Here is a 982,499-nt window from a genome sequence, read left to right as displayed (position 1 = left end):
TACCTACACTGCATACAACAAGAAACTGGTTTTTAGGTCTCGCCTAGACGAAAGCAAAGCGAAGCTTTGCTGTCTAGGGCGAGACAACTAATGTTGTTACTTTTGGGGGAATGTGGACAGCAAAGTGCCACGCGCTTTTTCAGGCCGAGATTTGACCTCGTGAGCGCGCACGCCCAGCCGGCGCCGTGCACATCCCCTGCCTGGTGCGCGCTCTTCAATGAATGAAAGTGAAACTGGCTGCAGTGCCTCGCATCCATGCCGCGTTAGTGTCTTTCCCGTTTATTTCCTCCGCTTCTCTCGTGTCCCCTTCCCTCCGCCTCTCTCGTGTCCCCTTCCCTCAGCGTCTCTCTTGCCTGCATCCTTCCCTCGGCGTCTCTCGCCTCCCCTTCTGTAGTTTACTGTCCTCCCTCTGCCTAAGGCTCTCTCCAGGTCCTTTCCCTACCTGCCTCTCCATGCTCCGCTCTCTGTCTCGTGGGCCACGGTGCTCCTCTATCTCTTCGGTGTCGTTTCCCGTTCTAGCTGCTAACTTTCCTCTGCAGGAAGTCGCCGCTGCCCGTCCTCGGCTCCAGCAGTGCCCCACCCTCTTAACTTCACGTCCCTCCCTTAGCTCCTCCCTGCGGTCTCCTCCCCTCTCCCTATCTCTCCCACCCCTTGGCGTCCCGGCTCCCAGGCTCTCCAGCAGTGTCTCCACGGCTCTGCGACATGGGGCAGTAGCTGCTGGTTGAAGCAGATCCCGGAGAGTCCCCCTGCTTCCTGGTGCAATGACCCCCCCGACCCGCCCCCGAGGCTCCCAGCCGGCGAAGGACGGCTGCTGCTGGGCTTGCTGGCGCTATCTCTGGCGCTGCAACCTCGTCACCCTCGGGGGCTACCTCCAGCTGCGGGCAGAGCTGCGACGGGAGCTGAGCAGCGGGGCCCGCACACAGCAGCCCCCCAGCAGCGGGACCCCGGTGACAGCGAGCGGCGCCGCCGTCAGGTGAGTCCTCTGAAGTCCTGCCCGGAGCAGTGCAGGGCTGGTTGTTATTGTGAAATGCAGTTACATTTCGGGCATGTATGTTCAAAAACAATGTTGTTCGTTTTAGTGTAGGCATTAACACCCAAAAAGCCTGTCTGGTACCCTCCTGCAACTCACATCCTACAGAAAATGCGGTAGTGCAAGGTCAGCTGAAGGACAACCTTGCGTTGGTCTTTTGGATATATTGATGTGTATTACAGGATCGTAAGTCCGTGCTGCTTCATAATAATAATTGGCATCTGTAAAGCGCGAACATATCAGCTCTCAAGGCGCTAGGGCCCGCCAGGGAGATTAAGTGAGCTATTGCCCACAGTCACATGTTGCCGAGCTGGGGTCGAACCGGGAGCCCGGCGTTCCGGGATCAGCCGCTCTGGTGCTGCGCCACACGCTGCCATAGAACGTGATCGGTGTAAGATGTTATCAGGTCACTAGGTGATGCTCCAGCAGGTAACAAAGAGTTAATAGCGACTTAGGTTGCATGGCAGCATATGACGTTAGGGGAATGCTTTTCAATACGTTTGGAGGGGACAGGAGGCTGCTCAGGTCGCTGCGCCATACACGCTGCCTTAGAATTGTCCGGTGTAAGAAGTTGTCAGGTTCCTAGGTGAAGCTCCAGTTGGTAAGAAATAGGGAATAGCCACTCGAGGTTGCACTGCAGCACATGAAGTTAGGGGAATGCTTTTCAATACGTTTTGCGGGTACCGGAGGCGGGGGGGGGGGCAGCCTGCAATGGTTATAGCTTTGATTACTTCAATTATTTTCTTTGGCTGCAACAATTCCAAAGAACAGATTTTAGGCTGTGTGGTCGAAGTGGCACAGTAGGGTGACGATGACAAGAGAATGACTTCATTGCCTTCGTTCTAGAGACTGCCTAAGTCCAAATTAATAGCTTTTCTGATGAAATGTTCTGGGAAGGAGTTGTGGTGTTTCCAAGGCAGGTTGGTGCATTTCGAGACAATTTTGAGAGTTCTTTTGATGTTCTGCGTTTAAGATGTGGTGAGAATTGAGATCTTTTAGCTGCCCTGATGACTACTTTGTAAATTGTATACTGTTCTAAAGTCTATTTTCTCACTGATTTGGTGATCCCCCCCCCCCAATCTCTGTTGAGGTAAGTAGCTTCTGTTTTTCTTAGCCATACATCCATTTTGAAGCAGTCGGTCTTTAGTTGATAGCATCTTTCTTAAGAGGCTTTGAGGAGAGCCATTATGCTGAATGAAATAAATATGCTAATGAATGAAGGGAAAGAGAAGTAAAGTTAAAATTCTGGTTTATTCACCTTAAAGACAATCCATACACCATAAAGAAAACCAGGAGTGAGGAAGGAGTCAATTTTTCTGTGAGAGATTCCTTATTGTATTTCAGGAGGCTTCTTCGAGCCATCAATAGTTCCTGCCACTTTCAGTAACAAGCATTTTCAATGCAATAGAACTCGCAGTTGTGAGTTTGAGGTATTGGCATTGTAAATGGCAATGCCTTCTATTTACGTGTTGGTTTTTAAAACATAAATAAAAGGCATTGTCATTTACAATGCCAATAGCTTAAACTCTCGCAAATGCGAGACCTATTGCATTGCAAATGCTTGTTCTAGGTGTGACTATCTATATTGAAGACAACACGATCAAGACCAGGACATTCTTTAAACGGACATCTAAGAACAGCTTACTCTCATATAAGAGTTTCCACCCTCGCCCACTCAGAGACAACCTCCCATATAGTAAATTCCTGCGCCTAAAACGCAACTGTAGTGACCTGAGGAATACAAAGCTCAAGCAAAAGATCTATGTGGAAAACTGACGAAACAAGACTACCCAGAGAAGACGATAAACAAATGTCAGAAGAGGGCAAGGAATCAACCCAGAAAAAGTCTACTAGATACCACACCAAAAAGACCACAACAAGACATTGTGACCTGTGTCACTACATACAGCACAGCCACCAATGAAGTCAAGAAGATCATAAATAGAAATTGGAGAATCTTGACATCAGGTTCCCTTAACAGGCCTAAACCAAGGTTTGCTAATAAGAGAACAAAGAACTTTAAAGACATCCTTGTCCACACAAGACCACCACAACGGCCTACAAGAGAATTGACGACCACATTATGGAATATGCCACCAATAACTGGGCATTATCCTTGTGGTTCATGTTCAGTATGCAAATTGACTACAACAAAAACAATCCAACTCATGCCAGAACTGAAATGGACTATCAGACACCAAACCAACTGCAATTCCACACACGTTATCTACATGACCACGTGTCGATGTTCCTTAAGGTACATTGGAATGACGTGCTGGAAAGTAAAGCAAAGAATATGTGAGCACAGAAGCAATGTCAAATGCAAGAGGGGTACGACCAAGATGAGTACACACTACATCGAACTACAACACAGTGTGGATGACCTGAAATGGGTGCTTCTGGAGATCCTAGAAATAAAAAACCAAGATGCTGAGCGAATACTCTTTGAGAAGGAACAAAGATGGCTACATCGCCTCAGAACGAACATTATAGGTCTGAATGACATTCCCTGGTTGAGTTTAGTACATAGGGAATAAAAAGCAGGACACTGGGGACATGTCAGTACTACTCACATCTATCCTTATAGATGGACTGCTTGGTGGAATAAGCTGTATCAGAACAAATCTCCACACAGTAAGTACACCAGAAAAAATTGAAACTTTCCCCTTATGCCAGAGATAACACAATGACACACTGCAAACTATGGTAACATCACCAGAGTGACATACTAGAATTTCTAAGTCATCGCAAATATCTGTTTTTGTGATGCTCTCTGTATATTTATTATTTTGATTACTTTTTCGTTACCTTTTCATCATTCCTTTCTTCCTTTTTATTTGTTGGTATTCTCATAATACGCAAATTAGAACCGATTAATAATCAAAATGACAGTATTCTATGACTGATATTGGCAAAAATGGCCGCAACATCACAAAGACTATTATTAAGACCACCACCTTCCTTTCATGAACAATAACTCTTTTTCATGAACAATATCTTTTGACACATGGGTGGCTCATTAAGTCTTTTTAAAGTGGCCACTCTCCCAATAGTATATCATGACACCTCCTAATGTGCCTGCGTCAACAGGGGCACCGAAAGCAGAGCGACCACAAGTTGTGCATTGCATCCGTACAAGGTACGATCCGAGGAGAATGCGTACGGCCTTCAACACCATCAGAAGGACACGTATCGTATGAATTTTACCTATTTACTATGCCTAATGTTAACTTGTTTCCAGCAGGCAAAAACGCCTGCCGGTCCCCTGAGGAAGTAAATTAATAGAGACTAAAACGTATGCCGCCTTAATGCACTTGTGTTAATTGACCTCTCCTCACACGGAACGTCTATATATTTTTTTAAAGAACCAAGAAGCGCATATAAATTCTTTAAACATGCTGAATCACTGTCTGCACAAAAATACAAAATTACTTCACTTCACCCAATACGATCTGGGGCACAGAGAGCAGAACCGTATGATCCCCACAGATATTTGATAGACATCCAGTATTGTTATGCGTGCACAATTAAACTGTGACGCGAGCGCCTTCCATCCATAGGCTGCATAAACCATGATGCACACGTATCCCGTTCACTTTTGGCATTTCATTACGTGTATTCCTCGCATGACAATTAAACAGTACTATTCTAAGGACAGGCACGCCACAACCAGCCTGTACATCACAAGTTTGAGTTATTTTACATACATGACTTCTTTAAACAGGGTCGTTAACCTTGTGGCACCCCTGACATGATTAATACCAACGGGGGTAGAGAGTTGCCATTTCTTTAGTTGCTTATCGTTTTAATTGCATAACCCTACTAGAATTACTCTTCTTTGTAGACCTTTCTCTTTGAAAGATAATTCAAGCGTAGATGGCACACATTACCGTGAAAGTATCTTTTATAGCAAAGCTAGACTTTCTGTATGTTTGTTGTTTCTTTTTTCACTTTTACAGGTGCTTATTGACCTCAACTACTTCGGTGATCGAAATAGCGTACTCACCTTGGCTGCAACAATTTTGCGAAAACCCACCACCTCTCTTTTTTTTTCAAGGTCCTGAAGAAGGCCCCCTGACCGTTCTGGGCACTCTATGGAGCTGAAACATGTCGGCCCTTCACATAAACACTCCAGGGCGTTAGACCAGTAAGTTGTCCTTCCACGCACAACACTAGTTTTAGCTACCCACATTCCGCACTGAATAAAGGTAAAGTTTAGCGAATGTGGCACCTTTTTTAACATAACTCACATCACTTGCGCACTCTCACCTTTTTATAACTGATCACTACTGCAATGACCAGTAGTTACTCCTCCTGGTGAAGGCTACCATACGACAAAAAAGAAACCCAATGATGATGCTGTCACATTTTTAACAAGGCGGAGAACCAAGATATACCGCCTCACGGCCTGTGTACATGAATGAGGGTTTCATTGACAGACAGCAAGAATACTGAACCCTGGTTAATCAGATACAAGTGATCTATTCCCCTATGATATTTTTTATATACCCATATCAACACTCAGGTAGGACTCACCTGGGTTTATTTTGGTTATTAAGATATGTAACTCTGCGATTAGGCCGCGTGAGTAAGTTAGGGATCCACAGCCATGAAGAATGCCCCAGACCTCTTAAGGCTAAACATTAGGGCAGAAACAAGTTGGCTTAGAGAGACGGTTTAAGCCATAGTCCTCAAAAATACCACCTCGACTCGGTTTTTCAGATATACCTTAGGTCATCAGAATTGAAGGTGATATACAGGGGAACCACAAGGTTTTTTTTTTTTTAAATTTTATATTGATTTTCGCTGTGCAAACAAAAGAACCACAAGGTATTTTTAATTAATCTAGATCTGCCTTTGTCCAGTAGTTTTTATGTAAGAACTCCCTCCTTTCAGGAGGTAGAGCCTGTTGCTGTCCTACCAGAGTGGAGAAAGGTTGCCGATGATGAAGCATGACATAAATATGTGTGTGACACCTCCTCTTCCATAAGAATAATCTTCCCTTAGGTTCTGGTAGTAGTTCTGTGACTGCCCTACTTTGGACACAGACTTGTTTACCCAAATATGAAAACAGTCGACTGACTTTGCTCAGATGCTATTGTATCTGTTGTGACTGAGTGTATTTGACTAGGGAGGACATACAGTGGCTACAACTCCCCCTCTTCCTCGTGAGTTGAAAGTAATCTGCGGTATCACCTCTGCCCATGATCATCCGGATGTCATCTGTGGTGGTGATGAGGACTCACCTATGTGCTGTGGTTGGGACTGACTCCGGATTGAGTGGTGTTGAGGTGGTGGATGTCAATGAGGTGGGTGGCTAGGTGTTTGTTTGTCATCTCTTCCATTACTTTTGCTCGTTAGGGCAGCGTGAAGATAGGCCAGTAGTTTGCTTGCATATTCGGGTCTAATTAGGGTTTTTCTTTAGGAGGGTGAGTACTGTGGATTTTTTCAAGGTGTCCAAGTAGGTGGCGGTGATAACTGAGTCATTCAGGATTGTGATCAAGACTGCACTGATGGGGTCCAGTCCTTGATGAAGACTTGGGGAGGGCAGGGTCAGAGGATACTCCTGAGTGTATGGACTGCAAGGTTGTAGTTATTTCTTGAGCGGCGGTGCTGGGCCCAGTGGTTAGGATGATACACTGGGTAGAGATGGGCTGGAGGGCTTCCTGGGTTGAAGGGTCCAGTTGGGGTTCAATGTTTTTAGAGATGCTGGTGATCTTGTTGCTGAAGAATAGGGACAGCTGGGTGCAGAGGTCCAGAGATGGGGTTACGCTGTTGGAGTTTGCTTCCAGAAAGGTGAAGTCTTTCACTATGGCAAAGATTTCCTTAGTGCTGTTTGTGCTGCATTCGTTGCGGTAAGTGAATGCCGAACGTTTGATGGATCAGATTTGATGACAGTAGCATCTGAAGACAGATTTGTAGGTTCTCTTGTCTGTGACTGTTCTGACTTTGTCTACATCTGCATTCAGATATATACACCAAACGGTGAACCAAGTTACCCTGTAAGCCAGGGGAAGAAAGGTAGGTAAACATAGTGAAGTATTAACCCCATTGTTGTAAAGTCATTTGAAGAATGGTTGTACATCTAAGTCCTTTAAATGTGCTATTTTTGACAGTCCTAGTATGAACTTAAGAAATCTGAAAGTTTTTCACATTATAAGTCTCCTGCAGTATTTAACAGAAGAGGGTCCACAACTGTGATATCAATAAATACATTGCTTTGTACTGATAAATACTCTGCAAATAAATCTTGCAATTAAAATGGTGGCACACCATTGCAACAACTGATTTTGAAATTATCATTTTTTTAAAATTATCTATACGCAGCTCCCAAGTGATATAAATGTATTAGTATGTGCTTTGTTGTCTCTGAATAACTTATGTGGATGGTACTCTTTTGAAGTTTTTTTTGTAAGCCATTTGCTCACCATAGGTTTTTCATTTCTCATTGTTTGTCTTTATGTTTTCATTTTTTTGGTTTCTCATCGCAGCTCAACTTTATTTGTGTGCTAAACCTAATTCTAAGTTTGGCTTACAAATTGCTGAAATGTATATTTTGTAATAAATAGATTTAGTGCAAACAATGTTAAATCTTCTTCAACTTTAACATATTAGTCTCTGCCCACTTTTTTTTTTTATGCTTATGGGTCTGTCTGGTTTCTAGAAAAGGGAAACATTTTTAAATGAACAGAGTCTTCTGTGGTACGCAGCACCATTATATTAAATGTCCACAGGATTTTTTAAAGTATTTTATTTGAAATGCTTCTAAATATGTTTAACACTGTTAGGCCACAATACACATGTCAATCAAAACCATACAATTCTTCTTCCACACACAGTGAACATACTTCAACCTTCAGAAAATTTAAATTACTAGTTGTATCAACAATTTCAAGGTTTTCAGTTTATCACGATGATCTGCCACCCTTTGCTCTTAAAAACTCATAGTTATTTTTTATTTTTTTCTCCATTTCTAGACATGGTCTTGATGCTCCACCTAGCACAGCAGAAAACATATAAGAAGCAAACTTCAATAAATCACAAATTGTTTGCAGAAGACAAATCACCATTTTCAAAAATTATAAATACGAAAAAAATCTGAATTGTAAAACGAACCATGTTTAAAAAAATAATCAAAGAATACACCTTATTTTTCGTAATCTTTTCTCATCCTTTCACACTGATTCTTTAATGCAACTGACAAATGTACAAGGTAGAATTATGACATTCTATGTCTCTTTGAAAAACTGTAAACCACGTTAAATGCAAAATGTTTTGGCAATATCTGAGCAATTCTATGTGTGCTGGGGTGTACAGCACATTTCAATTATTTACAATTTATTACAACAGATAATTCACCAAGACACCTTCTAATAGTAATCCATGTTGCCGGCATCAAAGATGTGAGCCAGTTTACAAAATGACAAATGATAGGTACTCTAAACTTGTATTTAATATTAATGGTAAGAAACCACAGAGGCTTTTGTGAGATGCCAGATTTTGAAATATATTTTTGCAGAATGTAAAGCCACATGTATAGCTATTGTGACTCATACAATTGAACCTAGCTGACCTTTACACAAATATTTAACTCAAGTTAATAAATGTCATCTGCTGCAAAGAAAAAATCAAATTCTCTTTACATAAGTCTCCATCACCAACAATAGTGATTCCAAGCTATCCATTAGTGGATAATTTCTTCCTGCGTTTGGAGACCTATTGTGACATCAGTGACTAGATGGCCCCTTTAATGTAGAATGTACTGTACATATACATCTGCGAACTGTACAGGTCATGGAATTTGCCATTGCAGTTTTTCCCTAAGGACATATATGCCTAAAAAATACAACAAATAGTATCTCTTTGTGGAATGCCTATGAAACATCCAAAGAACACATTTTCATCCATTCGATAATGTGTAATATAATTAAAACATTTGCTGATCTGCCTCCCAGTAGTGGATTTAGCCAATTATGAACTGATGAAAATCTTTTACTGGGCGCCTCATTGGAGCCCTGAATCCATGAATTGACTTGGAGTCTTTAAAGGGTTACCCTATCTATTGAACAAATAGGCCAAGTATTAAAAAAATATATTCTAAAGGAAATCCAATCCCTTATTAACTTCAGTTTTCTCTACTCCTTCCCATGGGGCACTGTAGATCATCTTTGCATTTAATGATTTGTCTTAAAAAGACTACAAGCATAAAAGAGTTAACTAACTGTACAAATTCTCCTTGGATGATATCGCTTCAGTGAACTGGTGCTCAGCAAATAAAGAGTTATTTTGGTTAACGGAGTGCAAAATTATAATCTGGGCATACTCATCATCACAGTGCTTATTTTTGGCCCTTTGGACAGGCATGCAGAGTTAAAAAATGATGAACAAGAAAGGTAAAGCTGTCATGTATATATCTAAAAACCCCAACCATGCTTCTGATGCCCTAACTTAACATTGAGGCGCCATTGCACAAGAAATGTAATGTCATTTATCAAATCGAATGACAATTATTTTTTATTGTATTATTACTACACATTTACAATGGCATGTGACGTATCATTGAAGCACCATAATCGTTTTGAAAAATCTATTTTTGGTGGTTATTAAAAAAAATCCCAGGGTACATTTTTGGATTGTGTTAGTGTTTAAAACAGTCCCGAAAAAGTCTAAGTCAATTTTCCCTTGATAAAGCCCATCAATTTGATCTACAGCTATAATTACTTTTGATTGGCCTCAGCTAACTGAGCATTAAACCACCATCCACTCTCCTTCGATCCAGATAGCCATGGTTTAAAAAAGGATTGCCACATTCAGAATGCTTTTTTTTTACATTCCACAATGAAAGATGGGTGTATGTGATTTCATAGAAAAACAAATTAAAGGTTCACCTAACTATTTCTTCGACCTTTTTAAGATCAATGGCATTTACCATTTGGTTCAAACCAATTCCTGGAGTGTCATTTTTACAAAGTAGCATTTTCTGTTTTTCAAGTTAAATGTATTAATATTTATAATTGGTTCTCTTTGTTGTTTTTTGCATAGTTATTTTTGACTTCATCCCCATTTTCTTCCCCCATCATGTCATTGGGTGGCCTTTACATTTGTTTTATTTCTGTTCTGGGGGTTAACCCCAAACTCCTGTCCCATTTCCACTCTTTAGTCCCCTTCCATGGTCCTTCTCTTTCCCACCTTTGAGTTGTTGGAAAATTCTGTTCTTGGGGTTAACCCCTAACTCTTGTCCCATTTCCACTGTATTGTCCCCTTCTGTGGTCCTTTTCTTTCCCGCCTTTAAATTTTTGAGAATATCTGTTCTGGGGGTTAACCCCTAACTCCAACACATTTACACTGCTTTGTCCCCTTCCATGGTCCTTTTCTTTCCTTCCTCCTTACACTTATTTTTTACATTAATTTATTTCCAATCTTTCCCCTGTACCTCCTTTTTCACTTTTTTGTGGGTTTACTCTCCATGCCCTCATCTCTTCGGATTAACTCTTTCCCTGCTCAGCCCAATCTACCCTAGCTTCTTTACCTATTTTACCACTTTAATAATGAAACAATGTTTTAACCTTTAATTACAGAGTCAACCATTTATTTTATATTTAAAGCAGTTTATTCTTTTTACTAAATTAATATCTTTTTAACTGTTCTTGGATTATGTTCCAATATTTTCAACCGAATTGTAACTCTGCTGATTTGTTTTAAACTTAACGGGTTTTCAATTATGTGGGTTCTCGAAAATGTGTTTCTAATATTTTGCTTTTCCAGTGATTTACCTACCTGAATGAAGAAATTGTATGATGTCTCACTGGATGGCAGATTGCACATCAAGTCTGATATTAACAATACCTGCTCCAGTTCCTTTCAGGGGTGCTTTCAGTAGTTGTTCCTGTATCAGGGACTGTATTTAAATCATGAATAAATGACACATTAGTATTCACATATTAGTCTAAGTACTATATTATAGACCAGGAGTGAATAACTCTAAATTCTAGGGAAGCTCAATAGACAATTTGGAATAAGGATGCCAAAAAGTAGATGAGCTTCCTATCATGGGCTTCTTGAGGAATTTTGGTCTTACTAATGTGCAGCATAGAGCTTCAGCTTTACTTGTATCAAAAGTCCTTGGTGGGTTAACAATACTCCAGTTATAGTAAGCTGATTGTCAGACATATAAAATTGAGTTGAAATTCTGGAGCTAAATCAGTGGTTTTTGCAGTGTCTTTGCTTCATTTCTTTGTACCTCTACATTTATGCAGGATCAATTACTGGGTCCCAATTACAGCAGCCCTGTTTTAATATTATTGTTGTACTATGCTACAAAGAGCATCAACCAAGGGCCTTTACTTTTCCCCCACTTCTAGTTCTTTCCAGATACTCAAGCAGAATCTTCTATTGTTAGTGCCCTATTTGGCAATCTGTAACATTGACAATAACCAACTCTGGAGTGTTTAGATTCCTGGATTATATAGCACTTCAATGAACGTTTGGATTACAATATAACTCCAACCATGTTATTGATATTAACAAACTGCTTTCTACATTTCTTTTGTCACCATATTATCTGTAACACTCTTTTCCAATTACTTACAACTTTAGAAGATGAAGAACAATGGCTTTATGTCTTAAGCATATATTTACTTTTAATGCTGAAGATAGTCCAATTGACCTAAAACACCAATATGTGTGCCTGCTAGAGGTAGCAACAAGCACTACTATGAACGGATTGAGTCATCATATCACACACGCACGTATATAAATGGTTCTGAAAGAGGTTTTTTCTCCAGCAGGACTACGAAAATGACAGGTCATGTGCGATCATCCATCAAAACGCTTACAGAGTGTATCAGAGGAAAGCAATGGCATCAAAATCCAGCTTACACAGACATGAATTGCATTTACAGTACTACAGTATATGGTACAGAAACAAAAAAGGACTGGGCCAACACCACCACGAAAATGTTCAAAAAGTGCTTCTTCACACCGCTCCATTTATGGAATGCAAATACTGTACAGGTAAGACACAGGGTTACGTCCGCACGTTGCATGTGCTTCTCTCAAACGTTACTTTCAATCTGTTCTTCAGTTTCACAACAGTTTGTTTGCTCCATTTGCTCGCAGTCCACGCTGATTTCACTGATATCCATGCTACAGTCTGACATACTGTCTGAATGGTCCATTTGCTCTGACTTTGTTCCAAGTTGTGGTTCACTATCAGTGTGTGAAGCTATCAGTAAACTCACTTCAGAGTCAAGAACAGTGTCTTCACCTGATGAACATACTGCTGCTTCTTTGGCTTGTCGGATACAGTTGAGCCACTGCTGCTTGTTGAAGGAATCGTTGGCTTGAAGGGAGTGGGACTGGCTTTGAGATCCACTTTTGAAGCTTACTCTAAAGAAGTTTTTAACTGAAGAAGAAAAAAAACAAATTAAGTAAATTATATGTATACACATACTGAAACATACACAACTCATTTGGAATATAGAATATAGGTTTAGAATGAAATAGAATAGTGTACATAAATATCTTAATCTAAATATCTTAATTTACCATCACAGTTAAAAGTTCTCTTTAATAAAGTGGTAATATAAAGTAGCATGTATACTGGAACTGACAGTAACATTCTACTTACAGCCATTCAGAATCATCAGCCTGTGAGAACATTTCTTGATATCTCAATTTGGTTGGTCAACCTCTGGGTTTGATGTAAAAAGCAGTGAAATGGCAGCAAGATCACAAAGAACATCCAGGCATTACCCAAGCCATCAATGCAATGGATGTGACAGTCTATTGCATCAGACATTCAGGGGCATCAGCAGGGTAAGCTCTTTTTGACGCTATAGCTTTTGAAAAAAATTATCAGGAGGTCAACTTAGCTATACACCACTGCATGTATTGCTCTATGATTTATACTACTATCATTCAGAGGAAGATGGGGCACATTATGCTGTGAGGTGTGGAATGAAAGCAAAGATGTCAGCCGCAGAGCAATAATCTTACATCAACCCTGGAAACAAAACACAAAAACGCACAAGAATAGGCAAATTTAATAAGAAAATCCAAGCACACACACACACACAGTCCATGATTGAAGTATACATTCTATATAATAATCTTGTTTCAGATTTGTAGTGTGTAGTTAAAGATGCTTTATTCTCTGCACAGACGTGGTGGTTCAGTAGAAGTACATTCTTCATTACAGATAGGCTAACTGACGTGTTTCGTGCGAACTTCCTCAAGGCTGCAAAACAATATTATTAGATGGTTTTTGTACATTTGTACAGATGTAAGGGACACCAAGTAGATGTGGTGTCCATTTTCAAAGGTATTCTATGTCACACCATAGTGCATAGGTGCTTAAACGGCGGGAGTCCAAGAGTCCATGGCATTGCATATGGAAAAGAAATAGGTTTGTGAATGATCAGTAGAGAAATACCACTAGTTAAGAATAGGTTTGGAAAGAATCTTATACCAAGTCAGCATGCGGTGAAGCATTGAATACGTGCATGCCAAGTAAAGAAACAACCCAGGTGCCTCCAATCTAAAAGTGCCGGGTGAGAATAGAGCTGGTGCGCACGGACAATGAAATCTGTGACCTAAGTAATACGCATATGTGTATAGAAGAGATTATATCAGGCCAATAAAGTGTCAATTTCAGCAAAATCTGGAAGAGTTTCACAGTTAAAAACAGAAGGGGCATGTTTTTCTAGAATCCACCTATATAAGAGTACTCAAGTAGACGGAAGAGGAAAAGCAGAAAACCTGGGGAAAGAAAGATGAGTAAAAGTATAGTCTACAGTAAGCTGATGTCACTCAGATAAAGTAATTTAAAAAGGTTGAGTATTCCATCCACGGTCAATTAGGACAAACACAGAGAAGTTAGGGTAGAATGGCCCTAAAGGACAAGAGGTATAACAAAATAAGAGAATAGAGTGAATCTAATGGTATTCCAGAGCAAAGAAAGATACATATTTGGGGGGGGGGGGAGGGAGTAAAGCTCTAAAATTTCACATCAGGGGTCCTATTACATTTATGGCGCATTTTCCTTGTTTGCGCAATGGTGCATCTTCAAACAGGTATGCCATGCGCAAACAGGGAAAGTGCATGCCGTGCCCTCAGGGCAGCCACAAACTTGTGCTGCTCTAAGGGCAGCGCATTGAAGTGAAATATGGAGTGGCCGCTTCAAAGCCGCTCCGTGTGTCACTATGCAGACGGAAACCTGCATGCACTTTTAAGAGGGAAGAAAGATCCCCTTGCAGGTGGGTGCAGCGACCAACTGCACCCGCTCGCAAGGGAATGTCTGAGGGAGGTCAATAGGACTTCCTCCAGAGGGATGCAATTAGGGTACACACTGACAGAGTCCTAGCTTTTTGTGGCGCACTGTCAGTGTGCCTTCTGACGACTTCTTTGCCTTTCTCCCACATCCATAACATGTGGATTCCCATGCAAATTAAATTAAATGAAAAAAACGTATATAGCGCACTTCACCCACCAGTATCAAGGCTCTGAATCCAAAGGTCTCCAAAGCCCTATCAGGAAGAACCCGATCCAGAAGAAAAGTAAAGAGCAGTGTCATGGCCTAGAAGAAGGATATGAAAGAATAGAGCATCTGATAAATAAGGATGAGGAAACTGATCTAAGCGGAAAAAACATGTTTTTAAGTATTTTCTAATTGAGGAGAAGGAACTAATGTCTGCAATGTGGATTGGAAGAGTGGTCCATAGGTTGGCAGCAGCGACAGAGAAGGAGCGTACGCCCTATCTCGCCTTTCGGGACCAGTGACTTTCCTGTTAGAAGATTTTCTTAAGTGCTTGATTGGTCTGTACCAATGAAAGGAAGACTTAACGGCCAGTAAGTCCTTGAGTTGTAGACCTAGGTGGCCACACTAACAGCCTTGAAAAATCACCAGTTTCCTGACAGGAAGCCAGCTAGGATTTCGGAGGCCTTCTCTCACTGACATTTTTGGAATATTCAGTATGAGATGAACAACCACGTTTTGAACCATCTGACGTTTATTCAGGGAAGTGCTGTTGATATTAAAATAAAGAGCATTACAGTAGTCTAATTGCGAAGTGTTCAATGTGATAGCTACTGATTTGCGAAGTTCCTCAAGGATGAAAGGGAAGATCCTCCTAAGAGATCTTATATTAAAAAAGCAGGTGCTCGTGATATGGTTTACCTGCAAATGAAAGTTGAGGGAGTGCCGCCACAGTTCTGACCAGATGAAATGCTGGGCTCCGAAGACCATGACTTCGGTCTTATCAGCGTTTAGCTTGAGGACGTTATCCTCCATCCAGCTACTAACGTCAACCATGCAACATTGGAATTTTTCAGCCATCTCAGATAGATTTTCAGTGATGGACACAATGATTTGTGTTGTTGGCATACTGTAGTACCTGGAATCCAAAGGATCTCACTAAGGCTTCCAAGAGTGAGATATACAGGTTAATAGGTGTGGGGCTAATTGAGGAGCTCTGCGACACCCACATAGTAAGTTGAAGGCCTTGGCCCTAACCTGATCACAGCGTAATATTTGAAACTTCTCAAATGAGGGAACGCCCTCTTAAGATCGCAATGGCTCTGCATGTGCAACAGAGCTTTCTCTATTACAGAAGGAGCCACACCAGCATCTGCAGCCCCTTCTGTAATAACAAGGAGCCAAGGGATGCCCAGAGAGGGCACACATGCATGTTGCGTCCCCAGGGCACTTTCTATAATACGGCCCCAGAGAACGCAAGTCTGCTAACAAACTTGAGCTTTGTGCCATTGGGGGCACTGCCTTCTCATTCATGACTGCAGTAAAAATGCTGAGGCAAAGAATAGGTCCTTAAACCAAGGCAAACACACCCAGGAGAACAGCCATTACCCAATTATGAAATGACCATCTTCTGTGAAAATTTCGAAAACTTTCAGAGGTCCCGAAATGTGGCAGAAAAAGAAATTGGTCAACTAATTTATTAGGATTTCAGTTCAGTTTATAAGCTACTATTTTTCTTTGCCAGGCAACAGTACCATAATAGAGGACGTATTTGAATTAAGAAAGGTCCCTACATCTCATTTCGCCCCTTCGTAAGTGAAATCAGCTTGGCTGTCTGGTCAGCTGGAGTGGCTGAATCAGGAGTTATGAGTACAAAGTCATAAAATCCGACTTGTAGCACTGTATAGAATAATAATAAAGAGAGGCAAAAGCTGTACTTCTCTCATTGTTGCTGAAGGCACCGCGTATGGATCCTCCCACTCTCACTTCTCCATCCTGCAAGTCTTCCAGCACGAGGTCTTTCACTGGAATGGGCTGCCGATATAGCTGGTAGTACAGCTGTTCATTTTGGGTCAATATTCTTGTAATAACCAGTACTTCTTGGAATAGGAAGACATGTAGTTTCTGGAAAATATAAATCATGTGTTTTCATGCAAGTTGGCAAAGTGTAACATGTTAAACAGTACTGCCATTATTGAGTGTGTGTGAAGGGCCATGATTCATAAGAAGCCTCAAGCTTAGAAAAGTAAAGAGCAGTGTCATGGCTTACATTCAAAATTATAAATTTCACTAAAAACACAAAGGTGGGCTACAGTTAACACAGAAGACACATTTAAGTTAAAAAACAGAGATTATTACATAACAGAATCATCATGTGTGACATCACAAATTACATCATTGATAACATCACATAATGCAAAAGTTATTTGTCTGCTTTGTACTTAACCATAATGTACCTTTAACATCGTATTTTCAGTGAATTTTGTGGGTTTAGTAATAATATAGTATGGCCCCTTGTCAAAACACCAAACCACTGTACAAGGCCTTTGGGCATAAGCCTTGTGCTGTAGGTGAATGGTGTACCATCTGGTGGGTATATTGCCTAGTGCAGGCAATAGCTAAAGCATGCCTTGTAATCAGAATACACAGCACAATTCTGAAAGCCATGTTTTATGTACAGAAGTGCTGGACATTACAAATGGTCTTCAGCTGTGCGCTGATTCCAGTGTTCATACCAACTGAAGAATTTGGGCCCGTAGGTAGAAGTGAGAACGTGACCCCAGAAAGCTTCGCATCTATTGATTCCCGCAGGTAGATGAGAGAACGCGACTGAACATACTGAATAATCAGAAGGTAGGGAGGAGGAATAAATGTCCATTTACTTCCCCAAGTTTAGTAGACAGTTTATCAAATATAAAAATGGACACTAGTTACAATCCTAAACCATTGGTAAAAAGTACTGTGGTCCCCTCAAAAAACTCAATGTTATTTCGGTTTTGCGGTGTATATTGTTTCTCCGCCCCACATTGTAGTTTTTGGCAGTTATCATTGGGTACCACAGTTAGTGATTTGTGCCCGCCTCATCCAGAGGCTCCTCTGGTCTAGCTTGCAGTGTCCAGAGATGGTCATAAAGGTACCCCCACCAAAAATAAGGGTAAAAAGTGAAAAAGTAATATTAAAAATAATAGAACTCTTCCCCGAAATACTTTAATAATAGGTAAGAGTCTATTCTACTCATAAGGGATCAAGTTACTGGATCTCTAAGTATTAACAAGGTTTCGTCGACATGTTTCAGCCCCCTTTGGCTCAAACGAGTCTATGGGGCTTTCGTCAGGACTTACACATACACAGACAAACATGCAGTGGTAGCATGTACTCACACAATTTGTGTAGTAACTGGTTTTGTTCACTGCCTTATTGTAGGCTTTTATTGCCCAATCACCCTCAGTTGCGCTTGTAGTGATAGGGATTTCACAACGTCAGGGGGTTCCAGCTTTCATGAAGCTCAGAGCCGCGTGGGTTCCGTTTTCGCCGCTTGTGCTGACTCTGCCCCTTATGAGTATCCGTTTGTTTTAATCAAATAGACTCTTACCTATTATTAAAGTATTTCGGGGAAGAGTTCTATTATTTTTAATATTACTTTTTCACTTTTTACCCTTATTTTTGGTGGGGGTACCTTTATAACCATCTCTGGACACTGCAAGCTAGACCAGAGGAGCCTCTGGATGAGGCGGGCACAAATCACTAACTGTGGTACCCAATGATAACTGCCAAAAACTACAATGTGGGGCGGAGAAATAATATACACCGCAAAACCGAAATAACATTGAGTTTTTTGAGGGGACCACAGTACTTTTTACCAATGGTTTAGGATCGCGACTGAACATAGCCAGGTGTGAAGAGCATAGTTTACTAATTTATCACATAAAAGTGATTGGTAATCAGCGTTGTATTACAACAGGATTATTATTTCTACAGCTCCCGGTTAACATACACCGTAAACTGTTCCATAATCGTAAAGGACACGGTAACGAACGATAAGGTAAACTTTTAATAACACTACAGTGCGATAACTAATTTCTCTACGCACTGTGTCGCTAAAGCAATTAAAAATTAGTCCAGCGTCTCATATAGGTAGTTTAGTTCTTTAAACTACCAGATAGCTTTAAAACATCTCCAAACCACATAGAGCATTGAACCAGTAACACAGTAAAAAACTTTTTAATAACAGAATAGAATGTAGAAAGATTTTGTAATGCAGCAAACGTCGAATAGCTGTGAATAAGTTTGAAGTGTGAACTAGCATCAGGCTAGCTGTCCCACAGCTAGAACATTTTGTACTTGAACAGATAAATAGATTAATCTCGAAATATTTACAGGATAACGACTAGTTACCACTATAATGTGAGATTGCAACTCCAGAACTATGATAAATATGCTAGTAATTGTAGCAGTGGTGGTCGATTTGAAACTTACAGTGAACCTTGATTATATGTAAAAATGCAACAATGTAAAAATCAAGAAGCTAAGCTTAAAACCCAACAAAGTGACATATATGCATTTCATTTACAGGAAGGCCCCCGAAGAAGGGACTGGGTCCCGAAATACATCGGGCCAACTATTCATCAATCGTCGAAAACAATTGTTTTGGGTTGTGTTAATGTGTGACTAGTATCATACCAAAGAATAATTGTATAGGAAATGAATAATATATCATGTGTCATTAACATGTAATGAAAAGACAAAGTACGAAAGAATAATCACTTTATCAGAATGACAATATGGTGAATAAAACCAAGAGAAGTTTATGAAAAAATTGAGTAAGAATTGTTGTTCTATTCAAGAATAGTAGTCTAATGAATTCTAGCTGTGCATCAGGTTAGGGAGTAACAGTGGTTTACTACCCGTTCTATTAAGGTTCTATGTACATAGGGGATAGGCAGCCCCATGACACCTGATAGCACGCAGTAGGTTGAATATATTTTTCTTAAGAAAGAATAAAATTAAAAATCTAGAGAAAACAAGGTGTGCCAAGTGCCTACCTCAACTCAAAGAATAGCTAAAGCATGCCTTGTAATCAGAATACACAGCACAATGCTGAAAGCCATGTTTTATGTACAGAAGTGCTGGACATTACAAATGGTCTTCAGCTGTGCGCTGATTCCAGTGTTCATACCAACTGAAGAATTTGTGCTTGCCATTTGGCAGATTCTGGGTGCAAGTCCTTTGGCCAAGACGTGCACCAAGTCCCATGTTCACAAAATATACTATGCCGGCTGCGTATGACCATGGTCATGAGCACTGGACGCTGAGTTCAGGGTATGTACATATTTTTTAGAAAAAATATGAGTGAATGCAGTTTAACATTTCTTTTTTTTAAAATCTTACTTGTTGACTTCAAAGTGACATTGTTACATTTTTAATATGTTGTATTACAGCAGCCTTCTTCTAGGCTACACAGGGACCTCTAGAAAAAGCCAGTGATAATACGATCAGCAATTAAACAGCACTGTAACACTGGCTGTTCTAGAGGTTGCCATTGTGTAAATCATCAAAGCTGAAGTACCTAAGTTTATCACTAGAGGGCACTTTAGCAGAAATGCATTACTTTGCATATTCACCAAATAAGCCTGTTATTTTAAGAACAATTATGGGTGCTGTAACTCTAGAGTGCATGCGACCAGGCTGTTAACTTTCCTTGGACATCTTTTAACAAAGTGCAGTACCTCAAGTTCTCACATTCCTGACGGATCCTTAGTTAATGGCTTCTTTTACTGCAGCCAGGAGTAAAAGGGCATCGTTAACACCATCTTTCACTGGCGGTCACAGCTGAGTCAGTATCAAGGCTGCAGTACTTTGGCTACCACTAGAGGTCCCTTTGCAGTTCCATGAGGACTGCCAGCAAGAAAGGCGCAACCGCAGATCTTTATTTTGTTCTTTGCATTGTAAGGCTTTAGCCTGCATGCTTGCTATTCTGCTCGCCCTTTTTCTCTGTCTTGCCTTTGAAGGAGGCTAGGCGACGCGGCATTGTTTTGGTTGCAGGTTGTGCCTTTTTTCATGCTCCATGAGGGGGACAGCCTCGAAGAGAGTTTTTGCCCACATTTGGGAGCAGAACGGACAATCACAAGCCTCGAACGCACATATATACAACAATGACACAGGTAGTAAACAATATTAATGTCTATGCAATAATGAACATTAATGATCCAATACAGTAATGTGCATCAATGTCCCCAGGCACGGATGAAAATCAGTAGCACCATGCAGAGGATCTAGGCAGTACTGAACATCAATAGCCCTGGCAGTATTGAACATCTACAGTGCCTTGGAAATTCACTGAAAAAAATCAAACATTACAGGGATATTATAGTTAGGCTCAGATTTCACCCGTACAACACCATAGAAATTCAGCAGTTATAGTTACCTGAGCTAACTATAACTTACACCCCTGCAAAGCACTGCTTATGACCTCATATATTATGTCACTTATGACAGGGGCAGTGACATCACTGATGTAATCTCAAATGAAATCACTGTTGACATCATCCACAGAACGACTCACACATCCACAAACTCTCATACACCCATTGACACACCCATACAAACGCTCATACACCCACCTACTTATCCACAGCGCCACTCACACCCATTCATTCACACGCACAGCCACTCACCCATACACCTACTCATACAGCCACTCACACACCCATACGGCCACTCACACATCCACTCACTCACAAATACAGCTGCTAACATACCCAGTTACTCACACATACCGCCTAACAGTACCACTCACACACCCACTCACCCATACACCTACTCACACAGCCACTCACTCACCCATACAGTCACTCACACGTCCACTCACCTATACAGCCACTCACACAGACACTCTCTGCAATATAGCCACTCACACACCCACTCAATTAACTAAACAGCCACTCACTCACCCATGCAGCCACTTACACACCCAGCCACTCACCCATACAGTTACTCACTTACCCATACAATCACTCACCCACCCATACATCTACTCATATACCCACTCACCCATACAGCCTCTCACATACCCACTCATCAACACAGCCACTCACCAAACAGCTAGTCACACAGCCACTCACACACCCATACAGCACTCAGATACCAACTCACACAAGGATACACACAGTCACATTGCCACTCACATAATATATGTTAGAAATAGTTTCACTCATTACTAGTACACAAAGTATACTGATTTAAGTTATGTAGTAGCTTACTATATATATGTTTAACACTCAAACTTTTAGAAAACACTCACACTTACTGACACTGACCATTTCATGAGTGACGTAATATGCGAAGTCTTAAGCGGTGCATTGCGGGCGCGTAAGTTATAGTTAGCTCAGGTAACTATAACTGCTGAATTTCACTGGTTTGTACGAGTGAAATTTGAGCCTAACTATGTTATCCCTATAACCTTTGGGTTTTTCAGTGAAATTCTAGGTTTTCTAAAATGATATGTCCTAACTATAACGTCCCTGTAACCTTTGTTTTTTTAAGTGAATTTCTAAGGTTTTAAAATGTTTTATTTCCTAACTGTAACCAGTAACCTTTGTCAATGAGTGTGTGAGTGAGTGCATGAGTGTCTCAGTAGGTCTGTGAGTGTCTGAGTGGTTTTGAGAGTGGCTGCGTAAGTGTCTCACTGGGTGTGTGAGAGTCTGAGTTGGTCTATGTGGGTGTCAGAGTGGGTTTTTCGAGTTCCTCCATAAGTGTGAGCCAGTGTGTGAGTGAGTGAATGAATGAGAGTGGTTTCAAGGGGGTGCATGAGTCTCTGAGTGAGTCAGTGAGCGAGTGGGTTTGTGAGTGAGTACGAGTCTCTGAGTGGGTCTGTGAGTGGGTGCATGAGTCTCTGAGTGGGTCTGTGAGTGGATGCGTTGGTCTGTGAGTGGATACGTTAGTCTCTGAGTGGGTCTAGTGGCTTTGTGAGTAGGTGCATGAGTGTCTGAGTGGGTCTGTGAGTAGGTGCTTGAGTCACTGAGTGGGTCTGTGAGTTGATGTGTGTCTCAGTGGGTCTGTGAGTGGGTGTGTGAGTAGGTACATGAGTCTATGAGTGGGAGTTTGAGAGGCTCTGTCACTGGGTGCGTAACTCTCTTTTAGTGGGTCTATGAGTGGATGCATGAGTCTCTGAGTGAGAGTGCGCTGGCAGTAAGCACACTGATGTGCAGCAAACCATAAATAGACATCATAAATCATGAAATCTAGGTGCTCAGAGTTGGAAAACATTACAATCAACTCCCACAGTGCTATTGTGGCACACAAGAATCAAGCCATGCCCAGCACTACCAGCACATTAAGTCTTAGACTGTGGCACATCACCGGTGTCTGCCATGGCCATAAAAACTGGCTTCCAGATGTAAGGAACTCTTGCTCTCCTCTTTGGTCCTGGTACAGCACAGAAGAATCCCATTAATAACCAAAGTGTTTTGATCCGGGGGACGGCGGTATGCCACTTATTATTTTACGGCAAGGCGTCTGTCCTCTGTGACTACACAGTGGACAGGCCTGCAGATACTCAGATGGTGGGCAGCAGCTGAAAGCTTTTGTTTTTGCTGTTGGACGCAGCCACAATCAAGTGGCTCCCTTCTGCTGTGCAACAGACCTGTTGCACTCTTTGGCACAATCTTAGTGAAAGAGATGTACAGTCCTGGGGGCCACATCCACCCGCAGACACTGTCTGGCAGACAATGTAGTGATTGGCATTGGATTAAAAACCCTGGAGGACCACCTTTGTGCCATGAATTGACACCTATGAACAGCACAGTGTCACCAGGACAACACAGTAACAGTGAAATCCGAGATGCTACCCAGTGCAAGGAAACAGCCTGCTACAGTGAAAGGATCACCGCCCAATGGAAAGAGCAGGCCTCCTGGCAGATGCCTCAGTGACTGCGATCTGCCTGGCATAAGTCAGTCTGCATCCCTGTGGTTGCCAGCACAGCCAGGCCCCAGTTCGTAGAGACTCTCTGCTGGCTCAGCTAGGATGGGCAGTCACCTCTGTTTGGCGTAGGTGAGTCACTCAGGCAGCAGAGCACTGAACAGAGTGCAACTATTTTTATTGGTCCTTCAAATTTAGAAACTGCTTATAAAATGATGGTGCACACACACCTGTAATATCTGATATTTATGTTTACCTTCGTCCTCATTGCTTGATTTTGCTCACTAGAAATTGTCACTCATAGTCTTTAAAATGTCACTCATAATTACACTGAAATTATGAAAATGTCACACATAGCAATTTGAAACCTTGGCAGCTATGCACCCTCCCCGGGCTGATTTCAGCCCCAGGGACTCCATGCCCTGGGGCTAGTGTTAACTGAATTTGGGGAAGGGGAGCTGTGCAGCCCCCCTCCCCGCTGATTTCGGCCCCGGGGACCTCATCCCCTGCCCATGTTTCCCTGGGTGTTCTGGAGCCTACCGAGTGTGCTCTGGGACCACTGGGAAAGTTACAGGTTACCCGCGTCCCCAGCTATCTCCCCGCCTCCTACGGGAGCCGGCAGTGCTATTGCACACAGGAAGCTGATGGAAATGCAACTCCTTGTATGCAAGAGCAATAGCTTAATTTATTTCCTTGCCTGCATGTCTTCGGTCAGGGAAAGAGATGAAACCTCCACTTCCAGCGGGCGAGAGCACTTTGACAGCCCCCGCCTGCAGGAACCAGAGTATTTTCTTTTGCTTGGCTGGAGCTGTCATTTCTCACTAAGCAAAAGCATACAGCTATATCCCAGGGGTATGCACCCCGGGACATAGCAGCAGCCGGCTTGGTAGTTGGATGGCAGGGAGGGGTGGTCCCCATGGCTATATATGTTTACCAGAGGAAGGCCACGTTGACCCCTCCTTTATTTTACACTGGCCTGCCTCGGGGCTGAGAACTGCTTGAGAGTTGGGAAACGCGGACCCACTCCTTCTGGAAAAAAGGAAGTCCTGGGAGGTGTGGGGTCCCTGGGGCAGAGGGAGGTCTGCGCTCCCCCCACATATTTGCACAATATAGCCCCGGGTACGTGGTGGTCCCCAAGGCCCTGCATATTTGTCAAATGTAGCCCCTAGGGATAACCACCTCCCCGTTTATGCCCCATGCAGCTGCCTCTATAATTTTTAGAGACAACATGCCCCTGGGACCTGGCCCACCCGAGGGCAATATTAAAGACAAGCGTGGGAGACCGTGCTTGATTTGTTTTAAATTCACAGCGAAATTTGCTAATTTTTGGCAAAAAAACCCGTGAATTTTAATAAAAATTATTGTTTCCCCTACTGAAGTCCCCCCACCAGTATATTTTAATAGTAGTCCCAGGGAGGTGGTGGTCCCGAGGGCATAGGGGGGTCTGCGCTCCCCCCACATATTTGCACAATATAGCCCCGGGTAAGTGGTGGTCCCCAAGGCCCTGCATATTTGTCAAATGTAGCCCCTGGGGATCACCACCTCCCCGTTTAAGCCCCATGCAGCCGCCTCTGTAATTTTTAGAGACAACATGCCCCTGGGACCTGGCCCACCCGAGGGCAATATTAAAGCCAAGCGCGGGAGACCGTGCTTGATTTGTTTTAAATTCACAGCGAAATTTGCTAATATTTGGCAAAAATCGCCGTGACTTTTATAAAACATTATTGTTTCCCCTACCGAAGTCCCTCTGGGACCTCAACACCAAGGCTTGGGGATCAGGGTATTCCTACCCTACCCCTTTTCTTTTTTTAATGTTTTTTTTTAGGAGTCCCAAGATGGCTGTCAAAACTTTCTGGTTGAAGTGTTTTTCTATAGTTTTATATAGCACAAACTTGACCCGAAGGTATAAGAGTGCTTTACATGAGCACCAGCTGCATTACAACCAGACAAATTCATTTACTTAGGCAGGGGGAGATTAAGTGATTTGCCCAGAATCACAGGTTTCACAGGAGCGTCCCTGCGAAGACTCGAACCCGGTTCCCCAGCTTCAAAGTTGACCTCTCTAGCCGCAGCCAATCAGAACTCTGCCGATCTCTGCACAAGCTCGTCATTATTCGGCAAGTTTTCACAAACAGAGACATACAAATTTGGATTTTCTTTAATGTCTCTAAAACTACTGTCTGGATTTATACCAAATAACTGAAAACGTGATGAGCGTAAGCAAATCTACCTTTCTGCCAAATTCGGTGTAATTCTGTCTAGCGCTTCGCACTTTTTTCAACCCCCCACCCCATTTCTTGGCCCTTGTTTGATGTTTGCCCAAAACTTTCCATTTGCAACAAGAGCTAACTTGACACTTTTTGGGGGTGGAAATTTTGTAAAGATTCATCAAACGGCGGCATATATATAAGCAGTTAAAAATGCTTTACCTATGGCAACCGCCTGTTCGTAATCTATCTATCTGTCGTTCTATCTATCTATATATAGATATATCTATCTATCTAGTGATAGATAGGACAATGGATGTCTATCTGTCTATCTATCTATAGATAGATAGATATCTATCGTTCTGTCTAGATGGATAGATAGATAGATAGATATTGCTACAGCCTCAGTAGGAATGTAGGGCAGAAAACCCTGTATCTAGCTGAAAACATTTCAGCAAATAGAATCACAGTGCTCTTTAACAGTACCACTAAAAAGAGCATCGTGGGTGACGATAACTGCTATCTTCAATGAATTTACAATTTTCTTAAAATATTATCAACAGGCTGTCTCCTTTTTATATATTTATTATATTTGCAAAAGTCAATATCTCAAAAACATTTGTAGAACAAAATGTCACAATATAAATACTTTTGTAATCTGCTTTGAACAAAGTACATTTGGGTATTATTCTGTAAATGTGTGCATTTCAAAATGGCTAATAGATAATGAACTGAAACAATGGTGGTCCTTGAAGTGGGCGCAAGGTTTTGCTCTTATGTGACAAGTAATCAAAATCTACCCCCCAGGACGGTTTGTTAACTGTTTAAATGGAACAGGATTATATTTTCACCACAACATAGTGCAAGCAGAGCAAAGTGCAACATTCACAAAGACACAAGATCAAAGTCTCGTGCTCCCAGCGGATGTTTGCATCAACCCTCGGTTCTGTAAAGGTCACGGCGAGGTGACCTTGCAGGGATGGGGGAGGTTGACGACTAATGTGTGTGATGTGGCCAACAGAAATGGTGGTCGGTTCTAAAGCTGCCACATGAAAGCACGTCTGAAAGGACAGGCCCCTTGTGACCTCCACATCACTCTTCCACATGCCTCAGCTAAACAGACAGAATCCCTCTGCACCACAAGCAGACACTAGGAGACTTGGAGAAAAGAATGACTTCCTTCTTCTGCCTTCAAGGCACACAGATCAATTCACATCGCTCATGTTCACTTTATTTACTGCTGGGATATTTTACTCAAAACTGGCCAATTTTACACACTGAACCCCCAATAAACTAAGGTTCATAAGTTAAAGGAAAGCAGTGCCCTGCCGTGTAACCATTGAACCATTGTGTCCGAGTCACGTTTGTCATGCTTTCATTTGAATGCTTGGCATCTTTAAATCATGAGAATGGTTTCAAGGGCTGAACAGACACCATCATTTTCATTGAAACGCAATAAGCCACTTTTGGCGAAAAAAGCATTGGCATGGCCATTAGGTCTTGCCTTTTGACCCACTGGTTTTATCAGTTATTTTTGCAGATGCTGTGCGGCATCAGAAAATAAAAACAAATTGAAAAAGAGAGAGAGGGCGTATATGCACTTTGGTACAGAATTCTGACGCTATGGTGGTTGTTGAAATGGTGATGTCCAAAGCTAGGTCAATGAGTTGTACCTTTGCACTGAGTGGCAGATTGTTTGTTAAACTGGTATCCTGACTTTTTATTTTGACCCTTGAATGACAAAAATCCAGTGTGTGCCCATAGGCTTAGGCTGGTCCCTACTAATGTGAAGTTCAGAACCTCTTCTGTTACCTGAAGGACTGCACGAAATGTGCCCTCATAGTAGGCACTGGACTCCTATCCCTGCTTTGGGTGAGCACGAAGTGATGACCTAGCGCATTGCGAATCTTTATTATAACCAGGCCTTTTTCTCTGTGTTTTAGAGATTTACTGACTACTCTGGTGTAAAGTTCTGCTATGTGAACCCCGGAACCTTGCGCTGACAATCCATGTGCGTGACAAGTGTGCATGTGCAGTGAGTTTGTAGAACTAGAACACATATGGTAGAAGGACACTGTGTGCTGTAGGAGTCTGAGTACTGGGACGGGGGGGCATTTTGTTTATTTGTTCTTAGGGATAACTGTCAATTGGTAGATAGTAGGGGTGGGTTGTGGGACTGTAGATCCTTGTGTTCAAGGTGAGGAAGTTTTTAGGCAGGGCTAGACCTTTTGCTTGTCCCTTATTACTGCTTCACAAAGGGTAAAGGAAGACAGGTGCAGAGATCTCACACTTCAGTGTAGACTTGTTTTGTATGCTCCTACTTAAAGATAGCAAGATTGCTACCTGCAGTGAAAGCCTCCACCTTGCACAAAGGCTGTGTCTGAAGAGCAGTCAGAAAATTACATCAGAGAGGGAACCAATCCAAATGGTTTCAGAAACTCTGTGTAAGTATGTTGTTCATAATGAATTGTGAGATAGTTATGTATGATCCAGCTTTTTTATTTCCTGTTTGCAGTGGTCCTGGTCTCTTAAAAAAGAGAATTGCTCCAAACACAGGACCACTGCAAGGAGGAAATAAAAAAGCGAGGTGTTCTAAGCTTTCTCCCTTCAGGATCATACTGAACTATCTGGACAAAATGCCTATGCAGACACCCACTGCTCTTAGACAAGGATGACAGACAAGGAACTTGTTAATGATCGTGGACTCAAAAACAATATTGATGAATATAACAATTGTCATACTAATTTGCTGCATTGTATTAATGTTTAATCTATGCTTCATGTTTGCTTGCCACAGAATGACATTGTGTTGTTAGAATTATTTTGATTACATTACTCTTTCCAATGATACATTATAATATTGTCGTTGAAGATTGATACAATTATAACAAGCCATGTTCTGCAGCAGGAACAGTGACTGTTACCTATTGGATCCATTTTATTTAGGTCTGAAATACTGAACTGTGAGTTACTCCATGAGAGTAAAGCCCTAGTAAACTGCACCTCTGTCTATGATCATGTTACAGTAAAATATATTTAGACATAATAACCGCTCTTAGTCCAAGAAGATGCTGCTATTTAGGATGGGTTACTGTGCTGTGTTACATTTGGCTATGATTGTAAAGCGCTTTCTTTTTGGTACGTTTAGCACTAGGCTGGACAATGCATTTATTTGGTCTTTTGTTTGACTGTTGAGTTCTGAGCTTGGGCCTCCCTTCGTAGCCTTTGACTGCACGCCCTAATGCAAGCGCGAAGTGCAGATAGTGTAACTGGCCCAGTTTGCAGAGCCACAGACAGAAGGACACAAGAACACTCAGGGCAAACAACCTCAACCACTATGAATGGTACACAGCAGCCCCTGTGTGTCCAATGGCCTTCTGAACGGGGTCTGACAATGGCCCAGCATTATGATTTATGCACACGCATGATTCATCACCCATCCGTGTGTATATGGATTGTCCCTTTTTGGCCATTTTGTTTATGTTTTAATTTAACATTCCAAAATGGCAGACGTAGCTTTGAGTTGTAAATAAAAATAAATAATATAAAAGTATTTTATATACAGCTTTTTAAAAACAGAGCAGCCAGGAAGCACATGACAGATACTGGGCCATCCAAAAATATCAAATCCTTCCCTTTTTTGTTTTAAAGGACTGCAAAAGAATGGGTGAGGAGCTACTTAGGAGCTTGATGCAAGGAATGCAAGGAAGGATGGGGGAATGCAATAGAAAGCAAGGGTGGAGGAAGTAATGGATTAACTGGGTGAAGAAAGAGCAAACACAGTGTGTGGGGGGACTGGTATTTGAGGGGTGTAACAGCACGCAAGAGCCAAAGCAAGAAATGGCATGCACTTTAATGGAATAATTCTCACTGGAAAAGGAAGCATATAAGTAATCCAATCAAAATGATGGTGAAGAGGCTATGCTCCAGGGAAGGGTAAAATACAAGAATAGGAAAGAAAGCCATTGAATACGCAAGTTAGTGAGACTGACAAAGCCAAGCAGTGGTACGCAGTAGGCTGGTCCTAAGCACAGTGCAAATTTGGTATTGACCACAATAAGTCCTTACAACATCAGATTTTTAAAAGCACTCTTCAGATAAGACTGCAAAAAAGGACATTTGTCATTAGCTAGAAAACATAGAAAGGTGAACAGCCCGTTATTTGTGAAACACTAAAATGTATCATGAAATTGAGTTAATAAGAGAAAGGATTTAGTATGGAATGTCCTCCGGTCACTTCTTTGCGTGCTTGAATATCTACACAATTATGTATTATAAAAGTGTGTTCTGAAGACCATGTAGCTGCCTTGTAGATGTTATCAAGCGATACATTAACCATGAATGCATGTGTAGCTCCTTTTATCTGGGTGGAATGAGCTCTAGGTTTCATATCCCTCGTTTTGTTGGGGATTTCCGAGCAATCTTTGTTTTTCCTATCTATTTTGCAATGATGTTTTTGTCTTTGCAGTGCCCAGAGCTTAAGGTGAATGTGCCACAAAGAACTGTGTGTTCTTCCTGATTATTTTGGGTGTCCCGTATGTAGTATACCACTGCTTTCCTCGCATATAAGATGTATAGTCCCCTTTGTGCTGTGTTTGGTTTCTGAATGAAAACCAGGAGAGGTATGTGTGAATGATATGGAATGGTGACACTAGCTTAGGTAAAAACTTTAGATGTGTTGTAATAATAACCTTATCCTTGCTCCTTAACCGTGTGTGCTTGTAACTCACTTACTTTTCTAAGAGTTGTTATCTATACCAGGAACGCAGTCTTCGTTGTAAGGAACTTAAGTGATGATTTGTGCATTGATTTGAATGGAGAATTCATAAAACCTGCTAGTATTAAATTTAAGTTTCACTGTGGTCCCGGAGCTGCAAGTGAAAGGAAAAGTCTTTTAACTCCTTCGATTAATCTTTTCATGACTGGAATAGGGAAAACCTGCTTTATGTGAATCCCTTTAATGTATGCTGCAGTCACTGACAAATGTACACTCAAGGAGGTGTAGGATAGTTTGAAGTACACTAAATGTGTGATATATCTAACTATCGATGTTTCCTCAGACATACAACGGTAGAAATTATTTTTCTTGCACCATACAAGGTGCCTTTTTGTAATTTAACACATAGCAGGTCCTCAAGAAGGGTCTAGGCGCCTCCCTAATGATATCTAGTTTTCTTGGAGGTAGTGCCAGGTGTCTAAACTCATCTATCTCAAGAACCGGGCCCTCAGTTGTAGTTCTCCCAGTTTTAGGTGAAACACTTTCCCACCTTTTCATTTTCTTTGTGAGTTGGGACCTTTGCAGACATGCCCCGTGTTCGTTGTAGTATGTAAGGGAACCAAGGCGGATGTGGCCCTGTGGGAGCCACTAGAATTGGAGTCATGTTGGATGTACTGAACTTCTTCAATACTAGGGGAATCAATGGCACTGGGGAAAAAGTGTAAACGAGCATTCTGTTCCAACTTATCAACAGGGCATTCCCCAGAGTTCTGGGATAGTATTGCGTGGATTAGAAAGACTGCCATTTAGCATTTTCTGCTGTTGCAAACAGGTCTACTAGTAGTTTTCCCACTGTTGGAATATTGTGTCTACTAAAGCTTGTTTTAGAGTCCATTTGTGGGAAGTGTTGGTAGGCAAGCTTAGCTCATCTGCATGAGAGTTTAATATTCCTGGGATGTGGTTTACTACCAAGTGTATGTTTCGTGTAACTGTTCCCTTGCAGATAGACTGTACTAGTCTTAAGAGGGACAGAACATAGCAGTTGTGTTGTCTGTTAGACTTTGTACTCTTTTACACTGAATTTAGCTTTCAAACACTGAGTGTCAAGAGGATTTTTTCAGCTCAATTCCTAGTAATTGATGTGCATTGTTGCCTCGTGTGCGAACCAGAGACATCTCACCTTTAGCTGTCCCATGTATGCTCCCCAGCCTACCGGTGAGGCACCTGTTGTTTTAAAGGTCGAAGGAAGAGGTGTAGTGAATGTCTTTCCATTCAACATGTTATATCTTTTCAACTTCATCGCCTTGCTGACCCTTTCTGTAACAACCACTATAGCCTCCAATTTTCCCAACAATTGCTGTTTAGAATGACTGTTTAGCCACTCCTCAACATGCCTTATATATAATCTCATGTTTCGATCAAACGAATACATGAGGCCAACATAACCAAATGTTTCATCACTATCCTTACCGCAGAGACTGAGAAACATGGTAAAGACATCCTGTTTCCGCAACGGATTGTACCCTCTTTAAAGTAGTGTACACCTTTGCTCTGTTACAAAAAATGTTTTGCCTTGTGTTTGCTTCCACTGTGTTGATTAGGTAAACTGACTTCCTGTAGGATATCTTTGTGGTTGAACAGCATAAGGTATCCTCACCTGACCTCTTCTATCTGTCACTTTTTAGTGTAGGTTTAAAAATCTGCTGACCACCCCCTCATGTCTTTAGCAGTCTCTTTAGCCTTCCTCATCAACACCAGTGTCTGATCGTTAACTCCTCACAAATGGCTTTTGATTCATTAGGATGGGAAGTCTCTAAGGCGCCTTTGATTGCATTTGTTTGGAATCAAGAGCCTGTATTTTTGTTGCTGTTCCTTCTTCGCTTCACATGTAGTTTGGATGATTTGTTTTTTGACAGCTCCAACAGTTTGTTTTTGCTTTGTAGTACTGGAGACATAGGGTCTATTTCATGTGACAATCCATTGACGTCTCCTTCATCAACATAGCGTTTTTCTGCCTCTCTATCTCAGATAGTCCTGCAATGTTAGTCTTTGCGCAATGGGCAAGTAAAACCTTCTTCCAGTAAATGAGGTTTTTTGATTTGTTATTAGTGAATAGAAATAACAATCTTCAGACATATGGTTTATAGGAAAGCAGAACAGGTGTACTGGATGTCAGTTATTAAGGTAGAACTTCATATGCCAGTTGGATTAGAATTTAAAGACCATGTAAATACTACAGAATGCAGTTGAGGATTTTCAGGAGCCCAACTTCATCATTTATCATTCTACGACTGCGTAGAAGTACCCTCTGAAAATATTTCCGAAAACCTCAATCCAATGCGGAGCAAAGAAAAAACCTCAATCTAGTGTTGAGCATTTAGCTCCCATGTTCTCTCAAGCTTTTCAGTATCTATTTAAGATCTAGTGAAAACCTTCAGCGCCTTGCTGTGGAGCTCCCTTGGTCCAAAGGTAGAAAAAAGAGTCTACAATGGGACAATGTCACACTCAGGCTCCGCATAGGCTGATGCCTACCAAGAGTGGGAAAACGTTTTGTAAACTAACACTTCCAGGCCTAACCACTAAATGTTAAATTATGCACAGCATGTATAGAAGACACTTCAAGCTGCAAAACCTCTTCCAAAGGTATGTCATCAAAAACAGGCTTTCACCTTCTATTTAACCACTTGAATGATTTCTTGAGATTTTAGAGGCAGTGAAGAAATCTCTATGATCGATGTCTCTGTTGGTGTCTACGGCAGCACCATTAACAATGGGTGACAGCACCATTACATCCTTCGACTTCTTTTAGGAAAGCTGTGGAGGTGTGGAATTGGGGTTTGCCAACCAAGCAGGATGGGTTATCCTTTGGGGAGTGGCACATAGGGTACCAGAGCTGTCCCAAACAAGTCCAGCATCATGAGATGGAAGGCCTCGACCTGTGCAGGGTCAGTCTATGGAGCTAAAAAATCCGGTCCTATCTTTTCCAACATCAGGATTCTCCCTGCCGATGAAGCGTCTGGCATCAGGGAACGGCATTGAGACTTCAAAAAAGAAAGACTTCTCCTTCTTATGGTGCTTTTTAACAGATTATATTTTGGGAGTTAATTCCATGTCAGGAGACTTATTTGAAAGTGAAGGTAAAAGCGTCTGCATGGGCCTGTGGGCCTTGTCCAAAATAGCCTGTCCTCCCACTCCAGATGGCTTTCAGGCTCATCAATGAACAGACTGCAGCGCTGTGTTCCGAGCATAAATACCACATGGAGTTATTATGTGGATTCTACATGGACATCTTCTTGCAGAATCTGCAACTGGGTTGAAACCATCAAACCTTAGAGGTAAGTATTTGATCTAGATACTGCAGAAATGGTGAGGGATTTTATCAGGGACGCACCTAATGAGCTCTAGACCTGGATCAATGAGTTAGAAAAAAACTGAAACTGATGCCAGTGTACTGGCTGGCACCTAACATACTCTGATGTTATCACATCTGATGAGTGGTGCCATGACTCAAGTTGTATGGTACCACCAGGCAATGCTGGAGACTAATTGCTAGAGACAGGTTTCCAGACCATCCTGGAGCCTGGAGAGGTTTTCATGAGGTTAGGAATCTGCAGGAAGATATATTCATCAGCACTGCTTAATTTGAGCCAGTGGTTTCTGGTGCTCGGCCCCAGCAAATAATTATTAGCACCAGCTCTAGTGACAGTAGACCACATAGTGGCACTGGCTGTCTAATTTTTAGATGAGAAAACAAGTTTTTAATAAGCCAATTACCAATAAAAAAAGAACAATACCTGCCACTCACACCTTCATTATATACCTTAGGGTGGCCTAGAATTGTCTGAATTGTCACACTGGTACAAGTGTGGCAGTAGCTGGGTTAGGTCAGTCATTGGCAGAGCTAACCGGGGCAATAAGTGGTGTCACAGAAATATTTGTAACCCATTCGTCTTTGGGGGGACTCGGTTTGTATTCTAAGACTTTCTGTGGTGGTGCTCATTTGCAGAACATTTTCAAATCAGTACACTGTTCAAGAGATGACACTTTCAGAACAGTTTGTTGAAGCAGGTGACACAGAGGAATCTATTACTTAGGTAAATATTGTTTAAATAGTCATAATAGGAACCTCTGGTCTTGGTATAAAATGTGGAATCCCTAGATAGGGTAAAGGAATGCACTGGCTATATTAAAGTCACAAATGTGAATATTATCCATCCTCTGTCTCTGTCCCTTTACGCTTGGAATTGAAAATGGAATCTCTTCCTCTTTGTTTTGTAGTCATTTGCAGCTACTTCTCTTACAGCTACATTATCCAGGTTTCAGACCAAGCTAAACATGTAGTAGATCTGATCAGATCTTGGGCAGCACTGTTAATCCTGGGAGTGGCATTATTGATGTTTTTACATTATCTTCATAGTACTTTCTAGTCTGGTCATAATGAGAGAAGAAGACTCAACAGCTACAGTCCTGGGTTTGATAGGCTGCGCTAAGCCTGACAGACCATTGCATGATTCCTGGTTAATCTTTTTCCTAGGTCTCCAAGGAGAGGTAGATCTTGTCTATTAATGACTGCCATCTACAAGCTTAAGCTTAATACTTACCTCAGTTTTTTTTCACAGAATCTTGCTTTTCCTTTCCTTTAGCCAAGAAAATCGACATTCTATTACTTTAATTGTTTCTAAACTATGGGGACCAATATCAGTGAAATATACCACCCCTAACTGGCAAAAGGTTCTTGGCCAAAGTCTTGGGAAAGTAAGCCTCTGAGTATATCATCTCTTGTGATCAATGTAGCTTGTGTTCCAAAGAACTGTAAGTGTCTGTAATCAATTATATTTTATTAGACCCGTAAAATAAATTTTAAGATGGAATATTCCATTGGATTACAAGACCAAACAGGTTCCTTCACGAGATATCACAGATTTTCCAGGGTAGTGGACAATGAGCCTGACTCCCGTTATAGTGCCAATGGCTCAGTTTAAAGAGAAATATTCTGATGCTACTTCCAGCACCATTATATTTCAAAACCTAGATTTGCAATGACCAGTTGTTATGGATTTTGGACTGTGGAAGGAGGTGTGAAGTTCCTCAAGCGGTATTGGGGCTCACAAATACAAACTACGGGGACATGATACTATGTGCTCCACCCGACCTCTGTGGTACATTTTTAACACTGGTTCTGGCCCTGGGAATAGGAATTCCAACTTTCTAGTTTGAGTTTCTCTGCTTCATGTCACCCCTTTCCATTTCCACTCACAGCCTACTTACTTATGGGTGCTGTGAAAGAATTGTCCCAGCAGTCATTAACTGCCCACATTAGGTGAATACAAGAGGAATGTGGTTAGGGGGACATAGTGAATGACACACTACTGACTGCGCCTTTGCTATCAGAGTGCAGGTAAAAGTTGTAGGGCATTGTGGAGACTACTACATAGTTAGGCACCTGGAAGAATAGGGGCCTGCAGGAGAACCATTATGGTAGCAGTGATGAACAGATTGCTGCCAACTTGGATCGTTTGTTTCTCCTTTGTGGGGTGAACAGAATTTACAAAACTTCCTTTAAAGGCTGTGTGGAGTGTAGCGGTGAGGAAAGAGTGGGGGCCTTGTCATGGTGTGAAAAAGCACCATACGACTGTCCACTTAAGAGAAACAAAGAGTCAGTTATATCGTGTAAATATATATTTATATACATTTTAGCAATTACAGAATTAGACAGCTAGTATTCTTACCGCCCCTCTGTTGTTCTTCAGTTCACCGTGGCAACACAATACTCGCGAATTGTCAATCAACGGATCATTTTGACCCTCCAGATAAATAAGCCTTTCTTTGTAATATTGGCATTCTGATTCTCCAGTCTTGATGTTGATTTCGGCCACTATCCCCTGAATAATGTTTATCTGTGTTAAAAGGAAAGTAAAAAGTCATAGTATGAAAGATTTCTGCAAAATACTGAGCCACATTATGCGCAACTGACCAAAAGATATCCACATTTTGCTCTTTTGTATGAGACAGATAGGAACAATAACTGATAAAGGGGCTACATACAGCAATATTGAATTAGCAGAAACCATATGCAAGTTCAATAGGACGGGTCATGCAGCCTGCATTTTCCAAACAAACATGATTAAAACCATAATGTTTTGCCATTGCAGAACGACCACATTAGCAGCAAAACAGCTTGTAATTGTATATCATGGGAAGATTTCACTTCTCACATGCGTGACAGAAAATCCCACCCTCTGTTCTCCCCAGGCAGAAGGACATTTAATATGGTTAGCTTTATTTCCTGTGCTCTTCCTTCCCTGAACATCTTAAGTTAATGTGGGGGTCATCGTGTGCATAAAACAACCTTCATTTGGGCCACGATTGTGCCTCTGGCTTTCATACAACAGAAATTGCTATCAGTTTCCGTACAGGATTGCTTTCCAGGGGAGACGAAATAATATTACAGGGCATTTTTGTACATCTATTTAGCAACTCGTCATCAAAGATAAACTGTCCTCTCTGCTCATATTTTTTGCACAGCACACCACACCAATGGCAAACGAGAACGTAAGCGCCCTCGCTTCTCCACAAAAAATATATCCATATTATCATGAAGCTTTAGAACACACAACTAAAATGCGTGCAACTGCAAAGCGCAGGTCACTTAGCACAGTATCAGGTGAACCATGAAAGCTGTCTGGCACTCTCGGGCCCCTATTTTTCAGACATTAGTGAAACTGTATCTTCACTTACAAAGGCAATCTGTCTGATGAAAGCTCCTTTGCAGGCCCAACATTTTAGCTTTCATCAAAGCTGGATTGCAGAGCCTTTACAAAGAGTTTAGGTCTGGCTATGCCCTCATAACTACTGCCTTATAATCCTTACACGCCTTTTGCAACTATGAAAGGATCTTGTGAACGCATTTGCTGCTGTCCTTATTATAAATGTACAGGATTTCAAGCCACTTAAAGGCTTAATAGGCGAGCAAAGGCGAACGACAGTGCACTGAAACTCAAAGCTTTTTTGTGTCTGTGCATGGCGTGAAATTGTATTATTCGGGTAACAGGTGAACCTTTTTTGATGTATTCCTTGCGGTAAAGTCCTGTGTGTCTGTCTGTGTTCAAAACAAAACAAGCATAGGCAAAGCCAATAGATCTCGCCTTTAAAAGTTGTTGATGCTGAACACTTTTGGCTAAAAATATATGTGTATATATATATATATTCACTGAAAAAACCATAGGTTATAGACCATATATAGTTAGGAATTAGCATTTACAAAACCTTGAAAATTCACTGAAAAAACCATAGGTTATAGACCATATATAGTTAGGAATTAGCATTTAAAAAACCTTATTTTACTCACACAAAACCATTGAAATTCCATATATAGTTAGTTGCACTAACTATATATCGCGCACCTGCAATCCACTGCTGATCATGTCACATATTACATCATTCATGACATGGTCAGTGACATCACTGATGGCATCACTGATGACATCTCAAATGACATCACTGATGACATCACTGATGACATCTCATTTGACATCATTCTTGTGCTAATACGATAAACCTCTTCAGACTCTAATATAACCTTAGATACACTCAGTGTATACAGACACTCACACACTGCCACTCATCCATGGAGTTACTCACACACCCAGTCAGTCATGCAAAGAAACAATCTCACCTCCATTTCTTCAACTATACAGTTAAACACACCTTACTTATTGAAACATATACTAACACATATTTACTCTCTTATACAATCCCTGATACAAGTTCACAATGATCGATACAACTACTCACTCATTCAGTGGCTCTCATGCACAGTTATTTATATATGCCAACTCTCACATGTACTGTGTTTTACATATGTACTTACTATGACATGTAGCATTGAGATATCCATTCACTCATCAATACACTCATGCACACAGTCAACTGCCCATGTAGCTGTTTCCACATGCACTCTTGAACTCATACACCTAGTGAATAAACTGCTCACACATCTATGCATAGAGTCACACACCTTCCAGCCACCCCTACACAAACTCAATCTCCCATAGAAATACTTGGGCAACCAATTAATAACACATATAGCCTCTCGTATAGCTAATGATCAACACATGCAGCAGTTTACAGAACAACAGACATAATGATGCACAAATTAAGACAGTTTAGTCACTAACCCATGCATTCAGTGAGACACATTTAATCACTCACTCATACAGTCAGTCACGCACCTACTAAATCCTTCATCCAGACACTTATACATCCACTCATTCTTCAATATGTAAAACATATTTAAACTTTACAAAAACACACAGACACTAGATGATGTCATCAGTGATGTCATGTGAGATGTCATCAGTGATGTCATTTGAGATGTCATCAGTGATGTCATCAGTGATGTCACTGACCATGTCATGAATGATGTAATATGTGACATGATCAGCAGTGGATTGCGGGTGCGCGATATATAGTTAGTGCAACTAACTATATATGGAATTTCAATGGTTTTGTGTGAGTAAAATAAGGTTTTTTAAATGCTAATTCCTAACTATATATGGTCTATAACCTATGGTTTTTTCAGTGAATTTTCAAGGTTTTGTAAATGCTAATTCCTAACTATATATGGTCTATAACCTATGGTTTTTTCAGTGAATTTCAATGTTTTTTTAATAGCAAATATCATAAGCTGTCGAATGTCAAGTACGTGGTAAGTGAAAACATTTTCGTGTTTATGCACACTGATCTGCTTTGAATGGTGCCCCCCCCCCCTCATTTCTATTAGGAGTACTCTCTCTTTGCAGATAGTGAAAGGTAGTTAACGCAGGTCTTTGCCCCCATTGTAATCCGTCGTGCCTGCTTCTCTCTCCATTTGATTGATTGTTATCCAAGTATTTACTGTTTTAGAATTAGTTCTCTTTGGTTCATTCTCTATTTACAAACAAACACAGAGTCGCAATACTCTGTTTAGTCTTTGCAGATAACGAAAAATCGTGTAAAAAAAAAAGAAAAGGAATCGAGCAAAATCAGTAGGCCACTAATGGGATCTCTTTTTGACCTCGCTAAAATAGAAACATTAGGAACAACCCCTCATGACAAATACAAAACTAGTGAGATGAACTGAACTCCACACAATGATGGCTTCAAAACAGCTCGGCTCCGCCACCCACCCCGCCCAAAATAACGATAAAGAACGGCTGCCATGATTGGTTGCGGAATGACCACGACGGAGCTACGAAATGGTGCTGCTCTCATGCTAACCCCAGCTTCAGTCTGAAACATCCAGAAACACTGTAGACTACCAATTCGATCAGTTCCGGTAGCGCCCCAATGTAACCCGGTAGAGAAGAACTAGCTCTCCCCTCTTTGACTGATGGTTCTTGTTGCCTGTCCCTTCTGTTGTCATTTAACAGAACTATTTAGCCTGCTGAAAGGGGTTGTGTTCCGACCGCTGGTTGGTGGAGACATTTTGACTATATTCTGTACCTGCGTTGTCGCGTAATGCGTCATATGACGCGCCGCGTTAGCGCATCCGGAAGTCATCCGGGGCGCGCAGCGCGTAACGTAAGCATAACAAGTCATGTGACTTGTTAATAAAACTTTTCATTGGTTCATTTTACTTTTCTTATTGTAATGATGAAAGGCTTGGTCATATGACCTAAAAATTACGCTTTTCATTACTTCCGAACATTATTTTTTCTTAAATATATGTTATAATGTTCCAGGCTAATGTACTTTCCCGGAAATTTTACAACTGTCCTGCAAGTAAAATATATTCTTTTTTCGAGAAAAAGAGCGTTTCTTCGTCCCATGACGGAGCCGTTGAGCAAAAGAGGGTCGACCTGCTGTCTTAGTCGCCGATATGCCTGAATATGAGATTCTTATCGATCACTTTATGTTGCAGGAATAGAAAACACAACAGCCCTTGACCATTTATCTTTACTGCGTTCCTTCGTATTATACCTTTTACCCTTCATGTAATTGGTCTGCTTTATTTCACTTGCCTTTTAATGATTCTAAAACAGTCACTATTATTAAAAACTTTACCAATGTATATACTACTACCATGTTTTCTTTTAAAAACCTTTATTGTGAAAATTTCATTATACAAATACGAGCCTATAACCACGTGGGCCTGCCACAGAGCAAACTGTAATCGTATATGATGAATAGACATTTACACTGTAGAGGAACGTAACGGGCGGGCCATTAGGTTGCAAGAACTAAGGTGTCTAACAGTTACGGAATCGGTGGACGTACATTTTATAATTAAAATACGACAGGGCCAGTTACAATAAAATTATCTAGATATACATTTGCGGGCAAGTACCATGGGTGACGTTAATTCGAACTTTCAACAGTACAGTAATCAATAACACATCAGAACTTAATATCAATAGGGATGTCGAAATATTCAATCAATTCTCGTCCCCGCCCGCCATGTGCTTCAAAACTGCATACGTATCTCGTGATTTCAAGGTTCTGCAACCAGTACACAACAAGGAGTTACGAGTCCCATTTATTCCGGCGCCATTTTGGGCGAGGACGGGCAGGTCCAGGATATAGTCAAAATGTCTCTACCAACCATCGACTATGATGATGTTCATATGCTGTATTTATTAGAGTAACACTCATCTGTCCACATGAAATTAATTTGCCACAATCTAAACATGTCATTTTAATCTTTCCAAAGTTCTTCTAAATATTTGGGACCGTTTCCCTTGCCTCTGAAGCTCTCAGTGCCACTTCTTTGATGAATGTACTAGCAGGTCAGGGGTTCTCCTCCAAATCTCTCTTTTATGCAGCACTATAATTAATTGGTGCCACCTCTCCATATGACGATGCATGGTATAGTTACCACAACTATATTTTTTTTCGGTTCCTCTGGAGAGTTCATCGTGGCAGATGAAGCGTGTAACGTACCGGGCATTAACCTTTTTTTGCATGTACAGGAAAGGAAAAGAAAATCGAGCGTCCGAGTTCTAAGGTGTCCCAGGGCCATTTTAGTGGACCAGGCCCAAATCCAAAGAACAGGCCGCCATTTTGAGAGTCCTCTTGCAGCCGCCTGTCGCTGTAGCATCAAGAGCAGCCGAAACTCAGCTGAATGGCAACTGAAACGGTAAAGGGGCGCCCCACTACAGCAGACGAGCCTCCACCTAGGAAGGCCCATTCACGCCGGCTCCCCCCCCCTTCGGGCACCCCACGCCGTTATTCGGAGCAGTATTGTAGGATGGCCACACCAGTGCGGCAACTTGCTAGACATCACCTCGGTGGTAACCGAATCTCAACGCCTTGTGGTGTCTCCTATTCAGAAAACATTGTTATGCTGCCTTCGACCTATTCGCCGCAAGTGCGCACACAACTCAACTGCATAGCTTGCTAGACACCACCTCGGTGCCATCCGGATCTTGGAATGTCAGCACCTTTTGGTGTCTTCTCTTCAGAAAATATTGTTGCGCTGCCTTTGGCCCCATTCGCACATCGGTCCGCTACTGACGCCATCTCACAGGCTAATGGGGCGCCCCACGCCGAGTTTCAGCATTGTAGAATAACCACACCAGTACAGCAACTTGCTAGACATCACCTCGGTGCCATCCGGATCTCGGCGCCCCACTGCAGATGAAGTGCCTCTCAACTATGAAACCACCACGGTGACATCCGGATCTTGGCGCGTTGTGCTGCCTTCGGCCTATTCGCACATCGGTCCGCTACTGACGCCATCTCACAGGCTAATGGGGCGACCCACGCCGAGTTTCAGCATTGTAGGATGACCACACCAGTACAGCAACTTGCTAGACATCACCTCGGTGCCATCCGGATCTCGGCGCCCCACTGCAGATGAAGTGCCTCTCAACTATGAAACCACCACGGTGACATCCGGATCTTGGCGCGTTGTGCTGCCTTCGGCCTATTCGCACATCGGTCCGCTACTGACGCCATCTCACAGGCTAATGGGGCGACCCACGCCGAGTTTCAGCATTGTAGGATGACCACACCAACTTGCTAGACATCACCTCAGTGCCATCCGAATCTTGGCATCTCAACGCCTAGTGGTATCTTCCATACAAAAAATATTGTTACGCTGCCTTTGGCCCCATTCGCACATCAGTCCGCAACTTAGACATCACCTCGGTGCCATCCGGATCTTGGCATCTCAGCGCCTTGTGGTGTCAGTCAGAAAATATTGTTGCGCTGCCTTTGGCCCCATTCGCACATCGGTCCGCTACTGACGCCATCTCACAGGCCAACGGGGCGCCCCACGCCGACTTTCAACATTGTAGGATGGCCACAGAAGTGCGACAACTTACTAGACACCACCTCGGTGCCATCCGGATCTTGGCGCGTTGTGCTGCCTTCGGCCTATTCGCACATCGGTCCGCTACTGACGCAAACTCACAGGCCAACGGGGCGCCCCACGCCGACTTTCAGCATTGTAGGATGGCCACACCAGTGCTGCAACTTGCTGGACACCACCTCGGTGCCATCCGGATCTTGGCGCGTTGTATTGCCTTCGGCCTATTCGCACATCGGTCCGCTACTGACGCCGCCTCACGTGCCAACGTATTTTCTCCGCATTTTATACCCTATGCCGCATAACAGGTCATGTGACTTGTTTATAAAACTTTTCATTGGTTCATTTTACTTTTGGTTTCCGAATGATGGAAGGCTTGATCATATGACCTAAAAACAACACTTTTCATTGGATGAAAACTTTTTTTTTCCCCCAAACGATGAAAGCCCCACCTTGTTTCTGGATGTTTCAGACTAAACTGGCGTCAGCATGAGAGCACCACCATCTCGTAGCTCCGTCGTGGTCATTCCGCGAGCAATCATGGCAGCCGCTCCCCACCAGAAGCCTGCAGGAGTCGGGGCCCCCAAAACTTTTGATGAATTCTCAAGGCGGAGGGGACGCTTTCGAGAATGGGGTCCAAGACCTAGCAGACAAGCGTCCGATTTCCAAGGTGTCCCAGGGCCATTTCAGTGGACCACGCCCAAAAAGGAAAGAGCCTGCCGCCATTTTGAGAGTCCTGTGGCAGCCGCCTATCGCTGCACCGCAAGAGTGGGCGCAACTCAGCTGAATCGCGGATTTTGACACAGTGGACCAAAAGCGGACGGAATGGCAACTGAAACGGTAAAGGGGCGCCCCACTAAAACAGATGAGACTCCACCTGGAGAGGCCCGTTCACGCCGCCTCCCCCGGGGCGCCCCACGCCGTTATTCGGAGCAGCATTGTAGGATACCAAAACCAGTGCGGCAACTTACTGGACATCACCTTGGTGCCATCGTTCTGCTGCCTTGGAACTATTCGCACAACAGTTTGCTACTGATGACCCACCCCCCGCGACGCCCCACGCCGTTATTTGCTGGGTGGCAACTTACTAGACATCACTTTCGTGTCATCTAGATTTCGGCGCGTTCTGCTGCCTTGGAACTATTCGCACAACAGTTTGCTACTGATGACCCACCCCCCGCGACGCCCCACGCCGGAAATCTGGACGTTGTGCTGCGTTGGGACTATTCGCACAGCCGACCGCTACTTCGTTGTTTTTCCCTAAAAATGTTTATATGTTATTACTATTTTTGTTTTCTTGTATATATTTATAAATTATTAAAGTTTTATAATCTTACTACTTTGTCGGAGTGCTATATATTTTTAATGTGACACATAATTGTAAAAACTTTGATGTACAAAGAGTCATCCCTGGAATCTTCCGCTTCACGCTCGGTCCCCTCCCCAATCACAATACAGGATGGTTTTCAGATAATAGCAACGCTTCTGCTGTGACGGATCTCATCGAGTGTGGGCCTTGATCTACTATAACTCCTTTGAAGAGGGGTGATTCTTTACAGCTGTGGCCATAAACTACATCTGCAGGGCTAGCTGATAGCCTAGGACCGGCCTGGACAATCGGACACAGAGGAAAAGGAGTGTCAGAGGGTGCGGTAGTGAATAGGGCGAAAGGGAGGTGTCGGGCGGGCACAGGGTGTGATTCTCAGGGAAGAGCAGCGCAGATGGGGGGAGGTTTATTACCCATGCATAAGACAGAGAGCGGGGGTGACCACTGCCTGGGTGAGATGCTTGCGAGGGTGGGGAGCCATGCTAAGGATCGACAGCGTGCACAGAGTGGGTCTGGTCAAGGCATCTAAAATGGCTGCCGTGCACGACAAAAGTGTGGCATTTGAAAAAAGACAAGATGGCGCACACAATGTTTTTCAACAATTCCTGATTTCCTTCGAATCGAACGTTAACAGACGTTGGGGCATATTACCAAAGTTAAGCGATATTTATCCCTAACGATGCATTGCAAAGATTTTTTTACCGTCAGAAATTATCGCAGATAAACCTTGCTATTATCAAGGTTTATCGCAAATACGATAAAAAACGAGCGCCATGCATTAATATCGCTGAAAACTCCGCGATATTCATGCATTACCGAGCTAATGCTCTTAGCCATGTTATCCACCTCCCATTGGATAACATGGCTAAGAACTGCTCAGGGCAGCTGTTACTTTTTGGAGATATTTGCGCTTATCTCGAATATTTCCAAAAGTTGATAATAGGAGATAGCGATGTTAGCGACTGTTTCCAGTCGCTAACATCTTGGCATGCCCACTTTGCATGTCATTAGTGATAAATATCACTCACATGCAAAGTGGGACCCAAGATGGTCGCTATCTCCTACTAGCCGTCGCTAACTGGTGTTAGCAACAGCTAGGTAATACAGATATAATTTAATCTCCGCGAAGCGGAGCGCTGTTACAGATATATATCTTGTTTTTGAACGTTAATTTCTCAAAATGCACTGAAGCACATATATTGAGACATAGCAAAGGCACATCGGGCTACCAGTCCCTAGGAGATAGCGATGTTAGCGACTGTTTCCAGTCGCTAACATCTTGGCATGCCCACTTTGCATGTCATTAGTGATAAATATCACTCACATGCAAAGTGGGACCCAAGATGGTCGCTATCTCCTACTAGCCGTCGCTAACTGGTGTTAGCAACAGCTAGGTAATACAGATATAATTTTATCTCCGCGAAGCGGAGCGCTGTTACAGATATATATCTTGTTTTTGAACGTTAATTTCTCAAAATGCACTGAAGCACATATATTGAGACATAGCAAAGGCACATCGGGCTACCAGTCCCTAATATTTTACCAAGTTTCGTGCAAATCCATTCAGCCGTTCGATTATTATTATTATTTTTTTTTTTTGCCCCGCGGGGCCCTTTTAAAACTTCCACATCAAACCTAGGGGGTCAGCGAGGATCTACTATGCCCCCTTATGGTCATTTGCCCCTTCGCTTTGGCCTCCTCTTGTCTCTCGATCCTACCGAGAGACAAGATGGCGGCCGCTACGTACTGTTTGGAATGTTTACAGACACCGGAGAGCCAATCAGCTTCGCTTCGCAAAGCTCCGTAACGCGAAAAGTACGCGAAGCGGTGCGCTGTTACAGATATATATCTTTTTTTGAACGTTAATTTCTCAAAATCCACTGAAGCACATATATTGAGACCTAGCAAAGGCACATCGGGCTACCAGTCCCTACAATTTTGCCAAGTTTCGTGCAAATCCATTCAGCCGTTCGATTATTATTATTATTTTTTTTTTTTGCCCCGCGGGGCCCTTTTAAAACCTCCACATCAAACCTAGGGGGTCAGCGAGGATCTACTATTCCCCCTTATGGTCATTTGCCCCTTCGCTTTGGCCTCCTCTTGTCTCTCGATCCTACCGAGAGACAAGATGGCGGCCGCTACGGACTGTTTGGAATGTTGACAGACGCCAGAGAACCAATCAGCTTCGCTTCACAAAGCTCCGTTGCGCGAAAAGTACGCGTCCTGGGCCGCTGCCCGGTCCGCTGTTACAGATATATATCTTTTTTTAAACGTTAATTTCTCAAAATCCACTGGAGCACATATATTGAGACCTAAAAAAGGCACATCGGGCTACCAGTCCCTACAATTTTGCCAAGTTTCGTGCAAATCCATTCAGCCGTTCGGGCTAAAAGTGAGGCCAACCGCCCTATGGAAAACTCAATGTTAAAAACACGTTTTGGGACCCCCCTTTTTTCTCGGCCCCCACTGGACGAACCCCCCCCAAATTTTCAAGGGCTGCTCAGAAACAAAATGTGCCATTTTCCTGAAAATTTCAGCCAATTCCGTCCACAAACGCCAAAGTTATTAGACATAGAATTTTCAAAAAACCCATAGAGAAAAAATCCTAACTATATATACCTACTGGCGACCGCCAGTAGGTAATATATATATGTGTGTATATATACATATATATATATATATATATATATAAAAAATCTCCCCCCCCCCCCGAAACGGAGCAAAATCAATGCTTCCGAACGTCGGGAGAAGGGAGGGGTAGGGAAGCGAGAGAGGATACTAGGAATGAGGAGGTAATTAAAAAAAAGAAGGCAGAGTTGGATAGAGAGAAGGAAGAAATAGATGAGCTTGGGGCGACAACAGAGAGCATGGGGGCAAGAATGTGTGAAGAGAAAGCAGCACATGGGTGCTCGATCACGCAAACCACAAGCAATGCCATGGAGTGCTTAAATACAAAGGGAAAAGTAGATACCTGATGTCAGTTATGGAAAGATACAACTCATCTAAAAAAGGAATGGGAAAGAAGCTATACTACAAGGGAGGGCCAAACACAAGAAGAGGAAGATAAACCATTGAATGAGAAGTAATCAAATGAGATTGACTAGAAAGCCAACTAATGATAAAAGCATTAGGCTGACCGAAAGCACACTCTGGGGACTATTCACAAAGGTAAATTACACTTGTGAGTAAGTTACACTTGCAATTTACTCTTATACCTTTGAGTAACTTTACTACTTTGGGCTATTCACACAATCTGACAGTAAAGTTACTCAGATGTGCAGACTTGCATGTCTCCAACCCCTGAAAAAAGGGGCTGGAGCTAAATGTATGACTTTAGGTTACTTCTGCCAAAAAGAATGAGTATTAAGTACAGCACCAGATTTGGCCAATCACCGATACTGCAACACCCTCCCATAGAAAATAATGTATTTAGGGACTTAAAATAATACCCCATAGGAAATAATGTTAAAGTAAATGAAATAATTAAGAAAAGTTCAAATGTAAATATTTTAAATAAATCTAAAAAGAATACATATTTAGCATTGATTTATGAAATATTTTAACAACCTTTTTTAATTTCAAAATTAATGTTACATTAACTGTTAACCCCTTCCATGCATCGGACGGCCAGCGGCCGTCCGACGTCACGGTGGGCGTGTGTGGAGGACGGCCGGGGGCCGTCCGAACCACGGCCACGCCATAAATCACCCGCACCGCGGTGGAATTTTCGCCGCGGTCAAGTGGTTAATAAAGTTAGTTACTTTAAATTAATTCTATACGTCACTGCAAGTAATCATTAATGTATGGTGAAACAAATATTTTTTTTTGTAGGTGGGAATTCTTTTTTTAATTTTAACTATTTTAATAACTTTTACAAGTTAAGTAAACGTTTTAACTTTTCCCCATACTTTACCTTCTGGCGAACTTTAAACAAACTGCCTTGTCAAACTTTGATGCACTCAGAAGTATGTTTTTTTATCTTATTATTTCTTCCAACCAAACTCAAATCTGCATTTTCCCAGACAAATTCTCACTTCATTCACTAATAGGGCAACAATGAGCTAAAATGTTGCCCATTCAATAAAAAACAGGTTCAATTACAAAACATACACTTTCGATACATCTGACCGTGTACACACTTGGAAAAAACACAATACTGAAGTTGTCTAATTGATTGGATATTTCAAATATTTCGGCCCTCTTGCCAGCCATTGAGTGTTAATATAACTTAGGGTAAAATTGCTGCTCAACATATAGGGGCATATTACCAAGGGTGGCGATAGGCAATTATCGCCGATTTAGCAGCGATAATTCTATCGCTCTATTAGCAAGCTGTCGCTAACTGTTGTTAGCGACAGCTTTTAGGCGATAGCGAGCGGTTTGGGGCCCGCTTTGCATGTCAGCGATATTTATCGCTAATGACATGCAAAGTGGGCGTACCCAACCTGTTAGCGACTGAAAGCAGTCGCTAACGTCGCTATCGCCTATTAGCAAGGCAGGCGTAGTGATGGAAATATTCCTGCTATCACCAAAAACTAACGCCTGCTCAGACCAGTTCTTAGCCATGTTATCCAATGGGAGGTGGATAACATGGCTAAGAGCATTTTGTCGCTAATGCGTGAATATCGCTGTATTCTCAGCGATATTCACGCATTTCGGCGCTATCGCTGGATATTTTAGCACAATGGAGAAAAACGTTGCTAATAGCATGTTTTCTCAGCTAACATATCCAGCGATAGGCAGTGATAAAAAAAATCTCCGCTAAGCCTATTTAGCGATAATTATTGCTACTTGTTGGTAATATGCCCCATAGTATGTAAAACAGAGGAAACACCGAAAAAACGAAATGGCCGTTTGTACTGCTATGAAATGATTTTTTTTTAATGGAAGATCGAGTTGCACAGAAACAACAGGTGGTCGGGATTATGCACATGTCAGTTTAACACTGGCTGATCTTTAGTAAAGAAACAGCAGTGAGGCCGCATGACCGAGACAAGCCATTACAGCCGAATCCCACCACCGTGCAGACCCATGCAGTTAAATACGCTTCTATGGCTCACTTATTTATTTTTTATTTTACTTTGTGGATTTTTGGGACGGACGTCAGTTTTCCTATCACAAGAATGTCTGGTCAGCAGTAACAACAGCCTGATTAAAGACTTGACAGCTCACTTGATTCCTTGATCTCTGGGCATTAGTCTAAACTTCGGAGTTCCGCCAGGATGTTTAAACAGTGGGGGTGCCTTTGATCCTGGAATGCATCATCCTATGTCTAATCCAGTGGTAGGATGTCAGCTTCACTTCCTCAACCTACATGGCCAACGCCAAGATGAAGACCTCAAGAGCAGGGAAGACTGGCTAAGTACCATAGAGGCATACTGTGAAGTTTTATTCAATACTTTCGTCTTCATTGCCTCCATCTTTGCTCCATAAGCAAGTTGTGCTTGGGCCTAGAGAACACAATAGCTATTGCCAAATCAACCTGCTCCCCACTCACATGATGCCCAGGTGGCTGCTCCCAGGTGTCTGCTCCTACACAAGCTGTGTTACTGTTTCTTGTAGCAGAATCCTAAGGGTGCAGAGTTAGAGGGAAGAATACATTTAAAGTATCCCATTAACCGTGTTACTCCTTGCATCTACCAGATCTAATCAAAATATCTTTCTTATATGTGTCTGCTTATATATAGATGGCAGCTGGGATTGCGCAATTCTGCCATGTTTTCCTGTATTGTTTTGGATTCACTGCACTTGTGACATTATTTACCATCTGCTGCATAAGTGGTACATTTCTACAACAAATATTTCTGGCTAAGACTGATTAAAGTAACTGAAAAAAAGTGTTACTCGGGGTGCTGTGAAGGACAAAGGGTACTTACCTTTGAGTCGCTGACTGCTGTATTCAGTTGCTAAACTGATACCAAAGCAGTGAAACCTTTGCCCAAATAGTAGCAATGTGTTACCCTAGCGAAATAATACTTGCACAGAATGCCACATTATGGACCATAACATGCCCTTTCTGGCCATATAATTCAGTGAGATGATTACTGTACAATTCCAATGGCCCTAAATGTAATATACCCGCCCCCTAGCTCTATAATGAACCACCCTTTATACTCGGCAGGTCAAAGACAGGGGTATAATCATGTATTTATATGTTTATTTAAGAAATGGTGTATCTGTTTAAAATGTGCATCTCTGATAGAATTGTACACTAAATGAACATAAATAAAACAAATCTATTTGAAATACAGTGCTTCACAATTTACTCGAACTCAACTTCCAGTTAGATGGGGTCAGACAGTCTTAATGCACTTCCTTGCTGCGTGAAATAAAGGGCTATTATTAAGACGATTTCTGGCACAAGTTTAGCTCCCATCCCAGACTTGGGTTCTCGAGTCATATTTTTAAATGTAATGGGGGGGGGGGGTCATGTCATCACCTCCTAGGCTCGGTGCTCTGTGGTGGTCCCCTCTCTCGCTCAGCTGTGGTAGAATGGAGCACATTTGCCCTTATTTCGTCATTTGGACCTTTTCTTGCCCCAGAGCTCTAGCCCTCGGGCTCTCCCACCAATGTTTGGGGAAAAACAACAAATTGCTCCTGCTGATATTTTGGATTTGATTGTTCTAGTTTTTAACTGAAACAATTTTGACTTTAGTGAGTCACAATTTCTGTTTTGATTTTATCTTTTGATGTGCAGACCACACAGGAGGTTTGGAATGACAAGGAATAGCCAGGCACTCCACCCCTCCCAAGTGTGATAACTGGTGTAATTAACAGACAGAAGCACCCTTCGACCCACCGCTCCCACAGAGACATTCAAGAAATCTATGACTGCAACATGCGCTCTGGAGTTGAAAAAAATGCCTAGCATCCAAAAATAACTGATTGTAGTGATACAGAAGAGGTAATACTTGGGAAATAATCCACATGCCTATCTTCAATATGTTGACTGAAGAACAGTGTTACAGGCAGTCAGTGTAAAAACATTCTGCTTCGCTGAAATACATGTGGTTTGTAAGGCTGACAAATCAAGGATGAGGGATTTAGATTAAATATGTCCACCAACAACTTTCTAAATGTAAAAAAAAATAAACATCTACATCAGCTGTGAATAGTGCCTCTATTTCTCAGCCAATTCTTTTTTAATTACCCGCAGTTCTCCAGTAGAAATGTCCAACATGTGTGCAAAAATGCAGCTTGCACTGCACTATTAATAAAACAGGCGAAAGATATTCCAAGGCCAGTCAGTGTTCCAGAAAACTCTGCCCAAGCCTGTTTCATACTCCACAGTCACTTATTTTCATTTATTGAATTGTTTTGTAAAGCGGTAGCTTGCAATGCGAGTCTTGATTCACACACAGTAAGGAACTGTTTCTACTATGTTTGAGGATCACATGGATGTCCAGATCCAAGAATCTCAATGTTTGTGGGACTTGGAAGTAGCACATTACATCACCCTCCATGACCTTGATAATAAAGGGTGGGTTCAAAATTGGTCTAGATTTTTCAGGTTCTATTGGGGTGGCCGCAGGTTTCTTTAGACTGGCATAATGATTACTCTATAATTGTACACTGTGGTTTTCATTTCACCCAAGTCACTTTGGTAACAGAAGTGCCTTCACATAAAGTTGAATGCCGAGGATAAACCATGGAGCATTTTTGATGATAGTTAGTTCTTTTTTTCAGATTGAAGTGAGCACAGCAGCTTCTTCAACAAAAACGTTTTTTCAAAACCGTATCAAAAAACAAGCACAGGCGATGCCAAAAGGCAGGCAGCCAATGCCAACCCTACTGGCTTTGTCAATGCTTGTTGCCATCAGTATATAAAACATGATACTGTGATGTGTTATAAATTAGTGATGGGCAGTAGGCATAAACAACCATGTATTAAAAGTAACTATATCTAATAACATCATTTTAAAACAAATCTACACCGATTGGAAGACCAGGCAACAGGGATGCAAGCAGCGACGTGTGATTAGAAAGTACTACTCATAGCTACGCTTAAATGATGTTAAGCAAAGTACTTTTGTAGCCTTTATAAATATATCCCAGCAAGCCCATAAGCACGAGAAATGTCAGTGCAGCAAACAGCCCAAGGCATCTTTTGTGTGAGTGGCCCTGCAATTGTCTCAATAGCCGTGGGTTTAAGCAGATAACAAGCTGCTTTGGAGATAACGTGTTGTGATGCCCCAGGGCTCTGACCCTGGTTTTATAAAGGGTAAACAGGGCGTGGACAGGCTTTTAGAGTGGGATCCACTGATATTTAAACCATGTTGGTCTATCACTCCTGGCTTGATAATAAATTGAGAGCGTCCACTGAATGAAAAACATATATCACCATTCAATAATAGATGGCTATTGAAGTATTGGGGCTCTGATCTTAACAAATATTTTTTGTAATTAATGTCCTTGCTTTCGGTATGGGCCCATGGCATCTTTGCCACACCACAGGGAGGGTGAAGCACAGAACAGACAGCAGACGGAAATACTAAGAAGCAAAATTGAGAAATAATAACAGGAAACAAGCTTTCTGAAGTTATGTACCAAGGCTAAAGCCATATATCCATTATTTCTGCATTTAAGGTAGGAGGGGAGAATGCACCTTTTCAAGGAGTGCTTTATCCACCTTCGATAAATATCAAATTATTTCGGGCTCTTTGACCACCCTAAAAAGCAAAGCCTTCCTCTGTACTTAATACAAAACTTCATTGTCCCTTCTCTTTTTTCTTATGTAAAGTACTCTGAGGATACTGCCACATATTAGGCACCCTCTGTTACTTCTCCATTTTGGGAAGGACGTGAAAACGCCCCTCTTCAAGGAACACCTGTTACAACTTTGATGAATGAGTATCAAGCTCCTTTAAGCTTCTACGCCAACCGTAGGCAAATAAGGTATACAATCCTAATTTGTCCTTTCCCTTCCACTATGCACAGTGCTCTGTTGCTTTCAAGTTATTTTTTAGGATTTGAGATACAAAGATCCACATACATACAACTCACCGCTTCCTCGAGGTGCTGCTGATCAGGATGGTCGTTCGCCGTGTGTCTCAGGATCTCCCTCAGCAGAAGCGGGTATTTCACTAGCCGGCTTCGTGGGATATCCAGAAAATTCCACAGGTCCAACTTGCGGCTAAACGGAGATTCTAGGCAGCGCTGTAGGAAGTCTTGTACCCGGTGATCCTGCTTCTTGTGATCCAGCAAGGCCTTGGCTGCCACCTGGTTACTGCAGTAGGTGTTGTAGGAGTTCAGACAAGGCAACTAGTAGAAATAAGAAGATGCAAGTTGTCTAAATGTCAACCAATCCACACCCACTCACACTCTTTATATTGCTTCACACCTGCAGCATTACATCTCATGCTATCAATCTTTAGCTGGGGTATTCTATAAATAAATGTATCAGATGGTCTTATTTTGGACAAAACAGAATCAGGCAAGCTAGATGGGTTGAACACAATCTGAGAAACTGTGATAAAGAACCCCCATTCCAACCCAGAAACCCCTGTTCCATAAACAATGCGTACAACAATCATTCGACCAGGCTCCATTTACAGCGCGGTTTAGCATGACATAAAGGTACAGAGGATTTAGTGAACATTTATTGACGCTTTTCGTGCGTCTTCTTTTCTCTTTGTAGATAGCCAAGGCATTCACAAACGGCCCTTTTCCCACAGTCTTCAAACACCTCGAGTCAGAGGCAACGTTAATTAGAAGCAGGTTTACCCTCCACAGAAGTTGGTCTTTCAATCTGTGCTTTTGTTTGAAGACCGAAAAAGCGGATAAACCAGTTTTTCCCCATGCCCTGATCTTCCCAAGCCCCGGGGCTACACTCCTGATGTTTCCAAGAGGCATGCTTTTTATGTCGTGCTGGCAGCCAGGTAGAACACATTATTTTGCAAAAGCAAATAGAATGTTCTGCAGTTTTCAATTTCTTTAAAATCAACCTATCGACTAAGTGATTGAAACTATGCTTTCTCTCAGCCCCTCCTGAACTTCATTAACTGTAACTGAGGCAGGCATAATTAAAGGTTCATCGCACTTAATGTTTGGGTCTAACTAGGGCAATGCTTGTGGGGCACAACATTAAAACAGCAAGGCATACAAAGCACAGTTTTAAGTATTACAGGGGCGATACCGAAATACATCAGAGACATGCATCTTTCTAAAGAACAATCATTTAGCTGTTAGGGAGAAATATGATTATGAATGTAGGTTGGTTTCTTGCAATGCATGCAGTATTAACTGAATCCTCTTTGTGATATTGAGTGGAAGCCGTGGGGTGGGAAAGAGAGAAGTAATCTGAGGGAAAGCTAACAGAGAAATACAGAGATTGAGACAGACAGACCAAGACCAAGAGAGAGAGGCAAGGGCTTGAGCAAGAGCCAAAAGCAAAGAAACAAGACATCCTTAGGAGGAGATTGAAAGGGGCGAGAGAGAGAGAGAGAGAGAGAGAGAGAGAGAGAGAGAGAGAGAGAGAGAGATAAGAAGATGGAGAATGGAGAGGAAATCAGGGTGAGAAAGAGAAAGGCACAGACAGCAAGAGAAAAAGAAAGAAAACTAGGCAGAGAGGGAGAGTGGTAGAAAGAAGGAATAGGCTTGTGAGAAGTTGCGCTGATAGAAAGAGAAAAAAAAGAGAGAGACAGAGAGTGAAAGAGAGAGATCAGAATTAGTGTGGCATTGAGAAAGCCTGGAAAATAACAGGATCCCAACATAACCGTGAATTTCCATTGTTACAGATTTACATATATCTAAAATTAACGAATTAAACCAAAACTGCCAGAACGAATGCTGCCTCATATTTACCACATACACTTTAGAGAAATAAATGTGTATTTTTTCAACACAAATTAACCAAAATGAGTTTAAAATGTCGATGTTTCCAGTTAAACTATTCAGGCATAAAGTACAGAATGTTTCAGACAGGAAATAGAGAACAGTAAAGAGCTAACAGGGGGAATAGTTTATGGAGCAGTCAGTATGCAAAGGCTTATTACTGGAGGATAAAGTCGGAGAGTGGTACGCCACCCAAAAGAAAGATCCCCTTTCCTGGGAGTCCAGACCCATAATGGGTCGTAGAACCAAGACTGAAGGAGTGGCAGCTTCCATTACATTCCCTAGAAGACAACACCGGAAGTAGTGGTAAGGAGGGAACTTCTCTTACCCGCAGATACATTTCTGTTGTTTGGGTGGAAACGGAGGTCGGGTGTTGCTAAGAAAACTCCTGCTACTTATCCAGTAGGATAGGGCAGTTCACACTGCGGCAAATGACTATGTTGGTCCGGCTTCTCCACATGGCCATCATGAAGTTCAACTCATACCTCTAGGCGAAGGTGGCGTATTGACTGTTACTAAGGGCCCAGCATCCTCTTCCTGTTGTTGGAAATAGCCAGTTTTTTGTGGGTGTTCACTCCAATGGGGTTTTAGGTTTAGACCATTAATGCCCCCATTAAACTTGAATTGAAAACGAAGTAGGTGTGTCTTCCCTTTCAATAAAAAATCACGATAGCATCCATTTTTGTTTGACATTCACTTTTTCTTTGAAGGTGAGTAATTACATATTCAGAAGTAGAGTATACTATTTAGTGTGTCATTTAGAGTTTGAGAACAGCCAACACGTGTTTCGCACCCTCGGGCTCATATGCCGGAGGCTTTTTCAAGGCTGTAAGGGTTGGAAAAATCAAAAGACTACAAGGTAGTTTAAATTTAAAACCACTATTCCAAAGTGACCATGTCTAACAAAAGTGGATGCTATCGTGATTATTATTCAAAGGGAAGACACTCCTACTTTGTGGCGTGCCGTACAATGGCAAGGTAGGAAAACATCTTCCTATTGCCATTGCAAATGTACGTCTTCTTCTTCACCACTACGACTGGGGCAGGTTTACACGCAATGTTAACTGCTAGAAAGATTCTTCTAAATAGAGTTGTGTAAAGGCTATCTGCTTCGCATCAGGGCCATCTGACTCTCACCTGTGAGTAATTACTACTGTTGAGTGCCTTCTATCTAGGTCAACAATGCTTATCGTAAATAATGTGATTGGTTTGACAGATGGAAGTTTTCCTGAAATTCATTAGTTGACATTTTAAAATGTATCCCCCATAGACAGACACCAGGTGGGACCAAGTGTTGGGAGCTAGCCAGATCACATGACAACTGAGTTCTGCAGTGCCAGTTCTGCATTCCAAACCATCCAGTCCATACACAGTAAACAGCCGTTAATCATAAATGAGTTGCCAACTGTCCTTGCCAGTTGATGCCTGCAGATTAATAAATAGATTAAATAACAGTGGTTCCTTCTGCACGTTCTATATGATTTCATTATGTGTAGATTAATCAATAGTTACCTGCAGGAAAACAGATGTCATAAGTGTAACAGGAAAAAGTAAATTGGGAACAATAACGTACAGAGTAATGTTAAATACCTCATTCTCTGTGTAAATTGATAGTTTCATAGAAATGTACATCAACAGATCAATTACTCTATACATTGTTCTATGCAGTTTGTTCCCAGTGAATTTATGACCAGTAGGTACTCGCTGATATATATGGACTCAGGTAGGGTGCCGTCTGAGGCGCCGTTACGCTGCATGTGAGCATGACATTTTAAAAAATACTTTCTTGTGCAGAGGCTGAATTCTATGTTTGGGGGCACCTGGGGCCTTAATATAATTTTTTGTTTACTTTTGGTGAAGCGCGGAGCATGTGTTCAAGCACACACTTCATTATACCTTTTGGTGGCCATCTTGGTGGTGCCGTGCGCTTGCTTGAGTTAGCGGTGCAGCTTTTCTGACAATCGGCCCTTCATAGACATTAGTGGCTTGGATGCAGCGGACTCAGGTAGGGTGTTGTCTGAGGCACATCTATGCTGCACCTGAGCGCAGCATTTTTAGAAATACTTTCTTGTGCTGAGGCTGAATTCTATGTTCAGGAAGGGACCATGGGCCTTTTAATAAAAAAAAATACTTCTGGTGAAGCGCAGAGTTTTTGTACAAGCGCCCGCTTCACTATACCTTTGGTGGTCATCTTGGTGGTGCTGTGTGCCCGCTCGAGTTAGCGGTGCAGCTTTTTGATCTTTGGCCTTTCATAGAGAGGGTGAGAAAGTGCCACTGGCGTGCCGAAAGTGTGCCTAAGGCAAGTCCATCTGTGACCGTTCATGTCCGGATGGAGCCAGAGGCCAGGAACCCTGCATCTCACCAGCAAGAAAGGCTTGTGTTCTCCCCCAAACAACTCCTAGCACTTCGGTTGACCTGTGGGACAACCTGTATGGTTTCTCTGGAGCCGCAGGGATACCCACTTAGCTGTACTAACTGTAATTTTTCTGCCAATTCTCAGGGCAATGGGTGCATGGTCTGCTTGGGAAGCACCACTTGTGTTTCATAACTTGCTTAGTAACAAATTAAGCACAACAAAGAGAACACCAACTGCACATATTTAATTTTTTTGTGGGAAAACGATCCAGACGCCATGTTTCTAACAAACATGGCTTCACAAGGCATCCTTACCAAACGTTATCGCTGCACTTCCCCCCAACTATGCCATTACCAAAAGGGATCGGCAAGGTAGGGCAGGAGTCACGATCACCACCATTTTTAAGAATAAATATCTGTGTAAAAAGCAGAAGCTCTCTATCCCAGAGAGCGAAACCTTGTTCTTTTCTTTAGGCCTGACCCATAAACTTACTGTATCAGGTGCGTTAATTTATTGGCTGTCAGGATACACGGGAAACTGGGGCTCACTGGTTCCGAACCTATTTGCCCCCTATATTTTGAAATGTGCGAACTTTACTCTTATAGAGGACTTGAACATTCATCTTGGATCTCCTTTCAGTAATCTGTCCATGAACTTTCAAGAATATCTGAGGGTGATAAATCTAGAAGATCTTATTAATTCTGCACCTACCCATGAGGCTGGCCACCTCCTCAACCCCATTTTGTTCAATCTCGAGGCCCTTACTACAGACCCCCCTGTGCCGTTATTGTGGTCAGACCATTTGGCTGTGCTTTTCTGCCTTAAGAACCAGACCACCCATCTTATTAATCCAGCCTCTGCTCTGGACAAATTCAGGAATGAGATTAGACATCTCCGATTCGGATCCCCAATTGTGCTGCACTGTACCTGATTTTAATCACACAGTGCACCTAGATCGACCTTTGGTTGATCAGTGGATTACGAATGCTCTGGAGGCTACTTTGCCAGCGACTGGGAGATGATCTCAGAGATTTCATCCCCGCCCCATGGTTCAGCGAAGCCTAGCGGCTGGAGAAAAAACACTGCAAGGGCTTAGAAAGAGAGTGGAGGAGGCCCTACTGCGAGGATCAGAAGGCTGTGTATAAAGTAGACATTAAAAAATACCATGGGCTTTGAAAGGCCGCTTGAGCGACGTTCTACTCGACAAAATCGCTAATGCCCAAACCATTGTTTAACGTGGTTAAGGAACTTTCGGAACCTAACAAAGTATCTCCTGTACCCTTGCTGTCTAAAAAGCTTTACAAAGAATTGGCCAACATCTTTGTTCAGAAGGTGGACGATATTCAGACTCTTTTCGCAAAGACTCTGCTAGCTGATGTTCAGGCTTTCGGGACCATCCCAGTATTGGTATTGGGAAAGGTAGCCCAGGAAGGGAGGAAAACCTGCCAACTGTGCTCCTGGATGCCCAGAAAATGGAGCAGATGTCCTTGCTGGATACTTTTTAATACCTGACCATACTGAGGTCAAGTAAATCAAACTCTCCACTCGATCTGCTCCATCCATCTAAATGCAGCCTGTAAGACCCGGAGATACTTAAAAAAGTAGTTGAAGTGCCCAACTACTCATTGAGAGAGGGTCGTATCCCAGAAGCCTGGAAACATGGGATGGTTCTACCGCTTTTAATAAAAGCCAAGCCTTGACCCCATTAATTGGTCAAGTTTTAGAACATCCTAGCAAAGATTCTGGAGAGGCATGCTAATTCACAGCTTACTATTTTTGTGGAAGATCACAATGGTCTGCACCCATCACAGCCAGGTTTACGGGTGGGACACAGTACCAAATCCACTCTCCCATGGGTCATGGAACATCTTAGACGGCTCCTGGATGAGGGTGACACAGGTGCACGGATTTTATTAGACCTCAGTGTGGCTTTCAAAACTGTGCCCTATTCCATCCTCCTGGAAAGGCTAACGTCATTGGCTCTGCAAGCTACTGCACTAGCCTAGATGTCCTTGTTTATTGAAGACCACTCATTTCAGGTCGTCTCAGGCAGTGCTTGATCAGATTTGCGTGCACTTGCTTGTGACGTTACCTAGGCCTCGGCGTTAAGTCCGATGCGCTTTAACATTATTGCATGCCCCTCGCGGAGGTGGATGAGAGCTGTGGCTTAGTTTTGTTGTCGTATGCAAACGACACATAGATCATCTTTGCTTTGTTGTCTGCACAAGGTAACAGCACCGGAACCCTGAATCTATGCCTATGCAGGATTTCCACATGGATGGGCGTAAACTCACTCAAGGTCAATGGCGAGAAGACTGAAGTTATGGTGCTGGGGAAAATCACCAATTATGGGGCCCTTAGAATTAGCCGGAGGCACTGGGTAGACTTCCAGACCTGTCATCCAAGGTAAATAACCTCAGCTTTTGGTTGGATGAGAAGCTTACTATGAAGCCGCAGGTCACCAAGGTAGCCTCTACCTGTTTCGTAGTTCTGAGGTGGGTAAAACGGATCATAGGCACGGTTTTCTGGATACTTTCTGCCCAGAAAACCGTGATTCATCCATTAATCCTGTCCAGATAGGGGCCGAGAAGGCAGTCATCTGACGCTAACAAGAAGTTCAAAATGCAGCAGCCAGGCCTCTTTTTCACCTTCCTAAGTATGCATCGGCATTGCATCCTCTTTGCAAGCTTCACTGGGTAAATGTAGACAGACGCTAATATTACATTCAAAATCTGGTGGCGCCTTACCAGTCCCTATGCATCCTTCGGTCATCTGTGTAAAGTGCCGAGAATTCGTCTAGCATGCATGGGGGGTGGGGGGGGAATCATTTTTGTACTTTGGCCTAAAAGCTTTGGAACGACCTTACGGAATCTCTGCAAAGCTGTTCTTCTCTCACGGTGTTTCGCATTGGATTGAAGACTTGGTTTTTAAAAACTAGGGTTTGCACTCACTCTATCTGGGTCGCTAACCGGGAAACCCCAAGGGGTAGCCATGCGCTTTATAAGACGCAATAATAATAATATCATGGATAAAGTAATATAAACATTTAAAAGGTGGTTGCTTAGCTTATATATTGGCATAGGTTCCATGGGAAACAAGACTGCCCCTTTATTGATTGCAGAGTAATAAGAGAAGTAAAATAGCGTCTCATTATTAGTTGAATGTATCTGGTGGTGACTAATCAGCATTCCATAATCCCTAGTCAAATCAATTTTAGACTAGCATTGGCAATGCCAATAGGTCTAGCTTATAAATGCACTGTCAAGCCAAGCCTAAATCTCCATGTATGTTAAAGACTGCCCTACTCCCATTTGTGCTACTGCCAGAGAAAAACACCGTAAATTATCGAGTGATCCTTAACACTTTAACGGCATTACAATGCAATGTGTGTACACCTGAACATTGAAACTCAGACAGCTGGATAAATAAACAAAATTATCATTTGTAGAGGGCAAACACTTTTTTGTGGAACCACACACTGTCTGCCCAATCAAAACATGTACTCCTGGCTCCCAACATGGGGGAGGAGCCAAAGCCCCTCTCTAGTGATGCTCACATAACTGTCTGGCGACAGCTGTGCTGTCAAGACAAACTATAAAAACCCACCACTATTAAGCTAGTTTTCTGTGTCAGATACCAGATCTTGTGTAATAGTCATTCAGTCAAAATACTTTGCATGGAATTATAAATGTTATCTTCACACCCAGACAATTGGAATAATCAAAAGAACGAGAGAAGGCCTAGCCACATGCTTGCGACTTAAATAGTCTGAAGAGAGCTGATAATGAGATGCAGACTCACAAAAACACGACCCTGTTGATCAATTCTGTTTTCTAGATGGTTGCACGGATAAACAGAAATTTACAGAGGTGATATCATTAATGTAAGTAAGACTTGTTTTTCTAAAGGCTACTAGTGGATACTGTATCTCGCTATTTTCGCTGTGTGCTTCCCGCTTTCCTTTACAGGTTATGTTCCCAATTCAACTTTTCCAGCTTCCACTTCCTGAGAGGGTCAGAGAGATCATACGATCTCATGGGACATGGCTATCTACAGCATCTCCACTTTTGGGTAAACCCCATAGTTCCATGTAACAATAGTATTGCTGGTTTAGTAGCCAGCCTTGGCACCTCTCCTCCGCGTTGAAACAATGGACCCATAGAAGAAGAAAAAAAGATGTCCCCTGGTACCACAAGTCACTCAGATTAGGGTACTGTGCCCTCCTTCCTCACCAAACACAATTGCAAGGATATATCCCCATAAACTCAAAGTTTGAAAAATTGTAATAATGATGTTAAGAATGGTAAAGTAAGTCTGATAAATACATGCAAATGAGACTCTCAGACATCTTTCTGCTTCACCACATAACTAAGCGTTGCCTCAGGTTTGCTGCATCAAGTCGGGACTACATTTCCATCTATAGTGTATTACTTTATGAACATAAAACAGCAGGTGCTCTGTTAGGCTCTGAACACTGACTGAAGACAAGGGTGATAGATTGTAGGCTGCTCACTTTGAGCCGATCCACAAATAACTCTTTCTAGACTCTTCTCTCCTCTATCCCACCTTGGATTACCCCAAACCTCATTTTAATTCGATAATCTCCCAAAACAATCCTTCTTAATTCTTCCCTCGCCTATTCCTCCTTTGACTCATCCCAAGCCTCATCGTACTACTATGATCTCCCCATAAATACTTTCTAGACTCTTCCCTCTTCTATCCCCCATTATCATTTTCAATACAACTAACAGTCACATGTCCACCACTCAAATGTCACTATACTAATCCAACACTAATTCTTTATGGGTTCCGGAGTAGTGTGCTACTTGCCAAAAAGCGCTTCGACGCCTCGTCAGAGGGTAGTAATCGCTATATAAATACAATTACAATACAATACAAGGCTTTCTTCCACGAGCAGGTGTAATTTGCCCCTAGAAGTTACGGTGTAAGTTATACCTACTCACAAAATCCTTGTGTATCAATCAAAAAGTTATTCAATTTTTCTTCCAGTTGCATCACCCGAGGGCTAAGTGAACCTTTCAGTCCCAGTACATGCCGCTGTCCGTCACTCCTGTTTAAAGGCAACAGCAGAGATTCAACACGCAAATCCTTAAATATACTGCCGGCCTTTTATGAAATATATGTGATGTATAAACGTAAACATGAAGCCACTTAACCACGCGCCACTTAATGGGCTCCCCTCTTCCTTTTGCCTTCATCCCCTGCCGGTAAAACTGCGTGGGCAACAGAAAAGGGCAGAGGGCCACAACAAATAAATGAATTATCAGTTATGGTTTGCAGCAGCTGGACAGGTTTCCCTTAAAGGCCAATGTTTGCCAGGTGGTCTACATGTCTGAGGCCGGGGTCGGCGGGGGTTAAAGTAAAAGAAACAGCTCTATTTCTTCTGTAAAAATGGCTGACAGTTCCAAATCCTCTGCATTCAACCAAACGCTAATGCGACCGGACTCCTTGTATCAGCAGCACTGTGTAAACACAGAGTCAAAAGGAAGACATGAAAGGCCTTCCTGCCCTGGCCAGTGTAACCTCCACTCACAACCCCTGCTGATGGCATCACTAAGACCTAAACAAACAAAAGGACGCTGACAGCTTCTGAGCCAGCAAAGACACGAAGAGGACAAAGGGCCTTCCAAAGATTCGATGTGAGCATTACTTTTAGCAACCAGCACCTCTTTATTTTTCTGACCCCCTTAGAAGATCTACTGTTTACGCTTCGCTGTCAGGTGTCGCTCACACGTGAAGGACCATTCAGTTTGCTGCCAAGTGCTAAAAGTGCGAAATCCTTGTTGCCCTATACCTTAGTACATCTTATTATGGCGTTTTATTTTAGGCATTTTATATCGTGAAAACATAGATCCTAAAAGCAGCGAAATACTTTAAAAAGACCATTTTATTGCATCAGTAACATCTCAACACTTAAAGTGATTTACATAGAACAGTACTGTAGGATTCAGTTGAAACCACATTGCAGAAACCTGGACATAATAAGGGTGTTATGAACATATACAGAGTAGGTGTGGCTTAACGGCTAGAGTGGCCGACTTTGAAGCTAGGGAACCAGGTTCCAGTCGGGCGGGAGGCTGTAATGCAACTTGTGCTCATGTAAAGCGCTGCAATACCTTTGGGTGTAGTTTGCACTATATAAAACTGCAAAAAACAAAAATGCTAAAACTGCACTCTCATGTACATGTGACATCGCTCATATTTACAGTGTGATGCACACAGTGATAAAGTGTTTTTTTCTTGTCATGTAATTGAATTGATGTCATAAGTAAACAAGTCCAAGTTTTTTGAGCTAACATTTTTAAGGTAGGCAAATTTAGTTTCTGAATATAAGTGTTATATGTGAAAAAGTTACTCTACACTGTTAATATGATGATTAATGCTAAACAAGTGTTTTTTCAGATGTCAAGATATTTTCTAGCCAAGTATTGAAGCTCTGCTAATACAAAGGTCTGCAGGTTCCAATGGTATTAACTTAGAAGCGAGACAACATTTTTCCCATCTCCATCAACTCCTCCTTGACAGACACATAAAATGGTAGAACGTGGCATCAAGTAATGAAAAAAACTACTTTACTCTTGCAGAGCCATGGTGTAATCGAACCTAAACACTTGTCAACAGTTAGTAAAACAAAGGGATCATTCCAGGGATCTCTGAAGTCCATCTGTCTATGACTTTCAAGATTACAAGTTAGGTGGCAAAAACCTAGTCAGAAATCTGCATGCAGGATTCAATTAGACAGCATCGCAAATGCAGTCCAGGTACGTTAACACCACACCAGTATGGCTTTTCACCCATGGAATGGGATGCAATGCAGGGATTGGTGTTTGTGTACCAAAAGCCTGAGGTTATTACCATACTTCAGCCAATTTACTCAGATAAACTACCCTCCCTCTTGTTGTGAAGTAAACTGTCACTAGGAAAAAACTAAACATCCTTGAATTGTTAATCACATCTCAATCACAGGAGTGTTTGTCCCTGTAGGGATATAAGGCACTTATAATGAGAGTCTATGCATTAAAAAAATCTCAATTAGACTCTGAGTCCTGCTTGACTCATTTCAGCACCAAAAACTGTCACTATAATGCTCAGTTTGAGAACTGTCGGCTCCGCGGATCCTCCGCGGAATGATATATACCATTTTTTTTAACCTTAATTTCTCCAAAATTACTGAACAGATTTACACTTTCTGGACCAAGATCTATTATTCTGCTAAATTTGGTGCAAATTCGTTCTGCACTTTGGGCAGTAGGTGTGTCTAAAGTTCATATGGAAAAATGAATGGGGAAAACTCGTTTTGGAACCCCTCCTTTTTCACGGCTCTTGCTTGACAGACCACCACGAGACGTTCCATGAGCAAACTAGTCAAAAAGTATCACTTTTTGGTAAAGTTTCAAGGATGTTTCGTAATAGCAGCAAAATATCAGGCCTGTAGCCAGGGTTCAGGTGGACTCTGATTTGCAGACATTCTGCATCTCATGAGACCGAAAGAAGGCAAGATTATGGAAGTCTATGGTCTGCTGTCTTTCCCGCCTCTCTCAGACCTCCACCGACCCAAGAGATGCAGGAGAATGCAAAATACCTTTATGCATGGGTCTACACAGATACGCGCTGATAGGGAATTCTAGGCTATGTTGACCAGTGACAGTTACAAAGCTACTGTCATCGTAGTGCCGGTTCTCTGCTCTCAGACTCACAACAGAGAGAGCTGCAGTTGCGGTTGTGGAAGAGACACTGCAGAAGGTAGTGGGATTTGCCATTTAAATAGCTATTCCATATTTGAAACATAAGTAAAGGTGGAGGAGGAAAATATCAAGGGAAGTTGGACAGAGTGGCAGGTCACCATGCATTGGGTTTGCTTTTAAATTATCAGAGTGGGCTGAGGGTGGCTCTTCGCGAGGGTGCTGCGGGAGTGTGGCAGGATACCAAATTAATTATGTGCTTTTGGAAATGTAGAGGGCAATAACAAGGGTGTTGAGGTGGGTGGTGGAATACCAGATAAATGCTATCTACAATTAAGATTCCCAGGTATCCTATTTTTTTTTACATTTTTTACTAATTGTTATGGGTAAATACAGACAGAAAACCATTTCCCTGTATGCATTCTTTTAAAATATAGATAAAGGTAAATTCTACATTTTTAATGGATTATCGAACTGTCAGTCATCACTACTGGGCCGATAGCTCATATTGACTGTTTAGGGAGTTATAAAAGGTAGAATGTTCGCTAGAGGAGGGTAAACTGCGGCAGATGTGCACATGAGCGTGCTAAAATGAGTGTACTTATATTTCATATATGGGTACTTAAAGGATTAAAAATCATCAGGCATTCATCTATCAGGATATTTTATCAATTAAATAGCTTCCAATGGAGAAGTGAATATGGGAAAGGGCATAAACCTGCAACTCTGATTTTCCATCTTGTGGTTGATTTAAAGCATTTTTGAGGTCGCAAACGGCCTGATTTGCATAATTGGGTCATTTGTGGCAGCAAAAATGCTTTTTCTATGCACAAAGCACAAATTGAGATTCGGTAACATTATTGAATCACCATTTGTGTTCAACGATTTTGTATTTGAAAGGGACGTGTTCAGGGTGTTCCTTTGAAATGCAGAATTGCATTAGTATGTACGAATGTTCTGTGACCGAATTACAGTCGCAAAACATTCATATTTTACTGACACCTCAAAGGAGGTGGTAACCATTCGCATATGAGAAATGGACCCCAATGGGCCCCTTTTCCTTTGTGAATGCTGAAACAAATATTACTTAAACGTTTCATTTATTTTTTAAAAAGCATCCCATTGTCCTTTAAGGAAAACAGGATGTCCCCCCTTCACCCCCCAAATAAAGATTGCTTTATTAAAAAGCAATCACAGACATAATGATCTGTCGATCCCAACGAACCTGTCGATCCCAACAGAGACCATCCCTGTGATTGCTGCATTTCCTAATAGGTCGCACTGCAACCTACCTAATCAATATTCATGAGGTAGGTCGATTTGCAACCCACTAGGAGTCGCTATTTGAACCTTGTACATTTTGTACATTAGGAATTGCGTTTTCCTAATTGTGATTCGGTAAGATTTGCAATTACAAGATCGCAATCCGTAAATTCTGGAAATATGTCCCCAAGTGACAACTTAAGCATCACTCTCATCTCTGATGTCACCTCGAACCCCGTGACGTTTCACTGGAATTTCTGTACATTTTACCTTATTTCCCAGCTGAAATGTGCAAAAAGTTTAACAGATTTTCACACATTCCCCTGCACTTTTGGACTGCCTCTGGCCATAATGTAAATATACCTTCTTGTGGATGAAACAATGCCGTTCTGTTGGACCAGGGCAGGAAATGTACTTCCCCCTCCACTCCGACTCTCAATTGAATGAATCCTTGAAGTACGACTGATTTGCCTTCCTGTTTTCCAAGATTCTATGAACAGGCGTGCTTTTTTTATGTCAAGAAAACAAATTAGTAGTTACTGGCGGATGCACACATCCCAAATCCAGGCCACAGCCCTGCCTGTCCCCCACTCTGCGTCCCTTTAATCTCCCATTATCCTGCGGGCGGAGTGCTATGGTAACCGTCCAGGCCTATAATCCAGCTTTCACACTTGATTTGCTTTTCTTGTTTCCTTGCAAGGCCTGAGTAACTTTTTCTCTGTTCTCCTTTCATGAACCGAGCTGGGCGGAGACATCAAAGCGAAGGAACACAACTGCTGCCACATGAATGTAAACATGGCTTCGTTTATAGACTTGACATGTGGGCTCAGGGGGGCACAGGCTGTCGGCGCTTCATCTCGCACCAGAAGCCGGTCCAAGACAGAAGGGTTTGTTTTATGGGTTTCAAGGCACTGCATTTACGTCTAGATGGCTGTTGAAAACCGGAAACACGCTAAACACAGCTCCTTAGTATGTGACCCCTTCCTCGTAGCCAACAGCACCATTGCATTCTGGTACTTAGAGTATCACCAGTAAAGTCAAAGTGTCAGCATCCAAACTGCTGTTGGCTAAAAGGCCTGAACTGGGTTGTCACATAGGATACGGGACGAAATGGAAACAAATAATTAATTGGGAGATATTGTTCCATGGACGAAGCCGCATTTCATAACGCCATTCCTGCATTTATTGTGGAAATGTTTTGTTTTCGGTCATATGCATTAGTCAGGTTAGTTCAATCGGGCATATTTACAAGCCCCTAACGCCACTGGAGTGTCACTTTTTTCTGACGCTCCAGTGGTGTTGCAACAGACCCTATATTTACAAGGTGGGGTTAAGCTTAGTGCCACCATGCAAATATGCCCCTTTCCACAGCTGTCTGCTGTGGCAAAGGGGCGGGCAATGGGTGTTGCTATGGGCGTTCCACTGCAACGCCCATTGCTTTTTGGCGCTGCCCCAGATTTACAAGGGTGGGGCAGCGCCAAAAACTAAAGCCAGGTAAAACCTGGTCTTAGGTTTACGAGGAGAGATTATGAATTTGTCCTCGTATTTTACTCTTTTTATGTGTGCTGCACAATGCAGCACACATAGAATAAGCAAATCGCCATAATTGATCGTTTATGTGCAGGAAGGTCTGCCTTCCTGCACATAAACAATGGCCACTGCAGCGCAAGCACCCTTGCAACATGGTGCAAGGGTGTCTGCGGTGGTGCTAGGCAGCTTTTTTAGCGTCAGGGGAAATGCAGGGGTGCACTGTATTTTTGTAAATACGGCGCATCCATGCATTTGGAAAATGTCAGAGCGCGCCATTGCCAAATTTGGCTTTACACTGTGCTCCGACATTTTCTTGTACATATCTTCACCCCCCATCCCCCCTCCCCAATAACCCCAGGACAGCACTGAGCTGTCAAATGAAAACCCAGGAAAGACAGAATTTTATGACCAGGGAATGGTCTAGCAACCCTATTCAAGAACAGCAGGCTTCTGCATCATGTAAAAAGATGGGCAAACATTGGCTCAGCTCTGCTGTTTCGTTTCATTTTTTTCATAAGTGAAAAGAGAGGCCTAGAAAAGATTATATATGCGTGCCTTCTTTTTAGTAATATTTTACAAAAGATAACCATAATGAAAAAAAAAATATGAATGTTTGGGAGTGTGTGGGTGAACTCATGGTATGACCCTCTTGAAGAAAGGATATCACAGTTTGCTTTCTAACAGATTTTTTAATGTTAGATGCGTGATCACTATTGACAGAAGAACAAAGGAAAAGGCATGACAAACAGTTAACAAAACACAGGCCTGACAGCTGGGAACACATAGTTATTTACATACTGACATTAAGGGGTCATGGGAAGACATAGGAGTATAAGAGTGAGCATGTCGGAAGTAGCAATAACCACTTTCAAACATACGACGAAAGCCTTTGAAGCAATGTTTTGAAATTAGGAAGTGAGAATATGGAGCACAGTTCGCGTGGGGGTCTGATCCAATAGTTTGGTCGGAGTACATTGAATTAGTGGAATCACGAGACAGCACAGGGAGGTTTGGGGAGGATAAGAACAGGTTAGTCTCGCAATCGTTGCAAGTGTGTACATATCTTGTTAGCATTCAAGGTAGGTAGCTGGGGGATAGATATTTTACAGCTTTAAAAAATGCACCAATAGTTGGTGGTATCCTTGATTCTACGGATAACTAGTCGATTTGATGATGGTAGCTGAATGAAGTAGTGAGATTAGGGAAAATAAAAAGGCTTCTTATAGCAACGTTTAGTACTTAGTTCATCTAAAGGAACCAGTAATAATGAAGGGCATCAGAAGTTCCAGTTATCCAACTTGCTTAAAGCGTGCAAAGAGTACCGCTTTGGCTGTATGAGAGACATTGTGGGAAAACTCTGTTAAGATATTCAGCCCTTTGCGCCTGGCATACATGGCTTTGTGCGTGATGTGGGATTTCAGGGCTACACGTGAAAAACAAACCAGGGTTTATGGCTGAAGGTGCAAGGATGAGAGCATTAAGAGGAAACAGAAATAAAATCAACAGATTTGAGAACTCTGATTTAGGTGGTATATCAATAATTTCTGTCTTAAATAGTTTTATCAAGGAGCAAATAGCTATCCAGTCACAAATGGCTGTAAGGCAATAAAGGACGTTGGCTTAGAGCTCAGGAGTGAATATTGGGAAGGAGAAGAATATTTACTTGTCAGCGTGTGCATGATATGAGAATCCGAATGACAAGATGATGTCCTCAAAAAATGTACTGTGGAGAAAGAAAAATAAAGTATCCGCAACCGAGCCTCATGGAATGCGACTGGCACAGAGTAGGGTGAGAAAGTTATGAACTTAATGACACATAAAAAGATCAATTGGAAAGACAGGAGGAAAACAAATTGTGTACTCGGTTAGTTATGCCTAGAGTGGCGAGTGCATACAGGAGATTAGTAGGGCTTACAGGTCAAAAAGGTTTAGTGTGGATGACAGTTTTTTACAGGGTCCCTGTGCAGTTTCAGTCAAAGGCAGCTTCTGCTGTAGGAACAAATTCACTGAACATTAGCATACCCTCCTGCCACTTCTGCGGGTCCATTGCAGCCTGTATTGGTATTCTTGTACCCTAGCTAACCACTGTGAGCATTGCAGGTCCTAGTGTGGTTTTAATGGTGCTTGAACTTTAGAGGAAACAGGTTCCAATTGTCACTGAAATACTTCCATTTGAACTCTAGCTGCCTGAATCACTTATGGAATTGTGACCATTCGCATTGGGCCTTCAATGCCATGAGAACAGTCCTTGTATAAGGATCTTGCTGCCTAATGCGAAATTGCATTATACCTTCCTCAACGTGGTCCTGTTATGAAAGGGGGTAACAATTGATGCTATTGGAGTAATCTAGAGCCACTAGCTTGTGCCTTCCATCGAACCGGTCCTGGCTTATTGCGGACTAGAGAAGACAGCAAGCAGATGGCAAGGCTATTCGTACCCAACTAGAAATCTCATTGGCCCATGATGGGGGGGGGGTTTGGGGGGCAATTGTCCATGGGGCTGTGGATGAATCGCATTGTGGTCTCCTTAGTATAATAAAGTTAAGTCTGAGTACCTTGTTCTTAAAATTGTGGCAGACTTACATAGGTTACACATATATTTACATATTAAAATGCAACATGTTAGCTGTTTTGTTAAATGGATAGACAAACTGTCCTAAAAATACAAGCCTTTTTATAGAATCACTCATAAGTGCATCCAAAGAACACCTAAAGAAAATATTAAAATATTAAAAGAAAAGAATTCACTGCCAGGCTGAAATCTGTATGTTTAAAAATGGTCAATCAGCAATGCTGCCAACGCCCTTAGATGCAGTGGCGCTGTAAAACAATTTTTTAAGGCAAGGCCTTTTTAGTCAAAGTAGAAACATGTCGGTTTCTTGGCCTTTGTTACTGACAGTACGCTTACACGCTTTAAAGGAGGTTCTAAAGTGTAGTGGAAAGTAGTAATACCTTTGGTTGTAGTTCTATTCAACACTGCAGCAAAAGAGTGTATTACTGAGCCCTATAGAGTTCCAATCAAGTAGACTTTGCATTAACCATCAGCAGACACTTCAGGATACTCTTAGGATAACTTTGCATAGTTATTGACCCTGTAGACTGTGGAAGGTATGTCATAGTTTATGCTTCTAGTTTGTCCTGGGTCTATCCGACGCAGACGAGACTCAGTGTAGAAGAGGATTTTTGACAACAAAATTACAAGTATAAAAAGAACGAATTTCACCAAAACAATTAAATAAGGGGATGAAATTCTGTGAGGGAGAGAAGCTGCCTACTTTTTTCCTTTCAGCAATTACGACTCAGAAATCAAGTTTAAATCAGTTTGTGTTTCTCATCAGGGCAGAAACTGGTACTGCAGACTAAACAAGGGTATGCTTTTTATGCCTAAGGCAGCCATAGATCAACACACCCATCTCTTGCGTTCACTGTCCTAGGCTTGAGCATTACAGGTTTTCATCAATTGAAGCTGAAGCTTTGAATAGTATACTCAATATTCATATTGTAATGGAATAGAATGTGGGAACATATTCTAATCTGATCAGCAGGAGTAATAAAATGTGTTAACATTTTTACAATGGTGCTCTACGCAGCAGCAAGTTAAACAGTTACTGATGAAATACGCATCTATTAACATGCCAAATTGCAAATGAAATAAACCCTGCAGTATAAATAAGATTAGCTTAGGATTGAACTCATAGAATTTCATTTAATCAAAGGCTACATATCTATGGGTCTGCATATACCCCAGTGCACAAGTGTATACAAAGGAATCTATTTGCCTGTGAAATCCTGTTTATCTTCCTTTTTTGGACATATGTGATATAATTCACAAACATAGTGACCATGGTTAGAGTAGGCTTGCCACTGCTGCTTTACCAATGCTTATTTTTAAGAAAAAGATCTAGTTTGGGTTAAGTACACATTCAGCCAAATACATATTACAATATGACATAAAAGTGAACATCAGCTCATCAAAAACACCAAATTGCTACCTATCAAGGGGCGCGGTGTGCTGTTCAAAATGATCTAATTACGCCGGATTCTGTACAAGCTGCGGAGCTTACCATTTTCTCTGCTGCCTCAATTTTGTCAGAGCCTGCAATCTCTATTAAGTAATTTTTTATTGAATGGTGCTTTGTCGCGTGTCTCTTTCTTGAAATAAACACTGCTGAAATATTCTTGGATTTATATTACTGGGCATGTCACCTAGTGCCACTCCAGGTTTGGCTTTTTGACGATAAAGATGACCCAGGGATCAGGTTAGATTTGGAACTACTAGAGCCAGTCAACGCGCATGTACTATTATTAGGGTCGTCGGCTCCCCACTCACTTTATTATATTACATAGTTGCCACTGCAGTGCTGGCACCATGCTTTGAGACGCATCAAATGGCTGAGAACCCTAACCAATGACCCCCATCGTCCAAGGTGTGGCTCCTCTCTACCTCATGTCATATGCATGGGTCTATATATCCGATGACCTAGAAGAGGAAGAAGAGATGGAATCTTGGGTGCCCTTCAGCACCTTGGCTATATATGCACAACTGGTTAATATTGTTTAATGTTTCCATAGAGTCAATTTCCACCCAACCAGATTATGGCAGACAAATAAAGTTCCTAATCTCTGTTGTTTCCTTCGTAATCATACGAAAGGAACTTTCATACAAGTCATATGGGAGTGTCCGGTTAACACTCGGTATCGGAAATTAATGGGACTGTAATCAGACAGTCTATTGTTCTTGACTCTAAGATGGTCCTGTTGGGTATCATAAATAGCTGAGAAGGATCCACAGGTGCTCACACTCTGATAGGAGCAGAATTTGTTGTGGCCAAAAGGAATATCGCTCAAAGGTGGAAGCATAAAGAGGCTCCAAAACTGGGTGAGTGCCTCAGGGAAATGGACCATTGCTCAGTAGCTGAGAAAACAATATATGGTTCTAATGTCTTCGCCAAAAAGTATGTAACAATCTGGGGGCCATTGAGATGTTACTATCACTAAAATGTATCACATTGGTTGCCTAGACATGTCTTCACATTTATAACCAATGAATTTCACTGCCACTTGACCGACTGCGACGCATGTTGATATTGATTCTGTATTGTTGTACATACGACTTCTTATGAATTGCTGTATGAATTAGATTACTGATGAATTGCATTATGTATATGTTCTGTTTTTTATTGGTAAAATGCACAGTAAAAAGAGGGGTAGAAATTACATGCCCCAAATGTAAAACAAACCAAAAGCTGGTTTTGCAGTTTGTGTTCTGTTATTCCTATAACTTTACAGTCACGTGCTTAAATATATAACCAAAGGTTGTGATATCAGTGCAAGACTGCAGGCATAGACTACCTCTGTGTTTTGCACACAAGTGAAATAAGTGAAGAAGGCGAACGGTGTACCTGTATGTTATTTATCACGTGTTTCACTTTGTCATATACTACCACGTGCTGCTTGTATCTGGCATAAGTTATGTTATTTATGTTATGTTATTTATATTTTTATAGCGCACAGCTGCCCCAGCAAAGGGGCGTCCTGGCGCTTTGACAGGCACTATAACATAACACACAATAAAAGAGAGGGACAGCTATTCGGAAACGGGAAACAAGAAGGTTTTAATCGCCTGCCTAAAGGCGAGCAAGTCCTCAAGAGCTCGGATGCGCACCGGAAGCGAGTTCCATAGCCCTGCAGCAAGCACCCGAAAGGAGCGGCCACCCATTCTGCTCAGTTTGAAACGGGGGCAGACTGCCAGGTGGAGCGCCTCAGATCTCAAGGATCTCAGAGGGATATAAGGAGTGAGTAGGTTGGTAAGTGCCGGCGGCGAGGAGGATTTCAAAATTTTAAAGGCCAGACACAGCGCTTTAAACTTAATTCGCTGTCTGACCGGGAGCCAATGTAGGGCCATGATAGTACCAGACACTGAACAATGTCTGGGAAGGCCCACAATGGCCCGTGCCGCGGCGTTTTGCACCCTTTGGAGCCTAGAGGCCTCCGCTTGATTCATTCCTAACATCAGCGAGCTGCCGTAGTCCAGCCGCGATAGAATTGTTGCCTGGACCACAAGCTGTCTGGTAGGGGGATCAAAATACTTTAAAACCGGCCTTATACCCCGCAGGATGCCATAACACGTGGCAGCCACCTTCTTGGTATGATCCATAAAAGTGAGCGCAGGGTCCAGCCATATGCCTAAATTTCTCACTCCAGAGGCTGGGATCGGAGTGACGCCCAACTCTGGTGGCCACCACTGATTTCCCCATAGCTCAGCGTGCTTCCCTAATACCAACACCTCAGTTTTGGTGGCATTCAACTGAAGGCAGTTGGTGCGAAGCCAGCTTGCTACTGCCACAAGACCCGCTCGGAATCTGGGGGCCTCCACCTCAGGGTCTCCACTAAGTGTCACCGCCAGCTGTGTGTCGTCAGCATATGAGGTCATCGTCAAACCCCACTGTTTGACGACTACAGCTAACGGTTTCACATAGAGGTTGAACATTGTAGGGCTCAACGAGGAGCCCTGTGGGACTCCCAGCTCTAAGGAATGGATGGCGGATTGGCCCGGTGGTATAGCCACTTTAAAGGTTCGATCTGATAGAAAAGATCGAAACCACTGGAGAGCGATGTCAGTAACTCCAGCTTCCTGTAAGCGTTGGATCAGTATATGGTGGGACACAGTATCGAAAGCAGCGCTTAGGTCCAATAACAAAAGCGCTGCTGTTCGTCCAGAGTCAAGTACCTGGCGGAGATGTTCCGTGATGTAAAGTAATGCCGTCTCGGTACTGTGTCCAGGCCGGAAGCCATTCTGACTGGGATCCAATATCTGGTTACGAGCCAGATGCTCAGATAGAACAGAATTGACGTGGGCTTCCGTTACTTTAGCTATCGAAGGCAATAGGGATATAGGTCGGTAATTTTCTGGCAGCCGAGGATCAGTGTTGGGCTTTTTTAAGATAGGAGTGACCACTGCCTGTTTCCATGCAGTGGGTACCATTCCGTTGGACAATGACAAATTGATAAGGTTCAATATGGGAGCTCGGCACAGCGGTGAAAGTGTGCCGATAACGGCTGGCTTCAACGGATCTAGAGGAGAGCCTGACTTAACCCTAAGGCTAAGCCTGTCAAAGGTCTCGATGGACAGGTCTGGTAGAATAGCCAGGGTCTCATATCCCACCGCATCGAGGTCGATTACCTCTGGGTTCGAGCGGCATGTGTCAAATCCTTGGTAAATTTTTTCCACTTTCTCCAAGAAAAAAGTGGCCAGATTTTCACAGTGGGAGTCTGTGCAAATCACCTCCGAGGTGGCTCTTTTTTTCATGAGGTCCTTCAGGACCTTGAAGATCAGTTTAGATGGATTAGAACTGGTTGCAAATTCCTGAGCATAGAATGCGGCCCGTGTTCTGCAAATAGCCCTGTGATAGACCTTCAGATCAGCGAAATACCGAATTTTCAGAGCAGGATCATAAGATCTTCTCCATTCCCTCTCTGTTTTTCGGCAAGATTTTTTCAGCTCTGCAAGGGACTCATTATACCAAGGGCTAGGTGTTTTTGTCCGGCCTTTCGACCACCGCAGAGGTATAAGGGAGTCAAGAGCATCGGTGATCCAAGTGCAGAACTGATGGTAACCTTGGTCCACATTAACAAAGGTGCTCAAAGGTTTCTGTTCCAGTAAATTGTACAACTCTTCAAGTTTGAGCTTATGCCAAAGCCTTTTTAAAATAGGTCTGTACACCGGTATGAAAGGCCTATCGTGGACCGGACAAAAGGCTTCCACTAGCAAATGATCCGTCCATCCCATCAGCATTGGATCTGACATCTTCAACCCCTCAAGCATGGTAAAAAAGGGGTCCAAAATATGGCCTCCTGAATGGGTAGGGAGGGTGACAAGCTGGATGAGTTGAAGGGCTTCAAGATCCGCCAGCAGAGTGTTCACGGTTGTGGATGACCCATTATCAAAATGGATATTGAGGTCCCCCAAGATGTTAAAATTGGCACAACCGAGCGCTATAGGGCTGACCCTATCGGCCAGCGCGGACTTGAAGACAGAATCATTGCCGGGAGGGCGGTAGATGAGCATACCGCTGACCGTAAAATGATGGCTAAAGGCAACTTTGAAGATAGCACTTTCACATGCGGGCAGTCCCGAAGGTTTCCATTCACCCGGGAAACAGGATTTAACTGCCATGGCGATACCACCTCCTCTTGTGGCCCTGTTGGACGTAAAGACCGTATAGTTCTGAGGAAAAGCTAGATTCAGTATCGCAGAATCTGAATCCTGAAGCCAGGTTTCGGTCAGTAGAAAGAGATCAGGATCATCTTTCTCAATCAGTTCACGAATGGACTGATGGTGTTTGACCAGAGACCTGACATTTAAGCACCAGATCCGAAGATCCCGGGACGCAGCACACTTACGTATGATGGGAGTAGCGTCTTCCAGGGAGCGGATCTTAGTGGGGTTCGTGAGTGACCAGCCCTTGCAGGCACAGCTATAAGGGCCAGCTAAAGGGTCCACAGGCTTGCATACACATACCTTGGACCTTTGCCCTATAGCCAACAGCTCTGACCGTGTATAACACAGCATACCGCCAGGGACTACAGAGCTCCACAACAGAGGGTAACAGGACCTGCCCCGCCTCGCGCTACCTCAGCGCGGACGAGCGCAGATGGGCAGGACTCTGGCACGACTCCGGCTAAGCGACGGCGTCCCACCCTGCGCGGGAAAGGGAAGCTATAAGTAGGGCCACCAATACCAGCGCGAGCGCGAGGACGCTCCGAGATGGCGCCCGATTCTCTGACCTTAGCCCTACCCAAAATGGCGCCCACAGTGGACCACCCCCGGGACCCAGGCCCGCCAAACGGCGGTGAAGGAGCCAATATAAATGCAGAATGAGGAGGGGGCGAGACCCTGCTAAAAACAGGGAAAAAGTGCAGCAAATCAATGTCCAAAGCAAATACAAAATGAAGGGATTGTTAAAAAGCGAAAGCGCCAGCAGCAGCGCCAGCAGTAGCGTATGCGCGGTAATTCTAGCGCCTGTCAAGGCGGCCTAGAGGCAGAGATCCGCCTTAAGTAGTTGTCTCGTGCAGTGTTCACTTTGTGTTATGTTTCATGTGCTGCTTTGTTTTCTTCAGGAGGGTTCACTTGCTGACAATTACAGTTCTACAATTGGCGAGAGGCTGTCCTGGTGGAAGCATTGCAGCACGTGGGGTTCTTCATTTGTTAGACTAAAACTCAATTTGAATCTTGATGAGGTTTCGCTTGCACTTCTTTTCCATTCTCGTTGTTCCTGCACTGGCCATTCAAGGTTAATCCATCTCCTGAAAGAGTCATCTTTTCCACCAGGTAAAGCAAAAGGCCTGTAATGTGAAGTGATGGTTGATGATGTCACTTTGAACATGATGGCTGATTCTGGTGCTCCAATTACTATTTTGTTGAATTAGTTATTTCATCAGAACTGGGACAGTAATTTTCTTTTGAGGCTCCTGATGTACATCCCAACGCTTTTGGGGAACAGGACATAGTTCTGTTGGGATACTTCATTGAGTACATAACTTGTCTGGGAAGATCAACACAAAAGTATATTGCACTTAAAAGGAGAAACTTGGTGGACTGGCAAGAGTTGGCTAAGTTTGGTTCAATGTTGGTTCCTGGTTCCGAAACACCTCTTATGGTTGCCAATGTCCCCGTTTCCTTACTTGACACTGATGCAGATAATGACGTCAATTTAGTTCTCAGGACATATTCTGAAGTTTTTAGAAATTAATTTGGAACCATTACAAATTTTGGCAACAAAATAAAGCTTAAGTCCAATTCCAAACCTATTGTGCATGAAGTCAGACCTGTTCTGCTAAGCGTAAGAGATGATCTCAATGAGTTATTACAAAGGTTTAATGCTGAAGGTGTTATACAGGCAACTCCCATGTACTGTCTCACTGAAGCCCGCGTATATTTGTTTTGTTTTTGTTCTTGAAAAGGGGAATAGGATGTACCGGTATGTCATTTATCGCTTGTGTTTTAATTTGTCATATATTACCTCGTGCTTCTTGTATCTGTTGTAAGTTATCTCGTGCAGTGTTTACCTTTGAGTTATGTTCCAGGTCCTGCTTTATTTTCAGGATGGTTCCCTTGCCAACAGTTCACACAAACAATTCTACAGTTGGTGAGAGGCTATCCTGGAGGAAGCATTGCGGGACGTCGGCTTCTTTATTTGTTAGTGTAAAACTCCATTTGAATCTTGATGAGATCTCACTTGCACATCTTGACAGTTCTCAAAATACATGTAGGTGAAAGATAGAAATGATATGCCCCAAAATGTAAAACAAACGAAAAGTTGGTTTTCCAGTTAGTGTCCTATTTTTATATTACTCCATAGTTCAAGTGTTTAAATATAAATCACCAGGTAGTGATATCAGTGAAGGAATGGAAAACAGGCTTAGACTACCTTTGTGAAAATCCTTACCAGAACGTTTTGCACACAGGTGAAATTAACAAAGAAGGAGAACTGTATATGCAAAGAGAATCTTGATTCTGAGAGATTTCTGTACCTCTAGATCATTTAGTATTGTAATAAGTAAAAACTAACACTGTCTTAAAATTGTGAGCATTCACAAACTTCTCCCACACTCATTCCAGTTTCAAACCTACACCTACTTAAGTAGCTGTAAGTGTTGTAACAAATGCTGTCATCTCTCTTACAGACCACAAAGCTTTCAGCTTTGTGAAAGCTGAATTTAATAAGGAGAAATTTGCATATGCGCCCTGTCTCAACTTCTGAGATTTTTTGTACTCGTCAGACAATTCCAAGACATAGGGAATGGCTGCCAGACAATCTAGGAAAACTATGAAAATATTTTGTTTTGGAGTATGAACGGGGCAGGGTGGATGGATGAATTAAAAAAATGCTCAAAATTCGCAGTGTACACTTATGCCAGTGAGACTTCACCATTTTTGTGAATCAGCTGCAAGTTATCCCATTCCTTCCGACTTTACTCAACCCTCTTTCTCTACTAATAAGCTCTCTTACACTGAATTAGTCTATAGGTCATTTTGATACGTTAGTAAAATATCCTACTCTACGCAACAAGTTTTGTTTTTCTCTGTTATGATAATCCCCTACATCAAGCATACTCGAGATGTGGTTTATCACAGCAAAGTTTCCTACATTTTCCCTATAGGCATTTCCTAAACCTAGTTTACACTACATGAGGTTTTCCTGCTTTATGTACACTGTATAGGCTACCTTTCACTGTTAGTAACATTTACTTAAGTGTGTTTACGCTGAACAGTGTTTTACTTGTTTTTGTTTTTCCGTACAAGAGGTTTTGTCTTGTTAGTAAAATCTCTGACACAGAACTTAGTCTACTGGTGCTTCTTCTTTGTTAGTAAAATCTCTTACACCAAGTTAATTCTGTTCATTGTTTTGCTATGCTAGAAACTTCTCCTTCATTGAACCTGTGATTTGTTTTTGTTTTGTAGCATTTCCAATATGGATTTTGACCTACTGGTGGTTATGTGTTGCTAGTAAAACTGCCTACACTGGCTTTCCTCGACAGATCGTTTTCCTGTGTTAATAAGATGTTATTTGCCAAGTTTACTCGGGTCTTCCAGTGGTTTGGCTTCGTTAGTATTATTTATGATATTGACAGCAATAACCGAAATCTTTACTAGGTTTACTCAACAGGTGGATTTTATTCCATTAACATTTTCAACATTGTAAACGTTTTCTTTCTATGGTAATACAATTGTTTACAGGATATTATTCTATGCAAATTTTCTTTTGTGTTAAAACCTCCTCTGTTGATTTATTCAAAAAGTGATTTTTGCTGAGTTAGTAACTTCTCCTACACATAGTCTAGCTTACTCTAAATTGAGTATGCCAATTATTAAAATCTCCCAAGTTCTTTTAATATTAATAACATTTTCAACGTCAGATTTTACACAAGTGAGTTTTCTGTGTTACTAAAATCTCTTACCTAACATTTAATCAAGGGTGGCTTTTGTTGTGCTAGTAAAATCATCTGCATCATATTTACTCTATATATTTTATTGGTATTGGTATCTCTTACAAATAATTTATTGTACTTCTTATGAGGTCTACTGTGCCATTAAAATGTCACAGTTATCTCCTAGACTGAAATTACTCTAAATGTTGCTTTCTGCATGACAATGAATTAATTGTAATGGTGTTTTTCTTTATCAATAAAATCTCCTACTTTCAGATTATGCTTTTCTTTGTTAAACCCGGTCTCTGTAACAAATTTTTCTTACACATTCTGAGTTTTCTTTAGAGATGATTTTAATATCAGGGCTCGAAAAATGTACTCGCCCACTCGCAAATGCGAGTCAATTTCTTTCAGGGCGAGACCGTTTTCAGGCCTACTTGACCTGCCTGGCGAGTGAGCTTTGTCGCTGTGCTAAAGTGCAGTTCTGGTAGAAGGCTTTAGAGGGCAGCTGGGTGAAATGTTCAGGAACTGCCGTAACAAAATGCGGGAAAAGCAAAGGTGTTGATTGGCTGATTGCAACGCGGGCTCGGTCTGCTGAGGCCTAGTTGCAATCAGCCAATCAGATGGTAGCTAATCCCCTCACAGTAAAGCTTACACGCTTCTCATTGGCTGATTACAATGAGCCACCGCAGGATATACTGCCTGAGAAGCGTGTTAACTGCCTTTGCCAACCCCTGTGCCCAATTCACTTGACCGGAGGCAGGCCATGGACGACACTGGTGCCCTAGCGAAGCATAAGTTCTCCTCTTGCACCTGGGTGTTTAACCATGATCCTGGGAGCCCTGCGAGTGGAGCTCTGCCCGTGCCTGCTGAGGACGGCTCGATCTCTCTGCGGGGGACCCTAAGGTAGGTGCAATTGGATGGGAACACCACCGCGGGTCAGGGGCTCTTGCCTTGATTGTTGGGGAGGGTGGCTTTGAAGGGTATTGACGCCCAGTGGGGGCTATTGTTAGGCTTGTTATTGTTTCAGACTTCTGTCTTCTATCCTGGAAAAGCACAAACCTAGTTGACTAGAAATTAGGCATTAGACATAATTATAACAGGTGCGATCACATTAGCACTGCAAACTGTCTATGATTAGAAAGTTGATAGTGCTCAGAGCACCACAGTTAGATGAGGCACATGAGAAAGGTTTGAGATTTCGAAACTGCAAAGAGGGCGGCATAGGCGGCCAGAGGGCACTTACCGCACGTGCCTCGTCAATGGTAGCAAGGCGCTAACAAGCTGCCTGCGGTGCCCATCAAGGCGCCAGATGTTAGCGAGGGAAATTCTGTGTTTGCTCACAGCTTAGAAGTTGGATTACCCAGCTCTACAAGGAGGGTGCAGTCAGGGGTGCCCCGGCGGGATGCAGAGGGTAAACAGTGCCCCACGATTCCCTTCATTCTTTTAATTACAAAAATATTTAACTGCATAATACGATCTAGTAAGGAAGGAGTGAATGGGTGGGTTGGCAAAGATAAAAGTGGTATGAATGTAAGGAGGCTGGAGAAAAGTTCACAAGAACGAAAATATATGTCCACTCCAAATTGTACAACCAATCACGTTAAACGCATATCTTTTTATTTCCCTGGGTAATTTGCAATTAACTGTATATGAAGCACGGCCGTAAACAAGGAGGATCTGGCTGGCGCCGACTTCATTAAATTGAAAGGCCAGGCCGAGGAGCCCACCAGGAAGTAAAACAGATGTATGGACAGATTGTAATCATAATCTATGGTGTGAAATCGCACTGAAAGGCTTCACTGTCGCTTGACAGACAGGTCCCCACGTCAGGGACCTGGAAAGGAGAGTGATGGAAAATAACGATATCATGTCATGAGCAAGCAGGGTGGTATTGTTTATGTGGCCCTAGTTGTGCTTACACAGCGTGCCTGATCTGATAGCTGGGACATAAAATACAAATGCAAGACCCCGTAAAAACGTTCCAGTCATACATTTACTTCTGTCCCAAGCCATGGTGCGATCTGCCCTTTCCTAGGCTGTGCTATAATATGTTTAAGGTACAGCCGTGTACCAAATACTGGGAAGAGTGTTTTGTCCGGGGCCGTACTCTAATATGTTTAAGGTACCAGAGTACTGCTAAGAGTTTTTTTTTTTGTAGATTCATATAGGGCTTACTCGACCTGAAGGTATTGGAGTGCTTTAAATGAGCACCAGTTACCCTACACAAGGACACACTCATTGTTGTTAGGCATAGGGAGATAAAGTGATTAGCCCAGAATCACAGGATACTGAGCCACCAGAGCCATACTCTAGTATGTTTAAGGTACAGTGGTGGACCTGAGTTCTGCTAAGAGTATTCTTCCAGGACCAAGCTCTAGTGTGTGGAATGTACAGTAGTGTACCCGAGTACTGCTAAGAGTGTTTATGCAAGGCCGTGCTCGTAACTTTCAAAACATTGCAGTGAGAATAGTAATGAGGCAAAAGAATTTGATCATGTCTTACTGGTCATAGATCAACTGTGCTGCAAATGTTTTGAAGAAAATTTGTATGCAACCGTTTTGTGGGTCGAGTGCATTGATGTTAGGCCGAGTAGAAAATTCTAGTCACTAGACCTGCAGGTCAAGTACAATTTTTAAGATTTGTCGAGCCCTGAATATGCTTGTTAATTGAGTTCATTCGATTGTCTGACATCATTCCTTGTCTGAAAGAGCGCAGGTCTGTATCTTATTCAAATCAAACATTATGTTCTTGCTGTGTTTATGAACATGTTTTCTTATACTTGGTATACTTGGTATTAATATCATTTTGGTTGTAAGTAAAATCTTCTCCACAGTGTTTACTCTTCAGTTGTTTTGCTCTGTTAGTGGAATCTTTACCTTTATAGTGGGTTTGCTCTGGTTATGTACTCATATGCTCCTAGTTCCAGGTACAAGTATTTAGCTGTGTTAATATCATTTTCTAAATTGAGTTTACTCTAGGGGCCTGATTACGATGTCGTGCAGAATCACGTCCTCCCGACATCGCCGCAGTCTGGTCGATGGTCCTGACACTGTAACCGCATGTAGCACAAGCTCCTATGGAGAAATTGGAGCCTGAGTAAATCCCTGCACTGCGTGGCAGGCACCTCACAGTGCCTGGCACACGGTGCAGGGATTTACAGGGAGACACCATCGGTGGCCCCAAACCAGAGCCTGCGGAGACATAGGGGCCTGGTTAGGGGTCCCCAAAGTCACTTTCCGACAGGCTTTTCATGTCAGAAAGCCCGACATGAAAAGCCTGTCGAAAAGCGACATCATAATCCCCACGGCGTAAACACCATACATAGGGGATTATGAGTGGCCTCTGACTGGCTGACAGGTTCCGACCGGCCAGTTTCAAATACGACAGCCTTTATTATAATAAGGCTGTTGGATCTGAAATTTAAGATGTGAGTCGGAAAGCCTCCAACCTGTGGTGTGTCGTAATAGGCACCTAAGACTAGTTTGTCTGTGCCAGTATTCTGTATTTAGTAGGTAGTTTAGTACCCACTCTTTGAAATGAAGCTGCACAGCAGGACTGTTCTTTTTCTATATAAAAAATATTTAAGTGACATTTAAGAATAATTGTGCTTTAAAATCTTCATATGCCTACATGTCAATATTGTGGGTGTATCCATGTTTATAATGCAGGTTTTGTTTCACTTCTATCCATAGGGAACCATGAAAAAAACATATAATTGAATGGGAGAGATAAGATTGCCATTTGTGCTATTATTGTTTACAATAAAGAATTACTAAAGAGCATCTTTACTAGCCGACATCTATTGTCCTTAAGAATGCAAGCAACTTTTTGTCTGTACTGTTTTCATAACAGGAACCATCCAGATTAGATCAACATGAAAGGAGAAGACTAATACATTCAAATGGCTTCTTCCTGTTCCTAAATTCTTATCTTCAGATTTCAATTTCACTGTAGGTGCTCTTAATTTTTGGACACAGTTTATCTTTTATTCCTGTTTTATGTAAACTAAAATAACATTCTTCAAAGCAATTTTGGCTCTGCTTGAGAAGGCATATACTTTGTTACAACAGTTATTCGTCAAATTAAAATGAGCATTGTTGTCCAAATGCCAGTATGTCAACAACCTAGCCTGGTGGCCAAACATGTCTCACTGCTTCCCTAGTCCGCCGGGTGGGGGTTCTTGGCACCCCCTCAGATTGCCTTCTGTAGAAGCTGCTGAGCCTTCCTGTTAGGTCTACTGCACTCTTCCCATGCCTTAGTTCTTCCCAGTCTCCGAGGATCACATGTTTATATTTAAGAGAACACAGTGTTTTCGAGCAAGTCTTTAGAATATGCATTATGATATCATTCAGAAATGTAATGGGTTTCAACAAACCGTATGCAGCCATAACCAGTAACCTGCGTCCTGCCCACATAAACAATGCCTTTAAAATCCAAGTGAGAGTTACTTTTACATGCTCACACATACCCACACATAATTCATTTATGCCCTCAATTCCCAAAAAAAGGCAGATAGAATTAATTTATGCCTTTTTGAGTCAAATTGATGAATTGTCTTTTTTCAAATCAGGATTGGGTCCATGGTAGTGTTTATGCACTTGATAAACTGTTGTGCAGCTTGCGATATGTGTATATATATATGTGATGTATATAGCGTAAAAAATATTTTTTCAATTGTCATACATTTTTTATATATGTTGGAGAATAATCATTTATGTATGTGGAGTTATTCATGTTGTACAGTGTCTGAATATATTGATGTCTAAATATGGAATGTTAAATTGTACAGCGTGCTTCTCTGAAAAAAGAGATCATCCACAGAATAATTTTGCTGGAAAAGAAAAAATTAATTGATGGGTAAAATAAATAACCTAAACCACCAAAAGTATATAGTGTGGTGTCTCAAAAATGTAATTAGTAGGATTCCAGGTATATCTAGCTTACTTATCACACATACCCACACAGCATAGACATACAAAAAAGCACATATCTCCAAGCAGAAGCTCACACGTGTACACATATAAAGAGAAACACACATATATGAATGTTTGCACACACACACACACAGTGAGACACACAGACAAACATCTATCTAGAAAATAGAAAAACACAAGGGTAACTGGAGTTGCAAAAGTTAGTTCTAAAACCAATCCAGGCTGGCACTTGGGTGCCTGTTGGGGCTTGTAGATGCACAAGTACAAGCTCTTGTCAGCATAATAGAGCCGCCTCCGGCAATCTGGCCTGTGTAGAGAATGGGTGTTCACCTGCACAGAATGTTAACATTGCAGCCTCACAGGTGGCTAAATGTTAATGCTAAGCTCTGGCATTTCACTGTGAAACAGTTTTCAAACCTGTTTTTTAGCATCTAAAATGTACTCGGTTGTCTTTCTTGTGGAAAGGAAACATGTTTAGACTATGTCAGAAACTGCTGCTCTGGATGCATAACTACAAACTTGCACACAACCCGAACAATCTCCCTGCTAAACTCCACTTAAAGATAAAATACAATACAGTGACATTTGAGAAAACTGGTATGTGCCTGAAGCATCTGGTTGTAACACCGCACACGGTGTTTCTGTTATGTTTCCAACATTGACTGTACCAGGGAGTAAGCATGCTCATCGCATGTATGGGATCTATGAATCCGAGAGAAGTGACCTCTCACAGCTCTTTCTTTTTGTCCCCCGTGGACACTTTTCTTCTGTACCCCTGTCTCCCATCTTTTTTTAGTCTTTGTATCTACATCTCTCACCGATGCTAGCTGTTCTTCTTACACATTTCCATCTACCAGTGCTCTCCGCAGATCTCTCTATCTACTTATTTCCTTCTAGCTTTCTTGCCTCCTTGCTAACTTGCCCCCTTTCATTCTTTGCTCTCACAGTGAAAACTGTGAAAACAAAGACTGAGAATAGCACTGTATCTTCTACACGGAGGAGGAGGATGAGGCTTATATCTTGGACGTCTTGTGATTTCTCTATTTCATCTGTGGCTGCAACCCTCCCTAAGGCCACAGGTCCTAGGATTATATCAAGGAAAATATCAGAAAAATTCCACGAGTGACTGGCTGTAGCAATTAAAAACAAACACTGGCAAACCAATTCGTTTTCTACCTTAAAAATGATTGCCCGAGTCATTGCTTTGTTATACTTTTGTTAAGCTGCAAAAATGGTGGGAAAGAAAGGGCGGAGCTTGTAGGTGATTTGGAACCCAATATTATTCTGAGATAATTACTAGTTAGAACTCTTGGTTATGAACTCAGAACAGGAGAACAGTTGAGAATACAGGCTTGATGTTGCACTGATAGTCAGACCAGAAGTGATGAACAAGTTACTTGTGTTTATTTTATGTTTATTTTCATAGAGCACATGGTTACCATCGTTGTCCTGGTGCTGTACCAGAGAAATACAAGAAGAAAATTACATTAGGAACAGAGGAGTTTTCAGTGCGTTATGAAAGGGCAAGTGGTTGGGCTCTACACAAATAGTAAAAGGCAGAGTATTCCAGTGCTAAGCAGCGACAACTGAGCATGCCCGACCTCCAGTTCGCTTTCTACGGAATCTTAATTCATTAACAAGCAAAGCCTTTGAAGAATTGAGGTGTTTAGTCGGTCAGTATTTGGTAGAGCTTTATGCAGTAAAATAGTACCTTTTAAATGGCCAGAGGAAGCCGGAACAAGTCAGCCGTATGTCGAGACATCCTAGCTGTCTCCGTCAAACCTAGGATAACCCTGCCCACAGCATTCTGTATCAATTGGAAAAAACAGGAAGGTCCAGAAAGAGTGTGTTACAGTAATCTAAACTGCTGGTAATAAGTGCATTACCAAGGTTCTCAATAAGTAGCTGGGAAAAAAAGGGGTGATTTCTCTCAACATCTTCAAAAGGGCAAAGCATGCTGGCTACGTTTGTTGATCTGGAAGTCAAATGATCACTTAGCACCGAAGATTACCCCCAAATTAAGTGCACTTGGCTTAGGTGCCTGGCGGGGTCCCAGGGATTGAGGCCACCAACAAGAGGACCAGATTGAGGATACCCAAACACCAGGACCTGTCTTGCCTTTGTTCAGCCTCAAGGAATTGATATCCCTCCAATGGGCCACCAACGTGTGGCAAGATTTAAATTTGTCTGGAGCCCTATTTGACATCATAGCTTAGCTGTTGGACAGCTGACTGGAATGGATGAAGATGTACAGATTCAGTAACGCTCTCTCTGGTGCATAATCTATATATCTCAAAAAAAGAGAGAGGGACCCACCAACCAAAGGAGAGGGGTACCAACAGAGACCTCAGTCATAAAAAGAATCCCCTTTGGGTAAATTCACACTTACCACACTACTTTTACACATGCATTCTCACACCAGTAGGATGGCAATGGACAAAAAGTATGTGATCAAAAAAACAAATCTAAAAAGGATGCAAATGTATTCACAAAATCATAGGTACCATATACATCACAATACACAATACATTTCTTAAAAGTCTAACAGTCCCAACCTGAACTGTACAGAATTATTTAAAAACATCAGCAAAAGAGCAAAAAAGTGAAATCAAAACACATTTGTACAAAAAAAATTGTACACAGAATTGGGAACATAAAAAGGAAAAATAATTCCTATTTCCAGAGAGGAAACCACTAAATCAAACATAGATCAATTGTAACAACTGTAGATATTTATCCAAGTGCATTTATCCGATAGTGAGAAAAATAAAATGACAATAACTTGGAGTTATTGTCATTTTATGTTTCGTGTCCTGCTGCTTCCATCGGGCAGGTGGGCGGGGCTGCTCTGCTCTCCGAGCAGGGCAGGGGAGGAGTGATTTGCCCACTCCTAAAGCGCGCAATGACTGTTTGATGTAATGTTCACTCCTAAAGGAAGAGACTGATTCAACATTCTACTGGAAGGCTGGGTGCCACTGAGGGTGCACTAAAGAGGTTGATGGAGGGATGGAGATTGGGGCATGTGGTATCCTGATGGTTTGCTTGCCGTCTGTTATGCCCATGGCCCAAACCTCGAAAGGGCTGGCAAGCCTGCTGTGTGGGCATTAGGGCATGAACCTGATGCTACGCCAAACCCCTACAACATCCACTAAAAGGGCAAAACTGCTGGTAGGATTGCTGGACTGGTCCCGAAAGACCAAAACAGAAAGGCATGGTTCAGCTCTTTTTATAACACCCCAAGGCCAAGTCCACCTTTTCCCCAAACAGGTAGAAAATGTCGAAAGGCATGTCCTTTAGGGACACCCGGATGGTCCCGGAGAATCCTCTGGATTTCATCAATGCAAGGAGCCGGAGCAAAAGGCTTGTCCCAAAAGCCCTTCCCAGACAATAAAGGCCTGAACAGATGGCAAACTGACGCCTCCCAGCCATCCTAATAGTTTTGGGCCAAGGAAGCCTGCACATCTTCAGGGATTGCTGGTAAGATCTCTCCAGCCAAGTCCCAAAGTGTGGGTACACCGTCCAAGGAGGCAGCTGGTGTTGACCAGCTTCAAGGCAAGGCTGATCTCCATAAACATGTGTTTTTCAAAGGTTTCTATGCCTTTGGAGTCTCTGCCAGGAGGAGTAGATGAAAAGGCTTTAGGGTTCACCCTGTTGTTGGGCGACTGCACCATCTAACTCTCAGGAGTTGGATGGTTGGTTAAAATCGGGGTCGCCTCGAGCTGGTCTATGGCAGTGGGCAACATGGTAATGGGCCAAAACATAGTCAAGTCCAAATGCCAAATAGGTTATCAGTGTGGGCCTTATTGAAGGACAGATGAAGTTCTGTTGGTGGCTGTTCAGGCTGAAGGACATTAGTGAGCACTTATGTTCTTACTTCTGTAGTAGGGAAGTTTGAGGTCAAGGATTTCACCAGCCCTCTTAATGACAGTCACAAAAGACGTACTTGCCTCCGTTGCTCATCTATGAGGGGAAAACCTACCCAGTATTGGGCAAGGTATTCAACCCACCGGCATCCTGTTGATCCATATACCATTTGCCTTTGTAATAAGGTGGGGCAAACTCTTCCCCACCTCCACCACAGTCTTTAGCTGGCTCTCTTAGGAGTCTGAGCCATAAAGTTGTAGTGTCTGCGTGCTACTGCATAATAATTGGATAGTGTCTGAATTAGTATGGGCTGTGTATGGCTTCGGTTGAGACGAATTAGGCTCGGAGTTGGAGAGTATGATAGATTTTGGTTCTGCCTCCGGTACCATTGGTGCTAGTGTCAAGGGACCGGCACTGATTTCGGCACCTGAACCACAGTCCGCATCGATACAAGTGCAGAACCTGAAGTGAGTTCAAAGAGCACAGACGGTGCCGAGGACAGATCCTCCGGTGGTAACTTGACATAATGCCCCTTGCAGACTCTTGGGGCCCGCAGGAATGCAAGAGGGAACCAGAAGCCTACCAAAGATGCACAGCATGGTCTCTTTAAAGGGTTTGCAGACCAAAGTTGGAATCAGCTTTTCGTTCTAATGGAAGTGAGGCCTGGAGGCAAAGTCTAGAGAGCAAGCGGTGAGGAGGGGCAGAGTCCCACATGGTCTTCTTATGGTTTTTCTTCGACTTACCCAGAGACTTTGACCGCTGAGATCTGGCCTGGAATAACTTTGGGTGCAGGAGTGGGTCCATACTCGCAACTTTGACCTGGAGTTGGAGCTATGTGGAGACTTGTAGGGTTTCACTAGTACAGCTTCACTTTCTCTGATGTCTTTTAGATTTATTTTGGCAAAGACGTTGCAGGCCTTAGATCGTGCACCAAACCTAAACAGCAGGGGCACACTCAGAGGTCTTCAATATTTTTTCTCTAAGACCCCCAAATAAAATGTATTGAAGTCTCGGGCCCCCTCGGTACCTTTATGACAAGGATTGGGGAGGGTAAGGGCTGAGCACAGGGGCGAAGCTTATGAGATCATTTCAGGGAGCCGCATTCTATGGCGTATAATCCACAATAAATGTGAGACTTATGAAAGATCAAATTCATCAAACAAAAACATACATTTACTAAAAAAACTCTGCTCCCCATAACTGGGGTGTTGCACCCCTAGGCCCTAACATAACTACAACTGCTGCAGTAATGACAGCCATGACCCTGACTACCAAGCAATCTCCTCTGCCTCTTTCCCCTTCTTCCCCACCATGACTGATCATTCCAATCTTGAAACAGGCTTGCTATGTTTTATTTCTGAAGTTTTATATACTGCAAACTCAGCCCAAGGGCACTGGACCACTCTAAATGATCACTAGTTACATTACACAAGATCAGATTTATTTTTAAGGCTCAGGGAGATTAAGTGATTTACCCAGAATCATAGGATGAGAGCCAATGCTGGGACTTGAACCTGATTCGCCAGTTCCACAGTCAGCAGCTCTCACAAATAAGCCACATCTTCTCCATTTCAGAAAAAAAATGAGCACCTCTCTTTTTTGCCATGAAGGTGTCCAATACCTTTTTTGTTTTTTAAGAAATACATAATTGTGAGTGATACAGTGGGCCCCTTAGACCCCCAAGATTCCAGAGCTACAGCACCTGCTTCACTGATGATAGCTACTGCCTCGCAAAGTGGGATGTCTCCTCTGCCATTTCTTAAAAACATGGGCTCCCATCTTACTCCATCCACCCTCACTGCCCTCTCTCTGATACCCAAATTAAGGTGTCTCCTCTGCTTCAATTTTCCCCAACCCAGGACCATTACTCAGAGGCCTAAAGCAACACTAGCAGAACAAGTGTCTATTAGGCCCTAATGCAAGTTAGGAAGAATAGTCAAGCAGACATAGAAGTTAGGTGGAACCTGGTGCCACTCACCAGGAGCACCAATTATACCTACAGCTACGCAAAGCAGGCTGTGTACTTCGTGTACTCCATCACACTAAGGCCTGAGACACAAAAAAGACTTTTGGCCCCTTTATGTTAAAAAAACATGCAATGTGCAATTGGTGTATAAAGGCTGGCTCTCTATACAGTGTACCAAAACGAGGTACATTGTGCAGAGAGTCCAGGCAACCCTTATTGGTTTACAGAGGCAAAACATGATAACACTGAATGCTCTCTTTTATGGTTGTGTTGGCGACCAGTTTAGGCTGATCAGAAAGTAATGCTAAGCATTTGTTGTACTCACAGGGGCAATAAATGAGACACACACTCAAGAAAAAATCTGATACCAATTTAGAAAAATAAGTTGCATTTTTCTGTAAATTTCGAAACCAAGAACTTCATTATGAAGTACTTTTTAAAATATTGATTTTTACAGGTAAGTTAAATGTTCACTTAAACGCGTCTTTATGCAGAAACGTTTTCTTATGGGAAAAAAGGCATATGCTGCTTACAGTTACTATGGTTGGTTTCTGGTCCTTCTAAGAGTCATAGTTGGTTAATGTCCAAAGTACCACCAGCAGTTACTCGTTACCTGCCCTGTGGCGTCCGGGTGCAGAGGTGCTGGTCGGGTTGGTAGCTTTGCAAGCCACATCGGTGGAAAGAAGGGATGGCCACCTAAAAACAGGCGACAGAGAGGGACTTGGGGACAAGTCTGGAAGCTCCCAACGGGGGGCTCTGGACACAAGGGTCCTGGGAGCAAGGGGACACAGCCGGTTTTTGAGTATGTGGCTGGGACGGGATGTACGTTGTTACAACGCTTACTTTTACTACGCATGCCTTTACAACGCAGGTTTTTCAACGCAAGTCGTTACAACGACTTGTGTTGGGGGGTGCTGGATAGTGAATAGTTTAATTTACTATTCCAACTCCAGTCCCCGTGGATAGTAGGGAAGGTGTTGGATAGTAAATTAAACTATTACCTATCCTAGAGCACCCCCCAGCGCAATTCGTTGTAATGACTTGCGTTGAAAAACCTGCGTTGTAAAGGCACTGCGTGGTAAAAGTTGCGTCGTAAAGGATGTTTCCCGCTGGGACGCTCAGGTGCAGAGTAGATAGGTCGGCTGGGCCCTGTGCATCCAAGGCCTTCGTGGTTGTTGGTCTCGCTGGTTGAGGGTGCAGAAAGCAGGGCAGCTGGTGTATTCTGAAAGTGGGTATCTGCGGTGCTGACGTCCCTCGAAGGCTGCTCTGTCTAGGTGCTTGTAGAGCCCCAAATGGACTTAAGCAAGCCTTGGTTGCTGCAAGGGATCCAGAAACCTGGGTACTGTTGCTGTGTGGCTCCGGTCGGTCCTGATGTCCTCTCAATCGGTGAGGGGACAGATCGGACCTTCAGGAGCACATGCACCTCTTCCTGAGGTGCAGTTGCATCGGGCTAGCCAGGGAGTGGCAACATGGTAAACCGGATGCTGCTTTTTCGGTAGTTCCTCTACTCCAAAGGAGATTGCTGCCAATTTGTGAAGGAATGGCAGTCTACTGGGTTTCTTGGCAGATGCTCAGCTGCAGGATGAGTCACCTGGTCACGACTGTTGAGACTGGTGCCAAAAGTCAACAGCAGTCTTCAGTTTTCGTTTTCCCGCAGCTCTTCTTTGTCCTCTTCTTCTGGATCTGTCAAATCTAAGTTTCTGGCATCAGAGGTGCCCCTAAATACTCAATGTAGGTGCGTTTTGGGGAGTGACAGGTAGCCAATGGGCTACTTACATTTAGGGACTACACCCCCTATATGATCACTTCCTGTGGGTGGGAAGTGGGCATAGCCCGGACCCAGTGAGCCTAATTCCACTGAAAACCAAGATAGTGGAATTCTAGTTTTTTTGTTCACATGAGGTAGCCCACCTTAGGGGTGGATCTAGCCTGAATGGAAACACCTCCTGATTAGCTAATTTTTCCTCCAGTCCGGGTGCCAAATGGGCCTCAGGGCAGGAGGTGGCATCTCCCAAGTCTTGGGAAGCCGGGGTCACATATCAAAGGCAGCAGAGGCCTTTGGAGTCTCCTGCCTTGATATTCTGATTACTTAGCCATCCTGCTTGGAGGAGGTGACAACACCTCTGGCGGAGCAGGCATTGTTTCTGCCCTCAGGGAGTGTCGGCTCTCACCTGGAGGGTGTTGTAAACCTGTCTGTGGTGACAGGCTGGTCTACACCAGTCAGCCAGTACACTAGAGCTTGGATGGTGTTCAGGGGGCACTTCTTAAGTGCCTGTATTATTAAATCAATTACTGGAATCAGTGTGGGCTTATTAATACACAATTGCTTGATACTAAAAACTCCTTTAAGTTCAGTGAAGCCATCATGTAGCTGGAGAACTCAGCAGTGCCCAGTACATATACTCAAGATAGTGTCCCTGTTCATTGGCATTGTCCAAGATCGACATGGACATCACAGGGGCATATCTGCTCATGTAGATAGGTCCTCACATGTAATATAACGAACCCTGCCTTAGGGCTGTAAGGTATGCTGTAGAGGTGACTTACTTATATTACATGCAGTGTCTTTAGCATGTAATGTCTTCCCTTTTCTCAGCACCATGTCAGGCAGCTTGCAATGGCAGTTTGCATGAGTGTGGTGACGGGTCCCCCTAGGGTGGCACAATACATGCTGCAGCCCTTAGGTACCCTCTTTAGTCTCCCTGCCCTAGGTCCCAGGGGTGCCATTTACTAGGAGGTGCAAAAGATTTTGCCAACTGGGGAACAATTGTACCATTTTAAGGAAAGAGATCTGGCACTAGAGACCTGATTAGAAGGAATCTAATGCACTTCTGTTAAAACTGCATCAATTACCAGGCAAACATTTGGGATGACCATGTCAAAAAGGGGCACTTTCCTACACACACACAAACCCCTAAACGAAACAGAATGAGACTAACCTTTCCCAAGAAAGTCTTTATCATGTATGTGGAAAAACCTCAAAAGGCCTCTGCATTGGCATGGTCAGTCCCATGTCTGTGCTCCACTTTAAAGTCCATACCCCGTAGGGAGATGGACCACCTCAACAGTTTGGGGTTTTCACCTTTCATTTGCACCATCCACCTGAGAAGCCTATGGCCGCTTTGGACAAGGAAGTGAGTGCCAAACAGATATGGTCTCATCTTTTTCAGAGACGAAAATACAGCAAAGGCTTCCGTCGCAATGGCACTCGAACACTGATCTCTTGGGAGTAATCTCTTGCTAATGAAAGCATTAGGCTGGTCATGGCCATCATCATTAATATGGGATAGGACCACTCTAATCCCGGGTTCAGAGGCATCGATCTGCAATATAAACGGCTTTGAATAATTTGGAGCTTTAAGAATGGGGGCTGAACACATTGCTTCTTTCAAAGTGTCAAAAGCCTTTTGACAGCTCATTGTCCTGTTTATCGTTTTTAGCATGCCTTTACAGCGCAGGCTTCACCACAACCGTGTCATTCCCACGCATTCCTTTATAAAGAATTTTGTTGTAATGTCATGATCGGTAAAGGCATATGCGTGGTAAAGGTTACACCCCAGCCCCCTGCCCTGAGCTCTAAAACCTGGCCCCCTGCCCTGAAGACAGTCACGACCCCATCCCTAAAAACACCTCAGCCCCCCGCCCAAAGCCCTAAAACCAGCCCACAGCTCTAAAAACGACCCAGACCGCAGCCTGAAAAACACTGCAGCCACCAGCCCTAAAATCTGGGCCCCAGCCCTGAAAACGACTCCGACCCCCGATAGAACATGTTATTCCAATTGATCTAAATTAAACATGGATGTTTAGTAGAAATTGATTTATATGCTAATTATTGAAACATTCAATTTGATGGTATAGTTCATAACGTTATGCCGAAGTTATGTTTTTGCTCATGTGCATTGAATAGTTTTCAGACAGGGGGGAGGGAGCAGATCAGGGTACGGGCTCAGAGGTGGAGAAAGAAACGAAAGGATGAGACACAAAAATGATAAAGAATAGAGTACAAAATACACTATATACAGGCTGGCATTGGTAAAGAAAAGAGGATGAAAACAAATCAAAACACAAAAGATGCTGCAGCACAGAGCCAGCAGGGTAAGAGAGGGGCCATAGTTAGAAATAGAGGAGAGAGGGCAATAGAGAAAGTCAAAAGAGCACTAAAGCAATATTAAACATAACCTAATGATTTTATGTAGGTTTGGGACGAAAAAAGGCCATAGGTACAGAGACTGTACATCGAAGAAAAAAGTAAGGGTAAGCAAATAGGCATGGCCATGTGTAAGATAACAGATACATCAATGACCAAAGAGGACTGACAAAAGCAAGAGATGGCAAATTTGATTGGTGAGGTTAAGGAATATACAATGTTAGGCAAGGAACAATCTTTGAACATTACTTGACTTCATGAAAAGGCTCAATCTCCACCATGTAAAAAGTCCAGAAGGGTGTCTTTTGTTGCTAAAATTAACATTCCAAGAATGCAGGCTGGAGCGAAAGATTCCTACTTGCTGCTCCTGTGGGATCACCGAATTGTCCATACGGTCCCAAAATAATATTTCACTTTCAACATTTTCCAAGGTGAGAAATTGTAAGTTGCTGATTGCTTTCATTTCGGACAGGAGCAGAGAGAGACACACACACACATATGTGTGGATGGGTAAGAGGGTGCTTTTTATGGGCTTTGAACTACTACACATATTTGTTTACTCTTTCATTTAAAAAATATTCTATCCGTATTTGTCAGAAAAAATACAGCTCACCAGCGCAGCCTTGTCTGCAGTGTACAGTATCAGACATCTATTTCTAACAAATTACAGTCATGGAAAGTTTAACAATTCATGCTACACAATCCAGGGTGTTTTCATGCATTCTGTATAAACCAGTGCCCTAATTGATCACGGGCATACCATGTACATATTTATAAGTATCTAAATGAATATCCATATGTATAGTTATCTAGTGTCAACAGTATTTCAGCTAATCTTTATGTTTTTTAAGAACCTTAATTGGCCCAAACATAAATCATATAGATGCACGAATATGTTCACCTCCATTTAAGCTGCTTAATTTTTTATGCCAGTCTCCAATATTATAATACCGTTATGACAGAATATGATAATACATACCTAAATTACAAATTAGGCTAAACACTTATGAATCACTGAGAATGGAACCTAGATAATAAAACATCTTGCATTTCCAATAGCTTGGGTATTTCTGGATCATGTTCCTAGCATTGTACTAGTTCTAGAAGCCGTCAGAGACAACTTTACTGAATTCTCAAGCACTCCGGATACGCAACAAGGTTGCCCTTTACTCAAGCACTACTATGCCTCTCCTTATGGCATACATACTGGATATCATAAATATGTCTTTGCAAACCATATGCTGTGAAGTTATTAAGATAAGCCGTCTTACCCAGCCCACTAGGATATGGCCCACATGTTCTGTAGATCCATCTGTTTTCCGGACTTCTCGAAGCCGACAAAGAAGATCTGAGCAAAGCAAAAGTAGAAATAAAAATTATGTGCTGCAAAGCGCCAACAAGTACTACACAACATCAAGTATGAGTGACAAACTAATGAAGAGGTCTGCAAGAAGCAACATAGTTATGGCCTGATTTAGAGTTTGGCATATGGGATACTGTTTCAAAAACGTGATGGTTATCTTGTCCTCCATATTACATGTGCCGGAGGATATAATGTACTTATTATACTGTTGATGAGATACCTCTCACATTTGTAACAGAGAATCCCATCTGACAACTCTAAATCAGGTCCTTGATCTGCTAATGTTCTTACCTTCATGTAGAGGGATGAGGGAGTCCAGTGTTCCAAATATCTGAGTTAGCTCATGCTCAGTCATTATACACAGTTTAAGCATTGGGTCGTGGTAGGCCTGGAATAAAAAAAAAGGGACACATCAATATTTGTGAGGAAAAATATTGATCTTTTAAAAGTAATGCTTGTCTTTCACACTAATAATGAAGCAGTTTGGTTGAAGTCAGTGAATGATCAACAGTGTAGAGAAAAATTAACTCCGCGCACAATTCTCTTCTCTTATTTATTTTTAAACAACTAAATGATAACCCAAACTTACTGAAAAGTGTATGCAATCATCAATCATATAGTCAATTTCCAAAGTATGTCAATACTTTTCTGAGCCCAGTTCATGATGTAAAGAACTTAAGTTGCACAACTTCAATGTCTGAGACCAACAGATCACCTGGATAGCTAACTTGGATCGATGAAAAGTAGTACACTGACCGTGAGCATGAGCTTACCTTTTTTGCTAACTTCAAATCTTCGATCAAGTCTTCTTCTCCCTGGGAAAGTTCAAAGATTGCCTACGAGAAGGATCACAGCTGTTACAACAAATTGAAAACGTGAAAAATGGGAAACTATTGTGATCCACTGACATGATGTTATTTTCAACAAGTTTATGTAAATACACTTATCGTCTTTTTCTTTGCCATTTAAATCAGATTAAATGATATCAGTTGCTGTTAAATGGGGAGTCTCGTTCAGTGACATGTTTATTTCAGGATTGAGTAACTAAGCTTCAGGGTTTTTCATAACCAGCACAAATGCAGAGATTTCTTTTTAGGTCTCGCCTGTCGATGCGCATGCGCATCGAGCTTGCGAGACTATTGGGGCTTAAACAGTCTTTAACCAACTTGCAAGGAATCGTGGCGATTCCTTGCAGTGCCCGTGAAATTCAAGCTTAATGCGCATGTGCATTGAGCTTAAAAGCGCGTGCACATGCCCCCAGCCGCCTGCTTGCATGTATTTTCCCTCAGCCGCACTCCTCCCACACCCCCGCTCCGCCCCCTCCCCTGCCTGCCGTGTCGCGTTTCTTCAGTTCCCTTAGCCGCACTCCAGGCCCCTGCTGCTTTCACACCCTCATGCCGCTCTCCCCGCTCCGCCTCCTCCCCTGCCCGCCGTGTCGCATTTCTCCTCCCCCCTCCCCACAGCAATGCCCTCCGTCTTGTTTTACCCGTTTCTTCTTTTCTCTATCTGTCCCGCATCCCTTTCTCTCTTTGCCTCGCAGCGTCTTTTTTTTTGCTTCTGATGCCCGTATGTTTCTTTACAGTATCTCAAGCATGCCAAAAGTTCTTTTGATTTAAACATAAAAAACGACCATGTCTAGAACTTAAAGAGCAAGAGATTAGTGCCTTTCGTTTTTAAACTCTGACTTCCTCAAACAAACATGAGCCCGCGTCCCTTTCTCTCTTTGCCTCGCAGCGTCTTTTTTTTGCTTCTGATGCCCGTATTTTTGTGCAGGCAACCGAGGGGTTCATTCATGGCTGGACGGTGGCCGGCCGTACTTTCAGTTTCCTGCTTCTCCAGCTCCTTCCTCTCTGCTGGAAACAGACAAAAGGCGCCAGTGGTGCACAACATAGACGGAGCCATCCGGCTTAATGATTGCTTTGGAATTCCATGTGTTAACAGTAAACAGACCAGAGGCGCCAGGAGAGCACAAGCCACACAGAGTTGCACCCCCACCTCCCCCTCTCGCCTTAGTCAAATGAGGTGTTTGTAACCAAGGCTGCGTCTTCTTTGGTGCGTTTATAATGTACATGGGATGTTTGGGTTCATGCTGGGTAGCGCTGCAGCCATTGACTCTCCCCCAGCCCTACCCTCCTTTGGCTTCTATAACGCACTGTTGTAGTACTGTTAAGGTGGGCTAAAATACAGGCACTTTCTTCTAAACTAAACATATGTTTGTCGTAATCTCTTTGTTTTAAAGTGCAAACAATGTTTTAAAATGCTGCCGCTGTTAGTTACACGAGGTGTTTGTAACCGAGGACGCTTCTCCACATGATCGCCTGCCTCTCGCACACATGTGAGTGCGTTTCAACTATGTTTTATTAGTACCGTGCTGTGTGTTGGCTTTTTCATATGTTGTCATGGGTCTATATTTTTATAATAATGGCAGCGCTTTAGGCAACGCCACCTGCAGATAATTACCCGGACGTCTGCTGAGGCAATCAGCAGCGCTGCTCTCGAAGAATAACACGGGGGTCCATAGCAGTGCCACGCGACCGGTCCGGCGCGCTCTCCTCCCTGCTACCGGGGGCCAAGACAGGCAGGGATATCCTTAAATTGCACAGCCAACGAAACTCCAGGGCAAATGTGGTAAGGGGATAAACAAGGGCACGGCGAAAACATGGCAACAGTCACCGCATGCAAAACTCGATTGCTGTTTAATTTCCTACCCCACCACCATACACGCATACAACCACTCACACATACAACCACTCACACATACAACCACTCACACATACAACCACTCACACATACAACCACTCACACATACAACCACTCACACATACAACCACCCACACATACAACCACCCACACATACAACCACCCACACAACCACCCACACAACAACCACTCACACATACAACCACTCAAACAACTACACACACAACCGCACACACAAACACACACATCTGTCGCACACACATCTCACACATGCAACGCCACTCACACACGCAACGCCACTCACACACGCAACGCCACTCACACACGCAATGCCACTCACACACGCAACGCCACTCACACACGCAACGCCACTCACACACGCAACGCCACTCACACACGCCACTCATCCACGCAACGCCACTCATCCACGCAACGCCACTCATCCACGCAACGCCACTCATCCACGCAACGCCACTCATCCACGCAACGCCACTCATCCACGCAACGCCACTCATCCATTTGAAAAACGAAAAATGTCAAACTCTTCTATTGCGAGACCTATTGCATTTTCAATGCTTGTTTTAAGTGCTGCAAAACGTGTCTTTTTAGCCAATGACTAAAGTGGTACAGTGTTGTGTTGATAAATTCGCTTAGTGAAATAAGTACTGTGTACAGCGCTTTAGAAAACTCTCTACATTAAATTTATAAAAATAAAATGCGAGTTGAAAGCAGTCTTTCTAAATCCGATGCCATACTAAAGTCGCTATTGAGTTTGTACCCCAACAACCCACGGTCCTGTTCATTCATGTTTTGCAGTGCCCATTCTCCTGCAACTTTTTAAAAAACCTTTACAGACAAAAAGAAAAAGACGGTATGTGTACTTACAATACTTGTTAAAATCCTTGTATGGTAATGGGGATTGATATGCAAGTTACAATGACATTTATGCATTTCAACAACTTTTTGGGAATAGAGTTGTGTAGACCTAGTAGGATCTGTAAGCACTTACACTTATTGACTTATAGAGCGAAAGTGCCTCGCAGGTATATTAAGAATTACCGTATTCAATGTTTGCTCCACGTGCGCGTATAAAATAGGCATTAGCACAAAGGTGTCTTCAGTTCTAAAAGCAACCTGTCACCTTACTGCATGCAAATAAACAATGAATGACTTGCCTTTTTTTGTGACCTAATTAGTTAAGATGACAAAGATAAGACGCTACTTTAGGACGCTGAAATATACATTGCATTTCATGGCAGTCATTAAGGGTTTGTCAGAGGTATCCTGTGCTAATCCCTGGTTTTCCATTTATTACACCTGGACTCCAAACCTCCGACTCTAAATTAGGTGTTAATTAGCATAATTTTTTTTTTTTTTTCCTTTGCCAAGTCTGTTTGGGGTTGGCCACCTACAGTGGGGTTGGCCACTTACAACGGGGGTGGCAGAGGGTTTGGCCACAAGCGTATCATAAGATATTACTGTACCTTTTAAAAACATAGAAATTCACTGATAAAAACAGAGATTAAAGAGGAGTTATATTTAAGTAAGATAGTTGGATTTTAACTTACATTAAAAAACCTTTGATATTCACAGAAAAACCAAAGGTTAAAATGGAAATATACATAGGTCTTCTGATAACAAAAATCTAACATTTAAAAGCCAAAAACAAAAATAAAACACTGAAATCCACTAGTTATACTTAACTGACATAAGTATAACGTGCACCGATATGATGCATTGCTTATGACCATGCATATTCCATCATTCATGCCATCTGAAATCTACAGTGGTGCAAGTTATACTTATGTTGGTCTATAAAACAAACAAACAATTGGAAGAGAGACAAAACAACTACTTCATGGCAAAAATACCTTTAAGACACTTAAGCTTCAAAACCATAGCATTTTTGTAAACAAGCATTGTAAACACTTGAAATATTTTTTAATATTTCCGTCTACATTAGTACAGAAAAAATACATATCATAGGAAATGTAAGGCAACCACACCATTCACCATAAGTTTAGGAAATTCATATATACATTTTTTTGTGGTGGAAACCAGCCATACTGATGTGGATAGAGTACTCTCTCCTGTTCCCTCTTTCCTTCCTTCATCTTTGAGTTTCACTTAAAAGGTACTTCTGTTTCATGTTCACATTTGTGCATTTGGTTCCGCTGCAACTGGCTTTATTATTTTCAAAACGTAGCGTGTACATGTGTTTTATTCATGTACAGTAAGCTTTCAGAAACCCGTTTGTGTATAGAACGATCGATATGAACTGGACAAAAATAGCTACTCCTTCCTCAACTCAATGAATTTTCTAAGTATTTGCGATGTGAGCCGGTGCACGACAAAGGAGATAAGATTTTTGGTGGCAAAAATCATCAGAAAATTGTATTTACTGGTAGGAACTTTCATATCCAAAATAGGCCTTACTCTATGCTCACACTGTCATGTAGGATGGTGGGGCAGCTCCAATCGGCAGTGAGACGGAGAGATGTAAACTACACCGTTATCATTTTAGAGGAAGACAATTTTTACTGAATATACTTGAACATCTCATTCCAGATCCCCAAATTATAGCTTCCACCATTAGCCACAAAGTATAAGAACAAGCAGGTGATAAGGCTACCTCTTGACGCTTGATTTCCTTCGATGTGAGCACCTGGTTGATGGACACATCAAACGTTTCGCTCCAAAGCTTGCTGTCTCTCCGCTTCGTGATTGCAGGGGGTGCATTTCTGGACCACGGTCGTGGGCTGAATAAATCAGGACGACTGTCACTTCGGAAACTGATTGAACGCTGGATAATAAGGAAAAAGTTTTAAAGAAATTGATTACTTATATATCAAATAAATTGATTACTTATATATTTCACACCCGACTGAGCTCTCAAAATTGGCGGAACCAGGGTGGGGGGACAGTGTTGACCATGTAAGCTATTTGTTTTCCATCATACAGGCGTTTGGATTGATAAAAGAGTCTGTGGGACTTGAAGAGTTTACACGTTTACTGTCATAGGCAAAACTATATTATGTTCTGATAGAGGAGCTATCAAAGTCAAAATAATATTTCCCTTTGCAGGCTCCAGCTCTCACTGCTAACTGAGGTTGAAATTGGGGTGTAGCCAATGCAGAGACTTATTTCTGAAGTAGGAGGAGACTCTTAGCAACAGACAAAGCGCCAAAGAGCGCAGGAGGGTTGGGGGGGGGGTGTCAAAGACTTCTTTTAAGGACTTCGAAGCATTGACCCCACCTTAGGTGAGGGAGGTACGGATTCGAAAGCGCATTATACTCTTCCTCACAAGATAAAGTGGCCGGAAACTATTACTTGCATGTTACATTTCCTCTACCAGCATATCTATCCACCGTAATACCGTTTTTGATATAAAGCCAACGTTTCACAGTGGGGAAACAGCTGGTGAATTCGGTCTTCATACTTTTTAAATACGGCATATAGAAAGCTTGAGCTATCTTGGCAGTCTCATGCAAAAAACAAAACAAATTTTAAATAAAAAATATATATACATAGAGGCGCATTAAGTCAATCTTCTGCATTCATTGGTCTGTTAAACTGTGATTCACATTTTTGCTTCTGCCCGCCACAGCATACAGCATGTAGTGGGTCAGTCCAATCCATCCATTGGCTTTCTTGCACTGTGAGTGAGGGCATTTTGCTTGATCATTTATGCGCCTCACAAGAAGTCCACTTGATTGTGAGGGTGGGTGAGCTGGTAGGGCAATACTTTGCTTTGTGAATGCTTGTTTCCTGACTGTCTGTATCAGTTTTTTGTCATAATTGTGTGTTTGGCTTAGGGGAAGGAATGCTTTCTTCCTTTTTTCTTTTTATTTATGACTGATATTCTTGCATTAATAAAATGTAAAAAGCAAACCATTCCACCACCCTTCCATGATATTCTTTTGGTTGTAATGTTATAGTTTGAACATACTGCCCACTGTTGACCACTGTTTTTGTCTATCTTACTCTGGTGATACTGTTGAGGTAGACTTTGTTATACCTGTTACTGCCTTGGTTACCCTTTTAGGTGCCTACAAGCAATTCAGTTTATATGTGCCATACCAGTGGTCAATGTTATTATTGTCTGTGTTATACAGTTGACAGTTTGAGCTACTATAGTGACTGCTTACTTGACACCATGACCACCTAAGCTATTTGTTTGAGTGTGTGTACCATGTCGTTGATTGTGTTGCTCTGTTGCTACCACGTGCACACCTTTGCACCCCATGGAGTGGCCATATTCTAAGGTTTTATGTGCATTTTAATTATGCACATTAAGCAGTATCAACTTCCTTAGCTGAAAAGATTAACCAGACATAAGGCGCTTTCGAAGTATATTAGATCACTGGAATGATGGGAGTTTAATTGAAAACAATGGAGTGCTTCGGGCTTCTAATGGCCAGTAGAATCCCTGAATGCCTACATTCCAATGTTGTCGTTCACTGCTGTTGCTGTGAAAAAGACCTTACGAAGCCCGAGGGGGTTGAGGGATTTCAATCCCCTCAGGCTCCATGAGGCCTTTGTTTTACAAATTAGAATATTCTGCCCTCTAAGGGCGGAATGTTCTAATAGCCTTAGAGCCCCCCCCGGAGTGGAGTCTACCGGCCATTTAAGGTCCGCTCTCTTGTTAAAGGCCATCGCCTTATGCTCAGGCCTTTAGCACTGGAGCGGGCCTTCTATGGCAGATATAGCCCGCTACAGAGATGAGGGTTGGAGAGTGTCATGGAGTGGAGTGAAGGAGTGGCGTAAACTGGAGGTGCACAGAGTGGTGAGTCCTGGATTGTAGAAGAATGTCATAAAGTGGAGTGCCGCAGAGTGGAGGGGCATAGAGAGATGTAGCATGGAATGGAGTAAAGTGCCATAGAGAGGAGTAGTATAGCACATAATTGAGTAAAGTGTCATAGAGTGGAGTGCGTAGTGTCATAGAGAGTCATGGAGTGGCATAGATGCTGTGTTGTAAATTAGACTGTTGTAGTGTGTCATGGAGGGTTATAGAGTACAGTAACCTGGTATGTAGGGGCATAGAGTGGCATAGACTGGATTAGAGTGTCGTAGAGTGGAATGTAGTAGAGTTGAATGGAGTGGAATGACAGAGTGGAGAGTAGAGTGTTTTAGAGTGGAGTGTTGTGGATTATAGTGAAGAGGTGTGGAGTGGCGTGGAGGGGCATAAAATGGAGGAACGTACAGTGAAGAGGTGTAGAATGGAGGGGCGTAGAGTGGAGCGAAGTAGAGTGGAGGGCAGTAGAGTAAAACAGAGGGCCATATAATATTGTGGAATAGAGTGGAGTAGAGTGCCACAGAGTGGAAGTGGTCTAGAATGGAAGTAATCTAGAGTGGCATAGAGTTGAGTGGTGCAGAAAGGAGTACAGTGGTGTGGAGAAGAGTGGAGTTGAAAGGCGTGAAGTGGAGTAGCGCAGAGGGGAGTGGATATTTACAATGTGTCGTGGAGTAGAGTGTTGTAGAGTGGACAGGATTAGAGTGGAGCTGCGTAGAGTGAAATCTGCATGGAGTGGTAGCGCATTGCCATTACAGACAACACATTTTCAATTGAAATTACTATTGCATTTGCACAGACATACAGTTTTACTGGTAAGACTACACAGCGCACAAATGATAATGTGTGGAAATGGCATCACCAAGTGTATTGATTTGTTTTGATCCTATTAAAATATTTGTTTCCTCCACACTTCAGAATTATAAAATATTTGCTTCATTTGTGCTTTAGTAATTCTGAAATATTTGCACAGTTCATTTACAGACATTTAAAATGTGTTGTGTGCTAGAAAAATTGACACCCTACAGCCTCTCCTCACACATGGGTCCCCTAAAGGATGGTCCCATAAATTCTCTCACTTTGACATCAGAGAAACAAAAGTAAACTCCAACCTCCCTCAGACGACAGAGCCTGCATTTGACTCTGTCTTTGAATGCACAGCAAATGTGACAAGAAAGCGAGTCGTGGAAGAATACATCAATTAATACTAGCTTCACTGGAGGGACGAACTCAAGCTGAGCAGCCAAAAACAAGTAAATGTGAGTTGCAAAAGACAAAGCTAATGGTTAGCAATGGATTCAATGTATTTCCTGGGAAGCTTTCAGAATGTCTGCAAGTTGTGGTTAGCAAACGAGACTGCTGCGAAGTGTGGTAGGCCTCGACCTAAAAAGAAGTACCTCTTTATTGCAAAAAATCTGTACATGTTGGTGGCTACCATTTTATTTGCTGGCTGTTCAATGTGTAAAATTCCTTCCTAGGAATCTATGAATGTTCAAAAGAATCACTATCTAAGTGTGACAAACTGTCAGCTACATCCTAGTATGCCACTTGTATTGCATTTACTTGCATACTATGCAGTGTAACTTGCGTTTTCTGCATCAGAAAGCTCAACCAATTGGATTGCAGAATTTGGCCCTATATTGCTCCATATTCCGGGGGCCTAAGCATAAGAAACCCCGTTATAAACAGTTTAAAAACGTCTCTATAAACAGTTTAGACAACCTGCACAAACGGTGGCAAACTTGGCAAGGATCCCCTATATATAAACAGTGTAAGGAACCAAATGCAAACAATGTATTTCCTTTCAATATGCAGCATAGGGAGGACTTTACAAATAGAATACGAACTTTACATATAAACAATGCAAGGAGAACTACAAAACAACGAATGAGTCAATGTACAGAGGGAACAATTGATTATCAAAGAGCACAATACAAACAGTGCAAGGCTTCCTACAGAAGTAAAGTAGGGACTTTTACCAAAACATTCAAAGAACCCTAGGAGACATTTGCAAGTAGTGTGTGGTCTCCTCAACAAACAATGCGAGACACAGTATAGAGTCAACAAAATCCTACCCATACAATATATGGAGCCCTGTACATAAAGAGTATAGTCTTACCCAGTGTAAGAATATAGAACTAGTGTAAGAAGGACAAACAAATGTATTATACATAGGGTTTAAAGTGGTGTAGAGAAATACAATATAGTATAAAGAAAACAACAGAAATAAATACTATTAAAAAGGAACAATGGCCTTTTATCCAACATAAGCACGTCAATGACAACTCAAAATGCATGAGTCCCTTACACACTGCATAATAAGCAAAACAAATAGTATAGGTAACCTATTATATACATTCTAGGAGGCATTGCATCAGCCATGCAAAGATTGTTTTGTTTTTTACTGAAGGAGGATGATACAAACATTGTAAGGAATTGTATACAACTGTTTAATCAACATTACAAAGGTGTCCATCGAACAGAGCAGACAGCAGTAGCCATGAAGTGTAAGAAGCCCCATACAAACAAGTTTAGCAACAATGCACAAAGATAGCCCATAAATAAAATATAAAATCATTGCTTAGCACTGCAAGAAGATTGTACGAAGTAGCAGAGCTCTGGCCAGGCCAGTGCTTAATTTGCACCAATGATTGCACTCACTTTTGGGGACCTGCACTTACTTTTCCTCATCAGACTTTGACCCAAAGTAAGAGAGAGGATGAAAGGAGGATGTGGCGAAAGATGGAAAAACAGAAACAAAGCGAGGGAGCAGAGATTAAAAAGAACCAACAAGAGTGCTATAAAGAGGTAAGAGAGTGTATGGTGGTACAAGAAACAGACATGAGGTGGAGTCAAGGCTAAGCAGCTTTGGTATTTGGTATTCCGACATTCGTCAGCACAGGCTGTGTATTTCTGAGTCAAACTTTGCGCACTGGCACGTATTATTTTACAAATTAAGCTGTCTGAAATCAGCATAAAACCCTCTGCAGAAACAATGTTAAGTAAGGAGTCTTTTAGAAACAAGAAACAGTAGGGTTCATTCTACAAGCAATGCATGGTACGGATTTTTTTTTAAATATATATTTTTTTATTTTATAAAAAATGTAAATATGACATAGCATATATCAACAGGCATTTGCAGTTATACAGGATGCAGTGAATACATGCATTGAGAATGCGTCTTTATCTACCCCCAACAACTATACCCCCCACCCCAAATAGGGTACTGATTTTGAAGCAAAGGCGGCAAGTCGTATACTACACACAGGGGCGGCTCTAGGCTCATGGCGGCCCTGGGCAGGGAACGTAGGTATGGGGCCCCCGGAGGAACGCAGGCGCGGAGGCCAGTGAAGAGGGGGCGGTCAGGGTGTTTGGAAGTGGAACAGAGCCGGAGGCCGCCAAATCCCTGCCAGGGGCCGCCACGCAAATATGTATCCATCCTCAGAGGATTATTATATTAAGGATATATATTGGTGTGGCGGCCACTGTGGTTTGGCGGCCCTGTGCAGGTGCACAGCTTGCACATGCCTAAGGCAGCCCCTGCTACACACCAATTACAGATCTCTATAAGAACAGCGTATGACGCATTTTAGACGGCCTTGGTGGTGTAGCGTGTAATGTAATTGCTTTCACTGCTCACACCACCAGACAGATCTAGATTGACCCTACAGTGAGCACTCTATGAACCATAATGAACACAATGAGAGCAGTATAAGGAGGGCTACACACGCACCCCCCGGCCCACAAATACCCAGCATGGAGCTTTATATGCACTATAAAATGTTCTGCCCAAAGAAAATTAAAATGTCCTGCCCAAAGAAAATTAAAATGTCCCTGTAAATGTACTTATCCGAAGCATTTTTTATAAGGTGCTACAAACCACTAGCTGGACGAGTAATTCTACCCAAAGAGTGTCAACAGCTCTACTTAAAAAGAATGTTCAACTTTTCAAAAACAACATAAAGGGCACTACTCTCTGCATCTATACAAGGACTTCTCCAGAAACAATATACATATCTGTATACATAATGTTTAGGCGGGGGAGGGACGGGGGTTGATAAAAACCAACCTAAAAAAACACTTACCTCGTCGGCCGTCCGTAATTCTCCCCTCCTTCCCTTCAGAAGAGCCCCATAACGGAACCAGGAAGTGCACAGGCTCTCCTAAACCATTCACAACACTGCACTGTTGCGCAATGCAATGCACTGGAAGCTTGTGCATATTTCCCACCAGGTTGTGTATTCCAGCCTGGTGGGGAACATGCAATGTGCGCATGACTGTTTCGCCGGCCCAAGTCGGCAGGCCAAACAGTCATGCGCACTTAGAGTTTGCCCACCACACCTCCCCATGTGACCCCAGCCCGCCCTAACCCAGCCCCATAGCTCACAAAAATCAAATGATAATAACAAAGTTATTTTCATTTTATTTTTTCCTTTTTTCACTGCTTTGAGAGCAGAGGGGTGACGCTCCGTCTTAGCGGAACCACCCCTGCAGAAACAATCTGGAGCAACAGAAACAAAATAGGGAACCCTACACAACACGTTCAAAGAGCAATACAAAATAGTATTACATGTTAAACACAAATAACACTGTATAAGGGGCTCTTCAAACAGAAGGAGGAGCTCTATAAGCGAATAATGAGCCCCTCACAAAGGGGCTGATTCACAGGAATTTAGCGGTACGGGAAGTAGTATTACAGTGGCACTCTTTTACAGACTTTTACATGCCTTTTTGAACAGTCTCCGAAACGTTCAACTTCCTATTAGTAAAAGTGCAGAAAAGGTGCAGTCCTTTCTTTTTGTACTAATTGTACATGAACATTCTCTAAATATTCCCATATTACTCCTTTTAGACGTCTGGTCCCATTTCTCCTATGAGAAGCTGAGGACAACTCTCAGGTGCCATGCAGGACAAGTCTTAATCAAAGACCTAAGCCAAAAAAAATGGAGCCATGCAGGACAACTCCCAGGCACAGGTCTCAGCAAAGAATCTGATAAATGCAGAATAACTCTCAGGCACAGGTCTCAGCAAAGAACAAGAGAAATGCAGGATAACTCTCAGGCAAATGTCTGGGCGAAGAATCGGTACCAGCGAAGAAATGGAGCAAAACATGGCAACTCCTAGGTGGTGTATGAGACTTTTCTGAGCCCTGGGGCAGTCCATGGTTAATTCCAGCCCAACCTCCTCCATACATTTGCATAGTGCCAAAACCTAACAGCAAACTTGATGCAGAATGCTAGCACAGTTAGACAAATGAAACAGCCACAATGTTATCCTCTATTTAAAACAGGCATTATTTTTTGTTTGTTTATCGCTTGAGTCCCTGGGGCCCGCTATTATTAATCACTTATATGACAACCGGATTAATCCATTTATTCACTTGATTTCCAAGCGCTAGAGAGCACTTAAGACTTTCTCCTGGAAGTGGAAGACAGTTTGAAACGCAGAAAGGAAGGACAATTAAAACAAAAAATACAAGAGGTCCTATTACCTCCTCTGACCAAAACAAGCTACCAGGCTCAAAGTTATAACTACATCATGTGTTAAACAATCCCAGTCAGGGGCCAAGGTGCCAGCAATTTTGTTACAATGTTATCATATTTTCCTGTCCTCTAATTTAGTTTCTCATCAAACGGGTGCATAAGGAAATATAGCTGAGTTGGTATGAGCCCAGGTGGCTGAGAATCTGAAAAAATATCCTAAACATGTGGTCTCCTAAAAATCAGGTCAATCAAAAACAAAAAAGCCACTTACAATTATTAGAGGATCTCCTTCAAGTTAAAAGAGATGGCATTTGGTACTCAGAGACTAGCTGCCCAAAGCTGCAGTGGTTTGCAGCTGGGACACTGGATACAGTACAGAAGAAACAAGTTAGAGTTTCACTTGGCCTTGTCAGTCAATGTCTTGGAAGGTGGCTGGGAGTTTAGATTGGCAGTATCACCCAAGGGGATCCGAGGGACCCAAGTGAACCCATCAATTGGAACTGGGGAAATGGAATTTAGGTAAGGGTTAAAATTGCATTATATCTGGAGCAGTAAAGGCCACATAGGAGATAGAGCCTATCAGGGGGAATATATAAGCACATATAGCCTAATTTCAAAAACTGTTATGTGTTTAAATCTCCTTGTGTAAACTACACAAGCCATAGAAAAATCTGACGTTATTCGATGTAGTAGAAACAGTGCCCTTCTTTTAAGATCTGTATCATATCTCTGTTGAACCTGAGCTTATAGAAGCCAGGTTTGCGATATCGGAATCAGTAATAGAATTAAAATGTTCATATGTTTCGAGAATAAGAAAACCTTCAAAAAAACAGCAACAGTTAAACAAGCCAGTACAGTTGTTTTTACTTCAGGCAGATTGTTTGCAATTTTTGTACGTGTTTCACTACAAAAACTATATTTTCTGAGCTTTGCCACAAAGATGTACATGATTTAAAGAGGATTTTTTAAACTTTTTTTGCAACAACATGGTGCCTTGAAGAAGACTCATTGCCGAAACAGCCATATCTTGCGAGACATTCGCAAGTGTAACGCATATTTCCATATATATATCTATAGGTTTGATTAATCATAATTATAAATGAACGTACCTTCAGAGGTATGCTCCCCGAAAACCTGAAATAGTTTGCAGCTCTATAAAACCAGGTTGACCAGGAGTAAATCGGTGAAGGTTCCACACATTTGTGATACGGATGGGCATTGTTGCTTTATTTAAATTTTCACTTAGCACGCATAATTCTTGCAACAAAAAATGCGTTTCACATGCACTAAATGAGAGGAGCAGTCCCCGTGCAAATAAGGACTGAGCAATGCTTGTCAATATGAAATCCCCATTTTCATTATCAGGGAACAAGTATCAATTATCTTGTGGTCTTTTTTCTTGTGACTGTTTATTGTTGGATGGTATTTCTGCCATAAAGCATAATGTGGCCCTAAAGTGACCTAATTATCTGGATAGATACAGAATTACACTTGTGAAATAAAACATGATAGTTTGCATTGCTCCTGCCTGGACTGTTACTCTTCAATGTGTGCGAGGGAAGCTTGCACTCCTGCTGCCCACATGCTGCAAACCTGATGTCTGTGCACGCGAGTGTGTGCACGAGACATGTTCCTGAGGATCTGCTTACCCAAGTGTTTTCTGGATTGGGATTTTAGGACATAACATGACCCCAAACGTTTATGTTTTACCAGAAAAGTGATATTCTAAAGAGTGAGTTTTCACTGAAACCAGTAAGGCAAGCTTGACAGGCCAAGAGTGAGAATGTGTTGGAAAGTGTGAGACTTACTAGTGTCGTAACGTGATCTGCCTGACTCTGTCTGCGACAGGCCAGGCGGTAGAGGAAGGGGCGTGGGGAAGCAGGAAGGGGAAACGAGTCAGTCCGAGAGTGAACACGAAAGAATAAAGACGTGTTTGACCACTCTCCCGGCTCCTGTGTCTCATTGGGCAATCGCGACACTGGCGACGAGGATGGGATATCAAAATCCCTATCCCACACACCGCGCAAAGCCCTGCCCCACGTGAGCGGCCGAGACGACATAGAGCCTGCAGCCTTCGACGGGACAGCGCGAGAGCGCGAAGCAAACCGGCGCCCGGCACCCCGTCGCTGCCAGACTCTGCCACCACGCATCAACAGCTGCTGAGGGGCACACACAAGTACTAACGACCAGCGCGAGGCGCAGTGGGGGACCAACAAGCCAGAAATAAATTAATCCCCAAGAAACAAAAAAGGAAGCAAAAATGGCGCGAAAACACGGAGCGCCCAGCAGCTGATCTGCAGCAACCGCCGACGAAAGGGGTGAGTCCCTAGAGCCAATAACGCGCTACTCACTTGTTGGGTACTTGCAATACTGCGCAACAAGAAACCTCGAAGAAATACACAGGCCCCCAACCGAGGCCACGTGTCCTGAGCGGCGGCCATCTTGAGGTCAGGCAGCACCCATAGACTCAGCATAACAAAAATCTTGTCGGCCATTTTGAGGTCAGGCATTTCTCAAGAATAATAGATAATTTACAAGTGGAGCCGGTTTGCACCAGCCTGCAAGCCAAATGTCAGTCATCAGCTCAACCAGTGGCACGGGAGATGCGGCAGCACCCCCAGAAAATCCACCTGCTCCAAGAAATCCACCAGTAGCGGCCCTGCCACATGCCACAGTCATGGGAGTGCCATATCTGAGACCTCCAGAACCCCTTGATTTGACATCAGGCAGCAGCATGGGGCCCAAATGGAAAAGTTGGTCCGAAGATTTTGAAGACTACATGGCTGGACTGCAAATACAAGACCCCAAACAAAAGCTGATAGCCCTACGCAATCTAGTAGGGAAAGACATTGCGCAAATCATCAAGGAACTGCCCGACGCGGCAACCGCACCATATGAGGACGTCAAAGGAGCCCTCGACCGGAGATTTCTGCACAAGCACAACCTCGATTACGAGCGCTACACATTCGGCCTAGCCACCCAAGAGAAGGACGAGAAAATGTGTGACTTCATTGTGCGCATCAGACGACTGGCTCGTCACTGCAACTTCGACGATTTCAATACAGAAGACGCACTGCGACTCCGCATAATTGAGGGGTGTCACTCCCAATCGCTACGGCGACGGCTACTGAAGAAACACTTCACCCTGGAAGAAATTGAGGAAATGACGCGCATAAACGACCAAGCAGAAGACCATGCAAAGAAAATGGAAGCCAACAGAACCGACAAGAAAGAACAGGCATTCAGGATGCAAACGCATCATGAAAAAAGACATCAGACTGATCGCCACAGATCCAACAAGTCCGCACACTCCACCTCCTCGCGGCGGAAACCAACAACCTGGTATGACTCGCGTGAATCGCGACACGCCAAGCACGCCAAGGCAGCACCCGCATGCTACAGATGCGGTCAAGACTACCCACACTCAGGACAATGCCCTGCCATCGGACAACGGTGCCATCGCTGTGGCAGGGACAATCATTTTGAGACTGTCTGCCAAACTCAACGTTCGGGACGCAGACCATCCAAAACCCGACCCTCCAAACAACATCACGCCCGTGCTGTGACAGGGCGTGAAAGACACTCATCCAGCTCATCTAGATCGAGCACTCGATCTTTCAGCTCGCATCGATCAAGAAAATCCACATCCAGCGAATCCCCGTCACGCACACCGGTGTCACAAGATAGTGATGAGTACATTTGCATGGTCTCTGACCCAGATCGTCTAAAGAAATATCCAAAGCTGGACATCCGGATCGGAGAACACCCAGCGAAATTTGTCCTAGACTCTGGAGCCTCCCTAAATTACATTTGTGCATTAGAGTACCAGAGCATGAGACCACGCCCTAAACTGGAACCAGCTGCGGTGAGGATATTCACATGGATGTCCAGAAAACCTCTGCCATGTTTAGGTCGTTTCAGCACGACATTGTCGTACAAAGACCGCCAAATTCCTGCATACATTCACGTTGTTGAAGGTCCGGATGTAGCTGTCTCTTGAGCATACCAACTGCTGAAAGACTGAAGCTTGTAGAACTCCTCTACATGACTGAAGACGCCCCAGACATCATTGAAAAATTCCCAAATCTTTTCAAGGGTCTTGGGAAGCTAAACCACTTCAAGGTCAAACTACACATAGACGAGCGCGTCTCCCCGGTGGCGCAACATCATAGGAAGGTACCATTTCACCTGCAGCAAGCTGTCGATGATGAACTCCAAGAGCTGCTCCGCACCGACATCATCGAGCGCACGTCTGGCCCAACCCCATGGGTGTCGCCTGTGGTGGTCGTACCGAAAAAGGGACTAAACAACAAGGTGCGCCTATGCGTCGACATGCGCGCACCCAATGTAGCAATCGAAAGGGAGCGACACCCTGGACCACACATTAGCGACATGATCGCTCGTCTCAACGGCACGACAGTTCTCTCGAAACTCGACCTTAACAAAGGTTACCACCAGCTTGAGCTTCATGAAAAATCCCGATATATCACCACCTTCACGACCCACCAAGGACTTTTCCGGCATAAGCGTCTAAATTTCGGCATATCATCTGCAGCTGAAATTTTTCAAGAAGCTATCAGACGGATAATCCAAGGCATCCCGAACGCATTTAATTACAGCGACGACCTGCTGGTGTTCGGGAAAGATCAAACCGAGCACGACACGGCCCTTGACAGAGTCTGCCACGCCCTGATAAATGCCAACCTGACTCTAAATGCAGAAAAATGTGAGTTTCACAGATCAACATTAAAATTCTACGGTCACATCTTCTCGAAGGACGGCATGATGCCTGACCCCGACAAAGTCTCTGCCCTCGCTGACACTCCAACGCCGCAAGATGTGAGTGACCTCCGCTCCTTCCTCGGCATGGCGAGCTACTGTGCCCGTTACATTCAAGACTTTGCCACGATCAGTCATCCGCTTCGAGAACTAACTCGTCAAGGTCAACCATTTGTATGGACTGAGGCCTGCGACCGCTCTTTCCGCAAGATCAAACATGCTGTCAGCTCTGCCATCAACCTGTCATACTTTGATGCCACCAAACGCACAGAAATCACTGTTGACGCCAGCCCTGTAGGTCTTGGCGCCATCCTGGCTCAATACCGGGAGGACTCGGATCAGCGCCACATCATCGCGTATGCCAGTCGCAGTCTCACCGATACCGAGTCGCGGTACTCGCAGCCTGAGAAGGAGAGCCTGGCCGTGGTCTGGGCCTGCGAACATTTTCACCTGTTTGTGTACGGGAAACATTTCACCATCATCACCGACCACCAGGCACTCATCACGATCTTTGGCAATCCCAAGGCCAAGATGCCCCCGCGTATTGAACGCTGGGGCCTCCGCCTCCAGGACTATATATACACTATCGTCCACAAACCGGGGAAATCGGAAAATCCAGCCGACTATATGTCACGACATCCCAAGACATCCACCAAAGAACTGCACTCGGTGGCTGAAGACTACCTACACTTTGTCATTGACTCTGCATGTCCTCCCACGGTACCCCTGGACGCCATCCAAGAAGCATCTATGCAAGATCAAGTCCTCCAGAACGTCACAGAACGAATCCGCACCAACTCCTGGCGGCACGTGACAGACGACTCCCACCCGAATTTTCCGGAACTCATGACATTCAAGCATGTTCATGACGAACTGTCCATCAGCAAAGACGGCCTCATCCTGAGAGGGGGGAGGATCGTTATTCCTACAAGGCTGAGACAAGGAGTGATCAACCTCGCTCACGAGGGACATCGAGGCATAAGCGCCACCAAGAAAGCGCTTCGAGAACGTGTGTGGTTCCCGACACTGGACCACATGGTTGAGACCACCCTCAAAGACTGCATCTCCTGCCAACTAGTGAGCCGCGATGAACCACCAGCTCCACTACAGATGTCGGAACTACCTGATGGCGTGTGGAAACAAGTTGCCATTGACTTCTTCGGACCCCTAAAGTCAAGCCAATACATCGTCGTTCTTATGGACGAATACTCCCGTTTCCCTTTTGCTCATCTAATACCATCTACCAAAGCAACGGCAGTGATTCCAATACTTGACGAGATCTTCGCGGCCTGGGGCATCCCGCTACGAGTCAAGTCAGACAACGGACCCCCATTCAATGGCCATGAATTCACAGACTTCGCCAAACATCTTAATTTTAAACACCAAAAGATCACTCCACTATGGCCTCAGGCCAATGGTATGGAGGAACGATTTATGGGGACTCTAAAGAAAGCAGTGCAGCAAGCAGAATTGGCCCGCCGAGACATCCAACAGGCTTTGAACGAAGTCTTAAGGGCCTATCGCACCACTCCACACAACACGACAAATCAATGTCCGGCTACTCTGATGCTAGGAAGAATCCCGCGCACTCGACTGCCTGCTCTGAGCGACACAATCCAAGCTAGAGCTCCGAACGTCGACCATGAGACACTAGTAAACATAGATCAGGACAAGAAATTGAAGATGAAGGCGTACGCTGACCAGAAGAGACACGCAAAGCCCACGGACATCCGAGAAGGAGACTGGGTAATGGTCCGACGCGACCGACGTACGAAAGCGGACAGCCGCTACCTCGCACAACCCCTAAAGGTCAGCCGACGGAAAAGGAACCATGATTACAGCAAAAGGTGATCACAAGCGAATCACCCGAAACATCTCACACTTCAAAAGATGTAAACCCCACGGAGAACACGACAGTCAATATCGAGAATCCTCCACCGACTCGGGAGACCGAGACAGGAGCAGTGACCACAGTCAACACAGTCCAACGAGACAAAATGACCCTGCGCCGTCTCGAAGTGACACGCCAGGCCGAGCTGATCGACCCCGGCGAACAACCCGACGACCCGAGCGTCTCATCAAGATAATTTGAGGCCACGTGCAAGTAAGACTTTATACAAAGGGGGGAGATGTCGTAACGTGATCTGCCTGACTCTGTCTGCGACAGGCCAGGCGGTAGAGGAAGGGGCGTGGGGAAGCAGGAAGGGGAAACAAGTCAGTCCGAGAGTGAACACGAAAGAATAAAGACGTGTTTGACCACTCTCCCGGCTCCTGTGTCTCATTGGGCAATCGCGACAACTAGGAAGGAGACAGACATGGCACACTGGTCCAAGGTGTTAAGTGAAGTGGGAAACTAGCAAGTGGAATACACAACCCCTGCATTTTTAGGTCGAGCCTAGCGCAGCGCGCATGTGCTGCTCTATGGGAGGCTTCTTGCAACTACTCTAAACTACTTTGCGCCGAGATTTCTCATTCGCTTGCAATCTGGTCTTTTACTGCCAGCGCCTACGTAGTTTTATCTTTCTTTTTGACATTACTCCGATACTTTTCACTTCCGATTTTCTTTCTTGTTTTATTTTAGGTTCCTTTGGGCACACTCTTTTATTTATTGTTTTCCTGAGCTTGTGTATCAGCCTGGCGCTCATGTTTCCAACAGTATCTGCATTTTGTTAAAGTTGTTTTTTTTTTGTTTGTGTACACGCGACACCTAGCACTTCCATCACGGCACGCCTTGCTGTTGAGGTTCTTGCTGTGCCCATTTCACAAGTACCGTGCTTGCACCACAAATCTGCGTGGCAAAAATGTAGGAACATACCAAGTGCACCACAAATCTTCACAGCAGAAATGTAGGAACATAACACATACAATACTACTGTGCACAGTAGAAATGAATGGAACATACCACATGCACCACATAATTACATGGCAGAAATATAGGAACATGACACATGCACCACAAATCTGCACAGCAGGAAGGAAGGAATATCAAACAATGTAGCATAATAGCACAAATCTATACAGAAGGCTGTAACGTACCACTCATTGACCACTAATCCACACAGGACAAAGGAAGGAACACACCTCAGTGTTCCAAGAATCAGTGCAGCGGCAGCAGGGAACATTCAACAACTGAACCACTAATCTGCACAGCAGTCAGGAAGAAAAATACTGCTCACTGACAACTGGTATGCACATCAGAAAGAAAAGAACATACCACATCAGTATCACCAGTCTGCAGTGAAGAAAGGAACACTCAAAACTTGTGTCAATAAAAATTGCACAGCAGAAAGGGAGGAACATACCACACATTCATCACTGAACTGCACAGCAGAAAGAAAGGAAGGAAAATGCCCCAATGCCCCTCTAACCTGCGCAGAGGAAAGACAGGAACATACAAAACACGTACCACTAATCTGCACAGCAGAAATGGAGAAACATACCACTAATGCGCCACTATTCTGCTCGCATAAACAAAGGAAAATGACAAAACTGTTCCAATACCTAATCTGCATTGCAGACAGGAAGAAACACACCTCACAAATATACCTAAACTGCACAGCAGAACGGAACTAGCACAGCACACGGGCACTAGCACTAATATACCATGCAAAAAGGGAGGAACACACCACACATGCATCACTAATCTGCACAACAGCAAAGCAGGAAGGATAACACCCCAAAGTACCACAAAACTACACAGAAGAAAGAGAGGACCAAGCCACACATTTACCACTAATCCATACAGGAGAAAGAAAGGAACATACAAGTACCACAATATGAGTTAATACAAGAAGAATCCAAGTGTGTATCTCTTAACATATCTCGAACCTAAACCATGCTTTCAAAACTGTGTGAAAGGCATGTTTTTAAACACATTTCACACAGAAAACTCTAAACTACATTTTTAAAAAGCCTACTTCACGCGATCCGTCTTAACCATAACACAGGGGAGTGGTTGCAAGTACTTAAAAGAACACAACAGCTGTCTGAAGCAGTGAGTAAAGGAAGTGCTAGCATTTAAAGGAAAGCGTTTGGGCAGACCTAATTTACTTTCTACAGGACTCAGACTGGAACTGATGCGGCCATATTCTTTCAGTCATGCCAGCTGGTGCTCTGCAGCAGCCCAGGAGAAGATTTATGAGCCTCTGGGAGAACAGGCATCTCTTTTCCAGTCACGCTAAATGCACCTTTTACCTCAAAAGTCGACTGGTAAAAATATTCCTTTTCTTGTGCCGCCACCGCTGCTGTTCATACTCCGCTGTTTTATTATGTGTTGTGAAATGAGTAGAACAGATATACAGTAAGAAAGAAACAAAGAATACTTGTTTAAATGCACACCTAAATTAAAACGTGTGGGTAGACAGGATTTGTTCACCTTACCAATGCCATAAAGCAGGAGGTTTATAGTGCAGTTGTGTTTGCAGTACAGGCAATTGATCATTTTCAATGACAGGGTTAATCCAAAGCCTACAGCAAGCAATCTCTAACACTAACAAGTGAGGGAAAGCACAGCATTGGAAATATTTGTGGCGGGGGCAACAAATTATAGTTTTCTCAAGAAAGAAGAGGGATACTTCTATTAAATATAATATATATATTAAATTTGACATACTCGTTTTTAAGTATTCCAGTTAAAAATGTTTAGCAACAGACCTCACTCTTATGGAAAAATCCAATCAAATGTATTAGGGGATCCGCAACAGTGACTCCATATTTATACTTCAATAAGAACCTCCATATAAATTGACATTATTTATAGGACAAAGCGTTGACCATTCTTAGTCAGTCAGCACCAAATGTTCACATTTTGGAAAGGTACTAAAAGTTGATGCAAAGGCAGATAATTTAAGAATGTTCAAGATGAGTTTAGGAAAACTTGGCTAAGGGTTACATAAGTCTAGGAGGTTATATATGAAGTTTTTTTAATTCATTCATCCAAAGACATTGACTGAGGCTTATTTATGAATGATATTTTCTTGTGTCTGGCGAATTTTATTTGGTATAAGTTGTATTTCTCACATTATAGATCTATAATGGATGCATATGATTTACCACTCCAGCTAAAAGACAAACATGTCCACCGCTCAAATTAGTTTCATATTTCCCTTTACTAATTCCCCACTAATCCTGTTTGGGTTCCGGAGTAGCGTGATACCCGCCGAAAAGCACTTCGACACCTCATCAGGGGTAGCAAGTGCTATATAAATGCAATCCCTACCCTCTTATAACCCTCCAATATCCTTTTTTAATCCAAATAACAAACTCACATGTCCAACGTTCAAATGAATGCAATTTCTTCCTATACTAATTCACCACTTATCCTTTTTGGGTTCCGGAGTAGCATGCTATTTGCCTAAAAAAGTGCTTTGACACCTCATCAGTTGCAGTAAACACTATATAAATGCAATTAAATTACAATAGAGCACTTTTAAGATGATGCCGCTATTACGTTTTTTGGGTCAATACGAAACTTTTTATGTCAGTGTTCAACTTCTTTACCTATACTTGTGACACAAAGATGGATTCCAATCTGAAAATACATACATTCACGATTATGGTGTGTCCTTGTGCCACATAAGCAGTTTCTTTGGACTCACATCCTCCTACATTTCTTAACAATCTGGCCTCCATATCTCTGTTGAAATTTTACCTGACCTACAGCTACCTTGGGAAAATACTCCATGGAGCAGAGGTTTCTCAAAAAGTCTGCCCTCTCAGATATGATACACAAAGAACAATGACCATACACTTAATAAGTAGTATGTCTTCTGTCCGTCCGGACAGGATTTTTATTTTTCATTAATTGCAAGTAAAAGTGTTTCTTAGAAAAGATGTCAAGCGGGCACAGCCGTGACCCTCAACATACAAGACACAACAACAAAGAAGCAGTGTAAACAAGGCAAAAGAATCAGTCTGCGCACTTGTACCTCAGTAAAGCAGACTTAAAGTGTACAAAAAACCACACCATTGCATTATTAAGTTTTACATAAATACTTTGCATATGGGGTTAAAAGTCGACGACGTTTCGATGCCTATTAGGATAGAGGCATCATCATCAGGACAAGAGTTGGCATTATTGTTGTCTTGGACACGAGTAGTAATTTTAAGCCTTTTTGTTACATTTACTTTATATACATATTTACATTTTTTCTGAAATCACTGCGCAAGAGTATCTGACTTTTCTTCGAGAAGAAAGAACACACAGGGATCGGAATATACAATCTGATCGTATAGAAAGCTTAAAACAAGTAGCTCTTATTACAAAGAAATAACTGAGCTTTCCTTTTGAATAGTATGAGTTAATTTTTGAAATGATGTATCAAGGGGGAGTGGCTGGGGGAAACTCCCCTGGGGGGGTGCGGCTGTCACATATAGGTCAGGATTGACCTATTTGCCAGTAAGGGAAGGGGGGGGAGGGAAAAGGGGGTGTGGGGTGGGTCTTAGGGGGGGAACAGGGCACGGCAGGACATACTATAGAGAGACGGAGTTTAAAAAGGGTATTTTTAAGAAAGGGGGAAAAGGAGGAGTTGCAAAAATTTAAAGGAGGCAATATAAGAAAGAACGTCAATAGAGTATTGATAATATGTTGGATAATTAAATGGGTGGTATACAGAAGAGATTCTAGGAGGGAAAAGATATGTGACAATGTGTACAATGAGCATTAGGGTTGCAACATGGAATGTATGTGGACTAAATGATGCCCAAAAAAGAGCAAAAATTGCCTTACTTCTGAAACAAATGAATCTGGATTTTGTATTTATACAGGAAACTCATATTATGATAACACAAGCACACCTCATGACACAGTTAGGATTTCATCTCCTAGTACACTCAAGCCAAGGGGTTAAAAAAAGAGGGGTAGCTATTTTAGCTAGGAATAACAATATTTTGACCAGGAAGAAAGCACAGGATAAATGGGGAAGATGGGCAATGATCGAGTGCTTTATTGATGGGGAGTGGATTACGCTTGTAACTGTTTATGGCTCAACACAGGATGATCCTGAGATTTTTCAATTTTTAGATGTTGAGCTAGCAACATGGGCACCAAAAATTATATTGGGAGGTGATTTTAATATTAATGGAGCAGATGGATTAGGATTGGGTTCCTTTGGAAAATATAAAGGCAGGAAAAAGAAAGTAAACCAGGCAATACATAGCTTAGTTTTAAATAATGCTCTTTCAGATGTTTGGGGGAAAAAGAGAATGGATAATAAAGGCTTCACATATTACTCTGCTCCACACCGAATATGTGTAAGATTAGATTATTTTTTCATTTCAAGCACCATTATAGCAAATTCAAAGATCGAAAGGTTGCCTCGGATCCTTAGTGATCACAACCCCTTAGTACTCACTATGACAATAAGAACAAATACCAGACAATACACAAATTGGACTTTTGAAAGAGAACTATTGAAAGACGAACAATATATAGAATGTATGAACAAATGGATTAGGGATTTTTTTTATTTTCAATAGGGACACAGCAGAAGTGGGAATAGTCTGGGATACATTTAAAGCTGGAGTACGAGGGGAAACAAAGAGCTATAATTCAGCTCAGTTGAGGAATTTAGAGCTAGCTGAGAAGGTCCTTAAGGCAGAGGAGAATCTAGAAAATAGCGTCTTGACGGGGAGGGATTTGGAAAAGGCTTTGATAGAACTAGTGAAAGCAAAAGGTGAGGCAGAGGGTGAAATTGCTAGTAAGGCAGCAAAAATCTATAATACTAAGCGAGAGAAGTGTTATGAGTTAAGTGAGTCAGTAGGTAGAATTTTGGCTAGTCGAACAAGGCAACAAGAAGCTGTCGGTATAGTTAGAGAAATTAGGGATACATCGGGCATGGTTCATTCAGAGTCGAATGAAATAAGGGAAGTATTTAGGACCTTTTATGAGAACTTGTATGACGATGAACTAGAGGGTCGAGACTCTCAAAGAGGTAATGAGGAAATGAAGGAGTATCTCCGAGAGATTCCTTTAGATATAATCGAGGAGGAGGAAGCAGATGGATTAGAGGGAGTGTTGCAGACAGAAGAAATTAAGGAGGCAATATGGAATCTGCCCTCTGGCAAAGCGGCAGGCCCCGATCAGATTCCTATAGAATTTTATAAAGTATTTTGGGACCTCCTGAAAGAAGAAATAATGAAGGTTATGCAACTGGCACAGCTGGGCAAATCAGTACCTAAGTCATGGGGGAGTGCTGAGGTGGTTGTCATATTAAAAAAAGGGAAAAATCTGGAAGACCCAGGTTCATACAGGCCCATTACCTTACTCAATGCGGACGTAAAAGTTTTCTCCAAGGCACTGGCATCAAGGCTTGCAAGAGTTATTGATAAAATAGTCAGTAGCTGCCAACACGGCTTTATACCAGGGAGAGGAACTACCCACCATATACGAAAAGTGATAACGTTACTCGATGTTACTTCAGTCACAGGAGACCCGATTGCAGTGATGTTACTTGACGCAGAAAAAGCATTCGATCGGGTCTCCTGGGGCTACCTTTGGCACGTTTTAGAAAGAACAGGTATTAAGCACGGTTTTATTAAAGCCCTGAAAACTCTTTATTTAAAACCGGTGGCAACTTTACGAGTGAATGGTGGAAATACGGGCCAATTCCAAATAAAAAGAGGTACTAGACAAGGGTGTCCTTGCTCACCGCTATTGTTTGCCATATATATGGACCCATTAATACGGAGTATAGAGGCATCCGAGAGGATCGCACCTTTAACAACACTAATCGGGCAATGTAAAATTTTAGCTTATGCAGACGATATCGCTGTAATTTCTCCAAAACCCTCTGAATCTATAGAGCACCTTGAACTTGAGGCGATGAAATTTGGAAAGATATCAGGGTACAAATTAAATACATCTAAAACGCAGATAATAAAAAATTCCTTTACTCAATGTGCAGACAATCGGGTGGTGCAGGAAGGTACGTATTTAGGGGTTATTATAATGTCGGATTTGGATATTTTAGTAGAAAGGAATATTAGACCTTTGATTAAGAAAGTAGAAAAAGACTTGGATAGATGGGACAATTTGCATATGTCGTTAGTGGGGCGGACAAATATAGTAAAAATGTTGATACTCCCAACATTTTTATATTTATTTAGAGCAATCCCTTTATTATTTGATGTTAAAATATTTAAAAAACTAGAGTGTATATTAAATAGATTCATCTGGGCAAAGGGGAAAACAAGAAGGGCCCTTAGATTCATGACACTGCCGAAAGAAAGGGGAGGCTGGGGAGTTCCAGATTTAAAATCTTATTACTGGGCGGCGGCTTTACAAAACATGATTGGTCTGTTTGGCGGGGAAGAATCAGAAGAGTGGAGCAAATTTGGTTCACTAGCAATTTATGGATTAACTCTGGGAATGGAAGCGAAGGATGTCCTATTGAAATTCACAGAGGCTAGCTATTATAAGAGGACAAAATTTAAGACGCTCATAGCAGCATTTGACATTCTAAAAAAATAGGTTTGGGGAAATATAACATGTATACTAGACTCACACATAACCAAAATCTTCCACAAGAGATTTTTTCGGGACCGATATTTGCGGAGTGGGAAAACAAGGGAATTAAAATTATAGGGGATGTAATGGGGGACCAGGCGATTCTTCAATTCTCAGATTTACAAACTAGATTTAACTTAGAAACCAGGCAATTCTTCAAATACTTACAAGTTAGGAGTTTCCTGTTGAACAAAAAAGGAGGAGCTTTGGGATTCAGGCGTAATTCAATTATGGGGATAATCCAAGGCGGGGAAGACTGTACAATTAAAAGGCTTTATGCTGAATTGATAAAATTAAAATGGGATGACTGCCAAAACTGGAGCGAAAAGTGGAAGGACAAGCTTAACATCAGTTGCGAAAGTTTTGGTATCTCTCTAGAAAAGGGCTACTCTCTGCTATGCTCAGCACCATTGCAGGCGCAACATTATAAAACGATACATCACTTATACTACACACCCGCTAAAATAGCACAATGGGGAAGTACAGTGGGTATTAAGTGCTATAGGTGTGGAAGCCTGGATGCCAATTTACAACATGTATTCGCTACGTGTCCTCATCTAGATTTACTAAAAAAAGAAATTGAATGTTTTATAAACAATGTTCTAGGAATTGAAATTGTGCTAACTCCCGGAACTATATTATTAGGAGTCAATCTTGAGGATGCAAGACCATATTGTGGGAGGGAATTTCTATTTGTTGCAGTATCTGTTTTGAGATTATGCATAGCTTCTGCATGGATTGACCCTATACCGCCTACTTTCCATAAATGGCTGGCTAAGCTATTATTAACATATAACGTGGAGAAAGAAATTTATGCAAGGAAGGGAAAAAAGGGGAGGAAGCTGGGTAAGATAATATGGGATCCAATAACGCGCTGGAAAGATAATTTAACAGTTTAAAACTGAGTTTTGCTTGAAATAGGGTTAAATAAGGTCCAGATAGGAGATATAAATTTGTATACTGGTTATAATCGGAGAGAGTTACTTTACTGTGGGGAAATCTTAGGAAAAGGTAATCTTGCTTGATTACACTTACGCTATACAATCTGGAATAATATTTAGAATCAAAGTATTTGACCCTTTTCTCTTCTTTTTTTTTTTTTTTTTTTTTTTTCTATGTAACTGGAACCTGCTTCCTTTATTTATGCCTGCTGATGCTTTATTGGTTGTTTTTCTTGATGCAATGTTATGCATTATTTTTCTTTCTGTTATGAATATCACCGTGCCCTGTACATAGGTGTAAAATATTTCAATAAAAAAATTTTAAAAATAAAGAAAAGATGTCAAGCGGGCACAGCCGTGACCCTCAACATACAAGACACAACAACAAAGAAGCAGTGTAAACAAGGCAAAAGAATCAGTCTGCGCACTTGTACCTCAGTAAAGCAGACTTAAAGTGTACAAAAAACCACACCATTGCATTATTAAGTTTTACATAAATACTTTGCATATGGGGTTAAAAGTCGACGACGTTTCGATGCCTATTAGGATAGAGGCATCATCATCAGGACAAGAGTTGGCATTATTGTTGTCTTGGACACGAGTAGTAATTTTAAACCTTTTTGTTACATTTACTTTATATACATATTTACATTGGAAGGAAAAAAGGGGGGGGAAAAACAGAAATATATATCATGAGTAACAGGCATGTGTAAAAGATCCTTTTGTTGCAACCTGTGGGGTGATTGCTAGTGATGCATACAGTCTTCGGTCCGTGATGGGTGAAAGGAGTTTAAAACATTTGTGAATCCAAATGCGCCGACATTTGGGGAGGGCAGCTGAATGTTTAAAATAATATTTGTTTCACATTTTTTCTCTCCTCATAGAAAACACATATTACACAGGAGAAAGCACTCCCCTTACACCACTAGCAATTCTGGGGATGACTTATTTACTCTTCCTATGCTGGATGGGAATTACTTCAGTCCTTGGATAAAGTATCTTTCTGACAGTATGTAGGGTGAGAAGAGGTAGAATACATGTTTGTTGGCGCGGGCATAAACTCACAAGGCAATCCATGCCCTGGAGCAACCACTTCCAACATCTTCCATGGATGTACTATTTTGGATGTCTCTGCACTTGTGGCGAAGGAATATGCAGTAGTAAATCCATTTACGCTTGCCAGGAATTCCTTTCTGAATTTCTGGGAGGAGTAACTAAGATTTTTTTGGCTGAAAACTTATGTTTACTGCTATGGAAATGCACCCAAAAGTACTCTGAAAGAGCAGACTGTAGCGATTTACAACAAGCATTTGCAATGCAATAGGTCTTGCATTTGTGAGAGTTTGAGCTATTGGCATTGCAAATGACAATGCCTTTTATTTATTTGTTGATTTGCAAAACAGTTAAATAAAAGGCATTGTCATTTATAATGCCAATCACTTAAAGTCCCGCAAATGTGAGACCTATTGCAAATGCTTGTAATATTAATACATCTAAGTCATGTAAATACAACTCATATTGCATTACAAATGCTATAGGTGTCACGTTTGCAAAAGTTAACACTATTGGCATTGTAAATGACAAAGTTATTAATTTCGCTATTTTCAAAACAAAAACATAATTAAAAATGTTGTCATTTACAATACTAATACCTCTAACTTTACTAATGCGAGACCTATTGCATTGCAGTAGTTGGCGAACAATTCTTATTCCCTATGTGCTTGGTAAATTTGATGGCTGAATTTGCATTGGTGAAGTGGTGCGATTTTCCCTCACCACCATCACCATCACATCCACCATCACCACCATCACCACCACCACATCCACCACCACCATATCCCCCAGATCCACCACCACATCTATGTGTGTGTGTGTGTGTGTGTGTGTGTGTGTGTGGCTCTGTGGCTCTGTGTGTGTGTAGGTGCAAATGCAATGTTCTTGGATTTTCGTCACAATAAAATACACTGAACATAATCTTCACAAAGGTTATTTACAAACGTTTAAGCTATTGCCATTATAAATTACAATAAATTTTATTTAAGTATTAATTATTTACAAAATTAAAAGCCATTGTTATTTGTAATATCAATACATCTAAGTCACGTAAATACAACACACATTGCATTACAAATGCTATAGGTGTCACATTTGCGAAAGTTAAAACCATTGACATTGTAACTGACAAAGCTATTAATTTTGCTATTTTCAAAACCAACACATAAATAAAAAGTGTCATTTACAATACCAATCGCTCAAACTTTCCTAATGCGAGACCTATTGCATTTCCAATGCTTGTTGTAATATGTAATGGCCAAGGTCCCTATGCTATACCTTAAGGGTTCCCTTGTTCTGTTGAAACGCTCTCAGATATGAGGCTAAGATCATATACATTGATTTACAAAATAGGCTTCATTCTCATTGTTTTTGTAAAAAAAGCATTTTGTTAGTTTTGCTTGCATTTAGAGAAGGATTTCAGTCTGATAAATTGTTCTGTGGACCAGTGGCACTACCCTAAAAGGCTTTTAAAGGGAAATCTGTTGCAGATTTATCATCAGACAGAGAAAGCAAACAAAGCCCCTCCCAGAGAGTGGTGACAAAAACATGAAAAAGTAGTTCCCCGAATGTGAGCAGTGGAAGAAGATTAGTCATCCAATCAAATGGATGGTATTAAAGCTATGCTCTAGTGGAAAGAGAAATACAAGAGGAAGGAAGGAAATCCATTGAACATGAAGCAATCTAAGGAGGCTGACAAGAAAGCCATCAATGGGCTGACCCAAAGCCCACTGCAGGTTTTGGGGCTGTCCCAAATATGGCTTCCACAACAGAATATCATTATCAAGGATGTTGTACCTGTAATTGGGGATTCTTTTCCAGGGGTGGCTCCTCCATTTGTGCGCAGGAGCATTGCCCCACAAACAAACGCCCTAGGCCAGAGCTGAAAAATAAAATGCTAATAAAGTTTATTTATTACCATTTCATTTTTCAGCAACTGACCCGTCTCAAACTGAGCATCATGATGGGGTTGGGCCATTGCTACTGAGTGGCAGTAGTAAGCTGTGTGCTCTTGAGTTTAAAATGCGCATGTCTCTTTGGACGGTCGTCTTGCGACGGCCAGCCAGGCATGCGCATTTTAAGCCTCTGTAACCCCGCTCTCAGCTGGGTTAGAGAAAGCAAAGGCCTCCAGTGCTCTTGTGTGCGCCGATGTAGGCCGCTCCCACCAATCCTAGAGCTGCTTTAATGCTGCATGAGTGTACCGCTAGGATTGTGTTGGGAGATACCACCCTCAGGACATGCCAGCCGCCACTGTGGCTTCCAAATGTTGCAAGGAAATACACCTACAATATTATAAGTATGCATTTTCGTGCTGTTCAACATCACAGTAAAACATGTGCATAACGTCCTTGGTGTTTACCTGGAGTGTTTGGCTGAAGCGCTTCAGTGGTGTCGCCCTCACAGGAGGGATGAGGTTTGCTAGCGATGTGACTCGGGATAGTGGCTTGACCCGCTTGGTACTAGGTTCCTGCAGTTAGAATAATAAAAAGCACACTGTGAGATGCAAAATATCAATCCTTGGGTTTGTCAGAAATAAAGTCTGCAAATGATTACCTACAGCAACTTGGCCATTAATACCCATCGGTGAAAAATGCGACCTTTGTGGTCCTTGCAGAATATTACATTTTAATGCAATAGCTGTGTATTAATCAAATGAGTAACCGATCTAAAACAGTTTGAAACAAGTTTTTAAAAAATGTACGATTTGGCACTGTTGTCAATACATTTATAAAACTTAGGATAATTATTACGAGAAAAAAAACACTAAGCACATTGAAGATCTTGCAGATTAATAAAGCACCTGCATATTCTTCAACAAAGATGTACACAATCTGCAGCCTAAAGAAATAACGTTGATTAATACTAAGCAATTTTTATAGCCCTTGATACGGCACTTCGGCCATTTCCAATAACCGGGGAATTATACGTCACTATTACCGAATTTAATGGTAGTCAGTTCACTGACATCAGAAGGAAGCAAGGTTGAGCTGGTCATTCCAGGATTTAAACTTATGGCCGGAAGATCACGCCAGATATTAACATGGAGCGTGAAATCACTTGTTTTGTCATAAGTTATAGGTGGAAAGTTAGTGATGCATAGCTAAAATGCAGCTCAATGCGGTAGAGAAGTCTGTCAAGTGTGATCAGTCTCATGTAAATCAGTATTCTTAGGTTAGAACTGACAGGGCAGACTGCTTCACAAGAGATGCACCCAAGTTAAAGAAACTAAGGGGCATATTTACAAGCCTTCACCACCATCAGAGCATTACTTTTTTTGACCCTACAGGGCACAATGCCATTTTCCATATTTACAAGTTGGCGCTAAGCCACTTTGCGTGACTTAACGCCACCTTCTATATATGCCCCTTTTCGCCTCATTCCTCTGCGACAAGGGGGCGTGCAATGGGTGTTGCTGTGGGCGTTCTACTGCAACATCCATTTCTTTTTGACACTGTCCCAGATTTACAAAGCTGAGGCAGCGCTAAAAACCAGTGCCATGGAATACCAGGCGTTAGAATGGTGCAAAGAGGATAAATTATTAATTTCTCCTCATTGTTTGCTATTTCCTCATGTGCTGCATTCTACAGCACACATAGAAGGTATAAATCGCCATTACTGATTGTTTTTGAGCAGGAAGGTGTCCCTTTCTGCACATAAGCAACTGTCCCTTCATCGAAGGCACCCTTGCAATATGATGGCAGGGTGCCTGCACTGTCGCTAGGCAGCATTTTTTACGCCATCACTAGGGGAAGCACAAGGGTGTGCCATGTTCCTGTGAATACAGCACATTACTGAGTTTTGGATATGTCAGAGAGGGTGTGCTGCCAAATTTGGTGCACTTAAGCGCTCTGATATTTTATTGTAAATATGCCACTAACTTGCAATTTAATAACGCAGCTTGCAAAAGGCACGCTCAATCTCGAGAGGCCAGGCTTCAGAGCAGGACTGAGGCACACTGGTTAATCAGTGGAGAGTGGCGTACACAGCCACATCCTGAGCTGTCCACAAGCTATTAATTAAAAGGCGAGCTGGAGTCAAATGGCTCTCAACCCAGAGCAGCTCTAAAAGAGACTCTATTGTGTATAGAACAATCCATACACAATAGAATATTTTTACACTCAGAGGAAAGTGCAAACAACAGAATCCTGCTATCTGCAGTGACCAGTCACCCGCTACACACAGACTATTTCCTGAGGCCTCCCCATCAGCTGCTCTTTCTGTGGACCGGTTAGGGGCCACGTTTATCTGCAGATACTGCTTTTCCAGGCGCAGGTCGCTTTTACATACTTATGCACAAGTAATGTGTGTAAAACGCTCAGACAACCTAGTAAACCACACGCATTCCATTTCCCCTGAATAGCAGGGCCGGACTGGCCGTAGCGGGCACCAGACGTTTTCCCGGTGGGCCGCCAGGGTGGGGGCCGTTTTTGTTACCGGGGGCCGGCAATATCTGCACCCTGTAACAAAATCGGCTGAAACCGGCCATAGCAAGCAGTTTGCCCTCACCCCCTTCCTAGCCCCCAGGGGGGGCCTGCTGAGCAGTTTGCCAGGGCCAGTTTCGGTTCCCAGTCTGGCCCGAGTATAGTTTTGCATTTGGGTCACTGCACCATTTCAAGAGTTGTTTACCTCCTACTCTATGGGTTGCTTAACTGACTCTAAGATGTCCAGTCGATTCTTTTCTTAATTTGTACAAAAACATAAAATGATCATGGGTGCAGAGTTTTTCTTAGTAGCTCTGTTGCCGGGCCTGTCGATTAAAAATGGCTGCTCAGTCTTGATTCCACCTCTTGCCTCTTTCTTCTATCACTCTACATAACTCCACATTTCCTGTCTCTTTAGGTCACTCTTGCAGGTTCTTTTTCATACCTTCTTTCTCCCTTTGTCACTGTCTTCCTAGCTTCCCTTTCCTCCTCCTTTCTCCAGTTCTGCATCACTCTCTTCCTCTGAGTTAAAGTCAAATGATGAAAAATAAGTCCCAGTCCCCACAAATGAGTGCTGGTGCCCAATAACTGCAAGCACTTGAGCAAATTAAGCACTGATTTTAACCCTTACTGTGATAACTGGCACAAGTTATCAGCTATATGGATTAAGATTTCACCTTTAATTCATTAACCGCATGCGCGCTAGCGGTTTTCCCGCTGTGCGCTGCGTTTTTCTAAAACCCGCGGGTCATGACGAGCTGAGCTCGTCATGAGCGTACGAGAGGTGTAACTCATGACGAGCTCAGCTCGTCATGAGCGTCGAAGGGGTTAAATGAAATGTCCCTCCCTAGATGCGGATTTCCCTTGTTCGACAGCAGAGGTTTGGTATTTGTGTAAATGACAAGGTTGAATACACTTCTAGATGTATGGAGTGGCAACACCAACCATCTGCTACCAGCTGGAAGCTTACCCTTTTTAACTACAGCCTTTTATGGACTTTGGCAAACACAACAAGATGATGGACGGAGTGCTGAAACTTTTCAAGCACTCACCTACAGTCAAGGGATCTGGGTTAAATCCATCGTTCTTTAGCTTATGATGCCACCCCGGTTTAGATCCGGCCATAGGCAACTCACTCTTGACCCTGCTCCTTATGGGAACAGTCCACCCCGAACTGCCAAGCCAGGTCCTACCCTGGACCGGAAACAAGTGTCCAAATTGGGGTGATGTGGCACGCAAAATAACAATGGATTAAACCCAGATATGTGACTGGGGGAAAAGTTTCAACACTGTCCATCATTTTATTTTGTGATTTCGTTTTTGGGTTATTCTTTAGCATTGCAGAATTAGTGTTGAAGACCAAATATCATTGAATAAATAAACCAAAGAAGATGGTGTTATGTCTGAACAAATCGTCCATGTTAGCAATGTCTACCACACCATAGGAACTGCGCAACTCAAGTGCCAGAGAGCACTTGCTGCTTTCTTAACATGTTTCTATATGAAAAATAATTTCTGTAAAATGATCAGTAAGTCTCAGTTCGATTTTTTTCACACTTATTATTCAAATCTTTGTGAACTAGTTTTGTGTGATTTTTTGTTTCTTGGCACTCTTTTCTGGGAATGTGACAGGAAACCTCTCCCTGGGCATATTCTTCCATCCATGCTCCCCTTCCAGTGTTGTTTTTCTTATTCACCTTTGACTTTATGGTTTTTCTTTTAACTCACTGTTAATGCTTTTCCAAAAAAGCCAAAATTATCAATCAGTAAATGACCTTGTGCACAGGGTTGGGTAAAATACCGGTCATCTGCTTCTTCATTTCTTACAAAGATTCCCCAAGTTATGAACTCCTTTCCTTTCTAATCCTTGGCCTTCTGTTTGCTCTCCCAACATTAGAGCTTTTTCACATCTGGGCCTTTGTCCCTGCATCAGTGTTCTAATGTTTCGCACTTTACCGCCTTGCTCACCTCTCCTGTTATACCGCAGCTAAATAAATGCTATTTTGAGTTTCACCAACTAAATTACAGGAATTTTTCACCAAAATAAATCAAATATTCAAACGCAAAAATGCTGACGTTTTTGCTTTTGATGCCTTCTCAATTATTATTTTATATCTGATGTTGGACCTAGATATCTTTAAAGATGCTAAGATAATAAAACAAAGCCTTCCCAACAGAACAAGAGGAGCAGTCTGGAAACTATTTCCAGTTTGATCTGATTGAAGATCCTCCCACTGACAGGTAACTTACGCAGCCATGAGTGTTCTGCAGCAACGGGTGAAATGCAACCTTTGACTGCATCTCTGTTTGTGGAGTACAGTAGGATGGGAAACATCCTTTACAACGCAACTTTTACCACGCAGTGCAATTACAACGCAGGTTTTACAACGAAAACCATTACAACGCATTGCGCTGGGGGGGCGCTCTAGGATAGGGAATAGATTTAATTTACTATCCAACACCTTCCCTAGTGTCCACGGGGACTGGAGTTGGAATGGTGGCTGCTTACTTTAATGCTAGTGCTGACCACTGTGGAGACTTAGAAGAGTCCAAGAATTATGGACTGCTCAATGTGACCTTACTGGCACACCAGAACACTAAAACTGATGGGGTGTGTAGGCTTCTGCCCATCATCCCATCACAGCTCTCCTCTAATCCCTAGGTAGTATTCACTTTGAATATAAATAGTCTCAATAATTTGCGAACAGCAGCAGCCGTCATTTCAAAAGAGCTGAAATGCTTGGAGTGAAGATTCAGAGGGCTTATTTTCGCCTGCGTCTCCTCCGCTAAGGCGGAGCAGCGTCGACCAACGGCTCTGCGAGGAATGTAAAAAGGCAAGCTAAAACAATAACAACTAACGTTATTATCGTTTTAGTTTTCCTACCTGCTCGGGTGCAGGGCGTGTGGGCCGGGCTAGCAAGTGCAGGGGGAGGAGTGTAAAGCCCACTCTAAAGTGGGCATAATGGTTTGACCGGCCCAAAAGGGCTGGTCAAACCGACATGTGTCACTTTGCATCTTCCCCACCAGGCTGCATTACACAGCCTGGTGAGGAACATGGAAAGCCTCCAAGCCCCTGTCTGAGCGCCGATCCACGGTGCTCAGACCAATCACAACGTTTCTTAAGGCAGCGTTGTGATTGGACAGGGGATTCTGAGAGGCTGGGAGCTTCCTATTGCGGCACGGAGGAGACTGAGCAGAGGCGGCAGCACCCTGCGGCACCCAGGTAAGTCTGTTGAATTTTATTTTTTGCATTCCCCCGATCCGCTCTCCCCCCCTTACCCGGTACCACCCTCCCGTCTCACCACCCACGCTTAGTAGCGGCCGCTACTGCTTAATTTATACAGGTGGTTGCAGCTGCTGGAAACTGGCATTTATTTTTGGGGACCTAGACTTTGCTTTCATCATCAGGCCTTCATCCAGAGCAAAACAGTTCATGGCAGAAATGGGAGAAAGGAGGAGGAAAAGAAAAATACAAAAGGAGAAAGCAGGGATGAAAATGTTGCTGGAAGAGTGAGACGAAGAGGCAGGAAATCTAGAGTGGTAAAAGAAGAAGACATGAGTTGAAATCGAGACTCGACAGCCTTAGTAATTGGCAACCACATCATTTGCTCAGCCGCGTCGAGCTCCTAAAAAAGACTTTGGATCACTACCCATTATTGTTATTATTATTACTGCTACTACCATTAATAATAATTGGGAACCACTGCACCTCTCCCATCCCTGACAAGATGAACACTGCCCAGTGGTTAATTTGTAAAAAAAACATAAGTGCCTGGGCTCTCTTCATGAAGCAGTTTGCACCATCCCAATTCTCCTGCTGGCAACCGCCTAAAACGGAACCAACCACTAATCATGAAAGTGGGGAGAGGATGTGGCGTAAAGACTAGAGCTGCCAACTTTGGCGCTGGAGAACCAGGTTTGAGTCTCAGCGTTGGCTCAACATCCTGTGATTCTGGGCAAATCACTTAATCGCCCCGTGCCTTCCATAAATGAATGTGTCCTTAACTGGTGCTCATGAAAAGTGCCGGTGTTGATAATTAAGTACCGGAGCTGAGGACGGGAAACCACAGGCTTAAATTAGGCCCTGACACTGCCGCAAACCCACTGAATTTCCAAAAATGTCATACATGTGACTGTATTCTGAAAAAGAGGCATTTTATATTATTCACTAACCTTACTAAACACTTCCAGACTGTTATTTGTTATCGGATGCACCTTCACACAACAAGCAATGATACATGCATCATCCCTGCCAGACCTCTTCTGCCCCTGCAGTTTGCAATGCCCCAGGCAAGCACAACCGCCTGCTCAGCGGCACAATTTCAGTCACAAATGCAGCTTAAACAGCAATTACATTCGGTACATTAGTCTTTGCCTGCAAACAGGCTACATGAAATATTACTTTCCACTTTTGTTTAGTTAAGGCACAGGAGTAATCAAATCCAAAGCACATTGTGCCACCTATTATTTTAAACAAAATTACGGCAGAAAAATGAACAGTTATCAAAGGGCTACGAATGCAGAAGCCATTATTCTTAAAATAATGTACATATAGAATTGTGTTTTTGCAGAAGAATACAAATCCTTTTTTTTGATCTGTTGTGATCTGATCCTCAAATTTGCCAAGCTTTGTTCTTCACTGAAATAGAATTGGCACCAATAAGGTAAAAATGTTGACTTTTGCGAGTATTTAACAGCATTTCAGAACAGCTGAGAAACATCTGAAAATGAAAGGGGTTCTTTTTGTGCTGGAGGATTCAAGTAGTCAAAATAAGTTAGCATCAGTAGAAACTCCCACTCGCAGTGCAGAATTTATTTTCCCTTTTCCAGACAAAGGGGTGATTGTAAATGTGCCTATGCTGTCAAGGATGGATTCTTGCAACCGCATGTATCTTAATGAGCTAAAGTTCAAACGTTGCTGTTGTACAAACCTAGCTTTGTCAACTGGCCCCAAGGCATGAGAGGTTACAGTGAGCCAGGTCTATTTTTCAGTCAAAAGTATTAAAAAGAACACTTTTCGCCGCGAACAAAAACACGTCAAATTCAGGAATAATGCAAAAATAGGACAAACAAGACACCTCATTGTGCAAAACGTGGAAAAAATATTCAGGCACTCCACGAAATAATGCAAAATTATTCATGACATAAAAACTCAAGCATACAATGGGCAAAAAACACAATCAGAAAAACCTCTTAAAAGGAGAAAAGTAGAGAAGGGCACATAAAGGTGTAATGGCAATATGAAAACAATTTTACTGCATAACATTTCACATCACTGGTCAGGAAGAGAACCCATGGTAGACAGCTGCAGTTTAGCAGCTGTGCTGAGAATGTATCACTGTGAAATCATTCAGCAGCGACATATTACCCCAGGGCTCCTTTCATATCTCAGAGATTCATGGCTGGAGTAAGTCGCGACTTCCTGTGTGATGTATTTTCAGATACAGGACTACGCATCTCGGCTCTCCACAGTGAGGTCAAAGCTTTCTGCCATGCAGCGGCGTGGCGTGGGCTGCCAGCGCCTGGGGCAAGGCAAGTATCATGCCACTTTTCTCTTAAAATGTGCGCCCCCTATGAATGCCCCAGCGCCCCCTAAGAATGTTGCGCCCTGGACAACCGCACCTGTGGCCCTGCCCACGCTTAGCCACTGTTGCCTTGTACCATTCCTGCAAGCTCAAGGTCTATCCCCCAGATTCATCAAAGTCCTGTTATGCGAGTCCTCAATAGCGATTTTTAAGGAATCGCTATTAAAGACTCGCAAAACGGGATGCATGTAGAAATTGCAATATTTTTTGTGATTTCTACTGCTTCCTTATTTGCGATTCGCTAATTGCTAATCGCAAATAAGGAATGACTTTCCCATTCATTCCTATGGGCCTAAAGGCCCATAGGAATGAATGGGGAGTCATTCCTTATTTGCGATTAGCAATTAGCGAATGGCAAATAAGGAAGCGATTTCAAGGGTGCCAGGGTGTCCAAAGTACACCCTGTAGCACCCCTGAAATGGTAATGTACACTGGTGTTGCGCACACACATGTCCAAAGGACATGTGTGTGTGTAACATACAACTTAGAAAAATGCACTAAAGTGCATTTTTCTAAGTTTTTGCTATTTACCACGTAGTTAGACTTCGTGGTAAATAGCGGCCCCAGATTGCGAATTCGCAATTTTAAAATGGTTCATGAATTGCATTTAAGGAATCTCAAATTGAGATTCCTTAAATGCAATTATTCGCAATTTAGCGATTTGTAGAATTGCGATTTTTGCATTTGGGATGATGAATCCCAAATGCAAAAATAGCGCTCGCAAAGGGCCAGATTCTCAGAATTTGGACCTTTGCGGGACGATTTGGGGTTGATGAATCTGGCTGTATGTTTCAAAATCTGAGCGAGGTGGCCAATTTTGGAGAACAACTCTGCACCAAAACCACTGGAACACAGTTTAAACTCACTAGTCTAGTGATATTGAATCATTCTTGTCCTACCTACACAGACTGTGGGATATGGAGGAATGTGGGAAAGTGACCCAGCACAGAGGGTAATGAAAATGGAGGTGATGTGCACTAGCTGGAGAAAGCCATTTATTCGCATTCCACATGAACACAGAAAGGTTTACGGTAAAAAGCAAACACCATGAAATATTCACATCACTGTACGCGGACGCCCTGCTCTGCCCTTGCAAACCTGCTTTCTGGTGTCTGGGAGCCAGGAGCAAGAACACAAAGTAAAGAGGATTTTATGAGCTCTAAGTGCTTCGAGTACTTTAACTCCTTGCTGTTCTCATAGCTCCTTGGCAGCTAGGAAGTGGTTGAAGCGATGCGAAGGTTGAGACAAACTAGTAAACCCTTGATGTCATCAGATACTTTTTGCGTTACGTCTGGCATTATCGTTATTTTTTGGTCTTGTTATTATGCAACTGTATGTAAAATACAAGAGCTTAACTGCTCAGTGAAAAAAAAAAAAAATTAACGTGAAACACAATAGCTGAATTTTAACTTATGCGTGCATAAGCCTCCAGACCTTTAGAAAAAAATTGATAACTATAATTTGTTTTGTAGACTATGCTCTGCTAGCCTCATGGTAGAACTTTAAAGGCATTTGTCATTATTAACGAAGAAATTAGCCTTGGACATATTCAGGTAACACACAATTCCACCAAGAGATATCAAGTAACACAAGATTTGCCCCGGGAAACATTCAGGTAACACACAATTTGACCATGAGATATTCAAGTAACACAAGATTTGCCCCGGGAAACATTCAGGTAACACACAATTTGACCGAGACGCATTAAGGTAGCACACGATTCGACCAAGAGACATTCATGTAGAATACAATTCTATCCAAAGATATTCATCTAACCTATGATTCGTCTGAGACACATTCATGCAACACAAGATTTGACCAAGAGATATTCAGGAGATAAAAATACCTCATTGGCCCACTAAACTGTGCCTCATCTTCCTTATAGTCCATGTTCTATTTGTCTCCTGTATATAGGGAGTCTCCTCTCTCTGAAAGTTTTAGTTACCACAAGATGGATATTATTCGTGCACCAGTGGCCAACTGTGCCCCCACATTGACTGTAGCGATGATTTGTTCGATGATGACTTCTCCCTCCTCACTCCTAGCCCCTGTACATCAAAGCCTCCTCCTTAGTGCTTGGATTCCGCAAGAAACTGAAGACCTGGCTCTTCACCTGGATTAGACAATAATGCGGCCAATACAGCTTCTGCCCTTTTGTATCGCTTTGTTCGCCCTAAGTGTGGCAGGGTATGCTCAGACGTGAGTCCCTTGCTCACTTGGCCACTGGATTCAAGATAGCCTGGCTGATGAGGATTATGAATCCGAAACAGGTCCCAGGATGCTTGTTTCCGGTCCATGGAAGACATGGCTTGGCAGTTCGGGCTGGACGGTTCCCATGAGGCACAGGGTCAGACTGATTTGCATATGGCCATGTCTGAAATGGGGTTGGCTGAGTGGGCTAAAGAATGGTGATGGATTAAACCCAGATCAGTTGACTGGGGGTGAGTGTTTGATTTGCTCAAACGCTCCGTCCATCATCCCCTTTTGTATCAATACAGCTTCTGTGTCAGTGCCAGGATACCCTCCCAGGGGAGTTGTGCACTATACAAATACACATAGCATGAGATATCATCGTTCTGTGGGGCAGGCTCAGGCCAGCGGTCTTCACCGAACCAGTTATAAAGATGCTGCCAAAAGCTTAATCCTATTTGCTGTTTGGAAAAAAACGAGTATGCAGAAGCCGGCCACGCGTGTGTGGCTGAAAATGAACTGAACCTTAATTAACTCCAAGCATTGCAAGGTATGGTTCACAGTCACTTGGTCTGATGTTGTTGACTCTGCAGGGGGCATACTAGGGTCACAAAAGTGAAGAGCAGCCAAAAAGCAAACACAAGCTACAGTCCTGGTGATACCCTAACCAGCTGCACAAACAACATGTGGAAACAATATTTGCGAAAAAGGAGCCACACTCTTCCATGGAGAGTGGAGAAGCCCAACATGTGCAGCACAGCTGGAAAACCACAAAAAAGGCACACAGATAGAAAATGAATTTCCCTGTGTGGTCCATTACCTCAGTGATGACCCCTCGATCAGACATATTATCTAATTTTATCCAGCCTCTCTGACCCCAGGAAATGTGAGCTTACAGACCTGGGAAAGGGCTGGTCTGCCTCAATATCTGTCTACTATGAACCATTTCTGCAAGGACGACTGTCAGAGCTTACAAAATGGATAGACTGCCTCCAGCATGCTAATGAGAACAAGTTACTAAAGTAGCATGTACTGTTCAGTTTACATCATATACATCAACTGTGATACACAACCCCTGTGCGTCAGCATCACCCTCCTTATCTTTCCATTAAAAGCTGCTTTAAACCAGGCAGGGCACGCGCAGAGCCCACGGCAGCCCTCTGGGAGAGATACATGGCTGCACTCACTGGACAGACATGAAGCGATAAGCTGCAAGGTGTGCCTAGACCATGCACAATGACGAGAACAGATACACAAGGAGAAGGAATTACCCTTGGCAGGCTCTCCTCCATCTGACATTGCCTGCTGGGTCCTTGACAGCACAAGCAGGGCACAGAGCATAAGCCTTCCCCTAGGAGTCAACAAGTGCCTCAGACACCATAGTTCAAGGAAGGTCTCCAGCCAATGGGAACCAGTCTTTCTTTTTCAGCCATGCTTGGTGGAGTTTGTGTCTGCATCAGATCCTTGTCTACCGCTGGTGTCCTGGGATTAGGGATGTGGACATGTCACGCCCATACGAAAGGTGAAATCCATTCCTTTTAGCAATCCGCAAGCTCTCCTTGCCACAGGAAACATCCATGTGAAACAGACTGCCACAGATGTGTATTTTCAGCCTGCCAAACCAGCCAGCTTGTCTCCAAAAACACCGCAGCGTTGGCATCCAAAAAACACAACATGCCCACACCTGTGGTCCTGCTGCCTCTCCTCTTTCCAACGAGAATTAGAAGCGATTTGTCTCTGCTGAATCCTGCTGGCTGATGCTAAGACCACCTCTGTGCTCTGGCTGGTGAATGATGATTTTTTTTCATATCAATAAAGCATAATTGAAAGAACATCTTGCAGTAGAAGCTCTCCTCTAGATGCCTGCCAGATGTCCGCGCCTGCTAGGCATGCCGGGGCTGTGCCACCGAGCACCGTGGCAGGGACTGGCTGTCATCAATCAGCCTGCACTGCAGATAGCAGGCACAGAGGTGCACCGGGAGGAAGGTCACAGACGAGCTACGGGAAACCTCTCTTGAAGAAAACGTTCACCGCAGAAACCAAGCCGCCGCTCCCTTCTTCTGTCTCGCTGCTTTTCCCGCTTTGCATGGCCGGTTTTCTCTATTTTCCCATGGCTTTTATCTCTTCCTGCTTTTTCATTTCAGGTGCTATTGATTTACCCACGCTGCTCTTCTTTCTCCACTGATTTGCATGTTTTCACGTCCGCTTTTTCGATCCTCTGGTTTGCATTGTCTTCCTGCTTTTTCATTTCACGTTTCAATTTTGTCTCTGCTTCCTTATCTTTATTTACATTCTAGTTTTTCCTCTTTGCTTTTCCATCTTGACGCGTTTCCGTTCTCCTCTTTTCCTTGCGCTCGTTTATGTTTGTTGCTCTCTGCTTTTCTATGTCTTCCGGGTTCTGTTTCTTCCTTCTCTGCCTTTCAATCTTCACTTATTTCTTTGCCCTTCATGCTCATCATCGCACATGCTGGCTGTTATTTAAACTATTTTATGTTGGGCTGGAAGTGTGGTGCAGCTGCTAGAGGAAGATAACACAAGCCATGGGGGTAGGATGTTCTGTCCCAAGACATCGCACGCTGCTCCCTTGCCATTTCTAAGCAGAATCCCAGCTGAATCTGTGCCTTGATGTCGCCTCTTATCTTGTGCACGGTGCTGGGCGATTCAAACCTGGCACAGAGAGAAATCAATCCTGCCTGTACAATTTGTATTCTGACCGTGTTCTCGACGGAGGGAAAAAATCATAATTTTCAGTCACGATTTTGGTTTTCAGGCTTTTTTGTACATTGCACCTTTGTGCATACAAAGCTCCAACATTCAAGCTTCAGTCAAGATTTTGACGTCACTTCTAATAAAACGCCTGTTAGCTCCTTCATGCGAGCCTAGTCTGTTTGTCCCATTAGGGTGATCTGGCCAGACCAACATCTCCTTGTTACCTTTGATTGTCCTTACAGTATTTAGGCTCCAAACGTGCATGGTTTATTGGGGAGATCATTTTAAAGGCACCCAGAAGCTGCTTAAGAAAACTGGTGGCCTGCACCTCACAGTGTTGCATAGGGCTATGGCCAGGCAGTATGGACTGCCCGGTATACAACGACTGCTACAAATGTTAAATTGGCATTACAAAGTTGTAGGCTACAGATTACAAAAAAAAACAGGATTAAACCCATCTTTTGCTGGCCCAATTTTGTGGGGAGGCATTCACTGGTCTCCCTGAGACATATGGGTGTGTGTGTGTGTGCCTGTGGGCGCGACTGGGGATTCCATTCACCCCAAAGATAAGCCCATTGAGTCAATTCCAAGAGGTGGGACACCTCAGGTCCACCCTCCACAAAGCAGAGATATCTCTCAGAGGAATAAAAGACACTCACTGCCTTTTCTTGATGTGATGAACATGTTTGGCATCCTATAAACACTGCAAATGGCATTGTTCTGGCTTTATATATGTTATGTTTCATATAGAGTAGACATATCTCAAAGGAGTGACAAAGTGCTCCCCAAATAAAAAAAAATTGTGCCAGGATGTTTAAAAATGAGGTCCTGTACAAAGGACAGTACTGCGAACGGGGTCCAATGGCGTCACTTTATAGAAACCATGTCTACCACATTTTTGGTAGATGTCCCAGATCCACCAAACTCTAGGGCTGACTTTAAATTGAGCTACTCTCAGAACTAAGAGATAGCAGGAATCCTATTCTCATAAAATGAAGTATTAGACAACATACTGAACAGTTGTATTTTGCTTAACACATTGCCAGTGTCAGAAATGTTGCCACCAGGCCACATCTTCGTCTAAATGATTCCTAGCTTTCTCATAAATCCTGTAAGATATCAGTATCAATATCGTCTTCCGTACAAGAAACAAAGCAGCGCCAATGGCGTATTCTTTAGATGTAACTTTTTATCACGCACATGCCACTGTATTACTCTCGCCACAAAGAGATTATCAGAACACTTATGACAGGTTGTGCATTATTCCACCTAACTGCTGCAGCTACCTCCTCCTTTCAGATTTCACATTCTTTTTGCTCAAAGGTTATTTTTGTAATATATACCTAAAAAAATCCTCCTGTTCACTGATTCAGTGGCCCATGTACATGGACATCATAGCAGCCAAATAAAGAACACACCATGGCAATCTGCTTGTATTGGTTTTACCAGGCTTCTTGGACATTTTAAGTCACTTTGGTAAATAATCATCATTGCCAAAAGCAGCATTTTAATTGAACTTGTTGTCAAGTAACAGGACAGCATTTAAGGCCTTTAGTCCTAAGAAGGGCCAAGGGAGGGTATGATACTGAACACTTTAGGACAGTGGATCTCCAAACAGTGTTTCTGTTTAATGTAGGGCACTCAAGACTGAAGAGGGGGCCATCCGATTCATTGTTGATCAAACTTTGAAAATAGAAGACACTCAAATCATCTAACTGTTGCAAACTCAATATAACACACACAAACAGTAGGTTTGTTTGCATATCTTGGCAGATGAGAGAGGCTATGTCACACTCCAGTATGGTTGCAATGACGTCAGTGGGTGGAGACAACTACACAGAGGTAAGATATTTTGCTTAGATACAACTCTTTTCCTTAACCCCAGTGCCCCACGTTTGTCACCCACTGTGGATCTGTGAAAGGCAAACTGCCTTAAGGTTATATGTAACACATAACCCATTGCCGGTGTTCAAGGTAACCACTTTTGCCAAGGGCAAAAATTCCTTTCCTGCACATATCAAGCACGTCTTCCAGTTGTATGATAGATAAAAAAAAACACCTAATGGACTTACTTATTGGCCCACTCCCCTGAAAAATAAGAATACCTTGGCCTGCCAAACTTAAGCCCAGGCTGTAACACAGAAAGCAGATTGTTCTCCGTTTAGAATTGAAAAAGCTAATCTTTCACGGAGTACTAACCCATTACCCACCCACAGAGTGGGCTCGACTCTCTTGTAATAAATACTGTTGCAGTTTTTCATGACAAGCACTTTTTAAAGTTAATTCCGCAAAACAATTTCCAGGTATTGCCTACTCAGCCCACTCCACATGAATTACGTGGAAAGGTTTTGAAAAAATACATATCAATGTCCAAATTTTATCATGCAACTTGTTGTTGCAGACAACTCATATGTCTTTAAAAGACTGTGTTAAAAGTAATGGGTAGTCTGTTTTAAATCTATATCCTATGATGTGGGAAGTATGCTCTGATGGCCACACTGCAGACATTGAAGCCAGATTTTGGTTTCACATTCCGGTTTCAGCACATGACCACAAAATAGTGGCGTTCTGGGCAACTCGCTCAATCACTGATGCTAAGAATTGTAAATATATGCAATGTGCAAATCTAACTTCATAATTTTATTTATTTATTTTATTTATTTTATATATTTATAAAGCGCCCGAATCACCCCATCAGGGGTATCTCCGCGCTATGACTGCCATTACTAACCAAGGAGAGACGAATCAGAACAGTGTGGTTTTCAGCAGTTTTCTAAAAACCAGGAAGTTAGTGCATTGGCGTAAATGAATTTGGAGTTGGGTCCAGTAGAGTGGAGCTAGGTGGGTGAAGGATTTGCTCCCATGCAAGCTTTTTTAAAACGTGGGATATGGAAAAGAGCTTTGGACCCTGACCGGAGGGGACTAGATGGCATATATCTGGTCAACTTATCTGTCAGATAGCTAGGACCCAGATTGTTCAAAGATTTGTAAACAATTCAACAGATCTTAAATGTAATCTTCCGCACCGGAAGCCAGTTACAGTTTTTGGAGTAGAGGAAGAGAAGCTTTTCTGGGAGGGGCATTGGTCACCAAGCGGGCCGCCGTGTTCTGGACTACCTGTAGTATTTTTAAGGAGGTTTCCTTAGCTGAAATCAGCAAAGCATCGCAGTAGTCCAGGCGGCTTAAGACTAATGCCTGGATCAGGGTTTTCCACGTAGCGAGTGGCAGGAGAGGAAAGACTCCTTGAAGGAGCCTGAGTGTTTGAAAGCATGCACCAGCAGTAGTGGTGGCATGCTCACCCAGTGTTCATTTTTGATCTATACGGACTCCTGTTTAGGAGTTGGGGCAGGGTCTAGTTCCTCATGCCACCATCTATGGGACCACCTCACCTCTGCTTCTCCAAACAACATTATTTCTGATTTTACTGCATTAAACTGAAGAGAGTTCTCTCTCATCCAGTCCGCGATGACTTTCATACCCTCCGAAAAGGTGGTCTGAATGTTGGAGTTGGCTTTGTCAAAGGAGAGTAGAAGTTGGGTGTCATCGGCGTAGGAGATAGGAATGAATCCTAAATTCCTCAGTAATCCTGCGAAGGGAGTAACATAGATGTTAAATAGAGTAGGGCTCAAACAGTAGCCCTGAGGTACTCCCTTGTTTACTCTTGTGGTCTGCGAGCGAAAAGGGTCCATGTTAATAGGCTGGGTTCTTCTATCAGACAGGAAATTAGACATCCATTTCAAAGCATTCCCTTGGAGGCCTAGATCTCTAAGTCAGCTGAGTAGGGTCTGATGGTAGATGGTATCGAATGCTGCAGACAGGTCAAGCAGCACCAAAAGTACTGCTTGACCATTATCCGCCATCATTCTGATGCCATCAGTAACTGCCCATCATAAACTGAAGAACTCCCTCAGGACCTATATTTCTTTTCTATTAAAGCAAACCTGTATACAATTTGGGCTTGACAAAGATATAATCATGTAAACAAGACTTACAAGATAAACGTTATCATTGTTATTTATTTGCTTTTTAGTACATTTTTATATGAATATCAAATAAAAAATTCATTTCTTTTTTCTTATTTCTCTTTAAAACTTTTTTTAACATATACACTTTTTTGTAACAATACTGTCACAAAAGGTTCAAGAATACAAAATACTATACTATCAAATAGCCCCCAAAAGACAACATTTAACATATACCAAGATCACACAATACACAACTCATACAAACTCATACGGACTCATACATCATTCAAAAAAACACATCTGAAAAAAGGGGAGACTAAAGAATATACAATATCCATGAACAAGTATGTTCAACAGGGTCTGAACATTGGGTCAACGCGCGTTTCGGTGGCAAAAAAAAGGAATGGAACGGCCACCTTCTTCAGGACCTTTTCAGATACCCACAAGAGTCACAAAACGCAAGGGGGGAACAACTAATAAGGATGGACAGTAAACTGTTGGGAGCATGTAATATCACGTCTTATTATAATTATCTGTAAGTCTAGACCAATATGATATAGTATCCAGTGAAAGAGGACACCGTGTTAACGTAGGGACAAAGTCCCAATACAGCTCAGATTTCTATTTCCTTGGAGTTTGCATGTGCAAATTAGTTTTGTTTTTGAAGTATAAGTAACTGCCGGTTACACCGGGTCCAACAACTTCCAACTAGGTGGAGTATCAGTAATTCACTCCTACCAGTGCATTGCAGAAATTAATCAGAAAGGTCTGATGTCTGTTAATATGTAGTCTGCAGATCTCTAGCCCGGGTCAGAAAAACTGCCACCAACACAGACTCTGTACTATGTCTGGGTCGAAATCCTGATTGAGAGAGATGGAGACAGTTTGAAGATTCGACAAATTCAGACAAGTGCTTGTTAATACGCACTGTTACTATCCCCTGCCTTCTCGTCATCATACCATGGTTTCTGTAACTGGGTTAGAAGCAGACTCCATACAATGCATACTGTTTCTTTGTATTGTACCAATTTTTGAGATATGTTTTACACCAAATTGTTCTAGGCAAAGTGTTCAACTGCTCTTCATAAATTAATTAAGTTTAACATAAAATACATTTAATAAAAACAAGATAAAAAAAACTCTTTCATAATAGCTACGATCCCTGTGGGACACTGTTGTGGAGTCGTCGTCACATGATTGAAATAGAATTATATAATACTAACAAAAGTCAGAGTTTGTAAACACAACTCAGAGGAGTAAAATTGTCTAAAGGTCATCCTGATGAACAGCCAAGATGACGTTTAATAAAACATCATATGTGCACATAACACACCATCATATTTCCACACTACCAATATCATATGCCACCATTATATCTTAACACGAGCAACAACGTACTGCGACGCGCACAGCATCATAACCCAGTATACCGAATAGTATACAAGATCCAAACAAAAAAATCATAATGAAATTCCATAAAAAAGCTTAAGATGAAAAGAAGATAGGGTTAACTAATATGCTAACAGTTGCTTCACTATGAAAACACAAAAAGTCACAAAATTCATGAATAAACGTGCTACCTTCACCTCGTTCACACCCGTGCCAAACTAAGTAACCCTTAATGTCCACTTTATGTCTGGCACTGACTCCCAACAAAGTGGGTACAGGTGATTCAACTTGAGGTGACACACTATTCAAAACTAAAAGCACAAGTATAATTTATTAAATGGGCACTTAATTTTTCGAGCGACTTTTAAAATATGTAATACTTAGACAGCCTGGAATTTCCAGGATCCTCAAGTTTGAGCATATCAAGATCTGCTTGGTAAAGTTGGGATGTGAACACCTGTGGACTAATCTGGGAGCTATGACCAGTGTGTCAAAGGCTGCACTTAAGAAAATTTACTGGAGGAATATAGAAGAAGAATTGAGCAGGAACAGGAGTTTGGGCACCTTGACACTGGTCTTCCTTTTATTTAACACCTTGAATGCTACAGCAATTCTCCCTTGGTGCTGAACTCCCTTAAATCCCTTTGTTCATGACGAGCTCAGCTTGCCATGAGCACACGAGCAGTGTACTGCATGACGAGCTGAGCTCGTCATGAGCATGAAAGGGTTAAAGATATCTTCCTTATGGAAGAATACATGGACTCCATTGAACTCCCACTGGCAAAAAACCTGGAAATTAAATTTCGTTTCAGGACCCTACCATTGCACACGTTCACTGCTAAATGGGGCAACATGACATTGACCCAGACTGGACCTGCCCTTTCTGTCCCCAGACGAAGGAATGTATCGATCACATATTATTTTTCTGTCAGCCTTATCATATCTACAGGAAGAAGTAGATACTACCACTCTGTTGGGGTACGGGGATTGGGGACTTCAGGGTTGTTTCTAGAATCCTCAGATCCAACACACAACATCCTTGATAGTGTTTGCTCTGTCCCACTTTTTAATAGGGGTATGGCGAATGAGACAGGGCAGTGTGGGGCCCTGAGAACTGTCCTGCACTGTCCATTGTTGTTGGCAACATGACCTATGCACATTTTTTACCTCCACCCTCTAATATATTGGCATTCCCTAATGAGGCTCCAGCCTGTTTTGTGAAACTTTATGATTAGCAATGTTTATTGATTAAGCTGCTACTTGATACAGTGATAAAATTGAGGGAAAAGTACAAAGCTAAAGCTACAAAATTAAAGAAACAAAAATTAAGAGATCCTGAATAAGCTGTAATGTGGAATAATTAAATATAATAGGGTTAATTTAAGTAAGGAAGGCTCACTTGTTTCATAATATTTACAAACTGGTTAATATTACCACAATCGGTATTCTTTGCATAGTATAAGTAATCCATTAAGGCATCATTACCTGTTATTTGTTGTCTTTATTATCCTTCAGATTTTTAGGTTTCAGCTACTCACATCTATAACTTTAGACCTCATATTCCCAACACGCAGAATGAACTTTGCGTCAGCCCCTTGCTCATGACTGGATGCTTTGTTGTCTAACTCACTTCCCTGCTTCCTATGCAGTGGGTTTCCTCCAATGGAGCATTTCAGTCTCACATTGTTCTGAATGGATCAATTGTATCTTTCTACTTCGTCGTGTGCCCAGCAGCTGCAATGTGTTGCTGGCCACTGCTTTCTTAAATGCAATTTTGCACACATTTAATTCTTTTTTTTTTAATTGACTTTTCCAAGGACGGGCATTCATCATGGAGGCTGTGTCATGACTCATTCCTTGAAAAGTTGCCTTAGTGTGTTTCAGAGTAGCCATCATTGGAGTTCCATGAACAACATCTTTCCTCTCAAGGGGCCCTTAAACCAGCATAAGGACGAGTTCTTAGCACTCCACTGTCACACTTGAGAAAGAAACATCTTTTAAAGGTAATTTTCTTCTCCTATTCTATGAATCGGAACAAAATATGTGCTTTACTTAATTAAGCGAGCTATACCTTGACTCTCAACAGGGTTCCAAGCAAATAGCACTTGTTACAACACATATGTTTACAACGCACGCCATTACAACGGAAGTCGTTACAACAATGCGTTCTTACATCGCATGCCATTACAACGCAAGTCATTACAGCGACTTGCTGTAGGGGGGGTGCTGGAGTTTGGAATAGTATAATTTACTAATTCAACACCAGTGTGTGCAACAATAGGGATGGTGTTGGATTGAAAATCCAACAAATTCAACACCTTCTGCCCCCTACAGCAAGTGGTTGTAACAACTTGCGTTGTAAAGGCACTAGGATATAATGCCTACCTTGTAATGGATGTTTTCCTTCCAAGCCCACGAGTATAACTGCTTCACCAATTATCGTTTTTCAAACTATGATGCAGACCTGCACTTGCACTTTCAGACAAAAATGTTTGTACCAGGTTCTTTTAACACAATGCTTACTTTGTTTTGATAAACATGGCTCTTAAGGTCCTGTAGAGTCCCTAGAAGAAATAAGGGTTGATTCACATCAACACCACACTACGTGGACAAGGCTAACTAGGACTAATCGAATAGAGGTCATTTATCACCTAAGAACTTGTTTTGCTCTTGATGATTAAATGTTTGTGTATACCCCAGGACAACATATAGAACACTGGAACATTAGAACTACAAACCCACCGCAATTTCATAGGAGAGTTTTTCCATAATATCTTCTCAAATTGTGATTTGCGCACACATAAGCATATTGTTGCTCTTCAAGTTTTCACTGTGGCAAAACAGACAGGGAAGGTATGTTTATACACATCCATGGCAGGAATTACACCTCTCCTGCATTTTAAGGACCCTATCCCTTTTGTTAGAGTTATTAGGGGGGTGATCAGGCATCACCTGTGCCACCCTGCATGTAGACGTTGATTGTGAAGCATGCGCGAGCATGCCTCATGTCACGGAGCGATCGTCTTGGAATGAGTTTCTTTTAAAGGAAAACCATATCAAGATTTCACTATATGCATGTAGTGCGTCTTCATGCATGTTTTTGTGTCCCATTCCAAATAAGCATGAGCTTTGCTATTTAAATCAGAGACCTATTATTTTTGCCAATGCTTGTATTCATTAACCTTTTTATTGCAGTTTGTTTTTGTGAAACAAAAAAAGTGACAGCTGGCGGCATTTTGAATTTTTATCTTGCATATATGTAGGGCTCCCAGTTTTCCGTTTTCACTTTTTTTTACAGATAAATACAGACAGAGAACTACTTCTTTTCATGTGTATTTATTTTTAACTGCAGAAAAATACAGAAAATAGGCCTTCTTTGGTTGATTTTTTCTACTGTCAATCATGAGTGCCAGGTCAGTACGTGTACAGACTGAGAGTCAGAAGAAATTAAAAAAGACATTAGATTAACTAATTAACTGTAATTTAGTGTTATCTACAGTTGTTTGTGCTATTCTACAATGCAAGGGTTTTCAGATAATGCTATTGCACTGTATACAGCTGAAACCTTTTGGACATTCAAATGCGAGTATACATTTATCAATTAAATAAATGTGGAAAAATACCCATTGCAGCTTCATTTCACAGAAAACACAAATAAAAATGGATAAATACAGAAAAAATGAGCTACAAATAAATATGGGTAAATACAGACAGAAATGTCAAAAAAATAAATACCATAAAACCGGTAACCCTAAATATAGGATACAGGTGCTTGATGAGAATACAAATGCTCGTGTTGGCTTACCACACATTCAGTTTTCCTTTTAGACCCTTCCTCCATCTAGGTGGGCCCAATAATGCGTCTACATCCATCATATCAGTTGCTGTTTCAGGGACATTCACTGACTCAATTGACCAGTAGCTACAGAAGCATACAAATGTGTAGGGCTTCTTTCCACTAGGTGACACCCGGACTTCCTTTCAGAGCTTTAAGCTCTGGCTTTTGAGACAGCTTTAGTTGTTGCTCCAGACTATTTTTTTTTTCAAAACTTCATACATAATATACATAAATAACTGGCCTTTTGCCTAGTGGGCTTCATCCACTGGTCTGTTACATTGTCATTCACAATTTGCTTCCCCCCCACCACAACATGAAGCATGGGGCAGAGGGTCAGCCCACTTTACTGATTGGCTTACTTCACTTTGACTGCCCAAAGCCTGTGCACATTGTTGACTTATGCCTTAAAACAGCTTCCTTCTCTTCAGTGACAAAGCTGGTTCAAGTTATGCTTGCCTTATTTTTTTTGTTTTTTATAGTAACTTTAAATACTGACTATTTCTTTTGCTACACTTCAGGTAGCCTGCTAGACAGTTATTTATTTTCCCGTCTCCATTTCGAAGTTGGTGTTAATAAGTGTTTAAATTACTGGCTACCAGTTTGTTTTTTGGTATCTTATCTGTACATGACTGCTATCCTAATATGCTTCTGATTATTATATTGTTCCCATTAGTCTGTTTAGTCACCCTCCTGTTGCCCCTACCTCTGTGAAGCGCTCTGATATCTGTAAAGATCTTGTTCGCGCGATATAAAACTTTGAATAAATAACATTATAGCTTTGTGTTATGTGTAACATTGTAGATCCCTGCAATTTGAGTGCTGGGTTAGGAGGCACTTTACTATTGTCTACTTCACAAATAATAATGAAACATATAGCACCAATCGAAAAGCTGGTTAGTTAAAAACATCACTAATATAACAGCCATACAAGTGAATGATTTTAAAAGTAATATTTATATTGCGAGCATAAGGTAGGTGGCAGCACTTTCTTTTTTTAAACTTTTTTTTATGACTTAAGCATACAATAAAATAATTTCTTTAAACACTTCAGCTTTCCCAATTTGAACATACTGGCTATACTAATGCTCGTTTAAAAAACAGGGCATGGGGTTATACTTATACCCCATTATTATTTTACTGTTGTTTGTATAACACGTATCTACCATTGGTATGGTCTTGTAGTTCTGAGCATTTTATTTCATTCCGAGAAATATACACCGAGGAAGACAGGGCATTTCACCTTTTTGTAATCAACGGGTTTCTTTATATCTGCTCGTTCTGTTATATTTTTTCAGTGTCCCACTACAACGAAAAGGAACTCTCACAACAGGACCCTACAGAACATGCTTTGCTTTTCTTCTGTGTAATGTAACCTCAGGTCATGCTAAGGCCTGTCTTCCTTTCCAATGTTTTGTATTCGTGCCCAGATGCAATCCTATAGAACCATCTCCTTCTGAAACTGTCTCTGGTACAAAGTGTTGGTAAAATTCCCATTATTGAAGTTAAACAATAGAGGCTTTCCCACTCCAGTATAGTGGTGTTAGGAGAAGTTTTGTTGGTACCACTGCTGAAGTGAAACGAGTCAGTATAGGAAGAAAACACCTCTCTCCTGCATCTTTTTATTTCTCAGTGGCAGCGCAGGGTCAATAAAAGGCAGGTCAAGCAAAGGGGATTTTTGTTTTTTAGATTTTGCTGGCGCTCTTGTAAAAATCACCACATTTTTATAAAATTCCCAACATTGAAATATTTTTGCAAATCATATAATTTTAAAATCATGGTGAGTCTATAATGGAATAAGACATGATAAGAGTCATGTGTCTAAAATTCACCACTCAGCGCAACCTCTGTAAAGAATTTAGTTAAAGGTCAGCCTCAGTACCTCAGGTTTCAACAGTATCCTGAACCACATTTGGCACACCTAATAAAAACACAATGGTAAAATTAACTCCGGAACAAATGTATATGCAACCAGGTGGTCCCTAAAAACACCATACCCATCAGTAGGCACTGATTTGGACAGTCGAAGAGACATTTAACCCACGTATCCTGCTAATGATTGAATCGGATTTAGCTGTCAGCACCCCACAACAGTTGTGTAGTGGGACACCTTTTCCAAAACCAACCCTTATCTGCATTTTCACATCAAAGTATAGATATCAACGCAGCATCAAACTGAGATAAATTAAAGGTTTCTTCAGCTTATTATCTTTTAGTACATTTAGCTTTGTAGAGTGCCTCCTATCCAAGAGTTGGTATTTAGGTCTGCCCAGGTCTTTCCAGTTATATTTATTTCAGACAGACTCCTGCTCCACTCCAACCATCACATGACCCGTAGATTTCAAAGAGTTCACAACTTCACTGTCCAAAGCCCTAAACGCCTCCTCTCTTCTGTGACACCATACAATTCAGGTGCTCGACAACTAAGCTACAGGTCTGTAGTTGTAGTATTGGACGGGTTCTGGCCAAGTCTTCTTTAGGAGGGGATATAAGAACTTCCCTTTCCAGAGAGGCTTGCACACACCAATTGCATGACAGAGACACGCATGGCTGAACCATGCATGCCTCTACAACGCGGACCCAACCACAAATGCGTCTTAACCGTGATTTGTTTACCACACATGCCTATGCCTTGAACATGCAATTTACTTTGAAAGACTTGATTGGTATAGGGATATGCATGTTAAAGATCACAACTACCAGATCCCCCCTCCACACCTTATAATCTTATCCTCCTACCTTGCCCTCCTGCCCTGAGGTCTAAAACCTACCCCGACCTTAAAACGACCCCTTCCCCTCCACCTGCCCTGAGGCCTAAAACCCTGCCCCTACCGAAAAAACTACCCCAGCCCCTCCGCCCTGAGCCCTAAAACATATCCCCACACTGCCCTTAAAACTACCCCTACCCCTTCTTCTGCCCTAAGGTTTAAAACCTTGCCCCAAACACCACAGCCCTGAGCCCTAAATCCGCCCCACCCCTAAAACCTCCCCCCTAAACTCAGCCACAGTCCTTAAAACGACCCCTCTCCCCGCCCGAGCTCTAAAACCCTGCCCCCATTTAAAAAGACTGTGCCTACCCCCGCCCTAAACCCTAAAACCAACCCCCACCCCTAAAAACTATCCCCCAAATCTGGCCCCAGCCCTTAAAACAATCCTGATCTTCACCCCACCCTGAGCCCCAAAACTCTGCCCCTTCCAAGAACTACCCAGACCTCCTCCTGTCCTGAGCCCTAAAATCTGACCCCCACCCTTAAAAACTGCCCCTAACCCAGCCCGAGCCCTACTTACCTGTCTGAGTCCGGAGCTTTCTGTTCCAATGCTTCCTCACCCCACCCATCCGGACACTAGAGCGCTATCTGCCTTAACCACGCATATGCGTGGTTTAGGCAAGTGTGGTTACGTTTGCGGGGAAACGGCACGCGTGGCTCAGCCCGCGGTGTAAAGGTCGTTTTCCGCACCAACATCTTGATAAAGAAAGATTATTGCATTAAGAAAGCAAATCACCATCTATGACAGGCCAGTTTTTTTTAAAGATTTGAACTGGACAGACGTCTTTTAGGGTTGATATTTTGCTGTTCAGCAAAATGTCAAAAAATGTATATTAAGTTATGGAAGTGATTGTGTTATTCTTATTTGCAGCAATAACTCCACACACAGTATCAGAGAGTTACTTTAAAGTTGACCCATAATGGACACATAGCTTCTACCATGGAGGAAGGGACTGTTTGGTGGAGTTCAACTTCCTAATCTCACCAGTGATCAACCAAATATCTTTCTTTGGAGAGGAGGATTCAATGACTCATGAAGTAAAATGCCTTCTTTTATGCTTGCAAATAATACTCAAAAGGAATTTTGGCAGGTATGAACAGATTTAATACAGCACATTTCTCAGAATGTCAAAGAAATGCACAGCAGTAACTCCTAGACAAGGGGTCGGAAACAGGCAGAACAGCAGCTTAATCCAACTGTGCAGGTGGTTTTTGCCAATAATAATTTTAAATGTAGTTCCTCGTGTGGACAGCATTTGTTTTTCCAAGTCATAATGCCATGTGTGATGTCAATTACATCTTTGATGTCTATTGTACAGCACATAGAAGTAATTCATAATGTCATCAACAGAATCAATGAAGGTACTTAATCTTATTTTATAATCTTTTCTATGGGGAATCTCAAAGGTTAATTTAAACCGTAGCTCATGAGGCATTTTAGATCTTTTGTGAATTCACATTAAATCTTACGATAACTAATGTATACTTAATCATGTCTTTTAAATTTTCCTCAGTTAATTTGCCTTTTTTCCTCTTTTGTCCTCTCCCCCTTGTAAGCGTATGGGGTTTCCTTTGCTGTATTGTTTGGAATGGTTATGCTAATGATTATTTCTCAGTTTTTATTACTTTATAAATCACTGTCATATTCCATATGCATGCTTTCTTTTTCATTGTGTAAGGATTATGAATAGACATTTAACTAATCATTTCCTTTGGAAAACGCAAAATAATTGATAAGTGAAAAAAAACAATTGAACTATTTTTCGCGTAAAGATCTTAAACAATTTGAATTTGCGTTTGGTTTATATAGATGGTCATGAAAAAAGCCTTATTTAAAAGTGAAACCCAAAAAAATATTTTTCGAGCAGTTTCAGTGACTAAAAGTGGTGCATTTTCGTATCTGTCAAACAAATAGCAAATCTCCCTTTTGGTTGAAATATTGCTGCAGCAAAGACACAAAACAATGTCACCAGCAATCATTTACATAAAAACAGAAAAATCTGCTCATATAATTGGATTACCTGTAGTATTACGTTGACATTTAGGGGCACAGCAATGGTTTTGTCATGGGATGGTACATAAATTGCATGCAAGACCCACAAAATTGTGAGTTTGAGTATTCAACCATTTTGAGTAACATGCCCCACTGTGAAAACACACGCTACACCAGACAGGTGTAGTACATGTGTTTCACAAATAGAAAGAAAAATAACTCCCCAACAACATCCCTGGCAGGGAACAGTAGGAGCGAAGAAAACAGTTTCCTGTACAAATGCTGTAGAATTCAACTTCAAATATGTGTGTGCATTATTCACCCAGAGAGCAATTTATGATTACTTGCAAAGGAGGAATGTATACATAAACCTAAGATTTGCACGTTTCCATGTGTAGACTGGGGTATTTTTGTGCCTCTAGAGTCAAATTGATGTTTGTGAATTAGGCCCAGGAAATTAATTAGTAATAACAGATTAAATTACACATTGTAATTACATTGCTTCTCCAAACCAACAGGTAATCCAGAAACACCTTTAGCTGCAATCCTCTGCTCCTTAAATGATATTCCGTTAGCATTGTTTTGTATGAGTTATCGTCTAGCTTGGTTGTAGGTGTTGAGTTAATGCTACAGTTGGATTATAAAGAGAAAAGTACAATGTACTTACTTCACCAAGTATAAGATTACATCCTGAGATGTCCATGTATTTATGGACAAATACAGAAGTGATTACCTGGGGTTGACTCTAGATTAGTCAAAATACCCTATCTATTGAAAGACGAGATGATTTTTCATTTATAAATTAACTGACAATTCGATATAAATTAATATATAATTAAGTATGTGTTGCTGTATATGTATCTTATTATTGTGAAAGTGCACAAACTATACAATAAAAAAAAGGATTGCATATACTGATGTGTTGCACTCGTATCCCACACCTGAACACAAGCCCCCTGCTTCATACAAGAGAATTTCCATGTTTCGGTCTAAAACAGGCTGTCAGCTCAAGTTAAATCTATTTCACAACATTGATTAGCTCTCTGCTCATTTAACAAGGCCACCCACAGCCTTAATTACCACACTGCTGGCTCATGGAAAGCCAAGTTCGATTTGCTTGCAGAAGTGAAAACAAAGCAACAGTGACTCTCTCTTCCTTGTTCTGGTGGCAGAACCAGTGACCTGGATAACAGACTTCAGAAATGAAGGCCTGCTCCAGGTGCCACACACCAGGCCTCCCTTTACCTCTGCCCTTCGTCCAGAGGCCTCCACAGCTCTGTCACTGTGGCCACAGCATTGTTGTACTGAACACAAAAAAACACAAAGCCATGGCTGGGCCAGAGGCAGGCTTACATAATTACTTTCCCACTCTTTCTAAACTAGCAATTCCTGGAAAAACTCACATCCCCACTTGACGGTTGCATCTGCACAGTTCTGGGAGAGCACAATAGACACCGAAATCTAGGAAAAACAGCCAGAAATAGTTAACCGAGGCACTGCCTTCTGTGCAGCCAGGCAGCACCATTAGAGTATAGCAGCCGCGGCACGTGCAGGTAAGAGCGGTAAGGCAGTGGGGGCAGTTGGGGGAGAATTCGACAGATGACCACGAGGGAAAATTAAATAAAGAATTAATTTCCCTCGAGGTCGTATGTCGAAATCCCCCCCACCCGGCCCCACCGCTCACACAAGCTCGGACCGCGGATCCAGTATAGCGGTGGGAGTACTTAATTTGTAAAAAAAAAATAAGTGACATGGCTCACGTCAGGAGGCCGCTGTGGCTTGCACCACACTTTGCCCCTGCCGTGCTGCCAATGGTAGTAACAACACAACTACTAAACATCTCAGTCCTACAACTGTGACAATTCGTACTATTTCAGGCCCCCAAAGCTATAAGAATGGTTTGAGCGGTAGGTAATAGTCATTTTTTATGTATATTGAATACATTCTCAACTGTTGTTGTAGTCATTCATATATTAGCCAGGTAGCGCCAACTTGCGGCAGACTGTCACAGGAGTCGGAGTTGACAATTAAGTGCCGGTGTCGCACCGGAAGCCACTGGCTTAAATTAAGCACTGCTACCCGGTCATCCACCCCCAAGTTGAAGGCTGCATTATATTGGCTGCTTTCACTTATAAGCTATCCATCATATTTTGCTTTGTGCTCTACATTCAAAGTAACAGTTTTGATAGCGTTTGCCCATCTGGTTTTTGTTTACTGGTACTACCTTCAGATAATCATGCACAACGAGTGCCCTGTCCCCTCTTTACTTCATCCCATGCCGGGACACCCTCTGGGGTAGCCGAGCGCGCTACAGATGCATATAACAACAACAATAACAACAATCCTACATGAAGGGGCTTTGAAAGCCTAGGGCTGCCCCAAGGAAGGTTAGCATTTCCAACAGACCCATCATTACTATTAAGACTGTACATGCTCGCCTTTGTTAGGGACTAGCTGGGATAATATGGGAAGAAATCGGTAGTTAAACCTTAGAGATGGAAAATACTATAATAAAGTGCATATATTAAGGTGCTCCTGAACAATAAGGGTAACTTAACAATTTTTTGTAACCTGTATTGATTTTTAGGGTTAAAAAAAATCCAATGGCTATGGATTGAAATGCATTAAATGGCAGCTTCCATGTAATGTCTAGTTCTAACAGGGCAGATTTTCCTCTGATGAAAAGTCTGCTAGTTTATGGAGTTAATGTGCTGCACCTTTACTTTTTTCCCTCTCCCTGGAAAATACTTTCCAAATGGAGAAAACATATCAATTTCACATTAGAAAGTGTAGAAGTTAAGTGTGAAAGGTAGGTGTAAAAATCATTGAGAATATTGATATAATAGCCACAGTTACAACTTTGTGGCTATTTCCAGCATCGCTAATGGCCGACATCTGGAACCCTCCCATGGCAACATCCATGTTCCATGTGGCTGCAGAAGATCCACCATATTTGTGGAATATCCAAGGACACTGGTTCTATCCGCAGGTGTACACTTTGGGCACATCTAAATTATGTGAATCCAGATCTCTCTTTTGAAACTAATTGCGCAGAATATCATCAATTACCGCTTTCAAACTTGAAGCCAAAAGTTTCCTAATGAACACATTTTTACCTTAATTTGGCACTACCACTGATCCTACAACAGGTGTTGAATGACCCTACATCCTGGTTACCATCCTGTGTTGTTTTTTTTTGCTCTCTGCACCTCTCAGACGTAAGGTGTGCCCCCTTCAGCAGCCTGTTATTGACCTGTTAATCACATTACTCGCTGTTTGGTATTCTTATCCGATATCGTACTGGAGTTTTATTCTCCCTCTCTTCTCGCTGTGTATCATTTGTCTATGATTGTTGTGACTACAACTGTTTGGCATTCTTATACTTGATATTGTTATTGGAGTATTACTCTCCCTTTCATCCTTCTGTAAAGCGCTCTGATATCACTCGGGATCTGGTTAACGCTATATAAAACTTTATAAAATAAAAAAAATAAAAAAAGATAACCGCCATTTTTCGACAAATACGGAAAATTTAGGTGCACAAGAAGTGTTGCGAGTGAGGGCCATTTAGAACAACATTTCATCCTTCACATTTTAATTTGGGGTACACATATGATTGAAGACTTGTGGAACAATCTCGCTCCTAACTTGCCTTTACCCACAGTAGGACTATTTAGTCAAGCTATTAATAGAGTACAAGGGAAACATTTGAGCTTACATCTGCCACAGTGCCAACCAAATCAAGCTGAATGCTAGGCTTTACACGCCATTTTCTTGGCACTGATTCAAGCTCGATTTGACTTGGAAGTTATTATGTTTTAGCGAACGTTTTAAGAGTAAGAAAACATTGTTAGTGGCAACATTCCCACTATTTTTTCTTCCATTAGTGTGCCACATGCTACATTGACCCCCAAATGTACGAGTTAATTCAAAGCCAAATTCACATGTTATTTTAATGGCTGCTATTAGTTCTTCATTTTGAGTCAAAGGAAAAATTATATAAATTTTACAGGAGAAAAAGATATCCAACAGATGCAGTGCTTAACTGAATATTATTTCAGGCCTTGTGTGCTGAAGTACAGAGAGCGCACAAACTGCTATAAAACAAAATAAAAATGCATTTTTCCCCAGACAGGATTTGCAAAGATGCCAATTTTTCCTTTCGCTATCCCAATTTTTGTCTTTCGCTATGTTTCCCGGTTTAATTTTACATTCATTCTAGTTGAAACCAGTCAACATGGAAAACATATGCAACTTTTCTGTGCGCAATTAACTTTTGCAGCATAGCTTACTGCAAAAAAAATGATTTTTTGGGAAACGAGGCAAAGAATAATACTTCTTGAAGGTGCAACGTTTTCACCATCACTTTGCGAAGGTGGCCAAAGTAAAAAAAAAAGTTTGGAAACTTTACTTAACGTTGTGAAGGCCTTTTTTTGTCTTAAGTTCACATTACACATCCAAGAATTCCTATGACCCGAAAATACCTAGCTACATTTTGGGCGAAGGTCTACCTACTATGTACTAGGACAGTCAAAGATCAAGCTGTTGTCCCAGAATCAAATGAACAAAGGTGCTTGAGTGAACTATTCCATTCTCCTCCTTGCAATGACTTGACTTTCTGAGCATCAGTCATTAATAAAATGTAGGTCTACTGCAACCAGTGCCCCAAGATATACCAACAGTGGTTTTACCATTCAAGCACACACCACTTACAAGTCATGCCACAGAATGGAAGTGTGTAAATCTCCTATGCAGGGTGTGACATCAGTGCTTTTGGGGGAAAAAAGGGGCCTTATCTGTAGAAAATTGCTAAAAATTAACCAGTTAATTTCCCTTCAAAATGTAAGGCTTCAGCCTTAAAATAGAGTTCTGGCACCAACTAAAGCACAGAGAAAGCCCCTCCCGCCACCATCAACCCTGGCAGATCATTAGCAAAATGAATTACAAAACAATAATTTCTTCTATAAGAAGAAGGACGCAGGAACTCTGAACCCTACATAAAAGCCCATGAATTTTCATTATGTTTAATCTGCGTTACACTTGTGAGTCCTTCATCACCACCACCCCCCATTCCCTTTCTCCACCTTCACCCGCCGACGTTTATTAACCTTGCCCACCTTCACCGGCAGGCTGGACATATCAGGCAGGTTGTGAGTGACGTCAGTGGATCTGCATACCCTCAGAAAGTTCTCTGGCCATAGCAGAATGTCTACATTAAAGCTGCTAGTGAGCTGAGGTGCAAGTGTCACTGAAGTCTACAAAGGGTATGGCAATATATCAGAATGTTTGTCTTGTCAGATGTTTTTATTAATTCTGATCTAATATGTACACTGCGTGTATTCGTTTTCAAACCTACTGGATACAGTAGTGATTGAAAAAGTGTTGCTTGTAACGTAAATTTTGTGTGCAATTTGGGTCAGAAGTAATAAAAACTGCTTCAAGATCCATTTGACCAGAACAGTAGCACTATAGCACCGGAAGAGCATTTCTTGATATTAAAAGAAAGATGTACATGGTTGACTAATGTAGTTTCAAATGTTAATGAAGCTGAGTGACCTGGGAAGGGTGAAAGAGAAATGTGCCAGTTCAGTTGACAGCCAGGAGTAGGGGAGAGCAAGAGTGTACATGATGAAATTAACAGTGATTTTTAGATCACAGGAAATAATGTATAGATAGCTCCAGAGATCATATTTAACATCCAAGATACTACAAAATAAAAGACACCATTGCACCAGGGCAGAATGGTCAGGTTAGTGGACTGAGCCCATTTCAGCACTTGCTGGGTGTGTACATTCATGTTTTTCTCATCACAATGTCTGACCACTCTGCCTTCTTTGGGTCATTTCACAATGGCCCACTCACTATTCTGGACCTCAATGTAGCACCAAGAAGATGTTGAGAAGCCTAAGCACAGGGACTTAATCGGATGAAAAGCGACCAATCAGATTGGATTAAAAATTGATGCTTCAACCATTTCAGATGACCATCGTTTGACCAAATCAGAATTACTCCATTGGTTTATACCATTCTAACTAATTTGGCGGAGAATCTAAACGCCTTGGCTCCCCACTACTTCATGAAAACGTTGAGCTCCAAAAAGTAATTGATTTACTAGAGAGAGCAGAGTGGGATAGTGGAGTAGCAGACCACCAGACACCCAGCAGTGCACCGCGGTCAACATTGGAACACCACCTGCCATTTTCTTGATGCACCTTCAGATCCTAAAAACAGTGATTTCATTGGGTAATCCACATCACGGATCACTTCAAAGATGCCCTCAAGCAATACCACCACCTCCTGAAGACCACCAACAACCGCCTTAGCCACCCGTATCAACGACAGCTCCAACAAAAACCAAGGAACTCTTCAACATAGTCTAGGAGTTCACCAACCCCATGTCAATAAAAAACAACGTCACACCCTTGCAAGCTCTATGTGACACCCTCGCTGGCTTTTTTCACAACAAAATCAACACCATCTACTAAGACTTTACACCCCAACCCCTTGCTGAGGACAACACCAACACCAACATGCCGGCCAACGTACACCCACACCACCTCACCTCAAGGAGCATACTCTCTCCGAGAAGGAAACCGCGTACATCATCATGAGATCCATCCACTCCAGAGCCCCAGCAGACCCCTGCCCACACCATACTTTCAACCTCAGCTATCAACCAATCGGCAAAGAAATCACCAAGGTACTCAACTCCTCAATCACCACAGCCCACTTCCCCCAAAAATGGAAAAATGTCAATATGAAACCACTGCTGAAGAAGCCATCTTCAGACCCAGTGGAACCTAAGAACTACCGACCTATCTCCCTGCTTCCTTTCCCTGCTAAGGCCATCGAGAAAGCCATCACCATCCAGCTCACTAGATATCTGGAGAAGCACAACCTTCTGGATCCCTCCCAATCAGGCTTTAGCAATAGCACAGAGACAGCCCTAATCGCAGCCATGTACGACATCAGAATGCTGTTGGACCCTTGGGAAACTGCAGCCCTCATCCTCCCGACCTCTCAGCAGCCTTCAACACCGCTGCCCCCCAAACACTGCTAAACAGACACCACCAGATCAGCATCCGAGGAGCAGACCTCTCTCTGCCTTAAGACCCAACGACCACCAAGGACAAGTTCCAAAGATGCATGAAAGACGAAGCTGCCTGGATCAACAACTAAACACTGACATGGCAGAAGTACTCATCTTCAGGAAAGGCAAGGACACCCTCTGGAACAACGAATGGTGGTCACCTGAGCTAGGCCCAACCCCCAAACCCACCTAATACGCCCGCAACCTAGGCATCATCCTCTTCAGCCAGCTCTCCATGAAGAAGCAGGTCCGCGCAGTCTCCTCCAATTGTGTCCTCACCCCCCCGATTGCTCAGGAAGGTCTTCAGAAGGCTCCCACCCAACATCTGGTGAACAGTCACACAAGCTCTCATCACCAGTAGACTAGACTACGGCAACTCCGCCCAACTGATGACAAAACGCCAGACTATCCATAACACTGCAGCCAGGCTCATCCTTAACCTTCCCAGGCGGACCCACATCACCCCTCACTTGAGGAAACTCCACTGGCAACCAGTCACAAAGAGATGCCAGTTCAAGCTGCTCAACCACGCTTATAAGGCACTACATAACGAAGGACCAGCGTACCGCAACACTCAAATGAACTTCCACCAACCTACCAGGAAACTCTGCAGCGAATCCTTCTTCCTAGGAGCCACACCTCGCATCCGCTGCACAAACTGTGGAGGTCGCTCCTTCCCCCACCTGGCGGCTAAGACCTGGAATAACCTCCCCCTGCACCTCAGAGACTCAACTTCGCTCCAGTAGTTCAGAAAGGCCCTCAAGACCTGGATGTCCAACCAAAAGGAGAACTGGCAGATAGTCCAGCTTCTCGAGACCCTCACGGGTGACGCAGTCTACAAATCCGACTCATTAAAGGAAAAAAGCAGGATGACAAAAAAAATAATCTCAAGTTGCATATTCTTTAAGACAAAAGGTGTCTGAATTCACATCACTACTCTTGTGGTAGCAAAAATAACATCTTGAAGACGTTGACTGATTTTTCAAGAATGTGTACTACCTCTTCTCAAATCTAAAGAATGAGGGCACGGTTGGACTGGCCTAAAGGCCAATCAGGCAGTGCCCGATGCGCTGGACTGAGGGATTAGTGCATGGGACGGTTTTTTGTCTGTTGGTGGGTCTATTTTATGGTCTGCTGGGCCAGTTTTTACTGTTGATTTCCCTGACGTTAAAACAAACATTGCCTGCATCAAGCTCAAATCTAAGCCAACTTGCAAAGCACAAGTTCAAAACTACTCTAATGGGCCTGTTTTTTTTAGCTACCTTATTCTCTATTAAGGGACACTTTTATTTTGCTGCTCGACCTATTTTCTACCACAGTCCAGTCCATCCCTGGACGAAGATAATTATTGTTTTTGAAACTGGACTTCACAACCAGGAGGAAGAAACACTGGTGCATGCCTGCATCAATGAACGGAATCCGTTTTTAGGCTCCCATTTGGGAAAAAAAAAACATTATCTCAGCAAACATTTCCTCAACCCCAAGCATGGCAGGATGAACACTGCTTTCAGCTTTTTATATTTACCTTAGGGCAAAAGATATCATGAAATATCGGCAAATGGAGCAATGTTTCGGATCCCTTTAGCAAGCTTGCAATAATAGACGTTTCGGTAGCCTACTCTGCAACAGTGCAGCTCAGACGGACATGGCCGCGTCTGCGACTGCTGTTGCTTCCAAGGCTGACAGTGAGCGCGTGAGAACCGGTCAAAGTTCGCCGAGCTCTCCAGACTACGGACTTAACTCCAGTCCGAAAACTCTCAGAAAAGGGCGCTAAAACCATAGAAACGAGCAGACAAAAATGCAGTTTTCTGTTAAACATAAAAACATATTTGGTACGTTCTCCAAGTGATGACTGTTCCCACGCTGCGCTCCAGATGAAACTTTTTTGCAGATGAACCTAGCTGAGGCACAAACCAGCCCCATTCGTAGCAATACCATAATGTGGAATGTAAAGCGCAGGTTCACCGCGACGGTCATCTTGGCGCTGAATAACATGTTTATTGTTACCAAACAGCAGGGCTTTAAGTGGGATGAAAAAACATGGAGGGGGTCTCTCAAAGGGGCGTGGTTAATGTAATTAAGGGCGTGGCTTAAAACACGTAAGCTAAACATCTGTGTTTAGCACCCGACTTGTATTTTGCTGTTCCTGTCATTGCGTCCAGATATATGATACAAGTCACATCATACCAACAAGTCAGAACTATTGGCTTTGTCAATGGTTGTTCGTTGCATAAGATAATAATAATAATAATAATCCACATTTGTAAAGCGCACAATCACCCGTAAGGGTCTCTAGGCGCTGGGGGCCGTCGGGAAGATTAAGCAAGCTATTGCCCAGAGTCACATGGTGCTAGGCTAATCTGCCGCCGGTGCCGGGGATCGAACCGTGATCCCCAGATTCCAGCGTCAGTCGCCCTGGCCGCGGCGCCACACCTCTCCCACCCGAATAAGCGGCAACTATGGCTTGTATATAATATTTAAAAAATCCCATTAAAACCCTGGTGACACCAAACATGTTGCTGCTCCTGAGTTTCAAAAAGAGGAGGGAAATCCAGAGAGAAAATTACTCTTTAAAGGGTTTCTCTTCCTCTACAACGCTCACCATGCGCACAATAATGTGCCTGCTGTCACTGCAGTCCGAAAAAAAAACCAGACCGCCTGTGCCAAGGCACAGAGCAGAGCCCAAGAGAGACCTGTTTCGAGGCCCCCTTAAAAAAACTGCCGGTGCTCAGACCCTGTCCACTGAAAGCCCTGCCCAACAGTACTCATTTTACCAACCTCAGGAGGATGAAAGACTGAGTGTGCCTGCTGGGTTTCGAACCTGTGACCATGAGGTCAAATACAGGCTCATACAGTGGATGCATTAGTCAACTAAACCACCAGACCCAGATATGAGGTAACATCGGTTGAGGTTAAAGGCCGCAGCATTCATTACATGAATGGAGCAGACCTTTAAAGACACAACTTTGCAAATGTTTAAAAATAACATCAGCACCTCCTAACTCCACATAAAAGCAGCTGATTCCCTGTTGTGGGCAAGTGTAGGGGCTGAGACCACATCAGCCACCACTAGGTATCTTCCCTTCCATGCTTGCTTCTGTTACACTGGGTTTACAGGCACCCACCATTACAACACTGGCTTGTACTGAGAGTGATTCCTGAGCTGATATCAGCTGACTTCAGGCAATACTGCTAGTGACAGTATCTCTAATGGAGTACATCTGAACAACATTAGAGTGGGAGTAAAAAATATCACAGGTGCTCTCAGGGCACTGACTCACACGTGCCCAAACAATAAGCAGGGACACTGGATTTATGCAGCATAGGAAGGCCAAATTATGAGGCAGGGTTGAGAAAATGATGCTGCAAGAAATGGCAATTTATGCAGCACCATGTGGCACAATTTTGTGATGATATTATATCATATTTTTGGCTTTTTTCCACACGTTAACACTGTCTGTTTAATGATTTCACCTTATTAGGAGGTCTGGGTGGTGATCTCCGCTCCGTTCACGGAGTGTGCTGAGTTTTCTGCACTCGACGAAGCACGCAGAGTTCCGAACAACTTCCTGACTCGCAATCATTACGATAGAGAGCGCGAGTGAGGAAAATCCAATGCTAGAGCACCTCCCAGCGAGGTTTCTCAACGCAGACGGTCGCGGATGGTCGCGACCGCTCGCGTTAAGAAACTTTCTGTTCACGATAAGACAGTTGCCTCATGACTAGAAAATCTACCTACTCGAGAGACAGAAAGAAGCAGCACCCTCTTGCGCTGCGCATGGTGCCATTCACGCTGATTTTCCAGTGCAGGACAAACACCCTGTGCAAAACATCTGTGCAAAAGGCATAACCTAACGCACTCCACTGCTTGTTATGATCAATTTAACACCCAAATACAACAATAAGTAACTTAAAGATGACCAGTCAACAGGTCACAATGTTTTCAGTAACTTTTGATTTGTTTAAGCTAGAAACTGATTTTTGTTCAACCCTGCAGATCACGCAGCAGATGATGGATTAAGTGGCAAATGCTGCAAATCCATGATTATGCAAAAATCTACAGAATTGCATAATTCCAGTGGCCCTGACAATAGGTCTTTTCCATTGAACGGGCTGATGTCACCATCCTCTGTTGTGTGTACAAGGTATCAGGACTGGTACACCAAACACACAATGCACATCCCATGAACCATATCCAAACAACACTGGAGATGTTGTAGCCTAGGGTCTGACATACCGTGGAGCATTGACCAGAGCTATTACAGGTAGAGATATTCAGCAAAAACCCTGTGGAGCAGGAGGTCACAGTGAGTGAGCAGCAGGTCTTCGAGATTTGTGGCACCTAAGAGTTAAACAAGAAGGTTTATGTGCCCTTACTAGTAGAAAGGGGTTGCTAAGGTCATACAATGGATGTAATACATTCCCAGTGAGAATGGTTAGTAATCCCAGCAAGAGGGGCAGTGTTCAAGAGACCTTCAGGATGGCTAGCTGTATTATGGATTGCACACGTCATACTAAATGACTCCGCCCTGCGAAATGGCTTCTGTCACAAGCCCGCGCTTTTGTCAAATCTGTTTATTGGCATTTGCATTTATAGACATTACATTTCACGTGAATTTCCATACAGTACATCCCTGAGGGTATGACCAACGTTTTGTCACATAGAGCACATTGTGCCCCTTTGGCACCGTAATGCAGTGTATAAGTGTACCCGGAGGTAGCATATGCGTCAGTGTGCATCCTTAAACTAGAAGTGCCTGTGCGGCCCAGCCCCGTGCACAGAAATGATTCATATTTCAAAACAGTAAAACTCCCAATGTCACAAGCCCGCGTTTTACAAAATATTTAAATAAATAAGATGGGACGTAGAGGTGGGGTTGGCCTTGTCTTAAAAATGCAGTCAACCTGACCACAGAAGAGCAACCCGCCACCAGGTGGGGAACTCAGTAATGATGGGATTGCAGTGGTGAACAGCGTAACATATGGAGCCTGCTTGTTATCAGACTATGTTTAACCACTGTTAGAAGAAAAAGTGGCCAACATGGTCTCCAGAGAAGAACCAACGAAAAAAGGGCAGCTAGGACAACTTGACTCCTGAATCAGAAAAATAGGCTGCACCAGTCCCCTCTGTATGTTTTAACACTGGTAAACACAGAGCTGCCATCATGAGGCCTCCTGTAGAGGCCAAGGAGAGCCTGGTGGATCAGGGTGCAGCCACTCAATCACAGAGTGGGTGGCCTCCAGCCATGACTGTGGGCATGGCAATCTGCAGAAAAAACTGGAGGACAGAGGGGGGAATGTTTATGTCTGGAGGGGGCGAGCACACATTTTGGGGAAAAACAGCCTCTGAATAGCCAATTACTTCACCATAGCTCCTTACATTCCTACTCACAAATCCCCAAGACAGTTCTTAACAACCAATGGGCACTTGGGCACCCAAGCCCATTCCATTGTGCAAGTTGTCAATTTTAAATTGGCTCCCCTCAATGCAGAAGACATGGCGCGTCTCCTGTCACCCCAGATCTCCACATGGGCGGGACCGTGCAACATGTGTGTTCACACTGCACTGTCAGACAAACACAGACCCTACACAAGTAGAACTAACAAGCAATGGGGCAGCTTGGGGCCCAGCCTGGCGCGGTTCAGGCAATCCAGCGTGGAAGGCCCTATTCTGTTTTCGCGGAGTCCTGCTGAACAAGCAACATTCTCCAGCTGTGCGAGGCCGCAACAAGCTGGTACACATTACTGGAGGCCTCTCCAAACAGGCCTGGCTGGAAGTGTTTGCATCTAGCACACGGTAACCAGCTGAGCGTCAAAAAAGGGCTGTCCCAGACACCAGCTGGTCGAAATCCAAACTCAGAAAGGCAGACACCTCTTGGACACCAGATGTGCTTTCCTAGCTCTTCAAAACAAGCTGTGTTTCAGCCGCTGCTTGTGTATGTTCTGTCTCTGCTGGTTTGTATAAACTAGGACAGCCAGCAGTCTGCAAACCTGCCACGGTGCACTACAGCGTGTGAACTGGTGAAGGGAGACCATGTATGAAGCAACAAACTAGATGCGACTACAAATCGTACAGCATCTTCCAAACATTTTAGATTTAAGATGATATCCTGTTTCCAACAGTGAATAGCAGATGTGGTTCCCTTGCCCACAAGATGATAAATTACACCCTTGAAAAGATGATTAACGTTTGGGAAGCATCGGGTTTTAGTACAAAGACACAGACAAATCGTTAATTTCTATTATAATGATTATTATTGATAACAGAAGGTAGCAATAATAGTAACAACCTTTTTTATATAGCGCTTTAAAACCCATTTTGCCGATTCTAAGCACAATAAATGCCAGGTTTTACTATTACCCTATTCAAAAGTGGTCATTTTTTGGCCCTTGGCAGGATGAGATGCAGAGATGGCCTCGCCTCGATTTAAGCACACGTGACCGACACAGATGACAGCAACAAGCCATTAAACTTACTAAAAATTAAAGTCTTCGTCTTTTCTACGAACTTTCAAGAAATTACCACAGGCCTCAGTTTTGCAATAAAGGAGGATGTACAGTTAAACATATTAGTGGAACTATAAAAGTATGTATGAATGTATTGACCAGAGGACAAACAATAAAAAAATGATCAGCACATACTAGGAAACATGGTATTTTCTAATTAGCCACTTAACTTCCTTGGTATGAAAGTTCCTGTCTGCATCCCTAAATGGACGAGTGCAGCCATTTATTTAAGGGGCCAGGGACATAAGGGTTTCAAAACCTAAAGGAGCAGCCATTTATTTACAGGGTCAGCTGCATAAGAGTCTCCAAACCCTAGCCATGTGTCACCAAACAAAGGGACTCTGGAATCCTTCATCTTGGTGACCGTAGATGAGACATGATTGGATAAATAGATTTTTTTTCAGTGGATGATCCCTCTTTAGGCATGGATCGCATGGTCCTAATCAGGATGCTTGCCTCCGCCAGGGTCTGCATGTGCGAAAAGATCCACCTGAGTTCCCCACTGAATAAGGAACTAGTGGCAGAAAGTGATCACCATTTAATGACATAAAACACTACGAAAAGGATAACCTTATTTTTAAAAGTCCGAGACAGTGGTGGTATTTTGCAAATGTCCTTTCACCCACTCTTGCATCAGATCAAGGAACGCAGCCATTTCTGCTCACCGTAAGCGAGGCCAGCGGCAGCATGGGGAGGTGGCAATGTTTATCTGCGTTAGGGGTTTACTTCTGGAAAGCTACACCTTGCTATCCAATGCATGCATCCCTTTCGAGTTTTTGACTAGTAGGAAAAATTCAAAGGCAGCCAATGTGTTGCCCTGGCTGGCGGCGGATACTACAAAAGACTGACTGATCTGTGGGAGAAAGGCATAGTATAGTGACCTTTGGGGACATCATACTTACAAATCATCCTTTTACGAGATGGAGGGGTTGAATAAGGAAGTGGACATACTGAACAGAGCTCAACAGCATCCTCACCCATCAGTCAGGTGATGTTGTCAAAAGGATTGCTCCCAGAAGGATTTCAACTCATTTCACAAACTGTGGGGGGCTGTCCAAAAGCACCTTCGGCTTGTTACTTGGACGGGAATCAATGAAGACCCTAGAAGGCAGCCTCAGAAAAGAGGACCTATGGTTAGCATGAACAATGGGTGCACAGGTCGCACGCAGAAGAAGCATCAAGAAAAGATGATGATGAAAGCTTCACTTCTTACACCATTGTTAGAGTTTTCTCACCTAAACAGAACTACTTCTGCACATGTGTTGGACACTTTCAGAGGATCATGAGAGCGGCGTGCCTCAGGGCTGGACCTTGACATAGATTGGCATGACTGAGGGTTAAAGGCGGGTCTCGACCATGGAAAGTGAAGTACCAAACTTCTTCTCAAATTCCCAACAAAGTAAAGGATCAAGAAAAAGTTGAGCATGACAAAGATTGGAATGTAGCACCTTTGGTACCATAATGGTGTCAGGGATTTCCTCTGCCTTAAATACCCTCACAGGAATATTTTATTCTGAATGAGAGCAGGCTGGACTAAAAAGTCCTACCGCATTGAGGATCAAAGAGAACCCATCATAACAGTGACATCGATGGCTCATCATAAAACCATGAACACGCTTGAAATGCAATGGAATGGGCAGGTCATGATGGGTATGTTATGTTAGCAGGACGATTGCCCCAAGGCGTACCCCGTATGGGGCCGGCTGAAGGATACGTGGGGCTACAACGGTAGCAGGTGCCATTTCCAGCATGAAGGCCACAAGGAGATTTCCCAAGTGCAAGGGGAATGGCCCTCCACCCTGTGTTATCACAGGCCCAGAGATATCATGGGCCTTGGAATTGTGGTGCTATGATGGGAAGTATTGTCATTGCCTTTTTTGTATTGTGGCAGTGGGAGATCATGGTTGACAGGGATTTTCAGGTCACCCTTGCAAGTCACTCAGTAATACACACACAGGAACAGTGTCAGCGGGACCTCAAAAGGGGGTGCTTGCAGCATTCTGTGGAGAAGTTGGGATGGCCACTTCCGCAGCCACAGCCTAGCTCAATGCATGTGTGGTGGTGCTTTTGGGACACTGGGCCTTTGGGAGATAGAGAGGGCCGTCCATGCCAAGGGACCAAGGGATGGCCTGGTTACACAAGCTGGCTCTCCGATGAGTGCATGAGGTGCCCGAGGCGCAAGCGTTCTGGTACAAGCCGGTGTTCCACATTGAGTTAAGATCCTCTACCTCAGAGGAGCAGTATTTACGAGAGGCACAGTAATTTTCCACACAAGAGTGAAAACGCCGAAATGGGCACTGGTGATCCACGGACAGGTCAACCATAACCTCACAAAAACTAGTTGCTGGGGTGGTGGAAATGTTAGGTGACTCGATGTATAGGTGACTCTGTTGAAACATATGAAAGAATGTAAAGTCATGTAAAAATGATGGATTGTGCCGTGACTAAATGTTTTCTTAAGTTTGTATATAAAGTATAAATAAAATATGGCCTGAAATGTTTGCAGTCTCTAACCAGAACAAAAGTTGGGTCTCAGGCTCTCTCATTGGGGCAGGAGTGACAGGTGAGGGGGGACGTGAGGACACATTTGGTCTGATTGACTGTGTGAGAAGGGACTTGATGTGTCCCCTCATATGTCTTTTCTCTATTAGTCCGAATGGGCTCTGAATGGGCTTCCTTGTGTAGAGGCATGAAACCTAGAAACAGTGTGGAGCAGAGGCATGTGCAGAAGAAGAGCTGACATCATCTACCCTAGTCCACCACAAGGACCCATGCTCTGCCTCTTGGGCCTTCACAGGAGCCGTCCCTGGCGGTTTTACGTGAGCCTGTCCTAACATGGCTGCCGGAGTTGGTCACTATCTTGGCATGAGAACCACCCTGACCATTAATGATATGTCAGATGGAGTGTCACAACCCCGGGCCCCTCTGCCACTTGGTTTGATCAGGAGGCAGAAATGCTCTGGACAATAACCATCCCCAACAGCTGAAGGCCCAAGGGACCAGCCAATCCTGCTGCCCGTGCTGTGGTTGACACAAACAGGGCACAAACCCCACTAACACGACGACCCAATTGTAATCACAAATCCTTGCTGTGTATTCAGCCCAGGGGGGTCAGAGCCAGCAGTACACAGGTGGGAAGACGCTTATTGCGTGCCTTAGAGAAACTGCAACAAAACATCAGAATGGAGAACCTTGTATACACCTTGTGAAAAAGAAAGTTGAAGTCTTCATAGCCACATGCCTAATATCACACATGTCCGCAAGTAAACTATACAGAAGACCATGGTTGGTTTAGAGGTACAAGAAAAGTAGGAAAAGCAGCCAGGGGCATCGTCATGTCTTGACATGCACGTTTACATTTACCATGAAGGTGGCAATCTGCCGTCAGTTTTTTTTTTTTTTTGCATTACCATTGTACTTTCAAGAACCATCGAAAACTACTAATGGGTATTATGCCCTCTCTTCCCGTCACAGCGTGAACTCTCACCTACCAGCAGCGTCAAACACTTCCAACCCCCAGACACCCACGCAAACTGCGGTGCAAGTATTCTCTTCGCTCGCATTCTTACATTCACAATTTCTTCGGACACATACATACAAGAATATACACACCGTATACAATGCATGTGTGACTTAAAAAGGCATGTTCACGACAAAGCCCTACTGAGGATGGAACAATTTTGCAATCTGGAAGGCATTGAAGCCGTATTAGGGCCCTACACAGCTGCAGGTGGTCTCAAAGACTCCCGTGAAACCCAACCACATCACGATCACGTTTGCCGACACGCCGGTCCTGTCGAATCAAATGGAGTTTCCGGGACTGGCAAACTCCACATGCCAGACCGCGCTCTAAAATCCGGAGGGCATGTATGAAAATCTAACCAACGTCTTTGAAAAACTTGGAATGAATGTTGGAAGTGAAACTTGCACGTATTTAAATGCATCGTGCTGGCACTGAACAAGCAACCCTCGTCCACATGCAGCGCTATATTAGACACATTTCTAACACAAGAGTAATAAAACGAATTCTTGGCTCTCAAACACAATCAAACGTAGAATAAAACCCAAAGACTAACACATAGTCGTGAAACAGATAAAACCGGAGCGCAGCCGTCAGAATAGGAAATAGTCGCACTCAACAAGCTACTGCCCAGCGCACACCCGTTCTGGCCGTCTCTGTTCAGGTTTTGTTCCTCCACAGATCAGGGATCGGGTTACATGTACACGTGCACGACTCCAGGGCAATTTTGTACAGATCAATAAAAACATTAAATGTCGTTTTTAGCGCTGGTAGGTGCAAATAATGTCTTGCATGGGTCAGTGATGGCAAAAGATATATGCAACTGTTGATGCAAATGTGGCGGTAACTGTTTTAATATGACGTTTAATTCCGCAAACCAGACATTTCCAAGTGTTGTAAATTACTACTGCCCATTCTAACGATGCTCCGTTTACCGGCCCGGGAAGCATGGAGGCTAAACGTGCGGGTGCACTCATTTTCAGTAAAAAAAATAAATACTCTGCCCTGTCCAGTGCATGTGAAGAAAAGTTTGGGGTTGGATCTCATGACCAAGGCCACTTGTGAACATTTTGAACGATGAATAGGCACATTACACTCCCCACTCGCGCGTCTCCACAATGGACTAGATTAACAGGTCGCACTGCAGGCGTAAAGTCAACAAAGTCTACTAAAGTTCGGGGAAGGGCCCGCACACCTTGTCAGAGATAAGACACAGCTTTACTGCCTCCTACATTGCATGTGTCAACAGCACCCGTCCCGGGAGCAGGAGGCGGCCGGGCAGCGGGCACGCGCGGGGGCTTACCTCGGTCTCTCTCGGGGGGCTGATGACCGTCTGCACCTCCAGTGGCAGGGCACAGTTGGCTCTCTTCACCGTGAGGTAGAAGGGGTAATCCTTGGCCACCATCGCGGCTCCCTCCGCGGAGGCCTCGGAGGTCACAGTGGACTCTGTTCAGGCGCAAAGCTCCAGGGTAAACGTGCGCCCCTCCGGCGGCAGGCAGAGAGCAGCAGCCCTAGCTCCTGTCTGGACGCATTGCCGCGGCGAGGCGCTGTGTCAGCCAGGCAGGAAGCGGGCGGCCGCCGAGCCCAGCCAGTGAAACACAACACTGCGGCTCCCAGCCTGCGCGCCCGCCCACCGCCGGCGCAGGGAGCGGGAGCGAGGGGCGAGCTGCCAGGACTGAGGTCTGTGTGTGTGAGGGGGAGGGAGGGCAGGAGCGCCGAGGAGGGGCGCTCTGCCAGCACCGGTGAGTGTGGGAATAAAAGAAGGGGCAGGAGGGCTGGAGTACAGTGGCAGAACTGTGTGCGTGTGTGTGCAGAGGGGCAGGCAGCGGTGGAGCTGAAGAGTAACAGGGTGTGTGTTTGAAGAGCGAGGGGCGAGCTGCCAGGACTGAGGGCTGTGTGTGTGAGGGGGAGGGAGGGCAGGAGCGCTGAGGAGGGGCGCTCTGCCAGCACCGGTGTGTGTGGGAATAAAAGAAGGGGCAGGAGGGCTGGAGTACAGTGGCAGAACTGTGTGCGTGTCGTGTGTGTGCAGAGGAGGGCAGGCAGCGGCGGGGGAGCTGAAGAGGGACAGGGTGTGTGTGTGTGAAGAAAGAGGGGCGAGCTGCCAGGAGTGAGGTCTGTGTGGGGGAGGGGGAGGGCAGGAGCTCTGCCAGCACCGGTGTGTGGGGAAGAAAGGAAGGCACAGGGGGTGCTGGAAGTACAGTGGCAGAACCGGTGTGTGAGTGGAGTGGGACAGCAGCGGTGGAGCGTGTGTGCGAAGAGAGAGGGGTGAGCTGCCAGGACTGATGTCTGTGTGTGCGTGAGGGGGGGGGGCAAGGGGAAGGGCAGGAGTGCTGGATAGGGGCGATCTGCCAGCACCGGTGTGTGTGGGGAAGAAAGGAAGGGGCTGCGAGGGCTGGAGTACAGTGGAAGAACTGGTGTGTGTGTGGAGTGGGGCAGCAGCGGTGGAGCGTGTGTGAAGAGAGAGGGGTGAGCTGCCAGGACTGATGCCTGTGTGTGCGTGAGGGGGGGGGGCAAGGGGAAGGGCAGGAGTGCTGGATAGAGGCGATCTGCCAGCACCGGTGTGTGTGGGGAAGAAAGGAAGGGGCTGCGAGGGCTGGAGTACAGTGGAAGAACTGGTGTGTGTGTGGAGTGGGGCAGGCTGCGGTGGAGCTGAACAGGGACGGGGTGTGCGTGTGAAGAGAGTGCTGCTGAAGTGCATTACAGAGCGGGGTGCGTGCTGGAGAAGAGTGTCACACTTCGTGTGTAGAGTGCAAAGTGAGACAAAAGCGAGCTGAAGAGGAACACGCTTCCAGGACAGGTGTCTGGAGGGATGAAGAGGCACACGGAGTGCAGGGTTATAATGCCCCAAAAAGTGTGTGTGTGTGTGTGCGCGCGTGTGAGTGGGAAGGGAGTGAGGGGAAAGAAGATGGACACTCTGCCAGGGCTAGTGTGCGTGCGTGTGTGGAGGTATGAAGGGGCAGGTCGTACAGCAGTGCAAAATAATGACTTTTCGCCAGAACTTGTGCCTGTGTATGCTTGTGTGGCACACTTTAATAACTCGTGTGTGGTAAGGGGCACACTGCCAGAACACGGGTGTAACTGCCAGGGCTGCCGGCTTTGGAACTGGAGAGCCAGATGCGAGTCTCGGCGTCAGCTCAACATCCTGTGATTCTGGGCAAATCACTTAATCTCCCCGTGCCTGCAAAGCATGAATGTGCCCTTGTGTACTTTAGCTGGTGCTCATGTGACGCGCTCCAATCAATGCCTTTGAGTCGAGTTCGTGCTATATAAAACTGCAGAAAGCAGAACGTGTGTGCGTGGAGGGGACTGAGAACTTTAAAAGTAAGGAGCACATACATGGCCACAACTCATGTGTGGGAATGAAGGCGGGACAGGAAGCTGTTTAGCACAACAGAGGGGCGCGCTGCCAGAACACCCGGACTATGAGATGAGAGAAGTGTATTATGAGTAAAAGGGGCACCACACTCCCCCAGAACTCATGTGTGAGAAGAGGACTCTGGGCCAGGTGTAAGCAAGTCAAATACCACTAAAGGATGCTCTGCCATAAGGTGTGAGGGCTGTGGGCCTTGTTGTCAAGGAGTCCAGGAAAGTCTAAGCGGGCCACACTGCTAGAATTCACGAGATGGGCACACTGCTTGTACTTGTGTGTGCGTGTGTGTGTTAATGGGGGCAGGGGGGCGAAGTCAGAAAACGAAAGAGGGGCAAACTGGATACATTCGAGTGTGTGTGGGCGGGGGGTATTAGGGAGTCGAAGAGGTGCGCACTAGGGAAACATGGGAGAATGTGAAGGGGTACAACTGGTGCCTGTGTGGTGAGGTGGCCAAGAACGTCTAAGTGGGCCGCACTGTTAGCATTTACCAGATGGGCACAGGGCTTGTACTTGTGGGTATGTGTTAATGGGGACAGGGGGTCGAAGTCAGAAAACGAAAGAGGGGCAAACCGAATGAATGCGAGTGTGTGTGGGTGGGGGGAGCGCCAAGGTTTCTAAGAGGTGCGCGCTGCTGAAACACGGGAGAATGTGGAGAGGTAGAACTGGTGCCTGTGTGGTGAGGTGGGCAGGAGATCCGGGCGCCCGGGTTTGGGAGGGGGCGGGGAGGACTACGCTGAACGGGAAAGAGAGATCAGCTGCAGTGATAAGGGGCACGCCCTTAAAACCTGTGGGTGTGTGGGTGTTGTTGAGGGACGTACGACCCAGAGCACAAAAGAGGGGCACTTTCCTAGAACTTTTATTAGAGGTGGGCACGAAGCCCAGACAGGTTACATAAATACAATTACAATAAGAGGCAGCTTATGGCAGAGGAAGGCATTGCGCCAGCAGGGAGAGATTGCAGGTAGTTTTTGATAGGTTTTTATTTCATGTATTTATTTTTGTTATTTTGGTTTACTAGGGTTTTTTTTGTTGCATAACGCTATTACCCGAAGAGATCCTAAAGTGCTTTACACATGACATGTCTGGAAAGAGGATAAGTATATTTACATCAAGAAACAAGTTACAAGAGTTGTCTAGAACAGATTCATTGCATTTGTTTGACAAGCAGGAATTAATTACCATAAAATTTATACAAAGAGTTTTACAGTGTGGGCCCTGCATACAAAGAGAGAGCTAGGGAAAACAGATTTACATTTAGGTTGTGTATATCTGGACTAGCAGCAGAAGAATTTTTATCCGGCTTTCAAAAGATGTAAAGGGTAGTGCTTGTAATGGGAAAATAGAAGTGCATGTACTCCGTACCAGAGTACCTGCTTGTTTCTGAGAAGTACCCGTACTCTGCAATTAAAAGTATTACGTCTGTCTTGAAAAGTGCCGGTACTCTACCTCTCAAAATTAAAAAAGTGCTGGTACTCCGTACCGGACAGTACCGGCCCATTAAAAGCACTGGTAAAGGGAGCATCTTGCCCTACATAAATGGGTCAAGTGGTCCAGGTCGTAGGCAGAAAACCTAAGAAAGGAGCAATGTAAGGTGGATGTCTTGTTCCATCTTTTAAATTGTAGGTGGAGCATGCCCTGAAGGTGCCTTAGACTGCCTGGCAATGTAAACTTCCCCACTGAGACGGAGGCAGCTGCGGTCCGTCAGGTAATAGCAGTGGGGCCGACTGAGTGGGGATTTTGAGGGACGATGCACAGGGAAAAGTAATTATTTATTACATTTTTCTCGGCATCGCTCCCTCGAAATTCCCGTCTCACTACTGTTACCTGCACGGACCGCGGCTGGACGGAGGGAACCCCGACCTCAGGAGGTAACAGGGCGACAGATTGGTCCAGCCCCCGAGATTTCCACACAGGTTTGGAGGGTCCGGGTGAGTCCTCGGGGGTTGAAAGTCTACACCCGCTGGCGGCCGAGATGTCAGCATTAGAACGTGAAGCAGAGACTGATCATCGTAGAAAAAGAGAGAGGTGGCTCACTATGTCCCAAGGGACTGAGCTTAATCTAAGGAAAGCAAGGAGGTTTCCCTGGATTTCTATTGCTGGACAGCCACTGCTGTTCTTCACTCACCACTGATTCTAATACACACACTCATTCATCCTTCAGATTCACAAATTTTCCCCCTGTTAATAATCTCTGTCCAAACTGAAAAGTAGTGCTAATACATGTTTATTTTTCATTTGCATGAGAAGTGAAGGTACTTGCCTCAAATAGTCAATTATCTTAAAAAAAATCCAAATCCTAAACAATTTGCACATAGAAAACACTAATACATTAAAAAAACAATACTTCGTTAAAAGATGAATTTTATATAAAAAACGGGTACATTTCATCAAAAACACAAAATCATAGTAAGTTCTAAATAGTTCATTGCATCAAAATAACAAGACCCTAGGGCCAACCACCAACTCGATGTTAACCTAAAGCGGTGACCAGACTATTGATCCCAAGCTGATATATAGTACCAGGTAGTTTCGGCAAACAATTTATCCTTATTTTTGTCCTGAAAACAACCCTTCAGCAGTCGATTCTTTACATATGCGTCGACGCGTTTCGGCGGTGTTACTATTTATTGTCCAACCACCTTCTTCAGGACTAGCATTATATACAGGGTCTAATTTCCAATATTCCAATTCATTAATCATTAAAAACAATATTTTGGTTCTCTGATTGTTCTATTCATGTCTTGTTGTTCCTCTATGATGTGAGGAGTTCTTCCCACTAATTGGAACTTTATTGTGAGATCTGGTTATTCCTCTTACAGTGTTCTTTATGCCGGCTTGATTGACACCATTTGTTCATGGGTGACTGCCTTAATGACCACCTGGTTGTATATTCTTTTTAATATTGTCTTGTGATCAATACACCAAACTTCCCTCGGCTATTCTTGCCTTTAATTGCTGATTGTATCTAAGGGTCCCCCCGCACTTGTTTCACAATGGAATCTGGTAGTCAGCCGGAGTATCAGCGTGTTCCAAAGAGACTGATCAACCATCGCTACAGGGGTACCTGTCAGACCCGATACACATGAACGTTTGAACTGGCTTCAACGTGCCGGCCAAAGGAGTTGTATCTGTATAGACCAACACCCATAACTCCTACAGCCTGTTCACCCAGACTTGTGTCCAGAGATCTAATCAGAGCCCATAGGGACCTGACCTTGTTTCTCTAGTTTGGTTTCATGTAGTGTGTGACTATGTGCATCGCACTTTGATAACAGGGCGGGGAGGGCAACAGACCTCTCCTTCTAGTTTTGCGCACTATTGTTTTATGGTAATGGGTTCATGTGCTGTGAGAAGGTTTTGGGGGGTAGGGTGTGGGTTTTTCATGGTATTGTTGGTCGCATAGGATCCAGTGGGCAGGTCCAGCAGAGACGGAGAGAGGGCCTGACAAAGCTGGTCCACAAGGCAGTGGCATCCTTTAGGATCACGACAGGCCCATGTCAACCCCAGTAAAAAATTGGGACCTTTGGTCCTGACAAGGAACGTTAACTGCCTTAGAGATAGGATCAAAAGGGGACTGGTCACACGGTACATAAAACGCCTACACCGGATGTGGTGATGCTCCAGGAGACACAACTACAGGGAACCCAGTATGGATTTCTTGGGAGGGTGTATACGTAGTGTTGGCGCATGCAGGTTTCACCTCTGGGTCATGAGGTGTAGCGACCTTAAAAAAAAGTTACCTCCCTTTGAAATTACTCGTAAATGGACAGATCCCTATGGCAGTTATGTAGGAGTGACAGGCAACTGGGGTTGACGTTAGCACACGCTTATATGTGTCTACGCACCACCCAGACTACAATCCTCGACGCTGACCAAAGTGACATATATCCTTCTAGAGACCCCCACATCCTTTCATGTGATTGCGGATTATTTCAACAACATCATGCAAACTTCTCTAGAACGTTCGGAGAGCCATGAAATGTAGTTAAGCACTACCCCATTGGCACGCTTTTCTGAAACACTTGGACTAACAGATGCATGGAGGTACCAAAATCCACATGATAGGCAATACTCCTATTTTTCGGGGGCACATGAAGTCTACTCTAGGTTGGACTATATCTTTGTACCATCATGCAAACTGGGTGAGTTAAGTCGGACTGACTACCTTGTTCAGAAAATACAGCAGCCACAAAATCTCATAATTCTAGTGGCTTTGAGTATGTGCACATGATTCAAACACACATTTACAATAAACAATGGTCAAAGAAATAAGAAAAAGCTCTGTAAGGCAATGTTTCAAGACAGTAGCCCATTAAACATGGAGGACAACATAAAGTTCAATGTGCAGCCTTAAGAGTAGAGGGGTTTTGGTAGCTAGCCAACTGTTGGAACCAGCACTTTCTGGTTGACTGAAGGGATCCCCCCAGCCAGACAGAACCTACCACTCCCATCAAGTGCGGGTGATTACACTTGCTGTATAACCTGTGCTCACCCTTGGGTAGCTTGGCACTGAGCAATCAGGCTTATCTCAGAGGCAATGTGTAAAGCAAAAATGCAGCAGTCACCCATGATAAATACACTGAGCATCACAAAAGAGACTTCACGCAGGATGTATGTAAACATTTGTATTCAACACACATATTCAATCATTCCAACACAAACATCAGGAACTTTTGGGCATAAAGCCTATTTAGAAAAATTGCTTGTATTGTTATCATATCAATAGTATGCACACTGCGGGCAATTATGATAGGTGCCGGCGATGGAACCTGTTTCAGAACATTGGGTCAGGAGAGGCAAGGCGTGTGCACTTTCAATCTGTATTGACAGTGGAAAAGTGTCCAAAGCCCGGAGGCCACACAAGAAAATCAGCTAAGCCCAAGCGGAAAAAGCAAAACGTTTTAACGAAATGCTACCTGACGAGTATCAGGTCCAACACACGGATGCAGCAATGCTATGCATATAGTCAAGGTGAGTAGTAGTGATTTGTGTTGGGAGAGTGGGCAAAAGTCTGCCGGAAGGTGGTCAGTGATTTCAACATTAGGTGGTTTTTCAGAAAATTTCTGAAAGGCGTGAAAGATGGGTCATGTCTAATACTTAGCAGATGAAGCAGGGAGCTCAAGTGCACTAAAAAGAAGAACATTGTTGAAACTGGTACGTATAATGGGTAGGGACTGCAGGTTCTTATCAGAAGCAAAGTAAAGCACCCCAAATTGAAAGAGAAGAGTGGAGCTATGATATTGATTATTTAATGGAGTTAGGGTTTTGGAGGGGAGGGCAGGGTTAGTGTTCATACTGTTTGACAGCCATTACCAAATACTATTTTTAACAGGACCTGAGAGCTCTGCCTTGTGTAATCTTATGAGAAACTTACAGAAACCCATTATCGTATTATATTACGCTAACCAATGCTTTCAATGTATTTTTTACCTTTATTCAAGTTTTCTTTTCAAATATGCACCAATAAGCATAAAAGAAACAAGACATATTTCAAGCACATTGTATATCTCCATTCGGAATTAATGCATTTGAGTTAATCAATGGCAATTTGCATGCATGTTTTTATGGTGTCATAATTCTTTAGTGTCACTGATTGTATAAATGATTTAAATCTTGTGCCTTTTAGGCACTTCATCCCACCACTAACCATTTCAGCTCACATTCACCCATGGGAAAAAGCTTCCTGTGAGGTAATTCCTACTGTAAGTGCAATTGCACCTATCTTAGCCTTTAAATCATTACAATAAAGGGCTCCTCGCATTCCTAGTAACAAGTTCTGCAGTTATCATCTATTTTGTGCAGCATGGCTAAACAAAACAAACAAAATAAAAGTGTTAAGACACAATAGCTGCTTCAATTAGTGGGTGTGCACAACACTTACACAAGCCTACAAAATGAGAGAAGAAGTGATTTTTTGAGTGGTAAAAAAAGTCGTGCAAAATCGTTTTTTTTAAAGTGCTGGTGGGGAAGAGCAACATTGAGGGCATAGGTGGGCAAAAGCATCGCAAAGGATGAAAGTGAGGAAAACATCACAAGGAATGCATGTGGGAGAAGCACTGCAAAGGACAGGTGAAGGGAAACACATACGGGGCATGGGTGGCCGGCAGCAACATGGAGGGCGAAGATGGGGGAAGTAACACAGAGAGCGGAGGGATGGAAACAACACAGAGGGTGGGGGTAGGGGGGAAGCTGTAGGCGAGAGGTGGAGTTGACTGGGAAGAAGCAAAGGGGTGAAAAAACAATGGGTAAGGGAGAAGTACACATGGATGAGTGAACATGGAGGGGGTAGGGAGGAGAAGTACACTGTGACACAGAGCAACACTCTTATGGATAGCTTAAGCCAAAAGAAAAAAGTAGTGACGGAATAGGAAGCAGTGGAAGGACCCAAGTAAAGCGTCCATGCACCAAGGTGAGGGACAAACACAAGAAAAGGAAGGAAAGCCAACACAAGTTGGCAAATGAAAAGTAAGCAAATGAGAGTGACAGTAAAGTCACCCAATAGTCCTGATCCTTACTGAAACTTGGCTCAATGACTCCTCCTCCTAGTTCTCGACATCTTAATCCCTCATGATTATGACAAATTTCAGATGCGATGGGCCTGTTAAAACTGGGAGGGAGGCATTGCTTGCATCCGTCGCTCCAGCCTCATGTTGAAACAGACTCAAAATGCTTTGAAGTCCTCCTATGAGCAACTAGTCACCGAAATCTGGAACAGTGGCAAGATTGTCCATGTGCTCCACAGGTTATTATTATCTACCAGGTGATAATCTGTTCTTCATCAAGCAAATTATGGAGTCCATTACCTGATGCTCGTATCAACACCCCAGCCATATCTTCCTCAGAGACTTTAACCTTCATTGGAATGACACAAATGATCCTTTAGTATGCTCTTTCAAGACTTTCCTCTCCGACCTCAAACTCACCCAGGTCTGCAGGGGACCCACCCACAACAAGGGTGCTACCCTTGACCTTATCATAGCTAAGGACATCATACATCCTGATGGCAATTTACCTTGTGACTGGTCGGATCATCACCAAATATCCTTCCCCATCTGGAAAAGGTCCTGCGCAGAGAGGGCCAACTGCATAAAACCAAACAACTGACTCGTAATGTGATCTAACATCCATTAGTAAGAATCGTCTTTAGCCACCCCCTAACATGTCAAAACTGAACGACCTTACTGATCACTACATTAACTCTGTGACTAGTATTTTTGACACTATTGCCCTGAAGCAACTCAAAAGGATTCTGATCAAACAATCCAAACCCTGGTTTAATGGCTCCCTAAATGATGAATGGCAAAAACGTAGGCTTTCAGAGAGACTATGGAGTAGGTCTCCCTTTACTACAAGCCTCAAACAGTTAAGGATAATAAGAAGCACTTATAACAAACATATTTGCAATGCTAAAACCGATCATTTCAGGGCTCAGCATGACAGCGCTAAAAACAGACCCAAGAAACTGTTTGAAATCATCAAGCAACAAGCTAACCACTCTACCAACCATATCTCGGCACCCATTACCTCCTGTCCTAGTGGGGAGGACTTCTCAGCACACTTCTCCTATAAGGCAAGAAAAATTGAACTTGAGCTTCAACCTGCCACTCCAAATTTGCGGCCGTTGAACTTACATCAGCAGAGGAACCTTCGGTAGTGAGTTCCTAAGTCCTGCCCCACAATTTGCGCTCACAAAAACAACACATCTTGGAATTCTTTTCTTCTTCCGGATCACACAGAGCTGCTCCAATCTATGGCGTCCTTAAAACCTTCGAATCACTTCAGCAATCCACTACCAGCTACGTTTTTTAAAGACCTCAATTTGGCCATTCTCTCACTTTGGTCCTGTATCATTCAAAAATCTCTCTTACATGGAAGGATTCTAGATTGCCTCAGGATGGGTCAAGTCACTCTCATCCCAAAGAAGCCTAATGCTGACTTAGCTGATCTTAACAAATTCCGTCCGATCACCAGCATCATGACTTTAGCTAAATTGCTCGAGAAATGCGTCCACACACTGCTCTGCAACCACATAGAGAAATGTTAGCTCCTTGACCTATACCAGTTGGGTTTCAGAGCAGGGCACAGTACTGAAACAGCACTAACTCAAATTGTTGATGACACCTTGAGATATCTTGATCAAAATGTTCCTTGTCTTCTGATCCTTCTTGATTTGTCCTCAGCATTTAACACCATCAAACATGAAAACCTGATTACTCTTCTTCAATTTATGGTGGGTTTATCGGGCCCTGTCTGAAATTGGTTTGCTTCTTACTTACATAACTGCACTGAAAGAATCAAAGTTAACCAATCTCTTGCAACTAGTACCCCAAGCACTATTGGAGTACCTCAAAGCTCTGCACTTTCGCCCACACTCTTCAATTTTTTCATGGAACATCTCTCTGATTTTCTGAACCGCTCTAACATTCACTACCATATGTATGCTGATAACATTCAACCGTATTTGAAGATCTCTCCAGATGACATAAAAACTCTAAATGATGCACTCCTAAAAACGCAACAATGGCTAACTCATAATAATCTATTGTTAAATACTCTCATAACAGAATTCCTTCTGATTGCCCCCCGCAACCACTCTGCACCTACCCATGACTGGCTCAAACAATTTACTGCTCTTAACTGCACCCCTCACGTTGTGGACTCTGCTAGAACTTTAGGCATAACCCTGGACAAATACCTAAATATGCAAAATCACATCTGTGCAACTATTAGGGGAGCCAATCTTCAGCTCAACACTCTAAGGAATATCAAGCCATTCTTTTCGCCCGAGGACATCCAGTTAGCAGTCCAATCTCTAGTTATCTCACGCTTGGAATATGGGTTAGTGACCCTTGCTGGGCTACCTAAAACTAGCTTCGCTCCGCTTAGAGCCACTCTGAACTCTTCGGCCAGACTCATCACAGGCTCCAGAAAACATGACCACGTCACGCCAGACCTAATTCAACTAAACAGGCTGTCCATTGAAGCTAGGATCCTGTTCAAGATAGCTTACCTAACACAAAAAGCTATTCATTACAACACCCTCATTTACCTGGCAAAAAAACTTGAGCTATCTAGCTCGAGTTGGAACTTAAGAAGCTCTAACACCCTACTATTGAAACCTCCCAAATTCAATAAGAAAAAAAGAACTTACAATGCTTTCTCTGGTCTTGCTCAAAGAATATGGAACACTCTTCCTCCCAAGATCAGATCCAACCCATTCACTGCCTCTTTTGAAAAATATGTCAAATGGCTACTACTGAATGACCATCAACAGCATTATCCCTGATATCATCTTTATCTACTTCTGTACTCTCTACTGTTTGATACTCTTGTATACCTTTTGTTCAAAGTGTATTATGTTTCTTCTCATGTGTCCTGTTGATTTATTACTCTGCTGAAACTTTACAGGTCCCACTTGATTGACTGACTACCATGGGTTACCTTTATCTTTTTCTTTTCCCCGTGCCCCCCATGACCTTGTTGTTATTAAGGTACCTCATTTTTACCATTTTGTTGTAGTACCCAAGGTTTTTTCCTCTCCTTTGTACAGTGCTCTGATATCCGTATGGTTCATGTTCGCGCTTTACAACACTTTTCAAATAAAATAAAACAAATAAATAAATGTTAACCAATCGGTAAGCTCTAAGCCCACCGTAAGTGGACGATAGGTATTTTTGCCAAAAACAGCTCAACCAGTCTGGTAAGGTGAGAACTAAAAATGACTGACTATGATAACAACCATGTCATTGTGCTTGAGCGCCCATACTGTGCTCAGCACTTTTAAGAGCCTGAGGCTGGTTGTCACATCAATGATGGTGTCTGTCAGGTGCTGGATGCATCCGAAAAGCAGGCAATGAGAGTGACCATCCAAGGCCGCCTGGAAATTATAGCTCCTCCCATGCCCCCAGGACCACAATGATGCGCCCCTGATGAGATCCTTCCGGATCTATCTGCTCCAATTCAAAGTGCTGAGGGGAAAAACACATTACATAGTGCTAGAGCAGGGAAAGCCAGTGGGTCAAACAGTGCAAAGACTGCATTGCACTTAAGGTGAAGTATGGCACTCTTTGCCTGCCTAGCCTAAATGCTCCATGCCCCCATTATTTGGGATTTGTGGTCTTGCTGCACTGTCATACTCTCAGCTCTGTTTCCTCCTAATATTAAAAAGCTATTAATTCAGTCCAACTTTCTTTTCCTCCTGTGTCTACCAGTTGAGGAGGAAGTCACAATGAATTCAAGAGCAGGCAAATTAAACGTGTTAAAGTTCAAAGTCTTTTATTTCGATAGAGTTATTTTTCATTAAACAAAAAGATTTCACAATTCCACTTTTCTTGTGTCTTCCACGGGTCTGTTAATCCTTCAGTTCTCGTTAGCTCGAGGTCTCCCAAGAAACAACCAGGTAAGTATTAGTTAAGAAAATAAAGAAAAAGGAACAATGACAGTCCCTGAGTTTCCTCCTTCACCTTTTCCTGCATAATTATTACCCTGTGGGTTCTTCTGTCTGCCTCTCTTCTATTTTCCCTTGTTCTTTGCTATTTTTTTTTTTTTTTATTGTTTTATCCTTTATACAAACAATACCAGCAATTAGTTCCAGTACATGGAATACATCCGAGAATGATCATACACAGTATATAGAAGTATGTCCCAGATGATAATAGCATTAGAGGCATATAAACGTGGCAAAGAACATCAGCATTAAATCATATCACACCCACGTTCCCTCCCCCATACATGAGGGCACATAAAAAATCACAAATAGCACGTTTGTTACATAACATAGCAATAACCAGAGTACATTTTTCCCCTAATGTGTTTCAGAGAGTGGTCACCTTACTGAGGCTGCAAGCTTGAGTCTACCGCGGATGTAAGTGGATGTTCGATGAGGTACATAGTGAGGGAGTCCCATGAGTCTCGGGACGGAAAGGCAAGGGGAGTAGTTCAGAGTAGGTATGTATTTGCTCCTGCTACAGGATCCTATCGTCCAGCTAGTCCTTAAATTTCGGCGCCCTGCCCCTGCCCCACCTCCAAGCCACCCTCCGCCTGGCCAGTAGTATACTAAATGTGACAAATTTACGCTTTGTCGCTGGTATTGCCTTAGCGTATCCCAGTAGTGCCAGCAACGGGGAACTTGGTATTTCTAGGATGGTCATGAGCTACAGTGCCTCAAATACCTATTGCCAATATGGATGCACTGCGCTACAGTCCCATGCCAGATGGAGAAAGTTAGCGTTGTCTGTCCTGCACCTGTCGCATCGAGCACTGTCACGCAGCCCATACAGATATAACCGGGCGGGGGTGTAATAGACACGGTGTAAGATTCTTTACTATTTCTTCTTTGAGTCTATAATTCTGTTTTCTTGGATTTTCACATTTAACTATTCCCTGTCTTTTCTATTTAATAGTTAAGGTTCTTCTTTATATGCTATTTGAGAGACGTTTACAGGGGCTAAGGAAGCTTGACTCCTAGCAATCGTTTTGTTACAGTAGCAGTTAGAGAAATCTAGTTCCCATTTGCTCCTCTCAAAAGCCTTTACATTTTTTCAAGTTCTAATTTTTTTAATTAAAGAATGTAAGGTCACAGTCAAGCTATAGAACATTCGCAAAGTGCTCTCAATTTGAGTGGAATCGTGTGTCTTCTCTTTTCGGAGCCCTCTCTCTGTTTATGCGAACGTCCCCATTAGGGCCACCATCTGATTTTGCCACACTCCGTCCTTGGATTGTGGTGGGAGTAGAAAGTTATTTTGTGGGAGGGCAGATACTACCCCTCTTCACTCTAGGTGTCCTCAGTTTCCCATTCCCCGTCCGGGAATTATCTGTGTGGCAGTCCATCTATTGTCGAGGTCTTAGGTTGGAAAACTCTTTTCCCGTTCCTTTTTGGTCTTCTGGCGAGTCTTCTGGCATTTTACTTCAGCTGCAACGTACAATATCTATGTCTTCATCAGCATTATTCTTGGTCCTTTCTCCAGTTGACATCCAATTAGTCCTTTCTCTCTCTTTATGTCTGTGTGTTCATATTTCCCTTCTCTATTTAGTCTGTCTTCTATGTCCATTCTTAACTTGTTTAGTCATCCCTCTCTTTTATCACACTATAACCTAGTCTTTCCTATTTTTCTACAGTGGTTTATGCTTTGTGTCAGGAGTTTGGATCCATGGAGCACAAATTGAATCCTACAGATGAATCCTCTCTTTTACGCTACCATCATTAAAAGCTGTGGGTATTGACTGCAAAACAAAATGTTGGACCTCAAAACTTGGCCAAAGAGCCTGGCCATGATGAAACGACATCATTTGTTTTGCCCATCTGCTAGATTCTTCACAGTGATCCAAAATCTGCACGAGTATAAACCTGCTTCATCAACTGTCTCTAAGGCATTCAGAGCAAGTCTGTCACTCTATGAAGTGTTGTTAAGGCAATCTTCAACCCATCCATAGTGATATTTTGAAGCAAACTAGAGGTAGTTAACCAGAACTCTAAATCATGCTGCAATGTAGTATAGAATATAGCCTCACTTCTCGAAGAAACTGAGCATTCTCCTTACTATTTGTATAACCAGTATACTGTGCGTAATTTAAGGTGTTTTCAAACATTAAATATGAACTCTACCTATTTACAGAATGCCTTGGAGACCTCTACTGAATAGATAGTAATGGAAACAGGTTTGATTCATTTTAATGGAGGCAATCTTTGAAGCCATTTCAGGAAGAGGAAATCTCATTGGCTCATACCCTATTTGGTTTTATATAGAAGTGTGTGAAATTACATAGATAGTGTTTCCCCAAGTGTTTAAATATATCCCTATGTATTGTATTTTCATTTACAAACTCAACTGGTACGTTGAATTGTGATCAGTCCGTTTCAATACAAAAAGCATGGTAGAACGTCCCTTTTTCCTCATAAAAGTTAACCGAATGTACTGATGCTGTATACTCAGAAATAAAAACAAGTTAAAAAAATAATAAACGCTAAACGTAACCAACACATATTGACAGATTGTCACACTTAAAGAAAGCACCACCGTGACTGAGGAAAATACAGCAAAATATGGTCTGCAAACAATAGCTTTTAGTAATGCTCTTCACAAGAAATGATCATAAAACTTTCGTTTCATCAAATAGCATTGACCGAAAGTTCTTTCGCAAGGGCAAAAAGTGGATGCAACAGAAAGGACGTGTGCCTCATGCCCATGTGAATGTCAAATCTCTCGGAGACCTTCTATATGCCCAGTGTAGATTTTTATCATTTAGAGCTCAAACCCATGGTGAAAATGGGTGCCAGTCAAAAACCCAGCAGCCTCCGAGCAGTTCCATTCCGCTCTGTTAAGAGCCTTTTTGTCATTGAGTGAGGGTAGGATGGAAGATGTCATTGTCAACTGGACCAGATTCATTAGGTTCAGTGCATGCCACACATTGTTTGCACGAATCTCCATTGCACTTGTGGGAATAGCTTTTGTGAAAACAAAATGATGTTAAGTCTAATCACATAACTTCTAAAGGTCATCTTTTACTAAACCTTGCTAAAAGTACTAAACAGAAGCCTTCGCATCTCAGCGAGATGCGGGTTGTACTTTGCATCTGGGATGTGAATTCTCAAAACTGCTGTATATTTAGAATGAGGAGCCAAGACCACTTTGTAGATAACATTAAAAGGCACTTTCTCATGTTCTCATCCGAAACACTTGCCTCTTAGAAAATCGAAAGTTATAACCATGGAATACTATTCTAAATGTTTATGAGGTTTGCTAAAAATGCGTGTCCTGCTTTGCCTCAAAACACAACTTTCTGGCAGTTGTTGGGGATACCCCTTCCCATGTTTCGCTAATCCCACTTTTTTTAATAAATACAGGGGCATATTACCAAGCAATAGCGATAATTATCGCTATGGCTTGGTTAGAGACAAAAATTTACCGCTGAGCTGCGGCGATTTTTATCGCAGATAAACCTTGGTATTACCAAGGTTTATCGCAAATGCGATAAAAAACGGCCGCAATGCATGAATATCGCTGAAAAGTCAGCGATATTCATGCATTACCGAGCTAATGCTCTTAGCCATGTTATCCACCTCCCATTGGATAACATGGCTAAGAACTGCTCAGGGCAGGTGTTAGCTTTTGGAGATAATCGCGCTTAGCGCGAATATCTCTAGAAGTTGGTAATAGGAGATAGCGATGTTAGCGACTGTTTCCAGTCGCTAACATCTTGGCACGCCCACTTTGCATGTCATTAGTGATAAATATCACTGACATGCAAAGTGGGGCACAAGATGGTCGCTATCTCCTACTAGCTGTCGCTAACTGGTGTTAGCGACAGCTAGGTAATAGGGAGATAAGTTTATCTCCGCTTTCTTGGCTTTTAAAGCCAAAAAAGCGGAGATAAACCACCTTGATAATATGCCCCACAGTTTTCAGGGCCATTTCAAATGCAGAGTAATTACGTTTTCTATTACTCTTTTCAATTTTGAAGGCTTGGACTTCGACCAGTGGGTGCGTTGGCATATGTATTAAAGAAACTGGGCAGTACCATAGCAATCTTAAGGTATCATTCTCTACTTCAGAATGCATGCCATCATGGTCCTTATGATGGATCACAGCAATCTATGCCACTTCAGCACTTCACTGAAGGACGTTATCATGGCTGCTGCCTGGGTTCCCCCATGAAATCCTTTTAAACATAACCTTGTAGCTTCATAGGAAGAATGGCCAACTGAAAAAACCTAACAGCTTTTTAATTGTTCCTCCTGTAATTTTCAAATACTTTACCAATCTATAATCAATGAAGAACTTGATGAATGAATGGTCTACCAGACTATCTCCTTTCTCATCCACATGTGTATTTTAGCTGAGGACCACATTAATGTTCTTAAGCTATTTTTTTAACTATTTCTGTGTGGTGTATGATTTCTTATCCTTCTGTGGTAATGAACATATTCAACAATGTATATAATTGTTCTTCCAGTTTTATAGTTGGATGTTTGTCTGTCTTGCAGTATAAGGAGTACTTTCCCTTTTGCATCATAGTCTAGGAGTCATTATATCTCTGACTTATAATTACGGTCATCCCACAGTCAGCCTGTGCTAGGAGCATCCTTTCAGTTTGGTTTTCTTTTCAGCACTACCTCTTCCCTCGTGGTGCTTTCTCCAGAAGTTTCCAGGCCTTCTTTATTCTATGTCCCTTCTCAGTCCGGCAAACCCCAAACATTTGCCTTCTAGGCTTCCAATACAATATCCTATAATAACTCCCCGAGTTCAGTTAAAAAAAAACTATTTATTTGTCTTATACCAATCAAGGGGTGTAGTAAGGGACATTGTTGATATCTGGGAGAAGTTCTCGCCAGCTGTCCAGTAATCTCAGTCCTACAGTGTTATATAGGGGAAACATCATTTACTACGAAGGCATTACCACGCGTAACGTTTACTACGGCACACTTACCACGCAAACGTCTTTTCAACGCGGGTGCATTCCATGACCGTCATTACCACGCAAATTTAATTACTTCCAGATTTCGTTCCTTCGTCTTGCGTGTCGTGTAAGTAAAAGGTCCAATAAAAAAACGGGGACTGGGGGGGGCGTGGGGAGGAGGACCTCCACCCCATAAAAAAACAAGCGGATATTAAAAAATAAATTAGAAGAAAACTTTAAAAAAAACGCTCTACAATGCATCAAAACGAAAAAGGAAAGAGCCTCACCAACAAGGAGACGTGTACGTCATAATAGAAGTCCTTTATCAGTTTTGATAGACGTGTTTTGACGCTTGTTTCCGTGGTAGGTGGAAGAAAGGGCTGATGGTGAAAAACGTACAGGGGTAAGATAAGAATCTAAACTTTGTTAATAAAGGTATTATATAAGCGCATTATGAAAAATAGAAATATTAAATGTAAGGGAATCTGTTGTTTTTTATTGTTTAAAACATCGATCTTTTCCTTCGTACTGCAGTTTTGAATAATTATGTAGCCTATCAGTATCATTATGTAAATTACAATGGGACGTGAGATGTTTCGTAACGTTATTATTGCGGTGTAAAAACATGCGTTGTAAAATGCTGCGTGGTAAAGACACATGCGAAGTAAAATTCGCGTAGTAATGCCATGTGTGGTACTTGTTAGCGTTGTAAGATCATATATTCGTTATATAGACATTCTAGTACTGCAGTTTCAGTCTTTTCTCTGCCCAGGCACCTGCACCCAACCTGTCCTTACCCGGATATATTGTCTGATGGGTGTTGCACTGCCACCCACCGGCTCACCCAACATAGAATCGTCTTTCATAATGAGTGGCAGACCGCTGACCATTCGTCCAATAAAGCAATCTAGCCTTGTTAGAATGGCAGAGCTCAAAATCAAAGCTGCAGCAAAGCATCCCAGGATACACCATGTTCTCTATGCTGTGGAGGCCCACCCAAGCTAGCAACAGCTATGCTACTCGGCATGCCCAGAAATCAAGATCACACAGGCGTGTTCTGTTCATCGGTGCGTGCTCTGCAGTTTCTCATCACAGAAAGGGTGCATTTTCAGGGTGGAATGTGCGAAAGATTTGCCATATTACAGCCTTGCAGGCCAGTGGGGCCTCATAATCATAGTACATTCCCGCACACTCCGGGTGATCAGTTTCAACTTTTATATAGTTTTTTAAACTTTATCTTTATTGGGATTAGTTCAAAACTTGGCAAGACAAAAACATTTGCACAATTAGCTGTTAGTGTGTCCCTTGCTAGTAGAACGTACCACCGGATATATTTATATAAATGAACACTGCTTGAGTAAACATTTCAAAAGTGGAAATAAGGTGAAAAAGTCAGATGGGAACGGAAAAGCGAGAGGAAACCTGTGCACAATACCTCTGATTACTCCATAAAGTCTGTAAGAGACGTCATAGTGTGCCAGCTTCTCGCCAGTGTTAATCGCATTGTGCTTTGCCTCCTTCCAGTTGGCTCACTCCCTCGAAATATGATGTCCAGTCACGAATCCTCCCGGCTTAGCAGGAAAGGCAGGTATGCTTGCTTCACTTCCCTCTATCTCTTCGCCCACCAGGCAAACAGCATTCCCTGCTGTGCCAATAGAACCTCCAGTATTTTCCTCTCCTTGCATCAGTCTATTTTTGTGGCTTGACTCCTCCTGTCTTTTTTGCAACAACACCCAGACAAGAAGGGATCTACTCAGGGTTGCAGTGTCACCCTTCTGTGCCTATGATCGCCGAAAAACACCAATGCGACCCCTGTGAATTCTCAGGCTGTAAGTGTGCAGATGTTTCTGCATTTTTTATTCAATTCTACTTTAAAAGGTCGCACCTTTTCTGTCCCCCCATCTTTTTTTTTTTTAAGAACAAACTTTATTGGTGTTTTTCTTGCCAACATTAAATTAAAAATGTAATATCATTGGATACATAAAGTAAGATACAGTATTGGCCTGCATAAGTAATGTTGTACAGCTAATGTTGAACCAGTGAAGTAAAACAAGAAGAAGAAAGAAACAAATATATATATAACAAAAAAACGGCTGCGATGACGAAAGCAGGAGTATTGTCTTCATAAAATGTCCAGGTCTCCACCCACTGTTCGGATAGAAGCATCCCATCTTTAGTTTGGCAGCAATGTGTATAAAAGCATTTTAGTTGTGGGGCAGAGCTTCTATATCTAATGGTGTGGGCTGTAATAAATGTGTCAAAATAATTATTCTGTAATCGGATGTTTCCCATCTTTTGTAGGGTTCTCAATTTGCTGCTTTCTCAACAGGGGGTATTTGTATTGTAAAGTCCAGTGTATCTCCCTCTCCCACAGTCATAACACCTGTGGCTGGGAAGGACTGATGGCATGCCTCTACCGCCATAACTCTTCACTCGATCAGTGTTACATCACCAGCGTCTTCCATATGCTTCATGTGGCACCCTCCCCCCACAAGCTTTGCCAGACATTACCTATATGCTACTGTCACTTTAGCTCTTACTCCATGCAGCAGCCACCTTTACCTCACCCAGGGGCACATTACCAAGCAATAGCTTGTTTTTCTTTTCTTCTCCATTTTCTTATCATTTATTTTTATTGTTGGTGATGTGTGAGAGTCAATTACACACATTTTGCAGAGAAACATTGTGTTTAGTTTCATGCAACATCCTTAAAAAAGACCTCACGTATGAGAAATGGGAGGGAGTCACAGAGATTATTTTAGGTACTATGAGTGAGCTGCGGCTGTGTTACAATGTTGAAAACAACACGTGTCACTATTCCTGAATATTAGATGTAAACACATTTAGAATGTGGACCAGTGTGCCCGTGAATGACCTGGCTTAAGAGAGAATAAAAAATATGAAATTATATCACAAATTCAAAGCTGCTCTGAACAGTAGCCCCCAAAATATGTTTGGCCCAGGGCCCCCAAAATGTATAAGAGTTCGCCTGCACAATGGTTCTTTAAATGAAAAACGGAATGGAGACTGCTGGCAGATTTCCTGACGTCATCCCTGCCCCGCCCCCTATTGAGATGTAATTTGTAATTGGACATTGTGTGGTAAGTCCACGTGGTACTCGGTGCTCCAGCATTCCCTCACTTCTCACAGCACATATCTCACTAAACATTCGCTCCTCCATAAATGAGCGGCTGTTCTTTAGAAGGTGACGTTTGATCTGTGTTGTTTTATCTTTTGGTATACTGTGTGTGTACAGGCGTAAGAATGGGAGGGGGCTGGCGGCCCCCGGAAGGGTAAAGAGGTCACGGGCTCCGCGAGCCTCTCGCGGCAGCTATTTTCACAGTTTTGTTATGCTGATGGGTGGAGGGGTGGGAGTGTCTGCCTGCAGCACTTGTTAACTCATTATGGGGCTTATGGGGGAAGTGGAGCAGAGCAGAAAGCTTCTCCCCGGGATGTGTTAGCACAGCAGAGCGGCCTTTTTGAAGGCTCGTTTTCTTTTTGATGTTCGCTATTGCACAAAAGAGATGCAAACTGATGCCCCGGGAGCCCAGCCTCCCCCCCCCCCATCTTGAAGAGGAGTAGCCCAGCTCCTTTTGAAAAGAAATGCCAGATAAAACAGCTGAGAATGGTGAAGAGAACTGCCCTTCTGGGGCAGAGTAGTGTGATGGATGAAAGGGGCATGTTCAAAGTCTGCTCCAGCAAAGGAGGGGCATGTGTAAAAGGCTGTCTTCTGTGCATGCCCCCTCACCCACCCACAAAAAAAATTATGTGGCATAGTGCTGGGCAAGAGAGGAAAGTCGGGTCAAATGTTGCCCTGTGGCCTCATGGCATTAGGATCACATTCACCAATCTCAATTTTCACCAGCATTCACTGTGCACATTGTGCCTCTGATGGTGACATCATGAGAACGCGCCACAGAATTCAAAGTGTCTGGCTAAGAACAACACTGGCTAAAGGAGACTCTTTGTTGCCGTCAAATCACACCATGTCCCGAGGTTGCCCCTTTACCAGTCCTTGGTTTTCAGCCAACAGCCCTAAGCATGCTGAGACACATAAGCCTTTAGTTCTAACTGAGCAGCGTAACTACAAGTCCCAGCATGCTTAGTGTTAAAAAACAAGAACCGGATGAAGATCACCCTCGTGCCATGAGATCAGGTTAACAGCTATGTCTGACCCGTGCGTAAACCCTTGCTTATGCCCTGGTTGGAATTACGAGTTTGGTTTTATTTAGTGCATCTGATAATTATTGGATGCTTTAAACAACTCAAGCTTTGTTAAATTTCGGTAGGACAAACGTGCCAAAATTTAATGGGGGAAGCATACAGTATTTACCGTATCATGTGGATTTTGGTGTGTTAAACACCAACATTCTTACGTTATTCCTCGCAAACTTGTAATAGGTGCTATTATTGCACCCGATAAATAACGTGCCCTGTGGTATTGTTATTTATCAGGTGCGATAAAGAGCACCTCTACTTGTAATTGAGGCCCAAGTAGGTTGCTCTCGTCATTGTATTTATATCGCGCTTACTAACCCTGACGAGGTGCCGAAGCGCTTTTCGGCGAGTAGCACGCTACTACAGAACCCAAAAGGATTAGTGGTGCATTAGTATAGGGAAATATGAGTATAGAGTTAGTATAGAGAGGTAAAAGTTCATATGAGCGGAGGACAGTCTGTTAGTTGTGTTGAATAGAGTAATGGACGGATGGAAGAGGGAAGAAAAACAGAAGTGTTAATTGGGAGATCATAGTAATAAGTTGAGGCTTGAAAGCAAAAACCACATACAACAGCACTCAGCACTTGTAGACCACACAGCATCAATCTTTTATTTGACATCTACAAAATTATTACACCACATCCATGCCGTCTGAGAACACTCATAAGCACGAAATACATCAGACCGGAAGTTGATTAGTAGTAAAGTGGTAAAACACAACTATGACTTTGGAACCTGCCCTGCTCCTCACCCAAAAGCGTGAACGATCGTTAAGCAGACCAATGCACCCAACACCTTAGTAGGTAGACTGATGCAAGCTCAGTGCCGAAAATTTTGGAAACAGGCAACCCAGGGATAGAAATTGTGTAGTAAAATGACTCACAATGAAAATATTGGTAACATATTTTAGTGCAATCACAAAAACATTCAGAGAAAAGGAAGACTAATTATATGCTTGAGTAAATCCTCCTCCTGTAACAGCGATGAAGTGGAAAGTTTGTTTCCTGTGAAAAGAGTGGGGGGACGCCGTGTACCTGCGTGTACCGCCAAATCGAGCCCTTGTTTCCCCATTGAGAATGAAAAGTGAACCCTTCCAAAATTTGTAGGGGTGTAGAGGAAGTGGGACCCTCCATGGGAAAGAAATATTTTGCCACTGGAGAAAACTATTAAAAATATAAGTACAACTGCATTAATGCTAAGATCTTTTTGCATGTATTTGTACAATTATGCATTAACAACAAGAGCATTGATGTCAGCAGTGCAGCAGATGCAGTGGCACCAGGACCCAGAAGTCAAAAGGCCTTCTAAAATCCAGTTATGGCTGCAATTTAATACTCCACCAGGAGACGGTGGGTGGCATTTTCCTTGTTTGCAGCAGACTCCATGGCATTGTTCCCTTTGCGTGGATATGGAGATCACAAACATTTTCCACGTGTGCTCCTGAAAACCTGTGAGACTCAATTATAATAATAATAATAATTAGAGAGTAAATCGAGGGGTGTTAATTTGCAATTTTTTTAAAGGTTTTGCCTACCACTATTTGAATGCTTTCCTTGAACAAGGGTGGTACGATGTACAAAGCCATTTTGATGTTGTAAAGGCTGAAATTCACAAATTCAAACCTTAAAAGCACTTTTCGTTATGTATTAAACCTATTTTTTAAAGTCGGATAGAGCATTTACGACTAACAAAATGGGGTTACCGATCCATATTGAATTGCAGTTAGAAAGTGGCGTTCCCTCCTATTTGCGATTTGGTACGGTATGTATCAATGTCACAAATCATTGATCAATTACCGACACCTCAAAGTAAGTGGTAACTGATTCTCAAAGGGAAAGTTATCCCTTGGGACACTTTTCGCTTTGTGAATTGTTTCAGCAGCCATTTGAGAGGGCTGGGGTGGTAGTAGGTAACTTTTTTTTTCTCAAAGCAACCCCAGTTCCTTCAAGAAACATGAGCTGCTTAAATAAAGTTTCCCACCTGTTAATGCAGACACAGGTGTGGTGGTCTGCTGCCACCATCCCAGTGTTTGAAATCAACCACAAGGAGCCCGCAAATAGTGATCTAATTAATATTCACTAGTCAGGCCATTTGGCAACCTCCTTCAACGAGATATTTTTCATACAACCTATTTATACTTAGGTATCCATATAAAAATAAAGGCTAGTGGCAAAACTATGGTCTGCATTTTGTGACCAGTCTTTATTGCATGTGGTTCAAATTGCTGTTCCGATAAACTGGTGTACATGAGCTGTCACTATAAGAAGGACCACTAGAATTATGTGATTCTGCTGCCATGGCCTTTTCTGCATAATTATGGGTTTTGCCACATTTGCCGCACAGCTGCAGTTTGGAACACAGAAAATTGTTTCCTGCTCAAACAGATCAAAAGTTACTAAAAACCTGGCAACACGTCTTCCTGCGCAGTGGAAGGCCCTTACAGAGACTGATTGGTCATCTTTCAATTGCTTTTTTTTCTGTATTTGGGTTTTAAATTTGTACTAATAAGGCGGCATCTTTGCTCAGACAGTGTTACCATGCGTAGAAAGGGCAAAGTAACACTACTGCAAAATGTGCTGCATTACGCTGCATCATTTGCCTTTTGTTGCAGCATAATATAGTCACCCTGGCCTATAATTAGGTCTCCCCCTGCCTCATAATTCCAGTGGCCCGGACTTCAAGGCACACATTGCCAAAGACATCCAGTGGCTGTACACCAAGATAACTTTGGCTGCACTGGCACATGCACATCTGAGGCAAATCATCCGAGTTATGAGAACAGCGAGTCTACAAATTCCAAAGGAAAATGAAAACATAAATGAAGGCTGAATTTCGCCTCAGAGAAAAAAACATTCGAGAACTCCGCGTTTACATGAAAAGCCTCACTTCTTACACGCTGTGTCTGCCAAGGCATTTCAATGGCCTGCAGGCAGACAGGAAGAAACCACGATAAAACAGAAGTATTTTGAACTGTCCACACCCCGAAGGCGGGCTATAGTCTCTCCGAAAGGTATTTTACCTTAAACTGAAAATGTTCGCTTAGGTGCATACGTGATATATAGACGGTACATAAGACCCCAGATATGTGGATACCCTGTCCATTTGCTAGTTTGGTACATGGTCCCTCCAGGAGGCATCTAAAGTGTTGAAAGATAGGGCTGTGAGGCCTGTGCTTCGAGGCGGGAGGAGCAATGAGGTAACATGCTGTAACTTGCTTTTTCCCTGGTTACACGTCTGGCGGCCCAAAGGGCCTTTCAGCAACATCAAATAACTGCTGTCATGCTGTACCCTCTTCCTGGATGGTATCTGCCATCAACTAGAGACACGCCTCCTCCCCCCATTGGGAAAAGCACGGATCTTCAAGACTGCACTAGCCCTGATTCACTGACAATTCAAGGAGAATGTATCAAAGCAATTGGGAGAATATTTATACTTCTTGGGTGTTAGTGCTCGCTGCACGCAGCACGAAAATGCACACATTCTAATGCCTGGATGCAGAGCACATCTTTTTAGAGGTATGTACTATTTAAATATATGCAATACTTATATAGAAATATATGAAAACATTTGTAAACCCATACATACGTGGATACTCTCGAAATTACATTGGCTCCCTATTAGGCAGCGAGCAGTTTTCAAGGGCCTTTGCCTTGCCCATAAGGCCATCTATGGTCAGGCCCCCTCTTACATCAAGGACCGCCTGATGAGTTACATCCCTGCTCGGACTCTCTGTTCCTCGGTAGCCTGCCGCCTGGTCACCCCACGCTTTCATTCTTCTCTTAAAGGGGGCAGAGCTTTTTCCACCTTGATACCACAGCTCTGGAACAACTTACCTGAAAATTTGCGCAAGGAACCAGTCCTCCTTCCGTTTAGGAAAAAACTCAAGACTATCTTGATTGTGGAGGCACGGACTACGAATTAATTCGTTCACACTAGCTTACACGCATCGTCTGTTGTAAAATTACCCCCTAGAAGCGCGAAGAGACCTGATGGTGAACCAGCGCTATACAAAAGCTAATTAACATAACATAACATAACATAACATACACATACAGATATATAATGTCATATACACAAATGTGTTGTCAAACATACTGTACATTCACACGAACAGACAGACATTCACAGACAGAAAAGAAATAAAGATAGGTAGTGTCATTGCAGGGGGGGGCATTGGTGTGGCCGGTACTCCATTTGTGAATGTCCTGGTGGCACCATCACCCTTGTCCCCCACCAACGGCGACAACTGCAGCCAGCAAAAACAGACAACTGTCCTCTCAGCCGTGAAACAGCGATATGGCACGGCTGAGAGCTGTGAAGTTCAGGCCAAAAGCGGATGAATTTCTTAAAGTGCATGTCTCTGGGTCATAAATGGTCTCGGAATGCATGCTCAGCCAATCCTTGGCCTCTCTACAGAGCACAGAGAGCAATGGTCAGGTGTGTCAGTTGTAAGTGTAATTATCTACAAATGTGTGTGCTGGAGGTACACAGCTGTCAAAATATTAACAGGGCGCAAGTTAAAGAAAATGTAGTTCTTACAGGTTGTGTGTGTGGTGGTTAACCGCATGCGTGCGGGCGGAATTCCGCCCGTACGCTGGGTTTTTAAAAATCGCATGTTACGTGACGAGCTGGGCTCGTCATGAGCGTGCGAGGAGGCTACCTCATGACAAGCCCAGCTCGTCATCAGCGTCGAAGGGGTTAAGAGAAGAAGTATGAAAGTATGTGCAGGAGAGAGTGAAAAGGGGGTGCTGAACAGAAACAGAGGTGAGAGAACTGCATATTGAGTGTTTTTAAAAAATATATGGAGAAAGAGTGTAAATGTCTAACAAACAGACAGCGGAAGAGACTGGTTTAAAGAGAACAAACGTGATTGAGATACTCTGAAGACCTTACCTCTTCCACAGACCATTGTTTAATTCACACCCTACTTAAATAGTGAAAAATATATATATATGCACCAAATCTTCAGAATTGCCCATTGTAAATGGCCTGCCAGTGTTATCTGTGGAGCAGCAAGCAAAGAGTATTGTACAGAGTTCCCCAGTGAGAGCTAGTAATATAGCTCAGTCAATTTTCTCTCTCAGTAATGGTGGCGGGACAAGTGCATGGTGTAGACCCTTTTCAGAATTTTAGGATACCTCACACAGGTCACCGACAGGCCAACACCTGTTGTCCCAATCGGTGGCCGTCCAGCGTCATCATTGGTATCCTGCTCCTGCGGCAGGCTGGCGGTGCAATGCCCGTCGGGCAGCCCGAGGGGCCGCACTTTGATGGAGATCTTTTATTCCGAGCCAGCAGGTGTATGTGTGTGAGGGGCCTAGGGGGTGCAATAGTGAGCAAGGGGGTGTGTGTGTAGAATTAAAAGAAGTCAGTCGAGTCCATTAAGAATAACTTTAATGCTCAGGCTCGCTGCTTTGTTAAAATTAAGGGGTATTAAGGAGTGATAGGCAATGAGACCAATCCTTATTCAACCCTTCATGTGAAAATGGTCGACATGTTTCTTGCCGTAAGGGCAATTCGTCAGGACCTTAGTGCTCATATAATTGCTGGGTGTCTGCTAGATTGAGAAGACCCCCATATACGACCTGAATAGTATCGTACTGGAATGGTTCCAGGCGGGAGACCTACTGGAAACTGAAACAATTGAATAAACAGACATACATGATGTTAGAGTACGGTTGTGACAGTTTACATCAGCAGGTGCCTGTGTTTAAGGTGACTTGACCGTGCGTGTCCCGTGAATACAAACGCTATGCCATAGCAAATTCAATGGTACTGTGAGAGAGGTGATTGATAAAACCAGTGCGCGCAGTTGAACACGCTCTGTATGTGAGCAGTCATGCTGTAAGTCTTAAAGCATGCATCTCAGTGCAAAGGGCTTGACTCAAGACTATGCAACTTGCCAAGTCCGGTGTGAACCCAATATGCCGGGCCATTAGTGATGTAACGCCCTAACCCAGTGAGTTGGTAAGGGCGGCCCGTGTATTCATAAAAGAAAAGAAAAGAAAACGCAGATATAAACACAAACTATATATATATGAATTCAGGACGCTCATATCCAGTATGACACTCTGTCATTTGCTCGAGGTCGGTGTTTGCGTGGTGATCGCGGTCACCGGCACAAAGTCAAAACAGCACAACACAAGGACAGTGCCCCGATTGACGTGTGCGCGTGAGTGCGAGCAATGTCAACAATGATGGCGATGCGCTTACCCGCTATTGTTGATCCGGGAACCTCACGAGCTGTCCATGTGGGGCCAACAGCGAGTGAGGGGTTCCTATGGGGAAAGTAAGGCAACCCGCGGGGTTAGCAGGAATAGTAAAAACCTACACGCAGCGCCCCTCGTGAAGGGGATCCGCTGGGTGGTGGCTCACAGGGCGTCTAACAAAGAGCGCGCGGTTCTTTTGAGAGTGGCTCCACACCTTACCTCAAGCGTCGCTGGAGGCAGGCATCTCAGCACCTACCCGTCCCACGGTCGCACGTAGCAGGGACAGCCGGCAAGGTAGCCTGGGAGTCTGCAGTGTAGTTAAGGAGAAATCGAGCGCGCACTAAGCGGGGGGCGTGTCCCTCTGGTTGCTACGCCCCGGCATGAAAGAGTGAAAAGTGAGAAGGGGTTAGCTCGAGGCAGCGAGTAGAATGCACTTCAAAGCGGGGGCCATCTTGGAACGTACAAAAAAGGCTGATTTGTTATCTTAGTATTCATTAAGGAGTGGACAATGAAGTCCAAAATCATGTCTATCTGGCGAGGGCAGTCCAGGGCACCCCATCGTTCAGTCCCCGTTCCTCGCACTGTAATCGATGTACCCATCTTTGTTCAAGTCGGAAGAGGGCTTGTTGATTGGAGTTAGGTACACACTCTAGTACTGCCCACCTGATGTTTTCAGGGCGATGATGGTTTATTTTGCAGTGTTCATACAGTCTAGTGTGTGATTTTTGGCACCGAATGTTGCTGTTGTGCTCCATTATACGCTGTTTCACCGGACGCATAGTCATCCCAATGTATACCAGGTCGCAGGGGCAGATCAGCACATAGATACACTTGGAACTATTGCAGTTGGTATGCTTGTTCATTGTCCATGTGAAGTCGCCCGGGAGTACAATGGTCTTGCCTTGGATGGTCTGGGGGCAGACAACGCAGGACCCACAGCGATAGTGTCCAGTTACTGGGGGAAGGTCCCAAAGAGTATTGGCAATCTGGGTGTTGGTCTTCTTAGGACGGGTGTGGATCAGCGTGTCCTTCAAATTAGCCGTCCTCTTAAAAGCAAAGCGAGGACGTGGTAGTTCCAACCCCACAGAATTGAGAAGGTCCCAATGTGAGGTAATCGTTTTTTTGATGAACGAGGAGTGTTTCGTGAAGGAAGTCACACACACAATCGTGTCCTCTTGTTCCTTGGGGTGTATTTCGAGCAGGGCCTCCCTGTTGTTGTTAAGGGCTCTCTTAGTGGAGGTTTTCAAGAGATGAGTGGGATAACCCCGAGCCTGGAGCTTGGTCTGCAAGGATCGGGCCTGCTGTTTATAATCAGTAGTCGAGCTACAATTCCTCCGGAGGCGGAGAAATTGGCCGAAAGGTAAATTGTCCCTGAGGGATCTGGTATGGTGACTGGTGTAAGACAATAAACTGTTCCTATCAGTATCCTTTTTGTACAGAGTGGTACTGATGGTGGTAGGTTCCAGTGATATAGAGAGGTCTAGGAAAGGTATGGATTGATTGGAGATCGTGCCCGTGAATTTTAAAAAAGGGTTCTGTTGGTTTATCCACGAGCAAAAGGCCTCACAAGTCGAGCGGTCACCCTTCCAGAACACCAGGATGTCGTCGATATACCGGCGCCAACACGTGAGATTTTCACGATACGGGTTCTGTTCAGGGGGGTAGATGCACTTCTCTTCAAACAATGCCATATAGATACATGCCAGGCTCGGCGCAAAGGTCGAACCCATCGATGTTCCACGGATCTGATGGTATAGGTTCGACTCGTATTTGAAGAAGTTCTCAGTTAGTGCAATGTGTGCCAGCTCCATAATGAAGGAGATTGGAGTGGGAGACTGCCACTCTTCTCTTCGGAGTAGGGACTCCACTGCTTCCAGCGTGGCCTGTTGTGGAATATTTGTGTATAATGCTTCCACGTCGAGGGTAAGGAGGAAGTCGATGTCTTCTCTGCCATCCATATCGTCAATGAGACGTAACACATCTCTGGTGTCTTGAAGATAAGACGGGATTGATTTAACCAGAGGCTGAAGGAAAGCATCACAGAACTGGGAGAGGGGTTCTAAAAGGGACCCGATGCCCGACACAATTGGTCTCCCTGGGACCGGACTGGTACCCTTGTGTATTTTTGGTAGTGTATAAAAATACGGTGTTATCGGGTCCGTTGTTACCAGGAATTCTGCCTCATTCTTGCTTATCCATTCGTTAGTCTCTGCTTCAATAACTAGAGACATCACGGTAGTTGTTAGTCGATTGGTGGGATCCTCAGTTAGTAGTCTATAGTGGGTGGTATTGGCTAGTTGGCGTCTACACTCCCGATCATAGTCGTCATGATTCTGTATGACCGTCGCTCCCCCTTTATTAGCCTGCTTGATAACAATTGAGGGGTCCCTGCCAAGGGCGGTAGCTGCCTGTCTCTCAGCATTGGACAAATTATTGAAGGGTTTGGTTGTAGGTATCTTCTGCATGGTTTTCAGAACTGCTCTTTCAAAAGTTAGGACCTCTGGGGGCACCATCCCGTCAGACGGGGTAAAGGTCGAAGGTTTCCTCAGGCCTGTGTCGTCGCTAGGGAGTATTTGTCGGTTATCAAAAAACGCTCGGAGGCGTATCTTTCTGAAAAACTGCTTGAGCTCGATCATTTCCTGGAAGGAGTCAGGGGTTGGGGTAGGGACAAAACCCAGGCCTTTTTCCAGAACACTCGTCTCTGGGGTCGAGAGAATTCTGTTTGATAGATTCACGACTAAACTCGTCTCCCTCTGGTTGTCGCGCTCCTGGTCTCCACTCCGATTGGCTCCGGCGTCTGGTCCTGCCACTGTACTCCCTTGTTTCCTCCTCGCTTTCGCCCTCTTCCTCTGCCCCAACCTCTGCCTTGAAAAGGAGGCTGATTAAGAGGGTAGAATTGCGGGGGGGCTTGTGGATAGAAGGGGTACTGCCACGGTGGTGGTAGATGGGGTGGGCCATGGAACACTGGACCTTGGTGGTATCCCTGTTGCCAGGGCCGTGTAGGTCGTGTATTTCTCGCCTGGTAGCCACCGCTGGAGTCACTGCTTGTGGACCCCCGTCTGGTGTCCGTGCTTGAATTCTCGTCCGAGGAGTAGGTGTTCTTCTTTGCTTTAAAGTCATCTTTAAGGTACGGATATACCTTCTCCTTTGAGAATTTGGCTATGTCCTTCTCCAATTTCGTGGTTTTCTGTTTCATCAAGAAGTCATGGTGGTCGAGCATCTCTTGGTTGATCTCAGAGAGTTTGGTAGTGAATGCTGTTTTGTTGTTTTTTGTAGTAGCATTCTTCATGGTTGCTTCAATGGCAGAAATTTTCTCTTGCAGTGCTTCAGATAGTCGTTTCGCAGTCTGGGAGATCAAAAACAACAAGTCCTTAGTACATTTCCAGGAAACCTGGCACCAGTCAACTTTGAAGCGTTTGTCATCCAGGAACAATCTAGGAATGATATTCACAATTAGGCCCTGCGGCGCTATATTGCTCCGCAGGTACTCAGTCATCATAATCCCGTGGATCGTTATTCTGATCAGTTCTCTCTTCATCTCGCTGAGTGTGGACCACTCATCAGAGGAGGCTCCTGATGTGGCAGCCGGGGGATTATTGAGTAACGACGGTGTGTTCCTTAGTGTTTCTGCTATCGTATCTTCGTCGAAGCTGAGACCCGGGACATCCTCCATATTCAGGTGCGGTATGGGTAGGGTAGGGTGCCCTGTACTGCTTAGAACCAGCGCAGAGTGTCAAACTGGGATGAATTGAGCGCAAGATGTACATATATATATATATATATTCTGCGGTATGGTCCAGGGGGGCGAGGATGTCTTGCCCCTGGTAACCTGTGGTATATATAGTTCCCGTGCGGTCAGCACGCTGAAATTAATATCAAACAAAGGGAATAAAAAGGACGGTTATTTAGTGGGGTCCAATGTACTCGTCCAAAGCAGCAGCAAGCAAAGAGTATTGTACAGAGTTCCCCAGTGAGAGCTAGTAATATAGCTCAGTCAATTTTCTCTCTCAGTAATGGTGGCGGGACAAGTGCATGGTGTAGACCCTTTTCAGAATTTTAGGATACCTCACACAGCGTCATCATTGGTATCCTGCTCCTGCGGCAGGCTGGCGGTGCAATGCCCGTCGGGCAGCCCGAGGGGCCGCACTTTGATGGAGATCTTTTATTCCGAGCCAGCAGGTGTATGTGTGTGAGGGGCCTAGGGGGTGCAATAGTGAGCAAGGGGGTGTGTGTGTAGAATTAAAAGAAGTCAGTCGAGTCCATTAAGAATAACTTTAATGCTCAGGCTCGCTGCTTTGTTAAAATTAAGGGGTATTAAGGAGTGATAGGCAATGAGACCAATCCTTATTCAACCCTTCATGTGAAAATGGTCGACATGTTTCTTGCCGTAAGGGCAATTCGTCAGGACCTTAGTGCTCATATAATTGCTGGGTGTCTGCTAGATTGAGAAGACCCCCATATACGACCTGAATAGTATCGTACTGGAATGGTTCCAGGCGGGAGACCTACTGGAAACTGAAACAATTGAATAAACAGACATACATGATGTTAGAGTACGGTTGTGACAGTTTACATCAGCAGGTGCCTGTGTTTAAGGTGACTTGACCGTGCGTGTCCCGTGAATACAAACGCTATGCCATAGCAAATTCAATGGTACTGTGAGAGAGGTGATTGATAAAACCAGTGCGCGCAGTTGAACACGCTCTGTATGTGAGCAGTCATGCTGTAAGTCTTAAAGCATGCATCTCAGTGCAAAGGGCTTGACTCAAGACTATGCAACTTGCCAAGTCCGGTGTGAACCCAATATGCCGGGCCATTAGTGATGTAACGCCCTAACCCAGTGAGTTGGTAAGGGCGGCCCGTGTATTCATAAAAGAAAAGAAAAGAAAACGCAGATATAAACACAAACTATATATATATGAATTCAGGACGCTCATATCCAGTATGACACTCTATTGGGAGAATATTTATACTTCTTGGGTGTTAGTGCTCGCTGCACGCAGCACGAAAATGCACACATTCTAATGCCTGGATGCAGAGCACATCTTTTTAGAGGTATGTACTATTTAAATATATGCAATACTTATATAGAAATATATGAAAACATTTGTAAACCCATACATACGTGGATACTCTCGAAATTACATTGGCTCCCTATTAGGCAGCGAGCAGTTTTCAAGGGCCTTTGCCTTGCCCATAAGGCCATCTATGGTCAGGCCCCCTCTTACATCAAGGACCGCCTGATGAGTTACATCCCTGCTCGGACTCTCTGTTCCTCGGTAGCCTGCCGCCTGGTCACCCCACGCTTTCATTCTTCTCTTAAAGGGGGCAGAGCTTTTTCCACCTTGATACCACAGCTCTGGAACAACTTACCTGAAAATTTGCGCAAGGAACCAGTCCTCCTTCCGTTTAGGAAAAAACTCAAGACTATCTTGATTGTGGAGGCACGGACTACGAATTAATTCGTTCACACTAGCTTACACGCATCGTCTGTTGTAAAATTACCCCCTAGAAGCGCGAAGAGACCTGATGGTGAACCAGCGCTATACAAAAGCTAATTAACATAACATAACATAACATAACATACACATACAGATATATAATGTCATATACACAAATGTGTTGTCAAACATACTGTACATTCACACGAACAGACAGACATTCACAGACAGAAAAGAAATAAAGATAGGTAGTGTCATTGCAGGGGGGGCATTGGTGTGGCCGGTACTCCATTTGTGAATGTCCTGGTGGCACCATCACCCTTGTCCCCCACCAACGGCGACAACTGCAGCCAGCAAAAACAGACAACTGTCCTCTCAGCCGTGAAACAGCGATATGGCACGGCTGAGAGCTGTGAAGTTCAGGCCAAAAGCGGATGAATTTCTTAAAGTGCATGTCTCTGGGTCATAAATGGTCTCGGAATGCATGCTCAGCCAATCCTTGGCCTCTCTACAGAGCACAGAGAGCAATGGTCAGGTGTGTCAGTTGTAAGTGTAATTATCTACAAATGTGTGTGCTGGAGGTACACAGCTGTCAAAATATTAACAGGGCGCAAGTTAAAGAAAATGTAGTTCTTACAGGTTGTGTGTGTGGTGGTTAACCGCATGCGTGCGGGCGGAATTCCGCCCGTACGCTGGGTTTTTAAAAATCGCATGTTACGTGACGAGCTGGGCTCGTCATGAGCGTGCGAGGAGGCTACCTCATGACAAGCCCAGCTCGTCATCAGCGTCGAAGGGGTTAAGAGAAGAAGTATGAAAGTATGTGCAGGAGAGAGTGAAAAGGGGGTGCTGAACAGAAACAGAGGTGAGAGAACTGCATATTGAGTGTTTTTAAAAAATATATGGAGAAAGAGTGTAAATGTCTAACAAACAGACAGCGGAAGAGACTGGTTTAAAGAGAACAAACGTGATTGAGATACTCTGAAGACCTTACCTCTTCCACAGACCATTGTTTAATTCACACCCTACTTAAATAGTGAAAAATATATATATATGCACCAAATCTTCAGAATTGCCCATTGTAAATGGCCTGCCAGTGTTATCTGTGGACCCTTGTGTGCCCCCTCCTAAAAATCACATCTAGGGATGTCACTATAGCTAGGTGGGCCTATATTGGGAAGCGGCCTTACACACAAGCACGCATGCACACACACACACGTATTCAGAAACACTTAACATACACAAACACACAGAAATACAAAACAGAGTTCTTTAAGGCAATGTCCAGGAGGAATATTACACTAACTCGTGCATACACAGAAAGAAAGTAGAGATGAGTTTGCCTATATTTGGGAGTGGTCTGGCTTATACACTCACACACACAGAGGTATACAGTAACACCCATCATACATACACAAACAGAAATGGGATGGGTGTAGGCAAATGTTAAAGAGAAATCTTTAACATGCATGCATGTGTGTGTGTTCACACGCTCATACAAACAGAAAATAGAGATAAGGCGACCTATATTGAGGTGGTATTACACGCCCACCCACACACAGAGAACACATACCATACACACACCAACTGAAACGAGACAGCTCCGTAGGCCTAAGCTAACGAGAAATCTCACATACATACATGCATATATGTACACACAGAAAGTAAAAATAGATATTGGTATGCCTGTATTGGGGAGTGGTGTTGAGCGTGCACACAAACACAGAAACACATAGCATACACAAGCAGAAAACATGTAGAGATTGGTAGGCCTACAATAAGGAGAAATCTTTTCACACACACACTCAAAAGGAGAAAATTAAGCTGATTAGGTCTACATTGGGAAGTGGTCTTGCACACACATGCACAAAGAGACGGAGGCGAGTAGTAAGTTATGCTAAACACACACACAGAGCGTGCTTTGGTTTCTTTTCAAAGAGAGACAGTTGGTAATCATGGTCGAGCATTTTTCTGGCAGTAGCAGTATATGGCAACCGCCTTTTGCTAGTGCCCTAATGACCCCTGGGCAATTCCTATGGGGCGGCTTTAGGCTCATGGTGGCCCTGGGCAGGGAGCGTAGGTAGGGGGCCCCTGAAGAGGGGGTCCAGGTGCGGCGGAGCCGCCTGGTGCTCAGGAAGGTACCAGCGGGCCAGCAGTGGGTAGGGAAAAATAGAAGCCAATCATGAACCAAGAGGAACGCAGGCGCGGAGGCCAGTGAAGAAGGGGTGGGGGGTCAGGGTGTTTGGAAGTGGAACAGAGCCGGAGGCCGCCAAATCCCTGCCAGGGGCAGCCACGCAAATATGTATCCATCCTCAGAGGATTATTATATTAAGGATATATATTGGCGTGGTGGCCCCTGGGGTTTGGTGGCCCTGTGCAGGTGCACAGCTTGCACATGCCTACGTCCGCCCCTGAATCCCTTATAGGGAGAACGACCAGGCTGTGCCACTTTAAGTAACTACACTTGTCCATATAAATGCCATTTTGCTCTTTTAACCACAAGGTGAGTAAATTCTTGCAGGTGCTAGTTGAAATGATGCCAGGTTAAGGACCATGTGGTTTGCCCATATCAGAGATGAAGTGTGTACACTTTCAAAGGAAACGCCACTGGTAAGATTGAATTTCCTTATTTCGCCTAGGAAGAGTCCACATGTGGTTTTGCCTACTGTTCGCGGTCTCTTTTTTTGTTTCTCTCGAGAGATATTTCTGCGCTGTGTTGTGTTCCTTCTGTCGAGGAGCAGCTGGAACTGGCTCATGACGTGGGCAATTACAGTTGAAACCCCCCCCCCCCGCGCATTATGTGTTTAACCCCAGGCGATTCATTAATTTTGAAGACTAAGCGTGGCACTCTACACAGCGCGCACACTTGTTTACTTTATTAGGGTGAGGGGAAAGGTGTTTGAGAAGCTGCAGCGAACAAGGCGTCACCCCTTCAACACCTCATACAAACAGCGCGTAGATACGCGCGCGGCCTTGACGCATGCGCAAACACGTGCGCCACTGAACCGGGCCATTCGGGGCTTCTGGTTCCTAGCAGACATGGCACATGGCCCAAATTAGAATGCTTATCCACCAAATTACACGACTGTTTTCTAGGAAGTGGGAACAGTACCAGTGCTGCTGAGTCGTGACTGAGATGTCCTCCTCTGTCGTAACGTTTCAAGCACAGTACCTCACGAGGGAACACCATGCAATGTTTCATCAGCTGCTGGAAATACAACGTGGACTGGCAGGAAATACGTGCATGCCGCTTAGAGTAAATTAAATATCATACCGGTCTCCTGTTCAGATAGTTAAATTACATTAGGCCTTCGCGTGAGTAGTAGAGGTAGAAAGAAAGGAAGGTGGGCTGCAGCCACACACGAGTACATTTTACATTTTCCCCGATTAAAAGGTACACGGGCAGAATATAAAAGCAATAAAATAGCATTATTTTATTTTTAGGGCGAATATTTCCCGGACTCTGCATGAACATAGAAGTGGAAATCTTATGCCTTATCTGTGCAGCGAGTGGTTCTTGGATGTATCAGGGGAAAAGTCATTCTGACAAAACAAGCAAACAAGGTACAATCCGTACAAAACGTGGCTTCCAAAAATACCTTTCTGTGCTGGGACTGCTTAATCACAGGGCACATTATCTGAAAACATGTCCACAGCACTAGCAGGGCACACACATTATCAGCCAATGGCAGCTAATGGGGCTGCTTTCCTCTCTGAGCCCAGTGGTTTCTATTTTTTTTGTTACGCACTGCCTTGATACTAAATTTGTTGCATTAATCTTAATGTCCTGTGACACACTTACAATAACTTTGAAAATAAATATTTTCATTGCCTATAATCTGCCATTCTTAGGTGCATGTTTTTAATTTTTATGAAATCATAAAATGTTGTGGAAAGAATGGCCGGACTGGCCTGCTGGGCAAACATGCCATCCCCCGAGATGCTGGTGCCCCAGAAGGCCGGTTTTGACACTTAGAGCGCGGTTTCGGCCTCCAGGAGTGGTTGTGCACCTCTGCATATCCAGCAATTACAGGAGGCTTGGCTTACGATGACGCACGTCTAAATAACGGATCTGCAACTTTGACCATATGGCATAAACCTATACCTGCAAACTATACTCACATCAGGAAACTTATCGTTATCCAGTTAAGAAAACCTATCAAGTTTAAAGCGTAGACGCACAGGCCCCCCGCCCTCTCACCCGTCTCTCGGAATATGATCCCATTTTGTGACATCTATCCACCCACAATAAGACGTAGCTGAATTATCGACCCTTGGGTATCTTTTCCGATCGTATCCTGACCACTGCCCAGATTTATGATTGAAGTCTTCTCCTTTCTCTGCATATCAGCGATCGAGCAAACTGATTTTTATTCAGCCTAATATTACCTACATAAATAATAAACCTGATGAAGTTTCAATAGAAGATTCCATCGTCAAATCTAAATTAAGCTGATACATAATTGTTTCTTTGTCCAGTTAAGTCCATATGCGAATGACGGTCACCTGATGAAGGCAGAATGCCGAAACGCGCGTAGTCAGAACCAACCGCTTTTGCCTACCATAATAGCATATTGACTAATCCATTGTGATTTTATGTTTATGTCTTATGTCATCTTTTTGTGTGTTTTCTGTATATTGTTTAAAATTTAACTGCACTGAATAGTACTATCTGAATGGAATTTGAATATATGGAATGGAAAAAGAAAATAAGTCATTACCTTTTTATAAATTAAAAATCTTTGTACATCATTATATATTGTGCTGGTTCGTTTATCAAAATAGTTGTAAGGTCGTACTACAACCCTCTGTTTATTGTCCTTTCACATGTGTTTTTTTGAGAGTCTTAGGCACTTATTAATTTATAGTTTGCTATAAGTATATATTTTTTCAAAACAGCTGGGCAAACATGCCATCCCCCGAGATGCTGGTGCCCCAGAAGGCCGGTTTTGACACTTAGAGTGCGGTTTCGGCCTCCAGGAGTGGTTGTGCACCTTATGCAATCCCGGCAGCAAATTAAAAGAATTACTCTGGTTCTAGCGCGCATTAACACGTCTGCACATGGGGGCTGAATTTATAATTTTTGCCAGGGATGTTTGAAGTTCCCAGTCCGGCCCTGGTGGAAAGACTCTAGCCAGTTCGTCTTGCACCACCAGGGCTATTAACTTCCATTGATAGACAAGTAACCCTTCAGTCCCTACAGCAGTTTCACTCCACTGAATCTGTTTATATATACTGAAAAGAATGCAGGTTTTGATTACATTAAACAAAGATTATTATACTGACTATATTCAGTTTCAATACGCCCAACATGGCTGTCGTATGGACTAGCCACACCAATGTTTACAATGCACATAATAGGTGGATCAGGATGCACTAAGATTCATTACCAATCTTCCAAAATCTCACTGTAGAATCTGTGGAGCCATTCTACCACAAGAAGCATGGCACAAATCACACTTGTACCAATTTTACATGAAAAGGCTTAGGTATATAGCCGTATCTTTAAAGCACTGTTTGCCTCATTGGAGAATAAGGGCTTCAGCCTTGTTGAACTATTGAACAAATGAGAAATAACCCCACGTTTTGGAAGGAATTACCATAAACACATATTCCAGGATTGGGCACCCGAGGAGCACATCAGAGGATAAATAGCTACACAACCAGGCACACTGGGGCACAAGGGGAGCACCAAATGAGGCACCACATATGTTGGTAATAGTTGAGATTTAACCTACCTAAGATGAGCTAGCTTGCACGTTTATCCTTTATGTACTGACCAGATCTTAAGAACCACATAACTAAAACAGTGTTTGCACTTTCTTTCCAGGCATCTGTATAGGATCTTTCCCACAAGGGGAGCAAACCGAACATCTTCATGGGACCTAAGAGACAACAAAGATTACTTTTTTTTCTAGTTCCTACACTCTTGGGGAATTGGCTCTGGTTATAATTAATCCAACAACAAAACCCTGATCATATCAAATTTTGAGTCATCACTCCTTCAAACACCATTGCAAGAGGTTCTCCCAGACTTTAGTCCTAAATATAAGTGGTCTAAGGTTTTTCCTCAATTGGATGTATACCCATCTATGCCAGCTTTAAATTTTGAGAGGTGTCCCTCAGAAATCTCTTGAATCTCTGCACAAACATGTTTTCTGCTGTGCTTAAGGGACCGTTGTTTCAATAGATGCAATAAGCTGTTTACTCATGTGTATGTGTACTCTTTGAGATTTGTTCTGTCCAGGCCTCTGAGCTGGAAAATGTCACCCCTGAAATATCACGGAATGACACTAAATCCAGGATTCATCCAGTTAAGCAAACTTTAGCATTTTTCTAGCCTCTGTGCCTGCCTGTAAAACCTTAGATTAAGTTATGCTAATGTAAGGAAACAAGCTTTTTGCTGGTTGCCCCACACTTTTTTCTCCAGTGCTGATGTTTTTTGACTCTGAAAGTTCACTGGAGCCAGCTAACCAGACCCCAGTGTCAGTGCCCTACCCCTAAAAATGCAACCCCAATTGGCAAGGACTTTAACTCCCTTTTAAGTCCCCAGTAGGTGGTACCAGTGGTACCAAGGGCATGGAAGTTAAAGGGGTCACCAGGGCCTGAAGAACTGATTTGGCCACCCTGAGTGACCCAAGGAAAAAGATGGCAGCAGTCCTGCCATTGCAGACTGCATGAGCGGTGTAAACTGCTCAAACTCGATTTTGCCCTCACTATAATTGGCAAGGTCACAGCACTATTTGTTATATTTGCCAGTCACCCCTAAGGTAGGCCTCCTGAGCCCAGGAGGCAGGGTGCATTATATTGAAGGTGTGAACTTATAAGTGCAAGCTTATATGTCCCTAGAGTAGCCTCCTTTCATTAGGTGCTACTATAAGTGCTCAGGGGTTTCACAGGATAATATGGGCTGGCACCTGGGCACCCCCATGTTGCCAGCTCTGCTATGGTCCCACTGAAAAGTGTTTTGTTTGGTATCAAAACATTTTTCTCATCAAACCTACATTTTTCCAAAATTGCATTTGATGCCCCATGCACCCAGGTGGCTTCCTTGGAGGTTGCCCACCTGGTTGACCCAGCCTTTCCTGTGTGTGCTTTTCATATATGTGTTGTCTGTGGTTTATCCTCCTTAACCTGTTACCTGCGCTGAACGTTCCGCGCTAGTGCGGAACGTTCTATTGCGTGGGAGGGGCCACGACATCCAACGGACGTGCGCAGCACTACCGAGGTAATGCACGCAACGTCCGTTGGACATCGCCAGCAGCAATGGGGTTAGAGGGTACAGGATCCTGTACACCAAAGGGATGGCAATGGTTACCTGTGTTTATACTTATCACTAGGGTAATACTGCCTCCGACGATCTAGGTACGTTGTTGAGAGTGCCTTGAGGTATTTTGTTTATGATCCTTATGAAATGCCGTGGATCCCTTCAGGGACCAACAGTGGCATAAAACATGTCGACCTTCCCTTGATGTAGCACATTTCTGACACCTTATGTCTTATTTAGTTTACACTTTGTTATTAATCAGACCTACCTCCCCTAAATCTGATTGAAATTGTCCAGGAGTCAGATCATATTTTAATTAATATTGTTTCACTACAATCTGCACTGCATCACACACCACAACCTTTCACTATACGATTAGGCTCTCCTCAGCGGGCTCGCATAGGAAAAAGATCTCTAATAAAGAGCCCCTTCTGGGTGCCCATCAGGCATTGCAGTGCCCTCCCAACGAGGAGCAGGCCCGATGGTGAAGCATTACACTTCGGTGTGTGAGGTTTCCTTAATCCAATGAAGGATACCCCTCGGGCCTGGGGTCTCCTTCCGATACTCCTCTTCAACAGTGAACCAGAGTCTGGAACAAGCACACATTTTGGTTAGTAGCATTCCTTAGCTACAAACTTTCCTGAATGAGTTAATTCTCACCTCAAGTTGCCTCACGCTGTAAGGGAAGGAGGTGCTTCTGTACTGCAGAGGGAGAGGAGGGACAGAAACCTAAGGAAGAAACACGATTTTGCTCCAGCATGCATGCTACTTAAAGAAGAATACATTTGTGTAGATGGTTACTCAGAACACCTAAAGGCTGCTTGGACATCATATAGGTGTTTTAATTCTGTTTCAAAGTACTGTAAGGGTGTTACGAACTACCAAATGCTGTTCACAAACTGGTGTGCAGTGGTTCTGCCTCCACTTCTCCTGTCTTTTGCTGTGGGAAGATCTCTGCCCGACTGCAGAGTCTCTGCACTTGTAAGTACACTTTTTAGTTGTAAATGTAAGAGGGACAGGGAGGAGTGGCTGGAAAATGGGGAATACTTACTACTAAAGGGGAAGGGCTCAGGGAGGAGTGACGAGTGTTTAAATGAGGGTTCAGGAGGGGTAACCCCATTCCTATTCACTAACTGCACTTCTAAGGTTGCTATAGCGACAAAAGACCCAAAATAGTAATAAATGTACTCCAGCTCTAAGCGAATGCATGTCCAGCACCGTGCATGGCCACCCACTGGTAATGCACCACCCTCCCATGTAAAATAATGGAGCTAGAGACTTAAAATAAAACCTCATAGGCAATAATGTTACTTCCCCAGGATTAAAATCTGTGATGCTCCAGTCACACACACACAAACAACTCCAGTAGTCAAATTAACCACAAGTGCTTTCCTAAGCAACAGTGCATTTTCCACAGATTAGTTTAATTTCTTTTTCATTTAAGGTGTACGTTTTATCTGTCATATGTAGTTACTTGTAAGTGGAAGGCTAACAAAACGATTGCATAATATTTTGTTCTTTCCAGCCACATCTCTTGCTCTTCCACATACTCACTGACCCCCTTTGTCATTGCCATCTGGATCATGGTACCCAACTGACTGCTGGTTTAAATTTCACTGTCGTCAAAAGGGCTGTCACAGAACCCTGAGTTGAAAAAGCACAAAAGCCCTTTAAATGGGCAAATGTTCATGCAAGCGCCGGGATAAAAATGGCCACTGCTTACAGCTATGAAATGGTTGTGAACTCTGGGGGCATAAAGCGGCGAGGGATCTGTCTACAGTTGAAAACAGTTTTTTGAGGCGTTTACTGACCCTTCCGCGTGCAACGCCACTTCTGCCCTTGAGAATGGACTTGGGGCTACCCCCTATTGCAGAGGAGCTTGTGTCCAAACCAGTGAAGTTCTGGCACAGGCTTTGGTCCACGAACGAACTGCACCATTATAGGGAGGACCTCACTCACGTCTTGAGTCTTAATTGTGGTGGAAAAATTCCTTGGCTTGTCTCTGTCAAAAATGAACTGATTTCGATGAATCTCCGTGTCCTTTGGGAGGACCCAGTGCGAGGTTGTCAAGCAATCTCGCGTAAAGCACTGTCAAAAATTTTCAAGGACAGGTCACTTGCACTTTTGGTAAATGCGCAACACAGTGGCACCCTTACTCTGCGATTTTTAGAATCCAAAAATTCATATATTTTCGAACCTTTTATGGATTTTATTTTTCCCATCCTGGCCAGAAAACTTTTTGTCCAGTGGAGGCTCGGCACACTGCCTACCAAAACTTTCACATCCAAGTGGTCCAGTACGGCCGACAAATCTTGCCCATGCTGTAAAACCCACTTGGAAGATGATCTTCATATTTTATTTGTGTGCCCCGCCTACCAAAGGCCTAGGAAACGCTGGATAGCACCACTTTGTAAAAACCTAGGGTTTAGAGAGTATGCACAGGCATATAGGATCTTGAAAACTAGCACCCTGGGTCACATCGTGTTTGCTGTCTCAAAATTTCTTATGGCTGTATGGTTGATCAGAAAAAAGAAAGGATCTGCTGAACCCTCTTGAACTTTAGTGTCTTAATTATTCCTACGCTGGGATGGAGTATTTTATAATATGTAATTCTTTTAAACATGATGTGTATTTAAATGTATGTGTGTTTTTTATTGTCTCTTTTATGGTCTATACGACCGAAATAAAGAATTTTTGGATTGGATTGGATTGCTATGAAGTCAAGACGACCTCATCTGCTAATCATAGACAGATTACAAAACCACAGGAGCAACAATTGCTGGTGAATACCCCTTGTACAGAAGGAAGAAAAGGAACTCCAGTTTAATTTTTTGCGATATAATGCAAACATGTTATGAACACACCTAACAATCGATTTTACATTGTGTGCGTGTTTATAGTTGCAGATTTGTAACATATGCATGCGTAACAGAATCGAGATGGATCTGGTGCAAATATTTCTAATACATGGATTAATTTCTGATGAAATTTGTTCTGCTGGTTTTGAAAAAGAAAATTGAGTTATTGTTCACATTTTTCTTCTGCTCCGTTTTTAATGTCTGTTTCTGCCACTGATCTGTTTTTTATATTCAGTTTGACTGCACAGGTGTTGGCCTTACATGATCAACATAAAAAGTGCAGTCAGAGGTACAACAGAGAGAGAGAGAGAGAGAAAGAGAATGAGGCTTAGGCTTCACCCACAATTTTCTCTTACCTTGAGTGCAGCATTGGATTGAGCAAAAGTTGTGTACTTCCACTAAAAAAGAGTTCCTGTGTTTCATGTTTTGCCTTCTAAGAATAGTTATGCTCAATACAGCAGGACTGAGATGGTTACAGTAACAAACCAATGATCAGGGTTATGAGTCTGATCTGTTCATTATGAAAATGATTGTGACAAAATTATGTTAAAGGCAGTAAACATTTAAGGGTGGATTGGTATTACACTTTGTTAAAGCCTTCTGAGAGGCATACATACACAGACTCTCACAGATTACTGTATTATGGAAGGGTTTTGGCTACCCCCCTCTGACAAACTGTGAGGATACAAGAATTGTATTGTGATGATCCTTGTTAGGCTTTCTTACGGGAAATAGCATTTTGTATTACTGGCTGTATTTTTTTTCTTTAAATAACTTTATTGGCATATAGGTATATCACATAAGCAAGGTATAACATAAGGAGTCAGCTCATAAATTTCCCCGGCCTCCCCTGCCCTGCCCTGTGTACATAGATAATCCAGATTTTATTACTGGTTCAGGACTTTTAGAAGGATCAGTGTAAGAGTAAAGGGAAGGACAAATAGTCATACAATTTGTTTCACATGTAGAAATAAGGCACACAGCGATATTCATCATGGTATGTATCTTCCTTCAACCATAGCACAGGAGGAAGGATTGTATGCATCATCTTCTGTGATACCCATGCCGCTATATAACAGTCAACCAAACTGTCCCACCCCACGCAGCCTGCTTTCGTGTTCAGACCAGTACAATGCCAAAAAAGGAGAGAGGAGAAAAAAGAAAGAAGGGGAAACAGAACATTTGAAACGACTCTTGGTCACCCCCACGTTCTGTACCAATCAGATACCTTTAATTGTTCCTGCATTCACAGACCCCGGGCAAGAGGTATTGATTCGTTAGCCGCTCTCACTAGTGTAGGAACTTCCCGCGGCTCTCTCAAGTCGCAAAGCATAGTTGCCTAGGTCAACAGATCATCCTCAAGTTTTTCACCTCTTCTCACATGTCTCATTTGCAGATCCTCCACAGTCGCCAATTCACAGACATCTCCCAACTATGCCCTAAAAACGGGGGGAGGGGTGTTGAACTAAGCCATCTAATGGCTATACACCTCTTTGCCAACCACGAGACCCAACACAACAAACCTTCTGCTTAGTTTCTTTTTCACTGGGTATGGAAGCAATCCAAAGAGCACTTGGTTTGAGGCGTCTGATTGGCAAAAGTATTTCTTCTTTTGTGATCGGGCCATCTGGAACCTCAAGGGTATCCGAGTCAAGGCTCGGATGCTCAGCATCTGCGAGAAAACACTGCATTGCTTCCCAAGAAGTGTGTACAGGTTCCATGAATACCCCACTGAAGTGGACGGCAAACATCCATTAATTGCTCGCTGCATATATACTATTTCACTGGTTGCCTTGTGTAACTATAGGATAGAGGTCTCAGGGGTCTTCCGTCTAATCATACGAGCCAACAAAACACCTGTCCTTCCATATGTAAGTGTTGCCGATAGGCAGTATATCTATGATTCTCCAACCTACGCCAGGCCTCAATAAGATTCTTCTGTATTTCGCACCATTCTGATAGCCAATGAGGGGTCGAAGGCAATGTCGCCTCCACCAGCACAATCTAGACTTCTGAACTTTGATGTCTATCTATAACTGACGACGAGCCCCATAAGAGGTCTTCATACATTCACCCCTGAGGGCAACCTTCATAGCCTCCCAATCAAGCACCCAAGTGGATGCCAACCCCCAATTTTCCTCAAAATAATGGCCTAATGCATCAGTGAGTGCTGGCACAAAGGAAGGGACTCCTAGAGCCTCCATGCGAAAGTGGCACGGGGTATCGCCAGCCAGCCAGGACACTGCCAAAGCTCAACAAGACCAGTGAATGGCCAGAGAGATATCGGGCAAGGTAGGTGACATCTACAACATGGTTATCAAATGGACAGAAATAAAACAGTAATCTAAGTGGCTGAATGTACCTGTTGGGGTATAGCATGAAAACAAACGTTTTCGGGATGCCATACATGCCAAACATCCCCCTAGTGTAGCCATCCAGTAAGTCCTGGAGTACTCCAGTGAGCCGGGTTTAATATGGGCTCGAGGAGGATCCCGGTCCCACATCCCATCCATAAAACAGTTAAAGCCTCCTGCCAATATCACTGCTGCACTTAGGTATGGGGCCGCTACTGACATCAAGGCAGGAAAAAAATCCAGACAATCAACATTGAGGGCATAACCTTTGATAAAACAGAGCTCCTGACCCTCAAGTGTCCCATGTACATCAACAACCCATCCCTCTGGATTTACAACATGATGTAGGTGTTTGAAAGAGACTCCGAGCCACACAAACAAGTGTCCCTCATGCAAACCCAGAATAGGAGGTAGCATATATTTGTCCTCTCCATTGCTTCCTCAGACATGGTATAGAGTCACCCCAGAAATGTGTCTCCTGCCACTCTATAGCACTTTAAATTGGCTAACACTCTTCTATGTTTTCCAAAGGTGGTTATGCCTTGTACATTCCAAGAGATCAATTTATTCATGGTGGCAGCCATTACTCACTCAGCATCGATTCACCTACCCTTATCAGCGCAACCTCAATGCGCGCACAGCACCAGCAAGGGAGCCTATTCAGTATTCCTGGCATGGCACAAAAGTCCATACTCCACCCACAACTCCCCCCACCCCATGGGCAGTACCACCACCCCCCTCAGTCCGCATTTAGACAAGTTGAAAGTCAGCGAATGCTGCCCCATACCACAATGTTAATAGAACAGAAGAGAAATTAGAAAAAATACCAAAAACATATTCCCACCTTCTCCCTCAGTACTAACTTGTGCCTTGCAAGAGGCATAATAACCGAGAAGGGGGCGAGGCTTGCATACTGCAGCTCTCCTCTCATTTTTTCTTTCTTTATGGGCTCCTCTCTGACAGCTCTTAGAGACCGCTTGGTGATAATGCGCTATACAAATGCCCCATAACATAACATAACATAATCACCCCTCTCTAGGGTGTAACCGGCCCTCCCTCCAACATAGATCAGATAGTAATGGGGGGGGGGAATCCCACTCCCCTCCTTCATGTTTTTAATAGTGATGTCTTTAACAAATGCACACCTAGGGAAAGCACAACGCATAACATACATCATATTCACAGGTCTACTGTTGGGTCTGTGTCCATTAAAGCCCGCTCAACCATACTAAAGGTCACCAAAACCCAAGACCGCAGCACAGACCAGATAATTCTCAACATGATCTCTGCCCTCAACTGATCCTGGGAGGTCGCATCCGAATCCAGGACCACATCTGCGGACTGCAAAGTACCATCCGGACATGCGCAGATCCTCTCTGATCCTACATTAGATACCGGATTCTTCCACCGGCTCTGTCGTCTTAAACTTCGTACAGCACTGGCTGTATTTTTATTTACATTTGTAATTGCATAACTGCATTCCTACTTGCTACCTTGTGTCCAAACCTATATTAAGTAGGCCTGAGTTGGTTATGGTGACTAGCCAATGATAAAGGCTTCAGGCCCACTTAGTTCACTTGAAAATGTTATGTCTGATTGGACCCCTTGGAAAGGTTATGCCCAATACCAAAGATCTGATTTGTTTATTATGAAAAGTTAAGACCAAAGGCAGTAGGCCTGGCTTATTTATCGTGAGAAGCATTTGTCAAAGCCAAGAAGCCTTTAACAGTGTATAGTTGTCACACTGTTACAGGCTATAGACAGATATTATGTCATTTGAAATCTAGCTGATTACTGCAGTAAACAAGGATTTTGGCATTAGTTACCTTATTGACAAACCTGGGGGTTGATATGTTTCACTTTGATAACCCTTGTTAACCCCTTTCGAGAGGCGTTGTGTATTGTTGTGCCAACTGTAATTTTGCTTGTAATTTTTTAACTCTAAGCATGGTGGTTGCCAGTGTGTGTGTACTTCAGAGGGCCTGTGTTCATTAAGGTGTCAAGTCAAGTTTGAAAGGCAATAGACCTTATTTGTTCTTTGGGAACAGTTATGCCAGATTCCATAGTATTGATCTTTTGATTACAAACTGTTATGACAAAGCCAATAGGCCTGACTTACATATTGTAAAAAGGTTGTGCTAAGCTAACCTTGTACTAAAGGCCATTGCTTTGAGGGGGAGTGTTATTAATACATTGTGCTATAGCCTGTAAGCAGGTATTTTGTAATATGGAATCTCTAAGAAGGTCTTCAGTTTAGGTATTGGTGACAGACTCTAACTACTGTGAGGATATACAAAGTTGCACTATAGTTCTTATTAGGCCCTCTTTAGCAGGATTTTATTTTGTTTTGACTACTGTAATTTTGAGAATATTTGCAATTATATGATGGTAGACCTAGGTCTTTGCCTTTTTTAAAAGCAAATGTTCAATATTGAGTTGGTTATGGTGACAAGTCAATGATAAAGACTATAGTGGTGTTTTGTTATTTGGGAAAAGGTATTTCAGATGTGATAACTCTGATCTGTTTATTAGGAAAAGTTACAACAAAGGCAGTAGACCTGATTCATTTATTATGAAATGCATATGTTACAACCAATAGGCCTTTGTGGGTGAATTGTTATGACACTATGTTAAAGCTTACATGCATGTATCTTTGTTAGATGTAATCTCACAGCCTACCCTTGTAGGCAAGGGTTTTGTTGCCGATGATTCCCTTTGACAAACCCTACAAGATTAACATTCTAAGAATTTGCTATAATATTTTCAGGAGGCCTGACAGGCTTAGTTGTGTGCCAGGATCTTGGAATCCAAAGAATAATAAATATATACCCTCACTTAACAGTTCACCCTAACATTTTTCAGGAAGAAGCTGAGGTGGATGCCCTTTCTTTTGGAACGTTTTGTGCAGATTCAGCAGACAGTGCCAAAGTTATTAGCAAAACAACAACTCTGATCTGATAGTGCTACTGTGTGTTTGCGTGTGTATGTATATATATATATATATATATATATATATATATATATATATATATATATATATATATATATATACACTTTGAATCAGCTGTTCCCCTTACTTTCTTTCACTGTGCACCTTTTATATTATTTTATTAATAGCATACTGCAGTTCCCCAGAGAGTGCTCCCAGGAAACTTGCTTGTTGCTCATTTTATTTGCATTGTACCACATCATGCATGGTGAATGGCTCTAAATCAAGCGCCCATCATGAGAAGGTATTGCTGAAACCTTTCAATGACTTAGTAGGCACTTGCTTTTACAAGCCAGACCTATTGTCTTTGCCAATGCTAGTTTATATATTTTCTGCTAGTTAGCAATTCCTAACAACAGGTTCCTTTGATGGCCAGCCTAATGATTCCACACATTCGTTTTTTTTTAAACGTAGGTCAGTCCTTTGGAATATTGTTCGCCTTGACCTGACACACACACACACACACACACACACACTTTACAGGCGGAGGTTTTTCAGCTCTTCCCCCTTGAGCCTCAGATGACTGGAAAACAAACGGAAACTCTACATCCGACGGGGGAACCCGCCTATTTACATAAAGGCACGGCCGGCCTCCCTTCGGGTCGTGTCTCGACTTGTAGGCAGGTGCTTCTGAGAGGGCATTGTTCCCTTTCCGAGCCGGCTATTGGCCAACACGTTCATTCCGAGGCACAAAAATGTCTGCCCTTGCATAGCTACAAGGGTAGGACAGTAGCCGCGGGCGAGCGAATGTTCAACAAAATAATTAATACGCCTTATCGCCGACAGCGAAGTCCACTTCACGAGGACTGAGGGCCTCTGTCATGCACTGAGGGCCTCTGGTAATCGGAAATTAACCGCCTGAGAGGAATACATCAATTACTGACAGAGCGCCTCATTTGCATTTTTGTCGTAAAAGGGAGGAAGAACCAGAGTTGTTTCTGTGTTCGAGTCAGAGAAAAATAAAATAGGACACACGCAAACGGCGTCATCTATTCACCCACAGAGCCAGTTGTACATTATTTAAAATCCTAATTATCAGAATTCTCCATATAAAGGGTGACGCGTGGAATTTTTAACACGCAGAATGAGCTTCGATGTTTATATTTCTATATGGTTATGGTGTCCATGCCATATTCCACGCAGGACAGATCAGTTCTAATGACATTACCTAAATTCGAAAGAGGCAGGCCCTGCAAATGGCCACAAACGCGACATTTAAAGCTATTTGTCCATAACAAAACTGTATGTCTCTGTGGACATTTTTGGCTTTATCCATTAATGACTGACATTAATGGGTCTGTATTTGTATTCTATGCGAGCAGGCAGAGATTTCAAACGTTTAGTGCATGACCCACACCTGTCTACTCTCTAGCCATCCACCCTCAATCACATAAGAGGCGTCTTCCAACACCCACTCTAACTGTGGCAGACAGCCAGGGCACTCACACCTCTTTAGATACAGGTGCTATAGCTGCATCCTGGGTTACAGAGCATCATACACAACACAACAGGCACAATTTACCTGTCCAGTCTTCAACCCTTACATAATAACCTACATCTTACAGGGCTATGGAGGTGGGTGAGTGGGGAGGTGTGCAAAGCAGCCTAGTGATGTGGCAGAAAACAGGGGGGTGCTTTAAAATAGGGGCTGTTGGATTTCCTTTCTTCTGTTTGCAGATGGAAGGGAACAAGATATGTTTTGTGGCAGCATTCAGGTGATGATGATGGGGCCTCTGTGACATCCACCGCTTCTCTGTGGTTCCATTACAACCATGGAACTGCCTTAGAAAAAACAGAAATAGAGGAGACAGTATGGTTGAAGGATGGAGCCATCAGAAGGCCAGAGGACCTGACTTCAAACAGACACAATAGGAGGGCTACACAACATATAGGTTCAGGACGTCGCTGACCCCGGAAGCAGAAGTGGTTTGGCACAACACAGGGGCAGAGGCAAAGAAGATGCAAGAGGCACCTCATGGTGGTGTACGTGTGCTTTTAATATACCATTCAGGCAGGGCACAAGTCCTAAAAAAAGAAGTGGGGGGACGCTGTCACCGGAAGTGACGTCACGACAGGAAGTGACGTCACGAAAGGTGGTTTGCACCATCGGGGTCATTGCCTCCCCTCGCTCACCCCTTAGATGCGATTGCATCTGAGAAGTCACCGCGTGAGCCACGCGGGCAACTAGAGCCAAATTTCGGGGGGGCTGAAAAATATTTCAGGGGGAGGGGGGGGGGGCTAATTATTTCAACCAGAGACAGAGTGGCTGTAAGAAGGAGAGGAAACACAACAAAAGCCTAATTTACAAGTAAATGGTCTTTTAAAGACCTGTTAAGTACGCGGGTGCGGCTGCAATTAGATTGTCGCCAGCCCGCAAAGCTGTGTCAGCCCGGGCTGACACACACGACGGGGGATGGGGGGGGGGCTGAAGCCCCGTGAGCCCAATGTGTGTTGCGCGCCTAGCGTGAGCAGCGTGCTATGAGCTCCAAGCTCCTTGTCCCAGAGAGGCCAAAGAGTGAGTCCAGCTGTTTGGCAGGGGGGACGGTGTCCACCCAGTAAAATAAGTGGGGGGGACGCCGTCCACCCGTGTTGTACCCCGACTCGAGCCCTGCATTCAGGTATGTAGAAAGTGTGGCGAGGGCACAGAAGTTCATTATTACATGTTGGCATTTACAGGTATACTCTCATTCTTAGATCAGATGCAACCTGCAATGACCTGATCAGTCTTCAGAAGCAAACCTGGATCAGCATTGAGACTATGCTAGACTGCTCAGAGAGACACAGAGTTATTTGCCCGTGTTTAAAAAAAGCATTGGCAAAGCCAATAGGTCTCATCTGTGGAAGAGCTACTGGCTTTGCCAAAATGTTTTAGCTTTGTTGTACACCAGTGTGGCTGCTGTTCAGTATGTCTAAAAGTTAGTGGGGTAAAGGAGAGTGGCATGGAGTGGAGTGCCGTAAAGTGGAGTACAGTGAAGTGTAATGAAGAGGCAGGGAGTAGTATAGAGTGATGTAGAGTAGAGTTGAGTAGCGTGGAGTGAATTGGAGTGACGTGTTGTTGCATGGAGGGAGTACAGTGTCATAGAGTGGAATGTTGTAGAGTTGAATGGCACAGTGTGGAGCAGAGTGTTGTTGAGTGGAGTGGTATAGAGTGTAGTGGAGTGGTGTAGAGCAGAGTGGAGTGGTGTAGAGGGTACTGTACAGAGTGTTGAAGAGTAGAGTGGCATAGAGCAGAGTAGATTGTCATAGAATGGAGTGACATAGAGTGGAGAAGAGTGTTGTACAGCCGAGTGGCATAGAGTAGACTGGAGTGGCATAGAGTGCCATAGAGTGGAGTGGCGTAGTATGGAATGGAATAGAGGGGAGTAGTGTGTCTTAGAAAAAGAGTGGAGTAAAATGGCATGGAGTGGCATAGAGGGAGTTGCGTAGAGTGTCATAAAGTGGGTTAGTGTTGTAGAGTGGCACAGAGCGGAGTAGAGTGTTGTAGAGTGGTGTGCCATAGAGTGGAGAACAGTATCATAGAGTGGAGTAAATTTAAATAGAGTAGAGCATCATAGAGTGGAGTATCACAGAGTGTAATGTTGTAGAGTGAGGCACAGTGGCCTAGAGTGAAGTAGCGTAAAGTACAGTGGTGGAGAGTAGAGTGGTGTAGAGTGGAGTGACATAGAGTAGAGTGGTGCACAGTAGAGAACAATGGCTTAGAGTAGATTGTTTCAGAGTAGAGTGAAGTGGCATAGAGTGGAGTGGTTCAGGGTAGAGTGGGGAGTTGTAGAGCAGAGTGGCTCAGAGTGCAGTGGCATATAGTAGAGTGGTGTTGAGTGTAGTGGCATAGAGTGCAGTGGCATTGAGTGCAGTGGAGCAGAGTAGTGTGGTGCAGAGAGCAGTGACGTAGAGTACAGTAGTGTACAGGGGAGTGACGTAGAGCGCAATGGTGTAACGGCATAGAGTGCAGTGGTGCTAAGTAGAATGGCATCGAGGTCAGTGGTGAAGCGTGCAGTCTTGCACAGTAGAGTGTTGTGAAGTACAGTGGTGTAGAGTCGAGTGTCATAGAGTAGAGTGGTGCAGAGTAGAGTTGTGCAGAGAGCAGTGGCATACAGTACAGTGGAGCAGAGTAGAATAGAGTAGAATGGAGTGCAGTGACATAGAGCACAATGGTGTAGAGTGGTGTAGTGTGCAGTGGCTTAGAGTGCAGTGGTTCTGAGTAGAGTGGTGGTGAGTTGAGTGGCGGAAAGTGCAGAGTAGATTAGAGTGGTTTTGAGTGGATTGGCATACAGTGCACTGGAGTATAGTGGAGTGGTACAGAGTAGAGTGCATTGGCATATAGTGTAGTATTGCAGAATGAAATGGCATATAGTGGAGTGGCGCAGAGCGGATTGGTGTAGTGTGCAATGGTGCACAGTATAGTAGTGTGGGGCAGAGTGCATTGGCATAGAGTGGTGTAGAGAAGGGAGTGGAGTGGAGTGGAGTGACACAGTATGGCGTGGAGTGGAATGGCGTAATGTGGAGTGGTGCATAGTGGAGTGGTGTAGAGTGGTATATGCATGGTGTGATAGCACACTGCCATTACAGACAACACATCTTCAATTGAAATGATCATTACATTTGCACAGACATACAGTTTTACTGCTAAAAGTGTACAGCACACAAATGATAGTGTGATGTCATCCCTTAGTGTATTGATTTATTTTGATCGTATTAAAATATTTGTTTCCATCACACTTCAGAATTACCCAAAAAATGTGCTTCATTTGTGCTTTTCCAATTCTGTCATATTCTGAAATATTTACACACTTCACTTAAATGTTCTTGTGTGCTAGAAAAAAAATTACATCGCACAGCCTTCCTCAACCACTTTAAGCCAGCATGATGGGTACATAAATCCTCTCACTTTGAAGTCAGAGAAAGAAAAGTAAACACCAAGCTCCCTGGAAGACAGAGCCTGACATTTGATCTCTTTCCTTGAATGGACAGCAAATGTGACAAGACCAAGATTTAAAGGGCTGTTTACAGAAATCCAGTACTGGTGGAAGACTACAGTAAATAGGGTTTGGGCAAGGGAAAGGATGAATCCAAGCTGGACAGCATAAAACAAACAGAACCAGTAAATAGAAAGCATGAAAATGTGAGTTACAAACCACAAAGGCAATGATAAGAAATGGGCGAAATGCATTCCCAGGGAAGTTTTCGAATGTCCCTAAGATGTTGTTAGCACACAAACCAGACAGCTGTGCTGTCTGGTAGGTTTCGACCTAACAAAAGGGAGGCAGACACTACAGAGTGCAGCGGTGGGTGGGTGGGCATTTGCTGTGGTACAAGGAAGTAGCAGAAGAATTTCTAACATCCATAGAGAAAGGCGCTATGCGTTTCTAAACATTTACAGCTAATGCACTCAAACTTCCACTTCTGTGCAATGAACATGCCCGCTATAGGCTTAAGATTTGATTTAGAATTCAGTGCATCTCAATCTCTTCCAATTTCTGCTGGAAACCAAATATGAATTAGAATCCACTGGCACAATTACTCTGTTAGAGGGAAAAGAGTGTGGAGTCAATACAGCTGATAGACTATATGTTCTAATAGAGTTTCCTGTAGACATTGTATGCTTCTCGGTTACCACAACATTTTAAAACAGGTCATTAGTCTGCTTTGGCCTAGACCACAATATAATGATGCAGTGCTCAATTCACATTTTTTTAAGGCAAAGCAAATTCGCTATGTTTGTTGATATTAGTTAATGGACTGAAACATGCCAGAAGTTTATTCCAAATGTGTCTGGCATACACCCTACCAGGACACACAGCTAGAAAACAAGGCATAATTACCAATTAAAATGCTTAAATCTTTGCAAAATCCTAGGTCTGCAGATTCTTAATGGGGAGGTGAAAAGTGAGAAAGACAGTGAAAATCCAGGAAGCCAGCTTCCACACCACACTCATTTTTGTTATAGATCGTTGCAGGCTCCATTCTTATGCAGGATACATTTGCAACCCTCTTGCTCTGACCTCAACTGAAAGTGGTTTATTTTGTGTTTCATAGCTTGGAAAGAATAAAAAATTGGCTAGACAGTAAGCAGGAAACCTATTCATATGCCTGGAGGGCATTCAGCTGACAAGTACGGGGAATCTTTCTCGTTATCTACTACAGATCATTAGTGAGATAATCATATAGTTTTGTTTTTGTTCATTATAATAGTATGCTGCATCCATAACCCAAATGCATGACAATATATAAGGAACTGCATAATGTATTAGGATAATAAGACAAACAAACTGTAACCATTATGCCTAACCACTAACACTTGGTGCCGACGGAGGAGCGTTCCTCCCGTCCCAAAACACTTCAGACCTGGTAGTACGTGCAATATAAATACTCATACCCTGCCATACCATTTATACCTCTATCTCATAAAGCATTCTTCTTTCGCCTCCAAAAGTAAACTCATTCTGAAAAATGGTACCTTTGCACAACTTAAATCCAATTCAGAGATACAGCCTTATTGATTGTGCTGCTACTAACTTAACCTCTTTCAAGATCAATACTTTAATTATCAAAAACTAACCACCATTCTTAGACAATTGCCAAATTAAGTTAGTCTAACATAGTTAGCCAAAGATAACCCCACGAAGAACATCGACAAGAAATTAATTTTAGAAGATCTTTTTGAGCCTCTATGCTCTGTTACCAGGGTCCACAGCAAATCAGATTTGAGATCGACAACACCACAGAGATCATATTAGTGAGGTAAAAATGCATATGGGAAATTAGTGTATGCCATAGGCTGTGACTGTCGCTCAAGGTTTGACCCTAGAGAACATCCTCATAGCTTCAACTAGAGCACTCCTCTGGGTTGCTCCTGAGTAGCCTCCAAGGAGCATTGCTGTAGCTGAGGCTTCCACGTGCATGCCTGTGGGCTCCGTGTCACTCCTGGATTGGCTCTTGGCATCTACCCTGGCCGCCTGAGTACAGCGTATTCCTTCTGGTTGTTCAGCTACTGCTCTGGGGGTAAAATGTAGCCCACCTGCTTGCATCCGTCAATACCGTGGGCTGTTCCTCCATTGCTCGAGGGTGGATTCCATCGAGATCTGCTCATCAAATTAATGTAAAAGGCAAGTATTCTATCTCACACTCCTCTGCCCACCATCACATTTCTAGGCACAGATACCTTTGACAAGTTAAAAGCACCACTCTAGTCACTAGTGAACAATACCAAAATAGTTGCCTCGTAGGCCATATTGAAAGTCAACGCTCTTTAACCCAAGAACTACCCCACGGTGCAGCCTGCTTCCCATCCACTTAAGGCACTTTGGTGTTGGAGTGCTATATAAATGCAATTACAACACCATGCTGGATCCAGTTACTGTGTTAAACTCTCATTGGATATTTTAGGATTTGGAGACCTGTGCACACTGCAAACATGTGTTCCTTAGATGTCTCTTCACTTTTATTAAGGGAATTATGCAAATCGGCACTGAGGCTTGCCGTCTCAGTAGTGTCATGGTTTATGTTTCAGGTTAGAATAGATGCATGTCTCAGTGCTGGCATATCAGTGCATGGTACAGCCAAAAAATGTATGATTACACCTGGGAATATGACTGATGGATTTTGACATATGACGGTCCTGCCTGGATAATTGGAGTCTGTAATTGAACATCTGGTGACCGTAACTGGCATTTGAGGAAGTGCCTGGACATCTAAAAGAAGGCCTGGGCATATGATCATTAAACATGGACTTTCGACCTGGGTTTTTCAGGCTCCAATTAGGCAATGAAAGTTCTAGTTGGCAGATGATGATTGTTTAGCTTATCATGATTGTACCAGGGTGGCTGATGATCTCGACATCTGCGTAGGTCTAGGATAGCGCATGAATGTCAAAGAGTTTGTTGAGCTATATGTGCACGATGATGATGCTGACAAAAGCTGATTTAGAAAAAAAAACAGTAGATAGACCAGAAAAGGACATTGAGACATTCCCATAAAACAGCAAAAAAAATTTCATGGTCTATAATATTAACACATCTGTCATGAGATATTGCAGAGAAGAATTTGGAGGAACTACAACTACATACATCCTAATAAGTACTGAAACACCATAGTTCATATCAAGGTAGAAAATATACCAGTCAATTATTAAAATTCTGCTTCTTGATACTTCCTCTAACGTTAACAAATGCAGGGAGGAAATTAAATCATATATAATGTCTGCACATGGCTTGTAAACCAAAGTAACCTTTACCCTTACTCCAAAATAACATTTAGGTTCATCCTAGACTCGTCTTGTTCAGTTTGGGCAACACGCCCGGTGTCCTCTGCGTTTTATACCCAACAGCAGATGTTGATTAAAAGTCGGTTTTACGTGCAGAATTCACATCCACATCACAAGAACAGCTCTAGCAGCTAAAACAAGAAAACGTAAAAGCCCTTTTGAACACGAGCCCCAGCGATCTCTATGAAACCGGATCACCTGTCTGACATTACATGCGCATATGGCAAATTGAGGCTTTCCAGACACACTGCTGGATGCATTATCCACTGCCTTGAAGCTGACTCGAGAGCAGTCACAGCCTTCAGATTTTATTTCAATATTGACTGTGCGCTAACTGAGCCAGTACAGTGACATGGCTTGGTAAAAGGTCATAATTAGACTCCCGGTTTTATGGTATTTATTTTGTTAACATTTCCATCTGTATTGATCCCTATTTATTTTTTGGCCATCTTATTGGTATTTATCCATATTTATTTTGTAATTTGAGAATAAATGGAGCCATAAAATTGTATATTTCCACATTTATTTAACTCTTGAACATGTACTCATTCATGGATGCCTGTCACAATTGAGCAAATTAACCCTTTCCGTGCTGCGCAAATTTTTGCGCAGTGAAGCCGTTTTATTGCATGGGCGGAGTTCGGACGATCCCCGGACGTATTCCGCACATGCCCACCGTGACGTCAGAAGGCCGGGGGCCGTCCGACGCACACAAGGGGTTAAGCAGCCATGTATAACAAAACATTACGCTCACAAGTACATACTAGTGTAATACTACAAATATATGTTAGCATATGCCTATTTAAGGAAATATAATCTTGGTTTTTAACTCTCCATGCTGTTTGTCTGCTCAGTTGTTGCCTAGAATTCCTGAAAGACGACATGGAGATGCTCTCACAATAAGCACCTGGTTTTCTGTCTGTATTTATCTGGAAAAATCAGTAAAAACGGAAAACCGGAAGCCTTAGTCATAATGTGCTGAGCTGGTTCCCACACAGTGGCCATGATTCAAACAGAAATCAGCCATTTTCAGGTATTTAGGTTTACGCCTACCATTTGTATAAAGTTACTCCTTTGTAAATTCTCACAAAAAAACGTTCCTTGCCCACAAAGAAATGTGCCTGTCAGCTCTGCTTTGGGGTTAGTATTTGCAGCTTAGCTTTGTTGTCTGCCTTTCTACATCAAACCATTTTTCCACTAGGAAAAGTCCCTATGGAGAACGTTGCAATCTGCACATTTACTCCAACCATTGTTTACTACTTTATCTACTCATTAGTGCTGGGTGTGAAAAGCAAATAGGAATGTGTTGCATCCAGCTGGGTCTCAAGCCATGTCTTGTTCCATTGCTTTGCTTTTCCATAGAGGAAGGGAGAGGTGCTGCTCCTTTCTGTGTGTCATTGCTGCTTTACACATGTCTTGCTGATCTCACTGGTTATCTCCTATCTGTGATATCATGAAATTCCAGGCCAACAACTGTTTTATAAATTATAAGAGGGACAGAAAGACCTTGGGGTTTAGCCACAAACAACTTTATAGAGCTCTTGGCTGGGCTCCTACACCTCTCCTTCACTACCAAATATGTACTTAAGATAGTATGATAGATTTGTAAGACAATTTTAGGGATGCAGTATTCCTCAAATCCAGATTCTTGGAATCAGAAATTAGGAATTTCCTTCCCTAAGTCCAAATTATTGCACTTCTAAGTGTACTTTATGGCTGTTAGCAGCTTTGTGGCTCATGCCCTCCATGAGGAAGTTTGTCTAAGAAACAACCTAAAAGCACTGTTCCTTGCTGAGTGCTCCTTGTGAAGAGTACAGGGGGTACATTAGGTATTAGGCTTCTGTTGCGCCAACCAACCAATGAAAGGTGAACAAAAAATCTAAGCGGGAAACATATTGTCAAACGCTTGCCACTCAAACAAGTGATGGATCCATGCCGGCACATTTTACAAATACAGGCGCATATATGCACAGTGGGCATTTGAAAAATCTCAATGGCAAATGGATGTAAATTGAGCATTTGGCATTAGCTGGTACTGCAAACATCTCTTGCAGGAAGACAACTAGCACTGGCATTCCTGATAGGTGGTCTGAAGCATCATCCCTTGCTTAAGTCTTGAAAATGCGAAAGGTTTCACTGCTGGGGGAGTATTACCAGGCGTGGGCAGAATGTGCATACCTTACCCCAAGGGATGTACCATACGTGGGTACTTATGGAGCTATGTAGATAGTATTAGGAGTTGGGGTATGAAACAACAGTTGGGAGTGAGAGATTGTTGAAAGTAAAGAATTCAGGAGTGGGGTATAGATATTTTCTGTCTGATAGAGAATTAAAAAAATCTACAGGGTTAAGAACCTGTGGAAAGCACATAGTCAATGGAAGTGCGTTATTGCAGGGATAGAGTTTTTGTGTGGGATGCTCCTTTTTGGGGTCTGACTTGACAGCGCAGCTGTTGCCAGACCTTATGTGATGACCAGAAAAAGAGCTGTACGAAGCACAACTTTGGCTCCACCTAGATGTTGTCTGACTTGAGTACAGATTTTGATTAGTCAGCAGTCGAGTGCTTCTGCTGAAATAAAATGGTGCTTATATTGCACTTTTTACCTTGTGGGTAAACATATGCTCAAAACAGCAGGACTAAAGTGGTTATGGTGACACGCCAATGATTAACACTAAAGACCTGATCTGTTTAATATAAAATGTTACGAAAAAGGCAGTAGGCCTGACTTACTTATTATGCAAAACACATGTTAAAGCCAATAGGCCATTATGGGTGACAGTCAATACCTTGTGTTAAAGCTTTCAGAAATGTATTTTGATACATGAATCTCAGAATACACTAATAGGCAAGCGTTTTGAAGTTCGGTACTCCTTGTAAAACGCTTAGGGTGGTAGATTTTGGTAGCATAAACAGTGCTGCAGGCCCACTAATAGCATTTCATTTACAAACCCAGGGTACATGTAATAACACTTTAGTAGGGACTTATAAGAAAATTAAATATGGGGATATGCCAATATGACCATGTTTACAGGAGTGAGCACAAGCACTTTAGCACGCTTGTATGATGTAGGCAGGCATGGCTAAATCATGCGTGCCTCTACCAAGCAGCCTAAACCGCATATGCATCTTAACCACACATTCCTTTACTACTCATGCCTATACCACATAATTTCGTGTTCTGGCTGGTTCCCCTTTAACACTGGTTAGCAGTGGTAAAGTGTGCAGAGTCCTAATGCAAGCAAAAACAATATAAGAACAAATTAAGGCGGAAGTCAAACATTTGGGGGGGAAGACCACCCTAAAGCTGACAGTCCTGATAGTGTCACATAGAATCTCCATCTCTCAAAGCAGGAAAGGCTAAAGATGGCTGCACCCATGGTCTCTGGGGTATCCACGACATATATTGCTAAAGTCACCATTGCCAGGTAATGTGCATAATTATTGGTCCCAAGTCGGAGATACTATTGCCAACTGAGAGTAATACACATCCACAGTAATTAGTAAAGCTGAATTAGACAAGGATTCCATCAGATTCATAATTCTTCTAATTAGGAACTGAGAAAGGCAAACAAATCCTTCGTGATCCAAACACAATTAGGACAATTCCTTTGTCATCTCTCTAAAGCTTCCAGGCAGAATGTAATACCCACTGACAAGTTCCCTGACCTAGAGAGAGTCTCCCCCATTGTGTCAAAATATCTTTAATTCTGATTTTGAAGTGTCCCTGGAGTGCATATAATTAACAGTCAGACAGATTAAAAATGACTTTTCTCATTAAAATGTCCAACATACTCACAAACCTTCCAAAAATTAATGCATTTACTAGGAATGGGCAAATCTGGATGCAACTATTGAGAAAGGGCACTCCGGTATGTACCCCTGTATTATGTATTGATGTAGAGCTTTATTACTATTTATTATATCATTATTCAGCGTATATAATAACTGAAGCATCTTGGAGATAGGAACAACCGGATCGCAGACAAGATTCAAGTAATAAAAAAAATAAAAAAATAAATGACACTGTGAATTCATGCCCTTTCTTTCGACATATATCGCATTTTCTGACCCCCCAAGCTGCTTAACTTGCACCCATTTTAATACCTGTGTTAAACCAGGCTGTTTTTGGCCTCTTCACCTCTGACACACACCACGCCTCACTTTCATGCCTGACACAGCAAGACGAGAAGGCTCAATTGAGGTAGCTCAGCGCATAAAAGCACCTTTGTTGTATCTTTTTCAAAGTCTTTTTGCACTCTTCATGTGAGAAAGCCATGCATCTGCTCGCTCCACTATCTAAAGTTTTGATTTCTGTCACGTATATCTTCCTTTGTCTACCTATGTAAAGAAAATGCATAAATGTTGGGCCCCATTGGGGAGGGGTTAGCATTAGAAGCTCAACTGCTTAAGAAGGCCACACACTGTCTCTCTCTTTGTGCTGAGATATTGCTTTTTTGGCATAATAACCACGTTTAGACTTCAAGAAGGCTTGTAGCCATTTTTCTTCCACAACATAATCATTTACATGCAAAGTGGTTCATGCTGAGTACAAAGTTAAGATCTCAATACCTTTTTGTATACAGGAAAGTTCTGAATAGCATGGACCTCTAGATTTAATCTATTCCAAAGCTTGGCCAAGTACAGAGGCTCTTTAAGAAGAAGGGCAGCACTTGATCATACAGGCCTCACTGGGTAGTAGGGAATGACTGTGTCAGAGAGACAGCGAGGGCTACTTTTTGTATTATGTTTTATAGATCAGATATGTTGTTTTGAGCATAATCTGCTTTCATATGGACATTCCGTGTACATTTTTTGCTTGTGAGGCTTGGTCAAATTTTTGTAATCCCCTCATTCCTCTCAAATCCATGTTCTTTAGGTGCTGAAGCTTGTGATAGAATTGTTGGACAGGTCCAAGTAAATGGCCTTACAATAGTCCAGAGGAGAAAGAAGGCAGGAACTGAACAAACTGTCCTACCCCTGAAAAGGCCCGAAAGTGCTTACTCTATTACATTTATGTGTTGGGCAAGAGGTTTGAAAGTGTGCGTTAGTCATGTTATGACAAGCGTGTCGCACGGTATGGCTGAGGTGAAATGTAAAAGAGCATGAAAGACAGGACCACATATGTGCCTTAACAACCAGTACATCTTGTAGCTTGAGACTAGTTGAATTATGTTTTTGGGAACAACCAGCTTTTGAAAGCTTTTCTGAATCCTAGGTGATTACTCAATATCCTAACTTCCTTTGCCAGGATGTCCCAGGGCTTGCATTTTCCTACAGAAATATAGCTCTTGTAAATGTGGGCTCATATAATAGGGGATAGATCATGGGTGCAGTCATTCTGGATATGAGGATTACACACAGTGAGCGACCCAGAATACCCTTGAGGGCTTGGGAGATAATGATAGAAGGGTAGAAGTGCCTTCAAGGGAATTTGTTTACATCAACTTAAGTTATTTCAACCAAACTTGGAGGGATAAGTAAATAAACCCTGTGTGGATTCAATCTTTCTATGAATACTACAACTCACATAACATTAAACAAATCAAAACTACATCAAAACACAAGGACTGACAAGGTGTATAGACAAAAGGTTTTTATCACAAAATAATTGAATCAATATATACAGTAAAACAAAGGTCTGAAGGTCTATAGATAATGAAAAAATATATAACACAACAGAACCTAAGAACACCTATCCAATACAGTACAATAAATGATACAAAAGGAAGAGGTGAAGGTCGACGTTTCGGTCTCTTTAGAAAATATTTTTTGAGACCATCTTCAGGACTGGAGTCAATAAAAACTGTATAATGACCAACCGTAACCTGAAACATAAATGTTCTAAGTTACACACAGTTCATAGATCAGTTAATCTTATCCATAACACCTTGAACATTCAACATTTAATATTCCAAATTAAACACACTAAACATATAACATACTATTCCACATTACGACAAATACTATACAATAATTACAAGAAACACTTAGACATGAATCAAATTATCATTGGATAACATCCTACATGTTTTCGCGGTCATGCCGATCCAGAAAACATACATTCAATGTGCGCGATTAAAAATTAATTCAAAACGTTTTCATATTTCTCTAAAAAATGACTAAACATGTCTAACAGAGTCAGATTCTAACACGGTCTATACATTAATATACCTAAATAAATTCACGTGTTTTCTAGACAATATAAACGTTTCAGAGGGCCAACTGAGTGACTTTACCTTAATTTAGGTCAGGGACAGTTGAATAAATTCAAGAGGACGAACATCAAAGCGATTAAGGATCTCAAAGTCCTAAATGTAAACATGTTGAGATATTAGGCCACTGTAACTAGGATTATAAAAAGGGGTCCGATGTTGTAAATATGTAAAAATACACTTACTTAAGTCGACTAACGGGGCTGAGCAGACTGGGATGTCCTGCATTTATATATTTCTTGATCCAAACCAAAATTGGGATCAATTCTGCACGTATTACGAAGAATTAATCTTCCTGTAGCGCGTGTCAGATCTAAAAAATATTTATATATAATGTCATAAATCTGTACCACAATCTGCATTGGTACTACCAATAAATGATAAAGGGTTTACCTAGCACAGTGTGATTTCGGGCTAGAGAAACAACCGTCTCAGCGTGAGCACAGGTCTCCGTTCTAATGCGTGCCTTAGCGTTTCTCAGTTCTATTTAAAAAAAGAAAGAATCACAGCGTGATTTATTAACAAGAGTCGATCTATCCAGTGACAATTATGTAAGGGTCTAAGCAAAAGCTTACCAAGAGTAAACCTCACTCCAAGCTTGATAGAGATCGAGGCACTGTGGGCAAAAGGCAACATAGACCGCAGGTTAAAATGCTATCGTGCCATAGTTATTAGAAACTAAGGAAGCTACACTAGCGTTTAGCGCTTACCGTTATTTAATTAACGCGGATCCACATCAACGTCCTCTATGGGTCAGCGAAGTAGCAGAGTCCTCTTTCGAGCTCCAAACGAGGTAATTATAAAATGAGGAGTGAAGAGCAACTCTGCTACTTCGCTGACCCATAGAGGACGTTGATGTGGATCCGCGTTAATTAAATAACGGTAAGCGCTAAACGCTAGTGTAGCTTCCTTAGTTTCTAATAACTATGGCACGATAGCATTTTAACCTGCGGTCTATGTTGCCTTTTGCCCACAGTGCCTCGATCTCTATCAAGCTTGGAGTGAGGTTTACTCTTGGTAAGCTTTTGCTTAGACCCTTACATAATTGTCACTGGATAGATCGACTCTTGTTAATAAATCACGCTGTGATTCTTTCTTTTTTTAAATAGAACTGAGAAACGCTAAGGCACGCATTAGAACGGAGACCTGTGCTCACGCTGAGACGGTTGTTTCTCTAGCCCGAAATCACACTGTGCTAGGTAAACCCTTTATCATTTATTGGTAGTACCAATGCAGATTGTGGTACAGATTTATGACATTATATATAAATATTTTTTAGATCTGACACGCGCTACAGGAAGATTAATTCTTCGTAATACGTGCAGAATTGATCCCAATTTTGGTTTGGATCAAGAAATATATAAATGCAGGACATCCCAGTCTGCTCAGCCCCGTTAGTCGACTTAAGTAAGTGTATTTTTACATATTTACAACATCGGACCCCTTTTTATAATCCTAGTTACAGTGGCCTAATATCTCAACATGTTTACATTTAGGACTTTGAGATCCTTAATCGCTTTGATGTTCGTCCTCTTGAATTTATTCAACTGTCCCTGACCTAAATTAAGGTAAAGTCACTCAGTTGGCCCTCTGAAACGTTTATATTGTCTAGAAAACACGTGAATTTATTTAGGTATATTAATGTATAGACCGTGTTAGAATCTGACTCTGTTAGACATGTTTAGTCATTTTTTAGAGAAATATGAAAACGTTTTGAATTAATTTTTAATCGCGCACATTGAATGTATGTTTTCTGGATCGGCATGACCGCGAAAACATGTAGGATGTTATCCAATGATAATTTGATTCATGTCTAAGTGTTTCTTGTAATTATTGTATAGTATTTGTCGGAATGTGGAATAGTATGTTATATGTTTAGTGTGTTTAATTTGGAATATTAAATGTTGAATGTTCAAGGTGTTATGGATAAGATTAACTGATCTATGAACTGTGTGTAACTTAGAACATTTATGTTTCAGGTTACGGTTGGTCATTATACAGTTTTTATTGACTCCAGTCCTGAAGATGGTCTCAAAAAATATTTTCTAAAGAGACCGAAACGTCGACCTTCACCTCTTCCTTTTGTATCATTTATTGTACTGTATTGGATAGGTGTTCTTAGGTTCTGTTGTGTTATATATTTTTTCATTATCTATAGACCTTCAGACCTTTGTTTTACTGTATATATTGATTCAATTATTTTGTGATAAAAACCTTTTGTCTATACACCTTGTCAGTCCTTGTGTTTTGATGTAGTTTTGATTTGTTTAATGTTATGTGAGTTGTAGTATTCATAGAAAGATTGAATCCACACAGGGTTTATTTACTTATCCCTCCAAGTTTGGTTGAAATAACTTAAGTTGATGTAAACAAATTCCCTTGAAGGCACTTCTACCCTTCTATTCTGGATATGAAGCTCCTTCCTTGACTAGAGTTTGAGTTTAGACTATAGGAAGATTGCTACTGTCACATGTATTGTCCCATGAACAATATGACTACTAGACTGTTTAGAATGTATCTGGTTTCGGCGTCCTGGTTTTGCGGTAGTTTGCTGATCGTCTTTCTGAGATGGAATTTTCAAACTTGCACTATCCAACCTAATGATATGCAACCCTGCACTTTTATCCAAACCAGTCTTCAAAAATATTGACTTGATTAGTAATGGCTAAAGATTACATATGGCTCCAACATCTTCCACTTGGTGGGTTCAGCACTCTTTTTATTTTCACGTGAATGGGATTTAGACTGGGCACCTTTTTTGTGCAAATTGAAGACTCAGTTAATTGTCTCTTTGGTGCAATGCAAGGCAAAACACTAATTTATTTAGCAATCTTCATCCCTGCACTCTTTAGGGAAAGGTGACTTCATTTATAATAATCTGATTTCTCCAAGCCAATGACATCAATTTACAGGAGAGGGGAGTTAACGTTTGAGGACATCAATCAAGGCAACTGAAATAATCATACATTCATGGAGTTTATGGAAAGCACGTAATATTAATACCAAAGCAAGGATAGAAGGGAGGTCCTTAGTGTTTGGTGGGATTAATCTACCCCAGATAGGGAGTTTGTGATGTGGAGGGTGGGGTTAAGCGTACAGATAAAGAGCTCAATTAGTTGAAGTTGGGATTTATGCAAGAGGCAAGGTTTTAAGGAAGTGGCAGGTGGGCTTGATTCCATAGTCAGACATCTCTGGAGAGGATGGGGAAGAGTGGTGGAGAGGACCAGGGGGTGTGCCCACCAGAGCAGTTTATGGCCAGGAAGAATTTTGCTGATGTACCAAATAATGTCTAGTGTCTGAGTGATTATTGCTGCAGCATAATCAGTCTGTTTATGGATAAATCAGGGAATAACAAGACAGACAGTGTCTACTAGATGCTGCCTCAGCCCTACCGGCCTTTTTAAAAGCTGAACTTATAATGAAATTGCCCACCTTCCCACTCATTGGGGTGGTTTCAGCCTGCAGAACCCAGTTCTCTGAATATAGCTTCAACAACAATGAGAAATGCAATATCCTGCTATTACTGTGCCATACATGCAGGTGTCAATGTAAGTGCCTGTCTGCTGGCTCTGATGCTGCCACACTCATATTATGCCACAGTCTTCGCCTTCAGAGGCTGTGAATATTACCACAGGTATTTTTAAAGGACAGACAAAACATCTTTGGCTAAGTTAACACCAAAGATCCCAGCATTGCCACACGTTGTGGTAGCCTCGCTGGAAATTGACAGAGTTCTTGCCCCCCAAATTCGTAGTTTACCTGTGTCTTGCAGAAGTGGGGGAAGTGCAAAGTTCTACCTTTGGAGCCTCTGAAGGGTCAGTGATTATAGACCCATGATTGGCAGCGCGTCCACAACAGGGACATCAGTCAAAGTCCATCAGAAAGCTCACTATGTTGAGGGCGGGGGGAGGGAGAGGGGGGCGAGAGGGGGGGAATTCTTTTGATTTTTTCTTTTCAAGACTGCCAGGAAAAGCCTGGTGGTCCAAACAGAAAACAATGCAAATGAGAAAATCCCGAGAGTTTCTGGGCTATTTGTTTTTTTTGTTTTTTCAGGCTTGTTGCTGCAAAACAAAAAAAGTTTGCCAGATGGGTTCAAAAGAGCATGGTGCCCGCTTGGCATACGTCACTGCTTCCTGTGCACCTGTCGCACTGGCGAGAAGGCAGTGAGACCCCTACCAGTAGGCGCCTGCTGATTTATCAGTGTGCAGGCCACTGGCTAAGTCTAATTGACCTCAGTGGTCTTAGGGCTGCTAACTGAAGACACCAGCTCAGTTATTGTGCCGATGCCAGAATCCCACATTCAGGAAGGTTTTCCTATGGCCGCTTGCCAAGATTCATGGATGTTCGTTTTTCTAACTTATTTAGCAATTCCCAAACGTCTGCACCACATTTTGTTTCAGTATTTTATGTTATTTCAGTAAATTATCTTTCCACACTTTTTACTGTTCTAGACATTAAATCAATGCATTTATAGTGGGCACATGCTCTGATAATAGCCACAGCGCATCAGAATCCCTTTTAATCAATTTTATTTTTTCTGTAGTTACCAATATGGAACAAACTCATCACCCATCCAATTAGTTTTTTATTGCATTCTAATAAAAGATCCGATGGTAATATTAATCGCTCGACCCCCCCCTTCCCCACAATGGATCTATAATTTGAAAGTTTTTGCTAATGACTTCATTGATAAGGTGCAGGTATTGGGACTGTAAGCAATACATTAATTCTATGATATAGCTGATGTGTTTGCACTTCAGTTTAAACGTGTAGTGCTTTCCTCCCCCGCAAGCCTGGCTCCCTCACACCTGCATATTTTGAGAACAGTCTATAGCCAAGTGAAAATGCCGAAATTATAAACAATATGTAAACCACTACAATTCTATTTTGTAGTGATGACATCCAATACTACATGCTATATAAACTCACCACCCATCGGGTTATTGAATTATTTAGATTATTATTCAGAAAGTTGATATAATTATTTTATCTTTTTGTAACACTTTTTATCTTTTTTTTCATTTTGTATATACATTTCTGATGCAATTGACTTACAATTCCTAGACATATACATTTTAAAACACATTAACAAACAAACAGTGAGCATTAGACATGACAGATGATGGAGGCAATGCGGCAGGGTAGTTCACACCTGCAACCAGTCTGTTTCTCTTGAAAAAAAACTGTTTAATTTAATGGGGATAATTGATTTTTTTGCAGCACCATACTCCAGGGATGTACAATAGCAATATGAGGCTCATAACCCAGCAGTACAATAGCACCTTACTCCCCAAAGACGTTAGCATGCGGTTTGCTCAACCCTCTCCAGGTAAAAGCATATTATTAACTGCTATCGCTTGGCATCTGTGTGTACACTTCAGCATGTAAAGCTAATGATATGGAGGTGACAGAAATGCCTGGTGATTTCCATTAAAGCGTGGAACAACATGCACTTTCAGAACAACGTGGCCAAGTAAATATTCTGCTAATATTGATTTTCCAAGCAATATTGACAGAGTGAAGCATATAGGAAATCACAGAGAACCAAGAATGTGATTGCTATTCTTGATCTAAGGGGGCTTCACCACTGAGGCACCTTGTGTTCTGCCTTCGGTATATTATTCCATCATTTTTTAGTTTGCTTGGGCCATTAAAGATTATCAATCGATCAATCAATGGCTTGTAAAGCGCGACTACTCACCCGTAAGGGTCTCAAAGCGCTGGGGGTGGGGGAGCTACTGATTCGTCAAAGGCGCTGTGACTAAGCATATGCAAATTTGGGTAACGTGCCCCAAAATGAGCAAGCTTACCAAATTACTCATTTGCTTCTATCACATCCTCAGTTGAGCGGATGCCTCACTTACTACGCCTAGAGGGCACGCTTTAACGCACTGGTAAAAGAGAATGACCTGCTCCGCGGCTCGTCTTGTTTGTTTGTTTGTTTGTTTTGAAAGTTTTATAGAGCGCGAACCAGACCCTTGCAGGTATCAGAGCGCTTTACAGGCAGTGAAGAAAAATTATATATCAAAATACAAAATGAGTCTAAACCAATATACGTGTAAATACTGTGCAAACATACATCAAACAAATGAGGTAGATCAAATATGAATAACACATTGTTCAAAATAAAACAAAGAGAGGGGTGCGGGCCGAGAGAGCATCTGTGCAAGAGGGTTGTCTGTTTGCACCCATAAAAGTCATGGTATCTCTAGGTGATGATCATGTGAATTTTTTCATGAGAATCGCCTTTATTTCCTTTTTGAACAATGAAGTAGATGTGATAAGTCTGGTTTCTGGGGGTAGTGCGCAGCAGGGTAGGGCACTGTTGGGCTATGTAGGGCTGATTTGTGTATGGAAGCACACCATTTGTAATGAGACACAGTAGCTAACTATTGTGGAATGCTGCTCAAGGTTTCCCCAGTCGCTAAGTATCACAGTCACACGTTTCTATCACATTTTCAGAACTGCAAACCTTAAAAATATTTTTACTATGTGAGAAGAGGAGGTGGAGCTTGGGGAGTGAGAGGGGCGTGGCTTTGTGCCCACCACTACCCTTTCAGCAAGTATGGCTTGTGGCTAAGAGGAATGGGTGGAGCTTAGCGCCTAGGGTTACTTATTACCTTGTCTTAAGCTGGGTTGAGAGGTTTAAAGTGCCCATGTCTGGCTGGCCGTCGCAAGAAAGCCAGCCAAAAAGACATGCACACTTTAAACAGTGCACAGGCAGCCCTCTGCCCACTACTCCTTCCTGCTGTCATTCAGCAGGCCCCGCCCCATCTTGACACTCTGTTCTAACAGAATGATGAAAAATAATTTTCATCTCTAGTGTTTGGAGGGCATTTAGGTGGGGCGTCGCTCCTCCGCTCTCATGAAGGAGCCGCCCCTGGTCGGATTCATTTGCATGCAACTGATTCTTTCCTGACAGCTGGCATAGTTAGGTATACCCAGTGCTTCCGAAGCATACACTCAAGCATGTGTAGCACAGTTTTAAAGAAACTGGATACCTTGCTGGAAGTGCTATGGAGCAAACCTGAAGGTCCATGGGACTAGTTGGCAATGGAGGAACAAAGTATGCAGCACTGTTGAGTACATTATGCAAGGAAAGGCAAATTAAGCAGCATTGTATAGCATATACGATGCAGGGGTGAATCGAGAACACATAGCAGCCCTGACAATTTTATTGGACCACCCCCCAGGGGAGGGGAAAGGGGGTGGGTGAGGGCACAAGTGGGGAGCACTGCTGTATAACTAGACCAGCCCCCTCCCCAACCCCCCAGCACTGCTGCTTTTGTTACTGGGGGCATATATTGCAGCACCTCTGCAAATCTGGCCCCCAGTAACAAAACCGGCACCACCGCTCCAAAACCGGCCCCCTCCCGGGGCAACACCCGGTGCCACTACGGCCAGTCCAGCTCTGATTCTATGCAATTATCATCTCATTCTTCTGCCTATCTAAAATATTTCTAAACCTGGTCTTCAGTTTTGTTTATTCTAAGTCCACACACCACACTGTGTCCTCAGGAAGAAACTCTTTACGTTACAAAACAGTCTAACAGAACAATATTGTATATTGCAACTGTGTTATCTGCATCTCTTTCCAGGAGACACTGTAAAATTCAAGACATCCGACCTTAAAAAGTGAAAAAAAGCATTTGGGATCTTGCTACACTTCGAGGACCCTTTGAAATAGCTGCTGTTTTGAGAACAATACCGCTGGTGTTTCATGAATTTGAGTAAATAGTAAAACTATTTCAGGGTAGAGAAAGGATTGTCAATACCTATATGTGGGTCATTATTGTTACCGGAGCAACAGGTCCACTTCTTGGGTGCCTGCTGTATATTATACATGGGCAAAATTTAACTATGCAGGGGAGTAATCGGAGTAAATGATGTGATTTTGCGAGACTCATGCGAACTTATTTTGAAATTGCTGGTCCTTTCAAGTACAGGGTGGCAGGACACATATGCATATTGGTAATCCTCGTGTGTAATGACAAGTGGAAGTTGCTTGCGGTATTCCCAGTGACATAGCAAGGGGGGCAGCGGTATAACCTCGCTCATTTTACCTGCCACCTCAGGGCGGCATTCGCCCCCCCCCCCCACTCTTCAATGCCGCCTTCGTGGGCAGCAATGGCAATCAGAGGGATCGCCAGTATCCCCGCTCTGCTCTTCAATGCGGCCGCGGGGCGGCAAACACAGGGACCGCCATGGGCGGCTAATGGTCTAGCTACCACACTGGATATTCCCAGTGATTTAGAAGCCTACACTTAAGCATCAAACACTAGTAGCACCTTTTTAGTAACTGGTCGGCCACCCCCTGTGAGAGAGGTGTGTTCAGTTGCTGTGTGTAGGGGATGAAGGTGCTCTTCAAGGCAAGTTAGATAAAGGTCTAGGGTGGCTTATAACTCTGTGACTGAAAAGTTTGAGCTGGATTTCTCCTTTTGGGGCCGGGTCAGATTCATTTGTGCATTGTTGAACCTTTCTTGTAGGACACTGGTCGGCTTCACCTGGATATGGTTGGCCCACTCTTGTAGGACCATGTTCAGACTCATTTACATGTCATTAACTCACTCTTGTAATGGCACAGTGCAGATAAAAAGTTTAAAAACTCTATTATCTGTGGTTAAGAAAAATAACAGTCAGATATTTCGAGGAAATTTATAGTACTTTTTTTCACCCTCTGTATGAGAGGTGTGTTCAAAGAAGGTTCCCTTGCATGCTCTGTGATGGGAATGAAACTACACGTCACCAGTAGTGATCAGCAGATCAGAAAGACATCTACCATGTTATCGTAGGCAGGTAGAATCTATCTGAGAAGTTTGAGATGGCTCCTTCAAGTCCTCTTTGGACTCGTTTGTATACAGCTGACCTTTTCTTCCAGGGTCCTGTTTGAACTCATTTGCATATTGTAGACTCCATTTTGAAATGGTGCAGCAGAGCTTAAAATTATGGAAAGGCGCTTACAGTGTACCCCTGTGACATGGAAGTATTCAGTCAAGAATTTGTAGGACATTTTTAATACTTTTTTTTATTTGTTTGCCCTCTGTGAGACATGTGTGGTCTGACATGGATCCCTTGCTGGATGTGTCTAGTGAGTGTAACTACAGCAATTCACAAAGATGTTTTGAGTGGCTGAACATCACGTGCAGATAGAACATGCCCGAGAAGTTTGAGCCAGATCGTTCCATTGGGTGTTTTGAGTGTGATCTGCTGTTCTAGTGGCCTACTTGAACTCACCTGCATATTGTTGATCCTTTCTTGCAGTGCCCAGGTCGAACACACCTGCAAATAGTTGACCATTTTCTGCAGGGGTTGAGTCGGTCTCATTTGGATATTGCTGATACTTTCTTATAGGGGTCTGGTCGGACTCATTTGAAGTTGTTGATCCTTTCTTGCGGGCCCATGTCAAACTCATTTGCATATTGTTGAACGTTGCTTGCAGGGCCCACGTCAAACTCATTTGCATGATCCTTTCTTTGCGAGCCCATGTCTTACTCATTTGAATATTGTTGAACATTTCTTGCTGGGTCCATGTCGAATTCACCTGCACATTGCGGATCCCTTTTTTGTAGGGACCAGTTCGGATTCATTTGCATACTGTAGATCTTTTCCAATGGGGGCCTTGTCTGAATCATTTACATATTGTTGACCCTTTCTTGCAGGGCCCCTGTGGGACTCATTTGCATAGTGTTGAACTTTTCTTGCAGGGCCCATGTCGAATTCACCTGCCCATTGCTGACCTTTCTTTGTAGGGCCTAGGTTGCATATAGTTGATCCATCCTAATAGGGGCCAGGTCGGATTAGTTTGCATGTTGTTGATCTTTTCTAATTGCGGCCTTGTCTAACTCATTAACAGATTGTTGATCCTTTCTTGCAGGGCCAATGTGGAAGTCATTTGCATATTGTTGAACTTTTCTTGCAGGGCCCATGTCAAACTCATTTGCATGTGATCCTTCCTTGCAGGGCCAATGTGGAACTCTTTTGCATGTTGTTGATCTTTTCTAATTGCGGCCTTGTCTAACTCATTAACAGATTGTTGATCCTTTCTTGCAGGGCCAATGTGGAACTCATTTGCAAATTGTTGAAATTTTCTTGCAGGGCCCATGTCAAACTCCTTTGCATATTGTTGATCCTTTCTTAGAGGGCCGATGTCGAATGCACCTGCATATTGCGGACCCTTTTTTGTAGGTGCTATGTTGTATAAATTTGCATGTAGTTGATCCGTCCAATTAGGGACCTTGTTGGACTTGTTTGCATAATGTTGGTTCTTTCTTGCAGGGCCCATATCAAACTCATTTGCATATTGTTGATGCTTTCCTGTAGGTGCCTGGTAGGACTCATTTACATATTCTTGAGAGTCTCTTGTAAGGAGAGGATTGAGCCAAAATTTAGGGAAAAACCCCTGGAGGTATCCCCAGCATTTGAGAAGAACACACACACCTTCACATCCCCATCACGTTCAGAACTGGGCGGCAACCAACAGAACATCTCTGACATAAATCATCACACCTGATGGTTTGCCAGACGAGCATTCACCACCCCAGCGCTCAGTCTGTGTGTGGTATGAATCAGTCCCCGGCTATGCCAATGCCTTGATCTCGAAGTGTGGGAGTTTTACAACATTTCATACAAAGCCAAGTGACATTAATGCAAGTTAAACAAAGAGCTGTAGCACTGAGAATGAAAACACTCGGAGGTCTGCTTGTCGGATAGAAGGGAGGATCAGTCTAAAGCTGGGACTTAGGCAAACTTTTCATGAAGATAATAAAAAACGGACTGCTGTAAAGCTGCTAATAATTAAAAGAAAATACAAAAACGTCAGTTGTAAGTGCACTTCTAATGCACTGCAGGTACTTGCAAGATGAAAGCTATGGGGCAAACCTCATATCTTGGCAAGGAAAAGCAGTTTACAGAACATTGATGTAAAACATTATAAAGTAATGCCAACAAAAACCCTGTCCTTACTGGTAAAGTTTCTTCTTCCAATTACATTTTGTCTTCATTGGTTTACTCCAGCTAAATAACTATCCAAATTGGTAGGGCAAATAGTTCTTATTAAAGAGGCTACGCGACCAGCCGCGGATGCAGTGTGTGCAACGAAATTCGTTTTATTCATTTTTATGTTTACTTACCTTTTAAAGTCCGTAATCCATACATTACTACCCCCCACCCTGCCCCTCCCCCTCCCCACATCACCACCCAGCCGGTACTTCCACTACCGGCCGTGGCTGTACGCGACACTGAGTAGCAGATGCGCAACGCACATTGGGCTCACAGGGCTTCAGCCCCTCCCCCCCCATCGTGTGTGTCAGCCGGGTGAGACAGCTTCCCGGGCAAACACACAGCCGCACCCGAGTACTTCACAGGTCTTTAAAAGATCATTTACTTGCTAACGAGGCGTTGTGGTGTTTTCATCCCTTCTTAGAGCCCCTGTATCTCCACTCTGCATATTGCTGGAAGAATCAGCCCCCCCCGAAATGCTTAGTAGCCCCCCCGCCCCCCCCCCCCGAAATTTGGCTCTAGTTGCACCTCTGCTGAGTAGTATAGTGAGGTATCAAAGGGCTCATTCCTCACCTTGACTTCAAACAAATAGTTCAGCGGATTTTTTTTATATGTATCTAACTTGTATTGTGATGGTTTTTTATTAACTAATAACGATAAACAATAAACTAAAAAAACTAAATTAGTGCTTTTAAGACAGGACGGTGGTAATTCACTACTAGTAGGGATTCCTAAAATTTACCTTGCTTCCCTCCGAGCAGCCCTGTATTCAGCTGTCGGGCTGGCCACACACTCAAGAACGTTTGACCACATCATGCACATTTTGATCTCTCGGAAGCGGCTTTCCTTTGAGACAAGGAGTATTTACAAACTTTCATTAATCATTCATAAGGCACTACACGACATCCTCTTTTTTGAAACTCCAGCTGTGAAGATGCTGGAGCTAGAGGTGTGTATTATATATAAAGGTCAGACAGCTCCACCAAGTTCCTGTGAGTCTACAATAGCTATCACTACCAGACTGATCTCCAGGCTGGTTATAGCCTTGCTAGTGGAAATTTAAATTCCACAGGTTTCAGTTACTTCTTGACGAAATAGCCAAAGCACCAGTTGCAGATTTTCAAGATCATGAATCTTGGTTCACTGTTGCCAACTTGATTTTTTGGACAACACCCAAGCTCAGGCGGTTGTTGTTTAAAATGCACTTAAAGTGAAAGAACTGCAGAACCCTCTATTTTGTTTTGTGTGAACATATCCACAGTATGCCAGGGCCAAAGGAAATTGATAACCTCACTAGCATTTAAGGTGCCATGACATCTGTAAAGGACCTGGCCTCTTTCAGATTTCCCTTTTACACTCTATGCAGAAGGTTAGATTAAATAAATGTAGTTAACCAATTAAAACGTAATAACACCCATTACTAAGAAGTATTCAATATGGCTAAGTTTACTTAAAATGAATCTTAGTGCAACAAATTAGTTGCTGGATTCTAAATAAGTGCAAATAAAACAATGAACAATGCTAAATAGTATTTTCTGCAGCTCATGTGAAGCTGTTCTGTTAAATCACGTACTTGAATGTGACTGCTGTGTTGCCTAGTCTAACCTCTCATAAGGCAGGAAAGCACATTTGTGGACAGGTTGGTTTGCAGTTTACAGTTAACAATGGCACTCTGTTGTTAATCTACCAATTTGTTTTGTATAACAAGGTTAATGATTTATTAATTTAATTGTATTGGTTGTTTATATAATATTACAGTTTCTCATTAACTTAATATTTCATCACAAAATGTGATTATTCGTTCACAGTCTGACAATTTAAACTTATCGTCTGGGGCCTTGTGAACATAACATGACAAACAAATTCAACTCCTCACAATGCAGAGTAGCACCCAAAATGAAGGTACCTCTTGTCAATTTAATGTAGTTTGAAACAAGTGGCAGTAAATGTATCTGACCTTGAGCTTTGTAGATCCTCTTAGGGGTATATTGTGCCACCCCTCGCTCTTACTCTCTGAGCTTTCTTAGCTTCAGAGAGCAGCCACAAAATTTGGCATCGCAAAGATTCTCTCTATAGGGCAGTGTACGACTGCTTAATGTCACCGGATGTCCAGACATGTAAATTATTGTTCATATCCTAGATATTCCTGACGAAACTTTAAAGCCACTTTTACTTTCAATTGTACAATGACTACAAGCAGAAAGGCTACTCTTGTGTCTCTTCTCTTTCTTTGTTCTTCACCTGAACCGCAATGTTCCTCCTGGTTTTCTCTCATCTCTCAGGCCTTTTCTGCACCAACCACTGTACTCCATTTATTCCTGTTCTATCGCCACAACTTCCTCGCTGCTGGCTGCTACCTGTCTTTCTTCCACGCTCCCTTGCATATCATAGAAGTTGTTATGGTTTACCAGCACCTTTTTGTCACCACTGTTCTCTTGCTAAATTGTCTCTGCCCCCTTCCCTGCCTCAGCCTGTCTTATGTCCCTACTTGATTGCTAAATGTGGCCACACTCATCACCTGTTTCTTTAGTCACCCAGTGTGCCTGGTGCCCTTCTTGACCCCACCGGTCACTGTACTCCTTCTGAAGTTCCCTCGCAGGGACCAGATTCATTGCATAGGTATGCAGCAAATATATCACTACAACATATGTTCTGCTTGCTTTCAAAATAATTTAAAATAAAAAAGAAATGCATGTTGTGGACAGGTTTCAAAATTAAACTATGCAGATGTCAATCTGTAGTTAATCTGCCTAATTCATATGTATACATATTTTGATACTTATTTTTTTTTTCGTTTTATTAGCTGTTTATCCAATATTACAAAGTTAGTCCATCTAGAATGCCAAATGTGAGATGTCTAACGCTTCTAATCTTGTCGCAAGGGCTGCCTTGGGTTGGTCCGTTACAGCTTTTAACTTTGATATTTCGTAGATCTGGTATTCTAAAGATAAAGTGGTATTTTCAGTTCATATTAACTGCAATAGCTCAGATGAAGCTAACTTTATGATGTGTGGAGTAGACCATGGAAAGGACCCGAGTAATCTTTCAGGAAACAATTATCACTTATGGAAGAGGGTCTCTTCCTTGAGATTACGCAAGCCTAATACTCAAAATTATCAATGGTGGGAGGAGGAGCCTAGCTCGCTGCCGTGATGGTCGCCCTTTAGCTCGGCTCCCGCAGCCCTCCATCCTGACTGCCTATCCTGTCTTTTATCCTGTCCCGGGACGGCACACTTTTGGGGAACTGGAAACATTGCGGCTTGTTTGTGCTTACCATCTGACCCCGGGGTCTCGACGTGCAGTGGCTCCGGAGTTCTGGCCTCCGAGAGATCGGGGCCTCTGCGAGACTTAGACCGGGACCTGGCTGGTGGGATCCGACGGCTCTCGGCCTCGGCCGAGAGCGAGAACCAGTGTTGGGAGCCGATGTGCGAAGCTCCCGGCGATCCTGAACCGGACCTGCCCTGGTGGTCGCGTGGCCGACGTGGGTGGAAAGCACCGGGACCTGATTCTGAGAGGGGGTCCCCCCGCCGCTGCTTTGTCCAGCGGCCCTGGTCCTCGGGGCCCGGACTCCGCTTGTTTGGGGCACCGGTGCTGGTGCGGCGGAGACCCGTTTTGGGCGGACATCCTTTTGGCATCGAAGCCGCCCTTGCTGGGACCCCCGGCGCTTGTAAAGTCCTACATTTGAGAACTGTTATTTCCGGGGGTCCTCGTGGGCGGCGATTGGGCTGATTCACGAAATGGCGGCCGGCCCTCTGGAACGAGAGTCACCCTGTGGCGGCGGGCCCGAATTGCCTGATTGTGTGGGGATCGGATCTGGTGGGCGTGAGCCGACAGTCAGAGATATCCTGGAAGCCCTCAGATCCCTGCACGCTTCCCTGGCCATGGGCGTCTCGGTGGGTCCGCCACGATCCGCCGCCATTTTGGGCGGCCGTTTCTTCTTGTCGCCCTCTTGTTTCGATGCCTCCATTGCCTCACCCCCCTCGATTGACCTGAGTGTCTCCACCACTGATCGGAGATCGTGTAGTGTGCTGGTGACTTTGGGGCGTCCTGTTTTTCAAGGTTCGGACCCCGGGGACTCGGATGCTGTACTGCGACCCTGTTCGACATTGTTGCCTGGAATTATGGGTGGACTTACTCCTGCGCCTGCTTCGATGACTTTGTCTGTGTTTAAAATTGGGACCACCTCGCCCGCTCCAGTGGCGCAACTGAACTCCTGTTTCTCATGGCTCGTGCTTCGATTGTTGATGCATCGATACTTTCAGTTTGGACTACTGCTCACTTTTCGATTTATCTACCCCCCAAGTAGCTATGCTAGTCACCATTCCACTCGATTATATGCTGATTTCGTATTTGGTATGTGGTTGTACATTGCCCTGTGGTGGGTGGGGTTTGTCGCTCGGAAGGGTTGGGGGTGAAATGTACGACTTCTGCTTGATTCCCGGTATGCGATTTCGTTGCACAATTGTCTGTGATCGTAGAGGGGTGGGAGGTCCCCTTCTTCTAATATTTTGTGGCGCGTGATGGGGTGTCGTCCTGGTCTGTTTTTGATTGTACTTGTCGGGTTGGGCGGAGGGCTGTGGCCTACCGTTTGTATTATAGTTATTCTGCTCCTCCCTCCTGTTTTCTTTCTCCGCTTTTGTGGCCTTTTTGTCTCGTTTTTCTTTCTTTCTTCTTGCTATATTTCGGGTTCTGGTTTAGGGCGACAGGCACGCTGTTTAAAGGGTAGGCCGTAGCCTTCTACAGGGGTGCAGGGTGGGACGGGTGGGTTGGGTTCTACTTTTTGTTTGTCTTCTGGTTCTATGGCCCTTTTGTATCTCTTTTTCGTGAGGCCGCGTCTGTCCCGACCTCCTATGGTGTGTTTCGGGTGGGGGTATGGCATCGTTACTCCTCCTGCTACATTTCGGCTGTCTTTCCATCCGATTGCCATGCCCCACTTGGGCCGCTAATCCTTTTGTCTCTTGTCCTCCCACCACGGGGAGCCGTGTCGGCGTGTCTTTTACCTTTCTTTTTTCATATTTCCTTTTCCCCTTTTTATTGTTTGGTTTTTCTTCCCTCCATTTTCCTTTCCCTTCCTCTTCCCCCCCCCTATCTAGTCCCCCTTCCCTTTTTCCTTCCTGCGTCCCAGAGGGTACTGTGACGGGCGGGTTTTCATGCATTGTCTTCCGATCCCTCTGTTCTGGCTTGGTAGTGTCCCGGGTGGTGGGCGTGTTGCGAGGATAATGCTCAGGGGCTGACTGTATCTCACATATCCTGATTTCTTGACTGCATTGTGTTGTCCCCCTGTTATTTTGCCCCATGCCCCCTTCTTAATGTTGAGGTTGATTACGGGATGTCGGATGCCTCCGTATTGCAAGTGTGCCTGTCATACGTCCTCTCCCCTTATTGTAAAATTAAGCCTTCTTTATTCCTGTGTTTTTGCCCTTTAGTTTCTGTATTTCTTCTCCCCTATTGCGATTGTACGGCCTCTGCTTTGTATTGATTGATTGTGTACTATTTGCCTGATGACTCCTGACTGTTTTGTACACTGCGGCCGGCCGGCTTGGTTGTGGGCCTCGATTTGTCTTTTTTGGATACCAATAAAGGTTTTAAAAAAAAAAAAAAAAAAAAAAATTATCAATGGTTAGGCATGTATCAAAGATGGATGATTACAACTATTTGTTACCATTTTATGAACTTACCCCAACTTACTTGGCAACCAAGATCAAGAGCAACGAAGGAACATGTAAGACATATATCATAAGCAATACCAGACTGGAAATATTGAAATGGAGGAAATATGAGATTCTGAGCCTTCGCCTGCTACGCTACATGGTGTGGAACATCAGACCCCATTGTACCTCACCTTTGGGAAAGAGCAGATACAGACTCTTCTCTTAAAGAAACACCTCGATGCAGTGCAACCACCAGGTTACTGGAGCCCTGTGAAACATATCCTTCTCTTCAACCTACTCATAATGTAGGCCTGCGCCTCCCGTCGTCTGCTTCCTAACCCTCCTTATTCTTAAACTTGTCCTCTTTCTCCTCCAGCACACACTTTTACTCTGCTTAACTCGATCCCTTACTAGGTGAGTTTTGAAAGCGCTGTTGTCAAGCGACCCGTTGCTTAAAATCTACTTAGAGTTGGCTATTGTACCACCCTACTCACCCGTTGACATTCTTCAACTAGTCTCCTTCAACCATTGGCTTGAGACTTTGTCAATCACATTTTGGCCTAACCACGCAGGAAATGTATCTCTCACCTAATGATATTGGCTGCTTCTATGTATCCCACTGCCACCACTCACATTCTTGATTTGAACTGCGAGAAGGACTACTTTAGAACTACAGCTCTGTTTATCTAAAATAATAATGAAAACAGGACAGTATCAAAGGAGTCTTCAATAGCCTTTTGTTTCTTTGTCTGTCTTTAATGACTGTAAGCGGCATGCATTAGCACAATAAACCTGTTTGCTTTGCAATATTTGTTTAGCATTTGCTCTTCCCTCTTCTGTAGTCCGCTTCTCTGGCAAACACCTTTTCATCCCCTTCTCTGTCTGCGCCCTGACCTGATAGCTCCCACATATTTGTTCAGTGGCGACTCCTCCGTTGGAGCGGAAGAGCGTCCCTCACTTAAAATACCCCTAAAGCCCCAGAGATAAAAATTAAAATGGTAATTCATTATCATTTTATTTTCCATCCACCGTCCCGAACAGAGCATCAGGATGGAGGCAGGGCTGCTGCTGAGTGGCAGCAGCTGGTAGAAGGGTGAGCAGTATGTGCACTGTTTAAAGTGTGCATGTCTTTTTGGCCAGCCATCTTGTGGCGGCCAGCCACACATGCGCACTTTAAACATCTCTAAGTCCGTGCAGGCCTCCAGGGTGATGTGGAGCGCCGAGTGAGGCAACTCCCTCCAATTAGGGTGTTGCTCTCACAGCATGAGAGCAGCCCCCTGATTGGTCAAGGGAGTTTGCTGGTGGCCGGGCTGCAGTTCCAGAAGAAGAGATCCGGTCCAGATGCTTGGTAAGTGTTTCCTTAATTTTTTTTATTTATTTTGTGTGTGCAGGCTCGCGCACGCCAGCCTCCCCCTCCCCATAGATGCCAGCGTTTAAAATAAATAAAGTTGTTTGTGCTCCTGCGCGTCCGCCCCTCATCCTCCAGTAGATGCCAGCCGCCACTGCATTTGTTAACTTTTTTCTTGTGCAAATCTGTATTGCTACCTAGAGAGGTTTGCACGTATGAATCCATGAGCACGTGACCTTTGTGTAAAAAATATGTAGGGCCAATTATTTGTAAACTGATTGATTTCTTTTGTAAAGTTATATCTTGTCCAGAAAAGTTTGACAAAGTGAGCCAATAGTTTGCTCCAAAAGTGGACTGGGCTCTTTATAAAACGCCTCACTCTTCACAGACGTTCCAGGCAGCTCATCGAGGTGAATGTTGTTTTGTCTTCAGGTCTGTATTCTCTCTCACACTACTGACAACCAAGCTCCTGTATTTGCGAATTGCGGCTGGTTTCAGGATACCCCTTGTAAATGTATTTGCCAACACAGTCACCCTTTCTGTGTAAAAATGTGGTCCCGATTAATGCCTGAAATCGGTGAACTAGCAACACGTGTATCATCATTCCACTGTGAAATACACCCAATTAATGAATGACCTCGTTGAATAGCAACCTCTTGCTTGTGTTTTCTATCTAAGCGAGGGCTGGATTGATTTTCGGGCCTACTGTTGCCAGCTTCAAGGCAGATGGTGATATCACTGGCAAATAACTGCGTCATTGGCCTGCGGGGCCTAGTCAAGGAGCCGGTAGACGGGTAGGCCGCACTTCGCACGCAATCAGCATAAATCCCGAGCTGACAAACGGCTGCACTGGGATAGTAAACTTTCCCTCAGAACCCTTTAAAACACCGTTTTATGCCGTTTTGGAAAGTTAAAAGTTTTTGGCGACGGTTCAACATGTTCTGCATTTTCCACGCAGTACAACGAGCCTCCTGGGGTTTGTGAGGCCCTGGCCTGCCAGGCCTATGCTTCTTTAAAAGGAAATTACAATTCCACTAATTACTAGGCACTCACTGTCAATGCATATATTTGTATAGCGCTGATGGTACTCCATACGGTGTCTTAGCGCTTCATGGGCTTAAACCTGAGCTTAACCACTTGCATGCTGATGACGGCCCCCGTCCGTCATGCACCGCGATGCTCGTGTGCTGATGACGGCTGGGGGCCGTCATGAACCCGCCCACTTGCGATTTTGCCGCACAGGCGCAGAATCGCGGCCGCATGCAAGGGGTTAAATAGAGGGGATGAACATGTTAATCCAATTTTTCAGAGACTTCTGAAACGGTAGATGAATAGAAAGAGGAGATAGTGACAGGGATCATATTCCAATTTTTAGCGGTCAATAAATCAGCTACGCATTCCTTGGGTGTGTTGGAGCAGGGGTTCCTTTGCTACTTACTCATCCCCATGAACCCCGCGCACAAAGTCGATGGATCTTTGATGTCGACAGAGATGTAAGGCGCTGAAGTTCATCATAAACGTTATCAATTATCATTAATTTTGTTCAGTCAATAAAGAGAGTTAGGTATGAGTTAAAGGTTTTTATTTTCAAAGCGAAACACTAATGAATTTGAGTGTAAGAAATGTAAACACAGTAAGGCCCGGTATATGATTGTACGGGTTCCACCTTGACACATTCATTCCTTGTTAGTTCCGCTGTAGCAATATTATAACAATTTACTCTTATATAGTGGTGCATCATATGACACGTAGTTTCTAAACGCTATAAATAACATGTTACTATTAAACAACTTAATAGTACCCTATTTACTAACATTTGGAAGAATGAGCCCAATTTGTCATGATTAAGACTCGTAACCAGCTGATCACCCATGTTTTAGGAGCAAACACACAACTCACCTAGCAAAGCTACCGGCCTAATGAGGCTTTTAAAAACATTAAATATGTCTCAGGTCAGTGACATTGTGCGCTATGGTTGTAGGACAACTTTTGCTATGCAGACATGAACGATTCATAAAGGGGGTGGTGATGGACAGAGTATCTGAATTAAGCAGAACACTCCTACCCAGTCAAAAGATCAGGGCTTGATCCATCACCGTTTTTTAGCTCACTGCACCATCCCAGCTCAGAACCTGGCTACATGCAAATTAGTTGACCCTGGCCCAGTGCATCATGGGAACAGGGCAGACCAAACTACCAAGCCAATTCTTTACTGGAAAGGAAACAAGCTTCCGGGGACCGGTTTCTGGCATTACAGCCGTCTTCGGCCCGGCTTGCTTGAATCCTGATGGTGCAGTGAGCAAGGGACTCACATCTGAGCATACCCTTCCACACTTGTGGTGGCCAAAACGATTCAAATAACGGTGATGGATCAAGCCCTGATCTTTGGACTGGGTAAGAGTGGTCTGCTTAATTCAGACACTCTGTTCATCACCACCCCCTTTTCTGAATCATTTTGTCCACCAGAAGCGTGGAAGGGTATACTCAGACATGAGTCCCTTGCTCACTGCTCCATCAGGATTCAAGCAAGCTGGGCCGACGACGCCTGAAATGGCAGAAACCGGTCCCCGGAAGCATTTCTCCTTTCTGGTGAAGAATTGGCTTGGTAGTTTGGTCTGCCCTGTTCCCATGATGCACTGGGCCAGGGACAGACTAATTTGCATATAGCCAGGTTCTGAGCTGGGATGGGGCAGTGAGCTAAATAACGGTGATGGATCAAGCCCTGATCTTTGGACTGGGTAAGAGTGGTCTGCTTAATTCAGACACTCTGTTCATCACCACCCCCTTTTCTGAATCATTTTGTCCACCACAAGCGTGGAAGGGTATACTCAGACATGACTCCCTTGCTCACTGCTCCATCAGGATTCAAGCAAGCCGGGCCGACGACGCCTGAAATGGCAGAAACCGGTCCCCGGAAGCTTGTCTCCTTTCTGGTGAAGAATTGGCTTGGTAGTTTGGTCTGCCCTGTTCCCATGATGCACTGGGCCAGGGACAGACTAATTTGCATATAGCCAGGTTCTGAGCTGGGATGGGGCAGTGAGCTAAATAACGGTGATGGATCAAGCCCTGATCTTTGGACTGGGTAAGAGTGGTCTGCTTAATTCAGACACTCTGTTCATCACCACCCCCTTTTCTGAATCATTTTGTCCACCACAAGCATGGAAGGGTATACTCAGACATGAGTCCCTTGCTCACTGCTCCATCAGGATTCAAGCAAGCCGGGCCGACGACGCCTGAAATGGCAGAAACCGGTCCCCGGAAGCTTGTCTCCTTTCTGGTGAAGAATTGGCTTGGTAGTTTGGTCTGCCCTGTTCCCATGATGCACTGGGCCAGGGACAGACTAATTTGCATATAGCCAGGTTCTGAGCTGGGATGGGGCAGTGAGCTAAATAACGGTGATGGATCAAACCCTGATCTTTGGACTGGGTAAGAGTGGTCTGCTTAATTCAGACACTCTGTTCATCACCACCCCCTTTTCTGAATCATTTTGTCCACCACAAGCGTGGAAGGGTATACTCAGACATGAGTCCCTTGCTCACTGCTCCATCAGGATTCAAGCAAGCCGGGCCGACGACGCCTGAAATGGCAGAAACCGGTCCCCGGAAGCTTGTCTCCTTTCTGGTGAAGAATTGGCTTGGTAGTTTGGTCTGCCCTGTTCCCATGATGCACTGGGCCAGGGACAGACTAATTTGCATATAGCCAGGTTCTGAGCTGGGATGGGGCAGTGAGCTAAATAACGGTGATGGATCAAGCCCTGATCTTTGGACTGGGTAAGAGTGGTCTGCTTAATTCAGACACTCTGTTCATCACCACCCCCTTTTCTGAATCATTTTGTCCACCACAAGCGTGGAAGGGTATACTCAGACATGAGTCCCTTGCTCACTGCTCCATCAGGATTCAAGCAAGCCGGGCCGACGACGCCTGAAATGGCAGAAACCGGTCCCCGGAAGCTTGTCTCCTTTCTGGTGAAGAATTGGCTTGGTAGTTTGGTCTGCCCTGTTCCCATGATGCACTGGGCCAGGGACAGACTAATTTGCATATAGCCAGGTTCTGAGCTGGGATGGGGCAGTGAGCTAAATAACGGTGATGGATCAAGCCCTGATCTTTGGACTGGGTAAGAGTGGTCTGCTTAATTCAGACACTCTGTTCATCACCACCCCCTTTTCTGAATCATTTTGTCCACCACAAGCGTGGAAGGGTATACTCAGACATGAGTCCCTTGCTCACTGCTCCATCAGGATTCAAGCAAGCCGGGCCGACGACGCCTGAAATGGCAGAAACCGGTCCCCGGAAGCTTGTCTCCTTTCTGGTGAAGAATTGGCTTGGTAGTTTGGTCTGCCCTGTTCCCATGATGCACTGGGCCAGGGACAGACTAATTTGCATATAGCCAGGTTCTGAGCTGGGATGGGGCAGTGAGCTAAATAACGGTGATGGATCAAGCCCTGATCTTTGGACTGATCTGCTTAATTCAGACACTCTGTTCATCACCACCCCCTTTTCTGAATCATGCAGACATGAAGGCTTCACTCCGCTCCAAACTACATCAGATCACTCTATACCATCACTATTCTTGACCATTGCGTCCTTCAGAAATCCGCGCACTGGTGGAAGCACTTGTCAGTTCAGACGGGGAGTTAGAGTCATGCTAATACTGTTAGAATAAGAAAAATTGACAAAATTGACAACCACTTCAAATTCTGAAAATCATTGAAATCTGTCTTTTCCCACATACATAAATTTCGTTTCCTGCAACACCTCATGCTTATGACCAGCTACTCACTCACACACTCACGCACATATTCCAACCCCACCACGCTTGATGTAAGCCAACCTACAATCAACATCCTATCGACTGTGTACTCAAATAGGGCGCCCAAGACTTGGCATGAATCATCCAATTGTCAGGCGTGTGAGATGCTATATCATTTCTATAATACGAAGCAACCAACCAACAATCAAAGTGGGCTTCATTCACCAGTTAGAGAATTTAACAGGCATCACCAAATTCCTGAGCCAATAAATCCCCAATGTTTGCAACAATTGTAACTCATTTGCAAATAAGTCCATTCTTTTTCCAAATTCATGTTAAAAAAACCATTTAGCCAAGATGCAGTTCCTATTATTTCATTAAAATATCAAGCAAGCAATAACCGTACAAAGTTATATAGTCATAAACTCTCTAACATTTAAAAAAAACATATGGCTAAAAGTGGTAGTTGCATTTGCCCCTTGATGTGGATGATTAGTGGTAATGAATTGAATTTTGCAAGCTTCTCCGAAGTATTGTGTAATTAAAAAATCAGAAAATAATGGAGACTGCAAAAGTCTTTAACAGAATAATACTATGGTGCAATCATTAAGCGCATCAACTCAAAATAAATTTGTATATGTGTGCTCTGTGATCCCTCACATTCTCTATAATTCTACATCACGAGAAATCTGAGCACTATGAGACACTGGATAAAAAAATAACTGGCGCTATCGTATGAACGCTATCATCATGTGGATCAACTTTCAGGCAAATAAATCCAGTCTAGCTTACATAGTCTTGGAATGCAAAGTAATGAAGGAAATTAGCTTTTCAGATGCCACCAGGCTCAAAGGCTCCAGTTAAATGGCTCTTTATCTGCAGTGCGACTGACTGCTGTTTTATACGTCCTTCCATTTAGGAGATGATTTACTAGTAGCCCCGTACTAACTGGACGTCTGGGCAGGCTTTTTTCACCTATTTCATCCAGTACATCGAAGCCCTGGCAGAGGGCTGCAGTAAGTCAGTGCTTAATTTATAAAATAACAAATGTAGGGGCACAATGTTTGGTCAGAAGCATGTGTCCGGCACTATTGAATGTTGTGGGTGTCAAATATTAAGGCAGCATAGTCTTCATTTCACCTCAGGCCCCTTTTATCCACCACCAGGCACCCCCTGCCACTTTTTCCTCAGCCTCACAGGTTAGTTTTGCTCCATATTCTCCCTTTGTCACTCTTTTCCATTTTCTCTTTCCCCTTTTGTTTTATTTATTCTTAGATCTGGCGTTAGCCAAGACCTTTTGATTTTTAAAAAAAAATACGTATAATATATGTATCTTTAGGTCTGGCGTCAGCCAAGATATTTTGGATTTCTGAAAAAAATATATGTATAATGTACTTATTTAAAGGAGCTTTCAGCCACCTTTCTTCATCCATTAGACTGTCGGTGTGTCATTCAAGTCTTGCTTCCACCTACTACGACATACAGCACAGCATACAGCATGGGGCAGGGTAGCAGCCCACTTCAGCCACTGAATAGCTCCACTTTGAGTGACTACATTTTGCTCTTTAACAAGGAGCACATCCACACACAAGCTAGTTCCCTTCTTTGCCAAAGGTTTTTCAAATGTATTTATTACTTTGTTTTTGCCTTTGTGTTTTGAGCCTGATGTGACAGCAGGACGTATACAGGATGTAAACAAAGGTCACATTCTACACTTTATCAGTTCCTGCCTCCAGCCAATTCTGTTGTAAATTCCTTTTGGAGTGTCCTTTGTTTGCTGTCGGACTGCTGGTATTTTACAGCATAACAGATTGCATCCATTTGAAGATGTTCTGTATTAAGTTATCAAACGCTTCAGTATGCTTCAAAATGTTAATTCATAAGCGGACAATTCTTCAGAACACATTTATTCTCAACTCAATTACACCAATGGTTCTTTAATAAACTTTGCCAGGAAGAAAACTAGCCTTTATTGTGTTTAATGTGCAGCACTTGTGACAATTTGTTTACTGCCTGCTTACTTTCTTTCTTTCTTTTTTCTTTCCTTCATTCTTGCTTTCTTTCATTCTTCTTTCCTTTTCTGTTTCATTCTTTCATTCCTTCTTTCATTCCTTTCATTCCATCTTTCCTTTTTTCTTTCTTTCATTCATTCTTTCATTTTCCTTTGTTAAATCTTTCCCCTTTTCCTTCCCTTCCCTTCCCTTCCCTTTCCTTTCCTTTCCTTTCCTTTCCTTTCCTTTCCTTTCCTTTCCTTTCCTTTCCTTTCCTTTCCTTTCCTTTCCTTTCCTTTCCTTCCTTTCCTTTATTCATTCTTTCTTTCAGCCCTTTGTTCCTTCTTTTTCTTTAATTCCTTTTCTTGCATTCACTTTCCTTTAATTCCTTCTTTCCTGCCTTTTTTATCTCTTGCTTTCTTTCTTTCCTGCCTTTTTTTTCTTGCCATCTTTCTTTCTTCCTCCCTTCTTTCTTGCTTTATTTCTTGCCTTCTTTCTTGCTTTCATTCCTTCTTTCTTGGTTTCATTCCTTTTTTTTTCTTGCTTTCATTCTTTCTGTTTCTCTTCCCTTTCTTGCTTTCTCCTTCTTTTCTTTTCCTTTTTCCTGTCTTTCTTTCAACCTGTCAATCGTTCTTTCTTGTTTTCATCCCTTCTGTCTTGCTTTCTGTCTTTCTAACCTTGTTTTCTGCCTTCTGTCTGTCTTTCATTCCTTTCTTCTTCCTTCCCTTCCTTATTTCTTGCCTTATTTCTTACCTTCTTTCTTTCGTTATTGTCTTCTTTCTTTTCTTTTCATTCTTTCTTTCCTTCCTTCTATCTTTCTTTCTTAAAGGAAAAAGGCTGACCGCCAAAGCCACAACGATTGGCTTTTTTTTAGGTCTGTGTTAGCAAATACCTTTTGATTTTACTAAAATTATGTATATGACATGGCTACTTTTAGGGGGTATCTACCACACTTCATCCATTTGTCTGTGGTTGTGTCATTCACATTTTTCTGCAATTCTCTTGAGCCTGTATCAAGGGCCAGCACTTTACACCACTTTAGCCACTGGCTGACTTCACTATGAGTTATGGCATCTTCAGCCAATGTTATTTGTTAGATTAACAAACCCCTGTCACTTTCCTAAGCAATAAAGTTTTGCAAAAGCCATAACAAAACAAACAAAGAACCGCCAAAAGGCTGTCAGACGACACCAGACCTATTGACTTTGCCAATGCTTGTTCTGTCTTGCTCAGGGTCAAACCTCTAATGAGGAAAATAAGTACGACTTCCCACAAATGAGTGGTAGTGGGCTTCACCTCCAACCACTGGTTCAAATTAAATACTGAGTGATGTGAACACTTACACATGTATACACATACAACTGAAGCTCTAATGTATACACCTAGTCCATTTAGGACGATTTCTAATTTGACTTCCTTGGAAATGGATTTAGCAACAAAACAAGCTCGGAAACCAGAAATGGACGACACAGACATTAAAATGAAGTAAAACATAAATACACTTTGAAATATGTAAAATACACTAGATATGACTTGAAGTGAAGGCATTTGCAAGACTATATTGTACCCATCCCATGCTCTACATCATTTCAGGGAGATCTCGTAACTTTCAGACATGTATTCATTTCCACTGTATGATTGTACGGAGAAGGAAGGGATAGGGCCCTGGAGGGGCGGGACTTGGACACTTAAACAGTGAAAGCCAGCCAACTCCCCAACCAGTTCCCTCATCTCCAAAACGAAGTGCCCCAGAGCTGCTTTGCTAGTCCTAAACTGGTTTAATACATATATGGATCTCATGCATGCACAAGCAGAAAACCTACTATGGGCAAGGGTATACAGCTAAACATGCCGTCCAGTGTATGACAGACGCTCGCCACCAGGACACTGTGTGATGAGCACTGAAACTGTGTGAGTTGGTAGGTTTGAGATGCGAAAATGGAGAATACCAGCCTAAAGACCATCTTCAAGAGTGATGTGTTAGTTGGTAGGTTTGAGAAAGCAAAATGGAGAACACCAGCCTAACGACCATATTCAAGAGTGTTGTGTTTGTGTTGCAAAAGGATAATATTGTTGCCTAGAGTTATTTCCCCTGTATCACTGTATGCTGCCTCTTTAGTTCCGGTGGGGCCTAGCGAAGAACAATTGAAATGTTAATAGTAAAAATATCAATTTACAGGGACATAGATTCCCAGGGAGGGGGGTTGGGATGTCACACCCCCTAATAAATGTAAAATTGAAAATCGGGTCCTGGAACTCTGAGTTGGGTTTGGCAGCATCTGTGTTGGGTTTCCCTGGGACTCCTCACATATGAGGCCCGTGTCCCTTTGGAACTAGGAAACACTCATTTAGAGGTGTCCCAAAATGTGCCTTGAGGTGAGACATACACCCACGCACACACACACGTGCATTTGTCTAACAAGTTGTCTTACTTTCTGAATTTCTTTACACACAGATCACTGCAACGGGCATATTACCTTGTGAGTTGTCTTACTGGAACTTGTAAAGAGCAGGTGATAGTTTCCTACAGATTAAGGTTTCCATTTGCCCACTTTACTAGTCTTTTACTGGCTGTAAGCAATCTCTTCCTATACAACATAGAATGAGGAGATAGATTTGAAGGACTTCAAGAATGCTGACTCATTTTCAATACATCACTTTCCTCCACTTACTTTCCCAATCAAAACCTCTACCCTGCGATGCTGGTCATGGAAAAACCCAACCCATGCTTAACAAACATGCTTTCTGAGTGGGACACACTGCGAAGGTGGTTGGAAAATTCCAAGCTAACATCCTCTGAATCTCACTAAGCTAAGTCCCTGTCCCTTTATTGTATGAACTGAAAGTGCACAAGCAGAAAAGGCTCACTTACTGCTTCCAGGGGCCAGATATATGAAGCATTTTTGAGGTCGTAAACAGCCTGATTTGCAAAATCAGGCCATTTGCAATGTCAAAAATGCACTTGGTTAATGCGCAAGCACTAAACTGTGATTCATGCAATTTCAGTTTGCGTATCATTATTTAGAAGGGGCGTGTTTAGAGCATCTCTTCCAAATGCCGAATTGCAGAAGGATGTATCAATGTCTTGCGACCGAATTACGGTAGTAAAACATTCATTTTTTGTTACAGACTATTTAGGGTATTGGAAAAAGCATTTGTAAATTGGAAGAGGTCCCCAACAGACCATTGTCTACACTTAAAAATTTCAACTTAAATGTTTAATTTTCATTTTTTGGAATGCATCGCATTTTCCTTTAGGGAAAAAAGGCTGCATTTGGGAAAATAAATGATAAATATATCGCAAATTGCTACCTACCTCATTAATATTCATGAGGTCGGTTGATTTGTGACCCACTTGGAACTGCTCATTTAAAATTAAAAGTTTCATATATTAGGAAGATTGATTTCCTAATTGCTATTCGGAGAAAATTAAAATGTGGAAATCGTTATTCCCAATGTTAGTACATCTGGCCACAAGTTCCGAGAATTTGGGTTGTCAAAGATCAGTAAACAAACACTAATGCAATGAACTCTTCATTGGCTGAAAGTAAATGTGCACTTACAATTTGTTTTTCTTCTTTTTATTGATTCTAGACAAAAGCATCAGTGATGTTTTAACAGTTGTGTTTTCCCTCTGCCCATTTATACAGTTTGCAATGTTATATGTGTTCAATTCTCGGCTAAAGATTTGCTCCAGCTGCCGCTTCTACTGTGGAGTGTAGGACATAAAGAACCAAAAGATGAAAAGAAAAGGAAACAAATCAAATCATCAGATCATAACAACCCACCATGCTTTGTTGCCTGTCTGGTGCTTGCCCACTCACATCTTGTTCTCTAGTCTGTCTCCCATCAACTTAATATGGTTTCCATGTTGTTGTACCCTCCCCCTTACAACTAGAGTTTCAGAGTAGTGCAGTGGATGAAGCCGTCCAGTGGTTCCAAGGTGTTTGCTTTGGAATGTCATGGTGGCTGCGCCTGACCCACAGTGAATCACTAGATGTGAGTAGATAACAGCGTTGGGTAGAATAATTTATGATGCGCTTTTTGCCATTTCTATGATCACCCTAGGAAACATAGTTATTTTTCAATGTACCTCAACAATCTTTACAGCTACTCAAAAGATAACAGTGGCTGCTTCACCAGTCATTAGATTTTATGGTTTTTTCATTGTATCCTGGTACTTAACCCCTTCGACGCTGATGACGAGCTGGGCTCGTCATGAGGTAGCCTCCTGCTACGCTGATGACGAGCCCAGCTCGTCACGTAAAGTGCGCTTTGAAAAATCTCAGCGTACGAGCGGAATTCCGCCCGCACGCATGCGGTTAAAGTCTGTTTTCTTTTATAGATGCTTATCAACAAACACTGCAATGGAAAGGAAAGAGCCCTGGAAAATGAGTCAAAAACTTATGACAAATCCCTATCTGCATAAATGCGGCACACTGGTTATTTGAAAAGCATGGCAAAACGCAATGTTAGAGTTTCTGAAGAGCTTCACACAAGTCTGGTATGGTATGGTGTGGGTATTTATATGGAGTCTCAGTCTTTGATGTTTTTAAGGTGGTTCTTTATCATTCACTGATCAATGGCTCTTCAAACTTCTAGGTCATTGCTATTTTTCAGTTTAAGGATTTTCTCAGGTTTATCAGTGCAGTTACAGCATTTGAGGTGACATTATTTGAAGCATTCTGGGGGCGGACTGATGCAAACATTAAACAAGCATTAGAAATGCAATCGGGCTCGGATTTATTTGAGTTTGAGCTAATGGCATTGTAAATGCCAATGTATTTACTATGTGTTATGGAGTGTGTTCATGTGGTGTGTACTGCCAGTGATCTCCTTGTGAGTGTGAGAATATTGCACCGTTACTGCCTGTGATGTCCTTCTTGTGAGTGTGAGAAGCTTGCACCTCTGCTGCCTGTGGTTTCCTTGTGAGTGTAAGAAGCTTGCACTGCTGCTGCCTGTGATGTCGTTCTTGTGAGTGGGAGAAGATTGCACCTCAGCTGCCTGTGGTCTCCTTGTGAGTGTAAGAAGCTTGCACAGCTGCTGCCTGTGATGTCCTACTCACTACTCTACTCACTACTCTGCACTCACTACTCACTACTCTGCTACTACTCACTACTCTGCTCACTACTCACTACTCTCCACTCTACTCACTACTCACTACTCTACTCACTACTCTACTCACTACTTTCTACTCACTACTCTACTCACTACTCACTACTCTACTCACTACTCACTTCTCTACTCACTACTCTTCACTCACTACTCACTACTCTACTCACTACTCTACTCACTACTCTACTCACTACTCACTACTCACTACTCTACTCACTACTCTGCACTCACTACTCTGCACTCACTACTCTGCACTCACTACTCTACTCACTACTCTACTCACTACTCTACTCACTACTCTACTCACTATTCACTACTCACTACTCTACTCACTACTCTACTCACTACTCTGCACTCACTACTCTACTCACTACTCACTACTCACTACTCTGCACTCACTACTCTACTCACTACTCACTACTCTACTCACTACTCACTACTCTACTCACTACTCTACTCACTACTCTACTCACTATTCACTACTCTACTCACGACTCTGCACTCACTACTCACTACTCTGCTCACTACTCTACTCACTACTCTACTCACTACTCTGCTCACTACTCTGCTCACTACTCACTACTCTGCTCACTACTCACTACTCTCCACTCTACTCACTACTCTACTTTCTACTCACTACTCTACTCACTTCTCTACTCACTACTCTGCACTCACTACTCACTAATCTGCACTCACTACTCTACTCACTACTCTACTCACTACTCTACTCACTACTCTACTCACTACTCACTACTCTACTCACTACTCTACTCACTACTCACTACTCTACTCACTACTCTGCATTCACTACTCACTAATCTGCACTCACTACTCACTACTCACTACTCTACTCCCTATTCACTACTCACTACTCTACTCACTACTCACTACTCTACTCACTACTCTGCACTCACTACTCTACTCACTACTCTACTCACTACTCTACTCACTACTCTACTCACTACTCACTACTCACTACTCTACTCACTACTCACTACTCTACTCACTACTCTGCACTCACTACTCTACTCACTATTCACTACTCTACTCACTACTCTGCACTCACTACTCACTACTCTGCTCACTACTCTACTCACTACTGTACTCACTACGCTACTCACTACTCTACTCACTACTCTACTCACTACTCACTACTCTACTCACTACTCACTACTCACTACTCTACTCACTACTCTGCACTCACTACTCTACTCACTAAACACTACTCTACTCACTACTCTGCACTCACTACTCACTACTCTGCTCACTACTCTACTCACTACTCTACTCACTACTCACTACTCTACTCACTACTCTGCACTCACTACTCTGCTCACTACTCACTACTCTGCTCACTACTCAATACTCTCCACTCTACTCACTACTCTACTCACTACTTTCTACTCACTACTCTACTCACTACTCACTTCTCTACTCACTACTCTGCACTCACTACTCACTAATCTGCACTCACTACTCTACTCACTACTCTACTCACTACTCTACTCACTACTCTGCACTCACTACTCTGTCCTCACTACTCTGCCCTCAGCACTCTGCCCTCAGCACTCTGCCCTCACTACTCTGCCCTCAGCACTCTGCCCTCAGCACTCTGCCCTCACTACTCTTAATGACAATGACATTTTTTAATTGTTATTATTAATTTTATTAGCACAATGCTGTAATTGTGATAATGAATGAAATGATGATTGGATAAAAATAGCGTTAGAGATATTTCAATGCTAATATTCATAAATGTGCTTTCCCACATTCAATACCGTTCTGAGCAGGGGGCATAACGCCCAATACAGTACAGAGGACCAGATATCACTGCCAATTCGAGTAATTTGGGAAGATCCCGGCACTTCCATTGAAAGGGAGCAATTTTCTTAGTATTTTTTTTGCCATAGAGATGGTGCAAGGATGCAGGCTCTCAGGTCAAATAAAAGGAATGGAATTGAAACTCAGAATATGCTATAGGAAGGGATAGAGTTTAGTGACTCGACTCCTCTTCCGCTGCTGTGTGGATTAAGCACCGACTTTCTGTGCTTGCGTATATTTCTTTTTCTTATCTTGATTAGAAGCACATCACTTGTGCTGGGGCTGCCACACTGAAACACCATTTATTGTTGACAGTTCAAACTTTATTTGATTTATTTGTAAAACTGTGAAGCTGGTACTGTACGACTCTATTTTGGGTAACTAACCTTAGTTGCGTTCTCTTTTGTTCAGTAAGATGCTATCAGGTTAGAGAAATAAAGGAACATACTAAAAATACATAAAAATGTGTAAATCAATGCATTGATAAGCCAGTGGGATATGGCCGCTCCTCCTTTTGTTCTGACTCTGACTTGAATTTCGACCCTTTATCCTGATTTTTTTGTCCTGAAGTTTTACTTTCTGTAAATAATGTGTTACAGTCCCGTCTTGAATTTACCTCCATGCGAGGTGGTCATCCTACATCTGGCCCCTAGCTCGGTATCTTGCAAGCTGTTTAGCGTGTCTGCGTGCTCCTCAGTGTGTGCTCGGTAGTGTGATAAATCTGTGTATCGTCGTCTCGAGACTAACACTGTACGAGGAGAATACAATCTGAGATTAGAACCACGTGACGGCATGGCGCAGGCGCCCTAGTGTACCATATTTTTTTGTGCTTTAGTTCGTGCTTTGTTTACTGCAGACTTCTTCCGGTTCTTCGCGAGTCCCGCTGTCTTCTTTCCATTATCTCCGCCGTGAACGCGGCACCCTGACAGCTCCTAATTAAAATGAATGGACTGCCGTGCGCGAAAGCTAAATGTTAAACGCGCGCATGATACATGCAATGCAATGGTGAACGCGCTCGCACCATCTGGATTGCATTACACGGGCACTCTGACAGCTCCTAATTAAGATTAATCACTCTGCGTGCTCGTTCGCGCACAGAATATGCCATGAAACCAACATCAATGACGGACGAAAACTAAATATAGCCTATCACGTCAAGGCTACTAAATAGACAGCACAGCGAAGACGAATCACTAGGCAGATGCCATAAAACACTAAGGAATGTGTCTGGCCAGAGCCCTAGAGATACCTTTTTTTTTTCTTTAACATTAGGAGCTCGAAGCTCCGCCCACTTCGTGATGCGTAGGCCGAGCCCTAAAAAGGAGTGTGAAATGATTGATCCTTTCAGTACATCTGCCTTGATGCTGAATGGTGAGTAGCTGAACGGAAGTATGGAAATGATGCTTGAGCTGTCCGTAAGGTAGGAGCAGGTTCAGATGTGTTTTTTTTTTTATTTGACTCCAATTTATTTTAATTTATTTAGTAATGTTTCATGATGTACAGGATCTAAGGATGCCAATATGTCGAGGAGTACCTGCTGCTACCCCTGTTCAATCCACTGTCATTTTTCGGTCATCCCAAATGGAACTCAAGGTTATAGCACCCCTCCCTGGGAAAACGCCTTTTTGTTGGTCAGATAGTAGCATGTTCTCTTCCAGGAAGTTTGTGGTCTGGAAGAAATCTGTCCTTTCATGTAGTTTCCAAATGAGTTTATTAGAGATTTGTCTGTAGATGTTAGTGTTAGTTGGATCCTGGTTATTGTTTGTAAAGAATGGTCGTATGTTAGATTTCTTGAGCTCTGCTGAAAACGTGACAACGTTTTTGTTTATAGTCTTTGTTAGAGTTGCAACAAAAGCTGCTAGTAGTATTTTCTTGAACATTTGAGAGAGTCAATGGTTTGATGGTGAGCCAGCAGGACCAGTATCTGGGACCAGCTCATTAAATTAGTGAAAGAGGTAGGAAAAGGATCTTCTCCCACGTGTCTTTTATTCAGATAGTCAGTTTAGTAGCTGGAACTTTTGTTTGGTAGCTATAAATCTAATGTTTTTGCTTTGGAACCGAAGTGACCAGAAATCTTGTGATTGAGGCGATAACACAGTGGTGCATTCTGCATTGGGAAATTCAGATTTCTGTATTTTAGCAAGTTTGTTTGTGGAGCATCAGAAATCGTTTTTGAATATTGGTCGTTTTTTGCTTTATATAGCCTCTTTGGAGCCGATTTTGAATTTGTACCGCTGGCGTTGAAGCCAGCCCATTTATGTTTGTATCTTTGTTCATTTCATCATTCATTCAGGGTATTTTCTGTTTCCTTTCCTGTTGTATGGTGGGTTTTATGGGCATCATTCTCTCGAAATCTTTGTTCACATAATCTTACATTTTTTCTGCTGTAGTTTTGAGCTTTCCATGTTGAGTCCGTTCCATTGACGTTAGGTACTTGTTTACGATGGAGAGTTGTTTATAAGTCTTGCCACAATATAATTCATGAAATAAATAAGGTGATGACTGCTCCAAGTATTGGGTCAAAGCCATTGTTGTTGACTGACTCATGTTGCTGACGATCATGTGTACTGTATGTCCTGCTTCATTAGTAGGTCCTGAGATGAGGTATATGGATTGTGGCTCCCAAGCCAGTTATGAAGCTATTTGGGTATTTTTTATTTGTCAAACTAGATTTTCAAGTTGCCCAAGATGCACAAGATGGGGAATTTGATTGCTATGTCTGATATGGAATCTGGGAGGTGCCTATAAAGGCTGCATTAAAGGGTGGTGTTCGGTACTAAAATAGAATGTACAGGAGGGAGCAGGTCTAGGGTTTTAGTAGTAGTGGCTCACAGTCTAATAGCAGCATTTCTTCAATTTTGCTGGCATGAAGAGATTCCTTGGATATTATTACTAATCTTCCTCTGGTTTTGCCATGACAACTGTGTCTATGATTTTGGTATCTTTGAAGAATTGCCTTTGGTGCTATTCCATCTCCCTGCCTCTGCTAATTAATCACAAACAGATCTAGACATGAGTTAGTTATCAGAAAGAGGATATTTTGTCTATTGTGCACATTTGAGTGATGGATGTGCGTGGTTGGGATCTTTTGTTGTGAAGCATGGGAGAAGAGAAAGATTCAGTTGAGTAAGGTAAGCAGTGCAGTTTCCTTTTTTGGCAGTGGAATATGTGAAGTGGGTGGGAGGGTGTTTGGGTCCACTTTGAGCCCTTTAACGTTGTAATTGAAGTTAATCTAGATGTGATTCTGTGTAGCAGATATGTGTTGCAACAGGTCGGGATGTAGCCTGATTGAGGGAGTCTGATTTAGGGAATATGATGGTTGTAATGTTATGGAGTAAATATTGTTGTGTAATAAAGTGGTTGCACAGGGTTGAGCAATACTGTCAAATGGTATAGGTATAGTTGACTTTGGTGGAGTTAGGTAGGTCGTAGTGGTGTTAATTGGTGATTAGGTGGTTATTGAAATACAGTTAAATTCACCTTGAAGTTAGAGGACTTTACTTACCTATGGTGGGAAGGCTTTTCAGACTTGTTGTCTGAGATGGGTGAGTGTGAATGGATATATATAAGAACGAGATGAGTGATAAGGAGGTGTGGACTGATGGTAAGCCTGGGTCAGTGGATGAGTAGCGGTTGGTGAGGTGGTATTCTGTAACTGGAATATCTTTATGTAGATTAAAGGCAGTGAGAGGAGGAAGGATTAGGGTTACAGAAGAGAAGATATGCATATTGTGTGTTTGTAATTAGTGAAGGAGGTTTGATATTAAGCGGAGCAAGGTCTGTCCCTGCCCAAAATGGCTGAGGAGGCGGAGGAGGTAGATGTGAGGATTAAAGTAGTGTGCAATAAGTAGAAGAACAGTTGCAGTTGGGACTGCAGTAGGAAACAGGGGAGGTTTAAGTAATTAGAGGTGCTAGGTATTGGGTTGGTGTAGGAGGAAATTGTGATCTAGTGAGTCAGGATGTTAGGTGATAGGAAAAGAGGCTCGAGAGATGAGAATTAATTAGCATTAGGGAAATAGTCTCTGGGTATAGTGTGATGCGCTTAGTGTTTGTGGGAGGAGAGGGTGTGGTTGGCAAAGTACTGTATCTTATATGGGGCTGGGTAGTTGTTTAGCAATTGTACAATGAACTTAACAACTTTTGGGTGCTTGGTAAGCAACTAGTACATAATTGGTATGCCATTGTATCTTGGTGTGGGATTAAACTAGAACATGATTGGGCGAGTTATGAGTTTATGGTCTTGTTTGGAGTGCTTATCAGTCTTTTAATGGCTATGAACAGAGGTTGTGTTGGAGCAACTCAGGAAGAGTGGACACCTCTGTAGTGGTTTTATAGGCCATACCATGGGCTGTACTCAGAAGCGGCGATGGAGTACCTCTTCAAAGGACACTATGGCACAGTATTGGTCCCTTTGAGCTGTACCCAAAAGCAGTGTTGTGGGAACTCTGGGAAGAACATGGTAGCACAGTAGTGGTCCCTATAATCTATACCCAGCTGAGGTGTTACATCAACTTCAACAGAGGTACTAAAGTGCTGCAGAGTTGTAAATAGCATACTTGGGGTAAAAGAGAAAGCAGATTCACAGTGGGTTATGTGCAGAACTGTGTAATGAGTGTTTTGTCAGGGGAGCCACAGAGAGAGGCCTAGTAGTAGGTTGTGGGGAGGATCAGTTGAGGTGGGAAGCCCCGAAGCATGAGGGTGCCTGGGTGGGATATAATTGGCTTCGAGTACCAGAAAGAGAAATCCTAAATTACCTGCCTCGAGGAATGCAACAATAGCAACATGTGCTTAGGGACAAAAACGTTCAGTTAGAGGGAAACAAGTGATTGATGTACATTCATAAATCACTGCATAACCAACTTAGCGCTCCTAATTCTTTGGGAGACATTTAAAAAGAAGAATGGTCTACACACAAAGTAAAACTAGTTTTCTCTTTCAAAAATAAAAACATAGTAAACCACTTTTTAAACTCACAATCATAAGTGGAAACCTAACACGTGATGGCTGGTGTTGGCTTGAAAATCATATCTTGGATAGACAGCTTGGACCAAGAGATGTGCCTCATAAAATTGGGTTTCTCTTGGTGTGGAGGGAGAAGGTAGAGCACTAGAGAAAGGGCCCTGTTATTTTCTGATAAACAGTTGGGTGCATACTAGTCGTATTATATAATGTATTTTAACATTATATTCCAGCCTGATTGTCGGAAAATCAGAATCCCTCCAATTTCACTGCTCAAGCTGCTCTCCTGGGCCAGTTCTATGAAGAGAGTGGAACTGGGGGAGAGAAGGGAAGGCCCAGATAACAACAGGGCCTGGGTGAATGTAACTGAGCACACCTGCCTGAGAAGTGAATCCAAAGGAAGGAAACAACCCCGACATGTGTTTCAGGACAAAACATTGTACTTTCTCTGAAATGAAAACAAGTGGTTTGTGCACATTCACAAATGACTGCATTCAAAATTAAATGGCCCGAATTCTTGGTTGGTGGTCAGTGGTGCGCTGTACATATCAATAAGGCTAATATAGGAACTGTGTTGTACAAAGGAACAATGTGATTGGTGAGGCCATATTCATTTGGAGTTGGCAGCACCAGCAGTGGGCGGTGACGGAGGGGACCTAAGAATATCTCGGGCCTTGGCACTTACTGCATTCCAAATTAGGTACTAGAAAACAATATTGCACTAATTACAATGTCTATGATGTAATTTAGTTACAGAATGAGCTCAGACGAGCTGTGATCATTCGGCAGAAACTTAAACAGGAAAAGGTGGAACTTGCCAAACATAATTAAGACATGCTGCACTGTAACCCTCCCAACCCCTGGCCTCTCTTAATTCCTCTTACTTCCTGATCATTCATTGGAAGCCAAATTCAGCTGGGTAAGAACAGGGGCAGGATTAAGCACAAAGGCAAGTTACGTTTGCAAGATTTAGCAGCAAGCTTCCACCACAGAGAGGACCAAAGAAAACATGTCTCCTTCCTATGTTCAAACTCGCGGTTTTCATATAGAATTGCTGAACTTCCAATTCAAATAGGAAATGTTCAAGTAGCAGATATTATCTGTGGGGAGATTGGAACGTTTAATAATTTCCATCCAGCTAAAATCATGATCCATCTGAGCTGTTTAATATTCCTAACAACGGGGTAGAAAAAATAGCAATAATTGGGCTTTGTGAGATAAAGCGTTTTACTTTCTGTTTTTTTGATGACCAGATGGTGCACATATTTTTAAAACAGTGTGTTTAAAACTTCTTTACACAGACTTCACTGAACAGAGAAAGGCCAGATATGTTCTGAAACACAGCCCTTTGCTCTGCACAGGACAGTAGTGTAGCCAGTTCTCTGACAGCTGCCTAAAAACACACATACATCATGATGATCCACAAATTTGGCACAACCTTTCTAGTAAAGGCTGGCAAGGCAGGAAGATATTACTAAAAGCTACCCAAGGACTTCTAACCGGCTGTGAGCCACATACCCGCGTTTTCACTTAATCAAAACTTGCTTTGTTGTGGAAGTAAGACAGAAATCGCAACAAGTATTGGAAAAGACTATGGGCTATATGTATCAACATCTCCATTTGTGATTCTCAATAGCGATTTTTTGCAAATCGCTATTTGAGAATCACAAAATGCTATGTATGTAGGATTTGCAATACATTTTGCGAATCCTACATATTCCTTAATTGCGAATCTCAAATTGCGATTTGCAATTAAGGAATACCTCCCCATTCATTTCTATGGGCCTAGAGACCCATAGGAATCAATGGGATTAGCAAGTAGCGAATCGCAAATTGAGAATGCAATTTCAAGGGTGCAGGGGTGTAAAAAGGACACCCTGTTGCACCCCTGAAATAAGCATGGGTGCACATGTGGCGCACATACATTCCCTAAGGGCATGTATGTGCTTCACATAGCACTTTGAAAAATCAAAAAAGTGCATTTTTCAAAGAAATCGCAAATTACCACCAACTTGAAATTGTTGGTCATTTGCGATTCCTTAAGGCCAAATTGCACTTTTTTGGTGCTTCTTACATCCCTCTGCTCCTTCACTCGTTTTCACTCGTTTTTTTCCCCTTTCTATCTTTCACCTTTCTGCACCTCTGCTCTTTTGTGCCTTATTTTTGCCCATTTTCCCTTTCTCTCCCTCTGCTCCTTCTCTCGTTTTCACTCGTTTTTTTACCCTTTCTATCTTTCACCTTTCTGCTCTTTTCTGCATCTCTGCTCTTTTGTGCCTTATTTCTGCCTATTTTCCCTTTTTTCTTTATCCCTTCTTTCCTCCCTTTACCTTTCCCCGCCGCTGCTGCCCCCGCGGCCCCTCCCCCCCCCAGCACGACCGGCCCAATCCAGCTCCCCTCCCCGCTCCCGCCTCCCAGCTGTCCAGCCCTCCCCGACCCCTACTTAATGGCGGCCACTACGCGGCCGCGCAGCTGGTGCACCGAAGGCGCATCAAAGGCAAGCACGTCTGTGCCCGTCTGCGACCCGTCCGCGACCAGCACCAGGAACCCTGGACCTCCGCCCCGCCAACGCTACGACCCAGCAGCACTCCACGCACTCAACCCAGGCTGCAACAACAACTGCAAGCTAGCATCACCAGCCGACACCCATGGACCCTTCAGCTGTCACCGCTGCCGGCACACCTGCAGCACCGCCAAGAACACGGATCCAGCACATCCCGCCCACAAGAACACAACCGAACTGAAGACCCTGCAATGCATCCTCCTCAACGTCCGATCCCTCCACAAACACGCCACAGAAATCTGGGACCTCCTCGACAGCACAACCCCAGACGTAGCATTCTTCACCGAAACCTGGACCTAACAACACCTCGGGACCGGACATCGCCATCGCCATCCCCCAAGGATACAAGATCTCCAGGAAGGACCGCCCCATCCACCCAGGAGGAGGAATCGCCATCGTCCACAAATCCAGCCTCCGCCTGAGCACACTCCCTGACGAGTCCACAGAACTGATGGAACACCTTCCCTTCAAGATACTGGCCAGCCCCACCGCCGCCCTTCGAGGAACCCTCATCTACCGACCCCCTGGACCCCGCGGATCCTTCGCCAACTCCATCACGGACATTATCTCCCCGCAGGCCATCGCATCCACCAACTACACCCTGCTGGGAGACCTCAACTTCCACCTCGACAATCAACTGGACCCCAACACCACATCCCTCCTGGACAACCTCCACAACATTGGACTCCGCCAGATCGTGACCGAGCCCACGCACTCAGCAGGACACACCCTCGACCCCCTCTTCACTACAGGAAACTCCATCACCTTCAGCCACACCACCGAACTCCCATGGACCGACCATCGTTGCGTCCACTTCACCTTCAGAACACCCACCATCCACAGACACCAGCACCTGCTTCCACAAAGAAACTGGACCAAAATCACCGATGACCAGCTCACCTCCTCACTCAACAACTCCACCCCAACCATCGCGGAAAACGACGACCCCAACACCGCAGCCCGAACCCTGCATAGATGGATCTCGGACAGCACCAACACCATAGCCCCCTCAAGAAAAACAACAATACCCGTGCCAAGAAAGCCAGATGGTTTACCACCGAACTTCGAGAGTCCAGGCGCACATGCCGCCGCCTCGAAAAGGCCTGGAGAAACACCAAATCCACAGAAGCCCACAACAACTTCAGAGCCGCCACCAACGCCCACCATCAACTCATCAGAGAAACGAGGAAAAAAGCGATTGAAGATAGAATCTCCACCCACGCACACAACAGCAAGGAACTCTTCAGCATCATCAAGGAGTTCGCCCAACCCACCAGCGAGTCTACCGACATCCCTCCCTCACAAGACCTCTGCGACAAACTCAGCATCTTTTCCACCACAAAATCAAGAGCATCTACGACAACTTCGACGAAGACAACCAACACACTGAACCCTCACCAACCACCCCCGACACCCGGAAACCAGCGATTGATGACTGGACAGCCCTCACCACGGATGAGGTTTTTGTTTATTCCGGCGTAGAGTGCGTTGCGGAAGACACACTGAAGACAATGAAGTCAATCCACTCAGGGGCCCCCACGGACCCCTGCCCCCACCACATCTTCAACGGAGCCGCCAACACCATCGCACCCATGCTCCGCCAAACCATCAACCGCTCCCTGGCGACCGTCTCATTCCCCGACGACTGGAAACACGCCGAGGTCAACCCCCTCCTAAAGAAACCCTCAGCGGACCCCACCGACCTCAAAAACTACAGACCCATCTCCCTGCTCCCGTTCCCAGCGAAAGTCATCGAGAAAGCCATCAACAGCCAACTCGCCACATTCATTGAAGAACACAACATCCTCGACTCCTCCCAATCCGGCTTCAGAAAAAACCACAGTACGGAAACCGCCCTCCTCGCCGCAACAGACGACATCCGCACCTTACTGGACAAAGGAGAAACAGTAGCCCTCATCCTCCTCGACCTATCAGCGGCGTTCGACACAGTCTCCCACCGCACCCTAATACGCAGACTCTACGATGCAGGAATCCAGGACAAGGCCCTCGACTGGATCTGCTCCTTCCTCTCCAGCAGGACGCAGCGGGTCAGACTCCCCCCTTTCCTCTCGGACCCCACACCTATCACCTGCGGAGTCCCCCAGGGCTCCTCCCTCAGCCCGACGCTCTTCAACGTCTACATGGCTCCACTTGCCCCCATCGTCAGAACCTACGGACTCAACATCGTGTCATATGCAGACGACACCCAGCTCATCCTCTCCCTATCCAACGAGCCCAACACCGCCAGACGCAACTTTCGAGAAGGCATGGAAGCCGTCGCCAAATGGATGAAAAACAGCTGCCTACAACTAAACACCAACAAAACAGAAGTACTCATCATGGGCCCAAACCCCGGCACCTGGAGTGACACCTGGTGGCCCACCGCCCTCGGAAACCCGCCAACCCCCACAGACCACGCACGCAACCTGGGAATCATCCTGGACTCCGAGCTCAAAATGGACCGCCAGATCAACTCTGTCTCATCTTCCTGCTTCCACACCCTCCGCCTCCTTCGTAAGACCTTCAAATGGATCCCCCTCGAACACCGAAAAACAGTCACTCACGCCCTGGTCACCAGCAGACTCGACTACGGCAACGCACTCTACGCCGGAATAAACAAAAACCTCATCCGCAAGCTACAGAACATCCAGAACGCCGCCGCAAGACTGGTCCTCAACCTGCCAAAACACTGCCACATCTCCCAGCACCTGCGCACACTCCACTGGCTCCCCGTCGAGGCGAGAATCACCTTTCAGATGCTCACCCACGCACACAAGGCCCTCCACGGCACCGGACCAGCATACCTGAACAGCCGACTCAAATTCCACGCACCCCAAAGGACCCTACGATCAGCCCAGCTTTCCTACGCTGTGGTCCCCCGCACCAGAAAGACCAGATCGGGAGGCCGCTCCTTCTCCTTCCTCGCAGCCAAAGCATGGAACGCCCTTCCGCTCCACCTCAGACAGACAACATCGCTCCCCATCTTCGCAAGAAACCTCAAAACCTGGCTCTTCGACAGACCCCCTCCTTGATGGAATGGAACCTGCACCCCCCCAACCCCCCCACCCCTAGCGCCTTGAGACCCTTACGGGTGAGTAGTCGCGCTTTAACAAACTCCTGATTGATTGATTGACATTGCATTTAAGGAATCGCGAAATTTGCCATTCCTTAAATGCAATCGCAAAAGAAGGAATTGCCAATTTTGCGATTCCTTAATTTGCACGCAGATTTGCCTCATACATACCATTTGGCAAAATAGCGATCACAAACGCCAAACTTCTGCGAATTTTGGTGTTTGCGAATGCAATTCTGCTTGATACATATGGCCCTATATGTCTGGCTTTTTATTAAGTGGAGTGTACAGTAATAGTTGATTGGCTTTGTGTGTGTTGCCCTGGGCCTCGGCTGTCCTAGAAAGAAAGTCAAATGATGAAGCAACAGTTCTGCCTGCAAATAAGACTTAAAAAATAAGTTAGAAGATGAAGTTTTCTTTGTAAGCGGTGAACTTAAAAGGAATACATAACCAAATATGGCTGTGTACATGCTTATGACAAAGGGGCAGGGTTTCTCTTGCATCTTTAAGAAAACCTATATGTTTGCTTGTCTTTACTTTGTGAACAAAAAAACCTGTATATCCAAATAACATGTTATCATGGTAGCAAAGTAAAAGAAACAAGCACACAAGGGTTATTAGTAAATAGCAATGTGCAGTTATAGCAGGTTAAGGCATCCAAACAGAAAACACTTCTGTCAACTAGCTATTAAAATATGACCATGCCAGGCAGCTCACTTATAGGCTACAAATCATGTTGCATCTGCAATCTAAGAAAATGATTACTTGATGTCCTATCACAAAAACCTAATGACATTGTAGTCATCACCAAAAATGCAGTGGCCTTCCTCGAAACGGCAAATAATAAAATACACATGAATTCCAGTGACTGAAAGAGACTGACCTAAAGCCCCCATACATTGTTATGTTATGTTATGTTAAGTGGGTATTTGTATAGCGCACGTACACCGACAGGTCTCTTGTCGCTGGGGAGTGTAGATGGGGGAACAATTAAGCGAAGTAGCATCTAATTGTAGGCCAAGGTAAACAACCAGGTCTTAAGTTGTTTCCTAAACCGAAGGTAATCGACCTCAAGCCTGAGGGAGATAGGAAGTACATTCCAGAGCTTTGGACCCAAAAAAGAAAATCGGGTCCCACCAATGCGTTTACGTCTGATTCTGGGCACCGTCAAAAGGTATACATAGATCTCAGAGTGTGCTTGGGTAAATGCTTACTGAGTAGCGAGACAATGAACCTGGGGCCGGTTTCTTGGATAGCTTTAAAAAGAATACAGCCAGTTTTAAACATAGCTCACTGCTCCACTGGAAGCCAGTGGAGATCTTTAAGCAAGGGGGTGATATGGTAACGTCTATTCTTAAGGTAGATGATCCTTGCTGCTTGATTCTGAATCATCTGAAGACGATGTCTCTGGAATTGTGGAAGGCCTAAGTAAAGGGCATTCCCATAATCAATTTTGGAAAGAATAAGAGCTTTTGCAATTTGGGTAATAGTCTCTTTACTAAAGAAGCGTCTAATCTTACGCAATTTGCGAAGTTGGACAAAGCAAGCAGATGTGACTGAGCCAATTTGGGCACTCATAGAGAGATCTGCATCAATATGAAGGCCCAGACTCTTTATCACTCGTTTAGGCGTAGGTGCCACACCTAATTCAGGGGGCCAGTAGGAGGGAGTCCAAAGAGCAAATTTGCTACTGGGAACATTTATCTCAGTCTTTTCAGAGTTTAGCTTTAATTGATTGTTGTTCATCCAGGTTTTTATACGCATCATAGAGATCCTGATGAAGTTTTTGGATTCCCTGGAGTTCTCCAGGGCAAAGGTTAGCTGCATGTCATCGGCATAATTGAAGATCTTTACCCCCATCTGCCGAAGACTAGAAATCAAAGGTTGAATATATATATTGAAAAGAATCGGCGAGAGGGAAGAACCCTGTGGGACACCACAACTCAAAGCTACCGTTTTGGATTTAAACAGCGAGAGCCACACCAACTGTTTGCGGTCCTCTAAAAAGGATCTGAACCAGTCAAGTGCCGAACCCCCGAGACCCGCTGCAGCAATGCGGTCCAGCAAAATGTTGTGGTTCACGGTGTCAAATGCCGCAGACAGGTCGAGGAGGATCAGAGCCTGAGTGCAATCAGTGTCAGCCTGTCCTTTGAGATCATCCATAACAGATAGAATCACATATTCAGTGGAATGCGCTGGACGAAAGCCTGCCTGATGGGTGCCCAAGAACTTGGTGGCTTCCAAGAAGGAACTAAGTAGGTGGCTACATGAGTCTCCATCAATTTAGGTGGGAAACGGGGGAAGTGAGATGGGTATATAGTTCTCCAGTTTTTTGGGATCCAAGCCTTGTTTTTTTGATGTGGGATGACCACAAACTCTTTGAAAGCTGGCGGTACAATGCCGTGGGACAGTGAGAGATTAAGAAACTTAAGAAAAGTGTCAGGGAAGGACCGATAGATTACTTTCAGAATGTTGATGGGACAATCCTCCTTGGGGGAGCCTGATTTAACCTTTGCTACAAGATCCAGAAGGCGTTTCTGATCTAGCATAGGGAAGGTGTTGAGGATGAACGAATTGGAATAGACCATACTGTCTATGGTTCTACTGTTATTAGTGTTGATTGACTTTTTAATTTTTTTATTTTTTCCACGAAGAGGAGTTCAGGTCATTACAGAGTTCTTGGCTGAGCGTGAAAGGTGGGGTCACACAACTAGAATTAAAGATTTCTTTAGAACCTTTGTCAGAGTTGAGTATCCTATTAGTGAAGAAGGCTCTCTTAGCCTCCAGAATGGCGGCTTTATATGTATGCTAAATTATGGTATAGATTGTTTTGTCTTCCACTATATAGGTTTTTCGCCATTTCCGCTCGGCTTGGCGTGCATGAAGTTTAAGTATTTTCACGTCCTTATTAAACCATTTCGATGCTTTGTGTTGCCTAGAGCATGACATTTTAGTCTGTAGAGGAGCATGGAGGCTGAAGGCCTTCCTATGCCAATCAGTGATCTTTTTTCCCAATTATCTGAGTCTCCTTCAAGGGCAGGCTGCTCACATGAAAGCGTATCCACTAGTTCTTTCAGGTCAACCCGGTTCCAATTTCTGAAGGTGTTTCTAGAAAGAGAGGGAATTATGAACAGTGGTAGAGCATGCAGATTGAAACTAATGGTATAATGATCTGACCATGCACATTGTTGGACTACCAAGTTATGCAGAGTGACATTGGTGGAGCACACTTGGTCTGGAGTATGGCCTTTTTGCGCGTGGGGGTGTGGATATGTTGAGTAAGATTGAGGCAGGCAAGAGACTCCATGAGTTCCTTGGACAGCTTTCCCCCATCTGTCTCATTAGCCCAGTAGTTCAGGTCTCCTACGACCATCACTTTATCGTAGTCAGTAGTTAATGACACAATATGATTCGCTATGAATTTGGGAAAATCAGGCATCGTTTTAGGAGATCTGTATAATACCACACAAATAAGAGTGCTATTATGCAGGTTTAGTTTGACTACTAAAGAGTCAACTAAGGGAATTTCAAAGTGTGGCAGAGTAGAGGCAGAGAGTTCTTTTTTGATTGCAGCAGCCACTCCTCCCCCTCTTTTTCCTGGTGGTCTGTCGGTGCGTAAAAGGAAGTAATTATCAGGAAGGGCTGCCAGAATATCAGGGGAGGATTCCTCTGTGAGCCAAGTTTCAGTCAGTAAAAGCAAATCTGGTGCCTCAATATCCAATATGTTATATGTTTCTAATTGATGTTTGGCCAGAGAACGTGTGTTTAAATACATCACATTAAGATCTTTTAAGTTTGTCCATCACAGCGGTAGGTGGCGCTAACAGGCTCATATAATGTTCACCTATGTTTGAGGTATCGATGTAGGCCGAGGGATTAGGAATTAAAAGCTCCAAGGATTGCAATTTTTGTGTTAATTGGTTTTCAAGCGGTCGTACATTATTGGCTGCCATGGTTTTCTGCCTGGCTGATGTGCTGTACTTTGTTCTGAATAATTGATGACTTAAGGTCTGCAGACACATCTTCATTGTCTTGCATAGTAGAGTAAATTTCTGAATGTCAAATTAATATATCTTTATCTGTATCCCCTCATGTGCCAGCTGGATGGCTCAGTAAGTTGAGCATTCACCACTGAAATATACAATGATCTGGAGGTCACACATTTGAATACCAAGAAGACTGTTCGGCCCATCATCATTTTGATGTTGTTGAACTGAATAATGTTAAGTTGAATAACTGTAACAGCTGTTATTTTATAATGCTTAAAAATGGCAGAAGTGTGATAGGAAGTACTAATGTTATTAGTCCATGGCTCCTGACCATTTTTTATGGTCTTCCTACCTTTCCGCCTTCTCTGTAACTTTCTGTCCCCAGCCAGACTTACTGGCCACTTTACTTTTTTCTGACTCACGTGCCATTTTTCTCGACCTTAACCAACACATCTTCTAGGAAGCCTGCTCTTTCCCTGGACCACATTGGCTAGCACTCAGAATCCTCTTTGTATGCTTCTAACCAGGGGTGGACTGGGCCACACCCTTGTGTTGACCATGTTGGTACTGTCTGCCTTTTGGGACACATCTGTGAGCAAAGTAAGTTTAAGAGCTACACAGATGGGGTCCACAGGTGAAGAGAAGGGTTCCCCATGGGTCAGCTTAGTGGGCCCTGAGAGTATGGATAGAGGGATCCAACTAGGTTCAGGAAGGCGTAGAACAGGAAGAAAACCCTGCTGTTGCGGGCCAGGTCCCATGTTCTATCGCCCCAAGCAGGGAAGTCCATTGAGCTCTAACCCATGATCACTCTTAATTCGCCTGCTGAATTATAGAGACAGAGATGCAGTGCTGCAGGGAACAGGAAAACTACAGGAGGTGCAAGTGCCTTGCTCCATATTTACAATGCAGCGCCAAGCCACTTTGCACTTGTAAATATTATAGCCTTTCACACAGTTTTCTGCATCCAAGGGGCGTGCACTGGGTGCTGCTGTGAGCGTTCCACCACAATACCCAGTGGTGTGGCTCACTGGTTAGAGGCAGCAGACCCGGAAGCAGAGAATGGCCCGGGACCAGGGTTCAATTCCCGTCGTGGACCAGGGTCAGCGGACTCGACAATTCTCGCCTCGGCGCCTACTCTAACCAGGGATCACACTCGCCAACTCTGAGCATTAAGCTTGCCTCATCTCTACAACGGCCCCCCACAGACGCCGGGCATGCCTGGTTTCACCTTGGAGATACCCAGAAGGGGCCATCTCACAGGGAAAGCCAGGACGGGTTCCCCAGCGGTCTCCAGCGCCGGGACGTTTACGGGCAGCCGCGCGCTTTACAAATCCAACACATTTACATTTGGACCCTGCTCCATATTTACAAGGATCTGTAAATCTGAGGCAGTGCCAAAAACCTACGCCATTGATAAGCAGTTGTTGGGGCGTGGCTTGGGCGCCAATGGCGGAGGTCGCCTAGGAGCTCGGCTCTGCGGTCGAGCCTTTATTAATCCTGTCACCGGGGACTTGCTGGGGGCCCCGACCCCACACAGACATCCCCCACACCTTGTGGACCTCCCTGGCCTGGCCGTGGTTCTGCGGCGGCCTCTGGGACGCGGGGGAGCCGTGGTGGAGGAGCCGAGCGGCGCGAGCTAAGATGGCGCCTGCTCCGCTCTGACCGCGGCGGAGGCGGCCGGGGACCCGGGGACGCCGGAGATCGGGCGAACACGGCGATCCTTCCCTGGGACGCGAACATCGCGGGATCTCCCCCTGACGGCCCCGGAGGCGATCGCGAACGCCCGGCGACCACTGAGGTGAGCCCTGGGGCTCTGCCGCGAAGAGCTGCGAGGAAGTGCCGGCGGGGGAGGGGCGGCCCGGCCTGCCCGCGGTCGGGAGCGGAGCGGAGGCGGGGAGTTGCGAGGAGGGTCCTGGCGCTCGAACTGGCCAGACAAGCGGACCGCACCGCAACACTGAGGAGGAGCCGGAGGCCGCCCGTATCGCTCCCTGCTGTGCAAACACTGAGTGGTGCGGCATGGCGCAGATCAGTGGCACTTCAGCTGGGGGGGCCGAGGGGCAGGCGAGCACCTGGTGCAGGACCGAGGGAGAGGACGCCCCGGATCCGTGCTCTGGGGGCGCTGTGGCGGGACTGAGAGCAGGGGCAGTGGAAGGGCCCTCTCCTCGACGGCGGAGGCTGGGATAGCCCTTGACCTTCGCTGTTGCCCCGCACCACAGGGTTGAACACCGGAGTGGGACTACTGTTGCGACTAGCGGAGGGGGCTCCTCGGCCACACTTAAGGAGCCCGAGCTGTGCCTTCTGAACGGGAGCCCGGATAACGCGCTGGAGTCCTGGAACGGATGGAGTGCGCTCGGCTTCTCGAGCACTATCAGCGCCTCGTCAGGACGTCCCCTGCCTCCCCAACATTGACATTGCGCCCACAAGTGGACAACCATTGCCCTCGTTAAGAACGGTCCTTCCGCCCAAAACGAGCCAACCAGTGGGCACCCGCCTTGACCACCTTGAGGCCCACTCGCCTAGAACCCGGCTGTTGACCGCGAGGGAGGTGCTTTGAGGACTTTAGTGGTCACGCCGTGCAGACTGCACTACCCCCCGTTTCTGAGGAGACCCTCCAGTGGCCTATCCACGACATGGGAAAGCCGAAGGGCCCCAAAGGGGGTGCCCAGACCGCCTCTGACATAGAACCACCCGACGCGGAAGAGCGAGTGCACCAGGAAGAACCGAGTAATCCGCCAATTCAGGAGCGTCTAGACCAAATCCTACGGGCGATCACTGAGACTAGATCAGCCCTCCGAGAGGATATAGCCCAAGTAGCGACGGGCTTGGGCCTACTTAGAGCTGACCATGGTAAGCTCTCGGATAGGGTAAAGGAAGTAGAGGGTTCGGTGCGCCACCTAGAACCGGCGCAGAAAGCAATGGATGCCACGATGAAAGACGCCCTGACCAGAATAGAAGCCCTGGAGAAACGCGCGGAGGATGCGGAAGGACGCAACAGGAGAAATAACATTCGGATAGTGGGCCTTCCGGAGAAAATTGAGGGAGAGGACATGGTGGCGTTCCTGGAGAATTGGCTGCGGACGACGGTGGCGCCGGAAGGGCTGTCACCCTTCTATACGTTGGAACGGGCACACAGGGTGCCGACTAAGCCGCCGTTGCAGGGTCGCCCCCCCAGACCGGTAGTGTCGCGGTTGCTTCATTTCCGCGACAGGGACCTGCTGCTGCAGGCGGCCAGGAAGGGTGGACCCTATCAGGTGGACAATAGCCGTGTGAACATTTTCCCGGACTACACCTACGAGACGCAGAGACGCCGGTCCTCCTTCCTGGCGGTGAAACGAGAACTGCGTGCTGAGGGCATCCAATACTCCTTGCTATTTCCGGCACGACTCCGCATCATAATCGACGACTCCACCAAGTTCTTTGACACCCCGGACGAGGCGTGCAGCTGGCTTGAATTGTACAGAGCTGGCAAGGATGGTTTTGAGGCCTCTTCTCAAGCATCATTGGCAGACAGTCTGCCGCGGAGATCTAAGAGATTCAGACATCGCAGGGGCAAGACCACTCGCCCATCTACGGTGGAGACAGCGGCGGAGAGACGTGGAGTGTTGGAAATGGTCTCTTCCATATCTGGCCCTCAGGGAGACCTGGGGACAGCACAATCAGAGCCTGGTGAAAGCGGGGGCCGCTCGGACACAGAGGGCTCGGAAGTTGATAGCCTGAAACTCCCGGCTGTCACCCCGGAAACGGCAGAGGGCCTGCTGGATGAACAATGAAACTGCTGGGTGAGCCGGTTCTACTTGTGGGGACAGGAGACGGGAGGTGGGGGGGCAATTGCATGAGGGGGGGGATGAGACTCGACTGGGGAACTGTTGATTTACTGATTGAGTGTGGGGTTGCGGGGTTTCCCTATATGGTCCCGGAGGTCATGGGGCTCGACCGCGCGATAGCTTGCAGTGAGGTGACCCCACATTGTTGCTCGGCCCCCCACATCGCCCTTAAGGCATACCTGCGGTGGCTACCGCTGGGTTAGTTGAGGAGGGATTTACTGAGGGTACAGTTTGGATGGGGACTAGATGGTACTATTTGGAACCTGTTCTGGGGGGGAGGGCGAGGGATTCTTGTTTGGAAGTTAATTCATTGTTGTTGAAGGGGGAACTCGTCATTGGTGGGGGAGTGGCTGGGTACTTACCTGTGCCTGTTCTGCACTTAGAGAGACTGGAACGCGAAGTATGGGATAATGGCTGATATCTCAACTCTGAAATGCATCACCTGGAATGTGAGGGGTCTGCACACTATGACCAGGCGACATAAGGTTCATGCTTATCTAGTGCGCAGGGGAATACAGATTGCGCTCCTACAGGAGACGCATCTCACCAAGTCAGAGGGGCTAGCGCTGCAGCGCAGGTGGCGAGGTCAGGTATATAACACCACATACTCAGCTTACGCGAGGGGTGCGCTGATATGGATAAAGGCGGGAGTGCCCTTCCAGGTACATAGTCACACTATAGATCCAGAAGGGAGATTTGTGGCAGTTGCAGGGAGACTAGGGGGTCGGGAAGTGAACATTTGCTGCATTTATGCGCCTAATACAGACCAACTCGCCTTTCTGACTGGACTGTCGGGTTCATTGGCCCGCTACTTATCGGGGCCCATCCTACTGGGGGGCGATTTTAACTCGGTGACCGACGTTACTCTGGATAGGTCCCATCCTCCCCTCCCGGACTCCCCGACTTATCGGGTGGTCAGAGGCAGGATGGACTGGCAGGCCAAATGGGGTCTGGTGGATATTTGGCGAGCGCAACACCCGCACGCCCGAGACTACTCCCATTTCTCCGGCATGCACGAGCTACATGTGTGACTAGATGGTCTGCTGGGTTCGAGAGAGGTGGTATCTTCGATCTTGCGGTCTGAGTACTTGACGAGAACCATCTCAGACCACAATCCGCTACTGGTCGATCTCTGTTGGCTCCGGGGCACCCCTTGCGTACCAACCTGGAAGTTACGACCGGAACTCCTGGAAGACCAGGTGTTCCGTAGTGACTTGGAGAACAAGATTGCGGGATACTTTGAGTCGAACGAGGGCACGACCGCAGAGAGGGCCACGGAATGGGACGCCTTTAAAGTGGTTGTTAGGGGCTATTGCATAACACAGAAGGTTGGAGTGCGTCGTATACTCCCGGAGGACCTAGCGAAAGCTGATCGAGCCCTCCGCGACCTGGAAGTCACCCGCCCTGGCCGTCCGGAACTCCATCAGCAGGTCCTAGCGGCAAAAGAAGCTGTAGCCGTGGAAGTTGAGCGACTGCGAAGCTATGACTATAAAACGTACCTGACTAGGTCGCTAGCTGAGGGCGACAAATCGAGTACGCTACTGGCTTGGCTCGCCAATCCGGCTAGACGTACCTCGCCGATTGTGTCCATGCAGACTGCGGAAGGCAGCGCGGTATATACTCAACCCGAAATACTTAACTGCTTCTGGAATTACTATGAACGGCTCTATAGTAGCCGTTTGGCCCAAGATGTCACTCCGACGGATACCTTCCTGAGAGACCTCCCGATCCCCACTCTGGAACCGGAGCAGGCGAAAGCCCTGGGGCGGGACGTGGAGATTGGGGAGATCAGACGTGCCATAAAAAACATGGCGCGCAATAAAACTCCGGGCCTGGATGGCCTCCCCATCGAGTTTTATGCTGTATACATAGAGCTCCTGGCCCCCAAACTCCTAAAGGTTTACAAGGAAGCGGGGACTCTGGGGAGATTACCGGGCACGATGAGAGAGTCCCTGGTGATACCTTTACTTAAACCTGGCCGCGGGGGTGGGGAGCCGGCGTCTTATAGACCGCTCTCGATGCTCACGGTCGATTATAAGATTTTGAGCAGCATACTGGCCTCACGACTGTTGGAACACATGAGCTCCTTGGTGCATGCGGACCAGGCGGGCTTCATCCCCGGACGTAATACCACGATGAACATCCGGCGCTTGTTTCGACTGTTGGACGGAGATCACACCTATGCCTCAGACCCTATGGTTCTCTCGATAGATCTAGAAAAAGCCTTCGACAGCCTAGAATGGGTTTATCTACACAGGGTCCTAGAGCGGTTTGGCTTGGGCGAAGGATTCCTGAGATGGACCAAGGTATTATATTCCTCGGCGGTGGCTAGGGTGAAATCGGGTCCGCTGATTTCTCAACGTTACCCTGTGGAGAGAGGCACGAGGCAAGGCTGCTCCCTATCTCCATTGCTATTCGCCCTGGCAGTGGAACCACTGGTGATATCTATCCGCACTGGGGCCCATTACAGGGGGTTGCAGTCTCCGACGGGCCACCAGTATATTTCCCTGTACGCGGATGATCTGTTGCTGTTCCTAGAGGACGCTGGGCCGGCCCTGGCTGGAGCGGACTTAGTGCTCACGGCCTTTGGTGCGGTGTCGGGCCTCCGAGTAAACTGGGCAAAGACCTGCCTGTTCCCGATCCGAAGCGATAGTCCCGCACCGGACATTCGCAGGGAGATCCGATGGGAGCCGGTTTGCTTTAAGTACTTAGGGGTGCACGTTTACCATCGCCCTGCTGACACACTTGAAGGTAACGTCTCCAGGGGTATCCGAGCGCTTAAGGGTAGCATGGCCTTTTGGTCCACCCTACCCCTCTCAGTTACGGGAAGGATTGCGCTATTGAAGATGGTCGCACTGCCCCGCCTATTGTACTATTTCAGGACGCTGCCGATCTGGATCCCTAGATCTAATTTTCAGGGCCTGGAGTCCATGATAGTGACGTTCCTATGGGGCGTGGGTCGCCGCAGAGTGGCGCTCAGAACCTTGCAGAGACCTAAGGCGGAAGGGGGGTTGGCAGCGCCTGACTTTGAGAAGTATTATTTGGCTGCACAGCTGCAGACCTACACCCAGGAGATGGCGCGTGAGTTTCGGGGTCCGGAGGAGATCGGGGTACTGGCATTCCCAGACACGTCTTGGCATATATTGCGTTACAACAGAAACTCGATCTGAGAGACCTCACTCTGGAGGAACGCACCATACGCATGTGTTGGAACAGAACGCATCGTACACTGGGAAGCCCGAGACCTTATGCCCCGGAGATCCCGCTGGGAGTGCTCACTGCTCTACCCCACGGTGGAGACTGGTCACGACTAGGTGACTGGGAAGAGATGGGCATACAGACCGTGGGTGATCTTTACGAGGGCGGGACGTTGATGCCCTCCGGGCGCTTCTGGACCGCTATGATGTCCCTAGAGGCGATTTTCTGCTCCATGCAGCGGTCACAAGAGCACTCCAAGCACATTGGAAGATGGGCCAGGAGGAACCGCTAGTATCGAAGGCGTGCCAATACGTCATGATGTCTGCGGGAACGGTAAAAGCAGTCTCATGCTTATATTCCAGAATGGTGGAGGATAGGCTGACCCCCTTGACGAATCTCAAGTCCAGATGGGAAGTGGACATAGGGAAGGAAATCCCAGAGGCCACGTGGGCCCAGCTGGTGCAGCGGGCCTGGAGGGGCACGCGTCATGCCCGTTTCCAACTGGTCCACTTCTACATTCTACATCGCGCCTATTTGACACCGGTGAAACTGCAGAAATACTTCGATCTAGAGACGGCGGCCTGCCCTAGATGCAGGACGGACGGAGCGGACCTACTACACATGCTGTGGTCCTGCTCTATTCTGACTTCCTACTGGTTGTTTGTGGGAGAAACACTAGCTGAAGTGACGGGCAGATCGTTGCAGATAGATGCCGCTGTAGTGATCCTACATTGGTTCCCGCATACCCCCAAACAGAAGATTACTAATAAGTTTATAGATTTAGGGCTGCTTCTGGCCAAACGAGAAATCACCAGACACTGGAAGGCGCGAGTTGGTCCTACAGGAGATAAGTGGCGTAATGAACTTCTCAAGTGGGCGGGGAGTGAAAGCACATTGCGATACCAACAGGCGAGGAGGCGACGAGATGAGAAAGCACTAGAGACGGCGCAGGCATGGGAGACGTTGGTGCAGGCCCTGCGCGACCACAACACACATACTGACTCTGCAAGTACAGACGGGGAGCGGCCTGGATCCCGCTAACGAATCACTAGTGGGGGTGACCCCCGAAGAAGAACCGAGTCTCTTACAATACTCTGCTAAACCACACGATACTCTGCCAATGACGAGAGGGGAGGGGGGAGGGGGACAGAGGAAAGAAGCACTGTCGACTTTCGTGTACACTAGAATGGGATACCGATGAGACTGACGAATTGCTCTTCTGAGGGGATAGGGATGTTTGAGTAAGGGAAGGGGGATGTTTTCGTTGGGTTGTTTAGAAAAGCAGGAGTGTTTCATTCTTTCTACCTACTGAACACTGCCAGACCGGAGAGTTATTACCTGTGTACCATTGGCACACGCCGCCCGACCCCCGGGTTGTGGGCTGAATGGCCGTGTATAGAGTTGGTATTTTTTTTTAATGTCCTAGTAGCTCTTCTTCTGTGTCAGGTGCCAATAATGTACTCACACTTATTTCCTGCAATAAAAACATATTTGACAAAAAAAAAAAAATTTGATAAGCAGTTGTTAGAGTGGCACAAAGAGGAGAAATACTTTTATTTCTCCTCCTTTTTTGCTTTTTCACTGTGTGCTGCATTCTGCAGCACACACAGAAGGAGCAAATCGGCTTTAATTATTGTTTATATGTATATAAACAATCATCCCTGCAACGTAGGCACCCTTGCACCATGGGAGAAGGGTGCCTGCATTGGCGCTAGGCAGCTTTTTTAGCGCCAGCACAAAGGAAAACACGAGGGTGCACCCGATTCTTGTGAATACAGTGCATCCCTGCATTTTTTAAATAACTCTGCACGGCGCTGCTGAATTGCATGAGGCGCTGCCTCATTTCTTTGTAAATATGCACCCCTCCGGTTGTTACTCATCTCGCTGACTTCCCCAGCACCAGAGCAAGGCGGCGTTGGAGACCTGTTTTAAATGAACACGTCGATCAGCTGCTCTCCCAACAGAGGCGTCACATCTCGTGTAATTAAACAAGCAGTGGCGCAGAAGGCCAGGCCCGCCCAAGCCAGTTCCATTACAGTGCACCGTGCTGGAGAAGAGCAGGCTGTCACAGCAGATTAGTTCGGTTCACACACAAGTCACGTACGCTGGTCTCATCAAGGGTAGGAAGCAGAAGTGCGGCCTGAGAACCGCAGCTGGCATTAATTACAAGCATGTTTAACGTCAAGTCTGGGCTCTCCTCCTCAGCAGCTGGCTCAGTGGAGACAGGAAGCTGTCTCTTCGGTGTTCAGAATTGCTGCCTTTATATCTGTGGGCAGTTTATTTGACGCCCTTCCAAAGTGTCTCTCAAAACTGCATCATGCCAGTTCATATGGCTCGTGGGCACCTTCCAGTATTTCCAGATTTTCAACATTCTGTGAAAAGTGCTTCGGTGTGTATCCTGACCGAGAGACTGCTCGGGCTCTTTGAACCAAAGAGAATGTCAAAACTTCAATAGGCCAGAAGAAAATATACCAGGGCAGCAGTTGAAAACAAGTTGGATGGATTTAAATTAGATTTCAGTGTTGGAAAATGAACTATAGATTTACAACACTAAGGGGCAGATGTATGAGGCTGAAATGGGTTCGCAAATGTCGAAATTCGCAGAATTTTGGCGTTTGCGACTCATTTTCGCTAAATGGTATGTATGTAGCAAATTTGAGTGCAACATAAGGAATCGCAAATTTGCGATTCCTTATTTTGCGTAAATGCAATGTATGAAGCACCCAAGTTGTGCGATTTCTCATTAAGAAATCGCAAATTATCACCAACTTGAAGTTGGTGGTAATTTGCGATTTCTTTCACAAAAGCACTTTTTTGCATTTGTGAAGGTGCCATGTGGCGCACATACATGCCCTTAGGCATGTATGTGCGCCATATGCACACACATGTGCATTTCAGGGGTGCATCAGGGTGTCCTTATGACACCCTTGCACCCTTGAAATTATTCTCAATTTGCCATTCTCAAATTGAGAATCGCAAATTGAGAATAACTTCACATTCATTTCTATGGGCCTCCTGGCCCATAGAAATGAATGGGAAATTATTCCTTAATTGCGATTCGCAATTTGCTAATCGCAATTAAGGAATTTTAAGAAATCGCAAAAAAAAGCGATTTTCTACATACATACCAATTTGCAAATCTCAAATAGCGATTTCTAAAAAATCGCTATTTGAGATTCGCAAATCTCGATGTTGATACATCTGCCCCTAATTCTTTTCCTCCAGAAATTGTCAGACATCTCACAATGGCAATCATATATGGGATGTTAATAACAAAGTTCATCCCAGCAGATCTCCCCACCATCTCTCTCCATCCTAGGACTGCTCAGGACCAAAAGATTTAAACTAAAATTCTCACAATGGACAACCCAGTTTGGTAACCGGTTTGGTGGGCTATGATGCTAAGAAATATCCATTTTCAATCGCTTTATTCGACAAAATTTTAGTCATAAAAGCATTTCCAAGAGTACAACTAAAATGAATTAGATAAAACAGCTGTCGATAGAAAGACATACAATTGGTAATTATAAAAAGAGTTTGCTTTAACTTCTCTATTTGTATATTTCATAAAATGAAAGTAGGAATACACACCCCAAAACAAGTCATCTTAAGTGCTCGTGGTCATATATCTAAAAGATAAGATGAGTTCACTTATCATAAAACAATAAAAGCTCCATAATGAGTATCATAAAAACAGTTCAAATATATACAAAACGCGTCACAATCTTGAATACAATTATCAATTTAATCAAGAACCCTATCACCTGGGAAGCTCATTTAAAACTGATAAATGACTCACACTATTATTGTTGTTATAAGTATTAGCCCTCTACTGCATAGTGAAAAGGTGGCTAGTTTGGTCACATCATTTTAAGAAATATCATACCAGTATCAGCAGAGTCGAGTACAGCTGACACCTTAGGGGAACCAAACTGTGCATTATTGAGCTACAATGACTTCCTATTGATAGAACCTGTTCCGTTTGTCACCATGAATTCATCCATAAAGAATTTCCTTTCAGCTTGGAGAACACCACAGAAAGGATACTCAAATTATTATTTTTTGTGTTTTCGCAAAGCATCACATACCGCAGTCAGAGTACTTTGAGTGGGGATAAAAAGCTGAACAATCAAAGGGTCACGTACATTTGGTACATTTGTAAGAAATCCTGTAACAGGATGGAGTCTGCCTGTAAAATTTCTCCTCCATATTTGGTGACGTACGATCACAAATGCGCTAGGATAGGACAAACCACAGAGCATCATACTTGAGATCCAGCAGGGGCGGAGGAGCGTCACCCACTGCTGCTACCGAGCAGGGGCAACAGTGAAAAGAAAATGATAATAAAATAATTTATTATCATTTTCTTTTTTGCCGTTTGCCTTTGCTAGGTAGTCGAGTCACGGGGCAGGGCAAGGCCATCCTCCTGAGCTTCAGGTGGGGGAGTTTTGGTCACTACTAAGTTTGCATGACGGCTGTTTTAGGCTGACCAAAACTTCATGCGCACTTAGCATTTCCCCACCGGGCTGTGTTGTACAGCAGGGTGGAGAAAAGCTACAGGCTCCCAGGCAATGCCTGAGCGGCAAATCAGCTCACTCAGACCAATCCCAGATGCAGAATCAGGTAAGTTGTATTATTTTTTTAATGTATTCATGTCATCTCCCTTGCCATTCCACCACGTTGCATCGCGAGCAGCCGCCACTGACATCAAGTAACATAGTGTTGATCCCAGGTCTCAGGATAATCTGAGAGGAGAATGAGTGTCATTATGGGTAGGATTAGCAGGGCACACAAGAACAGAGTTCCCTTTCACAGCACTAAAACCTGACTCATAATGCCATTAACAATAAGTAAAGCTAAGGAAATAAAACAGCAGCCAAAGAATTGGAATGAACTTTTAGTTTAACATTGCTGTTGCAGCAACACTGATGTTTGTAACGTTGTGGGAGGTGATAGTAATTTTTTTCAAGGTTTACACAAAAATATCAGCCTTATTAACCCCTTCACTGCGGCGGCTATTCCGCTGCAGTGCTAAGGGGGCGGGACTGAAGAGCGGCGGGCGCATGCTGGTGACGGAACCGCTCCGTCACCAGCGTCGGTTGCGCTGTGCTTATGACGGAGCGGTTCCGTCATGGCCCGCCCCGCTCAATAGAACGCTCAGCTCAGGCGCGGAATCCGCGCCGCGCAGGCGTGCCAGGCGGGCCATGACGGAACCGCTCCGTCATCAGCACAGCGCGACCGCGGCTGATGATGGAGGGGTTCCGCCATGAGCAGGGGAGGGGTTAATTGTTTCTACTATGTGTTGTTAACCAGTGCTTGAAATGGAAAAAAAGAAGTGAAGGTACCCTGTACCAGAGTGTCTACCCGCTTCTGAGAAATGCTGGTACTCTCCAATTAAAAGCATTGCACCTCTGTTCAGAAGGGCAGGTACTCTCCCTCTCAAAATAAAGAGGTGCATGTACTCAGTACATGACAGTACCGGCCCGTTTAAAGCACTGTTTGTTATCACCAGAAATACATGGGTATTAGTGTCATTAACAAAAAATACCCACTGTGTTCCTCTCCATAAATTTATGCCTAGCAGTCTTCCAACCTAGATGTCTGTATCTACCTCAACATTAATCACTGCTAAAAAAAGATACATCTTTTACATCGACCACTGTTGCATATAATGATGGGTCGTAATGTAAACCAAGAAGTATTCACACCCAAGCTCTCAGCTTGCACCATGGTAGCTAGATATTACATCAACAACAACCTGTACCTGAAAAATCACATCACAAAGAAACACAGAAGCTTGGTACCAGCTGTCTCTACTCTGCAAAATAAACTATGTATACCATAATGCAACTTCTGAATCGCTGTCCACTTCCTGGACTGATTACATCTAGAACCGAAAGACTCTCCTCACTTGCACCCATAAAAAGCATCCTCATGCTGTAACACAATTCATTCAGAGACAGAAGAACTGTAACCATGCCACTTCTCCATTGGCCAGCGTACAATGGCTACCCCTGCAAGTCTCTATTATCTTTGAGTCCTGTTGCCTCAGCATCATCAAAAGAGCTGTCAGGCCAACTGACCAGCACAATTAGCAAAGTAATAAGCATTCTGAGGGAGTGTTTGTAAGACCAGGAGCCAAAACCAAGCTTTAAAAAAGTAAGAAAACCATCTAGCAGGTCATCTCCATTATGCCTACCTGAAGGAGATTTCGTACAGTTAATTAACTGATGATCTTGAGACCTGGATTATAATCCAGCTTCAAGCCTAGATGACAAGAAATCATGTGATTCTGGAGACATGGCATTCTTCCCCATCTCCAACTGTAAATATGTGCAACTCTAATAGGTAAAGAAAACAAATTAGTGCAGTGGACCCCACCTCCTGCCTCCGGCTCAAGTTATGTACTAATGTCTTCTCTAGCTCTCTCTCTTGGTTAAGTCTGTCTCTATCTTGGCCAGTCGAAGAAAGCTAATTTCTTTGTTCCCGCCCCTTATTGCGCCTGACGCTAACCTGAAATTTACCTTCTTTATCTTTTCTCTTCGATTCTTATGAATGAACTTATTTACTTAGTAAAACACTCTTCTTGGTCTTCTAGTTTGGTTATTTATTGGGCTACCTTGACCAGTAACACAATTATTCAGTGTACATCATCGGATCCACTGTATGTTATCTATTACTGTAATTTACTTAAGCCTATTCTTAATCCACTCACGCACGTTAAATATTGTTTTTTTACCTACTTAATTCGTAGTATATCCATATATTGTTATGAGCATGACTACTTAGCTTCTACACTTGTCCCCCGCTTATTAAAAAGATAGCGTTATTGTATTTCTCAGTACAATAACACTATCTTTTAAATGTTCCACAGTCATACTGTGTCAAGACACAATGTGCAGCCCTCTAAAATACACGGGCACAATGTTCAACAACTAATTTGAGAAGCAATTGCTGAAATAAAATTGTTTTTATTGTGCCTTGGGTTGCTCCTAGAAGCACGTTTTTTCGGCAATAATAAATAGCTGAACATAAATATAAAACATGCTAGCTTAGCCCTAACAACTGCCCTGACACTGCTGCAAACACAGTATTTTCTTTGCAAGATCTCTGCTCGCTCACATTTATTGTACATAGTGTTTAAACAACTTCTTTACCACTCTTCAGCACTTCCCCCATTCCTCCTTAGACTGATTTCTAAGGGCACTCAGCTTCGCATGTTAAGTAGGCATACGTTACATGAATACACCATACAGTTAAACTAGAAACTGCAAATATAGCCATTTTCAAGGAAGACATAAGGCAAACTTTGCTACTCAGAAATTCTCATTCACCCCTTCCCATCAGGCATGGGTTTCTGGATCTTCTGATAGTTCTTCCAAAAAGGATCTCACTCACCTTCCTTGCGAGACACACTAGTGTTCCTCATGGATTTCTCTTTCAAAAGGTCACAATTTCAGTTTCTAAGCATACATCTGCAAAAAACTCCTCTGTTTCTCCAGACACTCCTCTTTGGTATAGAGTATACAAAGTAAGTGAAAAAGTGTTCTTGATTCAAAATATATATGTGCACCGAGCACATCATTCCAACCTCTGGACAAAGGCATTCAAAGTCAATGCCTGCCAACGATGGACAAATTAATAAAACACCTCCCATCATGATCCCACTATTTGCAGGGCGATCCACCAGGTCAATCGTCTATTTCTCCGATACAAGCTTTCAAAGAGATACACCATTTCATAAAAATAATACAAATTCCATTATATGTGAGAGCATGTTTTGGCGCTGCTGGCAGGGGAAACATCTGCTCTATGGACTCTGCTCAAGGGAGACCAGACCAGGAAGAGCCAGAATTAGGCACATCAGGAAGAGCAAGATTGTTTTCTTTTTCTCCTATTGATGACAAAAGAACACCAGTGAACCTAGTGGTAAGAGGGTAATGGTCTATATTTGGTTTAGGGTGAAGCATTGGGTAAGGTTTAGTGTTAAAGCTAGGTGACCCTGTGTATTAAATGATTTTCACCCTTGGAAAGCATGTGAGGTGCAAAGATGCATGCTTGAAAGGGTGAAAAACCAAATGACAGTGTATTAAAATTGCACTGTGAGTCGCAAATTTCAAAAGTGAGATAGTATTAGAATCCCAAGAAGACCGGTATTTCCTCCTTTTTTGCAATTCAGGAAATGTGTCCATGGTTTTCGACTGTCTAGCATTTGCAAGCTGGTGATAGTTTACCGGCTGCCCTTTAAATTGGGTAACCATGTGTGCAATGGAAGATGTCTGGGAGAAAAACCGTCCACTCTGAGAATGACAGCTGGGAGCATTGAGGTGGATATCAATAACTGTCCACTTGTCTGCTGCATGCCCCACTGAGGTCTGTTTCACAAAGTATCTCATTATTTTGATACTACAAGCCTTGTTCCTATAAGGGACCGGTGTTTTCATATTGCACTTTTGGGGATATTGGAGGGCGCGTTATTCCTCAGGTCATGCATGTTTGTAAGCCATTAGAAATGCCACTAGATGACACTGCTGGACTTTGCCAATAGATGAAATGCCCTAGATGACGCTGCTGGACTTGGCCCTTTCTGCAGGGTCATCCCCATACTTTTTCCCTTCACCCTTCTGTCCCCGGAACCCTTTTTTGTTGGTTTTTAGGACTCTGCACATTTCACCACTCCTCTCTCCTTTAAACATGGTAAATTGGCTTACACACAATTAGCATATTCAATTTACTTGCTATACCCTAGTAAAATGGTATTACATGTACCTAGGGCCTTTAAATTAAATGCTACTAGTGGACCTGCAGTACTGATTGTGCCACCCCCTTAAGTAGCCCTCAAAGCATGTTTCAGACCTGCCATTGCTGCCTGTGTTTGTAGTGTTAAACTGCCATTCTGAAGTGGCAAAATAAACATTTTGCCAGGCCTAAACTTTCCTTTTTAATACATGTAAGTCACCCCTAAGGTAGGCCCTAAACAGACCAGAAGGCAGAGTGCAATGTATTAAAAAAACTTGGACATGTCCTTTTAACTTTTTGATGTCCTTGTAGTGAAAAATCCTTAAATTAATTTGTTCCCAACTGCAAGGCCTGTCTCTCCCATAGGATAACATTGGGTTACTTTATTACAGTTAATAAGTGATAACTTTCAATTAGTCGCAGCTAGGAATATTGAGTTTGGTGTCTAAAGAATTGTAATTTAAACCATCTTTAATGGTAACGTTGGATTTTAAGTCACAAATCGAAACATGCCACTTTTAGAAAGTTGGCATTTTCTCGTCCTAACCATTTGGCATCTACAACCTGTTTCCTCGGTCACTTGACTGACTGGGTGTAGCTGGCAGTTGGTCTTTGTGTGATGCTCTCAGACAGTGAAATAAAGGAGCATAGGTGTTTGCAGAATAGGCCATCTCTGATTTGATGAGGGGAAGGAGCTGTCACCTACCACACTTGCACATCACAAAGGCTATGCCTGAGTACACTCACAAAAGGGTTTGGAACTAGTCTATTTTGACCTCAGACAAGCTAGGGCCAGGGCAGGGAGGCAGGAAATTCCAAACACCTTTGGGGGTGGAAACCTCCAGAACCTTCTCCTACTTTAAAGTGGGCACTGGGTATACATATTGGACCCTCAGACCCCCCTGGACCTGTGAAAGACTCAGAAGGACGACTGTGCTGTTCTGCGAGATGGACTGCTACTCTGTTGCCTTGCTGCCCTACTGCCTACCGACCGCTTGCCTAAGTGAAAAGACTGGGCCTGCAACTTGATTCCAGGACCACCAGAGTGACTTTAAAGAGATCACTGACATAATATCGACTAAAAAAATATAGGCATTTAAAATATCGACTCCAAAATATCGACTACAAAAATATCGAAGTCCTATCTACAAACAGGTAAGTACAAAAATATCGAATCAAAAATATCGTTTAAAAATATGTACTTTGTAAAAATATCGAATTTATTAAAATTAATGTAAAATTAAAAAAATATTAAAAATAAATAACTAAAATATACTTAAAAATACTTAAATAACCTTAAAATTATTAAATAATTAATTTATGTTATAAAAAAAATTATAAAATTTTATGTGTTAAAACATATATATATATTAACATAATATTATTAAAAAATATACAATATTATTACCATAGCATAGCAAGAGTGTTAAAATTACTATTCCCACTCCAATGAGTGCAACAGTAGGGAAAGCGCTGGATAGCGTAGCGGTAAAAATTACTATTCCCGACTCCAAAGATTTCAACTGTAGAGAAAGCGTTGGATAGCGTAGGGGTAAAAATTACTATTCCCACTCCAAAGATTGCAACAGTAGGGAAAGCGCTGGATAGCGTAGGGGTAAAAATTACTATTCCCACTCCAAAGAGTGCAACAGTAGGGAAAGCGTTGGATAGCGTAGGGGTTAAAATTACTATTCCGACTCCAAAGAGTGCAACTGTAGGGAAAGCGTTGGATAGCGTAGGGGTAAAAATTACTATTTCCACTCCAGTGGGTGCAACAGTAGGGAAAGCGTTGGATAGCGTAGGGGTAAAAATTACTATTCCCACTCCAGTGAGTGCAACAGTAGGGAAAGCATTGGATAGCGTAGAGGTAAAAATTACTATTCCCACTCCAGTGGGTGCAACAGTAGGGAAAGCATTGGATAGCGTAGGGGCAAAAATTACTATTCCCACTCCAGTGAGTGCAACAGTAGGGAAAGCGTTGGATAGCGTAGGGGTAAAAATTACTATTCCCACTCCAAAGAGTGCAACAGTAGGGAAAGCGTTGGATAGCGTAGGGGTAAAAATTACTATTCACACTCCAGTGAGTGCAACAGTAGGGAAAGCATTGGATAGCGTAGGGGTTAAAATTACTATTCCCACTCCAGTGGGTGCAACAGTAGGGAAAGCGTTGGATAGCGTAGGGGTAAAAATTACTATTCCAACTCCAAAGAGTGCATCAGTAGGGAAAGCGTTGGATGGCGTAGGGGTAAAAATTACTATTCCCACTCCAAAGAGTGCAACAGTAGGGAAAGCGTTTATTGTGTAGGGGTTAAAACTACTATTCCCACTCCAGAGAGTTCAACAGTAGGGAAAGTAAATATTTCATTTATTATTTAAAAAAATATAAATTAATATCTATAAAAATTTATTAAAAGTAATTACCAATTTAATATAATAATGAATCAATTAAAATTACAAATTAAAATTAATTATTACAATTAGTTACCTATTAATACAAATTAATTACAAATTAACAATTAATTAATTAACAATTAAAAATTAATTGACAATTAATTCAAATTAAATACAATTAAATAAATTGAATTATTTAATTAATTATCAATAAATTACTTCCCACCCTATTCCCCTATAAACCCACAACCCGCTACAGAAAATAAATTAGTAAAATTAACATAATTAGCAATTAATCAATTAAATAAAATTAATTGGCAATTACAATTTAATTAATTACCCATAAAAAATGAATCAACAATTAATTCTAAATAAATACCAATAAATAATTTTACATATTTAATTAATTATAAATCAATTACTTCCCACCCAATTCCCCTATAAACCCACAACCCGCTACAGAAAATAAATTAGTAAAATTAACATAATTAGCAATTAATGAATTAATTAAAATTAATTGCCAATTACAATTTAATTAATTACCAAATATAAATGAATTAACAATTAATTAAAAATGAATACCATTAAATAAATTTACTTATTTAATTAATTATAATTAAATTACTTCCCACCCTATTCCCCTATAAACCCACAACCCGCTACAGAATTAAATTACGCAAAAATTAAAAAAACTAAATTCATTAGGTAAAATAAATTATAACATAAATACACACTTTTCACACATATAATAACATTAAAACACTATAAAAAATTCGATATTATAAAAAATTCGATAATTTTAATAACCTATATTATATACTTCGATATTTTAAATTTCTATATTTTTAACATTCGATATTACATTACTTACCTTAAAAACGATATTTTTGATGTCTATATTCTGTCCATTCGATATTTTGTCCTTTCTATATTTTAAACTCAAATTAATTAATAATTTTTACTCGATATTTTGACTGTTTACCCTTTAAAGGGCTAATTGGCTGGCCTCCTGACCAGAGGCTGGGGCAGAAAAGGCTCTAACCACCTTGGACCTGGACTCAGTTTACTATGAGTCTTGCCCCCGAGTAGTGCACACCAGTCCTGCACCCTTGGAAGTGGTGCTGAAGGTACTCTGCTAGCCCAGCTGTGGTCCTGTGAACAGAAACAACGTAGCGTGACACACCTCCTCACAGCTGCTTTGGAACCAAGTCTGTGTGATGCATCCTCAATGCAGCCCTTCGAATCACTGGCCCCTTGTCGAAAGCATCCTCGATGACAACATAGGACTCCACATCGCAGCCCTGCAGCTTCTCTGGAACCACTGGTGCGTGATGCATTTATTGACGCAGGACTTCCCATCACAAGGCCCTATTCAACGACATCCTCGGTGATGATGTAGGACTCCGTATCGCAGCCCTGTAGCTTATCTGCACCCGCCTGTGTGTGACGCATTTTTGACACAGGACTTCTCATCACAAGGCCCTCCTTGACGACAATCTCGAAGACACCACAGGACTTCCCATTGCAGCCCTGCAGCTCCTCAGAACCGTCGCTGTGCTATGCATCCTCAATACTGGATCTCGCAACGCTCCGCAAACCAGGATTTAAGGTACTTTTGTTCAGAGGGCCTAACTTGGTCCTTGTATCCATTGCAGTCAGCCTGAATTTGTGAGTTTTTCCCGGTCTGGCACAAACAGATAACCACAGTTGGCATGTTGTGCTTTTAGGCACTATTTTCAATGTTTAAAATTGCACATTTCCAGTTCTTCTGATTGGATTTTTGTCGTGTTGCTGTCTAATAATATATTACATTTTACACTATTTTATTATTGGTGTGGGATTTTTCTTGTGTTGGGTTTTCACTTTATTACTGGTTGAAGTGCTGCATAAATACTTTACACATTGCCCCTAAGCTAAGCCTGACTGCTACCAGAGGGTTAAAGACAGGTTAATTTAGGGTTTGATTGTGGCTTCACTCTGAAAGAGATTGTAGTTTCTACTTGAGTATTATTATCATTATTATTATTATTAAAGGCTTTTGTAGCGCGCTCAATTACTGAAATAGTATCCTGGCGCGGGATGTGAAATACAAGCAGACTGTTAGGGGAGGAGAAAGATAAAGAAATTAGAGTCAGGTGCCTACTACCAGAGTTTAAACAGATGGGTTTTGAGTCTTTTCTTAAAAATCTCGATTGACTGAACCGATCTAAGTGTGAGAGGAAGGGCGTTCCTGGCCCTTGCCGCCCTAACTGAAATCGATTGGCCCCCTATTCTGGCATATTTGAATTTTGGGACAGCCATAAGGCATTCATTCTCTGACCGAAGGGAGCGGGATGGGATGTATAGGGCAAATCTTTTCCTCAAATAACTGGGGCCTGTCTGATGAATTGCTCTGAACGCAAGTACTAGCGTTTTAAACAGAATTTCACCCCATCTCAACCAGTGAACCAATTTTCAACAGACACAATATATTGCATGAAAATATTTTGTATCAGGTGTTGGACCCCATAACAATGTGTGACGAGCTTGGAATAAGAAGACAGAGGCCTGCTTACATTTGCTTGCCACCATCCTTGCATTCAAAGCTGGTTTCATGACTAGACAGAAGGAATCCAGCCTCATGAAGAATGATAAGGAAGGATTTCTGAGCTTCTGTAATTCCAGCCTCTTTGTGCTATGCTGGACTGACACCTCAGCTCAGTGAAAAGAACTGTTCTGGCTGTATCAGACAGACAAGCAAACACAGTGATACGACCTTGCCAAGACTATATCTGGTTCAACGTTATGGTTAGTGGATGTGGTTAAAGTAAAGATATCATTTGCAGAACAGGTACTACTTAACCAAGAGAGCAGGCGTGTTCTCCTTTAAGGCCTCCTTGACAGTAGTCCTCTGATGCTTAGCAGCATCTATGCCTCTAAAACCAATCAATTAGTAAAGGTAAGTTTTCAAGCAAATACCCATTTACCTACTCTGAAAGCATCCCTTTCAGTTACCTTATCATCGGTTGCACCTTCACCCTGCCAAAAGTAATGATCAATGTGCTCCTACCTCATGGAAGCATCTAACAAGGCTCCAACCTGTAGTAGGTTCTTATATCGGCTCTCTACTCGCTCACATTACGGGCGCATGGAGGGGCGTATTAGGTACACTGTAAGACTTGACCTGCGATAACTAATATGTTTTTCGAGCAAAGGCCACCCTTCCCTCTAATCCCGTGCTGCCCAACGACCCCGAACGAGGAGTCTTATTTTGCCTAGGTTAACCACCATTGGGTTACCTTTTTCTTTACCCTGTAACATAATTTTGTTATTTATGGTAGAAAGGAATGACGGTATGGCAGGGTGTTAGTGTACCCTGACCACCCATTTCTTTCTTTTTTGTTCCTGAAGAAAAACCGGTAAATTCCAAATACGGTTTGAAACATGTAGACCCTCCACTTCACATTTCAGATACACTTGGTCATAATTAAACCTACTATTGTATCTACACATATTTTAACATTGTCCAGTAGTCTTAAGAATAAAGATTTTTTACCTATAAGCCATACCAGGACAATTTTTAACTCACCTACTTTCTTTCTTTTTTTGCACTCATCACTCACATACCAGCTCCACTGTATTTCAGGTGTCGTAGCACACCTTGATGGCACTCGGCTATCAAGGTGGCCCCGATGATGAAGCATGTCACCGACCAGGTCGGTGAGTGAGGGGTTTATTAAAACCAAAGAAGGAATTTCTTCTTTTTTGTCTCATTAGAAAATCATCCCACCTAGATCGCTCTTTTGAGCCCTTTTCAGGTGGTACTCCTCCTTTTTTGTTATATAGATGTCCAACCTGTAGTAGCCATAAAGGTACCGCAGGTAGCAATGTGCCCCATTCCTCTGTCATCAGGAGTGAGATATGATCCGACTCTGTGCATCCTAGTTATTTGACATTGACAATACCTTGGTGATGTCAGCCCCATCAAGAACATGCCCAATCTAGTGTATATTCTTAGAACCACAGAATACATTGAATATTTCCAGATAGAGGTGTTTCTCTTTGAGGTCCAAGTACCAGTCATCAGAAAGTTACCCTTTCTAAGATTTAACACAGAGAAAAGTGTGGTTTTATTTAAAAGCAAAATTATAATAAAATTCAGAAATCAATAGTACATGAACCCAGATGCGGGTCGTTATCAGGTGACAGCAATGTTACTATTAATATTAAATAAGGTGTAAACATGCTTGACAAATCTTACTTTACACAAGCATTGCTGGAACCATTTGGTTCCATTAATTCTAAAAGTAACCTCATAAGCATAGAATTGCTTCCTGGAAATTCTGTTTAGTGGTAGATTTAGCAAAGTGGTTGAAAGGCACAAATGGACACTTCGGAGCACAAAATGATAGTTCCAGCGCTGATCAAGAACATATTTGATTGTGAAAAATTCTATTTCCTAATTCCATTCAAATAATGATTCTTTTTTATGGAACTAGGGAACGGTAATTAAGATGAAAATGCGTACATTACTAACAGCACCTCGATTTTCTATTCCCTATGCACCCTGGTTGAAAAAAAATATTGGGATATAAGGCCGTTTGTACCTGAGATACTGCTCTACTTCATAATAATTGTTGCTGGTCAGGATCACATCTGAATGTTGAGTGTGTTCATGACTGCCAGAGAAGAGGCCTTATCAATGTGTGTTGCTTGCAGTATTCCTAATTGCATTGTTAGTTCCACCTCTCATCACCTTTGCACAAATATAAACTTTGAATTGTGTGTGCCAGCCACAGTTTATTAAAAGAAGGCGACACACATGAGCACGGGAGCGCCACCCTTTGGTGTTTTTTTAAATCCCTCCTCTCTTACTTTCTTGGCTGGTGCTGTGGGTGGCTCAGTCGTACTCCACCCATTCCAGTTCCTCAGCTTTGTGAGGTGAGGGAGTTTCTTCTTTTAGATTCTAATCATTTCCATTGCATAATGAGAGGCAGTTCACTCAAAGTAACGAGGTCAACAGTCATTGCAAGACTTGACCTGATAAAATCAGGTTATCCAAATTGCATCCTTTAAAAGAATCAATCCAGATAACCTCGTGTTCAGATTATGGAACAAAAGGTTTTTGTACTGAGGCTGCGTTTCTAATAATTACAAATTATTAGAAATGTACACTGATTACATTGAAGTGCATATGTATTATTAGTTAATTGAAACTACCTACAAAGTAGCCTACCAAAGGCAATAAAAAAATTATCGAGATTACAGGGCAGTATATTGCAGCACAGTGCATTAAAATGCAATGCATAGCAGTGATCAGATCTCTACTTTCTGCACAGTCACCAATTATAAAAGACATTTGGGACCGATTAAAAATTCCAACATCAATCAATAATCAGGATTTATAAAGCGCTGCTAATCACCTGATAGAGTATCCAAGCACAAAATCTGCCTGCATGACCCACAACACATCAGAGTCCAGACATGATTGTACCAGAGCTATTTTGCAACGTTTCTTGATTACAGGGATTTGCACTGGTGTGATTTTGCACTGACATTTGAGTCAGCTGATCGAGCACTAAGCATCATTCACGATGAATGGCGCGCAGTACGTGCATTTTTACTAATTCACAACTGGGATGCATTGGTGCATCTGTCTTTGCAAAATTGTGCTGATAATGAGTGCAAATTCATGTAGTCCTGGAATTTTGTTGCAATACTTTGCACATGATCTGGCATCAGACATTATATTGAGAACAGCATTATGGCCATATTATATCTATTATTTGTACATATTTATTTGTAAATTGTAAGGAGAAAGTTAAATAGTTACAGTGTATTTACATTTATTCCCAAAGATGACAATGTCAATCATGCCATTGACCAAGAAACTACTATATATGTATTTTTTTAAGTGAAACTTTATTGACATTCACAGTGGCACAGTTTGTAGCAATTCTAAACATGGCGGTATTCTCCACCTGCTTCATATTATTAAGGCAAATACTTTTCCAAATTTGTGAAAGAATAAATCGAAAAAAACAACAAACATTCCAAACATTAAATAAATTCCACACCCACACCTTTCCACCTGGCTATCTTCAGTCAGACCTCAATGAGGCTAATCATGGGTGTCATTTTAATTATGTAGGGGATGAAAGGGGTGTAGAGCCCCCCCTTCATTTCCGTACTGCCATGAAAAGTCCGGAGGTCTGAAAAGTTGTAATATCCTTCGTGGTACCGCAGCAGCACCGCCAGCATTTTGCTGCCCCAGACAGCCGCACCACTGCCAAGAAATGGCAGATTCCCGCTGCACCACCATGAGTTTGGAGGTCCACGGACCGCCAAACTCATAATCAGGCCCATGTTACAGGAACGGAATCAACACTGTCTTCCAAATCAAACTACTCAAAAGTGGGACCTTGACTGGTGCCAAAGGGCCGAAGAAACTGTGTACAAAAGTAGGGGGTGTGCTAAAAAATGTAAGAAAGTGTGGACGTAATGGCGGAAATACAGAGAATCTGGAGGGGTCACGTAGTGGTTGGTCGTCATTGTTCTACATTCTGTCCATCAACTATGTTTTTTGCAATTTTCACCCCGAGTGGGCTGGGTATGCTCAGACGTGAGTCCCAGGCTCTCCACGCCACTGGAGTCAAGCTATCCAGGCTGATGAAGGCTGATAGCCAGAAACCGGTCCTTGGATGCTTGATTCCGGTCTGGGAAAGACATGGCTTGGTAGTTCGGACTGGACTGTTCCCATGAGGCACAGGGTCAGAGCTGATTTGCATATAGCCAGTGTCTAACCCAGGGTGGTGTGGAGTGCAAAAAAACGATGGATTTAGGCCCAGATCTTTGTACTGGGGTGAATGTATGACATTGTTCTACATTCTGTCCATCAACTGTGTTTTTTGCAATTTTCACCCCGAGTGGGCTGGGTATGCTCAGACGTGAGTCCCAGGCTCTCCACACCACTGGAGTCAAGCTATCCAGGCTGATGAAGGCTGATAGCCAGAAACCGGTCCTTGGATGCTTGATTCCGGTCTGGGAAAGACATGGCTTGGTAGTTCGGACTGGACTGTTCCCATGAGGTACAGGGTCAGAGCTGATTTGCATATAGCCAGTGTCTAACCCAGGCTGGTGTGGAGTGCAAAAAAACGATGGATTTAGGCCCAGATCTTTGTACTGGGGTGAATGTATGACATTGTTCTACATTCTGTCCATCAACTGTGTTTTTTGCAATTTTCACCCCGAGTGGGCTGGGTATGCTCAGACGGGAGTCCCAGGCTCTCCACACCACTGGAGTCAAGCTATCCAGGCTGATGAAGGCTGATAGCCAGAAACCGGTCCTTGGATGCTTGATTCCGGTCTGGGAAAGACATGGCTTGGTAGTTCGGACTGGACTTTTCCCATGAGGCACAGGGTCAGAGCTGATTTGCATATAGCCAGTGTCTAACCCAGGGTGGTGTGGAGTGCAAAAAAACGATGGATTTAGGCCCAGATCTTTGTACTGGGGTGAATGTATGACATTGTTCTACATTCTGTCCATCAACTGTGTTTTTTGCAATTTTCACACCGAGTGGGCTGGGTATGCTCAGACGTGAGTCCCAGGCTCTCCACACCACTGGAGTCAAGCTATCCAGGCTGATGAAGGCTGATAGCCAGAAACCGGTCCTTGGATGCTTGATTCCGGTCTGGGAAAGACATGGCTTGGTAGTTCGGACTGGACTGTTCCCATGAGGCACAGGGTCAGAGCTGATTTGCATATAGCCAGTGTCTAACCCAGGGTGGTGTGGAGTGCAAAAAAACGATGGATTTAGGCCCAGATCTTTGTACTGGGGTCAATGTATGACATTGTTCTACATTCTGTCCATCAACTGTGTTTTTTGCTAGATTACTGATGCACAAGTTGGTGCATACACTAACAGCACTGTACAAATCAGTGGCTTCTGCTATCTGCCAAAGATAGAGTGGTCTCCAGTGCCTGTGCACACCGCCAGTGAGTTGGGCACTTGCATAACAGTGCCCAATACATTGTGAAAGAGCAATAGTTTTATTTGATACTTTGCTAGGTTATTCCCAAGACTGCTAGACCCTTGACAGGGACCTGACAGCCACCACAAGCCTTGGTGAAGTGCAGGAATCTCCCTGCAAAGAAAGCTAGCCATTAGTGGTCTGGCATACACCCACATCATTACTATGGATGTAACCCTGAAACTGGAGGCCAAGAGAGTCCCTGGTGTCCTCTGTGCTCCTGAGGAACAGGGCCGGACTGGGAACCACAACCAGCCCAGGCAAAGTGCTGCCCCCCCCCCCCCCCGGGGTTGGGGCTGCCGCCGAGCTCTTTGCCGGGGCCGGTTTTTGGCCGATTTTGGTACAGGACCGATTGTGCGGCTATGCTGCAAAAACGGCCCTGTAACAAAAACGGCCCCCAGGGGCCCAAAACCGGCCCCCACCCGTGCGGCGCACCGGTTGATTGCCCGGTGCCCGCTATGGCCAGTCCGGCCCTGCTGAGGAGGGAGTAATGCCTGCCACACTATGTATGTTGAGCATTCAGGTTTCACTTTGGGGTCCATTTGTACCGGAGTATGCTTCCATACAGGGAGCTTGTGTAGTAGCAAAGGGGATCCTTCTTTTGCATTGTGCGCACTTCATGCCAATGAGAAAATGCCCCCCTAAGAATATGTGGCACTGAATGAATGAACAAGCATTCCTCATTGAAAAGAGAACCGAAAGCTCCTTCTGCAGCTTACGGAGTGTGTACAGCATTCAGTGACCTTTGTGCAGTGAATTCTCGATATAGCGCCCAGAATATCCTCAGGGGCGTAGCTTTGGGGGGCAAGGGGGTTGGGGTGTTACTTCCTCCCCCTAATAAATGTATTTTCGGATGAATAGCTAGGGACAGGTGCTTTCAGTCAGGTATGGTGACGTGTCTGTTGTATTTCACCTGGGATTGTTGCATGCACACACTGGAAAAAAAACACACACACACTCTCTCATATCTGTTTTGAAAGCCCTAAAAATTTTTCTTTCATTTAGTATGCCTATTAATATGTATTTCTCTGTCCACTGCTTCTTAACCTCCCCAGTGCTGCTGTCGGCCAATGGCTGACGCGGCCCCGCTCGTTTTGCGGAAGTGCCGAACTTCCTCAAAATGGCGGCCGCCGTTAAGACGTTAAGCTCCTCTCATGCGCCCTGCTTGTCATATAATGTATTTTAACATTATGTGCCAGCGTGATGGCCGGGAAATCTAATGCTCACCCCCTCCCCAAATCTTACTGACCCAGCTGCGACCCTGAATGTCTTTCTACTTTACTTCGTAAATATAAAAGACCTCCCAAGTTTTAGAAAGCCTTTGGATTTAGTCATTTACAAAACTGCAATGAAACATGGAAAGCAGTTAACCTCACTTCATGTTTCATTTATCTTAAAAAAACTTGTATCTCTGTCCACAAGAAAGACGCTACGGCGTCGTTAACAAAATATTACAATAATAAACACCCACCGTTTTTGTTTGCACAGATAGGGTGTTTGGAACAATTATAGCTAATGGGAAGTCTTGGAAGCTGTTATTAAATCCTAAAGATAATTTGCAAGTTAATCATATCACTCACCATTTACCTCTAAACCTTGAGGAACTTGCAGACACTCCACAGCTCCTAATTATAAATGTAATAAGCACTAAATGCTTGGATATTTATCTTCGCAGTTATATGATTAGGTTCAAGCAATTTCCCATGGGGCATGCTTCTGATTGATGCAAATGTGATAGTAAACTGTGGTTTTCTTTATACATGACTGACTTCTGTGCTGCAGTTTGGTAACCAAACTTTTCATTCAAGATTAACCGCTACCGCGCTCCCGCGTTTTCCCGCTGTACGCGGGAATTTCAAAAATGGCTTGATCGTGACAAAGCCAGCTCGTCATCCGCGCACCGCAGGTAACGTTGATGACGAGCTGGCTTTGTCATCAGCATCGAAGGCGTTAAAGGGGCATCCTCTTTTCACTGGTAAATCGCCAAAGTGCATCTCGTGTCACATGAGTCATGACTTAGTTGAATGAAAGCATGTCAGGATATTACCCTAGTTGTAAAATGTCATCAATATTTAGCCAGTTTCTTACCTCACCCATAAAGACTAGGGGGAAGATGTGCGACTGTTTTTTGTGGTCCCAAATCAGCCCATTTGCGACCGCAAAAAAAGGTGTTGGTATGTACAAACGCTATTTTGAAAGTCAGCGGCTTGCAAAATTGTGTTAGTGAGTCGCTATTAGAAAGGGGTGCATGTTGTTGACTCTATCTTTTTGCAGTGTTTAGGGACTTCTGAATGTTGCAAAGAGATGCTCCTATTGCCCACTCTAGGAGTAGGCAGAGCAGGTCGGGCAGTTATGCTTTTTGCAAGCTCTGCGATGGTTCTGTTGGGAATGAACAATTTCTTCACAAATGGCTGATAAATCATAAAGTATCACATCTATTCAGTATGGTTGGAACACAGAAACACAGGCAAGTATGCGTTCTCAAAAACGATTTTACTTATTGTTGAATAGAGCAATCTTAATATGCATTTATAAGGCTGTCAATATTCAATGCAAAATCGTAGTGTCACTACGATTTTGGAACAGGTCTGCTTGGGAGCAGGAGTTCGTGCCCTAAATCCCTCCTGCCCTGAATGATTTAAAACACTGATCCACCTTTTACTTATGATGAGTAATGGGATAATTTGTAATAAGCCAAAAGGAGAGAGTCCCTGTTAAAGTTGTAGCAGACTGGGATCGCTGATGAAAAACTAAGGGGAGGTAGGTAAGTATATCTTCTATTTCTAGAAATAGAAGATATACTTACCTACCTCCCCTTAGTTTTTCATCAGCGATCCCAGTCTGCTACAACTTTAACAGGGACTCTCTCCTTTTGGCTTAATATCCCCCTCCCTGATATATTTTCTAGGGGAACCTCCCTTTGCTTTGATGGATAATTTGTAATAAAACAGGTTACTGTGCAGAAACTTTACCATTGAGATATGAGGACTTGAACTCCTAACCTTCAGTATAAATGTCTCATACTTACATCGCTGTGTCAACAGAAAACACTCAGAAACAGATGCCAACAAGCCTTACATGCTTACCTTTGCTATTTGCTGGTGCCTCCTCAAAACTCCAGGTAAAACTTCCATTACCCAAGAAGAAGTCCAAGGAACCCACTCTCACACTGGAGGTCACATAGCAGCTTGCAGTGTCAGTCTTCCTGCATTTCGATTCAAATAAGATTCTAGTTCTTCTCCTCTATAACCTGCCTGCCTCAATGCCCACAGCTTTCCTTGAAACCTTTAGCAGAAAAACAATAGAAAAGAAAATGGGACCCCTTTTTTGAACCATCCTTAGTATGGGTCGATCGCAATCGATCCACTCAAAGAAAAGAATGTGGATCCCAGCGTCGCCATTGTTCAACTAGGTCATCAAACCAAGTGAAACTTAACCCCATGGATGCTCAGCATATTCCCCTGCTGTGCTGAGAAATCGGAAATCCCACACAACATGACGAGCTGGGCTCGTCATGAGCGTGCGAGGAGGTTACTTCATGACGAGCCCAGCTCGTCATGAGCGTGGAAGGGGTTAACAACTGTGCAGCCCCATGCACCGCTCACGTCACAAATATCAAAGGGCATTTCTACCAAAACTGCAAAGCATGGGAAACGCCCCTCTAAAACACTTGATCAAGCACATTGCCAAGAATACTCAGATAAGGAGGCCCCTACCAACCAGGTCAGAGAGCACTCACCTCTTCTCAAGTGGTCATAACCAGGACTCTGCACTGGACGTGCTCCTTGAAGCAAAGAGAGCAGCTCACACTGCTCCACCACAGGGCTGGCTTTAGGGCAATGCGATCAGTGCGGCCGCACTGGGTGCTGACCTGGAGGGGGGTACTGACCGCAGGGGGGTGTTGTGTTTAGCAATAACATTCGATTTCAAAGCACCTGCGGCAGAGTTTCTTGTGCGTCCAGCTTTAAGTCACCAATAAAAACGTCATGACAACTCTTGTGATTAATGGTCATGCTAGAGAGCAATATCGAAGTTTTGTCTAGTGGCAGTTTTGACTCGCCATAAGGTAGCGCAGAGGGTTAATGTGTCTGCTGCAAAAAACAGATCTGTATTTAAAGTGGATAGCTGAGTGGATTAATAAAACCTGCCTTTACCAGCGCTTTAAAACAAATTAAATGTATTGGAGAGAGGGGTAATGGAGAGATAAGGGGCACTTTTGCTGGGTGGTAGTGAGTGAATCCGAGGAAGAGGTCATATTGGGAGGGGACGGGGGGCACGCATAAAAAGATTGTTGCACCGGGCGCCACCAGTGCTAAAGATGGCCCTGCTCACCCGGCATCTGTGAGTCTGGTATGGCGAGCTCCTGAACCACCACCTACCTGGCTGAAGGACGTGCCCAGCCATCAATAAATACCTTGCACCACAAGGGGACCCTGAAAGCCGGCACAAAAATGCCCATTCTATAAAAACCCGGCACATCTGCCCAACAGCCGCAGTCCGTGCAGGTAAGAGCGGTGGGGGCAGGGGGATTTCGATATACGACGAGGGAAAATTAAAAAAATAGTTCATTTACCCTCGTCATCGTCTGTCGAAATCCTCCCTCCCCCGCCCGGCCCCACCACTCTTACCTGCACGGCCCACGGCTGCTACCCAATTTGCAAGCCTTTGCTTTGCGTCACTAAAATTAATAAGTGCAGAGAGGCCACTGCATTCTCTTAAAAATGTAAAAAGACACAAACAGTAAATTAACAAAAGTGCCAATGTAGCTTTCGAAAGCCTGGCAGTAGAAACTGAAAAGGGCACTAGAAAAAAGGGGGGGAATCTTTGGAGGAAGTGGAGTTTATAGGAGGATGACACTGACATCCATGAAAGTGATGTCTCTGTCATCCATGAAAGTGGAAAACAGCTTCAGAAGCGATCACCTATTGGGGGGGGGGGGTGGAGAATTAATCCAATGGGTAAGGAATGGGGCGAGGAAAGAGATGAGCCAGTAATTATACTTTTGCTGCGACAGACCTGCTTTTAAGCAGCTCTCTAAACGTGTGTTTTTAAAACTTTTCTATACTACTTCTAGAAGAGACATGATTTGCCTTGAATAGATCAAGGTCTCAAAAATAGATCACTGAGTTCTCATAAAATATTAAACAGTAAATGCCCAATGTTTCACCTTCCTTTTGGTAACAAACGAAGTGTGGCCAACTGTTTGGGCTAAAAAAAATAGACCTCCGAGTTCTAATAAAATAATAAAGGCCCAAGGGTTCACCTTCCTTTCAGTAACAAAGGAAGTGCGGCCAACTGTTAGCAGATTGTTTGGCAGCAAACTAATTTAATATTTGAACTGGGTGTCTCAATGTAAAGATTAGAATCAGCTCCTGAACTTTGTTAGCTATAAAAATATGCAATAAACGTGTTCTTTCAAAGGCAGCTGCTGGGCCATTATAAGCCCAATAAATTATATCTACTTTATAAAATTCTTCATTATTTCAATTGTTTAGAAATCGGGAATACCTGACTTTTGGAGCTAGATTTATTTACGGTTGCATGGGCACTCATGGGGTATTGATCAACTTTGTGCTGTGCCTCTTGGCTTTTTTAATAGTAAGTAAATTGGCATAATGTGCATAATTTTGCGACTTGCAAGAACAAGCGCAAAAGATTAGTTGATAACCTCCAAAGACCCGGTTAAGGCCTATTTTAATTGTTTGGGGGTCGCATCAGTTGGATGATCCTTCTAATTGGAAAACACAAGGGTCAATGGATAAAAAACACAATGCAAAGTATGAAAATGCACAAAATATGTAAGTCTTTGCACATTGTCAAAAATGCTGTAAAAAGATGCAGTTTAGGTTTAAAGTGTGGCACGCAGCGGGGGGCCAATGGGATGACAGAAAGTGAGCTGAAAAAGCTGTACCTTTCAGTAGGTGTGCCTCAGTTGCCTTATTTAATACTAAAGAAAATAATGTCCAACCCTTGACTGATTCAGTTAATGATGCTAAACAGGAGACTTTGCTCACCCCACTAATCATTGTGGCATTCCAAAATCAACAAAGCCTTCCAAAAATAATAAGCAAGTACCGAATGCTGCTTTCCTCTTTTTCCTACCTAACTCTGCCCTCAAATGACCTCCATCGAGTGTTTAACTGAAGCACTGTGGAGGTATCTGCACTAATCCGATAAACTGAGTAAACCTTGTAATGTGACAAGGAATAATAAACATATTCAGCGTCCGCACTGCATGCCCAACCAGAAATCACCCACAGTCATTCTATCTATCTAAATCCAAGCATAGCTTCAGCCAGTATCTTATGTGCTTCAAAAACCATAATAACAAGGTTAAACAGCCACTATGAGGAAAAATAAAACAGTAGTTTAAGGATTTGAAAATGCTTCAGATGCTTTTTTATTCATAACAATTATTCTGTGGCCACAGCCATCCATTAACTCCTTAGTGAAATAAATCACAAGATGTGCAACACACAACTGCATTCTCTCAAAGACATGTTTTCAATAGCGACCAGTCAACAACTGGCATCCCTATATATATATTTACAAATCATAGGGACATATGTTGGACCCATTTTTGCATGTGCAAACGGGTTTGCGACCCGTTTGCGCATCAAAAATACCAATGGGCCACGTACAAACCCTATTTAGTGAGTCACAATTTATTTGCGACTCGCTAAATAGGATTTGCTACTCCCTATTAGGAAGGGGCGTTCTAAGGGTGTCCCTTCCTAACAGCGACTCGCTACCCTATGTAAGAATGTTTTGCAACCGCAATTGCGGTCACAAAACACTTGCAATTTACCGCCCTCTTCAAGAGGGTGGTAAAGCACTTGCAAAAGGGATGGGGTACACACACAAACACACACACACACACACACACACGCACACACACGCACACGCACGCACACACACACACACACACATTCCATGTAATGTTTTATTATGTGGGTTTGGAAATAGTAAATGTGATTTTTTCCAAAGTTTGAACTTTTTGTTCTGCGGCTGAGGTTGGTGTGGGAATAGTAAGTTTGACCTCTTCAAAGTTCTACACTTGCCCAACTTTTTTTTTCCATTGTAGAAGTAATGAAGCAATTACGTAGGCTCCAGATAAGCCACAATGAAGCTGCAAGACCCCTCTTGGGGATTCCCAAATTTCAGTCAGTGGGAAATCATCTCCATAGTCTGCATTGGCTGCCAATTAAAAGTCGGATCAAGTTTAAAACCCTCTGTATCACATACAATGCACTGCACGGGACCGGCCCTCAGTTCCTGAAATGTTCACTCCATTGGTACTCTCCAAATAGATGCCTTAGATCACAAGAGGCAAAAGTGATACTGTCTCAGAGATTTTTTAAATCCAACTGGGGTGGCAGAAGATTTGTGGTGGGAGCTACAAGACTCTGGAACTCCCTCCCTTTTAACATCAGAAATCTTCCCTCCCTGACTTTGTTCAGGAAAGCCATTAAGACTGGCTGTTCATTGAATACTGCTTCTGCTCACTTCTCGGTCTGCTAGCGCCAAGACAGCGTTGGTATTTGTGCGCTGTATGAATTTATAACATAATAATAAATAAGACCGAACGTTCAACACTTTCCTTAATGTTGCTCAATTTAGAGTGTCAATAGTAAACCATAACTCAACAATTAGTTCACTTCCTACTGTTGCTTAGGTTGGAGTTGGAATAGTAAATGTAACCCCTCAAAAGTACAATTTTACTACTATTGCTTAAATTGGAGTGGGATTAGTAAATCTGACCCGAACAAAGTAAAAAAATGCATTCTGTTGCTGCTCAGGTTGACGTGGAAATAGTAAATTTTACACCCCTAAAGTCCATCATATCCTACTGCTGTTTAGGTTGGAGTGGGTATAGTTAAAAAGTTAAATAATGTTCCTACTGTTGCTTAGGTGAGAGTGTGAGGACTAAATTGTATTTTCTTCAGTTTATGTATTTTTATAGCTTTTGTTTGCATGGAGCTATAATGGTGTGCTTGTTTTTTCATTGTATATTAACTTGGAGTTAGTATTATAATTTTGTTTCTGTGGTTTTAAAGTTGTATGTGTTTTATTTATTTTGGCAGGATTTCATTTACACTATAATTTGTTATTATTTTTAAATACTTTTATTTTAATATTTCCAACAATGTTTGTTTGTGTTTTGGTGCTTCTTAGATATGTATTTGTTTAAAGTATTTTTTAATTTAAATTTGTATATATTACTTTATGTTCTATTAGTTTTTTATGTTTTATTCTTTGAGGAATACTACAAGGCACATAAGTATTAAAATATTTTAGTTTTTAGTTTAATTTAAATAAATTGTTTATCTATTACTGTAGAATGCATTTTTGTCTAAATTTGATTTGACATTATATAATTTATTTTTTAATTACATTTATGTTTTTGTATGTATATACATAAATATATATATAATTTTGTTTTAAGTACATCATCTTTTATTCTTTATGTGTTTTATTCTGTCTATCTGTCTATCATCCATCCATCCATCTATCCCAGTAGTGAACATTGGATAATTTGTATTTGTCCAACTTGCTACCTGGATCGAGAGAGGCCTCTGTATTTTGTGGCAAGCCCTTTATGGCTGTGGAGGTCTTCATCCAGAACCTCTATTGGCCCTTGCTGCAGACATTTATGTATTACAGACTACTGACCACACTAATGTTAAACTTCTGTGGCCATTTCAGATGTCATCAGTGATGCAATCAATGTCACTGTAAATATAATTAGCGAAGTAATATATAAGGTCATAAACAGTATAGTTGGGGTGCAAAGGATGGGGCCCATGCAGAATGCGATGAGGGACTCCCCAGTGACCCATATCCCACAGCCATTCATTTGTCTTGGGCTGAAAGGTGCCCCTATTGAAGGATTGGGGATCCCTGTAGGGTGAGGGCCCCTGTCCATTTTGAGGGCTGCATGGGTCTTCATTACGATCCTGCACATGCCACTTTCCAATTTATAAATAAATTAATTAAACACTTGCGTCAGGCCATGGGGAATTTGGTTCCCATGGGCAATAATTGACTTGGGAAGATGGCTGATGCATGTTCCTCTCTCCACTTAAAAGAAAAACACCCTGAGCCTTGGGAGATTTTTTATTTTTATTTTTTTTTATTATATTTTTATTGGGAATATAAGTGCAGTTACAGTTAATAAAAAGAAACATTGTTCATATAAAATCCGGAGGAAAAGCAGCAATTCTTACAAGGTATACTAACCGACAGAACATCACGCAACTAGACAATACAATGAATAAATTATGTGGCAATAAATATATACTCATGTTATCAAATATGGCTAAAACAATTTCAATATAATTACATCCTGTTATTAATTTCATCATCTATCTACACTGATCAATCAAAAGCTAAAAGCAGGCTCTAAAAGACATTTTCACGTTTCGGCTTTTTACATTTTTGATTTCCTCCAATCTGTGATTGGGGCCCAAAGTCTTTTTCCAAAATCTCTAGTTCTAGTTCCTTTCAGTTCATAGAGTGCCGACTCAATATTATGAATTCCCAGCAGTCTAGTAAGACACATTTGAAAGGAGGGGGCCACGCTATCCTTCCAGCCGGCTGAGATCAGTAGTCTAAGCACGGCCACGGATATAAAGATCAGAGCTTCCTCCTCTTTTCCAAGTTTTAATTCAGAATCCGTGCCTAAAATCATTAGGGTAGGGGGTAGGTTGATCTTATGTCCTAGCAGCCCCTCCCAAAATTTTTCGATTTCTTTTTTAACTGGTGTTAGAAGATTACAGTTACAGAACATGTGGAGTAGGTCTGCTTGTCTGTTCCCACATCTTGGACATGTATCGTCCGCCCTGACTCCCCAAGAGAAAAGTTTTGCCGGTGTGTAATAAAGATTAAACACCGTCTTGTAGTGCTGGGCCCTTAAATTTGTAGCTCTGAAGATCTTCTTATTCAAAAATAGGGCTTTGTCAACATCTGCATCAGGATTCCCCAATTTACTTGCCCAGGCTACCTCGGTCTTATCAACATCATCTTTAACCTCTGATATTAAAAGATTATATATAATATTAATTTTGCTGCGCCCTCTGGTAAGCGCTTCCATTAAGGGGCAGACGTCTGGAGGTAGCAATTTAGGTCTCTGGGCCTTCATTATGCGAGTTATTTGTGTATAAACAAACCAATGTGTATCTGGAATACCATATCTACTTTGTATGTCACCGAAGCTTACTACTCCCTCTCCGTCCATCAATTGCCGCAAAGTTTTAATGCCCAGCTCTCTCCATACTTCAAGAGTTCTATCAGCATCAATTGTAGAAAAAAGGCTGGACTTATAAATATGTAAGTATGAGTTATTTTTTGGAATATTACAGTGTTTTCTGCAAGCCGTCCAAACTCTCCAAGCGCCATCTACAATCTTAAATCTTGTCTTCTTGAAGAAATTACGATTTGTTTCACATACCATTAACCCCTGGGCCTTTCTGCCTAACAGTAACTCAAATATGGACGGAGGGGAGCGTTCTACTCCTCCCCTTGGGTCATTGCCATTAGACTCTGCCTGAAAAAGCACTGACATTTGTGTCAACAGGCACGTCCAGTGATAGATCCTTAAATTAGGGAGAGCTAAGCCTCCCCTATCTTTGGGGAGAGACAGCAGGTTGGTGGATCGTCTTATCTTTCCAAATTGCCAGATAAACTTAATAAAGGTTGACTCCAGGTTTGTAATAATTTTTTCCTCTAGAAACAGAGGAATAGCTCGAAATAGGTACAGAATCTTAGGAAACATTGTCATTTTAACTGCGTTTACCCTTCCAATCAGGGACAAATGTAGCCCGTCCCACCTTTTTAGCTCAGATTTAATTGATTTAATAAGTGGGGTATAATTTTCCTCCACGATTTTCTCGACTGACGCGTTGATTGTCACCCCCAGATAAACTGCTGCTTCTACAAATCTGGAATCAGCCTTCACGATCTTTTTCGTACAAATAATCTGGGTCTTGGATTCATTTAGTAAATATCCTGACCTAGCGCCAAATTTTTTTGTTAAGTCGGACAAAACCTCTATTGCCTGCTGTGGTACTGGAGAAAACACCGCAATGTCGTCCGCATACGCTAGAACTTTATTTTCATGCCCATTAAACATTACTGGTCTTAACCTCGGGCTTCCTAATATAGCCTGTATTAACGGATCGATATATAGGGAGAAAAGGATCGGAGAACACGGGCATCCCTGGCGGGTTCCCCTCTTTATAGGAAACAAAGTCGATTTCTCCCCCATAACAGTCACACTGGATCTAGATACATCGCCTTTAGTGCCTTAATGGTTTTCTGTCCGAACCCTCTACCGGCTAAAATATCCCATAAGTAACTCCACACCACCCGGTCAAATGCCTTTTCTGCATCGAGCAGGATCATGGCCATCTCTCCCCCCGTAGCAGCATGAGCATCAAACAGGGCTATAGCTCTGTTGGTATGGTCCGTCGTGCCACGTCCCGGAACAAACCCATGCTGCCAGGGGGAAACAAGACCACCTATGACCCTGCCCAACCTCCCAGCCCATATCTTCGAATAGAGCTTGGTATCCGAGTTAATCAGTGAGATAGGTCTGTAAGACCCCGGATTCTCGGTAGGTTTTCCTTTCTTATGGAAAATTATAATATTCGTCTCTTTCAATGAATCTGGGGTTTGACCTGTGTAAACTATCCCATTAAAGAGATCTACAAGTAAAATGATAATTTCAGCTTCAATACTTTTGTAGACCTCTAAGGGAATGCCGTCGGGTCCTGCTGCCTTCCCCGAGGCCAGCTCATGTAAAGCAGCTATAACCTCCGATTGAGTAATATCTTTATCTAATTCTTCCTGTAATACCTTATCTAGGAGCGGGCCTTGGTCTTCAATACCCTCTTGTTGCTCACAATCTCTACTCTCATCATCATAGAGCTTTTGATAGAATCCTCTGAAGACATGTAAAATATCCCCGGTTTCAGAATATTCAATATCGTTATCCACAATCTTTGAAATAGCATTTTTAGACCTCTCTTGTCTTAAGCGGGGAGCGAGGGCTCTACCTCCATGTTCACCTGACTCATAGCGATTGACCCTAGTTGCTTTATACTCCCCTGCTGCTTTTTGTGTGATCACTCTCTTTAATTCTGCTTTAATAGCGGTCAGAGTATTATAACAATGACTTCCATCACCACCAGAAGCTATAACTTTAACGTGTTCCCCTTCGATCTCTAATAGTCTCTCAGTTATTTTGGATTCTTCTACTCTATCGTCTTTTTTCAATTTGGCTGAGAAGCTAATGGTCTCACCTCTTAAAGCTGCTTTAAAAGATTCCCAAACTGTATTTCGGGAGGCACTAAATCTATTGGCATCAAAGAATGCTTCGGACCACTGCTTTAAGTGGGCTACAAACCTAGAATCTGTCAATAATCTTCTCTCAAAAGTCCACGAGGACTTTGCTCTTCTGAGCCCATTCATTTTATACTGAATTATCAGAGGATTGTGATCGGACAACACCATTGGTAATCTAGTAATGGTGACTCTATTAATTTCTGATAAGGAGATAAATATATAATCCAATTTAGAGTGTTTCTGGGCTGGGTTCGAAAAGTACGTAAAACAAGAATTTAATGGGTTTTTAGTGCCCCAAACATCAACTAGTGCCAATGAGCTCATCAATGCCTTAATCGCCCTAAACACTCTAGGTTTCCGACCTCCATATTTTGAATTATCATGCCAATTGGCCGAAATATTAAGATCACCACAGACTATTAACGGTCCTGGCCATCCCGCTAACTCTATCTCCAGGAAGTCAAAAATCTCCGGGTCATCGCCATTTGAACCGTAAATTGAACATGATGTTAGACCCATCTCTAGTTCCATGATGACCAACCTCCCATGACTATCGACCTTCGTTCTTTTAGCCTTGCCTAGCGATTTCCTAACCAATACAGCAACCCCCCTAATCATTGTGGTTTGTGACGAACATGCAACCAACTCAAAACCGTTTAAGAACATAAGATTCCTCTTCGCCCAAGGGAGATGGGTCTCCTGGAGACAGAGTACATCAATCTTATTAAATTTGACAAAATGAGCCAGCCTTTGCCTCTTTCTCCAGCCGTGGGAGATTTTACTGAAAAATGCTGTCCTGCTTTTTTTTATTATCTTTTTTCTGCTGTTTGGAAATACAAACAATTTTTAAAAACCTTTTGGGCCTGAGGGGATTCCTCTGGAACTCTCCAACAAGATCTATGGAGTTAGGGTATCCTTACCCTGCCCTCCTATATTTTATTTTTTCATTATTTATTTTTAGGACATAGGGAACAATTTGCAGAGTCCTAAAATGGCTGCCCAACTTCTTTGTTGATGTTGACAACAGTAAATCAGTTCTGCTCTGTTTATCTGTCATTCCAGCAGCAACAGATATTTTTTAATTTTGAACCTTAATTTCTCAAAAAACTACTGAACAGATTTAAAACAATATCACAAAACACATACTTTCTGTGTAAAGATCTTGCTATCTGTCAAATTTGGTGTATTTCTGTTCAGCTTGTTTTTGCTGTAGCTTTGTCTAAAGCCCCTATGGGATACTGCATGGGGAAAATGTGTTTTGGGACCCCCTACCTTTTTCTTGGCCCCCACCTGATGGATCACCCTGAAACCTTCCAGGAAGGAGCTCAGGGGATGAATTTTGTTTGGAAAGTTTTGTGATGATACGTCACAAAAGTTTCTGGGGTGGGGAAAATTCGACCCATTACTAGTTATATCGTGGGGGTCCAATAAGAAATTAGGAATACATGAGGAATTAAGTAATTCTGTGTTCATTTTCAGTGGTAGTTCCTCATAGTGGCCAAAAATGTAACCTGGATGGTTCTTTCAGCAGCTGAAATCTCCAGATGAGGGTAAACAGACCAGTAGTGTGTCCCGTATATACTGTTACCAGCTCCATCGAAATAAAATGGCCACTTGTATTTGTGGGCCATAGTTCCTATTTCTTTATGCACACACAACCCTAAACCAATGTTTATTTGGTACTCAACATCTCACAATCACTAAATTTCACTTTCAATAAAATCTTTTAAACTAACCTTTGCCTTCAATATCCTTTTTTGCCTTTTCATCTCTTTTTTTCCTTTCTTAATTTTTCTTTGTAAGTTTCATTATTTCTATTCCTTTCAGCCCTTTGGCTCTCTCCTTTCCTCTCTGACCTTAAAAGCCCAGTTTTCTGCAGTTTTGTGACTCTGCCAGTGGCATACAGATATTACTTGGTTCTTTGCAAATGATCCTGCAAATGCTGTAACACAACCTGCCTATCTTGCAGTCCTCACTTCCCTTCCTGGCGATGTCACTTTCTTCCTAAATAAACTTTTCGGTTCCAATGTAAATGTCTTTGCAGAGCGTGCAAGCCAGCTTCTCTTACATCATATCTGAGTTGGTTAGCCCATGATGGATTTCTGTGGAGACATCCCATTTGATTCTTACAAAATGATTGTGCTACCATTTGATTTCTCAAAGGGATACTTTGTTCCAAAATGATTGTATGCTCAGGGTCCACGTGAACAAGGTGTGCATGTGAAAACTGTTTCGCACATGAAACCAGCATTTAATCACTTGGTTGCACGTGGGCAAAGCAATGTAAGCCATGTAGTTTAGGTACATGTATGATGAAACACGTTACCTCTTCTGAAATTAACTTCACAGAACAAAAAAATAATAGGTTTAAGTTACCCACCTATGGCAATCTAACAATAGTGTTTTTGATTTATTTAAATTTTTTGCAAGGCATAGCTGGCCTCATTTCTGCTGTTTCTGAGTGACCGGGAGAGGAGAACACTGAAGTTTACATATGGAAGACAGGGAAAGCCCCTGCTAGGCTGGAAATATTGAACTGGGACATCCACACCTCTTACAGACCCAAATGCAGCACACTATTTCTTACAGGCACATACATGAATTGCTTATGTGGAGAAATAATGTCCCTAGATACTGTGTAATACCTTGGAGTATGTAAAAGCAGTGACTTTCAGTCAATGTACATTGGAATTGTGCAGCTAAATAAATGGTCCGACTACAATTCATGTACAGCGCAGCAGCGGCTGACACAAATAAAGAGTGGTGAGGCGGGTGGAAGAGGTGTGGGGGAGGATGGGGGAGCTCACGGTGGAAAGTTTAATGTTAAAAAAATAACGTTAAATCCTTACCTGGTGCTGCCGGCTGCCTCGTGCTCCTCTGCTTCCAGTCTCTGGTCCCAGCAGTCCCTGGGACAGCAATACGAACTCCCCATCCAATTCCCGCACTGCTCTCAAGCATGAGAGCAGTTTGGGGATTGGACTGAGCGGGCTGGATTAACGCTCGGTCAGGCACAGAGAGTCTGTGCTGTTTCTCCAACCCGGCTGTGCAATACAGCTGGGTTGGAGAAGCCTCAGTGCGCATGTCAGTTTGGCCTGCCTAAGAAACTCGGCCAGACTGACATGCACACTTAAAAGTGCACCTACCACTATTCCTCCCTCCTCTCCCTTCCCTTGGCCCGACCCCGCCCTTCACTGCACAAACTGGCTAAGCCAGCAGCTGAAAAATAAAACGCTAATAAAATATATATATATATTTTCAACTGCTGACTCTGAGTCATTGGGGCGACGCTCCTCCGCCATTGCAGAAGAGCCACAACTGGTACATGTGTGTCCATGTTGATGAAAAGTCCAGGGGAACCATGGTGATAGGGCCTCACCTCAAACCCAGCCTGTTTGTTCACTGCACTTTCTTGGGATGTTTGCTGGAGCATACAATCCAGTGGTAGTAGCATGCCGCCTTCTTCCAAGTGCAGGTCCCACTTTGCATATTTATATATAATCATACAATAATGCTCAGTCACAACCACGGTAGGGATCAGTTTGTACACAGGGGGTTTGTAGGCGAAAGCAGCAGCCTTGAATGTCATAGCATTCTCGTTTTTATGGTGAAGGCACCAGTAAACATAAGCGCCAACTTTAACTCCTTTCACCCTTGCTTCTTTTAATGCACCACATATTGCAATATAGTCCAATACAGAGCTTATTCTTTAATAGTTTTATGTATATCCCAAGAAAATTTTATATGAAGTCATAGTAATGTTAACAGCATGCCTACATTACATATAAACATACAAATTCTAGTGTAAATACAAGAACGCCTGATTTAGGTTAAATGCTCTCAGAGTTAAACAGCTTGTTTGATGAAGAAGTAGATATGTTAAGATTAACATGTTTAATTTACAACAGGTCGAGCAGAGCTATGTACAAGCCTTTTCAAGAACCAAGACCGTCCAATATCATAATTGTTGTGTAAACGTTCGACATTCTTTTACTGTTTCAAGAAAGACCACTTTAGTGCTGTGAATACAAAAACGTCAGGCGCACTTTCCTCGATCCTTTTTAGGTTTCGCCTGGAGCACGGAGCTTTAGCTCCGCTTCCAGAGAAATCTGTAGTTTTTAGTAAGGGACACTTGAATCCGCCCTCTGTTCCATTGGCTAGCTCCATAAATGGAGACTAGCCATTGGAACAGAGATCTGTCCGTCATTCACGGACCAGATTCGGGGGCGTTCCCGAGATTTTTTCCATGGGCGTTCCCTCTGTGTAGTCATCGGGCGGTGGGCGGGGTTTCTTTTTTTTTGTCGTCCGTGTTTGCTTTTGTCATTCCGAGGCCGACCGCCGCCGGAAGAAGTCTTCCTCTGGTAAGTGCTTGCTGCGTCTCATGTCGTCTGTGCCGTTCCGCCCCCCCCCGCTGTCCGTGCGCCATTCCCAACCCCCTCCCCCCTCCTGTGCCCGTTCCCGCCCCCCTCCCGCTGTCCGTGTGTCATATTTTACCCTGGATCTTGTTTTGCAAGGAATGCGTGCGTACTTGCACCAGTGAACTAAGAAACCGGTGCCTTAATCGGTAGGTTGCCCTCATGCGTTTCAAGCCTCGTTTTATTTATCTAACACGGCCTCCGCTCTCCCCGCCTCCCTCTCCCCTCCCACAGCAGATCCCCGCCTCCCTCATCTCCGGCCGGGCTCCCGGCTGCTGCGCTTGTGCTAATCATTCTTAATGGATTTACAATTAGCAAAGCAGCAATTATTAGCAAAGCAATTAGCAAACAGAAAAATATTTGTGTTAAATGAGTTTTCCGATCAGTATCTGCTCCTCCGCTCTCCCCGCCTCCCTCTCCCCTCCCACAGCAGATCCCTGTCTCCCACAGCAGATCCCCGCCTCCCGAGCCGCAGCCGGTCCCGATGCCGTAAACACTGCAAGCTGAAGATGGCCATATGGTGACGTCTCTGCCTCAATGTCTGCCTGTAATATTAAGGAGCCGTTCTGAGGGCATACCAGGTCGTGTTCATCGTCTCATTTGAATTACACAAGCACTGTTAATATGCGGAGATTCATCACATTTTAAAGATTTAAACATACGGAGTTTAAGGGATTCCCCACGAATAAATCGCATCGTTTTAGCCCAAGTGCGGAGCTGAGATTGGAGCAGACCTAAAGCGGGTAACTTTCGCTCTTAGACCAGATCACCTCCCCTATCACTCTCTGCGTCCACGTTATTCTCGAGCTGTGGAACCCCAGATCCGTGCTGACGTATTCTTGGGCATAAAGAAGATGCTGACCCAGTCTGACCTCTACTTGAGAGCACCCGACAGTCAAAACTGAAAGGTTGTCACTTATGAGCAGGGGACATCCGAGTGAAATCCAGGATTCGGCCCTCCAAATGAGAGACTGTTGAGTTGTAGGGCTTCGGTTGTCGATGTCGTCCATTATGGGCCCCTGGCCTTCCCCCCAGCACGATAGCTCAGGGGGTGCACGTGACTACTGCTGAGGTATGTGTCTAGCTCTCGGTCACGCGCTCAATAACAGCAACACAGCTGAAGTATTGACCAGATGTATGTGCAACCCTCGGGCCACAAGTTCCAATCACTAGAAAATAGCACATAGGGTTGGAGTGCCTACTACTGAGATGTATGAATGTATGTGTGTGTAACACTCAGGTTAACGGTTCCCGACACAGGAAGGTAGCTGAAACTGTCATTGTGCCTGCACCTTACATATGCATTTAACCCTCCGGTCACAGGTTCCAAGCACATAAAAGCCCTCAATGGTCTAGTGCCCTTGCCATAAAGATCTTTATACAACATGCCTATTTCAAGGGCAATTCCGAAATAGCACAGCATAGTATACAGTGCGTTTTGGGAGGGGGGAATAAAGCCAAATAAACTACCCAGCAAGTTTCAGAGCCCCAAATATGAAGGCAGGGTAACCTGTCTCGGAGGTGCTTCTGAGAGGCAGTCCGGCTCGGCCACCTTCTGCAGGAGCTCTCAGCAGAGAGGCCCGTGGTCGGGGGCGCTTAGCTGCAGGTAGAGGAGGAGCAGCTTCCGGTAGTCTCTGGGAGGAGCGGCCACCATAGGACGAAGAGGCACCTGTGAGAGACTGCAGCCTCAGCGCCTGTGAGAGCCCGAGCTCTGCTGGAGGAGACACGTGAAGGAGGGGGGAGGGGGTGCACGCGGGAGCGGAGCAGAGAGATGCTGCAGCCTGGACACTGAGCACCACGGCACCTGACTGGTCCGCTCTTCCCGCTCAATTGACTCATCGCACTTCGCTAGATTCCCTTCACAGTGCCCCCTCAGGGGGGGGGCTCAAACACGAGTGGAGATGTAGGGTTCTCTACAGTGGGTGAGGGTGATAACCAAAAGCAAAGCTGCCATTTGGGTCCACCACAAGGAGAGGTTGTGGGCACCTTTTAGGGACCAGGTTAACAGCACTCATCTTAAAAGGGGGATTGGGGATATTGAAAACACTGTTGTATCTTCCCAAGAATAAATGAGCGCACTGTACACAGCAAAATATAGCGTAATTTATAATTTAATATCTAGCCTCTCCAAAAGATTGTTTCCCTGCCCCCTGGCTGTGATTGCTTCCCTGCCCCCTGGCTGTGCTTGCTTCCCTGCCCCCTGGCTGTGCTTGCTTCCCTGCCCCCTGGCTGTGCTTGCTTCCCTGCCCCCTGGCTGTGCTTGCTTCCCTGACCCTTGGCTGTGCTTGCTTCCCTGCCCGTGCTTGCTTCCCTGCCCCCTGGCTGTGCTTGCTCCCCGCCCCCTGGTTCCCATTCTCCTGGCTGTGCTTGCTCCCCTGCCACCTGGCTGTGCTTGCTTCCCTGCCCCCTCGCTGTGCTTGCTTCCCTGCCCCCTCGCTGTGCTTGCTTCCCTTCCCCCTGGCTGTGCTTGCTTCCCTGCCCCCTGGCTGTGCTTGCTCCCCTGCCCCCTCGCTGTGCTTGCTTACCTGCCCCCTCGCTGTGCTTGCTTCCCTGCCCCTCTCGCTATGCTTGCTTCCCTGCCCCCTCGCTGTGCTTGCTTCCCTGCCCCCTCGCTGTGCTTGCTCTCCTGGGTGTGTGTGGCTTTGGGTGGGTGGGTGTGGCTCGGGGTGGGTGTGTGTGGCTCTGGGTGGGTGTGTGTGGCTCTGGGTGGGTGTGTGTGGCTCTGGGTGGGTGTGTGTGGCTCTGGGTGGGTGTGTGTGGCTCTGTGTGTGTGTGTGTGTGTGTGTGGCTCTGGGTGTGTGTGTGTGTGTGTGTGTGCCTCTGTGTGTGGCTCTGCGTGTGGCTCCGTGTGTGGCTCTCTCTGTGTGTGGCTCTCTCTGTGTGTGGGTCTGTGTGTGTGGGTCTGTGTGTTTGTGTGTGGCTCTGTGTGTGTGTGTGGGTGGCTCTGTTGGTGTGTGTGGGTCTGTGTGTGTCTGTATGTGTGTTTTTGTGTGGCATTTGCCAGAGATTAAACTATTGGCATTGTAAATGACAATGCCATTTATTTATCTGTTTTGAAGACCAACACATAAATACAAATTTTGTCATTTACAGTGCCAATAGCTCAAACTTTTCAAAAGGCGAAACCATTGCATTGTAAATGCTTGTTTATTGGTGAAACCCTTTTAGAAGGGTTAACGGTACATTCCACAGTGTTCTCTGTTATCCCATGTCTTACGTTCTGGAAGATAAAGAGATGCTCCTGAACCCCCTGGGATGTACATCATATGGGGAGCGTGTGCATCTGGCGGCCATGTTGCTAGTACTGTTTTCTTGGTGAATCTTTAAGTCATGATTGCAGAATGACATTGTTGTTATGGGGAACATGCAGGCCTTTGGGCGACGAATCTGGCATGGCTATCTGCTATGCTGAATGTAAATATCTTTCAGCCTTCATTCGTGCATGGCTCCATTGTTATGGGAGACATTTACGTCTTTCTGCAATGTTTCTAGTATTGAGTATTCATCCAGGGCTGGTTTTAGGGCAGTGCAACTGGTGCGGCCGCACTGGGTGCTGAACTGTGGAGGGGGTTCGCTGACCTCAGTGGGGGGAGCCAGTGGCGTAACGATAATTGAGGGGGCCCCCTGCCACGTACATGGAGGGGCCCCCTCCGGACTCTATTATGAGCTCTCAGGCCGAAGTGCAGCGCTGAGGGGGCCCCCTTGAGCTTGAGGGCCCCCCCGCACTGCGGGGGATACGTGGGCCTGTGTTACGCCCCTGGGGGGAGCTGTGTTTAGCAATCACTGATTGGAGAAATGAGGTGCACTTTTGCCAGGTGGTAATGAGAGAATCCGAGGAGGTGGTCATGGGTGTGGGGGCGCAAAAAATATTGTTGCACCAGGCATCACCAGCGCTAAAGCCGGCCCTGTATTCATCTTTAGGACATGACTAGCATGGCTGCATTTTAAAGTTCCAGTGCGTACTCCTTCAAGAACCCATTATAGCATTACTTTGATGTTATGGTGACCAAATACATCCTTAGATATGATTCTAACATTCTAGCATGGCAGTGTCATTGCGGGTGATGTATACCAATCTACACAAGGATTCTGGCGAGGTGTGTATACATCTCTAACCCATGGGCATGTTTCGAACAGAGCTGGCTTCTTATGGGGAGGATCTACACCTTTAAGGCATGCTTCGAGTTTGGTGTATTGTTTAAGGCGTGTACACATAATCTAGCATATCCTTGTTGTTATGGGGAGTCTGTACATTTTTAGTTAATGATTCTAGCATGGCTGTGTGGTTGTAGAAAGTGTTATTTTTAATTGTGGTTATCACTTGTGTATACTTCACAAAACCATGATTTAGCACAGTACTGTTAATGTGCAAGCGTATCCTTAGGAAATGATGCCGCATAGTCTAGAGTTACGTTAAGGAAGAGAGTACAATGTGCAAGTCACTAGGCACTCATTTCTGCATATCCATGTTGCTGTAAAGAAATTAGATCCTGTATTGTGGGAAAGTGTAGATTATGCTATGAAACAATTCTAGCAAGATATAGCACTTATTGGGCAAGTACACGTCTTTAGGAAATTATTTTAGCAAGGCTGGTTTGCTGCGAGCGATTATGTATTATTTTTTACTTCTTTTTTTTTTTTTTTTTTTTTTTTAGATTCAATAGGCTTTATTCGATTTTCACAGTATAAAAATCATAAAAGCAAGTACGTACAAAAATATATCCATACAATCCACCACCAATAAATAACATCTGAATTAAAAAAGTATTAAATCCTTAGAGTGAATCTATCAAATAGTTAGCAGTTCATAGTGAATTCCGTAATCTTAAAACATTTTTTAAAAACATTGTCATAAACATTATGCATGCAGGGTTCCCTGATTGCTGCAAGTTTAGATACTCTGGCCTACATTGCCGCCATGCACCATCTCTCAAGTATTGCTTAATCCATCTACAGCGTTCTTTTTTGTATAGAACATGTCCAGATGGAAAGTGGATTGGGATGACATATTGTCACATGGGCATACGGCCAAGGTTCTATGCCAGTCGTAACTTCTTTTTATTATTTATCATAGTAGGTGTTTCATTATTATCAATATAGCTAAAGTGGTTGCCTTGTCATTCATCAATAGTTCTCGGGAAACCCCTGAAATCCTTAACTTGTTAGCATGGTAAGTAGGCTGAGAGAGAGTAAGGGTCTTGTTGTTTATGCTGATCTTTAGGTGCATCATTGGCAATACCATTCAGGTTCAACCAATAAAGACAATGTTCTCCCTGGGTTGCCAGGCTCTGGGTTAAGCTTGTAGGATTCCCCAGGGAAGTTCCTCCAGAGACTATACATTTGAGGCAGTGAATGTAGTATGGCTGTGCTGTTATTGGGAGCTCACACCTCTCTAGGCAATCCCTGCCTGAGTGCACTATTGTGTGGCACGTATACATCCTTTAGACAACATTCTTCACTTAAAAACAGACTTGTATTTTAATGCACCATACTTTTACAGAATGCAGAGTACCGAATCTATTAAGATCTGACTTCAGGCAAACAGTGAAGCAAGTTAATCTTTGTTCAGTAATAAATACCTCAAATGTATCCTCATTAGGAACTGGCATTAAACTAGCACTAGTCTAGAGGAAAAGTATATTTATTGTGTGCTTACTATATACACACACTTTGCATTATTCAGAGTGAAAGCTTGTTGTTTGTTTTGACTGATGTTCCAAATCCTACTGCCTGAGGTCCCACAAAAAGATGAGAATCCACATCTTCTGCTAAACCATGTCAGGCTTTTATTCAATGTCCAATTACTTCATGATCTAGTTCAACCCAAGGGAGCTGAGGCATGGCAGGAGCCATGAAAACGGCTGATTCATTGTTTGAAGGGACTGAGCTTTAAAAAGTGTAGAGAGACATCTAGTCTTCAACTTCACCATATTAGTGCTTCAGATAATGAACATGCTTCTCAGTTTTTATGCAACACTACTTACCAATGGGATATTGTAGTGTTTAACAAGAGCTTGCAGAGTCATTTCATAAGGTGGGTGCAAGTGCCCGTGTTGAGTGCATGAGATCAGGTAGCACAGATAGTTGTTTAGGGAGGTTCTGTGGGAAACAAGGTTATCTATAATTCAAGACTATAAAGTTAGGTGCTGTTATGCACTTCTGGGTACTGCATAAATTACGGTCTGGGAGGTAGGTTATGCATTGAATAGTATATGGGGGGATGCTATTCATTCAACTTTAATTTTACAAATGTTGATTAGTTCCGTCATTTTTTTTAGCTGTGGGTGGGCATAATATTTTAATGAACTGGAGTGTTGGGGACAACACTCACCCTACTCCATAACTGGTTTCCTTGAGTAGGTATTATTGTATGTTGTATGATTGTAACTTAATAAAGTTAAACAATTTGTGCTTGCTTGAAGGTAGTACGAGCGATGGCACAGAATACATCAAGGTAATACTCAATGGGATTGTAGAAATGTTTCTCTTCCATCAAGGCCGGCCAAAATGGCCACATTAGGATTCATATGATAAAGAGACATTTTTAAGATTGTTCGTCTGCCTCCGAGGTGAAGATCTCCCTATAGCTAATATAGGAATCCTATAAAGTTTATTTTTCTTTGTAATAAAAACAATAAACATATTTTAATACACATTATTTTAAAATATTTATTATGAACATGGAAATTTAAAATAAAAATGCACAACACATTAACTCATCAACTTAAATGTATTTTAAACAGTAAAGTAATAAAAATGTATTAATTTGGTTTATAAATATAAATTTTGTACCCGAAATTTAAAAAATACTCAGCCTTACTAACCCTATTTATATTTAATAAACTTGGTTAAAAGCTATATATTTAATTCATTAAAAAACGTTTTCTGCATTTAGGGGTTCAGGACACTGCGTCTAGTGATGGCTTCTCCATCAAGACAGAGGGGCGTCGGTCCCCCCTGCAGCGAGCACAGCAATTGTGAAAAATTAAACAGCAATATGATGATTTTATTACCGTTTTATTTTTTAATGCTGCCAGCACCCGCTGAGAGTGAGGGCGGGGTTGCTTCTGATTGGCAGCAGAGAGGAGTAATGGTGTACACTCCTATGTAAAGTGTGCATGTCGTTCTGGCCGGCTGTCTTGCGACAGCCAACCCGACATTCGCTCTTGAAACCTTTCCAACTTGAGCTGTGTTAGACAGCCGGGTTGAGAACAGACACAGGTCCGCTCTAACAAATCCTGGTGCTTCTCTCATGCTGGTTAATATTATTAACGACACAAGAGAAGTGTATGGAATGGTTAGGGGGAGTTGGCTCTTGATGAGACCCGGCACTCGGAGGTATGGACCGGAGAAGAACTCAGAGGATGTGCAGCCAGTTGACAAGTAAACATTTTATTTTTAAGTTATATGTATGTGTGTATATAAATATGTATATACAACGGCATAGCTAGACGTACTGCCACCCAGGGCGGCTCCTAAGTGTTTGCTGCTGGATGCAGGTAAGCGTGGAGGAGGGGGCGTCCGACAGACGACTTGTTCTGGGATAGGGGCAGAGGACTTGTTCTCAGGGCCAGGAGGATGGTGCTGGTCAACAGACACAACTCCCACCGCCCCCAAAAACAGTGCCCCCGGTGTGTGTGTGTGTGTGTGTATATATATATATATGTATGTGAGCAAGGGCTTGTTTAGCCCGAAACGCGTAATGCACTTTTTCCAGCTGTACCTGTGATAATAAAGAAACCTGTAACTGATCCAGTGGTCTGTCTCCTGTGTGAACGCCTCGCCGGTCCGTGTGGGATTGGAAGTGGCGTGGAGGAGTTTTCGTGTATATATATATATATATATATATATATATATATATATATATATATATATATATATATATATATATATATATATATATATATATATATATATATATATATATATATATATATATATATATATATATATATATTTTTTTTAAATATATTTAAGCACTTAAAATCAGCAACTAAATTGAAATATAAAAGGTTAACTTTAAAACATTAATGTAATGCATGGCAGTAATTTAGTTACGGTTAAAATTGCATTCTTTTTTAAATCTTGCATTCCCTGAGTCAGCTCGGTGTTTTAACACCTTTTTGACTCAATGACAGTCACTGGAAGAAACTCGCACTGCCTCCAGTGTCAACAACAGAGCTCTCAGTCGTGGTCTGTTATAAACGCCATTTATAACGAACCACGATTGAGAGCTTTGGCATTGAGCCTAAAGGCATTGCTAGTTTCTCACAGTGCCAATTCGCCCGCCTCACCACTTCCAAAAGGCGCCAGGCGCCACTGACTATATCCATCTAATGCTCCCTCTGAGCAAGTGTGCTGTCGGTTTCCTCCAGAAGCAAAGGTGCATTTTGTGATTTATTTTCTGTGTTAACTGAAGTTCATAGTGGATTAGCCTCCTGAGGTTGGTAGACCTGAACTGATTGGACCCGAGAAAGGATACTGATAGGAACAGGTACCATTGCCTTGAAAGGATGGCACGGAAGGAGTGAGGAGCGTTAGGCAGGAGGATTAGTTGAGTAGGGGAAGGATGACACCGTTAGTGGGAAAGAGACTCTCACATGGCTTAATATCCCCACACCTATGCTTCCTCCTCTCATGGCCCACCAGTGCCAGCTTCTAGCTGCAAGTACCTTCATCTCACCATATCAACCAATGCCAGCTCCTCACAATTCGTGTTCGCTCCTCACATTTTCCACAATTATGTGTTCCAGACACCGCATTTTTAAAACCGCCTCCACGTCCCACAACCATTGAAAGTTCTTCCCACTGTCCGTCAGTATAAACTCCTTGCTGTGGACCAGTGCCAGCTTCTCACCCAGCTCATGAGGGTCATCTCCTTATTCTTTCAACCAGTGCAAGAACCTGCCACTGCCTTTTAGTGTCTCCTGCTCCCACTGTTCATCAGTGCCCGCTCTTTACACTTCTCTTGAATGGCAGGTCCTTGCACTGTGCAAAATGCAAGCATCTCTAGCCTGCCAGCACCAGCTCATAATAATGCCCATGAGTTTCTCTTTCTCACCAGAGAAGGCTTCTCTTACTGTCCACAAAAGTCTGCTTTTCACAAGTCTGATCCTCACATTTCCCACCAATACTATCTCCTTGCACAGTCCACCAGTGCCAACTCATTACATTGTCCACTAGTTCCTCACACACATTGCTTACCAGCGCCTGGTACTCATGAAGTCCACTAGTGCCTGTTTCACCCACTACTTACACATGCCTGCAACTCCTGGAATCCACTTAATGCCTGTTCCATGCATCATTTAACAGTGCCTGGAGTTCAAGTTGTCCACAAGAGACTTTTTCTCGTATTCTTTAGCATTGCCTGCTACTCACACTGACCATGAGCGCCTATTTCATAGATTGGTTAAGAGTACCAGCTTCTCACACTTCCCACAAATATAAGAGATTCAGACTCCCTGGTTTCTGAATAATGTACAGAAATAGGAGCCAGGAAGGCGCGACTGACTTTATATTGTGTTCAAATCACCACTTCCTGGTATCCAGCTGTAGAGGATTATTAATATCCCTTGTAGTGAGTTAGAATATCTCCTAGAGTCCTTCTGTCTATTCCTTGTGCACAGACGTGGGGCACTTGGGAATCTAAATGATTGCCCTGAAGTACCTTTCTCCTCCTACTGGAAGTCATGAAGATTCTGCCTACAGTCTTGAAGGTTGCCATACAGATTTATTTTAATCAAATAAGCCATTCACTCTGAAAACCTCAAACGAGAAAAAGATTTAGAAATATGACATTCATTCTTCACAATGCAAGTAGATGATGTGGCTGTGGGTGGTACCCAAACTTACAATATAAATGAAAACTGGACCAGTGCATGACGGCTCTTGGGATGCCAATTAGGCCTGGGCCATGATTGGTTGTCAATGATTCTGTGATCTGGGTAACTTTCTCCTGTGTAAGGTATTTCATGATTGATCTGTCTGGCCTCTGGGGTAGTCTGAGGCGGAGTAGTTCCAGGCCCGTTTAATCTCATAGCCACAAGAAGCCAAACGCCCAGCGACTCCTTGGCGCCAATGACATGCCCCATGCCCAGCTGGGCCAGATTGACTCCTAGGCACTTCTTAAACATATGGAGACTCTTGTATGCCTTTAGCTCAAGCCTACATTTCTTCAAAGCACACTGGGTGCTTCTTCTTAAACCTAGCTGCCCGATAAACTTATTCAAACCAGGGGGTGTCAGGGGAGATACAGCCACATGAAAAAACTATAGTAAGCTTAAGCTAATTCAATATTATTAAATACAATACAATGCACTAAGACGAGCGTCAGCATAACATTCTCCAGGCCTATTGGAAATGTTTCTAGTTCTTTAAAAACATTTGCTCTCCGAAGCAGATTTGACTTTTATTTACTATAATATTTAGGCCCCCCCCCCCATAGGGGCACCTTTTTTAGTGAAACACGGAGCTGCAGACACACATGATGGTGGTCACTATCTGCCCATCATAGAATTTTCAAATCTAATGAGCTGTTAACACAGAATAGAGTAGTGCTAAATTATCAATGGGAAAGCATCCAATCCCTGGATAAATGAACGCTTGTAGTGCTTGCTTAGTGTACACCTAGCTAGGAAGTAGATGACCAGTGAACAGCATTTCAGGCCTAAGAATATGTTTTTAGAATGTTAAAAAGAAGGCAAATAACAAGAGCGACACTATTCCATAGGATAGTAGCGCTCTTTAAACAGATATGTTATTTCTGAATAGCAGGATGGATGATGCAATTCTGAAATTGATGGGGAGAGTTTTCCAGGTGCTGGGCATGTACAAGGAGAAGGCCGGTCCTTTACCTCTTGAAATACTAAAGGCCTGATTCACAAAGGGCCTCCGCATTCATGGTGGAGGCTCCGCAGTTGCGGCGGGGTGCCCGCACTTGTGGCGAGACCTCCGCAATGAGAAACTGCAGTGTGATGATTAATCTTGGGATTGTTGTCTATAAGGATGGATTCTATGGGTTCCACGTAAAAGTTGAAGGTGATGGGGGGACATGGTGAATTTTTGAGGCACTCTGCAGAAGATTACTGGGAGAATCACTGCGTATTACAGACACCCATGCACGATTTGAGTGTGCGGTTCAATGCCTGGAAGTTGAGTGCATCAAAGGCTGCATAGAGGTAGAGCAGGATAAGAAAGCAGGGATCCCCTTTGTCTGAATCGAGTAGGGCTTAGTTGACTACTTGAAGAGTAGCTGTCTCCACGCTGGAGCAAAGTTTGAAGCCGGATCGGTACCAAATCATATTTTGGAACATGCTCCCAACAATTTCCCTAACTATGAATCAACACAAACTGTGCAGACTGAATGACTTTAGGTGTAAATATAGGGTACATAAATACACAATATTTTTGTAGTTACCATTGAGAAATCTCTGCAAATAATACCCCACTGCCCTGCCCCCCCACCCGACTCAGTACGGCAACTCTTACAACATTTTGTCCTATTCACAAAGTAAAGTGTTCTGACATCCTTGGGTCTGGTCCATGTTACATAAAATCACTAAATAAATAAAATAAATAAAATCTACCCAATCACTGGACTCCTTAGAAGGAAGCACACCATATTTCTGCTACACCATGAACATCATTGGGTTTACGGAAGACTCGGTCTTTCAGGTCTGCGTGTTTGCCACTTTAAGAATAGCAGGTAATTACTGATGGACTCTGTGTTTGGTTTTTTCGGAAGTATTACATCAATACTCAGGAAGGACGAAATTAGTAGGCATTTTTTTAAAGTCAGGAGGCTATCACCTAAGAGTCAAAAGAGATAAATTAAGTGCCATTATAATGCACAAAAGAGCCATACGTTACATTCGGGGCTCCTAAATGAGAACAGCTGTGGTGGTTAGGGTTGTATAACACACTACCTATTATTTCAATTATTATCATTAAGACCACCACAGAGCATTCTAAATGTGTTTAATAGGTTCCACTTTGACCTGCCACTGCCGAGGCCTTCAGTGTGTTGAAGGCAGAATAGGCGCCTATTCTTTTCAGAAGCTCTGTAGCTAAGGAAACCTCACTCTGTTGCATAACAGTTGACTCAGCATCCTGAAGCAGATGTTCACTGGGCTGCAATATGCCGGGACCAGGGCTGGAGGAAAGGAAAAAAAAATCCATAAATCCAAAAGCCAGTCCACAATAATATTTAGGCCTCTTTAGTCTAGACGAGGAACTTCTGGTCCAATCGACACTTGCCAACGGCGGAAACTTTCAGACACGTCTACACCAGAGTGACAACATCATTGTAAAACAAAAAAAATACATAAAAGGTAGTATTTTAAATAAATACCATTTTTTTAGAACTATTGTGGGAAAATATTATCACAACGTTTTAGGTTTATCATTAATGATAGTCTCCGTAATAGAAACCTAGTGACAAACAAGCATTGGAAATGCAATAGGTCTCACAATAACGCGAGTCTGAACTATTAGCATTGTAAATGATAATGCCCTTTATTTTTGCGTTCTGGTTTTTGGAACATAAATAAAAGGCTTTGTCATTTACAAGGCCTATAGCTTAAATTTGCGTTAAAACGAGACCTATTGCATTGCAATGGTGGTGGTGCTGCTGAGTTTTCTCTGAATCTGCACTCTGAATCTGCACTCTGAATCTGCACCCACAATCTGCACCCACAATCTGCACCCACAATCTGCACCCACAATCTGCACTCTGAATCTGCACTCTGAATCTGCACTCTGAATCTGCACCCACAATCTGCACCCACAATCTGCACTCTGAATCTGCACTCTGAATCTGCACTCTGAATCTGCACTCTGAATCTGCATCCACAATCTGCACCCACAATCTGCACCCACAATCTGCACCCACAATCTGCACTCTGAATCTGCACTCTGAATCTGCACTCACAATCTGCACCCACAATCTGCACCCACAATCTGCACCCACAATCTGCACCCACAATCTGCACCCACAATCTGCACCCACAATCTGCAACCACAATCTGTACCCACAATCTGCACCCACAATCTGCACCCACAATCTGCACCCTGAATCTGCACCCTGAATCTGCACCCTGAATCTGCACCCACAATCTGCACTCTGAATCTGCACCCACAATCTGCACCCTGAATCTGCACCCACAATCTGCACCCTGAATTTGCACCCTGAATCTGCACCCTGAATCTGCACCCACAATCTGCACCCACAATCTGCACCCACAATCTGCACCCACAATCTGCACCCACAATCTGCACCCACAATCTGCACTCTGAATCTGCACTCTGAATCTGCACTCTGAATCTGCACTCTGAATCTGCACCCACAATCTGCACTCTGAATCTGCACTCTGAATCTGCACCCACAATCTGCACCCACAATCTGCACCCACAATCTGCACCCTGAATCTGCACCCTGAATCTGCACCCACAATCTGCACCCACAATCTGCACCCACAATCTGCACCCACAATCTGCACTCTGAATCTGCACCCACAATCTGCACCCACAATCTGCACCCACAATCTGCACCCACAATCTGCACTCTGAATCTGCACTCTGAATCTGCACCCACAATCTGCACCCACAATCTGCACCCACAATCTGCACCCTGAATCTGCACCCACAATCTGCACCCACAATCTGCACCCACAATCTGCACCCACAATCTGCACCCTGAATCTGCACCCTGAATCTGCACCCTGAATCTGCACCCACAATCTGCACCCACAATCTGCACCCACAATCTGCACCCACAATGTGTGAGTGGCGTTGCGCCTGTGAGTGGCGTTGCGCATGTGAGTGGCGTTGCGCGTGTGAGTGGCGTTACACGTGTGAGTGGCGTTGCGCGTGTGAGTGGCGTTGCGCGTGTGAGTGGCGTTGCGCGTGTGAGTGGCGTTGCGTGTGTGAGTGGCGTTGCGTGTGTGAGTGGCGTTGCGTGTGTGAGTGGCGTTGCGTGGATGATAGTGGGCTTGCGTGGGTGTGAGTGGCGTTGTGTGTCTGTAAGTGTTGCTGTGTGGGTGAAAGTGGCACAGAGCCTTTGATGTGGCCTGGCGCAGGAGAAATGCTGCTGCTGCTAATTAAATACAAGAGCGGCCGGGAAGCGGCCGGGAAACACAAGTACGGCCGGCCACATAATTAGGGGAGGAGAAGCCGCACAACACACGCTGGGAGAAGCCCTTTGATGTGCTGTGCGGCCGCGATGCGCGCTCTGTGCTGGGGGAGGGGGGAGGGCCATTTCGCGGCAAGATCAAACGAAGGGTGGGAGGGACATTGAGGAACAGATGGCCATGAAAGTGTATGGGCCAAAAGCGCGTGCTTGTGGCCACGTGCACTTGAAGAAAACGCCAAGAAAAAATGCGGTGGTTTGACAATCAGTTTGAGCACTTGAATTCTCGCCATTTCCCATTCCTTCGGAATGGTAAAGGACGAGACCTAAAAAACAGAAAAAAAACGGGGACTGTGATGTAGAAGGCGAATGCCTACTTCCAGGTGACATTGTTTCCAGGAGCGGCTCCTCTGCAAGGGCGGAGGAGCATCACCCCACTGGACAGAGCCAGCAGCAAAAAATGTAAAACAATATTTCATTATCATGCTCAGGAAGCGTATGCAGGGACGAGTGGGGCCGGGGCATGACAGGGGAGAGTAGGAGTGCTATGTTCACTCTCTAAGTGGGCATGTGTGTTTGGACAGCCGTCTCTGGCCGACTAAAACACACATGCGCATTTAGGTTTCTCTAACCCAGCTGCACTGAACAGCCGGGCTGTAGAAACCCCACAGGCTCCCAGACCTGAGCGGGCGTCTTTCCAGCCTGCTCAGGCCAATCCCTGCGCTGCTCAGGAGAGCAGAGCAGTGCAGGGATTGGACAGGGAGTCTGTGACGTAGTCCCAGTGTCTGCTGGGACCAGGAAGAACCAGTACGGAGGCGCGATGGAGGAGGCGGCCGGTAGCAGGTAAGTTTAACTTGTAATTATTATGAAATTCCCTCCACTATCCCCCCTGCCCTCCCCCTCCCACGCTCCCCCTGCAACCCATCTCCCAGTCCCACCACTTTTTCTATGTGGCGGCTACCGCTGACTGTTTCCAGTCCTTGATGTTTGTGTGTTAGCCTAATGAATACATTCTGGGGAACTGTAGTCTTGCTTTGCTTCCATTGCCCTAATTAAACTAACACCCCTGAAATCAATGATTTGTAGGTAAAAAGTGCAGGACTGGAGACTAAGACGTGAGGTAGTCAACTTTATTGTAAAACCCAAGCTGTGTGTCGGGGATGATGACAACAAAAGCGGTGGGTCCAGTGCTTAATTTGTAAAATAATAAGTGAGGGGCCCTCTTCTGGAGGCCACAGCAGTTTGCACTACACATTGCCACTGTACTTACACAACTACAAACCATCATACTGCTAAAAGCTGACAATTTAGACTGTTCGAGGCCGCCAACGCTTTAGGAATGGCTTGGGTGGCAGGTGTTAGTTGTTTTTTAATGTATATTGAATTAACAAGCAACAGTTTTTCTGCTCATCTTTAAATTGTACAAACAGCATCACCATGTGGGAGCTGTCATAAGTGTACGTTCTGGCAATTAAGTGCTGGTGCCGGCAATTAAGTGCAGGTACCAGCAATTAAGTGTCAGTGCTGAGCACCAGAAACCACTGGCTCAAATTAAGCACTGGTCCAGCGACAGCTGTGTTGATAAAACAAACCATGAGCCTAACTATTCACCAACTTGACAGCTATAAAAAAAAGTTCTGATAAGCAAAGGTGTTGCACACAGCATGGAAACTTTTGCAACTCATCTTGAACTTGATTGTGAAACAGGCAGTCACCATTAAAATAAAGACACCACATTCTAGGTGGAAATCAAAGGTGATTCAGAGTAGTAGGAAAGATGGTTTCTCAAGGGCAAATGCACAGTTCAAAAAGCTAATAGCCAAGCATTTACACTCATTTGGAACAAAGGCGACATAAGAATCCCATACCTATCACCCCTAGGATAACCTCTGGCACAGATTGTGCCTGCCTAAAAAGACACGGGGTGCTATTTCATATGATTGGTGGTAAGTAGAGCAGTGTTTACTTTAAATACTCGTTACCACTGATTTGATTTGATTTAATTATTTGTATAGCGCTTGAATCACCCCCGGGGAGGTATCTCAGTGCTTGGAAGTGCAGCAATAGTAGTGGAAAGGAGATTAGAATAGGGCAGTTTTCAGGAGTCTTCTGAATTTAAGATGATCCGGGCACAGTCTTAGGGCCAAAGGAAGTTGATTCCATATGAAGGGGGCTTGATACGAGAAGGACCTTCCTCCGGATCTAGCCTTTTTTATGTTGGGGGTTTTGAGGAGAGATTGGGAGCTGGAGCGCAGAGTCCGGGCCGGGTAATAGCGGTGAAGTCTCTCTTCTATATAGGGGGGATAGTATGCAAGTAGGTTTCAGGAGGCAGCAGTTGTGAAGAGCAAGTTTGTTCATCGTTGTAGTGTGGTCTTTTGTTGTGGGTAGCTGATTCATTGTTTTTGTGCTGTTGTGCATTTGTGCAGCTTTATTGGAACGTGATGTTGTTGTCTTCATGTTTGACTTTTTTCTTGTGCCCTGTTATGTTTAAATTGTGTTATGTTGCGTTGTTTACTTTAGAGAGTGCTCTTACATTTCCAGCCAAATGACACACACATCTTTAAAGTTGCCATGACAATCAACCATTTACAAGTGTGAGAGGCATTAACACACAGCTGTTCCATCTTCTCAGCTATTTAAGACATGAGTCAGCCCAAAACTGTGCCAGAGACCTATCTTACATTAGCACTTTCATTGCTCGCCTTATGTGATACGGCTCAAGATTCTCTGTGTCGGCGCTTCTTTTCTGACTGAGCATAGACTTTGCAGTAAATTAACAAGCTGGAGCTGCTCGATTCTGTTGCTATTTGGGAATGCTCATTCTTTTACCATTACCATAATAAGCTTTATTTCGTCAATTGCCATGAACGCAAACACAATAACTTAAAACTATAAACAAAATGCATAAAAGCACTTAAAAACACAACGTATATAACAAAAGAAAGAAAAGAAGCTAAAATATTTATTCTTATACACAAAGTAGAGGAAAGGATTTGCGGTAATAAAAATCACTACGAGAAAGTAATCCCATTATTTCCAGCCCACTTAGAGTGCAGCTTTCACCATGCTTTACCCCTTCTAATTTACATAATATGTGAGAATCCACCTTGATTTTTAGGGCTCGCCTGCTGATGCGCTTGCGCATAGCTGGCAAAGCTCTATAGTGGCTTATTACAGTTTGTAGAGCTCCCCCATCTACTTGTCTACGTAATAGATCAGTAGACATTACTAATTTTCCCTACTTTCTTGTGGCTTCCTTATACACCTCACAATTATATTTGCTTTGGGCAGAACATCATCAGCGATCCCAAAAAGTTGGTAGGGTGCGATAGCAAGCGGACAGGAAAAGACAGAGGGGAAAGTAGTGCAATCCCATGGAGTGTGGAAAGAACTAAAAAGGTAATACCATGACATCAACAGTGGAAGGATACAAGTTTTCCATTCTGAATTGATGAAAAAAGTTAAGCTCCAGGCATGGGGCAAACACAAGCATAGGGAGGACAGCCACTGAAAAGGGAGCAGGGAATTGAGAAGGGAATTGGAGAGGAGAGGGGTTGGCCTAACGGCTAAGGCGCTCGACCTCGGACCTGGGTTCGAGTCTCGGTAACGACGCCAAAAAACCCCTGTGATTCTGGGCAAATCACTTAATCTCCCCGTGCCTAAAAAAATGAAAGTGTGTCCTCATGTAACGTAACTGGTGCTATGTAAAGCGCTCTGATAACTGATTCGGTTCGGTTCTAGTTCGCGCTATATAAAACTCTGCAAAGAAAAAAAAACAAAAAAAAAAACCATTTATGAGCAAGGGGCTGACCCTAAACACACTCTCTGTATTATATTATGGACAGCAGGTTATTAACAACAGACAGCTAAACCTGTTTGTGGGGGACAGCAAAAGAGAAAAGCATCATAATCCCTCTCACACACCACAGCATCGTTATAACAAAGCTAATAACAGAGATGTTAGACCTGGCCTTTTTTGCAGGGTCACCCTTTTTGCAGGGTCACCCCTTTTGCCTTCTGTTGATGAACCCGTTTTCGTTATCATCAGGACTCTGTGCACTTTTTCCCAACCAGTGCTAAAGTGCTTGTGATTTCTCCCTAAAACATGGTTAAAGTAGTCTACACCTGATTGGTTTATTTAATTGACTTGTAAGCCCCTAGCATATAGTACTACATACCCAGGGGCCTGGAAATGAAATGCTACAAATGGGCCTGTGGCACTCATTGTGCCACCCACTAAAGTAGCATTTTAAAACATCTTAGGTCTGCCTCTACAGCCTTTAGTACAGTTTCAAACTGCAAATTAAACCAGGTAGAATAAACCTTTTTGCCAAACCTAAACCTTCTTTTTTAATACTTATAGGTCCCCCTAAGGTGAGCCCTAAATGCTTTTAGGGCAGGGTTCATTGTGTTAAAAAAAATTAGGACATGTGTGTTTAAGTCTTACATATCCTAACAGTGAAAAACACCTAAAGCCATTTTTTCACTCTTGCAAGGCCTATATCTCCCACTGACTGAATCTGTGGTACCTTATTACATTTAATAAGTGAAATGTTTGGATTGGGAGCAGATAGAGATGTGCTATGTACACTAAAATGAATTGTGATTTTAACCCCTATGATGAAGTTGGTTTTTAAGTTACAACTTTGAAAATGCCACTTTTAGAAAGATGGTATTTTCTTGCCTGAACATTTGTGCCCTCAAACAGTGTCCTGGGCTCATGTCTGTGAATGGCTCTCCTGTTGGTATTTGTGTTTTTCTTTCAGAAAGTGACGAAAGGGAGCTTAGGTGTGGACAGGATGGGCCTTCATGGCAGGATGGCTGGGGGAAGAGCAGTATCCAGCCTCCCTTACACTTCAAAGGACTTTGCCTCCTGCACCCAAAAAGGGATCTGACACAAGGCCGGCATGCCTTTTGTCACACCCGGACTATTGAAGCCTTGACAGGGGAAGGGAAAAACTTTACAGAACCAGATGTGGTGGTAGGCGAGGGAGTTCTTTCACACATAACAGTTGGCACTAGACATGAATATTGCATCTCCAGAGTCACTCATCAGCACACTCCTGAATCTGTAGCCATTACAGAAGAAGGATTGTCCTGCTGACAGAGGTCTGCCATGCTGCTTGAGGACTCCCTTGTTGTCTGAGAAGGAAGACTGGACCTGCTTACCTTCATCTCAGGATATCCAAGAGTGACACAAAGGGTCAGTTTGCTGACCTCCTGTTTAAGCTAATGGGACACACTAAGCTCCAGAGGGCCCCCTTCAACTGCACCGCTAACCTACTGCAACTGGACACGGCTGAGCCCCGATGGCCTCTGTTGGAGAAAGATACTGATAACCAAGCGGTGCCCCCCCTGTGGTCCTAGACCCTTGGCTACCATCAGTTTGAGCTCCTCTAAAGACTAACGGTGAAATCCTGATGTCCTTGCTCTAAGCAACTGCAAACGGGCCAGTTCACAGCAAAATTCTGCTGCCTGCGATGACCACCAATGAAAAGCTCAAGTGAAACCTGCTCTTTGCGCTACAGCAACTGCCAGCATGAGAATGGCACTTCGTGCCACAGCAACAACATCCCGCGGTGACTGCCAATGCAAAGCTACAGCATCGACCATCCATAATGCCAGACCTGCTCTTTGCACTAAAGCAACGACTGTCTATGACAACACTTTGCCTGGTTTTCTCTCTATAGCAAAGACCATCCATGATGCTCTCCCTGCTCCCCATGGGACCCTTCACCTCCAACAGAACTCTTCGTGCCGGACCTTTGAAAGTAACTTTTTATTGGGACTAACCTAGTCACTGTACCTGACCCATTCTCCTTAGCAGTCATTTGCACTTGTGACATTCCCCCATCTAGCGTGACAAGATGACTGCGATCGGTGCTTTGAACTTTTCAGAGCTATTTTTACAAAAATAAATTAAAACTGAATATTTTCGTTTCTACAGATTAGATTGTTATCATTATGGTATCATTTTATTTATTAAAATGTACTCCCTTTTTCTAAATTGGTTTGGGATCTTTCGTGTGTTGCATTGTCACTTTATCATCGTTTGTGTGCTGCATAAATATTTTACAGATTGCCTCTAAATTAAGCCCGACTCATTTTGTGGCAAGCTACTAGAGTGTTAAGCACAGGTTAATTTAGTGACTTTTGTGGTTCACCCTGACAAAGATTGTGGTTGTTGCCTGAGTGGGGCTTCCACTCCCCTCAACCAATAACCCAATTTCTTAAAAGAGATGAATATATACATTGATATTTTGCATCCACCACATAATCATGAGTATGAAGTCATATATAAATGCAATTAGAAAACAGTGCAATGCGAAAATGTATATTTTCTTGCATTTTCATAAATATGCGAAAGCTGTGAAGTCATTTAAATATACATCTTAAGCTGTTTAAATTATTCATTTATGAGATTACTGTTTCCAAAACAGAGCAAAAAAACTGCAGGGTATAGTAGTGTGTAATAAAATGGTGTTCAACTTTACAATTGCAACAGAAAAATTGTAATTTTGTTCTCATTAATAACAATTCTACGTTACAAAAAATAGAAACTGATACTACTCCTTAATCTAGAAAGGTTCAGGTATGGGATCAGGTAGGATGGTAGTGGTGGTGACAGGAGACACTGTGGGAAGATTGGATATGGCAAAGGTATGGGGAGATCGTAGGAGGTCATTATGTTGGGGTCATTATACTTTCCAATTGAGCAAATGTTGTGCTTCTGGCTTGAGCAGCCAGGTTCTGAGATCTGAGCTCCAGAGGAGTGAGAAGAGTTTAAAAAAGATGGAAGAATGACAGATGTTTTTGAAGTATTTGGAGCTGTGTTAAAGGCAGGAATTTGCTAGAAGCATTTAATTTCACGAGCTATTCTGTGAGAGGGCACACCTGCAGCCAATGTTGAAGGCTCTGTTGCTCTTACACTTGGTCAGTTTGCTGCAGAAAAATGAGTCTCCCTAGATTGGCACAAAGCCTCTTAATTGCATGCTAGTAGCCACTGATGTATTGAGTGTCTGAAAGCTATCATGAATCATAGCCTAAGAACCATACAAGTCTTCAGACACTCAGCAAATCTGTTATGTCCGAGGTCATGCAAGCATTCAATATTGTTTCACCTTCCTTCCAACACAAGATATACAATTTACTTCAGCCTTGCACACAAGACAACTTCCTGCATGCCCTGCAGACGTATGGCAAATTGGGACACTGGGCCCAAGGCCAATTACCTCTGAAAGGTCTTTTAGCATAAAAGAGTTATTTGACAAGTGAACAGAGCCGGGCGTAAAAGAGTAACAATGACCGAGCAAGAGAAGGAGTGATATTGACTCTTGCACCTCACCTTTCCATGTGCCAAATAAAAAAGATAGCCTCTTACTTTGCATTTGATAGCCACCTGAATGGACTGTTAAGTCATTATCAGTCAATTGCAGGGCACTCTGCCATACATGGGACATGGCACTTCAAACTCAACGATTACAGGTAATAGTGAAATACTCCTTCGCTTTGGGTAGAAGTGGGTTCCCGCTTGTCACTGTCGATTGATTAATTTCTGAAGTATTATCTCACAAACGCACAAGAGCCTTTGTGCATAAACACGAGGAAACTATGAAAAATGGAAGGAAAAGAAAGATATGCAGGATCTCCTTGGCCAGTACCTACACCTTACCCTCTCAGGGCTAATCTAGAGGTAGCTCTTTATGCTCAAAGTTTAAATCTGGCAACTTTCCCTTGGTTAATGACAGCAGAAGTGGATGAAACAGGATGTATGGAAAAGATACTGTCCTTTCTGTATAAGCGGTTTACAACGTCTATTGCACCTTTAATTTGTTTGCCTTTTTACGGACACTTGATTGTAAATTTATAAAAACCCATATCTGTAGCAAAAAGAACTGTGCAGGTAGCAAATTTTTTCTTCACTCAGCTATAACAGTCAGTATTAGTTATCGTCTTCAATCCTTCCTTACTTCTGATACGGTTCAAGTTGTATTTAAAAGTTTGTTATTCCTATTACTTTTGATAAATAATGTTTTATAATGATACTCTATATACCACAACAGTGAAATTCGTCTTAAAATTTGAATTTAGACAGATGTTACCAAGCATTGATTCACCAAGCCATTGCAGCTTCTATCTTTTAAGGGTAACAATTTTTTTTCAGAAATGGTTACATAAATTCACTGTAGTTAGTGTGTGCTTAATTCATCAATAATGGCACGGAAAGTATATCTTTTTGAGAGGCAAGATGACTTAAAAAACTTAAAGAAGCCATGTTTTCTGTATTCAGATCTGTAATATACTTAGGTTTGCAGTGCTTACTTAATTTAGTTTTGCAGTTTTATACTGCACTACTGTGATCAAAGTGTGATGCAAGGTATTCCTAACCATGAACAAAGCAACAGTCCTAATCAATGAACATATTACTTCAACTCAACTTGTGCATTAGAACCAAGTCATCAGTTTACTAGCTACAGTTGAGCATGACGAAGATGTACACTGGTGAATTCAAGGAGTGCAATGCGGGAGGAGCAGTAGAAATAAAGCACGCAAAACTGAGAGAAAGGTATCAGGATGGTGTACAGGATGGAGACAGGGAACAGGATGTAGCCTTACGGCTAGAGCCGTCAACCTCGAAACTGGGGAACCGGGTTTGATTCTTGGCAGCGACACTCAACATCCTGGATTCTGGGCAAATCACTTAATCTCCCTGAGCCTATCAAAAATGAATGTGTCCATCTGTAACGAAACTGGTGCTCATGTAAAGTGCTCTGATACCTGATATCCTCGGGTCTAGTTCGCACTATATAAAACTCCCCCCCAAAAAAAAGAGTAAGCAGGGGAAGAGAAAGATAGCTGTAGAGATACTGGCACAAGAAAGACAACAATGCCCTCTGGGTGAATTAGGCCAAAAGGTAGCAAGTAAAATCAAGGTAAAGCAAAAAACGATGCGTTTTAAGCTTTTTTCAAAGAACACAGATAAGGGCCTTTGCCAAAGACGGCTTTGGTTGCCACATCATGAGTTATGAAAATGTTGGTTCCCAGACTAATGTTATTAAGGTTTGTTAGGTTCAGAGCAAGCTTGATTGGGCTAGAGAGGATACTGGTTTGATGACCAGCGTAGAATTCCCATAGTCTATTCTGGTTAGCACTAAGATCTGTAAAGCATCGCAGAAGTCGCTAGGTTAGACCAATGGTTTGATTTACCCTCTATGTGATGCAGTGTTAAATTGTAATACTGATACTTTGTCAGAAGCAGAAAAGGTCTGCAATGCTAGAGTATCCAGTCGTGATACTGTTTCCATTCAAGGACATGCAATTTTGTGTTGATTATGAGAATATTTAAACTACAGGTTCCAAAGACCATTGAGAGAAAAAAATTATTAGATGAATAACTCAAGACAGACATGGGTCAACTGCACAACTAATGTTGAGGTCTTTAACGGTGGCCTGTATCAGGTTCGAGCATATTCTTTCTTTCAAGGTCAGACATTCATTTCAGTAGAACAGTGAAAATATAAATGTTTCAAGCAAAAGTACACCTTGATATTTTTATAAAAAACATATAATATAGAGAACGCACTCCATGCCAGTTTAGGTTAGCTCCTCCTGATTTATCCCTTGTATTCAGATGTATGTTTAGCTTTTCCCAATGGAAATGAACAACAACAAGTACCAGAATTGCAAAGTAAAATGTAGGTTTGATTATTTCTTTTGACAACAACGGATATCTTGAGTTCTCCATACCTAGGGCCTGTTTTTTAAAATAAATTTGTACACCTTTACTTCTGCAAACCAGTTGAAAATCACAGGCGCAATTTATTGTATTATAGGTGTCCTTTCAGAGACTATCCATAAAGTAAGATTTTCAATTGATCAATTTACATTTCAGTCAATTCATTGATCTTTTTAATCCACTTACAATCAATTTATTGATCTTTTTATATTAAGCCTTGTCGTTATTTGAAAGATGTTCACAGCTGCCAAGTGGCCCCATGCTTTGAGTGACACCTTAATCCAGTCCTACCTTTTCAACCTAAATTATGCTGTACTCTGTGAATGGTAGTTTTGCTTTTCGCATAGTAAATTTGGGCTCAGAAATCTCAGTATGCAGAGTGCTGCTGAGACAAAAAGGCAAGGACTGGCTCGAAGTGATACACGTGTCCTGGTTCCTCTTGGCCACTAAGGATGTAGTTTGGTAGGGAATCTCTTACTTTCCTAATTGAAGTTTTGAAGGTTTTTAAAAAACACCTAAGTATTTAGTGTCCAATGAATATTCTCAGCTCTTCTTAAAGGGTTTTCACAATATGTTACAAGGAGTATGTGAACATTGTCATTTGAGTTTTGACTTTCATTTATATCATTGTGTCCCAAAGCAACTGAAACTTTAAGAAACATTTGCAAGCAATGATTCCTGTGTCCAGGAGGTGCAGTAGCTTGGTCTTGGAGGCTTGGAGGCTTGGTTTTCATTAACTATTAGCTAGCCCTTAACGCACTGAAGCCTTGACTATAGATGTAAAATAACAGGAGAGTGTATGCCAAATGGAACATTTCAGGATCTCTTTATGGCTTCCAACATATTTAAATGTTGACATATGTCCAACTAGAAAGGGCCATACGTAACTAAATGAAAATTGTAAGTGAATGCAGAGATAATTCAAATTTGCTAATGTGAACTTGTGCCACATGCTATGTGCTACCCATGCAAAACATTTATTTGAGCTTGCATTCTCTCTCCTCTCTTCCCTCTAAGACCTGATGTCAGGAAATGTCACAGTTGCCTGTTTGATGCTTTCGTAGATGCAAGCCCAACCTGTGTGGCTCAGTATGAAGACCTGCTAACTTTCACAGGTGTAACATACACATTTCTAAAGACCCATCTGTAAGTGAATGGTTTCCACAAACAAATCATATGCAACTCTTTTCCCAACACTGTGTGCATTTCCTAGCCATTCCATAGCGTGCAAACCTTTGGTTTCCTTAGGTTTTCCATTTTAACAAGCTTCTCCAACATGTCTCTCCTTCCAAAACACCCATCATCTGGCCGGTGTCATTGGTGCAATTTACTATGCTTTCTGCAGCACTTAGACCTTGACCGTTCAGGTGTAACTCAGATGTGTTGATAAACATGATGGATGAATTTACACTCTATATCATCCCTAAGGGTAATATAGGAGTTGTACCACATTTGCATGGAAAGCCCCACGAACATCCTTTGACACACCTCCTGCCCTTACTTTAATTTACAGGGAGTGATTCTTTAATCAGATTAACAAAGTAGGTGAAAAGAAGGGATAGTTCATCAGCTTCAACACTAGAGAGGCATATCTTCAAACGTAACTACTGTCTGGATCACTAGTACTTTAATCCAAAGTAGAGTCTTCAGATGTAACTACTCCTCGCTCACTAAGTGCATTAATCCCAAGTAGTACATTTACTGTGCTTCTCTTTCAAACAATAAACATTATATGCTTTCCCGAAAATGTATGCTTCATACATGTGTGATAGAAATCCAACAATTTTAATGTGAGGATGCTCTTGCGAAGATCCCTACACATTTGAACCATTGGTTTACAATACCGTAATGCCATGCACACGAATAAAGCAGATCCAACATGCCCGAAATTATACAGCAAACGCGTTCAATATTACGATAAGTATAATTGGAGAAGAACATGTACTGAAATATGCAGGAGAGAAGACACAATGGCAGAGTCATCTATCCACCACAACACCCCCACGGTACACCAGCAGAAATTTCACTTACATCACTTGGATCAAGGCTGCAGACACTGATTGCATCCTCGTCATCATCGTTGCGTGAACTCTGCTTTCTCTTCTTCTACAAAATGAAACACAATGTTTGATGAGATGCAGGACATCGAATACATTTGACATTCTACAGATTCATCTGACAGCCGAGGCTTGACACAACAGTAAAATAATGTTCATACAGATTTTATGCTCCTTTGAGTTGCCTTTGATCTCACAATGCTTTGGACCTCGGTCAATATTTACTGATACGTTGCACCTGGTTTGCGTTACTTGTCTAACACAAACATGGCACAAAGTGTGTGGTGGTATTTACTTTCCAAAGCAAATCAGGGTATGTGATGGAAACTTGACCAAAAATAACACAAATTAGTGCTATTCGCTACTTTGCACTCCTTTGCTTCAAATTTGGTGTTCCATGGGTGATATTTGGGCATTCCTATGGACCCATGGGTTTCGATGAAAATCCATATCTTCTAACATTGGTAGACAAGGATGTGCATTAAAAATATTTGCCTCCTTGAGGTAGGCATGCCAGTGGAGCTAGTTTTAAAACTTTCCAAATGTTTCCAACTTTGCATGTGTACTGCCCTGTACAGCACACGTACAAAGTATTAAAGCATGTTTTTTGTACTGGAATGGTCTCCACCCGGTAACAACCTATACTGGACGGCATGCAGAAACCCTTGCACGATGTTACAATCGTGTATTAGTTGCTGCATGGCAGCCTAAAGTGACCCAGTACAAATAGAGAGGGAGAAAGACAGCACCATATCTTAGTAGATATGGGGCAAGATGTACGAACAATTTTAGCATGCACAAACGGGTTAGCGACCCGTTTGTGCATGTTAAAATTGTCATAGCCCTGTACAAACACAATTTTGTGAGTCGCAAATGCATTGCGACTCGCAAAAAAGAGTTTAGAGACTCGCTATTTGGAAGGGGCGTACTCTTCCAAATAGCGAGTCTCAAACCCAAGTACTAATGTTTTGCGACCGCAATTTCGTCGCAAAACACTCGCAATTACCACCTACTTCACGTAGGTGGTAATGCATTTGCAAATGGGAAGGGGTACCCAGGGGACCCCTTCTTCTTTCCAAATGCATGCAAAATAATTTTTTAAGGGCAGGCAGTGGTCCCAGGGACCACAGCCTGCCCTTAAAAAATAATACTAAAACATTTCTTTTTTACATTTTTTTAGATGCATCCCGTTTTCCTTTAAGGAAAACAGACTGCATTTAAAAAAAGAAAAAATGATTTATTAAAAAGTAGTCCCAGACATGTTGGTCTGCTAAGCCCAGCAGGCCACCATCCCTGGGAGGGCCTGTCATTCCCAATGGGCTCGCAAATTGCGAGTGTCTCCTGAATATTAATGAGCCTCGCAATTTGCGACCCCATTGGGAATCGCAAACAGTGTTAAACACACTGTTCTACATTTGATTTTGTACCTCGCAATTTGTTGCAAATTGCGAGGCGCAAAATCAAGAGATGCACCCGTTGATAAAATCTATTGATCTAATACTAAATATAGATACAAATAAAACGGAGGCAGTATCACACCAGCTCCGTTAAATACCTACAGAACTTTTCTTTGCTTTCCAACTAAAAATATGAATATCAGTGAAAACATACGCTCTTTTTGCTCTTACATTCAGGAAGAGGTTTTTTTTCAACAAGCAATAATCCCTATTAAGTGTACGAGTAACAGTTAGACTGAATGTCCTCAAATATTGTAAAATAATACGTAGGTAATCAGATGATATCGCATTTTCTCCTCGTTAAAGTACCGGAGACTGCAGGTAATTATGGAATTACTCATGTGACAATTTCATCCCCAAAGTTTTATGACACATATTAAATGCCTAGTATATGACGTCAATCAAGGGGTATCAAATCTCAAGATCGACTCTGCTCATTTTCAATAGGGATAAAATGAGCAGACATTTCAAATGACTTTTTTCCTGCATTCTTAATTTAATTCTGAAGGGACAGATGCCAAACACAAGCCACATCAACTTTTACTGTGTTTCATGAACTGCCACAGCTGCTGTTCACTTTCATCCGTGGAAAGAAGAGGAAAGCACCCAGATAATATTGGCTATCAAAGAGTAGGGCCCAGAAATAAAGCAGGAGCCAGACACGTTGAGCAAAGTGGATGAGAGACATACCTAGAATAAAATTTTGGGGTACAGTAAAATAAACATGGTCCTTGTCAATGCCCGGTGAGTTACACCCATTCCAAATAGATGAGGGACAAACCTGGTGTAATACATAAATGTACAGTACAATATACACGAGCAATGCTGGCTACAACAGAGGGCACCCACACACATTGAACAAGATGGATAACAGACACATCTGGAATAGAACTATTAGTGTACTGTATAATATACATATTGGCGCCGACACACTCTGAATAAAATGAATGAGGAAGCAACCTGGAGTAGTACTGTTAGTATACAGTAGAATATACACAGATAGTGCTCGTTACTACAGAGTGGTACCCACACACATTGTGGAAGATGGATGCGGACAAATATGGAATACATTTAATAGTGTTTTGTATAGAACACTGGTCAATATTGGATGCAAGTGAGTGGTACCTATAAGCATTGAAGATGGGACACATATGGAGTGATATTTTAGTGGTGGAACTTACACAGACTACCATAGAGTTGCACAAATATACACACTGAACAAATTTGGAATACAACTAGTATTAATATTCTGTAAATTCTGTCTTGACTACCACAGACTAACACCCTCATACATTGAACAAGATGGACGAGATACGTATATGGCGGAATACACACAGAGTGCTAATACCACAGAACAGCACCCAGTCGCAATGAACAAGATAAGCAAGTAACAAAGCAGTTGTGAAAGTATCAGTAAAAAGTAGAATACAGTGCACTGGACAAAACAGAGTGGTTGGGTGAGTGTCAAATCTGGAGTGAAATTATCAGTGTACAGAAGAACATACCCATAGAGTCAAGAGCTGTTGAACACAGAATAGAACAACATCCATGTGTCCATTAGGACTGCCCCAACACTTCTCCTGTCACTCGTTAACTTTATGTTTACCTTTAACTTATACAACGGTCTGCTACCTTTTGGCTAGGTTCATGCTATAGAAAAACTCCATACATACATACAAACATACACACACATAGGTACAAAAACCTTTCGTGACAACTGAATGCTTCAGGCCAATTGCAAAGATGCTACTACTAAAGCATTTTGCTAGTAGCAATGTATTACTGGGTGATTTTGGCCTCCCTAAACTGGTTAATCAAGAGTATATAGTTATGTTTAAGCTTTCCTGGACAATAAGACCATAATGGTATCTGTGTGGTCTACTGACGGTAAGCTGCATTTTACTAGAGGTTGACATTCCTAGACTAAGTTCCTCGCAAGATGAGGTATTACAAATGCAAACACACACTCAAATGTCTCATTTGCAGTCTAAAGGTTCCTGAACACGTTTCTCTCTCCATTTGGTTTGCCCCTGCCTTCATCACGTTCCATAAAGAATTAGCATGTCCACCCTCTCCTCAGCATCAAAGAATCCAGGCTAAAGGAAAACTGGCGAGGTTTAATCAGTACATGGTAGAACGGGAATTAGTGACAAGGTTAATTGTTTGGCTGATGTGTGTAGTTTTAGTTTTTTTATGATAAATGTTGTAAAATCAATCAAATGCCATTTGCCAATCTACTCCCAAAATGCTTGTCTAGCACCCAGGAGGTCAATAATGAAGGGGGAATGCCATTTTAACCGGACAAGAAGTACAAAAAGAGCTCACTGCTCAATCTTGGAGTGATAAAACCGTTATTATGATTCCTTGATAAATCTAACTCAGATTTTAGGTGGGAACTTGCAAGATCACACATGACACTTATTCAGGCAGTTCTTATCAATTGAATTTAGTAGTTGTTATTTGCTTCCCATTTATATGTATTTTACGAGCATTGCAATAAAATGGAATTGATTTTTATTCTGTTTTTTAACGATGTATTTTCATCTATTTTTAACTTTTAATGCTAATTGTTGCAAATGTTGCAAGCAAACACACCCACCTATACACACGTGTTGCACTACATACACAGCGTATTAGTACAATGACGCTTTAGGAATCAACATGTATGTCATCTACAAAAACAACTGAAACTGCAAAAATATAAGTGATGAGGGAAACTAAAAATGCACATTTTATAGGGTTATTGTAGCCAAGAAAATGCAGAACTCAATGAGCAATGTACAGAATTTGCACTTTAGAAAGCTCCAAGCATCCTGTGGCAGAGTGCAGTGCTGGGCGCCCATTATATTGGTTTGTTTGAGTTAAGTCTAAACCTTCTGACCCTAACATATTTTTATATTGTTTGTCTTAACTCTCTTTCTAGTGAGTTTAGGAGTATATTGGTCTTGTTCAGGCTTTAATTTGTTGAACAGTCTTAACATTAAAGTTATAATTCTGGCTATATCATCATATTTACATGTGTCCTCATGTAACGTAACTGGTGCTATGTAAAGCGCTCTGATACCTGATTCGGTTTGGGTCTAGTTCGCGCTATATAAAACTCTGCAAAAAAAAAAAACCAACAATATAAAGATACCTTCTAAACAGAATATAAACATAGATTAAATATAAAAAAGGGAATGTATGCCATAGAGGCCTCCGGGGAAGTGTCTTAATTTGGGATCAAGTTTGCAGACCTTATCTCCCCTTTTCTTCTTAAGACCACACATTTCTTGTTACTGGGAAATTTTAACATTTGGCATGATGTCACTAGTGACGCTGGCCTGCTTTAAAATTGTTTAAATTAGTATCTTCACCCACACACAAAGGAACATACTTTTGACCTAATCTTTTATTCCAATTGTAAAAACTGATGTGCCTATTTGTTTCCTCTAAACAGATCATCAGGGTGTTCCATTCTGTATCATTTTTAGCCCCACTACAGTGCCCCCACTAAAAATCTTTCAAAGATGACTTATCTTTGGCCAATACGTCTGACATTTCCCCAAAGAAATATCAAACTAATTATCTGTGCTTAGCTGGTATCAGCTTAGATATGAACCTCAATGCCATCAACTATGATAATTGCATGACCATAGCCTATTGAACAAAAATTATTAATAGAAGATCACCCTCAGCACCATGGTGTTCATGGTAATTAGCTGAAGCCAAAGACACTACAAACCTTTAGATCAGCAGGGGAGAGCAGAGTACACTCCAATAGTTGAACAGTTTCACCAAGGAGGATTTACAAAGTACAAAAAGCTCAGTAGAAAGGTGCAGTGGTCAATTCATTCAGATTTTATCAGAGCAGGTGATAATTTGCTTGGAGAAGTCCTCAAAATTGTAAACCATCTTTTCTCACCTCCATTGAATGCAACACTCATGCTCAGTTGGAAGAACTATGCAAGTCTTTTCGAAGTAGTTTGAGACGACAATACTGAATATAAAGCAGTCTTTTCACACTGCTGATGCAATGCTGGAAAGGAAGAGGGACTGTCTATCTTTTGTCTGTCTGGCACTTTCCTTTTGCACTTTCACATCTACAAATCCTGAGGCACTTTGAATCCTGACTAAACAAGGATCGCCTCTTGACTATTGTCCTGCCACTAACTTCAACAAGGCAAGTCAGGATCACTCTTTGACCTTTGTCCTGCCACTAACTTCCACAAGGTAATTGAAAGTCTTGTGCTTGGGAATCTCTTCAACACCTTGTTAGATTCAGCTACCATTCCAGTATCCTGGAAGAAAACATTAGTAATTCTGCTGTTAAAAATCCCACAGCGGATCACCAGAAGATGAGCATATATCAACCATTTCTTTACTTCCGCTTCCAGTCAAGGTCCTAGCAAAGGAAGTTAATTCCCAACTTTCTGCCTTTCTTGCGACATAAAATTCTGGTCAAATCGCATGTGGGAATTCACCCCTGAATTGTACTGAGACTGCTCTTCTTGTGTTGTTGGATGAGATTCAAATTCTGTTGGACAAGGGCGGAATTGCTGCACTAATGCTGTTTGATTTAAGCATAGACCTTGACATGGTTGCTCTTATTGTCTTCTGTCAGAGTCTTCGATAAGTTAGCAATTAGGGAAAAGCACTGGAATGGTTGGCCTCATTCTTGAATGACAGAGCACAAACTGTGCTCACTCGCTGTTCCCAGGTTTCTGTCCTTTGTGTTTCCCAGGGATCCGCGCCCAGTCCTACCCTCTTTAACATTTACATTTCGCTCCTGGCTAAATGTATCAGGGATTTGGGCTTTTATTTAATGTCTTAAGCTGACAATACCCAATTTATCACCTCTGTGGGTGTCTTTGACCCAAGGCAGTACAGAGAAACCATGAATGAGAAAAGACAGAGGGTGGAAAAAACAGTGGCAAAGAAACAAAGCAAGGATTATAAAGAATTTCAAAGAGTGAGATAACGGGGCAGTGGGCGTCTGCTGGCAGATGAAAGAGGCATGAAGTGGTATCAAGACTACACAGCCATGGTATTCAGGAGCAAAGCACTGGGCTGATACGTCCTTTGTTGTGTTTTAAGGTCTGCAGACACGTTTCTGTTGAACACCTTTCAGATCTTTCACACCTGAAAGGAAGGCAAGGCATTTTCCTACCTTGCCACTAAACAATGGAATTCCCTCCTTTATGTCTTCACAATGAAGCAAGCAATGGGAAATTTGTAAAGGTTTATAAACTTGGCTTTTCAAACAAGCCTTATTTTCTAGTTTAAGCACAAGAACAACCTCTCTGGGTATCCGTTCATGCCCTACATATATTTATCTATCGCCATCCTCAAAATATAGCCTGCACAATATGATTTCGTATATTTAGACTGAGTTATTATAACATTTATGTCCTGTAAGGGAGCAAATTACAAATAAGTAGAGCAGTGCTGCTATAAGATTCTCAATAACACTGCAAACTCATCTGAAATCTTTCTTTTTGTGGATGGCGACTACCAATATAGCTGTATAGAATGTGTATATTCTGAAAATGATGCTGCCTTTCTGCATACGTACTAAGAAAACCAAAAAGGTGATTGCTGGAATGCTTGAATTACTCTGATCCACTGTTAATCACTCTTGGCTGCATTCAAGTGCATTGTTTTATTTGTAAGTAAGTAAGTAAGCACAGTAAAATCTTTGTTGTATGATTACCTAAAATCGTTTACAAAAGACAATGTAGATTACGTCATAGAAAACCAAATATAAAAATATAAAATGTCACAACATTTATCGCCCAAACGAGGTTAGCAGCATCAGGAAGTGGTACAGTCCAGTAATAAGGGTGATGCCCTGAAACTGGTCCCAGGATGCTTGTTTCCGGTCCAGGGAAAACGTGGCTTGGCAGTTCGGGCTGGACTGTTCCTACAAGGAACAGGGTCAAGACTGATTTGCTTATGGCTGGGTCCAAACTGGGGTGGTGTGGTGAGCAAAAGAATGATGGATTTAACCCAGATCATTGTGACTGGGGGTGAATGTTTGCATTGTCCAGCATTCCGTCCATCAACAGTTTCTTTTGCACAGTAATATGGGAGCAGCAAATAGTTGTTTTGTGTGGCAAATACAGAATAAGGCAATGCTGGGCAAAGCCAAAAACCATGGGGTGCGTGGCGTGCAATATTATGTCATGCGGACATGCATAATAATAAATTGTAGAGTTGAGAAAAGGAAATGAACGGCCCAGAGATCCTGTTTCTGGATATGAATCCCTAAAGTTTTCAAGGGAACTTTCGCTTAATGCTCTGGACCTTAACAGCCTTAAGTAAACAAATGAGGGAAGAGTTGTGAGCAAGTGTTCCTCCTTTCCAATGGAATGTATGTTATTTACAGGGTAATTCCTTATTCAAATGACACTCATAAATCCTGGGTAATTTGAGTGACAAAAGTTCTTTTTATTCAACTGTTTATCTCATCCATTTCACTCGTTATTATTTTCATTAGACAAATATGTAGGGGAAAAACGAACACCCGACACGTGTTTCGCCCCATGTGGCTGGTGGAGCCAGGGCTCTCTCAAGGCTAGTCATAATATTCTCACATCTTAGGATCAACGATGAGTCCATACATATTTAACTTAATGATGAGGCATTTTAAAATCCAAAATCTGCACTTTGAATTACTCAGAAACACAGGGAGTACCCCATATCTTCAAATCGGCGTCTAGATTTGAAGATATGGAGTACTCTCTGAAATGAGTAAAAGCAACCCCTGACACAGTGTTTCGCTCTAATTAGAGCTCTTCAGAGAGGTATAACATTGTCCAGACACAAGGGAGCACCCAGTATAAGTCTAAACAAAACCCTTTCAGGCATAGAGTGACGCATAAATTATGCAAAAAAGAAGGAGAGAGCTCTGGGTAGTTCTCAAGTTTAGGTGGAAAGCAGCTCCTGTTAGAGCACTCTCAACACCAGCGACACTCTAGATCTGCTCACCTCAAATGTCTGTTTTTCTATCAAAGTCTTTAAGCATAGGATTAGCCTAGAGTGCCTGGAGTGATAAATGGCTTTTGTCATTTTACAGCTCGGCAAGGACAGCACAGTGCTAGTCCTATGCTGAAAAACTTTGCTGTAGAAATGGCAAAAGACTTTGTCCTTTTCTATCTCGGCGTAGATGGCACTGTGCTAATCCTATGCTTAAAGACTTTGAAAGGGTTTTGTTTTGATATATATTTATATTTATAAGGTCCCAAAGTCGAGACCTATTGGCTATGCCAATGCTTGTTTGTAAAGCGAAGGGGCTGCTGAAAATGTATTGATGCACCCACCAAAAATTGAGGGGAGCCAGTGGGTGGGGACAATGGGAGTGTGGGGGTAAAATAAAAATAAAGCTGAGTGGGGTGGGAAATCAACACGCGAGGGAAAGAGAAACATGAGTTATGGGGAGAAGTATATGAACGAGTGAACAAGGGAGCTACATGGAGGGCTGGGAGTTTTGGCAGGAGAAGCACACTAGAGAGACAGATCAACAGACGAAGGAGAGTGCAGCACGGGGAGGGGTATTCGGCAGGGTGGAGAAGCTAAAAAGGGAAAGAGCTGGAAAACACATGCACATTCTATGGAATGCTGTGATGTCCCCTGCTCAGTTTATCACTGCTCTAATTAACGACTGACCTGGTGGTAGGAGGGAGTGGAGCTGTCAGTCAGTGGCCCTGTCATAATCCGTTTGAGAAGGTCTGGCCTGCTGCCTGCCACAGGAAATGTGGGCGTGGAAGGTGACCCCACTGTCACCAAGAGATGCTTGCTGCATATAACCCTGATGGGTCTCTGCCTAAATAATAAGGCTCACAGACCCCTTCAGCGCTGACGGCTGTCTCCAAACCCTAGAATTACCGAGGCAATTACCGAGGCTTGAAATGTCAGAGGGGAGCTCACAGAGTCCGCATGTACGGGCATCGACGTCTTGTTTGGTGTCAGTCTTGGAATGTCTTAACCCTTATTTGCTGGGAACGTTGGCCTCAGGTTGAACTTTTCACACTTGTAAAGCAATGCAGGTTAAACAGAGAATGCACGTCCCTCCGCCGTAGACTCTGGTGTGCTTTTACACAATATCTGTTTCATATTTGTTAATTAGTAACTTAATTAGCTCATGGGCTAACCAAATGTTTGTCAGAGAGTTTCTTTACTATATCTTGTTCAATTTTATTAGTCGGTTGTTGGCACAGATACACAAGACGAGGAGAACCTAATGGGTACATGGAGTTTGTATGCAGCCTGTGTGTGATTTTGTGTGTGTGTGTTTGTGTGTGTTGTGCTTGTGTGTGTTAGTTTGAGAGGGAGGTGAGCGAGAGTGTGTATTTGGGACTTGTGTGTGTGCACGTGTGGGGTGGTGAGAGAGAGTGTGTGGGGGTGTTAGAGTGTGTGTGTGCTGCTGGTGCATCCTTGACTTTGCTTTTGTGTATGTGTGTGTTTTGTGATTAAGTGTGTGTTTGAGAGTGTGTGTGTGTTTGTGGGGAGGTGAGAGAGAGCGTGTGTTTGGGAGCACAGGGGTGTGTGAATTTGTGCGATTTTGTGTGTGTGTACGTGCGCGTGTGTGTATGGGAAGGTGAGAGAGTGTGTGTTGGGGGTGTGCGTGTGTGTGCTCGTGCGTTCATGACTTTGCTTTTGTGTATGCATGTGTTGTGAGATTACGTGCTGTAAGTATGTGCATATTTAGCTCTTTTTAAGATCACTACTGGAGTGTAGTCAAATGCTATGAAGCTTCTTTACAAGCCCCTTGCACCGCTGGTACGTCACTTTTAAAATAGGAAAAGGTGATGTACCAGCTGTGCAAGGGGCTTGTAAATAAGCCCCCATATTTGTGGTGAGATGTCAAACTAAAATTAAGTTAAATGTTAGCAACTGCATGTACATCAGAAATGGTCCACATCGCATCAACATAGGAGGGTAACATGCTGAGTCTTAGGACGAGGCGCTTGGGCATATGGGCTCGTAAGAATATACACTTGCAGGAGTAGGGACATGTACGGCGACAGTTTAGGCACATAGACTACAGGGCACGAAAGTGAAAGTGACTGCGAGACAGGCAAATGTAAACAAGCGTGAGCGGCCATGCTAATTAGAAACAGATGGCCCCTGCGTGCCGCTGCTCACTCCAGCTAGGTGGATGCCGCCACACGCACGAGTGTTCGAAAAGTACAGACCGATTCCAAAATGTCATCTCCTAGCACAGTACACATGTGCTGCACTAGGCTCGACCTAAAAAGGGATTGGGTTCCCTCCAAAAATAAAAGAATTAGATGGGTTTGTTTACACCCCCTGAATGAAAAAAAAGAGTGATAATAGAAAAAAGAGGGAGTTGAGGGGGTTGTTTATCTCCAAAGTAAAAAAGGATAGTGATAATAAAAAATCAATTTGGAAATTACCTGCAAAGTTGGAATGTAATGGTACTTCCAGTAAAGTGACTCCTAATGAGGAGGCCACACTGTCATGATTCGTGAAATAATTACCTGTGAAGTAATAACTATCAACCTTTAAGGAATCTTTCACTGTAGCCAATCTGCCACTAAATCAATCATCCAAAGTGCCTCCTCTTTCACCTATAAAAAAAACGATAATATTTATGCCGTTTTCCTCCAAATATTTATGTTTTCCTTTAACTACTGAAGAACCAGTGATGGACTATGATGAAGGTGTGTGCTGCTTTTCAAGCACTTCTTCCGATAGCTAGCGTCCTTTGCTAAAATGGGGTTAGTATTTTCCTGAGATTTCTCTGAGAGTCAGAGTACAAAAGGCCCTGGTAGCTCCTCTATCGCCATGATTCCCGTGTCCACCACCTGCTTATAGGTGGCTCACTCTATGCGACAATCTCACAATAGGCGTGTGGACACACACATGGCCAATGTTTCCGAGCACCTTTCATTACCATCTAAATCTAATTCCCAACTGTGGTCTCACACCCAATCCCTTACGTTGTGGTGCTTATTTCTCTTACAAACACAACACTACCTCCAGGGCCGAGTACTGTTCTCACTTTCAGGCACAGCTCCAGCTTATCTTAAAATCCATTGTGGGGCTAAGATCAAGCTCAACAGAGTCCTTAATTAAAATACTGCCATCGTCCCAACTGACATAAGTTTCGTGTTGTGAAATACATAAATTGTGTAAGCCTTCTGCAACATGCTACAGTTTTTTTCTTTCACTGTGTCTCCGTCTCCCCACAAATGGGATTACATCTTATAAATGGAGAAATTTGTCATCCTGGTGGTGGCTACTAGGATAAAACCTCTGTCATGAAACACCTCAGCAATCCCATGTCACACCAGTTGGTTCCCACGCACTCTTTCAAGGTCCACCTGTACCTTCAACCAACCTAGTTGTCCAGGTCCGCAGCACTAACTCTCAGTGCTGCTTGCCACTGCTCCAGGGATAGCACATTGGCCTTGATGCAGAAACGGGGATATCTGATGATCTCGGATCAGCCTACTATGTCCACCTGCACGCTGGGACTAGATAGCGGATTCTACTAGCTTATACCGTGAATTACTGTAACAATGGCGCACATTTCACAGCAACGAGTCCGACACGTGTCCAAGTAACAGGGGGAACAGCATGATTGCATGCAGACATCCCGGCGCACCCAGGTACGTAGACAATAAAAGAAGTAACACTGCCCATTCATTAAAGTACGTGCTATCCTGAAATCTCTGTGACTGCCCTATATACATACATGTCAACCTTTTAGAAGAGAAAAGTGGGAGATTTCAGAAAATTAATCGGGTGAATGTATTTCCCCCTTTGACTTCTATTGAGGCTTGAATCGGGTTATTGTCATGTATGGGACTTGCAAGTGTACTGCTGCAGAATCAGATATTACAAATGCACATATAGTTTTTTTTCTTACTTGTCAGAAACATGGAGAAGGCACTATGGCAGGCAGAAAAAGCGTGATAAGAATGTTGTGCACTGGCCACAGGAGCAGGTTACTGGCAGTGCATGCTGAGAGTCACACAAGACCAGTCCTTGTCAGCTGAAGTCTTTAGATGAATTGGGGTTTTGCTTATAGGAATCTGGAGAATGGGAGAATAGCCTTGAAATCAGTAGTCTCCCTCCTTAATTGGGAGGGTTGGTGTATATATATATATATATATATATATATATATATTCACTGAAAAAAACATAGGGTTGACACCAGTTATAGTTAGCTGGAAATTTTACTCGCATAAAACCAATGAAATTCACACTTTATAGTTAGTTGGACTCACTATAAATTGCGCGTGCAATGCACTGCTGATGACGTCACATATTACATCACTCATGACATGGTCAGTGACATCAGTCATGACATCACTGATGACACTATCCAGTGAATGTGTGTCTTTTTAAAAAATAAATATGTGTTATATATGTATATGTAAAAGTTGATGGAAGAATAAATGTTTAAATAAGTGATTACTTGGATGTTTTTTTTTAAAGAAAATTGATTGGTTAACTGGTTTATTAAGTGTATCTTAGTGAATACATATATTAGAGAGTAATGTTTAAATATTTAAAAATATGTATTAGTGTTTCACTTTGTGTATAAGTGGTTGCATGGGTTGGTGAGTAGCTACATGTGTATGTATATGGGTTATTAGATGTTTTTGTTAGTATCAGTATGAGTGTTTGTATGGTTTGGTGGGGGTATTACTTAACACATAGATGCATGAATGACTGACTTTCTCTTTGTATGTGTTTTGAAGACAGCATATGTGCAGGACTGTATGGGTGGAAGAGTGTGTATATGTGTGTGTTAGTGAGTGAATGACTGTCTTTATCAGTAACTACATATGTTTTAATCTAATATATGTGAATATTGATGTATATAAGTGAGTATATGTGAGAGAAAGAGATTGTAAGAGTTCCTGTTTAGATAAGTATGTGTTTCTATAAGTGATTGTTTAAGAGAGTAAGTATGTGTAAGTTTCCATAGAAGTAAGGTGGTTGTGTGTGTATAGCTGTATATGCAAATAAATGGATGTTCAATAGTTTATTTGCATGTGTGAATATGTGTGAGAGTATCTTTTGGATGACTGTCGGTGTGTAACAGGATGTATAGGTGTATCACTACATATCATGAGTGAGTATATGTACGAGTGACTATATAGAACTGTTGATCAATGAGTGGATGGGTATATAGATGGTGGAATTATTGAATTGGTTGTTGTAACTGGTATGGGTATCTCCATTTTTTTGAAAATTTTAGTTTTGTTTTTTGAATATGTGTTTCAAGGGTTACATTACAGTGAAAAGAGGTCTGTCACTCTGTCACAAGGATGGTGTCATCAGTGATGTCATGACTGATGTCACTGACCATGTCATGAGTGATGTAATATGTGACGTCATCAGCAGTGCATTGCACGCGCAAGTTATAGTGAGTCCAACTAACTATAACGTGGGAATTTCATTGGTTTTATGCGAGTAAAATTTCCAGCTAACTATAACTGGTGTCAACCCTATGTTTTTTCAGTGAATTTCATAGGTTTTGTAAATGCTACTTCCTAACTATAACGTGTTTAAAACCTATGGTTTTTTCAGTGAATATATATATATATATATAAAATTTCTATGGCAAAATGAAACCCCTCATTTTGTTCCTTTTCAAATTAAATGTATTACGTGTTACCACTTTATTCCAATCAAGATGACTTCAGGTGTGCCATACTTTTGTCATAAGTAAGACTGTTAGCGTTCTAGTTGTTCTTTAGAACACTCTGGGACATTCTGTCATTGGGCTATAGTTGGGCTACATCTGGCTGATATTTGGGCTACATTTGGGCTCTTTTGTCTCTGGTGGCCATCTTGGGAGACTGCATATCAGAATTATTTTAATGAAATATAAGAGGATTTGAGAAGTCACTCAAAATGCGCCCTCATTTTTCTTTCTTCAGCACTAATCATAATTTCTATGGCAAAATGAACCCCCTCATTTTGTTCCTTTGCAAATTAAATGTTTTAAGTGTTAACACTTTATTCCAATCAAGATGACTTCAGGTGTGCCATACTTTTGTCATAAGTAAGACTGTTAGCGCTCTAGTTGTTCTTTAGAACACTCTGGGACATTCTGTCATTGGGCTATAGTTGGGCTACATCTGGCTGATATTTGGGCTACATTTGGTTTTTTTTTGTCTCTGGTGGCCATCTTTGGGCTACATTGGGCTACATTTGGGCTCTAACATATATATAGCCCAATGTAGCCCAATATATATTTTTTCAAAGTAAATTTTCTCAGCAACTACTGAACAGATGTACACCATTCAAAGAAAAGCGTAATCTGCGAGCCGGACTCTACCTTTCTACCAAATTTCTTATAAATCCATTCAGCCGTTCGAGCTGTAGCCGTGTCTAAACATCCTATGGAAAATAACATGGGGAAAACACGTTTTGGGACCCACCTTTTATCTCAGCCCCCACTTGACGAATCCCCCCCAATCTTTCTGGGAAGGAGCGGAGCGGAGCAGGCCATCTTCTTTGAGAAATTCGCAAAGATTCGTCCACCGGCGCCAAAGTTATTCTCAATAGAATGTTGCGGATTTCCTATGGAAACTAGGTCCTAACTATAACGACCTACTGGCGACCGCCAGTAGGTAATATATATATATATATATATATATATATATGTATATATATATATATATATATATATATTCACTGAAAAAAACATAGGGTTGACACCAGTTATAGTTAGCTGGAAATTTTACTCGCATAAAACCAATGAAATTCACACTTTATAGTTAGTTGGACTCACTATAAATTGCGCGTGCAATGCACTGCTGATGACGTCACATATTACATCACTCATGACATGGTCAGTGACATCAGTCATGACATCACTGATGACACTATCCAGTGAATGTGTGTCTTTTAAAAAAATAAATATGTGTTATATATGTATATGTAAAAGTTGATGGAAGAATAAATGTTTAAATAAGTGATTACTTGGATGTTTTTTTTTAAAGAAAATTAATTGATTGGTTAACTGGTTTATTAAGTGTATCTTAGTGAATACATATATTAGAGAGTAATGTTTAAATATTTAAAAATATGTATTAGTGTTTCACTTTGTGTATAAGTGGTTGCATGGGTTGGTGAGTAGCTACATGTGTATGTATATGGGTTATTAGATGTTTTTGTTAGTATCAGTATGAGTGTTTGTATGGTTTGGTGGGGGTATTACTTAACACATAAATGCATGAATGACTGACTCTCTCTTTGTATGTGTTTTGAAGACAGCATATGTGCAGGACTGTATGGGTGGAAGAGTGTGTATATGTGTGTGTTAGTGAGTGAATGACTGTCTTTATCAGTAGCTACATATGTTTTAATCTAATATATGTGAATATTGATGTATATAAGTGAGTATATGTGAGAGAAAGAGATTGTAAGAGTTCCTGTTTAGATAAGTATGTGTTTCTATAAGTGATTGTTTAAGAGAGTAAGTATGTGTAAGTTTCCATAGAAGTAAGGTGGTTGTGTGTGTATAGCTGTATATGCAAATAAATGGATGTTCAATAGTTTATTTGCATGTGTGAATATGTGTGAGAGTATCTTTTGGATGACTGTCGGTGTGTAACAGGATGTATAGGTGTATCACTACATATCATGAGTGAGTATATGTACGAGTGACTATATAGAACTGTTGATCAATGAGTGGATGGGTATATAGATGGTGGAATTATTGAATTGGTTGTTGTAACTGGTATGGGTATCTCCATTTTTTTGAAAATTTTAGTTTTGTTTTTTGAATATGTGTTTCAAGGGTTACATTACAGTGAAAAGAGGTCTGTCACTCTGTCACAAGGATGGTGTCATCAGTGATGTCATGACTGATGTCACTGACCATGTCATGAGTGATGTAATATGTGACGTCATCAGCAGTGCATTGCACGCGCAAGTTATAGTGAGTCCAACTAACTATAACGTGGGAATTTCATTGGTTTTATGCGAGTAAAATTTCCAGCTAACTATAACTGGTGTCAACCCTATGTTTTTTCAGTGAATTTCATAGGTTTTGTAAATGCTACTTCCTAACTATAACGTGTTTAAAACCTATGGTTTTTCCAGTGAATATATATATATATATAAAATTTCTATGGCAAAATGAAACCCCTCATTTTGTTCCTTTTCAAATTAAATGTATTACGTGTTACCACTTTATTCCAATCAAGATGACTTCAGGTGTGCCATACTTTTGTCATAAGTAAGACTGTTAGCGTTCTAGTTGTTCTTTAGAACACTATGGGACATTCTGTCATTGGGCTATAGTTGGGCTACATCTGGCTGATATTTGGGCTACATTTGGGCTCTTTTGTCTCTGGTGGCCATCTTGGGAGACTGCATATCAGAATTCTTTTAATGAAATATAAGAGGATTTGAGAAGTCACTTAAAATGTGCCCTCATTTTTCTTTCTTCAGCACTAATCATAATTTCTATGGCAAAATGAACCCCCTCATTTTGTTCCTTTGCAAATTAAATGTTTTAAGTGTTAACACTTTATTCCAATCAAGATGACTTCAGGTGTGCCATACTTTTGTCATAAGTAAGACTGTTAGCGCTCTAGTTGTTCTTTAGAACACTCTGGGACATTCTGTCATTGGGCTATAGTTGGGCTACATCTGGCTGATATTTGGGCTACATTTGGTTTTTTTTGTCTCTGGTGGCCATCTTTGGGCTACATTGGGCTACATTTGGGCTCTAACATATATATAGCCCAATGTAGCCCAATATATATTTTTTCAAAGTACATTTTCTCAGCAACTACTGAACAGATGTACACCATTCAAAGAAAAGCGTAATCTGCGAGCCGGACTCTACCTTTCTACCAAATTTCTTATAAATCCATTCAGCCGTTCGAGCTGTAGCCGTGTCTAAACATCCTATGGAAAATAACATGGGGAAAACACGTTTTGGGACCCACCTTTTATCTCAGCCCCCACTTGACGAATCCCCCCCAAACTTTCAGGGAAGGAGCGGAGCGGACCAGGCCATCTTCTTTGAGAAATTCGCAAAGATTCGTCCACCGGCGCCAAAGTTATTCTCAATAGAATGTTGCGGATTTCCTATGGAAACTAGGTCCTAACTACTGTCATTGGGCTATAGTTGGGCTACATCTGGCTGATATTTGGGCTACATTTGGGCTCTTTTGTCTCTGGTGGCCATCTTGGGAGACTGCATATCAGAATTTTTTTAATGAAATATAAGAGGATTTGAGAATTCACTCAAAATGTGCCCTCATTTTTCTTTCTTCAGCACTAATCATAATTTCTATGGCAAAATGAACCCCCTCATTTTGTTCCTTTGCAAATTAAATGTTTTAAGTGTTAACACTTTATTCCAATCAAGATGACTTCAGGTGTGCCATACTTTTGTTATAAGTAAGACTGTTAGCGCTCTAGTTGTTCTTTAGAACACTCTGGGACATTCTGTCATTGGGCTATAGTTGGGCTACATCTGGCTGATATTTGGGCTACATTTGGTTTTTTTTTGTCTCTGGTGGCCATCTTTGGGCTACATTGGGCTACATTGGGCTACATTTGGGCTCTAACATATATATAGCCCAATGTAGCCCAATATATATTTTTTCAAAGTTAATTTCCTCAGCAACTACTGAACAGATGTACACCATTCAAAGAAAAGCATAATCTGCGAGCTGAACTCTACCTTTCTACCAAATTTCTTATAAATCCATTCAGCCGTTCGAGCTGTAGCCGTGTCTAAACGTACTATGGAAAATAACATGGGGAAAACACATTTTGGGACCCCCCTTTTATCTTAGCCCCCACTTGACGAATCCCCCCCAATCTTTCTGGGAAGGAGCGGAGCGGAGCAGGCCATCTTCTTTGAGAAATTCGCAAAGTTTCGTCCACCGGCGCCAAAGTTATTCTCAATAGAATGTTGCGGATTTCCTATGGAAACTAGGTCCTAACTATAACTACCTACTGGCGACCGCTAGTAGGTAATATATATATATATATATATATATATATATATATATATATATATATATATATATATATATATATATATATATTATATATTCTACACATGAGTGCGAGCACAGAATGTTACACACAGTAACTAGGGCAGAGACACATTGACCACGTCAATGCACAGGCAGAAGCTTCACGAGTATCTGTGATCGGATGATCATCAGAAAAGTATCCTGTGTATTTATTACAGTTGCTTCTGTAAAATGTTCCTGTTTACTGGTCAGATACATGGGGTTGACACAAACTATGTCTTGCTGGGCAGTGAATGCCTAGAACTGCGCAGAGGGGCCTGTGCAGTGCAGACTTTGAATGAAAAATGGTGGAACGAAGAGGAAGGTGGTGAGTCAGGAATATCCACAGTGGCGCGCGGTGAGAACGGAGGGAGCGCAGCCCAATAAAGGTAGAGAGACTGGTAAGGTGCAAAGGAGAGCACTGTAAAAAACAAACCAGAAGGGGATTTCAAACTGAAAGTACAAAGTACAAAGCAATGATCCTTTGGAGCACTTTTACCTCATGTGACTGAATCAAGATGGTTTATTTGGTATATGTGCCATTTTTTCATAACTATGCACGTCACTTCTGACAGGACGACCGTACAGATGCCAACTTAATTGATATCTTTCTTGGGCGCTATAGAGTGTTGTGCATAAGAGAATTGAGCCCAACAAGAGAAGCTGTAAATGTGCTCTTGCTTTCAATATACATTTTAAGAGTTTTGAAAAATAAATATGTTTTCATATACAGTACACAATGGCATGTCCAAGTCTCAAGGAACCACAATATATGTGAGTTTCCATAAAAGAAATGGTACTTGTTGGTTAGAGCTCGAAGGCATGCATACCGCATGTGAAGCAGGACTCTGCGTCATTGTGCATGCCATATAATGCACTGAACGCCTCTGGAATCATTTTTGGAGGAGTCTTTCCATGGCTCTGCTTTATTGGCCAACTCTGCCCCAGCGAGGAACTTTGCAGCCAAGTTCTGTGCCTTTGTTTTCAAGCAGCTGCTGGCACCTGCTGCCTGGATTTAAAGAATGAAGGACATTTCCTATTGCCTCCCCCCTCTTCAGTGTGCTCCCCCCTGTCTCCATGACCCAGCAGATCCGGGGCAGCTGTGCTCTTCTGCTGTGCCCTCTCTTGGGAAGCTTCGGTCTTCTGTCTGCAATTGTGATCGCCCTCTGATGCAGAGAGAGACCCCCTCTAGCCACCCACAGATGAGAAGCCACAACCAGCCCCCAAATATGGCAATTCCAAGATGCACCTCGTAGCTCATGCACAGATAAAGGGGGCTCTCTCATCCTAGATCCCTGATTCTGCCAAGTGGGCCAGGCAGCGCCAAGGTTCACCATGCGGAGTTTCAGGTCTCACTGAGAATGGATGTTATTGCAGAGTATTTTAGGTATTATGATCTCTTTACATCCATGAGAAGCCATTAAAGGTGAAGGTGAATGTGCCCTCCTTTCAGATCAGATGAAAAGCAAAAACACCAAGGCTGCTAAAAGCTATATTATTTCAGCTTGTGCTCACACCCTCACGTTTGCCTGCCATGGGGGGTTTCATGCCTATGGAGCCCAGGTTTGGTTGAGATACATGGGTTCGCTATGCTATCCTCACCCTTCTCCACTGGCCTTACCAGTCCTCTTTACCAGACTATGGCACAGTGGCATAGCTGGGGGGGAGGGGGCAGCACTGTTTTTGGGGGCGGCAGAGGTGAGAAAGTCATGTCTGTTAACTACCTCCATCCCCCGCCCCGACTACAAGTCATCCATCAGACGCCTGACACCTCCCCCCGCCCCCGGAACAAGCCATCCGTCAGATACCTCCCATCCCACTCTTACCTGCACCGGGCGGCAAATTTTAGGGTCCACCCCAGGTGGCAGTAGGTCTAGCTAAGCCACTGCTATGGCAGTGTGGCACTCTGTCCAGCGAGTGCAGTGAGTTGTTCGCCCACTCTGCTGGAGCCGAGAGGTGGAAAAAAATGCAATGGGACCCTCCTAACAAAATTTGGTCAGAGCCCTAATACCTAATGTAGACAGTGCTCCTTACCAGCTGTGATCTAGCAGAGACCCTTAGAAGTGGGAAACACTGTGCTGCAGGGCCTACTTAACATCCTAGGCCCAAATTCTAAGGTGAAAAAAAACAAGTAACCCTCTGGGCCCCATCCAGCGAGACATTCGTTCAATCCCCCAGGTCTGTCAAGGGGCACAACCACAGACAAACCAACATCAATGACAACTCGTATCCAGTGCAAACATTCCCCATGCGTCAAGATGAAGAAAACACTGCACACAAAGGATTTGCAAAACAACATTGGTGCTCCTAAGAAACAATGCAACCACACGACAAGCGAATACAGCCAAAACAACTCATAGAAAGTGACCATCGACTAGGCAACATGCAGTACCTTCTTTCTAAATACAATGCACCCTGCCCTATGAGCCTTGAGGGTCTACCTTAGGGATGACATATTAGTAAAAATGAAAGTTTAGGCCTGGCAAAATGTTTATTTTGCTATGTTGAAATGGCAGTTTAAAACTGCACTAAAGGCTGCAATGACAGGCCTGAGCCATGTTTTAAGGGACTTCTTAAGTGGATGGCACAATGAGTGCTGCAGGCCCTCTAGCCACATTCAATTTACAAGCCCTGGGTACATGTAGTACCATTTAGTAGGAAATTTCTAATAAATTAAATGTGCCAATTAGATGTAAGACAATTTTACCTTGTATGAAGGAGAGCACAAGCACTTTAGCTCTGGTTAGCAGTGGTAAAGTGCACAAAGCCCTAAAGGCAACAAAAACCAATTCAGAAAAACAGAAGGACAGAGGGAAAAAAGTTTATGGGACTACCATGCCAAGGATGTTCTGTCTAACAACACTACACTATACGTATCAGGGGCAGATTTTCCAGTCAGCACTAAAAGGCAGAAGTGCAGCAGCTCTGTAGCAATAAAAATACAGACAGGACAAAAGTGATGTCTTTGGTCAGAGACAACAAACAGATTGACGGGGAGGAGAGAGATAGTTTCGCAGAAAGTCACTTTGTTAGCGCAACCAGTGCAGGGCCACCACGGCACATGCATATAAGGGGCCCATGGTACTCCAATCATGGCTCCCTTTTTCTACCCAGCTGGGGGACAGCAAAATGGGGTGTCTTTATATCTTTCTTTAATTAGGGCCTAAGGCATCTCCCTGATACTAGTTCAGTGAGTAGGCAAGAGGAGAGGTGCCCAAGGCCAGGGGTACCTGGGGGTATCTAAGGCAGTTTCCCTAAAGAGTGATGGAGGGTTTAAGTTCGCCCTGGTACACATGCCAGCACACGCCATTCTGGGATCACAGACATAGAGGCAAAGCCAGGAAATGTAATGTGGAACATTTAACTCTTGATCTGACGGCCTCAACTCTTTAAGACCCGATGGTGCACAATGATGCTTCTAAAATGTAAAGAACAGAGCAGCTAGCAAAAAGGCAAAATTAAAGGAAAATTGATAAGAAAATTATACATTTGATGGAGGACGCTGTCGCAATGATCTTCCCCGAGGGAAGCAGCCAGTGAAATATGAAAGGAGGGGATGTTAAAGATACCCCATACTTGTTCAGCTGCTCCACTGCCTCAGGGCACATACCAGACACAGAAGTCACTCAACTGAGCTCCTGTGCCATGCATGCAGGGTTATAACACTTTCATCTATGCTTCACTGCTATGAGACACGGAATTATGGTAACAGATGTTCCTACAGACATTAAAAACTCCAGTGCAGCTGCTGACAAGCTGTCATTACAGCACCAAAGTGAGACAGCATTTCAAGGTAGCGTTTTAAGCTCGGCCGGGCCGATAGGGTCAGCACAACATGCAAAGGGTATTTCAGACTTTGCAAAGATGCACATTGGTAAAACTACAAGGAATAAGAGGGTTCTAAAGTTTTGGAAATGAAGAAAAGTGTGCATCCTTTAGAAAGGTCAATTCAGCCTAATGGCAAGATTAATGATAATGAGAGGACGTACCCTTCGACCCTAATGATATAACAGGTTTGACTGCTTGCCCCACCCTTAATCCGACAACAGCCTTCTTTCTGCTGCTGGAAGCCTGGGAGAAGGGCAAAGAGTGGAAACTCCAGTAATTAACCAAAGCTCAGATTTGTTTTCGGCTGGACTCTGAAAACACCATGGGCCAGGTGGAAATCTCTGAGCTGACATACAATTAAACTCCCCAAGAGCGCCTAGGGTCTGTGAAAACATTCTATTCTCATGTTTTCCCATTTCTAATTTGCACTGAAAACAGCTTTGCATATTGAAAAATCCCTTCCATTAGTCCCCTGAAAAGCTGGTGATGCTTGGAGCATTTTCGTCTCTTCTATCCTTAACTGTAGGTATGCATTTGAGGTGCCTGTATTATTATCAATGTTAGGGCATAACTAACCTAAAGGGATGTTTCAATATACTTAATATCATGAATGTATTTATTGCATGCAGTTGTTTTTAACTATTTATTAGGACATACGTACTTGTCAATGTAAATCCATATTCTAAATTATTATTTATAAACAATTTATTATATTCATTGATTGAACACTCCTTTTATCTGTACACTTGCAGCTTCTGTTTTATGTTCTATACTGAAAATAATAACATTATTAGAAAAATAAAATGAAGTCAGGGCATAAACACAAACTGTGGATCTATGGATGTATCAAGCATTCCCAAAATGTATCCCTGTGGGGGGATCAATTGGTGTTTATATGTAACAATTAATTAACAAAAAAACAGGGTGTGTGGAGGGTCAAAGGGAATATTTAACGACCTGTCTACTCGCTCCCCAATTTACAGACAAAAACACGAAAGAGTAGAACAGGTCAAGATAGTGGTGTGTGACTATAACAGTAACTGGGGTTCAGTGGGCTACATACGCGAACCAGTGCTTGTTGGGAAACAAAAAGCTAGTACCAATCCCATCAGACCACCCCTTCGGTGGAATATACGTCATGTGGGAATTGCTGATCAATCCATATCTTGGCCGGCCATATAGTGCCAGTTTTTGAACTGGATGTCAGAAGACTAGCCATAGTGTTTGCCATACTGTGGACTAGATAGTGTGCAGTGCTAGAGTGACAGTGATAAATAAAATTGACTACACTGGCTCTGAAAGGGCGTGTATACAAAAGTCCGTGTGTCAAAGGATAAAAACTGCGCTAGGTAGTATGACTACCTTCTGGCGCTCGTGCAATACGGTCGACATGTTTCTGCCAAAGGGGAATTTCCCCGGCATTCTTCAGGACCTTAAAAGTGAATAGGCTACTGCAACTGTAACTACAAATGTCACATTAGATGATAAGTAGCGATAAGTTTACTAGTAGAAGGATACATGTCTACCAGGAACATTAATGGTTAGACGTCCACTAAAGGGAGAGAAGCATTTCTTCTTCCTATCAATAAAGACAAACAGAACGAAAGAATGTTAGACAACAACACTAAAAAACGCATACATAACCCCCTTAATCCAGAAAGCCAGTATAGACAAGACACACCTGCAAAATAATTGACATTCTGCATAATTAGAATAAGCATAATAGCTTCATCACTTAGAGGCATTTCCTCACAGTGATACTCACCCAGCATTATGTGGGTGAAGACCTCACCTCACCCGGCAACCGCTCGGGAGCATGAGGCCCCGCTCTGTGGTGTAGAAAAAAGGAACACAATGAGCTCACAACTCTATAGTGCCCAAGCCAATTGCTCTACACACAAACCCAACAAACGTGTGATAGGTACCCAGCTGTTCTACTGAGGTCCACGTATAGCGGCAGGGGGGTCTTCCTTGAGGTCAGCTTAGTGATATCATCCTAATGTGGACCATGATCAACCCCTCAGACTAGCGCCATAAGATTGATTTTTACAGTAATATAAAACGGGTCTTTGGTATCCCAGACCCCTCGATATTGAAGTTTACCTTCAAGTTGGTTAGCTCAGTGAGTTTTTGAATGTGTACCATAATCAGTCCCTTTAACCAGCGCCACCAGACTGATTAAGTGTTCATATCTGAATGAAAGGACACATTCATAGGACGATTTTGAGGCACCTCTAACCAGCGCCACTAGATTGATTGTAGTAAGTGTACTTATCTGAATGATAGGTCTAAACACCATCATATGGTGATTTGGAGGCACCTCTGAGTGTGTGTACTGTGCTATCCCTAATGTAACACATGGGATTTGCCGCTATACGTGGACCTCAGTAGAACAGCTGGGTACCTATCACACGTTCGTTGGGTTTGTGTGTAGAGCAATTGGCTTGGGCACTATAGAGTTGTGAGCTCATTGTGTTCCTTTTTTCTACACCACAGAGCGGGGCCTCATGCTCCTGAGCGGTTGCCGGGTGAGGTGAGGTCTTCACCCACATAATGCTGGGTGAGTATCACTGTGAGGAAATGCCTCTAAGTGATGAAGCTATTATGCTTATTCTAATTATGCAGAATGTCAATTATTTTGCAGGTGTGTCTTGTCTATACTGGCTTTCTGGATTAAGGGGGTTATGTATGCGTTTTTTAGTGTTGTTGTCTAACATTCTTTCGTTCTGTTTGTCTTTATTGATAGGAAGAAGAAATGCTTCTCTCCCTTTAGTGGACGTCTAACCATTAATGTTCCTGGTAGACATGTATCCTTCTACTAGTAAACTTATCGCTATTTATCATCTAATGTGACATTTGTAGTTACAGTTGCAGTAGCCTATTCACTTTTAAGGTCCTGAAGAATGCCGGGGAAATTCCCCTTTGGCAGAAACATGTCGACCGTATTGCACGAGCGCCAGAAGGTAGTCATACTACCTAGCGCAGTTTTTATCCTTTGACACACGGACTTTTGTATACACGCCCTTTCAGAGCCAGTGTAGTCAATTTTATTTATCACTGTCACTCTAGCACTGCACACTATCTAGTCCACAGTATGGCAAACACTATGGCTAGTCTTCTGACATCCAGTTCAAAAACTGGCACTATATGGCCGGCCAAGATATGGATTGATCAGCAATTCCCACATGACGTATATTCCACCGAAGGGGTGGTCTGATGGGATTGGTACTAGCTTTTTGTTTCCCAACAAGCACTGGTTCGCGTATGTAGCCCACTGAACCCCAGTTACTGTTATAGTCACACACCACTATCTTGACCTGTTCTACTCTTTCGTGTTTTTGTTTATATGTAACAGCCACACCTAGTATGGCCTTACTACAGCTACAGTGTTTTTGTTACTGCCCAAAGTATGATTCACAAGAGAGACAAAAGAATCAGATCTGACAGCTCTTTAGTAAAGCATTAATGAGGCCAAAACTATAATTGCCCCAATAGGGGAAGGTGTTAAGGAATTCATTGTTTTCCCTATTAAGATTCTCAGGATTTAAAGGACTGCCAGATGTTATAGATCTGGGTTCCATGTGCATTTATTTTTTCTGCCTTAGATGTCACGTGATATGTCATAACATGGTCTGTTACTATTGTTTTCCTTTTCGCTTTTGTTCTTTTCTTCTCTAATCAACAGCTTTAAATACAATTTTTAAAAAAGATCCTCAGGATAGAGGATTTTTTGTACATACTATTTTGGAAAACAATCACAAACATGACCAGTCCAGTTTATATGTTTTTCAACCCATTTCCAGCTCTATGTTTGACATTAAAGTTTCCTAGATAAATGATGCCATCCCAAAGTCAACCAGCAGTACCTTAACAACCATTATATATTTTTTGTATGATCATAAACAGTTCTTTTTTGCAGACCCATATTTCTGTTGGTTGCAAAACGTCAGGGATTACTCGATTTACAAATAAAACTAGACTAAAACATCTACTATGTTATTCCCCCATATGAAATATTATTTAAAATGTAGAATATCCACAGGTCGCTAATACCAACGAGAGGGATGCACAAAGAATGTAGGACGTTACAATGCATACATTTACAACGCATGCCTTTGCAACACAGTTTTTACATCGCAACATCCTTTACAACGCACTTCATTACAGCGCATGACACTACATCACATTTTTAAGAAATTACCTTCCCAACGCATTCCATTACATCGCATTATACCTTTACAATGCATAACATTACAACACATATCATTAGATTGCATTTAAGGTAAGTATTGGATAGTATAGGGGTAAAAATTACTATTCTAACTCCAGGGGGTGCAACAGTAGGGTACGTGTTGGATAGTGTAGGGGTAAAAATTACTATTCTAACTCCAGGGGGTGCAACAGTAGGGTAAGTGTTGGATAGTGTAGGGGTAAACATTACCATTGTAACTCCAGGGGGTGCAACAGTAGAGTACGTTTTGGATAGTGTAGAGGTACTATGCGTTGTAATGGTATGCGTTGTAATGGTATGTGTTGTAATGGTACGCTTTGTATTGCCTGCGTTGTAGTGACATGCGATGTAGTGTCATGCGGTGTAGTGTCATGCGTTGTAATGCTTGCGTTGTAGTGACATGCGCTGTAAAGGATGTTGCGATGTAATGATTGCATTGTAAGTGTAGTGCGATGTAATGGTTGCGTTGTAAAGGATGTTTCCCATGCACAAACAGTACAAAAATAATGTTTCTGGCACTGCGAGCCTTGTCCACACGTCAGGTGCTATCTTTCCTACTTATGAACACTCACTTGGGATGGATGAAATTCTTAAATGCTCAGATGTCAGTGCAGTACTTCACTATCAAGTAGGATGCACGCCAACAAGGCTGAAACTGATCTAGGGGTGCATGAAATCCTGCTCAGAGGGAACTGTGATTAAGCAATTCTGACATCACTTTTCCTACAGAAGCAGGAGTGCAGCCAATTCAAATTTCTCATGCACACATGCAAAGCCGTACACTACACAGGACCAGAATGCCTGAACAGTCGCAAACACTTTCACCAACCCACCAGACACCTATGTTCTGCCGCATTCTTACTCAAATACATTCCCTGCATCTGCAAAAGCAAAACTGGAGGTTGCTCATTCTCCTACATCACATCCAAGACATGGAACGACCTCCCTCAACACATCATAGAAAAGAGGACGATTGATCATCTAACGACAAAAACGTTCGAATTTAGTCCTGCGGACAATCAAAATCAGATTAACATATGGACCACTAAAGAGAGTCATTTGACCGCTTTTGGAAATATACAAGGTCACAACTGGACTACATTACGAAGTGTCACTGCTATATGCACACTTTGTTGTCCTGAAGAAGGTCTAATGGATTAACACAACTCCAGACCGAAACGTCGACTACACAGTCCATTACTTTGTTCATGATTATTTGTACAGGTGACTATTTTATTTAAGAGAAATAGATATAACCTGTTATTTTATCCAGGATTGGACTTTTTTCAAATGAAATATAGGCAGATTTTTCAAACTCCTTGTTCATTTGTTAAGCACTGTGATCAACGAGTAATGTTGATATGTACCCTATGAATTATATAATGATATAAAAAAAAACATTTTTTAAACAGACTATTCCGTGTTTTCTCATCTCTATTTTGACTATTTCATATGAATGGTCTGTTTACTGTATTAATTGTCAGAGAATTACAATTTGACATAAAATTACAACAGTTATTGATCTGATTGACAGACTTTTGTTAGTATTAATAACACAAATCTGAGTCTGAAAATTATTTGGTTAAACAAATTCCCTTGCTGCTACCATAAACCCTAAACTGGTAGTCAATCAGAGCGCTCACTCATGGGGGAGTTTGACTCCCGTGGGAGGAAAATGGCCCAACGGAAAAAAGCTCCATTGGCCAGTCAGACAGCTCAATTTTTTATAATTGACGCTCACATGAGACTCTCGCGGACCCAACTGTCCAGATATACAAGTATTTTTTGAATCCTTAATTTCTCAAAATTACATCAAATCACAGAAAGCACAATCTGTGGACCAAGATCTAGCTCTCTGCATAATTTGGTGTAAATCTGTTAAGCAGTTTTTGAGGTAGTACTTCATAAAGAAGCCTATGGAAAATTCATGGGGATTTTGCGTTTTGGGACCCCCTCTTGCACACTCCCCCCTTGACGGATGACCCTGAAACTTTCCATGCACGACTAGTAAAAGAAAGAGCACTTTTTTGGGGAAATCTCATGAAGATACGTCAAATAGCGCCAAAGTTATCAGCTACACTAAAATGAATTTCACATGGAAACGCTGACCTAACTATAACTTCCCAGTGGGATATATATCACCCCATCTTCATTATCCTGCAGATGATTGGATTAAATAAAGTACCAACCTGTACATATTGCATGAGTTTCATTTAATTCAGGATCCTTTAACAGCTGATCTAAAAGCCTGCCCTGCAATCATTTGATAGGTTTACAGCTAATAAAGGCTCTTCATTTATTGCATAATGACCTCTCTTTAAGAGCCCCTTCCCTTTCGTTGAAACACTACCCCATTGAATGGAGACAACGCGTCAGTAATTTCACTTGTAATCAGAGCAAATGTAATTACTGTCTGCAAGTAAGCCTGCAGCACAGTGAGTCAGGATCATCATGGTTACTGAGACATCACTTCCCCAGATCCCGGCGCATCCGGATGACTTCTGTGAACAATGGCGCCCAGGGGGGTAATAAAGTACGGATTCAACTTTGAGAATAAAACGTTGAAATAAAAGAACTGTATCTTGATTTAATGTCTATAAGTAAGGCCATGTTAGAGGAAGCCAGCAGACCCATCTATCTCGTCTTTTTTTATCAGAGGGTGCAAAAGTTAAAGAACCATGTGCATCTCGATTCCACTCGTGCACACGCCATTAATTTGCAGACTGCTATGCTTATTTCCTTATGTTGATATAAACTTCAATTGCAGCGCAAAATTAATGTTCTGACTGGGGTGGTGAATAATGGGTGGTACGTGTTTATTACTTGATCATTGAATTGCTAAATCACAACAAATTATTTATTTCATTTGTGCTTCTAGTTGGTGGGACTATTGGACATTGTTATTAGTGTCTATCAGTGTCGAAATGCTTAACATGAGCAGTGTTTAATTCATAAAAAAATAAGTGCCTGGTCATTTTCTCAGCATGTGCTTAGAAGCCTACAGGCGCTATCAAAAGTCAAGGCTGTGTATACTTGATTCCACGTGATTCCCTGTTTCTTTATCTCATTCTTGCAGGTTCTTTTCGACTCAACTTGCTCCTTTTGTCAGTTTTATCTTCTTTCTGTTCCTTCTTCCTTCCTCCTTTTCTGTTTTTCTCTCTCTCTTGATCTGAATTAAAGTCTATTGAAGGAAATTAAGTGCCAGTCTTAAAAAATTAGTGCCGATGGGCCCCACCTGCAACCAGTGACTCAAATTAAGCAATGAACATGAGCGTCTTTTAAAGCAGCACTGCCAAGTGTCACTCATTTTGAGTGACATACACTTTTGTGATGCATAAAATGAACACATTATTTTTGTCTGGTGAAGCCTCCCCTTTTTTATACAGGCATTATAGTCAGTGCTTCACAGTGAAGAGTTGGGAGTGCCACATACACACACATAAAGGTGCAGAGAACTGGCAAGATAGTTCAGTGAAAAAGCACTCTGTTGAACTCTCTGTGTAATCTTCATTGCCTAGATTAGAATTCTGGCAGGACCAATGCAGCCTTTGATCCTTCCGAAGTGAAGAAATTCATTACTAGTAACACCACTTAGTAAAATGCATTGACTAAGCTAATCAATGCAGGATGGATGTATGTGCGTATATGGTATTTCTATAGCGCAAACCTAGCTACATGGTCAAAGCCAAGCTTAAAGCCTGCAAGTAATAGTTGAGACAGCTGAAGTGTGAACAGTTAATGCATTGGGATGTAATGTTCTTTAAAGGGATGAGTCTTCAACTCTTTTGTGGAAAAGTAAATTTTGCCATGTTCTGTGTCCCTACGCCCCATCCATCATATGTTATGTATGCATGACCAATATGCATATGTTATTCCCCATTTCTGATTAAAGACGCAATTACAGTTGTGTCCACCTCTAGTATGTTAGTTTCCAGTCCTCGTGAATACTACGAATATCAGGCCTATGTAAGTAATGTTGCCACGTTTCCCAGTGTGCACGTTATTCAATTATAAAGTCCCCGTTTCCAGGCCTCAAAAGGGCCCGGACCACAGATTCAGCTCCTGTCTCCTGAAAGCCTCGCTGAGGAGCGATACAGCCCCCACCTGTATCCTCGACCCTTCACTTACTTCCTGCCTCGCAGTGCCCGGTGCACCCCGGCTCTGCCTCTGAGTCTGCCAAAAGTATGTTATAGTTCCTGCTATCAGTTCAGTCCTCCTCCTCTGCATTCCTAAGCTACTGAACTGCATCAATAGTTTCCGTCATTGTCTAGCCTTCTCGTCTCCATGTTAGAGAAATACTGTATTTAATGGTCATTTAATATTCTTCACGCACTACATGTAGAATAATGCATGGTCCAGTCTTAGAATCAGGTTAGCTCTTCCCCTCATGACTTCTAGTTTATATCAACACGTTCCCTAAACATTAGATACCAGATAGGGTTTAAGTACATGTCGCTCCGACCCTCCAGACTCTAGTCTCTGCTCCTAGCACAGAGTTCGTAGCCCCCAGCTTCTCCTAGTAACACGTCATTGTCAGTTTCCGCGCACCATTAGGTTAGAGGTCCCGGCTCCTTAGGTAGCCCCCTCCAATGTGTCCGCCCATTCATGACATATTCTGTTACGTTCTACATCACATGTCTAAGTAAACTCCCAGTTACACCTCTTTTTACTGTTATCTCTCGCGACTGTTACACGTCACGCCTTCTGCTCCACCCACTGTTACGCCTACTGCAATGTAATGCTATGTGTTTGCGCTATGTATATAAGTCAATGTTATGTTATTAAATGTTAGCGCGCTCATCCCAGACCTAGCCCCAGCAGCTGCTGGGCCTCTTTTCCCCTGCTGGGACCTTTTGTTCTGCTGGGTCACCCTATGCAGGTTGTCCTGATCCTGTCCTTATGCTGTAATAAACCTGCAGAAACTCCTACTACCTCGAATCTTGACTCTTATTTTATTGAGCTATCTGTTATGCTATAAGTCTAGTCAAAAATAGGGTATTATTTATTTATTTACCACATAATGGCGCCCGAACAGGGACTTGCCCTTTCCCCACGCGTCGGTGAAGCCACGCCGACCCCCTGACCCTCTGCAGTCGTGACGGAACCATACTGGCCAAGTGCAGATATTTCTGCTTCAAGTATCCCTCAGGCCCACGGAGGAGACGGAGGAGGCGGTCCAGCATCCGAACGAGACGGTGGAGGAACGCGGCGAGTCCCGACCAGAGCCCAAGCCGAGAGTCCAAGGTCCGAGGTATCCGGAGGTCCACCCGTAACTGATGTCCGAAGTCCGAGGTTCGTCGTCATAGTCCAGTCCCGTCCGAGGCCTTCCGTTCCGTGCTGCCCGGTGAGTACCATTGCTGGGGTAGTGTCTAGACAGGGTCAGTCTAAATTGACTCCTGGTCCGTGGGTTGGTGGTACCCAAGCCCACAAACGAAGTGTTCACCTAGGTGGATACGGGTCTTGATGCGTTCCTTTATGGGACCGGTATGTTCCGTACTGTTATAGCAGTGCATCCAGTAACTCTAGTCTGTTCCGTTCTCGAGAATTCTGTTCTGTTTTCAGTATTTTCAGGTAGTATTCTGTTCGAACTGTTATTTATAATGTTGTCTAATGTATTTCCAATGTCGTGGTATGCCTGAATTGTTTTCCCAATTGTTATTATTTTTCGTGTATTGTATTGTGTTCCGATTCAAGTTTAGAATGCCGCTCTTTTCCAAGCTACGTCAGTTAAAAACTAGAAAGGGTCTGCTGGAAGCAGCAGTTCCTGTTCCGCCTAGGGACAGTCCAGGTCACTTTATGTATCAGAAACATGGCATAAGCGCCATATTGTATCTAGATTTATGGGTAGAGTATACCAAACAGTTAGAAGAAAAGTATAGATGGCCCGTATCGGGTACATGGGATGCCGAATGTATCATGCGAGTAGAAGAAGCATTATGGAAAAAGAAAGCCAGACAGTCACAGAAAGATGCCATCGAGTTATGGCGTAAGGAAGCGCATAGAAGAACGGAAAAGGAAGTCAGAAAGTCAGAGTTAAGTAGAGAATCCCAAGAACGAGCCCAAGAAAGAGAATTAATCGAGATAGGTGAACAAGTCAAAGCCGAACAGTCAGATAGACAGAGGCATGCCCTTATTAAGGGTATGTATCCTCTCCTTGCCGAAGGCTTGCCAAAAGCGACCCCAGAGGCACCCAGTAATTTCCCGCCGCCATTAGTTCCGACCAAGCTGCGTCACAAACCGACCGCAGCTGATATTTTTATTTCGTCCTATTTGGACGACACAGTTCCAGAATATGCAAATCCAGTTCGCGCTCCACCTGTCCCTGTAAATCAGGCACTTCCAGTTCCTCCAGACACCGGAGTACCTGTTGCGGTACCCCCGGGTCAGCCTGCCATACAAGTTCAACCCACGTTACAATTACCGACCCTGCAAGCACGAAGAATGTCAGTCGACGATTCTAGTATAGGGGCCGCAGGAGGAGGTCCTCCTCAAACCCCGCCGCCACACAAGCGTTTATCAGCACTCGAATTACATGCTCAAGCATCACAGCGTACTCCTAAAAGTAATAAGTCTGTTACAGAAATCAGACAAGCCCTTGCCGAATGTGTCTATGACGCAGTCCCAGGCGAGTATAATATGGTTTTATATTCCGTACGCGTAAGAAGGGTGACCGAGTATCTAGTCACCTTACCAAATATGAAAGAAGATCTAGACAGAATATATCGTTTCATCCGTACAGGGGATGATCCAGAAAGCATTGGCGAGATTATGTCCCAAAGGAAAGCCGAGATTCAGCTCATGATATTAAAGTTCCTGATCAATTGTCTAATAAGAGAACAAGATTACCCGTCTAAAGATCCCGCCGAAATAAGAATTCTAACAAGGTGGAGTGATAATATAGCCGAGGGTAAGCACAAGACCATTAGTGCCATGGAAAGTATGTACAAGAAAATTCGTAAAGAAATAATAAGGTTACACGAACAGCGTAAAGCAGCACAAGTAAGCGAGAAAGAAAGTATCTCTGATCCTGAAGAGGAAGACGAGAATCCCGCCAGAATAGCGTATGTAGGAAAATCCAGATTTCCAGATCGCCATTTACGTCCAGAACCTAAGTCTATTTTTCATCATCCAGCACCAGAACAAAGCTCTCTAGAACAAGTATTTCAAGCTACCGATCACATTCTGAAATCACGAGTCGGTTACAGCGAATTAAGTACCATGCATGAACAAGAACTAGCCCGATCAGCAGTCCGATGGATTACTGATTCTACCACTTTTCCAGACGAAATAGTGGCACAAATGTTTCTGAAACTGCCCCCAGCCGAGCAACGACTGGTGGGTATGTATATGATCCAACACCTCATTACCCTGTATGAGGGTCAACATTCTGATCCAGGCCCGTTACATGATATCCTGAACGAGTTACTCCAGTACAGATGGAGAGGTCTAGGTACCGATTTAATAAGTGTCATTCTAGAACAGCGTCACAAGTATAGAACGTTTTTGAACCCGCATTTTGTTCGTGTCTCACCCCCAGAAAGTAAACCATTCTATATAGACAGACAGAATCCGCTACGAGAAGTCCACCCAGTCCAAGGGGCGGGTGGCGATATGCAACGAGTGTTTGTATACACTCCGATTTCAAAGATGGAACTTCTCGAAATGAAGAAATTAATTCCCTGTCATGACAAAGATCCAGCGGGGTTCCATAGAGAATTAAAAGACATGCTCCGTATGGGAGAATACACTTATCCAGATGTCATTAAAATGTTAAAGGTCCTGTTACCCGCAGGGGTGTATGAAAAGTTAAAGGAAAAAGAATGGGAGGTGGGAGAGAAAAAGATCGATTGGGCAGCTCTAGAAGCTGAAGACAAGGCACGAGTACCAGGTACCGGTCTTGGAGATAAATGTAAAGAATTACCAGAATTATTGATTCAAGTTCTACCCAGATTATTGATAACTAGGAAAGAAGACTGGGATGCAATCTCAGCCTGTAAACAGAAACAAGATGAAGACATTAGTGATTTTTATTCTAGATTCGAGAAATGTTTCAGTATTAATAGTGGTCTCAAGACAAGTAGTGAGTCATACCCTCATCTTTTCGTTACCAAATTAGTCGAGAATTCAAGTCCACAAATTAAAAATCGAGTTTTGAAAGTCGAAAGCACCTGGCAAGCAAATACTCCGTCCCAGATGCTCCAGATGCTCCAATATCACCAGAATAGAATCAGAGAAGAGCAAGAACACGAAAGAAAACGTATGAAAGACACGAAAATGAAAGTGCTAGTTGCACAATCTATTCCTCAAGACAGTCAGAAGAGGGGTCCGAATCAAGCCAGTCATCCTGCGGCTCCCGTTAAAGGGACCTGCAATTATTGTAAACAGCCAGGTCATTTTATAAACGAGTGTGCAGTTCTGAAGCACAACATAGCTACTGGTAAGACTAAAGAAAGACCACGTCCGCCGAGACAAGAACAAGTTTCACAGACTCCTCAGTCACAGAATGCACCACAGACAGTTACCGTACCGCAGCCTATTGCTGCAACACAGCACGTTAGTTCACAGATGTACCAGTATGCACAGTCCGAGTATCCAGAGTACCAGTCATATTCATGAAACAGCCTAGAGAGGGAGGTAGGCTTGCCTCTCATCGAGATACCTGTAGACCAAGAAGGTCCCTATGTTCATAGTCAAGTATTAGGGAAAGACAGAAAGTTTTTGATCGATACAGGGGCAAGTAGGACCACAATTAGTCACGCCGAAGTTCCAGGGGCTCCGCTCTCAGGCTCAAGAAATGTTTCCCTTGGATTTTCAGGAAAACCCATAGTTAATGAGATATCTAAGCCAGTTACTCTAGAAGTAGGTCCATTGTCCCGTACTACTGATCTGTTACTTACTGAGTCATGTCCAGAAAATCTATTAGGTATTAAGACACTGAAAGAATTAGGTGCAGTTATTTGCTGTTCCCCAGAGGGAATACGTCTGTTCCTACGTGACTTTAAGGGTCACTATGTATTACGAGATTTTGATTCAAGATTGTCTAATGTTCCGCAGCATTTATGGGCGCAAGGTCCAACTGATGTAGGTTACATGCAAATCACACCCTATCGTGTGACTCTCAAGCCAGGTGTAGTGTTACCACGAATCAGGCAGTATAGATTGCCACCTGAGGCTGTAGCAGCCTTATCCAAAATTATTGACGAGCTCATGGCTCAAGGAGTAGTTGTAGAAACTGACTCCAATGTATGTAATTCTCCGATCATTCCAGTCATGAAACGTACTGATCCAAATGCACCCCCAGTATATCGATTAGTGATTGATTTACGAGAGCTTAACAAATGTATTATTCCTCAGTACCCAGTTGTCCCAGACATTTCTTCCCTGTTAACAGCCATTGATTCCGAAGCCATGTTTTTCACTGTTATTGACCTCAAGAATGCATTTTTTAGTGTTCCAATTCATCCAGACAGTCAGTTTCTTTTCGGATTTTGTTTAAATGGAAGGAGCTATATGTTTACACGCGCTCCTCAAGGTTTCACAGAAAGCCCTAGCCTTTACAGTCAAGCACTCAAGAGACAACTAGACAACATTCACATGCCAACTGACACTGCCCTGCTCCAGTATGTCGATGATCTACTGATCACAGCCCGTTCTGAACGTGACTGCGAGCGAGCATCACTTACAGTTCTGTATTTTCTAGCCGAGATGGGGCACAAGGTGTCACCTTCGAAGCTTCAATTCTGTGTCCAGCAAGTGGTATACTTAGGACACTTGCTGTCCAAGAGGGGTAGGCAGTTGACACCCGACCGTATCCAGCTAATAGCGAGTCTTCCCCAGCCCAGAACCCAGAAGGAGGTACGTGCCTTTATCGGCCTTACTTCTTATTGTAGACAATGGATTCCCCAGTATGCATTTCTAGCCAAGCCACTGATACAGTTAACGACACAGGAGGCAGCCGTATCGACTGTCCTCCCTTGGACATCTGACCATACACTTAGTTTCAACGAGTTAAAGAAAGCCCTATGTCAAGCTCCAGTTCTAGCTACACCGAACTACAGTAAGCCTTTTACACTTTTCGTTACAGAACGCGAAGGTACAGCATTATCTGTTCTCACACAAGATCAAGCAGGTCAATACAAGCCCTGTGCTTATTTTTCGAGCACATTAGATCCAGTCGCCCAGGCGTTGCCTGCGTGCCTCAAGTCAGTTGCAGCCACAGCACTAGCTATCAGACAAAGTGATTCTATAGTTTTAGGACATTCCCTGACAGTACAAGTTCCACATTCAGTAGAAGTTCTTTTAAACCGAACACAAACTCAGCACTTGACAATTGCACGTTTAACAGGTTATGAATTGACACTGTTCCAGCCACACATAGAAATTAGACGCTGCAACGTCCTGAATCCTGCTACACTGTTACCATCAGTTAGTTCAAATCCAGACGCACATGATTGTGTGGAAGTAGTTAACATTACGACAAAGCCAAGACAAGACCTGACAGATATTCCATTACCAGATCCTGACCTGACACTTTATGTGGATGGTTCATGTATGAGAACTAGTACAGGAGAACTAGTCGCCGCGTATGCAGTGACTACTGACACTGAAGTTATTGAAACACACCGTATTGATACTCTGTCCGCTCAAGCAGCAGAGCTAGTTGCTCTGACACAAGCCTGTATACATGCCAAGAACCTGAAAGTTAATGTTTACACAGATTCACGTTACGCATTCGGAGTTGTACACGACTTCGGAGTGCTCTGGCAGGAGAGAGGTTTCATGACTTCTCATGGAACCAAGATTCAGCATGGTCTCCTTATTCAAGCCCTGTTAGATGCCATACATTTACCGACATCTATTGCTATCATGAAGTGCAAAGCACATACGAAAGTTACTGACATTATTTCCCAAGGTAATGATTTAGCAGACCGCACAGCCAAGCTTACAGCACAGACTCCAGACATTCCAGTAAACATGACGCATACTCCAGATCTGACTACATGCATGACAGTTAAGGACCCTACACAAGATGTCATAGATATCCAGTCACATGCTACTCCCGATGAAATCAAGAAATGGTCTGTACAAGGGGGGGTCCAGACAGATCAAGGATGGTTAACGAAGGGTAGAGCCACATGGTTCCTCCCCGATTCTATGGTTCAAGTCATTATCAATACCGCACATAGTCCAGCACATTTAGGAGAAAAAGCTATGTTAGACAGTATCCAGAACATTTGGTTCAATAAGCATTTACGAACTGCAGCCAAGCAGAAAGTCCGTACTTGTATGATATGTTGTCAGTTTAATCCAGGTAAAAGTGTCCCGGTGGAACAAGGTGGTTTCCAGCCCCCTGACCACCCTTTTGAGGTCCTCCAGATGGATTATATTCAGATGGAGCGATGTCGAGGTTTCAAGTATGTCCTTGTAGTTGTATGCGCTTTGTCCAGGTGGACAGAAGCATATCCAGTCCCAGATTACACAGCCGCGACCACTGCCAAGCAGTTGGTTCGTGAATTCTTCCCTAGATATGGACTCCCTAGAGTCGTATATTCTGATAACGGCCAGCCATTCTCATCCGAACTCATGAAACATGTTTCCCTTTTGTTAGGGTACCAGTGGAAGTTCCATTGTGTACGCCATCCAGAAGCAGCTGGACTAGTCGAAAGACATAATCAGACTCTGAAAATCCGTATAGCAAAAGTCTGTAAAGACAAGGGTGTGGACTGGTTAGTAGCTTTGCCAGTCGCTCTGTTTTACATGCGTATGGTCGCACATTCCAGATCAGGTCTGTCCCCGTATGAGGTCGTTTTCGGCCGCCCCCCTAACATGTGGGGTACTCCTAGACCCCGAAGTATTACCGATGTTTCATGTAATATGCTGACAGATTACCTAGCTTCCTTGATGTCTGCCCTCAACTCATGTCGTTCACAGGTTGCCGCCGCATTTCCAGACAATACCGAGGTGGCACCGCACGAGATCGTTCCAGGTTCCTTGGTGATGATCAGAAATTTTGACAGATCAAGTCCGCTGGAACCACGTTGGAAGGAGCCACGTCAGGTCCTCTTGACCACCCGAACTGCCGTCAAGTTGGAAGGCAGGAAGGGGTGGGTCCACCTTTCTCATGTAAAACTTTTCAAAGGACCGAGTCCAGACTTCAAAGACATTGCCAAGAACATTTCCCAGGATTCGAAGGATTGCCAGAACATTGTTTTGAAGGACTGTCCCGCACCAGACTTTATTACAACCCCTCCCTTGTTAGAGAAAACTCCGCAACAGGAGTATAAGTTAAAGCTCAGGTCTAATAAGTCAGCCAGTTTGATTGTATAAGTCCTCCCCTAGGTGAAACGGTTAGACTGTTTCTGACATGTATAAAATAGACCCCCATAGTGAGAGAGTCAGTCGAAGTTCACTTCAATGCATCGTTTTTCTAAGTTTCATATTGTTTCTTAGCATAATGATTTCCTGCACCAGTTATGCTTTCTATCTGTGTTTTCCAGTTCCTCATGTAAATATGTCTGCTCATACTACAGTAGAGCACACGTTTAGTGATCTGCCTCCTCACGAATATTCATACCGCCTCGCCATGCGTAATAACACATTTATCCGTATGTTACATTATTCACACCAGACCAGCAATGCCACTAATTGTTGGGTGTGTGGTCGACTCCCCCCTTTCCAGACACCGAAGGGAGTTCTGCCACTTTTTCCTTATCCATTCTCACACAATGGTTCGTGTGGAGCATGGTCCACGCTAACGTCATCCTCAACAGATATGTCCTTTCTTAACAGTACATGTTTCCCAGACAAGCAAGGTTTCCCCCATAGAACAGGTTTAGATCTAGAAAATGAAGTATATAATTTAGGAAATTATTCGTCGAATTTTATGGTTCTGAATGTTCAGTCTGATACTACTCCAGACTCACCCGCTATTTCAGTACTACCAGTCAAAGGCGAATTATGTGTCCGTAGTTATGGTTCTGTACATATAGGTCATAGTGAATGTACTACTGTTATCCAGTATAGTGACAGTGGGAAATCTATTTTTAAAGCTTCACGTCATTCTTATTTTGTTTGTGGTCAAACTGCATATGTCCGTCTGCCCCTCGATTGGGAGGGAACCTGTTACATTGCTTTCCTACTGCCACCTGTTTTTCTAGCCCCACCTGACTATCATAGGAATTCTTTCTTAGTACACACTAGACACAAGAGAAATCTCCCGATTGTCGATTATACTGAAACCGCCGCCGAGCAATTCATTGATATAGATAAAGGTGTTTTCCCTTATTTAGGTACAGTTGTAAATAGTAAGCTAATTCGTAGGTTAACAAGAACCCTTGAAGCAGTAGTAGATGAGACTGCCTCCGCTCTAGGTAACTTAACTGAAGAGCAATCCTTTATGAGAATTGTCGTTTTACAGAATCGTCTCGTCCTTGACGTCATACTGGCCGATAGGGGCGGGGCCTGTAGAATTCTCGGATCCAGCTGTTGCATTTTCATTCCAAATAACGCGCCGTCTGTTTATTCAGCTATAACCAGACTCCATAAAATTGCCCATCTGTTACACCAAGATCCAGGCACCTGGACATGGTCCGGTTGGTTCTGGAATATAATTTCCGCCTGGGGATGGAAAGTCCTGTCCTTTCTAGGTATTGCAGTAGCGATCATATTTAGCTGCTGCCTCTGTATACAATGTGGCCCTGCGATTTGCAGCATGTGTGCTACCTCTTGTATTCCCCGTCCCAAGCCCTGTTCTAAATCCCGTTCCAAGACAATTCGAGACGAGCAAATGGTACTGTATGAAATGATAGACGGTATCATGAATATTGATGTTTCCTGATGGAAACGTAGTGACAAGGAGGGAATGTGGAAAAGTAAATTTTGCCATGTTCTGTGTCCCTACGCCCCATCCATCATATGTTATGTATGCATGACCAATATGCATATGTTATTCCCCATTTCTGATTAAAGACGCAATTACAGTTGTGTCCACCTCTAGTATGTTAGTTTCCAGTCCTCGTGAATACTACGAATATCAGGCCTATGTAAGTAATGTTGCCACGTTTCCCAGTGTGCACGTTATTCAATTATAAAGTCCCCGTTTCCAGGCCTCAAAAGGGCCCGGACCACAGATTCAGCTCCTGTCTCCTGAAAGCCTCGCTGAGGAGCGATACAGCCCCCACCTGTATCCTCGACCCTTCACTTACTTCCTGCCTCGCAGTGCCCGGTGCACCCCGGCTCTGCCTCTGAGTCTGCCAAAAGTATGTTATAGTTCCTGCTATCAGTTCAGTCCTCCTCCTCTGCATTCCTAAGCTACTGAACTGCATCAATAGTTTCCGTCATTGTCTAGCCTTCTCGTCTCCATGTTAGAGAAATACTGTATTTAATGGTCATTTAATATTCTTCACGCACTACATGTAGAATAATGCATGGTCCAGTCTTAGAATCAGGTTAGCTCTTCCCCTCATGACTTCTAGTTTATATCAACACGTTCCCTAAACATTAGATACCAGATAGGGTTTAAGTACATGTCGCTCCGACCCTCCAGACTCTAGTCTCTGCTCCTAGCACAGAGTTCGTAGCCCCCAGCTTCTCCTAGTAACACGTCATTGTCAGTTTCCGCGCACCATTAGGTTAGAGGTCCCGGCTCCTTAGGTAGCCCCCTCCAATGTGTCCGCCCATTCATGACATATTCTGTTACGTTCTACATCACATGTCTAAGTAAACTCCCAGTTACACCTCTTTTTACTGTTATCTCTCGCGACTGTTACACGTCACGCCTTCTGCTCCACCCACTGTTACGCCTACTGCAATGTAATGCTATGTGTTTGCGCTATGTATATAAGTCAATGTTATGTTATTAAATGTTAGCGCGCTCATCCCAGACCTAGCCCCAGCAGCTGCTGGGCCTCTTTTCCCCTGCTGGGACCTTTTGTTCTGCTGGGTCACCCTATGCAGGTTGTCCTGATCCTGTCCTTATGCTGTAATAAACCTGCAGAAACTCCTACTACCTCGAATCTTGACTCTTATTTTATTGAGCTATCTGTTATGCTATAAGTCTAGTCAAAAATAGGGTATTATTTATTTATTTACCACACTTTCCTGAATTGGAGCTGCGCTTGGGCTGGTCTTGATGGATATGAGGGATGTTGCTCGAGATCCTGGGTTTATAGATGAAAAAGGCCTGTTGTTGTTTTTGTACTTTTTCACACTTGGTGTGCAAGCTGATGGTGGCATGGCTGTGGGTGTGTCCAGAACAACCAGAAATGGTGGTTAGTTTGCAAGATAAGTGGGGGCTCTAGTTGTAATGGCTTTCTAAATGATGCAGCTGGTTTTGAAGATTGCGTGGGCTGGCAAGGGGAGCAATGGAATTCCATAAGGGTCTGTGATCATATATCTTCAGGTCCTGAGACATGAGACATGCTGCTTTGCGTAGTGGTGCCAGTGTGGAGTCTAGGAAGCCATGGAGTATGGCTCTACCACCATCCAGATGTGGGAGTTAAAGGGCTTGAACAGCAGTTCTGAAGTCAACTGGTGGAGGAAATTGTTTGACTTTCTTTAGAAGAGACAGCTGATACCAGGCCATCTTTGTTTTGTTGTCAATGTGTTCCTCGAGGGGGAGGGTGGTGTCCAGAGTGAATCCAAGTGATTTGGTACTCGGTAAGAGTTGGACTTCGAAATCGTCAAGGTTCATGTCGTTGAGCCAGGTTTGTACTGTATCTTGTTTGATGTTCTAGGCAAATAATAAGAATTCTGTCTTGGTTGGGCTGAGTTTCAGGTAGGTGCAGGGCATCCAGGTCTGGATGAATTGCAAGCAATGTTTGAGGCATTGGATGTCTCAAAAAAATAATACTTTCAGTTAGAGCTGTGTCTGATTGGCATATTGGTGAATCTTGATACTGTTATCTACAAGTAGAGCACCAAGCCGCTCCATGTAAAGGTTGAAGACGACAAGAGACAGTATGGATATGGTCAACTATGTTGAAGACAACGGAGGCATCCCGCATTATCTTCATATGTGATGTGACCAAGAGGGCATGGTCTACAATGTGTAAGGTGCGGGTCTGGATTGATCTGAAACCAGGCTGGTAGATGCGCAGAAGATGGTTAGCATTGATGTGATCTTGGAGTTGAAAATAGATGTTTTTTCAATGATCTTGCCAAAGAATGGTAGGTGAGTGATGGGCCAGTAGTTGGCAAGGTTATCTGGGTCTGGTTTAGGTTTCGTTAGCAGTGGAAGAATCTGGGCAGTCTTGAGAGCTTCGAGGAAGATGCCTTGAGTGACAAAGACATTGATAATGGTAAGTAAGGGTAAGAGAGCATCCACAGAAAGAGCTTGGATTAAGGACAATGGTAAGACATAATTTTCATAAGTAGCTTTGAAGGACAAGAGCATGTCATACAGATCTGGCAGTGATAGCCAATTGGAGGCTGATCACTGCAGGATTCTACAGGAAGGGGTGGATGTGAGAATTGAAGCAAGCTTGGTATCAACGTTGTGCTGTCGTATCTTCTATATTTTTTCAAAGAAGACGAGGTAGATAATGTACTTTTCTGTGATTGAGAAAAGGTGGGTCTGGCAGAGGGTTAATACAGTGCTTGCTTATCTTGACCAGCATTCTACTTCTGTTGATGGCTTCATTGAAATGGTGTATTGGGGTGTGGCCGTTCACATAGTTTTCCCAAAAAATGCTGAAGTTGTTAAGAAGGCAGAAGCAGAAATTACTCTGGGCACAATTCAATATATTTTTTTGTTAGCTCATGTGTATTACTAAATACACTGCTCTTTGGTACCACTACAGAGTGGAATTCCAGGTAGTTTGGGCTGAGTACCCTTTGGTATGGGACCAGGTCTGATTTTCACATGGTTGGCTTTGTCTGTAGTCACACACTGAACAAAAACAAGAGGATATAATCTCAAAATTACCACCGGCTAAGACAAATGAAAGCATTCCATTGATCACTTTTTGCAAAATATTTTACAAAACTTCAGTAACCAAGCATTGGTACAGCATGTACAGCAGCAGTGCAAGCTTTCCAAAAACAAAGAGCAGGTACAATATAGGTAACAGCAGCCGCAGTCTAAGCATTCCTCAAATAAAGAACTGTTTCAGCACAGGTAATAGGTGTGTATGTTTACACACTTACAGACATTAGATAATATGCAGTAGCCAGCTTGCACATACGGAATATATTTAAATGCAGGAAATGGAATTGCAACAATAATTTACACCCACACTTTGACAACCATACAAATTTCTCTCATATGCATAGAACATTACATCGCAGGTAATAGTAGTGTATGTTTCCAAACACACAATACATTATGTGTTTCAAGCAGTGCAATCTCCTCTCACATACACTGTAAATTAAAACAACAGCCAACGTCCAACATTCATCACACACACACACACATTGTACATTGCATGCAGAAAAGCAAGCTGTGCGTACTTCCGCCATACACAGTATAGTTAAATGCAAGCAGGAGAAGTCCACGATTGGTTTATGCACACACACATCAACAGAAGTGTAAGTTTCCTTTGTCCTTAAGCATCATTGTCATGATGTCCTCCAAGTGGATACAATCTATAAAGATGTCTGGGTAGAATAAACACAATATTGTCCTGATTCGGACAGAAATAATAATATCAGAAATGGATATTGTGTTATAACTATGTGGGGTGCACATCAGTAGTAATTTTCTCATCTTAGGCTTTGTGTGCAGGTCTGAAGGGATCATCTTAAATATTTTTCTTAGATCTCAGTACCGCATCTGAACTACTGTGATTACCTCAAGAGCCCGCCTGTGGAATACATTGTGGAGACCACACATTGAGTGTGTAGAAGAGCTGTGGAGGGGGCATCTGGGAATTCTGTGTCAAGACCTTGAAGGTCCATCTGGAGTATAGTGTCTAGTTTTCACTGTATCACCTGGAGTACAGTTGCTCCCACATTTAGAGGGCACCTCTGTCACCTCACGTCTTAATAAGGAGGTATATCTGACATGTGCCCAGATCTGGGACCACGTCAACTATTTTGTCTACTCTGGGGACCAGTTCTGTCCCATGCGGCCAGTTCTGGAGGGTTTAGAATGGATGGTAAAGGGATGGTAATTGGCGTTCTAATGGAGGCTGGTGACTAGACAACAAATGGTGAATCAAGGAAGGTGTTGTAAATAGGTAAGGTAGGCAGCAGGACACGTCTTCAGGTTATTAAGATAGATTTATTAAGTTACATAGAATAAGACAGCAGAGCAGTAAACCTCACATTATGAATATACAACAGAAGGCTGGGCATGGAGACAGGAGTTCGGGGAGCAGATGACCAGCCTGAAGTGCAACAGTGGTTTTGGGGGTAAATCACCTGTGACATTAGCAGCATGAGAAGCATGGCTTGTACGGTGAGCCCCTTATCGGAGAGGACAGGAATCATGGTGGCTTATAGGCCAAAGGGGGCAGGAAGGCCAGGGTGCCTTCGTGCTAAGTGTAGCACCAAGCTGGAAGGTGAGGGAGAGGACCAGCATGACCTGTGGAGCTGGAGGGGAACAAGAACACGAGAGGCTGGACAAGGATGTAGTAGAAAACAACATAAGTCATTCAGAGCTACCAGGCCTTGTGTAGCGGACACGAGCTCCAAGAGGAGGAGGGATGGAACCGAGGAGAGAGTGGGACGGAAGGATGCTAGCAGCACATGGGCCCATGGCCCTGGGGGAAGGCATAATCAACAGGGACATAAGTGACTAGCAATGCCAGTGGGCGATAAATCTACTAACCAGTTCTGGGTGGTGTGCAAGCGAGGAGAGACAGATGCACATCAGTCAAGGTGTGGCAAAGAACAACTTGAACAGTTCAGGTGGGGGCACAGAGTAAGACTTCCATTGAGATTAATAATTGCGAATGAGGGGAAATAAAGTCCAGGATATGGTGCTGGTTGAAGGGACGGTCAGGAAAGTAACATAAACAGTTTCTCCTTAAGGTGAGTGCGGTGCCAGGGAAGGGTGAGAGTAAGGGCGTGTCAAAGGCAGGGCCACAGGAATTATGCTAACCGAATCAAATTTAAAGCACTCTGTTTCATGCATAAAATCAATACTGGCATGGCCCCAAAATATCTCCACTCGCTCGTTCACCCATATTGCCCATCCCGCACTCTCCGTTCTTCCACATTAAAAAAGTTTGTCATCCCCAAAATCAAGCTCTCTCGTATAGGCGGCAAATCTTTCTCCTATCTAGGGCCTTTGCTATGGAATTCCTTGCCTTTCCCGGTACGCAACGAGATTAACTACACGAACTTTCGTAAAGCTTTAAAAACCTGGTTATTTAACATCTAGACACTCCCCCTGACCTTAGCCCTACTTTAACTTCTTCACAAATTCGCGCCGGGAAACCCTTTGTGGGTAGCTATTGCGCGCTAGAAATGCAAAAACTAAAAACGAAACTAACTATGCAATTCTGCTGCTGCAGCTATTTTCATATAATTATGGATCTTCTGCATTGGCCACATAATCCATCATCTGATGCATAGTCTGCAGATTATAAAAAAATAGTTTCAAGCTGAATCACATCAAAAGTTACTAAAATCGTGGCAACATAGGTGCGTGCAAACTGAAAGACCCTTTCCAAAGGTTAACTGGCCATGCTTTGATTGCTTTTTCCTATATTTGGTTATTTAACTGTTACTGATATTGTGACTTCTTTCCCCAGACAGTATTACCATGTGTCAAAATTACAAAAAAAATGAAATAATAGTATCAAAAAAGGGCTGCCTTATGCTGCATAATTTGCCTTTCTTGACGCATAATTTAATCAACCATGCTGCATAATTTGGCGCTCCCCAACAGCTTAATTCCAGTGGCCCTGGCCATAGGCCAGAATCAGTACGAGTAAGGGTACACTCAGCCCTGGGGCTGCCCAGCCTGAAGCCATGAGACATGACCAGTGCAAGAAAGAGGGGCATACCGGGGTACCAAGGCTATGAAGTGGAAGGGCATAGTCAGAATGAAAAATTAGCACGTCAGTGGAGGGGTGGAGAACAATATAATGGGAAGGGACACGTGTGAGCGTTGAGGGTGATCAGCATGAGCAGCCCTGCCAAGTACCACGCATCACGGGTTATACTCATTTTAGTCCCTGCATCACCACACTGAAATGGGAAACAACCTTTACAACGCAACTTTTAAAACGCACTACCATTACAACAAAACTTTTACAACGCAACGTCCATTACATCGCATGCCATTACAACGCAACCATTACAGCGCATGACACTACACCACATACCACTACAACGCATACCACTACAACGCATGTCATTATAACGCATTCATTACAACGCATACCATTACAACGCATACCATTACCATCCAACACTTACCGTACTGTTGCACCCCCTGGAGTTAGAATAGTAATTTTTACCCCTACACTATCCAACACTTACCCTACTGTTGCACCCCCTGGAGTTAGAATAGTAATTTTTACCCCTACACTATCCAACATTTACCCTACTGTTGCACCCCCTGGAGTTAGAATAGTAATTTTTACCCCTACACTATCCAATACTTACCATACGGGCAATGTAATGTTATGTGTTGTAATGGTATGCGTTGTAAAGGTAGTATGCGTTGTAAAGGAATGCGTTGTAAAGGTAGTTTTAAAAAATTCGCTGTAATGGCATGCGTTGTAATGGAATGCGTTGTAATGGATGTTGCGTTGTAAAAAATGCGTTGTAAAGGTATGCGTTGTAAAAGTATGCGTTGTAACGTCATACATCCCACTGAAATGCATTAGTCACACAAAATAGCTTTTATATAATCTGCTTGCAACTGCTTTGCAGGGTACCGAGGTGTTTCTAGCTGGAGTGCACGCTGTAGGAACGAGATTTTTGGTCACCCCAGGCAGTGCCTGTTTATTGTCCCACTTTGTGATTTATTTCAGATGTGAAGATACTAGTTGACAAGTGGTGCCTCGCACAATAGGGCCACTGACTCCCAGGCACTTTGTAATGTCAAACAATAAATTATGCACCTGTTGGCAAAATGTGTTGTACTAAGTTTGTCAACAGTGAGGAAAGAAAAAAGGATACCATATCAAAACCCCAGACATTCCGCTGCATGTCATGTCTTGAACCAGCAAGCTTATGTTTCTCCTCTGCATTGTTAACATGTGATTAAAGAACCCTCGCGGAATGGTTTTTGTATGTATTTAGAATACCTTTTCACACTAAGAACATGAAAATAGCATGCTAGCACGCACAGGGAGCCTAGCATGCACAGAGAACAATACATCAAAGTAATACTAAATGTCTTATAGGATGCTGCTAAAAGGCATATCAGTGGCCAGCAGGAAGCCGAGGGCAGTTAAGAGCACGGCAGCTGTATATGTTCTCGATAAGAAATGGCTCGTATGGAGGGAGTTCATCATTTTACCTTAAGCCACGGTTCCTCTTTTGAATTCTGCTTCAAAAACCAAAGTTAGCACCTCAAATGCCTTCGACAACAAAGAAGTAAACAACAGAGCTGCATTCTGAAAAGAGTGACACTCTTTTCTTGTCCAGAGGTTCTTTGAGCAAATGCCTTTTTTTTTTACTATTGTGGCTCATGTGGTCACAACTATGCCTTCAAAATTGATTTTCTTACACAGAAAATGTCTAGAACCCTTAAGCATCAAAGCCTGCTCAGCCCCACCGAGAACAAAGGCTCAACTTGTGATTCAATTGTTGATAAGGGGAAACTCCTGCCGCCATTCTTCGTTCCTGAAACTAGTCGACTAATTTGCATTTAAACTGCCTTTGGTAACCGTGCACATAAAGTGAGTCAAATGTTCCATCACCACCGAGTCACCAAGACTAGATCACCTTTAACACAAAGCTCAAAATTGGAGTCCCCTAGCTAAAGAAACGGCCCCTTTTGGTGTAGTTCTAAATGTCACATTGTGTATGCTTTAAAGATAACTCATACAATATTACACAATGCGGTATGTTTATTTTAACAAAGCATGAATTAAACAGGCTATGGGAAAGGCTAGGGGTGTGACTTGAATTTAGTTATCAATCAATCAATCAAATATTCTTTTTTATGTTAAAACAATCATAAAATTAACATAAAACAATAAAAAGCCGTCCCAGCACATACATTACATAGCCGTGATTCACCACCACGGAACAATAAATTGTAGTCATTAGAATGCATACAAATGTTGTCAAAGTATTTACAACGTAAGTCTCATATTGCACATATATTAATTTGTTTACTTCCTCCTGCCCCCATTATAAAGTGCTTCTAAATTTAATTGAATATTAGATCAAATTAGCTACCACCACACAAATAAAAGATGAGGTAACAGTTGCAAACAAAAGTTGGTTTGTTGGCACTGTCTAAAGTTGGTGGATATCAAAATGGGCATCAGAAAACACTTACAGGGGCTAGTGTAAAATTTACAGAATGAAATAAAGCAATGAGTGGTCTGAGGTGAACGAGACTCACAAGGACACAATGGAAACTCTTCTGTGTGAAACCAGGATCAGGATATACAAGCAAAAAATGGGCGGGATTTAATCCAAAGCGTGCAAGAAAATATCGAAATTGCGAATTCCTTACATTGGTAAGATATGGTCCATATGTTTGAGAAATTCAGTTGTTTCCTGGCACTATTACACCTATGGATGAAGTCGGATTTAACAAAAACTTTAGTGGAAATAGGGATGCCTTTAGGATTAGTATATAGATTCAGCATTCCTAGCTTATAAACATTGAGTTTACATAGCTGAACCACGGGCTCTTGACAGACTTATCAGGTTTTAAGCAGTCTGCAAGTTCCAGCCGATTAAAATCAGTTTCCTGGTTGGTTAATAGCATGAGCCACAAAATAAGGGGACACATCTTAATAAAATCCGTGGTAGAATCCATTCCCCAATTCAGTGTGGCATAAATAAGTTGGTACTTGTAGCCTCACAAACCTGCTCCATAGGTAGCAGAACATTTAGTCTTGTAAATAGCCACCATTTCTTTTAAGGGTTTACCATCAATTTAGATGAGAATCTTAACAACACCTCTGTACTCATCGAAAACTCAGTTGTCTTAACATTGCCTGAAGACTTCCAACTGCATGTATCATGAAACAGAACCTCAAGATCTAGAAAAGTGTGGACTACCCTGATCCTGTTGTTGTTGACGGTATAAACTCTCATTTTCATTGTCTTAGGGCTGTAGACAATTTTGAGTTTTGGATTGATTGACAGAGCGGTCTTAATAGGCCCCAAAGCTGGTAAACAGGTCCAACAGCCTTTGTAACCAATTGGAAGTCCTTCCAATTAGGATCATATTATCCATACTAATATTATAAAGAGAGAGCCCAAACCTTCGAGGCGGGTAATCTCAGGAACCACAGCGCCAATCACAACACCCAATACAGCATTGGAAAGGACAGTTTCAGCAGATGGACATAGGCTATACAGCTGCCCACCATATACATTAGAAGGGTAAAAGAACCTTAGGGGCAAAGTATTCCCTTGTGGGCGTGGGCGTTCTGCTCGGGGCGTTGTGCTGGGGGCGTGTGCATACAGTGATGTGCGCGGTATGCATACACAGCGATAGGCGCGGCATTCCAAAAAACAAAGCATTCACAGTACTCCGTTGTGGGCGTGTGCGTTGAGCTGGGGGCGTGTAAAATAAGTGTTCTTAGTACTCCGTTGTGGCCGTGTGCATTGTGCTGGGGGCGTGTGCATACAGCGATGGGCGCACCTCAAACCAAGCTGTATTCCACCGCTTGCGCCAAGCGTTCTGGGGGCGACTCAATACCACTGGGCGGTGCTTTTGGCAATTTGCGGTGCGTTCGCCGTTGACGCCATGTGGGTCATCTAATGGCAAGACAGCGGCCAAACACGTTCCCGGCTCACACACTTCGCATTTTTCAGTGGCCTCAACTACAGCGGACAAACACGCCCGCGGCTGGAGCTGCCACACACCTTAACATATTGCTCCGGTGCTCAGGCGGGAGCTGAGGCGAGTCAGCGTACCAGCGGGGATACAAAAAATTCAACAGACTGCTCTTTCACACACACGCAGCGTCGCTTGCACGCTGTCACACACTGAACTCTCAGCATAAAGGACTTAACACCAGGCGCACAACATCGACAAGGACTCTGTCGGGGACTGTCACACCAACGGACTCCACAGCACCCACATACTGCAAACGTTACCGCTGCTGAGGCACATATCACAAGGCCGGTTCCTCACACTGGCTGCACAAGCGGATGCCCATGTTGCACAGCAATGGACAAGTACCGTTACCCTATATGCACAACTAAACTGAACAGGTAAAAGACGACGTGCAAGGTCATTGTTAAAGAAGGCATCTGACTCATCTTAGCTTTTGTGATACTTACCTAATGCTGCATATGTGATGATTTACATTTGTGTACCCGCTGTAAATAACAGGCTTTCATGCACACATTCTATTTCATACCCGGACAACGTCAGGACGGGCTGCTAGTTGGCTTATAAAAGAGCCCGAACTGGGTGTGCCTCCACTAGAGAAGTTCGAGCATCAGTCGGTAATTTCTCAAGCAAATTAAGATAAAGCGTGAGTAAAAATGGAGCAAGAATGCAGACCCACTGCACACTCCTTTCAAGATTGAAGGGCGCTGTGGTCTCTACTTTGCGCCACACCTCACACTCACACTAGAGATTGCATCGCAATAAAGCTACCTAAGAATACTCACAGTATGCTCATCAACCCCCATTTTAATCATAACGCTAAGGAGTTTTTAGCTATTCACATTGTTGATTTTGGCTGTTATGTATTTATTGATCAAAAGGTACTGGTGGGCGAGCTACTGAAAGCTCGAGCCAGGCTTGAGCCAGACGCCTGGCTCTGGCCCACCCCGTGGTCCTTTGGAAACTCAAAATCCATAAAGAGCGGAACCTTCATGTTGCTTCTACCTGCCTCTCTCCCTGTACCCTGGATGTGGTATTACGGCCAGAGCTGTCAACTTTGGAACTGGGGAGCCAGGGTCTAGTCTTGGCATTGGCTCAACATCCTCTGATTCTAGGAACAATTCACTTAATTTTCCTATACCTATAAACAATGAATGGTGACCTTGTGCAATGTAACTGGCGCTCATGTAAAGTGCTCCAATAACTTCGGGTGGAGTTAGTGCTATACATAAAATGCAGAAAAGTACACAAAGAAGTAAAAACACAAGGAAAGATAGATTACATTTACTGAATGATTGATACAAAGTGTCACTAGAAAACCTCAATAAATTTTAACTTCCCACTCAAATTGTGTGATCTTAGGCAATTATTTTATTTCAGCTAAATTCTTTTTTGTTTTTTATCACATATGAAAGCATTTTAAATATCTGACTTCTGAATGCCAGTTGTAAAAAACCCTATTGTGTTTGATTTAATAGGCTATAATGTTGCTCTACAATATTCTGGGCCACGTGCAGGCTATACATTACAATTACTTTGCCTCCTAGTTCAATTATAATAAAGATCTTCTCAGTGCATGCTATAATGTGAAGTATTACTGTCAAAGATTCCACATGTTGAAGAAATACACTTTTTTGTTTAAATTTGTAGAGACTATCATATTTTACGTTGTGTTTGTTATATAATTGACATAGCTGACATTTTCAGGGCTCGGCTTGTGCTTGGGCTCTGAGATTCGAGCCAGACCCTTGGCTTCGCTCCGGCTCGGCTCTCCCTGTTAATGTCTTGGATCGCTCACCTCTGTCAAAAGGTAGAGGTTGAGGCAGTGTTCAATAGCTCCCAACCCTGCATGAAATCCAAACTGGAAGTTATAAAAGATTTGCTTTCCTGTGCCCAGACCTCCAATAGATGTAACAAAATGTTCAAGCTATTTTCGTGCTGGAGTCAATGACTGAGATGGGACTTTGTCCCTTTGTTCCCCTTAATATAGATTGACGCAATTATAGAGTGAGACAAGGAAGCCGGTAGCCCTAATTTTACAGAGCCTCTCAACACATTAATCATCAGAGGGGTCTAGAAAGGGACACTCCTCCTTAAGTAAGCCAGTCGATACCCCATCTGGTCCAAGAATCTTGACCATGAAGCCCTTTTTCAGGGCTGCCTCCACTTCAGAGATCTTCAAATCTAACTCCCGGATTTACCTTAAAATAAATCTTCACTCGGTCAGGCAGTGTTGCTGTGTGAGTAAGAGGACGAATCCACCTCTGTAAAACGAGTGACCCATCAGGATATCTAGGACACAGGCAGGGAATTCTCTGAAAACCAGGAGAGTGATGACGTGCCAAAACACACGATCATCTTTCAGGTCACTTGCTACTGTCAAAGATTCCCATGCCACTTCCCTAATTACTTTTTTTAATCCTAAGGGCTCTTAAAGATCACCCTGAAAACACACACATCATCCATATTTCTGGCTACTGTCTCTAGGCTGTTCAAAAGATCAGGATGTGGTTGAGGACAGGTTAATTTAAAACATCTAGGCATTGCTCTACTACTTGCGCCTGCTTCAGCGTGTTTGTCAATGGATGCCATTGAATAACCCTGGGCAATGAACTCCGCTCCGCTATCAGAGTTTGCAGAGATTTGTTAACTACGCATTCCATTAAGAACACAAATTCAGGCAAAAAAATCCTGCTCCTCCGCGTAGCAAAGTTAGCTTCTAAACTGCACCCATAAATGCTTTGATAAATCAACTTTACATGTTAAAAAGCATAGAACCTAGGGGGAGGACCAAGCAGATGCCTTGAACACAAAGAGCATATCATGCTGAACCATTCAGTGGTGGTCCCATCCTCTTAGGACCACCCCAAGCACAGTAATTATGGGCAACAATACAATCCCAACCAAAGGCCCTGCAAAGCATTATGGGATGAGATTAGCAGTGGGCAGTGAATATTATAGTATCTAATATCAAAATAATTCTACAAAGAGCTGCAGTTCAACTCGTCATCACTAGGTGTCCCTCGCGAGTCAAATGCAAAAGCATTGAATCAAACTGCAGTTCCACTAGTCGTTACAGGATGTCCCTCACAAGTCAAATGCAAAAGCATTGAAATCCTTTCATGAAGCTGCAGTTCAGCTCTTTGTAGAATTTATAGTGGTAGCTCAGGGTTTCAATGCTTTTGCATTTGAGTCGCGAGGGACATCTAGTAATGACTAGTCGTAATGCAGCTTGATGTAATAATTTCAATTCTTTTGCATTTGACTCGTGAAGGACATCTAGTAACGACCGGTCCGGTGGGTGGTCTACATGTTTCAGCCAGGCCTTTCATTAATACTGGTTTCCTCAGGACAGTAAACTATGAGAAAGTGGGATCTACACTTACAGTGAGTGTGTGATCTAAAAAGTGTTGCACGTGCTAAGGTGCCATACGTGTGGGAGGGGGATTTCCTCTCCAAGCATTACTGGACATGCAACATTCAGGACAAACAGACATACAATCGAGAGTCTTAGAATGATTTAGTTAAAATCATAATCACATGAGTACATAATTGCCGGTTGATACGTGCTTGATGGACGGAAAATTGTGGCAAAAGTGAACCGTAATGGTGATACGGTTTGGTGATTTTACCGATATATGGGCTATGTGTGATGGGCTATGTCTGGTAGGAACACACACATGAGAAAGGTGGACACACTCAATAGGTATCCTTACGCTTGCAATTTGCAGCAAATGCCCATATAGATGTTTCCATCACCCTGCCACACGTATGGCCCCTTAGCGCGTGCACCACTTTTCCATCCTACATCCATTGCCTTGCTTTTATTGCTATCAGAGGCCCAGACATTAGAGATAACACTCTGGGTACTGGGACCACTGAATAGTTTATAAACTTTCACTTTTCACATCACCTTCACTGCACACTCAGTAAAATACCTGCTACGCTGTAATACAGGCATTGAAGCACACCCGGAACACATTCGGTGTCACTGGGTGGGCCCGATGATGAATCATGCCACCAACTAGGTTGGTGCGTGAGGGCTTTATAGGGAAACCAAATGGTTCTTTTCCTGAGTCCTGTATCACATACACATAGGCTAAATAGTTTGTTGTACCACACATTGTGTCACTTACGTTGATCAAAACTGGATAGGATTCTACACAACTACTTTACAGGCAATGCTCGCATTCTCGGCTACGGAAAGTTTAACATAATTAATGCCAAAATGTTCAAATAATAGCTGGTAAAATGCGGCCTGATTAGAATACTTCCTATTTTACATCTCTCTTGTGTTATTCTATCGCTAACTCACACACCTCTTCCTTTGCCTCTTTCCCTTTTCATGTTATAGTGGTCTCTCTCATAGTTTATGCTAAAATGTGTGCAGAGGCACGAATACTGACCTTTCGGAGCACTAATGATGATAGTATAACTTGGGAAGCATAAAATTAGTAGCAAGCATTGGCAATGACAATAGGTCTGACATAACTAAATATGCTATTCAGTCACTGATGAGTTTACTTTAGGCACTCAATAGGTAATGATGCAGGCACTCTATCATTCATTCTTGCACTCATACATTCATTCTTCCACCCACTGACTCGTTCTTGTAGTTACCCACTTCATTGTGCAAATTCTGGCAGCTAGGGGATCTTTTGCACCACCGGAAGCAATCACTGGGTTCCAAGCAAAAGTTGGCGACTTCTGAAGACCAGCTACCAAATGGTCAAATATTAGAGATATTTAAACATAGTAGTGAGGCAACAAAAACAGACTATGCAAAGTGAAAGTTGTTCACTAGCAAAAAACAATATGAGAAGGTCTTCTGTGTTTGTCTTATAATTGTATTCTTCATCACTATATACAAACAAGCGTAGCCAACATGTTTCGCCTTATCACAGGCTTCCTCAGGGCAGAATTGAGTAGAGTAAGTGTATGGAAACAATTTATGCAACAGCATCGAAGAGGACGACCAATCATCTGGAGTACACTTAGATAAGGTAGATTTGCTTGCGCTGTAGCAAGAATGTGAGCTGACCTTTGGTAGGGTCAGACTCAAACGTGCAGAGCATCAAACTTTTGATTACCGGACGTAGCCCCTCTGCCGAACATGGCTTGGGCGGCTGAGTTTGTGACCCTGAACGGGCACCTGTGGCCCTACCATAGGTCAGCTAACACTCATGCTACGACACAAGCAAATCTATCTCATCTAAGTGTACTCCGGATGATTGGTAGTCCTCTTTGACCAGCCTACAGCCTTCAACACAGTGTAATAACAATTGACCCTTAAACGTCTATTGACTAAAACAATTTAACAATGAGTAATTCAGACTTATTACCTATGTCATAACTTTTCAACATAAGCAAATCAGACTTATGGCGTGTGGCATAACATGTTCCAATAAGCCAATCAAAGCTTTCACATTCTTTAATGGCTTGTCACCATAACAAACTGAGGTGTCCTCTACAACACATATGCTAGCAACTATCAGAAACCAATTACAACTATATACACATTTACAGTTGACAAACCCACAGACAACCACTGTGTAAAGGATTTAACAAGAATTATCATACTGCAAGTCTTCAATTCCAGGTTTATGTCAGAGGATCAACATCAAAATCCTGGCAGAGTAGGGTCATCTATAAGATTCCATGTAAAAATATCTGTTCACCTACCTTTAATATAGAGTAATGACAATAAACCCTTAAAAGCATATTGGTGTTAATGAATCCTTTTCACAATAAATTGGTCAGGCCTACTGCCTTTGTCATCACTTAGACCTACAGCCTTGATCATTATCTTCTCATCATAACCAACTCAGGACTACTGGATTATGCATAGGTTTTCCAACAAGGCAACCCTCAGGCATACATTTATAAAGTTTTATTAGCATCTATACAGAATAACAGTTGTCAAAAAAATATTAAATCTTACTAAGAGTGATCAAAGAGTAAATCTTCAATGTCCACGGTCCCTCAGAGAGGGAAACGAGAATGGGAAACCAACACTAAACCCTTTGCCTTCTGCAGTGATCTCAGAAAATCCAAGTAATGCAATACCTGTGTCTAGGCTTTAACATAGTGCAATAACAACCCACACTTAAAGTCCTATTGGCTTTGACATCTTTTTTTCCACAATAAATGACTCATGCCTCCTGCGTTTGTGGTAAATGTTTTCATAACAAATATATTAGACGTACGGCCTCTTACAAAACTTTTTTTAATGACCCATTCAGTCCTACAGTCCACTTGCTTGTCACCATTACAAACTCAGGCCAACTGGATTCTGCTTAAATGCCTTGCTGTTTCACATATGGTTTTTACAGCAAATACACCCAGCCTACTACCTTTGTCATAACTTTTCCTAATGAATTAATTTTGCATCAAGCTTTGATCAATGGCTTGTCACCATAACCAACCCAGTCCTGCTCTGTTAAGTATAAGTTTCCCAGAGGTAAAAAGTGCAATATAAGCTCTTTTTCGGCAGAAGCACGCAATGTTGCCCAATCAAAATCTATACTCAAATCAATGAACATTTGGGTAGAGCCAAAGCTCCTCCCTCAGTAGTCATACATGTATAAATATGTACAAAATTACAGTTGGCACAATATATACCACCCTTCTTAACAAAAATGTTCAATGTGCAAATGTTCTGCCCAATGGGATTGCCATTTGGGGTAACCAACTCCAGTACCCTTACCTACAATGGCAATCTGTGAGATTCCCTGTAAGAAAATACCTGTGCAATTTACCACAATACAATGCAATCCACCCTTAAAGACATATTGGCTTTCACGTATGCTTTTTACTATAAATAAGTCAGGCCTGCTACCTTTGTCATAACTTTCCAAAATAAACACATCAGGTCTAAAGCCTTGATCAATGGCTTGTCACCATAACCAACTCACTGCTGTTCTGTTAAGCATTAAGCTTTCCCACAAGGCAAAAACGCATTCCAAGCACTCTTTTCAGTAGAATAACACAACTTCTGACCAATCAAGATCTGTACTCAGGAGAACCAACATTTGGGTGGAGCCATAATTCCCCTCTCTGTACTAATCCTGAAAGATCTTTTTTCTGTTTATCACATAAGCTCTGGCCACAGCAGTGCTGTCAATCTTGACCAACAATGAAATAGGTTCCATAGGCAAAAAGCCAGGTCTTTAAAAGCTTTTTGAAATTTAGAAGGCCCTCTACTAAACATATGGTTTGCAGGAGATGATCAACCACTTTACTACTACCATGGAAAATGCCATACCTCAGTAGGGCCATAGTGTGACATTGGAAATACAAATCAGTGCTTGATTGGCAGAATTTAGTTGTCAACAGTGATTTTAAGGCCCTTATAATGGGAACCAGTGACACCATAGAATCTGAGGGGGCCAACCCCTACAGGATGAACTTATTGCCTCTTGCTCACACTGCTTGTTACTGTGCCTGACCTCTACCTCCCTAACCCTTTATCAGTACACACACGGTATAGCGACAGAAGAGCCCTTCAGATACAGAGATTACTGTTCATGCAAACACACATACAGACTTTGGAAACCACAATACAGCGGTTTGAGAAGAAGATTTGAAGAAACTTATCATAAAAACCCACAAAGAAGTGATATATTGCCCCTTCTTCCCATATCTGCTTTCCTTTTTGTTATCTGATAAACAGCCACATTTATATTTAAATGAGACTTTCTGTTGGTGTGGCAGAAGATACCATCAGTTTGCAAGCAAAATAACTTGCATTGGCCAGAGTACAGGAGGGTTTCCTGCCAGAAAGCCCTAATATAATGCAAGATTTAATGAAAATATAATAAATAATTCAAGCTTTGATATCAGTCCAATATAACACCAAGTACACTTTAGAAAAGAGGTCCTAGGTCGACTATAAACTACTGTCATTGTGCTTTTTAATTCTGGCCATGTAATTGGCTTGTGTCACTCTCCACCACCCATCACCTCGCATTGGAAAATGCTGAAAAATAGGAATTTTCAGCAAGAGGGTCACTTCCCGAGGTGCATAATAACCAATGACACAGGAAAAAGATCTTCCACAAAGCAGTGTAAAGTGTGAACTTTTGGTCAGGCGATTCCAGTGTTCTATGCCAAGGAATATTCATATAATTAGTGCAAATCATGCATTTAAATACTGGTCAATATGATCAAAAGTGTGACATCATAATGCTGCTTAAGCAGTTATAATTCGTTTCCATCTTCTTCTCCATCTCTGTGTCTCCCTGTTTTGTTTTCCCACTCAGTGCATTTTTCCCTCTCCCTGGCCCACTATCCTCTCTTTCTCTATTTGTGTTTCTCTCTCTCTCTCTTTATAATATGTCACATTACGTTAAATATTTCATAGAGGCACGAATACATTGCTATGGATGGACACAACCAGTAAAAACGAAATAAGATCCCTAAGTAATAAAAAGCCATATCTCCGACATCATTCCATAAGTCAGGCCAGTTTCCAAACGTAGTGTTTGTGGAAGAGAGTTCCAAGACTTTCCTGCCACCAGGGAGAATGCCCAAGCTCCATATCTATGGGATATGAATTGGGGGAACCAGAGTCTGGCACATCTTACCTTGGGAAAAGTGCTATGTACAAGGACAGATCCCACTATGCAAAACCTCTTCATCAAAAGGTTACTCAGTGCATGGACATTTCAGACCCTGCACCACCTCTTGACACAAGGGGTCTCATCACAGAAATAGATCCAACAATTACAGTGCTTAATTTGTAAAAAAAAAATGAAGTACCACGGCCAAAGGTATTACTCACTGGTCCGCTGCAGCTTGCACAATCCAGGTCTCTTTTTAACTAAAGGTTCAAGTTCAAGTTTTATCATTTTTTAAAGCTATATTAGAATAGTTTAATGCTCCACTAATGAAAGTTGCTTAAAAATACACACACACATCACCACCATGTGGTGGTTTCTCATAAATATGTGCCAAGCTTACAAATGAGTGCCGGTGCTCAGCACCCGAAAACACAAGCACAAATTAAGAAACTGCAGTCCCTTTCTAAGGAGAAGAGCTGGTCGGTGCAGAAGTGCCTAAGAGTGACAGATACAAGTATACAGTTCTTCCAACAGAAAAAGGGCCTAGGTGCAGAGGCTAATCCATCTGTATCAAAAGTGAGGATTTGTGTGGTCTTCTGTATTGATTTGAACCGTATATGATAGGTCCAGTCAATTTATTTCACAATAAGGTTAGATTCGTCATTTGTGTTGTGTTCAAATCAATCAAGGGTTTGTTCTTTCACATATATGCGAGTGTTGGCCTATTGGAGGACGGGAAGAGTATTTAGGGTTTGATTATGAAGCAGTTGGAAAAGGCCATATTGCATTTACCGCCCTGTGAAGTTGCAAGACTGGAACAAAAGGATTGGGTGATCAGTCTTGTTAATGCTCAAAAGTCTATTAATCAGGTATCGGTGATGTTGTGATGATTTTGGTGCTTCAGTAAAATAAAATATCACCTCTGAAATGCTCCCCAGCCACTAATAATAAGCATTGAAACAAAGAAGTTAAGTTTTTCGATGACAATAGAGAGTCACAACACTCATACACCTATTAACCTAGATCACAAATACATCCACGTATGCAGAGCAACACACATAAAAACACAAATGCACTCTAGACAACGCATCAAAAACCACATGCAAACCATTAGACCTACATGCATCCTAACACAAACCAACAGAGATTTCATTCACCGTAGAAGACAGAAGATCAGATATAAACATACTTTGCATAAAGACCAAAACACACAGATGAACTAACAGACAACAAACCTAGACCCACCAAAGAAGGTCAGAGATAGAGCGCGGGTGAACAGACACATTATCCGACAGTTGGGTGCTTATTTGATACTGGGGAGAAGCAGTCTTCAGGTTCACCTAATAATTACCCCTTCTTTGAAAGGAAGTGATACATGGGGTGGGGGCTTAGCAAGAAGTAGTGGGTTGCCGTCACCCATTCAAACAGTCTCTTCCTTGAAAAAGCGCATCTTCTGGGTGATGGCAAGCTTCAGTTTTCATGCTCATCCAATCCTTGTCCTCTTTGCAATGAGCACCTGTATGTAACAATGCAGAGCACTCTGCATGACCAGTCCAGCTTTAGCCTCTGTGTTCCTTCTGAGTTGTACTTAGAGTGCGCCTACACCTTCCGGCGGTGGTGCTAGAATTCAAAGATTCAAACACTCAGAGACAGCCAGGTCAGAAGAAGACTGTGGTGACCTGTATTGTGCAATACTTGCTGGAACTCCATGATGTCACCTGTGGGTTCTTCTTGTACTGTGCATTCTCCTCCAGTGTTCCCTGTTTGGCAGTTGCAGCTGCCCTGTCTCTCCTTCATGCTGGACGGCTCTCTTCTCCTGAATAAATCTCTTACAGCAGTTCCTGCCTCCGCCTCATCTTTACATTGGCGACGAGGATGGTCAGCTGTTCCTCAGCTGTTGGATCTACTCACTAACTAACTCCTAGCAAAACGGTTTGGACTCCTGAACATTTTCCATACCAACGATCTACTTCCTTGTGAGTACTTTCTTTTTCAAACATTTCTCCCAAGTTTCACATTAGAGAGCCGTCGCAGCCAACAGACTCTTTTTCTACCATTTACCTCGTTTTGCGCATCAATCAAACGAGTTCTCACAGCACTCTCCAGCGCTTTGTCAACTGTTACTCTGTTTCGCACTACCTACTCTTTTTTCTACCAGCGCTACGTTTTACCTACACTCCCTGTGTCTTCACCGTCAAAAGTCAAGTCCTACCGAGTGCTGTCTGTGTTTTCGCTGATCCCATCGGCGCTGCATATTTCTCCACTGCTTGCTCCGCCACCTTCGAGCTCCGCTACAGAATGATGACGTAGTGGAATCCCTCCATTCAGCGTCATCACGTTTCTCGTCTCCTTAACAACCAACAAGACGCCCAGCGCCAGCACGCGTTTCCCCAGCAACCAACCAGACGCCCAGCGCCAGCACATGGTTTCTCAGCAACCAGCAAGACGCGTTCCGCTTATGCCTGTCACCAAGTCATCTACGTCATAAAGCCTTCGCGTCCATCTCATTCCTGTCTACTCTATCTTGATTTTGCCAGCTGTCGACTTCAACCTACGCAGCTTATTCATACAGCCGACACATGCCGAAGCGCACAACTCTGAATTCCTTTCAACACTGATGCGCACAGTTTCTAACACTTCATCGGATTTATTCACTTTCAGTCCACGCACGTTAACGCGCTCAGCTTTAGATAATTTTCTACGCTGATGCGCACAGCTTTAAACACTTTACACGCTGACGTGCATGATTCAAGCACACTAGTTAACAATTCGACAAGGAGGCAAATCTCGCGCTGATGCGCACAGCATTAGCTCAGCCTAATTTTCCTCATTAACTCGCCGGAGTATCCAGTATCTTCACGCTGACGTGCACAGCTACTGCACGTATTCTTCTCTACACGCTGATGTGCACAGCTGCTGCACACATTCTTTTCAACACGCTGACGTGCACAGCTACTGCACGCAGTTTCTCTACACGTTGACGTGCACAACTGTTGTACATATTTTTTTTTCTTTTTCTTTCTTTTAACACGCTTATCTGCACGCATTTTACTCCCAACAAAAAGACCAACACATCTAATCTACCATATTTACAACAATTTTTTTTACTTGTACTTAAAGGAAAATTGAAGATCTCACAATGCAAAATGTATCTCCTCCTGCTCCTTTTCTTCAGACTCCTGGAGACCCTCCTCTTGAATGGAAACTTTGGTTGAGATCCTTTATGGCCTACTTAGGGGCAATTGATGGTCTTAGATACCGTGCAGAAAGAAAAAAAAGTCTAATGTATTATCATCTTGGTGTAGAAGGACAAAACGTTTTTGATCATTTACCGGTTTATGTTCCACCTACTGGCGAAACTCCTGACGAATTTGAAATAGCCATAGCTAAATTAGACAAGTATTTTGTTAAAACCAAAAATATGGTTGTACACCGTTATACATTTTTTACTAGAGCTCAAAAACCCGAAGAAAGCATTGATACCTTTGTTACTGCCTTAAAAATACTTGCGTCTAAATGTGAATTTGACAATTTCACCTCTCAACTTATCAGAGACCAGCTTGTTGCTCGGTGCTCTTGCAAACAAATCCAAGGGAAACTTCTATCCTGCAAAGATCCTTCTCTTGACAAGGCTATTGATATAGCCAAAAGTATTGAAACATCCTTAGAAGATTCCAAACAATTAGAGGTTTCTCTTTCCAATACTTCCATCTCTGGTGCTGTTTCCACTAAGGTACCTTTTCCCACCAAATCTCCCATTTCCATTTCTCGTGACCCTCGTGGCTATTTCAAAAGAATAGGAAACACCAGTTTTAGAAGACCTTTCATGCCTAATAGACAATTCAGCCAAAGTACTTTCTGTTATAGATGTGGCTCTTCTTACCATGCTTCCAATTTTAAAAATTGTCCTGCTGCCAATCAACAATGCACTCAATGTGGGAAAAATGGTCATTTTTCAAGGGTATGTATGAGAGGTAGAAGGGGTAACGTACGTAGTGTCATGTGTGAAAATGATTCCTTTCAAGCCTCAATTCCCCTTGAGCTTTCAACTGAACATTCTGAATGTGATGTGACCAATCAGGAATATGTTGTTGTAGTGAAAGACAATGACACTACTAACCGTAATTTTCTTGTCCCTGACCCTGAAGTTGATGCCACTATTGACAATCACCATATCCTACTACTGGTAGACACCGGGGCTCGAATCACTATTGTTTCCCATGAGAAATATTCTCACCTTTGGCAAAATAAATGCCTACTTCCTCCTGATGTCCTTTCTGTGGCTTTTGAAGGAAGCAGAATCAACCTTCTGGGTTATTTCTTGGCAGAAATTTCCATCTTTAACAAATCCATAAAGGGGAAGGTCTATGTTGCCAAACGTGGTATCAATGTTCTAGGACTCATACATCAGGCAGAATTTGGTGTCACCATTAAACCTGGTTTACCCAACCCTGTATTCATTGAAGGATGCAATCTCTCCTCCCTTACATCTTCTACCCCAGTTTGCAACATCTTTAATAGTGAATTCTGGGAGCACAAATACAAAAAAAATTTTGAAGATCGTTTGGGCAAGATTACCAATTTTCAACACTTTATCAAGGTCAAAGATGGTGTTTCCCCAATCAAACACAAGCTGAGGAACGTTCCCCTCAGTATCAGAGAAGATTTGTCCAAACACCTTAAGTCATTATGCGAGCAAGGAATCATTGAAAAGGTAGAATCCACATTATGGCTTTCTCCCATTGTTCTTGCCAGAAAAAGGTCTGGCGATCTCAGGATGTGTGTGGATTTACGCAGTCTCAATGAAGCTATCTGGGTCAATGGTTTTCCCCTCCCTCGCATTGAGGATTTAATAGCTAAAGTAGGCTCATCCACTTGGTTTTCTAAACTTGATTTAAAAGCAGCTTACCACCAGATTGAGTTACATCCACTCTCTCGACATCTCACCGCTTTTGTAACTCCTGATGGAGTTTTTCAATTTCGTCGTCTTCCCTTTGGGTTGGCGTCTGCCGCCGCTGTTTTTCAGCGTATTATGTCTGAAATGTTTGAGGAACTCTCTAATGTTGTTGTCTTCCAAGATGACATCCTTATCTTCACCCAAACTGAACACGAACATAATTTAGTCATTGACCAAGTTTTCAACATTTTGAAAAAAAGAGGTGTAACCCTACAAAAGAGTAAATGTGTGTTCAAAACTAGAGAAGTAGAATACCTTGGTCATACCATTTCTGAATGTGGTATTAAGCCCAGGCCAGGTCTAGTTAAGAGTATCATTGAAGCCCCTGCTCCCTCTAACAAAGAGCAGCTTCTCTCCTTCCTCGGCCTCTGTGAGTTCTACTCCAAATTCATGAGAGACTACGCCAAGACCACTGAGTGTTTTAGACTTTTACTCAAAAAAGGTGCCACCTTCAGCTGGTCTGATGAGTGTGAGAAAGGTTTCCAGCTCATCAAAGAACACATCACCAAGGCTCCTGCTCTTCAGCCTTTCAATGGCAACAGAGAAACTTTTGTCACCGTTGACGCCTGTGAATATGGCCTAGGAGCTGTTCTCTCACAACTAGCCTATGGTAAAGAATTTACCGTGGGGTTTGCCTCCAGGACTCTTCGCCCTGTTGAGCGCAAATATTCCGTTATTGAAAAAGAACTGCTGGCCTGTGCTTGGAGTGTTGAAAAATTTAAATCTTACTTATGGGGCAGACCATTTGTTCTTCAAACCGACCACCGACCTCTTGTCGACATTCTTTCCGGCAGAAATGTCAAGCGCACAACTGCACGTTTGGCTAGACTCTCCACTAAACTTCTAGAATACAACTTCAAAGTTGTTTACATTCCTGGAGGCAAGAACAAACGTGCTGACTGTCTTTCCAGGTTACCCATACAAGAACCTAACGAAAATGAGTGGGAAACAGAAATTGAAGAGTGTTTTGTGGCCAACATTTCACAAATTTCCATCTCCTTCGCTGAGAATGATTGGGTTAATGCTGTTGAGAATGATACTGTGCTTAGGGACGTTGTCTCTTTTATACAGAAAGGTTGGCCCAAGGAAAAATCTCTTTCCCCTGAGCTTCAAATTTATTGGAAAATCAATTCCGAACTTTCCTTGGAAAGTGGCAAAATTGTAAGGGGCAATAAATTTATTCCTCCCTCTGTTTACCGGGAAAAAATTATTGCTGATGCTCATTCTGGTCATCTAGGTGCCACCATCACCAAAAGAAATGTCAGGTCAAATTTCTGGTGGCCAAGAATGGACAATCAAATTGTGGATGCTGTCAAACTTTGCACACGCTGTAACACCAGCGATAAAGTCCTTGTTTTGGAAGGTGTTTGTAATTCTGTTGTTGTTGAACTCCATGATGTCACCTGTGGGTTCTTCTTGTACTGTGCATTCTCCTCCAGTGTTCCCTGTTTGGCAGTTGCAGCTGCCCTGTCTCTCCTTCATGCTGGACGGCTCTCTTCTCCTGAATAAATCTCTTACAGCAGTTCCTGCCTCCGCCTCATCTTTACAAAGACCTACTGAGGAACATGAAAATAAAAAAGGGACTGGGAAAGACTAATGGAGTATATGCTTTTAAGAGCCTGTTGAATGGTGAGAAGGTTCAGATCTGTTGGCGAAATGGGAGAAAAGGGAATTCCACTGCTGTAGCCGGCTACAGACTAAGGAAGCCCATTCATCACACCTTGGGCACAATAATCACTGAAAGCCTGAGTAAAATGATCTGGGGGAACAATAAAGAAAAAAAGGCAACATGGAGCTTCTCCACAACAACAGGGGTACTGGTGCAAGAAAGGGCCACAGGGCCACAACCGAGGAGGTTGAAGGTTTTTACCACTACTGTCTTGTGATGTGACCTACTATGGCACCGAATACTGAGCACCAAGCGCACTCTCTCAGCTTTTGAATCTCAGGGCATTGACTGGAGAACCCCAAGGAGTTTTAGGGTCGCACTTTGTGGGTCAGAGACTCAGTAGTCACAAAAAAGATCTTTTTATTGGGTATCGACAAAGACACCAATGTCTGGAAATTAATTAGAAAAACAAAATATGAAAAGTAATTGAAAACAAGAGTGATTACAGATACATGCTATTCGAATTGGAAAGTTCAATGTTAACAAGGAAATTAGGTTGCCCGCCTAAAATTGTGAAAACATTGACCAAGGATTGAGTTTTGTGGGCAGTCAAAACTCCAGGAGTGGGCATAAGAGAACTATAAGATTGGGATATTTGACCAGTGCTGACCAGAAACACCACTGCTGGCTGTCTTTTGGAAACAGTTACACAAAAGGGCAAAATAATGACTGCACAATTCAGTGCTTATCTTTATGAACAAGAGATGCTCTTTATTATTTCTGATGCAATACTTCTCAAAAAGAATATAAACAGGGGCTTATGGTTCTAATTTGGTTTTAACAGGGTCTGATGAGGTTCTATTCTACATGAAAAGGCACTACTTAAATTAGCAAAGCAAAATCACAGGTGCAGGCTAAAAGTTAATGTGCAAGAAGATTGCTGTGACTAGGTCTCTAGATCACTCAATTTGAGTTCACTTTACAATTAGGTTCCGGCTTCAGCTCTAGACCCTCATGTCAGTTTAGGCCCAAATCAGTTCGGATTGCCTGCTCTTTCAGTGGCAGGACTCAACGCAAGTCCCTTGCCATCGTGTACTGTGGGAGCGCGGCCACACTTTGGTTCTAATGGTACCTGAGAAACTCCAGATACTGGGGTCAGTTTGGAGGGGCAGCACAATGCCCCACTGGAGCAAACAGGCCCAGTACAAACCCCCTGTAAAGAACCTAATTTGGAGTTCTCCGGGAAGTCGTTGATTTTGGGCAGTCAGAGATCATAGTAATGTGAGCACCCCAGTCACTAATTCCCAGGCATGGCAGAGAGAGAAAGGGGGTTGAGGTCATGTCCTCTTTGTCGACACAGTACACTAGTCTGTGGTAGGGCATAGGGACACCCAGTCCAGCACTCAGGGCAGTCTTGAAATGTCCCACCAGTCAGTGGTGATCACTGACATCCGTCACATTTGTTGCCACTCGTTGCAGCATTCTTGTCAGGGTACCCATGGGCAACAGTCATGCTCTTTTGCTTCTTTTCTGCCCACTGCGCCAGATTCATGGAGACCCACTCCTGCACTCGTGTCAGTTCCTGCAATGCCCTGGTCAGTTTGCACTCCTAGGTACTCCAGTAGGGATCCTCCTCTAGGTGACCTCCGTTCTGCTCTATAAGCAGGCCAGGCGAGCGCTGAAGGAAGGGAATCTCACTGCTCTCCTCCAGTGGCAGCTGCAGACTTCCAACAATAGACCACAAGAAATCCCCAACACTCGTCAGATTACCACCTCCATGATCAGTGACAATATGTGGAACTCTCATTGCCCTGACAGTGCAACACTCCTCTTCACAGCAAACAAAGACTTTGTTCCCAAGTTATGGATCTACAGCAGAGAGTGATGAGTGGCGTCACAATGGGGAGCACCCAAGACAGAAGGTCAACCAAGAACGAGGACCTTGCATCAAGCAAGGTCCTCATTTTGGGAGCAGCATCTCTGGGAGAGAAAAAAGGCAGGCCCTGACAGAATGGTTCCCTCTACAATATAAAGGGGCTACTGTCTCAACCTACCCACACTCTTGATCTAATATAATGGGAGTGCCACGATTAGAGAGATTCTACGAAATGACCCACCCGATCACACCTGATCGCAATTCATGGGAAGGATCACAATGGATACTTTCCTTCTCCCCCCCCCCCCTTCCCCCTTTGCCCGTTGCCCCATCCCACATGTATATGGCCTCTCCACGAGAGACACACATATCAATCCATCCAGACCATACAAGTGAGTTTAAGGGGTAGGGGGGATGGAGTTGAGCACGTTGCTCGGAAATAGTATTATTTGTTGTAGCTTTATTATAATACTATTGGCTGTAGCATATATATGTCCATATATAAGACATTGTTACTGTCTATTATAATTGTGAAACTCAAAAGAACATGAACAATGTGTTGTCTTAGTTGTAAATTATTGTGGATCAAAAGATGCAGAAATATTACTGTATATGTGAACCGCACTGAAAAGCTAATAACATATGTTTACAAAATAATAATAATATAATGGGAGTGCTCAGGAAGGAATAATCAAACAGATCATTGCTGAAAGTTCACTGCTCTATTTCTAAATGCAGCCCTGTCTCAGTCCTCCCACATTTGAAAGTGTGGTGCGCCTCAAAAGTCTTAGGAATGCCAGTAACACACTTACTGTGACCTGCCTCCAACTTGCGTATTCTATACCAGTGGCAAATCAAACCAGACCAGTCTGTGCTCATACCACTTACTCATTTGTAAGGCTCACTGTTTTCCGTTTTTGCTGATTTTTACAGATACATGAAAACCATTAATATTTCTGTCTGTGTATATATGTAAATGTGGATAAAAAAAGTACTGTCAGTCCTGAGTGTCAGGCCAATAGCCGTTTAGATTGACAGGTAAGAGGTTAAAAAAAGAAATTATAATTGTGAGGCTTTAACTCCAGTAGAAATGCAAAAAGTTGATACTAACATTTTCATATTTTCATGTGCATGTATTGATTTATCATCTGTGGGACTTCACATGATTGAAATCTGTCATACATTCAGATAAGAGTTTACAATTATCATTTAAATAAATGTAGACATTTACTATTTGGGCTTCATTTGTTTCACAAAACCCGAAATAAAAATGGATAAATACTGATAAAATTAGCAAAAAAGAAATATGGATAAATACAGACGGAAATGTCAATAAAATAAATACCATAAAACAGGGGGCCCTACTTGTATGCCACCCAACCCTTGTTACTAGTCACCTTATACTTTCAGCACTCACATATCGTGCACACAGGATGTCGGTATGCAAACCCAAGTATAGTGTTTCAGTAGTACCATACAAAACAAGGCCACTAGGCAAGTAACTCTTTACCAGAGGTACGGGAAAAAGGTCCTGCATATCAGTATTAATTGAAAAATGGTATAGCGACACCACTGCCAAGCGCCTAGACGCCAGTACATAGACAGACAACAGAGTCCCACTCTGGGTCTCAATATCCTTTCTCATGCCAGACCTCAGCGTACTCAAATGATTGTCCTGCATGGTGGGCTCAAACCTTGCAGTTGGGTTACTTAGGGCAGTGGTGCATGCTAGCAAAGCCATCAGAACACTCCTGTCCCAACCAAACAATAGAAAAAGAGTATGTAGGCTTCAAAATCATTGCATGTGCAATGTATTGCATAAAGTAATATTGCATGACTTCAATAGCAACACAAAACACCTTGATCCCATGGCACACCATGGTGCTCTGCTGCAAGCGTGCTCTGTTGAGATGTACATGCCACAAGTAATAAAAAATAAATAAGATTTACTTCTGGTGTCAAATCCCAAATGCAATGCAATTGGTACCTTTTGTGCTAGTTGTTCAAAGGGTAAATAGATTAAAAATAATCTAAACCATGAAATGTATTTAAATATTCCTTTTATTCAGATAAGCTGCTTTGTGTCACTGTTGGTGCCAGAGTCTGACCGCATGCACTTTTCACACATATACACTTGGTTTCAAATTATTCACAGTTTTAACTTTAGCCTGCACATGGATCTACAGTTACAGCAGCAAGAGATTATTTTACTCCTCAGCCATCGTGATGACTACTTCGGTAATGTTGCACCACAGACGGCCAAACATATAATCAGGAAGGAGACTTAAAAGGGAAACAGTCGGTCGCTGGTTTCCAGTTACCCTGGTTCATGCCAGTCTGTTAGAAGTGCTGACAGAATGCTAGCAACATCAGGCATTTGCCAATGCATTAAATTATGCTACGTTTTTAAGTCTGGCTTGATAACGCAGCTGTCACCAGACCCTACGCGATCAACCTGAAAAAGAACTTTCCGGTGTACTACATAGAGGGTTTGTGGCTCCGCCCACATTTTGGTGGACAGTTTTAATTGGGAGAAGTTATCTGCTTTCACAGCAATAATGCTTCCCCTCTGCACAACTTTGATTCTTTTGTTTGTTTATCTAGGTACCTTGGTCAGCAGTAGTAGTGCCTAGAGAAGGCTCACTAACACTCAAAGTATCATGCTTACAATGAGATGAACCATCTGAGTAATGGATGTTCCATGAGCCATGAGAACTGCACCCTCCAAGTGTCTGGTGCCCTAGGCACCTTGTAAACAGCACACTGTGAGTACCAATTACCCTGTGCTCCATGGGAACTGCACTTTGTGATCAGCTGATGTGTCATACACTGCACCATGTATGTTACTGGCTGTCTCACAGGAAAGGCCCAAAATTCCTTTTGCCTTACTAACCACTCATTCTGTCTCAAACACTAAGTGCACTCAACACATCCTACACTATCAGTTAGAGTTCCCCAAGAACGGGTCTTGGGATCCCTCCTGTTCCCCCTCTAAGCACGCTTGTGCTGCCTCCTTTCGCTTCTCGAGCCATGAAACCCAAATCATTTTTTATTTCCCTTTTAACCAACCCCCCGGCCTGTTTAACAGCCATAAGTCACAGAGTAGCTCCTTGCTTAATAGTGAGGATGAATTCCTCAAAGATGGAAGATGGAAATTCTTCCTTTCACTGTCTCTATAATTCCACCCCAAATCATTGATCCTCTTCCTTCAGACAGTCCAGCTAGTTCTCTCTCTCTCAGCCAGGACTCAAGACTATTATATAACACTATGAATCAGGTAGAAAGGCATTTTGCATCTACCGCCACTGCTGCAAGTTTCCAGCACTTAAATATCAGCCAACACACTTTCCAACCATCTGTTGTAGCGCCAGTGGCCCTCTTTACTTTGTCTCACTTTATCTCCTTTCACTACACCTCAAATTAATTTGCTTGGTCCTCTGATGGATCTTAAATCATGCTGAGAGGTGTCGGATGTAGGGGATCCAATCCAGTTATCCAATAATGACCAGGAATTGGGTAACTGACCTACAAGCCCGCAATTAGGTTCATAGATATAATTATCAAACTAGGCAATACAAATACAAAATTATCACAGCTAGACCAAATTACATAAAAAATTCAGTGGAACTAAAATCATGCACACCAATCATTCAGTTAGAGCAATGCAGAATTGTAACATTAGTATCTGCTGACAAGAGATCTCTCTATTAGACTTCCCATCCCTCATTTAACAATCCATTGGAATGCACAATCAATTATTGGAGACAAGTCATAGAAGAGACGGAAACAGGATTTAGTTAACGTTAGATTTTTATCAGTAAGTTAAGAAGAGTAAGTACATCAATATCAGGCATTCAAATTTAGGAGTGTAGAACAATCAAATTTATCTCTTTGGCTATCAATTACCAAAGCTCTAGAAGAATTCAGGAAAGGACATGAACAATATCAGATGAAAGGTTCTCTCCCATGAGGGAAAGGAGTCCGGGAATAGCGCACACAGCGTATGCGTCAGTCAAGGGAAAGCCAATAGAGTCCACAAAGAAACGAATGAAGTGTCTCTCTGTCAGCAAAAGTGCAAGATCTCCTTTATTCAGTCCTCATAGAAAGCAGAGAGTAAGCTGCTGATTCACAATAATGGATAATATAGTCTCAAGTTCCAGGGTGACACCTAATGGGTCACCTCATCTGGTCAGACTACTCAGTCCAATGGTCAGTTTGTGTAGAGTGATTGTCATGCAGCATAAAGAAGACACATTTTATGGCAAAAAGGCGGTGATCATCACGTAAGCTGTTGAACCATCCAGTATGTATATTTTCTGGAAAACACTCTTTTAACAAACGCACATGAGTGAGTTCAAGAAGACAGTGTCTAATGGCAGATTTTCCCAAAGTAATGAAGTTGTTGCAAGCAGTCCTAGTATGTGCATGGGAACTCTCCCTATGAAACATAGTTTCATTTCACATTGTAAGTTTACGAAGCCTTTCCATGAGAACAGAATCAAGCAAAGTAGGGAAAATACAGGACTAGTTTGAATTTAGTTCACGAAATATAGAATATAAAATAGAAATATACATTATGTACAGTCCTTAAGTCCTCAAACTCTTTCTCGCATTCACTTTTGGTTTGATACACATGGAATTAGGAACTGAAACATGTTAAATTACAAACCAATGCTACTTTAAATAAGTGCTCTAGTGCAAATTTAAAAACAAAGACAGCAACAAACATATCATTATTAATGTGCATGCTTCATTACATTGAATTCATCAAGTTTTAAGATGGTCCCATCATTACATGGTTCAACTTTTATGTTTTTAGATCACTATTCTTACTATCATGGGGTGTATCCCCTTAACAGTTCTTTTAAAACCACAGTGCCTCCATGATTTATTCTGGGACTGGTTGTCTCGCCCTGTATGGGCTGATTTCCTGCTTATACCTGAGAAAAATACATATCTAAGTTTATATAATGTTATATTCTTAGGAATTTTTTAAATACAGTCAAGATGTCTTCTGTTATTGTTTTACAGTTCTGAACCATAGGAGAGCAACTCTACTGCATCTACAGGTGTACCCACATCTCCTCATCATTATTCAGACCCCACGGTGTCATTGTTTTGAGGTCAATGATGTACCTAGATTCTGCGATGCGGAGTGTCTTTTCCCTGTCCCCACCGCGCTCTAAGCGCCTGATTTGATCTATACAATAGAAACTGAGAAGATTCCTATCGCTTCCATGGAAATCGGCAAAATGACGAGCTACCGGATAGGATTTATCCTTATTCGCGATAGCTCTCATATGTTCTAGGATCCTCACTTTAGTGGAGTCCTAGAACAAAAAAAGAACATAAAAAAAATAAAATAAATATATATATATATATATATATATATATATATATATATATATATATATATACGTGTATGTATCTTTATATATATATCTATATATCTCTCTCTCTCTCTATATATATATATATATATATATATATATATATATATATATATGTGCTTCCATCTAGTCTATAATTTATCTGCATGCTTTTACGATGCAGTAACTAAGTCTTTTCAAGATCTGTGTCTAGACATTCTTCAACGTATAATTTAATGCAGCCAAATGGAAGAGGGACCCTGAAGAGGCAGCACCAACATCTGCCACTGCAATGCAGCATGCCATGCCTGCTGGTGACATATTGCCACCTGACATCCTGCAGCCGGAGAGATATGAGAGTGACGTATGCATTGGCATAATAAACTTGCACTATCTGTGGGAAGGTATTCTCGCTTAGAGACCAGTGTATAAGCAAAAAATATTTGTCAGTTTTTATTACAAACTAAATTCTTACTTCAGTACATTTTAAATGTTATAATGTGAACAATTTACAAATCACAAAAGTTTGACGTGGAAGAAGTACTCCATGTTCAACAAGATAAAGGATGAGCGCACCTGAGGTTGATTGCAGAAGTAGGTTTGAAAGTAGTTTGTGGCTTAAAGCCAAAGTCTGTTCTAAAACAATCTGTGACAAAGACCAAAGATGCTGTTGACAATATATTAACCACTAGTGGATATCTAGGTACGTGTTAAATAGTTATAAAACAATGGTATAAAAGATCCTATAAATTGGGCATGTTTATTTCCGAAACTTCACTAAAGATTTGGCGGAATTGCAGATTATTGCATAATCTAGACTGTAGGGGTGTCCCACTTAGAGGTGGTTTATCTCATACTAGTGTTGTAAGCATGGCTTTAAGGTTGTAGCCATTATGCCCATCTCAGGAATGTGTGTAGTGTATGTTACTAAACTACAGAGCATTGTCTATACGGCCAAACAGAAGCTGTCTTTACAATGGCAAATGTATACCTGTTAACCTCTTGACTTAAAACTGCGTGTCATGTAAAGTCTTTAAGAGAGTAGTCCCATGAAGGTGAATAGACAACTGATTTTCCTTCAACAGTTCACAGGTGTAGCGAGTGGAATTAATTAAAGCCCACAAACCCCACAGCATGGTGTGCCAATGATTGTATGATGTCATCAGTGATGTCATCAATTATGTCATTTAACATGTTATTAGTATTGTAATATGTGACGTCATGAACAGTGCATGGCAGCAACGCAAGTCATATATAACTGGTTAATATATATGAATATATACATACATATATATGTATACACATACATATAATTATACACATACATACACACATTCACACACACATATATGTATATATATATATATAAATATATAAAACCCCTGCATCTATCCAGCCAGCTAGGTTTTACTGGGTGCGGATCAGCACCCACTAACTGTGGGTTTGAAAACAACAGACTACTCAAAAGTGCTCAAAGTAGGATGGAGTAGTTCTAAAATAATATTTTGCTCGTCACATTATTCCAAACAGTTCACCACTGTCCTTTACTCAGACATACATCTACATATCACATCAATTCTGTTTGTACAGGATTGTCTAAAAGTATTCAGTTTCCAAAGTGCTAGCCCTTTTGCTAAATCATCAGTTTATTTATCTTTGAGTCCATGTAGCCCCATACCATTCAGAATAAATATAGTATGTCTGCTCATCTGGGAAGAGCCCCAATCCAGTTTCCCACTCACTGAGAAGGTGAGCTTCTAAAAATAAAGGCATTATGATAGGAGTTTCTGCTTACAGTAAATTGGTATTTCGGTAGCAGGATACACAGTTCAGCATCTGTCTGCAGACCCATACATGTGCCCCATTGTGTGCTGTGCATGCACACATCCTGAGACACTCAAAGGGTTGATCCTCCCTGCTAACACAATAGGACACGAGATGTGCCAGGGAATCGAGTTACTGTAACTGTGCTATAAAAAGAATGATGTTACATTATAAGAGACAGTGTCCACATACCTTCACCACAAGGACTGAATATCTGTGCATCAACAATTATTTATACTTATATTTATAACTGATAATTAATAAAATGACAATACTGAGGCAGTCCAATGTGAGACACACACAGGGCCCATAAACTCTTTAGAGCACACATGGGTCAGCTACATTTCTGTTTTTATACTACAAATCTTCTGCCTGCGGTGCTTAATTTGTTAGTGAATAAGTGACAGGGTCCAAAGTGTTGCTAAGAAGCCCACAGCCGGTGCTCTAAAAGGTGGAGGTGCTGATAACTGAAGCTGCACAGTCTTGCTTGATCCCACCTTAAGCCTCCTCAATCCACCACGAGACACTCTCTGCCTTTTTATCTCACTCTTGCAGATTCTTTCCACCCCTGCTATCTCCTTTTGTCACTCTTTTTCAGTTGTTTGCTTCCTTCTTCTACATCCTTTTGTGCTTTTCTCTCTCTTCAAAGTCTGCTGAAGAAAAACAAACGCTGGTACCCAAAAAATAAATACCAGAGGGCCCCACCTGCAGCCACTGGCTGAAACTAAGCACTGTCTGATTGCTGTTCTCATCCAGACTATAAAAATAAATTTTTTACATTTGTCTCTCTGTATAGAGGGCAGTAGATATGGTATGCTGGCTTAACTATTGACTCTGAATCCAGGAGACCAATGCTAGCTTTCACTTCTTAATCATATTCTGGTAAACGCACATTCTGCTTAGGTTCTTTAGTTCATATATGCCCAAACTGATAGTGCTTGGAATCTTTCTCTGTGCTGTCATCAAATGCTATATCAAATAAAAGTGCATTTAAATGTAAATCCCACGCACTTCCTGGGGGAAACCACCAGGTATTTAAACTTTGTACAAAATGCACCTTGAAACATTGATTTAAATCTGTGTGTAAGAAACATAACCTTCAAAGTAAATTCATTTCGTTTTTCTGCTACTAAGAATTTCTAAAAGTGTGAGCTCAGCTGAATTCATCTGGGCACTTCACAAACAAATAAATAAATAGTTACATAAACCCCAGAAAAAAAATACGTAAACAATCTATTAAAACAACTGGAAAAATATCAGCTGATTAGCCCCAAAAGGCTGCTATTGGATTTAATTGCTGCATGTAGATTTTGGACCAGGGGCTGTGTAGACCAGGAACAAAAACAATAGCGATTTTTCTGATTAAATAAGAATAGCATCCCCTTGGAAAGATTATTTCCACTAACCTAAATACACTCCATCACATCATCCAAGAGAGCAGTGGAACAAGACTTTATTAATGTCAATCAAATATCCGAATATTTTAACTGTGAGTTAAAGGGCCTGCAAGAATTCAATTTTGGGCATGTTCTCCTGTCTCCTCCCCTCCTAAGTGGTAACATTCTCATTGGAGGTCTTCTCCATCTAGAGAGTGTCCGGGAGAAGCGGGCAAGGACTCCAAAGCACATGCTTAGACTAGCCTTGTTTCAGCCTTGTCTGCCAAATCAGTGTTTGGCCCTTCCCCGCGGGGCTAATTTCCCTGCAGCGCAGGGGGCCGTGCGCAGCACCGCGGTACTCATGACGAGCTCAGCTCGTCATGAGGCAAAGTGGAGCTGTGCTCATGACGAGCTGAGCTCGTCATGACTCCGCCCACTTAATGGAACGCCCCGCACAGGAGGGGAATTAGCCCTGCGTGGGCATTCCACAGCCGTTATGACGAGCAGCTCGTCATGAGCACAGCTCCACTGTGCCTCATGACGAGCTGAGTTCGTCATGAGCGTCGAAGAGGTTAATTTGAGCCAGTGGTTTTCGGTGCTTGGCACTGGCACGTAATTGTTAACACAGTTGCTTGTGACAGTCTGCCACAAGGTGGCACTGTCTGGTTAATTTAGAGATGACAGCACTAGCAGTTAATTATGAATTCAATATACAATAAAAATAACTATTACCTGCAGCCCACACCATTCTTATGGTTTTGGTGGCCTGAAATAGTCAGAATTGTCATACTTGTAGGAGTGTGATGGTTAGTAGTTGTGTTGTTACTACAATTGGCAGTGCAGCGGGGGCAATGTGCGAAAACAAGCTGCAATGGCCTGCTGACGAGAGCCTTGGAAGTTATTTGTTTTTACAAATTAAGCACTGGCGCAAGCAGGTGTGTGGTGTGTATTGTTCAGGACCCGGCTAGCTGCCATCAAGAGATCCCTACCTATTCTTTACTATGCCATCTGTTCTCAAAGGATGGCTAGTGCCTACGATGGTTTTGCCCTCTTGGCACACAGGCTTCTGGTACATCTGCTCCATGGATCTGGCTGGTTGATAGGCATGACGATGTTTAGTGGGGGGGGCTCAGGTGGGTTTTTTGGAGTGATTGGCATAAAGGCTAAATTGTGGCCCTCCTGTCATGTCAACAGTGAAGAGCTATTTAGGGAAGTAGAAGACAGATGCAGTTGCTGGCAAGTGTCTGAGTAAAAGTGCTAATGATGCTAAAGATATTTGATGCTAAATTCATTAAGCCAAGTCCTGCTTCCCCCATGAAAGCCAAAGGATGGCAGAAAGTGGCTGTTAAGGGGACAAGAGAGGCCCAGAGACATTGAGTGAGTCAAAGGCCTTATTTCTTTTCAATGCTTAGCCCTGTCTCATCTCGGGAACCAGTACTCCTTAGTCCGAAAGAACGCAGTTGTGATATATGTTTAAACTTCTAGTCTCATTTGATATGTATAGTGTTGACATTTGAATCTTTCTCTCTGTCTCCTGCCTGCCTGTTGGAATGTGGAATATTATCATCCAGATCACTGCTGATCTTTGTAGGCAGGCTGGAGACATAAATGGATGGAGTTTCTGTTTCTCTTGGAATAAACCTGTATTTATTTACTTCTGCTGGTCCTGGTCTTGTGTGGATTGAACTAATTTCTCAAAAGTGCCCTTTAATTTTCGAAGTGACCACAGCTAAACATCCTTGATTGATGACCACTACATGATGATGTGGTGGTGTAAATGGTGTGGTTAGTGTCTGAAGGAGAAACTGAGATGCTTTATTGAGTGGGAAGTAATACCCCAGTCAGGAGGTTTGGATACTGCTTATCCCCCATCAATCCTCATGTACCCCATTGAGGCCTTCCTACACTCTTTCCCTACCTGGAAGTTCAGCCCATGAGTGCTTATTAGGTCTCGCCTGAACCAGCCCGCATGCATTGCTCTGTGAGGCTTCTAGTAAGGACTGTTAACTCGGAGCACACGCTTGTGAGTTTGCTTTTTTCATTTTGCTCACCTGCTATTGGCTATGTGTGCATCTTTCTAAGAAAGACAGCATGCAATTGGCCAAAGGCGGGTGCATGTCCCGCCTTCTCTCTCCCCTGGCCTAGGGAGCTCGGGAGCAAGCAGCAGGGCGGCCGGGTGCCAGTTGCATACCTGACATTCCTTGCAGTGCGCGTGCACCGCACTGGTTAGAGGAAACAGAACGCCCACATGGTAAATAATAATTTTACAGGGCTCTCGGAAAGCCATTGAATGCTTTGCCTGATGTGTTCGTGAAGCAGATGTTTCCACAACCGATGGTGGTGTCATTATGTTGGAGTTGTATGTTGAGTGTTGTCTTTACACCCAAGCACAGACGGAACAGATGTGTGATGACGGTATCTGTCCCAGGCCAACTGGCTGTTCAGAGACACTGACTTGACAAGGGTCAGACTCCACCCCAGGCCAGGCTCCCGTTGACAGCAAGGAGGGCTTTCCGGGGAAGACGCATTCCGGGAAGTAGGCAAAAATGTTAGTCAAAGAAGTGCCAGAAGAGGTAACAGATTTGATGAGCTCAACTTTTCCCAGTCACCGAGGCATGGCAACTCGAGGATGAATGTTCGCCTGGCTGTGTTTTTTAAATTAAATGTAAGCAGTGAGGTCAGAGGCGATCTGAGTCCCAGCAGCAAATCCAGGGAGTAGCACACCTTAGAAAGTTCATGTTTCTGCTGCAAAGATATGTATGTAATTAGCAAGTTAGAACTCTGGCTTCCAATAGGACCAGCTCATCATCATTTAGAGCTCCAAACAAGCATTTGCAATACAATAGGTCTCGCATTTAAGGAAGCTTGAGCTATTGGAATTGTAGATGACAATGCCTTCTATTTATGTTTTACAAACCAAAACATAAATAAAAGGTATTGTCATTTACAATGCCACTAGCTCAAACTTGTGTAAATACGAGACCTATTGCATTGCAAATGCTTGTTTTTAACAGCTGTCGCAGATAAAAGAAAGTGAACGGTAGGTATATGTCTGTAAAAGGATTCAAAGAGAGCTCTGAAGAGCTTCTGAAAGTCCATCTCAGACTTCTGAAGGCCATTTCCATTATTCTCTAACCATTTAATATGCATACCTTTAGACAAGCATATATGATTCTTGTTTCCCTCTGATTTTACTGTTAGGTAACTGATTCAAGGCCAATGGGAGGGAAAGGACAAAGTGCTCGCCGCCCACACCCACCCCCTAGGAGTTGGGGGTGCCGCCGAGCTCTGTGCCAGGGCAGGTTTTCGGCCGATTTTGTTACAGGGCCGATTTTGCAGCTATGCTGCAAAAAAATGCCCTGTAACAAAATCGGCCCCCCATGGCCCCAAATCCGGCCCCCACCGAGCGGCGCACCGGGGGATTGCCCGGTGCCCGCTATGGCCAGTCCGGGCCTGTTCGCAGCCCCAGTGGGTGCTGGAAACTCATGAGATGGTACATCTGAAAACTTCGTGTTCTAGGAATGTAAGGGGCATTGGCAAACAATGAGGGGGGTTGTCACCTGTGACTCCTATCCACCCCTGAATATTGTCCATACAGAAGCTTTGCTAAACTCTGCGTCACTTCTAAGTAGGTTTTTGTAAGTATTATTGAAGTACATGAACTAAAAATATTGATTTAACAGGGAGAGAGTTTCGAAAATATGTCAATACATTATATCATAATAAGTGGCAGCATAACTCAGTGAGTTTGTCTCTCGCCACTGAGATATGTATGCAGTGAGCCGCAGCTCTCAAGTCTGAACCCTGGCAATCCTGACTCAGTTTTCCATTCTTCCAAGGTCGATACATTGGGCACCTTTAACCCTTTCCATGCTCATGACGGCTCCACGCTGTCATGAGCCATGGGCGGCGTGTGCACATGACGGCATGGAGCCGTCATACAACTGCAACAGCCGTCATGCAACTGCCACGCGGCACTAGTTCCCCGCCTGTGCGGGCAAATTAGTGAGTGGGCGGGGTCATGACGGCTCCACGCCATCATCTGCACACGCCACCCATGACTCATGATGGCGTGGAGCCGTCATGAGTAAGGGAGCACCACGTCTACCTCCTAGCCCCGCCCCCGCCCCCGCACCACGGCCGAATTCGTGCCGCGGCGAAAAGGTTAAATTGGTTGACGGAAACACATTTTATTTGGCGTGCTATAAATAGTAGAAGTGTGTTCCGAAGAGCTAAATGACAAACACGTTTTTGTTATCATTTGTCACTTCCGGGTCACTGCACAAGTAACTCCGCGCTTAGAAAGTCTAAAGGAAAAATTGCGCCTTTTAGGTCTCGGCTAGTAACGCGCTGAAAGCGCGTTCTCGCCAGAGAACTATAGTCGGAGTCTCAGCAGTCTGAGAAGGACGAAGTGAGACAAGACCTGGCCGCGCGCAGCGTTTCCCCATAGGATAACGTTGTGCGCGCGGCCAGGTCTTGTCTCCACAGCATTGCATGGCAGGCCGGATCGCGTCGCGCGCCTCTCTGGAATGCAGGGGGAGTCTGCAGAGGGGCGCGCGGCGCTGATAACAGCACTGTCTTGTTTAGAGGAATGCGCGGTGGGCGCTCTGCTGATCGTGGCAGCTTATGGCCCACATTAGTCTCCATAGGAACCGGCGCCGAGCAGCAGCCTTCAGCCCGGCTGGGGCACCTCCGATGGTAAATACCCGAATGCATGTTTACACCGAGCGGCTGCTGAGGTGCGCACTATTTACAAGCACAACTCCGAGCCACAAGCCCTGCTCGGGTTGTTGTTGTGCGCAAATGTGTGCCTTCGATGAAGGGGCAGGGGTTCGCAAACTCGGAGAATGTTAGAAGATGAAATGTGGGCTAAACTGCAGAGTTTGAAGCGCCCTGTTGTAATCGCGGCTTCAGCGCCTAAACAGCATGTGATTCCGATCAAAACAGCTTTACTGCCTGTGCCTCAGACTGTAAATATGCGTTATATAAAAATGAAGTGTTGTGCAGCATATTGCCCAACTGCACGACACCCCACACATCTTGCTTGCAGTACTCTGATTCCAAGTGGGCACCATACCCCGTGCTGTTCTCCCACCGACACCCGCGGTCGATATGTTCAGAGCACGCTTCGTCAAGGGCCCTGCTGCTCACTGGAGGGAAGTTCCACTTATGGATAATGTAAGGCCATCATATTGTGATGCGTGCATACATGCAGCCCTCGGCAGTGTCAGATACAGCAGGAAGAGTTCGCTGTGCATTCCCCCGGTTTTGTTTATGATACTTCCCACCTCACAGAATGAGGGAGCACGAGTAAACAACTTACATAGAACGCAGGTTGACACATTTTCGGTTCTGGTATAAACCCCGTGTCAAGTTTTTGAATTGTTGACTAATAAAACGGGGAGTCTTGAGAAAAAGTTTGGGTTTCCAGTTTTTTCAATTGTGTGATTCTGGGCAGCGCAATTTATCTTTTTTTACGTCTCTTTTATATAGGTGGAAAGTGTGTGGGTTTAAAATCCGATTATATTTCAGTAGTAGTTGCATGTTAAGCATACATGCATGGCAGCGCAGACAGTTCAAGTAACCTTGCTTTAGGAATGATCAGAGAAATGTAACACAATTTAATTGTTTCGTTTTTGTAGGTATTATTGTAGCTGCTTAAATTATCACAAATCTCGCAAAGACCTCCGGAACGCTTCCCAATCAAATATATGTATTTCTCCGAGGCAAAAAGGCACATTCCTTGAACGTTGAGTGTACCCACACACACCTCGATGCAGGTGCACAAAACCTTGCCAGAGGCGCGAGGACTAGCTTCCTTTTACAGGCTCGAGGGATTAATTGCCATGTTTTAAAAGTAATTATTCCTCCCTTTTAATGAGAGCGAGCACCGTGTTTCCCCAGCACGGATCCCTGTGTTTGGCAAGTTACCTTGTACGCAGGGGCTTCCCTTTTTCAATGTTGGTGAATAATAGGATAGCCCTTTGACTTTCATTCAGAGCAGATGTAGCTTTGATCACGCCAACACTGTTACCACAGCAGACGGAGCCCAGGCCGATGCAGGCACCTGCAGCATCGATTGCGCCAGCACAATCACCACAGGAGCTACAGTCACTACCACACCGACGCAGGCACGAAGAATGAAGTGCTTCTGCCAGGAATCCCGTTTTAGGAGACCCTCTGCAGCAAGGACCGCTCCATGCTTGCTTCCAAGTAGGATGCTTTCTCTGGATGCCCCCTCAGTTCCAGGAACATACTGGGTGTAACTAATTGGGGTCCAATCACTTTGTGGCATCCTTGCTAGTCCCTGCCCTTTATTGTCTCAACTACTGGTTGCTGGGCAATTGGGCACCTCGTTTTGGCTTTATCCAAATTGGCTCTTGTTCCGCTCCCTTAAACACTCTCCAAGCACGTGTTTGAAGGGGTTTGTAGCAGACAGTAAGCCCACTCAGCATTACATTCACAACATTAGTCTGCAATGTTTTCTATGCTGCACATGGAAGTGCAGTCCTTCTCATGGAGTGCGAGTTGTTGTCTGCTGTGTTCAAATATCACCCTTCGCCTCAGTTAATAATGTTAGGATGTGTTCATAGTGTGCATAATTAGGCGCATGTATTAATCGCAACCAGGAAAACAAGCATTTGCAATGCAACAGGTGTCGCATTATTAAAGTTTGAGCTATTGGCATTGCTAAATAATGCAACACCAATAGCTTTTGTTGCAGTTGGTGTTGCAATATTTAGCAATGCCAATAGCTCAAACTTAATTAACCCGAGACCTATTGCATTGCAAATGCTTGTTTCCTTAAAGGTTGCTTATGAAACTCATGTCTTTCTTCTGTTGTCCAAGTTTTTGTTTTTTCTCCTTTAGAATAGATCTGCCCTTAGAGCAATAATCTTAAATTTCTATTTTCTCTTTAATGGCTGTATTCAGGTCTTGATCCACACATTGCGGTGTACGAAGCAACCTCCTTTCACTTTATTTCATTGTATATTGATGTTATATATCTATCTCAATGCATTTTTAATATGTGCTTGTTAAGCTGAAACACTGCACGGTTCTTGGACCCTGGAATGTCTGTGCCCTTATGCACTTATGTGCTTATACATGAAATTAAACATACCACGGAAATTGTTCAATAGGCAGTTAAAGCCTAAATGCTCAGGAAATAGTTACTTGGTTCACCTGCGAATATTTATAATGTGGCTTGACTGAAGTGCACTAAGAGCTGTTGTTTAACCACTAACTAAATCTTGCCCTGCTTAACTGCCCTACCACTGAAGTGCAGGTATGAAGCACCAAGCCACAAATTACACTGAAACAAGTCTCTGTTTAATAACTACATAACTCTTAATAATTGCGACGAATTTTCACAGCGCATGGTTTGTCTGAGACCATGATACAGTCCAGGTTCAAACGCTGGTCTTTGTGAGCTGCCAATGCTTTTCTTGGCTTGAGAAAGAGTAAGAGGGTTGGAGGTGGGAGTCTGGGCCTATTTCTGCAGAGCGATGTCATAATTTTCCTGCATAATGGCCCAGTGTCACTACACTGGCAATGGTGTGCAGTGTGAAGCATTCTACTCTCACAGAAGAAAACAGAGTCTGATTTGCAGAGGTTCATAAAGCAACACATCTGTGGCCACGGAAATGAGCAAATAGCGCCTGGGTAAAAATATGCGTGACTGACAAACAGCCCACCCACTGACAGACCAGCCCTTGCCCTTCCGGGACTGCCAGATTGCCCATTATACCAGCAGATGGGTGAGTGTCATGGATTGTCCCTTATTACAATGCCCAAAGCTAAGTGGTGATACCAAAGGGGATGATGGAGGGAGTGCCTGAGCAAATCAAACACTCACCCCCAGTTAACTGATCTGGGTTTAATCCATCATCATTCTTTAGCTCACTCCACCACCCCAGCATTTGGATGTTCAAATGCTGCATCCATCATTCACTTTGGTATCGCAAAGCTAAGTGGTGGTTGGTAATTTGAGCAGGTGTGGTGGGGACAGTGCATACACGCACACTCACTGACTCACACCTATGCATTCACATGCACTCAGAAATACACATCCACACGCATGCAAACATTAAAAAAAAAAATAACTTACCGGCTGCAGAGGTGATCTCAGTTAGCATTAGATAAGCCTTGGTGGTTCCTGACAGTTGAGACTGCTACCTCCTCTCATTGGCTGACCTTGTTATGGGTCAATCAATGAGAGGAGGTGGCAGTCCTTTCCACGTCACAGAGTGGGATGGGGTCAATGAGACTGCTGACGTCACCACACTCTGTGATGAGTGTCACTTGACCCTGGGCCCTTCAGTGCTTAAAACTGGATTACCCAGGTCCGAGGCGATCAGTAAAGTTCCCCCTTGTCATCAGGAGAGAACCACCACGCGCATTGCTGGGCTGGACTCAGGTGGTCACATCCACAGGGTTCATCTTCAGCCTGGCAAAGTTCAGTAGAGGCAGCCTGGTGCCTGTGCATTTAGCGCAAGTACCACTCCCGGCTGCCTGGTCTGAACATGAAGAGTGTTTGTCAGGCTGACCTTTCTTAGGCCTGACAGACAATCTGCATGATTGGAAAAAGTTGGGGGTGGGGCCTCTCCACCAGTAGGGAAAGGCAGCTGCTGCCCCAGCCTCTCCCTTGACCGCTGATGTCTCTGAACTCATGCAACCCGCAAACTCTTAGGAAAAGGAAGAAGGGGTGAGCTGCTCTAGCAGTACCCTAACTCCACCTTGATGTACTTATCTCACCACCCCCTTGGCCTTCAGATACATGATTTGTCTAAACAGAAGTGCATGAAGGGCCTATCTGCTCCTACAGATTCTTAATAAAGATGTGGAAATTACGGCACCATCTACTTTGAGTCAACTGACAACAATATAGTCTCCATATAGTCCACATGGTGCCAGAGGATGGCTGAAAATATTCAGTATTTCACTTTTTTATTTTTTTTATTTATTTTTATTGCCTCGGTTCGGTCAAGATGACAAAATACATTCTTCACATATAGCAGTTCATTTCAATACATTATACAGAACTCAAAAATTATTTCTCTATATATTCTTTAAGAGCCCCCCATGTCAATAAGCCAACCTTTTTTTTCCTTGTCCCTTTTAACGCATATAGATTCCACTCTAATTCATAAATATTAAATAGTTTTCTTCTCCAAAACTCAAACGTAGGTGCTTCCGGTTGTAGCCATTCTGTAGCAATACAGAGCCGAGTAATAATCATTAATACAAACAGAAAATTCTTAAATATACACAAATCCGCATTATCATCAATAGATTGGCTCACCCCACTGGGGTTCAGTATTTCACTATGTAAAAAAAACATATAGCATAACATGCATCTTGGATTGTTTATGCACATCTTATGCATAAGTAGACCGTGAGTGGACAGAACATGTGTGGAGTAATATTTGGAAAATCAAAATCCTCAGTTTGAACATTTAAATGTGAGTTTCAAATAAGTAGCCAAAGACGAGTAATGCAAATTAGGTTTAGAAAATCGCCAAAATATCTGAACTTTCACAAACGTTGAAAAATTATTTACTTCAATTTTTTGGTTCACAATTTGTACCTTTTTTATTGTTTTGCAGGTATTGGGACGACTTTGAGTGAGTTGTCCCCACTAGCCTAGAAAGAAAATTCCACAATGAAGCAACATTGTGACTACAACAGTATGGAAGTTGGGAGTAGGACCCCTCTGCTGCATAGACTGCCGTAGCAGAGTTATACTACACCTTCAATAAAGAATGTTATGAAACTAAGTCAGATGATGAAGTTTGCAATGTAAATGGTGAATCTGAAAGTTCCACATAGCACAGTAATGCATACTAGATACTTTTGAGAAAGAGCCAGTATTTTCAATGTATCTTTAAGAATGAGCACTTGCATAGACGTCTCCGCTTTGTGAACAAAAAAGGCATAATTCCAACATGTTATCATAAAATCAAAATGAAAAAAAGGAAAATCGAAAGTGGTGAGTGAACTGCACTGTGCCTTAATGACAGGCTAATGCATTCAAACATCAATCACATCCTAAAAAAAATAAATCAGATGCTAAAATATCATTATGTTCGCACAGTAAATACATCAAAGAACACATACACCAGCTCTTAAGCTGTATGATTCATTCGGTCCATCAAAAGGGCTTCTTCATGGTCCTATCACCAAAATCTACTTGGAACACAGTGGACAGCCCAATCAAGTAATATCAAAGCATTACAAAGAAATGAAAGCTAATGACTGAGAGGGACTGACCCAAATCCCTTCTCCCTTGCTCTCTCTGTACTTCTACTGATTGTACTTTTTTGAGGAACTGATAACATGAGCTCAGGGCACAAGTCCTAAAAAAAGAAGTGGGGGACGCTCCAAGTTATGACGTCACCGTCCAAGTTATGACGTCACCGGAAGTGACGTCATGACAGGAAGTGATGTCACGAAAGGTGGCTTGCACCATCGGACTCATAGCCTCCCCTCGCTCACCCCTTAGATGCGATTGCATCAGAGAAGCCAGCGCGAGAGCAGCGTTCTGAATGAGCTCTGATCTCGCCCCAGAGAGTCTAAAGAGTGAATGTGTGGCTCCATTTGTTTCAGTTATCGAGCTCTCAAGTTTTCCACTGCCATATGGGCGATGTCGGCCAGTCCTGGTTTTACAACTCTCCTTGCTTTGTGTTATGCATACTATTATAATAGTCATAATGCAGGTAAAATTCCAATCACACGGATCTCTCGAGTCACTGGGTAAAGGGAGACCGACGGGGCGGGCGTGAGGGCAAGTAACGCCATAATTGAAAGTCTAGCTTTTGGGCAGGGGGGACAGCGTCCACCCGGTAACAAACGGGTAAAATAAGTGGGGGATTCCGTCCACCCAAATGGTACCCCAACGCGAGCCCTGATGAGCTCCTACAGACAGTGAACCGTCCACGCAAGATGGCAGTTCGTTTCTAAAGCTGAGCTTCATAAACTGATTTTCCCGGCCCTGTGCAGCTTTCTGATCACCTATTGCGAGGTTCAGTGCCATATTATGTGAAGGCAGCCTTATTGGGGAGTGTGTGCAGCTGGGACCTTGCAGGGTCCATTCCCCTGACTTGCTTTACAATCCAGACGCGAACGCTAAGATGGCGGTAGCGGCCACACGGGTGCTCTGATCCAACTGAATGCTGACAAGCAGACCCAATGCGAAGGCGCAGCATCAGCACTCAATCTCTCCCGTATGGCCTGACATTTTCAGCAGATACTCCGGAGGCCTTTGCAGATTCACCGCATACACTGACATCCTGTGCCCGTCCGATGAGCCTTTCTCCCTATACCGTATCCCGGCACGCTTCTGATCTGCTTATCTACCCCGTGGCCTTTGCGGCCCCACTTCCAGCGATTATTTTGCACCTGAACACACCCTCCTGCGTGTGTTTCTCCGGTGGACACTCCAGAGCCTCTACGGGCATATTATGCACACCAACCCTGTGCCCATAACCGGTGAGCCTTTTTACTTGCACCAGCCTCGGCTATCATTCTAATATCTTTCTGTGGCCTCTGCAGTATGTTTTTGGTATTGGCCCTCGTGGCCAATACCACACGACATAGACCACCATGTCCCCTCTGACATCTCCTCTAAACCGCTTGGGGTGCCAACACTGTCCCTTTTGACTATGCGTGGGACCGAACCTAGAAGGCTGTTTTGTGCAGACTACGATCTCTTGTTGCTGCTGATTCAACTGAGAGCGCTTTCAGTGGGCCTCTTGCAACACCATGCGCTACCGATTATGCGAGCTTCTTTGCCCTCAGGCCCTTTCCACATGGGACGTGTAGTGTTTCCACAGCCTTTCTACAGCTTCACCTGAGCCATATATGTCCTTATAAGTGTAATACCCCTGAGGGGCTGATTGGCAACTGCAATATTCCTGTCACAAGAACCTTAACAATATTAATCTGAGCATGTTTTCAGCACTCTGATTCTGAGATTGGAGCTGAGTTGGGACCCCCACCTGGTGCTGTCTGGCCCCCCTCCCTACTGTGGGCTTTCCTCCCCTGATTACAACTGGCCTCTGAGCCTATTTTTCATTAATCGGACTCTGAGTTTGGGGCTGGGTCTGCGATCCCCACATAGCGCTGTCTAGCCCCTCATCTTCCTATGAGCACTCATCCCCTAATTTCAACAGCACTCAGACCTAGCTTTGCTGGATGATCTATTCACTTCTGCGCAGATCATCATTTGACTTCAACATGTTATTGTTGTCTATGGACATTTACCAATAACTGTGCCCGGAGTCTTCCAGCTGACTTACCAGTCTCGAACGCACAGTGCTCTATACCTGCCATATCACCTCTTGGGATTCCCCCCCCCCATGGACTACAACTAGGATTGCGTTGTGACAGGGAAGAATAGACACACTGACTCTGAGACTCCCTCATACCATTGTGACTGAGTCTTTTCATCCCAACTACTAACAGCTTACCACCCCCGGCAGCTGGTACAAATCACACTACCGAAGAGCCTTAACTACTTCTTCTTGCTTCAACAAGAGTTGCCGAATGCTCTACAAACATGGTGGACCAGATGGATCACAGATCACTCAAAGAGAAAGAACCTAAACTAGGCCTGGGCGTAGTGGGCGTAGTGGGCGTAGTGGGACTACGCAGATCATCACGAAGTGGGGGGGAATCTATGCACCCCCGCACACTTCGCGTAACCCCACTACGCGCCGCCTCTTCCTGCTTTACTTCCGACTTCTTCCTGCAAATGCGCATGCGCGGGCACTCACGCATGCGCATTTCTCACAAGAAAAGCGCATGCGCGAGCGCCCCGCATGCGCATTTGTCAGGAAGAAGTTGCGATAAAGCAGGAAGAGGGAGCCCCGGGACGCCGCATCTCTGGTAAGTCTTTTTAATTACTTTTATTATGCCATTTAAAAGAGAGCGGGCGGGAGGTGTGTGGCGGGCAACTTCGCTCCTCTACGGCGTGTGCGTAGCCTGCCTACTACGCCTACTTTGCGGGTCGCGAAGTAGGCAACACTACGCACACTCCGTGGACGGAGCGGAGCACTGCGTCCAGGGTTAATCTAAACCCGGTCTTAAACAGTCAAAACATGAAGCACTGAACCCTGCCTCTCCCATCAAAGAAAAACACAAGAACCAGTCCAACCTCGAAATGATACTCAAGAAACTGAATGACATCCCTGACATTGGTCAGAGCACAAAGACCAACACTGACATGATGCAAACAGAAGTTGCTGTGATCAGGAAGGATCTCAAAGAACTTAACTTGTGGGTAAAAAATGCTGAAAACTGTTTAAGTATGGCAGAGGACTGCCTGATAGCCCAATCCACCCACTTTCTCAAGAACGACAATTTCATCTCTGCACTCAAACACAAACTAACTGAATTGGATGATTGCACTAGGTGACAGAACCACTGAATTGTTAGTCTCCAGGAAGGACTAGAAGACAAAGTCCCCTCCGGGATCCCCTTTCTTGAAACATGGATCATTTCAACCCTTGGTATTACTTTCAGCAATAGAATTGAATTTTGAAATTGAATGCGCCCATAAGGCGACCTCTTTCAAACCTAAAATATGCCCACCCCACAAGCACTGATTTTTTTACCTTTGTGCTACCAGCATACAGAACTCATTCTGTCACATACAAAGACGACCAAGTAAATTCTCTGGCAAGGCGCAAAGATCGATATCTCCCAGGACTATGCCAGAGACATGGTTATCAGGAGGAAAGGGTTTCTAGCCCTTAAACAACCAATTATGGACAGAGCAACCCAACATCCTTCATTGGTCCAGCCAAATTCAAGATTGTTTATTATGGCAAGACCCATGTGTTTTCTGACTCCAATAATCTACGAGTGTTCCTGGACAACATTATGGAGACTCACATGGTGGGCTTTCTGAATGGTCCAGGCTGAGGCCATTTGACGTGTTTTACATTTGTTAAGTCCAGTCAAACAATATCCTTTACAGTTTTTTACGATGCTCGGTGTATCCACACCCTGCTCTCTGTGTCCGCATAATGTGACATGACACACTAGAGTACCTTGATATTTACATTGCCTATAATGCTTTGACTGTTTTCCCTATTAGGTTCTACCTTTCCTACATGCTTCCACATTCTACACATGCCCCAGACGACCATCAAACAATTCACACATGATCCACATACTACATTCCCCGCACCGCTGTAGCAGGCTCGTTTAGCCCTTTACACAACACATGCACTCCACCCACCCCCCCCCTGTATCCCTCCCTCTGACACGACAAAGTACCCATGATGGGTATAGCTAGTTCCCACATGGTCTGTATCTATGCAGCGTATGTGGTCTTGACCTGTCCCATGCTCCAATGATCACCCCCTGTGACAGATTCTGTTATTATCATCATATGCCCTACATCCCTTAGCGTGTCTCACCTCCCCCTAACACGTTTCCCTACATCCACCGATAAAATAATTCAGGCACGCTGGGCCACATACTTTCCATCACCTATGCTGTGCACTCCCTCATGATGCGTCATTATGCTTCAAACTCCAATGGTAATGCTCCTTGACACAGCACAATGTCTCCACTTACTCTTCTGTGTTTACGTGCCTGAATGTGCCCATGTATTACTGTACTTTTTGTTGGTTTAGAACATACTTATAGCAAGTTATTCTAAGATATGTATGTTCCTAGCTCACATTTATTGCCCATCAAGGCCCTACTGTTTACATCTTGTTGTTCTACAATTGTAGTTGCGGGCTCATGCCTGCCTTTTTGCTTCTTCCTGTTATAGCTTACTGCTTGTATTTTGCAGGTGCCATCCACAGCCCTACACCTCATCTTCTCAGAATTTTTTCTCCCAGCTGGAGAACGGCTGCTCTTACCATTACTCCTAATTTTATCACCATCATTCGCTGTCCCTTCCAGTTCCTCCCCTAACTCGAGTCTTGTGATATTTATGATCCCTCACTGGCCGTACCACAATTTGTGGCCACTTACAATACCAGGCCATATATGCTTGCACCATCCATCAATGGCTGACCCTAATAACGCCATGCTTAAAGTGATTTCCCTTAATGCCAAGGGTCTCAACCACCTGGTTAAACATAGGAAATGTTCTGACTATTGCCACTCTCTTAAGGGCAATTTGGTTTTCTTGCAGGAGACCAAAATTGTCTATAAAGTAGCACTTTCCTTTAGTTCGGGTTGGGTATCTGACATTGCCTCCCCCACTATATCCTGAATAAATGTGGTCTTTACACTGATCTCCAAGAACTCTGGGCTTTCCATTATTTCATCAGAAACCCACAATGGTGCACAGACAGAATATCGAGTTTTAAATTTCGACCTACACAAATATCGAGTTGGAAATATCGTGATGCAGAAATATCGACAGCAAGAATATCGTGGTCAAGAATATCAACTTTGAGGTAAGAAATATCGTTTTTTAAAATATCGAAGTCATTCATATTGTTTGCAAAAATATAGTTGTTTAAAATGTCGGTTTTAATTAGTGTTATGTATGTTAGTATGTATTTAAAAAGTATGTGAACTATTTTTTGTGTAAGTATTGCTGTTTTTTTAATATATGTGTTAAATATTTAATAGTTATTACTTTTATTTTAATTACATGTTGCAATTTTTAGTTCTGCATCGGGTTGTGGGTTTATAGGGGAATAGGGTGGGAAGTAATTTAATTATAATGAATACATTTTTTATGTATTAGTATTATTTTAGTTTTTATAGTGTTAATTGTGGGAATTAATAGATTAGTAATTAATTATTAATTGTTGTTAATTATTATTAATTAATTAATTGGTAATTATGTTAATAGTGTCAATTTTTTAGGAGCGGGTTGTAGGTTTATAGGGGAATAGGGTGGGAAGTAATTTAATGATAAAAAATTAATTATAATTTTTTATTTATTAGTATTTTTTTATTTATAGTGTTAATTGCCGGAATTAATGTATTATTCATGATTTATTAATTAGTTATTGGTTATTAATTATGATAATTGTGTAATTTGTTTAGGAGTGGGTGTTGTTTATAGGGGAATAGGATGGGAAGTAATTTATTTATAATTAATTAATAAATATTTGTTAATTATTGCTAATTAATCAATTAAAATTTAAATATGGCAATTGTGTAATTAATTTAAGATGTGAGTTGTGGGGTTTATAGTGGTAAAGGGTGGGAAGTAGTTTATTTTAAACTAATGAATACGTTGTTTTTAATTGATATTAATTTATTAATGTGAAATTAGTTTTGGAAATTGTGTAATGATTTTTAGATGTGGGTCGTGGTGTTTATTGGGGTAGAGGGTGGAAAGTAATTGATGTTTAATTAATTAATAATTAGTTGATCATTAATATTAATTCATCAATTCAAAAATATTTATGGTAATTGTTTATTTATATTTTGTGTGTGGGTTTTGATTTTATAGGTGTAACGTTTGGGGAGTAAATTGATGTTTATCTGTTTTAATTTGGATTTTAATGAATCATATTTCTTTAATTGATAATTATTTATGTTAACTATGGAGGATTTTTTTTAATTAAGATGTGTGTAGTGAATTGTGTGGTGTTATAGGGTAGGAAATAAAAAATATTACATTTAAGTAATAATTAATGTTTTTGATTTTAATACTAGTTATTTGTAAATTATTGTTTAATAAAAAAACTTTATAGGTATTTGTTAGATCTTTTTAACATTATTTGTTTATATCTTTTGAAAATGTTTAATATTTGTATATATATTTTCTTTTTTGTTTTTAAAACTCTTTTGTGTTGTAGATGATATTTAGTTTTTTGTAAAATTTTGAATTGATTCAAATGGGAATAGTAAATTTTACTCCTTCGCTATCCAACACTTTCCCTACTGTTGCACTCACTGGAGTGGGAATAGTAATTTTTACCCCTCCGCTATCCAACACTTTCCATACTGTTGCACTCAGTGGAGTGGGAATAGTATTTTTTACCCCTTCGCTATCCAACATTTTCCCTACTGTTGCACTCACTGGAGTGGGAATAGTCATTTTTACCCCTTTGCTAGCCAACACTTTCCCTAGTGTTGCACTCAGTGGAGTGCAAAATGTAAGTTTAAAGACTATTAAATATTTTAATGCTTTAATTTATAATACAATGTTATTTTTATTAGATTTTATGTTATAGGTGCATGTGTACATATATATATTTATTTGTACATTTCTATATATTTATACAATTTAAAAGTAATTTAAAATTAATAGTTTATTATTTTTTTAAGTAAATATATATATATATATATATATTACATTTTATATATGTATGTTTAAATATGTTGAAATAACATTTATTTCATATATTTGTTAAAATGTATATAAAATCCAAATAATTTTTTTTAAGTTAATTTTATTATTTAATATATTTAACATTATTTTTTATATATATATATATATATATATATATATATATATATATATATATATATAAAAGAATCGATATTTTGTACATCGATATTTCCCCCCGATATTTTTATACTTACCAATATAAGTATTGGATGTCGATATTTTTTACATCGATATTTAAGACTCAATATTTGTGTATGGGGACATTTTGAGCGTCGATATTCTATCAGTGAACCTCACAGATAGATGGTTGATTACACGACTACAACACCAAACTACTGAAATGTATGCAGTAAAAACATATGCCCCAAACATAGATGACCCTAAATTTTGGGAATCTCTTTCGGCCATAGTTGCTCTTCTCCCCTCGAACGCATAGATTATACTTGGTGTACTTGGTGGCAACTTCAACCTCCCAGTGGACCCTCTCCTGGATAGACTATCTGCCTTCAGGTACAGAATCTCTAGATCCCATAAAGCACTACACGCCTTATGCTCGACTCACAAAGTGGCTGACTTTACCTTTTTCTCACCACCTCATAACACCTTCTCCAGAATCGATTACCTCCTGGTTGACTCCACTCTCCTCCCTCATACCACCTTTACCTCTAAAGAACTGATTATTATCTCGGACCATACAGTCCTATCGTTGAAACTCCAGTTCCTTCCCACCTCCATGAACTCAATAGCCTGGCAGATAAATGTAGAGATCCAGGAGGACTCAAACGTGGTCAAGGAACTCCATGATGAACTATCTCAATTCACTCAGATAAATCAAATCCCTGTATCCTCTCCGGTAACCTTCTGGGATTCCCTGATTGCTATTGTAGAAGCAAAATCATACTCTTAACACGACTTACATGTGAATTCCATTGTCAGAAAACACGCGCATCTCTGGGTCCAAAAAGGTAAAAAGTTGTTCTACCTTTATTAAGCTGGAAAGTCCCTAGTGGCCTACCTGAAGTTTAAGCGTAACTCTAACCACATACAAACAATCAAAGATGAACACAATGCACTACAAACCTCAACTGATATGATTCTAAAAACCTTCCAACACTTTTACACCAAATTGTACACTACCTCAATCAACACACCTTTAGACACTTACTTAAACTTCCTGAACTCTCTACCAATTAATCAAATCTCCTCCACCGACCGAATCTCGCTTACCAATCCACTCACTAAAGAGGGAACGTTCACACCATCAAAAGTACTCCATCTGGTAAGGCACCGGGATCAGACGGTTTCCCAATCAAATTTCACAAAACCTTCCCCCGCTCAACTTTTTCCCTATTAGAATTGACTCTCTCCCACTTCGTTACCTCCGGTTCAGTATCAGGATCCGCCTCTGAGGCCCACCATTGTGGTTATCCCCAAAAAAGGTAAGGACCAATCAGACCCCAAAAAGTTTAGGCCGATTTCCCTCATTAATATGGATGCTAAAATCTATGCAAACATTCTGGAACACCATCTCACTCCCCTGATTCCCATACTAGTACTTTAAATTAAAACTGAAGGACGCCAACTCAGTTTAGTTCAAAACATAAAAACATTACATTTTCTGTAAAAAGGAACCACGTGATCAAAAAATGATTCACATATTCATGTTTTGGTACTGAAGCTTGCTCAAACACACAGTGCTGTGGATAGACTTCACGGTAGTAGTACTTCCAATGGCATAATTTGCTCATCACTGCTGCACAATTTCAGTTGGCCAGACTATGGTGCAATGCAAAGCAACGTCTTTTTGGGTCAGCTAAGCCGTCGCAAAGGTGAGTTTTTATAGGTTCATTTTAAACGTTGCAGTGTTGCAAAGTTTAAATGGTACATTTTTCCAGGTCTCTATCTGACATTTCACCTGTGATTGCTCCCTAGCTGCTTTTAATTGAGCCCTCATTTATCCCTTTGTGATTTCCAGCTGAAGCCAGTCTTTTCATCAGTCTAGATAGATCAGGACTGGGTGAAGTTTGCCCATTGAGATGTACAAAGTTAGAAAACCTTGCCTTTGCTGAAAATAGCAAAGTTCTGAGACTTCACCTGCTTTGCAGAGCAGGCTAATGTAACTATATTTGTAAATTGTACTTATATAGCGCTTACTTCCCCTGACAAGGTGTTTAAGTGTTTTGCAGTGAGAAGAATGCTACTCAGGAACCAAAGGTTATAGGTAAACAGGCAGTAGAATGGTATTTTTTTTTATTTTTTAACTAGTTTACTTTTTCAGTGGAGAGTACAGTCTCTCTCTACACACCCTACAACGCACCCCCGTCATCTGGGAGAGAGGCCTGCCACCCCCCCACACCTTAATATGCATACCCGTCATCATAAAGAGAGAGAGAGAGAGAGAGAGAGAGAGAGAGAGAGAGAGAGAGAGAGAAAGAGAGAGAGAGATAGGACTGGAGAGGTAGTTCATGTACACACCTTACTAAGCACACCCATCATCTGAGATAGAGAGGTCGAAAAGGAAAGGCCAGTCCATGCACACACCCTACTATGCACACTAAACTTATTCTACACCATTGCAACACATTTTAGGGATGAGGGCAAAACAAAGCCTGCACCACCATTAAATGTCACACAAAATAAATTTAAACAGAAGGTGCTAGTACCCAGGAATGCAATCCCTATACGATCCAAAGAGGGAGCTGGGAGATCCTAGTTCCCTTAACAAATTTTACACAAATGGTCTGCACCCTTCAATGATCAAGTACATGTGTCATATCTTACAAATAAATATCTTATTAGAATGTAACTATTTCAGTGTTATCAGTTTTCCCAAGAAATAGTAAACGGAGGCTTCCTCAATTCTTATTCAATTCTTTATTTAATTTTCTTGATTAAAAAGCAGATAGCCAACGCGTTTCGTCCGTTACCGGACTTCTTTTCTATTTCTTGGGAAAACTGACAACACTGAAATAGTTATATTCTAATAAGATCTTTATTTGTGAGATATGACACTTGTACTTGATCATTGAAGGGTGCAGACCATTTGTGTAAAATTTATTCTACACCATGTTTACAGAATGAAACGATGTTTGGGAGGTGTAGATCTCTTAATATAGCTTATGAGAGGTAGACTTTAGAATGTAGAGAGATATCAGCAAGTATTGCAGATTCTGTTGAAAAATCAAGTTCAAACCGTATGTACTTGTAAGTATAGTCTGAATAACATTTGGAGTTTGTCATGGGTTGCAGCTGTGACCTATAGCTTGCTCCCTGCTACTCCTGGCACTTCCTTTGTGAACCCTTGGCCTCATAGGAGGCAAACATTTTTCCCCCACTGAGGCCAGGGGTTGCAAAGTAAGTGCCAGCATTAGCAGGAAGCAAGCTAGAGGTCACAGTAGCCACCCCTGATCACCTCTAAATGATGTCCATGAGTAAAGGAAGCATTGTTTCTCAAACTATGAAAGAAAGATTGTGGAATGTGTTAATACAAGCATTAGTGTTTTATGAACCTCATTGTATATATACTTTAGCCCTATGAGATGTTTGAGTGGTGATATTGCTATTTCTAGAGGGAAACTCCATGCTCAGTGTTAGCAAAGGTGTCTCAAGAGGAATGTGTGACTGGGTGGGGGTGTGCAATTTTTCTCGAGAAAGGAATAACAAGTTAGCGATACACTAGATATAAATATGTGATTGTGGGTGAAAGATATTGAAAACTTTACAGAATATAGTGAAGAATGACATGATTTATTGACTTGTATGTAACTTTTACATTTTTTGGTTATTTTCTCTTTTTGTAGCAAGTAAATGGAAAACTGAAGTTGTGAACAAGAAAACAAACCATGTGAGAAAATATATGGACGAGAAAAAAGTCTGTTTGTATTGAATAGGGGGACATTTGTGGTAATGTAAAAACATGTGCTGTGTAGGTCTACTTGCTGCAGAGGAAATAATTATCTGCTTAGATAAGCAGCAGAAATGAGGTTTGTTTACATAAACAGGACTATTGCCTGTTCAACAATAAGCCCCTGATCAGGCACAGTGTATCCAGTTCAGCAGCAACAGCTAACTCTGCCTGAGCTACCCTTTCTGAACTCCCTTTAAAAAACTGTAGGCATGAGAAACTTTGCTGGTTCATTTGCTAGCCAGCCTGTCAATAAAACCTGCCCTACCACAGACTTTTTGCAAGGTGGAGGTGGAACAGCTACACCAGACTGCTCATCGTAATTTGAAGAAGACATTAAAAAATTGGTAAAGCTTGTTGTTTTATAATTGTTGATATGGTTTGTTAATGTCGTCTTTGAAATGTTAAATTGTTATTTTGTGATGAAAAGTTTAAAGTTACTACCAATTTGTTTGCTCAATACTTGTTACAGATTGTAATATTATTACAGTATTGTAATGTTGACCAAAGCTTACAGTTCCATCTTCAGGGAGTGCAGAAGTGCTACTCCATGTGTGTGTGTGTGTGTGTGTGTGTGTGTATGTATATATATATATATATATATATACGTATATATATATATATATATATCAGCACAAACTCCAAAAACAGCCACTACTGGTTCTTGTGAGAATCAGAACCCTCCAGGCAATAAGGAGACGGACCACGAACTGGATACACAGCTGTTTAATGTGCAGGGGGTTGAAAATAGCGAGGGCAAGACGCGTTTCGGGCTGCCAAAGCCCTTGTTCACATGCATAGATTCAACGTCTTTTTTTCTTTTTTATAATGCAGTGCTAGCCCGCCATTTCTCTTTCAGGTCACATGGTCATAGACATAAACAAAATAGTTTGTATATACTTAATTTACGATGTACTGGCATAATCACAATATAAAAATAATAAATTATTTTTAACATTGATTAATTAGATCCATATATTTCTGAATATAAAAATTACATCGATTAATTTTAATTTTCCTGGATAAATCCATAAAACACTGGCTGTCATGCAAGATCACGCAATGAATATCAAGGCATTGTAACCATATATAGTATCCATTCCTTAATGATTTGGGATAAATCCCTGTGCAGATTTTAACTAATGCCTATACAAGCAATAATAATTACATAATAAGGCTGGAAACTGTGGGATTAATCCCCGTGCAAATCTTAGCAAAAAGGCCTGTGCAAATATAGCAAATGTGCAAAATTACGCAATTTATATGGAACATATAAAGCAGTGCCAGTTTCTTCTATTTGTATCCATTATCAGAGTTTGTAAAGAATATCGCGACCTTTAAATGATAGATAAACGGGACAAGTGGTGAAAGTGCACAATCTAATATAATATAACATTGAATCACAGTCTGCAAATCATATAGATAATAAAGTGCATATATGTATATATATGCCACGAACCTCGTAAAGCAGTTTCTTCTCAGCAAAAGAAGAGCGTAGACCCAGGGTTGGTGCAATTGATTTATTTAAACACACCACTAGTCGCCATGACGCGTTTCGGCAGATCCCTGCCTTGATCACATGACACATTGTTATGTTTAACCTCCTTTTTAAAGTGACAGTGCACACATTTGGTCATCAACATGGAAAAAATACTTTGAAGTTACGTGCCTAAATGCTTGTATGTACCGTGCTTAAATATCTGCATAAACACACCGTAATATTATGTATAAATACATTTGCAATAATAGAATGGTAGTTTATGTAATTTTAGTCTCCATAATTTATTTGTCGCTACAATCCTGGTACATATAGTTTAGTGGTTTGAACAATTTCTGTCTCAAATGCAGAGTTTATCTTAAATACCAAGTTATTTTAACCATGCATAAAAAGACAAGCGAAGGTGACCCTGTGGAACCCTGTGGAAAGAATATAAATAAAAAGATAAAGTGCAAAATTTGTTCAGAGCAGAGCGCCCGTGCTATGCTCATCAATGTGCTAATTATAAAAGGATGAGAAGTGCTACAATATTGAATAAATGGCATAATTCTCAACCTGGCCTAAAAATAGTACAATCCGAACTACGGGGCACATTAGGATGGCGGGCGGACTTTGCCCGCCCGCCATCCTGTCGGTGAAAGGGACCGCCCGCCATAAGGGCGGGGGTCCCGTGGGCAGCATTAGGATGCGCCCGCCACGGTGGCGGGCGCATCCTGCATTCCTACCATTGTGGCGGGCGATGCACTCAGCCCCGCCCGCCACAATGGCAGGAAGGCATGCTGTGCACTTCCATGCACAGCATGGCAGGCACCGCGCGGTGCCTGCCATGCGTTGTACTGACATACAACCTTAAAGGATAGAGCACAATGAGTTTAGCATTGATTGGCAGTCCTAAGGCCTTCACTACAGAATGCAACAAAATAGGAGGAGTGAAGGGAATAAGTTTAGGGGGCCATGCAGAGGGGGCACACTCCACCACCTGTAAATCTAAATATAAAACTTAAGTTTTAGGCCTACAAAATGTTTTTTTACAGGGAAAACACTGCACATGAAGGCTGTAATGGCAGGGCTGGAGACATGTTTTACAGTGTTACTTTATTGTGTGGCACAATGTGTGCTGCATCCTACTAGTAGCATTTAATTTACAGGCCATGGGTGCATGTAGTACTGTATACTAGACGTATAAGTAAATTAAATGTGCCAATTAAGTATATGGCAATCTTTCCATGTTTAAAAGGGAGAGCATAATCACTTTTCCACTGGTTAGTAGGGGTAAAGTGCGCAGAGTCCTATGGAAAACAAAAACGGATACCGCAAAAGAAGCCAAATATCTGGGGGAATGACATGCAAAGAATGGCCATTTACAACAGATATGTAGACACTCATGTACATAAATGTTACCCACATACTATGACATGACTATAAACATCTATTTATTGGCATGATTGTTTAATAATATTCCCCATATACATAATTCTTATATCCTTATACAATGCATAATTTAATGCACATATATACATCTACATGTACATAGCCATATCTACATAGCCAGACATGCCATATTATTATGATGATGATAATTTCCTTCCCTGTTTTCAGAATATACCGGGTAATCATAATGATGAATTCCAGGTGTGGTATGGAGCATGTTACATTCTTGCACCCTCCAGCAGTCACAAAATAAAGTGTACTTGGAGGGAGATGGGGGTTTGCAGGAATCTTTGCAGGGCATGGGATGGGTAGGGAATTACAGTTGTAAACTTGGATCAAAGTGATGGATCACCTTGATGTGGGAGGTGGAGCCTGAGGCTTTGAGTGTGTGCGCATGGGGAGTAGGGCGCTTAGTGCAAGGCCTGGGTGGTAGCTGCTTAGGGACACGAGGGCCCTGTCCCCATTGGGGACTCATAAGCCTTTTCTTAACTGCAAAGCTTAGAGTCATAAATGCAAGATCACCCAACCCTGGATTTTATCTCATTAGTTATCTTCAGGTTTTAATCACCATATTTCAATATTAAGATTACATTTGTTAAAGAGGTTGAAATGGCAGGCGTGAAGGAACAATGATCTGTTTGTATGTGTTAGAGTTTCATGTTCCAGCGTTGGTAAAGGGAGGGTCCTGGCAAAACGTGCCCAGCGGTTTCCTACTGCTCACTGGGGAGAGGATGTGGAAGGTGTTATTCAGGAAGGACAACAATGTTCAGTGACATCTGGCTGCTGTGAGCAGGCTAGGTGCGCATGCGCAAATCTCAAAATTCAAAAAATTGAAATCCATGTACAGTGGTGTAGTAAGGATGCCAGGGGTCCTAGAGAAAGCAAAGACATTTGGCCCCAACCACATGTTTTTTTAAATAAACCGGACCCCATTTGGGGTGCGGTGGGTCCCTAATGCCCATGGCCTCAGTTGCCACTGCACCTGCTGCATAGCTAAACCTCTGGCTGTGTATGGCATTGTGCATGTGTCTTGGGTGAGGAAAAGGTCTGATGTAGATGGCTGTTCGCCACTTTCTCGCTATTACGCTTAGCGCTCTGAAACCCAACTTTGTAAAGTTTGCACACTTTAGACCATAAATACATAAGTAAAGAAATTCTACATACATGTGCATAATATAAATGTGTTAATAAAATTGGTTTTTACATAGAACTTCATTTCACCGTTTTTTGTAGCTTCTAAGCGCTGTATGCCACTTGGATCTTATCTTTACCACCTACCATTTCAGTTCATTCTTAAAAATATGGATTTACTCAACAACACAGCAGGGGTCTGTGCGAGCCCCAAACAGAAGACACAGTGCTTCTGAGTCAGCATAAGCCAGGGGAGGTGTAACGAGTAGGCCTACGAGCACAAGAGCACAAAGGAAACTGTCAGTGGGAGAGGATATGTGCAGAGAGTAAAGGAAGCTGCGCCCAGGCCATGGGCGTCTTAGAGTCCCACCACCGCGCAAAGCGCAGAGGAGAAAAAAATACAACCTTGAATAGTAAGTGTGCTACCTCTTTTTAAATTTACCTTAGTTACAGAAGATTATTTTCTGCACATTTTTTTTTTAAACAATGGTTAGCTGTCCTGCTCGCCACCTTTGCAAAGACCTCTACATCATAAACATTTACCTCACTGCTCACGAAATCCACAATCTGCCCTTTCTAGTAGAAAATAGTTGAACCAAGAGGCTCTGACGTGACTGGCAGCCGGCAATCTGAGCAAACCGCCCAATTAAATATTATTATGAATTAAAAAGCGCACGCCAACCTCAATTTCCTGTACTTAAAACATAGCTTAAAAAAATGAATGAAACTACATCATGTGATGTCTGTGAGCGTTCAGTATTTTTTGAGCATGAATGCCTGCTTTGATGTATGTATCACATCTTTGTTAGGACAAGGTTACAGAGATAGGGCCACACAAAAGTCGTCTTTTTATTATGTTTTATGAAATGTGTTGAGGTGTGCTCAGTGCACCTCAGCCCAGCTGCTCCTTACAGCCACAGAGGAGTCGCTCTCCGCCCTGCCCCCACCCCACTTCCTTACCTGGTGATGGACGAAGAAACAGCACCACACCATGAGGCTCCCGGCAGACGCGTTCCTCCTGCTAGACAGAGGTTTCCCCGAAAGAGCTTTAACTAAATGCAGCCCGAAGCACTGACTGTGCCCACACCAAGCGCAGGCGGTTTCCTTTTAACCCCCTCCAGCCAGCCCTCCCTGCAGAACGACATGACAGGAAGTGTGCATGTGCGTGTTGTTTGAGAGTTCCAGGCCCGGCACTTCCGAGTACCACAGCCACTCTCTGCTGTCATTTAGAGGTATTTTTCTCAAGTACATATCTCAATGACGTGCATGCTGAAAGCTTCTTAACGAAAGGGTCCAAAGTTCTAAGCATTTTAAAGGTCTTAAATGGTCAGATTCGCCATTTGCAACAGTTAAAATGCTGTTTTTTTGGTGGAGTTTTATATAGCGCGAACTAAACCTGAAGGCATCAGAGCGCTTTACATGAGCATCACTTACGTTAGAGACAGACACATTCATTTTTGTTAGGCACGGGGAGATTAAGTGATTTGCCCAGAATCACAAAATGTTGAGGGTCCCTTTGGGGAGATTAACCCCCAGATTCATCATTGTAATGTTTTGCGAGTCCTTAATAGCGATTATTAAGGAATCGCTATTAAGGACTCGCAAAACGGCATTCATGTAGGAATCGCAATATTATTTGCGATTCCTACAGCTTCCTTATTTGCGATTAGCAATTTGCTTATCGCAAATAAGGATGCGATTTCAAGGGTGCCAGGGGTGTCCAAAGGACACCCTGTAGCACCCCTGAAATGAAAATGTAGACTGATGTTGCGCACACACATGTCCAAAGGACATGTGTGTGTGTAACATACAACTTAGAAAAATGCACTAAAGTGCATTTTTCTAAGTTTTCGCTATTTACCACAAAGTCAGACTTCGCGGTAAATAGCGGCCAAAAATTGCGAATTCGCAATTCCAAAATGGTTCATGAATTGCATTTAAGGAATCTCAAATAGAGATTCCTTAAATGCAATTCCTCGTAATATAGCGATTTAGCATTTTGCGATTTTTGCATTTGGGATGATGAATCACAAATGCAAAAATTACGCTCGCAAAGGGCCAGATTCTGAGAATCTGGCCCTTTGCGAGCCGATTTTACAATGATAAATCTAGCTGTAAGTGATTTGCGCAGAATCACAGAATGTTGAGGGTCCCTGCCTGGGAGATTAAGTGAATTGCCCAGAATCACAGAATGTTGAGGGTCCCTGCGGGGAGATTAAGTGATTTGCGCAGAATCACAGACTGTTGAGGGTCCCTGCCCGGGAGATTAAGTGATTTGCCCAGAATCACTGAATGTTGAGAGTTCCTGCCGAGACTCGTACCCTGTTCCCTAGCTCCGAGGTCGACCACCCTAGCCCTTAGGCCACATTCTTTTCTTTTAATCGATCGGATTTTGAGTCTCTGACAAGTTTTTCTGAATTCTAAAATGGAATTCTGTCACGGGAGAGGGGTGTGTTGTAGGCGTCCCTTCCAAATACTGAATCAGTATCTTTTGTATCAATGCGTTATGATCAAAATCGGCCGCAAACAGTTAACATTTACGAACATCTCAGAGGAGGTGGTAACACATTTTAAAAAGGAGAGCGGTCCTCTTGGGACTCCTCCTACTTCTTGGAGTTTCTTTCTCTTAAAACAACAGTAGTACTTACAGCCATGGAAATTATCAGAGGTTTAAATCGCACTTCCTTTCAAAATGTACCCACTTTTGTAGGTCGAGGTCATTCTAATATGATTATCTTTTTATCTCCTCATCTATGGCTCACTTTCTTTATAATTTGAGGGTGTGTGAGAGTTCCTCTGAGTGTCCACACTCCTTTAACACTGTCTTTCATATGGAATTTCAAAATAGCGAATCCTGTTCATCTCACTTTGGACAATGCGCAAGGGAGGCGCCTTAGATGGAATAAGGTCCTCCCTGATGTTTTTATCATGATCTTTTCAGAGATTGTCAACTTAGTTTCGAAATTTTTGCTCGAATAATAACTCTTGAGATACTTCCATTATTAATTATTTGCTGTTATTTATGAAAAAAATGTATTCCTTGATGACTTGTAATACTGCATCCCCAGGATTCAAGCCCTATAAATGGTTTGCTAATCAATGCTCTAGGGCACATCGCGTTCTTTTCGAGGCAGTTAATGTCACTCCCTGAGATTGCATATGGGCAGGGCCGGACTGAGACCAGCAACCAGCCCTGGCAGGTTGCTTCTCCACCGGCCCTGGTGACTGGAGGGGAGGGGGTTGTTACCCGCTAAGCACTGCTCCCGCTTTTCCTACAGAGGGCCTATTTTGCAGCGCTGCTACAAAACCGGCACCCTGTAAGAAAAGCGGCCCCCTGCGGCCATAAAACCGGCCCGCCCCTCCAGCCCACTGGGGAAATGCCCAGTGCCCGCAATGGCCAGTTCGGCCCTGAATATGGGTTGCTACTTGCCTCCTATAAGAGAATTTTGAAGGATCGTAAAAAGTTTTCGAGATTCCACAACTTTTTAGTGTGGTTCTGCAATGCAAGGCCAATCTCACAATGTTGCTCTTCCCATGCCAGCTTTATCAGAATTTATCACAAGAATGTGCTAGATGCCAGATTGATACTCATATTTTTACAAGTGGCATTGTCTTAGGGCTTTTGTGTTTGATCATTATAAAGAACATTATTCATTTGATTTGATATTTGGTATTTACGAAACGTTTTCAGCATTATCCTTAAATGTAATTATGAGTACAACACTAGTGAAAGGCAAAACATAGCACCATCTAATTGTACATATGAACAACTAGATTGAGAGGATAGCATGTGTTCCTGAAGGAGGAGGTGGAAACCAAAGAGTGGTGGCAAATGACCAGAAAGGGTTAATGGATTGCAGAATTACCAGGCTATATGTAAAAGGTTCCGAAGCATAACTGGATGAAAGACCGATGGGGACAGACCAACTAGACAGGAGAGCACAGGGAGGAGTAATAAGAGAACAAGCATTTACAATGCAATGGTTTCGCCTTTGGAAAAGTTAGAGTTATTGGCATTGCTCATGACATTTCTTTTTTTTTTTACTTATAAATAAATGGCATTGTTATTTACATTGCCAACAGCTCTGAAAGAGAAACATTGAACATAGGGGGGTGGAAATTTTGTGGGGATCACACTGGGGACAGAAGAAAAGAGCTGATAAACCTATGCACTCTCACGGAGTAAAATCCGAGACAAAAAAAGTCATCGAATAAGAAGCAAATAAATGAGATTGACAATAAACACAACCAATGGTAAGCAATGGACAGGTTGTAGGCACACAGTAGGCCTTTTGCAATCAGACAAGTTAAACTACGTGGGCTGGACCACAAAAAGTAATGTGTTCACGCTGCGTCAAAATGTCAGGAAGTTAAGAAACAAGCATGGCCAGTACAAATAAGTATGACCTTAATGGGCTGCACTATCAAAGACACACTCATCACTCTGAACTCACACTAGCACTGTTCATCCCCTGCACTTGTAATTGTGGTTTGGCTGTATGTATATAGTAGTGTATGGATGGATGGATGGATGGAGTTTATGGGATGGATGGATAGTATGGATGTCTGGATGTAGTGTTACATGTTTGGAATGTAATGTATGGATGGAGTGGCTAAAGGATGTATGCTTTGGGATGTATTGTTGGATGTAGTGGGATGGATGGATGGATGGATGGTGTGGTGTTATGAATGAATGTAGTGTGGTGATGGATATATGGATGGATTAGGGGATGGCTGGCAAATGGAGTGGATGTTTTGTATGGATGGATTGGAGGGAGGCTATGGATGGATGGAGTGGTGGATGTAAATAGGGATTTAGTGGGATGGATTGTGATGGATGGAGTGTGATGGTTGGATGCAGTGGGGGGATGTATGGATGGAGTGGTGGGATGGATGGATGGAGTGGGATGGATGTATGTCTGTTGTGGGGGTATGAATGAATGTAGTGGACTTTGAAGCTGCGGATCCAGGTTCGAGTCTGGTTAGAGGCTCAACATCAGTGTGATTCTGGGCAAACCACTTATTCTACCCGTGCCTAAAAAACACATGCATGTGTCCCTCCATAATGCATCTGGCGCTCATGTAAAGCGCTCCGATATCTTGGGGTCGAGTTCAAGCAGTATAAAAACTGCAACAACAAAAAAAGATAATAAGTGGCTGAGGTGGGATTCGAACCCATGCAGCTAGAGTAAAAGGCTCATACAGGTCACTGGCGTGCAAAAATACAAGGGCTGAATATACGGTGCTCAACTACTAGGAGTGGCCCGGCTATGCCTCAATAGGGTGTGGCTTAACGGCCAGATCGGCCGACTTTGAAGCTGCGGATCCAGGTTCGAGTCTGGCTAGAGGCTCAACATCAGTGTGATTCTGGGCAAACCACTTAATCTACCCGTGCCTAAAAAACACATGAATGTGTCTTTCCATAATGAAACTGGAGCTCATGTAAAGCGCTCCGATATCTCGGGGTCGAGTTCAAGCAGTATAAAAACTGCAACAACAAAAAAAGATAATAAGTGGCTGAGGTGGGATTCGAACCCATGCAGCTAGAGTAAAAAGGTCACTGGCGTGCAAAAATACAAGGGCTGAATATACGGTGCTCAACTACTAGGAGTGGCCCGGCTATGCCTCAAGAGGGTGTGGCTTAATGGCCAGATCGGCCGACTTTGAAGCTGCGGATCCAGGTTCGAGTCTAGCTAGAGGCTCAACATCAGTGTGATTCTGGGCAAACCACTTAATCTACCCGTGCCTAAAAAACACATGAATGTGTCTTTCCATAATGCAACTGGCGCTCATGTAAAGCGCTCCGACATCTTGGGGTCGAGTTCAAGCAGTATAAAAACTGCAACAACAAAAAAAGATAATAAGTGGCTGAGGTGGGATTCGAACCCATGCAGCTAGAGTAAAAAGGTCACTGGCGTGCAAAAATACAAGGGCTGAATATACGGTGCTCAACTACTAGGAGTGGCCCGGCTATGCCTCAAGAGGGTGTGGCTTAACGGCCAGATCAGCCGACTTTGAAGCTGCCGATCCAGGTTCGAGTCTGGCTAGAGGCTCAACATCAGTGTGATTCTGGGCAAACTACTTATTCTACCCGTGCCTAAAAAACACATGAATGTGTCCCTCCATAATGCAACTGGCGCTCATGTAAAGCGCTCCGATATCTTGGGGTCGAGTTCAAGCAGTATAAAAACTGCAACAACAAAAAAAGATAATAAGTGGCTGAGGTGGGATTCGAATCCATGCAGCTAGAGTAAAAAGGTCACTGGCGTGCAAAAATACAAGGGCTGAATATACGGTGCTCAACTACTAGGAGTGGCCCGGCTATGCCTCAAGAGGGTGTGGCTTAACGGCCAGATCGGCCGACTTTGAAGCTGCGGATCCAGGTTCGAGTTTGGCTAGAGGTTTAACATCAGTGTGATTCTGGGCAAACCACTTATTCTACCCGTGCCTAAAAAACACATGAATGTGTCCCTCCATAATGCAACTGGCGCTCATGTAAAGCGCTCCGATATCTTGGGGTCGAGTTCAAGCAGTATAACAAGTCAGGTCCCGGGCCGGCCAGCCAATCACAGCGCGGCCCGGGGAATGACGTCACGGGGGTGTCCCGGGCCGGCAGCCAATCACAGCGCGGCCCAAGACAAAGGGGCGGGACTTAAAAAAAGACCAAGAAACGCCCCCGAATCGCGTTTTCACGGGGAAAGCGTGATTGACAGCCAATCTCTTCCAATGGCTAGCCTCCATTTATGGAGCTAGCCAATGGAAGAAGGGGCGGTTTCAAGTCCCCACTATTGCGATAACATTAGATTTCGCCCTGGGCGGAGCAACTGCTATGCAGTTGCTACGGCCAGGGCGAAACCTAAAAAGGACTTGTGGCGCCTGCCAATAAACATGCTTAACTCTAACACTACAGAAAGACAACTGAAGATGGACATGAAATGGGAGTCGGTGAAGAGAGGCAAGTGAATGAGAGATTCAAGCCTTGGTAGGTGGTTTGACGAAAGCGCTGAATAGGCAATTTCAAAACAGACTGGATGGAGAGATGGACAAGGCATGGAGACAAAATAAGTGAAATGCCAGCCCAAGCGGAAGACATGGGGAAGAATAGGGATTTGAGTGGCAGAAAGGTCAGGAAATGTCTAATTTCACAGATGTTATTATGCTGAATAAGGCAGATATGTTCAACAAAAGAGAGGTGGTAAAGATTGACATGGGAGAGTTGCACTTTAAACAGAAATCTGCTGGACCACCAAAATATAAAGACTGCATTATCTATACTACTATTATAAAGAGAGAACTTTGAACCTTTGAGGCGGGTAAACTCAGGAACCACAGCACCAATCCAAACACCCGATACATCGTTGTAATTGTCAGAGTCTGCAGATGGACATAGGCTATATAAAAAAATAAAATATACGTTCTTTAAAATATTTACGATTAAAAAAAAAGTAGTACCTTGGAAGTAGCGCCGGCCGCGACGTGCGTGCTGACATCAGGAGCGCATGGAGGAGCGGCGTACAGGAGCGCGAGGAGGAGCGGCGGACATGAGAGCGGGGAGGAGCAGCGGACAGGCGGGGAGGAGCGGTGAGGAGCGGCGGACAGGTGGTGAGGAGCGGCGGACAGGCGGGGAGGAGCGGCGGCTGAGGTAGGTGAAGCGGCCCGTGTGCGGCTCATTGGGGACCCACGGACAACGTCGGGGCGGGCGGGGGCCCTGAAGCCTGAGACAACGTCGGGGCGGGCGGGGGCCCAGAAGCCTGATTGCTCCCGGACAACGTCGGGATGGGCTGCTAGTATATAATAAAGAACAATAACACGTGGTTCATTAGACCAGTATGCAAGGTTTTGCAGTTTGCATTAAATTAAGGTGTTACTATTTGCCCATTTCACGGATCTCAATTCGTCACACTCGGAAGGATGAACGTCAGAGTTGGTTTTTGCAAGGATTGGACTAGTGGCATGCAGGAAACACCAGCAACGTCTGATTACACCTTAATGGTGTAAATCCGAGTTTAACCTTGAGAAGGATCCAAAGATCTGGGAGCCATCTACAAAGAAGGGTCGGATGGAATTAAAGAAGAGATTACAGAGGCAAGTAGAGTGATGTTAATAGAGACATGTAGAGAAACGATCATAGAATCTGGGGGAACCCTCCGTTTAAGAGGGAGTAGTTGCAAAGACTGGCCTTCCTTCGACACAGAGTAAGCATGGTTGGAAAGGTATGAAGTGAACTTCTTTTTTTTTAATTTCAACAAAATTTTATTGATTTTTGCAGACACATAAACATATAACATACATTTATCATGGGCAACTCGTTCCAGGGGTTCAGCCCAGACTCGTTGGATTGTGTAGTCCTACTTAGAGCACAGAACCAGAGGCACCAAGAAAGCACCGGATGGGGAACAAAATTAAGTAATTCACCATACTGACATTAGTGGAAACCTGATGAGGGAGAGGAAGGAGGCTAGTTTAGAAAATGTGTAAAGGTAAAAGACTGAAGTACCAAAACGTGAGCTGTTTCAGTGGAGTGAGCAGAAAGAAATCTTAATTGACATGATGAGAGAGGAGTGAAAATGAGTCAAGTTAATGCACGCATTTATTTTAGCATTTATTTTAGTCATGCTGTATAGATCTTGTTGAGACAGGAGACAACAAAAATAACATGGAGATTTACTGGGTAAAAAGAAGATGCAGAGTGGTAGACTTTTAAAATAAATGCAGAAAACATGTCAGATGAGACTGGGATCTTGAAGAGAGTGATGAGATGAAGTAAAACATGAAAAATATGGAGGGAAGGTGATCAACAAATTTCACAGTTGGCTCTGCCAAGCTGAGACAGAGTAGGAGCTCAGTCAGGGATAGTGGAAGCTGTGAAAGATTGTAGAATAAAACGGGCAGGCAGAGCTGTAAGAGAAGGAATGCCAAAGATTATAATTCTGAGAACTGAAGAGATTAGTTAGTAGACAGAAGTAGAGGCAGGAGAATAAGAAAGGAGTTGGTTGAAGAAAATAGGGAAACATCCTTTACCACGCAACTTTTACCACGCAGTGCTTTTACAACGCAGGTTATACAACGAAAACCATTACAACGCATTGCACTGGGGTGCGCTCTAGGATAGGGAATAGTTTTAATTTACTATCCAACACCTTCCCTACTATCCACGGGGACTGGAGTTGGAATAGTAAATTAAACTATTCACTATCCAGCACCCCTAAGCGCTATGCGTTGTAACAGCATGCGTTGTAAAAACTGCGATTTAAAGGCATGCTTGGTAAAAGCATGCGTTGTAATGTCATACATCCAAGAAAATAAACAGATGACAGGTGTGAGAAGAAATAAATATATGACTTTGATAGTATAGTTAATTGGTTTGTAGAACAGCAGTGAAGACAACACCGGGGGTCCAGGTAACAGGGTGAATGTACACTATTCCCAATTCACTTCAGAATTACAGAATGATTTAAGAGCAGTTGAACCCATGAATGAAGTGTTTTTACAAGAGCTGTTAAAGGGGAACTGGTCATTTTAAAAAAATCACTCAGAGAGTCACATAAACGCTTAAAGGGGTGAGAAAGAGACAAGAGGAAGTAATGAATGAAAAGCGATAAGGTTTACATCAAGATATGAGCCAAAACATGGGAGCAGCATGGCCCAACTCTATTAGATGGTAGAAATAGTTTAAAGGGAGGAAGAAAGAGGATGCCCATGTTAACCAGAGGTAATATTGCAATCAGTAAACAAAACCAATGGGAAGGTTCATGTAAATTGAAGACTAAGATGAGAGGCAAGATCTCCTGAAAAAGATCCACGGAGGAGCGTGGTTGTTGTAGAGTTAACAACAAGCGAATGAGTACTTTAGGTAAGAAGATTGAGTGATGTTCAAAGAGGAAGAACACCTGACCTATGAAAGCAAGATGGGTGTTAGAGGACTATATTGTCACATCAAGTAACTTTTAGACCAGGAGTACGTCAGACATGACAATGACGGATCAAAGGCAGTTGGAGTACAGAGTTGTTTAAAGAAGTAGATTCAGGCATGGTACATACATTTGAGATTAATCTCCAATAAAACATGTAAGGTTAGGATAGCTGTTTTGTTTTCTGCATTACTTACAGATCCTCAGATGCAGTGTAGAAGAAATCGAAATATAGACAATATTTCCTAGTCAATGATTTCAACAGAATCAAGAACACTAAAAAGAGAACCAATGTGTAAGTAAAGTGTAGGTCCTATCATTATGTTATGCATATTTATAGAGGGCACTATCACCTGGGAGAGTATCCTGGTACTGAGCAGGAATGAGCCAAGGCACACCCAGTGCTTCATGGGACTATTCGAAAAGCCAGGTCTTCAGTTATTCCAGAATTCATGAAGTGAGGAGGAGGATCTTATATGTAGTGGCAGGTTTTTCCATGCTTTAGGAGTGATGTAGGAGAATGTTCGACACCTTGATCTGGTATTCTGTGTGTATGGGATTAGTGTACGTAGTAGTCCAGACAACCGGAGGTGTTCTGGAAGGTTTGTGAAAACAGATGCAATTGTTAACCCCTCCCGTGCTCATGACAAGCTGAGCTCATCATGAGGCACGGTTGCGCTGTGCTCATAACGAGCTGAGCTCGTCATGACTCGCGCGGCGCTCCCACGCGGGGATAATTCTCCTGCTGTGCTGAACGTTCCACGAAAACGTGTGTGGTCATGAGGAGCTGAGCTCGTCATGAGCATAGCACCACCGTGCAGCGTGACGAGCTGAGCTCGTCACAAGCACCTTGGTGTTGCGCGCGCCACCCTCCCCGCCAGCACCGCGGGGGAATTAGCACCGCGCCAAAGGGGTTAAGGTATGCTGGGCCAGTGTTATGTAGTGACTTGAAATCGTGGGCGAGGAGGTTGAATTGTGCTCGTGTGTGACTCTGGAAACAGTGGAGCTCCTTCAGGTGTGGTATGATGTGGGTGGGATGTGGGAGGTTGAGAGTGATTCTGGCTGCTGAGTTCTGAATGGTCTGCAGCCTTCTGGTGATTTCTTTGTTGATCACAGCATAGAGGGTGTTCCCATAGTCCAGTTTGCATGTGACTACGGTGTGCCGGACGGTTTCCCAGGTGCTGATTGAGAGCCATTTGAAAATCTTCCGCAAAATCTTCAGGGCATGGAAGCATGAGGTGTGACAGCATTAATTTGGGCAGTCATGTCGAGTTTGCTGTCAATAATGATCCTGAGGTTCTTGATGCAGGTGGTGGGGTGGGTAACAGTCCTAGCTCTACTGGCCACAATGTAGAGTCCCATGGTGGTGTGCTCTTTCTGAAGATCATGATGCCGATGTTCAGCTTTAGACAGTTGGTCTTCATCCAGTGGGAGATTTGAGTCATGCAGACATTGAACTTGATCTGGGTACCGGGAGACTTGTCTGTGAGGGAGAGAATTAGTTGTGTGTTGACAGCTTAGAAGAGGTCATTAATATCACGAGAGTGGTCAATGCTGACTTGAGGGACATGTACCCGTTGAAGAGGATCGGGCTCAAGGAGGATTTTCGTGCATCTTCGCAGATGAGGTTGCGGGCATCCGAGGTGTATGGTGCCAGGCTGACTGTCTCCTTCCAGTCAAGAAGGAGCATATCCATTACAGTGCATGCCCTTGGATTCAGATCTTGTGTAAGCATTGGATGAGGGAGGGGTGGAAGACTGTGTCAACTGTTGTGGAGAGGTCCAGGAGGATGAGAGCCACTGTGTCTCCTCTGTCCAGAGTCATGCAGTTGTTATCTGTGGCAGCGATAGGGCAGTTTCCATGCTGTGGCTGGGTCTGAAACCAGACAGAGGCGTTGAGGAGTTGGGGGCCGTTGTGGTATTTTGTGAGTTGTATGCTGATGATTTTCTCTAAGACCTTGGCTGGGAATGGTAGTAGGGATATCGGTCTGCATTTGGAAATCGTAGAAAGGTCCTCAGAGAGTTTCTTCAGCAATGGGAGGACAGTTGCATGTTTCCAAGCATCTGGGAAGGTCACGGAAGAGGTGGAGGCTTTCAGAATGGGTGTGAGCATGGTTTTGCTGGGTTGATGTCCTCTGGAATAGGTGTGGTGGGGACAGGGTCTGATGAGGCCCCTGAGTGTATGGACTTCAAGGTGGCGGTGATTTCTTCTGGGGTGATGACAGGCCATGTGGTTAGCATTGGTTCTTTGGGTAAGACGGGGAGGCATTTGACGAGGTCGGTCTGGTCTGCTTGCAGGCTGAAGTTGCTGTAAATCATGGTGATTTTGTTGCTGAAGAATTGAGAGAGTGTGTTGTAGAGGTCCTGCAAAGGGAGTGATCAAAACGGAGGCGGACAATCGTGAGGTAAAGTCTTTTTCAATATCAAAGATTCTCTTGCTTTTGTTGGTGCTGGCATGGATGCGGTATGCCAGAGTGGCATGTCTAATGGTCCGAATGGTGGTAGCAACTTGGGGTAGATTTGAACATGCTCCTATCTTCATTGTCCTGGCACATGTTCCATTTGTGCTACAGTTGCTTGCAGTGGTGTTTCATCTGTCTGAGTTCCTCTGTGTACCACTGGCCTGGGGGTCTAGATCTTGTTGAGTTGTTGTATTTGAGGGAGGGCAGTGAGTCAGAGCAGGAGGAGATCCAATTGTTGAAATTCTTGATGGCTTTGCGGAGGCTGAAGCAAGAGACAAATGTCATCACTATGTCTCCTCGCTGCGTTGTCTTGTACAGAAGAAGAATAGGGAGAACTATCCCTTTGATCCGCGAACAATAGACAGCCTTGAATCAGAATATGTAATTGTGTAGATTTCATTGGAGAGACATAATGCGGCTGTATCAAACTATGTTTGGCACGGTTGCTTGTAAAGAATGGGTTGCATATTGCAAGATATAGATAACAATTATATGGGTAGGTTTGGAGATGGAACCAGGTACTGTTCTGAATAACAATGTAATTTTTTGATTACAACAATGCAGGGCATACTGCTGGTATGGACCCCTATAATTTCATGGACCCAGACACGCTGATCACAGAGGACAAGAAGTTATTCCAGGAAAAAATGAAGGCAAGTCATTGTTTAATAACTGAAAAGATACACGTTGCTGGTTTCTGTTACCATAGGAGGGTAGGGTAACAATGGGCCAATTAAGGAGCGCTTCTTCAATGCCAGTATCTTGCACAAATACCCACATGTGAAATATTTCACATTGTCTGAGAAATTTCATAGTGTTACATCAATTTGTATGGTGTATCTAGAGGATTTTGATTAAACTGAGATGCACTGACTATAAAATATGGACAGGGTGGCTTTGTTATTCACAATGTGATTGCTATTTTTCGGGTAACCCAAATGCTGTACAAATGCTGTCTCACATTCTCTTGACCTGGAAAATTATTCATACCCTTACCCCCCACGAAGGAACCGAAGCAAAATAACGGAGGAGCAGCTCAATCCCACCCTCAATCCGCAACGCCCCCACCACTCCGACCAACGCCAACCTCGCAGCCAAAGAACTCAAAAAATGGATCTCCAACTACGCAGACGAACTTCCACCCCTACGCAACTCTAACAGACAGCGCCCCAGGAAGGCCACCTGGTTCACCACCGACCTCCAAGAATCCAGACGCAGCTGCAGACGTCCCGAGAAGAACTGGAGAATCAGCAAAACGCCTGAAGATCGCACCATCTAAAAGAACACCATGACGGAATACCACCAATGCATCAGATCCACCAAAAGGACCTTCATCTGAAACAAGATCATAGCCAACTCCAGCAACTCCAAGGAGCTTTTCAGTGTCATCCAGGAATTCACCAAGCCCCCCAGGGAACCCCCGTACATCACCCCCTCTCAGGACCTCTACGACAAGCTCGGATCCTACTTCCATCTGAAAATCATGGGCCTCTATGACCACTTCAACGACCAGACACCTGATGCCGAAACCACCTCCCTCTCCAGCAACACCAGCCGGCCTACTGTCTCCTCCTAGACCCCAGTCACCACCAAGGACACCACTTCGACCATGAAATGCATCCACTCAGGGGCCCCCAAGGACCCCTACCCACCACCATCTACCACAGAGCTGCCATCGCTCCCGAACTATGACGCACCATCAACACCACCTTCAAGACCGGCACCTTTCCCGATGACTGAAAATGCGCAGAAGTCTGACCCCTGTTCAAGAAACAATCAGCAGACCCTACGGAGCTAAAGAACTAGCAACCCATCTCCCTCCTCCACTTCGCGGCCAAAGTCACTGAGAAGATAGTCAATGCCCAACTAACAATATTCATCGAAGAAAACTCCATCCTCGACCTCTCCCAATCCAGTTTCTGAAGCAATCACAGCACCGAGACCGCTCTTTTCGCCGCCACAGACAACATCTGCAACCTCCTCGACCAAGGACACACCGCGGCCCTGATCCTACTCGACCTCTCTGCAGCGTTCGACACCGTCTCCCACCACACACTCACAGCCAGACACCACGTCGCCAGCATACAGGGAACCGCCCTCGAATGGATCCGCTCCTTCCTCATGGGCAGAACCCAATGAATCACACTGCCACCCATCCTCTTCAAACCCACGGAAATCAACTACGGAGTGCACCAAGGACCGTCGCTTAGCCCCACGCTCTTCAACATATACGTGGCCCCCCTCGCCACCATCGTCAGACAGCTCGGACTCAGCATAGTATCCTATGCCGAGGACACCCAGCTCATCCTCTCCCTCACCAAGGATCCCGTCATTACCAGACTCATCTTCCAGGAAGGAATTAAGGATGTTCCATGCTGGATGAGCAGCAGCTGCCTGAAGCTCATCTCGGAGAAGACAGAGGTCCTCGTTCTCGGACCCTCCCTCTCTGCATGGGACAACACCTGGGAGCCCTCAGCAGCCCTCCCACCCCCACAGACCATGTCAGAAACCTCGGCATCGTCCTGGACTCCTCCCTCTCAATGACCCGACAGGTCAAAGCCATCCCCTCTAGTTGCTTCAACACCCTCCGCATCCTCCGAAAGACCTTCATATGGATCTCCCCCAAATCAAGGCAGACTGGACTATGTAAACGATCTCTATGCCGGGATCAACAAGTCTCTGCTCCACAAACGCCAAACCATAAAGAACAACGCAGCCAGACTCGTCCTTGGCATCCCTCGACACGAACACATCACCCAACACCTGCGCAACCTCCACTGGCTCCCCATAAAGAAGAGAGTCACTTTCAAGATACTCACCCCCGCCTTCAAATGCCTCCACAACACTGGGCCCCAATACCTCAACGAGATGATCTCCTTCCAACTACCCAAGAGAAACCTCTGATCCACGACCTCGTCCTCACTGAAACCCCGCGCACCCGCAAAGCCAGAACATGTGGAAGGGCCTTCTCCTACATTGCGGCCGAGACCTGGAACGAGCTCCCAATTGATATCAGATGCACCCTCTCCCTGAACATCTTCAGAAATACACTCAAGACCTAGCTCTTCGACTGAACAGAGCTGCTACATCCCCTCGAGACCCTCACAGGTGAGTAGCATGCTTACAACTCCCCTGATTGATTGATACCCTCGCCCACTGTCAATAGTGTGCAGGACTAGGTTAAGATCAATCTACAAACCCTCAGGAGACCTTTGAGCGGAGTTGCACCCCAGAATTGTCCCTTCCTTCCACAACCACCACAAACCAAGTCTCCCAAAAAAACTCAGATGGTTTCCAGATGTTGGTATTGTCATGGCAGTTGAACCTCCACAGTGACAATGCATTTTACACACTGCATGACCCCTGCTGAGACAAGACATTTCACAGAAAGTACACCATGCAATAGATACAAGGGTCTTCATTAACAAGACATAACATCACCTGCACATTAAACACCTTACCATGGTAAAAGGTACCCTGTTACTTCATTAACATGTTACCCTCACTAAAACAGATACAGAGCCCATCTGCTTTTCTGCTAGGTTCATGTTTTGCATGTACCTTAGATACATATACATTTACAGGAAAGCCACTAGAGTATCAAACAGTGTTAAACATGATTGTACAAGCAACATAGGGTTGAAGGAAATGCATGGTGCAATATTTGTATGTGAGACATCGGGCAAAAGTGCCTGAATCAGCTGTGTGTAATCAGTTGACTAAGCTGGTGCCAATCACTGCAAGTATTGGTATCAATTTGAATGTGCTGATGGGTATGATTTAAAGTTTGGCGGACGGAGGAGTGTCTGCCGGGATGGTGGTCCGACGTCCCTTGGATACTCTGCCTGACATATTTAGAGATGACCATTGGCCCTGAGGTCATCTCTGTACATTGAAAGGAAAAATTGTCATGGCAATTCCTTTTGATATTAAGCTGCTGTTGGTTTTGATTGCCATACACCAAACTATTTATATATATTTTTGTTTTTTTTAAAACAAACTCTCAAAGTGGAGTTTTTACTGTCCTTCACCACAAAGTTTCTCCTAGGTCTGCCTCTAAATTAGACTCAAAATGTATCAGTAACATACACTACAGACGCAAACAGAAGAACTGAACAAATATATACCATAAACTAGAAAGAGGAGGATGGCAGGGTTAAGTCCTGTATATGCATCGGACTAACGAAACAAAAAGAAGGGTACGTGAAAGTCCCAATGAAGTCCCAAAAACGCAGATATAGCCAATCATATTTTGACCGCCACTGCTCAATACTTATCACTTTTTTGTGTGACTTTTCCATCAATTGCAAATTACGGTGGTGGCGCCTATCCTGGGTTCAATGGTGGTGAGTGTTTGGTAATTTAGGGGTAGCCTGGGAAAGGGTTGTGTACAAAACGTATAAAGTTGTCGACTGATCACTGGAGTTACAAACATGGTAACTTTTGGTTAATATCTGGATGTGAGCCTCCTCTATGAAATACACCTCGGTGGCCAATCCTTCGTAGACTGTTGAGAAATACTGAATGTTAAATGCGTCTGTTTACTCTGGTGTGTTAGGTACTAGAACCTAAAAATGTTAAAATGGGCTCGGAGGCTCCTGTGCATGCATACACAACAAAAAACTGAAACATGCAGCAGGCAGGCCTTCTTCCTGCAGCTGAATTTGCGATGCTCCTACCCACTGGAGAGTGTGCCATCCGATTTATTTTAAACAATGGACGTGTTGTTGTGTATAAACAAAATGGTGACTGTGCTGCAGCTTTTCATGCAAATAAAAGACCGAACTAACAAGGTTCTGCAAAAAAATGAGTATATGCTGTAACGTCTTTTCATGTAAGGAGACGTAATTAAACTTCCTGTCACATTGTGTTCCCCTGGGCCTTGAGTGGGAGTAGAAGGGAGCGTTGTCGTGCTCTTGTCCTGAGGCCGTAAAGTGGTCATTTCCTCCCTGCTCTTGGCTTGTTTCTATAGGCAGCAGCCCTTGTGCTGCTTTGCGCTGTTAACTAGTTTTTGAATCAATTGATGGAACAGGATCTATTTTTAGTTTAGTTAAGTTGATTAAGGAAGTAGAGCTGTGCATTGCAGTGTTGAGTGGACAGCACCTTGTCATATATAATGTGCTTGGTAATGCTAAAAGTTAATTAGCTGCTCTGTGGGCTTTGCTTTGACAAACAAGTAGGAGGGACAGCACAATGGCGAGGTCATTGATGGGGCAGCGCTCTGCAGATTTATCGTGTTCCGGACGCGTGAATGTAGGAGACGGGTGATGTCAGGGGTAGCTCGTGCCATGACAGGGCAATAGGACAGTGCTTTCCACGTATCTGAATGCACCAATGATTCACAAATGGCAAACAACAAACCTCTCTTTCACCATACCCAAGCACCCCTCACTCCGACCACTGCCTCAGCTGTTGCGCCTGTCAGAAATCCCTAAATGCTTGGAGGTGGGTCTCTCATGTAAAAAAAAAAAGAGCAAAAAAAAATCTTCTGGAAACCGACACAAACCTCTCGATTTCATCATCTGTCAATTCAGTGGCTGAAATGCTTGGGGATAAAGCTTCGCCCCGATACCCAATTGGGATTTGTGACGTTCTGCATTGGAGGACGTTTGGATAGACCACAATTTTATTTGGTGCTTGACATAAGGGATCAATATATGACCCAAGGATCTTGTTCTTTGCTGCAGAGATTTAAGTTTTTGGCGATCTTGAATCGTAACTCATCTAGCTTTTCGCCCTGAAGAAGTCAATTTTTGGACAAAACACGTTGGCTGCCAAATCTGATGAAAGATTCACAATAAAAGAAGATTGAAAATGAATAAAGATCGTGACTGTTTTGGATTTTTGATTTGATTACATACAAATTATCGCTTGGTGTACCTTAATATGTTTATGTATTTATGCAAGTAATTTATCTCCCTAAAGAAGAGGCTAAGCTCTGTTTTGAAGACAAAGGGCCTGATTACTAGTCCGGTGGGCCATATTCGCTGAGGCGCAGGATTGGCGGTCCACCGTATTGCTGATTACGACTTACAAAGTTGTATCGGCGGTGGACCGCCTGCTGCAGGAGCTCTACAACGTAATATGCTGAGGAGGGCGCAGTCACGCTCAACATATTTTGAGGTCTTGCAGCGCCAGCCTTTTCATGGCGTTGCTGCGCCATGAAACAGCTCATGGTGAAAAAACAAAGGGGGCCTTACAGGGCCCCGATATCCTCCACGCCATTGGGATACATTCAGGGGGGCACAACATGTGCCCTCCTGAATGTATTCCCCCCAGTTCCAACAAGGCATCCGTTCTGGAACTATTTGGCCGTTCCCATTGTGGTGCCTGTTGTCAAGGCGACGCCATGGGAAAGGCCAAAGAACCGCCAACAGTGTTATGAGTTGCACATTTGCAACTCATAATACGGTCGGCGGTGGTTGAGTGGCTTTGGCGCAGCGGAGGCGGCATTGCGGCGTCGCCGCTGCACCTAAGTCGTAATCAGGCACAGAGACCCTTGCTACGAGTGGTCTTATAATTCTGGTGGGGCTGGTAGCAGAAGGTACCAACCCTATCCGAATTATTGATTTTGCAGAAATACTATGATTCATGGTGCAAGAAGGTGTTGATCCTCTGGGAAAACATGCACCAACATGGTGAATTTGGTTCCCAGATGTTATTCCCCCAAAACAAGTCCCACCTCTTAAAATTACCTAGACCTCCTAGTAACAGTAATTCCAGGGGAAAAGACGAACTGGGGACTAATCAGAACCACACGTAATGAGGGCCTATGTCCTCACAATGATGGAAATCCAACTGGCCAGGTGCTTCCATGCTGGTGTGTGACTCATCTCTTCCACCTTCATCATCAAAAATATGAGCCATCTAACTAAACATAACCCTATTACCCGAACAGACCTGCGTTACGTAGAGAATATAAAGCCTTTACTGCTGCAAAGAGAAACTGTAGCAGAAAGCAAATCTGTGAGTATTACATTAATATTCACTAAGGCCACTGCTAAAGTAAAGGGAGATACATGTATGTTTCAATCTGCAACCACACACCGAAATTGTTTAAGGATTAAGGGAACCGTGTTATAATTTATATAGAGAATATTTGGTGGCTGTAAAAACTGGATGTGTCTTTATTTGGTGAATTGAGAAGATTTGCTTTTTAATCCAGAGAGTGACCAACCTACAAAAAGTGGCGGCTGGCATGTCCCGAGGGAGGTGAGGCGGGCACGTAACAAAACCAAAAATAAATGGCATTTACCTTTTCCACAAGTGCGACGTCCTCCTCGATCCTTCTCTCTATCAGTGCTCACAAGAGCATTCGAGGCCTTTGCTTTCTCTAACCCAGCTGTCTTAGAGAAAGCTGGATTAAGACAGCTGGATGAGCATGCCTGCTTAGCTGTTGCAAGATGGCCGGCCAAATAGACATGTGCATTTTAAACCCGAGAGCACACAGCTCCCTGCTGCCATTCAGCAGCAATGGCCCCACCTCGTCCTGACGCTCAGTTTGGGACAGGTCAGTTGCTGAAAAATAAAATGTTAATAAATAAACTTTATCACCATTTTACTTTTCAGCTCTGGCCTCGGGGTTTTGTGTGTGGGGCCACGCTCCTCCGCCCAAACGGAGGAGCCGTCCCTACCTACAAATATATTATCTTGGTTGAACTGACCATAGTTGATCTATAGTTAAATGTGACACTGACCGAACCGGTTATAAGTAGCATAAAATAAGAACTGCGCATAGCCTAAATATTGTAAACTAGCAAGAGGTTCTCTGACCAGAGTCCCATGGCCAAAAGCATAGTGAACACAACATTTCGGTAAATTGTCATATCCAGACTGCATACCTGTTTGGGACAACTTTATTCATTCTAATATATGGCGTCATGTTTCAGTCTGAAACAACCTTGTACTGTGCCTGCCCCTTCCCCTGCCCTAATTAAACCTCTGTACTAACACCATAGTGCTCCCTCTTGTGAATAGGTGTATTGCCCAGGAACCAGAAATAGTCGTTTAGACTGTAACAAGGGAACTTCTAGCAGGTGTTAGATAGGTTTTGTAGTCTTGCAGCCATCAGTGTATTTTATTTATTTTACTTATTCATAGGGAATTCCATAGAGGATAACACACACCCTGACAAATCTCTTGCATTGTAATATAGAAGTATACCATTTTATTGAGTATAATATCAAGGGTTTGTCCTTTTCCATATGACAAACTAGTGTGAACTATTCCCATTCACAATGCTGATTACAGAACGGCACAGATCTGAATATTCATAACTTGGGTGGAGGTATATAGGAAAACCTGTTAGTTTTATTGCTAGCATCCATCACATAACAGATTGATTAAACGGATTTGTTTATAGACACTCTAGTTCAGAATTCTTAAGTTGTGTCAGCGACTTCATTTTGTAACTCGATTTATATCCCAAGTCCTTTTCCTGAGTGGAATCTAACACCCTCACTTAGAGTAGTCTGAAAGCCAAGGCACAAACCACATTCTGTGAAAAAATAAAACGCCTGGTCTGCAATATATGTGCCTATAATCTTAAGGGAATTTAGTCCATGTGCATTTAGCTCACGCTGTAATGGCCTAACCTCTATTACCACACACACTAACATGATTTAAAGTTGTCCCACCACACAGTAGACATCCAAAGATATCCCTAAAAGTTGGCACCACCAGATACCTGGCAATAACTGTCTGTTCAGACCTTTCAAATGCGGTTTAAGCTCCACAATGCACAACTGAGGCGTGCAGGTAGTATCAGCACACATCTTAGGAATGCTACAAATCTTGGCTACTTGCCAGAGGGCAGTAGAAAGAGAAAAAGTTGAACCGGAAAGATGGAATGAGAAGAAGATGTAAAATTACATCAGGGGCGGCCTTAGGCATGTGCAAGCTGTGCACCTGCACAGGGCCACCAAACCCCAGGGGCCACCACGCCAATATATATCCTTAATATAATAATCCTCTGAGGATGGATACATATTTGCCTGGCGGCCCGTGGCAGGGATTTGGCGACCTCCAGCTTTGTTCCACTTCCAAAGACCCTGACCCCCCCCTCTTCACTGGCCTACGCGCACTGCCCCGCCTGGACCCCCTCTTCCAGGGGCCCCTAACTACGCTCCCTGCCCAGGGCTGCCATGAGCCTAGAGCCACCCCTGATTACACATTCCTTCCACTACAGTAAGAGGGTATACCCATAACAGTCTTCTGTACATATTCCTTCCAGCACACCTGGAGTAAGAACCACTCTTATTTATGATCTGGTATTTATCACTGATTATTTTGCATGGTTTGTCTTTTGTGAAGAGAAAAGAGAGATGCTTGCTTTTGCGCAAGACAGGCAAACAGTTGTTTGGGTGAACCCAATTTAAATACTCATTATGCAGACTCATCAATTACTTTAAGAGAAAGGGATCAAAGAAAACAACGTTTCAAAGTAGGAAAAAAGGAAACGATCCTGCTGCAAATCAAACTTATCCTTGTCAAATTCCCAAGCCAGAATTCGATCAGTGTGGCAGTTTGGGTGGGGATAGGCAAGAGGCGAGTCTTAGTTGGGTTCAAACTGGGTTTTATTGTTTGAAACAGTCTGTCAGTACAGGTGGGACGCACAAACAAAGGTCGCGGGGACCGGCTTCTTTCTCGCCGAGGCTTGATGTTTCCGTCGGGGTCCCGGCGTCGAGTCGGGCTCCTCCTTCCAGGCACGGCGGGCTCCGTCTCGTCCCAGGCTCCACCGAGGGGAGGAAACAGAAAACAGAGGAGGTATGAGAAGTCTGTCTGTGTCTCCAGCCAGCACAAAAGGGAAAGGGAGTGAGGGAAAACTGGGTGCTTTACTCCTGCTACGATCAGTGAGGGGAGTGCAGGGGGTCACGTTATACTATGGGCCAGCCGGTCGTCCTTTCCCCAACCTCAACCACCCCGTGACCCGACCCCGTACCTCTGTTAGCCACGCCCCTCCGGGGGAGTGGCTGGGCGGATCGTGGTTCCGGTGCCCTCCTGGGATCGTGGGGGTCGCCTGTCTCAGCAGCCCGTCTGGCTCTCTGTAGTGTGGGTCCTCCTCCTCTCCGCTGTTCGGTGCTCCCCTGGCCGCTCTCCCTTCGTTCTCTTGCTCGGCGGTTTCCTTTTTAGCCGTCGGGGTCCGGGCTGTGTAAGATCTCCCGGCGGATCCGTCGAGCTCCTCTGCACTCGCTCTTCCAGACAATCCGCAATTCCGATGTACTCCTCTCCTCTCCGTCTCTTCTTCTCCCCTCTCCGCACTCCACTCGAATCCTCTGCTCCACGCCGCTCCTCCGCTCTGCACCTCTCTGACCGCTCCTCCGGTGTATAGACACACCTGGTCCTGGTTTCGTGCTTCATTTAAAGGGAAGCTCAGTCCCGCCTCCTCATCACCTGCGCTGGGCCAGTTAAAGGGGCCGTATTCCTGGTCCTCCTCGTCACAGCTATACTGGACCGCCCCCGGGGCCCAATTCGTGGAGTCGGCCACCTGCGAAGAGAAGAGGGGGGGGGTCACAGAGTTTAGGCACACTCCGGGGTGTAAGGGGGAGCGGCCCCTCGGCCCGGTTACAATCAGCAACAAAGAAATTCTAGATTGAGCTCATGCTGACTTTTTTGCATGTCTTCAGGGCCCGACTGAGAACCAAAACTGGCCCTGGCAAACAGCTCTGCCGGCCCCTGGGGGATGCTAGTGGAAAGCACCACTCCTGTGCACCACTACCGCTTTTGTTACAGGGGTCCCAAGCTGCAAAACCAGTCCTCAGTAACAAAAACGCCCCCCAGGGGTCCAAAACCGGCCCCACCCTGGCACCACACCGGGGAGACGCCAGGTCGCCCGCTACGGCCAGTCTCGCCCTGGATGTTTTAACTATTCTGGCGTCCAGCATAAGACCGAGCTCCGTACATTTCCTAAGCCTCATTTCCTCGGAATAGTCATAGTACTGCATTGCTGCATTAGGTCGTACTGCACTACAATATTACTCCTAACGCCTATATCCTACTGGTTTAGGGGTGTGGTATAATTTCAAAAAGCATTGTGCTTCAATATTAAGATACTTTAATATCCTTTTTTAACTTCTGGTAGATACAATGTATTTGTGGCTTTGTTCCTATTGGTAATAAATCCCTTCTGGTTTGAGTAGACTAGGTTGTGAACTTGAGGTGCAAGTCTGTTGGCAAAGATTTTGCCCATCATGTTATAATGACTGTTTAGGAGAATGATTGGCAGATGCAAAAAGGGTCCTCTCTAGGTTTCCCAGGCTTTGGATGGACATCTAACCTGAACTACAGCACTTTACAAAAAGTGGAATATCACACTACTAAAAGGAAATTGAAAAGAATATATTCAGTTGTTCTAATGAAGATCCATGGTTTCCACATGTTTTTCTGCTTGGGAGGCAAATATAACCTCTGTTATTTCTTTTGCACAGGTATGGTCAGACAAAAATAGTAGTTGCATCTTCTGAGAACCGTAGGAATAGGAAGAATTGTTGAAACCTCTTATTTTGACACCAGAGATGGACTAATCATATTGGTATAGGGTTTCCTGACAAATAATTAATTTACATTTTTTCTCCTTCTCAAGTTACCCGTGGAAGGACTTATGATTTCTTGCACATTATTTCTTTAATTGACCATGGTAACAATTTACTGGTGAATTTTCCTTCTTCATATTGTCTTTGACCGAATGTGGCAAAGTTAACAATATTTTGCTGAATGTAATCATCATCCCAATTGGAATGGAATGTAATGCTTGCTGTGCTCTTCTCCTACATTTATCTTCTACCTGATGGGCTTGAATGAGGACCTGTTCACCAGAAAATAGTGAGACCCTTAGTTTGAAAAAATGCTTTTCTTGCCATTTGTGGACTTAGACTGCATAAGCTTTTATTCTGCCCCGGAGCTTTGCTTTAAATGATTCCTATACCATTATGATTATAGCTGTTTCAAGATTATCTTGAAAAAATAAGTGATGAATTCTTTCATGATTCCCAGGAAATCTTCATCCTGCACATATTGTCAAAAAACATCAGCGGAGTGAGACTTCTAACTTTGGAGTAATGTAACATTATAGTAAAATGATCAGAAATGCGGACTGGATATTTGAAAATATCCAAATTGCTCATTGAAAGTGATATAAGAGAATAATCTAGTGTAGATTATTTTTTGTATATATATATATATATATATATATATATATATATATATATATATATATATATATATATATATATATATAAACCAAATACAAAGGTCAAATATGAAACTCCTGGATAGATTTGACACAAGAGATCAATTCATCCATATTCCTATTTAATAATTAAATATTACCAGATGAGCTTTTGGTATGGTACGCCCCCCTTTCTATGTTGGAGGACACTAGCATGGGAGATAATATGTATTTGAAGTCTTCCCCTATTATAAGTGTAGTCCTCCTCAAAGGGACCAGTTTTAGTTATAACTCATACAGTAGTGAGGGATTATACTTGTTTGGCCAGGACAACTTGCTACTGCATAATTTGTCCCACCCAGTTGAAAATTGCCAAGGCTCATCGCCCTTGCTGATCTGGTCCGCAGGTGTTATTAGCATTTTGATCTCCTTCTCTGAAAAGTATTCTTACCCTTCTATGAGTCATGGAAGAGAAAATACACTCTTAAGCTCATTTTAAATAGATTTCTTTGTATGTGTTCTTTAAATGTGTCGCCTGTAATAAAATAATGGACGGATTCTGGTATCTGACCCAGAAGGTGATCACTCGTTGTTTCTTTACATTGTTTAATCCATTAGTACTAAAACTCATAATTCTTAAGTGACCCATAATGCTTGAATCCTTTGCCAGATTACACTACAACCCAGTTCTCCGTATTCATTTATTCTGCCTACCCCATGCCCTAAAAGTCAGAGCTGGTCTCCAGTCATTGCCTCGCCATCATGCTAACTTCAGCATATCCTAAAATCCATTTTCTTCTGCTTGGTTGGTTTTGGTGGAAGGAGTACTGTCATGGAGGCGGGGTCACTCTCATCCTCACCAATCCGCTGGCCTTTTCCCAGAGGCAACATAATAGTTAATAAGATGTTGGTGGATGTGAATTTGCATACATGCTGGTAGCCTGCGGTAAACAGCGTTTACAATGCAACTTTTACCACGCACTACCTTTACCACGCAACTTTTACAACGCAAATCGTTACAACGACTTGTGCTGGGGGGTGCTGTAGGATAACATCTTGACTCAGAACACCAGGAAAGCCCTCGCACTCACAGCTACTCTTCTGCAAGCTGCTTAGTTTAATTCGTTTTTAAAAGCCCCGTTTTTCGCCGATTTATTTTTATTTGAGTTACCTGTTTTCCCCTGGTTTTAATACAGGCCACTCGCAGACTCGCACTGCTGCCACCTTACCCCCACTCTAATTTGTGAGATCACCGCGTTATCGCGGGTCCCTGTCCACTGTCTAGTTGTGGTGGCCATCTTGGGAGGGGGAACATTGCCGGCGGCGCGGTTAGCGCTCTAGTTGTCAGGCGCTCGGCGAGTATAAAGGCAGGCGCTTCGCAGGTTAGCATCCTTAACATCTTGACTCAGAACGCCAGGAAAGCCCTCGCACTCACAGCTACTCTTCTGCAAGCTGCTTAGTTTAATTCGTTTTTAAAAGCCCCGTTTTTCGCCGATTTATTTTTATTTGAGTTACCTGTTTTCCCCTGGTTTTAATACAGGCCACTCGCAGACTCGCACTGCTGCCACCTTACCCCCACTCTAATTTGTGAGATCATCGCGTTATCGCGGGTCCCTGTCCACTGTCTAGTTGTGGTGGCCATCTTGGGAGGGGGGACATTGCCGGCGGCGCGGTTAGCGCTCTAGTTGTCAGGCGCTCGGCGAACATAAAGTCAGCCATGCTGACGCGCAGCGTCATAACGCAGGGTCATCGCCGGAATGTCGCCGGAGTTTCGCCAGAGTTAAGCCCATCTGGGCCCGTCCGGGCCAAGACGGGCATAGGGCGTGTTACTCTGCTCAACTCTGCTGTACATATGGATTCTACTCTCAGGTACTCTAGGGATACTCTGTTGTCGTTACGTGCTCCCAGACATACCAGCTGTAGCTACCATTGGGTAGAAGGTACCCTTTTTACACAATGCCTTTTATGTGGTTCGGGTAGCACCTTTAAGGACCGGACACAGATTTCTATGGCTCTGCTCAACTGCAGGTCACTACCCTGTCACGCCACGGAAATTAATTCCTTGATTTTGGACCATAGTCTGGATGCCTTGTTCCTTACGGAAACTTGGCTGACTTCTGGCTCTGGACCCGATATTGTTAATGCCCTCCCTTCGGGATACCTTATGTTTCATCTAGATAGGCCGGATGGAAGGGGGGGAGGAGTGGCCATCCTGTATAGAGATAAATATGTATGTAAAGCTGTAGATTGCGGTATTAATAACTCTGAAGGCTGTCAATTTTCGCTACGCATATCTTCTACTACCTCTATCTCTGGCCTTCTTGTCTATCGGCCCCCTGTAACGATGGGAAATTTCTTAGATTCCTTCATTGAGGCGGTGATACCACTGGCTGCCACGTCCTCCAATTTTATAGTTCTTGGAGACCTCAATTTACATTTTGATGATCCCTGTGATGTAGTGGCGAGAGACCTACAAGGCATGCTTGGTGCACTCGATCTACACCTTGCTAATGTTGGTGCCACCCATAATAGGGGTCATCAGCTGGATGTTGCTTTTGCTAACTCAGAGAACTTGCAAGCCCTCCAGCCTTTGGCTCTTCCCTGGACGGACCATTGTCTAGTCCCCCTTAGATGGCAGTTGGGGAAGGGGAGAGATCCGGTACCTAGACGGTATACAGTGGAACGACTCTGGTCAAGGCTGCCAGTGGATAGCTGGGCGGCCGAGTTGGCAAGAACCTGTCCTCCCCCTGCCACGGACCCCAGTATTGCCGACCAGCATGTGGGTAACTGGCTGACTAATACTCTGGACTCGTTAATTCCGAAAAAGAGGAGGCCCATCAGGGAAAGAAGAGTTGGTTCCGCTCCCTGGTACACTCCCGAACTTAGGGGTCTCAGAACATCATGTAAAAGATTAGAACGGGCATGGAGGAGAGAGCGGACGGAAGAAAGTCGGGAAGACTACAAGATATCGATGAGGAAGTATAAAGTCGCTTTGAAGGACGCCAAAAGGAACTTTTTCAGCGATAGGATCGAGAGGGCAAGTAACTCACCAGGGGAATCCTTCAAAATTTTTAAGGAACTCCTGAAGGCTCCTGTCCCTTCAGTTGTGCACGACAATCCTCAAGAAAAATGTGAAGAGCTGGCTGACTTTTTTCATTCGAAAATAGAGAAGATTTTGTCTTCGTTGCCTGCGACCTCTCAGATTCCGGAGATGGACTTTAGCCCAGTAATATGCCCTGCTGAGCTGTCCTCTTTCGGCCCTTTTTCTGAGGAGGAGGTCATAAAAGTCCTGAAAGGGATGAAGAGTGGGTCTCCTAGTGATCCAGTGCCTATGAAATATCTCAAACAAGTGGCAAACACTCTGTCCACTCCGCTTACTGACCTCATTAACCTTTCACTCTCTCAGGGCACGGTGCCTCAGAGATGGAAAAAGGCAGTTGTCAAAGCACTATTGAAAAAACCAGGATTAGACTCCTCAAATTTGGCCAATTTCAGGCCTATCTCACTTTTGCCCGGCTTCTCAAAAGTCGCAGAAAAGATGGTTAACCGCCAGCTCTCTTATCATCTAGAATCCCATCATCTGCTGGGAGACTCCCAGACGGGCTTTCGCCCTGGTCAGGGGACGGACACAGCCTTATTGGCCGTGGTGGAGGAAGCAAGGAGCATTCTTGATACAGGGGGGTCAGTGGCAGTGATCCTCCTGGACTTGAGTGCTGCCTTTGACACCGTAAGTCATCAGGTGCTCCTCCAACGTCTGTCAGAGGTGGGTGTGACAGGGATGGCCTTGAAATGGCTTGAATCCTTCCTCTCCAACCGCTTCTATCAAGTCTGGGAAGGGGCAGAACAGTCGACTTTGTTCCCTCTTCAATGTGGAGTCCCTCAGGGCTCATCTTTGAGCCCTACCTTATTTAATATTTATATGACTCCTCTTGAAAGAGTGGTCTCCCCTTCAGGAGTGAAGATCATCAGCTATGCTGATGATACTCAGCTGGTTGTAGGCCTCACCCAGCTGACGGAACAACCTGAAGTGATTCATGACTGCCTTGCCAATGTCCATCGTTGGATGTCCCACTCTGCCCTTAAGCTCAACGGAGAGAAAACTGAGCTTATGCTGCTGGGCAAATCTAGTCCCTCACTCATCGCTAGCTGTTGGCGCCAGTCTCTGGGTGACCCACCATCTCCCAAGAAGGAGATCAAGAGCTTGGGAGTTTGGTTGGAGGAAGATCTGTCCTTCAGGACGCACGCCAGGAAGACCGCGGGGGTGTGTTTTGGTCTGTTGCGGTCAGCCCGCAAGGTGCTACCACTGCTCCCTAATCCATCTAGGAAGCTCCTGATTCGTGGTTTAATCTTGTCGAGGCTTGACTACGGGAATGCGCTGTTTCTCGGTGCTCCCGAAGCGACTTTTAAAATCCTTCAACAGGTGCAGAATGCAGCCGCTAGAGTGCTGATGGAGGTTCCTAGAAGATACTCAGCTGCCCCGGCCCTGAAAACGCTTCACTGGCTCCCTGTTAAAGAGCGGGTGAAATTCAAAGCGTTATGCACGGCTCATAAAATCTTGCATGGTAGGGGCCCCTCTATCCTGTCCACTATGGCTCGCCCCTACAAGCCCACACGCCCACTGCGTTCGGACCAAAGACATCTTCTGCAGTCAGCTAGAGTAAAAAGAGCTCGCTCTGAGGCCCGGCATTTCTCGGTGCAAGTGGCGGCACTGTGGAACTCCTTGCCCTTTAAGATCTGTTCAGGAGGAGGAGCTTGGCGGGCATCCGTGATGGCCGCGTGAGCACAGCGCTCTCCGGACCCCCGCCACTCCCGGCATGATATCCTGAACATATCCTGATTCTTCACGAGGATTTATGTAGAGGACGCTGGGCTGATCTTCCTGTGATTTTTGGAATTTGATTTGGACCCGGGGCGCCGAAGATATGGCGATTTGAACTTTCGGGGTCCGCCCTCGGGGTGTGCCCGAGACCTGGTGAGGTTCTCTGGCCGACTCGGAGTTGAACAACAACGGCAGGGGGATTGGACTTGTGGGTCCCCCTCTTAAGTTTCGGTTTCGATTCTGCCTCAGACTGAGACGTCTGGCAGGGGAGTCTGGCCTGGGCTGGGTCCGGCGCACGGTACGGCTGTCGGGCCTTTGGCTGGCTTATTCTCCTTTCAAGCTGGTCCTCTCCTAGTGGTACCCTTGCAGCGGCCTTCTGGTCCCGACGCCCTACCTTCCTGCGGCCATTTCCATCGGGTCGAGTGAGTCTCCTGGTGGCGCGGTTTCCGACATGGCGGGCAGAGGGGACCGAGAGACACGAAAGACCAAGACGCCCCTGCGTGGGGGCCCGGTCCAGTCTAACGTTATGGACCGTTACACCCATGCGAAGGGGTCCCCCGGAGTCGCCCTGCCTGGCCCAAGTGCGGTTGATCACATCGTAGACGCATCAACGGAACCGTCCTTGCAGGACATCATGGGCGCCATTTCTGGCATAAAGGAAACGATAGGTCAACAATATGAAGCTTTGGCCCACAAAATCGACACCGTGGCCATTGATGTGAACTTGATTCGGGCCGACCTATCTAAAACCAATGAGAAGGTGAAGTCATTGGATCTCAAGTCATCCAGCCTCACGGCAGACGTCTCGGAGATACAGACAGAGATTGGCAATCTCCGTAGGGTGAACGATTTCATGACCCGACGCTTGGAGGACTTTGAGAACAGGGCACGTCGCTGTAATGTGCGTGTGGTCGGCGTTCCGGAGAATCCAGAACCGCACTCTGTTGATCTCCTGGTTGAGGACCTGATCCAGAACTACCTCTCTCCGTCTGGGCTGAGTAAGTTCTTCGCAGTGGAGCGTGCCCATCGTGTTCCGGGAGGCCAAGGTAAGCCTGGCGCCCCGCCGAGGCCTATTGTTGCGAAACTCTTCCACTATAGGGATCGGGACGCTATCCTGCAGGCATCACGTGTGAAGGGCCCGGTGGCCTTTGAGAATGCCACGGTGAACTTTTATCCGGACTTTTCTCAACTGGTGCAGAAACAGCGTATGGGATTCCGTGGAGTCAAGAAGCGTCTCCGGGACATGGGACTGCGCTACGCTATGCTTTTTCCGACCAGGCTGCGAGTTGAGTACAATGAACGAACCTTTTTCTTTGATCGGCCTGATTCTGTGAATGACTGGCTGGACTCCCTGCCGGACCGACCCCCTGCGGCTGAGTCCGCCGCCCACCCGGGTGGTGCTGAGGGTGGTGTAGAGAGCTGAACTGTTTGTTTATGCCCGGGTCCTCGTGTCAAGTAACTTCTTCTGGGATTCTATGCCCAAGTGCCTCTGCTGTCTGAGTGATCTCTTTGTTATTTTTCTTGTTGGGGTGGCGGGTGGGTCAGAGCCTTTCCTCCTCCGGGGTCTTTTTGTAGAATGGGGATTCTTGGGCGACAGGCACACTGCATGTTGGGGTGGCTTTTTAGCTTCTTGCAGGGGTGCAGGGTGGGGGGTGTTTTCTTGATTGTTGGGGGGTGGGTGGATGGGAAGTTTGATGTTTGTGTGTTGTGTTTTCAAGGCGATTCTATCTTGCTAATGATGTTTTTGATGTCATGCTCATTGGAGGGGGGTTGCGGCGTTGCTTTATGGGATGGGGGTAGCGGGTTGAGGTTTATTTCGTGGAATGTTAATGGTCTGGGGGATCGTATTAAGCGGGGTGTGGTGTTGCGATGTATACGACGTTTGTCTCCAGATATTGTTTTTCTGCAGGAGACTCACTTGGTAGGCAATACATGTCGTGCAATGAATAGGTGGGGCTATCGCCTCGCCGCACATTCGGGGTTTACCACGGGTTCCAGGGGGGTGGGTATCCTTGTTCGGGCTTCCCTCCCCCTAGCTATTGATGATGTGATCCTTGATGATCGGGGGCGATACGCCGTCCTCGTGGGTCGCTATGAGGGTCGAACCCTTTCCTTGTTTGCCGTTTATGTGCCCCCTGGTCTACAGGCCTCTACCTTTTCCGATTTGGGCCGTGTGTTGTTGAACCTCCCTGATAGTACTCTCTTCATAGCAGGTGACTTTAATTCTGTGCTCTCCGGTCTACATGATCGTCACCCCCCTAGGGACACCCCTTTGTCCCAACAGTGGCTGGGTGGGTTTCTGGATACGTTCGGCTTGGTGGATTGCTGGAGACTTATGCATCCTACTCAGCTTCAATACACTTTCCACTCTGGGGCCCATGGGAGTCTGTCTAGACTGGATTATTTCCTGATGCCTGCGGCGCAGTCGCCAGCGGTTCGTGAGATTAGGCACCTTCCCCAGGGCATCTCTGATCATTCCCCGCTCTGGCTTTGTTTTGAGGTGGGGGTGGAGGCGGCGGGCCGGGTGGCTCCTATCAACCCATGGTACCTCACCTCCCCCGAGACCCGCAATCTCTTGATTAAGTCTTTGGACAATTATTTTTTGGACAACGAGGGTTCCGTTTCCTCTGCTGTATCCCTGTGGGAGGCCTTTAAGACAGTGATTCGCGGGCAGGCCCTCGCCCTTATTGCCGAATCCAAGAAGGCGAGGAATCGGGAGGTGGTAGACCTTGAGAGGGAGATTGCTGAGATAGAGGCTGACCTAGAATCGAACATTACATCTGATAAACTCCACGCCCTGGGTCTGAAGCAATTTGCTTATAAGTCTTTGGTCACAGATGCGGCTAAACTGATGTTTCGGGAGCAACAGGGTCGTTTGTATGATGTGGGGGACAAAGCGGGTAAATTACTGGCATGGTTGGATAAGACGGAGAGGGCGAATCGTGTGGTGCCTGTGATTCAGACTTCGAGTGGCGTGGGAGTGACAGACCCGGTTGAAATAGTTGAATGTTTTGCGGATTATTTTCGTGCGGTTTATACCCCTGTGTCTGAACGGGACGTTGATGACTCTCGCCTTTTGTTGCGTGATATAGCTCTGCCCAGTGTTTCCGATTTAGACCGAGTCTCTTTGGAGTCCCCTTTTACTACGGACGAGATAGCGACGGCCATTCGCTCACTCCGTTCGGGCAAGGCTTTGGGCCCGAATGGATTGCCAATTGAATTGTACAAGCTACGTCCTGACAAGGTGGCGCCCTATCTTCGTGCCATGTTTTTGGAATCCCGCGAACGGGGTATTCTCCCATATGATCAGCGTTTGGCTACGATAGTTGTTATTCCCAAAGAAGGTAAACCTCGGGACCTTTGTTCGTCTTACAGGCCCATTTCCCTTTTGAATGTTGAACCCAAGGTCCTGGCTAAGCTCCTGGCAACCCGCCTCTTGACGGTCATTAGTGGCTTGGTTCATCCGGATCAGTCCGGATTTATCCCGCATCGCAACACGGCTCTCAATCTACGCCGTCTCCACGGAACTGTTGCGAGGGCGGGGCTACTGACGGAGCCGGCCATTTTGGCTTCGCTGGACGCCTCGATGGCCTTTGACACGGTAGAGTGGCCCTATCTTTGGGCAGCTCTTGAGAGATTCGGTTTTGGGCCTGAGTTTATTGGTTGGGTGAAGTTGTTATACGCCGAACCCTTGGCACAGGTAGTAGTAAACGGTCGAGTTTCTGTCCCCTTCTGTCTTGGTAGGGGGACCCGTCAGGGGTGCCCCCTGTCTCCGTTGCTTTTCGCGCTTGCTCTGGAACCGTTGGCTGCGTGGCTTCGATGGGAACCTTCACTCAAAGGGATCCGTTGGTCACCGGATTTTGAAGACCGCGACTCGCTTTACGCGGATGACATTCTTCTGTATCTTACTTCCCCGCGTAAATCTTTAAATGTCTTATTCGACGTTCTTACTTCGTTTGGTGCTAACTCGGGTCTGGTTATTAATTGGGCTAAGTCCTGTGTATATGTTCTCTCGGGTGTTTTGCCCCCATTACCGGACAGGTTTCCTATCCAGGTTGTCCACTCTGGCTTCAAATATTTGGGGATTTTTATCACGCTGGACTCCTCACTCCGGTTCGAGCGTAACCTCCTTCCCCCGCTTCTTAGACTGCGACTGGATGTGGCCCGTTGGCGTAAGCTACCCCTGTCTCCTCTAGGCAGGGCTGCCCTTTTTAAAATGATGTCTTTGCCGCGATTCCTATACGCGCTTCAAAATTCTTATGACGACATTCCCGCTACCTATTTCCGGGAGATCGAGAGTCTTCAAAGGCAACTGATCTGGGACGGGCGTCCACGTATCGCCCTTGCGAAACTTACTATCCCTTGGTATGACGGGGGCATGGCGCTCCCCGATATCAAGAGATATTATTGGGCTGCCCAGCTGTCTGCCATTAATCACGTAATGTATTCCCCGGGTCGAGATCCGGCCTTTGAGATGGATAGACTCCAGCTGCCGGGAGGGGATTTTAATAGAGCGCTTTATTCCAGACCGGCCGGGCGCCATCTTGTGGGCCCGTCCAGGATCGCAGTCAATGTGTGGCGCGCCGCAAATGTGAGTTTGGGATGGGAGAACCGACTGACAATGGCGACCCCGCTTTATGCTTCTGAACGTTTGGGGTGTCTTTGGTCTACTAAGGGCTTTGACCGCTGGGATATGATTGGGATATGTAAAGTGGGTGACGTCTGTGTGCAGGGTGGAGTGAAGTCTTTCCAGGCCCTTAAGGCAGAATATGACTTGAGTGATAGAGAGTTTTTTCGGTATTTGCAGGTCCGGCATGCCCTGGCCTCAGTTCTGACTCCTGATGTGACCCTGCCCGAGTCCTCTCCCCTTGAGGATCGTATACTGGATGGACACCTGCCCGATAGCACTATCTCCCTTATCTACAAGAAACTTATTAATAATCGCGCAAACTTATTGGTCCGACTTCGGGAGGTTTGGGTCGATGACGGATTGGATTTGGATGACGAGGATTGGCAGTCGGCACTCTCTTCTCCGAAAGAGGTCGCCATCCCCGCCCGTCTCCGTTTGGTTCAACTTAAGATCCTCCACCGGGTGTATGTAACTGGTCCGCATCTGGTTGTGATGGGTTTTTCCCCGGATGGTCTATGTAAGCGTGGTTGTGGGATGAGTGCCACGTTTCTGCATATTCTTTGGGAGTGCCCGGTGGTAGCAGCCTACTGGATTGATGTGCTTGCGGTGATGACTGTTGTGACTGGTATTACCCTGCGGCCTGAGGCCCGACGATGCCTGTTGAACGTGTGGGAACCCACCGACTATTCTGTGGCCCAGACCAGATGGGCGACCTTGGGATACATGGTCGCGAAGCGGGACATTGTGCAACTTTGGGGCGCATCCAGACCTCCCGAAGTTTCGGTGTGGGAGGATAACATGGACTGGTCCATGCTCCGAGAGAAGACCGTCTATGTGGCTAGGGGCAGACCCAGGGCGTGGACGAAGACTTGGGGTCAGTGGAATGCATATCGTGGAGACATTTGTGCCCCTCCCCTGGTTGACGCTCCAGATGTGACCCTATCTCCCTAGGCTGACATTCCCGAAAATTTTTCATATGGTTTTAGGATTTTCCTGCCCTCCCCGCTGGCCCCCCCCCCCCCCGGCCATGCCGAGTTTCATTGCTTTGCTTTTGTCTTCCTGATTAGTTGCTTTCCCCTCCGCCTTGTGGGCTGACTTGATTACTGTGCATTCGCCTTGTTTTAGAGTTTGTTGTTTTCATGATTATTATAAAAATTGTCATGTCCTGTCCTATGCTTCGAGCAATAATTGGTACCTTCCTTGTGCCCGGCCACGGGAATGATCGTTTGCTACTTATGTTGTGCGTTGCTACTAGCGGCCAGCCCGTGTGGTTGTAGGCCCATCTCTGTAACTCTTATTTTATTGCTCAATAAAAGTTTTTAATTTAAAAAAAAAAAAAAAAAAAAGATCTGTTTAGAGCCCAACATTCTGCACTTTAGGAAGCTCTTGAAGACTCATTTGTTTCCGGTGTAGTGACCGAGCTTGTGCTTTCCCTTCTGGTTCCTTACAGTGCCGGGATGCCCCTGGGTAACTGAGCGCGTTATAAATTTTATATAATAATAATAATAATAATAGGGAATAGTTTAATTTACTATCCAAAACCTTCCCCACTATCCACGGGGACTGGAGTTGGAATAGTAAATTAAACTATTCACTATCCAGCGCCCCCCAACGCAAGTCGTTGTAACGACTTGCGTTGTAAAAGTTGCGTGGTAAAGGCATGCGTTGTAAAAGTATGCGTAGTAACGACATACATCCTAGCCTGCTCATGACCGTATGTGGGTAGTAGTGTCCAAGATTTTAAGTAAGAAGCTTCACAGCGTCCCATATTCTTTAAAACTTTGCCAGTATGGCTGCAAGCTCAGCTGGCAAAGTTTAAAAAATAATCCTGTTGCTGCTTAGGGCTATGAGCTGTTACTTGCCGGCCTCTCTCAATCCATCCCTTGCCGACTAAGAGGTGATCTACCATATTATATAGTGTTTTTGATGTTATAATTGAATTATATCAAGCCCACAACATAGACTACTTGCATTTAGTCAAGGTAAATAGGTGGAAAGTTAATGCTCTCTATGTGCTTGAGAGTATGTTGGTAGTCGGTATATGTTCAGGCCAGTATTACAATATTTTTGGCCTCGATAGTTTGACAAGAAGCCTATAGCAATTCCTTCTACTAAGGGTGGGACTTCCTGTGGACAGTGAGTAGATATTGTGTAGCAATGTTCCCCACCCACAGTATGTGTGACGAGCAGGTGGATGGGAATAGGTGGGATGTATGACGTTACAACGCATACTTTTACAACGCCTACCTTTCGAACGCGGTTTTTACCACGCATACCATTACAACGCATAGCGCTTTGGGGTGCTGGATAGTGAATAGTTTAATTTACTATTCCAACTCCAGTCCCCGTGGATAGTAGGGAAGGTTATTGGATAGTAAATTAACCTATTCCCTATCCTAGAGCGCCCCCCAGAGCAATGCGTTGTAATAGTTTGCATTGTAAAAGTTGCGTTGTAATGGTAGTTTGTTGTAAAAGTTTCGTTGTAAAGGTTGTATACCGAATAGGTGGTCACACTTGGTTTCTTTGCTCCCAAAGTTTCTTCCCTTTAGGACCAGACTCCTAGCATGTTGAAAATACTACTGTCTGTGGGCAGTACAGCATTTTTCACTTCCACTCAGCACTAACAGCGGCCTTACGTGATAGCAGGAAATGCTCCTACTGGGCAGTCAACTACCCGGCAGCTGGTTGCAAGGAATCGGTGTCAGAGAAACTAAACTTTCCCTCGTCAAAGTTAGGCTGACTTGGGAAGCATTACCCACCTACGTGAAGGGTGAAATTTCGTGAATTTTAATGAATCTGCAGACAAAGTTTAAAGTTTGCACACGCCTAGTGTCAACACAACATTCAATGACTCATCTTCAATTACTGGTAGAGTGCCACCAGATTCCAGACATCATAATTATCCCTTGTCCTACATCTCAATAAGGTTGTGGGCCTTCATCTCCTTTAAGTTCAATTCTCGTGCTGCTTGAAAATCATGCCCATGATTTGCACAGCCTCTCCTTTTTTATGCCTGGCCTTTGAGACAGCTAAAGCTGTCTCACCAGACTACTGTTTTCCTAAGGAATCAAATCATTTATACACAAATTAGGGCTTTGGTCAATAGGATTCTTCTATTTGTCTGTTGTATTGATGTCCACATTTTGTTTCTGCCCAACACAGCATATTGCAAGGGGCAATGGGTCAGCCCACTTAACAAGTGACTGTACAAAGCTTGCACATCGTTCTCATCCGCTTACAAATAGTTCCCTTTTCTTCAGTAACAATGCACTTTCAAAGTAAGCTTTTTAATTTTATTTTTCCATATTATCTTTAAATGCAGCAATTATTTGCTTGTGCTTTAGGTGCGCAGTTGGATGGTAATTTATGTGGCCTCCTTAATATTGCTGTTAAAAATTATCATGTGGCATTGAGGCCAGGGCCGGACTAGCCATAGCGGGCACCGGGCAATCCCCCGGTGCGTCGCACGGGTGGGGGCCGGTTTTGGGCCTCTGGGGGCCGTTTTTGTTAGAGGGCCGTATAGCTGCAAAATCGGCCGAGCACTTTGCCAGGGTTTTGTTCAGCGATGGTTTCTTCTTGCCGCCTTCATAAAAAGTTCTGGTCAAATGCATGGCACACCTAAAAGGCTTGTTTAATAAAAACAAAAAACTGAAAATCTGTTTTTTATTTTTTAAGCATGACCAGTAAATGAGCCACATCACTGAATGTTTTTTTTTTAATTTGATTGCAAGCCTATGGTGGCCACATTAATGTCTGTTTTCTCTTCCTTTTATTTTTGTGGCTTAAGCTTGCAGAAAACAATACAAAAAAGAAATTAACCATTGCACCAGTTTAACAAGGACAGACCAGTTGGCTTTGCCAAGGGTTGTTTAAAAGTGTCTAGTATCTATTATATAGGCTGAGGGATGGCAGCAGATCTCGTGATGCAGAATAACCAAATATTCACTATGGTGCTCACAGATGGTGTACAGTTCATCCTAACTGGACACTGCAAATAGATTTCAACAGACCAGCGACTGCAGCAGCTTCTATTACTGACTTTGTGTGGGCGAGTCTGTGCATACAATATTTTTATGAACATGCTAAATATAAAATTGCACGCACATTTATCAAGTAAAATTTTCACTTGGTCTCCATAATTTTATGCATGGCCCTATAGCAGTGGGGAGCTGGCATGGATCAAAGGTGGTGAGGCGGTCGGGGTGAACTAAATATTTTTTGCGAAAAAACTTACCTCCTCACGGCCGCTTCCGTCTCTCCTCCATCGTTGCTTCACTGACGAGTCCCGGAAGCACACAGGCCAATCACAATGCTGCAATGCTGCATTGTGATTGGTCTTAGCAGCATGGTTCAGCGCTGAGACAGGAACTGGGAGCCTGGGTATGTTCTCCACCCAGGCTGTGCATTACAGCCCGGTGGAGAACATGCTAAGTGCGCATGGCTATTTGGCCGGCACAAGACCGCCGCCCAAACCGTGATGCGCAAGAAATGCATGAACCACTCCAACTCCTGTGCCACCAGTCCCATCTCGCCCAAATCCAGCCCAGTAGCTCGGAAACATAAAATAATAATAACGATTTTATTATCATTTTATTTTTAATTTTTCCTGTTCTGAGAGCAGTGGGGCGTCACTTCTCCGCCTTTGGGGAGGAAACGCCCCTGCGTATAGTTTAAATGTATTAGAAATCGTCTGCCATCATTTGACGATTGGCACCTTAGTCTATATAATTTCCCATTTGCCCAGTTCTGTAAATGGATTGGTATCTGGGCCATTCCACCATGGGTACCAACCATCCTTAAATGCCCGCTACAAGTACAAAATGAAGTTCGCGTGAGTGTAGCAGACTGCTACCTGCGAAGGCTTTGAACTTTAGTTCACCTGTTCTCATTGTCCCTGCCTACAAGGCAAGGAGCACTGGCTACACACAGTTTACACTGCTGAAGGCTGCCACTGGGCTCACACATTTACTCTGGAAGGGCACGCTTCACAAGTCAGACATTTCCATCAATTATTCTCACTTCGAATGAGAAGTTCATCAGCTTGCTGGGTCACTTTTGTCTGAAGTCATTAGTCCGTCTGTGTCAACACAAGTCCTTGAAGCCAAGAGAAAAAGCCATCAACACCAGTCAAACCGCACCCACGAAAGATTCCCCACCTGGCTAAAAAAAATGTTAAAATGTTGAGAAGTGTCCTCGGAGTTCACTTTGTGTTAAACCAGAGGTCATGTTCTTCTGTTTCCGGACAAAGAAAGAAAAATCAGTAATGACAGCCGGGCGACAGGGAAACACCCTGTCTATAATTAACGACAGGAAACCTGCAGCACAACACAGGGTGGTACTTGAGGGAGTGCCAGCTGAACCTGCGAATGCCGCCTCTGACAGCCAAAGTCCGTTTAAAGAGTAAAAAAGCGAACAGAGGGGCCATTGTTCTCTTCTGAAAAAAATGCTACATGCATGAAAGGTAACCAGACATGAGATAAAATCCACATTTGTAGTAATCCGTTTGTACAAAGAAGAAATCCTACCCAACACGTGGAGTCGGCTTGGAGTCAAAGGTAGGTATTGAATAAAAAACCTGGATTGCAGACATTGCAAATCTTCAAGAGTACATTCTTACAAACGGACATGCTAGTTAGCAGATGAAAAGCAGTTGAAAAGCAGGGATGTGTACACTGCCACACGCCAAAAGATATTTACCTGCAAGTTACCTTTTGTGGAAGCCTTCTAGCATCTTCTAATACATGATGAAAGTGTGACTTGCTTGAAAGCTGCAGCATGACATTAAACACTCATGCTCGGATTATGATCCCTTAGTAATTCTTTTTGGGCCATATGTATGAAACTTTGGTTTTGCGATTCTCAAATAGCGATTTTTTGCGAATCGCTATTTGAGAATCGCAAAACGCTATGGGGCGCATGCATCAAGGTAGGCTTCTGCGATTCCTTAATTGTGATTATTAAGGAATCGCAAAAGCCTATGCTAAACATTCCTTAATTGCGACTCGCAAATTGTGAGTTGCAATTAAGGAATACCTCCCCATTCATTCCTATGGGCCTAGAGGCCCATAGGAATGAATGGGAAGACATTCTCAATTTGTGATTCTCAATTAGAGAATCGCAAATTGAGAATGCAATTTCAAGGGTGCCAGGGTGTCAAAAGGACACTCTGTTGCAACCCTGAAATGTGCATGTGTGCACATGTGGCACACATACATGCCCTAAAGGCATGCATGTGCGCCACATGGCACTTTGAAAAATGCAAAAAAGTGCATTTTTCAAAGAAATCGCAAATTACCACCAACTTGAAGTTGGTGGTAATTTGCTATTCCTTATGGCCAAATTGCACTTTTTCTGGGCCTCTTATATTGCATTTAAGGAATCGCAATTCCTTAATGCAATCGCAAAATAGGGAATCGCAAATTTGCGATTCCTTATTTTGCAAGGCTGTTTTCCATTCATACATCCTACTTAGCTAAATTGCAATCGCAATTTTGAATGATACACATGACCCTTTGTCTGGAGCTTAGCTAACAATAGTGCAGCATGTGCAGTTGCACCAGGACTCATGGATGTATAGGGCCCTTAGCATCGCAATAATGGCTGTATTTTACTACCCATATTCCTTGCTCGCATTAGGGGCCATGTTGCACTTACAACAATAATGCTTTAGTGGCTTCTGCGGTTAAGGCCCCATTGCGAATTTGCCGGAGCAGCACTCATGTGGACCATATAGCTCTGGGCAACCATGAATGCTCTGGTGTTTCAGGTTTCCAGACCCAAAATGACTGGTTCTGGAAACACCAAAGACAATTTATTGGGTGTGGATCTGTACCCGGTAAAAACATGCGGTAATAAACCACAGATGAAGAGTAGTGGCATTGTGTGGAGACACTGCCCTGCCTCTATCCACCCACTCACCACCATGGGGGAAGCAGACAGTCCTCCCACCAGACTGGTCAGAGCATCCTCGCCCCCCCAGGCATCCTCCCCGCCGCAACACCGCTCGACCAGCACAGCCCCCCTGCAGATACTTACCCCCCTACTTAGGGTAGGTGTTAAATATCAATGCTAAGCTCCTTGGAATTGGGTAAGCCAGTGCGAAATGACCCAGTAATTCAGGGAGGGAGGGTTTCCACAATTTAGGGAGTTTAACACATGATCACCATTAACTCACAGCAAGATATCTGCCGGAATCATTAAATCCATCCACGGTATCTCCCTGCGAAATTAATGGGAAATAGGGAATTGGGAGCTAAGCGGTACTCTTTTCGATGCACAGGGTCTGTGCTTTATTGTGGCCCACGTGCACCCTCATGCGCTTATGTGACTAAACCTCTCCTGTTAGCGGCCTTGTCCACGTTTAGTTTTGTTTTGGAAGCTTTGTAATGTTAGAGTTTTTCTGTGTGCTGGAGGGATCCCTCATGTTGGAGACACTGAGCTTTCTCCCACGACCTTCATTCATCAAATTACTTCATGGTAATCCCCCTAAAGCTCACATTCGGACTCAAAAAAATAGACCCATAGCCCTTAGACCTTATAATTAATCTACAAAAATTGCTCCAGGTTTAACCTAGATGAGTTTTCATGGGTATTTCCTGTTCACGGGGCAGATATGAGTTAATAACGCATCTTAACACTGCAACCGCACATTATTTTTCATCCTAAAATGCAAAACTAGGGATCTGGAGAGGATAGTGCCTAGATTAAAAATCATTGTCAGGAGGTCGCTTACACCATCTCGTGAAAAGACGGGGTCATAAGTGAGGAGCCCCATTTGACAAGGAGGGAAACCACCATGAAGTGACTATCATTTGAGTGCTGATGAACTCGTACACTCATACTAATACCATAACACTCAATGATCATTATTCATATGGGCTGCTTAATAATATACTGCAAGCCCCTCTTACGTTCACATAAGACAGAACTGCTACGGGCCACGTCCATCACCCAGTACTGTACCAGTTCCCAGCACTTAACCACCTATCTCCAGCCAACCAGACATGGAATAACTGAAGACATCTGACACATGCCACTGGCCAATGCAGGACATCATTTAGACCACCACTAAAGATACCAACTTGCTACATACTATGACCGCTTCTGGACACCTTGCAATTACAATCAGATAAGGGATGACAGTAACAAAGTGCATTTAAACAGATCTCACCATCATTTCTCTGTACAACCCGGGCCTGCTCAGGATATTAAATCTTAACAAAAATCCCAGAATGGAAAACCTATTGCAGTAGCCTGTTAAGTGGAGTATGATCATAAGAAAAACCATAAAGAGACCTGCAGAGCTGCTCAAAGCTGCTAGCTTACTGTAAATCGATAAACTGTATGCCTGTCTCTCACTCTTCATCCGCCACACTGCTAAGCGCTGCATCCCGTAACACAATAACGGCACCTTAGTGGCCCTCACACTTGACATGGAAACACTTCCCACATAAGATCAGAAAAAAGACAGCAACCTTCCAATCATACATACTACACAATGTAGCATGCTGACTAAGCAGGCAGGCACTTTATTACCCTACATAGGGGTAGTATGTGGTATGAAACTGTTGCAATTCAATACCCAAGCCCGTATGTTGTAGGGCAGTGGATTTTTATCTGTTTTTAGACTCGTCCACATGCCCTGTTATGAGTACAAGAACAATTTTAAATAATGTAAGCCAATTTAAAATGAATAGAGAGAAACTCATATCCCCATATATGCTAACAGATCCAATTCAGAGGGAGAGTCCTGATTTTCTTAAACCATAAATTGCTTAATTTGAGCTCTTTAGCGCTTAAAACTGCCTTTGCTTCAATGTACGTCAATGGGGAAAAAGAAGTCCCCCAATTTTGTTTTCAAAAATCTCTTTCTAGTTTCAAAATGTTGGCATATATGGATCCAGTAATGCCTTTTAATTTCTCACTACCAGAATGTGCAACACAACACAAAGCACAGAAGCACATTTGAAAGAGCACTTTTGGGAGGTAATGTGTGGAAAGTCGGATGTCCACCAAAAGTGAAAAATTTGTTTTGTGTTGCTTATTTTGTTCCACGAATAAGTGGAGTAGGTGACATGGGGCGCTGGGGATACTGTGGGAGGACACAGAGACCTTAGGAATATTCTCCAAAAGAAGTGCTCCCAAGAATAGATATGTATTGCTACCTGATAATTTCTTGACATAAAGTGTTGAACTCTTTAATGAAGAACAGTCTTCCCAGCATTGGGCAAGTTGCTGAGACAGCCTTACCTGTCTTGTCATAGTGCCGCACCCTCTAGGACATCCTCTTTGCCCCCTCCGTTTAAAAAAAATCTCTGAGGGACCTCAGCAGGATGAATGTGTGTAAAGATCTCCAATTGGTCCAAGGAATGTAAAAAGATGCAGCTGCCATAGTAACATGCTCCAACTGTTGACAAGCTGGCGAGACATGTTAAAAGGGAGGACTGTGGAATTTTAGTTCGTGAACTGAACATCATCTGCGCCATCTTGCCCATTCCTCAGACTCACGTATGAACATGCACGACAGCCATTTTAGGTACCATGGTCTCCCTGTTCACGATCGATCATCAGCGCACTTCCCTGACCCTGCAAGCATCCCCCATGCACCCTGGCTGCCCCCGCTCTCACATGCTCAAGTCCTGAACCCTCCCCTTCCGCATGACTCTGTCTCTGGGAATCACACCCCGCGCCTGACCAACACCTCCTTTCCTTCCATGAATACCCCTCTTTTGATAAACCCTTCCTCTACGCTCGATTGTCCACACCGATCCTTCCTTTCATGAATATCTCTCCTTTGATGACCCCTTCCTCTGAGCCCGATTGTCTGCACGGACCGCTGGTCATCCCTTAGCCTGAGGATACAGTTTATAGCCCACTACTGTATGCACTCGCCCCTCTTCAAAGGAGCTACTATTGATCATGACCTCCCCACCCCCTGAGATTCGATCAGGCGCACACATTCCAAAGGAATCGACGGAACACTCAGCTGCGTGATAGCCCCCTCCTATTGTATGGGGGGTGAGGACCTCTACTGTAGCCACGTGTTGGAATGAGCCGGAACTGGGGGGGGTACCGGGGATGTCTTTTTCTTTCATTACTTCACAAATGTCTTTATTGTAATAAAGAGCGGTCACATGTCGTAAACCAGTGTATAAAAGGCCAGGCCTCAGAGAGGCTGCTAGAGAGCACCTCGAGACGATACCTTGTTGTCCGATCTGATGTGTTCTGCTCCGTCGGAATAAAACTTGTTTCCTGTCTTCCTGTCTCCAGCGCCTGCCTCTTTATTTGATAAACTTCGTATGGTATTAGAGGCGTTTAACGCCGGGCAAAATTACTTAAGGAACATCAACTAAATCACCTGACCATTTTCCTGACTTTCCACAATTGGCGCCCAACGTGGGGCCCATCAGCGACACGTGGATCCAGTGGGAGAGGTCCCGACGACAGAGTGAACGACTGCAACGATCGGGAGAGCTCCTGTCCGATAGACCCTCGTCTGACAGCCGATCATCCGAACTTCACTGGTTCCAAGCAGACCTCTCCCGAGTGATCTACGGTCCTGACTGGGAACCATCAGGAGTGCCACGGTAGCAGCAGAGAGTAGAGGACGATCGGGCGCTGGAAGCAGAAGACAAGAAACTGTCCATGCGGTCCGGGTAAGGTCGTGACACACGACGAATTGCAAATTGATTGATTGTTTGATTGATTGAAATACTAGTATTTGCATTGTCGCTCTTTGAGATATTCGCTGCCTACAAACGGGGAGGAATAGGAATATTCTATCTCCCTTTGCGGAAAGTGAAGGATAGGTAACGCGGACTTTTGTCCCCCATTGTAATCTGCCGTGCCTATTTTTTTTTTCTCTCCCCACTGATTGATTGTCCGAACATAGATTGTTTGGAGTATAGTTCTTTTGAGGTTCTCTGCTTGCAAATAACGTAGAATAGCAATATTCTGTCTAGTCTTTGCAAATAGTGAAAGATAGGTAGTGCGGACCTTTGTCCCCTGTTGTAATCTGTCATGCCTGTCATCTCCCCACTGATTGGTAGTTGGTACAACCCGGACCGCTTATTAGAGATGAACCATCCAGCTCCATTGGAAGGCACCCCTAATAAGGACATGTTCACTAAACAAGGACTAGTCGCTATAGCTTATAGTAAGTTATGGCATAAATATACAAAAAGTGATCCCGAAAGTCAGTGGCCACTGATAGGTTCCTTTGATGATCATAAAATAAAAGCGCTAGAAGCAGCTGTTAGAATAAATAAGGCAACACCCACCATGCTCGATAGTATCGGCATGTGGCGCAAAGAAGCAGAGCAACGAAGGAAAAGAGAAGAAGCAAGAATAGGGAAAGAGTTGCGAAAGGCAGCCCACCTGGCCGCTAAGGAACTAGACGAAGAAATAAGAAGGAAAGAGGAAGTTAGACGAACGCAAGAATCAGGGTTGACAGGCCAATGCCCTGTTAGGACCCCCTCAACGCTCTACCCGGAGATGCCCTCCAAACAACGGGCAAACGACGAGTTACTGCTAGGTCCTCCGATTATCTACATGCCCCCTCCTTATGCCCCCTGTCAGCCTCTAGCACAGCACCTACCAGTTCTGAGTGCGGGCGAGGGTGACTCTAGCGCTAGTGCCCCGGCTCTTACGGCCTTCGCACCAGCCACATTGGTAACAACATCAGATAAACTCGAGACTAGCAAGCAGCTAACGGCCAGACCAAATAGGTTGAGCAAAGACGAGCGGGATGGGATTGACAAGATAGCAAAGACACTGGTAGAACGGAAAGAGAGCGAAGAATATACGATGGATATGCACAATTCACATGCCGGTAGCCACAGACGGCATTTCATTTTACGGTTCAGCTACCACACCCTGAACGCATATGAGGATAGGTATCAAACTAAGGGTCCTGCTAAGCTGACGGCTCTATATAGAAAGATCGATGTTGGAGATGGGACTGAACGCGATGTGACGGACCTCTTCATGCAAACGCTTGAAGTCTTCCGCCACCTCACGGAACAGAAACCAGAGGTTAAGATCACAGTCCCTGAAACGGCTGAGTCCCCATTAGAAGTAACCAACACTATGATGCCTATCAGAGAAGCCGCCCCCTACTGGGTTCCCCCAAGAGGTCAGGGAACAAACGACGATATCAACCATGCAGATGCAAAAGGGAGGGTTGTGTACAATTGGGTTTACCAACCATGGGATCGACAAGATATTTTAACCTTTAGGCAAACCCTGCCTGATTTAAGGAAGAACCCGACAGCATTTTACACCGAATTAGGCACAGCCTTGGGTTCAACGATAATGACTCTAGCAGAAATTGATTTGTTTTTCGGGTTATGTCTGCCGGCTGACGTGTGGAAGCAAATCCGGAAAGCCGAACACACAGATCTGTTCGGACATACCTGGAATCAACTCAATGAGCTAGATAGACGACGAGAGCCCGGAAGGAAACCGATAAAAGACATACTGGAACTTCTGGACAAAATAGTTCAGAAGCTGAAAACCTTGATCCCAGAGAAAAAGGTAGATTGGTCAATAGTCACGGCTTGCCGTCAGAAACCCCAGGAAGACGTATCAGAATACTTCTTCCGATTTGAAACGGTGTTCTCCGACTACAGTGGCCAAGATATGACCACCGCAACCGGACAACACCTATTTGTGCAAAACTACGTAAAGGGTCTGTCACGAGAGGTTTCCGAAAAGTTACAAACGAGCGAGAGTAGTTGGGGGGCCTCCAAACCCGCCGCTATCCTCCAAATGGCTCAGTACTACGAACACCAAAATAATGAGAATGATAGGGCAACCGAGAGAAAGAAGAAAGATTTGAAAGAAAGGGTGATGATAGCCCAGATACAAGGGGTGGCAGTCGGGAAAGAACTACACAGGGGGAGCTACCAATCAATCGCCCCTAGAAATCCACCCCCAAAGGACCGCACACCCACTCCCTACTCTGGACGTAGGGATATAGAAGATAATCAGTGTGCATTTTGCAAAGGATTCGGGCATTGGAAGTCTCAATGTCCGGCTCTTCTGGAACTAATTAAAAATAAAGAAACGAGGGACATGACGAATGGCCCCAGGACTAGAGGACAGGGACGGGGGTACACAAACGACACCAACAGCGACAGACCAGGAAGATTGAACACATTTGACCGTCCCCGACAGAACCAGTACCAACTATCTGACAGTGAGAACACTCCCGATTTCGCATAGGACTGCCAGGGGCAAGGGAGGGATCCAGTCGAGCTCTGTGTTGACCAGCAAGGTCCTTACGTCACCGCTAAGGTCCTGGGTACAAAGTCTCCATTCTTGGTAGACACTGGAGCGACATGTAGTGTATTATCAAAGCGACTGATTCCAAGGGCACCCTTGTCTGGCTCACACATTACATCGATAGGTTTCGATGGAACGCCCTCCACTAATCCCCTGTCTGTACCTATCTCCTTTGACCTAGGAAACAACCCCACTGACACAACATTTCTGCTCTCCTCCAACTCTCCTGACGCCATTATGGGTATTGATTTACTAAAACATTTCCGAGCTACTATTAGGTGTTCCCCAGATGGAGTCCGAGTCATCCTGTACGACAACCCGAGCATGTCCAGATCCCACCCCACACGACATATGTACTCTATGACTGATGCTGACCTAACCTTGCTCGACACCCTACCCCTGTACCTATGGGCCAGAAACGACTCGGATGTAGGACGAATGATGATGGACCCTGTGCACATAACTGTTCGACGAGACGCAATACTCCCGAAACTCCCACAGTACCGGATATCGCCCGAAGGCGAGAAGGCATTGGTAGCGATTATTCAGTCCCTGGTAGATGCAGGAGTGGTAGAGGAAGTGGTTAGTAATGTCTGCAACAGCCCTATCCTACCCATTGTTAAGAAGCAAGGTGAGGGAGATGAGAAAGCGTACCGCTTCATCATCAACCTGCGAGAAGTCAACAAAGTGGTGGTGCCACAGTACCCCGTAGTCTCAGAGATCACCACCATTCTGACCCTCATCCCGTCCACTGCCACCACCTTCACCGTTATTGATCTCAAGAATGCATTTTTCTCTATCCCCATCCATCCAGACAGCCGTTATCTCTTCGGCTTTACCTTAAAAAACCGTTCGTACCGATTTTGTAGAGCTCCCCAGGGCTACACTGAAAGTCCCAGCATTTACAGCCAGGCCCTCAAAAGACAGCTGGACGCTGTCCAGCTGCCAGATGGAGGGGTGTTGATCCAATATGTCGATGATATCCCTCTGGCGGCCGACACCACTCCACTTGCAATCACGGCCACTATCCAACTCTTGCACTTTCTTGCGGAGAATGGCCACAAAGTCTCCAAAAAGAAACTGCAGTTCTGCCAGCCTCAAGTGACATACCTAGGCCATCTCCTGTCCAAAGAAGGGAGGAAACGTACGCCCGACCGAATCCAAACCATCCTAGACACCCCCATCCCAAAAACACAGAAGCAAGTCCGTTCATTAGTGGGCCTTACCTCTTTTTGCCGACAATGGTTACCAAATTTCAGTCTCATTATAAAGCCCCTACTTTCCCTGTTGGCCAAAGATGTTCCCTTCCCACTCCCTTGGACCCCCGAATGCCAAGCGTCCTTTATGGAGTTGCGGGATGCCCTTTGCTCGGCACCCGTCCTAGGAACACCAGATTACTCCAAGCCCTTCTCCCTCTTCACTCACGAAAGGGAGGGATGCGCATTGTCTGTTCTAACTCAGCCCATCGGCTCCAAACAATGCCCTTGTGCCTACTTCTCTGCCACTCTTGACCCAGTCGCCAGAGCTTTACCTGCCTGCCTTCGAGCAGTAGCCGCCGCTGCTGTCTCTATCCGTCAGAGTGAGGGAATTGTACTTTCGAACTCTCTCACGGTGTTAGTACCCCACGCAGTTGACACCCTTTTGAACCAGACCAAGACCCAACACCTGACTAGTGCACGACTGACAGGGTACGAATTGACTCTACTTGCACCCCACATCACTCTGAAGAGATGCACAACTTTGAATCCTGCTACACTGTTGCCCTTGCCTGAAAATGACCCCGATGTGCCCCCTATACACGACTGTGTGACCCTCACGGACGAACAGACTAGGAGTAGAATTGACCTCCGAGACATTGCTTTTACAGACCCTGATGGAGAGCTATGGGTAGACGGCTCTTGTATCAAACTCTCAGACGGCACCACTTCAGCTGCCTATGCGGTGACGACAGCCCGAACAGTAGTTGAAACAGCCCGCATCACGCAACGATCCGCACAGGCGGCAGAGCTAATTGCCCTCACACGAGCATGTATCATAGCAGCAGGAACCACGGCGAACATTTACACGGACAGCCAGTATGCCTTCGGGGTGGTTCATCATTTTGGGCTCTTGTGGAGGGAAAGGGGATTTCTGACGTCACACGGCACGCCCATCCTTCACGGAGATCTAGTCTCCGCCCTGATTGAGGCAGTTCTCCTCCCCAAACGATTAGCAGTGATCAAATGCCAGGCACACAAGAAAGTGACGGACTTAGTTGGACAGGGAAACGCACTGGCCGACATCACTGCCCGAACCACAGCTGAGAATAGGACGACGACACGCATATATGTGACCAGGTCACGAGCAGAAAAATGGACTGACGCTAGGGAAACAATTAGGGACATCCAGTCGGCCAGCACACCTCACGAACTGACTGAGTGGGCACGGGTGGGTCTAAAGGACGATGAAGGCTGCTGGCGGACAAAAGACACAAACAAATGGTTGCTGCCTGACTCATACTTGATTCCCATACTGACTATGGCACACTCCCCTGCACACATAGGTTCTGCCCCAATGATTGAACTCATTTCCAAAGTCTGGCACAACAACAAAATCCCCGACTCAGCCAAACGCCTGGTCCAGCAGTGCCTTATCTGCCTACAACACAACCCCGGGAAAGGAACTGTAGTACCCCGGGGAGGGTTTGGGATCCCCGACCACCCCTTTGAGGTCCTCCAGATGGATTCCATACAGCTGGAGAGATGCCAAGGCCTGAAGTACGTATTAGTCATTGTATGCGCCTTCAGCAAATGGGTGGAAGCCTATCCTACCCGTGATAACACTGCCATGACTACTGCCAAAGTACTACTGAAAGAGTTTTTCCCTCGCTACGGCCTTTGTCGAATTTTATGGAGCGACAATGGCCCCCACTTCATAGCTGAAGTTATCCAACTAATCTTGAAGGGGCTGGGGGTAAAGCAAAGGTTCCATGCGGTCTTCCACCCCCAATCCGCTGGCCTAGTTGAGCGACACAATGCTACACTAAAACTGAAACTGTCAAAAATAGTGGCCACCACAGGACTTAAGTGGCCGGATGCCCTCCCACTGGCATTGCTATCAATGCGCTCCACTCCCACTAAGCACCACTTGACCCCCTACGAGGTTGTGTTTGGGCGACCAATGAACCTCTGGACTGCCCCCAAACCAACCTCCATTCACGACGTCCCCGACGTCCTGCTGTCAGATTATTTGTGCAAATTAACTAAAACGTTGTCTGTCATTCATCAACAGGTGCAGCAGTCCATCCCCGATGCTTCCAGGGGTCCCGGTCACGATATCCAACCGGGAGATTATGTTTTAGTCCGGAATTTTCAACGGGCAAAGAGTCTGGAACCCCGGTGGACGGGCCCCTGGCAAGTACTGATCACCACTCGGACGGCTCTTCGAGTAGAGGGAAAAAGGCACTGGCTGCACGCACACCACTGCAAGAAGGTCTCCTCGACCCTGGCCACGACAGAAAACGTCGGCACCCAAGAAGAGCTCCTGAACAAAGACCGGCCATCACTGAACTGCTATCCTGATACCGAGGCACTTGAACTTTCAAAATTCTCTGATCCCACTGTGCCATCCCGGGAAGGGTATTTCCTGCGTCAAAAAGGAGGGAGCTTCGGCTAAGTAGACCACGGACTAAGTTAAAATCTCATAACGGTGGCCTAAAACAACCAAGGGTTACCCGGAGAGAAGCTAAACAAAGTCTGTGGTTCTGCCCACTACCGAGCACCTTGAAGATGATGGAAGCGCCAGATAAGAAGATGATGGAAGCGCCAGACAAGAAGATGATGGACGCAACCGGAAATACCCACTACAGGAACCCAAAGGCTGACAATTTGCACAAATCAAAGACAATCGCCTTCTTCATTCTCTTCCTCCTTTGCCTCCTCCTCATGACTTCCTTCTGGATCTTGGAGGACAGCACACCTGCTCATCAGATATTGCTGACCACTGCCCAGCCAACCACCATGAAAGAGCATCACCTGATCTCCCTTTCGCCTCAGCTCCGAGACAGGCGTAAGGAATTCTGGAACAATTCCTTCGTGCAATTATTGCACCAGCACAACCTTGCTGCAAATGCCACGAACTGCTGGATCTGCGGGTTGCTCCCGCATGCCACTGGACACTCCATCCCCTTCATCCCTTCTCCTTTTTCAGTTCACGGCTCCTGCCTCGCCTGGTTGATCCTCTTGCAGGAAAGCCACAAGGACAACGCCGCTTCTGGTCAAACAGTGTCACACTTCTACTATGGGTTCTGGCTGAACAAAACAGGAAGGACGTCTGCCCCCTTCTGTCCTGTGACCTCAGGTTCCGCCTTCCATATGAACATCCCTGCCAAAGAACGAGTTGAAATGCAAGTGCTCCACAATCCAGCTAGACCCACCTTCTCCCACCTGCGGAAGCGCACGGCTGCCACTCTGACTGTGGCCTTGTCTGTCATTAATGTCACAGGTCTCGTATGCCTCTAAGGCCAAGGAACACAGCTGGTGGGTCACAGTTCCTGCCGCATCACCAGAACATTGGTCTCAGTTGATCCCCCCTCCTTTGTTGCTTCTCCGAATATGTACTTTGTTTGTGGCATCAAAGCTTACACTTGGCTCCCGAAAGGTTGGAGGGGTACGTGCTACATTGCCTTCATTCTTCCCCCCACGTATGTGGCCCCAGCCTACCATCACCGGCAAAAGCACGCCGGAGACATTGGACAAGACGACTCCACCGGAGCACAGTTCCTGGATGCGGTGAAGGGACTTGTTCCTCTGTGGGGCCCAATGGCAAATAGCCGCGCTATCCGACACCTGACTCAGGCAGTGGAAACGACCATTAACATCACGGCTGGCATCCTCGCCAACAACACGGCCGAGCTTCAGGCAGTCCGCCTGGTGGCTCTTCAAAACCGCCTGGTTCTAGATGTGGTTCTGGCCGACCGTGGAGGAGCATGCCGCATCATCGGCTCCAGCTGCTGCACCTACGTGCCAGATAACTCGCCTTCAGTCTACAAAGCAATCGAACACCTCCACAGACTATCCTCAGAGGTTCACCAGGAGCAAGAAGGATGGTCGCTTGGAAGCTGGTTTTGGGACACTTTGAAGGACTGGGGATGGAGGTTGTTCACATTTATACTGATACCAGTCGTGGTACTGTGTGGGTGTTGCTTAGGTATTCAATGTTTGCCACCTTTGTGTTCTCTCATTTCTAACTGTATGTGCCCTAAGACTTTGGACTTTAGAACTGAGCACATGAGTCCCCTCTATGAGATAGAAATACGTGGTCTTATGGGGATAGATCCGAATTGACAAGCTGGCGAGACATGTTAAAAGGGAGGACTGTGGAATTTTAGTTCGTGAACTGAACATCATCTGCGCCATCTTGCCCATTCCTCAGACTCACGTATGAACATGCACGACAGCCATTTTAGGTACCATGGTCTCCCTGTTCACGATCGATCATCAGCGCACTTCCCTGACCCTGCAAGCATCCCCCATGCACCCTGGCTGCCCCCGCTCTCACATGCTCAAGTCATGAACCCTCCCCTTCCGCATGACTCTGTCTCTGGGAATCACACCCCGCGCCTGACCAACACCTCCTTTCCTTCCATGAATACCCCTCTTTTGATAAACCCTTCCTCTACGCTCGATTGTCCACACCGATCCTTCCTTTCATGAATATCTCTCCTTTGATGACCCCTTCCTCTGAGCCCGATTGTCTGCACGGACCGCTGGTCATCCCTTAGCCTGAGGATACAGTTTATTGCCCACTACTGTATGCACTCGCCCCTCTTCAAAGGAGCTACTATTGATCATGACCTCCCCACCCCCTGAGATTCGATCAGGCGCACACATTCCAAAGGAATCGACGGAACACTCAGCTGCGTGATAGCCCCCTCCTATTGTATGGGGGGTGAGGACCTCTACTGTAGCCACGCGTTGGAATGAGCCGGAACTGGGGGGGGGGTACCGGGGATGTCTTTTTCTTTCATTACTTCACAAATGTCTTTATTGTAATAAAGAGCGGTCACATGTCGTAAACCAGTGTATAAAAGGCCAGGCCTCAGAGAGGCTGCTAGAGAGCACCTCGAGACGATACCTTGTTGTCCGATCTGATGTGTTCTGCTCCGTCGGAATAAAACTTGTTTCCTGTCTTCCTGTCTCCAGCGCCTGCCTCTTTATTTGATAAACTTCGTATGGTATTAGAGGCGTTTAACGCCGGGCAAAATTACTTAAGGAACATCAACTAAATCGCCTGACCATTTTCCTGACTTTCCTCATCTGGACCAAGTTTGTCTCTCTGACTGTCATGTGGGCATGTGGGCTGTCAATGTAAATGCCAAGTTTGTACTAATCTAGCCTTTTAGCTAATTCCTGGACACTCACAGTTTTATCTTCTAAGGACGTTGAGAAAGGTAGACGATTAAGTGATGCACTCAGAATCAGTGGTGTAACGTGAGTGCAATGGGCTCTGATACAAGCAAGGAAAATACCTGCTGTCCCCTGCCTGGGTAGTGAAAGGTAGTCATAATTGGGCTTCAGCAGGACCCTTAAATCCTTGAATCCTATGTCACCGCCCTACTGATCCTGTGATAGCTACACACCTGCTGAGAATCAAGCAATGTGTTCGAGTGGGAGAGCCTGGTTCACCTGTTCACCACTAATCCAAGGCATCTCTGATCTTACAAAAATGTGAATAAAGGTTCAGGAAGGCAGTGAAGTGGACCTATGTTCTGCCTAGATTCCCAAGCAGTTAAAATAGGTCACCTAACATTCAGCTGTGGCCAAGAAAACAGAAGTTCTTCCCTAATGTAGGGACTGAATCACACGTTCAAGCGATATTTAAGATGTGACTCAGACACAGATGAACATGCGCACAGATACACAAGTAGGTTGCTGACCAGAACCAAGTACTGTTCAGTAGAGCTGCTGGCGGGCAGTATCACCAGAAATGGTGCAAGAATTGTCAGCAATTTTTGGGCTTTTGTAGGTCTGGCTTGACTGCACAGCTGTTGCCAGACCTCATGTGATCACCAGTGAAAGATCTTCAAGAAGAACTAGTGGCTACATGTTGGTTACCTTGAGTACAACATTTAATTGGGCAGAAGGTGTAGGCTTGCACTGAAAAAAAGAGTACTTGCTTCACTCTTACTGGCTTGAGAGGGGTGTTACTTCACTTAACATGGCTACCAAGTTCAAATGTAATGATGCAGTGACTTGTATTCCTGTTACATTGGCCGCAAAGGGGTTTCCCGATACCTAATATGGCTGCCATGTTCCCAGTGCTTCTGCACGCACAGTCTTACTTTATTTACATCCTGGCCATGTGCCTCTTCCCTAACCAGTTGTTTCCACCCTCTGAATGTGCCTCTAGGCAGTGAGCAGAACATGATGTCATGGAATTAAATAAATACAGTTGTGCGTAAGAGTCCCTCTAGCAGGGCCCGCGACATCTATTTGCTCATTCCTCTCTCACCTGAATGTGTCCTCATATCCCCAGAACCTATAGGGTTCTTGTGGCACGCAGCTGACCTCTTCCAAAGAGTCCCACAGTAGGGACCGGGAGGCATAAACCAGAAAGTGGATCATAGAAACCACTTCCCTCTGTAAGGCCTTTGCCAGGGTGTGTTACAATACCCTGGACCTGCCAAGTAAGCGCAACACTGGCCTGGTAAAGGACCTTCGCGTAAAGCATCACCTTGCCTTGGCTTCAGAACTGCTGTCCCATTCAGGAGTCCTCCCTGCACTGAAGGAAGCCTCGCCTGGCTTGGTGTACAACCAGAGGTGCTGCAGGACCTGTACAACCTGGTCTGTATCCTGCTCCACAGCTGCTCCCTGCTGGGACCCTCCCTTACCTAGTTGCTTCACTTGCCCCTGCTCTAGCACAGCACAGAATGGCCCAGACAGACAGAAACTTATCATGTCCCCCAGAGCTCCGCCATGTTGCAATTATAAAATGGCCACCGCTTTCACTTGTGATTGGTAGGTGCTGATGAATGAGCCTTTGTGTTTGTGGAAGGCCCTGCTTCTATAAATGAGAGATTGTAGCTACCGCCTCGCTGCCCTGGCTGCAGTGAACCCAAGAGGGACCACTGCCTGACACTGCCCAAGAAAACAAGGAATGGTGCTGAGTGAGCCCATGCAGTGGGAGGCCAGGGAATTGAGAGCAGCATGTGCTGGCAAAATGATGAGCACCCGGCACACCACTCGCTGAAGAACCTAGATGCCAAGCCCTGCCACCCAATCTTTCCCACGATCCACTCCTCCAAGAGTGCTGGCTACCAGGCCGCTGCAGAGCCTGTCAGCAGGGGGTGGGGCTTCTGCTGAGCTAGGACAATCTGCTCTCCAGTTAGGCTCACACAAGCACACAGGGTGTCCAGTGTTTTTTGGGCCTTCTGGAAGTCACCTGTTTTCTTCAATGCTCCACCAATCCCAGCACTCAAAGTTTTAGCCTTCGTGCAATTTTATGTTTTTGACTTGAATGTTTTCGTTGGAGGACACTCTTAGGAATTAACATCAGGGCCGGACTGGCCATAGCAGGCATCGGGCATTTTCCCGGGAGGCTGAAAGGGTGGGGGCCAGTTTTGGAGCAGTGGGGGCCGGTTTTGCAGCAGTGCTGCAATATCGGCCCCCAGTAACAAAAGCAGCAGTGCTTGTGGCTGGTTTAGTTATGCAGCAGTGTTTCACACTTGCATCCTCGCCCACCACCTTCCCCCCACCCCGGGGCCGGTCAGGTTAAAATTGCCAAGGCTGATTTGTGTTCTCAGTCTGACCTTAATTATCATATATAATTATTACGTCTAATGAGATTAGTAGTTTTAAAACAAGTTACTTGCCTTCCGTATATTTTTTTTTTAACTTAGTATAAGGAAAGAGGAGATGTTATCGACAGTGCAAATTCTGTTTTATAGATTGCTGGTACAAGTGTTGTTCCAAAGGAAACAAAATGCATAGAATCGGACAGACACTCAAGCAAACAATGAATGTTGCCATCAGACGAATACAATATTAATTATGCTTGCTGCATACATGTACATACAGTATGTGCATTCGTGTAATCCATTTAATTTTAATGGTACCCAGGTAAGGGTTCTCAGATGTATGGGGGATCTGGTAGGTCAAGAAAGGTGGCTAAATCATGCACAAGGAAGTAAACGCGTGAAATTTACTAAAATGCTGTCATTTGTTTTGGGGATTTAAATTATTCCACGTCTTTTAAATGACAGCAGTCTCCCATTTATGGCTACAGGAACGATCTGTGATATAGTCCCATTAGGATCATAGAATTATGAATAATGTGTTTTTTTTAATTGAAGCTTGTTTTATTAACAAATATTACAAATACATCTTCACATTACCAGGGTATTACATTTGTAATTGACTTCAAACGGAATGCAGATTATGCATGTACTCAAATATATTCATTTTTTTGCAAAACCTTCTATTCAGGATTTATCAAGTGAGGTAGCAATGGTAGTAGGTGGTCAGCTACAATTTTACTAAGTATTTTATAATCTGTATTTAGGATGACCAGGGATCTGCAAGAAGAGAGATCAGAATCATTCTTACGTTGCTTGAAGACGGAAACTCAAAGAACCTCTTGAAGAGTGGGAGGTAGGTTGCCTTCATAGGCGGCTGACTTAAGGTTTTTCCAGTTTTGGAATTAGTAGGTCAGGATACACCTGGAAAAATGTCAATGGCACCATGCCTTGGCCATGAGTTTTGCCTCTAGATAGTGACCATATTGCTTCCTTTATTTCAGTAGAGGTAATAGGGGCATCAAGGTCTTTGCTTTGTTCTGTGGAAATCTTTGTCAGCGGGATGTCACCTAGGAGGTCGGATAGGTCCTCCAAAGGAGAACTCTGGGGAGGGGTATATAGTGCATGATAACGTTGGGAAAAGGCAGCATGGATTTTACTCTGTGTAAGCACTAAGGGGTAGATTTACAAGAAAGTGAGGCATCTGTAGAGATGTGTCACTTTCCCTGCTCCACCAAGCAAAACCCTTGCGTCACCATGGATGCGCCGTATTTACAGTACGGTGCACCATGGCGCAAGAGTTGTCAGATACGTCAGAAATTCTGATGCATCTGTTGACGGAAAAGTCACGCATTGCTGGAGTCATGTCGCAAGCACTACGCAACTCCAGTAATACGCGTTGCGGCCTATTCCCAATACACTGCATCACTCCTAACGCCTGCTTGTAGCAGGCGTAAGGTTTTGACGCAGTGGCTTCCTAAAAGTCACGCAGTGAAATCTTGTTGATTTCACTGCGTCACTTTTACGAGGCTTTCCTACGGGGGAACGCCTATCCTGCATACATTATACCGGTCGCAGGGCTTTACAACGTAACGCATCTCCCTAGATGCGTCACATTGTAAATGGGCTGCAACTTTTACGCCGCCGCTGCGTCACAAAAGGGGCTCAACAACGGTGCAAAATCGATTCAAGGGGCTTGTAAGTCTGCCCCTACACTGTCTGGAGCAAGCCAAATAAAGGTGATTTGTCCATGAGTATATTCCTATCTGATAAGTCAAGTCAGCAATGCTCCCGGGTTGCCACAATTGGCATTCAGTTTTGCAACATGGGCAGTGTGACTGACACACAGTGGCCCTCAAGCAGAGCAGCATGTTTAGTGCAGGTCACAGCCAGGGAGCGGGTGCGTGTCTTGCAAGTAATGGCCTCATTTTCAAGGAAGAGCAAGGAGTTTTTTATGGTTTGTAGATCTGCTTCTAGCATTCTCCTTGCATGCACTACAGTGTTTACACAATGCTCACCCCCCAATTGGAGCTTTAAATGCTTCCCATTATTTAGCATCAGAAGCAGCTGTGTTATGAAAAAGGTCGAAGTAAGTTATATCTTTATGTGCAGCGGAATTCAAAATCTTGGCTCTAAGGTTATTTTATCCTCTCTTAGTGTTGTCACTGGCCTTACAGCGAATGGAAGAACTTGGACAGGTAGAGAGCCCAGGATTAAAATGATGCACTTGCGTGGAAGGTGGGATACTCTTATGCTGATGTCTCTGCTGTATGCATGTAGCGCCTCAGGTGTGTGTTGTTCACTAGGATTTAACCTAGGGATGGGTGAAATTACTGCGCGAAAAGTGAAACGCTAGAAATGTTGGAATGTTATCTTTTTTTTCCCTATCCTCAGAGGGAAATTGGACCTGGCCTGCTGCTTTGTGCGTGAAAAAAGGCATACCATATTTTTGAAGGACTGTGAGGGTTTGGAGGATGTATTTCCCTGTGTCTCAAACTCTTGTGCATTTGCCTTTTCTTCTTACCAGCCCTCGCACAAGTTCATAGCCTCGACACTTTCTTTGCATCGCAGATACCTATATTCAACTGTCTGTTTGTAGTTCAGAAAATATCATAAAATGGTGTAGTATAAATACATCTTACAACTGTTTCACTTCCTCAAATATTTAAAAAAAAACATATTTTGAAGGATCTGTCGAGTTTGTAGTCACAAGAGGAAACTGATAAGAATCTTGATAAATGAGCATCTGGCACATAAATATTAGAATTGATCTATTTATAGTGGTCAACAGGCACTAGAAACATATTCTGAATATTTTTTTTCAAAAGCATATTTCCTTTGGAAACATTCGCTTAAAAACAAATAAAAAGCAACTTTCCTGCCAATGTCCTCAAAATGAATTGCTTGTCATAAATAATAGGGGCCATGAAGTTAGCTGGTTCAAAATAAATATGCTTATTTTGGCCACAGCAGCCACAATATCATAATTAACAAACGTCAGCATTTCACCAAATGAGCACAGTAAATAAGCCTTCCCTGACAGGTGCCTGGCCGAAGGAGCAGGTGAACCGAATCATCATGAGCAAATATAGAACGAAAAATGTAGAAAGAGGAAATCCATAAATAGCAAGAGATCTTGGCTTCAGGCACGAGCGCATTCGATGTAAACCCCTCTGTGCTTGCAACTAAACTTAACGCTGGGTCCTTGGCGGTTTCTAGCAACATTACATAAAGGAGGAAGGTTGTGTGTATACGGATGCTACCAAGGTTTGTTTAACAACAAAAGCAGTATAAACTCAGACAGAAAAATATTGCTTTGGTCAAAAAGTATGCTTAAGATTTGCACATAGAAGTTTTGTGTTTATTGCAAATTCAGCCCCCAAACAGAGAGCGTGTATTTCCCTTATCTTTAGCAATATTATTATTTTTATTTTGAGTTTTATATAGCGCTAGCTAGGCCCGAAGGGATCAAAGCGCTTTACGTGTTATGTGATGACGTTTACAAGAGGTACATGAGGGGATCCATAAGAGACATAGTTGAACAATACAGCATTAAGTGGTTATAAAGTCACACAAGTATAACAATCTTGTGCAAAGCCAACTGTATAGTAAGACTATAAGGGAATGGGCGGACTTAAAAGGTAGTTGAACACTACTAATCATACACTAGAAGCAAAAGCAAAGGGACTGCTTATCGAACCTCAGAAAAAGGAAAGATTACCCTATCCTGATGTCCATTTCCATCCAATCGTGACCAGCTCTGTGATACCAGCAGTACCTTGCGGCAGTTCCACAGTGCATCAGAGCATCCCTCAAACACTGATGAGGCATCCCTTCCTCTGTAGAGTGCAGCAAATGGTGCCATCTTTTATTATGTTTTTTGGGGGGCAGCCCTGGGCTTCGCATATAAGGAGTTCCAGAAGATGTCAAATGCCATGTCCTGCCCTCCATCTTGCAAAGGTAGGCGCAATTGTTTACTGCAAATTCTGTGCTCTGTCCTATTTGGTCAGACCCAATTCGAGACTTAGCTGGGCTTTCTCAGCTCTAGGAAGGCCTTCGTCCTATAAGATGTTTAGCAGCGCTATCTTAAGGGTGAGGTCTATGGGACAGCCCAAGACCACGTGAATGATCCCTGCTGTGCCATCCAAAAGGGGTAGATGATTCTTAATGACCAGTGTCTGTGAAGGAAGTCACCCAATTCGATATGGCATGCAAGGCAGGTGCAGGAGGGCACCTTGCACGTGAGCAATCGGGGTCAAATAAATCCTGTGTAGATACCTAAATTGTACAAGGTGATACCTGGCAGAGATGGGCACATCCAGTGGTGGTTCCTCCGCTAAAGGCGGAGGAGAATCGCACCACTGCTTTTCAGCAGTGTAAAAAAGGAAAAATAAAATGATAATAACACAATGTTATTATCATTTTATTTTTCCTTGCTGAGGCAGTTTTGCAAGGCAGGTGGGTAAGTATACAAATTCATTCGCCTACATCCAGTGGCCGGCAAAGAAAAAAAATGTGGGGGAGGGAAGGGGAGAGGGAGGAGGGGGGTAACAGAGGGTATCTCAAAAAGAGGGTCAATGAACAAAACTTACCATACTCGCACATAATAATGCCATGCCAATCTCTGTTTCCGCCCCACCATGCAAAAGTTTAGGTGTCGATCAGAATGCCAGACGTGATATGCAGGACCCGTAGGCTGAGACATGTTTTATAGGGCCACTTAAGTGGGTGGCACAATGAGTACTGCAGTTCCACTAGTAGCCTTTCATTTACAGGCCCTGGCACATGTAGTGCCACTTTACTAGGGACGTATAGGTAAATTAAATATGCCAATTGGGAATAAGCCAATGTTACCATGTTGTAAGGCGAGAGCACAAGCACTTTAGCACTATTTAACAGTTGTAAAGTGCGCAGAGTCCTAATCCCAGTAAAAACAATGTCAGCAAAAACAGGTCTGAAGGCAAAATGTTAGGGGGAAACCACACCAAGGATGCCAGGTTCAACACAGAGGATAAGCAGATGATGAGAAGAAAAGTGACCAGAGAGGATTACAAGAGAAATGGATCTTTGAAATACTTGGGATCCCAGAGGAAACAATAAAGGATTCCCAAAGCTAGCTAACTCAGAACATTTAGAGGCGACCTATTATAAGGACTCAATGAAAATGATGGGAAGCAGGATTCCTCCCTTTTGAGACATATCCCGGCCAGTAATAAATGAGGAAGGAAACTGGAATTAGTGTAAACATAGACAGTGCTAGCAGGTGCTCATCATGAGATATCTCTTCCAAGCAAAGTTGAGCTCAGTCATTGGATGGGGTAAACCACATTCTCTGGATTTCAGAGCATGGAGAAGGTCTCCTTACTAGTCAAAGAAAAGGACACTGGAAGAACCCAAAACTTATCCACATGAGAACTGCTCTGAAGACCCTGGCCGCTCCTCTCCTACTCCCTCTCTAACACCCCTCTTTGCTCTCATTCTTTGCACATTTGCTCACTGGCTTCCTCTTCCAAACCCCTTCCTGTTTCCCCTTTTATGCTCATCTCCTTCACTCACGTAACAAGTCCAACCTCTTGTACCACCAATAAAGGAACCAATCCAAGCATCTTTTCCCACTATTTTTGACGTATCTTTCTTCCATTCCTTAGTGGTTACTTCTCCATACTGTATCCACCATTTAATCTACCCTATCCACCATTTCATTACTCACTTCCCTAAACTGAGGCCGGGGGGGGGGGAGCATAATTCCATATTGAGTGTTCAAATGTAGAAGAGAACCCAGACCTGTGGCAGGTAGTAGTTGTCACCAATCAGCATTCAAAGGTGGGCTTTATTAGTGGACTATATATTGGATGGAAATATGTTTCCAAAATGTGTAGCATTCCTATTATTTGCAACAGAGAAAGGTGCGTATTATGAGATTTAATTTAATAAAATAAAGTTAAATGAATAACTTTGCCACTGCTCCTCTGTAATAGATAATCACATTTGCTGCCTTCACTGATCTCTGCTTTTGGATTTTTTTATCAATCTTTTCTTGAGCAAGAAACCATTGGCACAGAAGGCGAAAGTGTGCGTCAGTGTGGTTAAAACCATTCCAAAACAGAACTAAAGTGCTAGTTTGAGGTGCCCGACACAGATTCTAGGTATCAAATATAAGGCCAGCAGTACTGGGTATTTTTCACTCCTGCTGAAGTGGTAAAGAGCTTGGGTGTCTATTTCGAGCGATAGCTATGCGAGACTTACACATTTATGTAGTACTCAGCTCCTGCATTTTAGATGTTGTGACTTTTCTGTCAGCATCTTGGCCATTTCTACAAGACTTCTGCTACCTGGCATTATATCATCTTGGTCAGACCACCGCAGCATCGGATCTCTACAGTGCATCGACTGCAACAATTTTCAAACACAGCATTTTTTTGGTTATTTGGCATTAAGGGCCAGAATCATCTCTCTCCAACTCTTTCTGAATTATACTGATAGTTTGGACAGATTGTAATGAGTTCAAACCACTCTTTAATACCCATGGATCAAACTACTTTCCTGGATCTTGCCTTGGAGATCCAAAAATCTCTCGCTTTTGTACAGCTTGCATAATCAAGCCCTCCTCTGAAAAACATCATCCTGTGCCTCAGCTCTAAAGATCTCTGTAAGTGAGAAAGAAACCCTCCCTAGTTTGACCACTAAACTGCATAACAAGTTTCCTTGATAATCTCGACTGCAGAGAAGAGAGGATGCCTGGCTTTCACAGTCTTGCTAACACCTTACAGGCACACAAGCAGGTACTTGGTTCATTTTTCTAGGTTTTTGAAGGCAAAAAGCCACTTCAGTTGTGATCAAAGATTCCATAAACTTTTAACACAAAATAACATAATATAACAACATAGCACCATTTTATAGTGGCTTCGATTCGTTGCTAAAAACTGAACATGCTAGATTAACTGATATTGCTCCTGTACATTTATTAGGTCAAATGAAATATGCTTTTTAAAAGAAAAACAAAAATTGCACATATATATATTTTAAAAAAATTATGCGTATTAATGTAATCCCTCCCTTTTTGTATTGTGACTTTTATGATTTTTATTAATCGAATGAAGTGGTATTGAATTGAATTGAAACAACATAGCACAACAATATTTGGTATAGCCGCAAGAGTGATCATGATACACTCTTAGCAAGTGATGGAAGGGGCAGTGGAGTTGGGGGGACTCCCATGGGCTCATTCTGAGTCCTGAGGTAAGTCTGAAATCAGGAGGTTGAGCCCAATTTTCAGATTCTGAGTCTAGCACACACTGTGCTTTGTTTGGTAGTTTTCGTATAGCAAATTACTCCAGGTACGGTCTGGAGAAATCTGCACAGAGGAAACAAAATATAACACATAATACTTACAGGTTTACGTTTCTGTGAGCCTGAACCAGATGGTATCCCCAATTTTGACAGGGAAAACATGGAATAAGCTAGTTCCGGAAATACTGCATCCAAGTGGAAACGATATCTCTTCTGCTAATTCTCTCATGGGTAATGTGCGCTCACCAACTCTGGGCCGCGTGCTCTCCAGGGACGGAGCTAGGGACGTGAGATTCGGGGTGTGTGAATCGCAAATCTCCTGATTCAAAAACAGTATACGAAGGGTGAAGGGATGGGATGACCAAGGTTTGGGATACACTAATCCTACAAGGATATAGTTTAATACTGATTTGCTTTAGATGGAACTCTGTCCAAGTTCTGGATAAAAAATCATTTAACAAGTTAGAACTTTTTAGTCAATTAATAACAAAGAGAAAAACCAAAAAAGGCATTGGAGACCCGACTCAGGGCATCGAAACCCAACTCTCAGGCCAAGAATGCCTTTATTTGGGGGGGGGGGGGGTCACATCCCAAACACCCCCGAAGCTATGCCCCTGGTGCTCTCTCGCAGTGTAGTGATGTGTTTCCAGGCTCCACGCAAGGAGTGCAGATGAGTGCACAGGGCAGGTACTTCAGTTGGCACGTGGCAGCCAGTGAAGGCAGATCAACAGGTTGCGCTAGCATTAATAAACAGCATATTTCCACTAGGGGCCTTTGAATTAAGATGTCATTTATGCTTTATCAAATGCACTTTTATGATTGCAGAAAGTTGGTCATTGCTGGTGATCCAACTTAAAGAGTCACTTGTGAATGAAGGAATTATACAAATTTCAAGGTGATTCCTGGGCAGTCCACAGTGGGATTCAGAATGAGGGACTTTGAAGTTTGAAGGTGGCCACCCATTTATGCCACCTTATTGACAAATCATACCATTGGAAGTAAGGGTTCCAATAAACATAAATTACCCGCTGAAATATCAATAAATGCAATTGTGTGTTACTGTGGTATTTTTCCTTCATTAGCAGCCGCCATGAAGCGACCCAGCAGAATAAGTATTGAATGTTAAATGATGCCTGAGCAGAAGACTCACCCCTCGGAAAGTCCAGCCCTTGGTGGAAGGAAACAAGGAAAAGGTGTTCTTCTGTTGACATCCAGGCCTGCAAGAAGAGAGAAAAACAAGTGTTTACTTCCCGTGCATTCCATGCTTTAGGCTTTCAGCTCCAGTGCTCAAATACGTCACACAAGACATGCCGACATTTTACATTTCCTGTTCCTTTGCGCGCGGATTAAGTACATTGCTATTGTTTTTTTATCCAGCCAGTTTACTAGACACAGGTTCGAGAGCACAGAACGCTAATGGAGGGTTCGGACACCCGATACCGCTGCTTTTGACACTCTTACTAAAAGAGCGGGAGAGGACCAAAAACAACTTCAGGGGACATGAAAGGACTGCTCGCGCCCAGTGTTGACAGAGAGGTCACCGGGACACCCAGGGAGAGCTCTCTCTGGTTTCCAGTTAACAAGGGTCAGCGAGGGACAAGGTGGCGGTGCGGGGCGCAGAGTGATGGCTTCACTGGACACATGAGCAACACGAAGCCTGCAGTGTTCTGCGACCTTTTAACCTTTGGGAAAAAAGTTACCACATCTTTTACCAGCACTGCATTTCCAAATGTGCTCTCCCGGAGACTCAGCAAAAAGTGTCAGTTCTACAGATTTTTCTCTTGTAGAGTAAAGGTATTTTTATAGGACACTGCGCAAATGAAGGAGTAAAATTAGCAACGTAGAAGCAATTTATGTTTTTTTTAGACTCGCCCTTAGATGCTTCAACATTCCAGAGTTACACGGTGAAAGCTATGGGCCTTTATTAGGGATTGGTAGACGGGATACGCAGTCGGAAGTGGCAGATATATCAAATGCTATTCACCCCACTGCCAGTGCCATGGGCTATATACTCCACAATATGGTGGGCGGGACATCTGCCATGTTGGTACCGGAGTATTCCATCGGTCAAACTCTAAATAAGGACCCACGTTTTTTTGCAGTTTCACATAGCGCGAACTGGACATGAAAGGATTGGAGCGCTTTACGTGAGCACCAATTACATTACACATTTATTTTGGTTTTTTGGGGGGTTTTTAGGCACAGGGAGATTTACCTATTTTAAACTAAAGGTGTTTAAGGGCTTTGCCATTTTTTTTTCATCCCATGTGTTAATCCAAAGGAAATTGTTTCTCTTTGGAGAAAACATTTCCCTTACACCCAATGAAATATGGAAGTATTCCACTACCCAGCCATGAAAGATCTTACTTCTACTGTTTACAGGCTATTTTTATATGTTCTTCCAAGGCATGAAAAGCCATGAAAAAGTTTCTATATGAAGTTAGGACTTTGTGGGTGTTGGCACGATGTTGCATGCCTGGTATCAAAACACCCTATTCCCTCTTTTAAGCTTCCAACTCTGACTTGCCTGTGCTCAAATGACCCCCCTGTAGGAGGACTTAACCCACCCTTACAAGAGTATTTAAGTCTGGAAATGCAGATTCTGTTAATCATTTCACTTTTTTGTATGAAAATCATGTTTGTTACTCCTACAGGACACACCTATGACATAAAAGTCAATGACACCATGTGAGTGAGTATGAACAGAGAAGAGCTGAAATTCACAGCCAACCTGAGATCGTTGAGAACCATCTGAAATGTACACTAGACCTCAGCTGTGGAAAAGGTGAGCTCAACAAAACGTTACACAAAACATAACTTAATGCCTATCTGTCCAATGAACTACCCATTTCCAGGTCTGCATCAAATTATTTTGCTTCCCTGCAGCATAACCTCCCTCTGCCGATCAATAACCACACACTTTGAAGCAGTTATTCGTAAACTACAGGAGGAAGGCACAAATGATAGATAATATAATGCTGCAGATCTTCTAGTATCAATGTTAGGCTGTTTAGCATCGACCCCTTGATGACAGTGTGTTGCTGTGGGTTAATCCACTTCAAAGGGTTTGCTCTTCACCCACAGAGTTAACCACTGAAAGACTGGACAGGCATGTGGAAAGCAAGAGGAAGCAGCTTCCAACCCAGGCCCTCCACTGAGATTACTTTAGCCTGGTAATACAAGCTGTCCATTAGGGATGACCTTGCTAAATATTTCTCTTAACCTTAGATCTATGTAAGAATTGTAAACAATGTATAGCATATGCTTGGAACACATAGCAACTAGTTAAGGAGCCTTCAGGAAATGTAGAGCAGGGACTCATTTGAAGTGTGCTACCCTTGGTGAGGATTGCACATTGTGCAAATAAGATAGAATGGACTTTGTTCATAGCCTTAAAAGGAAGAATGTGGTAAGAATTCCTAGATCTGCTTTGACAATGAGACAGTGGGTACCGACCTCATGAACTATCACAGTGTTAAGACACAATTTCAGTTTGAAGATCTATCCATTCCATGCAAAATATCTGACACCAAGAGAGAGAGTTGCAATTCAAAAGGGTGTTCAGATCCACAAGGAGGCTAAAGGGCTGGTTTCAAGGACAATAACTGGACCGTAGCCACAAAATGCTGGAAGCCACGCCCACCCTTCTCTGATTTCTATCATGCTAAAGTGGGGTTGGGAGGAGACTGAAGGGCCTGATGGGAGAGCCTTCACCTGTCTGGTCATCAGCTTTATCATACAGTGGTGACACCTTTGAAAAGGGTGATGGATCTACCCGTCCAATTTTAGGATTGCCACTCCCTCACCATTTCTAGCTGCACCACCTCTATTGGAGACCACGATGAGCACCGGTGAGGTCTATCCGCGGAGCCCTGCATTTCCCCTTATAGTATGGATGCAGAAAATGTATCCACACTTTAGGGTCCCACTTCCAGTACCCCCGCATGTTAGCAACATTTCCACCACCCTGTATGGACATGGTGCAATTTCAGGCATGTTGTTTGCTCCTGAAGTTGGCTCCCAATATGGAAGCAATAGCCACTTCAGGGAAAAGACCACACCTCTGTGGTAGGAATTTAAAAATAGGATAGGCCTTCTCCCAAAAGTATGGTGGTGATGGGGCCCCCACAACCCTGATGGCTGCAAATTCCAGCTGCTGAAGTACTAACTCAGTCAGAAGCATACGCTCTGACACAAGAATCCATACCTCCAAACAGTGCTACTGCCCACCATACACTAGCACTTGTGTCACAGCAAATATTACACCCAGAAAATAAGGTCGGAGTATACACATCAACTTACCACCATCCTCAGAAACGTATATCAGTACATTATTTTTGAGGTGTAGTGGTGTGCCTGTGTTTGGGCTGCTGTATACAAAGGACAGTTATTGTGTATGAATGTCTTCGACACACCACAAAATTAGTGTAACACCCACAAATTATCTCTCTGTTTCTTCCTATATCACTCTCTTTCCTCTTGCCCCTACCCAGGACAATTATGTACAAGTGGGCCAGAAATTCACTTGCATTTCAAGTTAAAGAACTGTTGCAGTGAATAAAGGGAAAATGAATCCTTGACACATACTTTCTCCTCCAACATACAGGGATGAGATAGATGAAGAGGGAATTGAAACATTCTGAGCAAGGAAGCAAAGATGAAGACGCTTGAATAAATTGGCCTAGATTACACTGCCTGTCGACCAATGTACATGATACAAGAATGAATACTGTGCACTGAAACAGGCCAGGAGGGAAGCAGGTTAACCAAAAGTTCAGAAACCATTGTGTCACAAACCCCTAGAAAGCCCATCTCTTTTCCTCCCACTAGCATGCAATCATAGTACAGAGACCTCAAACTACAGCAAAGGAATACAAATCGAGATTCCAATGAAAGAGTCTGGTACGAGTAACAAAAATATTCAGAGTATCATTTGTCATCAGTAAGCTTAAATTGGGTGGTCGTCATCAGGTGGCACATCTCAACACTGTAGAAATATCAAAGTGCAAAGAAAATCTCCTGAATAGGAAACTACAATGCAGAAGGAAGAGAAAAAAGCACCGGCAAAGCCAAAAGGGTGCATCTTTGGGACCTATTTGCTCTGGCACAGTCTTTTGGTGATGCTGTACAGCATCGACAAAAAATGGTTTTTGGCCAATATTGTGCGGCATCACCAAACAAAAAAAGAAAGGTGCAGCCTCTACTGGTGGCCATGCCAACTTGAGACGTGAGCTCATGTGAGGACGTACATGTGTGTCACCACACAAGCGTTTGCATGCATCACCACATATGCGCGTGTATATGAAATTACATATGCACCATTTTCTTTTAATTTACTGATTAAAGATGGTTTGGTAAATAAAAAAAAGAAATTAAACTAGCAAGTAAGCGCTTTTTTAAAGCAGGGGGCTTACAACAATTTTCTGCCTTTCCCTCCCAAAAAATGTAATTAAAACAAATATATGTAAAACAAGAGCTGAAGAGCTGGGGAATGTGGAGTATCAGGTGGTAGAGCAATAAAATACAAATAAAGCTGGGTGGCAGGGAGGGTCAAACCAACACACAAGGGATACAACTAGACGGGGTAAAGGAGAGAAGAACTCAAAAGAGAAAGCAACATGGGGTGGAAGCTCTTGAGGAAGAGAGCAACACACAGTAGGGAGGGAGAAGCACAGGAGATACAGAGTTGGAATACACGTGCACTCTCATGGATTGCTTAAACAAAAAGAAAAAAGTAGTTCCCAAAAAGTGACTGGAAGAAGTATACAAAATAGCCAATCAAAACGATTGTAAAGAGGCAGTGCTGAAGGGAGGGACACACACACAACAAGCATTGGCAAAGCCAAAAAATTTCGCCTACACAAGAGGCTATGGCAATGTCATTTAGCCATGTTGTATAGCAGCGTGGAGTGGAGTAGAGTGAAGTGGAGTGGCATGGGATAGAGTGGTGTGGAGTGGAGTACAATGGAGTGGCACAGAGTGGTGTAGCATAGAGTGGAGTCGAGTGGCCTGGAGTGGCGTTGAATGGCATAGAGTGGAGTGGCATAGAGTGAAGTGGTGTGGAGTGAAGTGGTGTAGAGTGGAGTGGAGTGGTGTGGAGTGACGTTAAGTGGAGTTGAGTGGCATGGAATGGCATAGAGTAGTGCAGAGTGCAGTGGCGTAGATTCCAATGGCAATAAGTAGTGTACAGTGGAGTGGCGTAGTGTGGAGTATGGTAGACTAGAGTTGCATAGAGTGGAGTGGCATGACGTAGAGTAGAATGGAGTGGCATAAAGTAGATTGGAGTGGAGTGGCATAAGATGGAGTGCACTGCTCAAGATTCAGACATGTAAGACAATAACAGTTGTAAGAAAAATGTGGGGGGGAAACCATAGTACTAGGAAAACGTGCAGGGAGACCTCAATATCTACTGGATATGTTGCACCCAGTTTTTAGATTATCATGCCATGGTTGTCTGCTCTACCATTGCTCACTTATACTCAACATTGTAAAGAAAAAACAGACTTTTTTGCCATATTTAGTGTGCCAGTTTATAACTGAGACCCAAGTACAGGCTTAAGTCTAAACCTTTGTGGCAAAACTGAAAAGCAATATTACAGTCAACTTGCTGGAGTGGACATATTGTATGTATTATCTTTACTTATGCTGTTAACTTGTCCCACCGACAAGGCTAGTTTGAACTGATTTTGGCATAAAGAATCCAGAAAAGGTAAAAACTAGGGAGCAGTCCAAGCCCTCTATACTTTCATGGGAACCTGACCAATGCTTTCTTTTCCCATGTCTTATTTTCGCCACTGTGTTTACAATGGATTATTGTCGCTACAGAGCCTACTCTTCATGTCTACAGTTGAACATGTGGACGTTCTTCGGGAGCTTCCTACTCACATTTCTCTCTCTGATACAGTCAAGCTCTCTGTTTCCAGTCTGCATTTTTTGTCCCCATCCGTCTTCTGACTGCATAGCCTGTCTGGCTCTCAGTGGTCCGATTTCTGTCCACATTGCCAGCCTGATATCTTAAGCGGATTCTTTCCATTTCCTTTGTAGACTTATATACGCTCATTCCCGCCCTCTGTATCCATGGTACGCCCCACTAAGTTACTGTGGACAATCAACATGCCCTCATAGACAATCCCACTCCCATCTCATCCCATCTTGGCCTCCATCACTCTTTCTGGGTCTGTCTCCATGCCACATCTTGCTTCCCTTTTTACTTAGTCCCAGTCATTCCTAGTTCTGCCTTTATGTCGCCATGATCTCTATCACTGTCTGTATCCAATCCCTCTTCCACCGTTGCCTGCACGTCACTGATGTCATGCGTAGACCCCTCGACCATCTTCCTGCCTCCTGTCAATACCACCGTGTGTCTCCACGGTGAGTGTGCTCGCAATTCGCCCACTAAGTTAATATAGCTACATTGTTAGTAAAGTAGTGAGTTGACTGAAACCTCTTCTAAAAATAGGAGTCACTCAACTACAATGTCAATATATCTACATGAGTCCACTCTTATTCCAGCTTCTTGGCAGCACAGTTCTTGAAACAGGAACTGTTGTTTAACAGTGTCCTTCATTGTATCAGATTCTAATTCAGTCCGTGTTTAACCTAATTTTATCACACTGAGCCTTTCTCAACTTCTACAAATCCACTATCATGGCACATCTAAATAATCCAGCATACTACTTCCTGGTAGACTGCACCTAGCATGGCATTTTGCTTCTGCTCAAATTGTTCACATAGTGCTATCAAATTCACAAACAGAGCTGCCCGCCTGATAGAGAAATGGAAGAAAGGAGCGCACTAATAAGGAAAGTAATAAGATTCTAGATGTCACCGCCATACAGATTAGCCCACTAGTGCAGTCTAGTTTACCCTGCCCCTGACTTCTTAATGTTAATTATGCTCTTCCTCATGCTACAGAAAACAATTCTCATTGATGCCTGAAGTGATGCTAATAAATTCTTACGTAAGGACAACTTTAGATCACAATCATTCCCTTTTATTAATAAATTTAAGCTACATGACATTACAAATGTGGTCTACTATTCTGGCCACGGGAGCAAGCAGACTTTAATCAGGATGCCACATGCTTCTATTACATAGCTTGATTTAAAATACAAAGTAAATCTTTGATGAAGATTTTATAGGCATATTGCTTACCAAATCACAGTACACCATGAAATAACATACCTTTATATCCAAATATGTTTAAGTAATAAAAAGAAAACGAATATAAGAAAAGTGAGGCCCGAATTAAGCAGTGGTGGATACGTTTCAGGCACAAAAGTATCATCAATAAGCATTCAATTGAAAATAAAGAATGGAATATTATTTTTAAAAAACACTTCACTAGCAAAAACTGAAACACAATTTTCATCAAGGATGACAAGGGATCTAGAAAAATGTAAATTCTGTCCCTAATAAAAGTATATTGTAAAAAATCAATGACAACTAAGTAAAATCAAAAATATCTTTCGAGATTTCTAACATTTACTTTATAAAAATTCAGCGAAAAGCAGAATATAAAAACATGGTAGAACTTGACCCACACGAAAATTAATGGCAAAAGTAACATCTAAAATATGTTAAAATATCCCCGACGACAAAGTTGACTTTGATAAAGTTAACTGGTACCTACTTCGAGACTGAAACTTGTTTAGATTAGAGGAGGTCGAATATCCTAAATTGGTTACATTTGTCAAAAACTACAATGTAGTAAAAATGCTTTGAGTGGAGTCACCTGTAAGCTCCTGATCCGGAATCCACAACCTTTCAGCAGTTCTTTCTGAAACAGAAGACTTTCTCCAAGACACAACACCCAGGAACGGAAAGGATTCAAAAGGCAATCCAATTTTTAACCGCATGCGCGCTAGCGGTTTCCCCGCTGCGTGCTGCGTTTTCGAAATTACCGCGTTACATGACGAGCTCAGCTCGTCATCAGCGTAGGGCACGTTACGCTCATGACGAGCCGAGCTCGTCATCCGCTCCGAAGGGGTTAAGCAGCCTTGGAGAGGAGACTGTCTGGTTGCAGATCTGAATAGGTACTTTCAGAGTACTGAAGTTGTTTGCCTAGGGACATCCAAGTATTCACCCTACAAGCACCATAAAGATATTATTTATCACCCTTCTCTTCTTTAAATCTTGAACAGAGAAAAAGGGTCGTGAATTATAATTTAAAGAACCATCCTTCCATTCCAATTAATCAGATTAGTACTTATTCCATACTATTGTTTCCAGCAAAGTGATGTAATACATGTCCTATGATATTTCTCCAAATCACCCCGAGGACTTGTGGTTCTAACTAACATGGGTTAATGCTTCTTAAAAGGAGACAGTGTCCTCCCAAAGGTCTGCCTTCCTACAGCAATCTGAGGTCCCCTCCAAGAACTGCGAAGTTATTTCCCGTTTCTTTGTAAAAGAAACTAACCTGTTCCTTGGAAAGGAGAAGTCTCAGGCATGACTCTTCACAGCAAAGAGCTCACTGCAGTGAATGTTATCACGCATCTGTAAAAATAGCTAGCCTATACTGTCACTACTTTCAGAATTCCCTCAAACAAATTAACAAAATCTTAATTACATTCCTATTCAATAAGTATGAATACAATAGTCAATGAAGTCGCCCCTCTGCAACTGAAGAGAGTCTCCACCAAAATGTCTAACCCCTGGTATGATGATAGTCTCAATGACGAAAGGCGTAATATGCGAATGGCAGAGCGCACCTGGAGTTCGGATCCCTCAGCACTGCATCTCAGAAAGCTTAAGAACAAGAGAAATGCCTACTTTAGGAAAATAAAGCGCACAAAGTCGGATTTCTTCAGCCGCCAGTTGGACCAAGCGAAGAACAGGCCAAGAAAGCTGTTCGAGCTTATCAAGACTCAAACAAAGGCACAACCCACTCAATCAAACAGCACAACAAACGACACCCCACACTGTGAAGCCTTCTCTGCTTTCTTTAAACTAAAGACTGACAACATAAGAAATGACCTCATCTTGGATGTAAGCCGATACCCCAACCACACCAGAATGGCAGACACTCAACCTAAAAACAAGGCCTCCTGGCAGCACTTCGATACCTACTCGGAAGAAGCAATTCACAAACTGCTCTACACCTTGAAGCCCTCTAATCACCTCACAGACCCTCTACCTGCTAATGCTGTAAAAGACTTTATCCCCTTGCTCCTCCCTCTCTGGACCAAGATCATCAACAGCTCTCTGCAACAAGGCCACATTCCAGACTCCCTTAAGGTGGGGCAAGTCACGCCTATACTCAAGAAACCTACAGCTGATCCGGCTGACCTAAACAACTATCGGCCCATCACCAATATCCCCACCCTGGCCAAACTGCTGGAGAAATGTGTCCAACTCCAACTAACAAAACACATTGATCAATTTGACCTCCTCAACCCTCATCAATCAGGCTTCAGAGCGAAACATAGCACGGAAACAGCAATGACACACATAATTGATGATGCCCTCCAAATTCTGGACCGCAATGAGTCCTGCCTCCTCATCCTTCTTGACCTCTCGTCAGCATTTGACACGGTCAAACATGAGAATTTGCTGGAGCTGCTAAGTACTAGAATGGGGCTATCGGGAACTGTTCTCAAGTGGTTTTCGTCCTTCCTTCACAATCGGTCTCAGAGGTTCAAGATCGACAATGTGCTATCTACACCTGTGCCTGCAGATCTAGGTGTTCCACAAGGATCCACCCTCTCCCCTACACTGTTCAACCTCGTTATGGAACCGCTCGCCACCCTGCTTCAAGCATCCAATGTTCAATTTCATATGTACGCTGATGACACACAACTCTATCTAAAGTTACAATCCCCGGAAGATATCAAACATCTGAACTCCACGCTTATCAACACCCAATCCTGGCTGGCCGTTAATCACCTCAAACTAAATGCCCTGAAAACTGAGTTCCTACTCATCTCACCCCCGGCGAAAATCTCCACCACCCAAACCTGGCTCAACAACCTAACAGCACTCAATGTCCAACCTACCATCGTGGACTCGGCGAAATCCCTAGGCATCACACTCGACGCCAGGCTCAACATGCAGCAGCACGTCAGCAAAGCCACAAAAGCAGCTAATTTCCAAATTAACACGCTGAGGAAAATTAAACCCTTCCTCCCGGCCAAAGACTTCCAAACGGCTGTACAGGCTTTAGTCATCCCTCGAATAGACTATGGAATTGCGGCCCTCAGCGGTCTCCCGCTATCCACAACAGCACCCTTAAGAGCCTCCCTGAACGCTGCCGCGAGACTCATTACTGGATCTAGAAAGCATTCGCACATATCCCCAGACTTAAAGTCTCTAAAATGGCTGCCTTTTGAAGCCAGAATACAGCTAAAAATTGCAGTGATGACACACGCGGCCGTACACCACAAGGCACCCAACTACCTCGCCCAAAAGCTGTCTATATCAGGAGGTTCGAGATCCAATAGGAGTACAAAAAATCTACTCCTGAAACCTCGTAGATTCCGGAAAGTGAAAACTTACAAGCGCTCCTTCTCAGGAATGGCACCCAGGATCTGGAATGCGCTCCCGCCTGAAACAAGGCTGATCTCCTCCACTGCACTCTTCAAGAAAGAGGTGAAAACAATCCTTCTGGCCAAGATCTCCTGATCGTTATAGAGGTTGGTTCAGAGACTCTGCATTGCTTCATGTCACTGCTCACCCTATCCCTTGGCACTATACGCTACTTGTTGGGGGCACTACTACGCTACTCTCTTACTACCGACCAAGACCGGATACACGTTGGTTTACTGATCCTCCTAAACACCTCTGTAGTGGGATCAATGACTTGTGCTGTCCTATATTACTTCCTTAATTGATTGTATATGGATTGGTTCTATGTATGTTTTTATTATCCATGTTATTACCATGTTATTGACTAATATACTGTTCCCATTATCTCTACTGCCCCTACCCTGTCTTTGTGAAGCGCTCTGATATCTGTAAGGATCCTGTTCGCGCTATATAAAACTTTGAATAAATAAAATAAATAAATAATAAGTACATCTTTAAAAAAAAAAACACTATTGACTGGAAAAAAAATAAAAACTTTCAATTTTTCAAAACATAGTAAATAAAATATTTGCTATTATAATCTGTTTGCAGCATTAACCAAAGAATAGGATTGCTGGACTCCAGATGTTTCAGGGTCCATAAAACATTGTCTATCATAGGCAATTCACACATACATCACCAAATCTAATCCAATGGCTATAATTAAGAATCTAATGAACACCAACTAGCAAATGCTCAGTTTGTGTTGGGATAGGAATGTTCTTTGCCACGTGAACAGGCATGAACCTCTGCCCTGACTGCGCAACTGCTTGCGAAAGTCATATCTCGTCTTTTTGTTTGGCCCTGGCTCATGTTAATCTAGTGTGTGTGCAGAGGCCTATGGTCTGTCTGTGGTAATCCAAGGTCCCAAATCTATTCTGTGACCTTGAGGGGGCACCAATCATGGTGGCCGCAGGAAAACCATCCATGCCCAGAGTAAGCCACATAGAGTTTTGTGATCAGATCTTTTTCTCTGAGTCACTGAAGGGGTAGTCTACAGACACCTCTCATGCAAAATTCGTCTGTTATGAGAACACCTGATCCTTGTCCTGAATCCATGCACATTGCATGTATGAATGAGATGAACATTTTGTCAGAGAGAGTGAGAGAGTGGCACAAGGATTGTCATTGGACTATGAGTGTGACAAGAATTTGAGTGTTGAGATCAGGAGGATCCATTTAGGATAATACCTGGTTTAGCATGGAACCTGATATAGCCGGGATACATCTTTCCCAGACAGTGGAAGAGTATTGACTGCAATCCTGCAGCTGAACTGTAGCAATCCAGCCTGTGAAGTGATGGATGGTGAGGACATGTCTCCGCCTCAACAATTCAATGAGGACCTTGTTGGCAAAGAGCTTATAATTCGTTTTTCCTGAGCTCTACACTTTGGTAGATGGCTATGTGTGTGAGTGTCTAAGTGGATCTGTCAGTGGGTGTGAGGGTGACTGATTGGGTATATGAGTGGGTGAATGAGTGTCTGTGTGAGTAGATACGTAAGTGTCTGAGTGAGTCATGAGTGGGTGTGTGAGTGTCTGTGTGGGCCAGTGAGTAGATGTGTAAGTGTCTGAATGGGTCCTTGAGGGGGTGTGCAAGAGTCTCATTGGGTCTGTGAGTGGGTGTGTCAGTGTCAGTGCAGGTCTGTGAGTAGGTGTGAGAGTGTCTGAGTGGGTCTATGAGCGGGTGTGTAAGTGTCTGAGTGGGTATGAAAATCCTTGAGTGGGCCAGTGAATGCAGGCATGAATGTCTGAGTGGGCCTGTGAGTGGGTGCATGAGTGTCTGAAAGGATCTGTGGGTGTATGAGTGTCTGAGTGGATCTGTGCGTGGGTGCATGATTGTCTAAGTGGACCTGTGAGTGGGTGTGTGAGTGTCTGAGTGGGTCTGTGAGTGGGTGTGTCAGTGTCTGAGTAGGTCTGTGAGTAGGTGTGAGAGTGTCTGAGTGGGTCTATGAGCGGATGTGTACGTGTCTGAGTGGGTGTGAAAGTCTCTGAGTGGGCCAGTGAGTGCAGGCATGAATGTCTGAGTGGGCCTGTGAGTGGGTGTGTGAGTGGCTGAGAGGGTCTGTGGGTGTATGAGTGTCTTAGTGGATATGTGAGTGGGTGTATGATTGTCTAAGTGGGCCTGTGAGTGGGTGTGTGAGTGTCTGAGTGGGTCTGTGAGTGGGGGCCCGAGTGTCTGAATGGGTCTTAAGTGGGTGTGTAAGGGTCTGAGAACATCTATGAGTGGATGTGTATGTGTCTGAGTAGGACTGTGAGTGGGTGAGTAAGTGTCTGAGTATGTCTGTGAGTGCATGCCGAAGTGTCTGAGTGAGTTTGTGAGTGGATGTATAAGTGTCTGAGTGGCTCGCTGAGTGGGTGCCTAAGTATCAGAGTGGGCACATAAGTGTCTTAGTGGGTCTGTGATGGTGTGAGAGTGTCTGAGAGGGTCTGTACGTGGGAGTCTTTGAGTTGGTGTGTGAGTGTCTGTGTGAGTCTGTGAGTAGATGCATAAGTGTCTAAGTGGGTCTGTGAGTGTTTACGTGTCTGAGTGGCTCTGTGAGTGGGTGTGTGAGTGTCTGAGTAGTTCTGTCAGTGGGTGTGATAGAGCCTGAGTGGGTGCATGCATGGGCACACAAGTGTCTGGGTGATTGTGTGAGTGGGTGCATAAGTGTCTGAGTGGGTCTGTGAGTGGGTGTGTAAGTGTCTCAGTGGGTCAGTGAGTGGGTGTGTAAGTGTGTGTGTGTCTGAGTGGGTGTGCAAGTGTCTGAGTGGGTCAGTGAGCAGGTATGTGTCTGTCTGTGTGGGTCTTTGAGGGTCTAGGACTATGAGTGGATGTGTAAGTGGGTCTGGGAGTGGGTGCATAAGTGTCTGAGTGTCTCTGTGAGTGGGGGTGAGAGTGTGTGTGTGTTGGTCTGTAAGACGGTGTGTGAGTGTCTGAGTGGGTTTCTGGGTGGGTGCATGAGTGAGTGAGTATGTGAGTGGATACGTATATGAGTGTGGCTATAAGTGGGTGTGTATGTGTCTGAGTGGCTCTGTGAGTGGGTGTGTGTCTGAGTGGGTGCATGAGTGAGTGTGTGAGTGGGTGTGTAAGTGTCTGAGTGGGTCTGTGAATGGGTGTGTCAGTGTCTGAGTAGGCATGTGAGTAGATGTGAGAGTGTCTGAGTGGGTCTATGAGGGGGTGTGTAAGTGTATGAGTGGGTGTGAAAGTCTCTGAGTGGGCCAGTGAGTGCAGGCATGAATGTCTGAGTGGGCCTGTGAGTGGGTGCGTGAGTGTCTGAGAGGGTCTGTGGGTGTATGAGTGTCTGAGTGGATCTGTGAGTGGGTGCATGATTGTCTAAGTGGGCCTGTGAGTGGGTGTGTGAGTGTCTAAGTGGGAATGTGAGTGGGTGCCTGAGTGTCTGAATGGGTCTGTGAGTGGGTGTGTAAGGGTCTGAGAACATCTATAAGTGGGTGTGTATGTGTCTGAGTAGGACTGTGAGTGGGTGAGTAAGTGTCTGAGTGAGTCTGTGAGTGGATGCATAAGTGTCTGAGTGGCTCACTGAGTGGGTGCCTAAGTATCAGAGTGATCATTGAAAAACAATGGGGTAAACCCAATACGTCAACAGGATCTGGGTGATAATATATATATGGAAACAAGTGGTCCTCGACACAGTTTATGAAGATAGAGACAATTAATGTAAGTGTTAGTTATTCACACTAGGCAGTCAGATTTAATCTGAACAACAAAAGGAGATGTATTATTAATTAATACTGCTATTAAATGCAAAAAACCCAACACAACAGTACCATAACAAATTATACTGCAGTTTATTTACATAGTAATAAAATTGGCAATAAGAAATTAGGAAAGGATTGGTGCTCAAGTGATGAAAAGGAAAGTTTTGAGTACAGAATTCAAATTGGTTCAATGCAAGGAAGAAGAAAATCAATTTACATTGCACATATATAAAGCCTACCCATACAAAGTATATACACACTATTATACAAGGGGACTGGGAAGATGGTATAGGCTTAGAATTAAAAAGGGGGCATAATCGTCGACGTTTCGACCCTGGCGCAATACGGGAAATTCGCGACCTCTGCTACGGGTCTTCTTCAGGACAGGTGGGGGACTGGGGAAAGGGGAGCACCTGTAAGGTAAGTATAAATATTTTGTAATTACTAAAAGGTTCAATATTACCAAAAATTAATTAAATAAAAGAAGGGGGGTGTTGGGTACTTTACCACGGAAGGAACGTGGCGGTGTCGCAAGGCCAGATCAGTTGGGCGGTACACCTGCACAAAAATAAGCAAAAGGGGGGGAGGGAGACTGTTAGCCCATCTCCAAAGGCGCAGTCACCCCACTATAAACACGCCAACCACGGAGTGTTTAACCCTTTGCCCGACTCACCTATGCCAGATAAATTCAATTCAAGGTGAATGATGGTGAGTATATCAGTGGACAAACAGGCGATATGAATCGTACTGAAAAGAAGGGGAAGAAAGAGTCTAATCAGTCCCCAAACATAATACTGCAACCAAGCAGTCAAATTTAGTAAATAGGGATAAAAACTCACCCTAGTGAGGTCAACCGGCAGAGAGGTGACCAATTAGTGGGAGCGAGGAAATTTGGCTCTGAAGTAAGCAGACCTGTGTTGAAATAAACAAACCAGGTATTAAGGGTAACCGGCGCTGCTAATGAGTTAGGCGCGGTAGAACGCATACAGTAATTGATGCCACCGACAGCGTCACCAAAACGGGCCCAGACAGAGGAAAACGGTTATTGTACCTAGTATTCCTTCATAGGTCCCCGTATCTGTAATTCCAATCAAAATAAAGTTCTCAAGGGTTGTGGCTCGTAAATGCCGTATAAATCCGACAGGACCCGCGTCTCACATCCGGGTAGGACCACGTGATTAGAAGCTGCCAATCACGGCTATTAGTATGATTACCAAGCACGACGAGCTAGAAAACGGACTGCTAGTTAGACGCATGCAACTAGAGGTAAACAAGGGACTACCTCAGTGCACAGCGCTCGTTCTGTGTAAGGAAAACAAGGGATCGAATCCTGTCACCCTTAAAGGACTAATTCAGCCACAATTTGCAGAAAATAGGGGCTCTAAAACATAGTTAACGGGGACAAAACAAATAACCATCTATTTACACAAAACAAATACACAAAATTCACAAAATCAGTTCGTATTCAAAAATTGGCAACACCATTAAATCAAACCTCGTACTTCGCGTAAACAACAATATAATCAACACAACAATACCATAATTACATGACAGTACAATATATTATCACAGGCATTGACATATGAAAGAAACAGTTACATAAAGAGCGTTACAGCCAGTGACAATTCCCTATATGAGGAATTATATTCAGAAGGAAATCTGGGGGTAGTACAGATAGAGAGGGAAGTCAGCCATTTGACAGTGATGCCATTTGCCTCATTACTTCTTCCTGCTCGTTCAGACCCTTATTTACAGTGTTAAAGAAATGCATCCATCTGCATTCACGGATGCTAATGGATTGTGCAAAATTTCCTCCCCTAGGATTTAAGTTGACTTTCTCAATTACACACCATTTTAGACTTTCCGGGGTGTGATTAAACAACAATTTGTTGTTTACGCGAAGTACGAGGTTTGATTTAATGGTGTTGCCAATTTTTGAATACGAACTGATTTTGTGAATTTTGTGTATTTGTTTTGTGTAAATAGATGGTTATTTGTTTTGTCCCCGTTAACTATGTTTTAGAGCCCCTATTTTCTGCAAATTGTGGCTGAATTAGTCCTTTAAGGGTGACAGGATTCGATCCCTTGTTTTCCTTACACAGAACGAGCGCTGTGCACTGAGGTAGTCCCTTGTTTACCTCTAGTTGCATGCGTCTAACTAGCAGTCCGTTTTCTAGCTCGTCGTGCTTGGTAATCATACTAATAGCCGTGATTGGCAGCTTCTAATCACGTGGTCCTACCCGGATGTGAGACGCGGGTCCTGTCGGATTCATACGGCATTTACGAGCCACAACCCTTGAGAACTTTATTTTGATTGGAATTACAGATACGGGGACCTATGAAGGAATACTAGGTACAATAACCGTTTTCCTCTGTCTGGGCCCGTTTTGGTGACGCTGTCGGTGGCATCAATTACTGTATGCGTTCTACCGCGCCTAACTCATTAGCAGCGCCGGTTACCCTTAATACCTGGTTTGTTTATTTCAACACAGGTCTGCTTACTTCAGAGCCAAATTTCCTCGCTCCCACTAATTGGTCACCTCTCTGCCGGTTGACCTCACTAGGGTGAGTTTTTATCCCTATTTACTAAATTTGACTGCTTGGTTGCAGTATTATGTTTGGGGACTGATTAGACTCTTTCTTCCCCTTCTTTTCAGTACGATTCATATCGCCTGTTTGTCCACTGATATACTCACCATCATTCACCTTGAATTGAATTTATCTGGCATAGGTGAGTCGGGCAAAGGGTTAAACACTCAGTGGTTGGCGTGTTTATAGTGGGGTGACTGCGCCTTTGGAGATGGGCTAACAGTCTCCCTCCCCCCCTTTTGCTTATTTTTGTGCAGGTGTACCGCCCAACTGATCTGGCCTTGCGACACCGCCACGTTCCTTCCGTGGTAAAGTACCCAACACCCCCCTTCTTTTATTTAATTAATTTTTGGTAATATTGAACCTTTTAGTAATTACAAAATATTTATACTTACCTTACAGGTGCTCCCCTTTCCACAGTCCCCCACCTGTCCTGAAGAAGACCCGTAGCAGAGGTCGCGAATTTCCCGTATTGCGCCAGGGTCGAAACGTCGACGATTATGCCCCCTTTTTAATTCTAAGCCTATACCATCTTCCCAGTCCCCTTGTATAATAGTGTGTATATACTTTGTAAGGGTAGGCTTTATATATGTGCAATGTAAATTGATTTTCTTCTTCCTTGCATTGAACCAATTTGAATTCTGTACTCAAAACTTTCCTTTTCATCACTTGAGCACCAATCCTTTCCTAATTTCTTATTGCCAATTTTATTACTATGTAAATAAACTGCAGTATAATTTGTTATGGTACTGTTGTGTTGGGTTTTTTGCATTTAATAGCAGTATTAATTAATAATACATCTCCTTTTGTTGTTCAGATTAAATCTGACTGCCTAGTGTGAATAACTAACACTTACATTAATTGTCTCTATCTTCATAAACTGTGTCGAGGACCACTTGTTTCCATATATATATTATCACCCAGGTCCTGTTGACGTATTGGGTTTACCCCATTGTTTTTCAATGATCTCTTGAGCAGGAATTCCTGCGAGGGTTGTTTTTCTGTCTATAATTGTTTGTATTATTACATGTTTGTGTATTTGTTAACTGTCAGGATATGTCAGAGAACGAGACACTGACCTACAGTGAAGATTATATCAAAAACCTAATAGAGGTACAGGGAAGTGGTAGTTTCTTGGGTCGAATAACAACTCCAATCGACTCTACTCTAAATGAAAAGGTTAACAAATTAGAAAGGCTTGAAAAAAAGCTTATTAGAACAAGACTATATGGACACTCCCTCACTCAATATCTGCAATCAAATGTCATACCAGTAGGCCTGCAGGTTCGTAACGAACCTGCAATTTTTGTAGATAACCCTAAATTTAAGGGTAAATTCAGCTTCATCTCAAATAACTGTTCAAGACACTGGATGGTGTTAGGGGTGGAGACTGCTTTGGAGGAGGTTGAACGTCTAATAAAAGAAATAGGAGATTTAAGAAAAGAGATTATAGAAGATTCAGCTCTACTTAATGCTAAGGAAGCTCTAGAGCGTTTGGAAAAAACATTGAAGGAATTTGATATTTTCACTCAATCGACCAAGTTGGACAAATTATCTAAGGATATTAAATTCTTCGATAAGAAAATTGTTTATCCATACCTTGCAGAGGGTTACTATAACCAGGAATCCCAGGGTAGATATAGTACTAGGGGTAGGGGTGGATACAGGAAGTATAATACCTTTTCCAACTCCTCTGTTAGTAGTGGATCGGATTCTGAGCAACCCACCACTAGTGCATCTGCACAACAAGATCTCCAATCGGATTTTTTAGAGCAGGATCCATGGCAAGAACATCGCGGTGTGAGTGGGTGTGTGAGTGTCTGAGTAGTTCTGTCACTGGGTGTGATAGTGTGTCTGAGTGGGTGCATGAGTGGATACAAGAGTGTCTGGGTGATTGTGTGAGTGGGTGCATAAGTGTCTGAGTGGGTCTGCGAGTGGGTGTGTAAATGTCTGTGTGGGTCTGTCATTGGGTACATAAGTGTCTCAGTGGGTCTGTGAGTGGGTGTGTAAGTGTGTGTGTCTGAGTGGGTGTGCAAGTGGGTCAGTGAGCAGGTATGTGTCTGTCTGTGTGGGTCTGTGTGTAGATGTGTGAGTGTCTAGGACTGTGAGTGTATGTGTAAGTGCCTGCGTGGGTGCATAAGTGTCTGAGTGTCTGTATGAGTGGGGGTGAGAGTGACTGTATGGGTCTGTCAGAGGGTGCATGAGGGTCTGAGTGGGTTTCTGGGTGGGTGCATGAGTGAGTGAGTGTGTGAGTGGATAAGTAAGTATATGAGTGGGGCTATAAGTGGGTGTGTAAGTGTCTGAGTGGCTCTGTGAATGGGTGTGTGTGTCTGAGTGGGTGCATGAGTGAGTGAGTGGGTGTGTAAGTGTCTGAGTAGGTCTGTGAATGGGTGTGAGTGTGTCTGTGTGGGTCTGTGAGTGATGCATAGGTGTCTGAATGGGTCTCTGAGTGGGTGTCTGAATGTGTGAGTGTATATATTGCAGGGCTACAATTGCCATCATGGTTTGTAACTCACTCGGAGGCCCACCTGGGCAAAATAAGTATTTAAGAAGGTAATCATTGCTTCCATGCTGCTTTGCACTTCCCTCACACATTGGCCTATGGCCTATGACCAAGGGCAGGAACCCGAAACGCATTATGCCTGGAAATTTTCTGGTGCATACTGCTGGTTTCTGTTGTTAAATAACCAGCAAGTGAACCTGTATGTGAGCGCGTTTTCGTTCGAGAACAAAGTGCTCAATGGATAATATATATATATATATATATATCACCACACTCCTTCCTCTATGGACAGAGCAGAGGCCACACAGGGGAGCAAAGGAGAAACACTTTATTCTCGACAGGCAAATGCATTTCGGACAAACGTCCTTCCTCAGTGCCCAGCAGTAATATCAGGAGGCTTGCACAGTCACGATCCTTAAGTCCTACCATGTAGTGATAGGACCGCTGCAGCTCCCCCCCCCCACCAGGTGCGTCTGATCACTTCTCCAACTGTTCCGATTAGGGAGTGAACTACTAGTACCAGAATGCTGTAGGCGTTCAGGTAACCAAAGACAGGGGCTATATATATATATATTCCAAAAACAATGGGGAAATGAGCCCGTGACACTTTCAGATGGCGGGCCACAGCGGGGTTCGCCTTACCCCCGTACATCCAACAAAGAAGTTGTCGCTAGTATCCAAAAGACAACAAGCTGAGGCCCAGTTGCATTCAAGGTGAAGTTTTAAAGGGTGTTTTTTCCCATTAAAACTTCACATTGAATGCAACTGGACCTCAGCTTGTTGTCTTTTGGATACTAGCGACAACTTCTTTGTTGGATATATATATATAGCACTTATTAAAAGCACTATTTAAGATGCAGTTCCTGTGCAATTGCGCTAAGCTCCTCTGCTCAGGTCCTCACTTATTTTGCATGCTCCTGCAATTTATGGTGCAACAATCATGTGGCCCAAATCACTCGAAATACAGATCTTTGCCTGTGAGATATATATATATATATATATATATATATATATATATATATATATATTCACTCAAAAAACTATAAGTTTTTGTGGTGTTATAGTTAGCTGGACATTTTACTCATACAAAACCATTGAAATTGCTCCTATATAGTTAGTTGTACTAACTATATTTCGCGCACCCGCAATCCACTGTTGATGATGTCACATATTAGATCATTCATGACATGGTCAGTGACATCACTGATGACATCTCAAATGACATCACTGATGACATCACTGATGACATCATCCAGTGAATGTGGTTTGCTTCGTTATTTAAATATGCTATATATATATTGCAATTTGCATTGAAGAATAAGTGGATATATATAAATAAATATTTGGATGGAGGATTTAGTAGCAGTGTAATTGACTGTTTGCTTCACCAATTTATAATGTCTCACTAAATATAGTGGATAGTGACTAAACTGTGTGAATATCTGTATCACTTTGTCAGTTGTTGTGTAAACTGATTCTACAGTTGGTTACTAGCTATGTGAAAGTCTATATTAGTTATTGATTAGTTAACTGAGTATTTGTATGGGAGTGTGAAAGTGTGTGTGGTTTGGTGGGGGGTGTGTGACTGTCCAAAGATGTGTGAATAGTTGATTCAGTAGATATATGAAGTTAAAACTACATGTTCTAACAGTTGTTTGGGTGAGTGAATATCTTTATGGGTGTGGTGATGAGCAAATATATTTCTCAATGGTACAGGTCCAACAAACTAGAAAAATAAAAGGCAGTGTATGTGTCAGTTGTTGTATATAAATAAGTATACATAAGACACAATGATTGTGTGAGTGACTGTATGGATAACTGTATACTTGTAATAATGATTTTATAATTCACTAAGTATGACTTACTATCTAAATGAATAGAAGAAGTGGTGTTTGTATAAGTGTTTTGCTAAGTAAATATGTAAGTATGATCCATTGTTTGCATAAGTGAGTAGGATGACTTCATATGTGAATAGGATGCGTGCTGTTGTGTAATGTCGATATAGATGTATAAGTATTTTTGATAGTGTTCTATTGTTCATTGACAGCATGTATGAGTGAATCCATAGGTAAGTGATTAGATGTGTGTATACATCTATGAATCACTGAGTGGATTTTTAGATACTTGTATTGCTGTGACAATGGATTTAAATATGATACTCTGTATTTTACAAAGAGTGATGAAAAATTGTAATAGAGTATGAAAAGGTGTATGTGATTGTCACGTGGATGATGTCATCAGTGATGTCATCAGTGATGTCATTTGAGATGTCATCCGTGATGTCACTGACCATGTCATGAATGATCTAATATGTGACATCATCAGCAGTGGATTGCGGGTGCGTGAAATATAGTTAGTACAACTAACTATATAGGAGCAATTTCAATGGTTTTGTATGAGTAAAATGTCCAGCTAACTATAACACCACTAAAACTTATAGTTTTTTTAGTGAATTTCAAAGGTTTTTTAAAAGCGAATTCCTAACTATATAACTCCTGAAACCTATGGTTTTTTCAGTGAATTTCAAAGTTTTTTTAAATGCTAATTCCTAACTATATAAGGCCTGAAACCTATGGTTTTTTCAGTGAATTTGCAAGGTTTTTTAAATGCTAATTCCTAACTATATAAAGCCTGAAACCTATGGTTTTTTCAGTGAATTTCAAAGGTTTTTTAAATGCTAATTCCTAACTATATAAGGCCTGAAACCTATGGTTTTTTCAGTGAATTTGCAAGGTTTTTTTAAATGCTAATTCCTAACTATATAAGGCCTGAAACCTATGGTTTTTTCAGTGAATTTCAAAGGTTTTTTAAATGCTATTTCCTAACTATATAAGGCCTGAAACCTATGGTTTTTCAATGAATTCACAAGGTTTTTTAAATGCTAATTCCTAACTATATAAGGCCTGAAACCTATGGTTTTTTCATTGAATTCGCAAGGTTTTTTAAATGCTAATTCTATTAGCGGATAACGTTTTTATATATTAAAACGTTTTTTAAATCTCAAATGCCTGCTTTGCTAACAGAGTTTTTAAGCACAGGCTCTTTTGTCTCTGGTGGCCATCTTGGGAGACTGCATATCAGAATTTTTTTAATGAAATATAAGCGGATTTGAGAAGTTACTCAAAATGTGCCCTAATTTTTCTTTCTTCAGCACTAATCATAATTTCTATGGCAAAATGAACCCCCTCATTTTGTTCCTTTGCAAATTAAATGTTTTAAGTGTTAACACTTTATTCCAATCAAGATGACTTCAGGTGTGCCATACTTTTGTCATAAGTAAGACTGTTAGTGCTCTAGTTGTTCTTTAGAACACTCTGGGACATTCTGTCATTGGGCTATAGTTGGGCTACATCTGGCTGATATTTGGGCTACATTTGTTTTTTTTGTCTCTGGTGGCCATCTTTGGGCTACATTGGGCTACATTGGGCTACATTGGGCTACATTTGGGCTCTAACATATATATAGCCCAATGTAGCCCAATATATATTTTTTCAAAGTTAATTTTCGTAAAAACCACTGGAGCACATATCTTGAGACATAGCAAAGGCACATCGGGCTACCAGTCCCTACAATTTTGCAAAGTTTGGTGGAAAACCATTCAGCCGTTCGGGCTAAAAGTGAGTCCAACCGCCCTATGGAAATTAACATGGGGAAAATACGTTTTGGGACCCCCCTTTTATCTCGGCCCCCGCTTGACTAATCCACCCCAAACTTTCAGGGAAGGACCAGAGCGCCGCGAGGCAAAGTTAAGGAAAATTTCAGGACGATTCCTCAACCGGCGCCAAAGTTATTCCCAATAGAATGTTGCGATTTCCCTATGGAAAGCAATCCTAACTATATATACCTACTGGCTATCGCCAGTAGGTATATATATATATATATATATATATATATATATATATATATATATATATATATATATATATATATATATATATATATATAATTCAAAGGCTCTGGCAGTAGTAGAGGCACTCACAGCAGGTAGGTAATTTCCTTTATTTGTGCACATCAGAGGGTGATACAGCAACCGTCCTTTTATTTGCATGCCGACGCGTTTCAATGCTGTTTGCATCTTCTTCATGGGCTTAGACGAAAAGCGGCATTTTAAAACAACCGGTTCCAGATTTCCTCCCTCTTCAGTAGTTGGTTACTAGCTATGTGAAAGTCTATATTAGTTATTGATTAGTTAACTGAGTATTTGTATGGGAGTGTGAAAGTGTGTGTGGTTCGGTGGGGGGTGTGTGACTGTCCAAAGATGTGTGAATAGTTGATTCAGTAGATATATGAAGTTAAAACTACATGTTCTAACAGTTGTTTGGGTGAGTGAATATCTTTATGGGTGTGGTGATGAGCAAATATATTTCTCAATGGTACAGGTCCAACAAACTAGAAAAAAAAAAGGCAGTGTATGTGTCAGTTGTTGTATATAAATAAGTATACATAAGACACAATGATTGTGTGAGTGACTGTATGGATAACTGTATACTTGTAATAATGATTTTATAATTCACTAAGTATGACTTACTATCTAAATGAATAGAAGAAGTGGTATTTGTATAAGTGTTTTGCTAAGTAAATATGTAAGTATGATCCATTGTTTGCATAAGTGAGTAGGATGACTTCATATGTGAATAGGATGCGTGCTGTTGTGTAATGTCGATATAGATGTATAAGTATTTTTGATAGTGTTCTATTGTTCATTGACAGCATGTATGAGTGAATCCATAGGTAAGTGATTAGATGTGTGTATACATCTATGAATCACTGAGTGGATTTTTAGATACTTGTATTGCTGTGACAATGGATTTAAATATGATACTCTGTATTTTACAAAGAGTGACGAAAAATTGTAATAGAGTATGAAAAGGTGTATGTGATTGTCACGTGGATGATGTCATCAGTGATGTCATCAGTGATGTCATTTGAGATGTCATCCGTGATGTCACTGACCATGTCATGAATGATCTAATATGTGACATCATCAGCAGTGGATTGCGGGTGCGTGAAATATAGTTAGTACAACTAACTATATAGGAGCAATTTCAATGGTTTTGTATGAGTAAAATGTCCAGCTAACTATAACACCACTAAAACTTATAGTTTTTTGAGTGAATTTCAAAGGTTTTTTAAAAGCGAATTCCTAACTATATAACTCCTGAAACCTATGGTTTTTTCAGTGAATTTCAAAGTTTTTTTAAATGCTAATTCCTAACTATATAAGGCCTGAAACCTATGGTTTTTTCAGTGAATTTGCAAGGTTTTTTAAATGCTAATTCCTAACTATATAAAGACTGAAACCTATGGTTTTTTCAGTGAATTTCAAAGGTTTTTTAAATGCTAATTCCTAACTATATAAGGCCTGAAACCTATGGTTTTTTCAGTGAATTTGCAAGGTTTTTTTAAATGCTAATTCCTAACTATATAAGGCCTGAAACCTATGGTTTTTTCAGTGAATTTCAAAGGTTTTTAAATGCTATTTCCTAACTATATAAGGCCTGAAACCTATGGTTTTTCAATGAATTCGCAAGGTTTTTTAAATGCTAATTCCTAACTATATAAGGCCTGAAACCTATGGTTTTTTCATTGAATTCGCAAGGTTTTTTAAATGCTAATTCTATTAGCGGATAACGTTTTTATATATTAAAACGTTTTTTAAATCTCAAATGCCTGCTTTGCTAACAGAGTTTTTAAGCACAGGCTCTTTTGTCTCTGGTGGCCATCTTGGGAGACTGCATATCAGAATTTTTTTAATGAAATATAAGCGGATTTGAGAAGTTACTCAAAATGTGCCCTAATTTTTCTTTCTTCAGCACTAATCATAATTTCTATGGCAAAATGAACCCCCTCATTTTGTTCCTTTGCAAATTAAATGTTTTAAGTGTTAACACTTTATTCTAATCAAGATGACTTCAGGTGTGCCATACTTTTGTCATAAGTAAGACTGTTAGTGCTCTAGTTGTTCTTTAGAACACTCTGGGACATTCTGTCATTGGGCTATAGTTGGGCTACATCTGGCTGATATTTGGGCTACATTTGTTTTTTTTGTCTCTGGTGGCCATCTTTGGGCTACTGTAGAATCTAGGGTCGGGGACAATCGATATTTGCCCGGCGGTATTGCCTCTGTAACCCACGAATTATTAATCAATGAAGAGGCAGGCGCTGGAGGCGGGAAGGCAGGAAACAAGGTTTATTCTCTCCGGAGGAGAACACAACAGTTAGACAGCAGGTATCGTTCTGAGGTGCTCTAACTGCATCTCTGAGGCCTGGCCTCTTATATACAGGTTTTATTGCTTTATTATAGATTACATGTTCATGGCAATGCTTTGATGTACGGAAAGACATTCCCGGAATCTCCCCTTCGGGCCCGTTCCCACACACATTTACAGTAGAAGTCCCCACCCCGGTCACAACAGGTGATGATTATCGCGCAGCTGGATATTCCGCCGATTCATGGAATGTGGGGGGGTTCGATCGGATCTCATGGGGTGGGGGCTTTGATCAACTCGGGGGTCCTTTGATGAGGGAAGCTTTCTACTGTACGGGGAGGGGCGAGGAATAGTACCGGCAGAGCTGGGTGTCGGCCTGGGAATGAGGAAGACAAACGGGCACACACAGGAAAAAGGGGGTTGGCATCAAAGGGCCTGGGACCATGAAAAGGAATGAAGGGAGGTGTCGCGCTGGGAACAGGATGGGGTTCTGAGGCAGAGCTGCGCTGAAGAGGGGTTTATGACTCAAAGCAGGTGCGAGCAGGGGGTTGGTCAGCGTGCAGGCTTGGTGAGGGCGAAGGGCTACGTCGGGGGCCAGTGGCATGCAAAAGGGCTATTCTGATCGAGGCACCTAAAATGGCGGGCGCGCACGAAAAAAGTGTGGCATCAGGGGGAAAGGCAAGATGGCGCAGATAATGTTTACCAAAATCGTACTAATTTTCCACAGTCCTCCCTTTAACATATTCAAGACATCTTGCTGGTCTATTTCCTATTCAGGTCTATTATGGTGGGCATAAGAAAAAGCAATAGGAACCCAGGTGAAGGAGTCGTAAACATTACATTTAAGATCTCTAGTTTTAAGAGGCGGGCCTATTGATAAACTTTGATAAACTTGTTAGCAGGAAAGTTATAGTAATGCAGACAAAACATTTCATAGCTACTTATAGTCGGTTGGAATGTAAACTGATAGGTTATTACATATCCGAGTTCTGTTCATTGTTGGTTGCTGCATAATCAATACATTGGTGGCTGGGAGAGAAATGAGACATAGTAGAAACGATAAATAAGGAATGTTCGAAGTTAGCGAGTTCTCAGCATTTTGGTTTCCGTCTTCCGTTGGCACTGTGGAGCACCGGCGGTGGAGCTTATGGGTCCAGCTCTGATCTAGATTCCGCGTTGCAGGGCATGACCTTTTTCTTGCTTTCCCGGTCAAAAAGGTCCTTTTCGCCCTATGTCCTTTGGAGTCGGCAGTCAAAGAGTTCAGGTGGAAGAAGAGTGTGTAAGTAGTCCATAGGGTAGGTCGGAGAAAAAAAGGGGGGATGGAGCAGGGCCAGATCGGGAACAGACCAGGGGGCGGAGAATTCCACGTAGGCGGGCTCATGGCTGAGTTCAGAGAGCGGGGACTTTTTCGGCACACATTTTGAACATTGAGCAGGGACATCAGGTCAGCCCTTTCCTCTCATTTTGTCGGAAATAGTACCTTGTCCTGCAGCTCCTTTCTGTCGCGGTCTCGCCTTGGCCAATGTCGCAGATGTTCCATAGTCTGTAGTCAGGCCACGTGCTCCCACATCCGGTCCTTCTTTCCTCCGACGGTCGTACCCTTAAAATGAGTTTGAAAAGACAGTCTTTAGAGAATTGGTAGAGGAAGGTAATCACATAAGTCCATTTCTCTCCCAGCTCCAGGCACAACATGAAAACGTCCGTTATATTAGGGTTCACAACTAACATATAAATGACCGATGATGGGCCTGTTGGATTTACTATGACTTTCCTTCACAACTATTTATTACAGTTTACGACAGTTCATCTGATGGAGACCCCCCCTTCGTAATACGAGCCTGACAAAGCTATACCGTTCTCTAGGGCTTTTATAAAAGGTGCTGTGAGCTATCAATATGGTACTAATAGGTATCTTGCTGAGGGACGAACATAGGAAAAACATTTTTTTTTTTATTCTATCAATGCATCTTGCCTTTCAATTAAACATTTTTCGCTTTCAACGGTGTTCATTGCAATGATTTTCTTCGCTTCGGTCTAATCCTTTAACTTTGTAAAACATCATTCTGGTTCCTATGTGGCCTCTTATGGCCTGATTACTAAATTAGAAAAGACAGGGGTCTTATGGGAAACAACTAGGGACATAGAAAACTGAGGTAAGGGCGTAAGTAGACCCATCTCTTATGACCGGGGGTGAGGGACAGTTTTTATAACTCTCGTCTGGGGCAGCTGATACGAAACAGGGGGCGTTCCTGGAATATGAGGATGTTCCGATCATTTTTACTGGTTTGGGTATTGCGACAATTCGGGACGGGGAAGGTCGCGCATTCTGAGGCATTTTATTTCATCATAGGAGCCGCTGACATGTAGTTCCCTTATTACGGGTCAGATTAGGGAACCTCAGTCGTCTTACCTGTCCTTTCCCTCATCGCCAACTCTCGGTTTCGTTAATTTAGCAGAAAAGAGAGGCAATGACACGGTCTCAGGGTGATTGTATTAAAGACAAGTTTTGTGCAAATACTGGCGGTATTTGAAGCCAATTGGGTGGTGTGCTAGGGGTGGCGGTTTGCCAATTTGGGTGCTAGTCGTTCGGAAGAGTGAGAGTGTGGAGGAGAGAGAGAGAGAGAGAGAGAGAGAGAGAGAGAGAGAGAGAGAGAGAGAGAGATGTGCATCAATAGGCTAGATAGTACACGTGCAACATAGGGAGCGGCCGTGTATTTAAGATAGATTATTCAGCGCATTACTCGATACAAGACATCGCAGGTCTGTGTTAGTATTTTGAAAGCATGCGGTTCAGGACGGACGAGCATTAGGTCAGGTACGGGGGACATGCATTGTGAAAAAGGAAAAGGGCACCATTGTGTCGTACTCCTTACATTCTTGGTCCTTTGACCATTTGAGTCGACGCTTCAGTCACACACAAACATTCTTTCATAGTTTCAGACATACGTGGCATGTGTCCACTCGCGCAACCGGGATTAAGGGTGATCATTTCTCAACAAGTCACACTATTGATTGGCTCGTTTGTTACATGAGCAGTTGGTGGGAGTGCTTAGGTGCCACCTTGCGGCGCTAGTCTGCTTCGCGTATCAGACATGGCAAGGCTTCAGATCTTCGCCACACCTCGGTTGTGATCTCCGATGTAACCTGCAGAGGGAGGGAAAAGAGGGGAAGGGAGGGGGACAACATTCGCGCATATCAAATACATGGATTCAAGAGTCCTTTACTTACCTCATACCCGTCTTATCTCCTCGGGATAGAATCCCTGAGGTTGTGGTTTCTGGAGTCAGGGGGGGGGGGGCAGTGTGTCCTTATAGGCTGTGAGTAGGAAAACGCTAGGGAATCAGAAGTACTTAGCGCGGAGTTTCTAGTTGGTAGGTGTATTTAACTATCGGGGTCCTTAAATCTCTTTCAACGCAGTGGTGTTCTAAGGTTTACTAGTTCTTCGATCAACTCTGTTCCCTAGTACCTTTGAGCGTTGTATTTTATAACATTTACATCGTTTCATTTTACCCATCTTTTATATTCCATCATTTATACCGTTTCGTTTTACCCATCCTCAGAAGTCGAGGTCTTCCTCCATGCGCGAGTTCATGGGTCAGTCGTGTGTCCGAAGGCAGAGTATCGTGTCTTAGATCCGATCCTTCATTCGAGGCTGGGCAACCACCTTCTAATAACCTTAAAGAGAGAACAAAGTAGGGTGCACAAAAACTCTCCCGCCGATCCCACATTTTAAATAAAGCATGCAATACCCATTCATAGTTTCGAAAACCTTTATTTTTACAAAATCATTTCAGTACGTAGATTATGAGGGTGTGGTCGTATTTGGCCGGACACGGCAATGGCGAAAGTGCGTACAGTAGGGGGTTAATTTGCAACATTAGAAAACATTAGAAAGGTTTATTCATTCATTCGTAGGAAACTAAAAACGTCTATAAATTGGTCGGGGGATCGGGGGGCATTTATTTCATAGTTTAGAAGCACCTTCAGACTAGTCGCAATCAGATTTCCTATATGCATACCGTGTATGTGCGTCATGAGCGAGGTTATACATCAGCTATAAAAAAATATAATACATTGTACATTTGTAATCAACATTTTTTTAACGGAGTCCCTTTATATGTTCGTCGAGTGAATTCTCTTTCTTTCTCGTTAAGCGTACAAAGGGTCAGGTACGTGTCTCAGAAACCAAGTTTTTCTTTATTAGCAAAAAGAAGACACCACGTGGCGTTCGTAAGTTCCTATTGTCACCGGCGCCATTTTGGGCGGGGCCGGGTTAGTCCGGAAGTAGCATCAGAACATTTTTTTTCCTACAACCGGCAGTTGGACCAGAGTCCTTTTCGGCAGTTCGAGAATTCATGCTAACAGAAAGAGTGGCAATGTCATGCTTGTTTTGTTAGCGATCGAGGCAGTGGTCCCTTACCGGAAGCCTGCAGGGGCCGAGGGCTCCTGGGATGTTTGTAGAATCTTCAAGGCTGTGGGGGTGCTGTCGGAGGTGGGGGCTCGTGCTCCGGTGGGCAAGCGCCCGAGTTACGTTGCTGTTCACAGTTACTCTAGCGGCCGAGACCCGCCTTCCAGGGGGCCCAGACGCCATTTTGAGGCCTGCAGCGGCCGCCCTTCGTCGTGTCTGCAAGAGTGGAGGAGACCTTTTGGAATGAACCCATGTCCAGTGTTGCGGAAGTATGGTCACCTGCGGTGCATGTTCGGTGCTGTGCAAGTATCGGCACCGTTGCATGTTCGGTGCTGCGCAAGTATCGGCACCGTTGCATGTTCGGTGCTACGCAGGTATTGGCACCACCGCCTGGCTGGAGGAGTTCGGCGCTGGGCCGGGGGCTGGGAAACCTCCTATCCGTGGGGGTGGGAGAGGCTCGTCCGCGTCGCCTCTCCCTCCCAGCCCGACCAGGACTGGAGGTGTGTACAAGACATCCCGCCGCCCAGAGTTGTCGCGGCCATTGTTCATGACAGAAGTGGCGCCGGGCGTGCTGCTGCGGCCATTACGGAGGGGAAAAGAAAGAAGTGTCCTGTCCTTCTCTGGACCGGGCTTCCGGCGGATGTCGGCCGGACGCCCCTTGCTCTGGCCCCATGAACGGGTTCTTTGGCTCATCGGCTGCAGCCGGATCCCGTTGGCCCCGGTCCCTGGCCATTGGTGGCCGGACCGGGGGACATGTGGCGGGACTGCCTGCAACTATCCAGGGCCGCTGTGGCCGGACTCCGCTGGCCCCTGCCTCTCCTTCGGCTCCCCCATATGTTAAGATTTCCTGACCGAGTGTTGGCAGCAGGGCCCGCCTTATATGGTTGCCGCCGGCTGGGCGTAACCGTAACCCTGCCCTACTTTGGAAGGTTCCAGAATGGGGGGGGCGAATGTTCTGTTGACTTTCATTTTCTAGTTTTACCGTTCTTGTTTCAAACGTTTTCTGTTGTTAGGGCATTATTAAGTGTTATTATTACATATTGTTATTTGTTTCTTGTTAGTTATGTTAAATAAAAGTTCAAGTTCATAAGTGGCCTATGGATTTCGTTTTCTCACTCCTTTCTTTCCAGGTTGTTCCATACTAATGTTTCTGTTAACAAAAGTTTAAGTACCAAAGTAGCACAGGCAGAGGGATGACGCAGATCCATGCATTACGTACACACAAACTCAGACGGGGAGACAGTACAAATATTATATAAAAAGACCCAAGACAAACATAAAACAGTTATTGGCCATAATTATCTTTTTCCGTCTGTTAATTTAGAGCTAGACTGGGTTCCCGTCTTAACGTTGTTCGATCTATGAAAACTCGAACATGTCGCTGAAATCAGTCTGGCGAAATCTGTGCCATCGGGCATAATCGAACGTGGTGGTTCTGTCTGGCCTGACCATGTCAGTCTGATTCTTCTTTGTCTCGCGCTTTTTCCCTTTCTTCCGGGCTGCTGTTCCTGTCGGTCCTCTGTTCCTACTCTCGCTCAGTAAAGTCGGACATTGGGCTTTCCAGTGTCCGATACATTTACAAAAAGCACATTGGTCTTGCCCTAAGTCTGGCCGTCCTGTGCGTAGTGTCGGGGGATAACTTTCGGGTCGTGGTGTCCAGGGGTTGTCCTGTTGATATATTCCTCTACCTGCTCTGTCCTCGTCTCTTTTCTTTCGTTGCACTGCCTCTTTGCGCCACATACCGAGACTGTTGAGCATAATAGGCGTTGTCTTATTATTACGAAGGGCTATTTCTAACGTTTCTATTTTATCAAGATCGAAGGATCCTACCAGTGGCCACTGTTTGTCTTGACTTTCTTTGGTATACATGTGCCACAATTTATTATAGGCTATGGTAACTAATCCATAGTTTATGAACATGTCCTTATTAGGGGTGCCTTCCAGCGGAGCTAGATGATCCACCTCTAATAAACGGTCCGGGCTGAACCAGTTATCAATCAGTGGGGAGAAGACAGACATGACGGCTCGCAACGAGGGACAAAAGTCAGCACTGCCTATCTTATCACTGTGTGCAAAGACTAGACAGAATATTTCTATTCTACGTTGTTTGCAGGCAGTGAATACCTCATGAACCAATAAAAACAACCAATAAAAACAACCAATAAAAATAAAATAAAAATCAGTGGGGAGAATAAGTAGGGGCGCAAAAGTCTGCGTCCTCTACCCTTTCACTATCCGTAAAGAGGAATCTGTTATTTCTTGTTTGCAGACAGAGAATCTCCAGAAAACAATCCGTGAACAGTAGTTCGGGGTCAAAGAACCCAGTTAATCAGTGTGGGAGAGGGAATCTCCCAAAAACCGTTAATAAATAATAGAATCAGTGGGGGAGAAAAATAGGCACGACGGCTGCGTTACCTATCCTTCACTGTTTGCAAAAGGGAAAGAGCCTACTGTTTCTCCGTGTGCAGACAGTGAATCTCCAAATAAGTCAAATAAAGAGTAATACTAGTATTTTCTGAACAACCAATACAATTATTTTGCAGTTTGTCGTGTTTACACGACCTTACCCGGACCGTATGGACAGTTTCTTGTCTTCCGAATCCAGCGCCCGTTCGTCCTCTTTTTCTCGTATTTCTCACGGCACTCCTAATGGTTCCCAGTCAGGACCGTAGATCACTCGAGAGAGGTCTGTTCGGAACTAGTGAAGTTCGGATGATCGGCTGCCAGACGAGGGTCCATTGGGCAAGAGCTCTCCCGATCGTTGCAGTCGTTCACTCTGTCGTCAGGACCTCTCCCACTGGATCCACGAGTCGCTGATGGGCCCCACGCTTGGGACGCCAATTGTAGAATCTAGGGTCGGGGACAATCGATATTTGCCCGGCGGTATTGCCTCTGTAACCCACAAATTATTAATCAATGAAGAGGCAGGCGCTGGAGGCGGGAAGGCAGGAAACAAGGTTTATTCTCTCCGGAGGAGAACACAACAGTTAGACAACAGGTATCGTTCTGAGGTGCTCTAACTGCATCTCTGAGGCCTGGCCTCTTATATACAGGTTTTATTGCTTTATTATAGATTACATGTTCATGGCAATGCTTTGATGTACGGAAAGACATTCCCGGAATCTCCCCTTCGGGCCCGTTCCCACACACATTTACAGTAGAAGTCCCCACCCCGGTCACAACAGGTGATGATTATCGCGCAGCTGGATATTCCGCCGATTCATGGAATGTGGGGGGGTTCGATCGGATCTCATGGGGTGGGGGCTTTGATCAACTCGGGGGTCCTTTGATGAGGGAAGCTTTCTACTGTACGGGGAGGGGCGAGGAATAGTACCGGCAGAGCTGGGTGTCGGCCTGGGAATGAGGAAGACAAACGGGCACACACAGGAAAAAGGGGGTTGGCATCAAAGGGCCTGGGACCATGAAAAGGAATGAAGGGAGGTGTCGCGCTGGGAACAGGATGGGGTTCTGAGGCAGAGCTGCGCTGAAGAGGGGTTTATGACTCAAAGCAGGTGCGAGCAGGGGGTTGGTCAGCGTGCAGGCTTGGTGAGGGCGAAGGGCTACGTCGGGGGCCAGTGGCATGCAAAAGGGCTATTCTGATCGAGGCACCTAAAATGGCGGGCGCGCACGAAAAAAGTGTGGCATCAGGGGGAAAGGCAAGATGGCGCAGATAATGTTTACCAAAATCGTACTAATTTTCCACACTACATTGGGCTACATTGGGCTACATTTGGGCTCTAACATATATATAGCCCAATGTAGCCCAATATATATTTTTTCAAAGTTAATTTTCGTAAAAACCACTGGAGCACATATCTTGAGACATAGCAAAGGCACATCGGGCTACCAGTCCCTACAATTTTGCAAAGTTTGGTGGAAAACCATTCAGCCGTTCGGGCTAAAAGTGAGTCCAACCGCCCTATGGAAATTAACATGGGGAAAATACGTTTTGGGACCCCCCTTTTATCTCGGCCCCCGCTTGACGAATCCCCCCCAAACTTTCAGGGAAGGACCAGAGCGCCGCGAGGCAAAGTTAAGGAAAATTTCAGGACGATTCCTCAACTGGCGCCAAAGTTATCCCCAATAGAATGTTGCGATTTCCCTATGGAAAGCAATCCTAACTATATATACCTACTGGCTATCGCCAGTAGGTAATATATATATATATATATATATATATATATATATATACATATATATATATATATATATATATATAATTCGAAGGCTCTGGCAGTAGTAGAAGCACTCAAAGCAGGTAGGTAATTTCCTTTATTTGTGCACATCAGAGGGTGATACAGCAACCGTCCTTTTATTTGCATGCCGACGCGTTTCAATGCTGTTTGCATCTTCTTCATGGGCTTAGACGAAAAGCGGCATTTTAAAACAACCGGTTCCAGATTTCCTCCCTCTTCAGTAGTAATTGATGGAGGTGTGGCTTAGTAGCATTCTGGGACTCGTAGTAGTTGTCATTTATTTCTCATGGTGAGTTCCGCTTTCTTGTCTCCATTGTAGCAGAGTCACAGCGATATTGGCAGCTCACTGTGACATTATAAAGCACTCCAGTGTGCTCCGGTATTCAGTGTCCCCTCCGTAGTTAAGGCAAACTGCTGTGATGATTTCCAAACAGAAGCATTGTGTTTAGACGGCCCCTTTCTCCAGCGGCTCCCTCCTCTCTTCCCAGGTGGTGCTTCTACCCACGACGAAGCTGTCGTGTTAATTCTTATATTTCAAAGGCTCTGGCAGTAGTAGAGGCACTCACAACAGGTAGGTAATTTCCTTTATTTGTGCACATCAGAGGGCGATACAGCAACCGTCCTTTTATCTGCATGCCGACGCGTTTCAATGCTGTTTGCATCTTCTTCATGGGCTTAGACGAAAAGCGGCATTTTAAAACAACCGGTTCCAGATTTCCTCCCTCTTTAGTAGTAATTGATGGAGGTGTGGCTTAGTAGCATTCTGGGACTCGTAGTAGTTGTCATTTATTTCTCATGGTGAGTTCCGCTTTCTTGTCTCCATTGTAGCAGGGTCACAGCGATATTGGCAGCTCACTGTGACATTATAAAGCACTCCAGTGTGCTCCGGCATTCAGTGTCCCCTCCGTAGTTAAGGCAAACTGCTGTGCCGATTTCCAAACAGAAGCATTGTGTTTAGACGGCCCCTTTCTCCAGCGGCTCCCTCCTCTCTTCCCAGGTGGTGCTTCTACCCACGACTAAGCTGTCGTGTTAATTCTTATATTTCAAAGGCTCTGGCAGTAGTAGAGGCACTCACAGCAGGTAGGTAATTTCCTTTATTTGTGCACATCAGAGGGTGATACAGCAACCGTCCTTTTATCTGCATGCCGACGTGTTTCAATGCTGTTTGCATCTTCTTCATGGGCTTAGACGAAAAGCGGCATTTTAAAACAACCGGTTCCAGATTTCCAGATATATATATAGGAGCATGCAAAATAAGTGAGGACCTGAGCAGGGGAGCTTAGCGCAATTGCACAGGAAATTAATCTTAAATAGTGCTTTTAATAAGTGGTAGTGTCACCAGAGGATTGTTAATACCATAATGTCAGCTAGTGTTTAAATGGTGGGACTAGCATTGTGCAACTGAACTCACTTAATAGCTAATTAAGTGGGTCTCTTTGCATCAAGCACATTTGGGAGTGAAGATGTAGAAAATTAGGGAGGAAATTATAGCAAGGATAGTGGCAAGGACATTTGACAGATGCTCCATAGTCAATGTGCCCACATATCCCTTAAGATTAGTCATTAAAGAGGTCCCAGCAGGATTATCGCTTTAGACATCAGCCACCTGGTACAAGGGGCTGTCAGTACATGATTTCATGGACCCTGTGGATTGTTCTTTGTGTAAGCAGTAGCATAAGTGCATGTAATATTGAAGCAATTATGTAAATTACTGGTTCGCAAACTTAATGACCATTGGAAAATTGAGGTTCTTAATTTAAATGTTACTGTCTTGGGAAATGGGAAAACTATAGAGACAGGAGGAATTAATTCAGGTCCTGATCCAAGAGTAAAGTAAAGACAACAACATGTTGTAGTCCAACAACTCCATCTTCAGACCTTGATGCATCATGAAGACTATGACCAACCACATGTCGAATGATGCCCTGCAGATTGTAAACACAGGTGACCTCTGTTTGCTTGTACGACTCAACCTTTCCACCGCATTTTACACAGCTAACCACCAAACCCGCTGCACATCTTAACACACTGAACAGGCTTCAAACATTCAGTGGTTTAGAACATACCAGAGGAACACCACCCATCTGCTGCTGCTACGCTACTCCAAACGAAAGCCCCTCAGATGTGCTGAGACCACCGAGACTCATCCTTTCACCAATAATTTGAGGGTTTTGGAGGTGATCATTTTTTGTTGCCACCCTCCAGTTTGCTAACAATATGGACATGTACACGAAGCAGTGACAACTGTTGCTTTCCTTTGCTACATAGCCAAGCAGAGCCAGCAGTGAGATGTCAGGGAGACGCACTACGGTAATCACCCGTAGTGTTTCCAGTATCTGTCCCCAGTATATGGCTGTACCCGACACAGCCATGCTAAGTGGAACAACTCTGCCTTCTCTCCGCCTCAACTGTGGCAAGAGTCAAATATTGTGTTGCATGCAACTAGCATCCAGTATATCAGTCACCAGAAGCTGTGGGTAATGGTCTAGTTTGAAGCAGAAACAGTTGCCTTCTGAGTAGCAGCCACTGCTGTATCTTCATTCCTTCAGTGGGAAGCAGTTTCCATGGATTTCCAAACCAACCAATGCATTTGCAAACCTGTCACCCATACTTGCTTTCCCAGTTGATAGGTAGCTTGGAGTTAGATATGAGGCAACCTAATTGACACAACAGTGACCTACAGTCATATTCGCCTCCTGTTGTCAGGGCCAGAGGTGGGACATGGGCTGGACTCCACACCAGCCTTGACTTGGCTGACAACTGTTAATAGGTGAATTTTGGATATCAATTACAGTATGAGTCAGGGTGCACCAATTATTCCCTCTTGTCAACATGCTGGTTTCCTTGTTTCACTCTAGTTCTGGCAATCTGAAGCACATGCTAAGAAAGGGCCCTGGGCAATGAGATCAAATGGCAACAGTTTAAAGTAATTCGGCAGATAACGCTTTTAACCAGTAGTGGTCGGTAGTGCGAGTGCTGCCTGGCGGTGATGTGGGGAGGGGGAGGGTGGGGGTAGTAAACTACGGAATACGGACAAATACAGGTAAGTAAACATAAAAATGAATAAAACAAATTTCGCCAAATGCATTGCAGTGCGCGCAACGAAATTCGTTTTATTTATTTTTATGTTTACTTACCTGTATTTGTCTGTATTCTGTAGTTTACTACCCCCACCCTGCCCCTCCCCCTCCCCACGTCACCGCACGGCAACACTCCCACTACCGACCGCTACTGCTTTTAACATGATTTTTAACATGCTTTTACCAACATGAAGGTCCACTCTTGCGTATATGTTTAACAACCAAATGCAATCTGGGAGTTGTAGTTCCCTTTGCCTCAATTAAACTGAAGTTGAAGATTGCACAGCTAGTAGAAGGTAAATCTGAACTGGAATATGGTGTCCCTGGTAATTATCTGGTAAACTCAATAATTCCAATTATCTTGCATGGCCTTAGGTGTTAAAAGGATAATTCATGTGTACATCTGTGAATACACACATATAAAAGGAGGCAGAACTGGTACTTGCCTGATCTGTTCCCCTGCTAACAACACATTATTCCCCAAAACGGATGTCTGAAAGTGAACTAACGTAAGGATAGCACAGAAGGTCAGTATGTTCCAAAAATATTTAATACTTATATGTAGTTCTGGGATAAACAGCCTTGCAATAGGAAGTACATTTAACTGTTGTGGGCTGTATGGCTCTGGTACATTATCACCCCTTTCGTATTCCAACTGAGGTCTATCTATCTTGTGAACAGTAAATATAATCCTACTGTTGATATTGTATGATTGGTAGGGCCGGAACTAGTAAGGTGAGGTAAGGTAGCATGGTGGGTAAGGACGGCGCTCATAAGGTGAGGTGAGGCAGCATGGTGGGTAGGGCTGGCGCTTATAGCGCAGGATAAGGCAGCATGGTGGATACTGTCTGCGCTTATAAAGCAAGGTAAGGCGGCATGGTTGGTAGGGCCAGTGAGGTAAGGCAGCATGGTGGGTAGGGCCAATGAGGTAATGCATCATGGTAGTAGTACCAGCACTTACTATGACAGGCAGGGCAGCATGGTGCTGAAATTGTTTGTTTTCCAGCGTAAAAGAAGCGCTCCAAGAGGCAAAACTGCATTTCTCTTGGAGTTATGAAAATGTTTGCATCATTGCTAGAGGCGAGGGTCCAGGCAAAGGACATGGTGACAACATTGTTGGCTACTCAAGTACATTCACTGCTTTTTCCTTAATGTACACATGCACCTGAACCAGCTTGTCAAATAAACGCCTACGCCTGAATTTTTAGCTCCAGCTGCTAGAGAAAGTAAACTCTGCTATTCCTCCGGCAGATATTGGTGCAAGGGAGGCATTCTTGTCTACATTCGATCACTTGTACTCAGTATTAATGGGCCTGCCAGCTTTTGCTCCTTGTTGTCATATCTACATAATATATAAATTATCATATAATTACATATATCTATATCTATCTATCTATCTATCTATATATATATATACACACACATAGATATATATAATAGAACACCTCCCACTCCAGACGGATAGAGCGCACGCACACAAAGCTGCATGGTAAAGCTTCTTTATTTCATCCGGCCTTCCTCAGCCCGGGAAGCCAAGAGAGACGCGTTTCGGCTGACGCAGCAGCCTTTGTCAATCCAGGTGTATATATATCTAGACTGGTACCAAGCACCGTAACAAAGGCAATATTCAACTGAATTGCATAAACAACCAAGGAGTATACTTACAAATCAGTGGTGCAATGCAGTTCAGCACGCAAAGTTGCTGTGCTACGTTGTCACCTGGAGAGAGCCGAACTGTGCTATATCTTCAAAGTCTACTCTCTTCGTGCGCTGGCACACTTTGTGCTGCCTAGTGTCAAAGTATTCACACTTGTGCCATAGTACAAGGGTGTCGGCGCTGTGCTCAGGATTGTTTTTGAGCGGGAAGAAGTGCCTTCCTGCAAAAAAACTATCCTTTGGGGCTATTGCCTCTTTGTATGTGTGCAGCACCCATGCAAAGAGGAAATAATGAGTAGAAATCAAGAAATTTGTCCTTGTCAAACGAGGGTCATGCAGACGCACCATTTTGGTGCAAACCCTTGTCTATCTCTATGTAAAAATAGAGTTTGCATCAAAATACATGGGGGGATTCATAAAGCCCCCAGGCACCACCCACAGAATGCCTACTTGACGCAAAGTAACACAAGGCATCAGTGATGTCATCTATGATGTCATTTGTGATGATATCTGGGATGTCAGGTGTGAGGTCATGAGCAGGGCATTAGGAGGATATGATTACATATAGCCATAATTGGAGAGTTCTAGTGGTTTTATAGTTTTTATACTATAACGATATTTTAAAGCAATTTAGATATATTTAACTAATGTACGTCTGCAGAGGATAATTGTTTCTCAGAATTTAAATGTTCTCTATTCTACTTTCTCAGTAAGTTATAGGTCTTTCGGGTCTGCAAATTAAATTCCTGTTTTAATGTTCTACCTTTTCTCTAGGGCTTTGTTTATGACATTCAACAATGACCTCGAGAATCCTTCATCTTGGACTTAAAGTATTGATTCACTGGGCAGCCTCACTGCTAAGGCTCTTCTCAGGCACACTCTGCCAAATGTAAAAAGTAGCTGCCAAGGTCCTTCTAGCTCCTCTGAAGTGTTGACTGTTCTCCAGTGGAGGGAAAGTGCAGCACCAGTCCATGAATTTCACTTCAGGCTTCAATTTTGACTTTAACAAAATACAAAAAGTTGAAAGATTAACTTCCAGACATTAAACCTCCCAGCTTCCCTAAGCAAACATAAACACAACCATCTGTTTCACAGTCCAAACCTTCCAGTTAGTCACATCTTTAAAAACGATTTTGAGATGAATATTTTACATCTGTCAGTTTACAATAACAAACAATCCATTCAATGGAATTCAGTACAAATCCAGGGCTTTATTCCCCAGTGGTTTATTCTCCCGGGGTTTGATTCCCCCAGCCAAAACAAGTAGGCATAGAAATACCATTGGCTAATGCCCCGGGCAGCTATCAGGCCAACTCTCGATAGAAAGACCAGCCCGTTTTGAGGAGCCGAGATGTACCTTCGAATACCCTTCCTCATGATGAAAACACCACTGTTTTACGTGGGCAGTGAGGCAATTCAGAGAGGAGTTGGCCTAACGGCTAGGGCGGTCGACCTCGAATCTGGGGAACTGGGTTTGAGTCTCGGCAATGACGCTGGACATCCTGTGATTCTGGGCAAATCACTTAATCTCCCTGTGCCTAATAAAAATTAATGTGTGTCCTCATGTAACACAACTGGTGCTATGTAAAACGCTCTGATACCCAATACCGGGTCAAGTTCGCTCTATATAAAACTCAGTTAAAAAAAACAAAAAACTTAAACCAATCACATAAAGTGCACACAACCGAAGTGACCAAAAGGGAGAACGATGCAAACAGTAGCAGTAAGGTAGGAAATAAGTGTTATTAGTTTTGAAAATAAGCTCAAAACAAACCTATTTCAGGAGGCAGGACTGACTCCATGTGATCAGCGTCTAGCTACCACTAGGTTTATGGGCAAGATCGAGTGTGTGTCTCCAAAAAGTTCCCAGAGCAGTCTGTGCAAGTAGTTACATATTTCATTCTGAGGACATTGATGGCTGTCTCATGTTCAGCATTGAAACAAGTGAGAACGTAGATCTTAGAAAACTGAGGTAAAATTATAAATAATTCAAGGAAATATATATATATATTCACTGAAAAAACCATAGCTTTCAGGCCTTATATGTCATCAGTGATGTCATTTGAGATGTCATCAGTGATGTCACTGACCATGTCATGAATGATGTAATATGTGACATCATCAGCAGTGGATTGCGGGTGCGCGAAATATAGTTAGTACAGCTAACTATATAGGAGCAATTTCAATGGTTTTGTATGAGTGAAATGTCCAGCTAACTATAACACCCCTAAAACTTATAGTTTTTTGAGTGAATTTTAAAGGTTTTTTAAATGCTAATTCCTAACTATATAAGGCCTGAAACCTATGGTTTTTTCAGTGAATTTCAAAGGTTTTTTAAATGCTAATTCCTAACTATATAAGGCCTGAAACCTATGGTTTTTTTCAGTGAATTTGCAAGGTTTTTTAAATGCTAATTCCTAACTATATAAGGCCTGAAACCTATGATTTTTCAGTGAATTTCAAAGGTTTTTTTATTGCTAATTCCTAACTATATAAGACCTGAAAGCCCACCAGGAATCTCCAGTATGCGCCAGGGGACTGCATTGCAGAGAGGTGTAATGAAGCCACGCCCCTTTTGACACCTCTCTGCAACGCAGCCCCCGTGCATGTTTGAAGAGGGGGAACTAATTCCCCTTGCATACTGAGGGCCCCTGGGGGCCAACTAGCCCACCTTGAACCTCCAGTATGCGCCAGGGGGCTGCATTGCAGAGGTGTAATGAGGCTATGCCCCTTGTTACACCTCTCTGCAACGCAGCCCCCGGGCGCGTTTGCAGAGGGGGAACTAATTCCCCTTGCATACTGGGGGTCCCTGGGGGCCAACTAGCCCACCAGGAGCCTCCAGTATGCGCAAGGGGGCTGCATTGCAGAGAGGTGTAATGAGGCCACACCCTTTTTTACACCTCTCTGCAACGCAGCCCCCGTGCATGTTTGAAGAGGGGGAACTAATTCCCATTGCATACTGGGGGTCCCTTGGGGCCAACTAGCCCACCTGGAACCTCCAGTATGCGCCAGGGGGCTGCATTGCACAGAGGTGTAATGAGGCTATGCCTCTTTTTACACCTCTCTGCAACGCAGGCCACTGGCGCGTTTGCAGAGGGGGGACTAATTCCCCTTGCATACTGGGGGTCCCTGGGTCATATCTGCCCAAACGCCGAAATTCCGAACGATTGAAAATGACTTTTCTTGAGAAACATTTGGATTTGGATTATCATGTCCTATACTTTGGAATTTTTGAAAGACCTACTTTGAGGATGCTATAAATTACTCAAGTCTGCCCGAATTGTGTGGGTAAAATTGATACCTAGTCACTTTGAATAAGAATGTACTTACGTCTAGTCTAACATTTGGAAGAAATATCTAGTTATATGACAACAGGATACCGACATAACTTGAAGGAAATAAGAACGCCCTGAAGAAGTTCTGTTGTACAGAACAAAACGCGTCAGCTGGCTGTGGTACATAAACTTAAGGAAAATAAAAGCATTTGAATATACACCAAGATTCAGCGCTTCAATAAGGACTCTAAGTGATATGATTTGATTGGACTTATTGTGCAAGTGGTGCTGTGCCAAACTTTGGAATATTCTCCACTACTCTCTACTACTTACTCTCTACTACTCCACTACTCTCTAATACTCACTCTCTACTACTCATTCTCTACTAATCTACTACTCTCTACTACTCTCTCTCTACTACTCACTCCCTACTACTCACTATCTACTACTCTCTACTACTCACTCTCTACTACTCTCTAATCTCTACTACTCACTCTCTACTACGCTCTCTCTACTACTCCCTCTTTACTACTCACTATCTACTACTCTCTACTACTCACTCTCTACTTCTCACTCTCTACTACTCTCTACTATTCACTCTCTACTACTCTCTCTCTACTACTCTCTACTACTCACTCTTTACTACTCACTCTCTACTACTCTCTACTACTCACTCTCTACTACTCTCTCTCTACTACTCTCTACTACTCACTCTACTACTCACTCTCTACTATTCTCTCTCTCTGCTACTCACTCTCTACTACTCTCTACTACTCACTCTGCTACTTACTCTCTACTACTCTCTACTACTCACTCTCTACTACTCACTCTCACTACTCTCTACTACTCACTCTACTATTCCCTCTACTACTTTCTACTACTCACTCTCTGCTACTCTCTCTACTGCTCTCTACTACTCTCTACTACTCACTCTCTACACTATTACTCACTCTCTTCTATCTACCTCTCTCTACTTCTTTCTCTACTAGTCTCTACCTCTCTACCTCTCTACCTCTACCTCTCTACCTCTCCACCTCTCTCTACATGCACACATATACACATATCTATATATGCATATATATGCATATGCATTTATGTGTGTATATATATACATATACATACATTCATATATAAACATATATAATCTGCATATCTATATAAATACAAATATAAATGCATGCATACATATACATATATGCATACATATGCATGTTATTTACATGAAAGTTTTAAAAACACGAATAAAAGCAAAGCTAAAAAGCCACCTCATTACAAACAGAATGGCTTTACCTTAAACGAGGGCGAGATCTATTGCATTTTCAATGCTTGTTTACTTTGGCTCCATCAAGAAGGCATTCAGATGTGTCACACATTTGCCATAAATTCTGAATGTTAGCACTATAGTTGCTCATTAGATCACTGTAGTAAAGCTACTGCTCATCAGGGAAGTCTGCTGCTAATCATACTTTCTATGGCAAAATGAACCCCCTCATTTTGTTCCTTTTTAAATTCAATGTTTTCAGACTTACCACTTCATTCCAATCAAGATGGCTTCTGGTGTGCCATACTTTTGTCATAAGTAAGACTGTTAGCGCTCTAGTTGTTCTTTAGAACACTCTGGGACATTCTGTCATTGGGCTATACTTGGGCTACATCTGGGTGATATTTGGGCTACATTTGGGCTCTTTTGTCTCTGGTGGCCATCTTGGGAGACTGCATGTCAGAATTTTTTTATAGAAGAGGATTTGGGAAGTCACTCAAAATGTGCCCTAATTTTTCTTTCTGCAGCACTAATCATAATTTCTATGGCAAAATATACCCCCTCATTTTGTTCCTTTTTAAATTAAATGTTTTAAGAGTTACCACTTTCTTCCAATCAAGATGGCTTCAGGTGTGCCATACCTTCGTAATAAGTAGGACTGTTAGCGCTCTAGTTGTTCTTTAGAACACTCTAGGAGGCTGCAGTAGAACACAAAGGAATCAACTGACAGTCTCTGTCCTTGTTGGATGTACATGTTTTACTGAGAATGTCAGACTTCATTCTCACATGACTGAGAAAGATATTGTGAATTTACAGAAAATATGCTTTCAGGCTAGCTTATAGATCCCCTTCCAAACCACTGTGGGAAAAGCATGAGATAATAGTTTTCTTTCAAACATGATTCATAATATCCCAGCAGAAGGCTTTTTCACATGGTAAAATCACTTTAGAACACACCACAATTCCTAAAATGAGTATGGTACCATCAACAAATGATTTATAATGTAACTAAAGTCCTAAAACCCTCTATTAACTACAATGCTTTTTAATGAGGTGCTATCATGTATATTGGTCCCAAGATAGTTATTCCCAATCGAATGTTGCGGATTTCCTATGGTAGCTAGGTCCTAACTATATATACCTACTGGCTATCGCCAGTAGGTAATATATATATATATATATATATATATATATATATATATATATATATATATATATATATATATATATATATTACCTACTGGCGGTCGCCAGTAGGTATATATAGTTAGGATTTTTTCTCTATGGGATTTTTGAAAATTCTATGTCTAATAACTTTGGCGTTTGTGGACGGAATTGGCTGAAATTTTCAGGACAATGGCACATTTTGTTTCTGAGCAGCCCTTGAAAATGTGGGGGGGGTTCGTCAAGGGGGGGCCGAGAAAAAAGGGGGGTCCCAAAACATGTTTTTAACATTGAGTTTTCCATAGGGCGGTTGGCCTCACTTTTAGCCCGAACGGCTGAATGGATTTGCACGAAACTTGGCAAAATTGTAGGGACTGGTAGCCCGATGTGCCTTTTGTAGGTCTCAATATATGTGCTACAGTGGATTTTGAGAAATTAACGTTTAAAAAAAGATATATATCTGTAACAGCGGACCGGGCAGCGCTCCAGTACGCGTACTTTTCGCGCAACGGAGCTTTGTGAAGCGAAGCTGATTGGTTCTCCGGCGTCTGTAAACATTCCAAACAGTCCGTAGCGGCCGCCATCTTGTCTCTCGGTAGGATCGAGAGAGAAGAGGAGGCCAAAGCGAAGGGGCAAATGACCATAAGGGGGCATAGTAGATCCTCGCTGACCCCCTAGGTTTGATGTGGAGGTTTTAAAAGGGCCCCGCGGGGCAAAAAAAAATAATAATATAATAATCGAACGGCTGAATGGATTTGCACGAAACTTGGTAAAATATTAGGGACTGGTAGCCCGATGTGCCTTTGCTAGGTCTCAATATATGTGCTCCAGTGGATTTTGAGAAATTAACGTTCAAAAAAAGATATATATCTGTAACAGCGCTCCGCTTCGCGTAACGGAGGTTTGCGAAGCTGATTGGTCATTCTGTCACTGGGCTATAGTTGGGCTACATCTGGCTGATATTTGGGCTACATTTGTTTTTTTTTGTCTCTGGCGGCCATCTTTGGGCTACATTGGGCTACATTGGGCTTCATTGGGCTTCATTGGGCTACATTGGGCTACATTTGGGCTCCAACATATATATAGGCCAATGTAGCCCAATATATATTTTTCAAAGTTAATTTTCGTAAAAACCACTGGAGCATATATCTTGAGACATAGCAAAGGCACATCGGGCTAACAGTCCCTACAATTTTGCCAAGTTTCGTGGAAATCCATTCAGCCGTTCGAGCTAAAAGTTAGTCCAACCGCCCTATGGAAATGAAGGAAATGAATGGGTAATTTGTAATTAGCAAATAGCTCATCGCAAACTAGGAATGGTAAAGAATCGCTATTTATTCCTTAAAGTTCGCTATTTAGGAAATGCTAAAAACTTTGATGATACATATGGCGGTTCATCTCTAACAAGATAAGAAGCATAGGGATAGATTTATGATGACTGGCGCATCACCAGGGATGTGTTAGTCATTCTGTGCCGCTGTTCCGTCACCTATGGTGTGCTGCATTTACAATGCGGCGCATCATGGGGCAAAAACAGCACAGATGCGTGATGTATCTGTGCCGTAAAGGTGGCGCATTGCTGGAGTTGTATCGCAAGTGTGATGAAGCTCCAGCAAGGGTCGGGGGTGCCCCTGTCGCAGGGTTTCTGTTCTCACACAGAACTGTGGACAGAGGATTGGAACCTCGGCGAATTAGGGTGTCCCAAAACTCACCTTAGTAATCAAAAACCCCTTAGCAAGCTAGGTACAGTGTCACATTGGATATAACAAACTCTCAATGTTTAGACAATCCAGAATATGAACTTATAGTACCTCAGGATACGTGGAACTCATGAACAGTCGGTCGTTATATATTTCTTAGAAACCAGAACATGGAGTTAAGAAGAACACATGTGTATTTGAAATGTTTATTTACTAATGCCGTCTTCTCAGGCGTAGTATCTTAGATAATACAAGTACACATATTATCAGTAGCAAAATTACCAGCATAGTTACTAGTACATAAAAAGCGAATGGTGACAGTATGTTAACATGCTGTAAATGAATAAGAGTTAGCAACACTTATAAGCAGCCGCGGGCCGTGGAGGGAGTTACGGTGGGGCAGGGAGGCGGGGAGGGGGAGGGGCAGGGTGGAGAGGGCTCCACCCTGCCCCTCCCCCTCCCCGCCTCCCTGCCCCACCGTAACTCCCTCCACGGCCCGCGGCTGCTTATATCTCACCCTCCCTAATACACATATTATATTATTTGCTAAGAAGGTCTCTTTGTGTTGGTTTAGGGCGTGCCCATACTTTAGTGTCTTAGATTTGAAGGAATCACATCAGCATACACCAGCTCTCTCTTCATGTGAACCGCATCAACTGTTGTGTATGTGTGTTCGGCAAAGCAATATAAAACCCGCCTCATGCCCAGAATTGGCAGAAGTTGCACTTATGTTATGAGTATGAAGTCGTGGAGATCAGACCTCATAACAATTCTGTATCGTGTTGTTCTTGAAACTTCAGCACTCGCTGTACAGATATAGTTTAACAAGCAAAGCAGATAGTAGAGCAATAACATATTATTCTCATGTAAACCACGATGAACTACTAGGTTGAAAGCTAAAGCAACAACTAAGTGTCGTGTGCAGAAGTTGCAAAAAAGGAAAAATGGCGTTTAAACCGGTAATGAGCCCATGCTAACTTAACACGGTGTAAAGATATCCAGGACCTAGATGACACCTCCCCATGATCCGGAAACGAACTGAATAAGATAATAGAAGTGCCATCTCATGAGAGCAGATTGCAAGTTTATATGTGGACGGTCCGCAAGGTAAAGCATTAAAAACTAGGAAAATGTAATGCTAAAGAAAAATAAAACAGCCAAGTACTTTATCGAGTCTTAAGCCAATAGGCAAGCTAAATAATAAAAACTTGACAAATAAGTCAATGAATTGTCAATGAAATGCTAGTACTCAGCATATCAAACATGAAAAAGGTCTATGACATAACTGTGTATGCAAAATAAGCTGCAACAGCCTCCAATAGGAAGTCACCGTCTTCATCCGAAAAGAGTTCAGCCATCCAATTTAAAAGCGGAAAAGAACATACGTGCTCTCCCAGCACCGGATCCTCTATCACCATCAGAGGACAGCTCGGTGGGTTTTCAAGAAAGCTCTGTTCCAAGAAAGACTGTGTTGCCGCCAGTAAATTCCAGGGACCAATTAGTCCATGCATCAATGCCACAGCCATAATCCTTTCGCCAGGACAAACCAACTCGTGAGTAATGATAGGAGTCATCAGCTGATTAAAGTCGACGTCAGGAGAAACCGGTCCGCAGAGACACAAATCAATGGCCCAATCGAAATCACAGGTCAGGCAGTGAAATACAGGCTGGACACAGGTGAAGTAGGAGAATCGAAAAGATAATCCATATGCCGTGCTTAATATCGCCAACCGCATTGTGCCATAATATTCTAGCATGCGATTGCGGAACAGTGTCAGCAGCTGCAGGGCGGGAGCTTGCACAGGAGGGACATCCATATTTAAAAATGTAAAAAAGCACAAGAGCGTCCGCTGGTAATGCAAGTAAAAATGGGAATCCACGAAGCAGAGTGGAAAAAATAGAATGAAAGAAAGCAGGGATGACTCCAAAGATTTTCTCAAATGAAGTCACGAGACCACTGGTAACAACTTTAAAAAGTGCGCCAGGGCCTTTGTGGAGGACGCGTTAAAGATAGTCCGAACCATCTTGCTGAAATGGAAAGGCAAATCTGTATTGAAAAGGGTCTGCACCTCTGTACGGGTGTTCGCTATGTGAAGCACGAAAGTTTCACGGGCCGAACTCAAGGCCACCTCTCTCTGAGACAAAAGAGCTCTTATTCTTGCCATGCCGTTGAAATCTGCTCCCAAGGTTGGTATTTGTGGCGAGATTGAAAACTCCCTATGTTCATGTGTGGGGGGAAATAGAACATTTCTGCAGCAAATAACCCGTTCACTTACTGTTACGATAAAAGGAATACTTTTAATTAACCCAGAACAATCTTCATTATTGAGCATCAAATAACTACCATTTTCCAACAACTTGAACGTGGGGATGATAGCAGGAACTGGCGTGCCTTGCAACACGCAAGCCATATTTGGTCGGTGTTTGTTGCATGAACCGTGTAACTGTATGTGCCTACACATTAGTGAATGATGTGGCGTCTCAGTGCATTCCTCTCCATTCAGATAAACTTCTTGATCATCTTTGAAACATCTGTATGTGTATGGAAGCGACCAGACCTCATGAAGAAAAGCACTACCTAAAGGTTCATAACGACCTATTGGTATATATTTCATACAATTTGAAAACTTATATAAAGCAAAAGGCAGCGTTATTAAACCGTGGATAAGGCACGTTGCCAAAAAACCCGCAATCCTCTGCTGATGATGTCACTGAGCATGTCATGAATGATGTAATATGTGACATCATCAGCAGTGGATTACGGGTAATAGTATCTCTAGTTTACTCCCTTATAGCTGTCTTTCTTTTAACATAAGTGTCTGTTTCCTTCCCTTATACTTACTGTTCTTTTTTTTAAAAAAAATTTTTGGTTCACTTCCGGTTCGCGTACCGGCGAGCGAACTGGGAAGCGAACTACGAGAAATAGAGGTTGGCACAGTTCCAAATATTGTACCAATTTTTTAATAACGGGGAGGTAGTTCTGAAAAGAACTTTTTTTTAATTGTTTTTGTTGTTTTATATTTTTTTTATTATTTTTCTGAACATTTTTTTACTTTTTTTGAATTTTTCTGAACAGTTTTATATTTTTTTGGGTTTTTCTTGGAGGGGGCAATGAAAACGATTCATTGTAAAGGGCTCAACAGGAGCAACAAAACAAAAAAAAAGTATTTATTATTTTGGGCGTTTCGTACAAACGTGCATATGATAGTCAATAGCTCTGTTGATCAGAGTGATGCTTCTTTCTCCGTAGCAAATGAATCCATTGCAATGTACGCAGACGTGTTTTACTTCACCAAATCTCATTTGTATATTTGGCACCATCTCCCTGCCCTCTGGTCCCGTTACTTCCGGTACAACAGATCTTCTGGCCATAATAGGGAGATTATCTAGGTCGTTCCGAAACTGTGCAGCACTGTAGTTGTTAGGATGCCACCTAGTCATATGGCGATGCATTGTGTAGTTTCCGAAACTGTATTTTTTCTCGGTCCCTCTGGACAGTCTATCTTGACATATAAGGCAAGTTACGTATCTTGCATTTACTTTTTTCTGACCTTTGGGAATTTAAAAAAATTGCCAAATGAAGTTTTCTTTCCGGTGAGACGTCCTGGGCTCCTCAGGCAAAAACTGCCTCTCTTTGTGCTCGTCGTCCTGTTCCTCTTCTTCCTCTTCTTGTTGAATTATAACTTGAGCAGGTGGTCCACTCTTCCTTGGATGTGGTGGAGGTGGTGGGGAAGCACCAGCTGAAGCTACTAAAGAAGCCATTGCTCACTGGTAACAAAGGGTCTTTCTCTCACAATGATGAAAGTCAGAGTGAGGAAAGAAGGAGGGATTTTCATCATTTGGGAAAAACAAGAGTTCTCAACCAATGAAAAGTGTTCTTTTTAGATTATATGACCTAGTCTTACATCATTAGGAAACCAAAAGTGAAATGAACCAATGAAAAGTGTTATTACCAAGTCACATAACCTGCTGTGTTTACGTTAAGCGCTTTGCAGGGCCTCCCGGTTTGCTTCCAGAAACCTGCGCTTTGCGACTCGCTTCGCGTACCAGTTCGCTAACGTAGCACGTCATATGACGTATCACGCGACAACGTGAAACGTCATGCGGACGGGAGGCGTCACGATGTTGTTTTCTAACGCGGAAGTTGCGGTAAAGAAACGTTTACCGGCTCGCGGTCTATTTCGCGGCATCAAGGTCAGCTAACGGGAAGCTTCCCGATTCGCGAAGCGGGAACGAAGAAAAAAAAATATTTAAAAAAAAAATTATTCATAAACATATAAAATATATTTTTGGATTTAAAGAAGAATACATTTTACAGCTACAGATATTAGCTGTTAAAAAACCAATGAAATTCACTGAAAAAACCATAGGTTATAGACCATATATAGTTAGGAATTAGCATTTACAAAACCTTGAAAATTCACTGAAAAAACCATAGGTTATAGACCATATATAGTTAGGAATTAGCATTTACAAAACCTTATTTTACTCACACAAAACCATTGAAATTCCATATATAGTTAGTTGCACTAACTATATATCGCGCACCCGCAATCCACTGCTGATGATGTCACATATTACATCATTCATGACATGGTCAGTGACATCACTGATGACATCACTGATGACATCACTGATGACATCTCAAATGACATCACTGATGACATCACTGATGACATCTCATTTGACATCAATGACCACATCACTGATGATATCATTCATGTGACAATACAATGCATCTCCTCACATTTTAATATAACCTCTGTTTCACCCAGTGTTAAATACAGAGTATAATTTTTGAAACCATTGACACACCAATACTAGTTACTACATACGCACTCACTGATTCCTATGTCTACACACACATTCACTCATTCACCCATACAATCATTCATACATACAATCACTCATCTTTACAACACTATCATATGCACTCATACACCTATACAGACACTCACAGTCAGCCACTCATCCATGGAGTTACTCACACACCTAGTCAGTCCTGTAAAGAATCAATGACACTTCCATTTTCTTGTCTATACAGTTAAACATAGAGCACCTTACATTTTCAAACATATACTAACACATACGTACCTTCTTATACAATCATTGATACAAGTACACATTGATCTGCACAGAGTCACACACCTCCCAGCCAGCCACACACACACTCAGTCTCCCATACAAATACTTGGACAATCAATCAGTAACCCATATAGTTAATCATATAGCTACTGATCAACACATGCAGCAGTTTACAGAACAACAGACATAATGATGCACAAATTAAGACAGTTTAGTCACTAACCCATGCACTCAGTGAGACACATTTAATCACTCACTCATACATTCAGTCATGCACCTACTAAATCCTTTGTCCAGACACTTATACTTCCACTCATTCTTCAATATGTAAGACACATTTTAACTTTACAGAAACATACAGTCACTGGATGTTGTCATCAGTGATGTCATCAGTGATGTCATTTGAGATGTCATCAGTGATGTCATCAGTGATGTCACTGACCATGTCATGAATGATGTAATATGTGACATCATCAGCAGTGGATTGCGGGTGCGCGATATATAGTTAGTGCAACTAACTATATATGGAATTTCAATGGTTTTGTGTGAGTAAAATAAGGTTTTGTAAATGCTAATTCCTAACTATATATGGTCTATAACCTATGGTTTTTTCAGTGAATTTTCAAGGTTTTGTAAATGCTAATTCCTAACTATATATGGTCTATAACCTATGGTTTTTTCAGTGAATATATATATATATATATATATTACCTACTGGCGGTCGCCAGTAGGTATATATAGTTAGGATTTTTTCTCTATGGGTTTTTTGAAAATTCTATGTCTAATAACTTTGGCGTTTGTGGACGGAATTGGCTGAAATTTTCAGGAAAATGGAACATTTTGTTTCTGAGCAGCCCCTGAAAATGTTGGGGGGGTTCGTCAAGGGGGGGCCGAGAAAAAAGGGGGGTCCCAAAACGCGTTTTTCCCATGTTAATTTCCATAGGGCGGTTGGCCTCACTTTTAGCGCGAACGGCTGAATGGATTTGCACGAAACTTGGCAAAATTGTAGGGACTGGTAGCCCGATGTGCCTTTTGTAGGTCTCAATATATGTGCTCCAGTGGATTTTGAGAAATTAACGTTTAAAAAAAGATATATATCTGTAACAGCGGACTGGGCAGCGGCCCAGGACGCGTACTTTTCGCGCAACGGAGCTTTGTGAAGCGAAGCTGATTGGTTCTCCGGCGTCTGTCAACATTCCAAACAGTCCGTAGCGGCAAGAGGAGGCGAAAGCGAAGGGGCAAATGACCATAAGGGGGAATAGTAGATCCTCGCTGACCCCCTAGGTTTGATGTGGAGGTTTTAAAAGGGCCCCGCGGGGCAAAAAAAAAAAATAATAATAATAATCGAACGGCTGAATGGATTTGCACGAAACTTGGTAAAATATTAGGGACTGGTAGCCCGATGTGCCTTTGCTAGGTCTCAATATATGTGCTCCAGTGGATTTTGAGAAATTAACGTTCAAAAAAAGATATATATCTGTAACACCGCACCGCTTCGCGTACTTTTCGCGTTACGGAGCTTTGCGAAGCGAAGCTGATTGGCTCTCCGGTGTCTGTAAACATTCCAAACAGTCCGTAGCGGCCGCCATCTTGTCTCTCGGTAGGATCGAACAGCTGAATGGATTTGCACGAAACTTGGCAAAATTGTAGGGACTGGTAGCCCGATGTGCCTTTGCTAGGTCTCAATATATGTGCTTCAGTGCATTTTGAGAAATTAACGTTCAAAAACAAGATATATATCTGTAACAGCGCTCCGCTTCGCGGAGATAAAATTATATGTGTATTACCTAGCTGTTGCTAACACCAGTTAGCGACGGCTAGTAGAAGATAGCGACCATCTTGGGCCCCACTTTGCATGTGAGTGATATTTATCACTAATGACATGGAAAGTGGGCATGCCAAGATGTTAGCGACTGGAAACAGTCGCTAACATCGCTATCTCCTATTATCAACTTTTGGAAATATTCGAGATAAGCGCGAATATCTCCAAAAGCTACCACCTGCCCTGAGCAGTTCTTAGCCATGTTATCCAATGGGAGGTGGATAACATGGCTAAGAGCATTAGCTCGGTAATGCATGAATATCGCTGAGTTTTCAGCGATATTAATGCATTGCGGTCGTTTTTTATCGTATTTCCGATAAACCTTGATAATAGCAAGGTTTATCTGCGATAATTTCTGACGGTAAAAAAATCGTTGTTAAGCATCGTTAGGGATAAATATCGCTTAACTTTGGTAATATGCCCCAACGTCTGTTAACGTTCGATTCGAAGGAAATCAGGAAGTGTTGAAAAACATTGTCTGCGCCATCTTGTCTTTTTTCAAATGCCACACTTTTGTCGTGCACGGCAGCCATTTTAGATGCCTTGACCAGACCCACTCTGTGCACGCTGTCGATCCTTAGCATGGCTCCCCACCCTCGCAAGCATCTCCCCCAGGCAGTGGTCACCCCCGCTCTCTGTCTTATGCATGGGTAATAAACCTCCCCCCATCTGCGCTGCTCTTCCCTGAGAATCACACCCTGTGCCCGCCCGACACCTCCCTTTCGCCCTATTCACTACCGCACCCTCTTACACTCCTTTTCCTCTGTGTCCGATTGTCCAGGCTGGTCCTAGGGTATCAGCTAGCCCTGCAGATGTAGTTTATGGCCACAGCTGTAAAGAATCACCCCTCTTGAAAGGAGTTATAGTAGATCAAGGCCCACACTCGATGAGATCCGGCACAGCAGAAGCGTTGCTATTATCTGAAAAGCATCCTGTATTGTGATTGGGGAGGGGACCGAGCCTGAAGCGGAAGATTCCAGGGATGACTCTTTGTACATCAAAGTTTTTACAATTATGTGTCATATTAAATATATATAGCACTCCGACAAAGTAGTAAGATTATAAAACTTTAATAATTTATAAATATATACAAGAAAACAAAAATAGTAATAACATATAAACATTTTTAGGGAAAAACAACGAAGTAGCGGTCGGCTGTGCGAATAGTCCCAACGCAGCACAACGTCCAGATTTCCGGCGTGGGGCGTCGCGGGGGGTGGGTCATCAGTAGCAAACTGTTGTGCGAATAGTTCCAAGGCAGCAGAACGCGCCGAAATCTAGATGACACGAAAGTGATGTCTAGTAAGTTGCCACCCAGCAAATAACGGCATGGGGCGTCGCGGGGGGTGGGTCATCAGTAGCAAACTGTTGCGCGAATAGTTCCAAGGCAGCAGAACGATGGCACCAAGGTGATGTCCAGTAAGTTGCCGCACTGGTTTTGGTATCCTACAATGCTGCTCCGAATAACGGCGTGGGGCGCCCCGGGGGAGGCGGTGTGAACGGGCCTCTCCAGGTGGAGTGTCATCTGTTGTAGTGGGGCGCCCCTTTACCGTTTCAGTTGCCATTACGTTCGTTTTTGGTCCACTGTGTCAAATGCCGCAATTCAGCTGAGTTGCGCCCACTCTTGCGGTGCAGCGATAGGCGGCTGTCACAGGAGTCTCAAAATGGCGGCAGGCTCTTTCCTTTTTGGGCCTGGTCCACTGAAATGGCCCTGGGACACCTTGGAAATCGGACGCTTGTCTGCTAGGTCTTGGACCCCATTCTCGAAAGCGTCCCCTCCACCTTGAGAATTCATCAAAAGTTTTGGGGGCTCCGACTCCTGCAGGCTTCTGGTGGGGAGCGGCTGCCATGATTGCTCGCGGAATGACCACGACTGAGCTACGAGATGGTGGTGCTCTCATGCTGACGCCAGCTTCAATCTGAAACATCCAGAAACAAGGTGCGGCTTTCATCGTTTGGGAAAAAAAAAAAGTTTTCATCCAATGAAAAGTGTTGTTTTTAGGTCACATGATCAAGCCTTCCATCATTAGGAAACCAAAAGTAAAATGAACCAATGAAAAGTTTTGTAAACAAGTCACATGACCTGTTATGCGGCATAGGGTGTAAAATGCGGAGAAAATACGTTGGTACGTGAGGCGGCGTCAGTAGCGGACCGATGTGCGAATAGGCCGAAGGCAATACAACGCGCCAAGATCCGGATGGCACCGAGGTGGTGTCCAGCAAGTTGCAGCACTGGTGTGGCCATCCTACAATGCTGAAAGTCGGCGTGGGGCGCCCCGTTGGCCTGTGAGTTTGCGTCAGTAGCGGACCGATGTGCGAATAGGCCGAAGGCAGCACAACGCGCCAAGATCCGGATGGCACCGAGGTGGTGTCTAGTAAGTTGCCGCACTGGTGTGGCCATCCAACAATGCTGTAAGTCGGCGTGGGGCGCCCCGTTGGCCTGTGAGTTTGCGTCAGTAGCGGACCGATGTGCGAATAGGCCGAAGGCAGCACAACGCGCCAAGATCCGGATGGCACCGAGGTGGTGTCTAGTAAGTTGCCGCACTGGTGTGGCCATCCTACAATGCTGAAAGTCGGCGTGGGGCGCCCCGTTGGCCTGTGAGATGGCGTCAGTAGCGGACCGATGTGTGAATGGGGCCGAAGGCAGCGCAACAATATTTTCGGAATAGAAGACACCACTAGGCGCTGAGATGCCAAGATCTGGATGGCACCGAGGTGGTGTGTAGCAAGTTGCCGCACTGGTGTGGCCATCCTACAATGCTGAAAGTCGGCGTGGGGCGCCCCGTTGGCCTGTGAGTTTGCGTCAGTAGCGGACCGATGTGCGAATAGGCCGAAGGCAGCACAACGCGGCAAGATCCGGATGGCACCGAGGTGGTGTCTAGTAAGTTGTCGCACTTCTGTGGCCATCCTACAATGTTGAAAGTCGGCGTGGGGCGCCCCGTTGGCCTGTGAGATGGCGTCAGTAGCGAACCGATGTGCGAATGGGGCCAAAGGCAGCGCAACAATATTTTCTGATTTGAAGACACCACAAGGCGCTGAGATGCCAAGATCCGGATGGCACCGAGGTGGTGTCTAGCAAGTTGTGGCACTGGTGTGGCCATCGTACAATGGTAAAAGTCGGCGTGGGGCGCCCTGTTGGCCTGTGAGATGGTGTCAGTAGAGGACTGATGTGTGAATGGGGCCAAAGGCAGCGCAACAATATTTTCTACTATATTTTCGGAGTAGAAGACACCACAAGGCGCTGAGATGCCAAGATCCGGATGGCACCGAGGTGATGTCTAAGTTGCGGACCGATGTGCGAATGGGGCCAAAGGTAGCGTAACAAGATTTTCTGTATGGAAGATACCACTAGGCGTTGAGATGCCAAGATTCGGATGGCACCGAGGTGATGTCTAGCAAGTTGTGCCACTGGTGTGGCCATCGTACAATGGTAAAAGTCGGCGTGGGGCGCCCTATTGGCCTGTGAGATGGTGTCAGTAGCGGACTGATGTGCGAATGGGGCCAAAGGCAGCGCAACAATATTTTCTGACTGACACCACAAGGCGCTGAGATGCCAAGATCCGGATGGCACCGAGGTGATGTCTAAGTTGCGGACTGATGTGCGAATGGGGCCAAAGGCAGCGTAACAAGATTTTCTGTATGGAAGATACCACTAGGCGTTGAGATGCCAAGATTCGGATGGCACCGAGGTGATGTCTAGCAAGTTGGTGTGGTCATCCTACAATGCTGAAACTCGGCGTGGGTCACCCCATTAGCCTGTGAGATGGCGTCAGTAGCGGACCGATGTGCGAATAGGCCGAAGGCAGCACAACGCGCCAAGATCCGGATGTCACCGTGGTGGTTTCATAGTTGAGAGGCACTTCATCTGCAGTGGGGCGCCGAGATCCGGATGGCACCGAGGTGATGTCTAGCAAGTTGCTGTACTGGTGTGGTCATCCTACAATGCTGAAATGTAGTGGGGCGCCCATTTACCGTTTCAGTTGCCATTCAGCTGAGTTTCGGCTGCTCTTGATGCTACAGCGACAGGCGGCTGCAAGAGGACTCTCAAAATGGCGGCCTGTTCTTTGTATTTGGGCCTGGTCCACTAAAATGGCCCTGGTACACCTTAGAACTCGGACGCTCGATTTGTTTTCCTTTCCTGTACATGCAAAAAAAGGTAAATGCCCGGTACGTTACACGCTTCATCTGCCACGATGAACTCTCCAGAGGAACCGAAAAAAAATATAGTTGTGGTAACTATACCATGCATCGTCATATGGAGAGGTGGCACCAATTAATTATAGTGCTGCATAAAAGAGAGATTTGGAGGAGAACCCCTGACCTGCTAGTACATTCATCAAAGAAGTGGCACTGAGAGCTTCAGAGGCAAGGGAAACGGTCCCAAATATTTAGAAGAACTTTGGAAAGATTAAAATGACATGTTTAGATTGTGGTAAATTAATTTCATGTGGACAGATGAGTGTTACTCTAATAAATACAGCATATGAACATCATCATAGTCGATGGTTGGTAGAGACATTTTGAGTATATTCTGGACCTGCCCGTCCTCGCCCAAAATGGCGCCGGAATAAATGGGACTCGTAACTCCTTGTTGTGTACTGGTTGCAGAACCTTGAAATCACGAGATACGTATGCAGTTTTGAAGCACATGGCGGGCGGGGACGAGAATTGATTGAATATTTCGACATCCCTATTGATATTAAGTTCTGATGTGTTATTGATTACTGTGCTGTTGAAAATTCGAATTAACGTCACCCATGGTACTTGCCCGCAAATGTATATCTAGATAATTTTATTGTAACTGGCCCTGTCGTATTTTAATTATAAAATGTACGTCCACCGATTCCGTAACTGTTAGACACCTTAGTTCTTGCAACCTAATGGCCCGCCCGTTACGTTCCTCTACAGTGTAAATGTCTATTCATCATATACGATTACAGTTTGCTCCGTGGCAGGCCCACGTAGTTATAGGCTCGTATTTGTATAATGAAATTTTCACAATAAAGGTTTTTAAAAGAAAACATGGTAGTAGTATATACATTGGTAAAGTTTTTAATAATAGTCACTGTTTTAGAATCATTAAAAGGCAAGTGAAATAAAGCAGACCAATTACATGAAGGGTAAAAGGTATAATACGAAGGAACGCAGTAAAGATAAATGGTCAAGGGCTGTTGTGTTTTCTATTCCTGCAACATAAAGTGATCGATAAGAATCTCATATTCAGGCGTATCGGCGACTAAGACAGCAGGTCGACCCTCTTTTGCTCAACGGCTCCGTCATGGGACGAAGAAACGCTCTTTTTCTCGAAAAAAGAATATATTTTACTTGCAGGACAGTTGTAAAATTTCCGGGAAAGTACATTAGCCTGGAACATTATAACATATATTTAAGAAAAAATAATGTTCGGAAGTAATTAAAAGCGTAATTTTTAGGTGATATGACCAAGGCTTTCATCATTAGAATAAGAAAAGTAAAATGAACCAATGAAAAGTTTTATTAACAAGTCACATGACTTGTTATGCTTACGTTACGCGCTGCGCGCCCCGGATGACTTCCGGATGCGCTAACGCGGCGCGTCATATGACGCATTACGCGACAACGCAGGTCCAGAATATAGTCAAAATGTCTCCACCAACCAGCGGTCGAAACACAACCCCTTTCAGCAGGCTAAATAGTTCTGTTAAATGACAACAGAAGGGACAGGCAACAAGAACCATCAGTCAAAGAGGGGAGGGCTAGGTCTTCTCTACCGGGTTACATTGGGGCGCTACCGGAACTGATCGAATTGGTAGTCTACAGTGTTTCTGGATGTTTCAGACTGAAGCTGGGGTTAGCATGAGAGCACCACCATTTCGTAGCTCCGTTGTGGCCATTCCGCAACCAATCATGGCAGCCGCTCTTTATCGTTATTTTGGGCGGGGTGGGTGGCGGAGCCGAGCTGTTTTGCAGCCATCATTGTGTGGAGTTCAGTTCATCTTACTAGTTTTGTATTTGTCATGAGGGGTTGTTCCTAATGTTTCTATTTTAGCGAGGTCAAAAAGAGATCCCATTAGTGGCCTACTGATTTTACTCGATTCCTTTTCTTTTTTTTTACACGATTTTTCGTTATCTGCAAAGACTAAACAGAGTATTGCGACTCTGTGTTTGTTTGTAAATAGAGAATGAACCAAAGAGAACTAATTCTAAAACAGTAAATACTTGGATAACAATCAATCAAATGGAGAGAGAAGCAGGCACGACGGATTACAACGGGGGCAAAGGCCTGCGTTAACTACCTTTCACTATCTGCAAAGAGAGAGTACTCCTAATAGAAATGAGGGGGGGGGGCACCATTCAAAGCAGATCAGTGTGCATAAACACGAAAATGTTTTCACTTACCACGTACTTGACATTCGACAGCTTATGATATTTGCTATTAAAAAACCATTGAAATTCACTGAAAAAACCATAGGTTATAGACCATATATAGTTAGGAATTAGCATTTACAAAACCTTGAAAATTCACTGAAAAAACCATAGGTTATAGACCATATATAGTTAGGAATTAGCATTTAAAAAACCTTATTTTACTCACACAAAACCATTGAAATTCCATATATAGTTAGTTGCACTAACTATATATTGCGCACCCGCAATCCACTGCTGATGATGTCACATATTACATCATTCATGACATGGTCAGTGACATCACTGATGACATCACTGATGACATCTCAAATGACATCACTGATGACATCACTGATGACATCTCATTTGACATCAATGACCACATCACTGATGATATCATTCATGTGACAATACAATGCATCTCCTCACATTTTAATATAACCTCTGTTTCACCCAGTGTTAAAAACAGAGTATAATTTTTGAAACCATTGACACACCAATACTAGTTACTACATACGTACTCACTGATTCCTACGTCTACACACACATTCACTCATTCACCCATACAATCATTCATACATACAATCACTCATGTTTACAACACTATCATATGCACTCATACACCTATACAGACACTCACACTCTGCCACTCATCCATGGAGTTACTCACACACCTAGTCAGTCCTGTAAAGAATCAATCACACTTCCATTTTCTACTCTATACAGTTAAACATAGAGCACCTTACGTTTTCAACCATATACTAACACATACTTACTCTCTTATACAATCATTGATACAAGTACACATTGATCTGTACAGAGTCACACACCTCCCAGCCAGCCACACACACACTCAGTCTCCCATGCAAATACTTGGGCAATCAATCAATAACCCATATAGTTACTCATATAGCTACTGATCAACACATGCAGCAGTTTACAGAACAACAGACATAATGATGCACAAATTAAGACACTTTAGTCACTAACCCATGCACTCAGTGAGACACATTTAATCACTCACTCATACATTCAGTCATGCACCTACTAAATCCTTCGTCCAGACACTTATACATCCACTCATTCTTCAATATGTAAGACATATTTTAACTTTACAGAAACATAGTCACTGGATGTTGTCATCAGTGATGTCATCAGTGATGTCATTTGAGATGTCATCAGTGATGTCATCAGTGATGTCACTGACCATGTCATGAATGATGTAATATGTGACATCATCAGCAGTGGATTGCGGGTGCGCAATATATAGTTAGTGCAACTAACTATATATGGAATTTCAATGGTTTTGTGTGAGTAAAATAAGGTTTTTTAAATGCTAATTCCTAACTATATATGGTCTATAACCTATGGTTTTTTCAGCGAATTTTCAAGGTTTTGTAAATGCTAATTCCTAACTATATATGGTCTATAACCTATGGTTTTTTCAGTGAATATATATATATATACATTAGTAGTTATAGTTAAGTCAGTGTTTCCGTAGAAATGTGTTTATTGTGTTGCTAATAACTTTGATCACATTCTTTGCGCTGCCTGCATCCTGTACTGTGTGTTCTGAAGCACACACATTTGGGAGATGGAGGCTTGGGATTCTGGTGGAAAACTGGCCATCTTGGAATGATGATGTCTAAATAGCCTATCCCTCTTAAATGATGGCTGTGCTTAAAATAAATGGGGCTGTGAAACTCTTCACTTTAAGAAGAATTTAGATCCGCGATTCTCAGGTCTCGTGAATAGATTGAGAGACTCTCGCTGGAGAGCCAATTAAAAAATAGGGCATTCTGAGTGGTCCAGGAACCTCTTTTTTCCTTCGGCCAATTTGCTCCTACGGCAGTCAGACTCCTACAGGAGCGAGCACTCTGATTGGCTTCCAGCACCATGAGAAAAATTTTGCTGAGAGCCATTACAGGACTCAGGGACTAGGTCCCCTACCCTAAAGTTCAAAACAAAATTGATATAAGGGGGAAGGGTAGGAATACCCTGTCTGCAGACCCCATAGAGAGTTCCCAGAGGTACCCACCTGGGGCCAAAATACAAAAAGAAACAGCAGTTTTTGCTACGATCCCATGGGAATCCCATGGGATTGGAATAAAAATGGAGGAGAAGGCTGCATTCTTCAATTATAGGCTATGGGGCACATTGTTTATTTAAGGGGAGGAGAGTGCGCACTGACAGGGCCAGGGAAACTTGTGTCTGGTCCCAACTGGCAGGAGAATTTTCAAAACTCCCACCAAATGGGAGCAAACCCAGTCTGCTCCCAGCAGGCAGGAGCTTTAAAAATGCTATGCAGGCAGGGAACAGATCCACCTGAGCTCTGGCAAACACCAGACTGGGGAGAGAAAAGATCTCCAACAAAGAGCCCTAGTTCTTGGGAGCCCGCTGGAGATTGCATTGGGCTAGCGAGTAGCCAGCCCAATGAGGAAGCATGCAACATAGGTGGGTGAGCTACTTGCATCTTTTGAAAAGGATCCCCCTTGATAAATGCATATCAATGGAGCTAGAAGTCCATTTGCCTAGGTAGCGAAATAGCGGAACAGCACACTATTATTGTCTGTAGACTGGCGAAAATGTGTTCCAGACTGTGTTTAATATTCCCTCTCCATCCCCTCTTTTGTTATCAATGGCGCACTGTTATCTACATCACAAAGAAAAAGGAGAGGTCTGCTTTTTATTTGGTATATAAACTTTTGTGAGATGAAAGTGAGCACTGAATAAGTGTGGGGCATTGGCGACGGTTGCCCTCCCCTGGTGATTGCCATGCAACAGGGCAACTGGGAAGGAGGGCTCAGGTGCATCAAATCCGTACCCCATGGGGAAAAAGCAAGAGATGATTTGCAAAAAAAAGGAACCCATGGGCCAATTAATTTATATAGATGACACTTGAAGCACACTTTTCCAAACAGAAACTTTCAAATGCATCCTTTAGATATGGATCAGGCAACTGTGTGGAGACTGGTGAAGACTGCTTGTCTGCCATAAACTGCCAATATCTCAAGTACCCTAAAGAGTAATGACAATTGAGACATGTTAATTGTTAGCTAAGGTCAGATATGAACGTAGATCATTTGGGTACTGAGTAATTATACATTTTGGGGGCTGGAGCTGCCTTCAGTGAATGAGCCTCAGACAGTGGTAGTGGCCACAGATAAGGGGTCCTCACACTTTCCTTGTTGTTGCCTGTGCAGAAAGTCTATTCCAACAGATGAGATGTTCTTTGCAAGTCCCGAGAGTCGCTGATCTAAATTCTTGTTAAAGTGAAGAGTTTTCATCGTCCCAGTTCTTTCAGAGGGATAGGCTATTTAGCCACTGTTGTTCCAAGATGGCGTGTTTTCCACCAGAATCCCAAACCTCCATCTCCCAAATGTGGGTGCTTCAGAACACTCAGCACAGGAAGTAGGCAGAATAAACGATGGTTTGACTCTTGGTTATGTTGGTGCTTTAAGGACAACAGGCAATGTAGTTACCAGCCACTTCTGCTTTGATATATATCCCCTCCCAATATATACACAGCTGGAGGATTTTAGTGGTAGATTGTCGGGGCATGTATGGGATAAAAAGTTCAGAGCATTTCTTCACTAAAAGAAAAGGCTCAAAAATACAGCAGGACTTAGCGATACAGACGCGTCCTCAACTCCCTAAATTCCTAGTGTACTGCCAGTCTATCCACCTTCCTTGTCCTAACTGCATCCACCACTCAGGAATCATGACCAATAAATTGCATCTCTCCAGCATGCTTCCTTTCTTTTTAATGGAAACTCCAGCATTACTGAAATACTCCAGGTCAAGAATCTGAAGGTGATAAAAGTGATGAAGGTGGAGAAGTGTGGCTCACTGGTTAGAGGAGGCAGACCTGGAAGCAGAGATCAGCCCGGGACCAGGGTTCAATTCCCGGCTAGGTAGGGTCTTGAGTCCTAAAATGTCCATGGACTCGACAATTCTCACTCCGGTGCCTACTCGATTCACGGGTTCACACTCTGCGACTCTGGGCAATAGCTTGCTTAATCTCCACAACGGCCCCTCGCGGCGGGATGCCTGGCTTTCACCTTGCGGATACCCTGCCGGGGTTATCTCACAGGGGAATACCAGGACGGGTTCCCTAAGCAAGCGCTTAGAAACCGCTTGGTGATTTGCGCTATACAAATTCCTGTACATTTACATGAATCCTGAAACATGATGATTACTGCAGTGTGTTTTTGCCTGAAAAAACTCATCTTAGAGATTCAAGAATTCATTATGGGCATAAGGGCCTAGAGGCAGTTACGTCTGTTCGAAGCATGAGTGAAATGCATTCACTTACTCATGAGCCAACATAGCTTTTGAGAGTGACAGTTGCAATGTACTGTAACAGTACTTAGGAAACCACCAATCGAACTCCTGTGAATTTTCAAAATTGAAGTAGAAATTTGATTATGAGGGCTCTCCCGAACTGAATCCTTCTACTCGCCCCTCCATCCCCCGGCCCAAAAATAAATGCTATACAAACAGCTCTGCTTCCTGGTGTGGGTGCATTTTACAGCCACGGTTCTTAAATGTATGAACCATACTTCTTCAGGTTGGTTCGGGGCACATACCATGTACTTTCCTTTCTCTCATAATCTCAGAAAAGACAATTTACAATAGCTGATTCCAGCAAGTTTAATGGTTTAAATATATTGGGATTTAATGTGTAATAACAACTTTATTCAATGCTTGTCCCAGTTTCTTTGTTTTTCGCTGTCCCCAGCCTAATGTTTGAGTAAACCATTCAAAGCGTTTGAATTTGTATTTTTATTTATGGAGATTTGGAAGCCCATCCACCACGAGTGGTCCACAACAAATCAAAACATGATACTTTTCCTCTTTATGATGGGTGTTTTGGAAGGATGCGCATGAGGATGGAATATTGATGGATTATGGAATAATATGGAATAATGTGTCTGTGGTAATGAACTTAAGATGGGTTTGAATGATTTACCATGTGAATAAATATGAGAGTGATATTGTAGAACAAGCATATGCCGTGCAATATGTCTCGTATTTGCGAGAGTTTCAAGCTATTGGCATTTTAATTGACAATGCTTTTTATTGATCTATTTTGCTAATTAACACATAAATAAAAGACATTCAGGTACATGCATCAATAGATTTAGGAATCGCAAACGGTGCGAATCGCAAAATTCGGCCGTTTGCGATTCCTAAATCACTATTTGGGGTGCATTAACAAAAAATACAAGAAATCGCTATTTTTTGCGACTTCTAAAAATGCGATTGCATTTAAATGCAATGCATGACACTTAAAAAAATTGCGAATTCGCAATTAGGAGGAAAAAATTACCATGAGGTTGGACCTCATGGGAATTTGCAAAAAATGCAATTTTGTGCATTTTTCAAACTGTCATGTTGTGCACACACATGCCCTTAGGGCATGTGTGTGCACAACATATGTGCATAGATTGATTTCAGGGGTGCAACAGGGTGTCCTCTGGACACCCCTGCACCCTTGAAATCGCAATCTCAATTTGCGATTAGCTAATTGCGAATCGCAAATTGAGATTGTCTTCCCATTCATTCCTATGGGCCTTTTGGCCCATAGGAATCAATGGGAAGGGATTCCTTAATTGCGATTCGCAAATTGTGAATCGCAATTAAGGAAAATTAAGAAATCGCAAATAAAAGTGCGATTTCTTAATGCATACCAATTTGCGATTTCTTAATTGCGATTCCTTAATTTTCGCAATTAAGAAATCGCAAATGGGCACTTTGATGCATGTGGCTGATTGTCATTTACAATGCCAATAGCTAAAACTCTTGTAAATGCGAAACCTATTTAAAGAAGCGGCAGCCATTATCCCGGGCTGCTCCGTAACTGAAAGCACGCATGGCGCACTCAATTTTGCAGGAAAGCATGTTGTGCACGCAGCAGGAGAAACTCATTAAAGAAAATAGTGCTTACAGACTCAAAAAGCCCTACTGTGTAACAACCGAAGTAAAAGGGCCGTTCCTCATGGGAGGTTACAAATGAAGACAAGGCGGTACTAAGGAGGGACTAACAAGCCTATTAACGAATCAGAAGCCAGCAGTTACGAAGCCAATGACAAATATGGGCGGAGAGTGGGCGGGCCTCTATTCCATACTCCAGTACATCATGCCGCAGAGCAGCGCATGCGCTGCCCAGGCTCGACCTAAAAATTTGTTGGCTGAAAAGGTTGGCTCGTTTCAAACCTAAGGTAAAATCCCAGTGTATCATGAGAATGGTAGAGAATGAACAGCGTCAAGGATAGATGGCATGTCCATGGCATTACCGCTGCGTTAATAATGCAGCCCTGCAAGTCTGCAGGAATTGGAGAAATTGGGATACTGCAAATTTATCGCTTCTTCCACAAAGATCTAAATAAACAGTGAGTGACAGTGTATTGACTCTTCAGTTGCCTACGCAGATATCACTACTGCCTAGATGAGCATTGACAATGAATATTGAGTAAAGTGACCAAACATTTTCTGTTTCTAAATTGGCCATTGGTTTAATGTATTTAGTTGCTTCATAATTGTGGTTTGGTGCAGGTTGTTCATCTGCAGCCATCTTGGAGCACTGGGGAGACTTTTCAGAAACTAAAACCTGAATAGACCATTTACGCTCAGAAGGTGTAAGGATTATCAGAGCCAAAGGCAAAAAGGCAAAAATGCATTTTAGGCTGAGGCGCCATCGCCACGCCTCTATGACAGAAGTTCCACATTTGCAGCTTGCAGCTGTGATGCGCCATTGTTTGCTGGAGACACATTGAATATATACCTTAACGCGGATTTTACTTCGCAATACAATCACAATGCGGTCATTACAACAACCGCGTTGTTACCAAGCAATGCCATTACTACGCAAGTCATTACATCGACTTGCAGTAGATGGCGCCATAACATTAGAAATGTATAATTTACTATTCCAACTACAGCCTACGTAGCAGTAGGGAAGGTGTTGGAATAGTAAACTATACTATTCCTTATGTTAGAGCGCCATCGATGTAATGACTTGCGTAGGAATGGCACTGCATGGTAACAACGTGGTTGTTGTAACAACCGCGTTGTGATTGTATTGCGGAGTAAAATCGGCGATGTAAAGGTTGTTTCCCAACATGATCAGACCTCTGCCTTACCTCACTGTCTGGGCTTGCTGACCCTTTTTACTCCATGGGGCTTATTCGCAGAGGCATCTTGGAGTATGTAATGTAGTACTCTTGACATACTCTTTTGCGTGCCCCTGCAAGCCTTTGCCCCATAATCATTGTCCCAAAAACTTTACATTTAGATATTTAGGGAAAATGAATACACAATTGGTACAAATAGAAAATAATATGCATTTTTACTAATAAAGATTTGGCCGCTTCACAAAGACACCTGAGAGTACCTAAAAGAGTACTCCTGTAGTACTGCTTCCCATACACATCATTGGCCTCTTAATATTTACAATACTTCATGTTTCAAGTAACATGTCTGTTCCAAAGCCCAGATCCACGTGCATATGAAAAAGAGCAACAAAGTCTTCACAATCTTTTAAAGGACGATCAGCACACAGAACTTCTACACATCATCAGAATACTGGTGTCTTCCATACACCGTCTGTACCTAGATTTCAAATGTCAAAGTACTTAGCAGCTGATGCACATTTTCCCCACAGGATAAATATTTTCTGTAATTGACGAGCTCCTGAAATCGCATAATTGGTGCTTGAAATGTTAAAAGATAACACAAAATGCAATCAGAAATACACCCAATGCACACACGCATGCCCTTTGGCCTGCAAACGCAAACCATGTGTTTTTATTAATAATTATGTGTTACAGTATTTCTGATATCAGAAAAGTGACAGAGGGGATCCATGTCGAGGGCTAATGGAGGCCTAATCTCCAAGCCCCCTTCTTAGTGTCCGGGAAGGCGTCCAGGAGACAAACCCGAGCACTTGTTCGCCACGCCAGCCTGTCATTCCACGAGAGATTGCATTTATGCAGAAAGTATCGATTACACAAGTTAAAGCTTTAACTTAAGCATTGCAACTCACTGCAAACAGGGCCTGAGGCTGGCAGGGACTTTAATGGGCACAGGAATCCCGTGCTGTACAGTAGAGTCCTTGTAGTTCAGCAGACACAACAATCTGACCATGTAGATGTCAGGGATGGAGACAGAAAATGAAAGTGACATTTCCTAATGTAGATTGACAGGAATGGCCATTTCACCACGTAGTTTATACCGAGCTTTATCATTAAGCTTTCATCTTAAAAACTTTGCTGAGTACATTTTAAATACATAGAGCAAATAGGATAGGTATGTGTAGAGCAGGTCCCTATCTCTTCTTGTTAACGTCAACCAAGTCACTGTTCATATAGACCAATGCAAGCGAACTGTGATTGGCTGGGCCACTTTCAAGGCAGAGGGTGAGTTTGATTACATTAGGACATAATGATCGGAAAACTCTCTGGCCCAATTGGGAGTTGCAAGGTAGCGGGAGGGCGCAAACTAGAACATATAATGAATGTTACTGTGCGGACGCCTCTTCAGGACTGAGTATTAATGAATGAATCCACATGGAATGAGGCATAACAGTGTGGACACATTATTACTAGGTGGCATTCCGCACGGTGGCAGTCTGGTGCAAACTAGTATATATACGAATGTAATTGTGCTGATGCCCCGTCAGGACTGAGTATTAATGAATGAATCTACATTGAAAGATGATGATTAACTGGGTGGACCCAGTATTGCTAGGTGGCATTCTGCACGAAAGCGGCAGGATGCAAACTAGTATATATATGAATGTTACTGGCTGGACGACCCCCCGGGTCTGAGTCGTTATGAATAAATCAACATGGAATGAGGACTAACTATGTGGACCCAGTATTACTAAGTGGCATTCTGCACAGTACCGGCAGGGTGCAAACTAGAACATATAATGAATGTTACTGTGTGCACGACCCCCCGGGACTGAGTCAATATGAATGAATCCACATGGAATGAGGACTAACTGTGTGGACCCAGTATTACTAAGTGGCATTCTGCACAGTAGTGGCAGGGTGCAAACTAGAACATATGATGAATGTTACTGTGCGGACGCCCCGCCGGGACTGAGTCATTATGAGTGAATCAACATGGAATGAGGACTAACTGTGTGGACCCAGTATTACTAAGTGGCATTCTGCACAGTAGTGGCAGGGTGCAAACTAGAACATATAATGAATGTTACTGTGCGGACGCCTCACCAGGACTGAGTATTAATGAATGAATCCACGTGGAATGAGGACTAACAGTGTGGACACATTATTACTAGGTGTGTAGTAGAGTAGGGTCTGCTATCCTATGGTCACCCCAAGTTTTGCTTTTTGCTTCACTGGTTTTCGACTTAATGTGGCTGTGGGCCTGCTAATCAGACCCACAGCCTGCTGTTCTCTTTCTAAATTCACATACATATACTATAGGTACATCACCAATTTGGTACTGGACACCTTGTCAGCCCCTGTACAGTGCACTATAGGTGCCCAGGGCACAGGTGCATCCAAGGCCTACCAGGGGCTGCAGCATATCTTTTGCCATCCCTGGCTGCTACTTAAATCGACACAACTGGCTGATCACTCAGCTGGGGCAAGGTGGTGTAATCACCCCTTGCTTAGATATAGTATACCTATATCTAAACCTATATCTGGACACATATATACCTATCAGTCACTCCTATGGCAGGCTTTAACAATCCTGGAGGCAGAGTGCTTGGTTTTATGTGAGATGGTGCTCTAGCATGAGCTGAGCCTGTCTGCAGTGGTCGGAACCATTTCCGTACTGCTGTTCCAGTGATACTGCCGTACCATATACTCTTAAGTGCATTATAATCCTCGCGGTTATTGCTAACTTTGGTTTGGCTTTATCAAAACATGTCGTGTTTGGTGTCATACACTTTGGAATACTACCCCCTCGCAAGTTCTGGTGACGGGGGTAGCTTTCCACCCTTCTAGAGGGAGAAGACATGTTACTTTACTTAAAACGCGGTTAATTCTAACCAGAGCCTCAGCATCACAAAATGGATGCTGCTGCCCCGACACAAGTCTGACCTCCTGCTGCTGACCGAAACTTGGCAGGGGAGGCCTGGACAAAGGGTTTCCTGTCACAGGGAGGTGCTACACCACCCCAGACAGGAGATCGTGGATTGGAGCAGGGAGGGTTGAAAGAAACTAGACACTGCCTGGGGCGCACAAGGTATCCCATGTAAAATCCAGTCAAACCGGTTCTGGGGCCCTCCAGCCCCAGTCCTGGCGCGAAACTGGACAAAGGAAAAGGGGTGTAACCACCCCCTTCCTGGGTCCCACCCATAGGAGAGACCTAGCAGGTAATCCAGCCTCTTGATTTGGAATAAAGGTAGGAGCTGTGCAGATGCACATCAGATTATCCTGACTGAAACTTATGAAATGAAACTCTGGACCCTTCGACATCCCACTCGACGTGGAAGACTGAAGAATCTCCCTTGTGGTCAAGGAGTGACCACCCTGTGCAAACAGGTACCATCCAGCACCTCACCATTTGCTTTGTTGCAGTTCCCGCCGGAACTCGAGCAACAGAGATCAACAAGACCCAGCGTTCCCGCCTTCCAACAGCCCGATCCACAGTCTATGCAAAGCTGAGACCCGTGGAGGAGACTTGAAGCGTGGGGCCGGCCATCTTGGAAAAACTACGAAGCGCTGACCGTGCAGCTCCCGAGGCTCCCTCGAAGCTGTGCATTAGAGTTTGAGAAGCTCCAGCCCGGGCAGGTTTTGCACCAAAGCTCACACCTCCACACTCACCGAGTGCTGCGTGGGGCCCTTTTGCATTTTCCTGCTTGACGCGTTGGTCCAGTCGCTTGAGCGTTGGCTAGCGGCCCCCGTACCGACGAACCTTTGAATTTGATCTGCTAGTCTAGTTGCTCCAGACTGGCCCTCGCTCCCCTGAAAAGGAGCACCCGATCTGACCTTCCTGGTCCGGTCAAGAAGCGATCTTCAAATCCTGTGTGGGTTGCCCTTGCCGAGGCTTGTTAACTCCAATCCGGAAGCTGACACCACCGACAGTGAGAGCCTTTGTGGGACAGCTCGTGATCTACTCCAGGACATCCTCGGTGCCCCAGCGTCCACGTGGCAGCGGAGACAAGCTTCACAACAAGCACCTGATTGCGCCCGACATCGCCTGGTTCCTTCCTGGTTCCTTCCTGGTTCCTTCCTGGTCACTGGCTAGTGACCTAGACTCTGTCCCCTCTGCTTTCAGGTACTCTACATCTTCGATCCACCCTTGGATCACACTGGACACTTCTCTTCTGGACGCCTGCAGCATCTTCATCTCCAGGCACCCTAGATCTTCGTGACGAAACCCGACACATCTTTGCACCTGTGCACCCGCTTCCTGTGGGTGAGGTAACTTTTGAACGCCGGTGCTCCTGTAGTGGTTCACACCTCTAGTGTCTAAGTCTAAAGTTTTGTCCTTCTAGTCCAGTCGGAAGACTCTTAAAACTGTAACTTGATAACTTTTACGCACCATTGACTTTGCATTGGTGTATGCGTGTGCTTTTAGCGCTGCACCCGAATCCCCCGGGCTACTCCCGTCGTAACTGCTGTTAGTCCAGTGTAGTCCCAGCGATTCCCAAGGCCCTAGGCCTTACCACTGATTGAATAGAGATACTTATACCACTTTTTTGATATATGGTTTGAGTGGCCACCGGCCTCATCCATAAACGTGCAACTTTCATATGTTATATTGTGCTTTTGTTTAAACGCTTGTGCTTCTTTACTCATAAAGAGTATTGGGGATTATTCTGAGAATCAATACATATATTTTTATAATATATAACTTGTGTGGTGTCCTTTCATTTGGTATTACAGGATTGCATATTGTAAAACAGCTGGCTTCACATGCCCTCTTGAGTTAAGCCTTTAAGGCTGCTTAGTCCATGCTACCCCTAGGATAGATTGTCTATAAGGTTGACTTACAACCACCACCATAAGGGATTGTTTTGACTGATACAAGGTGCCCACAGAACTGTGGACATTATACATCAGGCCAACTTCTCACATTGGTGTGCAGCGGTGCAGATTTGAGCTTGCTGTTGTTTTACCATTGCAATCTTTTTATCAAATTGAAAGATCACATTAAGTACCTTAGGTACATATTAACAACGCTTACATATTTAAGTTCTACTGAACTTAGTAGTTGTAGATCAAAGGGCTTAGCACACCCTGCCTACAACTCACTAGCAAGGTACAGTAGGAAAACACTTAGTGTAGGTAAGTGCATCACTTACACCTCACTAGAGTCATGTCTGGCACAGGTGAGCAACCCATTGCTCTGCCTGTGGAAGGTGACCTGGCCAAGGCACCCTCTAGCTATGACAAACTCAGCCACAAGGACTTGGGTGCCCTGTGCACTGCAAGGGGGCTGAGAAAGGGTCACAACCCTACCATTCCCATCCTGATAGCCATCCTGGAGAAGGATGATCTTGAGAAAGCTAGAGTAGTTCCCTCAGGGTCAGGAGAAGGAGTGAACCCCCTAGATACTGAGAACACCACCCCAGCAGAAGAAGATGAGGAGGTGGACCCAGAGACAGATGGTGATGATTCAGATCATGATCAAGGGGTTATCCAGGTACCAGTTGGGAGGCTTAGCAAAGTCAACTTGGACCTACATGGAAATGGAGAGGGCCAGCACCTCCCCAGAGTACATAACAGAATACTTCCTAGCAATAGAAGGGAGAGATCTCCTTCAAGGGACTCTCACCTTTCTAGTGCCTCAAGGGAATCTCAAAGGGGAATGACTTCCCCCCAGAGAAAAGAGCATAAGGCCAGGATGAGAGCTGTCAGACTCCAGATAGAGAGGGAGGAGGTAGCCCTGGCCCAAGCTAAACTTGCTTTTGCAAGGGAACACAAATTGAGTGGGTTAGAACCCACTGGTGGCAGCAATATTCCTAGAGAGAAAGACAGGTCCTATGACAATAGAAACCTGACAAAGATTGTGCCCCCCTACAAGGAAGGGGATGACATCCACAAATGGATGACTGCTCTTGAGAGAGCCTGCATGGTACAGCAGGTTCCTGAGGAACAGTGGGCAGCTATCTTATGGTACTCCTTTTCTGAGAAAGGGAGAGACAAGCTCCTCACAGTTAGACCTGAGGATGCTAAAAACTACTCTGTCCTGAAGAGTGCTCTTATTGATGGGTTTGGCTTAACCACTGAGCAATACAGGTTGTTATTCAGAGATATCCAAAAAGCTCAGACTCAGGACTGGACTGATTTTGTTGATTGTGCCACCAAGGCTCTGGAGGGTTGGTTGCAGGGAAGTAAAGTCTCAGACTATACAGGATTGTACAATCTAATAATAACTGTCAGAACCAGCAATTGCATCAACACCTTATTGACTCAGATCTGACCTCTCCCCAAGAATTGGGAAAGAAGGCAGACAAATGGGCCAGCACAAGGGTTAGGCAGAAACCCCAGAACCAAGGAGGTGATCAGAAGAAAGCAGACCAGAAGGGTGGAGATAAGAAAGAAAAAGACCAGAAGTCTTCTACAGGCCCCCAAAATAGTAATAATAAGGAGGGTGGTTCCCAGAATGGTAACAAGAAAAAGAAGAATGATGGCCCAAAGAAACCTTGGTGCAATACTTGTAAGTCCACTTCCCACTGGGGGAGTGAATGCACCAAGAAAAATCCAGTCCCTACCACTGCAGCCCCTAAGGCAACTGCGCCCCCTAGTACAGTCAGCAGTGGTGGTACACAACCCAAGACTATAGTGGGGTTAACCTTTTTCTTTAGGTTCCAAAAGGTGTTCCATTTCTCAGAGTTACCATCAGAAATGATGGAAGCGCTGGTGCCTTTTGCACTCCCAATGATTTTTGAGATATGGTCTTCCATGAAGCCAAATGTTTTTATCGTGTCCATTTTAATTACACACTCAGTTATGCGCCACTCTCCGGCTCCCTAAAGTGCATAAGTGTCTATTAAATCCCCCAATAAGACCAATAGTCTCCAGTTTGAACTCCCTCACTGAGCCATTGAGTATCTATGTTGACAAATTCTTAAGACCCATGGTAGCCCAACAGAAATCGTACATTAAAGATACAACTGAAATAATCAAGAAAGTTGAAGGTATAAAATTTGATGATCATAAACAGTGGCTTGTTTCACTAGACATCGAAGCGTTATATACGAATATACCGCAGGCGGCCACAGTGGAAACTATTAGTGACCTTCTAAAGGATGAAAATGGAGATCTAACGGAACATTCAACTTTTATAGTGGAACTAGTGGGCATAATATTGAGGAATAACATTTTCCTCTTTGAGGAAGATTTATATTGTCAGGTCAAAGGCACCAGCATGGGGGCTACCTGTGCTCTCAGCCTGGCTTTCCTCTATGTTGGTGCATTTGAAAATAAACATATATACAATGAGGCAGCACCATTCTACGACAACGTGACGTATTGGTCGCGATTTATTGATGACATATTCTTCATTTGGGATGGTGAAGAAGATGAACTGTTGGAGTTCATCGCATGGCTCAACTGTGGGGACCCAAATTTGAAATTTACTCATACTATGAGCCAGCAGGAATGTGCCTTCTTAGACATCACAATAAAAGCAAAAGAGGGTGAGTTAATAGTGGATCTATACGTGAAGCCCAGCGATCGCAACACGATGCTCCACTACAATAGTGACCACCCACGATGTCAGAAGGACAACATACCTTTCGGCCAATTTTTGCGGCTCCGCAGAAATTGTACGAATAGAAAGGACTTTGAGATCCATGCAGAGAAATTGAAAATTAAATTGTACAACAGGGGGTACCCCAAGAGCATCATAAAGAAAGCTTACAAAAGAGCCAAATTTTACAATCGTGAAGCATTGTTTGAAGGAAAGACCGGAGAAAGAGACAAAGCAGACAAAATTGTGTTTGTTTCTAATTACTCAGTAATTAGTAATAAAGTGAAAACATTATAAACAGAAATTGGAACTACCTCCAAGAGAGCAACTCTGTAAGGATTGAAAAACCATTGTTCTCATCTAGACGGAATAGAACAATCAGGAACAGACTAGTGAGAACATATAGAGACAAAAGCGAGGTCCATCAAACTAGCAACATGACTAACAAGAAATTCATTGGCACATACCCATGCAGTACATGTGTGAACTGTAAATCAATAATTTCAGGCGAAAAGATCACGTTAAATAAGAGTACACACACTGTGAGGAATATGTTTAATTGTAAGACTCAAAATGTTATTTACTTAATAATGTGCCCATGTGGTTTGGGCTACATAGGGGAAACAAGCAGAGAGATTAGGATCAGACTAACCGAGCATAGGTCCGCGATTAGAACAAAGAAGAGAAATGCCCCCTTAACGGACCATTGGGCAGAATGTAATCACACAATAGATGACCTCCGCTGGTGTATTTTAGAGAAAGTGACAATATCGAGGAGAGGGGGAAACCTAGATAGAAAAAGAAAAATACGCGAGCAGTACTAGGGGGTCGATTAGGATGGCGGACGGACTTGCGTCCGTCCGCCACCCCAGAGGTGGAGGGACCGTCCGCAGGGGCAGAGGCGGTCCCTCCGTGCAAATTAGGATGTGACCGCCACCCTGGCGGTCACATCCTGTATGTTTTAACATTGCGGCGGGTGCTGCTTGAAGCAGCACCCGCCGCAATGTTAAAACTGCATGTGTTACATTTACATGCACAAAGCGGCAGGCACCGCGCGGTGCCTGCCGCTTTGTGCATGTAAATGTTGGGGGGTACCATAGGTACCCCCCATGTGCACCCCCCACCCCCCGACACCCTGGGGGCCCGCAACGGGCCCCCAAAAGCCAAAGTCTACATGCTTTTCCACGGCGGAAAAGCCGCCGCGGAAAAGCATGTGTTTGTGCAATTCCTAGTTTGGCTGACGGTGTCTTGCAGACACCGTCACCAAATAGCCCTCCTCACACCGCGGATCAGCGGCGGACGGACCTGCCGTCCGCCGCTGGTCCAACCGCACTCCCACCGCCATCCTGATCTGGCGGTGGGTCTTCTATGTCACTGCTGCGGATAATCCGCATACTCCGGGCCGGCGGTGGCTTCCGCCGGCCCGGAGTATGCGGATTATCCGCAATCATAATGAGGCCCTAGATGTGTATGTTCAGAACCCACATTGAAGGCCTCAATAACTGTGAGGAGTGGGAAAGAATGTACAGATGAAGCCAAAATGACATTGATGCATAATAAAGACGCACGATAAGTGTGCTAACAACCAGATATCAGGGCCCTAAAAACAATAGCATTTATATGGTGATGTATACATATGATGAGGCCAGCAGAAACGAATGATAAGAATGTGAAACTGGCAAACCAAATTTGTCATTTTTGGTTGTAAATACGAAGCGATAATGAGTTGATTATACATTTTGGTGTAATAGATACACAGATGCAAACACCTACTGATGGGACGACAAGGGAATAGAGATAAGATAGAAAAAAATATATATACTGCTTAAAATATTAATACATTCAAATCTTTTTATCAACGAATAAATATAAATAATTTATATGAAAACCAACTCAGCGGTACGAAATAGGATGAATTAAAAAATGACGAGTGCAGTAAAAAGCATTAATAATAAATTACGCGACTACACTTAAAGATGGCGGCTAGCCTAGTATAGGGAAGTAATAGGACCTGTGCTGTTATGGAAAGCGACCTAACCCGGAAGTATAAAGTAAGCGCGATGGACGGTCACTTCTCCTTAAGAACACAGAGACCGGTGGCAGCACAACACGAATACACCACAAGGTAAGCGTGAGCTAATTCCGAGTAAAGGGAAGTTTTGTCTCTTATCATGACGCTAAATTAATGAATGGGAGTCCGCACGCGTGTGATGTTGATTCAAAAGTAGCGGAGACATACCCAGGCCCTGAAGCCACACTGAGTTTAAATGCCCGTCTGGCTAAAAAAAATCTGGAGATAACGCGCCCATAACATGGACGGATATTTAATGTAAGACTAGGGATGAACAGATTTAATGTAAGACTAATGATGGCATATTAGGGGTGAGAAAGCAGAGAATACACAACAAACAAGGGCGCTTGATCTTATCCAACCCCAATTCGTCAAATGTGGCCGTGCGCTAATTTTGATATGAATAACTACAAACGAATGGTGCATGAACAAAAGTTAAGGAAAAGTGTAGGTTTATGCACATAAAAGGACACGCCACATATAGAATAATCGGGGTAGATAACAATTAAACCACAATATCGTTTTAAACCATAATATCGTTGTAAAACAGTGATAAAATGTGTACTTCCTATCATAGGTGAGAAGGTAAGGGCTAAGGAAAAGAGCCCCACCTAAGAAGTTAAACGGAACAACAAACTCGAGATCTGTTTTCTATCTGCAAAGGTGAGAAAAAAAAGTAACTAAGATAATTAGAAACACTAGGAGAAATGCAATAGAGCACTAAAAGCCGTTTTTTTGTGTTTATTTGTGCAACAGGCAAAAAATGTTAAACGTGTGCCTGCCTGGCCAGATAATAAAAAGATACAGAGACACAAAGAAGAAATCAACACCCGTGAATTTGTAGTACAATAACACGAGGTGAGTCAGCATGATTGAAGTAAGATACATGCAAAAACAGGGAAAGAATAGGAAAACGAGAACAATGGACCCTATTTCTTATTTCAGAAATGTGCTCCAATATAAAATGAAGCACTAAAAGCACACCGGTCCAGATGAAAATATAAGGAATCACAGGTGTGTTTTAATTAAACGTTTCCACTAATGCATGTCCTCTAGCAAATTAAGGCTCAATTGTAGAGCAATGATCTATATTTCCCCATAGGTCGTAATTGAATAAATCGACCTACAGTAATTCATCCTAACATGAAGTCTGATGAATATTGCATTAATTGAGAGGATACCGTTATAAGAAAACACAGGTATGATTTGAGCAAAACCATTTCCTACCAATCATATATCGAAGAAATAAGTATAGTCACGATATAAATTTACCCACAGGTCCTTGTCGACTTAAACCACTCATAGGAAGATTATCCTAACAAGACCTTTGAATAAGAACGTATCCGAAGTCATTAACGAATACGGATTTAAATATGCTCAGGTATGAAGTGTAAGAGCTTGAAGGATGATTGCAGAATGGGCTGGTTATATAAGTGTAGGATTAAAGCTAACCACTAGAAGGGTGGGTTATTAAATAACTCTAGTAAAACCACATTAGGCATAGAGCAAAGTATAAAACGTACCATTAACAATTATGGCAAGAACTCTAGTAAATGTATTATCAATGTGTAATTGTACATAAGGATGTTTTCTGACTATGGATTCCTTCATTCACAGATCCATGTTATGTTAATTGTCCTGAAGAAGGCGGGGCCAAGTGCCTTATCCACCGCAACGCGCCAACACCCCAAATAAGGGTTTTTTATTACTATTTTTATGAATTGTGTTGTTATATGTTTTTAACTTAACTCTATTAAAACTGTGTGCATCTGTGATGTGAAACTAATGAACACTAGGCACTGTATTAAAAAGTGGAACGTGTATGATCATATCGTCCAAGCATACATACTTATGCTTTTTTTAAATAAATAAAAAAGATTTAATAATTGTTCTATGCCAAATTGTTTTTGCTTTTGTGGTTCTACTACTAGATTGGATGCAATATACTAATTCTATATATATGGGTAATTGATAGTGAATATGTGAGTGACAGCCCCCTTTTCTTTACACAGGGACACAGTGTCTCTCTAAATAACAATTAATAACCCAGGGAATACTCAAAAATGATTTGTCTATAGTGGGGTTAACCCTGGGTACTGAGATGGAGTCTGGCTTAGTCAGAATCCCTACTCAGGCAGTTCTGCTATATGATGTGGACATATCTGTGTCCACTCCTATGAGTCCCAATAATTTGGGCAAATATAGACAGACGCCTTTATAAATGAGAAACTGGCTCAGGCCTACAGGGACACATGTGCCAGTGTCACTATGGTGACACCTAACTTTGTGGACTCTGGACAAATCATACTAGGTGAGAACTACCTAGTGACCAATGCTAGCAATGCCACTACTACACATAGTGTGGCTGTTGTTAAATTCTCCTGGGGAGGGGTAACTGGCCTCAAGAAAGTTGTTGTGAGTGCAGACCTCCCAGTAGACTGTCTTTTGGGCAATGATCTAGAGGAATCATTATGGTCAGAAGTGGAGTACAGGACTCATGCAGAAATGCTAGGGATTTCAGCCCATGTCCTTGCTGTAACCAGGTCCCAGGCCAAGAAGTGCCTACCTGAACCTGTGGTGGATCTTGAAACAATAGACCATCCACAACCCAAGAGAAGGAGCAAGAGGGTCAAGGCAGTGCCTTCCCACTTGTCCCAGGTTGAGGATCAGACCTCACAGGAGGATGATTCTGTGATCCAAGAGGAGACTGTCCTGGAAGAGCTTGAACCTGATCAGGTTGAATTTCTTGGGACAGGGGGACCCTCAAGGGCAGACCTGGGGCAGGCTCAGTTGACTTGCCCTTCACTTGAACCCCTCAGACAGCAAGCTGCTGCTGAGGCTGCTGGGAATGCTCAAGGTACCCATAGAGTATATTGGGATGATGGGCTCCTTTATTCAGAGGCTAGAGACCCCAAGCCTGGTGCTACCAGGAGGTTGGTTATACCTCTGCAATTTAGGGGCATCCTTCTCACGTTGGCCCATGATTTTCCCCTTGCAGGACACTTAGGCCAGAACAAGACTTGGGACAGGCGTGTCCCTCACTTTCACTGGCCTCACATGTCAGAAGATACCAAGGAGTTTTGTCGCTCCTGTGTCACCTGCCAAGCCAGTGGCAAATCAGGTGGCACCACAAAGGCCCCCCTTATACCTCTACCTGTGGTGGGGGTGCCCTTTGAGAGAGTTGGGATTGACATTGTTGGACCAATGGATCCCCAAACAGCATCTGGGCACAGATTGCCACCAGGTACCCAGAGGCAATACCCCTGAGGACCACAACAGCTCCTGTTGTGGCAAGGGCCCTACTTGGAGTTTTCTCCAAAGTGGGCTTTCCAAAGGAGGTCCTTTCAGACAGAGGTACTAACTTTATGTCTGGATACTTAAAGGCAATGTGGAAAGAGTGTGGAGTAAACTATAAGTTTACCACACCCTACCATCCACAGTGCAATGGGCTTGTTGAAAGGTTCAACAAGACCCTAAAGGGAATGATAAAAGGGTTACCTGAGCAGCTTAGGTGAAGATGGGACATCCTTTTACCCTGCTTGCTCTTTGCTTACAGAGAGGTCCCACAGAAGGGGGTTGGCTACAGCCCTTTTGAACTTTTGTTTGGTCACCCTGTGAGGGGTCCATTGTGTCTTGTGAAGGAAGGATGGGAGTTACCTCTCAAAAAGCCTAAGCTTGATATTGTGGACTATGTACTTGGTCTCCGCTCCAGGATGGCTGAGTACATGGAGAGAGCATCCAAAAACCTGGAGGCCAGCCAAGAATTACAGAAAGCTTGGCATGACCAAAAGGCTGTTCTGAATGAGTACCAGCCAAGGCAGAAGGTGTGGGTGTTGGAGCCAGTGGCCCCAGCAGCTCTCCAAGACAAATGGTCTGGACCCTACACCATACTTGAAAAGAAGGGAGAGGTCACCTACTTGGTGGACCTTGGCACCCCTAGGAGCCCCCACAGGGTGCTCCATGTAAACAGATTGAAAGCATTTGTTGACAGGGAAGACATGGGTTTACTCATGGCTACAGATGGGGAACAGGAGGAAGAGGGTGACCCTCTCCCAGAGCTGCTTTCTCAAAACCCTGATGATGGCTCAGTGGAAGGTGTAGCCTTGGCAGGCAGCCTCACTGACCAGCAACAGATGGACTGCAGACAGGTGCTGCAGGCCCATAGACATATGTTTTCTCTCACACCCAGTCAAACTAACTGGTGCACCCATGAGGTGGACACTGGTGACAGTTTGCCTGGGAAGAATAAAATCTACAGGCAACCTGACCATGTCAGGGATTGTATAAAGGCTGAGGTGCAGAAAATGCTTGAACTTGGAGTGATTGAGCCATCAGAGAGCCCCTGGGCCAGCCCAGTAGTCCTTGTGCCAAAACCTCATACCAAAGATGGAAAGAGAGAAATGAGATTTTGTGTGGACTATAGAGGTCTCAATGCTGCCACTAGGACAGATGCTCATCCCATTCCATGGGCAGATGAGCTCATAGATAAGTTGGCTTCTGCCAAATTTCTGAGCACATTTGATTTGACAGCTGGCTATTGGCAAATCAGGTTAGCTGAAGAGTCTAAAGCCAAAACAACATTCTCTACCCCCAGTGGGCATTATCAGTTTGTGGTGATGCCCTTTGGTTTGAAGAATGCACTTGCCACCTTCCAAAGGTTGGTGAATCAAGTCCTTGCTGGGTTGGATTACTTTTGTGCAGCATATCTAGATGATATTGCTGTCTTCAGCTCCACCTGGGAGGATCACCTGATCCACCTTAAGAAGGTCCTGGAGGCCCTGCAAAATGCAGGCCTGACTATAAAGGCTACCAAGTGCCAGATAGGACAGAGCAAGGTTGTGTACCTGGGCCACCTAGTAGGTGGGGGTCAGGTTCAACCATTGGAGAGCAAAATCCAGGCCATACAGGACTGGGCTCCTCCAACTACCCAGACACAAGTCAGAGCCTTCTTGGGCCTGACTGGGTATTACAGGAAATGTGTGAAGAATTATGTATCCATTGTGACTCCATTAAATGATTTGACATCCAAGAAGATGCCCAAAAAGGTTCAGTGGACAGTTAGCTGTCAAAAGGCATTTGATGACCTGAAGAAGGCTATGTGCTCTGCACCTATCCTGAAGAGGCCTGACTACTCCAAAGAGTTCATTGTCCAAACAGATGCTTCTGAGTTGGGGGTGGGAGCTGTGCTTTCACAACTTAATGTAGATGGTCAAGAACAGCCCATTGCTTTTATTAGCAGAAGGCTGACCCCTAGAGAGAAACGTTGGTCAGCCATTGAGAGGGAGGCCTTTGCTGTGGTTTGGGCCCTGAAGAAGTTGAGACCATACTTGTTTGGCACTCACTTCCTAATTCAGACAGACCATAAGCCCCTCTTGTGGCTTAATCAGATGAAGGGTGAAACTGCTCAGGTGGTCCATCACGTGGAGAAGCGTGGCTCAGTGGTTAGAGGTGGCAGACCCGGAAGCTGAGATCAGCTGTGGACCAGGGTTCGATTCCCCGCCTCGGTGGGTCTCGGGCTCAAAATTCCACGGACTCGACAATTCTCGCTCCGGTGCCTACTCCACTCACGGGGTCACACTCTGCGACTCTGGGCAATAGCTTGCTTAATCTCCACTACGGCCCCTCGCGGCGGGATGCCTGGCTTTCACCTTGTGAATACCCTGCCGGGGTATCTCACAGGGGAATACCAGGACGGGTTCCCTAAGCAAGCGCCTTGAGACCCCTGGGTGATTAGTGCGCTATATAAATCGAAATACATTTACATTTACATTTACATTTCCCTACAGGGGATGGACTTTACAGTGGAGCACAGACCAAGGACTGACCATGGCAATGCAGATGGTCTCTCCAGGTATTTCCACTTAGAAAATGAAGACTTATCTGGTCAAGGTTAAGTTTAATGTTCCTGCGTTTGGGGGGGCGGGGGGGGGGGGGGTTTGTAGGAGAGTAGGGTCTGCTATACTATGGTCACCCCAATTTTTGCTTTTTGCTTCACTGGTTTTCGACTTAATGTGGCTGTGGGCCTGCTAATCAGACCCACAGCCTGCTGTTCTCTTTCTAAATTCACATAAATGTACTATAGGTACATCACCAATTTGGTACTGGACACCTTGTCAGCCCCTGTACAGTGCACTATAGGTGCCCAGGGCATAGGTGCATCCAAGGCCTACCAGGAGCTGCAGCATATCTTTTGCCACCCCTGGCTGGTCCTTAAATCGACACAACTGGCCGATCACTCAGCTGGGGCAAGGTGGTGTAATCACCCTTGCTTAGATATAGTATACCTATATCTAAACCTATATCTGGACACATATATATCTATCAGTCACTCCTATGGCAGGCCTTAACAATCCTGGAGGCAGAGTGCTTGGTTTTATGTGAGATGGTGCTCTAGCATGAGCTGAGAATGTCTGCAGTGGTCGGAACCATTTCCGTACTGCTGTTCCAGTGATACTGCCATACCATATACTCTTAAGTGCATTATAATCCTCGCGGTTATTGCTAACTTTGGTTTGGCTTTATCAAAACATGTCGTGTTTGGTGTCATACACTTTGGAATACTACCCCCGCGCCAGTTCTGGCGACGGGGGTAGCATTCCACCCTTCTAGAGGGAGAAGACATGTTACTTTACTTAAAACGCGGTTAATTCTAACCAGAGCCTCAGCATCATTAAATGGATGCTGCTGCCCCGACACAAGTCTGACCTCCTGCTGCTGACCGAAACTTGGCAGGGGAGGCCTGGACAAAGGGTTTCCTGTCACAGGGAGGTGCTACACCACCCCAGACAGGAGATAGTGGATTGGAGCAGGGAGGGTTGAAAGAAACTAGACACTGCCTGGGGTGCACAAGGTGTCCCAGGCAAAATCCAGTCAAAACGGTTCTGGGGCCCTCCAGCCCCAGTCCTGGCGCGAAACTGGACAAAGGAAAAGGGGTGTAACCACCCCCTTCCTGGGTTCACCCATAGGAGGGACCTAGCAGGTAATTCAGCCCCTTGATTTGGAATAAAGGTAGGAGCTGTGCAGATGCACATCAGATTATCCTGACTGAAACTTATGAAATGAAACTCTGGACCCATCGACATCCCACTTGACGAGGAAGACTGAAGAATCTCCCTTGTGGTCAAGGAGTGACCACCCTGTGCAAACAGGTACCATCCAGCACCTCACCATTTGCTTTGTTGCAGTTCCCGCCGGAACTCGAGCGACAGAGATCAACAAGACCCAGCGTTCCCGCTTTCTAACAGCCTGATTCACAGTCTATGCAAAGCTGAGACCCGTGGATGCGACCTGAAGTGTGGGGCCGTCCATCTTGGAAAAACTATGAAGCACTGACCGTGCAGCTCCCGAGGCTCCCTTGAAGCTGTGCATTTGAGTTTGAGAAGCTCTAGCCCGAGCAGCTTTTGCACCAAAGCTCACCCCTCCACACTCACCGAATGCTGCGTGGGGCCCTTTTGCATTTTCCTGCTTGACGCGTTGGTCCGGTCGCTTGCCCATTGGCTAGCGGCCCCAGTAACGACGAACCTTTAAATTTGCTCTGCTAGTCTGGTTGCTCCAGACTGGCTCTCGCTCCCCTGAAAAGGAGCACCCGATCTGACCTTCCTGGTCCGGTCAAGAAGCGATCTTTGAATCCTGCATGGGTTGCCCTTGCCAAGGCTTGTTAACTCCGATCCAGAAGCCGACACCGCCGTCAGCGAGAGCCTTTGTGGGCCAGCTTGTGATCCACTCCAGGACATCCTCGGTGCCCCAGAGTCCACATGGCAGCGGAGACAAGCTTCACAACAAGCACCTGATTGCGCCCGACATCGCCTGGTTCCTTCCTGGTTCCTTCCTGGTCACTGGCTAGTGACCCAGACTCTGTCCCCTCTGCTTTCAGGTACTCTACATCTTCGATCCACCCTTGGATCACACCGGACACTTCTCTTCTGGACGCCTGCAGCATCTTCATGTCTAGGCACCCTAGATCTTCGTGACGAAACCCGACACATCTTTGCACCTGTGCACCCGCTTCCTGTGGGTGAGGTAACTCCTGAACGCCGGTGCTCCTGTAGTGGTTTACACCTCTAGTGTCTAAGTCTAAAGTTTGTCCTTCTAGTCCAGTTGGAAGACTCTTAAAACTGTAACTCGATAACTTTTACGCACTATTGACTTTGCATTGGTGCATGCGTGTGCTTTTAGCGCTGCACCCGAATGCCGCGGGCTACTCCCGTCCTAACTGCTGTTAGTCCAGTGTAGTCCCAGCGATTCCCAAGGCCCTAGGCCTTACCACTGATCGAATAGTGATACTTATACCACTTTTTTGATATATGGTTTGAGTGGCCACCGGCCTCATCCATAAACGTGCAACTTTCATATGTTATATTGTGCTTTTGTTTAAACGCTTGTGCTTCTTTATTCATAAAGAGTATTGGGGATTATTCTGAGAATAAATACATATATTTTTATAATATATAACGTGTGGTGTCCTTTCATTTGATATTACAGGATTGCATATGGTAAAACAGCTGGCTTCACATGCCCTCTTGAGTTAAGCCTTTAAGGCTGCTTAGTCCATGCTACCCCTAGGATAGCTTGTCTATAAGGTTGACTTACAACCACCACCATAAGGGATTGTTTGGACTGATACAAGGTGCCCACAGAACTGTGGACATCATACATCAGGCCAACTTCTCACAAGGTGGCATTCCGCACGTTGACAGTAGGATGCAAACTTGCATATATATGAACATTACTGGACTGAGTAATTATGAATGAATCAACATGGAATGAGGACTAACTGTGTGGACCCAGTATTACTAGGTGGCATTCTGCACAGTAGTGGCAGGGTGCAAACTAGAACATATAATGAATGTTACTGTGCGGATGCTGCGCCAGGACTGAGTAATTAGGAGTTAATCCACATGGAATGGGGATTAACTTTCTGGATCCAGTATTACCCGGTGGGCTGCATTCTGCACGGTAGCCCCAGTTCCTTGGGGACTAGTGCTCACATGTTGCACCTGCTTGGAGCAGACCAGTACAATCTGACCAGGTGGTCCCAATGAGCCCTCCCAAATTGGACAGAACAATCCTAATTGGGACATAATATGGCTTTTAGAAATAGTAATAATGCTCAAGGCCATAAACATGACATGGACAATTCACACAAAAAGCAACGCACGCCTGTGGGTATACATATAACAAGCGTAATTTGCTACTCCACGAGAGTTTCACTGAAGTATGCCCATCAGCCTTTACTCTACGATTGCAGAATGTCTCCAGAGTCGAAATCTGCAATTGTAGCAAGACCATAAATTTAGAACTGCAATGTTTGTTTCCCTTTTTTCACCTGGACAACATTTTTAAATGTTCACTGCACTCTATTGCAAGTGTTGGTGATTTGGTATTACCAGGCATTATGACAAAACACGGGAATGCCACACCCAGGACTATCAGTTGCTATCCAATCACAAATTATAAGTGATTAGAACAAATGAAATTTGTGTTTGGAAAATGGTACGCAATTCAGGAAAACGTTCATTATACGGGCTGGTATACCAGGTCTAGCATGTTATTCCATAACCTGCGTCTCATTCTTGTAGTGGGCGGTAAATGGGATGTTAATACCCTGAATTTACTGACAGAATCATATTAAGGTCATTAAACTAGACATAGATTTAGAAATTCAGGGGCAGATTTACAAGCCCCTTGCGTCACTTTTGCACCGCCATTGCGTCACTTTTGTGAAGCAGCGGTGCCGTAAAGTTGTGGCCCATTTACAACGTGTGCAAAGCCCTGCGTCACATTATACCTGCACCAGGTATAATGTATGCAGGGTAGGCGTTCCCATGCAAAAAGCCACGTAGAACGGGCGCAGTGACATTTACAAGATTTCACTGCATCACTCTACGCCTTCACTGCGTCAAAATCCCTACGCCTGCTCATACCAAGCATAAGGATTGACTCAGGGCATTTTACATGGGACCTACCTGTGTTTCCTGGCGCATTGCTGGAGTTGCGTCACTTTTGTGGCAAACTCCAACAATGCGTCTCTTTTCCTCCAACAGATGCATCAGAATTTCTGACGCATCTGTAATTCCTTTTTGCCATGGTGTACTGTATTGTAAATGAGGCGCATCCATGGTGGCGCAAGGACATTTGAAGGTGACGCTAGGAAAGTGACGCATCTATGCAGATACGTCAGTTCCTTGTAAATCTGCCGCATAGTGAGGGGGGAAATTCATTACCAATGTTCAATAATACCTTATAGCTACAGACAGCTATTGCCTACATCTGTAATGCCAAGCCTCCATGGCACTCCCATGCAACCCCCATTTCCAGCTTCCCTCTCAAATATACACACTACACACATGGTTCTTCTCAATTGTCAATACCACGTGTGCCCATAAAAATCCAGACATCCTGGTGCTTTGAAGCAGGATCTGCCATTTTCAGGGGCAGGTGACACACTTTTGAGCAGTTAAATGTTCCTTCGGTACCAAAAACATAAAACCACCAGTATTGCTTCCTTCAAGCACCACTGTATCTGAGAGGCTCCTTGTTAACAGAAACTGAAAGCATCATGGTGGCCTTCGTTTTTAAATGTCCCCATTGCGTCAGGGCTTAAAATAGTAATCTATTGGTTCAGCTGTTATTGCACGTTTAACTTCATGGTATTAATGAGATGTTCCTTAAGGGAAAAATAATTTAGAAACAGAGTGCACTTTTGTGTTTGTGAAGCATGAAGTATTTTGCTCTCCCAAAACACACTTCTTGGGAAAAAACAAATACCAAAATATCAATTAAGAGCTTTAAATGCTGAATGAATAAAGGGTGTTTAATTACAACAGCATACATATAATAGACATAAAATACACTTTAGGCCAGCTTGAGAAGTGTAGATGGCAAATAGACAGAAAATGGATTCCAAAGGGAAGAGACACCAAAGATGCAATAAGCATACAGTAATGACCTCATCAAAGAGCCATATAACCAAGTGACTATCGTGACATTGGAACAGGTAGCACCGAAGCAAAACAATGACTGTTGTGCATTAAAATATCAAGTAATAGTAATAACAGAGTAATAGAAAATATTAAAAAATGATAGCTCCACTGAGCAAAGAGGACTCATCGTTGTGGACAGTAATAGAGGTATTGATAATTCACAGCGAATACTCTTCAAGCACTTTTACTTGTGTTGTTACACCGTTTGCTTTATCTGGTCAGTAAACACTATTTTCTTTAATGATCTTCCCTATTCCACCCACTACATCGCAGCACGCCAACACCTTTCATATCGTTATTAGTAATGTATTTTTCCAGTGCGGCCCGCTTGAACTGTAGAGGCCACACTTATTTTATTATTTCATTAACAGCGCAAGCCGCTTTCACTTTAGCAGCCGTGATTATTTATTTATTTCATTTACAGCGCGACCGCTTTCACTTTAGCGGCTGCGCTACAAAAGCTTTCTTTATTGATTTATTTTTACACTGTGTAAAAGCGCCCCATACGAGCTTTTAATTTATTGTTGGCCCTGCCTCTTTCTTTAGACGCTGCTCATTGTACCCTGAATAGGGCGAGCAGCGTCTGAAGAAAGGGTCGCGGCCACCATCAAAGTGGTCTCACATTTACAAGAGTTTGAGCTATTAGCATTAGAAATGGCAATGCCTTTGATATATCTGTTGCATAGAAAAACACATAAATAAAAGGCATTGTCATTTACAATGTCAATAACTTAGAATCTCGCAATTGCGAGACCTATTGCATTGAAAATGCTTGTTCCTTAATTCAACTTGGCACTGGATGATTTGAGTTTTTTTTAAATTCTCATTTTGAGTTGATGAAGTCCATCTCAAGATGTTTACAATCCCAAACATTGAAACTTAGGGAAGCAATTCTGTGAATGTCCAATGTGAATGCAAGAAATGCGAATGAATGTAATAGCAAAATGATTTGCTGGAGCTTGGGGGCATGTTATCAAGCACAGCGTTAAAATTATCGCAGTTTTAGCGGCAGAAAACTGCTGCTAAAGCGGTAATAATGGGCTTGATAATATGCCGCAGAGAATTCCAATAGAAGCCCATGTTGACACCAGAACATGGGCTTCTATTGGAATTCTCAAGGGAATATTATCAAGCCCATTACCGCCGCTTTAGTGGCAGTTTTCTGCCGCTAAAACGGCAATAATTGTAACGCCGTTTCTTGATAATATGCCTCTTGGTCTTTTGAGGTAGGATTCTGAAAAGGGCTTTATGGTCCCAGTTTTTATTAGTCCTCGAATATTCACTTGTTTATGCTTAGAATAATTGTATTCCTTAATTATTGTCATGCTGTGTGAGGCCAGCATATGTTTATTTGCTAAATAGAAGAAAGAAGCTAATCCACCGAGGGAGTCCTGCGAATCGCAGCTTTCCCCACAGAGATGGAAATAATGAAGAATTTCAACACCTTGAGTGAAGCAGCACTGAACCAGCCAGGGACAAGCAATGAAGGTTTGAATGCAGCCAGGCCCATTCAGCTCCTGTCAGATTGAGATGCTGGTCAGCCCCCCCCCCCCCTCATTGGTGTGTCTTGAATTGCATATTGACTTTTTCAGTAATAATAGCTTGAAAAGTCATTTAATTTTCTGAACAAGTCAGGACATTACTCCCTAAAAATACTCAGAAGTGGCATGATTAGATAGTGTGTAGCTCTGAGAGCATGAAACTCCCTGCCTGGAGATACACAAAAAAAGGGACTATCTATGCTAAGCTGTGCCAGGTAGTACCTTCAGCACTGATGAAGCGACTGTAACAGAAAGGTGCATCAAAGTACACGCATCTTGACGGCAAAACCAGGAGCGCCCCAGTTTGACTGCTAGGTGCCCCAACTGTGCATTTAATATTAAGGATAATGAGGCCCTTCTTTGATACTTATGTGTGTAGTTTCCAAATCAAACTAAGTCTTAGTATAATGGGTTGCATATTGGATCCAATGTATTGGATATATGAGTGTGCCAAAAATAGGAGACACTAAATGGTATCAAAGACCTGAGGTTTGGTTCTATTAGTCAAATCTTAGTATCCTTAGACGTGGAGATTTTGTAAACAACCGTACCTGAGGAGGGGACATTAAAAACTATTGAGGTCACTTTTGAAATCACTGGATTGGACATATCCCAGGCCATCTACTTGCATAGTATTCGAAAGTTAGACGGGGGAGTAAAGTGGTCCCAATCCCTTACTGGCGTATTATTGAGTTAAATACACAGCAGATATTTGTCCTTGACAGTGGGTGACCCCCATCCCACTGATGAGAGAGAAGATTCCAAGGTAATTCAGGACAAATATAATTAATCGTAGTTTTGATCGTGGAAAAAATTCCCATACTCTGCTTCTTGTTTGCAGTGTTTTATATACAGGTGAAAGGGCTTTATAGGAGATTTGTTAAAAAAAGGCAGCCTATAAAGTAGCCCTTTCAACTGTATATAAAACACTGCAAACAAGAAGCCGAGTCTGGGAATTCTTTCCACGATCAAAACTACGATTAATTATATTTGTCCTGACCTACCTTGGAGCTACTTGCATAGTATGGACTGTGCCGGACTAGCTTTCACAAGATGTTTTTTTCAGGATGAATAAGGCTACTGTCTCCATATAGGGAGCACACGTATGGGCTGTTCTTGTGTACCAAGACTGGAACATCTATATGTCCACAACTCTGCAATGACCACAGTGCACCACAAATTCACTCCAATCAACACAGGTATTAAATAATGCCTTTGTTACAGTAACAATACCCTGAGGATGTGGGAAGGGCTCACCATAGTTAACATGAGTTCTTGAACTGGCTTAATCCAAAGTTCTCTCATCTGCACTTTACATCAAACATGAGCAGACGGGAACTTACCTGTTTTGTCCTTCGGATCACAGCTAAGGATGTTCTACTACCTACAACAGTAAACACTAACCCTATAAATTGTGATTTATTATCAACCTTTGACAGCCATCATCCATGGCCTTTACGTGAAATATTCCTGGTAGGCCATTTCTTCAGAATAAGGAGAACCCCATTCACACATTTGATGGCTGTGCAGAATCCTTCAGCCATATATTTGAAGCATGAGGGTGCCCTAAGAAATGAATAACTTCTGATATGAAACTTATATTTTAATAAAAACATTTGAAATAACAAAAAAAAAAGAAAAGAAATGAGTAGAACGAGCACAGAAAAGTGCGAGGAATACTGATAGAGAAGGAATTTTGAAGCCCTTAAACCAGAATGGTCCTTGTAATGACATGTCCTTCACTTGCAGACAAAATGTAAGCAACCTCTCAATAAGCTTTAGCACATCCACCCCAGAAAGAGCAGTCTGGCTAATCTCTAATTGCCTCGATAAGAGACGGGAATCCTTCTGAAAGACATAAACTCCAATCCTTCAAATATGCTTTGTATTCTCCCTAGGGTGGTAAACAATTTACTGTGTGGATTTTTCTGTGCATGCCCACATGTGACACCCTCAAACACCTAAGAATCACGACTTTGGTTCCCATGGAAACAAAGCTCACTCAGAAACTGTAATAATCAAATACTCTTTATATTCTTGCATGTCCATATACTTAAAAATTAAATGTTAGTTCTTGATGTCATTGTTTTAGCAGGATATAATGCCTTACACATGATCTGCTGGCTCAAGCAGCACACACTGTGACATCACAAGTCAATTGTAATGAAGGCTCCGTGTTTTCCGTTTTTACAGAAAAATACAGACAGAAAACCATTTATTATCTTGTCTGTATTTATTTTTAAATGTGGATCCAAACAGAAATTGGGTGCTTTTTGTTTGATTCTAAATACACTTTGCAATGACTGCCAGGCCAATAACTGTGTGGATTGATAGGCAAGGGGATTAAAAAACGAAAGGAATTGTAGTAAAGAGGCCTAAACACAGTAGATATGCACAAGGCCGATACTGAAATGTGCAAATTTTCATATAAGTGCATGATTTATCTTCTGCGAGTGTTCATATCACTGAAACCTGGAAGGCATTCAAGCATGATCGCATATTTATTAGTTAAATAAATGTGGAAATATACCAGTTTCAGCTTTAATTTTTTTCATAAAACCCATGATAAATATGGATAAGTACAGATAAAGTTGACCAAAAATAAATATGGATAAATACAGACGGAAATGACAAAAAAATAAATACCATAAAACCGGGAGCCCAAATTGTAATACATGGGATAAATTACCCCCTACTGTACACTATAATGATTTGTAGGTCACGGAGTATAGAGCAAAGAGGGCAAAGAACAAGTTCCTTTAGAAAGTCATGAGACTCCGAGGTGACTTGAAATATCCCTATAATGTATGGCAGGGGATACTTTATTCCCTATAATACATAGTCACACTGTTACCCATAAGCAAAATTAAACACAGCAGTTAGGTATTTGTTGCAAAAAGATATTAGAATTAGCTATAGCTCAGAATATGTAGAAACATGCAGAACAATTATCATTTCTATAATTACCTAAACCATGGGAAAAATAATCATGCTACCATAAATATCACCATTCTGCTTATCAGTATTCATCTACAAATACAGAGCAAAAGAAAAGCTAGGTTACATTTTTCAAAGTTCAGCTTTAATTATGCTCTTGACCTGCCTTTCTGCCCTGCTACTGGTTTGTGACATCAGAACTTAACTGTAATTAGATATTACAGTTCAGTGGCTACTTATTTATTGACTACAGGCGAAGGGCAGTGTTTAATTTGAGCCAGAGGTTTATGGTGCTCAGCACCAGCATTTAATTCTCAACGCCTGGACTAATGACAGTCCACCACATGGTGGCGCTGTCTGTCTAATTTAAGATGAACACAACAACAGTGTTTACATTTCTTAATATATATTAAGGCAATTCAGACTATTCCACATCATTCTTATAGCTTTGGGTAGCCAGAATTGTTACACTTTTTGCAGTGCAATGGTTAGTGGTAGTGCTATTGACAGCGCAATAGGTGGTGAAGGTTACGTGGCCTCCTGAGAAAGGCCCTGGCACTCTTACTTCTTTATAAAATATGCACCAGCGAGAGGGACATGAGAAGTCGCCAGTAATGTCCAAAATACAATACAATAGGATTATTAAACAAAAAAACACAATGCACAGAGTAAGACTGAACAACTGCTCCACAGACTAAAAAGTATTATTGTTTTAGAGTATATTCATATATTTTAACTACGTTTTAAAAGAGAAGTTTAATATTTTGCTGATGGTCTGTTAATAATTTTCTTGTTGTTAGAGGTACAAGAGTCAAATGAATAAAATATCTCACTGCTTGGTAAAGACCGCCCTCTAGTGGAGAAATTTGTGAAATACTGACAATTTGCATTGCTCAGCTTATCAGAATAGCAACAACATATACTTCATTCACACTAAATGGATGCATTATATTCTACAATAAATTATATTTATTACCCACTCTGTTTAAACGCGTGTGGCCTAGTTTGCGATACAAAAGAATGCAATTTCTGTCTCACTCTTATTTTTGACATGTTTACTTGGCAACGGGTTTTTCCAATACTTTTGAAAAAAGTGAAATTGCTTTGCACTTGAGATCTGGTTGTAGGTTGAGGCCAGAATGTCTCTGCTATACATCTATAATAATTGATAAGAACCAGATCTTTCATATAACTTCTATAATGGCTTCACTAATATAATATGTTACATCCAAGCAGCAGAAAACGAGTTTCACTGTTAGTAATTGTCTTTATTTTTCTCAAAGATCACCGGCAACGAGTAGCTGTTGTAACTATTGGTTTTCCGGTACATTCACACAAACACCGCACTGCACACGAGGAGTGGCAACGACTTATTAGTATTATGGAGTACGAGCGGACACTCGGCTCTGCCAAAACACCTCAATTCAGATCTAATTTACAATATTTAACTATACAAGTATCCAAGAACGTAATAATAACACGTTATACGATGGAGTAACAAGCCACATTATGTATTTGCTTAACAATATTGTATGCCTTCTTATTAATTAGAATAGTTTGTATATAAGTTCAAAACCACAAATGTATATGTAAATGTATAATGCGTACCCACGCATTATCCAGCATGAACCCACTTCAGCAGGCTGCATAGTATTTGATATGGCCAGTTTTAGGGTTTTAGAAAGAGAAACACATCCATTAGGCTGGCTTAGAACTAAGGGTCTGGAGGTGAGGCGAACTGGCTACGTAAGAAATACCTTAGGCAGCACCCCCTAAAGGTGATGAGATGAACTGCATGAATCATTGTGGACCAATGTAAATCACTTTTAGTACATGCCATTACACTCTTTTTATTTTGCAGTTACTGGCAGGGAATAACAGTATGCAAAGCAGTTTTTGGCCAGACACAAAAGTGACAGTCCAACCTAAACTGCTACGCCAACTTACCTCTGCACAGGAACACAAACAATGGACTCCATTGGTTAGATGTTCCTTGTGTCCCCGTGGCACAGCGAACTGAAGACACATTTGTGCTAAGACTGATTTACAAGAGTCATGTCTGTAATAGCTAAGACAGGAGGAATTGGTAGCCCTTAGAGTCATCATTGCCAGTGGTTCAGATTAATTCTAGCCTTTTCTAGCTTTCCCATCTTTCACTTTTGTGATCTCCCCAGGAAAAAATCATACCATATATTTATTTAATGCAATTTTCTATAGTGCGAACATTACCCGAAGGTGCCAGAGCACTTTACAAAAGAACCAGTTGCGATACATAAGGACTTAGGATTACATGAGTTACATAAAAGATACAAACAGGAAAAAAATTTGCAAATGTACAAGTTGTAAAGTCACACAGGGAAGAGATTCAAATAGAAAAATTGCAAATGTACAAGTTGTAAAGTCACTCAAGGAAGAGATACAAATGGATAAACTCTAAGAATCACTTAGGAATCATAGTGAGTACAAAGGTCTACTACATATACTAGCGGTTAGAGTTATCTCTATATACATATATATATACAAATAGTAGATTTTGTCAGGATTCCATTTTACCAGCGATTCGGCTTGGACAGGTATATATATCACATATTTACAGAGTGAAAAGAGAAATAAAAAAACAACAAAAAAAAAAACAACTCATGGGTATGCCACAACAGCGAAAGGAGATATGGCTAAACTATGCTTTGTAGAATTTGGTGATCTGTCCAAACTGGGTCTCAGTTCTGGAGTTGTGTCAAGTAAGCAATGTTCCAGAAAATGGGAAGAGAGATGCGGATGACAACTCTGCAGATCTCGACAAGAGGCGCGTGTCCTCGGATTCAGAATGATGCCTGATAACTTGAGTAATTTGATAACTTGTGAAATCATACCATTTAGAATAGTATTCACAAATGATCATACTATCTTAGAAATATATCCAGCTGTCAATCAGGGGTGCAACTAGACTCCGAGTTCGGGGGAGACAGGGGGGACGGGACTAATACTTTGATCAATGGTGGCATAACCATTATTAGAACCTGGGTTGCAATGACTAGTTGAGGCTCCCTCTACTGTAGTGGCATGCTACATAATCTGGACAGCACTATAATGCACAGATTGTTGAAGCTGTATTTGGTAGTACCACATGGTAACCCTTAATTCTAGCTTCTAGCGTGTATTCATGCTTTTGATATGCTTGGCAAGTTCCACAGCCTCATGAAAACAACTCATATTTGGAAAGATGTGGATGCTAATAGCATATGACAAAGCATAGAAAGTGAGCATAAAATATGATTTTCCATGATGCATCTGCAGCTCAAAGGTTAGAATTATCTAGCAGTATCAGCTACTACAGCTGTCAGATCATTTGCTATCCCTGGTAGTGTCTTTGGCATTGCTGCATTTGAGGTTCAAGCCAGTTGCTGGATCAGAAACTCAACATAGCTCTAAAAGTTCCGCACTGATCAATCAAAACGACATCTGAGAGGCTTATGGTGGGTCAAATGATCATCCGTGTATTGTCATTCATGGTCAAAGGGTGAGAAATGTCAGGTCCTCTTTGGTACTTTAATTGTTTGAAGTCCATGACAGCACAGATCCAACACCCAAGCAGGCGTGACATACATGAACTTGAGTAGCAGGAAAGAAATTCACAGTAATGATTTCTAAAAATAGTCACAATGCAAGAAGAGGAAATTCTACAGCCTCGAGTATGTTGAATTTCAATCCAATTTTTTCTCTCTCTCTCTCTCCCCCCCCTCTCTGTAACTTTCAATCCCCACTTATCCATAGGCCTATTCTGCCTTCCTTCTTTAGATCCACCAAAGAGTCTTTACTCCTTCAACTCTTCTCACCCATCACTATCAACATCCTTAGCAACTTCATCACTTTTCCTTCCTCCACCACAGTCTCTTGTACTCATCTCCCCTCTTACTTTTCTCCACCCCACTTCCGACATTGCAAAATTATTTTGCTCTCTTTATCAAATTCTCCCTCAGACCTCCACCACATTGGCCTAGTGGGCCTTATACAAAAATATTAGGAGAAGGTTCCTCCCAGGTAAGTTGCAAGTGATATTTGCATAGAACAGACATCTTATAAAGATAGAATTTTGGACACCCAAACTTGAGTGGATGCATGTTGCCAGATGGTCACCATGCCCCCTTCCAGCACCTGGGTCTAAAATCAAAGGTAGTAGTACATCCACAATACTATGTGGTACAATACCCCACTCCACCTTCCATACATGAAATGTTTCTTCAATGATAGTAACAGCATTGCACCTTCCAAAAAGCACACTAAACAGGCACGGTATAAGTACCACTTATGCATGTTTTTCTCCCACACAAAACATATATATCATTGGCAATAGCAACAGACGCTTACTTCGAAGATAGCCCAGGTAGAGCATGGGTAGCAGAAAAAGGAACCCAGGGGCCCTCTGACACCAACAGTGTATGACAGTTGATGTGAGGGACAGGGTTATGCCATGAGGATCATCCCTGCATTAAAGTCTGTGTTTGAATATAGGGTTAGTGCAGAAGTCTGCTTTGAGGTCCCTAGCAATATTTGCCGTAGGGGAGAGTAGGGATGGATGCCAGCTCAGAGTGTTGAGTCAGTAGTCTCCTGCTGACGCCTCTGTCATCTCCCAGAACTCCTCTGTCTTCCCTCAGCGCTGAACTGCAAACCACCCAAACCCATTACATTGTTTTATTCAGGACCCTAGGAGATCATCAGCCACCTGGGAGGGGTGGTGGTAAATCCCATCAGAGGAAAACAAAGGAAGGCTGTGAGATGGCAGATAGTCAAGCTGGTAAAGGCAGTCAGGGAGTGAAGGTTGCAAGGCTCAGAGAAAGCAACAAGGTGAGAGCTAAAACACCCAGCCCAGAGCAGATGTTAAATACTCTACAATCAGCAACATTTGTCACTGTGTGTTAGGAGTAGAACAGAGGGCAGAACGTGTAAAAGGCCACGATCTCATGATAGTCCCACGTGTACCTGGAGGGCTAGGGTACAAACTCCAGCAAAAGCCATCGAACCCTTATGTGTCATTTAACAAATATATAATGTTGTGTTCTATGTGGTATTGCTATAGCAGTTTTGCAACAAGTAGAAAAGTACTGTGAGTAATGTTTGAGTTAATCTCAACGAGTGGTAATTATTCAGGACCACATTCCAGTGCATGATTATTTTGCCCACTATTCCTCCCCAGAGAGAAATGAGCAAATTAACCTTGGCCCTGCTCCAATAGATATAGTCCATCTGAGACTGAGAGCCAGAACCCATCAGAACAAGAGCACAAGCAGCCCGGAACCTGTTTTGGCCCATTTGTCCTGGTCAGTCGGGTGATTGAGTCTTATGATCGAGTGAGCACAGGGCCTAGGTCTAGGTTCTTATAGCGTGGCGCTGAAGAAAGCACAAAAGGAATGGGGGTGGGGGGGAGCTTGAATTACACTCTACCACTGGTAACTGCTTGAGGCTGCATTCCAGTCCATTATTTTTTTGTCCACCATACCATCTCTGACAGGAACCAGCCATGCTCCAATTTTTGCATCACATTAACTCAGTGATGTCCACTTTATCAGCCTGTGAAAGGTGAAAGGTTAGACAGCCCTGCTTGAAATCCAAATCTCTTCAGGTTGCTCATAGATATCTGTAGATGTCACAAAAATGGCATATATAACTACCTATATACACCCAGCTGTTTATAATGAGCAGTAAGCAGGTTTATATATGGAAGGTGACTTTTTTTATTTGACGTCAACATTTACAGCCAGATTCATCAACGGAAAATCGGCTCGCAATGGGCCCGATTCTGAGAATCTGGCCCTTTGCGAGCGCAATTTTTGCATTTGGGATTCATCACCCCAAATGCAAAAATCGCAAATTGCGAAATCGCTAAATTGCGAGGAATTGCATTTAAGGAATCTCTATTTGAGATTCCTTAAATGCAATTCATGAACCTTTTTAGAGTTGCGAAATCGCTATTTTTGGCCGCTATTTACCGCGAAGTCTGACTTCGTGGTAAATAGCGAAAACTTAGAAAAATGCACTTTAGTGCATTTTTCTAAGTTGTATGTTACACACACACATGTCCTTTGGACATGTGTGTGCGCAACATCAGTCTACATTTTCATTTCATGGGTGCTACAGGGTGTCCTTTGGACACCCCTGGCACCCTTGAAATCGTATCCTTATTTGCGATTAGCAAATTGCTAATCGCAAATAAGGAATGACTCCCCATTCATTCCTATGGGCCTTTAGGCCCATAGGAATGAATGGGGAGTCATTCCTTATTTGCGATTAACAATTTGCTAATCGCAAATAAGGAAGCTATAGAAATCGCAAATAATATTGCGATTTCTACATGCATCCCGTTTTGCGAGTCTTTAATAGCGATTCTTTAATAATCGCTATTAAGGACTCGCAAAAGAGGAGCATGATGAATCTGGGGGTTTATCTTTCGTTTGTGTATTTTACTGCTTATAGTGCTGCGTAATATCACTGGTTTCACAGCACCAAGAAGTAAATTAAACTCTATCAAGAGGTACATTATAATTAAATATGCCAGTCTAAATGTATTGACTTTTTCTGTGGAAGGCAAAATTAATCTAGCATAGCACAGCCTTTTAACGGCAAGTGATGGGTATTTATTGTGGGTCGTATGTCGAAGTGGAAGTGTTGCTGGATACCCCTGCTATTTACTTGTTGATGTGTGTGAGATGTATAAATGCCATTTTTGACTGTTGCCGATTTCCACCAATCCACATTAGATATGGTAGGTCATTGTTTTTTGTTATGGCATTCAAACAATCATGTATATAATATGAGACAGGAAGACAGCAGTGATTTTTGAAATTAATAGAAACACCTAGTGGCTTGTCCGAGCATTAAACCGTTATTGTAGGGAACTCTTAAGATTTAACTGAAGGTCAAGCCAGCCACGCCACAGAACCTGACGGGGGGGGGGGGGTGTTAAAGCCCTCTCAGCCCATTGGTCAGGGCGCGCCTGCTTTCAATGCTTAAAGTTCAGGGGGTTTCATATTGCTATTTCAAGCATCAATATGCACTGTGCTCTGGGTGCACATAAAAATGGGGATACAAAATTGAGTAATTCGTAATAATGCCACGTGGTTACCTCTGAATGTATGAACTTCATTGGCTTCCAGTCAAACACAGCAACTCTTTCAAAGCTCTGTGTTTCACGCACAGGAAAATGCACCAGTTATCTCTTTACCCTGATCAATGCCTACACTCCCTCCAGAGTACTCAGATTGGGAGAAGCAGTGCTGGCAGTGATTCCCAGAGTACGCCAGGCACGACTGGGGGGTTCCTCCTTATATCTTCAGGCAGCCAAGCTGTGGACCTCTGTGCCACTCAACCTAAGACTCGAACAGTCGGAAGCAAGTTTCCGCAGAAATCTGAAGACCTGGCTCTTTAGACAGAGCTAGAAGATCACCTGGTCCTGACTTTTCCTGACCTTGCAAGATGCTACTGCTTAGCGCGGGGACACTCCGGAGTAACCAGGCGCTCTATACAGTCTAAATTAATTCATTCATTCATTCTCTTCTGAATTTATGTCAGTTCTATTTCACTGGTGCCCCCCAAAGAGGTGTATCTCCCTTTCCTCTTTTAGTGACCTCCGTTTGTAACAAACTTTTATTCTTTCACACATTATCACTATTTTGTTGTAGCAGAGTGACTCAGTATGGTCCTGATCGACGCCCCTATTCCTCATCATGCGCAACACTATGGCAGAAACAGGTTGACCATTCCTTGATATCAAGGATAGGTTTTTTCCCTGCGCTATGCCACTGTTTTTAGTCCTATCCGTGGGAGGACAGAATAAAGTTGTAGTGTCCCACCAGGAGATAGTTCTAACCTCACCATACTCTTTTTTCACTTTTTTTCACTCTGCTGCTGACCCACATCCCAGACTCTCAAAGCGTTTTTGAATATCAAAGAGCTCCTCCTGTTTCAGGAGTTGCAGCCCACACCAGAAAAGGTCGTTGTGATGTGAGGAAGGACCCTATGATGAAGCATGCTACCTCAGGGTAGGTGAGGGTTCTTGTGTTAAATACATTGTTATACTATCTTGTCTGAAACATGACTTTCTAGTGAGTGTGAGCATAATAATTCAGATATCAGTCTTAAGACCAAGGTACATCTTTGGGTTTGTTATTGCTGATTGGGAGTCTGCACCTGCTGGTCTTAGATACTTCTTAGCCTTTCTTGTGTTTGCTCTTAAAATACTGCACCATCATGACCTCACTTCTACCTCAGAGATCTTGGAAAAAAACCTATGCTTGAACTCTACATCGTATATGGAACAGGATCCGGTTCGGCTTCTTTGCCGCTTTCTATATCATCTCAAAGAACACCCTTGATGACCGTCAATATCACAAACTGAAACAATCAGGGAATACATCACGTAGTTCTGTGCCTTCCAACGTGGCAGAGATCAGTGCACTCAACACCATCAGTGCCCAACATCAAACTCACTTGAGCACAAAAGTTCCTCCTCTTTTTGCATACCATTGAACTTTCACTTGCTTCCCTATCATCCACCTCTGCAAACCTGTCCTTCTAGTTCTATTGTATGGAGACATCATAGAGATCTAGCTGATGGCCTAAGCTCAAGACAGGAAAATCATTCACATCTCCTACAGTGTGAAGCCTTTTAAAGAGTGGGTTGCGTAACGGCCAGAACTGCCTACTTTGGCTCTGGGGAACCAGATTCAAGGCTCGGAGTCGGCTCAACATTGTGTGATTCTGGGCAAATGACTCCATCTCTCCGGGCCTACCAAAAATGAATGTGTCCTTGTGGGATGTAACTGGTGCTCATGTAAACCCAACAAAACCTTCGAGTCGAGTTTGCACTATCTAAACCTGCAACAACAACAAAAATGAAGCGGCCTATGACAAAATGTTCCCATTAGGGCAGAGGCGCCAGCACTTCTTTAAAGAAATGCAGTCACAAAGACAAGGAAGCTGGACCATGAAGATGTGTAGGGGGCGAAGACCACACTCTGAGTGAGTGCTGTGAATGAGCTGCCACAAAACTTAAATAATCTGTTTTCTAACGGGAAAAACTGATTTCTGTGAGAAATACCCGACTTACTCCTGCTTATTCAAGCTGCCTCGAGGCAATGGATGCAATGCATGTGTGACAACTGACGCAAACATCAACAACATATGTAAAGTAATAAAGAACATAAAATGTTCAAAGCAAGAAGGCTGAAATATTACAGGTTCAAGAAGCAGAATGGCACACCTATGAAAGGGATACAATATGGGGATAAACACATTCATAACACCAGTAGGTTTTTGGAAACAAAAGGTAGTCTTTGGAAGTAAAATTAAACAAAATACGTTGCTGGCTGAGATTCTTACAAGCTGGCATCAGTAGGTAACAGTGCATTCGTTTTTGGCACTGAAATAAAGCATTGCACCCCATGGGAACTTGTTTAAAAGATGATTGGTTGTATATGTGCTTGTGTACTTTCAAAAACAGTAACTCTCTTTTAGCACCACAGATTCTTGTTTAAAAAGCAGTTGATGAACAAAAAAGTGCATACCACAGGGACTGGGTCTACTGGAGCCACTCCACAGTTTTCAGTGGCTGGGACTCTCACAACATCAAGAATGTGCAGTTCCCACAAATGTGTTGCATGTTTTATTTTCATCTAGTTGCAGCTGCCTATATCTGTAGAACCTTCTGCATTTTCTGGCCAAAGCCTGGGCCCTTTTGTCCTTGTGTGACTATAAGAGGCTACCTCTCTTAGCCTTTGTAGCAACTTTCAGGACTAGAGAATCAGGGTGACCCTGGAGACCCTCTTTCCACAGTACAACACCAGGCACTTGTACAGTCTTCTCCTCTCTGTGCTATCCAGCTCTGCCCGTTCAGAGGGCTTTGCTGCAGACTTTAAAGGGTTAACTTAGCTGTGGTTAGAGATGACCCGAATCTACTGTATGTTTTCACACTACAGTTGTCAACCTTGTCCTCTTCCTTCTGAGGAACGTCCCCTTTTTATGTGCCTCTCATTCTCCTCAATACTTCCACTTCTTTAGTGGTCTCAGTGCCATCTTCATATCTACAAGAAAGCGACATAATTCTGGTCCAAATAAGACTGCCTGCAAAGAGCACATCTATGATATAAGACCGAACTACGAGGTTAAACCCTCATATGCATTACCAAGCACCAGCGGAGTAATGTGGGTTGCCAGCACCCGGGACAAGGAAAGTATCCTTCCACTTTTCTTTTAAAATTTTGCACCCCTAAGAATTTTGCACACTGGGCAACCGCCCCTGTGGCCCCGCCTACGCTACACCACTGCCAAGCACGCATAAGCAGTACAGATCCGGTTCGTGAGCAGCCTTTCTTGCTGTGTCAACAGTCTAATGCTGACTTTAGACATGAGTTGGCAATAGCCCTTCTCTCTCATCTATGACTGAATTTGCCCTCTTCTGAAACTGCTGAGGTAGGTATCCTCCATACCATCCTACCGTTGGTCAGCATAGGTATAGGTATTGAGTAATGTATTAGCTGAAATTGCAGGCCAGTGAAAACCTCCCTGCTCTACTGCAAGATGCTTGGCAACACAGAAGCATGTTGTATGTTTTTGATGCAGAGGACTTAACATTTGTAACAGCTAAAAATATGTGTCTTCTTGCTCAGTTTGTACTTCAAAAACATCAGCTGCACTCTCAAACACCTCATGACACATTGACATGTCATGATGTGCTCTGGGTCATGCTTCTTAACCTTCTGACTTCTGTGGACCCCCACAGAATCATTACTGAATGCTGAGGACCCAGGGCCTAAGCAATTTCTGAGATTTGAACCTTAAAACAAAACACAAAATACAAAAGTATCAACCCAACTAATGCTCAAATATTACAATATTTTGTTTAATTGCCAATCAAATATTGAAAAGCTTTTCAAATTAAAATGTTGCTTATTTATTTTGTATATACTTTATTAATTTTAATTTCTCAATTTTCATATTATTTAATTTTGTAAAACAGTTGCAGAACCCCTGAGTAGTTCTCGCAGACTCTCAAGAGTTCTCAGGCTACAGATTAAGAACCATTACTCTGATGGGATAAATATCTATCTGCTTTTATGCTTAATATGAGTTATCAACTTCCCATAATCCTCCTTCACCCTCTGCACACCATATAGTGTTTCGTCTGCATCTGCCTTATGTTGAATCAATGGCATTACCTTCTTGTGTGCTTCTTCTGGTACATGCTCAGGCTAAAGATGTCCATTATTCTATTTTTTTTCATTCGTTTTGGATGCTTTCGGTCTTCCTTTGGTCTCGGGATTAGGTTTACAGTGAAGGCTTCCTTAAAAGCCTGGACCTGGTAAGCTGGGACAGATAGTTTTGTAGTGTAGTTCCTATATTCCCAATAGGCTCTGCGCATTGGAATAATATAAACAGCAGTGTAGACGTAGGACTGAGGTCGACTAGGTCTCTACTGACTATATTAGACTTAATTAGTTTTGCCAGCTAGCTCAGAGGTCACTAGAAACTTTCTCGAATAATCAAGGAGGAGTTTAACTTCCCTGGATAGACAAGAAGGGATTAGCTTCTGACAACCATAAAACATGACAACTTTTCTCCCTCAGAATAAGAGTGTATCTCTAGAGTCGTGTGAAAACAAAAGATAGCTATTTTACTAAGTCAATCGTGCAAACTTAGTTTCACCAGAGTGCAGAGAAATAGAGAGACGGGCGTTTTCAATAAAAAGTGTTATTTATTGAGCAGTCTTCTTTCTCATGCAAGAGAAATGAATTGCCACAATTGCAATACTTAACATGAAGTAAAGTGCGTACAGTAAAAGGAGTATTATAAAATAATACTGTAAAAGCATTGATATGGTTTCTTAGCCATATGATACTTTAAAATGGATAAAATATATACATATATAAAAACATTGACTAACGTACTCAACTGGTGCTTCTAATCTACGCCTACCCCGGTGTACCTGACCTAAGCCTAATACGTGGGAAGGAGTAAGTAAGTTGCAGTTTAAGTTAAGTTGGGTTTTGCCAAGGAATCTGAATCAAGAATTCTCTCAAGGGTTTAGTCAGCTCCGTACCTGGGTAATAGAAAGCAGGAGGTCTGGTATCTCTCTTTCAGGACTCGATATCCCAGCAACCCGCAAGGGCGGCTGGAAACACCGGAGCTGGATTTTCTCGACTGGAGAAAAAGACAGCGTCTTTCTCAGTGCGTCAATAGGGAGGGGCGGCGTCCGTGGGCTCTGGCATCAGCTGGGCTCTCGGGCAAGTAGATCACCGCTCTGCTCCAAACCACTGTGTGTTTGCTTAAGGCAACTGTTGGTATATTTATACCTGAAAGGTGCCGGGTTTGACATAAGGTTGGACATAAGACGTCAATAAAAGATGTCACTAAGAACTGGCCGTTCTTTCAGTGCTCGCAGGAGTTCTAGGACAAATCAAAACAAAAGCATGGGGAATTCCCAGGTTGCTGGAGGTTTGGTTTGCTTAAAGAACGCGTTGTACTTTCTAGGAGTCATGGGGAGTAGCCTTGCTGTATTTGGACTGCAAGGGCTATTACTAAATATGGATATGATTCTTATGCCTTTATAAGGATATTATTTATTATAGCCATATAAGGGCATAAATCGGGAATATCGAATTAGGGTCCTAGATAGAAATACAACAGTTTTTTTGGCGTTGAGTGTTTGTCAATATGCAACCAGTCTTGCTCACTTGAAGTTTCTGACTTTGGCGTTTATACCTTTTCCATCATCAGTTCTGAAAGTCTACTACTTTACGGACAGTAGACTTATGTCAGACATCTTTTCACGACTCTCGATATTGTAGAAGGAAACTTCCTAGAAGTTGGAATCCTCTTGATGTTCTCTTCTGAGATCTATGCCCCTTCTTCCTCTGAAAGCCTGATTTCCTACATCAATGGAATTTTTTTGTCTCTCCAGGTCTGACGGCCCCAGTAGGTCCACTGCAGCCTAGCCCACCAGAAATGTTTTGTCACTATGGTCTAAGATCGTCGTTTAAATAGTGCACATGGCTAACAGTCTTCCTACCTCTGGTCTCTTGGAGGCAGAAGATGGAAACAGGGTGTATATCACTAAGGGCAAACTTTTGGGGCAGAACTCAAAAATCATGCTCATACTACTAAATAGAAATGATCAATGAATTTCAGTTCACATGCTATAACTATGCAGATGACGCACAAATACTCCTTAAACTGGAAAGTCCCAAAGATATTAGAAACTCACTAGTTCTCAGTAGACTCTGACCCGTTGATCAGTGGATGACATGGAGCCATCTCAAATTGAATGCTTCCGAAAGGGAAATACTTGCATGTGGCAATTGGAAGAATTATGACCCATTCGCCGCCTGGCTTGATGATCTGGGGCCGCCTCCTAAAGCAGCAGAGAAAGTAAGAAACTTTGGAATTACCATGAACTCCAAGCTATCAATGAATGCTCATGTAGATAAAATAGCAAGATCAAGCTTCATTACTATGAAACTATGCAACGCATCTTCCCCACCTGGGATTTCCATCCAAGGTCCAGGCAACTATCTCTCTTATTCTGTCTAAACTCAATTACACCAATAGCCTCTACCACAGATCACCTTTAACAACAATGAAAATACTACAAAGGATTCAGAACTCTGCTGCCAGGCTGCTCTTAAATATAACGCCACAAGCCCACATCTACCCTGCCTTGAAGGCCCTACATTGTTTACCATTTGCCAGAAGATCCACAGTCATCTGCTTTATATCACTCAGAAAGCAATACATGCATCAGGGCCACTTTTCATCAGGAATAAAATCACCAAATACATTCAACAAAGAAACCTCCGCTCCAGATTGGCACCTTGCCTCAAAATCCCACCAGACAAGAAAAAAACATAGGGGGCACATCCTTCGCTGTTCAAGCAGCCACACTATAAAGTTCATTACCCACAAACATAGATCCTCAGACAAGTATCTTATCTTCAGAAGACTACTCAAGAGGTGGCTCTTCCCTACATAACCACCATACTCAAACCAAAATATACAGCATATCCCTGTGTATAAAGGCATTTCATTTGGTTATATGTATGTATCTAGATATGTGCAGTTCTTTGTATAAATATGTATAGTAACTATGTTTATAAATATATAGGTCTGCTTAACAAATGTACATATTACTTATGGTTATATTATTCTATGTTTAACATGTATATAGGTCACTGCATAGTTTTCATATAAGCTATTTGATTATATGCTTATGGTTCTCTGTTTATTTATCTCTCACAATATGTAAATGTTATCATGACTATTTAGCTACAATTGCTTCACTAGTGAATTATTGAAAAGGATAAAACATACAAATTAATTAACTTAAAGTACAGCAACACTTGATAATCTGAGTTTATTAAATACAACTTAAATATTGATATATTGCCTTCCTTATACATGTATACCTTCCATGCACTTATATATCTATATATTTATTACTTTACTCTGACTGTAAAAAAAATAATTTGAGTCTCTTCAATGTATTACCCGATGTTTCACCCTATATTGCTCTCAATATATCCTCTACCTCCACTCTCTGATTAATACCAAACCTCATTCTCCTACTATGATCTCGAAAATAACCCTTTCTAGACTCTACCCTCCTCATCCCTCCTTGCATCATCTCAAACCTCATTTTACTACTAAGATCTCCCAAACAACCCTTAATACATTCTTCACTCATGTATCCCTCCTTAGGCTCAACCAACACCTCTGTTTACTACTATGATTACCGTAATCCATTTCTAGAGACTCTTCCCTCCTCCATCTCTCTTTTACTCATCCCAAACTTCCTCCTACTATGACTATGACCTCCCAATAAACACTTTCTAGACTCTTCCCTCTTCTATGTCTCCATTCTTCTTTTCAATCCAACTAGCAGTCTTACATGTCCACAGCTCAAATGAATTAATATTTCCCTATACTAATTCGGCACTAATCCTTTTATGGCTTCCGGAGTAGCATGCTACTCGCCGAAAAGCGCTTCAATGCCTTGTCTGGGGTAGTGAGCGCAAAATAAATACCATTACAATTTACATTTTCCTACATTGTAGCCTAGTTCCTGCCCTACTAATGTGTCTTACTGTAAAAGCAATCCCATAATGCTGTGTGCTACAGTTTACCAAAATTACAGCTTTGAGTCTTTCTTTGATTTCTCTCCATTCCAGTACAAATTCTGCACTTGCCTCAAAAGGATGAAAGAAAATCAAATCCTCAACTCTCTTGGATACTTGCTCTCACCCCATGTACCTGAAGTTTCATACAATATATTGACATGCAGATGTATTTTGGGACACAGCTGTTATTGCACTGAGAAGACTTTGAAGTAAAAACAAATAAAAAATGAAGAAAGAAATGAGTTGGAAGTGTGTCAGTTGGCTACCTCTCTTCACAGATGGTGAGGTGTGAAAGGCAGGAGGCTCAGCACGAGCGAAGAGATTAAGGTCCATATGTACGAATGGATTTTGCATTTCCTAACGGTCCGAATCCTTATTATGGGCCATTAGGAAATGCAAAATGGCATTTTTTAATGTACGAAATGCATTTGCGGTGGTGAAAAATGCGATTTCTACCTTGTAGAAATTGCATTTTGGGAATCGCAAAGTAGGAAATAGCATGTACATAGCATTTCCTAATTGCGACTTGTCGCAAAATATGCATTTTGGAAATACAATTATCATTAAATTGGATCTGATAGTAACCAGGTGCAAAAATGCACCAGGATCATTCACAACTGTGGCTTTGCACATCCTCACAAGGAGTATGAGGATTTTGGCGTGTAAGCATGGAAGGAGGAAGAGAAACCTCCTTTATGCACGTACATGTATTCATACGGAAAAAGCAATTACAATGCGGTCTTTACCATGCATATTTCTATCATGACCTGCCTTTACAACGCATGCCACTACCACGAAAACAAAAGTTTTTTGCAGGTATGAAGTATTGTTTTTAACAGTTAAGAACTCAGTGATCCGCTGCTTCCATATGTTGCCAAAATTCCACAAGCACAGCACCAATCCACCGGGGCGACCCATCATTTCGGCCAATAATAGACTCTCAGAGAATGCTTCTATTTATATTGACCATTTCTTTTTTCCATATGTGCGCAACTGACCTTCTTACTGCCACAATAGCATGGATTTAATTTCCAAGGTCTCAGGTATCCCCTGGAAATCCAGCTACATTTGTTCTACAGTAGATTTTGTTTCATTGTACACTGGTATTCAGCATGATTTAGGTCTAAAAGCTTGCAAACACTTCTTCAGGGACAGACCAATAGCATCATACGACCACAGCATAATTCTTCTGGAAATGCTTCAGTTCTGTCTGGAGAACAACTACTTTCTGTTTGGGAATCAGTGGTATAGGCAAGTGACAGGGACTGTTATGGGCAGTTGCTTTGTGCCTAGTTATGCCTGCCTGTTCATGGAGTGGTGGGAGTCCGAATGTATCTTGTCTGAGGGATTTGACTCATACCATGGACCAGATACATTGATTACATTTTCCTCATCTGTGATGGCCCGCAAGGCAGCCTGGATGAGGTTTTGGACACAATATCTGTGAATGACCTGAACCTGAAGTTCACTAGTAAGGCCAGCACGAATAAGATTGATTTCTTAGATGTAGTGGTAGAAGTGCAAGACAATACCATGCAGACAAGCCAACATAGGAAAGCGACAGCAGGAAACAGCATTTTGCATGCCAGTAGCCACCACCCAACCAAAGTCGAAAGTATTATCCCCTATGGAGAGCTCCTACGAGCCAGGAGGAACTGCAGTACAGCAAAGGTGTACAAACGAGAGGAAGGGAACATGGTAAGGAGATTCCATCAGAGAGGTTACACAGATAAGGTGGTTGAGGGGGCTAGACTTAAAGTCAGCAAGATCAACAGGGAGAGTTTACTTAAACCTAAATCTCAGAAAGGAACCAAACAAGAAATCAGATTAATTACCAACTATAACTCTAACTCAACAGCAGTACAGGCCATAGTTAGAAAACACTGGCACCTTGTTAGACCTGATACGACCATAGGCAAACTGGTGAGCCCTAGTCCTCACATCACATACAGCAGGAGTAATTCCTTGAGAGACATGTTGGTACACGCTATCACTGAACCAGGTGCCCTGCAGGGGGCACTTGGCTAAGGGGCTACCTGGTTTCCACAAATGTGGCAAGTGTAAAGCATGCACCCACAGCACCAATGTTAGAATGGTATCCATACCCAATGGTAGACAACACAAGATCAAACCATTTAACTGCAACAGTAATTTTGTTGTTTATGTTCTCACGTGTGTATGTGGTCTAAGTTATGTAGGGAGCACGATCTTCCCTGTTAAGAAGAGATTTTTGGAACACCTTAGGGCCATCAAGAAAAATGATGCTACGTATCTGATGGCCAGACACTGTAACAGCTTACATGGTCCTGCTAATGCTAGGAGTCTCGAAATTTCCTTTTTTGGCATTGACAGGGTTCTGGACAAAATATGAGGTGGTGATAGAGAACAGGCGCTGAGAAGACTTAAATCCAGATACATCATCAGTCTCAACAGCAAACACCCGGTTGGCCTCAACCAGGATGAGGAGCTCCATGTCCACCTTGGATAGAAACTGCACCCCTTTCTGTTGCCCCTTCCCAGCCCTATTGACAGAACGAAACCACCAAACTCTCTGTTTCTGCTCTATTCAAGCCATCTTTGCCATTCACTCTGCCTCCATCCCCCTGATTAACTTTCACATTTTCTTGCTCTGCCTTTCATTCGTATTTGGTTCTCTATCAGTCTCGCTTTGCCTTAATTCCTTTATTTTCCCAGGTAGGCTTAGATACCACAGCAGGTACCCTGGGTACTAGTGGGTTTGTCCCCACCGAGTGACTTCCCCTACATCTAGGGATACCCTTTAATTTAAGCAGTTCAACAACATCAGAACCCCTGATGTTCAGGCATGGGCGTCAGGTCTGGCTTCCAATTATGTTTCCACCATGTCGGAGGCCAGTGCATCTAGGTATGGGAGGACACGTCAATTTATGACGTGGCACACTTCATAGTGCATTATTATTAGGTTGGTCACTTGACCCCTCCAACACGCAGCGGGCTCCTTCATAGTATCTTAGGTTACGTCAGACTTGCATCACCTGTGGATGCATCATACGGTCACTTGACTTGCATGAACTTCTGTACCATCATCCAAAGGGCATCTTTACACTTGTAGAACAAGAGATGGCTAGTGCTTTATCTTTTTTGGTCTTGCCTGAGCCAGCGCATGCGCTGCTCTGGCGAGAGATTTAGTGAGTGGGACATTAAAAAGCCGACCAGCTGTTTTTCAAAGCACATACTCGTGCTTGTGGCGGCATAGAGCTTGCGCAAGTGCTTAGCGGTGTGCCACAACAACAAGTATGTGCTTTGAAAATTAGCAGACTGCTCTCCCAAGTGCGCGCTTCTCACCCGGTCACTCACTTTTTGCTTGCGCTTCTTGGTTAACTTTAAGCGCGAGGTGTGCGCGCTTGTGTTTAACTTGTTATCCTTGTGTCTTTGGACATGTAGTCTTTCTTCATTATGAATGTAGGGACATAAAGTACTGGATTACAAAGAGCACATTTCAGTTCTTGATAAGCTACCATGTTATGACATTTTAGAAAGCAGGGTATTTTCTGACTTGTTTCCCAATCCATTTCTGTGGTATGTTTACAAGTTAAGGAACCTCCTTGTGGTACCGCCGTATTTAAAATGGCCTCTTTATATAGGCACCATTTATATACATAAATGGAATGAACACGTTTGAAACTTTCCTGCATAATACGTCAGTTGGCAGCTATTCAAATGAGTAGTTAAGAAAGAAATAAATACTTTTATTGGTATTAACATTTTTATTTGATTTTGGTTGCTATTTTCAAATGTTCTCGGTTATTTTGCTTTCCTCTTTCTGGACATAAAAGCTGGATCGATTAACAATTTAACGTACTTCTTTGCTCCTCTCAAACTCTCTGAATCTAATGACAAACATCCCTGATGTGGTTATTTAGGGTCACATTTAGCGGCAGACGGGAATGGGATAGCTGCCAAAAATGAAAGACGTCCTGTCTGTGCATCTCTTCGATCCCCTGCTTCATTTTGATGTGTGTTTGGGGGGGACAGGGAATTCCCCAGGGCACAGCTGCCATCAGCCCTGCATGCTGGAAAATCGTTGCATGAATTCAATGCTCGTAGAAATGGCCTGCACGCCTTAGGAGGGTCCCCCATCTCTATACCCACCAGTGTCTTTCCTGCCAGGCACTGTCATGTCAAACACAGCAGTCTCAGATAGAAAATCTCCAAGGTAGAATGCTACCAGTGCCTTGTGGATATTACATTGCTTTTTTTCCCCAAAGATCCATGCAAAAAAGTGCAGATTGGTTGTTCCATGCCTTGGCATGGCTGATCTTCTGTCATTGTTTCTACCGCCTCCCCATATTCCCGCTGATGTGGCTTGCGCAGGGAGGCAGTAGCTACGTCAGTGAAAAAAGGCTGTCAGCAACTAGCAAAGTCTACATTTTTGAGGATCAGTGAAAAAAGGCAATCAGCCAATAACGAAATCTGCATTTTTGTGCATCAGTGAAAAAAGGCCATCAGCCAATAACAAGGTCGAAGTTTGGTCGACTGGCAACAGCTGCTGTACTGCGACTGGCCTGGCAAACACTAAATGACCCATATCCTCTCTAGTTATAATTATATTGATTCTGTACATGCCTTTGTCTTCATAGTCACATTCACACTCACTGTGTTTGCATCTCCTCAAGGGTTGCGGCCCCCAATATTTTTATGAATCCATGTAGGCATCCTTTGCTTTCCTCATTTACCACAGAATGAGTTTTGCCGTAGCTTGACATCGTTGGTAGGTTCGGACGGGGAATCATCCTTTAGAACGCATGCTTTACATCGCATGCTATTACAACGCGGTTGTTACAACGACTGCGCTGTTACAACATGAACCATTACATTGCAAGTCGTTACAACGACTTGCTGTAGGGAGCAGAAGGTGTTGGATTTACAATCAAAACATTCCCTGCTGTTGCACAAACTGGAGTAGGAATAGTAAATTATACTATTCCTAAATCCAGCGCACCCACTACAGCAAGTCATTGAAATGACTTGCCATGTAATGGTTTGCGTTGTAACAACGTGGTCGTTGCAACGACCGCGTTGTAAAAGCATGTGATGTAAAGCATGCGTAGTAAACATATATATTTTAGGACACAGTTAAGGCATGGATTTTGAGACTGTGTGTTTTGCAGTGAAGTTGGTGGCCCTGTGTAAGTGAAGATTTTGAAATGGGGACAGTGCCTAATTTGAGCCGGTTGGGGCCACCAGCACTCAATGAAGATGCATGTGAAAGACGAGAAACCCTTAAAAAAGGAACAAGCATTGGCATAGCCAATAAGTCTCACCTTTGGGACATTATAAGTGTTTAGCCATGCAACAGTTGATGTTGCACCAAGGATATTGTGCTGCATAATTAAATACTTATAAGGTCCCAAAGGCGAGACCTATTGGCTATGCCAATGCTTGTTTTGCTTGCAATTGGTTTTGTTTCGCTATTTTATTTTATTTATGATATTTTCATTTTGTGCTAATTTGTTGGGGCACAATATTTACTTTTGACCCATGAAGTTTTTCATCTGTTGACTGAAATAGCATGCATGAATTGTATTGCCAAAGTCTTGTTTCGATGGTTATTTATTGTGCAACAGTGTCTCTCTATGGTAAATAGGGCACACTGACACTTTATTTCAATTGCGTTGAGAAAGACCGTTTGGTTGAAACGCGTCAGTAATAAAGAAATTGTGGACTTATCTGGAGTGCGGGCAATCCTTGCAGCGAAGCGACGTGAGCGGGAAATTCAGCATTTTGACACACACACACACACATATGTATATATATATATATATATATATATATATATATATATATATATATATATATATATATATATTAGAGCAAGGGCATTTTTAGGGTGGGTGTGGGTTTGTGGTTGGCAAGGGTATTTTAAGACTCAAGGGTGGGTATTGGTTTTTGAGTAGTTGTGTGCGTGTGTGAGTATTTACCTGTTAATTGTTTTTACCACACATATGCCTTCATCATGCATCCCTTTACAACTAAAAACTTCGATAATGTAAGTATTTTGCAGGTAAGTATAAAACCAATATCTATATATATAAACCATGAAGTATTTATACTTACTTGTAATAAACGTGTTTTAATGACTTGCATGGTAAAGACATATTCATGGCAAAGACTTGGGTGGTAAAGACGTATGCGCTGTAAAAAACTCTTTGTAAAGGCATGCATGGTAATGGTATGTGTGGTTCCGTCATACAACATTATTCAGTTAAAAATAACTCCATTCGGCAGGCAAAGCAGTATCCTGCATCAAATCAAACATTTTATTTTTTTATTTTTTTATTTTAAGCTGAGGTTTCACATTACACCCAATATAGAGAGCAACACAGGTTTGCCTAGAAGCGGTGTAGATGCCGACAACACAGAAGAATATCACTGAGTTAGTGCTTGTACAATAAGGTATTTCGTTCTACATTTGCACTGCACGTGTATTTCTAATAAAATATGTATTTTATTGACCAGATCCTATTGTTCCACTCCAAACTACTCCACCACCACCACCATGCACATGTTGTGTCTGTGATTATAATGACACCCTTCCTGTGTAATTACTAAAAGGCAGGGGGCAAGTCTTACACATAAGCAAACATTAATTATTTAAATACACGTTTCACTGTAGCCAGTCACTATTTACTTGACTATGGAGGGATTTTTAGCATCACAGGTGAGCCAAGTATGCCCAAAGTCCCATTAAATCAAATAATTTGTTTAATAGATACCAACTTCTGGTGTAGCTGTTATGTCATTTTCCTAGACCACTTTACATAGACGATAGCAATTAAAAAGTGTTTTTTCCAAGAGGGAACATTGTGACAGGCTATATATATAGGATTTTATATGCTGGCATGTCCTTTTTGGAATTCATCAACATAGTATGTATTCATTGCTAATAAATACCATAAAAGGCTCCTTTCGGCACCGCACGCACCCGATTGTGAGTTTTCATAATTCATAGTTTCACATTCTCAGTGACTGTGTAAGTCACTAGCGCCATTTCCAAAATTTTGATAGCCTATTAGGAAATTGCAATTTTGCGATTTCCTAATTTACGATTTCCTAATAGCGAATGTGAGTCCGTAGGAATAGTTATTAGGAAATCGCAGGTTACATCCATTCCCTTTTGCGATTCCAACAGATTCGCTATTTGGGAATCATTCTTTGGGAATTTCGTAAATATGGGCCCAAGTCACTAGATCTGAGTGTTTAAACATGAATGCAGAACTACGGCGACTTCATAAAAGTCATTTCTGCAGAATAATTTGTGAAAATTAAATCTGACCATTGACTTGTTATTCCTATTTACCTACCCACTGTAAAAAGGGGAGAGCGAAAGCAGGATTTTAGCAAAAATGTAAGTGTTAAAATATTGTCGATGGCTGAAGATACTTTCACAGAATATGACTTCCTAGCCCATGTTAGCATTATTGTTGCGAATAAAAAACATTTTACTTGACACATTTACAAACTAAGCAACTGTAGCTAAGAGTGCTAAATGTTTCATTTGAAATCCCAAAATAGCTTTGCTTTTCCTTTTTAGATGGATGCCACATGGTTGCCTGTAAGGCCATGTTGTGATTATTGCCCCAGACTGAAACACATATGAGTTTCCCTGCAGCTGTACATCTGGAATGTGACCTTTGCACAGCTTGGGTTATATGTGTGCATTTTACAGTGAATTTAACAAAGGTCCGAGTAAGCCTGTTTGATTGCAAAATCGTTGTTGGTTTTTGTGGAAAGGATAATGCAGTTGGGAACTTGTTACCAGTCCCCATCTGCTCACATCTCAAAATAACAAATAACAGAAATCTAGTAAGAAGAAACTAGGGAAAGCACATAAAAAGATACATAGCAACCTTCCAGGAATGTGTGAAAGTAATGGCCAGCTGGAGTATTTATAGCGTCGCTTAGTTTTGCATTTTGCTGACTTCTCTGATTTGGATACACAACAAGGTTGTTTTCATTCTGATAGCGAGGATGAAACTGGACACATTTAAATAGATTGCTTCGTGACACTTGTGAGGTGAGGTCTTCAGTCTCCATGCACTTCACACAACACTTGCTAGGCTGTAAAATCATTGTGTTAACAGTTATTTTAGACACTTTGAGAGCCTGAGCCATATCAACTCACACAGATAGGAGCCCATGTCAGTTGCCCAGTAGTGCATCCTACCTACATGGGGTTTTTACACACACCTGCATATATTATACACAGACACGAACCCTGTACTATGGGATTATTAAAACCATTCACAAATCGTGAAGAGAATAAATCAATAAACAAAAAATTATATTTAAAATCAGTTTAATTTGATTATTTAAAATTATGTTTTACATTATCCGATTACTATTGAGACATCGAACCGCAAGATGGTGGCACAAGCTAAAGGAGCTTTAAGCTAATAACTTTAAAAAATTGAAAATAATCTACAAAACCTAACAACTAACTTGAAATAAACAGACCTGTTGATTAACGGAGAGGATATGCATGACCCGACAGGGCATGATTAAGTGGATGGGGCTATAGTGAAATCATGAGAACTACCACCATGCTGGTGCGTCTGAGAAGGCTGTATGATGGGGCCAGCTTTGCTACACGTCAGTCAGAGTCTAACATGGGATTAATCCTGGCCCCCATCACAGCCCATTCCTAGGCGACAACCTGTCTGGAATTTTCCTAGGTTGCCTAACTCCATTGAGGTGTGGTGTTACATAATTTGCTGCTCCCTTTGCAGAATTTGGTGAGATGTCCACATTTTTTATTTTGACTGTCAGCCTCGCAGATAAATGCCCCATATTCAGCAGTACAGATGCTGCAAGGTATTGCGTTACACCACTACATTTCTGCAGAAGGAGGAAATTATCCCAGTGAAAAATGATGCGGTAGGACTGTACTGGGTTGGAGCTTCTAAGTGACTTAGGTGATCGGGGTGAGGCCTAAGCTTGTTGAAGAAAAACATGTGAACAAGGCAGGACACACAGTCACACACAGGCCCGGACTGGCCGTTGCGGGCACCGGGCAATCCCCCGGTGGGCCGCATAGGTGGGGGCCGGTTTTGGGCCCCTGGGGGTCGTTTTTGTTACAGGCCCTATAACAAAATCGGGCGAAAACAGGCCCTGGCAAAGAGCTCGGTAGCAACCCCAATCCCCCCGCCCTCCCCCCGGGGGGGCCGAGCACTTTGCCAGGGCCGGTTTTGGTTCCCAGTCCGGCTCTGATCACACAGCTTTCATTATTATTCATATTTTCCAATGCTAAGAGCTGCAGCCTATCTCCTAGTGGTGGGAGTGTACTGATTATTAGAACATTGGAATGTTGGGAGCTCCATTGAAGACAATAGAGTGCTCCCTGCTTCTACGGGCCGCTAAAGGCCCGCCGAGCAACATTCCAATATTTTAAAAAAGCCTTTCGGAGCTCAAGGGGATTTAAATCCCCTAGAGCTTCGAGAAGCCTTTGTTCTATTTGTTAGCACATTCTGCCCTCTAGAGGCAGAATGTTCTAATAGCCGTATAGCCCTTCGAAGCAGGGCTGTACCGGCTATTAAAGTCCCGTCCCTTGTTAAAGTCCATCACCTTCAGCTCGGGGCTTTAACATGGGAGCGGGCCTTTAATAGCCGGTATAGCCCGCTACAGCGGGCTATAAGCCTATATTAGAACAATGGAGTAATGCAAGCTCATTAAAAGTAACACCATGCGGGCCAGTAACAGGTCATGACATGGCCATGACCATGAATATCACTGGTTTGGAACTGGGGGGATAGGGATTTTGGACTCATTCAGAAAGCTATCAACAGCTCCATCAATCAACCTTCTAAACCAGCGATTCCTAACCTTTTGACTTCTGTGGACCTCCATTGAATCATTACTGGATTTGGGACTTCAAAACAATACACAAAAATACAAAAACAAATATACACTAAATGTTCAAATATATTTTGTTTAATTCACCATCAATTACAGAATTTTTTTCACATTTTCAATTTTGCTTTTTCATCAGTATATACTTTATTGATTTTAATGTATCAATTTTAATAGTATTTAATTTCGATAATATTTAATTTGTTAACACAGTCGTGGACCCCCTGAGTAGGCCTCACAGATCCCCAGGGGTCCTCTCACCAGAGATTAAGAACCACTGCTCGCTCTAAACTGTTTGATGATTTACAAAACCTCTGAGGCATGAAAAACAGAGAAACAAATCATCCAGAAGTACGCAGCGGGCAGAGGAGGGTGCAGTTGAGGGCCCCAAAGCAGCACTCACAGTCCCCAGCCTCTTCCAGTTTGGCTGGAACCCGAGATACACAAAAATGTATATGAGAAAACAGATCACCAACTGCAATCACACCATCTCTCAAGGTGCCCAAACGACACAAAGGAAGCTGCGAATCATTGTTCACCTGCACCACTGACTTCGGAGCCCAGTTTCTTACTGCCTTGACATAACAGGAGTGAAAAATGAAACACATCTTTTGATGCTCTGATGTCAGAGCAGTAATTAAGCAGTCCATTATAATGGTTTGCAATGGTGGCCATGAACAACAAACTAATTAATGAACTTTCAACATCATAATTTATTTCCCCCAAATCTTAATCCATTTTAAGCTGTGCATAGTACCACATTCACCATCATCATAAATACATGTATTTTAGACCATAGCCCATAAAACATAACTCAATGCTCTACACTTGAAAACCATCATAATATACATTCCCACCTGAGACATAAAACGTATTTAAAAAGCCAATATTACTGATTGAAAAGAACATGTTAAATACATGTTAAAATTGATTACGTTGACTAATGAACGACATAGAGCTCCTAAAACCTCTTAATTCGTACAAAGTGTTCTCTCTACTTACACGTGTATATCTAAACCATTAACACTATTTCCATACCGTCCTACTTATTGGGCAAGTCACATCTAAAAATTGCATATATGAAGCTTCCTATCAATTCATTATACCACATTTATATTAAAATTGTTCAAAAAATGTCCTAGGCTCCCTTCTAAGAAACATGCAGTCCAATAGCAAGGGCTCTTTAGTTAGATTTAATTTGCATTACACAGTCACAGAAACCTGAATTAGACTTTAGTCTCTTAACCATCCCCGTCCTTTGATACATAGGGTTTATCCCTATTCAAAATCATAGACGTTCCTGCCTCATTAACGGGCAATTCCGATAAATAGCGGAATACCATATTATTTTGCCATGGCATCCAGCAAAATGCAGTAGATTCCTTCATTAAGATACACTTAATATCACTCTTTCTTAAAATGTATACTATTCTATCCCGGATTTCATTTTTTGGGAACATGGAATGCAACATCACAACTTGTAGAGCCAAACAAAAATCTCTGTCTCTCAGTAAACACAAAAGCTTCCTTAGACTCGCCTCCCAGTTCTTCTCACTTCTTAAAATGTCATCTTTGCACAACTGGGATATCTTGAGCTCACTGGACTCTTAACAGCTTATTCCAAAAGATCAGGGCAGCCCTTTCTGAAAGGCAAAGCCATGAAGTCATCCCTAACTCCAGCCTTAGTGCCTGCACTATTGTCAATTTTGGCAAATTGAACACCCTCTTCAGGCACTGACCTTCCATCCCTTCCAGCTGTGCATCCAACTCAAATAGAGTAATTCGGTGCCATGTAACCATTTTGACTGCACCATTGCTTTAGAAGCAGTTGTAACTGGCATCAAATAGGGACTGCCGTACACCTTTTGAAATGTGTTAATCCTCAATATGGTGGGTATAGCAGTGGTGTTCACCACCTCACAATGTGTTTTTCATTTTAGGTTAGATGAAAAATGCATTCCTAAATAACAATATATTTCCACTTCCTCTCTCTGGATTTCCTCTAAAAACATTTGAATTCTTTCTTTTTTTGACAAAATGCTAAGATTTTGTTTTTTGCCATATTCACCACAAACATCTTCAACTAGCAGTACTCATGAAAAACATCTAACTTCCGCAGGAGCCCAATCTGAGTCATAGCCATTGAAGCCAAATTATCTGAATATGGCAAACACGATGTGTGGTGCCCCCCAGTCTTAGGAGAAAACGAGGCAGAATCTTTTTTAAAAAACTTTTGGCAGGTCCTATAAATATAATGCAAAGAGAGTCGAAGCGAGCACACACCCATACCTTAGGCCATTCCCTATCCTGATCTTATCAGATAGGGTACCATCCTTGTCTAATTCCACCTGTGTCTAATTCCCTTAGTGGAGTTCTTTAATTATACTTAATAAGCCACAAGGTATCCCTATCTTATTCACGCCAGCCCAAAGTTTCATGCAATTCACCAAATCGAAAACCACCTGAAAATTTACAAACAGCAAAAAAGATTTGCTTACAAATCCATTGCCTGCCTTGCAATGGCCTATAAACTAAAGCAATGATCTATGGTGGAGTGACCTGCTTAAAAACCACCTTTTCCGATGGGTATCAATCCTTCTTCATCTGTCCCATCTTTCAATCTTTATTTTTTTTAATAACTTTATTTTTATTTTTCTGTACCAATAAAAAACAAAACGTGGAGATGGGAAAAGAAATCATCAATACAAAAGATACAATCAATAATGTGGATGGAGGTACAGTAATGGACACTGAATAATGCTGAGGATTGCTCAAGAAAAAATATCCATTCACATCGGCAGTGGCAGTCCAGTAAGAACACAAGACGAGACCTTCTAGAGTTCCAATCTCAAGCAGATGGTGGGAAAACATTTTTTACAGGCCAGGAACGGATCCCACCTGGGACATTGTCAGGGCTCCCTCTTCTGTCTCGTGACCCAGCATGTAATATTTCAACCATGGGGACCAAATTTTCCAAGGCCCCTTGCCTTATAAACCACTTTCTCCATCGCCATGTAGAGATCCATATTGGACTTCCACTCTGTAAGTGTAGGAAGGTGATGTGCACCCCAGTATTTGTCTGTATACCTTTTAGCCACCACTAATTGCGATTCTCCTATTTACATGACCAGAGAATCTGGATTTCATTAAAGACACGGAGGCTAACATTATGCATACAACTTTTAATGCAGTCCAAGCATAGCCGCATATGTCACAAAGCAAAAGTTCCAACTTAGAATACATATGAATCAACAATAGCATGAATCACTAGGCAATCAGCCTCTTTTAAATGTGGTGACAATGAAAAAGGAAAAGTCCAAACAAATCCAATGAAACATCAAACTTGAAGAAGGATGACGTAAGAAAACACCATCCACGATTGATACACAGGTGTGAAATCAAGAAGACAAGTTATCTGCAAGGCAAAGAAAGGTTGTTAATAAATCCAAATAAAAGTATTACGGACAAGAATAATAAACAATCATCTAAATAACAATTCCTGACAAAGGAAAGGATGTAAGTAATCCTGCAAAGGAAAATAATGTTGGTTTGTAAGTAAAAAATTCAAATAAGCATATCATAACATATATTATATATATATATATATATTATATCATTTAATCAACCACCCAGGGAAGGGTGGGAGGGATAATGTTAGCCTCCGTGTCTTTAATGAAATCCAGATTCTCTGGTCATGTAAATAGGAGAATCGCAATTTCATTACAAGACCGGAGGCTACCATTATGCATGTTGGTAGCCATGTAAATCAACATCAGACATGTGAGAAACAGGTTTGCAATAATGATGAGCAAAGGTTCTAGAATTAGACCAATCAGCAGCCATTAAAATATCATCTAACTTACCACCTGAGCAGAATGACTTACTGGCCATTGCGCCACAAATAGAATGTGGTTTAAAAATATTCAGATTGATTCCAGGAAGTTTCATGACTGTTTTAACCCATCCAGCAATAGAGCTAGAAGAAATTCCTTTATGGGGTTTAACAAAAGAGAGGAGTAACTGAGATACATTCAAAGGACAAAGAGAGTTCATTCTCACATCATATTCTTTCATACATTGAACAACACAGAGTTTAGTGCAAGTATCAAAACGAGGATAGAAAATAGAATCTGACATGGTTTTAGTTCTTCTATGTATTTCAAATTTGACTCCAAACATATCGTAAGATCTAAAAGAAATATCTAGAGCTTTAACATCAGAGACTCTAATGCATGAAATTAAGCAAAGAAGAGTAGCTAATTTGATAGAAAGATTCTTTCTGCTGAGAAGAGAATTAACTGGCCAAGAACAAAAAAGGTCAAGAATTAAATTAACATCCCAAAGAGATTGATAGCTAGGTTGAGGAGGTCTTCTAAGTCTGATACTTTTAAGTATTCTACAAATATTAGGATTTTTACCTACCGTTTTATTGTTAATTAGAGAATGTCCTGCAGAAATAGCAGATCTAAAACAATTGAGAGATCTGTAACTTGAACCTCTATCGAATTGTTCTCCAAGAAAATTAACTATATCAACAATAGGTGCCTCCACGGGATCCAAGTCCCTTTCCAAGCACCAACGTGACCAGACTTTCCAAATGTTGTTGTACCCGTAATGTGTTCCAGGGGCCCATGACTCTCCAAGGAGAGTTGAAGCTGTTGACGAAAGTCTAGCGAGATCGTTAGACATGGGATGGCCAAAAAGGAGTTACTAGGACAATTGAGGATCGTTCTTGTCTCACTTTCTGAAGGAGTCTCTGGATCATTGCAAATGGAGGGAAGGCATAAGCGTTGATCCCTACCCAAGGTTGGAGAAAGGCATTCACTGCTAGAGCACCAGGATCGGGCATCCAGCTGAAATAAGATATCAATTGGGTAGTCAATCTGCTCGCAAATAAATCTATTTGGGATGGGCCCCAGAAATGATTGAGGGAGTTGAAAACAGAAGTGTTGAGCTTCCAGTCGCTGTAATCCAAGATGAATCTTGAATTCCAATCTGCGCAAAGATTGGATTTCCCTGGAAGGTATTCTGCTCTCAGAGAGATTTTGTGTTCTAGGCAGAAAAACCAAAGCTTCTTTGCTAGAATGGAGAGTTCTTCTGACTTGGTCCCTCCTAGACGGTTTATGTAAGCAACGGCAGACATATTGTCCATTTTCAATATGACTGATCTTCCTTGAAGAAAGCGTTTGAAGCTCATTAGAGCATAAAGTCCTGCAGTTAATTCTAGATAATTGATGTAGTGCAGGGACTCTTGTTGGGACCAAATCCCTCCAGTGTTCTGGGTTAGTAGACAAGCACCCCAGCCATGAAGGCTGGCATCCGATTCTAGAATAAAATCTGGTGCTGAACCAAAGATCGCTCTCCCATTCCATGCATCTAGATTGTCTAAACACCATGTTAAGTTCTAAGATTGCATCTGGGTTTAAGGAAATTCGATCTCCGTACCAAAGACCTGACCTGAGAGCTCTTGCTTTTATTCTCTGAAGGGCTCGATAATTCAGTGGTCCCGGAAAAATGGCCTGAATGGAGGAAGATAGAAGGCCTAGAAGTCTTGCTAGTTCTCTTAGGGAGAGATGTTCTTGTTTCAATACATGTCTTATCTCCTTTATTATTTTGGCAATCTTCTTGGGAGGGAGAAGGAGAAGACATTCTGTTGTGTCTACTGTGAAGCCCAGGAACTCCATCTTCTTTGAGGGGACTAGAATGGATTTTTCCCAGTTTATGATAAAACCCAGACTTTCTAAGAGGTCTATAACTGTCTTCAGATCTTTGATGATTTGAGCATAGTCTTGAGAAAGAATCAGGATGTCGTCTAAGTAAATGATGAGACAAATCCCTTTTTCTCTTAGACATGAGGCAACTGCTCTCATTACCTTGGTGAAACACCATGGGGCAGAAGAGAGGCCGAAGGGAAGAGCCTGAAATTGAAAGAGATGGTTTTTCCAAATGAACTGAAGAAAGGGTTGGTGTTCCTTTGTCATGGGAATTGTAAAGTAGGCGTCCGTCAGATCTAATTTGACTAGCCAGTCTCCTTCTAGTAAGAGGTCTCTGAGAAGATGGATGCCCTCCATCTTGAAATGACGGTAGACAAGGAATTTGTTGAGTTCCATGAGATTTATAACCGGTCTCCAACCCTTGTCTTTCTTTTCCACAAGGAAGAGAGTACTTATGAATGTCATAAATTCCATGGGTACCTCTAGAATTGCTCCTTTTTTTAGCATTGAGGAAATTTCTTCTTCTATGATTTTTTCTTGATCTAGTGTAAGGGGTGTCGGTCTTGGAAGAGAGTACTGTATTGGAGTCTTGGTGAAATCTATACAAAAACCTTGAACGGTGTTCAGAACCCAGGGATCTTGTGTGATAATTTTCCAATTGTGGTAAAAGAATCTTAGTCTGCCACCTACTTTTGGATTCAAAGAAAGGGAAGGGGAAGGAGTACTCACTTGAGGGGTGGAGTCAGCAGGTGCTCCTCGTGCTCGGAATTCTCTGGAGCGGAAACCTCTTCCTCTGGGTGGATAAAACTGTGGTTAGTTGGGTGGTTGGTACCCTCTACCAAAATTGCCTCTGTTTCTTGGGAAGGGGCGTCGATTAAAGCGGCCGGAAGATTGCCCCCTTCTTCCAGCCCTTCCAAAAAGGTTGCTGTTGTAGTTAAAAACTTTTTTCATGTTTTGATGCGCTCTATCTAAAGCGGTAAAGGTTGATACATATTAAAACTTCTCCAAAAAGTAAACCTTTTGGATTAATGGAGGTTTCTTTTTCAGCCATATCGATTAATTTTGGACTAATTTTATTGAGGACTACTCTTCTTCTTTCACAATTAAGTCCTGCGTTGGCATTTCCTAAGAGGACAAGTACTCTTTGGCTCCATCCTCGAATGGAGTGTGTGTCAAGAGGGGAACCATTAAGGTAACTCTCCTCAGCTGCGTCAATTATTTTAGTAAGTGGACCTAGGATGTCGAGAACTTTATCTTGGCAGAGCTTAAGCGACCTTTCCAAGCCTTTGCGTGGGTCTCTTCCTAATTTAAAAAGATAAGTAATTAGTTCCGGATCAAGGTTATGAGTTTGACAGACTTTACCTTCAATTGAAGGTCTGGTGCATTCTGCCCTCAAAAGATTGCAAGTTTCCCTTTCTAAAGGGTTCCTAATCCATTTAGATATGAATTTAGAAACCTGCTCATGTGGAGTCCACTCTGAGCTTCTAGGATGTTTAATGTTAAAAGGGGAGAACATTTCTTCCCCTAAACGGTCCAAGATACTATCTTTAGAAGATGAAGGACCATTGTCGTCATTCAAGAGAAAGGAATCAATATCTTGATCGTCCTCATCTAGGTCAAGAATATATTCGTCAGGAAATTCTGAGCCATCAATATCACTTGGATCATTATCTAGAGCACTTTGGTGAATTGTGCCGCGAGGGACACCCATCAAATTTGTGCCGCTAAGGACACCTTTCAGATTTGTGCCGCTAAGGACACCTTTCAGATTTGTGCCGCTAAGGACACCTTTCAGATTTGTGCCGCGAGGGACACCTGAGGCAAATGAGGTGCGAGGACCTCCTGTAAAATTTGAGGTGCTACGACCTCCCGTGCTCTCTGGGGTATAATCAATATTATTACTTTTTTTATGCTTCTTACCCCTTTTTTCGGTGAGATCATTAATCTCAGCTATGTCCAAGTCAGATAGGTCATCATTATCATGGATCAAGGGTCTCTTAGATGACCTAACTTGGGAGAGAGTAGAAAACATACGTGATCTCATCTCCTTGTGGATAAGTTTTTTGATGGCATCATTATTAAAATCAGATTCAACAGTAATACTGTGAATTGAATCAGAATCTGACTCAGACATATTTTGAATTGAAAAAATAAATATATAAGAATGTCTGAAGCTTATATTGAATTCTTAACCTTTCTCTATAAACTTTCTATATATGTACAGCCTTTTTTTTTATATGTTTATAGTAATCTTTTCAATATATATATATATCCTCTCCCTTTTTTTAATTTTTTTTTTATTTTTTAATATTACCTTCAAATTAGTTTGTAAATATCAATCCTAATAGACTGATTATGGGAGGGAGGCGAGGGTAACACGGATAAATAATTAGATACATTCACAAAGCGTCGTACCTCACAAGGTTTTGACAAAGTCTTAGGTATTGGGCACAATTATGAACGTCTGGGAGATTGTTCTGAAAATAAAAGCGGGTCACTGGGTTTTTTGAATAATTCGCGCGCGAGAGGAAAGAATTATAACTTTAAAATAAAGACAACTACAGGAAAGGAAAGCGGAAGCCAACCTCCGTAAATTGGAGGTTGGGGGTCTGGGTATAAGGAGTAAAAAAGTGTTACTCTACCTTATAAGATGGTATATAAAACAGGTACATTGTATATATATATAAATATTACTCCTGTAGGGATTAAGGGGTTAATCAGTATATAGTAACAAATATAGATTAATAATAAAATACAAGTCTTAAACATGAAATTACAATATTATAAGAGCTAAGTAAGGAGGTGACTTATCTTGCTTGGAGCCGCATTTAAAAGAGGCTGATTGCCTAGTGATTCATGCTATTGTTGATTCATATGTATTCTAAGTTGGAACTTTTGCTTTGTGACATATGCGGCTATGCTTGGACTGCATTAAAAGTTGTATGCATAATGGTAGCCTCCGGTCTTGTAATGAAATCCAAGGTTGGCCAGTAGGAGCCCCTATCGCGGCAGGTCAATATCTTTGGGAATTCCTAGGAGCAAGAATTTCACGTCCATCCCATTGTTTGCCCCAAGTGTTTTGTTTAGTTCTGCCACTATTGTGTGCCAGTAGGGCTGGATGTGACTGCATTCCCAGAGAGTGTGAATGTACGTGCCATGCTCCGCACTGCATCTGAGCCATGCAGGGTGTTCCACCCTCCCCATCTTGTGTAGTCATTCCCTATCGCAGTAGACCCTATGAAGGACCTTGTATTGAATATGGCGCAATCTTAATTTGATTGCAACTTCTCTTGGGTGCATGAGGGCCGCTTCCCAGTCTATATCCTCGAGAGGCCCCATGGTGAGTTGCCATTTTGCGCGAAGTGGGCATAGATTATTCAGCATATTATTAATTTGCGTTTTATATGTCAGGGATATTGCTTGATTCGGGATCTCCTCCTGAAGGAGTCTGCCCTCAAGGGGGGCATTTTCCGGCAGCGTCATGTCGTCTAATCCCTTTGCCTACCAGGAATGTCGAAGTCTAAGATTTGCGTGAGCTTGGGAATTATGAATTTGATATTTGCATTAAAGGAAAGAGAAGAAAGCCGGAGAGTCTCTCTCCAGGAGGTCCCATACCTTCAAAATGCCAATAAGGTCCCATTTCCTGAAGCCCCTCAATTTCTTGATCTCAGGCAGACTAGCCCCTTCCCACAGGGGGGTCTCCCGCGTAGGCTTCCCCTCCCATCTCATCAATTTCCCTGCAGATTTCCAGGCCTCTATTACCCGCTGTGTAGCCGGAAGAAGTTGTGACTGTCCTGCTCCCCCATATAAATAGTGCAGCAGGGAACGTTCATGGAACTGGAGTCTTTCCAGTCTATATGTCGGGTGATCCCCTGGTGCGTGGTTCCATTCATTAATAATGATGAGGTGGGCCACCCTATCATAGGCTCTTATGTCTGGTAATCCTCTGTTGTAGGGGTTGTGCTATAGGGTCCGCAATGCTATCCGCGGATGAGCACCGTCCCATAGAAGGGAGCATAACTCACTGTTGATGAGAGTAAAAATAGTATCGGGTAGTTTGTGATATGTGTTCTGGAGAACGTAAAGAAGCTGAGGGAACATTACCATTTTGTACATTGCAGCTCGTCCCATAATAGTTAGAGGGAGCTTTCTCCAGCGCTTTCCATTTGCCTGAAAATTAGGCAACACTTGTCGTATATTGTGCTCTAGGCAAAGCACGGGGTCGCTGGTGATGTAAAGACCCAGATAAAGAAATCCCTCTGTGACCAGCCGCAGGCAGCTCGGGTAGGTGGAAGGTACTGGTGATGGAGCAAGAATTTGCACGTAAAGCGTCTTGCTTGAACTCATGAACCTCAAATAACCCTAATAATATTAATCAACTTGTTTGTCTTACTAATGTTCCCTTTATTCTGAAATTTGGGTTGTCCCAGTGACGCTTGCCTATGTATTTACTAATCCTAATACGCTTGCTGCTAAAATGGCTGCTGCTACGCGGGAATTTCTTCTGCGCATGACGTGACGTACTCACAGTTTTGGTGGGAAACCTTTTGCACTTGCGCAGTAAAGATAAGATGGCTGCTTTGTGTTCCCACATGCCTGATGCTTGCATCGCTGCTTTCGCTATACTGTTTGTCTTGCATTTAATTCTAATGCTATAGTTATTATGAAATAATGGGAGTAATGTAGGGATTCATGGTATACAGTGAATTCATTTTTTCTGTATTCTAAAACTGTTCTTTTCTATTTTATGGTACATTATGAAATATGGCCTGCCTTCCCTTGCCGCTCTCCATCTTGCTTGAAATTGAGTCTGCGCGAGATTCGGCGAGTCTCCAGAGCAGATGACCTTCGCAATACTGCCAAGGAACTGACTGACTGAGCCGATGCTCCGGGGAACCTCACCTTATGATCCCCAGAGAATTACAATGTATTTGTAAATAGAACATGTATTGTTGTACAAATCAAGATGTCATGTGAACCTGAAGTTCGAAAGGCGTGCCCAGAAAATGTAAATTAGGGGCTTGAGAAAGTCAAATCCTAGCTGGTGTGACGACCTGTCCTTTCTGTTATCCAATCGAAATTGGGGATCCTTACACTTGCAACATTTGGGGGGGGGGGGGGAACACTGACCCGAAAACAGTATAACTAGCCTAGTTTTAGCTAGAAAATTCGTCCGACTTGTCCGAATAGCTGACCTGTCACTGACCCAACGCACTCAATAGCTGAATGAGAAACAGAGGTGCTTCGGAGCACTCTGTCCAACTGACTCACAGACCCAATCGGGGTTTTGAGAACCTTAAGTGCTGGCGGAGCACTTTGCTGGGGAATTCGATAACCCAATCGCGGTTCTGACTGATAGCTGCAGAGAGGGTGTAGCGCAGGTGTTGCAACTGAACTGCGGGTGCTGGTCTTACCTTGCTGGTCCTGTCCTGATCTTAATCTGGTTTTCCTGTCCTGGGTTTCCATTCTGCACCTGCTAGCCTCCCGGCGACTGTATTCCTTGGGGTTCCTTCTGTCCTTAACTGACCCGTGGCCAGGGTTGGTCTCCACACTGTTCTAGGTAAATATAAAATCTGTGCGGGAAATACTCCTACGTTCTTTTCTTATTTTCTGAAACTGCTAAAATTCTTATATGCGCAATTGTTCCTTTTCTTTCCCCTCCCTGTGCTTACCAAATAATAAAGTCTTACTCTTTAGCTGTTTTTTAGCGTGTTCCAATTTTTCTCCCCATCCTATAAGTCAAATTGTGACATACCGTTCATGAAATAGATGTTCCTTTTCTTCACCCTCCTTTTATGCCGAAGTAGAGTGTTTGCTCAAATCATTAGCATGTTCCATTCTTTACCTTCCCTTTAGCTACATGGTATCTCCAAAATTTCCTTTAATGCAAATTGAAGTTCTAGTATGTTCCTTATCTTTCCCGTCCTTTAGACACACCATAGTCGAGTCTAAAATTCCTGAAAATACCACACTAGCATGTTCCCTGTTCTTACCTTCACTTTAGGCTTTTAAATGGTTGGCCTTATTCTATTCTTAAATGGATATACACTTTTTATGATTTTGGTTATTGATAGCTTACTTACTGTCAACTTCTTGCTTGCTGATATTGAAGAGAACTAGATAAAGGTTTTCAAAACTTCCTGAGTCTGTGGTTATTATAATGAGTGCAAAAATAATAAATGTTATTGTATTTTGGTGACTGCTTATCTTTTGCAGCTAGCTCCCTGATCCATTGTGATCATAGGTACCTGAGACAAGGATTGGTAAGTCAGGAACATTGGAAATAAATAGGAATGAACAAGGGTTACTGGTAGTAACGTGTAGGTTACCCGGTTAGTGAATATGGTGAATTGAACTTATGGGCCCAAGTGTGTATATGGTGAAAATTATAGTCGGGTGACCTGCGCGCTCTATCACTGGGTCTCCAATTACCGGATATAGGGTGGACTTAGTCCAATTAATCTTATAGCCAGCGTAGCTACCATATTCCTCAAAGATGTGCAAAAGGCGGGGGAGTGTTTCCGCGGGCTGCGTGACATAGAGCAGAACATCGTCCGGTATATAGCGAAATGCGCTCTTCCTCTAAGGAACTGGAGCCGGCAAGGAAGCCCTCAGGCCCGGTCGGGTACGAACCACATAAGCCAGGGACTCCAGTATGAGGGCGAACAATAAAGGGGATAGAGGACATCCCTGTCTGGTGCCCCTCTGTATCGGCCAACTATCAGAGAGAGTGCCGTTGACCCGGACTCGTGCCTCTGGCATATTATATAGCAACGGCAACCATTCTAGGAAAACCGGGCCGAAGCCCATTGTTTCCAGAGTTCGCCACACAAAGGGCCAGTGAATCGTGTCAAACGCTTTCTCCGCATCAAGCGAGAGAAGCAAATGGGGACTATCGCGGCCTTGTACTGTGTCCATCCAGTTGGCTAGTTGGCGTAAATTGAGACGTGTGGCACGCTTAGGCATAAAGCCAGACTGGTCTTTGTGCACCAGCGGAAGGATTACGTTCAGCCGCCGCTGTGCAAGAATTGTGGCCAGGATCTTTGTTTCAAGCTTAAGAATGGGGCGGTAGGACCCACAATCCTCTGAGGGTTTCCCTTCCTTGTGGATAACCACCACCGTGGCCAGACGAAGATCTGGTGGGAGACACCCCTGTTCCTTTGATTCCAAGAACATCTTAAGGAGATGGGGCGCCAACAGTGCACTGTTCATTTTGAAAAATTCACCCAGCAGACCATTAGGGCCCGGAGTCTTACCTGCCTTCTGTCGGCCTATAGCCTCGGTAACCTCCGCCAATGTTAGGTCTCCCTCCAGACTGTCTCGGTCGTCGGGTGTAAGAGAGGGAAGGTCAATACCTTGGAGATATTGGCGTATCTGAGAGTCTGCAGCCTGTGTGCGGACCTCGTAAAGAGTCTTGTAATATTGCTTAAAAGCTCCCGCAATATTTTCTGGATTGGTATGGACAACCTCTTGTTCCTTTATTGCCATTACTCACCGTGACTCAAGTTCCTTCCGCCCCAGCCACGCTATTAATTTCCCTGCCCTATCCCCGGTTTCGTAGAGTCAATGCTGGGTCGCTAGTTGGTGCGTTTTTACCTCATCAGTCGCCAGCACTAAGTACCCTCGCCTAGTTATCTCAAGCCGACGCATATCCTGTTCCGTCATTGTGGCCGTGTTGGCCCGTTCCAGATCCAGGAGAGTACGTACTAACTCCTTGAGCTTCTGGGTCGCACGCTTCTCTCTGTGGGCCAGTATATTTTGCACCCTGTCCCACAGCACCGCCTTATAGACCTCCCACAAAGTCACTGCCGATGGGACAGAACCTTCGTTTTCAGTGAACTATAACTGGGACTCGACACAGAGCTCCTCAGCAACTGTCACATCTCGCAGTGCCCATGCATTGAGCCTCCATTGCAGCGTTCGACGACTGCCTCCACCACCCATTTTCATAAGTAGGAGAGAGTGGTCTGATATGCCCCTAGCTGAGTAATAATCTTGTCCACCTGCTGTATTTCCCTCGCCGGGGCAAGAAGATAATCTAAGCGGGAGAACACCCTGTGGGCGCCTGAAAAATAAGAATACGTCAGCCGGTGCGGATGATGACGCCGCCACAGGTCAGACAGCCCTAGTGACTCCAAGAACCGGGCCAAAGGCGTAACATCGGGAGCGTCTGCACGAGACAAGGAGCGGTCCAGCAAGGGATGCACTACGTTATTGAAGTCTCCCCCAAGGAGATGTATGGCTGGCCAGAGTGCAAGAGGAGCACGGTCAATTTGTCTAACGTGCGTTACTGGAGTCGAGGAGGTGCATAGACACTAACTAACAGGTATGTCTTGCGCATCCACACCCCCCTGGCTGTCACATATGTCCCTTCAGAATCTGCCCATGTTTGCATGACTTGAAAGGGAGTGGACCTCCTAATAAGGATCGCCACCCCACGGGACCCCCTGGTAAATACTGCATGCGCCAAAGTGGTGTAGCACCCCCGCCCCAGAAGAGAACAAGTCGATCCCAACAGGTGCGTCTCCTGTAAGAATATTATATCGGGCCGTCTTTCAATCTTGCTAACATTAATTTACTAAGGACTTTCTCCCCCACTTCCATCAAACCTATCAATCTATAAATCTTGAGTTTGAGGAGAAGACCCTTTTTATGAATGGGTTAGAAGATAGCCCCTTCCAACTTTCTGGTACTGCACCTGTATTTATTTTTGCAATGAAAAAGATCACCAGAACCACACACCACCAATCATCAGTATTTTCATCAATATAGTGGGTAAATTGTTTGGACCAGCCGCTTTAAAAAGGGATAGCGTCTTGATCACTCTCTTTATTTTTTTAACAGTTAAACCTTTCAAAAAAATCGTTATCAACCGCATAATCCCCAATCCTTTATTTCTGCTAACTTTTTCCATATATATTCTCAAAATTTCTTCGCCCTGCTTCCTCAGGGACCATGCAACCTAATTTCTTTATTTCCTATATCCCTATGTACCAGAAACCAAACAGTGGTGATTGCTTCTAACATCTCATCTCAGTTCTCTTTGGTTGTGTCTTTATATTTTTGATGGACCTTACATACTATCGCTTATAACTCTTCATCTCTTTCCCTCCTCAGGGACAATTGCGATTTTCTAACCTGGGTCTTTAAATGGTGGCATTCAACATCAAACAATCGGTTCTGATTTGGCAAATGCTTCCCACCTCTGGTTCCCTTTTTCTAGAAGCAATGCTCCACAGATATACACTGGATTACTTTACTCATTTTCCCCGAATACCAATTTAACACATCTGAGATTTCCGTCTTTTGTGGAATTTCAATGGGGTCCAATTGAATGTTCCTTAATCTGGCCATCTCTTCTTCACTTAACCCGATTTTTAACCATTTAGGGAATGTCATATCTAAAACGACCACAGATATTTTCTTTCTTACACTTTTCACCTTACACTGGACTTCTAAGGGAAAGTGATCACAGCTGTTGCTATTTAACAGCCTAAACTCTTCGATTACATAAAAGTACCAGACTGGAATAAAAATAAAAATCAATTGGGCATTTCTGTAATCCAATGCAGCACATTTGGCGAGCAGGAACATTGCTCCCAGACCGACCATTTAAACAAATTAAACCTAAGTTATACATTACATCGGACCAATGCTTGTCCATATTATTACATATTTTAATAGGTAGAACTGCCTCGGGTATATTATATATGTTAACCAGCTCAAACTCATCTTGCTTGAGTTTTTGGCCTAATTCTTGCATTAGAGTCACCCATGATTAGTAATAACCCTATTGAATAAACATCCATGCATTCTTTACCCAATCACATTTTGTAGGAAACAATCGCATATCGTTTGCTATTTTTACGGATGTTTGGGTTAGAAGCCCAAGTGAAGGATGCCCTTGCTTTGCTTAATAATTAGATTGTAAGAAGTTTTCAAATTTCACCTAATCCCCACATAACCACGTTTCTTACATACATAAATCAATTCACAGCATTCCAGTATCGTCTCAACATTTTCTGTTTTCTTTAATCGTTTCAATCCATCACATTCAGCTAACTATGTTTAAGTTATGGGTGGAGGGCACCTTCTCCTAATCTATGTCACTCAGATAGCCCCACCCTTATTCAGTAGACTTGTGGCTAAATAGCTCTGCACGCCCTACATATGTACTTTACTTTTTTTCTGTACCTTTACATATATATTTTTTCTTTTTAGCTCTGGTTTTCTTCCAATCTCGTTCGGCATGCTATACAATGCCAATCGGTTCGGATGATAACCCAGCATGGCAATTAAGAAAAGCCTTACTCTGTCTACTCAGGTAACTATTTGGATTTCTTTCTCATTTAAATCAATTTCATAGAACCACAAGAGCAGCAGGAGATACAACTTCCAAATCATTCTTGTCACCACATGGTGGAATAACATATTAATATAGCAAGGAAGCACACACCATTCCTATTTACCTACAGAGCAAACAGGAGATAGCAAAAGTATCGTTTTATTAAAAATATACAGTTGAAAGGTTTCAAATGACTGAAGCTACTTGCACAGAACAGGATTTATAAGCCCATATTAGCATTGTTGTTGTTAATAGAAAAACATTTTACTTTTCAGGGTTACACACTAACAAACCGTATGCGGCTAAGAGTTCTAAATCTGTCTTTTAAAATCCCAAAATAGCTTTTCTTTTTCTTTTTAGATGGATGCCATATGGTTGTCTGTAAGACCATGTTGTGATTTTTGCACAAGCCTGAAATATATAAAGTTTCCCTTCAGGTTTACATCTGGAATGTGACCAGCTTGGTCACATGTGTGTACATTCCAACTAAATTATCAGAGGTCCAAGTACGCCAATTTATTTAAAATAAATAAATGCACTACTCTTGAATGTAAACGCTTTTAGAGATTGCCCTGAATATCTTTTGCACTGAGTGGAAACGCTTGTTAGATGAAACTTAAGTGAAAGTATTTCACTTTCCACACTCCAGAATATGAACACAGGCCAAATGTATGCATAACTAGTCACAAATTACTGGTTGCAAATTAAGACAAGTTTTTTTGCGACCAGAATTTTTTTTATGAATTAGCCTATGTACAAATAGGTGGATAAGAAATTCTGACCTAATAATGGGTCACAATCTGACCTATCTCATGGAATGAATGAGGTTGGTAACAATTTATGACACACAACGAATGGAGACCATCACAGGGATGGTGGTCTGATGGGGTCAGCACACTACAATGTCTTTGATAGCTTTAAAATAAAACAAACTTTTTTAAAGAGTTAAATATTGCCATTTTCCCTTATTGGAAACAGGGATGCATTTAAAAAGAAAAACCAATTCCCTTACAGTAATCTTTTAATTCACCTCCTTTGAGTTCAATTATTTTTCAAAGTTTTGTGACTGGATCTTGGTCACTTAATATTCATATATAGTACACAATTCAGTATATAGGAGGGGATGCCTATAGCATGCCTCTTAAAGGTACCAAATCGTAGGCCTGCCAGCTTATGAGCATTTTTCACTGAGTGAGGAAGGGGGTGGGGCCTCGAAGGGGTGTGGCTTCATGCAGAATATAGCCCGAGGCCCTTTTTGTTTCACAGCCTTCTCCCTCCAAAACAAAAAAAAACCAAAGCCTTGGAGGCTGCCGCAGATGTCCTGGGGAGGTTTCACACCTCGTGATGGACATTTGCTGTTCAGAGCATCCACACAAATAGCTGGAAACCTGCTCTCTGCAGCTAATTGCTTGCACACTGTGTAATATTGGCTCCTCACCGGGTGGTCGTGTGATAGGAGCCAATATCCAGGGCCGGACTGCCCGTAGCAGGCCGGGCATTTCCCTGGGGGGTCGACAGTATGGGGGTTGGTTTTGGACCCTTGGGGTGCCATTTTTGTTACCGGGGGCTGGTTTTGCAGCATAGTGGTGCTTCCAACTAGCCGCCCTCCACCCCTGGGGCTGGCTGAGCTGTTTGACAGGGCCGGTTTCGGTTCCCAGTCCAGCCATGCCGATCAGGGCCGGACTAGAAACCAAAACCGGCCCTGGCAAAGTGCTCCGCGGCCCCCCACCCCCAGGGGGTTAGGGGTGCGACCGTACTCTTTGCCAGGGTCGGTTTTCGGCCGATTTTGTTACAGGGCCGTTTTTGCAGCAACACTGCAAAAACGCCCTGTAACAAAAATGGACCACAGGGGCCCAAAACCGGCCCCCACCCTTGCGGCGCACCGGGGGTTTGCCCGGTGCCCACAACGGCCAGTCCGGGCCTGATGCCGATCACGTGTGATACACTTTGGGGCCGTGTGAGTTGGAGGGTCTGAAATCGATATCCATTTCACAACCACATTTTAGGAGTTGAAAACACGTTTCTGATTCCTAGAATGGGATTAACACATCTGAAAAAGCATTTTAACTGTTGCAAACTTCAACTCGGATCCTTTGTCACAGTGAAAATGCTTCGTACATCTGGCCCCTTGTTCTCAAATCGTTAAGTGAAAGCTCAGTGTCAGATGCACTGAACATCAAAGGCCACGTTTCTGGGACACTCACACAACCCCCAGCAGTAGCACTAGCTGTGGCACATTCATGGGGGGCCTGGCCTGCACTGCGATCCTGATCAATATTTTTAAGGGGGTGTTGCCCAAAATGGTGCTGGTGAATTTACCCCATGTTTTCTACTTCAGTTGGATTTTCCATGAATGGAAACTTTCGATCACATGAATGCCTCTCTCTCCTGGGTTTCCAAACTCTGCACTCTGGTGAGGTAGCACAGTCACCATGGAAACCGCTGTGTAGGGTTTGTTTTCCCTATGACCTCATTCTTTGTTCTCACGGTAATAGGAGTCGGAAAACAAGACACAGTGAAGTGAAACAATAGTCCAAATTAATTATTAAGTACTTGTTAACACTGTCGCAGGTAAAGAACATTCCAGGGCACACAGAATGCCAAGTTATTTCCTTCGGTGGGAGGAAAGTGCGGTTGCACCGTCAATATGAGCCAGCTTAAGCTTCTGTAGTGACTGGTGCAAGGCAATGCTCTTTGTATGAAAGCATTCCATGCAGCTGTGATGGAGAAAAATATGGAACTCCTGGTTTTATAAAGCACTGTGTGCAGGTTTGGAAGTAGCATACCCAGATCCGCATTACACATAATAACTGTTTGCGCCCCGTGCTCCCTTCAAAAGGTGCACCAGGCGCAAACAGTGATAATGCGCCCCATTATGGTGTATGCGCTGCCCCCAGGGCAGCCGCAAACTTGCGCTGCCCTGGGGGCAGCCATTTCTATGAAAACACGAAGCAGTCGCTCCATGTTTTCACAGTGCTGGCAGCACCCGCCTGCACTTTCCAAGGGGTTTAGAGATCCCCTTGCACGTGGGTGGATTCAGTGACTGCATCCACCTGAAAGGGGATGTCTGGGGGATCCATGGGACCCCCTTTACCCCCTGCAGAGGGCTGCTCTCTGGAGGTGCCCTGAGAGTGCGCCACTTTTCAAATGACGCACTGTCAGTGCGCCTCCAGAGGGCTTCTTTGACTCTGCGCACGCGTCTGTAATATGGCACGGGCGCAGAGTCAAGGTAATTGCCTTATTTGCATAGGGCACACCCTATGCAAATTAAGGAACGCCCTCTGTTGATAGCGCTGGCGCTTTGAGTACGCCAACGTTATCGATATTATTAAAGGAGGCGCATAAGTGGCTTCATCCCCTTCTATAATACCAAAGTGCCCCGAGGGCACGCAAAGCGGGCACAAATGCCTGTTGCACCCCCCGGGCACTATCTGCAATATGGCCCCAGTGCTCAATTTGTTAAAAAAGATAGTCAGTACTTGGTGTAGCCGAACACCATAATTACCTGGGATGATCGGAGACGTTTTAATGGATGGGCAAAGTGGCCAGTGGCCCAGGGCCCCAGCCTTTCAGGGGCCCCCTCTTTACTGAGCCAGCTCTGTTCTGCAGAAAGTCTTAGTCTGAAGACCTTGAAAATTCTTGAACAGATTGTTTTCAATAACGTTTTCATTTAATTTATTTCTAATGTGGGTGATGTGTGGGAGCTTATAAGATACATTTTCGTTTTTCAACACCATGCAACATACATAAAGTTTATTTTAGATCAAAACAGTACCTCACATATGAAAAATGGGCGGGGGTCATTTGCCACTTGGCAGTTACGTTTCAACATTATACAACTGGGTGTAACCCATATAAAAATCTGCTTGTTACACATTCAAAACCAAAAGTAAACTCTGCTTTCGTACTTTGCAATGATTCACTTTATCATTTGTATCATATATTAAAAGCACTGACAATGAGAATCATTTTGGCTTATGTATAGTGGAAGATGTTATACTATGCTTTGCTTTCACTATACAGGTACAACACAGGCAGCTGCTGCTCTACCTCCCCTAGCACAAAGACTGGACAGAAGTAGAGGGAGTGGTGTAAGGTTCTGTTACACACACAACTAACACACTTGGGAGTGAGATCGGTTAAAGAACCGTTGTATGACCTCCCTAAGCAAACTTTAGTAAACAAGAAGTACAACACTCAAAGAACAAAAGGCCAAAAAGGCCAAATATTCTATGAAATTGCCATAATTCATGTGTTTTCATCTGATGATGAACCCTCACCTACCTAATGTGACATGCTTCATTATTGGGTTTGCAGGTAGCACTGGCAAGCATCCAAGGGCACCACTGTCCTCTGGTTGCAGTCTCCCGATTATAGATTTATTAGGTTGAGTGAGGATATGTGTCTAGAGTTGACATGTATGTTCTCCCTTTGTTTAACCATCAGACCTATTCTAAAATTGTGTGTGGGTGACCTAACAATATTATTACTGGTGCCTTCCTAGCATAAGATTAGAATTCGACAATGGACCCCGATTGTCTATCTTGCTTCAATCAACATGTTTTAGCGCTCAGCTATTGTCCCGAAGAGGTCAGGCATCTTCTTCAGGACAATAGATCTCAGTATCTTGAATCAAATATTGTGAAACAGTTCATGCATATTATGCAATGCGATTCCATATATACAAAGTTTTCTCTTAAAATGGGAAACATCAGTGGAACACCCATTCCTCACATAATAGGGACATTTTGAGGCGAATGACTGAAAACTTCCCTCCCGCAGAGGACAGCTACAGCTTGGGAGTACAGTTTTTATTTTAAGAGACTTGTTTTATCTATCAAACATTAAAAGGGTGATTGAAGGAATGCTTGCAATAAGACTAACCACTGGCAATTGCTCGGGTAGTTTTCCAACCCATCATTTTTTTACCCACCATGCCACCTCAGTTTGGACCCAGGCCATATGCAAATCAGTCTTGACCTTGCTCCAATAGGGACAGTTTAGCCGAACTGCCAAGCCACATACTTCCTGAACCGGGGCACAAGCAACCCAAACCCAGTTTTGCCCTGATTTGGGGCTCTTCAGTGGGGGGAAGCTTGGTTCCACTGGCACAGGGAGCAAGGGACACATGTCTGGGCATACCCTTGACACTTCAGGTGGTACATCAAACACACAAAAGATGATGGGAGGATGCCTGTAATTTGTCTAACCATTGGCAATCACTTTACACCAGAATCCCAACCCATTGTGATTGTTTGCCTACCATACCATGGACTCAGTCATTTGCAAATCAGTCCTTACCCTGCTCCAATAAAAACAGTCCTGCCAGAACTGCCCAGCCTTGTCCTCCCTGACCTGGAACAAAAGTAACCCAATTTGTAATTGGTTAGACAAATTGCAAGCACTTCTCCCATCACCTTTTATGTGTTTTATTTATATCTGCTCTTGCCCTCACATACATGTATTTGTTTTTTGTATTCATTAAGCAATGTATTACATTGTTCAGAATGACATTGTATAATAATTACATTTTATGATGATTCATAAAAGAAAGGCGGATATTTAATTTTGAAAAAGTAGCAAAATAAAGGGTTGGGAGGCATTTAGAAACAGCTGGCTTTATGTTGAGTCTCTGTTTTTCCAGTACATGCATCATAGTTGTGCAGAGTTGTTTGGAGCAGTCTAGCCATATTCTAAGTAACTATGCTCAGGTCAGACACACAGGTGTCAACTTTTTAGAAATGCTTTTAAATCAGCATGCAATCCCAAACTCAAGGTGCACCTGATCTGTGAACCCTTCTGTGGATGGCAAAGTGTTTTGATATAAACAGGCGTGTCAAGCTAAGAGTTTCTAGAGTGAAAAACACGATTTTATTTTATGTTTTAGGCACCTAAAACAAAGGGGGCATTTGGAGGCAATTAAGATGACTCAGTTCTGTCTCTGGGTCAGTCAATGATGATGAAGGTGGTTTTAATAGATTTGCAGAAGTCTTCCTATCGATTGAGACAATATGGCTACAGAGCAGGAAGTTGTGGAAGAGATTGAGGTTGCAATGCAAAGGCTGTGGTTGAGCAGTCTGACTACATGACCTCTGCCCAACCTTGTGTGAACTCTCTCCTACCTCTCCAGTCTTGCAGCCTAAGTGCATTCCCTTCCATGTCAGCTACATACTGCACTGTGCTGATCCATTGTGCTAATCTGAGGCCTTGAGTGGATTTCCTTGATGTGGGGATACCTCTCCACCATTAAATCAATAAATCTATTGCCCATCTTCCTCTTAATTTGGAGGCTGCACTGGGCTTCGGCAGGTGAGGTCACTACTGCATCTTCCTCCTTCCAATAATCCCTTATTGTTGGGCATGATCAAGTCAGATGAAAGAAACCCACCTCATCCTCTTTGCACCTACATCATTCAGACGGTGTGTGTTTGGGCACATCATCAAGCTTCAGAAGATGTAAAGAAGTTATGCTGAGGCTATTTAAACCATGCATTCCTCAATATTTGGGCAGGATATTCCAACACAGAGGTCCAGACCTGGTCTGATGGTTTGTGGTCCAAATCACAAGCCCACGTATCCCTTAGCAGAGATAAGTCATAATCCTGGTCTGACTGCAACACCTAGTGTAACTGTATGATTGCAGATCAGCTGATCCAATCGGGAAAACACATGCCTTTTTCAGGTTACCATTTAGTCGCGAAAACTTCTAAAAAACTTCCAGAACATCAATTCGATGTGTCAGACTCTGTAGGGCATTGCTAAGGTAAATCAGGATATCATCATCTGCGTAGAGTAATACCTTATATGTTTTACTGCTATATGAATTTCAAAGTTTAACCCCTCATGGTGAAGTCTTGCTTACTGTGGCCAAGAGGGCGAGTAGTAGAGGTGATAGGGCAACCGTGCCTCGATCCCCTTTCCACTATCTGGGCTTCCGATATTGTTCTCCCAGTTTTCACACTCGCCCTCAGTGCTGTATATAGTATTATATTCGACTCTATGACTGTCTCTTCCTTGCCTATTCTGTTCATGACTGACAGCAGGAAATTCCAATTCACCATATCAAAAGCCTTCTTGAGGACAACAAATAGAATCACTGATTTACAGGCCTCGATCAGGGTTAATGCCAGGATTTGTAACAGATATTAGGTTATGTATCATTCTGGTGCACATGAATACAACCAAGCAGAATCATCAGTAAGTGGTCACCTAGTGCCGCAACCATCAATCTCCAGGAAGGGGCAGTCATCCTTTTACTTACCTATGTGAGGTGCAACAGCAGTGGAGTATGTCAGGCCAGGGTACTGAGTATTTGTGACCAATGGAGGAGAGGTGGATCTTATCTAGCCATATGTGTAAATCATATACACTAGAATCAAACAAATATTCTTTGGAATCCTGGGCTAGTCACTTTCCCACTGAAGCTGCAAACTCAAGCGCACCAGAGCCCCCAAGCACAGTAGACTCAGGGTTGATGTGACTGTCTTTAAATACCTCTTCAAACCCATTGTATTCACCTCCCAGTATCATTAGCATGCCCACATAAAATGCCAGCTCTGCTATTATAGCATCATATAATGTGCCTTACTCTATGTTGGATATGTACATACTCGCTATCAGGACCTTATTACTGTCAAGTTTTCCCAACAACAGTACAAAGCACTCATCTCTGTATTTTGCACATATCATTACTGCAAGTTACACACCGAGCATGATCCAAATCATTGTTGCCATTGCAAATTTAGACCAGGTGGTACAGAACTGCTTCCCTTTCCATCGTCTCTTACGTTTGGCACTCACCGGTGGTGAGGTACGTCTCCTGTAAATGGGCGCTGTCATCCCAGTGCTTCTCGGATTACTATAAACATTATGCCTCTTAGTAACATTACTTAAAATGTAACATTCTAACTTAGGATTTTGTACTTTTTAGGCACTAGGGGCATAACACAGTTTCAGTGTTCATTGTGTAGTTACATTGCCTTAATACCTCCTTCTGCCACCAACCCAATTCCCATCTTTCAGACGCAGCATCACTTTTACGCACCCTACCCAATAATAAATTCCACCATTGAACTCCCCCATCCAAAATTACCAATCTACAAAACCAAAATACATGTGGTAAACTATTTAAGAATTGCAATGAGCAGTAATGGAAGGATAGATAGGGGGAGCATTCTGACCTAACACTATCCCAATGCTTCACCAGTGGGCCTCAGTAAGGTACACTCACACTCGTATTAACACCATGTTCTGAATGTTAGGTTGATTCCCCAATTACTATACAATATCAACTGGGGCCAACAGGCTTTCAGATCACATTGTTATATTATCATATCTGCTGCTCTTGCACTAAGTGCTAGTAGCTCAGATTCCGATTTCATAGTGCCATGTGTTTTTGGCCCTGAGCTAGTTGGATCATCATCAGATGTCTCCTGGATCTCCTTGCACCAGTGCCTGAGTCGTACAGTTATTTTAGCAACATGAGCTTTTCTTTCACTTCAAGATATGGATTCAGAGGGGCGCCCGCCCTTCTTGGAGTGCATTTTTCTCATTTTGCTGTGCTTTCGCTGTCTTCCTTTTTATTCCATTTTTCAAGATAGTTATTTGCCTTTCATTGGGGCATCAAAGAATACTGTCAGACCATCTGCTATTATCTTAAACCAAGCATGGAAAATGTGTGCATACTTGAGATCACCTTCTCTAAGAAGTATATTAACTCCTGGGAATGAGGTCCTCTGGTGCCATCCTGCAAGGGTATAATCTAGGAAGAGGATGCCATTTGAACTATTTGCCATATATTCTCCAGATTTCCTTGGGTGCTTCAATATTCATCTCTTTTTTCAGTCTAAAATATTGTGTCTGAACCTTCCATGCCCTCAGGTAGGCCAACCACACTTACTTTATTGTGGTGTGACCTTCCCCTCAGAGCCATCTGCCCACCCCTTTAGGTATCTAATCTGGTCTGTGAGTTCTCTGACTGTAGCAAGTTTTTGGGACATTTCAGGGGATAGGTTTTCAAATGTACTTTCTGTTTCCTTCACCTGGTCTTCCAGTTTCCTCAGGTCAGTCCTGAGGAGGTCTGGGTCAACTGCCACTGCATTTGTTCTGTTGGAGCACCTCTCTGTTACTGCTAGTATCTGGCCCTATTGCTCCGAGAATTGCTGTATTCCATAGTGCAGACTCCTGACACTTTCGATGGCGGCTGGATCTGTGGTTCAGTCTCTGTTGATTCACGCCTTTCCATTACCCAATCTGGCAGTTTTGCAGTTTTCTGTCTGCCCATTACGCTGCAGTTGCTATGCTTTATAATGCTGGGCACATGGTGTTAGATGATGCCTAGTTCACTCAATCTAAAAACTTGTCCTTCACAAGACGGACTTGTGAACTGGTTCACAAGTCGATACAAAAGGCAATGACATTATAGAGCCCCCAGGTGAACTATTATTTAAAGATCATAGGCCATCCAGCAGCAGTACCTGGGCCAGAGACGATCTATTAGGCTTCTCACATTACCCTCCGTGCGCCTTAAATGCAAGTGATAGTGTTTACGTCCTCACTAATACTGGGCTCAGTGCCATCCCAGGGTCAGGATGTCATTCTTAAAGTGCTCCTTGAATCACAACTGTGGGCTTGTAGTGCCACCCAGATACCAAAAACTCCTCTCTGAAGGCGTAGCCACTACATCAACATATGAGCCATTCAGGGGCCCAATATTCACCTCAGTCACTTAGCAGGCTGCTCCTTGTTCCCTGCTTGAGGCAGAAGTCTGTAAGGCCAGGATTCTGTGGGAGCCCCGGCCTCTCCTAAGGTACTCCAGTCCAAGGTGCTCAAGAAGTTACAGATTTGGGGTGGGCTGCTCACAACACTATGTGGCCCTCACCTCCATTAGACTATTCGCCACAAGCATCTATGCAGCCAACATCTAGCCTAGGGCTGCTCAGGCAGCTACACAGCCCTCCCTTCTAGGAGGTCATCCACTGTCTGATCTCCCCCTCCACCCACTCACAATGGTGGAGGGTCATACCAGAAAGTGGGACTGTAGACACTGGGATGCCTCACACCTCAGGTCTGGATCTGTGGATGCGGAAGTAGCACCTCCTGGCTTAATTGCTCCTCTGTTGCTACTTGTGTCTCAGGCTAATGTGCACTCGTCCGCCAGGCCATCCTATCCTTTCCTCACTTAATGCGGAGACACCAGCAGATGAACAATAACTGAAAGCCCAGTTGCAAATAGAGGCAGATGGCCCTAACCGCAGGTTAGCAGATCAGTCAATGGGGGCCATTGGGAGCTCAGTTCAGTGAATCTGCCATGTTCAACTGCCAAGCCACCCCCAGCCTCTTCTGGAAGACTTGTTATTGAAAATGTATATTGCCTTTTACAACGTGGGATGAATAAAACATGTTGGCAACATTATGTTTTCACTGGCTACAGTAAAACATTTATACCTAACAATGTGCCCTTTATACTCAATGGTCAATAAATCTATAGTTGATTTGTCATTGCAAGCATACAGTAAAAGCTACTAAACGTGCTTTGCTCAACAAGTTAGTTTCTTGAAGTGGTTATATTCACGGTCCCCAGGACACGCCCCATGAATAATAGGATGGTCTTTCAGAGAAAAAGACAGATAACTGAACAGGATGTAGGATATCGGAAGCCAAACATGAAATGATTGATTTACGTCACCACACCACACACTTTAATAAACAATGCCTAATGCTTACCACATCACAAAACCTTTTAGCTGACAACCACATCAAAGAGGTGGGACTTTCTTGGTGATACTATCTGGGAACAGGAATGCTGAAATCTTAAAGTCTATTGTGTGATATATTGGCAGAGAACAGTAGATCTGTATGTAATGCAAATAACCGCTGAAAGCCATAGTATGCAGGTTCCGAATAGATTAATTATAGTACTTCTGGTGGTAACTTCCTAGCTGTAGCCTTGTTGAAAACATCGTAAGCTAAAGTGATATATGATGCTAAACTATGACACGGCTGCATATGACTACTCTACCAAAGGTAATCCTATTTAACTCAAAAGTATTTTTAACTTCTCCTAGTTTTTCTCACCCTGCTGAAGATGCTACACTCAGGCTGTTATAGCGGTGTTAGAAATGCTGCAGCAGTCTGCTAGCCCAGACACTCTCAGTTCCTTCTCAGTTTTGAGAGTCTAAAATCAAAATACAACGAGTCCATTATGAAACACAAAATTAAAATGATCCTCAGTGTGGATGACTGCAGCGTCCTTAAGTTATTGGGAGCATAAAGTGTTCTATGGTAGGGTGCAGGGCAGTTGGTGGACCTGACATATGTAGCGTGGTTTCCCCCAACCTTTTGCCTTCAACCCTCCTGTGTTTGCTGACTTCGTTTTGATGGCCTTAAGACTCTGCACACTTTACCACTGCTATCCAGAACCAAAGTGCGTGTCCTCTCTCCCTGCAGCATTGATTGTGCCACCCTCGTAAGTAGCTTTTTTTTAAACATGTCTCAGGCCTGCCATTGCAGCTTGTGTGCACAGTTTTAACCTGCTATTTCAATCTGGCAAAATAAGCCTCCTGCTAGACCTAAACCTTCCTTTTAATATGTATAATTCATCCCTAAGGTAGGCCCTACACTTCCCATAGAGCAGGGTGCAGTGTATTTAAAAAGCTGGACATGTATTTTTAACTTTTACATGTCCTGGTAGTGAAAAACTCTGAAATACGTTTTTCACTACTGCAAGGGCTACCTCTCCCATAGGATAACATTGGGTTACCTTATTACATGTACAAGTGATAACCTTCAATTGGGAGCAAGTAGGAATGCTAAGTTTGATGTCTACCAAGTTGTAATTTAAAACCATCTTTAATGGTAAAGTTTGATTTTAAGTCACAATTATGAATATGCCATTTTTAGAAAGCTGGCATTTTCTTGTCCCAACCATATGATGCCTGTATCCTCAGGTCACATGACTAGGTTTAGCTAGCGGTTAGCCTTTGTATATTGCTCCTCCAGACATTGAGACAAAGGGGGAAGAGGTGCTGGCAGGATGGGTCCCCACTGACTTGATGGTGGGGGTGGATCTGTCACCTACCACACTTGCACATCACAAAGGCTCTACTTGGACACCCTCACAAAGAATTTGGCACTAGTCTTTTGTGTCCCCAGACAAGCTTGGGCCAGTGCAGGGAGGGAGGAAGCTAGAGACACCTCAGAGGGTGGAAGCCTCTAGAAACTTCTCCTACTTCAAAGCTGGCCCCAGGTATAAATATTAGACCCACAGAGGAGGAGCCTAGCCAGCAACCGTGATGGCCGCCTGAGCCCTCGGCTCCGCCGACCCTTCCGCTTCCCTCCCGTACCGCTTCTTCTCCTGCGTGCTATCTTGTTACTGTGGTGCGGTATCGGGTTTGGGAAGTGACGCTGTTTCCAACGAAGTGCTCCCCGTTGGTTTCTCTGCGATGGAAGTGATAGGACGCCCTTCTATCCTGCTGGTGTTCGAAGGAGGGGACCGATCCTTTGTTCTCGGCTGCGCCCGGCCGGACAACAACAACGTCGGCCATTAAAGACGGGCGGCATCGGCTGGCGATTCACAGCGACGGTCCTGGGTCTTTTGCTGCGGCGCAACAGAATTCCCTTTGGTTTCCGCGCTCTCAAAGGCTTCTTCGCTGGCGCTGCAACATTTGTATCCCTCTCCCCTGATGGTTCCGTGAATCTTCTTGTTTTGGAGCGGAGTGGTGGGGGCCATTTTGTGCGGAGTGATCAGCGCCGGCATTACCGAACTGTTCTTTGCCGTGGATGCCTGCTACAACTGACATTGTATTGCCATCATATGCGGGCTGACATGGAAGGTGCTACCCTGGTCCCCTCGCCCTGGCTGTGCTTGTCGGGGAGCCGAATTGTTGACCGACGGCTGGGGGGTTGCGCCAGCGATCGAGACCGGGGGTTGCCACGCGTCAGTGAGCCCCATGTGCAGGGGGCTGTAGTTTCGCCCTTTTTCGAGGCGCCTTTGAATATCGGCACTGTTCTTAGTGCTCTGGCAGACTTGCGCGATGCCCTGTGTTATAACGCCCGTGATCTGGAGGGCCGACTGCGTGACATTTTGTCCCCACTCTCCTCGCCTGACCGAGCTGGCGCTCGCGTGCGGAGCGTTTTGCCACATCCTGGGCTCGACTGTTGCGAGCCGCCTCTTCAGAGATGCGATGAGAGTCTGAGGTTGAGGGAGCCAAACGACATCGCGACTCTGCCTGTCACAACAATGGTGGATGGTTTGCGCCCCGCGCTTTTACGGATGATGGGGGATCGCCGTTGGAAGCCATGTCTGATGCCTCCTTCGAGATCTATTGGCGAGACTGACACTCTTCTTCTGGACATGTTGCCTGAGCCTGGGTTTACTCGCTTTGTTGGACCACTGCTGTGTGCTGGCCCGTGCTGTGCCTTTATGGATCGCATTGCCTGGAGTCGGATGGATATAGGTGGATGGTGCCTCGTCTTGCTGTGGTCATTCTGGCTGCCCCCCTGGTTCCGTGGGGCTACTTCGCTACTGTACTTCATTGGCACACTGTATCGCAAGGGACAAGGTTGACTCTGTTTTTCCCCTTCTTACTTACCGATGATGGATAGACAGGGGAGCTGGACGTTGGCTATGTTTTGATTAGGGGTCGGGGGTGGGGTGGCCGATAGTACTCCTGCTGGCCGTTCTGGGTGCATGTGAATGGCCCTCCTCCGGTAATACATGTTTTTCTTTTCCTTTCTTCTCTTTTCTTTCTTCTTCATTTCGGGTACTCTTTTGGGGCGACAGACACACTGCGAGGGGGGGGTAGGCCGTAGCCTCTGCATGCGTGTAGGGTGGGGGGCTGTTATTTTGTCCTTTTTGGTTTCTATGGGCCTTTATTTCTCTTTATTTTATATTCTTTTTCTTTCCCCTTTTTCTTGGGTCACTGGGTTTAGTTTTCGGTGGGTGGGTAGCAACTGGCGCACAACGTGTTCTGCGATTGTCTATCCTTATTTGCTGTTTTAGTGCCGCCATTTTAATGATGTCTCCAAGCTTGCTGGATTTCTTGCTGTGCGTTGCCCACTTCCATTTTGTTTGATAGGTTCAGTCTTTGATCCTTTCTAGTCTCTTCCAGCTTAATATTCTTCATTTATAGCATTAAAAAAGAAAAACCTTTAACAATGACTCTTCTCCTGCTCCCCAGTAGTACGTATTTTTCCAATGTAACTCGAATCGACTATATTTTGTTTTAAGTACTACTGCGATGTCGTATTGTTTGCGGATGTGCTCCAAAATGTTTTTGAGGCCGGCCGGATGGTTGTAGGCCCGTATTTGTTTCTGATATTGCGCAATAAAGGTTTAAAAAAAAAATAAAAAAATTAAAAAAAAAAATATTAGACCCACAGACCAAACTCTTCGGATCACTTCTGGACCTGTGGACTGTGCCAGGAAGAAGACTGCCCAGCTGTAAAGTCTGCCCTGCTGACCTGCTTTCTGACCAAAGACTGCTTAGCTGCCCATGGACTGCTGTTGCTTCACCAGGACTCTTTTGTGACCCGCCCTGCTAAATCCAGCCTGCCTGTGTGGATCCAGAACTCTAGTAAATCTCCATGGGTCTGTTGGGTGTCCCCCTGTTCTAAGCCACAGGGACATAACAGGCTCCTTGATGCATCTCTCCGCCTCTCGATGTAGAGTGCCGCAGTTCGCCTTCGACTTCAATCCAGCACGACGCAGGTTGTCCTGGATGCCGATGCTTCTCATCGCAAGTCCTTACAAGGCCTGCCGGCTCCCTTGACACCAAAGCAGGACATCACATGGCATCTCATTAACCCATTACTGCATGACGCATCTCCACAATGACGGCTCATTGACCCACTGCTGCACAGCACATCTTGGCACCTAGACCTCGTATCACAGCGCCTTGTGGACCTCCCTTTGATGCCAGCCCAGGCAACACGAAGCAAGGGCTTCAGATCTCGACACCGTGGTCTACAGCAGACTAAACTCAGCCCTCTATTTGGCAATCGCTGTTGGCCTGAACTTGTGATGCGGACCACATTTTGCAACGGAAGACCTCATGATATAGGAATTTGCTGCCCCCCTATTACAGAAAGGAGATTGAAGAAGATTGCTCATCTCTTTGAGGATGTCTTATTGTTAAGGTCTTCTAAGATGGCAACAAAAAGTCTGTCAATACAAGTCTGAAGCACAACCTGTTTGAAGCCTACTCCAGGGCCTGTATATAAGGGGATTATAAGCGGCCACACCCAGCGTCACCTAGCACAGGTGATATAAAAGACAGGATTCCATGTGATTCAGAATTCTAAATAGCTCTGAAGGGAACAGCTTTTCCCACTTCTTTGCACTGGATGGAGATTAACAAAGGAAGATCGTACAGGAAAGTAATCAGAGGAGGTACAAAGGTGTTCCGAATCTTCTTGCAGTGGACAGGATATTTTCATACAGTATTACATGGAGTTTGGGTACGGTGCTGGTACTATGGGAGACTAAGACGCACAGTGAATTTCCTCACGGGTTTGTTATTTTACATTATCAAACCTCAACTGTGGTGTTTATGTAAGTGAAGATACTGCTATATTATCTATGGAGGTTGTCTACTGCATGAGTGAGTCATTCGAGTGATGCTGCTGATGTCTCACAAGATGCGTGGGTGATGGGGGAGAAGCCGTGTTGCATGTTTTGGCCGTTAACATTGGTCCCCCATGCCATTGTGAGATTTCCAATGGGACCCTTCCTCGCTTATTGTGAATTCCCCACCACCGACCCACCCTGTGCCTCATTACATCAAACGCCCCTTAATGATGGCTGCTCAATCTCTTATTGTTACTGAAGGTCAGGTTAGAGGCAGATGTGCCCTCATACAGAGAGCCAATGAGCTCTGCTATCCAACTAGAACTGTATTAGTACCAGGTGTTACTGCCAAGCTGACAGCCCCAATAAGGAGACAAAAGGTATGTATGTAAGAGGATGAATGAATGACCTTTTCCCCTCAAATGTAATTAATAGTAATTAATAGTTTACGGTTTCAGGAGATAAATAAGTAGAGACCAGGATGTCTGTTTTCGGGTACGGTTAAGTACAGTTTTCAGTTATTACCGACAGATCTTTAGTTTTAGGTGGTCCACCTCTTGTTTTCAGGTAATACTTTCTGTTTGGTACAAGGGAAAAATGACCGGTGCTGATGCCTTGTAAGGTAGAGCTGAGGTACTCACTCAGAACATAGACACAGTGGAAAACTGTTTACATTTTCCATTATGTAGGTCATATTCCCGAGGAAGAGATAGATCATGTTTCATGTTGAAGAGAAAAACATCCTTACATTGGCATTCATAGGAGAAGACATGATAAATATATTAATGACTGTGTATTTTATTATGTGAATTAATCAACATACAGGATACAAACGTTGAGAAACAGAAGGAGCATTTTGGGGTGTTTAGGGAAATGCCTTACTGCACTATGACCACCTGTTTCTGTAACCCCTTCCTGTAAACTCATTACTACCTTTAGAAACCCACTATGCACCGTTGTAGTTTCACCCCAATGTGATGAAAAGCTACCACTTCCAGCACCTTTTGACAATAAATGCACATGCTTAGACAGGGGCATGTCACTAACTGTTGTGACAGTGCAGTATTTAATATCAATATAACGAATGCAGCCATGAGAAATCATTGTTTGTACAAATGCTCACACATTCAGTTATAAGTTATATATTCTTGTAACTTGCTCAAAGTTCAATTGATTGCATAATGCTTACACTCATCCATGTAATATTTAATATGCATGGCGTGAATGCTGGGTACATCACAACTCCAATGTAAATGTTTATAAGGTGTTTACACTGAAAATGTATTGATACTTATTGGTTGTACTGAACATATTTTATTCACGTTTCCATTGGTGTTTTGTTTATGGGTAATTGCTGAAAGTATCTAGGCTGCATCTCCTCACCAGCGACCCACTCCACTTTACTGTACGGGGTTGTGTCAGAATATCATTAGCAGAAATGTTATCTGACAGAAATATTGTGTCCTAAATATAAAAAGATTGTTCTTTTGTATGTAGATTTTCTAGTATTATCTCTGGTGGGGTGATATTTTTGTTAACAATATTTGGGACATTTAGGGGTTGATTCACAAAAGCATACAGGAGTATGGCAATCAGAACTACAGGAGTACTCTTTTACATACTCTTTTTTCTTGTTTTTATCGTTTTCAAACATGTAAAGTTGAACAATTTATATGCTGAACAAATTGTAATGTAAATAAATAAAGTATCCAACATTTGTTCAATCATTGTACAATGATTCCTAATTGCCTGTTCTTTAAAAAACATAAAACCATGGCACACTTTAACCCACTACACCAAAGCCCCACAATTACGCCTTCCACAAGCATTTATCCACATGAAACATCCCATGGAGAGCTCATGAACAGTACTTTCTGTGAAGATCCCTATAACAAACTCTATCTGGTAGCCATTAGTGTTGCATCAGGTTCATCTGAGGCCAATTATGAGCCAACACGATCATCAACTATCCCCCCATATGATGCAACTAATAGCCAATTCATTGCGCCTAAGAGCTCCGCTGCAACTACTCACCATATCATATACACCTCAGGGTGCAACCTGCACATCCCTCGTAATCGCTGGTCTTCTCAATCAAAGTAGGCATGATTCACCGTTGGCCTAGTACCCAGAGGGTCAGTCAGTAACCCAGTCGTCTCCACCCATACCATGAGATCTTTCACTAATATTTCATCTCGTGGTGTATGCTTCTTTAGGGATTTCTCAGCTGTGGTCCATTATACCAAGTCTTTAACTCACCAGTCAACTTTTGACATCCAACGCTAAATCAGTGTAAAGCTATTCTCCGTTTTCCAAGCACCATACCCACCAACTGGAATTTTCTGCCCATCTTTCCTTTTTAGGTATCGCCTGAGCCAGTGCATGCGTTGCTCTGCGAGACATTTAGTAAGCGGCTTTTGAAAGTGCCACCACAGGCTTTTGGTGGCCTCAAGCTTGCGTGCACACGAGCGGGCACGCGCGCAGCCACCATCTGTCTTTCCTCCATCACACAACTCCCGCTTCTCCCCCTCCACCACCGCTTCTCGCGGCCGCTCGCGTGCGGCCAATGCTTGCATCGCTCGCCATGCTTGATCGCGATCACTTTCATGGCCGCGCGGCCAATGCTTGTGTTTTCTATTTCTCTACAAGGTAACGCCTTGGGACGTAAGCAATTCTTTCCACAAAAAAGTTTTTCGATGCACATTCGTCTGGTCACCGGACTCGACGTCAACTTCAGAACAAACGCAAGGACATACCTACTTTTGCAGATATACAGCACAGTGCATTGTAAAACTCGATTGCGCCGCACCAGAGAAGCATTAAACATTTTGAAGAGCCCTTTCAAAATCACCACACCCAACATCAGAAGCCGACATCAAACACTGGGCTTGTTCGTCAACAGAAGGTGGCCTTACATACCTGAAAAGGAAACACCTGCATAGGGAGCCCAAAGGCAGACAAATCTTAAGTATAGGGGTCCACTTTCTAGAGAAACGCTGCACCGCGGTGTCTCTCAGGATCGCGAACGAATTTAAAACCTCACGTCGGAACGGAATTAAGTCGAAATAAGCAATTCAAATACCTGGGCATAGGCAATCTAATTGCATTCAGGTGAGCACACGAGGGAGAGAAAAACAAAACCACATCACATGGAAGAGGATTTCAAGGTCCGGAAGTACTCCGCATCCTGCTGGTACCAGAAGGTGGCTGTGCAACTTATGCCATCAGCTCCCCTGTCGAAGTGTCTGAGCTGTTTGGTCAGACCAAAGGCAGCTGCAGAGTCCGCTTGGTATCGATTAATTTGTTAAAACTGCATTTACATTTTTTCCACGAAAAATATTAACATTTCACGATTTTAACAATCCACACACCTATACTTTCAAGTATAAAATTAAGCATACTTCCGGTGATTAAAGACACGAATGTAGAGGTGTAATTAGGGTGCAAATTTGCATCAATTCAACTGCTCGCTCTGCTCTTCCAGTGCAACTGCTAAGCAGCCTGGCAGTTCTCTCCTTGCCAGGCTGCAAACAGCTGTTCGCTTGCTGTGTTGAAGAAGGACGGACGCTGGGACTGCGTACTCGATTATAGGGCCTGCAATAGGCACCCAGGATTCGAAACTTGCCACCCCAAAACTGCCCAACACACGTGGAATACAGCAGACATGTTCCTTCACAGTCCTTCGGCAAGTGGGGCTCCAAGGCTCATTCATTTATTATTTCTTTGCGGCACTTCCTTACGTGGCACCCTTGGATCCTGGCCCGGCTCTTCCAGCCTTATCCAGCTCAAATTTACAATTGCTGCACTGTCGGGTGGGCTCTGACGCCGCAGCTGTCTTCCCTATTGCCAGCTCAGTGCTTCGTTGTGTGCCGACCCCCTTCTATTCACGGAGGTCTCCCGCTGCTTGCTTCTGTTCACTGAGGTCTCCCGCTTCATGCTGCAGGTCAGTATTGGCATCCACACATGACCACTGAATGTTGCTTGTGAATACACCCATCGCTGCAGCATTAATGCTGGGTGCGACAAGCCAGTCTAATTACCCCAAAGACTGGACACATTTTTCTACAGATGAATACAGCAGCCACACTGCTCTTGAACATAGCTTACAGACCTTGCCAAAGCCAATAGCTCTGGCAAAAAACGTACACGGTCCCAAAGGCGAGACCTATTGGCTATGCCAATGCTGTTTCTTTCAGGGACTAAGGCAGAGCTGATTAATAAGCTTAGCCAGCCTGTACAATGCCTGAGTTTGGTCAACATGTCATCCCAAAAGCTCTGCATTTCACAGCAGTTCCATGGTAAGATGTTTAAAATTGTCTTCATCCTCTTGACAACATGGACATTTAGAGGATGTTCAACATTCCGCCCATCATCTTTTTGTGTTGCTATGGTCGCCCTAAGTGTGAAGGGTATGCCCAGAGGTGTGTCCTGTGCTCACTATGCCTCTGGATTCAAGCTAACCTGGCTGAAGAGGGGTGATACCATGAAACCTGTCCCGGGATGCTTGTTTTTCGGTCCAAGGAGGACCTGGCCTAGCAGTTTGGGCTGGACTGGTCCCTTGGGAAGCAGGTTCAAAACTGATTTAGTATGGCTGGGTCCCAACTGGGGTGGCATGGTGAGCAAAAAAATCTGTGGATTTAACCCAGATCTGTGACTGGGGGTGAATATTTGACAATGTTCAGCATTCCGTCCATCATCTTTTTATGTTCCATTTAGAGGAGCACCAAGGGTAGATTTTATAGCATTGAGGTAGGGTCAGTTAAGTCATGTGAATATATTTATACAGAATAAATTTGAGTTGTGCATTGCTGGACACCAGCATCTCCCCCATGAGCACTTTATCCCATTCCACATCTTTAATAGGCTGCCATTTATCCTGTATTTTCAGTCTCAACAGGGGTCTGTCAGCCCACCCTCAGTACTCGATATAGGAACGTTATCAACTTACTACAATCCAATAAGATATCTAGTTAAACCATGTTGCGATTGGGCAAATATGTAATGGGCAAGGTAGGCTGAATCCCTCAAGCCATACATGCTATCTTAGCATACTAGAGAAAATTACCCGTACCCGTCCTAAAGGATTCATGTACGGCCACAAAAGTGAAAAATCTGTAATCAGGGTAAAGATTCACCAAAGTGGCACAACCCCTACCCGGTTCCATTGACCAACTGAAATGCTTTGAGCAATTTGTGCAAAGGGATGAATGCTCCGAATGTGCAAATCCAGAACAATATATTTGTAATCTCCTATCAGACACACCACATACTTGTCATATAACACACAGCACATGGAAGGGAACCCCTCTGTCCTTCATCAATAAACTGTTTAGTACATGATCCCCTTGCATCCCATTCAGCAGTCTTTTTTTCCAGGTATAAACCTCTTCAAACCAATTCAGAGCATGCAGTACTACTTGGGCCACTATGTGGCAGAGCTCTATGTCCGGATTCTCCAATCCCCCTTTACTCCATTCCCTCTTTAGGGTAGTTAACTTAACACTACTCCATTTACTCCAGATCAGCTCGACCAGTAATTTGATCAGTTTCACAAGCACCTTTTGTGGTATACTTTGCTCCTTGAAGGATGTATAAGCATCTAAGTAAAAAAAAACATTTTTAGGTCTCGACCTGCCAATGCACTTGCGCATTGCAGCTGTCAAGACATATAGAGGTGCACTAGGAAAGTTTACCAAGAGGGGTTTGGCAGGCGGATTACGCACAGTGCATGTGCTCCGTGCGCGCACTTGTCATTTGCTCCCCGAGCCTCGGCATCAGACTTCAAAGGAATCCCTATTGGTGGCATGCTCACACCCCATATGCTCGTTCCCTCCCACCCTTCTGACTTCTTTGGATAGTCGCAGATACCAGCAGGCAGCCAGTGACCTACATGTCCATTACTCCTATTGCTGATAAGTATTTGCCGCACACGGAAACGGTCCGTCTATCACTTCTCACTCACACCCCATGCTCGTTCCCTCCCACTCGCTCGCTCCCCTGCTCCCCTGATGGGCACACCACCATCCCACCATTTGTGCCCATCAGACTTCAAAGGAAGCCTCCCCCGCCCTTGCCACAGCAATGCCGAGAGCTTGTTTTAAAACGGCTTTCCGTCCGTTTCACGGCGCATACATTCCCTTTTGCCTCCCTCCTGATATTTTTTACATGCTCTTGATTACATCCAAAGCAACTAAACGCTGACGTATTGTCCTTGTTCGTTTTAGTCCTTACTTCTGTATTTAAACCTTGTCTTCGTGTTACATTAGTTGGAAGCCAATAGTACTGTACTTTACAGCAATAAGAATAATTTGATTTTTATTACACGAAATCGGGCACTATGTTTAGGTGGCTACACATTTTCGTTTTCTGTTTTTCTGACATAGGTTCGTAATATTGTAACATTTTTAATTAACCATTGCTTTCATAGGCCAGATATATTGGGTTTGACAGTGCTTGTTCGATTTGCCAACCTATTACAAAACTTGGAAAAGAGTTGCACAGTATGGCCATTCCTGGTCGATTCAGAAATTCTGCTTCTGAGTGACTTTGTAGGCCATGAGCTCTGCACCTGATTTGCACTTCTCTTCTGTGCACGACGTTACGCCACCAAATTGCAAACATTACGTATTGTGGCAGCTCTCGGTTATTTCTGACTTCTTTGGATAGTCGCAGATCCCAGCAGGCAGCCAGTGACCTACATGTCCTTACATGTTTAATTACTCCTATTGCTGATAAGTATTTGCCGCACATGGAAACGATCCGTCTATTACAATCTCTTCCGGCGCATCCGCACTTCATGTCACGTTACATCGACTCTGTACTGGGACGCGGACTAATGGGTTCAAAAAACAAGTCCTTAGTTTGATCACAACGTTTGTATAGCGCCTCCGGTAAATTATCGAAATACTGTGTATGGTTTTCATCTTGAAACTCTTAATTGTCCCTGCTACTAATGAAATGATGTGTATTTACTCCTGCAGGCAGGCAGCCCCTCGCTGCCCTCACACAAAACCCTTCACTTTAAAAAGATCGCTGAGTGTTGTCGAACCTTCTGTTTGTAGAGAGCCTTGCGCACAGTCTGTCGGTTCTCCCTTCACCTGGTAGTTTGGGGAGTACAAACCACTGTTTCTAAACATGCATTAGTGGTAGACAATATTAAACTATTATTACTAACTACCTCACTATCTCTCTCTATCGCTCACTACCTCACTCTCTCTCTCACTACCTCACTCTCTCTCTCTCACTACCTCACTCTCTCTATCTCACTACCTCACAACCTCACTCTCTCTCTCTATCTCACTACCTCACAACCTCACTCTCCCTCACTACCTTACTCTCTCTCACTACCTCACTACCTCTGTCTCTCACTACCTCACTACCTCACTCTCTATCTACCTCACTCTCTCTCTCTCACTACCTCACTACCTCACTCTCTATCTACCTCACTCTCTCTCTATCTCACTACCTCACTACCTCACTCTCTCTCTATCTCACTACCTCACTCTCTCTCGATCAGCCTACCTCACTCTCTCTCTATCTCACTACCTCACTCTCTCTCGATCGGCCTACCTCATTCTCTCTCTATCTCACTACCTCACTCTCTCTCACCCTCACTACCTCAATCTCTATCTCACTACCTCAATAATCTATCACTACCTCACTCTCTATCTAACTATCTCACTCTCTCTCTATCTCACTCCCTCACTCTCTCACACACTCTCTCTCACACACTCTCCCACACTCTCTCTCACACACTCTCACTCACACACTCACACACACTCTCTCTCTCAAAAACTCTCACACACACATTCACAAACACACTCTCTCACACACTCTCTCTCACACATACACTCTCTCTCACACACACACACTCTCTCTCTTACACACTCTCTCTCTTACACACTCTCTCTCTCTACCTCTCTCACACACTCTCTCACACACTCTCTCTCACACACACTCTCTCACACACACTCTCTCTCTCACATACACTCTCTCTCTCACACACACTCTCTCTTACACACTCTCTCTTAGACACTCTCTCTCTCTACCTCTCTCACACACTCTCTCACACACTCTCTCTCACACACTCTCTCACACACTCTCTCTCACACTCTCTCACACTCTCTCTCTCACACACTCTCTCTCACACACACACTCTCTCTCTCACACACACTCTCTCTTACACACAATCTCTCTCTTAAACACTCTCTCTCTTACACACGCTCTCTCTTACGCACTCACACACACTCACACACACTCACACGCACTCACTCTCTCTCACACACACTCACACACACACTCACTCACTCTCTCTCACACACTCACTCTCTCACACACTCACTCTCTCTCACACACACTAACTCTCTCTCACACACACTCACTCTCTCTCACACACACTCACTCTCTCACACACACTCACTCTCTCACACACACACTCACTCTCTCACACACTCACTCTACATTCTCTCTCTCACTCTACACTCTCTCTCTCACACTCTCTCTCTCACACTCTCTCTCACACTCTCTCTCTCACACTCTCTCTCTCACACTCTCTCTCTCACACTCTCTCTCTCACACTCTCTCTCTCTGGCACCCTCTCGCACACTCTCTCACACTCTCTCTCACTCTCTCTCACACGCTCTCTCACACTCTCTCTCTCACTCTCTCCCACACTCTGTCTCACATTTTTTAGAGCTTGTATAAAATAATCTGTATATAGGGTTTTCAAAACTACATATAAACATAAATTTGATGATGATGTTGGACGAATTAGCAGACAAACTGGTTGCAAGAAGCCACCCCATTAGTGATGCGTTGCAGCATTACTGTTAAAGCTAGCCCCAGGCACTCCAAGCTTTAGCCCTGCAGTGCCTGGACCATGAGGGAATCAGGTTGTCACCTCACCCTACCACATCTTGTCAAAGGATGGGATGAGATCTGGACCCTAACTGACAATGCCCCTCCTTGTGACGAGATGGAAGAGGGGGGTATTGATAAAGAAAGAGGCTGAAAGCTGACTTCAGCCAGTGCATGGTTATGTACTGCACAGTTTGCTGCTTCTGAGTCTGATTCAGTAGGTATCTCTATACCTTCCTCTAGGGTCCAGTCACCAGCAGCTGAAGGGCTGAAGTGGATCAGCACAGTCAACCGATGCTAAGCTAAAACAAGCATTTGCAATGCAATTGGTCTCGCATTTGCAAGAGTTTAAGCTATTTGCATTGTAAATGACAATGCCTTTTATTTATGTTTTAAAAACCAGCACATAAATAAAAGGCATTGTTATTTAACAATGCCAATAGCTCAAAGTCTCGCAAATGCGACACCTATTGCATTCCAAATGCTTCTTGTGCTTTCACTGCCGTCTGCCATTCTCCTCTGCTGCTCCTCAGGTTTCAGTAGATAGTGCCTAGCGGGGGAGGGGCGGGGCTGAGCCTTCTTTCAGCGCAGCTGCTCAGTTTCGGCTGCTCTGAAAGCACTGCGCTGAGACGGAAAAGCAATTAATTAATTAAAGTCAAGCTCAGGTTTGGGTGACCAAACAATGCAAAAGTCAGGGAAGTGAAAGCGCGCATGGCATACTGAATTTAAGGAAAGCACGTTCTGCCTGCTGTAGGGCAAAACCCATTAAAGTAAATAGTACATACAGACTAAATAAGATGTACCATGTAACATCAGAAATAAAAGGGCCAGTCACCATGGGAGGTTTCAAATTAAGGCAAGACGATACTAAGGAGGGACTAACAAGGCAATGCAGGAATTAGAAGCCAGCATTTACGAAGGACAATGACACAAGCCAATTAAAAATATGGACGAAAAGTGGGCGGAGCGTCACATCCCTAACTCAATACTACATGCCTCGCAGAGCAGCGCATGCGCGCTGCCCAGGCTCACCTAAAAATGAATACTCTCAAATATTGTTTGTGTACGTGTGGGTGAGAGGCGGTGTGTGTTTGTATGAGTGAGCAAGTGAGAGTGAGTGAGCGAGTGATCATGTGAGTGAGTGAGCGTATGAATGAGACTGTGAATGTGAGGATGAGCACAGAGAGTGAATGAGAGTATGAGTGATACAGTGTGAGTGAGACTGAGTGAGAGTGACTGAGCATATGAATGAGAAAGCATGTGAGTCTGTGAGACTGTGTGAGTGAGGTAGGTTGTGAAAGTGATAGTGTGCAAATGATGCAGTGACTGAGGCATTATGACTACGTGTAAGACAGTGACTGAGGCAGCATGTCAGTGTGAGACAGCGTGTGAATGGGACATGTATGTGAATGTGATGTGCGAATGACACTGTGTATGGGTGAAACTGAGACTGAGCAGATGAGTGATACAGTGACTTAACATGTGAGCAAGACAGAGTATGAGCGTGTATGTATGTGCGTGTAAGAATGTAACTGCGAGTAAGTGAGAATATGAGAGGGTGAGCGAAAATATTAGTGAGAATGAGGGAGTGAAAGTGAGTGAGAAAAAGTGGGGCTGAGTGAGAGAGGGGCTGTTAGACTGAGAAGAGTCAGTGAAAGTGTGAGTGAGAATGAATGAGTGTGAAAATGAATGTGAGTGAACACATTTCAGTATGAGTGTGTTACACTTGTGGGTCTGCCATTGGTCCAAGGATACTGGAGGTAGTTTTTGGCATATCGACAATCTCGGTGACACTCAGCAAAGTAGGTAAATCTTCTTTATTTAGTTCATGAAATGCACCAAGCCAAGGACAGGACATCTACGCGTTTCGGCTTACGCCTTCAACTGAACGACCTTGGCATATATGTTGGATGTACGTTGTTACAACGCATGCTTTTACTACGCATGCCTTTACAACGCAGGTTTTTCAACGCAAGTCGTTACAACGACTTGCGTTGAGGGGTGCTGGATAGTGAATAGTTTAATTTACTATTCCAACTCCAGTCCCCGTGGATAGTAGGGAAGGTGTTGGATAGTAAATTATACTATTACCTATCCTAGAGCGCCCCCCAGCGCAATTCGTTGTAATGACTTGCGTTGAAAAACCTGCGTTGTAAAGGCACTGCGTGGTAAAAGTTGCGTCGTAAAGGATGTTTCCCGTATATGTTACTTGTGGCAAAGTGCTGGAACTGGCCTATTAGAGCTAATTTTTGACACAAGGGACATCAGTGGGAAATGCTGGTGCCGGCATATTAGAGCTAATTATTGACATTAAGTTCACCCATGCGATTAGTGGTACACTGGGAAGACAATGCCTCCTGTTGGGCCAGGGCAGAAGAGAAGGCCTTGATTAAGGAAGACAAGATCACGAAGAGGCATAAGCCTCTAGCAGAACCCTTGGTGGGTAAGAGCATGGGATACACTGCACCTACCCGAACTGACTTTGCGTACCAATTCGACTGATTCTGAAGGACTGGAATAGGCACATCAGCCTCGGGCCTGGGTGACGCTTACAGGATGAAAACTGATGAAGAGTATTTTTAGGGGCTGAGAGTTGCCTAGCCCATATGTATTAGGGTACGATTGGGACATATACTCACCTCGACAACAGAGTACATAAGACCCTTGCGGATTTTGAAATTCACAAACTTCGTCTCTTTCCTGCTCTCTCCCTTCCCTTTTCCCCCCACCCCCACACCCCCCTCGTGGCACCCTCCGACCTACTAGTAATGTTGCTCAACCGATAGCAGTTCCATGAACTAATTGAAGACCCCTGGTAGTTTGTTTTTTCTGGGTTTTTTTTTTCCACTAGTTGTAGTTAAATGTTTTGGTTCATTTTAGTGTGAAGACAAGGAATTCATTCCTTCTGTCTTCATCATTTCTCCATATGGCTTTAATTTTCTCCTATGTAATTGTCGAACGACTTCCTTGTGTAGCAGCTTTGAGTTTATTCCATGCCCACGCATCCTAGACAGATCAGGTGGTTGGAAGCCCCAACTAGTTCCTAGCAACCATCCTGCCATGGTGAGGGATTCATTTCCCAATTGGCTACCACCGGAAATGACACTCATGTTGGGTACAAATGGTCTAACGTGTAAAACTGTGCAAGATTCACAAACGGTAAATGTCCAATATGGGATGCAGTGTGATCTTACACCACCAACATGACTGACCTTAAAAAGAAGGCCGCAGGGCTGCATATCATTCCTATACCACCGTAGGAGAAGCTGCAGCATGACTATGTCATATTAACACCGTATTAGCATGTTTACGCCCAAAAACAGGAAATAAGTCAATGGTAAAGTGCGCCTAGAATCCCAAAGGAACCCATTGTATACTGCCAAAGCCTGCCTTAGATTTACAAACTGCAATTGTGAATTTGGCTTACGAACCAGCCAGAATTTCTAATCCTGCTGCCTTTTACTATCCAAAGAACACATAACTCAAAGGTGAGTTAAGATGGTTAGTGCACAAATCACTATAAGGTTTCTAGAAAGGTTATACATTTTTGTCTCGATCCTGAAAGTCCCTACACTAGTTTTCCCCGACACCCACCTCATATACGGTCTGTAATTAGATTTCCCGCAGCCAGAGATGTACCAGAGGGTATGATGCCCATTTGTTAGGTTTTCTGCCTACAGGACAATTGCCCTTTGGGTGCAGCAGCCCTGTTGGGATCTCTCCATCAGCAGGGCAAGTGAATTATTATTATTACAGAAAATCACACGTCCAGAAAGCACCAGGCTGTTTTATGAGAAAGGTGAGCAGTTTAAATTAATGTCCCACACAAAAACAGCCATGGCCTTTTAGAATATTCGCTCACACACACTTTTGCTCCTCCATGTTTCCACCTGAATCCATCATTCCAAGAAGACATCCACACAGCGATCCATCCACTCATTCATATTTTCTCCTTTCCAACCATTCATCTATCAATTGAGTAAACAACATCTTTCTATCAATCCATGCATCTATTGTCTCATCAACAAATCCATCCATCCTTTCATCCTTCAAGCCACTCATTGACCAGACCAGGCATCTATCCAAACAATTGTTCCACCCATCCTTTTAGCCTTCCATCATTCTTTCCGGCTACCTATCCATCCTTTCATACTTCAATCCATCCATCCATTAATTCTTTGCATTCATCTATTCATGCTTCCATTCATGCATCCTTTGTTAGGTTATGTATATTTGTGTAGCGCGTTAATCACCCGTGAAGGTATCCAGGCGCTTGCAGGAGGTTTAGGCAGCTGTCTCCTTGGTGAGGTTATTAAAAAAGCCAACTCTTCCGCTTCTTGTGGGGGAAGGCTCTGAGGTGGTGTGACAGGTTGTTCCATGTTTTACGGGATATGTAAGAGAAGATGTGACCTCCAACTGAGGCTTTGTGGATGCAGGGTACGTGTGCTTGTGAGAGTCTGGCAGGACAGAGGTTTCTGGGAGGTAGGTGGAATTGTATGCGGCTGTTGAGATAGTCAGGGCTTCTGAGGTGTAGTGCTTTGTATGTGTGTGTGAGCAGTTTGAGCTAGGTGTGTTACTGTATGGGGAGACATAGAGTTCTCTGAGATGTGCGTGCAGCAAGGTAGATTGAGGATGAGCCTTGCTGCTGTGATTTGGATGGTTTGGAGTCTATTTCAGAGCATCTTTGTGATTACAGTATAGAGTGTATTGCGGTAGTCAAGTCTGCAGGTAACTAGGGCTTGGGTAACCATTTTCATGGTGTTTTTTGGTAGCCTTTGAAGACCTTTCGCAGCATTTTCAGGATGTGGAAGGAGGTGGAAGTCACTGTGTTTACTTGGGCTGTCATCCCAACTTTCTACCATGAGTAATGGGGGGTAGATGTGGGGCCGAGGTCAGCTGACAACTTGGTGGAGTTCCAAGCAGAGGTTTATCTTCCAAAGATTACCACTTCCGTTTTGGTGTGTTGAGCTTGAGGCAGTTGGATTTTATCCAGATGGCTACCACGGTCTTGCAGGTGGTGAAGTTGGTTTAAGTCCTTCCTCACATTGATGCATTCATCCTTTCACCCACCCATTCCTCAATACATGCATGCATCCATCCATCGTCCATCCGTTAATCCTTCCTTCCATTCACCCTTACTTTCAGCTTAACTTCCTTATTCTCTTACATTGAATCCTGTCTTTCATCCTTCTTTCTATTCTTCCATCTTGTCTATCTACCCATCGTTCTTTTCTTGGTGACAACTCTAGGCATAACTGCTATTGTTGAGGGATCAGGGTGCCACTAATCACAGGGGGAGGTTGTGAACGCTCCAGGGTGGTGACACCTGCAAAAGTTGGTCAACTCTAACAAACTCACAAGTTTGTAGGTATTCACAAATGTGTACAGGTTGTTTCCCAATCTGAAACTGGTCAGAGAAGTAGACCTGTTTAGTAGAGAACTAAATCCATTTTCAGGGTAGGAAAGACGTGTGGTCTAAAATTGGTGCGCATGTAAGGTAAAGGGCTTCTATAACTGGAAAAATGTTTTGCACATAAAAAGGTATCATGGGTGTATGCACTTATACATTACATTTTCCCATTAAGAAATCTCCATTTGTTACATTGCCTAATGCATAAATGTTTCAACATATGCTAGGTTGAATGCAAGGCACTATTGCAAAATACCTGAAAAATGCCTTTTAAGGGTTTGGGGAGCATACTAACAGGAGCATTTATGTTTGTCACTATTCTTGGACAGGACTACCTCCTGGGCATCAATGGAGATGGCATAGTAGGAGACGACCTTCCAATAGTGTGGGATGCATAAAGAATCAGTAAAAGAAAGACTAGCCCAAATGTCATCCATCACCACTTGGAAAATTATGCATCTGGTTACAGAATCATTTATTTGCAGCAATAGTAGGTGTACAGAGACAGACGCCATTAGAAAATGACACGCCGCCGCCTGCTGATTGTGCAAAACTGCAATGATAATAATAGGGCAAGGAGGCTTGTGCAAGGCTACTCTATTACTGCACCTGCAATGAGATTATACACCTGTCTGGAAAACAACTTTAATCCCATAAACCAAGCATCATGTGGTTACAAGGTGCAATCAAACTGAAAGCCATAACAGGCAATACAAGTTCTATCATTTGATACACAAACCCTCACTCCAGTAAAGATAGAAATTCCTGTGTATACGTGTGTGCAATGTAAACTGTGCCTAATCTGTTGGCATATGCACAACTCATAGAATCTTTTACTATTTTCACATTTAAGCTGATCACAAAGGCTCTGAATGGAAGTTGGTAGAATTTTAAGACCCCTATGACTAAACCCCTCTTTTGCAGGGGTCAGAATTCCAAGCTGTGTAGAATTTGCTACATCCGGAAATTAAAAGGCTGCAATGTATTCATCACCCTTTGTTAAATGTCTGCAGGTCAAGACTTTCAGAAATGTGTGGTATTTACCGTGACATGTGCATTTTGGTGCGAATCAAAATCTGCAGGTTATTCCCCCAAAAATGGGATTAGGCGTAATTTATTGAGTGTGATAAATTGCATCTTCTCTGCAACCCATTCATGACCAGGGTCAAAGTATCCCTTCAGAAGCTTTGATGACATGCTTATAATGTCATAAAACAATAATAATAAAAGAAGATTCGGATTGGTGGGCAGGACCATACAGATCCTTTTCCGTATCTGGTATTGTTTATGAGATTTTAATCTTGGCTCACAGATAAGCAAGTATGTTAGAATAAGCTCTTCCGTTTACCCCTATGTTACCGATGGTCTATGAAGCATACCAGGATCTAAGTCAGTGGCTGTAGAAGTTTGTCTCCATTATTGTGGTACAACATGGCAGCCCGTGGTCAGCCACCAAGTTCCAGCTCACAATCCAGCTCCAGCTCACAATCAGCCTTTTGGCGTTGCGCGTGCTGCATCACCAAATGCGATGCAGCGTGCGCAACAAAATCTGTTTTATTTATTTGTATGTGTACTTACCTCTGTGCAGCCGTATTCCGCAGTTTACTACCTCCCACCCCGCCCCTCCCCCGCCTCACGTCAGCCGCCCCACGTCAGCGCCCGGCAGCACTCCCACCAAGGGCCGCTACTGCCCTCCCCTCTCCCCCCGGAACCAGTCAGGAGCTCTCATGCCAGGGGCCTGCCTCCCGCGCACAGTGCCGGTGGGGGCCTCCTGAAGATCAGAGGACGCACCACGGGGCTGCGGGGGCCAATGTTACGCAACTGAGTGATGATGCAGACTCCTGGCTTGCATCACATTAACAGGAAATTTAGCTGATGGGGAGATGCCAGTGGAGAAATCCAGAAGGAACAAGAGCCATTGAGTAAGTTAGGAAGCTCCCTTAAGAGCTTTTCTAAGGGCGTGTGCATGAAACACCATCGGATTAATTGCCCAAAAACATGTGTCACGCGAAAATAACCAGAGCAATGAGAAGAGATTCATTCTCTTGAAACTGCAAGATAAACTTCCCTGTTTGCTCCCTGCTGCTTCTTTTAGTGAAAGTAATAATACATCAATTCTTGGTATTGAAAGCAAAATGTGTTTTTTATTTATTACATTTTTCATGTATCTATTCATTTTTTTACTTAGGCCACATATTAAACATACCATTAATGTTGTGTTATAAAGTGTAGAGCATTAGCTTGCTGGTGGGTGACATTGGGAATGTAGCTGAAGGTGTTGGATAGTAGACTGGAGCATTCAGTGTGCCCACTTTGCCATTAGGGTGACCACCTCACTCCATCCAGTTCGTTATCGACACTGTTTCCTGACCATATTATAGACAGTGCCCCGGGGGTGTAACAGGCATGTGTTCCTCTTTTCAGCACCCCCTGGACCCTCTTGTATTACAAAAGAGGCCACGGACACTTGTATGGCCCTTTCTGTATTACTAATAGCACTGGCACACATATTTTGGGACTTAAAAAGAAAGATTTTTGGGAATGTACTTTCAAACTTTTAGCAGGGCTGTAAATTTGAAGATATATTAACATAGCAGTTAGATGGGTGTAATTATGAAGGCATCTGAAAGGCCTCCTATATAAATCAGATTGGATCTTAAAAACTGGAATATTGGTGAAGAACGCATGGGAAGTATAGGTAACCGTATAGTTTGGTGTAATCTAAAAGGAATCGCAAAACAACAAATACTTAGCAAACGTCTGAGGAGGTTCGGGAATGAAAACTTCACAAAATTACAAATGTTACCAAAGTTGCTGGGCTGGGCAAAATAGAAATATGGCGACCAAGATGGATGGGCAAAGACAGAGGTTGCCATCATTAAACATTTAATCCAACTAGATAAAAAGAACAGCAAATTAAGCCAATGCAGCACTCCGAGGATGTGGCAAAGCCAGTAAGAGCAAAAGGATGGGCTGTTACATAGCATTATTAGGACATCCAGGGAACGAGGACAGGAAAGTATGTTTGATAAAGCAGTAGGCTGTAAGAAAGGAAGCCTGGACAGCAGAAGCTGAAGAACACAGTACATAGACTTTTGAAGAAGAAAGCAAAAACAGATACATTAGCAATGCAATGAAGGTGAATTGATAGAAGAAAGACTATGGTTAGAAGGATAGAAATGTTTTTTTTCCCCAAAGAACACTTTAGGCTGAAACACGCTTAACTAAAGCATCATAGGGTAGCTAATACAGCCAAGATACATCTAAGAATACAAAGGGTCTTAGAGTGGTACCTGCAGCACCACTGACACCATTATGTATGTATTTCTTATAGATAGGTTTAGTATTGGCGGTCTAGCGAAGAACGGATAGTAAACAAACCACAAGCCAAGGTATCACCAGTGTAGAGTTAAAGACCAGAAGACAGGTGTTCTCCATCTACACATTGATGCTCTGGTATCAGCATCATCGCCATCATAATTAGAAGAGCTCTGCTGCTACTGATAGTGAGAAAGGAATTGAAAACTCAATTGACAACCCAACTCTTTAAAGATCAGCATCTCAACACACAACAGGAACCTACAAGTAACTGCCGCTTTTGTAAACAAACATGTGTCATATCCTTGAGCTTAATAATGCAGTCCTCCATTGATCGCCAGCTAGGTTCGCGCTATGCAAACACTCACGCATACACATACATTATGATTCTATTTCCTATCGGCACAGCTTGGCTACTCTTCACAGCCCAACCTTTGTAGGGGAAGGAGGAGAGTGTAAAGGAAGGGGTACGTTTGGAAGATACACTAAACTAAATTTAAACTCTGCCTCCAGTGGACATAATGGTGTTGCAAAAACACATATAGCACCAAAAGGCTTTATCTTACACAATTACACATTTTGTACACAGGAGTTAGGATAGCTATGTTCCACTGTTAGCAAGCAAGCTTTCTTTTCACCTTGAACAATGAAGGTACCTGGATTCTTATTACTCAAAAAAGAGTCTGTGGGTGTATTGTGAGATTCTGAGGGTGGGACAATACATCAGACACCTTCTCCAAACATTTATTGTATATATTTAAGGCTCCCTGTTTTCTGTTTCTACTGATTTTAAACAGATAAATACAGACAGAAACCATGTATTTTGTTGTCTATATATATTTTTAAATGTGGATAAAAAAGGGAATTTGAGTGATTCTAATTACACTTTGTCATGACGGTCAGGCCAAAACCTGTGTGGACTGATAGGTAAGGGGGTTTAAAAAAAAGAGAATTTTTGTAAAGAGGCTGAAACTGCAGTAGATATGCACAAGGCTGAAATATGCATATTTTCATATAAGTGCATTGATTTATCTTCTACGGGTGTTCATATCACTGAAACCTGGCAGGCATTCAAGCATGACTGCATATTTATTGGTTAAATAAATGTGGAAATATACCCGTTTCAGCTTTATTTTTTTCACAAAACCCATAATAAATATGGATAAATACAGATAAAATTGGCAAAAAATAATTATGGATTAATACAGATGGAAATGTCACAAAAATATATACCATAAAACTGGAAGCCCTATTATATTTTCCGGGCTCTTTGTCAAAATCCTCTAGGGAATCGATGTTGGAAGTTTGCACTCCAAACAGATGTTTTGTTAGAGCTTTGGGAATTATAAATCTCTCATGAATAGTCTAATGTGTCTTGCGAACAAGCTATATAGATGTATGCAAAACATACAAATTGATTCTGTTTAGAACTTGAACAGGTTGAAGAAAGAGGTAAAAAAAAGATCGAATCAACGCGTCCCCAACTAAGGTATCATATCTATCGTCTGTCACTAGATCATGAGTATGTGTTGACACTTGGAAGTGTACATGAACAGTAGGTCATACAGGGAGGGAGAGGAAACTAGAACAGGAGAATTAAAGGACAGAGAGCGAAGAGGCGAAAGAAGAGAGAAAATAAGAGAGAAACAGAAAAACCAATACCAAGAGCTGGACAGAGATAGAGTGCAAGTGATTGAGAGACAGTGACATCCTTAAAAAACAAAACGCAGACAAATGTGAAGAGGAAAAAAGAGAGGGGGGGGCGTGTTTGAGCCAGAACAAATAATGAGAGAAAATGCTGGCTCATCCTATTTTCAAGATTTTTAAAAACATCTGGTGGCCACATAACACATATAATGTGTGCCGTCAGGATTTCTGTATTTGGCACTAGACAGAAGTGAAATTCGAATGCAGCTGCATGGTGCATTAGTTTTGCTTTCAAGACACAAAAAAGTGATGGGTGGAATGCTTGAATTAATCTCAGTCACTGAGTCACATTTAAATCCATTGATTTTTTGCTCATTTTGCCACTCCAGGCAGGGAGCAACCCTATGCAAATCAGACTCGGTCCTGCTCAGGAGGACCTGTCCAGTTCAAACTGCCGGACTAGGTCATGTCAGAACAAGAAAATAGTCACCCAAGGCTGGTTTCTGTCTTCTTGGTCCTCCTCCGTGAGATGAAGCTTGAGCTCTAGGGCACAGTGAGCCAAGTCTGGACATATCTGTCACACGTATGGCACCAAACTGAGAAAAACAAAAAAGTAATGGGCAGAATACTTGAATTAATCTCAGTCACTGGTATTCCACTCCATCATTTTTCAGCTCACTGTCCCTCATCAGATAGGGATCAACCACATACAAATCACCCTTGGTCCTGCTCCAGTATGAACCATCCAGCCTTAAATGGCAGAACATGTCCCCTGTTTCTCTCTGAATGGGTACACACGAAAGCTCAGACCGGTTTTGGACTTATTGGGCCTCACCAGTGAGGTGTGCCTTGATTCCTTTGGGAAGGGACCTATGGGATGTGCATCTGTTTTTCTCAGTGTGAATGGGCCTTTTCAAGTCACTCTTTTCTTGAAGTTGCTGGTACGTTAAAGGCAATGCCTCTGCTAGCCGAAGTCTGTCTGCCAAATTTTGAATTTTGCACAGTTCAGAAGGCCCTTTCTCAGTAAGCTGCTCTCGGTCACAAAGCGAGACAGCCTTTGGCAAAAACCAATCAAAGCCAGCCGGTCTATCATGCTATGTCTGTGGCTGCTTGTGTACTGTCTGACTGCACGCATGTTGTGTGCTACAGTACACGCATTCTGTGGATTCTCAGTGTTCGTTTCAACTTCTGTGTGTTGGTCTTTGTTAATGGTTTCCTGTATATTGCTACAGATCTCTACCCCAAACCACTGTCTTATTTCTGCTGTAGGCGCAGATACCCCAATAATTTAGAACCCTCCAAAATGTACCTCAATCAGAATACCCTTATTTCACTAGATCGGAGTCAATATTAAACCTCAATTTTACAAGGCAATGAGTTCCCCGCATTAAGGCACCTCCTACAGCATCAACAATTGAAAATACACATTTTAAGTAAAAGGGCCCGCTTAATTACTGAGTTCTGGAACAAATAAAAGTTAAAGGGTTTTATTGCAAATTCAAAAATAAGCCATGCAGAGTCAATGCCATTAAGACCGTCATTGTAAAAGTTATACAGTGAATGCAAAATCAGAAATGAATCCAAGTCTTCTGGCTCACCCCCAAAATGTAGGGGTCTTATACATCGTTTCATTATTTTCACATATGAAATTACAAGATCTGCAGACTCATTGAGGTGTCATCAATTGTAGAATGTCATCAGCAAATCAGAGCACATGAAAAAAAACATCACGTTGCCTTAACACTTAAGCACTATCCTACTACATGAATAATTATTCAGCATCATCTATGCTAATGCAGTCTGGAGACACTAGAATAAAACACTATGACACTGGAGTCTGGAGACGGTATGCAATGTTTACAACTAAACTTTTACAATGCACTACCATTACAACGCAGGCATTACCACGCATACCATTACAACGCATTGCACTGGGGGGCGCTCTAGGATAGGGAATAAGTTTAATTTTCTATCCAACACCTTCCCTAGTGTCCACGGGGACTGGAGTTGGAATAGAAAATTATACTTACCACTATCCAGCACCTCTAAGCGCTATGCGTTGTAAAGGTTTGCAATGTAAAAACCGCGTTGTAAAGGTATGCGTGGTAAAAGTATGTATTGTAACATCATACATCCCTGGAGACACTAGAACAAAACAAGATACATTAACTATCACGTGTAATATGAATTGATAGGGCACAGTAAATCAATGGAATAACCTTGGAAATGTGGTGGGTTGTAACTATGCTGGGGAAAGCTCATTGAGAGCACAATAACAATAGAAACAAGCATTTACCATGCAATAGGTCTCTCATTTGCAAGAGTTTAAGCTATTGACATTGTAAGTGACAATGCCTTTTATTTATCTGTTTTGATAATTCACACATAAATAAAAGACATTGTAATTTACAATGCCAATAGCTCAAACTCTTGTAAATGCGAGACCTATTTCATTTAAAGGAAGTGGCCACCATTGTCCAGGGATGCATGGAAAGTGAAAGAACGCATGGTGCCCTGAATGTTGCTGGAAAGCATGTCGTGCCTGAAGTAGGTGAAACTCATTGAAGAAAATTGTGCTTCCATACTTAATAAGACCTACTGTGTAACAAACGAAGTAAAAGGGCCAATCCTCATGAGAGGTTACAAATGAAGACAAGGCGGTACTAAGGAGGGATTAACAGGCTTATTAACGAATCGGTAAGCCAGCATTTACGAAGGAAATTGACACAAACCAATGACAAATATGGACAGAGTGTGGGGCTTCAAGTCTATACTTAAATACAGCATGCCTCGCAGAGCAGCGCTTGAACAGCCAAGGTTTGACCTAACAAACCAGTACATCTCAGCTTGCCTGTGAGCTGCAGAGTTTGTGAGGAGAGAAAAGGGCAGGGGGAAAACACCATTGATGGAGATGACTTCCATTTTAGAAACAAAAGCATTTGTACCTAATTTGTGACCTCGTTAACAAATAGCTGGAAATCGCATTTTGACACATCTGCGCTTTGTTAATGCGCAAAAATATAAACCCACAAAATCAATCAATCAATCACAGCATTTGTATAGCGCGCTACTCACCCGGAAGGGTCTAAAGGCGCTTGGGGGAAGGGGTCCGCTACTGCTCGAACAGCCAGGTCTTGAGTTGTCTCCTGAAGGCGAGGTGGTCCTGGGTCAGCCGGAGGTGGATGGGGAGGGAGTTCCATGTCTTGGCCGCCAGGTAGGAGAAGGATCTGCCTCCAGCGGTGGCTCTTCGGATGCGTGGTACGGTGGCGAGGGCGTGGCTGGTGGACCGAAGCTGGCGGGTGGGCTTGTAGAAGGTCAGGCGGTCGTTGAGGTACTTGGGGCCCAGGTTGTGGAGAGACTTGTGTGCGTGGGTGAGGAGCCTGAACGTGATCCTCTTGTCAATGGGGAGCTAGTGCAGGTCCCTTAGGTGGCCGGAGATGTGGCTGCATCGGGGGATGTCCAGAATGAGACGGGCGGATGCGTTCTGGATGCGTTGAAGTCGTTTCTGTAGCTTGGCTGTGGTTCCGGCATAGAGGGTGTTTCCGTAGTCCAGTCGGCTGGTGACGAGGGCCTGGGTGACCGTCTTCCTGGTTTCGGTCGGGATCCATCGGAAGATCTTGCGAAGCATGCGAAGGGTATGGAAGCATGATGAGGATACGGCGTTGACTTGTCTGGTCATCGAGAGGGAGGAGTCCAGGATGAAGCCCAGGTTGCGTGCGTGGACGGTTGGCTTGGGGGCGGTGCCCAGGGCAGGGGGCCACCAGGAGTCGTCCCAGGCGGAGGGTGATGGTCCCAGGATGAGGACTTCTGTCTTGTCTGAGTTCAGTTTCAGGCGGCTGTTCTTCATCCACTCGGCGACGTCTTTCATCCCTTCGTGTAGGCTGGTTCTGGCGGAGTCGGGGTGTCTGGTGAGGGAGAGGATCAGCTGGGTGTCGTCGGCGTAGGAGATGATGTTGAGGTTGTGTTGGCGTGCGATGGCGGCTAGAGGTCTCATGTAGATGTTGAAGAGGGTGGGGCTGAGTGATGATCCTTGCGGGACTCCACAGATGACTTCGGTGGCCTCGGATCGGAACGGGGGGAGGCGGACTCTCTGTGTTCCTCCGGCGAGGAATGAGATGATCCACTTCAGTGCCTTCTCTTGGATGCCGGCGTTGTCGAGGCGTTGGAATAGGGTGCGGTGGCAGACAGTGTCGAATGCTGCGGAGAGGTCCAGGAGGATGAGTGCCGCTGTTTCCCCGTTGTCGAGCAGGGCTCGGATGTCGTCGGTGGCTGCGATGAGGGCGGTCTCGGTGCTGTGGTTGGCTCTGAAACCGGACTGCGAGGGGTCGAGGGATCCGTTCGACTCGAGGAAGGCGGCAAGCTGTTTGTTGACGATCTTCTCGATGACTTTGGCCAGAAAAGGGAGGAGCGAGATGGGTCGGAAGTTTTTGAGGTCGGTGGGGTCCGCTGTTGGTTTCTTCAGTAGGGCGCTGAGCTCGGCATGCTTCCAGCTCTCCGGGAACGTGGCGGTGTTGAAGGAGGTGTTGATGATATCCCGGAGTTGGGGTGCGTTGGTGGAGTCGGCCTTGTTGAAGATGTGGAGGGGGCAGGGGTTGGTTGGAGAGCCGGAGTGGATGGTGTTCATCGTGCGGGCTGTGTCTTCGGTGGTCACCGTGGTCCAGGTGCGGAGGGTGGCAGTGGGGTTCGTTGGTTCGGTGGATGGGTGCGTGGATGGTGCGCCGAAACTGTTGTGGATGTCGGCAATCTTGCGGTGGAAGAACGAGGCGAGGGAGTCGCAAAGATCTTGTGAAGGGGTGATGTTGTTGTTGCCGGTGTTGGGGTTGGAGAACTCCTTGACGATGCTGAAGAGTTCCTTGCTGTCGTGGGCGTTGTTGTCCAGTCGCACCTTCAGTGATTTCTTCTTGGTGGTGCGGATGAGCTGGTGGTGCTTGCGGGTGGCGTGTTTGAGGGCGGTCATGTTGTCAGTGGTCCGGTCGTGGAGCCAGGCTTTCTATAGGGTGCGGCAGGTCTTCTTGGAGTCCTTGAGTTCGTCGGTGTACCAGGGGGCTTTCTTGCTTCTGGGTCTGCTGAGAGGGTTCTTCAATAGTGCGAGGTCATCGGCGCAGGCGGTCAGCCACTGCGTGAAGTTGCGGGCTGCTTCGTTGGCGTCGGATGTGCTGGCGGGTGGGTTCTGGCTGAGGGAGGTGGTGAGCTGGTCGGCGGTGATCTTGCTCCAGCTCCTGTGAGGAACCTGTTGCCGGTGGTGGTGGGTTGTGGTTTTCCTGAATCTGAAGTGGACGCAGCTGTGGTCGGTCCAGTGGAGTTCGGTGGAGTGGCTGAAGCTGATATGCTTGCTGGATGAGAAGACGGGATCAAGCGTGTGGCCGGCGTAGTGGGTGGGGGTGTTGACTAGTTGCTTGAGGCCGAGGTTGGCGAGGTTGTCCAGCAGGGTGGCGGTGTTGCGGTCCTTGTTGTTCTCCAGGTGGAAGTTGAGGTCCCCTAGGAGGATGTAGTCGGCGTAGGGGAAGGCGTGTGGGCTGATGAAGTCTGTGATGTCTTCGCTGAATTGCGTGCCTGGTCCCGGGGGTCGGTAGATGAGGGTGCCTCTGAGGGTGGTCTTTGGGTCGGTGTGAATCTGGAAGTGGAGGTGTTCGGCGGTGGCGAGGGTGTCGTCGGCGTCGGTCGTGATGCGGATGGTGTTCTTGTGGACGATGGCGATGCCTCCTCCGGTCTGGTTGATGCGGTCCCTCCTGATGATCTTGTATCCGTCCGGGATGGCGATGGCGATGTCGGGGGCTGAGGAGGCGTTCATCCATGTTTCAGTGAGGAAGGCGATGTCTGGTGATGTTGTATCGAGGAGGTTCCAGAGTTCTACGGCGTGTCTGTGGACGGAGCGGGTGTTGAGCAGGATGCACTTGAGGTCGTTGCTGGAGTTTGGCTTGGCGGGCGTGGCGCAGGATCGGAGGCAGGTGAACTTGCAGGTTGTGCAGGTGAAGGGCCCGTGAGTGCGTCTTGGGGCGGCTCGGCAGCAGGTGGGGTTTCGGCCGGTAGTGAGTGCGTTGAGGGCCGCGGCGTCGTAGGTCTGTCGGGTCGACTTGCATCGCTGGGGACCAGGGATCCTGGCACTGGGCGCGGTCCAGGCACGGACGGGCGCAGACGGGCTTACCTTTGGCGCGCCTTCGGCGCACAATCGGCGCGCCCGCTGCGCGTGACCGCTGCGCGTACACGCGGTCGCCATTTATGGCCAAGTGGGAGGGAGGGAGGAGCAGCTGGGAGGCGGGAGCGGGGAGGGCACAAAACGAAAAGGGGGCGTGGCCGCTTGGACGGCGGCGGGAAGCGGGGAGCGGGGCTGACACAGGGGGACTAAATAACAGGCAACAATACAATAACGTGCAGGGGACAGCAGCTAACAACAGTCAAAGGCAAAAAACAGTTAGGAAACGAAGAGTAAATCACATACACGCAAAGTGCGGCGGAGGGGCAGGGAACAGTCAGGCAGGCACAACGAGGCTGCGGGCAGCAGCGAGGCGAGGGGCACACACACAGCTGGTGGCCGTGCGGCGCGGGGGTGTCCTGGGAACAGGTCACACTCACCTGCGCCGTGCTGTCGCCATTTATGGCCAAGTGGGAGGGAGGGAGGAGCAGCTGGGAGGCGGGAGCGGGGAGGGCACAAAACGAAAAGGGGGCGTGGCCTCTTGGACGGCGGCAGCGGGAAGCGGGGAGCGGGGCTGGCACAGGGGGACTAAATAACAGGCAACAATACAATAACGTGCAGGGGACAGCAGCTAACAACAGTCAAAGGCAAAAAACAGTTAGGAAACGAAGAGTAAATCACATACACGCAAAGTGCGGCGGAGGGGCAGTACAATACAATAACTTGCAGGGGACAGCAGCTAACAACAATTAAAGGCAAAAACAGTTAGGAAACGAAAGGGAACGAAGGGTAAATCACATACACGCAAAGTGTGGCGGAGGGGCAGGGAACAGTCAGGCAGGCACAACGAGGCTGCGGCAGCAGCGAGGCGAGGGGCACACACACAGCTGGTGGCCGTGTGGCGCGGGGGTGTCCTGGGAACAGGTCACACTCACCTGCGCCGCGCGGTCGCCATTTATGGCCAAGTGGGAGGGAGGGAGGAGCAGCTGGGAGGCGGGAGCGGGGAGGGCACAAAACGAAAAGAGGGCGTGGCCGCTTGGACGGCGGCGGGGAGCGGGGCTGGCACAGGGGGACTAAATAACAGGCAACAATACAATAACGTGCAGGGGACAGCAGCTAACAACAGTCAAAGGCAAAAAACAGTTAGGAAACGAAGAGTAAATCACATACACGCAAAGTGCGGCGGAGGGGCAGTACAATACAATAACTTGCAGGGGACAGCAGCTAGCAACAATTAAAGGCAAAAACAGTTAGGAAACGAAAGGGAACGAAGGGTAAATCACATACACACAAAGTGCGGCGGAGGGGCAGGGAACAGTCAGGCAGGCACAACGAGGCTGCGGGCAGCAGCGAGGCGAGGGGCACACACACAGCTGGTGGCCGTGTGGCGCGGGGGTGTCCTGGGAACAAAAATCTTCTACACTACTACAACTCTTACCTAGGTCCTCCTCCATCTTTGAGTCTTTGCCTCCTAGCGATGGCTAAGATCCCATAGTGACTCCACAATGTGCACCCAGTGATGCTTTTTAAATCTCCTTTTACAATAGCTTTAATTTTGTCCCTTTCATGGGCTTTCACGATGCAGCGAATTAATTAAGGGTTTCACAATATCTTCATCAAATGCTCGTTTTAAATTTGATGGCAACTGAGTCAAGAATGAGGCCCTCTGGTATGTAACATATTGTACTTTTGTGGAATGCGTGTGATGTCAAAGCTTAGGTATAGTGGAAGGTCGGTCATTAAAAGAAACAAAAGCAACGTCAATCTCTGTTCACAACATGACATTCTGACTCTGCTGTTATGTACAGATCCTGTGCATTGATCTGCTTTATAATGAGGCAGATCCCGCCTTTCTGACCCCAGGGCCTCACTAAAATACACTCCCTGAGCACACTTACCATAAATTAACTACATCCCTTACAAATATAAACCCTATTAATAGACGAGTATCTCTCCTCTCCTGCGCCCAAGGCAAAACGAAGTAGAAGCGAGAGCGCTGGGACATAGTTATTATTTACTTAATTTTATGCATCACTTACAGTATACAACGGAAGGAATTATTGTCAAATGGACAGATATGCAGAGAAAATGCAAATGTATGCATAGGCAAGGTAGGGCTTGAACATTAGGGCTTATGCTTGTAATCCGTTGATTGAACAGTACAAAAAAAATTACTACTGAAACATCAGCACAGGAAATTTCAATATGACACATTTTCAAGGGTTTTATAGGTTTAATGGTAACGACGGTCAGACAGCAGAACTTTACAGTGGTGCAAAAAACGGATAAAATGCTTTGAACGGTTATCACTGAAGGCAGCTCATGCTTCAGTCCAATTTAAATAAAGATTTCTGCACTCAGGCAAGGATGGAGAAAGCAGATTGTAAAATAAGATTAAAAATCATCTGGAGAATCTATTGCCTGCAACTAGTTGTATGTGTCAAATAGAATTTCTTGCAACAAATGTTATCTTTCACATTTCAGAAGTATAAACAAATATATTCATTCAATTTTAGTATTTGAAAACATCTGTAAAATCAGTTTAATTCGTTATTTGCCCTGGTGTCAAACGTTACTACTATATTCAATGCTCAATTTAATGTTACACAAAAATGGTGCAACATGGGTTTATCCAATTGTGCCATATTGTACAATTTACATAATACTAGTCAATATTGTCTGTCAATCAGTGTCGTAACAATAGCCCCCTCAGCCCCGGTGGTGCGGTGTGGCCCGAGCCCCAGGGACCCACCCCCTCCCCCCCTCTGGCACTGTGTCTCTAGCCTGAGAGCTCCAGACTGGATCCGGAACTTGGGAGTGGATAGGGCGTCCATGTCCTTTGCAGGGGAACCCCTCAACGGTCGTTACACCACTGCCACCAATGGGGAGTTATCTAGCCAATGAAAACAGCTGAATTTAAAGTAAAGACAGACACATCACATCATGCAAACCTGAATTGGATAGATAAACAGTGTGGTTTTCATTGGAATATTATCAGTGCATTTTAGGACCTGTTCTAACATTATGAAACCGTTGATTCACTCAAGCAAATGTGATTTTTTGGGGGGTTTGCATTTCTATATTTCAAAACAAATAACATGCATAAACTACTCTGAAAAAGATCATTCATCCGAAAAAAGTTTGCACAGTTAGCAACTACTCTCTTTAAAAAGCCATAACGTGAATGATGTCACAACAGATTTTACAACCCAACCAGACATCATCAAAAGGTGGATCATTCCATAACTGTGGTCATTGTTGATGATGTAAGATTGATTACAAGGTAAGCGTTTGGTTTTGACTTTTTACTGGATCGCTCCCTGGCGTGACTCTCTGCGTTGGATTACAAAAACTGCCCGAGTGGTGCTATTTGTTTGGTCTTTGCCAGTTAATTTGATCCGGGTGGTTGGCGACGGGCACCACTGACACTTGTTTCTCCCCACTTGAAGTCTTTAAGACTGCTGTGACAGAAGCAGTCTAGAAGGTGAGTTGAGATGCCCCTACTTCTTCACGCTGTTCCTAGGGCACATTGCAGCTTCTCCATTGGCTTGTTTACGGCTCCTCCTCTAAAGGGTCCCCGCCCCTTCAGAGTTTATCTGTGGTCCTGCATCACTGCGTTCCTGGCAGAGAGAATGTGTGTGAGTGTGTGGTGCTTTGCTCTCAGCATAGACCTCACCTTACGCTCCTCCAGTCTATGACAATCAGTGGCAGGATCTCACTAGCCACTTCTGGGGCGGCAGGCAATAGGCAAGTGCTTCAGTGCCCCATACACCCACTCGAGAGCCTTCCAATCTGGGCTGCCGACATGCTCCACTGCAATGTCTGTGCACCAGAGGTGAGAAAAAGGCAAGGATTGCGTGCAGCGCCCAGCTGCCTAAAATGCTCCCTCTTTAGGTGGGTAGAAGAGACCAGGGTGGCATGTGCACCCAATATCTTCTGCCTTCGTGGTTGGCCTCCTTCTACCCAGCTGCCACCAAGAACAAGAATAGCCTATGCATATTCATAAGGGTGTAGTTGGATGAATTAAACCACAACATCTCAATTAGACAACTAATACCAGAAAGGTGGCGTTCGACTAATAGCTGTACTGAGTTCTACGAGGGCGTCACACTCCCCACCCAAGCAAGATAATTGTGCATCCTTCTAAGTGTCTTCCTTGTCTCATAATTACATTGGGATATGCAAAGGGAGAACTATAGATTGTTCAGTTACAAACGAGTCTCACTACTTGCTTCCTAGTTCTTTGCCTAGATCTGAGTCTAGATTTTCTTGATCTGCTTTTCCCTTTTGAGTTTCAAATTTTGCCTCATTTTCTTTCCTCAGTCTGACTTCATGGACTGTTTGCATTCAAAACGTGATTTTGACCCTGACCACCAGAGATGACCTTTTGAAGTGCTGTTATGAAAACAGAAACCATTACTCTGTGAAAGATTTGCTAGGTGGTGAAGATATTGGATTAAAATGGAAAACATTTTAAAGTCCCCAATTCACAGGGTACTTTGTTGTGCATCAAACAAGGTTCCACTTTGACTGCCAGTGAATATCTGGCTGCCTCACCCCAATTTCGCACAGTCAGCATCCATGGTGGTCAGTCTAAGTGTCTTTTGTGACAGCGATTAATCGCTGACCTCTCATGTCAGCAGGTTTCCATTGACTTCTTATGCACTACACAAAATGCTAAGGAACTTCTTACCATGTCTTCTGGCAGAATATAGGGCTCTCATTGTACAAAGCACCATTCTCAACCAGTTAGATTAAGGAAACTCACAGCATTTGAGCGCATCTGATTTGCTGATTAAACAGCTGGCCCTCATTCAATGCTTAGCTTTGGATGTCCTGGGAACTTCCACTGTCTCCTTGGAACTTACAAATCTGCACTGGCACCCAGTGGGAATAGGGGTCCTCTTCAAATCATCATGCGTTGTTTACAAAGCCATACATATGATGGGACCTGTTTATTTATTTATTTATTATGCAGTTTTGTATAGTGTGAATTCGACCCGAAGGTATTAGAACGCTTTTCATGAGCACAGTTAAGTTACACAAGGACACATTCATTTTTGGTAGGCACGAGGCATTTAGGTGAATTGCCCAGAATCACAGGGTGTTGAGCTGACCTGGTTAGCCAGCTCCAAAGTCATCAGCTCTGGCCCTTACGCCACATCCTCGCCCCAAGATTTTTTGCACAAGAAGCTCAGGAACTACTGCCTAGGATGGCGGCTAAGATCAGCTGAATCTAGTCTTTTGATTCAGAGCAAATATAGACTCTCTTGGGCTACTGGAAGTACTTTTTATGTACAGTCAGCACATTTGTGGAACAACCTACCGATTTCTTTGTTAAATTCAACAGGTCTCAGCCAGTGCAGGATATAACTTAAAACGTGACTGCTTACTACATACGGGTGGGGTAGGTTTGATCTACTGTACTAGAATGCGTTAGCGCCAGGGTGCTTTTTAGACAATAGTGCGCTTTATAAATACATTTAATAATAATAATTGCCATTGACTCCTGGGATCAGCTGTACTGCAAGTTGTGGCAATTCTTTCTCCATAGTGCATGAGCCGAAGATAGACAAATTGCAGTTCTTTCCATAAGGAATAAACAGCCTTGCAACCACCGTGTGGTGTATGAATATTGGCTTGCCACCGGTGATAGGCCTCTGCCACTGTCTTAAAGAGCCTTTCTTCACTGTTTTCCACTATCAGGGGAGTATCTTTAGTTCTTCCTTTTGAATGTGGGTATATGCCAGCAATCGAGCTTGACAGGAAGCGCAAATGGGATTGCAATGTCAAAGCATCCATCTATGTATAGGGGTTGTGCTGGCGTTGAATTGGTCCTCACGAATAAAATTCTGACTAAACAGTCCTCATTGACACAAAGACACAAATTAATGATTTACAAATGTGTGCAAGACCATCTATGTCCACAATTTGTCATATTTTTGCAGTCACGAAAATCTTACTTGTGCAATTGCATGTCATATTTTTCCTTGGACAATGTTTTGTAAACAAGTGCAGCCAAACCGGTTTGGAGCCCTTTTGTATACAAGTAGTACTTATGTCGCCCTCCGGGGTGACATTATATTTTTACTTGTATTGTGCTTTATACCTCTGACGAGCTGCTGAAGTGAGTTTTTGGCCAGGTAGCATTCTACGTCGCGGCAGAGTGCACATCATTGTTTTGTTTGCTTCTTAATGTTCTAAATGCCTGCATTGATTAATGTGCATGCTGGGTGTACTCCTATGATAACTGCTAGACTGTCTGACCATGTTCATTGTCCCGTCGACGTGTCCTAGAGATTTTACCTTCCTCAATCTGTGAACCTACACTAGTTTTACCTCTCATGATTATGTTGTCAATTGCGTTCTTGTTTTTCTTTTTTGTCTGAAAATCTGTAAAGTGCTCTGATAACCTCACGGGTCAAGTTTGCGCTATATAAAACTTTATAAATAAAAAAAATAGTAACGTAGCAAGAAGTGTAGAGTCTTCCTGTGCCTTTTAATCGTGTTCTGTGGTATCTAGGGCCTTTCTATGGCTCTCTGTTATGCGCGTACAATATAATACGAAATAGGAAGTGACTCAGAGCCTGTTCCAGAATGTATTGAACATGTTTGAGCCAAAGGTCAAAATGTTGCAATGTGGCTAGTTTCCAGGAGATGCAGTGTTAAATGGCATAAAAGACAGTGTTGTAAAAGGAGGCACAAAAGCATATTTCTGGAGAGCAGTAGATCCTCCACAGTGTCAAAGTAAGGGTGAAAAGATGCAAACTGCTACAGAATGTAGCTTTTCCCTGATCGAATTCATAGAAGAGAGACCACAGATCTAAAGATTTCTTTCACACTTATTTCCAGAATCTGACATGCAGTTGCCACCATGGTCTGGGAGATCAAGGAGCACAGAAAGGTGTAGGATACCCCAGTAGGGAGAGGGATGTGTGCTGGGACATGAATGACTTCTGCATGGTATACAAGTTTGATCCCCTGCCTGGAGTGTCCTAACTGCATGTGAAACTGGTAGCCTGACTTCCTGTTGAGCCAGCTAATATGCTAATCTACAGTGTGCTCTAAGGTTTAGCCCTGTCCATTGTATAGCAAACGATCAGATTTAGAGTGGTGAAAGAAGCATGATCTCATTTTTGACAAGGGACTCCCCATGTCCAGGGCTTTTGACATGTAGGGTTGGAAGTGTAGATTTTTGTAGATTAATTGTCCAGAGCAAATTACCTTTTTCTGTTTTAGGAGGGAGTGCGGGTGCCCCACCCACTCATGAAAGAGGTGAGCAATCCACTGCAGGCTCTGGCTCAGCTCAAAGAAATCTTGGTCCCTCAGGCAAAAACAAGTCAAGCTTTCACGTGGCTTCTGTCTACCACCCATGCTCTACCCTCACATGATAAGAATTACAGAAAAAACATTAACTTGTGATGTTTAACAGGAGAGAAAGAGAAAACCATCTAGTGGCTGAATTGCATAATATGAAACCCGAAAACTTGGAATCAATCCTGGATTCTTCAAATGACTAAATTGTGTGATCCTAGCCTTTTTCTTTGTTTTCAAATATGAGTGCATATTAAAATATGCAAGTTCTGGGTATGTGCTGTACAAAACCCTTGTCTTTTGGTATAATACACTTTATACTCCTAGTATAATAAGAATTGAGGCTACATGTAGTGTACAGATGACAACTGATTCCCTCTTAGTTCACTAATGGCTTTGCTGTCAGGTTGGGGACAGAAATGTTTGTAAATTCAATTTGAGAAACTATTACTTTTAAATAATACCTCTCAATGCAGTGCCATAATTGATGTACTAAGGTGGAACGCATGTTAAAGAAACACTCTTTTTGGAATTTTGAAGAGATTTGGTTGCATTTTTCCATGACGTTTGTTACATTATTTACATACCAACAATTTTCAGAGCTCAGTTTGTATACAGGCTCTTAGAGGCAAGCCAGTACCTTGACTAGGCTCTCCCTGTTAATTTGTTGGCTCACCCAGCTCCAACTCATGCACAGTTCTCCTTAAATGTAACACCCAAAGCCGTGCACTGGCATTTCATTTAGTTGTCGAGTGAGTGTACACATGGTGATGTGCTGCACATGTTATGGTAGCAAGACTCTATGTGTGGTGACAGTGAGTGCTGGGACCATGCTCTAGCATAGCACAAGATAATGAGCGAGTACAGCTTCCCCAGACAGTGGAAGGGCATTGCCTGAATTCCTGAAGCAAGAGCGAACAGAAAAAGACAATGAGGTGAGATTGGATGGAGGCAGGTATACCCGTAGATATTCTATGAGGTGTTTTTTTAGCAAAGGATTGCTTATTCGTCCTTCATGAGTATTGGCATGTGGTGGATGGAAGGGGAGATCACCTGGTCTCCCTGTATGGTTTATCTGAACTGCCTGAGTAAAATTACAACCAGACCAGCAGCATGCTGTTCGGCACCCTCACAGCAGTCCAGAGTTACTTGTGCTGCTGTGCCTAAGTACAGCATGCCCTTACAACTCATCATAGACGTCTAAACGGAGACCCTGTCCCCACAGCCCAAAGGCCACATTGGGCCTGTTATGCTGTTCTTAAAAGTGGCCCAAACGAGGAGTCACGTGCTGTGACTGAAGATGCTCCAGGCGTAAACCTGATAAGCACGCCATCTGGTGATGCTTTGACCTGCGTCCCCTACAAACAGGTAGCAATGGGCCTGGATTCAAAAGACTGCATCTGGAACTGTAAAGAGAAGAATGACATTGAGGAGATAACGTTACTAGTGTGAAGTCTTCTTGATTGAAATCAAACAACCTGACGTACGAGTAACCTAACTGTCAGCCTCAGGGTGGTCTTCCCCCAAACCTTTTGCCTACTTACCTCCAATTGTTGCTGGATGTTTGCTTCTGTTGGCCTTAGAACTCTGTGTACTTTGCCAGAGTGGTATACCATATAACCAGGACGACCTGTAAATTAAATTCTACTAGTGGACCTGCAGTACTTATTGTGACACCTGCCTCGGTAGGTCTGACATTGCTGACTGAATATAATGTCACACTGTCACGTCGACTTGGCATTTAAACCCCCCTAGACAAGCCTTAAACTCCTTTTTTATTTTCACACTTATCCCCTAAGGTTGACCCTAGGTAACCCATAGGGCAGGGTGGGGTGTATTTAAAAGATTTGACATGTACTTTTAAGTTTTACATGCCCTGGAAGTGAAAAACTCCCAAATTCGTTTTTCACTACTGTGAGACCTCCTCCAATAGGATACAATTTGGGATTTCTTATTAAATTTAATAAGCTGTAATTCCTAATTGAGTGGAGGTGGATATATCATGTTTAGTACCTATGAAATTGTAAAGATAGCCCCTCTTTAATGGTAAAGTCGATTTTTGTATTGCAGTTTTGAAAATGCCACTTTTAGAAAGTTGCCATTTTCCTGTCTTTGGCCCTTTGTGCCTGCAGCCTGTCTTGGGTCACATGACCAGGTGAAGTGGACAATTAGACTTTATGAATTCCTCCTAGACAGTCACACAGTAGAGGAATTAGGTGTGCCTGAATTGGCTATCTGTGGGCAGGACAGAGTGGGAGATGAAATGAGCACAGCCCCGCTTACACCTGAATGACCTGTACTGTGCCTTCTCACAAAGGGTCTAATAACGCTGTATTTTCATTGCAGCCAGCTTGGAGCCAGGGCATGAGAGTCAGGAAATTCCAAGCACTTCAAAGAATCTTTCCAGAAGCTTCTCCTACCTTTCAGGAGAAGGGCACAGGGGCATAAAAAAGGGCCATCACCCCACCTCTTCTGGACCTGTGGAGGCTCTGCCAGGAAGAAGGACTGCAGTGCTGCTACTAGGACTGCCACTCTGCTGGGCTGCTACTATGAAGGAGCTGCTGTCTTGCTGTGCTTACCTGCTGCCTGCTGCCATCTTGCATGGGGAAGAAGAACTGGACCTGCAACTTAATCTTGAACCCAGGACCCCAGAGTGACTTAAAGGGCTAATCTACCAAACTCCTAATCTAAGCCTAAAAAGACATAAAAGGTGTCTACCCCAACAGCTCCTAGACCAGACTTTAGCGAGTTCTTGACCTCCAAGTGGTGCCTCTCAGGGCTGGCTCCTTAGACTGGCTCTTGAGCTCCTGAAATCAAGCTTTTGGGTGCTACACTACTATGAACGGGCCCGTTCACACCAGAACTATGCCACTCGCACCAAAATCTGTGCGAGCTGCCACCAGCCCGTCTCTTTGCCTAGCAGCATCATCAGCCCACGAGGGACCACCAACATGAAGCACCGCCCTGGTCTGTGAGCCCGGTCTGCTCTTCGCACCTTGCTGACTGCCGTCCGGGACGCTCACATTGCTCCTCACGACTCCCTTAAACGGGACTCTTGGCTCAAAACTTGAGAAGGTAAACCTTTAGCGGGACTAATCTGGGACTGTATCTGACCCGCGCTCCATTGTGGTGGGCCTAAACTCTTGGCTTTGACCCGGCCCAGTGTGACCAGATATCCCAAGTTGGCGCTTTGTGCTTTTTGATGCCTTTTCACTTACATCTTTAAAAAATCATAACTCCAGTTCTACTGATTTGATTTTTTGCTGTTTTGGTGTCAATAAATTTATTAAAATTTACTCTATATTTTACTAAATTGGTTTGGGATTTTTCTTGTGTTGTATTTTCACTTTATTACTGTTTATGTGCTGCATAACTACTCTACACATTGCCTCTAAGATTAAACCTCGCTGTTTTTTTGTGCCAAGCTACCCAGGGTTACGCACAGGATCATTTAGTAATTTAATGGGGTTCCCCCTGGAAGGGATTGTGGCTATTTCTTGGCCAGGGCTCTCACCCTAGTCAACCAACAACCCAATTTCTCACAATCGTGTTCTTTTAAGTGAACCTGAACCTGTTACCTATGATCTGTTATTCCTGATAGATACCATAGTTTGAGGGCACCATAGGAACTGGGAATGGGACAATAGAGGTGGAAGAACATTTAGCTATAACGAATAGGTGGGAACATCAAATCTTGCAATGAACCTCCATTAGCATGTATAGTATTATGTTTTGCTGTGACATTAAAGTACATCTCTTTTTATAAAGAGAAGTGTTGGGTTGGACAGTAGCTTACTGTGTCCGTTGTCTGAATGTTGAGTTCTGAGTCTCTGCACTCCACACTACTTTGGGGAGAGGCCTTTGACTGCTTACTGTTGCTACCCTAATTGTCAAGAGTGGAAAGGGTGTACTTGGCCTACTTTGCCGATTCATCATGGCACAGACCCCAGAGGAAAGGACCCCAACCCCCAGGGTTGTGGCCCAGTTGCCCCGGTCTGCCCTATGGTCTACTTTCCTTGTCTCTTGCTTCACATAGGGGTGGGAGACACCATTTTCAAACTCAGCCACGTTCACTGTCAGAGCAAGCCATTATGGTCCCTGGTAGGTATTAAACAAAGAGAGAAATCTCTCAGAGCATTAAGGATATTATTTAGTTGTTTGAAAACATCCCACTTTGACCACATAGCCTGGAATAGGCAGACCGGTCGGTTGGCATTGAGCATTTTTTAAAACAGGACTCTGTCTGATCAGTGGAAGCGGTTTTGGGAAAAACAATTGAGTCAACTTGGTGGACAGGGTCACTCTGGGGCTGGTGTAGGGAATCCCTGCTCGCAAAGGTCTAAATAACACCCTTTGTCCCAGTGCTTCTCCGAAGAGTGTTCACCAAAGTCCTTGTTCCAAAGCATTATGGGATCCTTGGAAAAAAGTGCATTTATGAAAAGATGTTTATTAAACTGGAGAAACACTATTTATGTATGGATATGGTAATGATACATCGTAGATGGTTGTATGACGTTACAACGTATGCCATTACCCTGAATGCCGTTGCAACACAAATCTTTTCCCCAAACTTGCTGTCAGCGGTGCTCTGGAAGTTGGAATAGTATAATTTACTATTCCAACTCCACTGTGTGTAACTGTAGGGAAAGTGTTGGAGTTAAATCCAACACTTACCCCCCCCCCCCCACAATTTGTGTTATTATGACATGTGGGGTAATTGCATGTGTTGTAACACATGCGTTGTAATGGATGTTTCCCATAGTAGACCTATCCAAAAGGCAGCACAGTGTTGTACATAGCAAATGCCTCAGTAGCTCTATTTCTTGTACATAGAACCACCCACTGACGTGAAACTTCAATTTTCCCAGAGCTTTGCATCATTTCAAGAAATGCAAATGCTGGTCTTTTTTTCTTAAGTCTCTCTTCATGATGGAGGCATTGACTTTTATTCCTTCAGGTCTACAGCAGGGTACATTTGGCAGATCTCACAGTTACTCAAGGGGTTCATTCACTCTTACCTGCGAATGTTAACCTATGGAATCTACAGTGAACCTTCTCCACTTGGATTAATGCACCTATCTACTTTACCTATTGCTACTGGATACCTGTACTTTTTCATTTCTTTATAGCAGAGTCCCACGATCATGGACACGAGAAACTACTTTGAAAAAAGTCACTCTTAATGACACCATGCTGGGACACTAAATCAGTCAAACATTTCCCCAGTCGTACCTAGAGTGCTGTAGAAAATTATAAACAAAGCAACTTGAATTATGAGGCAAAAACGTATCCAAATTAAGTGAGACTGTTCTTTACATTTTGTGGGGAAAGAAAGACAAATTATGTGTCAAGGAAAGGCAAATGTTGTGACTTCTTATATCAGGGCCCTCCACCTTTTTTGAGCAATTAGCAACATTTGTGTGTCAAGAAATACGGTGCGTAATTTTGAAAACATAATGGAAAATATTGGCATAGATGTGTTGGGAAAAACATTGAAGCATTATTAGCAATAAGCACCTGAACTTGTGCCTGGCCAATTTAGTTTTCAAACTGAAATTTTTGGCAGACTTTAGGCCATTATCAGGGACCATGTTGGGGTATAGGTTCTGTGCGGTGCTGCCAATTTATACCGACTGAGATATTCTCAAGAAAATAACAGTGATTTTTTATATTTTTATAGATATTCCCCACAATTAAAAGGATGTCTTTCCACAAGTTGGATGGTAATTCTTCCCCACTGCTATTTGAAGAATATATTGTGTATTATGAAGAAATATAGGACTAGAGCATTGATTAAACAATATTAAGCTTCAATGATAATTTTACATGGAGATATTGAGTGTACTTGCCAAAGAATATTCAACAAATGTAGTGGAAATTAATCAAAACATGGTCGGCTATAAACAACCACTTCTTCAGTTGGATCAAGGTTCTCATGCAAGGATTGATAAGCAGAATCTGTGATTAATGGTGCTTTTTATAGCAAAATAGACTGTAAACTTTGGAATGTGGTTGGATGTAAAAATGAAAAGGGAAGGTTTTTACTAGTTTTCATAATGTCACTGATATCACACTCTGCAGGTTTACATAATGTAGCTTCCACTACCTGCCCCTTCTACAGTGTCACCTGCAACCTTCTGCAGTGTCACCGCTATGCACATTTAGCAAACCCCATAATAGTCCTTTAAACAAATGCAATGGAAGGCACCAATACTTCCCAGATCATAGAATGTATTTATATGTATCCTTAATATACATGGGTCCTGCTGTCGAGAGCTAAAGCTGTTTTCTAAGATGCATGACATTTACATTGAGCTGTCAGGATACACATACAGCTCCACAATTCAATATGTTTCTAAATTTCCTTAATGCCCTGCTAGCAACTATGGCTATTTTCCAAAGTGCCATTGTATCACTTTTTTGATTTTTCAATAAGTCTCCAGTTTACTTGTCATTCCTCAACATTGCCAACAGTGCACTTTCTTGGCTAAATCCATATTGCCCAGTTTTCCCAGTTTGGTGTACCATTGATATCCATAAAGGCCTCTTTCTAGGTTTCCATAATGCCCTAGATGGCACACTTGGTACATTTATAATACTCTTGTCCGTGCAATGCATGATATATACCCAACCCTAGGTACTTTGACCCTAGCACCCTCTGAAAAAAATGCTCTGAGTTAAGACACTGTGGCGTTCATGCATTCACATTCAGCCCAGGCATTACACTACAGGTATCGGCAACGGCGTAAAAGACCATAACAGAGATAGCGTCACAGGCAGTGTCTCAGTCCGAAGAGCAAGAAGGAAGAAGCAGCATGTGTGGTCTGCCTCTGTCTGTCTTTGTAATAGTGTCTACAGATGCTCTATTCATTGGCAGGTCCTGTTGTCTTCTGCTCCTGCCTTTGGGGCAGGAACCTTGCAGCCGCCTCTCAGAGATGTCAATCCACTATCACAGAGGATCCAGCTTCACTGCCTCGCATCCAAGGATCCGGAGCCTTTTTGCTTTTCTTAGACAATATCTGACCACGGATCAGACAACGCTTCCAGTGTAGCCGCCAGGGGACAACTCATCAGGAGAGCCTCCACATCCTCCCTTTAAAAGATAATCAATGTGCGCTTAGTCTAGCACTGACAAAAATAAATATCTATGTGGATGAATCATTTGATGAGCAACATTTGAGGGTGCATTAAGCAACATGTTGCTCCCAAATGACATGCTGGTGATCACTGATTTAGTATTTCAGTGGTTGCCAGTACACGTTACAAGCTTAGTCCAAATGGAATAATCTTTTTATCACTGGGAATAAGATACACAGCCTCTGAGCTGTTGGCCTGGGTTGGGTCTCATGCAGAGTGGCGGAAGATGAACAAGCTGCTAAACACTTTGCTGATTATATGCTCTAACCTGTGTTGTGTAAAATGTGCTGACATATGCACTTATACATCAGACAAATTCTCAAATTTAGTATTTGGAAAGATACTTGAAAACGTATCATCTGGGACTGCCCAGCCTGGGGTAAAACCAGGACAGGTTCAGAGTCTACCTTTTTAGGGAGCGGCCAAATGATGGGGATAGATGTAGCAGCCCCAGAGAGGACTTTCTTTGCCCAGAAGTGGCATTTCCCACCTGCCCTAGGAGCGACGTTATAGTATTGAAAAGTGTGACACATTATATTGCACAAGCAGGCATGTTAATGACATCTGGGACAATTACTAAATTTGAAGGAATATGGAGCTTCTTCTCCTACTGGGTGTCCAACCGAAGAAAACTGGAGATACTTCATGTAGTTTGACTTCGGGACATTGGGATCCGTGCTTATCTGTTAAGTGCAGGGCCCACACCTTTTCTCAGGATCCTGTCTCTGGCACAGCCTAAATACCAAGGCTGTCAGGTCTTGATTCCACCTCATGTCTCTTTCATCACCACTCTACACTTCCTGTCTCTTCATCTCACTTTTGCAGGTTCTTTTCATCCCTGCCTCCTCTCTTTGTTCGCCATTTTCACATATTTCTCTTCTTCTGTTTCCTTTTCTCCTTTTCTCTCAGTTGCTCTGGGTCAAAGTCTGATGATGAAAAGTAAGTCCCAGCCTGCAAAATGAGTGCTGGTTCCCGCTACCTGCAACCACAGCACCAACTAAGCGCTGCCAGGGATAAGTACTGGATCTATAATCTATGCTGGGTGCACAGTTGATCATCCTCAGTCACACTCCCAGTTGCTTCCTTTGGGTGCTTTTTACTTGCATTTCTTTTTTCTTCTCTTTTTTTGGATATGTTATTTATATTTGAAATCAACAGTGGTTTCTATTTTCCTTAACACAATGGGGGAGTGGTTGGGATGTGCATTGAGGTGTCTTAGAGTTCTGTCTGGTGCTTTTATTGTTCGTAGTTGAGACAAAGAGTGCAGTTTCAAAACACACAAACACAGATCCTGTGTCAACAGGGCTTCACGTGCCTTAACCTATCAGGCCCCTGTCATCGCCATCTTTGTGCATACCCCAGGTTCTTCTCTGGCCTTTGATATGTTTTTGAAGTGAAGCTCTAAAGTGGCTCCTGCTGTTCTCTACCACAGTTTCAGCCGCTTAATTTGCAAGTGGTTACCCATCCCTTCCCCGCGGTAAGCCGTGGGCACTTTCCGACCCCACCTGTTGCTTGCCCTCTGCACACAGTTGTGGGACATCCCTCTTGGAAGCGGCCCAAATCTGCCATCCAACCGGAAGACAAGCCCTCGCTCGAATGCCAGCTTTTAATCCCTCAGAGCTCAAATATTAACTTAGCTGCCAAGCCACCAGCAAGTAAGTAATGTGGTCGGTGGAGTGAATGCAGCCTGTAATTAGGTCTACTTGGCATGGCCCTGGGCATGAGCTGTGGAAGAATGTACACCAGGAAGCAGGCTCGAGTGCACTAATCAAATATAGCTGAGGACAGCAGAAACAGTCCCTAACCTCACGAGAACGCCACTCCCTTCTATCACTACAACATTTCTTTTCACTACTTATATTTTACATAATAGTTAATGCAATGCAGCATGGAACATACCCTCTGCTTGCAATTATAACCAGTGCTTAATTTGTAAAATATTAAGTGCCAGGGCTCTGACGAGGAGGCCACTGCAGCATTCACAACCTATTGCCCTCATCATCGCTACCAAAACAGCTACTAGCCATCTCTCTTGCATGTAAATGCAACAGTTCAGTTTATTCCAGGTCCCCAAAGCTAAAGGAATGGCTGGGGAGGTAGGTATTAGCGTTTTTAATGGATATTGCATTCGTAAACAACTCTTATTCTGCTCATCTCTAAATTAGATGAGCAGCGCCACCATGAGGTAGACTGTTCTAAGTTTGGTGTTGACAATTAGGTGCTGGTGCCGAGCACTGGAAACCAATAAAGTGCCGGTGCTGAGCACCGGAAAGGACCGGCTCAAATTAAGCACTGATTATAACACTCCGGCCTCCTAGTCCTTTGGAGAAGATTTTCAGTGTTGGAACAAATACAATACAGAATTCGACGAGTGTGTGACAAACAAAAGAAAAACACATGCAAACTTCACAATTAAAACCCCCTCCCGAGTACTATTTTGTGTTGAGTCCCATGGATGACTTTATTTATTAGGGGAAGTTTGCACGTGCTCATGCAGAGGCGCCTGCTGCAGTTGCAAACATTTTAAGAAAACTTTAAACAACAAGCAGGGCTTTCACATCTTGATCAAACTGTCCCTTATTTTACTGGGATCTCTGGAGACAGTGCAGACAGAAAAACTTTAAGGCATGGCCAAAGTGGGCACTGGCCCAAAGCCCCAGTTTTTAGGGGCCAGCTCTGTTCAGTAGAGAATCTTGCCCTGATGACCTTCAATAATTCTTGAACAGATTGTTTTACATACAGTTTTCCTTTAATTCATTTTTAATGAGAGGGATGTGTGAGAGTCTATTACAGACATTTTGTAGAGCATTGTTGTGTTCATCTTTCATGCAAGATCCATAGAAAAGTTTTTTTTAGATCAAAACAAGACCTCACATATGCCACAGAGATTATTTGCTGTAATTATAGTTAGCTACTGCTGTGTTACAATATTGAAACACACACATCCCTGAATATTAGATATAAACACATTTAGAATTTGGACGAGTGCGCCTGTGACCTGGCAACAAAGGGCATAAAAGAGCTGAAACCGGATTATAAATTCAAAATTGTTCCAAACAGGGTCCCCAAAATAAATTTGGTCCGGCCCCTAAATTCCTTAAGATGTCCCTGAGTGCAGACGTACAGCAACTCCTACTTTAATGAGGATGCTTGGGGGCAAGTGGGCAGGGCCGGACTGGCTGTAGCGGGCACCTGGCGTTTCCCTGGTGAGTCGGAGGGGTGGGCCGGTTTTGTGGCCGTAGGGACCGGTTTTGTCACTGCAATATCGGCCCCATGTAGGGAGCCCCCCTTCTCCCCCCCGGCGCTCCCAGGGCCGGTCAAGCACCAATCTGCCATGGCTGGTTGCTGTTCCCTGTCCGGCCCTGCAAGTGGGCACTGTAGGGTTAAAAAGACTTGTCCCAGCAGCGAATGTCTAATCCCAGATAAAGGTATTCTCTTCCCTACCACCTATAAATTATATGTATTTGGGTATTTTTCGTTGCACAAAACGCAATGCCATGCAACTCCCATTTCACAAGAACCCATGAACTACCAAGAGATTTCTTGAATTGGTTTCCTCATCTTAAAGGCAGCCCACAAACCCCTCTGCAGATTTTTTGTTTTACCATTGTCAGGGCCATTAGGATTATGTGACAACGGAAGACCAAATTATGCTGTAGGGTAATTGAAATTATGCTGCAAGATAAGGCACATTAACAGCATTATGTGGCATATTCTCATACAGAGTCATTTTATTTCATTTGAGCTACAAACACATTTTTTTAATGAAATCTGCAAATTACACATCAATTTGTTTGGAAAGTGAAGTAAATCTACAATTTTTTCATGTGAGGTGAAAAAACCGAAACATTCTAATTTTAATCAGCCCCTATTTTAGCTGCATCTTTAACAGAACATTTTCAACAATGGACCTCGTTTACAATAATAATGTGTGTTTTTGCAAAGTATGTTTTTTAAATAGCATTCATATCTACATAATTATGTTTGGTCGCTTGTTTTTACTGCAGACAATCAAGTTACATGGTCAAGTATTTCACTTTAAATTTTCAATAATCATCCCCCATTGGAAACAAACACTTCCAAATAAAAAAATGTAATATAAAGAAAGCAAATAAACAGGTGACATGTGGTCTATGATGTCATCAAAACCTCTCAATGGCAATATTGTACCATAATAAACTGTTACTCATGTATTCTATATTATCAGGGACGGCTCTAGGCTCATGGCGGCCCTGGGCAGGGAGCGTAGGTAGGGGGCCCCAGAAGAGGGGGTCCGGGCGGGGTGGAGTGCGAAGGCCAGTGAAGAGGGGGGGGGGGTCAGGGTGTTTGGAATGGAACAGAGCCGGAGGCCGCCAAATCCCTGCCAAGGCCCGCCACGCAAATATGTATCCATCGTCAGAGGATTATTATGTTAAGGATATATATTGGCGTTGTGGCCCCTTGGGGTTTGGCGGCCCTGTGCAGGTGCACAGCTTGCAAATGCCTAAGGCCGCCCCTGATATTATATATAGGAAATATATAGGGAATCCTGTGATATAATGCCCATCATAATCTCTGCATCTGAATAGGCCCAGTGTAAGTGGGATAGCCACAATCAACATAGTTAACACACATGCTATATGATTATGGGGTACAGTGACTCGATATTTAAAGTCCTTGCCACTTAGGTCTCACTACCAACAAGGGATAATAAGAAATATTTGTGGGGTAAAGTACAGCCAAGAACATCATGAGGTATGTGTGAAGTCGAGAACTTTTTTTCTTGCAAACTATTCATAATTATAGCAAAAACTATCAACTACAAAAGGTGCCCATAGCTCAAATGGGGGCAGAGGGTGTTTCCACATGAAAATAAGGACTTATTTCTTTTGAGTCATTTGCAAGGAAATATCGAGGATTGGATGCTGAGAAGGTCTGTTGAAGAAAGGATTATTCCTTCCACTAGCTGCAGAGCCACTATGCATTTAATAGCACACATGAAAAGTATCATGTTTCACCTTAAGAAGGTTGCACTTAAGGGGAGAAAACCACTAAAGGAAAAAAAAAAATACTTGGCAATTGTTGAACCTGGCCCTTTCTTTTTTACTACTTTAAGACTAATCTCTCCCTTAGTGTAACACTTGGTTACCTTATCTAACTAGTTTGGGACCAGATAGAGAAATGCTGTTTACTATCAAATGAATTGTAATTTTAAATTGCCTTTAATGGTAAAGTCAGATTTTAAGTTAGTATTGTGAGAATGCCACTTTTAGAAAGTTGGCAATAACAGCCTGGATAAGTATCCAAGAACTCAAGGTGCACTACTGTAATGTCTCTTAATCCAAAGTGTACATTTGTTAGAGAGAAATAATTTAAATGTATTGTTGTCGCAATCTTAAAACATATAGTCAATGAACCTACAACAAACAGTGTCGAAAACACTTCCAAAAACATCAAACAAAGAAGTTATCCAATGTTGGAATCTGCTTTTCATTCAGTCCATAGCAGAAATTCTTCAAAAGAAATGCGGTGATGCTTGACGCAGCATAACAAATCAGATGACAAATAGGTTTTCCATTTCCCAATGCATTTTGGGCGGAACTCTGCCCTTCATCAGGGAAATCTAGAACATCAATAATTACAATGAACATAAAAAAATCATGCTCCAGGCTATAGCTGGCCTACTTAAAATTTATAATAAGCTCTTAACATGAACCTGGTCATTCTCAGTATGGATGTAACAGGTCATGCACTCAGGCACAATGCAAACTGGTTTAGACTACTCACATGAAAAAGATAAGGTCTCACGTAAACAATGTTCAGGAATTACCTACACAAACTAACACTTATTAAAGAAAGTGTGAAGGCTTGAGAAGAAAGGAAGCTCTACATGCTACAGAAAGACCATTTATCAAAAACACCACGTGACTATGCGTGCAAAATCAAACTGCTATACTTGTGTTGTCTGCTACAGGGTTAAAAGATAAGAAAGAAAGAATTGCTTTTTGTTTGCAATACAAGATAAAGAGTTTGTGTAATGATTGAGTGTACTTATAAGATGTAAAATTGACTCTCCTTCATTGCAAGTCAAGCACTCCACATGAATGATATACCAAACAAGCACTAGCATGAAATTACAAAGAAATCCTCCTTTCAGAGGAGCCAAAGTTATCTGATTGTATTTTTTAAAGAATTGGTAACAACAGACCAACAGGCAGCCAGGCTTTTAAAAAGAGGAAACAAGGTCGATGCCTGAAGTTCCCATTTGTTTATTTGTAGGCAGGTTCACCCCAATTTGATGGAATACCCTTTCTGTTTGGACCTCCCCACAGGTACAACATCATTGAAACTGGGTTTTGAAAAATCTGTGATTTTCTACTTCCAAGTACATAATGCTCTGCTCTTGTTTTCAGACACAGAAAGGCAGGGGCAAATCCCGGTCGGTTAGTAGACCATTTTCCTGTAAAACATAGCACATAGTTATTGACCTGGACCCATTGGGCGTTGCCAGTTTACCCTCTTTGCCAATCCAACTCTGTAGATAACTCTACACGTTTGAACTCCGTTTTTCAAAAAAACTGTATCATGAGTAGATCGGAGGATTTGTAGTTTAGGAATGGAGGACTGGATTAAAAGGTTTTTCAAATCTTCTTATGAGGCAAAATGGTGGTTGACCTAGGAAAAGTCAACAATTCTTAAAGTAAATACTTTCATCTTATTGTGGCTGATTGCAAATTGCTCATTCAAAATTTCCCTTTGTCATGTTGATATATTATTGTGATTTTGAAGCTGAGCTTTAATAGGCCCTTTGTTTTCTAGTTCTCACTTTTTAGTCAATCACCTAAACAAAATATTTGCTAGATTGCAATTTAGAATTGTAAAATCATGCCTTTTTTTCTTTGTACTATTCACATAGATGGGCACACAGGAGAAGAGAGGGAGGACAAAGGAGAACAACTGAGTGTGAGATTGATGAAGAGAGGGGGAGAGAAAGAGGGATAGAGAGAGCGAGAGAGAGAGAGAAAGAGAGAGAGAGAAAGAGAGAGAGATAGAGAGAAAGGAAGAGGGAGAGGGAGAGAGAGGGGAAGAGAGAGAGAGTAAGAGAGAGAGAAAGAAAGAGGGAGAGAAAGAAAGAGGAAGAGGGGAGAGAGAGAGTGAGAGAGAGAGAAAGAGAAAGAGAAAGAGGGAGAGGGAGGGGGAGAGGGAGAGAGAGAGAGAAAGAGAAGGAGAAAGAGTGAGAGAGAGAGAGAGAGAGAGAGAGAGAGAGAGAGAGAGAGAGAGAGAGAGAGAAAACACGGACAAGAACTCCAGGAGCTCAACCTGGCCATATAATAACCTATGTACATTGGTGCCTCCCCTCCACATGGTTTTGTGGTTCATGGAGCCTCATTTTATGTCACGACCAGAGGCTAGCATTATGCACATGCTATGTGAACTCTATATTACATTGAGGGTTTTTTGTTTACAGGGAAATATTGCCCCTATTGATCTTTTTTGTGCTTAAGACTTCTTTTATGGAAGATTCAATAATGATAACTCAAAACAGAATTCATGCCTCTAAATTACACCCTTGGCAAAAAGTGGTCTTTGCAGATTATTTATGTTCAGACATCTTGATAGGGAGGTGTGAGGAGAAGTGCCTTCATGTTTGTCCTTCCATCTGACAACTATGGGTCCATGTAGAGCTGTAATTTTCGTTGCAGCATTAAGAAGAAACATTCTAGAGGGTGTTATTATGAGATAACTGCCTGCCACACAACTTGTAGATCCCCAGCAAAAGGGATGAAAGTACATTCTTTGAATTGCAATAACGAGAAGTCCACTATCCATGCTCAGAACCAGATTTATTTTCTTATTTTCTTACTACAATCTACGTGTAACATAGCAACTCTATCTTAATAGTTTATTAAATATGTGCTATAATGTCATATTTAGGACTGGGCAAAAACAAAAATAAGCAAGTTAAATTCCTGAAAGTCTCTCGAAAGCAAAATTAATGACATTTCGTATGGCTCAATTTTACATACTTTTTGCACACAGGAGACATGTATGTGCAAAATAAAAACATTTTCACTGAATTAGTCTCCTGCAAGTATCTCATACAAATATTTTAAGGCATATACGCCCTTATGTGAAAGATACCTGCCAAACACATTTTACTATAAAAGCTTAATTTTGTGAAATTTACATGACCAAATGAATTTTAAGGGAAAATAAATATGTGTTTCTGCACACACTGTCAATTGCCTGGTCACGTTCGTAATTGTGCAAAGAAACTACCTTAGTAAAAGCACTTAACTGCCACTCTAATCAGCCACCCTGTTTGGCCAGTCAGTTCAACAAATATCAACCTGCCAGGAAACTTTCCTCAAACTCCATGCACCTGAATTCCACTTCAGGCTCAAGGAAAAAGAAAAGGAGTTGGAAGTTCTTTTACACCTTCCAACGTGGCGGAAACACCTTAACATTTGACTGCTTGATCTGGCTTTTTAATCGGCACTTCTCTTTATAAGGGGTGTCTTGCTAGCTTTTCTCTCAGCACCAAAGGACTTCATTATCGAGGTGAGCATAGTGTTTTATAAATATACATATGGTATAGTGCGTGGACCATAGCTTTATACCCTGTCATTTAAGCATCTTATCCTGAAAAGCCACTGCCATTGGTTCTTTACGGTAAAATATTTATTTCTTGTATTGCTGAGGAGCTGGTAGCAGTATGCACATTCTAATGCGGTGATAAAAGTTTGTGTTTGCGAGTAATAACAAATAGCTTAGTAAAGATTTCTTCTTTATTATACCTTATTAATCGTTTTGATTAGAAGTAAGAGATCGGGGAGTTAAATGTGGCTGATGGGGGAGGGGAGGATGTAACACATGTGTAAGGAGTAAAATGACCTGACAATAAGTAAAAAGGTTATTTCAAGTGACTCTAGAGTTAAATGACCTAATAAAGAAGGTACTTGGATTTTCTTGTTCCTGTATTTGGACAGGGAGCTATTGGGTGACTTAAAATATTCTTCTAATGTATGGTGGGGTACTTTATCACATATATAATACCCTGTACAACATTCCCATTTCTATTAGACCATTGTCACTAGGAACATCAGATGATCTAAGAACTCCTGAGTCTGAAACTAATATTCTGAGCTTCTGTCTTACATTCTAAGTAATGTTGGATGACGGATAATGTAGAGGACCATCCTAATGACTGAAACAGAAACAGCAAGAACTGTGGGATCCCAGTTGCAATTGGCTAACAAAGTATTGCTAAACACAAGATGTACTGTTGTGCAAAGCAGTCCCCTACCGGCAGTGAGTAAAACAGTACAGTAAAAAAAATTATTTGATCCAGACCTCAACTGAGATCAACAAATACAGAATAAAAAGAATTTTAGATACTCATAAAAATGATTAGATAAAATACTTTTGCTTTTAAGGCTCACTACAAGTTGGTACAGTAGCAATATTCTACCACTTACTCATACAGCAATCGATAGGATTAGATATGGTGAAATCTTAGGTTTTGTGCTTATAACTTAAAACAGCTGCAAAAAGCTTTTTAAAAACTTAAACAGATTATGACAGACAAATTCATTAACGGGAGAATTACACAATTTCATTTGGTCTTGGGCAGAGACTACGTTATACTTTAATTGAATTGGGGTTATATAATGTTGACTGACCGGCAGTGAGTGCCATGTGGCCAAAGCAGCTGAAAAGTCTATTGCTTGGTCTTGTGTCAGCAAGGCCTTTTCACAAAATGTAAACTGCCCAATCAATGGCCTCATGTACTAAGGGGGAGCCGCAGAGAGCAATGTTTTTGCATACCTACTCCTCTGCCACCATCTACATTTTGAGCTATGCCTGATGTGCGGATCAGTAGAAGAGAAAAATGCCCTCTCGCAAGGATCACAAAATTGCTGCCTTATTTTGTGACTACCTGTGAATGTCTGGAAATGCAGAATAAACAACTGCAATTAAGAGCAGGCCTTCTTTCCTTCATACACACTTCCTGAATGCCCAAATTCCAGAAAAGACTTCAACCCATACAAAACGCCTCCGCACGCCTCATCCTCGGAATCCCTTGCCATAGCCACATCACTGCCCACCTAAGAGACCTGCACTGGCTCCCGGTTAACAAGAGGATCACCTTCAAGCTCCTCACACATGCTCACAAAGCACTCCACAACGCCTGAGCAGCATACCTCAACAAACGACTCACCTTCTACACCCCAAATCGCCAGCTTCGCTCCGCGGACCTCGCCCTCACCACTGCCCATGCATCCGCCGAACGACCACCGGCGGCAGATCTTTCTCCTACCTCACCGCCAAGACATGGAACACCCTCCCCATCGACCTGCAGCAGACCCAGGATCTACTGATCTTCAGGAGACTCCTCAAGACCTGGCTGTTCGATCAGTAGCTGCTCGTCCCCAACCCCTCTAGTGCCTTGAAACGCTTATGGGTGAGTAGCGTGTGCTACAAATGGATTGCTTGCTTGATTGGTCGAGCTTATATGAGACTGCAAATGGTCTGGTTGCAAAAGACTTATTGAGGGCTTACCAAAAATATACAAGGGCCTACAATCCACCGAGTGCTTACAATTGGTTTACCTTATTGTCACTCTCATTTGTTTGATTCTTATTCGATGGTTTCCTTATCACAGCTTGTCCATCATGTGTTTGTCCCTCCCCTAGAGCACAGTCTTGAAACATCTCTCCAATTGGCTAGTATCTATCCTAGCATTGTTCACATTTAGTGAAGTTTTTTTTTCTTTTTCGTGAAGTATTCAAGGAGAGTGCATGTGTTTTCCAGACCTCTCTTTCTCTCTCTCGTAGGTTCCGCCTCAATGCCCACCTCCATGTTTTTCTCTTGTGCTCTCCTCCCCCAGCCCCTCCAGCTCCATGTTGTTCTTGACCTGGCGAGCTTCTCTCCCGCTCCCTGTCTTTCTGTCACTTTCATGTGTTTCTTGCTATCATGTGCTTCTCCACCCCACCCCCATACTCTGTGTTCGTCTCTACCCCACATGCCCAATTCTCAGTGTTCTTGTCTTCCCAGCCCTCCTACACTCTGCATTCTTTTCTCCATGTGTGCTTCTCCCCTCACCCCATGTTGATCTCTCCCTCGTGCAATACTTTGCGCTTTCGCATCTCCTCCCGCTTTCGCCATTCATTCCTCCATTAACCTCTATCGCTGAAGTCCTTGTTTAAAAAAAAAAAAGAATGGAATTTTGCCCTAAAAATTCAGCATTTTTTAAAATGTCCTGTACCAAGTGGTGTCCACCATCTTGTCCATCACACAATCATGCGTATATGTCATCACGCATGCATATGAATACGTCATCCCATGAGCACTAGTGGAATGACGCGACCACCAGCAGGGGGTAGGTCAGTGTGCCTTTTTCATTGATTTATTTGCTACACAGCGTAAGGACAAAGAATGACGCTCTAGGTTATCGGCAGGAGGCATTGGCAAAGACAATCAGACCCAAAGGCGAAACCCATTGGCTTTGATAATGCTTCTTTTTATAGCATCTCTTGTCCCTCTAACAGACGAGGGATGCAACCTGTGAGTTGGAAATATATTTCCAATTTGTATTGTGCATTTTTCACAGGGCCATACAAGTTTTGCCGTCGAAAATTCCTATATATAATCAACTGCAATACTTCACTTAAATAAAATATAAATTTCCCTAAAAAGTGTTATTATTCAGAAACTGCAAACATGTTCCTATGACCTAGAAAATATATTTACCAAGTAGTTTAAGAAACATTTCAATAACAAAGCATGTGTTCAATAAAATGAGAACCGCACATGTGGAAAATATCCTTTCAGCTGCTAGTTTTTTGTCTCCCTAAAGTAATCACATCTTACCCTCCCCCTACCAGCATTACTCAGACTCTCACAGCATCTGCGTAGCAGGCCCGGCCCTTCTTTCATTTATAGTAAACATGGGAACAGGCTTCTCTGATCCTATGTAACTTGCAGCTGAACAAAGTCTCAGCATTCATAAGACTGACAGTGCTGTCTGTGCTCTGGAAGCGATTGACCACATCAGATGGCAGCAGAACCCCGGAAGTGAAACCTAGAGAGGACGGATGGAAGCGTTTCCATGGAAACATGGAAAATACGTATCAAGAGGGCCAGTTTGTCATCATTACACAAACCTATTTTTTCCTATAAACGAATGTCTTTTCTCCCCTTTGGGTTGTTTGTAGTTTCATAGAAATTGTAAATACGGTGCAGTGTAGGTAGAGAACGACTGGAAAGAAGGGTCCAAGGCCCTGGGATAAAAAGGTATAGCCGCAAGCTCGCCTTGTGCTTCACCGCCACCAGGTGGTGCTTCCCCGTGGCCTACCACCTCTTTACATGGCTAATCACTGAATGCTATTGCATAGATTTGCAATGTGGTCTCAAACTGTAATTTTTAACTCCCTGTCACCCCAGGCAGGGTGATGAAGCATGCATGCACCTCTCGGCCGGGCGCAGTCGAGAGTATAAATAAATAGGATGGAGTCGCTTGAGACCCTTGGTTCATCCTTCCCTGTGATAGGACTCTTCTTGCCTCCTCCATCTTGAAGATATAGGCTCCATCTAAGGACAGGGGTGTATAGGTGCGAGGTGAGCACACTGCACTACTCCCTCCTTTCCTGCTACTCACCTTTGCACAGGTGCTCCAGAGTTACATAAAGCTTCACCAGTGCCCAGTCCAGCTGGTGACAAGACTCAGCAATGAATGACAACCAGCAGCTGGCCCCCGGCAGGCCTACCCCTGCCACCTCCAGGCCATCTATTCATACTACCCCACCTGTCCTGCAGCCGTTCAGCGAGCTAGTTGATCCAGTAAGAGCGGCTACGCAACGGATTGGCAGGCTCAACAATTAGTTTCGTGCCACGCATGAAAACAGGCAGCACAGCAAGAGGTCCCTGTTGCTCCGTTTAAAAAGGTGAGGAGATATACCTACTATTTTAGAACATCCCTAACAGGGGAGGTGACCAAGACTATGATACAGCCATGTGGGACTGAATGCCCACTTTGATCCCCAGCTGTATCCCGACTATGAATGCTTTTAGCTGTGACAAGCCTTCCAGAGGGAAGATGCAACAATTGATGGTTTTAATGCTTACCTCAGGGCCCTGGCTAGCACCTGTGTGGATGACAACCAACACAAGGAGGTCCGTGAGCAACTCAGCCAATGCTGTCATTTTGCAGTTCTGTGCCGTCTCATCTTCCGTGAGCCAGGGAGGAGGTGATCGAGCACGCGCTAGCCCAGCATCCTGCCCCCAACCAGTGGCCAAGGCAGTGAAAATCATAGAGGAGGTAGTGGACGCAATCTTTCAACATCAGACACGACCTCCGGTGCAGAAGAAGCCAACAGCGACACCAAATAACTGCCATAACTGTGGTCACTACCAACATGCTGCTGACACGTGCCCAGCTCAGTGGCGCTTGTGCTCCAAGTGTGGTAAACCCAACCATTTTGGCAGGGTCTGTAGCAGTGGGAACAAAGGGAAAAGGACTTCTGCCCGCTTCAAGCCCACGTCAGCCCTAAGACAATTGTCGCTGTAAGATGAACCAGGTGATGTCCGACAATCGGCACCCCCCTGTTCGAGGGGGAAGGTGCCACCAACGATGAAAAAACGTTTATTAGCTTCTATGCTATAGGGTCATAGGACCATTAAGTCCTAAAAATCCACATACATTGTAATTTTAACATCCCGACTACTACCCCAATAATGGGATACCTTGGAGCAGTCAAGGGAATTTTAATCTCTAGCTAAGCCCAGTGGTCTTTTTTCTTGTAAGAGCTACCTGAAAGATGGTTGAGCCCACCCTGACCTTTAGGAGTCACGGTGAACCGGACAATGATGCATGGTTCTACTAGAGTGTGTGAGGGTTATTTAAAGAGAAGGAAGCCTTTCTTTCCCCGCATTTAGAAGTGTGCTGCCATTGTGAAGACTAGTTCCTCTCCACCCCGAAACATTTCACATCCAACATTTAAGGTGGGATACTTATAGGTTGTACGTATAATTAAATAGGGAAAACGTATCCCCTTGGTCCGTACCAATAGTGAAAGGGTCTCTCTACCCTCCAGATCTGAGAAGGATTACCTTCCCAGATCTCAATTTATAAGAGTAACACCACACACCACATAATGATTCGGCTGTAGCAGTTTTCAAGGCCTGTGCCATACATCTGCTGAGGAAACCGCAGAGGCTAATGCCGGCCAGATTAAGGCCTTTGTGCATCAGAGCCGACTGGTTCAGATCAAACAATAGCTCACAAGGGCTGATTAGGGCATTGTGTTTAGCAGTTGGAGCAGAGAATGGCTTTTCCCTGTTTGATTTCCCTGCCCAAGCACTCATAACTAGATAACTCTATTTATACCGGAAGAGGAGCTACTTGAGTTCCTGCCACAGAATATAGTTCCCAAGAGCCCTTGCGTTGTGCATTTTCTCAAATATTCAGTATGAATAGACTGAATAGATGTCTGAGGGCATCATTTGGCATGTTGTTAAAGCGCAAATAAATATGGTGGCATCTACATGGTTCCTGGTCAATATTAATACTGCAGGTTGTGGTTTTTCTGGTTGTGGTATTACAACGTCATTCTGTGTTCTGCACCTCAGAATGGGGATTAACGGGGTGATGCATGTTTTCTCCATTCCAAGATACAGATTCAGAGATGAAAGTGGTGTGAGAATGCTGATGAATTATTTCCTGTAAGTACGCCATTATGTCGCTTTGCGTAATTACACGCCATTATTTGTAAAAATTTACCACAAATGCGCAATTCTGAGTAAAATTTACTGCGAACGCACAGGAACAACAGAATGTGAGTGACTGTTGTTCGTGGTGCTTTTATTTTTGCATTTTTATTTACATGAAATGAATTCTCACTTCAAAAATTTATATGACAATGCAATTTGTGCTTAATGCAGAGCAAAATTATGGATTCGCATTTCACCTAAGTTCACGGAATTTTGCAAACATTTTGCAAAATAAGCAGATTATGGAAATATTTGCACCCCTATGCAGAACATCTCCTGATGGGCTACTGAGAAAATTCCATGTAATCAAGTTCCATTTTGGAACTTGTTATTGGTATCTAATGGGGTCAGTTAGATGTGGTTGTTATTTTAAACTAGCAGATTGATCCTGTATATATAGCTCCTAATGCCCAAAAGAAAAACTCATGCTGAGACTGGATCCACTGCAGCCTTTTTGTAACAGTAATAAAGGCACATCTTGGTACAATAATGCGTAGCAAACACAAGATGATGGACAGAGTGCTGACACTTTTCAAAGTCAAGAGATCTTGGTTAAACCATTCGTTCTTTTGCTCACCATGCCACCCCAGTTTGGACCCAGCCATGTGCAAATCAGTCTTGACCCTGCTCCCCATGGGAACAGTCCAGCCCGAACTGCCAGGCCAGGTCTTCCCTGATCGGAAACAAGCATCTTGGGACCGTTTTTGGGTATCCCCCCTCATCAGCCAGGCTAGCTTGAATGTCGTGAATGCAAACACAACTTTAGGGTGAATGAAAAGCTCATATTGTGCATGTGGAATTTGTCCCTGTTACACACAAAAGCATGTTAACTACACCCTCCCTCACAGCCGCCGCCGTTCTTCAGATACTCTGGATTTATGAATATTGGTAATTCTGGGATGCAAGAAAACCTCAGTTTTCCAATTTGCATCCCTTCGATACACTAAGACATGGAGCATTACCATGAGGTAATCATTACCGTACCCAAGTCCACAGTAATTTCCGATTTTACAGACCTTTTCTGCCATGAGGTTTCACCAGTTTTTTAGTTGGCAAAATGTGTGGGTGGACTTTAGAGAGCTGTATTCCTGCAGCTCCTGAAATTCCCAATCCAGACAGACAAATAGGAAATTATATTGAAGTTTTAATGGAGGTCTAAAGTGTGCAGAACTTTCCCCACACAAATTCCACCAGGTTTTACCTAGAAAATGTATACAGTGAAAAAGAGCACTATTACTGTACACATCCCGAATCAGGATTTTGAGGGCCTGGGAATGAACCAGAGGTCAAAGACAGAACTGTGAAATGACACCACATTGAAATGTATTGAAATGTTTGGCTGTGTCAGAAATATACATTGGGAGATACCTGAGCTCATGGAATTTGAATGCTATTATAATGTTTTAGTTTGCCACGGACTTTTAATCAATTAATTTTATTCCTAAGCAGTTTTAGGCTGCAATCCTGACTCTAAAAAGACACATAACAAATAGTCAACGTTGCGGAGAAGCTTGTGACGCCAGCTGCACGGTTTAAGCTTCCCTTGTAGTTAATGTTTCCATCTGATGAGCAGGAAGGAAGTTTTTACAGATGCAGAGGAGAACAATGTGTTTCAGGTTAACCTCATTTACCAGGTTTTAACATTTTGATCCAGCAAACACTCATCTCTGTAAAACTATGCATGTGATTTTAACCTCAGGGTGTATCTTGCACATTTCACTAGTACATCTATCAACTTATTAGAAAAAGTAATTGTGGTTGCATCACTACTTTGAGTGAGCAAGTCTGTAGCAGGAACCAAATAGTAGATAAAGCCAAGTTTTCCTTATGGGACCTGCACTTTACATCTTGCACTTGAATACAGACTCCATGGTAGTTGACACAAGCAAGACTCGGAGAAGCAAACGAGAGATGCACTTTTGAATAATACAATCAAAATGTATGAGGACCAAGGATGATTAAGTATCCAAAAGTATAAAGACTGATGAAAAATTAAAATAAAAATGAATGGGGGTTGAGGATGCGTAGTACAAATCAAGACGTATTCGTACAGAGGCGCAGATGTCAACAATTAAAAAAAATATTAATAGTAAAGAAAGCAAGGTTCTGATCATTTTAATAAAAGTAAAGACTTATAGGCCAACTAAAACTAAATGTTTAAAAATAAATAATAATAATAGATGAGTGAGAAAACGCGCTTTAAGGATGTTAAACATAAGTCAATGGAGAAACCCATCAGCATAGAAGTCCATAGGAACTAATGAAAGTCGACTGGTGAAGAGACCCCGGTGGAAAGAACCTATGAGGAGGACTGGGGCCAGACCAAAAAGCCAACACCTGCCGCTGGTGTAGGCTTTAGTCCGCCAATCATACCCACTTGCTAGTCAGGTTTTACGGCAAAGATTGGCATGCTAAACATCTCGAAGAATGAGTTATGCTCATAATTCACACAAAGCACTTTACTAGATTGCCAAAATGGCTACGCCTTAACTTCCTTTGAAGAGCGTTTGCTATTCCACCTCACAGGTCTGGTCATCTGTCAATCAAATGATGGGGGGGGAAAACACCCTCTATTTTTGGAACCAGTCATCTGTGTGTAGCTTCTCTACAGAACAAAACGCACATCCTTTCAGAGTCGTTCACACTTTAGGAAGCCTCAGACCTGGAGCCAACAAGAGCGATATATAATCACAAATATGAACCTGTTCAACTAATGTTCTAGTCCAGAAAATGTCACATTTTAACCGAGAAGAAAAGCAAAAATGTAAAACGCTTTAAAATTATTCCTTTCTCAAAAGATCTCGACAATATGAATTCAGATCCAGGAGTTACTTATTAACATCTGCATGCCTTTCCGAAATTGCACGCTGCTACGAAGAGAGTTGTAAAATATACTTTACTTCCCTTCTAGAGGGTACACCAAAGATTAGCATGTAGGTTCATTATGCACCATATGCTGGTATAAGTAGCACGGATGTATGATGATACTACGCGTAACATCACAACGCGGTATGTTACATCGCGGTTTTGACAACGCAAGTCGTTACATCGACTTGCGCTGGAGGGCGTTGGACTTAAGACTAGTGTGAATTACTATTCCAACTCCAGTCTACGTACAGTAGGGAAGGTGTTGGAATAGTAATTCACACTATTCCTTAGTCTAGAGCGCCCTCCAGTGCAAGTCGATGTAACGGCTTGCGTTGTTAAAACCACGATGTAACCATACTGAGTTGTAATGGTTTCGTGGTAAAGGATGTTACCTGAGTAGCACAAAATCAAGATGAGAGAGAATTGGAGGAAAAATGCAATGTTTTTGTATTGACCTACTGTAAAAGTCCATTTGCCCTGGTGCCACTTCCTGAAGTCCACTTTTGATTACAAACAAATATCCCGAGGTAAAACTAGTAGGAATGGCCTGTGCTAGACAACCCTCCCTCATTTTACAATTAACCAGCACTGGCTGAAGTGTATATTCATTCAGAAGACTCTGGAGTCAAGGGAGATTCAAAGTCAGGTACAGAGAAGTATAAATGTGTGGGCGCACAGTAAACCCATAACCTCACGGTCTTAACATCCAGAGGCAATGTGAGAACACAGAAGAGACAGGATTCATAATCCCTTCTTCTTTGGAAGATAAGGATACTGATGAGTGACCTCTACTAAACCAAATGGCAAAAGATAACTTGCTGGAAACAAAATGGCCAAGCACTGGACAACTGTTTGTCTTTTTGTCTTTATTGAGAAAGCATTCCCGATTATTGTCAGCAGAGAGTAGTAGTTTGAAAAGCGTAGAATATAAAAACTCCCTCAATGAATAGAAATTTGCTCCTGCAATTTCCTCTTCTTTGTGACCTTAATGGTGAAACTTGAAACATAATCATCTTAGGAGCTTTTGTTCCGAACTAGAAATGCATTGTCTATATGTTCAATCATGAGGTGTTACTTTTTCAGTGATGGTGGTCTTATTCTCCATTTTGTTAATAAAGCTCATCTTAAAGCATTGATTTAACTGCTACGGATGTTCTTGCTCATACCAATTCTGCCTCAATCGTGTGACCATGTATGATGATTTAGAGCCTCTCTTGGACATTTTGGCCCTCAAGCCAAGAAAACGTTGGTTAGTTTGCTCAGACTAAAAAGTTTACATTTTTCTAACACTGGAAGTTCATGTTCTTCCTTCCTTGTGATCTCAGTCTTCGGTACTTGTCTACTCTAGTCTCTTCGCTTCCCTCAAAACCATATAATTTTCTTTGTAAGTCTGATGTAAAAGTACTATCTATTTGTGTCTTGCCTTTGCTTACCAGTGCACTTACACGACTGCCTGGGGAGATTTCTTTATCCAATTTTGCCTCGTTTTTGTGAGCCACAGATATATTGCTGTTTTTATAAATAAACACTGAAGACTTCAAATGGCCTGGGAGCAGAATTTATTTGACCGCCTAATATCTTTCAAGGACTGGATGATGAGAAGGTCAGTTGTGTCCCTTTCTTGATTGCCAGAGGAAAGGGTGATTCTGCAACACCCTGCATAGAAGAGAAGTGAAAGGTGTCAAGTGTCTCCTTATGACTACCTCAGTTAGACGCAAAAAAACAGAAAGAGCAATAACACACCTCTGCAATCTTATAGCATGTGATTAGAGATGAACATTAACACTGCAGTAATCACTGAGGCACCAAACTCTTCCTGACATCTGGGAAGAGAATAGAACCAGGCAACATATCCAGACGTAGAATCCAGAGGAACTTACAAATTCTAGCAGCAAAAACTCAGGGACAAAAATCAGGGACAAAAATCAGGGACAAAGGGGCAAAGAATGAGGCAAAAAATTAGGGAACAGATGTGCTGCAACATCTGCCTCTCGTTACTGCCTCCTTTGTACGTGTTTCAAACAGGAAATGACATCACAAGAAAAGACTCCACTATATCTTGCCCTGGCAACCTCAGATAATATCCTATGGACAAACCGCCATCTTGGAAAGGGCAGATTTTTCATGCCCTTTTCCTGGAATTCATGGTGTTCATTTGGCAAATGAACAAGTACAATTTTTGTGGCGCACTAAATTCTGAAGTCCTGACACCATTGTTTATGTTCTGCACTCCAAGTAGCTTGTAGAACACCCCTGGAGGTGACCAGGAGCATGGAGATGCCAGAATATTCCAAGAGGCGAGGACGCCCTTCCAGGGGGTGTGGCGTTTGATAGCATGCAGTTCTGCAGCGCTTCTTCCTCCTCTAGATGCGTAAAGTTTCTGGTAAACTATTGGAACTGCTCTTGGCATAGCACACAACATAAATATAACATCAATAGCTGAGGAAAGTAAAACACTTTTGGAAAGACATCATGTTTCCAGAGGCAAAGGCCAGTTCCTGATATTTCATATATTCAATTGGAATATATTTTCGAATTTTATAAATTGGAGTCATTTATAACATTGTTGATCAAATAATGTGCTCATTCTTCTTAAATGCATTTATGTTTCAATCTGATACTTAACAAGCCAGGATGACAGGGTTTCTTAGTTTTCACTTCATATGAAGGATTTTTAAGGGCTTGTTTCAGGCATTAAAATATATGTCTTGAAGGTCTCCGATAGGATACAAAATGTATGAATGGGCGGGTGACATGCAACATATAAAGTTACCATCCAATGAGATACACAAGTTTAGGGGGAAACCGCCCCAATCCCCTCCATTCCTTTCCTATCTTATCATATGCATATCTCTCTCTCACACATAAAAAAACACAACAAACAAAATACAACAAACAAGACGGTGCAACACAGCCAAACACATGGTTTACAAGTTGAGCCCCATTTGTCCTGTTTTCCTAGTCTTAAAAATGAATTTAGTTGACTGCTTCCAGCACAATGTTGTTTAAATCCCCTATACTTGGCAAAACATTTTAGAAAAAAAATAACTTAAATCACTAAGTAAACAAATGTCCTTTAGACATCTATCTAATTCGATTCCACTGTCCAATTCTACATCATACATTTGGCACCATCTACTGAAAATTGGATTGTTATTGAGAAATAATCCTGTGGCAGGGAGAGAATATGTTATTTAAGTGCCAAGGCAGCAGCTTAGTGAGTCACAAGGTCCACACCCTCTAATAAGGGATGTATGCCAGAACATGCCATTCTGTTCTTTATAACAATGAAGGGACGCTCCAGTTATATGTCTTAGAACAGGACAGTTCTTTGACAAAATATTATGTTTTCAAATTTCAGGCTTAAAATAAATGTGTGGTACTACGATATACACATATTCACACACACACATATATATTCGTGTGAATGCTGTAACCAAGAAAATTAAAACGGGAAGAACCCCCACAACAACGTGTGCTGGCTCCTCAATGTAATTCAGTTGGGGAATAAATATATATATATATATATATATATATGTATATATATATATATATATATATATATATATATATATATATATATGTATATATATATATATATTTATATATACATATATAATTTCAAAGACTTTTGTGGTGAAATTTTTTGACTTAAGGCTTCTACGGGTTAAACGCACAAGATCATGCATAACTTAATCACTGAATAATGAGAGTTTTCAAGGAACCTTCATAAACTAATTTAGAGTTATATATTATGCCATTGAACACTTATGATGGCAGCTGGGAGAGCATCCGACCGCCATCGGTAATGAGACCGCCTAGCTAGCTGTCAGCGGTCCCAGCACTGGGATTAGAGTGTGACCGCCTTCAAGGCAGTTGCAATCTGCAGATTTTGTATTGCGGCGTGTGCTGCAGCACATGCCGCAGTCCAAAATAAACACATTGCACATATCCCTGCACCATGTGGTAGGCACTGTGCGGTGAGCTTGCTAGATAGTTAGGGAGGGTTGGTGGTTGTGATAGCTTTGTAAATGATGCAACTGGTTTTGAAGATGGTGCAGGCAACCAAGGGGAGCCAATGGAGTTCCATCAGTACCTGGTGATGTGATCATATTTATTCAAGTCTGAATGAGATGTGCTGTGAGCAGCAGTATGCCTTTATTCATATTTATTTATTTATTTATTTATTGGATTTGTAGGGCGCTACAGCTACCCAAAAAGGATTTCCCGGCGCCATGGCAGACAGAGAGCAGAAATCGCAAGGCAGTCGGATGGAATTATTGATCAAATAGCCAGGTCTTGAGAGCTCTGCGAAAGTGGGTGTAAACAGTTTCTTTGCGGATGATGAGGGGCAGAGTGTTCCAGAGGGATGGGCCGAGGTAGGAAAAAGATCTACCCCCTATCCTGGAAAGTCTGACCCTGGGTACAGCAAAGTTGCCCATGGTTTCAGGCCGCAGGTGACGGGAGGGAATATAGGGGCGGACAAGTGACTGAAGGTACTGAGGTGCCTTACCTGCCTTGATTTTGAACATATAGCTCAGGGCTTTGAACTTATTACGGTTCTCCACCCTGAGCCAATGTAGGTCACGTAGATGCCCGAAATAGGGGAGGCCCTGGGAATTCTGCAGAGAAGTCTAGCTGCAGAATTCTGGACTAGCTGAAGTCTGCGGGTTATGGCCTTGTTTAAGCCAAGGTAAAGAATGTTACGTTAATCGAGCCACGAGGTGATAAGGGCATGGACCTCAGTTTTTTTGGGTGGAGACTGGCAGCATTCATAAGATTTTCCTGAGCCATTTTAAGATGGTAAAGCATAACGCTGTAACCTTACCTGTTTGTTGGTGCATGGACAATGAGTCGTCAATAATGACACCCAGGTTCCGAACATGGCTAGCGGGCTTGGGAAGATTACGCATCTCAGCCGGCCAGTGAGAGGGGCTCCAAAGATCTTTCTTCTTTCCCAGAATAAGAACCTCAGTTTTCTCGCCATTCAGCTTTAAGTGATTTTGAGTCGTCCAATTTGAAATTCTACTAAGGCCATGTTTAAGACAGGAGGGTGGGAGGGCATCGGAATTAGAGAGGGAAAAAATTATCTAGGAATCTTCAGCATAGGTGAAGAGCATTAAACCGGCTTGATCCGCAAAGTCTGCCAAAGGTCTGACGTGCAAGTTGAAAAGCAGTGGGCTAAGAATCGAACCCTGAGGTACCCCATGAGGTGATGAGTGAAGTTTAGAGCTAGCTGTGGCTGACAAGATTTGAAAAGAGCGGTTGCCCAGGAAGGAAATAATTCAGTCCAGAGCAGAACCACAAATGCCTAAGGACTTCAATGTGTGGATTAATAGGTGATGGAAATAGTATCATACGCTGCACTGAGGTCTAACAGTATGAGTGCAACTGTCTGTCCGGCGCTGAGATAATGACGCAGCCTCTCGGTGACTCCTAATAATGCTGTCTCAGTGGAAAATCCGGTACGAAAACCAGATTGAGAGGGATGGAGAATATTGTTAGTTTTGACGAACTGTGAAAGATGGAAATGGATATGTCTTTCGAGGATTTTAGAAAAGGCTGGCAAAAGAGAAATGGGTCTGTAATTAGAGAGAGTATCAGGGTCTGTGGTGTTTTTTTTTTTCGGATGGGGGTCACCATTGCATGTTTCCAGTGTGCAGGAACTGTGGATTCAAGCAATGAAGAATTCAAAACAGTTAAAATCACCTGAAGATGAGGGGTATCCAACTGTTTCATGGTGGAAATTGGGAGGGAGTCCTTGGGTGAGCCAGATTTGACTTTATCTAGAATAGTTTTGAGCGAGTCAATATTTAGAAGTGGACAGGAATCTAAATATGGTATGGGGGTGAAAGTCTCCGAGGTGGGCTCACGCTGTGAGGTAATAGTGATGCAAGGGAGAGGTGGAACCCAGGTCAGGGTTGCAGGTTGGGATTGAGGAGGTCTATGTAAGTTAGAATTCGCAATTTCCAAATAAATGTTATCAATCTTTTGAGGGAAAATTGAGCAAGATTATCGCATTGACGTGCATTTAAAGGCAGAGGGTTTGCGATTGTTTTAGACCCGGCCAATTCTCTCACCAATCCGAAGGGAGTTTTAGAGAAGTTGGCAGCTTCAGAGATGGTTTTAGAAACAAAAGTGGCCTTAGCGGTGTTGCACAAGTTATGATAATTATTTCTTGCTTTGATGTAGATGAGTTTAGATTCAGGTGCTAGTCTTACGCCACCTACGTTCTAATGCTTTACATTTGGATGTTTCCTTTTTTAGAGAATCGTTAAACCATGATGCTGGAGGACGATGTTTATTTATTTTTTTGTGAGAGAGAGGAAGACAGGAGTCTATGGCGTTGGAAAACCAGTTATGTATATTTATAGCAAGTGTGTCAACTTGTAGGTCTGCCGAGGGAATGTTTGAACATAGAGTGTTATTTAAAGCAAATAAATCACGTTTTTTCCAGTTCCTTTTCGGGGTCTTCAGAGAAGGGAAGGAAGGGGCAGAGGAGGTAGGCGGGGTTAAGCTAAATTTAGAAAGAAAGTGGTCAGACCAGCAAATGGGTATTGCAGGAGTACATTTAATATGGGAAAGACTGGAGAAAATCGGTTCTAACAGATGACCTGCTATATGCGTTGGGCCAGAGTTAAGTAAATTGATGTTCAGAGCAGCTAAGTCAGCAATGAAATTGCTACATGTTGAGTTGTATAGGTCATCTAAGTGTAGATTTAGGTCGCCTATGAGCGAAAAAAAATTGGAGCTCATAAGTAAAGGGGTTACATAGCTGGGAAAAGAAGTAGCCCATGATATCGGGTGCCCAGGTGGGCGGTAGACAAGCAATCCAGAGAACGTAAAGTTGGGATTGAGTGCTAACTTAAAAAGGGCGGCTTCGCAGTTGGGGATGTCTAAAGGATCAAATCTGCATTGCAGACAATTTTTAAAAATAATGGCTATGCCCCCTTCAGATTTAAGCACTCTATCCTTCCGAACAATGGCGTAAGTGGGTGGCAGAGATGCAGCTATATCAGGTCCAGCGCTCTCGTGAAGCCAAGTTTGAGTAAGGAATAGTGCATCAGGCTGTTCATCACAGAGAAGGTTAAAAATGTTGAGTTTGTGTTTACGGAGAGAGCGACAGTTAAGACTGAGAAACAAAAAGTTCTCAGTGTGGGCAGCTATATTAAGAGTTGGAGAGGTATATCTTTTAGTTGTAGAGGGGTGAGGCTGATGAGTTGAAGGAGAGAAATTGCAGCAGGAGCATGTTTTACCAGCTATGTTTCCAGCTGAGTATATTTGGCATTCTTTTAGGATAGAGGGACGGAGAGCCAGAATCTGTTCAGATGAAAGCACAAGCCTGTGAAACAATTTGACCAGGGGTCGTGGCCCCTGGCCCAGGTCGGGTGCAGACGGGCTTGCCTTTGGCGCGCCCGCTGCGCTCGTCCGCTGCGTGGGTTGCCTGGCATTTGCTAAAAGTAGTGGACGGGGCTCTAGGTCTCGTGACCGTCGGAGCTCTGCCTCTACTCGTCAGCCAGTAGCGTGCGATCAGAGCAAGCTGGTTCAGCCCAACACCCTCCACATCAATCAGGCCAAAGCCCGCGGTGGACCGGGGTGAGTGCTTACATAAAAACTAGCAGTGCGAATGTGAGTTTTAAAAATAGAAAGTCACTGGTGCCGAAGTTCTTTAAAAACAATTCCTTTGGTGGTAATTCACAAAAGAAGTTAGTGAGGCAGGCTCAACTTACAGGTAACGCTGCCTTTCAGATACTGCACGCGTCGTGGTTCTTTTCTTCCCGAAGGGTTGGATTGAGGGCATTGCACAGCTGGAGAGCTTTGTATGAGGAGCAGCCTGTTCCTAAACACTGGTTTAAGAGATTATTTTAACAGTTCTGTATTAATGATGATGCAGTATCCTGAGTGTGCCATCATGAGGCCTCTTGCCAGCAAATGACTGGTTTATATCAATGGGAGGAGTTCCTAAACAAGGACAGTTGTAGTTGAATGCCCTTGACCACTAACTTTACTTTGGGAGCTACAGATAACTCCAGTTTGAATAGAGCTCCAAGAATCATACCTTTCAACAAGGCCCTGGGAAGTTATGTTACATTTTGCAGCAAGTCACAAGGCAGTGCATCAGGTTCTCCTCCACCAGCACCAGAATTTAGCGTTTGGCTATGTTCATACGAGGCTCTCTTATATTCATTGAACCAAGCAATTCTTGGAAAAGGTGGTGTAGGTCTGGGTCCTCATCAGTTTTCCGGACAGAAGTAGATTTAGGTATGAAAGCATACATTTGGGGTCCACCCTTAACTGCTGTAGAAGCTGCACCAAGAAGCAAAGGTTAATATTGAAAGGTAGGCCAGAGAGCATAATACCTGTGCTATACTTCACAACACTGAGCGAAACAATCACACCACTTCTGATGATCCATTTCTATTGGTTACGTTTGGAGCAAAATGACTGTACTCCATCTAGGGTAGACCGACACACATCGGTCCATGGATCAGCCATATCAGTAATATGTTATTGTCAACTGAGATATTGGGGGCTGCTAGATCAAGTAGCACATGCCTGTTTTGCTACCTTCAACCAGGAAAGGAAGAGGTCTTCTCTAATGTTGGCTGGGCAAAACTTGAGTACTCTTAGTGGTCGAAACCCTGATTGATGAAGTTGGAAGAGATGATTCATGTCCATGTATGCAAGATATTGCTGTATAGGTTCATTTTACTATACAGGCTGTCTGCCTGTAGTTAACCAGAATGTTTGGTTCTGACATGGGTGTTTCGAAGAGGTTAGTGATGACTGCGTGTTTCTTTGGCCTGGGAATTACTCCATTTAGAAGGGAGTAATTCGTCATTGTAGAGATGTTTTCTGTGAGTGAGGGATACATTATTTCATGAATAAAGAGGAGTCCAGCACCAGAGACGAGTTAGATGCCTTTACCTTGAGTGTCAGTCTTGATACCTTTCCTTCAAGAGTTTGAAAGCAGTAAACGCAGATGTCAGTGACAATTAGGTTGTGAGATGGGATTGTGAGAATTGATTTAGAGTTCTTAAAGGAAAACTGTAGATTTTGTCTATTTTGATTTTTGAAAATCTCCAGTAGAGCTTCATAGTATTGTTAAGAAGCACATGGGATTTTAATAAGATATAGGCAGTCCTGTATGTCAATTATGTTGAAGACCCCCATCATTTTGTTAATGGCCTTATTGATGCATTTTGTAATTGTTGAGGTAGGCTTCTGGTCCATCTTGACTGCCTGGTGGGTGCCCTGGCTGTACTTCTTAAAGCAGGGTTGGACTGACCTATAGGACAATCTGGCAGTGCCAGAAGAGCTGGTCTGACAGTTCACTACATGGGCTGTTTTTTTGACAATTTGAGGACCTTTTTGTGGTATTGTGGGCCATTTTTTACTGTTGATTTCCCGGTTATTACCACAAACATTGCCTGCAACAAGAACAAACGCATACCCTGCAAAAACCTACACAGCGTGTCCTCACACGTTCAAAGCTGCCCCGATTCGCAAATGTGGGCCACTTTTGTTTTAGCTATCTGATTCTCTAATGTGGGCCACTTTTATTTTGGTGCCCGAATCTATTTACAATCTCTGTCCGACCCTGTCTTGCAGCATATCTTAATCTCTTTAGAGAACAACTAGCACCACTGGCATTTCAGGTTGTGACTTTTGAGTTTCGGTTCAGCCAACTCCCTGTTACGCCAATTGTTACTTGATGCCCAGCTTTGAGTTGCTTATTTTGGCTGAGACCAGAATGTTCAGTGAAATGAATAGATTACCAGAGAGGTATGTCAGCAAGGATTCATAGTTTCGGACACTCATAGGTTTTCCTTCAACTTGTCTTTGCTAATGTTTCTGATGTGCTCATCAGAGAAGGTTAGCTAATTTCTTCTGCAGGAGAGAGAGAGGAAAATAAAAAAGCCATCTGGCCACAATGGAGATTGCACCATAATGTTAAGGTTGTATGACGGAGGCCCGCGCGGCTACACCACACGTGCCTCTACGACGCAGCCCAAACCATGAATGCGTCTTAACCACGCATTCCTTTACCATGCATGCCCTTACCACGCAATTTCATTGTAAAGGCATAAATGGTAAGGAGGTATGCGTGGTTACGATTGCCACTACCCCGACCACCCCGCCCTAAGCTATAAATTTCTAACCCCCTATCTCACCCCCCCCCCCCCCCCACCATGAGGCCTAAAACCAGCCCTGGGTGGCGCTGGCTTCTCTGATGCAATCGCATCTAAGGGGTGAGCGAGGGGAGGCAATGAGTCTGATGGTGCAAGCCACCTTCTGTGATGTCACTTCCTGTTGTGACGTCAGCGTCCCCCCACTTCTTTTTTTAGGACTTGTGCCCTAGCTGTGAGTAACCGCATACAGATATTAAAACACATTACATGACTTCCTGAATGTTCTTTTTCCTGCTTGGTTTTAGGTCTGGTGGTAGCCAGGACCATTTGATTTTACTAAAATTGTATTCATAATGTAGTATAGAGGCTTTCAGCCAACATTCTTCTTCATTGGGTTTTGCCATGTAGGTCACATTTTCTTCCACAGCATGGGACAATATGTCAGCTTACTTCAGCCATTGGCTAATTTTCATATGACTGGCAATGCTTTATTCTTTCAGCCAATGATTCTTTTTTCCCTATTTTTTTAATAGTAATAAAACAAGCATCGATACAGCCAATGCCAGACCTACTGGCTTGGCCAATGCTTGTTTAGGTTTGGCTTAATCAATGGCAAGCATTAGAAAAAAAAGGAAAAGGGCATGGGAGATGGTAGAATTTCCTGCTTTGTCGGTCTGTTGAGTGAGAGCGATATATGTCGCCCTTCAGAAGTGAAGTTTAACTCCTGAGCTGTGTCCATTTGGCATTTGTTGTTTTCATTGATCTAATCCGCAGGAAAGGCTGCGTGTCTACACTGGAACCATTTGAAGGAGCATTAATTAATATTGTCAGTGCACTGTAGTATCTCACGGTAACCAGTACTCCTCATGTTTCATTGCAACTTTTTTTTGCTTGAAACTTACTTTCTAAAGAGAAATGTAAAAGAACAATAACAAACATGTTTCTCATAGAAAAAAAATTAAATAGCTGAAAAAAACACCTGCGTCAGGATAGTTTCCTGACCATTATTCGGAAATAGCAAGCAAACTTGAAGCAACTGGACATTTGCTACATCTCTCTTAATCATTTCAGGTATGAGTGAGTCTGGAAGTTCACTGTGACACATTTACAGCACCCCTCCAGACTGCACGAACAACATTAAAAACACGCCAGGAATAGGACTCTCGCGCTGCGCGACACTGCTGCGCAGTGTACGCAGAGCCCGAGCCCTAAAAACAGTCTATCAGTATAGGCCACTTAATACATCAAAGCCTCTGCAATCTCCTTCAAGATACACAAGGCTAAGATTAAGCGAAATATGGCTGTATAACTCTTCGTGTCACTCCTTGTGTAAGTGCAGCTATACGTTTGCCGCAGTATGTTTGGAGCATCCCTCTGAACCTTGCACATGACACCAATGTGCTTCCCCCAGAGACTACTCTATAAACCATCACTCTATGAATCAAGCACAGCAGGCATAGTGCCCTTTCCAGCTTTATTTGAGGCCTCATCACGGGTATAAGGCCCTATATGAAAACTATAGTACAGTTCAATGCATTGCATTACATTACATCTCAAACCTTGTCGATGCTGTGTCGGTGATTGGATCAAACAATGGAGTGGGGGTTAAAATGACCTCATGGTAGCCAGAGTCAATGCTTTATTATGGTCATCTGATGGTAACTTAAAACAAAAGGGAGTCAATTTCTCCCGGAATGAGCTCCGATCTCGCCCCAGAGAGGCCAAAGAGTGAATGTGTGGCTCCATTTGCTCCAGTTATTGAGCTCCCGGTAAAATAAGTGGGGGACACCGTCCACCCGCGTGGTATCCCGACTCGAGCCCTGCTCACAGGGCATTTTTTGAGTATATCAGCGCTGTTTAATTATGTAATACATCTCCATTTTGCACATAGAGGTATTCAAAGGTTGAGAGACAAAGCCTCAATAGTGAAACGACACAGAAACCCCAGTGAATTGTTACACTGTTAGGGCCACACGTGCCTCACAGGGTAGAGACGTGGGCGAGACGGAATGAGTCAGCCCCAATGGCATCCGCAGAACGTGTCCTGCTCCTCCGGCCGGCAGACAGCTCCGAGCTCCCCTACGCCACCCCGGGCCGCCCCTATGAAGGTTCTGGTTAGACCGCATTCCCATCCTTCCGCCAGACGCCCGCACGGCGCCCTTCAAACAAAAATGTCTCATGACGTCAACCGCTATGACCTCATAAGGAGGAAGTGAAGCGTTAGGCTTGTTCCTCACTTTTGCTCTCCAACAAAAGTCCTCCTAGGCCTTGCCAGCGCCAAGGTACGTGGAAGTTCCAACTACTACACCTTTACGTCCTTTCTATATATATATATATATATACTGCTCCCTACATCTTGTCTCACTAAAATATACACGCACCCTTCAAGCAACTTCTGTGGAGTATTTCTGATTGAGACCCTACGGCCAATAAATCTATACAAAGTTAAATACCCAGGGCACAAGTCCTAAAAAACAGAAGTGAGGGACGCTGACGTCACGACAGGAAGTGACGTCATGAAAGGTGGCGCTGCACTCAGTTGCAGTTTATAGTTATCAAACTCCTGGTAAAATAAGTGGGGGACGCCGTCCACCCGCGTGGTACCCCGACTCGAGCCCTTTAATAAAATACCCGTATATTTAATGGTTTCCGCTGAGCCTGCTCCAGGCGAGGTCACCCCCACTTCGCTGCTCCTGCCCGCTGACCACCTGAGCTGCCCTGACAAGCTGTCCTGCTGCCTCGCTGCCTCCCGCCGGCGCCCCAGCCGCCGCCGAGCCGTCCTCAGTCCCCCTTACCGCCACTGACCACGCCGACTCCGCCCCCCTACCGCCCATTGGCCGCCCACGCTCCCGCCACCCAGCTGACCCGCCCTACCGGCTCCTTACTTAAGGGGACCGAGGGCAGGGACAGGGAGTGACTGCTGAGCCTGCTCCAGGCGAGGTCACCCCCACTTCGCTGCTCCTGCCCGCTGACCACCTGAGCTGCCCTGACAAGCTGTCCTGCTGCCTCGCTGCCTCCCGCCGGCGCCCCAGCCGCCGCCGAGCCGTCCTCGGTCCCCCTTCCCGCCACTGACCACGCCGACTCCGCCCCCCTACCGCCCATTGGCCGCCCACGCTCCCGCCACCCAGCTGACCCGCCCTACCGGCTCCTTACTTATGACGCCCCCGGAGCGACCGCGCAGCGGGAGCACCGAGTGAGCGCCGAAGGTGCGCCAAAGGTAAGCCCGTCTGCGCCCGTCCGCGCCTGGACCGCGCCCAGCGCCAGGACCCCTGGCCCCCGCAGACCCCAGCCCACCCGCCGGAAGCCGACCAGACGAACCTATGACTCCACCGAACTCAACGCTCTCAACACCGGCCGAACCCCGGGCTGCTACCGAGCCACACCGAGACGCACCCACGGACCCTTCAGCTGCCACTCCTGCAAGTTCACCTGCAACCGGACCCACGCTACACCAGCACCCACCATGCCGAACTCCAGCAGCACCCACCTGAAGTGCATCCTGCTCAACACCCGCTCCGTCCACAGACACGCCGTCGAGCTCTGGAACCTGCTCGACACCACAGACCCAGACGTCGCCTTCCTCACGGAAACCTGGATGAACGCCTCCTCAGCGCCCGACATCGCCATCGCCATCCCGGACGGCTACAAGATCATCCGGAGGGACCGCGTCAACCAGACAGGAGGAGGCATCGCCATCATCCACAGGAACACCATCCGCATCACGACCAACACCGAAGAAAACCTCGCACCCGCCGAACACCTGCACTTCCAGATCCACGTCAACCCCAAGACCACCCTCAGAGGCACCCTCATCTACAGACCCCCGGGACCACGCACACAATTCAGCGAGGACATCGCCGACTTCGTCAGCCCACACGCCCTCCCCTCCGCCGACTACATCCTCCTCGGGGACCTCAACTTCCACCTGGAGAACAACAACGACCGCAACACCACCACCCTGCTGGACAACCTCGCCAACCTCGGACTCAAGCAACTGGTGACCACCCCCACCCACTACGCTGGACACACGCTCGACCCGATCTTCTCTTCCAGCAAGGACATCGCCTTCAGCCACGCCACGGGACTCCAATGGACGGACCACAGCTGCGTCCACTTCAGCTACAGAAGGACCACGCTTCACCATCACCAGCAACAGGCCCCCCGCAGAAGCTGGAACAAGATCACTGCAGACCAGCTCACTACTTCCCTGAGCAAGAACCCTCCCACCAGCACAACGAACCCCAGCCAAGCAGCCACCAACCTCACGAAATGGATCAGCGACTGCGCAGACGACCTCGCCCCGCTGAAGACCCCGCCGAGCAGACCCGGCAGCAAGAAAGCACCATGGTTTAACAACGAACTCAAGAGCTCCAAGAAGAACTGCAGAGCACTCGAGAAAACCTGGCGCAGAGACCCAACACCGGACAACATGACTGCCCTCAAGCTCGCCACCCGAAAACACCACCAGCTGATCCGCGCCACCAAGAAAACCGCATTCAAGGAACGACTGGACAACAACGCACACAACAGCAAGGAACTCTTCAACATCGTGAAAGAGCTCTCCAACCCCAACGCCGGAAACAACGACATCACCCCTTCGCAAGACCTCTGCAACTCCCTCGCCTCCTACTTCCACAACAAGATCGCGGACATACACAACAGCTTCAGCACTCAACCGACGCACGCCACGACCGAACCACCGCCCCCCACCACCACCCTCCGCGCCTGGACCCCGATCAGTACCGAAGACACCATCCGCACGATGAACTCCATCCACTCCGGATCTCCGACAGACCCCTGCCCTCACCACGTCTTCAACAAGGCCGACGCTGTCATCGCACCCCACCTGCGGGACATCATCAACACCTCCTTCGACACCGCCACCTTCCCGGAGAGCTGGAAGCACGCCGAACTCAGCGCTCTTCTCAAGAAACCATCAGCAGACCCTACCGACCTCAAGAACTACCGCCCCATCTCGCTGCTCCCGTTTCCGGCCAAAGTCATCGAGAAGACCATCAACAAGCAACTGGCCGCCTTCCTCGAGTCGAACGGCTCCCTCGACCTCTCGCAGTCTGGCTTCCGGGCCAACCACAGCACCGAGACCGCCCTGATCGCAGCTACAGATGACATCCGAGCCCTGCTCGACAACGGAGAAACAGCGGCCCTCAGCCTCCTGGACCTCTCCGCGGCCTTCGACACTGTCTGCCACCGTACCCTAGTACAGCGCCTCAGCAACGTCGGAATCCAGGAGAAGGCACTGGAGTGGATCACCTCCTTCCTCGCCGGAAGGACACAGAGAGTCCGCCTCCCCCCGTTCAGATCGGAGGCCACCGAAGTCATCTGCGGCGTTCCTCAAGGCTCCTCGCTCAGCCCTACTCTCTTCAACGTCTACATGAGCCCCCTCGCAGACATCGCACGCCAGCACAACCTGAGCATCATCTCCTACGCCGACGACACCCAGCTGATCCTCTCCCTCACTAACGACCCCGCCACCGCCAGAGCCAACCTGCACGAAGGGATGACAGACGTAGCCAAATGGATGTCGAACAGCCGCCTGAAACTGAACTCGGACAAGACGGAAGTCCTCATCTTGGGATCCTCACCCTCCGCCTGGGACGACTCCTGGTGGCCCCCCGCCCTGGGCAGCACACCCAAACCAACTGACCACGCATGCAACCTGGGCTTCATCCTGGACCCCACCGTCTCCATGACCAGACAAGTCAACGCCGTCTCCTCGTCGTGCTTCAACATCCTGCGAATGCTACGCAAGATCTTCCGATGGATCCCCACCGAGACCAGGAAGACGGTCACCCAGGCCCTCGTCACCAGCCGTCTGGACTACGGTAACTCCCTCTACGCCGGACCACTGCCAAACTCCAGAAGAGACTCCAGCGGATCCAGAACACCTCAGCACGACTCATCCTGGACATCCCCCGCCGCAGCCACATCTCCGGACACCTGAGAGACCTGCACTGGCTCCCGGTCAACAAGAGAATCACCTTCCGGCTCCTCACCCACGCACACAAAGCCCTACACAACCAAGGACCAGGATACCTCAACAGCCGCCTCAACTTCTACGCTCCCACGCGCCAGCTTCGATCGACCAGCCATGCCCTCGCCGCCGTCCCCCGCATCCGAAGAGCCACCACAGGAGGAAGGTCCTTCTCCTACCTGGCCGCCAAGACTTGGAACTCCCTTCCGATCCACCTCCGCCTGACCCAGGACCACCTCGCCTTCAGGAAGCAGCTCAAGACCTGGCTGTTCGAGCAGTAGCGGACCCCCCCCCCCCCCCCCCCCCCAACGCCTTGAGACCCTCCGGGTGAGTAGTGCGCTATACAAATGCTCTGATTGATTGATTGATTGATTTCAGATAGCATAAGAATACTTTGGCACCTAGTCCATGCTAATCTCCCACCCCTGGAATCGAAAATGCAGGGCCGATATGGCCATTTCGGTATTCTAGCAATTAATTGTGAACCAATTTTCTTATAATAAAAATGACATATACTATACGTCTTTACATATAGGTGCTTTCAGTCTTTTTTCTTCATCCATGCGTCTGCCGTAGAATCATTTTGCTTGTGCCACCACAACATGCAGCATGGGGCGCTTCAGCAAGTGGTTCACCTGCCTGTGAGTGAAGCGGGCACTCTGCTCTCTTGTACCAAGTGCACAGCAGCACAATAAGGAGTCCCCTTTACTGCCATGGGTGACTGGTGCAATGTGTATTTTTACATTAAAATGAAAGCTCTGACTTTTAGACAAATGCTTATTTAACATAGGTGAGAGCTGGACACCTCCGGCTGGTACACGTGTCTTCAAACAAAAAAACAAAAAATCTTCCCAAAAAATAGGCATTGACACAGCTAAAAGGTCAGCAATCAGTGCGAGACCTGCTGTCTTTGCCAATGTTTGCCGTGAAATTCTTTGAGTGGCGTCTCCCAGTCGCGCGCAGTGTGCCATGTGAGTTTAGTTTGAACATTTGGACCAGGGCTGGGGTTGGCGTCCGTCTGGGTCTGCTACAAACGCCTTGGCAGTGTGTTTCTTAGGGTGTAGCTGGACGAGTAGAACCCACGCCCTGTGATAGCTAATAATTTACTTGTCAAGGGGACAATAGAGTGATTCAACATTCACTTACAGCGAACTATCCAATTACTTCATTTTAATGCGGCCTTAAGGATTGACTGAGTTTGCGTCACAGAGATGTGACGCAGACAGTGTGAAAGCACGTGATTTGCATCCCATAGAACTCACAAGTTTCCCAATTTCAAGAGTTAGCAGCTTAAACGGGCCCAGTCCTTGCGTGTTTTTTTCCTTTGGATTCTGGGATTTGTAGTCCTGTTGATCCCATTATCACATTAAAACTGAACGTCTCAGAATGCTAATGAAAAACCCGGGCGAAACCTGAGAGCTCTGCAAGAAGACAAGTCGCACCCTATGGCTTTAACTTAATAAGGGCCAGTTCACAGCATCCTAAATTACCCTTCGTAGTCGGTAGACAATATTTAAATTCAAAAGTAAGTTTATGCTGTAGAAGGAAAGGAGAACCCAATCACCATCCATAAATAAAAGTTGAGTTGAAACATGTTCGCAAAAGCTTTGTTCCGGCCTACAACCATTCATTAAAATTAAAATATTTCAGGTTTATACACATGCAATTTTGTGGCACAACACCCTTGTGGAACAGCACCCTCAATTCCTAAATGAGAAGGTGAAACATAATGGTGATGTTGTCACTCTAAAAGCAAGAATAACATAAATCTGTTCTATAGAGGGATTATTATAGGTATGGTCTTTCATTAACTGGGATTCTGATTAGAGTCATGGGGTGAATGGTGCCCGACAAAAAAGTTCCTTCACTAGTGGAGAGTGAGGAGGAGAAAGTAGGGATGCGGGGAGGAGGAGGAATTACAGTAAGTGTGATATAAATTGTAAGCAGGCATTGCCAATGGCAGTAGGTCTGGCATATACCGGAGAGTGTCTGTCCAGTAACTGGTGAGTTTACGCACTCAATAAATCATCATGCAAGCCCTCGGTCACTCATGCCTGTATGTAATACAAGGGGGGGCCAATAGGCCCCCACGCAAGCATGGCGGGGCCCGGTCCCTCCCACACCCCGTCCCTTTCGGGGCCGCTTTCCCCGCCCCCTCGCCCCGGAAGTACTGGTGTGCTTCCGGGGCGAGGGGGCGGGGGCCGCGGCGGCGAAAGGGTTAAAAGCCTGGGGAGCGCGGGAAGCGGCCTCTTTGTGCCCGCGCTCCCAGGCTCGCTCCTCGCCCCACCGTGGGGCCGTTTAATTTTCTACTTTTTGTTTTTCAGGTGTGCTTCGCGATAGGAAACTGCGACCGACGCGTTGGAGTGGAGCACTAGAGTTGTTTGGACCGGAAGAGTTTTGCCGCGTTCGAGGCAGTGAGCGGAGGAGCCCGACCGACCGAGGACTGCGGTGTGTTGGGCGGCGATCTCGGGACTGCGTATTGGCTGCCCACTGAGTACTGAGCGGGGAGAATTTGGCCGGGACCAGCTGCGAGGAGATCCAGAGGCGCACCGCCGAGCGGAGGGTATTCGGAGCGACCATTCGGGACACGAGCGGAGCGAGGTCACTCCAGGTCGACCGGGCACAGAGAAAAGGGTCGCAACGAGACACGAGGTATTGTGCGGGGCGTGGGGGGGCCTTAGCGGACGTGCGCAAGAGCCGGTATCAAGGTATTGGGGTGAGCGCGCTGCAGGCTGCTCATTGTGCGTGATAAAATTAAAAGCTCATAGAGCTTACATCGAGGTATCGTAAAGGGCAGGGGGGGGCTGCAGCGGCGCAGGAGCGGCCAGTCGCGTGTGAGGCTGCAGCGGTGTGCAAGCCGGCGCTTGGGACAGTGAAAGTTAAGCAGGGACAGCTAGGGCAGGAACTGGATGGGGGACAAAAGCGGTTTCCAAGGAAATTGAGCACTGAGCCAGTTTGAACCTTGGAATAATAATCGAGGTGTTTCAATAATACGCATAATTTTGCCTGTGGTTGCATGTGTGGTCTCTCACTGTGATTTTGAACAAAAAACGCTTAATTCGGTTTGTGGGGGCACTGGGGGTCAGTTACTGTGCTATATGGGTAGTAAAATCACGATTTTTATGTTTTGAACAAGGATTACTGCACGATTCATAGCGCTTTCATTCTGGGGGAAAAAGGTTGTGTGTTACATTGGTGTAATCCTGCGAATATATGTTTAAACTTTAACACATACCATTTGATGCACATATCAGGGTGCGCTATTAACTTAATCGTGCTGAAGGGGGTTCTGATACTTTCTATATGCTGATAGTTTAGTCAAGTGCTTGCAATTCAAGTATTGACGATTAAGCAGTTAGTTATCCTGTGAGGGGAAGGACCTCTAGGGCACCAAGGGAATTTGCATTACTGCCTGTTAAGGATTTTGTGTGTCTATGCGAATTGGTGGGTAAGCAGAGGGGAATTTGCTAATATTATTTACCCGGTACAAGGTTTCACTAGTTCATGGTCACTAGTTGGAAAGGTAACGCTCTTTGTTTTTCAGGACTGCGAGACTAGGTTGTGGTCGCCATACATCAGCACAGGCGCTTTTGATCGGGTCAGGTATTGCAGGTCGTGCACCGCCAACTGGGTCAGGTACGGAGCACGGTGTGCTCATAAATATGTCTCAAAGAAGGGGGCGTGTCAATCCAAATGTGGGTGTAATGTTACAAAAAATGATGCGCAGAATGTCTGCAATGGATAAGAGACTGGGGAAGGTTGATAAAATGGATAAGGCTTTAGCGGACCTGGGGGCCAAAGTAGATGCCCAGGCCGGTCCATCTGGAAGACCCAAGCGGACGATAGTACCGCCCAAACCAAGGGGCGTCTTTGTGACACCACCCAGGCGGGCAAGAAATAAGAGGGTGGGGGGGCAGCCACAGAGTATTACTCCCATCCTACCTCCTGCTGCACCAATTCTGCCACCACAGGTACCCCCTGCTGCCCCACTCCTGCCACCTCAGGTCCCGGTCCCCGTTCCAGCACCGGTGCCCCAGTTGCCAGTGGCACTACCAAATGTGCCAGTAATACCGGCAGCGGCACCAGTGCCACCCGTCGCGCCACCACAGGCTCCGGGGCCCCTAGGTGCGGGCCATACTCCCATTCCCGCGCCAGTGCCAATAGACCTGGCAGCTCAGGTGGCGGCTATTCTCCCTTGGTTAGGGGGGGGTGCGTTGCCGGTCAATACTGCCCTGACAACGGAGCAACAAACATTGCTGACTCAGATATTGTTGGCTAGTGGTAGGGGCGCAACGCCGCCTGCACCGGTTTCTCCCCAAACAGGTCCAGCGAATGATGGAGGCAGTGCCAAGACCGCGGAGGCAACGTTACCCAACGACAATGGGAATGGTAAGGAGATTGCCCTTCCTTTGCTGGGCGAAGGAACATTGCCCTCTAGGGGTGAGTGCTTAGCACAGCATGTGTCACAGAGTGTAAAGGAAATGATATGGGCTGACAAGTATGTGAACATGTTTTCATTGCTGATAGATAACAGGGAATGGGAATATGCAAAATCACAGAAGGAAATGTTGTTGCCCAGTGAATGGAGAGCGAAGTTGTACAAGTTTAGGGTAGAAGAAAACCTCATCAACTGGCTGAGGGCTTTTGCAGTGTTCGGCGCAGTAATGGGCGAACGTTTTAAGGAAATGCAACCAGCCATGAACTGCTATCAAAGTAGGATAACAATGTTCCATGAGAATCATGCAGGGGATGTATGGAAGGAATATGATGTCGCTTTCAGAAAGTCCAAAGAATTTGATAAAACTTTATCATGGGACAAGGTGGATTCTATCTCATGGCACAATCAATTCGAGAAGGGGCAGGGGGCAAGCACAAGCACAAATGCGGGTAGAGGTTATTTCCCCAGGCCGCAGCAGCCGTTTCAACAGCCCTTTCGATCAGCACCGGGAGGGGAGACGGCCCAAAAGCAGAGAGCAAATGGAGGGGCGAAGGGGGTATGTTGGGACTTCAATAGGCGGACATGCAACAGGGCACCAGGTACCTGTAAGTTCAGGCACGCATGCAGCGTATGTGGCCACCCTTCCCACCCCGAAACAACATGCCGAAATAAAAATAGTGGTGCAGGACACAGGGGTAGGAGGAAACCTGAATAGTAAGATCCACCCTCTAATAGCACATTCACCCATTCAGTTGTCAGCATTGATCCCCTGGTTGAACAGGTACCCGAATCACACGTCTGCTAGATTATTACAAGAGGGTTTCACACATGGTTTTCGAATTCCTGCTGGGGGGTATGTCGGGAGACCACAGTGTAGGAATCAGCTATCAGTCCTTGCCAATCCAACAGTGGTGTCAACAAAAATAGCTAAAGAAGTGCGTTTGGGGAGGGTAGCGGGACCATTTCACGTCATTCCCACGCAGAATTTTGTGTGCTCTCCTCTGGGGGTGGTGCCTAAGAAAGAACAAGGGGAATTTAGGCTCATCCACAACTTGTCCGCACCGAGGGGGACATCATTGAATGATGCTATTGATGATACAATTTGCTCTGTGAAGTATGCGTCCTTCGATCAGGCAGCGGGCATGCTGAGGAGTTTGGGCGCGGGAACACTGATGGCTAAGTCAGACATTGAGTCAGCCTTTAGACTACTCCCGGTTCACCCAGAGGACCAGCACCTGCTGGGTTTCTCCTTTAAGGGGAAGTACTACATGGATAAGTGTATGCCCATGGGTTGCTCAATTTCATGTGCTTATTTTGAACAGTTTAGCTCCTTTTTGGAATGGGCATTAAGACAACATACGGGTCACCAGTGGGTGATGCACTACCTGGATGACTTTCTTTTTCTGGGCCCGGCGGGTTCACGGGAGTGTGCGTCAGCATTGCAGGAATTTTGCGTGCTCATGCGCTCTTTCGGGGTCCCGTTGGCACAGGGGAAGACAGTTGGACCAGTGACATGCCTGGAATTTTTAGGCATTGACCTGGATTCTGTTGAGGGTTGTTTTAGATTACCAGCAGAAAAGATCCAAAAATTCAAACAGACTCTAGGACTGTGCTTACAAGCGAAGAAGGTGAATTTAGGGCTGTTGCAGCAGACAGTGGGACAGTTGAATTTTGCGTTGAGAGTAATTCCTATGGCTCGCCCATTTTCACGCTCAATTGCACAGGCCATGAGGGGTCTTCGTGAAAAACATCACCGGACACGGCTGTCTGCTGAGGTGCGCCAGGACATGCGGATATGGATGGCATTCCTGAAATGAAATGAAATGAAATGAAATGAAAACAATATTTAATAAAGCGCACTGCTGCCAAGCGGCTTCCTGGCGCTGGGGGACCTGGGTCAGAACTCACGGAGGGGGACACAGGGGACCTAAGAAGGAAAAGCCAAAGAAAAAAGAAAAGTTTTTAAGGCTTTACGGAAGTGGCTGAAAATAGGAATGGAGCGAAGATGAAGTGGGAGACTATTCCAGAACTGGGGGGCCAAGACGGAAAAACGAGTGCCCCCGGATCTGGATTTGCGGAAGCGGGGAATGTGAAGAAGGGAGAGAGAGGAAGAGCGGAGAGTGCGACTGGGAACATAGGAAGAAATGAGGGAAGTGATGTAGGCAGGGGCAGAGCGGGAGTGGGCGCGAAAGGCAAAGCAAGCAAGTTTGAAGAGGGATCTGAAGCGGATGGGGAGCCAGTGAAGGGATTTCAAAACCGGGGTAATGTGAGAGGATTTGGGGAGGGAGAGAATGAGACGGGCAGCCTGGTTTTGAATGGCCTGTAAACGTCGGGATTCGTGGGAGGGGATACCCACGTACAGGCCATTGCCATAGTCGAGGCGTGAGATGACTAAAGCCAAGACTATGGTTTTAAGCGCGTCGATGGTGAAAAAGCGAGATATTTTCCGAATAAGACGGAGGGAGAGGAAACATGAAGACACAACAGAACTGATCTGGCTGTGCATGGTTAAGTCAGAGCTGACTTTAATGCCAAGGGTACGAACAGAGGGAGAGGGCGTGGGGGGGGGGCCAAAAGAGGGGGGCCAATGTGCAGGGGACCAAGGGTTAGAGGGACCACCCGTGAGGACAAGTTCCGTCTTATCGGGGTTAAGCTTAAGATGGTTGGCGCTCATCCACTCCGAGATAAAGATAAGGGTGGAACTGAACTTGGGAATAGAATCAGGAGAGGAGGACAGATCAAAGACAAGCTGGAGGTCATCTGCGTAGTTATATACAGAGACCCCCAGCTTGAGAAGAGAGGAAACAAGGGGACAGATATACAGATTAAAGAGGAGAGGGGAAAGAGAAGAGCCCTGAGGAACACCACAAGTGACCGAACAGAAAGGGGCAGAGAAACCAGAGAGATGAACAGCCTGATGCCTATCCTGAAGAAAGGATGCTAGCCAGGAGAGGGCCGCACCCCGAATGCCCGCTGCGCAGACACGGTCGAGAAGAATGGAATGGTCGACCGTGTCAAACGCAGCGGACAAGTCGAGAAGCACCAAGGCTTGGGGAAGGTTAACATCTGCCTTGCCCTTGAGTTCATCCAAGACCGCTAGAACCACCGCTTCTGTAGAATGGCCAGGGCGGAAGCCCGCCTGGTGGGAAGCTAAAAGGCCATTGTCCTCGATGTATGAGGAGAGGCAGGAGGTGACGTGGGTCTCTAGGATTTTACCCAGGTAGGGAAGAAGGGAAATGGGACGGAAATTAGCGGGGAGGGAAGGATCTAAACCAGGTTTTTTTAGAATAGGGAGGACAACAGCAGATTTAAAGGAGGAGGGGACAGCACCAGAGGCCAGTGAGGAGTTGAGAAAAGAGAGGGGAGGACCAGGACAATTAGTGAAGAGGATTTTGAGGATCCGTGCAGGAACACCGTCCAAAGGAGAGCCAGATTTAACTTTAGACAGGTAGTTGTGAAACAAGTCAAGGGAGATGGGGGGGAAAGTGTCGAGGGAAGAAAAAGGGGGAGTGACAGGGCTGGTGAGGGTAGGCTGAGGCACAATAGGAATGTCAGCTTTAATTTTCGCAATCTTGTCGATAAAAAAATTATTAAGTGACAGACAGAGGGGTTGGGAGGGAACCAGGCTGGGGGTGGAGCGATCAGAAGTGGCAAGATTGCGAACCAAAGAGAAGATTTCACGAGATTTATTCAAGGAGAGCGATACTCTCTCCGTGAAGTAAGAGGTTTTGGCATTAAGGACTGCTTTTTTGTAGTTGGTAAGGAGTTGTCTGTACTGGACTCGCAGGGGAGGAGAATACTGACGTCTCCAAAGGCGTTCCGCCCGCCTGAGATCAAGTTTTAGTACCTTGAGCTCAGTGGAGAACCATTTGTGCGCGTCGTATGGGCGAACCGCTTTGATCTTTTTAAGCGGGGCCACACGGTCACACGAAGCAGCAAGCCATGTACTTATGGCTTTGGCCTGAGATTCAAGGGGGAGACAAGTAAGATCAGGAGCAGAGGATACCAAAGAGAGTGAAAGGGAATCAAGATCGGTTTGGTTCCAGTTGCGGGCTAGAAGGTTTTTAGGGGGAGAGGGTTTGACAACCATACCTAAGTGAACAGAAAAAGAAATAATAGAGTGATCAGACCAGACACAGGGAGAGATGGAGGGAGGTGAAGCAAGGGGACAAGACGACCAAATTTGGTCAAGTATGTGACCATGCACATGGGTCGGGGCTGTGACATAAGAGGTAAAGTTCAAACATTGAAGAGTGACAGAGAAGTCTTTTGAAGAAAGGTCTTCCTTAGGGTCTCCTGGCCAGAAGTTGAAGTCACCAAGAAGGAGCACAGAGGAGTTGTTGACCACAAGGGTGGCCAGCAACTCCTGGATGGAGGCTACAAAGGAAGGCATCGATTGAGGGGGGCGATAGACAAGAACCACAGTGAGGGGGGAAGGAAGGTTGAGGGAGCGGGCCACCAGGTAGTCCACGTTAGGAATGGGGGGGTGAGGAAGGAGCTGAAATTTAAATGGCGACCGGACAATCATCGCCACCCCCCCGCCAGCCTTGCCATCCGGGCGGTCAGCTCGGAGAGCATAGTAGGTGTCAGGGAGGATGGCTAGCAGATCAGGGAGAGAGTCAGAAGTGAACCACGTTTCGGTCAAAAATAAAAAGTCTGGAAAATCAGTGGTTAAAAGATTAAAAAGTGCTGTCTGGTGTTTAACTGCGGACCGGGTGTTGAGTAGGTAGGCAGAGGCAACCGTAGGGGCCAGAGGGGAACGAATAACCGGAGGGGAAATAGGGGGGAGAGGAAGGGAATCGGAAGAAACAAGAGTCGGGCGAAGTAAAGAAGAGGAGAGAATACCAAGTGATTGTAGGTGATGAAGGGGGAGAGGGGCAGGAGAGGGAAAGGCAGATAGTGCAGTAAGTTGGGCAGCAGTATAAACCAGGCGAGAGGCAGAGTGGATGGCCCCAGGTCCCGGCCCGTCGCGGACGGGCGCAGACGGGCTTAACTTAGGCGGATTTCAATGGAAGAGTGCTGTGGGGTGCACCCACGGTGTCTTCGGAGGACATTGGTTTATGGACCGATGCGGCGGGCAGTGTTGGGTTTGGTGCCATCCTTGGCAAGAAATGGGTGGCGCAGAAGTGGCCCGCCTGGTGGGAGGAGAGCGGGCTGACGGTGAACATTGGTTTCCTCGAGCTCTTCCCAATCTGGGTGGCACTGAAAGTCTGGCCCGAGGAGCTGGCCAACAGATCGGTAATATTCTGGTCAGACAATATGTCAGTGGTTGAATGCATCAACCAACAAGCTGCAAGGTGTCCACTCATTTTACGCTTGATCAAAGAGATTGTGCTGTGTTGCATGACGAGGAATGTACTTTTCAGAGCAAAACATGTCCCAGGGGTGTTAAACAATGCAGCTGATGCCCTTTCTCGCTTTAAGATGCAGGTGTTCAGGGATCACTTGCCGGAGGCAGAGACAGCGCCAGCTCAATTCCCGGCGATTCTTTGGCAAATTGGTGCCCCCAACTACATGACCTCGTGGCAGCCAGCCTAGCACCCAAGACAAGGACGGCATACGAAGGGGCGTTCAGGTCTTACTGTCACTTTCTGGGACAGGGCTGGGAGAGTAGTTGGACTATGGAGGCTAGCTTCAATGGGTATTTAGGCAGCCTACACAAGGAAGGGCGCACGGTGGCAACAGCCAACAGGCACAAGGCCGCTATCTCCTTTTTCGCACGGGCACGAGGGGGCAGGGACCCTACGCACAGCTTCCAGGCCCAGAGGGCATTAAAAGGATGGCGGCGCATGCAGCCCCCCTCCATAGATTCTAGGAAACCCATAGGTTTTGAACGTCTATCAGCTGTTCTCCTCGCGCTGCCGGACACATGTAGCTCTACATCTGAGGTGGGCCTATTTAAAGCTGCTTTCTCTTTAGCCTTCTATGGGGCATTCAGGGTAAGTGAACTCGTGGCGGCCAACAAAGGTGATAAGATAGGCGGCCTTCAGCTGCAGGATATCAGCATAAGGGGCGACACTATGTGGATCAGCATCAGGAAATCTAAAACTGATCAGGACGCTAGGGGCCAAAGTTTGGCGTTACATCGGGCAAGGAACAATCCCTGCTGCCCGGTGACACATGTGGAGGAACTGATAAGACAGCGGGCACAGGAGTGTGTGGGGTCACTGCTAATGCATGGGGATGGGACTCCTCTTACCAGGTTTCAGTTCCAGAGGGTACTAGCCATGAGCATGGCAAAAGCTGGTTATAACCACAAAGAGTTTGGGACACACTCCTTCCGGATAGGGGCAGCCACAGAAGCAACAGCTAGGGGTTTGACCACAAATAGTGTGCAAAGAATTGGGAGATGGTCCTCAAGCGCTTATAAACGCTACGTGCGGTTGCACATGTTGTGAGAGCTGCCGCCATGTGGAGTATTGCTAATACCTGCTGTTTTTCTGGTTATTTACAGTTTCACGGGCCTGTGACGCAGGACGGAAACTACCCATGGATCATCAAGGCAACTTTACTACAGCATGGAGGAACCAGGAGGACAGACAGAAGACCGTAGTCATTTGGGTAGTGGGGCATTCATATGTCAAACGTGCTAACAAAATTTTTCTTGCAGGTTCAGGCAAACAAAGGGTGGAAAGTAGGGGGTGCAGGGTCTCCTTCCATGGCAGGGGGGGGCTCCGCCTCAATCAGTTCAGGGACTATATGTCGGACTTACTAGCGCGACATACTACACCACCCTCGGCGGTAATACTTCATTTAGGGGGGAATGATCTGGCAGGTCTGGGCAGAAGGGTCCTCCTTGAAGAAATCATATCTGCAGCGGGTTGGCTAGCAAAGCGGTTACCAGGTAGTGTTGTAGTATGGTCACAACTGATACCAAGGATGCAATGGAGGGGGGGAAACTCAGTCAGCGCGTTGAACAGCTCGTTAAAGAGGGTCAACAACAAGCTGGACAGGTTATTTAGGACTCCGGTCTTACAGACCATCCCTCACGGTTGCATTTGGGGGGAACACTTCTACCTGCGGGACGGGGTTCACTTAACAGAGGAGGGGAATGCCCTTTTTATAAGAAACATCCTGGCATGGGTGGAAGTTTTTGCAGGAAGAGAATGACCTTTCTAGAAGGGGGGTGTTCTGGGGGGGGGGCCAGATAGTCGGTTAACTACCTGGCCTGTGGCGGTAAGGTCATTAATCGGTGAGCAGCATTTTAAGGTCCTTACGGGGGGGGCGGACCCATTCACGAAAGGGGCCGCCCGCGGGAGGGGCCATTTGGTCTCTCTCAGAACTTCAGGGGCAGGATATGATCTCCATTAATTTAAAGGGTGCGGGGGAGGGAGTCTACGCTTTCCTCAGGCTGGTAGCCACCCCTCACAACACTATGACGTCACTAAGGTGCGCGAGTGTCTGGGCCCTCCTGTTATGGTTAAATGGAGTTCGGGGAGCGCACGTGGGTGTAACGTGCCCTGGGTTGCGCATGCGCATCTTCAACGTGAGAGCGCAGCTGTAAAAGGATCTGACACCGGTTGGCGACCTTGCCGTAGGACTTTATTAAAGGTATTAAAAGTATTAAAAATATTAGAATGCAGTTTAATTTTCAGGATGATTAGATTACGTTAGGAGACACGCTGTATTAGCTATTTGTTAAGGTTAGCCCATCATACCATGTCGAAACGGATGTCAATCTAATATTCTGAAAAGTGTGCATTTTAATAATTGTCAGAAATGTTTATTTGATTAAAATTTTTGATTTGTTTTTATATTTTAATAAATACGGCCAGGGGGGGGGGCCCGTACCCCCCCTTGACTTCCAAAGACCCCCATGTGTTGACTGGTTGAATTGGGTAATTCAGTCGGTGTTCAAGGGGGGAGGTGGCCGGCAGTCCAAGACCATGATACAAGGGGGGGCCAATAGGCCCCCATGCAAGCATGGCGGGGCCCGGTCCCTCCCACACCCCGTCCCTTTCGGGGCCGCTTTCCCCGCCCCCTCGCCCCGGAAGTACTGGTGTGCTTCCGGGGCGAGGGGGCGGGGGCCGCGGCGGCGAAAGGGTTAAAAGCCTGGGGAGCGCGGGAAGCGGCCTCTTTGTGCCCGCGCTCCCAGGCTCGCTCCTCGCCCCACCGTGGGGCCGTTTAATTTTCCCCACCCTCCATCCCTTTTTAGCAGACCTTGGGGCTTGGCAAATGGTGAGTATCAGGTTTGTCAATGTGCCGGAACATAGATTTAAGGGGGGCTTGATCCAGTAGGCCTTGAATTTCCTGTTTACTGGAAGGAAGAACAGAATTTAAACTTTTGGTGCAGTGTCGTGATATTTAACTAATTCTTTCCTTAGGCCCTTTTTCCCGCTTACAGGAGTAACTATATATGTAGATGTTTGTGCTTTGCTGTGTGTTAACAATTTTATCCTTAGGCCTTTTTTCCTTTTAGAATAGCAATGTCGTATTTATTATGTGTGTCTGGCGGTAAGGTCATTAATCGGTGAGCAGCATTTTAAGGTCCTTACGGGGGGGGCGGACCCATTCACGAAAGGGGCCGCCCGCGGGAGGGGCCATTTGGTCTCTCTCAGAACTTCAGGGGCAGGATATGATCTCCATTAATTTAAAGGGTGCGGGGGAGGGAGTCTACGCTTTCCTCAGGCTGGTAGCCACCCCTCACAACACTATGACGTCACTAAGGTGCGCGAGTGTCTGGGCCCTCCTGTTATGGTTAAATGGAGTTCGGGGAGCGCACGTGGGTGTAACGTGCCCTGGGTTGCGCATGCGCATCTTCAACGTGAGAGCGCAGCTGTAAAAGGATCTGACACCGGTTGGCGACCTTGCCGTAGGACTTTATTAAAGGTATTAAAAGTATTAAAAATATTAGAATGCAGTTTAATTTTCAGGATGATTAGATTACGTTAGGAGACACGCTGTATTAGCTATTTGTTAAGGTTAGCCCATCATACCATGTCGAAACGGATGTCAATCTAATATTCTGAAAAGTGTGCATTTTAATAATTGTCAGAAATGTTTATTTGATTAAAATTTTTGATTTGTTTTTATATTTTAATAAATACGGCCGGGGGGGGGGCCCGTACCCCCCCTTGACTTCCAAAGACCCCCATGTGTTGACTGGTTGAATTGGGTAATTCAGTCGGTGTTCAAGGGGGGAGGTGGCCGGCAGTCCAAGACCATGTTCATCCACCCACCAACTCATTCTTGCATTCACTTACTTACCCATCCACAATTAAAAACAGACACAAACTCAACAAGTGCATGAAAGATACATTGAAAGAATAAACGTAAAAAAACAGAAAACAATCCGCTGCCTAAACATAGCAGACATCTGCTTGCAGTAAAAACTGAAATTAACCAGAGGATGACTGTCTTGAAATGTTATTGTACATATTGCATTATTGTTTTAAATAACCACAACAGCCGCCATTTATAGAAGTAACGTGTTGGCCATCTTGGAGCGATTAAACAGTGATATACTATACAAATGCCATTGCAAGACGCCTGCACAACTAACATCGCACTGGGGGCTGTGTTGGAATGGTATTGCATAGTGCACCCTAGTTATTCAGATCCCAGATGGCTGTGGTGGTATTCATCTTGGAACGATGAAACAATAATACACTACAGAAGATGTAATTTCAAGATGGCTCCCAAGTTTAGAAGCAGTGGTCATTCTGGATGTGGCACACAGTAGATGAAATAAGCCACAGTTGGGCTGCACATAGTCCTGCTTGGGGACCTGTACGAAGTTCCTTACAACAACAACAAATTAAGAAAGCAGCAGGAGAGAACTGCAACAGGATCCATACAAGGAGAAAATGGACTGGCTCACCATCCGGAGCGATTTTCTGATGAATGTGCATATGATCAGACAAAATGTGCACCTTAATCAGACAAAATGCCATCACTCAGAGGGCAATAGAGGCAACGGCTGAAGTGGGCTGCCTCATTGTGCCATGTTGTATACTTTTGTTGCCAGAAGTAGAATGCATAGGACACTTATTCATAGCCCCGATCTCTATTAAGGTAAGTTCAAGCATGCATTTCTTATGAAATATTTTAGAAAAAAGAATCCTACTAGACCCTCAAAAGAGAGTCTAGCAAGGTTAATCCCAGTGAAAATCTTCTATCCTCAGGGTTTGTAAGAGCAGGTAACCAACTTCATACCCCTTGCCTACTAAGGTAATCTGTGAGACTCCATATAACAAAATACCTGCCTACAGGCTTTAACACGGTGTAATAACAATCAACCCTGAAAGGCCTATTGTCTTTTAACATATACTTTCCACAATCATTAACCGCATGCACGCTAGCGGTTTTCCCGCTGCGCGCTGCGTTTTTAAAAAAAACGCGTTACATGACGAGCTCAGCTCGTCATGAGCGTACGAGCGTTGTCACTCATGACGAGCTGAGCTCGTGATGCGCGCGGAAGTGGTTAAATCAGACCTTCATCCCTTGTTGTAAGTTTTCATAAGAAACAGCTTTGATCTACGGCCTCTGACTTAACTTTTCTCATTGTCTCAAGGCCTATGGCCGTGATTCTTGGCTTGTTATCATAATTAACTCAGTCGTGATGTAGTGAACATAAGCTTTGCACAAATCTAAAAATGCTGTACAAGCACTCTTTTTCAGTGGAAGCATCTGCCTCTGCCTTGGTGGATGCGCTACTCAATGGAGTCAACATATGGACAGAGCCAAAGTCCCTCTCTCAGAAGTGCTTCTTAGAGCTATTTTCTGTTCAGCACATAAGGTAAAGAGACAGCTGCACTGTCAAGCCAGACCTAAAAAAATATGAGATCGGGAGGAATGCCATTGTATCATGCCTTACCATTTGTCAGATGGGGAATTGGAATAGCTCTAATTTTATGGTGCCGAGAGCCCGTGAGGCCTGCTCCTGCAGTTCTCCAGGTGAAAACTTTGTGGACTTGGTAAGAATTAAAGATTTGCCCTAATACGTATTTGGATGTTGTTTATTTTTCCTTGGTAGCTCCTTGCCACTACAGCCCAGGACGTATAATAATTGCACTCCAGTGCTGCATGCATCAGCTTATTCCAAAATCTCAACTGGGCACTTCGTTTTTGTTAATAATTAGATTTTCATAAGCTTTCCTAAGGTTTTGAAAAATCTTGTGTGCTCATCAGCAGATGTGTCCAAACATTCTTTATTGAAGCAATCCTGTTGTTTTTTGGGATTAATCGTTTTAAGGGGGTTTAGTACATATAAAAAGATGGGGACACCTTTTGCTTGAGGACAACACTCTAGCATTGATATCAGTGCTACAGATAATGATATCTGTGAGGTATGCTTAAATCCAGAAGTAAGGAACGAAACTTTTCACACAATTTGTTCTTAAAGATCGGGAGGTAGAACCTCCGCCCCGCTCGTGCCCTCCCCGCCCCACCACCTCATCCGGTAGCAGCCGCTACTGGTTGGGAGCAGGACAGAGGGGGGAACAACTCTTAAACTTGTCTCTAACATGTTAACTCTTTCCATTTGATTGACCTTCCATTGTCTGAGGGCTTGTCTGTCATGCAGTAACCCACACCCCTCGCCTTCGTGTTCTGCTGGGATAGTCCTGGAGTGGCTTTAGGTGGACAACAGCGACTAGATGGTCGCTTTCTAGTCCATTTGCTTCTTTCATATCTTGAACTAGAGAGCAACCTTCAATATTTTTCAAAATATAGGCAGTTAAACCTGATCGGACCTAAACATTTTATTCACGCAGGCACCAGATGGCCTGAAACCATTTAAAAAGCACAAGCTGCAACCTGAAAGCAAGGTTGCAAAACACACTTCCCCACTCCCTTCCTTTTGCTGTAAAGCGTAGTTGCTTCGAAGATCCACCAAGCTATCCCCTCTTCTGCATTTAAATTTTCCCGGGTGCGTCCATACATAGAAAGATTTTATGAGATGCTCTAAATTCTGCTCTAACTGCAACCACCAGTTCCCTAATAATTGTAAGGAAATTCTTAAGACTATGCTTAGGAGAAATTTAAACAATAAGAATAACCCTGGTGTGGAGGGCATTGTTGGGAGCTCTCTGAACAACCCCTTGTTTGGCCAAAGAGTGAAGATTTGTAGTAATCAATGCAGACAGACCGCCCCATTGGTAACCTAGTTTTGGACCTAATAACTGAAATGCAATATTCAATAAATCCATCCATACCCTGAAACAACAAACCTTCAAGTTTTTATTAATAAATAATTGCCACCCTGTGCCCACCAACATAGTAGGAAACTCTGAGCTATTCCAGCTGACAATCTTTAAAGGATTAGAGTCGACCCTAAGAGTTGTTCCCCCCACTGTTCTGCCCCCAACTTCTACCTCCGGATCAAAGAAGTGAAAGCACTACTGATAAATACTTTATGAACTAGAAATTCAACAACTCCGCCCTCTGGACCATGTTATGATGCTTCCTCTTCACACATTTTTCCTTTTTTTTTAACTTGTTTTATGGGCTTCCTCTCCTAGCTTGGCATTGCTACATCCTGTTTTGTTCCTGAACATATTGTTGTAATCAACACCCTTGTTTTTTTTATTGCTCGGGCTACATAAAACACTATCAATAAATACAATTTTTTTTTTTTTAAACAAGTTGGTTTAATGCCAGAAAACAAAGGAGTATATGTTTTACTCAAGATAGAAGGGAATCAAGCACAAAACGATGATGGCTCAATTGAATCGTTGTCCTCTTGGGACTTGTGCAGCCAACTTTGATCAATCTCTTGTTGCCAGCCTTCATGATAACTACTTGACTCGCATCAGAAAATATATTTGTAAAGAGTACAGTGGGGTAATAACACACACACACGCACGCACACCTTTAACACAGCACAGCAGCGCTCTAGTTTGTATTTGCTTTTTGTGTTCTTTTTTACAAGCTGGTTTCTTCATGCCAGGTTTCAACTTGTCTTGAATGCTTCCTAAACCTTACAGGACAATTAAAAAAAAATTGGATATATACATTTGTAGATCATCTCAATAATTTAAACACAGCAGAAGAACATCATGTGGAAAACAATCCACCAAAAAACCAAAAAGTGTAAAAACATGTATTTTAAAATATAGACTACCAAGAGCTCTGCATTACACAAATATCTCCATTCAGAAATGTTGAGGTGCAACTTTATTCACTTTAAGGTACTTGCAGCAATTATTCTGATTGGTACAGGAGTTTGAAGGGTACAGGAGTTTGAAGAGTAAAGGAGTTTGAAGAGTAAATTAACTCAGTCTTACAAAGATGGGAAGTGACTTTGGCCAGATAAAGAAATACGAAACATATTGAAACCTTTGTAGGGATATTTATATAATTGAGATTTGGGCAGCACATTAGCAACAGACTGAAGGTGACACAGCACATTTGGGAGTTAATTCAATATCCAAAGGGGGCCAATGTAAGTTGATTGGTCAGTGGTACCCTGTATTCTCCTTAACAGAATATATATAAATTAATCTAGTAAAACAATTCTTATGCGAATAACTCTTCTAATGGCACATCTTGCAGTTTTTCTAAGAATAAAACACAGCCAAATATGTCCTTAATGCTACAATGCCACAATTAAGCAATCCCCAATAGCAAGGTTGTTTTAAATCAGAATTCCACTTAACAAAACCAATCTCTTCATTTATAAATGTGCTGCAAAAATATAAACCTTTAAGACGCCCTCAGAGATATGCAGCAAAGAGGATCTTTGAAAAATGACCACCCAGAGGTCAAATGGACATGCTGTTTCAGGTCTTGTAATGATCTGCAGAGACTGCCACGTAGGCATATTTATGATTTTGTAAAATAGATTTTTTATTTGTTTTTGTTGTGAAAATAAATTTGTCATTATTTACTCAGATTAGGTTTCGCCTATTTAGTACACAGCTTGATATGTTTATTCTGCAAATTTGTTTCCATGGCGTAAATGCAGATTCATGAAAGCTTCACGCTGGTATGAAGTCACAAAAAGTGACTCAAACTGACACAATGCCTTGATAGATTATTTTTCAACACAAAACTTTGGTTGCTGTTTGCTCTGTAAATTTGTCCAAAAATATCACAAATATCACTTAACATTCCTTTGTTTTAAGGAGGCGTTCCATGGTGCACTTGGGCGTTCCATGCTACCACCCATGGTTTTTGACGCAATGCCTTACCCAGGCTGTGCACCACAAAATATGCCTTCTTGAGGCAGCTGCATTGCAACATTGTGATTGGTTTAGGGGAGCAGGAGGAGGGAGGCTGCCTAAAATGCGCAAGGAGCAGCAAGAGATGAGGTGGCGGCACATGATGCGATCACAGAACTGGAGGCAGGTAAGGTTTTTAATTTTATATACAGATTACCGTCCCACTGGCCACTTCTCTACCCCCACGGCGCGAACCCACCTGCCTGTTTTGCCAGCCGCAACTGGATCCTCGTGTAAAATGTGACAACCAATCAAATCTGTGAAGCTTTGGAAACATGTGTCAACCCACACGTATGCCAATAAATCATTGTTGTGTTGTAATTTATTTCCCCTACCTTCTGAACTGTTGGTGGCAATGGTGCCATGCATCAATAGTTTGTTTTCGTGGCAGCTACGCCAGTTGAACGTTTGCACGTGTGCAGAAACTTGGAACCCATTTACTTTGGACACGTTTGCTTCATGTTACGTAAGAAGCACAGGCAGATCGTTTTTTGTTGATCGTCGAACTTACTTGTATAAGCAAAAAGGCGGATTGTAATTACTGTTACATTTTTTAGTTGTGAAATAATCCTCGAACAAGCTGGGTTTCCCTCATGATGGCAGAATAGCTCTGCGAGTTAAACGTCTGGCTGCAGTCACATCTTTCAAACTCAGCCACTCCAACCCAGCATTTCACCCTTACAAAGTCGACAATGATAAAATGATGAGCTACATCCCCTAAGCGCTAGTGTCCAAGTTAATTCATCACCATGTCAAACATGGTGTTGTACATGTTAGCTTGTAGTTCTTTCCAGCATGATTAAGAATAGTTGTGCTACTGTGGGACCAGTAAATTGAAGTTTATTGTGTTGTTCATTTTGGTTCCATATTCCCAGAGCATTCTCATTATGTGTCAAACTTCTATAAGGTTTCTTAACTCCCACAACTCTAAAACAGTAGTATTGACTTAGCTGTTCATCACACCTTCTGGTTTGCTTGAAAATGCACGATTTGCCCACTATTTTTTCAAAATTTTCTCAGGGAAGAACCCCCCCGAAACCCCAGTAGGTGGTTCAGGCTCACTCGCTATGCTCTCTCGCCGCAGTGAAGTACGACAATTGTTTTAGACCCCACCACTTTCAAATGTCACCAGCCGCCACTGATTTAAGGAAACTTTTTTAATGAGGTATACTGTTAAATTGTGAAAAAATCCATCTGCTAGAACCAGATAACCTGTAAAATCCACTGCACCCTAAGAAAGCTCTCTGAGAAACATACAAAGTGCTGCAGAGCTCGAGAGGTCCCTGCAACCGGTGGAGTGGTGGATGGCCAGCACTTGTTTTCGATTCTTCCGTCCTGTGGAGGTTGCACTTTCTCTGACCCTGATGTGGTCACTGTTAGATTTTGTTTTTCTTCTGTTTAGTTAAGCATCCAGATTAATATTGTGAATTGAGTATCTCAACACTGTCCAAACAGTATTCACCCAAGGGCACTTACTCATGTGTTGAATTGTTGTTCCTTCCATGCCACGCCATCTAGTGAAACCCTTTTTGTGTGTATGCCACCGTGTATAGTTGTGGGCATATAAATTGGGAAGAGTAGCAAACGTAAAGCGAACATAGGACTCCAGGAATCTGCTCCATCTGTTCTAAAGCATGCTAGCAGCATAACCTCAAGGTATGACAACATGTGGCAGCGTCAGAGTTGCTAAAACATTTTAATTAAATTGCATATACATTCCACTCCCTGCAAAACCCCGCTGCAGCCCATTAAAGAGGGGTTGGCCATAATCATAGCAAATGCAAACAGTCAAGATATATAGATTCTCAATTAGAACCACTTTTTTTACATAATAAAGTTTTTTAAATGCCCTGAGCGGTGTAATGACCTAGAGGCACTTCTGCGCGACTTTACTGGTCAAAGACCGAGATCTCTCAGAATGGTCAAGAATCATAGACTCAGTTAGCCCTCGTTGAGGCTGATTCTTTAAGTGACACTGTCAATGGATTCCTGCATTGTTCTGCCTTTCGTATCAGAATTGTTCGAGAACTACCTGTAGGTCAGAGCACAAAGACAACATTCTTGACTCCTTCAAATAAAGATTTGCCGATTAATCTTAAGTGCGCCTCAATGAGAAAGAAAAGATGGATGAATTTGACCTTGATGAGAATATAGGGTTTGCGCTGAATTTTACATCATTCATGCAGGTGCGTGCTAACCTTTACACGTCATGAATCAATGCACTGACTGGATTCTGGGTCAACATCCTGTATTGTAGTAGCACCAAAATGTAGTGTCTTAAGTGGATTGTAATATGTGATCAACATAAACAATTTGGCAATTAGCCAATGTTAACCAATAACATTTTCCTGCAAAATAAAATAACAGTTGGCAGTCGGCTGGTATCAGGAACCCTGGCTTTCTGCATAGACATCAATTCACCAAAATGCCACTGGTAAGAAAAGTGACATCACACACTCGCTGCCCTTCTCTGCCCCCAAAGACATCACAGGGTTGACCCCGGGTCCCATAGTCAACACCTGAACAGACTCTTATTTGCTATTGATGGAGCAAAATCAAAGAGAGGTGGTGAAACTACAGAATGAAGTTCTTAGAGCTTTCTTAACTTTTTATTAATATCATTATCTTCATGGCTTAGGATTCCAGAGGTGGCGAGGGGAGTGACAGTGGTTCTAATAGGCAAGTCATGGGAACACCTGCTGCCACCTCTAATTAATATCCACGCCTAAAGACATGTTCTATCACACACCACAAGCGGTACAGGAGCCACTGACTTTAGGCGTCGTAACTCCTGGACGACTTTCTGTCATTTCCAATGGCATATAAAGAATGTTTCCAAGATGATTTGATTTGATTTACGAATTTGTAAAGCGCACGAATGCCCATTGGCGTCTTGGTGCTGAATCAATGTAAAAGTCTAGTTCTGCAGGAAAATGGTGTTCTAACTAGGAAGTAAACAGCCAGGTTTTTACCTCTTTCCTGAATGAGAATAGCGATGGCCTGTTTTTGATTGTAATAGGGAGAAGGCTCCAGGTCTTAGCTGCCTGTAGCAGGAAACTTATCCCCCCCACCTAACTTGCCTGAATTTAGGAACCTGAATCAACTTTGCTTGGCTCGATCTCAGGCTCCTGGATGGCTCATACTGTTTCAAATGCGTTTTTAAAAAGTGGGATCCTACCCCGTGGAGGACTTTGCAGGCCAGGCAGACTGACTTAAACTTAATCCTCTTTTCTATAGGTAGCCAATGGAGGGCTCCTAATCTGTGGGTGACTGGCTCAAATCTGGGAATGTCCAGCACCAGCCTTGCTGCAGCGTTCTGTAGGCGCTGTAGTTTTGTTAGATGTTGAATTTGCATCCCAGCATACAAGGCATTCCCATAATCCAACCTTGATAAGGCCAGTGCTGTTACTTATTATAGCTGCTAATGGGGCAACATGGATGATAACTCAGGCCGTAGTCTGTTGTTTTTCATCCACTGTTCCAACTGAGAGCTGCCTTGTGCAAATCAGTCTTGGCGCTTTCCCCATTAGAAACAGCCCAACCAAACTCTAAATGCCAGATCATGTTCTCTCCATATAGGAAAAACAAGCAACCCCAGACCAGTTGTGGCCTAATTAGACCTCTTCAGTGAGGTACATCTCGAGTCCTGTGGCACAGTGAGCATGAGACCCACGACTGGGCATAGCTATTGTACTTGGGGCCTTTACTGAAACAAATAACAAAGTGATTGAAGTAATACTTGAATGTATTTAAGCCATGGGTGATAACTCAGGATGTAGACTATAGTTTTTTGTCGACTATTCCATCTGACAACCACCTTATGCAAATCAGTCTTGGCGCTGTCCCATTAGAAACAGCCCAGTCAAACCAGAAATGCCAGACCATATTCTCTCTAGATAGGAAAAACAAGCAACCCTAGACTAGTTTTGGCCTATTTGGGCCTCTTCAGTGAAGTACATCTTGAATCCCGTGGCAAAGTGAGCACCTGTCTGGCAGTTTGGGCTAGACTGTTCCTATGAAAGGAGAACCAAAGACTGATTTGCATATGGCTGGTTCCTGTCTTGGACAGCATGGTGGGCAAAAACAAATGGACTTGATTGTGGCCCAAAGTAAAGGTGGAAATTAATCCATGTAATTTGCAAGTCACTTTTTTGTTTTCTTCAGTGAAATGCAATGACCAGATGTGGGTCCTGTGCTCCCCATGCCCTGTGCTTCTAGCTGGATCCCAGACTGGTTTTGTCCACAATAGGTGGAAACTAATATGAGGTTGCTTGTGTTCCCGTTTGGAGGGAACCTGGTCCAGAGGTTAGGACTGGACTGTTTCTCTTGGTGCAACACCAAGGCTAGATTTTGGTCCTCAGTAATTACCAATAGCTGGGGTTAATTCAAGCAACCCATCAATCACTTTATGTTGTCTTCACTCACAGGTTGGTGACTCACTTCCCAATGTTCTGGCCACAAGAGTGCAGTAAGTGGGGGAGCCATGCTGCATAATTGCTACACATGCTTTTGTATTTCAGGTAGGAGGCTCTGCCTACCCACAATCAGTGTGGGCAAAACCAATTTACCTTATGTGTCTGGCCAACATGCAGACCCCAAAACAAAAACACTTAACTTTGGAACCACACTTGTGAAGATCACCAGTATTTTCTGGTAGGCATAAATTTGCTTTCTTTTTACCTCACCACAAAACTACATTTAACCACATGTACAGTCGCTCGCTAGCCCAGTTATCGGACAAGAAACCATTAATGCTACACCATATGTTTGGGCAAATCCTATTTTTTTTAAATCAAAATCAGGGTCTTCTGCGCCATCATTAACTTGCTTCTTTTGATTGACATCTGTGAATGGTGAACCTAGCAACTTGATGACGGCATCACTCATGTAGCTACACATTTCCTCTAAAAGGAATCAGAGGCTTGACTATCACTAAACATCATCAGGGGTTAAAGGCCCCTTTGCCAATTAAGAAGTATCCAGCCAGAAGAGGAACTAAGATAAACCTGGCTTGTTCTCTGAGCATTCAGTAGGAAATGTTGGACCATTGTGCAGCTGTAGAGGAGCCTTGGTTTTAGAATGCCCTCTGGAAGCTTTGTGTCATTCGTGGGTAAGCAGTGCTGAGTACCCATGTGGTGTCCCATACAGAGCATGGGCGTAGCTTGGCCAGTAAGATTGGTGGGGTGTGAGCTTCAGATTTCCCAACTATATAATGTTAAAATACTTACACCACAAGCAGGGTGCATGAGAGTGTCTTAAAGGACAGTAAAAGGGAGAGAGATGCAGGTTGGTAGGGGTGCTAAATGAGAGAAATCACAATATTTTGGATAATAACCTACATATTGAAGGACTTTAAAAACAGACAGCGGGAGAGAGTCTGTATGCGTTTTTGTCAACATGTATGTAAAAAGTCCTGGTGAAATCCGACAAACACCTACCCAAACCCGACTGAAAACACCTGTACTCAACTATTTATCAGAAAATACATTTATTAAGGGGGTGTAACACCGCAAACACTCACCCCCGAAGGTACGCCCCTGATACCGAGTGGTAAGGCTACGGAAATGTAATCAACACAAACCACTGATATTTGGCAGAAGGACCTTTGCAAAGCCTTTTGAGGTTCTGTGCCTGGCCATTCAAGGCACTGACCAGGAAGTTACATGGAAAAAAGTTGAAAGCAGTTTCTCAGGTTGCTGGGGAAATACAGTTCTTCACTTGTCATTTGCTGGTACTGCCTATACTTTCTTAGATTGCACATGTTCCCACCTCACTCCTCACACTGCCTTTCCATAGATGGCTGAGGTAATAAAATTGTAGAAAGGTCTAATTCTGGGTGCTCACTAACACCAGTCCAGCGATACCATCAACACTGCAACTTCATCAGACTGCTTCTGCATCACCGACCACCTCAGCGCTCTTCAGCATCCTCAAAAAGGATTGTATCTTCACTGATTGACCCCTCAATAGTGGTCTGTACTTCTAGAGTTCCCAGAAAAGAATGGACAAAGAGTGGCCCCTATGGGCGATCATTGCATTGATCTAAAGTAAACCGAGCTTAAAATGCACCACGTTTATTCATTTTCACCTACAGGATAAGAAACCGATCCTCATTTACTCATCCATCCGGCCTACAACATCCTGTGTAACCATTCCACTAAAAGAATGACACATTTATAATATGATGGTCTCCACTGATGTGCTTGGGCAAGCCATGATGCAGAACCATGGATTCAGGACCACCTTGATCTCAGGTAACTCTAGAACATGATGGAACCCACCTGGAGACTCAACCAATGTACTAAATGTTTAGAGCATACCTGAGAACTGCCATTTAGGTAATAATTTTTGGTCTCAAACTACTTGATTATGCAACTGCTGGGCAATTTTCTGCTGGTCTAATGTTGCACCATCATTTGTACTACCAACCAGGGGTGGCTCCTCCGCTTAGGTGGAGGAGCATCGCTCCACTAATTACAAAAAGAAAAAGATAATATAATAACGCAATGTTACAAATGTTACATTGTTATCATTTTCTTCTTGGAACCAGCCAGGTTGGGGTGGGGCTGGGCTTGCCTGGGAGAGGGAGGAGGAGTGGTTCCTGGTTCACTTAAGTAAGAAAGACGCTTTGGATCGGCTCTCTCAGGCCGGCAAAAAATAATACGCACTTTGCATGTTCTACACCCAGGCTACATTACAACCTGGGTGGAGAACATGCTTAGCCTCCCAGTCACCATCTGAGCCCCGAACCATGGCCATCAGACCAATCACAACGTTACCTGAGCAGAGCTGTGATTGGTCAGGGAATTCTGGGAGACTGTGTGCTTCCTGTCCCTGCTCGGAGTAATAGAGGCAGCGGCTGGCGCGTCAACGATAGGGTAAGGTTTTTTTATTTTTTTAAGGTAACTGTCCTATCCTTCAACTCCATGGATCAGACTGTTTAACCATCTCCAGGAGTCAGATTCCAAAAATGTGTACTACTGCGTTTTTTTGCTTTGTTTTCGCTGAACAGCCAAACAATAAATGACCGACCAACTAGTTCAAAATGTGGATTTCTGTGACTCTTGATCACTGCAAGAGTTAGTAGAAAATTTCCAGGCTTCGGTGAAAATTCATGTTATCTGAACATTTCTTACAAGCCTCTCTCTATTGGTCGTTGCATCTAGAGATGAGATGACCCAGCAACTGAAGAAACCTTCCTTTGACTGCCTCAGCACCTGCAATGTAGGCAGTCCAAGTTAGCTCTTTGATGTGGGCTTGGATGATATATACTGGGACTACACTAAAACCCTAAATAAGTACATTTCATAAATATTGAGAATTTTTCTTAAACCGCTTTATTGACTCAAAAGGCTACTTTGTACAGGTGTAAATTTATCTGACCTCATCGGCCATTTCCCTGGAAGGGATAAAGTCCACACAAAGGCAGCAGAGCTTTTTTGAGCTGAATGTCTGAATTCACGGTGGGCGCCCATGAATTTAGGCAACATACGTCAATGTGGACAAAAGTGGGAGTAATTAACGCAATTTCATCTGTATACCCACCAATGTGATCCGATTATAAGGAACTAAATGTAACCCTCACTATGAACTAACTTGATGCTGACGTCTTTAAAATCCTATAATGTCTTGCTCTGTTTCTCTGATCTCACAACTATTACTACCGCCTAGTGGTATAACACAAAATGATTAGGCCCTCAGCAAAATGTAGTGAAGGGCCCCTAAAATTTGCAATGCTATATGAAGGCTTTGTGTTTGAATATAAGGGTCCGCCTGCACCGCATCGGTTTTCAGAGGACAAACCGTGCATTCCCTCGAGACATTTATAGTGATCCATTTTCCACATTTCTTGACTTAAAGCCACTGAACATATTAATAACATTCTTTTTTTTAAAAATATTTTTTATTGAGAATGAAAAGATAATAAACAATACAATGGTTAAAAGAGATGTAACAAGTTAAATAGAGTACAGAGTTAATAAACTCATTTAAACAAGAAATATCTTAATAACATAGAAAAAGTGCCACACAAATCTAGCACTAGGAAAGAAAAAAAATGAAATATATCAATAATAATTATATATAATTATGTTAAGTGAGTTTTATATACAAAGGAAAAAAGAAGAGAGAGGGAAAGAGGAGAGGAGACAAAAGAGAAGATATAGAAGAATAATCACGAGTGTTAGGAGAATGATGACTGTGAGGATAGAAAAGTAGTAAAAGGTAACTAAAGTAAATCAGATTTAATCTTTTGAGATATTCAAAAAGATGAGGCAGAAGATATTCTATGTTCATCACAAATAAGGTTCCACCAAAACAAGTAAGATAGTTTAGAATTATCTTTCCAACAAGTTAGTATAACTTTGAATGCAAGAGCAATAAAAAGGTAGAATAAAATATTTTTTGACGAAATGTGATCAAAATCAGCAGATATAGACCCCCCCAAAAAATATTTTGAATAGAGAATGGAATAGTACATGAAAAAATCAATTAACATTTAGGGCTAGATGTAGGTAATTCTATTTTACCGACTCATAAATACCGAATTTTACCGATTCGGTATTTATGAATCAGTAAAATAGAAGGAGGGAGATGTAGGTAAAATCTATATTTGATTTACCGAACCTGTAAAAATCGGTATTTACCGAATCGGTAATCGGTAAATACCGATTCGGTATGAAGCCCATAGGAATCAATGGGCAATACCGAATCGGTATTTACCGATTCGGTAAATACCGATTTCTGCAAGGGTGCAGGGGGTGTCACTTTGACACCCTCTAGCGCCCCAAATATAGGCACGTCTAACATGTGGCACACATACATGCCCTAAGGGCATGTCTGTGTGTCACATTGCACAGGTGTGCATGCACAGATGTGCATGCACACCTGTATTCGGTATTTTATCACCCAATAGGATTGGGTGGTAAAATACCGACTCTTAAGGGCCTGTCGAACTTTCTGAAGTGCCACCTACATCTCATTTACAGAATCGGTAAATTTACAGATTCGGTATTTTACCGATTCTGTATATTTACCGTATCTGTAAATTTACCGATTCTGTAAATGGCATGCCCCCTACATGCCAAATCCTAAATACCGGTCGGTAATGGCCGAAATCAGCCGTTACCGACCGGTATTTTGGCTCCTACATCTGGCCCTTAGACCATATAGCTTTCCAAAATTCGTTCACTTTAGGACAATAATAAAGTAGGTGCGTCAAAATACCATCAGAGGTGAGACATGACCAGCATAAAGGAGAAATCGAGGGGTCAAGAAAGGAGGGATTAATAACCACTCTATTGCATATGAAAAATAAAGATTGTGTAATATTGGCAGTTTAAGAGGTACTACATTTTTTCGCCACAATTGATCCCATTGATAAACAGATAGTGATTGAGATAAATAACTTTTCCACAAAAGCTCAATAGAGGGTTTTTTCCTTGTAGTAATAGGGGAAGACATAGTTTTATATATAAAGGAAGATCTAGGGGTGGAATCAGTAGTGATATTGTATAAAGGTATAATAGGGGTAACTGAAGTAACATCGGATGTAAAGTTATTATTTAGTAAAAAGGCTTGAAGAACAGCAAATAATAGGTTATATTGTTGAATACAAGAATCAGGGAGGTCATATCTTTCTTGCAACTGAGGAAAGGGTATGCTGGAATTATGAGATATCAAATGATACAAATAAAAAAATACCAATTATTAACATTCTGATTTGGCGAGACTTCCACCTTATACCAGGAAGTACTCCTGGCCTTGTTTGCAGAGCGCCAATGCTTTTTGTACTGGGTTTAGAGACAAGTTTAGACAGCAGCACTGCCTACCGCTGGTGTACTACATGTAGACTGTAGCAATAATACAAGCAGGAGGACCAGATTACACAGCGCATATATTTTACAACAGAGTTTTGCCACAACCAGAATAATCATGACATCTGCAAAACCCAGCTGGTGCAAAAGAGCAATCTTTGCCCCAGCCCATCAGTGCAAATAGCGTTGTGCACTGATCAGTCAGCAAATGTCAGTGCACAAGTGTTCTGTACGAGCTTTACACTATGTAAACTAACCCCAGTTGTATAGAGACAGTGCGGTAGCAGCAGTACAGCATGCAAGAGGTGTACCCAAAGGTAAATATCCTTTATTACGAATTTTTTATCACGCAGACTTTGACTCCGCATACCTATTCTCTGCATTGTCCCCTGCCCCGCATATTATTACTCCGCATTTTTTTACATCGCATGTGCATTTATCACGCATGCCTTTACAACGAAAATCGTTGTAAAGGTATGTATGGTAAATGCACATACGATGTACAAAAAAGAATTTGGGCGATCCACGTCGTTGTGAGGAATCAGGCTTTTCCGTTTCCTCACATCGACGTGCACCGCCCCTGACAGAGAGAGGACGTGAATGAGGAAGCAGAAGCAGTGAGAAAATATGAGAAGAAATACAGAGAAACCATGAGGAGAGAGAGGTAAGGGGGAATGGGCCTGGGGTGGGCGTTATTTGTTTAGGTTTTAGGGTCGTGTATGTGTAGTGTAGGGTAGTGTATGTGTAATGTAGGGTAGTGTTTTAAGTTTTAGGGTCGTGTTTGTGTAGTGTACAGTAGTGTATGTGTAGTGTAGGGTAGTGTTTTAGGTTTTAGGGTCGTGTTTGTGTAGTTTAGGGTAGTGTATGTGTAGTGTAGGGTAGTGTTTTAGGTTTTAGGGTAGTGTTGGTGTAGTGTAGGGTAGTGTTTGTGTAGTGTAGGTAGTGTTAGGGTTTAGGGTAGTGTTAGTGTAGTGTAAGGTAGTGTAGGGTAGTGGGTCGTGTTTTGGTGTTGGTGTAGGGTAGGGTAGTGTTTGTGTAGTGTAGGTTAGTGTTTTTTGCAGGGTACTCTCACTTACCTTCAAAACTTTTACAATGAGTATACCTTTAACATGCATGCCTTTGCGTGGTAAAGGCATATTCGTTGTAAAAGTTTGCGTTGTGTTAATTTGCGGAGGGATAGTATTTGCGGAATCATTTTTACGGAGTGATGGTATGCGGGGTATTTGTATGCGGAAAAACGTCACATAATCGTACCCAAACAATGCTGCCTGTGCCAGTCGTATGAAAGCTGTGATTCAAATGAAGTGCTGGCTGAAAGACCCACAGAAACAGTGCGATCACCGCATTATTAAACCCACAGTGCCCAGAAATAGTGCAATTACAGCAAAGCGACCTGCACAAAGTGTACACGAACAGTAAAATGGCAGCAGGACTCTGGTGTAGAGAGTAACAGTGTGACAGCGGCAGAAATGCCTCTTTGCGGGAAAGATAAACAATGTGGCAGCAGTGGTAGTGCTGTGTGCTGGGTTTCAGAAACAATGTGACAGCAGCAGTACATCTGCACAGCTTAACTAACTGAGCAAGGAGTTCAGAAACAGAACACAGGGGAGAGGGTGTGGAGTCATGGCAAGAGCACACAACCTTGGACCTGGGGACCGAGGTTCGAGTCTCGGCGTCCGCTCAACATTCTGTGATTCTGGACAAATCACTTAGGGGCAGATTTACGAGCCCCGTGCGCAACATTTGCTCCACCATTTTGTCACTTCTGTGACGCAGCGGCGGCGTAAACCATGCGCCACGTTGCGCCCTATTTACAACGTGACTCATCTAGGGAGATGCGTCACATTGTAAAGCCCTGCGCCACATGAAACCTGCTTTAGGTTTCATGGGGGCGTTCCGGCACAGGGGGGGCTTCCTTCGCAGGAACGCCTCGGAAAAGTGCCTGAGTGAAATCGGAAAAGTGCCTGAGTGAAATCTACAAGATTTCACTCAGTCACTTTTCTGAGTCCGCTGCGTCAAAACCTTGCGCCTGCTTCATGTGTGACACACCATGTTGAGGATAGGCTAGGTTGGAACAGTGCTGGAGTTGCGTCGCGCCCGTGACACAACTCCAGCACTGAGCCAACCTTACACAGGCAGATGCGGCACGCATCTGTTTATCCTTGCGCCATGATGCACCGCATTGTAAATGCGCCGCATCTGTGGTGGCGCAAGGGTAAACTTGCGTCACGCATCTTTCCTGTCGCATCCCTGATGATTTGCAGGGATGCACCAGGAAATGTAAATCTGCCCCATAATCTTTCTGTGCCTAGGAACAGCGCCTAGAGACCCTCAAGGGTGATTAGCTGCGCTATACAAATCCGAGTATTAACAGCAACAATACTACTAATGACTAAGAACGTGCATAAGCAGTGAAAAAGCAGCTACTCCACCTATGCATGGTATGCAGAAACAGAGCGAAGCCGGTAACACTAACTGCACCAGGTGCGCAGGAGCAGTGTGAGAGCTGCACTATTCCATAAACAATGTTACAAGATGAGAATTCTCTGCACCAAGAGTAGATACAGTGGAAAAGCAAATTTCACTCTGATCTGGGTCACAGAAACTGTGTGGCAGAAGCACTGCTCGTTGCAAAAGACCCCAGGTAAACACTGAGAGCAGCTGAATAGCCTGTACTGGGAGCCCTGAAAAGTGTGGCAATAACAGTGTTACCTTTGCAAAGATTGCAATAACAGGATCACAGCAGCAGTACACCCTTTAACAGGCGTACAAGAACACTATGAATGAAGCAATATTTCCTGCACCAGAAATATATGCAACTGTTTGACAACAGCCCTGAAACTGGCATGTACGACAGTAGCAGGATCACACAAACTACAGTAACTGTCAGAAGCAGTGCTACATACAAAAGATTAAAAGAAACAGAGCTACAGCAGCAGTACAGACTACACCAGGTGTAAATAAACATGGCGACAGAAACATTACTATCTGCACCAAATGTACAGAAACAGAGAGGCTGCATTGATATGGCCAACAAAAGATGTAAGGAACCACTGTAACAGCAGCAGTACTGACTGCTGACTACACCCGGTAAACATCACTTACAACGAAACTTTTACAACGCACTACCATTACAACGCGGTCATTACAACGCAAACTATTACAACACATTGCGCTGGGGGCGCTCTAGGATAGGGAATAGGTTAATTTACTATCCAATAACCTTCCCTAGTGTCCACGGGGACTGGAGTTGGAATAGTAAATTAAACTATTCACTATCCAGCACCCCAAAGCGCTATGCGTTGTAATGGTATGCGATGTAAAAACCGCGTTGTAAAGGCAGGCGTTGTAATAGCCTGCGTTGTAACGTCATACATCCACTACACCCATCAAACAGAATCAATACTACCTGCACCAGATGTAAGAAACTGTGAGGGCACCAGCATTGCCTTCAGCAAGTACAGAAACAATAAGCACCTCAGTGGAAGTTGTACACAGTGTAATGAACCAGGATGGAAGCAGTGAACCTGCATTGTACTGATCAATTAGAAAAAAGCAGCCCATCAGCAGTGAGAAAATACCAGGGGCCATATTAAGGAAGTGCCCCGGGGGTGCATGGGTGTTTGCGCCCACTTTGTGTGCTCCAGTAGCACCTTGGTATTATAGAAGGGGCCGCAGACGCTTGTGCGTTGTGCTTGTGCGTTGCCTCATTTGCATGGGGGCGTGGCCCCACGCAAATGAGAGAATCCCTTTGCCTCTGCGCCCATGCCGTATTATAGACGCGGGCACACAGGCAAAGAAGCTGTCAGGAGGTGCACTGAGAGTGCGCTACCTTAAAGGTGGTGCCCTCTCAGTCCGCGTCCTGATGGCAGCCCTCTGGGGGGGTACGGGGTACCATGCAGATGGGTGCAGTCGCTCACTGCACTCACCTGTAAGGGGATCTTTAATCCCCAAAACGCAGAGCGGCTGCAAACCGGTCGCTCCATTTTCCACATGAATGCACGGTACCCAGGGCAGCATGAGTTTGCGGCTGCCCTGGGTGCAGCGCATTCATCCGAATAAAGTGCATTTTCCTTGTTTGCGCTGGGCACACCTTTTAAAAGGTGTGCCTGGCGTCTGCGATACGGCCCCAGGAGCATAACAGAGCAGAAAACAAAAAAAACATCCTTCGCCTTGTTATTTCTCTAAAATATTAGAACAGCTCAGATCTCTTATGAAAAATTTAATTGCTGTCAGAAATCTTTCATGAATCCCTCGGCAGATGGGGGCAAGGCAATAACAAATCATAGCGCTTTATCATTTGTTTCCTGGTGCTTTACCTTACGAATGAGCACAAAACTCTGTTCGCCAAGTTCACCCCTTTGGTGCCTGACTCTCAGAGTAGCAAAGTTGAGCAGTCCAAGAAGTGGACTATGGCTCACTGAGGGAGTTTGTGTCAGGAAGAAACCCAGAACACAATGAATCATAAATCAGTCAAGACAGCAATGCCAAGCTAGTGCTTTATGTAAAACAATACTTAGCTTCTAACACACAATGTAATGCTGTAAGTCTAAAGTTCAGAGGGCGGAATATCAGATGTTAATCATTGGGCGGGGAAACTAGATACTGATTACTCAACTAATTTCCCCAATTAAGGCATTGTATCAAATTAAAATAGAGCCATTGTCAAACACATGCATATAGTCCTCAGGGGGAATAAGGTGGCCTGCTTCTCACAGAGTGGCCCTCAAGGTTTCTGTCTTCTCCTTCAAAAGGTCTCCTCTGGATAGTTACTGAGCGGCATGAAGCACAGGTTCTCAAAGTTCATAAACCTTCACACACTTCCACCTATGTACGTTGCACCAGTGGCGGCTGGTGGATGGGAAAAATGGTGCGCCGGAAAGTAACAACCCAAGTAGAACATGCGAACGAGCAGGAACTGAAAGAAGAGGCGTGGTGTGCAGAGTGGGGAAAGGTGCATTTCACAGCATACATTTCTAGAAAACGAAACAAAGAGTTCAAATGGTGCATTTTACAGCCAAAACATGCTTTCGCCATAATCCCCAATCTCCGAAATGCCCTCCAAACCCCAGGTCAAGCACAAACCTACACAAACAAGCACACAGTGTTTCCTACCTATATAGCCTGCCTTGCACATTCAGATTGGGTTGATCTACATTCAGTCACAGATTGTCACAAAGATCTTCTTTGAGGAACACAGTGTTGTAATGTTGCACCAAAGCTATAGCTGCGAACACGGAAACTGTACTGTATGTATATTCTTTTTTTTATAATAAAAATTGTGAAATAAAAAAAAAAAAAAAAAAGCTATAGCTGCACCTTGAGGCCAGACCACTTATTTTAGGAGGAGTACACAGCTACGTTATAATACACTGCTGGCCCATTCGGACACAGGCGGCAAATATAATTCCTGGAGTTTAAATTCTGCCTGCCATACTGCAGATAAATCCCCTCATAGCTTCATGTAATGCGCCCCTGTGATCACCCTCCTGTGGTGTGCTACTTGAAGGCTCCCACATTACACTATGAAGAATGCCATGTCAGAGGGCTGCTTTTGTTTTATATAGCAGGTCGTGGCAGCATGCAGAAGTAAAACATCACATTTTTCATCGGCACACGTTCTGCACTTTCAGTGGGATATTCTTACCTGCTTCAGTGGCTGTCTTCCCTCTATTCAGCTATGCACCTTTGAAGATGCTGTGCCCTGCTGATACCTCCGGTTCGAAATATGGAGAAAAGCGGTTCCACAGTGCTACGAGGGATGAGGCCTGTGAGAGTCCCTAGTCACGTGCAAAAGGACAGAAGTATGACCACCAGAGTCACAAGAAGTAAAGCTGCAATATGTATTTTTCAGACATAAAAGAGGCCTGAACTTGCGCTCTTGACATTTGCGATATACTTTGCTCAGTCATTGAAAGGTGTAGGGGTGACACTCTGAAGAGGAAGTTGCTGGGAGGGGGTTTGAGGGCGGGGGGGGGGGGAGTAAAAAAAGTATGATGTTCAGCCTCTATCAGCAAAAGGTCATCTCTTCTCCCAAAAACATGTGTTACTCCTGTTGTTCATGCAACTTTGGGGGTTGGGACGGTTCTGGAGGGGACCGGGGGATGTGGCGGGATAACCCGGCGCATCGGGGGGGCACTTGGCGGGTTGGGAGAGGGGGGCGTGGGGGGCGCGGGGGAGCCTAGGGGGGTCAAGGGGTCGTTTTAACCCTGGCATGCTGGACTCCACCTATTTCTTTCCACAGGAACGGATAGCGAGGGGCTCGGGAGAGCAGCATGCGGCTCCAACCCACCGAGAGGAAGGGCCAACTCTGCTTTATGCGGGTGGTCGCGCTCCCACGAGGGACCGGACTCTAGAGTCCTATGTGAGGCGGGGCGATAGGTCCCCGCCAGCCCCACCCCAAAGGGTCGAAACGGCCGCCGGGGGATGGGGGCAGAGGTCCGTCAGTAAGGATCGGGACCCCGAGCTGGAGATGGACGAGAGGAGAAGGGAGAGTGTTGATTTGGGTGAACTGTTGCGCAACTGCAGGGAGAAGGCAGGGCTTAGTAGGCTGGCGCCCATGGAGGGCGGCAGGTGGCAAGATGTGGCCCTGGATGGGCCTCTGTTGGATTATTAGGAGGACAGCACGGAGGAAGGAGAGATTCGGGAGGGGCGAGGGGCGGGGTGGGGCGGGGAGCGAAGTAATGTTGTTTTTAGTGCATTGCAGGACCCAAGGAGCGGCATAGCGGAGAGAGTGGCGACCCCCCTGCTCCATTGGTTAGGCGGCGGGATCCGGTGCGGACGCCGACCTTGACGCCAGGTAAGGATGTTGGCGGAGCGGGGAACGGGTCGGGTGGGGCCCACTGGGGGACAGTGTCCGTGGGCACTGATGCAAGGAAAGGGGAAGAAGGCGTGCGGCTTAGTAAATGGACGTACGTGAAGGACATGGTGGTGGGCCCAGACGCGGTGAGCGTTGGGGGGCGGGGGACGAAAAGACGAGCGGGGATGGGATAAAAGGTGACGGTGGGAAGGAGAGCCATGACGTGCGGGTGATTAAGCTGCCCTATATGGGAGTCACTAAGCCCCTGGGGGCATACTTGACCTTAGCTACCAAGGAGAAGATTTGGAAGTGGAATTTTGTGGACATTTTGAAGCCCTTACATCGTGAGTTGACGGCGAAGGAAGGGTCCAAGGAAGAAGAGCAGGGACTAGCGAAGCGGCCGAAGGTGCCTCTGACCATAGAGAACTGGTCAGCGGGTTTTTGATATTCGCCAGCATGTACTGTGAGAAGTACCCGGAGAGGGCTTTCGCACTTTTCAAATATATGGACGTGATCCAGAGGGCGCAGGTCACGTATGGGGGCTACGCTTGGTCGCACTTTGATGAGGAGTTCCGGGCGCGATTAGTGGGGGACCCGGACGCGAAGTGGGCGGAGATAGACGCAGACTTGTACCATCAGACGATGGGGGAGCGAAGTTTGGTAAAACCATCTACACGGCTAGCGGCTTGCCGCTGGCGCCTCGTCCTTTTCAGGATCGCCCGACCCGTAGGGGGTGGGACATGGTGGGGCTGCAACAAACGCTGCCGTCGGAGCACGTTGGGATTACAACAAGGGCACATGTGGCAGACAGTATTGCCGATTTTGGCACGAATGCTCCAAGTGTGGGAAGCACCACCCAGTGGTACGTTGTGGGGGGTGGGGGGCGGTCCGCAGGCTCAGCAGCCCGCGTCGGCAGGAGCACAGCTGGGGGGCAGGGGAGGAAAAGGGGGGTCAGGGACAAAGGGTAAAGGCTCATACGCCGGTTAGCCTGGGGCGGCTGGAGACCCTCCTAGCATCTTATCCATGGACCGAAGACGCAAGTGTGTTGCGCCGGGGGTTCCGGGAGGGTTTCTTTTTGGGGTACGAGGGTCCGCGGATTGCACGGTGGGCGGAGAATTTGAAATTGGTTAACGCACACAAGGCAGTGGTGCGAGACAAGTTGTTCAAGGAGGTGCGGGAGGGGCGGATGGCAGGCCCCTTTCGGGGTGCGCCCATTCAGGGTCTAATCATTTCGCCTATCGGCATGGTGCTGAAGAAGGAACCTGTCCTGGTGAACGATTACATATCAACGGAGCTGTCTTCGGTGTCATACTCGTCTGTGGATGTGGCGTGGCGGTTGGTGGCGTCGGTGGGGGGGAGCCCTCATGGCGAAATGCGACATTAAGTCGGCATTCCGGCTGCTGCCAGTACATCCAGAGGATCACCAGTTGTTGGGGATCCAGTTTGATGGGGACATATTTGTGGACAAGGCTTTGCCCATGGGGTGTTCGATCTCGTGCGCATTGTTTGAGCGCTTCAGTACCTTCTTGCAGTGGGCACACTGGTAATGAGACAGTGACGCACTACCTGGATGACTTCTTCTGGGTGGGACGGCCTGGTTCAGTGGACTGCCAGCAGCAGCTGGACGGTTTTACGGAACTCATGGGTTACCTGGGTGTGCCCCTGGTGCCAGAGAAAACGCAGGATCCCAGTACAGTGCTGTCATTTCTAGGCATAGAGCTTGACTCCGTGGCCATGGAAGCACGCCTGCAGGAGGACAAGAAGGTGCATATGACGGCATTGGTGAACAGCATGTTGAAGAAACAGAAGGTGACGGTCCGGGAGGTCCAGGTTCTGTTGGTGCATCTGAACTTCGTTCGGGCGGGCCGAATTTTTTGCAGGCGACTCGGTCTGGCGCTGTCCGGTCTCATGTTGCTGCATCATCACCTCCGATTGTCAGCAAGGACGAAAGAGGACCTGCGCATGTGGCGGGCTTTTCTGGGCCACTTCAGTGGTGTGACCATGACGCCACCGCAAGACTGGGAATGGGATGTAATCATTTCATCAGATGCGGCGGGGGTCGGCGGTTTCAGTTTGTACTGGCAGGGGCAGTGGTGTGCGGAGGAATGGCCGCCACATTGGCAAGGCGGGGATGGAGCATTGCCTTTTTGGAGCTCTTTCCGCTCGTGGTGGCAGTGACGGTGTGGGCACAGGAGTTGGCGCACAAGCGGGTGATTTTTAAAGTAGACAACATGGCGGTAGTGCTGGTCGTTAACAGACAGTCCGCCAGAGACCCGCAGGTGCTCAAGCTGATGAGGGTGTTTAGTATGAGGTGTTTGGTGCATGATATTTTGTTTCAAGCTCGGCATGTTCCCGGGGTGCACAATAACCTTGCGGATGCTTTGTCTCGTTCACAGTGGCGGAGATTCCATGGGCTAGCCACGGAGGCAGACGAACACAAGACGCCGGTGCCGCAGGGGCTGTGGTCCGTGGGAGAGAATGGGTCGTACAGCTGGTAAGAGCATCAGTGGCGGTTTCCACATGGAGAGCGTACGAACAGGCATGGCGGGAATTTCAGGCAGGTGGGGCGGTGTGGCAGGACGATCGCTGGCTGCGGTGCGAGCAGGTGGTGCAGTTTATGCTGCGAATGATGAACAGAGGGATGTCGAGGGTGACAATTTCCAGCAAATTGGCGGCTGTTGCCTTCATGGAGAAGTTGTGGTGGGGATATGCACCATCTACGGGGGAGCTGGGAGCATGTATGTTGGAAGGCTGGGCACGGGAGAAGGGTTCCAGAGTGTGTCGGCGCCGGCCCATCACTGTGGGTATGCTCGGCACTTTGATTCGGCTTTTGCCATCAATTTGCCATAATCGGGAGGAAAACGTGCTTTTTTCCAAGCTCATGTCGTGGATGTATTTTGGGGCGTTTCGAGTCTCTGAACTGGTGGGGATCAGTGGGGGGTCTGGGATCTTGTGGGGGGATGTGGAAATGAGGACCCAGGAAGTGGCGGTGAGGTTACGACATTCTAAGCCAACGGGGTGTGGGGAAGTGGGTCATGATGGGTCCGGTGGAGTCCGTTGCGGTATGCCCGGCAGGTTGGGGTAGGTTGTTGGTGGATGCGCGGAGAGGGGGGTTGGGAGAAGTTTTCTGCCGGGAGGACCACAACAGGGTGACGGCGGCTCAGTTGTTAGGGGTCCTGCGGCACGCCCTATGCGCCATGGGTGAGGACCCGAAGGTTTTTGGAACACACTCGTTCCGCATTGGGGCGGCGACAGATGCAGCGCGACAGGGTTGGGGGCGGGAGGACCTCGTGCGCTTAGGGCATTGAAAGTCAGACTGCTACAAGACGTACATTAGGCTGCGGGGAGTGGGGTTGGAGGACCGCGCTTGAGGGCGTATTTTCCTGTGGTTCACATATGTGTCTTTGCAGGTGCAGTGGCGGGGCCGGAGGAGGCTGTCCTGTCTGTCCTCATTTTGGGCCATTCCTTCGTGAAAGGGGCGGAACGTGCAGAGTGGGAAAAGGACTGGAGTTTGAATCTGGGATTGGATCCAGAGTTGTTTGTTTGTCAATGGCAAGGAAAAGGGGGTATGCACGGGCATGAGCTGTTGCCAGCATTGAGTAAGGTGGTCAGGAGGGGAGTGTGTCCGGATGTGCTTATTATACACCATGGGGAGAATGATTTAGTACAGTGCAAAGGTCTGGCCTTACTCAAGCAGATGAAGAGGGATTTGTTGGAAGTGCGGTGCCAGTGGGCAGGCTGCCATGTGCTATGGTCAGAATTGGAACCGAAGCAGATATGGCGAGGAGCGGAAAGGCCGGCGGCTATAGATAGGGCGCGCAAGAAGATTAATAGGGAGATGAGGTGTTTTTGTGAGAAGGAAGGTCTGGGTAGGATGGAACATCCAGAACTACGCTACGGGGCACTGTACATTTTTCGGGAGGATGGGGTACACCTATCTAGGTTTGGGATGAAGTTGTACATTGTGCAATTGAAGGAGGCGCTGGATAAGGCCATAGGAGTTTGCCAATACCCTAAGAGACAGGATGCCTAAGGAAGACAGGATGCCTGGGGGGGGGGGGTCAAAAGCCGTTAGGACGACTTTCGAGTGGTGATTTTTCCTAAAAGTGCAGGGGGGATTTATGAGGGCTGGGTTTACAGTTGGGTAGATATAATAAGTTATATAGTTAGGTAGGTAGGAAAGTTGGAAATTTCAAGTTGGTGTTTATAATTGTTGCAGGGGGGATCCAATTTTAGGGGTGGGGGAGCTGGGTATGTTAGGAAGTATATATTGAGGCTTACTTTTGTTCGGCACAGGCCAAGGGTATGTATTTGTAAGGTGCACCTGGTTCCAATAAAGCAGCCTTTTACACACCAACAAGCTGGTCTGTGGTATGTGCTGCCCCTCCCCACCCCATTATGGGCCCAATAGGGCTTTGGGAGGGGTGGCCGACCAGTGGGAGGCCTTGTCCTCCCGGGGGATTTTGGCCCCTTGGGGGAGGGCAACCAGTTCCTCAGTTGGGCTGGTTTGGGCTTTCTGGGCTCTTTTTGGGCTGGTTGGGCTGGCAGTGGGCTGCCTTTGGGCTTGGGGCATATTTATCCGGACATTTTGGGAAACTACCCACCATTTTGGTGGTAGTGACCCAGTACCTGGTTGTAGGTGTCCTGGGGGGTTGTCTCTTTTTTTCCAGCCCGCCCGCCCACTGGTTTTCTTTTGTTAAGGGTGGGGTTTTTTTTGGTACTGGTTTTCCGGTTTGTGTAGGGTGGGGTTTTTTCGAGGTGGTCTTGTTGGGACCAGGTGCATCAGGGGTTATATTGTATGGGGTTTTTTTCATCGCTGGATCAGGTGCTGGTGTGTTTCTGTAATCTTTTGGGTTGGCGTTTTTTCCTAAAAGTGCAGGGGGGATTTATGAGGGCTGGGTTTACAGTTGGGTAGATATAAGAAGTTATATAGTTAGGTAGGTAGGAAAGTTGGAAATTGCAAGTTGGTGTTTATAATTGTTGCAGGGGGGATTCAATTTTAGGGGTGGGGGAGCGGGGTATATTAGGAAGCATATATTTAGTAAGGCTTAGTTTTGTTCGGCACAGGCCAAGGGTATGTATTTGCAAGGTGCACCTGTTTCCAATAAAGCTGCCTTTTACACACCAACAAGCTGGTCTGTAGTATGTGCTGCCCCTCCCCACCCCATTATGGGCCCAAAGAAGGGTTTCCAATGCAATATGATGTCTGGATTCTAATAGAGAAATCTTTTCATTGGGGCTGGTATTTCATGACACATACTTATGCCACGTTTAGAGAGTATGGGCCTGATTCACAAAGGTAAAGTTAGACCTTTGGTCTAAGTTTAGACCAAAAGTCTAGCTTTACTACTTTTCGGTATTCACAAAGGTAAGTCACGAGTAGTATCTTTATGTCCGCACTTGAAGTGGAATCTCCTTACTCAGTGAATCTCCACACTCGGGGTGTAGATCCACCCAAGTGTGGAGATTCCACCCCAAGTGCAGAGATTCCATTCCGGAAGCTGACGTAAAGATACTACTCTTAACTTATCCTTTGTGAATACCGAAAGTCTCAAACTTATACTTCTGGTCTTAGTTCACCTTTGTGAATTGGGCCCTATGTGTATGCCACAAGACTCCTCTGTGACCGGTTACAGGCAGTTCCTGGCTTTTGACAAGTACGTTTAGACAGGCCCAGCCACAGACTCTTTTACAATGTGACCAGGAAGGTGGGACGGAGTATGGAGTCTCCTGTGATGCAAGACTCAAATCAAGAGCACAAAGAAGGTGGCTACATATTTAACTACTTTTTAACAATTTTTCATCTGTAGACCTGTATGTAGTTAGTTCTATGGAACAATGGAGCAGGAAAGAGCACAGAAATGTCCCTACACTTCAAAATGACCATATGTGTCTTTTCCTCCTCACCATAGTGTCTGCCCACTTCAAAGAGCCCCAGGAATGTAACAGGGAAGCACTGCTATTCACATGCTGTCTGGGGCTCTCTACAACCACCATCTCATGTACTTCTTTGGTTCAGGAAAGGAAATGGATTCCTGCGTAGCTACACCCACATGTAACATGCACAGCCTTCTGCACACACAGGAATCTCAATCTCAAACTCTCTCTCTTTCTCTCTCTCTCCCTCGCTCTCTCTCTCTCTTTCAGTCCTCTTCTTCATCTAGCTCTCTCTCTCTTTGATTTAAATCTCTCTCTCTCTCTCACCACCCCTCTCTCTCTCTCTCTCTCTCTCTCCCTCCCTCCCTCCTTCTCCTCTCCCCTCCCCTCTCTCTCTTGCTCGCTCTCTCTCTCTTTCAGTCCTCCTCTTCATCTAGCTCTCTCTCTCTTTGATTTAAATGTATCTCTCTCTCTCTCATATTAAGTCCCTCTCTTTTGATCAGGCAGCTGCAGTGTGGGCAGAACCACATATTAATTTCCCCTGAAATTTCATTAGGTGTCATGTAAGTTTCACAAAATTGAGCTTTTATAGTAAAATGTGTTTGGCAGGTATCTTCCACACAAGGATGTAGATCGCTTAAAAATTCATTTGAGATACTGGCATGAGACTAGGTCAGCGAAAAATGTTTTTGGAGTTGCACATACACATCTCCTGTGTGTATAAAGTATGTAAAATTGAACAATGGGAAATGTCATGAATTTTGATATCAAGAGACTTTCAGAAATGTTTGCCCAGTCCTAAATATGACATCATAGCTCAGATTTAATATACTATTGAGACAGAGTGGCTATAATACAAGTAGACTGTAGTAAGAAAATAAACCAGATTCTGAGCATGGATAGTGGACTGCCAGTTATTACAATTCAAAGAATGTACTTTTATCCCTTTTGATCAGGGTCTACAACTAATGTGGCAGGCACATAATAACAACCTCTAGAATGTTTCTTAAGGCTGCAACGAGAATTACAGGTCTACGCGCAGTTGCGGGTATGTGCAGGTAACAGCAGTGTGGCGGTGAGGCGGAATGGGTGGAGGATTCCCACAGACGATGCCGAGCGAAACTTAAATAAATACATATTTTCCCCTGGGCATTATCCGTCGGAATCCCCCCCCCCTCCCCCAACCCCCACCAGGCCCCACCACCCCACCACTGTTACCTACACGTACCCATAGTTGTCGGATGGAAAGAAACATGAAGGCACCTCTCCTCACACCTCCCTATCAAGATGTCTGAACATAAATAATCTGCAAAGACCACTTTTTGCCAAGGGTGTAATTTAGTGGTAGGATTGCTGTTTTGAGTTATCATTATTGAATTTTCCATAAAAGATGTCTTAAGCACAAAAAAAGATCAATAGGGGTAATATTTCGCTGTAAACAAAAAACATAGCATGTGCATAATGCTAGCCTCTGGTCTTGACATAAAATGTCCATGAACCACAAAGCCACGTGGAGGAGAGTTACCAATAATGCTAGCCTCTGGTTGTGACATAAAATGAGGCTCCATGAACCACAAAGCCACGTGGAGGAGAGTTACCAATGTACACAAGTTATATGGCCAGGTTGAGCTCCTGGAGTTCTCTCTCTCTTTCTCTTTTAGTCCCTCTCTCTCTCTCTCTCTCTCTGCTTTCTTTCTCTCATATTCAGTCCCTCTCTTCTGATCAGGCAGCTGACAGTGTGTGCAGAATCGTATATTTATTTTCGTTGAAATGTCATTAAGTGCCATGTAAATTTCACAAAATCACCCTTTTATAGTAAAATGTGTTTGCCACGAATCTTTCACACCAGGGCGTATATCACTTACAAAATGCATGATATACTGGCAGGAGACTAGTTTAGTGAAAAATGTTTTTGGGGTGTAAAAAGTATGTAAAATTGAGCAATGGGAAATGTCACGAATTTTGCTTTCATGGAATGTCACTGGCCTATTTTATTTTTGCTCAGTCCTAAATATGACATTATAGATCAGATTTAATAAACTATTACGATAGAGTGTCTATGTTACAAGTAGATTGTAGTAAGAAAATGAATCAGGTTCTGAGCATGGATAGACGATTTCCAGTTATTACAATTCAAAGAATGTACTTTCATCCTTTTGCTCAGGCTCTACAACTAATGTGGCAGGCAGTTATCTCATAATAACACCCTCTAGAATGATTCTCAAGGCTGCAACGAGAATTACTGCTCACAGGGCCGGATGTTCGACCCTTACATTTTGCGAATTGTAAATGGCGTCGCTTTGCGACTCGCAATTTGCGAATCACAAAATGCAATGTACAACAGTGTCACAGACACTGTTAGAGATTCCCAATGGGGCGCAATTGCCTGCCTCATCAATATTCCATTGGCAATGGCTAGTACTCCCAGGGATGGTGGCCTGCTGGGGTCAGCAGACCACCATGTCTGGGACAGCTTTTTAAATAAAGCAGTTTTTTTTTTTAAATGCAGCTCGTTTTCCTTAAAGGAAAACGGGATGCATTTAAAAAAGAAAATTTAACTTTTCAATTTCAGTTTTTAAGGGCTGGCAGTGGTCGATGGGACCACTGCCTGCTCTTAAAAAACATTTTCTCACACACTCACAAAGGGGAAGGGTGCCTCTGGGGACCCATCCCCGTTTGAGAGTGGTTTACCACCTACTTGAAGTAGGTGGCAAACTGTGAGTGTTTTGCGGCCGCAACTGCAGTCACAAAACGATAGTCAGGGCCGGACTGGCCGTAGCGGGCACCATGTGTTTCCCCAGTGGGCAGTTTTGGACCCCTGGGGCTGTTTTTGTTCCCAGGATGGCAATATCGGCCTCCTGTAACAAAATATGCTGAAACCGGCCCTAGAAAACAGCTCGACCGCACTCCCACCTCTCCCCCATTGGAGGCCGGCTGATCAGTTTGCCAGGGCCAGTTTTGGCCATCAGCCCGGCTCTGACAATAGTACATGGCAGTGAGTCTCGCTATTAGGAACGGACGCCCCTTCCTAATAGTGAGATTCGTAAAATGCTATTTTGCGAGTCAGTGACTCGCAAAATAGCGTTTGAACATGCATTACATCTTTTTGGATAGGTCTCTCCCACAGAGGTCTGAAGGTAGTCAGGCCCCTGGCCCCCACTCAAGGGGTGATGCTTCTCTGCGGCTGGACCTGCCGCCATAACATCGCCGCTCCAAGGTTGACATCGAGGCCCATCAGACGGCCTGAAATTGGCGGCAGCACATTAAGCGGGACAGTTTGATAACAGTGTGGACTGCATGACCCAGCAAACCTCTCTCCTGTGGGAGGGGCCCATCCAGGGCGAGTCACTGAGCAGTTAATAGCCAGTCCACAGAACGCACACACTCAGTACGTCCGTGCCTCTGAGGAAGAAGATGTAAATACTTCGAAACGCGTCAGGCTTTCAGACGCTACTGAACTGCTTACTGCGTTTGCTGTCACTGCCCCTCCTGTACCGAATAAAAGGGTTTTACCCAGGAAACAGTTTCGGAGTGCTTCTCTCGCGAGATATATATATATATATATATATATATATATATATATATATATATATAAATAGTTGCACACAAACGTAAAATGGTTACTACTTCTATATTTCTTGGCCATTTTCATCATAGACAATTCGTAGACCTGATTCGTGGTTATCCCCTATTCCGATTTTATTTTAAATAAAGGAATATTTATACCGTCATCCATTTTTCATCTGCAGTTCCGAAGTTGGTACCGCAGATCCCAGTGCTCTGATTGCTTGGCTGCAAGAAAAAAAAAATGTTTTTTGAACGCCATTTCAGGAAGCTGGGCAATGTCCCCATGTCTTAAAAAAAAAAAATTCAATGGCCACAGAAGGTGGCAGAGTGAGCACATCCTGACCCCTAGGCCTTTGTGCCAACTCCCCATGTTTAATAGAAAATTCAAAAGTGTTGCATGTGCGTGGATCCTTTTTTGGATTTGCAGTACTTAGACACTTGAAATGGCACCCAGGCACCACAGTGCGATTCTCGGTATGGTTGACTCTGGGCATCATCTTAGTTGTCAAGGTACAGCAAACCCTACAAGGGATCTGTGAACAGGGCAAGCTTCAAGCCCAAGTACTGCAAACCCACAGCAAGCTTTACCAAGTCATGCCTCATCTTTAAGGGTTTGTGGTAATATATTTAGAATACAGAACCCCCGAAAGGATAGGCATAGGTCAGAGAAGATTGCCTGGTGTTCATGGTACCCGGATATGATGCTTGACCTGGGTTTGCGGTACCTAACCATGGTCAGCGAGTTCTTGAACAAAAAAAACGCTGAGCTTGGCCAACAGCTAGGCTCTGTGGGAGTTGGTGTCTGCAGCGGGCCGGGCACAGCACCTAGCCCTTCAATCAGCCCGCACAGTGCATGGCCATGTGCAGCTGAGCTTGGCTATCCATGGGAGGTTGGGCAAAGACCGTGTGGAGCAGGGGTTGGCTGCCCAGGGCTGCTTGGGTACAGGGCCTAGGGGCAGGACAGGCCCTGCAGACATCCCTCAATGTGCACGGCCAAAGGCTGTGCACAGTGGAGGTTGGCTGCCAGTGGTGAACTGAATGACCAAACCCTACCCAGTGTGATTTGTAAATGTCACAAGAACATCAACATGGCAATATAGGAACCATATTACTTGTTACCAATTATACATGCTTATTTTGGCTTTAGTTTGAAAGCGCCGTTTTCTTCATCAAAGGGTAGCTACTGCTGGGTAATGTTAGGAATTAGAATGCTATGTGTTTTTTTATCTTTCATGAATAAATTGTTCATAAAACTAAGACGAATGGTAAAGGCTACATAATTTCTGTGGATGCAGCTTTTCCTGCTTGGTTAGAGTTTTACCTCATCATTTGCACATTTCACAAAAATATTGTTTTTAGCTCAAATGAATGAGAATAATATTCCCAGAGAATGTGCTGCATAATTTAGCTTTTACTACATAAATTAGATGAATTTGTTGCAAACTTGTGTCCTCCATTGCATAATACTTGTAGCCCAGACATTGGTAAAGTTCTACAGAGTGGTTTAGAGGCTGTCATTATGATGATAAAACCCATATTTCTCAGGAAACCGTGAAATAGTTTCCATATTTAACAGTCCCTGAGAAATATATGTTTTAACCCACTGGTTTTTTGCAATAAGTCTAAGCAAATATGTAATTATTCTATGTATATATATATTTATTTTGACAGTTTTGTATAGCGCAAACTTGGCCTAAAGGCTTTAAAGCGTTTTACGTGAGCACCAGATTACAGTACACATGGTCAGATTTTTTTCAGGCACGGAGATTAAATGATTGGCCCAGAACTACAGGATGTAGAGCAGAGGCCAGTACTCGAACTAGGGTCCCCAGTTACAAAGTCGGCAGCTCGGGCCAGTAGGCCACATCCCCTAAATATTCACTTACAAGCCTCATTCTCCACTTCAGAACACCACTGTCCCTGAAGTAAAATACATTAGTTTTGAATAGAGATAGGAGGTTATGGCTGATCCTTCACAACATTGAATAACTATGTCTAAATATGGTATTTGATATTTGCAACAACCACAAAAAACGACGTACATTCCAATTAACTTAGTCAATCGTAAAAATTATTTTATTTGATCCTATTCACCCATGCCTATGAAGAACATGTTATTGCAATACCTAGATGAGTGCCTGTTTTTTGCATAGGTGGTGGGCGCTACTTCTTTATATAGTGTTGTTTAAAATGTGCTGCATAAAGTTTCATTATATTTGTGGCACTATTGCCATGCTCATACCTTTGATTTAGAGGTACCATTCCTCTTTCCAGCAGCTGTTCCACAAAGTCCATCTTGTACTGTGGTGGGGCTTCTGGTGGGGAGCTAGCTTCTTCCAAGGCTGCATCTGTAGCAGGGCCCTGTGCTACATTTGTATCCACAGTGTGACAGCATCTGAACTACATGCAAAACAGGAACACTCACTGAGACAGTTGCAATGCCTTCTGCCCCCAGTTTGCTGAAGGGGTGAAAAGCAATAGACCTACATGCAGCAGAAGTGTTAATTAGCAATGCCTCTTGGTGCTGAAAAAAGAACATCTTTTCTTGGGTGCATTCCACCGCTTTGATTATAGATCGGATCTGCATTCCAGACGGATAAAGGTGAATCAATAGACTTCAATCTGCATGTGTTGATGACAGTGGTGTAGCTAGACCTTTTGCCGCCCGTCGAGGTACCTGCTTTTGCCTCTCGGCTGAAACAGCCGCCGGTAAGAGTGGGGGACAAGGGGGTGTGCTGGCGATTCCTGCATTCGCCGTCCGACAACAGCCACAGTTGAGGACAGCTATTTGTTAAAACTGGTCCTTGAGTAGTGTTTTTAACCCTTAATCGTGACTGACACGAATAAAATTTTCAGTCTGCTCACGCATCAATTTTACCATATATTTTTTTGCACTTCACAATTTTGCACTGCACTGCACTGAATAATTTGTTCCCACATATTCAATCTTGCTCATCTTGGTAACTATACCTTTGACATTCGAAAGCTCTGATACATATAGAGCTGGATTGTCATCCTATACAAAGGGATACCCAAATGATGAAGCTGATCACCAGGAATGGTGAATGATGGGAATCCATACACATAAATTTTTATGTCACCTTGTCACATTACACCTTTGAGTCTTGTTAGGTATCTTCTTATGTTCTCTTATCATATAGACACTGGTATATATTTTGTATTTACAACAGCCGCAGGTAACCATGGGGAGGCCGACGCCCCCAAAACTAGTGTTGCCAAGGGCAGACCGCCCCTCTCCTTGCTATACCACTGGTTCACGACATACCCATATGCCTGACATATCCCTACTGCAAAATTACATTTTTTTTAAAGAAATACTATGCACATCAAACGACATATATGATGAAAGATACATACGCTCCTCCTTGCTAAGTAAAATGCAACAGTGCTACCTTAATGCCGCAGGTCAATTGTTGTCTTTAACAACAGGAGTGTAACCCATAAACCATGTTGAGATTAGGGTAGGTACGTAATGCAAACAACAATATCTCAACTGGTATAGTTAAGGAGGACGGTTAGGCATGCAAGTACAGTACTTTACATGAAAGGAGAGACCAGGAGACTCTAGGCTGATGTTTTAGAAAGTGCATTCAACATCATGTATTTAAGGACAAAAAATAGACATAAATAAACATACAGTTATATCAGCATGTAAGCAAAAATGTGTGAACAACCCGAATTGACCTTGGTGCTTGTTTGTGTAGGTGATACAATTAGTGGCGACGCAAGTGACAATTTGTGGTCAGCGGAAGAGAACGGCACAATGTGCTATTGTGAGTAAATATATACAGTGAATAAGGTGGTGCCATACGTAGATTAACAAATGGGAGAAAAAATGACAATGTTTCCGTGGAACCACCGAGGCTGCGCCTTTAGTTGCGCTGAAGAGTCGACGACGTTTCGATCCAGTTACTACAGATCATCATCAGGACAGGGTTGTATAATTGTCTCAGTGCTAGGGGGATGCGGTCCCGACTTCAGGAGTAGCGTTGTGTGCTGAAGTGTCCAGGCATCAGAATTGTATGTGGAGTCCTTGGTAGAGAAAAGTGTGTCGGAGAAGGCCGTGTCCCGATGGAGCATCGGCGACGTAAATAACTTCTGAGCATGTACTTTCTTAATAGCGGGGATACGGAGCAGCAATGAATGTTACACTGCCACAGTTGTGTGCGGTGTGTTGGCTTTTCAATCAGGGGGAGACCACCACATTCGTGTGCGGCTTGAGACGTTCCATCCATCACTTTTTTGTATACTTTAGAGTGTGTTTCCCTGAGTGGGATGGTTTTGCTCAGAATTAGGTACCTTGCACAGTCACTGGAACCGAACTATACCTGGATGATGAGCCCTAACTTGGGAGAAAACGATACTAGGTTGCTTGTGGCTCTGGTTCAGGGGGGACCTGGCTTGGCAGTTTGGGCTGGACTGGACCGTTCCGATTGGAGCAGGGTCAAGACTGGTTGCATATAGCTGCGTCCAAACTGAGGTGACATGGTGTGCAAAATAAAGACTGGGTTGCGGCCCTGAGTAAATACCAGTGGCTGAGATCAGTTCAAGAATTCCTTCCATCACTTCTTTGTATACTTTACTTTGTTCTAGCTGACATGAAAAAATATGTTTGGCTGTTCAAAGCACGCGGTGCATATCATTTATACACATACATATTTAAAGGTTCTTTTATTTACATGAAGTGAAAAAGAAAATTCTATCTTACTAACTCTTCTTGTACGAAAGAAACCCAGCATCACTCCTTTCACTAACAGCCCAAAAATAGCGCCTTCTTAGCACAGATGCTTTCCCTCATTTCCAAATATTCCTTGGTCTTCCCCAAAATAGTTCACACTCAAGCAACGGTAAACTCCTCTTTGCCTGACAAATGCTACATTCATAGAAAGGCCACTACCCCGCTTGGACAAATAAATAGCAAAGTCAGTGCAAGTACCTTCCTGCTCGTCAGCAAATAAATACCAGGCTCGTAGGAAGTGTGCTTCTCTTCTTCACCAAATACACAGAACAACTATTGCAAGTGTGTCACCCTTCTTCGCTAAACAAACATCATACTTATAGAAGCGGCAAATAGCTGTTTACCACACAAGGACACATTGAAAGCAAGTCCACCATGCCTCTTCACTAAACAAACTTTACATGAATAGCAAGTGCACCACCCCTCTTCAGCAACGACCATGCTCAATGCAAGTGCACTACTCCTCTTCACTAAACAAATATTACATACATAGCAAGCACACTCCCCCTCTTTCCCAAAGACTGCACTCAAAGCAAGTGTACTACCCCTCTCCACTAAAACCAACATTACATGAATAGCAAGTACTCTACCCCTCTTTACCAAAGGCCACACTCAAAGTAAGTGTACTACCCCTCTCCACTAAAACCAACATTACATGAATAGCAAGTACTTTACCCCTCTTTACCAAAGGCCACACTCAAAGTAAGTGTACTACCCTCTCCACTAAAACCAACATTACATGAATAGCAAGTACTCTACCCCTCTTTACCAAAGACCACACTCAAAGCAAGTCCACTACCCCTCTCCACTAAAACCAACATTACATGAATAGCAAGTACTCTACCCCTCTTTTCCAAAGACCACACTCAAAGTAAGTGCACTACCCCTCTCCACTAAAACCAACATTACATAAATAGCAAGTACTCTACCCCTCTTTATCAAAGACCACACTAAAAAGCAAGTCCACTACCCCTCTCCACTAAAACCAACATTACCGGAATAGCAAGTACTCTACCCCTCTTTACCAAAGACCACACTAAAAAGCAAGTCCACTACCCCTCTCCACTAAAACCAACATTACCGGAATAGCAAGTAGTCTTCCCCTCTTTACCAAAGACCACACTCAAAGCAAGTTGACTACCCCATTCCACTAAAACCAATATTACATGAATAGCAAGTATTTTACCCCTTTTTACCAAAGGTCACACTCAAAGCAAATCCACTACCCCTCTTCAGCGAAGATCACACTCAAAACAAGTGCACTACTCATCTTTACTAAACAAATATTACATACATAGCAAACACATTTCCCCTCTTTACCAAAGACCACACTCAAAGCAAGTCCACTACCCCTCTTCAGCGAAGACCACACTCAAAGCAAGAGCACTACCCATCTTCACTAAAAAAATTACATACATACAGGCGCGCAACACCCATTGCCCCCCCCCCCGCCGTCGTGTGTGGCAGCCCGGGATGAGATGAGACACTTCCCGGGCCGGCCCACAGCCGCACCCGAGCACTTCACAGGTCTTTAAAATACCTTGTGCATGTTAATGGGGCGTTGTTGTTCTTTCACCCCTTCTAAGAGCCCGTGCAGCTCCACTCTGCCGATTTCCTAAAGATTCAGCCCCCCCCGAAATCTTTTCTTAGCCCCCTGAAATGTGACTCTAGTTGCGCCTCATCATATATAGCAAGTACACTGCGCCTCTTTCCCAAAGACCGCACTCAAAGCAAGAGCACTACCCCTCTTCACCAAAGACCACACTCAAAGCAAGACCTCTACCCCTTTTCAGCAAAGAGCACACTCAAAGGACGTGCACTACCCCTCTTCTCTAAACAAATATTACATGACTAGCAAGTAGACCACCCCTCTTTACCAAAGACCCCACTCTAAGCAAGAACACTACTCCTCTTCATCAAAGACCACACTAAAAGCAAGTTCAACTACCCCTCTTCACTAAACAAATATTACATGCATAGCAAGTGCACTACCCCTCTTCAGCAAAGACCACAATCAAAGGACATGCACTACCCCTTTTCACTAAACAAATATTACATGAATAGCAAGTACACTACCCCTCTTTACCAAAGACCCCACTCAAAGCAAGAGCAATACCCCTCTTCACCAAAGCCCACACTTAAAGCAAGTCCACTATCCCTCTTTACCAATGACCACACTCAATGTAAATCCACTATCCCTCTTCACTAAACAAATATTACATGCATAGCAAGTGCACTAACACTTCAGAAAATACCACACTCAAAGCAATGGCACTACCTACCTATCTTCACTAAACAAATATTACATGAATATCAAGCATACTACCCTATATCAGCAAAGACCACACTCAAAGGAAGTGCACTACCTCCCTTCACTAAACAAATATTACATGCATCGGAAGTGCTTTACCTCTGTCCAAACACCACACTCCTAGCAAGTGCACTACTCTTCACCCAATAAGCAGCACAATCATAGTAAGTGCGCTAGCTATCTCCACTAATACATAATTGAAGCAATGGCAATACCCTCCCTGTCAAGCAAAGGCCATACTGCTAGCACGTTCACTTCCCTCTTTACTAAAGATCACACTCGTAGCAAGTGTACTACCCTCATAACAAAGTGCATACCACTCTCGTACCAGAAAAATATAACACTCACAATAACTGCACCACTTCTCTTCAGCAACACACATGACAGCCGCTGCAGGCGCCCTGACCCACTTTGCTGCATTCAGCGCATACAATGCAACTTGTTCCCAAGTAAATCACAAGCGACAAGTGGCTAACTTTTCACCAAACGAATATCACCCTGAAACAAGCGCACTGCCCTTTCCCCCTACATAATATTACAAATCCAGATTATTAACACATGCTTATTCTCAACACATAATGCCACATTATAAACCCACAGCCAGACCTGCAGTCTAGTCTTTGTCACTGCTTGCCCGAGGCAGTCATGCTCGGTTTTGGACTCACAAAGGTGACAGGCACATAGCTCTCCCCCACATGCCACTGCTGTGAGCTGCATTGCTAAGCACTTACTGCATTTGTTTACATGGCATATTATGTGAGGAATGTGGCTCTGCCCAGCAGATACTGAAACATTTCCTGTTTTTTCACTATGTATTTACTTACGATTTAGTTTTATGTAGTGGTTTGTATCGCTTTACGCATACTTCAGGGCACTGCAGGTGAGAAAGAGTCTCTGTAAAATTATGGGCAAGTTTGATTCCAACGTGCACTGAGGATCTCAAGTTTGATATCCTTTTGTTTAATTTAATTTATTGGCATTTTGTAGTGTACAAGCGGCAACAGTCAGGAATAAGTCAGTTACAATAGGACAATTCCAAAACCTGAACTAAAAGAGGAAGAAATAAGCGTAGAAAGCAATAAAGTATTGCATCTATGTGCAAATGTATTGTTCATCATACAGTGGGTCCAGCAGACCCCGTCATCCAGTTCTCATCAAGTAGACAGCGCGTGTTACATGTCACCCTATCAGGTTTGATATCTTTAACGTGCTGCCCCTATTGGCTAGTAGTTTAGGTAAAGGCAGTTTTGGATAGTTCTCTTTTCAGGCTCAGTCACAGGCATTGCATCGGTGAGTTCCACAGTCAGGAAGCGCCCTGGATTTCCAGTGACCCTCCGCCATCTGAAGGTCACGGAATGGTACCATTTCCCTTTGCCCTGGGCAAGTTCCTATTGATGCTACAGTGATATACATTTATTTATAGATATGCGGGTCCTTTTCCACATAAGGCCCTGTAGACAGTACAGGTCGTTTTCATCTTAACCCCTGGATCGAGACTAGGGCCAGACTGGCTGCAGCGGGCACCGGGCGTATCCACGGTGGGCCGCCAGGGCAAGGGTCGGTTTTGGACCACTGGTGGCCGTTTTTGTTACCAAAGTGCTAATTTTGCAGCATTGTTCTAATATCGGACCCCTGTAACAAAAGCAGCTGTAGGGTTTTCAACACGCATACCCTCCACCCCCACACCCCATCCCCTGCCCACCCTCACAGGCAAGTCCGACTCAATTGCCAGGACTGGTTTGCGTTCCCAGTCCGGCCCTGGTCCAGACAGAACCAGCATGATGTTTTTGGCGATGGAACTGGGTTTATCTAAGATCAGGCATAGAGTGGCCACCAGATTTTGAAGACTTTGCAGCCATTCAATGAGCTTCTTTGGTAACCCGGTGTGGACGATGTTGCAGTAGTCAAATGACACCAGGACTAGCACTCTTGTTAGTTCTTTCCCATTGGTCGGTGCAGCAGAGCAGTAGAATTTTCCATAAGAGGGAAGGCTGTAGATCGAACCCTTCTCCAACCTGTGGACGATTGGGACGAAGTTTCTCTCGGAAGGAAATATGACTCCCGGGATACACACTTTCAATTAAGTGCATGGTGGCACCAAACGACAAGATGGCCATTTGAACTGGATTGGGTTAGAAATTAGAATGTATGTTCCATTCCCTTGCCCCCTCGCCCCCAATATCAGAACCTCGGTTTTTACTCCATTACACAGAGGAAGTTCTCTTTCGTCCAGTGTAAAAACTGCTGGCACTAGTGATGTTCGTCTTGTCCACTGGCTTGCTTACCTGTTCTGAAGGTTTGGTATAATTCAGGAGTATAAATGTCCTTTTCAATAATAGAATGAGATGCTGAACTTCATGAATATGGAATTTTGGGGGAAGGGCAACAGAGACATTTAAGTCATGGCCAGTGTGGATCATTGCCCTAGGCCCCACCTTCAATGAGGACCCCTGCTAAAGTTATCAAGACAGTTTGAAGATTCGCTATCGCTCTCTCTCCTCTGTCGCTTTCCCAATCTCAACCTTTCTTAGTCTACCTCAGCCTCTGTCTCTTCCTTTGCCTACCTATCCTTGCTTTACCAATCTCTACCCTTCTATTTACCTGTTGTTCTCGTTCTCTACCTCACCTATCTACCGATCTACCATCTCTCTTTTTCTACCTTGCTCAACTGTCTTTACTTTTCTACTTCTCAGTTTACCTCTCACTTTGCTTTGCTGTTCACCTCCCTCTAGCTAACTCATACCTTTGTCTATCTTTCATTTCTCTGTCTCTTTCTCTCTACCCTCTCTATTTACCTCATCTATTTTTACTTAATCTCTCTCTACCTAGGTTGTTGTATCTCTCTGATTCACCAATCACTAAAACCCCATCCTTTTTTCTACCTCACCTATTGGTTTACCACTGTCTCTGACGACCCCTCTCTCCCACCAGGGGCAGCTCCTCCCCAATAGCGGAGGAGCGTCACCCCACTGGCAGAGCCAGCAGCTAAAAAATAAAATGATATTTGATTATCGTTTTATTTTCAAGCAACTGGCTCACCCAGCGTTTACAGGGAGGGGCGGGGCGGGGCCGGGGCATGGGAGGGGGTAGTATAAGGAGTGCTTGTGCTCTCTCTAAGTGCTCATGTGTGTTTGGCTGGCCATCTCAGGCCGACCAAAACACACATGCGCACTTAGGTTTCGCTAGAAACCCCACAGACTCCCTGGTGTGAGCAGGTTTTTTTCAAGCCTGCTCAGGTCAATCCCCGCACTGCTCTGAAGAGCGGGGATTGGACAGAGAGTCTGATGCAGCCCAGTACCTGCTGGGACACAAAGAGGAACCACCCGGCACAAGGCGGCCGTCAACTTAAGGTACTTTTTTTTTTATTCCCCCTCTTGTGCACCCTCTCCCACGCGCCCCCATCCCCTGCCCCCACTACCTTTTGTGTGTGGCGGCCACCACTATCTGCCACCTTTAACTTTCTGTCTCTGGCTCATCTTTCTGCCACATGTTTAATTCAACTGACCTTTTATATATCTCTCTGTATACCTCTACATCTCTCTCTACATCTAACTCCATCTCTGATCTATACCTCAGCTCTAGTATTAAACTTTTCTCTATACCACCACATCTCTTTCCACTTGTCTCTCACAATCTTGTCTGTCCCTCAGACACTCTAAGTGTGCCTGCCTTTACATTTGAAGCCCATCTTTTGTACCTAACTTCTCCCTATCTCATACCCTTTCTCTGCACCTCACCATTCTATTTCTATCTCACCTCTCTGTATCTCTCCTCTCCTTTAAAATGGCACTGGGGACAATAAGAGGAAAATACCAATCTATTCCAGCCCTTTTTAAAAAGTTATATATTCGAGACAGTGGGTGTAATCCCCTGATACCACTGGAGATGTCGCCCCTTACATAGAGAGGTGCTATTAGCACCCATCTGGGGCTCTGCAAAGATACCAGGACTTTTCTAGGGGGAAAGTAAAAAGCGAAGTGTGGAAAGGTTAAAGAGGAAGAGAGTCGATAAGCCAGGATGGTGAAAACGCTATAGGAGGGAAGGTCTGGTGGGTCGAAAAAGACCACATGAGTGCTACAAACAACGAGGTGTAGATGATAAAATGTACAAAGAAAAGGATAATGACATTTCTACAAGTTTTGTTGAATACCACTAGGAGAGCTATTTAGGCCTTAGGAACAAGTCTAGGTGTAAGGTAAGAGATATGAAAGACGGAAGTGTGCCATGGAGAGGGCATGTAAGCTTCGTTTTGTCCTTTAAAAGTGTAGTCTCTCAACCATCAGGGAAACAGGCACAACCAACCAGTGGGAACATCAACGGCTTGGAGGTATCTCCAACATAGCACCTGTCTCATCTTGGGTAGTTCTGTTCATTTCCAAATAATGGCCAAGACACTCAATACAGGTTGTCACTGCCTTGTGCCTTTCTATCATCCATAGCCTAGCGGGAAATAGGAAACAGATCATCCCTCTTTCCGGCTTCTTTCCACAGGTCATGCATGTTGTGCCACAAGAAATGGTTACACGACAAAGGTTCAGGAACAGGAGAAGTTGATTTCCTTAACAAAGCTATAAGAAATTGGGTTGTTGGTTGACTTGGGTGTGAGTCCTGGTAAAGCAACAACCACAATCCTTGTCAGGGTGAGGCACAACTCTAAATTCATCTGTGTTCAACCCTCTGGTAGTTTGGCACCAAGCAGCCATGCTTAATTCAATTGCAATGTGTAAAGTATTTGTGCAAAACTACAAACAGTAATAAGGTGAAAAACACCACACAAAAAGGGTCCACATGCCAAGTTAGGAAAATAAAACAAGACCATAAAGACACAAATCCAATCAGTAGAACTGGAGGCATGCAATTTTTAAGATTTTAGTTGGCAATTACACCAAAAGTCATAAAATGGCAACTCTGTCTATCTGGTCATGCCAGACCAGGGCAAAGTCCCAACTTGGCGCAAACTGCGATGGAGTGCGAGCTGGCTACAGGGATTCGGTTAGGCAAGTGAAACCTGCTGAACAAAGTACCTTAAATCCTGATTTGCGGAGCATTGTGGGCTGCGAAGGTGATGCAGGTCTTTGTGAAGGGTCCTATCCATGCAGCAGCAGAGATGCGTTGGCTCTAATCCGGGTTGCGCAGCAGGGGAGATGTGTTGGTTCTGCTGGATTTACAGGGGCTGGTAGAGCACCTTAAGCCCACTTCCAATGGTCTAGCACTGGCTTTGCATCTCTGGGCAGTGAAGACTCACAGAGGGCAGGATCCGGGTGCAGGTACATGGTAGTTGGAAGGCTGATATGTCCCGGAGGCTTCAAATCAGGAGGCCAGCCAGCTAGCCCTTTGAGTCACATCCAAACCTTCTCACCCAGGCAAGGGGGCAGTTGGCAGCAGGTCAACACAGCAGGGCAGCAGTTTTTCAGAGCGGCTGTCGAGCAGAGTGGCATCCCTTTCAGGTTAAGATGCTGTTCTATAAAATAGTGTGCATTGACTTTTAAATGCTAATCATGAACACCTCCCACCCAGTCAATAAACATATTTTACAGGGCCCAAGCTGCTGTTACACATCAGGAATGTTCAAACTAGTCTAACTTTAATTACAAACATGTGCAGACGGAAACTCAAAGACGATGATTGTCTCTATGTATCCAGGGTTCACTCATCCTTCCCTATAGGTGTACCATTTTAAGAGCCTTCCTAAGAGGAACCTTCAGCTTAGAGTAAGTAGTATTTTAATTACTGTAAACACAAGCACAATATTTTCAGCTCCCTTCAAATTGCCTGGAATCATGTACTGTCCCTGCATGTCTTTTCATTGGTTGATCTATGCATCAGATGCATTCCTCAATTCCAAGTCAGCTTTGTGTACTAAGACCATCCTCATTCACAGCTTAATGAAATTCACACCATTGAGTTTTGTGCCTGAAAATACATTGCTTTGGACATCTCTTTGGTAGCTGCAGTAATTGTTATTATGAGTTCTCTCCTGTGGAAGAAAACAAAATGTGTGTTCATTTTCTGAAGAGTTTAGAAGAGGCCGCTGGAAATACCTGGCATCCTGGGTTGAAAGTCTGAGGGTGAAATATTTGGATTGTGCTGCAGTAATTTGACCACTTCCTTGTATTCAGTAAAAAGTGAGATATTATATAATTAGATACATTGAATACAAAATTACGAGTCAAAAACATGCTACACAAACAAAAAGCACTCTAAAAATAAAGGTTTTGAAAGAAAACAAAAAAATGCCAATGTACCACTTTCAGTAAATGTTTTGAAAGGGGGGACTCCTTCGTTGGAGCGGAAGAGCGCCGCCCCCACTTAAAATCCCTGCAAAGCCCCAGAGATGAAAAATAAAATGGTAGTTCATTACTATTTTATTTTTATCCCCGTCCCGAGCCGAGCTTCAGGAAGGGGGTGGGGCTGCTGCTTACTGACAGCAACAGTGTGTAGGGTGGGCTGTCTAATGTACTGTTTAAAGTGTGCATGTCTTTTTGGGCCTGCCGTCTTGGGGCGACCAGCCACGCATGCCCGCTTAAAACCTCTAAACCCAGCTGTCTAAAAACAGCTGGGTTGAGAGTAAGTGTAGGCCTCCGGTGCGCTGTGGCGTGCCGAGTGAGGTCGCTTCCTTCAATCAGGGCGCTGCTCACATGCTGCATGTGAGCAGCGCCGGGATTGGGCAAGGGAGTTCCAGCATTCGGTTCCAGTTCCTGCAACGAAGAGGTACGGCGCACGGCTGTCGCGTTAGGTAAGATTTATTTTGCCAGCCGCCTCTGTGTTTTGAGGGCTGATTTAGAGTTTGGAGCATCCACATTCCAAATTTAGAGGTGTCCACCATCCCTGCGAACATCTCAGGCTATTGGCAGGAACCGCTGTCACTGTGATTCCTGTCAATTAATTGAAGTGGGCTCTGCAGCTTCATCGCCATCAACATGACGATGCCATAAGGCGCACTTTCAATATCTTGTTTTACAGAATCCCTAAACAGAATTTTCTTTCGGAAGACAAAAAAAGCAGTAATCCCCTGGCCACTGGAGTTTTCTACAATGAAACAAAAAGAGAGAAAGGGTAGAGTGGAACTACTCCTGGTCCCTTTTAGTAAGCAATAGTAACAACAATGAAGGAGTTATTCCAAAAACAAAAGTCAAACCAAAAACCTGGATAAAAGTAAGAAAAAGAAAATTCTTTTAAAAAGAACCCTCACTCACCAACCTAGTTGGTGACATGCTTCATCATAGGGTTCCACCCAAGCAGCCGAATGCCACTTGGTGGGCTTCAACGCCTGATTAAAGCGGAGCTGGTGTTTTTTTGGTGAAAAGAGTGTGTGTGTGTGGAAGCAAGAAGTGAAAAAAAATTCTCTTTATTATTACCAAATTTTGATGATGAAGCATGTCACCAACTAGGTTGGTGAGTGAGGGTTCTTTTTCAAAGAATTTTCTTTTTCTTACTTACATCCGGATATTTGGGTTGACTTTTGTCTTTGGAATAACTCCTTCATTGTTGTTACCACTGGAGTTTTCTCCCAAGATGTGGGGGTCATTAAAATGTTTTTATTTTCACTTACCAACACATTTTGTATTGTGGAGTGTGAAACTAAAAACTGGTCAGTTGTCTGTCTGCTCTAAATAGGACAGGCGGACAAATGGCCAACTCTCCGACAGCCCGTACTACGCCAGGTCATCAGGAGTACGTCAGCAGTAGACATGGAGCAGTCTCTGTCGCTGACATACTTATGTTTTGCACAACTCTACATGAGGCAGGCAGAATTTCAGTATGGAGGAGAGGTTATTCCTTCACCATTGAGACAGATAACCCCCCTCCCTCCCCTATTCTAAATCACACCACCAGTCTGCTCTAAACCTACACTCTTCATCTGCTGAGTCTGTCAGACTTCACTGTGCATGGAAATGGAGCTCTGAGAGTTTAACCAACCTGGCACAGGCCCATTTCCAGACCAAGGGCAAAGTTCCAGACCAGGTCAATGTTACGTGGAGTAACTTACTTAAATGGCAATTTGCCCCTCTGCTCAGCATGCATGCCAGCTCCAGCATCTGTAAAAAAAATCTGTCTTCTCTAATGTTCTTATAAATAGCTCATGAACACAACACACGTCCTCCCCCTCAGCCTCTGCCACATGTTTTCAGCCCAGAATCCAGGCCCACGCCAGAGGTAAGGGCATGCATATATTAACTACCATGGGAGAGTGAGGAAAACAAGACGCCTCACTGTAATTCGGGTACCTCTGACCCCCTGTTTGAGGAACGAAATCAGCAGAGCAGGAGAAATGATGGATCCCGAGCAGGTGTGCAATTCCGCTCCATTTACAGGAGACACTGGCTCACAGAAGTCAGCCTGTGGCCACCCACAATTAGCATCAGTGTCTTCATAAAAACTCTACTTTATCAGAATTGCCCCCCGCCCCCACAACAGCAAAACGTGTCTGGAATCAGCACTACATCGAGGGCGCGCTTAATCATCAAGGGTGCAATCGCAGGGCGAGGCATTTAAAAAAACAAAAATATATATATCCCAGCTGGTAGCTGTGCTCCTCTTTACGAACCTGGGGCCTCATTTATGAGGCCATGCGCCACTTTTACGCCGCAGGTGCGTCACTTTTTGTAACGCACCAGTGGCGTAAAAAATGCGCCTTGTTGCGCCATATTTACAAAGATGCGTCACTTTGTAAACCCCTACGCCACATCATACCTGCGCCAGGTATAATGTATGCAGGGGGGGCGTATTGACGCAATAAAGGTTCATGGAAGTGACGCAGTGAAATCTGCGCCACTTCTAGGACTCAAATGCGTCAGAATCTTACGCCTGCCTCACAGCAGGCGTAAGACTGACTCAGGCCCTTTCACATGGGGCTTGCCCCATGTGAAAGGACACATTGCTGGAGTTGCGTCACTTTTGTGGCACACTCCAGCAATGCTTCACTTTTGCGCCTACAGATACGTCAGAAATACTGACGTATCTGTAACTCCTTGCGACATGATGCGTCATACTGTAAATATGACGCATCGTTGGTGTCGCAAGGAGGGCGCAATGAAAAGTGACGCATCGCTGTTTTCACGCAGTGATGCTCACTTTTCATAAATGAGGGCCCTGCTGTTTTAAGAACTGGTGTCCGTCAATCATGGGGCAGGATGGGCTTTAAAGCACTGTGCTGACCTTACACAGCATGGAGCCATTGTTCCCACCACATTTGTCATTTTTTGGAATTATGCGGCTATGGAGGACCAAATTATGTGGCAGCATTGATTAAATTATGCAGCAGGAAAAGGCACATTACGCAACGTAATGTAGCAGATTCTGTGGCGCTATTATTTTAATACACATTGTGTGGCAAGTGAGGTAGATCCATATTTACACATATAACACGATGGCGGCATAATGATATGATTTAAGTGGCCCTGATTAGAGGTTAGAAGTAACAGTGGAAATGTGCACACATGTTTACAAGATGCATATAGTCGTGGTTGTGTGGCCTGATGATGGCTTCGTTGGTGATGTTACAATCTGAAGACCTGGCTGTAATCCTGGCTTAAACACTAGACCAAATATTGTGTGATTCTAAGCAATTGTTTTTTTGGGGGTGGGGGGAGGGGGGATTTTCAATTATGTAAAATGTAATACCCCTCCACCCCTCTCTGGGGGATGTATGACGTTACAACGCATACTTTTACAACGCCTACCATTACAACGAAACTTTTACAACGCAAAAACTTTTACAACGCATACCTTTACAACGCAAGATTTTACAACGCATATACCTTTACAACGCATACCATTACAACGTAAGTATTGGTAAGTATAAAGTAATTGTTTTAATTTAAATTAATTAAAAATATTGTAATATAATTTAATTGTATTTAATTTTATTTAATTAATTTAATTTAAATGTAATTTTATTTTATTTATAAAAAATACCCCTGTACCCCAAAACCCCAAAACTGACCCTGAACCCTAAAAATACCCCTTTACTCAAAAACTGAAAACTGACCCTAAACCCTAAAAATACCCCTTTACCCCAAAAAACCCAAAACTGACCCTGAACCCTAAAAATACCCCTTTACCCAAAAACTGAAAACTGACCCTAAACCCTAAAAATACCCCTTTACCCAAAAACTGAAAACTGACCCTGAACCCTAAAAATACCCCTTTACCCCAAAAAACCAAAACTGACCCTGAACCCTAAAAATACCCCTTTACCCAAAAACTGAAAACTGACCCTCAACCCTAAAAATACCCCTTTACCCAAAAACTGAAAACTGACCCTGAACCCTAAAAATACCCCTTTACCCAAAAACTGAAAACTGACCCTGAACCCTAAAAATACCCCTTTACCCAAAAACCCAAACATATAACATTTTAAAAATAATTATATACTTACCAATACTTACGTTGTAATGGTATGCGTTGTAAAGGTATCTGCGTTGTAAAAACATGCGTTGTAAAGGTATGCGTTGTAAGTTTTTGCGTTGTAAAAGTTTCGTTGTAATGGTAGTGCGTTGTAAAAATTGTGTGGTAACCGTTGCATACCCTCTCTGGGTGCTCTGGAGCCACTAGTAAATTGCAGTACGAGGCACTTGAGAGCTAAAGTAAACAGAATCCTCACACAACCAGGATAGACGAGGATTTAAGAAAAGTAAAGAAAGGCTGGCTGGAGAGAGCTTGTGCACTACAATCTGACTGTAAATATAAAGTGTGTAGGACCGGAGGAGGGTCACGCATGCTTCTCCCCCGGACCCCAGGCTCCGCCTGCAGGTCTGCCTGACTCGGTGAAAGCCCCGACCTGACCTGGTCACACCGAGTTACTCATCTCGGAATGAGTAACCGACCGTTCTGCAGCCCATGTGACGCGCAGTCATGAGAGGGGCTTTTCTTCCAGACTGCTTCCCTGCGCGAGCCTCCCGCCCTCGGCGCGCGGCCCTGCCCGTTCCAGGGACGGGATTATACGCCACGGAGTGAGGGGACGCGAGGGGGCCTGTCCCACTCTCTCTGGCCAGCCCCTCTTCCTAGAGGAGTGTGGGGCGATTTATCACACAGAAAAGATCAGCCCTGGGGCACGACAAGGTCTCGCACCAGAAAGACAAAATAGCAAAAATGTGTTGACAAGCTCACGCTATGACGCAGCTTTTTGAAAATATCAAAAGGAAAAAAAACACACACAAATAAAGAGCTGTCAAGCTGTGCCCTATCCGGAGGCAGTGTGGCGTTATCGGGCAGTGCAGAAGGAGCCATCAAGTTTACTCTCCTCAAAGTATACAATTATCACCAAATGAACATTACAGAATGACCTGCCATGCTTCCTTTCTCCTCTTGTGGAAGTGTAGCATAATCAGATAAATAAACGCTGCAGGAGAAGCTATCCTTTCCTCAAGGTATACAATTATCATCTACATGGACACCGCGGGAGGAGCAGTCAAGCTTCCACTCCTCAAAGTAGAACTATCAGATACAAGAGCACTGTGGAAGGAGCTGTCAAGCTTCCACTCCTCAAAGTAGAACTATCAGATACAAGAGCACTGTGGAAGGAGCTGTCAAGCTTCCACTCCTCAAAGTAGAACTATCAGATACAAGAGCACTGCGGAAGGAGCTGTCAAGCTTACAATCTTCAAAGTAGAACTATCACATATGAGAGCACTGCAGAAGGAGCTGTCAAGCTTCCACTCCTCAAAGTAGAACTATCAGATACAAGAGCACTGTGGAATGAGCTTTCAAGCTTCCACTCCTCAAAGTAGAACTATCAGATACAAGAGCACTGTGGAATGAGCTTTGAAGCTCTCTCACCTCAAAGTAGAACTATCAGATACAAGAACACTGCGGAAGGAGCTGTCAAGCTTCCACTCCTCAAAGTAGAACTATCAGATACAAGAGCACCGTGGAAGGAGCTGTCAAGCTTCCACTCCTCAAAGTAGAACTATCAGATACAAGAGCACTGCGGAAGGAACTGTCAAGCTTCCACTCCTCAAAGTAGAACTATCAGATACAAGAGCACTGCGGGAGGAGCTGTCAAGCTTCCAATCCTCAAAGTATACAATTATCACCAAATAGACACTACAGAATGACCTGCCAAGCTTCCTTTCTCCTCTTGTGGAAGTGTAGGATAATCAGATAAATAAACACTACAGGAGAAGCTATCAAGCTTCCTTTCCTCAAGGTTTACAAATATCACTTACATGCACACTGCAGAAGGAGCTCTCAGGCTTCCACTCCTCAAAGTAGAACTATCACATATGAGAGCACTGCAGAAGGAGCTGTCAAGCTTCCACCCCTCAAGTAGAACTATCAGATACAAGAGCACTGCAGAATGAGCTTTCAAGCTTCCACTCCTCAAAATAGAACTATCAGATACAAGAGCACTGCAGAAGGAGCTGTCAGGCTTCCACTCCTCAAAGTAGAACTATCAGCTACAAGAACACTGCGGGAGGAACTGTCAAGCTTCCACTCCTCAAAGTAGAACTATCAGATACAAGAACACTGCAGAAGGAGCTGTCAATCTTCCTCTCAATGTATAGCATTATCACACACATGGAACCTGCAGAAGGAGCCCTCTGGCTTTCTCTCCTTAAAGTAAAGCATTTTCGGACACATGGACTCTGCAGAAGGAGCTGTCAAGCATCTTCTCTCATCTTCTAACAGAGTGCCATCATCTGTTAGACAGACACTGCAGTAGGAGCGGTTATGCTTCCCCTCCTTAAAGTATAGCATTATCAGACACATTGACACTGCAGAAGGACCTGGCAAGCTTCCTCTCCTCAAGGTAGAACTATCAGATACAAGGACACTGCAGAAGAAGCTGTCAAGCTTCCACTCCTCAAAGTAGGGAGGACCTGGCTTGGCAGTTCGGGCTGGACTGTTCCCATGAGGCACAGGGTCAAGACTGATTTGCAATATGACCATTAATTCAATGGGGTGTTACCCATAGAGTCAAAGGACCTGGGTGTATCAGATTATAAAGAAAAACAGTGGTCCTTAACTATTGATCGACAAAGATACTCTGTCCAAAATTATTTTCTATTTGGAAATGCCATTAACTCTGCATATTTTAACTTAAGTAAATGGGAGATATGTTCATTTTCACACTGGATTCAAACACATTGAATGTGAAACTTAAAAAAGTACCCAAAATAAAAGGAAAAAGATTTTAGTTACCACACTTCAAATTTTGTACTTAGTCAAATTTACATATTTATTTACAATTCTACAAGGTAGTTTTTAGATATAAACGGCGCAAGTGTAGAAGGAGAAAGGGTGCTCAAGTGATTAGGAAAAGAGAGAGGAGACGTGTTGTACTGTACAATTCCAATATGTTACAACAATCGAAACAAAAATAGATAGTTTTCCACTATTCAAAAATAACCTGTCCACACAATTGAAAAAGGGGGTTTTGGACAATGTCGGTACAGGCACATGAATTGGAGGGCGTCGACGTTTCGACCCTGATGCTCTAGGGCTGTTTAAGGCCTCGGCTGCGGGTCTTCATCAGGACTGGGGGCTTGAAGGGGAGGGGGTCTTGGCCGTGTTCAGGCCCGTACTCTGGTTAGGGACACCAGTGAAGCTGGTGCTGGGGAAAGAGATCGTCCCGGCTTCCAATGGGTAGATAACCTAATACTTAGAAGGTGATCACTTAGCTTGTAAGATGATTCATGGAGTTAAATTTCCACTAAGTTGGTTGATTTGGAAAGTCCAACCGGTGCCTCCGCGGGCAATCCGGTGAAAAAGGCAAAGTGAATTAGCCAAGGGTTCCCTCTGTATGTCTATCGTTTTCCCATTAAGGTCCGCTACTGCAGTTACCTGGGGAAAGGGTCGTGATGTTTGGATACCACCGGTAATCAGTCAGCGTGGTGTGCTCCAAACAGCGGGCAGCGTTCAACAGTCGGAATTGAACGCTGCCCGCTGTTTGGAGCACACCACGCTGACTGATTACCGGTGGTATCCAAACATCACGACCCTTTCCCCAGGTAACTGCAGTAGCGGACCTTAATGGGAAAACGATAGACATACAGAGGGAACCCTTGGCTAATTCACTTTGCCTTTTTCACCGGATTGCCCGCGGAGGCACCGGTTGGACTTTCCAAATCAACCAACTTAGTGGAAATTTAACTCCATGAATCATCTTACAAGCTAAGTGATCACCTTCTAAGTATTAGGTTATCTACCCATTGGAAGCCGGGACGATCTCTTTCCCCAGCACCAGCTTCACTGGTGTCCCTAACCAGAGTACGGGCCTGAACACGGCCAAGACCCCCTCCCCTTCAAGCCCCCAGTCCTGATGAAGACCCGCAGTCGAGGCCTTAAACAGCCCTAGAGCATCAGGGTCGAAACGTCGACGCCCTCCAATTCATGTGCCTGTACCGACATTGTCCAAAACCCCCTTTTTCAATTGTGTGGACAGGTTATTTTTGAATAGTGGAAAACTATCTATTTTTGTTTCGATTGTTGTAACATATTGGAATTGTACAGTACAACACGTCTCCTCTCTCTTTTCCTAATCACTTGAGCACCCTTTCTCCTTCTACACTTGCGTCATTTATATCTAAAAACTACCTTGTAGAATTGTAAATAAATATGTAAATTTGACTAAGTACAAAATTTGAAGTGTGGTAACTAAAATCTTTTTCCTTTTATTTTGGGTACTTTTTTAAGTTTCACATTCAATGTGTTTGAATCCAGTGTGAAAATGAACATATCTCCCATTTACTTAAGTTAAAATATGCAGAGTTAATGGCATTTCCAAATAGAAAATAATTTTGGACAGAGTATCTTTGTCGATCAATAGTTAAGGACCACTGATTTGCAATATGGCCAGGTCTAAACTGGGGTGGCATGGTGAGCAAAAGAATGATGGATTTAACACAGATCTTTGACTGGGGGTGAATGTTTTGATTTGTTCTGCATTCCATCCATCAATTGTGTGTCTTTTGCTTTCTCGGCCTAAGTGTGCCAGGTATGACCAAACGCGGGTCCTGGGCTTATTGTGCCACTGTAATCAAGCTATCCTGGCTGAAGAGTGGTGAAATCCCAAAACTGGTCTCAGGATGCTTGTTACCGGTCCAGGGAGGACCTGGCTTGGCAGTTCCAGCTGGATTGTTCCCATGAGGCACAGGATCAAGACTGGTTTGCATATGGCCAGGTCTGATGGCTCAGTGGACTAATGCATCCATTGCAGTGACCCGTGTTCAACCTCTTGGTCACAGGTTCAAATCCTGGTGGGTCTGAGGTCGATAAAATTAGTACCATTGAGTTGGGTAACAATGAACATCTGTTATTCAGCGCCAAGAGACCTTTGGGTGAACGTGCTTTACAAATACACTTCTTATGTTATGTTAAACTGGGGTGGCATGGTGAGCAAAAGAATGATGGATTTAACCAAGATCTTTTGACTGGGGGTGAATGTTTTGATTTGTTCTGTATTCCGTCCATCAATTGTGTGTCTTTTACTGCAGAAGAAGCTGTCAAGCTTCCTTTCTTCTCTTTTGGCTTTTTTCTATTCTAAAAGTGCATTGGCAAATAGACAGACACTGCAGATGGAGATGTCAAGCTTCCTCTCTCATCTTCTGACAGAGTGCCATTATCAGTTATACAGACACCGCAGTAAGAGCTGTTATGCCTTCTCTTCTTAAAGTAAAGCATTAGCAGACACAAGGACACTGCAGAAGGAGCTGCCAAGCTTCCTCTCCTCAAGGTAGAACTATTAGACACAAGGACACTGCAGAAGAGGCTGTCAAGCTTCCTTTCTTCTCTTTTGGCTTTTTTCTATTCTAAAAGTGCATTGGCAATTAGACAGACACTGCAGGTGGAGATGTCAAGCTTCCTCTCTCATCTCCTAACAGTGTGCCATATGACTTAAGGACACTGCAAAAGCAGCTACCAAGTTTCCTCTCTCATCTTCTATTTACCATTATCAGATACATTAACACTGCAGAATAAGCCGTCAAGCTTTCCCTCCTCGAAGGTCAGCGTCATCAGTTAGATGGGACTTCAGGAGAAAATGTGAGTGCCCAGCTTGTGGAGGGAGCATCAGCTAGTGGAAAGCTGGGAAGCAGAAGTGCAGAAATAAACAATAATTGCCCTTGATGTCTGCTTGCTTAAAGAACAATAAGAACAGAGGTGCCCTTAGAGAAGAGTCAAGTGCACTAAAATTCATGTCAAAGGAGCATCGGAAGAGGGGTGCGATGTCTGGGGTGCAAGACGGAAGAGTGACAACAATGTCATGGTCATTCCGAGTGGCCAGCAGATAACCTCAGTACAAATGGAACAATCAGCCCACAGCGAAGAAAAGAAAATTACACACAAATTGAGTCCAAATCTTTCAGGTGGGCAAAATATGTCCACTTTGTGAAAATACAATTTTTATCCCAATGGCACGAAAATAATGGGCACAGAGTGAATGATCAACAAGGTATAATAATAACACAGGAGAAGCTACCAAGCTTTCCCTTCTCTTGCATTATCACATGGGAGGACGTCACTGAAGGACCAGCAAATCTTTTATCGTTGGGGTAACACATAATCTTATAGCAGTGTATCATTCTCACATAACACTGCAGAAGTAGCCGACCAGCTTCCTCTCTCATCTTCAGACATTGGAACATCATCATATAGGAGAAGCTGCCAGACTTGCCTTTCTCTGGCATTATCACATGCAAGGACGTCACAGAGGGAATGGCCAATCTGTCATACCTAGGTTAACACATAATCTTACAGCAGTGTATTATTCTCACATACACACTGCAGAAGAAGCCGACAAGTTTCCTCTCTCATCTCCTGACAGTGAGGCATTATCATATAGCTGAAGCAGCCTGCCAAGCTCCACCTTCTCTCGCATTATCACATATTATGAAGTCACAGAAGGGACTGCCCATTTTTCGTTCCTGGATAATGCATAATCTTATAGCAGTGTATTATTCTCACAGAGACACGGCAGAAGGAGACAAGTTTCCTCTCTCGTCTCCTGAAAGTGAGGCCTTATCATATAGCAGAAGCTGCCAAGCTTCCCCTTCTCCTGCATTATCACATGCAAGGATGTCACAGAAGGAACGGTCAATCTTTCATCTCTGGGTAACGCAGAATCTTATACCAGTGTATAATTCTCACAGAGACACTGAAGAAGGAGGCAAGCTTCCTCTCTCATCTTCTGACACTAAGGCATTATCACACAGCAGAAGCTGCCAAGCTTCTCCATCTCTCGCATTATCACATAGAACTTAGAATGTCACAGAAGAATCTGCCAATCTTTCATCCCGGGGGTAATACAATCCTACAGCAGTGTATTATTCGCACATAGATAATGCAGTAGGGGACAAGCTTTCCCTCTACACAGGCAGTGTAGGATTTTCACATAGAAGACGACAAGCTTCCTCCGTTAGAGTACATCACGCACATAATCACTTGAGAAGGATGTATGTCATCATAACGCATGCTTTTACTACGCATGCCTTTACAACGCAGGTTTTACAATGCAAGTCGTTACAACGACTTGCGTTGGGGGGTGCTGGATAGTGGAATAGTTTAATTTACTATTCCAACTCCAGTCCCCGTGGATAGTAGGGAAGGTTTTGGATAGTAAATTAAACTATTCCCTATCCTACAGCGCCCTCCAGCGCAAGTCGTTGTAATGACTTGCATTGTAAATCCTGCGTAGTAATGGTAGTGCGTCGTAAAAGTTGCGTTGTGATGGATGTTTCCCCTTGAGAAGTAGCTGCCAAGCTTCCTCCCCTTCTACTGGAACAGAATGGCGCCACTGTGAGGACGCTACAGTAGGAGGTGAGAAGCTTGGCCTCTCTCCTGCAGCACTGTGGGCTGTCTTATCCCCAGGGAGGAGGGCCCCCAATGCAAAGGGCAGTGAATCTCTGTGGTATAGGGATGCCTCAATAGCCCATCTTCACACCCTAGGGGCCGGGGACATGGTTTTGCGTCACGCCACTGCTTATCACGCAACAGTTGAGAAGGGACTGAATGGTTCCCTCCTCTACCTCGGAGAAGAGCGGGAGTATGACGCAGAGGTTCACAGGCGGACGCGCTGGGAGGCGCCTTTTCCTCTTCCCGGGATCACGGCACAGTTTCCACACAGATACAGACACACCACAGAGCCCTCTAAGGAGAGAGAGAACACGTCGCTCACAGAGATATATATGTCTGACATCCCGTCCTCCTCTTCTAGGGCGCATCCAAGTAGAATGTGTGTACAAAATAGTGCAAGTGGCCTCCATCCAAGCCCCCGCGCACCCCTCCTCCAGAGATGCGTATGGTTGCCATCAACACCACACAACACTAGCGCGGAGCTGGCAAGCTCCCACCGTATGTGCACGCAGTTTATGGCTCACTCAGCTGACATGACTTCCCTCCCACGGAGCAGGCAGTGCGCGTGCAGAGAGTGCGTCCAGCCGAAGCGCGCAGCTCTGGAAGTGTCACAGTTAGAGGGATCACTGTTGGATGAGGGATGGGCCACCCTTTCCCGATGCACTGAAATAACTGCACGACTTTGAACTTGAAAACAAATACAAAATGCAGTGCCCTGAAGAGTGCGCTCCTCGCCCTGCCCCTCAGAGCACTGGGTGCCGGGGCACATCACATGCGTGGCTGTCCTACCTGTCCGCTGCATGGCCGCCCTCTCCTCCGGGGTGCATGTGATGGAAGACGTGCTCCTGTGCCCTCACCCGGAGGCACGGATCGCTGTTGGCAACCGTCGTGTTAGTTTACCCGGACTCCAGCCTGTATCGCGCAAGATCCGCGCATCCAAGGGGAAGAGAGCGAGTCACATCCAAAGGCAGCGGGCGCAAAGCTCCGCGGACTGCGCCAAAAGCGAGGCTTCAGGTAGCGCCGGGTTTCTGCACTTCCGACAGACTCTGCCGCTCCGTGAGCCGGTCCGTCCCTCTGCTCAGCGTGACTGTGAGAAGAGGGCGTGGAGGAGGCCGGCCCTGGGCGCCTCCCTCCCGGCGCCGCACCGCTCCTCGAGTCTGGAGCACCAGGTAACCCGCGCGCGGGAGGCTGGACTCACGCTTAGCACTTCTGCACAGCTCGGGCACGTACCTGGAAGCAGGGCGAGCTGGGCCCAGGCCGCCAAGTTTCTGAGGGGCTCATGCCATGGAGCTGTGCACATTAAAGTGGTTATGCCAACAGCTGCGCCCTTTTCATCTTCCAGTCTTGTCCTCGTCCCTCGCTGCCCGTTCGTTTCTGTCTGATTTGCCGGTTTAAAGTGGTTTTATCCTTCGTCACCATAAGGCTGGCGCTGTTTTTAACACCCCTTTAGCTCACTTCCTCACCGTTCCCTAACACCTGTTGGCTCACCAACAAAACCATCACCTGCGTGAGGCAGCTAAGCTGTCCTGTGATTTAGGTGACCTGGGGCAGTTCCGGGATGTTTGTGATTAGAGGCCGGTCACTGCTCATCCAGGGATCTGCATCGTATCCACAAGCCAGGTGCCCATAGCTAGCCATAGCACGGTGGGCCAGATGCACACACACACACACACACTTTACATATGACATGCATCGAAGGCACAAGCCCGGAGCCCCTGGGTAACGTGCGCACGGGAGGCTGGAGGTACACACAACACTTCTGCACAGGTGTGCATTGTATCCACAAGCTGGGAGCCCGCAGGTAGCCATAGCACGGTGGGCCGGGCGCACACACACTTAACACATGACATGCATCGAAGGTACAAGCCCGGAGCCCCAAGGTACCCTTGGCACTGAGTAAATGATGGATGGATTGATGAACTGATAAGTGCAAGGGTGAATGGATGGACAGATGAGCGAAAGGGTGGATGTAAGGATGGATGAGTGAGTGAGTGAAAAGGAGGTAGATGGACAAAAGGATGAATAGATGAGTGAAGGAGTGAAAGGATAAATGGATGAGAGAAAGGATGGATGAGTGATAGGGTCAATGGATGGATTCATGAGTGGATGAGTAGATGGGTGGGTGCGTGGATGGATGTGAAAAGGCGGGATTTCACCTCTAGAGTCTGCTTATCATTCTCCAGAATCCCGTCACCGGTTGACTGGACCTTTTTACCTGTCATAGAGTGAATTTAGGCAATCTAGTCACAGCTTAAACAGTTCGAATTCAAGATACCAAAGCACTTTCCCCAAAGAACCACTGACTAAAGACTGAATTTAAAAGGTTTATTACATAACCAAAAATAACTGGAGATACAGGCACCTCAGCAAGAGGTTCAGGAGATAAACAGGTACTAATACAAACATAATCCTACGGAAAAGTCTCAAACGGCTAATGAAAAGAACGAGAATTAATTCCAGAACCATTAAACTAAACAGAATAGCTATAACTTGAGTTCTGGTACTCATCAGGATAAAAGACATAAATTCAGATTAGTCTGTCCCTACTATGCTAGATGACATCCCTACTCAACAACAGCCCAACCTAACCAAAAGGTGTCAGCCGTGGTGACTTCCTAAGAAGTTCGCCACCTTCTCTCTTAGACTAGAATTTCCATCACCGCTGCTAAACTCCTTGCCCAAGCGACCGCTCTCTCTAGCTCCTCAGCCATCTGCTCTGCTTCCACCCTCGGGGCACTGTCCCTAATACGAAAAACCCCACAATGTTGACGACACGCCTATAGGTACGCCCCTCTAGAAGGTGTTGGGTTCTGTAAAATTCCACATGGCATCAGTCCATCCTTGTCCGTTCAAACGTCCTTGGGTCTCAGGCTCTTCATCCTTTCAAGTTGCCTTCTTGAATTCCTGATCTACTCCTCCATGTCTGGGTCTAGTATCCTAACATTCATACACAATGGGCCCTTCTACTCTACTATCTGCTTGGTGAGGCGCCTGCAAAGGAATACACGCAAATAGCTCACAGTCTACAATAGTTGCAACATTTTCTAAAAGCTCTTTTATAATTCATTTCTACAGTTAAATGTTAAGCAAGACATTTCTCAACAGGCCTGCACCTATTCCATGAACTAGGCCTCTGCGTGTTTTATAGGCCCAACGCTTTACATTAACACTTCTTCTTAGTTCACTAGGCCTCCAACCTTAAACAGTAAATTCATCCTACTTTAAGCTACTCATCGGGAATATATATATATATGAAGACCGTTACATTTCAGATAAAGCAGCTCTAAAGGCTCAATTATGCTCGTTTAAACACATATTGCATGAAGTAAAAGGTTTCATTTCAACAGCGTCGCTGTTTAAGCAGCAAAGGTATACTTGCAATCCAACTTGTTCTCTATTCTTCATTGCGTTACAACATGATTAAAGTCCTTTATATATATGGGTGCGGGCTACTTGCACATATGGTGCACCCCTACAAATTTCACGGTAAATGGCGCTCTCTCAGTTCCCCCCTTTGATGACCCATGTCATCACCACCCTCACATCATCCTCAGGGTAAGAACTAAGCTAAACAGAGCTTGTGGCCATTTTTCCCCTCTTGAGCATCTCCAATGCTCTCAAACTACGGTACTGATTGTCTTGCAGTCTTTCAATTCGCATCTCTTGCGCTCTCATTGATCTGGCCAGTCTATTCGCTTTGTACCACTTGCACATCCTCAATAAACCCCACAAGGCGATCACACATGCCACCGCTATGATAAGGGGTTTTAGTACAAACCCAAGGAAACCCTTTCCTAGGTTGGCAAACCAGTTTCCAACCTTCCCAAATCCTTTACCGACGGTCTCCCATGCATTCTCTTGGGTCAAGTCCTCAATTTCATAATGGATTGCAGTAATGTTGCTTATATATGTCTCCAGATCCTTAGAGTTGTCTGGTATATAAGTGCAGCATTCCTGAATCTTCAAACGTTTACAGACTCCGCCCTCTTTTGCTAGGATGACGTCTAGGGCAAGACGGTTCTGTAAAACCATTGTCCTTATCGACAACATCTCACCCTCAACCAACACCAATGACTTGGCTGTATTCATTGACAGTTCGTCCACTACAGTTGCTAACCGTCTTATCTTGATGTCATTCAAAATGACTCCCAACATAGGTATCGCTGCTCCAAACACATCTCCAATTATTGTTCCAGCACTCTCCCCTCGCTTTACCCTCCTCTGGGACCCTCCCTCCAAGAGAGAAAAATCCTCAGTGTGGTAAATCTTGGGAAAAATAATTGCTAGGTAACACGTTCCATACCACTTCTCTGGCAATCTCACATACGCATTCTTTCCACAGACAAAATATACAGTAGGGATCACCTGCACCACGCTCTTCAAGAAATCCTTTGTGTAGTATTCTAACGTAAAGGTGTGTTCACACGTGGTATGACCCACATACACATTCTCATAATAAGTCTGTGGGCGGTGAAGGCACAACTTCCCTTTCTGTACCTCATCTAGAGCTATTGGACCATAACTCCCTCTTGATTTGTGCTTCTTCTCTTCTTCGGTCCAATCTACCTTTCCTTGTCCTGAGTCTCGCAATTGTTTTTGCTTCGTGTACCTATCTTCCACCTGCTCAACGAACTTCTTTTCCACTTCTGACAATGAGCAAGTCAAATTGTGTCGGTGTGCATACGGGGTGTCTAGCTCTTGTGTGGGAATGAAAAAATATCCCAGTCTATCTTCTGATTTATAATAGTCCCACTTATTCAAGTGCTTGTAATTTGGGACTTCTGGTAACACAGCATCATAATTGGAAAAGTAATATTCAAAATGATTTCTACCATATAATATGCTAATCAACAAACTACATGAAATTCCATATGTCAATGGAAGGTGATGGTATCTAATACCCTCATCTACTGAAGCTGGCAATTGCATACACACATAACAATCTTTCGCATCCATCGCATCAATGTATTCATACAACAGTTTTGCATAGGCGTTCTGTCCAAAATTTCCTTTAGACAGGTCAGTATGCAACCTACGACTTTCTGCAGCCAACAAGGCCTTCTCTCTTCTTTCCCTTTCTTCCTTCTGGCTAGGGGTATTAGGTGTCGGTGTCCCCTCAGCCTTCTCTACTTGTTCGTGTGGTGCAAAATATGAAACTGAAACTACTATAACTATAAGGAGTATTACTCCTGCTAAAAGGGTGCCTACTATGCACTTGGCTCTACGATTCGGGTTTCCAGGCGCCATGGTCTCAGCTCAAGCAGTTCGTTCTCGGAAAGCACCCAAAGTCTCTTTTCTTTGTTACTTGAGTTTCTTGAACCACACCTGGCAACAGAAGTTCCCGTTTCAGTTCTTCTTTTACTTCAGCCTCAGACAGCCATAACCCTTCTCCGTCCTCTGTGGAAAGTCCCTAAATTTCTTCTTCTTCCACTCGGCTCTAGGTTAATTCAACAGCTATTCACAATAGTCTTTTTCAAAGTTCTTTTTCAAAGCAATATTTCAAAAGGTCAAGAAAAATCAAAAGTTCAAAGTTCAATTCACAGTTCTTAATAGTCTATGGTTATACTTGATCCGATTGCCTGCAACACATAATCCAAAAGTTCCATGCGAAGCACAACTACATCATAGGCTGGCATGTCCGGAACAAAGGTAGGAAATATCAGTCTATCCAGGAGTAAATCACGTATCTTGCTTAGGAGAGGGGGATTAGGAATGGTGAGTGTCAGTATGCCTTCAATTTCAAGTCCAGGTACCAACAGCATCACTTCCAGCTTAACATTGGGGATTGTGCTGGTCACCGCCACTGACCTCACCCTCCCGGACCTCAGTACCCCTGGCATTGGTACCCCTAGCATTTGGGAAAGGGTAGGTCCACTCTGGAGTGGCGTATCTCTGGCAAGGTACTCGCACCCTCCTTGATCTTCTCGGACCCCTCTGTTCAGCTCCTTCGTTTCCCCCTTCCAGATCAGATTCTTCGGACACAGGGGCAAATTCTCTTTCGGAAGCCAATTTCACATTCATTCGCCTCCGTCTCTCGGGCCAATGAGCCTCTGCACCTCTTGCTCGCCGGCCTCTTGTTTGCACACCCTGTTCGTCCTCACCATCAGTTTCTTCTGCACTCAGATCACCTTCTCCGCCACTTCCTTCTTCTGGGGCGGATTCAGTGTCACTGTCGTCATGATCATATACAGCCTGATCAGGGGAGTTCCCAACTTCCACTGGCAACCCCACAGCTTGACTTGTCCCCTCTCTCGGATCCTCTTCTTCGTTGTTGTTCTCGTCTACGAGAGGAGCTGTTCCTTCTGCGGGTGCTGGAACTCGTCGGGTGTGAGAAGCATGGACCCAATTTGGCAATCCGCCACACTTCACAGCAGCAGTGGTTATTAGGATCACTTGGAAAGGTCCTCTCCAACGCACATCTAGGCAGCTCTTCCTCACGTGTTTTCGCACTAAGACCCAGTCACCCGGGCACAGGTCGTGACTAACCCTGGGCGTAGTGGGTGGAGTGGGGCTCCGCGGAGCTACGTGAAGTGGGCGCGCAACTACGCCCACCCACGCACTCCGCGTAGCCCCACTCCGCGCCACCCGCCTCCCTCCCGCCCTCCCTAAATACATAAATAAAGGCAAATAAAGGAATAAAAAGCTTTTAAAAACACTTACCTTGTCTGCCGCGTCCCCGGGGCTCCCTCTCGCCGTCCCGCGATTCGCGCCGCCACCGCATCGGATCCTAATGCGCATGCGCGGGCGGCCGCGCATGCGCATTCCTCACGAGAAATGCGCATGCGCGGCCGCCCGCGCATGCGCATTAGGATCCAAAATGGCAGCGCGCATCGCGGGACGGCGAGAGGGAGCCCCGGGGACGCGGCAGACAAGGTAAGTGTTTTTAAAAGCTTTTTATGCCTTTATTTGCCTTTATTTATGTATTTAGGAAGGGCGGGAGGGAGGCGGGTGGCGGCCGGCTACGCCCCGTCTGCGGAGCGCGCGTAGTGCCGCCTGGCTACGCCGGCTACGCAAAATGCGTAGGAGACGGCACTCCGTGCACTCCGTGCACGGAGCGCAGCTGGCCGCCCAGGGTTAGTCGTGACAAAGGTTGCTGGCAGCCGGAACTTCAGCAGCCTGCACCTGAAGGGACACAGAACGGATGACATCAGATAGTCCCCTGCAGTAATCAAAAATCAGGTCATCTGTGATATTCAGCAAAGCAGTTGTAGGAATAGATGGCAGTCTCATAGCCCTCCCCATCAGAATTTCATGAGGCGAGAGCCCTGTTCTCCTATCTGGGGTACTACGCATTCTCATTAGTACCAATGGTAGTGCATCGGGCCATTTCAGGGACGTGGATGAGCACACTTTTGCCATTCGGGCTTTTAGGGTTCCGTTGATCTGCTCTACTATGCCTGAAGCCTCTGGACGGTAGCTACAATGCAGTCTTAGATCAATGTTCAGGGCAGAGCAGAGCATCTTCACAACTTCGCTATTAAAATGTTTTCCTCTGTCCGATTCCAAAGAGGTCGGAACCCCGAATCGTGGCACCAATTCCCTCAACAATAGTTTGGCTACAGTGAGTGTATCGCACCTACGAGTGGGATATGCCTCAACCCATCTAGAAAACACACACACAATCACCAAGACATACCTGAGGCTATTACACCTCGGCATTTCAATGAAGTCTATTTGCATCCTGTAAAAAGGTCCGCCGGACCTTCCAATGTGACTCAGTGTAACTGGTGTTCTCTTCCCCACATTTATCTGTTGACATGTCACACATCTCTGACATACTGCTTCCGCAGCCTGTCTAAACTTGGGATTGTACCAGGTCTGCCTGAACACACGCAACATCGCATCCCTTCCCAGATGCACAGGACCATGTATCTGTCGTGCCATCGCACTCACCAGCTCATTCGGCAACACAGCTCTTCCATCAGCTGAAACCCACATATCCAAGTCTCCCTTGACACAACCAGCCGATTCCCACACCTTTTTCTCATAATCAGACGTCTGTCCTTGCATGTCTCTCAACTCCTCCCATGTATCTGCCACCTCAAGCATCATGCTTAGCTCAGTTCTCTCCCTGGGTCCCTCAATGTGTTGTTCAGTAAAGGAGTATCCCTGCTCCGCACAATAGCGTGCAACTTCAGCATAGCGATTTCCCATGGTCACAAAATCGGTGCCCTTGGTATGAGCTGTACATTTCACTACCGCTATTGCTGCTGGACCCTGCAAAGCCTCCAGCAGTAACCTGATGAATTCACCATTTCTGATTGGGGAGCCTGATGACGTCATGTAGCCCCGCTGAGACCACAACTGGCCGAAGTCATGAACTACCCCAAATCCATATTGGCTGTCGGTGAAGATGGTGATCCGAATCCCGTTGGCTGCCAGACAGGCACGCGTCAACGCAATGATCTCAGCCACCTGCGCGGAGTGTACTCCTTCCAGGCAGGCTGCTTCAATTATTCCAGAAATAGTACAGACAACAAATGCTGCTCTCAACTGACCAGTATTGTCTCTTATGCATGAGCCGTCGACAAAATAAATTTCATCGGGGTCTGTCAACGGCACATCAACAATATCCGGCCTAGGTTTGGTGCATAGTTCAGTTACATCAAGACAATCATGGTCTTCCCAATCATCATCTATATCATTTGGTAATGGCAACAAGGTAGCAGGATTCAAGACAGAGCACCTCCTGAGGGTCACATTCTCCGCAGCAAGTATAACCTGCTCGTAGCGTGTGAGCCTGTTGTTGGTTAAGTGCTGCGTCCTGGTCCTAGTCATCAACAATTCCACAGAATGAGGTACATGCACTGTCAGTGGATATCCCATCACTATGCTTTCACATCTTTCAATGCTGACACCTGTTGCAGCAACGGATTTGAGACATCCGGGCAACGCTGCGGCTACTGGGTCTAAGGTAGCCGAAAAGTAGGCAACTGGTCTACGGACTCCTCCATGATCCTGTACTGAAACAGCTAAAGCACATCCTTCCCTCTCGCAGCAGAATAATGCAAATGATTTATGGTAATCTGGCATTTCCAGAGCCGGAGCACGACACAAGTCCTCTCTCAGCTCGAGAAAAGCCATCATACAGTCTGTGTCCCATGGTACCGGATCAACCACGTCCTTGTGCGTCAGTTTCTGCAATGGTTTCACTTTCAGGGAAAAGTTTGCAATCCATTGTCGGCAGTAGCCAACCATGCCCAGGAACATTCTAACCTCTCTCTGGGTCGAGGGCACAGTCATTCTCATGATCGTTTCAATTCTGTCTGGTGACACCTTCCTCTTTCCCTGCTCTATTCTGTGACCCAGATACTGCACTTCTTGCAGGCAGTACTGCAACTTGCTAGGTGATACCTTGTGTCCATTTTCTCCCAAATGGTTCAACAAGGCTATGGTGTCAATCCTACAAGCATCTTCGGTGTCTGACGCAACAAGGAGGTCGTCTATGTACTGTACGAGAACTGAGTTCTGTGGCAGTACCAGACTCTCCAGATTCCTTTTCAACAACTGATTAAAGATCGATGGGCTCTCTGTATACCCTTGAGGGATACGGCACCATGTTAAGACGCGACTCTCTATTATGAACGCAAAAATAAATTGGCTTTCCTCATGCAGTGGGATGGAAAAGAAAGCTTGACACAAATCAATCACAGAAAACCACTCAGCTTGGAACGGTATCTGAAACAGTATTACTGATGGATTCGGTACCACTGGGCAACATGGGACGACTATGTTGTTAATTTTTCGTAGATCCTGCACTATCCTGAACTTCCCACTTGGCTTCTGCAAGCCCATTATCGGAGAGTTACAGGGACTGCCCATAACCTCCTTCAGAATCCCTTGTCTAATCATGGACTCAATCACAGGTTTTATTCCTTCCAATGTCTCTGGAGTCAGCTTGTACTGTGGTGTTCTAGGAAAGTCAGCATTCGGTTTCACTTGGATTCTGACAGGCTCTACTCCCTTGATCAGTCCTATCTCCTCCCCTGTAAAGTCCCACACCTTCGGCGAGACCGAATCTCTCAAATCCCAGGGAAGGTCTTCCACCGTTATGGCAGGATACAATTCAATGCACATGTGCGTATTTGCAACTTTGAAATCAGCATCGTCATCATTAGTCTGCAACTCTACTCCCTTCGGGGTACAATAGATGGTGCAGTTGAGTTTACACAAAAGATCTCTTCGTAGCAAACATACAGGACTGGAATCGCACACTACAAACTGGTGTCTATCTCTGAAACTTCCGATCTTTACCGGAACTGGCTCAGTCAGGGGATTCGTCATCCTTCTGTTCGCTACTCCTACCACTTGAATAGTCTGTCCTGAAAGGGGCAAGTTGGGGACGACTGCGGATCGCACAGTAGACCTGGAGGCACCGGTATCAACCAAGAAGGTGGTGGGGTGTCCATCTACGTCAGCCTCTACAAAGGGTCTCCTCTGATCTACCTCCAGCACTGCTCCAAGGGTACAGTCCTCCTCCCCATTCAGGCACCGCCCTGACACTGGATCAAAGAAAAAGTGCTCATCTCCCTCGACTATAAAGGGCATCTGCTTGTAAACCTTGTTCCCTGCTGAAATAGGTGGTTGGGGGACCGGAGCCCTAGGGGCCGATGCCCCCCCTTTCGTCATTTGGGGCTTAGTCACTGTCACCTTCCGTATCGGAGGGGCTTCGACTTCCCCCTCCTCCTCCTCCTCCTGCACCTGATTGTCTGGATTATGGGGGCACTCGCGTCTCCAATGCCCGACCTCATGACACTGATGGCACTTGGTTGTCTTTTTCAGGGTTGATATATCTATCCTAGGTCTCGGACCTTCCTCATTGTCTCTTTTCTGTCCCCCTGACTTCCTACCCAAGGTGCCATTGCCTGACTGACCCTGTCCTCCCGCTTGCATCTGGACTAGCATCAGTTTATCCTTAAGCTTCTTCGTCTTCGAGTCTATCTCATCACTGCAGTACCTCGCATACCTCAAAATCTCATCAAGAGGCTTGTTTTGCCAACAGATCAAATGTTGTTGTATAATGAGGCAGATATCAGGCCTCAATCCCAGCACAAACTTGGATACGAACTGTCCCATGTCCTTCGGATCCATTACGTCTAATCCGCTGTACTGTTTAAAAATCAGCAATAGCCTTTCATAGTACTCGTGCACTGTCTCTTTTGGCTCCTGCCTAGTCCGATCTATTTTTACCCAGTCTATGTCCTGTGGTGGTACCTTAGTCTTCAGCCACGTGATTGCCTGCTCGTACTTTGCCATTACCCTAGGGGACGGCCCATTTGTGGCTGTATCTCGCTCTGGCTCCGCTGTGGGCCATTCGACACTGACTTTGCACGCTATCCACAAATCGCTTGGGACCACAATGTCAAACAGTGTGTTCAAATCAATCCACAGTACCTTTGAGATTTTAACAAACCTCTCTACCTGCTTGTACCACTCCACTGGGCTCTCGCGCAACTTTGGGAAAGTGTTTGTAAAGGCAGCCAGATCTCCCCTGCTCCAGGGTACATGTACATATCCCCCATGAGCCACCTCCCGCAAGGGGTATGCTTCGGCGTGCATCAACCCTCCTCCCGGGGGTGTCCCGATAACACTCCGCCTAACTGTCTTTTTCCTTGACCACCTTTCCTCCCACTTCTCCAAGGTGGACCATGTTCGAATTCCCATGATCAGCTCCCTAATGTGGGTTTTTAACCCGATCACCCTCTTTTCTTCTAGGTCTTGATCCGAGTACTGTAACCTGTGGCTCCCTTGTAGGGCTTTAGTCTTTGTCAAGTCCACCTCATACTTGTTCGCCAATTCTGAGAGTTTCTCATGAGCTGTCCTAGCCTTCCGAGTGACATCCTTTGCCACAAACAACAGCTCATCTGGTTCGTAAAGTTCAATCCTTTCTAATGGCAGTGTACCTTCCACAATCTCTTCTACTTCTGACTTTAGTCTCAGCACATCTAACCTTCTCGCCTTTATTGCTGCTCTCAATGTGCCTTGGCTAGAAGTTTCCTTAGAGTCCCTCCCGCTTCCGTCCTGACTCACTCTTCTGTTCTCTTCAGGGGTGTTAGGAGGAACCCTTCTACCTTCGCAACCCTCGCAGTCCCACTCCTGTCGACTGTCTCTGGAGGTGTGGTGGGACGTCCCCCTGCTTCCCCCACCCCCGTGTTCCCATTCCGGCTTGCTCTCGCTAGCTGCACAGTGAGAACCCATCTGATTCCCTTCGTTCCCTGACCCAAACACATTCCTTGATCTGTCGCTCTGGGTGTCTACTATTGTTTCCCAAGTTCTCAAATCTGGCCTTAACTCCCTCATCGACATCAACCTCGGCCTTGGTCCTCTCAGATCCATCGATCCCCTGTGACCCCCTCTCTCTTCCGAGGAGTCTGCCGATGCTACCAAAGGGGTGCTTCGTTCTACAGGTCGAGGTAATGTCTTCCACCCATCTGCCACATGAGTTCTGCCATCGCTTGCACTCCTCTCACTCCCCATCTGGGGTGAACTCTCATCTTGTCCCTGTTCTGGATTGTACACTGATACTATGGGACCTATGGTAACAGGTACTGTAAGGGCGTCTGGCAGTTTCTGAGAATGGACACCCTCTTCCACCCGTACCTTCTGTACTGTAAATCTTCCCACTACTCTTGTTACCGGGGAGGGTGGTGGTGCCTTTTCTCCCTTCTTTGGGGTGAACTTGTCCCCTGGGGTTTCCCACCCGTTCCCCATTGGAACTCTGCCTTCCCCTACTGGGGCTTCCCAGTGCTTTGCCGATGTTTGTGTTCCCTCTAGCTCTGGATTGTATGGGGGTGGCCTTTCTGACAACAGCCTCTCTATCAGGCTGTCGTCCGTCTCACTGTCTTCATCCTCTGTGCTCTTTTTCTGCCCATCCCCTGCACTTTCCAGCAACGGATACAACTTATCTACTGCAATGGTCTGTACCCTCCATCTCTTTTCCATGGCATCCCACCTCGCCTCTTGGACCGCCCTTACCGATCGCTTCACTCTTTCCTGTCTCCTGTCTCCGTTCCTGTCGTGGGCTGCCCTGATCCATGCATTGAGCGCTTCAAACTGTGTTGGTCTGGGCAAAGGTCGCAATGCAGCCATAATCGCTTTCAACTGGTATAACACTTCTAGTCTAAACGTTCCATATTTAGGAAAGGTCAATTCCTCGTTTCCGTCTGTCATCTTACACCAATTATCAAGCCACAATATGGTATGCAACCCAACATTCGTTGCCATGTAGTAAGCTGGAGTATCCTCGGGTGGAGCCTCCTCCCCACCCCGAGGTTCTATCTTGTTTTCTCCCTTGAAACATTTTCGCAATACTTTAAAACATTTCATGATGAAAACTACAACGTTTCCTTGTTTACAACACTCGTTCACTTCCTGATGACAATCCACCAATCTCAGCGCGGCTTCACGCTAACCGCCCTATCCCAGCGCGGCTTCACACTAACCGCCCTATCCCAGCGCGGCTCCTTCTGACGTCACTCGCCTCCGTTTCGCAGCAGTTCCCCTCCTCTCTCCGATGTCTCGCCGGTCACGCATGCGTCCCAATCATACACTAGAAATGATTGTTTCCGACCAAACAACCACTTCCTTGACTGTACGGCCACAGTCTAACTGTAATTGTCACCTTCCCGGCAAATGTCTGTCCGCGAGCGAACGGACAATCACCTCAACTGTTCAACACACGGTAACTTCCGACCAGCGTCCGTTACCCACGCTCCCTCTATCCTTCGGGCGATCAATGGTACCTCATGACCCCCTTACAATGGTCGACAATTACTCTGGATGTTCGATACACCCGAACCACTTAAACTCTCCTTGAGCTTAAGATTTTCACCGGTTGCGCGCGCTCACAACCTGATCCTCATTCACTCTACAGGCATTCAACTCCGCAAGACATCACAACATAACACCGCAATCTAACAACGCATGACCCTTTTCATACTCACTCTCCTTTGACCTGCTGCTTTCTGCCGCACTGTTACTCTCCGTCAGTTTCCGTGGAACGCCATCCTCCGTCCGTGACTCTCTGGACACTCTTCATGTTCTTCTCTATGGGCCTCGGGGAAATCTCAACCTACTTCTAGATTACCCTTACTCCAGAAGAGAAACCATCCTACACTGCTACCAACTGAAAAGGCGGGATTTCACCTCTAGAGTCTGCTTATCATTCTCCAGAATCCCGTCACCGGTCGACTGGACCTTTTTACCTGTCATAGAGTGAATTTAGGCAATCTAGTCACAGCTTAAACAGTTCGAATTCAAGATACCAAAGCACTTTCCCCAAAGAACCACTGACTAAAGACTGAATTTAAAAGGTTTATTACGTAACCAAAAATAACTGGAGATACAGGCACCTCAGCAAGAGGTTCAGGAGATAAACAGGTACTAATACAAACATAATCCTACGGAAAAGTCTCAAACGGCTAATGAAAAGAACGAGAATTAATTCCAGAACCATTAAACTAAACAGAATAGCTATAACGTGAGTTCTGGTACTCATCAGGATAAAAGACATAAATTCAGATTAGTCTGTCCCTACTCTATGCTAGATGACATCCCTACTCAACAACAGCCCAACCTAACCAAAAGGTGTCAGCCGTGGTGACTTCCTAAGAAGTTCGCCACCTTCTCTCTTAGACTAGAATTTCCATCACCGCTGCTAAACTCCTTGCCAAAGCGACCGCTCTCTCTAGCTCCTCAGCCATCTGCTCTGCTTCCACCCTCGGGGCACTGTCCCTAATACGAAAAACCCCACAATGTTGACGACACACCTATAGGTACGCCCCTCTAGAAGGTGTTGGGTTCTGTAAAATTCCACATGGCATCAGTCCATCCTTGTCCGTTCAAACGTCCTTGGGTCTCAGGCTCTTCATCCTTTCAAGTTGCCTTCTTGAATTCCTGATCTACTCCTCCATGTCTGGATCTAGTATCCTAACATTCATACACAATGGGCCCTTCTACTCTACTATCTGCTTGGTGAGGCGCCTGCAAAGGAATACACGCAAATAGCTCACAGTCTACAATAGTTGCAACATTTTCTAAAAGCTCTTTTATAATTCATTTCTACAGTTAAATGTTAAGCAAGACATTTCTCAACAGGCCTGCACCTATTCCATGAACTAGGCCTCTGCGTGTTTTATAGGCCCAACGCTTTACATTAACACTTCTTCTTAGTTCACTAGGCCTCCAACCTTAAACAGTAAATTCATCCTACTTTAAGCTACTCATCGGGAATATATATATATGAAGACCGTTACATTTCAGATAAACCAGCTCTAAAGGCTCAATTATGCTCGTTTAAACACATATTGCATGAAGTAAAAGGTTTCATTTCAACAGCGTCGCTGTTTAAGCAGCAAAGGTATACTTGCAATCCAACTTGTTCTCTATTCTTCATTGCGTTACAACATGATTAAAGTCCTTTATATATATGGGTGCGGGCTACTTGCACATATGGTGCACCCCTACAAATTTCACGGTAAATGGCGCTCTTTCAGATGGAAGGAAGGATTACTAAGTGAAAGGGTCGATGGAGCGAGAAAGGGAGGATGGATGACTGAAAGGGTGGAAGGATGAGTGACTGAGTGGATGGATACTAAGTGAAAGGATGGCTGGATAGGTGAAAGGCTAAATGGCTGGATTGATGAGTGAATGAATGGATGGATGGGTAGAAGAGTGGATGGATGAGTGTACAGATGGATAGGGTGAAAGGGTGGAAGGATGGATAATGAATGGATGAGTGAAAGGATGAATGAAGGGATGGATGAGTGAAATGAAAGATGGAAGGATACATGATGGATAGGTTTGCAAATGGTTGAATATGTTTGGATATGGCTGGGCTTACTTATATACTATTGCGCGACCTCTGATGTGTCTGTAAAACGTATCCAATTGTCCTGAAGTTTTGTCCTGAATTTTGACCTCCTGTCCTGAATTTGTGTCCTGAATTTTGACCCTTTGTCCTGAATGACTCTCGCCGTCCTGAATTTGCACCAATGCCAGTTGGTCACCCTACACAGCACTTCTGCACAGGTGTGCATTGTATCCACAAGCTTGGTGTCCACAGGTAGCCATCGCACGGTGGGCAGGGCGCACACACGCTTAACACATGCATCGAAGGTACAAGCCCGGAGAACCCAGCTAACCTGGGCACGTGCGGCTGGAGGTACACACAACACGTCTGCACAGGTGTCCTTTGTATCCACAAGCTGGGAGCCCAGAGGGTGCCATCGCACTGGGCTGGGCACTCACTTAAAACATGACATGCATCGAAGGTACACAGTCCAGAGCCCTTAGGTAGCCCCATCACGTAAGGCTGGACTTGGCGCACACTATGCGGTGCACGTGCAGCACATGCACACGTCTGAAGGGGAAACGCCATCTCCAACGTGGCCGTTTCCACGAAAACCTTTACCATGCATGCATTACAACGCATGCGTGGTTACAACGACGGCCTTTACCACACATACCTTTACTACGAGATACGTAGTAAAGGTATGTGTGGTAAATGCTAAAAAAAGAAAAAGGGGGCTTGGCGTTCTCCCCCCAAGGAAAAAAAAAGTGTGGGATTAAAAAGGGGGGTTGGGGGCAGTCTCCCCCACCCCCCAAAAAAACGCACCCGATGATCCGAAACTGAGGCAATCCGGGTTGTTTAAGAGGAAACGGAAAGAAACTTCCGCTTCCTCTTTACGACGTACGACGTCAGTGACGTCACCAAGGAAGATGGAGAGAAGACGACATGAAAAGGTAAGAGGGAATTTTAGTTTAAAAAAAAAAGAATAAGGGTAAAGGGCAGGGGTAATTATAAGGAGTGGGGGCCGAGGGGTCATGTAAAGGTACAGGGGAGGGGTATAACCTTTACCAAGAGTATGCCCTTCCCATGCATAAATTTACAACGAAAATTGTTGTAAATCTATGCGTGGTAAAGGAATATTTGTGGTAAAGGTTATGCGTGGAAAAAGCATTCAGTTGTAACGCATGCGTGGTAAGGCATGCGTTGCAACGGAATGCGTTGTAATGACAGACAACCAGGCTGGACACACGGCTACAGGCTGGACTCCGGGCTACAGGCTGGACGCACGGCTACAGGCTGGTCGCAAGAATACAGGATGGATTCACGGCTACAGGATGGACGCAAGACTACAGGATGGACACAAGACTACAGGATGGACGTACATCTACAGGCTGGATGCAAGACTACAGGCTAGATGCAAGACTACAGGATGGACGCAAGACTACAGGATGGACATACGGCTACAGGCTGGATGCAAGACCACAGGATGGATGTACGGCTACAGGCTGGACGCACGGCTACAGGCTGGACGCACGGCTACAGGATGGACGCAAGACTACAGGCTGGACGCAAGACTACAGGCTGGACGCAAGACTACAGGCTGGACGCACGGCTACAGGATGGACGTACGGCTACAGGCTGGACACAAGACTACAGGATGGACGTATGGCTACAGGTTGGACGCACAGCTATAGGCTGGACGCTTGGCTGCAGGATGGACGTGCACCAAGTGCTCTGCACTGGACACGCCCTGTGCCAACGTAACCGTAGGTAACCAGCACACAGCTTGCTCAGGGTCGAGTCACGCTTTCCCACCTTCCTTCACCATCTATGTTTGCGATGGTCGAAGTGGTGTATGTGAACCCGACAGTACCTCCCCCCCAACCAATATGAATATTGACTCTCGTGGAGGCAGACGATCTAAGTTCTGCAGATCAGTTAACATTCTTTAACGTGCACTAGGTTTTCCTCGCATCATCCGTGGCCTGATATGGAGGGGAGGGGGAGAGGCACAGCACAGGTTCCCTAGAGTGACTCTTCCGTCTTTCCAAGGGTTTCCCCTTTCCAAGCCTCTAATTCTGCCGCCCTCTAACAACAGGCAGCACAATGTGTATAATTAACTCACTAGAAAATAGCTAAATTATCACTTTTAAAGTTCTGTGCAGAATATAAACACCAGGTATGCCTGCAGAAACGTATATTAAGCTACAGCTGATTTTACCGCAACGTAGTAAATAACATTGTCTGTGCTAAACGACATCTTGGGGGAGGGGTTAATGCACTCTCCGGGGTGAGATAGCAGGGCTTACCATACCTTCTTCTTCTAATGCTGACAAATGCAGCACTGACGGCTACTCACCTGTGAGGGTCTCAAGGCACTGGGGAGGGGGTCTGATGGTAGGACTGGGTGGAGGATTATTGGTGAGCCAGGTCTTGATGTCCTTCCTGAATTGGGTCAGTGACACCGCTTGCCTGAATGTGAGGGGTAGGGTGTTCCAGGTCTTGGTGGCGAGGTGGGAGAAAGACCTTCCTCCGGTTCTGGTCTTGTGGATCCTGGGGACGGAGGCAATGGGGAGTTGGGAGGATTGGAGTTGTCTGGCGGGTAGGTAGAATATGAGGCGGTGGTTCAGGTATGCTGGTCCTTCGTCGGGTAGATCTTTGCTGGTGTGATTCCAGAGCTTGAAAGTGATTCTCTTGTTGACTGGGAGCCAGTGTAGTTGTCGAAGGTGTTGCGTGATGTGGTCACGGCGCTGGATGTTGAGTCCCAGTCTGGCTGCTGTGTTTTTGATGTTCTGAAGATTCTTGAGCTGTTTCTAGGTGATGCCGGCATACAGTGCGTTACCATAGTCGAGTCTGCTGGTGATGAGTGAGTGGGTGACCGTCTTTCCAGAGTCTGTGAAAATCCATCGGAACGTCTTTCGAAGCAGGTGGAGCGCGTGGAAGCAGGCTGAGGAAACTGCATTGATTTGGCGGTGCATAGTGATCGATGAGTCCAGCATGATGCCAAGGTTGCGTGTGTGGTCCGTCTGGGTGGGGGAAGATCCCAGATTGCCAGGCCACCAGGAGTCGTCCAAGCTGAAGGGGTGGGTCCCAGGATGAGTACTTCAGTCTTGTCCAAGTTGAGCTTGAGGCAGCTCTCTTTCATCCATGTAGCAACAGCCTTCATTCCACTGTGGAAGTTGGTTCTGGCAGTTGTGGGTTGGTTGGTGAGGGAGAGGATCATCTGGGTGTTACAGGCGTATGAGACGATGTTGAGTCTGTGGCCTCTGACGATGGCTGCTAGAGAGTGGCTACATATACAGTGAAGAGGATGGGGCTCAGGGATGAACCCTGGGGCACTCCACAGCCGATTTGTGTGGGTTCTGAGAGGAACAGTGGTAGCAGGCACATTTTAAGGATTTGGGGGTCCCTGGGCCCAGCATCTTTGGGGGGTCCCTGTGAGGAACAGTTTTTAATTTATGATCCTAGTTCAGCTCTTTTAAGCCCCCTTTGGCTGAGCTACTCACAAGTGCACAGACACACTTGTCCAAATTCTAAATGTATTTACGTGTAATATTCTGGGGTAGTGATGTGTGTTTTCCGTATGGTAACACAGCAACTGCTTGTTAATATTATTGCAAATAATCTCTGTGACACTCTCCCATTTCTCATATGTGAGGTCCCGATTTGATCTAAAAGAAACTATTTTATGGATGCTGCATGAAACATAAACACAACATTTCTCTACAAAATGTCTATAATAGACACACATATCACTCACATTGAAAATAAAGCAAAGGGAAGTGGTATTTGAAACAATTTGTTTCAGAATCATCAGGGCAAGACTCTGCAGAACAGAGCTGGTTCTATCAGGGACCACCATAAAACGCTGGGGCCTTGGGACAGAGCCCACTTTGCCCATGGCTCAAAACATCTCTGGGTGGTAGTCTGACTTGCTGGGTCCGGCCAGTGAGGAAGAAGTGGATCCAGTCCAGAGCCTTGTAGTGTATGCCGGGGTAGTGGAGTATTGTGATTAGGGTGCGGTGGGAGACGATGTCCAAGGCAGCCGAGAGGTCTTGTAGGATGAGGGCTGCGGTCTCCTCTGGTCGAGGAGGGGGCAGCGGTTGTCATGGAGGCCAAGAGGTCAGTCTCTGCGCCGTGGTTGCTTCGGAAGCCGGATTGGGAGGTGTCCAGGATGTGTTTCACTTCCATGAACTCAGAGAGTTGGGCATTGTTGGACTACTCAATTACCTTGGCTGGGAATGGGAGTAGGGAGATGGGTCTGAAGTTTTTGAGTGTGTCTCCAATCATCGGGAAAGGTGGCGGTTTCGATGCAGCAGTTGATGGTGCGGCGAAGCAGGGCGGCAATGGCGGCAGCTGTTCTGTGGAAGATGTGGTAAGGGTAGCGATCCGTCAAGGATCCTGAGTGGATGCTCTTCATGGTCTTGAGGGTGTCCTCTTTTGTGAGCGGGGTCCAGTAGAGGGCGTTCTATTGGGGTGCAGCTTGGTTGTGTGCGATTGTGGTGGGCGTAGTAGCTGGGTTTAGAGTGTCGAAGCTGTCATAGATCTTCCTGAACTTGTGGTTGAAGAAGGTGCCAAGTTTGGCGCAGAGGTCTTGGGAGGGGGGACGTCTGTGGTCTCGCTGTTGGGCCTGGCGAACTCCGTGGAGAAGTGTGGCTCAATGGTTAGAGCGGCAGACCCTGATGCAGAGGTCTAGCCCGGGACCAGGGTTCAATTCCCCGCCTCGGCGGGTCTTGGGCTCAAAATTCCACGGACCTGATAATTCTCAGCTCAGTGACTATTCCAATCATGGAGTCCCACTCTGCAACTCTGGGCAATAGCTTGCTTAATCTCCACAACGGCCCCCACAACGCTAAGGATGCCTGGCCTCCATCTTGGGGGTGCCCAGGAGTGGACACCTCACAGGGAAAGCCAGGATGGGTTCCACAGCGGTATTTGTACAAGCGCCTTGAGACCCTTGTGGGTGAGTAGTGCTCTATACAAGTATCAATTTACAATTTACATGATGGTGAAGAGTTCTTTGCTGTTGTGTGCGTTGGCATTGATTCTGTCTTGGAGGGCCGTTTTCTTTGTGGTTTTCAGGAGGAAGTGGTGTGCATTGGTGGCGGATTTGAAGGTTGCCAGTGTATCCTGGGTTTTGTTCCTCCATCTCTTCTCGAGTCGTCTGCATGCGCATGGGGACTCAGGGAGGGCAGGAGTGAACCAGCTGGCCTTCTTGGGAGTGTTACTTGCATGGCCTTTTCTTGAGGGGTTCTCTAATAAAAGAGAGAGGGACCCCAGACCCAAAGGGATAGGGTACCACAACTGACTTTAGTCAAAAAAAGATTCCCTTTGAGTACCTTATTCTCGAGATAACAATCCTCACACTCACATAAAACATAACGCAAACATCTACTTAGGCATATACATCAACAACCTAATAGAAAACTATGAAAGCAATGCAACAGATATATACACAAGTTAAAAATTATAATTCTGCACTTTTTATTCATACACAGTTAAAATTCAATAAGAATTGGGAGACAGACATTAAAAAAGGAAGATAATACACAATAAATCACAGAAATTCCTATTTGTAAAAAGGAGGCACAAGACAGAAAATTAATTCAGCCGATAGGTCAGAATTATCTCTAGTTTGTGTGCAATGTGTTTCTCCTTTGGCATCGACGCGTTTCAGTGGATGTGTATATTTAACCACCTTCATCAGGATAACATACAATGTCGCCCCAATAGTTCTCTGTTTCAGCTTATAGAGCACTCGTATGACCAAGGGGTATAAACCTCCTTTATAAAAATTCTCGTCCCGCAAGAATGAAAAATTCATTTAAAATGGACGGAGCCAATCCATCTAACGCTCTTATCCAAACGTAGTCGTATTCGGATATGTATAGAGAAAATCAGGGGATTTACTTGAGTCTTCCACTATTATCCTTTAGGCATACTCGATGATTAGTAGTACGCAGTATATTCAGAGATATAATTTAGGTAAACTCCGGTCCAAACGGCAGTTGTTGCACGAGTATTTAACACGTCGAGCATTCACTGTATTTGAATGATGCACGCGGTAAAAAACCGACTCCAGCTGGCAGAATAATAAACCTTCAATCAAGTAATTTTAGCTGCTGATTATGTAAAGTGGTCTCAATCAGAATGGAGTCGGATATTTCTGAAAGCGGACGGGTCTAGCCTTCGAGATAGAGAATAACTTCCTTCCGCGTGCAGTCCCGGTCGTCTCATAAAGACGATGTGAGGATTGTTATCTCGAGAATAAGGTACCCAAAGGGAATCTTTTTTTGACTAAAGTCTTTTCTTGAGGGGTGCCAGGGTGTCAGCCCAGTTGGAGATCCATCTGTAGAGGTTGTGTGCTGTGGTGTTGGCGTCTGTTGGCATTGGCGGAGTGGTTGTGCTAAGGGAGTTGAATAGAAGCTCTTCGGTGGCCTTGGTCCATCTGCAATGCGGGGCAATGATGATGGTGGTGTACTGTGGGTGTGGCAAAGGCACAAAAAGAACATTGGGGCAAGATGGCCGCTGCAGGGGAGCTCTAGTGAAGAGCTCCGGGGCAAGGGATCTCCAAATAAGGATTAAATCCCTGAATAACCCCTGAACACCCCCTAAGACGACCCAGGTCCCAGTGGAACCACTGTCACAAGATCGGAACAACAGAAAACGCAAAGGAACGAAGGAGAAGCAAGACGCGGGAGGAAATCCTTTACCTGGTCAGTAGAGAAGACTGCCTCCGCGCCTGGGACCCCTCGGACGTCGGACACCGCGTGAGATGAACGTCCTGATGTGGAGCGGTTGTGGAAGACATTGAATAGCCTCCGGATGCCACCCTGGACTGCACAAGTCGGAGATCCCTGAAAAAACGATCGCCAGCAGCTCCGGTGCCTGTAGACGGACGGGTCATCTCAGAAGGCGGAGCGGAGTGGCCTCAGTTATCCTGACCATCGGAAAAAGGTATGGTCATCCTTAATACCGACCCGGCCCCTCCAGCTCGCAACGCGCAACTTCCCTAGCACATGAAAAGGAGAAACACAGGATTACTGAAACGAAGGGACTGAGATGCGGCGCGCCTGACCTTAACATGGCGGCCGCATAAGACGTCTGCACTAAACACCATACAAATGATCCCACCGATCAACACCACAGGAGCAGAATCGGTCTCAAAAGACGGGCGACCTGAGGAAAGGGAGTGAGACATCACAGACGCCCCCCCTGAACAGATGAGGAAAAGGGATATGGGACCAGCCAATACTTAGGACTAAAAGAAAGTAAAGACTAGGAAAACGGAAAAGGGACTACACCAGCACAAAGGAGAGAGACTGAAAAGAGAGAAAGGACAAGGAAAACCGAAAAGGGACTACACAAGCTTAAGGGAAAGAGACTGAAAAGAAAGAAGGACAAGGAAAACGGAAGAAGGACTACACAATCCCTAGAGGAAAGAGAGAAAGGACAAGGAAATTACAAGGGATTAACTAAAGAATCTTCAGACAAACTCCTCTCACAAAGAGAGATAGTCAATTAATTAATTATCTTACTGTTGATGGCACCTCAAGTACAAAGGATTGATTAGAATAAGGTAACATAACTATAAAGGAGTAATTAGAGGATTCCCACTACAGAGCAACTTACCAGTACGAAATAATAATCTAGAAATCACTCAAACCTCTTTTCCTCCATGTTTACAATGGTATAAAAGCAAACGGATCTACAAAATAATTATACCTACCAACACGAAACAGCAGTACTGGGGACACTTAGAAACCACGGAAATGGATGAAAGACACCAAGGATCGACGGGGTCCAATGCAAAGAATATAGAATATCCTCCGACTCTATCCAAACATGCTGCCAAAAAATTCAAACATAGCACCTTGAGAAAAAACCCGAACAGCCTGTTCTCCGACCCATATTTCGATAGAGTTAAAGGCGTCATGATGAATGACCTGATATTCTACACAGACAAAACGGCCAAATGGCGCAATATCATTACAAATAGGTTGTTCACAAAAACCATAAAAAACATACCACATGGCACAAAAATAACGACTTCACTAACTAAAGGATGTAGCTCAGAATTATTCATTACTATGTACAAAACGGGAATAGTGCTGATACAAGCAACTAACAAAGAACTCGAGAAGTTTGAGGCAGCTTTCCAAACGTTAAAAGAATGCATAGAGGGACAAAATTACCAGCAAAACAGGACCCCACCAGTTACCACAACTGACAACAACGACTCTAGCACTAGAGATGCTAATCAAACCAACTGCCAGAACAATCAAATCTCTAACGCCGAAGATTTACCGGGAACGGCGATGACAACAACGGAGAAGGAGAGTGAAATGACCGCGTCATCTAATAACCTTGGAAACAAAGAAAAGAAAATGGCCCCAATGGAAGAACGGTTGCCGCTACCAACCAAGGCCACTTCGCCGGAAGAGGGTAACTCAACACCTAACGAATCCCCCTATGAAGATAACCACGAAATGAACAAAGCAGAAGATATCTACCTTCCTCAACGTCCCCCGAATTCGAGATTGGAATCTCCTAGATCCCTATCCACAAAGGCACCCGTTACACCTTGCAATATAAGAAACAATGAGGCCATTCCTAATAGAGTCAGGAACAACAACCAAACCAAGGAATCAATGGAAAGATCGGGGGATACGAGAACTAATCATTCACGAAGAAGAGCAAAATGCAGAACCCAAACAGACAAGTCTAGCTCACATAAGAAATCACCCCGAACCCAGAAAGAAATCGAGGAACTCAAGAAACTAGTAGGAAACCTGGCACAAGACTCGCGGAAAGTCGCACAGACAATCGGAAAAATCTGGGAGATGACGATAAGTATGCACACGAAGGTTTCACACATCCAGAATCTTGCACTCCGACCCAACAGACCTAACAGGACCTATCCCTTGTCAAATGAAGAAACCATGGTGCTACTTCAATCTTATGAACATCCGGCCCAGGGAAGCGAGGAGAGTATCAAAATAGTACCCATTGACTCCAATAGAATGACCAGAAAGAATGACAGGAAAGCAATACACCACAACCTACATCATATTCAGTTAACTACAACGGAAACCGAAAACAGTAATGTCGATAACTCACAGAAAACCCTGAATTGCCTACTACTCAACTGCCGTTCGGCAAATAAACATGCATCAGACATAGCCGCACTCATCATTAACAATGACATCGACCTGGCCATCCTCACAGAAACATGGCTCAACGAATCATCATCTCCTACCATTGATCTCCTAGTTCCACCACAATATAACATCGTCAGGTCAGACAGACCAAAGAAAGTGGGAGGAGGTATAGCGTGCATTCACCGCTCGGAGATCGAGGTCAGCCAATTCCAATCTGACCCCATAGAGTCCTGTGAATACCTTGGTCTTAATATAAGAGCACTAAATAAGCAAAGCTGCAACCTGCACGCATTCTACCACCCACCTGGGGATAACGCAAAGTTCACAGAGGAACTAATAGAGATCATAACGGCCAACTCAAACCCGGATGCCAATAATATATTCCTAGGTGACTTTAACCTACACTGGGACGACGACAATGACAAGCTGGTTAACACGATGAAAGACTTCCTCAATGAACTAAACCTTACTCAAGCATGCACCCAGCCCACTCACTCGCAAGGAGCGACGTTAGACTGGATTATCTCAGGAAATAATGAGACATCAATCCTTGCTATAGATCCATGCGATTGGTCTGACCATCACGCCATAACATTCACGATACCTACAATAAAAAAGGGTAAGACCGTGCAACCTCGCAAGATCAAAAAACTGATTCGTGAGACAAAGGAAGCCAATATCCAACAATTGGTTGAAAGATGTGAGAAAGACCTGAAGCCACCTAATAACAGGCAGAATGTCAATGAGCTGACTGACCATTACATAACCTCGATCGGTAACATCGTCAATGACACCATGCCTCAAAAACTGAAAAAAGTCTCAGAGAAGCCAAAAAATCCTTGGTTTAATGAGGCACTGAACGAGGACAGGCGAAAACTAAGAATGGCCGAAAGGAAATGGAGACAACATCCCTCCTCCCCCGAGTTGAAAGCCCTCAGAAAAACCAGAAAACAATATAACAAAAAGATAATCAACTCCAAAAAAGAATTTATAAGGGCTGAACTGGATAATGCCAGAAACAGACCACAAAAACTTTTCGAGATCCTAAAACAACAGTCAAACAAACTAACCAAAACGACCCAAGAGAACGCAAAAACTCCCATAAGCTGCGAGGAATTCGCCTCATTTTTCTCGGAAAAAACCAAACTACTAGAAGTTGAGCTCACAAGTGCAGCAGCCAACCTTGTGACCCTCCCTTCACCTAAAAATGAGGCTAATGAGACAACAGAAGGTCCTCAAACAAAAAATAAAGCAAATTGGGACACATTTGAACTATATGACCAGGGTAAGATTTCCAAAAAGCTAGCCGAACTTAGACCGAACAACCACTATCAAGACCCTCTACCGTCAAAGTGTGTAAGAGAAATCAGCCACACTCTAGTCCCGATCTGGACCCAGATAATAAATGCCTCACTTACACAAGGGACCCTCCCTGACTGCCTAAAAACGGGGCAGGTAGTGCCCATCATTAAAAAACCAACAGCGGATGCAACAGACCCGAATAACTATCGACCAGTGACCAACATACCTTTACTGGCCAAACTTATTGAGAAATGCGTACAAGGCCAACTGAGTCAACACATCGCTAAGTTCGCATTACTAGACGACTGCCAATCAGGATTTAGAACAGGACATAGTACTGAAACTGCGATCCTGCATATTGTTGATGACGCCTTACAAGCCCTTGACCAAAATCAGACATGCCTACTGATCCTACTAGACCTGTCATCAGCTTTTGACACTGTAAATCACGAAATACTAATAACTAGGCTTCAAGATAGGATGGGTTTGTCCGGAAACGTACTGAAATGGTTCAAATCATTCCTACAGAACAGGACTCAACTATTCCTGATCAACCAAGCAACCTCCTCCCCATGCCCTAACACAATCGGGGTCCCACAAGGCTCAACTCTATCCCCAGATCTATTCAACTTATATGTAGAACCCCTTACGGAGATTCTTCAAAAATCACGGATATCCTATCACATGTATGCTGACGACACGCAAATATATATAAAGATCGCTTCCCGTGATGACGTCGACCGAATTAATGACACACTAAAGAAAGCGTTGCAATGGTTAACAACTAATCATCTGAAACTAAATGCCCACAAAACCGAATTCCTGCTAATCTCACCAACAAGGAGCCAACCTGAAGTAAAGGAATGGGTGAAATTGGTGACTGCGTTAAATTGCACTCCGACCCTAGTTAACTCAGCTAAATCACTGGGAATCACGTTAGATGAGAACCTTGACATGAAAGACCACATTAACTCAATGGCTAAGAGCGCCCGCTTCCATTTGAACTATTTACGAAAACTAAAACCCTTTATCTCCGAGGCGGATCTAAAACTGGCCACCCAATCGCTAGTTATCTCGAGGATTGAATATGGTTGTACCACATTAGCTGGCCTACCCAAGACATCCATAGCACCACTAAAAGCCTGCCTCAACGCAGCGGCAAGACTCATCACGGGAACGAAGAAATTCGATCATATATCGCCCCACCTGAAAGCCCTAAACTGGCTACCGTACGAGGCCAGAATTCAAATGAGAATGGCCTGTATAACCCACAAGGCGGTTCACTACAACATGCCTAGATACCTAGCCAAGAAAATTAAACTTTCGGGAGGCAACAGACCAAGCAGAAGTGCCAAAGAGCTGCTATTGCGACCGGCCTTCTTCCGCAAGAAAAGGACCTACGATCGGGCCTTCTCCGGAGCTGCACCCAGAATTTGGAATTCACTCCCTCCAAACATCAGGAAAATTCAAAATACGGAAACATTCAAACGGGAACTAAAAAGCCACTTGATGAGTAAATACCCTACGTAGAGAAACTACAGACTATTGATATGAACATCTACGCCAAAGAGGAGGTACTCATCATGAATAATTGGAAGTTCAATATCAAACAAATGAAAGACTCCCGTCCGAGCCTCGGCTACACACTGAACTGCTACCTCAGATATTTGGGAGCCTATATACTGTATCTCACAGCTCAAACTATATAACCTCTACCTCACTTTATTATGTTTATGACTACTATGACAAGCTATATACTGTATCTCACAGCTCAAACTATATAACCTCTACCTCACTTTATTATGTTTATGACTACTATGACAAGCTAAACCTATGCAATTCCTAGTGGCTAACTAGATAGCCAATGATATTGATAATGTTATATAACCCTACCTCAACGAGCTTGAAGATATGACTATGACACAATCTGAGACCAATGCACCTCTCAATGCCTTTTATCTAGTCACCCTTTTACCTCACCGCTTCTACCTCATAACTGTTTGTTGTTATAATTGATGTGATAAGTGTCAAGTCTGTAATCTTTTATGTTAAGCGCTCTGATACCCACGGGTCTTGTTCGCGCTATACAAAACACTATAAATAAATAAATAAATAAAAAAAAAAAAAGGCGAGATGCACCCCTGATGGTCGGTCCAGGCGAGTTTGGTGGTGTGGCTGTAGCTGATGTTTCCACTGACAGAGAAGACGGGGTCGAGCATGGGCCCAACTATATGGGTCGGAGCGGTGACTATCTGCTTGAGTCTGATGTTGTTGAGGTTCTCCAGAAGCGAGGCGGTGTTCTGGTCACAGTGGCTGTGCATGTGGAAGTTGAGGTCTCCATGTAGGATGTAGTCGGTGGCTGCGAGAACCTGGGTGCAATTTCTACAGTGGCGTTGGTGAAGGGGGATCAGGGCCTGGGGGCCTGTAGACGAGGATGCCGTAGAGGGTGGTGTTGGGGTTGGTCCGGATCTGGAAGTGTAGGTGTTCCATGGTCGTTATTTGGTCATTGGAGTGCGTGGTCAGATGAAGGGTGCTTTTGTGGACGATGGCAATGCCTCCTCCTCAGCGGTTGGGGCTGTCCTTTTAGGGGATTTTATAGACGTAGGGGATGGCGATGTGGGGTCCGGAGCATGGGTTGGTCCAGGTTTACATTAAGAAAGCAATGTCAGGAAAGGTGGTGTCGAGGAGGTCCTAGATTTCTGTGGCATGTTTGTGGAAGGACCGCACATTGAGGAAGATGCAGTTGAGCAAGACGGGTGCGCTGTTGGTCGGCTGCGCAGCGAGAGGAGCCGGCGTGTTGGCATGTCTGAAGATGTGATTGCAGTACTGGCATTTGAAAGGTCCAAGGGTCTTCTTCGGTGATGCTAGTTGGCAGGCGGCGTGGTGTCCTGGGTTGAGGGGGAGGAGGGGTGCTGGGTTTGAGTCAGTGGAATGTCCGAGGAGCAGGGTCACTGGCGCTGGGCACGGTCAAGGCCCGGACAGGCGCAGACGAGCTTGCCTTTGGTGCGCCTTTGGCATGTCTTTGGCACGGCCGTTCAGCGGCCGCCATTAAGAAGTCCTGCGGGCGGGACTGGACAGCTGGGAGGCAGGAAATGCTGGAGTGGGAAGGGACACTGGGGGGCACGACCACGAGGGATCGCAGGGACGACGAGAGCAGGAGGAAAATGCATGAAAAAGTGCAAAGAAATGAAAGACAAATGAAAAGGAAAAAAAAAGGGCAGAGAAAGCAAGGCCCAACAAGCATTTACAATGCAATGGTTTCGCCTTTGGAAAAGTTTGAGCTATCGGCATTGTGAATTACAAACTTTTTATTTATGTGTTGGTTTTGAAAACAGATAAATAAATGGCATTGTCATTTACAATGGCAATAGCTTAATCTCTCGCAAATGCGATTTGTATTGCATTTTCAATGCAATAGGTCACGTATTTAAGCAAGTTTATGCTATTGACATTGCAAATAATTCGTTTTATTTATGTTTCAAAAACCAAAACATAAATAAAAGGTCTCACACTGCTGTCTCTCACATTGCTGACTCTGCCTTGAACACACCCACTGCTGTCTCTCTCACACACACTGCTGTCTTTCTTACAGACACTGCTGTCTCTCATACACAATGTCTCTCACACTGAAGGTGTGGGTTGTTTCCAGCTCATCCCGGCTCCCCAGGTTTAAAAAAAAAAATCTGATACGATATAAAGGGCTTTAATGCTTTTGGGTCAAGTTCCCGATATAAAAAAAAATGAACAAAAAAAAAAGTTGCATTACCACCTAAACAGAAAACTCGCTACTACTAATATATGAGGAGGACACTACCAATTCTAGTAAACAAAAAAAACACCAACGCTCCAATTTAAACAGAAAATACACCCCCCCCCCTTGCATGCAAATAGAAAACATACACGCTAATACAGCACACTTCCACTTATACGTAAACAGAGCACACACTACAGCTTGTATTTAACCAGAACACACACCACTTGATTGTGAACAGAAAACACACAACCACCAGAATGTAAAACAGAAAACACACAACCACCAGAATGTAAAACAGAAAACACACAACCACCAGAACGTAAACAAAATAAATACTGCCAATTGCGGCTAAACAGAAAACCCTACCATTTGACTGTGAACAGAAAACACTACCACTTGCACGTAAATAGAGGAAACACTACCACTGGCAACAAAATACAGAAAACACTACAACTCGCTTGATTGCCAACAGCAATCCTGAGGGCCCCGGGATTAAACACGTGCCAAGTTAGTGCTGGGTGAGTGACTGAGCGCAAAGATGGAAAAGTGAGGGGATAGATGGGCTGCTGGACTAGTGGGTGAGAGTATGAATGGATGAACAAGGTCTAATAAGTACAACTCTCTGGGGTCTACCTTGTCCAGCTTTCTGGCGGTGATATTGCTATAGGGAGCACAACGAGAACCTGTGCAAAAGTACAGTCACCCAAGAACAAAGGGTACAACAGTCTCCTGAGGCAGATGTATATGAAACTAGATCCCCCAACAATAGTACCCATCAGCAGGGACACAAGGGACTAGGAACCACACATTTTCAAGGGGCAATTTGAAGTTGTGGGTATTGGTGTATATTTAAAAAGAAAAATATCATGGTCTGCAGGCCTTCAGCATAGCCAATTTAGTAATTCTAGAAGTACTAATGTTGTAATCAATCTCCAAAAGTGCCACTTGGTTGTAGCATGCAAGTACATTTTGGTTGTCACCAGAATCTCTATTAAACTTCACAAATTGCTTGTAATCAAGTGGTTGCCAAAGAGGACAACCTTTTTTCTTCTAATGAAAATTGATGCAAAAAACTCTAAAACCCCTAGGAGAGGCAACAAAGCAGCTCCAATGGGGTGAAAAAATAAACAAGAGAAAGGGCTGTGATGTGTTCTGTACTCTAGTGATGATGTAACCACTGTATCATCAATAAAATGCTGACAATGAATGGGGAGACGGATTCCAGTTGGAGATATCACGAAGAGCGGACCTTTGAGCAGCTTCTGGTGTGGATGAGGTCTCAGTTTTTTGCGAACCTAATAAAAAGAGTTTTGGACTTTTGCTGCTGTTGTAAAAGACTCAGTTGGATCCTAACAGATTGCTTTAAACCCTATCACCAATGTCGAATACAACTGCACAAAAGCAATTCTGGCTGCAGAGATGCCACACACTAGCAAGAAAAACATACACCTTAGTACCCACAGCATCAACCTACAGAAATCATGCCCTGGTGTGTCAAAAAAATTCAAACCCGGGGCAGAGAGGAAACTACAAACAAAGAGCCAGAAAACGTCACTTGCTGGTTTTAACGCTATATTAAACTATGTAATTATGTTTTACTAAATTTCATGGAAGTTAATAAAACTAAATTACTATTAGTCAAGCAAGATACGGCAAACCACTTTTTTTTGCTATTTTAACACCAAGTCATACCGCCTACATAACTGCTATGCAACATACCAAAAGCAAAAGAGTGGCCAGGAAAGAAAATGTCTCTGCGATACATTTTTGGGTCACAATTGTCTCCTGTATGTGAAAATGACGCAAAATGGCATAATGCAAAATTGAGAAGTTTTGCCTATTTCGCGTAATGCAAAATTCAGGAATTTCGCCATAGGGATTTCAATTTTGCCCAGGCTTAGCTTTTAACACCCTTGTTAAATTCTTAACTCCCATACAAACTTTTAAGTTTATGGGACTTGCCAAGCATTGCCAATGTCAATCATTTTGATTCCTCTATACTGAGAAGGTTTTCAGTAAGCTTAACTAACATGCAAAATAAGGGCAGCACGAACAGGTAAAAGGCAGGTGGTGATAGCAGCAGCTCAAGATTGTACAGAAATAGTTTATAAAAAGCCGAATGCGTACAATTTGGGCTGCACAGGAATGGCAGGCAGAAGTGCACACTTATTACTATGAAAATGCTTCTAGATGCTGGGATGCCTAGTTTTGCATAACCCACCAAGAAATTAAAGGAGTGTGTAAGATTTGCAATCATGCTGAAAAGTGATGGGCCAGCATACCAGGAATAGACCCAGGGAAGATAGGTCTTTATCATCCACGCCAAGGGGAAAAAAGCCAGAAGATATCACAAGTGCCTGAAACTTGAAATAATGGACTTTCAGCCTTTTCTCACTAGAAAGTGTATTCGAATCATTTGGGCCAGAGATGAGAAAATCCAGTTTCAATGATTACAACGTTTGACAGTGGCCAATACGTTATTTCCTGCAGATTTAAGAATTCTAGGTTGAGCGTGTACTTTATTATATAACCACGAAATTTTCTGTGCAGGGACTGGTGGCCCTAGCAGACTAACTTGAATCATATATGCTCCTTAATCTTAAAACAGTGAAGATGACATTCACCACTGTAAAAGCGGTGGTGTGTCTGCATTATCAATCTTACACAAAGTGTAGCTAATGGAGAGAATGTAAACAGAGAACCCTAAAAGGGGGAGGTGAAATGATTGGGAAGTAAACTAGGAAAGTACAGAGGGATAAGACAGGCTAAGGTAGAGAACTGTTCAGAACACTGACGGAGTAAATAGGGAGGCTAACGTAAAGAACCTGCACAGAGTAAAAAAAAAAAAAAGGAGGATGGGGAAGATACCTACAGTGCATAGAGGAGTACGGATAGATGCTAGAAGAGGAAACTGGGGCACAGTAAAGACAAGGAGAAGAGGACATCAGAGGTGACTAAAAACATAGATGGTGACGGAGGAAGGCTAGGGAAAAGAAACAACCAAGCACAAACCGAGAGATAAGAATTAATGTAGAAGAGAGGGGTAGAGCAGAAAAAGAGAAAGGACGGAAGAAATCTAGGACTAAGAGTACAGTGGCTAAGGAAGAAAGCTGGAACAAAACAAAGAGAGGAAGGAGGAGTCTCGAAGAGATTGGGTGGGAATGGGACTGCACATAGCAAGAGAAAATAAGGGGAGATATGGAACCGAGGAGACAGAATATGGAAGAGAGTAATGAAAACATTGGACTAGAAAGAGGGGTAGAGCAATAGTAGAAGACCACATCCCTCTTCTGACTTCTTCCTCCCCATCTTGTTCACATGCTATAAAGCCACATCTTAGGCACGCACGCTTGAATTGTGTGATGCTTAGATTATGTCACAAGAAACACGACACAGGTGTGAACAGTAATCTTGCTGTACTATCCAAGTCTATTTTTCAAGATAATTTACACTCACAATATACAAAACTTACAAAGTTCGTTGTTTTCGCAAATGCAGTTAATCTCAATTTACAGCATAATCTCAGATTATAACCCGAGATACTCACACATAAAGGAGGCAACAGAGCCTAGAATTCCAGTCACAAAAGTAGCCCCAGAAATGGGTTCCCTGCGATATTTTCGGAGTTAGTATTCATTGATACTAGCTTGGGCCAGGTGCTCTTGTACAGCTGAGCACTGGTGAAAAGTGTTCTATACATGCATGCAAGTCACTGAGAGCCCCCGTGTCCCATGTCCAGCACATACCTGGATTGTGCCTCCCACCCCTGCACAAAGGGCGCGGGGGCCCATTATCCCCCTTGGCCTCCTACGTACCAGTGGCGTGTAGGTGGTCTCTGGCCAGCTCGAACAACCTCAGGTGCATGTTGGTAATGGGGTTGAAGGAGCCACAGGCCAGCAGCACCACCTCAGTCCGGTCATCAGACTTCTCCATCTCCGCTGGACGCAGTGCCAGGTGTTGTAGAAGGGTCTCGGTGACGGACCACAGTGCTGTAACAGGAAGCAGAGAGAAAAAAACAGTCACCTTTCTGACATGTAGAACATAATACATAATCCCTAACCTACAAACAAACAATTCAGAAGCCCGTGCCCTGTCGTACACGTTTAAATTGAGCCTTTGTCTTAAGAACCTCCTTTAGAAAACCACTGACACCGAGAGTCTAAACTTCGGTAGTCTTGGTATTATTAATATAATCTATTGCCTTGGTTGGTCGTAGGTACCACAAAGAGCGTGAAGTGATCGGGTGAAAGATTACCCTCCCAAACAAGGCGAGGACGGTGGACAGAGCCGGGTGGTGTCTCCGAAGCACGAGACCGTCAATCCGCAGTAATGGCAACACTGGGGAGTTACCGGCAGCGCGCGACCGCAATGGCATCATAGGCGGGCTCGCGCTGGGAGTGTTGCAAGAGGAAGCTCGCACATTAACAAAGACATAGCCTAGGGGCGGGTGTAACAACCTTGGCTGGGCTCTGCAGGTATTATAGTAAATGGTCAGGTTACGAGTTGCAAACTTTGTTTTTTCTCACGGTATTTTTTTATGTATATACGCAGAGCTTTTATATACGTAGAGCCAGCATCTCCCAGTTTTACCCATGCGTAATGACAACTACTTTTCCAGGCGCTAAGGCTTTTTCCAATCCTTTTCTGGTTCGTACTTTAACCACTACAGCTGATATTCTCTGTTATTTCCTTACAGGTGCTGCTTCATGAAGCCAACTGCTCTAACTCAATGCATAAGATGAACAACCTGTTTCACGATGATCCATTACTTCATGGCTCATGCTGCTTGCCACCCGAGCCGCTGCCTGCCTCTCCAAGCCCGCTGCAGACTGTGAGTGCGCTGAGGAGTGTGACAGCCACGCCCCTCGTACCCGGATCTTTCCCTCGGGAGCCCAATCACTAGGGAATGCCCTTATTCCCTCCCTCATCCTCAGGACTGGGACCCCAATGGCTGTGTGAGAGGGCGTGTCTGTCTCGCTTGCACGTCATAGGACGGGGTCTCTGGTGGTTCAAGCACTCTTTTGGGGCACCAACACCCCTTGCCTATTCCAGCCTAGGTCCATTTGTTGAGTGCCTCCGTGGAGTTCAATGTGAAACCTGCAGTTCGCATATTCGGCGGGAGTGGACACGGACGGCGGGAGGGGGCGGGAGGGGGCGGGAGTGGACGGCGGGAGGGGGCGGGAGTGGACACGGACGGCGGGAGGGGGCGGGAGTGGACACGGACGGCGGGAGGGGGCGGGAGGGGGCGGGAGTGGACACGGACGGCGGGAGGGGGCGGGAGAGGACACGGACGGCGGGAAACGTGCACAGGACAGCAAGGGGGGCGGAAAGGCACACGGAGGGGGCGGGAATGGACAGCGCATCTGAATTCACTTTCAGTGAAAGGGGAGGGAACGGCAAAAAACGTAACTCCGCCCTGGGAAAAAATCTCCGGAACGCCCCCGAATCTGGTCCAGCCTTGATGGACAGATCCGGCACCCAATGGCTAGCCTCCATTTATGGAGCTAACCAATGAGAGCCGGGGGACGTTCCAGGAGTCCTTATTGACGACATAGGATTTCACCTGCGCTGAAGAGCTGCGCAGAGCGCAGCCTTCGGCAGGCGAAACCCAAAAAGGCATAGGCAGTCAGAGTAAAGGAGAGAGCGAAAAGTAAAAAAGAGACAGAATGAGCAGAGAGAGACAGAAAGGCAATCAAGCAGCAGAGCAGTGATGCTCTACCACTGGACTGACTACCAGGGATGAGGTGCAGGCAGGAGCCTACGGGTGGAGGAGGGCCTTGAACTCCTGACTGCCGGGTCAGTAGCAACAACAGCAGCAGATGGGGACAGCAGCTGCCAGACGGTGCTGCGCTGTGGAAGGAGCAAGTCCACTAAACGATAGTGGACTGCACTTTCACCACGCAGCGACCGCCATTAAGTAGTGCTGCGGGAGGGGGGGGGTTGGACAGTTGGGAGGCAGGAAAAGCGGGAAGAGACACTAGAGGTGGGCGGGGACGGGGCCTCAGGGGATCCTAGGGGAGAAAAGAGCAGAGGAAAATGCAAGAAAAAGGGCAGAGAGATGAAAGGCAAATGAAAGAGAAAAGAAAATGAAATGATAAAGGGCAAAGAAACAAAAGCCCAAAAAGGTGGAGGCACTCAGAATAAAGGAGAGAGAAAAAAATAAAAAAGAGACAGAACGAGCAGAGAGAGACAGAAAGGCAGTCAAGCAGCATAGCCGTGACACTCTACCACTTGAACAACAGGGATTAGGTGCAGGCTGTAGCCTGCAGGTGGAGAAGGACCTCAAACTCCTGACCACCGGGCCAGTAGCAGCAGTAGATGGGGACAGTAGCAGCAGCTACCAGACGGTGCTGTGCTGTGGAAGGAGCAAGTCCACTAAAGGATAGTGGATAGCCGTAATAAGGTAGGGCGTATTTGCAGGGTTCATTGTGCTTGCATCTTCTAACACTGAGGATGACAGATTGTGGGTCATATGCCCGCAATGAAGTGTCAGTAGGATGGAATCAAGTGCTCATGAATCAGCAAGGCTAGCCTAAGACATAACGAGTAGGCCTAAAAGAAATTGAAGTTACACCGGCGTGGTTTGCGTAATTTCGTGATTTTAGTGTTAAGCTTGTTGTGCAACACTCCTGAAATTATGCAACTATAATACTTTGCTAGGTGACATTCCATTTGTGGTAAAGATTTGCAGCGAATGCAAAGTTTGCAGTGAAAATGTATTGCAAACACTGTAACAGAACGTGAGCAGCACTTTGGGGGATTTTTGGCTTTTTTTTGGGCACAAAATGCATTCTTGCAGTTTCGTGCTGAAATAAATTACCAATTGATGGCTTTGCTTTTCACGTAATCGCACAAAAGCAGATTACCCGAATTTCGCACACTCCTAATAACGACCAGCTTTAAAGTTGTAAGGGATAGTTTAACTTTTCACGGCAATGGCATGGTCCAAGACCAAAGTTATTGTAGGAACAAGGCAGGCAAAGGCTCGGCTCGCCCAGAGCAGACCAAAGCTGCAGTGTCCAGTAGATTCAATCAACACGCTCTGCTGGCCGGAGCCAGCTTTCAGAGGGGTGGAATTAGGAGATGTCTAGGACAGGAAAAGACACATCTTGGCTACCATTGTTTAAATTTAGAGGCACCTGGCTAGAGGTGAGAGCACAGTGGACAAAGGAGCTTGCAGAGAAAGTTAACCTGTGGGGGCATATATAAATAAAGGGCTTTTTCACAGTACTAAAAGAGCTAGCTTAATATTAAGCAAATTTAGTACCAGTGGCGACTCCTCAAAGGAGTGCTGTGGGGTGGTGAGGCGGGGTGGGGTAGGAGCAGGGTGGGGGAATAGTAAACTCTGACATATGGCCGAACGTTGGTAAGTAAATATATAAATAAATAAAACAAATTACATTGAGTGCCCTACATCACTATTTGGCGTTGCAGCGTGTGCAATGTAATTTGTTTTATTTATTTATTTACTTACCTCTATTCGGCCATATGCCACAGTTTACTACCCCCCACCTTGCCCCTCCCCTGCCCCGCCCACCGCCCCGCAGCACTCCCTCGAGGAGCCGCTACTGCATGGGCAGTAGGATGTCTGCACAGGTGAGCCCTAGTTGGTCCTATCATTGTGAAGCAGAATTCACCAAGTGTTGGATTGTTCACCCACTAATAGGGAACGTGAGCTGGGATTAGACCGTCGTGAGACAGGTTAGTTTTACCCTACTGATGATGTTCTAATTTAGAACTACCAAATAGGAGCCGTACAACTGCATGGTCTCTTTTTTACCCTGAAATTTCATTCACTACTAATAACGAAAGCAGATTTTCACCTCTGAAGAAATTCTGAGGAAGATGCCTCATTATGTAAACTAGAAAGAGCAAAGGTCTCTGGCAAGTATTGGGCACACATGGAACGTAGGGGACAGCAGGGTAACACAAAGCAAGCTGTTTGGCTCTCCTGCTGTCAATTTTGAAACTATCAGGAGCTTAAAGGGTAAAGCTAGTCATAGGTCGCCCTCCACTCACAATGCAATCAAAACAACAATGACCTAGACTTTATAGGCACTTATAAATTCTTGTGATTCTTTTTAGGTATACCGTGTGTTGCATGAATATTACAAACTTACTCCCCTTTCATTAATTATTGGGGTAGTCGGTATATCCTAACAGTGTGCCTCCTTTAATAATCGCCCATTCCCTTATGATAGCAATAAAATTCAGATTGCGAGACATAAAACAAACACACACCTTAGTGTCAGAACTGTACCACGAGCACAATGAAAAAGTGTGTAGGAGCGAGATGGCACCTCACGGGCGCACCACCAACGGGAACCTGGCAGGTACTCACCAGGATTGCCCTGTTCTCATCATTGGCACCATCAAGCTCGGAAAGGAAAAATTGTGTCCAAGAAACACAAACAAAAGAAAGTGTTTTGTGAAAGTATGCAGTGAAAATAGACTACAAGGCAACCAATAAAGTGTCAAAACAACATATAAAACTCACACGACAACACGGATATACAATTTTATTCTGTCTCTTGTGTTGGGTGTGGAACCTAAAAAAAGTGAGTGTGGTTACTAACTATCCAACCAACACCACTTTACTTGCCTAAGTAAAGTGGTGTTGGTTGGATAGTTAGTGGTCTATTTTCACTGCATACTTTCACAAAACACTTTCTTTTGTTTGTGTTTCTTGGACACAATTGTTCCTTTCCGAGCTTGATGGTGCCAATGATGAGAACAGGGCAATCCTGGTGAGTACCTGCCAGGTTCCCGTTGGTGGTGCGCCCGTGAGGTGCCATCTCGCTCCTACACACTTTTTTCATTGTGCTTGTGGTACAGTTCTGACACTAAGGTGTGTGTTTGTTTTATGTCTTGCAATCTGAATTTTATTGCTATCATAAGGGAATGAGCGATTATTAAAGGAGGCACACTGTTAGGATATACCGACTACCCCAATAATTAATGAAAGGGGAGTAAGTTTGTAATATTCATGCAACACATGGTATACCTAAAAAGAATCACAAGAATTTATAAGGGCCTATAAAGTCTAGGTCATTGTTGTTTTGATCTCCTGCTGTCAAGACAATAACCTACCCTGTGCTTCCTCTCTTACCCTCGTATGCGCAGTGTGTCCTTCTATCTGGCGTCGGAGCTATGGTCCAACTAGGGCTCACCTGTGCAGACATCCTACTGCCCATGTGGCTAAACTGGTTAGTCCTTATTCTAACTATAATTTGCCAAGGCATTGCCTCATATTCTATGTGGCATCGCATATATGTTCAGGGAGCAGGCAGACAGGAAACATATATAGTTTTTAATACAAGCTTAATTGCATTGTTGTGCTACATAAGCATAACATGCATATCATGGCGAGATGTACAACATTCGAGCTCTAGGATAAACTTGAGACGGTATTATTACATCCATTATCATGTTATACATACCACATGCAGATAAAAAAAAGAACAATTGCTAATCAGCTTAACTCAAGTGGTGGTATGGATAAACATTAATTTTTTTTTTTACATGTGCCCTCATATCACCAATGTCTGCAAAACCAGGCAGTTCTATGGGACCAATCCCAACATTAGGCCTGTTGCATACTATCTCCGGGCCTGCCGGACCAGTCCTACCAGTTTCCTGCTTACTGGCTTAGCACAGGTGTAATCATAGGACCCATCATTAAGTCATTGGCATTCCACTCCATTTTTGGAAGCCGACCCATATCCAACTACAATTACCACCCCCCCTCCCCCACCCCCCAGTTCCAGAGCCGATGTCCATTTTACAAATGTTTCTGACCGCCTGAAGCCAGTCACTCCGTTTAGGCGGTGAAGAATCCATCCATCGCTTGCAGATCTCTCTTCTGGCTAGGCGCATCAAATAAAATAGCAGGGCCCTCCTTGATTTTGTTAGAGGCTGACTAGGGCAGTCTTTCACCCCCACGAGCAATAATGTTAAACTTAACGTTATGTTGACCCCACAGATATTCTTAACCACATTCTACACCTCCTGCCAATACACCCGTAACTCAGGGCACTTAAAAAAACATATGTCGGTAATCGGCTCTTAGAAAGCTGCATCTATGGCATTTTGGTACCGGCTCTTGTACAAACTTCGCTATCCTCTTGGGCGTCCAATATAGTCAGTTGATAGTAAAAAAATGATTCCGTTTCAGATTGGCTAGCTTAACCATGGAGTACAGCAGTTTTAAGGAGAATTGCCATACTGTTTGTAACTCACTCCCCTGAATACCTCCTTCACATACCGAGTATGGTGTCTTCAGTTTCCTGTCCTCAGCATCTTGTACCAAAGAGCCATCTCCTTTTCACTGGGGAGCCCATCCTGCAGTTATAACTCAAATTACCACGACCCCCCAATCTCCTTTACATTGGCTGAGACACAAGATGATAGCTGTAAATACTTACATCTGGGTCTTTGCTGCTAACACTTCCCAGGGCAGCATACCCTGCACTGTTAACAGTTCTCCCTAAACTTCTATTCCAGCTCTCCTCAATGGAAAACTCAACCCATCCTTCAGACACTCCAGTGTACCTGGTGAGTCCCACATCGGGGAGAAATCCAAGAAGTATCCCATACCCAGAATCCTTCTAACTCCAAGTTAGAGAGCCAATGCTGCCTTTAGAATCTTCAACCAAACCTTTAAAAAAAATGTCCTTGCACCAATCTTGGGATATTGGATGATATGAATCTGCCTTCCTGGGATCTACAGCTGGTTTTAAGATCAAAATTATAATAGCCCCCTTTCACAACCCCAGTACCACCGTCTTCCCCTTATACACCAAATTAAAAAAAGTCTCTCAGACTGGGACAATTTCCTCCATTAGGAGTTTGTACATCTCCGCAGGAATAGCTTTATGACCAGCAGCCTTCAGATCCTTGGTATTTGACATGGCCTTCTAATCTCCTCCCTGGTAATCAGGGCTTCCATATACTCCATTCCTTCTCTCGTAAGTTCAGGAAGGCCTACATCATGTAACCATTCTCTAAGGTTTCGATGTTCTAGAAAAGTCTCTTGCTCATATAATGCAGAAAATAGGGAGACCATATGGCTCCACATATCATCAAATGTATCTATTGGCTTGCCCCGGGAGCCCACTACTAATTCCTTAATCACATTCCTAGATCTATCCACCCTGGCCTTCAGTATACCTCACGCTTTCTCCCCATACTCAAACTATCTCAAGTTTCCAGCCTGCCAACTTTCCTTACACTTTGAGTCCAGCATGATTCTATAGTTTAGCTGTGCCTTTTCAAGCTGTTTAAGTGATACTTCCGTAACTTTCCCCCCACTCGACAACTGCAGAAAGGCCTCTAGGGCTCCAACAGCTCCTTCCATACCAGCCAGCTTCACACTCTTTTCCCTGCTCTTAAAAACAAGCCAAGCTTTTGAGTACCCCCGGATATATGCTATAAAAGTATCCCATACTACTCCTGGGGAAGCCGATCCAATATTACCCAAAAAATACTCAGATGTGGCCTTTTTTAAAGCAAGCACCATTTCGTTATCTAAGAGAAGGGCACGCTTTAAGGTCCACCTTATATTAGGCTTACTTTCGGGGATATCATAGCAGAATGGTCTGAGACATGTGCCGGGTGGTGTTTAACCTTTTTTTTCGTTCACTACTAATTGCCTTTCCACAAAAAGATAGTCCAAACTAGAATAGTGGCCATACTTTTTACTGTGGAAGGTGTACCCTCTCACCTGCCCTTTTGAATGCCTCCATACATCCACCAACCCTAAATACTGCAACATATTCCTGAGAGCCCTTCTAATCCTGGGGGCCTGAGCACCTACTCGCCGAGTTGATTGATCAAGTGCAGGGTCCAACAAGATATTAAAATCACCACCTATGATCACCGGAACTGAAGCCGCCACCAAGTTATATTCCAAGTTAACAATATGCTGTGGATCGTCCACTTTTGGCCAAAAAGCCCAACACAGATAAATTCAAAATCTACACATTTCAATCCAGCCAAGACCCACCTACCAGTACCATCCATTTTAGAATACTTGACCTCTGCCCCAGAACCCCTCCTTGTCAAGATCGCAACCCCCTTACAACAATGCTCTTGATCTGACACTACAAAACTCTCAATCCATCTATACCTGTGGAATATCTCTTTGCTCTCCCTTGCAACCAGATGCGTCTCCTGGAGAATGATAAGGTGGGCATGGCTTTCTTCCAGATATCACAAAATAGCGCTGGCACTGTCTAGTGCAAGTGTCTCCTAGGGCACTGACTGTTGTGTGCTGAATTGTCAGCTGAGATATGAACAATAAAGTTTTTCACGAAATCAATTTTCTTTCTCAAGTCTTTAAAGTATTTTATTCATACTTGTAAAGTTCTTCTTTTGTAAGTATAGTTTCTTTCATCTGAAATCGCATATATTCAGTATGTATATTTTACATCCAATTTGTTTTTCAAATAAACAGAAAAATACATTCCAATGCATTTCGGCCTGGGGCCTTCATCAGGGAAATCTGTGGAACAAAGATTGTATCCATCACGATATGTTTCAAAATACAACATAGTGTTAACAAAACAGTTAACTACGATAATGAAATGCATACTTCTCAAATTACAGAGAACCTGTAAACATGTTACTAACTTCCAATATCATTACTTATAACCATACTGTTACCCTTCGTTTGCGCGTTTACTGAATGATGTATATCTAAGAAATGACATAAACAACTTTTAAACTGAACGCATTAGCCGATAGTCTAACCTGGATGTATCAAGGGTTGCTTCTATATGGGGGCTACTCGCGGCAAAAATAGAATGCAAGTGAATATACTTGAACGCTGTAGCGTCTTGTCCAAGGTGATATGGACCGTTTTTTTAAAGAACAAAACATGACTGCACGCGTTAGCAATGAAGCTCGCCTAGGGGTTCAATGTGCAACACGCGCGTAGCGGTGAAGCGCGTTAAATGTTAATATTCGCTTAGTTGCATCTAATGCGGCCACAATTCTTACCGGAATGCGCTGTTACAAAGTATCGAGCTTGCATTAGGAGCCGCCGCTCTCTCTGCTACAAAGTCGGCGTGTGACGTATGTGGAATGGGTTGTTCCTTATAAAATGCGCGCACTGCCATTAAAGGGCCAGTGTTGGGAAGGTAGTCACCACTATAACCCATGTGTTTAAATACAACGGTAATCATCGCGTAGAACTTACAAATACATGCACAGCACTGTAATGTGACGCTTAAATCGAAAACATCAATAAATTATAAATAAACGCTAAATTCTGTCCGTTCATTAATGCCATGTGGGCGCAGAGTCTGTAAATAATATATCCAGTGGTTCTCACGTTTTAGCAAGGCATTTCTGTTGTCTGTTTCCTCATTTTTTTCCACTACTTCTAGTATGCAAGCCTTAATTTGGTTGATCTGATGGTTATGTTCAATGAAATGGGTGGCAAGGGCTGATTTTAGCACTTTAGTTCTTATGTTGCTTTTGTGCTCCGTTAGCCGAGTTTTGAGTTTGCGCTCTGTCTGTCCAACATAAGCATAGCCACATGGGCATTTTATCATGTATATGATGTTTTTGGTATCGCATGTACCATTTACATGTAACCTGATTTTGTTACCTCTCATAGGGTGGGTAATAATATTACCTTCCATGATGTTATTGCAATTGCTGCAATTTCTACAAGGGGTTGTTCCTTTATATATTGTGTGAGGTTTTTCCACTGCTGGTTTCTTGATGATTTCTCCTATATTTTTTGCTCTGGTAAACGCAAATATTGGTTCATCGCTAAATATATTGTTGAAATCAGGTTCAGTCTGTAAAATGCGCCAGTGCCTTTTGATGATTTTCTTGAACTGTGGGCTGGCTGTGGAATATTTGCTGACACATGTAGTTCTGTTAGCCTTTTTGCTTGTTTGTGCTGTCAATAAAGTTGTTCTGTCTTTAGAGTTGGTTCTTTCCAGCGCTCCCTGTAGTACTTCATCTGGATATCCTCTTTTTTTGAATTTGTTTAACATGATTTGTGCTTGCGTCTTTGATTCTTCCGGGTCTGAGACAATTCTTTTTACTCGGAGAAGTTGAGAGTACGGGAGGTGTTGTTTGAGGGGCATAGGGTGGAAGCTCTGGTAAGCTAGTAGGTTGTTCCGATCAGTTGTTTTGGTGTGCAGGGTAGTCTCAATTTTGCCATCTATTTTTTTAACAGTTACATCCAAATAGTTAATTTGACTGTCATGTATAGTGTAGGTAAATTGTATCCTTTGATCAACAAGATTCAGTTGTTGGATGTTGGAAATTAAACGTTCTTCAGTATCATTCCACAAGATAAAAATATCGTCAATATATCGCAGATATAGACGTAGTCCTTGTTGCCATTGTTCTTTTTGTAAAATGTGGTTGTTTTCGTATTGATGCATAAAGATGTTAGCGTACGAAGGAGCTGCCGGATTTCCCATGGCAGTTCCTGACTTTTGTAAGTACCATGTATCTTCCCACTTGAAAAAACTATGCATTAAGGTGAAATTGAGTAGTTCCAACAGAAATACTTTCATATTTTCTTCATATTCCATGTGGAGTAGTGCTTCTTCTACAGCTTCTATCCCCAACAGGTGAGGAATAGAGGTGTATAACGCCTGAACGTCGATGGTACACATGGTTATTACTTCATTGGGTGCAAGTTTTATGTTATCAAGCTTAGTTAAGAAGTCCGTGGTGTCTTTGACATAAGAACTCATGGTAGTGACATATGGTTGAAGATATTTGTCAATCAATTTTCCCACTGGTTCCTGGATGCTTCCACAGGTGGATACTATGGGGCGACATGGAGGTTTAACCGGATCTTTGTGAATTTTAGGTGTCAAATAAAATTTAGGTGTTTTCGGATAATCTGTGGTGAGGTATTTTTTCATTTTGTCATCCACACATCCTTTTGAGATGCCCTCTGCAATAATAGTTTGGAGGACCGCTTGTGTTTCCTTCGTGGGGTTGGTGTTGAGTTCCATGTATGTATTTTCATCCTGTAGATGTTCTCTAGCTTGTGAATGATAGTAATCCTTGTTCATTATAACTAGAGCGCCACCCTTGTCCGCTCTCTGACAAATGATTTTGGGGTTGTCCGCTATGTTCTTGAGAATGGCGTATTCTTTTTGAGTGAGGTTTTTAGTTTTATTTTTTCTCCGGTAATTGATTTTGTTTAAATCCTGTTTAACCAGTTGCTCAAATAGATCCAAGGTCTTATGGCTTATGGGTGCCATATATGTGCTTTTGGTGGTTAGGCCTTTTAACGAGTCTTCCTTATTAGCCTGTTGTTCTCCTACGATATTAGAAAAAAAGTGTCGAAGTCTGAGTTTTCTCATGAGTTTAAATAGACTAATATTGACCTCCAGTTGGTTGGTGTGTGCCGTGGGTACAAATGATGTCCCCTTTTGAAGAATTTTCATTTGAAGTTTAGTGAGGTTGGTATCTGAGATATTGATTACCAAGCTATCTATCGATTCTTCTTCCTGTCTTTCCTGGTGGTTGCATTCCGCGTTTGCGGAAGGTCTTTCTCCTTCGCTTGTTCTAGGTTTTCTTCTTGACCTCCTGGGTCGTCTCTTTCATGGGGGCCTTCTCCTAAAAAAGGCTGACCAGATGTAGAAGCACTCGCTGTAGGTGTTGGTGCAGTAAGTCTTTTTCTAGAGGTGTCTGATGTGCCATCAGTGTCTGAGGAGGAAGTATCCGTCTGTTGTGTATAGGGGCGGTTTTGTCTTCTTCTTGCATATACCTCAGCCCAATTATACACTTCATCTAATTTATAATCGATAGTATCACGTCGATATTTTCGTAATTTTCTTTCATTGACTTCTTCTGAGTGTTTTGTCAATTGAGTCTTGATATCCTCTAACGTTTTATTGAGTTCCTCAGATGTCATCATTTTGTTTAAATCTTCTTTCATTATGGTTATGTCTTTCTCCAGTTCTTCAAGTATTTGGGACAATTCTTCAATAATCAGCAGGATAAGGTCTAAAGAGCACTTATTGAGGATTGCGTACCATTTATCGGTGAATTTTTTGGAGTTTTTACATAGAGATGGTTTTAGTAATATTCTCAGTCCCCTTGGGATTCTAGACGCTTTGTGGTATCTAATCATTGTGCTGGCATGTAGTCGCTGATTGATGATTTTACGTGATAGATACAAAAGTTGTTTCACTTGTTGATCTTTTGATTTCGTTGTAGTGTATTCAATGTGTTCTTCTTGGATGAGTGAATATATTTTAGAAGATTCTTCATTTGTATATGCAAATGTGTCGGCTTTAGTTTCCGTAAGTTTGGTGATCTCGTCATACTGCATTTTTCTTTTTCCTTGGTTTGCGTGCTACAGTCAAAGAGCAGGATTATATCAAACAATTAAAGATAGTGGCCGTGCACTGCATTGAGTTCTTCTTAGTATTAGGGCGTAAGTCGTGCTCCTATGGATACTCCCCGCTCGGGAGTATTGAAATATCACAAAATAGCGCTGGCACTGTCTAGTGCAAGTGTCTCCTAGGGCACTGACTGTTGTGTGCTGAATTGTCAGCTGAGATATGAACAATAAAGTTTTTCACGACCAGATATCTCAGGACCACCCTCTGCCTGGTGCGAAACCTAAGATCATTCACATTCCAGGTTAGGAAGCCCATGTCTTTACCTTCTCTAGCCATTATCCCCCTACACTATTTCGCACCTCCTACCATACTTCTAGTGAAATAAACAGAGCTTATTCTGTGATACTGAGGACTTCTTTTTTGGGTTTTTACCCAGCTGCTCCCCACCTGTGTCTCACCACCACCACGAACCCTGCCCCTCCCATGTGCTCTTAACTGGGGAACCCTCCCTATCCTTGTAGGCATACATACGCCTCATAAGCTGCCTACTGGGGGTTACAGAACAAAACTCTAATCAACACATTTTTGCCTCGCTATAGCATGTCTAAAGTTCAACTCCCAGCTAGGAAATTTTAGGATCATCCTCTATTGTTTTTGTCTTTTTATAGAGTCCATTAGTGCATCCACACCCTCAACTGCCAGGTAGTTTATACATTTGATTGTTCCACATTATACGGAGCATTGCAGGAAATTTCAGTTGCACCTTTACCTCCAACTTCCTCAGGTCCTCCATCCTGTTGCCGAGCTCCCATTGCCTTCGCTCTGTTGCTTTGCATATGTTGGATCTTATAATAACAGAGAACCCCTTATCCACATAAGGCCCATCTCTTAAAGCCCCGCTAAGGAGAGCCTCCTTGACCGAATTCGAAAGAAAATTCACCAGGATCTTCCTTGGCTTAATCCGTTGAGGCTTCAGCCTAAAAGGGTCCCTGTGCACTCTCTGGATCTCCTGTTCTAGATTAATATCCTTTCTTGAGGACTGTATCGTGCAGAAGGCAGATTATAAAGGCATTTATATCCGTACCTTCTTCCATCTCTGGGATGTTCAGAAATTTTAAGTTATTCCTTACAGGAGTGATTTTCCAGTCTCTCAAGATCCTCCCTTTAAGATTGGTTTTGTTCAACCAGTGGCAGGCAATCCCAGTGGCATTTTTTGCCACATCTTGCCTAATAGATCCAACTTCTTCTTCCAGTCCTTTGGTTTGGGAGGCAATTTCATCGAATTTCTGTGATAACTCAGAATATGAGGCTTGAATGCCAACCTGATTGGCCTCTGAGACTTCAAAACGGCTCTTGATTTCTTCTTTTGGCCCCAATAGGATACCTGCTGGGGAGTCTTCAACATTTTCCTTGGGCACCTTTCCAGGTTTACCGTTCGCCTTACTCCTTGTAGATAGATCCTCCGCCCTTTCCTCAGCTTCTCCTAATGCCAATGCTTCAAAAGTGTTACTGAAAGGAACTGGGTCTGCACCAATTGGGACTCTTCCTGGACTTGCTTCACCTCATTGACCTCCATTGGGAAGATGCTCCTGCAGTATGCAACTCATTAAAATTAGAAGCATTCCCATTCTAGAACTCTTCTTTAGAGCTGCTCCAGTGGCACTCTCCGCTCTGAAGATCAGGTAACACTCGAAAGAAGGATTTAAGTGATGGAGCTATTTTTATCTGTTGAGTAGTTTATTTTTCCCTCTTGCTCCTGAGTTCTTAGTGGGAGATTTGCCCAGGCTGCCCCTGCACCCCCACCACGCCACCCACGCTTACCCTTCCTAACGTCCTTTACGTTTTGTACAATCCCTGTGGGGGTCTCAAAGGGGAATTCTGGGACCTGTCCCACCTTGCCAGCCCCAACAATCCTGGGGCGTAGTGTGTATCTTGAGGGCTTAACCAGTGGTTAGGTGAAGTTTGAAAGTAGTCAGGCATAAAAGTTCAAGATGAGTGATGATCGAGCATAGTGAGCAAGCCAGACTGTCATAAGGTGGGTTTGGGCGAGTTCTCCCCCGGGAAAAGTTTGAAAATAAAAGTGGTCAAATGGTGCATTTTCAAACAAATTTGAGAAAGTAAGAAGGTTAATAAGACAATTGAAAAAGTGTAGTTAAGACCTCAGTAAAGAGATTTCATATGATAATAATGAGGGACCATTTTACATCTCTAATGTACAGGGAATAGTCACACATTGCATTCTTTATCTTACAGATGCACTATGTATAGAAAGCAATATTTGTTTAGTATTTTTCAAGTGACTACAGCAGGCTATTTAAAAATATTTTAGCCAGGACTCCGTATGCAAGCCAGGCGTATTGGCTTTGTCAGTGCTGGGGACTTTATTTATCCGTGAACATGTGGGTGTTGAGTGAAATGATTAACCTTATCTCCCCCACACTCTGGGGTTCAACGAGACTGTAGATGCAGGGAGAGGCAGGGCAGATTGTATAGCCCAGAGTGTACAGCACTGAGAAAGACATGTTGGAAATGCAGGGAAAATTAGTGGACAGAAGTGGAAGAAAGGAAGAAAGGTGAGCTAGGCCGAGGAAGGTGGACAAAGACATTGAGAGAAAGAGTGCAATTAATTGGCAAATATAAAGAAGAAGAGAAAGAGACACAGAGAATTAGACTGGCGAATAATAGTGAAAGAGTGTACTTCACAGCGAGATAGGGAGAGGAACAAGGGGAAAAAGAGAAACAAATTGAAAGAAATGGGGAAACAGGGAGTATGATATAAAGAGATAACGCCAATGTGACAGAATGGCCAGGCTGGCCCTACCAACATGTCATTCAGCAGCCAATTACAACATACATTCTCCAAAACAGGCATCTGGAGACTATGGGGCCCATTAGGATGTCGGGCGGATCGACACCGCCATGCGGGCGGTGGCGATCCGCCCGACATCCTGCTCCGCCCGCCACCCATTTCACCCCCGCCATATTACCATGGCGGGGGGGACCGCGGCGGACGGAAAGACCGTCTGCCGCTTTTGCGCCCCGGTCGCCTTGCGACCGGGGCGGGAAAGGTTTAATATGGTGGCGGTGTCTATCAGACACCGCCAGCCATATTACAATGAGCTGAAACAGATGCCTTTCCGGCATGCGGTCTTCACTTCGGGGGCCACCTGCAGGCCCCTGAAGTGAAGGCGAGGTGGGAGGTTCACATGGGGGGTACCTGTGGTACCCCCCAGCATTTGCATACACAATGCGGCAGGCACCGCGCAGTGCCTGCCGCTTTGTGTATGCAAATGCATACATGCATTTTTAGCATTGTGGCGGGCGGTGCTCAGAGCACTGCCCGCCACAACGTTAAAAATGCAGGATGCGCCCGCCACTGTGGTGGGCGCATCCTAATACCCCCCACGGGACCCCCGCCCTTATGGCAGGCGGTCTCGAATTCTGATAGGATGGCGGGCGGACTAAGTCCGCCCGTCATCCTAATGACCCCCTATGTGTTCTGTGCAGAGCATGCACAATCTGCTTTATACAGCATCTTCTCACCCAACAACAGCTGGTATAATGATTAAGTGGCACTGTGTCCCCAAACCATTGACAGAATTCACACCACATAAATGTGAAAAACATAACATCATAGCATAATAAACATAAAGGAGGCGACTTTTATTGGGAATATGCCTTCTCATTATGGCATTCTTTCATGCTACTAATTGGTACCTTAATCACAAGTGCCGGGAGGCTAATGTGTAAAGCTTTGGAAACACTCCTTAAACCTACAGACAAGTTAGATAATATGCCTAGAGATTATTTAGCTAGTAGTGAGTGCACTAGAAATCTTATAAAATAACATGATATGAAACGATATTACATAACAAAATATAATGACCATAATGCAACATACCATCATGTGGATCACTGACAGAATATCGAGGAGCTAAATATCGACCTACAAAAATATCTATGACAAAATATCGACTACCAGAATATCGAATTCCTATCTACAAACAGGTATCAAATCCTAAATATCGTTGTAAATAATATAGTTTGCTAAAATATCAACTTTTTAAAATGTCTTAAAAGTAATGTAAAATTAATGTAATAATAAATATAATTAAGTAAAACAAACCTCAAAATACTTAAATAACCTTAAAATTTATAAATAATAATGTAAGTTAAAAAATAAATAAACATGTATTTTTTAATTACATATATATATCCTTAATAATATTAAAAAACAATCAATATTTTTAATAATTAAATGTTAAAAACAGAATGTTAAATATAATTACATACAATTACATACATCACCTGGTGTTCTCTCCCAGTTTGAGGAGAAAGAATAGGGGAGAAGAAAACGGTATTCAGATTGCAGGCAGCATTTTAATTCAGCAGTGTAGAGGCACCTGACACATTTCGTTTTAACTTAAAAACTTCTTCAGAGGTGTTGCCTCAGTCCTTGTGAGTTTGAGAATGGGCTTCAGGTGATGTTATACACATTTGTGCCACGCCTCTGGTGGACGCCTGTGGCGGTTTGCTGGGCATTGTGGTCCCTGGAGTCCCATAGATTTTCACAGTCTATTCACTCACGTTTACTGCACAGAGAGGGTGTTTTCCTTAGTTCAAAAGAATGCTGTGGTCGATCTACATTGAAGGTTCATTACAGCATTGTCAGTCCCCTCCATTCGTGGTTGACTCGGCATGCTGTTTCCTGCAGCCTTCCAGTAATCAGCACTCTGCGCGAAGGTCGGTAGAATCTTCACTAGCTATCCTGGAACGTCAAGTGTTCCGTATCCAGGACTGAATACCTCCCAAGTTGCTTCCCCAACTTTTGTGGGACTGCGCGGGATCCAAACCTGACTCCGGTGTCAGGCGGCAGCCTGTTTACCCTGGTTTTCGGTTTGGCCGAGATATGCAGTTGTGGTCCAAGGGCGGGGAAACTTTACGGCGCTCTTTGCGGTGGTGCGTATTCTCGGCGACAGGACCAGTCGCTATATATCACCTGGTGTTCTCTCCCAGTTTGAAGAGAAAGAATAGGGGAGACGCACACGGTATTCAGATTGCAGGCAGCATTTTAATTCAGCAGTGTAGAGGCACCTGACGCGTTTCGTTTTAACTTAAAAACTTCTTCAGAGGTGTTGCCTCAGTCCTTGTGAGTTTGAGAATGGGCATCAGGTGATGTTATACACATTTATGCCACGCCTCTGGTGGACGCCTGTGGCGGTTTGCTGGGCATTGTGGTCCCTGGAGTCCCATAGATTTTCACAGTCTATTCACTCACGTTTACTGCACAGAGAGGGTGTTTTCGTTAGTTCAAAAGAATGCCGTGGTCGATCTGCATTGAAGGTTCATTACAGCATTGTCAGTCCCCTCCATTCGTGGTTGACTCGGCATGCTGTTTCCTGCAGCCTTCCAGTAATCAGCACTCTGCGCGAAGGTCGGTAGAATCTTCACTAGCTATCCTGGAACGTGCAAGTGTTCCGTATCCAGGACTGAATACCTCCCAAGTTGCTTCCCCAACTTTTGTGGGACTGCGCGGGATGCAAACCTGACTCCGGTGTCAGGCGGCAGCCTGTTTCCCCTGGTTTTCGGTTTGGCCGAGATATGCAGTTGTGGTCCAAGGGCGGAGAAACTTTACGGCGCTCTTTGCGGTGGTGCGTATTCTCGGCGACAGGACCAGTCGCTATATATCACCTGGTGTTCTCTCCCAGTTTGAAGAGAAAGAATAGGGGAGACGCACACGGTATTCAGATTGCAGGCAGCATTTTAATTCAGCAGTGTAGAGGCACCTGACGCGTTTCGTTTTAACTTAAAAACTTCTTCAGAGGTGTTGCCTCAGTCCTTGTGAGTTTGAGAATGGGCTTCAGGTGATGTTATACACATTTATACCACGCCTCTGGTGGACGCCTGTGGTGGTTTGCTGGGCATTGTGGTCCCTGGAGTCCCATAGATTTTCACAGTCTATTCACTCACGTTTACTGCACAGAGAGGGTGTTTTCCTTAGTTCAAAAGAATGCCGTGGTCGATCTGCATTGAAGGTTCATTACAGCATTGTCAGTCCCCTCCATTCGTGGTTGACTCGGCATGCTGTTTCCTGCAGCCTTCCAGTAATCAGCACTCTGCGCGAAGGTCGGTAGAATCTTCACTAGCTATCCTGGAACGTGCAAGTGTTCCATATCCAGGACTGAATACCTCCCAAGTTGCTTCCCCAACTTTTGCGGGACTGTGCGGGATCCAAACCTGACTCCGGTGTCAGGCGGCAGCCTGTTTCCCCTGGTTTTCGGTTTGGCCGAGATATGCAGTTGTGGTCCAAGGGCGGGGAAACTACATATATAAATATAAATGTATATATAAATAAACCTATAATATAACTATAAAAATAAATTATATATAATAAGTTACAACATTAAAATTATTATTTTTAAATAATATTTTACACTACATTAAATATAACAATACTGAAAAGATTGCATAGCGTAAAAGATAATTTTAATCAAAAGGAGACTAGCTCATAATTTAATAAAAATGTTTAATAAAAAGACTCAAGTATGTTTCGTCACGGGATGGGAACACCTGGTGAGTGTGTTCAGAAAGCCCTCACTCACCAACCTAGTTGGTGGCATGCTTCATCATCGGGCCCACCCAGTGACACCTAGCGTGTCCCGGGTGTGCTTCGACGCCTGATTACAGCGGAGCAGGTATGTTGCTGAGTGTGCAGTGAAGGGTGTTATGAAAGTGAGATTTAAAACGGCTAGGCGGGGGTCCCAGTACCCGAGGGTAAATTAGACTTTAATACCTGGGCCTCCATCAGCGGTTAAAAATAAGGCTGTGGGCGTTAGAGGCGAGTTACGACCTCCATCATCCGGTGGGTCAACATGTTTCAGCCAGTGCCTTATATATATGCTGGCTTTCTTCAGGACCTAAGTTAAAAGGTGAGTGCAGTTAAACTAGTGGAGTGTAGTTCAGACTATGTGTCTACACGCCCTAAGGTGTTTATCTATGTGTGAGAGGGGGATTCCCATCTCAAGAACACCTGTACAGGTAACATATATGGACAAAAACAAAACATACAATGAGAAAGAGTCAATTGGTCGTATGGTATTAGACATAACCGTTTGCCGTCACTACAGCGGTTGGGGTGTAGGCTATAGGAGGCTAGGGTGTAATGGTATTGGTGGTACCATTAGGTGAAAATCGCACATATAATACGGGAGTGAGGTGGCTAAAACACGAGTATCACACATGCAGTGCATATGTGTATAGCGGCGCAAGAGAGCATTCTTACACTAGTTTTAGCTAATTTGGACCTCAAGGTTGAGAGGTGGCAGGGGCTTGGCCCTATGGAAAATAAGAAGTTTGGACCACAGTGATTAGGAAGACCTGTAGGGAGGAAAAGCGCTTACCTATGGTAGTGGTGATAGTTTCTCATACTCACAGTACTTCTGGGCAGAGCCTGCTCTGGACCTGTAGTGCCTCCTTCGCATACCGGTAAGTAATGGCCCTCTGAGCTTGGTCTTAAGTACTGTGCTTAATTGAATAGCCGGATGCACCTGCAGGCTGGGGATAATGGTAGAAAGACTCGGAGAGCCGAGTCATGGTGCCAGAGAGAGCTCTCGCGCGCTATCTACGCAAGCCCACTGATCGCGTATGCCAAAGCGCATGCGCGTGTAGTGTCTCTCTCGCGCATGCGCGTTGGTTCCTTCACCGCTATGCAGCATGCGCGGTCGAGTAGTGTTCCAATCGCGCGTGTGTGACACTGAGATCAACAAACCGGGCTTGTTGTTGGTCAAGAGTTTAGCAATTAAATGTTTGTACGTGCTATCAGTTCAGATATACGTGGACCAAGGGGGTGACTTGGTCAATTTGTGCCATTAATGGGAAGTGGCTAAAGCGCAATGTGTGCTTACTGTGCAGGGTGAGGGGTGTATTCCAGTGGGGGCTGTAAATACAACATACATGAGACAGAGCTGTGTAACTACAGCGTACATGGCGTGACCATGGTGCAAGGTCAGGGGTACATCCATTTCTCAAAAGAACCTCAGAGCTAGGGGCTCTACCTCAGCGGAGCTATGGAACAGGGGACAGGACTAATAGATTCGGGGGGCCGGGGTACATCTTAATTGGTTATTGATATGCCAAGGAGTTCCAGGGGATGGCATCATTAAGGCCCTGGCTCGCTGTCGAAAGGCGATATATCCATCGTTGTTCTTTATTCAATAGCTTTTTGTCATTGTCCATTGTGCTTTCAGGGATTTGTTCAATGACCGTCCAGGTTAGGTCATTGGGAGTGTGACACTGTGTGATAAAGTGGTTGGTCAGTTTGCTGATGTTTTTCTTGCATCTTATTGTGCCGCGGTGTTCTGTTATTCTGGTTTTGATCTTTCGTGTCGTCATTCCGACATAGCGTAGGCCACATGTGCAAGTTATTAGGTATATCAGGTTGCGGGAGTTGCAGTTGGTGTGACTCCTTTGGGGACTTACTGTATCCACTGACCTGAGAGGTCTGGGAGGGCATTCCTTGGGCCCCGACGTCCACCGGGTTCTTCTGCTGACCTGCTGCCTCCGTTTGCCTGCCGCCTCCCGGCCATTACGGCGAGGCGGAGTTTCGGGACTACATCCCCCAGCAGTACTTGCGCCAAGGAGGGGGCGCATCCTGTCCCGCCCCCGGAGGTGCGCATAAGACCAGCGCGAGCCCCGGGGGAGCGGGGGACTTACTGTATCCACTGACCTGAGAGGTCTGGGAGGGCATTCCTTGGGCCCCGACGTCCACCGGGTTCTTCTGCTGACCTGCTGCCTCCGTTTGCCTGCCGCCTTCCGGCCATTGCGGCGAGGCGGAGTTTCGGGACTACATCCCCCAGCAGTACTTGCGCCAAGGAGGGCACGCATCCTGTCCCGCCCCCGGAGGTGCGCATAAGACCAGCGCGAGCCCCGGGGGAGCGGGGGACTTACTGTATCCACTGACCTGAGAGGTCTGGGAGGGCATTCCTTGGGCCCCGACGTCCACCGGGTTCTTCTGCTGACCTGCTGCCTCCGTTTGCCTGCCGCCTCCCGGCCATTGCGGCGAGGCGGAGTCTCGGGACTACATCCCCCAGCAGTACTTGCGCCAAGGAGGGCGCGCATCCTGTCCCGCCCCCGGAGGTGCGCATAAGACCAGCGCGAGCCCCCGCGTCGCGGGACCGCGCCCGGGGCTAAGCCCGGGCAAAGGGCGGGCCCTCTGTGGCCCTCAGAGGCACGAGGAGGACGGGACGGGCCACTACACTTGGCATCATCATCTGGAGAAGGTAAAGCCAGGTTTTATCTCATATCTCTATCCCTTGGAGTTGTCTACCTCTGCCACCAGGACTTTATCTCCAAATTACAATGTCCATCTGGGAAGAGCTGAATGCCCTCTGTGGCACAAACTATATCCCGGATGCACCAATCACTCCAATAGTGACTAGAGACACTGATCAAGTTATTTGTAATCCCCAGGCAACCCCCAACATAACTCTCTCTCCATTTAACAACTGTAGCCCCTCTGTATCTGGCCTGATCCCTGCCTCATTACCATCGGATAAGGCTGAGACTCTATCCCCTCTACAATCGACCCTACTGCCCCAAATCGAGCGACTGATATACACTGCTCTATCACCACTGGTAGTCAAAATAAATGACTTGGGGGACAGACTGTGCAGGATCGAGAAAACTATTGTCCGGTCACACCCACAAACCGGAAACCCTGTTAACTCCATAAGCCCTACTCCCATTAATACTATGATCAATGCCCCCACGATACTGCAAACTTGTGACTCCCCTGTCATACCACCTATCCAAAGTGGTCCCAATGATACTCTCAATCTCGATCACCCCCCACATAGAGCTCCTGTGATCGCACTAAAAAGAAAGCATTGCATTGATTTACCTCCTGAAGCAGCTCCATACATCACTGTTCTCTCTGGGGTCCCCGCACTCAGACCAGGAAAACGCGAACTGCATCAGGACTTACTGAACAAAGCCATCTTTTGGCTCCAAAATAATAGACCATTACCTTCAGCGCTAGACGGTGGGATACTGAGCGTAAGAAGGGTGGGGTGGCTTGGTCTTCTGCCCAAAAATGTTCCAGGGGACTTGATTTTGGTTAAGTTTAAACATAGGAACATTGCCCCCTACTTGCGATCTACCCAGCCCAAACATGGCGATGGCTCCATCCGTATCTGGGACCTGTATGACTTTTACCCTTGTCCCCGAGCATCGAATCACCATAACAGCGGGTGTAGGAAATCCTTAGACTGATATCGGTCATAACAATTGTTGTTTTTAAATGCTGCTTCTAATTGTTTCCTAATCTACCTTTTAATTTTACATTGGAATTTTATGTGTTTCTTTTTTTTTTTCTTTTTTTTTTTTTCTTTCATCTTATTTTTAAAAACACTGTATAATAATGTACGCTTATATGATATTTCTTTGTTAAATATCGAATAAAGCTTATTTTGAACCTTTTGAACCTTGACTCCTTTGGGCCCAGACCCTGTTAGTTTCCAGATCCAGGGTTTTGGTTGGTATGGTAAGGTGGCAAACACTGCAGTCGTTGCAGGGATAGTGCCCAGTGACTAACTTAGGTCCTGAAGAAAGCCAGCATATACATAAGGCACTGGCTGAAACATGTTGACCCACCGGATGATGGAGGTCGTAACTCGCCTCTAACGTCCCACAGCCTTATTTTTAACCGCTGACGGAGGCCCAGGTATTAAAGTCTAATTTACCCTCGGGTACTGGGACCCCCGCCTAGCCGTTTTAAATCTCACTTTCATAACACCCTTCACTGCACACTCAGCAACATACCTGCTCCGCTGTAATCAGGCGCCGAAGCACACCCGGGACACGCTAGGTGTCACTGGGTGGGCCCGATGATGAAGCATGCCAGCAACTAGGTTGGTGGGTGAGGGCTTTCTGAACACACTCACCAGGTGTTCCCATCCCGTGACGAAACATACTTGAGTCTTTTTATTAAACCTTTTTATTAAATTATGAGCTAGTCTCCTTTTGATTAAAATTATATATAACCCAGGGGATAAGGACTAGCTTTCTGGTCCTCTCTCTCTCTCTTGATTACACATAGCGTAAAAGATAACATTACTATTTCCACTCCAACAAGTGGTACAGTAGGGAAAGATTTGGATAGCGGGAGGGTAAAAATTACTATCCCTACTCCAGTGAGTGCAACAGTAGGGAAATCGTTGGATAGCGGGTGGGTAAAAATTACTATTCCCACTCCAGTGAGTGGAACAGTAAGGAAAGCATTGGATAGCGGGAGGGTAAAAATGACAATTCCCACTCCAGTAACTGCAACAGTATGGAAAGCGTTGGATAGCGGGAGGGTAAAAATTACTATTCCCACTCCAGTGAGTGCAACAGTAGGGAAAGTATTGAATAGCAGGAGGGTAAAAATTTCTATTCCCACTCCAGTGAGTGTAACAGTAGGGAAAGTGTTGGATAGCGGGTGGGAAAAAAATGACTATTCCCACACCAGTGAGTGCAACAGTAGACAAAGCGTTAGGTAGCGGGAGGGTAAAAATTACTATTCCCACTCCAGTGAGTGCAACAGTAAGGAAAGTGTTGGATAGCATAGGGGAATAATTTAATATACCCACTCCTGCAATTTAATTAACATTAATAAACAATTAATAATTAAAATAAAAAAATACTTCCCACCATTTTCCCCTATAAACATTACCTACAATATTGTAACATATGAATAAATTAACATAATTAATGAACAATCAATTAATTAACTAATTACAATTAACAATATAATTAATAACAATCAAACCTCAATTATTTCACACAACACTATGAAATAGCTTTAAAAATTATAATATAACAAATAACAAAAATTACATTAAATATAAATTACTTCCTACCCTACTCCCCTATCAACCCTCAACCCACTGATAAAAAAGTACACAATTAACATATTTACTAATTAATTGTTAACAACTAATATCTATTTACTTACTAATTAATAAAAAATAAACAATTAACATTATTCCTAATTAATTAATAATTGTTATTAATCAATTTATAATTAATTAGTAATTCATTAATTAACTTAATTAACTATATACATTATGAAATACTACATTTTTAAATAATAAAATAATAAATTAATTAATTTCAACTACATTACTTCCCACTCTATTCCCCTATAAACCCACAACCCGCTACAGACTTAAGTTACACAAAACATATTTAACATAATTAATTGATTCTAAAGATATAGATTATAATTAAATTACTTCCCACCCTATTCCCCTATAAACCCACAACCTGCTACGGAATTAAATTACACAGAAATTAATAAACTTAAAATTCATTACTTTTACAAAATTCAAACATACATTACAAAAATAATACAAACTTTTAACACATATACTAACACTTAAAACACCCCAAAAAAATCGATATTACTACCTTCGATATTGTGGAAATCGATATTCTGCACCACTATATTTTTGCAATTCGATATTCTGTCCATTTTATATAAAAAAAACTCGATATTCTGACCAGTCGACATTTTTTTTCGATATTATGACTAGTCACCCCATCATCTATATATCAAAATAATGTAAAATGAAATGTTCCATAAAATAACACATTTTAAACAAATTAACCTGAAATTACTGAAGTATTACTAGGCTGAAGTCATCAAGAGCACCTTATTCCTGAGCAAACTTTTATTTTACAGATGATTATAATGTAGAAATTGAATCTAAGTGCTTTAATTAAGACAAGGAGCCCGTGTACATCGCTTAGTTAACTTTAAGCAATGTTTGGTGCCACATTTGCAGCAAATTGCCACAAGTAATTGCATTCCATTGTAAAATGTGCAATGTCGTCCCACTCCGTTGTTTGCTTTGAGTGAGAAATCTATAAATTTCCTTTTAAACAAAACCTCCCGTGCGAAGGCAGGGCATCACCTTATTTATACTCTCACCCCCATTGTGAAAAAAGTGAAATAAAAAACTGCCATGTGACAACGTTTTTAAACATGAAATTTACTAACAGCTCTGGCTCTTACCATGGAAGTTACATGGTCAGCGACTAGCTGCCGCCCCCCCCCCAATCCGGCACCCAACACCCAGGAACGTGGACACGAGACGTGTTTACTTTTTGGAAGGCGGGCGCTAGTCGCCCGGCCGTATTTATTAAAGTATGAAATTAAAAAAGGTTTTAATTGCATAATCAACAATGAATACAAAAATCAGCAGGACATTCAGTTATACAATTGTTATCAACAAGTTTGAGAGCCTGACCTTAACAAAACTCTAATACAAGTCGTTCCTAGCTTAACTAAACATCCTACCTTGATTTTTGTACATTTCTGGCCATATGGCAGGGTCACTACCGGTGTCAGGTCCTACAAGCTGCGCCTTCTCCCTAGAAGTGCGCATGCGCAGTGTTACCCCGGGAATTGCCCGGTCTACGCCCCAAACTCCATTTACCCACTAAAGGAGGGCCCTTACTCTGCGCCGGTGGCGTCATGAGTCCACGCGCGCGGGGTGGCTACCAGCCTAAGGAAAGCGTGAACTACTCCTACCCGCGCTCCTTTGCATATTACCTTGCCCCTGGAGTACTGGGAGTGGCCCGCAGGCCCCTCCCCCCGGGCGGGAACCTCCATAGGATGATGCCCGCCCCCTCAGACCTCAAATATGTGCTCACCGATAATGACCTTACCGCATGTCCCATACCTAATAAATACGACGACCTATGGAAAAAATTCTAAAGGACAACTACACTGGCTAATAATAACAGTATCCACGCATAGCTAAAAGGGGAAAAAAGGCCTAACGACACATGGCATAACATTACAGTTTAGTGCACTCATGTTACTCAAAATTACAATATCAACGTATAACTACAAAGGGAAAAAAGGCCTAAAGACACATATCTTCAAATACAGTTCACTTCACACATCATTTTTCTACGAAGGGGAAAAAGTCCTAACAACAGATCACAAAATACAACAACAGCCTACTCTCCCCCGCGGTCCATACCTTTGAAACTTACCCTTAAACCGGACATAACGCTGCCTAAACTTTGTACCAAGGGATGGTGGGTGGGAAACAAAGAAGCCCCGAACGCGGGGCACAGCGTTCAGTGAGGGAGCGTCCAGGGACAAGGGGGTCTCCTGGGCGCTCCCCACCTCTTATTCCCGAGGGGCCGGGTGGCCCCTCCTATCGCCCGCCCCCCCCGACCCGGAACCAGTCCATTGAATCCGGGTCAGGAGGGGCGCCGGCCAATCGGCGGTGGGCCGCGCCCAAGGGCACGCCCCCACCGTCGAAGGACCCGAGGGAGAGAGGGGGTGAGGCGGTCGCCGCGCCGCCATGCGTGCGGGGGGGCCGAGGGCCCCCCCTTTTCACATGGTCAGCGACTAGCTGCCGCCCCCCCCCCAATCCGGCACCCAACACCCAGGAACGTGGACACGAGACGTGTTTACTTTTTGGAAGGCGGGCGCTAGTCGCCCGGCCGTATTTATTAAAGTATGAAATTAAAAAAGGTTTTAATTGCATAATCAACAATGAATACAAAAATCAGCAGGACATTCAGTTATACAATTGTTATCAACAAGTTTGAGAGCCTGACCTTAACAAAACTCTAATACAAGTCGTTCCTAGCTTAACTAAACATCCTACCTTGATTTTTGTACATTTCTGGCCATATGGCAGGGTCACTACCGGTGTCAGGTCCTACAAGCTGCGCCTTCTCCCTAGAAGTGCGCATGCGCAGTGTTACCCCGGGAATTGCCCGGTCTACGCCCCAAACTCCATTTACCCACTAAAGGAGGGCCCTTACTCTGCGCCGGTGGCGTCATGAGTCCACGCGCGCGGGGTGGCTACCAGCCTAAGGAAAGCGTGAACTACTCCTACCCGCGCTCCTTTGCATATTACCTTGCCCCTGGAGTACTGGGAGTGGCCCGCAGGCCCCTCCCCCCGGGCGGGAACCTCCATAGGATGATGCCCGCCCCCTCAGACCTCAAATATGTGCTCACCGATAATGACCTTACCGCCACAGGCCAGTATTGTTAACCGACGATCTGGCCTCCCCCTCTAACCCCTGCCTAAGGACACATTCCTCCTACCCCAGCCCTCTAGCCAAGCCCAGATATTGTCAGCCCATAGGACATTACCCTCTTCTGTCAGATGAACCCCGTCCTTCAAGTAATACTTTTGACCCCAGATGCACCCATGAGGTATTGACTGTAACACGGGGGTTCGAAACAACCTATCCAACCGTGTGTTGATCCTCTTTACCGAGTGATTCAACGCCCTGACCGACTGACCCCCCCGCCACTGAAGTCGAGGTATTAGTTGTGACCATACTAGTGTGCACCCGGGGCAGGTCCTAGCTATCCAACCCGCTGTTGAGATAATCTCCTCAATCAAGATGCGCCTGCCCAGTGTTGCCAAATCGTTCTCCCCAAGGTGAAGTATCACCACTGACGGTGGAGCCCGCTGGCGTGCTAACAGCCCTATGAAGAATCCCCTAAACTCGTGAAGACACAACCCTCCTCTGCTAAAGAACGTGATATTCAGCCCTAGTTGTGCCGCCCTTTCCTTCTTGTCACCTGACAGGAAGACACATTCCGCTCGCTTCACATATGAATGACCGACAATCCAGACATTGTTCTTTGTTGTTTCCTGTTCGCCGCTCCGTGCCGATGAATCTTGGCGGTGCCCGACGACAGATTCCTCCCCTGCGTAACAGGTCTGAGAAACTGTAAGAGAGCGGAAAGAGACCAAGCGTGAGTGACAGGTAATCATAGCATGTCAATCCGAACATAACGTTTATAGCAGTCTGACGACCACCTCCCAATTGCCTTCACTCTTTCCACTGGGAGGCCCCCCGCCATCGCCTCAGTTGCTGCCCCAATCCTGAAGGAATGAGATCCAAAATCTCTAGGATCAAGACCCGCTTTTGTAACCCCTATTTCAAACACTCTCCTGAATTGATACCTGGTCAAGGGGCTCCCGTCGGCGTGACAGAGCAACGCCCTGCCTGCTGAACCGACCAATAATCCCATGAGTGATTCCACGTGCCTCACCGGGCAGCACGGGTTGGCGGGGGCCCGTTGCAGAACTATGGTGTGACCCCTAGCTTCTTGATCGGTCTTTGATTTCTGGACAATCACCCACATGGTGTCACCCCTTATCGTCACCCCAGCCTTCTGCAAACCACCTAGTATGTCAGACTTAGATCCTGCCACAAGTTCACTAATTCTCAGTGCCCCATAAAATGCCAGGGAGAATGCCGCCCTAAAAAGAAGCACTTCCCACTCCGAGTTACAAACAATCTCCAGCGTGCCCAGTAAGGCTGTTAGCCGGGCCAACCCCATGGGCTTCCTCTTATCCTTCTGGTGTCCCTGAATACGGCGCCATCCCCTTAAAGCCTTGCGTATCATAAAGGTATTGGTGGGATCCCGGAAGCCCCTAGCTTGAGCGAAGAATGACACTGCTGCCCTATGTCTGGTTGCCGCTGCCACTGAGCGCCCCTCTTTGTGCATCCATTCTAAATAGGCTGCAAACCCATCCTCCTTTGCCCAAAGCACTTCCCACTGTGGCCCCAAGAAAGAACAATAAGACAGAAACGCCCCTTCGTACGCCGTCTTGGTCCTGGGGGCTAGGCTAGCGACCACGAGGTCTTGTAATCTGGGGCACCAATCTGCCAAAGTACTGCTGGGAAGTGTGCTGGTGAGGGGTCTGCTGTGGGGAGATGTTCCCTGAAAACCTGCATTTTGAAGCGAGAAAGGGAGTCAGCAGCATTGTTTAAAACACCAGGGACATGTTTGGCTCTAAAATTAGCATTCAGTTTAAGGCACCGCAGAACAATCTCTTTGATCAGACGAAGTATGAAAGGACACCGCGCCCCCTGCTGGTTGATACATTCCACCACTGTCATGTTATCTGACCAAAACACCACTGATTGGTTACATAGGTGTTCGGGCCAAACCATCAGTGCCACCCATATTGGAAAAAGTTCCAGGAAGCCAATGTTGCTGAGCAAACCCCATGTGTTCCATTCTTCTGGCCATTGTTGAGCGACCCACCTATTCCCTAGGATGGCACCAAAGCCCACACTACCGGCCGCATCAGTCCATAGTCCCAACTCCGCTGATGTCGTGAGCGGGTCGGGCCAGACCACCCTACCGTTAAAATCCTCCAAGAATGCCATCCAAATAAGCATATCCTGGCGAATTTCAGACGATAGGCGCGTGCGGTGGTGCTTTTCCCTCAGCCCCTTCATCGCGTGCGCGATGGAGCGAGAGAAGGGGCGAGCCATTGGGATGATTCGTAGTGCGAAATTCAGTTGCCCTACCACCTCCTGTAATTGCTGCAAAGTGACCTTCTCCTTCCGGAGGCATAACTGTAGCGATGCCCTGAATTTGCACACCTTGTCCCTGGGTAGTCTAAAACATCTCTCAATTGAGTCAATCTCGATGCCCAGAAATTCCAAGCAGGTGGTCGGGCCCACCGTCTTCCCGGGCGCAAGCGGGACCCCAAAAGCCCGCATGAGCACGCAAAATTCCTGCAATGCCAGTGCGCACTCCTGAGAACCCGCTGTACCGAGGAAGAGGAAATCATCTAAGTAATGCATGACCCTTTGATGGCCCGTCACTTGTCTCATGGCCCATTCAAGAAATGAACTAAACATCTCAAAGTAGGCGCAAGAAATAGAACAACCCATAGGCATGCATTTGTCCATGTAGAACCTATCCCTAAAGGTGAAACCTAAAAGATGCTGGTCCGCCGGGTGGACTGGGAGGAGGCGGAAGGCGGACTCTATGTCTGATTTCGCCATCAGCGCCCCGGGTCCAGTGGCCTGCAATAAGGTAACAGCCTGATCAAAAGAGGCGTACTTAACACTACAGATACCTTCGTCAATGGCATCATTCAGTGAGGCCCCCTTTGGCGCTGACAGGTTATGAATCAATCTGAATTGCCCCTTCTCTTTCTTGGGGACAACTCCCAGTGGGGAACACACAAAATTGGGTACTGGCACTGCAGAAAAAGGGCCAGATATCCTGCCTAAGGAAAGCTCCTTGTCAATTTTGGCGGCCACAACAGCCGGATTGTGTGTGACTGATAATTGATTTCTACAGTGCGCACTGCCTGTGTACCCCCCCGCCGGGATCCTAAAACCTTTCGAAAAACCTTCCTGGAGTAGGGTGGCTGCTTTGTGGTCAGGGTATCTGTTCAACAATGGAATCATTGCCACCACATCCACAGGAGTGGGGGGGCGTGCCCTGTCTGACTTATAGTGGCTTTCCCCTACCCCTCTGTCCCGTGTTACCTTGCTTGGACCTACAGGTAGTTTCTGGATGAGAGGGGTGCCCACAGGAGGCACATGCATGCCTAAACTTACATGCGGCCCTTGTGCAGGTACGCCTATTAAAATCCCAGCACACCCCTTTCTTCTCTGGCCCACCTGCCCTAAATTTCCCAGGTACTTCACTCGTTTGGGGGGGCCGAAAGGGCTGCTGCGGTCTAGTGAACACCTTGGCCGCACCGAACTGAGGGGGAGGTGCAGTGTCAGAGAACTGTTTGTGCCAAGCCAAGGAATCTACCGAGTCCCATGGCAACGATCTATTGAATTCCAATGCCTTCCTAAAATTGACATCATAACCCTTCCATGCATCCCCAGAATACTGTTGACTCCACCCCACAATCCTGCTCGAGTAGCAAGCCAATGCAGCCTGCAGATCTGGAGGACGCTCAGCCTTAATTGCAGTGAAAACAGCCCATGCTTGCATCCAATTATTGAGGTTTTCTTCAACCCTGAATCTAGTACACTGTGCCCTCCATTCACTTGGGAGCATCCACTCTTTCAGTGCTTTTGCCTGCTCCATTTCCCTATTATCCAACAATAAAGAATAAATGTACACGTATTTATCAGCCCAAATCATTTCTTTCACAGCTAATGACACATGCTGAGCTAGATTTTCGCTCCTGGAAGGTATCACACCGTCCCCCAAGAGCGGCAATGCCACTTCCTTACCAAGTGCGGGCACCGGGGGCGGCTGCCCTTTTCCTCCGTCCAGCTGGGGAACACTTAGACCTGCAAGGGGAGAAGAAATCGGCAATGCAAAACTGTCGGCGACCGGTGTCGATCTGATTTTTTTCTACAAACCTTGCCGCCTCTGCCGCATGGTCTGCAGAATTCGGGAAGGCTCCCCCTTTTTGGAGCCATGGCATCATGGCCGTTAACTGAGATAACAATTCGGGCGGCATTGAATCTACATTACCCCCCGGGACAACAGGTACCACTGGGGTTATGCCCAGTGGTCCTGGCACAGCTGGCAGAGCGGGCGCCGGGTGTGGCCCGCCTGTGCCCGGGGTTGTGGGCACCGGTGCGGGAGCAGACCCAGCGTCTACTGGTTGACCTGCCGGCACCGGCACCACAGGGGCAATGGGTGTAGGAACATGCGGGGGTGGGACCACCGCGGGCGGTGCGGCGGGTAATGGATCTACTGGGCCTGGGGGGGGGACCGCCTCCTTGGGTCTTTTGGACCTAGGTTTCCCTTGCGGGGTGACAAATTCCCCTCTTGGCACTGGTGCCACCCTCTTGCGGATCGGTCTCCCGGACGGGCCCGGTGCCTCGCCATCTCTATCCTCCAACCGAGCTTCCCGCTCCTTAATTTGTCCTAGCTGTTGCTTAATGTCGCTCATCTCCCGCATCATGGCCCGCATCATAGCCTCCATGTTGGACCCCCTTTTTCCACCCCTTGGACCTGGCATGACGCTAACCCCAAAAAACACCCGCTGCCTACTTAGTTACCAACAGGTCAGCTGTGTGTACCTTTCAGATGGAGGGTCACCAGGGGGCTTTCAGCACCATGCAACGGCGACCGCAACACTAGCGGCTTGTCCGCTTATGTAAGGGGGTGAGTAAACCTAATGTAGACCCACCCGGCGGCCACCAGGAGCAATGAATGCTAGCCCCCCGTACCCCTCTTACCGACCAGTCCTGCGTATTCACCGGCGATATCGGTCTGCAATCACGAACCACACCAGGCCGCGCGTTTACCGTCCTTACGTCCTTATCTGTGAGTGAATTGCACCAGTAGTGTCGTTAAAGGTCTGAAATAGAGATATGTATTACCACCATGTCATAACAAAGGAGGGCAGATTTAGGGAAAAAACCCGGTTTAAAACAATGGAGGCTTGAACCCCCCCCCTACCACCCTGTTGGGATGTGCACTACTAAATTCGTTTAGATCAGCAACAGAAAATTAACATTCCTTCCGGGACAGAATATTTATGAGACAACAGTGAATTCCCTACTTACTCGCAACTACACATTTCGTTAGTAGTTTCCAATAGCAAAAGGCAATGCAGCATTAAAAGATCTATAAAACCTCAATTCACTTTTCTCTTATAATTGTAAAACAATTCTGAAGCCAGAATTATAAAACATCAAATCACTTATTTATCACAATTGAAAAACAGTTCCAAAAGTCTTAATCACTCTTCTTAACGATTGCACACTTTAAATGGGGCCTCCCATCCAGGAGCTGCCCTGGTCGACCCTGCTTCACTTTCTAAAGAAAGAAAGCGTACCACAATTGCCCTACGAGCACTCGCGTGAGCAAATAAAACAGGCGCGCGGCGGGTATGTAACAGAACGGATGCAGCCTTTCCGGCCCCGCTCACTTCCCCTCGATGGACGGTAAACCGGGAACTGGGAACCTGGGAACCGCTTCTACCGCCCAAACCCCGTACTCCTAACACCGCCGGTGCAGCCCCAATTCCCCAGTGTAAACCCTCAAGTCTTACCGGTCTTAACTATCGGGCTGCCCCAGGTCCCGCCAAAAACTACCTCCTCGCCGCCGGCCCCAGAAATACCGACTTTGTTGCCCAGGTCCCTGATGCGGCGCCGCTCTCTAGCCGCTCCTGTCCCCGAAGTGGTGCTGTGCTTCGGATGAACTCCGCCCGAGCAGGCCTCTTCAGCCAGTGGCCTCCGCTCGCCGCGTCGACGCTCCCTAGCCGCTCACAAAGGGATCCCGAACAAAACGCCTCCAGGAACCTGAAAAAGAAAGCGAAAAAGATTATAAAAACAAAGAAGCCCCGAACGCGGGGCACAGCGTTCAGTGAGGGAGCGTCCAGGGACAAGGGGGTCTCCTGGGCGCTCCCCACCTCTTATTCCCGAGGGGCCGGGTGGCCCCTCCTATCGCCCGCCCCCCCCGACCCGGAACCAGTCCATTGAATCCGGGTCAGGAGGGGCGCCGGCCAATCGGCGGTGGGCCGCGCCCAAGGGCACGCCCCCACCGTCGAAGGACCCGAGGGAGAGAGGGGGTGAGGCGGTCGCCGCGCCGCCATGCGTGCGGGGGGGCCGAGGGCCCCCCCTTTTCAGGTGCTTTGGAAGCTGCCCACGCACGTCTGTTCCTATTGGCCTGGGCAGAGCAACCACCAGCAGCAGGCCCAGTTTGCACGCGGCCTGCCCTTACCAGACTCGGACTGCCTGGACAGGGCCTTAAGTGGGATGAAAAAACTGGGGGGTCTCTCACGGGGCGTGGCCAGTGTAATTAAGGGCGTGGCTTAAAAACACGTAGGCTAAAAATCTGTGCTTAGCATAGAGTGCTGCCCGACTTGTATTTTGCTGTTTCTGTCATCCAGATATGATACAACAAGTAACATCATACCTACAAGAAGTCAGGACTATTGGCTTTGTCAATGGTTGTTAGTTGCATAAGATAAATAAGCAGCAACCATGGCTTCTATATAATGAAAAAGCTTCCACATAAAGCCCTGGTGAGGTCACAACATGCTGCTGCTCCTGAGTTTCAAAAAGAGAAGGGAAATCCAGAGAGAAAATGATTCTCTTTAAAGGATTTCCTTCCCCTACAACGCTCACCTAGCATGACGTCATGCCGTAACTTCTCCACTGGTGAGAAGTGAGCAGTGTGAGCACGCGCACATCAATGTGCCTGCTGTCACTGCAGTCTGGGAAAAAATGGACCGCCTGTGCCAGGGCTCAAAACAGTGCCCGATAGAGCCCAGTTTCAAGGCTAACTTTAAAAAACTGCAGGCGGTGAGACCAGGCCCACTTAAAGCCCTGGCTATATAACCTTTAGCCCGACGATGAAGAAAGAACACCCGGCAGCAGCAGGACCAGTCTCCCCCAAATACCCACACAGGCTGCGAAGAAGTCGCAGGGGCACATTGACTCTTGGTACGCACCCCTGCGGCCTGCCCAAACGTCGGCAAGTTTAGGGGGCATCTCACATCTGTGGGTCACAAAGTCTTTGGAAGCCCTTGTTCTCAAAGTAAGTTAAGGTACAATTACCAGTGGCAAAGAAGAGTGAACACTCCCGTCATCTGACTTCTAACTTGCTGCCTCTTGTCTCTGGGCATGCACGGGGGGAAGTTGTGAGTTCGAAGAGCACCAGCTCGCCCATCCATAACCAACCCCCTTCTCCTGAGCCAACCTCAACGCTGCTCCCTTGCTGAATAAACAGCATGAGAGCAAGTTGAGGATTGGCTCGGTCAAATGATGGCATAGCTCCTTAGGAGACTTGGAGGGATGTGTCTGTAACCCGTCGGGCTTCTTACATTGTGAAGTCTGGTGAGGGTTCAAGGGAACATGTTGGGCTGCACACAGCAAGGCACCCGTCCAACCCGACATGCGCACTTCACCCCAAGATCAGGCTGAACCAGAACCACCTGTCTCATGTCAATCATAAACCCCACCTCCTCCCTCACTAACAAAGGCAATAGGCAAACTCCTTGAACTCTGCAGGGCTATGTCACCAATGTGTTGAAATGGATTCTGAAGCATTTATGGGGCTGCCTGGGAGCAACAAAACAACAGGGGACAATGTCCCTGCGCTCCAATAAAGAAATCGCCCCTGTTCTAACCAAGAAGTGAAAATGATCTGCCACCAAGGCAGGCCCGGTAAACTTGAGGTAGCACAAGTAGATGTAACAGAGGAAGCAAGAAGGAAAGTAAAGGGGCCTAACTTGCGGTAGATCCAGTAGATAAATTGGGATACCTTAACCCCTCCTATGCTCATGACAAGCTGAGCTCGTCATGAGCCACGGCGCTCCGGTGCTCATGACGAGCTCAGCTCGTCATGGCCCGTGGAAAGCTCAGGTGCGGGGAGAATTCCCCTGCTGTGCTGAGCGTTCCACGGGAGCCGATGCACCTGTGAAGAGCTCAGCTCGTCATGAGCACAGGAGAGCGTCCCCCTCCCCCCCAGCACAGCAGGGGAATTACCCCCGCAGCGAAGGGGTTAAACTGGATGAGCTTTGGCATCGAAAGCCAGAGGTGGCCGTGAAATGTGAGGAGAACAAGGAAGATTAAGGGTGAGACACAAAGATGCATTCAAGAAAGAAGCAAGATGGCAGTGGTAATACCTGGCTGTCAGCACCCCTGTTGAGTTGGTAAGTACAATGTAGAAATAGGTACGGTGTGCTCAAATGAATAGACAATATGCCATCATAGTAGTGTACATTAATATATGGAGAACAAAAATGTCCACATATAACCAAATATTTTACAATTCAGAGCATACCAATAGGGTAATTTTGATCTGTCACTATTGCAGATCCAGTTTTAAATTATAAAACATTCCAAAAAGGGCACAAATTCATACAAAAGTCCATATATAAACAGTATTGATAGCCCAAAAGTCTGTTGACACGCAGGTCAATAGATGACACGCTCAGCCGACACGTGTTTCGTCATGTTGATGACTTTTTCAAGGCTTAAAATCGTTACGTACCCGTTCAAACTGAGGATTTCGACCTCAAAATCCCCTTTACATTAGAGAGGAGTGTACGATAAATCCAATCCCTAGAGGGCTCCTAACTTTGGTGGACCAATTATCAAATCTAGTTGCGACCTCCCGTAGAGAAACTGATGCTCACAAGTGTCTATGTTGCACCTCCTAATTTAAAGTGAACAAAGTTTCAAGACACAGCGTGGGGCCCGTCAGCCCATTGCCCAGTAAAAGGGGGCCAGTAGTGGCTTTGCATATAGTGTCAGGCGTAAGTATTACGTAAGGTGCAAAATAGACACCTGTGAGCATCAGATTCTCTACGGGAAGCCGCAACTAGATTTGATATTCGGTCCACCCAAGTTACGAGCCCTTTAGGAATTGGACTTATCGTATACTCCTCTCTAACGTAAAGGGGGTTTTGAGGTCGAAATCCTCGATTTGAAACGCTCGAATGGGGTTCCTAACGATTTTAAGCCTTGAAAAAGTCATCAAAACGACAAAACACATCTCGGCTGTGCGCGTCATCCATCGACCTGTGTGTCATCAGACTTTCGGGCTATCAATCCTGTTAATATCTGGACTTTTGTATGAATTTGAGCTGTTTTTGGAGCATTTTATAAATTGAAACTGGATCTGCAGTAGTGACGGATCACAATTACTCTACTGTTGTTGTGCTCTGAATTATACAACACAAAGTTGCATGTTGAGTTCAATTGAGTCGATCGCGTGTAGAAGCTGGTCGACCAAGATACTCTGGGTTGCAGTCGGTGTCAGGGGCTGCAGAGAGATTGTCTAGAATGGAACAAGGGTGGAAGCCAGGTTGATGCAAATCCAGTAGATGGTTAGGTTCCAGGAGTAAGAGACTTGTAAGTTAATTTTTTTCCAGTCTTTTAATGGGCAGCCCCAGGAACCAGAAGGTTGTGTAACTGGAAGTGACCGACGAGTTCAGAGAGGGTTTTTTTTTTCTTTTACATCAAAAGAGAAACAGTGAGAGCTAATAGAAGTGCGTATGTAATTTTTGTACTTTTTATGCAGGGTTTTTGTAGTTTATGCACGTCTCCACTCTTGCATAATTGCACCGCTGCAGATTTATAATCTGAAAATGTCAAGGGGGAACATCACTAGTGTTCTTTAATTTTACCCTAACTAGCGGTGAAACATTGCATAGGCGCCAGTTCTGCCTGTGTTAACAGGCGCCAGAACGAGCAGGCAGGTTTAACTGCATCATGTAAAGGCATCGGCTGTGTCAGAAGAGTAAATGCAAACACGGTGTAAAACATTCTTTCTCCGAGGTTTAACAAGGTAATAAAATGGTCTGTCGCGTATATTCTCGTAATTATACATGCATTCGCTCAGCCTGAAACGCAGTGCATAAGTCATTGTTAATTAATAAAGCAAACCCGTTCTGGCCACGGCCTTTCTTATGCTCCAAATTAGATGGCTAGGGGCCAGATGTAGGAAGCCAAATAGCGTCCGCAAATGCAGAAATTCGCAGAATTTCAGCCTTTGCGATTGCAATTTGGTTTTGAGCAATGTTGGTAAGATTAAACCTACTCGCAAAATAAGGAATCGCAAAAATTACGATTCCTTATTTTGCGATTGCATTTAAGGAATCGCAAATTGCGATTCCTTAAATGCAATGTAAGTAGCACAAAAGAAAGTGCACTTTAGCCTTAAGCAATCGCTAATTACCACCAACTTCAAGTTGGTGGTAATTAGCGATTTCCTTTAAAAAAGCACTTTTTTGCTTTTTTAAAAGTGCCATGTGGCACACATTCATTCCCTTAGGGCATGTATGTGCACCACATGTGCTCACATGCACACTCAGGGGTGCAACAGGGTGTCCTTTTGGAACCCTTGCACCCTTGAAATTGCGCCTGGAATTTGTGGGTGCCTCTTAGTTACTCGCAAATTGCGGGCGCAAATCCTATTAATTCCTATAGGCCTCTTGGCCCATAGGAATGAATGGGATGGTATTCCTTGATTGTGAATCTCCATTTGCGATTCGCAATCAAGGACTATTAAGGAATCGCAAATATTTTTGCATGTCCTACCTACATTCAATTTTGCGAGTCCTTAATAGCGATTCAGTAAAAATCGCTATTAAGGACTCGCAAAATTGAATTTACCTACATCTGGCCCTAAATTAGGTATTCTGACACAGCTTGCTAGCCAAGTGTTGCATGCAGGACACCACCTGAATACACGGCGGCTCTGAAAATTGATGTGCCCTTTTCTTGCATGCTAACTGAAAACTTTGTTTTCCTCGCAAATTAAAAACTGGTTGGAATATGAAGATCTTTTTTCCTGATACAATGTCAAAGGCATGTTAACGTCCCAATTTTGACTTGAGAAGCCAGATGCAGAAAACATTGCAAACTGCATCAGTAATTGTGATATTCTCGAAAATTAAACGAAAATTACAATAGAAAAAAGAAAATCCGTAACGTCATGTACCCCTACTGCTCACCTCCATCTGTCAGGAAAGACCAATTTGCCTTGAACACCAAATAGTCCCTATCTATGACGTTGTCATGGAGATACAGGAGCGGGCTAGAGTACATTAGTCCCGATTAGGGGGGCGTTAATGGACGAGCCGAGGGTGCTACAGGTCAGGAGTTAAGTGCACTCTCAAAGTAGTGCCCGAGCTCCTGATATGTTGAAAGCGATGCTGCAGCCTAGAAGAGGGGTGCTTTGTCATAATCGTATAGGGTCAGTGTACCAAAAGGCAATAACAACACAGTGTAAATCAGAGGCGCAACTAGAGTCAAATTTCGGGGTGGGGGGCTAAGAAAAAATTTCGGGGGGGGGGGGGGCTGATTCTTCAAGCAGAAGGCAGAGTGGAGGTACAGGGTCTCTAAGCGGGGGGGATTGAAAATCAAAGCCTCATTAATAAGCAAAATGTCTTTAAAAGACCTGTGAAGTACTCAGGTGCGGCTGAGTGTGCCCGGGAAGCTGTCTCATCCCGGGTTGCCACACACGATGGGGGGGCGGGGGGACTGAAGCCCTTTGAGTCCAATGGGTGTTGCGAGCCTGGTGTAAATCCAGTAATACAGACGAGAGGAAACATGAAGGAGGGTGTGCGTGAAAAATATAAAACAAGAACGCCGCCGGCCTCACCTCCGTCTCCACTTTGCTCTTCTTCCTGCAGGAAACACCCAGTACGGAGGCTCCCCTGAGCCAATCACAAGGCTGCTTGTGTTGTGAATGGTCTGAGCATCGATCGGACAGGGAGTCAGTGCATTTTCCCTACCAGGCTGTCCATTACAGACTGGTGGGGAATATACAAAGTGTGCATGATTGCTTGACCTGCCAAAACGGCTAGACTATCCAATGCCTAATTCCGTAGGTCAGCCCACTAAGTAAAAACCTAGGAATTTTGTTTTATGAAAATCTTTTGTTTACTACACAGGTCAAGAAGGTAGCTGGGCAGTGCTTCGGCACTCTTAACTCACTCAGAAAATGTCTCCCCCTCCTCCCTAAGGCAGCCAAAGAAACGGTTACCCGTGCCTTAATCCTTTCGCACATCGATTATGCGAATGCCTTGTACAATGGCCTACCAGGTTACCTTTTGAAGAGGCTGCAGGTAGTCCAGAACTTTGCAGCAAGGACTCTTCTTAACATTCCTGTAATATCTAGCGTGAGGCAACATCTGCATAATCTTCACTGGCTACCCGTGGCTGAAAGAGTAAAATTTAAATCCCGAGTTTTGGCTGATTAAGCCTTGTATGGATTTGATCCAGTCTACCTAAGGAATCACTTCATGTTCTACGTCCCTGCGCGACAGCTGCGCTCAGCAACGCAGCTTCTTGCTGTTATTCCACACTTTCGCCTCAAGAGAATTGGTGGAAGTTCTCTGGCATACAAGGCAGCTTTGGCCAGGCATTTGCTTCCTCTGGACCTTTGCAGTATCCAGGACCCTAAGCTCTTCAGGGAAAGACTGAAGACTTTGCTTTTCTTCTTATGGTCCGTTCTCTTCCACCGCCACTTGGCTCGCGCCGGGACACTCTTCAAGTAGCAGTGCACGTTATAAGTGTTAATAACATTACATAACAAACGCACTTAAGCGTGCTCAAAGCAGTCCTCCTCCTTGAGCCACCAGCCCGCCCCACCCTGCTCTAAGAGCAGTGGGGCGACACGCCTTAGCGGAGGAGCCGCACTGGGCTAAACCCCAGCGTTACCATCAGCTTTACCCTCAGCTAAGGCGCCTTTTTCCATATGCTCAAAAGGTCTTATGCACGCTTCCTCTGTGCCACTCATCCACTCTTCCAGCCTCAGATCCCCCAATGAGGAAGACCGTCCACAACTCCCAAACCGCGGGGACTGAGGTGAGCGCCAACCTGCAGCTTGACTTGTGCTGCCTCTACCTCCACCTCTAGCTCCAGCCGACTAGCAGCACCTCAGTCTCCTTGCAGCCTCGTCCAGCATGCAGCCGAGACTATGCCGCTGAGTACAGCCTGCACTTTCTGCACAGTATTCTGGAACTCTTTACATCCTGCAAGGACATCCATTGCAGACACAGGAGGCCTCCGCCGTCTCCGCATCACGCCCGGTAAGCACAATTGTCAGCCGGGATCCTGGGAGATCGAGATAAGTACTGCAGGGAGATTAGCCCCCAGGGTGCCCACAGCCACTCATATGCAGCCCCCATGTTTCCTGCTCCACCCGCCTTTCTTTTGGCATGGATAATCACAAACAACAAAACAGCCGTCAGCGATAATGTATAACGCCATTCCGCCATGTATGTGACACAAAAATGCAAACAAAACAAACATCATAACCCTGTGAACACCACACCCCTCCCTGTCTGCCAAACTTGTGATCTCAATACTGGGTCTCAAGAGTGACTGACTGACTGAATTATTTATTAAACGCACTATTGCCGAGGCGTCTTGGTGCTGAGGTGTGTGCGGGTAGTGCAGAGTTAGCAGATCTAGGTCTTTGCAAACAGCCAGGTTTTCAGCGGTTTCCTAAATAGAGTCCTGTTGGGTTGTTGCCGCATCTGTACAGGGAGGGAGTTCCAGAGCTTAGCCACTTGGAAAGAGTAGCCCTTTCCTCCCCATCTGACTCTATTTGTCTTGGGGAGACATACCAACCCCATATTTGCGAACCTAAGAGAACGTACTGGCACATACCGAGGGAAGAGGAACCTGAACTCTGCCGCTCCCCCTCCATACAAAGCTTTATGCACCAAGCAGAGGGCCTTAAAGTCCACTCATCTTCGAACTGGAAGCCAATGTAACTGCCTTATGCCATTGGCCGTTGGATGATGATTAGGTAAGCCCAGCAATATTCGAGCGGCCGCATTCTGTAATGACTGAAGTTTGGAGAACTGTCTTACGCCAGCTCCTAGGTACAAAGCATTACAGTAATCGACTCTCGACAGAACCAAGGCTCCTACTACCGTTTTCCTTAGTGAAAAAGGAATAAAAGGAAGGATTTTTCGTAGGACCTTCATGGTAAAAAAGCAAGCCGAAGTGACTTGGTTAATTTGTGGGGCAAGCGTTAGGTCTTTGTCCATCAGGAAACCTAGGTTCCTAGCCCTGGACACTGGGACAGGGCAAGTACCAGCTTCGGGGGGCCACCATAGTTGGCTCCATACAGAGGGTTTCTGACCAAACTCAACAACCTCGTTTTTTGTTGTTTTGAGCTTCAGAAAATTAGAGTTCATTCAAGTCATCAGTGCCGTGAGACAGTTGGGGAATCGTTCAGCTGTAATGTCCACACTTTGCGTGAGTGACACCACTAGCTGGGTGTCATCCGCGTACGACACTAGACCATGATCGTTTATTAGTCTAGCTACAGATTGAACATTGTCAGAGACAAGGCTGATCCTTGAGGGACTACACATGGGAAGTGGAACTCTCCTGACTGAAAACCATCCCAGTGAATTAGTTGTACCCTAGAGGTAACAAAAGACGTGAGTAGAGTTAGAGCTGAATCCTTAATGCCCAATGCTTTCTACCGCCGTAACAATACCGCATGGTTTATGGTGACAAATGCAGCCATTAGATCAAGCAGGATATGAACCGCCCTGCCCCCTCCATCCATCACCTTGCGGATCTCTTCTGTTGCCAAAATCAATGCCAACTCCGTGAGTGCCGAGGTCTAAAGCCATGCTGTGTAGAGTCAAGGATGTTGTTGAAATCCAGATACTCCATCAATTCCAGATTCATGGCTTTCTCCAAGATTTTAGAGGGCAACGGGAGGCAAGATATAGGGCGATAGTGTTTGGCCTCCTGAGGATCTAGTGTATCTTTCTTTAAAATAGGACTAATACAGGCCTTTTTCCAGAGCTGTGGAAAGGCCCCTGAACTCGTGATCTCGTTAAGGAGGGGAGTCAGAGATGCACTGACCTCCTCCGGAGCCAGATGTAAAATGTAGGGGGGGCGTGGGTCTACGGGGGAGCCAGACTTAATTTGTAACAGCAGGTCCGCAACCTGTTGTTTGCTTAGCTTTGAGAATCGTGACAGACTAGACTGAATTGGTGTGTCCTCCAACAACTCTCTACCGTGCTTTCCTGTGGTATCTGCTGTGTTCAAAAGTTCGTTGTAGACTGTCTGAACTTTATTCTGAAAGAACAAAGCCATTTTTACTACAAAGTTTTGATCAGGCGCAAATACCGTATCGCTCTGGCATTTTGATAATACAGATATGGTTTTAAATAGTTCCTTAGAGGAATTAGTGGCCTCTTGGATTTTATTGGTAAAGTATGCAGTTTTCACCTGTTTTATAGAAATCTTATATTCCTCTAAGGTTTCGTTATATTCTTATCTGTGTTCTATGCTGCAGTTGGATCTGTGGAACCGTTCCTGACGTCTGCATTTAACTTTGATTAGCCTTAGCTCCGTTGAATACCATTGTGACGGATGTATGACGTTACAACGCATACTATTACAACGCATGCTTTTACAACACATTTTTTACAACGCAAATACTATTACAACGCATGTTTTTACAACGAATACTATTACAACGCGAGATAGTGTTATTCATAGTAATATGCTATTACAACGAAATCATTTACAACGCATACCGTTACAACGCCAAATAACATAATATATATATATATTTTTTTTGTAAAATAAAACCTGGCACGGGATGCAGGGAAACTAGGGATTTTGGGTGGGGAAGTGTTTTTAAAAGTAGAGAAAAACTGAACGTTATTTTAAATAAATTCATCATTTTTAGTAAAATTAATACTCGAGTATTAAAATTAATACTCGAGTATTAAAATGAATACCCGCGAATTAAAAAATAATACTCATGTATTCGTAACTGTTTAAAATTTTACAAAATGTACGCAAATAACACTAAAATAAAGAACAAACATATTAGTATTATTTAAAATAATTAATCGTCAACAAACACATTAAACATACACTTAGTCGCCATTTTAAACTGTGTACTTCAAAAATATGTCCTACAACTCTTTCCATGACATAATACCACAACACTACTTCCAAAATGGATGCCAAAACAGAACGAAAAAGCGTAAACATTGACTCTTTATACTACATTTTAAATTATAACTTTCCACAAAATTAACTCGTACCTAAAAAAAGAATGCCAACGCTGTGTTTCTTCAAAAAAACAATGACACAGTGAAAAACTTATAAATACGAGCTAGACACCATTTTTAAAACAGTTGATTCTCAACTCCCAGAGAGACTAGACGCCAAAAGCTGACCCTCTGACCTGTTTGCGAAGATAATACCCGATTGAATATTAGGAGCATTATTTCTCATAAAATAAGTAAGTTACTAAATAATATCTGCAATTTTTTCGACAAACAATTTAAAGGCTGCCCATATTAAGTTTATTTTTGGTATTTAAACGTTATAATATAACACCAAACTTTTACTATATTTATGGATACATATATCCATAAATAAAATACCATACATATTAAAAGCATACTAAAATGTAAATAAAAATGTGTATTATTTAAATATATTTTCAATAAAATAAATATATATATATATTATTCTCCAAACATCACCAAATGTTAAATTTTTATTAATAGTCGAAGTACTATAATCTTCCACGAAAAGGCCCACAGCAAAAACAATTGGGTTTTGCTACAGAAGCAACACTCTACTTCAAGATTAATTTGAAGGTATTTTTCGATTTTTAAAAAAATCTGTATTCTAACCAAAAAATAACGGAAATACATTTTTAAATCCATATATATTTTATTTAATTTTCACAGACAAAATCTTTTTCGAAAAAAAACATCTTTTCTCTACTTTGAAAATGTACTCGACAACCTCAAAATAAGGTAAATAATTTATTAATTACATTCATTATTTTTTTAAATGTAGTCGTAAATAAAGATTACATACATGGTGTAGGGCGTATTATTTTCTATTTTAACTCCAAGTAACAGCAGCAGAAAAAAATTTGGGATGGTGTAGGTGGTACTATTTTGTAATGTAACTCCAGATAAGTACATCAATATGGGAGATTGTTTAATGCTGTAGGGAAAAAAATACTATTGCAACGTATGAAAAATACTATACCATGGAAATGTTAGCATATTATAAAAGGGACTGTAAAATAAAGTAAATTATACTCAATATTGTACTCATTTTTAACTGCATCATAAACATTTTGAATTTAAATGACATTTCCTTTTCCTTAATCATTTTTTTAGAAACTCTCAAAAATTCTTCTAATCACCAAATATCTCATAAAAACAACAACTGAAAAGGCCACCAAGAGAGTAAAATAAAACCAGGAACCAGACCACAAAAACAAGAAACCAAAGTAAAAGGTATATAAAACAAATAATGCTATGGAAAGTGTATTGTGGTATAGGGGTATTAATTAGTAATCTAACTCCAGGTAGGTGCAACAGTAGAGTAAGTGTTGGATGGTGTAGGGGTATCAATTACTTTTCTAACTCCAGGTAGGTGCAACAGTAGGGTAAGTGTTGGATGGTGTAGGGGTATCAATTACTATTCTAACTCCAGGTAGGTGCAACATTAGGGAAAGTGTGGGATGTTGTAGGGGTATCAATTGCTATTCTAACTCCAGGTAGGTGCAACAGTAGGGTAAGTGTGTGATGGTGTAGGGGTATTAATTACTAGTCTAACTCCAGGTAGGTGCAACAGTAGGGTAAGTGTTGGATAGTGTAGGGGTATCAATTACTATTCTAACTTCAAGTAGGTGCAACAGTAGGGTAAGTGTTTGATGGTGTAGGGGTATTAATTACTATTCTAACTCCAGGTAGGTGCAACAGTAGGGAAAGTGTGAAATGGTGTAGGGCACTGTAAAATCAAAATTAATTATACCCAAAGTTATTGACATTTTTAACTTCATCATAAACATTTTGCATTTAAATGACATTTCCTTTTCCTTTTTCATTTTTTTAGAAACTCTCAAACAATCTTCTCATCACCAAATATCTCAAAAGGACAACAACTCTAAAGGCCACCAAGAGACGAAAATACAAGCAGAATCCAGAACAGAAAGAAAGAAATAAAACCAAAAGGTAAATAAAACCAATAATGCAAAGTGTACTATGGTGAAGGGATATCAATTACTAATCTAACTCCAGGTAGGTGCAACAGTATGGTAAGTGTGTCATGGTGTAGGGGTATCAATTACTATTCTAACTCCAGGTAGGTGCAACAGTAGGGTAATTGTTGGATGGTGTAGGGGTATCAATTACTATTCTAACCCCAGGTAGGTGCAACAGTAGGGAAACTGTGGGATGGTGTAGGGGTATTAATTACTATTCTAACTCCAGGTAGGTACAATAGTAGGGAAAGTGTGGGATGGTGTAGGGGTATCAATTTATATTCTAACTCCAGGTGGGTGCAACAGTAGGAAAAGTGTGGGATGGTGTGTGGCATTGTAAAATCAAAATTATTTATACCCAAAGTTATTGACATTGTTATCTTCATCATAAACATTTTGCATTTAAATGACATTTCCTTTTCTTTTTTCATTTTATTAGAAACTCTCAAAAAATCTTCTGATCATCAAATATCTCAAAAGGACAACAACTCTAAAGGCCACCAAGAGACGAAAATACAAGCAGAATCCAGAACAGAAAGAAAGAAAGAAAACCAAAAGGTAAATAAAACCAATAATGCAAAGTGTACTATGGTGTAGGGATTTCAATTACTAATCTAACTCCAGGTAGGTGCAACAGTATGGTAAGTGTTTCATGGTGTAGGGGTATCAATTACTATTCTAACTCCAGGTAGGTGCAACAGTAGGGTAATTGTTGAATGGTGTAGGGGTATCAATTACTATTCTAACTCCAGGTAGGTGCAACAGTAGGGTAAGTGTGGGATGGTGTAGGGTATCAATTAATATTCTAACTCCAGGTATGTGCAACAGTAGGGAAACTGTGGGATGGTGTAGGGGTATTAATTACTATTCTAACTCCAGGTAGGTACAATAGTAGGGAAAGTGTGGGATGGTGTAGGGGTATCAATTACTATTCTAACTCCAAGTCGGTGCAACAGTAGGGAAAGTGTGGGATGGTGTAAGGGTATCAATTACTATTCTAACTCCAAGTAGGTGCAACAGTACGGAAAGTGTGGGATGGTGTAAGGGTATTAATTACTAATCTAACTCCAAGTAGGTGCAACAGTAGGGAAAGTGTTGGATGGTGTAGGGCACTGTAAAATCAAAATTAATTATACCCAAAGTTATTGACATTTTTAACTTCATCATAAACATTTTGCATTTAAATGACATTTCCTTTTCCTTTTTCATTTTTTTAGAAACTCTCAAAAAATCTTCTCATCACCAAATATCTCAAAAGGACAACAACTCTAAAGGCCACCAAGAGACGAAAATACAAGCAGAATCCAGAACAGAAAGAAAGAACGAAAATCAAAAGGTAAATAAAACCAATAATGCAAAGTGTACTATGGTGTAGGGATATCAATTACTAATCTAACTCCAGGTAGGTGCAACAGTATGGTAAGTGTGTCATGGTGTAGGGGTATCAATTACTATTCTAACTCTAGGTAGGTGCAACAGTAGGGTAAGTGTTGGATGGTGTAGGGGTATTAATTACTATTCTAACCCCAGGTAGGTGCAACAGTAGGGAAAGTGTGGGATGGTGTAGGGGTATCAATTACTATTCTAACTCCAGGTAGGTGTAACAGTAGGGTAAGTGTTGGATGGTTTAGGGGTATCAATTACTATTCTAACTCCAGGTAGGTGTAACAGTAGGGTAAGTGTGTCATGGTGTAGGGGTTTCAGTTACTATTGTAACTACAGGTAGGTGCAACAGTAGGGAAAGTGTGGGATGGTGTATGGATATTAAATACTATTCTAACTCCAAGTAGGTGCAACAGTAGGGAAAATGTGGGATGGTGCAGGAGAAAAAATGTGCTGTACTGTAAACCAAAATTGACTATTTATACTGCATAGTGGTTGAACATTAAACAAGCATTGGAAATGCAATAGGTCTCGCATTAGAAAAGTTGGAGTTATTGGTCTTGTAAATGACATATTTTATTTATTTGTTGGTTTTTAAAATTGCTAAATTGATGGCTTTGTCATTTACAATGCCAATAGTTATAACTTTCGCGAATGTGACACCTATAGCATTTGGAATGCTACATGTTTTGTATTTATGTCACTTAGATGGCAGCTCTGGTCGTTAGGCCACATCTCTAGAGAGCAGGAGAGTGCAGCAGGGGAGAGAAGCACAGCAATGCAATAGGTCTCGCATTAGGAAAGTTTGAGCTATTGGTATTGTAAAGGACACATTTTGTATGTATGTGCTTGTTTTGAAAATAGCTAAATTAATAGCTTTGTTATTTACAATGCCAATAGTTTTATCTTTCGCAAATGTGACACCTATTGTAACACAATATGTGTTGTGAGGGTGAGTGAGGGTGAGGGTGAGGGGTTGAGGGTGAGTGAGGGTGAGGGGTTGAGGGTGAGTGAGGGTGAGTGAGGGTGAGTGAGGGTGAGGGGTTGAGGGTGAGGGGTTGAGGGTGAGTGAGGGTGAGGGTGAGTGAGGGTGAGGGGTTGAGGGTGAGTGAGGGTGAGGGTGAGTGAGGGTGAGGGTGAGGGTGAGTGAGGGTGAGGGTGAGGGGTTGAGGGTGAGTGAGGGTGAGGGTGAGTGAGGGTGAGGGTGAGGGGTTGAGGGTGAGTGAGGGTGAGGGTGAGTGAGGGTGAGGGTGAGTGAGGGTGAGGGTGAGGGTGAGTGAGGGTGAGGGTGAGTGAGGGTGAGTGTGAGTGAGGGTGAGGGGTTGAGGGTGAGTGAGGGTGAGGGTGAGTGAGGGTGAGTGAGGGTGAGGGGTTGAGGGTGAGGGGTTGAGGGTGAGGGGTTGAGGGTGAGTGAGGGTGAGGGTGAGTGAGGGTGTGGGTGAGTGAGGGTGAGGGGTTGAGGGTGAGGGGTTGAGGGTGAGTAAGGGTGAGTGAGAGTGAGGGTGAGTGAGGGGTTGAGGGTGAGGGATTGAGGGTGAGTGAGAGTGAGGGTGAGTGAGGGGTTGAGGGTGAGGGGTTGAGGGTGAGTGAGGGTGAGGGGTTGAGGGTGAGTGAGGGTGAGGGGTTGAGGGTGAGTGAGGGTGAGGGTGAGGGGTTGAGGGTGAGTGAGGGTGAGGGTGAGTGAGGGTGAGGGTGAGTGAGGGTGAGTGAGGGTGAGTGAGGGTGGGTGAGGGTGGGTGAGGGTGGGTGAGGGTGGGTGAGGGTGAGTGAGGGTGAGTGAGGGGTTGAGGGTGAGTGAGGGTGAGGGTGGGTGAGGGTGAGTGAGGGTGAGGGGTTGAGGGTGAGGGGTTGAGGGTGAGTGAGGGTGAGGGTGAGTGAGGGTGAGGGGTTGAGGGTGAGGGGTTGAGGGTGAGTGAGGGTGAGGGTGAGTGAGGGTGAGTGAGGGTGAGGGTGAGTGAGGGTGAGTGAGGGTGAGTGAGGGTGAGGGTGAGTGAGGGTGAGGGTGGGTGAGGGTGGGTGAGGGTGAGTGAGGGTGAGTGAGGGGTTGAGGGTGAGTGAGGGTGAGGGTGAGTGAGGGTGAGGGTGAGTGAGGGTGAGGGGTTGAGGGTGAGTGAGGGTGAGTGAGGGTGAGGGTGAGTGAGGGTGGGTGAGGGTGAGGGGTTGAGGGTGAGGGGTTGAGGGTGAGTGAGGGTGAGTGAGGGTGAGGGGTTGAGGGTGAGGGGTTGAGGGTGAGTGAGGGTGAGGGTGAGTGAGGGTGAGGGTGAGTGAGGGTGAGGGGTTGAGGGTGAGTGAGGGTGAGGGTGAGTGAGGTTGAGGGTGGTGAGGGTGAGGGTGAGTGAGGGGGTGAGTGAGGGTGTGGGTGTGTGAGGGGTGAGGGTGGGTGAGGGGTTGAGGGTGAGTGAGGGTGAGGGGTTGAGGGTGAGTGAGGGTGAGGGTGAGTGAGGGTGAGGGGTTGAGGGTGAGTGAGGGTGAGGGTGAGTGAGGGTGAGAGGTTGAGGGTGAGTGAGGGTGAGGGAGAGGGGTTGAGGGTGAGTGAGGGTGAGTGAGGGTGAGGGGTTGAGGGTGAGTGAGGGTGAGGGTGAGTGAGGGTGAGGGTGAGTGAGGGTGAGTGAGGGTGAGGGGTTGAGGGTGAGTGAGGGTGAGTGAGAGTGAGGGTGAGTGAGGGGTTGAGGGTGAGTGAGGGTGAGTGAGGGTGAGGGTGAGGGGTTGAGGGTGATTGAGGGTGAGGGGTTGAGGGTGAGTGAGGGTGAGGGGTTGAGGGTGAGTGAGGGTGAGTGAGGGTGAGGGTGAGTGAGGGTGAGGGTGAGTGAGGGTGGGTGAGGGTGAGTGAGGGTGAGTGAGGGGTTGAGGGTGAGTGAGGGTGAGTGAGGGTGAGGGTGAGTGAGGGTGAGTGAGGGTGAGGGTGAGGGGTTGAGGGTGAGTGAGGGTGAGGGTGAGTGAGGGTGAGGGTGCGGGTGAGTGAGGGTGAGGGGTTGAGGGTGAGGGGTTGAGGGTGAGTGAGGGTGAGGGTGAGTGAGGGTGAGGGGTTGAGGGTGAGGGGTTGAGGGTGAGTGAGGGTGAGTGAGGGTGAGGGGTTGAGGGTGAGTGAGGGTGAGGGTGAGTGAGGGTGAGGGGTTGAGGGGTTGAGGGTGAGGGTGAGTGAGGGTGAGGGTGAGTGAGGGTGAGGGTGAGTGAGGGTGAGGGTGAGGGGTTGAGGGTGAGTGAGGGTGAGTGAGAGTGAGGGTGAGTGAGGGGTTGAGGGTGAGGGGTTGAGGGTGAGTGAGGTGAGGGTTTGAGGGTGAGTGAGGGTGGAGGGGTTGAGGGCGAGTGAGGGTGAGGGTGGGTGAGGGTGAGTGAGGGTGAGGGGTTGAGGGTGAGTGAGGGTGAGTGAGGGTGAGGGTGAGTGAGGGGTTGAGGGTGAGGGGTTGAGGGTGAGTGAGGGTGAGGGTGAGGGGTTGAGGGTGAGTGAGGGTGAGGGGTTGAGGGTGAGGGTGAGTGAGGGTGAGGGTGAGTGAGGGTGAGTGAGGGTGAGGGTGAGGGGTTGAGGGTGAGTGAGGGTGAGTGAGAGTGAGGGTGAGTGAGGGGTTGAGGGTGAGGGGTTGAGGGTGAGTGAGGGTGAGGGGTTGAGGGTGAGTGAGGGTGAGGGGTTGAGGGCGAGTGAGGGTGAGGGTGGGCGAGGTTGAGTGAGGGTGAGTGAGGGTGAGTGAGGGTGAGGGTGAGTGAGGGTAAGGGAGGGTGAGGGAGGGTGAGGGTGAGTGAGGGTGAGTGAGGGTGAGGGAGGGTGAGGGAGGGTGAGGGTGAGGGAGGGTGAGGGGTTGAGGGTGAGTGAGGGTGAGGGGTTGAGGGTGAGTGAGGGTGAGGGTGAGTGAGGGTGAGGGGTTGAGGGTGAGTGAGGGTGAGGGTGAGTGAGGGTGAGTGAGGGTGAGGGGTTGAGGGTGAGTGAGGGTGAGTGAGAGTGAGGGTGAGTGAGGGGTTGAGGGTGAGGGGTTGAGGGTGAGTGAGGGTGAGGGTGAGGGGTTGGGGGTGAGTGAGGGTGAGGGGTTGAGGGTGAGTGAGGGGTGAGGGTGAGTGAGGGTGAGGGGTTGAGGGTGAGTGAGGGTGAGGGTGAGTGAGGGTGAGGGTGAGTGAGGGTGAGTGAGGGTGAGGGTGAGTGAGGGTGAGTGAGGGTGAGGGTGAGTGAGGGTGAGGGTGAGTGAGGGTGAGGGTGAGTGAGGGTGAGGGTGGGTGAGGGGTTGAGGGTGAGTGAGGGTGAGTGAGGGTGAGGGTGAGTGAGGGTGAGTGAGGGTGAGGGTGAGTGAGGGTGAGGGTGAGTGAGGGTGAGTGAGGGTGAGGGTGAGTGAGGGTGAGGGTGAGTGAGGGTGAGGGTGAGTGAGGGTGAGGGTGAGTGAGGGTGAGGGGTTGAGGGTGAGTGAGGGTGAGGGTGAGTGAGGGTGAGGGTGAGTGAGGGTGAGGGGTTGAGGGTGAGTGAGGGTGAGGGGTTGAGGGTGAGGGGTTGAGGGTGAGTGAGGGTGAGGGTGAGTGAGGGTGAGGGGATGAGGGTGAGTGAGGGTGAGGGGTTGAGGGTGAGTGAGGGTGAGGGTGAGGGGTTGAGGGTGAGTGAGGGTGAGTGAGGGTGAGGGGTTGAGGGTGAGTGAGGGTGAGGGTGAGTGAGGGTGAGTGAGAGTGAGGGTGAGTGAGGGGTTGAGGGTGAGTGAGGGTGAGGGTGAGGGGTTGAGGGTGAGTGAGGGTGAGGGGTTGAGGGTGAGTGAGGGTGAGGGTGGGTGAGTGAGGGTGAGGGGTTGAGGGTGAGTGAGGGTGAGTGAGAGTGAGGGGTTGAGGGTGAGTGAGGGTGAGGGTGAGGGTGAGTGAGGGTGAGGGTGAGTGAGGGTGAGGGGTTGAGGGTGAGTGGGGGTGAGGGTGAGTGAGGGTGAGGGTGAGTGAGGGTGAGTGAGGGTGAGGGTGAGTGAGGGTGAGTGAGGGTGAGGGTGAGTGAGGGTGAGGGTGAGTGAGGGTGAGTGAGGGTGAGGGTGAGTGAGGGTGAGGATGAGTGAGGGTGAGGGTGGGTGAGGGGTTGAGGGTGAGTGAGGGTGAGTGAGGGTGAGGGTGAGTGAGGGTGAGTGAGGGTGAGGGTGAGTGAGGGTGAGTGAGGGTGAGTGAGGGTGAGGGTGAGTGAGGGTGAGTGAGGGTGAGGGTGAGTGAGGGTGAGGGTGAGTGAGGGTGAGGGTGAGTGAGGATGAGGGTGAGTGAGGGTGAGGGGTTGAGGGTGAGTGAGGGTGAGGGTGAGTGAGGGTGAGGGTGAGTGAGGGTGAGGGGTTGAGGGTGAGTGAGGGTGAGGGGTTGAGGGTGAGGGGTTGAGGGTGAGTGAGGGTGAGGGTGAGTGAGGGTGAGGGATGAGGGTGAGTGAGGGTGAGGGGTTGAGGGTGAGTGAGGGTGAGGGTGAGGGGTTGAGGGTGAGTGAGGGTGAGTGAGGGTGAGGGGTTGAGGGTGAGTGAGGGTGAGGGTGAGTGAGGGTGAGGGGTTGAGGGTGAGTGAGGGTGAGTGAGAGTGAGGGTGAGTGAGGGGTTGAGGGTGAGTGAGGGTGAGGGTGAGGGGTTGAGGGTGAGTGAGGGTGAGGGGTTGAGGGTGAGTGAGGGTGAGGGTGGGTGAGTGAGGGTGAGGGGTTGAGGGTGAGTGAGGGTGAGTGAGAGTGAGGGGTTGAGGGTGAGTGGGGTGAGGGTGAGGGTGGGTGAGGGTGAGTGAGGGTGAGTGAGGGTGAGGGTGAGTGAGGGTGAGGGTGAGTGAGGGTGAGTGAGGGTGAGGGTGAGTGAGGGTGAGTGAGGGTGAGTGAGGGGTTGAGTGTGAGTGAGGGGTTGAGGGTGAGTGAGGGTGAGGGGTTGAGGGTGAGGGGTTGAGGGTGAGTGAGGGTGAGGGTGGGTGAGGGTGAGGGGTTGAGGGTGAGTGAGGGTGGTTGAGGGTGAGTGAGGGTGAGGGTGAGTGAGGGTGAGGGTGAGTGAGGGTGAGGGTGAGTGAGGGTGAGTGAGGGTGAGTGAGGGTGAGGGTGAGTGAGGGTGAGGGGTTGAGGGTGAGTGAGGGTGAGGGGTTGAGGGTGAGTGAGGGTGAGGGTGAGGGGTTGAGGGTGAGTGAGGGTGAGTGAGGGTGAGGGGGTGAGGGTGAGTGCAGGTGAGGGTGAGTGAGGGTGAGTGAGGGAGGGTGAGGGTGAGTGAGGGTGAGGGTGAGTGAGGGTGAGTGAGGGTGAGTGAGGGTGGGTGAGGGTGAGGGTGAGTGAGGGTGAGGGGTTGAGGGTGAGTGAGGGTGAGGGGTTGAGGGAGTGTGAGGGTGAGGGGTTGAGGGTGAGTGAGGTGAGGGTGAGGGGTTGAGGGTGAGTGAGGGTGAGTGAGGGTGAGGGGGTGAGGGTGAGTGCAGGTGAGGGTGGGTGAGGGTGAGGGTGAGTGAGGGAGGGTGAGGGTGAGTGAGGGTGAGGGTGAGTGAGGGTGAGTGAGGGTGAGGGGTTGAGGGTGAGTGAGGGTGAGTGAGAGTGAGGGTGAGTGAGGGGTTGAGGGTGAGGGGTTGAGGGTGAGTGAGGGTGAGGGGTTGAGGGTGAGTGAGGGTGAGTGAGGGTGAGTGAGGGTGAGGGTGAGTGAGGGTGAGTGAGGGTGAGGGTGAGTGAGGGTGAGGGTGAGTGAGGGTGAGTGAGGGTGAGGGTGAGTGAGGGTGAGGGTGAGGGTGAGTGAGGGTGAGTGAGGGTGAGGGTGAGTGAGGGTGAGTGAGGGTGAGGGGTTGAGGGTGAGTGAGGGTGAGTGAGGGTGAGTGAGGGTGAGGGGTTGAGGGTGAGTGAGGGTGAGGGGTTGAGGGTGAGTGAGGGTGAGGGTGAGGGTGAGTGCGGGTGAGGGGTTGAGGGTGAGGGGTTGAGGGTGAGTGAGGGTGGGTGAGGGTGAGGGTGAGGGGTTGAGGGTGAGTGAGGGTGAGGGTTTGAGGGTGAGTGAGGTAACCTGGCATGGTAACCTGAAAAAAATGTGGGTGTGAGCCATGTGAAGGGGTCTGCGGTGAGTGTGAGACCCGAAAAGGCAGAAGTCGGGAAGGAGAGGCTGCGGGTAAGGGTGTGCACGAAAGTGAATGTGCACAAATGGGGCCATGCGGTGGGCGACCAAAGCAGAAGCGGCTGGCAGAATAAGCGGGCCAAGGCCGAGAGTCCACTGGGTGCACGCGTCCTACCCGGAAATGACTGGGGGATAGGTGGGGAATGGCATGGTAACCTGAAAAAAAGGTGGGTGTGAGCCATGTGAAGGGGTCTGCGGTGAGCGCGAGACCCGAAAAGGCAGAAGTGGGGAAGGAGAGGCTGCGGGTAAGGGTATGCACGAAAGTAAAATTTGCACAAATAGGGCCATGCGGTGGGCGAACAAAGCAGAAGCGTCTGGCAGGATGGTGGTGCCGGAATAAGCTGTGCACATGTCAGGCCATGCTTCGAGTAATTTATAGAGATGCGGCTGACAGGATAGTAGGGTTGAGAGCAAAAGCGCCGAAGGGGCGCCTGTGTATATGCTGCTAATAATTAAAAAATGCATATGAGAACTGTATTATCGCAAATGATGGAAAAGATATCTCCCCTGAAAGAAAAACAAGAAAGGAAACAAGACGGAGGGCATTGCTGTGGGGAGGGGGGGGAGGAGAAATGCACACGGCGGGCAGGGGAAGGGGCGGAGCGGGGAGAGCGGCATGAGGGTGTGAAGCAGCCGGGGCCTTTGAAGTGAAGCTAAGCTTCACTTCAAAGGTGTGGGAGGAGTGCGGCTGAGGGAACAGACGGCGATTTGGTGATGTGCACGCGCATTTTAGGTCAATGCGCTTGCGCATTGACCTAAAAGCCACGGGCACAGCACCAAATCGCCACAGTTAGGTAAACTTTTTTTAAAGCCCTATAGTCTCGCTAGGAATCATTGGAGGTGTGTGTAATACTACACATCCCATTGCAGCGGCAGAGCAGTTACCCATGATGATATTATTGTAAAAACTACTGATCACAACCACTCAGCCTCTGCAATGGAGATTGATGTAAGGGAAACTATTAATGAGATGAAAGAACTAGCAAGCACCTCCAATGATTCCACAGGATCCATTTTAAGAGTGGTTGCACAACATGTCCCCTCTCATGTTGCTAGTAATATGCCTATAATTCCAAATTTGAGACGAATTATTCAAAGACAAAAGCAGGCAAGTAACACTCAAACCACAACACCTCATACTTTTTCTGGCATTGTTATTCCACATGAACTTACTGTTTCTTTCGCTGATGGACCCTTCCTTCTCCATGACAATGAAAACCCTCAAAAACGTATTTTAATTTTTAGTACTCCCCGCAACCTTGTAAAATTAGAAAACAGTGAAATTTGGATGATGGATGGGACGTTTAAAAGTACACCCCATCCATTCTTCCAAATGTACACAATTCACGTTAAAATTAACCATATCGTAATCTCCTTAGTATATAGTTTGCTGCCTGATAAGACTTCTGCAACATACACTGAACTTTTATCAGTTATTAAAAGTACTACAACAAAAAGTCCTAGGAAAATAATAATAGATTTTGAATTGAGCATGATCAATGTGATCAGTAAAATGTACACGGATACCCAAATTCAGGGGTGTTTTTTCCATTTTTCCCAGGCATTCTGGCGTAAATTACAGAAAACATCCCTAGTTACAGATTACTCCTCAGACAGCAAACTCCAAGTTGAATAAAAAAAATTAACTGCACTTTGTTTTGTTCCTCCCGATAGTGTAGATGAGTACTACACTGCCATTACTGAATCTGAATATTACAATCAAAATGAAGACAAATTGGCACCCATCTTAAATTATTTCGCAGACACATGGATTGGACACCTAAGCAGATCAGGTCGCAGGAGGAAGCCACGTTTCCATGTGGAGTGGTGGAACTGTTACTCGAGCTGTTTAGAGGGAGAAGCTAAAACAAATAATGCCATTGAGGGATGGCATAACTCCTTCAATCATACAATTGGAAAACCTCACCCTAAATTCTACTCATTTTTAGAAACTTTGAAGAAGGAGCAAAGTTTCCAAGAAATGAGACTTTCCCAAGCATTAAGTGGTAGTCTAAACCCACGAGTTACTAAAAAAACTAAGGAGATGTCTGAAAGACTATTAGGTGTAATGCAACAGTTTTCGTTGTGTGTGGCTCTGGACTACCTCGAAAATGTGGCTAACATTCTAAGTTTCTAATAAAAACATTGGACCTTACTTTCCTGCTTTGCCCTAAATTAAAAAACACACTAATTATAATTGGCTAATTTTTTTTATTTTATTTAAATTAACTCAAAAATTTATTCGGGTCTGCATACTTTATTATTTGATATTTTTCTCTTTTTTCAAATTATACGTAAACCTTTTATTTACCACACCAAATGCTTAGTAGCATTTTTTCCAAATTTTTCAAAACCATTCAAATTTAAATAACAAATTATGAACGAATCTTCAACTATAAGAAATTATTTAAATGCTTCTTAAAATGTAAATATTTTTTTTTAATTTAATTGGTCAGAAATACGAAATACTTTAGAACATTAAGTAAATGTAATATCCAAAAATATTGAATGTGATGTGTTTAAAATACCCACTTTCATTCATTCTTCGATATGAATTCATTTTTTAAAAAATATCACACTGAATTGCATTTTGAAATTTTTGAAAAAAGTTTTTTTTTCCAAAATATACCAGTTTCATACGAACATCCAATTTACTTTTCTACCTCCTACAAAAACATCGTCTCGCTATACAACCCTAACTACTTTAAAATTTTTCCAAAAATAACAAGCAATTTTGCTAGTATTCTATAGAAATTTGCCAATATTTCAAAACATAATCACCCAACCAAAGCAGCTGCTATATTATTTATACCAGCCGAAATATTTTTTTTTACCAACTGACCAACCAATTGAAAATCAAGAAATAATCCATCCAACCTTTACAGATTATATAATACATCATTCTTATTATTTTTTTTAAAAAGAATGCAAACAAACAAAATTATTTCTCGACAGTGTTCCTAACCAAAATAACAGTAATAATTTTAAGAAGCATTTTCCAATAATATTCTTCTTACATTTTACAAAATTATAGTTTAATGTAAATCGATTCAATTTTCTAGAAAATGCATTTACTATTTAGTTATATCTGTAATGAAAATACAAATGTATATCAAATAAATATATATTATACCCATTCAAAACATAATCTTTTTTGCGATCCGACATAGGCATACACTATTAACACGATCGTCGACATGTTGTTTTACAATTTTAACATTAAAATTACAAAAGGCAACCTCTCCTTATCCTTTCTTTACCATATATGTATTTATTTTAAGTTAAACATGTATCTTTTAAGTTAAAAATGTTTCCTACCTGGACGTAGATCAGCTTCCAGCTGCTTCCTCCATCGATGCTCTTCAAAATGGCCGCTATCGATTACGTTCACGCGAATACGTCACAAAAAGCTGCAAAGATTGGAAAAGAACTATTAAATACTGTAATTTATAGATTACAATAAATTTATTTTTAAATTATTAATTTGATGTTTAAAAATCACAAAAATTGTTAATAAATCACAAAAAATAAATGATATTTTACTATTTTTTTTTAATAAAAAAATACCAAAAATTAAACTTTGTATTATTTTTTCTATAAATGTATTTATGTGAGCTTTATTTTATTTTAATATGTTTATACTCTAAAAATAATGTTATTTCATCCTTACCTTCATCTTTTTTCCTTTTCTTTGCTACTCTTCCCCTTTCTTCTTCTTTAGCACCTTCCTTTTCATGTCCGCGGAATGAACTGCTCCAGCTATGGAAATAAATGAAGGACAATTGTTTCCATTAGAATCAATGTAAAAGCGTGAGAAAATAATTTAAAAAACTAATAATAATCAATGTAACAACTTAAAAATATATTTAAAAATATATTTATTTTTTAGAACCTATAACAAACTATAATAATAATTTAAAAATAAAAATATATTTTTGTAAAAATGTAATTAATCTAAATTCCTCAAAATTCATAAATAAATATATAAGGTATACATTACATATACAATAATAATATTAAATAAATAAAAAATTATTAAATACTTCTTACAATATTTATAAACTTTAATAATTTAAATTTACATTAACATTATCTAATTAAAAAAATACAGTTTTAATTACCATTTGTATACTATTTATTTAATGTACATTAACTAGAGTATTATTTATCATATTTTTTAAATTATATAAATTTCAATAACATTAACAATATAATTTACAAAAAGTACTAGAGTATTAATGTATTTTTTTATTAAATATATAAAATAATATTTACAATTATTTTTTATTTATAAAAATAAATTAATCAAAATATTATTATTTAAAATATTAATACTACAGTATTATTTCTTAATACTCAAATTAATATATTTCATAATAAAATTATTATTAATCTTATTACAATAAATAAAATCATATTCATTTAATACTACAGTATTATTTCTTAATACTCAAATTAATATATTAAATATTAATAAATAATATTAAATAAATTACAATAAATAAAATCATCTACAATATAAAATAGTACTACATTTATTTAATTTAAAAAAATATATAAATATAACAAAATGTATATATAAAAATAATACTTGCGTTGTAAAGGTACTTGCGTTGTAAAGGTACTTGCGTTGTAATAACATGCGTTGTAATAACATGCGTTGTAAATACATTTGCGTTGTAAAAGTTTCGTTGTAATGGTATTGCGTTGTAAAGGTTGTTTACCATTGTGACGTAACTTGCCTTCTACTGGGGTGCTTTGACACTTCTGGAGCCAGCCCATTTACTGCGTGGCTGAGCCAGTTCTCAAAATGTATAGCTGTGATCAGATCTTTTCATTGTATAAGTTTCCAAGGACGTGATTTGACCAAAGAGGATCTTTCCCTGCGCAAGCTACTAGTTGCGGACGTATTAACTTTAAAATAGACTGCAGCATGATCTGACTAAGGTACTGGTCGCACACTCTCCACTTCGATGTGTGCATTGTTGGTAAAGATACCATCCAGCGTGTGCCCAGTTTGATGGGTTGGCTCGGATATAATCTGACTCATCCCATATCCTGCCAGATTATCTATCAGACAGGTGGAGTCTGAGTCGTTATTTGCTTCTAAATGAAAATTGAAGTCGCCTAAGACGGTGAAAGTGGCAGTGTCTAGGCATGATTTCAGAAAAATCTGCAATGATCTGGTAAACAAAGCTCTTGTCCCAGGCGGCCTATAGATAAGTAGGCCTGGGAAGAGTTCGCAATTGTTATGTTTAACACTGCAAGTCATTGCCTCGGACTCTAGCGTGGGTTCAGGCCTACATCTTACCGTAAGGTGAGAACGGTCTATCAACGCTATACCTCCCCCTTTTGCTCCTACCCAATCTACTTGAGCTACCAAGTAGCCTGCTGAAATAGGAGCGTTTCAGTCCGGTTCGAAGGCGTGGTTCGCCCACGTTTCCATCAGGAATACCAGGTCCCAGTTGAGACATTCTAGGTCGTATTTGTGCTTAGACATCGACCTTGTGTTTAGTAAAATACAGCTAAATACATTGAGTCCCTTGTGGGGAGTTACATGATATATATCACTAGCTTGTAGGCCCTTTATGTTATGGGAGGTATTGTTTTCCAGGCTAGCTAAAGGCCTGGCATTCTCTCGGTCACTTGTGAAGTGTCTGCCTTTTATTGGGCCGTCAACCCACAAGAGATACACCATTTCGGGCAGTAATTAAGTTGATCTACTAATAATGATGGTTGTGGACACTCACCCTGATTAAGCTCGATGAGTTCCCTTCGCGTATAAGTTTGTCTGAAATGAGTGCTGTGCAATGGAGTGAAAGCATTCATGCAGGGGTGAAGCATACGTATGCACACATCTAGAGGGACTTAGTATGAGTGCCAAGGTGTGCCGTGGACTTAGTATCGGAACCTATGACGCGCAACAGAGGATTACATGTGTTGACTACGAGCTAGCGATACAGAACAATGGGGGAGATTCAGGCACAAGACGTGGGGAACCGTGGAAAGGGTGAGTATCCCCAACAAGAAATGAGGCAAGGATTATTCATCATCCCTTTCTTGAGACTTAAAGGATTTAAGTATTGCATTCCACTCCATAGCGATAGGGTGCGTACGTAAACCCTGGTATTCCTCCCTCTGTATGGTGCAACTTTCAGCCGTGCAGCAACTTAGGACCTCCTCATGCGACTGAGAGATGTGGACCGTCACAGGGGACTTCCAGCATCTTGTCAAAAGGAGCTTTGCCAATAAAAGTGTTAAATCAAAAAACCGTGCTGTAACGCTAGAGCCTTTAGATCCAGGGTATAGTCCCAGAATGCATTGTTCAGTGGTATTCCAGTGGCCTGTGTCTCGTCTTGTAGGCATTAAGGAGACTCGGACTCAGACTTATCTTTAACCTCCTTTATTCTATGTCTGTTCATTCCCTATCCCTACTCTGATCTGCCCAGTTCCTTCCTTGACCCCTCCCTGTCCGGTTGTTCCCACAGCTCCGCCCCCCAACTACTAGAACGGTAATGGACACTCTTACATCTCCCCTCTTCTTAAACAACAAAAGTCAATTGTGATGGCAGGGGCTCGCCATTGCAATGACGCCATGAACATATTTACAGTTCTTTAATTAGCCGCACAGGTCTTCGAATGGTTCGTCGTGGTCTCAGATGTACTTCTGAGCTTTCAGTGTGAGACTCAGCAGAATGCTCAGGCCTTGACAAAGTGCTGCTGGCTACTGCACTTTCACTGGCCACAGCTCTTGGCGAATTGGCAAGGGCGTTTTTGACTGCAGAAGGACACTTTTGAAAGTGTGATACGTTTCTTGTTATTCTTTTATTCTCAGACTCCGCAGTTATCATAGTCCCTTTTTGCTGTGTGACCATCAACGGCTCTGCTCGAAATCGACAGTCTGTTTTCCTCTGCTGTTCCTGTTTAACTAACACCCAGTCTCCTTCATGAATGGATGGGGTTCTGGCTCTCCTCCGGGCATCCGCATATGATTTTATTTTCTCTTTGCTCTTTCGATCTGCGATGTCGTCATGTTCAAGTCCAGGTTTGTCGGCAAGCAGAGCATCATCCAGAGTGGGTATCCTGGTTCGTATGGATCGCCCCAACATTAAAGTAGCCGTACACTTGCCAGTGGTCGCGTGGGAAGTAGTGCTGTATGCTCGCAAGACTTCGTTCAAGGCTACTTGGGGGTCGTCCTGTCGCAGGGTTTCTGTTCTCACACAGAACTGTGCACAGAGGAGTGGTACCTCGGCGAATTAGGGTGACCCAAAACACACCTTAGTACCCAACTCACCCCTTACCGAGCTAGCTACAGTGTCTCATTGGACATATCAAACTCCCAATGTTTAGACAAACCAGAACATGAACTTACAGTACCTCAGGGTACGTGGAACTCATGAACACTCTTTCGTTATATTATCATTACAAACCAGAACATGGAGTAAAGAAGACACATGTGCATTTGAAATGTTTATTTACTAATGCCGTCTTCTCAGGCGCAGTATCTTAGATAATACAAGTATACTTATTATCAGTAGCAAAATTACCAGCATAGTTACTAAGACATAAAAGGCGAATGGTGACAGCATGTCAACATACTGTAATAAATAAGAGTTAACAACACTTATATCTCACCCTCCCTAACACATATATTATATTATTAGCTAAGAAGGTCTCTTTGGGTTGTTTTAGGGCGGGCCCATACCTTAGTGTCCTAGCATGAAGGAATCACATCAGCATACACCAGCTCTCTCTGCATGTGCACCGCATCAAGTGTGTGCTATGTGCCTCGTGCAAAGCAATATCAATCCCGCCTGAAGCCAGAGTTGGCAAAGGCTGCACTTGTGTTATGACTATGAAGGCGTGGAGATCAGACCTCATAACAATTCCATATCGTGTTGTTCCTGAAACTTCAGCACTCTTCGTGCAGACATAGTTTATTAAGCAAAGCTGATATCAGAGCAATAACATATTATTCTCACATACACCACGGCAAACTACTAGGTTGAAAGCTAAGTCAACAATTAAGTGTCGTGTGCAGAAGTTGCAAGAAAGAAAAATGGCGTTTAAACATCAAATGTACCTATGCTAACTTAACACGATATAAGGATATACAGGAGCTATATGACACCCCCCCATGATCCGAGAATGGACTAAATATGATAACAGAAGTGCCATCACATGAGAGCAGAACTCAACAGTAAACGAGCATGAATTGAAACTTAAACTTCAAAAAGTAATGCTAAAAAATAGCCCAAAAATATAACGTGGCTCAAGCCAATAGGCAAGTAAAAAATAAAAAAATTCTCGACAAATAAGTCAATAAATTCAATGAAATGCTAGTGATCAGCATATCAATCCGAGACAGTGTCTATGACAAAACTGTATATGCAAAGTAAGTAGCAACAGCCTCCAATAGGAAATCACTGTCCTCATCCGAAAACAGTTCAGCCATCCAATTTAAAAGGTGAAAAGAACATACATGTTCTCCCAGCACCGGATCCTCTATAACCATCAGAGGACAGCTCGGTGGGTTTTCAAGAAAACTTAGTTCCAAGAAATTCCGTGCTGCCGCCAATACATCCCAGGGACCAATTAGTCCATGTGCCACTGCTAAGGCCATAATCCTCTCGTCAGAACAAACCAACTCGTGAGCAATGATAGGACTCATCAGCTGATTAAAATCGACGTCAGGAGAAACCGGTCCGCAGAGACACAAATTAATGGCCCAATGGAAATCACAGGTCAGGCAGTGAAATACAGGCTGGACACAGGTGAAATAGGAGAATCGAAAAGATAATCCATATGCCGTGCTCAATGTCGCCAACGGCAGTGTGCCATAGTATTCAAGCATGCGGTTGCGAAACTGCGTCAGTAGCTGCTGCGCTGGGTCTCGCACAGGAAGGACATCCATATTTAAAAAGACAGAAAACCACTAGAGCGCCAGCCGCTAATGCAAGTAAAAATGGGAACCCTCCAAACAAGGATGAAAAAATAGAATGGAAGAAAGCAGGGATGACTCCAAAAATCTTTTCAAATGAAGTCACGAGACCACTGCTAACAACTTAAAAAAAATGAGCAAGGCCTTTTGTGGAGGATGCGTTAAAGATAGTTCGAACCATCGCTCCGAAATGTAAAGGCAAATCAGTATTCAAAAGAGCCTGAACCTCTGTACGGGTGTTTGCAATGTGAAGCACGAAAGTTTCACGGGCCGAGCTCAAGGCCACCTCTTTCTGGGACAAAAGAGCCCTTATTCTTGCCATGCCGCTGAATTCTGCTCCCAAGGTTGGTATCTGTGGCCAGATGGAAGACTCCCTATGTTCACGTGTGGGAGGATAAAGCACATTTCTGCAGCAAATAACCCGCTCACTTACTGTGACTATGAAAGCTATACCTTTAATTAACCCACAACAGTTTTCATTATTGAGCATTAAATAACTACCATTCTCCAATAATTTAAACGTGGGGATGATAGCAGGAACTGGCGTTCCATGCAAAACGCAAGCCATATTCGGTCGGTCCTTGTTGCATGAACCGTGTAACTGTATGTGTCTACACATTAAAGAATGATCTGGCGTCTCAGTGCACTCCTCCCCTGTCAGATAAACTTCCTGGTCATCCTTAAAACATCTGTATGTGTATGGGAGTGACCAGACTTCATGAAGGAAACCGCTACCTAAAGGTTCATAACGACCTATGGGCACATATTTCATACAATTTGAAAACTTATACAAAGCAAAAGGCAGCGTTATTAAACCGTGGATAAGCCACGTTGCAGCAGTGGCTTCAGCCACGGAAAAAGGTAAAGATTCTAACCTTTCAATATGTAACATAGAAAAGGAAGCATCACGCATTGAAAGTAAGCGTTGTTTGTCAGTCAAATTAAACGGTGCAAATAAAGAAGAAACGTTCATGTACCCCCAGGGAACTTTACCCATTTTTAGAGTTTGAAGGGTCCATGCAAACTGCATGATTGATCGTAATTGATTTTGACCATGGTATAATACTGACACTTCATCATGTACAATATCGACGACTGACGACACAATATTATCCAACGTGTAAATTCTAGAGGAAAGCACATTAATGCTATTGTCGACAACTGGAAGCACTTTCTCAAGATTTGCTTGATCAATAGCCCTAAGGCGTGTAGCAGCCTCAATCTGTGATAACTTCCAAATTTCATTGTAAACCCCATATAACCACCTTTTCGACCTGCCACTAGCCGGGCCTTTAATGAAATCATTCAAGTCCACGTCTGCATTTAGTTTAGAAAGGTGATTCTTAACCGCAGGTAAAGTTGAATGTTTCAGCCAGTTTTGACACAATTTGCCTACAGAATACGAGGTGACAGTATGACCTAAGTCAAAACGGGGATCAGATCTAACAGTTTTAAAACCGTCAGTTAAATACAAAAATCTATGTTGGCAAGAATCAGCACTACGGTGCCAAAGCAGCCAACCCTTAGGATTCACACTGGAAATGTTAAAGGAGGAATTAAGAAGTAGAGTCTGTAATTCTCTAATGGACAACTGAGTAAAATTACTCCAACCATCATATTCCTCCAACTCCGGGAAAGAAGGAGCGTTTAATTTTTTAGAAGTAGCCAATCCCAAAGCATGTGGTCTGGGAAATTGTTTCATTCAGAAACAGCATATGAGTCGGGATGAGACATGCACGGTGCAAAGCCTCAGTGCCTTGTACCTGCTAGGCCTTTGAACCCCAAACTGATTTAAGGTCCATTGTATCCTCCCATAACTCATAGCCTCCAGTAACTAATTGATCAAGGAAGGACTTCGAATACAACAATTTAGTATCGGTAAGTCTAACCTTGGACATCGGCATTTTTCGAAACTTAAAATAAAAGGACTCGGGATTGGACTGATTAAAGTCAGTGAAGTAAGTATACTTTCTCAGAAATGTTTCAGAACTCCCCTGATGAGGCGCTGGGCAATGTTCCCACTGAGTAAAGTTAACATTATCCCTTCTGGATGATGTTTTGTGTAAGAAGTGATTGCCATAATGTTGGTAACAGAATAATTCACCATAATCAGCAGAATCCAAATACAAATCCTCAGCATCAAATGCAGCATAGTACTGCAAATCAGAAAATAAACTTTCTACAGCATTTACATCCCAGTCATCAGAACGAATGTTTTGTTTCACCACATCCCCCATATTCACTCTAAGTACATTAGGGACATTAACGACTTCCGTTGGGCCATGAATCTGAAACCGAACTGCATCCCACACGATTCCATCAAGGACAGGCCATGCTGTGATGTTAACCAAAGTCAAGTCTCTTTTAAATCTGTGTGTAGAATGTGACGAGGAAAGCGGGGCCAAAGTTCCATTTAAATGAGTAATGCATGTTCTCTCCTCGACATAGTGTCCATTGATGATACGAAAGAAATAAAACACAAAACCAATTGACATAAAAAGGTAAACTGAAAAAAGGACCAGCCAAATGTATGTCCAAGGGGGAATCAAAAAATGTTTTTTAAACAGGCTAGCATAAACTGCAATTCGAGAGGGTTTCTTCGAGGCAAGGGAAGCAGAGTCAAATGAAAATCTGGATTCCGTGGCTAAACGTGCTTGCAGGTCAGGCATGGACAAATCAGTGGGGTAGGTATAGTCTATCTCATCAATGTTAGTTCCGGGTAAATTATTTAATAACGGACTGGAAACAGCAGGTAATTCGATGGCCACTTCAGGTTCAATATTAGAAGCAGTGGGCATAACAGAATTTCTCACAATGGAAGGACAGGAAACAGCCGGTGTCATGCTAAGAAGAATCGGCCACTCTGTGTATCTTGACATTGTCAATTGAAATAAACCTGTTTTCCTTACGACCAGGAAGTGGTGGTAAAATGACTGTTCTTGTGCCCTTCACTCCAAGGACTGGAACCGGAGCTCGATAGGAAGGACCAAATTCTTTCTTGTTATCGATCTTCTCTCGAACCAGTTCGCCAACTCGGGGTAGCCAGCCAACTACCGGGATCTGCAACGCATCATCCGACGTGGAGGGCAAATGTTCCTTTGCAAGACTGTCTCTGGTCTTTTGTAGATTCTGTAAAACATTGCAATGTTCATCTGCGTCAAAGGAAGTGGCGCGAACCACACAGTCTAGACCGTCAAGGTCAGGGACGTACATCTTGATGCCAAAGAGCATTTCGTATGGGGTCCGCCCACCCAGAGACCTTCTAGGGAGATTATTAAGAGCACGCTGCACGCCATACAGGTGAGCCAGCCAGTTTCTGCCAGTGCCTATAACTCGGGCTGTCAAAGATTGCTTTAAATCACGGTTCATTCGCTCAACTACACTGTTACCCTCAGGTCTGTAGGGAGACGAAAACTTGACTTGGACCCCCAACGAAGTCATGGCATCCTTATACGCCTTAGAGGCGAAAGCCGGACCCTGATCCGAATGGAAGGTACCACAGGCAAAAATCCCTATAAAGACACGCAAATCTCTAATGACAGTCCGTGAATCAGCGCTGCGATGTGGCCATACCCACACAAAGCGTGTGCATGAGTCAACTGCTACTAAGATGTACTTATACGCAGTATCAGATGAAAAAGGACCGCAGTGATCTAAATAAACACAACCTAGCGGTTTATTAGAAATGTACAACTGAGTCTGTGGCGGACGCGTAGCAGTTGAAGGTTTAATCTGCTGGCATATGTCACAAAGAAGGACATAATCACGCGTCTGTTTGTACAGTCCCCGCCACCAGAAACGTTGTTGTAATTGAGTTACAGTGGCCGAGACGCCCGCATGCGCAGACGCCACACCTTCATGTGCCGCTGTAATCAAGTCTGCTCTGCGATCCGAGTTGGGAATCAGCCGTTCCCCAACGTCAGGAATTGTCACAAAAGGAACCTTTTCGGGACTTAAGTGGTATTTGTACTTCGAAGGGAATCCCGCAGGATGTTTACTTCCCTTCTCAGAGGCAGCAACTGCCGCCAAGATGTCGCTATCAATCTTGGTTTTTGACCTAGTAACCGCTGCAACTAAGTATGTAGATACTGCTGATTTCGCTGCTTCATCAGCAAGCGAGTTGCCAACAGCGTGAACTCCTACGCGCTGATGACCGAGAGTATGAATCACATAAACGAGAGGCAACATAGCCTTAAGCTCTGCCACTCGAACCCAGATCATTTTATGTTTTATTGTGCTACCCTTGGAATCATGAAAATCATTTTGAATCCAAAAGAACAAGTTCTCATTGTAAGACTGGACACAGTAGTAAGAATCACTTACAATCAGAGTAGTAACACTTGGATCTGCGTACTCCAACGCTAGTAAAAGAGCACGAAGCTCAGCCAATTGTGCAGTGCAATCGCCAAGGGGCAACGTGTGTACTTCCCTGGAAGTGAACTCATCGTTCAACATAGCACCAACCACAATAGCGCATGCGGAAACGTAGGCATGTTTAGAGCCATGCACAACCTGCGCCGACCCATCAGTGTAAATGATGCAATGGAAGTCCTCCAAAGGTCGCATAGCCAGAGGAGCAGGATGAACGAATTCATACTGCAAGTACTCTTGCGACCGTAAGGAAGCGTCAAAAATAAACGTGACATCCGTGGATGTCAATGACGCAGCCCACTGAATCCACCGTGGGTGCAAAGCTTTTGAATTTGGTACACTGGCTTTTGTGACTGCCTCCAAATGAGGACAGGGTGTTACCACTAACATGCGCTTCCCCTGTGACAGAGCTCGTTCTTTAAGAATCGCCATCTGTACAGCAGTTAAAACTTTCTCCACAGTGGGAAACCGCAATTCAGCCGAAGTGTACAAGTGTGACTTGTAAGCAATAGGTACTGTGTCTCCTTCATTAAAAGTCAGGTACGTGAAACCCACCGCCCCTGGAATTATTCTTATCACCAGGTTGGTGTGATTATCACGAGTCAGTAAGTATTTAGAAGTGAGCAGATCAGCCTGCAATGATTGCAAAATGGCCGAATGCTCAGGCAGCCAGCATGATTTTGAAAAAGTTGGTTGTATCAAAGCATACAAAGGCTTGATACGCTGGGCATATTCCGGAACATAAGTTCTGCCGAAATTCAAGAAGCCCAGCAAAGACAGTAATTTTTTCAGTGTTGTAGGAGCGCGCAACTGTGCGCATTTCTCCAGGAAGTGAGGAGCCAATCCTCGACCTTCATTGTTCAGCTCATAGCCGAGGAACAACACTGTGTGTTCTGCAATGTGCGATTTTGCAAAATTAAACTTGTAACCCATATCTGCAAAGTTACAAATTATTGAATTCACTCGACACAGATGCATCCAAATTTCGTCGTCTGTGAGATAAATGTCATCCACATAAGAACATGCATCTGGATCGATACTCTCCAATAGAGTGACTATTCTTGAGGTGAAGACTCCAGGACTATTTTTGTAGCCCATCGGGAGTCGCCGGAAGCGTTTTTGCACACCAGCGGACGTAAAACTTGTCCATTGGGAGCTAAAGCTATCCAGTCTGTGGGCATAAAAACCGTTGGATATGTCAAGCGTTGTCTTGAAACGCTTACGCACTAGACTATCCACTAGCGCAGAGCCGTGAGTATTCTGTACTGCACAGTTACGGCAATGCGAGTTCAAATGCCGGTAATCCAATACCAAACGATATGACCCGTCAGGCTTGGTCACAGTAAAAAGGGGATTATTCATCGGTGACACACACGTTTCAATAACTCCCTGATATTCCAATTGTTCAAGGATTTCTGCGACGGCAGTTTTAGCTTCACGCCGTATGGGATATTGCGGCTGAGGCTGCGGCTCAGACCGCAAAGGAATTTCGTGGCAAGGAGACAATTTATCCCAACCACATTGGTTGCGGAACAGAGCCGGCGCAAGAGCCCGAGCCCACTCTTCTGCAAAATGCTGCGCATGCTCAGTTGAGACAGTGTGCGCGAAACTGGGAAGGATTACCTCCTCCCCTCGCGGCGCTGCGAGCACAAAAGGTGGGGGCCAGTCAGCCTCAGAAAGCAAAATGTCGTACGTAGACGAAAGGTTCTCCCAAAATACCCCTCTGACAGTACGCTGTATGTCACCTTCAATTAACAGGACAATTTCAAAAAGTCTTTCAGGGGGAGCTAGTCTTGTATCGGCTGTTTCTATCACAACGAACACTTCAGTCGCTGTCACCCTCAGTAGTGGACGGAGCGCCTCTCTGACTATGGTTATCTCCGCCGCGCTGTCCAGCAAGGTCAGAGCCCACGTCAGATTCCGAAGCCGCGTTCTCACTATCTGTGGCATATCGATGCGCCGTTAAGGCTGCGACTTTCTTATTCGCAAACTGCGGTCTCTTTGGCGTAGAATCCTCCTGCTTCCATGCGCCTTCTGTCTGGCGGGGCTGGCCACGTCCCTGTTGGCCACCACGTCTCCGTCCGCCTCCTCCTCCACCGGTCTTCTGGGCCGATGAGTCCTGAAAGGAACGAGGAGAGCGTTGATCAGAAACCTGAAATCGATCAGGTGATTTAATCATCGCGCGATCGCGCAAATCACTCGCGCAGGGACTTGTGTTGTAGGATAAGATTCCTGCGTTTGCTGCTGTTGCTTCCCCTGTTTCTGTTTCTGAGGCCAATTTTGTTTTTTGGACTTTGGTTGTACATCTGCCGTAGCAGATTGCACTTGTGGTTGTTTCTTCTCCTTAACCGCGAAGTACTTCAAACCCTTACTTGTGCGACCGATAGTTTTATAAGCGGCCACCACAATCTTCGCCAACTGGCGGGGCTTTTCGGCATCGGGTAACGCTGCCAGTGCATTAAAAACCTGGAAGTTCACAGCATCTCCCTTGATGTTGGAGAGTATGAGATCACTTACAATCTCAAAAGAACCACACAGGCGCATACCCAATTCAACCGCTGCCTCAGGACCGTGATCATCCTGAACACGTTTTATGATCGTAGGCAGTACAGCCATAGATGGGGTGCCAAAACACCTCGCATAAACAGCCGCAAAAGTCTTACCCCAGCTTTCACATCTGTATGTGTATGGGAGTGACCAGACTTCATGAAGGAAACCGCTACCTAAAGGTTCATAACGACCTATGGGCACATATTTCATACAATTTGAAAACTTATACAAAGCAAAAGGCAGCGTTATTAAACCGTGGATAAGCCACGTTGCAGCAGTGGCTTCAGCCACGGAAAAAGGTAAAGATTCTAACCTTTCAATATGTAACATAGAAAAGGAAGCATCACGCATTGAAAGTAAGCGTTGTTTGTCAGTCAAATTAAACGGTGCAAATAAAGAAGAAACGTTCATGTACCCCCAGGGAACTTTACCCATTTTTAGAGTTTGAAGGGTCCATGCAAACTGCATGATTGATCGTAATTGATTTTGACCATGGTATAATACTGACACTTCATCATGTACAATATCGACGACTGACGACACAATATTATCCAACGTGTAAATTCTAGAGGAAAGCACATTAATGCTATTGTCGACAACTGGAAGCACTTTCTCAAGATTTGCTTGATCAATAGCCCTAAGGCGTGTAGCAGCCTCAATCTGTGATAACTTCCAAATTTCATTGTAAACCCCATATAACCACCTTTTCGACCTGCCACTAGCCGGGCCTTTAATGAAATCATTCAAGTCCACGTCTGCATTTAGTTTAGAAAGGTGATTCTTAACCGCAGGTAAAGTTGAATGTTTCAGCCAGTTTTGACACAATTTGCCTACAGAATACGAGGTGACAGTATGACCTAAGTCAAAACGGGGATCAGATCTAACAGTTTTAAAACCGTCAGTTAAATTCAAAAATCTATGTTGGCAAGAATCAGCACTACGGTGCCAAAGCAGCCAACCCTTAGGATTCACACTGGAAATGTTAAAGGAGGAATTAAGAAGTAGAGTCTGTAATTCTCTAATGGACAACTGAGTAAAATTACTCCAACCATCATATTCCTCCAACTCCGGGAAAGAAGGAGCGTTTAATTTTTTAGAAGTAGCCAATCCAAAGCATGTGGTCTGGGAAATTGTTTCATTCAGAAACAGCATATGAGTCGGGATGAGACATGCACGGTGCAAAGCCTCAGTGCCTTGTACCTGCCAGGCCTTTGAACCCCAAACTGATTTAAGGTCCATTGTATCCTCCCATAACTCATAGCCTCCAGTAACTAATTGATCAAGGAAGGACTTCGAATACAACAATTTAGTATCGGTAAGTCTAACCTTGGACATCGGCATTTTTCGAAACTTAAAATAAAAGGACTCGGGATTGGACTGATTAAAGTCAGTGAAGTAAGTATACTTTCTCAGAAATGTTTCAGAACTCCCCTGATGAGGCGCTGGGCAATGTTCCCACTGAGTAAAGTTAACATTATCCCTTCTGGATGATGTTTTGTGTAAGAAGTGATTGCCATAATGTTGGTAACAGAATAATTCACCATAATCAGCAGAATCCAAATACAAATCCTCAGCATCAAATGCAGCATAGTACTGCAAATCAGAAAATAAACTTTCTACAGCATTTACATCCCAGTCATCAGAACGAATGTTTTGTTTCACCACATCCCCCATATTCACTCTAAGTACATTAGGGACATTAACGACTTCCGTTGGGCCATGAATCTGAAACCGAACTGCATCCCACACGATTCCATCAAGGACAGGCCATGCTGTGATGTTAACCAAAGTCAAGTCTCTTTTAAATCTGTGTGTAGAATGTGACGAGGAAAGCGGGGCCAAAGTTCCATTTAAATGAGTAATGCATGTTCTCTCCTCGACATAGTGTCCATTGATGATACGAAAGAAATAAAACACAAAACCAATTGACATAAAAAGGTAAACTGAAAAAAGGACCAGCCAAATGTATGTCCAAGGGGGAATCAAAAAATGTTTTTTAAACAGGCTAGCATAAACTGCAATTCGAGAGGGTTTCTTCGAGGCAAGGGAAGCAGAGTCAAATGAAAATCTGGATTCCGTGGCTAAACGTGCTTGCAGGTCAGGCATGGACAAATCAGTGGGGTAGGTATAGTCTATCTCATCAATGTTAGTTCCGGGTAAATTATTTAATAACGGACTGGAAACAGCAGGTAATTCGATGGCCACTTCAGGTTCAATATTAGAAGCAGTGGGCATAACAGAATTTCTCACAATGGAAGGACAGGAAACAGCCGGTGTCATGCTAAGAAGAATCGGCCACTCTGTGTATCTTGACATTGTCAATTGAAATAAACCTGTTTTCCTTACGACCAGGAAGTGGTGGTAAAATGACTGTTCTTGTGCCCTTCACTCCAAGGACTGGAACCGGAGCTCGATAGGAAGGACCAAATTCTTTCTTGTTATCGATCTTCTCTCGAACCAGTTCGCCAACTCGGGGTAGCCAGCCAACTACCGGGATCTGCAACGCATCATCCGACGTGGAGGGCAAATGTTCCTTTGCAAGACTGTCTCTGGTCTTTTGTAGATTCTGTAAAACATTGCAATGTTCATCTGCGTCAAAGGAAGTGGCGCGAACCACACAGTCTAGACCGTCAAGGTCAGGGACGTACATCTTGATGCCAAAGAGCATTTCGTATGGGGTCCGCCCACCCAGAGACCTTCTAGGGAGATTATTAAGAGCACGCTGCACGCCATACAGGTGAGCCAGCCAGTTTCTGCCAGTGCCTATAACTCGGGCTGTCAAAGATTGCTTTAAATCACGGTTCATTCGCTCAACTACACTGTTACCCTCAGGTCTGTAGGGAGACGAAAACTTGACTTGGACCCCCAACGAAGTCATGGCATCCTTATACGCCTTAGAGGCGAAAGCCGGACCCTGATCCGAATGGAAGGTACCACAGGCAAAAATCCCTATAAAGACACGCAAATCTCTAATGACAGTCCGTGAATCAGCGCTGCGATGTGGCCATACCCACACAAAGCGTGTGCATGAGTCAACTGCTACTAAGATGTACTTATACGCAGTATCAGATGAAAAAGGACCGCAGTGATCTAAATAAACACAACCTAGCGGTTTATTAGAAATGTACAACTGAGTCTGTGGCGGACGCGTAGCAGTTGAAGGTTTAATCTGCTGGCATATGTCACAAAGAAGGACATAATCATGCGTCTGTTTGTACAGTCCCCGCCACCAGAAACGTGTTGTAATTGAGTTACAGTGGCCGAGACGCCCGCATGCGCAGACGCCACACCTTCATGTGCCGCTGTAATCAAGTCTGCTCTGCGATCCGAGTTGGGAATCAGCCGTTCCCCAACGTCAGGAATTGTCACAAAAGGAACCTTTTCGGGACTTAAGTGGTATTTGTACTTCGAAGGGAATCCCGCAGGATGTTTACTTCCCTTCTCAGAGGCAGCAACTGCCGCCAAGATGTCGCTATCAATCTTGGTTTTTGACCTAGTAACCGCTGCAACTAAGTATGTAGATACTGCTGATTTCGCTGCTTCATCAGCAAGCGAGTTGCCAACAGCGTGAACTCCTACGCGCTGATGACCGAGAGTATGAATCACATAAACGAGAGGCAACATAGCCTTAAGCTCTGCCACTCGAACCCAGATCATTTTATGTTTTATTGTGCTACCCTTGGAATCATGAAAATCATTTTGAATCCAAAAGAACAAGTTCTCATTGTAAGACTGGACACAGTAGTAAGAATCACTTACAATCAGAGTAGTAACACTTGGATCTGCGTACTCCAACGCTAGTAAAAGAGCACGAAGCTCAGCCAATTGTGCAGTGCAATCGCCAAGGGGCAACGTGTGTACTTCCCTGGAAGTCAACTCATCGTTCAACATAGCACCAACCACAATAGCGCATGCGGAAACGTAGGCATGTTTAGAGCCATGCACAACCTGCGCCGACCCATCAGTGTAAATGATGCAATGGAAGTCCTCCAAAGGTCGCATAGCCAGAGGAGCAGGATGAACGAATTCATACTGCAAGTACTCTTGCGACCGTAAGGAAGCGTCAAAAATAAACGTGACATCCGTGGATGTCAATGACGCAGCCCACTGAATCCACCGTGGGTGCAAAGCTTTTGAATTTGGTACACTGGCTTTTGTGACTGCCTCCAAATGAGGACAGGGTGTTACCACTAACATGCGCTTCCCCTGTGACAGAGCTCGTTCTTTAAGAATCGCCATCTGTACAGCAGTTAAAACTTTCTCCACAGTGGGAAACCGCAATTCAGCCGAAGTGTACAAGTGTGACTTGTAAGCAATAGGTACTGTGTCTCCTTCATTAAAAGTCAGGTACGTGAAACCCACCGCCCCTGGAATTATTCTTATCACCAGGTTGGTGTGATTATCACGAGTCAGTAAGTATTTAGAAGTGAGCAGATCAGCCTGCAATGATTGCAAAATGGCCGAATGCTCAGGCAGCCAGCATGATTTTGAAAAAGTTGGTTGTATCAAAGCATACAAAGGCTTGATACGCTGGGCATATTCCGGAACATAAGTTCTGCCGAAATTCAAGAAGCCCAGCAAAGACAGTAATTTTTTCAGTGTTGTAGGAGCGCGCAACTGTGCTCATTTCTCCAGGAAGTGAGGAGCCAATCCTCGACCTTCATTGTTCAGCTCATAGCCGAGGAACAACACTGTGTGTTCTGCAATGTGCGATTTTGCAAAATTAAACTTGTAACCCATATCTGCAAAGTTACAAATTATTGAATTCACTCGACACAGATGCATCCAAATTTCGTCGTCTGTGAGATAAATGTCATCCACATAAGAACATGCATCTGGATCGATACTCTCCAATAGAGTGACTATTCTTGAGGTGAAGACTCCAGGACTATTTTTGTAGCCCATCGGGAGTCGCCGGAAGCGTTTTTGCACACCAGCGGACGTAAAACTTGTCCATTGGGAGCTAAAGCTATCCAGTCTGTGGGCATAAAAACCGTTGGATATGTCAAGCGTTGTCTTGAAACGCTTACGCACTAGACTATCCACTAGCGCAGAGCCGTGAGTATTCTGTACTGCACAGTTACGGCAATGCGAGTTCAAATGCCGGTAATCCAATACCAAACGATATGACCCGTCAGGCTTGGTCACAGTAAAAAGGGGATTATTCATCGGTGACACACACGTTTCAATAACTCCCTGATATTCCAATTGTTCAAGGATTTCTGCGACGGCAGTTTTAGCTTCACGCCGTATGGAATATTGAGGCTGAGGCTGCGGCTCAGACCGCAAAGGAATTTCGTGGCAAGGAGACAATTTATCCCAACCACATTGGTTGCGGTACAGAGCCGGCGCAAGAGCCCGAGCCCACTCTTCTGCAAAATGCTGCGCATGCTCAGTTGAGACAGTGTGCGCGAAACTGGGAAGGATTACCTCCTCCCCTCGCGGCGCTGCGAGCACAAAAGGTGGGGGCCAGTCACCCTCAGAAAGCAAAATGTCGTACGTAGACGAAAGGTTCTCCCAAAATACCCCTCTGACAGTACGCTGTATGTCACCTTCAATTAACAGGACAATTTCAAAAAGTCTTTCAGGGGGAGCTAGTCTTGTATCGGCTGTTTCTATCACAACGAACACTTCAGTCGCTGTCACCCTCAGTAGTGGACGGAGCGCCTCTCTGACTATGGTTATCTCCGCCGCGCTGTCCAGCAAGGTCAGAGCCCACGTCAGATTCCGAAGCCGCGTTCTCACTATCTGTGGCATATCGATGCGCCGTTAAGGCTGCGACTTTCTTATTCGCAAACTGCGGTCTCTTTGGCATAGAATCCTCCTGCTTCCATGCGCCTTCTGTCTGGCGGGGCTGGCCACGTCCCTGTTGGCCACCACGTCCCCGTCCGCCTCCTCCTCCACCGGTCTTCTGGGCCGATGAGTCCTGAAAGGAACGAGGAGAGCGTTGATCAGAAACCTGAAATTGATCAGGTGATTTAATCATCGCGCGATCGCGCAAATCACTCGCGCAGGGACTTGTGTTGTAGGATAAGATTCCTGCGTTTGCTGCTGTTGCTTCCCCTGTTTCTGTTTCTGAGGCCAATTTTGTTTTTTGGACTTTGGTTGTACATCTGCCGTAGCAGATTGCACTTGTGGTTGTTTCTTCTCCTTAACCGCGAAGTACTTCAAACCCTTACTTGTGCGACCGATAGTTTTATAAGCGGCCACCACAATCTTCGCCAACTGGCGGGGCTTTTCGGCATCGGGTAACGCTGCCAGTGCATTAAAAACCTGGAAGTTCACAGCATCTCCCTTGATGTTGGAGAGTATGAGATCACTAACAATCTCAAAAGAACCACACAGGCGCATACCCAATTCAACCGCTGCCTCAGGACCGTGATCATCCTGAACACGTTTTATGATCGTAGGCAGTACAGCCATAGATGGGGTGCCGAAACACCTCGCATAAACAGCCGCAAAAGTCTTACCCCAGCTTTCACAGTCAACGAGCTCGGGAGTGATATCCTAAGGTAAAGTAATCGTCAACATTCTATGTTTGTCAGCAGGAGAAGAATTGGGAAACACGGCTTCCAGTTGGTCAAATTTCTCGGCCAGCCAAAAAGGAAAATCATCTTTATTATCAGGGCGTTGACCAAAAACCGAATTTACCATAACTGGATTGAGCCGTAAACCACCACGTTCCGTCTGAGCGGCCGTACCCCCCGGGGGACCACCCGGGAGATGACGACCTATGTATTGCACTAGTGCTCGAATCACGGAAATAGATACAACATGTAACCTGCAAATTTCCTGAAGGGTACAAGCGCCGTGATTCGGGTGCGGGGTAAAACCACCCAACGCAGGCCAGTTAGTACCTGGAATCGAGAGTGGACCTAACCTCGCAGCGGACAAAGAGTGGGGGAGGGCGCCATCAAACCAAACTCGATGCTGCCAATGATCAATAGGTATTTCCAGTGCCCTGTACGGTGTATATTCAGCCGGGACAGCCGAGGCGGTGTAGGAGTGGAACAAACCAGAAGTTGCGTCCACAGCCGGAAACGTAACCCAAGAGTAAAACAACTCGTAAGGGAACGCCGGATCTGCACACACCCCGAAAATCACAGCCATCCCATCCACCGGGACTTGGTACGTCTGAAGATGGTTGCGCACCGCCACGCGACTATGCTGCGCAATGGCCACCGCCGCCATGACAACACTGGAAACAAGAAAATACAAAGAATACTTTGTAGCACAACTGGGTAGTAATTCAAAGAAACCGTTTAAGAAAGAATCAAGCTTGAATAAGACCTATTTCAAAAAATAGGTAGGTTTCACCGACACCGCGCTTTCCGGAAACGGAGGTGAAGGGGTTAAGGTTAGAACGATATACTACTCGAGTGTCATGATATAAGACCACCGAAACCGTTGGGCGCCATGTCGCAGGGTTTCTGTTCTCACACAGAACTGTGCACAGAGGAGTGGAACCTCGGCGAATTAGGGTGACCCAAAACACACCTTAGTACCCAACTCACCCCTTACCGAGCTAGCTACAGTGTCTCATTGGACATATCAAACTCCCAATGTTTAGACAAACCAGAACATGAACTTACAGTACCTCAGGGTACGTGGAACTCATGAACACTCTTTCGTTATATTATCATTACAAACCAGAACATGGAGTAAAGAAGACACATGTGCATTTGAAATGTTTATTTACTAATGCCGTCTTCTCAGGCGCAGTATCTTAGATAATACAAGTATACTTATTATCAGTAGCAAAATTACCAGCATAGTTACTAAGACATAAAAGGCGAATGGTGACAGCATGTCAACATACTGTAATGAATAAGAGTTAACAACACTTATATCTCACCCTCCCTAACACATATATTATATTATTAGCTAAGAAGGTCTCTTTGGGTTGTTTTAGGGCGGGCCCATACCTTAGTGTCCTAGCATGAAGGAATCACATCAGCATACACCAGCTCTCTCTGCATGTGCACCGCATCAAGTGTGTGCTATGTGCCTCGTGCAAAGCAATATCAATCCCGCCTGAAGCCAGAGTTGGCAAAGGCTGCACTTGTGTTATGACTATGAAGGCGTGGAGATCAGACCTCATAACAATTCCATATCGTGTTGTTCCTGAAACTTCAGCACTCTTCGTGCAGACATAGTTTATTAAGCAAAGCTGATATCAGAGCAATAACATATTATTCTCACATACACCACGGCAAACTACTAGGTTGAAAGCTAAGTCAACAATTAAGTGTCGTGTGCAGAAGTTGCAAGAAAGAAAAATGGCGTTTAAACCTCAAATGTACCTATGCTAACTTAACACGATATAAGGATATACAGGAGCTATATGACAGTCCTTGTCAAGTGCTGCTTGTTGAAGTGTCTTCTTCAGAGTGGCCATAAATCGCTCAACCATGCCATTGGCCTGCGGCCACAGAGGGGTAATCTTGCGATGTTTGAAGTTAAAGTGCTTGGCAAACTCCTTAAACTCCTGACCGTTGAAGGGTGGTCCGTTATCTGTTTTGATTGTCTTAGGTATGCCCCAGGCAGCGAAGACTTCATCCAGGACAGCGATGGTAACTGCAGCTTTTGTGGACGAGACGAACTGGGCAATGGGGAATCGTGAATATTCATCCATGACAACTAGGATGTATTTCCCGGATTGAAGAGGACCAAAGAAGTCCAGGGCAACATCTTGCCATACGCCGTTGGGTAGTGTGGACATTTGCAGGGGAGCGGACGGTTCTCCTTGGCTCACCAGCTGACACTGAGGGCAGTCTTTGAGAGTCAGTACTACCATCTGATCCAAGAGCGGAAACCACACCCTCTCTCTGAGTGCTCTTTTAGTCGCCACCACTCCCCGATGTCCTTCATGTGCCAGATTGATTACGCCTTGGCGAAGTTGCAAGGGAATGACTATTCTCTGGTCTCCAAGCACAAGGCCATCCTCTGTGACTGACAATTCATCTCTTACATGTTTGAACGCACTTAGTTCTTGCTTCTCACTCGGATCTCTGGTTTCATCCTCGTCAGAGTGTCGCCACGTGTTTGTTCGGAGGCGATGCTTCACTTGTTGCAGGACAGCGTCCTGCGTGGTGGCATCCCGTATGGCTTCCAGCGGGACAGCGGGTGGTCTGGCCTGGTCAACAACGAAATGGATGTATTCCTCAGCAAGGGAGGATTCTGCTGTGGTTGTGATTTTGGGGTGCCTCGACATGTAATCGGCAGGGTTGGCAGCCTTCCCGGGTTTGTGTATGATGGTGTATGTGTATTCCTGAAGACGGAGTACCCAACGTTCTATCCTGGGAGGCATTTTAGCTCGTGGATTGCCAAAGATGGTGACTAAGGCCTGATGATCTGTGACTAACGTGAAGTGTTTGCCGATACGAAGATATGAAAATGGTCGCAGGCCCATACAACGGCTAAGCTCTCCTTCTCGGGCTGAGAATAAGCTCTTTCCGTGTCCGTGAGACTCCTGCTGGCATACGCAATGATGTGCCGCTGATCGGTATCATGATCAAACTGTGCCAGGATGGCGCCTAGGCCAACGGGGCTGGCGTCAACTGTAATTTCCGTTTTCCGCTTAGGATTAAAGTACGCCAGGTTGTTCGCGGATTCAATTGCTTTCTTGATCTCTTGAAAAGCTTGTTCACATTGTGGAGTCCAGTCAAAAGGATGCCCTTGTTTGGTGAGGTTGCGCAAGGGATAGCTGATGGTAGCATAGTCTTGTATGTAACGAGCGCAATAGCTCGCCATCCCGTTGAAAGGACCTCACGTCCCCTACATCCTGAGGACTCTTGGTGTCATTCAATGCTGCCACCTTCTCAGGGTCTGGTTTCATTTCGGCTCCCGAAAATATATGTCAAAAGAATTTCAGCGTGGATTTGTGAAATTCACATTTCTCTTTATTCAGTGTGAGGTTCGCGTCTAAGAGGGCATGTCAGACTCTGTCCAGTGCTGTGCCATGCTCCTGCACTGTTGCACCATAAACGAGTATATCGTCACTATAGTTCAGGGCATTTGGAACGTGCTGGATTGTCTTCCTTATGGTTCTTGGAATATCTCCGCGGCGGAGGAGACTCCAAAACTGAGCCGCTTATATCTGAAAAGTCCAAGATGAGTGGCAAATGTGGTAATGGGCCATGATTTTTCATGTAACTCCAGTTGATGGTATCCCTTATTAAGGTCCAACTTGGAGAAGACTTGGGCTCCGTTGAGGGACGCAATCATGTCGCTCAGATGTGGTCCAGGATGTCGCTCTCGCTCGATGGCAGTATTGGGTACCCTCATGTCAATGCAGAGGCGCACTTTATTTGTGGTACCCTTTTTTGGTACAATCACAACCGGCGAAACCCATGGACTGGGTCCGTCAGTCCTCTCGATGATGTCAGCTTGTAGTAGCTCTTGCAATTCATCTTCAACGGCTTTTTGGAGGTGAAACTGGACCCTTCTATGATGCTGGGTGACGGGTGTCACCTGCTCATTGACGTGTAACCGCACTTGACAGCGGGCCATCTTACCAAGCCCGGTGAACAGCTTGGGAAACTTGTGGATGATGTCTGGGTCATCACTGACACGTATAATATTTCCACCAGCCGGAGGCGTTCGGCTGTAGGAAGGCTAAGAAGACAGTCAGCTCTGGTCCTTCAATCACGTGTATATGAGCAGGCACAGTGTGATTTTTGTGGGTGAGAGTGGATGCAAACTTTCCCAGACAGGAAAGTGGTTTCTTAGACATCCACGGGTACACCCTCACGTGCGCTGGACTTAGTGGAGGGAGGGGATTCATCCTCCGGTATTCTGTCACTGGAATGTAGTTCAAGGATGCACCACTGTCGAGCACAAATTTGGTTGCGTGATCACCTACACGGATGTCAAGTCGCGGGTATTTTTTGAGCTCATCAGGGTCAGCCACCATGCAGATATATTCGTCACTGTCCTGGGACGCAGGAGATGGTGATCTCGACTCTTGAGACGGTGACCTTCTCAACCAGAATGATCTGTGTGATTGTGAAGAGCCTGTGGACGATCTTCGGTGATCGCGGACTGCTTTGGCATTGTGACGTGTGGTCGTTGAACGAGAATACCTCCCAGGGTCTTTCTGCTTGTCTCTTCGGTATTCTCCACAGACATTTTCAAAATGATTATCTCTTCCGCATTTCCAGCATTGTTGTCCAAGGGCGGGACATCCATCAGTGTGGGGAAAGGCGTAGCCGCACCGGTAACATTTGAGCGTACGTTCCCTTCTTTTGTCTCTTTTGCTTGAATCATGACGTCTGCGACCCGTGAGTTGATGATGAGTTTTTGGTCTCGATGTTCTTTGTCTGTCACGAGGGGACCTGCGAGTGGTGTGTGATTGAAGTCGGAAAGCTTGTTCACACTTCTCCGTGCGTCCTGCTTCCATCTTCTTGGTGTGCTCCTCCGCCTGGTCATGAACTCTGGTCATCTCCTCGATCTCGTCTAAGGTATAAATTTTCTTTAGTAGTTGATGTCTTAGTGACTCTGATTGACAGCCCTCTATGATGCGTAGCCTGAGGGCATCTTCCGTGGAGAATGCATCAAATTCACAATAGCGAGCCAGTCGTCGAAGCCGTGTGATGAACGTGCTCATTGGTTCTTCCTTCTCCTACGACGCTAGGTTGAAGGTATACCTTTCATAGTCGACATTCTTTTTGTGTAAAAACTTTTTGTTTAGTGCATCACGTACTTTGGTGTAGGATCCGGTATCATCTGTGGGTAGTTCCTTGACGAGCTGACTAATTTCCTTTCCTACAAGGTTACGCAGAGCAATTAATTTCTGATCTTCTTCTGTCACCTGGGACCCTTGCATAAAATCTTCGAAGTCCTTAAGCCATTCTTGCCATCGGAGGCCCATGCCTCCTCCAGCCACCAGTGCGACCAGCTCGGGTGGCCGTAGGAAGGACACGCCCATCATGCCGGGTCGGTTGGCGCCAGCTGGATTTGGGGCTTGACGTGGCGGTGATCGCGACATCTTTTAATATCGCTGTGCTTGCTTATAGATACTCTCAGGCAGTCACTTGGGGAAGATCAGTCCTTTCAAATCACCCACTCAGTGACGTCGCAGCTCTTTCACTGTGTGCACCCACTGCAAAGGGTTGTGAACATGTGGAGTGCTTGTCTTCTGTCCTCCTTATGTGTCGCCACTGAATGCGGACAAGCTTGTGGCGTTAAATTGTGATTTTCAGGCTTGTAGTTGCTGGGGTTTGTTTACAGAGCCACTTCTGCCTGACTCCAAAATGGACACCCTCTATCTGTAATAGGGGATGGGATCGAATGCCTGACATCAAAATGGCCGTCACCGTCGAAATCTCGTCTCCCACGAGATTTGGGCTTGAATTCACACTCCCTTGAGTCTTGGGATCCACCGGCAGGCACTCACCAGGTAATCAGTCCCAGCGACATGGTGCGATGACTCGGGGGCTCTTAGTGTCCTCCACCAGCTTCCGGCGGCAGGTAAGACCGGGGTGGGCTCCCGGCATCGGGCAGCAATCTCTTCCCCTCGCATCCGACGCCGGGGCAGGCACTTGTATTCCGGCGTGTGTTTGCGTTCACAGGCGCCGCTCTTGCGCTCACAGGCGCCGCCCTCCACAGTGCGTGGAACAGGCGCGGTCGGTTCGGAGGGGACGGGCACCCCGACGATCGCGCTCACTGCGGCAACAACGCCACACATGCGGCGGGACAGGAACAGAACTGCTGGTTGGGAATAGCGTGTTCAGGCCATGCGCTGATATCCCACCCTCGTCGCCAGTTGTCACGTCTTGTAGGCATTAAGGAGACTCGGACTCAGACTTATCTTTAACCTCCTTTATTCTATGTCTGTTCATTCCCTGTCCCTACTCTGATCTGCCCAGTTCCTTCCTTGGCCCCTCCCTGTCCGGTTCCTCCCACAGCTCCGCCCCCCCAACTACTAGATCGGTAATGGACACTCTTACAGCCTGTTCCAACCAGATCAGACAAGGCGGTCCAGATGGCTTCCCAGTAAGAGGACTGGGAGGGGCAGGCCCATAACAGGTGCAGTAGGTCCACATCTTGTGCTTGGCAGCAGGTATAGTGGGAAGAGGCAGCGGGGAACATAGAATTAAGTTTTCGTGGCATAAGGTGAGCTCTATGTAATATTGAGAATTGTATAAATTTGAAACAGGAGTTGCATGAAATTCTGCTGGGGTATTCAATAAGGAAGGAATGGTCGTTTTTTTAATAAAAAGTATGGGAACGGTTTAAGGTTGGGAATGTCATTTCCACAAACATGAGTATTGACTCTTGTGGGGGCAGATGATCTACATTCTGTAGGTCAGTTCACTTCCTTTAATGTGCACTACAGTTTTTTCCGCCATCATCCTTGTCCTCATTACAATGGGGGCACAGCAGAGGTTTCCTAGAGGATCCCTTCTGTCTTTCCAAGGGTTCCCTCTTTCAGGCCTCTAATTCTGCCTCCCTTTATAATGGAGACCATGTACGAGGTCGCCGTCCTACCGCTCCCGTAGGGAGGTCAGGGGGACCTCCAGATGCGAGCCCAGACTGTGGTATAGCCATTTGATCAGGCGTATACCGTGACCCATAATATGATATGCTTGAATACATTCGTGAGTAGCTAGCTCACAGCCATGCGGTTCCCAATGGTCACGGACATATCGAATAATACTAGAGTGAGTGAAAAAGAACGCCTCCAGTAGTCCATGAGTCTGGGTAAATTTCTGGTGGTTCATGAGGGTTTGATCCTCAAAGAGCGCACCAATGCTGTGACCCCCGCCTGCTCCCAGGGCATCAATCTCATCACTGTTGACATGCCCAAGTAGTTGGGGAGACCTCTGAGAGGGATGTTCTGAGCATAGTGTGGAAGCGGATCAGTGGCGCAGTGTAGCTTTCCAATATGTAAGAGCTATGCGTAGCAGAAGAGGTTGTGGAAAGGGTGGTCTGGCACCAGGGAGGAGAAGGCGGTAAACTTTACTCTGCTTGAGCATGTGTGGTGTAAAGCCAATCTCGGTCAGGTTATAGCCAGCCAGCCAATATGGTAGCCATTGTAACTGCCCCGCCAAGCAGTGGGCCTCAAAGTCAAAAGCACCCATACAACCTTTGCCAGGGGCAGCTGCATCTCAGGTAAGCCAACTCTACGCCTCCCAGAACCCCACAACATATCAATTAATAACAAGTTTGGTAATCTGAAAACCGGTCCAGGTATGACCACAGGTAAGTTGACAAAGAGATACATCAGGCGGGGCAGCATAACCATTTTGGTCAGAGTTAGCCATCCTGCAACTGACAGGAGCAGTGTGATCCAAAAGCCAATTTGAGATTTGGGTGCAGCAACTTTTTTTAGAGGGCTCCCATCCAACAAATCCTTCGCTACTTGATATGGTTGTATACCTAAATAACAGAACGATTGAGGTGCTATCTGTATGCTCATAGCCCGAAAGGCAGAGTAGGCCCACAATAAGTGTCCATAAAAGAAAAGGTGTGCGATTTATTGCAATTGATCCGGGGGATGGACAAATCTCCAAACGAGGAGAGCAGACCGAATACCAATGACAGGTCTGTGTGTAGATTTCAGACACCTAATACCACATCATCCGCATACAGCAATATAGTGTACATCAGTGGGCCTTGAGGGATTCCCCAATGTGCTGTGCTAGAGGCTCTAGTGCTAGAACACATAATGGTGGCGACAGTGGGCAGACCTGCCTAGTGCCACGGAACACTGGATACGGGGAGGAGATATGTGGCCCGTCTTGATCCATGCAGTGGGGTTAGGGTATAATAACGTAACCCAACACTTGAATATAGGGTGGATGTTGAAGCGTGTCAGGGCAGAAAACTTGAAATCCCACTCCAGCTTGTCGATGACCTGTTGTAGGTCCACTGAGATAGAACCAGCTGTCCTATAATGACTACACCGGTACAAAAGGGGGTGGTGATGGACGGAGCATCTGAATCAATCAAACACTCACACCCAGTCAAAAGATCAGGGTTTAATCCATCACCGTTCTTTAGCCCACTCTGCCACCCCAGTTCAGACATGGCTATATGCAAATCAGTCTGACCCTGTGCCTCATGGGAACAGTCCAGCCCGAACTGCCAAGCCAATGTCTTCCCTGGATCGGAAACAAGCTTCCGAGGACCGGTTTCTGGCATTCCAGCCGTCTTCAGCTCGGCTTGCTTGAATCCAGTTGCAAAGTGAGGAAGGGACTCACGTCTGAGCATACCCTGCCACACTTATGGCGGCCAAAAGCGGTACAAAAGGGGGTGGTGATGGACGGAGCATCTGAATCAATCAAACCCTCACACCCAGTCAAAAGATCAGGGTTTAATCCATCACCGTTCTTTAGCCCACTCTGCCACCCCAGTTCAGACATGGCTATATGCAAATCAGTCTGACCCTGTGCCTCATGGGAACAGTCAAGCCCGAACTGCCAAGCCAATGTCTTCCCTGGACCGGAAACAAGCTTCCGAGGACCGGTTTCTGGCATTCCAGCCGTCTTCAGCCCGGCTTGCTTGAATCCAGTGGCAAAGTGAGCAAGGGACTCACGTCTGAGCATACCCTGCCACACTTATGGCGGCCAAAAGCGGTACAAAAGGGGGTGGTGATGGACGGAGCATCTGAATCAATCAAACACTCACACCCAGTCAAAAGATCAGGGTTTAATCCATCACCGTTCTTTAGCCCACTCTGCCACCCCAGTTCAGACATGGCTATATGCAAATCAGTCTGACCCTGTGCCTCATGGGAACAGTCCAGCCCGAACTGCCAAGCCAATGTCTTCCCTGGACCGGAAACAAGCTTCCGAGGACCGGTTTCTGGCATTCCAGCCGTCTTCAGCCCGGCTTGCTTGAATCCAGTGGCAAAGTGAGCAAGGGACTCACGTCTGAGCATACCCTGCCACACTTATGGCGGCCAAAAGCGGTAAAAAAGGGGGTGGTGATGGACGGAGCATCTGAATCAATCAAACACTCACACCCAGTCAAAAGATCAGGGTTTAATCCATCACCGTTCTTTAGCCCACTCTGCCACCCCAGTTCAGACATGGCTATATGCAAATCAGTCTGACCCTGTGCCTCATGGGAACAGTCCAGCCCGAACTGCCAAGTCAATGTCTTCCCTGGACCGAAAACAAGCTTCCGTGGACCGATTTCTGGCATTCCGGCCGTCTTCAGCCCGGCTTGCTTGAATCCAGTGACAAAGTGAGCAAGGGACTCACGTCTGAGCATACCCTGCCACACACATGTATTATTGCTACAGTCACACCATGTAGTACACCTGCGGTAGGTAGTGCTGCTGTCAAAACATGTCTCTAAACCCAGTACAAGAAGCATTGGCGCTCTGCAAACAAGGCCAGGAGTACTTCCTGGTGAGGGCTGAAAGCCCGAAACCGGTCCTTGGATGCTTGTTTCCAGTCCAGGGAGGACCTGGCTTGGCAGTTCGGGCTGGACTGTTCCCATGGGGCACAGGGTCAAGACTGATTTGCATATGGCTGGGTTCAAACTGGAAAGGCATGGTGAGCAAAAAAACGATGGATTTAGGCCCAGATCTCTGTACTGGGGTGAATGTATGACATTGTTCTGCATTCTGTCCATCACCTGTTGTTTTTGCTTTTGTCACCCCGAGTGGGACGGGTATGCTCAGACGTGAGTCCCGTGCTCTCCGTGCCACTGGAATCAAGCTATCCAGGCTGATGAGGGCTGAAAGCCCGAAACCGGTCCTTGGATGCTTGTTTCCAGTCCAGGGAGGACCTGGCTTGGCAGTTCGGGCTGGACTGTTCCCATGGGGCACAGGGTCAAGACTGATTTGCATATGGCTGGGTTCAAACTGGAAAGGCATGGTGAGCAAAAAAACGATGGATTTAGGCCCAGATCTCTGTACTGGGGTGAATGTATGACATTGTTCTGCATTCTGTCCATCACCTGTTGTTTTTGCTTTTGTCACCCCGAGTGGGACGGGTATGCTCAGACGTGAGTCCCGTGCTCTCCGTGCCACTGGAATCAAGCTATCCAGGCTGATGAGGGCTGAAAGCCCGAAACCAGTCCTTGGATGCTTGTTTCCAGTCCAGGGAGGACCTGGCTTGGCAGTTCGGGCTGGACTGTTCTCATGTGGCACAGGGTCAAGACTGATTTGCATATGGCTGGGTTCAAACTGGAAAGGCATGGTGAGCAAAAAAACGATGGATTTAGGCCCAGATCTCTTTACTGGGGTGAATGTATGACATTGTTCTGCATTCTGTCCATCACCTGTTGTTTTTGCTTTTGTCACCCCGAGTGGGACGGGTATGCTCAGACGTGAGTCCCGTGCTCTCCGTACCACTGGAATCAAGCTATCCAGGCTGATGAGGGCTGAAAGCCCGAAACCGGTCCTTGGATGCTTGTTTTCAGTCCAGGGAGGACCTGGCTTGGCAGTTCGGGCTGGACTGTTCCCATGGGGCACAGGGTCAAGACTGATTTGCATATGGCTGGGTTCAAACTGGAAAGGCATGGTGAGCAAAAAAACGATGGATTTAGGCCCAGATCTCTGTACTGGGGTGAATGTATGACATTGTTCTGCATTCTGTCCATCACCTGTTGTTTTTGATAATGACTACAAGCAATATATTTATGATCTGATAGAAACGGTGTATGTTGAGTGAGGTGTTACAGCGTGGGGCAAAACCACATTGGTCTACATGTATCAAACGGTTATGTTGAGGTGTGAGCACCGATAAAACGGACTGGGTGGTGGTGTCAGCCTGATCATGCGTGCTAGCAGTGCATTGGATTTGGCAGTATTGGTGTGCGTTTTCTGTGTGTAATCAATCACAAGCATTCATTCAAGTAGCACTGCATACTTCATTTTTGCTTCTTGTAATTGAGCTGCATGTGCATCATCTTTAGTCGCAGACTGTTCCAGGGGGCCTAAACTGTTCTCTGTGTGGGTAAGGTCTGTGGGGACAGTTTTGCGGACCCCAGCCATAGTATTAGGAGACACGCCGCTCACCACCACTTTAAATGCCTCCCATTCCACCAGTGGTGATGAGGCTGTGCCTGTGTTTTCAGCAAAGTATGCATCAATTGCAGTAGCCAGGGTATCTTTAAACACTGTGTCCTTCAGGAGTTGGGACTTCAGCACCAGGTAGAAATGGGGGCTGGTACCCGACCCGAGGAGACAGTGAGTTCGAGAGGGTTCTGGTTGGACAGTGTCTTACCCAGGTACGCTGCATGAGTGATGCTTGATTAGAGGGATGTAGTGCATAGGGTCCTGTCAAACATGAAGCAAAAGAAGGGTACCTCTGGGACCATCAATTCACAGTACTTCTCAGGACATAGGTGTAATTATTTTGCCTACGTCAATTTCTGTAAATGAAAGCTATAATTTTAACTATTTAACATATAGTGTAGATAGGCACCATCTCATCTTTATGCCTTTACGACAATAATCGGCACAACAAGATTTATTAATTTTTATGTATTCTTTTGCATAGTTTACTTCATATCCTTGACTTTGTAAAAAAACAAACTACGATTCTTTTAGTGCTATTTTGTACCTCCAATTTATGTACGTACACTTATATATGACCATTTTTCTGTGAGCGATAAACAAATATCAAAAACCAGTACACAGTACATGCATATTTATACAAAATCACTTATTCAAAGAATCATAGCTTGTAGTAATCCTACTCTTTTTACATGTATATCGGGATACACGGAGCTCAAATTATCCTCAATAATCTTTCACTAGTGAAAGATTATCAAGGATAATTTGAGCTCCCGACTCGGAGTTGGAATCACAGGCAATGGAAGTTGCTGATGCCAGCACCTCCCTCTTACCCTCCAGAACCTGCTGCGAGAAAGGAGCCACAACAACAAATTGTGGGAAGCAGCTCCACAGCGGTACCTTCGAGAGGGGTGCTGTTCTTTTAGGCACCGGCAGCCCAGACTGGACCCTGTGGACCCTCTTGACTGTGAACAGTTCTGATAGGCAATGTGGTGCCACTACCCTCCGCGGCCAAATCTCCATAAACCAAGTGGAAGTGAGGACCTCCACATTTTCAGGCATGCAAATGATGCAAACATTATTCCAGCGTGCACACCCCTCAGCATCTTCCGTCCGGTCATGTAGTGTTGCGACATGTTTATGGAGTTGGGCAATGACAAAGGTCTGTTCTTTTTTCCAGGGCGTCAAAGGCTAGTGACATTTCATTGGCATTGACCCTATAAGTCAGCAAATGATGCTCGTCTTTGAGAAGACTTAAGTTGGTGGTGATATCACCAAGTCTTTACTCAAGAGCCCTTCTGGAGTCATGGATGGATTGCAGGATAATGCCCAGTTTGTCCAGTGGTGGGTCAGCCAACATGGAGGAGCTGTTTGATGGGGTAGACAGGGAGAGTGTGAGGCTGAGCTGCTGAATTGTTTTTGTCTTAGTGTGACCCATTGTGAGCCTTAGGTAATGACCAGTATTGAAAGGCGTAAATGACGATCAGAAGAGACTCCAATTCTATTAGGACATCATGGTGGTGGTATTGGGGTCGGTTATGCGGCCCTTGCCGGACGTCGCAAACTGTTCTGATGGCAATCTACAGCATCAACAAAGATTCATGGTAGGGGTAAATAGCGGGGTAGGGAGTTCAGGAGGCCCCCCACTACTTTGTTGTCAGGGACAAGCACTGGAGGGACCAACTGCCCCCTCACAATTATTGTTGACTCGCTGTGAGCCCCCCCCCGCTCTTCAGCCGGTCATGCATTGCTCCTGGGGCCACCCCCAAACAGTATTACGGTGTCCAACATCTGGGGCAGTAACCACAAATGAGGAAAACTCATCCTAAGGCTTTAATCGGTTGCTTTGAGGGTACAGACTTACTGGAACGAGTGCCTGCGGCCTGGTTATTGCCATTCGAATTTCACCTGCGGCTCCAGAATTTTACCTCGCAGCACTACACACAAGCCTTCCAGGGCAGCCCAATGGGAATGGCTGGCCTGCCCGGCAGCCGGGCCAGCCGCCTCACACACATGCAGCAGGCAACTACCATACAGGTCCACGGAACGCAACCCCAGTAGGCAGGTGGCATGTCCCGAGCAGTATAATCAGCCACAGACCACCAGTGCAGCGGTGGGTTCCTCATTACACGTGGGCTTAAGCAACGCAGAGGAAGAAAGGCCGGGCCGGCGCCCATCGACCATGTCCAAAATTACACCCTTTTGACCCACTGACAAGAACTGCGAGAAGCTCACACTACCTTCAGCCTCAAATTCAGAGCTCTCAAATGTAACCGTTATAAACACCTGAAAGCAACTGAATTCACAGCATGCACTGTACAAGAGTAATTGCTGCATAAAAAATACAAAAACACAACAACCTGGTAATAACTGACACTCTAATGGAGTGCAAGATTCAGTAGAACATGTGAAATATAAACGTGAACTAAATCACTTACAAGGATTCCTTTAACATTTATTACATTAATTGTTCAGAAATCGTCTGTGTTTTTCAAATAAGGTTAAGGACCTGAATATAGGCTCCCAGAGGGACCCCTTTCAATGTCAGTTTTAAAATACTGCCAGGCCGGAGACCCGCAAGGAACCAACCCACTTAAAGCCCTGCTGTGGCCTGTCTCAGTTTTTCATTTTGAATAACTGGTCACCCTATCATACATTGTGTCCTTCTCACTTTTAAAACACTCCGTAGATGAAGGGGGAGGGGCTGGTAAAAGTCTTTGGGCCATATTATCAAGAACAGCGCAAACATTATCGCTGCTTTACCGGGAGGAAACTGCTGCTAAAGCGGCGTTAAGGGGCTTGATAATAAGCCTTAGAGAATTTCAGTAGAAGTCCAGGTTCTGGTGTCAAGGACATAAACCTGGGCTTCTATTGGAATTCTCTAGGGCATATTATCAATCCCCTTATCGCCGCTTTAGCGGCAGTTTCCTGCCGGTAAAGCAGCGATAATGTTTGTGCCGTTCTTGATAATAAAGCCCATTGAGTTGTTTCTTTTGTTGTTATTTGATATTTTCTTTTGCAAAATGATCTCTTACAACTGCCGGCCCCTGGGTTGTAAGCATACAGCTTTGTTTGCAACCATTACTGACCATCGCTGCCGGCCCCAGGGTTGTAGGCACACAGCTGTGTATGAGATATAGATCAATAAATAAACAGAATGGTTCCATAAAACAGCCCGTAGTTGGTATACAACCTCCCTCCATCCAAAGAACACTCAATGCATAGCACACTGCCCCTCCAACCTGCCAAATTGGCCTTATATTCATCACTGTGAGCGTGAATTCTCGTCATGGTAAAGTGCTGAGGTCTGGGTCACAGGGTCCCATTTAACTCGTTCATGCGTTATCGATGCTCAATTATTTTAATTTTCAGCTGCTCTGTGGTAGTGGTGGAACCTACACAAGGTAAACATGACTCTGAGAACCCTGTTGTCTTTCAGTTTATGGTATATTGCCCAGGTTACTATTGAGCTGAAGGTCCATAAGGGAAGTGCTATGGGCACAGGAGGCAAGTGAGGGATAGCAGCTGCTCCAGGTGGAAATTTAATGGTTGATGTTCAAGTAAAGACCAACCCTTGTTGACCAAGAAACATTTGTTGTGAAAAGCTTATGTTAAAGTCAATAAGCATTTAAAGGTGGATTGTTATAATTCCATATTAAAGGTTACAGATAGGTATCTTGTTATATGGAATCTAACAGACTCCTGAAGTAGGCAAGGGTTTTGGTTTTGGTTACCCCCTGTGACAGCCATGGACATAGAAGACTTGCTCTCTGAGAATTTTTACTAGGCCCTCTCAGGAGACACAGTAATTTGCTTAGCCTATTGTAATTTTGTATACCTTTCTAATTTTATGACTGTGTGTCTGATAGTTGCCTTATGGATGTTATAGCTAGAAAGCCACTAACGGTTGTCATCGTATTGTGCTACAGGCCATAGACAGGAATTTTGTTACATGTGATCTAACATATTATCAAATTAATCAATGGTTTTGGCATTGGCCCTCACTCTGACAAACCTTGGGGGTTTTTACTATGATTATTTATGTTAGCCCTATTGCGAGGGGTTGTATTATGTTTAGCAAACTGTATTTTTCTGCAAATTTGTAATTAACTGTATGCATGATGAATGCATGTGCGCTTGAATAGGTCTGTGTTGCCTGTATTATATAAGGTGTAAAACTAATGGTAGAGGGTATGCCATATCATTTCACTGGAAAACGTGGTGTCAGATTCCATAGGTTTGATCTGTTTATTATAAAAAGTTAAGGCAAGGCCTGGCCTATTTTTTGTGAAAAGCATGTGTTAAAGGGAATATGCTTGAAGGATGGATTATTATTATTACACTGTGTTAAAGTCTGTAGGCAAGTATTTGGATACATGGCATCTCACAGCATACCACAGTAAGGGATTTTGCGCTAGTCTCCCACTCTGACAAACTCTGGGAGTAGAATTTCACCGTGAGGATTCTTGTTAGGGCCTGTTAAGAGGGATTGTATAGTGATGTGCCAACTGTAATGTTGTACATATTTGTAATTGTATCACTGTATGCCTGATGATTGCCTGGCTATGTTCACATCAGTAGGTCTGTGGTAGCTATAGAGTAAAGTCTATGGTAAAGGCTATAGGCCTTATTGGTTTGCTAGGAAAAGTTATGTCACACTCCAGAGGTGTAATCTGTTTATAAGGATGCTATGACAAAGCATGTAGGCCTTACTTACTTATTGTGAAAAAGCATGTCTTAAAGGCAATAGGCTGTTATTTTGCCTTCAAAGACAAATGGGAAAAAATCAAGAACGATGATAATTAAAGCTTATCAAAAAAAATAACATGTCCACCGATAGCGGTCAGCTTCATACTAAAGTAAAAAAAAGAATGATACAATAGTCATTGGTCACAGGTGATGCCCCCAAGGCAAAGAACACAAAAGTCATAAAGTACAAAACAATCGACACCCTCAACTAATGTTCCACACCCAAAGCTACCACCGTCTCCAAGCACAGTACAAATACAGGTGACCCCACCCACACCCCAGCAACCTCTCCATCTCCCGTCACACATCATGGCCTGCGAGGCCCGCCGTAGCTATCAAACCATAAGGGCATGTTAGGGTATGTCGTGTGGATCTATCTTTTATATGTGTCAAAAAGGGGATCCATACTTGAAGTCTCGTATTGCGTACCGTGGCATTCAGACTGTCCATATAGCATTAGCCCACCAAAGAGTCATCTTGGCTCTGGGCCCTTCCACCGGAAAGCAACCACCAACCTAGCAGCTAGGAAACAGTGCATGATCAATTTACCTGAAGGAGGCTTAAGCAGGTAGAGCCTCTATTCGTCCTGTGCCCCCAAGAGAGCCTGGAGGGGATAGGGGGGTCAAGCGTAATATTCAAGATCTCGGAACTTTGATGGAACAACTGTTTCCAGAAATCAGCCACCACAGGACACTCCCTCCACATATGAATATACGTTCCGCAGTACCCACAAACTCGCCAGCAGGTGCCCCCGTTCCCACTATGTGTGATAACCGAGAAGGGGTGAGATACCAGCGTAGAAGCAATTTGCATGTGTTTTCCCTCTATTGGTTACAAATGGAGGTCTTAGCTACTCTCTTGTAGAGGCAGGAGATCACTTTTGTCCTATTTGCACCTCCCGTGATATCCTCCAGTAGATGTGTTTCCAATGTTTCTCCCTGGATGGTATTTTCTTGACGAGCCCAGTGAACTAGCTGTGTTACTCTGTATAAATCAGTGCGGTGTAGAGAGAACTTGGTTGCACATTGATCTTTGGTTTTGGGGACCCCGTCTACATACGAATCCTTAAGGGTAAGGTCTGCACCCCCTACGCCACTGTTGAAACTTCCTATCCAATGTACCTGGAAGAAAGTCTGGGTTATCTACAATAGGGGTATTTGGGGACAGATATAACTTCATCTGTTGAATACAGACTGCTTTCCTCCAATAATACAGGGCGGTCAGGGTAGAGGGCAACTGGCAACCAGTAGAGGTAAGACTGAGCTGATGAAGCCATGGTAGAAGTTTAAGTGGAATCTTGCAAGAAAGTTGTTCCAAATGAACCCACCGTTCAGTAGGTTTAGAGACCCAATCTAAGGCTGGAATATTCTGGGCAGCCAAAATATATAAGTGGTAATATTTGGAAAACCCAATCCGCCCTACCACGAGGAACGATAAATAGCTTCTTCTAGCAATCCTAGGAGGTTTATTGTTCCAGATAAAGGGTCATATTTTCTCCTGGGTGAAGGAGATCACCATATTCAGGATTTGGAGTGGAAGAACTCCAACAGTGAATAATAGCCGCAGTAGGAAATTCATATTGAGGCAATGCTTATGCATTCAGAACACCTCAAAGTGTCCCTATCTATAGAGATCCTTAATAAGTACATCAAGGAGAGGTGAGATGTATCAGGAGAGTCCTGAGGGATACATACCTGTATGTAATGGAAATGGAAGCTGCTTTGAGCTCATGAAAATCCCCTAGTCTAAGTCTTGACCAACTATTGAAGGCTATATGTCTAGGGCCCACCCCTGTTCCCACAGATTGTTGTTGTTTATTTAGAAGATGTACACCTCCCTGAATTCTCTTAATTTAGCATGAAGGGCATCTAGAGAATCATTGGGAGAGGTAAAAAACAAATCGTATAGTCTGCAATCATTGTTGCTTATCACCCATTTTAAAACCCCATATATCAGGATTCGATTGGACATTTTGTATAAGGGCTTCAATGCACAAGGCGAACAATAGTGGAGATAAGGGGCATCATTAATGGGTGCCCCTGGATAGTATAACCGGGTCGGACAGAAGATCACAAGTTTTGGTCCTTGTGGAAGGTGTTATGAAATTAGCCAAGATATATGATTGCCAAAGTGAGCCTAAATTTCCTTGGGATAGGACCTTGGTAAAAAATGTCCAGTTTATCCATTTGAATGCTTCCTCCGCATCCGAGGACTGCGTACCAACAATTGTGGCTCCTTGAATAACACTGACCACCAGCCAAATGTTGTCCCCTATCTGTCTATGTCTAATAAAGCCAATTTGATATGGGGAGGTAAGCATGGGCCATAACTCTGCTAAACGATTCACCAGAATCTTCATAAATACCCACAGTTATAAGGAGAGTCAGAAGGTTTCAGTATCAAGGAGAGGGTGGACTCGGTCTTCATCTGCGTCACCGAGCCAATGTCCAGAAAAGAACTGAAGACTTTTGTAAAGTGGGGGACCAGCAATTCCCAGAAGAACTTGTAGAAGGAATAGGTCCATCCGGTCCTTGAACTTTACTATTCGGAAGAGATTTTAGAGGCCCTCACTTCCAGGCCCTTCCCGATATCTGGGAGATAAACTACTGACAAGTAGTTATCTCATTCCAGTGAATACAGGGGTTCCCTTCGATAAAGCTCTGTGTAAAAAAAAAAAGCAAAGGTAGCACTGACGTCCTTATCGGAGGCCAAGTATGTCCCCTCAGCAGTCAAGATCCCCTGAATGTAATTCCTGGCTCGGACCTGCGAGATCTTATATGCCAACAGTTTATCAGCTTTGTTTCCTTTCTCATAATGAAGTTGTTGAGTTTCTTATCTTTTGTAAGCCGCGTCTTTATTCAGCAGGGAATCTAGCTCCCCCTCGCTTTGCGAAGCAGTCTATATGTGGACCTAGAGGTTGTGTGTTTATGTTCCTTTTCCAACTTGATTATTGTTTCCTCTAGTTCAAATTGCTGAAGTTTGTGTAGTCTAAAAAAAGTGGACGTGTGGCCTCTCACAACCGATATGGCCGCACCCCAGATCATAGTCCAGGAAACCTCCTCGCTTACATTGTCAGTAAAACTGGGTCAACGAAAGTGGTCTCATTCATCTTCCAAAACCCGCATGACTGGGATCGTGGGGGTATGGCAGAGAGTGTCAAAGTGATGGGTGCGTGGTCAGATAAGACCAGAGTCTCAATAGTGGCTTTTTCTACCCTAGCAAGTAAGGAGATGGAAACCAGGAAAAAGTTTAATTGGAGAGTTGGACTTGTGCACATTGGAAAATAATGAGTAGTTGTGGTCACAGGGCTGTAAATGTCGCAATTTATCTGGTAAATTTAAATCGGCAATACCTTGGGTTAGAGATTGTGAGGGATGGGCCACACCCATGGAGAGTCCAAGCGGTGTAATGCAGGATTAAGTGCCACATTATAGTCCCCAAGCAGTTTAGCAAAGAAAGGGGCCTTGTAATTGTAGGGGCTATGAACAGAGGCAATGGTGTATAAGGTGGTCGCTTCAGAGGCTTGAATCATAACCCATCTCCCTTCATTGTCCCTGTGTATGACCAGCACCTGGTGTGGAGTATTAGTCTCTATAAGAATAGCTACGCCCTTGGTTATGGTAGAGGCTCAGGAATGGAATTGACTGGGGTAGAGGAGAGTACAAAGTCTAGGGACATCCTTCACTGTTAGGTGGAGCTCCTGAAGTAGCACTACGTCCGCCCTCTTGGTAGAAAGCATGTTGAGTCAGCTGCCGCAATGAAGAAGCAGAAGGAAAGTACACAGTATGGGGCTACATCCCCAAAACCATGTAACCAGACCACAACCATCGAGACCTGCTAAGGTGGGCATGGCAAACCGGGTGTTAAAAAAGAAAAAGTAAGAGGGGAACATCAACAAGAACTTTGTGAAAGAGGACTGCGACTGAATCATACCACCATAGACCCTCTCTGAAGCAGCTGGCATGCTAACAGTGTCAAAAATAAAAACAACAACAATAGAAACCAAAAAGAGACCTCCCTAATGCAATACTTCATTAGAGGCTCCCCGTATGAGGAAAAAAATGTGAGGGGCCCATTGCCCGACGTGCTCTCATAGACATGTTGGATCTAGTAAAGAAGCAAATTAGTACAGTAACACAATACAAGGGAAATGTTTAGGATTACTATCATCTTACTGCACAGTGGGGTCAATCAGGAACAATAGGAGACATCAGTGGAAGCCGCAGGTGGCAGCACAATCAAGGCACTTCAACAAGACAGAAACAGTGCTAGGGGAGGGAAAAGAAAAGCAATTGGTACCCTTGTCAGTCAGCCACAGGTCGGTGTTCATGATGTGTGGCAGACTCTTGGTGAGTCATTGCGATTTCAAGGAACGACATGTCCTCCACTTGTACTGGGTCATAGGTTGTGATGCCACAGAATCCTCCCCATTCAGAGGCTGTCCCAGCAGGCACAACATTGTCTATAGAGGTAAGTGCCACAGATTTGTCCTTGTATTGAAAAACAACCTTGAAGGGGAAGCCCCAGCGATAAGGAATGTTATGGCTCTGGAGATGGGCTGTAATGGGCCTGAATGATTTGCGCTTCAGTAAAGTGTGTGCTAATATGTCCTGCTATATTTGCAATGTTGAGCCCTGATAGACCAGTTGGTCCTGACTCCGAGCTGCTCTTAGAATGCCATCCTTGATGCGAAAGAAATAGACTTGAACAAGAACATCAGGGGTAAGTTTGTTGTGTTACACTGTCATAACCCTATGGACTCTATCAAGTTCAACCAGTTAATTGTCTGATGATGACCATAGGGTGCAGAATAAGCCCTGCACATACCCCACCAGATCGGAAGCAGCGACTGACTACGGAATCCCATGGATACAGACATTATTTCTGTGGGACTTATTTTCGTTATCGTCTATTTTTGTCTTGAAGATGTTTACAGTGCCTTTCCAATTTGTGTACTCTAGTGTACAGGACATCAATTTCAGGTCGCTCCTTGGCCAGCGCTGTCTTGAGGTCTTCCACCCTGTAGTTCATATTCGTTTTTAAATTTGTGCATCATCTCATGGATGTTGGCAGTTGTGGATGGTCAAGAGTTGCTTTCATAGAAGAATAAGAGACACTAGGCTTGGGGTAGGCTGAAGGAATTCCACTATGCGCGGGCCCTTGGGAAGTTTTACCTTCTTAGCCAGCATCAAGTCCCACACGAAACTGCTGTGGGGTAGCAATGTGTGTCCGCTGAACCCTACTTTTCTACCACCCCCACCAATAGGACTAAAACACGGGGGGAGGGATGAAGTCCAGAACAGGTCCTTCTTGCTCGGAGGATAAAGTGGAGAGCAGTCCACAAATATGTAGCATATCGCCATAGGAGCGATGAAACTACCTACTGGGTCGGCGGCCTAAGAAAGCTAGGAATCTCCTCCTTGGCAAGCAACTGGTCCATGACTAACTCCCACTTTCCAACTCAAATGACTCCTCCATGAAGAGCATGACCATTGCACAGGCAGACCCAGTGCCAAGGTTGCAATCCTCCAGGATTTGTGGCTAGCATGCAATCAGTTCATTAGTTCTCCCCTGTGCAGTATCTGCCCATCACTTAGACAACTATTAACAAGACAGCTCACGCCAAAGTGTCTCACCCTGGGGAGGCCTGAGGAGGCCTAGCGCCCATGGTGCGGGCATCCATCGCCCCTCAAGAGCAACTCCAACTCTGAAGCAGCCTCACCAACTTACAGGTTAGTAACGGTGCCGAATCACCAGGGGCGACCCTCCCACTTCATGGATGTGGCTGGTATATACCTGCAGCCCACCACCTCTTGATCAAGCCCCGGTCCATCACCAATGTCCTGGACGCCCCACATGCATCTCCCATAATTCTCAGTCATGGGTGGAGTTCCCAACGTACTGTCTGTCCAGACGTGAGGCTGCCATCTTGTTAAAGGCGCAGCCACACCCAGGACTCGAAGCTCGCCACAGAAATCCATTATCCTGGTGTCTGTGGACACCCTGACGATCTCAACAGGAGAGGGAATGGTTTCCCCACCCTTATCACCAAGGCTTCCGCTCCTGACCTCGTTAGAGATCAGCGAGGTCTCGTCAACATGGGTCCTTGTCATAGCCATAGAGCAATACCTCCTATTCTGTGTTAAAGTCTGTAGGCATGTCATTTGTTCCACGGAATCTTGCCGCTTACCATAGTAGAAAAGGGCTTTGGTATTTGTGACCTACCAAACAAACCATGTGGACAGAAGATTTTCACTATGGTAATCCTTATTAGGTTTCATTAGTGGGAATTTAACATTGTATTGCATTTTGTACATTGTTTTATTTTATTCTGGTGTACCTGGTGATTGCCTTGTAGGGAGGTTTTTGATCAGGGCCACTAGAATTATGGAATTTTGAAGCCGGAATGTTTTATGAATAAATATTGATTTGCCACATATTCCACATAATCCATCCTCTGATGCATAATCTGGAGATTTTAATAAAAAATAATGTTTCTATCTCAAATGGATTCAAAGTTACAAAAAATGTGGTAATGTGTAGCCGTGCAGTGGACACCCTTTTGCAAAGGTTTATTGATCACCCTTCTGTTTACTTATTGCTGCATTTAGTGTGCCTAACTGGTACTAATGCAGTGAAATATTGTCCTGATAGTGTTAATGTGTAAAAATGTTAAAAAAAATACTGAGGTAATACTATGCTGCATAATTTGCCTTTCCTTGCTTCATAATTTAGTCAACTCTGCTGCAAAATGTTGTCCTCCCCTGCCTCATAATTCCTATGAACCTGTTTATGGCAGACAGAGAAGGTCTGATTTTATTAGGGTGACAAGCCAACGACAAAGGTTATAGGCCTGATTGTTTATATTGAAAGGTTGCACAGTAGACTTGACATATTGATTGTGAAACTCATATTTTAAAGTCAATAGGCATTTAAAGGTGGATTGCTGTTAGTCTGTATTAAAGTCTACAGGTAGTTATTTTTTTCTTGGAAACTCACAGATTACTTAAGTAGGCAAGGGTTTCAGTGCTGGTTACCCTCTCTTACAAACCAAGGGTATGGAAGATTTGCATTGCCAGTATCCCTAGTTAGGCCCCCTTAGAAGAGAAAGTATTGTGCTGTGCCCACTGTCATTTTTTGAATACTTTGTAATTTTATAACTTTATGCTTGATGGTTGCCTTGTGGGAAAGCTTAAGCTCGATACAGGAGTCCTCAGTTGGATATGAGGACAAGACAGTGATAACAGGTAGAGAGAGAACTGATTGGTTCACTAGGAAACATATTTCTGATGACATAGTTCTGATCTGTTTATTATCAAACGTTACAATAAAGATAGTTATCCTGGCACATTGCTTGTGGAAAACATATGTTAAAATCGATAGACATTTAAAGATGGATTGTTATTTCTCTGCATTAAAACTTACAGATAGGTATTTTGTTACATGAAATCTCACAGATTATCTTTGTAGGGAAGGATTTTAGTGTTGACTATCTCCTCTGACAAATGCTAGAGGTAGCAGAGTTAGACTGTAATAATTCTTGAGTGATTCTCTTCTTAGCTGTCTGCCTGGATCCAGTAATGAAAAAAATCATAAGATAATACATTTGTTCATATATAATTATATATCTATATTGTTCCAGAGAGTGCCTTTGGGTGAACTTTGTTCTGCCATTGGGTCTGTCTAGGTCGCATTTACATACTGCTTCCTTCCATGATAGCCTACTGCATCGGGTAATGGTTCAGTCCATATCATTCATTGGTTCTCTTGTCCTGTGAATGACAATAGTTTCTGGCCAAATGTGCCTGAAAATGGCTGCACTTTAGTGTCCGGTTGGGTTGGACAACCTTTTCATTTTCACTTTTATCTTTTTATAAATCCACTTTTATTTCTTTGCTCCTCCTCTTTATATTTATTATTGTCCAAATAGGTTTTTAAAGCTCTCCAGGCAGTGTTAATGGGTGGCTTGCTTTCTGTACCACCTCCCAAGTGGCCACTCCGACTAAACCAGGAGACCATTATGGAATGCTATTGCCTTTTGTGTATCTTTGATTTAAAATGTCAAGATGACAAACAAATTGGTTCAAAAAGTGGAGTTTATGCTGGAATGTTGAAACAGTGACAGACTATGTACAAGAAACAGTGACAGACTATGTACAATACATCTTCTAGAAGGACACATGCTACTATGCTTAGCTCAATTTTTTCATTCACGTGCCCCTGTGTTAAAACAACAGCATGTTTTATTTTTGCTACCTGTATTCTGTTAATTTATCTTCCTTATGTTGTTTAGTTTGTATATGTTTTTATTGTGGTTGGATCAGAGGGCGAATGCAAGAATCAGCCAGTGGATGGATAAATGAATGAATAAGTGCAAAGATGACAGACAGAGAACCTCTATGATGACTTATTGAGTGCCTAAACCCATCAATTACACAAAAGGGCCTTTCATTCATAAGCCAGGTCTATTGGCATTGCCAGTGCTTATTTGGCTGGTCAGCTCCCCTTCTCTTCGGTGGCCTTCTTACTTTCCGGCACATGTTTCTCTCTGCTCACAGTGCCTTATGGGGTGCGCTCACAGGCCCCTGGTCTTATGGGCGCTGTTCCTCTCCTTGGTATACAATATTAACGCTGGAAGGGGGATTGGTTTAGCAGCAGAATGCACTGAGATCTCTGTCCTCGAAAAACGTAAAATAAACGAATTAGCAAAAACCAAACACCCGGTCTATTAACACCCTGCTATAACACGCAAAAAGACGGGCAAACTCCTCACAGTATCAGTACACTTCCCGCTCCACCCCTCCCCTCCCCCAAAAATCTGCAGCTGCCATAGAACATTGAAGGAAGAAGGAAACGTCCCATCAGGGCACCATTAGGAGGAACTTGTCAGGCCAGAACTAACAAGCATTTACAATGCAATGGTTTCGTCTTTGGAAAAGTTAGAGCTATTGGCATTGTAAATGACAACATTTGTATTTATGTGTTGGTTTTGAAAACAGATAAATAATTGTCATTGTCATTTACATTGCCATTAGCTTAATCTCTCGCAAATGTGAGACCTATTGTACCCTACGGACGAGCTCAGCAGACAGCAGTTACTACCACACACACACACACCGAGAGCCACACACACACCCAAAGGCAGCCACACACCCAGAGCCAGCCACACACACCCAGAGCCAGCCACACACACACACACCCAGAGCATTTCAGCAATAAAAAGCAAGCAGCATTCATCTAGAGCAAACTGTTCAGAATGGGGAATAATCTGCGACCTCAGATCCCCCGCAGTTATTCCCCCATTTCGATATTCAAACCTTATATTAGCACAGAACTGCTGCAACTGGTAATTACAACACTTAATATTGTCGGCAATTATAGTGTTAACGCAGCGTTTAAAGCTGACGTCATGAGACCCTAAATGGGAAAGATTGATCCTCTTGGAAACAGCGGGAGTTTTAGGATTTACACATCAGCGGCCCCTGGGAGCCACTGTTATACAGCCAGATCAGTTTTCTTCTGTAAATTAAAAAAAAATACAGTGTTCAACTGCACCAGGTGAACGTCTGCCAATCTCTCTCCACCCCTCATGATGTTTTGTTTTCTTTGCCTGCCCCTAGTTCTTCTTTTGAAATGTCTGGAAATTAGCACCGAGAACCATTACAAGGAAAAGCAGAAAGAGGAATAGAGGGAGAGCATCACTGAATGGGTAAATTAGCTGAGGTGCCCCAAGGGGCCGAGAAGGTAAACAGAGAGCAAGGGACTGTGATAAGAGCAGGGGGTCTGTGAGTGATCTAACTATACCTCAGAGGGTGGGGGCAGACCCCCGAAAGGACACCCTAGGGAGATGCACGTGAGAGGCAGGAGAAATTCGAACACCGGGCAATGAAGTTCTTATCCGAGAGAGCGCGGATACCGGAGGCCGGGGCCCCGCCAGGGGGCGGCACAAGCGGTACCACTCTGAGAGGCAGGAAAACAAACTGGAGGGACACCACCAATGAGCTGCAGGAGGCCCACCAGGAACTTCCTCAGAGTACACGAGAGTGGCCACGAGGGACCTCAGAACTCACATGAATGATTCATGAGGGGCCTCGAGAGAGGACAGGTGGGAACCCGAGAGGACCTCGTACCTGGTCAGAGTGATAAAGTAGAGAGATCACTAGTGACCTGAAAGCGAGAGGACCCTCAGAATTACAGGGCATGAGACTCCGGGGGGCGAAGGAGGCCCGCCTGTGACTTCAGAGGGCAGGGACGGAGCAGAAGTCCCCTCACCTGAGGACAAGGGACGTAAGGCATGGCCCTCAACTCATAGGACAAGAGGGACCTTGTTAGACGGGGACCTGGAGGGTCGGCCGAGCAGAGTGATCGCACAGACAGGTAACTTCCCCCCCACAGATGGACACCACACAAAGCTTATGGTAACACCTTTTATAGGCACTTCGGGTAGTAGAGTGGTACGATACAGGGCGATCAGGACACGATGATCCTCTCAATTCTAGTCTCTAGTAAGGGAAGGGGGTAGCGGGACAGTCTTGGTACCCACGGGTACGGGTATGTAACGGTGATAGCTCACAATCCTCGAGCTCGGTGTTCGGATGGGTCAGACCGCGGCAGCGCCAGCAGGTCCCGAAGAGGTCGTAGGTGGCACGGGCCGCGGCAGCGCCAGCAGGTCCCAACGAGGATGAAGGTTACAACGGGCCGCGGCAGCGCCAGCAGGTCCCACGAGAATGCAGGTTGCAACGGGCCGCGGCAGCGCCAGCAGGTCCCACGAGGATGAAGGTTACAACGGGCCGCGGCAGCGCCAGCAGGTCCCACGAGAATGCAGGTTGCAGAGGGCCGCGGCAGCGCCAGCAGGTCCCACGAGGATGAAGGTTGCAGAGGGCCGCGGCAGCGCCAGCAGGCAGGACAATAGTTCACAAGGCAGGGCTGTGGCAGCGCCAACAGTCCGTCAAGGATGAGTTCGTCGCGGTGTCTCTCGACTCCAGGATACAACTGCCTTCCTGTCCTGGGGCTGCCTCAGTTATAGGTCTGGCGCCCTTTGATGTCCGGACCCTCGCTCTTGGAGGTCGGGAGGTCTGGGATGAGGGAGTCCAGACACCCAGCAGGGGGGTGGAGCCAGCGCCCGAGGAGGCTGGGGGTGCTCGGCACCTGGCGGGGGAGAGCCGTCGACACTTCGTGCTCCCATTGACCTGCCAAGTGGGCCGTTCACCTCCTGGGTGGAGGGTGGTGCCGGGATGTCGGGGCCTGGCCAAGCCCAGGGTTGGGGTCGGGCTGAGGCCGCGCGGCCGCGTGGTGCCGTGTCCAAGATGGCGGCTGGGCCGGGCAATGGTGCTGGCGGTGGCCCGGGCCCTGTCCTGCGGGGAGGGAGCGAGCCCTTCATGTGGCCTGTCCAACATGCGTCCCCCCCAGCTGAAGGCGGGGAGAGTCACCCATCTTCTTGGGGACTCTCCTCGTCGAGGCGGAAAAAGCGGGACAGGCCATCCGCGTTGGCGTGGTCCTGGCCGGGTCGATGTTCCACAGTGAAGTCCATCCCCTGCAGGGAGATGGACCAACGTAGTAGTTTCGGGTTTTCCCCCCGCATCTGCATGAGCCATTGCAGGGGTCGATGATCGGTCTGGACCCGGAAGTGGGTGCCGAAGAGATAAGGCCGGAGCTTTTTGAGGGCCCACACCACGGCGAAGGCCTCCCTCTCGATGGTGCTCCAGCGTCGTTCTCGGGCCAGGAGCCGTCTGCTGATGAAAGCCACTGGCTGGTCAAGTCCTTCGGAGTTCAGCTGGGAAAGGACTGCCCCAACGCCATGGTCGGAGGCATCTGTTTGGACGATAAATTCCCGACTGTAGTCGGGGGCCTGGAGCACCGGGGCGGAGCACATGGCGGCCTTCAGCTTCTCGAAGGCCGCTTGACAGTCTGGGGTCCAGTTGACCTTCTTTGGTTGGTTTTTGGAGGTGAGTTCCGTGAGGGGCCCTACGATGCTGCCATAGTCCCTCACGAACCGTCGGTAGTAGCCCGTGAGTCCCAAGAAGGCGCGGACCTCGGTCTGGGTGATGGGGGACTGCCACGACTGGATGGCCGCGATCTTGAGTTGCAGAGGGGCCACCAGACCGCTTCCCACCTGGTGCCCGAGATAGGTCACGGACCCCTGGCCAATTTGGCATTTGCTGGCCTTGATCGTGAGGCCAGCTCGTTGGAGGGCCTGTAGCACCTCTCGGAGGTGGTGGAGGTGGTCGGACCAGTGGTGGCTGTACACAGCGATATCGTCCAGGTAGGCGGCGCTGAATCCTTCGAGTCCTGCCAGGACCTGCTTTACTAGCCGCTGAAAGGTTGCTGGGGCATTCTTCATGCCGAAGGGCATGACCTTGAAGTGATAGTGGCCATCCGGGGTAGAGAATGCCGATCGTTCTTGGGCCCGGGGTGTGAGACCGATCTGCCAGTAGCCCGCTGTCAGGTCGAAGATGCTGAGGTAGCGGGCAGCTCCCATGCGGTCGATTAGTTCATCTGCTCGGGGGATGGGGTGTGCGTCTGTTCTGGTGACCGCATTCAAGCCCCGGTAGTCGACGCAGAACCGGAGCTCCGGCGTGGTGCCGGGGGCGGCCGCTTTGGGGACCAGTACCACTGGGCTGGCCCAGGGGCTGTCTGAGGGCTCGATGATCCCGAGGGTGAGCATCTTGGCCACCTCCTCTTGGATGCAGGCCCGTACCCGATCTGGTACGCGGTAGGCCCGATGGCGGATAGGGGGACTGTCTCCCGTGTCCACGTCGTGTAAGCACCAGGGGGTGACCCCCGGGGTGAGGGAGAACAGGGTGGAGAACTGTAGCAGGAGGACTCGGCAGCCTTGGCGCTGTTCCAGGGTGAGGGCCTCCGAGAGTCGGACCCCGTCCACGGAGCCGTCCTTCTCCCGTGACCGTAGGAGGTCAGGGAGGGGTTCGGAGTCCTCCTCGGTTCCATTGTCGGTTGCCATCAGGAGGCTGAGTTCGGAGCGTACAAAGTGGGGTTTCAGTCTATTAGCGTGGAGGACCCGGAGAGGGTTTCGGGAAGATTCCATATCGATGAGATAGGTGACAGGGCTCTTGCGCTCGATTACTTTGAAGGGCCCCGTCCATTTGTCTTGCAGGGCGCATGGTTCGGTGGGAGACATTACCCACACTTGTTGACCGGGTTCAAATTCGATGGAGGATGCATTTCTATCGTACCACCTTTTCATGTCCTCCTAACTGGCCTCCAGGTTTGCTTTTGCCATCTCTCTGAACCTCCTGGTCTGGTTGCGGAGGGTTAGGAGGTACTTGAAAACATCTGGAGGGTTCTTTAGAGGGGGCATTTCCCAGCCTTCTTTGACTAGGCTGAGCGGGCCTCGCACCGGGTGTCCATACAAGAGTTCGAAAGGGCTGAAGCCGAGGGACTTCTGGGGGACTTCTCGGTAGGCAAAGAGAAGGCACGGTAGTAGCACATCCCACTGGCGACGGAGGGGCTCTTCCAACCCCCCAATCATCCCTTTGAGCGTGCGGTTGAACCGCTCCACCAGTCCGTTCCCTTGAGGGTGATAGGGGGTCGTGAATCGGTAGGTGACCCCACACTGTTGCCAGAGGGACTTCATGTATTTTGAGATAAAGTTCGTACCTCTGTCGCTGACGACTTCTCGGGGGAAGCCCACTCGAGAGAAGATCCCCATCAAGGCTCGACCCACTACTGGGGCTGTTATCGTACGAAGGGGGACCGCCTCAGGATAGCGGGTAGCGTGATCCACCAGGACCAGGATGAAGCGATGTCCCTGTGCTGTTCGGGGGTCCAGGGGCCCCACAATGTCTATTCCCACCCTTTCGAACGGGGTGGTCACCACGGGGAATGGTTGTAGGGGTGCCTTGAGTTTGCGGCCGCTCTTCCCACTGGCCTGGCAGGTCGGGCAGGACCGGCAATGGTTGGATACATCGTTCCTCATTTTGGGCCAAAAAAAGTGAGTCACCAGGCGGTGGTAGGTCTTGTCTTGGCCCAGGTGCCCGGCCAGGGGGACATCGTGGGCTAGGTTCAACAGGAAGTCTCTGAAGTGGAGGGGCACCACCAGCACTCGCCCGGCCCCCAGTTCTGCGATTTTCTGTTCGCTGTACAAGAGATCATTGTCCCAATAAACCCAGTGGGCCCCGGTGGTGTCTCCTTGGCTCTGGGCGAGCGCTTGCTGTCGCAATCCCTCGAGAGAGGGGCAGGTCTTTTGCTCCTGTCGGAATTGTTCCTGGGTGGGCCCCCCTTCTTGACGCCACTGAGCCAGGTCGGGAAGCTCGGGGGGCTGTGTGGACCCCTCTGGGGTGGGGTCCGGGTGGTCGGTCTGGGGGAAGTCTTCTTCTGGAGTGATCGAGGGCGGAGGCGCTGCCCATTCTGGTTCTTCTGGTCTAGGGATGGTGCGGGTGGCCATGGACCGGGTGGTTACGCATGCCCAGTCCGGGAGACCCAACATCCCCAGATGCTCTCTTCTTTCCACGGCGGCCCACGGGGAGCTCTCGAGATCGTTCCCCAGGAGGCAGTCTACGGGGGCATCGTCACGGACAGTTACTTTCAGCATGCCGGACACTCCTCCCCATTCGAAGGGGACGCAGGCCATCCGACACAGGCTCTCCGAGTTGTCTGCCGATCGGACGGGGCAAAGTACGTTTGGTAGGATTTGTTCTGGGGTCACCAGGTGACAGCGGACGGCCGTCACACTGGCCCCGGTGTCACGCAGGGCCTCGGCCTTGCGCCCATTGATGCTCACCCATTGGCTGTACTTCCGAGTGTTGGCGGGCAGGGGAGTCTGCGGGACCATGTCTCTTCCTCCCAGGCATGCCAGGGTCATGGCGGCGGGTTCCCACTCGAACTGCTCCGACTCATAGGTCTCCGTGTCTTCGGAGATTTGTTCTTCTCCCAGGGCGGCGGCCGCCATCTGGCGGGGCCCGGGGACCTGGTTCTTCGGGCAGGTCGGGTCACTGGCATAGTGGCCGACTCGCTGGCATCGATGACACGTCACGTTAGCTCGGAACCCCGGGCGCATCGGGGGGTTTCCCCGACCTGCTGGAGCCGGGGTGGCGTTCGTGGGTGCGGCCGGGGCGGCGTCTCTGCCCCGGCCCGGGCCTCCTCCTCCTCCTCGGGGACGATGGTGACCTTGGTTGGTTCTGTTCTGCTCATTCGGCCCACTCCGGGCCACTCGGGTGCTCTCCCACCGGTCAGCCTCGGTGGCGAGCTGCCGGGGTTCAGTCAATTTACTGTCGAGGAGGTGCTGCCTGAGCTCGACGAAACAGTTGTTGGAGAGGTGCTCCCACACAATGAGATTGAAGAGTTGTTCGTAGGTGGTTACGTTGTTACCCTTGATCCACCCCTCGAAGGCTCGGCTGAAATAGTTCACGTATTCCAACCACGTCGTACCTGGGATCCGGGTGCAGTTGCGGAACCTCTGGCGGTACATTTCGGGTGTAAGTCCATATCGACTGAGGAGGGCGGCCTTCATATGGTCATAGGACGTCATTTGATGGTCCGGAAGCTGCAGCAGGGCATCACGACCCTCGTTGACGAATCTCCCCCATAGACCGGCTCCCCAGTCACTTCGAGCGACCCGGTGGGCGGTCATGGCAATCTCATAGGCTTTGAACCACTGCTGTATGTCGTCGTTCCGGTGATATTCTCGGACCACATCCTTGGGGATGTGGACCTTCTGCTCGGTAGGACCCGGGGAGTGCGGTTGCTCGGGCACCCCTAGGTTTTTGTTCAGTTTGCGTATTTCTATCTCCGCTAGTTTGCACTCGTGCTCGTATGCCAGTCTTTTTTCTTCGAGGTCTCTCTGTCTCTGTTTTTCCTCTCGCTCTTCTCTGAGCCGTAAGTGTTCTAAGTTTATTTTTTGTTCCGCCAGTTTCAACTCTCCGTCTAATCTGAGTCGTGCCAAGTCTAACTCGTGTAATCTATTTTTTTCCCGCTCCTGGATCTCTTCATGGGAGGGGCCTGGTCTCCGTTCCTCCGTCCGGGTGGTGTTGACTTCCGGGGCTGCGGGGTCCCGGGGGGTTGCGGTATTTGTCTCTGTCCAGGCCTCTAGGGCGTTTTTGAAGTCTTCTTTTGTGCTTAGCCCGGTGGTAGCAATGCCTAAGTCCATGCAAAATTGTTTGAGCTCTCGGTGGTTGTATTCTTCCAGCTTTTCCATCTGGAACTTCTCCGCCGATCCGCTCTCTTTGGTCGTCATTGTGGTTTTAGTCGTAGGGTGAGTTACTGTCTGTACGGTACGCGTTGGTTCGGATCGCGCCGCTAGCCACCAATGTTAGACGGGGACCTGGAGGGTCGGCCGAGCAGAGTGATCGCACAGACAGGTAACTTCCCCCCCACAGATGGACACCACACAAAGCTTATGGTAACACCTTTTATAGGCACTTCGGGTAGTAGAGTGGTACGATACAGGGCGATCAGGACACGATGATCCTCTCAATTCTAGTCTCTAGTAAGGGAAGGGGGTAGCGGGACAGTCTTGGTACCCACGGGTACGGGTATGTAACGGTGATAGCTCACAATCCTCGAGCTCGGTGTTCGGATGGGTCAGACCGCGGCAGCGCCAGCAGGTCCCGAAGAGGTCGTAGGTGGCACGGGCCGCGGCAGCGCCAGCAGGTCCCAACGAGGATGAAGGTTACAACGGGCCGCGGCAGCGCCAGCAGGTCCCACGAGAATGCAGGTTGCAACGGGCCGCGGCAGCGCCAGCAGGTCCCACGAGGATGAAGGTTACAACGGGCCGCGGCAGCGCCAGCAGGTCCCACGAGAATGCAGGTTGCAGAGGGCCGCGGCAGCGCCAGCAGGTCCCACGAGGATGAAGGTTGCAGAGGGCCGCGGCAGCGCCAGCAGGCAGGACAATAGTTCACAAGGCAGGGCTGTGGCAGCGCCAACAGTCCGTCAAGGATGAGTTCGTCGCGGTGTCTCTCGACTCCAGGATACAACTGCCTTCCTGTCCTGGGGCTGCCTCAGTTATAGGTCTGGCGCCCTTTGATGTCCGGACCCTCGCTCTTGGAGGTCGGGAGGTCTGGGATGAGGGAGTCCAGACACCCAGCAGGGGGGTGGAGCCAGCGCCCGAGGAGGCTGGGGGTGCTCGGCACCTGGCGGGGGAGAGCCGTCGACACTTCGTGCTCCCATTGACCTGCCAAGTGGGCCGTTCACCTCCTGGGTGGAGGGTGGTGCCGGGATGTCGGGGCCTGGCCAAGCCCAGGGTTGGGGTCGGGCTGAGGCCGCGCGGCCGCGTGGTGCCGTGTCCAAGATGGCGGCTGGGCCGGGCAATGGTGCTGGCGGTGGCCCGGGCCCTGTCCTGCGGGGAGGGAGCGAGCCCTTCATGTGGCCTGTCCAACAGACCTCAACGCAGGGCGTGAACACGCAAGGGATCCTATCAGAGGACAGTGGGGCTAGTATGAGGGACCTCAGAGGGCCTGGAAAGGACCTGGAGGAGCCCCTTGAATGGGCCGAATGAGGGACTTAATGAGAGGGCATGAGAAGGGCTGCAGGACAGCAATAAGGTATGAAGGACCGCAAAGGGCAAGTCAGGAGCTGAGGAGAGACTCGCCAAAGGACAAGTGAAGTACGAGAGGGGCGCCCTAGGGCCCATGAGTGACCTCTTCTGAGGGCAGTCGGAGACTCCCCACCCGGGGCGGGGGCTGGCGGGGTCAATGAGTGACTAGGGCGACGCTAGGTGAACGTGAAAGGTTACTTTTACAGGCGGCGTCTTTGAAAAGCAAGGCGCCCCCGTGCCTACCTTCCGTCCGGGCGTGCAGCAGCAGAGCGGCGAGCAGCAGGCAGGCAGCAAACATGGTGCACGGAGATCCCTCGCCGTCCTCGTGGACCCGGATCCAGCCTCCCCCTCCTCCCGGCTGGCTGGCACCAAGATACTTTGTGCAGAAGAGAGCTCTGGAGCAGGGTGAGGAGACACACTGGGGTGCCACAGGGGCTTCGAGGCGGACGACCGAAGGGGCCGCAGGAGGCTCAGTGACGCCCCTCCCTGGGCTGGGGAGGCAGGCAGCTTGCTGGGGCTGGCAGCGGCTCTGTTGTGTGATTGCAATCAGCTGAAGTGGGGAGGGAGGGGGCTCGGAGCTGTCGGAGCTGGCGGTAATTCAGGAGGACCAATTAAAAACCGCTCAATGCACAGGGCATGAGGGAATCAGTCGGTCACAGGTCAAAACAAACACCAGTCTACAACAGAACAAGGTCAATATTTGCTTTACTAACTCGTACATTAAGGGAGCGTGTTGCTTCCCCGTGTGCTAATTAATGGGGAAGAAGCATGTGTAAATAAAAGCGGGAACGGCACGGACAGCGGGAGGGGGGGCGGGAACGGCACGGACAGCGGGAGGGGGGCGGGAACGGCACGGACAGCGGGAGGGGGGCGGGAACGGCACGGACAGTGGACTCAAGCACTCACCTGGACTTCTTCCGGTGGCGGTCGGCCTGCAATGAGCAAAACAAACCTCCCCCCCCCCAAAAAAAGCACCGCCCACAGCCGCATGACGTAGGCATAAGCCTAAAAGTCTCGGGAACGTCCACGAATCTGCTCCGGCTTTGACGGACAGATCTCTGTTCCAATGGCTAGCCTCCATTTATAGAGCTAGCCAATGGAACAGAGGGGCGGTACTACACTCACACACTCTAACAAAAGCTTTCGCCTGTGCAAAACGCTGCTTGCGCAGCTTTCGACAGGCGAAACCTAACAAGCATTTACAATGCAACGGTTTTGCCTTTGGAAAAGTTAGAGCTATTGGCATTGTAAATGACAATTTTTTTATTTATGTTTGTTTTCTTTTTGAAAACCGATAAATAAATGGCATTGTCATTTACAATGCCAATAGCTTAATCTCTCGCAAATGCCACACACACCCACACCCACACCCACAGAGAGCCCCCCCCACACAGAGCCCCTCCACACAGAGCCCCCCCACACACACAGGGCCCCCCCACACACACACCCACAGAGCCCCCCCCCACACACACCCACACAGAGCCCCCCACACACACCCACACAGAGCCCTCACACACACTGCGAGCCCCCCCACACACCCACACAGAGCCCCCCCCACACCCACACAGAGCCCCCCCACACACCCACACAGAGCCCTCCACACACCCACACAGAGCCCCTCCACACACCCACACAGAGCCCTCCACACACCCACACAGAGCCCCCCACACACCCACACAGAGCCCCCCACACACCCACACAGCCCCCCACACAGAACCCCCCACACACCCACACAGAGCCCTCCACACACTGCGAGCCCCCCTGTGCAAGTTATACACTGTTGTTAGAGATGAACCGACCGCATAGGTAACCAACAGGTGTAAAAAGGACTTCAAAGGTGACAGACTGGGGAGAGAGATGATGATGTAGGAGTGAGAGAGAGAGGGATTGTGCAGATAAAAGAGGAGTGTGAAAAGGGTTGTACACAGCAAGAAGTCTGAGAGGGAGTGTGTAGATAATGGGTAGGTTTGGGTGGGAGAAGCTCTTTGTGTAACATCAGGTGTACAAGGGATTGTACAGGCAACAAACAAGTGTAAAAGGGGCTGCAATGATGTACACTGGTGAAAGGGAGTGCTGCAGACAATAGCGAGGTGTCACAGAGGAACAGCAGACAGTAGGTAGGTGTGAGATAGCTGGGCTGTGAAACTAACTCAAAGGTGGGAAAGGGTTCTTCACAGGCAAGAGACAGGTGTCAAAGGGTGTAAAATACTTTTGTACAGAGCAGGCTGTGAGAGATGGGGGAAAGCAAGTCACAATGCACTTTATTTCCAACAGGCTTGTGTTATCTGCAGAAAATGGTCAGCACCAAAGGAGCTCAACATGAGGCCAAGTGAAGGCACACAAGGGGTGCAGCAGTAGATTAACCACCCAAGAGGGGGATTTAGAAAGTACCACATAGTCACAGTACATTAAGAGCACAACACAAAGCCTTGTCCGTGCCAGAAAGTAAGGGGTATAACTAAATGCATACGTACCACTAACGTCAATTTCTGTGGCTTAATGTGCAGTTTTCATGCCACAAAAACTATAACTGAGCCCTTTTTTTTTAACTCTTTGTTAAACATTTTCTGGACTTTGGGTGAAAAAAACAGTATTATAATGGACAATGCATCGCTTCCAGTTCACACTGGTCACTGTATAATTATGTAAGGCAGGGTGCCTATTTTGGAGGCGAACGTAGCAGACAATCTGTAACAAAACTATTTTAAAAAAAGAAATTTCACATGTATTTCTTGCCGCTGAGGTATAAAGATGCTTGAAGAACAAGTATTGACAAAACCAACAGAAAAGGCCTTTGGGACTCATTGATTTTGCCACTGGTTTTTAGCAATGATCTACAGCATCTCCGTAGCATCACAAGGTGGGGGGAGTGAGGGGGGGGGGCGGCAAGATTGATGTCACGCGTGAAGAGGAGAATCACAAAGGATGCTCATGGATGGAAGCATCACAAAGGGAATTGGGTAGGGTGATACAACATGTAGTGTGCAGGTGGAATGAAGAATCGCAAAGGATGAGGGTGGGGAAACAACACAGAGGGTGCGGGTGGCAGAAAGTAACATGGAGGTCGGGGTTAGGGGGAAGCAACAGGCGAAAGAACGTCATGGAGCGGGTGGGGAGGAGCACATGGATTAGAAAGCAACTCTTGGGGGAGACGTACAGGAGGGCAGCATAACATGGACAGGCAGGGGAGAAGCGCACAGGTGACAGAGAAAGGAACACACCACAAAGGGAATTGGGTAGGGTGATACAACATGTAGTGTGCAGGTGGAATGAAGAATCGCAAAGGATAAGGGTGGGGAAACAACACAGAGGGTGCGGGTGGCAGAAAGTAACATGGAGGTCGGGGTTAGGGGGAAGCAACAGGCGAAAAAACGTCATGGAGCGGGTGGGAAGGAGCACATGGATTAGAAAGCAACTCTTGGGGGAGACGTACAGGAGGGCAGCATAACATGGACAGGCAGGGGATAAGCGCACAGGTGACGGGAAACTACGTCCTCCCGGCCCCGCCCACAATCAGGCGTCGGGCCGGACATCTTCTTCCGGTGTTTCCTCCGGGCTGCGGTGGAAATCAAAGTGTGACTCTGAATGTGTGTTACCATCGCCCCCCTCTCTCCGGGTACCTCTTGCATCTCGCACTGCCATACTCCCGGTCAGTCCCACGGCCTCCCTTGTCTTAGTCCCGGAACTGGAGACTTAGTGGCTGCGCACACTGTAAACAAGCATTTACAAGTGGTGCGGGAACGGGCACACGGAGAGCGGGAGGGGGGGCAGGGGCGGGAACGGGCACACGGAGAGCGGGAGGGGGGGGTCGGGAACGGGATAAAAACAAAAGTATTAAAAAATGCTGCTTACCTGATCAGCGGCCTCAGTGCACAGCCCACCCCTGCAAAAGACACGGTGAAAATTAAGAAAACATGGCGAGACCAAAAAAAAATTGCACAGGCCCACCGCCGCATGAAGATTTCGAAAGGGGCGGAAAGCCTAAAATTTGCAGGAACGCCCACGAATCTGCTCTCAGGATGACGAGCAGATGTCTGTTCCAATGGCTAGCCTCCATTTATGGAGCTAGCCAATGGAAACAGAGGCGGGGACCAAAGCCACTCTACTCTTCTCATAAGGTTTTCCCTGCAGCTGCGCAGTGCGCAGCTCGCTAGTCAAAACCTAAAAATGGTAATGAAGTACACTGCTCAGTGCTGTGGAGGGAGACCAGTAAAGTTAACATTCACTAGTCATGCTGGATTATACATGGTGGTTCTGGATAAGCTTTGTGTTTTGGACTCACTGCTAGTGCTCTTACTTCAAGAAAATTTGACTTCAGGGTGGAGGGTCTGTCCTTGCTCACTCAGAGATTCCACAACAGTGACTGTGCCCAAATGTTTACAACATCAGCGCGCCATGAAGGCAGGCTGCCGGTGATGCATGGTTGTGTGTTGGTTGTTGCTGGGTGAGAAGCTCAGGTGATGCAGCAGAGCTCTCCAACTGCATGTTGAGAGTGATTGTGGCTGTGATGTGACTTTCCAATGCCATGCACAATGGCAACAGGACAGTGCACCTTCAGCCCTTTTGAAATGTGCAATTCCTTGACTATTGTTGGCCCAATTATCCAGTCTTATATCAAGGACCCAGAATATTCCATACTCTTGGTGGAGCAAGATCCACTCTGCCCCAAGATCTAAATCGCCGTCACTGTGAAACATTTAGAAAGTGACAGTAATTAAATGATCTTCATGCAAGGACCTCAGATTTGGAGTGGGACCAGAACAATATAGATTTGCCTGGCCCTGCCAGCCCTCCATAGCTACAGCCCTGGATGGCAGTGGGTCCTCTTGCTCTAGAGCATCTGCTGCAAGGATGTAAATGCCGGACACAAGCAGCTAATTTCATTTCCAGTATCTCAGACCATGTTGGACCAATTTTAATGGGGTTTTCGGTTTTTGCCCCTGGTGGTGTGCTCTAGCCAGCAGGGATATGCTTCTTGGGCTCCATTCCCCATGTTTTTAAAGTGAGGAATCCTGAAGTTACTCTACAACCTCTTACACTACTGCTTTCTCCTCCTGAGAAGCAGTTTGGCCACAGGGTCCTGGAGCTGCCCTCATGCCTAGCCCTGATGGTCTACTGACTGAGAGTCTTCATTGCTACAGCCCCAGGTCCTCCATGGAAGACCCTCTCCTTGCCTGCATTTCACAGACACTGTGTGAATGTGTGTACCCAGCAAGAGCCCCTAGTGCCTGTTACAGGGGCACTCTCAAAAGGACCTGTCCACAGCCTCTCTATTAATTCCACCCTCTACTGGTCCTCAGAGGTAGTAAGGGCCCAACAAGCCCTGGAGAGTCCACTGAAGTCCAGAATACAAGCATGGAGCCTTCAACTCCTCTCTCTCATGGGAGAGGGGTTGGTCCTTCCTCTGTTTTTACAGTCCTCTTTTTTCAGCCCACTACTCTGGCAAAGGTTCAAAAAAAGAGGTGGACTTTCTTTGAAATGGTGGACCAATGCCAAATCTGGGATGTCCTATCATCCCTCTACCCCTTTAGATATCTCGCATGCCCAGCCTTCTGTCTTTTCCATCCCAGTGCTGCACTCTAGGATGGTTTGATGATAACAACTTCCTCCGAAATCCTAGCCTATTTCTCCCGTGAGTCATGCTTCACCCATCCAGGTCTGGTTTCTTTCCTCTCAAACTTCAATGAACTATGTTGGTGAAGAGCGCACACTTTTTATGGGATTAGACTGTGATTGTGGTCGATATGTGTGCTATGTTGGAAGATATGCCTGTGAAGCAGATATATGAAACTGGGGAAGTGGCCTTGTCCCGATTGCCAACTAGGACTCCAACATACACTACCAATGGTACCGTATTTAGGGGGCCGATTATGATTGCGGTTTTTCCGCATCCTCCGGGCCGGCGGAAGCCACCGCCGGGCCGGAGGATGCGGAAAAAACGCTGCGGAGCCTCCAAAGACCCACCGCCATATTAGGATGGCTGTTGGGACTGGAATTCCGTCTGCAGCTTTTCCGCCGCGGTCGCCTTCCGACCGCGGCGGAAAAGCTCTAACATGGCTGGCGGTGTCTATCAGACACCGCCAGCCATATTAGGATGGTGGCAAAGACTGCGCGGTGCCTGCCACTTTGTGCATGCAAATGCGATGCATGCATTTTTAACCTTGCGGCGGGTGCAGCTTGAAGCTGCACCCGCCACAATGTTAAAGATAGAGGATGTGACCGCCACCCTGGCGGTCACATCCTAATCTGCTTGGAGGGAACGCCGCAGCCCTGGCGGACGTTCCCTCCTCCTCAGGGGTCGCGGACGGACTCAAGTCCGTCCACGATCATAATCGGCCCCTAAGATTAGACACAATTTTTAATGAAGATTCTATTCTGTTCAATTTTTCACAATATACATTAAAGCATCAAATATGTGCATGTACCTTTTTGCATGAATGCTATCAACATTACAAAAATGGTTACAATGAAACAGACATTGTTAACAACAAATAGCGGAACCCAATGCATTTTGGGACACCTGGTCCCTTCATCAGGGGTAATCTGTAGAAAGGAAAGGAAAGGAAAACATTTCAAATGATGCACGAGGATCGACACTGAATTTGTTCAGGCAGAAAGATTGCGTAGTTCTCAAATTCATCATGCACCCTTCACTATGGTGTTATTGAGAGTGTTTTAATAAAGTGGCCATACAAGAAACAACACTTACGGTCTTCTCACAGACGAATACTAAAAGTATAAGGAAACAATAACAAGAAAATAGTAAAAAAGAGAGAAAAATGTCTAAACTAAATACGGTACCATTGGTAGCGCATGTTGGAGTCCTAGTTGCCAATCGGGAGTAGGCCACTTCCCCAGTTTCATATATCTGCTTAACATGCATATCTTGCAACATAGCACACATATCGAAAAAAAACCACAGTCTAATCTCATAAAAAGTGTGCGCTCTTCACCAACATAGTTCATTTTCTCCCTGTATCCAATATGGGACTATCCTGCAAGCCAAACCAATATACATAGAGGTGCTACTAACAAGTAATAAGATTCTAAGCCCACCCTCTACACTACAGCAAGAAGCTTAATGTCACTAGGATAGCCCATTGTGTTTAGAGGGTTTGATCTGCTAGCTGGGGCAGCAGAAAAATGAACTTTCTTAGTAGGGACTCTCAATAAGTCTGGCTTAGGGAAATATACCAAATTATTAAAAACGTGAAGAAATCTGTATAATTTTGAACAGACCTCATATTTGGGTTCCAGGCTAATGAATTTAGGTACAAGGCAGCAACTCTGACCTCTGTATCATAAGCCAGTATGGAGACTACAAAACCAACTTACACATATTGGGGCCTACTCACCCATAACATTGAAAAAGTACAGACAGCCTCAGCCTCCGCTTGCACGTACTTTTCCAAATTTGGTAGTAACAAATACTCCCAAGAGTACACCTGGAAAACTTCACCAGGGGCAGGTTTTAAGGCTTCTTCTTGAAAGGTCAAGTGACTTTCCATGCATGTCTTTTTCTCCCCACATATGGAGTCCTCTGTAGCGGAGATCTCTGTACAAGGGGTATAGGACCCATTGGACGAATGTGCAATTTTTCTTTTCCACAGGGAAAATACTTTCCTCTTGGAGAAATTCCTTATCCTGCTCCCCACTATTCCCTGCAAATCTGGGATGATCCATTCCCCTTGCCAACCGGGAAAGGGATTTCCACCAGTCCTTGGCTGGAATAGGAATCTAACGGTTTCTAGAGTGGATAGAGGAAGGAGAGGAATCTATGAAAGACCACAAATGTACATGTTTGTGGCCGTTCACAAACATCCAATGCTAGCCACAACCTGGACCACCCATTTCCCAACCCACTGAGTGAGGCTACAAGTGAGGACTCTCCACTTGTGGCAGAGACCTTGGCACGTGTGAATGGGCTTATGCCTGCCAGTAATCTCTTTCTTGACAGTTGTATAACTGTACATTCAGTCATAAGCTTACGTTTATGACAACATTTACTTGTGTGAATAGGATGCACTGAGCGCCATCAAAGGTATCATAAATTAAGCTATATCCAAAATTGAATGGTCGATTTGATTTGGGTATGCAATAAAAAAAATATAATTTTATCTGGTCCTCATGCTTGACAAGATTACCCGTGTACAGATGTATTGCGACTTATATAGCGCACGTATCACCCGAAGGCATCAAGGCGCTTGCCTTGGGAACCCGTGCTGGCTTTTCCCTGTGAGATAACCCCTACTGGGTATCCCCAGGGTGAAAGCCAGGCATCCCGCAGCGGGTGGGCCCCCGTAGTGGAGATTAAGCAACTATTGCTCAGAGTTGCAGCGTGGGACCCCATGATTAGAATAGGCACCGAGGCGAGAATTATCGAGTCCGTGGACATTTTTGGGCTCAGGACCCTGCCGCGTCGGGAATTGAACCCTGGTCCCGGACCAGACCTCTGCATAAGGGTCTGCCGCTCTATGAGGATGAGTGAGACAACAGTCTTCCACAATCTGTCTGTACATGAGTCAACATATGGGTTTACATGCAACCTGCGAACAGCCTTATAACCCAGCTGCACATCAGCCAAATAGACTTTGGAAGATGGGTACTGGAGGTTACAGCTCAAAACCACTTTAACATAGAGCTAACAGTGGGTAAGACTCTATGAGGGTGTCCATTGTCACAGAAGAGACTCAAAACTAGAGATCCAAAAGTAAATTAAGCTAGATTTTTCATGTGTTAGAACCTGCTGCCTTACAGACATACTTCAGATCATGCAAGTAGGCAATTGGTGCAGAAGCATCTGAATTTGAGCTAGCTAAATGAGAATATATTAACATCATTTGATAACCGCTGTTGGATCACCCTCCTACCCTGTCCTGCATGCTCACATTTCTCCTCATTTCTCCATGCACCCCCAACCATCACTAACCTTATTACTCCAATGTTTCATTCTATCTCTTTTCCAAAATAATGATCATATGACATTCACTTGCATACTTTCTTGCTGCACCCATACCATCCTACACCAGCCAGCCTTTGCTGCCCACTAAGGATGACTGTTTCATTACAACATTTTACATTCGACCAACATCCATGGCAAAGCAACCAACCCTTTCTGTTCTCACTTCAACAATGAAACCTCTGTTCATCGCTCTTTTATCCAGGTTTCTGGAATGACCTTCCCAGTCTTTATCCACTGTGTCTCTCTTTCACCACTAAACATGATGCCATTTGTGGATGGCTCCAATGCCCCATGTTATGGCGCTTGATTGGACCACTCCATATTGTCTAATATTATTGGTCTAAAGATCTGGAAAATAGAATAAAGAAGACAACAACAGGTATTGCTATATGCCAGGAGTCAGTGGGTGCAATACAGTGGAAAGGAGCAGAGGAACAGAACAGAAAAGACAAGGCACATGTGTATCAAAGTGAACAAACCTTTAGTAAAAAGATAAACGTCTCTGTACATGTTATTCTTACTGATAGTCACTCTGTGACTCCCATACAAAGGGCACAGAATAATTGCCTTAATTAGCAGCAAGAAACAAGGACTGCCAAATAAACAAGCATTGGCAATACCAATAGGTCTGACTTTAAAGGAATGTTGTATGGTAATCTGAAGTAAATAGTATGGGAACCGATATGTATTTGTGTAGAATCAAAAAATAATGGTGTAGTTTACATGGGTGGGTGACAGCTGCACTGTGAAGCAGACCTAAACATCGATGTAGGTTAATTAATGACCTCCTCCCATCGGTGCTGCTGTCAAAGGAAAACAACATAAATGATCTAGTTATTTAAGAGACTTTAATAGCATTCCAAAGTCATATGTGTGCCCATGAAAGTTCAAGCAGGTAGCTGGATAGATAGAACAGAATTATTACAGCTGCTTGGAGGGCAATCACTTTTTTGTGAAAGCACACCACTTCAGTCTAATCAAAACAAGTACTTCCGGCTCCCACTCAACATCTAGGCAGAGCCAAAGCCCCCTCTAGCGATACTCACACAATGGTTTGGCGAAAGCTGCGCTGTCAAGCCAGACCATAAAAAGATTCTTGAAAGAAAAGTTATAGACAAGTAACAGACAACAAAAGATGGAGAATATTGAGACAGGGGAGTTGATTAAAGGAACCAAAGACAAACATCAAATGGGAGTAACAAAGAGAGCAGAAACACTGAGTAACATGACAGACAGTAATGAAAAAATAGAAGCATGGACGCTTAGGGGCATAAAAGAAGTGAATCATGGAAGCATAGAAGCCTGGAAAGTAAAACAAAGCAGGAAGCAGGTGTCAGCTTGGAACTGCAGTTGACTACAAATTAAAGGCAAAAAAAGAGTTGAAACGAAAATGTGAGAGTAATCTACTGATAGTGGCATTAAAACAGTATAAAAACTCTTGCAGCAACAAGGTAGAAAAATAGAAAACACGTTTTTTTAGTTGCTGGCAGCGTATAAGTAGTTCTAGGTGGCATCGAGCCGAAACTCGAGTCTCATGATTTGGCTGCACAAACTGGTCATGAGTATTTGTAATCCAATTCTCACAAGAGGACTGGAAGAGGCAATCGGCTATTGAAGTATTGCACAGTGGTTGCCAGGATTCCAAGAACAGTCAGCTTTGTATACAGGAATCTGCACTCCCTTGAAACAAGTGTAGATGTTTACATCTATCCAAGACTGAAGGGTCATGTAATCGAGTTTTGATGAGTTCTGGTGATGGTTTCCAGGCTGCTGCTGCATGGCACAGCACCTCCCAAAGGCCAAGAAAAGAGATGGAATCATGAAAGAATAGTTATTCCTGTTTTAACCGCAGGTCAGCATCACCCACTTGCCGTTTCCACAAAAATAGGGTATTGTGGGGAATGTAGTTTCATATGAAAACAAATGTTAAACAATGCAGGCAAAATGCAAGTTTACAGAGACACTTAGGGGGAGAGTTACTAAGATTGTTGTCGTGTCGTTATGCCTGACCTCAGAGAGAGACAGGTCAGGCAAGGAGGAAAAGGAGGTGGACGGACAGGAAGAGGAGGAGCAAGTAGTTTGTAAGCCAGTAGCTTCCTGGCAGGGAATAAAGAAGGTTACCCCTAGCCGAGCTCTGTGTCCTGTGTCTGATTTGGGCGGGTTAAGGCGTGACAATGGCGACGAGGGTGGGATAAGCAGACCCCACACAAAACGTCGCGCAGCCCAGCCGAGGAACGGCCCCAACGACAAGCCAGCAGCTCCAGAAGCGCCGCTCCGCAAGAAAGAGCGCGAAACGGACCGACGCCTGCATCACCACCCTGGCTCACAGACGGAGCGGAGTGAAGAAGAGCACACAAGAAAGTGCTCGCGCGACAGTGCCTGGTCGCAGAAGACGCAGAGAGCCTGCTGAGCGGCGCCGCCGCGGGATCGCGTGACAGAAGACGCGGAGAGCCCTGCAGAGCGGCGCTGAGGTGAGCGCGAGTGCTCCACCCCCTCCGAGGCCCGAGGACCACGAGGGTGAGTCCCGCAGCGTACGCGACCGCCAGACAAGCAAAAGCGTGGTCTGCACGCATGGCAGAGACTGCCGGGGCCAGAGAACACGGCGGCCATCTTTAAGTCAGGCGCCAGCCCCTAGTAAACCCACGCTTCCCCTACGGCGGCCATCTTAGAGTCAGGCGATGACCACGAACAAGCAGAAAAAGCGGGAAACTTGCCACTAACCTCACCCATGAGCAAGAGAGGGGCAGCAACAAGTAAAAGACTGCAAATAACAAGCAAAAGTAAGACAAGCAAGTGAACAACTACAAGCCATTACAAAGAAATAAAAATATATAATACAGACACCATGTCTGATACCGACGCTCAAAGCACTTCCACAAATGGAGGCGCACCTACGCAACCCAGCACAACGATGGTGCCTCAAGCAGCGTCCATAGGAGCACCCTTCATGCGACAACCACAGCCGCTGGTGCTGACGCCTGGCAACACCATGGGGCCTGCCTGGAAAACCTGGAGTGAGGACTTCGAGGACTACATGGAAGGGTCCCTGGTACAAGACTCAAAGCGCAAACTGGTGGCACTACGAAATCTAGCAGGCCAAGAAATAGCACAAATAATCAAAGAAATGCCCGACGCTGCCACTGCCACTTATGACGAAGTGAAGGCGGCCCTTGATCGGCGATTCCTGCACAAGCGCAATGTAGATTACGAACGCTATGTGTTTAACCTAGCTTCTCAAGAGAAAGGAGAGTGCATGGGTGACTTCATTACACGCATCAAGAGGATGACACGTCACTGCGATTTCGAAAATTTCAAGACGGAAGACGCATTGCGGCTCCGCATCATCGACGGCTGCCGCTCGGAATCACTACGCAGACGCCTCCTAAAGAAATCGTACACACTAGAACAGATCGAAGAACTCACAAGGATTAACGACCAAGCAGAAGACCATGCCAAGAGAATAGAAACACACAAGCCTGACCGCAAAGAACACAAAGAGCATGCCCTTCGGGTACAGACGCGCAAAAAACATCCGCCCTGGGATGAGCGCGCATAGGACAAGCAAGCATCACCACAGCTCCCGGAAAGTGTCACCCCGACGGGAATCACGACATACAAAGCACACCAAACCTGCGCCTGCCTGTTATCGATGTGGTCAAGATTATCCCCACTCGGGACAATGCCCAGCCATCGGCCAACGATGTCACCGGTGCGGGAAGGACAATCACTTTGAGATTGCTTGCCAAGCCAGACAATCTACCCGGAGGTCTCCCACTCCACGATCTGACACCCGACATCATGCCCGAGCCGTGACGAGAAGAGAGAGCCACTCATCCGACTCATCAAGCTCCAGTACCCTCTCGACACACTCTCACCAACGGCGAAGCCGATCCACAAGTATGCCTCGCCCACGTCAGCACTCCACGAGGTCACGACAGGCTCACCGTCCCTCGTCCAACAGCTCGTCGTCACTCACCACAGTGTCACAAGATAGTGATGAGTACGTTTGTAGGGTGTTTGATTCGTCAACAATGCTACAGGACAGTGATGAATATATCTGCATGGTGGCTGACCCGGACCGCCTAAAACGATATCCAAAGCTAGACATTCTGATAGGAGATCACCCAGCAAAGTTCGTCCTGGACTCAGGCGCCTCGTTGAACTATATTTGTGCGCTAGAGTATCAGAAAATGAAGACCCGGCCCAAACTAGAGCCAGCGGCGGTTCGCGTCTTCACGTGGATGTGCCGGAAACCACTGCCATGCCTCGGTCGGTTTCATACCACACTGACTTTCAAAAACAGGAAAATTCCAGCATATGTCCACGTCGTGGAAGGACCCGACTTCGCCGACTGCCTGCTCAGTCTGCCAACAGCGGAACGACTGAAGCTGGTAGAGCTGTTGTACATGACTGAAGATGCCCCCTACATCGTGGCAAAATTTCCGAAACTCTTCAAAGGCTTGGGCAAGCTGAATCATTTCAAAGTAAAGCTCCACATCAACGAAAACATCACACCCATTGCCCAGCACCACAGGAAAGTGCCCTTCCACCTGCAACAAGCCGTTGATGATGAGTTACAAGACCTCTTGCAATCGGACATCATAGAACGCACGTCCGGACCCACCCCATGGGTATCCCCGGTCGTGGTAGTCCCAAAGAAAGGGCAAGACAACAAAGTCCGGCTATGCGTGGACATGAGAGCGCCCAACACCGCCATTGAGCGTGAACGCCACCCAGGGCCACACATCAGTGATATGATCACGAAATTGAATGGTGCCACAATGTTTTCAAAACTCGACCTGAACAAAGGATACCACCAATTAGAGCTCCATGAACAGTCGCGATATATCACAACATTTACCACGCATCAAGGCCTATTCCGCTACAAGCGTTTAAATTTCGGCATTTCATCAGCCGCCGAAATCTTCCAGGAAACAATCCGAAAGATCATCCAAGGGATCCCGAACTCCTTCAACTACAGCGACGACCTGCTGGTCTTCGGCAAGGATCAAGTTGAGCACGACACTGCGCTGGACAGAGTGTGCCATGCATTACTGAAGGCAAATCTGACGCTGAATGCCGATAAGTGCGAGTTCCACAAAAACACCCTCAAATTCTATGGACACACTTTCTCAAGTGAAGGAATGACGCCAGACCCCGACAAGGTGGCCGCGCTTGCTGACACTCCGACACCCAGGGATGTGAGTGACCTCCGCTCCTTCCTGGGAATGGCGAGCTACTGCGCGCGGTACATTCGGGACTACGCCACCATCAGTTACCCGCTTCGAGAACTGACACGTCAAGGGCAACCTTTTGAGTGGTCACGTGCGTGCGCCAAAGCCTTCACGGAAATCAAACAAGCCGTTGGTTCTGCCATCAACCTAGCATACTTTGACACGAATAAGAGGACAGAGATCACCGTCGATGCCAGTCCGGTGGGCCTGGGTGCCATTCTAGCCCAATATCGTGAACACTCCGACCAGCGACACATCATTGCATACGCTAGTCGCAGCCTCACGGACACGGAAAAAGCATACTCCCAGCCGGAGAAGGAAAGCTTAGCCGTAGTATTGGCGTGTGAACACTTCCACTTATTCGTGTATGGAAAACACTTTACCATCGTTACTGATCATCAGGCCCTACTCACCATATTTGGCAATCCCAACGCCAAGATGCCACCTCGCATCGAACGCTGGGGTCTGAGACTCCAAGATTACGTGTACACGATTGTCCACAAACCAGGCAATGCTGAGAACCCAGCAGACTATATGTCCCGACACCCCTTGCCGAGTGTCGCGAATGCCGAATCTCTAGCAGACGACTACATTCATTTCGTCATTGATGCTGCGTGCCCTCCTGCAGTCCCCTTGGAAACCATCCAGAATGCATCTGCCTCAGACCCACTGATTCAAACTGTCATGACCCACGTGCGCAACAACTCCTGGCGACATGCCATGAACACCACTCCTGGTTCAGATCCACCCCTGCACGACCTCACAGCATTTCACCGTGTTCATGAGGAACTGTCCATCAGTGACAATGGCCTTCTCTTGAGAGGGGGGAGGATTGTGATCCCCCACAAACGACGCCAAGGCATTGTCAACCTAGCCCACGAAGGCCACAGAGGCATGAACGCTACAAAGAAGACCCTGAGAGAACGAGTCTGGTTCCCCTCCCTCGACTCCATGGTAGAGACAACCCTAAAAGACTGCATAACGTGTCAACTAGTGAGTCGCGAAGAACCCCCAGCACCACTTCAAATGTCCGAACTGCCAGACGGAGTGTGGAAACAAGTCGCAGTTGATTTCTTTGGACCAATACAATCTGGACAATACATCATGGTTGTCATGGACGAATATTCAAGATTTCCTTTTGCACACATGATATCATCCACCAGAGCAACAGCCGTCATTCCTGTATTGGATGACATCTTCGCAGCGTGGGGTGTCCCCTCAAGAGTCAAGTCCGACAACGGACCCCCGTTCAATGGCCATGAGTTCGCGGAATTCGCGAAACACCTTGACTTTAAACATCACAAAATAACACCACTGTGGCCACAAGCCAATGGCATGGTGGAGAGATTCATGGGAACATTAAAGAAAGCCATCCAACAAGCGGAGGTGACACGCCGAGACGTCCAGCAAACCTTGAACGAGGTACTGAGGGCTTACCGGACCACTCCCCACAACACCACGAACCAGTGCCCGGCCACAATAATGCTGGGGAGAACACCCAGAACGAGAGTACCCATGATAAGCACGACGCCTCAATCACGGACTGTCACCGTTGACCACGAAACATTAGTCGACATTGACAGAAAGAAGAAACAGAAAATGAAAACGTATGCAGACTGTCGCCGACACGCCAAAGAGACAGACATCCATGAAGGAGACTGGGTCATAGTAAGAGGAGACCTGCGAACGAAAGCAGACAGCCGATACCTGAATCTTCCCCTACAGGTCCACAAGAGGAAAGGAACCATGATTACAGCCAAAGCTGATCATAAGCAAATAACGAGAAATATATCTCACTTCAAAAGACACAATCCTGTGAACAGGCAAGAAACGTCCTCAGGTCAAACTTCAAGTGACCCCGCCAGTCAAAGTGACAGCAACGATGTCCACTACCATCAATCTCCAAGAACGATCAGTGGCCCTGATCGACGCAGTCACACGCCAGAACGAGAAGCTCGCCCCAGACGCCAGGTGAGGAAACCACGGCGACTCGTTGAAGAAATGTAGCACCACTTCTTTTTACAAAAGGGGGAGATGTCGTGTCGTTATGCCTGACCTCAGAGAGAGACAGGTCAGGCAAGGAGGAAAAGGAGGTGGACGGACAGGAAGAGGAGGAGCAAGTAGTTTGTAAGCCAGTAGCTTCCTGGCAGGGAATAAAGAAGGTTACCCCTAGCCGAGCTCTGTGTCCTGTGTCTGATTTGGGCGGGTTAAGGCGTGACAATTGTGTGCCAAGTTTGCATCACAAAAGTGATGCAAAACAGCGCGAAATCTTTTTTTCCTGATTAACTTTCCAGCAGTAAACTTGTTTAGCGCTAGAAATATCGAAAAGTAATGCGAAGCAACGCATTGCGCTGTTTCGCATTAATTTGCGCCATGGGGGCGTGACAAGGGTGGTGCATGGGCGTTCCCATGCAACCACCCAAGGTTTCTCACAATAAACCCAATTTACTAAAAACATTAGATATTGATTAGCGTGAGAAAACTGCGCCCTTCTCAACTAGGTGCAAGGAAGGAGAAATGCTTTAATTTCTCCTTCCTTTTCCGACTTTGCATTCGTGCTGCACTGTGCAGCACGCATACAAAGTGGGAAAAGCTTTCCTTCATGTCTAGCATAGAATTTTGTACAGGAAGGGTACCCTTCCTTTATAAAACCTATGTTAAACTCATGCATACACCCTAGCGCTGCGGCGCTATGGTGTGTGCATGGCGCACAGCAGCTGAAATCAGCGCTGGCGCAAGGGAAAGGGGAGGAGAGAGCCATATCTTTGAGGTAAATCTCCCCCCTAATGCTCTTCTCGAAACCTCTGTTGATATAGCTCTCTTCAAGAGAAAAAAGGTTCTTAGCACCAATGTGTTCAAACATTGCTTTCGCAGGTGTATTTCAGTAGAACCATTAGTATTGTTGCTCGATAACTATGTTGAAATTTTTCTCGCTTTTTATTGTTTCAAAGGTTCATGGCTCTGGTAAGGCCAATAGTAATTTTAGCAGCAGTTGATATAATTGATGAATACTGTATATTGTTTAGAGAAACTGTAGCACTGACAGACGTTATAACAATGTCGTATTTCTTCAACATTAGTAAGAAAATGACACATTTCTTCAACCTTTTCATCTATGTTGGATTTTTGATTCGGCCATAAGGCACTAAACGCACAAGTACTTTTTCAGTATTGTTGATTGCCTATTTTTCTTTTTTCCTCCTTCCTATTGATTTCCATTTCCGGATCTTTTAATAAATGAATGTAACAAATATGAGGTAATGTTATTGATGAGGATGTAAGAGATATGCTCAAATAGAGACAGCAACATGTGCTTAATTCAATAATGCATGTTATTAAAAAGGAATTGTATGTGTTCCTTATTATCAATGTAATAAGATATATTTGATTCTGAAATTGTTAATTAATGAGTACAAATCTATCATGTCATATTTTGTCATTTAGATTTCAATTTTGAAGAAGTGTACCTGAAGAGGTAAAACCGTGATGGATGGATATACTCGTTTCATATTTATATCGAAACTGAATGTTAAAATATGCTGCAGGGTGGTCTGAATCATCCATATTTAAAGTAGCCTCCTGTAACAAAGTCATCAGTTGAGAATATATATATATATATATATATATATATATATATATATATATATATATATATATAAACACCAGATTCCTTGCAAAAGGATTTAATGCGCACTCAGATGGAGGGTAGAAAACACCAAGTTTATTTTCAAAAAGTCGCTACGCGTTTCGAGACCCACCGGTCTCTTGATCACACAATACTTTCTTGTCTACCGCTACATGCATAAATAAAGTTTCAAAGTGAGTAAGTGAATAAACATAAAAGAGGCATTAACAACCAAAAGACAGACAGAATTCAATGAACTCTAGAATCATTTAATTGTGACGTGCATATTTCATTTGGCGTTGCTTCAGAGCATGTTCAATAGCTTCGAGACCCTGCCTGTGATCTATACAGGTATAAAGACTTGTAATGTCTAAAACCATTAACAGGTACCCAGAATCCCATCTTAGTTCCTGGATCTTGGTCAAGAAGTCTTTCGTGTCTCTTATATACGATTTTAACTTGATCCCCAATGGAAATAAAACATTGTCAACAAAACGGGACAAGTTCTCCGTCAAGCTGCCAATAGATGATATTATTGGACAGCCAGGGGGATTTTTCATGTTCTTGTGTAACTTGGGGAGATGGTAAAAGGTAGGTAACATGGGGGTGTGGTTCCTTAGGAAAAGGTTTTCATCTTTCCCGAGCATATTAAGAGTATACCATTTTTGTACTAGTGCATCATAGTTGGTAATACTTGTTTATATATATATATATCCAAAACACCAAAAAGGATCCTTCCTGAATGGTTCCCGTAGTCAGGTGGCGCATGTTCCGGCAGGATCCATTGCGCCGGCAAAGTTTATGTAAACACCAGATTCCTTGCAAAAGGATTTAATGCGCACTCAGATGGAGGGTAGAAAACACCAAGTTTATTTTCAAAAAGTCGCTACGCGTTTCGAGACACACCGGTCTCTTGATCACACGATACTTTCTTGTCTACCGCTACATGCATAAATAAAGTTTCAAAGTGAGTAAGTGAATAAACATAAAAGAGGCATTAACAACCAAAAGTGTTAGCTCAAAAACCATGGCGGCCATCTTGTAGTGGAGTAGTCCATGTGTTTTTTACCACACATAGTGTTAACCTTTCTTACACATATGGCTGATTGTCTTATTGTCTTTCAATTATTTTACTTCATATCTGAACCATCATGCCTAATTCATCCAGTGTCCATATTATGCACATATCGACCACGCCATGCAATAACAAATTGATCCTTATGAATGTTATTCCAATCATTGCCTCTAGTTTGCGCGAATATAGCATTACATGTTTTCAAAGTTATGTACATAACAGAAATTAAATCAACAAGTGTCCATATTTTCTCATGCAATAACGATAAAGTGCTCCCTTTGGTTATTTTAACCACATTGGATCCATCTAGTTTGCACAGTTGTGGCATAGCCTGGTCGCTAGCGCTAAAGAATCCACTTTCTTAACTGTTGAAAGAAACCCTCTTTCCTATAATCGGACTAGTGCCCTGTAATGAATTGCATTTTTTGATATACATAACCGTAATAAAATCAACAAGTGTCTATATTTTCTACATATGATCATGCAATGCTGTAACAAATAAACGCTCCATATAGTTATTTTGACCACATTGGATCCATATAGTTCGCGCAACTATTGCATAGCCTGGTCGCTAGCGCTAGAGACTCCACGAACTTGGCTGTTGAAAGAAACTATCTTTCCTGTATACGGACTAGTGCCCTATGATAATTTGCAAGTTTTGCAATTATATATATAACATTAGGCTCGCCTAAGAGCAATACTATATACCCTTTAGTAATTGGTCGTACTATATGCCTCTTATACTATAAAAACAGTATAGAAATACACCCATAGAATTTACCACTGTGCCCTAAATTGTGATTGTTTTGTGAATTTTTTAACATATATTGTACAATATATTCTTTCACAATAAACATAATTATATAGAAAAGAAAAGAAAAAGGATTTCAAAAATGTGCAGATTTGTAACCCTTTACTTCATGTCCTGGACTTTGCCGCAGGTATATTCTTGTGAAGAAAAGGGTAGGAAGCCGTGCATCTTTATAAAAGTGAGTTGTGAAAAGGCCCCTTCCTTTTCCTCCTGTAAATTAAACAGAATGACAGAATTATTAAAACCAATTAAAAAACCTTTGTATTCCTATAAGTATCACATTTCATGTAAAACAGACTTGTTTCTAACAACAGGATATAGACTTTCATCGTGTATCATGTAAATGGGTTGCTAGCTCTTCATCAAGATTGTGCCCGCCTGGAAATCTATGTAACCAAGTATTGTACAAGGGTTCCCCTGTGAGTGATGATAATAAGGTGGCAGAGTCTCTCTCTTTGCAGTGACTTATGAGGTTTAGCAGTCAGGGAACCAGGCTGGTCCCTTGTCGGAACTAAGAAACCTCACACAACTAATAAACTGGACGACAAGTTTCATCCAGCCCTATAGTTGTCTTGTTTCATCATCGGCTTCCTGCTCCAGCGTCAAGCCGGCGCTGCAATGCCTGACGGGTAACATCAAGTGTTACACTTTTATGGAGATCTTTTGTTCCTTGCCGTTATTTGAGGGTGTGTGAGGGACCTAGAAAGGTGAAGTAGTGAGCGGGGTGTATTAAAAAAGGTTGGTTAATCCACTAAGAGTCCTTTATTCGTGTGGTCAGCCACTTTATTAAAAGGTGAAAATGAGGGGTACAGAGAACCACAATCAAGTTAGTATGGCGTGAAACTGGATGGATGAAACTTGTCGTCCAGTTTATTAGTTGTGTGAGGTTTCTTAGTTCCGACAAGGGACCAGCCTGGTTCCCTGACTGCTAAACCTCATAAGTCACTGCAAAGAGAGAGACTCTGCCACCTTATTATCATCACTCACAGGGGAACTTTGTACAATACTTGGTTACATGTTCTTCGGATAGGTACACTGGACCCCTTTAAATATTGTCCCTTTCTAGTCCCCTTCTGTTGTTTACACGCCTGGAAATCTAGTCTTGAGCTGCATTATCCAGCTAGATTCTCTCTTCCTCAAGGCAATGAGTCGGTTGCCCCCTCTACCACTTGTGTGTACTTGTTCTAACGCAAAGTATTTTAGAAGAGCATTATTAGACTGATGATGTGTCTGAAAGTGACGTGCAATAGGGTAGTTTTTGTCAATATGGGTAATCGCCCGTAGGTGTTCTTGGACTCGTTTTTTTGCCATGCATATGGTACTGCCCACATATTTCAATTTGCAAGGGCACTCCAAAACATATACCACATAATTTCTGCTACATGTGAGGAATTGTTTGATATTATGTTTCCTCCTGGAGCCAGGTATCTCCACTTCTTTTACCCTAGTGCTGAATTCACAGGCACGGCAGTGTCCACGAGGATAAAAGCCTTTGAGATTATGTGAGCTGGCAATGTTTTTCGGGCTAATGTCCCCTTTCACCAGGATATCCCTCAAACTCTTGCCCTTTCTGTAGGTGACTAAAGGTTGATCCCCTATTTTAGTGCCAATGATATTGTCACTTTTCAAGACATTCCAATTGTCTACCAACACTTTGTTCACCTTTTTCGAGTCTTCATTAAAGGTGGTGATAAGCCTTGTGGTAGATTCTGTTTCAGCTTCAGATGTTTTGGGTTCTAGGGTGCTTTGTTCTCTGACTTACTTTGGTTACTGCCTTGTTAAGAACCCATTCTGGGTAGCCTCTCTCTCGGAATCTATGAAGCCCACAAACAGTTAAATTATGTCAACTATTATTGCAAAAGTAGCACTGCTGAATATAATCAATGCAGCTCGAGACTAGATTTCCAGGCGGGCACAATCTTGATGAAGAGCTAGCAACCCATTTACATGATACATGATGAAAGTCTATATCCTGTTGTTAGAAACAAGTCTGTTTTACATGAAATGTGATACTTATAGGAATACAAAGGTTTTTAAATTGGTTTTAATAATTCTGTCATTCTGTTTAATTTACAGGAGGAAAAGGAAGGGGCCTTTTCACAACTCACTTTTATAAAGATGCACGGCTTCCTACCCTTTTCTTCACAAGAATAAACCTGCGGCAAAGTCCAGGACATGAAGTAAAGGGTTACAAATCTGCACATTTTTGAAATCCTTTTTCTTTTCATTTCTATATAATTATGTTTATTGTGAAAGAATATATTGTACAATATATGTTAAAAAAATTCACAAAACAATCACAATTTAGGGCACAGTGGTAAATTCTATGGGTGTATTTCTATACTGTTTTTATAGTATAAGAGGCATATAGTACGACCAATTACTAAAGGGTATATAGTATTGCTCTTAGGCGAGCCTAATGTTATATATATAATTTCAAAACTTGCAAATTATCATAGGGCACTAGTCCCTATACAGGAAAGATAGTTTCTTTCAACAGCCAAGTTAGTGGAGTCTCTAGCGCTAGCGACCAGGCTATGCAATAGTTGCGCGAACTATATGGATCCAATGTGGTCAAAATAACTATATGGAGCGTTTATATGTTACAGCATTGCATGATCATATGTAGAAAATATTGACACTTGTTGATTTTATTACGGTTATGTATATCAAAAAATGCAATTCATTACAGGGCACTAGTCCGATTATAGGAAAGAGGGTTTCTTTCAACAGTTAAGAAAGTGGATTCTTTAGCGCTAGCGACCAGGCTATGCCACAACTGTGCAAACTAGATGGATCCAATGTGGTTAAAATAACCAAAGGGAGCACTTTATCGTTATTGCATTAGAAAATATGGACACTTGTTGATTTAATTTCTGTTATGTACATAACTTTGAAAACATGTAATGCTATATTCGCGCAAACTAGAGGCAATGATTGGAATAACATTCATAAGGATCATTTTGTTATTGCATGGCGTGGTCGATATGTGCATAATATGGACACTGGTTGAATTAGGCATGATGGTTCAGATATGAAGTAAAATAATTGAAAGACAATAAGACAATCAGCCATATGTGTAAGAAAGGTTAACACTATGTGTGGTAAAAAACGCATGGACTACTCCACTACAAGATGGCCGCCATGGTTTTTGAGCTAACACTTTTGGTTGTTAATGCCTCTTTTATGTTTATTCACTTACTCACTTTGAAACTTTATTTATGCATGTAGCGGTAGACAAGAAAGTATCGTGTGATCAAGAGACCGGTGTGTCTCGAAACGCGTAGCGACTTTTTGAAAATAAACTTGGTGTTTTCTACCCTCCATCTGAGTGCGCATTAAATCCTTTTGCAAGGAATCTGGTGTTTACATAAACTTTGCCGGCGCAATGGATCCTGCCGGAACATGCGCCACCTGACTACGGGAACCATTCAGGAAGGATCCTTTTTGGTGTTTTGGATATATATATATATAAACAAGTATTACCAACTATGATGCACTAGTACAAAAATGGTATACTCTTAATATGCTCGGGAAAGATGAAAACCTTTTCCTAAGGAACCACACCCCCATGTTACCTACCTTTTACCATCTCCCCAAGTTACACAAGAACATGAAAAATCCCCCTGGCCGTCCAATAATATCATCTATTGGCAGCTTGACGGAGAACTTGTCCCGTTTTGTTGACAATGTTTTATTTCCATTGGGGATCAAGTTAAAATCGTATATAAGAGACACGAAAGACTTCTTGACCAAGATCCAGGAACTAAGATGGGATTCTGGGTACCTGTTAATGGTTTTAGACATTACAAGTCTTTATACCTGTATAGATCACAGGCAGGGTCTCGAAGCTATTGAACATGCTCTGAAGCAACGCCAAATGAAATGTGCACGTCACAATTAAATGATTCTAGAGTTCATTGAATTCTGTCTGTCTAATAACATTTTCCTCTTCGAGGACCAGCTGTACATACAAACCTCAGGGACAGCGATGGGTACCTGCTTCGCTCCCAGCTACGCGAACTTGTTCGTCGGCTGGTGGGAGGAGCAGGTGCCCAGGAGCTGCACAGTTGGCACAGACACAGGGCAGGTAAAATGCTGGTATCGTTATATTGACGATTTGTTTATCATCTGGGATGGAGGGATGGATACGGCAGAAGAATTTATAAAAATTCTCAACACCAATGACCTCAATTTACACTTTTCGGGTTCAGTGAGTCCGGTGGCAGCGGAGTATCTGGACCTGAGGGTGTATATTGAAGATAACCATCTGCATACCACTCTGTATAGAAAAGAAACTGCTGGCAACTCCACACTTTTCGCCAGCAGCAGCCATCCCACCCAATTAAAAAACAGCATTCCCTACGGAGAACTACTCAGAATCCGCTGGAACTGCTCCAAGGAATCTGATTTCGAGGCGGCTGCCTCGGAATGCTTAGTGAGATTTTCAATGAGGGGCTATGGCAATACCTTACTGAAAAACACTTTGAATAAGGTAAGGAAGATACAGAGAGCTACATTGCTGGCTATAGATGATCCGACTGTGATGAGAAACAGAAAATCCAACAAAGAGAGTGGAAAATTCAGATTAATCACTCCGTATTCCAGGGGAGCTAAAGATCTGAAAGCTATGCTTAATAAGAACTGGCACATACTGAAGACTGACAGTATATTAAGGGATGACTTACCTACACATCCTCTAATCACGTTCAGTAGGGCAAGGTCACTAAGTGACATGTTAGTTTCGAGTCATTTAGACAAACTACCTCCGAAAACCAATTCCTTAAAGCATATGGCGGGTTTCTTTCCCTGCGGCCACTGCAAGGCATGCAGTGGCAGCAGACGTGTATTATCATATGATATTCAAGACACCGGCAAGAAAGTGCAAATCAAGCACTTTATTACATGCAGCACCCAGTTTGTAGTTTACTGTTTAGTCTGCCCATGCGGCCTGTGCTACATAGGCAGTACTATTAAGGAACTCAAACTGAGGATCCTTGAACATCAGCGAGCAATCAAAAAAGTAGACATCTCATACCCGGTTGCCCGGCATTTTGCTGAGGAACATAATAAAGACCGCACAAAACTCCGATTCTTTGGATTGGACATTGTCCCACCCAATGCAAGAGGAGGTGATCGTTTAAGGAGACTCCGCAGACTCGAGTCGAGGTATATTGTAGACCTTTCGGCCAAACATCCGGGAGGGATGAATAGCGGAGAGGAACTATCATGTCACCTGGGGAAATAAGACCATGGTGACAAGTGACTCCCATGGTCAGCTCTACCTGTATACTGTCAGTCTTAGGACCATCTGTACATTCTGTATATTTTGTGGATAGTGTCAATACTGTATTCTAACAACACTGAGATTCCCAAAATATCGACTCTTGAAGTTGGAATGAAATGCAAAATGCATTCGCGCTGATGACCACTATATTTTTTCTTACCCCTTTTGCTTAAATTGTGAGTTCAAAGCAAGGACGTAATTATGTAGATATGTATATATTGAATATGTGAATATGTGTATATACTGAATTTGAATTGGCCAAAATGGAATCTCGACCGGTAACAAATTATGTTTTACAATTGGTGTTCCCTATTGTGGGCTTTGCACAATTTTAATGCAATGGAACTGATAGCAGTCCAAGGATAAATTGTGACAGACCTGTGCATTCTCTAGGTAATTTAGTCGAGAGTCTTGGAGGTTCTTCCCGGCCTTTCTGGATACACTGTCCATGCATGTCAAACTTTTATTTTATTTTATTTACGCCTTTATCTTTGAACGTTTTCTTTATATGCTTATTATTTCTTGCACTGTTTACCTGTAAATAAGACATTGTACATTCGATCATAGGATATTAGCCGATCCATAGCTTTATTTCACCGAGAGTATTAACGGATGAATTGAAACAGACCCACTATATGGATGAACACCCTTCCAATATGGCGCCCATAGAGGCACAAAGGGGTATAGTCCTATGTCTATGTCAATGTCCACAGATTTTCATATTTCTATAGGGATGTTTGTAACTGACGAATGACACACTGACGAAGGCTAACGCCGAAACGCGTCTGTGCTTTTCTGTTCCCTGAAGATTAAAAAACTGGACACCTCTTGGGTTGTGAGTGCTGCCTCTTTTTATCTACATGAGAAGAGTTTCGAGCGCAATATATATATATATATATATATATACATATATATATATATCCAAAACGAAGTTGCTCAACTAGTGAAGTGTCACACACGACGTTTCATGGAAGCACGAGAAAATGCAGCAAAATCGGCGTTTCTTAGCACCCGCAACCAAAGGTAATACAAGTTAGGAAGATTGGGGGTCAGCTGGCACCACGAAGGTTGTACTTACTGTAAAACTCCATGAACCAGAATGCAACATTTGCACACGCCCACAGGGGCGGGACTATGAACTCAAATGCTGGTAAAAATGCAAAGCAGCTGTTCCTTGCTCCAGAAGCCCGCCAGTGATCAAGGGAGACTTACTCCAGAAACGCGTTTGGCAAAACAGGCTTTGAAGTACTCATGCTGTGCGAAGTGCGCTTTGATTTACTGCAGCCTCCTGAATAAATATGGGAAATTGAACGTCGTGTGTGGCACTTCACTAGTTGAGCAACTTCGTTTTGGATTTATGGTGGCCCGCTCCAGGTCACGAAGTGCCCCACTACAGATTGTGCAGGTCCGGGTGCTTGCAGGCAATAGTACCGTAAGGAACGACGTCACCAATTCATGGAAGCACGAGAAAATGCAGCAAAATCTGCGTTTCTTAGCACCCACAACCCAAAAGTAATACAAGTTAGGAAGATTGGGGGACAGCTGGCACCACAAAGGTTGTACTTACCGTAAAACTCCATGAACCAGAATGCAACATTTGCACACGCCCACAGGGGCGGGACTATGAACTCAAATGCTGGTAAAAATGCAAAGCAGCTGTTCCTTGCTCCAGAAGCCCGCCAGTGATCAAGGGAGACTTACTCCAGAAACGGGTTTGACAAAACAGGCTTTGAAGTACTCATGCTGTGCGAAGTGCGCTTTGATTTACTGCAGCCTCCTGAATAAATATGGGAAATTGAACGTTTTGGATATATATATATACTAGCAGCCCGCCCCGACATTGTCCGGGGGCAATGAGGCTTCTGGGCCAACCGGCCGCCCAGGCCCCGGCCTGCCCCGGCCCCAGCCGGTACTAATGCCACTGAGCTCTGTCATTGACTTCAAAGAGCACAGCTAGGAAAAAACATTGCCACTGTATGCGGCAAATCTAAGCCGACAGGATAAAGCGGGGAAAAAGCATGCGCAGCTCGCGGGTCCCTCTGACACAGTGTCCTGGAATGGCGAGTCGTGACTGCAGTGCGCGCCTCAATCGCCCCCCATGCCTATTCACTTGTGTTTGAAGCCGCCGTTCTTCAAGGCCAACCTCCCGCCCCGGCCCCCTCCCGCCCGACATTTTACGTGTCCCTTTGCCTTACCTGAGCCGCCGCTCCTCCCCGCGCTCCTGACTTCACCGCTGCTCCTCGCCGCTCGTCACCGCTCCTCCCTGCCTGTCCGCCGCTCCTCTCCGCTCCTCCCCGCCTGTCCACCGCTCCTCCCCGCGCTCATATCCGCCGCTCCTCCTTATCATCACGCACGTCGCGGCCAGCACTACGTCGTGGCCGGCGCTACTTCCAGGGGACTACTTTTTTTTTAAGTTAAGTTTTAAATTTACGTTTAATTTTTATTTTATATAGCCTATGTCCATCTGCACACCCTGACAATTTCAACGATGTATCGGGTGTGTGGATTGGCGCTGTGGTTCCCGAGTTTACCTGGCTCAAAAGTTTGTGTTCTCTCTTTATAATAGTAGTATGGATATATATATATATATATATATATATATATATACAAACACTGGTTGCCTGCTATGGACGAGTCCACTCAAGGAAGTAAGTATGCCATTTCTTTTATTGAAGGAAGCAGCAGGATTAACAGCAAAGTGCCTCGCTGGAAAATGTTGCGCCGCCCGACGCGTTTCGTGCTGGATTAGCACTTCATCATGGGCTCAGGCAAATCACACTGTGAGAAGGCACAGCTGTTTAAATGCAAATGTCCAAGTACCCACCCCAGTGGGCGCGGCCAAAGACCGTTGAATCCTGGTACTTGTAGTGCCTCATTGTTTACCAAGTGGGTTGTGCGCCTTCTCCACAGTCATTAAAATAAAGTTTTACCCCAGTGGGTTGCAGAGTACATCAGGGCTGCCACCCGCATCCGTTTACTCCTTCAATTCAGGTTCCTTGTCCTTAACGCCGCCTCGTCGTTTGGGCGGGGCAGCAGGGCCGCATGGAATGCAGCGGGACGTCGTCCGCGGCTCAGGCGGGGCCGCTAAACATACAAACACTGGTTGCCTGCTATGGACGAGTCCACTCAAGGAAGTAAGTATGCCATTTCTTTTATTGAAGGAAGCAGCAGGATTAACAGCAAAGTGCCTCGCTGGAAAATGTTGCGCCGCCCGACGCGTTTCGTGCTGGATTAGCACTTCATCATGGGCTCAGGCAAATCACACTGTGAGAAGGCACAGCTGTTTAAATGCAAATGTCCAAGTACCCACCCCAGTGGGCGCGGCCAAAGACCGTTGAATCCTGGTACTTGTAGTGCCTCATTGTTTACCAAGTGGGTTGTGCGCCTTCTCCACAGTCATTAAAATAAAGTTTTACCCCAGTGGGTTGCAGAGTACATCAGGGCTGCCACCCGCATCCGTTTACTCCTTCAATTCAGGTTCCTTGTCCTTAACGCCGCCTCGTCGTTTGGGCGGGGCAGCAGGGCCGCATGGAATGCAGCGGGACGTCGTCCGCGGCTCAGGCGGGGCCGCTAAACATACAAACACTGGTTGCCTGCTATGGACGAGTCCACTCAAGGAAGTAAGTATGCCATTTCTTTTATTGAAGGAAGCAGCAGGATTAACAGCAAAGTGCCTCGCTGGAAAATGTTGCGCCGCCCGACGCGTTTCGTGCTGGATTAGCACTTCATCATGGGCTCAGGCAAATCACACTGTGAGAAGGCACAGCTGTTTAAATGCAAATGTCCAAGTACCCACCCCAGTGGGCGCGGCCAAAGACCGTTGAATCCTGGTACTTGTAGTGCCTCATTGTTTACCAAGTGGGTTGTGCGCCTTCTCCACAGTCATTAAAATAAAGTTTTACCCCAGTGGGTTGCAGAGTACATCAGGGCTGCCACCCGCATCCGTTTACTCCTTCAATTCAGGTTCCTTGTCCTTAACGCCGCCTCGTCGTTTGGGCGGGGCAGCAGGGCCGCATGGAATGCAGCGGGACGTCGTCCGCGGCTCAGGCGGGGCCGCTAAACATACAAACACTGGTTGCCTGCTATGGACGAGTCCACTCAAGGAAGTAAGTATGCCATTTCTTTTATTGAAGGAAGCAGCAGGATTAACAGCAAAGTGCCTCGCTGGAAAATGTTGCGCCGCCCGACGCGTTTCGTGCTGGATTAGCACTTCATCATGGGCTCAGGCAAATCACACTGTGAGAAGGCACAGCTGTTTAAATGCAAATGTCCAAGTACCCACCCCAGTGGGCGCGGCCAAAGACCGTTGAATCCTGGTACTTGTAGTGCCTCATTGTTTACCAAGTGGGTTGTGCGCCTTCTCCACAGTCATTAAAATAAAGTTTTACCCCAGTGGGTTGCAGAGTACATCAGGGCTGCCACCCGCATCCGTTTACTCCTTCAATTCAGGTTCCTTGTCCTTAACGCCGCCTCGTCGTTTGGGCGGGGCAGCAGGGCCGCATGGAATGCAGCGGGACGTCGTCCGCGGCTCAGGCGGGGCCGCTAAACATACAAACACTGGTTGCCTGCTATGGACGAGTCCACTCAAGGAAGTAAGTATGCCATTTCTTTTATTGAAGGAAGCAGCAGGATTAACAGCAAAGTGCCTCGCTGGAAAATGTTGCGCCGCCCGACGCGTTTCGTGCTGGATTAGCACTTCATCATGGGCTCAGGCAAATCACACTGTGAGAAGGCACAGCTGTTTAAATGCAAATGTCCAAGTACCCACCCCAGTGGGCGCGGCCAAAGACCGTTGAATCCTGGTACTTGTAGTGCCTCATTGTTTACCAAGTGGGTTGTGCGCCTTCTCCACAGTCATTAAAATAAAGTTTTACCCCAGTGGGTTGCAGAGTACATCAGGGCTGCCACCCGCATCCGTTTACTCCTTCAATTCAGGTTCCTTGTCCTTAACGCCGCCTCGTCGTTTGGGCGGGGCAGCAGGGCCGCATGGAATGCAGCGGGACGTCGTCCGCGGCTCAGGCGGGGCCGCTAAACATACAAACACTGGTTGCCTGCTATGGACGAGTCCACTCAAGGAAGTAAGTATGCCATTTCTTTTATTGAAGGAAGCAGCAGGATTAACAGCAAAGTGCCTCGCTGGAAAATGTTGCGCCGCCCGACGCGTTTCGTGCTGGATTAGCACTTCATCATGGGCTCAGGCAAATCACACTGTGAGAAGGCACAGCTGTTTAAATGCAAATGTCCAAGTACCCACCCCAGTGGGCGCGGCCAAGAACCGTTGAATCCTGGTACTTGTAGTGCCTCATTGTTTACCAAGTGGGTTGTGCGCCTTCTCCACAGTCATTAAAATAAAGTTTTACCCCAGTGGGTTGCAGAGTTGGTAAACAATGAGGCATGTAAAGACTATACTTACCAGAAGTCTTGGTGTCTGAAACTCCACCCACTTAGGGCGGTTGACGCCCTTTTCAAACGAATAAATTTGAAGAGTGCAAGCTGAGTGTGATGTTCTCCTTTCAAAGTCCATGAAGAAGGGGCGGGTTTTGGCCCCGAAACGCGTCGGACATTCTTTTTGAAATAAGAGGGAGCCTCTAAACACCGCCAGGGAGCCACGTTAAACCGGAGGGTCAAGGTGCTGCGGTGTGCCCTCACTAAAGC

At 44.3% G+C, this 982,499-nt stretch overlaps 1 protein-coding gene across 4 annotated transcripts; it reads right to left on the bottom strand.

Annotated features, from left to right (window-relative positions):
* Positions 1–7,957: 7,957 nt before the first annotated feature.
* ARHGEF3 (Rho guanine nucleotide exchange factor 3) lies at positions 7,958–808,771 on the bottom strand. 4 transcript variants are annotated; one of them, XM_078661575.1, is made up of 12 exons: positions 808,532–808,771; positions 516,322–516,388; positions 350,499–350,573; positions 127,248–127,355; positions 100,968–101,138; positions 96,409–96,471; positions 95,927–96,023; positions 95,544–95,620; positions 52,746–53,003; positions 35,856–36,023; positions 16,223–16,409; positions 7,958–12,434 (listed from the first exon to the last, which is right to left on the bottom strand). In XM_078661575.1, exons 1-12 carry the CDS (start codon positions 808,567–808,569, stop codon positions 12,085–12,087), a joined length of 1,659 nt encoding a protein of 552 aa, XP_078517701.1. In that variant the 5' UTR covers positions 808,570–808,771; the 3' UTR covers positions 7,958–12,084. The 4 variants fall into 4 exon arrangements, with proteins under 4 accessions (XP_078517701.1, XP_078517702.1, XP_078517703.1 ...); XM_078661576.1 differs by lacking the exons at positions 516,322–516,388; positions 808,532–808,771 and adding an exon at positions 452,798–452,992; XM_078661577.1 differs by lacking the exons at positions 350,499–350,573; positions 516,322–516,388; positions 808,532–808,771 and adding an exon at positions 172,164–172,492.
* Between the last annotated feature and the right edge of the window lie 173,728 nt (positions 808,772–982,499).

Source organism: Lissotriton helveticus, chromosome 9 (genome assembly GCF_964261635.1).
Source record: "Lissotriton helveticus chromosome 9, aLisHel1.1, whole genome shotgun sequence".
Taxonomy (NCBI): domain Eukaryota; kingdom Metazoa; phylum Chordata; class Amphibia; order Caudata; family Salamandridae; genus Lissotriton; species Lissotriton helveticus.
Note: the sequence above shows the minus strand (reverse complement) of the source record. Positions and strands in the feature narration are given on the sequence as shown.

Excerpts from the sequence above, each read along its gene's own strand:
- ARHGEF3 (XM_078661575.1), bottom strand. The coding sequence starts at position 808,569 with ATGCACCCCGGAGGAGAGGGCGGCCATGCAGCGGACAG. Across the intron at positions 36,024-52,745 it reads AGCAGCACCTCGAGGAAGCG|ATAAACATTATTCAGGGGAT; the intron begins GTGAGTTGTATG and ends CTTTTAACACAG. Across the intron at positions 12,435-16,222 it reads CTTCAGCAACAATGAGAGAA|TTAAAAACTTCTTTAGAGTA; the intron begins GTACAGCTTTTG and ends TTTCTTCTTCAG.